This window comes from Vespa crabro, chromosome 14 (genome assembly GCF_910589235.1).
Source record: "Vespa crabro chromosome 14, iyVesCrab1.2, whole genome shotgun sequence".
Taxonomy (NCBI): domain Eukaryota; kingdom Metazoa; phylum Arthropoda; class Insecta; order Hymenoptera; family Vespidae; genus Vespa; species Vespa crabro.
The window spans coordinates 5,026,021-5,954,705 of NC_060968.1; the positions used below are offsets into that span (position 1 = coordinate 5,026,021).

The 928,685-nt window shown below is 40.3% G+C and overlaps 43 protein-coding genes and 4 long non-coding RNA genes across 121 annotated transcripts in view; 26 read left to right on the plus strand and 21 right to left on the minus strand.

The window, feature by feature from the left end:
• LOC124429053 (carbonic anhydrase 7-like) overlaps positions 1–207,008 on the plus strand; it is a 393,187-nt gene extending 186,179 nt beyond the window's left edge. Inside the window, exons 1-4 of one of the 2 annotated variants that reach the window (XM_046973843.1) lie at positions 205,160–205,977; positions 206,042–206,179; positions 206,268–206,621; positions 206,724–207,008. In XM_046973843.1, coding sequence (XP_046829799.1) covers positions 205,965–205,977; positions 206,042–206,179; positions 206,268–206,621; positions 206,724–206,965 — 747 coding nt within the window. In that variant the 5' untranslated portion in view covers positions 205,160–205,964 and the 3' untranslated portion in view covers positions 206,966–207,008. Of the gene's footprint in view, positions 1–205,159; positions 205,978–206,041; positions 206,180–206,267; positions 206,622–206,723 lie in introns of those variants that run through there. The other variant, XM_046973844.1, reaches the window with a different exon arrangement.
• LOC124429052 lies at positions 4,243–31,617 on the minus strand. Of its 2 annotated transcripts, none has more exons than XM_046973841.1 (3): positions 24,689–31,617; positions 4,926–5,212; positions 4,243–4,821 (listed from the first exon to the last, which is right to left on the minus strand). In XM_046973841.1, exons 1-3 carry the CDS (start codon positions 24,755–24,757, stop codon positions 4,317–4,319), a joined length of 861 nt encoding a protein of 286 aa, XP_046829797.1. In that variant the 5' UTR covers positions 24,758–31,617; the 3' UTR covers positions 4,243–4,316. The 2 variants fall into 2 exon arrangements, with proteins under 2 accessions (XP_046829797.1, XP_046829798.1); XM_046973842.1 differs by lacking the exon at positions 24,689–31,617 and adding an exon at positions 5,561–5,928.
• LOC124429028 (DNA replication licensing factor Mcm6) lies at positions 6,727–10,223 on the plus strand. The gene is made up of 11 exons (XM_046973736.1): positions 6,727–6,895; positions 7,024–7,167; positions 7,259–7,523; positions 7,606–7,808; positions 7,887–8,085; positions 8,160–8,690; positions 8,751–9,056; positions 9,128–9,461; positions 9,543–9,665; positions 9,729–9,871; positions 9,953–10,223. The coding sequence occupies exons 1-11, from the start codon at positions 6,804–6,806 to the stop codon at positions 10,067–10,069; spliced, it is 2,457 nt and encodes an 818-aa protein (XP_046829692.1). The 5' UTR covers positions 6,727–6,803; the 3' UTR covers positions 10,070–10,223.
• On the plus strand, positions 10,433–14,228 carry LOC124429041 (urea transporter 2-like). Of its 3 annotated transcripts, none has more exons than XM_046973820.1 (9): positions 10,433–10,759; positions 10,888–11,007; positions 11,135–11,254; positions 11,471–11,622; positions 11,728–11,863; positions 12,381–12,464; positions 12,609–12,756; positions 12,834–13,246; positions 13,988–14,228. In XM_046973820.1, exons 1-9 carry the CDS (start codon positions 10,721–10,723, stop codon positions 14,021–14,023), a joined length of 1,248 nt encoding a protein of 415 aa, XP_046829776.1. In that variant the 5' UTR covers positions 10,433–10,720; the 3' UTR covers positions 14,024–14,228. The 3 variants fall into 3 exon arrangements, with proteins under 3 accessions (XP_046829776.1, XP_046829777.1, XP_046829774.1); XM_046973821.1 differs by having other exon boundaries at positions 12,834–13,018; positions 13,079–14,228; XM_046973818.1 differs by having other exon boundaries at positions 12,834–14,228.
• Positions 16,313–36,142, plus strand: LOC124429047 (lateral signaling target protein 2 homolog). Of its 2 annotated transcripts, none has more exons than XM_046973833.1 (5): positions 16,313–19,616; positions 20,841–21,096; positions 23,367–23,677; positions 31,865–32,161; positions 32,364–36,142. In XM_046973833.1, the coding sequence occupies exons 1-5, from the start codon at positions 19,229–19,231 to the stop codon at positions 32,438–32,440; spliced, it is 1,329 nt and encodes a 442-aa protein (XP_046829789.1). In that variant the 5' UTR covers positions 16,313–19,228; the 3' UTR covers positions 32,441–36,142. The 2 variants fall into 2 exon arrangements, with proteins under 2 accessions (XP_046829789.1, XP_046829788.1); XM_046973832.1 differs by lacking the exon at positions 31,865–32,161 and having other exon boundaries at positions 16,345–16,558; positions 18,434–19,616.
• LOC124429039 (facilitated trehalose transporter Tret1-like) lies at positions 36,221–39,625 on the minus strand. Its single transcript, XM_046973816.1, has 3 exons — positions 39,419–39,625; positions 39,188–39,265; positions 36,221–39,081 (listed from the first exon to the last, which is right to left on the minus strand). The coding sequence occupies exons 2-3, from the start codon at positions 39,237–39,239 to the stop codon at positions 37,703–37,705; spliced, it is 1,431 nt and encodes a 476-aa protein (XP_046829772.1). The 5' UTR covers positions 39,240–39,265; positions 39,419–39,625; the 3' UTR covers positions 36,221–37,702.
• On the plus strand, positions 41,295–45,437 carry LOC124429054 (tetraspanin-31-A). Of its 2 annotated transcripts, XR_006943364.1 has the most exons (7): positions 41,302–41,621; positions 42,163–42,330; positions 42,413–42,511; positions 42,591–42,704; positions 42,775–42,906; positions 43,106–43,233; positions 43,380–45,437. XR_006943364.1 is itself a non-coding variant. In XM_046973846.1 (6 exons), exons 1-6 carry the CDS (start codon positions 41,562–41,564, stop codon positions 43,476–43,478), a joined length of 672 nt encoding a protein of 223 aa, XP_046829802.1. In that variant the 5' UTR covers positions 41,295–41,561; the 3' UTR covers positions 43,479–45,437. The 2 variants fall into 2 exon arrangements, 1 of the variants encoding a protein (XP_046829802.1); XM_046973846.1 differs by lacking the exon at positions 43,106–43,233 and having other exon boundaries at positions 41,295–41,621.
• Positions 45,678–47,560, plus strand: LOC124429065 (barrier-to-autointegration factor B). Its single transcript, XM_046973861.1, has 3 exons — positions 45,678–46,045; positions 46,344–46,484; positions 46,722–47,560. Exons 2-3 carry the CDS (start codon positions 46,359–46,361, stop codon positions 46,866–46,868), a joined length of 273 nt encoding a protein of 90 aa, XP_046829817.1. The 5' UTR covers positions 45,678–46,045; positions 46,344–46,358; the 3' UTR covers positions 46,869–47,560.
• On the minus strand, positions 47,470–52,849 carry LOC124429027 (leucine-rich PPR motif-containing protein, mitochondrial-like). Of its 3 annotated transcripts, XM_046973733.1 has the most exons (16): positions 52,486–52,848; positions 52,259–52,392; positions 52,031–52,150; positions 51,629–51,896; positions 51,232–51,463; positions 50,961–51,146; positions 50,663–50,876; positions 50,354–50,566; positions 49,818–50,029; positions 49,599–49,730; positions 49,291–49,404; positions 48,965–49,157; positions 48,360–48,567; positions 47,951–48,182; positions 47,716–47,878; positions 47,470–47,630 (listed from the first exon to the last, which is right to left on the minus strand). In XM_046973733.1, the coding sequence occupies exons 1-16, from the start codon at positions 52,611–52,613 to the stop codon at positions 47,482–47,484; spliced, it is 2,898 nt and encodes a 965-aa protein (XP_046829689.1). In that variant the 5' UTR covers positions 52,614–52,848; the 3' UTR covers positions 47,470–47,481. The 3 variants fall into 3 exon arrangements, with proteins under 3 accessions (XP_046829689.1, XP_046829690.1, XP_046829691.1); XM_046973734.1 differs by lacking the exon at positions 49,599–49,730 and having other exon boundaries at positions 52,486–52,849; XM_046973735.1 differs by lacking the exon at positions 52,486–52,848 and having other exon boundaries at positions 52,031–52,130; positions 52,259–52,394.
• Positions 53,054–62,542, minus strand: LOC124429049 (ras-related protein Rap-2a). 2 transcript variants are annotated; one of them, XM_046973837.1, is made up of 4 exons: positions 56,697–60,867; positions 56,186–56,296; positions 55,039–55,474; positions 53,054–54,903 (listed from the first exon to the last, which is right to left on the minus strand). In XM_046973837.1, exons 1-4 carry the CDS (start codon positions 56,738–56,740, stop codon positions 54,604–54,606), a joined length of 891 nt encoding a protein of 296 aa, XP_046829793.1. In that variant the 5' UTR covers positions 56,741–60,867; the 3' UTR covers positions 53,054–54,603. The 2 variants fall into 2 exon arrangements, with proteins under 2 accessions (XP_046829793.1, XP_046829794.1); XM_046973838.1 differs by lacking the exon at positions 56,697–60,867 and adding an exon at positions 61,022–62,542 and having other exon boundaries at positions 53,057–54,903.
• LOC124429026 (TBC1 domain family member 1) lies at positions 62,667–74,966 on the minus strand. 4 transcript variants are annotated; one of them, XM_046973729.1, is made up of 15 exons: positions 74,660–74,966; positions 68,758–68,907; positions 68,458–68,610; positions 67,945–68,235; positions 67,661–67,865; positions 67,457–67,573; positions 67,162–67,387; positions 66,770–67,093; positions 66,417–66,703; positions 66,174–66,335; positions 65,793–66,109; positions 65,398–65,650; positions 65,165–65,283; positions 64,831–65,055; positions 62,667–64,705 (listed from the first exon to the last, which is right to left on the minus strand). In XM_046973729.1, the coding sequence occupies exons 2-15, from the start codon at positions 68,884–68,886 to the stop codon at positions 63,785–63,787; spliced, it is 3,729 nt and encodes a 1,242-aa protein (XP_046829685.1). In that variant the 5' UTR covers positions 68,887–68,907; positions 74,660–74,966; the 3' UTR covers positions 62,667–63,784. The 4 variants fall into 4 exon arrangements, with proteins under 4 accessions (XP_046829685.1, XP_046829686.1, XP_046829684.1 ...); XM_046973730.1 differs by lacking the exon at positions 74,660–74,966 and adding an exon at positions 73,316–73,614; XM_046973728.1 differs by lacking the exon at positions 74,660–74,966 and adding an exon at positions 70,994–71,628.
• Positions 77,386–79,740, minus strand: LOC124429038 (elongator complex protein 3). 2 transcript variants are annotated; one of them, XM_046973814.1, is made up of 8 exons: positions 79,594–79,740; positions 79,259–79,500; positions 78,973–79,176; positions 78,652–78,905; positions 78,376–78,565; positions 78,092–78,309; positions 77,761–78,021; positions 77,386–77,694 (listed from the first exon to the last, which is right to left on the minus strand). In XM_046973814.1, the coding sequence occupies exons 1-8, from the start codon at positions 79,610–79,612 to the stop codon at positions 77,436–77,438; spliced, it is 1,647 nt and encodes a 548-aa protein (XP_046829770.1). In that variant the 5' UTR covers positions 79,613–79,740; the 3' UTR covers positions 77,386–77,435. The 2 variants fall into 2 exon arrangements, with proteins under 2 accessions (XP_046829770.1, XP_046829771.1); XM_046973815.1 differs by lacking the exon at positions 79,594–79,740 and having other exon boundaries at positions 78,973–79,172; positions 79,259–79,400.
• Positions 79,888–123,726, plus strand: LOC124429033 (ABC transporter G family member 14). Its single transcript, XM_046973760.1, has 13 exons — positions 79,888–81,604; positions 83,093–83,767; positions 109,322–109,482; positions 109,805–109,974; positions 111,651–111,756; positions 112,040–112,140; positions 112,255–112,510; positions 112,607–112,777; positions 113,347–113,468; positions 114,191–114,398; positions 114,913–115,127; positions 115,234–115,442; positions 115,527–123,726. The coding sequence occupies exons 2-13, from the start codon at positions 83,655–83,657 to the stop codon at positions 115,720–115,722; spliced, it is 2,028 nt and encodes a 675-aa protein (XP_046829716.1). The 5' UTR covers positions 79,888–81,604; positions 83,093–83,654; the 3' UTR covers positions 115,723–123,726.
• Positions 123,859–131,570, minus strand: LOC124429046 (protein-tyrosine sulfotransferase). Of its 2 annotated transcripts, XM_046973830.1 has the most exons (8): positions 130,764–131,566; positions 126,633–126,907; positions 126,402–126,535; positions 125,900–126,008; positions 125,573–125,767; positions 125,259–125,512; positions 124,926–125,123; positions 123,859–124,849 (listed from the first exon to the last, which is right to left on the minus strand). In XM_046973830.1, the coding sequence occupies exons 2-8, from the start codon at positions 126,774–126,776 to the stop codon at positions 124,738–124,740; spliced, it is 1,146 nt and encodes a 381-aa protein (XP_046829786.1). In that variant the 5' UTR covers positions 126,777–126,907; positions 130,764–131,566; the 3' UTR covers positions 123,859–124,737. The 2 variants fall into 2 exon arrangements, with proteins under 2 accessions (XP_046829786.1, XP_046829787.1); XM_046973831.1 differs by lacking the exon at positions 126,633–126,907 and having other exon boundaries at positions 130,764–131,570.
• Positions 131,866–132,514, plus strand: LOC124429064 (ribosomal protein 63, mitochondrial). The gene is made up of 2 exons (XM_046973860.1): positions 131,866–132,076; positions 132,175–132,514. The coding sequence occupies exons 1-2, from the start codon at positions 132,024–132,026 to the stop codon at positions 132,428–132,430; spliced, it is 309 nt and encodes a 102-aa protein (XP_046829816.1). The 5' UTR covers positions 131,866–132,023; the 3' UTR covers positions 132,431–132,514.
• Positions 132,779–134,645, plus strand: LOC124429048 (RNA exonuclease 4). 3 transcript variants are annotated; one of them, XM_046973834.1, is made up of 4 exons: positions 132,819–132,910; positions 133,080–133,127; positions 133,455–133,716; positions 133,804–134,645. In XM_046973834.1, the coding sequence occupies exons 1-4, from the start codon at positions 132,849–132,851 to the stop codon at positions 134,365–134,367; spliced, it is 936 nt and encodes a 311-aa protein (XP_046829790.1). In that variant the 5' UTR covers positions 132,819–132,848; the 3' UTR covers positions 134,368–134,645. The 3 variants fall into 3 exon arrangements, with proteins under 3 accessions (XP_046829791.1, XP_046829790.1, XP_046829792.1); XM_046973835.1 differs by lacking the exon at positions 133,080–133,127 and having other exon boundaries at positions 132,779–132,910; XM_046973836.1 differs by lacking the exons at positions 132,819–132,910; positions 133,080–133,127 and adding an exon at positions 132,917–133,041.
• LOC124429042 (flavin-containing monooxygenase FMO GS-OX5-like) lies at positions 134,800–137,433 on the plus strand. Of its 4 annotated transcripts, none has more exons than XM_046973822.1 (9): positions 134,800–135,227; positions 135,373–135,421; positions 135,509–135,761; positions 135,904–136,042; positions 136,130–136,391; positions 136,455–136,558; positions 136,650–136,737; positions 136,806–136,969; positions 137,068–137,433. In XM_046973822.1, the coding sequence occupies exons 3-9, from the start codon at positions 135,568–135,570 to the stop codon at positions 137,374–137,376; spliced, it is 1,260 nt and encodes a 419-aa protein (XP_046829778.1). In that variant the 5' UTR covers positions 134,800–135,227; positions 135,373–135,421; positions 135,509–135,567; the 3' UTR covers positions 137,377–137,433. The 4 variants fall into 4 exon arrangements, with proteins under 4 accessions (XP_046829778.1, XP_046829779.1, XP_046829781.1 ...); XM_046973823.1 differs by having other exon boundaries at positions 135,551–135,761; XM_046973825.1 differs by having other exon boundaries at positions 135,593–135,761.
• Positions 138,190–140,153, minus strand: LOC124429056 (GTP-binding protein SAR1). 2 transcript variants are annotated; one of them, XM_046973848.1, is made up of 6 exons: positions 140,008–140,153; positions 139,523–139,619; positions 139,312–139,431; positions 139,163–139,228; positions 138,854–139,089; positions 138,190–138,753 (listed from the first exon to the last, which is right to left on the minus strand). In XM_046973848.1, exons 2-6 carry the CDS (start codon positions 139,563–139,565, stop codon positions 138,637–138,639), a joined length of 582 nt encoding a protein of 193 aa, XP_046829804.1. In that variant the 5' UTR covers positions 139,566–139,619; positions 140,008–140,153; the 3' UTR covers positions 138,190–138,636. The 2 variants fall into 2 exon arrangements, with proteins under 2 accessions (XP_046829804.1, XP_046829806.1); XM_046973850.1 differs by lacking the exon at positions 140,008–140,153 and adding an exon at positions 139,706–139,826.
• LOC124429043 (50S ribosomal protein L1) lies at positions 140,938–143,084 on the plus strand. Of its 2 annotated transcripts, XM_046973827.1 has the most exons (9): positions 140,938–140,956; positions 141,049–141,135; positions 141,442–141,634; positions 141,726–141,933; positions 142,020–142,199; positions 142,267–142,381; positions 142,474–142,592; positions 142,663–142,760; positions 142,851–143,084. In XM_046973827.1, the coding sequence occupies exons 2-9, from the start codon at positions 141,117–141,119 to the stop codon at positions 142,993–142,995; spliced, it is 1,077 nt and encodes a 358-aa protein (XP_046829783.1). In that variant the 5' UTR covers positions 140,938–140,956; positions 141,049–141,116; the 3' UTR covers positions 142,996–143,084. The 2 variants fall into 2 exon arrangements, with proteins under 2 accessions (XP_046829783.1, XP_046829782.1); XM_046973826.1 differs by lacking the exons at positions 140,938–140,956; positions 141,049–141,135 and adding an exon at positions 141,142–141,311 and having other exon boundaries at positions 142,851–143,030.
• LOC124429025 (cadherin-99C) lies at positions 143,221–197,919 on the plus strand. 4 transcript variants are annotated; one of them, XM_046973725.1, is made up of 23 exons: positions 143,221–144,080; positions 144,165–144,252; positions 175,899–175,968; positions 179,189–179,254; positions 179,803–179,981; positions 181,033–181,155; positions 182,184–182,447; positions 187,655–187,804; positions 188,084–188,302; positions 188,463–188,657; positions 189,924–190,211; positions 190,322–190,639; positions 190,735–190,875; positions 190,967–191,251; positions 192,052–192,225; positions 192,425–192,634; positions 192,797–192,928; positions 193,004–193,120; positions 193,196–193,594; positions 193,727–194,355; positions 194,701–194,931; positions 195,433–195,662; positions 195,908–197,919. In XM_046973725.1, exons 2-23 carry the CDS (start codon positions 144,250–144,252, stop codon positions 196,228–196,230), a joined length of 4,746 nt encoding a protein of 1,581 aa, XP_046829681.1. In that variant the 5' UTR covers positions 143,221–144,080; positions 144,165–144,249; the 3' UTR covers positions 196,231–197,919. The 4 variants fall into 4 exon arrangements, with proteins under 4 accessions (XP_046829681.1, XP_046829682.1, XP_046829680.1 ...); XM_046973726.1 differs by having other exon boundaries at positions 143,221–143,520; XM_046973724.1 differs by having other exon boundaries at positions 143,221–144,252.
• Positions 147,249–156,985, minus strand: LOC124429057 (uncharacterized protein C15orf61 homolog). 2 transcript variants are annotated; one of them, XM_046973852.1, is made up of 4 exons: positions 156,812–156,985; positions 156,006–156,200; positions 155,363–155,606; positions 147,249–147,863 (listed from the first exon to the last, which is right to left on the minus strand). In XM_046973852.1, exons 2-4 carry the CDS (start codon positions 156,111–156,113, stop codon positions 147,793–147,795), a joined length of 423 nt encoding a protein of 140 aa, XP_046829808.1. In that variant the 5' UTR covers positions 156,114–156,200; positions 156,812–156,985; the 3' UTR covers positions 147,249–147,792. The 2 variants fall into 2 exon arrangements, with proteins under 2 accessions (XP_046829808.1, XP_046829807.1); XM_046973851.1 differs by lacking the exon at positions 147,249–147,863 and adding an exon at positions 154,827–155,084 and having other exon boundaries at positions 156,812–156,980.
• LOC124429050 (tetraspanin-11-like) lies at positions 198,134–204,137 on the plus strand. 2 transcript variants are annotated; one of them, XM_046973840.1, is made up of 9 exons: positions 198,134–199,019; positions 199,808–199,900; positions 200,402–200,614; positions 200,889–201,074; positions 201,492–201,614; positions 202,388–202,441; positions 202,520–202,612; positions 202,701–202,784; positions 202,955–204,137. In XM_046973840.1, the coding sequence occupies exons 2-9, from the start codon at positions 199,853–199,855 to the stop codon at positions 203,015–203,017; spliced, it is 864 nt and encodes a 287-aa protein (XP_046829796.1). In that variant the 5' UTR covers positions 198,134–199,019; positions 199,808–199,852; the 3' UTR covers positions 203,018–204,137. The 2 variants fall into 2 exon arrangements, with proteins under 2 accessions (XP_046829796.1, XP_046829795.1); XM_046973839.1 differs by having other exon boundaries at positions 198,136–199,019; positions 199,815–199,900.
• On the minus strand, positions 203,611–205,719 carry LOC124429122 (carbonic anhydrase 13-like). Its single transcript, XM_046973981.1, has 5 exons — positions 205,693–205,719; positions 205,247–205,650; positions 204,948–205,215; positions 204,605–204,829; positions 203,611–204,539 (listed from the first exon to the last, which is right to left on the minus strand). Exons 1-5 carry the CDS (start codon positions 205,717–205,719, stop codon positions 204,438–204,440), a joined length of 1,026 nt encoding a protein of 341 aa, XP_046829937.1. The 3' UTR covers positions 203,611–204,437.
• Positions 207,009–207,280: 272 nt separating the features above from the next.
• On the plus strand, positions 207,281–208,807 carry LOC124429123 (carbonic anhydrase 3-like). Its single transcript, XM_046973982.1, has 7 exons — positions 207,281–207,332; positions 207,391–207,564; positions 207,625–207,769; positions 208,002–208,107; positions 208,191–208,293; positions 208,373–208,509; positions 208,629–208,807. The coding sequence occupies exons 1-7, from the start codon at positions 207,281–207,283 to the stop codon at positions 208,746–208,748; spliced, it is 837 nt and encodes a 278-aa protein (XP_046829938.1). The 3' UTR covers positions 208,749–208,807.
• Positions 208,808–208,818: 11 nt separating this feature from the next.
• Positions 208,819–210,250, plus strand: LOC124428982 (carbonic anhydrase 1-like). The gene is made up of 7 exons (XM_046973623.1): positions 208,819–208,979; positions 209,092–209,226; positions 209,310–209,454; positions 209,533–209,638; positions 209,724–209,826; positions 209,900–210,051; positions 210,116–210,250. The coding sequence occupies exons 1-7, from the start codon at positions 208,943–208,945 to the stop codon at positions 210,221–210,223; spliced, it is 786 nt and encodes a 261-aa protein (XP_046829579.1). The 5' UTR covers positions 208,819–208,942; the 3' UTR covers positions 210,224–210,250.
• Positions 209,895–212,338, minus strand: LOC124428981 (MYCBP-associated protein-like). Its single transcript, XM_046973622.1, has one exon. It carries the CDS (start codon positions 212,185–212,187, stop codon positions 210,304–210,306), a length of 1,884 nt encoding a protein of 627 aa, XP_046829578.1. The 5' UTR covers positions 212,188–212,338; the 3' UTR covers positions 209,895–210,303.
• A 119-nt stretch (positions 212,339–212,457) lies between these two features.
• Positions 212,458–213,015, plus strand: LOC124429257 (carbonic anhydrase 7-like). The gene is made up of 2 exons (XM_046974298.1): positions 212,458–212,680; positions 212,786–213,015. The coding sequence occupies exons 1-2, from the start codon at positions 212,593–212,595 to the stop codon at positions 213,004–213,006; spliced, it is 309 nt and encodes a 102-aa protein (XP_046830254.1). The 5' UTR covers positions 212,458–212,592; the 3' UTR covers positions 213,007–213,015.
• A 10-nt stretch (positions 213,016–213,025) lies between these two features.
• LOC124429253 lies at positions 213,026–227,219 on the minus strand. The gene is made up of 7 exons (XM_046974292.1): positions 226,994–227,219; positions 215,426–215,624; positions 215,135–215,338; positions 214,875–215,056; positions 214,509–214,798; positions 214,161–214,426; positions 213,026–213,996 (listed from the first exon to the last, which is right to left on the minus strand). Exons 2-7 carry the CDS (start codon positions 215,437–215,439, stop codon positions 213,822–213,824), a joined length of 1,131 nt encoding a protein of 376 aa, XP_046830248.1. The 5' UTR covers positions 215,440–215,624; positions 226,994–227,219; the 3' UTR covers positions 213,026–213,821.
• Positions 217,809–222,510, plus strand: LOC124429255 (homeobox protein MSH-C-like). Of its 2 annotated transcripts, none has more exons than XM_046974293.1 (4): positions 217,809–219,342; positions 219,412–219,588; positions 221,586–221,689; positions 221,809–222,510. In XM_046974293.1, exons 1-4 carry the CDS (start codon positions 218,880–218,882, stop codon positions 222,115–222,117), a joined length of 1,053 nt encoding a protein of 350 aa, XP_046830249.1. In that variant the 5' UTR covers positions 217,809–218,879; the 3' UTR covers positions 222,118–222,510. The 2 variants fall into 2 exon arrangements, with proteins under 2 accessions (XP_046830249.1, XP_046830250.1); XM_046974294.1 differs by having other exon boundaries at positions 219,430–219,588.
• On the minus strand, positions 222,625–225,985 carry LOC124429256. Of its 2 annotated transcripts, XM_046974295.1 has the most exons (3): positions 225,859–225,985; positions 223,983–224,011; positions 222,625–223,921 (listed from the first exon to the last, which is right to left on the minus strand). In XM_046974295.1, the coding sequence occupies exons 1-3, from the start codon at positions 225,891–225,893 to the stop codon at positions 223,047–223,049; spliced, it is 939 nt and encodes a 312-aa protein (XP_046830251.1). In that variant the 5' UTR covers positions 225,894–225,985; the 3' UTR covers positions 222,625–223,046. The 2 variants fall into 2 exon arrangements, with proteins under 2 accessions (XP_046830251.1, XP_046830252.1); XM_046974296.1 differs by lacking the exon at positions 223,983–224,011 and having other exon boundaries at positions 225,859–225,952.
• Positions 224,672–289,636, plus strand: LOC124429252 (disintegrin and metalloproteinase domain-containing protein 10). Of its 3 annotated transcripts, XR_006943402.1 has the most exons (16): positions 224,672–226,180; positions 275,376–275,636; positions 277,596–277,790; positions 280,559–280,851; positions 280,946–281,092; positions 281,203–281,351; positions 281,487–281,721; positions 281,849–282,023; positions 282,107–282,284; positions 282,376–282,553; positions 282,632–282,865; positions 282,966–283,082; positions 283,172–283,336; positions 283,458–283,590; positions 284,321–285,022; positions 289,352–289,636. XR_006943402.1 is itself a non-coding variant. In XM_046974290.1 (15 exons), the coding sequence occupies exons 1-15, from the start codon at positions 226,102–226,104 to the stop codon at positions 284,479–284,481; spliced, it is 2,700 nt and encodes an 899-aa protein (XP_046830246.1). In that variant the 5' UTR covers positions 224,672–226,101; the 3' UTR covers positions 284,482–289,341. The 3 variants fall into 3 exon arrangements, 2 of the variants coding, with proteins under 2 accessions (XP_046830246.1, XP_046830247.1); XM_046974290.1 differs by lacking the exon at positions 289,352–289,636 and having other exon boundaries at positions 284,321–289,341; XM_046974291.1 differs by lacking the exon at positions 289,352–289,636 and having other exon boundaries at positions 224,677–226,180; positions 284,342–289,341.
• On the minus strand, positions 289,441–293,864 carry LOC124429251 (membrane-associated protein Hem). 2 transcript variants are annotated; one of them, XM_046974288.1, is made up of 2 exons: positions 293,778–293,864; positions 289,441–293,666 (listed from the first exon to the last, which is right to left on the minus strand). In XM_046974288.1, the coding sequence occupies exon 2, from the start codon at positions 293,526–293,528 to the stop codon at positions 290,160–290,162; it is 3,369 nt and encodes a 1,122-aa protein (XP_046830244.1). In that variant the 5' UTR covers positions 293,529–293,666; positions 293,778–293,864; the 3' UTR covers positions 289,441–290,159. The 2 variants fall into 2 exon arrangements, with proteins under 2 accessions (XP_046830244.1, XP_046830245.1); XM_046974289.1 differs by having other exon boundaries at positions 293,782–293,857.
• A 54,729-nt stretch (positions 293,865–348,593) lies between these two features.
• Positions 348,594–811,432, plus strand: LOC124429223 (CUGBP Elav-like family member 4). Of its 13 annotated transcripts, none has more exons than XM_046974223.1 (15): positions 348,594–349,097; positions 349,482–349,890; positions 392,184–392,266; positions 475,492–475,637; positions 752,598–752,646; positions 760,974–761,099; positions 787,234–787,313; positions 796,539–796,682; positions 796,938–797,067; positions 798,400–798,564; positions 799,072–799,176; positions 802,262–802,342; positions 806,966–807,124; positions 808,154–808,338; positions 808,458–811,432. In XM_046974223.1, exons 5-14 carry the CDS (start codon positions 752,598–752,600, stop codon positions 808,279–808,281), a joined length of 1,167 nt encoding a protein of 388 aa, XP_046830179.1. In that variant the 5' UTR covers positions 348,594–349,097; positions 349,482–349,890; positions 392,184–392,266; positions 475,492–475,637; the 3' UTR covers positions 808,282–808,338; positions 808,458–811,432. The 13 variants fall into 13 exon arrangements, with proteins under 13 accessions (XP_046830179.1, XP_046830180.1, XP_046830185.1 ...); XM_046974229.1 differs by adding an exon at positions 757,092–757,163 and having other exon boundaries at positions 349,079–349,890; XM_046974224.1 differs by lacking the exon at positions 475,492–475,637 and having other exon boundaries at positions 349,077–349,890.
• Positions 467,860–470,244, plus strand: LOC124429222 (protein yellow-like). Its single transcript, XM_046974217.1, has 3 exons — positions 467,860–468,675; positions 468,902–469,308; positions 469,669–470,244. The coding sequence occupies exons 1-3, from the start codon at positions 468,322–468,324 to the stop codon at positions 470,150–470,152; spliced, it is 1,245 nt and encodes a 414-aa protein (XP_046830173.1). The 5' UTR covers positions 467,860–468,321; the 3' UTR covers positions 470,153–470,244.
• LOC124429228 lies at positions 534,282–543,331 on the minus strand. Its single transcript, XR_006943398.1, has 3 exons — positions 541,919–543,331; positions 539,755–541,853; positions 534,282–536,508 (listed from the first exon to the last, which is right to left on the minus strand). It is a non-coding gene; the product is annotated as an uncharacterized LOC124429228 (long non-coding RNA).
• On the minus strand, positions 543,449–557,639 carry LOC124429230. The gene is made up of 2 exons (XR_006943400.1): positions 550,302–557,639; positions 543,449–550,194 (listed from the first exon to the last, which is right to left on the minus strand). It is a non-coding gene; the product is annotated as an uncharacterized LOC124429230 (long non-coding RNA).
• Positions 580,408–595,122, minus strand: LOC124429229. The gene is made up of 3 exons (XR_006943399.1): positions 591,275–595,122; positions 584,459–590,030; positions 580,408–584,387 (listed from the first exon to the last, which is right to left on the minus strand). It is a non-coding gene; the product is annotated as an uncharacterized LOC124429229 (long non-coding RNA).
• Positions 811,433–820,093: 8,661 nt separating the features above from the next.
• LOC124429227 (E3 ubiquitin-protein ligase RNF181) lies at positions 820,094–824,035 on the minus strand. Its single transcript, XM_046974240.1, has 2 exons — positions 823,730–824,035; positions 820,094–823,662 (listed from the first exon to the last, which is right to left on the minus strand). The coding sequence occupies exons 1-2, from the start codon at positions 824,033–824,035 to the stop codon at positions 823,528–823,530; spliced, it is 441 nt and encodes a 146-aa protein (XP_046830196.1). The 3' UTR covers positions 820,094–823,527.
• On the plus strand, positions 823,897–826,998 carry LOC124429220 (carboxypeptidase Q-like). 6 transcript variants are annotated; one of them, XR_006943393.1, is made up of 8 exons: positions 823,932–824,065; positions 824,696–825,105; positions 825,192–825,342; positions 825,422–825,671; positions 825,775–826,015; positions 826,083–826,265; positions 826,341–826,690; positions 826,778–826,998. XR_006943393.1 is itself a non-coding variant. In XM_046974216.1 (7 exons), exons 2-7 carry the CDS (start codon positions 824,747–824,749, stop codon positions 826,606–826,608), a joined length of 1,452 nt encoding a protein of 483 aa, XP_046830172.1. In that variant the 5' UTR covers positions 823,897–824,023; positions 824,696–824,746; the 3' UTR covers positions 826,609–826,998. The 6 variants fall into 6 exon arrangements, 4 of the variants coding, with proteins under 4 accessions (XP_046830172.1, XP_046830169.1, XP_046830171.1 ...); XR_006943394.1 differs by having other exon boundaries at positions 826,805–826,998; XM_046974216.1 differs by having other exon boundaries at positions 823,897–824,023; positions 826,341–826,998.
• On the minus strand, positions 826,680–847,787 carry LOC124429215 (protein unc-80 homolog). Of its 19 annotated transcripts, none has more exons than XM_046974197.1 (50): positions 847,394–847,784; positions 847,022–847,124; positions 846,878–846,926; positions 846,667–846,693; positions 846,463–846,483; positions 846,232–846,377; positions 845,932–846,079; positions 845,603–845,834; positions 845,423–845,526; positions 845,255–845,338; positions 845,042–845,119; positions 844,842–844,981; positions 844,486–844,734; positions 844,225–844,400; positions 843,960–844,147; positions 843,723–843,865; positions 843,011–843,040; positions 841,789–841,918; positions 841,468–841,659; positions 841,169–841,310; positions 840,700–841,080; positions 840,582–840,626; positions 840,043–840,488; positions 839,779–839,986; positions 839,524–839,668; positions 839,282–839,391; positions 839,021–839,211; positions 838,716–838,931; positions 838,185–838,590; positions 837,839–838,093; positions 837,237–837,729; positions 836,524–837,157; positions 836,233–836,413; positions 835,892–836,070; positions 835,567–835,815; positions 835,179–835,452; positions 834,782–835,086; positions 834,276–834,701; positions 833,982–834,200; positions 833,756–833,901; positions 833,260–833,596; positions 832,844–833,164; positions 832,507–832,765; positions 832,173–832,382; positions 831,723–832,073; positions 831,342–831,623; positions 831,157–831,252; positions 829,353–829,475; positions 827,953–828,101; positions 826,680–827,830 (listed from the first exon to the last, which is right to left on the minus strand). In XM_046974197.1, exons 2-50 carry the CDS (start codon positions 847,105–847,107, stop codon positions 827,306–827,308), a joined length of 10,527 nt encoding a protein of 3,508 aa, XP_046830153.1. In that variant the 5' UTR covers positions 847,108–847,124; positions 847,394–847,784; the 3' UTR covers positions 826,680–827,305. The 19 variants fall into 19 exon arrangements, with proteins under 19 accessions (XP_046830153.1, XP_046830152.1, XP_046830144.1 ...); XM_046974196.1 differs by having other exon boundaries at positions 840,582–840,644; XM_046974188.1 differs by having other exon boundaries at positions 840,043–840,644; positions 846,463–846,474.
• Positions 846,685–850,612, plus strand: LOC124429225. Of its 4 annotated transcripts, none has more exons than XM_046974236.1 (3): positions 846,685–846,797; positions 848,662–848,822; positions 849,019–850,612. In XM_046974236.1, the coding sequence occupies exons 2-3, from the start codon at positions 848,700–848,702 to the stop codon at positions 849,721–849,723; spliced, it is 828 nt and encodes a 275-aa protein (XP_046830192.1). In that variant the 5' UTR covers positions 846,685–846,797; positions 848,662–848,699; the 3' UTR covers positions 849,724–850,612. The 4 variants fall into 4 exon arrangements, with proteins under 4 accessions (XP_046830192.1, XP_046830190.1, XP_046830189.1 ...); XM_046974234.1 differs by lacking the exon at positions 846,685–846,797 and adding an exon at positions 847,862–848,589; XM_046974237.1 differs by lacking the exon at positions 846,685–846,797 and adding an exon at positions 847,912–847,946.
• Positions 850,003–862,813, minus strand: LOC124429231. Its single transcript, XR_006943401.1, has 2 exons — positions 859,410–862,813; positions 850,003–850,573 (listed from the first exon to the last, which is right to left on the minus strand). It is a non-coding gene; the product is annotated as an uncharacterized LOC124429231 (long non-coding RNA).
• On the plus strand, positions 850,544–854,242 carry LOC124429226 (myosin light chain alkali). Of its 2 annotated transcripts, XM_046974239.1 has the most exons (6): positions 850,544–850,674; positions 850,901–850,928; positions 851,690–851,998; positions 852,125–852,211; positions 852,669–852,740; positions 853,720–854,242. In XM_046974239.1, exons 1-5 carry the CDS (start codon positions 850,672–850,674, stop codon positions 852,698–852,700), a joined length of 459 nt encoding a protein of 152 aa, XP_046830195.1. In that variant the 5' UTR covers positions 850,544–850,671; the 3' UTR covers positions 852,701–852,740; positions 853,720–854,242. The 2 variants fall into 2 exon arrangements, with proteins under 2 accessions (XP_046830195.1, XP_046830194.1); XM_046974238.1 differs by lacking the exon at positions 852,669–852,740.
• Positions 862,814–872,533: 9,720 nt separating the features above from the next.
• Positions 872,534–882,943, plus strand: LOC124429218 (microtubule-associated protein 2). Of its 3 annotated transcripts, none has more exons than XM_046974207.1 (9): positions 872,534–872,682; positions 874,244–876,710; positions 877,027–877,067; positions 877,140–877,323; positions 877,409–877,617; positions 877,855–878,040; positions 878,877–878,921; positions 879,654–879,815; positions 880,316–882,943. In XM_046974207.1, exons 1-9 carry the CDS (start codon positions 872,629–872,631, stop codon positions 880,394–880,396), a joined length of 3,429 nt encoding a protein of 1,142 aa, XP_046830163.1. In that variant the 5' UTR covers positions 872,534–872,628; the 3' UTR covers positions 880,397–882,943. The 3 variants fall into 3 exon arrangements, with proteins under 3 accessions (XP_046830163.1, XP_046830165.1, XP_046830166.1); XM_046974209.1 differs by having other exon boundaries at positions 877,140–877,314; XM_046974210.1 differs by lacking the exon at positions 878,877–878,921.
• A 506-nt stretch (positions 882,944–883,449) lies between these two features.
• LOC124429124 (uncharacterized protein DDB_G0290587-like) lies at positions 883,450–884,327 on the plus strand. The gene is made up of 2 exons (XM_046973983.1): positions 883,450–883,455; positions 883,566–884,327. Exons 1-2 carry the CDS (start codon positions 883,450–883,452, stop codon positions 884,136–884,138), a joined length of 579 nt encoding a protein of 192 aa, XP_046829939.1. The 3' UTR covers positions 884,139–884,327.
• On the minus strand, positions 884,320–887,461 carry LOC124429224 (cyclin-dependent kinase 2-like). Of its 2 annotated transcripts, XM_046974232.1 has the most exons (5): positions 887,111–887,457; positions 885,592–885,787; positions 885,109–885,381; positions 884,769–884,972; positions 884,320–884,630 (listed from the first exon to the last, which is right to left on the minus strand). In XM_046974232.1, the coding sequence occupies exons 1-5, from the start codon at positions 887,224–887,226 to the stop codon at positions 884,520–884,522; spliced, it is 900 nt and encodes a 299-aa protein (XP_046830188.1). In that variant the 5' UTR covers positions 887,227–887,457; the 3' UTR covers positions 884,320–884,519. The 2 variants fall into 2 exon arrangements, with proteins under 2 accessions (XP_046830188.1, XP_046830187.1); XM_046974231.1 differs by having other exon boundaries at positions 884,320–884,972; positions 887,111–887,461.
• A 362-nt stretch (positions 887,462–887,823) lies between these two features.
• On the plus strand, positions 887,824–891,716 carry LOC124429219 (U4/U6.U5 tri-snRNP-associated protein 1). Of its 2 annotated transcripts, none has more exons than XM_046974211.1 (11): positions 887,824–888,079; positions 888,320–888,768; positions 888,880–889,008; positions 889,149–889,568; positions 889,735–889,885; positions 890,030–890,304; positions 890,376–890,463; positions 890,553–890,751; positions 891,031–891,217; positions 891,296–891,450; positions 891,564–891,716. In XM_046974211.1, the coding sequence occupies exons 1-11, from the start codon at positions 887,917–887,919 to the stop codon at positions 891,589–891,591; spliced, it is 2,244 nt and encodes a 747-aa protein (XP_046830167.1). In that variant the 5' UTR covers positions 887,824–887,916; the 3' UTR covers positions 891,592–891,716. The 2 variants fall into 2 exon arrangements, with proteins under 2 accessions (XP_046830167.1, XP_046830168.1); XM_046974212.1 differs by having other exon boundaries at positions 887,824–888,058.
• Positions 891,717–928,685: the final 36,969 nt, after the last annotated feature.

Here is a 928,685-nt window from a genome sequence, read left to right on the forward strand (position 1 = left end):
AGACCAGGGTAAGTCGCTTATCCTCAGACTAATTTTTCGTCTCTCTTCGCCGTGTCGTTGAAGAGCCCACGGCGGAGTGGGCCGCGAGGGAACTCGTGAGTTCCCTTCGAAGGAGAAAGAGAAAGAGAAAGAGAAAGAGAAAGAGAGAGGAGATTGAAGAGCAGCCGTGCAAAGACGAGAGCGCGCAACAATTATAAACACCGTGGCAATTACATGCCTCGGGTGCGTGCACTTTCTTCGAGGTCTCCCTCTTCTTCTTTCTTTTTCTTCTTTGGTGAATAGCGAGTCGTGAAAGAAGTCCGTAGCCTCTTGAACCGTTTCACCTCAGCGTATCACCACCACCAGCAGGGCCATCAGCGACAGAGCCAGTAGCAACCGTATTACTACTCCCATTTCGTTCGCGATGGTGAAGCGAAGAGAGAGAGAGAGAGAGAGAGAGAGAGAGAGAGAGAGCGGTAACCCTTTCCTCTGCTCGTAATTGAGCCTCGGATCGTAGAACGGAGAGAGCGACTTGGGTAGAAGCGAGTGGCTACTCGGACGCGTCACGTGTGGGATCTCGAGTTTATTTGCATCCCTTCCATCCCACCCTTCCCATCACCATACACCACCACTAGCGTCGCCGCGATGTGGCTTAAAGAGGAGAGTTTAAGGGAAATTGCTGCGCATGAAAGGACACACCTACGTCTCTCTATGTTGCTCGTGTTGTTATCGCGTAGGTGTACCTCGAGCTTGCTGTCGACGATATGCCGGCTATTTGTCACGAGCTACTCTTTGAGAAACCAAATCCACCAGAGAACCATGGACGTTTCTTGTCGCTGACGTCTAAAGATGAATGTCGAGATCGCATCGACGTTGAATTTAACGTCAAATATAGTAGCTCGGAAATTTTATTAAATTTTTCCTCGATTAAATAAGAACCTTCACAGATTTACTGGAAATAGATTTAATTTATGAACATTTCAGGAATAGTTCGTATTAGAAATATCAATATAATCGAGGGCAATAAATCCAGACCGATAAATACAGTTCGCTCGCATGTGCTACTTTCTCGACATAAGTTCGAAACCGAGTATGGAACTAATTAGGGGAATCGCGTGAGTTGATCTCATTGAGAAAAGGGAGAGAGACTCGGAAAGCGAGAGCGTTGGTAGGTACGTGTCAATGGGATTACGGAGGAGATTAAAGGAGAAGACGTGATTTTCTATCTAACAGATTTAACACGTTACTCAAAGTATCTTTAACATTTAACAATAAGATATGAGAAACTTTAAGATAACCAAAGTGTCTTATGAATCCATTGAAATGAGTCAGAGAAAAATGTTAGAGATCTTTTTAAAAACTGAACATTAAACATTATCTTTCTTTCTCCTTCTCCGTTGATCGAGTGGACGAAAGTTTTGCCAGAGAAATCTGTTTAGGCTTGAGCTTACCCCATGTGTATTTAGCGGAGAATGCTCGCAGGAGGCCACCCGCAGGTCCTCGTCGATGGAGACGAACACGAAGGTGGGACATAGATAAATGTTGGTAAGCCACGACCGGGGTGGACCAACGTAGACAGAGAAAGCAAGAGAGATGAGAGTGAACCGAACTAGCACCGATGAGGAAAACAAAGCGTGCGGCACGGAGACAAATCGGAGCTCACTCCCTCGGGCTTTCCGAGGGTGATAGAGGAGGTAGAGGTGCATCGATGCGAACCAATCGAAATTTCAATGCTAACTGACGAGCGTGCGATCTGATACGAAGTCGATCGGTATTGGCAATATGCCCGCATAGTCCTAATCGACAGAGGGACATCGAAAGAGAGAAAACCTTTGCTTTTGTGTTTCCCACTTACTACAACTTTTCTTCCCTACAAATTTTCTGCCCGATTGATCTTAACTATCTAAATATATATCTCCTGAATTTCCTCAATTGACATTTATATTTTAAAGTACTAGAGTGAATATTTCATAGAAATAATTATAAATATTACAAGGTTTCATATTCATATTTGCGGTGCAAAAGTTTTTTCTATATAATTTGCAGTTTACAGGATTATAATAAATATTCCATTGTAATACACATTTTTTCATGAAATATATCCAGAAATATGATTAAACTTTTCACGAGGATTCTTTGTCGTTCTCATTTTTTTCAATGTGAAAAGCTATAGAGGAAAAGAAAATGCTTTTCGCTCGTCTTTAAATGTCAAACGAACAATCATCGCAATTATCGACAATACGATAACTCGGCTAAAGGACCATTGACACGATTCGTGGGAAATAAAATAATAAAAGAAAGTTAAAAATTTGAATGGACTAGGAAAAAATTTCAGTAGGATTTGTCATCGTAGAAACTACTGTTGGAATGGCTCCATCTTTTGCCATTCGCGTATTTCCTCGAAACGTATCGAAGTAATACCATCTCCACTTTTTCTCTCTCTTTCTCTTTCTCTCATCCCTTGTCCTCAAACGAGCTCGTTCCCTTTCTCTCTTATCTTTTTCTTTCTCTTTACGGACGCAGAAAGGATAGCGCGAACGTATTCCTCATATTTTATTCCGGTTTCTTCCCTGCTTTTTATTGCGGTTTGACTCGAACCCGAGACGCGGCTTGCACCGTCGCAATTTCAGTCTCACCCGCTGTTCCCCGTCGGGGATCTCTCTTTCTTACTCACACTCACCTCGTTTCTTTCAAGCGGAGTCGTAGAATTACATAAGCAGAAAGAAATTCGAGGGGAAATTCACGCTCCGCGGAGGGAATAATGATGGGAGAACTGTTTTATTTACTTCACAGCGCGAAATCTCGCGTTCGACGTGTTTAAAGATTTACGAGAAACCGTGACGTGGTTCTTGGGATACTTTTCGGGATGCTTATCGATCTTCCATCTAGCTAGGTAACAATTTTCACGCTCGCGAGAACGCATTTTCATTATATATCGTATACTGTACTTTCTCTTTTCTTCTCTCTCTCTCTCTCTCTCTCTCTCTCTCTCTCTCTCTCTCTCTCTCTCTCCCTCTTTCTGACAAAGTTGTACGACGTTAATCAAGACCCACTTAACGTTCACAATCTTGTTGCTAGAATACATCAGAGTCTTCTTAGAGATGATTAAGTGACCTGCGAAAACGTCGCCAACTAGCCCATTTATAATACCCTTTATCTACCATAGTTATCTATACGTAAGAAGGCAAAGTTATCGTTCTATTTATTGCACCAATCGTCATATGTAATTGGAGGCCACGCGATTGCACATATCTTCGCATTATTTCCAACGTCCGTGTTGGACACAAGACCGATAATTAATATTTATCGCTGACCTGACTTTTAGTTCATATACTTGAATCATTCTCGTTAACTATCTTTTTCCTTTATAAAACGAGTCTCGATTGTACTCGTTGAGCTTACGCATTTAACACGTTTTATCTCTACTAATATTTTGATAATTTTCAAAAATGAAAATGTTTTATTTTCTCGGATCTATAATTGAAATTTACGAGCATTGAACGTACGAAAGAGAAAAGAGAGAGAGAAAAAAAAAGAAATAACAAATCTAATATATCTAAGGAACCTTTACTTTCCTTCCTCTTACTCCAAGGCTAACGTACTTGGGTCGGCTTCAAAGGAAAGAGAATTATGCGCGGAGGCAAATTTAAATGAATAAAGAACGATGCTGAAACGTTGACCAAAAAGGAAAAGGAGGGAAAGGGAGAGGACAAAAAATAGAAAAAATAGTTGTATGAAAGGGGAAAGATTTTTAGAAGCCCTTCTCCTCTCGTTTCCCTCAAGTGGATCAACGTTTAAGCAGTCCATTATGAAAGCGGTTTACTTTGGCGCACGTCGTGCGAGCAACACCTTAAAAATACATCCGGAAATCCTGCTATCGTCTCGAAGCTTTAAAAGTGTATTTGCGAAGATCATAATCGATATCGAGCGCCAAAAATATTTGTTCGAGATTTTGCATTTGATGTTGCATCAAATCGTATTTCCGTAATAATCCTAACCATTTTTCTATCTGATTTTTGCGGTATATTGGAACACTCGTACGAGATAACATGTGCACATTCTGCTTATTCACGTTTTTGTAACATAGGGAATCCATGATGTTGAACTCGTTACGATACCCTATTAAATTACATTAATTTATAACCGTAAATTACAAAACGGTTTCATCAATTGCATCCATTTGAAAAAATAAAAAAAGGTACAAAAAGAGAACATCTCGTGTCGCTCGAGGCATTTTAATAGGGGGGGGGGGGGAAAAAAAACGAAAAAACAAAAAAGAAAAAAAAGAAATCAATTACATCGTTCGTATGAAACTATATCTAGACAAAATATCAGAGTTATCTCGAACTGACGTATCTCGGTTCTTCCTCGCATTCTTGCTTATACCGTCCGAAGGGCCTATTGTTATGGATATTATTTACCGCCATATATGAATATAGACGAGGGTTTCGTGGGCCAGACACGTATCGTCCATATCGAGACAGGACCAGAGCCAAAACAGGATTGGTTGGTGGATGTAGCTCGTTGTTGTAGCTATCGCCGTTTAGTGTCCTGCTTAGGAAACGATCCAGAAACTTGATGGCGCTTGTTATGTCTTGCGAATCGTGATAGGGCTTTGTCGGATTTACATTTTTCCCAAGATAAGCCGGCGATCCTTCGTAATCGGTAGCTGTGTTTTCTCTAACGACATAGTCTTCTTCTTTCTTTGCTTCCTCCTCTACTTTGTATCGCGATCTGACAGGAGCAAGAAGATGACGTTCAATCGAGCTTGAACTCTTCGTCGATATATCAAAAAACTTTTCTGACCTCGGTGGGAATCTCCCGCGATTCTGATTCATTGAGCTGTTCATCAAATTAATTGGAAAATATTAATCTTGACATTTAAGTAAGACGTTAATTAAAGGATTGACACAATTGGTAATTAGAAGATCAAATTTAATCGTCACCTGACAATTTTCTCAGCTTTATCGAACGTTTTAGGAATTTCGTCCTTAAAAGAAAGAGACACCGTAGTTGGCCTTGAGCCCGAATGCAAATAGCTATCTTCTAGACGATGATCGTCATTTTCTTCAGGTTCGTCGACAACGTCGTACTTGTGATTGGCGTAAATAACGCTCCTTGAAGAACTCGTCGAAACGGGAACGCTTCGAGGGGGTAGATAGCCGTGTACGATGGACGGCAATTTCGTTGGGCTCGTCGTTAGTATTCCGCACGTCATGTAGATGCACGCCACCTGAATTAGATCAGTAAAAGAGCTTTAACATCGTCCCGTTCGAGAAAAGGACACGTTCGTAATCATTTAGGAAAATATTGCAAAGTTCTAGCAAAACTGAATATAATAATGAATAATATTTTACTCTATTGTCTTTTCTTTTTTTTTTTTGTACAAAGAATCGTTTGAGAATAAAAAGAAACGTAACTGAGTGCTTAAATCTTACTATGATCTGACATTTAGATCGAGAATGCATTCTTAGACTCTTACACTGCTCAAAGAAGATATGATTTTGACAGATGAAATACATCAACAGCTGCATCAAATTATTTTATATGCATAGAATTAGAAGAAACACGTATACGTTACCGAGAAAAAGAGGAGTATTTCATAGGATGCGTGGCCCATCATCCGACACTATCTTGAAAAGAACTAAAACGTCTGTAGGCACTTCGCGTTCCATTTATACCGTAGGACGGTTCGTTCGCTAAGAGCTAAGCCTTGTTTAAGGCCGGAAGTACATACACCGGCTACATATCTATCCACTCGAAAGATTTCATCGCTTTCCCTTTTCGGCTTCGACCAAATGCAACCCTCGCTGCACTTTTAACGTTCCGACAACATGGCTTTCGAATCAGGTCGAATGTTTCATTGTAATTGTGGAGGTCAAATTTAACAAGTAATTGCTTTTTAATTTGGTTATCATTTTTATTACGCTCAAATAATTTCAATTCCTCTTAAATATCATTCAGAACAATACCAAGAAACTTTTAGAATGCGATCATTCGGAATATCATTATCTAATTTCCATATATATATATATATATATATATATATATATATATATATATATATATATATATATATATATATAACATAGATAATGTGTAAAGCCGAGACAATATTACCAGGATATGAAAGTAATTGATCGATAATTGAGGCTTTGGACACGATCCTATTCTATAGAAGGAACATGTCGAACGTTTACCAATATTCGATTAATAAGCTATATATCGACAATATTAAATGCAAGCTGAGAAGTGGCACTTGAAAAATGATAAATTCGAGTGGGAAAATATGTATGACAAATATTTCGATAAATAATATTATATTATTGATTTATATTTTAATTTTATTTACGTTTAATACATATTAATAGAAATATACAAAAAGCTTTTTCTCTCTAATCACATAGTGATTGTATTAAAAACCTCTAGTTCATATCGAAAAGAAATTGAATTTAATGAACATAAAGCATATCGCAGAAATTATCAATTGTTTATTTATATATCGCAAGAAAGAAGTCTAATTAATGATCTATCATTTGTAATTATTGGATCAATATGTAGAGTGCGCTATATTCTTATGTGAGCACGTAACATCTGTCGATAAGTTCATTCTCTGATTGAAAACTCACAAGATAGGGAAGTTTTGTTGGAGCCATCTAGTGGCACATCCAAATAAACTTTCTGTACATATTACTAGAAAGTGACGTGATGATCGTCTAACCATTTTTTACTCTATGTACCCGCGAAAACTAGTTATGAGGTGTCGTATACATTAGACGTTTTGATATAATTTTAATAATTTCTGCTATTAATTATTATACGAAATGGATATTGGAGATCCACAAATTGGTCGGCTGCGTGTGACAGATGAAGTAGGATTAAAATGTCAAAAATTATTTCAAGACTTCCTCGAAGAGTAAGTTAAACAATGATTCAAAAGCAATAATTGTATCGTATCGAAATTATTAAGAATATTATTCGTTAAGCTTACACTTTTCTAATAGAAATCTATTAAAATTGATTTGTACTTATGTTAATTATTAGATTTAAGGAAGATGGTACGACTAAGTATACAGAAGCAGCTAAGGAATTAATAAGTCCAGAACGAAGTACTTTAGAAGTATCTTTTGATGATATTGATGCATATAATCAAGCATTGTCTACGACAATAGTTGAGGAATATTACAGGTTATTCTTTTAAGCAATTTATACATCTGTGTGGATTTGAAAAATGTGCAACTTAATTATGTATATATTATATATATTTTTTCTTTTTTAGAGTATATCCATTCCTTTGTCAGGCTGTATCCAATTTTGTAAAAGATACAGGAGAACTGAACAAAGATAAAGAATGTTATGTGAGTTTCACCGATGTTCCAACAAGACAAAAGCTTAGAGAATTGAATACTTCTAAGCTAGGTACTCTCATTCGTATATCTGGACAAGTAGTTAGAACGCATCCTGTTCATCCAGAATTAGTATTAGGCACTTTTATATGTATGGATTGCAATGGTTGCATTAAAAATATAAAACAACAGTTTAAGGTAAATTCCAAAAATCAGCAATTATTTTGATCATCTGTATTATTTGTGTCATTAAGTTAATCGTTGAAATTTATATTTGTAGTTTACAAATCCAACAATTTGTCACAATCCTGTCTGCAGTAATAGACGTCGTTTTATGTTAGATGTAGACAATTCCATATTCATAGACTTTCAAAAAGTAAGAATTCAGGAAACACAAGCAGAACTGCCTAGAGGATGCATTCCACGCTCTCTTGAAGTTATTTTAAGAGCAGAAACAGTAGAAAGCGTACAAGCTGGTGATAGGTATTTTTGAAATTGTATATTAAATATATTTGTGCTTTATTATTACATATATTTATAATGATACTTTTGATATTCTAGATATGATTTTACTGGTACATTAATAGTAGTACCGGATGTAGGTGCATTGGCTTTACCTGGTGTAAAATCAGAGCCTGGATCAAGACATAAACAGGGTGACCAAGATGAGGGTATAACAGGACTTAAAGCACTTGGTGTCAGAGATTTAACATACAAAATTGCCTTTCTTGCTTGTAGTATTACAGCAACTAGTCTTAGGGTGATTGTTATATATTTTTGGAAGATATTAAAGTTGAGTGTTACAATTAACAATAATATTTACTTTAATTATAGTTTGGTGGAACTGAAATGGTAATGGAAGAAATATCTCAAGAAATGATGAAGAAGCAAATGACTGAGGCAGAATGGAATCGTATATACGAAATGAGCCGTGATAAAAATCTTTATCAAAATTTATCAACCAGCATGTTTCCTGCAATACATGGTAATGATGAAATTAAGAAGGGAATAACGTTAATGCTTTTTGGAGGAGTTGCAAAGACCACAGAGGAAGGAACATCATTAAGAGGAGATGTCAATTGCTGTATAGTAGGAGATCCAAGTACTGCCAAATCACAGTTCCTTAAAAATGTTACTGATATGTCTCCTAGGGCAGTTTATACATCTGGAAAAGCATCCAGTGCTGCTGGTTTAACTGCTGCTGTAGTTAGAGATGAAGAATCTGGCGAATTTGTTATAGAAGCTGGAGCTTTAATGCTTGCTGATCATGGTATTTGTTGTATAGATGAATTTGATAAAATGGATCCTAGAGATCAAGTAGCTATACACGAAGCTATGGAACAGCAAACAATTTCGTTGGCTAAGGTAAATCAGAAGATATATAACGAACGTACATTAATTGTTCATACATTAATATATTTTTAGGCAGGTGTGAGAGCAACTCTAAATGCTCGAACGTCTATACTGGCAGCGGCTAATCCTATCGGTGGACGGTACGATAGGAAAAGATCATTGCAACAAAATATTCTACTTACAGCACCTATTATGTCAAGATTCGATCTTTTCTTTATTGTAGTAGATGAATGCAACGAGATAGTAGATAATGCTATTGCCAAAAGAATCGTAGATTTACATTGTGACAATATACAAGATATCGAGGTGATATACACGCAATCAGAGATTATAAGATACATAAACTTTGCGAAATATTTCAAGCCTGTTTTAAGTCAGGTGAGGCTTTATTAAAAAAAAAAAAAAAAAAAAAATCATTATATGATGGCTTAATCGATCAAAATATTCAGGAAGCTGCAGAACTGTTAGTGGAGTGTTACACAACAATGAGACAAAGAACGGGTAGCGGTTCGGGAAAATGGAAAGTTACAGTGAGACAATTAGAGAGCATGGTCAGATTATCAGAAGCATTAGCTAAGCTTGAGTGTGTGGACGAAGTTACTGTAAAGCATATTAAAGAAGCGAAACGTTTGTTGAACAAAAGTATTGTCACGGTTGAACAGCCAGATATTGATTTGGAAGACGTAGACAACGAAGAAAAATTAGGCGTAAGAATAGACGATCCACCACCACTCATGGCTGCACTGAATGAAGTCGATATGGATGACAAGATGCCTACTCCTCGTAATTGCAATATCATCTAGTAATTGTATTGATGTAAAATATAATACAACCAAAAAAAAATATAAATTTATTTTTTCATAGCAACTGACGAACCACAAGAAGTACAAAAGAAGAAACTCACCATGTCGTTCGAAGAGTATAAAAATTTGTCAAATATGTTAATCCTTTATATGCGAAGCGAAGAAACTCGTGCCGAAAATGAAGGTGAGGCACCATTACGCGTGAACTTAAGTTCAATTATGTTAATATTACGAATTTCATTTATAGACGATGCAAAAGGAGGCGGTATACGTAAGTCCGATTTGGTTGTGTGGTATCTCGATCAAATACAAGATCAAATAGATTCTGAAGAGGAATTGTTAGAACGAAAAAATTTCATCGAGAAGATTGTTGACAGATTAACTTATCATGTATGTATTCGTCTACTCATTCACAAAGTATTGAATTTTAATGCTACTTGATTTAATCATGCCCATTATTGTTGTGTTAAGGACCAAATTATAATACCTCTTACTACAAGAGATTTAAAAAGCAAAGGCAAAGGAGATGCGGAAGAAGAGGAAGATCCTTTATTAGTGGTACATCCTAACTATGTCTTAGATACGTAATATTTTTTTCAATTCACAGCTATAATCCCATAAAAATCGAAGTTTGCAGAATATTTTTATACTTTCGTCATATTTTGTAATACACCCAAAGATAATTTGTATAAACAAAAGAAAAAAAGAAGAAGAAATATATAAATCGATCAATTTTCAATTAGATTATAGCCATATTTTCACGAAACATTTTAATCGTTGTGCCCTCATAAATAAAAAGCGACCATGTTAATTCCTTTTTTTAACGTATGCTAATTATGACAACGAGCTCATTCGAGGATAAATTAGCAGTACCTCAAAGTAGATCAGTAAACTGAACAGTTTGATCTGTTCAGTAATATAGTCACTCTCTCGTAATGTGACTTACGTTACGAGAGAAATATAAAATTTTTTAATTATAATTTAATATTTTCAAAGTCCTTAGTTATATCTTACGAAGTTTATGAATACTACGCGAAGAGAAATTTAATCAATTTTTCTTTTTTATCTATGCCAAAGAGTTAACGAGTTGAAAAAAAAAAAAAAAAGAAAAAAAAACCGGCAATGTACACATGTTTATCATCATCATGATACTTATCTTCGTATGGTGGGGTATTGTGGAGCAATGAGTAAAAAGAGTCAGGTATTGTCAGAATATGATGTTCTTTGTGCGAATCTACAATGTCTGAGGGAAAACTTCGTACAGCTTCCTACATGGAGGTAAATTAACAAAATATAAAAATCGTCATTGCTCGTATATACCGAATGACTGAAGTTCACGATAAAAATAAAATTTGAATTAAAATAGAGAGAAATATAATAAAAAAGAAAATTGATATTAATGTTAGGATGCGCGGGGAGCATGTATCGGTGATTTTTTCCTTTGGAAAAAGTTTTTGATAGAGAAGAATAAGCCAATTTGGGTTCCTTTACAATTATTGGATGCTTTGCTGAGAGGCTATGGCCAAGTGAGTGAGCACATTTTGTATTGATTACGATTAAGTATTGTAGATAAATGCGTTTTAAAAAGGCGCAACTTAAAAGTAAACACTTGGATCTTACTTTATCTGTCGAAATATATTTCAAATCCATTAGGTCGCGTTCGCTAATAATCCACTAAGTGGATTGTTAATAGTAATCGCTTTAGGAGCAACGGCACCAAAGATCTTGGCCTTTTCTGCTGCGACCGGCTTTCTAGGCCTTTTGCTTTCCGTGGTACGTGCACGATATGTATACTTTTTCAAATAATATTTCATGTCATAGTCGCATTTTATAAAATCGCAATAAATCAACGTGTAATTTTCTTCAATCCTGATTCATATCATATTTGTTGTTATGACAAACCGACTACTGACGAGTGGACACAAGAATTCTACTGCAATGCGCAAACTCTTTTTTCATCCTTTAAATTCTGTAACATTTCATTTGCAGCTGATGAAAGATTCTCAACATATTATAGAAAATGGATTGACCGTATTGAATCCACTTTTAATTGGTACTCTGTCGTGCAACTTGGTACCAAAGTTTTATGGTGAATTCGATGCTTTTAGTTATCTACTTATACTCATAGGAACCATAATCAGGTGAGGATAATTTTTGAAAATTGTTGGTCGATGAGCGAAATAAAATTTCGAATCGTTTCAACGGATCAGGAATAATTCACAGGGAGTCATGATTAATATTTTCAGTGTTTATCTGGCCCGCTCTTTGGAGACTGTTAAATTTCCATGCACGGTATGGGCGTTTAATCTAGTAGAATTAGTATTACTTTTTGTTTTTACCACGCAGAATGGTTTCACCGAATCGTTCAAAATTAAAGGCACAGTAAGTATATGTACTTTGAATTACTCTATGCGTCACAGTGATCAAGACAGGCCAAAGATCATCTATTAACAGCGTTGCATGAACATTAATTTCTCTCGTAGCAAAGAGCCCTTTAGTTAGAAAGGGCTCTTCATCTTAGAATTCAGGTTATACATATTTCACGTGGCTTTCGTGAGGGAAAATCCAAACCCAAACCCAAACCACCCCACATCGCGGTATAACTTTCCCCTGGTATTGATCAAGCTCGGTTAGAATTTCGTTGACGATGTATTACCTTGACTCGGATTTCAGAGCGACGTCGACCTGAGATACATTATTTTTTCTTATCTATTTTATCTATAGAAATAGAGACGAAAACGAGACGGTCTTGAAAGTTTCGTTCGAAAATATTAATTCGAAGGTTGCAATTTGATCGCGGTACGAAAGTTGCATAGCTGAGGAGATATCACTGTGGCGTATGAGCAATTGTGTACAAACTCGAGATGCTACTTGTACTCTATACTCTCGTTGTTTCGAGGACAATGCAACAAGTGATGCAAGGACAAACGATGCCAGTTTTATCGCGGAGAATGTAACAGACGTTAACGTCGACTGGGGAATGGTAAAGATCAACTATCTCCTCTGTTTTATTCGATTTCAATGCATTTTGCTCTTACTATTGCTTATACATTTCGATCAACGATCGAACTTTTAAAGAGTATTATTAACGGTGAACGGAATATTTCAATAATTTTTTCCTTTACAGGTGTTCCGGGGAATGGTCGTTTCATCGTCGCAATTGTTCAGCGTGGACAACGTCGTAACAGGAGCTGTTATTTATTTAGCAGTTTTAATCTATTCCCCAGCTACTGCCGGATTTTCTTTTGCAGGTGTATTTGTTGGTACACTCGCAGGCAGGTATTTCCATCTGATATTAATAAACATTCGTTGTTGAACTCCCGCATGCTTAAAGATGAGTTCATTTACGTAGGCTTAGAACTTGGGGCACCACACAATGAGGTATTCACGGGATTATGGGGATTCAACTGTTTCTTGACTGGTGCCGCCTTAGGAGGTAATTTATTCGTTATTAACGTACAGACTGCTGCTGCAACTCTCGTAGCGATCGTCTACACGGTGGTACTTCAATATGTCCTCCGAATTATATTCGGCAAAGTGAGTAGGTATTATTCGACAATAGAATGTGCAATTATGTTAATAACAATTCGTTTCCAGATCGGTTTACCATTTTTAACACTGCCCTTTGTAATTAGCTCAAGTTTGTTTTTACAATTACGAAGTGCATCCTTGAGTGCAGTTTTTCCAAAACCATTGCAATCTTCTTATCCGGAGAAACAACGTCACGATTATCTTACAAATAGAAAGAAAATCATGCAAGAGAACGTAGGTATAATTGTATTAATTTACTTTAGAAAAGGTAGAGTACTTTATGCGATTCATTTAAAATCTTTTATTTCATAATTTCATTACCTTTCCATGAATCATCGAGATAAACGGCTAATCGTACCTATGACATCTATTAATAAGCCGAGTTGATAAATACGTAAATAATAAATACATCGGAGTACGAGCAGAGTCTTCCCACTATGGCGATATAGTAAACATCGCGTAATGTACCTCGAGTCTTATTTTGAAATATTTTCAGTCTGCTTCTCAGTCTATCTTCGGAGTCATAGCAACGTATATATCTAATCGGTAGGGTAAAATAAGCATTGAGGAACGCATCTCGATGCTATCTCTATTTGATTTCCAAACATCAAACGTTACTCCTTAAGAAAGATAAACAAACGATCATACAGAGGTAAAGCTTTTGGTGGAGATTTGATATCGATGTATCATCGTACCAGCATCCCCAACAGGGGATGAAAACCACGCCCTTCGCCGGGAGCTCTACAAATTGATTTCTCCCTTACCAAAGTTATTCGCCTTATTTCGTGAGGAGTGAAAGTTTCTCCTTTGATACGCGCGTAGGAAGGGTGTCCCGACTTAGGTTAGATGTTATGCCTCGGAGTTGAGCTCAGCGTATAAAGGGATGAAATGAAGTATTCAAAAGCTCGACGCCTGCGCTTTTCGTTTCAGTGGATCGCGTGGAATTTAACGAGTTCTTTTCTCTCTTTAATATAGGTCGACGATTCCGAGATGGACCCTGCACTTCCTTAGGATCAGAAGATACGATCAATTACTTTGAATATAATAAAATATATTATACTAGGTTATACTATTTGTTATCTATAAATAATACTACTTGTATTCATATTTGCTTTGTTTACAAAAGTACCGATAGAACATTCAATGAAATCTCTGTATAAATATCTCTAGTTTTCCTGTAGTACTTCGATAAGTCACGAATAGGAAGTTTCCAAATATTATGATCTGATCGTTCCATCAACGTGAAGTATTCAGATCGATTTTTATTACTTTAGCAATTTTACGGATGAACAGACAATGCTGAAGAAACGTAGAGAGGTCGATACTTTCTCGAAATTCCATGTTTACCGAAATATTGCTTATCTTTGGAAAAAAAATTCTAATCTCGACAAAATTGTTTATTCGCTGTCTATAGAATATACACCCACACACACATATGTATATATATATATATATATATATCAAATCGAGGTGCTAATCTCCTTATCTCAGAAAGGCGGGGAAAGGTAGCGTTAAATTTGTGGATCTCGACAGCATTTTCAAGACAAGATCTGGAACGGTAGATATTTCTATGGAAAGCGTTCGCATGTAAAAAGCCACAGGTCGATCGATAAAATTTATACGATCACTTTCCCTGTTGCGGTCTATACATTTGAGCGTGATATTTTATAGTGACTAGATTTGCAATACATACACAATGCAGTCCTTCTTCTCTTTCGCCTTGAATGAACGTATATCGATTTCGCAATTTTATGATTCTCACAAGTGTCCATTTTCTGTGGAACGAAATGGTGTTCCATTGATCCATCAAAAAAAAGTCTTGCGAATTTTCGAGTATAGAAAAAAAATACAGGTAAAAAGGGAAAAGATATATATCGTTTGAAAATGCTTTAGATTACTAGTAATATTGCAAAGAGAATGTAATCGGAGACAGAATAGAGCAATATAAAAGTTTTTACCTAGTAAACTTTTTGATCGCGTAGCAGCGAATACGACTCAACTGGAGAATTTAATGTAAAACTCTGCATGTGGTGCATAAAATCTATGTCCTCGAGCGAGAGAACACTGTTATCGGCTCTACTTCGACGTCGTTATCGCGAAATTCCATTTCATTCTATTCGCTTTATTTGAAAACTTGTCCGATTTTACAAAGGACAATTTCTTTTCCAAATACTTTTCTTTTACATTCGAGCGATTTCGTTGGCAAATATTGAAAAGTTTCACAGAGATAATCCTTTAAGAAGGTCGATCAAGACAGTTCTTTATTCGCTACCACGTAAGATAGATAGCGATAATAGGATTATGTAAATTTCATTTTCCAGAATCTAGTTTTGGGATATAGCAAGGAGAATCATGAGAAGGGCGCCACCACGGATCGAAGTGGTCCAATAATACAACTATTCCTTTTTTACGATCTTCTCAATAGACATACAAATATTCGATTTGTCATTTCGCAATAATATATGAGACTTTTATTTGGAGAAAAATATTTTAGAAAGAAAAATGAGGAAGGAGGGCATTAACATTACCTATATTTTAATGTTCCTTATCCAATGTACTCGTATGGGGTATACAAACAAATTAAAGACATGGAACGTAATAATGAAAAAAGCGGAAGGACTTGGTACACAAAATTAATACGATACGGCAAAGTGAAAACAATGCGAATGCCGCAGTACCAGCACTCTGTAATCTGCATATACATATAGATACACGTGCAGACGTAAAAAGAAGTCACGAAGAAAGAGTATTTTTGATCGTTAACAAAGAACCACTCGAAAATTCAGGACCAGCTTGAAAACTGGCGCGGATCCATCGAGAGTAAAAGCCCACTACGGTTTCTGTAACGCGTTGATCGTTTAAATTCTAATCATATCCGGTTGGTATATTCATCCCATGCAGTTTTGCTACGTATAGACGACAATAGTTCTCGTTCATTTGCAATCGAAGAAGCGACTTTACCGCTTCGATCGATCGAGCGTGTACGGTCATACGTACGTACGTACATGCATACGATAATATGAGTAATATCTTTAGTGAAATCGTATGCGGCAAGGGTGATAAGGGAGAAAAGTAACTAGCAGAAGGAAAACAATGAGGTTTTGGCGAGAGAGAGAGAGAGAGAGAGAGAGAGAGAGAGAGGGAGGGATCGTGCAGAGAGCTTTTCTTTTACGCTCGACGGCAACCTCCTTTGCGTCGGTAGGTGGATGAAAATGACGAGGAGGTGGTGATGGTGGTGGTGGTGGCATTGGCAGTAGTGGTGGACGATGTAGGGTGAAGTGTGGAGGTGGTAGAGATGGTAGGCAAGCGGTTGTTGGAAGGGGTGCTTGTATAAGGGGTGGGGAAGGACTGAACGCATCCCTGCCAGAGCGACTACCTGCCCACCGAGCGAGCCTGTCTGCTACACGACGCTACTCTCCCCAGTATTCGGCCGATCGCTAGTACTCGCGCACGCAAATCCCTTCGTCGTGACGCGTGACGGTCTTTACTTTCATTTTCGTATAGAGATAACTTTATTCAGTTGTAACCAACAACGTATTACAGCGTGTAAATATATTACGTGTGTCTTTAGGATCATTGCAGACTACCTTTCTCTTTCTTCCTTTTCGCTTGAATTTCATTTAGTTAAGTTTTTCACGCGATATGCGAGAGGAAGAAACCGCGTGTGACGCTTCGTCGCGCCGCAGTGACCTTCCGAGAACCCTTCGAAGACTTCTCGAGAGCAGGACGCCCGCGTGAATTTCCTCTTTACCTTTCCACGATTCGTTCTCATCCTCTCTTAAGCTTTTTTCGTCACGAGCTACTGCCCACCGTAACTTTTGCGTGGCCTGCAATGTGTACAACGACTTTCGGGCTAGCTCAAGCCATACGCTCTTGACCCGTTCCACTCAACTCTCTCAAAAGCCTCCCCTACGATCATTTCGTTCTTTTTCTCCCTTTGTTTCTTTCTTCTCCACACACACTCTCTCTCTCTCTCTCTCTCTCTCTCTCTCTCTCTCTCTCTCTCTCTCTCTCTCTCTCTCTCTCTCTCTATCCTCCTTTTTTTATACTTTTACATTTCACACCCTAAACGACCGACTTTCTAAAGTTTATATCGAGATCGACGAACTTGTGACACTTCTCTCTCTCTCTCTCTCTCTCTCTCTCTCTCTCTCTCTCTCTCTCTCTCTCTCTCTCTCTCTCTCTCTAATTACCTTTAATAGGAGAGCTTTTTAAATTTCGGCCAAGAAGAAGATAAACCTACTCGGACATCACCTGAATTTTTTACGAACAGGAGACAACACGGTGAAGATACTTTTTAGAGAAAGGGCGAGAACAACTTTCTTTCTTTCTTTACAAGTACTTTACCATCGCTCTCAAGAGAAATGACATCATCAAGGAGAGAAGAAAAGTTTCCGGATTTCTGACGAGTCGTCAATAGCCTGTATACAAAAGGAAAATTTTTATTTGCTTCTCTCCTCCCATCTACCTTGTCTCTTTTATCGCAAAAATATAAGCAAGAGTAGGCAAATAATAGGACCACCCGCGACAATCGAAGTTCTCTCTTCTCCTCATTCTCCTCCTCCTCCTCCTCCTCCTCCTACTCTTCCTTATTTTTCTTTATGATTTAAGACTTCTTTCATCGCGACAAACGGCCTGGTTTGATTTACGAGCAATCTAATCGATGAGAGCACCAAACGATCCTGTTGCGCTTTATATGCTATAAGAAAACGGAGTCAGTGGAACTCCTGAAAAAGATCATTGTAACATCAATCACGCAAGTTAAAACGGAACGTGAGATGAATCGGGCTGCTATCTCCCACGCTTCCTTTTTCTCTCGGCTTTTGGTAGAACGATTTGAGAGTGGAACTAAAACCCCTAGAAAAAGATAGTGCAAACTATCGAGGAACTGTCCTATCGAGGCTTGACCTTTTCCGTCTTAACAGAGTTCGTACGAAGAAATGGCTGGAGCTAGCCAAAGTTGATTTGAAATATCAAAGAGTCAGTGTTGTCGAGCTTACACCTGATGGTGGTTTAGGGTAACCTGGCTTCCCTCGGCCCTTGCCTTCGAACGACCAGAAGGACAAAGAGAATTACGGAGGAGAACGAGGTGTCTCGGCCGGGTCCGGCTACTTGAAGGTGGTATGGCTACGAGTCCCGTAGAAAGGAGGAACGAGGTCGTTAGCTGTTACGCGAGAGACTAGGAAGGGTCGAGGGAAGTTGGCCGGGCAAAAACAAGCTTATATACCGCCGTCTCTTCTCGGCGCGCGCTTCTAATTCTCCTAGCTCCCTCGTAACTTCGGTTTAAGCCTTCACTTCGTGTAATACATAAATATACCATGTGGTATGATGGTCGATCAAAAAAACTCGAGTTACATACTACACCCTCGATTCCCTTCGTTGGTTTGACAAGCGTAAAGAATGGATGAATCGGTATTTCAGGCCGATAATTGAAAAACCGAAGGTCTCCTAGCCACCTCTCTAGAGTTTCCATGAGGAGTATTATATGAGCAATAACGGAAAGCACGAACTTATAGAAACGGTACTAACGAAGCTCGCTGACGAATTCTCTTTGCAAAGAGTTTGTTTTTTTTTTTTTTTCGAAAAAGATTCGAGAGAAGTGGAAGGACGAGATAAAAAATGAAAAAGTCCTGATCGAACGTTTCGCGCTCGAAGGTAGTTTGAACCCCATGCCATATGGTACGAGTCTTCGGCCCGAGGTCATCATCGATTAATTCGTTGGAAAAGGCAGAAACAAACGTTATCGCCAAAACGATTCGATCATCATGGAGATGGAAATTCGTTGCCCGTCACTGCCGCGTATGACATCCTGTGGCCGAGGGAACGAGCTCTCCGAGAACGTGCTATGCACGATCGATCGAGCGATTTTCACGATCAGATAATATCGTTTGGCTGCTCCGTACAAAAGGGACAGATTTTCACGTATACAGAAAATTCAGGAACGATAGATTTTCTCTCAGGGGAATGTAGAATTGACATTTTATTTTATTGGGATATGGCAAACAGACTACGTTCTGAAATGGTCCTATATATCAAGGAATTTAATCGCTATCACGATCGCGGAATACCATAATCGTTCTGGTAGCTCGTCACTTGGACAAATAACGAAACGCCGGGAGAAATGATGAAAAGAGGATAAAGACGAAATAGTCGGCTTCTTAAAAAGTAGTCATCATCGAGGGTGAGAAGCGTAATGCACCAAATTTAGGTGGAGAGATGACGGTGATGCCGTCGACTTCCGATGTCGCTGACAAGGCAGTCTCAACAAACGATGGTAGTGGCGGCGTGGAGGTGGCACGTCTCGAAGCCGTCCTCGCTGCTCTGGTGGAAACAAAGGTGGAGGCGATGAAGGCATCATCGACGCTCGGCAGACGTTCAGGCAGTGCACCAACCAGTCCGCGTCGTCCGAGATTAACCTCGACCTCCACGGCCTCCTCGTCGCTGAACCATCATCATCAACACCATCACCAACATAGAAGGAAGAGTCATCATCACCATCATCATCATCCCCACCACCATCATCATCGCCGTAGACGACACGATTCAGCTCCTTGCGATTACATCGATGATTCAATGACTCATCATCAACACAAATCACATCATGGTGAGTCTTCTTCCTACAAGAAGAATCCACATTTCTCTGAAATACGTATTACGAGTTTTAATCTCGTAATACGTATCTCGTAAGTACGTGCGAGGAAAGAGTTTGAAGAAACAAACGTTTGTAATACCGTACAGAAGAATCAAAATTACGTTAAAGGAATTTTCATTGGAAGAAAGATCAATACGATTAACCAGAAATAGCACGTAAGAAAGTTTGAGGACCTTTTACTACGTACTTTTTCAGCAAAAGTATCAAGTAACAGTATAAAAATAGTCGTGTACTGGGTATCAAGTCTTTAGTAAAAATAAGCAAAATAGAAACTTGTACGAGTCGATCGACAATCGAAGCGAGAGAGAGTTCTCATAACACATGCAATGTAACAAAGATAAAAAAACATGGGTAGAAACGTGATATAGGATATATATGCATTCAATCGTTGTACTAATTTTCACCTCAAAAGCTGGCGTATGAAACTCCCCCCCCCCTCTCTGTCTCTCTCTCTCTCTCTCTCTCTCCCTCGCTCTCGCTCTCTCGTTCTCTTTGATAAGCTACTACGCTAGGAGACACGTCAGTACCAAAGTTAATCAATTGCATGAAATTTACATGCGTATCCTATGCGGGAAGCCAGCTATGAAGTTGATATTCGATCGCGCAACCACTCCGTTAACTTATCCTACCCTCTAGTCACTGGATACCGCTCGTGAAATTCTGCGGATTTAACCATTGGAAACGGAGTAAATATTTTTCATTTCTCCGTTTATTAGTAAACGATTTATTAACAAATCATCGTTTTTATAAAATTGTTCACTGTCGCGTTAATAGGCCTTACGTGTGTATTTTTTAAACGATCTAAAGAACGTAAATGCTTCTTTCGTTATTCATCGGCAAAATGATAATTAACAGAAATTCATTAATGACGTTCACGCGATGGAATTCGGTGAATTAAAAATACCCACAGTAGTTTATGATATCGATGGCGTACTTCCTCTCCCTTTTAATTAACGTCTAATCGATTTTAATTAACGCTTAATCGATTGTGTTCAATATAAATGCGAACGAACGAGTATTAGTTAGGTTGTCCGTGTCCTTTCGATTTCGCGACGATGTAAATCGATAGATAATTTGGGCCACCTGAATTTTCGAATAAATAAAATCGTGTCCCGCCGTAAAAATGATAATTTCGATGAGAAATAAAAATGGAATTCGATCGCTTTTTGTTTTTAGGTAAAGGAAGACGAAGAGCTTCGGAGAGTCCACGAAGTCCACGGAAGAAACGCAGGCATTCGAAGAGTCCTCGTGTTCTTCAAAGTGCCGATATTCAAGCCGGTCTCGAAGCGCGTCTCGAACTCCTTGACATGAACGGCGAACAAGATCTGGCATTGATAAATTTTGAAAGGACAAGAGAGGCTCTTAGCGACTCCTGCGAGTATCCGCGGCTGCACCGAAGTGCCTGCTACTTTTCCCAAAGCACAGCTCAATTGTAAGTCTACAACGCGTTCGCTCCTCCTTATTTTTCCCCGGACCGCTTTTGAAAAGGTCTGCTAATGTAGCTCCGGTATGTTCCATTCACGTTAAGTCAACGAACACGATGCGGATTCGCTATAGCTCTTTGACACTTTTTTAATGACTCGCCGAGTTTGAAAAAAACAAACATACTCTCCTTTGCATTAGACATCTTCCTTTCTATAAGTCTACCTTAAGTATAAATCTCCGAGCATTTCGAAGAAACAAGGATGCCTTTTAAAAAGTGGGTCATGCATGGCTGGAAAAGTTCGTCGATGCTCATCTTCGCAGTCAGTTTCGAATGATGATGTTTCGGTCGGGAAGCTGAACGATCCTCCGAATAAAGGAGGAACCTTGTTCGACCGTGTAATGAAACTACGCCGCTCGGAAAGAGATAGCTAGCTTTGAAGGATGAGAGGTAGAAGAGGGTGCAAGAGGTACTTGGAGGGATGGATGGTCCGATGATGATCACGACGAGGACATCATCGAGCTCGGTCTTCTCTCTTCGACGCTTTTCATCCGTGAAACGTTCTCTAACTTTTCTCTATCGGTGGAAAGAGAGAGATAGCAAGTAGCGACCTTTATACTCGTGACGTATGAGCTCAAACGCCCGAACGGCGCGCTATTCTTCGTTGTCCGGCTCAATTTTAAACCGAATCACTCGCCGTTCCTGTTAAAAGCGCTTTGATGTAGAACTCGGCTCCTATCTATTTTTCTTTCATTCTTCCTTCCTTTTCTTTCTTTTTATAAAGCACCATCTGTAGCGCTGACGAACGAATGGAATGAAATTCTTTCTCGAAACTCGATAAAAAATTAATTGCACTCGAAAAGGCAATTTCCCATTTTCTAATCGATCGTTCTTTGATTAAATTTCAATTGTTTATAGGATTCGATTTCCTCGGTTATTACCATCAATTTCTGTCGAATTATGTTATAAGAAATTGATGAAAGTAACAGTCTTTGTTAGAAAGAAAAGAAAGAAATTTTCAACTGAAGTGATATGGTTGCAGTATGTACAACGTAATGAAAAAGATCGATTAAATTATGCATGTATAGTACGAGGTTATCGTAGAAAATACTAGCTATCTGGGCTGTATTTCTTTGTCTGACTCTACGTCGACCCGTACCACTTGACGTAGTTTCTACAGTAGCGATTCTTAACCCTCGCCATTGTCGACAAAGTCAAATCTGGGTCGGCTGAAAATGTTCATGAGAATTTTTCTATTTAGTACCATTAATTTTTCTTTCATTTTTCGATGTTTTTTTCTTTTCTTTCTTTTTTTTTCTTTTTTTTTTTCTTTTTTTTTTTTTTTATTCTCGTTTCCGGAATATTCAACGAATCACGAATCAATTATGCAAGCAAAGTATAATGTTAACTATAATTTATGTAAGCTCTATATAGATTCTTTTTCTAGTATCGTTTTACAAAAAGATCGTTATCCCTTCGCTAGTCGTAAAATCATGACATGGTAACATCGCATAATGCATCATTTGTCGTAGGAAACGACCGCATTGCGCTTGATAACGGACGTCATCGCCTTTCATATTGTAGTTTTTAAAGCGTATCATGACCTTTACGTGTCTTGTTTTACTAGAATCGTCCTATGCAGAACGTCGAATGATTATTATGTACGACTTGCCTGCTGCTCTTTGTCATTTGTAATGGCATATAAAGGATTGCGAGAGTAATGCTACAATGTGAATTTCGCAAATTGAAATGTCACTTCTTGTTAGAATGACATAAATACGTGAGGATCGTTACGTTACAGATGAATATTCCAGAAATAGATCGGACAAAGTCCAAGATCAGATGCTAGAAAATCTCATCCACGAGCTAAATATAAGCTAACGTTCTAACAATAGATCATTCGATTCCTCCTTCTCGTCTACTGAAACGACAGGAGTAAACATTAACCTGTCGAACAATGCAGACACATTCTGATCGATGGTGGTACTCGTACATCATTCGTCTTTCCCTTAGTCTTCACAATAATGCCGGTGAAGACCATGAAAATGGCTTATCATTTCTCATTCGTGAGAAGATCTAAGAACGAGGGCAAGCTTTAATTAAGAGGGTGTAAAAGGGTCTGGGGCTTCTCATTCAAAGGATGGGAGATAGAACTAAGTAAAGGATATAGAACTAAGTAAAGAGACGCTATAAGAGTGTTATAAGAGAACTATGATTCGCCTCTGGCTTAACTCGTTTCTTTCGATACGAGCGTAGTTTTAAGTAACGCGTGTTCGCAGGAAGATTCACTACGACGAGGACGAGGACTACTTGGCTTTGAACATAGCCGACGAGTTGGAAGAGGAAGAAACTCTGAGCGGTCCTGAAAAGATCGAGGAGCCCAGAGAGACTTATCACAGGCCACGAAAAAAGCGGAAGCGAAAGCGACGGCGAATCGAGTCCGTTGGACCCGAGGAAGAAATTGTTGATCCGGAGGAACTACCACCTCGTGCGAGGTGGACGATAGTTGCCACGGCTTGCCTACTTTTGGCTATGTCCTTGCTTCTGGTCGGTGTCACCCTCAGAATGGCACCGATCATCGACGACATGGGTAAGCTTATCGATAACGAGATCATAAATACTCTTACTTTTCTTCAAATTTTTAACATGCGAAAGCTCTACGAACTACTCATTTAGTCAAATTCAAAATTCATCAAAAATTTTCTTGCCACTTTGTATAAGATACATAATTGATTGAAAATTAATTGTGACTCACGAATAACGAATGTTTCATCAAGAAGTTTCCGACAGACCAAAACTTTCCCTATATAACTTACCACGCTTACACTTCTAACGTTACTCGAACGACCAAACTGTTGGACGCTTCATTTCTGAAATATCGAAATCCTATATCAGAAAAATCCAACAATTTTTTTCGATTGTAAAGTTGAAAAAAAAAGCTCCACGGTAAAAATATATTTGAGAGCTTAGTCATCGATCCTCCTCTTACGAAAGAAAGCTCACGGATTGGGAACATGAACAAGGAATTCATTTAAAAAGCATCAGAATGATTGCTCCAACTTCATAAAACATTTAAACCGTCCCGGAGGAAAACATCGGCCGAGATGAAACTGCAACGTCAATCTTCCAATACCAGTTGTCCTTGAGGTTCTCGCGATTCGTCGATAGAGGAGACGACTCGTTCGCTTTTATTCAGTCTGAACGAGGTAGCGACACCATCTACCGTCCAATGGATTAGATGTATTACTACTGAATCAAGAAGAAAAATCATTTCCTTCGTGATCTTCAGATAAGTCACACGTGAGGGTCTAATAAGTTGAACGAATTGAAGGAGTCAAGGAAACAATAGCTCTCTCTCTCTCTCTCTCTCTCTCTCTCTCTCTCTCTCTCTCTAAGTACTTTTGTACTTTCAAAGTGGTTTTGAGAGTCGACACTTTTTGTTGAAACGTCGCGTTCCAGAAAAGGACCAGATAAAGGACAAAAAGGAAAGACTTTGTTGGCCAATTAACAGGCTTCCGCTGCAGTACGATAAAGTTCTTTCTTTAAACGAAGAGACGGAAAGAAAAAGAGAATAAAAATTTGGTGCGAAAGTAGTACCTACCATTTCGGTGGTTTTACATTGTGATCTCAGTATGTGCACATACACATCGCAGGTACAAACGGCGTACATGCAGCGTGGTTGAGAGCGCTCCACGCCTCTAAATTAAAGGCGCACGTCTGCGAATCCTCCAGTCGGCCGTCGGATTTCCGTGGTAGAACCGCTTCGAGGTCGGCACTCCTGTGCTTTCCTCACTTCGAGAAGCTTTTTCAAACCAACCACTTGCTTTCCTCGTCTCTACGTTTTCCACCTCCTGGTCTCTCTCCCACCCTCCCTCCTTCCCTCTCTCTCTCTCTCTCTCTCTCTCTCTCTCTCTCTCTCTCTCTCTCTCTCTTGTGCGAAAAGTGTCTACGAAGTGTGTCGAGTTCGATATCCCTCGTGTCATCACGTCGAAACTCTTCGTCGTTTAAAGCAAAAGAATTTCTGTGAATTTCCTCGACACAGTTTCTATTCTATCCTTTAGTACGTTCACTTTAAAGTGCGTGTTATTGTTTTATCAAGTCTTTTTTCTCCAATGAGAATTATCATCTTTCAATAGAAACAATTCGACCCGACGGATAAAACGTGTAGCTTTTCTTGTGAGTGTGCATGCATTTTGTAATACCAACTTGAGAATGTAAAGTCGACCCGGATAAAGTATTACCTTGCCTTAGCCCGTCGACATTTTTCAACGTTTGGAATATGAGAGGACGATCGTTTTTTCACAAAGATAAAATATTAATAACGTGGGAGGGAATAATGCATTTTCTAGCAGCAGCTCGATGATCGCGTTGCCTGAGAAAAAGTGCATATGAAATATTACGCAAGGGAAATAAATGCAGTTGCAATGAGTGCAGGATAGAGGAGCGTGAATTTTTCGTAAAAAAATATTAATGGGAGGATCAGTGTGCTTTTTAGCTTTTTTCCTGTCACAACGTAAAAATAATTTATTTGCTCTGTAAAACGTAGTTCTCGACGTACGAACTTTCCTTTGCTCTCGTTAAAACGATGTGCTCCGTGATTGTATTTAATTATTCATTAAGTTTATTGCACATTCAAAAACGACTTACAGTTTTTTGTTCAATACTTTAATCACATTAATATTTCGAGTCTACGTTCACCGTTGTAGCACATTGTCCCTATTGATTTTCACTCCCCTAAACTAGGATCATTAATCTTTAGAGGCTTTTCAACTAGGTCATTATAGTTCATATGTCTTATGCTGTAACAGGTGTTCTCCATGGAATTACATAAACTTTTATAGATATTATTTGTTATTCAAAACTAATCAATAAATCTCGAAAGTTATATATCAGTGTCAATATTGTCATGTTGGACAAAACGAATTATTTTTTTTTTTTTTTTTTTTATTTTTTTCTCTCTTTTTTCTTTAGAGACAATTTGAAAAGATAACATAGCCTATCGAGGATTTTATTTACGCAGACGAATCGAGTCATAATAAATATTGTCGAAACTTTTTGCAGTTCGTCTACTACGTTTCCGTAATATCTCTAATTATAGGAACTCTCGATATCCGAGAGGCAAAAATAGGAATAAGTTGTTGAGTAAGGCAGGTCAGGATCGTTAACATTTTTTTTACGAGTTAAAAGAACCTATCAAATAACGACGATAAAAGTAAACGAGAAGCTTCGATGAATTCAAGGTAACTCTTGAAGATTCATCTCCGGTGTAAAACTCATCGTTATTATCCGGAATTCACGATCGTTGATTATACACAAACGAGTGATCTTTTTTATTGTTCTTGCTAACAACAAATGATTACACTTTCTACAAAAGTTCAATCCCGCATTTGTTGAGAGAACAAAGACACGATCCTTTGTCCGAAAACTTTTATCGACTAGGTTCATTATATTTTCCCTCGACATAACGTGTCCGTCGATCTTTCGATCCACGCATATCTTCATTTCTAAATATAATCAAGAATTTTAAAGGCACTGCGAAATTTTTATTCCTTGCCTTTGTGCGGACGATGTACCTACATAAGACAATCGACATTGGAAATGAGAGACAGTTTTATAGCTTGACTCGGCTGAACTGCGTCATGGTCCGTAAATTTGTCAACTTTTCGTTTACTCTCGGAAACTTCGATTATAAAGCGTTTAACTTCCGAGAAACTTTTTCGTTGTTAGCGGGCCAGCGTCGCCAGTGAACTCGTATTTAACACGGATAAGACAGAGAACTCGTTCGGTGAAAACGTTTGATTATAACGTCTCGCCTCTATTCTCCATTCCCTTGCTAACAATGATTATAAGCTTTTATAAGAATCGGGTCAAGTATGGACGGAGGCAGATCTGATTTCCTTCGACGCTTTTCAATTTCGACGTAGGCCATTAAAAAGGCGAATATAGATCGGTCTCTGATATTTAGCCGGATTCACGATGGCATTCTCTACTTTTTAAACATCTACCTTATAACCATTGTAACCCATTGAGAGTCCGTTTCTCCTTGTGAATTTTTGCAATAAATTACAAAAAATGAGAATAATAATAGGATATTCGTTATCGAATTTAATCAATGGTTTCGTGACATCTGCATAATATGGATATGTTCGGGAATTATTTTTTATTATATTAAGAAACAAGAAAATTAGTGTATTGTATAAATAACTGGTTAACTTCGTAAAGGTAAATTTATTCAACTAATGAACAAAAAGATGTACTTGAAATTCCATGACATTTCCGTTTGGAAAATTAGATTGTCTCATTGCTCGTTTCGTTTGACTATAAATTCGAAGAAAATTGTCTCTTGTTCTCGTTAAAAATGTAAACGTAGAAATACGTGGTTCATCTTTTCTAAGAGCTTCCTTTCGTTGAATCTTTTACCGGAGGTCAAGGAAAATTTAACGTTTTAATTAATCTCTTTTCCTATAAAATTTTCGATATTTTTTATCATTTACGAAACTTTACATTCGTCGGGTCATGTAGACTCCACATTTATATTCTTAGAATGAGACAAATTTGAAGGCACTAAATCATCTCCTATACGATCTTGTTAACGATGTAAGAGTCATTCCGCTTGTTTAATTCATCTTTCATCTGGTTTCCTCTCATCAAGTGAACTTAGAAATCGAATGAAAAATAGAAGGACGCGTTATCGTCAATCCATTACTGATTCCACAGAGACGGCGATTTATTTCTCGGAAATGTGAAATTGTGTTTACGCTGAGAGAAATCTAATTATAGGTCAGAAGTTCGAATTAAGATAGAATTTTCTTTCTCTCTCGTTTTCTCCCTCGTCGAAAGAGAAGTCTGAAGAAGACAGTTTTATGTGTACGTTTATTAAAAGAACAACCTGTTTATATCTTTCCAAAGCGAGCAGAAAATAGAACACCCGTGTCGATCATATTGGGATCTTCCAATCTTCTCTTTACTCGGGAAAGGATCATAAAAAGTATTTTCCTTTATGTCACATCGTATCAAATTCAAAATACAATATTTCGATCAAGTTTGCCTCGATTTCTTTCGCGTATCGTCGCGTTTGAACTTGCTCCTAGGACTTTTCCCGCGACCAAATACCAGATGGCATTCGTCTTAGCTCGTTCAAAAGTTTTCATCGTTTCGAAGCGTTAAAGTCGAAGAGTAATAATTTTCAATGAAACATCGACGAATTCTTTCTCTCCGTTTCGATTTCCTAAAGGAAAAGCAGATTTCCAATGGCAGAAGTCGGAGGTCGTCGTATTCGATCCAAGTCGGCCAGCTGATGTGAATGCAATTGGAAAATCGGCTGTGGTTCACTATAATATGGATCGATGCACTTCCGTCTGCATTTCATGCGGTCATATCACCTGTTACGCCTGTCATTCGCTTTTCCCCATTTCCCGAACACCGTAGTCATTATTATGCGAATGTCCTTATACCGTTGAGAGCTGGTATATGCTAATATTGGTAACAAGTACACGAGTACTATCGATTATCGATATCTAATGTCTCTTCGTAGACGAGATCAGCATGGGTGCACGCTAACCACTTTGAAATTTCGGCTTGCCCGTAATTTATCTTTTGATATCTATTAAAGCGAATAAAGCACATTTCCTTTTCTCGAAGCTTGATTAAAGGTATAGCTCTGAAAAAAAATCCTTCGCGAAGAATGGATAAGCGAATCTTCATCTTTCTTTCACGACGAAAACCTAAAGAATTCGTACGATTAACGAACGTTAACGCCGAAAGTCATAAATTCTGGCTAAGTTATTTGAATAACGTATTTCCACTTTAGTCTTTATGGTAATTTTTTCCGTGACAGAATTTTCCATTTTTCCCGGAGAACGAGCTGGAAATTCTCCCATGAGCTTCCATGAGTGCACCACAGAAAAATTTGCAGCCAGTTACCTACGTCAAACCGATTTAACTCCGATCGAATTAGCATCCACCTCTTTCTCTCTACATCTCCTCCTTTTTTTTTCTTCTTCTTCTTCTTCCTACACAAATAGAGGAAATCGCTTGAACCAACTATATCCTGGAAAACCGTGTTGCCTTTAACCAATGTATATTCATTAAATCTCGAACTTGGTAATAAAAGATGCTTTTACGAGGACTAATTTAACAATCTATAACTTCTGTTTCATCTCACGAATTTTAAAATTACACCGAATTACCGTCTCTAATATAATTTGCTGACATCTCGTCTTATGCCGAAAACACCAATATCCATCCATAGAATCAATTAAATTCGACTTCCTCAGCGGACTGCCAATTTCCCAGATCGAACGTGCACACATCGAACATGCTAGCCAATAAAGCAAATCGTACGACTTGTGCCAAGGAAATTGAATTTCCGAAATTATACCTCCGTTCACGATATCATCGTCTACGCTCACCTGTTGTACTCTTAACAGGACAATCAGATTTTCATCGTGAAAGATCGATAACTAATTCGATCGATTATTCCACCTTCTTTCTTAAATTCCTCGAATCGTACTATAAATCCATCCTGTACGATCTTAAATCGATTATCGGATTACTTTCAGAATGTTTTTCCGCTCAACAATCATTTCTTTGAATGTTAATTACTATTCACTTTCTCGCAAGTATAAAATTCATTGATAATATTCGCGAAAAAATTAGATTTTAAGAGAGCTCTCACAGAGCATCCTCAGCTCTCTTCCTAAATTTTTGCGGTTATCGAAGTAATTTCGCTCGTATCTATCGGCTCGAGTTCTCGCAAACATTCGGCGAAGTAAGTATATTTATCGACGTGCACGTAGAATGTGAGCGCGCGCACATTATGCTGTTCGTGCATTATATACCGGCCCACGAGGGCAGACACGCGCGCGCGCATACACACACACGTACACACACACGCACACAAGCACACACACATACGTGAAAACGCGGTCGAGGTGAGGAAAAAGAGACATGGAAAGCGGATCGGTGGCCTACTAGATCCTAGTCGCTAAAAATACACGTCGCAATATACTCAAGGGTGACGTCTACCACCTAGACTTGACGTTTCAGCTCTTCTTACTGTATACTTTCGTTTCTTCTTCCTCATTCTACCATTTGGAAAAGCGCAGTCCTTTTCCAGCTGGCGCTACTCAATGGCAGCCTTGTTATTCGGAAGTGCTTCATTCTTGCTTCCGCTTTTCGCCATTATCAACTCTTTGCGTTACCATTACTGATTCGCTCTTGCTCTCTCTCTCTCTCTCTCTCTCTCTCGCTCTCTCTCGCTCTCTCAGGCTGTTTGCATAGGAAGTTTGTTGCTACAAGATATCTGGAACGTCACAACGGAGCATGAATAACAAATCGTCGAGTTCGTTAAATACAAGCATAATGCTCGCATAATCGATCTTGTTATCGATCAACCAAGAAAGTTTCTCGTTCCGAGGTATCCTTGAAAATTCACGAACAGCAATGATTTAATTTTAGTAATCATCTCTGTTCTACTTCTTGGAGTTTAAGGAAAGCAGCAAGTGTAAATATTTCAGGCTTAAAGATCGAATTAATGATCGCAGGCTGGTTTTGATCGTAAAAGCGTAAAATGCGACGCAAACAGGTGCTACGATTAAATTTGTTGAAAAAAGAATTCTAGTTAAATATCATAATTTGTGTTATTAATATCGTGTGAATCTGAGGAATGAATTCTATAGAGCATCTTCTGAAAGGGATTCCTCGTAAAACTTCTAATTACCGACGGACGAACCTAACGAGCGAGGGTATTAATGAAAATATTCTTTCGAGCATTGAACTCAAGGATATTCCTTGCAGATTACATTAGAAAAAAGTTCAAGGAATACGCGAAATAAATCTTTCAAAGTCCCATGGGAAAAACGATCGAACTGAACACCAAGTGTTCCCTGCGAACTAGCTTAGTCCGAATAACCTACATAAAGTCGTCGGGTCGATCGGCTTTAATCACCCTTTACAACGAGGCAAAAATAACTTTTTAAACATTTATTATGCGCTCTTCTTTTTTTTTCCCACGATCCTAAAGGAATTTCAGAAGTTTGCAACATTTTCGAGATGGCAAAGCATTAAGCTTGACGTAGCAAAAATAATCTCGTTAGAAATTTCTTGGAAAGTGAGCAAGTGAACGTATCAATGATCTTACTTTGTTGACGCGTGATTCATCTTTAGAAAATAAATTTCTATAGCGCGAATGATAAATTGAGAGATGCGCCAGACAGTGCTGTGAAAGTTTACTCGTGAATTTTTACTAAGGTAAGAATGATGCTAAAAATGATAGTGACAAACAACTAAAACTATGAAGTCTAATGCAAGAGAAAGTCGCATACGACGCCCTTCCGGCACCTTTTCCGAAAGAGTAATATTTTACGTGGACGATGTAACGATGGAGAACTGTCAAAGCTCAACACCAGAGCTCTATCATCGTCCGGAAAGCTCATACAGTCCTTATCGATCGAGTTCCGATTGCCTTCGGCTGGACGATCGTTCGGCCTTGTATCCACCGGCTCCAGACAATATCTGTTTAGAACTGGACGATCGTTTCACACTTTCCCTACCAGTAAAAGGCGAGAAACCTCGTCGAAACTCCACTTGTTCCGGCACTAATAGACGTTTATCGCACAATTCAGAAGTGGAAACTCGTTCGAGTCGACGTTCCAGCGTTCAGTCTGGTCATTCTAGGATCAACAGCTCTGGTAGGCCGACTCCTTTAGGTAGGATAATATTTTTTCAACGACAGAAAATAATTCTTGAAATTCCCTACGAACAAATGATTCTTCAGGAGATGGAAGAAGAGCAAGCGTGTCGAAGAAGAACAGACCACGCAGAAGTGGGACAACACGACGAAAGGACTCGGTTCGTCCTGCCAAAACAGAAGCCAAGGATGCAAGAAAAGTCCTAGAAAATGAACAAGACAACGAACAGACAAGACGCCATCGTAGAGTAGCCATGATCGTTCTGGGAACGTTCTTGTTTCTTTTGGCTGCCTCGGTTCTCGTAGTCGTCGTCACTTTGACTCATAGTTCCTTTCACAGCCCTCCTACAGGCTCCAAGGAGTTAATCAAACATCGTGCACAACGTAAATCATTGGACTAACTTAGATAAAGCATTAGATCATAAGTCATTTTCGAAAAGCTTTCGCGTTTAACATCTTTTTTTTTTATTTGTTCTATATTCATATCTTAACAAAAATGACACGAGTCTTTTAAAAGCAAAAAGATGATAACGAAATCCTTTACTTACAATCCCGTTGGCGGTTAAGAATATTTTTATTGTTCCAGTTCGCAAAGAGAACGAAGAGTTGCTAAACTCCCTGAACAGGGACTTTGTGCCAGCTAACGCAACGGCATCTCCCTAAGGACTACGATTTCCAAGACGAAGGATGTATCCTGTTAGCTTTCGAAGGTTTTCAACCAACACGACGCTTCGTCGAGGAATTCGACAAAGATTTTTCAGTGAAGATACGTTCATAATACGTATGGTGGTATATTTTAAACGGCCGTAGGCCTTCCTCATTTCGAGTAACGACCAATGAACGTTTTCTCACATCTTTCTTCTGATCTCTCTACTTTTCAATTTCTCTACTTTTATCATACCTGCTTCAGAGAGAAATCCCACGCAAAGTTTAATTATTGAGATCGGTGGTAATGCCAGGTAATATCGATCGATTCCATAGATAGTCAGCAAGTTTACTAATTAGGTTTACTTAATTAGTCCCGACATCGAGATATTGTTTTCAAAGTACTCTTCGAGTTTCAGCAGTAAGTAACACGTTATCGATAGTTAATAGTGCAATCAGCGGGAAAGGAGGAAACTTTGAATTGGTCGATTTCGCGAAGTCGAAGAAGGAATCAGCAACGGAGATATATATACATACATATATATATATATATATATATATATATGTGTATGTATGTGTGTGTGTGTATATATATATTTCAAGTTGTCACTAATATTTATCGACGATGTTAAATGTCGTTCCTGTGAGAACGCACAGGAATCATTGGCAGTGACTACTGCTTGTTGTGATCTACAAATTTTGGATCGTTATTGTTGTTGGTACAGCGAATGTTGATAGGGTCCTTGCACTTTCTAAATTTTCTCGGCGAATTCCACCTCGTGGATTGTTTTATAAACATTGTTTCAGAAAGAATTCGCAAAGACACGACTCGACAATCGTTCGTATACCGAATGCCGACAACGAAAGAAGTAGTTAAACTCTAGTCACGAGGATCGCTGTTGAGAGTCATTCGGAATAAGAAGGATCGAGAGTAGAAATATTTCAAATAAAAATTTTTCAGATAAATTAATCGACGTGAAAAAAAGATTCGAATCTCGATTCTTCTGTACTTGGATGCGTTCTTGGTTAGATTTTATCGATCGATCAATAGCTTCACGTACGATGTATAGAGAGCCATGTAAATAAAATGTTCATTATTGTCTGTCGTGATCGTAAGAATTAAAAAGAATAAGAAGAAAAAACTAGCGACGAGGATAAAAAGCCAAAATTATTGTTGTCAATTGTTTGTATGATATAAAATTATTATTGTCTTGTAGAGCATATACGATCGCGTATATTGAGATTTAGCCTGTATAACTTTAGCAATTAAGAAAGGATCGCAAGCGATCGATTTACAGCTCCTTTTTTTAGTGATTCGATTCTTCGCCGGACCGACGGATCGATCGATCTCGAACTCAAAATTGAATTGGTTTTTATGACAACAGATATATACCAAAGCAAAGACACTCGCAATTATTAATCGACATTGCTTCGTTACAAACTCAGGAAGATCTTTAACGACATGTTAATCGATCATTCGTCTCTAAAATAAAACAAAAAAAAATATCTCATCAGAAGAAAAGAAAAACATTTTTCACAGGTGGCAGGTATTTTGTTAAATCGTAACGTCTTGACAACTTACTCGAATCTTTACAAAATTAATCTTTGGCTCGTGTCCAAAATTATTCGCATCGATTGAAAATAAGGAGAGAGAGAGAGAGAGAGAAAGAAATTACAAAGTGCTCTCTAAATCGGAAGATTAACTTCTGAATACCACTATTTTACACTATACTCGATTAAACGATGGATGAATGGGGACCGGATCAGGCATGTTAATTAATTGGCCAAGATAATTAGTAGTACAGACTGCACACTTTCAAAGGAAGATTATGATGATCTACGAGCGACGTTCGTCAAGCGTGTATATTTGGTATTTGTATTTTATTTTTTTGGTCAACTATTAATAATATACTGTTGGACGTTGTAACGTCTGATTTAACGAGAGAAGAAAAAGAGAGAAAGTTACATACATTTTCTTTCTTTTCGTTTTTCTTTTCAATTATCTTCAAGAAATCCTAGAAAATCTTCTAGAAAGCTTTCGTTTTCTCTCTTTCCTTTCTAACACTATTCACGCTATATAAAAGATAGCAAACAATGTATCCTTTAACTTCGTAACTATAGTTAGTCTCATAAATCGATTGGCCTAACGTGAAAAGAGAATAACTTTTACCAAGGAAAAAATAATGAAAAGAAATGAAGTAAACACGAGATATACACCGTACAATCGTAACTTTATACGAATTCTAAATTAAGATCTTTAACTTTCATTGGGTGTGTTCACCGTAGTGACGTAGACTGCCGTCACTCTCGATTTTAACGTTCTCTGTTAAACGTTACAAACGTGTAAGGAAGGAATCGAGGAGTGAAAGAAAAAAAAAGAGGCAAGAGAACCTCGTACGCGCTACTTGAGAATAGCTACTTGAGAATTTAAAGACATAAATCGGCTTCATATAATTATAATTATAGTAATAATAATAGTAATAATAATAATAATAATAATAATAATAATAATAATATTATTATTATTATTATAACGTTAATGATAATAAGATAGTAATGGTAATAGCGATAATAATATTAACACAATACTAAAAAGAAGAACAAATAACAATAACAATAATATAATATTAATGATAACGATAAATGCTTTTACGTGCAACTTCGGCAAGCGATTTAATGAGCACACTTTTTAAGAGAATTTTCGTGAGTGCACTCTGGCCTCTATGTCCGATAAGTCATCTTCGATTAGGAAGAGAAATGAAGTCGAGGATAGTAAAGTCTTACGTTATAATCTATTGTAGTGAGAGAATTCCTTTCACTGAGATATTTATAATAGTATTATAGAATAAATGAAACACTGAAGCGTCCGATGAGAAATAAAATGCAAAGAGTGTATGTGATAAGTATGTGCGATAAGTAAAAAGCAAAATGTTTTTTCTTGACAATCACACTCCAGAATGAATGAGCGTCTGTTTGTGTATGCGTGTATATGTATGTTCATAGGGACTTTTTGTGGAAATATTTTTAAGGGACATCCAAAGGAAAAAGGTAACTTAAAACTTAATTGCCTGTCTTTACTACGTCTCTTTATATAAACTTGAGAACAAATTATAATAGCCAAATTCCGAGCTTCCTTCACTTTCGTCTTCCCATATCGAAAGGAATTAGAATTCTATGCTTACTTGTATTAAAAAATAATCGATACGTTTTAGATCGCGTCGAACGAGTAAAGAGAAATATTTTGCAAAGTTATTCTACTATTTAAAAGGCATTAACTCTTTTCAACTCTTCTCTACTTCGACAAATCTTAGGAAGAATTCGTTATTTATTTCTTTTTTCGCAATTAGAAACATATATTTTGTAGAAATTTCGTCGGCGATGAACGAACGTTTTAGTAAGATTAAAGAAATGCTTTTCCAGGGAGGTACGTATCCAGTCGTGAACGAAATAAGAAATAAGATCGTAAGAGAAAAAGAGAGAGAGAGAAAATTAGAAGCAAGATCGCTCAAGTGAGAACAAGTTCCAGAGGCATAACGAAAAAAAAGAAAAAAATACACGAAGAATTTTAATAATAATTTCGAATAAAACAGCGGTGTGTATAATAAATGACGTTACGAGATGTTAATGAGTGAAATATTAAAATTTATGTTTCTATATTGTAATAACATTTATGTATAACGGTTATTATAATGCAAGAATATAAATATTAATTGTCCAGTTGATGAATGCTTCCACTTTCGTTCCTGTCAAAATCACGATAGGATGGAGGAAGAAGATGAGGAAAAAATTCTACCAATATTTTAGGTAAATATTAAAGTTTATTGTTAACGTTAAATTGCGAGCTTCTACATTGTAGAAATCTGTACGAAATAGATTTTCGCTAGTCTTACACCCTGCCTAAAAGGGACTTGTAGAGAGTCGTGCAATTGCGTGAACATTAACGTGGCACTATTAACTTTAAAGTGCCATCTACTATATAAGCTTAGACATGTTGTATTGAAATAGTAGATACAATAGGACACTTTGATCTTTCATATACTTGTTTATATATATATATATATATATATATATATATATATATATATATTCGGACCAGTTATATTCTACGCCAAAGCATTGCTTAAAAATTGTTTTCGTTAATGTATCTTTCACCCTGCCTAAAAGGGAAAAAATAAGTTAGTCATGCTTTAGTGCTCAATCCTTCTTGCATCAGGGCCATTGGCACGCGCATTTTTTGCGACATTCGCTTACGTGCGTGCGATATTTTTTAATAACGCTTAATCGTAATCGTTATATAACGTTGGTCGTTCATTTTGAACCCTGCCTCAAAGGGATAAGAAGATGTTTCTAATCGTCGAACGTTCTCTCGATTTTTGCATATGAACCATCCGTCATTTACATTTTTTTTCGCTGAGAACGTGCTACGATAAATAAATATACTTTACGATTAATATTAATCTATCAGTCTCACTCATTTCATTATTAAACCCTGCCTAAAAGGGACGATGAGATGGTCATGCGCGTTTGCTCTATTATTGAGGGGGCCCAGCTAACGCATTTGAAGTATTCACTCACTTTCTCAGAAATCAATCGTCGATCAGTCATCTTCTCTGATCGACAAATCTTTTAGAAAGTCGTGATTACATTGGATTCACATTATTGAGATTGCCTAAATACTCTTCGTAACAAGTTTATACTATTATTTTGAATATTAAATTGTCAAACAGGAGTTCATTCGACTCGAAACATACACGTGCTTTTGACATTATTACACGACTATTTTTTATCGAGCAAGTCATATTTCTCAATGAAACTATAATACTCGTATAAACTTTCAGTTATCTTTGACAATCTCATAACGTTTATCCAAGCTCTTTCGAATGGAATATAAGGGCCCTTACTTAATAACTAAAAATAAATCTAATATGATCCACTAATGATAAAACTTAACGCATTAAAGAATCGATCAATGTTTCGTAATTTCTTTTGCACGTTTCTTTTTTTTTTCTCTGTAATAAAAAAGGAAAGCAATTCTTAAAATCGTAAATCAGAGATTCACAAATTTGAGTTCAAATTTGGCCCATTGAAGAATTATTTTTTCAGGTTTGATTTTGCTAGTACTTTTTTACGGCGCTTACCTTATCAATTAAAACAGATTGACAGTGAGGATCTACTTTTTGAAAAATTATGTGTAAAAATCGTGTGTAAAGAAAAAATAGGATAAATGTTTGTCAAACCTTAAACCGAGCCCTCGCCTTTATCTGTCTTTTCCTATCAGACTTAAGCTATGGTGTTTATATAAATCTCCTCTTGTTTTTTCTTCTTAGCCTCCATTTTCTTCTTATTGCAATTGAGTTCCTCCTGTATTTCCAACAAAGATTTCCCTTTGGTTTCTGGGACGAAGAACAATATGAAGATTACTCCAATAAAACTGCTTATAGCGAACCATCCGAAAGCGCTGTAAACTCCAATGGCATCGGATATCACTTGATAAAGCTTCGATACGATGAAGGCCAAAAGAGAAGCCCAAAGGTTAACCAAAGAAACCGCTGTACCTTTTACATTCGTTGGAAATAGTTCGCCTAACATCATGTAAGGTAATGGATTCAATCCCAATGCGATTATCAACTCGTAGAAAATTATAGAAACGTGAAGGATCCATCCGTGTCCGGCCATGTCAAGATTTAAATAAAATTTCAAAAAATAGAAGCCACCAGTGATCGTGAGTGAGACACCACCGAGGAAAGTGGTAATTAAAAGCAAAGGTCTTCTGCCAATTTTATCGACGAGTGCAGCTGCACCTAATCCAGCGACTAACTGCAGTACACTCAAAATAATGACAGCTATCCCAGCAGAAAGGCCAGTGTCTGCTTCGTGAAGAATTTCTTGAGTATAGGACTCTATCGCAGCTATACCACTGAATTGGAGAATCAGTTGAAGGCCGAAACTTATTAGGACGGCTCGTCTATTTCCACGAGTATTGAAGAGTTCCCAAAAGTGAATCTTATCCCTGAGATCTCGTATCACTGTTTTTTGTATCTGATCCATGTCCTCTTCCAACTCCTCCTTCGTCGATTTTGGTTTAAGCTGTTTCAGATTGTTCATAGCTTTTCTTTGTTTATTCTTCATTAATAAATGATAAGGTGATTCGGGCATCCAAACGAAGGATGCGAAAAATGCGATTGATATGAGAATACAGGCATAAGACAGTATCTCGTACGATACAAATGGACCAACCGCATGAGCGTAAAGCTCACCAAAAGTTACCATCAGTTTTATAAAAGATCCCAGAGATCCTCTGATCTCTTTATCCGCGATCTCGCCGATATACATCGGACAGACGACGTATACTATACCTTGACCAATTCCACTGATGAAACGAGATACATATAAGACATAGGGATTCCAAGCAATAATGATCAAAATCCATCCGATGGCCAAAGGTACAGCAGCTAGCAGAAGGCTATGTTTTCGGCCTAACCAATCTACTATAAAAGCGGCTATAATATTGCCAGGTATAGAACCCAACAAGTAGAAGGAAGCTATCCAGGAAGCATCGTCGGATGTAATTTGTACATGAGATTCCAGAGATTTCAATCTTGGTAACATTGGTGATGTCCAGCCAATGTGGGCGCCCGTGGATGCCAATGATAAAGTGGCTGTATCGAAAAGTAATTAATCAAAATGATTGATAACGATACCAAAAATAAGTTTCATCGTTTCTTTTTAACAATAACTTTAAACGATAGTAGTTGGATCATTTACCTGTAATCGCTGCCAAGTATTGGGACCATCTCTTAGTTCGCGATTTGTTCATCTCTGTTATTTCTTCCTTTTAGTCGACTGAAAGTAATAATTCGTGTTATATAGAGATTTAAACAATAGGCTCCTTCGAAATAATGAAAGTCATTTAACGAAAGTGAAGTTTCTTTGGTACATTTTGATTTATTCGAAACTATTATCTGCCTATCGATAATGACAATAAAAAATGCTTACAGAGATTGGAGATGAAACTTGCTGATGCCACTTAAAAAAAGGAAAAAGCTATTAGTCTCCTTTCTCTTTAGTACATTTCAGACGGAATAAAGAGCATTCCGAAGATTGTACATTTTATACAATATTTTATCAGTGAATTTCTTATCGGGAACACATTGTCCCCACTTGCGAATAAACTGAATATTTTTTAATGCACTATTCTACAATAAAATCAAAAGACATTTCAAAATTGTATAGATAAAATGTAACGCTAATTCAAATAGACATTAAGTAAACAATTTTGTTGTTATTTGAACAATTTCGAAACGTAATCGTTACTTACTATTAATTATATTTCCTGATAAGTTACAAGTTCTCTCTCTCTCTCTCTCTCTCTCTCTCTCTCCCTCTCTCTCTCTCTCTCTCTCTCTCTCTCTCTCTCTCTCTCTTTCTCTTGTGCGTAACAAAATTATTATAATAACATGCACTCCTTTATTTTTGATTGTAGCCGATCAAACGCGATACATTTCATTAAAAATTTTATTATAACTGATATTGAAATTATAAAATAGGTATATATGAACAGTTGTTTCGTATATCAACTGTTTCAACAACTTCGCTAATTTTTTGTAATATATTCAGTCAGTTTATTTAAAATTTTAACATCATGAAAGAAATGAAAATTTTGAATATTATCTGAGACAAACAAAAGCTATATAAGATTCAAATTCGAAAGACAAATGTCAGTGTGCTTAAACTTTGCTGCAAACGTATAACTCAATATTGTCGTTAAATATAACATGAATTTACAAAGTTATTATGTACTCAGTATAATCTACTGTTTCAACCAATGCTTCATCCACTCTGATATGCTTATTTGATTTCAGTCTACAAAGAATATAAAAAATTTTAGTTAGATCAACTATAATTTTGTTGAATTAAACTTTTTTTTTCGATTCTGATAAATTCCCCTCGTAAAATTCTTCGTTATCAAACTCCTCAACAAATCATTCTAAGTAAGACAACAATGTTATCAAAAGTGACATGGACTCAATGTGTTCAATGTCTTTAAATACGTACTTTAAATTCCCTGTTCTTACGAGAAAAAGAGAGAGAGAGAGAGAGAAGAAAAAGAACATTTGCAGCTGCATCTTATCTGACAGTATATTATCGTCATACTAAATCCTCTAAACAGAAGTTTCATGCAGATGCAAATTTCTAACGGGAATCAACGACGTAGTTAAGTGAAAAAGAAATCGGGAAGAGATGACAATACTACGTAGATGCATTTTTGAATCAATATTTTCTGTAAAAATTTCCACGAAGAAGGAATAACAATATGACGTGGTTAGTATACGATATACAAATATTGTTTCATATCTATATAGATTTACAATATTGTTACGCGCGTCCACGCGATTGAATGAAAATGAACTTTAATAACAAAAAAAAAAGAAAAAGAATTTATATACAATTAACAGTTTAACGTATTCTCTTAAGAAAATATAGAAATATTTTAGAAGGTCCGCGAGTCATGTTCATTCAAGACGAGTTCCTTTTGAAGACACACACAACAACTCGTTATTGTTATGTATGTCAAATTCTTTGGGTGCCTAGAAACGACCTTCTAGTTCCGAGTTCACTCCAAACTCATATATCTAGGCTGACTCATGTAGTAACAATATGTAAACTTTCATAACATACTCTAATATAGTATAGTAATATCTTGCGATTATTATCGATCGTACAATTCTACTAAAGATTAATTAGATAGAAAGTTCAATTATAATGATATAATGCATTAGAATGTTGATTTGAAGAGAAGCGAAGAGCGTAGTCGTAGAAATAGAAATTTTGTTTTTCGCGCGTCGTGCGACAGTCGCACGACGTCGAGATATCGATCGTCGTCGGCTAGAAGCGTCCTATGTTTCGGAGCAGTCGCACGCAGTCACAAGGTACCTGTCACAATTGGATAATCTCTTAACGAAGAAGGTCGAAGTATAGAAATAAAGAGAGAAAGATCAAGGGAAAAAGCTTCATCATAGCTTTCTGCATACGAAAAACTATTGTTAAGTGAGAACATTTTGTAGAAATTAATTGAATTCTTCTTAAATTGCAACTCTGCAACTCTATTCGATCGCTCGGAAAAAGACCGAGTACAAAGATGTGCGGTGGTTTTACGTGCTCGAAAAATGCGCTGACAGCACTAAATATACTCTATATTGTAAGTATAATCCCATATACAATATTTTTAATATCGTTTACGAGAGAGAAAGATGCAATTTAATAGGTTAACAGATACGTTCAATATGATTTGACACGTTTCCCTTTAATAAATATCAATGATCGTATAGGTCATCTAGTGACACAATTTATGAAAAGTAATTATGTAAATGGAAAACTCTATCAATCTTTTTTTTTGAGATTTTTTACAGGTTGAAAAAAGTAGCTTGATAACGATACTCTGATAAGGTAACTTTTGATGTCACTAATGTGTATATATATATATATATATATATATATATATATATGTGTATGTATGTATATATATACTATAAGGTCGTTTATTTGTGCAGATAATTTCCCATGCCAGCAATGGTTACTTATCAGAATTGTCAGAATGATTTTGCTTTTTAGGATAGTCCAATTATAAGAATAGTATCCATAGTGAACGTTTTCTTCTTATATATTATATTGTCTCCTTTAACTTGTATAAATAACATCATTTTAAATCATTGATGATTAAAATTAATATCCATTTTTAGGTCGTTGCATTTATTTTGATTGGCGTCGCAGTTTATGGAAGAGCATCAGCTTTAGTTACTAATCTTCCTATAATTGGTGGAATTTTAGCGTGCGGAGTGATACTTATTCTCATCTCCATTCTCGGGCTAATCGGTGCTGTAAAACATCATCAAGTTTTATTGTTCTTTGTATCCTTTTTTAAGAGACATATATTATTGAAGACAAAGATTCATAGATAAATGAAAAATTTCCCTTAACCATATATCATAGTACATGCTTATTTTGTTCCTTCTATTTTTGATTCAATTCAGCATTGCTTGCGCTTGTCTTGCAGTTAATGCTAAACAACAGGAACAACTTGCAGAACAAGTATTCCTTCATAACATTATATTTTCTAGTAACATTTCATTTACTATACATATATCACATACTTGCATATATTTTGAAGGGATGGAGACGAGTTGGAGATGATTTAAGAGCTAAAGTAGAAGAAACCTTCCATTGCTGTGGATTTAATGACACTGTTATTGAAAAAGATCCCTTGGCATGCCATGATAAAAATGTAAGTGTATTAGTGAACTGAGAAAAATTCTAATTTCATATAATACCTATATAATATTATTTTTCTATAGAGAACTTGCTGTCCTTTCTCTGACCGTGAATGCACTGACCGATGTCCACTATGTATGCAAAAATTGCAATCTACAATTGATTATGCCTTCAAACTTTGTGGTAGTATAGGATTATTTTTCAGTTTTACAGAGGTAAGACAATGGATATATTTTCCATCTTAAATTTTATATTAAACGAAGATATCAATGTAATGTTGTCGTTAAATATCATGTGAACTTTTGAAAAGTTTTGTACTGTCTCATATATCCTAATATAACACATATTTCTCGTAAATCACAGTATTATAATGAAAAGTTATTTTGCTAATGCTAACATATATACCCATTACAGTTTGTTGGTGTTTGGTTGACCGTGCGGTACAGGAACCAGAAAGATCCGCGAGCTAATCCTAGTGCTTTTCTCTAGTCTAACACCATCGCCATGTCCTCTATCTCCTCATACGACCCTCCTAATAGATGGTGGGTGGTATCATAATGTTGGTTGTGGCCTTTGTATCACATTATTTTTCGTTTCTTTCGTTATCCAAAAAATACCGTAAAATTATATTATATAAAACAATTTTCTCTGATGCATAATTAACAATTCAATAAATTTGATTTTTCAGGTGATCGCAGCTTTTGTAGCAAAGCATTACAAAAATCAGCTAGATCCGCAGCAGAAAGCTGCAAGAGCTGCATTTCCCCAACTAAATTATCTTTATTAATATGATTCACTTTTATTTTCTTCGTAGAAAAGTGATACTAGATCCACGAATATTGGATCTTGCTTTATATCCGTAATCAATAGAAAATACATGATTATCATCTAAGAGCCAGAGAACAAATTTTTATGTATCTGTTTAAGGATGAGATAAAAGTACCGTTTCTGATTTATAATGCTCGAAAGAATTCTACAATATTATAATATGAGAATGAACAATTTTACAAAATTATTACGTCTATAAAATATATATGTTGTAATAATTTACACAAAATGCTCAATACAAGCTTTAACACATTGTGTGGCTTAATGTTGGATATACTTGATTATAGGTACATTTTCATAAGCACCTTTTTGATGAGACTACTGTGCATTCCATTTTTGTTCTAGTATCATATTTCATATCTATTAAATGCACCCATATCTAGCTATTACACATAAAACATCTCTTTATTATTATATCACAAGTATATTCGTAGAATTCTTTAATGAAATTTTTAGACTTTCACAATATTGTGTAATTATAATTTCATACTACTTAAATTTTCCTCTGCCATATTACCATTAAGTAAGTAAAATAGGTATCAGTATTTCTTTATTATTGTTTATAAAAATATGATTTTCTTTCTAAGACTGGAAGAAACCAAATAATTTTCATATATAATTTGATATTTCCAATTAAATGATATTTTTTAATATTTATTTAATATACATTATATTGTGTCTTAAACATGTTCAAATTAAGAATTATACTTGAATTTTCATGAAAGAGAAGTTAACAAAATTATACAAATTATAGTCTTCCTTTAAATCACATTTTATGAATTCTGCAAATTTTTATATATTGTTTTTGCAATCGCCGCTTACATTAATTCATTTTCTTCTGTATATAACATATGAAAATATTAAATGCTTCCTATGTTTAGTTTAACGTATATTCTAATAAATACGTTTACAATAGATATTTATTTAGTTGACCATAAATTAGATCAATTAAATCAAAATTGTAAAATATCAATGATCTTATTTACTATTACAAAGTTAATATAATTTATATCACATTAGTTTGTGTTTAATCCAATACCATAATAGATCTGCATAATTACAATAATATAAGAAAATCAAGTAATTTCACGATGTGCATAATCGATTTTTTATAATAGTCGTAGTATTTTAACATTGCTTATAATAATATAGCTTTAAAATAATATAGATTGTATAAAAATAATTTAGATAAAATGCGCAATTAATCGACGCATTTTGCTGTAACAGAATTTTCATGCTTTTTATTTGCAATGATCTATTAATATTTATTTAGAAGTAATTTAGTTTTATTTTCATTTATATTGTGTGAAATATACTATATATTATAATAGTATGTCTTGCTTGAAATCAAGTTTTAAGCTAATCCTAAATAATATTTGAAACCTAAATATATAAGATATTAAAATTATATAATTACTTAGGTAGAAAAATTATAAAGATTAGAAAGAATTGTATTTAAGTAGTACATTTGCCTATGTTCATCTTAAGATTCAATACTGATGGTTTTTTTTTTTTTTTTCTGTTTTTTAGTGAGTCCTCTTTTATTTTGTTATTATATTTTAAGTTATATACATTTTTCATACTTGTTAGAAAAATCTCATTTATCACGTTAAAGTACAATATCTTCAAATCAAATGACTACCAGACCTCGGAATCTTTTAATTTGTTTGAAAAATAATGTTTGATAAAAAATTGTAATGTTACGATTATATCCAACAGCTACATTGCGGTCTATATAAATTATATTAGCATTGTAAACATAAAGTTCACATTTATACTTAATGAATATAGTATAATGCACATTCTTCAAAAATGTATTAACAACGATGTATAGATATTGATATATCTGCGATGAATTAATAAGAATACAACATAAAATATCAAGTTGATAATTAATAAATCACTGGAGGTGCTTGTATACTGTAGAGTTATAATTTCTACACGAAAGAACCCGTTGATATGATACGTAATAATATAGAAGATTTCTCATCACACATCAACATTAATTTTACAAAGAATAATTGTTGAAATGTGTGCATAATGAATATAGTACTTAATGTGTTAGTTAATGTTTAATCGTTAATTCATACATTTATAATTCCATTGAATAGTTTATTATTGGGTCTTTATTTTGTTAAAATAAAATCCTATTCATTATAACTGAATATGGAAAAAAGTGTTTCTATTGATACAAGATAATAGTTTACTACATTTACTTTTATTCTTATTACCATTTGGGAATTGTGTTCTCAATTGTTGATTTCTTTCACGCTAGATGGCACTCGGAGCAATTCCCCACTTTTACAATAATGTACAGGGGGATGGATGCTAATTTTTGAGTTTATGATCTTCTATAGTTTGTTGTTAGTACTCATTAGTTAACAAAAACGTTAATAAAATAGATAGTTGCATTTATTTTGCACATTAGTATTAAGTATTATACAAAAGCTGAATATATACAACGTATTGTAGCTTTATTTGAAAAAGAAGAAAAAAGAAAAACAAAATAAAGTAAAGAAAGGAGAGGTTAGTTATTTATACTTGCAAACGATTCATTCATCATATTTATTCTATGAGCATTATAATATTGTTTTTTACCTATTACATAAAATTCTATTAAAATTTTGTTATAACACGTCGTATTACATGGAATGTTACAATATTTACATATAAATTTATCTCCATTAAAAGAATATTCTTATAATTATTATCATTATTTTTATCATTGTCGTTGATAGTGCTCGACCTATTAAATTACTGGCCATGTTCTGATAATATGAAGTATAAAAAACATACATGTATAAATAATAATATTTAATTTTAGTATTCTAGGTTCAAAATGTCTAGTACATCCCAAAAACACAAAAATTTTGTAGCAGAGCCAATGGGCGAAAAACCAGTTACTGATTTAGCTGGAGTTGGTGAAGTTCTCGGAAGAAGACTGGAAGCTGCTGGTTTCGACAAAGTATGTTTCTATTTTGAAAAATTGTCTGTCAAATTTTATTTCAAGAGATTTCATATATTTATATGATAAATTTATATCACTCTAAACAAAATGTATTGTATCAATTTTAATCTTTATAATGCTCATAATAAGAACTTTTACATTTTGTTTATATAGGACCAAGTGTTCTTTACGTATAAAAAGTATGATATATTAATCGTACACAGATATCAATGTTGAAAATATTATATTTTATAGGCATATGTAGTACTTGGACAATACTTAGTTTTGAAGAAGAACAAAGAACTGTTTCAAGAGTGGATGAAAGATGCTTGTTCAGCTAATGCAAAACAATCGAATGATTGTTATCAGTGTCTTACAGATTGGTGTGAAGAATTTTTGTAAAGTACTAATGATAATGAACTTTTGTAAAGTATTAATGTTATATGAAAAATATTTTAACATTGCAGAATATTTTATAACTTAATAGAAGTCTTTTCACATGTATTACGTTTTTAGGATTTTCGTAAAATTAACAAATTTTAAAACTACAATTATATATTTTCTGATTTAATTGTTGACACTCTTAAGAAATATATAGATATCTTTCTATGCTCATTTGTCTTGAAAGAAAGAGAGAGAAAGGGATCATAGAAATAATGTTTATTTCTAAAAATACGAACTAAATAAAAACTTTAATAGTTAATGTACATTAATCTATTTCTAATCATTCAATAATAAAGGAAGTATTGCTTAATAATAAGAAATTAATAAAGATTATTGGAATATAATAAATAAGACTTAAGTAATAAGAAAAAATACAGAATATATTTTTATTTCATATAAATAAAACATGGAACATGTTTATATACATAAAATAAATTACTAACATTAGACATATGTAAATATAAACACACACACACACACACATACGTGTATACATACATATATAATATGTTGTACGTGTGGATACGCGTCCGTATACATTTACGCTTTTTTAATTCTTATATTCATTAAATCAATTTGAATTGGAAATAGACAGTAAATTTATGTTATTTTCTCTAAATAGCTTATTAAAATATATAATTGAATTATCAGTCGGTGATACTTTCTCTTTCTGCATTCTTCTCCATAAATTTAATCCACATTTGTAATCTCCTTTTGCAGCTAAATAATATTTACTCATTAGATACATTATACCATTCTCAAAAGATTTTCATTAAACTGTAGTGCATATAATCATAATACTGACCATAAATTGTGACTAGATACTCGTATATAACAAATCTGTCTGTATCAGGATAGTCAACTGACAAGTCAAGTAATTTATCCAATATTTTGATATTCCTTTCTTCCAAAGAATTCTGTAAGCTTTCCTTTATAATTGTAAATTTATAATTGGATGTACAAAAAATCTGTGGAGAACAAACAAAAATCAGATATACAAACAAAATTATACATGGTATAAAATGAAATAAATTGTTTACTTTTATTATTTTTTTAGCTTCCTCTTCGTAATCATTCTTCAGAAAGCATAGCATTAACTCCATTAAAATATATTGTTCATTATAATTTTTTGTAGCAACATTTATAAAATGTTGCAATAATTCCACATCTTTTGTTAAGACTACTGATTCAATTAATTCTCTTAATGCAGGTATATGTTTATATTTTTCACTCAACGTTTCAGCAACTTCCAAAGCTTTAATTATATTACCCCTATTAAATGATAAAATAAAATATGGTTATATATATTACAGATTAATAAGAATTAAATAATCTTATTAAAAGTGATAATAGTTTAAATTAGATAATAGTTTTGTTAAATTCACAGAAGAAAAAAATACTCAATTATACTTTATAAAAACAGTTTTAAATAAAACACTAAATACATACTGTTTAATATGAATTATGACAAGTGGATCTAAATAATTCTGTGATAATTTCACATAATGTATATTTAGGAGTATGTCATAAAATCTTTTTAATATTCTATCATTGCCCATTAAAGCAGCTTCATTCAACAACGATTTAGTATAATCGTCTATTATCTTGCTTCTGATTTTTATTTCTTTACCAGTATACTCAATTATTTCTGCTGCATCTAAAAAAGTAATCAAATGATATAAAAAATTTTTAATACATTATCTTTAACTTTTGCATTCTAAGATTTAAATTAAGAGATCATTTTTTGCAATTTTTGTTATTTTCTATTAAATATATAGACTGTTCATGGTTTCCTTAAGAACCATAGATGTATGAAACAAAGAGAAAAGAGAAAAATATTTACCATTTTTCTACAAGAGTAGAAAATTGCTACAACTTTAGCAATAAACTTCAAAAAGTTAATGACCGTACTTTTTTAATCAATTTTAATGAAAAATCTTTACTCTTTTTTACCCAAATAATAAATATTCAATGTTCCATGTTAAACATCCTTACTTCTTTACTACACATTGAATATATGAGATCTCCAATAGAAGTAAAAAAATATAGCTTACCATCTAAATTGCCTAATGATATTAAATTCTGTGCATAAGTTAAAGATAATTTGCAGGTAGCACAAATACGATATTCATTTATTAATTTTTTTAGAATCATTTTACTTTCCTCGTTTGTATATCGTTTTAACAACTGGTCTGTTACAAAGATATATATTTCGTGTGGAATAGAAGTACTCCAACTTTTTGATCGCTATAACATATCAATTCAATCTCTGTATAATTTTATACACTCTATACCTTCTATCCAATAAAAAGTTTTATATTATAGATAGTAAATATGCTGCGATAGTTAACGACCATTTGATAATAATATTATACAATACCAAGAAGAGTTTGAATAGCATTGTAGGGTCACAAGAAGTAAAAGAATGCAATTGTTTTGACATCGAATTTTTCGTTTGTGATTGTTCGTTTTCCATTTGTGTTATACTTGTCATCTATTTTCAAGATACATAGTATTATTACATATATTATAATCTAGGTAGATATAAAAGACTTGCAAGACAAAGTATATATAAAATAATATTGATAAGTAACGATAATTTAACCTATATTATAACTAAATATAAAACGATATTTCTTAAATGGCAGTTTTGTCAATTTCATTGAAATTGAGCAAATTAATTTTTACCGAAGAATCCTCATTTATACTTTTTAATAGTTCCATTTCCTCCTTCATTAAATTTTTATTTTGATAATCAAGCAAAACATGGTAAAAATCATTGGAAAATTGTAATTTGTTTTTCGATAAATATTGCAATATCTATAGATTGAAGTAAAATAATAAAAATAATTTTTAAAATTAATAAATATAAATTAAAATTAAATGTGCATATGTGTGAAGTTATACCTTTGAAATGCATGTAGGATTTTTATGTAAGAAATCCATAATATCATATATTTTATCAATCAAAGAAACTTTCTCTTTCTGTCCAGTGTTCGTTTCTATATACAAATGCCTTACAATTTCCAAATAGGAATCAATATCATATGTGTTAAATAATGCTTGCCTGAGTGAATTTCCCAATATGAAATCACTATAATAAACTGGATATTTTAAAACTGTAAAAATAAATATATTAACGATTATATAACATCTAGCGCATGTATATACGTAATATCTAAGCGCATTTTCTAAAATAATGTTTTAATAATTTTGATATCAATTTGAGAAGAGGGAATCAATCAAAATAGAATATTTTTTAAGGGAACAAAATATCTCCTTTATAACTTACATTTTGTGTGATAAAACATTAAAATTAAAATTATAATAATAATAATAATAATTTTCGATCTCACTTTTATTACAATCTTTTGTTTTTTTTTTTTTTTTAATTACTCTTTCGTTTATTTAATATTATTACACATTTTCCAAATGTTACTTACCATACATGTAAGAAGATCTTGTTTTGTTATTCTGTAACAAATAATAAACTGTAGCATTTCTTGCTGTTTCCTCTGGTATGCCGTATTCCTTTAATAAGGAACTAGAAGAGGAATCAACGCCTAATAAATTAGGTATAATAAAATTTGCAATTGTATTTATACAAGGTTCAACGTCATATACACTTATCATATCCTTTATGTATTTCAGAAGACCTAATAAAAAAATTCAATATTGAATTTATTGTAATATTAGGAAAGAATATAGAGTAAATAAAAATAAAGTAAAAGGATAAAACAATTATACCGTACCTTTAATATCATGATTATTTTGAGCTTTAACTAAAAATGGCCAAAAATAATGCGGCCTAAGTTTATGACCATTGTTTTTCCATTCTTTCAATAATCTTAAAGTTAGAAGGTCATTATCATGTTTAAAAGAAATATAAATTGCTTCTGTAAATATTTTGGTATTACCAAATTTCATGTAAAAATGTGAACATATATCTATTATTTTTTCAGGAATCTAAGATAAAAATAAAATATACATTTTTTATTAAGCTTGTAAATATTAAATATAATATTACTTGCTTCTTTCTCTCTTACATACCACGTTACTGCATATAAATTTATTTATGAAGAAACTTTCATATTCATTCCTGCAGAAATTATTTTTTATATAAGGGTACATATAAAAAAGTATTTTTATAGCTATATCTTCTTGTTTTATATCAATAATCTTTCCGAAAAAATGTATTCCTTCCGTACAGTATGGTTTTTTCAGTATCCAGAGCATCTGTAAACATTTCATATTATTCAATATTCAGTATACGTATGTATATAGAAAACTGATGATATCAATGAGTAGATTTGTATCTTACCTCATCTACATGATCTACATTTCTGTTAACTATCAATGTATATATCACATCTAATATATTTTCATTTGTAAAATTTACATTTTTCTTTTGACATTTAGATAGTATTTCTCGTATGCTTACGATGTCATTGAATTTTGCAAAAGCACACATAAGTGCAGTATAAGTCTCATTTGAAGGAAGTAGATTAATCTTTCGTATGACATCAAGAACATTTATTGCACTATTTAGATCGCTTAAAGGAAAAAATTTTTTAATTTAAATACCATATCACACATACATTATAAAATCTAATTAGCAATTACTTTCACAATGGCAGTGATAAGATAATATTGAGAAAACAAAGATGTTCTATTAAAACATACATTTTAATCTTTAAAACAAAAAGAAGTAAAATTACCCAATTTGAGAATATCCTATTATTAATAAATTAAAGATATCTATATCTAAAGGTAATTTTTCATCCTTCAGACATTGACATACAATTATCGCTTTTGTTATATTTCCATTTTTACAAAAATACTCTAAAAGTTTCATGTATGTAACTTTATTTGGTTGAATAGATTGTTTCTTCATATCAGATAAAATATTCAATGGAGAAAATGTATAATTATTTTCAATATAAACTTGTAATAGCGCATTATAAAGAGTTATATCCATTGGGACATCTAAAATAATGTATACATAAGGATAAACTTCAATAAATATAGTATTATTTAAATTTGTGCGAAATTATCTAAATTTGTTAAAATATTTTTACTTAAAATTGCACTTAAAGCAAAAGAATAAGAAAAGATCTTACTATAAATATTGCATAACTTCCACAAGGTATTTGCAAACTTTATCCTTTGCTCTTGTGTACATTGTATCAAGACATTACAACAACGAAGAGTTAAAAGAGCCTGTGAAGATTCAAGTTTTCCTTAAATCAAATATCATATATCAATCATTGATTAATATTTATATATTTGAGTAGTAACTTTTAATTCAATCTCTTCAAGTTGTTAATACAATCCTGCTGATTTCTTACCTTCTATTTGAATACAATTTATGATATCTTCTATCAAATGTTTATCTATTAAAATTTCATGTTGGTATTTGTTATCTATCTTTTTTATTATATTATCAATGTCCGATAATTTAGTTTGTTGATTCGCTAAATTTCTATTTTAAAGGGATAGAGACATCAGTATATGAATATATATTAACAAATACAATACTGAAAAGTTATTTACCATAGTAATAAAGTCAACTAACCTTTCTTGTAAGGTTAATTCTTTATGTTCCAAACATAAAAAATTTTTATAACTGTTATCGATTTGAATACGTTTAGAAATATTTTTAAGACATCTAAAATATTTAATGGAATTGAAAAATAATGCCATGATATTTGTAAAGAAAATCCAGTAAAAATGAACAATTTATATCAATTCAAATCATTTTCAGAAAGGAATGGAGTATACTATCGTAATTACAAAATCTTTACTTCCGCTTCCTCAACATGCTATTGTTGTTATTACCGACATTTTTCTTTTTGCTGCATTTTCATTGATACATTATCAAATTTGTTAACTATACAATCAATAGAAATAAATTTGTGAAATATATTATTGTAATATATTATCAGAATGACTTTATATACATATAGTTATCATGAACGACCAATCAAATTGTAGGCGCCAAAGTAGTCGTGATTTGAACGAAAAAACAATTGTCTCTATCGTATAATATTCTTAAAAATTCAAATAAAAAGTATATTTTAATAATAATGCGTAGCTTTTCACTATTACAGAAAATTAAAAGGAACGAGAAGGAAATTGTTAGAGGAACGAATTGTTTTTTTATCTACTTATATATTACGGAATAATTTTATAAAGTAGTTGTAGATATTTATTTAAAGGTAACAAGATAGTACATCCCCTTTTGGAAAATGATTTTATTTACATGTTTCTTTGCTATTTTTAGCGGTACAATGTTTTCTACATTTCAAATTTAATATAACTCTCAGATCAAGCGTTAATGATTTCTAAAAAAATATGTATCATTAACGTAACGAAAGAGAAAGAATTTGTGATAAGATTTAATCTATCATATTTTTCGTAAATGAAACAAAACTATTTGGACATCTTACATCGACTATTATACACGTATCCATTAAAGGGTTTACTCTACACAAGGAGAGAATATTTTTATTACACAATTTTGGCATTAAAATTTTAGAAACGTACTACATCGCCGGATGACTCTCTCTCTCTCTCTCTCTCTCTCAGTATTAACGCATAATCGCTAGTAGATACTATTCTCATTAAATAAGATTACTGCTTATGTACAATTTAATAGGAATGTCACACAAAAGTTTAAATTTAATTGTAAGTTTAATTTTTGTCGAATATACATACGTTAAATGTTTGGACACATTTTACCTACATACGTATAAGCAAGTATGAAAACAATTGGTAAAGAAAAAAATACTGGGCAGTGTGAAGTCACCCTGAAATTGGTAGTAAGATACATTCAAAGGCATACGAGACTATAATCACGTAATTCATAATTCTTCTATTTATTTAAGCTTCATATACATGGATTAATATTTCGTCTCTATATCGTCTCTAAGAGAATTCGTTTAGAAAATATTGACATGAAAATGAATATATTCACGATTTTTATTTTTAAGGCGACCATGCGAAACAACGTATACTATTTCCCGCAACGAGTAGCTTTAAATGTAATTATTTCATATCTATTTCGGATTTGTTACAGATATAGATATATGTATTTTATATTTACACCATCTGTTAATATATATACTATATATAGATCGAAAGGTGCTACGTTATACGGTTCATCCTGCGTACGTGGTAGATATATATATATATATATATATATATATATATATATATATTTATTTATATATCCTATCGTGTAAGTTGGTCAATAAGTTTCATTATCGATAAATAAATTGTATTAAATATGTGAAAGTTCATAATTTGATTAAACGATACTGGATCGATCAATGATTCCTCTAGAAAATAAGGAAATAAAAAAGGACTTTTAAAGCGATCGATATAGATCAATTTTTGTCGAGGAGTTAGAAAAGGTGACAGTTATCGAGATAGGATTATGTCTTGAAATAATATATCGTACGATTTTGCCAGAAGGAGTAGCAATTTCTGCATAATTCATTTATATAGCTTACGCAGATCCTTTCGCGATCCTTTAAAAATCCTTTCCCGATATAGATTCTGCCGTTTAAAAGCTTAAACCTATGATCGATTATGTTGGCGAAAGACGAACTTGTGTGTATCTATGTGATCGAAAGATTCAAAAAGAAAAATCATTGTAGAATCGTATGTATCGAAGGAACATCAGGAACTCTTACGATAAAATACAAGAATTTCTCTTTGATTCAGCGCGCTCGCGTATTTGTTGCAGGTGTTGCAGCTGCGCCGGCGATGGTACGTGCGCGCTGCTACTACGAGAATTCAAATGCGGAGGCGGTGGCAAGGATTGACGTCGTCGTCTCCGTAAAGCAGGACTCAGGTTGTATTTTAATTTAGCCTGCAATAATAATTCTTTAAAAACTTGAGAGATATTCAAATTATCTTTCGCAGATACTTGGACGAAACCGTTTTCCCACTTGGCGGTGACTAATACTCTGGTGCTCTCGCTATCTACCTGTAAAAACGCACACATCAGAGCTCATATTATTCATTTTTCTTTCGTACTCCTTAGTTATTAGAGCTAGATAGATAGATGGATATAAAAATAGAGAGAGAAAGAGAGAGAGAGAGAGGAAGGAGATAGATTTACCTCTTGCTCCTTCTCAACGAGATCCAATTTGTTACCTACAACAACGATAGGTACAACTCCTTTCGTATTCAATATCAATGCCCTCAAAGTTTTCACTTCGTGAAAGGTATTGACATCATTTACATCGTAGACTAAGACGAACGCGTCGGCAGATTTGATGGAAAGATCTCTCATTGCTGGAAATTCATACGACCCAGACGTGTCCAAGATGTCAAGAGTGAGGTGAATACCGGAAACGTTAAAGTCCCCGTGATGCATTTCCTCAACCGTGCGCTTGTATTTTGGTGTGAAGGTACCATAAAGGAATTGGTTGATTATCGCCGATTTCCCGACCTTTGCAGCACCCATCACAACGATTTTGTGTCTTACAGAACTTTCGACCGATTTACCTCCTTCACCACCACCGCCACTGTCCGATTCCGATAGTCTCTCATTTCTGGAATTATAGAGCGATTATGGTAATATAACTTTAATCTAATTCAATTTTTTTTATTTCGTTTATTACTTTGCAATCGTAAATGCAAAAGTCACGTTTGATCGTACAATATAATACCTTTAAAAGAATCGTAGTAACGAACGCTAAAGATCCCTACAAAGTGCGCTCTATTGAATGAGCGCATTGTACAGAGGCGTCCTGATTTCTCCAACGAAACCAGAATAGTGTGGTTCGCCTTCAAATAAGGAGAAACATAGATCGAAAAGACTAAAGAGGAAGAGAGAGAGAGAGAGAGAGAGAGAGAGAGAGAGAGAGAGAGAAGCTTGGTCCAAGGCTTTCATATGCACCAGATAACGGCTGTCTCACCGACTTCGTCTTCGTAATCATCTATGCTTATTACGAGGAAGATACAGACATGATTATTACCAACGGCACAAAGGAGAAAGATCCGAAGAAAGTGGAATTCGGTCCCTCTTCTCGCTAAGACTCCTCGCGAAATTAAAGCTTTCTTCTTTATCTCGGAATTTGTGAAAAAAAGAAGAGAAGAAAAAAATAGCGGCCGAAGAAGATAGCGTTAAATGAAAAAAAAAAAGAAAAAATGAGAATTTCATAGATGAAAAAGAAAAAGGATCAGGATAAATAGGCGTATCGATACGTGTCGATAGATATACGAAGTATAAACGAACGTATAAATCTAAAGATTATACTCACCTTATGTTCTTCGTCGTTCCATCTTCCTGTCCTTCCTTCAACGATGATGGCTGTAGACTGAATCGACGTCGAAAATGATGACGACCCTTCATCATTTGTGCCAAAAATTTCCTACCGTAAAAAAGTATAAGAAGAGATACATCAAACGCATGTAGAATTTTTTTTTCTTTTTTACGAGTTCGTTAACCACAATTCGTTTCGGGAAAATTTCTCAAAGAACTGGGGCAAACTACGAGAATGAAGAAGGTAAATAGACGTCCACCTTTAAGACGACTCTTTTTCTCTCTTGGCTAATGATATTTCCTTAAGACGCGCGAGTATAAAAGACGACGAAGAGAAAAATAAAGTTAACGCGAATTAAAATTTTTTTGTATCAATGGACGTTCGATTATTTGCTTTTTTCTTGTTTTCTTTTTTTTTCTTTTTTATAAATTCAATCGACAGTCATGGGTTTAAAAAGGAAAGAAATTTCGATCGAAAACTAAAAAGTTTTCAAAGAATTTTTGCTCACCCTCTCTTTTTCGTTTTGTCGCTTCTTCGATAATATGTATGCATCGACGCACAAACTTGACTCGCCTGCAGAAAACGCTTTTCCTTGTGCGATCGATAGCAAAGAGTAACGCAATTTCCATCGAGATAACAGGCGTACAAGAACACAAGGACCAGTACACGAGATTAATCACGCTCGATAAGGACAACGCGATCGATGAAAGCTTCCGATAAATGCTATGCGACCGATTGCAAGTATCCCTCTCATTCTCTTCTATTTCGTTTGAAACGTTACATTAATGTATTAAATGTTTCAAATTTTTTCAAGATTTTCCAATGCCGATCAAAGTTTTAACAATTTTAATGTATCAAAGGATACGTTCGAACGACTTCAAGGCACGTACGTTTATTTACATTTTTATTCCTCTGACGCACGTCTATTATAATCGATTAGTTCGACGTTAATTAAATCGAATAACAACAGAGTTGGCGGTGAAACGAATGGTAAACGTTTCGGACATTAAAAAGTCAGTCGAGCGATTCTCTGCAAGAGGACGATGTCGTCGTTTCATTGAAAAATCTATTTGACGTTCAAATTCGATCGAATTGATCTACATCTACATAGATAAACACTTTTTTTAATAAAAGAAGTTTCTTTGAAAGTACTCCAGTCATCGCTTTCTACGATCCTTCGACTCGACTACTCGAAGGATCTCTTTGAAAGGAAATGAAGAGGAAAAGAGAGAGAGAGAGAGAGAGAGAAAGAGAGAAAGAGAGAAAGAGATATTGGGCGCCGCAGCCGGCAGGACGTCGCGACGCCACGGCTACCTTAGGAAAAGAAAGATCGACCAATGCATGCGGAAGGAAAAGAAAGAAACGCGGGAAATATACCCCCCACGTTGTTTGCTCGTTTTCACCATTGGCGGTGCCCTTGTTGCTACCACGTCGTCGCCGTCGGTCTTTTTTTTACCCATGTAAACCAAATTGAAAGACGAAAGTATTGTACGTAGAAAAGCCGACAGAACGGAGCCGACGCTCGCTACAGACAAGTCTTCCAACTTCCAAGCGACTTGCTTGGTCTCCGGTCGTTGCTCCACTTAACGTGTACGCGTCTTTACACTTATTCGAACACGCGCTCGATGATTGCCGTTCGATACGTGACACCTTCAAGCTTTTACCTACCTACCTACCTACCTACCTACCTACCTACAAGCGAATAAAGCATTTAGCAATTTAGCATTTAGAATTCTCAAGGATTAAGGACCACAAATCATTATCTTTATTTCTTTGCAATCGGGAGCAACGACTTGCAAGATTCTTTACTCACGGTCTATCGCACGTGATTTATCTCGCGCCTCGTTAAACAGATTCAAGCAGCGAAAAATATATTCTGGCATCCCTTACCAGGGCAAATCGATTTAACGTCAAAGAGGATATTACGTTAAACCAGGAAGACTTTATAAAACGGAGACGAAAACTTCCACACATGCCTTTAAACACACAACTACGAGATATGAAACGACACAAGGAGCAAATTTAAATAAGAAACTTTCACGTGGCGGACGTGCCTCAACATAAATGTAAAGGAACTTTACAAAAAAAAAAAATGTAAAGGTTCGAGAGACAAAAGATAAGAAGAAAGGAGGTAAGAAAGAGAGGGTGTGGGAGGGAGAGAGAGAGAGAGAGAGAGAGAAAAAGAGGGGAGAAAATATAGACGCTTGATAAAGAACACTTAGCTTTTCTTTTCCACGCTAATAAACATCCGAGAAAAGCTTGAAAATGTAATATTGTGCGGCGAAAAAAGAGTTTGTTTAAATTCTGCTGAAACATTGGCAGACTCGACATTTGGATTTATTCCAACCAACCAAATTTGCAATGCTATGCATCGATGTATTCGCACGGACCGCTCAACGACCGCAGAGTTGGCCAAGATAATACGGGTCAACTATTCTACAGCGATCGTCTATGGCATTAGTAGTAGTAGGAGGTTCCTTAGAAGAGTAAACTTTATAGAGCGACGGATAAGGTCGTTGTTCGAATTTTCTTTACGAGAAAGAAGAAGAGACTCGAGTTGGCTCGAAGAAGACACGATTCTTTCGCATGGAATAATCGAACGTGTTCGTCTCGAATGGTTTAGTTTCGAAAGACGTGTAGAAAATTTTCAAACTTTCAAACTTTCTTCCAGAAACTTTAGTCCTTTCGAATAAACTATTTTCTCTACTTTCAATATTCCTTTGTCGTATCATTATTATATTTGTCCGTACGTAGCTATATGTATATATTTGCTGCGTTGGCAAAACGTACGCGTTACCGAGATGGGGTAATGTCCGTTGGCGTAAACACATTGCGGGCAAGAGACTATATCATCGAAAGAGGTGAATGGAATGAGAGAAATCGGCCGATCACCCCCTATCCACCTTCTATGGATTTGGGTTAAAACCACGGTGCTATAAACGCTCACCGATGCACCGCCGCTACTACAATAACGCATGATAAATATTTTGCTGTAGTTACGCTAACGCATAAATTTTAGATATTATTAATGATAGGACAAGCAGATGCTTCTTTATTTGGAAAAGAGCATCGATGTCTCTATGATATTACGTGCACAATGTAAAGTAAATTTTTATCAACCTCTATAAGAAAAACGTACTGATTTTATTAAAATTCTCCCAATGATAAATTACTTCTTTTACGATAGTTCTTTTTACTTTCGATTCTAAAGATTTCAATTTGATTTATTTTTCCTTTCGTATCGAATGCAACAAACAAATTGAGTAGAAAAGATTTCTTTCTTTTCTTCTTGTCGTTCCCAGCATTCGTTATATGTGTGTGTGTGTGTGTGTGTATGTGTGTGTGTGTCTGTGCGTGCGTATACATATCCGAAAAATCATAAATCTCAAGGCCTATTTTCCATAATCCATTTTTCGTTGGACATTGAACCACCGATTCGTCGTCTCCTTTCGTATTCGTTTGGATTGGCGAATACGATATGCGATGCGACGTGCCGCCATGGGATTTCAATTCCCACGCTTATTTTCCAACTTTTTGCCTTATCGTCTGATTCGAAAGAACCACACGTCCTGACTTTTGACGATGATTTATGCGAATGATAATTCCTGAACCGGAAATGTAAGCAGAAGTACGATACAAAAATCGTACAGGAGGAATCTTAATGTCGCGAAAAAGAGAGAGGGAATTGATGGTGCAGTGATGTTTCTTAACATTTTAATTTTAATAAATATCGAGCGATTACCTTTGATACTCGTTTCTTACAGTTAACATATCCAGTGTTCTAATATCAGAAGATTAGTGAACGGAATTCATTATTCTGATTTTGTACTATCCCTTCTTATTATGCAAACAGAGATAAGCAAAGTTCGTAGATAAATACATCCGGTAATAGTAGTTTCCGTACCAATTAAAAATTCCACATTCGTCCAGGTTCGTTAATGCGAAATTTTAAAACATGGTAAACGTTAGCATAGTTATAATGTAGAATCTAGAATGTCTACTTTTCATCCATTTCGTTTGGTTTTGCTTTTAGTATCCTTCTCCTCCTCTTTACATCCTCTTTGTACCCTCTTAACACCCACTTTCCACCCTCTCTCTCTCTCTCTCTCTCTCTCTCTCTCTCTCTATCTATCTATTTCTATCTCTGTTTCTTCGGCACTAACGTTGAAAGTTATGTAGGTTACACGTCGTTACGTGAAATAACTTTCTGGATGGTAGGTACTAGACGAGTCTATGGCAAGTAGAAAACCAGCTACCTCCACAACTTTGCCATTCTATACTTCATAAAGCCATACTAAAGCGCGAATATAACGGTTTAACCGCGCAACTTCAACATGTGCTTGGAGAAAACGAAAACTCATTTCTAGTTAATGTCAGTTTACCATTTCAACTTGTTAAGTATAGTTGACAAGATGTTCTTTATATGTAATATTGAATTTTAGGAACTTGTTCTATTAATTATGAAAATTAAAAATATTGCAGAAAGAAAAAAAAAAGTAATACCCGATATACGCGCGAGTAATTTGATAATGTTTGTTTATAGAAATAATTAGATTGTCGCGATTGAATCGCGTTAGCCAAAACTCTTGTTACCTCGTATCGTTTCTTTTCTCACCAAATATTACATTTTCTGTTACATTCCACGCATTTACTTGCAATAACGTAGAAGTTAAGTATACGTATCTAGAAAAAACATGTATTTACATACATATATTTATATAAACACGTATATACATGTTGATATGTTTACAATAGGTAATTAATAATTCGATCATAGGTATTAGATAGATAGAATCAATCAACTATTCATTCAATATTGTTTCTATTACTTGCCTCTAGATGGTCAAGGACCGGCAGCGGTTCCTGGTTAACAGGTGTAAACTGAGATTCGGCCGAAGCGCGGGAAGCGTCAAGATAGTATACTTGACAGTTTTCGTGACGTGATACACCGGTTTCTTTCTCTCTTATTTTCTTTCCCTCTGTCTATCTGTCTGTCTGTCTGCCTCTATCTCTCTCTCTCTCTCTCTTTCTCTCTCTCTCTCTCTCTCTGTCTATCTATCTGTCTGTCTGTCTGTTTCTCTTTCGTTTTCTTGTCAAATTCGTGAGGAAAAGCTAATTAATGTTTTCAATGTTAAAAATTTGAAAGATGTCGAAAGAAACTGGTTAATATAAGATATTTGTATCTCAAAGATATCGCTCGTTATTCACGTCGCGAATCTCCTTGCACGTTCCTCACTCGGCGAACAAACTCAGTGGAACGAACACGGCAATGCGGTCGAGCTAGCTCTGTCCGGTACTTCGGTACCGTACCACCGCTGCCGGGTGCTGTCTTCGATGCTTTCCTACGGCGTCTGCGCTCTCGTAACCTTCCAACCTTCCAACCTTCCACCTGTCCATCTACATCCATCCCCCGCTAGGATCCTCGACATGTTTCAGACCAGAGCGACGCTATCTCTTTCCACCCTCTTCCTATCACACACAAGCACGAATACTCATGCTCGATTCGCTAGGAAGCACCTGCCAAACTATCTCAGGTCAATCTATCTTATACCTAAGTACACATATTCTTTGAGCTCATCTTTTAAACATTTTTATTCGTCTCGAAGAAAGAATTTTATAGTTGCTGAGATTTTTTTCTACTTGAATGAAAAAATGTCAACATCTTTTGAAACATTTTAATCAAAGGATAATAGAATCGGTTCGAAAGAAGTATAGACATAACAACATTATATATCGTTTTAAATCGTTACTCCGAAAGAAAGTTGGTTGCCATTGGATAGATATGCGAGAGATAGATCGGTGATGTAAGAGACAATGTAATGTAATAAAATATCTCGAAGAGATATATTTATGATAAACGTTTGGACGATTATGCCGGTATTATGTCATATGTAAAGATCGAGACATAGTACATTTACATTTGTTTACGAATATCGTAAGAAATTTTCAAAATTTATTTTTAATGTAATAATATGGCGTTAGAAGATTTTTCAATCTCGAAAGACGTAATAAAACGAGACGACGATAGGAGATTAAGAAAATGGAAATTTACTCTTTCATTCAATTTTAGTTGGATTCTCTCTCTCGAGACTCTTTTTCTTTTAATCCTTATCCAGTGAAGAAGCGCGAGCGAAGAGAGATTACCTACGTTAATCCGAATCAGTGTAAAGCATTTACAGCTGCATGGCTATAAACATTTTATTAAAACCGGAGTTTTAACACGAATTGCAAAATTACAATGCGAGGAAAAAGAATGAATTACGTGCGTATTCATAATATACGTAGCACATATTTTCGCTATTGGTTCGAAATGGAGATTGAATAATTCATCTCGATGGACTTCGATTCCATTCTTACGATATCTGCCCACTCGGCACGTCTGATAAAAATAACTCTCCCTCTCTCTCTCTCTCTCTCTTGATATTTAAATGTTCAATAAAAATAATAGGGAAAAGTTGAAAGAGAATTGATTATGCAATTTATATTATTATGTATCTGTATTAACAGTAATAATACAACGTTAATACAAAGATCCCTGATATCGCAAGGCATGCTTTGTGCAAAAGTAATAATAGTAATACTTCATTGTTATACGAATCTACAATTAATATATATGTTGAAAAATGAATGATATCTATACACCTATACCTATCTACCTATCTCTCTCTCTCTCTCTCTCTCTCTCTCTCTCTCTCTCTCTCTCTCTCTCTCTCTCTCTCACACACACACACTCACTATAATTCTTCATTAACAATAAGTATGTAGAATATACACACAGTTAATAGAAATATTATCTATGTCAATATCACTTTTCGCTTACATCTTAAAGTATTTGGCATAATTTTCTTTTTGTTTCTTTATAACAATTCAATAACAAGTGCAAATAATATTTTATACATTTGATACTTATATGTTGATCTATATATACAGATATATTCCGGGTAACTTATAGTTTATATTTCTTTTAGTTAATTTGGTAACAGTAATTATGCACACAGTGCATACCATTTATGGAAATTTGTGCCCAAAATCAATGATTTTATAAGGCAAGAAATAGCTCCATGTATGATATTTTTATTTCATTGGCATCCTTTTGAGATCTGTATATAGGACGATACATCGTGTCACGCAAAGTTGTTGAAACACATACTTCACGTATCTACACACAGCAAATATACGTATATATTATAGTACAGAGATACGTGTCAATAATTATCTGTACAACATTCATTATGATTCGTTGGTATCAAGTGATTAGAAATTCTATTGAAACTGAATACACCTTTCTGTTCCTAGAGATTTACTTATAAGAACTATGCACTATACGTATACGTAAGTAATAGAAATCCTTCATCTCGCAGTACACATTTATTATCTTAGCTTAAGGGGAGGATAAGGAAAAGGAAGGAAGGGAGTGGGGGGAAAAGGTAGATTGAGTAAGGAATTAAAGATCGTTGCAAACGTATAGACCGTAAGAAAGTTATTTTTTCAATGATTCCTATATCTTCGAATATTCAATGCTGTTCCATCATGCGTATCCTTTCTTCTCGAAAGTATTTCCATTTTTCTTTGCAAACACAATAACATAAGTAAGTGTTATCTATTTAAAGCTTCAGTATTTTGGTTTTGAGTATTCTTATTTACGTTATCTCCTTGACCGATCGGACTAGATAATCTAACTGGTTTGATAGACTTTAATTTTGTGGTTCCACCATATCGAAAATTGACATCGCTACAAGTATCCAAAGGATGCATGGTACCTGTCAAGTTGGTCAAAGAATCTTCATTGGTAACTTCGATCTTGCTAGTTGGAACTTTTTTAACGGAGCCTAATTCATACGCCGACTTGGACGGTTTCAATTTTAATTTTGCGTTCGATAGCGGTAACGAGATAGATTTTTCTAAATTAATTGGCTGAATCTTCAAATGATTATCATTTTGTTCAACGTTATCGTTCTGCGAATTCATTGTATCTGTGATTTGTATGTCTATATTGACCGTCTTTGGATCATTTTCATCATTGTTGCTTCGTATATTTGGATCGGTGTACTCGTTTCTAAGGGCTGCCAATTGTGCACGTTGCTTTTGTATGTGATTGTGCGAATTCGAAAAGAAAGAAGATACCCTTTCCAATTTAGTTGCCAGGTTTGGTTGGCTCAACGTAGATTTCAAAGGATAAGGAGGATCGATCACGTTACTATTTCTTAAGAAATTATGCGAATCTCTACCAGCCGAATTGCTTTTAATGAGACCTTGCTTACTATTATCTTCTAATATCTTTAAAGGATATGCTTTGCTCATGTTTCTTCGCTTTTCGGCAATGCTTATCTGAGAAATAATTCTACGTATTTCACCTGGTAAATCTAGATCGTCTCGCGTTTCGCTCAAGTGTTGAATAAATGTACCTAAAGTCGCGACTGTCACTTCGAGACTACGATTCTGAGATTCTAATTTATTCACCACCGCTTGTTGCATAGATCGTGCTGTTTCCAAACGTTGCAGGTTGTTCATCGTTACCTAAAACAAAAAAATTGCATGCGATATATTCGTTCCGCAAAAAAAGGAAAAAAAAAACAAAAAAAAGGCGAAAATATATACCTATATAAAGAATATAATTGTTATATCATATCGAATATTCTTACCTCGAGTTGTTCGTTCAATTGGCCGACTTGTTTCATCAATTGTTTGTTAACCGTCTTGAATTTCTCTAAACTTTCCATCTGAGGCTTTACCGATAGCATTTCTTCTTGTAACACTTGATACTCCACTCTATATTCATTCAATTGCTTCGAAACTTCCATATCCGGATAGAATACACGTTTCATTACACGATCCAAAGTGGCTTTATCTACAGCTGGTACGCGGGTCTAAGAAAGAGGACGGAAAAAATGAAGATACGTGGTTATTCGATGGCACACTTTCGACATAAAAACACAGTTGATTAAATCACAGAGACATATATATATATATTCTTACTTTAAGATATTCCATAATTTCTTCGAAACTATCACAGTAAAGCAATTGATCTTGATGCTCTTCCAATAATGCCACGGCTACTCGAAATAATATTTCTGAGCTTTCGAGAAAAAGTAAATCTGTAACAGAAAGGAAGAAGAGTCAATAAAATTTTCTACAACTTTCTTCTGGCTTAATAATAATATGAGGTAAGGAATGAGAGAAGAAAATAAATTAGGAGGGGATAAACTTACCAAAGACTCTGGTTACAAAACCTAATGGAAACTGACTGGCAAACAAGGTTAACAACCACGGTGCTGCATACAAAGTTGGTGACACTTCGTGCTTGTCAAAATGATCATAAAGTGCCGGTAGTCTATCGTGCAGTAATCTTGATAGTTGATATAAGTGCAATTGTAATGCTGCCATATCTGGAAGGTAGAGTTTTCTCAGGCCTCTCCGAAACATCAGATGTCGTAAGAGAAAAAAAGCCTGATCTTCCACCATCTGATTATGAAACAGGTAGAAAGATTTTTATGATATAGGAAGCGTTTCAAGCTATTATTTAACGCGACATGAACTAGCTTTAACATTGATGGTCTATGCAACATTTAAAGTTACGTTCATTTAAAGGAAAAGTTATATTTACGTGTAAAAGAAGAACGCCAGCCACAAAGCTTAGACCCTGACAATAGCCAACTTCGTGATCCAGGAGAGAATAAGCTTTCAATAAATTGAAAAGTGCCAATTGGCCAGGTCCTAAAGGAGAACTGAAATACGGATGATTCGGAAATGTACGTCCTAAGTCGATGAGAATGGCATGTTGCTGAGACGTGAGTTGTTTCAGTAACAGATCGTAAGAAGTATTGTAGTTCGGAAAATCATGAGTATCTATGGGTGGTTGCTTCAAACAAAATTGTTCCGCTAAGAATTGCCAGACTTCGCCCCTTTTCCCTTTGGGAACACCTGAAACATAACGATTAGACGTTAGATCCTCCTCTCTTTCTTCATTGATAACTCAATTTTTTACCTTGCTTAATGGCATGTAAAAGCATTTGATTGTCGCACTTTGTAGAAACGCGGGATTCCTTGCTAACGAGCAAATCCCATACTTCGACGAGTTCGCGAGCACAGCTGCTAATTTCATCGTACTCCAATTTGATTCTTTTCACCGTTGCTTCCTCTTGACGTTCTTTAATCGAGTTGAAACACATATATACAAAATCATATACGTATATATATAATTAATGGATAAGCGAGTACGCTATAATACCTTTAAGTCTTGCATTCTCTTTTTCCATTCGTATCAGTATCACTTGTTGATTAATCGCTTTCTTCCACAGATCCCTGAGTTCCTCCCTCGTTCTGTGCGTAGCAACAGCACGAGGTGTCTCATTGACATTAGAATTCTCAGATTTTCCATTATTCTTATCGTGTTCTTTATTCGGTGTTACCACTCTATGTAATATCGCCTGTCTCCACGAACTATTCGAATGCATTTCGGTATTTCCATCGCATTCTGTAGGCGACATTTTCGGCGAATTTCCTACTTTCAGGAAGCTGCATAAAAAAGAAAAATGGTATCAAGTTTTTAAGAATTTGTTTTTAAGAAATAATTTTACTTACATATCCATCATGGAACTTCGTGGTCCCGTATTCACAGATAACTGTTGTTCCGGAGATACTCGCAACGATCTCGGCCTGTTAAACGTTTCAGTCGATGACTCGCCTATCGACGATTGACGCGAATTATCGGGACTCTGGCTGCCACTCTTTTGTAATGCGGTGTTGAGATGATTAGAATCCTTCACATGCGATACGAGTCCAAAGTCTTCCCGCGAACCCTTCCGTTTCATAAGATTATCGAAACTATTAGTCAGAGAACGTTTCGCTTTCATGAATATCGTACTGCCAACGCCTACACTGAGATACTGATTCAAAAATTCGCTTCTGAAAATTTATTAAATATTACATAGATACGTTCACTCGTATTTTATATTCACGTAATAATCTTATACCTATTCTCAGCTGTATCGTGAACATGTCTAGCTTGTTTAGCCTCGCAATGAGCACGTAATAATCTAATGAGAAATTGGTTTTGTTCGCGCAAACTCGAACCCGCACCAGAACCTCCTCCGATTGCCTCAGCACCTTTGTATTTGTTCACAACGATCTCCTGCTCGTCTTCCGGCAATTGTTCCATTCGAGAGAATATTATATTTTGTGTTCGTCGATCGTTTTGACCTGAAATAAAGAAGGATAGAAACCATTCATCTGCTATGATTCGAGATAAGAGATTTACGAGAAAATTACCTTCTATCTCTTGACACAGTTTATTATACCAAAACATGGGACAGTGTTCGCAAGAGAATACAGGGTATCTTTCCTTCCTTGTACCATCGCAGGTTGCAACGAATGCTTGGGTGATGGCTGTTGGACAGGATGTAGAAAATAATAAGGAGACACAAGTCGAGCAATTAAGTTCTATGTTTCTCGAATGAGAAAGTTTCATCTTACCTGCAACGAGATCGTCGGCAACGGATTCGGATTGACACTTGAATATATAACCAACGAAACTATCTATCATTATTTCCCTACAGATGAATCCAAAGTGTTCGGAATTCTTTGCACCCTGTACGCAACTCGCTACATCTTTGATTTGTTTGTGAAGCAAAACCTGCTTCCTGTCAGGGCTGATCAATCTCAAATCGGTTCTACCCACCTACGTTGGGAGGATACATCGAATATTAAAATGTAATATCAGAAAAGATCGATTGACCGTCCGAATCATCTTTTCTTACCTGAAATAGCATAGTTCGATTATGCTCGTCGCTGGTCTTTGGACTGGAATCTCTTCTGCCTGTTAAAACGTTACTCATCGAACCAGCACGATTTCTCATAACTGCTGGCACCTGTATATTACCTCCGCTGTTATTGTCAATAGTCGTTGCAGATGTTCCGCTTTGACTACCGTTACCATTGTCTTCGAATCTCGAGGAAGAAGAAGCAACCATTGCCGCAATCGTTAATGTTGCCATCGAGCCATGTCTAGACACATTTTCTACACTGCCCGTTTCGCTGGTACTCGATTCCTAACAGATCGATTAGGCTATGATTATGCTATACATAAGCACAACGACAAGGAAAAGACAATGAGAACAAATTTTTCATGTTGCAATTCAATGTATAGTCAAATCAATTTGATTGAGCTTATCTCAATCGTTAACAAAGGTCTAATATCAAATTTGGAAATACCTAAACGACAGCTATAACGATAGCTAACATGGCTGAAGCAATTTTTTTCTCCCACTCACCGTACTGTTCCTTCTATTACTAGAAAGGAGTAAAGCACCCGCAGAAGACTTTGATTTTTCGAGTCCATGAGAGCGAAATCTGAGGAGGGCATCGTCGATGAAAGATTCGGATACCTTTGGATGGGAGACTCTGATCTTACCGACGTAGAGTACCTGAAAGAAAGCGATCAGCTGGATAATAATGATAAAAAAAAAAAAAAAAAAAAGAAAAAAAAGAGAAAAAAAAAATATATATATATATAGAAGAAAAAATCAATGAATATAAAACAACTGAAAGAGAATTCTCGATCGAATTACTACCTCGAAAAAATGGGAAGAACTAGGAGATATGTCCGCGCCAATCGACATCAAACTGGCAGCACTGCTATACGATTTTTGAGGCGGATCCTTGTCCCTTTCGACTTTCGAAGAAGCTGAGTGTTCCTTCATTTCTCCTAAAAATGTTTGGTTCTGCAATTTGAAGAATCATTTGTTAGTAACAAATACTAACAAGTTGAGAAATATTTAGCGAGTCCATCTAGCGAATCAGGCAACGATCCAACATGTTCTCGGAATTGATTTATAAAACACGCATCCTTTGTATTCCCATTAGACGTTACATACGTTATGTGTTACATAACGAAAAGGCCTACGTTTATGATATTAATGACGGGTAAATTGAAGAATCCCTCTTTTCTTGATTACATTTCGTTCATCGAAATAAAAGGATAGAAATAATATTGGATCGGTAATGTTGCTTGTAGCCACGTAGATAAAAGATAATAAAAAGTATTTCGCAAGGAAACGCAGAGGGAACGTGAAGAAAACGTGGAGGGAACGTGGAGGGCGACCGTGGGGACCAAAATAACTTGCTCGAGGAGCACTCGTCGACCGCATGGCTCCGTTGTTCCCTCCCTCCCTCTCTCTCTCTCTCTCTTTCCCCAAGCCCTCTTCCACCTTCTAATTCTTTTTCATGAAATTCCACCTAGCCAAATTATTTTCCTCTCTTTCGACTTTTCGCTCGTCTCTCCGTCGTTCCGAATCTTTTTACTTTATCGCTGACACAGAAAGCAGATCGTTAGTCCGTAAACAGGGCTTCTCTTATCCAATTAGAAAGCAAGCTTTTTCTTTTACTTCTAACCGTTCGCTTCAACGTAGTCTAGTCACATATGACAGAGGAAACTCTCTTGGATCTACGATCTCTATAATATTTTACAATCAATTTTTATATAGCTCAACCAAACCTGATGATATAGGATAAGAAGGAATTGAATAAGATGCAACTCATCGTTCTCTTTCTTCTAACAGTAAATGATCAAAGTAGCGTATTTATAGTCTGCGTTAAAAGTAGAATATCACGGATCGGTATCGTGAACAATTGATTGAATTCACGTGAAAAATCAGAACAAGATCGAATCACGGATCGATGATTTCTCCTCTCTTCTTTCGTCGTAACGTTAACTCTACGTTACGTAGTCTTTCATTCTGATCGATGTAATCGCACAAATACGACGTCAAAGCCAAACTAATTGTTCGGTCGCATTGCCTCTTCAGTGGTCAAGGATGAAACGTTTTGCGTTACAAGAAGTAGGCGTATTTCGATGAAAAAAAAAAAAAAAAAAAAAGAAGGAAGGAAGAGAGAGAGAGAGAGAGAGAGAGATGATTTTTTTATTCTCTGTTAACTATGAAATGTTAATCAAGCTTTAGATCGATCTCGAGTAGAAAACATACGAGATAAAACGCGACGTTACGTGACGATTTCTTTTTGCGTGCGCTGCAAAGAGAGAAAGAAAGAAACAATTACGACCTACGATCCTACGTTCTATCCTTTTTATCCGTCTCTCATTCCTTCCCATCATCTTAACATCCTTCAACGATATCAAGGATCGTCTTGGTATATTTTCCGTTCGAATGTCCGACTAAGTCTGAGGAATAAATTATTTGCTTTCGAGTTAAAGTTCGAATACTTTCGCAAGGAGGTCTAAGGAAAAGGGTGACACTCTCTATCTGATGAGCGCAACAGCACGTCGAGTGCGCGATCGGCCTAGAATCTAATAATAATATACAGGTTGGTTGATCGTTCGTAACTCTTTCACAATTTCGCGTAGCTTCGTTCCTTAAAGATTTTTTTCGTATGCGACGAAGCATCCCTTGCATAAGAGCTCCATTCTCGTACTCGAAATAAAGATCAATTCACACGTAAAAAGAATGAATTATAAGATAACAGAATTTACGAAATATCACGATCGAGTTTGACGAGTAAATTTCTAATCTTTTCTCTATTTTTATTACTTCTTTTTTCTTTTTCTTTTTTCCATCGACGACTTGAAATATTCAAAAACGTGCGCGCTTTGCGCTCCGTTGCGCACCGCTACGCAAGACTAAGCTTCCATCTACACCTACGAGTCCACGTTTTCCCTGTTTGTTAGTATAATGCGCTTAGTAGAGGCGATACGTAATCGTCTCTACTGATTCTTACGTAATTCGACTTTCAATTTATCCGTGCGAACGGACTAGAAAACGAGCTTTTCTTTCGCCTTCACATAAAGACACTCACCGAAGGTCTTTTATAGCCGATGGCGCAGGCGTCACTTCGAGACGCCATCTTTATGTCTTATTTACCGGTGAAGAAAATCGCTACGCTTGTCATCTTTTTACTTCTCCGATTCTTCAATCAGACGTCCAAATCTTATTTGCTTTCTTTACTTTTGCAGGAGTATCTTCTGAATCTTACGATGAATTAACGATCGGCAATTGTTCCTTGAAATCGTAGAGCTCTTTTTTTCACAATAAACGAAGTTTTGCTCACTCTTCTGATCTCGATCTTCTGATGACGATAATAGGATCATGGGTCTTTAATTTCATCAAATTCCATTGAGGTTCAATTATATCTTGATTTTTTTTCCTTCGATCATTAGCACAGATCTCGAAGATAGTCTTGAAACTCGACGAAAGTAAACATTGTTTTAAACAAATAACATTTCTTCTGCAAAAAAAATAAAAAGAAAAAAAAAAGAAATCAAGAGGCGTCGAAGAATTTCTTTCTCCTTTTGGTTGATTATTTTCTTCTCGGCATACCACTCGAAGCTAAAACCGTTCGCGACGAGAGAAACGGTACATCTCGAACATGCAACGCTTCAGCGTCGACTGACTCAAACGAGCAAGTCTATGAATTTCGACGAGACGAATCGAACGCCTCCGACCGCGATCTTTCTATGATTTGACTAAATGACAAATCTCTCGCAATGATTGCCAAGCGAGTAGAAAATAAACTAAATCCATCAAATCATTTCGAATATGAATTATCTTTCTTTATATCGAAATAAATGAATTTTTTTACGTTTCCAAGTCATCTCGATTCTTTGTTACGCGCCTACGCGACCTTGCCTATTGAAATTTTGGCATAAACAAGCATGACATTGCTTGAGATTCTCTTCTATAGTATTTTTAGTCTTTGCACTTATTTGTGTTTCCTTTGAACGCAAGCGACTGATCCCAACGCAACTTTGCTTTCTCGATCGCAAATAATTAAGTACTTTCTTCTGATGTCAGAATCTTACATATCCGGCATATTCAAGGCAAAGAAATAAAGTAAAATCGGTTACGTGCGAAATGGACAATCTATAAACGGAGAATGAAGGATAAACTCGTGTTCGTATATACATATGTACATATACGTAAATAATAGGTATATAACAACAACGAATGAGAATGACGATTATCGCGAGAGACACGTTCGTAATACAATGCCGTTCGCTTCGTATCGCGTAAAAGGCTATTCCCAAGATAAAAACGAAAAATGCAAGCATTTAAGGAATTAAGTATTATATACACATCACGTATGTTTCTGGCGACATTAATGGCGAGCTTATAAAATATTGTTATTGCTGTATAACTCGTACCTATATTGTTATTGTTACATATATATATATATATGTATATATGTATATGTATATATATGAAATATAGGAGAGTTAACCAGAGTGGCCGCGTAATCGGTAATTTTAAATCGTCTTCTTCTACGACTCCTTCCTCTTGTTAATTTTGCCGAGTTAGGCGAAGAAACGTAACAAGAACGGCACGTAGGAAGGAGCTAGGGCCAAAAAGTCAAGTATACTATCGTTAAAGCAGACCGCCGACGCGAAATAAGAAGAAGAAGAAGATGACGATTATTTTAAATAAGAAGAACATTTTCTTTTGAATCTTTCGAATCAGTGTACTCAACGATGCTTCACAATTTATGGCAAGAAAAATAAACAGGTAGACGAGAAGAGAGGAGGCATTTAAAAATAGATGACTTCGTCGTTGTTGTCGTCGATTTTTGTCTGTCGTTGATTTTTGCCTGTCGTCGACGGTCGTCGACGGTCGTCGTCGTTGTCAAGCAAAGAAGAGATAGATGAGTACCTTGATTCTTCGGTGCATCACCGCGTTCTTACGCAATTGATACACACGAACTCAACGAATGTTGATAGAAAGACAAGCATACTTTAGTTAAAAATAAAATAGGTTATAAAGGAAGATAATCTCAAAACAAAAGTTAAATAAAATTATCACTTTTTTTTTTCTCTCTGTAGAAAAGAAACGTGCGAATGAGATTGGAGTAAAGCCATGTGGTTCGAGTTTAGAATCGAACGTAACTAAGTACATAATTTACCGCCTGTTATCAATTTCGATCGATCGAGATCGAAAGTATTTACGATGTCTCTGTATAATTCCAGAAGGATAGATAAAGTTTTTACATATCTACGATTTATATCATTTGATCCCTAAAACGTAATAGCGATAGGATAGATTCAATGACATATTTTGCACGGAAAAAGGAACTTAAATAACTGGCTTAAATAAATAGCTGGTTTGTCCCATTTTGTTATAAGCCTACCTGGTATTTTTGTGCACGAAGAAGAAACTTGGACGAAGGGAGGATGAAAACGAAGACGAAGGAAAACGTTCCTCTCGGCGAATACAGCCTCCAAGGAATGATATGCGAGAAATCTCGAATGCAACTTTCACCGGATTACTGGCACGCAAAGTCGCACGGCGTCGTCGAACGTGTAACACCTTTGAAATACTAATTCTAAGCCAAGAACAAGAATTGTCCAACTTTGATCCAGGAAATATCGAGCTAACGCTTAAAATCATCCGACTCCGTTCGCTTAATGATAGCTAATGATTTATCTCTTTCGATCCTGTCGAACTTTAAGGACAGATTTAATAATAGTCAGATAGAAAAAGTAAATTGTGCGATAGTGTTATAACATTCATAGTTATAGATGCATAAGAGTGCACACCGCAAACGTTTATTGGTCGACGAGAGAACGTTCTTTCTCGATTGGTTACTTTGCAAAGTGTATCACGATCGTGTCAACCTAAAACTCTAAACCATATATCAGACATATGTATATACATACGTATATACGAATGCATTGGGATGCCTCATTGGAATGCATATGAATGCATGCGGTACGACTATCGCCGAATTGAATTGCGTGTTTTCTCCAAAAGAACGTTTCTCCTTCGAAATACGATTTTTATATACGATCAAAGAGCAAAAATCAATCTTAACATTCTACTTCTTCTTTTCTACATTGGAAACTAGAATTTAGCATAACAAGTTTCACCGTAGAGAATGTTTTTTAATAGCTAACACAACATATTACGATGCATTCCGTGACATGTAAATTATGCATAAATTTCCTGAACAAACATATATATATATATACATATACATATACATATATATTCTTGCCAAAACATTTAAAAAATTATCTACAAAGATATGATATCTCTTTATTGTACTTCTTAAAGATTATCAACATTCTTCTAGAGTAAGAAAAGAATTAAAAAAAGAACAAAGAAAGAAAAGAAAGATTTTTTTTTATTGGGCGCGGTCCGATATCAACAAATTTTTCTATATGATCGAGCATCTTGATATAGATACAAACTTGTAAACAATGTAACGAAACGTAAATAAACTTCACCTTCGCGACGCTTGTTTATTAGCAACGGATTTGAAAGATGTGAAATACATGTCGCTTCTCCCTCCCTCTCTCTCTTTCTCTCTCTCTCTCTCTCTCTCTCTCTCACTCCCTCGGGATTGTTTACAATACTAGTTTAGCGCAAACAGCTGGAAAGTGAAGGACATAACCTACCGCTTTAGATTTTTTTCAACGTACTATAAAGGATCGCATATTGATGTAAATAAGTGATCGTCTTTTTTGTTTACCTTTGTACAGTCTGCCAGGTAACGTGAGACTTCGCTCGTCGAATAAATCGTATGCGTTATACGAAACTCTTGTTCTTTTTGTATTTCTCGTGTATCTACACCTAAGTTCTAGTGTATTATTAATGATCACGCTCCACTACATTTCGTTGATTTTCGAACGATGAACTTTTTCTACAAATCGGCGTAATTTTTCTTCTTGAATGATTCTCGAATACACATAGCATCTCGATTCACAAAGAAGCAGTAAGAATGGCATACATATGTCAAGTATGCTCTGAACTGTACGGCGAAACGTATGTTACTATCCGCCGTTCCAATTCACTTCTATTTATTCACTATTTTCCGTCACATTTTGTCAGTAGGTGGCGCAAGGTGAAAAATCTGAAAATGTCAGTCGATCTGTTTCGTTTCTTTAAAAGGTTTGTCGTTTTTCTCCTACGTCTCTATTCTTTTTATCCTTTTTATTTGACAATTTTTATTGTCATTATATTTATATTCTATTTGATCAAACGATTTTGATCCAATACACATTGACTTAACCTCTTGTTCCTACTTCAGATTATGTTATATTGTTGGTCATCCAATAAGAAGACATAAAAAAAAACTTATGCGCTATATTAAAACTTAATATCAAATCTTTTTACAATTACATTCATTTAAAAGCTTTGTAAATTTCAAATTATGTTCTGTGAAATAATGTTCTTATGTTATAGTTCTTCTGTCTGATTTCGTCGTTGAAAGGCCAGGAAAAGATTTTTAACAAAAATTTGTTTGCATTATACATAAAGAACATATAATTTATTTGTCATTTTGTGTTATAGATTTGCATAAAACATTGCATTTGGATTCTATTGCCAAAAAAGAGAAATTTAAACAAACATGCGATCTTTTTAAGATTACTATCACTTAAGAGCTTCACAAACTTAAGCTCTTAATGGCAATTTTTATCTCATAACTTTTTTATGTGATTTCATTGATGAGACATCGTTAAGATATTTTTATCACCGAATGTAGAGATAGCCAGCTAATTCTTACGTTTTATCATATTTAGAAAAATTAACATTATGCTAAAATAATACTATTATTGAAATGAAATTGTAAGTATCTATAATAAACACTTCTTTATTATACTGAAACAGTAACGATATTTAATGTTTCAGGAAAACTTTGTGCCAGGCTTAAGTACACAGTACACAGTCCTATTGAACTTTTATTTTCTTTTATTATTATATTAAGAAAAAGGAATCGTGTGTGTTATAATCAATTTAAAGATTAGAATTAACCATTATTGTCAGATGTTTATTATTATCTTTCTTACATGTATCTAACTATTAGTCCAATTGCTTTGTAAATTTTTGTACTTTTATGTAGACAAATTTTATAATTGATAGCAATGAAGAATGCCAAACTTAATTCTTCAAACTTAATAAAGAACAAATTCCAAACATTTAGATATTCAAAATATCTTGTAGACAGTTAATATATTATAAAAGTTCACAAAAAGTGAACTCTTTTAGAACTCTTTTCTCTTTCTAGAACAAGATCATGTCATAAAGTTCATGAAAAGGGATTAGTAATTAAAGATGATCATTAGTAATGCCTTAAACACATACAATTGTCAGTATATCTATATATATATATATATGAGAGTCAGTAATTTTTGATCCTCATATCGTCGGAAAAATTTCGATTTCATAACAGGAACACATGACAATAATGGAGTTCGTCGGATAAGTACAGTTCACACACATTAATTATCATAATGGGGACGGTTCACTGATATTATTTTTTAATTAACAAATAAAAGACGGACACACAAGATGGCGCAAGAGGTCAATTTTAAACATATCAAAAAAGTTCACTTTCAAAGTTCTTCATCACGCTTGTTCATTACCGAGATGGATTTCTTTCAGATTCCGATGAGTGAAACTCTCTCTTTTAAATGAATACTTTTAATAATTTTTGAATCATTTCTAGTCTCTAATGTAGATGAAATCCAATGAACAACATTTAAACAATAGTACATTCTTTTAAACATTAAAAAGATGAATACGCTCGAGAAACATAAAATAATTTTAATATAAAATTCCAATACTTAAAAATTTTTATCTCGAGATAATTGGTCTTGTGCAATTTAAACACTTTCCCACTTTTTCTTAACTTTGACTATTACCGAGTTAGTTTTCTTTAGTTCTGCAATTTCCGTTAGGTGCCGACACATGTATCGTCTTCGCTCTTTTTAAATCGACATCAGCTGATACCATGATCAGCTGATACCATGCAGTAGAACTCCACTACCCTCATGTATCCCTGTTAAGAAATCGGAATTTTTGCGACAATATGGCAGCCATTTAGTGACCTTCGTATATATAGATATACTGGCAATGTTAATGTAGCACAAAACGCATTAAAAATTATTTTCCTTCGTTATCAGCCACTTTTTATGAACTTTTGTGATATCATCTCGTTCTAAAAGGGATACGGAATATTTTAAATATCTAAATGTTTATATCTAGAATTATCGGAAATTGCATTAATAATATTATTAATCAGTCTTAGTCACTTCTAAAAATTATAATATCATTAATCATAATCTTCAATGTACACGTAGTACAATGAACTAATATTTAAATAATAATACATTCGGTCAAACGTTTCAAAGGGACTACTGACGGAAGGGAAACTCGAACGTATGGAAAATGAAGAAGCACAGATACGATAATATATTAAAGATAAAGGAGAATTTATTATTTACATTATTATCACATTATTCGGATCATATCAATACCTTAGACATATAAGGGCCGTCCAATTCGTAACCCATTTTTCTGTAATAATTTCTTGTACCAACGCCCGAGATAACAGCAATTTTATGAGATCTGTGTTCTTCTCTCGCAATGCGTTCTGCTTCTTCCATTAGAAGCATTCCAAAACCTTGATGTTGAAATTTGGTAGGATCACGCGCATGAACGGGTACTACACTACCATAAACATGTAATTCTCTTACTATCGAGCATTTATTCTTCAACTCGGATCTGTAAAAGTAAGCGTCTTTTTGAATTGAAGAAAATGTCCCTGTAGAAAGAGTGAAATTGAATTACCTAAAGGTATCCGGGGAACATTTTCTTAGACGAAGCAAACCAATTAAAATGTCTTGCATAGGATCTTCGTAAGAAAGAAACGTTTCCCATCCGTTGTTGGCAACGTAATCACGACGTATTAATTCGACTTCGTACGGCTGAACTTTATTATGTATCTCTTGTATTCCTACTTCACGTGTACGGACATCACGACAATCGGTACCTAAGTCTTTCATTTTAGCTAATGCCAATTCACGTAGATTACCATGTTCCACGCCAGAACTATAAAGGTTTTGTAAATGATATAAATCGTCCAAGATATGATACGTGATAATCACGTAAAGAACGTTACCTGACCAAAGGCATTGGTATATCTCTTTGTACGCGATAGACACGCGTCCACGGCGGTATTAAAGACAAAATGCGTGCTATTAAGTCAATCAAAACTGTCGGTGTATAACTCTTGTATCTACCAGTTTTCCATAATTCGTACAATCCAGTACCACGTATCACTAACGTTGGATAGATCTTTAGGCCGTCCGTTCGAAAAGTAGGATTTTCAAAGAATTCCTGTATAAATTATATAAATATTTCATTAGTATGGGACACAAATAATATAGGAATCTAGTAACGTACAATAAATTGTTCAACGTCTCTTTCGATATCGACGTTCGGTAAATCTGGCATCATGTGCGCTATAACTTTGAAACCTGCATCTTTTGATAATTGGAAACTTTCGCATACTGCACGAACGGTATGTCCTCTGTTTGTGTCCCGTGCAACATCCTCGTATACGGATTGTACGCCGATCTCAAGACGCGTGCACCTAGAGCATCAATGAGAGAGCGACTTAACGATTAAATCGTACTCACGCGTGATCTATGGTTAATTGAATATTTAAAATGTATATACCCATAGCGCAGCATATCCGACAAGTGCTTTTTTAAACAATAATCCGGTCGTGTCTCGATGGTTATACCAATGCATTTTGTACGACTCCGTTCCGAATACTTGACTGCTTCATCTACGTTATTGCTTATATGGCCGGATAAAGCATCGTGTAAATTCCGTACGAAATAATCCCTATAATCCTCTGGCAAGGACATAAACGTTCCACCCATCACGATAAATTCGACTTTATCGACACTGTGTCCTAATTGTTTCAACTATTTAACGTGAATAATATTGTATTAAAGAATTTAATGGTACGATAACAGAAGATATTTATCATACTTGTTCCATACGATGTCTCGTTTGCAAAAACGGATTATATCTTGCACGTATAGCTCTCATAGACGTAGGCTCATAACCGGTATATGATTGCGTAGAATACTCAAAATCAGAATCTGGACCACCAGGGCAATATACGCAAATGTTTCCTGTCATATTGATATGGGGACATCTGTGCGGTTTGCACATAACGGCTACCACTGCTATCTTTAAAGAAACGATTATTTATTATTGTTTCTATTATAGCAAGTGCTAAAGTTTTATATAGTTTTACGATGTAGAAACGAACCCCGCTAGCTGTTCTAATAGGTTTGGCCTTTAATTTAGGCACTAAAATGTTTCTTGCATCTGCAGGTACGGCAGCTATTATGTCGACTAACCTAGGAGATCTATCCAGGCCATATTTCGAAGATATACGTGTTTTTAATTTATTCAAATCGACATCTCTATTATCTCGATGAGCTTTCAATAATTCTTGTATAATTTCTCCAATCGTGATAACCATACGTTCCTCCTTGCTTTGTGTGAAATCTATTGAGAGAATTATTATGGTGAATTACAGTATGATAAATTTATAAAAAGTACTTCACAGGTATTAATCTGTGATAAAATTAATGTACGTACCTTTCGCTTTCCGAACCATGATTATGCGCACAGCTTTTCAAAACTCTTCCTTTTATAAATATCTTTAACGAGGTTTAAACGTTTGACTTCTCATTTGATCATTCCCCAAACCGTTGAACATTAAATTCCGAAGATGAGTAACTACTGTTTGACCATAAGCATCGCTTTATGATTATGTGCACGACGGTAAGATGGCGTTAGTGTTTAAAAATAGAAAATCGCGCCTTAAGTTAAATATCCTCGTTTATTTTTTTATTATTTGAAAAATATTACAATTGTTTTCTTGATCGACCAAAATCTATGTACGTCCTGTCAAAAAATTAATATTCAATTTAACGATCAATCGAAAGATTATCATCTATATGAATGATAATCGAATCTTTCAAATTTGCCGCTAATGAAATTGGCGAGAAGGCAGCACCGTTGAACTTCCATGAGTAAGACAAAGATGCACTGTCGGGGCTCTTACATATAGGCCCCTTTTGTCGACTAAAGTTTTATCGTTTAAAAATGATACACGCAAGCCGTATTTTATACGCTGATATCAAACGTTCGAAGCTATTTTGCAACAACAATTCTTCTCTTAACAGTAAGGGAAAAAAAAGGAAAGCGAAGAAATGGTCGATAAAAAGAGTCGATACGAATAGATAGGAGGTACAAAAGGGGAAAAGAGATGGAGAGAATGGGTACGAGAGTGGGGATACGATGGACGATGCTGATTGGTGGAAGGAGAGCAAGTGAGTATTGGTTGGGTGGATTAGACCGATAGCGGAGACCGTTTCGCGGCGTGGCGCAGCGTATAGAAAAGCGGCAGGATCAGTTTGCATTTGAACGTCGCGGTGTTTCTTTCGCGCTATTTCGCAAGCGAGTTTGTTTCGAGCTATCAAAAAGATTTCTCCGAGATAATAACGTAGTAATAATCGTAGTAATAATCGTATTAAGCTGACCATAATTGGAACGATAAAATCAAATTTAAATAGGGAAATTGCGAAAGAAAAAGAACATTATTTGCCTAAACGTCTCTTTCGACTTTCTATACGTTTCTAATGCAAGAAGGCGCAACTACGAAGAAGATTTTCTCTTTCGATGTGAAAGAACAGTGAGAAGGAACAGTGGTAAAAAGGGGAGACGTAAGAAAAAAGAAAATCAAGAAGTCGCGGGTCGTTGAACGAGCGCGCGCGCAGGGGCGAAACCCTCTGGTCTCGTGTCTCGTCGGTGTGTGTATACGCGAATACCCTCTCTCGGGCGCGCGCGCGCGCGCGCGCACGAGCGGGAGTGAGAGAGAGAGAAGAGACGCGCGTGCGCGTCCCGCGTATCGCACGGCCAAGGAGAGCGAAAAACGCAATTGAAGGAAGAACAAGTAGAAGAGAAGAAGAAGAAGAAGAAGAAGAAGAAGAAGAAGAAGAAGAAGAAGAAGTAGCAGAAGCAGAAGAAAGAAGAAGGAGGAAAGAGGAGGAAAGGAAATAGGCGGAGGTCGGAGGACGGTCGGAAGAGCGCAAATTTACCGAATTGATGAGATTTTAATTCTCATCTTAAAAGACTTACGAGATTCGAGAGAAGAAGATAGGCTTGCGTATCGATATAGTAAGGAGTCTCTTCTTTTAAAGCGAGAGGGAAAACGAGTGCGTGCGTGCGTGCGTGCGTGCGTGCGTGCGTACTCGCTCGCTCGCTCGCGTGCATGCGTGTGTACGCAAGAGGCAGGGCCAGCAGAGAGGTGGTGCGTGTCGTCGAGTGAGGAGAGAGCCTCGAAAGAAGAGAAAAACAAAACACTCTCGGGTGAAAAGCAATGCGGGTTCATTGACTGCGCGCGTCAAGCAATGGCCGCATGTTCGTGCCCGGTGCATAGTGCGCGCGTGACAGGAGCTGCAACGAGAAGGAGGAGGAGCTCGATCGAGGATACGACGAGGACGAGACGAGCATTCCCGACGTCTACCACGTCGACGTCCTCGAAGGCTGCCCACGAGACCGAACGGTGCACCGCCGACGAACTCGTGCGAACTCGGCAAACTCGGTGAGTCGACCTTCTTTCTCTCTTTCTACACCCCTCTCCGCCTTTCTCCTCCGCCTCCTCCGCCACCGCTGCCGCCGCCTCCGCCTCCGCCTCCTCCTTCTTCTGATCCAGGAGGTACCAAACGAGACCGTATCGACTGTGCGTCGCGCGCCGGCTTCTTATTCTTCTTCGCGTTCGACGAGTTCGTCTTATCAACCCAGTAATTTTCTCCTTCTTTCTTTTTCGCTAAGAGAGATCGATTTTATATTTCTTTTCGGTATCTCCCTTCCCACATCTTTCTTTTAATCGAATATCGTTACATTTCCGTTGTACCTTTTTTCTTCCCCCTTGCTATCTCATTTCGATGCTGGACCAAACGATCTTTGCAAGGATGTGATCCTTCGCGTGATCGGCTTCGGTGTATAATTCGTTAAACTTGTCAAGATTCTATCTTGTCAAGAAAGCACGAACGATAATCGAAAGCTAATTCGTTGGGCCTTATCGTCGAAAGGAACAACTCGGAGTTGGAAGTATTCCAAGAGGTTTGCGAATCGTGTATTCTAATCGAGTAAATCGGGATAAGTACGTGTACTTGGGCTCTTACGGTCGCGCGAGCGAGGAGAATAAAAATACGGAAGCTTCAACTCGATTCTTGTTGGCTTGCGAATGGTCGCGTTTACGAACGTCCTCGGAATTTACGTTGACAGAAGAAAGAATAGGATGCTTAATGGATAACGCTTGTCAAAATCGTGGATCGTGCAATTCACACACTCTCTCATCCATGACTAATACCTGCCACTTGGCGAATGAAAATTGGCGCGACGTAAATATGGGACAGCATCGAGATAGATAGACAGACGGAGAGAGAGAGAGAGAGAGAGAGAGAGAGAGAGAGAGAGAGAGAGAGCTCAGAGGGCAGCAAACGTTCGCTCGATTTACACCGCCCGCGCCAACTCTGCACGCGTCTCTTCGTCTCTCCTTTTCTACTCCTCCTTCCCCGCCTCTCTTTTCCTCCTCTCTATCTCTTCCTCTCAGGCCATCTTTAGCCTTCCGAAATAAACCGATGCAGATAAATTAGTTCTAGAAATAAAAGTTGTCGCGTGAATCGGTAAGAGTTTAAAGACCTCTTTATCACGCCCTAGAAATATTTGTCTGGAACGATTATAAGTCGTAGTAAGATTAGCCGCGCGTGGCTTTGCCTCCTTTCCTCTCCCGTTTATCTCTCTAAACTATCTACAAACTCGTTTTATCGATACTCATTGAGTCTAGATTGGGACGAGACGTTACTCGTACTCTTTCGTCATCGTAGATTACACTTACCTGGTATATAAACGCGACAATTAATTGTTCTTATTTATAGAATTGCTGTGTGAATGGAATTGCGAGTACTACGTCCGATAAATACTTTGCTTAAATTTCGTTTGCGTGCGAGTGTATACTTTATCGATCGTTTGATAAAAATTACATGCCGATATCGACGAAACTCATGCGAATATCATTGTATTTTAGATTATAAAAGATCGAGAAAGCAGCCCGTTGAAAGGGACTACATAAAGGAATAAAGGAAGGAGAGAAAAAGTGCCCGTTCTCGAATGGACTGGGATCTATCGAGAATCGTTGGAGGATGCTGCGTTGTCGTATTGGTTTTCTCCGTTGCTGACGGAGAGTGGACGCGCGCGCGTGTGCGTGCGTGTTGAGCGAAAAAGCGTTGACGAGTGATAGTAGAGTGATAGGAAACGCGTGTGCTTTAACCAGAGGTAGGATCGAAGGAGAAAGAAGAAACGGAGATAGAAACGACGATAGAAACGGAACTAGAAGGGAGTAGAGGCTAGTCGCTCGTCATCGTCGCCGACTTCAACCTTTGGCGCGTTCCTTCTTGTCAGCGACACTAGGTGTGCTCCAAGAGAGAGAAAGAAGAAAGCAGGTGATCAAATTGTGCAGAGCGAGAGCGAGAGCGAGAGCGAGAGAGAGAGAGAGAGAGAAAGAGAGAGAAAGAGAGAGAAAGAGAGAGAGAGAGAGAGAGAGAGAGAGAGAACGGCGGCCAGTTGAAACCGGCAACCACGCGGTGGACATGATTATTTCAAAGGATCTCTTCCTCCTTGGCGACCAAGATTATCTGCGCCTTCCCAACAACGAGAAGCGCCAGCAACGGGCAATGGGCCGGCCGATCATCAATGCTCCCAGGTTAGTCCGAGTCTCTTTTTATTACTTTTCTTTTTTTTCTTTTTTTCTTTTTTTCTTTCCTCGAGGGTAAACTCCTTAGAAGATACTCGCTGCCCCGAGAAAGAGCCAACTCTTAATTAGCTCCCTACTAACAGCCGATAAACGATATCGCGGTGTATTAACTGTAACGTACGTACTTACTTGTCTACAATTCGTGAACGGTCCATTAACACTTTTCAAATGCAACGTGCACCGAGTAGAACGCGTTACATATGTAACGCGTTACTACTTATCTAATCTAAATCGCGTGTATCTATTTCATCTGAATTACAACGATTTATATTTATTATTATATGTTACGCACGATATAACTGTCGGGCACTTTAAATAGCCGATCGCCGCACGATAAAGTCTTTATTTCTTTGACAGCTCGTTTGTATTCTAATTGCAAGTTTAGTCGATTTTAATATTTGTCAGATTGCGAATAGTCCGAACGCAAGACCGGTTATCTCGGCAATACTTTCTTATAAGGAGGATCAAAAGGCACTCTTATATCGACATCGAATATTACCGCGCGATAGTCGACGATCTTTCAAAGTTCGTTTGCTCGAAAACGTCGAGCTCTTTCGTCCCAACTTCCCACTCTCTCTCTCTCTCTCTCTCTCTCTCTCTCTCTCTCTCTCTCTCTCTCTCTCTCTCTCTCTTTCTCTCTCCCCTCCCCCCTCTCTACCTCTCGCTATATCTATCTCTCTTGCACGTGCTCTTATCGTCCGTCATAAAAAATTTATCAAAGGCAAATATGGGAGCACGCTGAAACGAGAGTGTAAGTGCAATAAAGTCTCGTCTCGACTCGTCCCATTAACCTTCGCCGTGACATCGACGTCGATCGTTTCGAATTGGCGCGTATTTCGTTTTGCCTTCTCTCGCTTTTTCATTCTCATTATTTCGTAGCAAAGTCGAAAGATCGTTGCTAAAAGGAAACGCGTTCGTTCGTTTGCAGGAGATTAGTTTTTATCGGGCAACACCTCTGACGACGACGACGACGACGACGACGACGATTCTCTTCAGACGTTGCTAATCTCTCAACTTGCTTCATCGTAGTTCCCTGCTCGTCGGCGACCGAACGAATCATTCTTTCGTCACATTGAAATTCGTCTAATTTTATCCGAATAGATGTACAACGACAGAAGGAAGAAGTATCGTTTTCTGGCACACGTGTTCGCTAGTGACCTAGAAATCCACGCGATCGAAAGAAAAATTGGTAGTTTCACCGACGGAGAAAAATCGAGTCTTCCGCTCGGTAGATGAAACCGTTCCAGTTTCCCGTAGAGGTGACCTACTAAGGACCCTCCACTCTCGGCTCGTCAATTTCTTTCCCATATTTCATACTTCTTTCTTTTCACCTTTCTTTCCTCCTTTCTTCCTCCCGCCCCCCTCTACCGCCGTTCCTCCCTCTTCTTTCTGCGCACTGTTACGAGTACGCGCTAAATAGGAGGGTGGGGGGGCGGGAGGGTATATAAGTTTCGTCACTCCTCCCACAGAGATTATCTCTAACAAGAAAGTTTTCCGCGAATTTAATCGTTCGAGTGGTAATACGTTGACGATAAAAAAAAGGAAAAAAAGGGAAAAAAAGAAAAAAAAGGATGAAAAGAAAGAAGGAAAGAAAGGCGGCACGAGACATTCCTGCGTGAATGAAGAACAACTCGAGTCGCATTTTGCCTGGCGTAAAAGTGGAACGAAAAGAAAGAAAAAGGAAGAAGGTAAAAAAAGGCTCGCCGGTATTCCGAGTAAGCTCGGCGGTCGCAAGCCAGCGGTCGAGCGGACGGCCGGGCCGAGAGTAGTAGGCGAGATGAAATCGAGGACGGTGCACGCAGGCAACCGTGCCATTAAGTAGATTGAATATTACCCTATATTCGGTGAACGCAATCAATAGCCTAGAAAAATGTACTATTCTCTCTCTCTCTCTCTCTCTCTCTCTCTCTCTCTCTCTCTCGCTGCTTCGTAAGCTCGGGAGCCAGCGAGAGCCCGCGCGTACGCGTCCTTGAATCTCCTATCAGCTTCGCCGAGTCTAATTTACTACGGAATAACGAAGATAGAGAAGTAGGCACCATCAGGCCTATTCAGTTTGGATTATTCTTCGACGAGTACGATTCGTTGAAATATATAATGATATAATCGGTGATGCGCGAGCTAAGAGCTTGGCTCGTTGTTAGTTACTTAGTACTTACTTCTTCGACGCGTCTCTCAACGATAAGTTGGATAAGGTCGTGCAACGAGATTCGCCGCACGTTTTCCCCCAGACTTTTTCCACGGAAAGTAGAAAAAGTGATTTTCTACGGATATGGGACAGACTAATTCCTCGCCTAGTTTTCGAGCCGAATAAATATCAGGAAAAAAAAAAAGGAAGGGAAAAAGAAAAAACAAAAAAAAATTGGCGGTTCCGGTAGAGCAGAATTCCACGAAAAGACGATTATATTATTCGAGGATCGAACGTTCGTTCCTAGGATGCCGCTTATGATTAGCGAGAAATTTTAATAGTTTCGCCGAGCTTGGAAAAAGTGAAGGGTATGAGCAATGATTTCTCTCGTGAGAGTGACACTGACCTGCTTTGCCTAGACACGACTAAGGAGAGAGAAGAAGAGTTTTCCTTGGGTAAAAACTCACCAAGAATTTCTCCCTCTTGGAAAATTGTTCTGACGCGTATTGCCGTGTCAGAACTGAAATATGAAAATATTCCTTTCCTCTTTTAATGGCAAATATTTTCTGACTATACCTACGTATAAGGAAAGAGAGGGAATAGAAAGATCGATGAAAATGATAGATATAGATCGATGAAATGATAGATATAGAAAAGCGAATATATATCGGGCGATCGAGTGCGTCTTCGAAACGAATCGTTCCCCGTTGGCGCAGGATGCTATGGTCGCGGTGGGCGCGCGGGATGCTGACCTACCTCACGCGAGACTCTCTTCGCTGTGCCCGCTCGTCGAGCAAAGGGGAGCCTCTCGCGGTACGTCGGAGCAAGAGAACGGAGTCAGCACGGAGTCAGCACGGAGTCAGCACAGAGTCAGCACGCAGCCAGCACGGAGCCAGCACGGAGCTTGCTGGCAGGCATTCCCTTCTTCCTAAATCAGTCAGAGCACACGAACGTTGGAATGCAAATGCCTCCTTCCTTTCGCTTCGAACGTTCGGCGCGAGGTTAGCCTTCCACTTTTAGAATTTTCAAAAACAAAAGAGAGTCTAGTTTTAAGCGAATAAAGAACGGGGAGGGAGAGGGATGACCGCGTATGCAAATCTCATCCTTGACTCGAGAAATGCAACTACATATACATAACACTCTCTGTATACTCTCCGTTAGCGGAGACTAACATTGGGACGGAACAACGCGACCGGTATTCCATCGTCTCGTTCTTCCTCTCGGACGGAAAACTTTCTCCCTCGTTCGCTATTACCTCTTTCGGCGCTACTCTCCTCTTATCGGAAACTGACCAAAGGACGGTGGAACATTGAAAATAAATTTTAACGATTCGACGAAAGAAATAATTTGTCAATTTTATAGGGAATGACTACGTGTAAGAAAATATACGGGTAATATACTGATATCGCCTATATGCTATATTATTGCTTACGCTATAAATAAATATGCATAACTATATTATTATAGGTAGATACACGTATATAGATATATAATATCTGGACGAGTACGTCGTAGCGGTGAGTTCTTCGTTATCGTTCCTGTGCCGTCCCAGTTTCTTCGCTTCGATACGCGCAACGCGATGCTTTTGAATGCACGAGCCGCCTCGGCGTGTCGTCGTCCTCGTCACGCATACACGGGCAGGCACGCGTGCACGCTGCACAGTGCACGCAAGCCATAGACGCCACTCATTGTCAGACGCGCGCGATTCCTTAGTCCCGGCGTCGTTGCTCTCGGGCGTTGCATCGACGGGAGCAGCATGTTCAACGATTTTCTTCTTTTTCCTCTTGGATATATCCGAGCGAAGCTCCTCTTGAAATAAAGATGGATCGTCGCGAATCCTTTTCTCTTCCTCGGCGAGCATTACGTTCATCGACGTTTTCAAAGGCTTTAGAAAGGAAAGAAACGAGAAGAAACGAGAGAACGGATAGCCAAGAGTTTCAGTTAAATTGGGGACATAGTTCCTTTCTAGCTGCTTATTACTATGCGACGGTAGCGCGGTTAGTCATCGCCAGATGTTGTCGCGTCGCAAATAAATAGCGAGCTGCCAGCGAACTTCTTCTTCCTCCTTCTTGTCTCTTTTAGTTTTATTCATTTTTCGCATTCCCCTAGTATGTTGTTTAGTTTTATCACGGTCACGTCACTTCTGTCATTTATAGAAGAAACGTATCCCCTATATAAAGATGAAAAAGTAGATATTATCGAGAAAGAGGGTAACAGATCTTGTTCTCGTTAGTTCGATATAGTCTCGGAATCCGAAGTTCCGTGACTGTATCGAATTCCCTTTCGAAGAAACTCCTTCCGAAGCTCCTCGTTAATGCTCCTAACTAAGCTCCGATCTACGTGAATCGCAAACGAAAGTGAATTTTAGTCGCGTTTAGCAAGGTTCTAGCCTCTCCCATTTAATATTCAGATTGGAGAACGTACTTAAGTTATTAAAAGGGGGCGAGAGACGAGGGAGAGATGGGGTGGTAGCAAGGGGTAAAGCGATAAAATTCAATGGCCCCGACGCGCCGCTTGATAAGACGAGCAATATACACATCTACAATCACGGTGATTATCGAGTCGTTACCACTACGTCGCGCACTGACCTTTAGCGCGCGGGGGTCAATTCTCCTCGTCTCTTCGGCCGTGTCACGTACGAACGTAGTCATTTTCTCATGATGCGCTGCAATCGACGCGCCTGCCTCGGTTTCGTCACGCTTTCGCGCCAAGTCCCCGACAACTACGAGATTAACATTGTAAAAAAGGCTTTACAATTACGTGCTTCGAGGAACGTAAGAAGGACAATTTTACTCCGTTGACCGCGTTAAAAAATTTGTCATTTTATGGCGAACAGAGAGAACAGATATCTCGGAGTGAATGCCGAATTAATCTCGCAAATTCTCTCGAAAATATTTCAACTAGAAAATATTAAAATATTTAATATAGATTTTATTTAGATTTTCACTCTCACTCTCAGCCATGTCTCTTTTATCGTATCGAGATGATCGTTGAGACGAACGAAGGGATTATAGGAAGGACCAAAAGTGGAAACGGCTAAAAGTATCGAGGACGAAATCGAAAGAGTGCGAGTGTGTTGCGATCGTGCACGTTGTAACGAGAAGGAGGGCCGCTCGCCGACAGGACGATGTTGGAAAGAGAAAAGGAGTAAAAGAAAGAGAGAAGGACGAGAGAGAAAGAGAGAAGAGAGAGAGACGGAGTCGGGAGATCATTGAACTCTCGAGCGGCAATGTGAGCGTGTGCGTGCGCGGCTGCTGCTGCACCGAGCGTCGTCAAAGTATACTTCGTGTGCCTTCGTGGAGGGAGAGAAAGAAGGTGAACGAAAGGAGGAGGCGAGTGCGAGAGAGAGAGAGAGAGAGAGAGAGAAGAGAGGAGTATAAGGCCAGGCCAGTCAGTAACGATGTCATTAGTTTAGTCAGTCAGCGAGTCAACGAGTATGGTCTTTCGCGAGCGTTTCGAGCGCGCTGGGCCCCTGCGGTCTCGACTTTTTACCGGTCCTGCCTGCCATACTTGAAAATTTGATGAGTATGCTCTCTCCCTGCTTGTCTCTGTCCCTACTGGTCTTCAAAATTTCATCCATAACAAGTTTCATTGGGATTTTCATTTTTTGACGTCTTCTCTAATTTCCTCTCATATTCTCTTCGTATGTAATATTGCAAATGTATAAAACCCGGGATAAATCTTATAAAACTCGAGATCTTTTCGAGATGCAACACTCTCGAAATGAGAAAAAGTCAGATGGGAGGGGGGGGGGGGAGGAGAAAAGAATTGGCAGTCGGGCGAGTGTGCAATGGCGCGTCAACTGCAGTGCACTGCACTATGCACTGTACTATGCACTGCACCGCACCGAACGGCGAGACTCGTCGGCGGGAGAAGTGGGGAGCCGAATCGGACGCGAGTGGAGCGGTTGCGCGTGTGGGTGAGACCGTGCACGTTCTTGCCAGTGCTTTATACACGGCCCGCGGGTCAATGACTTTCCGAGAGCGCATAGTTTGCGCGTACGCTCGAGTGGGATCGTATGCGCGCGTCACTGCTCTTTCTCTCTTTCTCTCTCTCTCCCTCTCTCTCTCTCTCTCTCTCTCTCTCTCTCTCTCTCTCTTTCTTTCTTTCTCTCTAGCTCTCTCGATCGTGCGTTTCTATGCGCGAACGCGATATCACGTATACCTATGTATGCATGTATATACATACATACATACGTATCGTTTCTATAGTAGGTATACGTACTTTTTAAATGCGCCTAGATATAACGACGATGGATATCTTTGAAACTGAAACGGCACGTAGATCAGTATATTATATTCCGCGATTTATATCTTAGAAATAGAGATTCTCGCAAAAGTTTCGTAAGCCCTCGAATTGAGAACTCGGACGTGCTTGTTAAAGAATCTCCGATGGGATAAACAAGCGCGATCGTTGCGATCTTGTGTAATATTCTTTTTCTTTCTGTCTTATAGTGTTAAACGACGAAAGAGAAAGAGAGACAATAACCGATTAAGGCAAAGTTTTCTTCCTTCTATGAAAAATCATAGATATTTCGATAGATTCGAATACGTTCCGATTCGACGAAAAGTGCCGCGCCTTAATGAACGTTACCTCGAAAATATTCTACATAAGGTTACTGACCCAAAGCTTGTTGGACGCTAGGCGACGCGTTTCACGATCTAACAGTCACGCTGATATTACTGTTAGACGATCGTACAAGACTTTCGTTGGTTGAGTAAAGCTGGATAAACGTGAGATCGAACGAAAATAGAATTGATATTCGTTCGAGAAAGGGAATAATCGACAATTTCGTAATCGTGAATGATTTCGAAGGATACGACGTTTTAAGGTTACGACTTAAGAAAAGAAAAAAAACGTTTAGGGAGGAATGAGTCTTGGGAGTAGAAAGAATTACTCGAGTATGGACACGTATGCGTGTAAGTACCTACGTTTGTACTTGGTGCGGCACGAAAGGAGCGACATCGATCGAAGAGCTACTTTCACCAAGGGTGAATGCCTTTCGACTTTATTCTCGCCTTTATTCGCCTTCCTGGCCTTTCGAGAAGATGAAAAGAGTGGCGCTTGGCGGTGTTATATAGAGCGCGTTACCATCGCCGATTACCGCGCTCGCTTCGACTCTCTCGATTCTTCGAGTCTCGAAGAGAAGCAAAACCTGTTGCTTCTTAATGGCTCCTCGAGGAGAGCCGGTGGTGCGTTGTCCTCCGACGACGGTTGATTTTTCTACGCGAGAAGAACGCGACCCGATCGTTTTCCTTCTCTCTCTCTCTCTCTCTCTCTCTCTCTCTCTCTCTCTCTCTTTCCCGCCGAAGAGACATCAGTTTTCTCATTCTTTCCAATTGGCCATTCGTTCGCTCTCCTCGTTGCATCGATATACGCGCTAAAATTGTCCTTCTCCGATCCGGCACTGTCTGTCCTTAAACATCGCGCCGCGATGCCTTCTTTTTTTTTTTTCTTTTTTTTTTTTTTATTATTATTATCTCACCGGCCGTGTCCGTCAAGGAGAGATTCCCTTATCGAGCCATATAAGATCGATTCGGAATCAAAACGACAAAAACGACCATCACCCACGTGCTCTTTTACGAATCCATTTTCGATAGATTTGAGATAATTTGCGAATCGTATCATGAGTGGTAGTTAAAGCTAACTTCTTTTTTTTTTTGATCTTTTATCCCTACGGGCAAGACATCATTACTGTCCCTCGGGTAATAACGAGAGTAGTCAGATCTTGCTAAGCTCTCTCCCTCGATGGTCCGTCCAACTAACGGATTCTCGATGATTCTTACGTCGACCTTCGGAGTCATGGCCGGAAGCGATACGGCTGTCCGAAAGAGTAGCCGTATCCCGTTTTGTCTCGGACTTTCGTTTCGTCGTCTGACCTTCGCCTACGTCGGTCCACGATGTGAGAGAAGGAGTATACGCGTGCCACGAATAGACGAATAGTAACGTTACGGTCGATCGTGAGATCGGACACGTATCGTATTTCGCGCGTTTATATAGATCACACTTAAATGCTCATACTTTTCCATTTTACTCTTAATACTTAGTTAGAAGCAAAGAGACATGTGAGGGCGGGGGCGGGGGCGGGGGCGGGGGTTGGGGGAGTAAAGGAGGCGCCTGCTATCTTAGCTTCTTTCGGTTCGGTTCGGTTCGCTTCGTTTCGCCAAGAGAGAGTCCTTGACTTTTGGAATGCGGACCACTGAGAGAGCTCTCCAGGTACGTCCAGATAGCTCCCGACGAATGAACGCACACGTGCAAACATCTCTTGCACTCTCTCGATCGTTTTCGCTCGTTCGGTCTCTCTTACTAACCGAACGATAAAAGGACTCGGTGCTAAACGATCCGGTACTTTGTCCTGCACCTGCCCTTCGTTTCTCATAACGAACGACGAATTTTTCAAACCTTCTTACACTTTCTAATTCTCTTGGAGTAATAAGTATAACGATAAGATAAGAGGATATATTTATTTCGTACAAATTCGTACATCGCTCGTTTTCTCTTCGGAATAAAAGAGAGAAACGGGCGCGTTGCTACGTTCGCAGCGACATTGACGAGATCTCAAGGTCCAAGTTTTGTCTCGAGACTAGCTACGGCCGAATGAGCGAGCGAATAAGAGAGGAAAAGAGAGAGAGAGAGAGAGAGAGAGAGAGAGAGTGAGATTTCCGACGAAATATCGAATATTTTTTATGAAGACCGCCTAGTGGCCACGTCATCGCTCGTTTCAGAGCGAAGAGAGACGCGCAGGGCACGCGCGAACGAGCGAACGAGCGACCTTGCGTTTGCTTTGCATATACATGATGTGGCTTTGGGCATGGTCGCGCGGGACGCAACCTTGGCGGGAGCATAAAACGAAGGAAGGCACCGTGAGACAGGAGAAGAGAGAAGAGAGAGAGAGGAGGGAGATGGTGACGCCGCTGGATGGATGGATGGGTGCTCGGCAAACGAGGGAAAGGGAGAGAGAGAGAGAGAGAGAGAGAGACCGAGAGAGAGAGAGAGAGAGAGAGAGAGAGAAGAGCTACGTCACGCCACTTTCGGTTTTATCGGCGTATATCCGGTCGACTCTGCGATTTCCTCGCGAGTAACGTCTCTCGAGAATACGTTCCTTCTTTTTTCATCGATGGAGAGGAAGCTCTGTAATCGGTTAAGGTGAACCAAACATGGTTTTCTTTCAATCTTTTATCTCTTATCATTAGCAATAATTTAATATCTCTTGTACGTCCTCCTAAGTTCTCTACACGCGGAAGACCTTTTTCCGCGGACGGTGAACTCGGACAGGGAATCGATACATCGAGACACAGCATATACTCGCGTCGCTTGCTTCGAGGTATGCACATTTCTTGTTGCGGTCGATTAACGTCACTAACAATTACGATCGAATAGCCTGATTATCAATGCGACCAGAAATCCTGTTTATCGATGTAACTTACTATCCGCGTAGATCGTCTTACTATACGCATGACGCGAATCCCGATTGATCGATCGGCTTAGTCGTGTCAATGACTTTTCCTATAGCTCTTTGTTCCATTATAATATATCGTTCGAGGAGTTGGCACAGTCGAAAGATTTTTCGCCTGACAGACGTAGGAGGTGAAGGAGAAGGTGGATCGTTTCGCTAACTTGAGATTCCGTTGGCCGGAATTGATAGCAACGTTTGCGACTGGACTCTGCTGAGACGCAAGCAGGTGCCCGAAACCGAGACCGAAAGTGAGAATTTTAGCGCCTATCAAGGTTGCCGAAACGCAACCTCGGACAAATACGCTTGACGCTCTTGCCATTGACATTCGAGGCGAAGCGACGAGAAAGAGAGAAAGGGTGAATGGATGTATATCGATTTGGGTTGGCCTTGAACGAGAAAAACCAACTAGCGATTCCTCTTTATCTCTATCTCAATCTCTACCTCGCTCTCGCTCTCTTGGTATTGCATCTTTTTTCAAAACAGCAACAGCACGGCGGACACATTGAAAGATGAAGGAGGTAGAGAGGGAAAGGCGAAGGAGGACCGGTAGGAAAGTCGCGGCTTGTTTTTCGGCCGTTGCTGTTCGCCGCCGTTACAGCCACCGCCACCGCCACTGACACCGCCACCGCCGCCGCCACCGCCGCCGCCACCGCCGCCGCCACCGCCGCCGCCGCCGCTCGAGAATAAGCATCGTAAAGATCGAAATTGCTTCTTGGAACGTTTCGACTCGCCAGATGAATCTCTTAAAATATACTCGAAATTCCACGTCCGTCCAATATTTGCACGCTCTCGCAAAAAGTACGCGCGGTCGAACGGATTCGCGTTGCTTGCTGCAATAGCGTCTTTGAATTCTTCAGCTTCGTCTTGAGCCTCCTTCCTTCGTCGAGTTAAAATTTTATTGAAAAAGATCGAGATTAGATGTCTAAGCAACACCCTCGTAGCACGAAAAAGCGTGCATAGGATAGTCAACTTTTTTTTTCGAAGGTGGAGAGAATGGCAGCTTGTTTTCGTGGGAGAGGAGAGAGTGAAAAGGTCGATTAGGACCGAGGAGGAGGATCGGCAGGCTAAAAATATTTGAACGAGCGACAAAGTTTCGCGTTCGGCTGTAAAACCAGGACAATGGCTGCTGCGAAACGAAAACGGGCTTTACACCTTTTTTCTTTCCTTTTATTTTTCCTTTTTTTTCTCTCTTTTTTTTTTAAGCAAACGAACGTTTATCGACACTCTGACAACAACGTCTCGATAATTAATCGTTGTATGATCTTTTCAAATATGAAACAATGAAAAATATCTTTTATTTTTCCTCGATTATTTCGTTTATTCCTTCGACCTATTTCCAAATAAAAATTCTATTCCAGCAATGAAGAGAGCAGCGTGCATCCTAACGGATGATCCCAGCAACAGCGTGGGAAAGTCGTGTGCGTTCGAACGCGACGGAGAAAAACCAGATGCAACTCCCTTTTTACTTTTAAAGCCACTTTCGCCGTCTCCCGATGTCGATGATCCTGATCGCGGTTACCGGCACGACCTACTCGTACTACGATACGAGAAACGTGCTCCCTCCGTGGTTCGACGTTTCTCTCGTGTCTCTTTCATTTTTTCTTTTTTCTCTGTTACTTTTTTCTTTAATTATCATCGAACTTTGATTAATTTTGATGGTAAGTGATTACGTAACGACAAATTTTTATTTCTTTTTCAATAAGTGTTCGAGCATTGGTCCAGAACGCTGCCAAGTTTACGCAAAGTCAGCCATACCTCTCTCTTTCTCTCTCTTTCTCAGATCATTCGAACGTATCGCTTTCCTCTCGTCGTCTTTTTCTCGTTGGACGTCGTTGAACGTTCAGCTGTCGTTGATGGTTTGCGCGGGTGCCGCCACATCGTGGGCGCGGGAGCGGCCGTTCCAACGAGTCAGTGACGAAGAATTAATTGCGCCAAAGTCCTTGGCGTTCTTCATGGACGCACAACCGGGCGATCCTCCTCTTTGTTCGTCTTCGTACCTTCGATCTTCGTCTCTTGAGAGCAGAGGACAGGAGGATATCGATATGCGAGGTGCGTGCGAGCGTGTGTGGATGCATCGGGTGCAAGAATATGCACTCTCTCTCTCTCTTATCCCAACTTCTCCCTAAGCCAAGTTCAAGTTTTTCGGACAAATGGTCTTAACCTCTGTATACGATCGAATCTTAATGTAAAAAGTTTTACGTTCGTGCCTTTAAAAATGGAGGATTTGAAAAAAATTGCAAGTCGATAAAGATCGAACTCATTTAGCACGAACGTCTAGGCGAACTGATCGTTCTCAAAGACGACGGTATTCGCTCTGGCTAAAGCAGAAACGGGACGGAACTTTTGGCTCGGATCCACAAAAGCGAACAAGTCGTGCGGACTCATCGTTTCCCATATTCGTATATTCTTATTCGCTTTCCTTATCTGACTTACGCTTTTTTTATGTTACCTGCTTCGAGTCCTTCAAATCTCGAGTTTATCGTGAATCGAAAACGAAGGTGTTTCGTGAGACGCGACCCAGACAAGCTCTTTCCCTCGTCTTGCCTTCTCTTTTCTTTCTACTATATTATAGTCGTTGCTTTTTGTCCAACGAAAAAACTTTTATGGTCCTATATCTTTTATGTTTCCTAATCTTGAAGTTTAAACTCCGAAAAATCCTCGCTGGAATAGTAGACATAAAAGTCTCGGATCGAATGCCCCGTCGTTTCTTATACGTATACATGTATATATTTCTCTCTCACGAACTCGATCGCACAAACTAATTGGGAGAACAGTAGAATCCGAGTGGAATAAATTTTGTCGATTAATGGAACGGCCGGTTCCTCTTTAACTCGTCATCCACGATTTACAAGGTCGAATCGATTGCACTTAACGATCGGTCATAGAAAATGCATTTCTTATTTCTGTATAATCAAGTAAAAAGGTATAAAATTTTGACGAAGAAGATACCCATTTTAATTCGACCTCGAGTTTATTTCGATCGATGATCTATGCGATGTCCTCTCGGCGACCGATACTCCGAAAAAGATTCCGCGTACTTCCGCGGAGAATCCATCTTCATTGATTCCTACTGTCAGTAGAAAATTCCCCGCGAATAGGAGGGAAGTGCTAGTACTTTTTAGTAGCGACTTTGCGTCGCGCGTACCGCGAAATGTGGGACGCGAGAGCTCGGCACTAGTCCGAGTTATTCAGATTAATTGTCTTTTAACGTCGTCCATGCACCGACGGTGGACGGTGCCGGTGGCATTCGAGCTTATGCGAGCCATTCCTGACATTGCCAGTTACGATGTCGACGTTAACGACGAGCTAGAGGCTCGACCGTCTAAACAAACCAATCTCTCTCCCCCTTTCTGCCGCCCCCTTCTCTCTCTCTCTCTCTCTCTCTCTCTCTGCATCTATCTATCTATCTTCCGTCGTTAATTTTCATTCTTTGAAAATGGCCGCTGTATTGCGCAAAGCATTTATTGAAAATACATTAAGATGTTGCTTCTACGATGATGACCAGTGTAGAGAATGAGAAAGGCGACGATGAACGCAAATAGCAAACGCGCATCTAAACAAAAAAGGAATCTTTTACTAGAAAGGAAAAAGGTTCTAAAGCACGTGGCGTGCTTGGGATATTTCACGCAGGAAGCTCGTGGATGATCGTACGCAGCCGGAACTAGATTGTCCTTTCACCTCGGTGTAATATCGTGACGAAGGTACATGACTAGTCAGCGAATAGTATCGTAAGAGAAGTCGCATTGCTCAAACACAGGGGGAGAGAAGAGAAGAACGGGTCTACTACTAGTACTGCTTCTGTTGCTGTAACGAAGGTGGAAAGAGTAGAAGAGAGGTGGAGGGCGTTGGTAGGATTTATAAAGATTTGTAGGGACAGGTTTCTACTGCCCACGAGTAACCAAGCAGGGCCGTTGCATCTTCGTGACACGGAGAAAAGAGAATCCATAGGCGACACGGGCAATCTACGAGGATGCTACTTTAGATCTTTCTCTTCTCCATCGTCGAGGTGCTGTACACCTACGCGCGCACACGCACGCACTCTCTCTCTCTCTCTCTCTCTCTCTCTCTCTCTCTCTCTCTCTTTTCCTCCTTCCTTCTACCTTCCTACGTAAATCCTGCCCGGCTAACACACTGCCACACTAACGATCATCGCGCCGTTCTTGCCTCCTAACGGTATATCGGTACGCTCCTATCGAGCTCTTTCGGTTACGTCGAAACCTCGATAAAACACGTACTAGAAAAAGAGAAAAAGAGAAAATAGATATCTTCCTCTACAAGTCGACTTTATTCCTTTTTATCAATGCTTGATTCTCTTTTAATAGCATAATTCATCGGAAAATAATAAATTTTTGCAACAGATATTGCAGAATTTTATCGATCGTTAACGATAGATGATAGGCTTGATATATTATCGAAATTTTGTCACAGTCTCGTTGAGGTTTGCGTTGCCCAACGTACGTCATAAACGCGTGTCGCGAAACGAGTTGCCTGCAGGCCGTTGCTCCGTGCGCGCTAGCGTGCGTGCATGCGTGCATACGTGCGTGCATGCGTGCGTGCCTGCGTGAGTGAGTGAGTGCGTGAGTGAGTGCGTGCGTTGTGCGCGCGCGCGAGTCGCGAAGAGTACTTTCACACGGAGGTGAACAACACGAGACGGTATCCAGGCCAGGGGTGGCCAACCACTCCCGCTTAACCTAAGATAACGATGGCTCTTGGAGCGTTTCTCTTTCTCTCCTTCTCTCTCTCTCTCTCTCTCTCTCTCTCTTTCTCTCTGTATCTCCCTTTCTTTCTCTTTCTCTTTATCTCTCTCTTTTTCTCTCGTAATTATACTGATTATTTTCTTACCGTCTATAATTATGTTTTTCTACCGATCGTCAATGATTCTTATGAACGCAAATATAGAAAAGATATATTCGTTCCAATGAAACGTTTATTGTAAAGTTTATTGCATCCAAAATTTTGGACGAAGCGAGGTCGTTGCACCTTTTGCAACGTGGCGGCCGTTGAGCGAATTCGAGAGATCGAAGGGGTTTTCGCGCACGCGGAGAGGGTGAAGGGTGGTGGGTAGAGGCAAAGGTTGATGCCCGGGCTCACTTCCTAGGCTGGCCGTCTGTATCGACCGGATAGCGTCGGGACGCGCGCCGGTTCTATACCTCGACGCGAATGTACGCTCTCGTTACGCGTTACCTTGCATCTCCACCCCTTTCTACGTCCCTTCTACGTCCCTTCTACGTCCCTTCTACGTCCCTTCTATGTTCTTTCCATATTCATCCCTGCTTTCCTCTTCTCTCTAGCTCTCTTTCTCTATCCCTCTCTCTCTCTCTCTCTCTCTCTCTCTCTCTCTCTCTCTCTCTCTCTCTCTCTCTCTCTCACTCTCCTATTTTCGTTCCTACCTTTACTCAAGCAAAGCAGAGTTGGCTCCACGTTGAATCAAAATTGCATATCTTATAAGCATGACATCTTCGATCTTCCTTTTGCATTTAATATTAAAGATATTCGAATCTAGGGAAATGTCTGCCTAGTCTAGCGATTAAAAGCAATGTTATTTGAAATTCGCTTTGGTTTTTTTTTTTCTTTCTTTTGTTCAAGTTAATTTAACATACAGCATGGTCGAACGTTATCGTTCGAAAAAATATCTTGCCTTTGAAAGATCGGCAAAGGTTTCGCCGGCTCGAATCGTTTTGATCGCCTCGACTGGCCGACTTTTTACTCGGCTAACCGCATTGTCGTGGTCATCCGGTAAGACTGCTTTCGTTAAATTACCGTATTTGCCGGTAATGCTGCACGCTCGTGGCAGCTTATTATTAAGAAACGAACGTTTCTCGCCGGCTGTGAATTCGTTCTCACGCGAGCCGACTTGCTGAACGCTTTTTCGTTGCAAACTGCTAATAACTTGACTCTCTCTCTCTCTCTCTCTCGTTCTCCCTTTCTATCCATCTTTCTAGCCCTGCATCCGAACTTTCTCGAAAATACGTTCGTACGTTCATAAACCTTTAATCATTTCTCTTCATACATATTTACTTGTTATGGACAAACAACTGTACTCGTGTCCACAGATCTTTTTTATTTTAAATTAAAATCTCTTAACTGACCTGGTATCGTATTATTTTTAATACCACTTTATTCTTTTTACCGTAGTAACGATCTAACTAAAAATGACGTAACGGTAAGCGCGTAAGCGAGTGCATTAGCGTTTTAGAGAAACGACGACAACGACGACAACGACGACAACGACGACAACGACGACGACGACGACGACGACGACGACGACGAAGACGACGAAGACGACGACATCGATCTCCTTTAAAATACAGGCGCGTCTTCGTATTTACATATATTTACATGTTAAACGGTTGTACCGAGTACTTACGTACGATGAACGAAGCGCTTTTGAAAGCTTTCAGATGGGTGATGGATAAATAGATAAATAGATAGATAGAGCTTAGCTAGACCGGTAGGCCAGTGCTCTCGTGATTGTTGAAATCGTGCAAATAGGGAAATAAGATATAATAAATGTCAAGTTGCGAAATGTAATGAAAGAATAAAACTCAAAGGAGCGTAAGAGCATAAGTAGTAAAAAGATAAGAAAAAAGGAGAAAAAGAGAGATTGCTGCAACGTGTGTTTCCAATGTTTTTTATACCTTTAAACGGTATGAACTAGTTACTCGCATCATCGTCGTAGATTTTCGATCGGCTTGCATATTTGGATTTGGAAGCTTAATTATCCGGTAGAAGGAACGCGAGCGGCAACGCCCTTAAGTAACGTTGAAACTTGTAATTAACCGTCGTGGTTAAGAACGCCGTTAAATTAGAATATATCTCTCTCTCTCTCTCTCTCGCTCTCGCTCTCTACGTTGGCGATTCGATGGTAATGAGGCACGCTTGCGGCGGCGCATTGCACAATTTATAATAGTTAGAATGGAGGAGCTCTCGGAACGGATGTAGGAGCGCTTCGATGAAACGTAGCCAGTTTCGAGTTTCCCTCTTTAAAGCGGAACGTAATCGCGAAAGAACGTGGATACGCGTAAATAAGCGCGCCGACCTCAATTCCTATCGATAGGGCTTTGATTTACTTTTTTATTTTATTTTTTTTCTGTTTTTTTTTTTTTTTTTTTTCTTTTTTTCTTTTCTTTTCTTTTTCTTCAACTCCTTTACTATATTATTTTCATCGACAATACATATTATTCCCAACGACAGGGATCATTCTCGATCGTCATTATTTTAGCCGAGAAAAGAAATTGTTAGAAATTCTTTTGTATGGGGTGAAATCGAGTTGTAGGAGAGGAGTTGAGAGCTGCTGAGGCTACCGGGGTGGCGTCGAGCGGACGAGCGAACGGATGAGCGAGCCAGAGGCGACGGAGGAGGAGGACGGAAGCTGGAGGGAGGTCCGGATGCGTGAAAGATAGAGGGAGAGGGCGATGGTACCGAGGGATGGTGGGTTCAGGTGTTGCCTCGTGTGTGCTCTAGTAGAGGCGAGCGTGCGCGTTCGCTCACGCGCGCGCGCGCGCGCTCACACACCCGTCGAGGGCTCGAGGACGGCGGCAAAGAGAGAAGAAAGGTCGCTGAACTCGGGGTCGACAGCCGCACTACGATCCGCGTCGTGACGCACGGTGACGCGCCGAACGACGCGCCGAACGACGCCGGACGAGTATCTATCCACCCCCGATCTCTATTCTCCTTCCCTTCGATTCGATTACCCTCGAGAGGGAAACGATAGATTTACCTCTTAAATTTCAATCTTTCTTTAACTACTTTCGTAAGACTGATCCTCTAAGACTAATCCTAATCGAGTGACATCGTCCCAATGATCGAGTATCTGGGAAATATATTTCAAAAAGGGAGTTTCTAAATGTATCTAAAAATAACGGTATTATTGAGGAAAAAGATAAAAAGTATCGTAGGACGTTGCTTTTAATCACTAGCTGGAATAGGCTAGTAGCTACTCGCAGGAGCCTCGCGAGAAGACATTTATTGACCGTCGATATAACGAGACGCGTTATCCGTGTGCCAGTTTATCGCTCCTAAACGTATTATAGCCGAGGCAGTGGCGCGAGGAGAAGTCCGGGGTCTTTGAACTCTCCCGACGACTCTCCTCCGTCTCCTATCTATCTGCTCGACTTTCAGGAGTCGCCAACCGCTCGGTGCACCGCGTACCGTCCCTCCTCCCATTTTCCCTCCCCATTCTGTGCCTCCTTTTACTCCATCAGCTTCCTTGTTAGCCTCGCATTCTCCTCGTCAATTTTTTACATTCCGATGCCGATACTCTGCCCTCTTTGTCTTTCTTCCTGATAACATCGGGTATCGACGATTTGATAGACGGTTTCATCGACGGAGACTCGAGGCACCTTTTTTCTTTCTCTTTTCTTTTTTCCTTCTTTTTCCTTTTTTTTTTCTCTTTTCTTAATCAAAGGAAACAGGCCGAAGGATCGATCGATCCTCGAGAACGGAAGGAAAGGGAGCGGAAAGCGGGGGTGCATGTAGTTACGCAGCTAATGTGCAGCAGGTTGCTTGCGCGACACCAAACACGCACGATATTCCTTCGAACCGGCGAGAGTTAAACGTTGCGAGAGAGGATCGGATGTGCACTGGCCAGTTAAAATGTGGGGCAGTGCTGCGGCTAACGTTCGTCCTTGGTATTCGTACAACCGGCCAGTGTGAGCGTGCGTATGCGTTCGACTCGTAACTGGACGTGCAACGTTCCAAATCGATCGACGGGAGAACGAAGGTGTCTTCCCAAGTGTTCCTTTATTATCATCATCATTTTTATTTTTTCTTCTGATTGAAGAATATAATTTAAAATGTATATCTTAAATATAAAAATCGTTTGTTAACTCGCTCGACTCGTCGTTCCTTACGTAGATTTTAACGATCCCATTTCTTAAACTCTAAAGATCAGCTTCGCTGAGATATGAAACATTAGGAAATCTTTAACTAATCGCTACTGTAGCCACGTGGTCTAATCTAGTGTCTACCGGCGTCTATCGTCGCCAACGTCGTTGTCGTCGTCGTCGTCGTCGTCGTCGTCGTCGTCGTCGTCGTCGTCGTCGTCGTCGTCGTCTTTGCCATCGAGTAAGTTCGTATCGCACTAAGAGGTTTCCTCATAAGGATGTCAAGGCCACGACCCAATGGGAGGTCGTTGCCGTCGTCTTGTCTTCGTTTCTTTCCCAATCGAATTTGTCTTTTCTCGATTTTGTACATTTTAATCGAGAATGACGAGAGGAGAGAGGGCACGATTAATCCTCTCTCTCTCTCTTTCTTTCTCTCTCTCTCTCTCTCTCTCTCTATCTCTGTGTGTCTCTCTTTTTCTTTTCGTTTGTAGACCGTGCCGACACTGTGCCGCGTTGCTGGCAAATTAGCGCGGTTTCGTTCAATTTATAACGACGTTGGAACGAGCCGCGGCATTTCTAGCTCGTGGCAGCTGGAATTTCAAGATCCGTTTCCACCGTGCATCTAACGGGCCGAACGGAGAGATTCATAATGCACCGTTGCAAAATAGATTATTGCACTCTGTACGATCCTCGTACGAGCTCGAGTTAGAAGTAAGTACGTGTGTAAAGTGAAAGTAACATTCTAGACACGTGATGCGGTGTCGCGCCACGCTTGCTACTGAAAAAAGTCGCGCGTGCGTGTAGTTTATCTCTCTCTCTTTCTCGTCTTAACATCTTGCTTCCTACGTCTCCGTAACTTGCACGTAATATCTTTTCTTCGATCTTTTCTTCATAATTCGAATCGAATTTGATTAATAAGAAATAATATTAAAAAAAAAAGAAATAAAAGAAAATTATCGTAGTAAAGATCGTGGATATTCCAGAAAAAAGACTTTTGCATCGACATACAGGTCGGAAGGGTGCATAAGCTCGAAAGGGCTCGAAAGTGCTCGAAAGGGCGTTAAAAGAAAGCGAAGAAGGGAAAGAAGAAGGCCCTTTCTTGTTGAGAGAATGAGAGAGAGAGAGAACAAGAGAGATGGGGAAAATAGAGGGGGAGAATCGTTGACGACCTCCGAGGGGGAGGCCAGAGAAGTCGGAGGTGGGAGCTGTGGCGACGGCAACGGCGGCGGTGTCGGCGGCGGCGGCAGTAGCGGCGGCGGCGACGAGGTCGATGCACCCGTAATCTCGCTGAAATGCACTTGGGTGCAAGCGGCGAAGCGCTGCTATCGCCGTTATGCGAGCCCTACCGCGCCAGAAATAGGGTTGTTCGCATAAATATCGACAGCGAAAGCGACGTGTCCTCTGGCTCTTTTTCTTCTTATATTTATTCTCACCAGAGAGAGAGAGAGAGAGAGAGAGAGAGGACCTACTTGTAATATCGATTTTATTATCTCTTATATACATATTGTGCATTTATATATATATATATATATTACTCATTTCTTATTTTATTATTAACGTAATAAAATAGTATTTACGTGCCACCTTTTATCATGTCGATATTTCCTAGGAGAAAAATGCACAAACAACAGTTATCATCGATCCCTACGTTTCGTATCTTGGTATTGGTGCATAAATCGTCGCATTCCAGATAAGAGGAGCGCCTTTCTCGCTTCCGCCTCGATCCTATTCGTCTGACTCGTAAATACCGTTTCTACTAGCAATGATCCACTTTGCCCTTTATTTAAGTTTTCTCGTGGCATCAAAAGAGGTATCCAGGCTGCACCGACGCCCACACTGAGTCGCGAGGAAATACGCGAGGAGGAGATGCGAGGGGAATGTTTTCTGGGCCGAAAAATTGTCGGAAAGAGAAAGAGCCGTTCACTTCCGCGTGACCTGCAGCACAGGAGGCGGTGTAGCGGTAGCACCGTTGCCAGCAACCTACCTACCTACCTACCTATCTACCTACCTACCTACCTACCTACCTACCTACCTACCTCCCTCCCTCCCTCCCTCCCTACCTACCTACCTACCTATCTATCTATCTATCTATCTATCTATCTATCTATCTATCTATCTATCTATCTATTTATCTATCTATCTCCAACGACTCCGAAAGAACAGCCGGTTCGGCCCCCAGGCTTCCGGCTAGCTTTTTCGCCCTGAAAACGTCGCCGATCGTCGAAGCCCGCTCGGGGCGTGACCGGTTCTCCATTTTCTCCCTCTCTCTTTTCCTCCTTCTTTCCCAAGAGATATCATATCCGTGAACGCTCCCGATCTCGAGGTACGAGAGAGTAGACAAGCACGATTATCCCACCTATCGATTTGGTAGCCTTTTCTGTATTCATAGCTAAATGAATCGGGTCGGATGTATAGCACTTAGGAAATCTTACTCGTTCTTTTTTGTTTTTTGTTTCTTTTCCTTTCTTTATTGTTTATTTTTTTGTTTTTTTTTTTTGTTTTTTTTCTTTTAAAAAAAAAAAAAAAAAAAAAAAAAGACTCTGCCGAAGACTTTTCCTCGCTCGTCGATCTCACCTTGGCGATCGATTCGCTTCTTGGCGTCGTAGCGAAGCGAAGAAACGCGTGACATCCGTGAATTCGTGATCAACTAGGCGCGGTTTCCGGCGAGTTGCCTTCATTAACGATTAATTGCATCCTTCGAGGCAGGTGCATTCGAGAGAACCAAGTACGACTATTGCCGTTTTCTTTGTCCTTTCCCGAGATAATCTCTCGTTGTCGAAGAAAAGATATTCTTACGTCGATGGACCACAATAGCGGCGATTCTTTCTCCCTAGTATCGATATTCTTTTTCTTCGAGCAGAAACTTTATACTCGAATATAAACACTTTTTTAACGTCAATTATTCAAGTGAGAGAGAGTGCAAAGTGCACCGCTAAATATATGATCTACCAGCACAAATCTCTCGTATGGTTTGCTAGAGCGAAGGAGAAATCGTTGAAAATTGGGCCAGTCGGTCGATCGGAGCGACGAATGATCTCCTAACGGCGTACCGTTTTAATCGTAAAATCATATTCAAGAAGAAAGAATCATCGTTAATCGACGAAAAACGGACATTACTTATCGTTAATAGTTTTCTCTCTTAGTCTCTTTTTCTTTCCCGATGTTTTTCACTTAGAAGTCGATTAAATTCATGGTAGCCCTCATGACGATGGCAAGAAGCATCGAAGGTTCGAAGAAACGACTGTTCCCGTTAAATCGACGTCTTCCTATGGCGCCACCCACATTTTATCCCCACAGCTCTCTCTCTCTCTCTCTCTCTCTCTCTCCCTCTTTCTCTCTCTCTCTCTCTCTTTCTCTTTCTCTTTTTATCAGTCTTTCTATCCTGCCGCATACTCTCGACGCAATCACAGTCCGGCGATATCGCCGCTGAGAGTTCGTTTTCTCGATCGACGCCACGAGAAAGTGACTCTCTGTTTATATACATATGTATACATATGCATGCGTGTGCGAATATACATATATATATATATATATATATATATATATATATATATACATACGTATATGTATATATAAATGCAGAAAGAGAGAGAGAGAGAGAGAGAGAGAGCATGTGCATGTAGCTGTCCGTCTATATATACATATATACGCGCATATACGGCACGAGGTCAACGGCACGTTGAAAAACAAGCGAGCGACTCTCGACGTATACGACCGTACGGCTCGCTCGAATATACATACACGGGAGACGTTTAAAGCTTGACCAACTACGAAAGGAGACGGTAAAATCGCTAAGGTGAAGATTTTTTGTTATACGAAAGGTGGTTCAAGTTTGAAACTTTGTAGAAATTTGGAAATAAATGATTAATTCGTCATTGATCATGATCCTTGGGTCCGTTTGTAAAAATATAGAAGGTGTGTTAATGGATAAAAGATGCTATCAACGAGAAGGTAGAGGGAGAGACATCGTAAAATCGAGAAAGAGGAGTAGGGCAAAAAGGGCGTAAAGGATTGCTGATCGTTCGGCATCTCGAAGCGTAGGAAAGCGATAAAATACGAGCGTCGAGATCGATAGAGCGTCGCGAACCAAGCCGAGCTGACTCGAGTTGAGTCGAGTCGAGTCGAGTTGAATCGAGTCGAGTCGAGTCGAGTCGATCTAGCCTCTTCTCTCGTTCTCCTAACGAAACGATAGAGCTCGCTCGCAATCAAGGATCTCGACCCTTTACCCGAGGCTGCTTACGAGCGCGTATAAATCAATTCATCGACCTAACGACGCGAGTTTCTCGCTTCGATTCGCGCCGAGAGGTCGAGCGGTCCAATCGCGAGCGAGCCGACTCCTACGAGCAAGAGAGATACGTCGAAGCTCGTCATCCTTCGAGAGACAAGCGAGTGATTTCTTACCACTAAAACTCGACTCGTTCCCCTTCTAGCTATGTGGTACCCCTCGCACCCGTCGCTATAAACCGTATCGCTTTCCTCGCCAAACGACGCCCTCTCTTTCTATACCCATCTACCTATCCATGTATCTCTCCACATTCTTTGTTTTTCTCGCCAGAGAAAGAGAGAGAGAGAGAGAGAGAGAGAGAAAGAGATTTAACTCTCAAGACATACGACCTAATACCCGGCTCGTGATAAAATACTATCGGCTTATGCGAATGTTTTTATTTTCTTAAATATATACGCTAAAGGCTAAAGAAAATCCAGAATGACAAAAAGTAGAAAATTTCCAGAATAGATGAAGACGTGCTTTCCCTTTCGTTTGGGTAAAGTGTCGCGGGGGTGCGATCGTAATGACGCTCGTCGTCGGCTCTTACTTGAACGTTGAGCCACATCCTATTAGATATACATACATACGTATATGCGCGGCTGTGTCACGGGTCATCGGCCCTCGGATATTCTTGGCAATTCTCTCTCTCTCTCTCTCTCTCTCTCTCTCTCTCTCTCTCTCTCTCTCTACTCTATCCCTCCTTCTAACAGGCCTCTTCTCCTTTTTTCCTTCTCCCTCTCGGATAGCACACGAGCCCTCCGACTACTCGTTCGCTTCCCTCGGAGGGGTCAGCCCTTCTCCCCTCTTCCTCTTACCTCACTCGAATTCGCGCTCCAGAGCATCCCAACGAGACTCTTCTTTCCACTCTCCGACTCCTCTCGAGCCGATCTCCGATCGACTTTGCGTTCGTTGCACCGAGTTACTTGGATATCGAGCCACGAGCTCTCCTTCCGCTTTCACTTTTTACGAGTCTTCTCCTATTGATAATAATTGAAGGCTTCCGTTGGCTCTTTTCTCTTTCACACGATACGCTCAAAGTTTGTCTCAAAGTTGAACGATCGTAGAGTGTAGGCAATAGGTCGGCTTTAATAATTCTTACGTCATGAACGGCGCCAGCGAGTAGAGCGATCTAGTTTGTGTACATACGTAAAGTGATTTAATATCTATGCGAAATAAGTACATCGAGTACCCTCCTCTACTCGTAGATGGACGTAGGCAGATCAGATAGGCAGTACCTATCGGTGTCCGATGATGCGTCATCGTTGTTTTCTCATGCATCGCAACGAGCTCATCTATACTAAGATACATTAGTGTCAAAATTGTCTGTCTTCTGGCGTCTACGTATCAAGAGATCACACGAAAATCGGAGATGTATATTTCTTTCTTTTTTCTCTCCCCCTCTCTCTCTCCCTCCCTTTTTCTTTTCTTTTTCTCCTCCGAAACCACATTGTGCCGTCTCACTCCGACTTAAAGATATTACGATACGGTAAAGCCGACCACAAAATAGAAGTCGATGGACCGTTTGGCAAGCTCAAACCGCAAGGATAAAATTCGACCGACTGTTTATCCGGTATAGTCTTGCCGTAGTCGACGGTAAGAGGGACCGTACGGTACAAACACGACCGCAAATGGTCCCCGCATCTCCTTCTTTCCGCACATCGTCCACCATCCTTCATCTTTTATAATTTTGACCGTCTCCCTTTTAATTGGATTTCAAATATCTTTTATTTATTTATTTTTCTCTTTTTTTCTTCTTTTTTTTATTTTTTCCCCATAGAAACGTAATTCGGCCGATTGAAAGAATAAATTCGATTCTCTCTTTTTGATCTTAGGGCACGCGCTCGCGCTCGCGCGAACAATATTTCAAGAGACGCGAGAATCTCCTCTCGAGGAAGGAGAGGAAACCCGTTTCTTCGTCTCCTTTCCTTTCCTTTCCTTTCCTTTCCTCGACGAAACAAAGTTCTTCTCGAACGACGAGTACCAACCATATAATTCCGATATTTCGGTCGATTTCGTGGGCCGAATATTCGAAAGCGATGAGATTGAATTACAGTGTAATTCCGTGCGTCTGTAACCAAAGCAAGGGTTTAAATCTTGATTCTCGTCTCTGCAATAAAGTGCCGGTGCTTGCGCCTGCATGAAATAGCTCCGACGAGACGTCACTCTTATTACGAAGGCTGTTGTTCGTCGAGCGTTCGAGGCGACTCGCGCCTCGCCTCCTGTAAATGGCATTAAGGCCCACGTGTCGGCCCCGTTTCGTTCGTCGCCACCGATCCTACGACAATCTCCAACTTTTATTCGACTCGACTGATTTCCTTTACAACATTAATAATTCCGTCCGTTTCATATGCTCTTTCTCAATACCGATTCTTATAATCCTATAGTGTATATAGCGTACACGTATGCATATACGAATGAATTGTTCCTTTTATATAAATAGCATTTAGTCCTTTGCCGTTCATTCGGCTTTTGTAATGTAACATCGATAACTTTGTAAAAAATTCCTCTTCCTTATCTCTTCTTTCGACTCGACACGATTATCTTTTTTTCTTGTTTCTTTTTTTTTTTTTTTCTTTTTTTCTTTTTTTGATACGTATATCAAACTATTACATATATATGTATATAAAAAGTCAAGCGTCGTCGAGGCAAGATGATGAGCGTCAACAAGCAGATCTTATTTTTGCGAATCGCGTTTCGTTTGTTCTCAGAAGTAGCTTTATCGGTCATTATCATATCCTTCGGTGTCATTCCAGTACCGTAGTTCATCCGATACAGTTCTCGACGCAACTACGATTCTACTAATGGATTCTCCGTTCTATTATCGTTGCAGAGTGGAAAGCTCGACCCTGCAGTTGGTCTGCCCGTTGGATTCTCGTCCGGTGCAGCTAATCTTTAGAGGACTGCAGGTGGTCAAGGAGAAACGGGCGCTTCTTCGAGATGTTTCGGGAGTCGTCAAGCCGGGCGAGCTCTTAGCCGTCATGGGCCCTTCAGGTATTTATCATCTCCCTTCGTCCTAACGAACCTATTCGAAAGCGAGTTCTTCTCGAAGAGGACCAAATTCAGCTTTGAGATTATCTTCGCCCTTCTTCCCCTCCTCCTCCTCCTCCTCCTCACCCTCACCCTCCCCCCACCCCGATGACTTTGCGAGAACGTTAGTTTCGTTAATTAATTGACGGCGAAAGAAAAAAAGAAAAAAGAAAAGAAAAAAAGAAAAAGGCCGTTTCGATTTCGCTTAGCTCGAAAAGTATTTATCGTTCTTATCGATGCTTCAGACCATTACAAGCCATTAACGATGATGAAATTTTGTGCAAAGGATGCGGGAAAACGACTTTGTTGAATTGCCTCTCCGGAAGGGTCAGTCTGGACGGCGGAGAGATTTGGTTGAATCGCGAGAGGCTCACGAAAAGATGGCGTCGTAGGATTTGTTACGTACAACAACAAGACGTTTTCTTTCCTGATCTCACGTTACGACAAACCTTGGAGGTAAGTCACCGACTGCGTCGCCTTCGACGAATAATATTAAGAGTAAGGGAAAGATAAAGGATTTCTAGCCTTTAAAGATTGTAGTAACAGTGACGACTACTCGGGTCGAACATTACTTGCACGAACAAAGCGTAAAGAAGCGTCTATTCGCGCGTGCCTGCGTGCCTGCGTGATTTTCTTGGAAAAAGTTCCTAGCAGGTTACATTTCGATGCCTAGCCGTTCAAACGACTGCGTTACATTTAATAGATAAGAGAATCGAGAGGGTGAGGAGTCGTCTCTAATCGAAAGATGGAATAACCAAAAGATAATACGAAGGAAAAAGGGACGATCGTACGATCGCTCGATAATGGTCAGACTAAGAGACCAAGAAACCAAGCTCCGAGTTGCGTCGTGTTTTCTTGTTTTCCACGAAAACTGGCCACTGCTCTTGGCAACTTTATTGTATACGCCTTTCACTCGGAATTTATCAAGTCCCACGCTGAAAAGTGGGCGCGAATTAGGAGAACACCGTATTCGCGCCTACGTATCGCGCCTATCTCGCGAGACCCGACGTCGTCGAAAAGACCGTCGTCGGGCTGAAAGCCAGCGCAACCCTCTCTTCCTCCCTTTCCCTCTCGCGGAAAATTTAATACCACCTCGTTGAGCCGCTAATTGAATGCGATGACGCGTGCGATACGATCTCTCTCTCTCTCTCTCTCTCTCTCTCTCTCTCGTAAGAATTCAAGAATATTTTGCGTCTAAATGCATCCTCGATTCGATGGATCTTTTCTCATGCGTAATCAAGAACGCCGACCATCTTTTCTTCTTCCCTTCCAAATAGAAAAACTTGACAAATTCGTAGATTATCGTTAACGTCGCAGGTAGGAGGAGTCTTTGGGCGCTTAGACGACTCCGACTCCGTTAGGAGAGAGCCCATGCTGCGTGAACGAACAAGCGAGAGAGGATAGTAGACGGAGGCGGCCCGGGGGCGGCTCTCACGATGACGTCATAACTCGGTCAGTGAACCGCTGGCGGCGCGACGGCAGCACCGCACCGCACCGCACCGCACAGCAGCACGCGTCTTACGTCTTTCGAAAACAGTCGGCGCCGTCTAACGCGTTCGCCTCTTTCGAGCATGTATATCACCCTAGATACGATAGAAATCGAACTACTACTAGTTCTTCCTTTCTTCCTTCCAAAATTACGAAGAACGAAAGCACGTAAACGCGTTTGAAAGTTCTTTCTTTAGCTTTCTTTCTTCTTTTTTTCTTTTCTTTTCTTCTCCTCTAGAAATTCGTCTACGTGCCTCTTTTCTCCTCTCTCGGATACGCTTTGATATGGCAAAAGGTAGGAGGTAAACATCGTCGACGACGGCACTTTCTCTCTCCGTATAACGGGTCGAGTCTCGCATCGCATTCGATCGTGCGATTACATTTCCTCTCTGCCCTCTCCCCTCCTCCTTGGCGCTCCCCCTCCTTGCGTCTTCCCCTGGGTAGCGTCTCCTCGAGTAACTTGGAAAAATAGCACGAGTATCGCGAAAGGGAAATTGTAAGGAACGGTTTATGTTAACGTTTAATGTCCACGGATGCGTAAACGAGGGCACGGGGCTTTTAAATGCGGCAACGGCAGGAGAGACGAAACGGAAGAGATATTAATACGTTACCGACGAATGAAATCGATCGTTTGCGATTTTCAGTACCAGGCGAGGCTGAGACTTCCGGACACGCTGACACACTCGCAGAAGATGCAGTGCGTCGACCATATCATCGAGGTTCTCGACCTCGCGGCCTGCCAAGATACCAGTGAGTATCAACGAGGGAAATGTAAGCCGATCGAAAGAAAATAGTCGATATAATAGTTTATATAAGACGTCATTTTTTTCACGATATTTTCCGATTCGATCCGGACATATTTCTTCGCTGAAAAGGAAAACTTTTGCTATCTGAGTGAAGCATTGATCCAATACATTCCTTATTTCTCTCTCTCTCTCTCTCTCTCTCTCTCTCTCTCTCTATCTATCTACCTATCTGTCTATCTATCTATCCATCTATGTATCTATCTATGTATCTGTCTATCTATCTGTAGTTATCGGCGATTATACGAAGCGAGGACTATCCGGCGGTGAAAAAAAGCGAACGAGCATAGCCTGCGAACTACTCACGAATCCGTCCTTGATGCTACTCGACGTAAGTATAATGTGTTTCATGGGGAAATCGATAAAAGATATTTTTTTGAAAATGGAATATATCCAAGTCATTAGGAATTTTCTAGAGATATTTAGGATGCGATACGTTTCGTAGGAACCAACGAGCGGCTTGGACTCGCACTCCGCGCAGGCTCTGATCTCACGTCTTAAAAAGTATGCCGAGCAAGAGGGCAAGAGTATCGTCGTGACCGTGCATCAGCCGAGTTCACGGATGTTTCATAGCTTCAGTAAACTTCTATTGCTAAGCCGTGGCCAGGTCGCCTATTATGGTTCAACGGCGAACATCGGCAGGTTCTTTTCGACGATCGGATTGACTCTTTTGCCTCATTACAATCCAGCAGACTTTATACGTGAGTAAGAATGATCGAAGGCGTCTCGAATTGCTATCGTATTGCAATGTAATTGCAGACGAATTGCAATCGTGACGCAATCGTTTCTCCTTTCAGTCGAGCAAATAAAGGGCCCGGAGGAAGTACGAGAACGCATAGTTGCTGCAGCTCGAGCGGCGAGACAGGGACCCGACTGTCCGCCGGAACTTCGTCCGGACTATAATCCCAGCCAACATCCGCTCTGCGACCATCTCATCCATTATCACGAACATCACATCGGGCACAACGGTATTACGCAGTATGCGCACCACTACAACTTACTCTCCCTTTCTGTCCTAGCAAATTGTACCGACAAACTTTAACAACGTTTAACAACGGAGAATGCTAATCTTACATTCTCGGATAAGACGCGTCCACGTTGCCAACTTTCGATCATGAATGCGCGTCATTGTAGTCGCCTATCGGTAAGAATACTTTCCTCCCCCCCCCTCCCCCCTTACTCCTCCTCCTCCTCCTCCTCCTCCTCCTCCTCCGCCTTCTTCTTCTTCCCGCACACATACACTCTTGGACTATCGATCAACGACAGTCGTTTATAAATGAACTCGAATGCACGATATTTTTCATCACGACGGCAAATGTGTCTTTGATCTCCGTGACTTGGAATAATCAAAGGTCGGCTTCGTTTCGTATTCCTCGGAATATACTTTAACATTTTTTCACATTTTAAGGATCGACGGAAGAGTAGACGATTCTTACCGATAGTTTTAATATATTCTTAATTCGTCGAAAGGAGATATCGTTGATTAAGAATTAGAAATCAAATTCTTTTGGGAAATTAATTAGGAAATAATTTGTAGGAAAGGAAGACGAAGGAGGCACCTTATGGCTGGACACGCAGAGTCATGCCAGCAGCAGCGCAAATTCCGCGGACGACGATTATTCCTGGCAGTGGCCAACCAGTTTCTGGTCGCAATTCAAAGTTAGTATGTTTAATGAAACGAAATTTGTGAAAAAAAAAAAAAGAAAAAAAAAAAGAAGAATAAGGCAATTTGCATTTTATCATCATTTTGTGTTAAACACATTTACGTCGACGAGATAAGTAAATCTTTACGATAGATCTTTCTTTCGTACGTTCGTTCGTTCGTTTTTAATTTAAAACTAAATACAAAAGCTGACCAAGCGACACAACTGCGTGCGTGTAAGCGCGAATCAGGGCTCTGTAAATCACAGAGAAGAGCGAAAAGCGTGCACGCGTAACTTGGCGCGAAAGGGAGCTGGCCGAGCAGAAAGGGGAACTAGGTCGCGTTTACGCGATTCACCATATCCGGATAATTACTACGAGCGCAGTATGCCCCTCTCCCTTCGTAATGGCGCTTCGTAATGGCGCTTCGTACAAACGCGTGTATGCACTCGCTTCACTTTTCCCTTCTTCTTCTTCTTCTTCTTCTTCTTCTCTCTTAGCATCGATAAATCGAAACTCTTGATATCGATAAACACAAAAAGGGGGTTGAGTTATCTCGTTAAATAAATCCTTCGTGTATTTGCAAAACGGTCGAACAAGTCATTATCTATCTTTTTGAGAGATCGTATTCCTTCTCTTCTCGTCTCTTTCCTCACCCTTCCCCCTCGCGCGCGCTCTCTCTCTCTCTCTCTCCCTCTCTCTCTCTCTCCCTCTCTACATCTCTTCTTGTACGTCGATAGGTATTATCGGAAAGAAATTTTCAAGAGGCACGACCAAGAATGCTGTCTCGCTTAAATTGGCTACAAACGATAGCCCTAGGCTTGTTGGCCGGTCTTTTATGGCTGAGGCTACCTAGGACCGAAGCTGCCCTTCACGACATTCAAGGATGGATGTTCTTCAGCACCACGTATTGGATGCTCTTCGCACACTTTGGTGCACTCTCCAGTTGTAAGTTTCTTTTTATCGTAACATCGATATACTTAGTTTTGCATTCTAAACATTATAATTTACCGATAATAACGTTGGCAAATGCGTAAATATTTTAGCATAACGTGAGTTAGAGCTAGTGGAAAGTTCTCAAGTTTTCATCAGGTAACTCTCGTACGATTGCGCAACGAGCGCGAGCCAAACGAAGCTGATTGGTTAATTGAGCCACAACGTAATACGCTCAATCGGGCATTCAACAACACTTCTTTTTTATTTCTTTTTTTTCTTTTTTTTTTTCTTTTTTTTTTTCTTTTACTACAAAGATATGCAAAGGACGACGGAACGTTCAATGAAGAATCTCGAGGTATGTGGGACGAAATGTGACCTAGTAAAACGGTCACAGATTAGAGGGAGTCGCAACCATCGGCTCGGAGATTTGGACGAGCAGCTTTTGTTATGTTAATCTAGCGGAAACATAAGCAGACACGTTTATTATTCGTTGGTCTCTCTAACTTTAAGTTCTGATCTGTTTCAGTTCCTCCGGAACGGGAGGTTATCAACAAGGAGCGATTATCAGGATCGTATCGGCTGTCGGCCTATTACTTGGCGAAAATGGTCGGCGAGCTGCCATTGACGATAACATTACCCGCCGTTTACCATATCATTAGTTACCCAATGTTGGGCTTCCAGAGCCCGGCGGTCTTTGTCACGTTGTTGGCATTTTTACTTCTCAACACCGTAGTCGCGCAGGTTCGTATATTCAACCGATTACGAGAACGTCGCTCTCTTCTTAATTGGCGATAGGACTGATAAAAAAATTTCTCCCCATTTCTTTCAAACTTTTTTTTCTTTTTAGAGCGTCGGATTTTTCGTTGGCGCCTGTTGTCTGGATCTTCAAGTGAGCATAACCGCTAGCGCCTTGTACACTCTAGCCACTCAACTTTTGGGTGGTTACTTGGCGACAGCTGTACCACCGTGGTTAGCATGGGCTCGATACGCTAGCATGGTACATTACGCCTATCAAAATATGCAGATTCTCGAATTCGGCGTTGGAGAACCGATCGCGTAAGAGATACTTTTGATTTTTCTTCTGTCATGCGATATCATGAAAAAATTATTCCGCGTGACCCTTCTCGATCTATTTCTCAGGTGCTCCCAGCCAAGTAAGTTTCTCGAATGCAAGAACGGTACAACGATACCTGTGTCGGCAATATTGGAGAACCAAGGTGGTGCGAGGGGTTCGGGTTTGCCACTTTGGGCAAACACGGCTGTCCTACTCGCCTTCCTCGTCATTTTCCGTACCCTCGGTTATCTCGTTCTGCGTTATTATCGCGTACCCAAATGAGACGGCCCAACAAAGGCGCACCTACTCTAGGCAGCATACTTTTCAACGTACTCATCCCGGTTAGACGACACGTCGTGAAAAAAAACCGCCATCGATTACGGCGATCTCGCGATTAGATTGTCCGTCGGTCATTCAAAACGTCGGACCGTTCATATTCATTGTTTCAAGAGACGAGAGAATAATAGATGATAGGCGCGAGGCTACGACTCCGGATAGCTAGTCATCTCTTTCTCTCTTTCGTTCTCTCATGGCCATCACCATTTCGGGCCCTTTTGCCTATTCTCGACGATAAGAAGATAGAAAATGCTCCAATTTTTGGCACTAAGAGATTAGACGTGTTATTTGCATTAGTTATTATATACATACATACATACATGCATACGTATATATATATATATATATATATATACACACACACACACACACACTTATAAACGTTGTATAATATATCTAAAAACTTTATACGCGTGCGACGAGCAAGGTGAGTCCAAAGGACAAGTGTGTAAAAGTCGAGAAAGAAAGAGAAAGAGAGAGGGAAAGAGAGAAATAATGAAAGAGTAGGGGGTTACAAAAAAGGAAACTTTGCGTACGTCAAGGAACACTCGTCTTTTCTCCGTACCTTGTTTCTTTTTCGTTGTTTGTTTTCTTTTTTTTTCTGTAGCGGCGAGAAGGGTATAATAAGAAGAAACACACGGCGTACGAAAGGCCGTAAAAACCGACTGATCGTCTGTGTACGAGCGATATAAAATTTCTCGCTCTAGTATGTGCGAGAGTGTGAACTTGAATGGATGTGCGCGCGTGCTTCTGGGTGAATGTCTCTACTCGCGTGGTTCGTAAAAGAATCAGTTGTTAATATTTTATTATTATTACTTTTATTATATTAATATTATTATATCATTATCATTATTATCATCGGCGTCGTCATTAACGAGTACAGGTTTATTTTTACTTTTTATTACCGCAATAATACGTTAATTGTTTATCGCATTACGATTATTTGCTACAAATACTATCATTGTTATCATCGTCATCGCCATCAACGTTTTCATTACTATTGGTAACGTCGATATCATATCATTACCGCTATTATTATTATTATTATTATTATTATTATTATTATTATTATTATGATTATTATTATTACTATTATTATTATTATTATTATTATTATTATTATTATTATTATTATTATTATTATTATTATTATTATTATTATTATTATTCTCATTATATACGTATATATATATATATGTATATATTTATATATATATATGCATGTGTATATATATGTGTGTACGTGCGCGTATGTATGCACACGTACACGTCTTTTGCTGCGCAGAGTAACGTAATATATCGACGTTACGAGATTTTCGCATTTTCGACGTGACAAAATCGTAGTCGAAGTGACGATTTTGTCGTGTAACTTTTATACCAAGAACTAGTGACGCGTGTTGTCGTCGATCCTTTCCATTACGCTTCATTTCTCACCCTTCCTTACCCTTTTCTTTCCATCACGAGGCACACGGTCGTGAAAAGACAGTGTTCGTCGTGTAATACAGATAGATAGATAATTGCAGCTATATTCGAAATATACAAGACTAGCATGATTGTGAAGGAACGTAAAGGAAGAAAGGCGCTAGATCGAGCGCGCGATTATTATGATAGGTATCGTGAACTGGACGAACTCGTAAAAAAGCTCGTGAGGAAAGAGCTCGTGTGCTCTTTGCGTTAAATGTTTGACGATTAAAGTGATATTAGCTTTACGATACGTTCGTTCGAATACACGAGTATTCGTTCGTCGATGAATGGAAAAGAAAAAATAAAATAAAATAAAATAAAATAAAATAAAATAAAGAAAGAGATAGAGAGAAAGGAGATACATATACAAAATCGATGCATATCTATGCGCGAACGAGCAAATGATCGCACGATAGTTCTCGTTCGTTTTTAAAGTAGGGAGGACCATTTGTACCGGTGATTATGAAAATGATCCGAGTCGTATAATCTCTCGTTTTCAGATGATTTCTGACCTTTTAGATAATATTATAATTAAAATGATATAAAAGAAAATATAAATGATAAATCGAATGTTGTATCGTAGTTGACACGACTCGGAGCATTCTCTTTTGATCGCTGGCAGACTTTCCAAATAAAAGAAAAAAAATAAGAGGAAAAAAAATAAATACGACGTAGAAACTCGTCGCGTACTCGAGAGTTGACTTATCCGCACTTACGATATTAGCCGATAAAGAATCACGAGAAATTGTCCAGTACACGCAAATGCAATATCCACCACGTGTTCAATCGATTCTCTGTATGTGTGTTGCGTGTGTGCGTGTCCGTGTATGAGTGTGAGCGCACGCGCGCGTTGCGTTTACGCGATGGGGGACATGGGTGCGTGTGCGAGAAAAAGAGAGGACTCGTAGCCGAAAAAAGTAGGAGGATAGCGAGGAAAAGAGAGAGAGAGAGAGAGAGAGAGAGAGAGAGAGAGAGAGTGAGAGAGAGTGAGAAAGACAGAATGGCAACGGGATGCGTTAAGAAATATCTGGCTGTGCGTTGACCGTAGTATTTCTATCAATTTTCTAAAGAATTCCAAAGGAGGATTATAAGGAGCAAAAAGGTGGGAAAGAGGAGATAAAGCGCACATATATTTAATTGAGGGAAAGAAGCGTGTTTCGTGCTTACAATTAGAAGTAACGCTGAACGAGATGCACAAACAACATTGTTTTTTTTTTCTACATGTCGCTCTTCAACCGAATCCTTTTTTTAAAAGGAACTATCATTGATCTGACATAAAACAGAGGGATTGCATCGAAGAACGAACGGATCTTCTTCTCTTTGATCTTCTCTCATCTTCGATGCATTCCAATCTGACGCATACCCGTAAAAACGTGCGACCAATAATTCATCGACGTTTCGAGTCGCCTAGATGTTTTTTCAAAATTTTGATATCCCATATATTGTAATATATACGCTCTACACGACGACATTTGTATACGTTTTACAATATAGCCTTTTGCAGTCGAATACCGAGGAACGATGGTTACAAGCATCGTTCTAATACGAACAATTCATAGTTTGCACAATATCTTTCGTTTTAGTTCAATCTATTTTTTCCAAACGGTATCGTAGAAAAGAGCGCTACGATCAGTTATATATATATATATATATATGTGTGTGTGTGTGTATGTGTGCATATATGTGTATATATACACGTATATATATGTATATATATATATATATATATATATATATATATATATATATATATGTATATATGTACGTAATATGTAGAAAAGTATGACAAACGTCACTGTCTATCGATTACATCGTTTTATTGAGGACCAGAAAGGATATCGGTGATCGAGCTCGACTCATGTTCATGATCTGCGCCTTTTTCTTAGTTTCTATAAAACATGAAATCCAATGAATCTTAAATAACTCGTAACGCTTATATATATATATATATATATATATATATATATATATATATATATATATATTCCGAAGAATAGTCATTAATGAAGATAGAAATCGATAGAATTCATCCGTAATCTCACGCTCTTATATCGCTTACGTTATCGCGATAATTAACATTTTACGTTTTTTATTCCGCGATAAGGAACGTCCGTCGTCTTCATTCATATATTCATTTTATAATAGCTATGAATACGGTTCTTACAATGAGCACACACGTGTCATGCTTTTTGCACAAGGCAAAAAATACGAAAGACTGACGTTTTTTACATAAATGTTACGAACAAAAAAAACCGCAGTAAAAGAAAAAAAAAGAAAAGAAAAAAAAAAAAAGAAAAATTGCGAAGAATTCTATCGACAAGAAAATAAATGTACTTTGGTCCTTTTACGTGTGGGATTCTTCCCAAGAAAAGATTTCTACCGAGAAAAAATAGTAAAAAGTCTCGAATCTCGAATGAGAAATGAATGATGAGATAAAACAAAAAGGAAATATGCTTTCTCGTATGCATATAGGTATATGCATATATATATATATATATGTATATATATATATGTATGTATGACTCCCTTGGTCGTCCTCGGGCCTCTTAAACGCGAAAAGTGGACTATTTCAAAGACCCTATCCACTTGTACGCACATTTTTTTACTATCACAGAGAAGAGAAAGGAATGTTTGTTATCGCGGAAAAAGAAAAGAAATGGAAAGGGCTAAACGGCGACGTAAACAAAACTATTCCGCTTTACTAAAATAGTGCCTTTTTATCTAAGACTTTGTTGTTTGTGCCAATTCTCAACGCGACGGGGAGCGGGGGCAGGAGAGAGATTTTACCGTGTTCGAGCGTCTTATAAAAGTACGACCAAGAGTTAAAGGGGGAAAAAAAAAACGAAAAAAGAAAAAAAAGAAAGAAAAAAAACCAAAAAAAAAAAAAAAGAAAAAATGAGAGAAAAGAAAAAGAGAGACGCGTAACAAAAGATGCACGATCGGAACGAAGCATGGGGAAAGTAAGCGAGCGTTTCGATGGGAAAAGAGGAGGAGAGGAAAGGAGAAATGCCAAAATGTGTTCCATAGGATGAATGTCGTTGAGAGTCCCCGATCAGTAGCTACTTGTGTATGGGAAGAACGAAAAAAAAAAGGATAGCAAAAAGATGCAGGATAGTTGGTAATAGAAATTAACCGTGGTAATAAACGTCTACAAGTGATACGTGTACAAGTACATAAAAAAAAAAAAAAAGAAAAAAGAAGCATTCTTTATTCGTACGTAATACATTCTCGTTATCAACAAATCGATATACATATGTACGACATTATTGCGCACCGAATACGATATCATTAACATGCATACATATACACATAGTATGATCCTATATACGCTATAATGCGTATATAATGAATTTCATAATCTTGTCCACGATCCTGTAAAGAAAAAGGAACAAAAAACTCGAATCGGATATCTACCCATAATGGTACAACAGCAGCAGCATCAGCACCAGCAGCATCACAACCACCACAACCACCACCACTACCACCACCACTACCATCACCATCACCACCACCACTCCGTCGATACCCCATCGCACGTAATTTTGTATATACATTATACATACACGCATCTATTTGTACATAATGATACCTTTAGAGCACTAACAAACGCGGACCCTGTTATTATAATTGATATTATAATTAACTGATAGTATTATTCCTGTTATCCAAGTAGTGGATATACGGTTTCGCAGTACTGCTATCTAGAAAAAAAAAGAAAAGAAAAGAAAATCGTTATCTAGCGTTATTACTTGGATTTTTCCGATAGCATTTAACATCGGTCACTGATATGATATAAATATATATTATACATATATATGTGTATATATATATATATATATATGTATAATATCAGTAAAAGTATCATTATTATTATTATTATTATTACTATAACTATTATATTCTAATCGTCATCTTCATCGCAGTCATGATGACAACGTCTATGAGAGACTAAAATTAATTTAAACTCCTTACGTTTCATTCCGATTACTGTTCTTTGTCTCGATAGACAAAAAAAAAGAGTAATCGTTGATAATTTTAATTTTGTTATCCTTCGAAAGAATAATCTCACGCATTTCCTTTTCCTCGTTTGAATCTATTCGAGCTGCATTCCTTCCCATTTTTATCCCTAATCGTCCTCTGACACAGAGTGGCGCATATAATTTTATCGCATATGAAATTTTTGCTCCACCCTGAATCATAAATGATGATAAAGAAATTATTGTAATGGAAAAATCCTTCCGATAAATTTTCAAACTCTACCTTTCTCGCTCCTACCTCACTCCCTTTGCTCCCATAAACTTGTGTACATGTATGTGTGCGATCACGCGTCCGCGTAACGACAACATTCGAACGGAGATGAGAAAAGAAATATAGTGGTTAATCGGTTTTATAAACCAATCGTAAGATCCGAAATGCTTTGATAGAAAAAAATTGCGGGAATGTAATAATTATTATTAGAAATTTGCTCCGTTCGATCGATCGAGGATCGTATCGATAAAGACCGATCCTCGTTCGACGAAGGTACTGATAAACGAATCGACGTGTTATCGTTAAGAACGGAAACCTGTTGATCGAAGAAAAAGATATATATATATATATATAACGTGATTCTTCCTCGAAGGTGTTAAAGCTTGAAAAAAAAAGAAATAAATAAATAAATAAATAAAGAAAGATGGAAAAGGGTGGGAGGAGGATGATGATGATGACGACGTATCGGCGATGCGTTGAAGCTAAAATAAAAGCAACCAGAGCGGAGAATGTATATATAATAAAATTGGAGTCACTGGCTGTGCTGTGTAATTTGTTAATGGCAATGTGATATATATTATATATGCATATATATATACATATATATCTCTATAGATCTACGACCGCGGCTATACATCCATATTCGTTCGAAGCATTGTTTCGTGATAGATCGTTTTAAAATTAATCATAAAAAGATCGTTTCTTGGTAATAATTGTTGATATATATATTAACAAATTGTTTGATCTTTACGAATTGCTTCGATTCGAGCGATTATTTGGCATCGTCCAAAGACAGAAAAGAATGAAGGAGACAAACTAATCTCGCCTAATCGCCAATAGTACGTGCGTATGTGTGTACGTGTACATATAAAGACATATTTATAATAGCAACAGCTTCTGCGTTAAAGCCATTTTACCGGAATCTCCATGTTCACGAATATAAAGATTGCCAAGGAATAAGAGATAGGAAATAGAGAAAAAAGGGTTAGAAGAAAGGACACGACAGTGCTAAAGGCGATCTTTGCGAATATAAATCGTATTGAGTCGTGATGGAACGGGCATCTAAATAAATACATTATCCACATAATAAAAATATGATCGATGATAAAAGATAATATATCTAAAGAATTACATTGAACTAACGAAATGAAATAACAGGGAGAAAAGAGAAATGCTAGTTGTGTATGCCGATACCTCAAGCCTGATCCAGATCGATCTCTTTGATCTCGCTGAGAGGAGGCACCGTCGTGCGATCGATCGATCTCTGAGAGATCTTCTCCGCTATACCGCACTGCCATTATCTTGATAACGTTTTTATAAAGCCGCACGAGTCTCGGCGAGTTCCAATAGGCGAGGAAAAAGAGACAAATCTCTTTTCGAATTTATGATTCATCTGAAATGGAATTCGAGCGAGACGCGCTCGAGTCGGAGACGTAAAAAGAAACTCACAGAGAGAGAGAGAGAGAGAGAGAGAAAAAGATAGATTTTTCGGAAAGATGCAGCTCCAGTGTCGAGTTTTTTTTCGAAAAGAAAAGTTGCTGGCAACTTTGAAAATGCGACGACGTAAAATTTGCTATTCCTTTCCATTATTATACCTATGCTTCGTCGCGTCTCGGATGTTGTAAATCGCGAATAAAGTAATGCACGTTACATCGTCTTTACGCACTGGAGCCGTCTTTGAAAAAAAAAAAAGAAAAGAAAAAAGAAAAGACGAAAAAAAAAAAAGGAAATTTTCTTTTCAACGCGCTTTGTCGTCGTGGTCGAAAAACTTGAGACATATTGCGTGTCACGTTCGATAGAGAAGTACGATCGATTCGATTCGTTTTCCGGCCTTTAAAAAAGGTTTCAAGAAAGGGAGAAATTGAATATATCTATGAATCGTAGACGATATGAGTCACCCTCTATAATAGACGCTTATTGGTGAAAGCATTTTTTTGTTATTTCATTGAATTGAAAGAAAGAGAGAGAGAAAGAGAGAGAGAGAGAGAGAGAGAGAGAGAGAGAGAAAGAGTGAAAGTGAGTACGTATTGAGAGAGCGAGTGCATGTTTGTGTGATATCTAAGACGATAAACGCTCATCCTTCAACAACTACATATATGCAATATAAAAATGAGTATATATATATATACAGAACAAAGCTGCGAGAACCATTTGTCCTAGTCCTAGTATTCGAACTCATCACCATAATTTATAACCGATTTTAATTTAAAATTAATAAAATGATGTTATATATAATATCTATCATGTCCAGCCTCTTTCACTAATCGTTCTTCATATAATCGTAGATAAATAAATGCTATCTTTATTAATCATAAAGATATTAGCAAATGGAATGGATGGTGGACGGAAAAGAAAATTTAGAGTTGTATATAATATTAAAATAATTTAATCGCATAATTTGTTGGACACTAACATTCCAAACAAGACTAAATTAATGTTCACATTGCAATGAGTCGTCCGTGTGATATACATATATATATACATATATATATATACATATATTTCTCTTTGCAAATGATCATGTTCAATTGAAAAACGAAGAATATAAAACATTGCCGTACTCTTTAGCTCGCATTCGTACAAGAAAATATTTAACGTTAATCCTTTTATAGTTTTCAACCCGATCAATGTTCTCTTTGAAATTGATAAAAGAAACGAAGAATCGATATCGTTAGATTCAGGACGGGGACACGAAAGCTCTTTTTTCATATTTTTAACATGTCACACATAAAGTAGAAGAAATAGTTATCAGAAATAGAGATTGACCATTGCTTACATTTGTTCTCTTATTTTTCTTTCTTACTTTTTCGTTTTCTCAAATAGTTTGCATTCCCATATTGGAAGGACTTCAAATCGTTAATACTTTTTAAACGATACGACCCATTCGAACACGATTGATATATAAAATTAATAATAAAAAATAAAGTTGAAATATTTCAAAACATTAGATACCATAATGCTTGATAAACGTCATTCATATTTTTTTTTTTTTTTTTTTTTTCAAAGGAGGTCGCGAGAATTTAATGAATTCCGCGTATTCGATTTTCTCTAGTTAGCGAGTTTGCGCATCTCCAGGCGCACTGCGCGGGAGTTGCGAAGAGAAAAAGAAGATAGAAATATAGAATGAGAGAAAGAGAAAATGGGACGAGCCGCATCGTTTGCGTGTACGTTTGCATTTCCATTAGACTATGACGATAAATCGTACGGATTGGGATAAAGCGTTCCTAAAGAAGATTGCTCGATCCTTGGTCACGCATTTGGGCCATTGGTAGAATCGTCTTCGTTACTCAGTCCAATTGGCTTCACTCGTAAATCGAATTGCCGAGCTTTTGCCGCCCAAACTTCCCCGTCAGCGAGTACCCTAGAATGAGAAAGGATTTAGGATCGAATTTTTTTTTTAAATAAATTTATAAAACATCGAAACAATGTAAACGTACCGTCTGGTATTGTCGCTAACTAGACTGTCAGGGGCACCATAGACAGGTGGATTGGCATAAGGATCATAACCGAGAACCGAGAGCATTGGTGCAATGTCTGGCATTTCCCTGACAACATCCTCCGGAATGTTGCCCACCCATTTGGTCAATGCTTCTAGATTAACCGGCTTTATTATCTGATCCGACGATCTCTCGACTCTGCATAGTCGAAAGAAAAAAAAAAAAAAAAAAAAAGTAAAACGATGAATGGAATTGGCAAATCTTATTGGAATTTCATAAAAACAAAAAAAAAAAAAAAAAGAACGAACTAGTTCTTTCGAAACTGGTACTAACTTGCTCAGAGGCACTCCGCCAGGTTTGTTAATAAATTCCTCGTGATGCATCACCGATTCGTTCCAAGGCACGTCCAAAAAGTTTAAGATCTTTTTCATCCATTGTCTCGGATGTAGTACCAACTGTTCGTAAGGTACCATTAAACATCTTTCTGGTCCGACCTCCCGACATTGCCCGTACATCGCGGAAATAGCGTGATTCCATCTAATCAATGATTGACGGTAAGACGTCAGATCGAAGCCCGTAATGGTGACCTAGAAAAAGAGAACGTTGCGAGGTCATCGATGAGAAGGAATTCCTAGAGATTCCTTTACCTTTCTCGAGATGATGGAATGAACGGTTGCACGACCATCTCGTACCATGAAAATAAATTTGGCATTAGGGAAAAGCTCGAGCATGTAGGAACCCATTTTCAATGTTAAAGGATCTTTGTTGCATAATCTAGGAGCCGGTTCCGCGTGTCGAGCTATTATCTCCAAGCAAAACGCCGCTATCGCGCTGTCTATTACCTAGAAAATAATTTCTCCCCCTTGTAAATGAACTAAAATTATCATGGATAATCTCGTTTGGTCGACTCAACGTCCTAAATATATACCTTAATCCATTATTATACGGGTATAATATCACCGGTATATACTTACATCCTTGGAGATACCGGCTTCCGTCAATCGCAAATTTTCTCTTTCAGATTTGGACCAGTGCATTTTCATTTGCAGAATCCGCGGTATAACCCTGGTCTCTTGACCGCACCTAATAATTCGAATAAACTCTATCGGACGTTGTCGTTGATTGGCGAGCATTAGATACGCGCGATTAGAGACGAAAATCGATTTACAAGGCGTCGGACGGAGAAGTAGTAATAAATTAGAAGGGGATACAACGCATTTATTATACCACGTTTCACCTTAAAAATAACTTACATTCTTACCTTCAAACCTATATTCTTTTTTTTTTTCTTTTGTTCTTTTTTTGCGAGGAAATAAATAAATAAAGAGAGAAAATTAATTCGATCCGATCCATTCCGGTATCAATTCTTTATAAACTTATTCGATTTAATCGAGTTATTCGATCGAAGGAGAACATCGAAAGATTTGTAGGGAAAAGCGATAGAGAAAATTATTGCTAACGACCGACTACACTCACCTCACGTCGGGATGCGCATCGAGCATGGCGCGCATCAAGGTCGTGCCTGATCTCGGCACGCCTCCGATGAAAATAAGCGGCATGTATCGATCGTAGGTGTAGGTTTTATGGTCGAATGGTCCTATGACGTATTTCTGAAAGCAAACGTTAGAAACATATGCGATGGTTGATTCGCTGCGTCTCTCTCTCTCTCTCTCTCTCTGTCTTTCTCTCTCTCTCTCTCTCTCTCACCTCTTTCGCTAGCATCGTGACGGCAGGTCCGTTCTTATCGGTGCCACAAATGATACCCAGCTGATAGAGAGCGAAAACGAAGAGCAGCGCTACGAAGCAGAGAATGGGCCCTTTTCGGCCGGCACGACTCGACAGCAACGACATGCCGCCTTTTCCTGCCGCCCTTTCTTGCCCCCTCCCTTCTCTATCCACAAGCGAAGAAGCTTCGCTCAGCTACTCGCTGCCCTTCAGCTGCCCTCCTGCTATCTGTTATAGCTCTTACTAGCTCATCGCACCTGTGGGAAGAAAGTTTTTCTATATACAAAAAAAAAAAAAAAAGAAAGAAAAGAAATGAAAAGAAAAGAAACTAAAGAAAAACAAAAAAGAAAGAAAACAAAGGAAGGAGCCAATCTGTAGATCTTTTAAAGTAAGTAAATACATAAATTCATCGTCATCCAATACCTGGCTCGGATGTGAGAAGCTTATGATAAATCGAAAGAAAAATAGAGAAGAAGCGAAGAGTATAGGAGGATAAAGGTAAATGGATGGGCGGGCCGATGGTTCATGAAACGCGATCAACAACAATTGGGACGCGCTAGCGAGGAAGAACAAAGAGCGAACGAGCGAGAACGAGAGAGAGAGAGAGAGAGAGAGAGAGGCAGAGGAAGGAAAGAGTAAAGAAAGAAGGGCGAGAAAGGATCAAAGGAGGAGGTCAAAGGACGGTGAAAGCACCGTCCCGGTTCGTATCCGTTTCCCAACGATATGACTTTCAGGAAAAGAGCTTTCTATTTCGCGTCTGTCTCTAACCTTTGACCTCTTCTCGTGCGAAAGCTACGCCCCTCCTGCGTCCTTTTTGCTCTTCGCTCTTTTCCTGGACCAGTTCATCGTTCCTCCCTCATCTCCCTTGTTGGCCCTTTCGACGACGAGAGACGAGGACAATCGGCGCATATTGCTCTAGCCTCGGGCAAGACACGTCGTCCTTCCTACTCGCCGTTTTTTCCTATGATTTTTTTTATTCATTTCTTTCTTTCTTCTTTCTCTCTTTTTCTTTTTTTTCTTTTTTTCTTTTCTTTTCATTTTTGTTCCTCCCTTGCTTTCTTCCATTCTTCTTCCTTCGTCACTCTTATTTCACGTATCCAAGTGTCACGTGTCCCATTTACCTTGTCCACCCATCTCTGATTTATTCCGATTTTCAATAAAACAGCTGTTGTGCTACATCGTCCTAAGATATTTCAGAACGATCGTAAAATCAATTTGATTCGACTACACGTCGATTCTATTTCCGTTCCAATTTACAAAAGTATCGTCGTCAGGCAGGTACGGAAAAAGAAAGAGAGAGAGAGGGGGGGGGGAGGAGGAGGAGAGAGGAAGGGGGAGGGAAAGAGAGGACCGAGAGATCGATATTTACGATAGCACTTACTCCCTTGGCACCCAGACATATTGTTGCCTTTCGTTTCTGATTAAAGTACGAATGCGCTCGCTTCCATGAATCGCGCGCCATTCTCGAGCGTTCCCATTTCTGCGCATCGTGTTTATTATTAGAGAAGAAGCTTTCATAGACCTCACAGAGATTCTCCTCGATATCGACGACCGATGTTCGTTCCCGTTCGTTGTCCTCTATGTTCATAAAGGGAACACCGATAGCGTCCTCGATTTGTACTCGAATTGCTCTCGAATTATACGATTCAGCTATCCAATTGTAAATCTAATGGTGATAAGACTCCAATAGTATCAATTTCTTGGGGATTTAATTATGACCCTTCTGGGAATCTAACTTCCTCTCGTATACTATATATACATATATATATACATATATGAGAGCTAGTTAGAGAGTGGAAAAGCCATGGTCTTGATAAAAGTACGACGAGGTAGCTTATCGATCTTCCCAGTAAAATTGAATTAAGCTCCCAGAGGAAAAATAAGGACCGGAAAAAAAAGGAAACAAGATAGTAGGGTGGGAGAGTAAAAGAGAGATAGGTCGGTTTGGCGGCTGAGTAAGTCGTTCTTTAGAGAGCAACCAACCGAGATGAGAAGCAAGACCGAGTAGAAGCAGATAGAACATAGGGCGGGAAGAGACGAGACGAGACGAGGCTTAACCGATGGATTTACCCCGTTAACGACAAGACCTTTAATAAGATCGACACCGGAATTTTCATTAAACACTTTGTTATTTCCTCACCGTGATCTAGTACTATTTCCTAAGGGAAAACAATTTCCTTCTTTTTCCTTGAATGATTTCGATGATAGTAAAGAACTAACTATTCATTTTCGTTACGTTATATCCTTGAGAGAAACAACGTTTAAATTACAACATAAATAATGGCTGCGGAAAAATTCGCTGGAACAACCAAATCATAAAATACCCAACGCGCAACCTACATTAAATATCACTTTGGATAGAAAAGCGTGGGAATGTTTGTTGGCCGTGGAACGTAATTTTGTAGCGAATTCGTGGAGAATGGGTCGCGTGACGAGTATGGCTACATCATTTGATATCACGAAAGATATACGCTCTCGGACGAGATCCATTTACGAGACGCACGCAACACACATTAAACTATATATGTATATATTTATATATATATATATATATATATATATATCTTTATACGTATTATAAACGTTCGTTTATTCGAATTATCAGCTTGGATTGGCCTTCGAACCTATTAGCGTGTTCGTTCTAAACTGACACGGAGTTTGTGTACGAACGATTTAGTAATTTAATCCAAATAAATTGTTGAATAAACACAATGATTGATATGAGTGTTTTTTTTTAAGAAAAAAAAAGAAAAAAAAAATACGTAATCCATCATTTACGATACGATTTTCCGTCGTTTCAGTTAATTTTCTATCAGAGCTAATTCTCTCGATCGAGCATCGAAACGATTCGATCGTACTCGATCGGATGAGTAATCGCAAAGTGAAATGGAATTCTAAGAGAAGGTAAAGACTCGTCGACTCTATCGATTCGATCCATACGTGCATGCATACGTGCATGCGGTGGACGCGCATGGCTGTACTTACGGTCCATCGGAAACCATTGGACGCTTTCGATTAACATGTATGTACTTGACACGACGCGACGTCCTTATCAAATTTACAATGACACGTGTCCCCGAAGGCTAAAGGAACAAAAGGGCTTATCGAGTCGTTCAAACGTGATCGGTTGATATTCGAACGATCGAACGAATACCTCTTTTGACGAGAATCGACTTTTTCTTTCGTATGAGGAAAAGAAGAAAAAACTAAAGAGAAGTAATAAAAAAAAAAAGGAAAAAAAAGAAGAAAAGGAAAAAAAAGAAAAATGGAAAATAAAATGAAAAACAAAATTCTTTAAATCTACGTATGTAGATTTTCTGCATTTTTCGAGTCGAACTGAAACTGCAACGTTGTGCAATCCAGCACGTTCCTTTGGAATAAGGCAAACGACACGAATATATGTATCGTGCATGCGTGTTATGTAGATTATGAACGGGAAAAAGAAACATGTAAATTAGGCGAGGAAAGGCGAGGAAAAACGGTGCTCTTGCGTGCGTGCCTGGCGATCTCAAAATTCTCGCGGATATTCATTCGTGGAATAATTAAAAAGTGATTAACACGATTGCATGAAGAATTCGGATAAACTAGACTCGTTGACATGGATATATCTTAATCGAGGATAATTATTATTTGAAAAAATAGAGAGAGAGAGAGAGAGAAAGAGAGAGGTAGTCGCAAATAATACTAATGCTGAATTCTGAATCCGAGAAGCATTAGCGGTAGTTTGCGTTACGTCATGAATCGAGGTTAAACGCGCACGCGACTTGTGTATACGGGAGGGCGGCATGGTCATCGACGCATCAGGTGTCAGTCACCTCTTTCTCGTGAGCTTTCTGTGTTTGCTGCGTGCATGTGTGCGTGCACGCGTCTATGTGTGTGTTGCGTGAGATGCATGAGCGTGCATGAATGTGTACGTGCGTGCGACATTAATAGAAAAGAGAGGGAAAGAGTATCGTGTTGTCTCCACACGTGTGCGCAAGCACGTCTTTGCGCGCGCTCGCTCGCTACATCAAGGAACGGTCGAAGAGTATAAGAAGAGGAATAGAAGAAGAAAAAAAAAGATAGAGACTGCTGTCATCGCCTAACTTGGAAGAAGGCAAGCCGTTCACTTACTCGTTTTTCCACGACGAAGATGCTCCTTCCGTCGTCGCGCCTATTCACTCCTGGCCTTTCACTCCTTTTTCCCTCTTCTTCTTTGTCGATCTTCCCTTTTTTCCACCTCCTTCTCCTCCACCTACTTCGCCATCTCCTCCCTCTCGTTATTATCGTTCTTCTTTTTCTTCCGACGAGAATCAGATTCACTCACTTACTCACTCACTCACTCACGCATGCATGCACGCACGCACGCACGCACGCGCGCGCGCGCACATACACACCGCAAACACGCAATACAACACACACGTACGTACGAGCGAGCGAGCACTCACGCCCAGTAATAAAAAGAAACCCCTTGTATGTGAATAGAACAGAGTGAATAGTAACTAATTATAATCTTTTTTATATCTGACAAAGCCCTTTTTCACTTATCAAAGTAACGTCAAGCCAAGTACGCCGACGACTGCACACTACCGAACACAGCGAGATCTAACACGAACAAAACTCTAGCGCACGATTCATGCGGATCAGCTGCTCTCTCGATTCTAGCGCCGTACGTACTTGTGCTCTTTTTATCAATCAACGCGACACCTGTGCCATCTATTACGATACAACAAGGTGCATTTTTAAAGCTAAATTTAAATCTCTCCTGACATGGGACATCAAACATTTTGTATTTTTTTTCCACTTTTACTCCCAAGAACCAAGCTCGTAATTATTTAATAACACGATTGATTTTGACCCGTGTCCGACGTAAAAAAAACGTTGTAAAACACTTTTATATAGGGCCTCGCGTTAGTTTTAAGCGAATAGCAACGTGGCAGCACGATGATTACAACAGAGGCGTAATCGATTTAAACGAAATGACATTTAAATCTTGGCGCTTATAATAACATCCACGAGATGTCGATAGTAACGTTCAATATCGTGTTCTCATTGGCCTATTTAGTTCAGCCAATAAAACGACATATTATAGCCATGAATGAATATTATCATCGTACATCTGACCAATTGAATGGAACTACGTTACTCAGGATTCGTAGTACACGCGAAGCTATGATTGGTTCTTCGTTCATTGTAGTTTATCATTCTATATGTAACGATAGTATCTATCGAATGAAAGGGTCATTCGGCTGTCATTCTGAGGTGGCACCATCGTCGTCGAGGTTATAGTAACTTTAATTCCTACTAGGTCGGATGAATGCATAACCTTACTTTTACAGAAGAAAATATTTTCAAATAGATTTCATTATATTTTGACAAGTTGTCGCTGTAATTATGAGACTCGGCACATTTTTATTGCGGAAAGAAATACCTTATCGATTCAGAGGGTGAGTTGCATTATTTTTATTTATTATTATGGATTGATGTTCATAACGAAAAATATTTTACTTTGATGCATTTATTGTTTATTGTTTGTTTATTACAGGAAGTATCGTAAAATAAAGAATCCCACGTTTGAAGATTTGTTAAAATTAAGGCATGACATTGAAAGAGAAGAAAGGAATATGTTGATTTTAAGACATCCCTATTTAACGAGTCAACAATCTGCTGGTCACATGAGTCATAAAGAAAGGCCTACTTTGGGTCAAATATATGGGAAATTAAAAGACGAAAAGTTTTCTAAATGCATAACCATTCAGGACAGATTAAGTCACTTAAAAGTATTAGAACCTTGGGATTGAAGCGTATATTTGTTTATAAAATGCATTAAATCCTTTATATATCATAGTATTGTATAATTATTAAATATCTTATATGATTTAAAATGTACATGTGAAACTGTATACCTCTATATGTATATCGGTATGTCTTTTGTATTCACATTACATTGTAGATAATATTTAAAGTTGAAATATTTCAAATACTGATTTAAATCTATGTAAGTTTAAGGACTGCACCAAACGTTATTATATATTCGCATATAATAGAGTCTAAATATTGAACAACGTTTTAAATTTTTATTTTCTCTCTTTTCGAATGAGACTTTCTAGTTGAATCTAAGTTGCATCTCTTCTATGGTTATATATATATATATATATATATAGGTATATAACCTTTATTTCTGTTTTGGTAAAAGATACGTAGAGGTGATTTAACGTCATGATCACTTTTATACTTATTCTAGTGATTCTTCTAATTATCGATGCGTTATTCATGAATAGGTATACGGAACTTTAAAAACGTCTTGCGATTAAAAAAAATTCATAAATTTTAATATAATTAATATCACATAGAACCATTTTAATTTCGAGAGCCATTTTTCGTCGTCTAGTGAAAGAGAATAATGTCATGAGTAGGTCTTATATCTTAAGCTTCTATTCTATGTTCCAGTAAACTGAAAATTTTCACTAATTTGGATTTTAATCAGCTTGTGTCAACGTAAATATCGTTTAATCGTACTTTTACATATTTCTTTTTATTTACGTGAATAATATATGTTTATTTTATGGACAAGTCCAATTATTATATAAGTTCCCTTCATTCGATAAAAATTCATTTATTTTACGTTTTTATGAATAACATTTGTGGAAGATATATATTATTCAGTTAATTTGAATTATTAAGGCTATTGTCGTACTCGTTTGTTTATTTTTTTTCTTTATTTTTTCACACGTGCTATTTATGTAGGTTAGGGAAACAAGATAGTTAATTATTCAACAGTATTTATATTAAATAGTTAATTGTATTAATTAATGATGATTCAAGGAAAAAAAAGAATCAAAATATGGCAGATCAGGATACGTTATGTAAAAGGGACAAATTTAATGGGAGAAGACTAGAAGAGAGTGGGACTTGCATAAAACCGATTACTAAACGTTCTGAATCTGGTTGTAATTGGGAGACATATAAGGATGTAGTATATAAGGAAGAATCAAGTTATGACAAAAAGAAAAATAACCCAGCAAAGAAATTTTCAAATAGATGTCAAAAATCCAAAAAATCAAATAATGTTCCACTGCTTGAAACGGTATTATAAATTTGTATAAAATTATTAACTTCATTGTTATCTTGAAAAATAATTTGATTTGTTTTTTTTTTTTTTTCTTTTTTTTAGGGCAATACAATGAATCAGGATAAGAATCATACTATGGATGAGAATAAGAAAAAAATAACGAAATTGGTCGCTATGGATTGCGAAATGGTTGGAATTGGTGATGGGAGTGAAAGTATGATTGCCAGGGTATCTATCGTAAATAAATTTGGTTATTGCCTTTATGATAAATATGTTAAGCCGAGAGAAAAAGTGCAAGACTATAGAACAGCCGTTAGTGGTATTTATCCGCATCATTTAAAGAATGGAGAAGAATTTTTTATTGTACAAAAAGAAGTAGCAGATATATTAAGAGGACGAATTCTTGTTGGTCATGCTTTAAAGAATGATTTGGCTGTACTATTCTTATCGCATCCGTGGAAAAATTTAAGGGACACATCTAGATATAAACCTTTTAAGCAAATTACAAAAGCAAATACTCCTAGTTTAAAAAGATTAGCATTGGAATTGCTAGGAATAGAAATACAAGTAGGTGAACACAATTCAGTTGAAGATGCAAGAGTGGCTATGCAATTGTATATGCAATATAAAGCTAAATGGGAATCCGAAATCTACTCAAAAAGATAAAATACCTACTTACCGCTTTATACAAAGATGATCATTATCCTCCATTCGATAGTACGTTTAATATACATAATTCAAAATGTGCATTTATTTTTATCAAGAAATAATAACACAGATTCATAATGATACGTAAAAATGGTTCGGAATATGCGATATCGTGTGTGGTTTCTATATATTTTTTTATCGTAGAACACAATTTCAATCTATGGTTAAGACCATCCAGCCTTACTTTATTGTCAAAGTAAAAAAGATTTATTTGTGAATAAAATAATACGAAATTAGCTCAATGTAATTATTGTTAAAACGTATTAATAAAATGCACGCTTTTATTCTTTATATATATATATATATATATATATATATATAGATTAGATGGAGAAGAAGCTATGTTGAATCTTTGTGATTTTTTTATAAAAGTTGTAAGGCGAAATTCCAAAAGATATTGCACTTTTTTAAATGGTAGAGTAGAAAGGAGAAATTTATAAAGAGTTCATAATTCAAATCAGTAAGATTACGAACGTAATATTAGACATATATGGAAGATCGAAGGTCAGAATTGCGATTACTACTGATTTTTGTATCAGAAATGCTCTACCGTTTTCTCTTTTATGGTAAACGCGTCGACCTTGTTATCAATATCAGTTTTTATACGATATACTCGTACGACGACTCTTAATAGATCGTCCTCCCATTACTTATTCTGTCTTGGACTTTGATACGTGCATCAAGTGTTTCTCGAGTTTCGAACTTTATCTTTTTATACTTTTCACTATACTATAAACAATATCTTTTGTATATATACAAACATTTTGTATATATATATACACACATTCTTTGCTCTTTGGCGCTTTATTTTACTACTGGTAAGTAATGTGCAAGTTAAGAAAAAGGTAAATATTTGCCTTTCATCTCTGCATCTACACACCCATATATATATATATGTATATATATATATATATCCATCTACCTTTCACATTTCTAATCAGTTCTGTGTTCGATATTCTATAGTGTAAGTGATCAATCGAGTGATTACCAACGATATAGCTATCTGTAATTGGTAACTCAATTTTAATTACTTAATTTTAATCTTAATTTATAAATAGGAGAGATCGTGATTAATGAAAGTTTAATATTTTCTTTGTAGTTATTGCAATATGTAGTATTACGATTTGAAATTCTTAAACAGTTAGACTCGTTCGAAAGATGAAATATGCAGTGATCGGTGCAGGAGCAGCAGGTTTAGCGGCTCTTCGACATTTCACTTCCGGTACTTACGAAGATGAAATCGTTTGCTACGAGAAAACGGAAGAAATCGGTGGCACTTGGGTTTATAGAGAAGAAACTGGTTTGGATCGGTACAATTTACCGATTCATACCAGCATGTACAAAAGTTTAAGGTAATATTTAAAACAATCATAAAGATTTGGCATTTTTATTGTAATTAAAAAAAAAAAAAAAAAAAAAAAAAAAAAAAAAAAAAAAAAAAAAAAAATTATAAGATCGATATATCAGCTTGATTGAAATTTTTATATAATTTAGGACGAATCTACCGAAAGAAGTGATGGGTTTTCCTGATTTTCCGATACCAGATCGACCAGAGAGTTACTTGACGCGCAATGAAATACTTCAGTTTCTTAATTCCTATTGCGATCATTTTAAATTGAGAGAATACATTCGCGTGAGTGTGGTGTACATATAAAATTGATCCATTGATAATGCAGAAAAAGAAAATATTTATATGAGATTTGTCGAATTACTTTTTTAGTTTCTTCATCACGTTGAATACGTAGAACCTACCTCGGAGGATCGTAAATGGTCAGTTAAGGTCAGAAATTTGAAGGAGAACGTTGTTAAAACTGAGACGTTCGATGCAATTATGGTTTGCAATGGTCATTACTTCGAACCCTTTACTCCAAATTTAAAAGGTCAGGATGTTTTTCAAGGAGATCAACTGCATAGCCATGATTACAGAGTACCGGCCATTTTTAAAGACAAAACTATCGTTGTCCTTGGTGCAGGTCCTTCCGGTAAAATAACATAAAACTTTTCTACGATGTAGTTAATCGGTATCTAATTATATTTTTTCAAAGGTATGGACTTAGCTCTTGAAATATCGACGAGTGCAAAACGTGTAATTTTAAGTCATCATTTAAAGGAGCCGATACTGACAATATTTCCCGATAATGTGATTCAGGTAATTTCTAAATAATTTCTAAGACCTATCATACAGTCTGTTTAATTAAAAATTTATCCATTAAATACTTTGTTCTTTTTTTAAACGTTAGAAATCCGACGTCGTAGAGTTAACCGAACACGATGCATCTTTTCTAGACGGCAGTAAGGAAACGGTCGACGTTATATTCTATTGTACAGGTAATCAATGTTAAACGTCAAACGAATAACTCCATTAATATCATTTCCACGTATATCCATTATTATAGGATACAAATACAGTTTTCCTTTTCTTTCGGAAAAATGCGGTATTCGCGTGGATTCGAATATGGTAACGCCACTTTGGAAACATCTTGTGTCTATAGAAAATCCTACTCTCGCAATTGTCGGATTACCATTTTACGTTTGCGCCTTTAGCATGTTTGATCTGCAGGTATATGCCATTTTTATTAATTTCACGTACGTAAAATAATTCCTTAATGAAAGATTAAAAATATATTTTTTCCCGTTATAACTTTCGTACAATAAAAGATACGATTTCTTTTGCGGTTTTGGCACGGAGAAAAATCCTTTCCTGAGAAAGCAATGATGTTACGAGAAGAGTCGGAAGAATTGGAAAGACGTATTCAAAATGGATTGAGTAAAAGACATTTTCACATGATGGGTACAGAGCAAGGTAAATATTACGATGACTTGGCAAATACAGGTGGAATAACTCGACTCCTTCCGGTATTAGTGAAGTTGCATAACGAGAGTAGTAAACGTTTTTTGGATGATTTGGTGCATTATCGAGAAGATAGGTATAGGATTATTGACGATTATAACTATGTGCAACTCTGAAGATATATTTTGTAGAAAAAAAGAAAAATAAACGAAAAAAAGAAAAAAAAAAAAAAATAAGTAAACAAATAAGCAATGGTTTATATAGATATGAACTGTATGTTATAAACAATATGCTTTATTTGTGTAAAATGAAGACGAAAACATTATAAGTACTTATAACTATAGTAGAGTACCAATACATAAAAAATGTTTTGCCATATATTAATGCTTTTGATTTTGAACTCTGAAAGAGTTACAAGATATTGATAAATTCGTTTGATTAACAAGAAATCGCGTTAAATTTTATACGGTAGTTTTCCCATTACCTATAAACGATTAAAATTAACAATTAATATTTAAACGCCTAAGTATGATACTATTTTGACGATTCGATATAAACTAACTATATTTGAGATAGCAACCAAAAAGCTCTGAAACAGCAGTGTTACGTATATACAATGACAAGAAACAAAGATAATATTAAATAATATCCTGCGCATTTGCGTTTATAGTTGAGAATTCACAGCACGCGACAAATGTATCAAGTACATTTTTTACTTTTGAAATGACTTTTTAAACGCGTATATCTCTTGGTTAAAACATAAGATTAAAACTATAAGAGGGATGTCTTTTATTAAATTAATAGAAAAAGATAATAGGTATGAGAAAAGCGCTTTAAAGAATAATATGAAGACACGATAAAGAGAATAAAGGATAAGAGGCTGCCCGATTGCTTAAAAATTCTTCTATATATTCGTAGAAAATAATTTCAGTAAAAATCGAAATACCATACTGTCGCAATAGAACAAAGGAATTTGGCAACACTTGCGATTAGAATTTTTATTATTATTTATTTATCAAAATGTTCAGATTGGTGTTCATCAGCGTGTACGTGGATCTAATATTAATTGGAGAATGATAAATTCCAGAAATTTGTATGGAACTAAAAATCGCTTGCAAACGTAAAATAAGAATGTACGTCACCATACGATATTATCATATCAAAGAAATCAGTCCTATCGCGCTTGCTCGTTATGTTATGTTTCCAAGAATATTCGTCTTTTTTTTTTTTTTCTCTTTTTTCCTTTTTTTTTTTTACGTGCACTGTCTCGAATCTGTTACTGCAGTTTGTAGTATTAAACATATTCCTTTTCCACTGTTCAATACGTGTAAGGATAATGTCCTATCGTTTTAATACCGTTATCCACAATGAAACAGAGGAAAGGGAAATGAGTTTGAAACTGCTAGGAATCAGAGTGTTTCGATTATTATGTGCATTCAGTCGATATACTGAGCGAGCCAACGGAAGCCCTCGCCGTAACCTTGCTTTTTTAATACCGAGCACATAAATAATTCCAATGGACGACCGGGTATATCATTACGTGCGATTTTGCCCTAAAAGTAAACAATTTGTTTTTATAACAATGTCGAAGTAAATAATACCTACGCTTGTGCGTCAGAATAATAATAATAATAATAATAATAATAATTATACCTTGCCCGTTGTTTGACCATAAAGATTAAAGAAATTTCTAAGCTCATCTTCTGATGCTGCATTCGGCTTATCAATTTTATTACCCAAAACAAGAACTGGACAAGTACTGAGTTGCTCATCGCCCAACAATGCATCAAGCTCGGCCCTTGATTCTGCTAATCTAGATCTATCGCTTGCGTCTACGAGAAATACTATGGCATCTACTGCTGGAAAATAATCTTTCCATACTCTGCGTGCTGTAAAAATGTGACAATTTATTTGTTAATTATTTCTTTTGTTTAGACATTTTCAAATTAAAAAGGTACATACCTTGAGTGTGACCTCCTAAATCAAAAGTAGTGAACCTTATGTTACCGATAGACAGCTCTTCGGATGCTGAAAAATAATAAAAATTATTTAGGAAAAATTGCTTTTCAATTGTCATTAGGATGAAATGAATAATTGCAACATTAAATTACTTGGATGCAATGTAGGCACATGTTGAGCTAGGCGATCATCTTTCAGCATGTGTAACAATGTAGTTTTGCCTGCATTATCTAAACCAAGAAACAGAAGTTTGCCACTTTTCTTCCATAGCCCTGAAAATTTAATATACATCATATATGAAGGTATTGTCGCAAGGAAGGAATAACAATTTCAAAATATTACATTATATTAAAATTCGCTTACCAAGATAACTTAAAACTCCTGAGAACCAGTCCCACAGAAACATATTTGTATACGAGAATTGGTGCTACTTACACTATGGTTTAAATAATGAATGACACTGCAACAAAGGAAGATAATAAGTCAATTCTTTGTGTACATAATCGACGTAGTATGACGCTAGATGACTTTTGAACGTGTTGCAACCTTGAATAAAGAAAGAGATTCGAGTCGATCAAATCTCGACGTGATCTCGTGTTAGATAAAAATTGCACCTCTTGAAATGAATTATTATAAAATTAAAGAAAAAAGATCAAGAAAATGTCTTTTAGTACTAAACTTAGATGAACATTTACTATAGGATAGAGCAGATGCACGAAGCCTCTGATAATAGACAGCACACTCTTGATCTTTATCCCTTACACACCACTGTTTTATAACGAAACAATAAATTTATTGGAAAGTCGTTTGTACAACGCTGATTTATGAAATCTATCAATTCGACGTACCCAATGTGAAAAAGTGTAAAGGGTGAACGTCGGAGACAGTGAAAAAAGCTTTTCCTCTTGCTAAAAGTGCAGCTCGATCAAGCCTAGTTGGCTGGCAGTTGGCACTGGTGACGTCTACTTCCGGTGGCCATCTTTATTCGAATATAATGCCGTCTCATAAGCGCGGTTCTTAAGGTCAATTGTTCTAATTTTATTCCTTTATCGAGTCTTAATTTAGTAATATATTATATTTTCATTATTATATTCATATGCCCTTACATTTGTATCCGGATTTCTCTAAAATTTCATTTAATTGCTTAAACAATATCGCATTTATTTAAATGCACAACTATTAAGAGACAACGTAGATATATCAATATATATGTATAACGATTTCGAATTTAAAAATCTTATTACGTATAGACTTCAAATACGAAATCATTCGTCGTCGATGATATAAACAATAACAAGTGTGTGTAGCTCGGATGACTTTGTCAGCTGGCAAATCAGTCATCTGTTCAAATCAGACGACTAAACGTCGTAGCTCTCTTACTCGTACAGATAATTATTGAATTCTTTCCATTGTTTTACAATTATTTATATAAGTACTGCATATTGCATTATTTCATTCGATTAACAATTAACGTTTACAATTGGAGATATTATCTCAATCGTGATAAATAATCAGGTTAATTGAATTAATGATTAACGAATAAAAAAATCGTTTATCTTATTCCTATTAAGATCGTTCATCGCTTCTCCTTTTATTAATGACTTATAAATTTAGCTAATTTATGACATAAAAATGAAGCTTTTTAAAAAGTTCGAAAAAATTCCATGTATTATCTATTTCTACTATACATATACAAATTTCTATCACACACACTCGATAATTATACGCGAGAGAAATATAATCTACACAAATTAATACACATTGATGCAATGGAAGCATGATATGCGAGATAAAAATGTAATTTTACAAAGTAGTTCGTTAATGATTTCCGTCGTCGAGTCTTTACGAAGTAATTGTCATTGATTTTAACTTTGAAATTTCGTTGACAGATAGCGCTTTGATCGCCGAGAATTAGCCACGTGATCGTTCTCATCATTCTTAATCGAAGGAATAGAAAATGGCGATTATGTTTGTAGGTAAGGTTTTAATATATGATGGAATAAATTAGTTTACGTTAATTAAAATAATTAATTTATGATGAGAAGAGGCATATATATCTCTCTCATATCGTTTAATTATGTTTACGTATTATTAATATTTAGTGACAATATTGTATATTATTGTAAATTACGATATGTGATCTTAATCAGAAGTACGTACGAGAGATGAATTATAAAATAAAATTTTTAACAAAATTGCAAAAAGTCATGACGTCTATGTTATTCCAACATGCTAGTGCTCTTTATAATTTTACATAATTATTTAATGTATGTTATATGCAGGAAGATTGTTGAATAATCTTTGCACAACAACCAAATGCAACATAGGAGTTACCAACCAATTCATTATACAAACACGTGATTATGCTGCAAGGAAAGGTACAAGAGCAAGAAGAGAAGCTAAGAAAATTAAACGGAAAGTAGAAAAAATTGAAAAACTTGGATTTATGGAACGAAAACTGAAAGAAAGACAAATGTAACTTTTTCCTTACTAACATATTTCACTTTTATCGATATTCTCGCATAAAATTGATATGACATATGAAACTTTTGATAACGCTTTCCAGCCAATCAAATAAACCGATACTCAAGAAAGCTGTGGATTACGATAAATATAAATCAATTCCAACGGATAATGTATGGATATTACGTTATCATCGATGTAAAGTATATACTGTAGAAGATGCACTGCAGAATTATCGTGAAGCACATCATCCCACTATGTTAAATTGTCCCAATTCTGAAGTCAATGTGAAAATTGAATTGAATTTAGAGGTAAACGATGAAATGTTATAACTTATAGACTAACATTAGATATACTTTTATTAATTTCATTAATTATATCTAAGTATGTGTTTTAGATTGAGAAAAAGGGAAAGTTTATTAGTGCTTTTAGTCGAATTGTAAATTATCCTCATTATTTTGATCATGGAGAAGCCAGAAATATAATGGTCTTTTCTTCAAAACCGCAAGTAATAGAACAAGTTTTGAAAGCAGGTGCTACCTTGGCTGGTGGGAGGGACCTTATAAAGTCCATTAAGGCAATGATATTAATTATAAAATTTTACTTTTATTTATTGTTTCACACATTAATTCTTTCTCATTTAGGCAGGTGATCTGTCTTTAAACGACTATCAATATTGTCTAGCAGAACCGGATATTTTAGCCGAATTAATATTGATTAGAGGCTTGTTGAAAAAGAAATTCCCAACATCCAAAACAGGTTTTCCATATCAATTTTTGTCGATATCGTAAGAAACATTAAATTTCTTATAAGATTCTCTGAGATAAAATCTTTTTTATATCTTTATCCAGGTACTTTGAGTCCCGATCTTGAAAGTTTAGTAAAGAAATTTGTTTTGGGTGTTAAGTATGATGCCGTACCCGATAAACTGGAAAAACATTACGGCTTAATCGAGTGTCCTATAGGAACGGTAAACGTGTAGCGCAATAATTACGTGGATAATTTATAATCTTTCTCTAAAATAATTTCATTTGTTTTAGCTTAATATGGATAATAAGCATTTGGAAGAAAATTTTGCTGCCCTTATTAATGATGTCAATTCCGTTAAATCTAAAAAACATACCAATTTTATCATAAGGTATCTTGACATTGAAAAAAATAATTTTATTCCAAAATTTATAACAAATCGACATAGGCATAATAAGTATGGATTTATTTCGTATGTTAGAACACAGTTACTAAGTCCACCGACAAAGGAATATTTTGTAGTAGATTTTACTAAATATCTACCAGAAACAATACCTAAAAAGGATCCGAATCAGGAGGAGGAAGATGAAGAAGACATCTCGTATGCCGTCATACCATCTCAATAGTTATAGAATATAAGTATAAATTTTAAAAAGAAAAACTATTGTTATTAACCCGTACGAAAAGTCCGAAAGAGGATGATACTCTAGAGGCATATAGCTGTTCCTTTCAATGCGAATCAAAATATGGGGTCATGAGAAAGAAAAAAAAATCATTCCTACATGATTTTCCTTAGATCCTAAAAATATATATATATTTTTTTTTTTTTTTTTTTTTTTTCCATATTTCTCGGAATAAGAGAAACGAAGAGTAAGATTGAAAAGAATGAGAAAATCGGGGAGATACGTCATAGCGGAAGCGAGGAGATTGCGAGGGGCGCTGGTGCATCGCGAGTAGTATACGTCAGACGCGCGAAAATGACGACGGGTTGGCGCGGGAAGGGGAAGTTCGCGCGAGAAACCGGCGGCGGCGAGTCGAAGGAAAAGGGAACGGAGAACGGTGCGCCCGCTGGTGGAGGTGACGGCGAGAGGAGGGAGGGGGAGCCAACTCGGCTACCTGCCGATCGAGAGAGCTCAGTCGGTGTCCGCCAGGTTGAAAATCCGCCGCTTCTCCCTGCTCCTTTACTATCGCACGTGATACTTTCTAACGCCTTAATAATTCTTACCGAGAAGTTAGGGGAAAACATATAGTTTGTAGTTAGTTAGTTGTTAGTTGGACCTGAAAGATCCAAAATTGGCGCGCATAAGAGTATCGAAGAGGGTGCGAAAGACGAAAGTTTGTACGGACGAGATACGTTTCTCTCCTAGTGTGTCTGTTTTTTTTTCTTTTTTTGTGTGCGTGCATGTCGCCTGTGTGTGTACGTGTGTTGTTTGCGCGTTCCTCACGAACGTTATCGAAAAGGATATAACGCGCTCATAACGCGCTTTAACGTGGAACGGATTTATCTTTTTCATTTTGTTCTTTTTTTTTTTTTTTTTTTTTTTTTTATATTACTATCCTTAAAGAACAGTTTACGCGAACCGTGTGTTTCGTCCTTTTGTTTTCTCTCAACCAGTGCGCGCGAGTGGACTCACGCAGGCGCGTTCATAATAAGCGCGCACGCGTTCACCATACATTCGACTTGTGTTTACGTTATTGTTACGTGTTCCTGGTAATATTCTTCATTTTCCGCGTAAACGAAGACGAGGACAAAGACGACAAGGAGCTAACTTTGAATTACTTTTCTTTCGATTAGAACGAACGACAGGAGACATGCTCGATTTATTCAACAACGGTAGACAGTAGCCTTCGACGATACAGGACGTAAAAAAATACTCGACATGGTAAGCATGAGAAATTAAAGCCCATCTATTTATCCTTAGCTCATCAATTTCGAGATTTAAATTTCTTCTTAGGTAAAACGGATGAACGTGCAAAGTGCGTCGTACGTTTCCCCCTTGCGGAACATTACTAGTCGCGATTTATTTCGGTTCCAAGTTGGAGAGAGGTCGAATTTAAATCGACGAAATTTTAGCGAACGACGCGACGCGCATGAGGGAACCTGATAGTCCCTCAGAATGAATAAAATAATATTAAGAAGAGAAAGGAGAGAGAGAGAGAGAGAGAGAAGTAAACGTGTAGGTTTCTCTCTGTCTATAGGTGGACTCTATATTTAGATACACTAGGTCGACACACGAGCACAAATATCGGATGTTCATGAGCAAGGAACACGTCGAATAGGCTCTCGGCGCTCCCCTATGAGAATTCTCGCAGTATATCGCTTCCCTCCTGGCGCTATCTTTGCTTTCAATTTGCTCTTTCCGTGCCATTACTCCCACTCGAAACGTTACAATCTAATGTAGAATTTAATGCGTTCCATTCGTCCTGACGTTACTCGCATTATCTTTCGATGACAAAGTAAAGGACAAAAAAAAAAAAAAACAAGATCATTCATCTACTATATTTTGACGTGTTAACGAAAATTCGTTTATTCGAGATATTACGATTATGATTTGTGAAGATAAGATAGTAATCCATAGGATAATACGAAATAGGATAATGTCAAGTGAAAGGTTTTAATCGTTTTACAGTAGCAACAACTTTATTAAGACAATGTTATCTTAGGTTTTACGTAAAACCTAAGAGATACTTTTCTCTCTTACTATCTCTTTATGCGGAGAAGTCACGAAACGATTCGGTCATGCGTGTAGACCGGCGACCGATAAAAGTCGAGTTCTGCTTCGACTTTAGAACGGGTGAAGGCAAACGATAGCTCGAGGGCCAATGTGCCTCGGCACGACTGTCCTGTCGTTTCCTTTTCTCTTTCCCTCCCTCTCTCTCTCTCTCTCTCTCTCTCCCCCTCCCTCTCTCTCTTTCGCTGGCTTTCTTATATGCCGATCGGGAACTCTAATTGCGATCGCAACAAGCGAACGAAGGGAGAAAGATTCGAATCCGCTATAGTTTTAGAACGGCTTGAAATTTGCCAGGAGGCTATATAAGATCGTAAAAAAAGATTTCCGAGAATAATTTCCATACGTCTCGCTATTAAGTTTCTCTCAGTGATCTCGAATTTCGACTCGTCCGAGATTCGCGTAATCTGATCGTAGAATCGCCGTTTGAAAATTAACCATTGGAAAATCTCGATGTGGACGGATGAGAAAGATAGTTAAAGAATAGGTAAGGACAAGGGAAAGGACAAAGTTTCTTGTTCAGCTCTTTAGAAAATAAGAGACCGGTTCGTGTCTCATCTAGTTGGTTAACGAAGCCACATCGTATCTATGTAGTACGTACGAGAGTTTTACGATAGTCATTGCCGATGCAAAAGGGCGGCGTAGCTGGTCTCTCGCATCAATGGCCGCTCGTTAATCGGTTGGTTTACTGGCCGATGATCGAGTACCTAATTAACTATACATTCGCGATATGCTTTCGTCGTTTTTCGCGTTCGACCCTACGGCACGACACGAAGCGGACAATTATATCGTTAAATACCTAGATAACGCGCTCTAGCAAGGCATAACGTTTGTCTACCTTCTAAGTCTTAAGATATTCGCCAGACTTCGAGTATATCTCATGTATAATAGTTGGCTTACCTACCTATCAACCTTCCTATCAACCTACCTACTGTCCCGAGGTGGCGAACGCACGACGATAATTACTAGCGCGAGCCGATGCTTGATCGTCTGTCAATGTAACTATTAGTCATAAACTATAAGGGTTCATAATAGAAACGAGAACACGCGACTAAATCAACGTAAAGAAGATCCTGAATCTTCTTTGACGATCTTAAAGGAGTATAACTTCTTAACAATGGATTACAAACGATAGAAAATTTCGATCCTTTTTCTCGATAAGACGTGTTTTATAGATAGTTTGCAAAATCGAACTTTCGGATCCTTAACTCTCGTTGTTTTCCTCTCTCGAAACAAGCATCTTTTCTTTTAATTTCTCTAATATAGATTTATTGTGGCACCGCGACGTCGCAAAACGTGCCCTTATATTTTTCAATTTCGTGCTCGAGAACAAAGTTGAGAAATTTCCACTCGTCGACTCTTTCATCACCGTTCGTTCTTTTTTTTTTTTTTTTTTTTTGCACGATACGCGAAAGTTACAAACCCATGGGTTCTTTTTGAAAATGAGTAAACATTGTAAAGTTGTACGACGACCAAAAAAAAAAAGAGAAAAAGAAAAAAGAAAAAAAAAAGAAGAAAAGAATTGTAAGGTTGAACCGTTATTTTCTTCTTTCTTTTGCTTTTTTTTTCCTTTTTTCTACCACGTTGTCGACATTAATCGCTTGTCCACTCTCATCCTCGAACGAGTAGGATTCTTTTTCTTTGCGCTTATTTCTTTGAATAAGTACTTGCGCAACGGTAAATACCGATATTTTTCCACAGCGTCATCGTTATGCAAGACGCCAGTTTGTTTCCTCGAGTCGCACGCGTGAATCGCGGCGAACGTAAGCAAGTGGTGATTCTTCTCAACTTGAGGGAATCTGTAATTGCAGACTTTGTTCGGGGCTCGCGTTCCTGACAAGTGATTCCAAGACACGCAAGGAACGAACTCGACCTGGATAGACTAACATTTAAAAAATGTGTTCTCGAAATAGCTAAAAGGCCTTATATACTTTTCTACTCGTCATCGAAATTTTCGGAATCGTTTCGATCGCTGGAATCGCGATCCTTCATCTTGACGTAAACCGATGAGTCCGTCGATGAGTCCGTCGTTTTAATTTCTCTTTTGAAAGATCGCAACGACGTATTAAATCAAGAAATGTCCAAGAGAGAGAGAGAGAGAGAGAGAGAGAGAGAGAGAGAGAGAGAATATATTTCGATGGGTACTTGAATGATTAGAAAATCTTTGCTCTTTATTATTTCATCTTGATAGAAGGAGGAAGAAAATGCGTTGGTTAATTAGACGTAGGAAGACGATATAACTTACGCACTTGCACCGCCAAAGGGTCTAATTATTTCCAATGGCATGTAATATAACAATGATTCATAAGCGCGTATATTTATACATCTAATCTATAATAGGCACGTAATACAAGTAACATATTTTGACGAGTAAACGTAGATATTAAAGACTCCGTCTTCGGAGTAAAGTAAAAGACCGGCATAATACGGACGAATATGTACAGTTAGACGAATCGTCGTCTTGTAGTCGATGAAGAGGAGTCCGGAGAATGAGCGCGCGCGTGTCTCTGAGAGAAGAAGAGAGGAATGGAAGGAGGACGGAAAGGAGGCCACAGGCGACCCGACCGTCACCGTTATATCGGCGCCCACGGCGAAGTACTCGAACTCGGCTCGATTTACGACTAGTTTCCTGCAACTTGGTACGTTGTATGCGATTCGACGTTACGTTTGACCTCTGCCATCCACCTGTTCAGGTTAGGCCAGTCGAGCTGCTCCTGCACGCCACAGACGTTCGAATGAATTGGATCGAGTTTTAAAAGTTTGCCCTTTAACAGAGAAAAAATGAAACTCCTTGGGGAGATGTAATCGAAACGACAGAGACTTATCCGTAGACGTACGCCTAGATGGAAAGGTATCGATTATCACTCCAAGATATCCAACTTGACGTCTTAATCTCCATGAGATACGAACACTTTTATTTTCATCGTACGACGATCTACTTAAAGGCATTGATCAGAGATTGAAGTACGAGTAAGTAACGCATAAGACCGGAAAAACTTGTTCAACTTTCTCGTGCCCTCCGGTTCTACACGCTTAACTCGTGGTTTGCTTTCTAGCTCCGTTGTGCGCTTCCTTACAGGAAGAGAAGTCTGCCGAGGACACGGCATGCGTACTAGGAGTCGTGTTCAAAGCCACGTTTCCGCGATTACACGCTCGATCCACCTCCGAGCCCTTTTCCTTGAGTTTAGCGATAGTAATTTGTATTCATAAGAAATATCGACGACCGGACTCGACTACCAATTTTACGTAGTAGTAGATAGGTAGAGACGTATTTGCAAGGATCTCGCTTGGAAATATGTAAATTGCTAATCTTTTCGCGTTTTGTCAGTCGGATTACAATGGAGCTCTCGGATCGTCTTGGATTCCCGACGGGGGCTCGACTCGAGAAAATTTCTTTTCGTGTTAGCACGAAGAACGTGAGGACGCTGAGTATTCGACTCTTTCGGCTCGTCCACAATGGATGGATCATTTTTCCGAGATCCCTCTAAGATCATTCTTTTCTTACGTCTCTTCTACGTACATTGAATTACATTTAGATTAATTAATTTTTCAATCGAGTTCTCGAACAGATGGACAATGATATATCGTTAATGTAACAAATTTCTATTTCCAGCTTCGGTAACATCGATCATATACCACGGTACGTTAAATCTTTAAACTCGATCTTCGTTTACGAACGTATTGTAAATCGTTCGAGTTATATCTACGCTGTTCTTGCATCATGTTGAAATATATCATTTTACGGGCAGATTACATAAAGGTAAAGGATGCTCCGCGTTTGTCGACACGTACCAAGATCAACGTATTCCTTCTAACAGCATCTTCGATAGAATTCATAGGGTATCTCGGTGGAAGACAGTCAGCGATCTAATCCTTTTGAAGTCGAAGGCGAACTCGTTGCCAAGATGATTAAAGTCTGAGCACGACGCGTGGCTCAGAGAGTCGTTGATCATTGTCACGAATTCAAGGTTGAAAAATGATTGAGATTATTTCTAGAGCATGCATATTTTTTCTTTTTTCTCTTCTTACAAGTAAGTGACCGTCTATGGTGACCGTCTACGATCGAAGAAAAACAACGATCTTTGCTTCCTGGAGTAACAAGATTATACAGGAAATTACCGTTAACGGCGTGTCCAGCTGTAACGTTGACATTGAACACGCGTAGCCCTTCGACGATCATTAATATCAGCTAACGAGACCCCCAGAAAGAAGGTGGAGCGTTCTCGGAAGCTACCGATCCGTGACTCATGTTTTAACGTAAACCGTTAGAACGAACTCACTCTCTTTCAGGTGGATCTCGTGCTTGTAAATCTAGATCTGTTCGAATGACGGATGGATCGTAAGCCATTTGATGGGATTAGATCGTAACTCTTTGGAATGGAATGGCAGCCAGCTTCTCGTCGAACTATTGCATTCGATTTATTATATAACAAAGTGTCGATCGAACGAGCAGAATGATCGAAATTTATGATCCTCGTTCGGTAAGGATCGTTTAACGCTTCTCAAAATTTTCTTCTTACATATATAGCCATATCCATAGAAATTCTCTATACGAGTATTACGTTTAAACGCGTATAGATGTATAATATATATTTTATCCTTTCATTGTGATCAGACGAAATATACCCATATTTGGCAAATACCCATTGGAATGGAAGAAAACTCGAACGAAACTTTTATTTCTCGCTTTAGAATGCGTCATGTATATGTACGTATACATAAAGATTGGTTGGTTACTGACCGTGCCCACTGAGGAGGAGCAAGTCTTGAAGCAGGTAGCGCCAGGTGCAGGACACGAAGAAGGATCAGAAGGAAGGAAGGAAGGAAGGAAGGAAGGAAGGAAGGAAGGAAGGAAGGAGGGAAGGAGGAAGAAGAAGAAGAAGAAGAAGAAGAATCGGAGGGTATAAGTCGCTCTGACGCTCAAGCGTGAAGCGAACAACTCGCGAACACGAAATTCCCACAGTCGAAAGAGCGTGGGTAGTAGGTCGTTTTTCTCTTTTTAACCTGCCACCTGCCAACGAGACATCCCAATTTTTTTCACTCTCTTATTTTCTCTATCTTTCATTACGTACATCTTCTTGCCATTCAATACTCGGAGGAATATCATACGTACGAATCACGTACTCTCTTTTAAAGTCGAGCATAAGCGTGCCTGGTTCAGGTGTAGCTTCCTGCACTTAAGGTCCAAGAGATGTATATCTTCTCCTCTATAATCCGACCTCGGCTTCGTATTTCCTACCACGGTCACCCAGATGCTCAACCATCGTGTGTACGTAAGCCATAGAAAAAAATTACTATCCGCATCGTGTGTCTTGGGACTATCAAATTACTATTATTACGTAAAATAAGAAAGCTCCTTTCTCTTTCTTTCTTTCTTTCTTTCTTTCTTTCGACGACGGAGCCATTAAAATAACAATCCTTCGCTTATCTCCCCGGGAAGATCGTTTATTTTACTTTGAGCTTACGAGTATATCTGGGATTCGTGTTTTTCGAAAATATTTTTGCAATAAATTTCATCTTTTACATATTTTTCTGTTCGACCGCGTACTCGCTATTATTTTCTTAGACATCTTTTGTATCTTGCACTCTCGTATAATACGAGAGGATCGTTTGGGTGTGGCAAAACGTATGCTAGAGATCAGCTCGAGAATACTAAACGCGATTCGAATGACAGTCGTAGTAGGTACGACATGTTACGCCAAGTAATAAAGTCCATTCTAGGATCTAAAGGTAAATTAAAAAATACATTCTTTGATTTATTCATCACTTTACATTGAGATCTTTTATCGTGACGCTTCTTTAAATATATTCTTTTTACTTTGTTTCCCTCTCTTTATCTCTCTCTCTCTCTCTCTCTCCCTTTTTTCGCGTGTCAAATCCAGCTGTCTCAATTCGTCTTGGTATAAATTACGGTGGCGTGATCGTTTAAAAGATCTCGAAATTATTCCGTTCGTGTTACTAACGAGATAATCTTTTTCGACATTCGCGATCTTTCACGTAAACTTCGCGACAAGAAACACGCGTGGAACTCATTTACCTAGCTTTATTACAGCCTTCCTGAAGTTCCCTCTGGAAGCCTAAATTGATTTGCGGTTACAAGCCGTTACGGTCTTAACGAAGCCTCGCCGTCTTCTCATTAACGTTAATAAGACCCTACGAATCGGTCAAATGTGAAGCACATTTTTCTTGCTTCCTTGGGTACATTTTTATGATCATGAAAAATCGATTGCTTCAAAGATTCTTTTGTCTGACTCGAAAAACATAGACTACAAATATCGTCCCGTATAGGTTTTCTCTGTTTGATCGTCACTATTTATTCCAGACACGATGATGTCAGCGATGCTCGTTGAATGTGAAATTCTTTTTTATAGTATCGTTAGCTCGCGTGCAAATGTCTACGAGCAGTTTTCGAAACGAGCACGTAATATCGATACGTTAAACGTCAAGAATTGATCCATTTCAATCGAAGAACGATCGAAGACGAAGACTTAAGAGATGAAATTAGAAAACGTTGAATGTTGAATGGAATGGATATCTTCGTAATGGACATTGGGATTAAATCTTTTTTTTTTTTTAATTTTACTTTTATCCGTGGCAACTGTAGTGATGTTAGTACGATATATACATAGTATGAGAAGTAACGCTTTTCTCAGGACCCCGTTCTGTTCGCGTGCACACACGTCTACCGTGAATTACTACGTCGGCTCGAGTGCGAGCCTCTTCTTCCTTCAAGATTAAGATACGAAACATTCAGAGTTTCAGGATAATGGGACGCTGCCCCTGGCAAACAACGTCGACTCCTCCTCCTCCTCCTCCTCTCTTTCTTCCTTTTTCCTCTTTCCTCTTTTATCACGGAGACAAACGAATTGTTTATACGTCCGATATGATCCTTTTTAGATATTACCTAGATCCCCGTTAATAATATTTAACAATACTTTCCTATTCGCGACGAAAGGTTTACGCGGACAAACCTATTTGCTTGCATATTTCTTCGTTGTTGCATCTGCCGGTAATATTAAAATTTTGCGCGTCTGAACGATGCCATTATTTCCTAGTTCGAGTGCCACGCGGATGTGTACCATTGTACTGGGAAATAAAAGAGAATGGATGGTACCGAGATTACACGATAGGCAGTATCACGAACGGCCAAGGTATATCGTTGTTTATGAGACAAGTGAAAAGGGAGACTTTGCTTTGTAACTCGACGACTTACTCGATTCTCTTATACGTTTCAATGTCTTCAAAGATACTCGCTGAATAATTCTATTGCATAATGAATCATCAAGAGAGATAACACAAAATCGTTGAAAAGCACAATCCCAAATATGTCTGGTTACAATTGATATTAAAAAAAATAGTCGAGAAGTAAAAGTATAATCGAGGGAGCCCACGCAATCGACTCTTCTTAATTAACCGACGTATAATAAGTTTCCCCATACTGTTAACGCAAGATGCGACGTGGCAGTCGGCAATTACTCGTACTAACATCCTACAGTCATAGACGATAATACGTCTACACATACGAGTAACGGGACGTGTATTGCATGGATTATTTATCGTCTTTATTAACTTGCGTTCGTTTCGATTCGTCGAGAATAGAGAGAGAGAGAGAGAGAGAGAGAGAGAGAGAAAGAGGGAGAGAGAGACAATAAAATTCAAAAATACATCTGCCATAGATCGTCTTCATTTTTGCATTTCAAAATGATAAATCAATACTCGATTTGCATTCTCGAGGTGGCAACGATTCGACGATTGCCAGATAAAGCTATCTATCGGTAGCGTAGAGAAGATCCGATCTCGAGAAGGATTGCCTGACTAATTTCTATATGAATCACGGCTTACCTCGGGGAAAGTGCAATTATTCGAGTGCATCCAAGTCTTCGGCCATTGATTTTTGCGTCCGACGGTACAATAATTATTCTCGCTTTCGATGCCAGGAAGATAAGAGACGGTAACTGGAAATCAGCTTGCTTTGCTTGGCTCCCTCGTCAGCAGAATGTTTTCGGGCTATCCCTATGAGAGATAAAATACGACGCGACAAAGCGAGAACGTTCTCTTCAAGGGATTATTATGTCGGACATTTTGATGTTTCCTGATTTGTACATTTTCTTACATTCTTTTTCTTCTTTTTTTTTCTTTTTTCTCTTTTTCTTTTTTTTTTTTTTTTTTTTTTTTTTAGGAACGATCAAACGCAAAATCCGACAATCCGAGATCTATCAAAGTATTTAATGTTGTAATAGGCCCTGATCACGGTCAGATAGAATCTCTAATTCAACGCTACGGCTAATCGGACATGCAAATGGAGCGTTCGTGGAGCTCGTGTGAAATTAATTGCGCGTGACGCGCTTCGTTGCTCAGCTCGTCCTTTCTCTCCATCTCTTTTTCTCGTTTTATCGCACCCTTTCTCTCTCTCTTTCTCTCTATCGACACGTAGACGTTAGGTGCACGAGTATCGACGTTTGGTGCACGCGATGTTCCAACGAAATGCTTCCCTCTTAGACATTTTTTATGACAATGATCGAGATTAGCATGGTTATCTCAAGAGGATATTTTTCTTTGTCGAATAAACACCGGAAAAAGTTGCTCGCAAATAAGATCACGATGAGTTTAATTAGCTTCGAAATGAATTTGAATTTCAATAGGTGTACCGCTATGTATTCAACGGCACGACGTTGGAATATTAATTAGTACTTCTCACGATTATCCACAGAGAGAAAGATTTCAATATAAAATCGAGCCAAAGTTGTTCTTCAATTCTATCGAATGATTTATATACTTTTTTGTTTCCTTTTCTGTGAGTTCTTTTTCTCTTTTTTTTTTTTTTTTTTTTTTTTTTTATACATCGAACGACGCAATGCCGACATGCAAGACTCGAGTAAAAGTAACTTCCCGATGACTATCTCAGAAAGGTCGGAGGATACTTATCCCAAAAAATGAAAAGACATTATGAAAGAGACGACGAGTCCGGAGAAAGTCTCTGTCTCGTCGAGGGACTCGATGTCAGACGAGCGAAAGCCATACGTTAATTAATATTTCTCTGTTCTTTCCTGACGAGGAAGTCGTCGTATGACGTATTTGCAAAAAAAAAAAAACAAAAAAAACAAAAGGAAAAAAAAGAAAAAACAACAACAAAAAAAAAGAGGAAGAATAGAAAACAGACATTCTAGATTTTTCGATAAATGGCGTTCAATCTTGCAACGTGTACTAGCCATTACCGAGTTCATACGAAAAGCGTGGGTGTTTATTTTCCAGAGTATTCATACGACCCACACGCTTTCATAAGCGTGTCTATTCCTTTGCTTATCTCCATACATTATAAGTAAAACAAGCCAATCATCCGTTACTTAACGTCGTATATAATTAATACAGATTATTGTGCATCGCTATCGAAGGCGTTCGCTCGTTAATCTTTCACATGGAAATGTCAACGTTCGGAAATGAGAAATCTCTTTTATTACGATAACGATAGACACCGTCGTTCGATGGCGAACACGAGTAGCTAATTAGAAAGCTATGTTAATGATAACTTTGTAAGTTTGCACTTCGTTCCTCGTACGCACTCACCTCGGGCAGTATTAATAGGATTTACATTATTGGCACACCCTCGATGTCTTGTAACTTGTCCCTAACGCATGGACCTTGCTAACCAGCCGATCGAATCGTGATCGGTAATTGCTTTAGCGAATTTCAATCGTTTGGATCATTATTCAAACATTCTCGTTCGAATGTTAATTGGAAAAGAATTTTATTTTCATTAAGTTTATAAAGATGATAAAATCATTATCAATGCGAATCGATTTAAAGAGGAAATTATTTTAATAATTTTATAAGCAAACGTATCTAACCAGATAAAGTCGGTCAATAGAGAGAGCCTTTGTCCTCAGGTAGTAAAAAATAAATCGTAACGTCACCTCGACGTGTTTTTACGATTTCTCGATGTCGTATCAGAAACGTTGCAGCTAATCCGTACATCAGAGTAGGGATACCTGAATCGAACGAGAAGAATGACAACCGGTAAGAAAATAAACGATAAGAGAAGAGAAGAGAAGAGAAGAGACGAGAAGGGAAAAGGGAAGAGGGAAGGGCTGAGGAGGAGGAACTGGTTCGCAAGAAACTGGAAAAGCTTCTAAACTGCTTCTAGGCTGTTCCTTCGAGTATATTTTCCCTTTGGAATCGTGCACGGGTATGTCAAACGCGATATAGGGTGCATGCGTATATATATATATATATATATATGTATACTGTAAGTACAAGTTCTGCTTACCAAGGTTAAGTATCTTGATCGCCTTGAAGAATTTGTCGTCGGTACTAAGGTCCTGCCTTGGTCGTCTTGTACAGTGATACTTGATGTAAGGAAAACAGCCTGTCCTTAATACGTGATAATTGCTATGAGCTACTGACCAATTGAAGTGGGACATGCCCCTCTGATCGTTGACAACGTCGGCGTATTTGACAAAGTACGAGGTCCATGGTGGCTCCTTCGTTTGAAGAAGATAATTCGTTAGTACCTAAAAAGTTGATAGGAAATGTAACAGATCTTTGTTTCTCCTTCGTCGTTACGTAACATCATGGTAAAGATGAATTCGTTCACTGGTAAGAGATACTATCGTTTGCTCCGTTACATTAGCCATTTCTTTTTCACACCTTGGCAACGTTATTCTCGTTGGCACGATGCTTGGTCGAGCATAACGGAGCGTAGGAGAACCAGGGATCTACTCGTTCAGGAGGGTATCGTCCTCATAACTATCTTTTCTATGAGATTTCAGGTTGGAGTATGCGCGAAAGAAAAATACCAATCCAGTTACGAATCCGTGTTGTAGCATTCGATTATTCGCGTCAATAATAATAGTTGATTATCCGATGCCTATGTACGATATTCCAAATGACTATAGATAAAGGATTCGTACCTCAGAGGCGAGTGGTTTGTCCCTTTGAAAAAATATTCCCCTTCGGTTATCCGTCGTCTTAGGAAGAAGAAACGCCTTTAGGACGTTTCTTGGCCTTTTGGCTATCATTCCTTTGGAAGATCCTTTTAAGGAATCAGGTATTTCAAGGAAATATGCATCCTCCTGCGTTTCTCGCTCAGTTTTATCGGCTCACGACTGAAAATTTCGAAAACAGCACGATCGTATTTCCATAAGGTAATGGTATTTCCACGCTCCTCTTAACGGACTTCACCATGGCCGAGATAAGAGATACATGCACCTGCAATCTGGTTCACTAGTCCCCGTACGCGTACTATGCATTACCCTACTAGGCTTTAATTTTGTCGGATATATTTCATACAAAATTCTCGACGATCCCAACAAGTTTCTTCTTTCATTCGAATAAAATAGTTAGCCTTTTGAAAATAAACGTGATAAAAGAGAGAGGGAGATTGTGCCTTCTAGAAATGTCAAGGTTAGCGAGAAGTCGATGCGATCGAAAGTCGTAGTAACGCGAAGGATAAAACTTGACGAGGCGTCACGACCTCGAAAGCACGATTAACATTTCGATTTAATATGCCCTTTCGAAATTGTATCTGCAAATGAAGTCGGAGTAAATCGAATTCGTAAAAGCCCGCCTATTTTCTAGGGACTTTGATCACGCAAGCGCATGCTTGCCATCTACGTTAGGCTAGCAGGCGCATCGATATATTGAGTCGGACACGCGCAGAAGATCCGAAACGAATGATGCTAGCGACGTAGACGAGAACGATACAACATGGACCTACCTCGTAAGAATGTATTCTCCTTTCTGCTTATCGGAGTGTAGACATTGCTAGGGTATTTCGAATGGACTTTAGACCTCAATAGATGCGAAGAAACTCGTCGAAGCTTACGATCGTGCGCCGTCTGATCGTGCACGTGAGACACGGTGATAGGAAAACCGTACGAACGATTACGAACAGTTACGAACGGTTCAGCCGTTTCGGTCGGTCGCGCTACGAGCAAGGCGCGCTCCTTTAAAATTTCCTTTCTAGAGCAAGAACTTCGACAATATCGTTTAATTTTTCATTTAATTTTTCATTTAATTTTTGTCTTTTAATTTTTTCTTAAAGCATTAAATTAAATCATCATTCATATGGTTTTCCTTTTATCTTTCCTGTCGTTATATTTTCAATCGATATTACAGATTGATACGCGGCATCCTACGTGACAAATATTTCTCGTTTTGTTTCAGGTAAGTTCTTTAGGCGATGCCGTGACTGGAACCAACCCGTGGATCTTTTAGATCTCATCTGGAACGTTAGCTACCACGCCCAAGGATCGTTTGCAAAGTAGCCTGTATTTTCTCCACTGGTTTTCCATCAGCGATATCTTATAAATATCGTTAGTTGGATCGGTGAAGATAGGTCCGCGTAATCGCGGTTGCCTTATACTCATTCACTTTCTTGCTTTAGCACGTACGGGCATTAAAGAATTTCTCTTTACCATCCCACGTCTTTTCTCTCTTTCATAAGCACGTAAAGAAGCATTCACGTCAAATTGGATTACATTGATGTGCTAATCCGACGCAGGGAGAGCAAGGAAACGCTTATCTCTCAGCGGGTACGCACGAGCGCGTATGAGATACAACTCAACGAACGCATATGGATACACTTGGAAAGGCAATCGAAGGGAACGTCATAAAATCAGAACCTTTTTACTAAGAAGATTCATTAGCCGAGAGCGAGGGTACGATATCCATGGACACAACGCGTTCTTGTAGAAAGGGAGAGAATATACAGGCAAAGCGTTATTTATTTTGATGCGAGTCTACGATTTCCGCGAGATAAATGATGTAACGGCCATCCACCTCGCCGTTCGGACCTGCTCGTTCCTTCATTATGCACGACGCACATTGCGGTATATAATACATACGTAAACGCTTATACGTTTCTATGTACAATGTGTCTTATATAGAAAGATATTTTACGTATGTCGGTACACACGTTGATACGTACGAGCGTACGGTAACATAATCACAAGGAATTTTAAATCACAAGCAAGTTCGAACGTTTAACGGGATTTCGTGGATCCACTAGAGGCGTTACGAAGATCGAATAGTTAATTTATCGATTCCAACGAAGTTGTACTTACCTTTGTTGTTGCTCGTGAAAAATATTCTAACTCTCTCGTACGAATCCGTTCTATCTTTTCTTCTTTTCTTCTTTTTTTCCCTTTCGTTCAGGCATAACGACTAAAAAGTGAGATTGTTCTAATCCCGTATCCTTTACTTAGCGTAAAGCGTGTTGTTTTCGATTGAAAGTAAGTCTAAATAATAGGACACCAAGCGTGTTTTGTAAAGGAGAAAGGTATCAGCCCGACGTGAAAACATCAATTTTCTTGCTAACGTAAAATTACGTCTGACAACTCCCGTTGCGAGTTTCTCTCTCTCTCTCTCTCTCTCTCTCTCTTTTCTTGGTTACATATTACAGCGATAAAGAAGTCTTATGAATCACACATCAAATTCCACTTTCTCGATTGAGAACGAAATCGAAACGATTTATTTTTTGTCGACACAGCTTCCAGGTCCGTCGAGAGTATTGGGATTTTAATAAGATAAATTAATTTCACTCATCGTTGATGCGAAAATGAAGAGAAATTTTTTTGAAATTGATTTTGCACGTCGAACGTAATATACATATATATATATGTATATGTATATATATATATATACACTTGAAATACGTCTTTATTATCATTGGCAGAGCGGGACGCTGGAAATATCGTGCGTCTACGTAATGAAACTTTTTTAAAGCCTGAGGGGAAGTAGCTTTTGTTGCTCATTTCATTGTACCGCAAGGATCGACTTTGCCGACGCGGTTGGTGGTTAGAGACGAGACGAGAAAACCGTAGGCAGATTTCGTTTCTCTTCTGCGGATCCTCTTCCTTCTCTTCTTCTTCTTCTTCTTTAATTTCTTACTTTTTCTTCTCGGTTCTGTTATTTTCTTTTAACATCGCGTCTCGTTCTTACTTGGCCGCAGAAACGAACCAGGATGCCCGGTTTGCGTATCGTTTCTTGGGATACACCATTGTCGAGTCACTCGAGCGAATCTTCCGTCTCTTTTTTCTTGGTACCGTCAAGTCTTCCAGCTAGAATGGTATCCTCTTACGTCGACACCGCAAATTTTTATCACATCATTTTCATTTATAAACTGAACATGAACGTTACTTTAGGAAGTTCTCATAGAACTTTGTGGATATAAAAAGATTAGACAAAATTTGTCTTTTTCTTTTTTCTTCGTTATTTTTTGTTTTTGTTTTTGTTTATTGTACGAGGAAAAATGGAATCGCGTTATGAACGATGGCCTCGTTCCTTCGGAAGCAATAATTTCACGGTCGGTCTTTTCGATCGTTTGATTCTCGCCAATGGAAAAGCTATTAAGAATCGATATCGAAAGATAGTTCCAGGCGAGGTGAGATAGGATCTCGATCGCGTTCTCTCGCTGGTATATAAGAGAAAAGAGGAAAGGTTCGTAGTTCGTAGCTATGTAGTAGGCATGCTGCGAGCAGAGTTTACTCCTGTTTGCACGACTAATACGTATTGTTCGCGTTGTTTGTCCTGAATTATCGGCGTGTTATCGAACAGCACCGATCCTCCGACAGATAGGAATGCTTAAACCTCTTCTGAAAATACGCTCTTACCTTCCACGCTCGTTATCCTCGGCTATGGTTGCCTTTTGATCGCGCAAATTACCGATACAGTAAGCTAGGAACTCCGAGCTAGATGAGGATAATTACTCTGATTTAAGCGGAACGTAATCGAAGAATGGCAAACTGCAACGGCATCTTTCTGCACCTGCGAATGCAGACGATCCTTCTTGACGCCATATCCAACCGTTAATCTTCTTTCTTTTTCTTTTCTCTTTTTTTTTCTTCTTTTCTCTCTTTCTATTTTCTTTTCTTTTCTTTTCTTTTTTTTCTTTTTTGCAGACGTTCGTCGCACGAATCTCGACTGTTTTCTTTTCGTATCGCGTTTCTTTGACGAAGATCACGCAATCTCCGTAATTCTATTTCACTCGCGTGTTGTCGCGTGTGTAAGTATCCACGTTGTCGTGTCAATCGAATTTGCATTATCTCGAGATGGACCGAAAACTGTTGGTATGCTTTGTGCGATGGCTCGGGTGTAAAGCTCGAATCAGCACTGTGGTCTCATTGTGTCGGCTTTCATCACGATTTAAACGCAAACCGCGAATCCAGGTCAGAGGAGTAATTTCGCGAGAATTACAAGGGACAATGCAATTCTCTTTGTAGATATAGATTAAGAATCGAGGAGCAATGCATTCAAGTCTATCGACTTGGACTTTCGATTTGCTAACATTGCCTCTTTGTACTAGAGCGATCAGAACGCTAGTTTATCAACTGGCGTAATAACTATCTGACTCTTTCTCTTTCTCTTTGAAACTATTCCAAGATGTTCGTGATCTCGACATTTACGAAGGAACAAGTTTCCAGGATTTCGCGTGTTGGCAAGTCCTGTGAGATAGGCGATAGTTCTTCTTTCTTAAATTATGTTCTTCATGCCGAGTGGCAGACTCTCGAGGCACGCCGCGTGCGTGGAAGACACCTTGTAAAGGGCGATCAGTAAGACGAAGAAGAAGAAGAAGAAGAAGAGGAAGAAAAAGGAAGAGAACAGGGTAGATTTCTCATTAGCAGAACGCGCATAGAGCGAATCCGGTTTCCGTACTAAGAGTATCTACTAGAGGAAGATGTGCGCGCGCACGAGTTCTCTGGTAGAAGGGATCGAGAGGTACCACTCTATCGATAGATCCGCACGTTTACTTTAGCTAGCTTGGTAGCAGGTACCTACCATTGTCATTAGCGAGCTAGCAAGGTAGACGTTCCGGTGTCTAACGATTGGTGAGAATCATAGATCTATCGTTTCGTTGTACCTCATGTACTTCTCTTAAAAAAAAAAAAAAAGTTTATTAGACTACTTTCTTATTTCTTTTTCTAAATCGTACGAGCGTATAATTGTTGGATCGTTACGGAGCTTCCTAGTAATACAAGATTTTATTTTCTTTTTATGACTCACGATCGGGATGCTGTAAACGCCAACGAAGAAATTCAATAAATGCGTTAAATAAAATCATTCAAGTGGTGAACATTAATGATCTCTGTGGCGATAATTAACGTATCGAGGAACGATTAATGATATCGTGTGATATATTTTTCTCATGTCGTATTCTCTCGAGTGAAAGTTTTTCAAACTGTACATATCCAATTCGTAGAATAGAACGAAAAGAAGCTCACTTATCGGATATATCTAACTGACATGTGACACGTAATTAGCCCGAAATGGTATCGTGAGAGATGAAAGAACGTTTATAGGTCAGCCAACTTGGCTTTTCGTAAGTTATCTCTTTGAACGATCGCTAACGTTAATTAAACGAAATTACATATTTCCGTGGGGTTAACCAGAGCGAAATGTATTTGCGACAAACAAAAAAAAAAAAAAGAAAAAGGAGAAAAGAGTAGACTGAGAAATTTATTAAAACGAATCAATACGGTTTAAACGTTTAAGAGGACTCTTAAAAAAGGAAAAAGAATTTTTGATGTATCGATTTGCGCCTGAACGCAAATGGCCGCTATAAAAGTTGATTATAAAAATTAATAAAAAGAAAAAAAGAAGAGAAAAAAAAGATAGAGAATAATCCGCATATTATTGCATTTGCCCCCATGTAGTTCGATAATTCGTTGCTTCTCCCTTGGCCTTCCTATCGAGGAAAGAAAGTGAAAGGATATGAGAACATTTGCTCCGGACCAATCGGCCAGACATTATCCGTGGATAATTCGAAGCCTCGCCCTCGCTCGAGAGAGAGAGAGAGAGAGAGAGAGAGAGAGAGAGAGAGAGAGAGAGAGAGAAGAGAAAGATATAGAAGGAAAGAAGATATTAACCGAATGGATCGATAGAAATTATCGTGAATTTTGTTCTTTTCTTAATGGGCCAGTTCGAGGAGTATCATTCGTTTCTTTTTCGTTGAATGCGTATACACTATTTTCTTATTATTTACGATTACAAGTGCTATGAGGCTTGTACTCATTATGCCCTACAACGATGGGTTCTTATACGTAGTTAATTAGTAATTATCTTACGCAGTGAAGCCCTCGGTCTACCTGTGGAATTATCGACTTCGTCTTATTTTATAGATATTTGTATACGTCGAAATATATGAATACAAATAGATAAGTTCGTGTACACGGGGAAGGAGAGATAGTCGAACGTGTAATTAAGTCGAGCGAAGATTGTCAAAGGACCGGTACTAACAGTAAATCGTATACATGTCGGTCGATATACTCGTCTCGTTTGAGAACTATGCAAAGATTGCATATCATACTTTTAATAATTCTTAATTTGAGCTGGTACCAAGCTCGTATTTAACGAAGATAATCGATAATCTCGGGATTTTCGTCTTTTTATATAGAGAAGGAGATCCACTTATCAAGTGACTCTCGTAATTTCCATTAGCTAATTTCAAATATTGTAGATACGTACAATTAGTAAAAACAGATAGTTAGAACGAATTCAAATGTGTTGGATTATGAGACAGGTAACGCGTGTTTGATGAATTTTAATTTGGTAGTAAATTTTTTTTCTTTTCTTTCTTTTTTTTTTTTTTTTTCTTTTTTTATTTCAAAAGGAAATAATTATATAGATCGTTTTACGTTTCAATGGATTTTTGGATCTTTGGATATGTTCTTTTGTAAATCCATAAAGATCATTGACTTCGTTTATTTTTACATGCCGTACTATTATTTATCGAATTCTTTCATGGCATGGGAATAGAACATTGAGACGATCGCCAGCCGACGAAGTTTCCTTGTTATTAATCAAGATACGTCGAAAGACAGTCGCGTTTTTCGAGTTTGATAAGTTATTGTATTCAATGCAAATACGAAACCGTCGATCGTCAGCTAAGACTTGAATGCGCAAGAATTTCAGTCAACTCTCTCTCTCTCTCTTTCACTCTATTCGTATTTTTTACGGAGATCAAATAAAAATCTTTTTGTCATGAGTCGTACATAGGCTATAACATGTGTACATTATATAAAAGATGTATTTGTAAAGCAAATACATTATTCTCTCTTTTTGCATAAAAAAGAAATAGGAATGTGTAAAGGTTAATCCTAAGACGCGTTATAGCTCGAGCCATAAAGTACGGTATCCTCGATCGTGCACTACAGGATCTCGAAGTGCATTCTTTATCAAGGAGGATAAGGATGAGGCGGAAAGAGTGAGAAAAGGGAAACAGAGAGAGAGAGGGGAGAGAGAGAGAGAGAGAGAGAGAGAGAGGAAACCTCGAGTCGACGGCCCCAGCAATGCTCGCACCTGCAATTTCGTTCACGTTCACCTTCGAGCTCTATGTCGTGGCAGTGTTGTAAATCAGCGCGTATTCCTCGTTCAGTTGGTGTTAGAATGGTGTTAGAATCATTTAGAAATTCCGCCACGAACGTGATCGTCTTCTTTGAGATTTCACTGACTCGGTTGCAAAAGGAAGATAGGATTTTATTTAGATAAGTATCTAATGATTTCTCAATCTCCTTGAATTTATTAAAATAATCGCTTTTCGCATCGTAGAAAAGAAGGACAAACTTATTTTTTGAAATAACAAAACAAGAAATTCATTCGGACCGATATGAAAAATTTAACTCTATGTCCAAAAGAAAAGTTTTGATGATTCCGAGATTTTTAAAAGTACAAAAGCTTCATTTTGTAAACGGCCAAAGTTTCAAAGGAATGCGTGAATAAAACGTTCCCTATAAGATCAAATTCTACTCGCAGTTGGTGAACTTTATAAAAGCGTTAACGTTACCGAATAGGAATGGGAAGTTATCGAACGGGAAAAGAAAAAAATAAGAGAAGAAGAAGAAGAAGAAAAAAAAAAGGAAAAGAGAGAAGAGAAGAGGGAAGCCGATTTCAGGCGAGATTCATAAAAGAGAATAATAAAATAACGAATAGCGTCATTCATACATACGAGTAGCAATAAAGTAGTTTCTTATAGCCATTAACGAAAAAGTTGCTAGTCCTAGAAAGGTTTGGGATACTTGCCCAGAATAAACCGCGCACTTTCCAAGATAAGGATGGAGACCCGATGGGCGGTAGTTGTTCCAAATGTAATCGTTATTATCGCATGGGAAGTACCATTCTGAATTTAAATTTGATAACTAGATGATAAAAACTTGGGCAAACGTAGTTACCTCTTGTCGTTACGTTAAAAGCGAAGGAAAAAATTAACATGAAAATTGATATGAAAATTAAACGACAAATAATCGTGAAAGGGTGTTGATAAAAATCAATCATAGGATACCCATGGGATCCTATCTATTAGCTACTTCGTTGATGCTTTCTCGATTCGTTCTCCTCTCGAGGAGCAGCCAACAACGGTACTCTCGAAAATCTCTCGAGGCATTCTCTTGGCTGGTACTCAACCCTCTCGATGAATCCGCTCGTTTCGAGTACTGAAACCGAACGTTTACGACTCTTTGAGATCTCCTATGCAAGAAGCAAGAAGAAAAACGAAGAAGGAGAGAAAGAAAAAGAGAGAGAGAGAGAGAGAGAGAGAGAGTATTCATTTGCATGAGTCTTTGGACCGGTGTTACGTGTCGAACAAAGAACCACCGTAGATCCTTCCTCTTCTCCTTCCTATGTTTGTCGATGTGTCTCTTTATGCTTCCAGCAGAAAGAAGCAGCTCGTTCCTTTCTCTCGATAGTATCGCAAAAGCGCTCGCACAATGTCCAGATAAATTCAATCTAATATTTTACGATGTTCCAACGACAAAATAAAAATTTCTGCTTATAAAATGTTCACCGATATAAAGTCGTCCGACGGGTTTAACCTTAATGTAAAATCGTACGATCGTTGTTTCCTTTTTTCCTTTTTCTTTTTTTTTTTTTTTATTTTTTTAGACGAATTTTAGACGGAATGTGTCTTATCAAAAAAGAAAAAAAAAAAAGAAAAGAAGGAAGAAAAAGAAGAAAGAAAAGAAGAAAAAAGAAGAAAAAAGATTTAACACTTGCAGTTGATTTTACTGAACGTCGACAAGGCAGGAAGTTGTTAAATAATTTTTATATTACATATTTTATCAGAAGAAAAAAGAAGAATTCTAGATCCGTACCATAAATTATTAGGAACGTTAACGTGTGACAACGCGTCACTAAATCTACTTTTAACGAGCAAAATGCACACATGCACACAATTTACAAATACTCTTCATTAATTGCTTACTGCTGAGACAAGCATTTAAAAGCTTGACTCGTGACACTATTTTATCGTTCAAGGAGTATCCAACGAGCGTTCCATTTCCTTTAATTGCCGACTGGCGTATCCAGGATCAAAAGAGTATCTTCCGTTTGAGTAAGTATACGTATGCACGAAAACGTCAGCTATACACATCGGTCTGTCTACGGTGACTTATATTTTTCCTTTAGGTATATGTATTAACGTGTACTAAATAATTCCAATTTCATTCTTTAAGTAGTTTGAATATATTTTCTCTCTCTTCCATTTTAATGGGCCACGATAGGAAAGGTCATGTTTTAAAAGCGAGATAAGGCGGAAAAAGAAGCAGAGAATCGAATCGATAAAGGAGAAACGGAGAGGCAGAACGATAAAAAGACATGTATATATATATATATATATATATATATATATAAGGGTCGCATTGGTAGGAAAGCAAATGTTGCGCTTAAGCGAATTGTGTGTACGCTTCGTTACAATTATTTACGATAGTGGAGCGACATAAACAATACAGATATAAGGTGTACCCATTTCTTGGCGAATCGTGGCAGTGCATAAATCCTCAACGAAGGTATATTCACAGCGTCGATCTATAGGTCGTAAAGAGATCGAACCACGAGAAAAAGGAAGGGGGAAAAAAGAAAAGAAAAAGAAAGAAAGAGAGAAGAAATATATCTGTTATATAGGAACAGATTTACATCGTTAATTTATTCTAATTGTGTCATTCTATTCATTGTCCCTTATCTTAGAAAACAAGGTGCAGGCAATAACTAGAAGTAGAAATTTTTGTTGTGACAGATTTCTAAGGTATCTCACGTGCCAAGCGTATCTGAAAATACTCACAGGTGTCTTACGTTTGAATGTTAACGAACGCAGGAGTCTCGCGTTGAATAATTGTACGGGGATCGCGTGTCTGATTAATTGGAACGTAAAGTTGCATCTGAACAAAGTGAAAACACTTAATCGCCTTTCGCAATTTTCATTTTCGAACGAAATTAAGCTTGTAAATTTTTTCAAAATCATCGACAGGAAAACGATAGATGGTTGGCTATTCCGTACTAACTCGAAGGCTTTCCATTGCGAATAGTGGGCGAAGAGATCGTTGCTCGAAGTACGACAGTGGAGAACAGGTGTGTTCCACGAGCAACGTCGTGGAGTGCAACCGCACGAGCTGAACACATTCAATGCGTGACGGCCCACGCGTGATTAGCATCGCGTGGGTTAAGCAAGTAAGAGAATGATTCGCTCTTAATTTTTCATCGTTAACACCCGAATATCTAGGACCTTTCTCGTCGACGCATTCTTGCGTACCTAGGAATATTTTTATCGATTTTTCACACGGCTCTGACTATTAAAAAGACGAATATTACAAATACGTGACGTTGCATTTTTTTTTATTCTACATTATATAGATAAAAAAGATCTCGTTTTAATTTTATCATTTTAATTTCGGATATTATCATCGAACATTTTGTACAATCTCACACGAACAGCAATGTTCTGCTTCCCGAGGTTATTAATCATGCAAGAGTATTACCTCGTCCATTATATTTTTTTCCACCTTGATCATTTATCTCTTTCCTTCCCTTTTTTCTCATCCAATTCGAAAGTACACGAGCTTTTTCTTCGATCCGACTTATCGATCTTGTTTGTCTCGATAGTAAACAAGTTGTGTTCTCCACATTCCGATCGATCGCTGGTATGCGAGGGAAAGTCCCAAAGCAGAAAGAGAGAGAGAGAGAGAAAGAGAGAGAAAGAGAGATAGAGAGAGAGAGAGAGAGAGGGACTGATATGAATCAGAAATAAACGGAGATTGATACGAAATCTCGATAGATTTCATCGAATGCAACATGACGAGAGATATACGTCATTAAGAAAACGAGAATGGAAACGATTGAATGAAATTGTACGTTAAGCATTAAGTAAAATTTGTATGCGTGATCTGAATCAAGAAAATAAAAATGATGGCTAATCGATCTTCAAATCGTTCACTCAAATAGAAAAATCATTGGAACGTTTGTTTGATCCATTAAAGGATCCAAACTTAACGCTGTTTTTCTCCTTTTATTTACCTAAGTTATCTATTTTCTTCTTACTATGGAATAACTTGCAATCAAGTAGAGTAACTGCAAATAGTAGAATGGCGCGAATATTACGACACTCTACTTAGTTCTTACTGTTCGTATTTGAGTCTGAATGTAAATTCCAAAAGCCGACGAGAACGCCGACGACGGCGACGGCGACGGCGACGACGACGACGACGACGATGACGACGACAAAGTCTGGTATTCCTCCTGGCAGCAACGATAGCAATGGTGGCAGTAATGCCGACAGTTATATACGCCGGCTAGCTCAGCCTTAACCATTTTTATCCTGTACGAAACAGGTCGCGGAGAACCGGGCGTCTCCTTATTTTTCTTTCATTCATATAACGCGGCACGCATAAATAAAGTCTAAGAGAAATACCGGCGTTCTAGAAACGTGGCTCGTCTGATAGACCGAGCGTGCACTTGAAAGAAGTCATCGGGAGTCAATTTTTCGCAATCAACGTGCCCATTGCGGATGAAAATCGACGCGCTTCTCTTTTCCTTTATCTTTTTCTGTTTTTTCTTTTTCCTTTTTTTTTTTTTTTTTTTTTTTTTATTCCTAGGGACCTCGAACGGAAGGAGATAAATACCGTAGATCGACGTATCCCGTATCTTTTAAAGCTCTCGACTATGTAAAAGGAAACTAGTTGGTTTTTTTTTTCTTTTTTAATTTCATTTTTTTAATCCACTTCCATGGCTAATTATAATCCAGCCTTGTAATCTACCATATTTACAATGTATAGAACAATTTTGCTTCACGGTATCAGACATTGTTTTTAATGCTAGATATATATATATATATTTCTCCTTATATGAAACGTTCGATTGTCCTAGATAGTTAGTAATCAATTAAATTACATTAACATACCATTCGACAAATATAGACGATCATTGACAGGAAGTTCGTATTAAAAACTTTAAGAAGAACCAATCGTCGTGTCGATTATCCATGCGTATAGATCTAGCAACACCCACGTGAGATCTTTCGTAAGAACGATCGTTTGTATCACTCGAGATCAAACTTGGCCACCTGGATCGAATGCATCAATAATAGTACATAACGTCATACGATTGGATCGTGAAAAAAGATTAATAAGTAATGATCGTGCTAGGTAGATTTATGTGAAAGTGAGTATTAGAAATACGAGGATTAGAAAAAAAAAAGAAGAAGAAAAAAAAACAATGGGGGAACAGGAATAGTGGATTATTTCGTCGTGTACATTAGACGTGACATATTCGCAAACAAGATGATCTATCTCGTTTTTCCTTTCTCTCCTTTCCTCGATACATAATCATCATCTTATCCATTAAACGAAAATGAGCTGCGGTGAAGGAGATAAAGAGAGAGGGAGGAAGAGGAAGGGAGAGAGAGAGAAAGAGTATAATGTATCCTCGTGTATTACGTCATACCAAGAACCGCAAACACGTGTTTTCATTTTTATACGAGTCTAATGTTCTCCGTCATCGTAGATTTTACATTTTTCCACGTACGTGTGTACTACTTGAGAATGATTCGCATAGAGTAAGAACGGTGAACGAAATCGTTGGACTGTTTTCAGAGATGTTGGAGTTTGAATATAGTACTATCTCGAAAAGGAACACGGGAAATGAATTATGGGGATGATCTTCCTTACGAGAAACTCTCAATGTTCTTGAAACTCACACAGTGATACCGATACGAACGTAATTCGTTGGTGAATGGACCCACAAGGATAAAACGGGAAGAGAATATTCTCTGCTAGGAGATTGCAATGATGCTAGTTAGATTTCAATCTACCAAAGTCCAAAGTTAAAGAGAGACGGAGAGAGAGAGAGAGAGAGAGAGAGAGAGAGAGAGAGAGAGAGTTGTACCTTTCACGATCGCGAAGATGCTGGGAGATAAGACACGTGGCTTTCTCTATTCAGTCGGCACATTTACCAAGAGTGCAGTATTTCGGAGATTCGATTGATTACATATAGTTAGGTACTACATAGAGTTGATACACTTTGTGCGAAATCATTGAGCTTTAAAATGACATTATACTAATGATACATAAAATTATTGTCGTTTGATCTTTAGGAAGGAAAAAGGAAGAAAAAAAGAGACATTAAAAAGGATGAATTAGTTATCGCAAAAAACGGAGGCACACGCTCACGCACATGCATTCTTTTCATTTACATATGCATAACCATTCTCTCCGTAATCGCGTCGCGTTCTCCGCAAAGACACAATCGCCTACTTGTTGTAGATCAAGCACGATGCAAGAAGACTGTGTTGTCGTATGTGTGTAGCTGCCCCACTGACTCTATAACCTCGAGTTCCGTGACTAACTCGCCCTCTTCGTCTTTGCAAGCTCGTGCGCGAGTGTGTGCGTGCGTGCGTGCGTCCGTGCGTGCGTGCTGCACGTGTCTACTCTCGAGTATTGTCGATTTTCTAACACATTCACGCTCATATACGTATACTTATAAGTAACGTGCATACTTGTACAGGAGATACATAGTTCGAGAGTCGAACGCACCCGGAGTAAAATTACAACGCTCACGCGTACGTATGGCCGAAGGAAGACACGTTAACATATTTGATTAAAAAGTTGAAAAATTTGATTTTCTTTGATCGTTAGAAAGAATGATCATATTAACGAAGGTGGAAAATGAAGATCGACGAGTCTAAATAGTGATCGAGAGACATCGTTGATTCGAATTTAATGATCGAACGGCAATGTTTTCGATGATCAAAGACAGCTTCGACATTTCGATCCTGTTTAACGTGTAATCTTTCGCGTTTGTTCGCACAAGGTGTATTACGAAAATGAAAAGAGGTCGTCATGGAGATACGTAAGTCGAGATACATCCATGGTCACCGTGAGAAAGAAATGGTAAAATCCGCTTTCGTTTGTCCACCTGTCGTTGGCCTTCCAACATTCGTTGATCGCCATATACGATTCCTCAATGGACGTCTTACGAACGCTTTGCTAATTCGATTGCGATAAAATCTAATGGGTTTTCTATATTATTTGTTTATCTTTGAGTTAATTCTCATCGAGTCAAAGAACTTCCATCGTCGACGCTAGCGTGCTTTCACTCGATACTTTTTTGTTTTTTTCTTTTCCCTGTCGCTCTTCTCCTATTCTCCTGACCCGAGTCATCATCCCTTTGTCCTTTTACGCTCGCGAGCATTGTCACGCTCGAGATTAGAATCAAGAAGCACCTGCAACCTCTTACTCTCTGAACTTTGTATTCTCCGTATACTATTCTGTATTATTTATTTACTTTTCTTTCTTGTTTTCTTTCTGTCGCCTCTAAGAGAAAACTTTTATCAAGCTAATTCCTTATTGACTTGCCATGTTATATAAGATTACGTAGGTACGTAAATAAGTAAACATATACGTATAGACGTAAGTAAATTACTATGTTTAAAGAAGAGAGGATCGCGTAAATCGATGAAACTTTCTTTTCCCTTGAAACGCATAGCGTGGAAAATTGGGTTGCATTATATTTCACGGCTTGGACGAGCCGTCCGTGGCTTAGTAGGCAAAAACTGCTAATAATAAGAACAAAAGTGCCCTTATAGCGTGCATATACGTTCCTTGTTGGAACGTTTTTAAGCCGACTTCCACTCCGGAAGTGCACTCCTGCCAGTACAACAATCGTCGTACGAATGTGTATTTCCCTTTTTACGCGCACGTATATACGTGCAGACGCGTCAGCCTAGGTACGTGTCTTATTTCGCAGAGAGAAGCGTCCACGGCCTTTATTGTATCTCGAATACTGTGTTGCCATGCGAAACTGCATTCTGCGCCGGCCGTGATGAATCTCGCGAAGGGTAGAAAGAATAGGAAATAGTAGTGACGGAGAGGTGGAACTAAATATAGCGATCGTCGAGCGCAATGGACGAACGAAACGGGATTGCAACGGGCTGAACGAATCGGATAAGATGGCACAAAGCGGAAAACGTATTCTATTCGAGGCAAAAAACTATACCATGAATATTTGTTATTTATCTGTTGCAATGTAATAGACGAATGAAAGATTTAAAAATTCTTGATATTCGCATCGATAACATTTTTGGCACAGGATCTTAGATGCGGCATACGGCAAAAGGGAGAATACGATGAAAACCGATTCCAGTCACGTTTGTCGAGGCAGGATAAGAATATAGAGGAAAGAAGACGAAGTAGAGGCAAATTCTCTCGTTTATTATTATCCCTGACAGGACATTCTCGTAGTTTTCTCTATCGAATCCGTTAGTCCGCTCTCGGTTTGTTTCTCTCTTCCCCTTTCGCTTCTCTTCTGCGTGAGTTCTTGTTGAGAATGCTCTAAGAGCTATAAGATCATGTCCGGCTTGGATCGGTTGGCTTCTCGATAATCCACGATGGTAATTCCGAATGGTATTTTTTGTTTTCTTTTTTTCTACTCTCTTCTTTTTTTTTGCTTTCCCCGATCGATCGGTTTCGCTCTCGAGCTTATTCTTTTATTTTCCTTCTCTTATCTATTTCCATCCTTCTTTTTGCCCCGACAATGATCCCCCCCCCCCCGTATATTTTATAATACTTAATACTTTTGTTAAGCTTAAACCGAAGAAAATATTGTTTTAAACGTCTTTGTAGAGCATAAACATTGGTTTAGAATTCATTCGATCCGCTTCTTCGAACCGAACACCGGTTCTCACGAAACTAACTGCTACCGTTGCAGTTCAGCAGCCCAGTAAATCATATTCGGATTCAGTAGTTGAACTCATAAAGCAACCAGTCATAAGGCCCGCCACGTTAGCCGTCACTCTGTCTTTCTCTTTCACTCGGCTACACACCTCTCTCCACTTTGCAATGTTTCCCTACGGTACGTCGAGCAAACCGGCCGTTATCACGCTAAAAGTGACTTCCGCTCGTCATGCTCATTTCGACTTGCTAACGAACTTGACTCGAGTTAGAGGACACCCCGCTGGACGTCGAGCGTGCGAGATCAGCGTCTTCGAAATTTACGAGCGAGAAATTTACGGTTACGACTGAGACGTCTCTTTACGACGATCCTTTTTGAGGTTCGAACTAGCGGATAGACCATTTCTTCGTCCTCTCGTATACGAGATATGTCGTTGCATAACATAAGAGAAGTAACTAAGTACTTTCTTTTAGATTTAAGAATTGCTTCTTGAAGAGAAAATTGTATCGTTATATTATGTATCGTGTATATGTATATCGAAAACTCAAGATATATTTTTCCATGTTTTTTCTTTTTTTTCTTTCATTCTCGGGCAAAAAGGAGTCTGGCTTACATTTCGTAAGAGACACGGCAAATCGCGGAGGGCCAATTATATCCTGCCCGTAGCTATTCCACGTTCGTGCCGAAGAGCCGAGAAAGTTAAAGAGACGCGGGTTCGCTTTAAGCGAATTCCGATAAATTGGCTTGCGTAATTCCGAAGCGTGCGTGCGATAAAGAGAGAGAGAGAGAGAGAGAGCTAACGTGAACCATAAAATGAGAAGGAAGACGGGAGAATGTTTCGACGATGCGTGAATTAAATTCGCCGTTCATTTTTCTTCGATAATGAAGTAATCGGAGACCTACATAAACGGCGTGTCGACGAATAAAAAAGTGCGGATCGATCAATTCGACGGCCTCCTTTCTAGATCAATGGCCATCGATTTATCGCGTAATATTTATCGTTAAATTATTAATTCTCGATAAATCTCATATTAAAAAGAATCGTAAGATTCGTTTTCTCCGTTTCTTCGTATTCCTTATTTCTTCTCGAAAGAGTAGAGAAGAGAAAAAGGGAACGGAGAGAAAAGGCAGAACTTAATAAATCGTAGGCGGTGAGTAGGATCTTATCGGCATCTCGATCTGCAGCGCGCGCGCTGCCGATTCCTCCGAAGTGTCGGGACCGTTTTGCGAGATACTACCCACCCGCATTATAATGAGCGATAAATAATCTCGGGTAACTTCCTCTCGTCGACTTCTCTACTTTCGCGTTCTTCCTTGCTTTTCTTGTTACAAGATGAGTCGAGAGGAAGGATTAAAGTTGTCTATGAAGTGCAAGTGTTCGATAAGATCGTTACAATCGACCGGTAATCACATTTCTCTCTTTTCGTTATTTTTTTCTTCCTTGTTCGGAATAAATCGTAATGAATACGTTTGGTTTGTAAATTATTTGAAACGCGTGCCTTCGGCGATAGTTGGTACACCCAACCGATCGTGAAATAAACGGAAAGAAAAAGACGTTGTCGTTGATGAAAGACTCGTACGTACTACTCTTCTCGGATAAGAAGGTACATGGAAGCTTTCGTGCGTAGTAATCCATGTCGTACGATAAATACAAGTTCGTTCCTTCTGGGTTTTAATTCAGGAACCCTCGCGAGGCGAGCTTGCACGACCACGAGGCTCGTTTCTCACGGTGGACGTACACGAAGCAGAAGAGGAGAAAGAAGGAGAATTATAAGAAGGAGAGACAAGGAGGAAAGGGGTACGAGCAAAGGGCAGGTGCACGCCTTTTCTAGTAGTAGACATACAAACGTACTTAGTTACACGGTGCAACACAGGCACGTCGGAAGTATCATCGAAAACGTGCGTACTCTCTCATCGAGTTAAATTCATTTACTTCGCTTTTCCAGTAAATTAAATTTTTACGATCGGCTCGTAAAACGTATCACACGTTGGATTCTTTAATATGATCGTTTCGTAATTGCCGATGTGCTTCTATTTCCGTTTCTATTGGTCAAATTGAAAAGAAGGAAATTTAGAAAGTTTATATCGAGAGACAATTAAATTTAGCCGAGGGATTAAAATATAAAAAAAATGTCGAATCGTTTTCTCTTCCTCATGGATATTCTGTCCATCTAATGGGAATCTCCCTGAACGTTAGAAGATTTAATCGTGCGAACGAAACGCTACTTCACCGTCTTGATAGCGATCGTCTTGAATTCCGTCCGTGTCCCGAGGACTAGGACGGGCCAAACCGTTTCTCCATCCTTTTTTCTTCTTTTCTCTTTACAGAAGAGAGCAATCCGACCACCGGCGTTTCGCAACGCGTCCCGTGGCGAGCTGCCTGATTTACTTCCGACTTAGATACGGCCATAGTTTTGCGATTAATAAGGTAGATAGCGGAAAGTGAGGTAATTCAGCCGCCATGTGGAAGTGCATGGCGGATGCAAGTCGTTAAAGCGTGAGAGAGAAAGAGAGAATCTGCTATGTTCTGCATATCTCTCTCTCTCTCTCTCTCTCTCTCTCTCTCCCGTTTCGTGCGATTCAAGAGTATCTGGGAAGAAAGATCGTCGTGAGAATAAAGAATCGTTTAAAGTATATAATTTTTAGTATATACCCGGCAAGATCTCACACCGAGACATTCTCAAAGATAACTTTCGTGGGACGTAAGACGTTCGTCCTTTTGGTTTTCTCTAACGAGAACCCGTTCCAAAGTCTCTTCGAAAGGCCGACTGACGTGTCCGAGGAAGCGCACCGTGTCCGTAGGAAGAACGAATATACGCTTGAACTTGCACGGAAGGTATGCAAAATGGTAATAACTCGACGCTTCCTCGCCCACGCGCGTCAGACGCATCCGTAGAAGTTAACCGAAGATTTATATTGCGACGAAGAGAGGCGATAAACGACGGAAGGCTACCCGAGGAATTGTCTCGTCTTAATTAGGATAAATTCTCTCGATCAAAATTCTTTTTGCCGTGTTACTTTTTTGTACATACGTATATCTATACAACGTATATACGAATTTCACACATATTATGTAGCAACGAATAAACTTTCTTTCTATGACCGGGTTTCCATGGATATCGTGAATGGGCTTTCATATTAATTAACATCTCGCGTTACACACTATTCGCTTTACGCGTTCGCGCTACAATAGTTACAATAGCTGGTAAAGCCATTGTGTTATAAATTCGCTTCTTAATTAACGCGGCATGATTTCAATGCGTCCCGATCTCGTCGAACGATTTCCCACAGTTTCCTGAATGCGAAAAATAACTCTCGTTGGAATATATGACGAATCCCATAAGACCGTCTCTTTTTATTTTTCATATTAACCTTTTACGACATATATCTCGCCATTATTACTAGCGATATCGAGCTTAATACTTTTTTATGCTTTGCCACGACACGTATAACCTATACCCGTATAGGTAGCGTGCCAATTTTCACGCGATTCGTAACATCAATTTTGCCGCAGCCAATCTCATATTCAACGAGCTTATATTAGGATTACGTGTATGCGTGCGCTGCACAGCTTGATACATACAGGTACACAGACATTGTACATATCACATATGCATGCAGGATTCATGTAGTAAATACGTTCCCCATTCATTCTAGGAAGATTACTCCTCGTATGCATCTTGAGTTGATTTTCTCTTCTCCCACTCTACCTTCTTACCTCGTGATATTGCAAACATTAGAGATCATGGATTTTCGAACCTTATCAAGAAATGGGATTATATATATTTCAATAATGTACGAATTATGAAAGACATCATTCTCGTAGGATTATTTCTATCCTTTGTTTAATAATCGATATCTTTTTATTTTTTCAGGCATCAACCGGTTGGCTCTGGTGTTTGTTCTGCGTGTTCCTTCATTTCCATGACGTCGCATCGAAAGCCGGTATATATATGTATATATATATATATATGTATATATTTAAACAATCATTTTTATACAAGCTTAAAACATTGGACAGATTTCAAATAGTATATAAATGTCATAGTTTATAGTAGGCCAGAGAAAATATAGGTCGTTAGTCGGGTTGAACAAGATCGGTGTAAATTATAGAAAGTGGCTACGATATAAGGAGCCGATGGCTCGGTGATTTATTAGCGATTTACGCGAAAGAGAAGTACGTGATAGGTAAAGAGAACGGTGGTTAATTCTAAAACGTTGTCTATTTTTAAAATAAAAGACGGAAATCCGAGCGTGTACGCGATTATCACGATCGGCAAAACTTGGCAGTAATTCCGTCTCTGTAAATGGTCAAACACGGTACCGTGGGAATATCTCTCTTTCCGCGTTAACTCTGGTATCGTGAAACCGTAACGCTTTTACCCTACGCATTAGGATTTAAAGCGATAATAAAGATAAGAAAAAGTAAACGAGTAATGACGTTGATGACAGTGTTTACTTAAGAAAAGTCTTTGAAAAAAGTAAAAAGGGAAGGAAGAAAATAAAGCGTTGAGTTAGACGAAACGTATGAACGTTTATAGTCGACCTAGTAAGTCGCGAGAGAGTAAAGGCCGAACGTTGGATGCAAACGAACGATGGTCGTGCAAACGTAAGTAGGTAAGCCATGCATACGGTGAAGGCAAATGTCATCGAGCTGCATCTTCTCTCTTTTCTTTAGGTTTTCTTCGTCGGCCATTAGCCAGTTATACGTTAACCTTTTAGAGAAATATCGCAGCCAGGAGGCACGCGCATCTTCTTCGTTTTCTTTATCCTTTTGCGTTACGACTAACACAGGCTACGACGTACGTATCCTACCTTTTGTGTCGAGGTCCCTCTGCGAGACCTCAAATGACCCTGTCGAGGTGAGCGTCAAGCGTGCCACAAACATGCTTAGTAAGGTGCATTCTACACCTTCCGTACCGTCGCGACATCTTTGAATTATTATTAAGGAAGATCTTATCTCTTTAGGTATTATTTATTGGAAATGGCTTCTCTTCTTTTTCTGTTTCCTTTTCTTCTCTCTTAGAGTATGTACTTGCCTTGGAGTGCATTAAAGGAGGGGGGAGCGGGGGGAAAGGGAAAAAAAAAACAAAAAATAAAAAAAATCTGTCGCAAGCTATTCAGGGAAAAGGAAATTCACGCCTCGTTCATGATCATATCGCGTTTCCTTTGGTTACGTTTACGAGAAGGAAAACCGATCTTCTTCTTGGCTTTGCTAGAAACGATAAAGCTCCAAGTTTTTCCTCAAGCGATAAGAAAAATTCGCGCTTAGCCGACGTCAAAGGGTATATGGCTCGTTGAATTCCGTCAGAGTCGAGGTAAGATTCTTTAGACAGGAAGGAATTTTTCCTTTTTCTTTTTTCTTTTTTCTTTTTTTTTTTTTTCTTTTTATTTCTTCGTGCTCGGAATGGAAGGTCGTTGCTCTTGGATCGATCACTCCGTTGACGTCTCGCTTTGATCTCGCCTTCGTCGATGTTTATTGCACGACGAGTAAGAAAATTCTCGGCCGTGTTGAAAAGCGTCGCAGGCACGTACGCGTTCATGAATTTTCATGGCTCTTTCAATGGTGGACCACGGTGTAGAAGGGTTGGTCTTAAACGTACTTATAAAAAGTGTCGAGATAATTCGTTGAAAGACGACCGTTAAGACTCCTCGAATTATTTCATTTAACACGCTCGTTCTCGGCCGTTTAAGTGCGAAAGAAAAGAATACTATAGTTTGCAGCGTTTATGGCTTTGGAGCAAGCTCGACAGTGAATTATTATGAAAGTTGTGCACGATCGAGAGGAGGAGAGATGCTATTCGATTTCTCGGTTTTTTCCGTGCCGAAGAAGACACGCACTTTTCTTCGGATCGATACCACGCCAATATTCCTCTCGTACACCGTTCCGAAACTAAAAAAGGAAAACTAAAAGGAAGAAAACTCGAAGAGACCATTTCCTCTTATTCTCCCTATCAATCTCCGTCCTCTGTTTTCCCACTTGAGATCTCAGATGAAATTAATTGTCAGAGAATATAATTTATCACATGTCACATTAATAACGTTCTAACATCTATCCTTCTCCTCCTCTTCCTCTTCTTCCGAATATTACAAGTTTTATTCGAAACAGTAGTCCCTCTTATCGGCTATTTCTACAGTTGTAACTTGGAAAAGCCTATCGGGCATCTAAACGATATGTTCCTATTCGGTTAAATCCCAAAGGCTTACGCGGATATCGAGTAATTCGTTTCGTCGTGTATTTACGTAGGCACGGATTTAAGATAAACGTGGTTAATGATAATAGCTGTATCGATGCTCGGGGAAGTCTCGTTAGCACGTAAATCGATTAATTTGCCATATCGTTAAATTCAGCTCGTGAAGAGGAAATGGCGGAGAAAACAGTGACGGGGAAAAGTAAAGAAGGGAGAGGAAGAAAAGGATAAAAGAAAACAAACAAAAAAGAGAGAGAGAAAGGAAAAAGAAGCGTGCAAGTGCACGCGAGTGACATTACAAGTGTTTCGCAACATCTGCCGCTTTGAAAGTGGCGCCTTACGTTCTACCATTCAAGACTATACCACGTAATGCCGGCTTTCCGTAATCTTTTACTCTTAACGCGAGTTAAGTTCTGCTCTTCCGCCGAGTCACCTTTCCGGCTAAGGGCTTCTCTCCCATCTGTCGAGCCATCTTGTTTGCGGCACCTTCTAAGCGGATTTGTCCACTTAAAAATGCCCACTTTGTTACCTACTCAACCGTGTAAGAGTTTAAAAATCGAAAACCACCGGCCAAACTTGATTTTAAACGACGAATTAACGTTAAACACGAACGCAATAAACAATGTTGCATGATTTCTTTCTCTCTCTCTCTCTCTTTCTTTCTTTCGAGATAGTTGTCGAAAGAACGGAACTCTAAATCACAAGGCAAAACTAGTCGTAGTTCCGATCTAATCGTAATTATCTATTTCATTGCTCTGGTTTATTATCGGCTACCGTACAGGGGATACAGTAAAGTAAACTATAAAATAAGCTTGTTTTTTTGTAATACAAATTGAATAGAAACGAATTTTATTATTTTCCTTTTTTTTTTCTTTTTGCATAATCGAGTAAAATATAATGTGAAATTATTAATGACCCGTTGACGCTCGATTTATCGTCAAGATCGTATTGACACGTCGTTTAATTTATTTCAGGTCTGTGCGAGGTGGAATCCGGTCAATCCAACATTATTCTGGACATCGAGGAGAGCAGAGGAAACGGTGGGTCTCCCTATGTATTTCTATTTCTCGTCTAATCTCTCGGAGGGAGGAAAAAAAAAGAGATTTACAATGTTTGACGTTCAAAGTGAAGATATTTGAGGATTAATTCGTTCTAACTTTTAAACATTTCCCCGGTGTTATTTTATTCTATTAGAGCAAGGGGAGAAGAGGGGAGGGAATAAAAGGAACGACGAAGAATCATCAAGTTTTGTCTTCTTTTTCACTTTTTCTCCTTTCTATCGTGTATGCATGCCACTAGGAAACGCGTCACTAATGAGTTATTGCTCGAGATTGCACCTAGTTCGCACGGATAACATTAATTATCCGACATAAAAAGAGTTGGAGAAGGGGTAACTCATCAGGAAGTTATTTCTTGGGCCGTTGCCGCGTTAAACACGTAATACCCTTTGCCTGAAGCTTCTCGATCTCCGGGATGAAAGAGGTAGCTTCGTTATTTCAAAAAGTATTTAAAGAAGCGATCGTGAAAAAGTTTCTTAGCTCGCTCGATAAGCACTTTCATATTTATTTTATTTTTTCTCACGGTTTAGCTATCGATCAGAAGACAACGCCGGAAGAGTTACCAGTGTCTGGCGATCCTTACAACGAGACAACATTGGAGTTGATTTTTCCTGGCAGACAACCGCTCTTTAAATTGATCGGGAAGAAACTTCAGCTTTTAGAACCTCTGGATAGAGACGACGAGAATCTATCGCACGTTGTCTTTCAGGTGAGAAAGAGAACTTCCTCGTCGGGTGATATTAGAGGGACAGGAAAGCGTTAATAGCAGAACCAGATCCCCGTCAAAAGTAACCTATAAGGTCCGAAAGGTCTTGCACGTTGTCGTTACGTAACAGCTTGTCACTTGTCTTGGCGTTTAACCCGAGAAAGTTACGAGCTGCATTCGACTACGACTCGTTGCGTGTCTCCTCGGTGCAAAAATAAAATATTACCGCAAGATCGAATCGAGATTGAACGCGATCTTTCCATTTCTTTTATATGAAAAGAGAAAACGACTGAAAGTATTTCATAGGTTCTAATTAACTGACACAGACTTTTATCGGTCTCATAATTATCCATTAAAAAATTAATGAAATTTATTTGAACATTACGGTATGAGTGTTTTTTTTAAATATTACGTTAAAGATAGGTCCGATGTTTCGTTAATAATAATTGGAGTAGGTACACCTGCGTGCTCCTTACATTTAGAAAATTACATTTAAATGGCGAACTGAACTGTCAATCGACGTACGCATTAAGGCGTATCGACTGGTGAAAGTTTACGAGCTACCTTTTCCTAATGTGATATCTACGAACCATGAAATATCACTTAACTGCTTTCAAACTGCGATAAAGATAGCGGACAGATCGCGTTGACACAAATTACTGAAAACCACAACGAATTCGAAAGAGTTTTCGACGTATAATATATACATATATGTACATATATATATATATATATATATCTAACTTTTAAACATACATATGGTAAAATCGAATGTAAATTAAATTAGTAATCAATCAACAGACGAGGTTTGCCGCGTTACTAAGACTGAACCAGGTAATCCGAGGAAGGAAATCGAAAGCCTTTATGGCTTTCGCTTGCTTCATCGCGCGTTGTTAAAACCGAACGATCGCATAAACGTAGCGTCCAATGGCTTTGAGGTGCTGATCTTCGAAGGATATCGAAAATAAATTTACTAGGATCGTCGTGTAGCGTTTACATTTTAACGATTATTCTTTAGTGTGAGGGTTTCTTTTTTCTGTTCTTTTTTTTTTAGTTGAGCTGCACCGTCAAGCTGACCAACAAGAAGCGCACGATACCAGTTATCGTCAGGGTTTCAGATATCAACGATAACGCACCTAAATTCATCAATACGCCTTATGAGACTACCGTACCCGAGGTGAGTTTCTCTTTTATCTCGTACAAATATTAAATTACTAATTTGTTTACTAATTTGACGGTAAATTATAAGTTACAGACAGAATAAAAACATTCGTCGAGTCGGACTGTAGAACATTAGGAACATTTTAATGAACGTTTTGATGAAAGGAAGGTGTAATAACGCGTAGCTCTCTATCGTAGAAATATAAGTTCAAGGTGAAAGGTTTTCTCGGCGATAAAGCAGAAAGAGGAATCGTTGGTGTGAGTTAATTGCATGACTCGATTAGCAAGATCGTAGGAAATGATAATGGTCTGTTAATCGAGGGTCACGGCTCGATTATTTCACGTTAAGCGTCAACTATGAACGACGCGAGCGAGTTACCAGTTAGACCTCTGCGTGTCAGCTTCGACGATTACTACGATTAACCGAGAAATTACTTTGATCGACCGGATTGGTAAACCAGAATCGTGAAACCGAACGATCTTCTCGAGAATTTGAAAAATCCCGAATATTGCCGATCAAGTATACGATAACGAAATAGAAAGATTCGATCTTAACAATTATTGGATTCAAACGTTATTATCCCTTTTATTTTGTCTAAATCTCAATGTTACGGTCCACTACGGTCCACTCGATCCTCTTATTTTCTGTTATCTCGTTACGAGCACAAGGACAAGGATGCATAATCTTTTAACGAGTGTACCGGTCTGAGTGGCCCGCAAGATGCGTTTAAGATATCCCTCGATGCAAAAATCTATACGTTGCTTCGAAAGCAACGTCGCGGAACCGATAGTAAAGCTTCGAGTTAAGGACCGTTAGCACAGGCAATTCGATGCTCGAATAACGGGAGTTATTCGGCCGAAACCGCGTAAATTATAATCTCTTTCTATTTTCCCTATAAATCAAACTCGATATATTTCTTCTTCTTCTTCTTCTTCCTTTTCCCTCTCTCCCTTTTGATATCAAATACCACGATACGCACCGATGAAAAGTAAAGTTTGAACTTTTTTTTGTATTATTCTTCTTTGTTTTCTTTATCCTTTTAGCTGACGCCAGTCGGTTCGACGATCTTTAAGAACGTCGTTGCGATCGATGCCGATGCAGGAGTGAACGGTATAGTTGAATACTCGATTGCACCAGGAGACGGAACAGGAATTGGTAACAACGATGGGGTCGGTCGCAATAGGATCACAACCGCGGATGGTTATGGATACTTTAGCATCAATTTGCCTCATCAGGGTCAGGTTACCGTCAATCGTACTCTTGACTTTGAGAGAACGCAACGTTACTTGGTCACTATTCTGGCTTCTGTAAGTATTACCTATATATATATATATGAGTACATACGCGTACTGTATCAACGGATGATACGTAATATATATTCGTATATACTATTATACGTAAGTATCTAGTATGGAAAGAGAGAGAGAGAGAGAGAGAGAGAGAGAGAGAGAGAGAGAGAGAGAAAGAGACTCTCTCGTCGCAGGAGAACGAGGACAGGTTAGATACGACGTGTAGAACGATGACAGGGCTATTCGACGACAATAATCGAGAATAACGCTTACTAAGCGGCAATGTCTTCCACCGGTAGTTACCAGAGTTGTATGCTTTCAACTCTTGAAAAACAGACACACGGTAGATACGTATAGTGCGAGTATAACGGTAGCCCTTTATCTAGAATAGTATAGCTTCCGATACGATGAAGCTTTCCTCGTCCTTTCGATTTTCACCACGAGTAATAATCACGTTATGTAGTAATAATCCATTTTCTTTGATACGTTGGATAAAATTATTATTATCTTTGTCTTTTTCCTTTATAGCCGTCTGAGTGATATCATTGAAAATGATTCGACTCGTTCATGTGGTCAAGAAATTTTAATTGAAACGTCATGCGATCGAGTCAAATGCAGGAACGCATAAAATGTATTTCTACTTGAAAGTGATTCAATCGGAACATTTAAAAGCGTATCGTGACAGCTCGAATTATTTATAAAACAATGTCGATAACGATTCCTATTGTCGTCGTAAAAGCGACAAAGACGGTGGTCACTTGACTGACTCGTTTCACTCTATAATTGTTCCCTTTATAACGATTCGCAAGGAGCACAAAGAATCGATTGGAAAGCGCAAAATCGTCTTGTGTCGGCAGGTGGAGGCTCGAGGCGATCGTCGGTATGTTTTATTAACGATCGGAACGAGTACTGGCTACCGTTTCATAATCAACCTGAGACAATGTCCCTCGTGGTGGTCGAGTCAGTCGTCCGTGAAGCCGAGTATTCCCTTAATTCTATGTTAAACGGTGATTGTTACGAGAGAGGTATCTCCGACAAACTGAGAGAACGACGGTGAAGGAGGAGGATAAAAGGAGAATGATGAGGAGGTGGCGATGGAAAAGGAAAAGGGAAAGAAGAATGAATGGTCGTTGGTCGGTCGAACGTGTGGGCCGTGCATGGGACAGGACAAAGTCGATGAGTCACCTCGACGAGTCTCCGATTTCGCACCATATTCGCCATTAACATGTCCTTCCTCATGCGAGTTCCCCCTTAGCATACTAAACCCATGATGATTTCGTTTCTTGATTCGTACCGCGAACCTGTCCGTGGTAAAAACTATTCCACCTAATTCCACGACAACGACAACGATAAAAATTCGTGTGAAAATATTATCCGAACAAAAGTAACGTCGTTGAGTCGTCGTTAAGTCGTCAAGTCGTTCGATGAGCGCGAATCTGATCAAACTCTCAAGATTTTGATCCCGATCGTTCTACGTTCTTACGCAAGAAGTACGTCGATCTTTAAACACAAGAGGAAACAAACTAGCGTAACGTGTGAACGTCGACGCGTTGATCGGACGCGTGTTCGCGCTTAAGTTTCCCGAACGATCTTACGATCTAACGAGAATCTCGACGTTCGACGCGCTTCGCTTCCTTTGAAAAAAGAGAACGGTAATCGGTATCGCGATAGCGCATAGAAATACGCATTTATACGAGCGTGTTTAAATGTTTTATCAATTCGATAGCTTTATTGGATCTCACGAATCGATTCGTACTTTCTCTCTGGTTATGGACATTTCTGTGTCCGGGAAAAGAAAAAGGAAAATTTCGAGAAATATTTCATCGGTAGCGATTCACCGTAAATTAACGAATCGTGATTTAAAATGATTTCTTCTTGTAACGTAGTTGGACAGTTCGAAAGTTCTATCATTGAGTGAAATCTACTCGATAGCATGCGATTTTCTTCGTCGTCACGGTTTCAATTGCGTGCCGTCTCGAAACGATGATTACCGATCGTTTTCTTCCTCGTTCGAGCGACTCGATTCGATATTAGATGGGCGATCAACGGATAAGCCAAGTTCTCTCTGCGCTCTCCGATCGGCAATAAAGCAATGAAAGATGGAAATGGCTCGAGCGCGACGTCTAGCGAAATTTTTCGTTCACGTAACTTGACGTGTGGGTAGAATGAGAGGAGTAAGGAGAAGGAGGTATAAAATTACACGGATGGAACGCGATTCGACGCAACGATCTTATCAGCTGGTCGTAGAAAAAGGAGACACGCGCGTGCAAGGTGTGCACGAAGACGCGTTGTTTCCGGTAAGTTCGCTTTAAGGAATTCCTTCTTGCGAAGCGTGTTTCTTTTATCTTTGTTGGAGAAAGAACATACGGTGCATACATATGCATAAACATTCCGCGTAGCTTCGCGCACGATCGATAATAATATATGTAGTCCGGCGCAGTATAATCCTCGTCTCCTATCTGTTAAAAGAAAAAGAAAAAAAAAAAAAAAAAAAAGAAAGAAGGAAAGAAGAAAAAAAAAAGAAGAATAAGAAAAACAAAAAAGAGGAGGGAAAGATAATAAAGTTCGACCAAGGTGGAATATCGTTGGCTCGAGTGGTCGGCCACGACAATGGAACTCCTTAATCCGGTGAAAGTGTTCCTGGCATTCGTGCTTTTAATAGGAGCCTTTGGTGGCACTATCGACGGCGCTACCGAGTTCTCGACTGTGAGTGAATAGAGAGAATGTGGCTTTGTACCCGTGGCACGCGATCGACGGAATCTGTAAAGTTCTCTCTCTTATTTAACCTTTATGAAGTATTTCTCTATAGCTCGAAAGTAGCAATGTAGCGCGGTAATTGTTTCTTATCGCGAATGCAATGATTTTACGGGGATAAGAAATAGTTTTAGAAATCACATTTTCCAATAACAGCTTTGAATACTTTTTCTTTCTTTTTTTCATTATTCAACGATATCAAATAGATGTTATCTGTTAATTAATCATGAAATGATCTTGTCGTCCATTAATTATACAAGAAACTCGTGATTCTTTCTCATTGCCACCGTGCATCCTAGACTTTTAAGAATTCTAACGGTAAAACGAGACCGTGGTTACCGCCCTCGAACACGCAACGTCGTTCTTCTCTCGACACGACGATCCAACACGACGATTCCAGAGCGTTTTCTTTTTTCCTTTTTCCTCCTTCTTTTTGTTACTTCTTCACCAAGACCACGAACGATTAAGTAGGCTTGAATTCTTGCGATGGCCTCGAAAAAGCAAATAAACGAATTCAATGAAAAAGCGAGAAAAGAGGGAAGACGGATCTAACCGTATCGATAATCGTACCACGTAGGATTATTATCGACGATCCTACAGAGAGAGAGAGAGAGAGAGAGAGAGAGAGAGAGAGAGAGAGAGACGAAAGCGGCAGACAATTACACAGGTGAACGCACCACGTCGAAGAGGCGTGCGGTAGATCACAGCTCGGCATCGTAGCGAGACGCGTTGCAAGCAATTTCGCGTTGCAAGCTCGAGATTACGCCCATAAAGCAATACCGGCAATAGTCGGCGTTGCTGCTTTGCGAATGCTCCAGGAGACGCGATCGATATCCAGCTGAAGGAAAAAAATTGAAGCCGACCGAGTCGAACGACGCCATTAAACTATTCCTAAGGGAGCTAGCCGATAGATATGGAGAGGAACGATGAGAGAGGGCGAAGGGAATAGAATGGAAGAAGGTAAATGAGCTCCCTGAACGCAATCGAGGCCGATAGCCATTGGCAATTGGAATGGCTTTTGCGTATATTAGAGCCATTGCATCTCTCTACGATCGATGTTTAACCTCTATTTCCATGGGATATCTCATCTTTATCTATTTCTCCCTTAACCGTTCTGTTTGTTTGTTTGTTTGTTTCTCATAAAAAATTACCGTACTCGTACGAATGCACGTCGAGTATTTTCTAGGATACGCTATCGAATTGATCGATCGAAGCCGAGTTTTATCGAATTAAAAAGATATACGTTGTAGAAACTGCAGAAGCTGTTTGTGGTTGATGCAAGTGTTGCTCCTTTGAATATTATACGAGGAACATTATTCATTTAGACATTGAAAGAGAGAAAGGGCTTTTCTCTCTGCTCTCTTCTTCCTTATTCCGCGTTTCTGGTCGAGGAACGAACGCATCGTAGCTCGCGGAAGCGTGGAAAGGAAGACGTAGGATTCGGTCGAACGATTCGACCGTCCCAAAGAAAATTTATTCGCGATCGACTCGCTCGGTTAAATGTACTTAGGTAACATACATAGAACGGATAACAGTTCGCATTTGTCTTTCTCTCTCTCTCTCTCTCTCTTTCTCACTCTTAGTCCCGAGTACGCTTGGTTTTTCTTTGTCAAGAGAAATGTATTACATTCAATCCATAATATTAGCTGGATCATTCATAATTTTCTATTTTCGCTAAAAATAATGCTAAAGTCGGGATTTAAATTGAAAGAATACCTTTAATAGACATAGATGCAAAGAACCTTACGTTACAACGTATGATTTTCATTGATTTATCAGAGCTTCTGAAATCCCAAGATACACGGCCCATTCTTACTCTTATTCTTCCTTTGCAAGCAAAAGGAAATTGCATCGAGATTACCGGTAAACGGGCCACACCCGGTTCAGGCTGAGAAAAAAATGAGAGAAAGAGTATGAGAGAGAGAGAGAGAGAGAGATCCAGGAAGAGAGATTTTACTCCAGCGAGCAACGGTGCTCTCGTTTTCTGGGTCACGAGAATCTTAATCCTCGGTCTCGAGGCTCGATTCACCAACGACATGATACAACGCTTCGATCGCCTTCTGTTCCATCGAACGAGATTTTAGAAAGTGCTTGAACAGCATCCTCCTGTAGATACACGGGACGTAAGAGAGTATATTTTCCATCGAAAATCGTATGTTAAATTATGTTAATACCTACTCGAATTCGTACATTAGTATTCATTTTCTTCCTTTCCTTTCCCAAATAGAGCTTTCCTTTACCCTTTCTTTTTTCTCCCTCCTTGCACGGTTTTGTAGAAAAAGTTAATGATTTAGGAGCAAGTTTAGACCGTAAACTCCCTTATCTTATCGAGTTTACTCTATTACGTTGTTTTAAGTATGTAAATCGGTGTAAATCGGTAGGATACGTTCCAACCAAACTTACAAAAGGGAAACAAGTAATAATACAGGATAATATTCTTTAAGATTATAAATTATACCGTGCTTTTACAGGATAGGGCGTTGAACGTATCGGATAGATTCACATCCACGACCACCTTGACTGTGAACATCAGAGACGACGATGATCAAGATCCATCCTTCATCTACCAAGGTTGTATGCTGCTGGATGGCGCCTGCATTAATCCGGAATACTCGGCATCCGTACGTATATAGCGATAACGATCTATTCGTGTAAAAATTTTCTTTAATCCTGTCAGGTGAGATTTATTTTGCGAAGAAAGGCAAACTGGCGTTTAAAAACGATGCGATATATATTTGTTTTTTTTCTTTGGTTTTTCTTTTTTTTTTTTTTTTTTTTTTGTCTTACTCCTCCTTTGCAATCATCATTAGCCATTATCTCGAAGTTTTTAATTTAATTCATCGTAGCGCGCACTAGTGTCCTTTCTAATTCCTCCTCTCTATGGAATGGCCTTTCAACAGGTATCGAGTGGAGTATTGTCGGGAATATTGAACATATCACCGGAGAAAATACAGGCAGTTGATATGGACAGCATAAACGCGCCTATTCATTATTCATTTCTCAGTGGAAATCCATCCAACTACAGAGATTTCTTCGAGATCAATCCGAATTCAGGTGCGGTCAAGCAGATCAAGGCTGTCGACACGTCGGTCACTAAAAAGTTCGACATAATAATAAAGGTTAGAGATAACGAAATTGAATATTATAATGCGTCCGATGTAACGGGAGAGCGAACGATGATCCTCTGTTATTAATTCGATGTAATTTAATCGACGTTAATGGGATAGAAAGGAGCATGGTAGCGAGTCGTCCTTAATAATCGATTATCATCTTCGACAGGCGGTAGAGGTGTCGGAAGCAAAACGATCTGCCACGGCGAAGCTGATAATCACGGTGAAACCGGTCGACAGCAATCCACCGGTGATCACAGCTTCGAACAACGAGGGTTTTGTCGACGAGAATGCGCCGGTCGGTACAAAGGTCATCGATAAAAATGGCAAGCCAATAACGCTTACCGTATCCGATGCCGATCTGGTAAGTTTTAATTTCCTGTATAATATCTCTTACTCGTTTCTCGGGCAACGAGCCGTGAACGCATGGCATTTAATTTTCGTCATTGTTTGGCGAAAACGAAACTATTTACCCGTTAAAACTCGGTAGTTCGAGCAAAACGTTACGACAATCGTAGGAAAAAGTGAAAGTGAGCCGAAAGCGACGCTTGAGTAATCATCCTCGATTTACCGAGCCGTGTACGCCGATTTCGATTGTTTCGTCTGAAAACTATGAAACGTGTGTATCTTCTTGCGAACGATCTCTGTCGAGTGAAGAACGTTACTTACGTACGTACATACATATGTATGCAGCTTAGTCGTGATGTAAAAGCTATTTTGTAACTAGAGCGACACGTTCATCGGCCGGCGAAGACGTTCCTTTCTAATTATTTGATTCTTCTCGCGGGAATAAGGCGCGTGAGCGTTGAGCAAAAAAGAAAAAAAAAAGAAAAAAAAAAAAAAGAAAAGAAGAAAGGAAGAAAAAGCGAAAGGTCGAGCAAATGTAACGAATCAATTCGTTCTTTATTTAATCAACGTGATAATCGATCGGAAGGGAAGCTTATCGAGTGCAAAACTGTGTATTAATGTGCCGGAAGCTTTGACGTAAAATCGTTGATATATGTTACCGCCAAAGTTTCTCGAAGCTTGCAACTTGAGTTTCACGAAAATTCCTTGCTTTTGCATATGGGTTAACGAGTTCTTCAGCCCCGTTCTCTTACGTGGCAAACATCGAGAGAACGAGGGAAGGAGAGGAGACTATTTTGCCTCTTAACGGCGGTCTTCAGAAGTAGTTGGAAAAATACGAACTGGATAGTTAGAATCTTACGGAAATTACGTCTACGAAATGGTACGGAGTTTTAGTTAGCCCTACCTTGAATATCTTCTATGTTCTCTCGTTCGAAGTAGAAACTAATGGACACATTTTCAAGAAAGTTATTATAGCCGACCAACCGGCCGAATAACTCGACCATTTTCATTCCCAATGCCCCTTTTGTTCTGCCCACGATATTCTCGATAATATATAGGACCTGTGTGTCTAGAAATGCAGAACACGGACTATCTGCGTGTCAGTGTAACGCGCTATAATGTTGTTCGTGCCGCGAATTCAAAGGGAGAGGTTAATATCGTCGGACGATGTCAAAAGAGAGAATATATGTATTGAAATGTATTTGAATTTCTACTATTAGAGATAATTAATAATAGATACTCGAACGTATCGTAGTTTCAACTTATTTCAATCTGTCTGCAGGGTATCGACGATCCAAAACCAGCGTACACGTTCGAACTAACAACGAGTTACTTTTCGATCGATCCGTCTGGCGTCCTGATCGTTAACGAGGAAAATCTCGATCGGGACCCACCGAATCCTGGCCGTTTCCGATTTCAGGTAGTAGCCAGAGAGAAAACGGGCTTGGCCGCATCGGCGCCGCTTTCTTTCGTCGTGACGTTGAACGACGTTAACGATAACGCGCCTCATCTTCCAATGACAGCACCGATTTCGGTCCAGGCCGGTGAGACGAGACGCCAAGTGACAAAGGTATTTTAACTTTACGTTCAAATCCCGCAGTAATTTTCTCTTCCTCGATTTCGTCCCAAACCCCAAGCCAAGTTTCTTGTCTGGTTAATTGAAAGAAAACATAAATATAGGTAGAGGCGACGGACAACGACGAGGGTGAGAACGCCGAGATAACGTATAGTATTTATCACGTGTCAAACAATGGACTGCACAAGTTCAAAATAGATCCTAAAACTGGTATTATCGAGTCCGTGAGGAAACTCAATGCAGGAGAACAGTACAGCATAACAGTTCAGGCTACCGACAAAGGTGGCAAATATTCTCAAACTATCGTCGAGGTAAATGTTATTCCTGGACCGAATACGAGGAGTCCAATTTTCCAACAGCCCGTATACGAGGTACAAGTTAGCGAGGGTGCTTCGATCAATTCTACGGTTGCCACTATAACTGTAAGTTTTCGTACGAATAATTCACCTCTCTCGAAAATCAAACGAATCACAAATAATCGGGTATTATTAACTCGCGAATTCGAATAATTTCATAGGCCGTTGATCCGGAAAACGATCCCGTCTCATATTCCATTGTTTCGGGAAATGATTTGAGACAGTTTGCGATTGGTGACAAATCCGGCGTTATCACCGTCATAAGAAAATTGGACAGAGAAGATTTGACTCGTTATCAATTGGTGAGCTTAAGTATTTTTATCGAAAAACGTATTACCCATAATCGTATAATCATTTGATTGGACGTTATCGTAATAATTATTGTCGATTTAGTTGATAAAAGCCGAGGACACCGGTGGACTTTCGAGTACGGCTACGGTCAATATCAAGGTCACCGACATCAATGACAAAAATCCAGAATTCGTCGAGCTGCCATATCAATTTTCTGTAAAGGAGGGCGAGGCACGTAAGTTGATAGGTCGCGTACATGCCGAGGATGCCGACGAGGGTATCAATGCGGAAATCACTTATTTCGCTCCGGATGATATTCCATTCACGGTCGATCCCGAGACCGGCGACGTCCTCACGAAGATCGTTTTGGATTACGAGCAGAATGACGTAAGTACTTACCAACGGAACGATTTTGATATACGCGCAGACATTGAAGTCTAGAATTTTCAAGAGCTCGAGCTTTAAAAAGAAAAAAAGGGAAAGAACATTAATTGGAGGAAGTGTTAATAACGACGAAGCTACGAAATACCTTTTATTTTCTTTCGAGTTTTGCGAGAGCTAATTAAAAGTCCCCTAATTAAATACGTAAATACGATATGAACGTGAACGTATAAACTTCGTGGGTGGAATAACTCGCGAGGGGTTTCAAAGAGTTTCAAGAATCATTTTTATTTCTATCTTTGAAACTCTCACGTTTTTCCTTTTCGATTTCCCTGCTCGATTTTACGTTCCAAGTCTTTCAATACTAAATTTTCTATCGTGAATTTGAGTTTCGAAGAAAAAATTGGCAAGAACGTCGAGAGAAAGGACGACCGGGAAAAGGTTTCTTTGCGAAGATGTCCGATCCCGTTGACCTATACAAACGAAACAACTTTTACGAATACATGTATCGAGTTCTGGCGAGCTCGTTCAGCTCGTTACACGGAAAGCTATTGTGCGAGAATATTGTGGGAAGTGTATTATTCGCATACCTTGTTTCTCTCCTCATCCCCTCCCCCTCTCTCTCTCTCTCTTATCGGATTCTACGAACAATAAAGAAAAATTTTATCGCTCTAATCTCGTACGATTCAACCGAGTGAATCCTTTTTCCAACGCATAGAACGGATCTTTCGGTACTGTTTGTTGTCGAACGAAATGAATAATTCTCTTAATACTTCTAATTCGATAAAATTGATATCCCTTCTTAGGAATATAAATTCGTGGTAACCGCGAGAGACGGAGCACCTGATTATCGCTTGGCAACTGCAACCGTTACCGTCAAAGTGATAGACGTAGAGGACGAAGTTCCAATATTTCGTCAGAGTAGTTACGAGGCCCGAGTTAAGGAGAACGTCCCGGATTACATGGTGATACAAGTGATGGTGAGTGTCGGATTGAGTTTTTTCATGAGGACAAAAAGAAATGGCAATAAAGAAGATGGGTGACAAAAACAAAAAATAAGTAAATAAATGAAAAAAAAACGAAAGAAACTCATCCTATCTGGCAAATGAAAAAAGATGAAACCCGTTTCAATAAGGATAGAACGTTTCTCCGGGTTAAGGCTAACGCGATTAATTTCAGGCCGATGATCCGGACACAAAGAAGCAAATCACATATACGATCAAGCAAGGCGACATCGAACTCTTTGCCATAGACCCGAAGAATGGAGTGATAAAAACCACTCGTGGTCTTGACTATGAAAGAGAGAGCCAACATATTCTTATCATCGGGACGGTCGAGAACACGAGCGATCTCCCTGGTTCTACCACGAGGGTCGTCGTCAATGTCCAGGTATCGATCGACGTAGCCTTTAGACTGAAAAAAAAAAAAAAGATGCCTTTGAAATGCGCTTATATGGGTAAAGTGCATACAGATATGCATATATTATAAGTAATTTTAAAAGCATTAATATTAGAGGTAAGAATTTATGCTCGACGTTTAACGGCTTGATAGGACGTTAACGATATACCACCGATCTTTACCATGGTACCTCGACCCATTACACTGGATGACGACTCACCTATAGGAACGACGGTTATCAATCTCGTCGCCGCAGATTCTGACGGCACGGCACCCGGAAATCAGGTAATTAAATTAACGGAAGAGCGCGTTAGAGAGTTAGCCAATCGTGTAAACCTTAATTTCGATATCCTCCTTTAGGTGCGATACGAGATTATAGGTCGTGGTATAGCCAGCAAATACTTTGTCATCGATCCTGATACCGGAGTGATTAGAATACGAGATGATCTTCGAAAAGAAACTGACTCCGAATATCAGGTATCCTATGAGACGAACTATCTGGGAACAAACGGAAGGATCATCCTGGAATTTTCTTTATTTACCTTCTAACAGGTGGACGTACGAGCATACGACATGGGCGAACCTCGATTGTCATCCGTGACAACAGTCCCGATTTTTGTTCGACACGTCGCTACCGTGCCGCCAGAGGTCGGCTTGGGCTTTGCAGAGAATTCGTACAACGTCGAGGTACCGGAAGATGCTGCCGACGGGACGTTGATAAAGATAATTACGATCATCAACAGTCACGCTCATGATTCGACGCCCTTGAAATGTGAGATTTACAGCGGAAATGAGAACGATTTGTTCGAGGCAAATGTCACCGAGGAACGCAATTGTGCTCTTAAATTGAAAAAGGCTGCTCTCGACTATGAGACAACCGAATTTTATCAGATCAAGATCAGGCTAGAGTCGTTGTCCGGTTTATTGAACTCTGGTCGCAACACAACCATGGTAAAAGATTTTTTCTATTTTAGTATATCCGATCGATCGAGGCTGGCCGATCGATCGGATCTACAAAATCATATATATATATATATATATATATATATATATATATATATATGATTTTCTCTTCGGTAACAGGTAAAGATTCAAGTCATAGACGTGAACGACAACAAGCCGGAATTTATCTTTCCCGAGGACGATTACAAACTGAGAAGGGCTCGTTACTTTGCTGCGATACCACGGAATGCACAGTTCGGATCGAGTGTTATACAAGTAAAAGCACACGACAAGGACAACGGGAAATACGGAAAATTGGAGTATAAGATTCTCGAGGGACGTGGCTCTGATTATTTCGCGATGGATGCTTTCTCTGGAATAATACGAACTACCGCGACCTTTGACAACGTCGATCCTTCCGAGTTACCCTTTAAATTCGACGTGAACGTACGTGACAATCCAAACTCGACGATAAACTTCAACTCGATTGTTGCCCCGGTGATAGTTAATTTAATAGGCGAAGAAAATCTATTGATCCTGGTAGTTCAGGATGCGGCACCTGAGGTACTTCAGAAGGATGCCAGGAGAATAGCGAACATCATCGAGGAAAAGAGTGAACTCTTGGTCGGTATCGATAGGATCGCCGTTAGGAAGGTTCGCACGAAGAATGGAACGGTCGAAACTTATCCCCAAGACTCGGACGTTTGGTTTTACGCTATCGATCCCGATACTGAACTGATATTGGATCGCAATAGCTCTAGAATCCAGAGGTAATCCTTTATATATATAGATATATATCTTTTCTCGAACGAAATTTAGAATCTCGTAGCGACGAAATGATTCCTAGATATTGAAAAATATCTTAAGAACGACATATATTGTTTTTGAACGTAATATCCTACACGATCTCGTAACTCGCATTACTCTGAGAAGGATCGTAAAGTCATTCTCCGATAAGAGCAGTAATTTCTCAAGTCTACGTATAATTACGAACAGCAGGTACGCCGCCCGGTTTGTAAATTCCAGTAGACCTTGAATACTTATCGCTCGTGTAGGTACGCCAGACGCGATAGAAGCGTGCATTGCATTTATTTGCGCCGTTCTATTTTTTGCAGGTCGATCGTCGAAAGAACTGCGGTATCGAACATCACGTTTGACGTTTCGACGTTGGTACGCGCTAACGCAATCGACATACACGCACCAGTAATGTACGCGGAGCCCGTTCGCACGCAAACAGCTGTGGCGTTCAGCGGAGAAGTATTCCCATATGCTCTGATCATCATAGCCTGCGTCATCCTCATACTTGGAATCGCCGGAATAATCTACATCTGCGTATCTTGGTCCAGGTATTTTTCATTCTTTATTTTCTTCCTTTACTCGCGTCATTTTTTTCTACACTTTTTTATTCGACCACATAGTCGTTCGCTGCCACGTATAAACGATCAATCGAACGACTTGCATATGTGTTATTGTTATTCGATCGACCTACATTTTTTTGTTACCAAACAAACGAAAATGCGAATTTAGGAATGACATAATCGTAATGCATAACATTTTCATAAATGCGTTTGGTCGTTTCATTTCGTACGTAAACGAATTTTTTTCTCATTCCACTATCGATGTGAATATTCATGATGGTATTTTTTTTCTAAAGTACTATCCGACTGGGCACATTTCTCGTACAAATTCGTTGTTCCCTTTATTAGAACCATTAAGTCTAATTAAAGTTTCCGGAACGAATAGACGGGAATGGAGCGTTGCGTCGCGTTAAAACTCTTACATAAACGTATATATATATATATATATATATATAGACAAATATAAAGGAATGAAATGAAATCATACAGGTATAAGGCATACAAGGAGCGAATGCAACGGATGTATGTTGTACCTCGTTACGATCCCGTCTACGTCGAGCCCAATTTGAAGGAATATGAGACGCAGGTGCTTCAAATGAGCGTGCCCGTAGATGACAATGACAGTTACAACGACTTGCAACTTGACTTCAGCAACAAGAATCATGCCTTCAGTTTGGACAACGTTAGTTATATTACCAAAGACCACGGTGGGAGTACCGGTAATAATCAATTCGATCGATTTATTTATTCGTTCGTAAATCAAATGAAAAGTATTAAAATATTATTTCGTGACTTGGTGACGGTGGTTAAAGAAAAATGGTCTATTGTAGAATGAGTATTTTAAATATGACCGACCGTAAAGAAAAAGGAAGAAATCATATCGGAAAAATATTACGTTAGATATTTTACCAATCTTTTTTCGCCGCATAGGTACAATGGTTACTCTTTCTTTCTTCGTTTTAAGGCCAACAAAGTCCTGTGAGTTCGGAAGCTGCGACCACGGCTCGAGCCTCTAGTATAGCCGGGAATCATGCGGAGGGTAACGTCCATTCACTTCGACGATCGACTCTTGGTCGTAAGAATCACACAACCAGCAACAGCAATACCATCAATAATCACGACACCACCACACCCGTCCTCAATCCTCTTTACAATCATGGCGGTGATCTACTCAGTGCAAGTCCTTCCAACGATAACGTTACGTTCCGAGAAAAGAAGGACTATTCTCATCTTGGATTTACTTACTTGTACGAGCAGAGCCCCGTGGAAACGACCACTGAATTGTAAGCTTGATCCGTTATCGAGTTCAACCGAAAAATTTCCATGTGAATTACGACTTTGCGATATGAAGAGGGAAGAATTTAACCGGGAATAGAATAGAATTCTCTCCCGGGGAATGTGCTTTGCTAAATTTCGAATGAAATACCAGGGACCTTTTCTTCCACTTTCCTGAGCGTGTTCCTTTGAAAAAGAGGCTCGCATTCGTAGCAGTCTTTCCGCAGCGAATTTATTAATAATGACCTCGCTGATATTTAAAAAAAAGTGCCAGAGATCTTTTTTCCTTTATTTTTTTTTTTTTTTTTTTCAAACGAACGCATCGAAGCGTTTTTATTAGCTAGAAGAAACGACGAGAATTCCTTCCGTATGGATTATCACCGCGCGGTGATCGATAGCGAACGACGTTTACCAAGAGTAAGAGAAACTCGCGAGGGATCGCGAGCCTATACTATATTTTTTCTTTTCTTTTTTTCTTTTTTTTTTTTTCTTTTTTTTTTTGAAGATACAAATCCTCTTTGAGAATCTCAACGAGAGTACGGATGCCGTGAGAAATAATTTTCGTTGGAAATATCGGGATAGAGAGAAAAGAAATGAAGAAAAATATGGCAAATACCTAGAGATAGGAATATATGTATATTTTTTTTTTCTTCGTTCGATTAATCGATTTTTTACTCGTTCATCGATCAGTCGTGCAATCTTTGATGACAATCAATTAAAACAGTCCATCGAGAGCCAACGGACTTTTATCCATCAAAGTTTTTAAGCGTTTTACTTTTCTCTTTGAACGCAACAACGTACGGCTTTTAATCGCACGGATAACGAATAGTACTAAGGGTTCTTTTATCGAAAGTCTATGTGCCGTCCAATGAAAAGAAATATATAGGATGTAGCGTTTTCGCAGAAAAAGGAGTGAAAAAATTGTCTGAGTGTTCTTGTTTTTTTCTTCTTCTTTCTTTTTTTTGTCTTTGTTTTGTTTGTTTTTTCAGTGCGAGAGTGAGTTGTCAGAATGATCAAAGGAATGTATGAAAGGAAAAATACCGAATTTGTATTATATCATTTTATCATAATATTTATATTATTGCGTAAAGTTCTATTGCCTACTTTCGAATAATTTTATTGTATTATATGTACGCGTGTCGTTGTTAACGTATACGTTAAAGAAAGCGCGGGAAAACCGAATAAGGAGAGATTCAAGCCAATCCATCGTTTCCTTTTAAAGTCCATTGAGTTTTTATCACGCGATCTAGACGATCGTCGAACGTGTTGTGAAATCCATGTACTTAATGGGAGATAATTAGGATTAAGTATTAATGTCGTAACGTTTGATTACCGGGGCACCGATGAACAATTCCGATCCTTTCATAATCTACATTTTCTCTAGTCTTAAGACGAGAATTTAATAACACGTCGACGCATGAACGTGCGCGCACGCACGCAAACACACATACACACACACACACACACACACGCACGCACGCACGCACACACACATACATGCGCACAGTTACACGCACTCGGAGATCGTACATTTTGCTCGACGGATACGTGATCGGTGTTTCGCCCGAAATGAAAAAATTTCTAACAGGTATCATTTCACTCGTGGTTGAATATTATTTATGAACGAGAAGAATAGCGACGATTGTATAAATTGTTAATACTTAAATATAAAAATTTATTATATTTACATAAATAATTAAACATACGATTACGAACTCTTTTACCCATGGAATATTTCTCGTTTTGGGGGAGAACAAAAAAAAAAAGAAGAAAGATTTTCATTAAGATTTCGAAAGGTTCGAGTTAATTACCTAGATCGAATTAAAAAAAAAAAAAAAAAAAAAAAAAAAAAAAAAAAATGTAAAACTTACAATAAGAATACCTAGATTAGACCGTAATAATACATAAGAGACTGACGAAGGACGAAGAGTAATATTGGTATAGAGGGAAAAAGAAATTAAGAGAGAATGGTTACGGGCGGGGATCGACTATGGGATGAGATAGAGCGTCGGCGCGGACGCAGCCGCATATCTGGACCATCGGCCGACGCAAACTCGAACATGAAAGAGAGACGTAGTAAGAGAGGGAAAGGAGAGGCCGAACGTAAAACGGGACCCGTAGAATGCTGGAGTGATCCGCGACAGCTCTTTCGAGAAATACGAATTATGAGCGAGTCGTGGAAACCTTCTCGACGGCAGAGGTCGCCCGTTTAGTTTGGATCCTCCACCGGGCAAGGATCTTCTTCGTGGTAGGATCTCGGATCGCGTCGAAAGATCCTCGCTATTCTCTCTCGATTCTTTCCTCTCAATTTCAAGTGTATCAAGAAAAAGAGAAGATGGATGGATAGAACGGTGTTCCCTGATCGATCCTGGAAGCCTCCGGAGAAAGGCGGCTACCTCATTCGCTCTCTCTCTCTCTCTCTCTCTCTCTCTCTCTCTCTCTCTCTGTCTCCCGCTTTCTCGCTTTATTCCTTTCTCTCCTTCATTCCCTACTCGAGCTTCATTTCTAAAGAGCCCGCAGATATATCTAAAAACAACCCTCTGTGACGTACGTGATCTAGCGCGGTCTACGAACCACCTGTGAACTCCTCTCACTTTGGAATTAGCTAGTTGGAATATGTAACGAATATTTATGATAAATGATGGTTACCTGCTTTAATATTCTTTATAGTTTGCCATTTATTTTTTTTTTCTTTATTTTCGTGAAAGTGACTTTTCAACTCAACTTTGCTGTTCTCCTAAGGGGAAAATTGCTGAAAGAATAATTGGCACTTCAAGGAAGATAAAACTTGTTGACCAAAGGTAAATCTAGCTCAATTACAAATAAACGATTGCTAGTGCGATAAGATCGATAAATTTTGACCTAGCATTAAATCATTATGATAAGAAGAAAATTTTTATTTAATTTGTTGCTCAATTGTTTTATACAAGTTTGTAAAAACACAAGTAATAATTCGCGGATAAAATGCTTAGCAGATTGTTAATTTTCGAATATCATTACTTCTTAAATAATCATTATTTTATTTTTAAATTCTTTCAGTATTTAGATTATTTAAGCAATTTTAAAGTTATCTCGCTAGCTGCTTAGTAATCGTCTAGGATACGTAGGAAAATACGTAATGGCAATGTGTTGACATAATACTCTTGCTTCGGTCGTGCAACTTCAAAGAGCCACGTGACGGTCTCTTGCATACTCGTAAACCCCTGTTGGTTGGCGACTAATGAATTTCGCGCTGTCCTTTGATCTCAACCAATGCGACTTCCAATATACATATACATATATACACACACACACACACACACATATATATATATATACATACATAAATTTATATATGTATGTGAATATAACAATTACTTTTTCATGTTAAAATATTTCTTATACGTTCGAAGAAATTACGTGCGGACGAGTTAACGGCGTTTTTAGGAGGAACAAACGCACTTTAAAAGTAACTTTCAAAGAACTCGTTTTGTACATCCCTCGGTGTAATTGCATCTGTCAAATGAAACGTAAAACGTATGCTCGATCGATCGTGTTTAGTTTCGTTTACGTGAAAAGGAATTTGTACTTTTTTTTATTTATTTATATGTTCGCAGATTGATGACTGCTTGGACGTTTTTGCAAAGACTTCGGAATGAAATACTTAAAAGTGGCAGTGTTCACGTTCAACCTGTTAATATGGGTAAAAATAGTCAATTATTTCCTTTCTCGTATGTTTATTAAAAATCCTAGAACTTATTAGCACGTTGGAAAGTCAACGTAGCTAGCTTTTCATTGTACCATCGGTTCGTGATTAAACGATAGAAAATAAATCATTATTGTGTTCACGATAGTCCGTGCAAGTATTAGTTCAGTCGTGTCTATACTCCATTAAAGAAAAAAAGAAAAAAAAAAAAGAGAAAAAAAAGACATCTCGCAAGCGGCCAAACGAATCGTATCGATTCTCCTCTCTTCTAGCACTTAATTTGAATCAACGAACAAGAGAGCACGAATACGTTCGATATATAGTAGTCGGAGTGTAAGTGCATGCCATACATCGATCAAGCGCAAGAACGAGAAAAAAAGGAGAGAGAAAAAAAATGGAAAAATCGTCCCTCCCCCTGCTTCTCCGTTGAAAAATTATTATTGTTCGTGCCTCTCATTCCATTTTGAAGTCGGATAAAAAAAAATATATTTCCGACAGTTGGCCGGTTGCACGGTGCTAGTTATAGGAGCATGGTTACTATTGGAGCCAAGCAAAGGACACCTTCTGAATCTTTTTCTACCCGACGTCAAACCCCACGAGACGATTGATTTGATAGCGTACAGCTTGGTTGGCCTCGGCTTCACCGTCTTTATGGTGGGTTTCTTTGGTTGTCGTGCTGCTCTGCGTGGAAATCAGTGCATTCTCGCAACGGTAAGGACGCTTACACGTATAATGTCCTACATTTACATCGAAAACATTTAAATATCTTTAATAAGAAAAAATAGTTTCTCGAGGTCATTTCTATCCAACGATAAAGGTTCAGGTGTTCATAATTAGTTTACCTTGTGTATAATGCTGCTGCAGAGAGCTATTCTTATGGTTATAATACATATTACAGAGATACCGCGAAGGTGTCAAGGTCAATATTCTATTCTCGTCGTGATTGTTTTGACGACTTTTTTTTTTCCTTCTCATTTTTATTTAGTACATGAGCATGCTGGTCGCCCTGATCGTAACAGAACTTGTCACAGCAGCAATTGGTGGGCTCATGACTTTTCGGATTCTTTCCGATTTGGAAGGAAGATTGTCCGACAAATTGACCACGGATTACGGCCACGACACTACCAGCGATATATCATTTAGCCATAGTCTTGATTTCGCTCAGTACAAGGTACGTCAATAATTGAATTTCTCGGAAATCGAATTAATTTTCTTCATGAATCAAATAGCAGTAAGAAACACAAGAGAGAAGTGCTAGTCACGTAACATGTGGCTAAATGTGATGGGATAAATCGATACACCTACCGTTAGACTCAATGTAACACGATATCAATTCTCTTCTACGATTTAAAGTCGTACGGATTAAAAATTTATTCATTTTCTGAAAATAGTAATGCGTAACGATATTGTGCGATATTATTGTCATTGTTAAAATTTCGTTGGAAACATGTTTCGTAGAAAATGTTAAATTTCGATTTCACGTACGAACAAGCTTTTAAAGCATTGTTCCACAAGACATGTCGCGATATTTTGAAGAGCTCGTGCTCACGTACGTGTACATGCATAATCACAAATTAATCTATTGTAGTTTAATTGCTGCGGAGTGCACAGCGACGCGGATTACAATGGTACAGCATGGTGGAGGGATGGTCAAATTTCAGGAAGCAGGCGACAGGTTCCGATCACGTGCTGCGTTCTCAAAAATACCGAGGTATTTTTATCTTTAATTAATGTCTAAATAAACGATTGATAAAATATTAAAACGTAGGATCACGCTAATGAAACTTTTTTTTCTATAGTGGAAATTATATCGTTATTGCGGTGACATTAAAAGTCTCATAGGAAGATCTAGCTCGGTATCCTACGGTGCTCGATATCTTAGCACGTAGCTATAAAACGAGAATGTTTTTTGTTTTCCGTTAAAAGAAAAAGAAAAAAAACAAAAAACAAAAGAACTTTTTCTCAAGTTCTTACGACTTTTTCTTGCTACTGAAGATATGTTGCCATTAAAGTTCGCGATTCATAAAAAGAAGCCGAAACAGGTGCGATAGTAGAGAGAAGAAAAATGTGTTTACGTTGATCGACCGATCGCATAGTAAATTCGTACAAAATTTATATATACAGATGTAGAACGTACGTGGTGAAAAAAAATGGTGTCAATGAATCAATACGAATATCTTCGAAATTATGAACTCGCAGAGACTTGGAATAAAAAGTATCTTAACGAATAGATATTTTTCTATCAGCTCGTTACATCATTTAGGTCGTTAGGGATTTTTCGTTGTGAAAAATTTGTTATAAATAAATATTAATAGAATCTATCTCGATATACGATAGTTCCCAATTTTTCTTTTTTTTCTTTCCTTAGAGAAAGAATCTTTTCTTACTAGGATAGGTGAATCCTCCTATGTGCTATTAATGGTTACCGATGTACACGTAAAATTCTATTCATAATTATCGACATTTAAATAACGTTAATTATAGGTAAAGAATACAGGTAGTCCAATGAGCGTTGTCTCGAGAGTATTTCACAAAAACGTGAGTAGTTTAATTAGGAGTGCGTTATAGAGACACGAGAAGCACGGTTTCATTGATCATCATTGATTATGACGGTAGAACGAGAAACCATGGCTTCATCCACAGCCGAAGGACGAAGCCGCGTGTCAAGTGGAAGACCAAGAGGGTCACGAGGGTTATCGACACAAGGAGGTGGGTGTTCTTGTTCTCTTGCCTTCTATCTAATGAAAGCTCTAAAAGTATTGGTACTTGAAGTATCTAATCGACGAACTTCCATTAGGGTTGTCTCGGAAAAGTTAGCAATTGGCTTCAGAGCGAGAGCTTCACGTTAGTTTTCCTGGGCATGGCAATGGCTGGCATTCAGGTAATTAATTTATGATAACTTTTTTACTCTATGAAAATTTAATTGGATTTATTGTCAGAACAACGACGACAACAACAAGAATAATAACGATGATGACAATAATAATAATAATTTTATTTATCGGAGGTTCGAAGGAAAAATAATCAATTTCTAAAACATCTAACTTTTAGACCTTCGGCATAATCACGTCTGCGTTCCTTTGTCGAACTATCCGAGATATGCAAACGGATTAATTCACGTCCTCGAAAGGAGACAAGAGTTTCTTTAGCCCTTAGAGATATCGAAGATATTTTGAATGGAAGAAAAGAGGAGAAAAAGGAAGAACGAAGCGTTTCTCAACTTATTTCTTTGCTATTCAAACGCAATAGAAAGGAAGAAGAGGAACCGGACTCTCCGGTGGGACAACTTTTGTAGCGATCTGCCTTTATGAAATTCGAGATTGTGAAGCACGAAGAGTAATGACGCGAAAAGAAAATTTATTCGATCGACGTTGCTCCGAGTCATTCCCGTCCCTTATCGTATATTTATCGTACAAGATGAACCAATTTCTCTGGAACCAATTGAGAAAAAGTACAGTGTGTTAAACCCGTTGTAAATATATATAAACACGTGTAACTCCTAAATGTGTCCATCTTAAAGAACTCAAGGGGAAGAGGTTGAGAGAATATCGAGATTAATTTTTCGGGAAGAAATGTCACAAGTGAACGCCACGAACTTTGCCAAAAAAGCGTGAATTCTTACTCGCATAATAATTTGTAAATATGCGATATGCCACGAGAATCCATAGCGACTAATACAGCGTGCGTCAAATTTATCGTTATTTTTCTTTCATTATACTCTCTTTTATACTATTTTCTACAAATTCCAATGGAATCGTTTATAATAAGGGTGAGTTAGCTAATACTTTTCTTTTTCCCTGTAACTTTCAGATACATTTCATATTTTTCACTATACTATTATCCAAAAATAATTTTTTTCCTTTGAAAGTAAGAACAAAATTGGAGATACAAGATTAGCTGACCCATCGCTCATATATATACATATATATATATGTATATATATATATATATATATATATATATATATACACACTTTTATTTAAAACTCGACTTTGCAGCGATAAGTGAGTATACATTAACAATATCCGTATATACATATACTAGAAAAATATCTTTGGTAGCTCGTCGCATCGTTTATTTCAGTTTTCGTGTCAAATCAAAGAATCTTTTCGTATGTATGTATTTCCCGTTCGAAAGTATAAGCTGTATGTTTCTCTGAACGTATGTCACATTCGTAGAAATGTTATTGTACGTCGTAAGAGAGTAATAAAATGTTTTATTAGGCATGACAATACAAGAGCCCATTTATCTTTCGAGAACGTAGCGCGCAAAGTACTCTTGTATATTTCATTTCGTTTTTATTTTCTACATTGTATATTTAGTAAAAAATATTTATGTATATAGTATATATGACATTATAAATGTAAACCATAATACTTTATCCCTTATTAACTCTCATAGGAATTTGCATTTCGAGCAAAATTGCTCGCATTAATCGAGGAAGACAGTCTGAAAGGAATTAAAACGTAAAAGGTCATCTAGATTGGTACGTATAATTAAAAGTAATATCTTACTAAAAAAAAATCTCTGAAGGCTACGCGTAATGATAAACGTCACGTTCATTCAAGTATTGAACCGGTCTGCAATTCGTTAGAAGCAATCCATCGCTCGAACAGATTTCTCTAAATTGTGCGACCTACGGGACTAACTCGTTATTTTCTCTTTCTCATTTTTTAATTACGAAGAAAGTCTCTCATCTACCTGATTCGAGGAAATTGCTACTGGAAGAGGATCGATAAGCCAAGTGACAATTTCGCTGCAGGGTGGTTGAGTCAAGGAACCGTGATAGGCGTAGTAATTCCTTCCTTCCGTATAATGTAGCCATGAGAGAGGAAAAGGTGGTATATACACTTTGCTACCGGGTTGCGTAATGTATCTCAAATTTGTTACTATGCAATCCAAATAAGGATTGTCAACAGGCATTATCTGAAAACGTCCGCTTTAATTCGTTGGCTGCTTCGTTTATTATCTTCCTTGGTAATGGATAAAATAATGGTAAATATATGGATAAAAATAATGAGGGAGAGGGAGAGAATAGTCGTACGTTAAAGAATGAGGACACGATCACTACTCCGTCCTTTGCGCCTAATAAAACTGCCTGGAGAGGTGAAAATAAGCCACGTTTAACGTGAATGAATTGCAATTCCATGGCATATCGGACGTGATTGATTGTATGCTCGCTTCCTTCGTTATCCGATGGACCCCAATGAAACATCATCGAATGAAAATTGTATGTATCGGTTAAAGGACCTCCTTTGATGAAGGGATGTGCACGGCCACACCAAGTACCACAGACTATAACTATATTATAAACGCGTTAAGTTTTACCTTAAGGTATATTACCTTGTTTCGCGATTCGTTAGAATATAAAATCGAATATCTATTGTACCAGAATTTCCATCGTTTGCCATGATCATTGAGCAGGGTACTGTATTGTGACCGATCCATTCGATATTATCGTATTCCCCGATCGCAATGGTCGTGGTGATATTGATTGGTGATTGATTGTAACCAGTACTCTCTGGATAAAACATCTTCCAGGTATGAGGTCCATTGTGAGCTGCATATCCAAACGAAAAGATCGGCGATTGACATTCTTCTTCGATGATAGAGTTTCGTGAAAAGATGTGGGACCACTTCAACAATTCGCTGGACAGCAACGCTTTGTCGTTGACAAAGTGTAGATGAAATTTATAATCGTTTGGTAATTGAATATTGATCGCGCTCACATACCTAGGAATAAAAAGCTACCAGATACGATCATCAATTCGGGCCACGAAAAGCCCAACATATTTTTTTATCAGAAAATTAATCATCTGACGATTTTACTCGTAACTCATGATACGTGACATCGATTCCATTTTTAAACGATACGTGAACGTTGTTTCAAGTTGGAACACTCGGCAAATCGATAAGTAGATATCGATCTCTTCCATTGTTCTCCCGTTAAACGGTCGACGTTGAGAAAAGAATTCAAAATCCTTAAGTACGATGAATTAAAATTCTGCGAAGGATGTCCACTCGATAAAAAAGTGAAATAGATTTTAGAAAAGTGGGAAGGATGCAGTGCGCTGGTAAGATTCAAATTCGATCCTATGGAATAAAAAGTATATCCTAATCTGGTGTGATCCTTCAAAGGTGACAGCCCTAAGTGGGGTCAATCTCCCGTGGATATAGACGACAATCATGTTCTTAGAGTAGAATATCCTCCGCTTACTATGAGTGGCCATTGGAGTCAGGATGGTTATGCGAATATAAGGAACACTGGATCTACCGGTAAATTATATAAAAACGAGGGACGATCTTATCGAAATTATCTACGTGCAAAATTATCTACCTGCATAATTATTGATCTTTTCTACAGTCGGAATAACTCTGGAGGGTAATAGAAGTCCAGCTAGTATACGTGGTGGTCCGCTGACAGACGACGTATACGAATTCTCGGAAGTTGTCTTTCGTTGGGGCTCATCGAATTGTAAAGGAGCCGAACATACTCTCAATGGAACGTGGTTTACAATGGAAGCTCAAATTATACACTTTAATCTTCGATACGAAGAAATTGAAAAGTGCTGGGATAAGAGAGACGGTCTCGCGATTTGCTCCTATTTTCTTCAGGTCTATCAACTTCCCGCTTGGGACGAGCATCCATTGTTCTCGAAGATCACCGATAATTTGTATAAGATCACAGAACCGGAGTCCACCGCAAAAATATCATCTAGTACGTATCGTGTTTTTTCACTGGAATAAAATACTTTTCTTTTTTTTTTTTTTTTTTTTTCCTTCAGCAACTCCTACAACTCTAGTCGAAACATTTTTATAGACTGCTTGAGTTGGATGAGACAAGCCTGTCAAACACCAGGCTATTATAGCTACACCGGTTCCATTACCACTTGGCCCTATCACGAGTGCGTGACTTGGATCATTTTTCCAGAACCCGTACGAATCTCAGAAAATCAAGCGCAATGTTTCAGAATGTTAAAAAACAAACAAGGAACATTTATTAAAGAGAATTATCGTGAGGTTCAAAAGCTCAATTCCCGAATAATTTACTACATTTGTTGAAGCTACGTTTCTATTTCTATAAAGATTGTATATCGGTCCATTATTCATATTTCATTATACTACACATGTATATTTGTTTAGTATGATTTAATAAAACACATCAATGACAATATACGTCAATATATGTTCGTTAACAACTTCACAATGGAACTACACTACACACGACATGATTAAAACAATTACAAAATCGATAAACTAACGAAATTACAAAATGTTTTCAAAATTCAATAACTATTTTGGTTCACGAATTTATTCAATTATCTTTTGATTTAATTTCGAACACTGCAATAGGAAAAAAAAAACCACGTAAAAACAATGCGTTTACTACGAAAATTCAAAGACGGACGAAGAGGTTTTGTAGATAATCGTAACTATTTTCTTTTTTTTTTTTTTTTTTGCTGACGCGTACGTTCGCTTCTTCTTAGATCACGATCTACGCACGATAATATCAACGTCATCGAGCGGTTTACCAAAGTGGCGACAATCGCCCATTGATTTGAAGACGACCGATACGTGGACTCAAAAGTTTCCACCCTTGTTATTAACCGGTTATTGGTTAAAAAAGGGAAAAGCGACGATGACGAACACAGGAAAAACAGGTTTCCATAATTCTTATTCAATGAATAACAAGCCTTTAAATCCTTCACGATATTTTATAGTTAACATCGAACTGATGGACTTGTCAACCAATCCTTATTTACGAGGTGGTCCACTGAACGAAGATGAGTTTAAGTTGAAAAATGTACAATTTCGTTGGGGTCCAAGTGACTCTCGAGGTGCCGAACATTCTATAGACGGTATATGGTAAGCACTGACATTTATCAATATATATTCTGATTATTAGATAATTCAAAAATCACCCAAATAGTCCTCAATCTAACCAGGAGATTGTCCCTCTTGAACCTTAATTTGCTTGATTAATATAAAACGAAACTATAGAAACAAACAAATGTATTGTACAATTACATAGAATTCTTGATGCCATTGATTGTATATTTTGTCAATAATATATAATCATTTAAACATATAATTTTAGGTATTCTATGGAGGCACAAGCTCTGCATTGGAACACTCGATATGGATCGTTGGAAAAGTGTTACGACAAATCTGACGGTATTGCAATACTTTCTTATTTGATGCAGGTAAAACAATTACTCATCTTTTGTCATCATACACGAAATCGATTAAACATTTTTTTTTCCTTTTTTTTTTTTTTATAACAAAGGTCGTTGGCTGTAAAGGAATGCCAGATAATCCAACAGTTGCTCGTGTTACCGATCACTTAGCAAACATTAAAAAAACGGGTAGCAGTAAAACCGTTACACCTGGTATATAAAAACAAATAATTTTGTAAATCAACGAGTATGTCTTTGGACTATCTCATTTCATTTTTGATCATTATCGCAGACTGTTTGTGGTGGATACTGCAGGCGTGTGCGGCTCCAGGCTATTTTACGTATCACGGCTCTCTCACTGTGCCACCGTATAACGAATGTGTAATTTGGATAATAATTTCGCACGCGATAAAAATTTCTTCTCGTCAAGTACGTTTTCAAATGAGGATCGCAGATAATTTTTATGTATATATATATATATATATATATATATATATATATATATATATATATGTATATATATTTCATTTTTTTATCCTCCTACATAGATGAATGCATTTAGAAATATTTATGACTACAAGTGGGATCCTATAGTGAGTAATTACAGACCGCAACAGTTATGCTGTCGTAGACGAATTTTATATGCCACTGATTGCAGCATAGTTTGACGATTAATAAAAATTAATTGAAGCGATAACAGAGCCTCTGAATTTCTTCAAGATCGATCGTTTCGTTGTTTCGATACGAATCATGGACGTCGTTAATTAATCAAATGACGTGATTCGTCATTAAAAATTTCAATATCAGTGTATCATTAAAGACAAAATTTTCGATTGGTTATAATTTCTATTAAATTTACAGTATGGCACTTTTACCAGAATATTACAAGGGTTTGATAGGTAGGTAAAGAATAAATTATCGGACTATAAAATAAAAGGTTATATCCATTGATATTATATATTGCGTCTATGTCAGATTGTTAATTTGTTTGAATAAAATTGTATTATAAAGGTTTGGCAAAACGTGGACAATCTCCGATCGACTTGGACGACAAAATAGTCCGTCCGAAACGATATCCACCTCTTATGTTAAATGGTCATTGGATGAACGACGGAGAAGCCATTTTAGGAAACGATGGGAACGTCGGTAAGAAGAAAATGCAAATGGATATTAATAAAATAAGCATGCTTATTTAAATATCGATCGGCAAAAGTTCTGGTTCGTTACAGCGACCGTAATTCTTGGTGGAAATAGAATACAATCCACAGTTTCAGGCGGTCCGCTATTAAACGACGTCTATGAATATTTTATTTGTAACTTTCGTTGGGGCGAGGAGAATTGTAATGGCTCGGAACACACTATAAACGGCACTTGGTCAGAGTTTACTCATGAATAATGTTTGTAATTCTTACAACACTTTTTTTTTTTCATATACATATATCAAACTTGTAGGTTTTCTATGGAAGCTCAAATGGTACATTGGAATCGAAAGTACCCTTCGCTCGATGACTGTTTAAAACACAAAGATGGCATTTGCATATTATCCTTTTTATTTTTAGTACGTTGTGTATCCCATGTTATTTGAATTTATTTGAAAGGCATACTTGAAACATATCTCTAACATAAAAAGAATTTCGTTTCAGGTCCCATCGGGAGAGTGCGTCGAGGCTAATCCACAATTAGATAAGATTACTGAAAATTTGAAATACGTCGTAGACGCAGGAACGGAGACAAATATTCCTGCGAGTATGTTTTATTGCAAAATAAAAGAAATTTTCTATTCGTCGGTTGTAAAATCCATCTAATGTATTTAATTAAGATTCCTTATGCTGGATACGATGGGCAGTTCGTTGCGAACGTTATTACAGTTACCAAGGATCGTACAACGAAGGTTCATGCGGTATTCTTGGGTATCCCGAATGCGCTACTTGGATTATTTTTCCATTGATGATTACGATAAGTCCTTCCCAAGTAAGCATCATTTCTTTAAAGGAAGATAATAGAATTTGATTAAGCAAATTGAAATGAATCCTAGATCGATGCTTTTCGAATGCTGAAGGATGAAAAAGGTGATCCTATAAAAAATAACTGCAGGAAAATTCAATTGTTGCGCGGAAGAAGAATATTCTTGGGTATATCTTAATCTTTGAAGCAAGGTACTCAATCGAACGAATTGTAAAAAGAATTTTTCCAATTATATCACATTTATATAAAATGTACTTTTTATCTCGACAGATAGAACGAACTGTCTACTCCATCCAATCTATTGTAAGAATTGATTATCGCCGAAATACGATCTATTATCTCGCCTAATATATCATGAATACGAACGAAAAATATCTCTTTGTAAAGTTGACCGCCAATATGACTCTGAGACAAGCTCACATTGCTTTCAAATGTCTGTGCATTCATAAATTTATTGCTTTCATTCTTTTTACGATCCTCGTTAATATTACTCAGAGGTAATCGTAACAACGAGGAGACATTCGAATTCGATGGTTTGTTCTCTTTGGTCAAAATACAATTGGCCAAAGTAAATTCACTCTCGATCTCGAAACAATTTGCAAAAGAACACAACGCATTATAAACAGCCGTATATTTCTTATCATTTACGAAAGTAGAAATCAACGGAGGCTTCAAGCATTCCTTGTAGAGATTATTGAATCGTAAAAGCATTTGCTGTCGCCGTTCTGATCTCTTTATAAGTAGAAGGATCTCTCGAAGATCATTCAGAGATAAATTCCAAGGTACGGCTGGTCGATCGATCACCTCGTGATAAAGTTTGCGTAACTTCAATATAATATTCGTGTGATAAAAGTGATAAGGATTTTTAGCTCTGAAGACGTCGCTTTCAAGAAACAAGCTACTGTAAGCAGGTTCGGATGGTTTTCTATAATCAATATTAGCCATTATCGTCTCGATGATTTCTCGAATTATCGAGTCTTTGATGCAACGATTTAAATACAAGTCGATCTTCGATATGGCAAAACAATTTGATCTCTTATAGTCTCTCTCTTCGGCACAACCCCAGAATCGAAAGATCAACGGAGAATTGCATATTTTTGGGTCTGTAAAGAGTCTCCAGGATTCGGTGAAGACATTGGACGATCGTGGCAAATACCAGATCTTCAATTCCTCGATTGTTCCTTGTAAAACTATGCCATCGTTTTTGTTGAAGTGAAATGGGCTATCGTGTTTTCGAAAGAATTGAAAATTTGGTTGAAAAGATGAGTCTCTCCAGCGATAATGGATCACGATGTTACCCTTGTTCTCAAAAATGATCTTCTGCTCGGATCTTTCATCGATCCTTCCACGAAATATTAAATCCCATTCTATGGGTTTCTCGTTGGACCATTGGTCGTTCGAATTTTGAGCAATCTCTCGATCCTGAATCTTTAAAATTATCGCCAAATCCAGATCATCGGGTTTTTCCTCTTCCGGTGCGGTGATCGTTATAACGGGTATTATTGGCTCTCTCTTTGGCTCGACAAAAGTCTTACCCCGAATTAAAAGTTCCTTCGTTTCTGGTTTTTTAGGCATCAATAACTTTATCTCTTCGTGTAGTTCTTTTTCTCGTCGTTTAAAATACAAATTTCGTTCCCATGTTCTCTCATTCAACGAGATACCACGTAAACCTTTTTCTTCCTCGATCAGTTCTGGTACATCGACGTACGTCAGGTCCGGTGGAAGGTTCAAATCCCTTTTGGTTGGTACCATTGTTATCTCGGGCAAGCAAATGTCATTGCCATGTTTGCCCAAGGATTCCGGAATTTTCCAAAATTCTGGACCACCGCGATATTTATCAGGTATTACAGGAACAGGTATCGAGGCGTACTCCATCAAGTTTTTCAATTCTATCAGGGAACGTACTTTCTCGCAAGAGTTTATAATCTGATCGATTTTCGGACGACCCGTTACAGATTTTATACGACGACTGATCTTTTCTCTCTCGGCCAACCATTTTTTCCAATTTTTTAAACGTCGATCTTCTATATCCTTTGGGACGTCTTTTATCAGTTTATAATCAAACGCCGTTACCATTGTAATACCGGTCCTCGCCCAGACGTGAGGTTCCTTCTTTTTTCCTATTTTCCTTGCATAATCCATCTTTATATTTTATATTATACTTAATCTTCAAACGAATCCCTCGAAGCGTTTCTCATTAAAATCTTTTAGGAAGGTTAATTGTTACGAATTTAATTAAAAATTAACCTCGCATGGTAGTTCATATATATCGCATATCTACGATCGATACTTAGACACAATCGAACTTACTACTATCGTAATATAATTAAATAAATGAATAATCATTATTCGCGATAGCAATGGAAGGTACAAATTTATTTAATTAATATTGAATAAATTCCGATTAAATATTCCGATTATTAAGCTGATAGATTTGCGTGTTTAGAGAATATCGACGACGTCAACGTAGAAAATGCAAAATTCATTCAAGGACTCGGCACTATAGAAGGAGAACTGCCATCTCCTATCGATTTAGATATCAGTAAAATGACACCGATTAATTTGGCGCTATTGCAATGGATTTATTATGACGTTGCACCGCGAAAATTAAAGATCACCAACACAGGACAAACTGGTAACAAGTTCCTCGTATTTCAAGTCATTATTAATAATTAATATGTTCGCAATGAAAAATAACGACCCGAGTAATGCGAATGCAACGCAAGCTCAATTTTCATAGCTGTTCTCGGTGCAAAGTGGCTAATGGAAAAGCCATATATCACTGGTGGTCCTCTTAATGGAAATTACGTTTTTTCACAAATGCATTTTCATTGGGGCAAAACGGAAATGTATGGTAGCGAGCATCGGGCCGATGGTGCAAAGTGTGCGAATTTTCTTCGTAACTCTCTCTCTCTCTCTCTCTCTCTCTCTCTCTCTTTATTACTGATCTCATTGAAATAATCTTAACTTTAAAGTACGCCGATGGAACTTCACGTAGTACACTTTAAAACGCAATACTTAAATTTCGAGCAAGCTCTTCGACAAGTCGACGGCGTTATAATAATAGTTTACTTCTTAAAGGTTAAATATTGAATTTCAATGTTGAATAATCGAAAGACCATTTTCACGTTACTTCAATTACATTTTACATACAGTTGCAGACATTTCCTAATATATTTTTAAAGGAGATAGTAAGCGCTTTGCCTTCCATTAAAATCGCTAATTCCAGCATTCGTTTAGTACCGATCGTACTGACGAATATTTTTAAACCATTTACCAAAGATTATTTTGTATATTGGGGTTCGACGATAACGCCACAATGGACACGCCGTATAATGTGGCTTGTTTGCAGAGAACCTGTTGGAATAGCCAAAGAACAGGTACTGCAACGAATCTTACGAATTGTTTAAAAAGTAAATACATTGTTGTTAATATAATCGATGGAAAATATGCACGTGTGACATATCACGTATTTCCTTGGAAAATAGTAAAAGGGGAAGGAATTATTACAGATAGACGAATTTCGAATTTTATACGACGAGAATACTAAGCCGATTCTTGGAAATTGCCGAGCAATTCAGAATAGAGAAAACAGACATATTTTTCACGTTCGTCCATCGGGCTCGTTACACGCTACCCTTTTACCAATATCAAGAGAACAGCTTGTTTTATCCAGCCAACCCAATGCTTTTTTATCGCCTTAAGTAAAAAATAAAACTAATAAATAAATTAAAACTAATAAATATCGGATGAAATATTAACGAGGATTAAACGATCTATCTTCTACGTCTACGACGTCTTTTGATTCTCTCTTTGCGAAGATCGCAATTAGGATAGAGCAAAGTGCAATTAGCTCCGCCCAAGCCAAGAACCGAAGCCTTAACAGATTCCAGCATTGCCGACCAAGGTGCAGCTTTAGAAACTCTTCCTGTGATCCAGCTCATCCCTAAGCTGAAAAGGAAGCTGCCTTTATTATCGTATAAAGGAATAGATGTGAATAGATGTGTTTCTCGGTAACGTTAGATCTCTAGATCATCGACAGTAGGAACAACGGATACCGAAAAATAAGATTTCATTATGAAATAATAGTTAATTAATTTTGTAGAATAGCATACCTCCAAACGGGTACCCAAATTTTACGACCATCGTTAGTACTCTTTGAGTATTGATTGTCCTCGCAGAGAATTCTCCGTAGACAATTGGCAGAATCCATATCAGCGACCAGAGCCGCTTCGACCGATCTCAAAACGCGATAAGACAATTCATTCAATTCTTGATTAGTGGCGTAAGTCATTGGGAAGCCACCGACGTGTCTCTTGAAACGCGTCCCATCCGACGCGTCTGTCAGGCTACTAGAGGTAGTGACGTTCGTCATATTTTGCTGCGCATAACGATCGTGTTACTCTATATCATCGTCGGCATAAACTCTTATATATTTTTTATAAATTAAATCGTATCAATACCGTGGCATTCATCAATAGCTGTATGACGAATAGACCGAACGCCAAGAAGGCTAATGCGGTGAGAGCAATTTCAAAGAAATCTTTTAACGAAAGATCGTGTCCCTTTCCTTTGCTATGATAGACAGGCTTGTGATGTTCCTCCTCATGCTCCTGTTGTTCCTGATGATAAGGGACGTGATAATAATGTTCCTCCTGAATCGCAGGGAAAAATTCTCCAGGATGACCGAAATGTTCACCGTGACCGTATCCGTAATGATGATAATTGTGTCCCGAAGCGGCAGGCATATGATCTGTCACGATATTCACGTTAAATCATAATCTTTAATCATTAGACAGACTGATTATTATCATTAAACCAATTCTCACCTTCGTTTGAATTTGGAGGCTCATAAACTTCAATTTTTCCGGAAGGTAAGGGTGCTTGCATGGCAAAACCGGTGACCTCGCCGTCGAATTCTTCGATGTCGTGATCGTATTTGACTCCTTGTTTCTTCTTCAACGTTCTGCGCGGCGAATAATGACGATATATGTCGTCCAAAGTAGTCGTCCTATAGAATAGAGACTTATCAGCGTTTAATAGAAGTCAGACAGGTCGTTTGGTACGTTCGATAGAAAAGATACGTCACTTTTGTAGCCAATTTTTATACTTGGAGCTACCCTCGTCCCACAACATTTTCTCGTGAATGGTCACGTTGTCGTCGCCCAAGAAATCCGGCATAATGGGTTTGGAAGGTGCCGAATTGGGTTTCCGTTTAACCCTGGGAATGCTCACCTCTTTGACGATTTCCTCTGCCATGTATCCGTGACAAAGATACTCGTTCATTCGTTTTCTTATCGATGAAAGAAATTAATTTCATTATCAAATTATTGACTTTATTCATTTTCCTCTGTGACTTTTCGAATTTCCCTGTGTTTACCTGTGATAATCCATTTCGTTCAAAGCCTTGTCGAAGGTGCCGTCTACCGTTTCCTTCTCTACTTTCGAATTACTTTTATTCTGATATGAATCGGCAAACAAAAAGGATCCCGGCAATAGATCGACCGATAATATGTCGTCTTGATCGATGCAAAATTCATTTCCATCGTCGAAACATTCCTCCGCTTGCGCGTAATGGACTATTAAGAGCAGATAAAGTAATAGGAACATCGTTAAAAGAAATTATTCGAAAGGAGTAAAATATTTAAACGACTGAGATCGAGGAAAGCACCGAAGAAACTGGACAGTAGATGTGGTCTCTCTCTCCGACGGAATAATTATCTACCAGAAATAATTGCTTTGACCGTAACGACGGTCGTTACTAGGAGCGTCTCTCCGTATCGGGAGAACTCGCGTTCGAAGAGGACGAAAAGAAAATGATACGAATTTTATTTTTCGTATGTCCCTTGGGCAGCCCTAACAAAGAGGGAAGAGCTGTATTAGATTTAACGATTAATTCCCTATGGTTCCAACGGCGCTACCAGCCGATTTACGAGTAATCCGACACCTATGATTAAATACCTTTATTAAAAACCACTTACGTAGGTCTTATGAATGTTTTAGGAGTAGAGAGTTTGTCGAGGTAAGCGGGACGGGATGGTAAGACGAGGTAATGGGGGCTTTGTTCCCTTGGGAACTCGCTCACCTGTCTAATATCTCGCGAGAGTGGCTATATCTGTGTACACCCTACCTATTCGGGGCCAGTTATACATCGGGCTTACTGAAAATTAATCGCCCAGTTTGAAAGAATTCTTTACAAATCTTCTCGTCTTCCATCTCTTCCTCTTTTTCCTTTTCCTTCCTTTCCACCCTGCCCGCCTCCCCCGTACTCTTCCCTTTCTGCGTGCGAAACAAACACCCGCCGTATCGTTATAGATGTTACTTCATTTCCCAATATTTTCCTCTTATTCTCTTATCATGATCGTTCTACTCAAAGCGTATACGAAACCGTGGCAATTGCGAATCACACGGGTTTTGAATAGGGTGTGGTACCGTCGTATAAGCTCTGTGCGTGCAAGACCATCGAGGGATGCTTTCTACACGCGTGATCTCAGCCTCCCTTTCTCAGGTGCTTGATTGATCGTTCCAATTACATGGCGCAGCGTGCACCAAATACGAGAGTAAAACTTATATCGCCCACCCTCTCGGTATTCCGAAAAATGTGATCGTATAGATCACAATTCTACGATCGACAATGCGTCAATGCCTTTCGCGAATTTATAAGTAAAATCATTCCGCGATAAAAAATATTACTCTCCGAATCGTACGTGAACATTTGTATAGCGAACTAGCGAATAGAGTCTACAAGCGAACCACACCTGATGCGTTTTCCGTGTGATCGTGAACCTGCAAAGTAGCGTTAAGGGTCGTTAATGGCTTCGGAGAAGCGTAACGCGTTCTTTCGTGAAATCATGCGAGTCCGTTCGCACCTAACGACAGAAGGTGCGAGGGGCGCATTTTGTTTCAGGTATTTTAGGCTCAATATTTGTCCTCGCCTACGTAGGTAGAAATCTCGCGTGAATACTCTCGCAAGGAAACGTAAACGTCGTTTGAAAAGGACGTAGAGAGTAGAAACGCGCTAATGAACCACGCCATTATCATAATTTATTATCCGAATAATCCTGATGGGTTCTTAGAAAATTTTTAAATGGTGCCTCACGTAATTATAAACCGAATTCGGGTAAAGTGTTTAGAAAGAGACTGTTTATTGATATGAAGGGCTTGCAATGGTCATTGCTCCCTTTAACGTCGCTAGCTGCGAAATTTTCCTCGATGGATTCTACCGCGTGTAAGGACGAACAGTGAGAATTCGCGTGGGTGATCCGAAGACTAATGGAAGTGCTGTTCGTAGAAATGGCGTCCATTGTGAGAGCGTAAAGAGGAACCAGCCTAGTTCAATGGGTCTCGATAAAGCATATCATCGATATAGAATGTTGTCAGCTACAGGCCAAATAAAATCCTGATTTATTTTCCACGAGGCGATACTGTTCACTTATAGAAAATAATTCGCTTAGCTGTTCTCGAAAGCGAGCGAGGTAAAGTGTGTAAAGTTTAGATTACATATATATATATATATATATATATATATATATATATATATATACCTTGCGCCTATAAAAAGTAATACTTTAATCATATGCACACCACGGTTGACGTAATAAAAGAAGCAAAAGAGGAGAATAATAAAAAAAAACAAAAAAAAGAAAAAGAAAAAGATAGTAATTGTTGCAAAGGCCCGTTTAGAGAACCACTGCTCGTGGTTTACTAAACGCACGAAGGAGTGTTTTGCGGTGCTTTTTCGTGGTGTTCTTCTCTGAAGGCAGAAGCGTTTATCCATCCGTTCGACTTGGAGAGGGAGTATGAGGAAGAAGAAGAGTAGGAGAAGGAACCATCAGTTTGCTGACAGAAATCCTGGAGATAGGGTGCTCGAAGAGGGCGGACGTTTAGTTTGGAGCATGCGCCTACTGGACCAATCGGAGCACCGCTCTTTAAACCGCGATGAGTTCTTTCTCGAGAAGCGAAGGCGTGTTGTTACAAGCGCGTATAGTATATCCCGGCCAAATATCCTTTTAGGCGAGAACATTCAAACTTCCAATCGAAGCATCTCGCTTCTTATTTCGACAACATTGAAATTTAACAGGAGTTAGGATAAAACTTGATCGAATGTATACTTATACTTCATTAGATTCCTATCTTTATCGCTCGCGATTATGACATTTGAACTATTACAAATTATGGCATTTGAACTGTCGATAAGTAAACGTTCAATTGTAAAGAATACTCATCTCGGATAATAAATATTCTATGGGTTTCGGTTTTTGAGAAAATTCTTTTGAGAATGGTCTTTTGTGAATTGAAAAAGGTCTGATCGACGACCTGATTTTGAAAAAGTCGACAGTACGATGCAATCTCCGACGATAAATCAACAATAGGTATTACGAATCTTTCGAGCATTCCCCTCCATTTCTGCGAAATAACCAGAAGAAATAGTGAATAGTCGGAAAGAGAGGGAGGGGGGAAGATCGAAGGCGCGAGACTTTCCTCCAACCTCCTAGGAGGATGACCTTCCCTTGGGAATGGATGGTGGGGATGTTGGGAGGTCCTTCTGGACCACGGACACGTGCCACCTGTCATACATTCGGAAGTACTCGCTTTCGGAAGACTGTAAAGAGGAGATTAGTTGGAGATTAGATCTTGATCCTTTGACGAAAGACATTTCACAATCGTAAAAAAGATAAAAAGTGAATGGAATAAATAAAGAATTGTACGGATTGAATATGATTCCATAGGAATTATTTGAATCCAATCGGTCGTGCAGTAATCGATTGTAAGTGAGCTTTTCGAAGGAACATTAACGTCGACAATGAGATGCGTTCGTTAGATATCTAGAGCCGATGACTTTTGTCAAGATGGAGTATTGTCAGAGCCAGGAGAAGGCGTCGGACGGTGATATTTGCGATCTACGAAGAGCGAGATCGCATCAGAATGCCAACGATGTTTGTTCTATCGAGGAGGAGGCGAGGTACGATCACCGAGGAAGCGAGGACACCGAACGACGTGCAAAATCACCGAGTAATCATCGAGAGACGATGGAATATGCATCCGATTCGAGCAGTGAAAGCTACAGAGAATATCGAAGGCAACGTATCACGGAGAGAAGGAACGTGTCGCCGGTCGCAACATCGAGTGCATTTACGATCGACAATATTCTTGGAACGAGAAACGAGAAACGAGAAGAGGAAAGAGATTTTTCTAAGGTTTGTTACATCGATAAGGAAGACGAACAGGATGAAAAGGACGAGAAAATCATCGAGGGACAATTTGTGAGACCGACGGCTATTCCTGCCGCCCATCCGAGTATGTTTCTTTCTTTTAGTACCTTTATCGTATTTATTCTCCTTCCTTATTTCCTACGAATCCTTCTAGTATTTGACATTTTTTTAGACGTGAGTGGTATGTTGTACGCGCACACGGCTATTCCTTACACCGATGGGACCCTTTCGGATCCTTCGAGTTACTCGACGACCTCGTTGGCATCAGCATCCCTCTTGTACAGCAGCTGGTTCGCACAGTCGAAGCCTGGTCAACTTTTTGGTCTTCAAGGTAAACTGTTCGAACTATTTCGAACTACTTATTTATTAATTAAACTCGTCCCTATGAATTCTCCTATGAACTCGTATACAATCGTCGGACCTAGTATATTCGTGAATTATCAGCCGACCATCTCGTTTCTTCACGACAAAGAACTCTAATTACCCGCACGTAATAACTTATCGCCGTAATTCTATTTTCGCGAACAATGGTGAGAAGAGAGCGAGAGAGCGAGCGAGCGAGCGAGCGAGAGAGAGAGAGAGAGAGAGGAAGAGAGGGGTTGTGAAAGATCGGAGCGTTCTTTCACGTCTCAAACGAATATTGGATATTACGGGAGGCGCCTACGGTAAGAGCTTTTCGACACGCGAACGCCGCATCAACGAGCAACGTGTTACATCTCCCTCATTTCCAACGCGTTAACGGTTAAATGCGAAACACCTATTTATGTATCTATCTAGAAACACGAACAATCGTCACCAGTTCGATTCTCGCCAACGATATCGAACTGGTGGTTATAGAAATAAGAATTAATCCCCATAGATAATCGTCTGACGATAACACGTTGATTCTTTTAAAATCATCGAGCATCTCCCGCTCTGACAAACATCCGCCATGCTGTTAGGTGGCCATTTATCAACGGTATTGCTCTAACCATCTTCCGCGTACGTGCTAAATGTCTCCGTCCACTCGTAAATCTTGCTCTCGCCGGTTCTCTTTCTTCGTCACTACGTACGGCTCTTTTCGGCCATTCTCACAGTCTTTCATCTTCCAAGAAATACCACAGCTGTGTGCCCTCCACCTTCTTTTCCACTTTTTACACGACGTACTAAAGGTACCCTGAACACTGGTCTTCCATCTTTTCAATCTACATGCATGTTTCGCGCCTACGAAAGCTCACGTACTTATGTACTTTACGTTAACGCGATGATCGACCGGGATTTCGCGGTGTGAATCATCCAATACAAGAATCCGCTAAAATCCTCCATAAATCAAGTTTAATGGCCATATATCATGGCATTCTCGAGAACATATTTCACCTGCATCGCGTGCGTAAGGAATCAGCTGCCAGGAAACACCTCGAAAATGGGTCTTTGCGAATTCGTTAGACTCTACGTCTTCGATGCGAGGAATCAAAGAATATCTTTGCACCGTCATTATATTACGAGGCAGGGGAAGGAGAGAGAGAGAGAGAGAGAGAAGGGGGTGGGGGGAGGATAAAACACCGACGATTTTTTTTCTGTTGCTTCATCCTCCGATACCTCCACCATTCCCAAAAGGTTCTCGTAAAAATGACTAAAAGGTCTTGTACAAACGAAACGACATTCATTTGTTGACGCGTCGCGTAAGGGCCAATAGACTAATAAGAGATCAAACAAGATGAGAGAGAAAGAGAGAGAACGACGTTGATTCTACTAGCATCAGCAATTCTTCAAAGTTCTTTCTAGGAAGCTCACGATCAAATAGAGAAAATTAGTGTCGATCGTTGGGATAGAAAATTTTGTTTCTCCTATTCCAAGGAAAACGACGACGAGTTAATGGTCGAATAGTTTTATTATTTCGATGCAACTAATTACGTTACAATGTCGCTCGCACCTTCCCGCGAACGGAAATCCTAGGTAGATCTTTGCACCAGGATGATAATCGTACTCAAACGCTCTTCGGCATAAACTGTTTGCTCATCTCTTTGCCACATTCTGGCCGATATTGACAGTAAGATGTCACGCGTTCCTCAAACAATCCCGCATGTTTTAAACACGTTTGGTAACTCTAGACGAACTAACGCGTATAGGGCGGAGTCGGTGAAAGTGGTAATTGAGTACAAGCTCGAGGGGCCTTTGCCAAGCAATTAAGAAACGCGATTACAATGTTAAATTTTTATTATCACGACGATAAATCTTGCCGAAGACCAAACTGTCATACTCTTATATACGTTCTTCCATTTTATCTTTTACTACTTCTCGTACAGACTTTCTTCGATCGTTTACTTAAAATGCCACATATTCTTTCAGCACCAAAACCGAATGGCAGGCGTTCGAGAAAACCAGGAATCGATAGAAAACCGCGACAAGCATATAGCGCTAAACAATTGGAAAGACTCGAAGCGGAGTTCAAGGTAGCATTCCTAATGACCTAATGTTTGAAAAATGTTCCGAGCGAGGAAAAAAGCGTAAAAAAAAAAAAAAAAAAGAAAGAAAAAGAGAAAAAAGAAACACGTCTTCTTTCTATTCACAGATCGACAAGTATCTCAGTGTGAGCAAACGAATGGAACTTTCGAAATCTCTGAATTTGACGGAGGTTCAAATCAAAACGTGGTTCCAAAATCGACGTACCAAATGGAAGAAGCAACTGACGTCCCGACTGAAGATAGCACAGAGACAAGGACTCTTACCGCCAACTTATTTTCCACCAAACCATTACCCTTTGTTACCCTACTATGCCGCACCCTTGATGTTCGGGAATCCTTCGTTAGATGAAGCTGGCAGCAACGTCACGACAACGATACAGCCGCGTCCTGTCCTACCATCATCCGATACAGTCTGAGAACACATCGACTCTTTCGAAAATCTTTCAATGTTTTCTTCCTTTTTATTTTCATTGTTAATGTCTTTTTTCTTCTATTTCAAATCGTTCCTCTTTAAAGCCATCGGTCTCATCGCAAATCCTCTATCTTTGTGATCAGGATCTAATAGTTAAGATATTAAATAATTAGATAACTCGAAACACTCGAGACAGCGTTTCGACTTGTACATAAATCTTTATGATAATAAACATATATATATGTATATATACGTTTATGATGGAAATTTATGGAAATTTTGTCTTACGGATTATTGTAATATAATATTTTATACACGTTTAAGAGTTCATTTAAATCTACCGAAGACGTTGAATCGTCTCGAACATAGTTCGAAGGTAATTCGGTATTTGCCGTTCTAAGGGCAAAAGCTCAAAGGATTATTGCTTTCCTCGAGCGATTTCAGCGACGTCCAATATCTCATACTCGATTCTACCCGTGGGATTGAAACTAATTGAAACACAGAGCCATTGTTTATTTGATATTAAACTTTATTAACCAGCATTATATTTTTCAGGTGATCCAAGGACCAAAGTGGATTGAAACTTTTCTAAAGGATTTAACGACAGAAGAATCTAATACGGTCTGTGGTATTAAAAATTGAGATAGCTCGTAATGATAGAAATAAATGATAGATTGAAGAATTATGAAAGATTTATCTTTTTTTTTTTTTTTTTTTCAGATTTCGAGGAAGATACGACGATCGTGGGTGATCGCACGTGGAAAGAAATCTTGTCAATGAAGAAATCACATGAAAGGAAGAAGAAATAAATCGAGCGTATAATCTTTATTGAAAATATCGATTTTCAAATACGCCGAAGTTTGGTGAAAGAGAAAAAAAAACAAAAAAAGAAAAGAAGAAAGAGAGCAAAATAGGATCGAAATAGCAAAATAATTATGTCGCTTTGTCCTTGCAACAAGGCTCGTGTATCTTTTTCTCTTTTGGTTTCTCAGATTTCGATGGATTTTCGGTAACACAACCGACCGTACGTCGTTTGGGTATAACCTTATGGTTAGGACACGTGGTCTTTTTAACTTTTGGAAAAAGTTTAAATTTCTTACGTTTTTTCTTTGCTTTCGGCATGTTCCCATAGGACGTACACGTGTCTTTTACTTTAATTCGTAAGGACGATTTGACGGTCCTCACGTGTACCGGCAATTTAATCGGACTGCAACTAGTCTCGATCCCTTTCATGCCATACGCATCCACGCTCTTATCGGAACATATTGGCCTAGGACCGATAGCTGCCGCGATCGCTAAAGAATTTTCGGCACATAAAAAGCAGCAACTTTTAGTGATATCACCTATTAATCTATCACGATCTCGATTAATTTTAAATCTTTGATCGTCGGTATATCGATTGTCCTTAGCATAGGAGACTGACTTTTCCAGATGATCAGAGTTTCTCCGTTTAAGCGCTTTTTCTTTCTTTCTTTCTGCTCTTGACTTTTTTCTTTCTTCGACAGATATCTTTGAATCCGACTGGTCAAAGGTCGCCTCCTCCTCCTCGTCCTCCTTCTTTTTCTTCCTTTTACAAAATCCGCAGTAACGTTTTCTTTTTGACTTTTTACGTTTCGATTTTTTATTTAGCTTCCTCTTGTCCTTTTCACCTTTCTTCTTTCTCCATCCGCATAATTTGCCGCACCATAATGAAAGCTTGTTAGGTTTCTTCTTTTGCTTTCCCGAATATTTTTCCTCTTCCGTGTTTACGCTTCCATCCTTTCTTTTCGGCTGTCTTGGATTTTTCGATCCGTCCAAATTAAAAGATTCTGTCAGAAAATAGCGTCAAAGGGATTAAATTAATCTTTAGATTCGTAAAAACTGTTTTACCTGTTTTATTCATATCAGAGATCCATTTTCTGGAATTGATACATTTTAATTTTAACGTTGAGCTATATCCGGTAAAATGCTTTGATAGTACTTGTTTTTATTTAAACTTCCTCATCGTGTCACGATAATAAACGTCATCGTAATTGTTTTCTTTTGTCGTTAATACGTTCAAAGATGGAAGCGTCTAAAATCATTCTCTATCACTAATCACACAATATACAGGAATTCGAAGATTAAGTGAATATTTTTATCGTACGTTTTAATTTTATAGCTCGCAATCGAAATATCTTCGCAGTTCCAAAGTATTTCATTTATGTAACCCAATATGGAAGTAGTAATTTAATAATTTCCACCAATAAAATTATGGCTTTTGGTAATTCGGTAAGAATCGAGAAATTTGAGCGGATTTAAGTAACCAGAGTTTCCAAATAGCCGAATTGTTTTAAGTTATCGAATAACTTTGAACGAGAATCGATTTACACGATCGATCAAAAATAAGGCGTACCACGTTTACGAGAAAATTTTATAAAAGTACAACAAAAGTTTCACTCTTGCAAACACTTGTATATATATATATGTATGTACATATACATACATATATATATATACAAGAGAAATTCTAACGCGCGAGAATTAATAATGCGTACGTGAAACGCGAATTCGTTTTACGCGCGTTGCGGGCATATTAGTTCCGATCAGGGTCGTCAGAGGCGCTGAGAAACCGCTACGGTGGCTCCGCCTAGTCATGAGAGTTAGTAACAAAGGCAAAATGGCCGCGACCTAGTGGGAGCCAGTTGTAGTTGAACGCGTCGTGCAGGAGGGTGAGAGGAAAGGATAAAATAATGTTGGCAGGGAAGTCGAGGTTCGAGCAGTGGTAGGACTGTTAGCAGTGCGTCGACAGTGGCGACTGGCCTGAGAAGAAAAAGATAAAGAAAGAAGAGAGAAAGAGAAAGAGAGAGAGAGAGAGAGAGACGAGCGTGCGTGTGACGAATTTTGCTGGTGCGATGCGTTTGCCAAATTTCAAGTTGTCGTCTCGAACGTGTGCGTGAGTGAGGGTCTTGCGCGCGCGAGACAGAGAGAGAGAGAGAGAGAGAGAAAAAGAGTGAGTGAGAGAGGTTCATGGTGTTGTGTTAAGAGGAGAGGAGAAGCGAGCCGTGCGTCGCGAGGCTACTCAAGAAAGAAAGAGAAAAATAATCAGAAGGGCGGAACGTTGTCGAGCTGTCGTCCAGCACGCGCGTTCTTTGTGCGTCGTGTCGTGCCGTCGTCGTCGTCGTCGTCCTCGTCGTCGTCGTTGTTCTCTCTCCTCTTCTCTCTCGCATCGCGTCTATCACGAGGAAGCTGTAACACGATGGCGTAGTTTTCACCCGCTAAGAGAGGACCGTGACTTTGAAGGAAAAAAAAAAAAAAAGAAAAAAGGAAAAACGAAGGGACGATTAAAGAGGGAAGAGCAACGGGTATATTTCTAGCGAAGTTTATCGAGCAAGAACGACGGTGACCGACAGGGAGAAAGAGAGAGAGAGGTATCTACACAGTATACGTGTACGTAAGTAATAAAAAGAAAATAGAGAAAGAGGGAGGAGAGACGGTGTCGAGAAATCGAATAAACGAGACTGGTTAAAAAAAGGCGCGTTTTCGTAGTGTCGTCGCGTGTTCTCCTCGGGTGTGTTTTGTGTCTCTCCGTTCTGTGTGTGTGTTTGTGTATATATAATACTAGTGTGCGTGTGTTATCGTTAGCTCGCGTCTCCGCGCGTCATGTCGATCCTCCTCGTACTCGTAAACGTACGTCCTTCTCACTTCGGTCACCGACTTCCCGTGAAACAAACGTACATAAGCGAGCTCTCGTTGAATTAATAATAATAATCATTTTCTTCCTAACCTCGCTCCATCGTCATCGTGCGGCATCATCGTCATCGTCAACGTTTACGATCGTATCTCTCTCTCTCTCTTTTTTCCTCTTTTTATCGTCGTCTCCAAGAGCACATACTAAAGAAGGAAGAAAAATCAATCAGCTGTAATTTTCCCCCCTCCCCTCATTCCCCGTCCCCTTGATGAACGATCCTCCTCGATAAAGAACTTTTATAGATAGAATAAAGAAAGTGAGAGATAGTAGAAAGGAATTATGGTTACGATGATCAGTGATACGTGCGGATACGTCCTCTTCCTGCTGTTGCTGTTGCTGGTTCCATACATCGAAAGCGGTAAGTCCGTGTTACTCTTTTCATATATATATATATATATGTACACATACACATGCCATATATAAACACATATGCATAGGTACGTATGTTACCATGCGTAATTCTTGTACGCGAGTATTGGTGCATTTGACCCTCGAGACGTCGGCCGTTCGGTATAATGTGTGCGTTAGTGTGCGAGCTTCGACACGTACCAGAGGAAACGAGAGACCTGCGTGATGATGATGCGTCGTTCGTATATGTATGTAGCAGCTGATAGTGTAGAACTCTTTCTCCCTCTCTCTCTCTCTCTCTCTCTCTTTTTCTCGTTCCTCTTTTTTATATACATGCACCATGAATCATCCTTCCACGAAGAGAGCTCATCGCGTGTGTTCTTCTTCCTCGACCAACTCACACGCGCAAACACAATATTACGTACGCGAGTTTCGTTACTCGCGTTAAAAGATGCATCCGTGGGAAATCTCCTTTGATCCTCTTTTACTTCTTTTTTTTTTTTCTTCTTTTCTTTTTTCTGTCTTCTTCTCCTTTTCCTTCTACTTCTTCTCTCCTTACGATATGTTAGACCTATTTAGGATACTTAAGAAATTTCTTTTTTGTTTTTTTTTTTTTTTTTGTTTTTTTTTCTCATTGTCACTTAACACCGTAAAATGCTTTTTTACAGCTGTACGAACGTATTAACCGCGATAAGCCATTTCGATCGATATCATTCTTATCGAATACTTTAAATATTATCTTAGAAACGCTTTTAACGAGGACCATTTTACCATTGAAAATGTGATAGCATCGAATTTAGCGATAAGCCATAACGAAGAATACCTTTTATACCGAAGAGTTAACCGAATGTCAGCGAGAGCCTTCCTGGAACTTTGAATCGTAGGATTAGCATCAGCGGAAGTCCCAATCAGTGGCCCTTGACGTGACTGGGTGATAGGTACACACAGTTGAAGCTACGTCATCGCACAGTTAAACGTGTGCATGCATGTACGAGCGAGGGAACACTAGGAGGTCGCTCGACTGCTAGAAAGGAAAGAGGGGAACTCTCGAGATCCTAGCTTCATCCAAGGCAAACAATCTGCTCGGACGTGATTGTCTCTATTCGCGTCGATTCGTCTCGATCCTCTCGATCTCTCTATTTTACTCGAGAACTACTTCTGGAATGGAAGTACTTTTTTTTTTTTTTTTTTTTTTTTTTTTTTAACCACCCATCCTCTACCTCCTACCTATTAAAGAAAAACAATTTTGCGATCGTAAAAATCAAACGCGATAACTTTACTTTATGCGAGATATCAGTTTTCTTTTTTCTTATTTTTTTTTTTATCTTTCTCTTTTCAAATTGCACCGTCAGAGAGAAACGTTTCCTTCCTCCTAACGCTAGGAGCTTGTATAATTCGAATTTGCTAGCGTTATTGGCTCTCATGCATTGTCTTAGCTATCCTTTTCTTTCTCCATAGGAAGGTAGACGACGAGATCCCAGTGTGCTTTTAACGAAAAGAGCCGACGGAAGCTCTTTGGTTAATGAAAATCTCGTAGGAAGAGCGAAAGGAACAACGCTGTCTTGTCGCGTTCACCGCTCTCTCTCTCTCTCTCTCTCTCTCTCTCTCTCTCTCTCTCTCTCTCTCTCTCTCTCTTTTCTAAGACAAAGAGGAAAATCGTCGATTCCTAGAGGAAGTCACATCGGAAAGATGAGAATCGTCTTGGAATATAAAGATAGAATTAAGAAAAGAGATAGCGATAGCGACGTTTTACTTCTTCGCAGTTCGCATTCCTCTTTCTCTATCTCTATCACTATCTCTCTCTCTCCCTCTCTCATTTCGCGTAGAAAAGACAAAACGATAAGTTTAAATTGAAGTACATAGTCTGATATTAGTGTGCCCTAAAATTAGGATCCACCGAGTGCAGTCCATCGTCTATCATTACCGATGGAACCCTTGCGTGCCACCGTCTGGCGCTAACAGAGAAGAATTACTTCAAATTTTAGTCTCTCAGTTTTTTCGACTTATATTCCTTTTACGTAGCAGAGCAACGGCACAAAATCCTGTACGATTTTCTTTTAATTCGTTTATTTATTATACGATCATACATATGTCTTGCCTATTAGCCCTCGATAATATATACCTCCGAGTTCAATAACAATGAGAAGGTCAAAATCGATATGTGCATCAATAATTATGTAAATATATATTTCTCTTTTAGAATCACTTATAGCGATGGAGAATATTCTCTCACGCTCATGGCGTAAATGTCTTTTTAGATTTCAGATTTTTTTTTTATTTCTTTTTTTTCTTTCTTGCTTCTTTTTTTACCGTCTACGTTTTCCTTTTCTTTTTTTCTTTTTTCTTTTTTCATTTTATTCTTTTCTTCTCGCACGCTTCTTCGTCGTACCTTCTTCTTCGAAAGAAAAACCGTCCGAGACATACGTCGAGACGTTCGTGTCGGGACTCGGCTTGAAGAAATTTATAGTCCGTTTTTATTCGGACGAATGGAAATAAGCTACAGCGTTTCTTCCTCTCGCCATTCTTCCTTTTGCCCATTTTGCAAAACTTTGTCGCGATAAAGAACGGATAGAAAAAAATGGTCTAAAGGAAAGGAAAAGTAATTTAAACTTCAATATGTATATGATTAAATAAATGTATATATATATATATATCGATTCAAGTTAGCAGGGTTTGATTTATCACGATAATAAAATATGATGATCCTAAAAGTTGTACGGATTCGTAATCGTTTAAAGATAGTTTTCATTGTATCTTTCCTTCTATCATGTGTCGGCGACATTGTCCTCATTTTCGATAGGTACTACTTCTCGCCACGATGTTTAGGGAGACAAAGTTTCACTGGAATTTCGTACTCTTAGAGTAGCTCTCTCTCTCTCTCTCTCTCTCTCTCTCTCTCTCTCTCTCTCTCTCTCTCTCTCTCTCTTTGTGGATAGTGAGAAAAGACAAAGAGAGAGAGAGAGAGAGAGAAAGGGGACATAGAAAGGGCCCTCGTATCCTCGAGAATTCGGCATTCCCAAAGATCAAGGGGTGGATCTTATAGCTCGTGGTATTCCGTATTCAGGGATATAGGTGTGCTTCGCCGCAAAACTTCCTACTCGGCATTCCTGGCACAGCCGCCGTTATTCGCCTTGGCTAGAGAGAAACTCCAACTCCGAGGCTTTAACCGAGGATATGCAAACGGCCGCGATAGTTCAACCTCGCTGCGAGTCCTTTTCCAGATTTCGACTCGCCACCGCAAATCTCCTTGCGCTTGACAACTTTAATAGCGTGCGCTTCGCAAGAAAAAAAAAAAAAAAAGAAAAAAAAATAAAAAAATAAAAAACTGTAGAAGAAGAAAAAGGAAGAAAAGAAGAGGAGGAAGAGAAAGAAGAAAAACGCTTTGGACTCTCTTTACCTACTATTATCAAGTAATAGGATAAATAATTAACTATAATAGGGTAAGGGGAGTGAAAATTTTTCGCGAGAGGAAGAATAAGGCGCAGGAAAGAATTTGCTGAATTTTCATTCACGAGAGATTTATAATTAAGATAGACGTTGGATCGTACGTCAAAGATTGATTAACGCAAAGCACATCGCGGTTTGCACGTTTGGATCGAACTGAGCCGTAGCCTTAGCCGTAGCCGTATCCGCGGATGAAAAGAGCGGCAGCCGTTTGGCCCACTTCCAGAAGCTTTCCAATCGGCCTTTCCTCCGTCGGGATCATCTCTCCGAGATCCTTTTCTCGAAGCCCGATCGTCCATCGATGGGATAACGAGACCTCTCGGTCGATATCTCCTTATCATACACCTTACTATTTGTCTTTGTCTTTTATTTTTTTTTCTCTATTTTTCTTTCTTTCTTATTTTTCCTTTTTATTTTCTTTTTTTGCACATCTCTCTATCTACGTTAGCGACAAAGACACGAAGACTTCAAAGAAACGTGGCTCGTAATCCGCGCACGATCGATAAATATTTATATTCTCGCGGACGAGCAACGTAAAACGATAAGGCGTGGAACGATAAACAATGTTTTTTCTTAGGCGGGTCGTTCGGTTACGTGAGAGAGTCTTGTACTCGCTGTTGAATCGCGAGGTAATAAATTCCGTAACGATCTTACATCGATGGTAATTAGCTTACTTGGAATTTTCAATTAGTGGGATAAGACCATTCTTGCGGATACTAGCCGACGATCCTCTCCTTTATGAAATGGTGTAAGACGCTCGTAATTGTCCTCGTTATATTTTTATTTTTTTTTTTACAAATTATTGTCTACATACTTTGATTAATCTATTTCTTCGAAGCTGAAATTAAGTTTAAAGGTCGTCGTTGGTTAATGTCGATCGATCGTCCTATGTGCCAAATAGACCGAGAATAATAATTGAAAAGTTTCACACGAGGCTTTGCGTATCGAAGACGATGTAAATCCCGTTTGTCTCGCGATTGGGATCCACCGGATCTCTTATCTTTTTCTATCTTCTTTCTCGGGTCTTTGCTCTCGATCCTTGTAAGAAAAAAGGGGGAAAAGAGAGACTTACCGAGATCTCCTTTTGGTCCTTTCCTTCCCTTCTGCCCTCGGGCTTTTCTCCAACGATCAGACCCAAGGGAGATGTTACGAACATTTTATAGGCATCTCAACGGCATCTAAGAAGGGAAAAGAATGAAAGAAAGAAGGAAAAAAAAAAAATCGTTGAAGGATAATTTATACGATGAACCTTTCTCGATGAAGAATTGCCAATACGAATAGATACATAATTAGAGACATTTAAAAAATTCAACAACAAAGTATAGAAAAGACTTCGTTATATTTTATTCGTTATAATAATCTTCGCGAACGTAGAAACGTTTAAAATAGTTTTTAAGCTCGCCTGGGAACAAAGTCTAAATCGAGGATTCGATATACAGCCGTTTTCATCGAGTTCAATGAATTCTCTCTCTCTCTCTCTCTCTCTCTCTCTCTCTCTCTCTTTCTCTTTCTCTCGCTCGCGTGCTCTCTCTGTCTTTGTATCTCGTCGAAACGTTCCTATATTTTCAAAGCTCGACGCAGTATGCCGATGTGCACCATCGGATTATCGGATATCCGAAATTAATTCTCTAACGGCGTCATTTGAGAAGTTGCACTATAATTTCTAGTTCGCTCCTATGCTCGGCTAATATGGGCCACAGTTAGGAGGTAGTCGCACGTCCGAAACAATGAGGACTAATAACTGGACTAAGGATCATAGCTATTAATCGATTTGCTTCGAAGAGAAGCATGCTATTTTAGGATGAGAAAATGATTAATGTTTAAATCGTGCCAGGATTTAAGTATAGTTTTTATAAGCCAGACAATAAACAGCGGAAATTTCATATTAGTCAATACGTTCGTCTATCCGTGAAAAATAACAACTAATCGTAGATGGTAAGGATACTCGTCCTTGAAAATTTGTTGTCGTAATACATAAACCCGAGCGATCTATCAAGTACAAAAACAATGAGTCCCTGTCATCGTTGAGGTTTCTTTCGAAACATTGGAAAAGATCCAAAGCGATAGTTGAGTGCAAACAATTGATCGAGTTTACGCTCTGTATGGTACGAGACCGGTTTCAAGTTGAGCGTGAGCTCTCGAAAGAGTTACACGATGAAATAATCGAATGCGAATGGCGTTTATCGATCCATCGCGCAGACAGCTGTTCATAACTGCCGTGACATAACGACGAAGAGAGTCTCTCTTTCCCTTTTACCCTTAGAAACGGCGTATCGTAACAAACGTCGTGTAGACTTTATCGTTTCTCCAATGTACTCCCGTAAATCATTGAAACGTTTTTTATTTTTATTTTTATTTTTTTTTCTTTTTTTTTTCTTTTTTTTTTTTTTTTATTCCATCCCCCTCCCCGCCCCCTTCGAGCTTGTCGATATTCTCGTAGCTCGGAAAAAAAATTTGTAAGCGTTATCCAGAATGGAAAAAGGAACGAAGGGCGTATCGTTATAACGAGCGACAAAGAAAATTCAGAAAATTGGAAAACGGTGAAATGAAAGGAAAAAGGTAAACAAGAGGAAGTATATGAAATTTCCGATAAAAAAGAAGCGCTAGTCCTTTATTAGAACGGACGATGATATAAATATTGCGTTTTAATAATCGACGAATACGCATGTGTTTCCAGAGCAAAAGGAAAAAACCGGCGCGATACTTTATTACCGCGCTAAACAAACGGACAGTAATAGCTCGTCGTTAGCTCGCGCGGACGGTTTGTTTTGGTTTTAGATAGGAGGAGGGGAAGGAGGAGGAGGAGAAAAAAAAGAAGAAAGAAAGAGAGTGACTTGGTAGAAATAGAGGAAGAGGAGGAAAGGGAGACGCGGTCGAGTCTATCCAAGTACGTGCTTCATTTTTATGTCCCTTTCGTGAGTCGGGAATAAAGCGCCCAAGCTTCTTTTTTTTTTTTTTTTTTTTTTTTTATTAAAATATCGGAACTTTCCTTTATTTCGGACAAGTGGAGCATTTAAACTAAATCATTTCGACTAGCCAGTTCAATTTCCAATTAACCAATTTGAGCTGTTCGCGGCAGAAGAACAGCAGGATCCGAGGCTATCCTTTGAATCTTATTCTTGGCTAGCTAAAGCTGGAGCTCGGTCGAAGCTTGATAATACGACTCGTGGACAAAGGATACGTGTCGCCTTTGTCCGTGTAATTGGGAATTCATCTTCCCTCCCTTTCTCTCTCTCGCGCGCGCACTGTACCCTTTCGCACTCGCATCTCCTACGAACAGTTTAGATACTCTTTGTTGACTCGACACCTAAGATTTTCTCTAAACTTCTTAGGGAATTTTTTTTAATAATATTTTTTTTACACGACCGAAACGATTCACTCGTGAGGCGTATACGGACGTGAGATTAACACAATTTTCAAAGTAAAATCAATTTGAGAATAACGTATTTTTCAAACGGGAAATAGAGAGGGTTAAATTCTTTAACGAGACACGCGAGATTCATCGAGGATCGTTTAAATTGTTAATCGAATATCGCTACCAGTGTCGCATCGGTCGCGCCACTTTTCTCCGAGCAGCAGGGCGAGAGCTTTCGACGGATTCCTGCAAAACAACGAGGGGAAGGGTGGTAGGATGAGCAACGATCGATGAACGATTCGATTTTAGAATAGAAGGGTGACTGGCCGGGTGGCACGCCACGAGCAGCCTGCATTTAATTAAAACCTTGTTTTTCTCTCGCTTCTCCATTTCTCTCTCTCTCCCTCTCTCTCTTGACGCTTCGCTCTGGACGTACAGATCGCGAAATAATACATTTTACAAGCTTTTCCGAAAAGGTATTTTCAACTACTTGTTAAAATACTTTGTTAATTTTTTATAAATGTATCAAGTAATCGCATATTGTTGGCTTACTCGAGTAAGGATAATGATACGCATAGGAATAAACTTTGCCAGAATGGCGAATATGGTTTGCGCATTTCACGATACACACAATAACATCGCTAATGTTCGCAATGTAATTGGTGTTATACAAACGAATCGTCGTACGTTACCGGCACGAAACTTTGGCATGCGCTCGAACATAAATTCCAAGGAAACAAATACGTGCTCGAAAACGAGCTAATATGCTGGCAGTTTATTATTCATGTATGCATTTTAACACGTCAAGAAATGCAATTTATTTGCCATTTCTCAAGGTATACGATCACTATGGAGAATTTTCTATTGTTAAATGTTACTATCGATAAAATTAATGTAATTCTCGTTTTTGTCAAGTTGGAATATAGGCAAAGATGGATCTGGCGTAAGTCGTTAAAAGCCGAACGTTTCTAGGAAAGTCAAATTCTGCGAAAGACGATAGACGCGTTGAGGATAGTCTCTTTGTGCAGGAAAGTTACACATTAGGGAGTCCAGAGTCTAGACAGGCTCTCTGATCGCGTGCCGTTAGGGAAAGGGAGTAAAAGAGAAGCAGTCAGGGCCAGTGAGTGGAAAACCGCACGCGCCTACGGAAAATCAATAGCACAGCCTCCGAGCGGTGGTCCGACGGAGGTTACCCCGCGGCTTTCTTCTTTTCTGCGCACAGAAAATCGCGGGCAGGGCTATTCGTTCTTTTTTTTTTTTTTTTTTTTCATTTTTTTTTTTTTTCATTTTTTTTTTCATTTTTTTTTTCATTTTTTTTCTTCTTTTTTTTCCCAGATATTATCGGCACGAGTATCGACATGAAAATAGCAAAAATTTTTCTCTTCAGGAAAAAATGCTTCGCGATTTTAATTCTTATTAATTGTTTTTCATTTATCTCTCTCTCTCCCCCCTCCCTCAGTCTCCCGATATGAACGTATATTTTATTTTATAGGGTAAACTTAGACGTCAAAGATTACGAAGAAACAATGGGAACATATGTATTTGCTTGCTGTACGATTTATTTATTATACAATTTTTTTTTCGCACGCATAGTTGTATTGATTTTATAAATGACAAGAAAAAACAATGGATAGAGGAAATAATAAAAAGCTATACTTTATCGACAAATCGAAAGCTGCTTCAGTCGAATGCGTCTCGTTGGCCGTTCTGCCTGAAAGATACAGATATAGATAGAGAGAATGAGATCTGTACGCATTCAATGCGCGTATATATAAAAGTCGGTAGTGCCCGTAATTCGGTTTTCTGATCGTTCGTGAAATTGCATTATCGTTCGTTCGCATTTTTCAAGATTTACGAAAAACGTAGGTGGAAATGTCAAAATTGATAAATGAGTTTCACGTTTGTGCATTAGCCGCCATTGTGTAAAGTTTCTCGTTTCTCTCTCTGTCTCTGTTTCTTTTTATATGCATCGTAAATATGTATTTAATGCGATCGTTTTCATTTTTCGTTTATTTCCCAGGCAATACAGCGTGTGAAAGCAGAGGGGAAAAAAAGAAATATCTAGCGTTCTGTCGCACCGATAGCGGTTTTACTTTTCCACCTGGCTTCATTCTCTCCCTTCGAATAATAAATCCTTCCCGCGGGCTGACTTTCATAAAATCCGACTGTCACTTTCTGCACAGCGTTACTCCGAAAGAGGTATTTAACCGTAATTGCATTAGTTATAAATTTCGAACGCTTCAAACATAGTCCACGTTGAGCGTTCTCTTCTTCCTCTCTCGCTCTCTCGGCCTCGATTACGTTTCGTGACTCTGCGTCTCCCGGTTCTACGACCTTTTCTCCGCATAAACCAACCCTCTACCACCACTTTAACTCGCGTCGTTGCAAAATTCAAGCTCGCTTTAACTCTGGGAATTGACCTTTTACATCGTGAATTTTGGAGAGATAAATCGAATTTAAATTTTAAACTCTCGATGTGCAGCTTTCGCAAAAGTTAGTTAGTAGTATAGAAAGGGAATACGTGTGCTACGAAACAATGCTTTTAATGGCGTCTGTAAACAGAACAATTTTACGGCAGGACGATTAACGAACGCTTCTCGCTTCGATATATAATCTAGCCTGCGATAGAACGAGCACGGATCATCGATTATGCTGAATTGCGACATGGCCAAATTCGAAAACTTGACAACAACAAGGGTAGGAGCAATAGCTACCCAACGTGGAACATGGACAACTGGGTAGCGACGATGTGCCATCTGCCAGTGGTTAAATTAGAGTTGGAAAACGGTAGGATAATCTAGCGAGTTGCAGAGTGGGACAAGGCTCGCTATCAGATCAATAATTCGCACTGCGAATGCTTCTATTTCATGAGCCACTTGAATCATCAGCTAATTCAGTCTTCCGATTTATTCGATTATCTGTATGTATATATTTATATTAGTTACATATCTGTGTGTCTGTGTGTGTGTGTGTATGCGGAGAACTTGCGTTTCAATCATATCGATCTCTCGTGTTTTAATAATTAAGATATCTCTCAAGAATTTTCCGTCCGACAAGTCGCGCTATTTTCCTCCCTTTCTTCTTCTTTTTACTTCTCCTTCTTTTTTTTTTTTTGCCTCTTCTTCTTCTTCTTCTTATCATTATAATCAAATAAAAGACGGATAGAATCGATGGTATTTCAAAGTTTTCTCAAAGAACTTTCATAGAGTTTTCAAAGTATAAATATTGCTCGGTTACCAGCCTCCTTCCCGTTACCCTTTAACTCCTCTTTTTTTCCTCTTTCATTGGTTTGTCGAAGACTACGCTTTAACGTTGTATTTCCTTTCACTAAAACGCCATAAGTAAAAGCGTAACAGTCGGTTTGAAGGAACGCCTTTTAACGGGCCCATGGATTTTCTCTTTTGATTTTAGCACGAGGCAAAGTGCCGAAACGCGTAAACGCCTTGCGAAGTGGAAAAGCGTCGAATTTCAAAGTGGTCGGACGCTCGAGAGAAAGTTACGATGAAAATGATGGATGGGATACATTGAATGCTTTTATTAAAATTCACTTTCGATCGGGGTAGCCCGTTCGTTAGCGGTTCTCGTTCTCTTCGACTCTATGAAAAGTCCTTTCATCCTACCCCGTCGCGTTTCCCTGTGTCTCTTATTTTTATATCCCGTACGAGATTACGCTCTACTCGTATTCAAAATAAATGGACATAATATTTTTTTACCTAACAAAAAAAAATTTCTTTTTGCATCGTTAGTTGGACAAAAGGATAAAGAGGGGGAAACTCGATCGTCGAACAAACGGAAAAACAAAAAGAGCGTCGTTCTCGAGTTTCGTCGATGATGAAGACGACGAAAAGGAGAAGAAAGAAGGATCTAGGAAAATAATTGTCGTCGTCTTTCGTAGTCCTAGCAAATAAGGAATATAGAAGGTAAACAGGAGAGTCCATCGATATCCCAAGCAGGCTTGAATATTCGATGACGCCCAGGAAATAAAAAGGATACCGTCGACGCCCTTTCTTCCCATTTTTATCTTTTCCTTCTTCGTCCTCCTTTTCATTTTGCTCGTCTCTCCCTATTCACATCCTTGTTTCCCTGAAGGAGTCCCTATTTTACTTCCAAGAACTGTTTTTCTTCTTCCTCCTTGTATTTCTTCTTTCTTTCTTTTTCTTTTTTTCTTTTTTTCTTTCTTTCTTTCGTTCTTTCTTTCTTTCTTTCTTTCTCCGTCGAACGAACGATACCGGACATTTTCCGTCTTTTCGAGAGAGAGAGAGAGAGAGAGAGAGAGAGAGAGAGAGAGAGAGAGAGAGAGGAAGAGAGTTCCAAGGGAAAAAGCAATTTCGCGAAAACGACGAGCTCCTGCGCAGATTGCAACGTAATTTCGTATTTTGCCGAACGAGAACACCCTCGTGATGCTTTCTAGGAAAAGGAAAAGAAAAAAAAGGGCATCGAAGTAAAGAAGGATCAGGCGTTGCGAAAAGTTTTTTCCTCTCGCGGTTTTCTCGTGCGATTGCGTTTCCATCGATGTTAATGAATAGACTGAATCGAATTAACCAGTAGAGTCGTACAAAGTTTCACCGCGCTCGGATATCTATATATCCGGGAAAGGAAACTGTAAATGGATTTGTGATTTATTCAATTTATTATTTATTAGGAAAAAATTGGGGATTATATCCGAGTAATCAATAGACAGCAAAATGAAAATAACGTGAAAATATTTTATAATGAATTACTCGTATCGTGCGATTTAACGAAAGAGAAATTCGTATTTAGGGAGTAATTTAACGCGTCGACTGTCGGATCAACGCTCGTTTTTATTCCCTTTATCGAATGATAAATATTACGAGTATGGTAACGTCCCTTTGATGTACATCGAAGTATAAGTGTTAACGAGGACGATACTAATGATACGTTTTTATCTTTCTTTTGCAAGGGCTCTCGTGTGCGAGAATCTCAACCGCAAACGGATTTCCTCGGTTGACGCACGGAGAGAACGTAAATGAAGGCTCGCACTAATTATGCAATTTAGTCTTGTCGCACTGAAAACTGCCATCTCGTAGGATTACGTCGTTACGTGGAATCCTGCGGGGAAACTTGGTGTCTATCTATTGGTGTATGCTCGTTCGTGTGATCGTGTGCACTGGTACAGAGAAGGACTACCCCCTTTAGGACGCGTTCCTAGATGCCGTCCGTAATTATTAATTATACGCGAAGTACCTCCTCACTGCTTTGATAGTTATTAATTATTGATCTAGTAACGTTCGATGATCGATTGGGAGTTAATTTGTCCGAGAAACTAATTATTCGGTTCCGTTGGTTTAGACATTTTAATATCTACGTATATGCGAGCAGATAGAGCTATAAGTTCGCGTGTAATTATATATCGAGAGGCAGAGGAGGGAGAGAGAGAGAGAGAGAGAGAGTTGATATCTAATTATGCACTCCTACTATGGAGCAGATTCTTAATTGGACTTTACCGAAGAAAGTTAAAGCTCTTTAGAAATGTAAAGGCAAACGGGAAAGTTTATAATACGATATTGATGTCATTCTTTTTCCATATCTCGTGCGAATGCGAACGAGTCATGCGACGACGTCCCGCGTAATTCTCTATTTGTCATGGATCATTGGAAGCTGTGAGAAACGAACGAGTCTTGGATCTCGTCCAAAGGAGATATCGAATTCGTTCCGAGTCATCTCTCATTCTATCCTCGCTTTTCACGTCAATCGTGCCCAGAAAACGTCGTGAGACGTTCGCGAACTTGACCTCTTTTCATTTTTCTTTCCAAAATTCATCATTTTTTTCCCACTTTTTAACGATAGCCAGCGAACCAACCATCTTTTCTTCGAAACGATATCTCTCGGAGTATCGGTTGGAACATCGAATGGACTATTCGAAGGACCAAGGTAAAGGTAATCGAGTCTGTAGGAGTCAAGAAGACACGAGCCTTTTCTGACTTTGTAGCGAACTTGGCAATCGGTAGTGGCATTAGATGAAAGTATGCAACAAGCCAGGTTCGAGACTGGCCCGAAGTATATCCCACGGGACGATTTCGTCGACATCCAATCTCGGTCTGCAGACTGCCGCTTCCTTCGCATTTCGTAGGAAGAACCCCACGAGCACTGTTCGGAAACCCAATTTACTGGAGAGCAACCATCCAGTATCCTCCATCTCTCTCTTTCTCTCTCTATCTATCTGTCTATCTATCTATCTCTCTCTCTATCTCTCCCCTTCTTCGGTAGAAGCAATATAGGATTGCACTCGGTACGAGGTAAATCTAATCGTTCGTCATCGGTTGATGGATGTCAGGAACAAGAGCCGATCGAATTATTTACACTGTAGCTTATTGGATGTAACACCAAGCCAACTATCTACACCCCGGGAGTTTTGGATTATTCCAAGGGTCCCCTTTTGATCGAGTGGAAGATGTTGCAAAGGGGATTTCAATTCGTAAAACGTCTCTTACTTAGTATATATGTATATAATATTTGGACTATTCGTAGATGAAAATATTGGAAGGAGATAGAAATATCTTGTTTTCTCTTTCCTCGAAAAGAATCTCATCTCGTGAGGCACGCGTGAGATAGACGAAAGAATATCGAAGGAATGTCTTCGATGACACCGGATAATGTCAGGAGCCTTCCTTCGAGACGTTCATTCTCGTGTTTCTTTCATCCTCGTTGTCTCTCGGTGGTCCTACTGCACCGTCCCTATCTCCGATATCACTTTATATCGGATACTTTAGATATTTCGACGCTATGCAGATGGCCGTCGTTCGAGATCTCGTCATTCTAGCTGCCGGCATTACGTACTCGTTTCTCTTTTTTTCTTCCTTTTGAAGAATTTACTTGGAAGACTCGTGGGATTTTGTTTGTAAAAGAGAAAAAGAATGCCACAGAGAATTTACTACGATGCAACTTTCAATTTTATACAAAGGTATAAGTATTATTAAAGAAATCATATGTAGATAGAACTCTTGTTAAACGCTTCTGCAAACTTTAAAGACATAGACACACACATACGTGTGCGCGCGTGCGCGGTAACTTTTTTCACGTGACACGCGATAATGGAACGAGTTTCGAGGCACGCCGCCGTCGTTTCACTTATCTACCGTAGAGCTTTTACGAGCTCCCTGCTAAAACCGTATTTTTCGCGCTTGGCGCGTCAAACGCACCGAGGAAACGAGTAGCCGGTATGGAATTACGTTTGAACAAATTTTAACGGAAGATAATGCACCCATTGTCGACGATGTTTCTAATAAAAATCGCCGTTCTTCTCGCTCTTATCGAATTTCGTCGAGTATTATCCTCGTTACGCTTATTAATGAACAATATTTTCTGCGAATATAGTACCGATTAATAGATTTTATACGTGCTAAAGAACGAATTAGCATTATTTAAAGCAGGGCTAGTTTGAAAATATATATCTTTTTTCGCTGTTGAAATCGAACGAAAATTTATCGTACATGCAATCGGAGGTTTCTTGGAGAAAAAAAAAATGTTGAATCGTTTACATTGCGAGCATGGACTTGATTCTCGATCAGCAAGCGACGAAGAGAGAAAGATAAAGAAGGGAAGAAAGCAAAACATATAAAAGAAAGAAAAGACGAGATTTCGTTACGCAACACGAGAGACAAATGGGTCTCGTGCCCGTGAAAAGCGACGAGCTAAAAATGCCCGGGGTCCTGAGGGATGCGCAGCTGCAAGATATCTCGGCTTACTACCATTGCTAACGTCGAGGTAGAAGTAAACGCGGAGGAGGATGAGGAGATGGAGGTGGAGTAGGAGGAGGTGGCGATGTAGTGGTGATGGTGGTGGAAGAGATGCAGGAGCTTCGAACTTGTAGCACCGTTTTCTGAACTAGGAAAGCGTAATGTAGGGGGTAAATACCTCGGAGATTGATGCGTCCGTTGCATCTCTCATGAAACAGAGAAACACACACAGAGAGAGAGAGAGAGAGAGAGAGAGAGAGAGAGAGAGAAGGGCAAGATATGGTTGTATATGAGGGAAGGAAAGTACATACGTATCTCTTCGATCGACGAAAAGGAGAAATTATTTGCCTTAAAATAAGTAAAATGTTCCTATACGAATTTGATAAAAGTGAATTTGATTTTTCTTATAAACATCTTTTTCATACCTTCGAACAATGATCCGTTGTCAGGTCGAACGTCCATGGTCCCCGCAAATTTTTTGCTTTTCTTTTTTTCCTTTTTCATTTCTTTTTCTTTTTTTTCCCCCCTTTTTTTTTATTTATTTCTTTTTCTCTCTCGTTATATATTCTCTGCCTTATAATCTAGAAAAGTTATATGGAAAAAGTTTCTCATCGCGATTCTAACATAAACGACGAAGCAATTTGGTGGTACGCCATGTATGAAAAAAGGAAACTGTATTTTTGCTTTCGGCAAACTGTTATAGGGACTTGCAAGAATTCGGTTACGAGACCACGAGACCATTTTCAGTGGACCGCAAATCGAAATTGCAACCCTCGTCGTTGATTAATATTAATTCTGGACGAATGGTTGCGCGGCACGCGAGTTTCCACAAATCGCGTGTACGAATTGAGACCTTCGAATGACTTTACGAGGGAAGATAACAGAATGAAGGGTTCATCGTTACAAACTCTTCTCTTACCTATTAATTATCAATTTGGAAAATGGAAAAGCTTGTAAATTGATTGTTTTGGATTTGAGAGTAATTCGATCGGTGCGATGTTATTCCTTCTGGAATTTTATTTTCGCGCCGAGAAAGAATTTTTCTTTAATTTGAGGAGAATTAATCATCGTTCTTGAGGAAGAACCAGTTTGTTATGTGAAGGGAAACTAAAAGTTGTTACGCGTTGGTAAGCTTAGCGGAAAAAAACATCGAGCCCGGATACGTGCCAGTACGTATTAGAGATACACGTAGGCTTGTGCCAAGTCGAGCGAAAGACTTTACTCGTTACAGATTGACCGTTTTTTTTTTTTTTTTTCCTTTTTTTTTCGGTCAGTGCCAGATCTTCCAAGATTTCTACCAAGTTTTACGATCGCGATTTCATGATCGTAATGCTTTTGATTACGACAGCGTACGAATTAAAGTACCGATTATACTTTGTCGTTCGTATTGGTAATTTTTCCTTTATCCTATTTATCTAAATTCGAGATAAGGATATTGCTTTAAGCAAAGTTCCTGCTCGAGAAGAACCGTAGAAGAAGCAGATGCATCGTGAAGATGCGTCGCTCTATGTTTCCCTTTAATTTTGTATGCCGCCATGGTCTTCTCGAGCTTAATCTCTTTTTCCTTTTTCTTCTTTTTTTTTTTTTTTTTCTCTTTCGCCTTCTCACCCTTCGAATCTTTACAGGAGACAAAGCTCTCAACGGATTAATAATATTCCGAGGAATCTTCCATGTACGTATGTAAATGATACTTAGCTAATCCATCCTAGTTTCTTTTCGTTTCAAAATCGATTACTTTCCCGTTCTTTTCGTATCTGTCCGCGTGCAGCGGGCAGCACGAATATAAATGCGCCCAACAGATTTGTAGCCGAGCTGAGTCAGGTGTACTTTTTCGGGATCCAATTTTCTGCTACACCATTTTCGTTAGCAGACTTTTTAATGCTCCCGCGTCGGGAGCGCATTAAATCTGCTCGCGAAGGCACGCGCGAGATAGGTAGATGATAATTTTCAGAAATGTATTTTAGACTTTAAAAACAGTTATGTACCGTAAATCGAGGATAGTAGCGCGTTTTATTAAAGTCGAAACGTTTCCGCTTTCACCGCGATTTGTTATCGCGATAGTTTAACAACTTTCCAGTGAAATTTCGTACTACTTGGAAAGTTTGGAATTAATTTCTAGACAAATCTGAGGAGGAGAACTCGGGCAATAGGGTTAATCCATTCGTCGTGTCCGATCGCGAGATCGATTGTTCTATCGGCTGACTTTTGGCTATGTTGAGGTTATATGCAAGTTGTTTCATGATATTCTCTGTTAACGACAAGTTCCAACGAGCGATACGCTCGATAGAAGACGTGGTGATATATCGATAGTTTAAGACAAAGTCGAACTGGTGTTCTCGGCACGTATAATTTCCGACGACAAACTCGGCCAAAGCAAGGAGGAAGACAGTGGGGAAAGTGGGAAAGTGGGTTGAGACTACTTCATCGATCGGCCCGTAGGAAATACGAAAGTCTTTGACTGCCGTTGGTCACTTGCTCGTTCTTCCCTCCTAATAAGACCGTTGCGTTGCCGAAGGAAGCCGAATCGCTAACTAAGGGAAAGGAAAGTCACGAGAAAACTTGGCAGTAAAGTTTCGATTACCTCGAGACGAAACGAGCCGGAACGAGCCAATCGAAATACGATGAATTTTTTATTAATTCCGAGAGTTAATGGAACCATTCTTACGTTTCCATCCGTATTAGCTGATGTTCGATCACAATCGATCGGATTCTCTTTTATTCTTTGTTGCATTAATAAATGCCAACGGCGATATTCGAATAATTCAGCATATAGATTTGTTGTATATTTCGATTTTGGTCAATCCTCTATATAGGTCGTCGTTCGCCACAGTGGTTCACCATCCATCCGATTTCACCACACCAATCTTTTTTCTCGCAAACGTGAATTATTTCAGCTCGTATTACGCCCGATATCAAAATCCAACGACGAAATTGTAACTTTTCTTCGTTGAGATACGCGATGAAGAAGAAGGAAGGAAGAAGAATTTCTCGTCGATCATTTCCTATTAGTCAAAACGATCCAATCGGGAAGCAGAAGGCGTACGTTTGTCGTAATGCGTTTGAGGAACCACTTTACGATCGATCGGCGAGATTGAGTCGACTGCGGACCTTAAAAACCGTATTTACTTCGCTATTTAAGCTCACCTACGTGCTATGGTCGCCAACGGGCAGCCAGCGGAGCTTTGGAACGTTCATAAAAGAAGGAAAAGTGTTGGCCCGGTATACACGGACTCGGTAACGTTGAATGTTCGTATGTGTGCCTGGTTAGGACCAGAGGAGAATTCTTGGGACAAGAGGAGTCGCTTCGACCAGCTTGAGAGTAAACGTGCTGGAAGATCTGCTACGATACTCCGTGGGCACGTGCCGTGAACATGTTTAGCTCATGGGAAACTCTCTCTCTCCCTCTCTTTCTCGCGCGCGATTTCTCCCTTGCTCTTGCTCTTCCTTTATTCTGTAAGGAAGGCACGAAACTCTGCTGTTTCTATACTAATCTCCTCGATAGATATCGATAAATGTCTTTTACGTGCATAGAAAGGAATCGTTTCGTAGATCGTACGTGTGTGCTAACGGTGGAAGAATCAATGTTTAAGTAATAAGCAGTCATTTATATTGGATTAAGTCTACTCTCTGACTATTCTTAGGAAGATACGATATCCCAATCCACATGTAATACACATAAGATAAATTCTTCTGGATAAACATAACGGCAGTCGATAACAGGCAGCCTTAGATAGGCTCGGATACCTTTAGATAGAATTTCTCTCTGGGATACGAACGTGGTATAGAAGGCCAAGAGGTTCGAGTCAAAGGTAGCAGCTACTTTGCGATTTCTTGGTTCGCTCGGCGGTACCTGTGCTAAGAAGTCATGGTGTTCACCGCAGTGTAAAAGTTCCTTTTGATGCTTTTGTTCCCTTCTACCGTACCTTCTTCGAATTGCCATTTCTATACTCCACGTTTCCCTCAATTTGCTTTTGCTTCACAAGTTTCCCTCCTTCCTTCGTTTCTTTTCCTTCAAAATAAAATCCTTCTAATCCTTATTTGACAAACGTAATTTCATTGGCATTGTTAAAACCGCTCAGTGTCAAAACATTTTTACGTACTTTTCAACATGCTAATTTAACGAAAATATCGTAGCTGCCATTGGTATGATCTCGTCACGAGCTTGTATCAATAACGGGAGACACATACCTAATGACGTATCAGAGATGCATACGCGAATCATACGTTCGGCTCTGTCAGCGGAATATTAATGCGCTTATCGACGAGCTCTGCTGCACCATTCGAGCCCGTATTACGTGTAGGGCAAAAGGTAAATTGAGCATACGAGCGCTACGTGTACGATAATTCACGCTTCTGTGCGTGATACCGAGCGATCGTTTTGATTTGCGAGATAAGTGTTTCCAGATTTCGAGGCTATTGCTCTAACCTGCTTTATATAGGTAAATCAAATTGTTTCTTTGAAACAATGATTCGTTTGATTTTTCCCTCGGGAACTTTTTTATTTTTCGAATAAACATGTGTTTTCGACATGAATGGACTTCGATAATGATTCGAACCTTCCGTATCTCGCACCACCGAGTTATCCGCAAATTAATCGAGTATCGGCTTTGCGGTGAGGACTAGGAAGAGATGCGGAAGCGAGCGTAAGGGTGGTCTGCCTGAGTGGTAACTGTGATTGCCGCGGCAACAAGAAGATATAGTCGTTGTCTGACTATTCTGTGAATGCTGGAGGTAGATATATGTAGCGGATGTGAGTGTGTGTGCGTGTATATATATATATATATATATATATATATATCTATGTATAATAGAAAGACGAAAAGGATTTATTACGTTTTTATAAAGTCGCAGAGTCCCTCCCTCACTTCATCTCGAGCTCTTTCAATCCTTCGAATCTTTTTCGATCCCAAAACTCCCTCGTGACCTTTGGATTTATTATGGCTGACATGACGTGGATTTATCAGAAGCCCAGACGAGACGTATATCATCGTCAAAACTTGTCAAAAATTATGAATCGAGGATGACGTTAGGTCTAATTTTTCTAATCGTCGAGCTGACTATCGCACAGTCATGGTATCTAATCATCTAATTGTCGGAGATGGTCATCGAGCAGTATGAATGATTCGCGGCTTAGCATGGCTTACGATCTTAGCCTACGTTACTACCAATCGTTACTGTATCGCATATGCAGCATGTGCCTCAGGAGCAGACATGAATATGTATGCGTCGCATAACCGCGAGGTCTCTCCCTGTCGCAGAGGTAGAGAGAGAGAGAGAGAGAGAGAGAGAGAATCGCATGTGATTCTCCTTCCGAAACAAGGCTCAGGATCAACCATCTAAATCATGGACATCGCTTCGATCGATCAGTTGCTACCTCGAAATAGATACGAAGCTAACGGCACTTGGCCCTTTCAAATCAACCCCTTTTCCTCCCCGAAACCATCACTGGCCCCGTTTGAACGATATTTATTGTTTCTAGTGCACTTCGATCATACGATTTGTATCTCGAGTGTCTTCAACTTTCGACAATTTAACCAGCACTCTCGTAATCTTTTAAACCGTGGAAGGGTAATATATCGAACGTCGTGGATTAACAATCTGTCACAACTCGTTTCGTTTCGTGCGAATTTCAATAGAAAGAATTTAAGTTGGCTTGATGCGCGTGGGAATAAATTATCCCAGAGAGAGAGAGAGAGAGAGAGAGAGAGAAAGAGTCCTCGTTGATCGAGTCTCGTTCCTCGAAAGAGAAATTCATATCGTAAAAATTCTGTAAAATAATTAAAATGTTTAATAGGTTTTATCGAGGAAAAAAATTATATATATATATATATGATAACTGTCGATACTCTTTCGAAAAATGTAGCTTACGCTGCGAAAGAGTATATCAAAGGGAAGTTTCTTTGAAAGAAGAAACGTCGAACTTCGTTGGCGCGTAAAGCCAGCGTTACCGTAGAAGTTACAAACGCGTTTCAAAGCGGAAAGATTCCGATGCCTCGGAAAACTCAGAAAAATTCGGTTGCTAGCGCTGTCCACTTGGAAATTGACGTCACAGCGAATTTCAACGTGCCGTCGTCGTTTATCGTATCCCTCCTCGAAACTCGGTCAACAACGAGTAAGGTACTCATCGAAAGTGGAACTACGTTTCTTCCTAGACGATAGGTTCTTTTCGTTAAAAGCCAATCGACACCTTCCCCTTTAAGAAGTCCAGCATGACAGATTTTTTGAGAGTGTTTGACTCTTTCGAAAAGTGACTTTTGATAAAATCCAAAGCTGATATTTCAAAATTTGATAAATGCATTTTCGATTAATAAAATACCATTTATTTATTCCCCCCCCCCCCCCCCTTTTTTTCGTTCTCGTTTCTTTCCAACTTCACGTTCGAAGACAGTTATTTCTCCTGCTGTGGGCATTAAAAAATGGAAAATCTGACCGAAGCATGTGAAAGCTCGGAAAAATACGGATCGGCTTGCTGCACTGAACACGTCGTTATCATTATTGAATTATTAAATCGCATAAAATTTTCATAAATCGAAAAACGCGAGCAAGGAGCACGTATCTATAATCTGCGAATTTCACCAAAAATTTCGAACATATTAAACCCGATGAACTGCTCTATATAAAGTCGAGAATCTTTGAGAAAAACGTTTGATGCACGTAAAACCAAAAAAGAAAAAGAAAAAAAAGAAAAAAAAAAAAAAAGAAAAAAAAAGCCGTACGTAACTATGAACGATCGTTAATTTGCTCGCAAAGTTTCAACAAACGGTTCAAAGTGAAATCTCTTCCTTTGCACTTGGCATTATTAGAATCATTCGTGCATAAGATTAGAACACTCGGCAATCTTTGAATTCCCTTTGCCGCGTTGTAATTAAACGACATTTCGCTACGTTTTAAAGTTTCGTTCAATGGTGTTTTAATAAGTCTCTTAAACGGCTTGCTTGTAATGGCCAAGCGACAACGGTGGTTTGCATTTGGCAAGAATTCAAGCCGAGTATGCGTGAAAAGGATAGAGAGAGAGACAGCGTTAACGGCGCAAACGTCGTACTTTTATCACGAATAAAGTTCACGTTGGCCAAAAGAAAAACTGTATTACGTATCGTCTTACCGAAAAAGAATCTCTAGCTTCTTCTTCTTTTTCTGTTTCTTTCTCCACTTTTTTATCTCTTTTTTGTGTGTTTTTTTCTCCCCCTATAAAACAGCTCTTCAACTTTATTTCAAAAACTTGGTTAGCTTTCTTTCGTAATCAAGGCTATTTTGTTTTATAATCATTACGAGTACGCGAAGCGTTGCCTTCGCCTAGAGAGCAGCATAACAGTTTGCTTTCACGGAGGTCCAACATCGAGAACGAGCCATTTCCTCTTTTCCCAACTTTTCTTTCCAATTGCTTTTTATTTGTCATTTTCCAGTTTGTTACTTTTTTTATTTTTATTTCTTTTTATTCTGCCAACATTTTCTGTTCGCGATATCCAGGCACTTGGGCTTTTCTCTTCTTTGTTTCTTTTTTTAACGCAGGAAAGACGAGGACGTTTTTTGTTTAGCAAGTAATACGTATATTTTTTTTTTTTTTTTTTTTTTTTTTTTTTTTTTTTTTTTTTTTTTTTTTTAGATATAAGTTTAGATTCACACATGCGTACGATGCATCGTGATTCGTGTTAACGGGAATACCACCATGACTCAAGCTGTGGTTTGTAATTTCACTCGAGTAGCACGAATAGTATATCGCGCGCAGCCCGTGATATCGTGCAGTGATTATCGGAATAGAATAGTGCCAGTGCACGCTATCATTACGCATCGACGAACTTTACAAGCTTGTCGCCTTACCAACAACGTGTATGGCGTAGATGTTAGATTCATAAAATACGTTCAAGAAGATTGCAAGAAATATTGTTTGCAAAAGATAAAAGACTTATCAAGGAGAATTGGTAATAAGGTTAAAGGCGAGGAAGCGACTTGTAATTCCTTTAGATGGCGTCTTCTTCTCATTGGGTAGCGCAAACATCGAGGACGACGAATTACAAGGCATCAGCAGTAGTAGACTTGAACAACGAGCGAGGTAAACGTGGCCGCGTTTAGGTGCACTTCCCGACGATTCTAACCCCATTTAATTTCCTGAGTTAACGCTCGACTTACTCGCATAAGCACCCACCCCGATCGCGATTGCGTTTACTCTTTAGTTCGACGCACGTATACATATCCATACTTCTTGCATCGCGAGTTCATCGACTTTCTCCTTCGAATATTATTTTATCCGAGATTCGGAGTTTTCGCGGAGTTCGCCGCACATTTCGAATCGATGAAGATCTACGGTTCAGCCTGATTATTCCTAAAGCTGAGCGTGTTAATGCGTTATCATCGTCGTGAAAATGTTTCCTCGTCGACGTTAGTTAATAGGCCATATCAACGAACAAACGATTGAATGCTTATCGGTGCTTACCAGTTCAAGCAGAATTCGCGTCCCGCAGGATAACCACCGAGTAAATGATTATTCATGCCACGGTGTCACCGCAGAGTGTTATATATCTATCGGGTATATATACGCTGCGAGGAGTAAGTACGTGAATCGTGATGGGGAGGAGGTTACGCGGAGAAAGAGAGAGAGAGAGAGAGAGAGAGAGAGAGAGAGATCGTAGAATGTTTTATGCAAGCGATTGATTTTAGTTTTGCATTATGGCGACTCCGACAGGAATAGCTAGGGTGGAGCGTGTTCGATAGAGGCAGTCGCGGCGGTTCTATTGTGAAGTTGGCGAACTCGTCGCAAATAAGGGAAAGAAAGACGAGCGGCATTTCCTTCGTAGACATCGCCGTTGAAAATCTAACGATCGTATTCCTTTGTAAACCTTCACTCGGGTCATTTATTAGCAGGACTCAGGAATCTATTCTCGATTATCTATTCTCCTTGAGATGGCAAACAGGGCGGAGACTCCCGTAATCGCTTTTAATCAAACGTCGATGCGTTGTTTGACGCTGCCTATTTGCCGGCTGCTTCGTTGGGATTTGCACTTGAATACCCATGAATAATCATGCGAGTCCATGATCGATCAGGCGCGAATCAAGCGCGGCGATGGATTCTCCATCGTCGTTCGAGATTCATCGCCGATCGGGATGACGCCGACCTTTCTCTTTCTCTCGCATCGTCGATCGTTCCTGATAAACGATAAACACGAATAATCCCTGCGATGCATTGTTATTCGACAAAAAAGAATTCATCGCGTTTCCAAATAAGAGAACAATCTCTCTTTTCCTTTGGAAAAATGCTAACTCCGCTCTTTACGTTCGCACTTTGGCTTTATGCGTCGCGAATATGCAAAAGGGAGCCTCGCAACGGCGGAATAAAAAAGGTGCACAGGCAGCGCAGGTGCGCAGATGCGATTTTTGAAACGAGTTAAATTTGTACAGTCGTACGTAAGGTAAGCGATTCAGAGCAGACGATATCGTTGAATGCCATATAAATTGAACCCCTAGACCGATCAAATTCCAGAAACGTTTTCGAGACTTTCGAGCGACTCGTTACCCCGCCTTCCTTCTTCTCGCGTCGTCGTTTCGAAAGAACGACGGGAGAAGGAGCGAGAGGGGCAGGTGGGGACAGAAACGGTGACAGAATCGAAAGACGGTGACTCGCAATTACGTCGATTCCCTTCGTATAGAAAACACGATTTTTGTCAGTTGAAAAAGATCGAGCTTCGACGTGCAAGAAGAAACGCAAGGGAAGCTGTCCTTCACGTTTATTCACGATATATTCCATTGAATCCACGCGTGAAGCCGAGCTTATTCTGTATAGAATTACCCTCACCTTTGATATTTCTTATTTTAACGAGGTAATTCGCATTCTGAAATAACGTCGAAAATAACTTTCGACGTATTTCTTTATGTTTCCGTTTAAACTCGCAACAAGTTCGACTTTTCTCGCCATTCTTCTTAACCGTCTCTTTCAATTTACTCGACAAAATTTCCGAGCGGCTTAACCGGCTATGGGAAAAGTTTTCATTTGCACGGACCTGCCTGGCGAGAGCTTATTCGCGAGTTTATTAAAACGATTCGTTGTATCGTGCTGAACCAATTCCCTCTCTCTCTCTCTCTCTCTCTCTCTCTCTCTCTCTCTCTCTCTCTCTCTCTCTCTCTCTGCAATGATTTTTAAACGATGCACTCGTTCTCTATTATCACCGACAGTACTTAACAATTTATACGAACTATCGTCGAAGGGAATGGATCGTCATTTCCTTCGGATCGTTTCGAAGAGAAAGGATAATAAAAGAAAAAAGAAAGCGTATCGCGAAGAAGGACAGAGAAATTCCCGGTGGTCCTCTAAAAGCTGCCACGAGGAAATGGAATTTCTCCGGTTCGCAGGAAGCAAGAATGGATATGCGGCTATGCGCTATCGCGGTAGTAAAGGAGAGATAGTCGTTCGCAAAGATAACTCGTTGAACAAAATTTCGATTTGCCAAAATTCCAAGACCCAAGTACCTACTTAAAAATATGTAAAAATTATGCCAAGGAAATCGTTTGTTTTACTGGATATTACGTTACACATTTTCCCTTTTGCGATTTTCCTAGGTACAAAGAAGAGAGGTCAAAAGGTAATGGATAAGGTTCGGCTTTCGTTTAGACTCGACCACCGTTTACGAGCTTAACTGGCTATCAGAATTAAGCGTTACTCGAATGTTCCGTGAAATTGAATTAATCAAAAGGTAGCTGGCTCGATCCTATTAACAAAACTCTTGCTACGACGTGTCGGTCCTAAGTAAAATTGAAAATTCGTTTCGTCTCTTTCTTTGTCGCCCGCAATTCGAATGGAAATCACCAAGTACTAACACCGATGTTTTTCCTTGTTTTTCACCGGCGAACGTTATCAACGATTCGATCTCTTGATCGCTCTTCGTTTCGAATCGTTCTTCCATTCGCATTTTACTCTCTCTCTCTCTCTCTCTCTCTCTCTCTCTCTCCCTCCCTCTTTCTTTCTATCCATCTATCTTTTCTCTCCCTTCTGCCGTCGTTGAATATTCATTAACGTTGCAGACTTTCTTTTTGTCGAATTTCAGCAAGGAAAATCGGAACTACGTTGGTCGCCATTTAAATGCTTCTTCGCTCTTCTTCGGATCTTTAACAGTAAGGCACGCATTTTGGAATTTTTTTTGTCGGTCCACCAATGAATATTCATCCATTTTAATCGTTATCTGATATTTGTTATTCGCGAGGAGCATTCAGGCCGAACAACAAATCCCATCGTCGTCATTTGTCACCTTCCTTCGACAAAACGCGACATCGGTCAAAGATAAAGGTTCTCATTAATCGCCGCGCACGATCGAAATGGGAAACTTTTAAAGCCGCGGTATACAAATTGCCGTTACTCGAGCTCTCTCTCCGGCTTTTGCCATAATAGCGATTATTTGTTGCATGTCAGAGAGGCGGTGGGACAAATAGAACGGCAAAGGTACGGTACAAAGGCGAAGAGAAAAATTGGGCAAACGCGAAACGCATTAAGTCCCAGCCGGTAATTAAAAGTTTCATCTCTTTTACGAACCGTACCTTCGTCCCATTGGTCGGTTCGAGTCTCGACGAAAGAACCGAGAATTTGAGGATACTTTTATGAAAGAAATGAAAAGTATAAAAGCGAGCGCCGGCCAGGAAGATGAATCACGGTGCGCCACAATTCAAAAAGAACAGAGAGATAGGAATAGAAAGATGAAAGGTGAGAGAGAAAGAGAGGAAAAAAATGGATATCGACAATGGTACGAGCAAGAGTTACAAATTTTGTTTGCTTTTTTCTTTTCTTCTTTTTTTTTTTCTTTTTTTTTTTTTTTCTTTTTTTTCTTCTTTTTTTTTTTGTTTCCTTTTTTTGTTACCAAGCTGATATAAGTGATTTCCAATCAATCGTCAAAGTCATTCGCCAATGTCGACGCTCGATCATTTTGTTGGTATGAAAGGAAAAAAAAAAAGAAATAATTAAATGAATAAAAAATAATAATAGGCGATAACTCTCGAGATTCGTTCGTAAACGCATTTAAAATTTCTCCTTTCCTTTCTTTGTGAACTTGTCTCCTGCCACTTACTTTCCATCCTCTCGAGAGGCATCCTCCGAAAGAAATGCTTACAAAACACGAAATTATGTTAATCCCATGTTGTCTCTTTGAGAACATTGGCAAGACAAGTAAGATGAAGTGAGGGTTGGTTGAGGATAAAAGCGTCGCAATATTCTCACTCGTCGGGAGTTGTCGCGCGTTTCTCGAAACAGTTCGACTCGGGGGATAGCAGCGTTAGCTCGGACAAGAATGAAAGTCGGAGAATTGCAGGGAAATGTCGTGGAAGAGGTTCGTCGAGTGATATTCGCATTCGTATAGAACTTTAAATAATGTCGTATTTTGGAATTGAATCATCGCAAATGGATATTCGTTTTTTTTCCTTCTTTTATTCCGTCCTTTCTTCGTATAAACCCTTGAAAGCTTGCCAATACGATTTGCGATCGTTTGGATAAAAATAAATTTGCGTCTTTTAATTGTGAAGAAAAATGAAGAAAAAAAGTTGAGCTTAAGAGAAAAAAAATAATAATTAATTTCCCCTTTACATCCGTTTGTCTATTGTCGAACGCAAAGAGATTTCTTTTCTCGCTCTCTCTCTCTCTCTCTCTCTCTCTCTCTCTTTTTTCAAATGATCTCGTTAAAGGAAACATCTCGTACATAAATACGCTCGTGTTATATATGGGTATGAAGCTCGCATCGGTACAGGTTCATTAAAGCTTTCCGATAAACGCCGGCCAAATACGTGTGATACTCGTTTACGAGAGTACACACAAGGGTTACAGGTGTGTGTCTCGACTCGCGCGCGATCGATACTCACATATGTCTGTTTCTCGAACAAGATGCGCGTACCTACACGGCTGTTTACACGCCGCGAACATAAATCTTTCCTTATTTCGCTGCACTTGACGCCCATGCACGCTGAAAAGTACGATAGCTTACAATCGTATACACCGTTTTTCCTTCCGAAGATTTATTTCGCTATCACGAGAAGAAGAGCACGAGGAAGATTCTTCGCTTATCTTCTCGCTAAAGTTTCGCATTCCGTAGATGAGCGGCCGATTTTCATGCACGAAACTTTTCCAACGCGGAACAAACTTTTTATTTCTCGCGGAGAATAAAGAAAAGGACGACGATACTCCTAAGAGGTTTTAGCGGGCCAACCTTTTTATAAGAATTTCCTCTTTTTCTCCCTTTTTCTTTTTCCTTGTAACATTTCCTAACAAAATTATTTTCTTCTTCTTTCAGGTAAGATGCTTTTTACTAGTCGGTGAAGTCGAACACAATGCGATAGAACGCGATTAAGGTAGGAAGTGGATTGTCTATGAACGAAATTAACTCGGAGGAATGATTTCATCTAAGAACATAGGGACAATTATATAGATAGGTAGATAGATAGATAGATAGATAGATAGATAAATAGAAAGGGAATAGTAGGGAAATTTCGCGGGAAGTTTCCGATACCGCCTTGTTTTGCGGCTTCTCAAACGCTAACAAACGTGTTCGAAAACTCTCGAGGTCGAGCAGAGACACGGCGGCGGCCCATGCGAATATGTGTGTTTGCGCGCAGGCTTCTATTTACACGTAAATACAAACAGACGGTGGATAGTTAGGCTCATATGAGCGAAGTTGAAACGCTTTCTCGGTACTGTGACGGATGATAGATCATGGCTTTTCATCTATGTACTTATGTACATATATCTGAGCAAACTAGAAACGAGATACTCCATTTCCATTGCATTTTCCAGATAAAAATGTTCGCTCGTTGTTGGAAAAATGCAATCTTTCGGGAAATATATTAGTTTCGTCAAAGGAATTCATGAATTTCAACGACAAAGACTAGTAAGAGCGATCAAAAAAGAAATTTATAGAGAAGCAGGCATAAGCTCCTCTGAGGTTACTATCAAGAACTTTCGCAGTCTGTCAATCAGCTTACCAGAAAGTGTGTGTGTGTGTGTGTGGGAAGATGTGTCTAACGCACACGTTCTACTTCTATTCATCGGCTTCCTTCCGTGAAGCAGCGTCTTACGCAAAGACGGCTTAAGGAATCCAACGTACGATATCTGTATAGCGTCAACATAGTATTCTTTAGTCGACTAAGCTCAGATAGGAAGGTTAAAAAGTCAGTGAATAATTCGTAAATCTTTGATACGATAATAAATTGTTCTGGCGGAAGAAAAATTTGTTTTAAAAAACTAATTTCTCATGAACGGTCATGGCAACGCGTTTAAACAATACGCAATATATTTTACTTCTCCGTCAGTTTGTACAAATTTTTCCAACCAAGGTAACGTTCTATCTTACTTCCATTCTTTTCCCAACTAACATATATCTTTGGAGCTAACGGAGGGTAACTTTAGCCCCTTTTGCCATATCTACCGGTGGAACGGTACCGGCCATAAACAAATGTAGTTCAGTGCCGTTAGTTTGGCCGTTCGACGATAGCAAGCTCGTACACTACGTCTGAAAGATACCTGGGAGTACCTGTAAGGATAGTATACGATGGTGTACTCGTAATAGTAGTAGTTTTAGTACTTGTAGTATCATCGTAGGATACACGACAAACGCACATGTTCAGACACGTACAGGTGAACAAGGGTAAAGGAGCTCTTATCGCTGGACTCCCCTGTATGTTCGGAGCTTGGAGGATGCAATTATAGAGTCGAAGGGGGAAGAGAGGGGGGGAGAGAGAGAGAGAGAAAATGTCTGCTCCACCGATAACTCGAGTTCCCCTAGTTGCAGGATCGCAAAGACGATTATCCTTGTTTTCGTTGAACCGTTCGACGCTCCTCTTTTCCTTCCTTTCTCTTTGATCGTATCGTTGATCTTTACTTTTCCAAAATAAATTTCACGCGTCCTCGGGAACATTGCGAAAAAGCAAGGATTTTTTTCTTTTTCTTTTTTTTTTATTTCATCGTCGAGAAACTCGAATCGATCGAGAGCCCTTTGACTGCTTGAAAAACGACCATTAAAAAAACAAAAAAAAAAAAAAAAACATTCGTACATTCGTTTAAATATGCCTTCCATTTTATTTCATTTTTATTCTCCTTAACGAGAAATAGGATTAAAATATGAGCACTGCGGAGAGATAAGTGCACGGTCGTCTAATTAACGGGGTCAACTCGAGAGGTTTATTTTTCTTCTGTGATGGTAAGGCCCTCCCTTCCTTTTCCTGACTATTGCAATTGCCCTTCTCGAGCTCTTCATTTCAGGATCATATTTCTCTTAAGGACTTCTCCGAGATACTTAACGCGGCCGGATACGAACGAGAGTTCGCCAATGAAAGATTTATTTCTCTCTTTTCTCTTCCTCTCTTGTTCTACGTCGCGTAGAATCGACCAGCCATCGTGAAGTTTCCACTCCACCAATTATCCTTAGCCATTAATAAGGAAGAAAGAGAAAAGGAAAGGAATATATACTATGGATTTACTCTATCCTCGTGATCGTTTAATACGGCCGATATTAAATGGTCGAAAGTACCAGCGGAATGTTTGTTATCGAAGGTATTTGATCGAATATAGAAATTAATAGATCGTTTTCTCTTTCCGAATCCGTATCTAGGACGGCTTTAGTTTCTTTAAGAAAAGAAAAATAAAGTAAAAAATAAAAAACAAAAAGGCACAGGTTTCTTTACCGAACGATCTTAGTGGAAAATGGAACGACGCAAACATTTGCGCGAGGCTTCTTCCTCCATTTTTCCCTTTTATTTCCTTTACTCTATATGGACAAGTAAATTTCCTGTTACTCTTACGAGGACGTGGAACCCTTTGATAGTTAGGGTGGGAAAGACGAAGAGCAAAGTGCGGCTCGTCGAGGTGGAGCCTCGGCAAAAGCATATCTTAAGTATTCTCCGCCGGCGATGCTTCCAACGGAACATCGAACGTTACTCTTCCCTCGTGTTTCGAGCTTGCATGGCTCGGCTGTAAGCTTCGAGAGATGCACCTGCTATCCTATCTCTTTCTTTGTCTTTTACTCCTCTTTCCCTCTCTCTTCTTTTTTCTTTCCTAATTTTTTGCTTTTCCTTTTTTCCCCTCTTTTTTCCTTCCTTCTTTTTTTTTTTTTTGTTTTTCCTTTGCCTCTCTTTTTTCTTCCTTTGGCTTTTCTCCCTTACATTTCCAAGCGAAGGAACGTACGTGTTCTACAAAAGTTTACCAAAAGATTTCTTTCTCTCGTTACGATTGTCGATTTTCACCAGCGAAACGTTTCAAGACTACCAGAGAAGGTACTAACTAAAACGGCAAGAAATTCGCTTCTTTTCGAAATAGGTCGGGATCTTCGTGCGGAATGGCTTCGTCGTTTCTTTCGTGTGATAAAAATGGTGTGATATATTTGTGTTAGTGCGCGCGCTGCGTCGAACAGTACTCCAACGCTGAGCATCTTTCGGAATATTCGTTACAGGCACTTTGGCCTCCTTCAACAAAAGGTTGCTTCGACTCCTCTCGCCTTCATCCTCTTCTGATAACATCTCTCATTTATCAGAGACCACGCCGTCGCATAACGAGCCCGCCTTAGTACACTCCACCTCTTACCCCGTACTTCACGAGCGGTCGAACCTCATCTCCATCTTGTTCGGCTTCTTCTTCTTCTTCTTCTTCTTCTTCTTCTTCTTCTTCTTCTTCTTCTTCTTCTTCTTCTTCTTCTTCTTCTTCTTTGAGCAAGACTGCGACTAAACTATGACGGGAGATATTTTTCATCTAGGATGAACATTCCGTGGGTTTCTCATTCAGGGATTAATCATTACTTCGCATTTATATCTTTAAAGTTTAAAACTCTTTAGAAATATCTTTCAAGTCTTAATATAATCTCTCATAGATTCGAATGGTATCAAATGATATAAAATGTTTAGAAATTCTTTATACGTGTGTAGAAAATTGTTCATACTTTCCGAAGGATCCAAAAGAAAAGAAAAAAAAAAAAAAAAAAAAAGAAACTGTACCCAAAGTCGTTCCTTCGAAAACGACGATTTCATCATAGGTCGTGCAATGGAACATCGAGTTGTCTGTCAGTTGTGCCTGGATACACACAAATCGATGTTCCGTATATCCATCGTAACTTGTGCGAAACAGCTGTGTTCTCGTGGCTGTGACGGGAGGGGGAGGGAGAGGACATGCATGTTGTCGGATAATATGCAGCCTCGAGCGAGATGCAGACACGGTAGCTCTCTCACGGATTCCATTTCTCTCGGCTCAACTTTTACTTTTTATTACATTTATGCGTCCGTCTTGGATCGCCTTCTACCCTTTTCTCATCGGAAATACTTTGGCAGGCTGCTACACAACGGCGCACGCCAACCCGTACCAGTTCAATATCGTTTTATTACTCCAGTGGAACGGAGGAAAACGATATCTATACCTGTGTATAGAATGTATACACGCATATATGGCGGTACATGCATCGAATCTTTTATAGATGTTCGCCGCCTATCCTATCGTTTTTTATTTTCTTTTTTTCTTTTTTCTCTATTGTACTCTTTTCAAACACACAGACTAACCGTGTCTACCTGTGTCAACGACGAGAAGGGATGAAGTCGATCCAAAAAAAAAAAAAAAAAAAAAAAAAAGAAAAAAAGGAAAAGAAAAAATCGATTTACACGCGTTCGCATCACTTAACTTTTTTTCCCTTTTCTCGTTTTTTTGTCCTCTTTTTTTTTTCTTCTTTTTCTTTTTCTGTTATCTACTCTCTTTTCATTAAGCTGAATATCGCGTGATAGCCCGTAGAGCACACGACGCACTTTCCAAGCCGCGATAAATTTCTTTACGAGTCCCACCGGTCGTTCTCGCCATTAACTTCACCCCTCGTCAACGTTCGATTACGCCGACATTCCGCAGTAGGATGAAAATCCTGCTGGCGCGTTTACAGAGAAGGGGGATGCTTTTAACTTCTCTACCTATCTACCTCGTGTCCTCTTCGTTGAAATTAAACGGAATTTTTTGTTCTGTATGTTTCTGCAAAGAAAGAAGGAAGAAGGGATTTAATAGTATCCTTTTTATTCGTCAAAATGGAAACGTTAGGACGATCGTGAAATCGTTTGCTTCTAAAACTTTTCCTATGCCTTTAAAATAGGTAACGTTTGTAAAAATCGACAATTTTTCCAAAGGGCGAATTTGTTCGGTAGAAGAATTCGATGAAAAGGGAACACATTCTTCGAATTTAATGAACGCATCTACCGTCAACTTCTTGCATTTTCTTTTCTCGTCGTTCTCTCGTGAGGAACGAGGTCGAGAGATGGGGGCGGGAAGGGTGAAAGGGGATAGCACGGAATGCCCGGAGTATTTCTTTGGGACACGCGGTTGAGCCACGCCTACCGATTCATTCTACAGTCGAGCACGATTTCTAAGCTCGTTGAACAATGCGAGGAAGCTCGTGGACCGACCTCGAGTGTTCTCTCTCTCTCTCTCTCTCTCTCTCTCTCTCGCTCTGCTTTTCCATGCATGAGGATTCCGGGACACCGTACGAAGATGCCGGCGCTAACGTCACTCTCTCGCCATCCCTATCTCATTCTCATTTGAATTTCTAAATTTTAATCCCACGAGTTCTCTCTCTCTCTCTCTCTCTCTCTATCTCTTTCTCTCAACAACCTTACGTCGTTCAAAGTGAGAGATAGAAAGAGTGGCTATACTCTTGATCATTATGATTCATTTGTTTCGGTTCATCGATCTACGCTGATCTAGAAAATCATCGAGATATTCTCGCGTATCTTGCTCTTCTTGCTCGATTATAAAAGAGACATGAAAAAATGGAGAAGGCTTAGGACGCGTACTGGTACGCGTACGGGGGATCCTTTAAACGTTTCGACGTCTCATCGGCATTAACGAAACAGCGTGGCGGTACTCTCGTCCGCTATCGATCCTCTTGAGGGCCGAGAGAAAGAGGAGGAGGATTATCGCTCGCGTGAGCGTGCACGCACGCGTTTACACGTGCGTGTGCACTCGGCAGAATGGTGTATACGTGAAATTACAATGGCCGACGATGGTGCAAAGTACGCAGGGTCGCTCCACCCCCTCGCTTCCATCCTCCTTCTATACTGCTCTCACCAGGCGTAGGACGAGCGCGAATAACTATGAATGCCATCGATAAGGCTGTTAAATTAAATGGAGCACGCGAGAGCCAGCAGCTTTTCTACTGGTCGCGCTTCATTCTTTTCACGTAGCTATCTTTGCACATCCAAACGACAAGTCGTTTTAAGAAGGAAGAATATCGGCTGATATTTTTTATCGCGACCAACGAGAGGAAACGTTTCCGAAGGAATTCCTTTTGAAATTCGTAGAGAGTTTTAAAATTCTGAACGGAGGAATAATATCTAACCAGAGAGTTCGGTATTGGGAAAATGATGAAACTCATAGCATTATCGTGGTACGTGCGATATTGGAAATTCGCGTAATTGTTATAAGCGCATAGTTCTACTTCCTCTCCCTCTCTCTCTCCCCCTCCCCTCATCATCCTTGCCATTTTATATTTATATAAATTTGCTCGTAATTTGCGGTCGACCAAATCCTATTAGAACGTTATTTATGTTCGGTTAATATATTAGGCGTCACTTGAAACCTAGACGTCATTAATCTTGGCCTCTTAACTACGGTTATATCGCAACGATACATTAGAAGGTAAATTAATTATTCTGGTTAAATGCATTTACGATCAAATCACGAATGCAATCGCTGTCGGCCGTAAGAAACGAATATCGTAGGGCAAAGCGAAATTGATATCTATCGTAGGGAAAGTACAGTAGCGCGATAGTCGACGTTAAACCACTCCGCGTTATCCGCTTAGTTGCTACACGGACACCGATACCAATTCGACGTATTTTCGTCGAATACGTTCAGTCTCATTGGCCAGAAAAGCTTTAAACGCGTGACTCGTAGTACGACGATCACATTGGCAACGTTTACCGAGCACTCCAAGCGAATGTTTTCCCTCGTGTTGACCAGGCTTTTGCAATCGGCAGTGACTGCTCAATCGAGTCCTAGAATAGGCCGAGTTACTCCGGATTAGATTAATTTTGTGTTCCCCGCACTTTCGAGGAACTACTGGATTACGTGACAATTTTTAAACGTTCTCGCTTGATCAACGTCGATATTTTTCTTTTTCCCACTGTTCTCCGTTTTTTATCGACTTTTCTCCCCTCTAAAAATAACCCATCTGAGAATTTCAATGCATTCGAACAGTCTGAAAAAGCATCATATTTTTATTTGTCCCGTCCAAGTCGCGATAATATAAAATTTCAAACGCATTTTAACGCGCATTTTTTTTTTTTCCTCGGAATCATTCGGTAAACGAACGAAATAACGAAAAGAAGTCGGACGGAAATGAAAAGCCCGCATTAATTTCTATGAAACGCCGATACGAATTTTAATCGGACATTTATGTAGAACGGAATTCTATATATGAATAACGATGATGTCGTGTGTGTGTACGTGATAAATATCGCGACGCCAAACGAACGAAAATTGGATTTTCTTAGGCAAGCCGCTAATAAAAATGAAAATCCTCCTCTTTAGTTTTATCATAATTCTCTCTTTAATTCTCTCTTTTCCATCCTACCTCACTCGAGCGACATTCATGCTCGCGGTTTGACGAGCTCGAGACCCGCTTTTACGTAAATGTACGCGCGAATACCCGCAAATACCCGCGAATGTTAGCGTCTCACGCTTTGCACCGATTTTATTCCGGGCAAGGAACTCTTTCTCCTTTCTCTCTCTCTCTCTCTCTCTCCCTCTCCCTCTCTTTCTTCTTTATTTCCTTTTCCTCTTTCGTTCACAACGAACATGTTTCTACTGCACGAGGATATTAAATTTTTCATAAGACATTGCGAAGGCTGCGTCGATAAATGTAATATCGTACGAATGAAAATAAAGCCATCATCCTTCTTCCTTCATCTTTTCGATGAATCCACGAACAATCGATCTCGTATCGATGCTCAAGGCGTATTAATTAATGGGTCGTTGATTGAATTACTAGGTTGTTGGAAATTCGAGGTTAGAGTTGAAGAAGCAAGGACATCAGGAAACTCTACGATTGGCTCGACGATTCGAATAGGACGTTTATACTCTCCATCGAACCGTTCGTACCGTTCGACCATTCCGTCGGATAAACTAAACCAGTTAGCCTACTCCGCCATTACCGACGTCATCGCTAATTTAAACACCGATTCTATCGCTAACGTTTCCAAGCTCTATCAATTAGTCATACCGTGCGAGCGCTTCGAGCTTCGCTCCTTCGATTTTGGTCTCGAGTTTTGTGTGCCGAATTGTGTGCACTGACTGTGCACTGTGTTTGTTTTATCGACTACTTTTCGACTACTGTCGATACTGATTTATCAGTCCTATTTACAATATTTATCAGACCTTCGAAAAATACCTCTCCCTAATGATCAGCTACCTTCGTTACTCGATAATTCGCAATCGTGTTCAAGTAGAATTTATCTAGTTCGACCTTTAATTACTTTAGAGTGATTAAATTCGAAGGGGAAAAGAAAACGTAAACTTCTATCCTTCTTGTCTTCCCTTTCCCCCTCCCCTCCAACCCCACACCGTACATTTTTGATAGACGAGATTTCATGTTAGATTCGAGAGGGCTATAAAATTTCAATGATCTAGGTCAACGATAGGTCAGACACGAGCAGACTAAAAAGATTTAAGAATAATCGTAAGGCAAAAGACGTCAATGAACTCGATTTTTCGAATGTAATGCAATAATGATTCTTCATGAATAACTCGAAGATTCTTCTCTCTCTCTCTCTCTCTTTCTATGTATTTATCTATCTCCGATCTTTCGTGTTCCTAAATACGTACTAGATATGCCCAAGCAGGTTTTTCGAAGAAATTCCTCTTCATTCCTCTTCTTGCCTTCGCTAACGCGATGAAAGTCAAATTAGGTGAGAATTATACTGCCGTGTCGAGTTGAAGCATGAAAAAGGACGAAAAAAGAAAAGGAAAGGAGAGAGAGAGAGAGAGAGAGAGAGAGAGAGAGAGAGAGAGAGAGAGAGAGAGAGAGAGAGAGAGAAGGAGAAGGTACTCTCGAGAATAAATCGCGTACTAGGAATTTTCGTATCGCCCATTCCAGGAGCTTAACTTGATTACCGACAACGGTGATTCGTACTCGTTAAGCCAACTGAGCTTTCGCTGTCTTCTCCTTCGATGCATCATCCATTGCTAGATCCTCAGGGCGACATGACTGACTTAAAAGGCGAAGAGAATTCGACTTTCAACGTCTTAAAACTTGGAATTCTAGCCAATGCCGAAGTCTATGAAGCTATCAACTTTTCTTTTACTTTTCTTTTTTCTTTTCTCATTCTTTTTTTTTTTCTTCCTTCTTTCTTTTTTTTATCCTCTTCTTCTTTCTGCTATGCGACTTAAGTGTAAAAAGGCTGACTCTGAAATAGAAGACTTAAAGAGTTTGATTCTGAAGTAAGTTGTCTCATTAGATCCTTCTTAATCTTTCTCGTACTCGACGATGTAAGTACGACCTTAATTTCATTCTTAATTTGGAAATTTCAAATGGTTCTCTTATAGAAAGTGGTAGCCACAAGTTTCAAATTATTTTCAGTAGTTTGAGGAAATGTTAAAAAAAAAAAAAAATAAAAAAGAAAGGAAAAAAGTTTGGAAATAATATTGGAAAGAAGGATGTAGACGCGAGAGAAGAAAGATCGTTTATAGGTACCACGAGGTTTTATGTCGAATCACGCTCCATTACTTCGCTTTAATATACACCTCGTTCTTTTTGTAGTTGGACGCCTTGTCGGAAATTCCGTAGAGTTCATAGCTATCGAGTAAAGGAGCTTGCTCGTCTTTACGAGCCGCGAGAGGAGAGCGAGAGAGTAAGAGAGGAGGAGTACGACGGGAGCAGTTTCTTTGACTTCAGTAACTCGAGCCATCTTTACTGAAGTGTCCAACCTCTAGCTCGTGTGCGAATTCCATCTCCGACGAAGAAATAGAGCCTTCTCCTCTCCTTCTCTCTTTCTCTTTATTTCTCCTCTCTTCCCTTTCTATCGAGCCTTCTCTCTATGCTTAGATATTGACCCCTTTATCCATAACGAGACAAATTGTTAACATGATTTTGCTTTGAAGTATCGTCACTCGACGGCTCGAATATAGCCACTTTACGTTTCGTCTATGGACATCGATGATACATGTAAAATACGAAATGAAAAAAAAAATTTATATATATATATATATTCGAAATTGTTAATTAACAAATATACATAATTTTTATGATCCTCGATTTTTCCAAACGTATTTTCATCAAGGAAAACCTGTTAGCTTTTCGTTTGTCCACAAAAATTATTTATAACAAATTGTTAATAACAAATTGATGAAGGCGTACGTGTATACGTATATAAAAACAAGCTACGTGAGTTCAATTTCTGAAAATTATTTGTAATAAATTGTTTATAACAAATTGTTTATAACAAATTGTTTATAACAAATAGTTTATAACACATCGTTTATAATATATTGTTAAATATATTACTTAATTTTAATTTTTCAAAATTATTTATAACAAATTGTTTATAACAAATTATAAACAATTGTGTAACAAAAAGATGGCCAGAAGTCTGCCCTTTAAAATGGTTTTTGTTTCAAATCTCTATGACTTTTCGTTACGAAGATATTTATATTATAACTAGCTGTTTTTGTTGATCAACTGACCTACATAATTCCTTTTAATCAGGTCATTGACCTACTGGCATACATAAATTCTTGAATTTACTACGCGATCAGCTGACTAGCGTAAACACTTTTGTTCATTTACTACGGCTCGTACGCAGGCGTAGTAGACCACGTGATTTTTGGACTTATGAATCGCAAATTTCAAAATGACATATCTTCGGAATGACAAATCGTAAAAACATGAAACCAATTTTATTACAAAGGAAAAAACGTCCTCTTTTTAGTCATAATATTATCGATATAATAATCGAAGAGTATAATAATCGATTTTTTCCCCCAATATTACCGTCATATTTAACAATTTTATGAAAACGATTGGACCGAACACCGTTCCATTTATTTTCTTTTTCAATAAGCTTTCTAAATTGAATCTTTTCTCGCAGAATTTTGCACTATTTTTGTTTACTATTAGAATTCGTAAAGAAACGGAAGAATAGCATCTTCCATACGTGTACCGATGATGAAGTAGAGCGGAAAAACGAACGAAGGAAATTGAGAATTTGTTGTTTACTCGTTCGTTTTCTTTCCCCTTTCTTCTTTCACGGAGTTTACGTAGCTATGTTCGTCGTATCAACGAATGAAATGTTACCACCTCTCTTTCGTCTTTTTATCATTCGACGTCGTCATCCCGTTGTATTTTCGAGAATCGTCATAAAGCTCGACGTGCCTTCCTATCGAGTGTACCAGCACGAAAATATAGAGTCGTACGTTTATACCCCGAAATGGCTATAAACGTATACAAACTCGTTCTTCCGAAACGTCGCTTGCATGCATGAAAAATGTATTGCATTTTATTTCTACTTTTCATCGCTTCTTTTAATATATACCTACGATACATACATAGATATATTTGAAATTGTCACGCTTGTTCGCATGGCTCAAAGAAAAGCTTTCAGGTAACTTAGGCCGTTATCACCAGAGTAAAATGATTTCTTCGTTCCATAAAAAAATGTAATACTCATTTCCAATATAAGGTGTCTTTAGTTTCGAGGAAATTCTATTGTATTTGCTATTTTTCTTTTCTCATATTTCTTTTTCTTCTTCTTCTTTCTCTCCTTGTTTTTTCCTTCTCTTTTCCTTTTATTTTATTATGCACGTAGGTAGGAGAGCGTATAGAATTAATAGCGTACAGGGTAGGTAACATATACGGTGTAGTACGGAAAGTTTTAAGGATTTTTTCCACGAGGCATGTTGGGCCTTTCCAGCTGCATTTATAAACTCAAACTGGCGTACGGTGCGGTAAAGGAAAATTGCAAGTACCGTGAAGGGTGAACAAGTGTGGGAAGAAGGAGAAAACAAGAGAGAGAGAGAGAGAGAAAAGTAAGCGAGCTCGAGGAAAATTTTCTGTCACAATAGAGAAACTTTTGTACGCGAGCCGGTCTTAATTAAATTAATTGACACGAGTATCAAGGCTTTTATCGTAATACGAATCAGCGAGGGAAAAGAGGAAAAAATAAAAGAAACGAGAAGATTTCGATCACGTATAGAGTCGAACGTTTCTTCCGCACCCTGACACTTTTCCGACAAATTATTTATTCCCCAGTGGTAGATGGGATGCCACGAAATCTTGAAAGATCTAAACTTTCGATAGAAGAAACTCGCTTCAAAAGGAATTTATTGTCTATTCATGATAGACACTCTACTCAAATAAGGATTTATATGCTAGGACGATTTTATTTGGGATCATGGAAATATCTACTCGCATGTATTGTTACGCGTATATATTTTTGTGTTATGGAAAACAAACAAAAAAGAAAAAAAAAAAAAAAAAGAAGAAAAAAGGAATAATCGACGATGTTTCTTTTTCGAGCTATACTCGCGAGCATACTTAATTGTATTAGAGGAACAAATGATTGCACACAGGGAAAAGGAGAAGAAGAAAGAAAGAGACAAAAAAAGAAGAGGGAAACGTCGTCTAGAGGTTAAGGAATTTCTGAAACGAATGGCGCGGTCCTGTAATTTTCACTGACGACGACAGGCACAAAGCGTAATCTTTTCTATCTCTCGCCCCTTCGTGAACCTGGGGATCCCCCTTTGCGTTTAATTAACTGCTAATTTATCAAGCTTGGAAGCATCCTTTCCCCAGTGCTGCACTCGTTCTGCGTACTTTCCTTAGTTTTACAACCGGTATTATAAAATATGACTATTTCGCTTACATAATGTCTCATTAATGGTATATTATTATTAACATTAAAGTGTCAAGCGTATCGGAACCATCGCAATGCTTAATTAAGTTCAATTAAGAAATAATAAAACAAGTATAATTCGCAATAAAGAAACTTATAAGTAAGAAGAAAATAACGATCGGTCACACTCATTTCTTAGAATGTCGTACAATGAAGAGTCTCAGCGATTCTACTTTTATTAAGAATTCAAAGCCGTTAGCTTTTGCTGTATTTACGTCGAACAATCGAACCAGTGCAACGCTGCTCTCGTTGGTAACGTTAACAAGCCTTCCCTCGAAGGATTTAGTTATTGCGTGAGACAGCCAACTGAATCACGGACAAAGAGAGGGAGAGAGAGAGAGAGAGAGAGAGAGAGACGGTAAACTTCACTCCGAAGACAATGAAATCCAGGATGATGGCAAGGAGGAGCTTCTCGCAGTTGATACGCCATATAGAAATTCTTGGCTTCGACGGAGTAATTACATTTACTTGCAGCATCAAATTCTTAGTTGTATATCGTTCAACTGTTAGGAGAGATTACGGTGGCAATTGAAATATCGTTGCATATGTCCTTTCGAAGCATACGTAAACGCAAAGACATGGCTAAACGAAAAATAAATTGAAATAAGCGTAATCACGTCGATTCTCGCCTGGAAGAATCTTCAAATGCAAGACGACCTTTTCGTAAGGCAAGCTTGGAAGGGCTCGAAATGCTTTTTGGTAATGCTACTACCTTCCGGCTCAGCGATTAAAGGATTAAACGCTCCAAACGGTTGTAAGCCGAAGGATGCAAATCCGCTCAACGACGTTAAGATTTTCTCAAATTGTCCTCTGTACATGAGAATTTCTATTGTTTGCGATCTAGTTGCTCATTGAAATGGTTTTAACGAAACAAGATGGAAAAGGAGAAGAACGAGATTTCTTCGTCTTTGATATTAAAACAATAGCAAAGAACGAGGAATGTGTCTTATATAATTAAAATTAGTAAGTGAAAAACAAGAGAGAGAGAGAGAGAGAGAGAGAGCGGTGGTAAATTTGCATCGCGAATCGTTCCTCTGAAATATCAAACGAATTAAATTAACGCTCGATGTAATTTCGATTCGCCTCTCTTACGTGCGTTCTGTTTTCAAATGAGATCCCATTAGAATCGAAATTCCGTGGATAATTACACGATGGTTGGTATAGCCCACAGTAGTCACGTTGTTACTATCCTCTTCGCTTAGAGGCTCGGAGACGCACGCGTGGACATCATCCAGTCGATGTATTCGACGTTCGCGTGTTGCATTTGACGACGATAAATCCGACACGCAAGCCGTTCCTAACGCGCAAGGTCGGCTCTCGTGTGCTGCCAGACGCATGCGAACCAGATGATCGTATTCATTTTATAACAGCTATTCCCCGTAATTATGATTAACGAAGCTCCGTCGTCCTATCGTTCCCGCGATACGTTTAGATATGTAAAATAGCCGGAGATAGCGGCACGCTTTTCTTTCAGAGAATTCATTTTGAAAATAATACCGCCTACATTTTTATTACTTGCCATTTTTCTTTCCCCCTTTTTTTTTCACTTTTCTTTTTTCTCTTTCTTTTTTTTTTTTCAACCGCTCGAACTTGTTGCACTCGTTTTTCAGGAAATGTCAAAGGCGACGTTTATATCGGGGTAACTCGAATCGACAGCCTCTTCCACGACGACGAGTTTACGCGCGCTCTTCCATAAACAAGCACGGGCTTATATATTATTAAAGCAGAGCAGTTTGCATTTTCTGGCAAAACATTCGACGTTTCTCGTATTTCCTACGTCGCTACACAGCTTTCGTTCCTCTCCCTCTCTCCCTCTCCTCTCTCTCTCTCTCTCCCTCTCCTCTCTCTCTCTCTCTCTCCCTCTCTTTCTCTTTTCGTTCGATGGTACGAACATTAGCGTTTCACACGATTTATCTTTTCGTTTAATATGGTTTGCAGCTACTATCAAATCGTATCACCTTTTTTTAATATTTTCAATGAAATTTATTTCTGATAAACACGTATGAAAGAACGTTACTTTACTAGACGGATTTGGTATCCTTAACGGAACTGAACTACGATGAAAATACTTTTATAAAAATAGGACGCAACCCGGGGGTATGAACGTAAAGACGAACGTCGAGACGAGGGACGACGAGTGGATACATGTTCATCCTTTATAACGCTCGTCGCTTCTATATCCCTTTTGTCTCGGCGCATCGTTGGTTATCCTAAGCAGGGATACTTGAAACTAGCAGCTGAGGAATGGATAGTAGATGTGGGTCGTTAGGACGTTCGAGTGAATGATAAATGACCTGTAGACGTTTCGTTTCGTTTCGTTTCGTTGAAAAGTTTGGCTTGGCGAAAACGTTCACGGCAACGCGTTTGTGCAACGAAAACTAACTTTGCTTTATTATTCTTTTCATAAACGATTCCAGTCGTATTTCTTAGCTCGTTATTATCTTTTGCTTGAATTTTGTTCCTTTCGAATAGCTCGATAAGGAAAAAGAAAGTATAGGAAGGTCCAAACTTATCGTCGAATCGTGAATTTTTAATCGATCCTGGCGGTGAGAAGAACGCTTTGCCGGTTTGAAAAATGAGCTTTTTCCAAGTTATCGCGCGAACACGAAAGCGGGACGCGAGCTTTCGAGACGGCACGTAGATCGTATAACTTTTATTCGAGTTTCCTCGGATATCCTGGAGGAGAAGAAAGAGAAGTAGGAGGAAAAGGACGAGAAGGTAGTCGTGCATAGCACGGGAGGAGAACCTGAAAGAGGAATTAATCTTCGCTTCTCGAGTTTCTTTGCTCGCACGAACCAAGTTACCTATTGGTAAACGTCGTATTGCAAGACTTAATGCAACGTCGAGAGGGACGAGAAGAGTGCTCTAAATAGTGCATAGGAGTACCTAAATAGTTGAATTAGATAATGGAGCTGGACTGACAGGCTCGCCACACGAAATTATGTCAATTGATGTCTCTTATATCATTCCAGTCATCTTTGTCATGTCGAAGATTTATACAAAAAAAAATAAAAAAATAAAAAAAATAATAACTTATCAAAGAAAAGGCAATATTATAGGGTGGTCATAAAATAGATTTCTATTCGTCTTTTTTCGCTCTCTCTCTCTCTCTCTCTCTCTCTCTCTCTCTCTCTCTCTCTCTCTCTCTCTCTCCTTCGACATTAACTTTTAATCGAATTCATCGATTCGCGTTTGCCCCTCTGGAGAGCAACTTTGGAAGATGAGATTTTCGTTATGCTATTACGGTCACGGATACGACGTCGGTTTTCGGCGATACTGTTTCCCCGCTCGAATTCGAAGCCGCTACCGAGAGTGAGAAAGTCGAAATCTCTTTCGATCCTTATCTCGTAGACGTGCCGAATCTCGCTTCGTAAACGATATTGGCGATATTATCGCAAACGTGGAGTAGAACTTTCGTGACATGAGTACTAACGATCCAGACTCGACTTCGATTCTATGATCTCGACTTTTCTTGTTTATATAATAAAAAATAACGCGTTAGAAGCATTTAGTTAACTCTTTCGGATAAATCTTTGTTGGAACTTTTGGATCGTATTGTTCGGATAAAAGAGACTTTTTTCTTTTTGTTTTCTCGAGGTGACGATCGAGCGTGCGTACCGAACGAAATCATCCCCAGGGCTTGTAATCATCTTAAATATAACGCCTGTAAATCCTCGATACACCGAGGAAACTTCGTAAACATCGAGGTTAGTCAGAGCGTTAGAAAAGCCCAAAGGAAAAAGAAGGAAAGGAAGAAAATAGTAGGGAGATGGTAGGGAGAAAGGAAGTGAGAAATAACGGGGCCGCTACCCTTTACGAAGCGAAATCTTATCCGCGAAGACGCTGATGGGAATTAATGAGAGCTCACCGCTGCAGTAAGCTCTAGCCAACATTTTTAGACGCCACAAGGCGAGTGTCTGCGCGAAAATACGTCTTTTGGGAGACTATACGAGAGTATAACGCTTTGAAAGACTTTTACGGTCTACTTTGTTTGAAAATTTCGTCCGTAATTCTCGATTAAATGGCAACTGTTTGTCGGGTCTAAGCGTGTTTCGGATAGTAATTACTTTAGAATCCAATCGATAACTCGTAGATTACTTCTTAAAAACCCTTTTTCGAGTTACATACGAAGTCAATAAAAGGAAGGGAATAAAGAATCGGGATGAACTAGCGAAATAGTTTAGTTTGCACTTTGCAGCCGTTTAAAAAATTTCGTTGCAGCGTGATACTAATTTTAAACTTGGCGTTTAACAGGGATGCGAAGAGTAGTTGATTAGACTCTCAATGCGGATCCTTGATGGACAGGCTTTCAAGAAATTTACCAAGCTCGGCTGTCTTAGGTCCTATTTAAGTATCCAAGTTCTACGCCGAGCTATTATAGAAAGTTTTCATACTAGGGACTGTGCGTGGTCTTACTTTTAAACGTCGATTTTGCCTCGAAGACGCGAAAATTTCGGGCCATTCATTAAAGTATTTTCAAGTTTACTTTATTGTTTTCATTTATTCATGCTTCATCGTCGAATAGGTAAACGAACGAAACGTAAAGATTGGTACGGCAATGGTTCTCCTGGTATAAAACGAGGATTACCATCTCTCTCTCTCTCTCTCTCTCTCTCTCTCTCACTCTCTCTCTCTCTCGCATCGAGCGTCCCACGCTTTTTATAATCTGTCATATTTTATCAAAGCTCTGACGGCACATGTTCGTCGTATGTGCTCATAAAGCATGCAACGAGGGATCTACCGGTCTGTGACGAGTTACGCTCCACGCGACCACGATGTTTCCTGTGGATACTGCCGGCTACCGGAAACAGCTTCCTCTTTGCTACGGTAGGGAGACACCAAATGCAAGTCGATAGATCGATACGGTACAACGAAACCGCATCATCCTCGACGTTTCCTTTTCGTTTCGTTCAATCATCCGAACTTGACCGGCTTCGAGATACCTCTCTGCAGCAAATCACACGATCGATCGCGTACTATTTCTTTCTCTCGGAATCGTTATCCAACTCTTTTCAACGATACGTTTAATTTAATCGCCAACTCTTTACTTAATTACTCACTCTCAAAAAGCGTTCGAGCTTTCCGCGACTACGCGTAAAGTCCCTATGGCAAATTGACTTTCCAGTTACCGCGTCTATAAAATTCACCTGCTAATAGCTTTACTTTTTCAACATTATTTTGCCTTTTTAACGTATAATTACCTGATTTTCTATAAACATTGAGCATAATGCTAAAGAGCGAGATAGAGAGACGATACGATCGAACGAAAAGAAAGCTCGAGCTTTTTCCACAGGGCTTTATCCAAGCATCCGATAGAAACAATTTTGCTTTGAGGCTTTTCAGATTGTAGCCGAGCTCTATTCTTGCCAGAATATTGTAGGATAGAGAGAGAGAGAGAGAGAGACCGGAAATGAGATCCTTTCTAAATTGGCTAAAACAGCGGATCTAGGAGATCCAACCGACTCGAGAAGCACCGATTTTCTCGCTTTTATACGATACCGTCGAAGAAGCGCGCAAGGAAAGAGCGAAAACGCCTTGGCCCGTTTACGACCCACGCTACTAGTAGCATACGCGTGTCGGTTCGTTTACGTTAATAACGAAAACCATTCTCCTTCCCTTCGCGACAATTACGTTTCGTTTCCATGAAAGGACCGACAAAAGCCGAGACTCTTTACAAATTCATAATTAATCTATTAAAGTATATTGTACCTTTTTAGACTATTTAATTCGTCGTATATTTTTTTTTTTCTTTTTTTTATTTGCGTAGATCTCGCTTCGAACGTTCACGTCTTTTTCTTAAGCTTGAAAAAATGAAGGAGAATAAAAAAGAAAAAAGGTGGAAGGAAAAGGAAAAAGTAGCAACTTGCGTAATAGAACGAAAAGCGGAGTCGAATACGCGAAAGAAAAGACAGAACAGAAAGAGGTGGAAACGGGAGTTTTCTTACTGTTCTATCCAATTTCCTTGACTTCTCTCCTACCGAAGGTAACTTTGCCATGCTGGTGTGTTACTACCTTTGCGTTCCTCACAAAAGCGACTCGAACGGAAAGGATAATAAAGGAAGTAACTTTGACGCTAATTCTTCTCGACTTTTTCAAGAAACTTGTACTCGGTGCAATGTACTCCGAGCATGATCGAAAATAAAATCTCGCTCTCGAGATATTTTGTATTTTTTATTTAATTTAAATCGTATCTTTGCTTACTTTTATTTCTATGTAATAATCGGTAAAGCGTTCGGAGCGTAGACTATATTTATTAGTAGCCGGATATTTCTCGTACTTAAAGGAATTGCAAGTTATACGTATATGTCACGGCACTTCTTCCATTTCCGGTAAGGAACTCTCTAAGAAGAGTAATAAAGGAAGTAACGTTATATCCTCGCAGTTCCGACTTTCCAACTTTTTAGAATCCACCTACATTCGTTTCTCGAGTTGACCTCTTTCTTTCTGCGCTTTTATCATACCTCCGCCCGACGGTTTAGCCTTCGTCTTTTTCAATTTCTATATCGCGTTAGGCGTTAGAGCGCTAAACAGGAGCAGAAAACGTTTCATCGAGTTAGTCGTGAAAATTGGATTATGCGCCGAGAGGATCGAATAGAGATCTCTTCTCTCTCCCCTTCTCCCATTCTCTCTCTCTTTTTATCGTTCGTTGGTTCATTCGTTTGTTGGTTCGTTCGTTCGTTCGTTCGTTCGTTCGTTCGTTCGTTCGTTCGTTCGTTCGTTCGTTCGTTCGTTCGTTCGTTCGTTCGTTCGTTCGTTCGTTCGTTCGTTCGTTCGTTCGTTCGTTCGTTCGTTCGTTCGTTCGTTCGTTCGTTCGTCCGTCCATTCTTCCGTCCTCGCGATTCTTTGTCTTTTTCTTTTTCATCTTTGGACAAGTCGAGAGCGAAAGACGAGAGAAAGAGAGAAAGATGGAAAAGCGTATCGAATGCATATCGATCTACTGTTCAATGGAGAGAAGAGGGTGTATCGCAGCTGCATACCTGCGCGTCCTATTTGCAGGTACGCTTCTCTCTTTGCGCCGACAGCTTCTCACGTGTCAATTCGAATCGTCGCTTCGTAACGTGCCACCTTCAACCGAACGGACGTGTTCGAACGCATTCGCCTAGCCCGATATTACTCCGATAAGCTCGCTGTATTCCCTGCACACGAACCATTCGCAAAGGTCTTTTCATCCTCGTCTCTCTGCTACGAAACGTCGTGTATAACGTCCAACACGTTCGTCCAACTTTATCACCTATCGTCGTCCCTTTCAGCGACGTGGAAAATAACATGGGACTCTCTTTTGTTTTGTCGATCTTTCTGCTCGTTGCCTCGCTCGATTCTTTTCAATTTTTCCTCTCTTAGTTCTCTCCTTGGTTTGCTTTTTTCTTGTCGTTGCGAGTTTATATTTCATTCTACGTTTCCATCGTTTCCGCGTATATCATCTTTTGATATTATCATTAGAAACGATTATTCTACACGATCGTCGAAGTAGTTTTCCTTCCATCGAACATTTACATAGCGTTTAGTGTTATACGTTAAAAGACTTAGTTTCGTATTCTAACTCGCGAATACAATAATCGCTTTTCATAGTTATACCTCTTAATGCATATTACACAAATACAATAGTTGTAGAACGGAGAGGTGTTCGTTTGCTTTTCTATGTTGCAAGAAAGAAAGAAAGAAAAAAAAAAGGCCGGAGCTTTTCAAGTTGGATGCAAACGATGTTAGAAGTGTCGACCTACCGAGCGAATAAAAGTATATTGCCTGTGGAATTTATTTGAATTGTATATTCTAGCCCAGATATCGCGAACAAACGATATCGTTCTACCAATCGCATTTTTGTTACCTCCCTAGTTCCTTCGCAAAAACACGCTTTATTCTCTCTCTCGCGTTTGCTCTCTCTCTCTCTCTCTCTCTCTCTCTCTCTCCATCTCCTCGTCATTTCGAAGAGCTTTCTTTGAAAATTTCCAGCGCAAGATTTTCAAAGACTTCCCTTGCGTATTTTCCTTTTTTCCCTTTTATATTAGCAAAATGAATCTTTGTCGATCGTGTTAAAATTAGGTACTCGCCCTAACGCAAAAATCGATACAAATATTGAATCAGAAATGCTTTCTCTTCGAATTCAGACTCGGTTAATTTGCTTTCCCGCGTACTTCTTTTAACTTTCACTCGTCCGATTTTAAACGACAATTTTACTATCGGCCATGTATTTTATCTCGACGTCCTTTTATCTACGATTTATTTAACGGCCACGAAGACACGAGGAAAAACGATCCTCGAGATCGATCGAGTGTACGCGAAAAAAGAGCGATCGACTTTGTTCAAACTCGTTCGAAGAAGCCAAAGAAACGAAGAATTTTCTATGCTTCCATTTCTCTTTTTTCTTTCGACGTCGTTTCTTCTTCGCTAAAATGCTGCTAGAAAATTTTCCTGAAAATATTCGAAGACTTTTGTTCGGCCGTGCTGATGTTCCTGAATTAAAATCACAATACTTTTCCGACGCCTCGCTGAACAATGTAGCCAGGCAGGACGAGCTATGCATTCCTATATAATTCAAGCACGATGGCTACCGGACAGAAAGGAAACTGTGAGAGAGAGAAAGAGAGAGAGAGAGAGAGTCTGTTGGAGGATGGGCCGCCTTTGTCACGCACGAATACTTGGAATACGCAAAGAAAAACTTATCTAATATAAATTCATAGTTGGAAATTACAAACGATATCAAATATTATCAGAAATCTTTTTTTTTTTTTCTCGAATCCAATTTGGTCTGGTTTTATTGACGAGCCAAAAAGTGATATTACTTTATTAAAATTCTATTTGACGCTTGTCTTGTAATTTAATTAATAAACGATTATCATGTGTTTCAGCTCGCCGATTAAACGAATACATTCGCCACTACGAACCACTTTCCTATCCAACGGAGGAGGTCCACAGAGGTCACCTGAGGGCCAAGAGGTCGGTCACCCGCGACAATTCCGTGACTTTAAAGTTTCGCTCACACGGCAGAGACTTTCACATTCGACTGAAGCGAGACTTGAACACGTTTAGCAATAATCTAGTTATAGAGGGTCCTACCGGACATGAAGAGGGACTTGATACCTCGCATATTTACGAGGGTTATCTCATCGGTAAGTCGGAACTCTGGTCAATCGTCTGCATAGATAACTCGTCGATTGGATTTTCTCGTCAAACGATTGCCTCGCTAAGCATTATCTTTGGTAGAATGAAATTCGATAATGCGTGAACTTTGAAAATAAAAATTGACGGTAGCGAAATGTTCTGAAAGAAAGAGAAAATGAGAAAGCGAGAAAAAGAGCGTGGGTGTCGATATGATATACCATAACTCTATACCCCGATATCGACTTGCATTTCTAAACATAGAATTGCACTGGTACTGCACCGTAGTATTCCAGATAGAACGTTTGATATTTCTCGAGACTATGGGAAAATGATAGAAGTGAACTACCATAGAACAATTTATTCCATTTCTTTTCTATTTCCTCCGTTATACATTTACATTAACATCTTCCTCTCGCGTATTTTCTATCTTTGCTGTCGTGATCTTTTTACTATCATGGAGCAACTAGCTGGACCTTTTTTTTTTTTTTTTTTTTCTAACACGAAGAAGAAGCAGAGAGGGAGAAAGAGAGTGAGGGAGGGAAAGAGTTATTCGAGAGTTGAAAATTATGTTCTCCTCTTTAGTAAAAGAAAAAAAAAAAAAAAAAGAAAAGAAAAGAAAAGTCTTACCATGCGATCACGAGCATTCCTATTTAAAGTATGACTACATACGTTATCCACGATACCGACCAGGTGTGGCACGCAAAAGTGCGTGTCACAGTAGATACCGAGTGAAACCTTTATTCCTACTCTAATAATTTACCCTAGTCAAGTCCCTCGGTGGCACGTGAAAGAGGGACGAGAGAGGACGGTTAGTACCGGCGAAGGGAGACATTTGAAATTATAGATCAGCTTGCTCGAGGTGCTGGAACGATTTATCTCTGAAACTCCGTCGATTCTTTTCCTCGTTGCTGTTGATGTTGCAGCGAGCTGACCCAGGCTAGAATTCGATGCGTTCGTTGGATAACAACACGACGGAAAGCTCCGGGAAAAGAGAGAGCTTTTTCTCTGGCTCGCGTTTTAACTCGAGCCAGATCAAAAGGAATTCTGGAAATGGTTTCACCAACGTTTTGCAGCGTTTCAAACGTCTCCGTATAACGAGAGGAAGAAAAGAAAGGAGAATAATGAGAGAACCTTTTTTTTTTTTATTCTTAGACGAATATATACGAGTATACGAATTTCCTAGTGACCCATTTCTATTCATTCCTTTCGTAACATCGATAAAATAATGAAATATATTATAATCGTAGTTTATCTCATATACTTATAGATACGCGTTGACCAGAGAAAAGAAAGAAAAAAAAAGAAAAACAAAAAAAAAAAAAAAAAGAAAATGAAAAGGAAAAGAGAACGCGCAACAACATTTCTCTGCCCGCAGCTTTGACCATTTTTTAGCTTTCTTTGTTTTTATTCCTTTTGCTTCTTTCTTTATTTTTCCGGCTTATATTTAGGAGCTCTTTTCGAGTAGTGATCTCTTTCTTCCCTTCTTTTTTTTCCCCTTCTTTCTTTCTTTTTTGTTTCTCCCTTTTTTTTTTTTTTTTTTTTTTTTCTTTTCCCTTCCACAACTCCAGAATGACTAATAGAGAATTCTTTCCCTTTTTCTTTTTTCTCCCTCCTCGTACCCTCGTGTCGCGCTTCCTCCCGGTCTCTCCTTATTTCGCTTGGAAATACGTTCCCGCGAGTTTATCTAAAATTAACACGCTTTGGCATTGGGTTTCTCGCGCGGGGACGTCACGTCTATTGTTCTTGATGTGTCCCGTAGTTAAGGTTAATATCTTCGTTCCGGTGACCACGCGAATTTTCATTACCTTTAACGTCGTTGCATTTGCATCGCCACGCGTGTCATTGTTTGCCTCTCCCGTCGACGATCTGGATAGAAAGATATAAAGGAGATAAGATTTCATTGTTAATAATCTCATAGTAAAGCAGAAGGCGTACGATTTTAATCGCGATATGCTATTTGCTTTCAGGAGAACCAGGTAGCCATGTATTCGGAAGCATCACCGATGGTGTCTTTCACGGGAAGATAGTGTCACCACGAGCTGGTGCGTGGTACGTCGAAAGAGCACACTATTACTTTCCGCCACACGAGATAAACGATACCCTGCATTCTGTGATCTATCACGAAAATGACGTCGGTGATCCATACTCTCAAGTTCGACAAGGTAAGCCTTCGATATCTATCGATTACGTATTTCAACCCACGCATTTAGATTTTCCTAAAAGCCGAATTGCGAAAATAGAAGTAACGTTCATGAATAATAGTTCGTGGTTAGTTGTAATATTCCGAGCGTTCGGTTTTAAACTTTAAAACTCGAGCGTGGACATGCGGGTGGGTCGGTCGATTGCTGTTAACGATCTCCTCCTCAGAACCAAGAGGGAAAACGGAGGAAAGAAAAAGATAGAGAGAGAGAGAGAGAGAGAGAGGAAAGGGTCGTGTCGCTTACACACTTGGCCGAGCACCCCTTTGTCGCGTCGAGGATGTCCACTCGCGTGCGCACGCGCGCGCCGAGCATGTATCTTTTTTTCTTGCTCAAAAAGAGAGAGAGAGAGAGAGAGAGAGAGAGAGAGAGAGAGAGAGAGGCAGAGTTTTCATCCTGGACAGTGTGAACCACCATTAAAAGCTTTATGATGGAAGAAGAAAATAAAAGTAACAGGATGAATAAGCCGAGCACGTAGAAAGAATTTATGACAATAATGATGAAAAATCGTCACTGTTTTAATATCGCAAAGAATTAAACTCGTACGGTACGTACGTGAGTATCCACGCGATTTCTACGGATCCATTAAAAAATGTATACACACGGAGTGGGATGAACGTCTTATTAACTGATTCAAGCTATCGTACCAAAGCGAAATCATGCCATATAGAAGTTTACCTATCGAAAAGTCTTTGACTGTTCGAACGCTACGCGTTATTTGCGTTATCGCTATGAGTTTCTTCGATAGCTGCTACGTGGAATACCGCGATAGAATAGAGAGAGAGAAAGAGAGAAGAAATCAGTGCAGAGTTTCGAATATATGTACGCTGAAATACCCAAAATGGCTTTTGAGAAAGACCCCTGCAATATGTGTTCGTGCGCTTTACTCGCTTTGATGTCGGCTTTGATGTCTTCCATAAAAGAAAATACTTAATACGTATGTACGTACATAGACACATACGCGTTATCAGGAGTTGAGAAAAGTATGTCGCGAGCATAGATTTCGAAATCAGTGGACAGAGAATGACATTCGTATTCAGGAGAGGAAGCTCTCGCAAATTTTAATCGAGACAGCTTCTACAACCTTCTCTTGGATCTCCTTTCGTCTATCTACATCTACGTCACCTTGTATCTCACACGTGTATTTGGACTGGTCGTGCAAATAGCCAACGCTTAAATAAACGGGTAGCATATCGCGTGTAATATTTATCATGGCTCTCTCTCTCTCTCTCTCTCTCTCTCGCTCTCTCTCGTGGCAGGGAACGAACGAACAGGTGTTTGCATACAAGATATGTGTGTCGTTATGAAAATATGTGCGACATACAGCGAAAACTCACACTTTCCGCGAGATCTTGTTTAAACGTTCACGAATATTCGATGACGGTGCTAAAGTCTTCTTTAGTTTCCTCGTCGACTCTATAGAATTTTATATGAGCAATACTTTCTTCTTATATATCTCCGTTTCTCTCCCTTTCTCTCTCTGGCTCTTTAAAAAGGAACTATAACATTTCTACAAAACGTTCATTCACATTAATGCCACCGCAAGGAGTAGTAGCAATAAAGATAGCCAATATCGTCCTGCTGAAACGTCGAGTCATTAAAGCTCGTCGCTCTGAGTTAATTCGGCAGTAAAACCACCGGTAGTCGGCACGATTATCCGATATGACAGTAGCAGGCAATATTATTGATCCCATTGGTGGTAAACAGAAGGCGGAAACTTCTAAAAAAAACAAAAAAAAAAAAGCCGAGAGAACGTATGTACACATTTGTGCATAAATCAAGGAAAGGGATAAATTAGGGGTGGTTACGGAGTTTCCTTAAACATCAATTGCGTTGTGGTTACCTACCAAAAGTAAATGTTTTCATCAAGAGCGTCTCTTACTACTCGGCGAAGCCGACGTTGTCGAGCAGGTAAAGGAAAGTAAGCTTTTTGAAGCCGCTTCCCGTTTTACTTTCTTGTCTGATTTATGCAAGCAAGTACTCGCAAAGCTCCTCGACTAAATCTCGACTCACCCTTCTTCTTCTTCTTCTTCTTCTTTTCCCCTTCTCCCTTTTTTCTTCTCTCTTTCTCTCTCTTTCCCTCTCCCCTTCTATTTCGCCTTTCGATATCTCAAGCAGGCTTACAAAATTTATCAAAATTCTATGCTCGAATATGCAAGAACAATGTTCGTCCCTTTACGAGTTTATTACAAATAAAATATGAGAAAGGTGGAGAAGAAAAGGGTGGTCATAGAAAGCGCTATAAGAGGTAGTTGGTTTTAATAGCTTCGTCGTTGCTATCAAAGAGGAAAGTAATTATTTAAATAGCTCCGGGTAAGCGAGCAGCGCGGAGACGAGAGAAAAATTTTTCACGAATCTCGTTTAAACCGTGCGCGGGAAAGACGGCGGGACGTAAAATAAACGTATAAATGTAAAACGTAGTTTATTCCATCTTGTAAAGTCATGCTTGGAAAAACGAAGACGGACATGTATCTATCTCGTTGGAATGGATTTAAGAGGAAAGAGAGAGAGAGAGAGAGAGAGAGAGGTCCTTTGGAGATTATTGAAAAAAACAAAAGAAAGGAAGAAAGAAAGAAAAAACGTGCTTCGTGGAAAGATTTTCCGTCGTTCGATAAGAACGACGTCAAAGGAAGTTCTCACGAATTGCGAACATTATTAATTGCGATGCTCAGAGGGATTTCTTTCTCTTTTGCCTACTTCTCCTATATAAAATCTTGGATTCATTTTTTCAGGCGACTCCAGTGGCTGTGGCATTAACGAACAGATAATCGAGTGGATGGATAAAATTCAAAATTCCGGTGACCTCGACTTACCTACTCCGATTACGTCGAAAAAGGATACGAAGCCGAAAGTCGAGCCGTGGAATGGCGAGCAGGAAACTCCTGGACACAAATATACCAGAGAAGCGAACGAACCGAGTCATCGAAGAGCACGCAGAGCCACTAGACCGAAGGAAGACAATAAAAACACCTGTTCGTTGTTCATTCAAACGGATCCTCTTATTTGGCGGCATATATCCGAACAGGTTTGAATAATGTCGCCTTTTTCCCTTGTCCTCACATTCACGTTCTTCTTTCTTGGCAAACGAAGAAAATTAAAAGTAACATCGACTTTTCCAGCTGCATCACGATGCAGAAAAAACGAGAGAGGAAATACTCTCTTTGATCGCGCATCACGTCACAGCGGTGAACTACATTTACAGAGATACCAGATTCGACGGTAGAATCGAGCACAGAAACATCAAGTTCGAGGTACAAAGGATAAAGGTAAATAAAGAATATGTAGACATTTCTATTATTCAAATTGTTTTCATAATTGTGTAGAAACACACGATATCCTCGTTTATTACTATTTAAATGATTTGTTCCTATGCTAGATCGACGACGATACCGCGTGCACGCAACAGCAGACTTATGGCGAGCCAAATCCATTTTGCATGGAAAACATCGATGTCAGCAATTTTTTGAATTTACACTCGTTGGGCAATCACGAGGACTTTTGTCTCGCCTATGTGTTCACCTACAGGTAGGTAAATCTATTGATTTTGAGCGTAAGTTCAATTATCGTAACGATTTCTCCAAACTTCTGTTTTCTGTTTCCTTTTTTCTTCTTTTTTTTTTTTTTTTTTTTCTCTCTTTTTTTTTTGACAATTATCGATAGGGATTTTACTGGCGGTACCCTCGGTCTCGCTTGGGTCGCTTCGGCGTCCGGCGCTTCCGGTGGTATTTGCGAGAAGTATAAAACGTATACCGAGACCGTAGGAGGGATGTATCAATCCACGAAGAGATCTCTCAACACCGGTATCATCACTTTCGTGAATTACAACAGCAGAGTTCCGCCGAAAGTTTCCCAACTGACATTGGCTCACGAAATAGGTCATAACTTTGGATCGCCGGTAGGAATTTATGATACATTCTAAAGTTTCATCCGCCTGATTAACAATTTACTTGATAATCGGTGCAGCCGGAAATAAAGGTATACCTGCGTTTCTACTTTTATCTTCTTCTCCTTTTGTCTCGCAGCATGATTTCCCACCCGAATGTAGGCCAGGCGGTTTGCATGGTAATTATATCATGTTCGCTTCTGCCACGAGCGGTGATCGGCCTAACAACAGTAAATTCTCCAAATGCAGCATTGGCAATATCAGTAACGTTTTGGACGCGATAGAGGATAATAAGAAAAGGAATTGCTTCACCGGTAAGAAAGTAACATATTTTCATGTTCTATTATTATTTCAAGTTGATTCGAATAGAAGATTTATGAATGATCGTTTGCAACAGCGTCGGCCGGTGCGTTTTGCGGTAACAAAATCGTCGAGGCGGGCGAAGAATGCGACTGCGGTTACGACGACGACGAATGCGTGGATAAATGTTGTTACCCGAGGCAGGTGTCGGAATTGGATAAGATTAAAAACGAAACGGCGAAAGGATGCAGCAGAAAATACGGGACACAATGCAGGTAAGACAATAATCAGTTGGAATATGCGCGCGTACGCAGCTTACTGGAATTTCCTCTTTATTATCTCACGATTCCATTGTTCTCCTCGTAGTCCCAGTCAAGGACCTTGTTGCTCGAGCGATACGTGCCAGTTCGTGCCTCTCTCGCACAACGTTCAATGCAAGGCCGAATCGGACTGCAGCTACAATTCCACGTGCAATGGGAAATCTTCCGAGTGTCCCGCTCCATTGCCAAGGGCCAATAAAACAAGATGCAACGAAGGAACTCAGGTACCTTTGCTTCTACGATCTACGAATGATCCATTTTCCTCGATTTATAACGTAACGTGTTTCATTATTCGAACGTAGCTCTGTATCAACGGCGAGTGCACTGGATCAATTTGTCTCGAATGGAACTTGACGGAGTGCTTTTTAACGAGCAACATCATTCCTAACATAGACAAACGAAAACTTTGCGAGCTGGCTTGTCAGAATGGTACCGATCCATCGACTTGTCGAAGTACCAGCGAGTTTGCTCACGTCGTCGGCCTACCCGAGGGTGGGATAAGTCTCAGACCTGGCTCACCGTGTGACAACTTTCAGGTATTTCATCGGATCGAGCTATTACATTTAGGAAGAAGAAAAATAGGGGTAAAAGTTACGCGTAGACGTACACATATATTTATATCGATTTATCATTTAGGGTTACTGCGACGTCTTCTTGAAGTGTAGAGCGGTCGATGCCGAAGGACCACTCGCGCGATTGAAAAATCTCTTATTCAACAAGGAAACTTTATCGACCGTGGCGCAATGGGTAACTGTAAGTTCTTCCACGACACGCTCGAAAAGTTTAGAATCGCTATAATTCCATTGAAACGGTACAATAAGATAAATATTAATATTCTACAGGAATACTGGTGGGCAGTCCTTTTAATGGGTATAGCTTTCATCATTTTCATGGGATTATTTATCAAGTGTTGCGCCGTGCATACGCCGTCTAGCAATCCGAAGAAACCACCCGCGAGACGCATCAGCGACACATTGAGAAGGCCGATGAACACGCTCAGGAGGATGGTAACGTTAAATAATTTCTTTTTCTTTTTTCTTTCTTTCTTTTTTTTTTTTTCTCTCTCTCTCTCTTTTCTTTACTAGCGTACGAAACGATTGATAACGCACGATTTGATTATTTCTACAGCGACACCCTCACGGTGGCGGAGGCCCAGGACCAAGGAGTATACCTCCGAGGCAGGGTCAAGGAGGGTATAGTGGAACGCGAGGGCCCTCTCATGGTTACGGTGAGGGTAGGGGAGCTCAGCATTATCCTAAAGGTGAGAATTCGTAAAGACTCTGATCTTCGTCGAAGCAGCCACCTTCGCTCGAGTTTGATTAAAAACGTTTATCACGTTGTACGAGTAACACGCTAAAAATTTAAGTTGCGTTACGCTTATTGGTTATAAAGCAAACTCGAGTTAAAAAAGCTGGCTTGATATTTTCCTCATATAATCCGCAATTACATCAATGTTTTTTCCTGTTTGCATCTATCCTGCATTGATTGATTGACGCGCATCACTGCCTGATACTAACGTTCTATGAACTACAGAGGTGAGCTGGGGCCTATTCTCTCTATTCATTCGCAAATTCAGGAGCAAATTCACGAATACCATAGCATCGTACAATTAAAAATATTAATTCAAAGTATATAGAAGGCTCCAGCGGACTTCTATTCGAAGTCTTTCATCACTCGCACGATATACGAATATAATATCACCTCCCTCGGTTCTTGTATTTGCTCCTTGTTTTTGATCGTTAAAAAAGCCTTATATACCAGCTATGTGTATCGCTAATTGATCAAATCGTTTCGCTATTGCGATCTAATCGGAAATATTTAAAGGGGAACGTAGTATCTCATATAATTGCATGCAAGTAGTGCGATATTTTGAAGGATAATTTCATAATATCCCATCCATCATTCTCATATTTCCTTCCTTGTGAAAAAGCTAATCGTCGTTGCTCTGGATTCTTATATCTCGTTTCATCGTCGAACGTCTTTCTAAACAGGCTATCGCTTGGTTCCCACAGCTAGTGCGCCACCAAGCAGCAGTGTCGCAGGCAACTACGGTCGCTCCAACCATTCAGAATTGTACGCCGGTGCCTATTCGAGCACCGGGGGAGGGGGCAGAGCCCCGGCCTACGAGATGAGGCATCACAATAAAGTCTGACGATCCTAGAATGCTGCTGTCACAGTCAGCAGAAGGCAGCGGTCTCGTTCCGTAAAACGAACGCGTCCGGATATCTGTGAAGCAACAAACCGATAAGGAAAAGAAGACGCAATAAAAAAGAGAGAGAGAAAAAGAGAAAAATAAAAAAAACGTCCGGCATTGTGTTTTCGAAGAGAGTGTATATATATATATATATATATATATATATATATATATATATATCTCCGATTGTAGGCGCACCGTGGTGCTGGACTCTGTTGACATTCGAATATTTCGCGAAGCACCGCTGTGTCCTCTAATCCGTAATATTTACGTTTTTAAAAACATTCGCGAGCGAACGTGTGAGTGGGGATATGAGTGAGAGACATTGTACGTGTCATCATCGATCACAAAGTCGAAGGCTTGTTCGTTTATGCTTCGTCAGTATGTACTTTGCCATCGAGGTGGAAAGAACGAAACTTAGAAAATGGAAGAAGGAAATGTGGAAGTGTTACGTGGGCCTTTGCTAAGCTTGTGGAGTCTATTACGAAGAGGCATGGTTGTGAGTTTCGTATCACTTCCCAGAGAAACAAAAGAGCGAGAACGAGCGAGTACCTTTTTACTTACAATCACGACCTACTTACATAACGCCCTTGGCAAAAACGTTTTCAGACATTTTTATCTCTCTGTAAGATAGCATATTACTTCTTTGCAGTTTCGAGAAATCCTCGAGAATTTCCGTGCTTTCGATTTCTTGCGATCGATTTCGATTAAATAAGTATTGCCGAATTAATCACGAGAGTAATTTTGCGTACATATTTTAAGCGATCTGCGTCGTATACGGAAAATCGACGTAATCATTTCTGACTTTTTTTTTTATTTTTTTAATTATACTCTGTAACACGTTTGTTGACGTCTTTGCCACAATTTAACGTGAGCATTTATTTCTGCGAGTTCTTGTTATAAGGAGTAGAAGACTGTTGTAAAGAGAGTGAGAGTGAGAGAATAAGAAAGGAAGAGTGAAGATTCGAAACAATAGACGAGGAACGCGACAATATCCAGAGAGAGGCTTTGAGCTCTCTGGAGAATATAGAGTAAGGCATTAAAACAAAAAGGTTCGGTGTCATTTTTAAAACGTTGTCATTGACATTTTATCGTTCATTTTATAAGTTTGCGGAAAATCTGTATGTGTATATATATATATATGTATATATATATATATATATATATGTGTATATATATATATATATAAAAATATGTATGTATATTCCGAGAATATTTATATCGTTCGGCTATGAAAAATTGGCGAGAATGTTTCGGTCAAACTGGCAAAATAATTAGTTCTTCCCGTTAAATTGTATATACGAAACGCGTTGAGAGAGAAATACTAATTCCATTTGATGAATATTTCTGAGTGGCAGTATACGTTTGCGTTTTAGATTTACTTTTTTGATACTCCTTGGTAGTCGAAGTAGAGGAAAAAGGAGGAGTAATCATGTTCCATATCTTGAAAAGCGAAACGTCGTTGATATTTATCCAAGGATAAATAACGCCTATCACTACCAAACTGTTACAGGTCATTCGTTTGATCTCGGTACCATTCTAGGATAACTATTAAACCATATGTATTATTCTTATACTAATTTTTATTAGGCAATTGGAAGAAGCGAGGCTATTAATTAAATTAAAATGAAGAGGAGATTTAAAAAGCAGCGAGGAGAGAAAAATAAAGAGAAAAAAAAGAGATGATGATTCCATTAACGATTGCAAATCGAACAACAATGGATATCGTTACTATGGATGGATTCCGCTTATTATTATTATTAATTCTATTTACTATTATTACAAATTAGTTATCTATTGCAAATGATAATTTATCTACGCGCCGTCGCGAATGTTATAAGTTATATTTAATGTGCGACTTTTAACCATGCAAATTGTCAGGGGCTGCTACAACCGTAAACGCGCTTTCATTTCTTAGGCGCATGGCGGACCAAAGATGAGCTCCTTTTTCTAATGCGAACAAATTCTAACAGAATTCATGGGGCTCGAGCAGCACACACACAGCTGCATACTCGTATACGAGATATCGAAATCTACGCGAAGAATGTCGTTGTTGTTTCTTTTTTCCTTTTTTCAGTGCCAGCAAACTCGATCGCATGCTCGATCGAGTCTTTAAAATTTAGCAACGTTTCAATCTCTCTCCGTAAAATAATTCTACTTGATGTTTTTCTTCCTTTTTTTTTCTTTTTTTTTTTTTCTTTTCTTTTGACAAATAAAAGAAAACACAACGCAGACAGTCGACACACGCTACATCGTAAAGCTTTATTTTTCTATTCATGTTCGTGAACGCGAGCTCGAGATCAATCGTGCCGGAGAGATCGTGGTAAAAAAAAATTTAGGTAATTATGATCTGGCTTAAACGAGGTGGTTTTTTAACGTGCCTCGATACTCTCACCACTGTCTGCATTGTGACTTGAACGTTGTAGTAGTTTGTCATTGGCCATAGGAAAGGATATAGAAATGTAAAAATACGAAATGAAAAGCGAGATTTTGGGAAAAGAGAGTCTCTACGATACGAGTTTGCGGATCGTGTGAAAATGTACAATAGACGCAATGTGATTATTGAACAAAAAATCGTGATCGTGAGAGATCGTGTGAGAAAGATAGAATGAGGAAGAAATTAAAGAGGTTGATAAAATAGGGCGCGTAAGGGCGCATGTGAAAAAGAAAGAGAGAAAGAGTATACCTATGTAAATACATTGATATTATATAAATATATATATATATATATATATATGTATATGTATATGTATATGTATATGTATATATAAATATATATATATATATAAACTATAATTATATAAACATAACAAATGGTAAAGCGAATATAAAAATACTTGTTTTTATATCAGATCTGTATTATAGCAAAACATTATTCTGTATTTTGTAATCAGGACGGAAGTTAAGAATGACGAAAGAGTGTCTGTACGTGCGTGTGATCAGGCCCCTCCCCCCCTTAGTTTATAAGATTAACACGAGGACCCCATCGTGAAAAGATGGAGATCCAGAGAAATGTTGGAATTTTAGATTATTTAGGAAGAAAAGAAAAAAAAAAAAGAAACGAATCTTAAACTCTTTTCTCGTACGTAGACATGCAACAGAGGAAATCCGCCTGGCCCCATTTGCGACGACGTTGTTATAAAAAGATGACAGGAACAATAACGAAAATAGAGAAATTAACGATTAACTGCCAAAGTACCGATGAAATATCAAATCTCGACGAAAGAAGGACATGATATATTAAAAAATACTTCCATCTATGTATCTTTAATCTCGTTATATATCTCGTTGTAATCATTTTGTCGTGAACGCAATCGATACGAATCACAAGTATGTATTCAAATATTTTAGATGATCTTTCCCGCTTAGAGGATTTACGTCGATTGATTCGTCAAGAATTATCATCTTTGTCATTATCTTCATTATTGTCATTACTATTAAAGTATCCACTTCGGTTCCGAGCCACTGCCATTCAACGATTAAATTTTAAATTTAGATTAGATGACGTTTGTTGTTATCCGATCGGACCGTTCCGCAAAAGTTACGAATTTATTCGCAAAATCCGCTTCCAATTCACTGCCACAAAACGGTTCGAACGACTGATTTAATACGATCAAAGATAGCTATACGAGTTCTTCCGAAGAGGACGATGTAAAACAATTTTCTCTCTCTATTTTTCTCCGAGTAAAAGGATGCTTACAATTAGATTAGAATCGCGAATGGGGCCAAGGTGCATCTTAATATCGTGCGGTTACTAGTTGAAAAAAAAAAAAAAAGAAACGTTGACGCGCATAAGAGGAATGTGGATAAACGAAAAGAAAAAGGAAGATCCCTTCATTGATTTGACCGATCCTCTATCCCCGAAAGAAAGCTAAAAACTAAACTAAATATGCTTAAGCTTCTTCGTTTGTTTGCAGTTCCTGGATTAAGGTCCGCGGATAAAATTCGGTATATGTACATATATTCTTCTGTCTGTCTGCATTTTAACGTTTATGTGATAAAAGAAATAATATAGCACGTAACAAAAATTCTTTATACCTCAATGCGGAAATACGAATGTTCTAACGGAGAAAGGGAGGGAGAGAAAGAGTGTATGTGCGTGAGAGAGAGAGAGAGAGAGAGAGAGAGAGAGAGAGAGAGAGAGAGAGAGAGAGAGAGAGCAATTCCATCCCCATCTTAATCCAGGTCTGCATCACCGTGACGCGATGCACACTACTCTATCACTTGTACATAATGTTAGAGAGAAAAAACAAAAAAGAAAATTGAAAATTATATTTTTTCTATCGATCCAAAAATGTGGTGACTTATCAACATCGTGCATCTGGAATGATTTTACACTGAAGCGTTTTAACGACTCATTATCGTTGATAATTGAATGAAAATTTGATGTCAAAAAGTTGCATTTTTTTAATTCGTTTTCTCATCTCTTTTTTCTTTTTTTTTTCTTTTTTTGTTTTTTTTTTCTGTTTTCCTCATCAAAGAGATTAATCGAGCATCGAGGAAATAAAGCTCTTTGTTCTCTTCCATCTTAAATCGATAAACTTAGCAATTTCTTTTTAAAAGTGCTGTTCATTCCTTTTTGTTTGAATTTTTGTTATTAAAAAAAAATGTCATGCATGATACTGACCAATCGCCTGAACGTAGCTTCAGACCACCACTCTCTCTTTTTCCCAAAGTGTATAGAATGTGGCGAGTGTTTTAAGGATATTAAAATAAAAAAAGGAATATGATTGTGAATATCTCTTGTGTTACGTTAATGTGATTAAAGAAAAACAAAAACATTGTAAAGAACTAAATAAAGCATACATTTTACATTTATCTTTTTTAGGAATCTCTTATCAAAGCATCTGTCGTCGTGTTTGATCAATTTAAAAGGGACGATGGAGAATCGAGTGAGAAAGAAAATAATATAGGTGGTAGTTTATGGATGGATTTTATTTATTTTATAAACTATTGTAAAAGTTACCATTATACATAGAAAATGCAATGGATAAAGTGACGATACTTATTGGATGATGATACGTGTGTACGTAAATTCTTAGCGATCGAGAATCATTTACATATATATTTCGTTCATTCTCGTATAATAAAAAATTCTCTTACGTAATGATAATTTACGGAATACTGTGACAATGAAATGAAAATATACTATCCTAATAATATAAATTGTCTTTAAATCGCGTATCAAATGTCTTTTAGAGGAACGCGGCTCTATAGAAAATGCTCCGGCTGAATGAATATTATTACACTGCAAGTTCTCTTTTCATTGGGTCCTTTTAAACGGAATTTTTAATCGAAGAGAAAGTGCAAAATATTTTCAATGACAGAGCGATGTCAATCACCCGAGCGTCGTCTTCCCTAGGCATGGACATACAAACGAGATACATTGTTACAGACATACGTAGACTCGAATTAATTTTGATTTCTCCGATGATAAATTCTTTCATTCAGATTTTATCCTCCTCATCATCATCATCATCATCGTCATCATCATAATCTCGCCTATCTTCGACGATATATAACGCAAGAGTTGTCGATGGTACACAAGTAAGTGGACGTAGAAAAGTAGCCCTGAGTATGACTACAGCGCGTTGATCGTTCATTCGATAATAACTTACTTCGTTATGATCGTAATCTTACGGCTGAGAGTGTTCGAGCTTGTACACGTCGTGATATGCATTTCGTATAAGGGCATACGGGAAGCAACTCTCCAATAGATCCATCGTGAGAAAAGGAGACTCTTGGACTATCTGATCCAATAATAGGTAGACGGATTCCCTGTTTCTAGTAGCTTCCTTGTCGGCCTCTTGACCGAGTCTCAACAAACTGGATGAAGCCAAGGCGAGAAATTCCTTCATTCTATCCTCAATGTCATTCTGTCCGCAAATCGTGAATAGCGCACCAAAGATATTATTTATGGCCGTTGCCATACAATGAATATTGTTCGAGTGTCCTTCGAGTGAAGCACGATAAAAGGAATTCTCGTTTCTCGCTAACTTTGGAATAGATACGGCTACGAATACCATTAGGAGACAGACGAGCAAGTGTTCGTCTTCATCGACGTCTGCCTTTTGACTTCGCAAGGCTGTTGTCAATGTAGGATCGACTTTGCACGTTAAACCGGCAGCAGACGTCATTTCGGAAACTACTCTCATCGGGTCTCCAGACGGTAAGTGATGTCGAAAGTCCAGAATCGAGCTCAAAAGGAATGGGATACGTTCTTCCAAAACGTCGACCAGCGCAGATTGTGCCAATTGCCTGAAACTCAATATTACTCCTATTATAGCCACTCTTTGAAGTACATTATCAACCTGTTGCAATCTTTTGAATTGCTCTTTCATTACTTCCGGCTTGTCAAAGTTCGTCCTTAAAGCTATAAGAACGTCCTTGTTTCCTGCGACCAATTTCTTTAATTGTTGGACTTGGCTCGCTATGTGCCACATGAGATTTTCGTTCAGCATCTTCATACCGTATGGCCCGATAAGTTCGGCCAATGCTCTTAGCTCGTTTATATCGGAAAATTCTTCGGCGTTAAACGGAATTGCTCCCTCCACGGATAAACTGACGAATGCTCTTTGGTTTCCAGAATAACATATGTTTCCAGCGCTAACTCGTCTAAGTAATACGTCGGAATACCATTGGGTATAAAGGGCAGCAATAGTTTTATCCCCATGACTATCAAGCTCCTGAGTCTGTTGAAGTAGAGCATTGTTAAATACTCGAGTAATATCTATGTGGACATAATTTTCGACAGTTTGGAGTACATTCATATAAGATCTGACGCTAACGAAGAGTTCCGACGGCTTGGCTATCTCGCTCGTGTCCGAATTGTACATAACCATTCCAACGAGGGCCCTGGCGAATCGAGATTCAAGATGTTGATGCAAGTATTCTCTAGGTGCGAACGTATATTCCCATACGTTTATCGTAGGACAATAGTTTATGGCATAACACAATTCTGTCAGAGCCATATGTAATTTGTCCATGGTGGTTAATTCCTCTCTGGTCTTTCTATAACTCTCTATACCTGGCTTATGTACTTCGCTCATGTTCTTCTTATTCTTGTCCTTTTTCTTTCTGTTGACAACTTGAGATATCAATACGGCACAATGTTTCGGCAATAGCATGTCGCTCATATTACATTGTTCGTCGCAAATAGTGGTAATTATGTTCTTAGCCTCTTTAGCCATTTCGTCTAAAAACATATTTACGACGGATAAACTTCTTTCGCGAATATGATGGCGTTCCTCCGGGCACAATTCGTGCGTACAACTTTGAAAGTGACTGCATATGAGCGGAAAGGCTACTATGTAACGATTTTGAGCTGGAAATTCTAAGCACATGTGGAACTGATCTTCAAAGATTTTACTGTAAAAACAAAATATAGAGAGATCGGACGTCTCGACTAACATTTCGTCGAGATTATCAACCATTTTGGTATGAAAAACTACCGTGTCCATGAAAGATGCTAATTCTCTATTATCGGCTAAATTCATGTTACATTTGGCGATAGACATGTAAGCTTGTAATCTAAACCAATCCAATCGGAATGGACGAAAATCGAACAGTTCGTTGTCTTCTACTTGCTTTACGGTCAAACTCGCTATCGTTGAGCACATATCACTAAGTATCGCACCCTCGTCTTCGGGACAAACTGGAAGATTCTGTATCATTTGATGCAGCGCAGGCGCGTCGAATCCTGAGAGAAATTGAACGTAGTACCTCTGAAGCACCTGAGAATACTTCTTTACTAATGCTCTCAATTCTTCACAATGGAAGAGCAATTCTGGTAATTGTCGATCCACTAGATCCTCGCCGCCTCTACCCTTTCCTTTTCCCTGTATTGGAGGATTATCCCCGTGTCTTAGAAGCCACAGCACCTCGTCTCTCGCGTGAGATAGTCCCATTAGCACGAGCAATGCTTTCGGTCCGAGTAGACCCGGTTGATCGGTTAAAATCAAACCCAATTCCTTTAAAGCTGTTCTCAAAAATTTTCTACGTTCTCGGTGCCTATAGCCGGCTTTCTGTACCGCTTGATTGTAACAATCCTTCACTTCCGACACCCTTTTACTGTATCCCTTCATGCTCTCAAAAAATGTCTGAATGTATTGATGTATGTAAATTACTTCATCTCTGAACAAGGCCAATACCCACCCTGATTCTAAAGCAGTGATCCAAAGTTTATTAGGTTGTTCTTGACTCAGAAAAGTGTGGCAAAGGGTAAACCCGAGTATTACCCATCTTTCGATTCTGTCCAAGCTCAGAGTTTCGCAGGACATCGTATCGGTGGCAGCTGCCTTCAATATTTGTCCAGGACTTCCTACCAAGCTTAATTTCTGATCGGCCCTCCACGTATCGGCGGTCAAATTTCTACCGGGATAAATGGGCCACAAAGAAGTAAGAGCATTCTTTAATAGCTTCGAATGGGGAACAAATTCCTCGGAAAGTTTTTTCAAAGGCGCATCATAATCCATTATCATTTGACCCAAACGAGGAAAGCTAGGATCGGACTGACTGTGTACCATTTCGTGTGCGGCATTGAAAAGCCCCAATACAGCTTTACGATCTTCGACTCTTGAAAGGAGTACCATTAAACTGACATAAGTGACAACAAGATCCAAATAACCTTTCGTCAAATCAAAATTAATAGTAATATCCATGTGTACTCCGCATGCATCCATCGTAGTGAGGAGTTCGCAAACGTTGTCCTTGAAGTCCAATAAATCTACAAACGTATAATAATATAAAGAAAGGGATTTGATAATTTCATTACGCAGATTTGTTATCGTTTGTAGTCCTTTGATGTCGATATTAGGAAACTTTCTAACTATTGTCTTGATCGAAGACTCTAGAGTCTTATCCGATAAGAAGCCAGGCTTCGATTTGGCATCACCGCAAGCCTTTTTAATATTATAAATACGAGTCAGCATCCCGATGCCTCTATCATTCAATATAGTTAACTTCTCTGCCAACTTTTGTTGACTTGGTACAATAGGACGAGCCATGATCACGTTATTCACTTCTATGTTTCACGATACTGACATAACTCGTTGATTTCTTTGGCTTAAAAGTGACAGTGGACCCCACCCCTAGGGGGGTGATCCGTTCTCAAGAAATACGCCTCAATTATCTCCAACTTTTTTCTGGAAAAAATTTCGATATTACGTGTACATAATAAAAGGAAAGAAAAAAGCAAAGGAAGGAAAAGAAAGCAAGGACAAACATCGGACCCTTGTCATCTATAATTAACGTACCTACTTCTTACATAGCTAATCCAAATAATAAATGACACAACAGTACGAAATTTCTGTGTACGTTCGCATACAGCCTGAAGTATACAGTGGTATAAATTCATTGTTGCCAACGGATTACGAAAGATATTAAAAGTCCCTATCGACTAACGCATTGCATCAATCGAAAAATCTCTTTTATTTTTTCATCGTTAAAGTAATAATTATTACGAGCTATTATATTTCACTTTTATGATATTGCTTTATGATATTAAAGTAATTACCGATAAGCGTATAGTAAATATACATTTTTAAATAATCCGTTATGAGTGACGCCACGCAATTGGATAGGAAGGAGAAAGTAGCCAATCGGAAGACGGCTACTTGGATCGGCTCAGTTAGTGCCTGATGAGCAAGCGCGGCGGACGTGCTCAACGAGGGCTTCGCGCAATTTTTATATTCTCCCAGTGATCGATTCTCTTCAAATCTTCCAAATATGCATAGGTAACGCAAGTTTATCTAATATTTCTTATTAATTTTATTATTCTTTTATTCATTTTATCCTTTTAACGATTATTATTTTTCTTTATTACATATATATATACATGGGTATATATAATAACACACGTAATTACTTTTTTCTTCCTTATTTCATTATTTCAATATTCAAGCAAACTTATTGTTTAATATTTTTATTTATTGCAAATACGAACGTAAAGCTCTGTCGAATATAAAATATTTTGTTTTTTCCTTAGCGCGTAAGAATATCTTTGAAAACATTTCTTTTGAAACTAAATTAATTAACTTTTTATACTTTAACTCGTAAAATTATTCCTTTTTTTCATAATATTAATATATTTTCAAGCCAATTATATTTTTTGATTAACGTACTAACCGTTATATACGTAATAACTTTTTTGCTATATTTCGAAGAGGAAAAAAAAACGGTAAAATCGATATAGATCAAAATGTACGTTACGACGGTTGAGAAGTACGTTATATAGGTATAGTTTCTACCTTTTTTTTTTTTGTATAGCTATATAGGTATGCTTTCCAGGAAATGGCCGGAACCGTTGAATTCTTGGAAAAACACAAAAAACTTGCGTTGCCTAGCAACAGAACCAATGACGGTGTATTGGTGCATATTCGTGTGCGAATGTTATTCCATTTATGTATGTATATATACATATATATATACATATGTACATATATACATATTATAATAGAATAACGAACATTACCTTATAAGGTGCTTCGTATTCTTTTTTCTTTTGTTTCGTATATACGCGTTTTTTCTCTCGTAATTCGTTCGGTTGGGAATATCGAGAAAAAATAAAGCAAAAGAAAAAGAAGAAGAGGGAAACAAACGCGTAGGGGTAAGGAAACTTATTATTACCTCATTAAATATCTAAATACTTTTCCTTATAATTCCTTCAACGCAAGCAAATACTTTTTACCGCGATTAATTTTATTTTCTCATTCTTTTACAAACTTGTTAAATTGTTTAATTTTCTGCGAGTTTATATATATGCATATATACACAAGTGGATTTTTCATAATCTACTTTCGTTTACGTAGTCTTACACGCATCGCAAGTAATACTTTACAAAGTTATAAATTATCATTTTAAACGTAGAATCAATTCTATACTTTTCCCGAACGTTAATATTGTAATTTCGTGATTTTTTTTTCTTTCTGTTTTTTTTTTTTTCCCTCGATAATAGTACAATTCTTTATTTCCTTATTATCTCTTCACGATTGCATTGATTAATTATATTTTTGTTTTGTATCATATCAATTTCATTTTTTATTTTTTTTAGGACGTAAACGTCTCGATTTTTTTCTATCGGTTTTATATCGGTATTAGTACAGTGCGGCGGTGTACTTATCAATGGAATATGTCACGTCGTAATGCATGGTAAGCGATGTTTAACAACATTTTGATATTTACTATTATTGTACCCTTTACGATGGTATTGTATTAATTTTATTTTTTTTTGTTTTTTGCAGGACGTAAACGCCACAATTTCATTCTATCGTTATTAATATGGTGAATAGTATCGCGGTGTACTCTGAAACTTGTTGTCGAATTACCGAACGTCTAAAAATAGATATTTTTTTTTTTTTTATCTCTTACATCTCACGATTAAGCAGTATTCTTTAATCAATATTTTTTTTCTTTCAAACGATTAGAAATTCCCTTGAGCATGCATTTTTATATTAATTAATTTTATTAATCGAGCAATAATATTGATTCTTTTTAAAATTAATACTACTTTTATATAAGTAATTAATGATTTTTATATGATTAATTTTATTGGTTAATAATCATATTGATTGTAATAATTATTTTCTTTTTATATATTAGATCGATGAAACAATCCACGTATGCGAGTGTATGTCAACGATTTGCAACTTGGTGTGTATATCGTTGTGAAGTAAGACAAGTAGATTTTTTTAAAAGTAGGAATGAATACTGCACATCTAGAGATGATATATTAATTTTGAATTAATTAATTGTATCGTATTGCACGAAGTCACTATAATTAGAGATTTGTTTCTTTTATTCAGTCAATGTGTAGAACAAAGTAGTCGTTTGTTTTTTATAATTTTTTATTATTAATATATATCGGAATGAATTGTGATGTGTTGTGCTGTGTTGTGTTGTGTTGTGCGAGGACATTGGATCAATGGAATTTTCAAGCGACACGTGGGGCGTAGACTTCTTTCCTGCTTGGTGAGTGATATTCAATAACGCTTTAATATTTATTATCGCTTTAATATTTATTATAGCTGTACTATTTTATATGATGCTTTATAATTTGACATTATTTGGAAATTCGTTTTTTTTTCTTTTTTTTTTTTTTTTTCTTTTTTTAATCTCATGATGGTTCTGATTTTGATCCATATGTTTTGCATTAACAACATTGGAGCTAATTAGAGAGCTATTTTTAGAATCGGTATATTATAATTTGCTTTATTTGTTTAACAATAAGATATTTTGTTCGTAGATTGATAATGTAATACTCGATTCAAATTTGCATCATTATCTCAGCAATGCCATCTTGCAAAAAGTTGATTGAATTAATATGGATCGATATATTCTGTGATGTAGGTAAAACTGGTGATGAATCAGACTCAGTTCTATCATGAGAGATGGCACTGTAGTATAGAAAGAAAGTCCAGCTATAAAAATCATTGATTTACTTATCCATTAGATTTAACATTTATCTTTCTACATAATCTGTCAAAATAGCGTCAATATTTATGTCAGAAATTACATCGACTTTTGGAATTTATCTTTATTCATTTTTCTAATTGACAGAAAAATTGTATAGTATATTTATATAGTATAGTATGTTATAGAAAACTTAGTATATTCATTAACCCTAGTTGTGCCTGTGGAGTTTAGGACAACTTTGATGTTATTATTTAATTAAAACAATTTGCGCGTTGCATGATTTATGAGTTTTTTTTTTTTTTTCTATGATAGAATTGAAAGCGCTGATTATTTCCGTGACTTCGAATATATTTATAATATTTTGTTGGAGTAAAAATTATTCATTCTATATAAATAATATATAACTAAAGTTAATAATAATCTCCGAATCAATCCAATATGTTTTTTACAAGTTTTTTAGCAGTTGTAATTTTTTTTCAATTTCGATTTTAGTTTTGCTTGCTTTACATGTTTTTTTTCTTTTTTTTTTTTTTTTTTTTCTTTTTCTTTTTGTAGACAAAAGTTGTTCTCAGTTATTTTCCCCTGTGCGCTAGAGTTATTGTTTATTTATTTTAAAAATCTATAGTGTATTTTTTTTGTCTTTTTATTTTATTTTTCTCGAAAAATGTAAAATTACAGGTTATCGTGTAACTGTACGACATGATCGTTTTGAAATCGTCGTGTTCTCCATTCGTGCACATTCAACGAAACTCTGTTCGAAAAAAATCGCGGTAACGAACGAGCAATAGTTTTGTTGCTTGCAAATTTCTAATTGTTTCCTGCCATGAGAGAAGCAGGTGGAATAACTAACGGCCAATTTCCTTTTCGGCAGGAAAGTCATCCCTCGTGTACGATCGATCCGATTATCGCCCCAAAGCGTTTCATCTCGCGCCGAACATATTGCGTTTCCTGATGAATTTCAGAAATTGCTCTCACGGTACTACGTGCTTCATTTTCTTCGTTCTATCTTTTTGAAACATTCATAGGAATTTTCTTTCATCTTTTTTAGTAGAGCTTTTTATTCGTTTTCTTTTTCTCTTTCTCTCTATCTCTAAATTTCGTCTACAATACTTACGAGATAATGTAGCTCTAATTATTTTAATTAAAAATTTGAAGAAGAAGGCCTGTGCGCGTACGCCATTGACTTGGTAGGATTTCGAAAGAAACGCGATCTTTTGATTTATCGTCCACAAATCACGCGGAGCAAAGAAAACGCTTAATTTTTATTGGCCGCTGTTACTTGTAATACATCATTCGATGTTCACCACCCTCGTGCGCGCTCTCTCTCTCTCTCTCTCTCTCTCTCTCTCTCTCTCTCTCTCTCTCTTTCCTCCCCCCCATTTCCCCTCCTCTCATCTTCTCTTCTTTTGCTTTCTCCTCGGGCCATTGGCTCCCGTACACTGCTGAATTCAATTCCGGATTCTAGAGCCCAGCCGATAATTCCTGTTCTCCCACGAAAATGGATATGTCGATCCCGTGTAAAAATTTCTTCTCAACGTGCCGGATAAAGAGAAAGGGAGAGAGAGGGGCGGGGGGAGGGAAGGAAGAGGAGAGATAGATAAAGAAAGAGAATGGAGAAAAGTATTAATTTGTAGGAGATATCGATAAAAGTCATTCAGAGGTAAAATGAATTATTTCGACTATGCGTTACTCGTTCGTTACGAATTTCTCGTTAGCTATCGTTGATCGAACACGCGATTACGTTATTCATTCGCGAATTAACGATTCATAGTTGCCACGGTTCCGGTTCTACGCTTCTCCAAAATAATCGGGAAATCGTTCCATTTTAGAAAGGGTCCGATCGTTTTGTTATGCAGAAAAGTCGGTAATAATTAATTAGCAATTACGATCGTGGTAGTCAAAGCTCGTTGGTGCATAGAATTGCATTACACGTTGTTTGAACACAACGCGCTTCGTAGCGAACCGGTCTATGCTTCGAAATAGCTTATTATCTCATTGTCCGAGGGAAAATGCATTTTTAACGCGGTTAAAATCGAACCTTCGGCCAGCCGTGAATATACATCGTAAATACATATAGAAATAATACCTACCGATTATCGTCCCTTCGTCATACCGATTAATTAACTGATCTATAATTGGCACGTTTGGAACGAGAAAATTAGGTAGAGTTCTTAAATTTAAAGATAACGAAAGGAAAAAAGTTCGTGTTTCCTTTAGAAATGAAAAAATTTCAAGAGAATCGAGATATCGCGTATTCTTTCGATATTTTCGATTTCGAAAGATAAAATACACGTCCTCTTTTATATCGGCTTTATCGGCGTTATATGGAAAAATTATAGAATCTCAGTTCGACCATTATTGTTATCCCGTGCACGTTGCACTTAACGCCGCCATCCTATGCATCGAAAACATATTCCGAGAGATTCTTGAAAAGCACCTTCCTTTTCTCTTCGGGAACACCGAATTGAATTTAAGCACAACTATTTCAAGTTTTCGAGAGAATCGTGAACATTCCTTCGATCATTCTTTTTCCCTCCCTCCCTCCCTCCCTCCGTTCTTTCTTTCTCGCGAAGAAAACAAAAGAAAATAAAAAGGCAAAATTTGTTAAGCTTCTCTAGACTCGAAGCAAGGAGACTCTACTTTTCTATCGTCTTCCTTTCTTTCCATCTACTTGCTATCTTTCGCGTAGAACCTTTTTCGCGCGAACGGTAAAAAGGAACGCGGCTAATCTCTGCGGCACCCCGGTGAGAATACGTTCGCTAAAGAATTCATGCGTCGCAGAGTTAATCCGCGGAGCCTCGAAGTAGTAGACTCAATTTAAAGTCAGCCGGCGTAGGGAAAGCTCATAAATACGTGGCGGGCCAGCGAGTGTACCGTATGTGTGGGGGTGTGTTTTCGTTGTCTTTCCCTCTTCAAGCACGTGTATATATACATATATATATACATATATATATATATATATATATATATATATATATACACACACACACATATATCTGTATATATGCACGTAGACGCACGCACACGTGCATTATCTCTCTTTCTCGCTTGTCCGTGCGATACTTGGAAGCAAGTAACGTAACGACAGCCTGGGGAACTTTCAATCCACCGGTACCGGTCCGCCGACCCTCCCAGGTTACGAACGCTTTTCTTTTCTTTCGCTTTATCACTTACCGCCTAACGCTGATTATCGCTCACGGTAGTACAATAAATATTAATTGAAAAATAAATTTCCCCGGGAAGCACTTTGGTTTCTACGTACTTTCGATGGAAACGAATGATTTTCATGAACTATGCTTATTATGTAACGCTCTTCGATGATTCTCGGCTGGAAATATGCATCGGTACAATGTAAAACTGACCGATACATTTCTTACGTGCAACACATAGTCTTACCTGTAGCTCGGAGTCATTTCGCAAGGAATATATTCTTCTACAAGAGTTTTATACGTTTTCACGAATTCGACGAATTCGCGAAACGTTACGTCCCAACGAAATGGCGGATGGATGGATACGTCAGCGGTGTTTTACGGTGTTCCCATTGCAATCCGTCCTTTATATCAATTTCATTTCCTTAAAAGTATTTTTATCGACGAGACAGGCCACGCGAGACGATCGCAAGCGCCATTCGTAAAACCGGATACGACTTCCAATGGAAACGTGGCCAACGGGCGGCTTTAATGTCACGTCCGGCGTTGCCATGATCGACGACGTTTTACTTAAACTCTACTTGCCAGGCAAGGAGATAGAAAAGGAGGGAGAAACTGTTGGCAATCTTCTTTATCCCTTAAAAGCGCTATAAAGCTGATTACACGATAGCTGGCACTAGGAAAAAAGTAGGAGTATCCGTGAGAGTAGAGGAAAAAAAGAGAGAAAAGAAAAATAAGGAAAGAGAATAGTTTAATTCGGTATTACAATAAATTTACAATAAACGTCGATCCTTTTAAATCCAATTACCTGTATCGAAAGAGAGAAGGGGAATCTAAAGGAGAGCAAGCGGTACGTTTACACGGAGTCGAGTAAAAGACCGCGAAATAAGATGAGGTCGTTTGGGAGTCAGGTTGGGGAGACGATAGGGGTCGGTGCTTTCGAACTCGCGATTGACGGTACTCTCTGGATGCGCAAATGCGACGGTAGAATTTAGTAGAATCCGGTAGATTCGTAATTCTCTAGACAACACGAGCAATCAAATTCTGGGGACACGATCGCTAACACGTGTGAGTATATTAGTACTCCCGCTCTCCCTTCTCCCTCCATGTCCCTCTCCTGCCGTTCAGAATACATGTGGCGTGTATCTGCATACCTACCTTGCCAATTACCATGGCCAGTATCTATACAGGCACCGGTGAACATTTCACGCAACGCGGATCATATAGGCCCATATAACTGCGGGCAAGCTCGTTAAATTATACAACGAAGATCTATCCTGACGAATTACACGATCATTCCGTAGTCCTTTGTCGCGATATCGCGGAAATGAAACTCTATGGGGAAATTGAAACTCCGATTAAATTCGGACGAGAATACGCATGCGGTCGGCCGACTCATCGATATCATCGATGCTTCTGAAATTCGAAGAAAATAATCTCGAGGATAGGTATTTCGGACCTGATTATCTTCGATCGTGCTTTTCGTTAATTAATAAACCGAGAGTTAATCAAGGTATAGAACAGGGAAATGGTGAAATAGAATAAGAGAGAGAGAAGGAAACTAAAATATATCCCGAATTGATTTTTGTCGATCGTACGAATATGACTTTCTTATATATCCATTTCGTCGCGCTAACGTTCCATAATTCACAATGCAATTTTCGTTTCGCGTCGTACGACTCTTAATATATATCGGAGAAAATCTTTGACGAGATTATTGAACTCTCTTCTAACATTGGAAAATCATTAAGACGTTAATCTTTAGTAATAAACGAATACGGATAGAATGGATGGAGAAGTAATAAAGGATCGATGCGAATCAGAAACAAAATTTTGAGATCCTCTTTGTGCCGAGATCGTTTTTAACAGGAAAAAGGTAGGAAAGAACGACGATGGAGAAAAAATGATTTACGTCGTCAAAATTTATTCGAAGGTTCTCTTCGTCGCGGAGAACTCGCACGGTACAATTCCATTCGACTTTATGGCGACGCTAGCGGGTATCGGAAATCGACGCATCGATCTCGAAGGGATGGCGGAAGCGGACGGGAGAAATTGTGGGTTAAAGTACGTCAGCACTTTTAACCTCGTTAATGACGTCATTTTCTTGTCTCAGGCAGCACCCTGACACGTGTGTATGTACGGTGATCCGTGGAAAGAAGTACCACCACCACGCCATTAGGGGAAAATCGTCGAAAGATATCTCGTCTATGATATCGAATAAAGAGCACTATTCGACAGGAACGATATGCCGAAGGAAAACGCAAAGTGTATTACGTTTTAAAAACATAAATGAAATTCGATATAAGATAAATTTTGATAGAAAATGTTCGCTTCGAGAGAGGTCACTGCACCTGGGAGAAGAATGCATCCGGGGTGGAGGATTTCCGTATCCTACGGGTCCAAACTATCTTTCGGCGATTGTCGTTTACAACGTTTCGGTAGCCTCGATACTTTGCCGAGTCCATAGTCGAGCGACGGTTTTCGTAGAGTCCACACATAGAGTCCGTGGGTCCATAGCGTCTGCTATAGCTTGCCTCTGCAGTTCGCCCCGGCTATTTCCCATTTGGCAGGCGAGCCAGACCCAGCACTTTTGGTGCCAACCGATAATTGGACGAATCGCAGTCATTCGCTTCGCGCGAACTACTCTCTCCTCTTTGCCCTCCCGTTTATTTCCTATCTCTATCTCCTTTTCCTCCTCTCCCATCATCTCTTTTCGTCTATACTTTGCCTCGCTCTCTTTCCAACCTCTCTCTCTCTCTCTCTCTCTCTCTCTCTCTCTCTCTCTCTCACTCTCTCGATGTTCGACTTCTATGGCATTCTCTCTCCCGTCTCGTCATATCCTGCTTCCTCTCTTCCACTCGAGAGCTCACCCTTTCTCTATTCTCTCTATCCTTCGGTGTAGCTTCGACGTTCCTCAAAAGAACCATTCCTACGTACCATGAACCGAAATTTCAACCCCCATGAAGATTCCTTCGCTACCGTTCAGATAACCTTCGATGATCGTGAAAGGGGGTCGAAGGTGCCATAAAAACTCGATATTCCTTGGATATATTCAGGGGCGTTACGACTCTTGGCACTGTACCGTGATTTCGTTCGTAGCTCGCCGAAACGAAACTCTTCCTCCTCCTCCTCCTCCTCCTCCTCCTTGTCGAAGAAGATGAAGGAGAGAGAAATAGAGATAGCGAGACTTCGTCTAATTTTTATCCAGACTCGGCCTCGTTTCCATCGATCTCCTCCTCTCCTCTTTTCTATGCCTCTACCGTCTCGTATTTATGACCCGTCGACCAGACACGAATAATCTTCGCATTATGCTTATGTAAATGGGGCATCGGCGTCGGCCGCGCGTTATCTCGGCAACGCCATACTCTGCCCCTTTTGCGGTGAAGAGAGTGTGCTGGATGAAGACAAGAATGATAGAGACAAAAGAGACGTTCGTGCGTTAATCTGTTCACTTATACGTGATAGTTAAAGAATGAAATAGATCAACTAGATTTTCTTGAAAATTCGCAAGGTTCGTATTTGCGTATGAGAAAAGGGAAAAAAGAACAAAGTAAGAATGAAAAGAATTAATCGGAAATACGCAAAGTATTAAGTTAAGTTTCATTGTTGGAGAAGAGTTAGTCACCTCACCCTCTAGGCTCGCGCGCGCGCGCGCGCGCTGACTAGTAGGAAACGTGAGAGAAGAAGAGGCAAGGGACGTATGCACTATCTGCAGGATCCATGCTATTTGCGTAAAGTGGCCTAAACTATACCACCGACAGAGGCACCCTTTTCCAACTCACTCCAGTCTTCTCGCTTTTACCATCGAATTCAACGTAACCGCCTACGTTTAGACGGTTTAGAGGGTAATACATTGTTTGCTCTTCGTTCGCTAAACTAAACCGCATTCGGAATTAATTGCACGTTAGGAGGCCGCGGGATAATTAAAGCCGCCCCCGTTTCACCTCCTCCCGTTCCACCTAGTTGCCACCGGACGTCTTCCACCTTGGTATCTCTGCGGGATTCTCCACCTGACCGTGATATGATGATAACTATTGTTATGAGCCACCGATTCGCGGGCGCGTTAATATTACACCTTGATATTGAAATATCTTTTAGATAATATCTTTTAAATAATATCTTTACGTCGATTATTCTACGGACATTCTTTATATTTATCAAATATCATAGCCAATAATCATTTTCTTATATCTTTTATAATACCAGAGTGTGGTTTCAGTGTGGTTTCGATTTACGAGATCCGTTAACGGATGTTGTAACGCGATAGCGTCGTTGTCCGCTCGAGCGAAACGAGAGGAGAAGGCTGACTGTCGTGTTGTGGTAGATGCTAAGAGAGGAAACGAGAGAAAAGCCGGGAAAGAGATAAAGAGAAACCGTGAGAGGAAAGAAGGAGAGGGACGCGCGAGGTTTCGCTTGCTCTCGCTGTTTGTGTTTTTAATTTTCCTGGGCCGTTTTGTATGCAGATATCTAGCGTAATTTATCCGGGGGTAGAAAGGAGAAGGTAGGGAAGTGTAGGGGGTAGAGTTGGAAAGGAGGGAGGGAGAGGCGTGACGGAGGGTGTACGTGTGGCGGATAGCCAGACTCGGCCGCGCGAAACGCCGCTTCCCTCTCTCTCTCTCTCTCTCTTACTACCACGAGAACACGTTCCCCTTCTCTTTTCGCTTTCCTCGTTTCTTTCCTCGTCCGTCTTCTGTCGGCTCTGGTCCTATCCACGTAACGTTCTGCAGCTGCGAACTTGATGGAATCTTCCGCCGCGCACCGATAGCAGTAATTAATATACGCCGGTCTGCTTCCGCGAAACTTTCCTTTGTTCCTATCCTCGGTTCCTACATTTTTCCTCTTTTTCTTTCCTCGTCTCTTTAACATTCTCTACCCTTATCTCGACGGTTTCACCGTGATCATTTCCTCAAACCGCTTTAGAATTCGTGGAAAACGTCAAATCGGTTTCTATTATCGTTAATTAATCGCCTTCGTAATATGGTTTCTCTCATCCTTTTGGTTCGTAGACGCGAGCTCGAATTTATAAGTGGAAATGAAATCTTAAATCGGTCGCGAAAATGAAATTGTGGAAGAGGAGAGATCAAATGGCCGTTAATATATTAGTAACGTTAATAGATGGCTAGTCGAATTTGATTATGGTCTAATATGGGATTACGTTTTATAGCGTTATAACGTTATAACGTTATGCCAACGAAGATAATTAGCTGGGCTCGCGGTTTACGTGCGATCGAACGACAAAGCGGCCGTAAAACCACATCGATATTCGATGCTATTATGCTACGCGTTCTCTTGGTTATCTGTATCTTAATATTGCGAGTGAGTTGTCGCTTTTTGGCGAGGAATCGCTTCGGCTTCCTAAAGGAATAAAGACAGGCCAAACGCTTTTTACACGAATTGGCAAAGACGTCGTCGGTACGGGTGTAGGATTCGCTTTATCGGGTACGCGTTGCTGCAAGAACTTAATTATCTGTGAAACAATACCCGAGGAATTATGATTATTATTACACGCCCGTTGGAGCTTTACAAGAAAGGGATAAGGGAGGGAAAGTAAGATCCTGGTCTCTATCCATGGTGATAAAAGTTGCTAGCGTAAATAGAGGGATTCGATTTCCTTTTCCCAAGGACTCTCTCCGTGAGTTGAATTTCGAACGAAAACACCCGATGAGCTACCCTCTTCTTCTATTTTTTCCTTGCCACCCTCGGTCTACCTCGCTTCTACCTCCTTGTCCTTTCTTACGTTGGTTCTCAGCCGTACGACAAGCTGCAACACTATCCTGCTTTAAACCCAATCTATATTCCCGCTCGTCCTCCAACCTGAATCCCGTCGCTAAGTAGGTTTCCGTCTTGGCAGATTCTAAATTGCCTTCTACATTGCCTCTATTTCTTTCTTCCTTTCTCTCTATTCGTTATGTCGTCGAGCCATTCGTATTGTCTTCGATATATGATGATACATCAGGATTAAATATAGCCTTTCGCAAATAGCTGAGAACCTATAATGACGTCAATATTTTTTCTAGACTGTCAGTAATCGGGAATGATTGGAAGGAAGCGTGATATATTTACAATTTCAAAAGACGCGTTTTTGATTTTCGAATTGTCTTCATTTCGATAATTGTAATTAGGATCGTTTATCGCGACTTTTAACTCCCAAGAAATCAGGAGCCTCTCTCTTTCTCTCGCTCACGCAGTTGTTTACGAAGGCATGAAATCAAATTCCATCGATGTAGATTCGATGCAAATGAAACTTTGCGAAATTGCTTTGGAAGAGATTTATTCGGTTAGACTTTGGTGTGCTCGTGCGTAAAGAGGGAGCAAGGAGAGAGAGAGAGAGAGAGAGAGAGAGAGAGAGAGAGAGAGAGAGAGAGAGAGAGAGAGAGAGAGAGAGAGAGACCATCGAAACTATCGGGAGTCGCAGCCGGCTTGTACTACGGCCCTGACGTTCCCTGGAAAATATGATAATGCCTGTGGCGACGACAAGACGAATGGCTTCCACGATCCCTGCGCTCATAGCGTTGCGGTTAACTTGCTGATTGGTCGTTGCCCCGCGGTAAAACGATTGCCTTGGATTTTTCGACGTATCCGCGTTGTTACATGAACTCATTGGATCGTATTTCATCGTTCCTCTTTCTGTTTTGTTATTCGAATCGTTTCTCTCGTTTCTTCCAAAGTTATGATCGTTTTGAGAAAATCTGTGGAGAATGAGAAGGAGGAGGAGGTGCAGTTTGTTGGGAATTTTTACCGATAAACAAAGACTCGCTGGAACTTTTTATCTCTTGGCTTGACGGGCACGAACTTTGTATTTTCTTCGACGATCCAGGGATTGGGGCTAGAAATAGGATAGGAGGGAGGTCTAGCCCAGGGTCGTCGATGATCATAGATACTAAGGGATAAAAGAGTTCGCAAAGTATATCGTGCTTTCGAACCCATACTCATACCGTATAGCGAATCTCTATCCAACGTAGCTACGTTTGAGATGGCTGTTCGTTGATACTACTCTCGAAAGACAAAATCCGCTTCGAGGATATCGCTTATTTTCGCGAGAAAGCGTGCCACCGGCCGATAAATATCAATCTCGAGGTAATCCACTATTAAGCTATCGTCGTGAAGCCAAAATCAGATCCATTTTCTGGTATTCGCACGGTCAAACTTTTGATCCTAGCCGTAGGTTACGTATGAGTACCAATGGGATCTCTCTCTCTCTCTCTCTCTCTCTCTCTCTCTCGAGAGAGAGAGAGAGAGAGAGAGCATCCTCGTATAGTTTCCAAAGTTTCGACTTGCAACCACGGAGAAAGGTAGCGAACTGCTGACCCAAAGGCGTCGCCGCGGGATTTCAATTAGTCCCCTGTCTCTTCCTCGAAAAGCAATCGTACCTATCCCTATCCCTTTGACCTCGTTGATCCACCCTTAACCTTTATTCGCTGCTTGCTCCAGGTCCACCCACTTACAACTTCCTCGTTTGGATTATCTATGGTCTTAATCGACGTTCTCAAATTATTTCCACAGTTCCTACTTTAACCTCTTACACGAATTTCTCTCGACCGATTCTTAACACTTCGACGAACGTATTTATGCAAAAACTTTAATGAGTCGATCTCTTTCCAATGTCTCTCTTTCTCTTCCCCCCGCTCTCCCTTGAAAGGGATCGTTAGCTGAATTATTCCCGAACGAGCGCGTAATGAACGTGAAAAAGTTTACGAGAGCTTATTTGTTAACGTGGCTTGGCGAATTCGCATCGTTTCGTCCTTTTTGTCCGGTGTAATATTCGCGAATGGATCGTAAACGAGTCATTTTCTTTTTTGTCTTTTTTTTTGTTTTTTTTTTTTTTTTCATTTTTTTTTCTTTGTTTCCTACCACCACCCATCGTTCGAGGCTCGCGAACGGAGGTGCGTCTGTTACCGGTGTAGCCGTACTCTTTTTCACGGAAATACGTCTTCATTTACGCCGCCGTAACTTTTTAATGGCCACCCACCGGGTCGTGGCTTTGCGTTATTCGATGTAGAGGGTGTAACGAGAACGCGGTCGGACGTTATCCAACCTGTGGACCACGTTCCGTGACAGAGACAGGAGACACGCGATATCTAGGTGAATAGCGATGGTTCGACTCGAAATTTGATTCTTCGATCGATTACGAGTTTTCCGAGAAATTCGATTAAATTCGCTTGGAAAGTTTGGAAATTCTCATGCTCGTTTAATTCGCGATAGTTTGCTTTGACTTTCGCGCGCGCTTGTCGGTGCGCTCTCTACAAAGATTTTCCTCTGATTACGGAAAATCAAATCGGCGCACGGAGTCGAGCGTCACGTTAACGTGAAATCGACGTCAGTTAATTCTCACGGCAGTTAGGCATCCTATTGCTGGAACGCGCTCGAACAGATTCGACGTCGACTATCGATTTTATCGTAGAACGATAATGACGAGTAATGGACAGACGAGACTCCCCCGATGCATCTCGTGCATCATAAATGACGGCTTCGGTCGACTTCATTTCTTTCGGACGGCAACGTGCACAATAAATGCAACAGTTATAAGACCTTTGAGCAGCTATTACTCGCAGCTTGCATAAACAATTTATTGTTTAAAATGATAAGGACTTTTGAAGCTTGAACGAAAGTTGACGTCGAACACTCGGAAGAATCGTATCTATTCGTTTATTCGTCAGAAAAACAATCTCGATCGATGATAAAATTACATCGTTTCTATATAAAACATTTTCAGACCCATTGCTCGTAAAAATTGAATCTTCTTCGTTCTGTACGAATGTTATAAAACTATATATCGATGAGAATTCAATTAAGCATACGAAACGAGAGAAGTGAAATCTCAGAGTGACGGAACGTCGAGAGATCGTAGCAAACATCCAGGTCGTCGAACAACTAACTCGATCGAGAAAGAGAAGAGTACGTCATTATATTCATTAGAGCTCGTCCAAGCAGATAAAAGTTACCGGATATAATGGGGCTCCGGGTTATTAATGATGCCTGGTAATCTCTTTGCCTCTCTACGTTCCTCTCCTCCCATTCTCTTCTCTCCCTCATATTCTCTCTTCTCCGTACCTACAGCCACGAACAAGCGAACAAACTCCCTCCCGTACATTTGCAGCCCCAAATTTGTTTCAAACCCTCGCACCCGCGTTAAGGTTGGCTCGATTCATTCGGGCTATTATCTTTAACTACGGTACCGGTGACCACAGGAGTTACAGTTTCCTGGGATGACTCCATCCGCAATATTTTTCAGCCTGGTCCTATTTCGTAGAGGGACAAAATCAATAATGATCCATTGGCAATTTTTAATGGAACGTGAAATAACTTGTATATCTTGTTTCGTCGAAAAATTCGATCGGAGAGATAATATTCTCGGGAGAAGGGCTTGACGTGTCGCGTAAAACAAATGCTCCTCCTCCCATGGATCTTGAAGCATTTTCGTTCGTTCCTACTGTAAAGCCTATGTAGAAGACGGCAGCTCCATTCTAGCGACGAATGGCCGTCGTAAAGAGTTTAACAACATAGCATCGAGAACGGAAAGTTTCTCTTAAGACTCTTACGGAATCGTTAACTGCGCGTATTTTAAAAGCAGTTGTAAAGAGGCAACAGAGAGAGAGAGTGGGGGGGGGGGAGGTAAGTTCCTAAGGGATGAAATAAGTATCTTTAAAACAGCAGAGACTTCATTGGTATTAGGTAAAATCGTTCTTGCATGCAATCATCCAGGTATCACACGAGTTGAGAGTCACGGCTTAGGATTTTAGGGCCATGAATCGACTTCATTACTTTAATCCTTTTGGTTCCGGTGTCGCGCTACTAGAACGCACGTGGAAGCCGGAAAGGAGCAGAGAGACTCCTCCACCCTCCTCCAGGGAAACGAATATTTATCCAAATAGATGGACGCGAGGATTGCACCTGCAGTAAAGCTGTCCTCGGTAGATAACTCCGGGCTAGGCACCCACCAGCAGTCGCAGGCACAGACACATTCGTATTACTTAACTCGGCGATAAACTCACCCCCGAGATTTGTAAACCCCCGTAACTCCCACTCCTCCGACTACCTTTACCAACCGGTGCTGGTGGTCCAAGCTGCATTTTCATCGCCATTAAATCGTCCGATTTCTCGACTCGACTACGGACTTCCAAATTGACCCTCGAGGCCGATGGAATCGAAAGATGAATCGCGAACGGTTCGAACTTAACTTTACCTTGCGAGTAGTTTTCGTTCGACTCTCGGGCGACTTTCTTCATTCGTCGGTGGTCTCTTTCGAGTTATCACTCTCGAGTTTTCGAGTATGGTTACTACCGCGCGCTCATCGATCATTCTCCTTCGTTTTCCAATCGATCCTTCGATTCTCCCTGCTTCAGATCTATCCGCTATGTCTCGTTCATTAAGTAAAGCACATACCTAGAGCCCTTTCGCCGATACACCCTTTACACAATCACGACTATGCGTTACGTAGATACGTGCGTGTTCGGTTCATTAGCGGCGTTTCGCGAAGCGTCGAATGGTCACTATTGAATGGGTTGCGCGCGTTCATTTTGCGGCTTAATTGGAACAACCGTGTATTCGTGGACCCTTCTAGCGGTATTCGCGGTTGGTCGTTATTCTCGACCCTCTTGATCCTCCTCTTTCTCTCTCTCTCTCTCTCTCTATCCCTCTCTAATTTGCGCCCTCTCTCTCTCGCTCTCTTTTTTAATAATGAAACATTTGTATATATGCTTTTATAAAGGAGGATGCACATCCCGGTGCATCACGTTCGTTTCGAAACAAAAGCACTCGAGCGGTGGGAGTGGGAGAATGAGAGAAGGGAATAGCCAGGAACAGCCGGAGCTTCAAAATCGCTCACAGAAGTTAGCCGGTGTACGGCTGATTTTTAGTTGGACTCTCGCGTACCTAGATTCGAACCTGCATTTTATCAATTTACGAGAAAAATCCGATTTGCATGGCGCGTGACGCGAGTCCACCTAAGTGGGGAATAGATGCGTTGCCATTGAGTTGCATCGCGTTGCGTTGGGTTACGTTGCATTGGAAGAAGAGAGGAAAAAAGAGAGATGGAAGAGGCAGCTAACGAGTGCTCGATTGTAAATAACTGTTGCAGGTTGCCACCGTCGGAATAGTAGCCGGGCATCGATCGTCTCTCTCTCTCTCTCACTCACTCTCTCTCTCTCTCTCTCTCTCTCTCTCTCTCTCTCTCTCTCTCTTCGTATCTTTCCAGCGTCGTTTACGCGCTCTCGTACCAACGAGAACGACGCGGACGACGCTTCCGTGACTTTACCTCGATGGATCGATAGATCGACTAGCGAGCGTAACTGTCCGTGATATCCATTGACAAAAATAGAGAGATAAATCCGACGGGAAACATTTCCGACGCGTGATCGACAGTTTTTCGTGTCGTTTCGATACCTGAACATTTGTTTTGTAACATAGTGGATACGCGTGGTTGTTTGTTAGGCGAGCTATCCGTCCTGTTGTGACACCGATCGTCTTAACGAGCATTCGCGGATTTGTTCCGATGACATACGTACGTACGTACGTACGTACGTACGAACGAACGAACGGACGAACGAACGGACGAACGGACGAACGAACGAGCGAGCTAGCTCTAGGAGTGTTCCGGACAGATCGGATCGTGGCGTCCTGTGATCTACGAGACGCACCAGGAGGTGGACGTATACGTAGAGGATTCCCAGCGATATGCGTCGGTTCATTACAGGAACGTGCGCGCGACGCTAATGCGACATCAATTATGCGCCAATAACATAACAATACATAACACGTCGCATTGCTTGCATAACAATGCAGCACGAAGCCTCCGCGTTTCCAAAGCCTCTCGGCCACCAACCAGGACCGGTTCCCACATATCCTTCTATTGTGCATCGTGTACGGCTGATTGCTGTGCGTAATACGCCGTGTAATTTTGTCCCTTCCCCTCACCCACCCTCCCCCCTCTCTCTCTCTGTCGTTTACTTTAGTCATACCTCTCAATCATAGATCCTCTTCCTCTCTTTCGAAACGAAATTACGTTAATGTTGCTTCCAACTTTACATCAGTCACCGATCCACTGTTATCCAACCAATCGTGACGGAAAGATATAAGAATTGCAAAAGCGCAACACATTAATCTACGTCTGAACAGAGTTTAGAGCTATATCTTGGATGTTGGTGTTTGGAGAAATGGTCCTGATGAATCGGGAAAGGGAGAAAAAAGATTAAAAAGAATCTGCGTGTGTGTGCGTGCGTGCCTGTAAGTGTGTATTCTTTTTTCTTTTTCTCGAAGCTCGCATTTACTTCACGCAATGGTGGTTACTAGACATAATAAAATTTGTTTGCAATCGTAGGAAGATTTTAAGGATCATCTATTTTCTTTAGATTCTAAACGAGACTTCTGAAAGCTTGCTACCTTCGTCCTAGTTTTCGAGAAATTTCGAGGTGTTCAAAGAAGCAGAACGCGTCCTGATCGAATTGCATCGGCGAAGTGTATACGATTTTCGATCGAATCAATCGTAAACGGCGCACCCGGAGATAGAAGTCAAATGGGAAATTGTTTTTCCGTGTACGGTATCGATTCGATCGGCACACGGGTGATTAAATTAAAACGGTTAATCCGATAGCAACAATAAAGATCCGACTACCGGGTAAATAACACGGACGATTGCATGGCCTTGCGAGCCATTAATGCCCCGCTAATTATCGTTATAACGTACGCTGACGGACGTACGAGGAAGTGACTTTTTCATTCGACGATCCTCGCTTGGACATTAATCAGCGACGCCTCGATCGACTCCACCTCTGACACTGAAGTGCGTATAACGAGCTGATAAAGTGCTGCGTGCTAACTACCAAAGAGGATGATCGATAGATCGACGATTAAAATGTGTTATAAGTCACTTTATGAACCATCCTTTTCGTCTCCATAAATTTTTATCCAATTTTATTATCAACGATAGAGCAAGATCGCGATCATTGAGTACGCGGCTTTTAATCAGGTCAATGGATACTTTATCAGATTCGTATCCGTCGATCCTCGAAGAACCGGTCAAAACGTCGTGACGCAACTCGACGTCTCTCCCCTTTCGGAAGCATTTCATTCATTCACGCGTCCAATTGGCTGCGATAGAGAGAAATTTCGCGCCGTTTCTGTGAATTCTGTGTTACCTGATCGGTCGATCGGGGTAAGCCGTTGGTGCCGTACGCGAGGACATTCATTATGTACGATCTGTCAAATGGCCGTGACCGCAAACCTGCTAAAAGGACTGTCTGCCTTTCTCCGTCCCCTGTCCCTATCGTAGATGGGACACGAACCAGGCGAGGTAGAGAGAGAGGGAGAGAGAGACAGGGAGGGAGAGAGTGGACAGAAAGAGAGGGAGGGCAGAGGGTGAAGGGAGAGAGGCAGAAAGGGAGTCAAAGTACTCGCTCGCGTTGAGTTTGTGTTACGCTCGCGTTTGCGGTGGTTCGGAGTTGCGGTCGCGATTCGATGCCCATTCAGTCGACCAGTTTTGGTTTGCTTTGGAAATGACCCAAGCACTCCGAAGCGAAGTCCCCTGAACCGGAAACGCAAACCGTCTCCCGCCACACCAACAGCTCAGCAATTCGGAGCCGCATCCGCTCTCCGTTGCACTTTTTTTTTTCGAATCCGAAACCCCACCAGTGCCAACCACTACCACCCGCCTCCTGCCGATACGACGAAACGAAAATGGATTGCGAATTCGTCGAAAAATTACATTCGTGAAATGCCGTTGTCCTGGTTGTTGTTGTTGTTGTTGTAGCTGTTGATGGTTGCGAACCCATAGTTTTCGTTGCGCGTACATACGAGTTTATAGCTATTGCAAATATATACCAACCGTTGTTGGAAAAACGGACTGATCGAAAGCTATCGCGACGTTGGAATGCGATTGAAACGGCGCGTTCCTCTGTAATCTGTAACCGTGACACCGATTAAGCACGATCGGTCGCGTTATTTCTTTCGTTTGGAAAACATCCATGTCCAGTCGCGTCGTCGAATTCGTTATTTCTCAGTGTCCCGTAAAGAGATTTTTTTTCTCTTTTTTTTCTTTTTTTTCTTTTTTTTCTTTCTTTTCTTTTTCTTTTTTTTAATAGAAATTTTCTTTATCTAGAAGCTATCGGTTTTTTCTTTTTCTCTTTTTTTCTTCTTTTGAGGGAAAAGTAATAACGTTCAACCAACTTTGTGAACTTTATCCGAAGAACTCTCAGTACTTTGCATCGCGAAACGTAACGATTTTGAAAATCCTTTCTCGTCTTTCGTTCTAGCTGCTAGTATACATAGAATCGACTTTTGTATCGTAATCGAAGTAAGCGTTCGATTTTGCTGCTACTGCTGGCCGCCTTTCGAAAGGGGTTCCACGTGGAAGAAGAGAGCATCCTTTTTCCTCTTTTCTCTCTCTCTCTCTCTCTCTTCTCTCGGTGGCACGATAAATCACGTGCCTGTTTTACGAAACCCCGGTGAAAGGTCTACGTACAACGTACACGCTACAGACGATAGCTATTGCTTCTGAAGAGAGATAGAGGCGGCGTAGTTTCAGGTAGATGGAGGAGAATAGAAAGGAAAGGGAAGGGAGGAGGGTGTAGTGAATTGGTGCACCGAGGGGTTGGCATAGCGTTTAGCGTTCTCGCACACATACTCGTACGGACGTATGCAGGAACGAGAGGGTGAACACAGTACCTTTATGGAGAGTGAAGGATCCGTGGAGGTGGAGGGGAAAACGTGATGCGGCCGGAGGTCGAGAGAGAGAGAGAGAGAGAGAGAGAGAGAGAGAGAGAGAGAGAGAGAGAGAGAGAAAGCCTGAATGTACATGTGTGCGTGTGAGTGTGTACAGAGCGAGGGTTGTTATTGCAGATTGCGTGGAGTGAGGGCCGAGTGCACTCAGTAATGGTACCGAACGAGAACCTCGCTGCCTGGCTGGGTCTCTACTGCAGCCGACTGATGCAGCCCTCTCAATAACGAAAATCTATACGCTTTCATTTGTTCGCCCGACGCACGACTTTATTTGCGTCTCGAGCTCGGCCACGTTACTGTACGACGATGTACTTTTTTTTTTTTTTTCGAATGCTTTCATCGTTGCGAGAAGTGGACATAGCATCCAGAAGTGGAATCGTCTTCATTTTCACTGAAATAATGTTGCCCTTGTTCAAAGATAGGAAGAAAGAGGAAAAGCTCGAAAGCTTTTCGAATGTAGAGTAAAGCTAGCTCCTCGTCGCTTGTGGTAGTTTTAAATCTCGTTTTGAAAAGAAGCCGAACGAGTGTTGGTCGTTGGCTAAAAAACGTGTTGTTTATATTCCATACTGACATTTTCCTTTTCAATCGTTGTGTCCTTTTCTTTTTTTCCCTAAAGCACCATAGTCGATGCTGGATCCAATGGAAAAAATTGATCGTTTGGCGAGGCAAGGAAAGGATGGAGAGAGAGAGAGAGAGAGAGAGAGAGAGAGAGAGGGACTCGTTCATCGACCGAGGCATTGAATAACACGCGCGCGAGCATCCTCTTTGTCATGGATTTTACGAAAAATCGTTTCTCTACTTTGAAGCTTTTAATGTCGCTTTTGTTCGGTGAATAACTCGCGGCCGATACGAGGGACACTTAAAAAAATATCTAATAGCGCTCGGAGCTTTCTACCGAAGTGGAGCAGCCAGTAGGGATCTGTGAGGGATGTTCGCGGTATAGCAATTTTCGAGTGCGCGCGCGTGCGACCGCTCATAATATTCGCGTTTCAATCCGGCAAAGAGCGAATACGGTATCGACGCACCACGTATAGCGATATAACACAAAGAGGAAAGCAATTGTACACCGAACGAATCACTGATTTATAATCCTGGATAGCTCTTGTGCCGGATTGTGCATGCGATCGGGAGTAAATGCGCAATCGTGCGACAATCGATTCGTTAGTCGTGCCGTTAATGAACACCAACTGACGTCGCTCGTATTTTATTTAATAGGCGAAATAGCAGTGGCTGCAAGCACTCGAATTGTGTTTTGTAACAAACAATGCCTACCGAGGCCGATGCTTTCTCCCTCGTATTCTCTTTCTCTCTCACATATAACAGTAGCGGCAGCACGACGAAGTTACAACGCTGATGTAGGGTCGGATTATTGCACCCTATGTGTGTATGGCAGCGGCCACGGCATAATATAAAACATGCCCGTCTGTAATTAATTAAGTAGCTAATGGGAGCCCTGCCGGCAGTCGTTTAATGAGCGCCCGCACTGATAATTGGAAACTTTGCTACTCTTCGCTCTCGAGAAAAATGGTGGGGCCGTTAGTTAGCGAACCCTTTTCCCCTTCAGTTTTCTTTTTCTTTGTCTGTCAGTCTGCCTCTCTCTTTCTCTCTCCTCCCTCTCTTTCTTTCTCTTTCTCCCGTTCGGTCTCTAGCTTTTTACGCCCACGATGGTTAACAAGTAAATGGAAGAAATAAACATTTTTCCAGAATCAACGTTACGAGGGAGACAGAGAGAGAGAGAAAAGAGTGTTCGCGTATTACTATATCGATTTAAAACAAAAAAAAAAGGAAATCATGAAATATTCGACATACTCATAGTTACCAATTTTTCGAAATATCGTTGTTGTTGCGCGCCATCGTAACGTTATGCGAGAGAGAGAGAGAGAGAGAGAGAGAGAGAGAGAGAGAGAGAGAGAGAGAGAGAGAAAGCACGTAAAAGTCTCAATGAATCGCGTAAAGATCGTCAAGAGCATAAGAGCGTATTGAGGCGTCGCTGAAACGGTATCGACGATAATCTTTCAAAATCCAGTGCTTGTAATACTCGGTCTGAAAAAAGAGAGCAAGGGAAAAAAAGCTACTTGGGCTTCTATCAGCTCGATGACTCGCTCGATTCGCTTTCGATGCTTGCTCTTTCACGCGTAGGTGTGTATGCACGCGTTGCTGTGTATAACGTACATTCACGTAGACGTTAATCGCATAGATACGGGGTTTACCCTTTATTGCATTCTGTTCGGTTCTATTTGGTGTTTATAGCTGCCAGTATTAACGCGTGTAGACAAAGGAGTGGGAGGGGGATCATAGTAGAGGTTTCAAAGGGTGAGAGAAAAGTTTATTATTGCGTCGTGGATATAATATGGTACGAATTAATTGTAGAAATAATTCAAATATCGATCGCAACTAAAAGTTATCGTTTCAGTTCGTAATAGGAACAAAGAGTTATTTCTATATCAAAGAGATTTTTCGAGAAACGAATAGGGTGAAATGAGGAGAGAAGGGTAATGGATAGTGGAAGAGAGAAATAACATTATTGCGAACCTCCACGAGTTTCCACACTATCTAGCTGCCGTTGTAGTGCGTAACGGAGTCCAAAGGCTCGCCTTCTCTAGTTTGAACCAATAAGCTCATTTTTCTCCTCTGTAATCCAGCCAACCGGCAAATCCGAGGTATCCCGTTTGCGCCGAGTTAACGCGGAGTTAATAGCCAGCCCATAATGTATCGAAGCTCGGAATATTAAAGGATTACGGTCTCCAACCTAGAATGGGCCAGAAAGAGAAAGAGGGCGAGAGAGCGAGCAAGCAAGAGAGAGAGAGAGAGAGGAAGAAAGGAAGGAGAACAATTGTCCCATTTTTATCGTTTTATAGAACGACTCTTGCTTGTAAAAAAATTCCACTTGGAATGATTGCTCGGTTGAAAGAAAAAAACAAAAAAAAAAAAAAAAAAGAGAAAAAAATATTATGCGTTTATAAGTAGAATGGAATTGAATCGATTTCTTGGAGGAAGCGCGCAATGTGTGACACGTAGGGGAGGATGTGTTTACACGAAGAGTTTCAAGTAGACTCGAGATGCGGAGGGAATTAAGCCGGAAAAAGGAAGACAGGAAGGAAGGAAGGAAGGAAGGAAGGAAGGAAAGCGCAGGAAGCGGCGGTCCGCGCGAGCTTGCGGTCTGGTAATGTTGTTTTAAGCGTAGCACTTACCACGGCGACAAATAATCATTAAGCAGAGTTCAGCGGTTTCCTAGGGCAGCTACCGAGCTGGTGGCTGCTGGTCGCGGCCAGTAAATACCTTTCCTGACTACCCCTTCGTCCCTCTTTCTTCCTCCTCTACCCAGCCACTCCTTCCCTCCCTTTCTCTCTCTCTCTCTTCCTCTCTCTCTCTCCCCCTCTTATCCCGAAGTCCGTACACGCGCACAGGTATCCTAGCGGCGTCCCTAAGCCAGATTATCCCTTGAGAGATCGCCAGAATATATTTTCATCCATATATATGCGTACATTTCGGGGTTGGAGTCTCAAATATATCGGTCAGTTACAAAGTCGATAGTTTCTCTTGGAAACACTAGTGTTCGTAGATATACAAAGAGAAATTAAACATCCAACTTTTTCCTTTTTTATTGTCCTAAAGAACGAATCAACGATATAATATGTCTATGTCAAAGTCACAATATTTTTCTTCGGCATTTTTTCGGTTCAATAAAATACTTGAAAGTTTTCCATGATATAGAGAGTGAGAGAGAGAAAAAAGGGGGGCAGATTTCCTTTTCTTTCTTTCTTTTTTTTTTCTTTTTTTTTTTTTTTTTAGTACGACAGTGAAGGATAAGTCCGGTTTAGAGGTCGGAAAAGGACGCGCGTTGACACCAAGTTGGGTTGTGTAGCCCGCTCGAATGTCACGAGATGGAGGAGGAAAATGGGGAGGGTCGATGGCTGGCGGAGGGTGGCGTGAGTTTTATAAACTGGGATGAACGCGCGAGGTCGAATGGAAAGGGTGGACGTCGGTGCGCGGGGTCAAGGGTCGGGGGTTTATCTTGCTGCAGTCGCGAAGTGATATGCATGCCATTGAAGTTGTGAGGGTACGGGGGATGAAGAAGAGGGGATGGCTCGGGGACGAAGAGTTACTCGTGGGGGTGTTACAAGTCGGGATTCGGGGCAGATTACGTCACTCACACGAAGAAGAGACTGGCATTACAGAGAATGCTGTACCCGTTGCTTATACTCTTTTGCTTATATTCGCTTTACTTTTGCTTGCTTTTGCTCGCTTGCTTGGATAACGTGCACTCTTGTAAGTACGTTCATCGTGTATCGTGAACACTATGTAAAATGAGCTACGACGAGTATCTTTGTTTTAATCGTGTCCTTGCCATATACGTACACGTCGGTATATTCTTTAATATTAAGAACTTTCGATCAATGGGACTTTTTCTGATGGGCAGGCAAGACTTTAAAAGTTGTTAGAAAAATGTTGCTGATATCGCGTTTGAAGATAGGCATCACTTTATATTTGGTCGATAATGTTGCAAGCAATTCTTTATGCACTTGGTGACAGGCATACATTCGTACATTCGTGCAGCAAAGAAAAGCCAACGTTCGAAAATATACCAAGTTGCTTACCGATGGTAGGATGTCGGAAGCAACGTTACCGACATAGTGTAGGATGTTTCTCTATATAAATATATATATATATATATATATATATATATATATATATATATATATATTCTTGGATATAATTAATGAAACTCGGTAAATAAGTACCTTAAGAATTATAAATTATCATAGCTTGTTGTGTGGATGATTCATAATTTATTACTTTTTTTATGTGTTTGCAACTTGTTTACTCGCATTTAAAGATCTAACTCTTCTACTTTAATTCGATGCTCGAACGCGTCGAGCTGGATAAATAAGTACAATTGTTCGCGTAGAATAGAGGTGTGTATAATGAAAAAGGAAGTACCGGATTTTAATGAGAGCGTACTAAAAGTAAATTTTCAAAGCACTTATGCTTCCATGTACCTTCTCTCTCTCTCTCTCTCTCTCTCTATCTCTCTAGCTCTCTAGCTCTTTCTCTCTTTGCTTCGTTCCGCTCACGATACTTTCATTAATTAGTATTCAGGTAATAACCGATATACTTGAACGACCGCCGTTCCTATACACGTACGGACTTTGGTAATGTTAAATCGGTATAAGCATGAAAAATACTTTGCAATTAGCCGGGTCTTTCTCGTACTGTGCGAAGGTGCTCTCGACCATAGCTAAATCTATGAACATTTTCGATAATAATATCTCTTATTGATATTAGATTTTATATCGTGAAATGATACGATCGATTAGCGATCGAGAGATCGTTGTCGCATGTCATCATTTTGATTAAATTCGTCTTAGGCTACGCATGGATAAATTTATCGGATCAATTAAAGATGTATACTTGTAAGAAGGCTTATTTGGCCTCGTTTGCATCAATTACTGACCTCGAACTTTCTTCGCAGTCGTATTAGTCGCCAGGGAACGCGTCGAATGCGAGATAAAAGGAAAGAGAGGAGTTGGCGAGACCTATTAAAATAAAGGAGAAAAACAAGTTTTGAGATAGTTGCGTTACGAGCGACGGGGGACGCATAACGATCCGCGTGCTAGGCCACCCCACTCGCCATCCCTCTCGCACTCTACTGAGTTATGCCACCGGCCACCGGCCTCGAGAAGTTATGCTCCCTGCTTATCTTTCGAATTCCTCGCTCGTCCTTTGCAGGACGTTTCCCATGGTGCTTCTAACTTGAAGAACATGGAAAAGGGATTAAACGCGGCTCCATTGCTACTGTACTCTTGCTCTATATCAAACTAAAAGAAAATATTTCTTATTTCGTACGATCTTTTCTTTTTTCCTCTCTTTTTCTTTCTTTTTTTCTTACCTTATTATTTTTTTTTCTTCTTCCTTTCCATTTCCGTCGTTATCGATTGTTTCTATTACTAATTTAAGAATTCTTTTTTTTACTCGAGGATAAGTTTTCGTATACGCGGAACATCGGGTAATACAATATTTTGCACGCGAGCATAGTTTGGCTAAAATTATAAGTGCTCTCATGTTTGACGCGCCGATAAGCATGTCGCGAAGATTTAATCTCGCACGGTTAACTCGTTTAAAGCGTGACTATGCTTATCTATGAGCGCGGGCTAAGTATATTTTACACCGAGAGGGCAATTTGTTCGTGATCGTCTGTATAAGATCGTACGACGTGATCGGTACGATTACTTACACAATTGGGTTTCAACGGAGAAAAAAATATATGTCGGCTTGCTTTTGAAATTTGTACCTTTCTAAATTGCCAACTCTCGGCCACGTATAATGCGCAAATTTACTAGCGTTGATATCGAGCGTCAGAGAGAGATTGTCGACAAATAAACACGATTTTTATCCACGATGATATTTTATTGAAAAATATGATAATAAAAGAAATGAGGGGTACATAACGAATGTAGGGGTTGTATAATTTCTCACGCGTCAGACACGGGGATGTACACTCATACAGCGTAAAAACGAAATTATCGATGAACGACCAGGAATGGGAGGGGGTAGGGGGTGGGACAAGATGAATTCAATAAATTGGAACAATAAATGAAATTTATACGCAATAAAACAAATACAAACGCGACGGCAAAAATAGCGCGGGAGCTGTGAATTCCAACGAAAGTTCAGTCCACTGATTGGACGTGACTATCGGACCGTTTCCAGATGCGTCATGTTACGTCCCGTTTCTCTTTTTTTTCTTTTTTCTTTCTTTCTGTATTTTATATATACATACACACACACATATATATATATATATATATATATACATATTTCGTCGACAATTTACAATCAATCCGATGACGGTAGAACCTCGAATTTACACGGGCTGATTCGGTAATTAATACGAACGACATAACAGCCTATGCCAATTACATATTTCATTAGACTGGACAGCACTGTCCCATCATCTTCTCTTTGTTTCCACTTTGTACGATAACGATCGTTCTTCCATGATACGGCTACAAAACGTATCTTGCTTTAAATTATCGTTTCCGAAAGATAGATGGATAAAGAAGGGGAAAGAATGAAAGGTAATTTGTGTCAGCAATACGCATCGAATAGTTCCTTTTAACTGTGACTAGCTTGCTATAGGTGACAACGGAACGAAGAGCTTACCGGGACCGACTAGCATGATGGCGGGAACGAGAGAGGGCTAGTGATAGATATAGATGGTGGCCGAAATCGAGGGGAGAGGAGGACGCAATAACATGTTGCGGGGAGCGGTGTATGAGGATGGAGGAGAGGAAAAAAGCGAAATGAGAGGGCGAATTCCAGGCTCGGAGGCCGCTCGTCGTCGCTGACCGTAGCCATGCGGATATTGTTGGACATTCCTCGGTCCGTGCGAATGCGGTCATCTGAATGCCGGGCGCGTAAACCACGCCGAATGGCCCCGCGAGTCTGGTTCGTGGGGTGCCGAGGGTGGAGATGGAACTGGTGGAGAGATGGTGGTGGTGGTGATGCTGGTGGTGGTGGTAGTGGTGGTGGTGCTGGTGCTGTTGGAAGGGGATGGATTCAGGCTGAGGGAAGGCAGAGGGCAAAGAGAGGGACTCTGGGCTTTGCCAGCGGCAATGAAAGAGAGAGAGAGAGAGAGAGATAGAGAGAGAGAGAGAGAGAGAGAGAGAGAGGAGAGGAGAGGAGAGGACTGGGTCGTGCCGTGGAAAATCTACCCACGGCTCTGCAGCCCCCGCCGCAGCTATGCCGCCAAATCGCGTTCGCGCTATTTTAATTAATCGACGCCGTCGGGGCCACCGCCGCCTACTCGTGCGAGCACCGCCGGATGGCGGCTGGGGGATTGAGGGCCGGCGGCCACGGGGAAGAGTAGTTCACCATCCACTAAACCGCCGTTACCTTGTCTCTCTCTCTTTCTATTCTACATCCTATACCCCACCTCGTAAGTGAGTCCACGAGGTCGTTAGCCCGATTTAATTTAAACGATTAGAGGAGACAAGATTGCTGTCTTCCGATGTTAACTTTTTTTTTTTTTTGGTTTATCTCTTTTTGAGATATTTTTTCAAGCAACACGAACTAATGGAGGCGCATAGAAATATGTTTTGTATGAAACAGCAGCTTGGTGAGAGCAGCTATTCGATTTGAGTAACTGTATCGTACGATTAAAATTGAAGCTATCGTTTGCGCTATCTTGTTAAGGGCGCAGTTGAAAAAGCCGGGACAAACGAGGACGGTATATAAAATTCGCGTGTACGTGTTTAAATAAAAACGATAGAACGATTTTCGATTTTCTGAGCGAAGAGATAGAGGGGTGTCCTGTAAATTTAGTTGCCAACCAGTGAGTTGTGAACGAAGTTATCTCCTGAATATTTAATAAGAAATAAAGTTTCTCTAGCGATTTTCATTTGGAAAGAATTTGAGAGTCTGAAAAACTTAAATATTAGTGGTATTCCGCTGGTATATTGGGTATTAGGAAAAAAAAAAAAAAAAAAAAAGAAAAAAAATAATAAAACAGGAAGGAGAAAATTGGTCTATGAGAGTTTTCATCGATATTTTTCTATTCATGATAATAATTGAACTTGTGTACATACTTGTTTATTCTAGGACGATTTTATCTTACTTACTTAGACGTTGATCGTTTAGCTACGCGATAATTTGCCGGGCAGTGTATTTACCGTAGTTCAATCGATTTCTCCGATAGCCGCGATCGTCTCTCGCTTAATTGCGATCCCGTGGTTTATGGGGTGGAAGAGTCGAGTCAACGTTCCTGACGTGTTCCGACGGCCTGCTTCGATAAACGTGTACGGTTTTCTCGGCCGTAAGGGTGGCATAAGTCACCCTTAGCTCTGGTCGAGTCAATTCGTGCCGGTACCTCCCTTTTCTTTCTCTTTCTCTTTTTCTCAGTCTTTAAACTCACCGCCATTGCCGACGAACGACGACGACGACGACGACGACGACGACGACGACGACGACGACGTTTCTTCGTGTTTCCTTTCGTAAGATCATAAACTTCTCGATATTTCTAGCGTCGATGTTCTGCCATCCCACACGAAAGGAAGATTTACTTCGTTGCGTGAAATATATACAGCTCGTCCATTTAAAAAGGTACTTCGTCGTTGTCTCGCATTTGAATTTATACTTCCTTCACCTTTTGAAAGTGGTGATAAATCATTTGGAAGGCATGTCCTCGCAGTTCGATTAAACATATACTACTATCTTGAGGAAAATCGAAAGAATAGTATGTTTGAAAGTGGAAAAAATTAAATAGGATCGCATTCTATTCTCGTGCATATTGCACCACGCGCTTTATCTTCATCGCGCTCAGCCGGTTGCGCGACATATCAAACGGTCGTCCGACTCCGTTCTAGATCGCTATCGTAAAAATTTATATTCGCTGTCCAGCGATATTTGAAGAGGAGAAAGAGTGGGACATGCCGATCGTTCGACGATATACTCGGTTCTCGTAATAAAGTGAAAACGACCGTCCAAGATTTGCGGAAGGGAAATAAATCGGTCAGTTCGGACTTTGGGGATCGTTCTTCTCTCATACTTCTCAGTCACCCGTTGAGTCCGTTTGAGTTTCAACGTATATATCGCCGCAAAAGTCTTCTGGAAACGATCCCGCAAGTCGTAAACAAGCCGGGGAAGCATGTCTACCCTTGCAGATATATGACGTAATATTTTTGTGCGTGACAGATCCCGCAGACATTTCCGCGGGCATCGATCGCGGTCTCTCCAATACGCATCACAAAGAACACGCAACACGCTTCTTCCACAGTTACCGTTTCCATCCGCAAAGGCTGACTAGTAGCTGGCGTATTCATTCTTGTTGCCGGAGTTCTCGGAAGGCAGAGATGGGTAAAAGAGGGTGGGAGGGGAGAGAGAGTACGCATGGACGAGCAGAAACGCGGACAAATGACTGCTCTCGCTTTTCTTCTTCCTTTCATATCCGTCTCTCTTTGGTTCGTTCGAAGGAACAGCGACAGTAGTGGGAGATCTCTGTTTAAGGAACCTTTGCGAAATCAATATTAGGCCCTGTCCATGGTATAGGCTCTCTTTTCTTTTGTTCCCATTGCCTTTGATGTAGCCAGATGAAGCTCTCCCTGAAGTAGTAGTCATTGACATTCCGTCGCGTATTCTACGTATCCTGAACAGATCAGAAATGTTCCTACGTGACTATTGAGTGAATAATTTCTAAGAGTACATGATAATTCGACGGAGATGATCGTTGAACCGATGCTCCTTGAAATTAATGCGAGAGCACGAACGATCGAAAAGAAGGGCATAGATCAAAGATGGAAGATCGTTCGATGACTTCGTCGTGGAGAAATTTTCCGCGAGGTTGGACCATCTCGTGGTTGTTACGTCGTTGGGATTGGACGGTGACTTCGAAAGGGTTTAGTAAGGAGGAGGAGGAGGCTGAGTGGAACAGGCCAAGAGAGTAAACAGGAGACGGCTGCCGTCGCGACGGTATATGCCGAGTAACAAGATATTGACACTGGCCGATAATGGCCCTTGGGCCGCGGCCCGACCAAAAAGCGAAGCGGCAACTTGAGAAAATGGAGCTGAAATTGGTGAGAGGCCTTAGGGATGGCGAGTGAGTCGTGGGGAAGCGAGGAGATCCACCCTGCTTCTTCTTCCCTTCCTATCTCTCTCTCTCTCTCTCTCTCTCTCTCTCTCCCCCCCCCGTCTCCCAACCCCCTTTCTCGAGATACTTTTCCGCTCCAGAAATCGTCTTTATCGACCAGGAGTCCCGGTGTTGCAACGTCGACTAACTGGCGACACGTCTTTGCCAAGGGTTGGAGGATGAACTTTCGTTCCGCTGATTTTTTCCGCCCTTCCCTTCCTTTTTCTTCCCATTACCCACGCTCGAGTTTTGCGCCGTAAACTTCTTCTTCTTCTTCTTCTTCTTCTACTTCCCGCTCTTCCCTTTTTACAGACGTCTCTCCCCACTTTCCAAGAGAAGAGAGAAACGGACGATAATTTCGTCGTTTCGTGTTTGCCGTCTGGGAGAAGTTTGAAAAATTGCGGTTCGTTAAAATCCGAGGATGTTGCGCTCACCCTGGAGTTTCGCCGTAATCAACGTGCTCCCTTTCGCATTGGCATCAAGAGGCGTTATCCGGTGTTATCGTTCTAGGAATACGAGCTGTTTCCAACGAAAAGAGATATTATTTAAAGTTGGCGAAAGGAGCATGTGGGGTAGAGAGAGATAGAGAGAGAGAGAGAGAGGGAGGGAGGGGGTGGTTAGGGGAGGGAAGCGAGCTCGCGGCGCGAAATACGTTGGCTCATATCAGAGGCGAAGCGCGTCGCGCTTCGTCGAACACGATCCTTTCGACGAATATCGAATAATCCAGGACGCACATCTGACGTTCGAATTGATATTCGTCTTTGTCTCCGCAATGGCCGACATGTGATTTATACCCAGAGATATTGGCTCCAAGATGGCGTAACAACGTACCGTGATGGATCGGCTGACGTTTTATACGATCGATTAGTCGAGATCGTGCGTCTTTGCGAGAGCGAGGAATGAAGCATTAAAGAAGAAGACAAGAAAATGAGGTATAATTTTTTGAGCTCTTACAATTTTTTTCCTAGATTGCGTCTACGATAGTATTAGTTAGGATGCTGAATGTACTGGCCTCGATTATATTATTGATGTGCAATGAGTTCAAGAGGTTCGAGGATATATACAGTCTGGAACAAGCTTTGCTCGTCTTCGGCCGATTGTTGGTGTCCTCGTTGAGCGCAGATAAATGTATTCGCGAGATCGCCACCAGATCGATTTTATCAAAGCGAAACGAAATTCTTTTTCCTAACGAGTAAGATTTTAGATACGTTTCGAGTAAAAGTTTATCAGGTTTCTACCATCTCGTGGAAAATTTTTAAGACCGCTACGATGATAATCTTTCGCCGCGAATTCTCTCGATAGATATGTATCTTCCCTACGCTGTCTGTATTTTTTGTTGGAACGTACAATTAAAAGCACGAAAAAGAACCGAAAGTACAATCAGTGGATATCTTCTTGGTCGACAATAGCGGTTACGCGATTCCGCAAACGTTGGAAGCGCGCCGCGAAATATGCCCGAACGGCACGCTTTCCGTGAGAGTCTCGCGTTTCGAAGACGAAATGCTTTCATTTCCTGGAATTCATTCTCGCGTCTCTTCCGACGATGCATTGGTATATTCCTCGAGTAAAAGGCCCGATTATATTCGGTATAAATTGGTGATCATCCTCCCGTTTCGTCGTTTCCTCTACATTTTTTTCTATCTTCTTCATTTCTTTTTTTTCTTTTTTTTCTTTTCTTTTTTTTTTCTTTTACCGTCACTTTCTCACTCTCTTTATTTCGTCATTCGCGATATTTGATACGACGAACGAAATTTTTGGCTCGGCTAAGCGAAAAGTTTCAAGAAATCACCGGATAAAATTGTTATCAAAGGATCCGAGCAAGTATTATTTAATTGCTCTGTGCCGAATTGTGTGATGAATTAAAAATCAGTTCCCGTTTCTTTCGCTAATAAAAGATTTGCGGTATCGATGCTTACTCCGGTAGCGACGCCAAATTTTGTCGACGTCGGGACACGAAACGCGTCTGCGTATTTTATGGGATTTACCGCAAAAATGAGTGCCGCTTGGCTATAAACCGTAATGTATTAGCAGGAAAATGCAAATTGAACGCAAAACCACGACTCGAAACAATGCTTTTAACTCTCGCTGCGGGACGGTTTTCGGTCAGTGAGGGTAACGAGAGGAAGGGGAAAGAGATTATGGGGATGTACGTTGTCAGCTACTTTGTAAATTAACATTAACGTGTTATAAGTAAGTGGCAATTCAAATTAATGCAGATGCCGTACTCGCGATCTAGTCGCGCGCCGATCGATATTGGGTGCGCCCGCGCGGTGAGCCGAGTTATGAAGCTAATTATTAGCGTTGCTCGCATTCGATCGCTTTAAACATACCAGGTACATTCCCGTTCATAAGTTAAGCAATTCGGATTTTAGTTGAAATTAGAGATATCGATTAGTTATTAATGTAGGATTCAAAAAAATAATTATTAGCTTTAATGCAATATTTGCAATATTTCGTTAGTTTCGTAACGTTAAATTCGCGATGTATACGCGCGAATGCGTATAACATGCCGCTTGGAAGTCCCATTGGTTCGTCGATATTAAGGATAGCGGTTAAAAGAGCAACATGTGGCAGCTTGCCCCGTCCCGCCGTCGCTCGCAGGGATGTCGTCGATGCTTTTCTCGATCTGCGTTTCTCCTTGCTTCTCTCTCCGTTTCTCTTTTACATATACGCCTTTTCCCTCGACATTCTTATTGCGACGTTACGAAGCTCGTAAATTATCCGCACCAGCTTCTGTGGAAGCTGTGAATAGCTCCATATACTACGTTACAATATTTTCTCTACCGTTAGGACACTGATCGATGATTGAACTCGCGTAATAATCAAATGACGTATTTTATATTTCTTTTATACGTCGGAGACAATATTACTTATAGCTTATTAGATATTATTTATTATTTTAATAGTATCTAACAATAATGTCTCTTTTACATTAATTCTTCATGCTGTAATTTATACAAAAATCTTTTTTAATAATTTCAAAACAGTAAAATACGAAATGAAGGGATAGGTAGAAGGAAGTAGAAATAGGTAGTTCATTTTGACTAAAGCTTCGACGTCGTATTGAAATTTCACCGGGTCTCTGGATCTATCCGAGCGAAGATTATCTCTAGCCTTTTGCTCTCTCTCTCTCTCTCTCCCCCCCCCCTCTCTCTCTCTCTGTTCCTATCTGACTTGCGCAGGTTCCACGTCTTTTGGCGTTAATCCAGTTTCCACGGGTTGGAAACGCAGCCTCTCGCAGCAACGTTGTACACGGACGAGTTTGTCAGTGAAACGGGCGCTATTAAATCCTAACTGCGTTCGCGAGAGCGCGCAGCGCGGCAATGCGGAGTGAATGCACACATTGAATAAATTAGAGAGTTGGATAAACACGCGAGGATCAGCATCAACGTCCCGCTTGGAGAACGTTTCTCTCTCTCTATCTCTATCTCTACTAGGTCTCGCTTCGTGTCTATCTCTTCCTTCGTCCATCTGCATGATGCCAGTGAAATAGCCTATAGATTATTTTAATTTTTGTTATATCTCAAAAATTTTTTTTTCTAAAGTCCGTGATCAGCAGACGATCCAATCAAGCTATTCATAATTTCATATTTAAAAATACATGTTTTCTTAACCAGTTTATCTGACAATGTCCTTAATTCTATCTGCATTATGGGTATCTTTCTCTTGAAGTTAGCCCAAGTATTTCAGGATTTATGGCTGGGAGTACCTATGGTGAAGGGTACGCCTTGAGAACAACTACAAAGAGGGAGGGAGAGTCATCTTTTCTGTGTCTTGAGAAGTCAACGAAGAATATACTCTCTTTTTTCTCTTTAACTTTTTTCTCGTTACTTATTTCTTTTTCGTTTTCTCTTTCTCTCGCCTTGACGGTGCGACACTTTTAGCTTTTCTCTCGCTAACATCCATTTTAAAGACACTCGCAAAGACTCGCTTTTACGTCGGTGTAAGTGGATGGGTGAAAATGAAGGAAATCCTCTCTCTACGAACTTCTCCGAGTCGGCATAATTTTTTTATCGGCGAAATAACAGTGGACTGCTAGTGCAAGTAATTGAGTTCCTCTCTTTCTCGTTTTACTTCGCATTCACTTAGTCGCGACCTTTTTTTCTTCATGGCACGTAAATACTTTTTGTAGCGTAGAAGGACAATCGATATCGCTCGATTAGGACAGAATAAGTAATGATTCAGGCGTGTACTTTTTATAATCTCAACTTTTCGATTAAGACATTAAACTTAGGGAGCGGCTATAGTCTTATCTCCGAAGGACGTGAATTATTCCAGTCGCGTATACGGGCTCTAAACATTATCCCGGAATGGAATTAACGAGGGGGAACCAATATAACTGTCCGTGACGAAACAAGCGGTTGGTTTAGAGGTAAGGCCGGCTAATGGTAATTCTAAGCGCGGCTCGACCTTTCTGCGCGATCGTTGCTCAAAGTCTCGGCCCGGCCTGGCTCTGTAGGAAGACGAATGTGCACGATGCGCACGAACTAGTGTTGTATCCCTTCGCGGCCTCAGGGAACCGACGGAAGTACGCTATAGGGGCAGCTAAGCATGCACGGCTGAGCACGGATAAATGATTCAGAGTTTTGGAAATATGGAAAGTGGAGTGGTTTAGGCTTCGCTGGTGTTGCCATTATCGTTGCTAGATACTGCCATTGCACTGCTAGCGGAGCAAGAGACAGACACAGATACGCGTGGTACAGCAGGTGGTCTGCTCTCGTTGCTAGTAGATACTGCCAAAGAAGGTGTAGTTGCAGTAGCATGAGGAGGAGGAGGAGGAGCAGCTAGCAATGGTCTACCTATTATCCCAGTAGGCACGCACGATTTCCAAGAGTGTTTTTTTTCTCTCTTCCTCTCTCTCTCTCTCTCTCCCTCTCTCTCGCGTTTTACCTCTTTCTCTTACTCAACGGTACACCATCCACGAATACGTGGCAGTGCTTCTTTCTTGGCACTGCTTGGATAGTGCTATCCGTAAGGCATTCTGAAGCATATACATATATATATATATATATATATATATATATATATATGTATATGTATATGTTGTATGTAGGTATACACGTATATGTCATACCTACGTATGCGCGCGATAGTCGGACAGGAGGTCCTCTTCGAAAGAGAGGGTCGAAATATATTCGAGCGAAATCGTCGATGCAGCGATCGAGAGATACGTCCACGCCACGCCGTACATGAATCCTCCGATATTGCGCGATTCACGATCCATCGATTCCATTCTCGATTTCCAGGTACTCGTGATACACGATTTTATAGGGTAGACTCTCGCATACAGTTTGAGCACAATGAGCGAGGTGCCTGAAAGAACACGATTTCTATCCCTCTTTGAAATGTTGTAGAATCGATCTCGATGAGGGAATAGGAAAAATTCTGTCGCTGCCTCTGGGTGAGCTCGAGCGCGTTGGTCGTTTAACGAATATCGAATGAAATCTTGATCAAATTTCGGTTCGTTCGAGTTCACTTATTCGAAATCTCGAAACATGAAAGTTTTGGTGGTTTCTCGCGTTCATTCTCGTTTTGCATTAATGTTTGTTGCTCCAGGTGTGTCTTATTCCCAAGGGAAGCTGCTCGGCATTGAGCGCTTTTGCACGGCTCTTACTCAAGGGTTGCCAAACTTTCTTGCAACACGCTTGCCGCGTCCGGGTACGTGTATAATCTAAGCTCGTGTACGTTCGTCTAGACGAGTGTGAAACATGGGCTTATATTCGCGCACGAATACTAGCTACGTTCACTCACGTAGGTGAGTTTGAGGAAGCGATCGGAAATTAGAAACCATGTGGCGAGAGTTTCGAGTGTGCCGGAATTTCAAAATGCTCCGACAACTACTACGTCCCCCCCCCTCCCCCTCCTCCTATTCTCCCACCCATCCCCACTCCTCTCTCACCAACTCCCCCAAGCCAGAAAGAATCCGAAACTCGCTAAAACTTTCATATCGTACACGCTGCACCCTAGACACGTATGTGTATTCGCATTATGTAAGTGGAATAAGGTCGTGCCGAGTGTAAAATCTGTATTTTCCGATATCCGTCGGCAGTCTGACCCGTCGACATTGTTTTAAACTCTTTATGAAGGAATCCACCTTTCTTTCCTAAAATTCAACTATGCTCCCTTTTCAAACGAGATTGCATTCGAAGGAAAATTCTCTAGCGTGCGAGCAAACTTTTCTTCATGTATCGATAAATATTTATTCCCCGTACATTAACATTTGCCCTTTTCGTGCGCACGTATATATTTTGTTAATAACTACACCACGTATCGATGATTTCAAATAGATTTTTCTCCTCGTATTATCGAATTATATTTCCCTTTCTTTCTCTCTGAAGCTCTTGGAAAATCAATCCCGTTTCATTGAACGCGCACCACACTGTGTGCGGTTGGCCGGCCTTTTTTTTCCTCCGCCGTCCGACGAAATAACGTTAATTGATTGGTAATCGGTCACGCGTGACCACAGCACCATCAAGAATACATAAATATTTGTTGTTTGGGCGTGGCGCGCAGGAGCGCCGTTAAACGCGACCGTCATATTGTGGGTATACGGTTATTAAAGCATGCATATATCGGACCGATCCGCGTGGGCTTTATTCAAACCATTTTCAAATGGTTCAGTGTACACATCGGCCAGCGAGCCTGGGTAAATTTATAACGTGATAGCGTCCCGCCACTGAGAATCACCGACACATTGCTCGTGCCTCCGTCTTTTCTCGTTGACTCTTGCAAATAGCGTACGCACACACTGGACCACCAAAGTATTCAAAAGGCTTCGATAAAAGGTTAATCAACGTAGAATTGGAAATAAAGTTTGAAAAAACGATTCCATGGAAGATAAAAAGAAATAATAATGGAAGCAATAAAAAAGAAAAAAAACAAAAAAAGAACAAAAAAAAAGAAAAACAAAAAAAGAAAATGAAAAGTTTTACTCCGTTCGATCGTACATATAGGTTCATGTTCCTGTCCCAGGAACGCCGTCGTCGCACCCAGGAAGTATCTCGTCCTCTTTGCCATTTTTTCTACTCGGTGTTGATTTACTGACAGTAATCCCGCTAAGAGGCCACTGTCGTCGATTTATTACTGGTTCGATGTTCTAATTCACTTTTCCTGCCGCGCCTCCCTCTTCCTTCCGATCTTTCTTTCCATTTTATTCTCACGATGCGTGCTTCTTCGATATATATCTCCTTCCTTCACAACCACGGAACAACTAAAAACGTTCTTTACATATTACTTCGTCTTGCACGTTCATTTCCGTCTTCTTGCAAATAAATAGATAGATGGATAGATAGACAGATAGATAGATATGGGGATAGATGGATAGATGAATGAATGGATGTTATAGATATTCTCGTGTTTAGGGCGTTACGTATGTACATAGATAAACGATATTTACGAGTATCCTTCGAAGCCGAGATAGATCGAGTCATATAATTGATTGTTGATATCAAGATATTCAAGATATCGTGCGCATTGGCAGTTTCTGCGTAATACGGTTTTACGAGTTTCGCGTTATGGCGTAAAGCCAGTTCCACCGGTTTCTTTCTCACAGGAGGGATCCATCTTCGGTTGCAACATTGAGAAAAAAGTCGTGGGATGCGTCGAATGGCCGTTTCATCGGATATATAACGAAATATCCCATCCCCCAAGAGCTTACAATCGATATTCTTACTTCTCCTAATATCCCGTTCCGAGTCGAATTTTTCTATTGTGAATAGGCCAGCTCTTTTTACGTCTAAGAGATTTGCTTAACAATTTCGAGAAAAGAATACAATGGAGGTAGAAACTCAATTTCCCGTTGGAGAACGGAAATCAAAATGGGCCGCAAGGAGGGAAAGAAGACGCGGGTTGCGCTTGCAAACGAAAAGGCAAAGACGACAAAGCGGAGATCTTCCTTTTCGTGATCAATGACATTTCTGAAACGCTACGTAATTTGATATAACTTTCTCGGTATATTCGTTAACTTTGCAGCAACGCAAATCTCTACACCAAGGAATAGAGGAAGTCATAGTTTTGTGTTACGAGTTAAACAAAATATATCGTGTAAAAAAAAAGCATGTCTTATTTAAGCGGCCATACCACTGAAAACCGTTGCCGTGAAATAGCGGTTAATTACTTAGTCCTTCCAACGGTGAATTTCACCTGGCCCAGTGGCGTAACGTTACCAAGTTGGTAATGATCCTCGTGGTAAGATTCAAATATAATATCTCGCTTACGCCATTTTAATTAACTATTAAATTCGTCTGGAAGAAAAAAACAAGTGAGGTTTGGGGTGGTTCCGGCTCATATCGCGCACGAGATGGCGGCGTTAAATTCGAAACGCGCCTGCCGTGTTTATTTCCCGCCATCGACGTGCCGGAACGATGCATGGCATCGTAAAACCACGGGCTTAAGTGGATGGAATCGACTTGCAAATATCCCAGACGACGACGACGACGACGACGACGACGAGGACGACTATGGCGTCGAAGACGACGACGACGACGACGACTACGACGATACTACGACAAGAGCCCAAGCTCAAGACGATAGTATTGCGAGAGTGGTATAGCCCTTGCTCGAAGCACCGTCGCCGTTGAGAAGCCTTTAACGACGTGTGCTTATATTTAATCGGTAACACGAGCGATACGTTATTTCCCCCTCGCTTAAGCACGCAAGATTTTGGTCTATCGTGGCGACAACGCCAACGTAAATACGATAAGCTTCTCGTGCTATGGAGTAAGAGAGAAGAAGGGACGCGAGAGAACGAGATTCGAGTCACGCTGCTCGAACCACTAACGATAAAAGTTTTTCGGACGGATGATACTTGGGACAAGTAATAGGAGAGATCTACTACAAGAGGTTCCTTCTTTTCTGCCAAAAACTTTTCGGATACTCGAATATCGTTCGCTATGTTGAAAGCAATTCGTCGGTTAGCAAAGGGGGAAAGTATTGCGATAGAGATATAAAGGGCGAGACAAAGAAATACCATAGGATGGAAATCCTATAATCGATTTCGATTTCGATTTCGATTTCGATGTCGCCGCAACGCGTTCAGGGGATGCAAGAATGTTACGCGTACAGTAAGTGCATATATATATTTCTAGTACCACTTGTCTTCTTGGCTCATGGGAATGTAAAAGGGAAAGCGACGAAGCGACAAATAATTTGCGCTACGTCGGCTAGCATCTTGCCGTGTCTACTTGCTAATTCTCAGTTCTAATCCGGCAAATCCCATGGCACCCTCGCGCATTGAAGTCGGCTTGAGATGAGAACGCGGATGAAGGGACGGTGAGCATATAGCTTCGATGAGAGAGAGAATGAGAGAGAGAATGAGAACCTATGCGTAGAACGAAGAGAAAGAAGAGATCGTGTGCGTGCAGCTCTGTTTGTGTTAGGAAGAGAGAGACTAGAAGCAAAGCTCTGTGCAGAGGTGGTTGTGGTAATACTACTTGGCGATGAGGCTAATATGCATGCGCTCGACCCGGCCAAAGTTCACTTAGATCGCATTGCATTGTATTACGTGGCATTACAATGGTGCTCCATCCCGTGGAGAGAAGGACGAAGAGTTAGAGAGAAACCTCTGGTTACCTGCCCCCACGACCCGAGATCGCGTCCTCGCACAGACGATTCTCTGACCTTTCGTCCTCTATCTATCCCTCTACCTCCTTCTCTTTTCCTTTCCCTTTCCCGTACCTTCCTCTCTCTGCCTCTCTCTTCCCTTTCCTAGTACCGTGGCCGCAGGACAGGTCAAAGAGGCAACACATGCTTAATAATTTACGTGGCACAAGTGGGCTAGAACTTTACTGTGAGTTATGTCATACTTGCGCATACACTTGCACTCTCTCTCTCTCTCTCTCTCCCCCCTCTCCCTCTGCCCCTCCCTTCCACCCTCTTATTCCTCTTCGTGTACGTAGACTCGAGCACAGTATGGAAACACCCACACATCGAACTTTCGAACTGACCGATACTTACGATTTGTAGATATATATGCGTTATATATGTGCGGGTATACGACTTTTCTGAAGAGAGAGTTTGCCAAGGTAAAAGCATCCCCTGTGGTTAGTGAATTATTGTTGTAGAAAATTCTGTAGCATGAGCAAAAAATATGGCTAAATATTTTTTTTTCTCTCTTTAAGGTTCAATTTTTAGTTCGAAAGTAAGATACCGAAGGAATCAATCTCGAAGAGTATTGTATTATTTAATTTGATTTCTTTCGACTGTCACATTTGTCCGAATGGAGCTTTTGAAAAGTATAAACTCCTTCGCAGAATTTCACGCGGAGAAGGAAGAAATTTCGGAGCTTCGACGTTGCTCTAGCTCTTCACAAATCACGTTTTGCAGGTCTGTCCTTCGGCAAGGAATTCGTATACTTCCGGGCAATTTCCTTTCACCATAAATCACCGTCCCACGACGTGAAACACGTTCGACGTGCCTCGGCCGTTGTCGATCTCGAGCATTCCTCGCACTTTCTTTTTCTGATCTCTCGCGAAAAAGGAAAGCACGAGGAAAGGTGGTGAGCCCTTCGTGATTTTTCGATACTAGGTTTCGACTAGACCTTCGCAACTTTCTTTCTTTTTTACCAATCTTCTCTTAGCTCGACTCGGACGACGTTTGAGAATTAAAATTGTGGATGAAGAAAGAAAGTTTTAAAAGGGTTTAATACGATTAGACTTATTTCTTGAAAGATATTTTACAACAATTCGATGCATGGGTCGGCAAGAAAAGAAATTGTTTTTTGATGTATACATAATGATCGAAAAAAAGAAAAGAAAAATAATGCAATATTTATTCCCGCCTCTGATGCCTTCGAAAATAGCAGTCCACTCGCTGTGGGACGTTGTTATGGTCTGTATTCGAGTAGAGGGTTCGAGCGTGCAGAACTCGGAGGGTCTCTTACGACGTGCATACATACGTAGTTTCGTGCACACGCACGTATCCCTGCGAGACGCCGCGTCTGTGTTCAAGGGTCTGGTATAATGTGACACGATCGAGTATCGCACGAGGCGATGACTCAGCTCGTCAACCCCCATAGGACACGGGACCATTATACCAGCTACCCTTTTTAGCACCACTGGGAAAAGCAATGTTCGTAATAGTCGATAGCTCGGTTCGATCGCCCAGATATATTTTTTCGATGCTATCGAACGAATAGACAATTATCGAAAATTTAATTGCCATCGTTCATGCCCACTGCACGCGCGCGCTTATGTTTCTCGTTATTATAAATGAACATTGGTTTATTGACGACGACCGAGTATAATAGAAACAACGGACTCGTTGCTTATTCCACATTAATTAATATTATTTGTAATTGCGGAACAATGTTGTTGACAATGTTTCTCATTAAAAATGTATGAAAAATACGAGTGTAATATGAAATGAAGCAATAATGTTCTCTCCCGTAATGTGTCGCGCTTAATAACTCGATTCGGCCGTATTTATCGAAAAAAAAGAGAGAGAGGGAGAGAGAGAGAGAGAGAGAGAGAGAGAGAGAGAGAGAGAAAAGTACCGGATTCTAATGATACGATCGCCATTCTTAATCGCATATAGAAGCGTTTGGCCTCCAGGAAGAGTTCCCTTCGCACGTTCCAAAAACTACTTGGCAGAATCCAATTTCGAGGCGGATTCGGGTGAATGGGGCACCAGAGATTAAGGGTGGCCCATGGAAATGAATGTTGCGCGAGGCCTGCCGAGATGGTGCGTAGGCTAATAAGAGGGAGCAGAAGATGTCCCTGCGCCGAGCAAAGACCCGGCAGGGGAGAGAAAGTATATATGTAGTCCCTTCGCACATTGAGATGGGGTGACGTCGTAAGGGTGGCTCTTAGGCACCCACGAGAGGGAAAGAGAAATGGAGGGGAGGGTGGTACGTACGCGTGTACGTACGTTACCTACGTGTGTGTAATTTCCCGGTGGACTGTGGCGTCAGGGCGCGTGGTGCGGATCAGGCACCGAGGGTCGTTCAACCACCAGTGTTGTCTCGTGTCTCGTGCGGCGTGTCGTAGTTCTGTTCTCTAGTGATCGTGAACGTGCTGTACTTGTGGTCGTTTAGTTTAAGATAATCACTTTTTCTTTCCTTTTCTCCTACTTTTCTCAAATTATTTATCTCGAAATTATACATATCTCAGGTATATTATACATAGAGCAGTCTCGGTAGTCTTACTTCGGTGTGTTTTATTTCTTTAACAATTCGTGCGTCATTCGTCGTCTAGTTTGCGATCGCGAATAACTTCCGGCATCTAAACGACTTTCAAACGTCGCACGAGATTTCGTGACCTGCGCGTGAGCCCTTTTGAGTCGGCGCATCTGGACACGGTTTAATAAATAAAACTGAAGTATTGTACGTGTTTGTGCACGTGAGGTATTGTGATCGGAATGTACTCGAAGATATGAACATTTTTTGACCTTTATATGTTAAGTGTATATGTTACTTCGTAAACGTTGTCCCTTGAGTGTGATTTGAGTTTCGATCAATATTTCAAAGTTCATATAAATTAAGATACCTGTACAGTTACTTTAAACGTTCGAACGTTCTATCGAGATTTTTCTAAGGTGATTCTTGATGCCTTTCGAAGGCCATTAATCGTTACGCGTGCGTTGCCATCTTTGGCTTCTTTTTTCTCTCACTCACTCTGCTATCTTCCGTTTCACTTTTCCCTCCCACCTCCTCTCCCACTCTAGCTTTCCAGGTCTCTCTTACCGTTAGATATTCTCTTTTTCGCGTGCACACCGCATTAGCCTCATCCCACCCACACTTTATCTCTCCTATCTCGATCCTCCCTCTCTCCTCTTTCTCTTCTGCCTTCAGCCGATCCCTTCCACTCCTGTCACGTCCCCTTGCTTTCCGTTCCAACGAAGATTACGCTATCGTGTATTTTTTATCGAGGCCCTGATTAAAACCGGACCCTCTTCCCTTCGTTTCCCTTCTCTTTCGTTGAATAGCGCCTACGTTTCACGCGTTTTCCTTCCATCCTCTCCCTATTTATCCCTCTCTTTCTCTGCCCCCCCACTCTCTCTCTCTCTCTCTCTCTCTCTCTCTCTCTCTCTTCCTCGTTTCTCCTTCCGATACCGCCCGGTCGAGCTTCCGGCCGCGAAAGCTCGAAAATTAACGACCACCTTCGTGACGACTTTCGTGCATTCCGCCCTTCTACGATTCACGCGTCAAACGCCCAGCAACTTCACGTTTCGTCGTCGTTCCACGCTCAAAAGCCGATAAGCCCCGCGATACTTCCCTCTTTCTGTACCCCCACTACTCCTTTCTGAGCAAACACGTGGCGAACGATCGATTCAAGGTTGACTGTGTATAAGAGACGACAGGAAAGGAAAAGAGAATAGGGAGAGTAAAACGTTCGATCGTAAGTGCGAGTGAGCTATACGTGAGGATAATAAAGAGCAAGATGCTGATACCCGTGTCTTCGTCACCCTCATCCAGTAACGGAGATGGCGCCCTTAAACTCTTCGTCGGACAGATACCGCGACATCTCGAAGAGAATGCTTTGAGACCGATGTTCGAGGAATTTGGCAAGATCTACGAATTTACAGTGTTGAAAGACAAATATACTGGCATGCATAAGGGTGAGTTTATGAAAAAAAAAAAAAAAAAAAAAAAAGACAAAGGGAAAAAAAAAACTTGTACCTCTTTAAAAGGTTGTAGCCAAAGCCATTGTAGGTATCGTCCAGTGAAATAAAACAACACACACACACAAACAACGGGAATGAGAAGGTTCGCAGTTAACCACTCCCTTGCTCTGTAAATTTAACACGTTAGTCAAATTCGTAATAATGAATATTTTATAATGAATTTCCGCACAATAACCGGGAATTTGAAGCAAAATTTTAATTCCTCCACGAAATTGACTTATTTTATCGAACCAAGCGTAAATGTATACATGTTTCACGAAAAAATGAATATAAAGAGAAAGGAAAAGGCAAACGCTGTTAGCCTAGGTGTACAAAGTCGAAAAGAAAAAAAGAAAATAAAAGTTGAAGAAAAAGGATGGTGGAGGGCTTTCGAGCAGTCCGTACGATGTAAAAACGTTCCCTCGTAACGGCAACGCAACGCAACGCAACGTAAAGTTGTAAGTTTGAAAGGGACAAAAACGCTCACGCAACCTTTCTCTCCTTTTTCACCGAAGAAGTGGGAATTTAATCCAAGTCATGACACTGATGCGGGACGATCGACGAAAAGGGAGAGATGGCGTAATAGTGGTGGGAGAGAGGCGAATGCGAGAATAGGACATACGTTGCAACCTGCTCCCTTTCTACGCGAAGGAAGAAGAGAAGAAAGAGAGATAGACGGACAGATGGAGGGGAGAAAATGCAGGAGGCTTTCGTTGAAGCGCGACTGAGAGATTAATCAGGATTTATTCTTTTGTCCCACGGCGCACATCTACGGCCAGAGAGAGAGAGAGAGAGAGAGAGGGATCGAAAGTGGGAGGAGGTGAGGGAGAAGCTGGTACTGGAGCGAGAAAGAGGAGGAGGGATGCGAATATACGCCAGGGTATGGAAGAGTGGGCTAAGCCGGTGAAACAATAAATTTCGCGGCCATTCACGTCGATCGGCAGAGAGCGAGAGAGAGAGAGAGAGAGAAAGAGAGAGAGAAAGAGAGAGAGGATGAGCCGACGTCGACGATCGACGGGCTTTGTTGGCCGGCCGTAAGCCAAGCAGTACCCTCTTTCTACCCCTTCTCTCTTACTTTTATCCCTCTCCTTCTCTCCTTCGTCCTCGGTGAGAGAGATCTCTCGACGCAAGGTTCCTCGGAACATGACGGAGTCGATACAATAGCTAAATGTTTCGTTTCGGGTGGTTGCGGTTTCGGCTGGTTTCCGCTACGGAAACTTGTTCCGGAAAGGAGGACTTTAACAGGCCGGCAGCCTACGTCACAGCTTCCTTCTCAACTATTTCGTCTCCTTGCGAACACTCGATTCTCAGTTGGATCCTTGAATTACGATAGGTCGCCTTTGCTATTGGGATGGCTGCTTATGCGATACCAATTCCATCCCTTTTCTTATTCTTTCGAGAGAAAACGAAAAGAAGCGGACAGCAAGATTTCCGAGGAGACGGCTATTTCGAAAAATGAGACAATGCGGAGACCGCTTCGAACGAAGGCTATCTTCATGAATTCTACATCAGCCGAAAAGCCACGAACGATTCCAGCTTGGAATTTTTGCTCTATAGCGTTGCAATCGACCGCTCCTCTCATGATACAGACGCTCTTGCTACGTTATTCCGGAGTCGATTTTCTAATGGAGAAGTCATGTCACTCGTCGATACTTATCAATAATGGACGATACGCGATATGGAGGTGAAAGTACCAAACGGTATTTGACCCGAATTCTTATGAGGTTCTCCAGACTCTTGCTCTCTCTCTCTCTCTCTCTCTCTCTCTCTCTCTCTCTCTCTCTCTCTTTCTCTCCCTCTATTTTCTCGACGGGTGATTTCCGTCGACCACGAAGCCTCTACCCGAGGAATTTTTCTAGGAAGTCCAAGGCTTCGCTGATCGACAGGAGATCGACATTTTCGTTAATTTAATTTCAAGGAAAAATGGCTGCTATGCGATCTCGCCTGACCGTATAATAGCTGAGAGAATTGCGAGCTGAGAGAGAGAGAGGGGGGGGGGAGTGCGTGGGGAGAGGAGGAGAAGGCAGAAGGATAAAGAGAAAGGTAGAAAACGCAGGTATTTTACAATAAATATCCGGCCGATAAGCCGTGCACGATATCCCGGTGCATTGTCGAGAGAACACATTTTTATTATTTTTCTAGGCACGCGAAATTTATGGCTGACGAATGGCCGTTTGACTTTTTGCCTGGAAATACCTCGTTAATCTTTCGAATTATTCTCGCTTCGCACCGACCACGCGAATTCACAATGTTTCGTTGTCTCTTGCGATGGAAGGAAGGCGCGCAAAGTTTTCGAGTGTTGGAGTGTTGTTCGAACGTCTGTCAAGCGCAAACTGGAATATTCGGGAAATGGAAAATTGAGTTTTTCTTTTTCTCCCTCGCTTATTTTAACTTTGTATTTTATGCTTTTCGAAATAGGAATCGGTATTGGTTGTGGAGAGATAAGTAACGAATCGATCGAATCGGGGGTTCGAGTGTATCTCGAAAAAAGAAAAGTAATGAAGTAGTAGCTAAGTCGTCAACGTAAAATCCGCGCTTACGGTCGAGTAGCTCTCCGGAGAAAATCCGAAGGTAAATAATTAAATCTCGCCATCAGCGTGGTCCTCTTTAATGAGCGCTTGATAAGCACGAAGCAGTTTTATTGCCCTTATTAGTAACTTACGGTTGAAGAAGCCAAGCAACCACGATCGATCGGTACCACCATCGGCATCCAGTTTCAAAATAAAACGAATAACAAGCTTTCTGGGCATGGTATTAATATTTTCTCAATCTCTCCGTTCGTTCTTCTTCATTTGTGGTTTCATTTTTGTGCCACCACTGTGGCGGTATCGATTTATCGACAGTTTCCATGCTCGAATTCTCTCCAAAGTATTATACGTCATTGATTTAATTCTCTTGAAAATGTCGACGAGATGGAATATTCGTCGTAGTGGTCTCACTCTTTCTCTTTCTCACGATGTGTCAAAAAGTAAGACTTGTTGTCTCACGTAACGCCTCGTATCAAATTCTCGCTTAATAAATTCGCGAATCAACATGGTCTCGCTGTCGTTATACCGTTAACGAATCCACTATAATATCGTGACAACGTCCCGCCCGTCCGAAACTAATCCTCGGTTGTCACGAAACAACGGTGTCCGTAGTTTGAAGCTGACCGGTAAACAAGGGTGCATCGATTTGCTGCACGTTCGACGAGACAATTGGAGGGTCATTTTACCAACGCCGAATAAAATACGCTCGTTTGCGTCGGAGCTCGTTTACCAAATCAAATAATTCGTTTCAACGCGTATCCTCTGAACCTGATCCGAATCAGTGCGTGAATTTCGGCTACGAAATTTCGGCCGAGAGTGTAGGAATGAGTGGCACGAAAAAAGGGTAGCTGGAAGAGACGGAGAGAGAGAGAGGGAGGGAGTGGGGAGGAAAGGTGATGAAGCGCGTCGAGAATATACCCTTGGTCGCGAAGACATCGGTCGCCCGATATCACCGGCGTCGAAGATTCTAGGACGTCTACGGCGAGTTCATTAAAATGCGCCTTTGAAAGCCCATGAGGCTTTATACGACAACTCTTTCGTATCTCCCCAAACGCTCGATGATGTTTCTTAAACCCACCTATATCTTCTCTCTACGCCTAAGGGAAGGTTTTCGTTTTATCCATGGGATCGTAGCTAGCGAATTCGAAAGATCCAGTCAGCTATGTTAGTGGGTTTTGTGCATGGAGGTGATGGGTAGTAAGAAGAGTTAGGCATGCACAGATTTTAAGAGATGTGGAACGCGCAAACGTTATAGAAGGGGAACGGTTAGTAGAGCGGGATCGAGGAGGAGGAAGAGACGGAGGAGAAAGAGGAAGAGAAAGAGGAGGTTGGTGGGCTAGGAAAAACGCAATGCTCGACGGCAACAAGGCTGCAACCGACACGGCAGTCTTGTAGTTTCGAAACAGCTCTCCAATTTTAATGAGACCCGTCTATTTCCCCGCGATTCTGTCTCCGTGTTACGGGCTGCCTTTGTGTAATTATATTTTGATTCCTCGAGCTGCATGGTCCTCCCCTCTTTTCTTTCCCCTTCTATACTCTTTTTCTCCTCTCTTTCTCTCCTCCTCTCCCTCTCTGTCTCTCTTGTCCGACGTCGTATACACCCCTTCCCACCATCTCCAACTCAACCAAGCGCGTCCTCGCGAATTCTTCCTTTCCTTTTCTGTCCTCGCCAGTGATGGCGCAGACTCGTTGTGAATGCTAATACATCCACCTTTTCCTTTCTCTCCAACTCTCCTAGTTACCACGAACGACTCGGATCATGGCAGTCCACCCTTGTCCTTCTTTCCTCTTTCACCGATGCCTTTCCTCGAGAGATGCTTTTCTTTTTTTCTCTCAGTCTCCTCGTACTTCTCCAATTTGTTCTGTTCCACAGATCTTCGTAGATTGAGTTACAATTCAACGCAAATAGAAAACTACTCCCGTTCTCGGATACGACGAAAACTCTCTTTGCATTCTCTTTATTTCGGTGCAAGCTCCATTGGACGGTACTTCGGCTCCTCGGCATCCGTACTTAATTACCGGGTAGTTACGATACTTTGGTCTCCGGTGATCGAGGGTACTCCTCCAGTCTCCTCCTACTCCTTTGTTTCACTGCCAGATGCTCCGTATTTGCAAATGAACCGTATCCTTCTCGAAGAATGAAGAGAATAATTGCGATTTGCAGATCTTTCGAGAAACCTGACTTAGCTCTTAAAATTTCACTTTTCCTCTTGAACATGTAATACTTTTATTAATTCCACAACGACCCTCAACTTTGCATATTGGATATATTTCTTGGGACGTATCGAATTTTTCACGTGTTATCTAGAACGCGACGATATGTGAAAGATTTACAGAACAATGACCTACTACGTGACGTTTCAAATCGATAAGCAATTGATTCGATTCGAGCATCCCTAATAGATCTTGTCGTTGGGCAGGAAAATCGAATAAAACTTTTGATTTCGTTGTCGACTACGGGAATAGATTCGGGTGAGTGCTCGATGGAGAGAGACAGAGAATCAAAGCACTGCCACCTTTTAGCATGGCGATCGTACTCTGCGCGCTAGGGTAGATTTTAAAGAGAGCGCGTCTATCGATTCGCGCGTATATCGATTTGAGCGATAACTACGAGTTTAACTCTCGCGAGCAGCGTGTTCGTTTCAGCGTATTTAACAGCAGTGTACAGAGGTCTCAGCTGTTGGGGTGGCTGGCACATGGGGACCATGGCACACGCCATTACAATGGCAGCGAAGCTTTTCCCATCCCATTCTCTCCCTCTCTCTCTCTCTCTCTCTCTCTCTCTCTCTCTCTCTCTCTCTCTCTCTCTTTCTCTTCCTATCCCTCCAATCCAGCCGTAATTTTCCCCTCACGCAACACAAGGTGCATGAGTCTTGTCTGCCTGTCCGTTCTCGTACGTGGACCTGTGTTATCCCATTTTTTGCCACAGGTCTCCTCTTCTCTTTTTCTCTCGGGCTGTACTTCTTGTTTTTTTTTCTTTTTTTCCTTTTTTCTTTTTTTCCCTACCCCTTCTTCCTTTGTTTCTCGATTCTTCTCTTTATCTTCTACTTTTTCGTCTCACTCAAAAAGAGTAGAAACCTGCTCCCTTTTTTGTTACAACCACCGGATCGATCAAGTGTTATATCTACGTTTTGCCTCCTGGCCAATTCAAAATTGCTTGTATTCAAACTGATCTTTTCGTACGTATCATCGAACGAAAGTTTTATATTTTACCTTTGTCAGAAAATTATTTAAAAGTTTCGATGCGGATTCTCATATTTAGGAAAAAGCATCGAACAAGTGAGGCAGGATTTTATTCGATCGTGTAGATCTTTCTTGACATCGATCTGTCGGAAACAAAGACGTCGTTACGCAAACGTTAAGAGCGATTTTCATGGGAAGTAAGAGAGGATGGCTCGATATAAGAGTCATGCTCTCGAAAAAGAGGGGTTGCATTCGCGTAAGAAGGATTTGTGCGATAGGAAGAAGCTAGACGCTAGGGAAATAAGGTAATACCACCGGCTTTGTCTCGATCGGAGGCTAGGCGAGTCCGTGTAAAGGAAAATAAGGGGTGGTGGAGGTGTATAAGGGGTAGTTGTTGGGTCGTGTAGTCTTCCTCTCAGCAATGCGCCTTTTGGCTACTCTCCTCTTTCGTTATTACATCGAAAGAAAAAAGAGAGAAAGAAAAAGCACGCGAGGTTTTTCTTGCTGTGCTCGTTCTTTTCTCTTCTTTTCTCTTCTCTTTTCGACATCAAACTAAAATTACACTCTCGCGCTGTGGTGGCAGTGGCTGCGGCAGAGGCTGAGGCTGTCGGGGTGGTACGGTAGGTACGTTGGAAAGAGAAGAAACCGTCCTCGAAAAATTCCGGGCCGTCGAATGCGAAGAATAGGAATTCCCAACGAGGCGGCGCTTGGAAGGATCTCGAGATGGGAAACATAAGCTGCCGATACATTTTCTAGCGTTGCTTCGTTCCGTTTACTTCCTACCGAAATCCTCGTTGGTTTTGAGACCGAACTATACGACGACGACGACGACGACGACGACGACGACGACGACGACGACGTTAGGATTCGCTTGCAGCGGAACAAGACCGTGTCAATTCTTCGAACGAAATGCGCTTTCTGAATTTCATTGTGACGAAAACTCGTTTTAAAATAATATCATGCGAAAGAGAAATTGTTAAAAAAGTTCCTCTTGAGGAAAGCGCGTTTTGGTGAATTCGGTAAATCATCAGAGGACACAGCCAAGACCAGATAGATCCGCATCTCTTTTGTTATTTTCAATTTGTTAATGCATCGAAGAGTTTCTGCAGTGTCCCCGATCGATCTTTAATAAGCGTTCAGCTTAGCGAGTTGGGATCCAAGGTGCTATATAACCAGTAGGATCCTTGGCGATGGTAAGGTATGAGGAAGTGGGGGAGGAAGAAGGTGTAGGAATAACATAGAACGCGTTGGCTAGGTCAGGAGGTTCAGCCGTAACAGTCGATAAGGACTTGCCAACCATACCCGTTAACGACTATGTAAATTGACGTGTCTATTTATTCAACCGTTCGTAGTCTCGAGCCTTTGCCAGATGAAGACATCAGAAACGAATTTCTTATAAATCTTCAGCGAGGGGCTCGCCAATAGGAATAAGAAGAATTTTTCGAAATCAATGGGGGAAATATTATGCTAATATCAGAGACATTAATATTCCTTTCCTATAACTTTACGCGCTCCTATCTTTCTTGAATCCATCTCTTCGAACGTTTCATCAACGGATGTCATCGTTTCTGCGGGTCGTAACGATGTACATCGTTTACGTCAGGAGTCAATCGTAAATAAATTTACTGCTCGCCAAATCGTTTCTTCGATGGGCACTCGATAGGAGAGCGGACTATCATAACGCTCTGTTTGAGCATTTTATTGCAATACTAAAGTAGGTATTGATCCGAATCCAAGAGAATCACGAACCAAGGTGCTCGACGACCATCGATCCGTCGTAGAGAAGACGAAAGAGAGGAAGAGGAGAAGGAGGGAGAGAATGGGAGGCGGGGTAGAGGGTAATCATTTTCCGTGTCCTCCTGCTTCTCCTTCTCTTCCGTCGGTTATCCGAATTGAGTTCGAGGGGGTCTCGTAGTAAAGTTGGGGGCTAGGAGAGGACACAAACACCTCCTTTCGAACATCGTAGAGTGGAAGGAGGCTCGGTAGGCTCTGCTCGGTGAAGAAGAGAACGGCTGGATGAAGGAGGAAAGATAGACTAGTGTATATATGTCTGCGTGTGTGTGTGTGTGTGTGTTTGTGTGTGCGCGTGCGCGCGTGTATGTGTACATTTACACATATATACATTCCTCTCCCTCTCATTCCTGTCTCTCCCACCGTACCTTTAGCTCTTCTCGCTCTAGCTGCCTCCCGATCTCTTTCTCTCCGGAACGAGAGGATGCATGAGAGACTGCTCCAGACCGTGGAGAGCGGAGTGAGGGTGCTGCCTTGGGGTTCATTATTCAGGGCTATTGATTTCCATCCACCTTCTACCAGTAGCCCACCCAACGGTACCGGCGACCGAGAGGAAAAGGGAAAGAGTCAAGAAAGTGATGGAGAGAGGGAGGGAGAGAGAGAGAAAGAGATGACGGGCGGGCGCTTTTTCTCGCACTGCTTTTTCTTTTTTACCTCTTGTTCCATTCTCTCTCTCTCTCTCTCTCTCTCTCTCTCCCCTCCCTCTTTAGTTTCGTACATTTTTCCTTTGACGCATCAACCTACATACACGTCCGGTATGCACTTAAACCAAGTGTCCTACCTTACGACCAGTCGACAATCGTAGCGATTGTTACTTTTCATGTATAAGCCTATCCGTTTGATCTCGCTGATAGTATCGCAACTTTCTGAGGAAATGGTTCACCGAAAACGATTGGTACATGGCCCTCGAGAAATCCAAAAGAACCGCCGTAATTCTAGTCGTCGATTCTTCATCCTAGATTCGTCGATTTCTCCATCGCGTCCCTTCTCTTTCGAGTTAACCGAGTTAGTTGGAAACTCTCGGAGGCAAAACTTTCCACCCCTAACGACGGGCCAGCGAAGGCTCCCCAAGCTTTCTCCTCGGAATCCCTCCTTCGTGGTTTTCTGTCTGTAGAAGATCACTCGAAGGATCGTGGCTAACACCACGGGAACGAGCCACTCCCGATCTTTTCTCCCCAAGAGCTCGCGCGGAAACTATATTTTATTACCAAGACCTCGAGATATTCGACCAGAGGCATCTTATCTTTGAAATTCTATTTCTCCTCTAGTCGCGAGCGTTTAAAATGTGATCGTTTCAAAGAATTTCTTTTACTAATATGTTTGGCATAAAAGCTAGATTGAAAATGTTGTTTCAAAGCCAAGTCATTAAGACGCTTCGATTACGGAGCTTTTTCTTTATTCGCTAGCTACTTTTATGATGATTTCAAAAGATAGAACTTTGCGGTATTCGCCGCGTTTGTTTGCCTCGAGTGATCTTTTGCGAGGAACGTTTGACGCACTTTTTCGACTTTTTTTATTATTTTCTTCGAACTCGTCCAAATATCAAGAGCAAACGTTCGGTCTATCTTTTGCATTAGCCAAATCGATCGGGAATGTATTGCGAGAAAGAGAGAGAGAGGGAGAGAGAGAGAATGAGGGGGCGAGGAGTAAGTACTCGGTTAAAGCAGCCGAAGGAAAAGGAAAAGAGGATGCTCTTGGGTGTAGGTCGAATCGTTGGTAGTGCCATGATCTCTTCGAGCGTATCCTTCGTCGCGTAAGGTAAAACCCCATTACGTGTTAGCTCCTCCGTCGACGGTTAAAGCGTTACTTGGTCTCTCTTCGTTCGTGTAGGTGGAACGGAGTAGGTCTGGCTTTAGGTGGGTGGGTGGTATAGCATAGTATATACAGTGATACCGGCATAAAGCGAAGCAAAGCGTGGTGGAGAGAGGAAAAAGCGAGAGAAGGCTAGAATGAGAAAGGTATATCGTGTCGTATGCCTATAGGGATTGCAGCGCCGCGGGCGCCGGCGCGAAGCGGTCGCTCGCGAGACCACCTCCGCGTGGTGGGCTCGTGACGTCAGCTATCCTCAGTGTGCGGAGAGCGACCGCAGTGTACACCATCTCCACGTTTTGGCAAAGGAGGTGGCGTCGTTGCCGAGTGCGCTAGTTCCCACTCTCTCTCTCTCTCTTTTTCTTTTTCGCCGTACGATTATCTGCGAACAGATTGTTTTTATTTTCTCGCCTTCCTGTGTATCCTCAGTCTTTTTCCCCTGTGTTTGTGCGCGTGCCTCTGTCTGTTTCTCACCTTCTCTCTCTCTCTCTCTCTCTCTCTCTCTCTCTCTCTCTCTCCCTCTCTATTTCTCTCTCTCTCTCTCTCTATCTCTATCTCTATCTATCTCTATCTATCTCTATCTCCCTCACTTTCTATTCCTTCTTTCTCAATCTCTAGCTTCCTCGATCCGTTACGCTCACGCGTCTTCCATTTCCTCTCTTGCGAGTTGTGTAGATCGTCGATCTCCGCGATTATCGTTGTCGGTGTTGAGTTGGGTTTGGGGGGGGGGGGTTGTTCTCATCAAAAGAACGCGAGGAAAAGTCGAAGGTTGGTGTGAGGCATATCTCATCGAGTCGTGGGAAACAGAGAGAAAGAGAGAGGGATAGAAAAATAAAGAAAGAGAGTCTGAAAGAAAAGTCACGTTGATTTTCGTCGCTCGTGACGAGCCGGTGGTCGTCGGCCCGCTCGTTGAACTTGCTTTGTATCACCTTGATGAGTACGCCGACGACGACGAGGTCGACGGGGAGAACGTTAGCGGCGAGGACGGTCGGTGGTGGTTCTAACCACGCGGTCAACTCCAAGCCGGCTGATACCTAGCACGCGAAGAACACAGTGCACTCGTTCTCTCACCGCGTGCGTGCGTGCGCGTTTTCTCGCTCGCTCGCTCGCGTTCGAGAGAACGATCCGTCTATTGTCAGTTTTTCAACATAGAGAGTGATACCGCGAGGACACGTGGGAAGCTTGCTACGGAGAGGTCGTCATCGTCATTACCCTCGTGTTCACGTGCTTCAATTTCCAAGTGTTTCTTCGCATTGTCCAATCGGCTCGATGTATCAGAGAGAAGAAGAGGAATGATTATGATGATTACGATGACGCATCTCAAACGTCATCGATTTTCCACAGACATTTTCCGGAACGATTAGCGAAAGGACACGCTTGGACGTCTATCAAAGACAAACGGTTTATTTTCCTTCTTGTGCGTTCTTGTGCCTTGTGAAACTATTTTTCTTCGTCTTCATAGGATTTCCGGGATCCGCAAACACGCGGAATCAAACAGGCAGCGTGGAGCGCTCGGCGATCGTGTGGCCGCGCGCCGCGGACCTCTACCTTTACCAGCCAGGTACGCTCTTTTCATCGCGATCGCGAAGGATTCTTATTTTTTACCTTGCGAAAGCTAAAAACGATAACAAGTTTTCCGAGGGCATAGTTGGGATTTTTGGGGCAAAAAAAAAAAAAAAAAAAAAAAAAACTAGAATAAATAAATAAATAAAAAAATATATAAAAGAAAAGAAAGGAAAAAGAAGTCTTCGCAGTCGTATGTCAATGCGTGTATGTCGATGCAACGTAAACGTGTACGTTTTTATCTCGATTCTTCGAAGAATCTACGTGAATCTTTAATCTTCTTCAGTTTCGTACAAATTTTGCAGCTATACTTTTTTTTTTTTTTTTTTCGATTTAACCTAGGCATAGTTATAAAACGGCCGCTCGAAAGGCTCTCGAGTGGCTTACTCGAGAAAGTACTTTTAATATTCGCAAGTTCCAACCACTACTCATACGGGTGGCGTATGACAGCGCGTGCATTAAAAAAGATGGCGAAGAACTTGCGGTATGCCGGCCCATTCTTCAGTGACTCTGCAGCCGCGAGCTTTCGCCGCTTCGTCGGTGCATTCTTGCACAGGCACGAGCTTTGCCAGGGCATATTCTAAGTATGCTCAATAGGATTCATATCCGGTGACAAAGTGCGTGCTATTTTTCCGTGACGTCGCGTGCTTTTCAACATTTTTCCTCAGAATTCGTTCCATGTACTCGGTCTCACAACGGTTTACCGTTCGAACATCGTTCACAGATAAGATCTCTATAAGACATTACTACGTAGACAATTGATCTTGTAAAAATGACGTAAGAAACTATGTCCCCTTAGAATTTTTCTCGGGACACGTTCTCCCACGAAAAAGTATGTTATTTTCAATTTTGTCCAATTTATTCTCCTATCTCTGGCGGCCATCTCCTTTCTGCTATCGCGTTTCGGCGATCCATTTTAACGGAGTCGACGTATGTCTTCTTACTTTTATCTATATACGTTCGTGTGTACCGTATTCTCAGACTCTAGATAAACTTAGACCCGATGGTTTGCGCCAATGCAAAACGCACGGTGATTCTTCGAACGAATAAATTCGTAACTTAAATATGTTTGAAAATCGTAACATGGTATATATCGCTTATTTCTAATGGTCCGATGGAAGAAGAGAGGAGCAAAGGATCAAGAAGGAAGCCGATTAAATTTTCGCATTTTAGTGGCAGCACACATGGAGGGAGGTATAGCTACTGCTACTTGAGTTTTGGTTTTGGCAGCGCTTCCAAGAGCTGTGTTTCTCCTCTGTATTTGCAATCGAGGCAGGTTACAGCCTGACCCGAATCCTTAAGCTAGACCACGGTCACGGGATGCCCCGACAGGCAGGCACGTAGTAAACTACACGCTAGGCTGTGCCAGGAGCGTCTTCCTTCCTTTCTATCTTTCCTTCTATCTATATCCGTCGTCCCTTTACCATCCTTACTATTTCCCTTTACTCTTTTTTATCTTTTCTTGTCTTTCGCTCTTTACTCAAATTTCCTCTTATTTCGTACACTTAGTTTTTTTTTTTTTTTTTTTTTTTTTTTCAAACTACCTTTAATTTCAACCGATACGAACAATTTCTATTATATGAAAACGGAATAAAAAGTCATAGAGTCGAATCGTAGATTTCCAAAGAGCGAACATATTTTTCGAGTCACCGATCACCGACGTAAATTCCAAGAACGAAGAGAAATCACGAGATTTCTCGTATCGTTTCTCGAAGAGTAGACGAACGATATCTTCCTCGTAGAATTTCAAAACGTACTCGAAACGCTTGACGGAGCGAGCAACGGTCGGAGAGAGTGAGAAACTCTTCCACCAGTCTCTTTCCCCTTTCGGATCGATCGGCAGTGACGCCGAACGCGCCGTTTAATGGATCTCGTCGGCCTCACGAAATTTGATTCTCCTAACACGCTCGGAATACATTTTTGATGGAACGGATCGGCCGAGTTGGCCAACCTTGCGACGAAAGAGGGAATGGAAAAGAGGTGAAGATATTCATAGGCAATTTGTAGAGGAGCTTGTAGTTACGTGTTTTCTCGGCTACTTGAGGAGTCTTTCATCTGTCTCCCTCTCCCTCCTATCCTGCTCTCTCTCTCTCTCTCTCTCTCTCTCTCTCTCTTTCTCTTCATCAAACCGTATTCTCGGATAACACCCGGGAGAGTTCCTTAGTATTCCGAATGCATTTCGACCGCGATGTTGGTAAAGAGTCGCACTTGTTGGCATCGAGGGACACAGGGGACATCGGACGTGTTGGACATTGTAGGAAGAGAAAGAGAGAGAGAGGGAGAGGGAGAGAGAGACGGAAGGGCAGACTATAGCGCTACGAGAGGATCGTACTCTGAGGGACACTGGAAAGCGAAGTGAGTGCACGGTGGTCAGCTCAGAGTGTCCCTTGGGAGGTTTCTGGACCGCAGTCCTAAATCAAGTTTTATTCCCTTGTGGAGTCTCCGACGCCTCAGACCTTCTTCTCCGGTATTACCGTTTCTCTCGTCAAATCCATTCGTAATACCGAAGAAATGTAAATTTGTTTTATTTAGTTTCGCTTGATTTATTTTTAATCAAGTGAGAATAGTAATCGATACCATTAAGTAATAATAATTGTACCATTTTTATTATAAGATACGAAAGATCAACGCATTTAAGTTAATCCGAAGGTATATACTTAGAAATAAATCGAAGAAAGATTTATTTCTCGTGTCGAGGATTCCCGCGAACGAAGCTCATCGCCAAGTTCGAACGTATATGCGAACGTATATATTTGGATGTACAAGTTACGAAGGAGGACCGCCTTTGTGCCATTACAGGCGGAACATTACAGAAAGAAATACTCGTGCTTCCAGTCCGTTTCGTTTTCGTATATGCAACGCGACGGCGACCTATGCTGCCGTCACGCCCATAAACATAGATCAAGTTCAACAATGGGTCGCCGGTAAACGTATTGACATTTTATACTTCCCTCCAACGCTGACTGTTCGCCTATGCGCGACCGTACTCGGTGCGTTAGTCAAACTGCAATATCAGGACAAACTGCAGGATACGAGCGTTCTCTTCGCGATTCCCTTCACGACGCTATCTTAATAGAGGAGAACGTGTGAACGTTCATGAATCTTTGATAACTTTTCGGAACGTTTCAATCCGATGAAGTAAGTTTACAACCCCAAGAAAAATGTATTATTGGATACACCTTGTTGGTTTCGAATTTTCGAAGGTTTTATTAAGTTTTATAAGACGAAAAGTACGTTATATTTTACATTTTAATCACGGATCTTCCTTCGTCGAACTTTCCGAAGAAACGAGTTGCGTTCAGGACACGTAGACTTTCCCAACGCGTTGCACTTTAGAGAGAAACGAAGTTTGGCGATAGATCGACTATATTTGTCAAGTTCTTATGACAACGACGGGGAACGGAATCGAAAGTCAATACACTCGATTAGATCGGTGATCGGTCCAGACTATTTCCTCGATTAAGATCGTTAGATCGTCTCTACGTCGTACACCTCATATTGGGTTAATATGGCGAAAGTCCTCAGAGGGAACTCTATGCAGAATTGTGTTACCGGAACACAGAAACGTCTGAACATAACACCACGTTCCATTTAGTCGAGTATAATATTAAAGCGAGTAAATGCGAGTACTATTACAGTAAGATGTGACACGTTCGAGTACGATATGCAACTTTGTTGTACTTTCATTATTTAGAAGAAACAATGTAGAGTTTTCTTCTTGGCTTTTATAACAATGTAATTTTTTTTTTTTTTTCTTTTTTTAATAAGGACCGTATTAGGGTTGCTTCTTATTGACTCATATTAATTAATAAAATTAAGCTCAACAAGGTTGTGCCAAGCAGTCGGCCTGTGTAAATTCTCTGAATTCAACTGTGCGAATGAAGGGTAAACAAGCGTGTTTTGATACGTACGCCCCATATGAAAGTTTCTCTGACCTATATAAATATGTACTTAAGTAGAAATTCGACTCGACGCTCAACACACTTAGTGGATGGTTTGATTTCTTCTGCCTTTAGCATTTCAATATATTTTCCTTTTCCTTTACGTGTTTTTTTTCTTTTTTTTTCTTTTTTTTTCTTTTTTTTTTTTTAACATTCCATTTACTAACCTCAAAAAGTTTTAAAGAGAAAAAAATGAGATGCTCTTTAAGGATGTCTTCGTGTATTCCACAACACTCGATGTGTGTTCGTGCTTTAAACATGCAGCTTCAATCGCAATCTGACGGTAACGCAAACGCTCATGAGAACCTTGAATGTCGTGAGACTCTGGTTCCTCTTTTCACTTGCCGATTCGTTTCTATATATTCTCTCAATCCCAAAAAAATGTTTTCCTCCTCTTGTACAGAAATGAACGGGTATCGACATTCTTTCATGGCATTGTCGATGAGAAACGGCTTTCACACTCTGCGTTCTCGTCTCGTCGCAGCGGTGACTTTTCATGGCACGAACGGTATTTTATTTGTTGCGTCGCAATATATCGCGCGCGTTCCTTTCAGAGTTGGAAGACTTGGAAGAGAGAGAGAGAGAGAGAGAGGGGGGGGAGGAGAGAACGCGTAAAGGAGAGAGAAAGAGAGTGGAAAGAAAGAGGCAAAGGGTATAGGAGTGAGAGAAAACGTGACTCTCATTCACGCAGGCAAAGCTGTGCGAGAGAGCTCGTACTCTCTCGCATCAAAAGCAATTTATACGATTATATGCATGGCGCCTTCAATGCACCTTAATCAAATAAGCCGAGCCAAGTCGACGACGACGGTGGTAGAAGATGCCGGCGAGTAAGTGTGTGTGTGTGTGTGTGTGTGTGTGTCAGAGAGAATGAGAGAGAAAGACTGACATACAGAGAAGGAAGAGGGAGACATTGAAGATGCTCTGAATCGACGTACTTTGAAACGCATCGCCTGGAAAATTTTCTCCTCGATCCGACTGTGTCGCGTATGTCACTTGCGAGAATAACAGATTGCCTCGCTACTTATTGTCGCGGAAGAGAGTGAAAATGTCCTATTTGGAATTTTTCGAGTAGCGACGCTTTCAAAATCATGTCCTGGTTCGATTAAAAGATCATATACACCTTATCCTTTAAAGCAAGCAATGAATTTGAATATCACGACAAAGAGCAAACGCGTTGAAACATTTTCTTGGATTGAAGACGTAGATTGTATTTGTCATCGTAAGATATTTATCGCAATGTTAACCATAAACAACGAGATCGATCGTAAAATGGTGACACTGGCAGGTGACGGAAGAAAGTTTTCCTCGCACCGTTTGGGCGTTTCACGTCGGATCCGTTTACACCGTCCGTGGAAAATGTTTTCGAATACCACAAGTTGGAATAGGCTGCTGGCGACGGTAGAAACGGTGCCAAAATCTCAAGAGAAACACGGCCATCTCTCTCTCTCTCTCTCTCTCTCTCTCTGTTGGCTTCGCTGAGGTATCCTTCCTATTCTGAGCATCCCTCGGTCCCCCTCGCTTTGTTATGTTAATTGTTTCAAACTCGGGGCATCATCGCTACGTTTATTTTCCATTCTCGTCGCCTTCCTTCCTTCCTACTATACCATCCCGTCCCACGTTTTCGCCCCTCGAATACGAGGCTGCTTTAGGATTCTCTCTTCTAGTAAAATAGAGGCACTCTATGGCTTATCCTAGAATAAGAGAGCATGAGAGAGAAAGAGAGAGGGAATCTCTTTAGCTGGATCGTGTATTTCACAACACATGTCGCTTCTCTTTCTGCAGAAATCGTACGATTTTTTTAACGAGCCTGAATATTACAATATATATACGCCATGGTCCATTTACACTTTAGCAGCGTGTAAATAGGATAATGCGACTCGGCCTGCTTTTTTATTTCTGATATACCCCGTACGCCGTTAGTAATATCGGACGCTTGCCATCTGTATAATTTCCATTCTACTTTCCATTTTCTTTTTTTTTCTTTTAGACCTTATACAGCGATATGTTCAAATATTACACCTGCACAAACTTATCGCACTAAAAATGGTTTGCGAAAAACCATTTCATATTCATTTTTTCATTTATATATGTCCAAAGATATGATTTTTTTTGCCCCAAAGGTCGTCCTTTCTAGAATCATCTTTCGAATTAGTTTGTAAATGTGACGAAGGTGGCAAGATCGACGGTATTGTATATATTTTAATGTGTAGACACCGGAATGCGATGTGTGAAAACTGTTGTTACAGTTTTAATTAAACGAAAATTATATCATTTCATACATTCTTGATGGGAGACTGAGCGCGCTGGGGCGTACTGACGTATTCAACGTTAACTGTGCGCCATCCCAACGACTCCATCTCTTTTTTTATCTCCTCTCTTTCTTTTCTCTCACTGTTTCTCTCTCTCCCTCTTCTCTCTCCCTATTTCGAATATCATACCGCGCCATGCCTCCGAAGACTGTAACCACAAACTTTTGTAACATTCACGCAAGTTTTGCCCGCTCGATTCGTATCATTTTTTCATTTCGCCGTAGGCTTATGTTTAATTGTTGCGCACAAAGTCGTACTACCGTTGTCTTTTCCCTGTATTTTTTCGTTTGCTATTACGGGAGATCGTAGCGAAAAATGTTGAAACGGGGAATTATTCGACGGGCAAAGTCGAAAAATCTTCTTGATAAACGTTGGTGTATTGGATCACACGAGAAGGACTTTGATCCGCGTATGTAATATTTTTATTCCGTTTCGGTCGATACTCTTCGACCACGGGAAATGACGAGGCGAGAGGGTGAGTTGTATGAATAGATCGAAAAAAGTGTTGTAACAATATTATTCTCGGGAAAAGCGGGCTTTTCATTTTCGTCTATGACTGCGTTCGTATATGACTTCATATGTATGTAGATTCGTTTCACGCGTGGTATGCAGAGCGCTCGCCGTCGTCGGTATTTATGCTGGGGCGATAAATTCAACGAACGTCTCGAAACGAGGTTAGAAATACGCGAGAGAAAACGTTTTCGCATACATACACTCGGCTTTTTCCTTACCGGAATGATAGTCTGCACTTTTAACTTTTCTCGCCGCGAAAAGCGGACCCTTTCCCGCAACGAGCACGAGATTCCTATCTTGCGCTTTAAATGTGAACTCCTTCTCCGAATCTCTGGAAGGGTTGGTCGAAGAAGAACGTCGGCGAAAGAGAACGATAAAGAATTGCCAAAGAAGATCGTCGTTGAAAATTTCTTTATTTTCTCACAAGAGGACATCGTAGAAATGCCAAAAGCGTATATACAACAATACGCTCGACGACCACAACGATTCGATATAATTTTGTCCTTGATGGAATCGCGATTTCGAGAAAGGAAAGAGGAGAGAAGACAGAGAGAGAGAGAGAGAGAAAGAGAGAAGAGAGAAAAATGCTTCGATTTATTTCACGGCGCTTCCAGTGCTACGCCCAACCTTCACTCTTCGCCCTATCATCGAAATGGAGTCGACCTATGATCGCGTCGAACTAAATTTCACGTTTAATTCCCGCGTTCTAGGAATTGTAAAGGCTGTGGCGAGCGTATACTGCACGTCGTTTAGGAAAATGCACCGGGGGGATCAGGTGCGCTCATTCCGGTAGCTCGTCTCGTTAATTCGGATCGAGGCTCCTTGGACGAAATTGTGCCTTAATTTGAAAGCTTCGTAGCGTCGATGTACAGAGGCATGGTAAGGCGTGGTGTTCGGTCAGCCGCTTTCCCTTGCCTTCTCTGGTAAGGTTGGGCTTTCCCTACTCTCCTATCTCTCTTCATCTCGCTTTCTCGATCTCTCTTGAAGAGAAAGGGTAAAAGAGAGAGAGAGAGAGAGAGAGAGAGAGAGAGAGAGAGAGAGAGAGAGAGAGAGAGAGAGAGAGAGAGGAGACGCCTTTGGCCTTTCCTGTAAGGGGTGACCGCAGGATCTCGGGTTGGCTATCGACGTTGCTTGGGTTCCGCTGTTCCGAAGGGAAGCAAAGGAAGGAAGGCCAAGGGATTGCTTCGTAGTCTAGTATCGGGTAACGGACGGCCTGGCTAACACCAAAGATGTCAGCACAGCATAATATTATCCTAGATGCCCTCCAGTTCGGAATTTACTCAGAGATGCATAAGCCAACGGTTAACTAATACTGCTCCTGTCTCGACCTCTACATCCCGGAAATAGTTCGTCCATAGCTACTACTACTATTCGCTTCCCTACTGTTCTAACTCCCTCTCTCCTCCTTGTAATCGACGTTGGATCTATGACGAAGAGTTCCCGATTGATTTCACAGATTGCTCGGAGAGAATGGAATTCCTAATTGACTCGGAAGAAATTGTGGGGTTTATGTTTTACGTTTGCGTGACAGAGAATACACTTGATATACTGTTTGATAGCAATAGAGAAAACGCTCGTTGGATAAAACTGCGAATTATGGAAAGGTAAGAATGCGGGTTTGTTTCGAGGCAATGTGTCGATCGTCAGAGTCTGTAGGTCGTATTATCTCGCCCGCAGTTCAATGGAATGAACCGAAACAAAGGGACACCGAGCAAAATAATTCCAACGTTCAGGAACCAAGAACTAACCGAGAAAAGAGATCCCGACGTAATTGTGTATGAGAGCTCGCACCCCTTACGAGATCGTGCAGACGTTTTATAGACGTTTACGTCTGTATTGGAAAGCGAGCTTTTTCGTGTAATAGCAAAATGAGAGGAGTACGTGAGGGTGGTGTCCGCGAGGAGTGGAAACAATGGGGGAAATAAAATAAAGCTTACCTCGTGGAAGTGAGAGGCAGAGAGGGAGAAAGAGACAGTGGAGCGAGATAGAGTACGTTTATTCAACGTGAAGCAAAAGAGAAAGAAGAGTTATGAGGGACGAGTAGTCTAGAGATGGGGAGAAAAGAGGGTTAAATGTGCTCGACCGCCTTTTTCGATTTTAACGCGTCGAAAGGACGCTTCCTGAATAAATAATTCCTCCTATTTTGGTCTTTCAAATGGACACTCGTCAAATTTCCCTAGTACGAAGTTACATTTGACTGTTTTTTTTGTTCTGTTTTGTTTGGTATTTTTGTTTTTTTTTTTTGTTTTTTTTTTTTTTTTTTTTTTCGGTAACACCTCCCACTAACTCCCGTTGTTTGTCGATAGCTCGAATTGAATCGTTACCGAAAATACGTGAATCGCGAATCAAGGTGAGCGGCGGCAGCAAGTGGCAAACACGGTTTACGTGCTCGCCCGCTTTGCTTTCAATTCCACTTTCAAACTTTTCCACCCGTCGCGTACCACTCAAATAAACGTTATCAGACCGGCTATTTGTTTCTCACCGAGACACGACATTCGTGCGGCACGTTTTAATGCAGTAAGAAGATATTCACAGGCACGCATGAGCCTCGTTTCATTATTCTCCTAGGCACTGATCGAAGCGTTCTGTTTTTCTCTCTTCCTTTCTACCATCTTGAATAAAGATTACTCCCATTTATCAAGTTTTTATCGACATTTTACATTGGTTTACCTTTTAGATTTTGGTCCACAAACATCCTCCTACCTATAACTTCGTTACGCGGCCAAGTTACATGCGAAAAAAAGTCTATGAAACATTGCCAACTACATTCTATTATCATCCTACAGTTTTTTTTCTCAATTAGTTTCTACAATCGATTTCTGAGTATGAACATTCTGTCTTTTTTTTCCTCCCTTTTTTTTTTTTTTATAACACGATGTACTAAAGAATCAGAAGCTTCAATATCGCTACTCCGAAAATATCACGATCGGCTGATCGAGGCCAAATGAAAGAGAGAAAGAAGGAGGGAAGGCGGGAGGGAAATAAAAGGGATAAGTGTGAGGACACAGAGAGAGCTAAAGCCGGGCGACGACCTCGGTCACCCATAAGCCCACCTCCTCTTTCTCCCTTGCTCACGTCACCAACATAACCACCCTTGGCTCCGATCAATCTGGCGTCCACTCAGCCATCGTTCTCTCTCTCTCTCTCTCTCTCTCTCTCTCTCTCTCTTTCTCTCTCTCTCTCTCTTCCCCTAGGCCCGTGTACAATCCCATGCACAGGACTACAGCAAGGATCTGCCATGCACTAACGTGTTTAGACTTAACGTTGCGTCAAACGGTTGTCAAAATCGGTAATCCGCAAGTTCTGCTCATCTATCTAAGCTTTGTTATCCGTGTATCAGGAAGTCGGTGACGGATCGTTATACATGGTACATCGTGTATACACTGACAATGAGAAACGAAGTGAGAGAGATGAAGAGAAAACGGAAGGTAGTGATTCGTACCGCTTTTCACCTGCATACAATTAATCGGGTTAATAAATTCTCGGTTATGCACGAATTTCAATACATCTGATATACTTTCTATAATAACATTTACGAAGAGTTACAACCTTACACGACGACTAATATATCTCCAGCTTTCCTATTTCGCCGGGCCGTACGTCCAATGGTTTATATATTTCTCTTCCTACCGCCCGATGATCTATCTCTTTCGATATTGCTCGTCCATCAGCCCACGTAAACCCAACTTCTGAGGGTAGAGACAACGAGTGAAGAGAATAAGGGGAGAAAAAATAATAGGGGAAAAAAAGAAACAGGAAAAAAAAAGAAATAAGGCAGGATAAAAATCATATATAAGTCGAGCTTGCGGACAGAGCCACGCCCTTCTCGCCGGTGCGATAGCACGATTTCATACGCGTTTGAAGTTGGTTTGAGGCCAGACCGATGTCGAGGAAGGTTGGCTGGCTAGCCAGCCCCAGCCTGCCTGCTGCCGCAGTCGGCCGGCCGTCCATGTGCGGCAGTCCGCTTTTTGGCGAGCGACCGGACAGAAATGTTGTTTAGCTTGATTGAACTTTCAGCGCGGGGTCCGCTCTCAAAGCACGATGCCCGCTCTGTGCCCGTTCTCTGCCGGTATTCCTCTCTCTTTCTCTTTCTCTCTCGTTCTCTTAACCGCGTTCAGCTATATCACTCCTCCTCTTTGCCTCTCCGCTGACGAAACCTCGAGTACCCACATGCCTCCCTACGGTTCTTCCCACCCTTTCAACACTCCCTGCTACATATATCGTCTATATAGAGATATACACCTCTTCGAACGTTTGACTGTTTCATACGCGATACCCGCACGGTTTACTCGGTTAACACGATGAACCTTGATCGAGCGTATTCGAAAAAAGGTTCTGCTCTGCTGCGGAATTTACCTGGAATACATGCCTAACCTTGTCAAACTATTCCTTTCGATAAAATTCCTTTAAATAGATATCTCTGATCGTATATATTTTTTATGTATATATATATATATATTTTTTTTTTATTTCAGACGAATTAACTCGATTTTTTTTTTTTCATTTTTGCATAGAAAATTTATTATTTATCTTACGATAAAACGAATCTCGAATTTTTACGTATTTTCGTTTTGTTACGTATTTTGTACAATTTTAAGGTAATACAGTCAGTTTAGGAAGAACGTTTACTAGATCGATGCTGTAAATGTAAGTTGACGTAAACGTTAGGGAGAGGAGAGAGCTCGCCAAGATCAACGCATTCATATTGAACGCTGCGAACGTTCTGAATATTCATGCCATCGTGTAGGAGCGTTGCTGAATGGGTTGAGAAAGGGTCCGGCGGTAGGCAGAGATGAAGAAGGTATGGGCGGAGGAGTTAGTTCGTCGTATGCAAGAGCAAAACGTGCCTTAATGCCTTGATGATGCGAGCAAAACACATCGCGGAGGACTTTGTTGCTCATAGGTCGTGCTAGTCTTGCCTGCGATCCTGCAAAGCCCTCCGTATTGAGCGTCCGATAATCTTCGACTCTATCTTACTCGACAAGATCGGTGGGAGAGAGAGAGAGAGAGAGAGAGAGAGAGAGAGGGGGGGGGGAGTCAGGCACAAGAAGCTGTGTTCATGGTTAATAGATATTTATTCTTTGTATCAACTTGCTAGCATCTATCGTACATGACCGTAAAAACGAACCGGGAAATATGTATGTGTGTGTGCGCACATGTTGATTATAGAATCATTTTTTATTTATCTTGTGTCGATCGTGTAAACTAATAATGGAAAGTAAACATTTTTTTTTCTTTTTCCTTTTTTTTCTTTTTTTTTTCTTTTTTTTTTTTCTTTTTTAACCAACGACCAATTGTGAGAAATATAATTTATCGTGCGGAAAGTCACGCGAATTTGATAAGAAAATTATATTTGCTTGATATAGTTAGCTTATATGATATGAATGAAAAGAAAACGAGAGATTCTAGCAGCAGTAACAGGAACGTCCAAAGCGAATTTATTCGATATAGGCTCGTGAACAGTAGGGATCTGATGGTGCTGAGATTACCCACCAGCCCTTACACTGCGCATACGTCACCTAACGCATGCATCGTCGTGTACAGGAGCGAAATTATCTATTGATTTTGAATGGGTGGCCACCATGGCGGATTAGACTGACCAGCAGGTTGCGGTGATTGAGGCTGTGTCTGGCCTTCTGCCCCGACCGTCCGCCAGCTTTATCATGCTCTCCCAGCATTGGCGCGGAACACATGTAATCAGCCGCCGATCAGCCAAACACGAGGGCCTGACCAGCCGCATATTATTTTGTGGTGAGCCACGGCTTAACCGATAGATGAAGAAAAATATATGGTCCCACGTGTGTGTTCGAAGGAGGAGGGACATTATAGACCGATCGAAGTCTTAACATTTTCCTAAACCATATTTTAGCGGTTCCCTCGACGGATTTACTGTCAAACTAAATGTCTATGAAAATCAAAAGAAACGCATAAAACTGACAAGTCGACAAGTACAAAGAGTCATTATAAATACTTATTCATTGCATCTAGATAAAGATACAAGTCTGAGAACTTTAAATGCAATTTAGAGAGAGGAAAGAGAAAAACAAAGAGAGGAAAGGCGTAAGAGTCAAGTGCGAACGAGGAGGTAAAGGAATAACGAGCAGTGAGAAGCAAAGACGACTGGGTGATACGATGGCATTGCCACGAGTCTCGAAATTGGCCCGCGGAAGTGCGATCGGCGCGTTAGTCTAGCACGCGAGATAAACGTTTTCCTGAGGAACGCCAAATAACCAAGAGTCCGCTGATTTATCGGCGAAATTAAAGAACTTTCGAGCCGGCATTCCCAACCCTTTCTCATTCCACAAAGTGGCTCTAATTAAAAGACCATAAAGAGCTGGAGCTTCGCGCAACACACACTGCTACTGGAGAGTTCACGTGCTAGAGAGACTACGACGATCACACGACCACGACTACGGGGAGAGGAAAGACGTGATCTTCGCACGACGACATTGCTCTAGGGCTTCTGCTACTGCTGGTTGCTTGGACGTGAGAAAGGAGTTTAGTCGAGACGAGTGTGGATTGTCTGGGAAAGTACGACCGTTCCTTTCATGTCCGCTCGTTGGTGTGTAACGGGTGCTGCTTAAGAGTAGCAAAGAGAAAGACAGATGCGCGTGCTTGCGTTTGTATGCGTACATGTGTGGTCTCTACTATTGATAGTAGACCAACGTAGTCAAAAGAAAAGGATAAAGGGGTTGGGGCGTTCCACGTGCAGGCGGGAGAATTTCACGGAGGGTGAAACATGGTCGAAGGGAATGCGCGCACGATAGGCTCGCATCCCTAATTATTTCTTTCTTAGTTTATGAGTAATGACTATATAACCGGATCTCATTGTTTAATTTTGGCGAGCTATGACTATCGCATACATGCCTGACATTAGTGGCACGCGAACTGTTTTTCCTTTGAGAAAAAAGGATGAATGAGCGAGTAAGTAAATCGTCTTTTTTTCTTCGTCGATACGCCAGACGCCATTATTTGCCCGCGCCTACTACCTCAAGAATTCTATCATTCACGACCAGTCGGTCTTTTAAATCTCTTATTGCACCCACGTCCACCAGGCTAATGCTTTTTTTTTTTTTTTTTTTTTTCTTATCGAGGCAATAGATCTACTTTGCCTTTTATGAATTATTTTGATCGCGTCATGAGTGAGTTTAAACGATGATACTCATTGTTTTTCTTTTTTTTTATCGTTCGTTGTTTCCAAATCTGAAGCGTGTATAAAGCGGAGCAATGATATAAGAAGCATCCTAGCGGACTCAACCCCGTCATTGAAACTCGTAAGCCGCAAAGTCGCATATTCGCATACGAATAATCATGGTGGATAGGTAGTAAAGCAAAGAGAAAACGCAGTGGATACTCGTCGTTTGTATTCCTGGAAGATACTCTTACGAAGGATAATGGAGAGTCAAAGCATGAACGAGACGGGAAGGAAAAAACGAAAGGTAGATGGTGTACGCTAACGATCTCGTGTCTATTCTTGGCTCGTTCGAGAGAACTCTTCCAATGGAAAAAGTTCTTCGTTCTTCCGCGACATCTTCAATTTCGATTGGCCCCGAACGCTTTTAACGCTTTCGCACAGATTCGCATACATGCATAGATACATAGAAAAGAAGAAAGAGTGTCAGAACTCGACGACAGTCGCGTTTGTATTATGCGTGAAAGCGACGCGTCTGTCTTGGCGCTTGTCGAGATATCGCCATGCTCGAAACTCTTCTTTATCGATCTAGAGAGGCTGCTCTCGGCCCCCTTGTATTTCCAGTGGCGGTAGTACCATTATCTCCGGCGTCGATACGCTTTTAGGCCGAGAGATCTGGCGCCTTCCTCTTTAACGAGAAGAGAGATGGAACGAGCGAGAGAGGAAGTAGGAATCTTCGAGAAGGAGGAGAGAGAGAGAGAGAGAGGCTGCCGGTCTCTCGGTCGTCGTCGTAGCCATCGTTGTCGTCATCGTCGTTGTCCACGTCTCGTGGGGTAGGTTGCTGGTTCTACTGCGCGTACATTTGTTATCTCTCCTTTCGAAACGCTTCGAGATAGAACGAGATGGAGCGAAAGCTGTTTCACGGTGGCAATAGTGGGGTCGGGACGAGGCGTGTTGCTTCGTATAAGAGACAGATCTATAGGAGCTAGGGTATGAGGAAGAAAAGGAAGCGCGAGCGAGCAAGACACAGGCAGAGGCAGGCAAGTAGGCAGGCAGGCAGGCAGGCAGGCAGGCAGGCTGGCAGGCAGGCAAGCAGGCAAGCAACGAAGCGTTGCCTATAGTAGTAGTAGGCCGTGGCTGTATTGATCAAGACAAGGCGGGACGGCGGAGCCTCCTACGCCTCTATTTCCGTTGTTGCCCCTGTTCTTGCCTCCTCACGCCTACGAGAAAGCCCTAGCTCCCTCCATGATCCCCCGTTGCCTCGCCACCGCTTCTCCTTCTGCTACTTCTCTCTTTTCGAGCCTACCTCAATAAGCATCGAAGCTAGGAGCAAATCACCACCACCAGTCACCGGCGCCATCACCGCTACCGCACCACGATTTTCCACAGTGGGATATCGTCGGAAACCGCATCAAGTTCCTCCTAGGATCCACTCATTTTCGGATCCATCCCCGCGGCGCTTGGCACCGAGTTAAATTACCGTCTTCTTATTCCACTTTATCTCTCCTTTTTTCTTTTTCTTTTTCTTTTCCTTTCTTCCTCCTCTCGATTCCTCGTCTTTATCTTTTTCTTACACGGGCCACACCCCTCGTTTGATCGCTTCATTCCACGGCATCGAGTTTGATGTTCTACTACCGGATCAGATCACGAGGAACGACAGAGCTCTTTGGCTTTGTTGGGTCTGCTCTTGCGATACGAAAATCGTTTCTCGACTCGCTAGAACGCTCCAGGCGAATCGATTCATTCTTCGCTAATGATCCGCGATCTTCGGAATTATTTCTCTATGTAGCCCTCCAGGCGATCGCTCCATTGTCTTTTGTTACGATAATCGTTTACCTGTATGAAAGAGGCAATTAGGTTAGGTTATGTACAACCAAAAATATTCCTAGTTTATTACTATAGATTATTGCCACGTCTCTAGAAGAGATTGTAAAAAAGATATCGAATGGCACGCTCGCGATAACGCGTTATTTGCCTTGCGATAAGGACTAGTTTGGACGAGTGATCGATATTTCGAGGTTATACACCAAAAATATGATATATGGCAATGCGTTTCAATGAAAAATATTGAATCGTAAAAAAACCGTATGCTCGTGTACGTAAACTAAGTACGAGCTAATATAGGAAAGCCATCATGGGTGGGGCGGTGGAAGAAGAGGGAAAAGATGGCGTATATAGAGTGCGCCGCGTTCGGGCCGGTCACAGTCGGCGACTATTTTACGCTCAGCTGCTCCGTCGTATCTCATTTTTCCTCGAGCTCCTCCGAGCTTTTCCAAGACTTTCTAACCACGAGAAGGTTTTGGCTATATCTTAGAACACAGTTTTGCCTACTCAAGATGGCAGGGCGCGTGACAGCTGTTTCGTGAAACACAATCTTTCTTTCCCTTTCTCTCTATCTCTCTCTATCTCTCTTTCATTCTTTTCCTAAAGAATCGTTTTTCAGTGCGTATTTCTTTGAATTTATAACCCGAAGAAAAATCTGTCACATCGTAATTTCGAGTCATTCCTATAAAAGGAAAAATTGTAACGATATTCGAGGCGTGTATTTTTGTGAACCGGGAAAATGCATGACGGACCGCGCGAAATTATATTCTCGTATAGAGGGTGGCGCAGTCACAGAACCCCGACTAGATATTACCGTTAGTTCGTTCTACGGGCGAACGCGAATATCCGGACGAGTCCAATTTTTCTGTGGAAGTCACAGAAAATTTTGTTATCTCGCTCGATGTCGCACGAGCGACGAAACGACGGGGAAAAAAAATGTATACGCGCGTAGCACACGCATACACATAAAGATACATACGCTCTCGTGCTCGGATGAAACTGTACGTACGAGGCGCGAACGAACGAGTTTACGTTTCACCCGTTGCGGATCGAGTAAATGTAGGGAAAGATGAGGGATTGCGGTTTTCAGGTCGGACAGAGAGCGACGAGTATGGTGAAGAGAGGAGGTGCAGGAGATGGCGGTAGTGGAAGAGGAGGAGGAGGAGGAGGAGGAGGAGGAGGGTAAAAACTTGTGTGCCCTCCACGTGTTGGACCGTGCGTGCTCGTTTATATGTATAAAGTACGCGTATGTTTCTTCGTGAGCGCATGGATATGTACGCGCGCGCGCGCGCCTCTTCTCCACCATGGCATTATATTTATGGGATACATTACGTATTCGAGTAAATGACACGTGACTTGATTTACCGACACCGATGGCAACGGAATAAAACGCGACCGGATGGATACGCGCGATTTTGTCTACGAGCCTGCCAAGGGGATACGTGTTTGTGTCTGTGAGTTGGGTCGCGAGCGAGCGATTATAGTATTTGAATTTTAATAGGCGGGTTCCGTTGTTAATTAATCACTCTCTGTCTTTCGAGATACTTTGTTTTTCTCTTTGGACATCATTAATTCATCTCGACACGAGCTTCGTTCGCTTTTCTCTTACCTCCTACTATCTTTCTGTCTCCATCTCTGCCTCATATCTTTCTTCTCCCTCTTATTCATTCGTTTATCTTTCTCACTGCTTCGCTCGACGTCAAATTTCGCTAGTGTCACGTGCCGATGCTTTCGAGACAACAAAAGCTGACGCTTCCGCTAATTGTTTTGTTAAAATTGCCATGCTTCTTTTCATTCACTTCTAGCAGCAACGAAAATGTTCCTATATATATATATTGATTTATATTCATTATATACATACACATATATATATATATATATATATATATATATATATATATTTGTATTCATTATAGATTCGACGGGTATCAAAGGGCGTGGAAACAAAGCCGACGCACGGTCGATGATTAGAGCGGATTACAATCGAACGTTTCTATAAAAGGCCAACGTCGGAAGCGATCGCGTTTCGGATAATGATCGTGCATTAAATGCCTTACCTTTGTTGCCGGGCAGTTAGCTCGTGCGCAAGCACGAAAGAGAGAGAGAGAGAGAAATTGTTGTTGGTAATGCTCGTTACGTTGGCGCGATATCGCGCCGATACCGCGCGAATTGTAAAGTCATAGGAAATTGTAACGCGCTATAGGAGATAATATTGGCTGGCGCGTACTTTCCGAAACCCGATAACGAAGCGATTTCAATAGAGCAAACTTATCTGTATTGCGCGTGTACACGCGATATAACGTGAATTTAGAAATATTGTGTTCAGTCACAATTAATATTGCTTTAAGACTTTCTTTCTTTTTTCTTTTTTCTTTTTAATAATAAAAAGATAAATCGTGCGAATAGTCGATCATAATCCGATCCGCATACAGGTATCGGAAACGCGTATGTCTCCGAATCGATTGGCGAAAAGCTATCAAAAGGCAAGTCTCTGGCTAAGTTTCGTCGTCACGTTCGAAAAAAAAAAAAATACATAGTGAATCTCCCTTTTAATTCCCATTCGCCTTTCAATGGGCTGAGCTGCCGGTAGCTCGTCGAGAGAGAACACTGACAGCCTCGTCTAATTGATGTAGTTTTTATCGACTTACGCACGCCTCGAGCCGTGTTATTCATTCAGCCGCTTTACCTGTGAGCTTGGGAAGTTTGAAAGAAACCGCATCGTTTATCGACACTCACGGTTGCCTTCTCTCTCTCTCTCTCTCTCTCTCTCTCTCTCTCTCTCTCTCTCGATCTTTCTTTCCGCAACCTCACACTAATTCTCACTCTTTCTGAATACTTTCTACTTAACTGAATCAATATCATGAACAACTGGTGACCATGCCGACAATAGAACTCATGTAGTCGTGTAGTCGTTAATGGCAACTCCAAGATACTTGTAAACTTAGAACGTACTCAGCGGTAAACGTCCGTTTTAGCGTAAAGAGGTAAGAGATCGGTAAAAGAATAGATTGCAAGAAGGTGGTTGCAATGGTAGAGTTTCGTTGTTTCGCAAGACCGAGCCAAGGAGAGGAGGGCAAAGATAGTAAGATCGAAGAAACTCCTTAAGAAGAGTAGACCGCTTCTTTGCGATCTAGACAAATGCACTCCAGTTGTTTTCCTCGGCTCGTACCGTTCGGTCTTTATCAAATCTTCTTTCTCGGCCTCGGAAGAGGCAGGCTTTCCGCGGTTGAAGGAAACCACCTGATAAGGTCCCACCTTATCCTTTTATCTTTCCCTTCTCTCGTTTTACCTTCTCGCGAACGCTCGATAAAAAAAGGACGAAGGACGAGGTACAGTGAATCACGATAAATACTTTCCACCGCATCGCAAGACACGGAAAGAGTCGAGTGGTGGATAGAAGAGAGGGATGAAAGACGAAGAAGCGCGAGAAAGAAAGAAAGCGCAAGTATCGTTGTGGGCTTCTCTCTCTCTCTCTCTCTCTCTCTCTCTCTCTCTCTCTCTCTCTCTTTCTAGTAGAACCAAAAGTTTCCAAGCTGAAGTAACGTCGAGTAGTTTCGTCGATCAAGAGTCTTCCACTCTTCCCCTTGCTGTACTTCCTCCGAAAGAAATTTTCTCGTTGCTAGGTGAACTCGATCTTTTCTTTGTTAGCACGGTGAAAGATTTGCTTTTTCCACCCATTGAGGAAAAGTGGATGATGTTAAAAATTCGTCTATGAGAGAACAATTTTTTTTTCTTTCTTTACTTCTCCTAACCGAGCATGGTTCCGTTTTATCATTTTGCTTCTCACGGTACTAAGATAAAACTATTTTAAATAAAGGAGTTTCCGATGGACGTCTTAAACATCACGAAATAGAATTTTTTATTTCGTGCGTTCATCATTCGTATTCTAAAAATTTGCATTGACTGAATAGCCATTGATGTTGGCAAAGTAAATCTCTATTTGTGTGTTTTTTTTTGTCTTCACGAAGTATATTCAACAGAGAAAAATCTATGGAGTCGATATTCGCCTGTCGAGGATACTTCTCTTTAAGAGGGTATCCTTGCGTGAGAAATCCGAAAAAGAGTCGAACGCCTTACGTCGGTAAGAGAAGAGTGAAAGAGGAGGGTGGTTCGAGGTGGAAAGTAGCGTCGGAAAGGGTGGATGGAGACGTCCCAAAGGAAGGGTATGGAATATCACCCGAGTTCAATCCCTACCCACGCTGTCGCCTCTGAGCCCAGCTGCCGTACTTTTAATATTGTTCTAGCAGACTTAAAATATGAGATTGCCCCACAACTCGGCTCTCGCTGCCGGTTTCGAGCTTCGTTCGTCCTTCGTACGAATTCTCTTTATAAAAGGGTGAGCGAAAGGCGAAGAGTGAAAGAAAGAGAGTGGGAGTGAGAGAGAGATACTTCGAGTAATCTACTCGCATAATAGCCTCGAAAGCCTTTCCCTCTTTCTTCGTAACTGCGAGAAATTACGTAAGCGCAATAATTACCATTTACCGGTGAAACTTTAGCCGGAAGTCTCCTTATTAAACCAAGACTCTCATTTATCTTCTATAAAAATGTCGGATGTCGAGCAGCCGGTCTTTCTTTGTTTCTAGCAATACCACCAGTAAGTTATTTCTCTTAGCAAGAAGAAAAATGGACACGTATCTTGGTCGGTTATTCACGATCATAGAAAAAACAAGTAGAGGAGTCGAGAACGATCGACATATAAGTTTCGCGTATAGATATATGATATGGTGCTTATTTTCTTCTAGTAAAAAGTTTTCGTCTGGAGGTTTGTGGTAGTGAGTCGTATAAATAAATATATCTATATCTATATACCACTCGTATAAAATATCATAGGATAGAGGTAGCGATTCTGAAACAGGAGACGAAGGAAAGAGATGAAAGTACGCGTACATGACATTACGACGCTTGTTTGCTTCTCGATACGTTCGTCTAGCGTCGTTTGTCGTAATTGTTTACTCAATTTGCTTTGGCGCGTGGCACGACTCCATCACTCTCGAGGCGAATGTTATTCCGCGGAGTAGTCAGCCACAGTGTATATATATCGGGTATTCATCGGATTTCCGGCGTGGATTTGTTTGCTCGCAAAGTTTCGCCGCAGTACATCAACGTTACTACCGGAACAACGTAGTGCGATTCAGCTGTTGCGAAACCCTTCGTCCGCAACTTCGTAAACACGATTCTGCGCAACGCTGGCCTAAGGGAGAAAGAAGTATCATCCTTTCCTCGTAAAGAGGTCACACTTAAAGAACATTTAAGCTTGATAAATGGACGGAACAATGATACATTTTACTACGTATTTTTTGATTTCCCGTTTTGTTCGTACTAATCTTTGGAAATTCATCAACGTGTGTCGAGAAGTTTGTCTCCATCGGACGTAAGGCAAAACTGATAATAATTCAAGCAGCTACATGAACGTTGAAGTCTGGGAGCCCACGAGCCTTGAGTCAACGTACCATCATCGAATATTAATCTCGCGCCAAAGGTATTCGATATCGATCCTGTCGTGCGGGGGGTGCGTGGCGGGGTGACGGGGGAATATGTAGCGTGCAGAGGAGGAAGAGCCAGCAGAGAGTTATATCGATGTCGAAGCTTCTGGTATTTAAACAGGCTCATCTCTGCTCGCGACAAGAGAGCCGAGGATCTCTCGATAAAACGCGCCACACGAAATATTCCGTGTTGAAGGCACAAACGAAATGCAAATGGGGCCGGGCTATGCGTCGCAGACGTTTGGCAACACTGTTTGGGTTTCGTCCGAAGGGTGGCTCTGCCAGTTGTAGGGTATGCGCGAGATAGGCAGAGTAGGAGAGAAAGTGTGAGAGAGGGAGAGAGAGAGAGAGAGAGAGAGAAAGAGAGAACGAGCTTTGGGTCGTTGTACCGCGTTCCGTCCGTCAACACCTCGCCTCTGCCCCTCCCAGTCAGGCGAAACTATAAAATACACGTGACACACCTCACACTATCCTTCTACCACCCCACTTTGGTGCACCACCGCGTTATATCTAACTCAGACTGTTCGCATACCAACGATAGCTAAACCCTTGCCACTTTCCCACTTTTGTCTTTCTTTCGCAGCATCCAAGTTTCTTAAAAAGGTATTCTGATCATCTTTGATCTTTTCTTTTTATTCTTAGTCGCTTGTCTATTATTATCCTTCTTATAATCATACAGGAGACGTTATCGAAATTCATATCAAATTGCCGAGTCTTTTCATGGATTTTTTAAGATTTCCTGAAATAGTTGCTACGGTTACCGCCGTCGGTGTCGGTTTCATATAATAATTCTAAGTTAGATGAACTCTTCTTGGGAAAATGATAGATAGTGAGACACAGGCGTGGTGGGAGGAAAAAGATGGAATGACACTGACGAAAGGCAAAAGAGGAAAGCGAAGGTTGGTCAAGCGTATCCGTGGTCGAACTACTTTAATATTTGAAGGTGTTACTGAGTGTATATATATATATATATATATATGGCCCGTTGCACAGCCGAATAAATGATGAGTTTATGGTAATGCTCGCCTGGCGAGGGGTCGCCCTATCGTGCACAGGAATGTTCGTTTGTGTAGAACGGCTCGATGGCACACAGAGCTACATATACATTGGTAGGGCAACGCTACAGAAAATGGAGGGTGCGTGTTTTGCACCTCGTGTAAATCCCCGTGTCTCGGCGTATTTGTCGTTTAATTTAGACATTTCCTACTCGTGCCCGTACGCCTGCCATGTGGGTCATCGCGTTCCACTCATTGCACAAACAACTCGTAAAGTTCAACAGGAAGTCCTAATTCAAAGACGTTCCCATGTTATCTCTCTCTCTCTCTCTCTCTCTCTCTCGCCTTTTAATTCGCTAGAGCATCAATCCACGTAGTATGTGTACACCCTTATCATCTTGGTCGATTTGTTTTCGTACCAAGGGGATGATTCCCGGTGGCCGTCCGATCATTGGCGGCTCATGGACGAAGGGACGAGGCTACATCCAAACGTCAAATAGAATTTAGGCGATCTTAGGACGAGTAAAGCATGTCGAGGGGGCCCACTGAGGAAACAACACTGAGGAACCACCGAATGGTAAACGGTGTACATAGGAAAGCGCGGTGGCACAATCAGGCTTGATGCCAAACGGTTCTAGCCACTCCCAACCGGTTTCACCCGTGGGATTGGTTGGCAATTACAAGATGCGCGATAATCCGCAGACTTGGCAGCAAACGCCACTTGCGTTAAGCCACCTAGATTAACACTTACCTAGACGTTACTCTTGACTTTACCCATTTCTCTCGTTTTCCTCGCAGTCTAACTTGTCGTGACTTTTGGTTATATTAATGACAAATGGGTTGCTTTAGGCTTGTTAAAGAATAATGAAGGATGATGTATGTAGATCGACAAATAATTCTTGTACAATATATTAAGAATTTCCTGTCCGCCGTATCATGCTAATAGTGCGCTCAATTTTCTATTTTTTTTTTGTTCTCTTTTTCTTTCATGAAACGTCTTAATCTTTGACGTATCTTATCGTGAGTTCAACGAGTTTGCCGCGGAAGCGATAAATCCTAAGATTTTACGTGTTGGCCTATTCAATTTTCTCGCAGTATAACGAAAGACAAAAGCTCAAATTGAAAGAGAAATGCGAGACACGAAAGTATCGCGTGAGGGAATGACTCGGAACGCCGAATATCTAGTTTTCGCGGATAATCAAGTTTCGATGTTCACTCGCGTGTCCAACCGTGTCTCGGAATGTACTTTAATCTTCTTTTACGGAGTTAGTTTACAAGTATTTTTGAGCGTCACCTCTGTTTCGTAGCGTCGGGAGAAAATTGTAAAGACGTTGTTCCTCGTTCGTTACGAGCCGCCACGAAAAGAAGACCACGCGAGAAAGAAGTTTACGACCACGAACTTATGGCGAGCTTCTAGAAGGATGTTTCGGGGGATCGATAGATAGATGCTTTCAAACATTATTTAATCGCGTTTACATTTTTCGTACGCTTTTTCGTCTTTATTCGTACGTGCTTAATAATATCGCAGTAGAATTAGATCGCAGTAACTCGAAGCATTATCAAGTGAGCGATCTTGGCGAAGTCGCAGACTTTCGGTGAAGAACTCGACGTAACTCTGGCAAAACGGGAACGGGAGGGGACTGTCGGGGGATTAGAGTCGCTCTGCCAAAAGTCTCTGAATCTTGCGGGCTATGCCGGCCGACCCTCGGCCGCAGAAGTTAGATTTATGCCGCGAAACCCTTGGAATTACCGAATTGAGGATTTATACTTCTCCTTTTTTTCTGGCTTCTATTCGCGTCCTGGAGCTTTGCGCGGAGGGAGCTAGACTGGGTTTAACGATTTTATTCCGACACCATTTCCATCCTGAAAAATATTATCTCGAATATCATTTCGAGAGCCTATGAAATTATTTTTAATTGTCTCGTACTCTCACGCACACGGACTCTTTGCAAAGTTCTGAAGGTTTCGTGTAGCCAACACGAAATTACAGCTTAATCTCTTCTACTTGTTGTTGAGCGTAGAGACGTAGGGTAGTCCACGGAAGACTCGCACGATATCGCAAGTAGAGATAGCATGCGAGTCGACTATTAGATCAATGTTGCAACCGATGAGGGAGTCATAATCGTTAGGGCTATTTCCTAGTCCGCGCGTAGCTTTGAAAGACAGAAGAGAAATGTTGAAGGAGCGAGGAGAGAGAGAGAGAGAGAGAGAGAGAGAGACAGAGAAAGCGATCGCCACCTGAAACTCGAACGCTAATCGTGTTCTAATTACAAATTTCTAGGTACCTTTCGTTCATCGATCTTCCTTTTCCAGCGTGCAGTTTAACTCGGAAACTATTGCGTTACACGTAATCTGCGCTCGGTGACGTTGCACCGTTGGGCCCACAAACAAGCAGATAGTTCAATATTCATCCCAGCGGAAAGCAGATAGCAGATTGTCACGTGTATCCCTATAAATCGTGGCCTTGCTCTTCTCCAAGTTTGCGTCCTGTTAAATCGGCCGGACATCTATCGACTTTGTTCCGAGTCTGTTTCGAAATGATCGGCCGATCTAACATAACGAATTACAATTTCCTGTCCGTTCATGATCTCTACGTCCCTGACCCACGTAATCGTTTCTCGTTGCTGAATCATTTCCTGTACTTGCGAGAAAAAGAATAAAAAGAAAAGACAAGGTGAAAAACGTTTTAGCTTCGAAATCACTTTGCAGAATGACGAACGACACTACTGCCTCCCTTTCCTTCCCGTCCTTCTCTTTCTCTCCTTGGATCACCGTTATTATTCTCGCGATCCATTGTAGAGAGAAGCAGAAGCGGTAATCGATGACGGTGAAAAGTACTCGATAACGAGAGAGAAACAATGCTTTCCATCCTCGGCGTACACCGCCGTTAAAGCATTCGACATAAGCGAACGAAGAATCGATGTCGTCGAGCGTACTTATTATTAAGCGGCAAGAGAGAAGAAAAAACGAGACGATACTAACGCGAGGCAAAAGCTGAGATAGCTATGTACTTTGGCCGTGCGTTTTAATTAATTTTCTTGGCAACGTGATTAACGGATTTATCTCGGCCAGTTTGAGCTTTATCCGGCGTTCTTCTTCTCGGTAGTCGCACCGAAATTAATAATACAAGAGAGAGGTACGGTAAAGATTAAAGGCTTGGTGCGTTGAACGAAACAACGTCGTAAAGAACTAGTAGAACGGCTAGCAGCAGCCCCAACGAAGATCCATCGATTCTCTATTCCAAGGGTTTCCTCGTTTAGCCGAGGCCCTCTTAATCTCTCCGTTAACCGTAAAATTATTCGTCACGGACGAACACCCTCTAAACACATTAACTCCTGGCAAGAAGCAAAAGCTCGCTGGTCCGAACTAGCTTTTTCTTTCTCCCTTCCTCCACCGCCCCACCCTCTCTTTCTTTCTCACTCGCTCTTGGTACGACCACCAGGCTGGCTGACGCGTTTCCTCGTCCACAGGAAACGTTTACGACCAATTCACGACGACCATGTTCCAAGAGACCTTAAAGTTCAGCACGCACGTAAGCTGCTCGTCGAAGCGTAGTTAAAAGGGTGCGCCCCGTGACTCTCGGAAACGGTGACTTAAATTGCAAGTCTCTACGTTGACGCACGTAACTTGTCCTTTTGGTCGGGAGTACGAAATTGCGTTTACGTCGGCGTTGAGACTATTTTTAACACGTTGAATACCGTAGCGGTCAGAGGTTAGCAGAGCAATGGCAGGAAGCATTATACAGGCCTTGGCAACTGGAAAGTTCTAGCGCATGGGAGATTAGAGAACGAACGAAGTACTCGTAGAAAATCGAAAATCGACGGTAGTGGTGTGAGGCAGGTGGATTAAACCGGAGCGAGCAAACGGAAGAGTCGAGGTTGTTACGTAGAGATATGTAGTAGGTACGTGTCGTGAGCTCTCTTCCCATGTCGCTAGTCCTAATTTATGCGCATGCACACCTAATTAAAACGGGGTCACGAATAGTACTCGCTTTTGGACACCTGCGTTATCGTTATCACGGATTCATATAGAGTTTTTCCGGCTCGATTCATTTGGCTTCGAGTCTACTCTCTAACTTTATAATCATTCTTTAATTCTTTCCTCTTTTTTCGCTTATATATATATATATATATACACACGCGCACGCACACTTTATATATATAAAAAAATGAAATCACTCAAGCGAATATTTCTTTCATCATTGTACGTACTTGTTCTTTCATTTTCGACGTGTTATCGTACTCCACTACGCGCGCACAAGGACGGAATCGTGCGGTGAAATCAAAGTCGCAAAATTAAAAGCTTTGGATTCGTTTTTTCGGCTTCTGTTCCCTCTCTCTTTTTATTTAACGCCGTGGGCGTCAAAAGTGATCGGTGGTAACTACGAGGGAGAGGAGAAAAGATCCGAGGGTGTTAACGGTCGGAGCTTTGAAAGGATAAGCGCGAAGACCGCGAATCCGAACGAACGAGCAGGCGCTAGTGAGTTTGTGAGCTTTACTTTGACCGGATTTTAGTGTGCCGTATGCGAGGATTTGCGAGGGCGCGTAAACTTTAAAGGTACACGGCACCGTGTACTCTACTCTTTTCCATCCAGGAACACGCTATATCTTTGGGAGCGCGTGCGTGGCTCTGACTTTCCATCGGTGCGAAACGAACGTCCTGTGTGTAATTAATTTCCAACCGAGGCTGCTCCCTAGTAGAATCCTTGGCTCTTTGAAATGGCAAGTAAAACGAGCTAACGAGAATGCGCATGTCGCGTTTTTACTATTTCTCTCGCGTTCGAAATTCTTGGATAATTTCATCGAAACGTTCCTTCAAGAAAGAAAGAACGAAGCCAGACGGAATTAGATAAAGATGTAGCGAAGCGAACGAAAGATACGGGGAGGGATGAAAGTTAAAGAGAGAACGAGAAGAGATAGAGCTACGGCTCAAGTTCGATCGGCAAAGTGCAAAGTGTAGCGCCGTCGTGGGAAAGATAGAGCACGTGCGATGCGCTAACGAGATACAGTCATTAGACGTATTTACTTTACGAGGGTGGTGAAGCTTTCGGAGCGTGCCAGGAGGGGTGAGAGCGGCTCTGATGGGCAAAAATTCAATAGACCTTCACGTGATAGAACACGGCTCGCTGGTACTGTTAAACGGTCCTCAACCCACCTAATGCTTTGCCGCTTATAACGGGCCTCAAGATGGAGGAGGGAAGTAGAAGGAGATCGGACAGCCAGATATTATATAAGTTTTATAACCGAGCACCATCCTCTTTCTCTCTACTACCTTTCTCTATCGCAACCTTCTCGCGAAATGTGCCGCTCCCTCATCCGTCAGAAATGTTATTGTTTCCGACGTAGACCAAGACATAATTCCTCTTTCCTTTCTTTGTCCATTCGGTCAATCGAAAATCGAGGATATCGAGTTTCTGCTCGATGATACTCTTTACGGAAGACCAAGCTTCTATCACCTTTGGCTAGTTACGCTAAATACGTTTGGGTCGCGTTATCTCTATCGATATTCGAGCATTCGAATTTATATTCTCTTTCGCATGAACTTTAATTCGGTCGTAATTCGGGCAATTACTTTGTCTTCCGTTTTCTATTTTTTTTCCTTCTTTTTCTTTTTCTTTTTTTTTTTTTTTTGTTTTCATCCCATTTCGACGATCAACGTCGAAATCCTGATCGAGAATCGTTTTCTTTTCTTAAAATGGTCCAACTTTTCCACGTTTACGTTCGACTAGTGTTACGTCGTCGTTGTCACGTTCGGGTAAACGTTAAGAACTACTTTCGCTCGATTTCATCGGTATGGCCGACGTGCTGTCTGGAAAAAAGTTTGAAACCGATGAGGCTCGAGAGGAGATAGCGCGGAAGAGAACGGGGGAATAAGAGAAATGAGAGAAAGAAAATGGAAATAAAACACGTTGGCTATGACTCGATTTCGAGGGCCCTTGCAGTAACATCCGGAAGTTATTCTAAGCGATTTTGTTGGCTTTAAAGGCGAGTTAAAGTAATTTTCAATTTTATAGGCTGGCGCGCCAAACTTTTCGATCGCTTTTTCTCGAGAACGTAGAACCCGCCTCGAAAGCGCTTTCCATTCGCTTGATTTTTTTCTCAGTACTTTGCAGTTTCGCTCCTTTGACGAGCACATAACCGCGTAATCGTGAGTGAGTAATTTCAGAACGGTATAAAGAGAAAAAGAGAGGGAGTTGGAGAGGAAGAGAGTCATAGAGAGAAGAGAGGGGGGGGGGTAGGGCGGAGGGTTGGGGAACGAGAGAAAAATCTCGACGACTCGCGGAATACCTACTAGAGCAAGCAAGCGCGGAACTTGTTGCTGCTAGCCGAGTTCCGCAATATACCGAAGGAATTCGATGGTTTATTGGCTTTCCCTTGGACGTGGTGGAACAACGAACGGAAGAGAAAGAGAACGAATGGAGGAGGACGAAGAGAGAAATAAAAGGGGAGGAAAGAAAAGGATAGGAAAGGGGAGAAAAGTCGGTAACTATAGACCGCGGCGTCGGCTTGTTTATGGGAGTGCCGATGCGCACCATCTGCTGAAAAAGACTTGTTGTTCTAAATGTGAACACCCAGTGTGGACCAGCGGTGTGTACGGACCAGTTGGCACAACGAAATCGTCGATCGTATCTCACTTCATTCTTACGTTCCAGTCTGGAGGAGAAGGTATTCCTCCTTCTTCTCTCTTTATTCTTTTTCTTATCTTTCTTTTTCGTTCTCTCGATTTTAAAAGAGTCAACTATATTCTTATAAAAACGATTCATTTCGTATGATTATTTCATCTTTTTTTTATAAATGTCCAACAGGTGTTTTATGAACGTTAGCAGAGCTAATCGTCTTTGAGAACAAAGAGAACGTAAGAAGGAAAAACAAAGAACGATAATGCGATTTTTGCAATTCGCAGACGATAACTTGTAAGTCTTGCATGGTCGACAAGCTTGGCGTCTAAGTTTTAACGCGATGAAATAGGATTTACAAGTAGCGATGAAATCAGCGGCGTTCGTTAGGAATAACGTCGATCGGTGGTCCTATCGAAGCCATAGTAGTAATTAAGCCCATTAAAATACACGTCGTGCCGAAAGAAGGTTGTAGCACTAGGAAGAACGGTCGATGTTCGACTTGTATCGTCGAATGGATCTGGATCAGCAAGGTGCGCTAGCTTTAGACGCCTACGATGGAATAGGTAATAAGATAATAGCTGATGGGTGAGAAGAGAGAAGGACGTGTCTAGGATAAGAGAAGAGGAAGAAGACGATAGTCGAGGGTGGAAGGTTGAGGAGGACAAGTGCCAGGGTGCCACGCGCCTCCGATCTTCACCCTCCGGGGGAAACAAAGAAGCCTCGAAACAGCAGGCTCGGCCAGAAAGGAGTTTCAACCAACCGCCTCGCGCACAATGGCACAGTTAGGGTTACAAGCTTCTTGACGAGTTGCCAAGTCGCGTCGTTGACGGCGGCTTGGATTCTCTTTTGTCGTCGCCAGCGAGACGTCGTTGTCGTCGTCGTCGTCGTCGTCGTCGTCGTCGTCGTTCGTAGAACCGATCGTCGGCTTCAGCGTCATCTTCGTCGCCGACACAAAGCTTAAGGCTCCTGTCCGCTCTGGAAGTCGCCCGGCAAAATCTCCTCGACGTTTGATCCCCTTCTACCGAATTGAAACGGTGCCAATGAACCTGACGAGGTAGGCACCGTCTACCAACCCTTCAGAAAGAAACTTCTCTGAAGGATATCGTTATATTTGAACACTTACTGTTCCAGTCTCCTTTTATTTCTTTTCGGACGAAGAAGTTGATAAAAGTCAATGCCTCTTTCTTCCTTCGGTTCTTAGTGCAATAACGTAAAATAGGTGAAAAAGATCTACCAATATTGTGAGTTAAATCGAATCCTATTCTTTCGTTAGTAAAGAAATAGAGGGGGCAGGAGGCTTGAGGATTTCCCGGTTAGATGTGTTCCCATAGTCCGTTGAAATATCGCGTTGGACCAAAAAGAAAAGTCAAAAGTTTACTTGCGCACGAAGCATCCCGAGTACACAAAAGATATATGTACATGGTCTCAGCGGCAAAAGGATGAAGAAGGGATGGAAAAAGTAAGAAGAGAAAGGTAGTGAGTTTGTGAGAGAGCGTATACTCATATATACGTAGTTACTGGGATTCGCGTTGCGAAGGTAGCTGCGAACAAATGCCGGGATAGAAGCCGAGCTTTCGGCAAGCTGCGCACGTAGACTTGAGGGGATAGAGACGTTCCCTAGGATAGCAATGATCACCACCCGGTGACTCTGCCAGCCATTAACGGACACATGTCTCTATCTGGACTTTGCATTCGAGGCGTGAGATTTATCGCCTTACACGGTTCGTAGACGAAGATCAATGAGAACGATTTTTCACTACTACTAAGGAGAAAATGATATATAAGGTGATACTTGCTAAATTCCTAATTTAATTCGAAGATTTAAATATATCCTGGTGGTATAAGAACAATCATCGGAGAAGATATTATGACAAATAAATTCCATCCGGATATAATAGGACAATCGAGTGGAAAAATAACAGTCCATTTTTACACGACAATCCCAGCACCACCGTTCCACTTTCCTCGATCGATCGCGACAATTAGGAACGGAATGTGACGGCACTTTCCCGGTAGCGAACTTATTGTTATCGCGGCCCGGAGACGGCAGAGTCGGCATTTTAATGTTATGCTCTTTGCGAGAGTAACGAAGAGAGAGGGTTCGAAAGCTTGAGAGTTGGGGGCGGCTCGATTCATTTTCACGAGTAGCGAAGGCCCGCAGTGGTTTGTCAATGGCTCTCGATAGCGGCGTCGGCGCTCGGCTGTTCCGGTCATTAAAACTTGATCCATCGAACTATTTGTTCGTCCGTACACGCTGCAATCCCGAAAGTCTCGTTTTTCACGATATCGCTTGGCACTCCGACGTGGGGGCCACCCCCTCGTTCACATTTTTTATGCGACCGGCCATACATCATCGTAACGGCGAAAGCAAAGCGCGTCAGATAATTCACGGGCACTCAAGCGCCGCCTGCCCGTTAGGCTTGACAAAAATTCAGGATATATATCTTTTAATCGTACGGTACGCGCGGCTTTGAAATGACGCGTCGAGAGGGTAGCAGCAGAATCGATTTTCTCCCTTTTTTCTATACTTTATTTTTTCTTTCTCTCTCTTTTTTTCTTTTTTCTTTTTTCTTTTTTGAGATTCATAACCAGAAAGTATACGCTACGATATGAAAGAGAGAGAAGTATTCGTTTTACTTTGTTCATATAGCTGTCGAGTATAAATACTTCCATATATCGGGCTTGTCGGTATGTTTTAAAGTCATAGAAAATCACGGTATTGCTGATATCATCGATTGGCGGTCGTCTCTTAAGAAATATTCGTTTGCGAGATCTAGAGAAGAGACATCGCCTAACAATAACGACTATTGAATTTCTGACGCACGTGCCGAGTCAAAATGGGTTCTCCCAGAATATCTCTCTTTGTCGATCCTACACATGCTCGATAACGTTGGAGCTTTTATTGTCATGCAAAAGTGCGAGCTTATGCTCGATGTGGAGCAATTCGGCAGTCGGTTGGACACAATACGCCGGATAGTCGACGCGATACAAAATATGCAAATTCGCGGGACGTCGGTGCCGCTGGTCCACGACAAAAACAATAAACGACGAGCGATTGCATGTGTTCATACATCGATGGATCCATAAAAATAGCCGCGCGAACACGGTCGCACCATCGAGGACGAACGCGACACCGATAAAAAGAGGAGCGAAGGAGAGGGGGATAGAGTGAGAGAGAGAGAGAGAGAGAGAGAGAGAGAGAGAGAGAAAAGAGAGAAAAGAGGTTTGCTATTGTGAAACACCTCATTGCGAGTACCATCATTATTTAGTGACGACGAAATTGTTCGTTTCGTACTACATTTTCTACGGATTAGTAAATGACGAATTTATAATGATTACTAAATTCTTTTCTTTGAAAACAGTCAAAGTGGTCAATGCTACTTGGAAAAATTGTTCAACCATTTTCTGCGTTAATGATCATTATAATAATTTTTCAACGTTACGGTAAAGTTCCGAATCTATGGAAGGCTTTTGTTAGTTATGGTACTTTGTTTGGACTACGGTTTCCAAAAGTGCTTGCCGGAGGCAAGCTTCCTACAGTTCTCACACTCCGGTCTAACACGTACTAACTGTTCACGCCTCTGCGGGTGTTCCGGCAAGGCCAGTGTTTCCAAAACTTTTCTTTCAACTGCCCGCTTCTCTCTCTCTCTCTCTCTCTCTCTCCCTCTCTCTGGTATTTTCTCTTTACTTCATTGCCGGTAGAAGGAGCTCGAGTAAAATCTCTGGTCGGTACCAACGATAGATCTGCTACCACTGTCTAGCTTCGAGAAAAAATAGATCTTCTATAGTTTTCTTCGCTTCTCCGAATGGATTGTAAATTTTAAATTCTACTCGAGGAAGAAATTCTTAATCATGCGCCAGCTCAAATGGGTCCGATCTTCGACGTATACTATGATGCTCGTACTCTTCTTGAATCGAGAATATTGCGGAGGACTTTGGGCTCTGGTATGAGCTCGTCGAAGTTGAGCAGTTCCGCTGTAAAGAGCAAATAATAATAGCTGAGTTCCGACTCCGCCTAGTTTCTTGACTCTCGAAGGTAATCTCGCTTCGGTCGCATGTTTTCTGTTGCCTGGAGATTGTTTCTTCCAAAGTGAAGTGCTACTGCGATTTTGTTGACTTTCCTTTTCGTGGACAAAAAATAACAGTGCAACTGCAGAAAAGAACTTTCTTTCCTGTCTTATTTATTTTTCTTCGGACCCTTTACGCCAAGCAGAGAATCGAACTCTGCTTTTATCTTCGATATAAACTTACGTAACTCACTTTGTTGTTCTTTTCATTGTCTAGATATGAAATTTTAATTTGAAAATATTCCTGGACAAAAATTGGGGTGCTTTTTAAAATATTCAAGGTTTTTTATGGTCACGAAAAATTTCATTGCACTCTAAATCGTATGACGGACCGATATGCGATCGACGGTATGTTGGATAGTATACTTCCTAGGGAGAGTAAGGATAAAAATGGTGTAGATCGAGAAGAGTAAGAACGAAAAAGGGAGAACGAAAAGGGAAGAGGGAGGGCCAGAGGGAGAGGAGAATTGGTGAAGCGTCCCGCAGGCTGGTTTGACGTGTTCCTTCCCGAGGTATTTTCGCTCGTCGTCGACCATTTGCTAGCGTCGCTTGTAAATATGAGCGGTCCTTCTTTCGGACAGAGAGCAATAGCCCTAACAACGTCTTCTTACCAACGTCGTACGAACCGAGAACATTTCCAAGGCAGCACTTTTCTCAACCCGAGGGACGCTTTTGCCATTTTTCGACCGGCTTTCGTGCAGCCCCATAAAAGGGATAAGAAAGTAACAGTCGCAACTGTGGAAAAAAAGACGACTAGACGAAACGAGAAGGTATAAGATCGACAAGATGAGAGAAATAGAGAAAGACGAAACTGGTTCACCTCGGCCAATCAACGTCGATGGCATAGAGCCATCGTTCTAGCCATTTTACGTGGTGTCGTAAAAGATCCTTGTTACGAGCGCCGAACGAACAAAATGACGGATCATAATAAGTTCTATCCTTCGGTTGGTAGGCTCCAGCTAGCATTTTCCTCTTTCCAGAAAATTTAAGCGTGGAACGCTCGTAAACTATCCCGCGGTGACGTGTGTGATATCTCCCACGACGGATTTTCTCTCGAGAACGTCAAAGTCAACCGTTTTCTCTTACTCGGTCTAGAGAAAAAACTGCGTAGGGTAGTTTTCCAGACTTCTTCCATCGGATGAAATTTAATTAATCATCGGATATTGTGCCGCGAACTTGACTTGGTTCCTGCCGGCGACGTTTGGAAGCATTTATAAATCGCTTTGACGAAGCAGAGATTCTCATCGTTTATGAATATGGTCGATGTTTTCATTTTAGGATCGACGATAGAATTAACGAATTGATTATCGGAGGATATTGTTCTTCCGGCATTCAACGCGAAAGCGCTCTCTTCTTATCGGTGGTCATGCTTCATCGAGCCTTTCGTTAAGCAAAATTGCGCCAAAGTGTCGATTTTGCTTGCGAATGCGCACTACTGCACATATATACTCGGGCACCGACACGCGTGTGGACAAGAGGCGATAGGAGCCATTATATACGATGTGGTGGGGATTCTTTGTTCGTGTGCCGTCGCGGTATAAATTGTCGGGCTCACTTAGGTGGCCAAATTTATTCCAATCCCGTAATCCGCGCCTATTCATACAGATGCAAATCGGAGAAACGTGTGCCAAATTCGTACGCATCCTTCTGGAAACGAGATACCTCATGGGATAGGAAGGATAGCCTACATAGTTCGCTGCAGACTATGCCAGGAATGAATTAACGTGACCCTTACCCAGAAACGCGGGGCGGGAGGAAGTTGGTAGTCGGGATGGAAGCACCGTAATACAACTCGTCATGGTCCCTCTGGAAGTCAAGCTTGGGGCTTTCGAATGTAGTACCGCGAGTTACGCGTAATGGAGACTGTGGTGCCTGCTGCTGCTGCTGCTGCTGCTGCCTGTCCTTCTGTCTCATCGTGAATTATTAAATGTTCGAATTAAATGCAGTACCAGTAGTCATATAAGTTGCGACCGCAGATTCCTTGTAGATATACAATTGACGAAGAGAATGGTAACGGAGTCCGTTACCGATGGAGCGTTTATTCCGATTTAGAGCTGATCGGGACGATTCAAAGTACTCAGCTTACATTCGACTGCTTTGCTCGTCACTGCGTGCACCCTGCTCTTGTCTCTCTCTATCTCTATTTGTCTTCGCCACGAACGATAGTGCCTAAATCACTTGGGCTTAATGCACATACAACTCTCTGCTAATGCATGTGGCTCAAGAGTGTACCTGCTAATCGTTCTCTCGAAATAGTCAGGCTTTGCCCATTAGAAACGATATAACCCTTTCCAATTTATTTTATCCTGAGATATCGAGGATGTTGGCCGCATTGCTGAAGTCGATGAAGCAGAATAGGATAACTCGAGCGAGTTTATCGTTCGATGCTATGCAAACTCTCTGGTTATGCGTACTCCTCGGTTTTATGGACCGCGACTTTGTGATTGCGGAAATATCGAAGCTTTTCCTTCTCGACGGCCTTAAACTCTTCCCGTCTCGTATGGCCAACTTTTTTCAAAGCGTTCAACGAGTGTAGCAAAACTATTCGCTCATCGATAATATCGGCGCAATCCAAACCGCCTTTCTGCAAATATCCGAACGTTCTTTATATTTGTTACGCGATCGAGCTTGTGCCCCAATTTCTAGTAAATGGCAATTGATTTATTTTGCACTTGCATCGATGCTTTGAAGTGAGAAACTTTGAGCTCGTGATAGTTGATGTTTTTTAGCGTTACGATTGAACGTTATCAATCGTGTACTCGAGACCGTACTCATCGTGGTATACTCGACGATGAACGATAGAGACCATTCGATTTTCTCTCGAAGCAAAATACTAACTATTGTTCGCGCGAGGGCGTGCGTTAACGCGTTTACAACGAATGTTTCCGAGCTTTATGCAACAGTTTGGCTCGGAGCCGTCTTACAAGAAGTAGACCACCGATCATCTTCTCGAAATAGCGTTATGTATAGCTCGGGGATATCTAGATCATAGATACTATATGTCTCAAGGGGTGAGAAAGTAAAGGGGAAGAGGATTTTCTCGCGTGACAGTCATAAAACCGAGAGAGAAGAGGAAAGGCATCAAAGGGAGAGAGAGAGAGGGGGGGGGAGAGAGGGAGAGTGAGAAGGAGTAAGGGAGGAGAAAATGACTGCATATTCCTCTTCAATACTCGTTCGTTAGTGCTTATATCCTAGCGCTAACGATAAGTGTCGATATATGAGTAATCCAAGTATCAACGATGAGTGACAGTTAACTGTTAGAGCAGTTTCCCTCTGAGTGTCACATTTTCAATTCCAATTTTTATAAATGCAAACTTTTTTTGAAACGTACGTGCTAAAGTGGAAAATCAGTTTATCGGACTTTCATTAAGGAATTCGTAAAATCCTCGTCGTCGGACCATTTAGCAATTGGTTAAGAGCGATTTGGCTAGCGTTAGGTACCTCGGAACTTTTCACTCGTACACTTGCTCCGAACATTCTCTCACGTTCTTCAAGTTCCGAGACGACATGTTGAAGATAATTCGATGCGGGGTTTAACTTTGGCACGGGGTAGAAACGAGAGGGAGAAACGGAGAGAGTGATTCTTCTTCGACGGTCTACGGACGGAGAAGAAGAGTGTTTCTCGTTTACGTGACTCGTGTCACTTTGACAATGTCTCTTCGCATTATTAGGGAGCAAGAATACCAGAAGATTCCTCTTTCTCTACGTATTCCCAAGAAAACGCACGTGTTCTCACGTTTACGAGCTTTGATCGCTCAGGCGAAAAGCGAAAACGTCTAACTATGAAAATTGACGAATCTTTCGAGCATTTCCTTTTCATCTCTCGTCGGAGGAAGAAAATTAGAGAGATAGAAGGGTTTTAGAAGAGCGAGAAACGTATTTTCGTGGGGCATTACGAAAGAGAGTAATACGAGAGGAACGTGGAAGACGAATGACGGTGGAGAACGTGCATGGAGGAACGAAGGGCTGGAATAGAAATTCCAAAGCTTTTTTTCTTTCTTTAATAAATACGTGGAGCAGAAACGGGTGTACCGTTGGTCTCCGTCGGCATCGAGTTTTACCGAGAAACAGACGAACGAAGTGGACTCGAAGAGGAACGTAGGTAGATACAGGCATCGGCTGTGGACGGAGAGGGACAAAGAGAGGAGGGGAAGAGGCTCTGGGACAACGACGTTGAAAAGAGGGAGAGAGAGATCTCGTTGTATCGATCGGCGTCATAAAATCCATTTTATGACTTGGACGCTGTCCAGTGACTGGTGTATTAGCCGTCGCATTGCCTCGCAAATAAAACGCTCTTCTACTCTTGAACCCCCTTTAACCACCTCGCTCAGCCCTCGTCGCCGTCGGACGGTGCCATCAACTCTCGTCTGTATCTCCCGTCTCCTCTCTTGTCCTCCCTCTTCATCTACCCTGTCTCTCTCTCTCTTCCCCCCCCCCCCCTCTCTCTCTCTCTCTCTCTGTTGTACGTCGGCAGGTTTATAGGCAAAAACTCGGTAGCTAGACCGTCTCCTTCACGGTCTTGTACCTCGTGCGATTATACCATTTTACATAGGGAATTCGGAAAACCTATCGGATCGTCATTTCCTGTTTTCTTCGCTCCTTTCTTCTTTACAAATGCCATGTCAATGCATGGTGGATTGAGAATATTCATCCATAAGAGTTTTCGAGTGTAAGTACAAAAAATTATGCAAATATATTTATGATCTCGGATACGCGTAGAGGTTCGTGCAATATTCTCACGTACTTTACTCGAGTAGACTGTCATTGTTAGCAAGGGAAGAGAATTCTTTGTTGTAGGTAATGTAAGTGCGCCTTCTCAATGGATATTTTAACAACGACAGATCCCTACTTCGCTTCTGTAGTTGCCGGAAATATCTCGATTATGTACAATAGTTATTTTGTGCTTCGTGATTCTCCTTTTACCTCTTTAGGGAAAGACAATTAATGGATAGACCCAATACGCAGAATTAGGAGGCGTAGGCTTCCGAGAGGAATAAAGATAGGGTAAACGGGTGGACTTTTCGCAAATTGGTTTCGCGTGTTCAAGAGGCGGGCCGAGGCTCGCTCGTACATCGACCGGTGACCGTAGATAATTAATCCCAATTGAATTAATTAGATTCGCTCGGTGAAAATTAAGCTCCGTTGGTATATACGTGCTGGGATATTCAAGCTTTTGTCACGAACTCACCTTCGTCTCGAAATTCGTCTAGTAGGAATTGAATTCTCTTAATCTTTGCTCCTTCCAACTTTCTATCTTTTTCCTTTTTTTTTTTTCTTTTCTTTTTCTTTTTTCTTTTTTTTTTCTTTCTTTTCAGTTCATCCGATTTACGTACGTCAAAAAACTAGGCTTGGCCTTTACATATCGTAGAACAATCTCGAACACGTTAACGCTTTTTTACGAAGCGACGATCGTAGCGTGATAGCGATTCCTCGCGACGATTTTTCAAGCACGTTCGTGCATTATATTTTATTGCGCCTTTTAACCAATATATCTCAACCACTTGGGAGTCGATGTGGCGTGCGACGCGCGTGACGTCCTGGAAGATAACGCTTCGTCTTTTTCTTTCTTTTGTCTCTCTTCCGTTTTCTGCTCTCTCTTTCTCTTTTTTTCTATCATTGACTCTCTCTTTTTTCCGTTTCCTCTTTTTTTCTTCTTCCTCAACTACACTACATTTAGACTCATCCTTTTCCTCTCTCTCTCTTTCTCTCCTCCCTTCTCTCTTTCCGTACACATATATTTTTATTTCGTTCTGACTCTCCACTTTTATGCGAGATCCTTTACTTCCTGCTAGACTACCGCGTCGTCTTAAATAACTGCCCGAGAATATTATAAATTTTCAAAATAGTACAGTGCTTAGATAAGGAAGAAATCTAAACGAGTTCATATTAACAGTACCGTCGTGTTTCTGACGGCCCATAGTGTAGACTGAGGACACATAGTGATTGATAAGGTGATCTTAACAAACGATAGCCACCCTTCTTGACGGAAATGATATTTAGGACGCTGACAATCAATGTATTATTTCGTTACAAAAGGATTATCAAATTCTTGCATATTCTGATATTAAATGAATATTTGAAAAGGTCTTATTGATTTCAAATTTAACTTATTGTCCGTGTTATCATCGTAGTTGCTTCGTCGATTTGATTCGATTCGATCGAAAGACGAACGAGGAAAAGAGGCACCGCGCTTGCAGGAAGGTTCGATTCTCCATGGGAGTTAATTCGCCTGGGGTGCCAAGAGAAAGGGCTATGATTCGGCGCGCTACGAAGTTTTCTATTCGCGACGGTATCAGCCGTGGGGAATAGGAACGTCATGCGAACTGTCCCAATGCAATTAAGATAAGCACCGGCGATGTTTATAAATGTTTCGTTGAGCGCGCGTATTACGAGTAACACGCCGCCATACACGCATACATATACTTTCTCATATAGTTTCATGAGCGAAACAGCGACCCGAAAGAAAGGGGAGAAGAGAATCGTGGCGCGTCTCCTATCCGAGAAAAAGCAAACAGTCGACGGCGTGACTACCCGCAGGCTACTGGTCCTTAGAAACTTTCGGACGCCATTCCCCTTTTTGCTTTCAACCCCTCTTTCTCTCTCCTCTCTCTTTTTCTCTCTCTTTCTTTCTCTCTCTTTTCACCCTTTCGCGACGAGCAACCTGCGTGTGGTTTAACTCGTGTCAGATTTCAAGTAATATTTTGCACAACTTTGAATGATAGAGATTTCTTTTTTTTTTTTTTTTTTATAATGTAAAGTAAAAGTAACTAAGCTCCATTTCCACGAGTGATCTAGCATCGCTGGTAACTCGAATTTAAGGTACACATTTAAGGTAGACGTAGGATTTGGTATTACATGAAAAATTATGAGATCGTCTAGAACCGGCTTCCTCCTACCGTCGTCGCTATCATCGTTCTCTCCTCATCCTTCCATTCCAGTCCTGCTTCCTTCGCCTCATCGACGTAACTCCTCGCTAAGAAACTGCTGCCGGCATGACTCTGACTGCCATCCTCGTGAAATTGCGTCTTCGAAGCCTCACCGTGAGATTAAAACGTCTCGGATTTCACGAGGCGGAACGTGGAACGACGACGACGACGACGACGACGAAGGCAAGCGATTTAAATTTCACACGCTAGAACGGCGCGACGGCGAACGTGACGGAAACGGATGCCCGACTTTCTTCTTCGTTCTTGGGGTTATTCGGAATTTTTCCTGTAGGCGATCGAACTTTAGTTTTCTTTGATTTTCTTTTGAAATCGTCCTTTTTCTTTCATTTTCGTCTTCTTTCCGTATCAATTGTTCGACTTAATGGAAACATAAATATATCGTATTTCATTTTAACATCTCTCTGGTCGTTGTTTCGTTCTTACAAAACTTATTGAATTATTAGATAGAAGGAGCGAGTAAGGTGATCATGATAATGTTACGAAACGTTCGAGCATGTCTCATTCATTGTGAGAGACACGTCCAAGTGCACCCACGAGTCTTGTACCGCGCGTGCTTGCTTACATCCATCTCGGTGCGTTGAGATAGCGAAATGGCGATCAGATAGGATGGAGAGGCCCTTTGAATAAATCTTCAGACCGATAGGGAGGCGGACCCAAGGGGTTTGCTCGACAATGCGATAGCCGATAATGGTCTGGTTCAAGCGCCGTCCAATTCTGAGGTTAATTACCATCGTTTTAACCCGTTGTCGTTTTCCTCCTCGTATCGGCCCGAAACCGTTCTTAAAATCGGCCCAAGTTGTGCGCTGAATGAATTTTATGTCGATAATCACCGCCGCTCCTTCCCAAGGATAAGAAAGAAAAATGAACGGTATTAACGTAGAAAAAGTCTTCTTGTTGAAAATCTTTCTTACTTATTTTCAAATTAGAGCCCGATAAATTATTACGATTAAAGAAATGAGAGAAGTTAAGAAGCGCGTAATACTGAATTGTAATTAAAAAAGGAAAATGTAAAGAAAGTACACATTTATTTTTATCAAATGCCAGATAACGAGGCATATCCAACTAGTAATAGTTCAAAGGTTGCGTGAGAAAGGCAATACGATCTACGGATGTTTGCGTCGGCCCCACGACGTTATTATCTTACGGAAACGATAACGGAAAGATCGAACTACGATCTCTGCAATCGTTTCTCTTTCGTGATATACTTTCACATGATACTCGTAATATTCGACGTTTCGGAACTTGGAATATTGTATTTCTGAATAGGCTGCCTTCGGCATTTGTACTTTGAAGGAAAGAAACTAATAAAACACTATAAGCCGCGCTTAAATCACATTTCGATGGGATCAAATATTTAGTTAAGTGGATCAGAATTTGTGCCACTTTTTCCGTCGTACCGAAGCTGCGCCGATCGTCCCGCTCGATAACACGATAGCCGAAATAATTGAATTTACCTCGATTCAATATTGGGTTAGAGGTTGACTTGATTTCATCAAACGTTTTAGTCGTATATTAAGACCCCTTCTTATTTCTATAATTCAAGGCACTCCAGCAGTGCTCGATACGCTTGAGCGAATTCGGTTGGTCGTAGTAGAAGAGGAGGAAATATCGTCGTTCTCTATGTCACAAAGTTTCCTTTCTCGTTGGACTTCCTTACAGGAGAAGAGCGAGCGAGCGAGCGAGCGAGCGAACGAGAGAAAAGGAGAGAGAGAGAGAGAGAGAGAGAGAGAGAGAGAGAGAGAGAGAGAGAGAGAGAGAGAGAGAGAGAGAGAGAGAGAGTTTATTTTCACGTGGCACGCCCAAGCTTCGCTGAATTCAGTTCGGTCGAAACTGCGTGAGATGAGAACGTTTCCGTCGAATCGTTGAAGTAAATGGCACCGCCCCTTGCGTTACCAACGATACACGTCCCTGGACGTTGCAAGAATTACGACGTAAAACTTCTTTTTCTTCTTCCAATGCGTCCCGTGCTGGTAATTACGCAGTGAAAACTTTTCTGCCGTCCCACCTATCTCTAATTACGTTAACACACTGATTCCAGTCACGTGATTCTTACATAAAGACGATTACGTTTGACCAACGAACAGCTGTGTGGCACTACCGTGATGATCTCTCCCAAAATCGGACTCCACCCCGAGTCCGAACGACTCTTTTTTATCGCCTTGGATCGACGAAATCGTAATTTCTACTTGTACGAGCATACCGTAGAGAATGAGCTAGAAAATGAACTAACGTTACATAAAATCGTTTATTTTTAGCTGTTCTAATTATATGTTCTTACCGCATCATACGATAACGAAATAGCACGAATAATGTAACCATTTTCGTGCCTCCTTCGAGGATCGATTGAAAGCTCGAAAAAAGAAAAATAATAAAATTCTAAAAAAATAGTCGCTTCCGTCGGTTTACTTATTTTCATTGTTTTTGATTTTTTCTAACAATTTTTTCATCTTTAACGTTCCAGGGTGTGCATTTCTCACCTACTACAGCCGTGACAGCGCCATCAGTGCCCAGAACGCTCTACATGAGAAGCGGACTTTACCAGGGGTGAGTATTCATTAGTATGTTATTTATTTACTAAAGTAGCAACTCATATATCTCAAAAAGGATCTAACGTTGTTTAAGATTTTTAACAAATATTAAATCTTAATAACAAATATCAAATATTAATTCCATTAATCCATGCATCATAACCAGTAATACATTCGTAAAGTCAGAAAGTAACCGAGGAATATTTCGTTATCGGTATGTGCTCATATTCCCATCAAGGACACAATACAAGTAAATCATGCATAGCGTAAGTTAGCAACGACCGATTATTTTTCTTTCTTTTTTTTTTTTCCTTTTTTTTTTTGTTTGTAAAAAGTGGGTTACGGATAAGATGAAATCTTATATATCGCGATTTTAATGATTTGATATCAAGAAGGAATAATTCGACACGAAGAATTTTGCTACTTGTAATAGCATAAACACGACAATACTCAATTTACAAAATCGAAATGTCATGTATGAAAAGATTGATATATTTTAAATGAATTAAATGTGGGGGAGAAAAAAAAAGAATAGAAAGAGAAGAAATTTTTAGAGATTCCATCTCTTACTCTTTCTCACTATTTAAGAGGATTATAAAACGCTGTAATATCTTGAGAATTTTTCTCTCCAGACATATTTGTCTAGAAGAAAGTTAACCTCTTCGATGACGTTAACAGATACTTATCGCTGGAGCGACCCGTATGGCGCTTCCCAGGATAATTCCGGCGATTCGCCGAGCGATCCGGAATATTAAAATGGCCTCGACGTGACAAGTTAATCTCTTAACGTCGAAAGGGTAGTTAGAGGAACGGGGGAGGAAAAAAGAAAAGAAGGAAGGAAAAAGGGTCGCAGAGACGTTGATGGTGGTGGAAAAGGGCGAAGGGTGGACCCAACCAAGCACACGATGTATCATCGGACGTTCCTTCCCCTCCGTTTGCCTCTCCTTTCTCGAGACTCCCTCAACAAATGCCAGTGCTGGCTACATTTCTCCTTATTCCCCGGTGTCAGAGATCGCTCTTATTTACACTTACTAGAAGGTATGGTTGAATCAGTATTTTTATGTATACGAAAAAAGTAGGTGATAATGATTTGACAAATACTGTAGTAACAATAAGATAACTTCGATCAACGGTATATTGTAAATATATGCAAGCAGCTCGTGTATATTTTTAATATTGATGTAAAATAATAGCATTAGGATTCGTTTTTCGTTGCTCTCGAAAGTTTGCCGTCGATCGTCCCATCTCTGTAGCGCTGAAGGGTGGCAGGAGCCGGCACTGAACGTTGCTTAACTGCCAGAGCAGTGCCAACACGCCCCTTCCCATTATCCGTTACTACCCCTTGGAAGTCCGTAGCTAGTACTGGCGTTATGTTTCGTTAATCTATCCCCGAAACAACGCTGCTACGGTCTTGGCACCGCTGCCAGCGGAAATCGTTTTAAATGTTATGCCGAGAGATGCGCCGGGGGCTCCGTTGAGTTATGACTTTATGAAGAGAGCCGAACGCACCGTTCCGGCCGCGCGTTTCCGCATGCGTACGGTCCTACTCTCCCTTTGCACCCGTCCCTTCCGTAGACCAGGATAAAAATAGCCACCGTGTACCGGTTGTTCAAAACTTTTTTTTTAGTCATTTAATAACATTTCGTTTGTCAATGCTAATGTTCCATTGCCGAAGCTTTCTCTCTTCCATTTTTTTGCCCTTTTCTATTTTGCGATATGATAGTGATATCATTAAATCACCGGCGAAGTAATATAGTTTTTAGATTTTAAAGCCGGTTTGTGTTCCACTGTTCCAAGTGTACTTCTTAATGAAGCCGATTAGTTTGAATTTTCATCTTGCTGTCATACGGCCTGACATTGTATTTCGCCAGCGTAATGATGATGTACAGTCACTGGGCCGCGCGTTCCTGTACGTAATGTGTCTCCCTTTTTGCCGGTCAGCCTGTTGTAATGACAAAATGTAAATTACTACGAGAACACGTATAATCGAGCATTATCGCCTCGATTTATGAGACCCTTTATCAAAATCCTCATATAAAAGGAATTTGTTGTAGGACCGATGTTCGGCGGGGTAGACTTTCAGCTTGATGCATTTGGGATGTGTTCATGTATTACGATTATGCAGCATCAATTTTCCATTTATGAAACTACGTAGGGACTTTTTGAAACATTGTTATAGCCCATTCAATCATTGACACTGCAGTAACGAATTCTATATTTTTTTAGCATTTTACCGCGAAATGCGCATCAACGAAATTACTCGTTTTTCTTCTTCTTTATTGAACGATTACGTTCACTAAAGTTCCAAAGTCAAAGAGATAACAGACGTTTTACGATCAAAGAGAATCTTACATCTCAGTCTGTTGTCTCGCCGCCGATGGTCGGTCACTTCGAAACAGTGACTCGTAGACGTCGATAAGACGACGACGCATTAGAGGTTTCGTTTTAGTAGCGATTAAATGTCGAGGCCTATCGTAGGCACCTTTACGACGAGGATCGGTTGGATGATAGTACTCATATCTCGACACACCTGAGGCTATAACTCGGTCCAAGCAGAGTTCAGCCTTCATAAACACGAATCGCAAGGCGAACACCCACCATCCCCGCTGTGCAAGCAATAACAATGCCACGTTGGCCAGGTCGTCTATACTTAGACATTGCTTACCGAGGAACGTTGCACGTGCGCACGCGAATGTCTGAAAGTGTGTATTTTCTCTCTCTCTCTCTCTCTCTCTCTCTCTCCTTACCTCACTCTCTTTCGTTTCCCTTTCACATACCTCTTTCCGTTTCCGTTGATTCTTCTTAAACGCGCTCCGCATTGAAATATTAGACATCGCACGTCTTCAAGAATATCAAAATTGACTCTCTTTCTCGATCGTTCCTATCAAGTAGTTGATAGTTATCGTACGTCACGATCGAGTATAATAGATAGCGAAACTCGAGATTTCTCAATTGGATATTATCGACTAATAGCAATGATATATACTCATGGGCTCTTGATAACGATCCATGAGAGGTCGGATCGCTGTTCAATAAACTACGCAATGGCGTGATCGGTAGGAGACACAGCCGTGAACGATCCCTATCCACATCCGGATAGATTTGCTCAAGGGTTTGATTGAATCTTCGCGTGCAGGACGTGGTCATCAACGAAAATATAACTTTCTCTCTTCGTGTTCTTTTCTTTGAAAATGATAGAAAAAGTTGAGCGAGAGAATTGGATTATTATTTGGGTAACTTTTCTCGACACGCTCGATCTCGTAGAAATCGAGAACGAAATTTCAAGATAGAAAAAGCCGAAGAGTTCGCTTCTTTGAAAATGTTTTGCCCAAGGCAACTCTGTCTATCCTTAATCCGACAATTCTTTAAAGAATTAAAGCTCGATCTCTTTCTTCTTCTCTCTCGCAGATGATTTCTCTTCGAGCGTTTTGCTTCGATGAAGCTTTCCAAATTTAATTCTTGTTTATTTATTTTGCCTCGGATGCCCGGCTTCTGCCTTAGCTGCGAGATGTTGATCTAGGCGGCCCCTAACATTAACAGATCGCCAGATGTTACTACAGGATCGTCCATATTTGCCGTGTGACACGGGAATTGATGTACGCTTTCGTTCGAGTTGCCGCCTCAAGAAATATCGGTCGGCTTGTGTTATCGTTTAGAAATTCCCTGAGCAAACTCAAATGTATATTACATTTTATTTAATGCGTTTAATGTTACATGCCAGTATATTACTTTACCTTTTATCGATAACGTCGAACAAAAGTTCTCCAAGTCGCGTAAACTTTGCGACAATCTTGCTTAAGCTTTTACTTTGTAAATGATAATTTAAATTCGCGCTATCGATTATATCATTGTAATGTAACTTGAAAGCAAAAAAAAAACCTTGCTGATACCATTTTAATATTTAACGTCTCGATATTGCCAGACAAAACGTTTCGTGACAAAACGTAAGTGACGGAAAATAAAGAAATAACATATCGTAGGTAGTCCGAAATAAATAAGTCCTACGTAGAGAAATATGAATCGGTGCTTATTGACAAACTGGGCAGTCTCCTCTTAATACAGTCACTTTTTAATGTTGTCATTATCAAGCGGTTCTTAAGGGAGTTACCAGAAGAACGAGAATGAAAAAGAAACTAAGAGGAGTATCGTTTGGAATAGTACAAATTTGCATAAGTCAAGCGATAACTGAATGCATGCAAATACTGAAGTGGGAATTAAGAGGGGTGGGGGTGGGGGGGATGTAAAGAAACAGAAAAATTGGTTACAGCCGACGTGGAAAGAAAATAATGTGTCGTTGGTGCGGTCTACTCGAACCGGGCATTCTTTGCAAACCCCTCTAACGAAGTTTTTCTAAGGTTCTGCGCGCATGCACCTATTCTATTCTACCCCCCCGTCGAATCCGATGAAATTTAAGCGATACTCGGAAACGTTCCGATCTACTTTATCGTCGTTCGTCTCAACTCGACTGGACACACGTAAATAGTAAAAGAAAAAGAGAGAAAAAGAAATTGGAAGGAATGGAAACGTAAGTTCACCAAGCAACCGCTTATCGCTGAGCTTTTCAACGTCGATGGCGTCGTTCCATATAGGAGTTAACGACGACGGTTCGTTAAAGATAACGTCTACGGAAACTTATAATAGACGGTATAATATTAAGAAGAAGAAGCGGCCGCGATAGTGTCGTGAAACAATTACGAGAAAGTTTCGTCGTGTGTTTTCCTCTGCTTCGTCGACGAGTAGGAAGAGGAAGAGGTATGGAACGGTTGGAGAAAAGAGAAGCGAAAAGAGGTGGAGGAGAGAGGATAGTCGTATTCGCGCAAGGCGAAGATACGAAGGAAGAAGAATAAGAAGAGAAGATGGAGGAGTCTAAAGGAGGGATGGAAAAGAGAAATGGGAGGGGACTCTGTGGAACCGAGGAAGAGAAGGGAGTCACTCCCAAGAGGAAGCAAGCCCGAGTGGCGACGCCTCAGTGACCGAGCTTACTCTCTCTTGTGCTTTGGCTCGCAAGCGCGAACCTCGTAGAGCCTCCTTTTTCGTCTACCACCTACCACGCGCGTCTACGCGTGTTCTCCCTCTCTCGTTCTCGTCCCTGCGCACAAAGACCGGCGCCTACTACAACCCTCGTGGTGGGCGCCTCGTGGACCATCGCTTTTGCCTTCTACGATACGGCCCTGAGAATAAGCCAGTCGCAGTTATACGCGCGCCCTTCCGTACCGTTCTTTGTCCCCATTCTTTCTTTTTCCCTTGCCGAGTTGCTACGTTTCAAGAAGCTGCTTTCGCGAACGTGTCGCTCGCGTGCCTTACCACCGAAAGAAAAAAAAGAAAAAAAAAGAAAAGAAAACGACTGCGAAACGACTTTCTTTTAATCCTCTCTTTTTCATCCTTCTCCTAACTTTGCTACTATTCACACGTGCGCGAGTTCGCTTTCGATGATGACATAAGTCTTTCTCGGCCTTGCGAAATAACGATGGTGTATTTCTGGCGATCGAGCGGACACGTGCTCTTACTTGTGCGTTCCATCTAGCCGGATGTTTCGAAGCTCTTTTCGCAAAACCAGTTGCATCGTCACGAGTGTTTTGTTTACGCGCTTTCGTAAGAAAAAGGGTGGGGGGAGAGAGAGAGAGAGAGAGAGAGAGAGAGAACGAGCAGCGTAAGTGTGTGTGCCTTCCGCGTGATTCTGCGCAGTGTCGAATCGTAAGCCGGTCAGAAATTATAAGCTAAGCACGTTCTCGACTCCGAGTCGTTCTTAGTTTCGAAAGGGAAAGGATAAAGGATTAACAGTGTTCCTTCTTGCCGATTTTGCAAAAGTTTCAACAGTTTTTTGGTGTTCCATTACGATTTCAAACGTGAAAAAGTGTGCTCGTTGCCGAGTGGAGGAATAGCAATCCGTTCGACGAATTAATCGATCGACGGATCATCCAGAATAAGTTTTTTCGTTTTCGTCAGAAGAAGCAAGATGGTCGACTTCATCAGCTATCCGGAGATATCCTATCTCTACGATGAACTTCTCATGGTATGACAAAATTTTCGTCGACGTCAATTACCAAAAGAGCGAGAAAAATTTGCTTTGATATTTTACAACGATTCGTCTTGCCTTTGTTTAAGTTTTGCTACTAATTGAAATATCACTAAATTGATCTTGTATCATCGACCGCTAATTATTCAAATTGTCGCTTGTAACAGCTGCAAGTCGTTACCTTTATGGCTCATTCGGAGGCTATTAATCGTGTGAGAGCCAGAGGGTGCTCTCGTAATACGAAACTATTGAAGATGTGTGTGTATATGTTTCTACATATATATATATATATATATATATATATATATATATACACATATATATATTTGCAACTTTACTAAATACTATCGTGACATATCGATTATTACATTCCCTTGTACCAATTTCTCGATGCTTGATTCCAAAATACCAACTCGTTAAGTTTTCAAATAATAATGTAATTATTTTATCAATGTATACACGTTAAATCAAGATTTCTCGCGAGAAAGATACAGTTCCAAGGCTCAATGCAAAAAGTCTTTCGACTTTGGTGAACTATTGCGATACATTAAAGGCACCACGTGTTTTGTTCGATCTTCACACCTTTCTTTGTACCGATGGACTATCGTGACCAAATGGAGCCCCATTCCGATCCTTCCACGCGTCCATTCCCATCGTTTTTCAAGCTAGCTCTTTTCGAGGATCGTTGGAAAGAAATCTCTTCGACGGGTGAAATTTGAGATAGAAAGGCTAGTCGGAGAGAAAAGAAGAGAGCAATAGAGAAGGAGTTTTACCGAGCCGTACGAGAGCCAGGGGCTTCTTCGTCTATTTATCATTGCCCTTCGCGGACTTTACTCTCTTCTTTCTCCCACGACTACGAGTAGAATGACAAGAGTAAAACGACGGCGATGGTAGGGTTCGGAAGAAGACTGGCGTGGCCTTAACGTTCGTCGGTAATTAATCGTTCGTACGATGGGGGCGCAAAAGATTCACCTAGGCCTCTTTTCGCATTTCTTTCTATCTTTCTCTCACTCAAGCTGGCACCTCGAGAGGCTAGAAGGTCGAAGGGAAGAGAGAGGAATAGCGGAAAGGGACCGGGCTAACGGAGGGCTCGCCCTCACCACGACGTGGAACTACTTTACGGGAATATCACTTTGATCCGACGCTTAATGAACGATGGACCGCGCTCGGTAAGAGTACCCAGACTGAATTTAATTAGGGCTCTTAACTTGCCGGGTCGAGAGCATGACGGGATGCCGTAGATAGAAAGAGGGCACCAGTCGGCGTGCCCAGTAGTGCCGGCGCGCGCGCGCATACATGTGAGGGTGAAGAATGAGCGTGTGAGGGTGAAGAAGAGCGAGGAAGAAAGATAGGAAGGGGTTGCAGAACGAAGGCGAAAGAGACGGAGATAAATAGAGGCAGGGCGAACGGTAAAAGCTTGGATGAAACTCGAGCGGGGGACGAAAGGAGTTGCAGGGGGTGCGTACGGTCGAAAGGGAAGGGTCTACCCTTTGAGGGTACGACTCCTGCAACCGTCACACTCCTTTTGCTACTGCTACTAGCGATGACGACGACTCCGGGGATGACCCGATTGTCATGCAAATCACGATATGAGGCAGTCGTTATCGAGTCCATGACTTCGTTCGATTTGTGGATGTCGTTGGGAAAAGAAGAAAGCAAAGAGAGAGTGAATGGAACGATTGGTAACGATGATGATGGAACGCTTGCTAATTAGAAAGCATCGAGTGTGTTGTTTTCTTTTCCTTTTTTTTTTTTCGCATTATCTTCTTACTTTGTCCTCTTCTTTTTTTTTTTGTGCGTCAAGTCTCTCTCTCTCTCTCTCAATTTTTTTTGCTCAAACATGACAAAGTTAAATCTCTTTTTATCAATGTTTGAAAGATACATATATTCACGATCGCCAGATCGATTATTTGTATTTTTGTCAAATATAAAATGACGAAATGTAAAAATTTGCAAAAGTAACAAACACGATGCTTGCGTGTATTTCACGGTTGAACGCGTCTCCTTTACGATTCCATCTCTCATGCCGTTCGCGATTTCTGATAGTACCATCTCGCCGCTCAGAATTCTGACTCGAGCAAAGAAGTAAGAACGATCGAGAAACGGAAATTGAATGCGCCCATCCGGCGGAAAAATAATGCTCCACTTTTCCAAGTTCGATCTCCGCGGAGCTCGTTCGTCTCGAGCTGTCTCCCCTACGCAACGATCTTCGACTACCCTTCGCCATGAGTTCTTACTACTCGACCTTTTTCCTTTTGGAATAACCGAGAGATCGTTTCGTTTGTGTCTTTTTCTCTCTAGGTGTATATAATCCGGGTATACACCGACGATACCGTCACGTGATTTTTTTTTCTTTTTGCTTCACTCAGCTTTACGTGGAAATTGGAAAAATTTTATCTGACCCACCGTGCTCGTGAAAGACATTGAGATGCGGAAAATAGGAATTGCACGAAGGAAACTCTTTCTTGTGAGTCAGGAAACAGAGCTACGCCCCTCGTGACCAGTACGGGGCCAAAACTTATTTTCACGGTGCATCGTTGAGAACCGAGAATCGCTCGGTGGCTACTGAAATGTTCTTACGAAAGAAGTGAATTGCTCTGAGACGGAAGGGCTGAGAGAGAGAGAGAGAGAGAGAGAGAGAGAGAGAGAGAGAGAGTCGAATGGAAGATGGAAAAATGAAAATGAATGAAAATGAAAATGAAAACGTACTTCTATCTCTTCACAGATGAAAGAGAAGAGTTCATTGAAATTCGAATCGTTGGGAACGTATAGGATTGATAAAAAATTTCGTGAGATTCGATGTGAAGCGCTTAATGCATTTCAAATGCGAAGGTACATAAGTACGCGACTGGAATCGAGCTGTTTTGAAGTATCACTAAGAATAAAATCGAGTCAGATGCGGGCGCATCTTAGCTGCCATTAAATGTTATCAATGCCAGACGGCTTCGCTTTAGATACTTCGTGAGGTACGTCTGAACCGTAAGAGTCATGGTCGACATTTTCTCTAAAATGTTTTACTTAAGTTTAATCTTTGCGCGTTCACTCGCACATGTTATTTTTTCCTTTAACGCGAAAAGTTATTTATGAGAAGAGCAGATTAATTCGTCTTCGTTTAAACATAAGACTTTAATATGTGAAAACTTAGTAGCCCTTAGTAGTATACGAATTCCGTATTTTGAAGAAGCGATAGTGGAAGAGGAGGAAAGTAAATAGTGGAAAAATATTCAGCTCCGGGACTTTTTAGTTTTATCAGCGATAGGTCGAGCGCGCTAGGCTTCTATACGAGAGAAGGTAGGGCTCGGAAAGGGCGGAAAAGGCGTCCTTCCTCATGCGTTTAGGTATTGTTGGCGGTATCTCAGGCAAGCAGTAGCCAGGCTTTGTGTTTCTGCCCCAGTTTCCGTGCAGGCCAGACACACGGGTTTGGGAAGTACATAGCACCGTCGTCGGCAGGGTTCTCGGGGTGCGGTGGAGAAAGGGTCGAAGTGTCGGAGGCGAGGCGAAGGGCTGGCATTTGCGATAAAACATTCACACGGTTTCTGGCTACCTTCGTCGTTGGACCTGAACGTGCACGAACTGTTTTACGCGTGGACGTTACTTATATATGTCTGCACATATTCCATATATCTATACACGTATCTATATAAATATACATATCATAGTAGCTTGGCTTAAAAATATCCTCTATTCGTAACAGTAGAGTACACGGCAGTGCTGGGGTGGTATTCGGCTTCCAGCATACTCTCTTTCTCTCTCTCTCTCTCTCTCTCTCTCTCTCTCTCTCTCTCTCTCTCATACGGCCTGAAATTTTCCGCCGGCTCGCTGCGGACCGGCACGATCATGCAGCAGTTTTATGCTTTACGAGATTTTCCCAGCGTCCGTGTTGCGCGTTTCACTTCCAACGACTGGTCGGATCGATCGATTTCGTCCCTCTCTCTCTCTCTCTCTTCCCTCTTCTCTCTTATCCCTCACCCCTTCTACAGCTTCCAATACGTTTCGCGTACGACGTCCGCGATATTCCCTGAATTATATCGGCCGCAACAACGATTGAAACTATACGATGTCGTTATTTTTAAACGCGTCAGAGAAGGACAGAGTGTTTTACACACACACACATACAGAGAGAGAGAGAGAGAGAGAGAGTACTCGCGCGCGCGGCCATACTTCTGTTTTCTCTTCTACGTTTCTTCTCGTACGTCGTAACGCTCTCGTGGACTGTTCCTTTCTTAAGATCCGAGGAATTAAACATGAGACAGCTACAAGAGAAGCTTTCCAACTACCAAAAATTATACCCCAGCGGATATTGAAGCAACGGGTAGGAAAAGAATAGAGGGCGAAAAAGGAGGTGGAAGAAGAAGAAGAACACTTGGACCGAGCGAATCCGAACAGTCTGGAATTGCAGGTTGCTCCTCCCGAGCGTCTTTTGCCCGGTAGCCTTTCAAAGTTCGCTCATTTATGTCTAGGCAGTGCAGAAGCATGCTCCGTGTCGCTCGTTTTAGAGGCGAAATCTCCGTGGAGAATTTTCTTTCGTCGCATTCGCCAACATTAGCGGCGTCGTTCGTACTAACGTACCAGAAGGGAAAGCAAGAGCGAAAGAAATGAAGAAAGATAAAGATAGAAGAAGGTAAAAGAAAGAAAGGGGTGAGAACCCTTATGATATCTTTTCGTCCGGAACGAAGGACAAAAGTTTGCAACTCGATTCCGAGAAAGGGTCAGGCGAAGGGCATAATTTCAGTAGAGAGGCTATGACGAGTCAGCCAAGTTGGCCACCTTCACAAGACACTCTCAAAGACTCTTCCGCTAATTTGATGATCCTCCAAAGGCCCAGCTCGCAATCTGCCGCTCTTTCTAGTAGACGTGGACGTAGCCGATCTCGCTCAGACTCTGTCCCGGAGGAGCTAACCGTTGAGCCTCTTCACTTTCTCCTCTTACTCCTGCTCCATCCCCATCCTCATCCCCGTTATTTCTTCCTTTTCCCTTACTTCGTCTTCTTCTTCTTCTTCCTCCTCATCTTCCAGTACTGCCTCTCTACTCTTCTCTTGCATCGAGTTAAAAGGGCAGCGCATGCTAAGGCACTCGAGCAGATACGAAAATTACGCGCACCTTCAGAAATCTATCTTCCCTTCCCGTCATATACCGTGCCTCATAAATCATCTCTCCCTATCTTTCTCCCTATCTCTCTCTCTCTCTCTCTCCCTCCCTTATTAAGTCGATCGATTTATTCCATATGGAAGCTACTGTACTTGGGGGAATACTTGATCCAAGATGTTTAAAAATATGCTATCGTTCTTTTCTTTTTTGAAATATTCTTCTGAGATTTCTTAATTAATAAATGAAAAGAACATAAACGTAAAAAAAAAAAAATAAAAAAAAATAAAAAAAAATAAAGCAAATAAAACGATACTCGTATACCTCGTTGGAAACCTATTCCGAACTATAGGATTTTTCCAGCATACGGATCTTGAAGTTCCATTGGTTTCAGATCGCCATCTATTAGGATTAGCGGGTTGAAAAATGTGCAGCCACGTCCGTTTTCTCCTTAGATTACGTGCTAAGTTCGAAGAGGATTGCTCCGTACAAGAGCCGATGTAGGAAAGTTATCCACTTTGAGAATCGTGCAGATCGCACCCCCTCCCTCGCTTTCGTTCTCTCTTTCTCTTCGCTTTCGCTGGCGCACGTATCGGGTGTCTTGCGCGAACTGCTTAATTCTGCGAGCAATTCGTTGAGGTCTCGTACCACAGAGATTACCGAAGGTCTGATGAGTTTCTAGAGTAGAGTCCCAATGCAAGCTCTATCGGGTAGGAAAGCTTCGGAACGTAGTAGAAGGCGCCCGGAGAGAGGTCGGCGGTGCGAGGAGAGAAAGGCCGAGGAAGAGGACGAGAAAGAGCGAGGTAGGGCGAAGAGGTAGGATGCACAGGGAGGGAGGGGAGGGTCGTTGGAAGAGGAGCTGGGTCAGCGTCACCGGAGTGTATAATTGGCTTGATTGTCGGGTTCTAATCTGGTTCTCCTTCTGCTTTCTGCCGGAGAAAGGACGTGTCCAGCTTGCTGCTACTGGCATAAAAGGTATCCGGGAAACGTGAGAGTAGCGACCCGCTTTTCTGCTCCTTTTACTTATTTAGAGGTCTGCATTCTACTGAACTTGGCTACCATTTAACGTTTGTCTTGTTTCTCCGTTAAGAAATCTACGTTGTCGCTTGGAAGGAATTTCATATCGTAGCATTTCAAAGTTTTATTATCGCAATACGTATCTATTCCCATCCTTAACAAAGAGTTAGTTATAACGTGTAAATCCGATCTAATTAATTCGTATTCGGCACGACCCAATGCGCCGGATACCTTTCGAAGGAAAATCCCTACGAGCTTACTGCGAATGTTGTATGTACGCGCTTGTATTGTGATTACTCGTTATCGCGGATGCTTCACCCTCCGTTCGAGCTAATTGAAATTGACGCGCTGGAGAACAGTTTGAAATTATTCTTCGTTACTTGATAGACGTCCACGGTAAAGAGAACTCCAGCGAGGCTGTTTAAAGGGGCAAGGGAGAGGCGACGCGCGATTGCAAGGAAAGGGGCAGAGTGAATTCGTTAGCGAGGATAGGAATTAATTCGCTCCGGATACGTGACTATACCAGAGTATAGTCGGGTCGATAGAATCTTGATACCCTAATGAACATAGCAAATGTACCACGTGAATAGAGCCTATTATACCGGTGACAGCGGATGGGTCTCAACCCCTCTTTCCGTCTGACTAGCAGTGGTCTCGTACCACTTCCCAACTTTGAAAGTCTTGCATAGACAAGATCCGAGCGAGCTCTATCATGCGGACTAATTGATCGTGCATCAGAAATTATTATCCGCGTGGTTTTTCTTTTACATTTATGTGCACGTCAGGTGGTTACAATCGTTCGGAATATCGACAATACCCAAATACAAATAAAATACAAAGCTAAAATAAAATTTAGGCAAAATGGTTCAACGGAAGTAAAGATTAATAAGCATTTATGTTTTTACAAACTTTTCTATTTCGCGATGCAAAGTCCATTTCGAGTCCAAGTACATCTTCCTATGGTGTATCTCCTACAGATATTCCATTAACGTTTAAGAACGGAGAAGAGCGAAGTGAAGGTAAGGAATTCGTATCGACGAGAAAGATAAATAGCGGGAAGAGATATGCCCGCGGGTCTGTTTTCATCGATCGAGAGATATACCGTATAACCACTTCTCTCCCCCCCCTCTCTCTCTCTCTCCTTCTCTTTCGGTCTCTATAGCGTTAGGCGAAAATGGGGAAAGTGGCGAGAGGGTAGCAAAGTTAAAACGAGTACCGGCGGAGAGGAGAGCAGATATTTTCAAAGACGACTCGGAAATTGCCTGTCCAATTGAATCGCAAACAATATGAAAATTTGTTCGAGAGTTTTGATTATACAAAGGAGGCAACGGTAGATGCCGGCTCGGTGATAGAGTGGGAAGGATAGAAAGAGAGAGAGAGAGAGAGAGAGAGAGAGAGAGAGAGCCCGAGAGGGGTGGAGAGAGAGAACGATGCGGCAGAGTCGGAAGCTGGAGGATACGGACACGGTCGAAAGTGGAAAGAGAGAAGGATATTCTTAGCGGCGCTCGGAAACAATGGGCCACCATCAGACTTGCAAAGCGGATCGCGTTTTTACTTTCAAATTAAATTATTTTCTCCGTTTCGTGTACGATTAATGCTCTTCAAGCTCCAAGCACTTTTAATCGGCCCGTTCGTTCGCCCAATGCTTTTCCCTCTTTTCCTCAACGGATTTTCTGCCTTGTCATATCTGCGGAAAGTGGAGCAACCTTGACGAAAGTTCGAATGGTCATTAGATCGTTCTACTTTTAGCCTTCTCGCTTTTTCGGTATTCTTGTAAGAGCGCCGATAAAATAACGTTGGGTTGTGATTATTAACAAAAGGTATTAATTACATTCACGGTGGAAACATTTATTGAACGTTACCGAGCTCCCTTTGTTAAAATAATAATCGTTGAACGAACAAATAGGATGTGGCTTTGCCTTGGGTGTATGTTTTCGCTGCAGCTAGCGCTAATGCAGAGCGTTAATAAATTATCCTTTGAATTATCGTTTGTACCTAATAAATTATAATAAATTACGGGAGTGTACATATCCAATTGTATCTCGATCACCGATGACACGTATTTATTTGTGTTTGCGATACGCAATCTCATTAAGTCGAGCGATCCTAATGAAATATCCTTTGGTTTAAATTTTACTGCATTGTGAGCATTGCTCTCGCGTTCGATTTCTTGCAAAGATGGTTTTAATATAAAAATACAATTCGAACAACCGTTCACGGAAGCACTATTATTCGGATAAATTTATCACGTTTTTCGTAGCATCAAACCGTGAAATTATATGTGCATTACCACGACCGAATTTTGTTCTCCTCTTTTTCTCAATCCCGCTTTCTCCTGAACTTTTACATAGTCAAATATAAATGTGGTCGAAAAGAGATCGAGAGAATCATGGGTGAATGTGAAAGAGAGAGAAAGAAGCACGGCTTTTAGCGGAAATATCCATAAAACGACACGTTACCGCAAAACTTGGGGATAGAATGGCGTAAAGTCGATTATGCGTTCAAAAGGCGAGACTGACGCAACGAAGATCGTGATACGGCTGGTGTAATACAATTCATGGATGGGTTTGCTGTGTATGCATGTTTGTATATATGTATGCGCGATTGCTGCATTATTATAGTATATCGAGGACGGTATATGAAATGTAAAAGGACCCTCGCGAAGCATTACCTACGTTGCACATAGAATGTGGAATAGAAAAAGAGAAGGAAAGATAGAGAGAACTGGGTCTCGCATATTTGGAGAATTGTCCCTTATCTCTCACGGCGCGTAACCACGAATTCGTTACCCCATGAATTTCAATCGAGTCTCCTCTCTCTCTCTCTCTCTCTCTCTCTCTCTCTCTCTCTCCCTCTTTCTCTCTTTTCTGTCGTCTTCGTTTCTACATCGTAGCACCATCCTGCCAGTGGTGGTATTAACGCAACACACCTATTGATGCCGGCTGTTACGGGTACCGCGCGTCCTCGTAGTTTGACTTTAAATTCCACCGTCGCAATCGCGAACGATCGACTAGGCGAGGAGAGAACGTGGTGCCTTTGTTACGCAGATCAGCTCGGAAATGAGAAACGTCTGAAAGAACTGCTCTCGTAGCAGTTTTCAGCATTGGTTGTTAAAAAGATAACACAGAAAAAAGACGTCTCTCTCTCTCTCTCTCTCTCTCTGCTCTATGCATAAGCTTTATGTATTATTGAAGGAGAGACTTATACGCCACTTTGAATGATATTGTTCTCATGAATTCTGATTTACGAAGGAATTATATATAGGATTCTAGGAGTTTAAATGAAAATTAAAAAATGTTCATTTCGGCAAGGAAGAATAAAATCGTAGTGTCGTCCGACGAAACGGGTTGGATTGAAAATTCGGACAGTTTGTAACTTTGGGTAGAAAAAAGAGAGATCGTTGGACAGAAGCATTAAAGCGTGTTGATTTTTGCGTACACAGTGAGCATCGAAACTGGACGAGCCGGTCCGCAACGGGACGCGTGTACTGGTTCAAACACGCTCGCTCATTCTCTCGCTACGCTCGGTTGCCTAACGCGCATGTAGACGCGCCTTCCGTGCTGTAAATGCTCAAACGGAGAGAGTCCGCAGTAATACTCGTATGCGATGGAGGAAGAGAGAAAAAGCGAGAGAGAAGCGAAACGTCAGAGTCGAGAAAAAAAGAAAAACGGTATAATGTGCGCGGTATACCGCGGCACTTCCGAATTACTCTGGCAAAATCTCCCCGCGTATTTGCATTCCCCCGCAGCGAGCACAGACAGAAATTAATTGCGTACTTGCACGAGTAACAATGAAACGCCGGCGTTGCCCAACGTGCGCGGGTTTAAACTTCTCTCTCTCTCACTCCCTCTTCTCTCTTTCTCTCGCCCGCTGCAGCTCTCCACCTCGACTGGTCGGGCTCCGGAAATCAAAGACACTTTCGGCTGGTCGCTCTTCGTTGCTCGCTGCACCAAAATTTCATTCTGACCAGTTTATTTAACTCTCGAAATCACCACAGCAAGCCTCTGCCGATTTGCCCCTACGTTTATTTGCGTTTCTTTTCGCTGAAGAAGCAAAAAAGAAAAAGAAAGATCATGTGAAATTCGATGACTGTAAATTTTGCCTCACGTTTTTTTTTCTTTCCTTTCCTTTTTCTTTTTTTTTTTTTCTTTTTTTTTTTTAACGATTCAAGCAGTTCTTTAGAGTACGAATTTTATCGGATAATTTTCTATTAATAATTTTGTTCTCATGTTGTAAAAACGTTTATCGTCGTTGCGCTTTTTTACGCTCTCACGATCGCCCTAACATTTGTGTTTTCATAACGAGTTTACGCAACACTTTTTCTTCTAGGTCATTAACATCTTTCTCTCGGCGCACGATAATTACGGCAAGCGGCAGAGCGGTGTAAACATTCAGAACCGCAAACGATAACGTGATTTTTCGTAAAAACGTTTGATAGTCCCCCCCCCCCCCCTTCCTATTTACCTCTTCTTTCTAGCCTTCTGGCGTAGCATCGGAGCGCTGAAAACTATGCGTAAAGTAGGTCAGCTCGATTTAATGTTGAAAGCTAACACTTTCCACTTTTCCCTTACGCGAGAACTTAGCTTGTACAGGTATTTGCCATCAAAACCGAAGCACAGCACCCGTCACCATCCTCTCGTTCTCGCGTAAAAAGGAGAATACAAAAAATGAAATTTGCATGTTAATCAGGCTCGTCCTAATTGCGGCAAAAATATGTAATGCGATATTGCTTTCCATGGAGCGGAGGCTGCGCAAGAGAAAGTGGATTCAAAGAAATGAAAAACTATGAAAAAGTGAAATTCATTTAAGACACATACATTTGCTTACGGGAAATTTTATAGTCGCTCGTTCTAGTGCGACACTCGAATCGTAAAGGAAGTAAAGTTGTTAGAGATAGAAAATAAAAAATAACGTTAGATAGGAACATAAAACTGTTTATCGCTAATTAAATACTTAATCTAGTTAAATACTTCTTAACATTTTACTCTTGAAATCTCTTACCTTCCTCTTCTCATTCTCTCCATTATTTCCTTACGCTCTTATCTCTTCCTCGATGTCTACTCTCTCCTTATATTTCCCATTCTACCAAACTAATTTTCATAATTCCGTCAATTAATTTTACCAAGAGATTTTTCCAACAATGGTTCTCGAGATCCGACTCTACGGTAGCTAGCCATTGAATTTCCCATTTTTATCTCGACCATTCATACGTTCGTCCAAGCATAAAGAGATTCGCCGAGGTAGATTATTCGTAGGAGCTTTGAAACGAAGAGTACGCGCGCTGCACGTGTACTCTCCAGACCAGGAGTTTATCGCGAGATCGTGAGTCTGCGCGTATACCGTCTTTTTACACGCAAATTTAGAGCACATCAGGAAAAACGAAGAGAAAATTTCAACCATAATATTTCATATCTAGATCGATGTATGATAAAGCATTAAGCGTTGAAAATCGGTGCTGGGATAAATGACAAATCGTATTAACAGTGTTATTTGTTTAATCGTTAATGTGCCAGAGCGAGGAAAATGACAACGACGTATTGCGAAATAGTTTCTCAGAACTCGCGACGTCGACACATTCTAAGACCGCAACTTCCTGCAAAGTTTTCGTTCTTTGCTAATTACGTATCCTGACGGTAGAGAAGCTCTGCCATGGCTAACAGTGGTAGAGGGAAGAGAAAGGCCAAAATCAAGGGTGGGACGATTATATAATTGAGTCAGTCATGGTGGGGTGGTTGGTAATCACTTTTACGCCGGGGATCAGTTTGATGAAGAGAGTGTCTCATATTTCATTTCCATACGATGCTTAAGAGAAGTTCGAATGACGTCATTTGGGTTATACCTTCTCCCTTGGTGCCTTATTAGTAGTAGTAGTAGTAGTAGTAGTAGTAGTAGTAGTAGTAGCTCTGATCGTCTGGTCTTAGCATTATTTCGCGTATCGTAAAAATATATCGTTGCTATTGCCTTTAATTCGTTCGCCATCATTCCATTTATATTGGAATAACATGCATTATACCAACCAATTCGATTCGATTAACGAATTTGAGCTATTTGTGTGTGCGTGTGTTATTATGCTCGTAACAAATTAGTTCCTTTAATACTAACAGAAAATAGATTTTTATCCTAAGGAAAAAGAACGTAGCACTAAACGTAACTAAATTCATCGAATTTCTTCGTGTTGTTTTTCTTGCGTCTTGGTAGCTTTTATCGCTTTGAATGGTCGACGTCTTAATGGAAGATAGTACACTAATGATCGTATTCCCTTTTCTTTCAGTTTTCACGTCATTCTGCCTGTTTTGTTGATCATAGTCACACATATAAGACCGCCGTCCCCTTCGTTGACTCGTTTCGGATAATTAAATTCAGAACCAACATCTCCAACCAATGAGATGTCGGAGTCTGATAAATTAAACGTTCCATCGAGATAGGGTAGGCTTGATCCTAGATAGAATACTGATGCCAAAAAAAGTCAAGGGATTCGAAGATACATGCGAAACTAATGAGACGTCGCACGTTTCCTTTGTCAGAATGTTTTTTATTTCCCCTTTCTTTTTCGGTGAATCTTCCAAGAATGAATCTTGCTAGAGCCATGAGTTTCTATTTGAAAGTTAATTAAATTGATTTTATTTGTAAAAATGTTCTTTAGGTGAGACGTGTTTTGGTCAGCTATTATTAAAAAGACATCGAGAATATATCCCGTAGAACGATACTCTTCTGTTAACGTCACAACGGTCGTAGAAAAAAGAAACATGCTCCGATATACCGTAGACACGCGAGAGTTTCGTGCTCGTAATAAAGCATTGACGTTACGCGCGAACGGTTCGCTATCCATCCGACGCGACGAGGCCACGTTTTGTTAATTAAAAGATAATTTTTTGTTGTTCCGTTCTGAAAGGCACCCGTCTGACTTTCGAGTGAACGATACGGAGATAGGAATAATTGGTACTCGACGTGTGACGCCCGCCGTTCAATATTATTTCAATGACGAAGGTGTGAAACGTCGCGAGTCTATAGTCTATAGTAAATAAAGAGAGCGCGGGGTGTTGCGAGGAAGGTAGGCTGAGATGAGTCACCGTACCCATACGCGTGCAACACTTATTCTCTATTTACAGTATTCATACTAGCAGCCTGTATTTACTACAGCGATGGAGCTGCAAGGCGAGCCTGTGACGAAGGCATATTTAATTCACGCGACCCACGTTCTTGGTATTGTACGTTTGTACGTGCGTATTACATCCCTTGCATACCTATGCGCGTATATATCTATATCTGCTGCGTGAGGACGCGTGAGTTCGTGCGTGTATGCATGCTTCTAGCCACTCCGCGGAAACAAATTCAGCAGTAAACACGTCTGGATCCATGCCAACTATATTTTTTTTCGGGAACGTTATCGTACCTCAGCTTATTCAGCCAACCTCAATTTTCAGAACACGATTAATGTCTTTCTCCGTGCATTGTTTTCGCGATAAACAACAGCCTCGCTCGTTTCCGAAAACCTTTGGCATGGCTGAATCCCATGTCGAACGCTATATCCCTTATCTCTTAGAACGAACTCAAAGTTTAAACTTCTACTTTCATCGTGCACTTTTGAAGTAACCTTTCGGAAAGAATCTTGAAGAACAAAGAGAGGATTCTTTTCAAGAAAATAATCGAAAGAGCGATGAGAGTAGCAGGGATCCTAATCCTTTCCTCCTAGGAAAGGTTTCTATTCTACTAAGATTTCGAAATGGGTCCTCTATTTTCTCTTTCCGTCGTACTAACGTTTCCTTCTCGTAGAAAAATAATGCGACTTCGTCTTTTGTCGAATATCGATCGATCAGTCCGTAGACGATTGCACGCGAGCGTTCGATTACGAATCCGTCGTAATTCAAAGGTCTGCGATATCTGTCGCCCACGGATATATTTCAACATCGGTTCTCGACCGTGCGGCCTATAATCCCGAAGGATTTGTCGTACACATGTTCGTCCCGCGCAAACTGTCCTCGAAACGTTCGATATCCCCCCACGTATCCACTCTGGGAAGATGAATGTCGCACGTCTGGTTACGACTGCCGGATGATTTCTGGTTGCACCTGAGGCCATTCGTGAACTTCCTAGTCGTCTCGTTATCCTAAGGGACAGTCTGTCGATCGATCGTGTCCACAATCGTTATGACGTACGTCTCGTCAACTTTTCTTGCGCCTGGCGTCCAACTCGAATCTCTTTGCTTTGAATTTCGTGCTCGTGATTCTTTTTCTCTTAGCCATTAATGTTCCATCGTTCCTCAAATCCGTCGAGTCTTCGCCTTCTTCTTGAATCTTCGTCCTTCAAAGTTCGATTCGAGTCTCTCCTCGGTGATATCCAGCGTCGATATTTGCCTTGACAAAACGGAATCGCCTCAACATGCCAGCGAGTACCCCAGTGGTGGTGCTCTCTGTATTTGAACTATAGTAATTTGAGGCAGGCTAATGAAAGTGCTGCGCAAACAGCGTCGCGACGCCCCGACGTCAAAGCCAAAACCTCTCTCTCTCTCTCTCTCTCTCTCTCTCTCTCTCGGCCTTTCTACCAGCCGACCCTTTCCACCCCTTTTCTCCGCCCGCCGAAACTTGTCGTTGCTCCACCCTCCTCTCTCTCTCTCTCTCTCTCTCTCTCTCTCTCTCTTTCTGGCATAGCCGCTCACATTCTGTGAGGTGGAACGAAACTCTTTCGCGGTATTGGAGATTTAGGTTCCAATCGACGTATACACGCCGACTTTGGCTTCTCCGCTAGAACGATTCGACGAAATGGGTACAAGAGATGTACGTGTACCTACTACACGTATATGTGTCCGCTGTGTCCACTCGTACCTATGGCTAGAACGACTATAAGCATGGAAGTACGATCTGGCTTGCGTCTGGGTCTAATAAACCTCTGTAGCGGCCGTTCGAAAAACAAGCTTCTTTCTCGATTAGGATTTTCTTCCTTTTTATTCTTTACTCTGTACTATGACACAGCAAGTATTGAGGCACGGAAATGGTAGAAGGACAAAACAAAGATATACATTTTCGGATTTCCTTTTGTCGAATCAAAAATGAAAATTATCAGTACACCAGTGTTAAATCTACGTTTCTTCTTTGATTATATTTTCGATTATATTTTCGACAGCTAAAGCACAGGGAAATGGTGTTATGGCCGATATAAATAAACGATAAAAAAAGAATTCATATCGCATTAACGGCAATTAGATACGTTTTAATTTATTATATATATATATATATCTTTGTACGTGTGTAGTGTTCTGAGTTTTTGACGTTGGCGTCATATATGGGAGACACTGACAATCGAAACTTTTCGCGTCTATTTCTGTGATCCCCATTCTTTCTCTCCCCCCTCTCTATCTCTTTTTCTCTTTCGATGGTATCGAGTTGTAGGTTCGAGTTTCGTTAAATAAAAGGAAGGAGAGAGGAGAGCTGGCTCGACTCCTCGTCATAGTAGAGGTTCGCAATTGATGCCGACGACCCATTAAATTTCAGGATCGATACGCGGGCTCCACGCGCTAGATCCGCCTCGATTACACAAGCATCGCGTTTCCTCTATCCCAAACTCACTCTCTTGTCTTCAAGTCTATCCGAATTTCCTGCACGAGGACAAGATGTCTCGGCGTTCCGTCAACCTTCGTTGGGGTTAAGCCATTTTCTCTCTCTCTCTCTCTCTCTCTCCCTCTCTCTCTCCTTCCTTATTTCTATCTCTATCTGTATCTCTGATATATCTATTTCAACGAGCTAAGAAATATTTATCCGTCGGGAATTATCTGCGTGATAAAGAAATTTCACTATTGAAAAGAAAGTTTCATTGTGTTGCAAATTGGAAAAGATCGGAGGCTGTTTCCGTTTCGAGACAAGCTAAGGTTCATTCGTGACAAGGGGAAAAAGAAAAAGGGAAGCGAAAAACTAGTTGGGAAAATCCTCGCCGTCGAGCGCATTCGATCCATCGGGAGCCGTTCGATGGCAATAAATAAAATTCGGTAGTCTCTTCCAGGCTTTCGCTATTGTACTCAGGCTCGACTTCGTGTCGTCGCGCGGAGCGCCAGATAATCCGTGGATTGCGTGCTAATGCAAGTTTTGGCATCAACGCAAACACTTTTTTTTCATTTTTACCGATATTCTTCGACTTAGTATGTCTTATATTGAATTAAGGTATATTCAAAGAAGAGGACCCTTCGTTCGGAGGTACATTTATATTTATCAGTAATGGGTTTCCATAATTCTTCACGATTTATCTACTTTTTATATAAAACGCACGTGTGTTCTAATAAGTCGTATTATCTACGATTGATGTGTATTGAATGTATTTTATCCAATAATTTTTCTTATCTTTTTTTTTTTATAATCGAATTCCCGTGATTATTTTTTAAATGTTAATTCCCACTAATGCTAGCTACACCGTTATTTCTTTCTTTTTTTTTTTCCTTTGCCTCTTTGCAGATGGCACGTTTCTTTTAAACCAATAATTCTGGTGTTTCAAATTTATTGCAATGCTCGTAACGTGACGCAGATTAAATTGGTTGTATTCTACTACACTCTACAGTAGTAGTTTCTGCTTCGCGAAACGTTTCATTTTACTCTCATTCGCCTTATCTTGGAGAAGGACCGAAAATATCTTGGCGAGTTGAAAGAAGAGGAAGTTTCGTTGAAGGAAGGCCCGTCCCTCTCAAAAGCCATATGGTTCTCTTAGCCCGGTTGCTAGTGGTAGTACCGATCTCTAGTCTTGCTGCCGCTGACTCCCTTTTGGCTTGTTCGTTCGACGAATATACGAGCCTGGTGATACGCCGCTGACGTAGGCGCTATCTTTTCGTTCTCTTAAAACTACAACTCAATCTTGTGAGAGTATCGTTATTTATGCTTCTTACAGTAGATCCATAATCTGTATTTTTATACTCTTTCTTTCCTTTTTCTTTCTTAATTTCATTCTTTTTTTCTTTTTCTTTTTCTTTTTTTTTCCTTTACTTTTTGCTGTCCTTAAAATCTGGATCAAAGAATTTCTCTTCTTCATTGTGAATTTGTTAAGGCTGTTCATTACGTTTCTCTCGAAGCGTGTGTGATTTCAGAGTACAGTCAAAAGATGATCTAAAAGCAAAAGCAAAACGCTATCTCCATGCGTCTATCGTATCATATATATATAAATATATAAGCTTTTCTGGGTTATATCTATCTCATATGTTATCTAACAATCCGGTTAATCTGATAAAGGCAAGATTATACTTCTCTGAAAATAGATTAATCGAAAAATATGTCTTCATTATATAAACTTTATTTTTTTTGTTTCTAGTTAAACTCATAGAAATAGCTAAAGTGTACTTAAGCAATTTTTATCACTTCCAATGCAATACAAAATATAAAATATAACATATTGAAGATGTTTATTGAACCGTGAAATATGAGGATGTGATGGCGAATATAAGTAAAGTAGAAAATAAAATATTTAACACTTTCTGTGCCATGTGGATCGTATAAGCTTCACGTAGAACTTTCCGCACAGGCCATTTGGTGTTTTCATCCGAAACGAAAATTTTTAAAAATATTTGTTTTAAGATCTTATCGACAACTGAGTAACATCTAAAAATTTACTATATCTAATTTGTTTATCTATTAAAGTATGATTAACGATGTAAAATGAGAGTAATAGTTAGATTGAAAAGATTTTTAAAACGCTTTAAAATGTGCAACCATTCGCTCGGTAGAATTTGCGTTATAAGTAATACCGACTCAAGTTTTAGTATGTGAAAATGGTTACATCTGAAGATCCACAAGCTAACGATGACTCTAAAATCCGCGTTCGCGAAGTAATCTCATTGTTTGCATAAGTCATTATAAAATTAAGGATTATGCAGCCTTAAATGCTATTTATAAAAAAAATTGTGGCCAAGTATCTTATTGTTTTACTCTCTTTATGTATTTCTTTCATTATTTTTTTCGATTCATCAAAATAACTTAAGATTAATTTCGACTTATTTATCCGAAGGGTGCAAATAATGAGTGATTATTCCCGATTAGATTTACATGATGATGATGCCTCAGCTAGAATGAGCCATGATCGTAGCGTTAGTCACGTTTCTAGACATATTTTATTATATGGACAACGACGAAGTTACAATAGGTCAGTTGTTAAATGTCGTTAAACATCGTTATGGTTGCGACGATAATTATAATACGCCTACGAACAAAAGGTGCACACGCGCGGAGTTTTCGGCATAAGGCCGGACGTACGTCGGCCCTGGCTACTCGTGTTTTGTACTGACAGCGTGTGTGTGTGTGTGTGTGTGTGTATATGTAAGAGCGCTGTAAAAGATCCCCCCAACTCTTCCGCCGTAATTTCGAGACTTCCTATAGCCGGCAGTAGTCGTGGGAGATACGTCGTATTAATACTAGCCGAGCATTCAGGCCGTTTTAAGCTTTATGATCTAGCTATAAAGATTGTCTTGCTCGATAATTATATAGTCCGGGTGAAATTGTAAACCACTATCGCTCCGACGTCCTTTCGAACGACCCTCGAAGGAGACTTCAACCTTAGTCACTTAAAAGCACGAATGTTTTGCTAGTCTCGCAAACTTTAATAACTTCATCTCGCAGAAAATTCGATCGTTTCCAATTGAAAACGTGTTCCTATTCGCATAGGATTTTATGATTCCGTCAATATCAAATGATAAATTATATTTGTATTTTTCTTATTACCCAAATGGAAAACGGAAAATATATATATATATATATATATATATATATATATATATATATATATATAGCTAGATATCATCGTCATAATTCAAATCAATTTAAACATCGTAAAGTACGACGATACTCTGCGGCACAATTTAGCGCTCGGGATCGCTCGATTCTTCGTAATTCGATGAAGCTAGAGGCGATGGTAGAGCAGGAGTGAGAGAGGCGGAGAGAAACATGCTTGTTTCGACGTGATCAGCCCCGATCCCAGCGGATGAAATTTCCGAAATTCCTAGTGACGTTAATAATTTCTAGAACCGGCTAGATTCCACATCGCTTTCTGACGGAAGGTGAGTCGTTCGCTGTTGCAGTATTACGAATTCATTTTCAGCGCAGATGAAATTCACCGATTATCAGAGATAACTGGTCGGACCAGTGGCTTTCGAGTTCCAGAAATATCAGGAATTGGCTTTCTCTCTGTCTCTTACTCTATGCCAACTTCTATGTCCTTTTACCATCACCACTTCCATTAGCTGGAAATGTAACGTTGCCTATGCACTTGCTCCACGTGATAGTGGAAATATCGCGAACGAATGGACCAAGCCTATATAGGGACCAATTTTCGATGACGATAGCCCCGAGCAAAATGGGATCTCTCGAGGCGAGAACTTAGATAGGGTGCCTCGACGGGATCGAGCTCTCTTTTATTTTATATCCATCTTTCGGTGACAATGCCAAAGATTTTCTGTTTTAGGGTTAGAATGCTCGAGAGTCTTTTTTGTCTTTACCATTCTACGATATTTCCGAAGAAATGTGTAGAAAAAGAAACAAAAAAAGAAAAAAAAAGGAATCTGACGAGAGCGAAAGTGTCGAAGGAAAGCAGCGAGTCATTGCGTTGGGTCGTAAACTCGCCGTTTGAACTTTGAGCGAAGCAATAAAATTTTTCTTTCTATACTGTTCCCCTCACGCAAACGAGTGAACCTACAAAGCGCTCGAACGTCCGAGAAATGTGCCGATGATATTTAAACGACTTTGTACCGAAAGTGAAAGCGTTCTTTTCCGACAACGTCCTCGTACACGACACATGATAACTCGTACTCGGAACTATAAATCTCGCGTGCTCGTTTCGGCAAAGAGAAAAAAGAAAGAAAAAAAATTGTTCGCTATTCTCCCGTATGGGTTGGAAAATATTCGAGGTTTATTTTTTTTTCTTTTTTTATTTTTGTTTTTTTCTTTTTTTTTTTCTTTTTTTTCTTTTTTTTCTTTATATATATATATATATATATATATATATATATATATATATATATATACCGAGACATCGTTGAAATCGAGTTAAAGCGGAGACTTCGATAGGTTCGTTGTTCAATGAAAGCACACGTCGTAGAGAAGAAAGTAGGAAAGAATCTCATTAAAGTTTTGTCGATTAAAAGGAAAAGTAGAAAATGGATTGGCCTGTTTGTGCGTGATGTTGAGGAAAATACTTTGGTGGAAAGCATAGGTAGGATAAAGCGATGAATGGTATTCGCATAACTGTTTTACGCTCTACCGCATCGTCGGGTTAATGGAGTTTCCAAGATCTTCTGAAAAGAGGAGCGAAAAGCAAAAGGCCTGAGATGGTGTGGGAGAACTGACGATGCTGATACGAGCTACTCTTCTTCATCCATGCTGACCCGGGGCAAGTGCCTCGAGCGACGTAATGGTAGACAGGCTCTCGAAAATGATGGATGCCTCCCTTCCTTCTCGCTCACTCGCGAATCGTTCGAATTACGATCTAAGGGCTTCGATCTCACTATGCTACCTCGAATTGATAGTTATTGATAGCCAGTCGACTAATCTGACTCCGCAGGCAACTTGATCGATGTCATGGACGGTAGCGCATTCTAATTATGGTTAGGACACCCGCAATTACCCGTGATCGCTCTCAACCGTTCATTCCTCATCGGCGATCATCCACCGAATGATGCTGTCTTCCAGACTAGACGTTTCCAACTATAGGAGATAGTTTTAGGGCAATCATCTTGCTTCTCTAGGGCATCATCGCCCTTCTTCTCTAATGGTCTTGTCTAATCGATCGCTCAGCGATTAAGATCGATCTTGCATGGTGAAAGTTTATTCTTGTTTAGTCTATCTACCTGACAGGTGTATACCCAAAGTAATTTATTTTAATTCGTAATGCTCGTGTTTAGCCGAATAATTTACACGTCAAAGAATGACTTTTTCAGGGATGATTAGAGATCGATGTATGTTTAAATCGATGAACGACAATGCATAATCGAAAAGGATCGAAATCGTAAGAGCGTTTTAAGCTAGTTGGTACTGAAGAACATTGCCTATTGCAACATGGATGAGAGAATCGGACTGGGTAGTATGTTTGCCGGCCAAATTACATCTGCATAATAGCAACGCGGTGGGTTATTGATCCGTGGGTAGAGTCCCTTCGTCACGTCAATGTCGTGTATCTCACGCACACATGCGCGCGTTCACGCACAAGAATTAAATCACAGTGCACGACGGTGGATGTGAGGTGGTGGTGGTGGTAACCGCGATGGAACTGCAAAATGATTTCCGTCAATTTCATTGAATTTCTTTTCCTTTTTCAATTACTACCTTGTAAATTTAATCAAGTCTCAGATATATAAACTATTTCTATTTCATTCGATCTCTCTAAATTTTTCGTTTAGAATATTTTAATCTTTTAATCGTAATAGATATTAATTTTTAAATCTTTAGCTGTTATCGTTTTCTGCGTTTTAATGTTATAACTTTGCGTCACCGTGCACCTTTTTCAAATCCAATTCTTGTCGGTGCAAAATTTAATCTCATTCAGTCATTGGTCTCCTACCTGAAATGATTTTCATCCATCGAAGTAGAGGCCAACGTTATTCCGGACCACATCAAAGGCGAATACTAACAACGCTTGAAGTCTGACTGGGATTACGGCTTTGAATTTCCCATGGAAAATGTTATTTCGGCTAACGATGATGATGTCGCTAGTAGTTGTAGTTAGCGATGATTTTAGTAGATGTGGGTTAATCTAATTATATGGCAGTAACGTTAATAAGGGACGAGTTTCCTGCCGATCGTTCATCACTCTGCGATCGTTGTATTTGTCGGTGATTAGGCGAGACTCGTAAACGGAACAACTGAGTACAGTTAACGAGCCGCGTTGAAGTATCGTATTGCGATAGTCGCGTATTGCGACTCCTCTTATGCGCTTACGTTCATTTATTTTCACATGTATAAAAATCATTTCCTTTCCCTTATTTCTTTTTGTTTTTTTTTGTTTTTTTTTTTTTTTTCTTCAAGCGATTTCGTTGATCATTATTACCACTCCCTGTTTTCATTCTTCGTTTATTTTTTTGATTTATAGCGAAACTGAATCGACGAGGCCGATGCTCTTTTCTCGTTGTTAGAAACATCACGCGTACAATCGATGAAGGTAAACGGTTGAGCTAGTACGCTCTGCCAGTAAAAATTCTCTTCGTTTCTTTGCATAACATGACAAATGGTAAACAAAACGTAAAACATGCTTCTTCTAGCTGGCAAGAGTATACTCTATTTGTCACTGTCCTCTCAGGGAAACTCCACGATCATTCCTCACGAGTTGTCGACATTGCTGTAAAGATGGTTTGTAGTTCGTTTAGAGCAAAGAAAGAGCGGAGGTAGATAGACCACAAGGGGTGACGAAGATAACACCCAAATTCAAGATTATGAAAGAGAATTACTTAAATTTACAGGATAAAAGAATATGTCGAATACCTACGGAGACGTTGAATTAAACAATATTCGAGTTAAACATGAAACATGAACGTCGAGTTTACATAAAGGAGGATACAGGGATTTGCATTCCGCAATGTTAGAGAAATGTTAGTAGAGAAGAGATAGGAACGGAGGAAGAAGAAGTGAAGATCAGGCTTAGAAATAAGGAGCGAAGATGTTAGAGGAAAAGAATAAGATAGAGTGAGAAGGAGAGGAGGGAGAGAAGAGACCGCGGACACGCTGAGGTTCTTGGCACGATCTCTTCTTTCCGAGTAAGGGTAAGGGTACAGCCGCCATCCATTACGAGCAGCGCATGACACCTCGGGAGATATATCGACTCACCGCATCCTCGAATTGAATCGAATGCCGCCGGCAAAAACACCAATGAGCAAAATAGAACATTGTGATCGATGTTTCTCCTGCCGAAATTTATCGGCGAATGAGTTACCGATGTCTCGTACATTGCTGCCGCAATATCAACAAGAGGAACGAGAGATTCCTGAAGATCGCATGCGTGGTCGCGGAAACTCTTCGACTAGTCGGATTTACGGTAAATAGTTGATCGTAACTACTCTCGTCTTGGCCGAGAGACGGCAAAGACACGATTCCGTATCGCTGGTGAGAACTAGTGAACTATTTGCCGTTTAGATTCTGCCAAGGATCTGCTCCGGTGGCAGACAACTTGATACGTATTTACATTGAAGCGCCGAAACCAATAATTAATGAGTATGCTCCGAGTATAAAGCCCGAGCAGAATATTCTGGTTTCCTGTAGAAAGCGCGCGATTAGTGGGCACATCATTAATTATGAGTGTATAACTTGACGACGAAGAGATACAATCGAGTCGTTGTATTACGTTGGATAATTAAATCGCTTCTCTGCATAACATTGTATTTCTTCTTCGTAAGATCATCGTCGACATTCGCTTATTATAAACGTTCGCGAGTAACAGAAAATAAGAGGCAAATCTCTTAGATCTCGACGCATTATCGCATGTATATTTAACGCCGAACGGTCGTGGTGTCTGGGGACTGCCTTTCCTATGTCTTTTGCTTTTGCGAGAGTCCACTAGAAGCAGCCTCCTCCCGAGATGCTAGAAAGAGGGAAAGAGAGTGGCAGAGGGAGTGGGTGGGAGGGAGGAAGGGAAAGGAAGCAATGCTAGGTCTCCTGGCGTAATATTCGGGATTAGCCGGAACTAACGTACAAACAGAAGTTTCACTTTCAAACAGTGGGGCGCAGTCGAGTGGTCGTGATGCGGTGTGGGCTTGTTGTCGGAAAGCCGTATTAGCAGTCTTGCGCGAGTGTAAACATCACATAAATCCGCCATGCAACCGCCGCCATTGCCACGTTGTGTTCTACCGGAGGAGGAACTGTAAATACCTCATCCGGCTTTGTAGATTACCGCGATACCATTAACGAAAGAGAGTACCAACTGGAGTACTTGGTGTACGTCTTTGTGTATTTCTAAACGGAGGAAGCCGAAAATAATGTAGTTGCCAGTTTATCGCGATTATATCGATCGCAAGACCATTCAAGACGTAGTAAAATATCCTTTGGGACATTTTCACCTAATCAAGAACCTTAAAAAGAATTTCTGTAAGAATATGATAGAGATTCTAGAAATGATAGATTTTCAATTATAATTAAGAGAAAGCATCAAAGATATCGAGTGTGTGATCCAATCCATCGTTCTAATCGATAAGTGACAACTCTGGATGTAATTGAAAATTAAACTGTCTTATCTTCTGCCTCTCTATATCTTCCTCTAGCTTTATCTCTTTCCTTCTTCCTCGTGCTACAGAATCGCGCCCGCTTTTCCTGGCCTCCAAATAACCATTTCCAGGTAGTGAATAGTTAATTTCCTAAAGTTTCAGCTGGGCCGCCTGAATGCCGCATTGATTGGTACTCCAATCAGCTAGGGGTGAGTTTGGGTGGGCGATGGAGGATGAGGAAGAGGAGGAGTAGGAAAAGGTCGTTCGCGATGGGCTAGGAGGATGGTAAAAACGGGAGGGGTGAGAGAGAGAGAGAGAGAGAGAGAGAGAGAGAGAGAGTGGAGAGTGAGGGACAACGAGGAGAGGAGCGAAGGATGCAGCTCGCTCCGGCGTTGAACCTTTAGGGCATCGTAGAGTGAACGGAGGTGAAATGGAAGGGGCAGGGAGAGGAAACGGGGGCGAAATTGAGTCTCCTAGAGGTGATTATCATTCGAAGTGGATCGACCGGGTGATGCTGTGCTCATCCCCACGATCCTCACTCGTCTTCACCTTTTTCTTCGACGATCGCCCGGCGAGATTGCTTTCATAAAATTCATTTTTAAAGAAACTATCCGTAATCACTATGCGACTTTGTGCGGTATAGTGCCGGTGCGATTAATTTGAACTTGCGAGCGATAAAGGAATGCCTCGTCTACCCCTAAGAACTAATATAAAGAAGGTAAATACCTTGAAAAAAAGTTCTTCGCCAAGTTTTTTGGAAGATTTTTAAGACGATGGAAAAAAGCACGCTGATAGAATACGCTTTTTAAAGTGGAGCTTGAAAAGATACTTTTTCATAGGAACAACTTCCAAGTCACGATTTTCGCGAACATTGACGTAAAGTGTAACGGAGGTTGTAGACGCCTTGCTCTTACTAAAGATGTCCCCAATCCGTCACTGGTCTTGCTAAATCTTCTTCAAGCTGCTCGAAGAGGCTTTGAATTCATGGAGGCGAGTGCCTAGATCGGAGTGGCCGAGTTCATGGGACCGCTTTGGGATTCTTGACCGACGATCTCTTCACGGTGACGTCTCGATCTAGGAGAGTTTTCCTGATCCTTGGGAGAAAAGGAACGGTGGAATGGGGCTAGCGAATATGAGTGGAGAAACGCGAGCTAAAGGAGTGAGGGCAATGGGAACGAGGGCAAGCAGGAGGTAGGTAGCGGGACATGCTTGAGGAGGGAAATCCATCCAAAGCTTTCCAAGAATGTTGGAGCGATAAACTCCTGTCGGAGCTCGGCGGTATCTCTTGCCGGCAGTAGCAGCTCCAAGAGGCGCAGGGCATCGCGCCAAACCAGTTTTAAATGCGCTCTTAAATTCACCAACTTGCGACGAGCCGTAAACCATCTCGGCGGCTCTATCGGTTTAGGCTGCTGCTCTTGTCGTATTTGGTTGGGCGAAGTACCCGCAGAGTTCCTGCGATGAGATCTACCGGAGAATCCTTCGTCCCTACCACCTATCATTCTACGGATTACGTACTATCCTAATCTGTATAACAGATTCGATCTTACTCTCTCGATATTAACCATGTCTGTCCTTAGTGATTCTTTTGGTTTCTTTTTCTTTTTATTTTATTTTTTTTTTTTTATTTATTTATTTATTTTTTTTTTTCCAAACAATTCAACGATACACGATCGGAAAAGTTTTTATCTTTGAAAACATGAAATACAGGCTACGAAGATAACTTTCTCAGATTCCTTGTTTCGACTTTATTTCGACAAAAGTAAGAGGAATAAGTTTGAAAAAGATCCGGAATCGGATGATCTCGATACACGAGAGTGCTGCGAAAACTACCGGTTATGAAGCAACGTAATGAAATCCTTTCCCGTAAACAGCCGCGCCATCTCCTATACACTCACGTTACAGTATGTGTAAGTCTCGTACAAATGTGTGGTGCATTGCGAGCTACTAGAGAGAGAGAGAGAGAGAGAGAGAGAGAGAGAGAGAGAGAGAGAGAGAGAGAGAGAGAGAGAGAGAGAGAGAGAGAGAGAGAGAGAGAGAGAGAGAGAGAGAGAGAGAGAGAGAGAGAGAGAGAGAGAGAGAGAGAGAGAGAGCACAGCGTACATCTTAATGCCGCAGGCCCATAACAATAACCACCACGAAACGGGCGAGTAGCCCCAGCGGCAATAACAGCGTCTGGGTTCTGCGTGCAACACCAGGCATGGCGCTACGACGGCCCTCCTGGATATCTCGAAGCAATTACCGACTAAGAGACTGGGGCCTCGTTAAGGTAATAGTGTCCATTATCTTGGGACATAAGGGAAGAAGTAAACCAGAGCCCGAACGCGTGGAACTCAAATAATCGACGAGTTTCTCTTTCTTTTTCTTTCTCTATTCTTATCTCTCTTTCTCCCTCAATTTCTATCTGTCTCTTTATTTTCAAGAATGATCCAACGTTCGCCTTTCCGGCGAGACTTCTTTCGTAATTCCAGTGACATTCAGTGCGAGAACGATCATCTCCGGTGACCTCTTTCTCCCGCTCTCTGGTAATTGCCCTCTCGTTACGTCCTCGATGGGTACGAGGGGACTGGAGGAGCACGACCCATAAAATTAAATTTATATAGTGCAGCTATTGGAACCACGCCGCGACCTTTTTTCCTTTTGTCCTCGTCTGTGTTTCCTCTCTCGTCGTTGTAATTCTATTCGACCGAGGGAAGATTTACATTCGTAGCTGTATTATTTCATTATGCTCCTTCTACCCTTCTAGACTGAATCATTAGTTTCGAAGATCGCTAAATGATGTATCAACCGTCGATTCGGAAAATGAAAAAGTTATTCTTTAATGGCGGAGACATTTGCGGAGAAAGAAAAAAAAAAAAAGTCTAATATAATGATCGGGAAAGCATTAAGATCAGTGTCAAGAGTAGATCTTTTGTAAAGTAGAGTTTTTGAAACTCGAATTCGTTCTCGCAATGAATCTTGACGAGCAGAGTTTTCTCATTCGAGTTTTTATTGTTCGACATGCACGAGTCTTCTTTTAGATCGCAGTGCTTTTAACTTACTCGCAGAGGTTCTTTCTTCAAGATTGGATGTAACTAAAACGCGAGAGCCAATATACTTGAATCGGTCTTTTTTCTCTCTTCCTTCCTTCTGAACGGAGATCATACGGTCTCGTTATGAAAAAGTTGCCGATAGCAGATGTCACGTTGCACGTACGTATACGGAAGCTGCGCTTCTACGTGCGAGGGACGAGGAGAAAGAAGAAGTCGACTAGATAGAAGTTTGGCGCGGAGAGTCGTATTCGACTCGCAGTTGTTAGCGAGTGTTCGCGATAGGAAGTACAGGGGAAAAAGATCGGTACGAGTGACTACATCGCCTCGAGGAAGCGACATGGCGACAACGAGGGAAACAATGAGAGAGCGAAAGAGCTGAGAAAAGAAAGATAACGGAAGAAGAAAAACGACGAGAAGAGCTCGTCTAACACACTGGCTCTTCTCTTTCTCTTTCGAGGTGAGAGGAGCAAAGATGGAGGCGATGGAGAGTCAAAGCATAGCAAGAACTGGAGGACCAGAGGAAAGCTCAGAGCTTGCGTCGCGAGAATACCGAGCTAACGGAAGGAAGCGGAGAAGGAGGAGAAGAGCGAGAGAAGAGATAGGGGATGGCTGTTGCTGTTGCGGCCGCGGCATTACCTCCGCACCATTAACTCGCAAAACTTTCCGCTTGAATCTTGTTCTCGAGTCGACTCGTCCTCCCTTCTCTCTGTCGTCTTCCTCCAGTCTCCGAGAGCGAGCCGTTCACTTCCTTCACGACCGAAAAGATCTCCATACTTTGCAAGTGCTACAAGGGCCCACACCGAACCGCGTCTCTCGACTGCTCCCCAGAATCGTGTGTCTGACTCCATTTGGAAGTTATCAACATAAATAGTAGCTTTGTAAACGAGCGTGCTATTGAATCTAAAAAGAGGGAATGTAAGAGAAAGAGAGTGCAAGAAAGATACTTTATGCGTATCACCATTAATGCCGCAAGTACTGCACGTCCGGACATTTTCCTATGTGATACGTCTTTTCTACAAAGTCCGAATAGAGTGGCCGGCACGCATCTGGCCGAACTTTTCCAAGTTTTCGAGTGGTATTTCCTGCGAGACAGGAAGAAATAACGTTTGCCAAAGTACTTCTGCCACGGCGTTTGCCACGAATCCTAGACTTCCCTTATATCTTTTCTTTCGTGAAGTATATTCAGAGGGATGATTTAACGCTCCGCGAATTTCTAACTGTGTTACTCAAATACCTTTCTCTTAATGTATTTCTAAACAGGTATTTAAATGCATTTCTTGGTTCGCTTTTGATTTTTCTTTCTTGGTCACCATTCGAAAAGATTCTCGACGAAGTCGCGAGGCTTCAATTTTGCCTTATTCAAAAATCAATTGGACTTAGCTTCTTGGTACAGATATTTCGTAGATTTCGTGAGACAGTCGTGTCTTGAATAATCCGTAAGGAACGAACGTAGAAGCGCGTCGGTCCGCAGCCTATATTCTCCGAGATACGAGATTTTAGCCGGCATTCCTTTTTCCTCTTCTCCTACTTTCTCCATCTGCTCTCCCCTCCCCCCCCCTTTCTTCTATACTCTTTTAAAATCTTTCTACTTTCATTTTCCAGAGTTAAAGACTACGACTTGTACTTACACGTTGCTATCCACTTCCTTTACCGTCTCTTTCTCTCGTATTCTTCCTTTCTCTTCTTCTTCGTTTCCGAGTACACCTTCCACAAGTAGAAGACGATCCTCTGAGGGTTGCCAGCTACCCCAGAGTTAATCAACCATATGGAGCGTGATTATATTAGCGGGATTTTATCGAGTTTTCTCATAACGGAGTTACTCCTCGATCCATCCGCGTGGATTTTCCGGGTTATTGGTATTTACTGCCTTAGAAGCACGTATTCGTCTTCCAATGTACTCCATGGATACACACGCACATACACACGTATATATCTATATGCTTCTATAGACATACGTTAGAAGGACATACATGTACGCGTACAGAGAAAGATTCGTGCAGATGCATGTCGATCTCAAGTATGTATGTATATCTGTACGCCAAAGACGATTCCGCGTTTCGCGATATTACTTTATACGGACGCAGCGAAAGTAGTATTGCATATTTCGTTTTACGGGCGCATAACGCACTTCTCGTACCTCGTATGAGAGGGCGTATTGTGAGCGCAGTTTCCTTCGCTTTCGTCTTCGTCGGTGAAATCGATCTACTCTTAAAGTGGCACCGCACCATCAAGTGCACTACTTCGAAGGTAGAGGTGTACGAGAGGGAAACGTTGATGGCTCGAATTCTGGGCCTAACATCGAGATGGAGGGCCGCGAAATTGAAAAATAACTTTACAACTGTCGTAAGTGCGCGTTTCTTTTTTGCTTTTAAAATATACAGAGTTTGTCGTAACCGTCTACCCTCGTAAACTTGAGATAAGAGAAATTTTGACTCCGTCCTATTATTTGCGAGATAAAACTAAGAGGTTCTTGCCTTCATTGTTTCCTTGAAATAAAGGATGTAATCGCTCGAAGCTCTGAAGTATCTTTTTACTAAAATCATTTGAACAAAGTAATCGTTCTTTCATGTGTGTTGAAAGCTAACAGTAAGATAGAAATAGGTAAATGTATATATATATATGTGTATAGGGATGCAGAGACCGGAGAAGGCAGCCCTGGTCCGTAGTGCATCTCGAAGGACTCTTAGACAAGCTACTTTGTCTAGCATGTCGGGTCGAGCTCGCAGTGAAACTAGCTAGTCTAGCAACGAACTTTCACGCAATGCTTCTCGATGTACGGTGTACCGTACACGCCGAGTTCGCTCGCACATACCCGTTAATACCTCGGGGGAGTTGCAAACACGTAGAGGGTTAATTCGCACAAGGGCGGTGCAACGTATAGATATTGTTTCCAGCACGACTATGCGAACTGCACGAAAGCTTAGCAGAGAAAGTTATCTTTCTCTTTTCGTTTCTTTCTATATTTTTGTTATCAGGCCTCTCATAGTGGCCACTCCCGAAGATTATATTGTTTCCAATTAATTTAAATTATGAATATCTCTTCGTCCATCTCTTCGACGCTCGATATCGGTTCACGTTCATTGGCTGCATCGTATATGTCGAGTCTGTCTCTCTCTCTCTCTCTCTCTCTCTCTCTCTTTAGCTCGCCATTTGCAGCATGGCTCCACTTCGTGCTGTGAAACGAGAACGTCGGCCAATTAACAATGCGAATGTGACACCCATGCGTCGACACTCGCCGCAACCCCTCCTGCGTACCATCATCCCTTCTCCTTGTTTCCATCCTATCTATTTTTCTCTTTTACGCTCACACACGTTGGTGGGTATCGTCGAGCGAAGCCAGGAGGCTCCATCGCGTATATTTAAATTCCATTATTCATAATACATGGCAGCAGGGGAGAGAAAGTAGCGAAGCGCTTCGTTACATTTTTTTTTCTCCGTGGGTTTTGGTCGAATTAAACAGCTACCTCTATATATCTCACCGGGTCGTATTCTATTTTTCTTTTCCTGATGTTATAATACGTCGGAGTCTCGTTCTTCATTAACAGATAAAGTATTAGAGTATTTGTCTTGTCACGTATTTCGCGTGAGTTTCTGGTTTATAGGTTTGCAAAATGAAATAAAATGGGATCTAACATTCGTAAATATTTGTTGAAATGATGAATTATACGTAACCTGGAAATCGAATAGTCTTGGCGAAATAGTTATGCGAATGGTACAGTATCCTCTTAGCTGATAAATTGCATTTTCTTCGACTATTCGAATCGAAAACCTTCTGGATTGACCAACCGATTTCCTCTTTCTGACAACATCTTTCTAGGGTCACGATGCGATTACGTCCGAAGCAATTACGTTATTATAGAAGGATCGCGCGGAGAATTGGACCGACCGGAAGCAGGAGAGGATTTATATATAAGTGGTTGTATGTGTGTGTGTGTGTGTGTGTGTGGAAATATGTATACCCATATATACATTCGACTTATATTATATTAGCTCGTAAACTATCATCATTCCATAAGGATTACGATCTGCCGAATATTTCCACGTGACGTGCTTCCGTCTGAGCTCGCATCGTCTCGGTGAGAATGCATGGAAATAGGGCAGTTTCGATGATGGTTTCTGGCTAGAGAGAATGGGAGCCATTACAAAGCCGATTATCGGGTAGTTACGTGAGTTCTTCGCCAGGCACCAGCCCCGACTCGCACTTTACACCCGACATCCCGCTTCTTCTTCGAGATACCGTTGAAATAACAATATACCGATCCGCGTAATGAGAAACCGATAGCATCCCTATCGATACCACGTATGTAGAGGATCGACGTAAATTCAAGCGGGAACGGAGTTTGGCCCACCGTATCATCGATATCGTAGATACTTTCATCGAGAAATCGTCATTTTCCTTTTTCCCCTAAAGAGAGATTTTTTTTCTTTCGGTCGAATGCTACTTTATCATGATTTCTCCAATTCTTTCTGTTTAATTTCTGCTCATTTAAAGTTAAAATTAAAAATTACTATTGGTAATTAGATATAGTCAAATTAGATTAAAGTTTCCTTTCGAGTCTTTTATTATGAACTAATCGATTGAATTCATTATATTATAATCGTTAAAGTAAGTAAATATCAATGAATGATAGAATTACGCGTTAAGAGTGATGAATGATGTCTAAGAATGTCAGATCTTCGAGTTGATTTCTTTACAAATTTAACTCGCGAGTATTGTGAACGGTAGGAAATTCGACGAAACTCTTCGTCGTAAGCAACAAACGCTACGGAGAGTGGCCCTAGTTCTAAGTATCTACTTCGGACTCTCGTTACGGGGGATTACATGACGGGACCACTGCCGTAGGTAGAAGGGTGGAGAAATAAGGAGAAAAAGGAGGAAAAAGGTAGAGGGAAAGGTCGGTCGAGGAATATTGCAACGAATGAACTGACCTCTCCCAAGACGACAACGCGGAGAGGACGGGAGGTTGAATTCCAGTATGGGGAAGTCCGCCGGGAAATGAGCCTCGACGCCCCCACTACTCCCAATTAAAAGTTACGCCGCTGTTGAAGCAGAGTTAATGAAGGAAATAGAGAAACTACAGCACCGCCGGTACCGGTCTCCCTTCCTTCCACCTCACCACTGTAGCCCTTCGCCACCGTCTCTCGTTTCCGTTCATTGATTTCTTTTCCCCCCTTTTCGCGACTTTCGTACCTTCCTTTCTCTCTCTCTCTCTCTCTCTCTCTCTCCCTCTCAAATACCTATACATACATACTGTTTCTCTTACAATTTTTTCCTACTCCCATTTCCCGTTAGAAACTTGGAAAGCTAAGAAAACGATGATTTGAAAACGATGCATTGGTTAAAATAGAGAGAATGTGGCGGAATCACGCGAGCTACAATATTTTTTTCAAAGATTAGGATTCGTGTTGTTTACTTTGGATCGACGAAAAGTTGGATTTTTTTTACAGTAACCTTAGTCTATGAACACTGCAGTCTATACCACTTTAGTAAAATGTAATGGTTCGGTGGTAAAGCTATTAGACTTTATTAATTTGTAATTAGAGAATAAAAGATTAACTCTCCGACACGGTTCTCTCAAACTTTCTGGTTACTGTACGCGAGCGATGTCCCGAAGCTAGAGCACGTACGGCAGTCCTTATTTTTTCACGATTATGCTCGCGACTCTGTTATCCCTCTGGTTACGTGGAAACATTGTATTTTCATATCATTTTACCGGCAAGCAGTCGTATGAAAATGAAAAGGTATCGTTTTTTCCGTCGTAGAACGTATTTCTTTTCTGACAGAAACTTAAATATTCGTAATATAAAAATATACGATATAACAAAAGGAATATACAATTCTTCTTCAGACAGATTCAACATCAATATCGTTCATTTTTTATTCGTAGCATCCCTCTAAAGAACAAACAAACTACAATATATATGTATCTCTAATTCTCGTAGTAATTTCTGCTCGACCGATTCTAAATGGTGGGACTATCGATTCTTCGCTTTCTTATATCGGAGAAAGGAGCTCGGTGAATCACTATTTATTTAACAGAACGATTCCATTTGGTAGAATTCTTCTAGTCTCTCGTAGCCGTAGAACTTAGAAGACAACGCCCGAGGGCATGACCGTCGTACTTCCGAAAGAAGGCCTTTTGTCGTGCTGCTGTCTTATTTGCTTCTAACCAATTGTACCGGCAACCGTATATCAGGCAATACGAGAAACATGCTCCTTCCACGTCACGAATGCGAGCTCTAGTATCTCGCGTAACGTTTCAAATTTTACTCGTTACGCTTCGGCTGTTCCTTTCATTCCTCTTTCCCTTTTGTTCAAGATAGCTTCTTTCCTCAAAATAGGGATAGTAATTCCGCCATTGAAACGACTCGATTTCATATCTCTAGGTGGATGGATCAAATACTCGTTCTGTCTGACCGAATAATATCTTTAATATTAAACTTTAATCCCCTTACCATTGTTCGGAATAAGAAACGTTGTTAATTTTTCTTAGCAAGACGCATATTCATTCATTCCCGTTGAGTGGAACATTAAAAAGTCTCTCGACGGTTTTCTAACAAATCTCGCGAGAGAATGATAAAGATTGTGACGAAGCTAGCAAAATGTATTTTACGTTTAAAGATGAATTTACGAGGCTTGTAGAGCGTTTAATGCAACCAGTAATCCATCAAAACCAGTATGAGAGAAAAGATTGAAGTTTTTTGACGGAAAAGGTTAAAATGGAATAATAAGTATATAGAGCGGTGGAGTCGAAAAGGATAGAGTCAGAGCATATTGGTTAACAAGATATTCCTTCCGTTTTCTTCGTCTTTGCGTTAAGGATTATACAATATTATAATCTAAACACTATAAATATCAAACAAACATCCTTCTGTGTTCCACTGTAGGTTCATCCCTTTGAATAAAAGCCTTAAATAAATAGAACGCAAATGGAGGAAGAAAGGGAGAGAGAGAGAGAGAGAGAGAGAGAGAGAGAGAGAGAGAGAGAGAGGGAGGAAGGGAGAGAGGATATTAAATTATTTATTTACTACTTACAGCAGAACCTCCTTTTCCGGGATGAGCTGCTGCTTTCTACATGAGCCTTCTATGATTTCGCAATGAAAACTGCTCTGCGTATAAAATGCAATTTTATGTGTAATATTGAAATTGAAGGATGACTGTGAATAAGCTAACACGTCGGAGGTCATACGAACTTTTCTAAGCCCTCGTTACCATAGGGGTAAAAGCGAATCGATCACCCGGGAAACTTCGGTGCCGTTGTCAGTTTCGACACTGACGAAGATCGAGATATCGCCGTGCGAAATTCGATACTGAACGTCGAATTCGTTTTCCGTCTCGCCCAGTTGACCGATATTGGCTCTCTCTCTCTCTCTCTCTCTCTCTCTCTCTCTCTCTCTCTCTCTCCATCTTGCTCTTCTTTCTCTTCTTTTTTATTTTCTTCTATTTAGTTAGGTAAATTACATCTAGCGGTAAGAGATACAGCGGAAAAGTAGGAAATAATCATAAAACGTAGTTTTATAGTTTAAAGTTTGGAAGAAACACTCCTTCCTCATTCGATCATCCGTGTTTTAGCACCATCACTGGCAGTACCACCCACTCTACAACTTGTCGCCCATTTTCCATCCTTGAAAAGCTAGCAACACCCTAGCGTGAAAACGCAGCGCTGAGAAAGTAGCCTTTGGCTCTGAACTGGATAATATAGGTCCCGGTTGTACAGGTATAATATACTCGACCCCTACCCAACCAACTCCATGGTCTCTACAAAGGCATCGCATTATTTAAAGCTCTTACCTCCATTCTTTGTCCACGGCATTTCCTATTCTCGGGTTTCTCCTGGGTCTTATCGCTAATAATTTATTACGAAAGCAAACAATGGCCATCAGCACGCCACTCTCAGGATCGAATCGGTCATCTACTTCACTATTCTCTTTCTGGCTTCCTTTTTTTCTTCGACAAGGAACTTATATTAATCCATGTATTTAGATACTTATATAAAAATTAAACAGAATAATCATCCCTTTTTAATCATTCCATTTTGGTATATTTCCATTGTTCTAGGTCTTCCTTTACCTAGGATTAAGTTTAATTCGTTTTGATGTTCTTCGAACGTTACGATTCAACGTGCGTATCTAAAGCTGATATTTTATAACATAAGTGAGGATCTCTCGAAGATTGGTCCGAAAGTACCGAAGATAATTCAGGAAAGCTTTAGAACGTTGCTATAATCGCGATACTGCATTCGATTTTGCTGACCATCTCTATACATCCGGTAGATTGTGCCACGGTTACTAACACATAGGGAGGAATCACCGCCAGTATCTGCATCGAGCTGTAATTCGCCCAAGCTGCTGAGTACTCTCGATAATTCTGGAACGTGCGATGCATCGAATCCGTATGTACACACTAACACGCATCTGCATACAACTAGATAAACTTGGTTACGAGGTTTTGGTATGTACGGTATCCAGGATTTCGAGATACATTCTAGTCGGATTGAAGCGATTTTGAACTTTTTAAAAATAAACACGAATGTTTTCACGTGAAATGCGAGTTCGTGGTATCGATGGAACGTCTTTTGTGAATAACTACTCTTCGATTTGGAATAGAATAGAATGCGATGCAAATTACATCGATCCATATCATTTGATATAATACACGGTAAACTGATATCTTCAGGAATTTGAAATCCTGCTATACCCAACGTGGTAGGCCAGAGAAGTCTGCCGTAGACACGAAGCCTCATCTAGTTTACCTTCTGTCTGGCTTTGTAAACCGTGGTCGCACGTGTGCACACATATCATTGAGTGTGACTCGAAATCGAAGCAGCTCTGTAAACGTGACGCAGTACCATAACAAACTAGCGAAATCTTCGAGAAGCATCGCACGTTTCTTCGTAATTTTTTTATTATTAACCTTTTTCGTATTTGCTTTTCTTCTTCTTAAAAATTGACATTGATGGCCTTTTTTTCTTCGACAATAATCCTGTAGTCGTGTCACGTCTATCGCAATAGTAGAGTCGATAAAGATAAGTTAATTACATTAAATGGCGACACTTTTGTCTTTATTTTATCCTAGCACGTTCGTCACAAATGCGACGCATCACTTTCGTTGACATTTGGCAAGAAGTGCGAAAACGTTCGAAGTCATATCTCGGATATGCGACAGGCTACCGGACAAAGTTTCTGTAATTTCTGTGAAATTCGCTCTGGATTGGGAACGCGATGATCGCAGAGGCGGGAAATTCGAATTCGCCAAAGCCGATAGGATTTCACAGCTTTTCCACTAGCTGTATGATAGCGGGTACCTTCTGCACCATCTAACGGTATATTCTAGCCTCGAGAAGCGGCGAGCAGGCAGAGAAAATCCAATTGGCGAATTCCTGGGCGTCACTGGACCGCGAAATGGGGTGGCGGGCGCGGCCGCAGCTACTTTCATCCCTAGGGCTTGGGTTCGTGGCGACGGTAGCTACCTTCGCTGGTGATGGTGCTCTTTCTAGAATGGTGTTGGTGCGAGATGCGAAAAGAGCTTATAAATCGCATACGTAACTCCTCCCATTCTCTCTGATGCCGGCTGGAAAGAAATTTCAGCTCTTATTTTAGAAAAATCTATCAGCTTCCTGCTTAATGTCAACCATCGCAACTTTAAAGAATATTCGCCTAGATTTGATATACGGTTCAAACGAAATATTAAGCGACAGCGCATGTCTGAAAGAAAGGCGAACTGTTCTCTTGAATCGAACAGAAGAGAGCTGCTTGGTTCTGCTCCATCTGGAAAGATGCTAGAATGGAGAACCTGGAGGGTAGATTGGGGATTCTTGGCTCCTTACCAAAGAGGGAAAGCCTCGAGTATCGGTAGCGAGTATAGTATCGTAGGAGTTGCCGATGGCTCGAAGATCGTGCTAAAGGTACTGCCAAAGAAGTCGGTGAGAACGTGAAAGGAAACGCAGTCTGTGAAAGACCGGTAGCACATGGTCCTCCTATCTATTTGTACGCTTGGTGTCGTCGGGTCCTTGCGGTGACTGGATCGGCGTATTTACCTACATTGAATCTCTGCCAACCTACAATTACCGGCTACCCATTCTTCCCTCAAACCCATGCAACCCTGCCTGCCGGCCAGCCCGTTCACTCGTTCGCTTTCTACGAGCCTCTATGCCAAATTCACGAGGTTTGCGTGATGCCAGGTGGATCTGCATAAAGTGTTCACTCGAGGAATGTGTACGTGCTATTCGGACGATAGGCCAATTTCGTGATATTCTTGTCCAACCTCCACGATCCCACCTTCCAGTCGTTTGACCGGAACACTGACACGATCCGATTTTCCCGGAACAAACACGTTACCCTTGCTGAAAAATTGTGACCCCGATCCCATCTGGTTACGAATCAAACTTAAAGTGGAAAATTCACTCGGAGCAATAAAGCATTTGAAAGAATGGCTTACGGGCAAATATTGTATCGTAATATTGGTATCTCTTATCTACTATCGTCGAGTAGCCGATGCGAAATACACTTATCGAAAAGATATCGAGAGACGTTCTCGCTCTTCTAATCTTGAGCAAAGATCGCTAGCAGAGAGAAAGAGAGAGAGAGAGAGAGAGAGAGAGAGAGAGAGAGCCAGGCTCGTATCGGCCAGTTCTACGTTTTGATCATATCTACTGGCCAAAAATAAACTCTCGACGAGAGAACCAGCGAAAGGGGGTAGAAAACCAGAGAGATGGCAAAGTTCGATGCACGTAGCAAAACGATGCTCGATGAACGCATTATCCACGCATCGTCAATTTATCCGCACGAACGAAATCGTGGAATTTCAACGCCTGGTTTTACCAAGAACCTTTAAAATATATGTAACATGTAGCTTAAATAATACACGCACTTAACAACTCATAAAGTCATCGACGCTTGATCTTAGTTTCCGGCTCATTTTCCGAACACCCCTACCCCTTTCTTCATCTTAGTATTAACGTGCCGCACCGTCTTGATTTCATTCAGCTCCAATTGTATAATCGCAAGCTGTTAATGACGTCGACAATGGTTGCTGTAGAAATTAAAACAAATATTTTCGCAGAGTTTCGAAGTTACGGCGTTAATAATTGAAAGGTTGTCTTGAATTTGACGTCGTTGTCGTCGGTCCGCATCTTCCTCGTAAAGTCGGTCGTGCTCGTTGGTTATTACCAACGGGAGAAAACTATTTCCTCCTTTTTCTCTGCGAATGAAAACCTTAAGAAAGAGCTTTGATGTTTCGAGCTTCTTGTAAACCCTGATGCTTGTAATTAAGAGAAGGAAATGTTAAACAATTCCGACGTGTACGTACTTAGGTATATATATATATATAGATGAACGAAATAATATTCAAGGATGAAGACGATTAAAGCGCAGCAATTGGACCAATCTTCACTCCCATACTTCTTTCAAAGAGTTGCTCGAGTAATTAGGCATGTTTCATGTATACTGCTCTTTGAAGTATACTCCGGGAAACTTTCGAAAAGAGCTTTTGATGGCACAGTTCGGTCTCTTCAGTATTTATCAATTTCACAAAGTAAAAAGTAAATCAGCATGAGAGTTAGCCTAAAGAATTATCTATTTTCTAAATGAAAATGCATTTATAGAGCGATGAATAATAAACTTGCGAATCTTGCCAAACACAAGTCTCGTCACATCATACATTTTACTCAACTTTATTGTTACCTGTCGAAAACATGAGAGACTTTTTAGAAGGATAATGTTTAATAAATGGACAGCTTCACGAGTTTGCCCATCGTGTCTTTCGTTGCTTCGAGTTATATCTCAGATCATTTTCAGCCTTGAGGGGATCGAGAAAGAAGGATATCATAGGAGGGAGGGAGGTTTTAAAGCAAAACGAATCGCCGTCGATACACCTCCATACGCGGCCAGCATGCGAAATCCTTTCGCACGCGATACGTGGATACACTATCGAGCCGGCTAGTTTTGAAATTGCTGCGAGGAGGAATTATTTCTCCTCGTTTCCCACGAGCTATACAACCCTCCTTATCTCGCGCAACGAGGCTACATGGGATGTATACGGCGAAACGAATCAGGAACGATTTCTTCGCGGACGTTATTTTATTTATCGCGATCGTGCACTCGTGATAAAGTTTCGCAGATCTTTGTTCCCGAGAAATTCATTCTAGACGTCGATTCGAGCTTATGGAAACTAAATGCTAAAGACCTCCTATAAAATCATCATCTCTGTCGTCTTCTCTTTTGCTTCCTTTTTTTCTCTCTCTTTTTTTCTTTCTTTTTTTTTTTTCATAATTAAAAATAAAAAATTATTAATGCGAACTACGTTCTTGCAATTGTTTTCAAAATATACCATAATCATTTCCAGACGAATCGTAAATTGTTTATAGATATTCACGAAGTTGGAAGGCAAGAAAGAAATCGTTTCGGCGAAGGCCGGCATGGAGTCGATTCAGAAAATACAAGCGTACGCTCGATAAATTTGCCCGCGTTTTCTGCATCTTTTAGCGAACGGCACGTGTTCGAAAGGCTCCGCTCTGTCAAGACTACAATACACGTTAGCCTTCGAACAGATCGTTGTAGTAGCGCGTCGTAGTCGGCCTGGCGACGTTCGGAATTGTCGGTATTTGTCAGGAGTCGACGACGCAGAGTAATGCGGTGACTCGTTCCGAATCGAAACTATCGTCGAAGAACTTGAATTCTGATAGCGTCGTCGTCGTTCCCAAACGTTTCCGATCAGTCCAAGGATCAAACTTGGAATCGCTTTAATGACATGGCTCCGGAGCATTCCAAAATGATCGCCGAAACCATTCCGGAATGATTATATTGACCGGGGATAGGTGCCTTATCCTTGACGTTAAGTGTCCTTTATTTATAATTAATTACACTCCTTTCTTTCATTTGTAAGATTGTAGGACTGTCCTAAAGAAATCACTACAAAAAGGAGTTCTACTCGAATTACATATTATAGGGTTCATCCTTGGTATACGCTTCTTTGTCTACATTTACGTTAGAAGGAAAGGACTGCTGAAAGACTACGTGCTCGTGATTATTTAAACGGTTACGAGTCTTTCGAGCGATATAATTTCTTCAATATTTTAGCTCCCACCGGAGAACGGAGCGCCGGCCGCTAAAAGACCACCCACCGAAGGTTGGCAGACTTCCACGTCGTCACCGCAAAACTCCTTCATCCGGGAATGGCGCGGCACCAGTGATGTCGAGAAAACCGCGCCATTTCGCATGCATAATACATTCTAATAGTCCTCCTTCTACCCTCACCATCCCCGTATTCTCGACTCTTCCCACTTCTCTTTTGCTGCCAACGAACGCAACGAATCAGCCCGATCGCGGGCCGAGAAGAAAACCCACGGTCGACTGATACTTTCGTTTCTTTCTTTCTCCCTTTCTTTTCCTATTAAAATTCGTTTTCGACATCAAACCTTTGCCTTCATAATCTTCTTCCGAACTTGTTCTTTCAGAAAGAGAGATAGAGAAAGTGCAAAGTCGATTGGCACTCTAAATTTGGTCAATGGACTGATTAAGAACTACGATGGAAAAAACTACTTAGTTCGGCAAGGGAACGTTTCGTAATTCTTATTTCTATCATAAAAAAAAAAAAAGAAAGATATTAAAAAACCGCAAAGAAAACAGTAAGAAAGCCTTACTCGAGCAGCTCTTCCGTGGCACTCAACATCCAACGGGAGAGCAATTTCCTCTCACCACGGTTGTTGCCTCTTAACGAGATGAAGAGAGAGAGAGAGAGAAAGAGAGAAAACTAGAGCGAGTGTGAGATGTGGATAGCGAGGTAGAATGAGACTAAAGGCGAGAGTGAAAGAGGGACGATGGGACAGATTCGTGGGAAGAGAGGGAAACTTTTAATTGAATAGTAGGATGCCACGTCTCCTGTGATGTTAGAGCATACCAGCTGGAAAATCAATTGGATATCGGAGATTACGACGTGAGGGCTTTGCTGATTCGACCTCAAAAGTCCGAAGAAGCGAGAAGCACCAGAGAGCCTTACAGTTACTCGGAAGGCTTCGGTCATTGATCCGCACGTAAGGTACACGACTGATACTTATTTTATTGACACTACAAACTTGCCCCCCTCTACTATATCGAAAGAGAGCGATACGTGGCTCCTCGGCCGGTCGAGCTTTCCTTCTCGCACGAACGACGATCGATACTTTTTCACTGGTTGCACCTAAGTCAAGATAAAAGCGAATATCGTTGAAATTTTCACGACGTGACGACCGTCTTCTTTGGCCTCTTGCCTCGATCTGAGTCTTTGTGGTAAACGATAGTATGGATTCTGAAAAGTTGAAATAAAAACGTAAATATCCTCTCTGTTAGCCGCAGGTAAATATTTTCTTTTTTCTTCTCGTATTTGTATCGAAGCAACCTTCGCGTGACATCTGGTCTACTCGTACGGCGTGTTTTGATGAATAATACAATAGAACAACAATATCCTCTCGCGTTAGTCTTCCCCAACCGAACGATAATGGTTCGAGGGTGGGGGAAAGAGATAGCTCGTTCCTATTACGATGTCTCCATTTGGTAATATCTCCGTGGAGAGCGCGGTACACCATCTGGCAAGGTTAATAGCTGACTCTCTTAGGCGAACGACCCAACGTAACCCTGAGACGCGCAGAGTATCTATGCATTCGCCGGGATGATGTCGTATACATAAGTGTGCGTGTGTGTGCGCGTGTGTGTGTGCGTGTGTGTGTGTGCGTGTGTGTGCGTGTGGTGGATACCTGTGCGCACGCTTACACTAAGGCACACGGTTACATGGTGTGTAAAGTCGTTGCACAGCGTATTCGGTACTCTTGAACGCGTTGAGCACAGTCATGGTCCTCGGGGACTCCCGGAAGATGCGCCTAGTGTGAGAAGGGAAGAGGGACGTGGTGAGGATAAGACTGAAGGAGGTATGAGAGAGATAGAGAGAGAGAGAGAGAGAGTGGGAGAGGGAAAGAGGCAAAGACGGCTGTAGGAAGGATCCCATGGGAATCCTCTAAATTTAATATAGAGTCAATTGGAGATAACCTAATAAAATTGCTGCCGTCCGGAGCTACGACTCGAGCGGATTCTCGTCCTCTCTACCCAGCTCTAAGCGGCTGAGAAATCACCCGAGCTGCAACGTTAAACAGCGTCGACTAGAAATCGAACGAAAAACTTTATCCTTTTAACGTTAGACTTTAACTCTTTATAAGATTGTCTCGTTCGCATATAAACGATCATGTAGTTTTTATTTTTTTTTCTCTTATGCGTGCTCGATACTACGAATATCAATGGCGTATTTTACGGTTTAACACGTTTTACGATTAGATCGCATGTTAAGTTTCTTCCCTTTTACTCTGTCGCACGATAATATAATTAAAATAGCGCAAATCTAGATGGCACGATTAACGCACAGACCACGTTGCTTTTTATATATTGCACATTATACGGAATTTGAACCGACAGTGAGAAGAAAATATTTAAATGTAAAAGTAATATCTTGTGTTAGTAAAATTTACATTAGAAAAATTACTACCGATAGTAACGTTATATTCGCCTACAGATCTCCGTCGTAAGTGGATTCTGTAATGGACACATATGTATGTATGTCATTATATATCATAAGGACGTTTCGCGTTTCTTCCCTTGATTCACGGTAGTTCCTCAGGATTATTTATTCGACAGGTTTCTGTGGGACTTGTAGTTCCGGCAAAACCGGATACCGCCTACGGTAATGCACCCAGCTGCTGACGTGGACGGTGTGTGCGTATATGTCTATGTGAGTGAGAGGGAGGGAGAGTCGGGATGAAATAGGGGGAAAAAGAACTGAATAAAACACGAAATAGCAGTTAGCGAAGAAAAATACGTTGCTTCACGAAGCGTTGAGTTATTCTCTCTGTCGCGAGTTCAAAGCCATAGCCGAACACTCGGCATTACCTTTGTACTCGGTATCGAGAGACAAAGAGAGAGTGAGAGGGGAGAGGGAGAGGAAGGTAGGGAAAAGAGAGAGACAGAGTTTGCACACCCGCACGCACGTCCATGTTCACCTTACTTTTTTCACGATCATGGAACCTCCGCTGTCGCGAGCAATAAAGTTTTTGGCCGAAAGCTTGCGCTACCATGGTGACGTCACGTGCATGCAGCAGCAGTAACAGCCTTCCACATTCGTATTATTACAGTCTCTGCTTTAAATCCCTACACGGACCGTCCAAAAATTTCCATTTTTCAGCAGTTCTAATCGGGCTACGTTCTTTCAGGATAAAAAGATTTTCCCCGTAGAAATGCGTGCGAGAGAACTGTCAGGTGTATGAATACGTACGTGCACGTACGTGTTTCTGTATCTGGTGCGTGTCGACTTAGGATCTAGCGTGATTAATGGACTTTACCGGGTTAAAGAAAGAAAGAAAAAAAAAAAAAAAAAAAAAAAACGTGAGTTTAATAAGAGTGATCATTATGGTATTGTAAATGCAAGAGAGCCAAGCATTCATAAAGTTCCAAGCGCGGAAGGTTTCATTTTAAAGAATTTTTTCCGGAAGCCTCGATAGTAATCCAATTCTTTTAACGTACTCTAAGAGGTACGGCGATTTAAAGGGAGGATTTACAACGCTTTAGAAGCAACGCACTTCAGGTTGAACGTTGGTGGTCTAGCGCATTATGACGTACTGATCGATCAGTGCGTGCGGAATAGGCTGCGTGTTTGTTAGCTCACCAGCTCGCTTCGCCATAAGGACGTTCGCATTCTCGACGCATTGCGTGTACGGTTATACTAATCCCTGCGGTGCACAGCCCCTTTCTCGGACGATAAGCTCGCCGACGCCTCGTACTTCGTGCTGGAGACTCTTTGTCTATAACTGAAACTATCTGAATATGCGCCTTATCGTTACGGGATATACCTATTATGTATTCCCATGGATTTCGTTCCACTTGATGATGTTTCCACGAGTACGTTCACCTGGTATTTCGTCGAGCAATACTCTCAAGAATGATTTTAACCTGCTCTCGTAATATACATCACGAACGATTTCTCATCGTATATCCGTAGAAAGAAAATGGAAGAGGGTGAAATCCGTAAAAAGGTCGGAAATTGGGAACGCGTGCGCGATTACTGAGCGAGCTTCGAGCACACTCCTCCTCTCTGATGGTTGATGGCACACGCATGCATTCCGTGGCTTATGTAAGTAGGCTTTTCAATATCATACGACGCAGACAGACGCTCTGTATTACCAAGGGTATCTGCAATCTTTGTTCAAGATTGCTATTGTACTCGCGCGATAAGAGAGATCTCTGGTTATGTGTCCATTAGGGGCTTATTGCTCCCTATTATGCTCCACGTATGTCCCTAAGTGATATTTCGTGGTCTACTAGGAAAATGTTCGGTCGATAATAAAGTTCCTTTTAAAAATCCTTCATAAAGAATATCCGAGACGTTAATGCTATCTATATAATTCCCCGTCAAATTATTTAACACCATATCGTAGAACGTAAAAAGATGATAGTTTTGGCACGAATATTGCAAAAAGAGCTGGGAGCACGATCGTTATTCGTTAAAATGTTAGAGAACTAGCTACTAGGATAGGGAGGGTAGTGACAGGGTATTAAAAGATTCATAAATTCGGGCTACCGTTCGATTTTTGCTGAAATTTTTGCGTGTACCTGTTACATAGCTTTTTATTAACAGCCGTTCTCTCATGGTACGCGTGTTGGCACTCCGACGATGTGTACCAGTGACGAGGTATCCTCATTGCTAGCGAGCAACCGAGCAACCCCTTCCCCATCATTTACCAGCACCACTACTGTCACCACTGCCGCCATCATTTACCCTATACCGACTGCCCCCGGTTTAATTGCACATTATAGGTGTCGGTTATGTGCCGTTTCCAGCAAATACGCAGATAAATATTCATAAATATTTGCACCTCGGTATATCGGGAAAACATTTCGCTAGCGCGCATTGTCAGCACGAGGATTACCGATTTTCCAATGGATATACTCGCTTTTACACTATCCCAAATTACACTCTCGTACTTTTAAGATTATAAATTTTGCTAATGCTAAACATTCTCGCAGCTGTAAATGATAGAAAAGATTATTCGTATCGAAGCTCGAGTTTAATACTCGATATCCGTTCGCTAATGAAATAGCCAAACGAAACGTGGTTCTAGGCCCTGGCACTAGTAACTCGGCAAGTTAGAATAACGTTCGAGTCTGCAGCTGTAGGTGCAACGATTAAATATCTCATTGATTCATATCTCTGCTTCGCATACAAATGCGCCAGCTACGGTATTTCTAATTTATGGAGTTGCTTTTGCAATGGTAATGCACTTGTAAATCGCGGGAACACGTACTAGGATCGCGTACCGGTTCATCCGGGCGATTCCAGTTGTAGGATGTGACTTGAATACAGGGTTCATGATTCCTCTAGCGTAAACGATCACGAGAACTTTGGGCCGGATTCTTGCTTGAATTTACTACGCGGCTTATCACGCGATCCTTTTAAGATCATATTTTTTTATCTCTTAAAACTATTATCGCACCTTCTTAAAGATTTTCTTACAAATCTCAATGTTTTCAATGCTAACTACTTTTGTTTGGTTTTTTTTTTTTTTTTTTTTTTTCTTCTTTTTTTTCCCTTTTTTCAATTCAATATTTTTCATATACGGATATTTTTTCAATATGTACCATAGAAGGACACGTGTTCCGATATCTCCGGAATCTGAGAATCTTGCCTTTCTCTTCCATTTTCGATTCGTTAGATAGCCGGACAGAGATTAATATTATCAAGAAACAATTTGCGGCTCGAAGTACAGTACTTTCGCATTACAAGTTAGATTGCGAGGATTGTAACGTAGTCTCTACGTGTCCCATCAACAACGTTTGTAGTCAGAATGGAGAACTATGCGGCATGTTGGGAGCGTTCATGGATAAATGTGCGTGCGCGCAAGGCTAACCAAAGGGAGATACAGAAGGGAGACGACGTCGTGCGTCGCTCCCATTGCGTGTCTGCAGGTGTTTCGTGGACACGCTCACGACGATGGGGCTTACTGTCGACATAACGCGAGGACAATAAGTATAATTATAATAAAACCGGACAGCCACGAAATGCAAACTCTCATATACGTATGGCTAACCAATGGACTTTTTTGAGTACGCACACACAGACGTCACGTGCTAGTTCTCGCTGTGTTGGTAATTAAACTGTGAATCCGCATAAGAAAAAAGAAAAATAACTTTTTTCTTCTTTAGTGACATATACACTTTTTATAACAATTTTGAATCATTACGTGTTATTTGCCTCGGAATTGCACTAAATCGCATGACCTGGGGAAACATTTAGCTTTTAAAAAGATCTAGAGATAGCGAGAGAGTTAACAATAGTCGGCTATTTCGAATTGATCGGGCCACGTTTTTATATTGTAAAGTATACTTCTTTAAGTTGTTGTGTCTATTCGTGAATATCTTGATAGAGGAAATTGTACGAAGTTTTTTTGTAGACGAAAAAGAAAACCTTGTAATAAATTTTCTTTAATTATATTTTTTTTACTTCATAGTTCATAGAACTTTGACGAGGAGCTAACCTGGCGTTACTATAAAATTTGAGAAAATTCATTCTATGCGTCGTGTCTGTATCACTGAGTTTCTGACGTATTATTCCGTTTTGTATTGTGTTCAGACCCCTCTCGTTCTTCATTTACCCCATGGCTCGCTTGATTTCCATTTTATTTTGCCTTATCTTTCGGCGTTACCCCAACGTCATTGAAGAAAATAAAGTGTTCCCTCTTATTCTCCTCTTTAAACACCCCCTACAGCTGCTCGTAAGACTCTGATTAAAATTTTCCCGATATTAAACGATGACGTGTAACGTAGAGTAAATTTATTCGCTCTTCAATATCCGCGTTTACGACGAAAGGAAAACAAAGAATGAAAGTCGAACGACATCAATGTTTTCGCTTGCTGTCACCTTGCTCTTCTTCTTGACCTTTACCAGGCTATTTACAATTTTTCGAATACCGCACGATGACGCAAGTCCCTGCAATATTCACAATGCCAAATGGGTGACTCATTCTTCGTCGCACGGAAATTCCCAAATTACCCATATACTACTTGAATCATCGGCCTTCTTTCAAGTAATAAACGATAACCAAAGCGAATAATCTTATCGCATGTTTCACGAACGACTTAACTTTGTAAATCTTATATGAAAAATGTTTATGAACGTAAATATAACGTGTATATTTTTTTTTCTGTTTCAGGTAAGCACATTAGTTTTTCTGCAAGACTTTGACGACGATTTTATCCCGACAAAGGTAGTAATAATTTTCCATAGCTCATTTTCCATTCCTACAATGTATTTTTGATAATGCATATTAAAATCGCTTAAACCGCGACACGCATTTATCTTAATGTTAAACTTAGTTTATGAAAATGATTGTCTATTTCTTCCGCTAGTTTTTTGTTTTTTCTTTTTTTTTTTTTTTTTTTTTGTTTTTTCGAGTAATTTAGAATATTTAGAGATGGTAAAGAAAGTGTAGTAGATGAGAAACACCAGGCACGTTGTTCTGGTATATACGATAACTCCCTTGGGTGGCCGGATCTCTTTCGATGTAACACAACGCGCCGAAAAAGCGGTCATCTCACGCCGTGAATATTAATGAGTTTCGCGCGGTAAGAAGGGGAGTTGGTTGGTAGCTAGGCGAAGGAACAGCAAGAAGGGTTGATGGCATTCTAGTCCAGCGCGTGGACACCCTTTAACACGCTCCTAGAGTGAATGCTGACTCATCTCTACAGCATGTCTATTCGGACAAGTTGAGAATTTGGTCCTTTGCTAACTCCGAAAAGCTTTCTCCTCTTTCTTTGTCTTGATATTTGGCTTGACCCCGGTAAATCGTCGATTTTGTGTGAAGATCAGGTCGAGAAGTGAATGGTTTCGAAAACCATTAAGAGCTTTATTTGATCCGGTATAATACAACAAGACTCTCCCTATGGTCCAGTGGAATTTTATGATCGTGCTCGCAAGGTGTGGACTTTGAAAAATTATGAAATCTCTCGTCGTTGAGATACGAGGATCGGCCAGGCGCTTTCAATGGAAATCCCGCTAACCAGCACTCTTTTCCCTCTTCGGCATTTGCTGAAATCGCGATTCGCGGCCGTTATCGAATTCTTTTTGCAGTTTTAATGAATTATCCATAGCCGCAGGATTGAAAAGGACTTCCGGACAATTACGGCGAGCGGTAGGCAGGACGAGAGAAAGGCAGAGAAAGAAAGAAAGAGAAGATTCGTCGAGTCGGCCTCGAAGGGGGATAGGGACGAGCGTGGGTAGAAGCAAATGCCGCACTGCATCACGGGAAACGCGCAGACAATGGCGTCGAGCATACTCCATTAATGCGAAGATCAAATCTCTCTCTCTCTCTCTCTCTTTCCCTCCCTCCCTTTCTCCTTTTCTCTCTCTCTCTCTCTCTCTCCCTTTTTCTCTCGTTCGCCTTGGACCTATGTTCGCGGGACTTTGGGATCACGAAGTTCGGTGCTGCTCCCGCGCCTATGTGATGTGTTACCCGTCAATCGGTGAGGTATGGCGGGAAGAAAGTTTTGGCTCGCCTCTTCTTCGTCTCTCTCTCTCTCTCTCTCTCTCTCTCCCTCCCTCCCTCTCTCTCCTTTTCCTTCTCTGTCGAGCTCTCGTCCCTACGGCTGCAGCCGTACAAGTTTTAAGAGAAATGCGAAAGTTGGATAGAGAATGGATAGGGCGGAGTTATCTATCGACGGCATGAGATATCTCTCTCGTTCTCTTCAGCAGCGTCTTTTTTATTCTCCTTCTTTCTATTCTGTTTCTTTCATTTCTTCTTTTCTTCGGCGCGCGGCTGCGATGTCGGGATCGCATGTTGCGCACTTCGACAGTTTCTTAATGTTCTTGGCGTCCGTAGCTTCTTTTTCTTAACTTCTATATAAGCGTATTTATGCTCGAATAATACTTATCGGGGATAATCGGTGACTATAGTCGTTATATATCATGTTTCTTCTCTGTTAGTTTAAACAGAGGAATAGATATTGAAATGAGCAATGAATGATGCAGGATGCGATGAGGTATGCAAAATGCGTAATATGGAAGGTCGGATCCAGATTGCTTGTTAACATGTATGTTAAAAAATGTAGAATGCATGAAAGGATAATTTCTTGTTATAGATAGAAATGCGTTGTATTTTAAGAGATAGCTCTCTTGCGACTAGGGAAGAGAAGTTAACTTGTACGTTCCTTTTTCAAGAGTCCGCAGTCACTTCGATTACGCTTTTTCGTATCTCGTATCGTTCCTCCTGCCACGAAAAGCTGCCGACGAGCTGCACTCTCTTTCCATCTCTCTCTCTCTCCCTCTCTCTCTCTCTCTCTCTCCTCGTTCTCGCTATTTCTCTCTTACTCCTCTTCATATAATGTCCTGGATGTTCTCGAGCGCAGAGAAGCGTCTCTCACTCTTTCGAAAGAGAGAGAGATGGAAAGAAAGAGAAGACTCTTTCCCTTCGCGGACGCTGTTCGAAATTAATTGCCACTCCATTTTTATCGTCGTCTATTTATCTCGGCAGTTGCCGTCTCGTCCCTTGTCCCTCGACGACCGTCTCATTAATCAAGCCTTCCTTCGTCGTCGTTGTCGTTGTCGTTGTCGTTGTCGTTGTCGTTGTTGCAGCCGACGCCAAGCCGCTCTCCTTTCGTTCTATCTTTTGCCGTCGCAAGGATTCAGAGACGAGACAAAACCATGATCCTGATTGATCAGAAAGGATTATTCGATTTTTCCGATAGAAGGATCGGACTTCCGTCGATTACCTATAGTTTTCATGAGCGTGGAAGGGGTCGAATTAATTCAAAAAATCGAAGAAGAGAAAATCCGACGAGACGAATATCTTTTTGTCTTTTCAATGCTTGCACTTTTTCTCCTTCTCCTCCTCCCTCATCCTATTTCTTTCTCTGTTTATATTCCGACGATATTGTAGAGACTTGTCCAGTTTTCATCTAGTATAATCACGTGTGTATACGAGATCTCTCTATCTCTCTCTTTCTTATTCGCTTCAGATGCCTTTGGTACCGTCATCTTTCTCGTCCTGGACGAAACTTCGCGTTTCGCTTTACATCGCATGCATTACTTATAACTCTACGTTACAAAGCTCTCTGGCGCACGTTGAGGAAATTGGCTTTTGGCTGCACCGTGAGAAAGACGAGAAAAAAGGAATGAAAAAAGAGGCACGCGTAAAAAGAAGCCGCGTCGCTTCCCTCATAAGAAATTACTAACGGAGAACGTCTAATGGTGCAGCATAATTCGATGTTGCTTACGCTGAAAGAGAAAGAGAAGTACGTTTGAGTTCCTTCGTTAGCCATATTTTCCTTGTTCTCTCTAGTTTCTTGCAGATTAAATACGATCATTTTAGACACCTTTACTTTATTCCTTTTATCTTATATTTCGACCGTATCAGCGCTCGCGAACTTTCAAGAAAATTCATTAATCCTTCTCCGGGGTCGCTCAGGAGGATGTCCACGATTTCAAGACATCCTTTCCATTTGTTTTCCGATTTAGCGATGTCTATCCCTAAATCTTCTTTTAGCTACGTCTTTGATTCGTTTCTTGTTCGCGAGAAAATCGATCGATCTTTCGCCATCGTACCAACGGAAGATGTTGGTGACCTTAATAGTCCAGAGTGCTAACGCGTTTTCTACATTCTTCTCGAAGATATTTTGCTCGAGTTCTACGGCCACTAGTAAAGGTTTTTGTGCTTTTTCATGTACGAGGCTTATGAAAGGGGTGGGGTGTGGGCGGGGGGGGGGGGGAAGAAGAAAAGAAGAAAAAAGAGGCACAACCGAAAAAAGCGGTAAAGTACGACGGAGAGTGTTATGCGGCATAAGGTGAATCCTCGAGACAAAAGATGAAATGGACATGGAGAAAGGACGAAATGAAAGGAAACTGAGCCGGCGGCAGAGGTTTTCTAGAAATGTTACCATTTCCATAAGTCGCCATCATCGTTGACGTTGCTGTTGCCTTTGTCGTTGCGCGTGCTACACTCAGACGTGACTTTGTTGGATTTATGGATTATAAAGAAGAAAAGGACAGAAGAGGTCTGCCTGTGACAACACGACAATGAGAGGACGAGAAAGAAGTAAGCGATAAAGCTGTCGTGAAAATGCATAATTTATATACCAGGTTCGGTCGATCCTACCGACTCTTTACTGCCCTCTCTTTTCACCGCCAACCCTTTGCCTTGTAATAAATAATGCGGTTCTTTGAGAGGGTGATAGTGAGGAAGAGAGGGCGGGTGCTGAGAAGAGGGTAGTAGAAGAGGGACCGCGAGAAAAAAGAAAAAAAGGGGACGAAAGTATCCGAAGGGGCAGGAGGGTAGGTATGTGTATCGTTGAATGGTCGACCGGGAAGTTAATTATGACTCGAGAAAGAGAGTGAATCAAATTTATAGTGCTCGACCAGTGGACTTTCAACACCACATTTCCTCTTTTCTCTTTTCTTCTTTTTCTTCCTACAGTTTTACGGTTCCTTTATATGTACATAGTTTGCGAGAATTTGAAAATATCGAGCAACGGAGATCTACTCCCGTCAAAGTGGAAAAATTTTCGCGTTCGTTCTAGGTCTCTCATTCCTTCCGCGAATCTCGTTATATTCCCAAGCCTCAGGGAAGACGGGGGGTTCTCCCTCACGACCTTCTGGAAAATTGTTTTATCAGAAAGACCCCCCCCCCCCCCCGAAACTGTGAGTTCTGCTTTCCCAATGGCACGGTAAAAGATCGCAATGGCGCGCGAAACTTGGAGAAAAGTGAAAGAAAGAAGGAAAAGAGGTGTGGGGCTTGAAGTAGGACGGAGAAAGAAAGAAAGAAGGAAAACGGAAAGTTCTTCTCACGGAAAGGAGGAAATAGAAGAAGAAGAAGAAGTAGAAGAGGGTACCGAAGAAGTTCCACACCGTCTCTCGTTCCGGAGGGAACTAAAATTAGGTTTGCAAAGAGGTAAACATCAGCGTGGCTGTACGTTTACATAAACGGAAGGCGTTGCTCGCATGGGGGGCACGGTGACAAATGCCTGTCGCCGTCGCCGTCGTCGACGGCGTCGTCGTCGTCGTCGTCGTCGTCGTCGTCGTCGTCGTCGTTGTCGTTGTCGTTGTCGTTGTTGGCGTTGTTGGCGTCGTCGGCAGTGGTGGTGACCGACTACTCCCTTCCTCTTCTTACTCTTACCCTCTCTTTCTTTTTCTTTCTACCACCTCCATCGACTTTCCTCCTCTACTTCTTTCTCGTCGTCGGCCGGGTGGTGCTGCGTCGACTGCGGCGCAACTTTTGCAAGATAGAGTTTGTTTTTGCGCCATTAGGACCACTTTGTTCGACTCTCGCGGAAGCTCTTACCTCTGCAAATATTCCTCTCTCTCTCTCTCTTTCTCACATACACATACACGCACGCGCTCGTTCTTTCTCTCTCTCTCCTTCTCTCTTTTCTTTGTTCCTTTTCTCTTTCTTCCTCCCATATGCAACCGCTCCTGGGAAACATTGTGCGAAAATTTAGTCCGATAACAGTCCTTTCCTTTCCACATTTTTAACGTTGTCTTTTTAAAAAGTTCTCGATTCTTTCGAGTTGTTTATACATGGATACGAAGAGAAAAAAAAACCAGTATAAATATTCAGATGCGAAGGATATGATATCGAATAGTTCTATTTTCATATATTTCTCGAGTCGAAAGAAATGAATTTCCTAAGATGTTAAATGGCGACATGCACCCATTTTTGTGCCCAAATTGAAAACTCCTCGATCTATCTCCGAGTATATGCTCATATACAGGACATAGTCTATCCTGTTCATAGTATCGACGATAACTACGTAAAAGATCTATTCTTGCGTATCTTGGTTCTTTTGGTAAAGAGCGAAAGACAGAAACCTTTCCCGTTTTTCTCATAATAATTTATAATATATATTCTTGTTGGACCGCTTAAAGGAGAAAATAAAAGTAAAAGAGTATGCATTATAAACAGTAAAGCGAGGTCGAGCGTAAATGTTTGAAAATGATGAAGAAGAGGGCGAAATTGGAAGGAGAGAAGAACTCAAAAAGGTGAGAGGGTTGTCCTCAAGCGAGGGATGGCGCGATGCTCGCTCGTTGGGGAGTTGTTTCGATGAACGCGCGCGTATGCTCCGCTAACCAAGACGAGCGATTGCGGATGCGTTAAATGCGCGTGGTAAGCTGCTGTCATTAAAATGTTCCGCAAGATCGACTACGGTCGAGTTCTGCGCGCCAGCGCAACGGTAGTAATACGATGTTCTTTCTCTTTCCCTTCTTTTTCCTTCTTTCCCTTGCCTCTTCCCTTTCCCCTCCGCCGACTCTTTTTCCCCGTCTCGCTCTCTCTAAACATACCACGATTTCTATCTCTCTTTCTTCGTTTTCCTTCCTGTCCTCTTTCCACGCTCTTCTCTGCTTCTCTCATCCACCCTTCCTCTTCTATCCTCTTTCCTTTTTCCTCTTTGGCCACCCTTCTCGCGTCACCTCTAGATGGCCGTGCAAAGGGGTGTTGAGAAATATTCCGACAGTGGGGTGGGTGGACTTGATGGACATTGCATTGTGCGCCGTAATGATGCATTCTGCCGACCGCGTAATTCGTATACGTCGACGGTGACGTTTTGCCTCTCGCACATTATTAAAACGTAAATTCGAAGGAAAAAAACCAGAAGATTCGCGTGGCTGAAGGCGAGAAGGGTGATGGCATTGTTCGGTTAGTCGTGAGAGAAGAAACCAAGGAGACTCGATCAGCTCTCACCTTCTTCAAGATTATCGTCGAGGGTCTTACGAAATAAAGCTTCGCGGTAAACTAAGGATCTTGAAAGTAGAGAAAAGATAGAGAAAGAGATCTTATTTCCTTTCGTCAAATAGAAGCTACGCGCGCGCTCAGTCATTTATATCGAAATAAAAAGCTTTCGTAGTGATTAATTGAAGAGATTATTTCCTTCAAATACTCGAATCCTTTTATCCGTCTGGGGCGATAATACAATCGATCAAATAAGCTCTCTCTCTCTCTCTCTCTCTTCTTCGAATCCTCCTGGTGAATTGAACGGAAATGCAGGAATTTATTTACCGGTGCAGCTATTAAACTTTCACAAAGTAATGATTTCATCGATCATGCTCAATATCCTCAGTTTTTGTTTGTCGTTAATATCCGTATTAAAAGATGAGAGAATAAACATGGTTAGGTGTCAATTATATCGGGACGTGCGCGCGTTGCGCAAGTTCGCCTAAACGATGCCTATTGGCTTGGAGGAGAACTACGGTCGACCGTCATATAAAACACATTTAGCGTGATGGCGGGTAAAGAAGGGCGAAGAAAGATAGCTAGATGAGGGTCAGGTGGACGGACGAAGGGTGTAACGTTTGAGCGATGAAAGAGAAGAGTCTCAGAGGTAAAGGAAAAGCGAGCTCGTCAAGTGGCTACCACTACTCTTTTCTCTCCCTTTTTCTCTTTTTCATCTACCTCTTCTTTTTCTTCTCGGCGTCAGCCGTTCCTTTTATTACAACATCTTTCCGCGTGGAATCTTATATCGTTTGTCCACCCGTCGGCCGATCCCAACCCTTCTGGTCATTCTATTTCCAGTTTTCTCTTTTTATCTTTTTTGCCCTTCTCTCTCCTATCTCTCTCGGTCTCTCTCTCTCTCTCTCTCTCTCTCTCTCTCTCTCTCTCTCTCTCTCTCTCTCTCTCTCTCTCTCGCTCGCTCTCGATACGTTCCTCGTAGTAACGTGGAAGGGAACCAGTTTTCTCGACGAAAGATTCCCCCTTCTCGTAGGTTCTGACGATCAGATTTTTCTTTCTCCTTGAAGAAATTTTCCCAGACATAAAGTGTTCGACGTCGATCGTCGAAAGTGGACGAATCGGTTTAATAAAGAATAGACACGAGGAGATCTCGTTTAGTTTGAAGCAGAAAAGTGGAATGGGCAAGGTGGCCTGACAAGAATTAGAAGTTTCTTTAATTAAATTCCTTGTAAAGGTAGACAAGTTTAAATGTACTTTTACGCTATTTCATGGATGTGAAGTTCAAGGGAACGGTTATTAAATCCGTAACATTCCTCTTTCTTTTTCTATCCCAATGAACTTTCCAAGTCTGTCTCAGTTCCAAATGTTGAGAATCAAAAGAAAAATACGGATCTCGGTGCTTGCTGATGCTCGCCCGCTTTCGTTTCAATATTTTCCAGTTCGCGGAGTCGAGAGCGTTAATCCATCTTCGAGAAAAAAAAAACTGTGACAACCCACAAAACATCCTGCGCATAAACCCCATGGAACTCTCGATTAATTCATCATCGAGAACTTCATCTTCGTTTCCTCCCTTTTCTCTTTTTCTGTTTTTTTTCTTTTTTTTTTTTTGTTTTTCGTTTTTTTTTCGCTTTCCATTCCTTCCAACTCCAATGTGAGATTATTTTTAAACATGGCCCGGTTTACTATAAAAAGGGATAAATCGAGGAAAGAAGGAAGGGAAAGAAGAGGCAGGAAAACTCGAAACATTTATTTTGCGGAATGATTAATGTCCGCGTTTGGAAAGTGGAACCGGTTGACGCAGTGCGGGATTGCTCTCGCAGAAACTACGCTCTACTGTTTTACTGTAATTACGGCCATATTCTTCAGCTTTTTCTAAGAGCGGTTAGACCGTTCCTTCTCGACCTTCGACCTCTCCGTTCCACTCCTGTGCATCACCGCGTCGGAATGTGTCGGCCTGTTCAACCAACTCGTCTTTCTGTCATACTAGGAAACACTACCACCGCTACCACCGTCATGAAATCCTTTGCTCTCTTTCTCACTTTCTCTCTTACTCTTAAATTAACTGTCTTTAAATGAGAGTCATGTTCGGAATTACGAGAGAACGACGTGTTCCTAGCGATCGAGAAGGCCACGCGCGTACTCGTTGTTCATTTTCTAATGCTTATATTTCCGGCGTGATAATAACAGGAATAACGCTCGAGTAATAGTTACGGTGCGCTTACTTTGAATATGGAAATGTTTCGCTCGCTCTATAGAATTTATAAACTTATTATTCAACGACGCATCTATAGAGTAAGGCGAAAAGAGTGAAAGGGAGACAGAGTCAGCGAAAGAGTAAACGCACAGGTGGTGTGGTGGCTATCTATATTCTGTGTATAGTCGAGTTTCATGGTCGAACGGACACCTACACAAACTTTTATCGAGAAAGAGAGAAAGAGCAAGAATACACGCGATAGCGGACCCCACTAAATAAAGAGATGCTTCGGTAATGTATTCGAATGGTGCGGCTCGCTCGAGGCCAACACCACTAGCACGGATTTGTGGAGGGGGTTAAGAGAGAGAGAGAGAGAGAGCGCGAGCTAGAGGAGGAGAGGGGGAGATTCGAAACACGGCGCGCCTATGTATGCGCATAGAAGATTTCAGCACGGACCACGATATTACCATAAAGCCGCCACCGTGGTTATGCATAAGCATAATTTTTCCAGGGGCATAGCGCGGCCGTGGCGCGCCTTACGAGAGCCGCAATGGTTGCCCCGTCTCTAATTGGTCATGCGGCTAAACATTGCATAAATTCGCAATAAAGCTACCGTGTGCCCTTCCTCCAACACGCTGCCTACGTTTCGTCGACGTTCAAATTACCGGGGATTTTCATCGTGCATGCCGATGTTCATTCATCGGATTTCCCACGACCCTACTTCGTTTGTGTTTGCAAAGATTTTAAATAAATCATTATTGTGAAAAATCATTCGTAACTTAGTGCTCAAAAAAGGTTGGCTTTTGGTGCCGTCAACTTATCATTGGCAATCTATTTCTATTGAAATTCACTGTTATTACAATAATGGAGGTGACGATGTTAAATAAATTGGATTATCTCATAGCAAAGGAAGAAAAGTAAATATGTATTTCAAGACTCAGAGAGAGAGAGAGAGAGAGAGAGAGAAAGAGAGAAACAGAGAGAGGAAATATTTATGTCGGCACGAAAACAGCCGCAAATGTACTTTCCGATCAAAGCAATGTCCTGAAAGCGATGATCGATGCCTTCTGCTTCAATCGCGAATCTTTCACGTCAGCGGCACACGGTAGACACTGGGTACAGTCTTTTATGCACGGCCTCATTCCGAAAGCTTTCCAGAACATTACGACAGATGCACTCCCATCGAATAGTGATCGATCTTTATCGAGGAGATTGGTCACACAAGGGAAGGTTCTCTTCCAATGAAATTGGTGATATAGTCGAATCAGTGATGCTTCTGCTAACATAGTAATCTATTCGGATATTCGACATACTTTTTCCTCTCTTTCTCTCTCTCTCTCTCTCTCTCTCTCTCTCTCTCTCTCCTGTCTCTTTCTGCTTCCCATCTCCCGTATTTCAAAGGAACATAGATTTGGTCAAACGATAAATGACGTTTCGAAGCAAACTAAAAGAGAATATAAAGTTAGATTCGCTTTGGCAGGAAGTTCATAGATTCGTCCGTTAACGAGCAAAAATATCTAATTCTCGCACTCACTGTGGTAATACTGGGGCAGTGGGAAAGGAAGAAAGAAGTGTACTTTGCAGAGAAATGGAGAGAAAGAGATAAGAGGAAGAGAAGAGAATAGGGTAAGAGAAGTGGAAGTGTAGAGTAAGGCAGGATTTCATTCTCTCTCTTTCTCTCTCTCGATCTTTCTGAAACCTAGAATGGCATGAAGGAGAACGGTCTAGGGGCCGGTTCGGTGTCACCAGAGTTAAGCAGATTACTTTAATAAATCCCTGTAGCGAAGCACGTCCATTGCTCGGAGATCTGCAAGTGCCGTTTCCCCAGTTGAAGCAATGCGCCAACCATTTTCCGTTGCTTGCTACGTGCTTCCACTTCGGCGTGTCACGTTTGTCAAGGAAAGTTTTCTCCTACTCTCTCTCCTTCTTTTCATCCTATTCTCCTCCAAGTCTGACATTTCTATTTTAGTCTTATACCAAGGCCGTCAGTGGTTCTTCCAACGGCGATCCTAATATTTGCCTCCTTTCCGTTGGATAATCCAATTTGTGTTGGATTTCTTGATTTATCAAGGAACGTATCAAGATGGTAGTTAACTACGTTCAGGTTGTGATCAATACGGTGTTTATTCTCTAGGCCACCAGTCCACGTACGTCCAATACTAGGTTTCTTTAACGTGTAAACATAATACGTTATATCACTATATTCCTGTTTAGACTTTGATTTATACTATTTTGTTGTCGACGGTACCAATTAAGAACGTTTCATTCATAGTCTATTGGTTTTCAATAATATGTTTACGTAAATACCACAAGTTGTGTAACGTTCCGATAAGCCGTTATAGTTATTCATAATTCAATGTTGTTTTTTTTTTTTTTATCAGACAGTTGTATAACGATCCTGTTCAATGTTATATAGGCGTCCTTCGTATAACTGAACTTCTCATGTTTAAATGGGGACAAGGTTACTGATTAATAACTCGCTACGTTTACATTTGCAGACTCTTACGTCTTATAAACATCAACTTGATGCTTTAAAAGCCTTTACACGCGATACATTCAATCGAATCGACATTCGCGTAATGACTACTTGGAAACGTGTAGATTTACGTAAACGCACGGTCGATAAATTCGTTATCATTGCGAGAAATTTAATAAAGTTAATTACGAGCTAATTGTTCGTTCTGTATCGTTCCGTATCGTTACTGCTATACGACGTGTGGGGAAAGTAATCCACTCGCGTGAAACAAATGCATCCAATCCAATCTACAATTACGTGATCATGCGGAACGTTCGTTATAGAACCTAATCAGCTTCGAGAAAAAAAGCATAATTGAATGGGAAATACAATTTGCACTCGTTATTCGGACTATGTAAAGCTGGAAGGGTTCCCAATTATTACCCGATACGTTTGTACCACTTTCAATTCGTATTTTCTTTGTAGAATATATGTTAATATAAACGATTAATACTAATCAAGAAAAAGTCGTACAATGTTTGATCTAAGAATGAGGAGCATCCAGAGTAAGCGTCTGAATGATCAGATCTGCGTTTACGTGCCGACGTAAGTGTTCGATAAAGGAAGAAGACGCATAATGAACTCTCTACGTAGTTATTATTTCGTAAAAAATTGTCTTTCTTTCCAATCGGAAAGTTAACAAGAACGTAGTGCATTGAGAAAAATGAGAGTTTAGTAAAGGAAAAAGAGGAAAATAGAAAAAGGTAGAAAGGATTGCCGTCGGAGTTCTCTACGAAGCATTCAGAGGCACAAATTGGAGTCCGTGTGCCTCACACATTGGACATCGTGTTGCCGTCAGCCCTCGCAACCATCTAGCAATGCCGAGCAATCGACTAACTGTCAATCGATCGCTCTGGATTAAGATAATTTCGTTATCAGGCTGGCAGACCAGTCCCGGTATCCGTCAGCCAACGAGGCTGACTTTCTGACGAACGTTCGATGGCTGACGTAACATTTTATTCGATGAAGAGTACGCAGTCGCATATCGAGTAGTATGCCTTCCCAGGTGCGACAGTATTCTTTCTTTCTTTTTTCTTTTTTTTTCCTTTTTTTTCAGGACACATGTCTATTTACGCATATGAGTTAGGAAATACAACGAGATAAAATATACGAGCTATACATTTTTATGTTCAAAAGAACTGGGACAAGTGGGGTACGATGTTCGTCTTTATCCTTGGAATTAGAATCGAAGACAATATCATTTTTATCGTTAGATATTTCGAGAAACTGGAGTGAAACGAACGATGTCGCAAAATGCGCTAGTAATAGACACGTCTTCGTGATACATCGTCCTTCGATTCTCCGAAACGACCACTTTGGATTATTTGGATTCATTTAGGTACTTATTCGTTCGGTGGTTTCCAGTCCGTGCTTCTCAAAATTATGTCGGTGACATTAAATTAACGATCGCTCGTAATATTTTTTTCCTGTGGCACTCTAATTCTAATAGTTCTCTGGTTTTAATTAAAGAGAGTCAGTTATTTCGAAATTTAAACTATAAAATAGCATCCATTGTATTACCGTCAATTGGAATTGCTCTGACATTATCACGGCAATAGAATTTTATTGCATCTAACTGTAAAATGCATTAACCTAACTTGTTCTAGTCTTGGATAAATTCAAGAATCAGAATTTGGGATGCGTATTTTCTTTTATCGGGATCTGAATCAGCATAAAAATGCGAATCGAAGAAAGTTCCGATGGAAGGACGGTGACAACGAGAGAAAGGAAAAGAGAATGATGGTAGGAGATGAGGATGGGTTAGGGAAAAGCTAGCAGAACATTTTCCGGTGCTACGTCAACGACGCGGAAACTGCGGTGAAATTTGGGTCAGAGCATTGGGCAAACGAAGACGATCGTCTACTTTTCCTCTCATTGTCGTGTTCCGATCTTTTCAGTCTTGATCTACAGAAACTGTTTTTCTTTCGCTTAGAATCAAACGCTCTTCGATTACATTCTAGTATAGGTGCATCAGCATATATATATATATATATATATATATATATATGTATGCGTGCATGTATATACACATATATATATAAATGAGACTCTGTTGAATTTTCGACGTATTAAAGAGGGACTTTTTCGCCGGCACGTTCGGCAAGCCTAGTCCCGGCAAGTCTCCTAGTAATAACCGTGCTGCAGCAAACTCCCATGAGGGTGGTGAATAAGGACCACATCGTGGACTGACTTCGTAGTAGTTAGATCACCTCCACCGAAACTTTTTATACCCTACTCGCGTAATTTTCAAAGTTACGCCTACGAGCGCGGCAACGTAATTTTCGCGGTGTATATTATAAGCCGCTTGCGACTCGAGCCACGGAATTTTTTTTAATTTTTTCTTACAGCACCACGTATTTACTTTTTTCTTCCTTTCGATATTTTCTATTATGCGAATTGCTCATAACAATGATCGATTTTTCTTTGTTCTCCGTATGTTTTTGTAATGTCAAATACGTAGAGTGTGTTAGATTTTTTTTTTCTCCTTTTGATTTGTTCATTGATCCCTTCACTATTGGTAACTCTCAGAAATATTTCAACTCTCCATTAGTATGCCTTTCCCTCCGAGTTGGCTCGGTGCTTAAGAAGGAGAGAATCGTTGTGCGGTGTCCTTTATTTTCATTTTCCTTGTTTTCCCGGCGATGGCCTTCTCTCCCTATATTTATCTAATAGCACCTCCGAACCGCAGCTTTTCTTCCTCCTCCTGATGTTCACGCTCACATATAGCGGTGCTGGTTGCGAACATTTTGCACTTCCATTATACGGGCAGTTTGCCTTCCCGCTCTACCGTGTCCTCAAAATAATTAAGAGTTCATTAAGCTAAGATTGATGGCTCTGTTTAAAGGTAGACCCGTCGCGCGGCGACGCTCATCCCTACCATCCTTCTCTTCTCTCACTCTCTTTCTCTTTTCACCCTATCATTTCCTGCAATAAAGTCGTAGCCCGCGAAAATTCATGAATATGGTGAGCTCATTAAACTCATCAGTACGATTTTTTATTTTCTTTACTCTTCTTCTCACTCTTTCCTATAATACGATCGTAATTATTATTCTTAACGACTAGTCGCGGTATTCGATCGAGCGAATGAACTTTTACTAAATCATTTTCATTCTCGTGTCCTATATTTGATACAAGCTCCATATAAATTCGATATTATTTCGTTCGTTCCAATGGGATATCGCGTTTGATTCGATGGTAAATGAAGTGTAACGCGAAAAATTGTTCTAAACGAAAGAGAGAGAGCACGAGAGAGAGAGAGAGAGAGAGAGAGAGAGAGAGAGAGAGAGAGAGAGAAATTGTATTGGAAAACGCGAAATATAAGAGTCTAGGAAAAGAATGTCGGACAAAAGCTTCTAAAGGACAAAAGCTAACTCTAACAGCACGGAGACCGCTCTTTCCCTCTGTCTCACTTTCTCCGCATACTGCCTACTAGTAGAAGTGGAAATGTATGTTTGCATACGCGAATGTCAAACAAAACTTTCGCTAATTTTTATACCGACCTCCGGCTACAATGTACATAAGCTTCAGATATTTAACATTTCGTTGGAAATGTAATTAAGTCGACCGTCTGACTTTCTGTGCCATTGTTTGAATTGTCACTAGTGTATTTCGAGCGAAATTTTTTAATTTTCATTTGGTTTGGAGTTTTTAATCTGAATGTTACATCCGATACTTTGGAAATCACTTGATGCCTAATAATATTTCTTCCTTCTCGAGGAAGAGGAAAAAAAAGGGAAAAGAAAGAACGGACAGAGAATTAATATGACGGGGAAAAAATGAAGCTAAAAATCACGCGAAGATCGAGGTAGTACCTGCTTCACATAAATTCTTCAGCTATTATCGGCAGTGAAAACAAACGGAAAGGAATATCAAGGAAGGCCGGAAAAAGCCAGAACAGTCGGAATACAGCTTTTCGTACATTTCCGCTTTTACGATAAGGAGATCTCGGCGAACGTCTCGACGAATATCTATAACGATACAAATGGTCGCCGTATTCTCGATGGCCTTCTCGCACAAACGACGTCGCCCGCCGTTATGAAAATAACGGTTCCTTCGATGCAATGTAAGAGAGGCCTCATCGCTTTCTCTACGACAATGAGTATTATATTGGAAATAGTTTATGCAGTAGGTATGTGCGAAACCTGAAACTTTGGAGACTCGCATCGAAACTATTGCAACATTCTTCATCGAAGGGATTAAAATGAGCCGCTTAAATTGCACGATGTTACTTGCACGATACTATTTTCATGTAGAAAATTTATCTCTTTTGAAGAAGAATCATTTATATTACGTTTTCGAACATTTCTTTTTAGATGATTTGGTCTTTCTTTTTAATTAATACCCACCCATTAACTCCGAATGATCGGAAGATCAGATCCCTTGTGAGAATAGGTTCTTCGAAGAATGGAAATAAAAGTTTAAAGTTTTAAGAGTCATTCGATCCATCAATCTTTCCTAAATCCACTTTTTTTGCCATTTCCACGCGTCACGTATTCTGTAGGAACGATTTAAACGGGCAAACTCGCTAACCGAATTCGACAATGAGATCGAAGAAGAGGTACGAAAGAAGAACGATTGTAACCCTCGAAGACTGTCTCCCATTACAGTTATTACTCGTCGTCAGGAGTAACAAGAACCCGGTAGATTGCCTCAAATCACTGTCTGCGATCGGCCTAGCAATCAAGCCGGTCCGTTTTTCTCCGCCCTGCCAATTCTAGTCCTCCTCCTATAAGTCAAGTTACGGATGTGGCTGGAGTTATCGATCGTTGAACGTAGAAAAAACTTAAAATCGATAATCGTATTAATAAGCTGTCCGGGGTAAGAAATCGTCGAACTTTAATTCCGTAGATTTCGAAGAACATCACCGATCGTTCGCTTATATTGCTTCTCTCGTTCACATCTCTTTTTCTTTTCGTTTTCTTTTCCTCTTTTTCTTTTTTTGTCTTCTTCTTTGTCTTCCCGTCTGACTTCTACGAGGATCTCTACGTCGATCGCACGAGGCAAAAACTTGGTAAAAAACTTGGGAGAAATGCGAGAGAAAAAGAGAGACTGTAGAAAGAAAATATTATTTTTAAGCGGGTCTTCCGCATAGTACAGTCAAGGCAAGTACCATCCTACAAACTGTAAATTGAAAACCGAGTCAGGCAATTTCGATTTCACGACCGAACTGACCTCCGCTGCTCTTTCACCGTTTCCATCTATATCTTCTACTCTTTCCGCTGTTTTCAACCCAGTCCCATTCTCTCTTCCTCCTTCTCCTTTTTTTAACTGTGCTTGAAAGCACGAAAAGCGAGTGCCGTATCGTATTTACACAGGCAGTGCTCCCTGACAACGAACCGAGGGAAAAAAGCAGCGACCATTGTGTTCTCCACTGGGTCACACGTGGAATAGCCCACACCGACTGGATCAGAACAAACGACTATATGCGGAACTTACTCGATTAAGAACGATTGAAACGAATCCGTTTTGTCGGGGACATTGTGCGTGCTTCTCTACGAAACCGAGGTTTTCTTTTTTTATTTCGTAAATGTAACCAATTGACTCGTTTTCAAGTAAAATGTAAAAATCGTACGGAAGGAACTAATTTGTAAAAATATCGTTCACCTGCCTACCCTTGAAATAATCATTCGATGAACTCTTCTCTTTTTCTCTTTCTTTTTTTTACTGAATCTCGATTTATAGAATTTTCCATATAGTTATCTCGACGTAGTCGAGACGGGAGATTTGTTCCTCGTATCGAAGTAATTCTATTCGAGAAAAAGGTTGATTCGATCGCACAGGGATCGGTGATTGGTCCCGTTGTGCGCACGTAAATTTCACGACGGGCAGAAAGGAATGACGTGAAGGTGGAAGGAGAGAGAGAGGGAGAGAGAGAGAGAGAGAGAGAGAGAGAGAGAGAGAGAGTTGAAGAAAAGAAGTGGCACGCGGAAAAAAGGATAGAAAAAGTGCACATAGGGCCATGGATACGGTGATAAATCACCCTCGATCTTACTTGGGAGATCTTTTCAGGTTCTTGTTAGCAAGACGTCGCTCTTCCACGACTAGAGGAAGCGACTGTGCGCGTTGGGGTTGCACGGAGAGCTAGCGAAGGCTAGCGAAAACTAGAAAAAGAGAAATACTGACGGAAAAGGACAGGTTAAAGGAAAAAAAACATGGGAATAGGGTTTAGATATGGCACAGGTTCCATGCCGACGAAGAGATACAGTTCTTTTTACGCAACAAAACATTACAAGATTCAGGTGATGCCAGAATAATCCTACTTGACTAACATGAGATAACGACGTTGCTACGTCTGACACCGTCGTCCTATTGTCGTCGTATGGAGTAAGAAAAATTGCGGAGAATAAACTCTCGGTTGTAAGATTTTCGTTATTCCGGAAAAAGTAAAGTCATGAGCGGTGCAGGCACTCTCGATAATTAAAGTTCCGTATTAGTGCCGTTCGAGGGACTACAAGCTGCGGAAAAGGGGTTGGCCGAGATGAGAAAGAGGAAAAAGACTACTTGTTTCGGTCGAAACTTTCTAATCTTCTACCTTTGGTTTTTCTAACAATTTCACTTTTATTTATTATATATACACATTATTTTCATGAACTATTTATATGGAAGACACATCCTCGATAACGAAGATTTTCATGAATGAGAACAGTAGCTTCAGCGATAGAAACAGTGCCAGCTGTTGCATTCTAATGCCTCTTTCGAAACTTAACTCGGTGAATTGCGTTATTCAAATTCGTATTCGCTCCTTTCGCAAGTTCAATTTCCCTGCACGTTGCCACGGATAGGCATCGGGATATTCGATCGATTTCTCTTTCTCTTATGTCGCGCGAGGGTTTCTCTATTAAGGAAGAGAATCGATCGAAAAAGATTGCTTCTCGGTTGGAGAACGGCGACACGAAACTCCTTTGAAATGCGGCTTAATTATTCTCTTTGCTGTGCTTCAACTGTTTTTCGAGTCCATCTACGGACGTGTACGTTTTTTTGCACAATTTTATACCGCGATTTTGTTGGATCGTTAAAATACTTGTAAAGAAAGTATAAATTTAATAGTAATCCGACATACTTTTTCTTGATCATTCATTTTTTAAACCTTCTTTTTTTTTTTCTTTTTTTTTTTTTTTTTTTTTTTTTTTTAATATTTTTACAACGCGTCGTCCCGTCATAATGATTTGGTTTTTAAAAAACGTGCAGAGATTTTTACTAGTCGCATACTAGCGATACACGAACAAACGTTAATTCCACTTTCTCAATTCTTTTTCATGGCTCTGTTAATACGTAGTTGGAATAAGAGAAAAAAGAAACATAGGAAAATGTGCGGCAGCCCGCGGCCTGGACCTCTCGTGAGATTTAACGAAACACAGATCCGGATGAGAGGAAAAGAAAGGATGTTAAAAATGCACCGAAAAGTGCAAGGAACAAAAAGTACGATTTCGCTAGCGACGACCGGCCGTGCACACGACGAACACGCTGTGCGCTCGCGCGAATACTCACGCTCTCGCGAATACGGAGAAAGGAGATAGGCGAGCGATGTGTTTACATGCACGCAGAGTCCGAACGTTTCATTTTCTCGGAATTAAGTAACCACCGCAGGTCGTTACGTACATGCGCGGCCAGCTATTAACGGTTTAATTAGCGTAAGTTTTCATTTGGAGTATTATACTGGCTATGGTAGCTCCGCTGTTAGGTGGAGAGATGAGAAGGTTCAGGAAGAGAAAGAAAGAGATAAAGAGAAAAGGGTGGTCGAGGTCAAGGGGTTGGAAGAAGTTCGCGACCGTTTTTCACTTTGTATGCCGCTTATTATTGCATTTTTGCAGATTATACTCGTGCTTCCTAATAGTTTGCCATTTGCGTAGTAAAACTGGGGACGTGAAGTGTCGCCTTGCTAAAACACCGTCCTTCCGCGTTTAAAAAGTTTTGTAAGGAATGCTTACTTCAAGGGTTCATTCTAAAAATCGCTCTTAGGAGCAAGTAAAAGAAAATGAAAAGAAAAAATATAAGAGAGAGACCGAGAGAGAGAGAGAGAGAGAGAGAGAGGAAGAGAGAAGGAAAAAAATAAACGTTCAAAATGTGTTCGCACACGCATTCACATATTTTCGTAAATGCAAAAGTTTTTACTCTCTTTTCCTCCTACAGACATTAAGTCTGTTATCCGAGCGTGATAATAGCGGCTTTCGCGACACCTTGTGTGTCTTCGTTACTGAATAGAAATTCAGAGTAGCATACTTTTGCGTTACGGACGACGCTAATGTGAGAGTAAAACTGTGCTCCGCTTTACGCCGTCCGTGACGCTTTATTTATCTCGCTGTAGAATTTATCGTGCGTGAGACCTCCAAACTCAACTGCGTTCAACGCTTCTCTCTCTCTCTCTCTCTCTCTCTTATTTGCCTTTTATCGTAATAATTAATTAATTATTCGCATTCTTCACGAAAACGTGCTTTCCTGTGCTATCTCTCGTTGGTACGACAGTCACGTACAACGTCTTCCCGCAAGGCTGTCACGTTTTGTAAGGTAGACGTGTCCGTGACACCAAACTCCGAATGGATTGGTCCAGTGAATGTCATCCATGGGGATAGGAGAAAAAAGGAAAGAGATAGTGGACAAAAGTTACAAGGTTCGTTTTTCAACCATGCTTGACGTCTTTTCCACCTTTCTTTTCTTTTTCCAGTTTTGCTCTCTTCGACTATATATTTCGTTACAAATCGTATTACCAATTTCAACTGCAAAATTGACTCTAGCCAACTTTTACGGCGTCTCCGACTTTATGCTCCTTCTTCGATGCCACCCGTACGTTCAGAACTTTGCCTTGTAGGATGGTTTACTAAACTCAGTTTAAGAAGAAGAAGAAGAAGAAGAAGAGGAGGAGGAGGAGGAAAAGGAGGACGAGGAGGAGGAGGAGGAGGAGATAGAGGAAGTAGCAAAGAAGAACTATTTCCATCGAAGAGTGAGACATATTTTGGAAGCCTCTCTTGTCTCTTGTCGATATATAAGATAGCCAACTATGAACGATACAAAACACTAGCCGCAAGGAATAACAAACGGGCAACTTAACAGATCGTTCAGTTTCTTTTGATTTCAATCGATCAATGACTTAGAGTATTTAAATTATAGGAGTATGTTTCCGCAACGGTGAAAAAATGGTAAAAAGTAAACTCTAACAAAGTGACATTTTACTATTTTCTCACGCTCGTTACGCGTTCCGATAATAATCAACGCTTTTAAAACGCTCGTTATTTTATTCGACGATCTCTCTCTTGTCATCTCGACAGGTTATTATCGTTGGCCTAATTGACCCGGATATCTTTTCTGAACACTAAGTCTCGGCAAGCGTAATGACCACGGGTACTTTCTATTTTCTCATTAATTCATTTCGAAGGAAGTCCGAGTGGTTTCCACGTGCTCGCCCATCCAGAAGAAATGATGTTCCACAAGAACGATCGATTTTCGAGTTAACGAATTAAAACTTTGATTGTAACTTTCTTCCACTTAAAGTATTTTCCTTCTTAGTCACTGTGATGTCCGGCATTCCGCAGAGAGCCGTCTTATAATGATAATCAAAACCATCCAATCCGGTTCAACGCAATACCTTTCGGATCCACGCATTAAAATTGAAATTAGCCGGCCATTTGTCTTCCAGTTTGGCTTAAACGTGACTAGCCAAGTGATTTATGGTTTCCACTTCTCTTCGGCAAATGTAGTTTTGCTTCACTCGGATACGGGCAGAAGCGCGTAATGCAATTCAAACCTCGGGACCAGCCGACAAAAAAATTAGAGTCTGCATCTCGCGATGAAAAGCGTACTGCGCTCCCAAGCACGCTTATAGCCACATTGCGTGATCGCGGTATAACAGCTGTTGGAAAAGAGTTTCGCTTAACCCGAGAAACTACTTATTAGTTTTTAAATACGTAGAATTCTTCGGTGTTCCGTTGTTATGATACTTTATAGTACCTTAAATGTATCATTGTTTCTGGAGATTAATTATTGTGACCTTAAATGAAAACGTGCCAAGTATCAGGAACGTGAAAAATGCAGTTCTGCTTTGATTCATAAAGGGAACCACCAACGTTAATATTTTGGCATAGGTGCGAGCGATAACGTCAAAGGTTTATTATTATTCGGTGAATATGCACGTGAAAAGAAGAAGAAGAAAAAAAAAAAGGAAATACCAGCGTGAACACTTGCGCTCATAACGTAACCTACTTTCCTTGGCATCAAGAGCCGTTGCTTTGACAGCAGGCCATGATCAAAGGAAAGTAATCTTACGGGAGCATCCTTGCTAATTTACGTGATAGCCTTCAGTCAAAGTATCAGCGATATCTTGCCTATTTTTTCTCTACTGCGTTTACCTTTCTGTCCATCGCCGCACCTTCTTCAATTTTTTGCTTTTTCTAATTTCATCAAATCATTGCACCTTCGCAATAGTCTTCCATGTCCGATGTATGAAATGTAAAATGCCTGTCTCTCTTCGGTTGACTCACGGTATTAGAACTTGTTTCTAAATAAAGAAACTTCTTTAGAAATCATTTATGCTTCTTCTTTCCCTTTAGAAACAAGGAAATTATATGAAATGCTAATAGTTGACATAATTTCTCTTGTATTCATTCCTCTTTCATCGATATTACGCGATTAAAAACTGGTTTATCTTTCCATTAGTGTTTTTCGATTTGCATGCGTGTAATTAATATACGTTTCCATTAGTTAAACAGTATGAGTTTTTCTCGCTAATTAAAAATATTACGAGCCTTTAAATAAGCCGAACGCATTGAAATAACGCAGTATTTGCGTCATCTTTATATAACTACCTAGTATCCGGTTATTTAAGTCTAACTATAACGTTTAAGGAAATAAAAGGAAAATTTTATTACGTTAAACGAAGAATGTTGGCTCACATTATTATACGACTCATGTTTCTATGGATAACATCGCGCCTTCTTGTTCTGGGAATATCCATGGTTTTCTGATAACTCGACGAATCATAACGCGCACGATGGACCATCTGGCAGCTATCCAGTCGCACGCGTACCAGACTTTTCGATTAGCATAAATGGAAAAGTAGTAGGGCGCCGTGATGTAGATAATCTGAAAAAAACTTACAATAGTGGGGCGCTTGGCCGGTTCTGGTACCAGTACTGGAGAAACATCTTACGCTACTGTTCAGAATATCCACTTACCCACTCTGCGATGCAGTGTGGTTTCGTTCGCGGACACAGTTGAGACAAGGATTTTCGAAAGAATCTGCTACATTAAGATATCGGAGGATCGAATTCCCTCGTAATTCGATATAGAAAAACCCGAGTGAAGTTTTATAATAGATCGTTTGTTTTACAAGTGTGTGAAAAAATTACCAGAAGCAATGAAAGTCTCATTAAGTTTGTTTTTTTTTCTCTTGAAATTGTTCGACCGTATCGAAGGTTCTAATCTGGAGGTGGTTTATCAATGGAAGTACCTGGACTGGGTTTATCCAGCCGTTCATTTGACCGGAAGAAATTTTACTCTCGGCAACCCATTTACTCAAGACGTTGACGTCGATAGACATGGACGAGTATTTGTCACAAGTCCACAATGGTTACACGGTACTCCGATCGTTCTTTCTGTGCTGAGCAATTTAACTGGCCCAGGTGGCCCTTTGTTAATTCCTTATCCTAACTGGAAATGGCACACGACTGTGTCGGGTTGCGACAGCATTATATCCGTATATAGACTGGCGGTAAATATGATCGAACATTTCTTTTCAAATGTAAAGCCATAAAGTCGGACTAAATAGATGATAATTATCTATCGTCTATATTTTGTTTCTACTAATTAATTAAAATCTTTCAAATTAGTGTTGTGCACGACAGATTTATCTGTATGTTTAGCCCGACATTTCATTAAATTTTCTTCTAAAATTTATTCTTGAAAGATCGTTATAATTTACGATATAAAATGTCCAGATAGACGAGTGCAATCGATTATGGGTCGTGGATACTGGAAGGATAGGAAGAAATGCCGTCTGTCCTACGAAGATCCTGATATTTGATTTAGATAAAGATGAATTGATCCACAGATACATAATACCCGCTGATCAGGTATTGTATGGGAAGGCAGCCTTAGTCACACCAATCGTGGACATTGGTAAGGCGTGCTTTGACGCGTACCTCTACGTTGCCGATGTTGATCAGAACGGCATTTTCGTGTATGATCTTTACAAAAATAATTCTTGGCGACTTTCGAACACGGCCGGCAATGCTTTTGGTCCGGACGAGGATGCCATGAACATAACGATTGCCGGGGAGTGGTTCAATCTGACCGACGGAACCCTTGGTATGTCGCTCTCGCCAGTCGGATTTTACGATCACAGGTGCGTTAATAAGCATTCGTCTCGAGTCACTGCTTTTCAAGGTTCTTCTCTTATATTTCTCCTCTTTTTTTGCACTTTAATTCGTTTTCCAATAAATTGGCAAATTATACTTCGCGTCGATCAAATTCTCAACTCGATCGTATTTTGTAAGCTCGAATTGTCATGAACGAAAACCGGTTTTTGGTCGTGTCTCAAAACATATCTTGGATCATTTCGCTTTGCCCTTTTGTCGATCACCGACACGGTACGATAATTCCTCGAAACGATTGAGATCGAATTCGCGTTGGAACGTAGAACCTGAACGAATCGAACGTACGTTCTCTTTTTTTGCTAATGAATGACCCGTAATAATACTTTCAGATATCTGTATTTCAACTCGCTCGCTAGTTATTACCAGAAATTCATGGACACGCTGTCGCTGAAGGAAAGCGAATTTCGCGAGCCTGTTATATTTCGTTCAAATTACAAGCGAGCTAGCCAGGCCGGCGTACAGGCGACTTCCCGACGAGGTGTTATATTTTTTCAACTCGTCCAATTAACGGCTATCGCTTGTTGGGACATAGAGAAACCGTTCGCCCCTGAGAATATCGTTATAATTTCTCAAGACGAGGAAACTTTACAGTACGTTAGCGGAATTAAAGTGATCACGAATAAGTACGGCGAAGAGGAGCTGTGGTTCAACACGAACAGACTGCAAAAAACGATCAACAAGACGTTGAAGCCGACAGAAACGAACTTTCGTTTAATCAGAGGCAAAGTAGACGATATAATAAGGGGCACCAGATGTGAACCATCGCCATTGAGAAATAGAGAACCTAATATGACATTTTGGCATCAAATATAACGTTATATAAAAATATATGTTTCCTTTTTTAATGTAATATCGAATTTACTTCAAATAAAGGATCGAGCACGTCTCTTAAATTCTTCAGGAAACAGTGTCAAGTTGCTTTCGCGTCGCTTGATTTTAGAATTACGTTTCCACAGATAGCAATTCTGCGGTTATAACTATTGACACTAACGAGCCACGTTTATGGCCGCTACATCAACCATAGAGTACACGAATGCAACTAGTCACGGACGCGATTCTCTCTTTCTCTCTCATTCCTTCTCTATAGTCTCGATCCGTTCTCTATTCGTTTACAAGAATATCGCGTGCAAAGTGCTTTCGAGGCTTTTCCAAATGCTGAATGTAGTATCCAAAACGGAAGAACATCCGACTATCCATGAGAATAGGATAGGGCTCATTGACAGAGATAGTTTGTATCCAAGAGAATGAGGGAGGGAAGGGAGAAGCAATGTCTGCGAGTGACAGGTAACATATAGTAATTTAGTTAACCGTTTCATTGCTGCCTTTTGAGATGTAACGATAAAGTCTGTCGGTGACAGGGTCGTCGCTTAGAGAGCTAATGTTTCGAACGACGTAGCTTTGTGATAAGACAGAGAATTTGGATAGTGGCTGGAAGGATCGTGTTGAAGGGACGTTTTGGTACCGTTGTTAAAGTTTGTGGACTACAGAAATGCCACGGCATGCTTCTTGCTGGGGATTTGAGTAAGTTTTATCGACCTTTTGGATACCGCTTCTCCCTATTCTCTTCTAGCACCTCTCCTCGTTCCTATCTATCTGCGATGGGGGGGGGGAAGGGAGACGGTGGTGGGAGAAGGGGTATAATAGTCAGTAACCCGCCTAGCGGCAGAAGAGCTCGTCGTTGGGAGGTGGGACAAATGCGCATTCACGAGGAATTGTTCACGTTACTCCCGCGGTACCCTGGGGATACCAATAGGGCGCGCAATTCCGCGAAACTCGTGTCACCTATTTCTCTTTCTATGGCGCGGTTCGGCGTGTGACTAATGGCAGCATATTCATAGTGCAACCTCCAACCTCTTTTACCTTTCCTCCTTCCACTTCTCTCTCTCTCTCTCTCTCTCTCTCTCTCTCTCTCTCTCTCTCTCTGTCTCTCGCTCTCGCCTGCTCGCGCCACACTCTCTTACAAAGGTCTGGCAGTTAACCTCAGACAATCCCTTCATCGCGATAATATACGGCTACCCTTAAATTTTCGTTCCCCTTCAACGACCACGGTTTCTCTCTCTTTCTCTCTCGCTCTTGTTCCAGCACGATCTCAAACGAACGCCAAAGTTCCTCGTTTGCCTCCGGAACAAATTTCGTTTCCGCCATAGATTGTGTTTCAGGTATTCCTTGTTTATACGAGATGTATCTAAGGTCTAAAAATGTTGATTCGTGGTTTCATGCCTCTCATATTTATTTATCGTATATAATTAAAAATAAAACAAGAGAGAGAGAGAGAGAGAGAGAGAGAGAGAGAGAGAGAGAGAGAGAATTGAAGATATAGGAGAAACGATCGTATCGACTACTATGCATTTCTACGACGTCGAAAGAGAAGGTCGTTGCTTTAAAGGCGGAAAGTGAACGATTTATTTAAGACGTGATACGCCTTTCCGGCTTGAAGCCTCGAAGCGGTACTTCCCGTGGGAGCAAAGAAGGAAGAAAAGGACAGAAAAGTAACGGAGAAGGAAGAGGGAGAAGAACGGAGAAGGTCTCAAATCGTTTTACGAGGGTAGTTTTAAAACGATTTTACGAGAGCGGCGCAGAATTTCGAAATAAATTTGCATCAGTTTTACTGCTCCTAATATACATAACTACCGGTGTTTGGCACTGATACCCACGTGTACGGCGAGCAGCCTAGTCAATGTCGGCGGGGTCTATGCCAGCCAGTAGTAGGATTTTGTAATATGCCGTCTTCCGGAAAGAAAAGACGGTGTGAAGGCGCGCGCGCGCTTGCGCGCTTCTCTTTATAGGTGCTACGATATGCTAGGTAGATACGTTTATAAACCTTGGACGTTTCATTGTATATTCTAGCGTTTTGAAATTTAAATGTCAATCTTATCATCTGAAATTGGAAAATATAATACCTACGAACGATGAAATTTTCAATTGCAGGAATAAAATGCTCCATATTCCGTAACAGATTAAAGAATTTATGAAAGAATTGAATTCGCAATAAATAACTTTTCCCGTAAAGTATGTATGTCGGGATCGGTAGGATTCATTATCTATTTCTTGATTTAATATCGTAGAGTAGGAATACGATACGGCGTAAACTGCTAGTACCGGAGAATATCGCGTTTTTTTTTTCGTCTTCAATAAGATACTTTATCTCATAATTCAGCGGTTTTCGATAATATAGGAGTAAGCACGCATAAACGCACGCCGTCTTGTACAGGAAGTACAGTGTGAGAATGAGAAGAGGGCAGTACACGACGGTCGCGTATGGCACGCATTGCGGTTGTCAGTTCTAGTCAACGTGTAATTTACTATCCGACCTCCGGCTCGATGCAGATGCAGATGCAGATGCAGGCACCGGCCTGAGAGACAGTACAATTCGAAGAACCGGCTGCCCTCTCGAAGCAACAACGCTTGCCTGCGAGTGGATGATGCTGTAGCAGGACCGAACGCCCGGAATCCGTTAAACCACGAGCACGCTATAAACCAGCGAAACGCACTCAGTGCGCCGGGCTTGCCAGAAGTTTAGAGATGTCGCGCGCCATTGCGCACTAGAATCGTCCGTCACTCGGGAACTCTCACGATACTCCTATCTCGACCATGAACGTGCCCTCTCCATCGTTCTACCAGGATCGTTACTATAAGAGAGGGAGAGGGAGAGGAAGAGAAACGTTTTCTATCGATCGAACAGATTTGAAACTTTCAAAGTCGACTGTGCTACGTACGATGCCTCTCGATATCTTTGACATTAGAATTTTTCTCTTCTCTACGTGGACATCCTTTCGTATCTAAAGTTTAAGAGTCACCGATCCGTACCTACGCTTCTCACCGATTCAGTCGTCCATCCAATCTCTCCATCTCTTTCCCTCTATTTCCTCTTACTGGCTGGCCGACTAGTGTGAGCGTGACGCTGTTCGAGTGAAATGTCGTTTACTCTGCGAACCGGTCCCTTACGTTCGTAACCGTTCGTTACCGTTAGTTCCGCTTGGAATGGCGCTTTCGCAACGCAAACACGTATGTGCAAGGCGCACTGTAGAAAGCAGTAGCCAGCCGGTGAAGCACGGATCGAGTGCGCGTATTTCGTCTTAGTGAAGGTGTGGCTATTTCGACTTGTACCATTCGTTATCTCCGCCACGAATGGACGAGCATGAAGGTCTCGCGTTTAACTTCATGATGGTTGTTTTCTCTTTTTCATGCGCTCGCTATCAAACGATATTGACGTTTGCGAATGCGAATGGCAACCTGTTATCGTTATCTAACTTTATCCTTTGGACTTTCCTTCTCTTCCCATTCTGTTTTATTTTGAGCGTACTGCGTCAATAATAACATCGTAATGCATTTGCGTTTTCCTTGCAAATACCAGACCACATTGCGCGAGTATGTTACATTTTGTTTCAATGGCACGCTAAAACTTCTTTCATATTACACGGAAAATAATTCCTTATCGTCTCGGCCGCGAATCTTGTCGACTATTAGAACAAAGTAAAGCTTAAATCCACCTGTGAACTTTCCTCGTGAAAAAAGAAAGACTAAGAAGAATCATAGGACTAACACATAGATATAATGCAACTTCCTTGGTCGCTCGATCCGCCACTCTTGCCTGCATACAAAGTGAACTCCACAACGCCTTTACTCTCTTTTCTTTCTTTCTTTCTCCATTTTCTTCTTACGCTTTTCCTTTCTCTCTCCGCTCGTAATATTTCCGCCTATTCGTTTCTGTACATTTGCGAGGTCTCCTGGTATATACGCGAGCCCATTTCCCGCGTCCCTTGAAAGTAATACAGTTCTCTCCCTCTCTTTCTCTCTCTCTCTCTCTCTCTCTCTCTCGCTCTCTCCTGCCGTGTACAGTTTATTTATTTCAGTATGAATACTGAGAGACGGACGGAAATAATGATTTTAATAATACCAGAGCCTTGGAATCGCAGAAAGAGAGAGAGAGAGAGAGAGAGAGAGAGAGAGAGAGAGAGAGAGAGAGAGAGCAAGGGAAAGAGAAAGGCAAAAGGGAAACAAGGGTGATACATAGCTGAAAAGACGAGTTAGGTTCGTATGTTGAAATTTTAGTGTATCTCGAGAGAAAAAGTACTCCGAGAGAAATACAGAGAATATGTCGCAGAGAATCCCTTCGATGCTTCCTCTTTATGATAACTTTGTGCATAGTCGTCTTTCGGGATTTAGTGAAAAGTAAACTTTGCGTATCCAGGTGAACATATCCACGGTCGATTTTAACCGATATTTATGAATAGGCAAGGACGACTCGTTCTCTTTATGGATTCAAAAGTGATGGTTTAGCTGTTAGAGCAAAAGGGTAGGATCGAAGAGGAAGAGAAGTTGCTGGACCATGTCGACTGCTTCCCAAGCAGCCGAAGTGGACCTATCGACTCGAAACGAGTGTGCTCGACGTTAAAATCCCGGTCGCTGCTCCCGTTTCTCAGCCCTTTAGCTCTCTCCGTTCTCCCTTTCTCTCTGTTTCCCTCGCTATGTCCTTCTATCTAGCTCGTTTGTTTGTATTGGACGTAAACGATGCAATGGGTGGACACGGTCCGGCAAATCCGAAATCCCCTTTTTCTCGATATAAAACCTTGCCCCTTTTTTCGGCTCCCAATCCTCTAGCCGAGTACGACTTCACGCCGGTACTCTACTCTCTATGAGAATAGGAAGCAACGGAAGTGTATAGACGGTATATCTGAAAAAGTCGAATCGTAACAAACGCGATCGATTTGCACTATTCGAATTCCCAGAAAATAAAGCGGAAAAGCGGTATACGATGGAATTCGATTTCGAGACTCGAAACGAATTCTACTACTTTGATTCCGCTTAATTCCTCTCAGGTATACTCCGCAAAGTGATGGAGGTGGGAGATCGATGTTGTAGATTTCATTCGATAGAGGCTTTGTCTCGTCGAATGGCTATTCTCGAAAAAAAACGAATCGGTTTCCTATCTTCCTATTTAGATCTATTATTTTCCCATTTGTAATATATATATATATATATATATATATATATATATATATATATATATATTTCGTTTTATCAACATTAATGCGTGGTATCCAGTGATGTTTTCTTTTATGCACAATTTTTTAGATGTTGATTACAGGCGATATTGAGGTACGGAGTGGTTGGCGATTTCAATGGGGAGTGACAACCTTATTCTGTTTCAGGGTGTGACGGGCGACCGGCTGGCCGGGGGCGCCGCACACCTCCTCCATCTCTTCTTCTTCTTGCCACGTCCACAACACACAATGTAACAACAACTACCACTACTAGAGTCGTCCGCGCGAACCACGTTCTCAATGTACTCGATGTGGTACGTCACCATACCCCTACTCGGTGTCTCTCTGAAGATATGTCATCCTTATTAAATGTTGGACTGTATCACTTTTACGTTTTCACGTGTTTCACAATTAGTGTTCCTCGATGTTTTAATCTTGAAAACTTGATGTTATAACATTGCAAGAGAATCTTGCGAGATAACAAAGGAAAACGTTAACCGAAGAATGCTTATGTCTTGAGGCGACGAAATAATAGAATTCTGATATGTTACCTAATGATGTATATCATCGTCGTTCGAATCGACGTTGCATTCTTCGCGTTCGTTACTGTATTTATTACGTTATTTCATATTTTGCATTTGGTACTTATACATATATGTACATATGTACACATATATGTATACGTACGTCGTTGGATATATTATGTCTTCGGTGTTCGCTGAGCTCCGTTACAATGTGACTTGTGGTTGGTTTAGTTTCATTGGTTTATCAGTGTTCGATGTTGGCTGCAATTGTTGGTTGTTAGGTGTTTAGTGGTCACTCTGTGTTGGTGCTCACCCTAACCGACTCGTCCCAGTATCCGCAACTCCGACGTTCCACGTTCCCCCACGAGTCCTCGAACTTGATGTTAGAAATACAGTATGAAGCTCATTTCGTGTTGCGAGTTACGCTTCTCTTCGTATTTGGAACTGTCGATACATAATTGAGTCCTGTATGAGAATGGCAGGGTGTCGTGAAAATCGTCAATTCTCAGCATGCTGTTGATCAAAACTATATATATATATAGTTTTATGTGTGTGTATAGCGAATTCCCAACAAGGCACGCATGATTGGAAATCGCTATATAAACCAATAAGTTTCAATCAAAACGAAGCTTATCTTTAAACTTTGTCCTTTTTCTCGTTTCATGAAAAGGGACATTAAAAAAATAAGGAAAATTGATCGGACGACAATTTAATTGATCAATTAATGATCAAATCCTATGGTAATTGTATTACGCAGATTAGGTTACGCAGTATAAAAAGTAAACATTTGGTACGAACAATTTGTCCTGACAAAAAATACATTCGGTAGGTTATTTGCGAAAGAAGAGAAACCTTTGGTGTCGGTGTACTGGTCGACACGATCAAACTCGTTTCAGCAAATAATTGCATTACCGCGCGTAAATGCGGAGCATCGAATATTTCTTTAAATTAGTGATGGTAATTAGGCTGAGAGAGTAAAAAAACGAGTCGACGCTGTGCTTTCCCTCACTCCTTCTTTAATGGAGCAGGAAAGCGGTAGCAAACAGAAATCGTGGAACGGGTTAATCTGTGGTCGAAACGCTTGAATTCTTGATGAGTAGCAAAAGAGCGTCAAGCTCGACTGGTCGCGCGAGGATATAGTTTTAAAAGCAATTTAAACGTTTACAGAGATCGAGAGAAACAAAGATAGGAGATGTGTGAGTGTTCGAAGGAAATTTTATGCGACGTCACGCACACTTCGTATGCAGAAAAAGTCTCTGTAAATGAAAGAAAAATTGGTCGTTTCGGTCGAACCTCGAATCGTCCGGAATAAACGGTCTAGAAAGATTTTCTGACAAGCGATGTACACGGAAAGGAAGGTGTCGGAGAAGGAAGGGACTCGAGCCATTTATTCCCTGGCACGAATCTTTTGCAGTTTTATCTCTCGTACGAAATCCGTACGCGGAATGGAATCCGCAAAAAGCGACTCGATTCCAGGCTCGTCCGAGCGATATTAAAAAGTAATTGGATTTCGATGTGGATAGTTGCTGCTACCGATGCATTGGTTCAGCTAGGCCAGAAGAAAGAGAGAGAGAGAGAGAGAGAGAGAGAGAGAGAGAGAGAGAGAGAGAGAGAGAGAGAGAGAGAAAGAGATAGAGAGGAAGGGAGTATCGAATCAGCTCGAGAAAACGGCTGGTAGGAGGGCTGCTCACGTTACATTCGCGAAACGGAATAATGGACAGTCGTTAAATTTAATTGGCACATAATTATCGGTAGAGCGGGCAGCAGGCAGGTAGTTGCGCGCCACCAATCGTCGCAATCCCATTGCCCCAGCTTTAATATCGGAGGAAAGTTCAAATGCAAAGGGACGTCGGTATACGTATATGTGTATATACATATACATATGTTTCTAGGTAGGTCCACATGTTTCACTGTGGCAGGGCCCATGCTCTGTGGTTTGTACCGGTCTAACGAGTCTGGAATCGACCTATGTTGGACGGGGGGGGGGGAGGTGCCTCGTCGTCCGATTCTCTCCACTTTCCTTTTTCTCTCTTCCTCTTGCCATGACTGTTGCCACCGCCACCTAGTAGAACTACTCGTATATCCGAGAGCTTTCGTGCCTATTTCGAATCACAGCGTAGGGCGTAATTGAATCGATTGCTTTAGCCGGAACACATAACTTATACCTACTCGATATTTCATGGAATGCATGCCAAGTGAACTCTTTCAGTTTCAAAACGGAAGATTGTTCTCTTTGTTTCATATTTAGCTACTTTATTAAAATTATTTTATTAAAAATCGATCGGTCTTTCAAGTGATCGTCGAAGAAAAAGATTCTGTGAATGATTTAGTACGATCGAATGTGGTAAGGTAGAAGAGATAAAAAAAGACACGAACAGGTATTAAAATTGAAAAAGGACGTTCGTCTGTGGACATTGTATGAAGACGGAATCTGTCTCACGAAGAGAGATGTCTTCACGGTGGAAGCGCAGCGTGCTCGACCATGAAATGGGAACAGGATACGTTAGACTCGGTGTAATTAAAAGCCGTAAATATGAGCTTGCTCGAGCAAATTAATTTATGAATCAATTACGCGAGGGTAGAGCCGCGTTTAGATATCGCTACCGGCCAGCAGCACGACCGAGAAGCGAGCTTACGTATCTACCTACGTACAAGTCGCGCGCTTGCGTGCGATGAAATCGTTTCTCTGTGTGTGTGTGTGTGTGTGTGTGTGGGTGGGTGTATGTGTGAGAGAGAAAGATAGAGAATGAACGCTGGTGGCTCCGGACGATGTTAGTAGATCCTTTATCGGATCGTTCCAATAAATAAGCCAATCGAGATACCATCTTTCATTTCGATAATTATTATTCGAGAATGGTGTTAATTAATTAAAGACAAGAGTAGACGATATCGCGCGTAACCGAATGGAGTGCTCGAGCTCGCTAGACGAGCGAGTGTACGAGCGAGCGCGTACACGAAACACGCATACATGAGTCACGATCGCACCAGGTGATAACTCCTCGAGCTCTCTGGCTAATTACCGGATGAAAGAGCTATCTAGCGACTGTCGTCAAAGCACTACCGAGAGAGCCAGTAAATATATCTACCATCCCATTGTTGAAATGATAGTAGTTTCATGTATCATTAATGATTTACTTTATTTTTTTTTTTTTTTTTTATATTTAACGATATTGTTCAATTTTTTTTTTATTTTTCCTACGCCTTCATTGATCGTACAAAACCTTTTTTACGAAAATATCCGCATATTCTTTCAAAAGGAAAACTTCCTTATCTCTATTGACATTCTCCCTCCTAGTTTTTGGCGATTCTTTCTAAAAGCCGCGAGACTAGGGTCACAAAATTTTCATCTCGAACAAGACTCAGGATCACGTATTCGAAGTGATTCGGCCTCGAGCCAGCAGACGAAAAAGTCCTCATAATTTATTAATTTAACGCGTGCCTTTTCGAGTCAGAATCGTATCTGGGTGAGAGTCTATTGGCAGTGTTCCCAGGCGACAAGAAAAAGGAACGATACAGCGACTTTTTCTCGCTCGTTTCACTATGAAGTCGTCAAAGCTTTTCTCTATATTCTCCCAGGACGTAGCAAACAAATAAATAAAGGAAGAACTAGCGAGATATGATGAAGAAGTGCCACTGAATATTTGATCGCTCCGTGAGGCGTTACGCGTTAACCCTGTTCTTACTCTTTTGCGCGCTAGCTTTTCCTCCGTCGGGCAACTGCTGTACGTATAAAGCTCGGCTAAATAAGAATATTAATTATCATCTAAGAATCGGATGAGATGAGAGGAAAAAAACACAAGTGTACCATTTACATAATGAAGATTTATCAAAAGGAAAAAACTCGTTTAGTCGAGACGAACGATTCCGATAAATTAAAACAATTAATTCTTGTAGAAACTCTTAGTAATCGCAGAAAGAATCGAAATTAATAGATAAGTAAGGAACGAGCTTCTCAAATAATTCGATGCAGTTGCAGCGTCTCGAAACGACGTATACGAGGTTGCTTGCACCGCATTGAATCCCCCGATGTAAATAGACTCGATAACGGATACATCGTTGCCGCACGACAGAAATTCAATAGTCGATAGATATTCGAGGAATATACCCCACTAGCACGTGACGCCCAACGGTGAGCACGGGGATACAAGAAAAGGAAGTTTGGAGGACTGAAGAAGCCTCGTGGAGAGGGAAGTAGAAAAGGAAGAGAGGAAAAGGGTCTCTGGATTGACTGAGAGAGCGAGTTGGTGGCTGTCGTACTTGAGCGTGCTGCACGAGCGCCGTTTCTATTCGATTTAGGTTCCCACCTCTCCATCCTATACCACCCTTTCTTCAGCGTATATTCCCTCCAAGATTTGATTTACGTGTAAAATATTCACCTTAGCCGAGCTTTCGTTAGAGTTTCGAACTTAGAGAAGAGACTCCAATGTGTTTCAAGGAGATTAAGTAAAAAGAATAGAAATCGACAGTCATTCTTTTCGTGAAGAAATAAACGAGTTGGCTTTTCAACGCTAACGAGGCCGATCAAGGAACAACGAAAAAATTACAGATATCCGATTACTTCATTGTTGATAAATTCTAGGAAAGAAGATTAATAATACAGGAATATGTGAGTTTCGAGTTAATTATCGACAGCGAGATACGCTCGTCGACGCTCTGTTTAGGACGTGTTTGATAAGGGAATTTTAACATCTTACTCTTCCATTGCTCCTGTGCTTATATTGGGGGAGCGCAGGTATCGTGCGCTCTTTAATACACCCACACTCAGACGCACATACACAGAGAGAGAGAGAGAGAGAGATAGAGAGAGGAATAGGACACACAAGTCTATGGTTGGGACTGTGCTGCATCCTCTGTACAATGACTATGCTCGCACCACTTCGACGCTTCTTCCTTCACCCCTCAGCCACCTTCTCACTCCACGAACGCCACTATTGTGCCGCACCTCCACTTTCGCCAACATTAAGCCCTTCGAGAAATACATTCGGCCTCCTAGCGCGCGATTTCAGCACGCCCAGCGGGGTTCGGGGAACGACGAACGGCTGAAGGGAGCTTCAAGGGATAGAACCGAGAAGGGATAGGGCGAGAGAAAGGACGGCGGTGTACTCGTGGGATGGCGAGTTGGAGAGAAATGCCCAGGGAAAGATGTGTATGCTGAGATACTTAGCGCAAGCCGTTACTTTGCCGGTACAGTCGGCGTACCAAGTTACATTCGTCGGCTATGACTGCTACTCTTAGAGAATCGAGTCTGGTCAAAGCCATTTCAATAAAACTGCTGATTGTACCGATTTATCTTCGCTTTTTTTTCTTCTCTTTGTCTTTTTCTTTTATCGATCCCATATCTTTTGAATGATGCTTTATGCTCATTTAATCGTACTTTCATTCCTTACTCGTACTTGGTTAGATTCTTATACGTACAATATTTTCTGTACAATACTATTTGGTTTTTCGTTACGCAAAATCGTCCTATAAATCTCAAAGCGTATTATTACCTTGACAAATCGTATTCATATCTCAGATTTGTGCATTCGATATTCCTTTTTCTTCCCTTTAATCATTCCATGTTCTATAGTGCCGAAAGATTGTTCACTTTTGCGGGTCATTAAAGTTAACGTTTAACGTCAGCAGGAGTCTTTGAAAAGTTGCCGAAATCTAGAAAGGGGTTGTTGCTGTTCGGCTTGCGAAGTCTTCCGTCCGAACTTATCCGCGACGGTAAAAATGTGGACTGGTGAGCGAGGCAAACGGGTAGAAGAAGATTACGCACAAACGTGGGCCAAGCAATATGTTCCACGGTAAGACCGTTATCTCGCCCTATTGGTTTCGAAGGACCGAAGCTAGAAGCTCCTCCTCTCTATTCCATTTATTCCGTATACATAATACATCGGTTCGCGAGCAAACGGACCTGTTCGTAGCTCTACGGATAGGTATTCTTATTTTTTCACTCGATTTAACTGTCGAAAAGAAGGATTTCTTACTTGCTCGGGACCATTTAGAGACGTATGGAAATTCATCTAGTTCGAAGAGATTTCTAAATGCGACCAGAGTCATGTGTTCCCGACTATTTTCATTTAGTTTTATGATCTTTTATTTATTGTCGTTAGGGTATTCCCGTGGAATCCTACCAATAGAACGAAATCGAAAGAAAGAAATGGTGAATCTTCGAAATATCTCTTACATATTTTCTACATTTAATCTACCATATTGTAAATTCCGTGTCAAGAAAGTTTATAGGTACTGCATTTAGCCTTCTTTCATGAAAAAAATAGCGTGCATCTTTTGACCAGACGGATTCGAGCAGAAAGAGGTTGCCTTTCACTCTTCCCCTTTTTTATTATGAAGGCATCCACGTCTGTCTCTTTCTTTCTCGCACCTTTTCCCTATCCGTTTTCAATTTCTCTCTTTCTATCCTCGGGACAACTATGAGTACCGCGTTGCACCTTTGACAGACATAATACGCATTTGAATCGGGTACGTATGAATATGAATGGAATTCCTCAACGTGGGATAAGAAAGAGCGTGGGTAACTCGATGAAATTCACAGTCCCGTAGAGAGATGCTCTGGAGAATCCCGTCTTCCCCATTCTGCCTCGTCGCGTTCCCCTTTCGCTTATCCATCGAATAAGTATAGCGATAATACACGTGGTGGATATTTGATTCCTGTAGCGGGACGAAACGTTTTTGATCGTCGTTTAAAATCACCGGATAAATCGACTAATGGCTTCTTCGCTGACGAACAAATGCTCTCGAAACATATTGACTATAGTATTATATATCTATAGTGCATTATTTCGAGTATGTATAATACGAATGTATAAATGTCTTTGTCCTTTTGTCTGTCTAATGGATTTGCGATCGCATGAAATGAAATATTCAACATACGCGACGCGAGAACTATATTTTTATTAATAATATCATCGAAACTATCACGCCACCGAGTTCAGTAAATTTTACTTCAAATTGATCGTTCCTTCCAATATTCATGTAGCTTACGTCATCGATCGTAAAGTGATAACGTTCGACCGACACAAATTTCCGTATCGCGCTCGTATGAACGCGAATGGAATCGCGACTTCAGCAAGTGGGTTAATTCGGCAAAATTCACGATTTCGCGATTTGTCGATAGGAGCCAAGGCTTTTGTACGTACGTGTGAGGTGAGCGCGTGCACGCGTACATGTGCACGTGTGTGTACGAATGATTCTAGGCGTGCCTTCTGTTATACGTATGTACGTACTTTCCTATGTATGTATGTATGTATGTATGCATGTATGTATGTATGTATGTATGTACGTACATGCGAGCTCGCGTTATTATACCGATAATGCATGCAATGGAACATAATCCTCGTCGTGGAAACGTTCGACGAAAGCGCCTCGATTTCGGCATGGTGAGAATTACGCGAGCATCAGCGCGCAGCTTGGCGGGGAGTTTTCGCTGGGATGCTCGCACGTATTACGTACGCATATGTGATACATAGAGTCCTCATATAGATGAGAATCCTCGTGAATGGCTCGACCGGCGCCGTTATGCCGCCACGAATGCAACGCCGTAATTACTTTATACGTTTATGGCGATGGCCCTTTCGTCGGGTCCCTTTTGTCGGTGCACCCTATGATTTATCGTGCTAACTCTCTCTCCCTCTCCCTCTCCCCCCCCCCTCTCTCTCTCTCTCTCTTTCTCTCCTTCTCTCTTTCTCTCTATCTCTATCTATCTATATATCTATATCTATCCATCTATCTATCTATCTATCTATCTATCTATATGTCCTAACTATCTGTCTATCTATCTCCATCATATTTTCCACAACGCGCAATCGTCCATCATAGAAATTTCCAAAGATCATGTGAATCAAAATAAAAAAGACATCTTTTTTCATGACTTATATTTTTTTAATTTAATTAATTATTTTTCTGCGAAATTGTACATTTGTAAAAAAAAACAAGCTTTATTCTTACGTGGAATTAAATATTTTACTTGAAAGATTATAAAAGTAAGGATAACAATGGAAAAAAAAAAACTATCGAGGATAAAATCAATAGGCAGTGTCTGATCGGAAATCTATCATGAATGACGAACGAGGGTAGCTAGATCTATAGGCTCACGGTCCGTGACGCGCTCTGCACTGGTGTTAATATTTGACACATATAATTCGGGTTTACGAGCGACGTAAATGCATTGCACGCGCTTGCATCGTGAATTACCGGAAACGCGATTCGCAAGGGAAATCGATAGAGCCGGTAGTACGTGGCCGCATAGAAGAGGATCGTTAACGAGGGTAAATGATGCTGGGCATTATTTTCCTCTCTGATCGAGTCCGAAACGATACTACTCACAGACATATCGAATGATTTTCAAAGTTAACAAAAGCGTATTAGGGTAGAGTTCTGAAAAGCTATGCCCATTTGCGAAAACGAAATTATGGCTGTATTCTCTACTGATGCACGCTTTTAATATCTTTTGTCATTGATCCTGATTGTTGGGATTTATTTTATTTTTTTATTTTATATATAACAAATGACTCAATAATAACAATATCTGTGAAATCTTTCAAAAATGTTCAGGATACTTTTTCATTATTCATTTATTAATCAATTCTGCATACTCTGGAAATCATGATGAGTACGTAACAAGCAGATGTAGATGTTCTCCATAGAATTCCTCTGCACTTTCCGCGGAATATTATACATTCGTGGATGGCAGAATTTTCGTCCTGAAGGATCTTACAGGCTAGATTGTGTGGCTAGTCGTCTTTAATGGAAGGCCTTTGAAGTAGGTAGAAATTCTAGTAGGATGGGAAACTCTCCTTTGCTACCTTGATGGTAAGAGGTGAGTTACATCTTTAGAGTGAGCAATGTCCTAGAAAGCCAGAGAGGAAAGGAGGGTGTGGTAAAGAGTCGGACCGAGAGATCTTGGCCGATGACCTCTGGACATGCTGTCTCTGCAAGCCTTTGAATAGCCTTAAGAGGTAGATTATGATATTACAAAAGTAGATTTCCAATTTTATTTTTATCGTTTTATCAACGGATTTTAATGTGCTTTTCTTTTTCCTCTTTTTTTGTTTTCTTGTGCTTTGGAAAAATGTTAGCATATGTAAAGAGATGATAACATTATAGCAGGTAAATTTCAAAAGCAAAATGAACCATGTTTTTTATTGTGTTCGAGTGCTGTTATTCAACCGAGTAAATCCTTTTAATCGTCGAGCTGTGAGAAATCGAAAGGCTCGGTTTTTGACCGATATTCATACTCGTAGCAACGGCACGGAGGGGTCATCCTTTCACGTCGGTGGATGATTTCCTCTCCCAAGGGGAGCCTCTGCGGCATTAGGGTTCCGGTCATACTTTGGGTCGTGAAGCGGAATGGGCTGCGTGGAGATGAGATCCTCGTGGAAGGGAGAGAGAAAGAGAGAGAGAGAGAAAGGCAGATAAAGAACGAAAGAGGGGGAGAGAGAGAGAGAGAGAGAGAGAGAGATGGCGAGATAAAGGACCAAGAGGGAATTTGAGGGGGATGCGGAGAAAAGTGGGTGGGCACGGACCGGCCATGTAAAGCGGAATGAATCTCGCAGCCGCACGTGGCTTGGCCGCGATCCACACTATCCCGAGCACTCCTCGCGTTCTGCAAGCTTTTTATGTCGAGAATTTAAATTAGATACAACCACTCTCCATCCGCAGCCACTGAAACTCTCGTCGCGCCTACCGAATCACCCCAAAGGGGAGAGATACTCTCCTTTATTTCACGGCACTTTATTCTATGCCGCCGTTTCTGCTCGTCTTCGCATTTAAACGAGCGAGCAGACCGCGCTGCACTAACGTTTGTATCGGCAAAGATTGTTATTAGCTTCGCGTATACGTGCTCAGGATATTATTATTGAAATCATGCTGATTGTATTACTCGACCTTTTCAATTCGCTCCGTTCGAGCACGCTAGCCTGGCTCAGCGGCTTTTTAAAATTCTGCATAGTATTAACGTTGAACGACGTCTTCAATTTTTATCGCACCTCTCCAACTTTGACGAAGACACTCTATGAAGATATCTTTTGATACGATGCTTTCGAGAAAATGCTCGATGATATTCTTCATAGATAGTCGGGGTCTGGAAAATGTTTTTAAAATACAGCTCGGTTATGGCTTAAGCTTTGAAAAAAGAAAAAAAAAAAAAGAATAATAATAAAAGAAAGAGGAAGAACTAGAAAAATAAAAGAATGAAAACGTCCAGTAGAATTTCAGAGAATAATAGTGAACAAAGTTAGAATAGCATGGATTTGATCGGATCGTCGCTCGGTAGTAGTGGTCCGCCGGTGTTCGATTTCGCAACGGGGCTTTGGCTTGGGGATTTCGATACCGGCCGAATTCAGCGGGCCGCGAGAAATCGAAGGTGCTTGCCGAGGGGTATAGTCTAGGTAGAGGCGTGCCAAAATGTGATTGCGGCAACATTGCGTCACCGCCACTGTTCCTGGGTATCTTTGGAGGCTCGTCGTTGGAGAGGACGAAGTAGGATTCTCCTCCTTTCGAAAGCATCGTTAGGGGCCCCTGGCACAAGGCCAATCACATCGACTAGCTACTGTGTATGTAGCTCTCTTCTCCTCCTCTTCCTCCTCATCTTCCTCTTGTACGCTTTCTCTCTCTCTCTCCCTCTCTCTCTCTCTCTGCACCCTCAGTTCTCTCCAGTCTAGTCTGCCTTAGCCTGACCTCTACTACAAGGCATACGGTGACTACGAAGAAGATAGCCGAAGAGGGGAGAGGAGAAGTAAGAGGAGGATGGATATTCTCCTTTCTTGTTTACACCTATCGCCCATCCACCCACAATCCACCCTTTCCTTCGATGCAAACATCGATATATAGTCGGTAATATATCGGAATATGAGCCTGACATTGTGTACAGTCCGTTCAAGCGTTCATTTCGACTTTCGGCTTTTTTCAAGAAGAAAATTGCTTCGCGATGAACGTAACTTGTAAAAGTTCACGGTTGAATAAACGGTGTCGTTATACCCGGCCTATTTCTCTTCTATCCCATTCGAAAAAATTCCTGTTTTCTTTTCTTCAAAGGCAATTCCAAAGTCCCATTGTTTTGATATTTGAACGTTTCTTACCGTGCCGAAGCGCGAAAATCTAATTTTCAGACAGCTGCGACTCGACACTGTGGATGTAGCACGACTGGCAAAGTTAGAACTTAGAATGAGCGAACTCGTACTCTACTCGAACTTGAGGAAGAGCAGCTTAAGAAAGGGTAGGGGACCGGATTAGTTAGTATGCTAATTCCGAGGAGGAAACACTTAAATTCATTACACAAGCGCTAATTGCACGGATAATGAGCCATTGCTAATCGCGGAAAGAATTAGCTTTTACAATTCGAAAGAGAGAGGAAGTCCCTTTGAATGGCTCCGTATAGTTGGCTTCGTTAAGTTCGTGTTTCCTTGGAACAAAATATCACGAGAAGATCGATCGATTAAATTTCTCTTCACGTTTTAACGTTCAACAGAAAGAGTTACATTAAAGAGCGATTTTGATCATTGACATTCAATGAGTAAGGTGGTACGTGACGCCCAACATAAGCACGGAAAAGTTTTACGTATTAATTACGAGAAGTTTTACCCGCTCCTTTTCACCCCTTCTAGCTTTCACCAAGGTTTCTTACTTTTTGTTCGTCTTTTTCTTCCTTCTCCTTTCTTTTTTGCTCATTCTGTTCTTCCACCTCTCCAACCCGAGCAAAGCGTATTGCACTACTTAATGCCAATGCCGGCACGAGTTGCCAGCTCTTAACGAAGTGGAACGTTTGACGCCTCGTAAAAGACGGGTGTCGAGGGAGCTTTTTTTTTTTTCTTCTTTTTTTTTGTTTCTCGAAGATTTTCGTGGCATTTACGATGGTAAATTGTACCATTCAACTGAAGACATTAGTGGTCCTGAACCACTATAAGAAAATGTTTAAAAGAAAATCCATGCGATATTGTGCTCTATGATGATTTTTATTCTTTGAAATCTTCTAATAATTTTGCCCTATCCAAACGAAAGCAATAATACGTAACTGATCAAAGTTAAGAGGGCTCCACATGGAAGACTTCTTCGTGCCGAGTAGAATCTGTACTTGGAGCTGTGTTTGGGGATGAGCTTGGGCTTTGGTGCGGTCCGCGAGAGCTCGACGGGAATGAGTGGTACGGGGAATAGTGGTAGCAGGGGACGTGACCGGCCTGCCAGGGACGGCATTACGACTAGACGAGCCCGGATCAGCGATACGACGGCAATCCCTAACTAGACCCAAGCTCGGAGCACGTATATCGTTACGCTCATGACACCACCTCGATCCTACCTTCCGTCTCGACACGTACTCTCTCATGCGTCTGCGTACGTCAGAACCACTCAAACGTTTCGTCTCCCAGGAGTATAAAAATGGATCTCATCGTGTTTCTTACGGAACAAGGAATGCCTCTTTCTAGGATTTATCAAGTATGGAATTCCTATCGCGTTACGTTTCTGGAATAATGGAACCACTTTCGATAAACGTACCTATAAGTTTATCAAATTTTACGAGCCAAAGAAAGCTCGTATATCTCATTAGAGAGTAAATCGCATTTGCGGAAGTTATCTATCAAAGTCTGGTTGTATAGTCCACCTAGATATCACAGAATCGATTTTGGAAAGGTACAGAGAAGGTTGGCTAAGAGAGGTTTAATTGAATTGGATCATGATGCGACGTATAGAATCCAAGTTGGTTAATTCGATTGAAAGTTACGTATCTTCTTCGAACGAAGGATTGCGTTTGTAATTTCTCTCGTAACGAAACGGACGCTAGAACCCAACTAATCTTCGGTACGTGTAAGGACGTCGTTTACATGCAAACAGTGTACGCCTGGGATAACTGGGGCTCCCGTAAAGAAGCAGCGCAAGATACGCCGCACGATGGTAATTTTGATCTTACAGATAGGAAGTTACAGCGCGCATACTGTAATTACTCCCGCGTTACCCCTTATACTTCGGCATCATGTGCACTTCTATTCGAACTGGCCCCGAGACTTTAACCGGGCGGTCGGCCTTCCGCAGATAGTATACGTTCACCCTGTTTGCGGATTCGTACGCGATGGTGGAGACGATACAACGACTTTACACGCAACTGGAAGAACGAAGTCGAACGTTGGTTCATATACCCAAAAGTGTCTATGTATATGCGAGAATTCCGTTGATTAGTCTTAGATATGATCTTTTAAACAACAAACTATATGATTCGTATAAAATTATTTTATAGTAGTCCGATTATGTGGTAGATTAAATTATTGGACTCATCTTTCTTTAAATTGTATTATATATTTATTGTGGCTGTATCGGTTAGAACTTGCTCTAGATCTTCAGATACGTCTTTCGCGAAGATAGATCGTAACGCAAAATGTCTGAAATGCCTTTTTTAGATACGAGATACAACACTCGGTTACCGTGAAAGTTGCGCGACCTAAGAAAAGCAGCCACCGCCGAGAAGTTGGAGTGCTCCGAGCGACAAACGCGAACGTCTGAAAGTTGAAGTTGGCCAAGTCAACGTTGAAAACTTTAAACGGGCGCGCTCATTCTTCGTGTTTAACGAGGCATTTCTAGAAGAAGGTACTTATCGTGGCTTCGTTAATAGCGTCTCACCCGAATTCATCTCCGAACTTCTTTACACTCGACACACCCTTTATATATGCTGCGTTTTATATCCGGCCTCTTATCCATCTACTCGTACACAGAATTAGCATAATGTCATCACTTCATTATTATATGGGTATATACATTTATAGAAATTCAAGACATTTTGTGATGATCCAATAAAAAAAGATACAATATATTGAAGATCCCTAAGTAATTACACCTAATTCAAATTCAAGTAATACTTGTTCCATGAAACTACATGAAACTGGGTGATACTAAAGAGAAAGTGAAAGTAAGAGCGGTGGATATAATGAACAGTGCAAGGTGTCTCGGTTCGCGTGCATAATTTCCGAACGAACTGTTAACACTTCCCACTTCAGGCTTGCTACAACCGTGTTCCATTCATAGGCGAAACTAAATGTCATCCGCATCGTCAGCGAAATTCTAATAGTTTTAATGGAGTTTACGGAAGCACTAGTGCATAAAGACCGATACAAAATCAGCTATCATAATTCGCTAGTTAATTACACCGGCGTTGCTTGAGAAATGGATTCACAAAATGCGAGATCTTGCATGCCATAGGTTTTTGAGATGAGCCACCAATAGACCAGGAGGAGATTACACTACCGAATGTATTTTAGAAGATTAGTTGCCAAAAGGGCAAAAGCGAGAGAACCGATTCGAGTTGCTCTTGCTAGGAGAGATAATAGGCCAAAGCTGTCAGTCTGTTGGATAACATAATACTTGAACCTGTTTACTCTACCCCAATTTCATCTTCCCTTAATTAATACCGCAAACGGGGAGAAAGTAAGAGAGAAGATAAAGGAAATCGCACCTCATGCGCACGCGTGTGTGTATCTAATCGAGCGCATATAAGAGAGATAGGAAGATGTCAGTTGTGGTCTTTACGTTGTAGCTGTCTAATGGAGCCTGCGCAATCGAGTTGATACCATTGGTTACTCAGCATCATATAGATCATCGGCGCTTCGAAATAGTCTATCAAATCGTTGCTGTATGTGTAGTCGATGAAACCTCTATATATATTGGTTACGCTATGTGTTCGGCGGTTTCCTGGCGAAAATAGCAGGTTCAATGTGCCTATTTTGACAAAGGAAAAATGTCAATTCGTCTTATTACGACGTTGATATCTTTCGTTCTTCCCTCACTTTCACGTTTTATCGCTCGATCTAATCATCTTATTGATATTATCGTCGAGGAAAGAGAATCTCACGCGCAATAGGAAAACTGTGGATATATATCTATAGATAATTAATTATACAATCTGGCTGGCTTGTTAACGGCTCGTAGGTAACGATATCCGCAAGATAGAGATTGCATAATGAATATCGAAGGAGCATCGTAGGATTGCCATCGTTGCCGTTGTTCTAGTTGCTCTCCCCCCCCCTCTCTCTCTCTCTCTCTTCGTTGCTTGGTTGTTCCAGTCGCTATCTAATATCACCTAATCGTCTATCTCTATTGTTCCTTTAACCGCGAACGAGTTCCGCTAGAGAAGACACATCGTGCTGGCTCACGAGGTGCGTCGCTCACAGCACGGATGAGCTGCTAGGGTATTGTTCGATAATGAAGACTGATGACAGGATGTCAGCGGAGAGGCGAATGAGCCTTGTTTTGCGTCAAGAAACCGCCGTCAGTATATTAGGCGTCGTTCACGATAAACCTTCGCTCTTTATTCGTGCCCCATCCTGATGAACCATTCGCGACAGTACGGATTAATGAACTGATGTCCGCCTTATAAACGACTACGAGAGCAGCTACAAAAGTAATATCAATGGATAATTCATTGACGCGAAAATATGTCTTGTTTTTATAAACTCGTTCGAATGGTTCATCTATTTTTCTTTGATGCTTGTCAATATTTGCTTTTGCTCTTTAATAGTAGAGTTTAATTTTACAAATTATAGTCATGTTAGGATAGTAATAACAGATCCAACGATATATACAAGAAATAAATAAAATCTACAGATATGTGTTAGATGAGAAGAGAGGAGATCGACACCGTTGAAGAATAGGAAAGAAAGTTGCAGAAAGGATCAGGGGAAAAGTCAGTCAGTGGGTGGAAGTGGATAGACCATCGATTTCCAATCTTTTGGTTTAATTCTATAGTCGATGTACTTGCACGTGAAAATAGTTACGACACGATGGATAGATCTCATGTATACTTGACATTTTTGCTTACTTTACAATTTGCATACGGCACGAAAGAATTTGCATACAATACTAAAAAAAAAAAAAGGAAATGAATGAAAAAGAAATGAATGTCGAGGGAAATAATCTGTCGCGATATTATAAAAAGAGTGAACGAAAAATGGGAATGAGTGAAAGAAACAGAAAGAGGGAAAGAGAGAGAGAGAGAGAGAGTGATAGGGAGAGGAGGAGTATATCCAGGGATGCCTCTACCTACTTACTTGAAAAGGGTATTCGCTTTCACGTAGTAATAGTCCAGGATTTTGAATGTCGTAGGTGCGATAAGGGATGGAAAGGAAGCCATTATCGTGCTACGTGATCTTCAGCGTACGAGCAGAGCGTGCTTCTTAAGCGTGTTCTACAGCAAGGTTCTTATATTTTCGAAATACGTCCAGAACGTGTGCCCGGTACTTTGCAGAAAGAGAAAAAAAATTTTTGATCAGGAAGATTGTGAAAAATTCGTCTGACCACTGAGATTGTCGTCTAAAAATCAACAAATTTCCTATGCCTTTCTGCCGACAAAATAAAACGATGAAAAAGAACCAGAAGATTTATTGATCCACAGTGTTATTGTAGTTTTCGCACTAATGAAAATGAACTGTTCGTCTAATTATATCAAGGCTTTTTCTATATCTTCTTCAGCCACGCGACAGTACATACGATTCGATGAAAAAGACCGGGGAAGGTCGGCAGGACTTAGGAGGAGGAGGAGGAGGAGGAGGAAAAAGAGGAGGAAGAGGAAGAAGAAGAAGAAGAAGAGAAGGAGAAGGTGGAGGAGAACTCCTTTCATACCGAAACGGAGTTGCCCGTTCAGAGGCATTCAACGAACTTGGGCAGTTGACTCTTTATGCCCAAAGTTTCCTGGCATTTCGATTTTATGTTAATTTCAATTCACTACGTCGAACCGTTCTCTTCGTTCAGAAAGAGTGTGCTCACCGAATCCAACGCACACGAACATAGAATCAACCAAGTTTATCTACGACCACCGAATAGAGATCGACGAAATATCGCCTTCCGTCGAATCTTCCGTTACCTCACTTGCCTCTATCTCAGTCCCACCTTCCGTTCCCTCTTTACCAGCCGCGTTCAGCCTCGATCCCGGATTGTAATTCGCCTTAAACGATTCCGCGAAAGCGTGACTTTCGATTCAATTCTGTTTCACAGGTAGGATCAGCAGGAGTATTCTTTAACCCAAATATGCAGAAGCTTTTCTGAGCTTCTTAGTCTACGTCCTTCTCTACCTCTCTCTTTTATTATCTCCAACTTTTCTTTCCCTTCTCACACTTATTAAAGTCTTCCTATTGCGCGATTCATTCGTGTTATCATACGGAACCGTTCTTCGTCTTTCAACAAACTCAACTCTCGAAGATCTTGCGGTGAACGTAATCGCTGAGGAAGGAAAACGAAAACGAACCCATTCTCTCTACTTCGACGGAAGTATCGCAAAGACAAAGCGATTCATCTTCGTTTCTTCGATTTCTGCATAAAAGAAAAGGGAGAGAGAGAGAAGGGGGAGGGGGAGAGAGAAGGAGAGAAAGAGAGAGCGAGTAGTTCACGAAAGTTCTTCGGGGGAAATTCTGCCAAGTTTTAATTACCGTGCGGTTTAACGTTCCTTTTCTACACGTTTCTGCTCGAGTGTTGCTCAGGGAATCGTTCTACGTCTTTATATAATTTTTATTCTTCCTTTCTGCCTTCTGCTCCAAATATTCACGCCTTGACGATAATCGAGCGTGATCAACAAACTGGCTTAATTATTTCGATGATAAAAATAATTTTTTATCGTTTTTGACAGTAATGGTTTGGATGAGTTACGGCGAAGCTACTGTCAACTTAAATTTTCAATGTAACTAGAAGGATAATGTAATATTGCAAAGTGATGTTTTGTTACGACGAATGCTTTTACTTGTCCTTGAAATGGAAATGCAGTTTCTCTAATTTCCTTGTTTGTCTTTTAAAAGCTTCACCAATATAGCATAATTTCATTCGTGACTTGAATATATTATTACGTTGCATATAAAAGACAAATATAAAAAAGGAATTGCATTTTCGAAACGTAATTCCAACACGATCAAAGATTTCATCGAAATATCGGACAAGAGAATGTAATGTTTAATGGAAAAAAAGAAAAATAAGGGAAAGAAAATAGAATGAGAAAATGATATATATATATATACACATATATATTTATGATAGTGCAAATTGGTGAATGACGGAGAAGGAGGAAGAAATTTGTTAAAGTCCGCTAGGTTGCGAATTATCGCGACGTTATTATTTGCTCGTCTCATTCTGAGGGAATGCTCTGCGAAGGTACGATGTTCCTTCTTGCCTGCCTGCTTGCCTGCCAGAGAAGGAGGCAGTGAGGACATGAGGAGGGTCCGGAGGTGTATGCAAACAGCTGTGCGTGGCGGGCACCTCATACCATCTCTACATCCATTCCCCGTAAAATCAGGCACCGAAGTAGGAGGAACGGGCGGTGTAAGCTTAGCTGAAGCGAGAAAGAGAAGGGAGAAGTTGCCACAGTGTCGGTTCGTTCCAAGGGTTTGTTGCTGGCGAAGAGCGAGGAAGGGATCAAGAGAAAGACGGACAGAGACAGAGATAGAAGGAGAAAGATGAAAAGAGATGGTGGGTGGTGAAGTTAGTGCGACACTGCGACCCTGAACTTGCTGTGAATCGATCGATACCAGGTTCAGTGTCCTGCCTCCTGTCTCCCCTCTTATCCTCTCTTTTACCTCTCCTTCTGATCCCAAGTCGAATGGGCAGAGAGAGCTTCGAAAGAGAAAGAGGTGGAAGAAGAGGGGAGAGGACACCATAAAACCCCAAGGCGCTTTCTGCGAGGATCCCGTTACACGAAGCCGAGCTCTTAGCTCGGCGTTAACGAAAAGCGCGACCAACCGTGAGGAGACACGGCCGCTTCGAGAGAGTCGCTCTCCCGTTGCGAGCGCTTCTCTTTACCCCGGATCGATACCTTGGTATCCTTGCTTTCTCGTCCTTTTCTCTCTTTCATTCTGCCTCTTCTTTGTCTCTCTGACTCTCTCTTTCTCTCTCTCTCCCTCCCTCTCTCTCTCTCTCTCTCTCTCTCTCTCTCTCTACCTTTTTCGCTGCCTCCGCACACTTGTCCCGGCCATCTACGGAATATTTTTCTTTTCTTCCCTCGCCCGTTCAATCGTCCCTTGCGCAACCCACGCCAGGAGCTCTACTCGCTTTTTATCCCAATTTCGCTACGAAAATGAGATACACGTTCTATCTTTAGACAAACTGACAATTTACGACGCCAAGGAAGAAGGATCGAGCGAGATCTTTTCTTCAAGATGGGTATTAAGTGTGGTTGCAGCTTTTGTTACTCGTCGTGCTAGATTCCAAGAGTAAATACACGGTGCACGTAAGATCGTAAAGTAAGAAACTCGGTGGCAGTATCTACTTCTTTTCGAGGTCGCGAGGGAAATAAGAGGAAAAAGTCATGCTATCGTGAATCGATTGATGTTTTTTCTTTTATTGATTCAAAATTTATAAATTGCTAATCATGTCGCATAATCTTTTTGAAGACTACTCAATACGACCATTCCCCTAAATTTTGTGATTATCGCCTAATTTAAAGAACAAGAAAGAGGATTTTCACCCCCTATCTCCATTTTATAGCACCTTAAGTCACGTTGCTGTCGTTATCATCATCAACGGGTTCCAGATGTCGTCGTCGTCGTCCTTTCACGTTCGAAAGGACGACGAAGGGTTGGTAGGTGAATGTTATACCATGTGTCGTTCTGAAAACCTGGCCTGTAATGCGCCATCAATTACCTTTAGTAATAGCACCTTAAGGAATTAGTGATAACTAGGATTATGCGTTGCTAAACTTCTTGGCAGCCGCGGCAACTCGTTTAGTATGTGCCCGATGGTTTTGATCGGTGAGTTTCTTTATGTTTCCTTCAAAATTTTTACTTCTCTGTTACAACCATATTCATCGATCATAATATTTATAGGTGCGTACGTGAAATAAGTTGTAAAATTTCAAACGAGAAAGTTTTTTTTTTTATTATAGATATTCATAAACAATTTTCAAAGATTATTTTAAAAGGTGAGTTCAGCTTCGGAATGCCGTCAAATCAGTAAATTTTTGAGTGAAATTTTGATTTTATACCAGGACAAAGCTAGGAAATTAATATTCCGCAATATACTCTCGTGTCCGCTATTGAAAACTGCTTGTATTTAATTAAAGTGTTTGAGTGGCCAGTGGAGCCCAGAATATACGTAGTTCTACCTGGCGCAGGTGCAGTCAGTGGGATCGATGAGCCACGTTTTGTTGATCTCGTGTTACGGATACTAGTAAAACGAAAGAAAAGCTTAGTACTAAAATCCGTAGAAAAAGAATTTATAAGTAAGCGAGAAATGAGGAAAGACGAAAAGGTGTTGAAGGATAAGACACTAGAGACAAGAAAAGAATACATTTCCCAGCAATTCCCGTTATAAGCGATCCCAATGGAAATTAAAAATAAACATTACGTTGCTCCACTTTACTTTTCTGATTTATTGTCTCGTGGTACATGCTTGTTCCTTATGCTATTAATTGCTGAATCTATGAAGGGTTTATGTATAACTGATGTGCAAGAGCTTATATACCCGAAGGTACTTATGCTTTAATATCTCCATTTTTCTTCGATTATGCATTTTGCATTTTCTTCAAGGAGACATCGCGTGTTCCATATTTCTGGAAAAACAGGTAAAGTTGCGATAAGTGAATCCGGAACACGGCTATCTCGTAGTAATTGGAACCGTTTGAGTCCTTACGGAGATCCACTTTTTAATGGTGTCTCCCCACTTCTCCTGCAGTGCCGTCGTTAAATTTCGCAACTCGTTCTGAATGTATACAAATATAACATACTATCAGTATGTAAAAGGAACTGCAACACAATGATGGAAAGGGGGGAATAGAGTTGGGCGGAAGCATTCAGCAAATTTTTCAACTCGTTAACGAAAGCTAAAGTGGAAATGTTCTTTGGCATGCAACTTTCTTCATTAACATACATACGCTTAAATTAAAGTTATCACTACCCTCCGATAAATTGCGACGGCCTTGCTTAAATGCACAAGATATTGTTAACGAACGGATCTTTGAGAATAGAAATACCAATGATGAAGTCAATTTTAATTAGAAAATCAACTAAAATTCCATTTGCTGTTCTACCGATGCTATATTCTTTTGTGTTTATCCCCCTGAGTGTCTATATTACTGACGTGCAAGAAGATAAAAAGAGCACATACGTCTATAGTATACTTTTTGAATAGGGTTCACTATATCGAAAAGAATTTTCGATTATTATTCATCCTCTTTCGTCCGAACGCGTTTCTCAGAGCGGTGAATGCAACAGCGGCAGCTAGCTCGATCCCCGTTAGCGACCGGAGCGATAATAAATCTACCGCAAAAGTAATGTGATACCCGTGTTGCGCACCATCTATATATCGCGTATACCTATTCAGACGCGTTGCCCTTACAGCGCTTCTGGGGTGGTAATGGCCCCCACGAGTATGTGTAGCCACATTTCGCAAGCTCATAGCTCCTAGCTTGTAGCGTTGTTGCGCGGATTCGAAGCAGTGGTTGTATCGTGTCGGTTGGGTCTTCGACTATCGCTCGAATATCCCCATCCTCCTTTCCCGTTAATGTCTCCCTCTATTCCCAAGTTCCCGTTTTGGAAATAAGTTTTTCTTCGGTTATTCAGCATGGCGGCAAGTGGCTGACGCCTTTGTTCGATGTTGACCAAAATCGGATTAGCTGAGGATGTTGGCCGACGTTTCTCTTAGGTAGAGACAACCTGACGTATAACGATGACTAATGGCCACTTTCCTCCATTGCCCGAAGGCTCATCAACCATGACCGATGCGAGGTACAAGTAGCGAGAGTATAAATGGATGTTGCACACCGCTTGCTCGTATCCTAGTCCGAAAATATATACGTTGGTCGGACCCTCGGCTGTCTCCTTGCGATGTGGTTCATCGTTACTCGGTGTGTGTACGTGAGATATCTATTCGAGAGGTAACAAAGCGAACATTCCCCTGTCTCTGCATAAAGCTTTTCTATCCTACCAGTGCATATTCCGTTCGTAAATGATATGTATAAGAATACAAGAAGATTCGTAAGATGCGAAACGTAATCTCAGGGAAAATATTATCACAAGAATCCTCGGGAATTCTTTCATTCGAAACGGAGATTGCTGTTGACAAAGCATAAGACAGCTGACGTTGAATCGATATAATTAAAGGGGTGGAAAAGTAGAAGCGACAGAAATCCAAGGATTATATACCTATATCTCGAAGAAATCCTCGACGGAGTTAAACGAATTCAATGCGGATGGGCTCTAATGAAAAATGTCTCGGGCGCGCCTCCACGCTTCCGATCTTTCCTCCTTCTCCTCCCTAACCGCTCCTCTGCAGTCACTAGTCGCTCTACCTCCTCGTACTGATGGATATTAATCGCGAGACGGTGGTTCAATTATATTTCCAATCGTCCTACTCTAGCAACGATTCAATGCAAGTCCGCGAAATTATAGCGGGCCTCCCATCATATAATTTTCTTCTATCGGGATTTTTCAGAACGTACGACGATCAAATGGCAGAGATGATACTTGGAAGAAAAAGAGAGAGAGAGAGAGAGAGAACCGTACCCAATTTTGTAAACTGTTCTGTGGTTGCTCGCACATTCTTTCGTTCACATTCCACTCTAAGATCATTGGTTTCATACACAACTATTCTATTCAAACCATCTTGTTTCTTTTCTCCTCGCTATTCGAGATATGAAGTAAAAGATACACCAGTCAAGTAGATCGCTCTTTTACATTTTGTCGATAAAGTCGATACGTATGTTCGATATGCGCAAGAAATGACGTTAAATTTCCTTTTATTTATCAGCTTATCGTTATAGGTAAATATTATTTTCTATTTTCATGAAACGATCTGGCCTTTTGCGTTTCTTCCTTTCACATTTTATCATTCCCTATTTTCCTTTGCGTCTAATAATGCTTTATAGAATAAATGTACAGAAAAAAGCCCACGGAACTGTTACTATTTTTTCTGCATCCTTTAATACTCGTATATATGGCATGTACAGATACATTACAACTACGGAACAATGTTGTAGCGTATCAATAATAATGGCATGCAAATTATTTGAATTAACATTGGAATTTTTCAACGAATTTGCCCCATCTTCCGGTCATGTTCTACCCATCGTATGCTCCTATTCAAACCATCGCGTATATTATTGACGATATCGTGGTGATCGGGGCCGCGAAAGCAGATGACTCGCAAGCTTTCCATGTTGGCAGAACGCGCGAGCAGGCACGCATTCGCTTCCTATAATATCACAAACTGACTGTAGTGTAAACAATTTATACCGTGGGCAGAAGCCCCGATGCCAATGGTATATATACACGCATATATATTTCAGTGTCATTTTAATTTGCACACTGGGAATATTTTACCATCAAATTTGCATCCGCATTACAGTCGGCGCAATGTAATCTCGTCGATATTTTGCACTGCCTCGCAGAAATGCTTTCTCTCTCTCTCTCTCTCTCTCTCTCTCTCTCTTTTTCTCGCTCTACCTACCTTCCATTTTAATTATTTTCGTCCTGAAAGTAGATACCGCCGCTGTGGTTGTTCGGCCTGGTGGTAGTGATGGTGATAGTAGAGAGGATGCAGAGCTGGTGCTACTGAAGGGAAGAGTTGTAGGTGATGGGGGAGGGTAGTGGGTTGGATTGGTGAAGGAGAAGATGCGCATTTTCCACGAATATTTGTGCTCTTTATTCATCTTCCTTTGGCTACGGAGAGACATAGCTTCATAATAGGAACATGGTGGATACCTAGTGCTCGAAAGCTATGTGAATTCTTGTTCCATGCTATGTTCCTCTTCTTCTCCTCTTTTTCCTTGTAGCAAATCATCGACAGGATCCCTCTGCTTTTTATTTATACTTTATCGAGATGAAGGAACTATAAAAAATTATCAAAAAAAAAAAAAAAAAAAAAGAGAAAGAAAGAAAAAGGCATAATCGTAGGAATACGAAATATTACTCTAAATCTCGGGTGTTTTTTCAACGTTCAATGATAAAAATATAACCTACTATTTTATATCGATTTTCGAGTATTTTATAAAACTCGTGATAATTTCAAACGATTCGTATAATGTTACCAACTTATGAGCGTTGCGGACTGGTTCGTTGAATCGATTTGCATGTGTATGTCGGAAACGTTTTTCGACACAATAACGAAATTTGCATAATGTGCGAGAAAAACGCCGTCCCCAAAATCGTATCTCGGGCTCGAGAACGAAAATGATTTTATGCGTATTGCCGTTCGCATGAACGGTCAATACACCCTGCCATAACGTTGGTCAAGCGAACAACGTGACGAATCTCATATCCATCTAATTTGAATAATAATATATACATTGTTTTATATTTAACTGATTTAGATCGTTTCAATTAATTGTTTCCATAATATAAAATGTCTATACGTGGCATATCTATGAGGAGCGAAACGAATATATTTTGTGTGTTTATGGTAATGTAATAACATAGATACATTTTTATATCAAATTATTTTCACGCGTTGTCTAAAGAAATACAGAGAATTCATGAATATTCCTTTTTTAGTTACATTTTGAAGAATCCTTCCGATATATTGTAATGGATAATTAGGTCAATAGAGGCTGCATACGAATTCATGGTAGAAACGAAAGTAAAGGTCTATGGTGTAAGGGTCTATGGGAAATTTAGTTAATACCTCTTGCGTGAGGAAGATCGATTGGATTTACTTTGGTACCACGCTACGCAACTTTGCCACACTTCATTCCTCCACTTTCTCCTCCTCCTTCTCCGTCTCCTTCTCTTCCTTCACCCACTTTCCCGCTATCGTTATTCTGCTTTCCTCCCGTCGCTCGTCCTCGAAACTTCCTCGCACGAATTAACCCGCAGAACGTGTGCACGCGTGCAATGAAAACCAGAAGCACATCTTGTCGTAACGAGGCACAGCGGTTAGGTATAATGTTTGTAACGAGGCTCACACCTTCTGGCGTGTTTGTGGTGTAACGTCACAAAGTTACATTCTACGGGAGAGCTTAGTGTATGCAAAGGGATACAAAGCGATGAAACGAACAGCCCTTTATACGAGTTGCCATTCGCTTGCTTTTGCACCTGTAAACGTGACAGAATCGTAAAGTTCTATTTGTGAACTTTGAGATTCGAGTTTCCAAAACTGAAGTTTTTTCCTTACACTCACCATACTACTCGATCTTTTCTCCGAGTAAAATTATTGTTCTTAGTCAAGAGTTCGATCTCCTCTTACATCATTGCTACTACTCAATGAAATAACGTTTACGCATTTTGGTAATAAAAAGAAAGAACTAATACCATTTTATTATAAATACGATATAGTCTGTCGGAGTGGAAGACGCGATAGCGCCTTAATTTTAATTCCTTGACATTTTTGACTCTTTCCTAGATGACAAAGCAGGTGGTTTAGAGTACAGTGTGTGCAAAATTCAATATATCATACGTGCCGGCGCTATCTTCGACATAAATTCTGTCCGTGCTTCTGGTCGCGCAGCACGATATTAAGAAAATCCAATTTCCTTGCCGTGGGAGCGTCATGGTATGAGTAGAGGATTCGACGACGGTGGGTAGCTCGCTGGATCTTCGAAGCGGATCGTTGGGGAGTCAAGTTTGCTCTCAATCTGTGTAGACTTCCTCTTTCGGTCTCTCTCTCTCTCTCTCTCTGCTTCTTTTTTCTAGCGTCTCTGATACGACGATAAGGAACCGACTGAGCAATTTCTGATATGCTGCACAAACATTTCAACTTATTCTCGACCAAATCAAGCCTGTCATCTCGATTGCTCAGTCGCTGAGATTTTAAATCTTGTCTAGTTTTAGTTTTTTATATCGTAATAGTTATCGGAGTTTTTCCCTTGGTTTATTCACACTAAAGATATCTTTTCCATTTAATGAACCGTAAGGTAGTACATTTTTCTTTACTTAGCCTAAACCAATAGAATGTATTAATTTAATTATCGTATATTTAGAACAACGTTTGCAGAGTGTAATTAAACTAAGTTATTTAATAGATCATCGTAATCGTACGATTCTACGGTAGGCCAGGCTCAATTAAATGTATGTCGATTTATTGGAAAAAAATTGAATTAAATTCCTGGTGGATTGTTATATTGTAAGAGAAAAACATCTTAGGAAAAAGAAAACGATCCAACGTGCAAGCTTACGGTACGCTCGTAATCTTAGTCCTGTTGTATAAAGAAAATAATGTAAGAATCGAGAAGAAAAAGTCATTAAAGGGCGGGTAAAACAAAGGGTAGAATATAGATACGTCGATTTCGTTTTGTTGGTTTTGAAAGAGAGAGATGTCTCTTTCTATCTCCTATGCTATAAAAAAGTTCTCGTGTTCTATGAAAGAAGTCGAATGATGGATAGGATGATTTGTTTGGCTTCCCATCATCATTAAGGTTTGCGCGTTTTTTTCCGATCGAAATCGCACGTATCAATCTCTTCTCGATCGGAAAAAGCCTTATTTTTCATTTCCACTTTCTCCACAATTCTTGCGAGAGAAGGGAAAAAAGAAGAAAAAGGAGAAGAGATAAAACGAAAAGAATAATTCTCGTCTCGCTTAACGACCAATAAAGTGATACTTATATCAGGCAGGGAGTGCCAAGAAATCTTGCCAGAATGACGTATTCTTTTCTTGCTTGTAAACAACAACTGTACGAACGTCTTGACAAACGTAATATGGCTTTAATCGCGATACAAAGTTTTACGGACGTATTCATTGCTTTCTCTTTGCCAAACAATTTCATGTCTACTTTTTCTTTCTATTCCTTCGGAGCACTAATTTCATAAAAGTCAATGAAAATGTCCGATTCTCGATCTAACATCTCTACAAAGCGATCAAAGTGTCGAGCGTAGAGTTCGATCGACACTTATTATAAGAGTAATAATTCATAGTGTTAGATGATTGTCAATGAGATCACAAATTTTGTTGAAATTTAAAATGACACTGTTGTATCTTTTACCGTCATAAAAATTCTCTAACTTTCTTTCTCGTATATCTTACATATGGAGACTATATCGTGCGTTAGGAGGAAAATAGGAAGAGAAAATCGGTGTAATCTCGGTAGCGGTATAGTCTAGTAAAGGGTGTATGGCTCCGAGCCCATTGGCGAAGAACGCGTCGTGCTACGGCGTGGCACGGTGTCCGCCATCCCCTACACCCTTGCCGTTTGTCATTACGGCTGGCCACATTTTATTTATAATAATTGGTTAGAAACAGTTACGCGGTTCTGGCTTAAGGTGGGGGCTCAAGGGAATTTATGAAGTCGACGGTGCCTGGACCGAGCCAGAAGATACTGAGGGTGTCTTGCTCTTTTGGAGGCCGTCCAGATGCGGCTATGCTTTGGCCAGCCCTCCCACATAAGGGTTTGGCTATCTTACCGCGAAGAGACAGATCGCGTACCCTGCCATGGCGCATGGCTGGAATGATAAACGAGCCTGATGTTTCTGTATAATCATGGTTCTAGGATACCTATTCGGGTAAGTCTTCCTTCTCCCCGTCTTCCGCAATCCTCACCATCTGACACTTTACGCAAACTTTTGCGATCGTTGCTGAACCGATTTATTGTACTACTACATTCATTGTCCGTAAAAGTATAACGATACGACCAAGTAACACTTCGTTCCACTTTTGCTCTGTCGGAAAGAATCAAAAGTCTTTTATTGGTATCCCTCTCTTTTTCTTTTCACGGTCGTACGCATTACCAATGTAAATCCTGGGCTTCTCTCGCTGTGACTTTTTGTCGAGTGAATCTACGCAAATCGGTTTGAATACCTACGCTGCAAAGCTCAGTCAAGTCTAGACACCTCGGTCTTGCCTCTGGGGATTCCTCCTTCTTGGATTCGCTAAGGAAGCTCCTTTTCTATTTCTTCTTTATATTCGTCTTCTTGGTTTAGGGCGAGAACATTCACATAATTTCTCGCGACTTGATGCCAGACCATTTTTCACCATACTAGCGAACGATTCGTAGGTACCCTAGATGGCGTTAGCAATGGAGCTTGCTACTAGTACTGGCCTAGCAAGCAGTAACACCAGCAATGATACTACTACTACTATCCATTGCCATCACCATCAGCACTACTACCGACGGCGCTACGGCCAAGTCGCCAACGTTATTGCTGATCTCAGAGATTTATGGTGAACCTCCCGCACACATGGTGCTTTAATTATGTGTGCTAGCCGAAATGAATTGGCGAATATTTTATACGACGGAGTACGTTTCTTCTCCTATCCTAAATTTTATATACCTCCTACCTTTCGTAAGAGTAGGTGGTCGAATTTATCACGTATCATATTTTCTAAAAGAATATATTGGGATTAATGATGTTTTTGATTGTCAATCATTAATGATTTAATCAATTTTTACATAACAGTTATCTAGGCCAAATATGTAATAAAATTTCTATTCGTAATTTTATGTATGTTGTTTCGTTAATTCTTTTTCCGTCTTTCTTTCGTCTTTTCGCTCATGCTTAATGTCAAATACTTTCAATGCCATGATGTAAGTATATCAAATCGATCTCATATGAGTAAATCCTATACACTTCTTTTAAACTACATAAATCGGCAGGCTGCTCACGTTTCCCCCGTAAAATTCTTCACCCACCCGTAAAATTTCGCTCAGTCTCCTTTCCGGAAGATACATCTGCACTTTAACCCCCTGACCACTTGGTGTCATACATGGTGCTTCTCACTTCTGCGACGACACTAATTGGATGATTCAATACTGCGAAAACGTGATCGGAAACGCGAACACTTCGGACGACAAGATTCGTTACATGCAATTTTTCTACACGGGTGTTCTGTTTTCTGTCAGAGAACGAAAAGAGGCGCGAAGAGAGACAGAGAGAGAGAGGGGGGGGGGAAGGGAGAGGGACTAGGGTGGAAATGGTACGAAAGGATGTGGGTTTTGCGGAGAGAAAAAGAGAGATCGATCGGCAAAGACCGGTCTAAAACATTTGTCCGTATGACGGACTAACGACCGTACGAGTATTCGCCAGTCTTTTTGTCACTGTCCCGCTTCTACAACGCATCCCATCTATTGTTGTATCGATTTTCTCTTCTTCTTTTTTTAATTATTCTTACCGAACTGAAACTCGAGTTAAGAGAAAACATTATTATATCTGTGAACATGTTATACGGATTTATCCCATCCAATTAAGATATGGAAGGGGTTAATGTTCTCTTTCGATGATAGAGAAAGAGAGGCAAAGATAGAGTCAGAGATTCAATGGAAAGGTAAAATCGGCGAAAAAAAGACTGTGTGCCCTTGTAAATGGAAAAGAAGTGAAATCTAAAAGGCTGGATGGAAAGTCGAAAGGAAACACACGAGATAGAACGAAAAATGAGTATGTGGGAATTAATATAACTCTCATCCTAACTCTATGACGACAGCGTAACTCTATGAATATGTAAATCTGACGAGACACATTTCACATAGACACCCTAACGTCGTTTCACAGTGGGATACAACCTCAAAATAAATCATTTATAACCATCATTCGTTCATTCTCATAAACCGTTCTATCTTCCATGCTTATGATTTCTCATTTGTTTCCCCTGTCTTTCTTGGTATAGTTTTTCTTTTCTCATTAGTTTTATTTTTGTTTCCTCATATAATTTTATTTAATATTTCTGTTTCAGGTAAGTGGTCCTTTCCTCATCATTTGTATCGTCTAGGAATTGAAGGTAGAGTTATTTTTGGTCTTCCATAACAAAGTGTAACATAGATTGAGTCAGATATCGTGCGATGGCTGTTTGCCAATTTGGGGCGTTTCTCGCGAGCATGTTTCTTGAAAACACGCTTTCTCAATGAGCAGCTTCTTGTATCGCACAGTAACTATATAGTCGCTTTTACGCGTGCGCGCGCACACACACACACACACACGCACACGCACACGCATGCATGTATGCATTCATTTCTAGTGAAACATATTGTCTTAACTTTACACCCAAGAACATGGGCCTCTGTGTTGCTCGAAAACTAATATTCTCTGGAAACTATAATATTAAGATTATTATAATACTCGCGAATTAAATATTATTTTAACGACTATTAACATTACAAACACGGAGTTCGGCAAATATCGTGGTGCTAACAACATTTCGTTGATCGAGTTATGCTGAAACTTATATTATCTAGTTGAAGGTGTTACTATTTATAGACAATGCTTGAGGTACTACTGTCTCCTTATATAATATGGTTTCGTTATAATCGTGCGTTAACTTTTTTTTCTCAAATTCTCGAAATACACGTTCCATGAAAATTCGGAGAACAGTGATATTCTCAGTACTCTTTTCTACGTTGAGAACTAAGCGTATACGCAGGTGTGAGTGGACTTTGTGTGACGAGAAAGGATTAAAACGAATAGAAAGGAAAAAGACTGCACTGTGAGGAGAAAGAGAGAGAAGGAAAAAGAGAAAGAACCGTATTACCTACGCGGGTGTGTACATGCAAGCCATAAACCCTCTTGCTTTATCCTAGCGAGGGCAAAGGTGCGCGGCGGTATTCAGCGATCGTTAATTTCACTCGGGGAGAAATACCGAGGTCGTTTCTACAAAAACCGCGGACGATCCAGCTTCTACTGAACGTTCACGAAGCATTTTGGTTGGTGCATGGAGAGACGATTAGAGAAAGAGTCAGTGGAGAGAGAAGGAAAACGAGAGAACCGGTGGAAAGGATGAAAGGGAAGACAGGGTGAGTGGTGAGAAGAGGAGTAGAGAGAGGAGGGAGGGAAGAGACGTAAGGACAGAGGACCGAACGGCTTTTGCTAACTTATTTTACACTGATCTCGACTTTCTCCATCGACTCACCGCGTTACCAACGCTGCTGCAGCAAATGTCCTTTTTCCTATACTGATATAAATTGCCTAACTTCCCAATAGCTTGTACCAAAGAGAAAGGAAAAATTACAATTTCCTTTTGATACCACTCCACTCGTTTGTGCAATAAAGCACTTGGATGATTCCAAGTTACAAATCCAATATCCAATGACATTCATACATTGATCCTTCATGACATTGATCCTTCATCCATTTGCATTATCATTAAATCCTCTATTTATACGTTCTACCTTCCTCTCTATCCACCCTCGTCTCTTTAAATAAGTGCATCGATATATCGCAAATTTCGTTTGAATTATTGAAGGACTCGTTCAAGGAAGAGCAAAATCAATTGGAGATTTCTACCACAAAGGAGTTCAGATTTCGGTTTCTCTTTCGACATATACATACGTAGCGCCAATTTCAATCCTGTTTTTTCTTTTCTTCCGACCCCCTTCCTTCTCGAGAGGATGCAGAGACCGCGAAAAAACCACGGATACTTCGTAATAACGGAAAAAGGAGTAGTAGCTACGTTTGCGGGTAAGCTGGTACACGGAATGTTTTCACTTCAAATCGAGAAACAATTTTAATTTACCAACCACTCGGCACCATTTACCTCTCTGCCTGCTTCTCTCCTCTCGTTGCTCTTTCCAACTTTCGCGTTCCACTCCCTTCTCTTTTCATGACCGCTCACCTCTCCACCGTTTCATCCACCCTACCCCCTCAAACCAGACCAACCTGAATACCCATTCGTTGTAACGGCTTTGTTTCATTTAACGAACCAAACGTCGGCCGTTTCTCCCTCTCCTTCCTACTGGACTGCACACACAGCAGTAGCAGTGTAGTTTGTACCGGTAACTCGAATAAAGTCCGGGGCTTTATTACTGATTATTCGAAAAATTGATGTCTGCAGGATAATGAAGCTCGATTCGATAACAAAGTGCGTATTGCCTACTGCAATTTTTGGGTGGAGACAGATAAAGAATTACTATCTAGCGAAGATGAATTTCTATTGATCCCCCGCTTAAACATTTCATTTTAATTTCACTCGTGAACTCACCGGTAGAACTATGTAACAATCGGCCATAAACGTGCTATAAACGTGCTATAAACGTGCTAATTTATTTCAAATAGAATGAGAGATAAAACTGATATATATATATATATATATATATATATATATATATATATATATGTATACTATATATATATGTATACTATAATGTTTGCCGAGTTAGAACGCTTACGTGATCTGCAATGCCTAGCGACTCAGTTTTTCTTCCTTTTTGGTATCCATTTGCTAGCGCAATTCTCTCTTTTTCTATTCTTTAGGCCGTTTACCCCTTCTTTTTTACTTGTACTTTTTAACACGCTGAGCGATGAAACAAAGTGTTGGTACAAGTATTATAACGCGTTTCATGTTTACACAACAACTACATGTGAATTTTTGTTCTCTCTCTTTCTCGCTTTCTCTTATATTCCTTAGAGGATTAACTCCAGCCACAGGACGGACACCGTAAACAGGGCTCGTTACCCGTTTGAAACGTAAAGCTCGGGCACGACGGGCCCGCCTCCAAACAACGGGAATAATGAGAAACTTTTAATTAAAACCTCAGCGAGTCCAAGGCAATCGAGGGAAGGAACAATGAGAGAAGAAATACGTCGTTAATGGGTGTTTTTTTTAAGTTCCGAGAGCGAACACAGACGAGAGAATGAAAGAGTAGGAGTGATGAACCTTTTTGTCTTTTCATTTTCAGGAAAATAAAATGTGACGATTGAGAAAGTTTCCACTTTACGATAGAGGGTGAGAAGGAGAGAGTGCATTCCGAAGTGAGAATCATCCTGATACTATTGAATACATAATAATTCCAAATGGTCTTGGAGTATTATGGAACTAGGATGCGTGAGACTTTTTGCTCCTACCAAGGCTCTTTTTACGATAATACTTTTTCACGAAGGCGCAAACATCAGGAAATCTTGATAACGATCGAAGAATTAAAAATAATTTAAAGATTTTTTCTCGACGCTAAAAACTACAAAAAATAATAATCAACGAAGGGATGATGATGAAAATACAAGATTATTCTATGACACTGCGCATCTAAATATGTGCTTCGGATTGTAGTAAAATTGTCGCATTTGTTGTCCGATGTCTAAAACCGTGGGCACAAATTGAAAACTCCATCGCATTCAAAACTGCAATTGCCGAGAAACGTTGCGTGTTTGTATGCGTGTATGAGAAACAGAAAATCTTCGGAATCGATAAGAAAGGAAATGAGAGTAGATAAATTTTCCAAGTCGAGACTAGAGGGAAAGAAATGCGACGGATCTGTTGGATCAAAAAAAACAATTGATAGTTTAAAAAGTACTGACAAGTACGCGTAGTAGCGATAGAAAAGCACGGAGCCAGTTTGTGTTTGCAGATTTACGAATGGCGCTAGCAATGCTCGGATTGTCGTTCGAAGGATTTGATGGCAAGAGCGAAGGAAAGAGAGGGAAAGCGAGAGAGCTCAATGGTAGTGCAGACATCGGACCAAGCTTGCATTTGGCTGTCGGCATTGTCGAGCCGTCAACCGCAACTGCGACTGTCGAACGATATCGGCAGGATGCGGATTCCGCGCGTGGAACGATCGAACTTGCATCAAAAAGCGAACGGCAACGCATAAAGCCAACTTGATTCACGAATTTGCACGTACCAACATTTGTCTAATGCACTCAATTATCTTCTTTTTTTTTTCTCTCTACTTCTACCCATTTATCCATTTGAAGGATAAATCTCTCACTCCACCTTATGGAGTCTTCTATTCATATCTAGTAGATCCTACTTGCGTATATGTATATTCCAGAAATTTGGTAGAACTTGGACTCGCGTGAACGCACGCGTTCATCTGTATCCGTCGAGTGTGAACCGATTGAATGGTGCTCTCGCGCGTGTTTACCGCGAGAAAATAATGAAGTGTAGCTTGTCACCGCAACGCCGATAATGTGAATATTTGATTCGATCGGAATGCACAGCGAAGCGTCACGCGTTTCCCACAAACCGCACACGATGAGTTAGAACGAGCTGTGTGCCGGAAATCGTGTTAGTTCTCTTTTCCGATGAAAGATTAAATTCAATTATTTTAATAATTTATTCTTTTTCAATTTAGGCGCACACAGAAACGTATTTCCTCAACATTTTTATAACAATGCAAACAAATAGAGAGAACATTATTGCAAACTATAAGTTTTGGCTATAAGTATTTGATTTTTAAACTTTCCATAAGTATTGGATATTCTCGGGTATCGAAGTAATAAATTTAACTACGACTTTTGTGATAGACGTCGAGTAGAATTCGTACATAAGAAGGTTTTCAAGAAAACGTGGAGACGCATACACATGATCGCATGCACGGAGATTTCTGCAGAGTCGCAAAGCGGAAAGACGTTGCTGTTGCAGAGGTGAATTCCCGAGGCATATGGAAATTCCGAGCATTTGCCGGAGGGTACAAATCAGCCTTGTCTAATAAGGTCGTCGCTTACGCGAGGCTTAAGCCTGAGCAATGATGGGGCCACCTTCGAGGGTAGTTTGAACGCGTTCATTTAATAAGTAGAACAGAGATTCTAGAATGTATGTCTTTGTTAGATACGTTAAATATCTTAGATGGATCGAAATGATGTAAATTATTTATAAATTCATTTAGAAAGCGCATTCGTGAAATGTACTTTTCTTTATCGATTCTAGTCGCATTATACAAAAGCAACTGCTGAGTCGAAAGTCTACCAAAGTTTTAGTCAATCCACACTTTGGAATGCTACGAGTCTTATTCTTATTTTACCGTGTCTCTTATCACCGGCATTCGAGTTCGTTTCGACTTATATTGTCGTCGTGGATGGATCGACGATACCCACCGGGAGAGACAGCTTCAACGCTCTCTGTCCTCGGTGAACATACGTTAACTTGTCGTTACACGCTGGAGGCATTGAAGCAGCACTTCGAGAAACTACCATTCTTTCTACCCCTTCGCTGTCTGGAAGCCAATACCAGTTTACTTTTCTGCATTCCGCGACGTCGTGAAATATAGGTGTCCGTTGCGACTACATCCTAGCACATTGCCTTGAAAGATATACGGGGTTTTACGAATACGAGAGCGTTCGTGAAAATCCGAAGTAACGGTACTTTCCTAGTACGATATTTTTCGAATTTTTGATAATCTTTCTCGAATCGATCACCTTTAACCAGTTAATAAACTATTGTTTATTATATGCGTACTTTGCGTATTTTGCGGTAACAAACTGATGATTCGTCAATTTCATCAATCTGTTCCCAATGTAACAAAGAAAATTGACACAATTGACGTGCGAGAACATTATATGAACAATCCAAGAATCCCTCTCTAACGGCAAGTAAAGTACACATATCCACGACGACTGGAGGTCTTTATCTTTCAAAAGAAACCGGCGGCACTCTCTCTCTCTCTCTCTCTCTCTCTCTCTCTCAGATTTCACTTTACAAGAATTACGAGCTTAATACGGTCTCTTGTGAGCGAGCGAGCTAGCACGGCGACGAAGACCGCATTAGACGATCCAGAGCGAATTAAAAAATGGACGTACGAGCTCTTCAAACGAGTGACGATAAAAAGTGATGAAAGTAGTAAAGGCCTGTGTTACTCGTCTTCGTTCTACGATGGAGCAACGAGGCAGGGAAAGGTCGACTTCGTAGGTGACACCGCTCATGAATGGGACCAGTGAGGGATGGAAAAAGTACGACACCGGCTAAAGAGCTCTTTTAAGAGCCGCTAGCAAGCTCCGGGGCTTGACCAGAAAGATCAAGCCTTTTCCTACGTCTCTTCTGTGACGTAACTCTTCCGTTCTCTTCCCGTCTCTTTCACGTTATCGACGTTGTGTGCAAGAGTGCCCGAAGCGGTCTGATGATTTTTACAAACCCGATGGAAAAGAAGATAAAAAGCACCACCGAGCATATAACATCTCAGAAGAAATCTTTCTGTCGATTTTCTTCTTTCATGAGATCCAATAAGATAATGGATCATCTTTTAATTCGTTTAATTTTATTCAGATGCAAATGTAGTAATATTAGACCTTCTTTCTCTACCCATTGCTTTTGGAATAATAATTTTCGTAAAGTCTCCTCGATCGATTTCCAGTTGTCGGCGGAACCACGAACGGATTTCGTCGTTCCTTCGAATGCACGCATAGGGCTTCCCTCTTTCCTGGGAGGATCGTAAATCACGTGCGTAACGATGATGTTTCCATTCACTTCGCTTCCCTAATAAAGGCCCGACTCTTTGGAGTATCGCGACTGTCACGAAAATAAATGGCACGGAAGAGTATACGCTGAAAATCACGAAGGAATATATACGTAGATCGTATCGATCTCTATGCTCGCACCCTTCATCGTCGTCCATCTGAGTTACGCAGGACGACTCCTCGCATGTCGTATCAACCGACACAACCGAGTTATGAAACGTCAATCATGGGCGGCTTAAAAGAGAGAGAGAGAGAGAGGGAGAGAGGGAGAGAGGAGAGAGGAGAGAGAGGGGTGCCTAGAGGGAGGAGGTTAATAGAAGGGGATGGACAGCAACGAGGGTGAAACGAGTAGAGAAGAGAGAAAACGAGTTGATCGATACGTAGACTAGACAGAACGCGGAATAGGCCCTGTACGTATACTTCCACAAGGAAAATTTACGATGTCCGTCAACGAGGTTCTCGCGTTACGACTTCGTCTTACGAGCCTGCAAAAATCATGAGTAACGTTGAAGCAACATCGTACACGGAAGGCTCCCCATCTTTTTACGAGAACAGTGTCCCAATATATTTTTTCCCCCACAAACGACGGCGATCTCGGTGAAATTTTTTGGTAGCTATTACTGGCGGGAAAGAAGGAAGAAAAATGGCTAAGAGTGATTCGTTTTGTTCTTGTGGCCGTTTTCTTTTCTTAATTCATGATCTACAGTTACGAAATAAGCCGGAGATGGCTGTGGTAGCTTCTAGGTAGCTTCGCATACGTATAAGTAGACTATAATGCATAGTTAAAAGTGCCGGTTAAATACACGGGGTAGTAGTCAGTGGGAGTAACAGTAGAAGTAGCAAGGTAGACTGCATTTGTTCGACGCTAATAGATACGGCGATAGGGAACACGCTAGCAGGCACGCAATAAATACCGCGCTTTCGAGCGTAGAACGCGCTCAAGCTTTTTCTTGTCGCGACTGAGGTAGTAAGAAATATAAGAGCGTAAGTGAATGAGATAAAAATGGGCAAAGGAAATATGTCAGAGGAAAAAATAAGACATCGAGTGATATGATAAACGCTTCTCATAAAAGTGAGGATATTTTGCTTTTCATTGATAATAGATCATTTTTTGCGAAATACAAAAGAAATTTAAGTATATCGTTCGTTTAATAACATATCTCGTTTGGCCCTATCCTCAAACCGGCGAACGTACGTAAACTCATGGCAAATTATATTGACAAAATGAATAATAATTCGACACGAAGCAGATGGCATGGCTATCTCGTGTGTCGTAGAATCGGCAAACTTGACGACTAAATGAATTTACGAGGATAAGCACTCTTTTGGACCACGGTGGGAATCAATAATGCGGTTAAATATTTCATGGATTTCCTAGAATTCGGCTTGTAGGACAGTCACGTCGCGCCCATCTATCGAGATCGGGCCAACTTCAATAGTTAATGGGAACAAACGGGTTTGTAGTTGGGTATTGTAGGTACGCGATCACCTTCGGCCACCATATTTACCACCAGGAGCTCTTTCTCGCGCCTGATGCGGGTGACATTACGTGTTTATGCAAGACCACCGTGGCAGTGCGACGTGGCGACGGCTTTCGATTCGCCATCAACACGCATGCACGAGGTTAAATTTACAAATTCCAGTTGAAAATCCAAACTCGTCCCCGTGTCCTGTTCTCGGAGCTTGATGTATACGCAGATGCTGCAGCATGTATCCGCAGAACGTGCCTCTCGTTTCGCGTTATCGCCTCTCGCGAAATCCACGAGATGCACTCGCGAGTGCGCCTCATCCAACATTTCACATTTATTTCTCTCCTACGTGACGATCCGTTACGAGATCGAATTTGGTTCTGTTATCTTTGTCGGTCACGTATTAAAAACACATCGTGATAGGCAGTGCTACAATTGTAACAATATTTTTCTTATTTGCCATTGAATATAACCTTTCTAATGAGTCAAATTTAAATTGCTCTAGCGCGCATCAGACCATACCTAACAGACCGCGATTCTTAGAAAGGAAACAAGAGAGGTCGAGGAGGAATAGAAAGAGAGCTCGATGTATTAGAGGGTGCAAGCCAGTGTACAATGGCAGATGCCAGCAGATTCATCAAGAAGCAACGTGGGTAATGGAGGCGTTTAACGGCTGCGGCTAGTTGCATATTCATGCTCACCTTTCCGCCTTCACGCTGCGCAACCTTCGTCGATAACATCATGAGCTTTTACGCCGGTGGGATGCCTCGCTTTTTTGTCGTTAAAAGCACTTAACCAGCGCTTCACCAAGAGGTCCCTCCTTTCCTGTTCCTTCGTTCCTACATCAATATAAATCGAGCAAATCCTCAAATTTGTCCTTCTCTTCTCTTACATCCCTTTAAATTCGAAGAGAAATCGAAATAAACAAACAATCTTGACTTCTTCTTGAGTATCTCGAGTCATCTTGAGTACTTCGAATAATTTTTTTCCTCGATCGTCTTTCGGCGATTATGTCATACCGGTCGACGACCCACAATTTGCAGTAGCAGAAGGCAGAGTCGTATTAGCTGTGGAGGGTGGAAAGTCCAGCAGCGATTATTTAGAAGCTTTATCGTAACGCTTTCCCTCTTTTTTGCAGTGGAGAGACGAAAAGAAACAAAGAAACGTGAGCGCAGACTGAAACATGGGTCAGATAGGCGGGTTCGTCGCGTGCCGACGTATACTGCCGGCCTCGCCCCCGCCTGTCTGCCCTCTATCCTCACGAAACTCCAAAGATTAACGACGAGAGGTGGCGCAAGACATTACCTATCCGCGCGTAAAAAGCTAATATAACCTTTTTGCATTCGCCGGCGATATAAATTTACCGGTTCCGCTTCTTTACCAACGTGAGCGATAATGCTTACCCTTGTTGCTACTACACACGCATACTTCCTTATCGTGCTATTGCGACTAAAAGATTTTCCAGAATTTTTGGAAACTACCCATGGTCTTGTTTCTCCAAAATCATCGTTTATTGGCGTCATAAACGAATAGAAATTACATAGATGTTTTAGATGTAGACGAATTATAAGTTGAAACGAGTTGAACAGCCGAAACTTCCTCCGGTATAGATCAAGCGAAACGTTTTCGTGACGTCGTTCGAAGCAACGATAATTGTCACGACGTGACACTACGCTCTTTTCGTTTTATTGGCCGGTTTGTGAACGGTTTATTGAGGATTTACGCGGCACAATATATCTCCTCGCTGATCCCTCCGTTTCGCGTTTCTTTGGCCCTCCCTCTACGAACGTAGCTTTTTCGGACGGGAGACATTTATTAAGGGTTATCGCGGCGTCACTGTAAAACGGGGACAAGTATTGACAATCGAACGGAGTTCAGAAGTAATCTCCAATAATCCCGTCTATCCTTCCCTCTTACTCCCATCGGCTGATGCTTCCACGCTTAAAGTCGTTTTGCGATTACGTCTGTCGTACTTTGCTACCTATAAAACATCGAATCATAGGTATCCTCGGTAATCTCGTTTTCTAAATCTTATACTCTTACTAAAAGTAAAACACTTTGCGTTGTAAAAAAACTCTACGCTGTATTTAAAATGAAATAAATAATTGTCCGTCTTTGTTTCGAAGCAAGTTCACCTTTCTCTCCGCAGTTACTCTATGATCCGTGTGACCCTAGTGAAAAGGCACTTCCACCACTTAAACCACATATTGGAATAAGTGTATGTGTGGGCGCCTACGTATATAATCCTATATATATACCTATTCCGTAGTCCCTTGAAATATTGCTCGTCGCTCCCTAGAAGATGTACGATGCGTTATTGTTGAAAGCATCGGAGCGAAAATTTCGGTGTCTGGATGTATCCCTCTGTTCTCCGCCCTATGGCTAGGCGCGACGTCCTCTCGTCTCCTCGTCCTCTTTTCCCACCGACCCTCGCTCCTCTTCTCATCCTTACTCACTGTATGCCATTCGCACGCGACATCCTCAAACCCCCATCGAGACCGAAAGATGGGTGTAAATGTAAACAGCGTGTCTGCACGTCCGCGAAAGACGGCTTTCCGACGGTATATCAAAGGGGAACAGTTTCTCTTTCTTTTTTTCTCCTCCTTCTCTTTTCCTCCCACTCCCACAGCAATCTCGATTCTCGAAAATTTTCTTTCCCTTTCCCAGCGCGGTCGTTTCCGTTATACCGTTCTTTTCAACATTCCTTGTTTGTTCTCTTGTCACCTGTCAAGCGCACTGCAAACCTCATTCACGCGCGCCTACGTTCGAATCCGTCCGCAAAACCCATTTGATCGCTTTAAACGAACGTCGAGAGTGAGAGTCGGAGAAACTTGGATATGCATGTACTTACATACATGCACCAACGATATTATTTCGTACGAAACTCGTCAATGTGATCTTAACGTGGAAAATAATTGATCAAATTCTCAGCAATATAGAGACCAAATAGGCTTCAATTTTTTAAATTACAAATCTGCTCGAATTTGCGTTAGGCTTACGTTTCTCAAATCTTCCAGCGTGTACTATATTATTCATTATTTTATTTCGTCCTTAATCACGTTTTAATTGTAGAACTTGTGCAACGATCGATTTGACGTTTCCTTTAACGTTTTAATGAAAGGCAATGTAATTAATATTTTTTGCAAATGAGGATATGGGAAAAAAAAAGAAACCTATACTTCACTTTAATTTTGTGGTTCGTTCACCCACGTATAATTACAAATTCTGCAATATGCATTTCATATTTTCCACGTTTTCACCTATTTGGATATTTCGTTCGTTATCGTCAAAGCAACAGAGCGAGTTACATTTAAAATCATATTGTGATTCGTTGTTGGCGAACGAGTTGAAGACTACATAGATGATGGCTTTAACTGAATCTGCCATCCTCTCTCTTTTCCCCTTCCTCTCTCTACTCTCTCCTCTCTACTCTTCCTCTACTCTCGCCATCTCTTTTCCGTCAACACCCATGCCTACTCGTCGTACTTACTTTTTCTCTGGTCGTATTGTGCAATAGCTAAATCCATTTTGGTATTAGATTTCTTCGTATCTTTCGCATGCCTTTCATGGTAGCATTGATGGATTAAAGAAAAGAGAGTAAGATTAAAAATGGAGGAAAAGCTGGGAAGAAGGATGGAATACGAGAGGGAAAGAGGCGAGTTGGAACGGAGCCACGTTGCAAAAGAGCTGATACTTGGAATACGATGTCATTCGATCATAGGACCGCCATCCACGCTGCTTAGAGTCAATTTGTTAGATCCACAATGAATTTTGGATCTTCCTTTCTACTCCGTATTCATCGATTTTCCAAATAAATTAATCGTCGTTTTATTTATCTGCTATGTAACCAAGAAAATTCACCATCATCTTCCGGTTACTTTTCTAACAGTAGTTTACGTTTCATTAGCGTACAGTACACGCAATTTTATTCTTCGTGCTTAGGTTACATAAATAGAAAAAAAAAGAAGGGGAAATCCACTGAACCATTGCACACAGATATATTTGTGCCTATTACCATCAAGGATAATAAATACAAGTTTCGAGTTTATTATGCTTTCTTTAAGGAAAAGAAATGGACTAGTGCAGTGGACGAGATGGGGCTAAAGTAAATGCACCAAATACAGAGTTAAGTGTTTGCCGACGGAGAAGAAGAAGAAAAGAGGTAGGGGGAGGTGGGAGTGGATGGAGGGAAAGAAAAACGAGGAGAAAGAAGAAGAGAAAGAGAGAGGGAGAGAGAGAGACGGGTATGTCCGACCTCGAGAGCTGGCGCGTAGTTATGACGCTGCGAAACGTCGAGTGGAACGAAAATTGTGATGAGTGTAGTGTGAAATATTTACACGCGGAAGACAATCCATCACCGGCACCTTCACCCTCGACGTATTCGCCATCGCCAACCAACGTCGTTGCCACCATCATCAGCAGAACTACTACCGACAACTTCAACAGATCTACCAGCAACTCCTTACTTTCCAGTACGCGGATCTACGAAGCCGCTACTGTGCTCCCAACCTACTTTACGCCTCCGCAACCTTCACACCTCGTAGAGTAGAGTAGAGTGCTCTTCATTTCTTCGTCCCGGACCTCCTCCCGTCACCGAACTTGCCTTTCCACCTCGTCGTTGACTATGTCATCATCTCACAATGATTTCCAGCTTTCAACAATGTCCCATCTTTCGCGCTGATAACGACAAACGCTTCTACTACGAGATAATGGACTGTCTTCGGCTTGAAAGAAAAAGCTACGAGATATCCGAACGAGTGTTAGAGCTATCCGTCAAAAAACTGCTTGGTGTAATCACTTTTTTGAATCCCTTTATTTTTCTTACTTGAAAGGATTTAAAATGAAACGGTTTGTTGATTTTTAAAAATGTATTTTCTTGAAATATTCAAACACACGAAAAACTATTTCTCATTGAAAGAAACTAACGGCACAAATGTGATAAACTAATAATTTTTATCCGTTACGTACAAATGAGACTACAAAGAGTTAGCAGACGACTCTCCTCTGCATCCGGGGATCAGTGGAGACGCTATCGTTATTATGATCATATACAATCACGATTGAGCGAGCCACCGATAGAATAATTCAAATTTATATGTAAATTGAATTTAATGGTCAGGACTACACAGATAACTTTGGGCTAACACCGTGGCGTGGGCTGCCAAGCATGAGTGGCTGGTGTAGGGAAAAGGGTGAACCGCCTACTCTCTGTGATTAACGACGGTCCGCGGTAGTAATTTGACATTAGTGCTTCCGATGAAGGATCGAATTCGCGTTCACCTACATCGACACAGTCGATTTCCGTGTATCGACTGTCCTATCGAGTCACCTCCAACGTCGTTATATAAATTAATTAGACTTTCTAAAATACACGTAGGTATTGCACCATATCACGCAATGGTATATATACATATGTACGCCGCAGTCGAACGTAAAATGACAGATGGGCCAGTCCTTGCTTCGTGTTCGATGTAAACGCGCTACCAAATTCTCATATAAAATAATTGCCTTGTAACTCGTTTATACCATTCAGTGAGAATATATTGCGCGTACAGTACCTACACGCGTCGTTTATACGTTAACCATACTAAATACGTTCGGAAATCCATTTCTTGCCTGATCCTTTTGATAGATATCCTCGCTATACGTTTATTGGCGGTCCACCGATATTTCCTGGGAATTTCATCGTCGTTCTTCCTAGGGAATAAAAACGTCTTTCTACTTTTTAATCGAATATTGACGTTGACAAATTACTTAAGATATCCAGGAAAAAAATAATAATTTAAAACGAATCAATTCCATAATATTATACCACGATTCTAAAAAGGAGCAAGGTTCTTTACTTTTTGAAACGATCACTTTAGAAATGTATGGAATTTTGTCACAGGATCGTTCACGGGCGTATGGGTCACTATTCGTACAGTGACGTTTCAACGGTGATTCGACGGTACATAAGGTTGCAATGCAAACAGTCAGGTCGTAGTAGAAACGAGAGGAGGAATGGCCAGGGTAGGCAAGCCTGGTTAATTACTCAACCCCATCCAGCGAAGCGAGTAGGTAGGTAGGCAGGCAGGCAGGCAGCCGGGCAGGCAGGCAGTCAGGCAAGCGAGCTTCGGTCTATTCTATCCCCTGTTGCCCTCAAGCCTTTTCCGTCCAAGCCCTGATGGATCACCCGGCCAGCCCGCCACCCACAGAATGGCCAACAATGACTTTTTGTTTCTTTTTATTGGGAGTAGGCGGATCGCAAGCCGACCAGAACAGAGTATTTGTCGCTATATAGCTTCGATCCCCGCGCCCATCTGCCCTCGCGATTCCATTCGTCCCCTTGTTCTCCGGCCGCCGAGTTCTTTAGTACGCCCGACTAAAATAGCGGCACACCCAAAGAGAAAGCAAACGCAAGAGAAATTTATGGAGGAAGGGAAAACCAGAGATAGAGAGATGTAATAATGGCTTTCACTAAGCTTTCCAGAAATTCGATCATTGAAACGTCATTTGCAGTAGTGTGCTTATAAAAAAAGTCTTTCTGAAATATGCCGAATATTCGTTTTTTCTTACAGAGTTTTCTATTTGCACCTAAGATAAAGCAAAGAAAGTAATTAGAGAGATAAAAAAGATACTGCGGACAATATTATAAAGCATTTGGAGGTATAGGTAAAGTGAAAGAAAATATAAAGGTATAAAGACATGAAGGGGAAATACGGGTAGGAGTGCTTAAACTTGGACGCAGAGTACTTAGGTATTGGAGATTTGAGAAAGGACTTTTGTAGGATGACCCGAAGGTTCCTGCTGCCAGTGACAATTCAATCACTTGCAAACTCTATAAACTTTCCTAGATACAACTAAACATCGAATCATACGACCAAGCTTCACCTTATTGTTCGAAACTTTGTCTCTCTGATTTCTCCTGCCGTTAAGAATTAACACTGTTGTAAAATACCGTGTTTGCGATATTTTTTTGAATCACGACTATCTCTCTCTCCCTCTCTCTCTCTCTCTCTTTCTCCAGTTTGACGAAAGTTACGTTCGGAAAAGTAAAAGCGTCTCGATAGGTTGATTCGGTCACAAACTTATAGTTTGGGTAATTGAATTTGTCCTCTTGGACCATGTTGAAGTAATGTTGGCAGTTGTATACGCGGCCCCTGAGGCACGCCAAGGGCTTCGCTTATTATAATGGGCTCGAAATTTGCATAATGGATACATATGCACGCGCGGAGAGGCATCCTCGATTCTAGAGCCGTTCTCTCCTTTTCTTACTCGCTCTCTCATTCAGAAGAGAAAGATAGACAGACAGAGCGAGAGAAGGAAGGTAGTTCACCAAGCTCCGAGTAGCGTCTTAGTTGTTAGTTGTTACTTGGTATACGTGTCCTATGTAAATTTATGTCCCATTGTGCGAGTTACCTAAGATCCAGGCTGCCGCTTGTGGTCGGGCTTGTAATTCTTGCAAAAGAGCACTGATTAACTTGCGAAAGTCAAGAATAAACTCTCCCCCTTTTGCTAGAATTTTCTTTCGCGTAAGATGGTACACCTACGAAAGCGTTCGCTTGCACGAAAGTGTAAAATATTCTTCGTCGAAGTATTTTTCCAAGAGACTAGACTAAAACTTTTAACTCAATTTTCCTAATTACGTCTCTGTATTTAGGTAAAACGAATACATCGAGTTATAAAAGCATATCGCAAGATTAAGGAAACGCTAAATCTATGGGTGATAGCTCCTAAGAGACCTACGATATTCACTGATTATAAAACTGTTTATTATCTTAAAGACAAGAACTTAAGTTCCCATTGTCATGTCCTTAGATCGATAGTAGTATGTCCTATCGTCCTATTTACTGAAAGAAACCAAGAGAAACAGAGATAAAGTTCACGAAATTTCGTCTAGGAAGATGAAGCGTTTCGTACGCGCTTCATACGGTTGACCCATTTAAATATACGTCAGCAGGCACGACAGTTTCATCCCGAGACAGCGTTATCGACCCTCAGCGACATCCCTCACCGTAAGGGAAGTATCCTTGCATGTATCACCTAGACTCTGACAAAGCTTCGCAATTAACTCTGCGAACCCTGTGCGCCCACGGCGGTTAAGACGAGCTATCGGAGAAGGTGAAGGTGAAAGAGGAAGAGAGAAGTAAGGGAGTTAGGAAAGCTCCTTGTATCAAGTCGCACGTTTCTCGTAAGTAATCGCTGTTATTCCTGGACGATTCTCTCCCCACTATCTTCCACCATTCTTCCTTACTACGTGACACGTGCGAGCGATACTCTCGTTCTCGCGAAATTGCTATTGTGTCGTTCTTTCCGCCATCGTCGTACTCCTCGGAAAAAGGAAAAAATCTTCGATTGGTCATCGATTCATCTTCTCGCAAAATAGATCGAAGGCTCTCTTCCACGCTTTTCACTTCTTTCTTCTAATTCTCTTTTTTCGATCGGTAGGGATTTCTTCTTTTCTACGCAAGCCTCCTTTTGCACTTTGATTATATAACTCTTTATGTGCTTTCGGCATCAGTTGATATTACTTTCCTCGCAAAAGCCCAGCAATATTCGTGGTCAGGCGTTTGTTATAAATTAGTTGGAACGAGTGTTCTTATAACCTGGAAATTGGGGAAGTTTTTGTAATTAAGGAGTTGACGTGTTTGCGATTAAAAGTACATCTCTCGTAGGAGAAACTTATTGATCTTCTCGCTTTTACTTCTCCTCTCATCCTTATTCTCTTTCTCCTTCTCTTGTTTCGACTGAACGTAACTTCGAGACGAAGTTCTATGCAACAGAAGCCACGTAGCGCAGCATCTGCCGCGCTTGCATAGAGAGCAATTGTAAAAGAGTCGAGCGCGATAGCATTTTGTTTCGTGGTTACGCAGATGGTAGAAATACTTTTTACAAGATTTGCTCGCGGATAAAAAAGAGAAGAGGGGAACAACGCGAAAGAAGCTTAGGAATTGATCACTGGCATATGCATGCATACGCTGTAAATTTTATATGACGATTCAAGATATTTTGCTCGAGATAAATCTCGATTATTTGACGCGCTCCTCATCTGACTATGAAGTAGATATATACTGTTCTTGCTTCTTCCTTTAAAATATCCATATCATAAAATATTATAAAACTATGGTACCCATACATAAATAAATGACGATTCGAAAAAACTTTTGTGATATATACTTTGTAAAGGGGAACGAACACATTAATTTTGCACTGAATTCCCAAGGAGAGAGGGAGTCTTGGAATAAGAAAAAGAGCAGATATGCGAAAAGACAATGAATTAAAAAGAGAGAGAGAGAGAGACAGAGAAAGAAAGGGATGCTGCGACGACGCTGAAGACCAGAATCTCTGGCGTTGGGTACTTTCTGATGCAACATAATGTGACGAGCATTGTGCTGAAGTTAACGGTGGTGGGTAATTCAGCGGCAGCATTTCCATGCAAAGCTTCCCGGATGAAGCTCAGACAGAAAGCAGAGTAGCCGCGGGTGCCGCAGACCTCTTCTGTATCCTGATCGCCCCGTAACTGCGCTGCACCCTTGGCCCTTCCTCTATCATCCTTGTCTTTTTCACCTTTTCTTCTACTTTTCATCCACTCCTCCATTAACTCCGACGACCCACTTCATTGTGCGTCGACCTTATCCGCGACTAGCCGTACTATTCTTACATCGCGATAACGAATGCTCGTGAAATGCTTTTTACGACATGGAGCTTCGTTCTTTCATCTGAATTTATGAGTTAAAAACAGGTATTTGAGAAAGAAAGATGCCATTAATTTTTTATTTGAAAAAAATCTTATGTGCTCCTGAAGGATTATCTTGTTACAACGTTTCACTTGATATAACAGTTTGTTTAAGGGGATGCATGAAAATGTTACTGCCTTGTAATTGAGCGGGAAACATTTGAATACATATCCGATGCAAGAGCTTTATTTCTTACTCGATGGGCAACGCAGACAGCAATTCCCGGTGAAATACGTTCCACTTCCGTCGAGTCAAGACCGTTAATGTAAACCACTAAACCAGCGTGTTTCTCCTTTCGCAAAGCTGAACCACTTAAGTTCTCACTGTTGTCAGTGTTCTCTTCTTCCGTATTCTATATGTGACAAGTTTTGAGCTTCTGTACCAGTAAGTAGTTCTGTACCAATTCCAATATACGTTTTATACGTTATATAAAAACACTTAGAAATATTGTTTCGTACTATAAATTTAACAAATAACTCTGTCGAAGTACAATTAATTATCACGTAAATGAACACATAAAAGGTTGACCAGTTCGTAATAATAATTTAATCTTCAACGAATATTCCTTTGTTTAGTTCGGAAAAAATTATTAAAAAAACAAAATGTTGTTTTCTTCCATACTATTATAAATTCGCAACCTTACTTCGGACAAACGGTGCCAGTAATAAATAATAAAAGTCCGGGAACGATTTTTCACGTATCTTCAGGCGCATCCGAAGAACCGTCCGGTTACTATGGGGTGGGAGGCGGAAAAAGTGGAATAGGATTTTCCTTGGGGATACTTCAATATCGTAGGTGAAGTACGTATATCCATAGCGCGCCCCTTTCAGCTCTCGAATTTTATTAACGTATTGGCGGTGGACGGTGCTACGGACGTTTTGGCTTGGGTAAGAGGGAGGTTGAGAAGGGTAGTAGGCGGGTGAAAGGGAGGATGAACGAGGCACATACGGCGACCGATCGGAAACTGGAGGTGGGGAAGAGATAAAGAGAAGGAAAAAGAAAGAGAGAAGGGAAGGGGAGAAGAGGGAGAGAGTTCGGAGCCTCGCGCCGCATAATGTATAACATCATCTTTTACGATATCTCTTTTCTGGGACGGGATATAGGTAATGCAGGGTATTGTATTTTGCGATTGCATTTTCAAAGACGTCCGCTTGCGCTTTGAATATAAAGTTGCCTCGGGCGAAGCCGGCCGTTTCACGTGCCGCTTTCGACGGCGTCGGAGAAGTGGGTAGAACACTTTCGCAACTAGCAGCTGCGCCAGCACGCTAACCGTCTCACGATTATCATACCGAGACTCTAAGTCCTTTATCGTCTCAAGATTCCAGGAGAATAAGAGAGCACATAGTATTCTGTGAGAAGGGTATTCGTGATCGAAAATAATAATCGTCCTCGTAAGTGGTTGACTTTGAACTGTAAGGAAAGGAATAAATAAAATTGGCCAGTTCATTAGTTATACCAATTCAACTTGACAATCATTAGTCCAAAGAAATGTTATCTTTGTGTTTTAAAGGGGGTACATTATAACTCCTCTACGAGAAACGGCCAATTGGAATCGTAGTTCAATGAAGTAGACCGAAAAGTTTCAAAGTTATTTGTAACTTGATCACAGTTATATAAGTTATATGTGTGGTTGTAGATACCTGCGATAGTATTGTTGAAAATTCGCATGAACGATCTAGAGAGTACGAAACGTGGTAGTTTCCCATTGAATCATACGTTAACGATGCTCGAAGAAGGGAATGGCAAGGGAATGAAAAGAGAGTAAGAGTCGATGGTAGCTAAAGAGTTCTATCGTAGATGGGTGGTGTGGAAAGGGATTCAGAGAAGTTGAGGAGGAGTTCGAGGAGGACGGGGCTACTTCCGTGATAAATTAATCGTCGATTTCCGACGATTACAATTTGGTATGCTTCCAAATCGCTTGCACCCTTTTTGCGGCGGTGAATTTTAGCCGTGTGCATTTTTCATTCGGTGGCGAGCGTCGTTCCTGTGGGGCCCTCAAAAAGAGGATATCCATCTTCCCCAGAGGTTGCTGGCCCTCCTCCGCGTCCCCCGTTATAACCCGTTCCCTTTTTACCTCTGCCCTTCGTCCTTCATCCTTCGTTGCTGGTCGGTTAGTCTTCGTCGGGTGAGAGAGACTGGCTCGCTTCCAAAAATATTATAAAATTCCCAATTACGAGGCATAGATTGGCGAGGTAAATTGGCCCCGTAGTGAGTCTCCCGTAGTGCCCGGTACTCAATCCTATACTCGGTCCTGTGACGACTTCTTGTCTACCCTCCTACCCTTAAACTGGTCCTCGTTCTCGAGGTCAGCGACTGAATCGAACACGGAACCAGATCCTCTGCTTCTCTCCAATCGGTAATCCATTACCGTGACGCGATTGGGTAATTGCAGGTGCGGGGCCCATCTAGAGACGTATCCACCTACCTTCCTTCCATATCCCTCCGCCGCATATCCCCGTCTACAGTACCTATCCTTTTCGTCCTGGTCGATACAGCCTCTAATTAAACACTGAGCGCACAATGACAAACCTACCTTGTAGTCGGCCTGCGTCGTCAGTAATGGTGGCTGTGGGTTGCTACCGTCGCTGCTGCGACTACACCAGCAGCTGCCTTTCTACGTTTCCATCTCCTTCTCTTTCGCTTCCTTCTCTCTCTCTCTCTCTCTCTCTCTCTCTCTCTCTCTGTGTGTATGTGTGTATGTCTGTTAGCTACCGGACACGGAGATCCGGTAATTCGGTTAATCTAAGGCGGTTGTTACGAAACACGACTTCAGATAAATCACTCGGTCTTCCTAGTAGCTACCAAACTATTCTCTTGTTCTTCGTTTTCAGAAAGTACAAAGGTGTATGCTATAGAGTTTCGAGAATACAAGGAGCAACGGCTAGTTGTCTTACTATCGTTCTCTTCTCTCCGTATCATTTAATAAACTACAAAGCATGTTCTTGTCCGAAATAGTAACTTAAATTTTGTTAGGTTCTTTGCTTTCCTCCAAGTCTGTTTACTCGTTAAATTTTGAAATGGAGTTAAATCGTTATACATACTAAAACCTTTACGATTTTGCTATACGACTGATCAATATGAAAACTGATATAAAATATGAGTAACTTGGTATAACTACCCTCTGTAGTCTTTCATTTCCTCTTTCTTTTTCGAACGTTAACGTGGATGATGACCCCCAAGAATCGTAAAGAACAGATGTCATAAAAAATATATTTACGGGACATTCAGAAAGTCTCGATGTGGCATCATTCTGTTCTTTCTTTTTTTTTCTCTTTTCTTTTTCTTTTTTCCTTTTTTTCTTTCTTTTTTTTCGTTTTTTTTTCTTTTCTTTTTTTTTTTTTTTTTTTTTTTTTTATGTATAAGAACATCGTTCTCCCAGCAACAGCTTATCCGATCTTTCTTTATCACACCGCAGGCTGAAAGCTTTCTTTTTCTCCTTCCGGCTCGAGCTAACTCGATAACGGTGTCTTGCTTATAAAGAATTAAAGTAACTGCTCTACCCACGTGCCAAGTGGCAAAAGCCTTGCTTGCCCTCTCCTATCCCCACGAGGACACTGCTGTGTCCACACTATTCTTCCTTCCTTCCTTCCTTCCTTCCTTCCTTCCTTTCTTCTTTTCTTCCTTTCTTCCTTTCTTCCTTCCTTTCTGCCTACCTTCCTTTATTCCCTCTTCCCATCCTCTCTTCCTTCTCATCTTTTCGAAGACCTTGCCTCGTTGAAGATCCCTTTGCGCACTTTCAACGACATCCAAGGGGATGCTATAGTTCTGGGACAAGACGAAGCACCGTGTTCGGAAAAGGTCAACGTCTTCGATCTTCGACGCAAAGTCGTTGATGGTACCCTAGGAGAGTGGACGTCAACATATTTTTTAAACGAGGAAGACAAAGTTCAAGAAAGTATTCTCTTCAAATAAAAGTATTTTCATCATGTTTAATTCAACATGCTATCAACGTTATTAACTCTTGGACATATTTATCGTAATATGGTCCGCATTGTGATAATTCACAAAATCATAAGAACAAGCCATCTGACTGTGCTAGAAAAAGGGACGGTAGGAAGAAGTTAAAAGTCTGAAAGATATTCCTACCTTGAAAGTTGAAGGAGAGGGCAGTCGAACACCTGGTACATTCCAGTGATATATCCGACAAAACAACCTTCAAAGTTGCCGGTGGCCTCCGCTCGAGGCTCCAAAGTTGGGCCGTTCGGAGACTCGTAAACACGTACGATGCACCTGGGGTTTCGACGTCTTTTACCGATAACGTGACGCCTATGCACGCACCCTTATATCTCAAAGATTTTAAATATTTAACTTCATGTCCCCTTCTCTCTTCCGGGTGAAGCGACCACTGTTGGTCACGGATGCAGTGTTTTTTCTGAACCAACAGAAGAGCTCGTTATGTCGTGATCCGACGAATTTTTCGTTTTGTCGAGAATAAAATTAATTCTTCTGTGAAATAAGGCTAAGAGTTTATTTAAACTTTGTTTTGTTAGTTGAAAGTACGTATGGATTCGAACATTGTTTTTCGCGTTTCCGTCGTATTGGGATATAAAGTATTTGTATAGATAATATCTGTATTAGATGTGGCCAAAATTACATATATAATTGATTGGGACTTGGAACGGATCCAACGTAAAATGTTCTCGCCTGCGTATCAACAGTTACTTTTCGCAAAGGAAGGTAAACCCGAGGTAGAAGAGAAAGAGGATATCGAAGGGCATTCGAGTGCTCTTCAACTTTGCATTCAGTGAGATACCTCAGCAAATTCGTACACCACTCGCCAGAAATCCATTCCTTTCGCGTCTCCATCCTTGAAAGCTCTTTCTATATCTTTCTTTTGGTCTTACAGTGTGCGCAATATCTCCGCGAAAGTTGTACAGTTCGACACACACGCGCACGCACTTCTGATGATGTACATGTTGCGCTTTCGAGCTAATCGTTATTTTGCGTGGACAGTACGGGTGATCGATGCGAGGGATAGTCGTAGAAGGGCGCGCGACGAAGCGCCGAGAGCAAACGTGCGAGAGAGAGAGAGAGAGAGAGAGAGAGAGAGAGAAAGAGTAAGGGCGGCGCTCGGAGCGCGAGAGGAGTAAAATCAATGATGGCCTCTTGAAAATTTCACCAGTCAAAACGACAGAAATAGTCGGCGTTGCCGTCGTGTTGCTGCTTTAAATCTAAGGACCTTTCTTTCTTTCTCTTTCCCTTTGCTACTTCTCTCGCTCTTTCCTTTTACCTTATAATTCTTAGGAAAAACTTCAAAATGTACATATGCGTGTGTATATGCACATATATGTGTACATATATGTGTATGTATATATATATATATATATTAAACACGATAGTCATAAGAGAGTCTGCAGTTACGTCCACACACAAATATAGATCGATATCGACATGTATTAAGCCACACGGCCGTATGTAACATCATCAAAACTTTTATGTTTATACAGGTCCATGGTAGCTCATACGCATACGCATTTGAAGCATACCTAGCACAGAGTCACAGATAGATTTCAAATATGCAGAGATTGTTCTCCGAGGTGGAGTGCAGCTGCGACCCCGGGGTGTCGCCGATCCGAGTAAAAAATGGATGAGAACTAAATGGAAGGGGATCAAGGAGAAAGGAATTGTGTAGAGCGACCATCATACGCGAGTGTGCTTACGCATTTGTGTGCACTGTACGGTCGCATGGGAAAAGACATCTGAAGATCGAGAGATCGTTAATTGTTATGACATTAAAGAAAAACATCATCTTTAGAATGTGAAGTTGCGCCATAATTCGATAGATATTCTTTGCATTGCGTTAAAGAATTTTTCGAATACCTTTTAAATGGAAAATAAATTTTATCCATCGATCAAGATTTTGGTTTGCCTGGAAAAAATCGCACTAGCGATGATTTAAGGTTGCGAATGAGGCATTAAAAAACGAAAGAATAAAGTGTGATCACGGACACGAAAATTCGCTTTTCGATGAAAATTATCGTCTCACGCTGAATGTAATCCATGTAACTGTTCCGAAGAGGACGAGAATGGAATCGAGCACTTATCGAGGGGTCCGGTTCAATTCCCTCGGGCAAAGAACGAACTTACGAGCGAGACGAGGGCCTGGACGATTCTCACTAGTCGTTGGTATACTATGAGTATATGCTTGAAAGGGTGGGATCTCGGAAGAGCGAAAAAGCGAAAGAAAAGAGTAAAAGGGAATGAGAGAGAGGGTCAAGCGATAGCCAGTGCGCTCCTCCCGGTGCACTTTTCAGATTCATTTTCTCGGTCGATATCTCTCCTTTTCGTTCACGCTCGTAAATGTAAACGACACTTAGGCGTCGGCGTATCTGTCGTTACTACGGATATAAGGCGAAGGAATACTGGTAACGAGAAATGGCGGGGGAGAGAAAGTGAGAGTGGGAGAAGGAGAAGCGGTGAGTCCGCGATGACGGGGAAGGAGGAAATTGTAGGGGAAAAGGGTTGGTTAGGGCGACGTTATCGTGATCTGCGATCTACATTTTACGACTGACCTTAACTTCCGTTCAATGTGACGAATAATGCTTTTCGGTGGACGGAACAAGGTCGATAACGCTATCTACTTCGACCAAGTGCGTTGGTATATCTCCCGATATCGGCTCGTCTCTGCAATATCTCGAAGGAACGATAATAAAAATTATTCTTGAGAAATATCATTATATTTCTCGTGATTTTTTTTTGTCAAATTAATCTTTGTCCAAGGGCAAAATCGAAATTATTGTTAACATTTTTACTGTTCGTTGGATTTCACGACAAGCGTTAAAAAATAATAAGGGATACGAAATCATCTTCTAAACGAGATAACCAGTTATCCGATTATCAGAGTTCATCGCCCTCCAATATTTTCGTACCTGCCAATCTCGCCGGTTTGTCCGACGAATTCTAAAGGATTTTAATGTAGCAGTAAGCTCGCTCTTGGCTCGTTATTCGCATAATTTTCTCAATGTACACGTTACAATTGTGTAATACGGGACGTACAATGGCAAGTATTTACAGCTGATTGGAGAAAAGAAAAATGGGGGGGAAAAAGTGCTTGCGTTCGCGAAATTCGTTTTTATAAAATTAAAACTCCCGTTTATGGCTTAGGCATTATTTGCACTTTCGCCCATTGTCGATCGTGAGATCATCGCGTACGTGATCAGGTTTAATTGTCGCTTCGACGCGACAGGCTGTAAAATCATTTGAAAGCATTCTTAACGGTGGATTTCGAAGATACGACGCTAGATTTAGTTTAAGGGAAGTACTACGGCGCCGGCAAAAGTAATCTTCGCGATCGATCGGTCTGACTACGAGGCACGTGTCGCCCTCTCTAGGAAGAGCCATCTAACAACGAAGGGGTTGTTTCAAGGATACTCAGCTCGGTTGGACGTTGCTTGCGTCCTTGAACCAGGAAATATCTTCCTTTCGTTCTCGATCTCCGTCGACAAAGATGTTAACTTCGATAGCTCTTATTATTAATTTTGTAGATTTTATGAACGGTTTATTAATGAAATATTACTAGTAATAAAATGCTGATTGCACGATTTTAATCCATGGTAGGAACAAATTTAACTAAATGATTTCAGCGAAAGTATATAAAACAAAATCTTTCATTTTTTAGCTAAATGCTCGACAAAAAAAAAAAAAAGAATATTATATATTTCTTTCTCATTTCGAGAAGAGTATTCCAGAAGGATACGATTCTGTATTTTGGTGGCGCTTTAACATTAATTTTGCAATCTTCGTAAAAGTGGGTTCAAAGGTTCTCTAAGGGGTGGCGCCACATCATGTACCATTGAAAGCTACCGTGGTCATAGTCGCGCCCTCACCACTCTCAGAAATGCTGCCGCCTATCGGGATACGGAGGGTTGCTCTTGTCGAATGTTCGCCGGTTAACGATGACCAAAACTTCCGTTCGCGTGACAAATGTTACCTTCGGTCGACCGATTCGAATTTACGCATTTTTAAAATCTCGAAGGGATTATAAATATCAGCGCGCACTAACACGCTAACTGTATATTAGTTTATTTATTCGATGGGGATACCGCGATGAATTAGAAAAGCGAACAATTGATAAACAATTCAAATAAATGCCTCGAAAAATTAATCGAAAGGAAGCTGGCAAACGAGCTGGAATAAATAATACACTAACAAACTGATAATAAAATATCAATTAATAATTTATATAAGCACAATCTACTGTTAAAGATATTACGAAATTATTAGTGGTTGCCTAAAGTGTATCGATTTAAAGTTATTTAATTGCACGAACTCGAATGGATATTTCTTGGTTTAATTTATCTTAGTGCTACTGTACACTATTAACATTTTCCTCTCCGAACACTTTTACTTCGTGAAAGATAAAACAGCCCTCAGTGTCATGGACAGCGAGAGATTTATTCGCATTTATTCTCCCCATCCGATTGCCTTGATCTCACGCTTCAAAAGTCCTCGCCGGAACGATGAACGCTTTGCAATTATAAAAAGGACTGCCTTCCTTCCATTCTCTCACGCTTTTTCTCGTTCGCGCTCTTCCCCCTCCCACTTTCTCCACTTTGCAGTTTCGTTCTTTTCCCTTTCATGATGAAAAGTGCAGAGTGGGCAATGAATTGAGGATGGAAAAATTGCTTGTAGGATAAAGCGAGTAACGAGAAGGATGGAAGATTTAAAAAATGGAAGAAGGACTTAGAAACTTTTTATTCTTTTTCTACTTTTATTCTCGTTATTCGATTTGGTCGAACGCACAATCTTTAATCACGTGGATAACTACCCTTTTGTGTCAGTAGATGGAGACGGTTCTAGGATTGAATTTACATTTACTATTACCTTGAAATTAATCTCTTAACGAAAACAAAAACGATCTTATCTTTTCGTTACGCGCGTTCTTGTCAGCCAGCCCCTTTCATCGACCTTTGCCGGCCAATCCTGCTAGAGGCTTTCTGAGTAATTGCGATTTAACCAGATGTAAGTGGAGAAAGGAAGACCGCAGACCGACGATCGCATTATTCGAACGTGTGTAGTAATTAATTACGCTTTCTGCTGTCCCTTCTTCCCGTTGTCTCCGTTTACTAGTGAAACACACAAAAACAATGTTAAAATTTGAACGGCGATTGAAGTGTTTTCCAATCATTCACGATTGTAATTTGTTGAAGTAATCATTATCTGTGCGGACAATTTATGAGTAAAATGACCGATTTTCAGTTAGTCACAATATCGATTGAAGTAGTTTTTTTTTTTTTTCTTCTTTTTTTCCTGTAAGTACAATATATCTACAGGAGTAATAGTTACTGGCTTGACGAATTTCCGATATTCAAAGTAATTCTTTTATGTTTCCTTTGTTCTTTTTTGTTCTTCTTTTTTCTTTTTTTTTCTTCTTCTTTTCATTCTATTCTCCGCGTCGCAGCAATTAATCTGTGCGTGTGAAATCGTTTCGTCGACGGTGATCGCGTGGTTTACTTTGAAGAGGTTCAGTATTGCCGTCGACGACGAATGGCGACGATAGCAATTAAAGGGTTAAAAGGTTCACCAAAAGGGTAGAGCAGTCAGTCCGGTATAATTCGTAGGCACAGTCTCTCTCTTTCTCCTCTACTCGCTTTCTCTCTCTCTCTGTCTCTCTCTCGCTCGCACTGAGCAAGTTCAAAGCATTGAGCTGGACCAACTTCAATTCCATCACAATCCGCTTACGTCTCCACATAGAACTGGTTCCATTCGTACCGTGAAAGTAAAAGAGGAACAAAGTATTGGTCCGATAGAAAATGCCAGGAAGATCGTTGTATATTGACACAGCCTTGCGTTTCCAATACACACCGATCGAAATTTGATTTTTTACCTTTGCCTAGGGGCAGCTGCTTTGAAGAAGGTTTCCGCGCGACGATAATTACTCGATTACACATTTTCTATTGTTAAAAGAGACATCAATTAAAAAAATTGAATATTTTCTATGCCACGTAAGGTATACATATAATCATATTATACAAAAACATAATACAAATATGATACAAAAATACATAAATAAATATATAAGTATAAAATTAACAACTTGTAAGATGAATAAAGATATAAATTATGATTGTGTCAATCGTTATTAAGGATAACTTTGCATTAATTTCAGTTCGCTCTTGCAAATAATAACAAAATGGTGAAGTATGTGGCAGCACGTATTGCATTTACCACATACACGTGACCAACGTGACAGGGTTGTAACGTGAGAAACGTTCCAATTGTAGCAGGAAAATGCTCATATTCTACATGCATTGTGTCCGTGTCACGAGCATGCTAGGTCAGCTATAAATGTCAACTGATAGTAGATAAATGATCGTTCGACTGATCCTACAATCGTTATTGACATTGTCAATCTTAGCTTTCATAAGTACACGTCATCGCTTTGTTGATTCGTCAATAGTTAAAGTTAGCAAAGGTTTCGTTGACAGACGTCTTCAAAATCTTTTCCCTCGTTTACACATATTATCAATAATATTAATTAAAAGTACATTATATGATATATCACAACAAATACTTGTATTTAGCAAGCTCGAACCTTAGATAATTTAGCGACGATTAATGCAAAGGCACATCACAGGGGGTCACGTTCGCACGGGATGACAGGAACTCGTAGCGACTATAGTGGGAGCCGCTTAGGGCAGGTTTAAAATTAGCGATGGTAATACGCGTCCTCGCATCTAATTGCTTTCCACTTTATTCTTTGAAATAACATTGAAAATTAGAGACTGGTAAGCTGTACTTTACAACTCTTCTTTTTCGAAGGATATATTATTATGCCTTTCATCATGGCCATTCTTTGTTTGTAATCGGACTACTATCGTTATTTCTGAACGTAAATCGCAAAAGTCCTCTGATGTTACGCATCAAAAAAATATACGTAAGAAGGAAACGTAGAAAGATGCGAACACGTGTACATATATGTGATTTGCAAAGCTACATGCCAGGAGGTGGCTCCAAGGTATAGAATGACGTGTACAACAGCTGCCTAGATAGATGATCGATATATCTGTTGGTGTGTTATCGTCTCTGACGACCACTTCGTCCCCTACCTTGGCAGTCCTGTCCACCCCTCGCTCTCTTTTCCTACCCTCATCCACCATCAGTCTCTCTATCTCTCGCTCTCGTCCAGATTTTCCTCTTCCATCTCCTCGCTCTGTCTCCCTTCGATGCTTTTCCCTCCCTTCTCTCCCTCCCTCCCTCCCTCCCTCCCTCTCTCTCTCTCTCGCTCGCTCGCTCGCTCGCTCGGTCGCTCGTTCTATGGCTCTAAACGCGCCCCCTCCCTGCTCCCCCCTCCCACGTTTCCATAGCGATAGGTAAATGGAATCCGTGGCGAAGCCGTTGCCATGGCGATTCGCTCCACAGCTTCACCTCGATTCACCTTACCTCACCTCGCCATGCTTTCGACTCTCGTTGTCCTGCTTTCTTCTTTGGGCTGATCAAAACGTGGTTGAAGACTCGTAAGCACGATCCCCACGACATCAAGCGCGAATACTGCATACCATCGTCCTCCTCCTTCTCTTCTTTTCTTTTTCTTCGTCTTTCTCTTTCGTCATCGCTCTTCTCTCCTATTTCCGCTTCTTTCTCCTCCTTCCAGTCGTCTTCGTCTTCGTCGTTGTCTTCTTCCAGACAGTTGGACGTCTTTCTAACGACGCGGCGTACTCACCCGGAAGAAACAACGGTGGAACTTTATTCCACAGCTACGACAAGCATCGTTCCTCTTCGTCTTGGAACGTACAGAAAGAAGTGAGTCGGAAGGAAGGAAAGAGAATAGAGAGAGCTAACGGTGGGGGTAAACAACGTCGATGTAAACGTGCCGTTCTTTTCCACTTTTGTCTCACGTCGAACCTATTACGGCGTTGCCTCATGAAAGAGACATGAAGCGATTGCTTTACGAGAGTGGTTACGCGCCGTACCAGTGCCACGTGTCTTCACACGAATCTACGTCCGATTTGACGAGCACCAAGTGTAGTTTTCGTCTTTAATAGCTTGTACTCTTGAAAAATTGATTCCCTTCATAAATATCTCGTAAAAAAATAAAGAAAGCTGCCTCATTATTTTTCTCTGTAAGGCAATGATTATAGGTTTTAACGAAATGAGTCACCAACTAGCCTGGAAATGACAATACAGGAAGTTTGTGCTCTCTCGAGCCGTTTATATACCGGTTGAGGAGAAATAGGAGGCAAGAGGTGGGTGGGAAGGATTAGCCTCTCTAAGGGGTATACGTTCGCACCATGGTTGAAGCTACCAGTTCGGGTACGTACGTAGGTAGCTCTCGAGTGCGTCGCGTCGAAGTTAGACCGGAGGAATTAGTTGTGCGCAACCCCCCTAACGACGTGACGTACAACGCAGCCAATTAGGAGTTTGAGTCGATAAATTACGCGCTTCTCGAGATACGATTATACGCCGGTGACAACGTTAATTGCCAATTCCTGGTAGCGAATCTGCTGTGTCGTACACCAGTGTCCTGGAAATCTCACAAACACGCACGAAATTACGCAACCACTTCTCTCTACCTATCTTTCTTTTTCTCTTATGGTACTTGGTCAACAGCCTGGAAAATCCTTACAACGATTTATTTTGAGAAAGTGAGATGTAAGCTCCGAATAAAACTTTATAGTCGCAGAAACGACGACATTAAAAAGAAAAAAGAAAAAAGTAAATATACTTAATCTTTTGGAGTAACTTATTCTGTTTTGTTTTTATTATGAAAGCCAATCTACACTATCCATCCATGTACATTGATCGTTGAATAGACGCTTTTATAGCAATCGATCATCAATTTATTCTCAATATTCATGACTGTAAAATATGATTGATTCGACTTGTAATACTCTTTGAATGAAAGGAATAAAAGAGATGGAGGAGGACGAAAGTCAAATCGAGTCCGAACGACTTCTTCCCGAAAGGAGGTATTCTCCTCGGTTGAGTTGCGTCAAAGTTCCGAACAGCTGGCATACTTGCGGGACAAATTTCGCGAAAGACACGTTGCAAGTGCCCCGCACTTTATATAATTTACAGGCGGTATTCGCTTCACTAGCGTGCGCGCTCTGCGGCGCCCTCGGCAACTTTACTCATTACCAATAATTTGATTTGGAACTCCATTAACCATTAAACGCTGCCTGAACGACAGAGTGGATACCCGCGCAATTTCATCGTCATTCGCTTGAATAGCTTAAACTTCTTTAATGGATGCCCAGTGCCTGCCCTATCGGCACCAGAGAGGCTAGTGAATTCGATCAAAGCACTTCGGAGACGCTGGAAAAAGGCAAAAAGAGAAAAGGAAACAAGGAGAGCAAGAGTGCTAAAAGAGGAAGAAAAAATTGTCAAAGACGCGATCGTCATTACCATTAGTTCTGGCAAATTGCTCGCCATTTGCGACGCTACGCTTGAAATCGTTCAAACGGCGAATTAAAGCGATAGCCGCTCACCGAAGAAGTCCCTTTCGTCGTAGCTCGTTGGTTTCTTCGACGAGGGGCAGAAGAGTTCACGAAGGAGTCTGTCGCTCCTGCAAAATGGGACAAAGATTAAGTCGTATGCATTAATACTTTTCGTGTCGGAAGATGCTCTAAATACATAATGTGCACTGTCATAAATAGTTGGTAGTGGAAGCCATTGGTAGCGGATTGTAATTATTTTCAAGAAGTAATTAATAACCGCATATAAATTTCTGGTTGGTTCGGTCTTCTTCCTTCCACTACCTCGCTTATTCCTCGCTATTCTCCCCTACCCCTACCCCTTCCCCTTCCCCCTCTATCTTCGGCACGAGCGCTTTCTTCTACCTCCTTAAGTTCTTATCTACCCTCTCTTGTTACTCTAGTTTGCGAACTTAGCCTCTTCTACACCTTCTTCTAACCTCCTCTTCGTCTCGCCCGCTTTACTACACTTCTACCCTCTAATTTCTTCGCCGTCTACTCTTATACAGAGAACAATGAGCCGAGCATACACCATAAAACGCCATGTACGGTGCCGTTAATTAGAGAGTAAGATAAAAACTACGACAGTAGAGACATCCTGTCGGTCGGGACGAATTTTGAAAGAAGAAATAAGACGAAAAGCAACATTGAGCTATTTCTTGTCAATTGAAATTATTTATATTATTTAGAGTGTGCATTATCATTTGATTTTCTGCAAAGATTTAAACAACGAAATCAACCTACGAGTTGATGCATTAAATTAATATATTAAATAGCTGCATCCTGAATAATTTGGAACTTGCTTTCGACCATCTATATGCGATACGTATTAAAATCGATTTAAATCCACGAAAATAAGTGCTCTCGATTTTCACATTCATTTGCACGAAGGAGAACTTTTATGAGTATTTAGAGAAGCTGTGTACATACATACTTTCATGCTAGAGACTGCTAGCATTACGAAAATTTGTAATTATCGGTAATACTTCTCGTCCTTGGTCCTCCAAAGACGATTAAAGCTCTCCTGCATGTGTGTCTGATCCTGTCGAACTCACCGTGTACTCGCTGTAAGCCGCTTATCCTCATTATCGACGTGGAATTATAATTAACCCTCACCCTTCGCAAACTACGAGAGAGAGAAAGGGAGGAAGAGAGAGCGAGAGAGAGGGAGAGGGAGGGAGGGAGGGAGGGAGATGAGAAGCGCATGAGTTGCTACGGTGAACCGTAAATTCAATGAGCGTGCCGTGTTGCGTAAAATGAAACGCGGTGCTTGTATGCTCCATGCCTCCTGCACCTATTCCCGATACGTGTGCACATTTTCGGCTACAACATTCCATTCTCGTGGTCACTATAGGCCTCAGAAAGACTCAATCGATATATAGTTCGAGTGTTTAAAAATTCATGCTACTACGTATTAATAAGGTTTAAGGTTTACGACAAATTACTAACGATTGTTATATAATTGAAACATAACTTTAATAAATTATAAATAAATTCTTTTTAAAAAATAGGCAATAGTCCCGTCAAGGAATGAACGAATGTTTTTATAAATCATAGGCACACGTAATATACTTTTAAATATCTAACAAATATAGTTTCTTCGATATTCGAAAAGAAACTATCGGAGACGGATCTAATAGTGGATGCGTTGGCGATCCAACCACCTGTCATGATCAGAATTTCACATGAAACTACTTTAGATACTTGGGATGTAATTAGTTCATTAAAATTTAACATTGGTCTTACTCATTAAGAATACTCCAAGAAAGGGGCACGATGAAGTGATGAGGCAGATCGCACAACTTTGATCGTTTTCTAGTCGAGTTCGCAGTTGAGGTACTTCGCTAAAGGATTGCGTTTGCGACACGCGTTAATCAAAACATTAATAAACTGCCAAGGCTTGATTAAACTCTCATTTTTGCATCTATCTTTCGCTTTTTTAAATCTTATATTTCTATATTTTTATCTTGATCGCTTGCTTTTTGTGAATGGATTTTGCTTTCTCTATCGGCTTACCCTTAACCAGTTCTTTCCACGCAAAATCATTAAGTTTTATTGTAATCAGTTTTATTATTTGTAAATAATTACTAATCATTTGTAGCTTTTGTGGATATTATAACGTATTAAAATATATTTTTTTTCTTTTTCGTTTTTTTTTTCAGGTAAGTGATTTAGCAGAAATCCCATAGCGACTACTCTCAGGTACAGATAAATATTTTTAAATAGTCTTATTTAATATAGGTAAGCGCATCAATATCTCTATAGTATTAGGTCATAACATAAATTTGTGCGATTTCTGACGGTTGACAGCTAATTACAGTCAACGTAGTTGACTGTTAGGTTTGAATGAATTTTTCGTCAGACCACACAGAAAGAACAAGAGTATAGATGGATACTCGTGCAGCATTCCGTACCATCAATAAGTTACTTATTGATAATTTACTTATTATCATATTTTTCTTTGTAATGTTTCAATATACGGTAGTAATTATGTTTTTTTTAAATATTATATTATAATTAAAATTATTATTAGATGCACAAATAAATACGTGTCACTCGCAATTAACCAATTGTAACTTTATTTTGAGTTTAAATTTGCTTCTCGTCGCGTTCCTATTACTTTGCTCCAACCATTAGAACGCGGAAACACGAAATAAATGAATGTCTCTGTTTATATAACCAAACAAAACAGTATTCAGCACGATGTCATTCAATAAACAGTGTATCAGGTACTGCGTTCTGTTGTGTTTTCAATTGAAAAAAAAACTCTACGGAAGCTATGGAAGTGATTTGTAGTGCGTTGGACAAAAAATGCTGTGGATAAGAGTGCGAGTAAGATGCCGTAGCAAAAATATCGTAATAAAAATTTTTTGGATCGTCAAAGAAGATCGAAAACAAGGGATTATATCAGTTACTGCAAAAAAATGCTTGTCAGACACAAAAGCAGTTTAATGAACAATGTGGATTATTCATTAAACAATTTTTAATAACTAGCACAAATTGAATAAAATTCAGAATGCTAGCCGTTGAATTCCAACTTACTCAGTATGGAAAAGAAAAGAAAACGACGTGACACAGCATTTTTTTTTGCTTTCAAAATTCCAAAAAGGAAGATATTTTACACGAAAGCATAATTGATATATGACAATCCTAAAAAGAGAAAATCTTGGGTTAACCCAACGAAAAAAGGTATGACGAAAAAAGATATTTTTCGTCTGATGAAACGTGAGAGAAGTACTATACGTGTTGCTTAAATTCGGTGAAATTGACAATTTTGACCGATATCAAGAACAACTAATGCGTCTAAGTGACTAAATCGAGCAAAAGAGACTGTTTACCAGTATAGTGGAATTAGGCAGATGATATTGCTCCAGGACAATGCACGGTCATATGTAGTCAAAGCCACAACAGATTTGATATATTCCCTTGGATGGAAACTTTTCCCACACGCGGTATACTCTCCGGATTTAGCCCCTTCTGATTACTATTTGTTCCGGTCACTGCAACATCATTTAAACAATATTCATCTCAAAACAGAAAAAGAGTTTGAAAAAACCATTTATTGAATTTCTTGATTCAAAATCTTTCAGAGAAGGAATTCGGAAATTATCTTATGAGATAAATTTGTAAAATCGCGCTTACATCTAAGAATAAAATGTACATTAGATTTTGATAAATAAACAAACTTATGAAAGTAAGGCTACGAATTAATTTATATTCTTAACAATTGTTAAATACCACACCATGATCTATTTTCTTTCATTAATAGAATGTACCAATGTCGTTTCAATTATATTAGATCAGCGGTAAAGCGTTGACCTTTCTTCTACTGAGTGCAATATTAAACTGGATCTCGCGAACGTCGTCTTTACTTCTGTAAGTTAGTCGTGCTTCGCGTTGTCCTTAAAAATATAGCATCGATCAAAGAAATTGCGAGATGCGCAGTTAGCGTTGAAGCTTAAAAGATTAGTGTCATTAATCTGTACGCCAGGGAGCTTCGATGGATTCGTGAAGCCCAGGAGTGTAGTCGGAAGATATCATAGCTGCTAAATCGTTTCCTCTTCGAAATTAATTCGTATAAGTCAAGGAAACGAATTTAGCGGCCAGAAGGGGAAGAGTCTACTGAAACTATATACTTTTATACTTCCCACTCCCCAATTTTTGTTCCTCTCTTGAGGAAGTTTAGTTTATCATCGTGTTAGTTCGTAATAGAAACAGAAAAAGGAATTGAACGAGAGACTATTATGTGATTGTTGTGCGCTTGTCATGATGTTTACAATTTATGGGATCTTCGTACGCGTGAGCGTAATATAGTGAATCAATATTTGCATAAAGCATATTATGATAGGTGTAACCGGTTTTAACAGATGGCCCGACAGTAATCATGGAGAATCCTTGCGGTTTAACATGTGCTGTTCGTCGGTAATCGATTGATTTCGTTGATAGGCTTAAATTATTCTACCTTTTCTCCTCACCTCATATCGTCCTTTCTATATACATCTCCAATGCAATGCAATTTTATGATTCGTACTCGAGGGAGTAGATGTTGCTGTTGTAAATGATCATAATCGATAGATTTCAATTTGGAATTCATGTATAGTTGGGATAATGGGTAGAAAAAATAAAAACGATTTCGATGTGTTAAAAAGATACAAAATACTGCTGTTACATAAGGGATAGAAACAAGTAGTTCCCATCGTGAAAAGTAAAAACAGTAAGCTGATGTTGCGGTAAAGGGTGGGATTTTAGAGAGGTCCACTTGTGGTGCGAAGTGCTGTCCATACGCTCCATCTCTACATATGGGTGAAGCTGTCGTTTATGACGCGAGACGATAAAATTACGTGGATGTTCTAATTTGAAAACGGTATTTCAAGCAAATTTCAGGGAAAGTTTGCGCCCCAATAATTTCAAAGTATACAATCACTATGATTGTTCATTAATCATAAAGTTGAGGCAATTTATTTTATGGGTTTAGCGTTTCTCTATCTAAGGAGGAAAACGATACGTAAAATACATTGTAAAATTGGTTTCGGCAATTGACATAAACGATGACATATGATGTTAAGGAAGATTTTGAGACGGTGAGAGTTGAAAGAGATCATTAAATATATAATGTTTCTGATGAAACTCTTCAGAATTTGTCGTAAAAAAACAATGGATAATATTCAATATTTTAAAACTTACATATAATATATGTACAAAAATGAATTTTCTATTAATGAACTATCTATGCCAGAATATATTTGTATTTTCGATTAACAGAGTCTTATTATGTCCATTGTGATCAAGTGTACATCGAATGATGCCCTCTCGAAGTTTGTATGCAACCGACCAAAGGTTGGTAGATATGGCTTTTGCGGTAAGATGACCTATGAGATTCAACTTTGAGGCAGTACTTTCCACCCACCCACGAAACTTGTAATACCGTAATCTGAAACTGTCATTGTATTAGTTAGCCATCCGTAGTATTTGCGAGTTTCCTACCGCTTATTGTGGACTGACCTTTGAGACATACAAGTAGACTTTAGAACTGAATCTATGGAGAATGGGACGCGTTAGTCCAAGCTGTGATATAGCATTTGACTGTAAGCATATGATATAGAATTTGACATTGGATTCTCAAAACTCGTCACTTGTTAGCCTTAGCTGTCAAAATACTGACGAAGTTAATGTCAACGATATTACATTCGATTTTTTTCGTAGACCATTGTGTAACACAATTGTCGCTTTTACTTACTTATCCAAAAAGCGTTAACAAATGACAAGAAAAGAAGTATCTTATAGGAGCATTTCTTCATTCAAGGGGAAAATATGAGGGAAGATTTTATATATAGTGGAGATACGATGGGAGTACCAAATAATGGACCGAGAATTATCCGTTTTGAAATTGCCTGTACATCAGCCTGGAGGACGTATCGATTACACGGTGTCCGAATTATCTTGAGGGACAGGGATTCGGGGGTTTCGCAGGATTTGGATTGGGGTAGACATACCCCACGGCTAGCGTGTCACCACTTTAATTACATCCATCCTGCGCAACTCTCCCCTTCTACCACCGCGTCCTGTGTACCCCGTGGCTCTCGTCAAACCGTTAGCGGGATATTTTCCCCGTAATACTACCCCTCTATACCTCTTCCAGTCCCTCTACTACTCACCGAAACATTCTCGTTTATGTATTTATATCCGGTTCTACATCTCTTTGCGTTCGTATACATTTATCAAATTTGCGAAACAAATCACGATAGCATTTGAACTCGTTATACCTATATCGCTGGGATCGAAAACAGCGCGTACGAGGAGTCGGGATCATTATTAAAAACATCTTTTACATATTTTCTTATGTGTTCAGGTTGTGTATAAGAATCTTTAACGGGGAAGAAAGAAGCATGGATTTTTTTTCTCTATGCGAATATCACTTAATGTTGTTGAGATTATTTTCGGATCGTAAGTTCGATGATTGATTATTGGTTGATAATAAATTTTACCTTCGTAATAACGTAAATAAGTGAATCGGAACATTAAAGAAGAAAATAAAAAGGATATATTCCGACACAGAATGTCTACTGAATAGTAAGTAACTAATCACACGTTTAATTGTATGTAATCATTCATGTAAAAGATATGACTACGGCAACAAGCGTAATGATTGAGAATAAACCGTGGGTACCGCTGTGAGTTCAGTGAAAATGGTTCGCTGCCCACTCATCCCACGTTTTCGTCACTCTCACAAATAATTCGAGCATTTCGTTACATCCGCGTATGATTCAACGATTTCGATATTAAACGCGAACGAGCAAATACTGGTTCTGGGAACCACTCGACGTTCCTCTTTCCATCGAATTCTCTCATCCCACTCTCTCTCTCTCTCTCTCTCTCTCTCTCTCTCTCTCTCTCTCTCTCTCTCTCTCTCTCTCTCACTCTATCTCTCTCTCACTCTATCTCTTTCTCTCACTCTCTTTCGCACACTCTCACATACACTATTTCTCCTCTCTACCACCCGTCCTTCTTTCAGCGCTCGTCGTTCATCAGTGATTGATTCTCTTTTTTTCTTAGAAACTGTTGATTTTATTTTAGGTATTAATTGAAGACGATTCTAAAATGATATCCAGTCGTGATGCTTTGCACACATAAATATTGTATATTAATCAGAATTTTATACCGTGTAAAGATACATTTTCGGTGAAGTATAAAACTCCGGTGCTTATCTCAAGTTTAATTTTTCGATTTTCAATCGTACTCCTCGACGTATCTCTTGGATCGCAAAATTTTCGTCGATGGAATCTTCTGAATTTTTGATCATTAAAAATCTTATACTATAAAACTGTAAAACAATAATTTTAGTTTCATATTCTGATAGTAATTTTAACAGCAATATATTTTAATATAATGATGAAGTAAATCCCTTTCTCTCCCAGATCTCGTCGCAATTTGATGCACTTTCTTTCTTGGTAATACAACTCTTAGTAAGTGTGTGACTATGTTGTTCGGAGAAAGTTTCTGGGCTAGTTAGCTGCTGTCTTTCTCGAGAGTCTTGCAACCCTTTTGCGGAACATAATTGAGTGTCACCTGGGCATAACAAATGGACCCTCTATGAGGTGATACTGGGTAAGAAGAGAAAGGGAAGGCAGACGATAGCGAAGGAGACGCTGTTCCAGCCTCCGACGGAAACCCGTCCTATGGCATCAGTGTCGCATAGGTCAAGTTACTTGTGAGTTTCGCCTGATTAATGGACGTACTTGTTTAACACGCTCAAGTTAGGTCCGCTTAATACACCGAAGACTCGCACTAATGCTTGATTTCGAAATTCCATCCTCTGGCCATAAACCATTCTAGTTGCGTTTCAATGCTAGCCTTAAAAAAAACTTAAAAGTCGATATTTGAATTTTTTTTTTTTTTTTTATTGTCAAGATCAAAAGTTGATTAAACTAAATTATCCTGTAGAAAAATCGATAAATTTTACAATGGTAAGGATCGTTAAGTTTAATTTAGTAATAGATATAATTTCATTATCCGTAAAATCGCCAGTATACACGAACTTTCATAACTTGGCTCTGAATCCAAGGCTTAAGTTGGCGCAACCTTCGTCTGCCCACTTAAATAAACTTCTCAACATTCCGGGAGGCATCCGCGTATGAAAAATGTTAATAAGGCAAGTTTTAACGAGCCTGGTGGTCCGTCCGACTGAAGACTTTTTCCTTTGCTCTCTTTCTTTTTTGCACTTATTTTTCCCTTAGTCTTTGCCTCGCTTTATTTTTTCTTTTTTCCCTCCCTCCCTCTTTTCCCTCTCTCTTTCTCTTTCTATCTATATTTCCTCTTACATTCTTATTTTTTTATTTTTTTACATGGATCTTGACCAGCCCTGACTTGACAGATTTTTATTAATTGGGCGCGTCGAAGTAAGATTCTTTTTTAAATTACAAAGACTTTGGTCCCGTACTTTTAATGAGACTGTCTCTACTTTCTTGTTGTAATTAGACAATGCAATCGAAAGTTTGTACCGATAAAATTATCTTTTTTAAGTAAAAGAGGTCGCGTTAATTATCGTGTAAATTCTATTTCGTCGATTTCTGACGATTAATCGTGAAGAAGAACATAAAGAAATTTCATATTTTTGCTTCAGAATATATTAGGAAAATAGAAGCACATATTGAATAGAGGTTCAAAAAATTTGAGACTTTCGGAGGATGCTTTGAACTATCCAATTTTATTGATATCTTCCGCTAAAGAGTAGATATCGCATTATCCACTCTCTAACTCTGACTGACTACAGTTGGCTAGCTTAAAGGTGAACCGACTCTGAGCTCGGTCAAAGTCGATAATAGTCGACGCTGAAGTGTGAGTGGTGTGCCGAGTTAAGAAAGTGAAGAAGGTTGAGAAAGCGAGAAAGAAAAGGAAGAGAAAAAATTGGAAGAAAGAGAGAGAAAGAGGGAGAGGGAGAGAGAGAAAATGCGGGATAACGGTAGGGGTGGGTTCCAAGGGTGTGATAAAGTCGTTATACGGGCGACACCTGCCCCCTTGCACACTTTTCCTTTCTCTCTCTCTCTTTCTCTCTCTCTCTCTCTCTCTCTCTCTCTTTCTTTTTCTCTTTCTCGTGTTTCACTCCTCGCTCTTCAACCTCTCCTTTGGCCCTTCTTCATCCTCCCTATTACGAGCACAATGTTAAAGGGAGTCCCGACGAGATTGAATTTGCTAACGGAAAACGCGAGTGAGTGAAACGTATTTGCTTTTTATCCCTTACTCCATTGAGAAGTCCTGCCATCCTCTTCTTCACTTCCTCTTTTTCTTCTACCTACTCTTTCACTCGTCTTCTTCTTCCTCGTCACTCTTTCAATATTTTCTCCTCCATCATATATCTCTGACGATTCGCCACCATCTCGCCTCCTTTCCATCCTCTCGATGTGACTACCCTGTCGTTTTATCCCCCTCTCTGCCGCCCACTGGAATTTCTCACTTTATATTTCTTTTTCATTTTATTCCTTTTTTCTCTTTGTTTTACCACATTTCTGGAGAATTAAGGAAGTGACTTATCTAATTGAGATGTAATGTTTGACGAATAGTCCATCGATTTAAAATCTATACTTGATCGGAATAACATATTTGCTTTTTCAAATTAAAGTGTGTCAATCGACAGATAAAATTATTAACAATTGAAATTTTTAATAATCAATTACAATTATTAAAGTGAGAAGAAAGATAGCATATCAATGTGTAAGTATGTTTGTTGAATAGAGTAATTGGTTTCAAGGGAAAGATGACATAAAGTATAGATGAATTTTCGATTTAGTCAGAGAGGTTGTCCTACGCCATGGCGTATGTATGTGCGCGCGCGCGCATGGTAGGACGATAGGCTGCGCGCGCTGGGACTGCATGCGGCAGTCTCTCTCTCTCTCTCTCTCTCTCTCTCTCTCTCTCTCTCTCTCTCTCTCATTCTCACTTTGTACTCTGATGCGTCAAGTGCATCCCGCTCCAAGCATTACCACTATCGGTCGCCATCTCTCTCGATCTCTCTCATACCTTCTTTCTCTTTTACCACCATTCCTCTCAGCACCTACTTTCTCTTTATCCCTCGGCCACCACTTTCAATCCTTCGTCTATTACCAACCATCGTCAACAGGTCAATAGTGTAACTAGGTCACGTTTATGTCCGTCGTCTCTCGCCTCCCACTTCACTACTCATCTTCCTACTATTCTTCGTAATCTTCAACTATAATTCAGTTCAGTCATAGGCACGAATGTATTTTTCTGCTCATTGATAATTGCTTCCCTAAGTGTTTATTTGATTAGTTCTCTAACTCTCAGTTATATATGGTGCAAATACATGAGAAAAACTATCGTGTTAAAAACTATGCAGGATTGTTCCCTTATGAATGAATGTATTTAAAAATAAGATGTAATGGCGTAAGCAAAACAATTGACGACGACAGATCAACTTTTTTAAACAAAGTAAATCGCTAAATGACTTTCTGAAAGTTATGAAGATCGAACCAAAAAGGCTAGGCAGAACAAAAGAAAAATGTGTTCGTTGTAGAGGAAAAATTTGTGGAAGATGACGAAGTAGTCACGGAGAGTAGGTCGAAATCGCAACCGCACTTGGCGAAGTCACTCTCGTCGTTTGTAGGTACTTACTTGGCATCTACTCTCTTTCTGTCTCTCCTTCCCCCCTGCCCCCCCCCCATCTCTCTCTCTCTCTTTCTCTCTCTTTCTCTCTCATGTCAGGCATGCTCCGCCCCAGACATGCACTCATTGGCGATGGGCTGCGTCGGCCTACTACCGCGGCCTATGCCAGAACACAGCTTGGAAAATGCGGGGGGTCGTGGGTCGTGCCCGAGTACGGCTTTCTGGCGTGATGCCGCGTCGTCGCGCTCCTACAGGCAACAGTTATTCGCGTTGTCCTGCCACCGAGTTCAACTACCACCACTACTCAGGGGTGGATACTACTTCTACCCACCTTTCTTCTGGCTTGCATGCGCTCGTGATTCTTACTTTGGGCGCCTCCTTAAGCTCGACCTTCTACTTCCATCCTTTTGCTTGCCTGCTCTCCTTCTCTTAGGCTTATTTCCTTGATTAACTTTACTTTATCGGATTTCGGTAAAAATAGGTGTTAGAAGATTCACCTCGGAGAAGAACGGTTTCCTTTCTTTTTTCTATCTACAAAAATGTATAGAACGCGTTTTATATTTTTTACTTTCAATCATGTTTGGCTTGCATAAATTATGATATATTTACAATTAATAGCATTTTTATTACCGTGAACTAAAATATTGTCTAAGGAAAATATTCAAGTTTCCAATTTCATTTTTAGACGATTAACGAGATATATATATATATGGATGTAACCAGGTACCTACTAAATGCAGGTGTTCCCATTCGTTCTATCACTCAGGATTTCGCTCGGCCCTATTACCTTCGATTTGTCAGCTGGCTGCAGACGATAACGCATTCCCTGGTTTGTCCTGTCTCTTGTCCTTTCCCTCTCCGAATTTATATCTCTCCCTCTCTTTTTGCCTTCCACTCCAGTTCTCTTCCTCTTTCAATAGCTCCCTTTCCAAGTGATGACCGTACGCAATGCGCCGCGGAATAATGGTTTTATTATGGAGTTATCATTAACCATAAATTTAATTTCTATTTTACGAAAATTCCCGTACACGTTCAATGCGTAACATCGAGTTAGATAGATAATATAAATATATATATATATATACAGAGAGAGAGAGAGAGAGAGAGAGAGAGAGAGAGATGAAGTCGACTTCACCGTCAGCTTCGTGATCTTAGCCCTTCAATTAGTACATTCTTGACTTTGTCCTTTGTAGTTATTTCAAGCATTCGTAACATAGTACGGAAACTTGTTCATTCGCTAATGATGTTTGTTGATAATGTTACAGTGTAAATCTTTTGATTATATTTGAAACAGAATCGATATGCTTTCATGTTGTTTCATATAAAAAAGTAATTATATTAAATGGAAAAAAAGAAGGGTAAACTATTAGATTTTTATCCCGCACGATCTTTTCTCTGCCACGATTCGACTGCGACTGCGACTTCGACTGACTGATATATAAAGTTATAAGGAATAAAACATAGAACAAAAACGTAGGGGTCACATGGCCATTCAACAATCTATGACATTTGTGTCTAAATATATTCCGCTAGAATATACTTACACATATTGTAATTCATTATAGCATAAGACATTTTCAAACTATAAAATGGCTATATAATTTTTGAGTATGAAAACGCAGTCTATGATTCTATAATCGAAACGATTGATATCGAAAGCTACAGGGTATTAAAAAATCGAGCATCATTGGATTCTACGTTAAAAAATACACGCACGAACGGTTACTGCTTGCAGTGGTCCTGACAAAGCGAGTTGTAAAATTTACAGGCTCTAAACATGACAAGCGTATCAGTCAGGTGCGCGCACGAATAATGCCGAGCGTACGCTTCATTTTCCGTGCAGTATTGTACAAAAATACTACTTTTATCGGCTTTTGTGATTTTTCCACAGTTTCGGAATCGCTTGGGCGCCGATGTTTTCCAGGAAAAACACGAGCCCCGCTAATCGTTGGGGAATTTTTTACGCCAAAATCGTTGCTTCTCGCGTCAAAGTTTTTCAAAAGCCACCTGTAAAATTTATAAACGTCCGGAATTTAACCTTTCGATCTGCGAAATTCTCTTCCGTGAATTTGTCAAAAATTGCGCTGCAAAAGAGTAGCTCTATTTTAATTCTACGATACTTTCATTCAATATACTTTTAATTCCTGACTATCGGTGGAATATCAAATAGCGAAAAAGAAAGCCAGAACGAGAGAAAGAGAGAGAGAGAGAGAGAAAGAAAGAGAAAAGATTTGTAATGGTGGAAGCGCTTGCTATCGACGGCGACCTGTTCGAATATAAGAAGCTTCCTCAAAACATTTGATTTAAATAATAAATCCTCATCAGGTGGTAAAGGAAGCGCGCGCAATCCAATTACCTGGTAAGACGATGAATACTTATTCCACGAGCAAGGACTTCCATTCCCCTTCTCTCCCGATATTCCTCTCACTCTTTTCATAGCCCATTCCATCTTTTGCCTTTCTTCTTTCTTACGTTGTTTTCTTTTCATTGTCGTACCTTTTCTCTTAAGTTTCGCTTCTCTTTCTGCTTCGTATTACGTTTGTGTGTCTCCCTTTCCGTCTTTTTTCTCTTCTTCTCGCTTACATCTCGGAGACCTCAAATTCCTCTCTCTAGACAAGTGATCTTGCCGCAAGCAATATGTATTATTTATATCGTGTTCCATTTTCAACTTTGACTGTTACTTCTTCTCTCGTCATTGTCGATGTAGTCTGCCTTAGTTGGGTTAATAATCAAAGAGCAATGACGGCAACAAAAAATGAGATAAACTAAATTACGTAAATATCAATTAAGAAATGAAAATAATAGCAGTGTTTAATATCGAAGAACGTGAATTAGAATGACTTTTTAACGAAACGACGCCTTGTACAAGACAGACTGATTTTTTTTATTACTCAAAAGTTCCAAAACTTTTAACTTATTTTTGCAACGCCATTTATTATGTAACGATAAATAACACTAACTCAATTTAATTTAATATGTTCAATTCTCTTCCACTGGAATCACTTATTTAACTAAAATTAGATTTCATTATAATTTTATGCAACAGCTCATTACAATAATGATAATACTAATTTGCATTGTAGAATAATAATTGATACGGAACAACTTATCTATTATAACCGTCCTCGTAGATTTTCACGATGGCGTGTAACGCATTGAATCTAAAATTTGAAATAACACGATATAACTTTAAAAATTTAATGTAGAACATGTGAAAAATCTTTTATCTTATCTACTTTTTAATTAATTATACTTAAGTCGTACGTACTCGTAAGTCGTCATGTAACAGCATTGGACCGCCATTAACACCATTTCTTCAAATTAGAAATTATTAGACGCCCCAATAAATGGATTTTCCGCGTCGATTACAATTCGACGACAAGGAGTTTCAAGGACAAGAGTCTGTTGTCTTTCGCCTCCCCGTAGAAACTCGGTGTTTCCGAACGTGGCGGAGTAATTTGCGTGAAAGCGGGTCATGATTGCGATGCTGCACTGCTAGTGGAATACTTCAAGTTACTCGTCAAAGTTCTCGCTTGGTAGTAGTAATGTCATGTTGGAGCGTCGAGACGACGACGAATGGCGATGGTATGAAGGGTGAACAAGAGAGAGAGAGAGAGAGAGAGAGAGAGAGAGAGAGAAAGGGACTGAAGAAAGATGATGACGGTAACTGAGGAAGGGAGTAAGTTGGGGGTGGGAAAGACGAACGAGCAGAACCGTATTGCAGATAGTACGGTATTGAAGGAAGAGAAAGCAGGGAAAGGATGTCCTCAAAGTTAGCAAGGCGGATGCATTCACGTCTCATAGAGTCATAGAATTTAATGAATTACTGTTTGCCGAACAATGCCGCTCGAATCGGTCTGACTTCCAAAGCAGGTAAGACGAACTGATTTACCACTGGTATCAGACTTCGCTTCGTCTATGCGCTCGTATATTGGTACGTAGTAAAGGAAAAGCGGAACTGATGGCAGAAGAAAAGGGTAAGAGAAATAGAGGGAGAGGGGGAGAGAGAGAGAGAGAGAGAGAGAGAGAGAGAAAGCACGGAGACAGTGAAATTGAAGGAAAGGCGGAAAGAGGATCTCTTCTTTCACGCCGCCTCATGCACGTGTACATCTATACTGTGTTGTTAAAGTTTGGTTTCTCGACGATTCAACGTTCCCCTCTTCTCCACTCCCGCTTCCTTATTTCCTCTTCTTCTTCTTCTTCTTCTTGCTCATCCCTCTTTCCACTCAGCTTTCATGTTCCACAAGCGCTCGAGTTATGGTACCGTTCGCAGTCAGAACTAGTTTCGGAAAAGAGTTAAAATTCGGTATGCGGGTGAGTCGAGTTCATTCCTTTGGAAACGTGCTCGTTCACTTTTTAAACCGAGTTACGCGAATCTATCCTTACATCTATTCCTCCTCTATCTTTTTTCTTCTAGACTTATCTTCTTCCTCACTTCTATTACGTATCATATGTTTTCGTCAATTTCTATGTTTAACACCGTAGACGTCTAACAGTGATGACACAAGGAATATAGTATAATATTTATTACTGAGTATCTGATTTCTCCGTTCGACTTGTAGGAAGACTTTCTGGAAGATCATTAGACATACGTATATAAATTGATAGATTTGATATAATATGCGGACAAAAGAGGTGGGTACCGTGGCGTTGGATGGGTGGAGAGAACATTTGTAAGGCGATACCCAATGAAACTGGTATCACATTGGAAGGTTGAATGAGAAACCCGCTAAGAGAAACGACATCAAACAATGAGGATATAAAGAAAGAAGAAAGCAATCCGCATGACTGAAGCCGTAACCATGGCGATACCGGCCGTGACGTCTGTAGGGAAATATTGAATTCCCAATGTATGACTCTTTGCAAAATAGTTTACGGAGAATGCTTTTGGACGCATTCTGCCGTGGATCGTTGGACAAGGTATATATCGGAGAATGTCGTATCCCGCTTTTTCCATGATACACAAGTATGTATATCTGATATGATAGATATACTAATAACATGTGGTGTATATAGTTCAATAATATATATATATATGTATATATATATATATATATAGAAAGAGAGGGAGAGAGAGAGAGAGAACTTTCAGGTATTCGCGAAATAATGTTACTGATCAAACAACAAACTTGTTTCACCGAACAAGGTGATGTCGAATATACGAAAAGCACCCTTGAATACTGAAAATATTTCTGTAACCCCCGCCCGTTCTGCTTTTGAACTTATGAGAGTACACTCTCATCTTTTAAAATCGTACGAATCAATGCGACCTTGTTTGATTTCAACTAAATTTTCGAGACTTCGGAAAAACAGTGAAACCGCACTGCATCCTTTGTCGTACATTGTTTCAATGGAATGTAATTCGTTTTAAAACATGTTCACTTTGAAAATTAAAATGATTCCGTGGGATAGTGCTCGATCTTTAGGAACGGCATAGAAAACATTAAAAATCATTTTATTCGTGCTTCGGTGTATGTTCACTCGTCGAATGTTTTTATAGAAGGTTTTGCGAAAAGTTTTGATGCTGACGAGAGAAGAAGAGAGAGAGAGAGGAGAGAGAGAGAGAGAGGGGGAGGAAGTGAGGAGGAAAAAGTGGTTGGGTGGTGAAAATTCAGCGATGGCAAAAACATCACTTCGGTCGAAGGATGATGCTAAAAGCGAAGCGGAAAATAGGTACTGGTACGACGGCTTGACTGTTCGCTCGCTCTCTTTTCTGTGGACATTCATAATATTATTTGACATAGCACCTCCTCATTTCCATTTGCATGTTTCATTATCTGGCTCGATGACCTACGGGCAAAAGACCATCTAACCAGAAAATGTAGAAAAGAACTACTTCTCTTTTCCGGATAATGAAGAAAGCATACGACTAATTCTTCATCCGCTGATACATTTTCTTTTGCGTTCTACAGATTTATTGAGTTAATTTGTTAGCTACATGCATATCTATCTATTTGATTGCATACGTTTCACGTTTCAATTGATCGTTTAATCGAAGAACAAGTATCGGCATGTTATCAGTTAATAATTTATTGGATTGACTAATACGTAGAGTCGGAAATTGTAATAATTATATTTCAGTTAATGAAACTGTCTCTCTTCGTACATGCGCTCACCCACGGGATATTTTTTACAAAAGATACATGAAGAATATCTTAAAACGAAAGGCAAATTGGAATAAATGAAAACTATTTGAAGAATCTGCATTTGAAAATAATATAGAACTTGATGTTTCTAAGAAAATAATACGTTTGAATGGAGACAACAAGTTCACGCACAGTGCATGTTATACATAGAGAAGGTATTCCGTATAGATAAGGTCTTATCCGACAGGAAAGGATCACCAAGTTAAGAGGAAGAGACTATGTTATCTTCGCGAAGTCTACGAGATGTTCTGGAATATCTACAGGCATAGTAACGGAAGTAGGCCAGAAAGTTAGGTCAATCTAGGAGGCTGAAGAAGGCATCGAATAAGTAATGCTATACGAAACAACGTGAACATGAGTTCACTAAAGAACGAGCATTGGATATACTTTTGTTTCTCAAACGTGCAACCACTCATGTTCACATTCCATTTTTCCAGATTCGGCCAGTATGTTCAACGGCAAGTCTACAAGACCATCTTCGAAGACAGAGAGAACTTTATTCCAACCTTTAAAACCAATCCCGACATAAAGAAGAGGGTTTGAGGAAGAGGAAGAGAGAGAGAGAGAGAGAGAGAGAGAGAGAGAGAGAGAGAAAGAGAGAGTAGGTAGGTGTGAGTAACACAGATGGGTTGCTGCCGATTCCTCTCTTTTCTGTTGCAACTTCCGTTGCTGCGAAAAGCACGAAGTTACACTTTGAGTTCATTAAGGTGCAGTTCGATCTGCGAGAATGTTGGCTCTTAAAAAGAAAAAAATCTAATTTCTTTCGCTTGGAACTCTATCATCTAGGGGAAGAAGTTTTTGATGCGTGCTAGTTAGGAGGGAGAGAGAGAGAGAGAGAGAGAGAGAGAGAGATAAAGAAAAGGAGAGAAGATAACACTTCTTTTTTTCCACTTCGAAAGAAAACTTTCAAGATAGTGAAATAAGGCATTATAGAGGATCAGTGTGCTTTCTGGCTAAGATAGATACCACGTCGGAATATTTACCTATGTTTCGCTTAAAATGATTAACAATTATTTACACATTATGAATTAAAGTTACTTGATGTGTAAAAAATACACGATCAATATAATTGAAGTATAATCCTTCTAGATAATCATAAATAAATCTTAATGTATGTAAATGAATTTTACTTGCCATCATAAGCATCGGTCAAAATTCTATTTTTACGAAAAAGTAAACATTACGCGAGAAATGTTTGTTAAAAATTCAATGTAAATAATAGGAAGAGGATAAATGTGGAGAACAAATATCTCGTTGCTTTTTCGAAACAACAATGCAGCTTAGGGGATAGCCCCGTGTTGAAAAGGAAAGCAGATGCTGAAGTAGAGCGGTGAAGAAGGGATGAAGGTTCAGTACCTGTCGAGAAATACCCAACAGTACGATAAAATCGATAACGACGGCTTCCAGTACGCTCTCCAGGAAAGTACAGAAATTTTAGTAGGGTATAACGTATATACGTAAGTATGTACAAAGAATATCAGGGAGACAAATTCAAATTCTTCAGAGTTTATTATTTATCCTATTTTATAAAATAATTTGTCATTTTTTATAATTATGTAGATACTCATTTCTACAATCCCATATATAATTTTTAATTTAAAGTTATGAAAAGCTAGTTAGCGATACTTTTTCTCGTTTAATCCGTGTGGCGTACACACTTTGAAAATCGAACATCGACTCCAATCGATATCGGCTTCTATCGTCGGTAGTAAGAAAATTGCTTTTCTTAAATTCTACCAGATTAGACCTACGCGGCAGTCCGTGAAATCATCCCACGGGAGATGGCAAGATGAAAAGACGAGGGGTAACTCGAGATCCAAGATCACAAGTTCACCCTTCGAAGCGACTTCTGTATTACTTGGAAAATCATCTGACGTATCTGCGACAGAAGGTCCTATTTTGAAAAACATTTTGGACATCAACTCCTTTGCTGTTATGGTAACTCATATTTCAAGATATTGATTTTTTGTAAATCCACGAATATTTATATAACGTTGAATAATAGTTAAGATAATCAGTAACAGTCGTAAGATGTTTGTCGCAACGCATCTTCCATAATATTTTTCACGCTGATGCACGCTACGTAAATTTATAAGTGATCGATTGCTTTTTGAAAACTTGTAGCGCTCAGTGTACACCACTCGTATAAACGTATCCATCATATTAATCTTTTTAATGGACATGTAACTTCACGAGAATAATGAACAACGCGTCATCTATGGCAACGAAAATGTTAGATAAATCTTCTCATCGGTCAAACTCCTGAAACTATTTCGGGTAACGACCTGTACGAAGCTTTTAGTATTTCGGATCTACATTTATGCAAGTAAAAAAAAAAAAAAATGATGGATATTTTAACTAACGATGAACTCTGGTGGAAAGTAAGTAAATGCCAAATTCTTTCGTCAGTTTAAATGTGCATGTTATAGGTATATTTCTTCTAAAAAGAATCCTTTCTCTAATGACTGTATTATTATTTTTTTGCTTTTTTTTTTTTTTACTCTGTTAAAATACTCTGATATTCGGCATGCAGATTTTTGTTTAAGTAACATAGACAAACAGAGATAAGAACAAGTCCAAAAAAAAAGTTTGCAAACGTTTTACGTTTTAAGAACATTTCAGTAGTATAACATTCAGGTAGTATAACTTTTATTAAAAGAATAGAAGCTTCTGCGGTAAGAGCGCTACTTTTGATAATGTCAATCGTTTGTTTGATAATGTTAATCGTTCAAGTGTGCCCATTATCATGACTTAATTTCTCAAATTCAGATTTTAGAAGTCCCACGTTGTACGAAAAAAAAAAAAAAAATTCGTGTATAAAGTAAACCTATTATTTTTGAAGTATTTCGTTTTGCTCGCGTATTTTGTTGATAAAGTTTGATGAAGTCTTTTATCTCGTTCTACCTTTTACAAACCTTCATCTTTTTCCTTCGACGCCTGCTTCTACTGCCGAAAGGACGTAAGAAAGTATCATGAACACGTCGGGACGTGGTGCACGCGGTACTTCGGGCCCAATTCTCTTGGAGGTCGAGATTTTAAGGGTCGAACGACGTTCGGGATCGGTCGTTCAAGGATCCTTATCTTCGATGTGGTAGAACGATCCAATAGCTGCTGGACATTCGAGCGATACCTTTAAGAGATGAGGCGGAAGACGCGTAAGAACGCAGGGACACTGGAAGTCTCCTGAAATTGCTCGCTAGCTAGTATCTAGGGCTTACGATAATGGCGGCAAACAGTTTCGCTCACGGACCATTAGTCAAAAATGCCTGGCCAAAGATGGTGTCGTAGTGTTGTCGTCGTACTCGCGAGATACGCTAAGGGATATGAGCTGAAATGGAGAGAGAGAGAGAGAGAGAGAGAGAGAGAGAGAGAGAGAGAGACGTAGTAAAAGGGTAGAGTGTTGTAGAATAGGAAGGGGAAGAGAGCTTGAATGCTGACATATCCAGACAATGGCGTAGTAACCATCCTATTCTCTTCTCGAGCGCTAGCAATCACCAGTAATTCTCTTCTATTTTTTGAAGCAAGATATACTAAGAGTTCAAGAATGCTTAGAAGAAGCGTACAAACTTTTTGATTCACGTCCGCGTATATTTCTTCCGAGTAACAAAATAGAATTGGGTGCGGAACAAACGCTTTGTCTTATTCGCATATTCCTTTCCGCCAATTGCTTTTACTTCAAAGTAATTAAGTTGCTGCAGATGTTTTTGTCTCGTCGTAATTTATTCTTTAAGCTGTCGCTTGTTGGTAGGTCGTGCCGATCGAAAAGAAGCGTTAAATTTGGTTGGGGTGAAAGTAGGAACAAGAGCGAGAGCGAATCCGTACGTAGCTTGTCCGCGAAAGTTTCCTCGTTTGCTCGGCACTTTCCGGGTGCACGCGTACTAATCCGTTACTCGTAATTAGAGTCGGATTGGCAATGGTTTAATCCCTCAACGTCAGTGCCCATTGCGAAGAAAGAGAGGAAGAGAGAGAGAAAGAGAGAGACAGCGAGAGAGAGAGAGAGAGAGAGAGAGAGAGAGAGAGAGAGAGACAGAAACAAGAGAGAATAGGTAGACGCACGCCGCGAAAGGAAACTACCGTTACAACCTCCTTCATTCCCCGGCCAACACTTTGAGTAATAAGATAGGAGGAGGTACCTCTATCCCGTCCGAGAGCTACCGAGATAACGTCGTTGCAAACTAAATGGACCGAGATATAGATAAAGGATAATTAGAGGGGGAGAGACAGACGGCGTTTGAGTTTCTACGGGAGCGAGAAACGGAGAGTGAACGGAGAAAGGATAAATTTAATGTATGGAACTGGAAAGGTCACTGGATGGACTGCATGGGGATTAGAAATCTGTCATCTAAAATTTGTTACAATTAAATATACAGATGCATGTAAATATATAGATAATCGTCGTCCTTTTTAATATCTTACAACTTGTAAGATACTAAAATAGATCCTCTTATAAATACATAAGTTTTTTTTTTTTTTCGTGCTGTTGGATGAAATCGAATTTTCTCATAAATATGAATTTATAAAAAGTCATTAATTATTAGATTTTGAAAGATTTCTCTATATTAATTTTATTACATTTTTATTCGATTTTTATTAAATTTTTATTAAATTTTTATTAAATTCTGGTATTAGGTACTCAATGCATCCCGTAATATAATATTCGCTACGATTCTATTATCTACCGTAACCCATTAAATTCGTTGCAGTTGTTCACATCTTGTCGATTTTTGTAAGCGGAACCGGCCATTGTTTCTGTCTCAATACAGAGCCGTTTGGGATTAATAAAGTACGAACCGTGATATACGTGATGGCAAAATTTAATGAAATTCCGCTTTCCAGTTTATCTTTGATGTTTCGTCCCGATCGATGAAAAAAGAATAGTGTCCTATCCGATGAATAATCTCTCGTCTCTTCCGATATTTAGAAAAATTGAAATGCGCGGACTCGTTTCGCGCGGGAAAGTAAATATACGGTGTATGTATTCATGTTGCGCAGATCGTGAACGTAACACGTGCTGTTTCGCGCGATGGCACGTACAGGATATTGCGTCATTAAATTTCTGTTGTATATCAGTAATCTGTGGAATAGAGCCTGCTCGCCTCGATGAAGCCGATTAAAATTAACATGAATGGTTGATAATATTCTTCTTTCTTTTTTTCTTTTTTCTTTCTTTTTTTCTTAGCTATCGACGTATCGTAGTAATTACCTATAAACGATCTTACAGGAAAGTCCATAATAATGTTCGACTCATTGAAAAAGTCGTAGAATAAGATCGTCCTTTTTTACTACTAACGTTTTCATTCTGGAAGTTTTCCTGTTTTTACTTTTTGATGTGTTTTATGTCACTCTTCATTTACATCTTTAAAGAGCTTTCCACTTATTTCTGTATTCCACTTTTGTGCGTATTATATGGAAAAAAAACAAAAAAACAAAAAAACAAAACAAAATAGAAATAATTCATTTTGCTACGAATACCGATAGATTTACTTGTATAGTTAGTTTGACTTAATATGCACATAAGATTGACAAGATTCTTTTAACGTGATTATAAATTTCTATCAAACGTTGTTACACAATGTGTCGTTTCTCAACGAGTATATCACGCAGCGTTTTGCATAGGATAACACTGCACCTATTAAGCCATAACAAATGCTTGATCAACGTAATCTTGTTTACTTAGTAATACGCGTCTGCATTAAAGATTTCAACGTCGTTCGTTTTCAAAGCGTTTTACTTATCTCATTCGCGTAATGAAAGAGATCATAATATATGAATACCTACATCTGATTTCTGATTTGAATAACGTTCCGTGCGATATTTAAATGCGATATTTGAGAAAATTGTAACTCTTTCTTTTTCCCTTTTTTCGTTTAATTACAAAGTCTTAAATAAATCTACAATAGAGAAGTGGTTACAATTCTCGGAAGGTTGGATTCGATATATCACTGAAACAGTATGCTTTTTTCTCGGCGCACGTTGCAGCAGCCGATTAGCGTACAAGGTAAAAACATAAGGACCCTCGCGAAGTTCGATCATTGAAATAAAATGGGATAGGGCTCACCAAGTCATAGGGAACTTTTTCGTATAAATTCGATCAAGAAAAGTAAGAATAAGTGAGAGGGAGCCGATAGACAGAGATAGCGTCGAAGTGAAAGTAAATTTTTTACGTAAAGCCGATGTCAATTTTGTGCAAAGGATTAAAAAAAATGGGTCTTTCCTTTTTTCTCTATGTCGCTTTCTAGTCGAGCGAATCGATTAAAGGTAGCATCGAAGCAGCGTATCCTTACGAAGTAACGGATCATTAGCATCCCCTCATTTAATTTAAATTAGCGAGCCCGTGGGTATAACAGCCAGCAGCAGCGGCTCCGAAGCCAAACTCGACCCTCCAGCTACTTCTACTTATTTCTCTTAGCTCTCTCTCTCTCTCTCTCTCTCTCTCTTTCCTTCCTTCCGTACTCTTCTCTCGCTCGACCAACCAGCTAAAACTTCTTTCGCGCTTACCCCACTTTGTTTTACCGAGTGCATAATATCATGTAGATGCACCGGGTCGTTTCGCTACGAATGGAAATTTACCCATTTCGCAGTGAAAAGTATATCGATAGAGAGAGAGAGAGAGAGAGAGAGAGAGAGAGAGAGAGAGAGAGAGAGAGAGAGACTCGTCAACGTACGGGTCGTGTCCCGAACAGTTACTATGCTGATACGTCCGGTGTTTAAGAAAGAAAAGATAATTGGAATAATTGATATTTTCTTAAATTTTATAGTTATTATTAACTAGACATTTTTTTTTATCATTATACCGTGTTATAACGTGAATGAATTTTTTTTTTTACAAAACTTATCAATTTTTATCCGTTTCATTTTGAACCGAAGAATTTGAAAGCATTCGCGAAAGGGATGCGAAAAGTGTATGCCGATAATTAATGCGGAATGTATCCATGCGGCATCGAAATATCGAATGCGATTATCATAATGCACCTTAATTCGATCAATGTACGCTTGGTAACTGGTTGCGCGTAATTACACAAACACGGTGAGTATCAAAGCCAGTCGTCCGATACTGAGAGAGCGAGAGAGGAGGACGTAGGACGTATGCAGATAAATCTCGTGTATATCGCGCAACCCCTAGCGTCGATACCAACAGATTGGAGTACTTCTGTATCCCCCTAAAAACGACCGACGTTCTACCACAAAACCATTCGGCCAAGTGGACGATCTCTACACGCGATCGTTTCGTCCACTCGATTCATGGAGACGATCTGTTCCCCATCAAATTCGGTCTTCCTATTTTTTTCCGCGGTATTTCAACCACCAACACAGATAATACCATCACCACCGCGTACAATCCATTACTTAATTGATTAAAAGATTCGTCTCATTCGTAGATATGCTACGCTCAATCTGACCCATCAAAGTTGCCATTACTCTTACTTCTGTTATGATGTGACATATCTAGCGGACATTCTGCTATACGCATCAATAACGATTAAGAAAAGAGCAAAAAGCAAAGTAAATAACGAATTGTTTAACTTTGTAATAAATATTCTTCTACCCAACAGAGGAAAGAATTCTTTTTCGATGCGTGTTTCACGACCTGAAATACCTACCTGTTGAAATGTATATCTTAACATTATCTTCGTAGTGCTCGATTAATTTAGTTGTTTCGCATTTAAATGTGTTCCTAATTTTATAACGTGTTCATAATTTTATACGAATGTTGTTACACGCTACATATATGTGTTATATTAATGAACTTAATCGATATTGCTGCGACATGAGGGGTACAAGCCAATCGTAACCTATAATCAAAGTTATCAATTTTACGATCCATCGAATGAAATAAGATGAGCTGATTACATTATTTCGAAATGATATGTAAATTATTGTAAAAAATTTAAATAACGCGCCGCCTATCCGTCTAATTTGAGGGAGAGGGTACATAATACAGATATGGTGAGGGCATTGCTGCGCTATACGCGAATCCGGTATTTATCGTTAATTCATTCCTTCGAATTCGACGAAACGTTACTGATCCAATTTCTAGCGATCGCTTCGTCGAACAAATTTAATTGGTTATCCGCCAACGGGGATAAATACTTCCATGCAAATCGCCGGTTCATTGATATAAAATTAAAATTGTACAGTCCGACTGTGTGCGATCTTTTCTCTTCTAGTTTTCGTTTCGCACATCATAAAATCCGATTGGAGTCGATGAGACTCGAGTTGATTATCATAATTGCAACGTTTTTTGATTAATCCCTCGATTACGGCACATCTTCGTAATTAGGCGCTTGAATGATATTAATTGTCTAGAATATCTCTCTTCTCGAATCATCTTTATGCATTTACCTTTTATCGAAACTTTCACATATTTTATAATTTATTCTGTACTCTCATTTTTTTTCTCCCTTTCTATCTGTCTGTCTGCTTGTTTCGCGCACTCTCCCCCTTCTCTCTCTCTCTCTCTCTCTCTCTCTCTCTCTCTCTCTCTCTCTGTCTCTCTCTCGCTCTTTCAATCTCTCATGACTATTGACCGCCAGCTAATGCCAGGACGTAGACCATGACGGGTCGAAAAATTCGCTGGTTCATCGACCGCTTTTTAATTCGATAGACGGATTCATGGTTAGAGCATAGTCCGATCGATGTGCAGGAATATAAATCCTATTTAATTAACGTTGGATGGCAAATCAATGCAAGCAAATAACGCGCATCTATCTCTCAATGCGTTTGTATCCGATAGAATATACCAACTCATTTTCGACCTCAGCATATATCAGGGTCAGGTATCCTCAGTTATCTCTTCTTTTGCCCTTTTGGATATTTTTAACTTCATAGGCATATTACCAAGTAATAAGAATCGACATTTGCAATTAATTTGACAAACTCATAAAATATCTAAATATTCGTATTCAAATATTGAAAATATAACCAATTTTAGTAACGATTGGATTGAGAGCAATTTTGTATAAAACGATTACATCACGCTACAACGATAATGTCGGGATTAAACCATGGAATAATTTCAACGGCCCTTTGCTGGAATTCAGTTATTAAATTTATGCCAAATAATAATTTTGATACGATCAAACGAATTATGTTCTACCTTCGTCGATGTTCATCGCGCTACATCGTTGTCTTCGTCCTTGTTTCAAATATTGCTTCTCTCAACATGATTAGATGAAAATGTCGATGACAGAGGCGCAAATCTTATAGAGAAAGTATTAATTTTTATTGTTAGATTCGTTTAAATTTTCCGTTCGAACTGTGTTTGCTTGGAAACGATTTCGTGTTAGAAGGGTCTGAGCTTTCCAGTTGAGGAAACGGCGTCCTTTAATTACCCACAGCATGGCACAAAATTAAGAAATCAGCGCAATAAATAACCTTTTAATCAGTGGATTCTTTGGTAACCACCTTCGTCGAACGGCGGAGAGAGTGGCGAGACTGGTGGAGAAGGAAGCAAATTACCGAGCGACTGCGCTATCTCTTCGCTATTATCTTAACCCCTTTCCCTTCCAATTTATCGCTTCTACCAATTAATTGCTGGCCTCGATCGGTGCCCGGAAAATGCGATTACACTCGGTTGCCAGGATACAAGGCCAAAATGGACGGCAATAAATAAGAATAATAAACAAAAGAGAATCGTTCACAGTACGTGGGCCCTATTCGATGCTTATTCGAGAAGCATTTTAGTTTTATACGTAATTAACAGATCTCTCATGAAAATTTTATACTTTTTGTAGGATCTTCCGAAGAGCATGCACAACACTATGGCTATCGATAAACTATTCATTAGCGATTGAAAAATAAAATATAATACTGTTGTTTGTACTATTTATACTCTATTATCTCTCTTCGACGAGACAATCAGCAGCTATTTCCGCAAATATATTGAAGTGCGTGAAAGAAGGAATACGTAATACGTCACTGACAAAAGACTCTCTATGCCTCTATGGAAGTTTCTTTCCTATTACAAAGTCTGACCATGAGCTTGTATAATGAATCGAGCCCGTGCCCGTCGTCTCTCTGCCGACGAGAATACGAACGAACATGATTACTTACGTAATGAAGTTACGTTTTATAAAGTCATACATTGTTCCAATATCCTTTACCGCTAAGATGAAGGCTTTTGTCAATTACAACATGTCTTCACCACTCTCTACCACACGTTTTACCCTATTTAGATGGCTTCTATTCTACTTTGTGAGAAACTTCTAAATAGTGGCTTGTCCATTCAAATTACGGTAATATTTTTAACCCGCAGTAATCAGTGTTCACATACAAAAAAGCAAGAAAGCACTTGAACATTGATGGAATTAAAAGGTTACATCTATGGGAGTAAATTTAATCAATTCTATTCTTTTCATTTTCTTTCCAACGTTAGACTTAGTCTTACTTTTTATTCTTTCTTCGATGCCAATCGATAATTAATTTGTTGAGAATATTTAATTAAGTGGTACAAGGGTTTCTATTCTCGAATAAACGTTCCGTTCCTACGCTCTGTCAGTTTTGTTTTTTTTTTTTTTTCTTTTATGATCGCATGAGATTATCTGATTTATGCTGATGAAAAAGCTGTTCATAAATGTAGACTACCTGTTCCATACCTGCCATTTATATACTATTTCTGGACAGTGTTGCTCTCCGAGGGATTGTAAGTTGCATTATAGCTCCTAGAAAACCCCTCTCCTCCTTTTTGTTCTATTCTTTCTCTCATTTCTCCATCCCCATTCCCATCCCCATCCCCTTCCGCCTCAATAGGATGCGACAGGAATCTTAAACCCAGTCTTCCAGCATTGATGAATCCGCTTTGCCCGGAAATTGTCCCCATACGTCTCCCGAGGCGAGTTTCTCCTCCGTCCATCGTTCTTCTCTATCTCTGTCCTTCCTGAAAAGCCGCACGAGTGGATTTCCCTTTGACGAGTCACGATCGAAAATTCTCTCGTGGTCCAGTCAAATTACTTCAGGGAAAAATTCCAAACGATGTCGCTTATAATTCGGTCAACTCACTTTTACTTCATAAAAAATTTTTATCGATGATTCGCAACTCTCGTGCTTCTTTAATAATTAACCAGAGGCGAAAAATGATACGATAAAGTACAAGATTTTTTTCACGTGTTTTCTTGATCCCAAAATCGTCTCGCATTCTATTATACGTCGACGTCACTGATTTCGTGACTTAGGAAAAGGCGAAGTACTTAATTGGAAAATCGAAAATACAAATTAGTACGTCGGTTCGGAGTCTCGCGTCCTTATCCGGTTCCCGTTAGTGACAGACAACGAACCGAATGTATCAAACGCGAATAATTTTGGTGATGCAACTACGCTCACAGTTTCGTGGAAATGTGCGCGAGATCGAACGCGTGGGCTTTCACAATAGAGGATTATGCTATTGAAGTATTATAATGACGTCGTGCGGGCGCATAATACGTAACATGTGAAGAGGCATTACGACGGGGACGAATGAATAGGGACAGCATCGGGGAACAGGGGAAGGTAGAGGTCAACGGTATTATGCAAATCGTATTACCGGAGACATTGTGGATATTTCACAAAGTAACAGAATACGAGCGTGCTTACGAAATCTTTTACCAGGTTCAGCAGATAGGAGAGAAAGAAAGAGGGTGGGAAAAGGATCGCAGAATAACGATGGAAGAGTCTTAAAATGTTACAGAGTCATGCGCTAGTCTGACGTAAGGTTAATCTTCTGATGCTAGGCGTATGAATTTATTAAATACTGTACGGTAAACGCTAATAATAAACTGTTCGCCCGGTTACTGGCGCCCTCTAGAAACCGTGTTTTTATTTTTCGATGGTCATCGCAGCGATAAATTGTTTTCCAAAAATAATCTTCCATGTTTACTGTGCATTTGGCATAACGCGTTACCATCATTATCCGTTAATGTCATTATTTACTTATTCGCTATATAAAATGATCAGAAATGACAGAAAAGCGAATAATCGATCGAAGGTGTAACGATGTCATAACATCAAAATTTTCCATTTAACTGTGAAATATTGTTATTACAAACAATTGTCAGTTGAACGAAGCACTTCAGTTCGCATCCGACGAGAACTTCTTCAATTCTGTATCCGAGAAAAAGTATTTGCGAATCAGTGTCGAGCTCCGTTCAATAGTGAGCACTAAGTTAATTCGCACTTAAGATATAAGATAGAATGTTCGTACGAAAATCCTACAACTCCAACGCTTACCAACAAAGTTAGTTACACAAAGTTGAACCCCTTTGGAGTCCCTTTTCTTCGTTGTAAGTGTGCTCAGGCTCGCTAGCAGTTTCAGAAGGAAGATAGAAAGGAAGGATGTTAGTGAGAGACAACATGCACGTGCATGGGACGCGAGACTCGAAAGTTGGCGATTCTTCGACAAGTTTCGCGGCTCTGCTGGGAATGGAGAAGCGGACGAACGTGATAGCGGAGGTGCTGCTCGGTGGAAGTCTAGCAACAAGCCCTATGTGAACTCATCTCCTATCCGTGGACTTGGAGGCCTCTGTCATGGTCCTCGTGGCCCCTTAGTCTGCTCATGTGCTTCGCGCTTTCGCACTGGCCGCGACCACATCAAAGCGGCGGTTGGACGAGCTTTGAACGCGATACGCCCTACTGTGCCTAGCTTTGTGACACCGCAACCAATATAGTTCGGGGTGCCCGTTATTACCCAGCTACCATTCAATATCCTTAATTAAATTCGGAAGCTTATTCACTGCGGTTAATTACGGTTTCGTCCGAATTGCCTTGCCGGTTATGCGTTGTTAACCAAGACCTTCCTGCTGCGAAGGAGGTACTATTGTCGGAGACACCGAAATACCGAAGGAAGAATAGGAAGGTTGAGAATACAAAGCGAAAAACTCTCGGGACCATAGTCCTAGGAACATCGAATGTTCGTTGTTCAGGACCTTCCTCTTTCAGCAAATACCGATCACAAATATTGCTCGAGAAAGTAGCTCAACGATCGATGATCCATAAAATAGACCATCGCGGGTCATACTGTCCACGAAAGGAATTGCCTATTTCATGTATTGACTATTCAATAGGATAATAATTATTTCATTGATAGGAGAGTTATTGTCCAAATAATTGTTAGTAAGATTTCACTTAGGTCTATGCGATTCTCGCGTTCTTTCATTCTTTTCGTGTTCTCCCAGAAAATTCCAATTACCTTTACGAGATAAGCAGGGAAGGGTGACAGGAAGGGACCAGACTACGTCACATTCTCATACAGGATTACCCCGGATGCTCGCTGCTCGCTTTGTCTCCGACTCTCAGATGCAACTTCCGCTCCCGAACACTTCCTAGAGAAGACTGCCTAGAGGATGAGAAGAAGGTGAGTGAGGGTAGTTGTAGGTAGAAGGAAGAGGAGGGTGAGCCTGAAGAGAGTGTTCGCTTGAGATTCGAAGGTGGAAATGAACTGCCGGCATCAACAACCTTAGTAATGACGCGGCTCTCGTGTCTGAGTCTATCTTCACTTCTCCTCTCATTCCCGAGCGCTATTTCCAGACAATGGTCGCACTTGAAGCCGCCAGCTCGACGACGAAATGATAGTTTGGACAGGCTGCTAAATGAGACACTCCGTTTCTCAACTCCCTCTCCTTCCTCCCTTCTCTCTCTCTCTTTCTCTCTCTCTCTCTCTCTCTATATCTCCCTTTCTCGATTTCTATCTCTTTCTTCCAAATCTACGAAAATCGTAGTATTTGTAGAAAATGGCTCAGATTTTTCGTACCCGATAGAATTTAAATTATTCCTTCGAGTAGTTTTATAGCATCCCCGTTATTCTTCTTTAATCGAATCTTTTGCTTGAATTTTTGTCTCTCTCTCTCTCTCTCTCTCTCTCTCTCTCTCTCTCTCTCTCTCTCTCTGTGTGTGTGTGTGTGTGTCGCACCCCCCTCTTTTCTTCGTCGCTAGAGAATTCCCACAAGTGATTTTTTCCAAGGAAAACAAAAGAATTTCCACGTGAAGAGTGTACAGGAGAAATGTTTGTCTTATAAAAGTAAATTAGCATAAAGTACAGCATTATTATTATATCGAACTAGAAGGAATAATTTAGTCACAATCAAACTAGAACATTAGAAACAAATTCATCGCAATCGTTAACTTTACATATCTACGATTAGCTTTCAAATACAATACATGTATGCAATAGGATCTGCTCAGTATAATTCAATATGATCTTTTTTTGAAGCATATAGAACCGAGATAGACGAATTGGTGATTAAATTGGACCGTATTTCAATCCGCGCTATGATTGAAACACAGGAAAATAGGGAATTGTATTGCATACAAAGCGATTAAAATATACTTATTGATTAGTTCGCTCGAAGAGCTCTTCCAAATTGTACTAAGGAGAATTAATCTTCTCAATTGTGAAAACGATATTAATGCATATCTCTAAGTATCGACAAGATCTTTCGCAAATGATGCAATTTCCTGCGTTAAAATATTTCCCTATATAAAGTATCACTAATAATTTGTGAGCGTTTAAAATCTTATCGAACTTTATTTAGACTAGTTATGACTGTTGAACAAAATGAACAATTATTTTGAAGCAAAAAGAGCTTCTGATGATCCTGTTCCCGAACTCTCGTCAAGGCTAGAGGGCTAATGCATGGTTTCGCGCTGCGAATAAACGTTGGATTATACTTAATGGCGATCTACAGTATTGTGCGCCAATGTTGAAGAGCCGTGTAAGCGGCTTTCCTATCGTGCCGGTATATGCCGCTATGGCAACCGTTATACAGCATCATCGAATCCACCATCCCTGCATCCGTTCGCCTGTAATGCCTTCTCCACCTAGACGCCAGCCCTTAAATATCGTGCGCAAAATTCGACGTCTATCTGCCTAACGAGAAGGAGATGTTCCCATTCATGTGGATTTCAAAGTGGCTGCTGTTATGCTGCTTTCCTACGTGTACCTTCTCAAATACCATACTTAAAATATCTTATTTCAGTATTACTTCTCTTCTATATTGTATAATTTCCTTCTCTGTGCAATTCGAAGAATCAATAACAATTTAGTCTTCTCGTAGGATTATATTTTAGAAGTTGGTATTTGATTAAAATGTACATTACGATGAGATAAATCTTGTCTATTCCATCTTTTAGATAATTTTAAGATTTTTTCTGTGTGAATCATAAAAGATAATGGACCAAAGCCACAAGAAATTATATCAAATGAAATCTAAATGAAATATCGAAGGGTAAAAAATAATTCCTTGGAAAACTGGAAGAAAGAGAAGGAAGGGAGGAATGGTAGTGAACGAAAAAACGACTGGAAGGGTGGCGCGTGCAGCATTCAACGCAAAATGGGGCTGCTTTGAATAGCGGGCACTTACTTAGGCAAATGTCTGCTATTCGGATTAAGTATTTGTTCTAAAAGCTAAAGGGAACCTGGAAAACCGATGGAGGCCAAAGACGAAGATCCAGGACACGGGAATCGTGAAATCCTCTTCCATTGCTGTAAATTGAAAATTCACGAATTTATTTCTTCTTGCTGCTGAAATGGAAGCATAAGCATTAAGATTATGCGCCATTTTGATCATCGTCAAACGTTCATTCAAACGTTTATGATTAATATCGACAATATTAAATGCACTATTTGGAGTTTGGATACGGAACTTGATATTCGGATTTATAGAATGTGATAAAATAATTCATTAAATAAAACGAGTTTGCGTGCGCGCGCGCGCGTATGTGTGTGTGTGAGAGAGAGAGAAATATCGTGAAATATCATTTTAAGCTGCTTTATTTAGTTTCTTTTGTAAAAGATTCTATCAAAGGGATTTCCTATTTAGCCTGCAAGGAAAAACCAAACAATTCTACAAAAAGAAAATGAAAAATATTATAAGCTTTCCTGTCTTGTTAACAATTTTCTGCAGTCATCTCGCTGAAACATTATGTTTATAGAAACAGAGTTGTTTGTTCAAACGTATTAAGAGAGTTTCAGGCACACAATGGTGCGTGGCGATGAGAGGGGAGGTCAAGATAAAGCCCTCTTTGTAGCTCTCTGTTATCGAACAGCGTTACGCGCCATTGCGAAATTACTGTCTGCTTTCAACGAGATTAAGAATAAAGATTCAGTAGTGCTGCTAGCCTACTATGCGGAGAACTGGTGGAAAAAGATGAGAGAAAAACAGGAAGAGAAGAAAAGAGAGAAGGATGAAGAGAAGACATTTTTAAGAATCCAAAAGAACATGATCGTAGTTATGATCGCAAATTTTATCTGGCAATACGCAGTCAAAAGATGACGAGCATTCTTATCATTATCTTTAATTACTCCTGAGAAAAGATTATCGAACCTATATTGCCAATTTGAATTTGTCGCATTGTGACTTGTATATTCATCGCACGATTACCCATATGAAAGGCGTAAAAATATATAGCGCTCCCGTCGTCGAAGTGGCTGTTAACAAACTGTGGTTTCAGTAAGAGAACGAAAGACGGAGAAAGAGATGTTCTAGACTATTGATGATTTTTGAAGTGAGAAGGGTTCATGAAAAATACACACGACAGGTGCGATATGTACTTTTCTCCCTTCCTCTTGCATTTAGAATGGTATCGAAAAATACTCCGACCTCTTGGCGATATACGAGTACATATTCGATACAGGTACCACGCAACCCTCGTAGTCACCGTTCTTTGACTTTATTGGATCATCCGTCGTTTCCAATTTGATTGCAGGAAATCCGATCGTTCTGTGTGCTAGCTCTGTAAAAGACGAAGATTCTTTGCCATGTACGTACTTACTCTCTTTCTCACATGCATATACACGCGTACACACAAACATCACACGTATACATGCCCGGAAATACGTAGGTATGCTCGTGCGTAGTATCTAAGCGGAGACAATATCAGCTTCATCCGATAGCCTTCGTTCGCAGAAACCTTTAAGGAAGCCTCTGATTCTCCAGCAGCCTTATTTCTTTTTTTATTTATTTTCTCCTTTTACCTCTCCCCACCCCTTCCACCTTTCTCTCTCTCTCTCTCGCGCGCGCGCGCTCGCTCGCACGCATTTTCTCTTTTCATTCCATGAGTCCAGCAAAGACGTGTTCTTTAACAGTAAAGGGAGAAGGACGAAGACCAAGCAAGAGCGTTCTTGTTGAGCTCCAAACTTTCTCGTCACATTGCCAATGAGGATTCTCCGGAAAGATTGTTTGGCTTCTCTAAGAAACTCGATAGATCGAGAAGTGAGGCAGACACTCGAATTCAGAAAGTATTTCGTCGATGTCAAAGGGCGTCTACTTTTCTTTGTCCAAATGCATTTCAGTCTGTTTTTTCGCTGTTAAAGTTTCGAAACGATAAATTACACTTAATGTTAAAAAACATTTTTTTTTTCTTTCATTAGTCAAAAAGTGCAATAAGGATTAGAGAGAAAATGAGAGAAAGATATCTCGCGATCCTAGAACACATTTGTTTTTCTCGAAGATGTTCCTTTTTCGACCATTATACGTGGCAACTTATTTTATAGTTCAAATATGTCATATGCTTGTAATAATTTTTTTTTTTTAATTTTCCATCTCAGATCGATAGTTCTCCTCGTTTGCGAATAGAATCGGCAAATTGTGTCCAGATAGATATTCGCAATGACTATCAAGCGGACGAACATAACTCGTCTAAAGTGGCTTTTACTGCTTTAGATTGGGGGACACGAGCATACCGAATGAAGGAATCTGTAAGGACTTTATGAGGTTTCGATAGCTCTTCCACTTTTCCTATCCCCTTTGTAGGACCTCGGCCGAACTCCCGTCACAACTCCCAACTCCATAATCTAAAAGCGCTGACAAACCGCGAAACTTTTCCCACTGTGAACAAACACGTGAATAAATCGACGCTAGACGCCTCCGGCTTCTGAGTTTATATTCAAAGTTTCACAGAATACCTACTGTCCTCACCTCCCGCTTTCTTGGCCTTCCATTACTCTTCTATTTCTAATATCGCTTCTTCCTAGCACAAAATCCGCCTAAGTATATCAACGAATGCATCTGTACGGAATTTGTCAACCAATGTGCTAAAGCTATAACAAGACCTTAAAGAACATGGGTAAATTAAAGAAAAGAAAAAAAAAAGGACAGTTTAAATAAAATTATATCCAGACCCCGATATATACGTATAATACACTAACGTAGTGGTTCTCGAACGGTCGACGAGGAGGCACGTCGTCACGGGAATTGCCATTGTAATTAAATTACAAACGGTCGCGGCCTGCGGTCGGAAATAATTTGGCTCGGCAGCTTTCTGTTACAATTCGCTATAGTTTCCGCGGAGGTCGGTCGGCCGCACTTCCCGAAACCACTTCTACTCTCCACCTCTGATTTCTCCTCTTCTTCTTTGCGTTATCGGAAGCGCTAGAGAGTATAACGTTCGAGGCATGGAAATAAAAGGGTGGGCTTGGAGAGTGAAAAGCATGCTATGTGAAACACTCTTACCCTTTCTGGTTAGGACATATAATAATACGGTCAATTTTGAATCGAGTTTGGTTGTCCGATGCCATTGTATGCGCTCTATCTCTCTCTTTCTCTTTCGATAGTAGTTTCATTGCGAGCCCTTCGCCAGCTTCACCACCTCCACCAGTTTCCTCCTACAACCCTCAGCGGCTGCTATACAGTAGTCGTAACCCCGTATCTAGAGGACCGGCTGCCGGTTTTGCGAGGCTCGCTTAACCGCCAACAATTTGAGCCTCTGAATAATTCCTGGCACTCCAATCTAACTGCGAACAAATTAGACCGAATTAACCGAGGTTTGCTACGTGCTCGCTCCCTCGAACTACTCCCTCCTCGTTTCTCCTGCTTGCTAGCTCTCTCTCTCTCTCTCTCTCTCTCTCTCTCTCTCTCTCTCTCTCTCTCTTTCTTTCTCTTTCTCTCTTGTTGTAACGGACAACCCTCACCTCTTCAAACCCTGCAGACTCGCGCTCCACCAACCTTCGGTGTGGTACCTGCAAAATCATTTTCGGTACAGCGTATGGGTCTGCATACGCGTTTGTAGAATAGCGTGAATGTTGAAGTCGACATTACAAGCAGTTTAAACAATGTCGGTACAGAAGTATGCTAACAATTTCGTGATGATTTGTCCGTCGAGTGATGCTTGAGCGCTGATTTTATTGCAAGAAAAAGTAGTTTATAAGCGCGGCCTGAGATTCCACAGTCCTTAGATTTCCTGTAGTCATTCTTCAATATATATCTATATATTTCTAGCTTATCATTAGTCTAGTATAAATGTGGAAAAGTTGCCATAACGTTAAGTAGATTGATGCCTTAAATTGTGATTTGTTCAAATGAATCATACAAAATGAGATTCTTGCTGTTAAAAATTTAGTTATTTGAAGGATACATACGTCTCATCCATTTTGAAATGACATTTAAGCAGACACGAAATACGTTCTCGCAAGACGTTCCTCTCGTCGCACTTGCATCGGTGTTCTTCTAAGACGCAAGGGGATTTACCCTTCTCTTTTTCGTTCCTTCCAGCCTTGCTTTCTTTTCTATATTCCTTCTTGCATTCTCGCGCACCTTCGGTACGAGTTTCAACAGAGGTCGAGGTCGGTGATATATCATCTTCTCGGGGCGACATAGATTCACGGCGTATGCATAATATTTGTCGAGCTGGCGGGAAAATTAGAAGTACCATAAGCCGCTTTTCTTATCAGAACCCCCGTACTTTAGTGCCGTTGGTTTGGAGGATGAAATGTTTGGTAGGAAGAAAATGGTGGGGAGTGAACTCCCTTTTGAAATCACACCGTTTTCAAGATAAAACAAATAGCGCGTTGTATCGAATAATAATCTCATCCAGTTTGCATTATACCTGTAGACTTAAGAGTGTATTCTTGATTTGTGGATAAAGGGAACGGAAAAGATAACGAGGTATAATAACCGCGCAAAAGAAATGTAATTGTAAAATATAAATGTAAAAGTCTTGAATGTATATATATATATATATATATATATATATATATATATACATACATTATATTTATATATATATTTATATATATGCGCACATATATAAAGAAATTTCTTGAATATTTCGTTCAAACATAAAACGAGTACACATTTTTTTACTTGGATAAAGCAAGAAGTTACCTCATTACGTTTGCCAATTTATTTTAGAAGAAGGAAACTCGTTCAAGTTCAGCGATGCACTAACAATAAGCAAAGCTAAAACATTCTGTCGTTCGCGTGTGTTTATCCACTTGACATTATAATTTCTAACTGCGGCTGTTGTAATTTTTCTTTTCGTAGTACCTTGTTTTTTCATTAAATCTGTAAAAGCCATTCATTAAAAGGATTTTCCGTACACGTTCACTATCATGTCTTCTCGTTGCTATGTCTTTTAAAAGACGAAGAAAGTAGCGAGAAGATGAAGGAAGTTAAAATCACGTTGACGATACGTAACGCAAATTCGATAGTATTACAATGGCATTAACGTTGTACGCTGTGTACGCGCGGACTACGAATTGAGTAATCGAATAATAATAAATTTGCATTTGCGTTGTTGCGGGCAAAAGCTGACGCCGCAATGCATGTAGACAGTTGCCAACGTGCGCGGCTATCCGACGATTCGCAAACCCTCTTCTACGGTACAATCCCAACCCCCTCTACTCTCTATCATCATCCTGTGGCTACGTCGTTTCATAATTGCACCGGCAAATCGTTTCTGTACTACGATCGATTTTACCATCCGAGCGACGAATTGTAACGCCTTCTGATCGATTCCAGAATTGGAACGAATTGTAGGAATCGTTCTTATTCTAATATATGTAAAGACTACTGCAAGGGTTGTTTAATTGTTACGTCAAATGGCAAGATAATCGTAAAGTTGAGGGCTTTGATTATCAACTTTGATCTTTGACTTTAATGGCATCATGACATTTTGAGCGACTTATAATCGTCTTGCTTTTATTTCGTTTCTATTTTTCTATTGGCCGGGCATAAAGTCCCTCGTGTATTATGTTTATTATGTTTTCTATCTTGCACGAAAATTATTACGAGACATTCAAGATCGAATTTAATGCTATCTTTTTTGCGATATATTCACGAGACCACGCAAAGCTTCCGTTTTGTTGTGCCCATCACAGTGTAATGAATTTTACGTGTGTATATCCGTCCCGACGTTTCTCTGCTTGATGATAATAAATTTCCAAGTACAGTTATAAAGCTGCATGCTCTTGTTTCTAAGGGAAGGATGGAAAAATAAAAAAGAGATGAAGAAGGGAAGGGAAAGAGAGAACTTGATGCATTCGCGTTCGCGTGCACGGGGTGATACACAATAACATTTTCGCGGCACACAGTTGGCGACCCTCATTTCTCCCGCGGGCTAGCAGTCCAATTTCACACTGTTGTAAATACGCTTCTCTTATTTTTGACATCGTCTTCAATTCTTCTTACTTTGTCGCCCTGCCAACCAAGTTCCTTCTACTCCGCCTACAGCGAGGCTCGACTGCCGTCCACCGGGATGACTTCATTTATAATCATTTCCCGGGGCTATATCACCCAGCTTCCTCCTTCTTGCCGCATTCCTTACCTCATTCCTCTTTTTTAGGAAGGTCGTCGGAGGTCGAGCTTTCTGGACGGCGTTTTGCACTGTTTTCTACCATCAAAAGCAGAGCAGAGCGTAGCGCGATCCTTTGAATTTCTTTCTAAAATGCTCTATCTGTTTCTTTTCAATTTCGTATTTATTAAAAATTATAAATAATACGATAGCTTGCGCTCATGTATTTTGCAGTATTAGTGGATATACCCGTGATATTCATTAATTATATATGATCGATAAAAATTATAAGAATAATAGAACGAGCAACGTATAGAAGAAAAAAACGAGCCTGTGTTCATGCGCTATGATCAAGATCGATCGTTGCCTCTTACATAATCAGAGTGAATTAAGTCTTTGAAACGTGAATAGGTGATTAGAAAATTGCAAATACTATCTCTCTACCTGGAATTTCTCTTGCGAGGATATAAATCTACCAGGGCAATTGACATTTCTAAAAAGACAAAGGACTAGAAATAATGTAAAAGGGAGAAAAATGCTTGAGCATATCGTCGACGCAGATGGGCAAAGTCACTCTCTCTCTCTCTCTCTCTCTCTCCCATTTTCCTCTCGTCTCGTTTTATATCCCTTTTTCTCACTCCCTCCTCCTCCTTTAAATAACGATCGAATCGTAATAAAGCCGAAGTTTTATCATTACCGTTATTTTCATCCTGTGCAATTTTACGGTAAAACCTCAAACGCATCTATTCCGCTCGTGATCGAACTCGATGTAATGGAAAGAAGAACAGTAACAATAAAAAAGGAGAAAAAAAGAAAAGCGAATGCAGGAGAGAGACAGAAATGAATAAAGAGAGCAGTTCGGAAAAGGGAATCTCATCTTTCCGGCAATTCAATGCGGAAGTTTTCAATGAAGTTCTCGTCAGTACACTTGGCATCGAGTAGGCCAGTTAATTATTACCTCATGATAAACGAAATGTAATATTGCGAATCAGATTTATAAGGAAATAGGTCAGCCTCTATCACGACTATACTTGCTTTCTTTCTTGCTCGTTTTCTGCCTCACCCTTACGTTCCCGTTCGGTCTTTTCCCGTTGCTTTTATCGCAAGCAAGCATAGAGGCGAAAGGAGAAAGGGGGAGAGGGGAATCAGCGAGAGACGAAGCTTTTGTATGAACATTGAAAGCAACGATTGCTCTTTGAAGCTGTTACCGTCGAGCGAGAAGTATTAATACCGATTCACATGGAGTTTCTCGGAAAATTCTCCTGTCGCTTGCCTTTTGGTTGAAACACTTTACGCTCTCTAAAGCGACCCTTCAACCTTGCGTGCGTCGCGAAACAGATATTTCTATGGAAACTATTAGTATAAAAGAGTTGCTCGTGCGCGATACGCGCAAGATTTGTTATACTTTAAACTTTCGAAAAAGTCTTTGAAATCGAAATACATGGCTAAACTTTTTTTCATAGCTTTTCCGAGTTTTTCGCATATATAATAACTTCAAACATTTTATTTGTTAATTTCGGCACGAATTACAATATATACTATTAACGATTTTAAAAGTGCACAGTTTACAGATCAAATATTCGTTGGTTTATAAATACCAAGACCACCGTAGATATCGATATGTGCGAAGCAGAAATCCAATTACGCAGAACGGGCAAACACAGGATGCAAACACTCCATCGCTCGGTTGCTTGTAAAAACTACATCCAAATATTGGCGCGCGCGGCTCCGCCGGATGCACCGCCATCTTCTTTCCGGTGCGCGAACCAGCTCTATTGTTGGCATTGATCCTAAGTAAATCTACGAAGCTAACCCCGGTTTTTCATTACAACGAATTGCGGCTCGCATCGAACGGAGTTTATCACAATCGATCTAACAGAATTATTCTTTTCGATAAGACTTGTATTTCTTACTCTTGTACGATTAGAATTGCTACTTTCCGCAGAGCGATTAAATGATCTGTCTAAAGAGAAGTAAGGTATATGAAAATGATTTTTTTTATATTTTTTTCTCCTTTTGCATTCCAAGTAAATTATTTGTCCGATCGATCGCACACGTCCTATATTTATCGAGCGCTGCCAAATTAGTACAAATCGAATGTTTTTCTTTATGTAAATATCGGACGAAGTGTTTTTTATTTTATTTTCTTTTTTTTTTTCTTTTTTTGTTTTTTAATATTTGACGAATTGAGTTCGTTTATACTTTCTCTTAAAAATAATGTACTTATTAGCGCGATTAATTATGTTTAAAATGAACGAAACAACTTTGTCAAAGTTTTAGACTAACAAGCGAGCAGGAGTGCAGGCAAACGGTTAAACGCTGTAGCTTCGTGCGAATAACTGATTGTCAGACAGATAGAATTTAATAGGAATGTAAATGCAAATGTGTGTAATACGCATTGTCACCATTGTCAAATGTGTATTACAAAATCGATCGACGTAATTGAAATGGATATCCTTCGTGATTTATAGCTTCCAACGATCTGATATAGATAAATATTTCGTAAATGGAAAGTTTTAATTTTGTGATCCGTATTAAATCTCGTCAGTCGATTTGACCGGTTCTCGCATGTTCACTTTTAATGAATAGAATAAAATGATCGAGTGAACAATTAATATACGAGTTAAAAAACGAAATAATTCAATACGTTTGTGATAAAGGGTATCAGAGCATAGCATTATTATCGAAAATATTTCTGATGAATTTGTTATCGTCAAATATTTGTTATAGCAATTTTTCGAAATTTCGATAATATCGATGTCACGAGAAAGTCCCTTCTCGACTTGGAGAACGACAACAAGGCTCGCATTATATCCTGTTGGCCGAGCAGGAGGCATCGGGGTTTTAGCTAAGAACATCATTGATAATTGATTTTCAGGTTTCATCGTCGAACTCACTTATTATCCTTATGCGTTTTGTCCGATAGTCGATCGAACTCTAGCATTTACTATTAAATTACAATAGGGACAATTATAAATTATCCAATTGTTGCTTGAATTTGGTTTCTATCGAAACATCAACGACATAACTTTTTCAAGAAAAAAAAAAAAAAAAAGAATGATGGATATTCTAAGTAAGGAAATTACGATATTCCGTGAAAAAAAAAAGAAAAGATATTAATCGAACAGCTTGTACCTATTTTACAAGGTAATGCTATAATATTATGTAAGGTGATGGCACACAGCATTCAAATGCTACGGACGATTGTGGCGTCACGGGCGTTGGTAACACTGCGGTATGCAGTTGATTATAGAAGCTATATGAAGGGGCTCGACGTGGCCTAGCATCTTGAGTACCCTATCCGTGCTCCAGCCCCTTATCCTCGGAACCATAGAGAGCACTATACAGGACGCTATAGTTAATCCGTATGGACGTTCACAGAGGAGCTCGAAGATTCATTTAAGGACGCTCGATATTGCTCGGCTTTCTCGATCTCAGGAATCTAGCCTTTTGCACCATAGCCTACGAACTCGCTTCATTCTCAACGCTCGCTTTTTCCTTTACGATAGTTAGTAAGATAGTTAGGAGATATTTGTCTTCTCGGATAGAATTTCTTCTATCTTAAAAGACGAATAAAATAATGACTTATTCTTTTATTGACTAAAAACAAACAGAGCCCGATTTTGATGATCAATCCCAAAGACTTTTATTAATCATTTAAAGGTGATTTCATCATTTTTCTCCTTCTTCTAGTGATTTAAATTGGTCGTAAAGTTAAAGTTCATGAATATTATTTTGCAATATTAAACGATTTATCGATTGTATTATATTACCATTTCAAAACGGGTAGCTAACATAGTTCTTTGACATCCTCTTCCGTTATCATTTCGTTGAAAAGCGTTTGTGGGTGCACAGATACATGCGTATCTACGCCATGGTAAGTTTCTGTATAATACAGCGACATGATAAAAGCGGTAAAGCGTCGCATCGGCTTTACTCCTTATCCTTTCGCATGCACTTACGATTTCTGAGTAAGTTCCCTTTACCACCACGCGTAGCATCCGGCTAAGTTTACACAGCCATCTAATCTGATCCCACTGAAGTCCTGGACGGATCGGCTACCTAATTCGAAGGCGATTCGAGGATCATCGCGTTGAGTCTTTGATGCTGAAAGACCAGAAAAGTTGATATCCTGTGATACGAGTGGAAACGATCTTTCTCTCTCTCTCTCTCTCTTTCTCTCCCCACGCGAATGGTACAAGATTTATCCGTTAAATCGGATTTAAGTGTGGGCGTATCCAGGAGACCAACAGATGATGCCATGCTTGAATAGATACTGCGATCGTAGAACACGATGAAAGTATCAAGCTGCTGAGATACGATTTTCGATTTGAAGCGGAACTTTGTTCTGTCCAAGAAGCTTAGAATCGGAACGCGTATTCAAGTCAACGAATTTTCTTAATTGACATAATGTTCCAAGTTTCGTTCAACAAGAGGAAAAAGAATGATGATAAAGTCGGACTATCCGAGTCAATTCTATTACTGTTGCTAATATAAAACAAAAGACTAAGAGGGAGAAAGATCAAGGAACAGAATGACGGACTGGGTGATGTTGGAAGAGAGACGCAGGAAGAAAATGGGTAGCAGAGGTTCTTGAAATCGGGTTAAGTTGCTTCAAGTGGTAGTAATAACACTGCCATACCTTCAATATGTTTACATGCCTAGTACAAAGTGAATTAAGGTGCAGTCTTTCTTTTGATAAAATTATTTGAAGCTGACGTGATATTATTTCCAACTATAGTCGATTTGTGATCTACAGAGACGAACTAAGAAATGTTTATTAAAATATTATCCCTCGATTTGAGAAACATACGAATTATAATATTTTAATTTTTAAGGATAAATCTAAAATAAAGATGGACTAGCAAGTTGTCCACATTTGCAATTTCTTTCTAATTGTATTTCGAATATTTCGAATCGCGAATAAACGAACACATGAAATAGGATAATTTCGAAGCGAAAAAAAACAAATTACTTATATTTATTTTTATAATTTATTATTATAATTATACGATCAGTTAAAAATCGAGATCGGAAGATGGAACGATCTCTACGGGGAATAATCTTGACAAATACGTGGAAAATGACGTGCAAAGAAAAGAAAGAATCTCAAAGAAATGCGAGATAGTCGTGCGGATGAAGTAGGAACATAGTACATCGGTTAAAGTTTTAAGCTTTAAAATGTGGCCTGGATAAGAGCTACCAACCAAGTCCACATCTTTTGATTCGAACTTCGAGAAAAGTCGCGTTTCCGGCAAGACGTACATTGATTCTATCTCACTGTCTCTCTTCTTTCAAAGTGTCTAGTCTTCGTCCTATTGTGCAGCTTTTATTCTCTCTCACTCTCTCTCTCTCTTTTTCTTTTTTGGTCTCTTTTACGGAAGACTCCTTTCTAACCTTCACTTGCTTCCTACGAAAAGGCAGGACTGAGAACGAATGCCCTGCCTCTCGCAGAAGTTCTTCCATTAGCGATAACAATGAAAGATGATCATCAGACCTCTCTCTGATCACTTTCTACAAACATATGCACGCACGACAGCAATAAATTGCCTTCTCCTTAAAATATCTTTTTTGATTTACATCTCTTTAATTTGCGCTTATTTTCACGATTTATTTTTTAGCTCCATGTGCTATATTCGCATTAATAATTTATTAAAATATTGTTTTATAAGAATCCTGTTATAAACCTGTGTGTAGTAATTTTTCATAAACCTGCTTTTTGGATTCTTACTTACTAGGACAATCTTTTTGTCCTTTATTCTTCTGTCCTTTATTCTTTCTTCCTTTCCGTAAGTCCTACTTACGGTATATATTAACGATAAAGATTTATTTCTGTTTGGAAAAAGACACACGAACTGTGACAAAGTATTTATAATATCTTACAATACTTACTCGGTGTTATCACGACGTAGAAAACTTCTTTTCTCGAATTTTCTCCTACCATTTACATATAAAGAATAACAGAAATAAATAGACGTAAGCGGAAAAAAAACGAATTTCGCTCCGGTAATCCGAACCGGAAAGCTTGTCCATTAACAGCTTTGCTAATGGATGGGTACTCTCAGTAGCAAGTAATGCAAGAAAAAAAGTCAGTGGACGTAAGCGACGTGTTGTAAAAATGTGAGTGATAATTATCACTGCGGTTCTTCTTCTTGTCTCTCACTTTTTTTCCCCTTCCTTCATCTTCCCTCCATTTGCTGATATTTTTTCTGTCGTAGATAATTTCCTGATATTCGTCCGTTTTTTATTTGATGTCGCATACGGTGTTTTTGAATTTTTCTCGCAGTAGGATACACTTTGCTCGAGAATGTTCTCGAATACGCAATTAGTTAATGGTCGATAAAACCAGCTGCAAAAGACCGTGGAGAACAGACAAAGAGGTAAAAGAGAAAACGAATCCGTCTCGCCTACCTTCTGCGATTCGTTTTCACTCGATTGTTTGTACGTTCTGTACCTCCTCCACCTCTTTCGTTTCCTCCCTCTCTTCTCTACTCTTTCGTTCGCTTCTCTCCCTCCCTCTCTCTCTCCCTCTCTCTCTCTCTCTCTCTCTCTCTCTCTCTCTCTCTCTCTCTCGGCTGTGCCTTTTCATCGGTCCGTCGAATTGTACGTCGTCGAACGGAATTTCCGGCAAGAGAACCTACCGAAGAGAGGGTCGAAACGGAACGAGAGAGAAGGAGGTGGGAACAGAGGAACTTCATACATGATTTCCCTCGAGTCCCTGAAGTGAAGCATTTCTGGCAATGCGCGCACGTACCAGGAAGGGAGGGGGGAGAAAGAGAAAGAGAAAGGAAGAGAAAGAGAGATGCATGGCCATCGGCCTGCCGCCACACGCGGTATCTCGCTGACAGAGTTGCCCGATCATGCGTACATTACGAGATTTGCGCGCAAAAAAGGAACCAAGGATGGAAAAGGAAGAATGCCATGTAACGGATCCTGCAGAGAATATTTAAGGGGTGGACCCGTGAGTGGAAGAGTGGGATGAACGGAAGGAATGGTCGAAGTTATGCCTTCGCTAGCTATACCATGTGGTTAAAGAGAAAATAGATTTTTTAAAAAAACCTAACAATTTTCTATTTCGTTAAAACGTATGTGGAAAATCCATTTATGTCCAACGAATGGGAATCACGATGATAACTTTTTGCACTTTGATATGAAATTTTAGTACAGGGTATAGTAATATAGTACAGAGTAAATATGTCGATATTTAAATGTATATTGATAAAAAGATACACACTAAAAAGTTGTCTAAGATATAGGTCATCACAATATTATTAGATTTCTAACCTATTTACTTCAGACCTCGTTAACATTTATGTTAATTAAGACATTATATAATTATAGCTTGTGCTTTATAGACGAAAATGTTCTTTTAAGGAACTGCCTTAAGAAGACCGAAAGGAAATAACGAAATAAACGAAGATTTATAGAGTTCTATCTCACACGACCTTCTTCCTTCAACGACCCGACCACGACTGATTCATTCGTCAAAGAAACAAGCGTAGCAAAGTAAGACGAAAACAAAGCCATCACGTTGCGACATAACGACCTACAATAGATGTTTGTATACATTGTTCTTTCCAAGAAATATTCTTATGTCATAATTTGTACGTCGTAAATAAAAGGTCGGTATTGGTATACATATGTATACCAATCTAGGATGAGTGGCATTTCGATTTTACAATACAATGTTACCTCGTAATTCATAAAAGTCCTTTCTTTATAATTACACGTTTGCCGAGAAATTACTTTTTATTTTTCGCGGATTTTCTTTTCTTTTCCCGCCCCTTCTGTCTCTAACTTATCGCACAGCAAGAACTTTCAGATACACGATAAAACGTACTTATATAGTATATCCGGGGTATATGGAGACGATGGACAAGAAGATTAAGCACGCTCGGGTGCGTGGCTACGGATTTAATGGAATCGATGGTAAAAAATTTAATAACGACACTAATTGGCAAGAGGGCATTGGCTATGTCCAGAGATTGCGAGCTAGCGTACCGCCTCGTCGATTGGGTCACAAAGCTTTCCCGTCTCTCTTTTCTCCTAGTTTCTTCTCGTTTCTTTGTGTCTAACGTGTGTACACCGATAAAAAACATCCCTTATTAAAAACGTTACGCGCGTTAAAGTGTATGTTTTCATTCGTGCGTCCGTGACATATTCTTCTTTTGCCTTTGACTCTATTTAATTGTTCTATGAATAAAATAGTTTTCATTTTGATATATTTCGTACGCACATCATTCGTAAAATCAAAGCTACAGATTTGAGGGAAAGAATCTTGCATGGTTTAAGCATACCATCTGATAAAAAACAGCACGATTGCTCCATACATTCGGTTGATGATCGTCGTTAGAATTAGATGTTTTATTTTTCATGATTCGATCGTGAATGAGGAAAAATAATACAATGAGCCACAAAATGAAAATCTCTTTATACTCTTTCTTCTTCTTCATCGACTTTAATTAATTTGACATAATTGCCAAATCTTTAGGGGTCGAGCAGACTATGCGACGAACAAATTATTGCGTCATAAATTTCAGGCTGATTTCTTTCGAATCCAAGTTTCGTATATCCATTCTTCTCTCTCCCTCTCTCTCTCTCTCTCTTACTGATAAAGATGTACCCGTTGAGGAAACGTATACATGCAAAACGAACATAGTTCGTGGTAGCCCGATACCACCCCTCGCGAATATGTATGGATGGCATGTCGGTAAACGGGAGACCGGAACGATTAGATGTTCGATCTGTATCAATATTTACTCCGCTTCGCTGCGGCGCGTCTTGCGAAATGGAAGCCAGACTTCCTTCATCTCGACGTGTTTGCTCGTGCCGTGAAGCAGATACGCGGGATTCCCAAGGGAGGACGTGCTAGTAGTCCTACGGACAGGCTTACCTTTCGAGTTACGAACCAACATACAACCAAACAAGTTTCTCTACCTTACTTTTTCAAGAACTTATTTCCTTCTTTTTTGAAAAAAAAAAGAACTGTCCTTCTTTCTAGTCCTATCACGATCGATTTCACATTGAAATTAAAGAAAAAGAAGATTTGTTATTATTGATTATTTCAAACATCTATTTTCTTAAAAATTTGATGGGGATGTTACGCGTAAACGTTATCCCATGCTGACACAATTAATGTTCATTTTCGTGCGGTGATCTTGATACCCCGGAAAATAATAAGGAGTTTTCCAACATCCTAGAATTCATCGATCATTTTCTCTTCGTCCAATAATCTCCAGTTATGTTTTATTGGTTCGCTTTTCTGATGCAGACGAAGAATTCTGCTTTACGTGTATGTACATCGATGATGAACGATGTTGTGAACTCTGTTCTCACTAGGCGATAGCTTCATTAATCAATTTACGCAAGAAGACGATTCGTATTTTCATTTCTTGAGATTTTGTTTTTTGTTTTTTTTTTTCTATAGGGTTGACAGTATTGCAATGAAGTTGTCGCCGTTTCATCATTTATGCTGAAAATAAACCAAGTTAAAAACGCGAATATGAGGCAAGTAAAGAGAAGGCAGGTAAAAAAATGTGCCCGTCGACAAGTCTAAAAGGGCTACTGGCTCGTAGCGACGCCACCTCCTTCATAGCTCAGCTAGGTCCGCGCGACCACGCCGGGCAATTTTTCAATGGCTCCGGCCGAGCTTGAATTCTCGTTAATTTTTACTTTCTCTCGCCATCCGCCATGGGGGTCTGCCATTGTTCGCACGGCTTAGTTCTGAGCCCCTACAACGATAACAGAGAAAATGCAACGGACCGCGCGAGAGGGTATACCTACCTACCTACCTACTACCTACCTACAGCCAACAGGGCGAGGCTGTCGATGGCAACACTCTCCAATAAAGTGAATCCCTCTACGCTTGGAACAACCCTACTGCTGTTCCTCCACCTCTTCCTCTACTTCCTCTCAATGGCAGTGCTAGCTTCGATGGTGGTACTTGCTAGTAGTGGACGTTGATACTGCCAGCATTGCCTCTCTGTCGTTCTCTCTTTCCGATTTCGTTCTATCCAGCCAACTACTAGTGACAATAACGAAATTTTCTCTAGTGGACCTAAAAAATGGTAGGAAGGAAGAAGGAAAAAGTTTTGTGAAGCCCGTGTGACAAGGATATGAGAACTGAGCAACTTCTTTCGTACATACGAGCGTTCTTGTTTCTAGAGTAAACATAGAGACATCTTGGAAAAGATGCTTTTGGATTAATTAGATATTAAACCTGAGGAAAGTCTGTAAAATATTTTCTTACAGCCTTTACTTTGTTTGTATCACTTATGAAAAGTACGTAAGTAAGGACAGTCGATTTGTTCTTGAGTAAAGTACGAAAGTTTAATGAGTTACTCATTGACTGCCATGCTTTCGCAAGGATAATAGAAAGAAGTGGTAGAGAGAGAGAGAGAGAGGCGGGGGAGAGGCGAGAGAGAGGGGGGAGAGAAGGGAGAAATGAAAGGGAGAGAAAATAGCAGAGAAATGTGCGAAGAGATAATGTACCGCTAGTGTGTATGTTAGGGAAGTATGCTAGCAAGAGGCGAGAGTAATGGAGGGGGAAGAAGTACGAAAGAGTAATTAGTCGTTACCATATTCGTTGGAATAACGAGACGAACTGATGTGAAGGAGTGTTTGAGTGAACTTCACAAGTCACAGAAATTACAGCGTTAATTACAAGATTCGCTGCATCTTCACTAATAGCAACGATTCCATCTTATTAATTCGGATATAATGTCCGCATGGATGAGCATCGTATGAACTCATGGTACCGAAAATAAACTTTAGAAGCATAAAGAAATAGATGTTAGAAGTAGCTAGTTGATACTTAGCGAAACAAATCTAATGATAATTATGTACTCCTACCTATTTTATCTGAGAGAATATAGGATAGATAATTACATAGTAGATTTTATTAATTAGATAGTACTTTTGATTCGTGGATTTTATAAAAAGCGAGTTGCATCAAAGAGTTGTATCGAATCGTCATAATAAGACGCAGCTGTTTCAGTCTAAAGCAGTCGTATAGTGGCTTTAATTTTGTTACAGCCTAAAGAGACTTGATTGTTTTATGTTGAGGTGCTTATCAGACTAGCGCCACCAGCTAATTGGGTTAGAGCCTCTCTTTCTTCCTATTATTCGTGGACGAAATTCGAACGACATGTCTTCTGTGGATAAGAGGAGTCGAGACGGTTAGGTGCTGAGAGGGATTGAAAGAAAAGTAGGGTGAGGGGAAAGCAATGTTATCGGATTCCGTGCGTGCCGTATGCAGAGGCATTGATTGCTGGTGCTGACCGCACAATCACACCACCCTCTCTCTCTCTCTCTCTCTCTCTCTCTCTCTCTCTCTCTCTCTCTCTTCTACAGCAACCCCTCTCGTAGTTTGACAGCGATCGACAGATTCCCATGTCGAGACCAGATCTCACTGCACGTTTTGTTGCTCTCGTCTGTTTTCGCTTGACTTTTTTAATGCGACAGCACGACAACCACCCCTTTTGTGAGTCTATTATAATCATGCTTTAAAAGATGAAGGATCCACACCAATATACATATAAAGAAAAACTGATTAGTGGAAAACTCTATCTTCCTTTCCATGGAAACCATCTCATATTTCAATCTTCGTGCTTTTCTTTATGTAGTCGTGTATAATAAGTTCAAGATAAGGAAGATTAGGTTTCTGGCGACGTATAGAAAATTACCGATTTGATGTTACTTTCGAACATAATAGCTTTCGCAATAACGAGAATGTTGTACTTTTGTAAAGAGTGATGGTTATTAGTTAAAAAGTTATTTAAAATCGAGCGTACTATATCTTTTAATGTGAAATTTAAAACAATTTTTTAAAAGTAATAATTATTTCTTAGGTTTTCACGAAGTAGGTAGAAAAACACGTATCTTTCATTGTAGATATTTTATTGTAAAATAACGAGATGTATATGCTTTGCAATAAAAAAAGAAAAAAGTGACAAAACAAATACGCGTATCGATAACTGCACGTACTTGAAAAAGTCAGAAATCGGCTCAATATTTTCGTTTCTTTTTGGCATTGACCTCGAGGCTAGAATAAAAAATCGGAAAAGCCAGGTAGAGGGAATGGATGGAGGATGTATATATGTAGTCAGAGGAGGGAGGACGTTAACCAATATTCTGGCTTTCGGCACCGCTAGGATTTAAAGGCTGGTTTGGCTGCGCGTATGGAAATTTATGAGACTATTTCGCATGTAAGCACTAACCAGGTGTGGCTACGCATAAATTTTGCATCCTTGCACGTATATTTCAAGACCCTTTGCTCCTCTTCTCTTCCTGTGCTACTCTTCCCTTAGCAGGGTAGGTGTGAGCTAACTTAGCAGAAGTTACCTGCCTGGTATCTCATTCTCCCTCCTCGTTTCCTACCATCTTCCTTTTCCACCGTGCCTTTTCTCCCTTCTTCCGTCTCTCTCTCTCTCTCTCTCTCTCTCTCTCTCTCTCTCTCTCTCTCTCTCTCTCTCTGTACGTCTTATATACGTTACAGTTAACCCTCTCTCTCTTATTCTTCGCTAGAAGATAGTATCCCTAAATCACCCCCTCCTCAAATGCCCTGGAGCACCGAAGCTTCCTTCTAATTGCACCACGCTACGTTTAAATTACTTAAACCCCCCAGCTACTCCGCACTCCTCGTCTTGGACGGCCTCAAATTAGTTTCAGATAGGCGAAAAGAATGACGCGCGTTCGCTTGTGAGAGAACTCGGCAGAGGAACACAGAAGAATCTTGCTGGGAATGCTAATTTAAACTAGATCCCATTTACGTCGAATTCGTTTCCTTCCTTTCTTCTCTTGCCTCCCGTTATCTTCTTGCGATTTCTAGTGTGTCTAATTGTTTTTGGTTTCATTCTCCCCTTCTTCGCTTTTTTTTTTACGCGTTGTGTGTTACATTTATCAGTGCATATCTGCTGTTTCCTCTAACGATTTTTCTTGAAGTATTCTACTCGTAATTCGGTAGCTTTCTAATCCGTATTGCTCCTCGGACTTATCGAATAATCTCACGTGAAGTCGCCCGGGGGCACATCCAGAGACACATCCTCATTCCGGACAAAATCAACCGCAGGGATGAAACGCACGGCTGCGACCAATCACGTTTGCAATTAAAGGCAAAGCCGCAGCCGCGGGGAGAACTCACGAAGGACGTTCAACGGAGGGAAACGTATCTCCCGTATATGCTTGTCTCTCTTGAGCGCAATGGCGACACACTCTCGAGGCGTCCTTTTAAATACGTGACCTGTAAATAATTGCATGAAGGGACAAAGCACGTGCGCAACCGGACTCGGAGCGAATAGTGTACCGTTAGCTTGTATGATAGAAGGTCTCTTACACGTGTATAAGTACACATGTAGCTATATATTCACAAAATATTCTACATATACATAAATGCACTTCAGTGTACTCATATCCTGTCTCTCTCTCTCTCTCTCTCTCTCTCCCTCTCTCTCATTCTTTCTCTAGTGTTCTCTTTATCTTTTGTCTCTTTTACCAGACTAATCTTCCTCTACTTTATGTGATTAGAGATCCTTGAGAAAATCTGCACGAGAGTAGATTTCCAACAACTGCTGGCTGATACGTGCTGTCGTCGAAACGACGGAAAACGATACTGTAGCGAATATTCAACGTCGACGTTGATTAAAATATTACGTTTATGATACAACGTTTCGCTCAAGCAAAACGAGCGTCTGTTCGTCTACATCGAAGCACCTCGGAAAACGATGCTCTAAACGTTTCTATTTCATTGTTTCGCGCTTCTGTCGTAATTTGAGAGTAAAACGATATATGTACTGGAGAAGGAAATCGATATCTTTGTAATCGAATTCCGCCATTGTGTTGAATTAACTGCTGTTATTTTTTAACTACATTGCGGCGATCGAATTTGCGATTCTACGTTTCAGCGTTCACGATACGAGTTTGTACTTTCATACGAGAAGGAGAGAGAGAGAGGGAGAGAGAGAGAGAAAGAGAGAGAGGGAGTGGGAGGGAGGACGGAAGGATGGGAGGGAGAGATATCGAAGCAGCCCTGTCGACGGAATCGGTTTTAATTTTCATAAAATTCAATACCCATCCATTTTGCGCTTTCACCATTTTTATGGATGCCATGCGACACATTTCATGCGCATCCGCGTGTGTACGAGATGGAAAAGTCAAAAGGGATGAGGAATACGTGAGGATGGTGAACCGCAACCTGGTCGACGAAGCTATTGTAGCCTCATAGAAATCAAAATCGATCTTTTCTCGTAATCGACTACGAGTAATGTATATGTACTTCCTATTAATGGTTTGAGTGAGACTCATGTTTTAGTGATTTTTATTATGTAATTTTATATGATTATACGAAAAAATTCTGAATATTTTTTCTGTATCGAATCGTCAGAAAATTCTTTTCTTAATAATGTTATATCGGATGTTATCCAAAGTCAAGGTTAAATAACACAAAACTTTGAATACAAAAGTTTACAACTTTGTAAGAGTATGGACTTTTAAAGGAGAAATGGTAAAAGGGCTACGATAAGGAGAAGCGACAAAGGAAAAAGGCAGAAAATTCTAGGGCTCTTTTACGTCTGCAGAAGGATTCCCTTCGTAGCATAACGTTTTGGTAGATTCGGATTGAAGTTCGTACGTAACTCCACTCTGTCGGTCCTCCTTCTTCTCTTCTCTCTCCCTTCTGCCATCCATAATCGTGTCTTTTGAATACGTTCTCTGTTCAGCCTCGCCATCCTTGAGTCTATCCACCAGCGGGAAAACCAATTCCTGACAGATATCCGGGTGACATCTTCCCCCTCTTTTCTTCGATATAACGCTGCAGTCAAACCTCGAACGTCGTTTCGTTCGCCGGCAAGAGTGCGGAATAACGAGGCACGTTACGCGCTTTTCACGACGTTCCGTGTACGCGTACGGCGTACGATTTGACGGGAAAAAGAGAAGAAGTAAGGGGGAAGAAGAGTTGAGAGATGCTCGGAATTTGTTTTATTTATACTACCACCTTTCCCTATCTGACATAAGCAAAAGGAAAGATTCGCGAAGAAAGAAAATGTGGGAAAGAGGGATGGCGAAGGGTGGTGGAAGATCGGCGCGGAACGATAACAGGACTATTCCCTTCTGTAGGACGCGAGGCGTCTCATTAGACGCGATTCAATGTGCCACACTCAGGCAGATTCCTGCCTTCCAGATTGTTCCATTTTCCTTCATACATATTTAAATTATTGAAATTGCTGCATTACCATATTCCATTGATTTATCGATGCCTCTCCTCAGCTTTCTCGTCGTTTCCTTCCTTCCTCTTACTTTTCGTTTTTTCTATGCCTTCTTTCTTTTTTTCTTTCTTACGCTTCTTCCACTCTCTCCTTCTTGTAGTATAACTTCGCCGTCTTTATTTTCGAGTCGAACGTCACCGGTAAAAATGAAAAAGACGAATTTCAATTTAACCCTATAAGTATTATATATTATGTAACTATTTCTTTTCATTTTTCTTGATTCTAATTCTTACTGGTCCAGTGTATTTAATTCGATCCTTTGAGGTGAAATACTTTGAATTCAGGTTTAAATTGTCTAGGAATTTTTTTTTTATCACATCGTATCATAGGTTTTTCTTTCGAATTGATTGAATTTTCTCTTTCATGATCTACCAATTCAAGTATTGTAAGTGGTTTAATTAAGTAATCGTCATATGTTTCAAGTTTATCAATTCGATTCACTGTTAAATGTCGATGAGATCCAAACGCTAACGTTATTTGAATAATCCGTGAAAAGTTCGTGGCGAAGTCGATACGAACAACAATAACTAGTTTAGCTGGACTAGGGCATATAAGATGAAAAAAGCCGATGATGACACCGTGACTGCATATCTAATTATGGAACGAGATATTGTGGTACTTTAATGATATTAGTCTCTTTCGTTTTACTGATCCAAGTAATTCGAATACTTTTACAAGGCTTAGCTTAATAGAAGTTTACTACTTTACAACCTATAAAAGCATGGCTGTGAAGGTGCTCCGGTCAACCCGTTGTTAATGTTGACCGTCTGAAAAGTCTCTCTCTCTCTCTCTCACGCACACACACATATGCACGTAGATACTGAGACAAGACCGCCTTCCGCAACTAAACCCTTCAAAGTGAGAGAACAAGCTGCTACCAAGAACCGTCTACGAACATAATGGACGACCAAACAGCTTTACACCTATTTTATGAAGGCCAATATTGCATTTAGAATAGCGATAGCGCACGCTAACGCCCACACATGTCGTGCCACAGGATCGACAGGACGCACGCTACATCCCCGTAAACTCTCAAAATACTAGCTATTCGCTTGCAAGCTTTTCACAAAGCAAGAGAGAGAGAGAGAGAGAAAGAGAAAGAGAAAACTTTTATTTAGACGTTTCCATTTCAATCCCTTAGCCCATGTATATTGTATAGTAAACTGGTGATTAATTTACTCTTTTAATAATTAAAGACTATTATTAAACGATCTTTGCGAAATAAATGTGCAAAAAAGTTGAATCATTCTGATGAGAATTGTATAAACAAATAGTCGATTTCAGTTACAAGAAAACAAAGTCTCGTAGTTTAGCGAGAGTGAAGTATTTTGGTAAAAGTTCGAAAGACTCGTGCTCACCGCAGCGTTTGCAGCGTCCGTACAGTGGCATACAATTTAACTGCGTTTCCAGACGCGTCACAGGTGCCTGCTACTCCATAGCCGTTCACCGGTATAGCCTTTACTGGCAATAAAGCCAATGACGGGACTCGTGTCCATCCAGATGCGTAAATCGTGCATTTAACCGAAGCACACTCCCTCTCTCTTTCTTTCTCTCTCTCTCTCTCTCTCTCTCTCTCTCTCTCTCTCTCCCTCCCTCCCTCTCCCTCTCTCCGTCCCTCTATCTATCTCTCCATCTACCTATCTATCTCTCTTCTCCTCCGGCTCTGTGTATTCAATTGGTGTGGCATTCGTCGCGATTTCACCGCATTGCCTCTCGAAATTAACGGGCTCAAAGACACTGGTAGCCTAGGCCGTCGCCGCCGCCGCCGCCGCCGCCGCCGCCGCCGCCGCCGTGCCAATTGCAATGAAATTCACAATGAAAATCGCGCGCGCTCGATTGTCACAGACAGAACGATGTTTTTGAAAACAGACAGACACAAAATGTTCGACTATAGTATCGAAGCTTTCTCCTACCAGTAATCGAATAAAATACGTGAAATTGCGATGGAATTGGTGTAACATAAAAATTAATCGCGCAGCCGGTTACTCGTTGCTGTACGTTTGCACAGGAAGTCGGGTAGATCGTACGGAACGTAAAGTGTCTGCATTTGATATTAGAAAAACGTGGACGATTCCGATTCCATCGTAGACCGCTCACCATTTACATGCGTATCGTCTTCTTTTACACGCGCGTTATCTCCTTCTAGTCCAGACACAGGTGTATATTATGAGATCCTAGTAAGAGGGCTAACCGGTTTGAGGAGGAAAGTTTACTCGTGAACGTGCGAGAACAAAAATATGGCAACTTAAAAAGTAGAGAGAACACATTGCAGCTTGAACTATTTTCGGGTTTCTTTAGAGCGCGTGAAAAACGCATTGATAAAACTGGGTTTTTTCGGAAGCCACGAATAAGTGAATGGTGAATGCATTGGATCATGGGACGCATATTGGCTATTATATTATCCGCTTTTTCACGAATCAACATTGAATTTTTCTAAAAATTCATTTTCTTATAATTTAACGTCTACTACTAGTTAGGAAAAATGAAATAGAAATTATATAAAACTATATCTAACTTCGAATTTCTTGATTATTCGATGATTGAATGTTGATTATTCTATGTTTAGTTAATGCTTTTCAAAACAATCAATCAAAGATATGCCCTCTTATTACTGCGATCGTAGAATCAATCTGCAATCAACAGAATATGTCCTATCGATGTGCTTTAATTATTCCATTATATGACAGAAATAAGGTTTGCTACGACGACGATAGCGACGGCAACAATAGCGTATTTATTATCAAATTCGAAGAGAAAAGAATACGATAGGTCGATCATTTATAAAAACCGAGGTCGATCGAGATCGTGAGTATGAGAATTATTCAAGAGATTAAAAAGACTATGATAACCTATTCTCTGATATTTTTTCTTCTCTCCTTAAAGAGACGTCGAATTCAATATTCTTAGAAGTAACATCAAAGATCTTCTCCTAGATAGTATTGCAACTATTCTAAGTCTTTAACAATATCTATCAATGGATGGCTGAATTCTAATCAAAACTCTGAGGGGACGGAGATAGAATTAGTGATGCTGTCGGCTCAAAATCGAGCACTACTCCAGTCGATCAGCCGACCGAGTATCGGAATAGCAATAATAATCAATTGTCCATGCAAAAGCCTCGACAAGTTACATGATCGGAAAATAACTGAAATCAATTCGCTGGACGCGTTCGCCGGACGCCCTTGCTGTCCTGCGTACGTCCAAATTCACGTAAGAGCACTAAACGCGAGATGGAAGGAGAGAGAGAGAGAGAGAGAGAGAGAGAGAGAAAGGGTGGAAAAGCGTAGAGTAGATGGGATGAGAAGAAAGGTCGTCGGTGGTGAAGGTGACATTGGTGCACTACAGCTCGTAAAATGCATCTGCCCTCCCATTCGCTACTGGCAACGGCTTTTATTGTGTGGCGTATTCCCCTCTTTCACCTCCTCCTCCTTCTCCTTCGGTACTGCACTCTGCTGATCCTCCTCATCCTACGTTCTCTCCTCCTCTTCTTTTTCCTCTGCTTACTCCCTCGTCCGTGTACGACGAAAAAACAACGCCAACTGATTTATCACCCTCGTACACTCGTTAAACTGATTCGATAGATTTTACTACGCTTACGTCGACTTCTTCCCTGTATCGTCTCGCCCAAATCTCCTTCTCCTCCTCTCTTTCAGCTTTCCTCTTTGTTTCTATGACTTTTCCTCGCATTTCTGTACTCTCATACACATAGGTATATTCTTTTTGCCGGCTGTTTGTATCTGTACAAGCACCGCTTTTACTCTCGATTTGTTTTGTTTCCACCCCTCGACCCTCACTTTCGCCGACTTCGAGTTTGATCGAAGTTTACAAGCGAGCTTATATTACTCAAACCAACTTATGCGCACCTAGATATTCGAAATAAAAAGTATTATTACTCGTAGCGATTCGTCGCATCCTTTTGGAATTATTGAAAATTTTCACAATTAATAATAGTAATAATCTCAAGCTCAATATTGTGAAATATTAGAATATATCGTCACATTTTCGTAAGTTTTAAATATGCATTTTCGCCGGTAAGCCACAGGTAATATTGTGCAAATTTTTTAAGAATGATATGTATAAGATATTCATGTTCATCTTTGTTATTTTACAAATTGTTGGACGTATAGTAGCTTTAATGAAATTCTTTCAAAGATCAAAGGAATTCATAAAAATTAATAAAAGTGTACTACGGGATAAAAAAGCTTCATCTATTTAAATCGTCTTTTATTTTATTTAAAACAGACGTACATTCTGTTTCCGCGACTGCTTGTAAATCGATGTTTATTCTTTACCTTGAAGCGCATAAAGGTCATCGGAACAAAGCTTTCTCGCTATTTCTCCTCGCTTTGCCTTCTTCTTTTTCATGGTACCAACAGTACCAAATCAAATTATTCCATTCAGCAATGTCTAAGTACGGGGAGATTGACTTCGAATTCAAACATAGATTTCTCTTATTTTATTCGAGGAATTTTTTACATACAAGGCCTATATACATCCCTTGAAAATCTTATTCTCGTTTCGCGTTGAAGGAGAGAAATGAAGGGAAGAGCAGCTCTCTAGTAGTTTTTCAAAGAATTATAATTATCTAGCGGTAGAAGAGAAGTCCTATTCGTTGGAGGAGCAAAACGTAGAAAGACGAGGAGTCTAAACAGCTCCGGCTATTTCGCGCTCCTTTATTGTAGTTTTCAAGCACCGCTTCACTCTCTTTTTCTCTTTCTGCACTCTATCTCTCCTTCGTCGTCTCGAACGCTCCGCTGTTTACCTTATTCGTTGTACCCAAGAGAGTTATCAGTGGCAAAGGCGGGCCCTCACAGACGAAAATAAAGAGCGCCAGCGCCACCCTAAATGTGTCTTGAAAACAAGAGGGCTTTGAGAGTTCATAGGAGTGTCGAAAAAGGGAAAAAATAAGTGCGAGAACGACACTCGAGGGCAAACGCACGAGCGGATTTTAAGTGCAATTCGTAAGTGATGCATTTGCCTTCCTTCTTATCCCTTCTTTCCTTCTCTTTAACTACTACTTCAATAATCAACTTGTCGCTCGAAATATTTCACGAATAAATTCATCATCTCTGCTTTTTAGAGGAGGTAATTAGAGTTAGCATTGTAAATATTTTTCTCACTTGTCTTTTCATACATTGCGATGCATTTGTTCCCAAGGTGTATATAATAACATCGATATCATTATATCCTTTGCTTTTTGCAAAACTGATAATTCAAGTTGCGAGAATCATTCTAACAGGATAAAAGACACGAGAAAGCAATCGATACCCTTTATAACAAGTGTAGAGTCCCGACTATTTCGACATTGTCTTAACATTTTCAAAAGTTCTGGAGCTGAGAACTCTATTGAATTGAGAACTGGTAGTGTTTGATTTTACAAAGATCTTAACAGTGATCTCAACTGGTATGGATCTGGACGGAGGCCGAACGAAAGGTCCAGTGGGGACTGTTATCCCTGGCTCGGCCACAGAAGTACCGATTGGAGACCGCATACTTGGGTACTACCTCGCAATGCTGATAGAGTTTTTGAAAGGAATTTGTTTCCGTAAGTAAGATTGTTGCTTTTACACCTAGCAGCATTATTGTAGCATGTTAAACGTCAAAAATAGAATTTTTGAATATCAAGTTTTCAATATAAGGTATACGTCGCAATCTAGAAATGCGTATGTAATTAAAATTAATAACTCGTATAAATGAAAATGTGAAAGAGTGAGAGTAAAAGTTGCGAACAAATGGAATTTTCGAAACGAAAGTCCATCAGTATTATTGTTAAGAAATTATGAAGGATGTCGTTGAACGGGTAAACACAAGTCTATCATGGAGAGAGCGAGAAAGAGAACGAGCGTGGTGGCACCCGGCAACGCGCGTCAATGTCAATTCGATGAAGCGTACAAGAATGTATTGATCTGTCCTGACATACCATTCGCGTAGATGCCTCGAAAATACGGTACTGTCGGTATTTCGCATCTTCGGGAATGCGTTAGAATTTCGTTCCAACGCTATCGTCTTCGTATTTTTTTTTTTCTTTTCTTTTTTCTTTTTTTTCTTTTTTTTTTCTCGTAACACGATCCTCATCTATGAATTATCACTGTATGTGTCATGATGCCTTAAGTATTTTTTTGTTTGTTTGAAAATTTCGTAAAATTATCAAATCAATCAAAAATTTCATTTACAACTTAGATTATTATTGATTACGTGCGTTACGTACTACGAGTCGTATAATTTCATAAGTTCTTTCATTCAACGTCATTTTGGATAAACGTCAGTGATAATACAGTGAAATAATCTTTTTTTTTCTCTGCTTATATCTTCAGACAGTTTTTATCTGTGAAAACATTTTTGTCCCATCAAATGTCCACGATGGTGGTGAGAAAAGAGCGAAAAAGTACGAAATGCCGGCGACGAAACGACAAAGGAGAATGAAGCTTTAAATAAGAAATGAGCATTCGTTCTTGAGCTCTGGTAAGGACGTGACGGCAAGTGGGAAAGTCCTCGTCTTGCGCTTGCATTTGCGGATGCAAGTGAAAGGAACATTACGGTGCGTGATTGCCGTTTTATTAGACAAAGGGCGAGGGCTGAATGTAGACTTACTCCCATTAACGTCTCTTTATCACGGGCATTACATCGGGGGAAATGAAAAGCCACGGCGGACCCTTCCAGGATTGGGAGGGTCTTTTCTCAGACTCTCCTGAATTGTCATTACAGATCTTACAGAGGATACGGATGATTATTTCCTTTCGTACAGTTAAGCAATTATTACCAGTCTTCGGCTATTTAACTTACGATCTTATTATAAATAAATGTCATAAATGTGTGATCTGCGATTATTCTTTTGTAGAAGAAAAGAAAATAAGAGAGCCGCTTATTGTTAGTCAAATATTGATGATTATTCTTATTCTGTGAAATGCCTATTAAAGTTTTCCAAAGAAATACCGAAAGGTCGGAGAATATCTTCCAAGGAAAAAGTTTATTATACCGACTATTATTGACAGGTCCATCGTTTTCCAATATCAGACTCGAAGGACCCATTTGAAAGACATTAGTCCTAAAGATAGTTGGTCCATCAAGGAATGGATTTTTTCTCCTCTTAATGGTAGCAGAAATTGATAGTTCCGAAGCGAAATACATGGAGCTATCGGGATCTCGTTAAACATTCATAAGCTGAGTCTAAGTGAAGAATGATTATTATTGGTCGTCACGTCCGAATATTAAAACGTTTTCAGAGTATTGCTTTCTCTCCCTCTTTCTCTCTCTTGGTGTGCTTCCTTGACGGATACATTTTTCGATGGCAATAAAAGTATTATAAGAAAATAAAAGAGCTACCGAGCGTTTGAGCAAATAATTCTTGAATTTAGGAAAAGGTTTTTCTCAGGGAAAAAGCGTCAATGCAATAAATATTCTAACGTTCGTTTCAGTACGTTCGATTATTCCCATTGATAGATTTCTTTATAGCTTTGAAGAGAGTACAGAAAATTAATTATTATGCCATATTTTTTCCATCGATCATTTATTGCAAGATATACACATATATGTACGTTTCATAATCTAATGAATAAACGACTACATATATTATTAATAATAAATGAAGATAAACGTAAACTTTAAAAACATTATTCTGGGTGGTATCAGAGAAGGAAAAAGCAAACAAAGCTTATTTGTTTTTGAATCTCATGGGGTTAGATCCGACAGCATAATAATATGTTCTTCGTACGTTGCCGTGCAAAGTTTATAACGAGAGCAATTCAGGGCTGTGCCCGAATATTCCTATCTTCTCTTTTCTTTCTATGAAAGTGGTGGCATGTAACGCATCCCCGCGAAGCACCCTCATCACCAAGATCGCAAGGTACCAAGGACGAGACGTCGGATGCCTTAGGAAAACTTGCTGGCGCGTGTACAGCTTGAAGCAATAACTGTGTAGTCTCGTATAAGGTAAACAACGTGTCGGATATATGAGGCGTATATGCGCCACCTCGATAAGGCGAAGGAACTCACGTTTTCACTAGCAGGGTAAACGTTTGGTTCTCCTCAAATCAAGTCTGCTCATAAAAGTACGAATTTTTAGTCATATTTTCGGGTTAAGCAGGACGAGTATGTACGTTATGTTCATACTTCTCATGAAAAACTAGAGACCTTAATTAATCTTATACGCTCTATCGTTGGAACTAATTAGACGCATACATGTTACTAAAGCGACTTTAACCTTTGATTTCTTTCTTTATAGTTTAATCGCAACTACACTTATTTCGTCCATCAAATGTGTTTCTCAAAGAAGAAACTACAACCATTTCTAAAAGATGTTTGTCGATAATTTCAGGAAATGTGCTTCCTAGAAACCAGGAGAAATCCAACCTCGCATAAGATCTCGTTACTGTTTGCTTCGAAAATAAAGATGTTCTCTTGGTCCGATTCGAGTATACTTTCTCTCTTTCTCTTTATCTTTCTATATACTCTTTGCACATCAGTTAAAGTCAAGGTAAACTCATTCGCGTATTCGAAAGGAGATTGGTCGATTCTAATATCATACTTAATGATACTTTGAAAAATGATACGACATAAACAAAGATAATTGGACCTGTTGGAAGTTTTTACTCATAATCGAGTTCTCTTACTATATATATATATATATATATATGTCTTGGAATACTCGAGCAACTAACCGTCGAAGCTTAGACGTCGTAAGAATTTAGAAAAAGAAAGTTGTCGAGATAGAATGAGGACGGCTAAGGATAAGCAGTGTAGGGAAAGAAGAAGAAAAGGAAAAGGAAAAGCTTCGCGAAAGCTAGAAGAAGGGACGTGTCGCGAGTGACAGGTCATTTTCCGGAGCAGAGCACCTTCTCGTTGCGTGCAACCACCTTCCTCCTCTTCTATTCCACTTCGTACTCTCTCTAAGGTTCACTGGGCCATTCTAACATTCTTAACCCCTTCTCCTAATTTCCTCGCCATCCTCTCTCTCTCTCTCTCTCTTCTTATCCTCGAAGCAATCCCCGATATCTCGTCCACCGAATTCAAGTCTGCAATAACGTGCCTATAGCAATATCTAATTTGATCACTCCTCGAATAGGACTCTTCTTCCGGCTTGTTCATATCCCCCTTCTCTCTCTCTCTCTCTCTCTCTCTGTCTTCCGACTTCAACTTCGACCTATCGTCATTTCCGTCGATATAGAGACACATTTTTGCTACGAGCAAGCGTTTTTCAGTATCTCGTTCGTGATGAGAATGGGTTATTCCACATCCGCAAGGATTTCTACGCGTTATTCTATTGCACTCGTGGGAACGAGGTTTTCTTTATTAAAATCACTTTTCCGGCCCGCTCGTTTTATATATTGTTTCTCTCACTCATGTAAATTCCGATTCATACAGATTAATGCGTACGAATATACTATGTCTATCATATATTTTTGTTCCAGTGTACTACAATATATATATATATATATATAAAATCGTGTTATCGTATATACAACTCGTAGCATCTCTCGATCGATGATATTTAAATGAGTTCAAATTTTGATACGGCACGATTTAAATGAACTACAATGGAAACGATTGTATTTTCAAAATACACGTACGAACATATGTACGCGAAGAGTGTTATTGTTGCTTACACAGGGAGTTACTGTGAAACAAAAAGTTAATTCTATCCGATCTTTCGTTCTATCAACAAAAAAAAAAGAAGAGAGAGAGAGAGAGAGTTAAAAAAAAGAGTTGTGTCTTGTAGTTGCGGTATTGCACGTTGGCGATGTTTCAGAAAGGTCAAAAAGGTCATAGTGTCTTCAGCCGTGAAAATTTGATCTCGAATCTCGGAATTCATCAAGCAATCTTGGAAAAGATAGAAAGAGAGTGCGAGAAAGAGAAGAGAGAGAGAGAGAGAGAGAGAGAGAGAGAGATGTAAAAACTCGTTTTAAAGCTCATCAAGTCTTCCTCATTTTCCATAAATATTACCAATGATGTTCTATTTACTCCCTTACTTCCATAATAAAAATATAGAGGTATATTTTCATCCTATAAAGGAATCACCTTGTGTATTTTACCATTGCTATATCGGAAAGTAAAAGCATGTGTATGCAGCGCTGCTACGTGTAAAAAAGAAAGACCATTCTATTAAAAGTTCATAGTCAAAAATCAAAATTTTTCTTGAACATTTTTGTTGAATCCAGAAAGAGATAACAAAGAGTAAGAAAAGTCGGAAAAGAGAGATAATGAAAAAAGAGAAAAATAAGATTTTTATTGTTGTTGCTCACGATAGGTAAGCACAGAAAGAGAGAGGACCATAGTAGATTTCATATTATTACCTCTGAAACGGAATCCTTGACTCTGTCGCGAGCTCGACGACGACGATTACGTTCCATCCTTGCGAGCACCAAAGTGGATTCTCGCACGGAGCATGGCTCCGGTGAACGGGCAATGTTGTGTCCTCGTTTCGCTCGAAAAAACCACAATGTGTACGTTCAATCACTTAAGTGCACGCTGAGGTTTATCCACGCGATTGCTATTCGAAGGACACGATGCTTTTCCGTTTCCTCTTTCCTCATCGTCCAACTTTTCCGTACAATCGGTAAATGAACTCGCCATCGAAAAGAAAAAAGAATGAAGATAGTCGCTTATGTCCGTGTCCGTTTGTTTATTACATAATTAATAATAAATTGTATATTTCAAGATTGTCCCAGGATATTGGCGACTTTCTTCATGGATCAGTCCGAAAGTAAGGAATGGATAAAGGACATGGATGAATCCGTAAGAATAGCAGTACCTATGCATTTATGCAGTGCCAAAGCGATATGTAAGAAGTCTTCTGCTCTTCTTTAGCCGTAAAAGGGACCAAGGAAAACACGTGGAACCTCCATATTTCAGGAAAAGCTGACAAAGTGCTCGACTCGCGCGACTCTCTTTCTCTGTGCTTTTGTGGCCTTCTTCTCACATCTAGTCCCTCCTCGACGACCTATGCATTTATGCAATGACGGGATAATTTCACGCCTAGACCCATGCGATATCACGCTCGATTTATTCCTTTGGATTCAGAGGCAGTACTCGAAATGTAGGTAATATTGAATGACTTCTTTATTCAGGATATCGAAAAATTTGTATTTTCCTTTCTTGTTTATGCAAGAATATTCGTAGCTTTAGTAACGGAAGTATTTAAGAAGTTATAATATGAGATAGTAATTTAATGTATATATTTTAGCCAGATCCGCATGAAGAAGCAATTATTGTCGTTGATAACGCGACATAACCATATTATATAGCGTCAAAATTTCCGACTATCACTCTTCCATCTACCATTTCAGACTCCCCGAGTTATGTACAGTGGTTCCTGCGGTTTCGGGTTGCTCCTTGGAGTTTACACTGTCGAAGACGCCTCACTAATAACATCAATCTATAGAGAGCCTCACCAAAGAGTGCATGCCACGACTGTGTTACGATGGTCGACGCTTCTTATAATCTGTATTTCATATTATCGTTATAGAAGGTTTGCATTGCAATTACTCGTTTTCAACATGTATAATTTACTTTTTAATTAATAATTCTCTATCATTTTATGTAATTAAAGAAAATAAAATCTTAATCTGCCGAATACCAAAGAAGATTTGAAACTTTGGGACCAATAGCGAAAAGTTTCTACTTTGACGAGAAAATATGCGAGGAAAAATAGCAAGGCAATTTCTTGCTGAGATCGTTACTGCGTTAGAAACTTTGTCATCTTAACGACTAAGATTTGTTGGTTGGAAAAGGGCAGGACTATGTCGACAGAACGGTATTACGGTGCAAATCAGAATAATTCCACGTTTATCCGATTGGAAGATGATTTTAAAACTTGCAACTTTTTCTGATCTCTGAAAACGACTCACCAGAAAGGAGCTACTTCGCTATTCTTGACGGGAATCGATATCTACTTTTTAATGAACAGAGTATCTATTTCTTCACCAAATACTTGTTCCCTCACTTATATATATATATATATATATATATATGTATATATATGTATATATATATATATATATATATATATATATATATATATATATAGTTTCAGCATTTGTAATATCGCTTAATTAAAATAACGCTGATACGAGTATTGACATTTTTTTTTCGTCCTCGATTTTATTTACTCAAAAACATTGTTCAATTTTCAAATCTCTTTTAAGTCGTATAAGAGTACGAAAAAATGTTAAACGCCTAACATTATACACATATATACGAGATAAATTTTATAAAGGTTGGACATGTACCAACGACGCTGTATTGGTAATATTCACTTTGTGCTAACTATTTCGAGTGAGAGTAAAGCCAATTAATTAACGAATGATCGAGCACGGATAAAATTTTCGGGGATTCGTCGCCAAATGATACGGCAATAGATGGAAATGAAAAAATTCGCAGTTCCCAATTCTGTATTATTCATTTGATTCCTGTTTAATGCCTGTTACCGTTGCTGCTCTCGCAGCAAAAATATAATTATTATATTACGTCGGATTCGAAAGTATTTCATTTATCAAATATTTACTTGCGATGTATCGTATCTCAAAAGACGTCGCATTTCTCTCCTCCTCTTCGATCATTAATATTTCATTTCGACTAGCAATTGATATTATCGATTTAATTCGCTCGTACGATTATTTCATTCGTTGGCTTAATTGTTCGTACGAAAGACCTGTTCGATTTTTAAAGCCGTGCGCTTTGATGCATCTAGAATCCAATGGCAGCACGCGGGCTAATAATTACCACGTCGCAACATTAAATAGTTTCGTTCCCTGAAGAGAACCAAAGTCAGGGGACGACGCGAGTTTGCGATTCCTGGAGATGCTTCTGAAGTTGGAAATTTCAGCGGCTAAAGGGGTTCCCAACGTGGTGCGTCAAGACGCAAGATCCTCTTAGCGATAGTTATTGCGTAATCCGCGCCCCGAAGTCGCCCTCAATCAGAAACACGCAACCTATAACTCAATATATCGACCCCTCGAGCCATTGGCTCGAAGATATACTCTCTCTCTCTCCCAGCGTGTACATAGACTCTCGTATATATGTTGTCAAAACATATATAGAAAGATTCGAGTTCCAACCAGGTTGGAGCGTCGTTTCTACCGATTCGCAGAATCCTCTACTCGAGAATTCTCAAGAAACGAAGGAAAGGCGTATTACTAGGAAGAGGGCGACTAGATTTTGTCTTTCTATGATTCCATCTTGGCAAGACTGGTGGCAGGAGGCAGGTTGGCTCTGCCGGAAGACAGAAGCGGGGCTTTTCGAGGGTGCCTGGATCTACGCTGCACCTCTCAACCAGTAATTGAATAACGTGTCTCGAGGTTCAGCCGGGATCCAGATACCGTGATATAGGGGGATATAACTCTTACCTGCACCTCTCCAACTCCAATCTCCTCCTTTTTCTTCGCTTTTTTCGCTTCTTTCACTCTCCGAAATGTCTCTCCTTTCTCTTCATTCGGATACACGGTGAAAGATTGCTCCGAGAATGGCGCCGAACCGTTTTAGTTTAGGACCCGACCGTTTAGCTTCCGATCGTCTCTTGAGAACAGCTAAATCCAGCGATTTTTGTACGATCGTGTAAGTCAGTATCACCTTTTGGTTCACGAGAAAAGAACATTATGTTACTTAAAGTCGGACGCGTACATTCATGTGCAAATACCTGTGTCTACGCGAAACGAGAATAGAGTTTAAGCATATATCCTTTCCGTTCTCGTTATTAAATTAATCGTGGAAAACGCGGTTCCTACATTCTCACCAGGCGTAAACGTCAAACTTGAAAGACCGAAACTACACGCATGCTTCTCATTTGTATATAATAACTCTGTCTATCTCGCTCTCTCCATATCACCGATAGTTTCATCGATACTCTGTCAACTATTCACAGTCCAGAATTCGATAGTTCTCAAGTATCATCAGCTCGTTGTCGACAGATCGTTATCGATAGTCTCCCGTCTCTGTGTCTCCTCTCTGACCAGAGAGACAATGGCACACTCACCGTCAGCATTGCGGTGTAGTATGCTTTTAGACAAGGACTTATTTCATTAGCGTTGAATGTGCTGGCTTTCTCTTGTTTTTGAAACGAGAATGGAAGGTGTCACGAGGAGAGAAGGAAAATAGTATAAGCGTTAATGGTTTTCTGTGCGTTCGTAGGAAAGACTGAAAGCAACAAAGAGAAAAGAGAGGGCCGAGATAAAAGATAATAAAAAAAAAAAAAAGTCATTGCAAAAGAGGTCGGTCACGAATTGCTCCTCCGATTTAGGTCGTTGCCTTTCAAACAAATAATTTACCTCGAATCAATAATGATAACTTATTTATCTAAGATAATATTATCTAAGATCATGGAGAGGAATATTTCGAGGTGTCTCTGGCAAGTATTTTTTTTCGATCGAATTTCAATATTCAAATACGTAGATACATTCTCCGGCTTTCCTACCTAAGGTTCCGTTACTGTGATTGTCTCAGAGTATTATCAGTCGAATCCGAGAAAAATCTATGTACCTATTTCTTGCATTCGATGCGGCGTAAAATTCGGAGTGAGAAGGCAGGAAGAAATAGAGGAAGGAGGAGAAGGAAATGTAGGACGCAAGGAGGTACACTCGGTACAGATTCAGAAGGTGCGGGGAAACAATCTTGAATACGATCGAAGCGATATGAGAGGACCGAATGAGGACGATGGTGGCGGGTGAGCACGTAAGAGATCGGGGTATGGCACTGCTAGAGAGTAAAGAAAGGGCCACGGAAAGTGTAGTCTAGAAACTTTATCCACTTTGCATGCTGATGGTCACAGATTCGGAAAGACAAAATGGCGTGGTTCGTGGGTGGAGAGAGAACGAAAGAGAGAGAATTAAGGGGTTTGAGGTAGAAGGTAGATCGCGATTCAGCGAGAATCGATTCCCTTTGTGCTTCGCCGCCGGCAGCGACGCCACGACTGTCTTTGCGAGCGCTGCCTCCTCTCCAAACTTTGTAGCCAATTTACGAGCGACCAAGTCAGCGCCCTTCGATTTTACGCTAATCCGATGCCGATGCCGATGTCGTCGTCGTCGTCGTCGTCGTCGTCGTCGTCGTCGTCGTCGTCGTCGTACCGTAGACGAGGCGAACCTTCTTTTACCGCTAGAAAAGGGGCTGCTGCCGAACGGGATTTAATTTTTTCTGCCCTCCTCTTTCGGCTCACTCGTAAGGTTTGTTTCGAGCTAACTTCTTTACTCCGCCTCCTCCTCCCTTTTCTTCCTCTCATTCTATATCATCCTTCATCGTTCCTTTACCCTTCCTCCTGTATTTCTTTGCGCTCTTCTTATTCACATTATCCTTCTGTCTCTTGTTCCTTCTTTCAGTTCTCTTTTCTTGTCTCTATTTCTGTTCATCTACTATCCACTTCATCTTTCTCCTCTTTTCTTTCCGTCTCTTCGATTCGTCTCTCGTAACTTAGCCTTGACAAGTAACCACAGTCGTTCGGAAGGTAATGGGGTTTACCAGAGAGAACCACCGGTAGGTTTCATTCGGTGTGACCGATCGAATTATAGAATTAAGTCCAGTTGTAGCAAAATAACGATAAAACCTCACTCTTTGTTCTCTCTTTTCCTTTTTTTTTTTTTTTTCTAGTGTTCCTCCATCTGACTTTGTATAAAGGCTTTCCAATACGAGATATTTACAAAAGTTTATAGAGAGCGTTTTTAGAAAGAAACCACCACTTCCTGTCACCTACGAGTCGATATCGTTCACGTACCTGACAGGAGGACCATTTCCCTGGGGACTGATTCGAAATTTAAATTTTTCAATGTCCAAACTTAAGGCATTACCGAGAAAATAATAAAATAATTTTTACAACGGTTTTAACATTTTATTAAAAACAATGTTCGATCTTTTTTACGCACGATCGTTGGGTAGAAGACTCGGAAAAGATTCAAGAATAGTGAATGAGTTCGAATCGATGATTCTAAACATCGTCGATGAAGGCAATATGATACGGTGAAAAAAAGGAAAGAGTTTTGTCGATATTCACTTCCTTTTTCTTTCCGTGAGAAGATCCACCACGCGTCCCTTCGCTTTCCCGAAACTGGTTTATACGATCGAAAGAAATTGAAATTCCTGGAAGGAAAAATGCGCGAATATTCCAACAGTGCGCATGCGGGATCGCGTGAGTCGACTGTCATCCGAGTGATTGGACGTCCGTCAGTCATCAAGAACGGAATGCGCTATTTCCGAACGTTCCTATTCGATGCTTCGTAACGTCGGAAAAGTTCATTAATTTTCGACGATGACGCGTCATTTCCTCTTTCCACTATAGGCATCGCCACTTCGACATTCCTTCAAAGCAAAGACGCTTTCTCAGGGCAATCCTGAGCTCGTCCTTTGAAGATAAACTCATCGAACATTGAAGATGAGGAAAGACAAATTTTCAGAAAATTGATCTACGACCGATGTTTCTTTTAAAGCACCTGGGTCGATAAATACAATAATGGCGACAACTTCTTCAACCACTAATCAATGTTGATTAAAGTGAAACAACGAAATTCAATGACGATATGGGATTTGTTCGATTTTATAGAAATAGCGATTCGTATGTGATGTGTATTCTGACACCCGTCTCTGCATGGCCACAAGTACATTTGGAATCATAGAAGCTGCAGCAGCAATAGCAGCCGAGCGTATATACGCCGTAGACGATCGTGTCGATGACGGGGTTGCTAGAGAGAGATTGTATGCTCGAGTAAATCCGTAGATTGTAAATGCATCTGCGCTCTATGTGTGGACTTGTAAACAATACAGCCCATGGGAAACAATGTTCCTGGTGGAACCATGAAACTATGATCTATGTGATCGAAACCGTGCTGTTCTGTCTCTCTTCCTCTCTCTATTCTCGGTATTCTAACCTATCGGAGAGAGTATAGCACCTTTGTGCATCAAACCTGTCAGAATGAGACGAACAATAATGGCTCGGTGCTACAAGCATGAGGAAAATCGCAACTAATGATGAATCTCGGGAGTTCCACTAACAAGCGCGTAAAAGTAACGCAAACCTATGAGAAACGTGCAACAGCGGTGCTATATCCTTTTCACTGGGGATACCTCGAAATTCGATCGCGAATACTTCGATTCTGCTTGATATTCGCTTCCCCCTTCTCCCTTCTTTCTCTCTCTCTCTCTCTCTCTCATTCGCCTTCTCTGCTTTTGATACTCATCTTCCTCCATCATACGTGTCTCATACAGTTCGCTTTGATATACGCGCAAATATATACGTATGTACATACGACTGCTCGTCGGTCACGTACGGCCACAGCCGAATTGCAAATTTATCGCTATTTCGAAGGAATTAATTTGTCAAATAGGAGTTTGTCGTGCGGAAGGAATCTTCTCCAGTATCGATCGAAATTACTAATGAGGTAGTTGCCTTTGCAAAGACTAAAGCATTTATACGTATGTACATGTCTAACCAGTATATCTATCCTTTACCTCCAATTCTTCCTCCTCGTCTTATCCTCTTCGTACAGTGCACTATGATCCATTTTAAATAAAGTCTCGTTAAACAATTTGTCTCGAAATATGACAGTTCTTCGAGTTATTTAGTATTAGTAGTAACTCGAATTAAGTTCATGTTCCTTCAAATTGTATCAGCTTAATTCGTATTTCATGAATGAACTTGCTGGTGTATGAATTCAGGAATTCAGAGAAAGAAAGAAACAAAGAAAAAAACAAAAAATGAATTACGACAAGAAAAAGATAAAGAGTGACTAGTGAACATTCTGTCGAGCGAGACGGGATTTTAAACCCGCTTCCGTCTCATTATTTGCTACGCACTGATTGAATTACCACAATTAACATCAAACATTTTTTAATTCAATTTCGTAAATGTAGAGTCGCATATTTTGCTGGTTCTTTTTACGCGTTATAGAAGAGTTCTTTCGATGCACGGATACACGGTGTGTCTCTCTTTTCCTTTTCCCAGCTATGTTACTACTCATACCGACCATCCATCCAGCTCCCATACACTCGCAGTCCACTAGAGCATCGTTACGGTGTAATTAGTCCATCCGCGCGCAATAAGGCTCGTATTAAAGATAAAACGTTTATCTTTCCGCAGCATTTTTTTTGTTTTTTTTTTTTTTTTTCTTTTTTTTTTCTTTTTTTTCTTAAGTCTTGCTACTCCAAAAGGATGATGCGAGTCCTCTCTTTGAACAGACTGGCATTTTCTAATACAATTGAAACTTCAAGTATATCAAATATTTCTATTATATTCGTGCTTATTGTATATTATGAAGTTTACATTTGACGTAATTTGCGGTAAAAAGATAGCAAACTTTTACTTTGTTTTGTTATTTAAGCTATTCGGGCATACGCTTCATGCGCGCTGCTTCGAATAATGTTGTAATTATGCGTCTAATTAGAGAGTTCCTTAGTAACTTAATTTGTGGAAGCACTTGCCAAGTATGTCTCGTCTATCGTTCCTACGAGAGAAGGAGGTCACATTACATGAACATAATTAGGTCGTGGATAGATGGAGGAAGAGGGAGAGAGAGGGAGAGAGAGAGAGAGAGAGAGAAGAGAGCACAAGAAAGAGTAGAGATTCATGAATGTGTAAAATCACTTTTACATTTTCGTGTTTGTCTGGTTTATTGCAAAATGCATTATATATCGAGCCGAATTCGAAGAATTTATTTTAGCTAGAAAGAAAGATAAAAACACGGTGTACTCAGGAAAATGTGGAAATTCTTTACACCTTCACATTTTTATTTATTCAACATATTCATAAGAAAACTGAAAAGAAGGCGTGATTTTATTTTCACGGATACATAGATAATAAAGATGTAAAAATAAAATCATTTTATAATGTCTTTGGAAATGCTGATTTTAAATGTGATTTCCTGCATGCTGTCACAAAGACCGGGTTTCGGAATTAAATTATTGCGTGTGTGCTGCTTGTTCATAGGAATCTATAATAGTAGAATTGAATTGCTTTTCCGAGAGCACGATTGATTCGCTAAAATGAAGCACTAATCAAAATTAATTTCCGTTATTTCGTTAATGACACCGTGTTTTGCCGTGGTCCTCGTCACATCTACAAGCTCGATTTGTTGCGAATTAAGGATAATTAAGAACTCATCGACAACCAAGTAAACAGAATATCTGTGATGCGCAAAGTGATCGCTCCATCGGCGATTTAAGTGTCTACCGAGGACTATCAAATAGATTGAAAAATTCCAAGAGAGCTAAAATTTCGCTGTTATTTCGTCGTCGGATCGAGTGTTAAACAGAAAGTTAAGGAAATTCGTTTGTATTTTTACAATGCATCAAACGTTGTTTGATAGATCGACGAAAGTTATGTAAATTCTTTCGTTTTAAAGGTAGCATGATTTCACCTGATAAAGAAAAGGAAAAAGAAAAAAGGATGAGTGTAGGATTCGTCGATTCACAAAAGTTGGTACAATAAGCGAAGCTTTCCTTGTCTAGCTTCCATCGTTTCTCGGGAAGTTACACGCTCGTCGATGCGAGACACGATGGTGGTGATCCAAGTTACGCAACGCAACAGTAAAGGAAAGAGCGAAAGGATGAGGGAGAAGAGAATCAGGGAGAGAGAGAGAGAGAGAGAGAGAGAGAGACGAGGGATAGGAGGGTGAGTAGCGAGAGAAACGCGGAGGCAGGCCAGGCAGAGACTTCATTATAACCTCATCACTTCCCAGCGAGTGCATTCGAATTGAAAAACGCGCAGGCTTGTTTTGAAGCACGGTTACCGTGACAACGCGCGCGCGAGCACGTACGCACGCAGGCACGCACGCACACGCTTCTCTCTCCGCGTGACTCTCACTCTCCGAGGTGTGCTCGGGCGCTCGTCGCGTTTTCTCTTAACGTTCGTGTGATCGGCAAAACAGGAGAGATAGGATGGATTCGTCGATGGGGAGGTTGCTCCGTGAGGGTCGGAAGCGAGGGCTTCTGCGAAGCAGTCACTATGACAACGGTGATAGGCGAGGTGTTAGTGCGCATCCGTGACCACGCCTACGTCACGACGCCGTGACGTCAGAGCGTCGAGCGTAGCGCGCGCGCGAAACCGAGAGAGGGGTAGCTACCGCCTGTTGCTACTTCCCTTAGACCGGCATCATCCCTTCTCTCCGAGCCACCCTCCTTTACTCTCGTTCTCTCTCTCTCTCTCTCTCTCTCTCTCTCTCTCTCTCTCTCTCTCTCTCTTTCCTCTTCTCTTTGACGCTTCGGCTCGATGTTCGGCTCAGCTCGGCCGTGGCCTCCGGTTCGTTGTGAGATCTCCTCCACCCTACCACTACCGAGCATTCGTTCGAGAGTGGGCGCGAGCCTCCTACCACACTTTCTCTCTCTCCCTCTCCCTTTGAAAGGCGCACACGAGAGAGCCCGTTTCCCTCTCGCGCGCACGTTTACCAGCCAGTAGCGATCCCCACGGCCACGACCGCGAGCCGAGACGAACGTACAGCCACCGACAACGAGTCGGTTCCTTGCCAGTCATCTATCCGACTACACGGCACGCCGCGCTCGCGCGCGCGCTTTTCTCTTGTTCTTATATTACTTCGCGTCAGCATATTTACGAATGAGGCGTTAACTTAATTAACATTTCCTCCAAGGGGTCGTGTGTCGTTGTCATCATTGAGACCTAGTTTTACGGGCTTATTTTCCGGACGCTACGAGAAACGCGTGAACGTATACATACATATATGTATATATCTATATACACATATATAGTGTTGGCGGGAAGACCTGAAACGAAGAGGAAACTGCATCAATGTACTTGCATTACATCCTTTGAATTACGAAGGACCTAGTGGAACGAATCTTCGTCGCTCATCCTGGCTGTACTCAAGAAAGGACAATAAAAGACGTGCCTGCCTCTCTCTCTCTCTCTATCTCTGTCTTTTTTTCTGTTTCTCTCTCTCTCTCTCTCTCTCTCTCTCTCTCTCTCTCTGTCTATCTATCTATCTATCTATCTATCTATCTCTGTCTCTCTTTATCATTCTGTATCGAGAAACTTCGGTATAGAGCGGCTGGAGACGGCGCAGAGCGTGGCTTTTCGCCCAGCTGGACTCCGAATTCAGTCTATGGATCATAGGTTAGATACTATTTCTTAATTTTTTTTTTTTTTTATTACTTTGGGCGAAAGCAAGAGAGGACGTTTGTTTCTATTGAAAAGGAAAGAAAAAAAGAAGAAAAAAAAGAAAAAGAGCATGGGAGGAAAAGGAGAAACACGCGAACGCGCTGCACGCACACGTGACAACTTCGGTCTATTCGACGTGCTTAGCGCGTGCCGCTAACCTGTTGCCTCTACTCTCTACGCCATGAAGGAGTTTTCAAAGCCGATAATCGAAGCTCCAAGGATATCCGTATTTCCGTGTTCTAGACTTCAAATATTTCTCCGATACTTGTCATATGGAGAACTGTATTGCACGAGTCGTACGATTTCGATAACGTTGAATAGCTTAGAGAAGTGACGTACGAAGACTTATCAACTAATGATTATACCCTCCATAGCTGAGGTATAGTCGATGTTTTCCCACTTGACAGAATTCATTAAGCTCCACTTAGTAATTCTGTAGAAAGGTCTAATCCGTTGATCTTAATCTTGAAATGTTTTTCCTCCATATCGACAAGCTTAGAAAAATATTACTTGGAATTCTTCATTTACATATTAGTATCAAACTTTGAACAGCAGAATATGCTTTGTATCTTAACAGAGAATTATACTTATTCATGTAAAAGTATCCATATAAACAGATCTTTATTAGAGAATAAATCTCCCGAACGATAACCATCCATAATGTTCTCAAGCTAAATTAATGATAATTTAAATAACCAAACTTTGTAAGCTTTTCTATATTCATCAATCAATTATCCTTGGATCAAACGACAATTGATAGTTTAGAAGTACGTTGTTATTTTAGCGGAAAGCATTAGGAAGAAATGATGAAACAAAAATATAGGAAAAAAATCAATATTTTACCGATAGGATAAAAAAGTAGTAGATATTATCATATTTGTACGTTAAATATCATACGTAATCATTTTTTTTCTTATTATAATGTATCATTTTTCGGTATGCCGGTAACATTAGCACGAAGTCAGTTCGTACGACGATAAAGGGGTGCACAAAAGGCAAGAAAAAGAGATGATACGCGTAAAAGGAGATTGTCGCGTCGTTCGATGTAAGATATATATCTTCGTACTAGGTTGCGTGACCGGAATCCCAAGGAGGTTAAAGTTAGATTTGTAATGTATTTTTCGACGATGTGGAAATACCTATCGACTAGTTCGTGCCACGTTTCACCGACGTTTCGTAATTTCCGCTCGCCTATCCTTTTTCGATTGACGTGGATGGAAGCAAAGATTTACGTTGGGAGTATCCAACGTGTGACGGTAACGTGTAGCGACACAAACATACGAAGGCCATAGATGCTAAGAGCTGTTGGTAAGAACGTGTGCGTACGAGGGGAGCCCTTTAAAACCCTCCAAAAGTGCGAGGCAGGAATAAGAATATCCCTTTGTATTCTGAATCGCCTCTATTGGTTGCGGAACGTCATTTTTCATCGCAACAATGCACACCTGCCATTTCAGCATCGTTCATCGGCGAATAATATTGGAATTTATATATCTTTTAAAATAATCTTCGATATTTATCTACAGACGCAATACGTTTCTCGTATCGGCACATCTATGCGGGATCATTGTTGGGATAATGATGATGACGGCGTCGCCCAATCCCATTTCCCATATTCCGTTAAATTTCTGATTCTCTTGAATTTCCAACGTGCGGATCGACGTTTCGCAAGGTTTTCATTTCTGCATTATAAAATTCTCTCTTAAACTCTCCACCACTGTATCCATCTCGAGCGGTTGTCTTGTTTATACTCTCGTCGTTTCTTCGAAAGTTTATCCAGCGGTTTGTTCTCCCAACGGTGTTGCATTTGTCGGGATGCAACGTGATCGCGAACAAGATAAATGAAGCCTCCTTCTCCGTTTTATACTGTCGAGAGAACGACGGAATATAGGTTGCAAAAACGAACAGATCATTATCGGTCGAGAACATCGACTACTCCTCTCCCCCTATCAATCTTGTATAATTTATTTGTACGCTCTTCTTTCTTCCCTCAACGTAACAAGATATGCCAGTACGCAAATGGATTGCATGCTTGTGGAAATCATTGCTGATCACTCTTGTCCTTTAAAAACGTATTATGAGATCATACGCTCGATGAAATTCCCTTCGAATGAAAAATTCGTCTAGTCAAACAAATGATTGATTTATCTATCGCGTGCTAAAGTGAATTATTAAGAATTCCCATGAAATCCTTGTCAAATTAGTCAATGTTTTATTGAACGGTTAGTAAAGCGAAGAAATATCAACGATTTGATTTTCTGATTTTTAATATCTGTTTACATTCAATGAATACGTACGAAGTCGGCCGCGCGCGCTAGTATTCCTAAAAACGGCTTTTGGATCGTCGTTAATTTTAAGATACAGTAATGCGCCTACTAGTTGTTCGAAATGTTGCCAGCACTTTGGCTTTCGTAAAGACCTACGAACGTCGGTGGTGTTCGTGCCCTTTAATGAAATTCTAGCTTCTGACAGTACGAAGGAGACTCGACTACGCGAACACATGCTGTCTGATACATTATATACCTTCACCCATGTAGAGTATATAAACGGTGTCCTACTCAGGTATAATGCATTACGGCGGTCCGTTGTGCCAGGATACAGGGAGCATGCACGGTGCATTGCCAGAGAATGGAGTAGGCACTATACATACCAGAACCGGACTGAATTATACTCCGTTATGGTTGTAGCTTCTATAGGCACTGCTTACTCAGAGAGAGTTTCTATATCGTATCAACCGCTACTCGATATATCCAATAGGCTCAGCCGTGCTACCCTCCTTGTAACTTAATCGTCGAGGCGTTATTCCTCGTTTATTCGGAAATTCCGCTTGACTCGCTATTTTGCGACTCCATCTTTAACGGCATTTAATATTTATTACATATTTTTATATGATTTTTCGCTTTTTACGCTTCTTATAATATTTCAACGTGTATAAAGATGAATATTTTAAACTTCTTCATATTTTCATTACTAATACTGTTTCTTGTGTTCTAACGTTTCTCTTTACAACGAAATATATTTCGATTTCTTTATTTTACGTCCTATATACTTCATCCGTCACTACTTGCTCTGGAATTCTCATAACTTCCTTCATGATTCGCTAAACGAAAGAATAAATTCCATTGTTAATTAATTCGTCCTCTCTTGGTGTTCTGCTTGGTGTTAGCATCTTTTAACTGATTCAATTTTTTGTTGATGATTCTGTCCATGTACATCAAGGTCTCGTTGATTGCTTATATATATATATGTACATAATTTTTCTTTTTATTCCAGGTAAGTTTACTCTGCGGCATTACGATATTCGACGTAAACTGTAAGTAACTTAAAAAGTTCGATGTACTAGTCTGTGCTGAATGTTCCGTTTGTGTGATAGTCTTAGTATAAAATGTTAGTACAAGTAGAGGGAAAGAAATGCAATTCGCTTTGCAATAAAAATGTAAATTAACGTGAGAACACGTGAACAGTACAGAGGGCTAATCTTCGCGGGTGGATGCAGAGGGACGACGCCGTGGTAGCTTGAATAAGCAAACTGAACTTTGTGGCCCCGGTGACACCTTCTCTCTTCCGTCTCCGTCAGCCGCGAGTAGTGCACGGTCCAAAGGACGTTGTTATGACTGCTAATGGAAAACTATCCAATTCAAAGAACAAAGTGAAGTAACGAGTTACTTCGCCCCTCGACGCTATTGAGAAGGAGGTAAGAGCTCGAGAAAGTCTAACGAATGATGGAAAATTGTTAACATTAGAAATGAGGATGATGGGAGGAGGGTGCTATTTTGTTCGTTGGCCAAAACGTTAAAATATCCACGAATGGAATGGAAGAAAAAAGTTAAATGCGAATAATGAAGGATAACGATCACATTTCTCAACTTATTTTAATCTACATATGAGCCATTTATTTTCAAAGCGGGGATAGTCCGTTAAACGAGAAAAAAAAAACAAAAATAAAGTTAACGATGATAACAGATATAATTTAACCCTAGTGGTGCATGTGGGCTGTAGGACACCCCAAATCAACTTACGATAAGCACCACTATGGCTTATGCGTTCAGTGCATCGGCCACGAGTAAACATTTAATTATTTTGTTGTTGTAATTTTCTACTTTTATACCTCTTTGCAGAGATAAGAGTTTGTATGTATGGATATTTTAATCGAATGAATGGAAAAAAAAACAGCAAATAATGGAGATCGATGGAATAATTGAGTACTTTTTTCTTCTCAAAATAAGCCATGCTTGTACTACAAAATAATTATACTTTTTGTAAAGACCATTTGAGTACTTATCTTTTTTTGAAAGAGAATCGTCTCAAGATGATTATGCCGCTAGATATTTTTTTTTTTTTGAAATATTGAAAATTAAAAAAGTCAATTTTTGCACATTGCATGATTCATGATTTTTTTTTTATAATGTCACAATTGGAAACGCGTTCCCAAACCTACGTGATTATTATTTCCGAGGCTTCAAAGAATACACAATATTTTTTTATAATTAAAATAATTCATATTTCACAATATTTAATAAGATCCTCAAGTTTAAGAGTAAGTTTATGTTTACACCGAATCTTTATTTCATTCAGCCGTCTCTGACGAACATTATTGGGTAATAAATTTACATTATTTAACAAAATATATAAAGATTGTCTATTGATGTTTATCAATATTGTTTAATCTGCTGTTAGATAGATGCAAACTGTTAAATATCTCGCAATAACGAACAATGGACTTGTCCCATTTTCAATATAAATAGTTCATATATAAAGATGATAATATTACGAAATAAAGCTATAAAATATTTCAAAGCAGAGTATCTTCTTTGGATTAGTGAAAACGATGAATAAAATGTGTCAATACCATCGTTGAAAGAAATAGAATCGGTCCTCGCGAGTAACCGTTTGATCTCGAAATTTCTCTGTCCCGAGCAACATTATCCGGCAATTAGTAAGACCTTGCTCGTATTCGAGTACCTACATCCGTCCCTCAGGAAGGCTCCGGACTTTTGAAGCTTAAGTCTCAGGAGAGATTTAAATTTCAAAATTTCAATCTGGTTTGCAAATCTGCTCGTCTCCGGGCTCGCGCTGGCTCGCGCGCCTGCTCCCGCACTTCCGGCTTCGCCTGGATACCGGCAGATTGCACCGGCGCGACATCAAAAGTCTTTTACGTCGCGCCTTCCTTTTTTTTCTCTTTTGTTCCTTTTCCCTCCCTCCCTCCCTCCCTCCCTCCCTCTCTCTCTCTCTCTCTCTCTCTCTCGGTCTCATCTTCGTGTCCTCTTCCCTCTTCTCCCCAATATCCACCTTTCCTATACTTACCTGCCATACCCGTTTCATGAAGCCGTCCAATTGAAGATTTAGAGACAAAAGCAACGTGCATTCCATTGAGCAAAATATTTGTAAAATTATTCTTTCATCTTAAACGGCTTAAATGCTTCCTAAATGTATCGGAGTTTCTCGATAATGAACGTGATTCAATGTACGTTTTAACGTGCGAGAAACTTCCTAATTCCTTTACCAAATTATACGCCTTCCTTTCTGTCGCGAAGATTCAAGAAAAACTACTAAAATGAGAGAAGAACAAAATTGTGTGTGGGTGAACAAAAGAAGAAGAAGAGTTTGGATAGGGTAAAAGCTCTTCGTTACTCTTCGTTATCACGAACAAGAAAGTTTCAACGTTAGGAAGCTACAGTAAATATGTCACTTCCGCGATTGGATAGCAGCCGTGCTAACACACGGCAAATAAGTCAACTTTTCCTTCCGTTTCCCTCGTCTTCCGGAAGTTGGTTCTTCGTTGACGACTTGGCAACGTAATTACTTTACGAGGTATTACGGCGCGGTTCTCGTTTTCGACGAGGACGTCCGGATACTCATTGGAGGTCCGTGAATGGAGCTTGTCCGTCGTCAGTCAAGCGGGGTGAGACTGGAGAAAGCTAAAACGAAGAAGTAGAAAAGGTGAGAGAGAGAGAGAGAGAGAGGAGAAGAAGGGACTGGTCCGACGAACGTGTAGGAAACTTTTAATTTTTCGTCAAAAAACTTTAGCTGCTCGTTACGGCGTCCCAAGTGCGTCGCACCCACCAACGAGACGAAGTAAAATTAAAATTCATGTGGCGCGTCTTTTCTCGAGCTCGTGTCACACGGGAGACCAAGAGGGTGTCCTGGAGGACGAAGTGCGCGCGACAGGACAACGTTGGAGATAGAGAGAAGTGAGTGTCCTACGTATGTATATTTCGAACGAACAAGAGCAAGAAAGAAGGGGCTACGTAGACAAGGATGAGACGATGCGAGGGGCTCTAACTGAATTTGCAAATCAAATTTGGTCCCTGGTCTACGAAATTCTGTCGCAAGAGAGCAAAACGAAGCGACAGGCGGGGGCGGTAGGAAGCGGAGGACGCGCGAGGCTTCGAGCCAATTATCGTTCCTAATCCTCTCTTACTTACGCCCGAACTTGACGTGCGCTGCGATTACTTTTCGCCCGATGTTTTCTTTACCAAAATACAATTGTTTAACAATTTCGCTTTTTTCCTTTCTTTCTAGATTCGCTAGATCTTTGAGTGGTAAATTCATGATACAATATTAATAATGTAAAGCGTAATTTTTTGAATTACTATAATATTGATGTATTTGCTTCATTGAATGTATAAAGTACTATATAATTGGTGCATGGGAATGTTGTCGATTTTTCTGCATGCATCTGCATTCATTCATTTCTACACCTTCTGAATAATTCGCAAACTAATCGCATTAATTATCATGATTCGAGTATGATACAAAAATATTGATATCTCTCGAAATAGAGTTCATTCTCTCGAAGATTTTATATCGAACATGGAGTGAGATGGACGTGTTGTATTCGTGACGAATCGGATCGATCAACCTATATGGGCACTGACAATCACGCGATTAGTACGAATGACGTGACCTAATAAAATTCAATCGTCAGCTTCCAAACATCATTCCTTCTCGTTCCAATTTTTAAAATATTTTTAAAATCTCCTGCTAATCGGTAACGTTGAACAGAGTATGCATAGAAAGATGAGGGAATACTTAAAAATTGTGAGATACGGTTAAAAAATGATGAAAATTTTAGTCGTTGGTAACAAGTGAAGTGTACGTGTTCCCGAATCTCTTTGAAATCTTGGAGGACTTTTGACGAGAGAGATAGCAATTTTATCTTCTTTTTCAGTGCGTATATCTTTCTCCGTATTCTGACACGTCCTTCATCCGCCTCTGTGCCGCTCTTTCTTTCCGCTCCTACTATTTTCTCGCATCGTCTTTCGTGAAACTTTTCGAAACTGGTCTGTTCTCGTTGGAAAGTTTTAACGAGATCGATTTTACGTTAGTAGGATAGGTATGAGAAGACTGAGTGATTGTCCTGGGAATATCTGGGCGACGTCCCATTGACAGCCAGTTGTGCATTGTTCCCTCAGTTCTTTCTGTTTCTTCTCTCTCTCTCTCGCCGTTATTTACGCCGTAGAACACGCGGACACAAGCGAACGTGACATTCGTTGCGTTATCGTATCTTCCTAATCGATTGAACCTATCGGGAGTTTTTTCTACATCGCAGAACAGACCACAGTTTTCTTTAACTTCTTTTTTCAACGCATTTCAAAAGTCCATTTTCAAATGTTGCCTTTTGTACTCGCACAACATAATGTCTCTTCGATATAACCGTACACAAAGCTTTAGTGTTGCTCTAACGTTTTCAGATTGAAGGAACGTCCACGAGGTATTTTTCATATTAATGACCAGTAGAACAGCAAGTAGGGCGTCCGTTTGAAATGCAGTGTACAAAATTACGGAACTGTATTCGAAACGATTCACTCAATTATCAACGAAACGTATGTCATGCGTTTTATCTTTATTGAAAATTAAAGTTTAATAGGGCGCAGAAACAGGCTTTTAAGGTCAGGCATATACATTCTACAAATAACTATACCACATTGAACTACCAAATTATTTGAGAGGTACAAATAATATCGGTTTATGACGTTCGATATTCGTAGAATGGCTATTTGTTTTATAATTGGTGTTCGTATATAACACATTACAGCTAATCTAGCGGCTACCATACGATAGGGAAATATGCCTCATACTCATATTAATATATCGACAGTTTGCTCGGAGCATTATGGAAATTACAGATTTCACATATTTTCGTACTTTCTCGAAAGCAATAACGTTGTATGTTCTCTCATACACACACACACACACGCGCGCGCGTACATACTTTTGTGAACCAATCTCTTACTTTAGAAATTTTTGTTGAAATAAATACGAATAACGTTGTACATATATTTCCTTGCCCGTCGTATACGCGTTCTCTAAAGTATTATTTTACAATGTTCATTTTATAAAACTTTAGTAGTCGATGTTATTCCTCTGATTGCGTAGCACGAAATGTGGTCTTGTAATTGAAAAGAGTGTTGTTATGTTTTGGAAATGTAATGATAGAAGAAGGTCATAAGTCAAGGAACACTTCTGTTTGGGATTGAACATACCCGCAGTATTCGTTTGGTATGCCAAAGGGCAAGCAAAGTCGGCTGTGGTAATCCTGGTTGCGCGGAGTTTCTATAATCTTCTCGAATAGTTTAATCTTGCTGAGTTTCCGCATGCTGCTGGACCTGATCTAAGGAACTTAATACTCGCTGGCGAAGGTTTCGCGATCACGCTACTCTAAGAATACAGGTACTAGGAATAATTCTTATTGAAATTATCTGTAATCTTTATCGTGTTCGAAAACGGACAAAGACTTGATACAAACTTAAAATTCGTCGTTACTTACACGTAGATGGTATATCGTTATCCCTCGGAAAAATCGCGTCTATTAATTGAAAGCAGCAGTTAAAGGGTTTTATGCAAGAAGTTTCAAAGTGCCGTTTAATTTAATGGTACTTGAAGACTTTCTGCATAAAGCCGTTTATTAGAACACCTTGCGTGGAGTACGGTGGCTGTAAGTCGAGACTTCTCTTAACTTTTCGCTTCTGCCATTCAGAACACTCGGATTACTATGATGCTACAAGATTTTGCGGATGTCTCTTATGTCCTGTTATTTTAATTTTCTCACTAAAAGAATATAGATTACGTCATGTAGTTATTTAAGATTTTCCGTATAATTTACCGATCGATCTGATTATTATTATAAGTAAACGAAGCTCTATTGTGAATTATATTCTTTAGGAAAAAAATATTTTATTCGGCATCACAGCCACTTTGAATTACTTGAGTAATTCGTAAAACGACTCTCTAGAGCGTTATAGTGCGCTAAGAAATTCATCGGTTTATACGACGGCCCTTGTATGAATTCTTTGATTTTAATACGTATTAATCTTCGCGTCGAACGAACGAAAAGAAAGAAGAGAAATAAAAAGAAAATGGAAAGAAAAGAGCGAACGTATACGTCGCCTTAAAGTGACGTTATTGTGATATAAATTGAGATATAGAGTGGTGAGCAGGAAGTTTCAGGGGTGCTGACGAAGAAAGTTGAAGGATCAGCCGAAGCTGTTAGTCTTGATTATCGTGGACAGTCGTCGTGGAACCCTCGCGGTGCCGACGACCAAACGGAAGACGCATGGTCTCCTACCGACCACGAACCTTCCCGTTGGGGGCTATTAATTCGTACAAATGCCACCCTTTATTAGACAAGACCTAACTCAGGCAACGGTGTGCAACGTGCCATTACGAATACATATACGGTGCTGTTACATAGTATTCCCTGAGTTTCTAGTGTTCCTATCTATGCTTGAAATTTGTACGAGGACGTTTTTGTTAGATGCAAGCACGCAGTGCGATATACCATCTTTCGAAGGGATTTATTTGCCTCGGAAAATCTGTCAAGATTATCTACAGGAAAGGAAAACGTTCCTGTATAAGGCAAATGTTTATTCGATTTTTTCTTCGTTTATGTAACGCAATTTCATGAGCTCGAGAAATCTACGAGATTCCTTGTGCGACTTTGAAGATTCTTTCGAATTCAAGATGGTGACGAATGGAATACGCGAAAGAAAATTAGGGCCAAGCGCATTTAATAAATGTAAAATGTTGATCGCGAAGAAAAAAAAAAGGAGTGGAAATGAAAGGTGAGGCTGCTGAATACGGTAACAATGCGGTAAATCAGTGTCACACATTTCTCCCTCTTCGAAGGTTTAGTCCGTTACTTCGAAGGACTTTATTGAAGTCCCGTCAATCTCTGTCATTCGTAGCTTCCAATTTGAATGAAATCGTCCGGACAGGTTGGGCCGGCATATCAGGCGAAAGAGCGACGTTAGGACGACAGAATAGGCGATGGACTTTATACGCAAACTCGAAAGACAAATTGGGCAACGTTATACTCCTGTGGCAAAGGCGAAACTGCTTGGAGCAGGTGTATCGCAAAATATATATTACCAACGAATGGGTGTTCAGTAATTAAAATGTCTCCTTTACGAAATTGTGTTCTACGAGCACGCTGAGGTATATTCAATGTTTTTCGAATTAGTTTTTTACTATTCGTCAAAGTGTTACAATGTTGTAAAATCTTTTTCTTCTTATCATCCGTTTCTTTGGTGTTCCTGATATTCTTTGATAATTTTTAACCAAAGATACAAAAATCCTCGAAGTGCATGAAGGACAAGGCATTATGTAACTAAGCGCGAGCAAGAATTTTCTTATGCGTCGCTTTTGTCCTAATGAAGAACTTGACGAGAAGATGTCATAACTTATGGAAAATCTATGGTCTAAGGAGTGCCTTTTATCGTTTTTATAATCGACAATTCCTATTTCACGGGTGTATCATTATTTCTTCCGCGAAAATGTATGTTCTATGATGGAAACTAGGAAGTACAAGCGTGATTCTTTATGAACGCCGGCCCAGGGTCTGGATAGAAAAGTCTGGAGAAAAAGTTTATCCACCGAAAGTTTTCACGCGAGTTATCACTCCTTTTCTATCGCTATCGTGTCTACTTCTCTCCCCTTCTCTATATTTCTTTCAAAGTCGATACGCACTTACGTGGCGTATTCCGTACTTTCGGTGTCTACATACCGGTTAACGACAGCTTCGACGATTAATATCTATTCTTCTTCCATTCGTGTTACTTAACAAGTTATTTGGAGTTAGCATTGTGCGATAAAAGAAAAAGTTGGAAGCTTAATTACTTTATAAACAACTTTTGACCGCGAATCGTTATAGAATTTCATCGAACATCACGGGAAACTGTTTAGGCCAGCTTCAAATTCTTTTCTGACATCCTTCATCGTAGTAAAGTATCGAGGAACCCGAATCTCTAAGGATTATAGACCTTCGATGCATCGAACAGAGATGCGGCAAACGGCGAAGAAGAAAGGCTAGATGGGGCCGGAAAAGGGATAGAGAAAAGGAGATGAAATTCTCGTGATGGAGAAACTCATGGGAAATCGATCATTCTACTTTTGGTAGTTAATTAAACTCGAAGTTATTAAATTCATAAAAACTGTACGGATGTTGAGTCTACTTCCAGTTCATTTCTCTCGTGAGTATACACACCTGTTATTTCCATCTTTTTATTTTACGTTGAGAACTTCATTATTCTTTTTTCTCTTTTTATTAACCAGAAACTTTTAAAACATCGTTATGACACGAAAGAAAATGAAATGGATGATGACTTTTTTATCGGAGAGCTTGCATATGCAAAAATGGTCATTGTTTTAATTAGGATTCTACGTATGGATCAAGAGAAAGTTGCGTACTGGGACATTATTTAAAGCTCGTATTTTCGCGTTAGCAAACTGAACGAGAGGTACAGTTGATCCTGTAAAATATTTTAAAGCCGCAGCCGATATCGAAGCTACGATTTCACCATAGAGATTCATCGAGACAATTTGTGCACCTGGTTTCTGCCGACCGCTTTTCTAGGATCATGGCAGACGCAGAAGGATTTACGATGGTAACACATCCACTTTGTGAGGGTAAACGAAAAAGACAAAAGAGATGTCAGATTAGGTCACATAACTTTGTCCTTTTTTCATTGTTTCCCATAGAAGCGAAAATCAGCGGCCGCCTAGCCTTTCCAGAAGAAAGAAAGCCGGGTGGTATCGAATTTTCCGAGGTAAAGCAGCAAGCGTACAGAGCTAGTGAACGCAGTAACGTTCAAGTTATAGTTTCACCCCCTCTCTCTCTCTCTCGCTCTCTCTCTCTCTCTCTCTCTCTCTATACTCGTTCCTTCAGCTTCTTGAGAAATGAAGGAGGAGGAGGAAGAAGAGGAGCGATAGGAAGGAAGGAAACGAAGGGTGGAAAGAGAGGCCCGGAGGCAAAGAAAGCGAGGGATGGAAAACGTTAGGGAGAAAACTTCGGCCTTTTATGATTGCAGGGATGCTCGCGTACTTTACGCTGGCCCGTAAACTCTTCTCTTTGCAGAGGAGCTCGTAGCCCTTAATAATAGATTTTCACGAAACGTCGAGGGCAGACGAGAGCGAGAGGATGGAATAGGTGGAAAGGGAAGGTAAAGTCAGGTGCAGGAAGGGAATACTATGTTGACGTTAGGATGAGAGGTAGCTCGTAGCAGTAAGAAAGAGGGAACATCTTCGAGATGGGGGTTGCATCGTTCTCGGGTCGTCCTCGCGTCATACTCGCGTCGTCCTTGCGTTGTCCTCGCGTCGCTTGTGCATAAGTTGTCGTTTCTATCTCGAAGACCGCGGTGCTTACTTTGAAAATTTATTTTTCCCTCGTCGTATAACATTGTAAATGCGAGAGGGCTGGTTGCGGATGAGTTGGTTGACGGACACTAGCTTTCTTCCAAGTGTTGCATGCTATCTTCGATACTAGATGAGACTGGAAATAAGAGTAAAAGAGGGAGAGAGAGAGAGAGACAGAGAGAAAAGGAAATTTCAAGGTGTAAGTTGTAAACGTGTACGAAGTTGGTCGCATTCGCATGCATCCATCTACGAGTGTACGCTGACAGATAAACCGCTGAGTCAAGCTATTTGACTTGCACATTTCTAGCGTTGGCACACCACCCTCGGACGTCGCTGGGAGTTATAAACGGGCGCTTTAGAGCTCCCTTGAAATTGGACTGCGGGGAATAAACGAAGCAACCCTTCTCTTTCTCTTCGTCATCACCTTGAACAAGCCAACAAGTATATTCTTGGTGAAATGATCTCATAATCACGTTTACTTGTATTTATATACGTTAAGTGATTAATTCGTACATTGGTTATGGAACGATCGATTCATAGATTCATAGATTTTTCGTATATCAGAAATAACACACGTAATTCGAAACATTCGTAGAGAAAGAACATCGAGTCATTATAAAGAATGTTGTTTCCCTGGAATATTTCTGCTAACGCTGCGAATTCTGTGAAATAACGTGAGGCAGTAGTTTTCAAGTACGCTCGAAAGAATTTCTTCTCGCTAGCTATATACTCTCCTATCCTCCTAATGTAGACGGAATGGCATTGAACGGAGGCAGCGAGGCGACGAAGTACAGAAGTAATGGGACAGGCAAGTGCTATTGTACACGCATAAATACAATTCTGGGATTAAAAAAAGTGGACCGATCCTCTCCGACGAGCAAGTAGTAGTGCCGCTACTACTTTGATCCTTTTCTTACTCACCCGCTGTACTCCAGAACTCTTACCACCACCGCAATACTCGTAAAGAAGATCCGACTTGTATACTACTGTCGCGAATGTTGAGCCGTCGGAACGCAGAGAGAAAGCAACCATCCCTTTTACTTCCAGTCGCTTTGCTCATTTCGTTTTACCTTTCTTTTTATTATACATGTTATTATATGCACGTACAATCTATATTGGTCCAACACATATATACATATATATATATATATATATATATATATATATATATATATATATATACATATATATATATATATATTGGTCCATTGTGACAAGTAAATAAACTGAGGTACATTATATTGAAAGAATTCTATTGAAAGAACAAAAAGTGAGAAAGAGAGGAGTCAAAGAGAAATGAAGGAGACATCGAAAGGGTGAATACTCGAAAGAGGATTCAACTACGTTGTGCATTGCACCTCTTGAAAAAGAGCTTCCGGCTACGACTCATTCTCGTAGCCTGTAAAGAAACTAAGAGACCTCTGGTAATAGATAGAGAGAATGAGAGAGGGAGATAAAGAGAAGGATGAAAGAACGAGGAGCGTGTATAAAATGAGGACCATTTTTGAAATGATAAAATCCAGAATATTTCTAGCTTACGTAAGATATAAAGGAAAGAACATCCTATGATAGAGACGGGAAAGCGAACGAGAATGTTCTCTTTTTCTCTGTCTTTATCGTGAAAGTGCGAACGTTATTATCGAAGGCGATCGATTATGATAGCTATTGCGCATTAACTTTCCACTTTCTTGCGAATTGTATTCATGTTCGGTATAACTCTCTTCTTTCTAGTGCGATCCATATATTATTTAATTTTACTTTTTCCGTTTCTCTACATAAGCCCCCTATCATACTTTTATCGTACTTTCCCCATTCCCATTTTTGTTGTATATTACGGAGACTTGTGTAAAAACACTAAGAGGAAAAGAGGGCTCCTTAATATCGTACGGTGCTTATCTCGAAAGTATGTGCAAGATATGTAGATTGTGAATTGTAGATCCGCCAAAGAGTGCGTAAAATATAGACAAAAGAAAAGAAATCGCTACGGTAATTGACATAAAGTGCTAAAAAGAGAGTGTTTCCGTGACGTGTACGTTTCAACGCTATAGTCTTGACAAACGTAATAGGCAACGTTGAAAAACATCCCTCGAGGAATATTTCTATATTCATCGAACGGGCAAACTAGTAAATTATTCAGACGGACCGGAGAGAAGGTTGAGAATTTATCGAACGACTTTCTCGTTCCGTCCAAAATTTGCGAATGATTAAAGTTCCGAGATAAAATGTAAATTGCATATCCGCGGAAAAAGGAGATCACTCGTAGCCATTTGGAGAAAAGGGCTGCTGCACTTTCGGTGCACAAAGAAGCATAAAGATGGGTCTCGCTCGAGGCTCAGGCATTTCACTACTCGCACCGCGCATTAATTCGAAATGAGATTACTTAGGTACGTGAAGAGGACCGTCTTCCGAGCTCTTGCACTGTTAACTTAAATTGACTATCGTTCTCGAAATAATGGCAATGTCTTTGTCGCCTTTGCGACCATCTTCCGCCTCCTCATCAGCTCTACCCTTTCCGTCCTTCCCTACGGTTCTTCTGTATCTTCGTATCTCTCTTCTCTACCTCTTCCATTTCTTCCTTCTCCCTCTCTCTTTCTCTCTTTCTCTCGTATTCTCTTTAAAACAAACGGGGAACTTTGCGTTTAAACTGCATTTCGCCTCCAAATTAACAATTACATTGTTTTAAAATGCTGTGCGCTGGCTTAAGAACCTCTCCTCTCCTTGTTCTTAGTTTAACTTTTCAACGAGGACGAGTAACAACGAGAGATAGAGAAACAAAGCGCGATTGTAAAAAGGAAAAATTTTTTCCCAAAATACTTCATCCTTCATTCAAAAGTTCAACTTAAAAAAATATCTGGTTGATCCTTCCCTTCACTTCTTTGCAAATTTTCTTACTCACTTCAAACTTACTTTCTTGATTGAAGTCGTAGGTAAACATATAATCGTCGGCCGTAAATTTGGAGATTGACTTAACCCGAGATGCGAGTTCTTCGTTGTACCCAAGAAATATACTCTCCTTCTTATTTCCAATTCTTGAAACGTCATAGGCCGAGAGAAGAAGAAGAGTTTAGGTGTAACGGCAAAATAGACCCTTTCCTAATCGGTACTTTCCGATTTCTTTACCTCGCAATTTCTTCAAAACCATTTTCCACACAGCTGTTGGTAGACATTATCGTTTCCAATTCTTCACGATTTTGCGCAAATCAAATGACAGCCTCAGAGAAGGTGGTGGCAGAGGCACGGTCAGAGCAGTACCGCTGTTAGTTTTTTCTTTGATGCTTTTCCGAGCTCTCTCACCAAGGTAGAAGTCAGTCGAGTGTGAGTCTCGAGGCATCCCTTGCTCTAGAGTAAGAAAAAAAGAGAAAGAAAGAGAGGGTGTTCTGTTATGGATCCGAAGTAAGGGGTGTCAAGGGAGAACTATACGATGCTTCGTCGCCTCGTACCTTCGACCAACACAAAGGTCTCTCTCTCTCTCTCTCTCTCTCTCTCTCTCCTCTTCCACACTTCCTTCGCATGATGCGCGCGAGTGCGCGTTATTGGCAGACCGCTTTACCGCATCACCGTCCAACACTATTTCAAACATGTTACGTCGAATATTCCTACATATATCCCAACTTGCAACATTTTCTTTTACCTTCCCTTGCGATCGACTAAAGAAGAGGTCCGTAACGTTACCAGTGAAAGCCGATATCTATTCCGTAAGTTCGCCGTCGTCAAAGCAATTTCGAAGATGACATAAATATGATACATGAACAGTTTAGTAGTTCATCTGACTGCCATTACAATTATATATTTTTGTAATATGAAGATCGAACAATATTTCATTTATAATATGTATAAAATTGTAATGGCTAAACATAGATACATTAATTTGTATATTTTTGTTAATCACAATAAGTGATATATAACATGAAAGAAAAATTTTTTTTATTCATGAACAACCAAAATATACACCGATTTATTCAAATATACCATGGTGTCTGAATATTTTTGTCACTCACTGTACCGCATTAATGCGTTTTTATTAACAGTTGTTATGTTTTCATTACTATTCTATTAATGAATGTAAAATGTTTTAATATTCATACGACCTTGTACACGCGACACTTGTTTTGATACTAGTGACTTTCTAAGGTTAATTAAAGATTCTTCCAGAACACAGCAGGGCGGTAAGAGCGTTGATCTTGGCTTCCATTGATTCATCATTACTTTTTCTCACATATTCGTCATCGGCAGCATAAAGATAACATGACAAATGATGAGCATCGTTATCAAGTAATATAACCTTCGTAGTGGCCCGTTATTAGAATTCCACGTCCTATCAAATCCGTCATAACTTCTTGTATAACGAGACGCTCGTCGTTAGGAGTGCTTGAAATTGTCGCTCATTGTCCCACCCTTATCTTGTCTAACTTTGTAGGAAAGCTGCTCGGGGGTTAAGTCGCGCCAGAGTAGGTATGTCTTGAATAATTCACAAGGTCGAATATTGGCGAACGACATTATATGCGATCGTGTTTGTGCGTGTGTGTGCGCGCATCTCTGTACACATTTATACATATTTATAACACATACATTTAAATTTAAACATTTATACGCGTGCACGCGTATCTGTATGCTATCTATATATAGTAGCACACACAGACCCACCCACACACAAGTATCATGCCCCCTGCAAGCTCGCGGTCCTTAGAGTACGGTAGCCTTCGTCCGGACACGGATGGCTGCGCGATTTGTGCAAGGGACACGCCTCTGAATGGCGTATAATTAAGTCGCAACATCGACGCGGTCTTCCTGCGACGTGTCCACTGGGAAACGGATGAGCAAGAACAAACATAGCTAAATGAACACCCCTTTCCCTCGTTCTTGGTCCCCTTCGACTCTCCTGCTTGGTCTCTCGTTATTGCTCGGCCTATAGGTAACATTCGTAGTTCACCTTTCCTTTCTTTCATTCTCGAGCTTGCGCCTTGAATGATTTTCAAAATGAGCTGAAAGTTCTTTGAAACTTTCGATATATAGAACGTAATGAAAATTTTAATCTAAGAGTACCTTTGAACTGTAAATGCGTAAGCGAAACAGCTCGAGACTCGAAAAGTCATTTTCTTAGTGTAAAATTATTTTCGATTGTTGTGTTTGCTTTTCCACTTTTCATGAATACATATATATATATATATATATATATATATATATATATATATATATATATATATATTTCATATCAAATTGTCGAATTAATGTCGTTTGTAGTTTTCTTCGAAAATGATGAATAAAGCGAGAGTGGTTTCTGCAAAAATCCTCAGCCAGCCCGGGAGAACGTGTGACAAGCGAACGCTACAAAACGTGATCTTGATTGCTGCTCTTCATCGACCATCACTCGGACGTATGCTGCGATGTATACGAATCAAACACGAGAGTATTCACCATAATCGCGAGCGCATGTGTGTGTGTGTGGGCATGTATGGACGTATCTACTATTGATACGTGTACGTATATAGCACAAAAGAGGGGTTGGGCTTCTTCCTGGATATATCTACTTCGTTGATTTTCAAAAGGTCAATATAGCTGCGCTCGGAATACTGTAATTAAAGGACCTCACGACTAATGTATCTATCAACGTGACCGGTGACTTGTTCCAGTTTCAATTTTTAAGAGAGCGAGAACCGAAAAAATATTCGCTCAAACGTGGATTACGCCTCAATTCGAAGGTAACTGTAATTGAATCGATCAAAGGGTCGAACGTACAATAAAGGAAACTACTGTATACTCTTGCTTCGCTTTGAGAAAGTTACAGGATTAAAGATCACACAAGAATTCAAGCAAGCTTGAACGCAATATAATATATTTTAAAGATGACGAAACGAAATTAGATCATTAAAAGGGTATTCTGAGAACAAGAAGAAACTAAAAATTGTAAGAGAAAAGGAAAATGAAGGATAGACAAGTATTTGCTAGAGTTCAAGAGGTACTTAATACTAGAACTCCTTCGGTGTGCATTCGGTAGGTAGATTTTGCAAGGCACGAGACAACCCATTCACTCTTTTTCTCTCTCATTCTCTTTTTGGAGACTCGATCAGTGAATTGCTTTTCATTAAGGCCCGATTCATTCTTCATTTTTTTGTCCCATTTCGTCTTACTCACAGTACTTTCGGATAAATTACTGAACCCCTGGCACTTCCTCGTTGGCCCCAGGGTACTCACAGACAATTTAGCTCCGTTGCGTCTATCCCTTCTGCTCGCGCAGAAACTCTCCTTGCGTCCTTTTCTCTCTTTCTTTCCTCTTTGCCCCGATACAAACTTTTAAATAAGACGCTTCTGGGCGACTTGACTTCCTTCCTACAGCGACGCCTTTTGGAGGGAGTCGACAGCAAGCTCTGCTTCTACTCCATCTCTTTCTCTCCTCCTCCTCCTCTTTCTCCTCTTCTTCTTCTTCTTCTTCGTCTTCTACTTCTTCTTCTTCTTCTTGTCTTCGCTCCCCTTCTTCGTCTTTATTTATCTTCTTTATTTTCCGACCATACCATTGAAGTTGTCTTCTTGGAGAATTCCAAGTATCTCATGCGTGTCATCAACTTTGTTGTTGTGGTATCAATTTCTTCCTAGGATTCCAATTATTTGCTCGTTCCGTAAAGTAAAATTCTCCCTTTCCATTTTCGACTCCGAATGCCTAACAATATAATTTCCAAAAGTAGCCGAACACGATGAGGACTTTAATGGGGAGCTCACTCTCTTCTTAGATAAATTATCTTTAAATATTTCTACTTTATTGTATTCCTTCACACATCTCGGACGTCCCAGATAAAAAAATTATAAAACGTTTCTTCTATAATATAATCGGAAAATGTTTGTCCTAGAAGAAGGATTTGCTGAACGGTCTTTTCAGAAATGAATTTCGATACTCGTCTATTCCTTAATTCCGAATATTCGAGACTTGCCTATGGGACAGTTGAAATGAGATCACAGTGGCTTGCTTTCAGATCTGATTGGTGGAAGAAAGTTTCTGCGAATTTCATGAATCACAAATGAGAGAAACGAAACGACATTAAACTCGCAGACTTTTGCGTGTATAATACTAGAACGCAAGACATTGTGATGATAGCACAAGTAGAATTAGTGGAAAGGAATGAAGTATAATTAGAAATTTTGACTCTTTCTATCATTTCATGAAAATGCTCGTATATCGATGCTATTAAAAAAGGCTTAAACTTCATATTTTTTTTTTTTTTTTTTTTTCATTTAATCTTTTAGACACCCAAAACACGTTAATGCGCGCTTTGCATTGTCGGACGCGTAGTGCCGTGTATATACAAAATGCGCATGTAGTTTGAACTTGAAATTTAATTAATATAATTAATCAAGTGTAAAATGGCCCTTTGTGTGGAATCATGTTTTGAAACATACCACACAAAAGAAAACTTTTAAATTAGTCAATGCTTTCGTATATTTTTTCGAAAATAAATAATTACATTCATTTTCAATTATTGAGTTCTTTATCTGGGGGGATCTAGCAGGTACCGCCGAGATAAATTGTATGCCATATAAAGAGTTATTTTTCTTTTTTTATAGATCATCGAAAAGTCGATCCACAAAACCATTAATTCACATAACGTCATATAATAATATCGTAAGGCTGTTTATTCGAATGGGTCCGTATTTATTTTCGTCGTCCGTATATTACAAAACAAAGATATATATACTGAATACAGAGATATATCAGTAGAGCAATTTTATATGGTTGTTAGCGACCGTAAGGTAGACAATAACCGGGTATAACACCCGCTCGCACGTGCACATCTGTGATCTTATTTTACGCGTCGGTTCTCAGCGCACTTTATATAAATTCCGAGCGTAATTTTCGTTCAGATTGTTTTGGCCGCTTTTACGACATTTTATTTCGTTCGTGCTATTAAGTGGAACTTGAAGTTACTCAAAAGATGTCTCTTCAAGAGCGAGGCGAATGAAGGGGGCAGGAGAGGAAGGAATGAAGAACTTTTCTAAAAGTCTGTGGTAGTTTCTCTCGAGTACCACGGAAAATTCATTCTTTCCTTGCGTGCCCTTCGTTTGCTTGCTGTTGTTCCCTCTTTCGCGTTTGCGTGGTCGACGTTGATAGTAGGGTTTTTCGATGTTCGAACTTTGGTCAGGAACACAATGGATCCATCTAAACCTCTTTCTAACTCTCCCTCTCTCTTCCACTCTCTCGCTCGCTCTCGGACCAGTCGTCCACTCAGAATCGGCGTCTGTCCCATACACTCGAGCCACAGAAATGTTTGCATTTACCGGCGGGGCGTACACCCTTCGCCATCCCGTGAAAGCTTTCGGTGAGCCATGCGAAGCGTCAACTAGAAGTGCGTCCATCCAGCGGGTATGTGTGGGATGCATGTGGGTAAACGTCGAATGGCATCGTCGTCACAGCGACGCACAACACTGTCGCTCTCCATCTTGGGATGTATCCAGAATGGCTTAGAGAGAATAGGGTCTATAGTCCGATTGAAAGAATGCCCCAATGTGTTGACGCGCTTAAGCACTGTGACGTTTCTCCGATAGGTCTTTCAGAAAATTACAGCCGAAATTGGGCCGAGTTGATTTAACGAAGAATTATTGTCAGGAACATCTCTTTTTCTTCTTTCTTCCTTTCTTTCTTCTTAGAAAGGATTTCTAAGTAATCCTTTTTAGTACATACTTTCTTGAACTTTATACGTCAATATAAAATAAAAAATATTAGGTATAGTTGGTGCGTCGATAAAAAATCGATAAGATTCTTGTTCTAATATTCAATGTTCCGAGGCTAGTCTTCGCCTTATTTTTCTCCCTCTCTTTCGCGCGCTCACCGAGGTTTAATACCCTTCGTTACGGCAGACGGGAATTAGTTTAATCCACGGGCAGAGCTAATTAACGTTTAAGAAGGCGAGACCGTTTTTTCTTTCGCCGTTATATTCTCTCCTTAAGTAACTTTCTTTTTTTCGGAGAAAGAGGGAAAGTTAATGGCAGCTCCGTCCACTTTTCTCTTCCTTGCTGCCTCCTTTCCTTCGAAAGCTCTTTGCATTTGTTCCTAGCAGTCCACCAGATTCGACCTTGTTACGTCAATTTTTCAATATCCTCCTGTCGAAAAGTTTCTCGAGATAATTTTCGATAGTCTAGGAATTAGATCGGCACGTCGAATCGAACGTTACCGTTAACCGAACTAACTATGCCCCTGTAGTATCATAGGTAATCGAGATAGCAAGGGTTGATCGGGGATCTATTGTATAACTAAATACACGGGCATGTGGTTCTGGGGTCAGGGTATAGCGAACAATATTTCGCGGAAAGGCGATGGTGGTGGTAGTGTTGATCGTGGGTCGTACCGGCGGTACTCTTCTACCACCATTCGACCTCGCCAAGGTTTCAGTTCCGAGTCCGGCACATTAATGGAGATAGTGGCTCTGCTCAAACGTATAATTGCAGGGCCAGGCAATTGAGAAACTCCCAAGGGTTGCGGATCCCGCAAATCCACCCGCCACTACGCCCACTAACTTCGAACCCCTCTTTACTCCATACGTTTCTCTAGACTACCTCCGTGATAAGATGTCCCTCTTTCTATCCCATCGCCTCTACTTCTCGAAATAGAGAACGTATCATAAAAATAAAATATGACTCGAATATAAATATCAATATTCAATTGTAATTAAACTATTAATATTTATATTCGAAGAAGCCATGAATAATAGATCGAAGAGAACTGTTTGTATGGAATTTTTATTTCAATTTCAACAAAAAATTGACCACACACTCGTGAGATATAATCGCATTTTCTTGTACGTAGAAAGGATGATTTTCTTTGTCACTTTGATCGTGCATAATGCACGGTTAAGTTACGAACAGACTATATAACTAATTATACACTATTACGCGCCTGATTTCCCCGCGGACGAAAAATAGAGGGTATATATTAGGAGGCTTCCCCTGTGAGAGTAATAAGCGCCATTAAGATCTACCATCTCCACCTTTCGCTTCTCTTATTCTCCTTCTCCTTTCTTCATTCTTCCTCTGGCAAGCAAGTTGAGCGAGAAAGTCACTTGGAGAAATGTCGAGAAACGTGGACGAAAGAGAGAGAGAGAGAGAGAGAGAGACAAAGAGATGCGAGAACAAAAAATGGCTATCTGTATCTCTCTTTGTTTCATTCTTGGAAAGCAGGAGCACGCGACCGCCTTCCTTAGCATCGCGAATTACTTATTAATGGCCGCACTTTATCCAATTAAAATAAATTACCACCAACCGTTCTTTACTTTTTGTTATCGTGGTACCTCTCGAGTAGATAAAAGTGGAAACTCGATTGACGAGAATGTCGTTATTGTATCTTTTTGATGCCTTCTATGTGGCTTTTTCTCATTAAAAATGATTATGTTCCATCTTTAGAAGGAATCGCGGTAAACTATTACTTTTATTGCTTTTCCTATTCCTCTTTTTTACGCTACTCTAATTCGCAATGTCTTCTTGATTTTGATCGTGTCTTATAAAGTCCCTGACAATATTATAAATATCGATCAGTCGTGATTCTCCGGAGATTGTAAAGCACATTATGAAGTCACGTCTTTCGCAATTTCATTTATTTTCTTTCTTCTCTTTTCCGCAATGGATTAGCAATCTCCATGGCCGACTTCGTGGCCTCATTTAAGATCGTTGGTTGATTGCAATTTTGACCGTAGCACGGCGGTGCGGTCGTCTTATCGGATTTAGCAGGAACTAGACGAAGAGAAGAGGAGAGAATGAGAGAGAGAGAGAGAGAGAGGGAGAGAGAGAGAGAGAGAGAGGCAGACTGCAGGAATACCTCGCTTCGGAGGAAAGTTAAGGTTGGGTCTTTACTTAACCGTAATCGGAAGATATTGCCGGGAGCACTGCACCAAGGGCACTTTACCAGCCGCCTTAAGAAAGCACTAGCTTCGCGAGGCCCAGTAACGCCGCTCCGGACCGTTATTAAAAGACTTTCCCACTCCCTTTTATCTCGACTACCCTGCTTTCACCTTTCTCTTTCTTTCCGTACACCTTACCCGCCAGCGCAAGAACGGCAGAACATTGAGATATCTCACCTAAGAGTGTTTCTATGTCAACCTTTGTACTTTTTAACGGGCGATGTACGACGGTGATGCGTCTCGAGCACTATGTGTCTCCATAACCAGGTAGAAAACGACGTTGGAAAGACGTAGGCTCCAAACGAGCTATGCCGGACGGTAATGGTGCTTTTTAATTTCTTTCCTGGAAATAAGTTGTGGAACGAAGATGGACGTTTTGGACAACGATGGGTATTTACCAGAAAACTCGTAAACTCTCGTGAAAGTCAAACCATCCGTTAAACGATTCTTCATAATCATGCACAAGTTTGCTCATTGTAAAATCTCAACGTAGTTTCGTATCGTGCTCCTATCCATTTTAAATTACCCACACTACGTCGAGTTATTCGCCATACTTAAAAATGGGGCTCAACGTGATCACCTCGGTGTGATACGACGACGCGAGTTGACACTTCCGGGTCGCAGAAATGCTCGTAAATCCCACGGGATGACACTTTTCATCAGGCTCTGATTACTTATTCACGGTCCGAACTGGACGAACGATGGGTTCGCCGATACGAACGCTAACTAGTACGGCTCTGCCTCTCACTTTCCTGCCACTATGATTGATAATAATGCACGCCTGCCGTCAACGCTCGGTGGCTGATATTGCTAAAACATAATTTACGAGGTAGAAATAAAATTCCAACGATCGAGCCTGCATCAGGCAGCGTTTATATTATAACGAGACTCCGATGACTTTGCCAACAAAAATAATTTTTTTTACTTTTACATTTATTCGATTCCTCTGATCGTAGTAAATAATTTTTTTTTCGAATTGATAATATCGTAGTTTATGGTCGCATCGAGTCTCTTTTGATCGTGCCCTTATTTCTATCGTCTCGCGTTTATTAATTTCGTTTAGGAACAGTGTCGTGGTAATAACAGTGCCTCTGCATCTAAATGCATGCGATCTTGCAATGCGCGATATATACGTGAAGGAACGCGTCGCTCGCTTTCGTTGGAGAACTGGCAAACGGATACGCGGATCAGAGGAAAGACAGGAAAGTCCCTCGTTGTCGACCGTTTCTTCTTTCCCCGTCTTTCTCCATCTCTCTTCATTTCCTCTATCCTATTTACTGCACGGTACATCCCTGTCTTTGGCCGACCCTCTCCTATGTACGCCTCATACGTACCCTTCTCTCCACTCTCCCCTCTCCCTTCTTCCCCTCTTACTCTCCATTTTCCTTGTCTTTCTCTTTCCGTCCGTAGCGAAATAACAGGCTACACAACTATCATATTTCCCCCTTATTTTTTGTCTTGCTGTCACACAGCGCCATATATTTTGACGTCCCTATTCCACGACATCCCGGCGGAACATCCCGGACCTAACGCTTCTCCTCCTCCTTCTACTCCTCCTTCTCCCACCTCTACTTCTTCACCCCGCTCACGCTTCTTCTCACCCTTCTACTTACAATGTGTCACATTGTACGTCGAGCAAGGCGTAGGTGCCACATTATTTTACGAACGTGGCGCTACTCGAAGAGTAAAACGTATCCTTCGTCACCTTTCCCTTGATAAAACCTTCGTAAAAAGGCCTGCCAAGTCGTAGACTGTAGAGAAATCGGGTCAGAGGAAAACTGTGAACTATCCCGGCCAAGTGAATAGTATAGAAGTGTTCTTTTATTTGTTCATATATGTTTAATTCAATATAGTCGAACATTTATAGAGATAAAAAGGAGATAGGTGGGAAAGAGCAACATGGATTTAAGCGGATATTTAACATTAATGTTTATTAAGTTTTCCGTCCATGCGAATTGTCTCTTTCCTTCCGCTTAAAATAAGAAATTGTATTTTCAATAGATCATAATTTTACGAAGGAAAATACATTCAAGAATTTGTTCGCAATATTATTGGCACATTGGAAATGAAGATCCCAAGTCCACACGGGAGAATGTCCAAAGAAACGGAAAGAAAGGAGCCAGAGGGTTGTTTGTCTCTGTTTTCGTCTACATGGCTTCGGCTGCACCATTGAATCAAGTCGAGCGAAGCCGCAGGCTGTTGTGTAAACTCCGGTCTTGATTGAAAAGCTCCGCACTCAAATATTGGATGATAAATCAAAAAGAGGGGCGTGTATGAGAGAGAGAGAGAGAGAGAGAGAGAGATAGTCTGCGATCCTAGTAAACTGGATTGTATGCCCTTTACGATTCTGGTTCCTGCAGGTATATTCGTTCGTTCTTGGTCAGCGTACTCGATTGATACGCGAAAACTTTTCCTGTTGAAATCAAACCGGCGCCTGCGTTCCAAAGTTAATCATACCATCGGGTCATGATATAGCAATGAGATTAACGTTCGGGGCACGCGCGCGAAGAAGCTCGCTCGGATCGTTCGGTGCTCGTGCGTAAATCACTTTGTTATCTAGACTTCGATCGTGCATTCTATCCGTTTCTATCTCTTACTCTCGCCCCTATTCGTATCGTTCATGTATCCGCATGGAAAAGAGAATCACAAATTGTCCTCGAACAAGATCTTGGAACGATCTAGCATATTCTTTATCTGAGATTATATTATTATTCGTCTTGTTAAATTCTTGCGAAAAATTATTGTCTCTAATTGTATTATTTATCTTTGCTACTTGTTTCCGAGCACTAGTTGCGAGACCCATAGAAAAGTTCCTCTTCATCTCATTATAGACCATAGTTAAGGGAGGTGGATGTTCTTTCGAGCCTGTCGTCTCTTATTTCCCAACAATTCAACGTCGTTCACAAATTATCCCCTTAACACGTGCGAATACGGCGAAACGAGCTTACTGACATGGGACAACCCTTGTTTTCAACGCCGTGTAGAAAAGGGCGGTGCGTGCTGGCTCATATTTAGTTATCGTATAAATTCAACCTCAACTTGCGCGGGGTTTCAGTTTCTTCCAGGTAGGACGAACCCTCAACGCCGTTAAAGCGCGTACTTGCTGTGATAATGAGCAAGTTTCTTAACACTGAATAGAACCATAAGACTATTGACTGATAAGAAAATTTCCGATTCTTTCAACGAATTTGTTAAAAGCATTCGTGCCTTCGTTGCAACAACAATCAAATTTCTTAACAAAGAAAGACAATGAGAAGTGTGTAAGTTTTATTTAACGTGAGTAAGTTTAAGTTTAAGATACTTTTCTTTCTTCAATCTCGATCCAACGGAACAGAATTTTCATGTTATATAATACATGAGAAAAATATGTCGAGCCTCGTCGCGTTCCCGACAGATCCACGCGCTGTTGTCGTGCCTATTTCGCGCAGTAGAGTTTAGAAATTTATGCCCGCCAAGCCGGCACTTGCGCTTGACACTGACTTATTAATGTCGAGAAGGGAGTCGACAGAGTACTCTTCTCGCAATCACGTTCCAACGTTTTCCATTGTGCGTTATGCCGCGCCGGAATTTCGTATACCGTAATGGCCGAGCTATGCAGTTCACTTTGTGCGCGAGTAATATAATTTCTCTTGCATTTCCAGAAGCTATCGAGAACTATACACTTTTCTTCGTAAACGATCCTTCGAAGAATTCGAACGGCTCGTACGAGTTCTATTAAATTTAATGAAATTTTTGAGGATGTATAAATAATTATTTATATTTATTCCCTGTACCGCCAACGATTTCTACGATAGGAATATTCTTTCAGAGAATATTCTTCTCCATTTTCTCTTATTCGCCATTTAACAGAAATTATAAGATCTCTTCTTTCGAAGAATAGCCGAGTTCAACGTTTCGGACAATTCAAGTTTCCTGCCCATAGAAATAATAATCTCAAAGCTTTTTCGTTCAAAGCTGCTCCGAAATGTTGAAATCATGGTGATATCGTGCACGTCGAAACGATTAATCCAACCGTTTCGTTTAAAATCAATCGATCTCGACGTAGAAAAAGACTGCCTGCCTACCTTTCGTCTTCCTTGTCCTTCGCCAACGGCTTTTTCCGCGAGATGAATCTTCAATTTCGTGGCACGACCCTCCGCTCGGATATATTATTTGATAGCCCGTGAACTTAAACGATACCCTTTACGTGACCTGGAAAATGCTAAATCATACATATGCAGAGCCAGAGCCGTGATTTCCATGAACCTTTACACGTCGAACGGCTTCGTGCCGTTGCCGTTCTCCTACATAATTCTGTGCGCCTACATCGGATATACACATATAGTAGTACATATAGGAGTCCACACACTGACGCGACGAACTAGCGAACTTACCCGCATCAATCCACGTAGCGTGCAGGCATAGCGCTACGAAAATCGGCGAACGTTTGACCGGAGCGTTTATTATTTTTCCGATAATTCGTACACGCGTCGGCTTTTTCGCACGGTGTTTTCTTTTATTTAGCATAAGGCCGCTGGCAGAAAATCGATGTCGCTCTCGCACTCTCCAACGAGTACTCGCGCTTATCCGCTTCTTCCGTAAACATGCCTTTGGGAACGAACTTTCTCGTTCGTCGTCGGCTCGGTAGACTCGAAAAGAAAAAAAAAAAAAGAAAAAAGAAAAGAGAAGGAAAGAAGCAAAAGAAAAAGAAGAAAGAAAAAGGGAGAAGACACGGGCGTATATATCTTTGGTAGCGTCGAGAGTTTACTTTACTCGAGATCTTCACACGTAACGCGTGCGTGTCGTACGTGCCTCACCACAAATCGAAAGCATTCCGAAGGCATCGTCGCTCGTTTTACAGCCTCAGGGCAATAGGAACGATTTACTTGGGTGCTCGGTGGATATTATCCACCCTATAGCTTACCTATCTCGCGCTACAACACGTACGGTTTGGTCGTACGCGTTGTTAAAGCGACGAAAGCGTTTCATTCGTATCGTTGCGCATGTGCAAGCGAAACAATAATGAAAATAATTCGCGAAGAAGCTATCGCGAGATCCGCGAGGAACTTTGGCATGATTTCGATTTCTTTGTTTTTCTTAGGATGGCGGCGCGCGTATCTGTGCACGGATACATTTCGATTCGAGCGTAACGTCGCGTAAGCGCTTTTACGATCGTGCCCCAGCTATACGATAGCGAGCGAGCGCTACGAAAGAGCTCTTCTTTCTCTCTTTCTTACACTTTCTCCTCATTTTTCTCTATCTATCTATCTATCTATCTATATCTCGATCCAAAGACAAAGACCTTCTCGTTCGATTCCATCGTAGAATTTATCGAGGGAAAACAATGCTCCTACCTACCCTCTCTCTCTCTCTCTCTCTCTCTCTCTCTCTCTCTCTCTCTCTCTCTCTCTTCCCCTCCCTTTCTCTTCCTCATCCTCGTTGTCGTCTTCCTTTTCATGTCCGATCTCTCCAGCCTTCCCTACTAGAAATAGGTATTTCATCGACGTTCAAATTGACTGCAAAGTCGTCAAAGTTACGGTCGATTTTGTTCTTTTCTGTTTTGTGCGACACCCAACCCCTCTCCTCCTCCTCCAATGGTATCTTTTCCTCTTATCCTTCTTCGTTTTTTTTTCGTTTTATCCCTTTACGATATCGCCGATATATACCCCGTTAGTTAATGCGCCAAGAGAGTATTTTCGGCTTCGACGGAAACTGAGATCGACGTTTTTTACTGCATACTCAAAAAAATTATAATCCTGTAATCCTACTAACTTCTAAAAGACATCCATTTAACAAATGTTAAATTTCAAAAATCAAATGACACGTATAAAGATGATTAATACGGATGTTCTTATGTGAAACACGGTGTGATAACATTCTTAATGATCACAGGTATCTATAATTCTCATTCAACAGATTAATAATAATATATCAAATCTTACACGATAATAATTAAAGTCTGCCAAAGTAATGCTTGAGGAGGACGGAAACGTCGTTGCGATGTGTGGGAAGAGTTCCTTCGATCGTTCTTGTCTCGCTCGAAAGCCCTTTGGAAGGGATCCTGGTCTTCGTAATCGAGGGTTCTCTCTCGTCGGCAAAGTTTTCTCTGTGGAGCGAACTCTCCCGCCCACGAAGACAACATAGTCGCTCTAACGTAGACCTGATAGTAGGTAGCTTATGTATACTCTAAGCGTTCAACGAAGAAGCGCATACACATACATAGGCAGGGAGAGGTTAGAAAGGGAGCTGGCTCTGTCGAAACGGTCAACATACATGGAAATGGACTTGTGATGCACACACACAACATAGAGTTGGAGAGAGAGAGAGAGAGAGAGAGAGAAGTTTCGACGGCGCAAACGATTGCGCGCGAACTTTCATTTGCATATGAAAACCTGGAAGTCTTGGGGCTTGCCTCTTACGAGAGCGGGTGAAAGAGGACGGCAAGTGAAAAGGGGTCGCTTAGGTCGAGCAGGAGGAAGAGCAAGCTATGATGCCTAGGTAAACGGCAGGGTACACCGTCTCTCCTGCGTCTTAAATATTCAATGACGTCACGTTCTTGACTTGGCATGTAGATTAGTACCGACGAATCACATGTTTCTGCAGCTGGCCTCGATTTACAATCCAGTTTTCAAAACATTCCACTTCCATTTATTTGTCAATAAACTAGCTTTCGAATTAAACGCTGTTCGTTTGTTTTTCCCGTATTTTTTCCAAAATTTTCATTGTTGAAAAACACAATCCATTTATATATACAATTTTATTTCAGAATTATATCACGCTATTGCGTTGAATTTTTTTTTGTGTAATCGTCATCTCGGTACATTTTCGCATTTCTTTGAATTAAGAGAAACATCATTGGGGCGAGCTGGCAATAGGGTAAACTATATGAGGGTGCAATTTAATATCTTTGTCTAGTGACACACAAAAACTATGAAAGATCCTCTCACGAGAAGTCGAGTTACAGTGAGGAGAAATGAAAGAATCGGAGAACGAAGTATGGCTGGTGCGCGAATCTCACTTCGTCAAACAAGCTTTCACCTTACAATACCATACCAAAAGCTCTGTGCGAATGGCCATGAGAAAGCAAAGCACAAGGGACCGTGCTGGTGGATGGAAACGCGTGGAAATAAGGGAATGGGTGGAAGAGAAAGGTAAAGTTACTTTATGTTTCTTAAGTTTCCTTTCAGCCACGGTAAACCCAAGTCGACTGTTCAGGTTCGCAAGGCTTTTCCATATAAATGCAAAAGGATTCACGTGCCTTTTATGTCATTACTACGACTCCCTCCCCCCCCCACCTCTCTCTCTCTCTCTCTCTCTCTCTCTCTCTCTCTCTCTCTCTCTCTCTCTCTCTCTCTCTCTGTTGTACAGTCTTTGCTTTCATCGCTGATTCGTTGCCACTTTCCGAATTCATGCAAATGTTCAAACTCCTTTTTTGGCCTGAAACGGGAACAATTTAATAACTTTCGTGCTTTGTCCTTCGATATTTTTAGCGAGCATTTTCTCTCTCAATATTTCATAAAGGGCGAGACTTATTTTCTTTTCTCTCCGCAATTCTCTCCATCTTTTTTCGTATTCTTCTCGTGGCGATCGTCCTTCTTCCTTTTTTTTTTCCTCTAGTATTAGTTGTTTTTCGTTTTTGCCGGCGTATCTTTACTTTTAATTACCACTAGGCTCTGACGTTTATTGCCGCTTCTTGCGGCGCCTGTCGAGAGAAAGGGTCGAGGTGTAAGGACAAGGGAGTTTCAGACGAGTTTCGTGGAGCTGCCAAGAGGGACGAATGAACCTTAGGGTGTCTCGAGATCGTCCGGAGATGAATTCCTGAAACTGGATAGCTTGCGAAATGAACTTTCTTTGGAAGGTAAGAAAAACACATCCAATGTAATATACTGGGCTACATTATTTTTCATGGAAATTATTACAACGTCGGTCCAACCCTACTATCGTATTATTCAACTTCCGCTTCTCTTTCTTCATCTCGTTTAACTTACATCACCTATCGATATAATTACAATTTTCTTTACATAGGTAGTGTAGCTCTTGAATGCATTGCTTCAAACAAGACATTTTTGGATTTAACGTAGGAAATATTATTTATTTATTTTTACCCAGCACCATAACAGACTTTGGTCTTTCGAATAAATGATAATATCACTGTCGATTTAAATAATGAGATACAAGTAAATTATATTTCGGAAGTATCCTTTGGTTAATTTAATCGAGATAGGTATAAAGGATGTAATACTTTATCCGAGGCACCCTGGATAGTCGAGCGATGTCTTGAGAAGTCGATTCGTTTGAGAACGTTCGATACTACATTGTAGTCATCCTACTTGCCCTATAATTGGCTCGCCCGGCAATAAAGTTTCCGCGAGAACAGCTTAGGTACCTCACAGCCGACCTTTGGACCGGTGATATAGTGACGATAACCCTCCATCGATATCATTCCCCCTTGTTCCATGGTCTTTAGACCGTACCGGGATCCTTCTCACCCACTTACACTGATTTACTCTCTAAACGTGCAAAACGAAGCGATTCACCGTAAAATCGAAAATGCGGGAACGACATTTTCTTTTTAGAAGCTCGTAAGAATCGAACAACGAGAGCTTTTTCCTTTTTTCTATTATCCTTCAAAGATTCAAAGCGAACTTTCGTTATTTCGTCAGGAAGTACTATATGCGAGTAAATTCTTCTCAATGAAACAAAATAGCGTCGACGTAAAGTAGTTCGTTTAATGTTTAGCACATAATAGCTGGATAAGTAGGAATTATCGAGAGAAAATTATTGCCAGAAGAAAATTATTCCATGCAGCTATAAATGTAACGTGTTCCTTCGCTCTTTCGTCGCGCACTACATCGCGCTTTCTATAACCTTCTCGTCGTTACGAGAACTTCAACGTTTTTCGTTGTGTATACAAAACAAATGTAACCGTGTCGAGCCTCTCACAAGAAGGCTTTTATTTCCATATCTTATAATCCATCCGATAGGACAAATATTACGTATCTAAACGTAAATCTAAATGTCCTTGAGGATCGACCGTCCTTTGTTTCTCTTATGATAAGGAATTATTCGTTCGTGGTATATGTGCGCGCGTGCTTGCGTGTGTGTGAGTGAGCGTGCGTATGGCAACAAGAAGACAAAGGAACGGTCTAGTATGGTTTTTCTATTGTCGAGCGAGCTTCCGTCGAATGTTTGCGAAATATACTATCGGAGTGGGGATAAAGAACAACGCGTACGGAAGAGAAAAAGATGGAAGTATCGAAAAGGAAATATAAACAGAGTTAGTTGATCGTAAGAAGCGAAGGAAGAAAGACGTACTAAAAACTACGTGCGAACTTGATATTACGATAGAAGATTAAGTTAGTTTTTTGCGGCTTTACAGATGCATTGATCAGGTGCATATCTCAATGTCACAGTTACTGGTGTAGTAGAGTTTCGAAACATGTACCGTACGTAAAATCTTAAATGACTTAATATATATAATCTCGATGGAATTTATCCGACTTTCCAGAATAATTCATTAGTAGGGAAATGCACATAAGGTCGTTTTGCGTCGGCTGTTGCAAGCGAAACAGGAAGTAATGTAGGTATTTACTAAAATCGCAGGCTTAACACGCGCATGGGGGTTATAAAAATGAAGGAACAACGGATTACCCTTTCGTACCGCGTAACAACTAATCACGGCTTAGCATCCGTGTACGGAGCTACCCTGCCCCTTCATCTCTCTCCCTGTTCACTATCTTCTTTTCCCTCTAGTTGCGCGCATTGCAGAATTCGTGGGTACGGATGATGAATGAGGGATTATTTCGATGCGGGCCAAACTCGTGGCAAGAAGTTCGAGATAAATTTAAACTTTCTTTAAAACAATAAGTTCTGGCAGTGTGGGCGAGTCGATACAAGAAACCGTCATCTTTCATAATCGATTATTAACGAATACCGTGGTACGCCAGTAGCCCCAGTAAGGGAGGTAGAAAGTTTTCCTTTCGCCAAGGGAGAAAAATAAAGAAAGATAGACCGACCTCTTACTGTTTTCTCCTTTATCTTGGCTCCTTTTTCGTGCATGTACATAAAAGCTGTGAAAGCTTTTTTTTCCAAGCGAATTGCACGTGATGAACGAGAACCGTCTGCAGTCATGAGTGCTCTTAAGTCGCTTTCTATTAATCGATCGCACTTAAAAATGGTTTCGTAATAATCGTTAGTTATCCGATGATGGGTAATATTAGAGAAGAGAGAGAGAGAGAGAGCATATGGTCAGAAGGGAACAAAAAAGAAAAAGAAAAGAAAGAGAAGAAAGAAAGAAAACATAGATAAAAATTGTATTACATTTGGTAATTTTTATATCGATTATATAGAAAGGGCATGGTTCTTCGCAATAAAGTAAGGATGCCGAACGAGTGAAGAACGAAAGAAAAAAGAAAAATATTTAATAAAACGATTGACTGCTAATAGAATTTATCCTATCAGATCTCGGATATGTGATTTCCGAAATAACTCCTAGAGTCGGAAGCACCTCGCCGTTAGTGCTACTTCTGCTACACCTCCTCTCTTTCTCTCTCACACACACACACTCTCTCTCTCTCTCTCTCTCTCTCTCTCACTCTCTCTCTCCCCCCGTCGAATCGCGTTAGTCGCATCTATTATTCCTCTTACTCTCCACCTCTCATCCAATCGGATTCCAGAACGACAACGAAGGCTCGATTCGATTCTCATCGAGACAGCGTTGCTGGTAGTAGTAGAGGTGGTGTAGAGCAACGTCGATAGAGAGAATCCCAATTCCCTGAAAGATCGCGTTGTAATCTTCGGCTAAAGCAACGGGGTGGAACAACAATTACGGATTGTATACGATCGACGAAGAGGGTGATTCCTGGCCGGAGATGTCCGGCTACACGTTCCTCTTGTTTCCCACGAACGTGAACGGCTGTGTATGCGCACGCGCGCGCCCGTGACTCGTCCTCGGGGCAAATGTTTGCGTGTAAATCAATTGTCGTGGTAACCGCAAATCCTCGCACCACGGTGTTGCGCGTGAAGGCGTCGCAACAGAAACTCGAGAGATGTTTGACGAAATGACAGAGAAATGACATTGGAATAACTTTTATTTGGGTGTTTCTTAAAAGAATTCGTGAAAATGGCAAAAAATTTATTTATATTCTGATACTTGGAACCGTTAATTCTTTAGGATCGCATATATATTTGCAATATTAGATAGTTTCGAATAACGTATACTTGCAATTGTAGACATTTGATAAGTGTCGTACGAACTTTTACATTTACTGGCAACTCGAACGCCACTTCGATCGTAACTGGAAACGGCACTTTTTACGCAATCGCTCGCGTAACATCAACGAGATATACTCTTACAAAATGGAACCGAACAGAGAGCAGGCATTGATTTACGACGAATCGCTCTGCCGAGCACCTAGAAATCGGAAACTTTGAAAAGCGACTCGAACCTCCGGCGACTGTTCGAACACGAGAAGGAGCTGGACGGTGGAGAGGTGAGCTGCCGATGGTAGTGGTCGTGCACGAGGGGCGGAGCGACAGACCGTTGAGTGACGCGCGGCATAACTTGCAATTTGGTAACGGCAGGTGCACCGGTCACGCTAAACCGCAGTTTAATTACTATACCCGCGTGAATTGGCTCGCTGGCAGTACTGTCACGCGCAACGGTGTGCAAATTGATCTCGGCGGTCCTCTCTCCATTGATCTCTCCTCTCCTTCTCCGTGTACCCTTGATATAAACCCCTTGATCGAAATCACGGACACGAACGGAGCCTCGGTTTTCCCTGAAACTGGCATGACTCGTTGTTCTTCTCTCGATGCTATACCAACGACGAGATACTGCTGCGTTTAATCGCTAATAACCGAAAAGAACCATGTCGACGCTAACGAAAGCAGTTTCTAAGGAGTCGATTTTAAACGATGAAACTTATTTGACTGAAATCTTCGCGAACTTTTTCTTCTTGATTTCTTTGATTCATTTACGATTGTTTTATTTGTATTATTTGAATATTTCAAATATTCGAATATTTTATTAATGATTCGAATTCGTCGAACAGCTCCGAAATGTCAAGAAGGATTTCCAATAAGCTTTTGATTACTCGGTTCGATTGGCATCGGCAAGCGCATAGGATTAAAACGATCAAAATTTTTGTTACAGACGTTATCAGTACGGTACTTCCAAGCGACGAATGGGGTAAGCGCATAGGTGTATGTATATTTGTGCATATGCTATGCATTTATATATATATATATATATATATATATATATATATATATATATATATGGGTGATATTCGTGAAAACATTTTCACAAACTCTGTCGTAGCTTGGAAACGAGAGAGGGAGAAAAAATGAGAAGCATAGCCCGAATTTAGAATTTGTTAGCGTCGTTATAACGAGCTCTCGTTATACAATAACGAGCAGTCTCCTTTCGCTTCGTTTGCGAGCAGCGAGCGGACGAACGACTAACGCTGGACCCGCTACAGCTTCTCTCATCCCATACAAAGTCCTCTCTCTCTCTCTCTCTCTCTCTCTCTCTCTCTCTCTTCTTTTTTATGTATATATGTACATGTATATGCATATGCACTTCGCTGTGGTGACATCCGGTGTCGTTGCTGAAACGCGAGTTATCAGTCCGTTGTTTGGTCTTTATACAAATACTCGCCAATTACTTGGAATGAGAACATCGAACGCTGCAAGCGTCTAACGCTCCAAACCAGGAAGATCATTTGGAGGCTTTTATCGTGAATTCATTTACATATTCAAATCCTTTTATCGGTCCGATCGCGTGTGGTTTCAGCGATTTTGCCTACATTGATTTTTATATGAATTTGTTAATATGAGTTAGAAGCATAAATTTAAATGTTTCCTCATAGATTAACTTCAAACTAATTGAATAAAGCCGAAAGTATGCGTAACATACTAGTAATGAATGTCAAAAGTATAATAAAACATACTGAGGGCTTAGCACATATATGCACAAGTCGATTATTTTTCTAGCAAACGATTGAACGTGATGGTTCAGTACGTTCCACGATCATTTGTAATTTGGTGTGAGGTTGTTAAATGATTCAGACTACAATGCTTGTTGAGCAAGCAGCGTCAATGATGATGACGAGAATAATCGTAATAAAATAATAATAACAGTAATAATAATTCCGTGTCCATCTACGCTCACGACGTTAAATTATTATTAACTGGACGAGAGGGTAGTGCAAAGAGCAAAGAGAGAGAGAGAGAGAGAAAGAGGGAGAGTGAGGGGATGAGTATGACAACCATAAACACATACTTTACGGTCTCTGCGTTATTTGTTAATTTATCATACCGACCGTTCTACCGATTCTTGCTACGCATTAAAACACCGTAATCCCGTGTACCACGTAATATTTCATTAGCTATACTCGCAGGCGAGGGTTGGCAAGCATCGTTCTGATGTAAACACCCACGGAGCTGTTACGTTTGAAAATTTCAGATCCAGCAGACTTCCTACTGTCAACGAACGTGAGCTCGTAAAACTCGTAACTTTTTTACCCCTTTCCGAAATTACTCTCGATCGAATCGTGAGATTCTCGTAGCTTTGATACGCCAGGAAAAGGGAGTGAAAAATTTCAACGGTACCGAATGGAAAGAGGATTAAGAATTCCCAACGGACCAGCAGAGAGTGTCGCCCTCTTCTCCCCTTTCTTTCTCGTGCGAGAAACGCATGCAAAGCACGGATATATCGTTTTTTCGCTCGGCTAAAGAGGAGCTACGAACGGATGGAGAAACAGCCGGACACGAGTTTAATTATAGAGAAGTCGCGAAAAACTTTGGACCGGCCACGCAAAAAGCGGGCTGTGCTCTTGCACGAGCCCGTGCTCGCCGAGAATGAAGAAAAAAGAGAGAGACAGAGAGAGAGAGAGAGAGAGAGAGAGAGAGAGAGAGAGAGAGAGCGAGAGCGAGAGAGAGGGAGAGAGAAAGAAAGAGAAAGAAAACGTAGAAAAGACTCCCTTTCGTTCTTTTTAAAGGGGTTTACGTCACGGTGCTCTGTTTTACCGCAGTGTTTCTTGTTGTTCCTGCGAACGACGTTGTAAACTGTGCGTCTGGAACCGCTGACGTAGCTTAAAAAAGGTTTCAATGCGTTTAATTATTTTCATCTTTCCTCCTTCGTTCGCAACTTCAAAGAACCCTCTCGATCAACCATTCCGTTCCTCGATCTCGAAATCGTCAATGGTAGTACGGCTTTACTTTCCATCCCCTCTTATCAGTCTTTGTGAAGGGTAGCAGCGCCCTCGTTTAAAACGTTTAAAACGTAAAAAGGGGAAAGGGGAACGCGCGCTCTCGGTACGCCAGCCGCCGACGATAATTGACCGTTCGAGTAGCTGATGTTGATAACTTAATTATGAAATTCCAATTCCCGTTTCGTTACGATTTCCCTTTACGGCCGACAATCGCCTGGTCATGACGAGAATTTCGATCGTTCTAATAATTTTCTTGCGCTCCTAAATTCCATCTCAGCTTTCTTCCACCGTTTATCCAGTCATCTTGTTTCGGCTGAAGGAATAGGGATGCGAAAGGACTGATCATTTCGAAATAATCCTTTTGACGGCTCGTAATTCGAGCGAGTTTCAGAGAAAGAGATGGAGGGTTGCTATGTAAGAGCTGCGAAAGAATCGACATGAAAGGCGGCCACGTAGTAGGCAAGCAGCGCACTGGTATTCGGAGGTAAGAACAGTGCTACGCAGGGAAGCAAACTTAGTTAAAAACTTTGCAGTCAGCTCGGAATTCCGAGATCGTCTTTCTCTTTCTCTCTCGAAGCAAAGTGGTAAAGACAGAGAAAGAGGGAACGAAGAGATGGCAAGGGAGAAGGTTTGTCTCTCTGCCAGCCAAAGTCTTCTTCTTCTTCTTCTTCTTCGTGGCGTGTTGGCGAAACTATTTTCAAGTTTCCATGCAGTTTTCAAGTCGGTGCGTCAATGGCGGCTCGCAAAGAGGCTGGCGTCAGCGCTTCTACTCTTCTCGCTCTTCTTCTTTTTTTTTTTATCCTCTTCCTATCTTTCGTGTATCCGAAAGTGTGCGGATAACTTGTTCGTGCATGCATAGACTACCTACTAGGAGGATGACACCAAAAATACATGACAGATGGATAGGCCATAATTGTTCGGCGATACTGTGGTTGCGGTGGAGAACAATGCAAAACATATGCAGAATGAAATTTATCGCAAATTTATCTCTGTATCTCGAGTACGAACCTTCAGTCACGTGTCATTTTCTTTCCGCTCGGCTATAACGAAGTCTCGAAGAGACGATTTCGTTGGACGGTAATATCGTACTCGCCATTAATCGCGATCGTAAACGATCCTCGGCACGATGCAACTGCACCGTAACCGCTTTATACCACGACCTTTGCCACACTAATCCTAGGGCATAAAAGTTCGTCGAGCGAGAGCGACGTAGCGGTCTCGCGATTATACTTTGGTCGTTAGTAAGTAATTCGCGGTGTGCTGGCAAAGAACGTTGGCCCCTTCTACTATAACACTAGTATATACCGCTTTTGAAAGAACAGACAACCCTGGCAAAAATATTTTTTTCTCGGTTTTCAAACTGAGAAATTTCTTTTTTTAAGTTTTACAACATTCTCTCGTAGGAGAATATTAGTGACAATATATGTGGTAATTTGCAATGAAGTGACAATTATTTATGAATTTGACGTCATCTGAATTTGTACCTTAAATTTTCTCTTTATCTTTTTCTATCCTGCTTTCACCCTTTTCTCTCTCTCTCTCTCTCTCTCTCTCTCTTTTCATTCGACCGGCATTCGCTATTCCACTACTTCGTCCCTAGCCGCCAGTTTAGCCATAAGCTCTTCCGACTTCGATCTTCCCGTCGCGTCGTACTCGCCCTTTTCCTCTTCTCTCCTTATTCCTCAATCTCGCATTATCCCGCAAATAGCTTGCCTACTCGACTCTCCCGAAAGTCCAGTCTGCTCTCCCCACTGTCCTCTTTCACTCCTCTCACCTACGACACGTAGACACCGTTGGCCGATCGATAGTCGCCTTTTTCCATTCGTCCCTCCCAAATACTCTCCCGAACATTCAACGACGATTCTCCGCTCTCATTCTTTATTTCTCTTTCTCTCTCTCTCTCTCTCTCTCTCTCTCTCTCTCTCTCTCTCTCTCTTTCTCATTTTTATTTTCATTTCCGCTCGATCTGCATCGCGCGCCTCTGCCTTCGAACTTCTCAAAGCTTTGTTCGAAACTCAAAGTATAAACTTTAGTCTTCCGTGCGAGCAGACACGACGCGTTTGTACAATTTCGAAGCGGCTTTATGATTATTATTTCCTTTTCCTCCGAGAAATCTTGGACCGATTATTTGAATCGGCGTAAAACTCTCGCATAGAGAAGGGAAGTGTCGTTCGCAGGAAAGTAAAAGAAAGGTGATTTAGCAAAGGTTCCCTCTTTTCCTTTTTCATTGCGTCCGAGTAACACAAAGAATTCATTGGTGTACGGTGGCGGCGTTGAGCGGCGCCTTAAATTAATGATCTTGAAAGCCTAAAGCGTCGGCAGACACGCTCGAACAGGAGAATGCACTCAAGGGGTGACCGCTAGGACCTAAGTCTCTTAGACCGAGCTTCGCTCTCGGCAAACTCGCCCTTAAACCTTCGCCTTCACCTCCGCCCCCGTCTTCGTCTCTCTATCTCCGACGAAATGTTAGTAAACTAAATATCTTATTAACCCCTTAAGCTGCCACACAAGCTAGCTCTCGTACGCGACGGCGCCGGTAACTGCTCTTACTTCGTCGAAACTTCTTTCGATATTCGAATTCTTCTTTCCTTTCTTTTCGTATAAAATAAAAGAATTTTTCAAAGTAGTAAACGTTAAATAAAAGTGCTAGAAGAGTCTGTCTTTGCTTTTCAGAACAACGAGGTAATTTCCTTCGAGTAATTTTTAACGAGTTTGTTTCTTCTTTGTCCTCATCGTGGAAAGAATCGAAGACCTCCTTTCTCTCTTTCTTTTCATCGATATTCTTCAAACCTTGCTTGAAAGCTCGTGCTGTCCGATCGTTTCCTCGGAACATGACTGGGCAAGGAAAAAGTTAAACAATATTTGAACGCAGGTTGTGAGCCCTGGAGCACCTAAACGGTTGCGGATAAAGTTTTGCCCGCTAAAAATTAAAATTTATCGGCCGATTAAACGTAAGTTATAATGGATTTAGTTTGGTGCGCTGCTTATGGTTGGTAAGAATTTATCGGGCTATTTGTTCATAACTTTAATATATGTATGCACGCAACTATTACGCTTAAACTCACGCTCTATTTGTAGAGAACAATGATTCTGTGAGAACACTAAGCATTGCAACTTTGCTATCCTAAATCATCGTGTATTTTATACATGGCGAAATTATGATTCCAAACGAGCCCAATGCAACCAGAGATACGTTCGCGGTATCAATACGCGTTCGAATCAATATTAATTTTTTGTAAAATATTACTCGAGTCCGAGAAAATGTCAAAAATGGTTGACGAAATTGTGAAATGCATGGAATACGGCTGGATGACTGGCATGGATATTCACAGAAGGTATACGCGAGCACGAACAATCAATACTTTTTCATTATGAGTAGCCGAGGCAATTACTCGGCGTCATAGTAAAATTATGGTACCTAAATGTAATTAGTTGTCGTCGGCAGGACGCATACCTTCATAGTAAGCCTTCACCACCTTTCCTGGCCTCGTTATACATACATACATACGCACATACATACATATATATATATATTTATATATATATTATATATATATATATATATATATATATATATATATATCGTGCAATTACAATTTAATTTTGTTTCGGGGACGTTATAAACGAGTGTACTTCATAGGCAGCTTACCGCGCCGACGACGAAACTCGCTGATTTCCGAGTGAACAATTTAAATAGACGCTCGGCAAAACCAACCCTCTGCTCTCTTCTTCATAACCCTGCTTGCCTCCCGCTTCTCTTCCGTTTCTCCATTCTTCTCCCCTCTCCATTCCATTTTCGTCCTATTTTGTACCGTACTTTGATTCACACGCTAATTAATTATGTTTTAATAAGCCGCCCATGATTTTGGAATTTCAATATCGCGCTCCCGCCACTCCGACGTAGACAGAGGGACGCATTCTCTGGCTGGGAGTCGAACGTTTCTAGTGAACATACGAGAATGTCGAGATAACCGTTTCCCTGGCTTTCTCTCTCTCTCTCTCTCTCTCTCTCTCTCTCTCTCTCTCTCTCTCTCTTTCTCTCCCTTTCTTTCTGTCTGTCTGTCTCTTCCTCTCTCTTCCTCCTTTTTTCTTCTCTCGTATTTTTTCGACTCTTTGACATTTGTTTTTATTAGACACAACGCATGTGTAAAGTTTATTATTGAAATATGATAATATTAGATTGATTTAATGTATAAAGCGAAATGTTAACTAAGTTTATCTTGGTTGAATTTATTTATTGAAGTGATAGTTTACAAGTGTCAGTGATATTATAAAATCATAGTGTGGGTGAAATACAACATGAGAAATAATAATTACATTTTTTTGGTTAACAAAAAGTAATGTCGTAAAAACTAAATGTTTAATACCACTTTAAATCTTCATAGATCATGCAAGAATATATTCTCAATCGCATAAAAATGAGATAAAATTCATTAACCAATTAATTTTGCCATCTTACGATCGAAGCCCATAACGATAAAGAAAGAGGTATTAAAGTTTATCGTTATGACCTCGGCACGCTCATAAGTCAGAAGAAAAGACTACGAGCACTCCTTTACCACGAGAAACGAGCGTGGTTTAAAGGTGGTACCGAGGAAATGGTACGACAAGAGCTAGAAGCGAGAAACGAGGAGGGAAGGAAACCTTCCGACGAAAAGGACGAAAGAGAAAAAGAAAACGAGAGAGAGAGAGAGAAAGAGAAAGAGAGAAAAAGTACGGAATAAGGCATAGTACACATATATACACACACGCGCACGCACACACAAACTTGCGAAGTCCGAGGGCATGAAAAGCTCTGGTAAAATTTTTCTTCCCGAGAAATTGTTTTCCGATATTGAATTCGCATTGACCGTGGCTGTCGTGCGTTTTCTAACAGTGCATGTCAAATGTAGCGTGCGAAAGGGAGGACGAGCTTCTTACCACGGAAGAGCAGGAGGAGCATGAAAATCTTTTCTTGTGCGAATTAGGACAGAGAAGAATGGTGGGTGTCGAAAAAGCTCACTTTATACGATTTTGTAGGGCGCGGAAAGGGCGCTTTCAAGAACGTTTAAGCCTCTTGACGGAAACACTAAATCCGCTCATTCCGTTATATCACAGTGCCAACTACTCCCTCTCTTTCTCTGTCTCACTCGTTACCGAGACGACGAAGGCTCCGGTGAACTTTTCGAGTGATATTTACCCAGTGGCCGGGGATGGGGTTTGCTATGAATATTCAGGGCAAAGTGCCGCTAAACTAGGCAATGAATGAGTCAGTTAGTGTCGACTCGACCTCTCGGAAGCGCACACGAGAGAGAAGGAACGATAGAATGATGGAGAAAAGGACGGCTAGTTCCTAGCTCTGTCTTCGAATTCGCTATTACCACATTGTCATTCGTTGAGATCGTGAGATCGTCAAATTATTTCTACGATATTAGTAATATTTGTAAGCAGCTTATTTCCGAAGATGTTTCCTGTGGTCCAACTTTATTAATGATTACGCGTAATAATATTCCTGCTGCGTTGCAATAGCGTTCGATGGACAATCGATAGTATTCATTTTAGAAGGATTGGCGACATCAGCAAATGTGTTGTCGTGTCATGTAATACCGGTAAATAATCGTGATTGAGGATAGATCGCAGAACAAGCGCATGCACAATGTCAGTGAACTTTATGAGCTTCAAATCCTGCCGATTGTTGCACGAATCCTCCCTTGATATCGGCTGAAACGTTGGGCTAACTATATCTCTCGTTGCGTTGTCGCGATGTCTCCGAATATCTAATTGTTGACGCACACGTGCGTCTCTTCATTGTTCACGGTACTTTCTCTTAAGAATCATATAACACCTTTGGAAACAATTATCCTTGGAAACTTATCGATTATTAGCTAAACGAAATACACAGATAAAAAACACATGGCCACCTTTGTCTGGGCTTAAGCATTCTTAGTAAAGTATCTGGATTTCGATGAAGTGTCGACCCGGCCAATAAATAAACAATAAAAGTAGAAGCCTAGGCTCGATAAGTTAAGGGCTATCTAGGCTTTAGGTTAAAGGCTCCTAGCCTTTAAATATCCATTGACACCCTACAATCTTCAAGAGCACTAGAACAAAGGGTCACACATGGAATGCATAAACATTCCAACGAACTATTCCCGACCTATTCTTTCCCTTTCCAATCTTAATTGAGATTGGTAAAGGGCGGAATTTGACCTATGTACTATTAATATATAAGAAATAGATAAAAAGAGTTTTTCAATGAAATTATTCTCGATTAGCAGCAGAAAACGACTGATCCTATTGCGAAGAAGATTCCTAAAGTTTATCGAGCCAATGTTTTATATGTTCTTTCGTATTAAAGACGTTCGCTGACGACCCGAAGCCTAGAGTGTACTGCCTCTGTAGGAAGATCCGTAGAAACAGCAACGTTCGCTCGAGTGACCACTTATGAGAGGCGGTAAAGGGTGGATTCCCAGTCGAGTGTGTTCTTCGAGAAGAGAGTCTTAAAGGGGCCAACTGTTGCAATAGTAGTAGCAAAAAGTCGACGTGGAAGCTTTCTAGCCAGCAAAAGTGGCAGCAATAGCTCTGGCTTTCGTTATAGTTCCTCCCAAACGCTTGCTGCTTCTCGTGCGGAAGCTTACTCTTCGACTATCCCTCAACACCTTTTCTCGTCCGTAAATGCATTTTGCATACTTTACGCGTAATTCCACAAGTTTTACGGGACGTTTCTGGTGAAATAAATTTTTCACTTATCTAGGATGAAACAAAAAGAAAGATAATATCTCGCTAAAATTATATTTTTCATGCTATCCATACGTTGGTTTCTTCGAGCTCAATATTCCACATCCTGCTGGAAGATGTCTCATTTTCCATAAAATTTTCTTTGCATTGGAAGACAAGGAAACCCTCCCTGCTCTACTCCGCTCCTCCCCCTCCTCTTCTCTCTCTCTCTCTCTCTCTCTCTCTCTCTCTCTCTCTCTCTCTCTCTCTATCTATCTCCTTAATATTCTTCACCTTTCCCTTTGCTCTTATTCTCCCACTCTGCGTATACCCTTAACAATGGCGGCTACGTTTACGAGCGGAAGGTGGAACGAAAGTCTTGCGTATTTCTTTTCTTTAGGGTCGAGTCATAGCTATGGAAAACCCAGCACAGCACACCAAGGCTGTTGGAAGAGCTTCTCTCTTTCTTTTTCTCTTTTCCTTGCTTTTCCTTTTTTTTTTTTTCTGCACTGATTCAAATATCCGACTGACTCGATTCGAGTGTGGGAACTCCCACAAATGTACGCGTGCGCTCTCCTTCCTTTTCTAGAATGTAAAGAGAAAAAAGGATTACCAAGAGAGGAATGATTTTGGAGATGGGATTCGTCGTCGTCTTTTCTACAACCGAATACAAAGAGACGCATCTTCGTCGGCATAGCGACTTTCTATCTTCTTCTCTCTTTCTCTCTCATTCATTGTATTCGCCGCGCTATCACAATGGCCACCAGCCACTTTTTTATTTATTTGGGTCTCTAGGGCTTTTCTCTCCTACCTTTTTTTTTTTCGTTCCTACTCTTACGGCGTTCCTTTCTATAGGAGCAAGCTACTACTCTACCACGTGTAAAGGAATGAATAGATAGAGAGGAAAAGAGAGGACCAGCAATCATTTTACGTTGTGGTCACGTAAGCGTCTTTCGGAGAACGTGATGTTTGTGGAATAGCCCACGATCATTAAACTTCTAATTGCGTGCGTGCGCGCGCTCAGACAACCCAATGGAAATCGTTCGAGTTTCTTCATGAAGTTATAATAATTGCTTGTAACACACACGCATAGATCACAAGTTACCCATGGTTAGTGAACGAACTTTTATGGAGAAGAAATAAAATACATAATGTCGTTCAACATTTACTCCTTTTTGAGCTTTGTTTGCCGCTTTGCGAAAGAATTCTGTTTGTTAATTATACTCTCCTCCTCCTGATCCGTTTACCGAGGTTTCATTCGGACATTTCAATACTTTCTTTCGTTTTACGGTCTTCGTGCTAGGGGTACAAAGTGTACCCCCTAATCCCATCAGGATTTACGAGATCTCATTATGGGTGCAACTAATTGCAAGTTGGATAAAGGGTTTCTTCATGGGTCATATAATTGATTCGAAGGGTAAGCGAGGCAGAGAAAGGTTGACTATCTTCCTGGTCCTCTTTCTCATTGCTCTATTTTGGTCTACATGTATATATCCATGAAAGGTTTTATTTTCTACTTGGTTAAAAAGAGATACAAAGATGTAGAAAAGAAAAGGTTAAAATATCTTACTTCATAGTTACTGTCATAAAGCAAAGTTGAATAATCTAGTTTACTACATTTAGATGTACCGTGTATAATGTATGTACGTATTTTCTGAGTACGGCAATTCGTGGTTGTAATTGCTCGCGAGTGTGTGAAAGAAACTTCCTCTTCCTTTGTCTCATCCTTGTTCTTTATCTCTCTCTCTCTCTTTTCCTTTCACGTGCACATACTCTTTTGTACTCTATTTCTAACTGTTTCTCTCTTTAGTATTAACATTATTTTCTCTCTCTTTCTCTCTCTCTCTCTCTCTCTCTCTCTCTCCCTTCCTCCCTCCCTCCCCCTCTTTCTCCTTTTCAACGTTATTGCATCGTTATGACGACACTTAGCCTTGCGTAGTCAGCCAAGCCTTCCTAGAATTGGGGCTAATGGAACTTTTAGTTATGAAAGGAATGGTCAAAGTTTTTGGCATAACTGTGGCATTCCTGCTTGAATATCACTCGTTCAGAAATAGATCATTGTTTAGCCAAACCCTTGTTTCGCAAACTTCGTTATGATTTTCGTTCGTTTACTAAACTCACGCTTTTCCAGTACTCGTGAAAACAAAACACCTTTAATCCAAATTCGATAAATCTGTGTTCTCGTATTCGCACCATAACGAAGCACCCGATCTATTTAACATGATTTAATTTCGAGAAGATTTATTGGCAAAATGCTGAGCAAATAACATGTATTTCAATTACACATTGATTACTAAAAATCTATATTAGACTGTGTTCACAGAAGCACTTTAATCCGGCAGGTTAACGCGAACGAAAGTTTCGCGATACGCGTATTCTCTTTACTATTGATCACGGATCGAGGTACAGATAAGCAGTTCTCGATATTGACGCAGTATAAAGGAAAATAATTGGATGGAATGAAAATTGCCACGTAATACATTTAATAAACCCGTTCTTTTCTCGGAAGATCATAAACTACTGATTTCCAATGAATTTAGGACATTTTTTCTCGTCTTGAGAATATAACATTCCTCATAAATACATGTATACGCGAAGGTATAACGAAGGCTCAAAGTAATAATAAAGGCTCAATGCATAAATAGAGATACAAGTAAGTTAAAAGTAGCGAAAGAATATTTCCTTATTAGGCACTCTGTTAGAAGCTAGAGTGAAGATTAACACACCCTTAGTAGCAGCATTATGAAATATCAAATTCGACTACATATGTCGAAAGTATTTTCTTATAAATTGAAAAATATGGTAAAAGCGTGCTTGCGTCTCGTTGGCGTTTATTTTTTACCTTTTTTTAGAAAATTTACCTCAAAGTGCGACAGAAAGGGTTAGAAAATTTCTTGATTTTATGTATTACGTGCAAAATCGGAGATATCATTTTACCGCAATGTACCGTGTATTCAAAGTCAGTAAGAAGAAAGCTTTTTTATATAATGATATGTAAAAATCCCGTGAAAGAAAAAACAAAGAAATGTGATCTCGTTTCGATATTAATTTATTTTCTCCTAGAAGAAATGAGAAAAGAGCTGAAATCATAGAGATTATTCGAAATCGCGAGTAATACGAGCCATTCACTATCTTCGGTTATTGCGGTTAAAGTCTTTTCACCCGACCAATTAGAGATAAAATTTCTCGAAGTGCACCCTCTTTGGATGAACAGTCTCGCGATTCCCTTCATTCGGTCGAATAACGCGGAACACGAAGTCTATTACGTCTTCCTCTTTTTCTTTTTTTCTTTTTATTCTGTTTTTCTTTTCTTCTTTTTCCTTTTTTCTTTCTTTCTTCTTTTTTTTTTCTTTCTTTTTTTTTTCTTTTTTTTTTTTTTCTTTTCTTTTTTTTTTATAGAATGTAGTATTATCTCCCTCGAGGGGAAGCAGATCGGTATAGTACGCTTGAAAACGTGAGGCGTACGACCATCCTCCCTTTTCCATTTTCAGCCCTTTTGCCGTTTCTCATGTAACCGACCCTTCCCGGGGAAGTGAGCGCGGGGCAAACGTAATTATTTCGCAATTTACTACCCTTTGCCAAGCGTAGATTTAAAATAGCTGCATTTATAGTGCTTGTCGGTGATACGGGAAATCGTTCCGGGTAGGGTGAATATCGCAATGCTTTTTAAAACCGTTGCTCTTCCACTCTGTGAACCCACTCGACAAAATCAAGCGCTCCGTTGGACCAGGAGCATCAACTTTTCTCATCTACGTCATCGAGCGTTGTCGATCGTACTCGTGCGTACGATGGTACTCTTATATAACAGAGACCTTCCGTTTAACGAGAATTTAAGTTTCTTTCGGGTATGTCAAGGATCCAGTCAGAAGCAAGAGAGAACACTCAAGGAAGAAAGAATTGCCTCCTACTCTGCTTGCACACGTTTCTCCCGTCTACCTTCTGTGTCTTATTGCTCCCACGTGTTCTCAAGAGTCGTTCGAAATAAGCCAAAACGAATCGTTTCGCCGTTGCGTTGTAATAGTATAGCGTAGGAATACATATTCGACTATCCTTGATCATCCTTTGGATGCAAATAGACATACAAATAGACGTAGAAATAGGCATACAAATGGACATCATATTCGTGCATACACGTATACATGGACTCATGTCGGATAATTATCGTTGAGAGAAAACGGTATCCTTCTTCGCTATTTTTATTTTTTCCCCTTTCATGTGTCACCACCATAATGTTGCAGCGTTAGAAGGTCAACGATAAGTGGCCCGCCGGACTTGGCTTGATACTTACGTCGGGTATCAGAGACGATTTGGTGTGTGCAATGAGTTGTAACGCGCTTCGCCTTCTCTGGGCCTGGAAATTTGAACTTGGACGACAGCCAAGCTTTCGCTTGAGATAAGGAACGTGTAAGAGAGAAAGAGACGGAAGAAAGCAAAGTACACACCAAGCCAAATATATCGATGCTTCTCGAAAAAGTCGTCGCGTCACCAAATATCCCACATAACTCCTGGACTATCCGCCTGGATAAGTTTCCCGGCGACAGGGTACTTTCAACTATATCCAGCGATTCGTCGCGTCTCGTCGCTTAAAGTCTCGTTACGATGTTTTACTTTTCATATTAATGTTTTTTATGTTTTTCCTTTTTTTTTTCCTCATGTTTCGCCCATAAAACGATTTATTTTTTGATAAATTATTAGAAGATGAATGAGAGATGAAATAAAAATAAAGTTCAGTATGTGGAGCAACGTACTCCCTTTGGTTTTCTCTTTGTTATACTAAAAAAAGACCGTTAGATATTTGTTCGGAAAAAGTTTCTCTCTGAACAGCTATCGGAGAAAAGAGCGATTTAGTTTCTATCCGCCTTTGTGTAACCGAACATAAATATTGGATTACTTGTAGCTAGCAAGAGGGGTACGTAGCGGGAAGACGTAAGAGCATCTATAACGTAGGTACGAATAGTGAAACTGAAGGCCGGAAAGAGATGGAAGGAATTAGGAAAGGGCTAATCCTTCGGTTCGACGATCTTAAGAGCTCACAGCGTCTATTTCTCGTGTGCGTTGCTTTTATCGACCGGACAGTACGTATCTACGGATAAAGGAATCAAGTCGGAAGAAGCGGAACATAGAGACTCTAAGGGCAGAGAGAACAGGGAAACGGGGCTTTAATTGGACCGGCTGGAAAGGAGGAAGAGATCAGTATCCAGGAAAGTTAGGAAATGCGCATAGTTAAACTAATTTAGTGTGAATCGTCGGCCAAGAAAATTCTTCCTGAATAAACCTAAACGGTGGTCAGGTTGGACGGAGGGGAAGAGAGTAAGTCTTTATCTTTTCTTCTTTCACCGTATTTCCCAAAGGCCGAACTCGCAATGCCATCACGTACCGATGTGTAACTGTTTCTTTTGCTTTACGGTTTTAATAAATCTTCGTGAGGTAATTCGCAGTGATACAAGGCTGGCATTAACTTCACTACAGCGATATACCCTCGTGCGGCCGGTATCCGTTATGGTTTGGGTGATCGAAGATCGACTCAATTCACTAGAGTTTTCGGTGGAAGTAAAACGGTAACGACTCAATGGATGGATCTTCGTTGAATCTTGAGTTATTATTCTGGAAGATAGGAAAAAGTACTTCGGAATTTCTACGTAATCACTTAATACTTTTTTGCTTCGTAATTGTTTGGACTTTCCTAAAGTTAAAGTTTCACGATTGTGACTCGTAATACGAAAAATCACGCGATGAGGGAGAAATCGCAGGATTTATAAAAAAGAAATCCTGGAGCTTAACGAGTCCTCCCTTTCCTTAAACCGTCGTCAAGTTCGTGCCGGCGTGACATATTTTCGGCTTTGAGTTTTCGTACTTTCGCTTGGGAGGCACGCGTCGTAATCGTTGATCGATCAGGCAAGCAATCTTCATGGATCAGGGGTTGTTTGTAAAGCGAAATCTTTCTCCTGCCTCATTCTCTCTCCCTACTCTCTTTCCTCCTCTCTTTCCTCTCCGTATTCTCTACCGGATTCGAAGTTGGGCCCGCCTCCGCCGATCTTAACTCAGTCGCTAAAGAAAATCGCTGCGTTGCGGCAATGTTTATCGAACATGGTTTCGGTGGATTCGCGGGGATTAAACGAGAGCCGGCCCCCGCTTTAATGAACTCCCTCGACGAAGGCAGCCGAGCGGCTGCAAATTTGCGCTGTTGCCACGCAAAGGTACTAGTAGCGTTACAGTAAATGAAAATTTAATCTGCAGATCGATTCCATCCGAGCTGTTACGTCCAGCAATACGTCCGGCGAGCATTAATTCACGCCGACTTTCACTCGTTCCCTTCGATTAAAGCACGTAAATGGTACACACTCCACCCCTTATCTCCATCCCATGTTCGATTTGTACTTGCATCGATCTGCACCGCTACCATTTTTTTTTCTTTTTTTTCCTTTCACTATCAAGCGAGTCATGCATCTTTGAACTAATCGTGTTCTCGGTGTATCAGGAAAACCATGAGTGAAAGCCGAATGATCCGGATCTCTATTGGTTAGAGTCAACAGAACCATTAGAATTTGTATAGAGGGAGAAAGAGAGAAACGCGTCGACACAGTTTAGGCGTACGAATTATTTCCGGCGAATGAGTAGCTTGCACAACTCTCTACACTCGATGGGCAATAACGTTTCGATTTCCTTCCCGTCGCAGAGGTAGATAATAAATATTCAGATAACGCGGATTTCCTGGATTACCCTGAAAGCAATTTTCCGCACGTAGGTTGGTGGTAGATAGACTCGCTTGAGAAATCATCCCTTTAAGTTGCTACTACAGTCTCTACTAGCGCCTTGCGAAATCGGTAATAATATCCTGATTTTACGAGGAGTCAGAGAGTGGTAAGGGGGAAAACTGACGAAAGGCAACGTAATAAAATTCATACTCCGCTGGAATAAGAATCCGGCCGTGCCTTACTACCATCGACGACGTTTCATTATGATGAAAAAATAAATGCGATTTATACCTCTAACTTCTCAGACGGATAGATAGAAAAGAAGACACGTGTGCTTTATATTTCATCAGACGATGGAAAAGTAACAGACGATAACTTGATTGGATATCCCGAAATGGGCAATGCGGATAGTTTGTTTCCAACGTAAGGGTGGGTCATCTCCAATTTTGGTCAGGCTCTTATATCGCTTAAACGGCTATGACAAAAGCCATTACTAAGCCCCTCAGAGCTGCCTTAACGCATAGAGATGCAGTACGCCAAGGAACGATTTCTATCTTCGAATCGAACGTACACTTTTTCTTTTATTTTTATTCTTAATGTTCTTAACATATTCTCATATTAGACCAATCCTATTGGTATTATCGTCATAGAGAGTACGAATACGCGGAGCTCTGCGGTGAAGAGTACAAGGTTGGATTTTCAATACACCTAGTTATATATATCAAATTTTTAATAAAATATAAAATATGAAAATACTTGCAGAGAAAAGAACTTAAGGAAGAAACTTAAGTAAGAGCCTTTCGTCCAATAAACATATATCTTGGAAGGCATTAATTCGGCAAACATAACACAAACTTACCCTTATGAAATCGTCTCTAGAAGTAGCCCAATTCATATTGGCTACAACATTTCGAGTGACAGCAAGTATAATTCGCGATAAAGTATATAGCGGTGTTCTACACCGTCTAACTTCTTGTTGCCCTCGAGTTCCTTTACACCTATAATATAGTACTGTTCTTCCAATGTTAGGTAACTCTATTTAAAGGCTTTACTCGTAAGACCTGATACCTCCTATTCTTCCGGTGAGGCATCTTAGAACTTGGCCAAAATGGATGTATTTTCTATCGACGATTGTCGCCTTCAAAAAGTTGACTACTAGTAAGACATCACCGGTCCGAATGATAGTCCGTGGTGTTTGATGGCACTAGGTTTTTTCGTCATGCTGTGTGAGGAAATTACTAGAACATTTCATCATTCATTGTTTCATGAGCTAGGGACGAAGGAAGATTTTTATATTCCCTTTCTTTCTCTCTCTCTCTCTTCCCCTATCTTTGTCTCTCTTTTGTTCTTTTTCTGTCTGTTTCATTCTTTTAATTTTTTTGTCTCTTGCGCTGACAGTATGTCGTAGACATCAGAAAGGTCGGCTAATCGTCTTGGCTATGTACTGTATACCATGCAAGTAGGTAGCGTAGATTTAATTAAAACTAGTAGCCCACGGCAAACATATTTTCTGGACGAGAATACGCCCTTCTCGTATACGTTACAAGGATGCGAAGAGCGAACTCGGTGGGCGTTTCGGTTCTGGGATTCTGCAATGCCGGCGGCTTTCTTCTCCACGAGAAAATGAGAAATTGTATAACTTTAGTACATCCAATTTTCGCACGGCCCCGTTCTAATGCAGCTGGCTCCCCCTTATTTAATATATTTGGTTTTGACTTTCGCGAATCGATTTAGTAAATATATCTCGCAGAAAATATCATTTAATAATCTTTTCTGAGATATCGCGCTTAGCGTTCACTCTCGGGCAATTTCCATCTGCATCATTTCCATCATTATATGCTATTGAAACTTATCTGTACGATAGTCTTCTTTGAAACTAAAATTCGCCATAGGTCATAATTTGACACAAAAGTAATTTAATTTAAGATTGTCTCTGTTTCTAATAAAAGATTGTCTCTAGGAATTATGATTACATTCAGCTTAGGTCAATTCTTAAATTATAATTTTGAAACTCTGTGAAATTTATGTTCAGAAATCGTAATGTATTTTCAAATAAACATTGGTCTGACTATATCTTATTATCATGTTGTAATAAAAAGTCATGGAGTAAGTGGCAAAGGAGATAACATCGCGCGATGGGATTAGCCGCTAGACGTCCTAGAATTTGCGATACTAGAACGATCGAAAAGTTCACCCGAGGGTTTACGTGGATTTCTCGTTTGTGAGGGTAGACGGCAGTGGTGGTGACGCCGGCGTGTTTTCCGAGTCCCCGTGGATGTCGGCACGTCTGTTTGTCCACGTCGGTCTTCACGACTGAGATATCCTACCTGCGCTCTACCCATCCTCTACATTATATACATATACATATACACACATATATATACGTATGTATGTATATATACATATATATATATATATATATATATATATATATATATATATATATATATACATATGTAGATAATACACATATAGATGAGTATATAGCATAGAGTTAGACGGTAGTTGGTGGATGTGAAATAGATAGATATGTGCAACATAGGTATACAAAGCTCCATCGTGAGAGAGCGTCCCTCCAGTGTCAGTTGCGCGTGTTTGCTATGCTTGCCCAGGCATGCTTCCAACTAAACTAACCTTGCCACGCCTCGACGCATCGATGACACCGCTCTGCACGAAGCCGCTCCTGTTTCGTACGAATCTCCTTGTTTTCTAGCGTTAATACATGCTTAACATATTATCCATAAAGATCAGACTTTTTTTCGAATTTAGCTAAAAAATTATCGGTGTACGTTATTTATATTGCATATATATATATATATATATATATATATATATATATATGGAACAACGAATATGGATCGGATACGAATCCGTTGAAGCATTTAACTTTAATGTATAAGGAACGAATGTAAATCAGTGAAATTTTTGTACGATCGAATTACAACTGATATAGAAAAGGAAAAAGAAAGAGGTTGAAGATATGACCAAAATGGAAGGGGGAGAGGAAACTTCAGTGGTCTTTTAGACATCAGGGGGTCAACTAGGGACCGTTCGAGTTCTAGCAACCTCCAACCTCTACTTTCGCATTTGTGACCGGTCCTTTGCCCGCGCTTAATTCGAGCAGAAAGTAGTCTGGCGAGCCCGCAGTATACAGAGACTCATAATTTCTGCTCGACAGCGCTCTCAAAGACGCGGAGAAACGTAATAACGTGGAGGAAAGAGAAAGAGAGGCAAGAAAGAGAAAGAGAGAGGGGGGAAGGTAAAAGAGAGCGGTGAAAGAGCGTAGAAGAGGGAGAAATGGAATGGGGCGGAGAAGGGGAGCGAATGACAGAAATGGTCGTAACGCTGGCCAACGCACTGCTTTGATATACTTATATAGTCGTGTTGCCATTGGGAGGGAGGAGGTCGAATCCACTTTGATTACAGGATGACGTAGCCGAGATGGGCTCGTTTCTAGAGCAGTCCAATGTTCGTCATCAATTCGTTGAGTTTGTTCGGTCGGACCAAATCTCGATGCGTTCGACCGTGAAAACCCCAACCGTTCGGAGAATTCGCGCATACTGCTTTATTCGTTATTTCGACTTCAAATTCTCATTAACGTACTTTGATTCTTTACGATTCTTTGACTGTTTCATGTTTATTTGTAGAAATTTCGTAAGGCATAAGGGTTTTTTTATTTTTCTCTGAATATATTCTAAATATCGAGGCTGTGTGTCTGGTTTAAGTTTCACAGAATTAATATGGTAGTGTCTACCTTGATCATGGAATTAAGAGTATACTAAATGTAATCTCAACTCAAGCTTTAAAGATTAATAAAAGTAGGAAAAGTTTTGCGGCGGTTTATGTATTTTGTAAATCAAACGTTTAACTCTTAAAGTACTTAATATCCTATACTGCATAGTTCCAACCACGAAGTAACTCTGTTAAGTACTAGGAAAACTAGGCCACGCGTAAAATCTTGCGTTAATCCGCCATTTACTCTTTCAGAAATTTTCATTTTTCGAAAACTTATTTTCGTGGATCCATTTCTCAAAATGTTAATAAATTTTTCAATTTTTTCCAATATTCTATCAAATTTTATTTGATAATTTATTAAATATTTAACAAATCCTATTTCTCCAGTTTCCCATAATGTACTTTGCACTTGAGAAAGAAGAAATGTCGAGCCGGGAATACGTCGAGTTGTTCGTCGGTTAATTTTTCAAATTATTCGGTATAAACCTGTAACCACTCCAAGTAGGAATCCCAGAGTGATAGTCGTGGTTCTGCAATGATTGCGGATGCAAATATACACTCTCTTGGATCTCTGCCCCTTTCTGCTCCTTTTCCTTTCCTCCTCCTACTTCCTCTTTCTCCCATCCCTCCCCCCACCCGCCCTCTCTCTCTCCTTCTATAGTAGTAGTAAGGTACAGTTTGATTCTGTGAGGGCTGAGGACGCTGAGAACGGAGCTTTCTGCGGCCTGCACCCAACCTCCTATGAATAATGCAGACCCAATGTAATTGATCGCCCAATCGGAATGGCCTTTTATTTACTTTCCTTCGCTACGAACCGTCCGTTCGTTCCTTCGCTCCCTCGAAAGTTATTTGACATCGCCAAGGAGAGTGGAATGCGTTTTACTCTTTCCTTTTCTCCGAAGTCTCTCTCTCTATCTCCCTCTCTCTCTCTGTCCTCTCTCCCGTTTCTCCTCTTATTCCGCTTTTTGTCTCCCTGTCTGTGCGCTTCCTTTCGCGATAATAACGTTAAACGTGGCCACGATGTGGTAAGTCGCTTGTCATTCAATTGGAAAGGTAATGGCGCATGAAACTCATCCAGGAATGACTCCTCTAAAACGCTTTTCGTCGATCGCTTTCCTTACACGTGCAAACGCTAGAAGGGTGAATAGACACTCCCTTCGTATAGCCAATATATCGAGCACGAATTCTATCGAGCAAAAGTGATCGACGAAACGTTTTAATAACATTTCAAATATATATATACATATATATATATATATATATATATATATATATATATATATACAATTGCATTGCATTTATTGTGTCATCGTCTGAAAAGAAAACATTAAGTTTGAGAATATCGCAGAACGATGTCGTCGAGACAGAATATGGAGTTTGTAACCTCGAGCAAAATCTCCGTCGAGTCGGCGAAGAGAGAGACGATCGTCGAACCTTGGCTGAAACTCTTACATACACACGCACACATACAGCTGCAAATACTCGTCAACGAGGTCCGCGTGACGCTTTAGAAACTTGGACGTTCACATATCCGCGAGTGAGCGAGCAAGCAAGCGAGCAGCAGGAGACTGAAGCGCCTTCACGTCGTCCTTAACTCCGCCATTTCGTGCAAACTTGGTCAGCAGCCGTTCGCAGAAGGTTGCGGCAGGGTTGCGGAGATAGATAGATAGGAGGTAGATAGAAGTAGGGGGAGAGAGAGAAAGAGAGAGTGGAAGGACACCACTACAAACGCTCTAAAATCCCACGAGAGTTTGGGCGACCTGATTCGGTTCTGACGCGGGAGAAGCTTGAAAGGAAGGACATGAAGAAAAGAACGAAAAAGAGGAATCAAAGAGTGTGAGAGTGACAGAGAGGGCTAGAGTGCTATAGATGGAAAGCTAAAGAAATAGTGTGAGCGAACACAGACAGTACGGTAAACGCAGGGTCACCTAGAATCCCGGGCCAACGTTTCCTCTTCGGTGTCCGAAAAGTTTCTTCCCGTCCTCAAGGACGGTAACTCGACAAATTTAATCTAATGCTGGCTCGAACCAAGACCCATTTTATCGAAATTTGAAGCACCATAATTCTGAAAGAGGTAACAGACTGAAGAGAGTTGAGAAAGGATGATGTTCGAAATGTAAAGTGAAGAAGAAGAAACGTAAACGACATTGTATCGAGAAATAACACAGAGTTATATTATTATCCGATACCAGTAATCGGTTACATATACTGGTTCAGCAGTCATGTCGACAAACCGACCGTTTTCAGTAGTGAAAGATTATGATGTTGTTCGAAGCAATTTTTCGGTCACTAAATTAATAGGGCTGCTTTCGACAAGGATTACTCTCTTTGCCCTAGCCTCTTCTTTTTTAATTGAATTTCTTTACGTCGATACTAGACAAAGTTAGTCCCTTTATGCTGAAATGCCTTTTAGCGAATGTCTCGTGTACGAGCACCCCATTATCCCGGATAACAAATGCTAAGTGTTTTCTCTGTTATCGAGCTCGCACGCTAGGGGAAAGTCGAACAAAAGGAAGAAGAAAGCTGCGTCCATTCGCCATATCACGGGACGTCTTTAAACTTTCAACAATGAATGGTACTGTTTGTAAAATAGAAAAATTAAACTGGTGATGCAGGACAAGGACAGAGACGAGAAAGAGAACACGATGCTCCTTCGTAGAAAAGAAAGATAAAAGAATTTGATTTTATTGGTCGCTTCGCTTGATAGAAAAAGAACAAAGAACTAGGAACGCAAAGTAAAACTGTAAATCCTAGTGGGATGTAAAAAGACATAAAGAAAAGGAGTTGCAAGAAAGAAAAAGAATGTCGAAAGGTTGCATGCATCTTTTCTTGAAGAAATTATGCATTCGTAAGTAGGAAAAAAATTCGCTAGATACGCATCCTTCATGAAATTTTGTTTTTAAATTCTTTCAACAATTCAGGATTTAATAAGAGCGCTTCCCGTTTCAGTTAACAAACGTTTTCACTGAAAGTCACTCGCTCTGTTGACAATGACGTTGACTCGATACAAGAGAGAACGCCTTTCCCTCTTTCGTCCTTTCTCTTCAGTCTCTCCTGTTCGAATTGCCGCTTTGTTAGTCGGCGAACAATGCCTTCGATATAATATGGTCGTACCGTTTCATGGTCTCACTGTTCGCTCGTTGTCCCAGTAATGGAGGCTGACAGATCCTTTGATGATGCTGGTGGCAGTAGAAACGAAAGCAGAGAAAGGAAGAGCGGTCGTACTAATCTGTCGCCAACATATGACGTTCAGGCGATTATAGAACAAGAACGTAAGTGATAATAAAATTATCTTCGGTAACGATATAAAATTTCCATTCCATCGAATATTAATTCGTAATATCATTTCTATTACAAATTATTTAAGTTTCCATGGCAAATGAATGTTACTAACTTTCGTTAGTAACACTCATATTACTTCTAATTTCATCGTTTTCTTATGCTTGTATTGATTTTAACGAAGAATTCAAAAGACAAGAAACGTTTGATCTTGGAAGAGGAAGACGATGAGATTTTAGAAAGAGCCGAACTGCCTGCCGATGCTTTCTCGATAAAATTGTTGGTAGTAGCAAGTAGTCTTGTGAACCTTCGAGGGAAACAGGTTCTAACGGTGCGCACCAGCAAGACATCGCCGCGGAACTCGAACGGCATGCAGTTGTACGACGAAGCATCCACCGGGCCGAAACCATCCCCAGATACACGTACGCTTAAGTAATTTAATTAGAGCAACTCCGCTCTGGAGACGTGACTCCGTCTCTTTGGTCTGGAATGAGAGAGAGAAAGGAGGGAAAGGAATTGGTGTGAGGGAGAAACGTATGACGTATAGAGAGGAGGAAGGTCTGCAGATGGTTAGAGATGGAAGAAGAGGATAGAGTACAGACTAAGAACAAGAAGAAGACGGCTGCTTAGAGAGAGAAAGAGAGAGAGAGAGAGAGAGAGAGAGAGAGAGAGAGAGAGAGAGAGAGAGAGAAAGAGGAGCAGAAGCTCTCTCGAGAAAGTACGAGTTCCTCTGTGAGTCTCTCCTCACCACGTAGAAAGAGGTAGAGTTAGAAGAGCTCCGTTAGGGAACATCGTGCGGGCATCAGGAGATAGTATTGCTCTTGGTTCGTGCCCTAGTAGTTTACCTCGGAACCCTTGGCGACAGTCGACTCACCCTCTCATACTTCTACTTCCATCTCCATCTCTTTTCCCCTTCCTTTGCTACCTTCGCGGGTTGTACGTCGCGACGAGCACGGAATACGTTAAAAGAATGATGAAGACACGGTATTATACTCGCACACATGGTCGACGCCAACCAATTTTAAGATATGTCCATGTTATAGCTAGCCACCGACCAGACAGCATCAGAAACATGATAAAGAGTATTAATATCGTTCAATGAAATCGCGATAATAAACCACTTGAATTTTTTTTATGCCACATGATACTGTCCGCTTTTTTCTAATCGGATTTTGCTTTCACATTTATTTTACTGTATTTTCTATTGACAGTTTTGTTAATTTTTCTTTTGTAATCATTAATTTCTGAAAAATTTCCAACTTTGTCTACGTACGCGCCCGTATCTTTATATGTCATTCCCTTTCAGAATGGCATTTAATGTGAAGACGTTTAATCTTCGAATGAATTTAAGATCCTGGAGAATTCCCCGTTGAGCAGAGTTTCCGGCGTTTAGATCCATGCTGAGGATTATATAACGTCAGAAACGTTTTAAGGTCTGCCACCGCGAGAGAACATTAATTGAAAGTCAATATTAGTGGGCGCGAACCGCTGGCGTGAGTTACGCTGATGGTGTTATAATGAAGCTACCTGATTAAGTAAATTCTGTCGTGGTTGCATTAGCCGTCGTCCTCGTCATCGTCGTCGTCATCGCCGTCGCCGTCGTCGCCGTCGTCGTCGTCGTCGTCGTCGTCGTCATTCCCTTCTCGTCCTCCTTCCTACATCTCGTCGTGCACGGAATATACTACGCAGGTATAAATTGAATCGTAGCCTTCAGAGAAACCGAATCTCGTCGGTGTTTCAAACCATCACCGACGAATCGTATTACTTCGACAAATCACGATTTAACAGAGCTTGCAGATCTATTTTCCGTACGTGAAACGCAACGAGAGAAATAGAAAGAGAGAAAGAAAGCGAGAGACCGTTCTTAGATTTTTTTTTCTTTTGAGCTCGTGCTCAGCATTTTTCCTGGCGCGTGACCGTACCCTTTCTACCTAGAGAGTGGAAAATGGAGCCACACTTACGCTTCCACGGTTTACTCTTAAATATTGCATTAAGCTCGCACGTATACGCTCGTAGAAGGATGGAAGAGGGCCACCTTGGGACCGTCGCTCTTTGTTCCTTCCATTCTCTGCTACCCTTCGTACCGTATGTTCACTTAACGTGCACATTCAACGAACAGTTTCAATATTTTAGTGCCTCCTCTTTATTAAGCTGTAATCAAGAATTTATTATCATCTCGCAAACGGAGTGTATGTCCGTGCACAAATTCAATAAAATCGCGGTATGGGACATTGAAGATTGTTCATTTAGAAAATAGTCACTTTTTCTTTAAATTGTTCCTTCGAATTTTAAATTAATCATCAGTTGGTCAGTGTCACTGATAACATTTCCTTTTATATCGGTTGACTGTGTCCAATCTTATCTGTTAGATTTCAACAGATATATAGTATATCTCGATGGTTTCCTGTTGTCTCGCATCATGCCAAATTTGTGGAAAGGTAACTTCCACGATATATCATCTATATTGTCGCAACCTTTGGGTTCAAATGAAAAGTCGATAGTCGTAAATATGTAAGGGAAAAGATCGCTTTTTACCATGTCTCGTATGTCTAACAAGAGAGCAAAGATTTTATTCAAAATTCAATTCGAATTGAACGATTGAAATTGAAATTTTCTATACGATCGGTATAAGCGTTGAATTAAATTTCTATTCCAATTCATATCTAATTTTGTAAGATTACGTATAATGGTGTCTTATTAAATAACTTGAAAGCGATTTTTCAATTAATTTCTAAAAGCGATATTAGAAAAATCACAATATTACCATGAATCTTCGCTATAGAAATTCTTAAAATGTAAATTCGATGTTGATAATATTCACTGTTATTCGCTGGGAACGTTTGGTTCGATCTGTTTCCATTTTCGTTTCTAGCCGACGCAGTGACATAATTCATTTTCCTTCGAAAATAGACAAACGTGTCTTAGATAACCAGAAGAAGAGTGAGAAGAGATTGTAAGGTAACGTAACGCCGCTCGATTCGTTCGGGCAAACGTTGCGAAATGATAAATACAATCTCGTCTGCAGTAAACTCGAGCTGCTTTATCGGCAGCCATTTAGACAATGAAGATAGTATTTCTCTCGCGGTTTTATGCTATATATCAAGTGTGCCAACTGACTGGTGTGCGCCAGCTTACGTCGAGATACCGGCACGCTACCAATAACCGTTCTCGCAAAAAAAAGAAAGAGGAAAAAAAGAAAAGAAAAGGAAAAATAAGAAAGAAAGAAGAAATCCATAAGGGTGGATGCCGTTCGCTCGAAAGAAAGAGAAGTTATGGATTTATTTTGGTTGAAACGAAGAAAGGACCGTATATCGATGGGATAGATAGGTCCATGTATCGCTGACGTTTCCTTTTCTACAAGTTTCGGAAACGAAACTAATTAAATACATAGTTTCAATGTCTCCAAGAAGAGATCGAGATATATGTTTTGATTCGTACAATGTCGTCGTTAATGATTGTCCAAGAATATTTGTTGTTTCATTGTGGTGTCGAATTTGCTTTATCGCATTATAGGATTTTAAATTTTATTATGATTGTATTTGTTCACTTTGACATAAAAATCATTCAATTTAAAAATGAGTTGAAATAATGTAGAACATTGTAAAAATTAGTTACGTCCTTAATGGGCTAACATTTTAATTTTCCTTCGCTTTGACGGACACAGATGGAACGTTATAGGAGGAAAGAAAATGAAAATAGGCGCAACGTCACCTGGCTGTATCGTGCTAAGCCTAAAATTAAGCCGCAACGTTTTTATTATGTCGTTAGGGCGGCCCTACAATTTCTTCTGACAAACCGACCCAGCATTTATCGTAGCTCGTTTCGAAAGTTTGCCTTATTCGTGGACGCCCTTCTCTCTCTCTCTCTCTCTCTCTCTCTCTCTCTCTCTCTCTCTCTCTCTCTCTCTCCCCCTTTTATTGGCTAATCAAGCGGCTCGAATATTTTCAATAAAATTCACGTCATTAATATGACCGGTTGTAGCAAATGATCGTTCTCCATCTTCACAGGACAAAATGCCTTAGCCCTTCTTGTTATTACGAGCACAAACTTTTATTCCCTTTAGAGATGGCACCAATTATAAAAAGAAAAGGAAGAAAAAAAAAGCAGATGAAGGAGTACTATAGCCAGTGTTACGACTTGTCGTAAGTCGACTTTTACGACTTTATGCTACGTGTTCGTCGAGTCGACTTCCAATTCGTCGTGTCCTTCCTTCCAACGAATTTCTCTTGGACATCCGAGAGAACTCTCGTTGTTGTTAGGAATCCCTACAGAGATACCCTTAGACCCGCTATGTGGACTTTGACGGGATTGCCTATAAATTTATTTGCCCTTTTAAACGTGATATTGTTTTATTGCTGGATAAAGTCGAGGAGGTAGCTATATGACTCCGATTTACTATGTTACTTTTTTTATTTACGTATTTCTTTCCATTAAAAGCTTATACATGCCTTGCGAAAGTAAATGTTTCAGAAGAAATGTTAATTCGCGACAGTCACTGATCAGTCTCAAATAAGTTCGGATTAATGTTCATTTATCCTAAATTTAAGCAATGGTTGCTGATAGTCAAGTGATAATCAGTGAATTTCACCGATGAAACTTGAGCGAATGTGATTTCGATATCGATAACGGTCTCGCTCTAATCATCGAACGACATGCTCGCCATTATCCTCTATCGGATCAGAAGACGACGGGCAACGATGTCTGATGGTACATTAGCGTCGCCGCGCAAGCGCGACAAACGATAAACTCCTTAATTATGTTATTGTTTAGAGGTCTGAGTTTTGTGAAAGTTGTCAAACTAGTATCGCAGTTGATTACCAGCTTTACGAGTAACCACCGCCATTAGTCGTGTCCCCTTTCCCCATCTACGATAGTGTATAGCCGTGGTCGAGGGCGTGGAGGAGGCAGGGATGGGCGCCTTCTATGTAAGCAGACTTTTCACCAAACTTAATTATCGTTGACTCGTCGGAGAATTGATCAGGCCGCTTCAGCCGGAACGAGGCTAATAGGAATTTAACGAAATTAAATTAGCCTTCGTAGATCCGGTAGTGGCGTGTAGTAGCAGTACTATAGCGCTATAATATTAGTAACAAGAATTGTAACTAGTAATAGCAACAGCAGAATAGCGATTGTACGAAAATGATCGGCCAAGCTTCGATTGATTTACAAATTGTTACAAGTTTTTATTACTTTTCATCCATTGGACGAAATAAAAGCCTTAGTAGTAGGATCGCTCGTTTAATGAAATCAAATTTATAACGATACGTTCAGATTGAAGAATTCTAGTGCGTTTTTATGTAACGTACAATATTCATCTCATTTTTCTTCTCGCTTTTTAATAGAAATTTAATCAATAAGGAAGCTCGATCGGGGTTATATTACAATTCATGCAATATCGTTGCGTGTATTTTGTCAAATTTACATAAAAATATTTCCTAGAATTCGCGCATGATGTTCCGTAAATAAGTAGAATATTTTTTTTCCGATTAATATTTATCAGAGATTTACAATGACGTTACTGCGTAAATGTGTTTATAAAATTTTTATTATCGTTGTCTCGTCTATATATTTAATTTTGTAATACTCCCTTTTACAGTTGCAACAATTCAAAATATCCGAATTTCGTCGAATTGGGATCAACCTCGCTACGCTTTACGCTGGTCGTTCGCTAACCGGCGAATATAAGTTTCGTAATCGGAAATGGGGTCGACTAATTACGTATGACTAAATGTTATCGCTTGGCAAAAGGGTTTCCTCTATGCATGCACTTCCTTTCATCATCGATAAATGAAACTTTGTTAATTAGAAGGAAGTCGTTAGTAATGCCAGAAACTCTCGGGCCTGATTGTTACGGAAGCCTGCTTCGGTTCCTTTATCTGGGCTCTATGTGGTTTCTCTTACACAACGTATGAATTATTTTTAAGTGTGCATTTTTACATTTACCTTTTTTAACTCACATATTTCAATTCGATGACTATCGGCGCCATTATTTATTTATCAAAGATACGTCCGTATTTGATAACTTTTGATATGAAGTATTGCTTTTTAACAATTGCCATAAACGTTCTCTCTTTTTCGGATGAGGAAGTTGAGCCAAAGGTTAAAAAAAAATCGACGAATTTTCATATACACCTCGCAGGAATGGAGAGTAAAACGACTATCTACTTACGTAGCAGCGAACGTGTTAATTTAAAAGTCATAAAAAAAAAAAAAAAAAGAAAAAAAAGAAAAAAAAAGCAGAAAAGAAAAAAGAAAGAGGAAAGAGGAAAGAGAAAAAAAAGAAGAAAATAACAACATAGTACGGCGAAAGCTTACGAGACCAACGAGGATGCTTTAACGGTGCTATAAATTTGAGCGGTCATCTTCCGCCTCGGAAACCTGGATAAGCGTCCCTGTAAAACACGAATGGAGCGAGATCGCACTTTGTACAATTAAGTGCTTAAATCGTTTGCCACTCTTTATCTTTAGTTCTTAAGCCAGCTTCTTATATCCATGCTCAACATCACATACGATCATCTATCCAGTGCAGTGCGCCATCGAACGAAATACATTAAGATATCCGGCGTGTTTTATGGCTGGTGGTACTCTGGAAATATTATCGTTTCCTTTTAAAGTTATCGATATCGAAAAGCTAGTAGTTGTACGAATATAACGACTATGTGAAGTAGGGTAGTGCCTCGAAGAGTAATGGTACTTCAGCAAGCACATAGAATCTACATTATATGTACTAATATTCATTCTTCCGATTGCCTCTGAGTGAAAAACTTACGTTCTCGTTTATGATGAGAAATCGAACAGATAAGAATAGTTTCGTTGGAAAGGAAAACAATATGTGGCATAATGGAGTCCTCCATTTGCCTATAAAGACCTTAGAATCCTCAGATATCTCTCGAGAATTGAAATTAAACTGATACACGGGGAGGGGGTGAGGGTCCACGTTATCAAGATTTAAACAAATCCACGGCTCAAGTGAGTGATCGCTGGCAACAGGTGGGACATGTTCTCTAGGCAGGTGGAGCAGCGCGCACCGTTGGTACGCGCTCAAGCCCCCGAAGCTTTGCTTCGAGTTAGCGTGCCAAGAAACGCCCCTCTCGGCCACAACCTCAAACTCTCGTTGAGCAAGCCGATATTGTAATTGCCAGTGCTACCGAAGTGGCCTAAGATTGATGAGGTGGAAGGTAAGTTAGTCGGAGCGTGGCAAATGCGAGTGCGGTGCCTTACCGGTGATCTCGAAACCGGAAAACCATATCCCGCTTTTCCCCTTGAATCGTTTATCGGCCTTTCTAGTTCGTGACTCGAGTACCTTCTATCGTTCCCCTTTTCTCCCACTATTTTATTCTTCTATATATCTCAAACACTTACTAAGTGTTTATGCGCAATACATATATTATATTTTCATGCCTTTATTATTTCTCGCCAAAGACTCTTAAATGTCAGATATTTTATCTTCAAAGTGGAATTAATTCTTTTTAGGCCACGCCTAACTACGGTAATTATTTTTCTTTCGAACGGGATATCGCGCTTAAATTACAAGAGAAGAGTAAGAATTCTTGTTCGTTAGCGTAGTCGTGCATTAACGAGCGAAAACATTCGCTGGAGAAGGTTCTCACATAATTCCGAAACTCTTCCACCCTCTTCGTTTTCTAGAGGAGAAGTTCTATTCGTGTGAGTGGGGCGCGGGACGATATTCTCCCCGCGTTGGTGCATTATTAAGTGCTATCAGGAAATTTCTCGCGCGACACGGAAAGCGAGACCGGATAAAAGCAGGCAAAACTTGGTCCTTCCGGCAATTCCGAAGAATATCGTCGGCGATCCAACAAACAAACTCTTTCCCTTCTTCTACTTTCCGTTCGTTTCTCTAGCTCGTTATCTTCCACGCTCGATTGGTCCGAGCGTTTATTGTTTCAGGCGAAAGCGAGCAGCCAGTCTCCCCATCTCACTTCTTCTACTCAAACCCCCCCCCCCCCTTTTCCCCTTCTCCCATTCTCATTCTTCCTTTTTCGTGGAAACGGAGGAGAAACTCCGTTTCGGAACGTCGCGAGGAGGAACGAAATGTTTTCCTGGACGTCTCGCGCGTCAGCGTCGTCTGGCACGCTTAAGTACAAACAACCTTCGAATGCCGCGGTCCGAAGTTATGGGTATACGACTATACTCGGAGAAAGGGGGGCAGGAAGTGATTTGGAGACTCGCCAGAGAGCATCTGGGCCGCACTGAATCATTCCGAGGAAGCGAGACGCGGCGGCATGAGAGCACGTGGAACGAACCCTCCAAGAACGACGCAAAACTGCGATAAAGAAGTTGCAAATCACCGTACCCTTTCTCTTTCTTCTCTCTTCTTCCACACGAAAGACAAACTTTCTTCTTCTTTCCTCCGTGAACGATGATTTCTTTCGGTCCTCGAATCGCAACGTGGACAACGCGCGTACCCCCGAGTGACCTTACGTTTGTCTTTTCTTCCTTTCCTTCTCTCTCCTCTTTTCCCAAGATACAACACCGTATATCGAGTGTGTTTCTGTGCTGTGTCACACAAAATCTCCTCCATTTTCTCACCTGTTCTCCTCCATTGTTCTTTAATTTAACATTTTCCTTGATTACGCTATTTCTTTTTTTTTTTCTTCTTTTTTTTCTTTCTTTTACACGATTCGTGCTATCGCACAAAGTCAATTTTTCTTGTTTCATTGCAATAGTTTCAAGTTAATAGTATGTCCGCGTATCGCAAGGGCTCGTCATCGTTTGACTTTTAATGCTTGTGTTCGGTGCATAGTAAAAGTTTAACCATCAAAGATAGTAGAGCCGATAAACAAGGGTAGCAGTCGTAATCGCGCGGTTAAAGTATATTTGCACCTCCTCTCGGCGACCCTCCGGAGGTAGACTCGCTGCGTGGAACAGCGATAAAGAAGTTGCAAATTACCAGCGAAATGGTCCTTGATTTTCGTCCTTCCCGTCGAACTTTTCCGAAAGTCCGCGATTCCCGCGGAGTAGAAGAAAGAAATCTTGGAAGACTCTTTGCTTCTTCTTTCTCGAAGCAGAAAGAGAGGTAAAGAAAAGTTGCGCAGCAGCGATGCATTGGGTTTACGATCGATCGTAAATTTTATGCCACCTTGAGTAGTAGTTTGCACGAAAGATCTGAAGTATTCGTTCGCTTCTCTGAAATTTGCAATTAATATAAGGAAGCGATGCGCGAGAGAACTTTTTTCTACCTCAATGCCCAAGTAATAGGACAAAGATATTCTTAAATAGTTGAATGATTTACGATCGGCCACTTGTACCATTACCTTCTTGATTTATTTTTGTCCGCTGTCAATTGGCCAAATATTTCTTGTTCAACAAATTCACCTTCTTCTTTCCCGTAACCGAGGGAGAGGCGTAATAACGTTGCGAGGCGCTCTCCTCTCTTCGGTTTACTTCGGCGAACATTCTCATGTTTCAGACATGAGAATGACAAATCAAATGAGACTTTGCCGAGTGGTAAAACAAGGAGATAGAGAACGGACGAATCGGCACTCATAAACAAACTTTCAAGTTCGTCGTGCGCGGCAGCGACGGCGGCATGGGTTAGAATCATTGCAACATGAACGGAAATATAAAAGCGAAAAAAGAGGGCAGGGAAATTGGAAAAGGAATTAACCAGTTTTCCGACTCTATTTTCTTTATATCTCGTCTCGATGTCTCTCTACCTTCGAGTTCGTCATTCCTTTGAATCCCTCCATTCTAGTTTCGTCCCTTTCTTTCCTTATTCTTATATTTAGCAACGAGCGCAATGATAAAGATTTTGTTTAAAAAAGGGCCAGAAGAGGAAGGATCAATCGAGGGAAGACCGTAGCAAGTCGTTATCCTAGGGGAGAATATTTTCTCTACTTGTTCTATCTCCAATAGCTTTCCAACATGGAACTCCGAGAGATAAAGAGAGCGTCTTCCTGCATGGATTATCTACATCCATGAAGAAAGTCGTTGATTCTTTAAAGGTACCTTACTCTACTATATATAGGCGAGTATAAACTCAAGTTCCACGAATAATTTACCTCCTCTCGCTTTCTTATATTTCCCGAAGTATCGAAAATTCCTTCCTTAAAACGTTCTCCGAGGTATGTTTCCTTTACTTCCTCTTTCTTTTTCTCCCGAACGGTCGACTTTCGTGAAAATACAATGGAGAATAGCGACGGACAGAAAGATGAAACGAATTCCGGGAAATCGTTCTACTTGTATCTCTTTACACGGGACGTGGGTGGGTGGATGCTCAATTCGATATGTCCAAATAAACAGACACGAAGGCGTGCGCATTCGATCACCATTTCTTCGGATATAGGATGCAACTTTTCTAGGTTCTTTGTTCAGGTACTCGTGCGAGGAAAGATCAGAAGGGAGAACTGTGAAGGGAATAAAAGGAAAGAGGAGGAGAAGGAGAGGAAGAAGAACAACGGGAAGACCAGAAAGGAAGAGTGGTATATGTACGGAACAGACGGATAGTAAGAGGAGCTACTAGTTGGAATTTTTATTGGCTAGTAACCCCTTCGAAATTTTCTTGCTTCCTGCAGGGAGGGCGTTTTCAGAGCCGAATTAATTATACCGATCCACAAGGCGGGAGGAGAATTCAAAAACGAAAAAGGACGATTACACGCATTATAAACTTGAATCATACGTAAAGATATCTGTTTTCGTACGTTGAAAAAGCAACGATCGACTAATCTGGCCCTTACTCACTTTTTCTAGTCGTCCTTCACTTCTCTTTCTGCTGCCTTACTTTTTAACTCTCCGGAGATTCGTTTATTTGCGGACTTACATTCCCTTCGCTCGAAAAAATTCCTATTAAAGAATCGTTTTCTACGATTGTTCTAACATCGTTCCTCGATCACAAACGATAGCAGTTTCTCGGAATTCTTTTAACGATACCCAGTCTCACCCTCCGTATCGCAACTTTCTTGATAACTTCTTCAACGATCCTCTCATATTCTTCCTTATTCTCGACCGTTTCGTACGCTACACTAAATTTTACTGCTCCAAGTTAAAGGTTCGACTCGGTTCATTAATCGTACTCATTAAAGACAAATCATTCCGTTCCCGGTTCTTCTTTCTTTCGTAAAATATAATTATCCTTTGTTACAGTTTTCCAAATTTAATATTCTTTTTTGAATAATAATCTCCGCAAAAAAATGACCAAACAATCGTTAACTCTCGAAACGTAAAACGGGCTACGAGGCACTAGGTACAACTGTTTTCATTTGATTCAATATTCTACACAGTGAGACTGTGACTCAATCATGCGCGTGCAACATTCGCGAGCTAATTGTTGGAAGTGTTTGATCTCACAACTAGCGAGAAGCTCGTGAATTAATGCCCCTTTGAGCGCGAAGTCGCTTTCGCTCTTACCCTCGAGCCGACCCCAATAGAAAGAGAGAGAGAGAGAGAGAGAGAGAGAGAGAGAAAGGCAAGCAGACAGAGGGAGTAAGAGAGAGAGAGAGAGAGAGGGAAGAGAAAGAGAAACCTTGCCTCCGTTCTAAAATGACGTAGATGCAGCCGAAAAGAGACAGAACGAATAAGCGGGCGGCGGATGACGAGAGAAAGAGGCACGGCATTTAACTTTAATTGCGTTTCTCTCTGTGAATCCTTAGAAACGTTCTCTTCGGTGTCGCAGATTCAACCACGCGTCACTTACGCAACATCATAATTTCTACGATCACACTTTCATTCCTTTTCACCCCCGACGCGTCCTGGTTACGCTTGGTCTTACGTAAGTTTTCGCCTCATCTCACTCGCTTTTACATTCGATAATCTACGAAATGGAATTTTATTGTGCTCGCTGAACAGATTTATAATATGATTTGTTTTTATTGTGTATATTTATGGACGAGCGAGTCCGTAATTTCGACATCTATGAATATTGCGAGCTTGTTCGTACGAGATCAATATCGAATTTTTCAACAAATATTTAGAAACAATCGAGCAGAAATTTTCTACAACATAAATGCGTTAAATACCGCTGAATATCGACAAGACATAACCCAAAAGTTGAAACGTCTGAGAAAAATAAGGCAAAAAGAATTAGTAGCAAAGTAAGAGTAGAGAAAGAAAAGGAAGATGGGGCAGGCAGAACGCAAGGAGATAAAATAATTGAGAAGGCAAGGGCGAAACAAGGGCTGCCTTCGGCTTTTTTCTCTCTCTCTCTCTCTCTCTCTCCCTCTCTCTCTGTCTTACCCTTTCTTTGGCCTTTGCCGTCGTACAATCAAAACCTTCGTCTTAAAGGAAAGACGAGACCGGAAGCCTTGAAAGCGTGTAGCTCGTAATGAGGAAAGCTACGTGGCTCGTTGTTCGGTTCCTTACTTAAATAGGGTCGGGGAACCAGTACGCAAGCAGTACCCTTCTAGCGTTAAAGGTAGACTGATGGACCAAAAGAGGAATGCGAAGAAGGTGGTGGATTTTACAGTCTGAAAGAGTAGACAATGGAAGAGAGCAGAAGAATCAGGTTGATGATGGCGGAAATAAGATTCTCTCTTTTCTTTTGTCGAGACGATGAACTGTAAAAAGTGGAACATCCGCAAGAGTTTAACGTCTCCTACTTTCGATGCGAATCGATAGAGTCCTTTTGTTCGATATCATCGAAGTTTACTCGCTGTTTAATCGCTCCTTCCAAGGAAATGCTATGAGTCGTTGTAAGTTTAACGGGAAACGTCCTTGTAGATGGATAGACGAGAAAATATATACACGGTAGATCCAATAATTATGCTACAATCTTGCGGATAAAATAAATGGATGTTGTTGAATTCTTACATTTTTCTGCCTTCATCGAAAGTTTATCTATCCATCTTCTTCTACAAATTATCTCGCACCCTTTTCTCTAGCTTTTCAATCTTCGCTTCCGCAAGGGAAGATTTGGATTTATCATACTAGTACTTTTATTACTGCACGCGCAATTCTTTTCATTCTTTGAAACAGTGAAAAGAAGAAGGGCAAGAAAAATAGATAGATAGATAAATAGATAGATAGATAGATAGATAGATAGAGCGGGGAAAGAGAGAGAGAGAGAGAGACAATAACGATTTTCCGAGTAAAACACAGAACAGAAGATCAACTCTACGCTCTTCCGAGGAACAAACAGAATCCGCGGCAGTGGTGCGACTGGACTTTACCCTCCGTCGGTCGGAAACAGCGTGTGTACACAGACCAAAGTACCTCGCTTCCCGGAGACTGGTTTGGCCAGAGTCCGACCGCGTTCAGAGAAAGACAGAGGGGCAAAGAGAGAGAGAGAGAGAGAGAGAGAGAGAGAGAGAGAAGAGCTCGTTGGTACGTACATAGGTTTGCGCGTATACATAGCTTCTCTACCTACCCTTCTCTTTTACGTTTGCGCATGTAACGTTTCGTAATGAGTATAACCTCTGACGGGGGTAAAAAGGAAGGAGCTGACGGACGCGTTACTTTTTGCAACACCAGCACGAACCTCGGGACCAAATGTAGCTCTCTGCCGCATAGGTCTCTTTTTATGCCAACACAAGTGTACATACACTTGTACGTATATACCTCGTCCGCGCACAAGAGCTTCTTAGAAGTTATTTATACATCTACCTACATATATCGTGCATATTGTATATATCATGGCATACGTGGGAAGACCGAGTGAGAGAGAAATAGTGCGGTCTGTGATTTTGTGTAGGATAAGTGCAACATCGATCTGAAAGGAGAAGTAAAACCTTACCTAACTCTCTTCTTTCTTTTCCTATTTCTTTTTTCTTTCTTTTTTCTTACGAACGACGTTAAATCCAATCTCTATTACGTTACTCGATCTTTTTCTCGGGTCTGAATGAACGTCATCTCAGACCTGAAAGTCGAGTCTCCCGAGTAGGATTTTATGTGAGATATAAATTAAACTTTTCAGGTCCGAAATGAAAGATTCGGGTATAGACGAGAGCTGTTGATAGGGCAAGGGGAAGTTTTTAAATTCAAGCGTGTAACTGGATGGAAATGATTGGAAGTACCTACCTTTTATTCCGTTCGTGGTAGCACCCCCTAACATCGGTACCTTGTTAAAGTAGTTTTAAGATAAATTACGTCAGGAGTAAAATAAGAAGGGAAAATTGGAAATCCATTGGAACTATACATTTCCATTGAACCTCCAGATTCAAGTATAAGAATATACAAATTGGGTCTGAAATAGAGAGAAATAGAAGGGTTGCGGGTGGCAAAGGGAATCGATGAGGAAGGGAGAGAAGTGAAATGTAGAGGCAGAAAAACGAAAAATAGCAGAGTGATAGCGGCGCTTCTCGAAATTTCGACGAAAGCGAATTTTCACGCTTTCACTGTAATTTCCTCGGCGTAGCTCCACGTGAAAATCGCATCAAGCCGTTGGGACGGTGGGACGAACGATGGGCCAAGAGGGAAGATGAGTGAAAGAGGGAGAGGGAACGCGCCATATCATTTCGCTTTCTACCGCTCCGCGAATCCGAACTAATATATTTCCGAAGCAACTCGATTGCATCGAGCGAGCGAGCGAGCGAGAGCAAGCGAAGGGAGAAAGCCACGTGGGGGATAGTAGGATAGAGTTAGTGATGGAGATAAAGAAAGGGGTAGGGTGGGAAGAAGGGAGAAGAGGAAAGAGAAAGGGATCGAGAGAGAGAGAGAGAGAGAGAAAGAAAGAGTGAGAGGGGGTGTGAGGGATGAAAAGGGTGCATTGTGCCTTCGGCGATGGTGGCTAGGTATCACGAAAGGGGGATGGAAGCGTACCTGCTATCACATCCCCTCGCGTCTCATCCTATTTGTTTCTGCCTGCCAGTACGACGCTCTCTCCGCCACTTGGAGAAGAGAGCGGAAGGGGTGGTTTGTCAATATTCATTATGTTTGCGCCGAAAAAGGAAGGCATTGCCAGTGGCTGGAAGTAGAATGAGGAGGATAGGAAGGAGAGAATAAGATGGTAGACTGATGGCGAATGCGAGCAAAAGCGAAGAGAAAAAAGGAAAGAAAGCAGGGAGGAATTGGATGCTTTATCGTAGAATCACCTATCAGAAAAATCCTGAAAAATTTCGTGCCTACTAGAAAACTAGTTTTTCCCTCGCCACAACGAGGATACGTATATTTCGAAAGAAATAAAGTCAGTTATGCGTAAACATACTTGAGTTCCAACTATATCCATCTTTTTAAACAACCGAGAGAACATTAATGCGACGTAATAATAGTCGATTGTACTCGAACAGGAATCGAACTGGAAGGAGAATCTCTGGAATTTTATTTAAACGTCGAACCTCTCCTACACTTGAGACTAATACTTGTTTTCGTTGTAATTAATGCGAGACAGAGTACTACTCTTGAGTGCGCTTGCGCGCGCTTTCTACCAAACTGCGTGGGGAGTTTCCAGAGAAACGGAGGGAAGAATACCTGCCAAATATTTTACGCTTGACGCACCTGATGGCATCGGGGAAAACGAAACGCACGATCCACGCACAACGCGTAATTTAATTTGATATTTCGCTTTGTTAATTTGATAGTCCGGGAAATAGCAGAGTAAAGGGAGGGAAAGAGAGACAATAGAGCGACTTGGGATTTGAGGGGAATTGAACAGGAAAATACTTAAGATTCCCAATTATCAGGGGCTCGTTAAAGAAAATGCGAATTTTCTCTCTGCATCCTTCTGCATCTTTTGCTCCATTTATCCTTATAATCCTATCGAAAGGATTCATCGTAGCGCTTGTCACTTCCCACGACGACGCAACGCCCTTATTCTTCCTTCTTCATTTTCATCCGTTTGATTTTTTTCTAATGTTTCATTTCGAGATAGTCTCGATATTGTGTAATTGGGGTCTCTCCATATAAGTAGACGACATTGTTGAAGATGAATTTATAGGGCGGGACGCATGATGGGAGAAAAGGCAGAAACGTGTGATGTGCAAAGGGTCCAAGAGGTGGTGGCCGTGCAGTCAGTATGAGGTCATAACGAAGCTGTCGACATGATAGATGGGGTGGAGGGTACTGCGACGATGGTTCCTAAAGGGAGTAGACGATGGCAGAGTACGAAGTGAGAGAGAGAGAGAGAGAGAGAGAGAGAGAGAGAGAGAGAGAGAGAGAGGGAGAGAAGGGGCAGGGGACCATGAGCGGCAGGCCATCGTCCGGCGCGATACAAGGGATGCTATCACGTACTATCGGACCCGCACACCCCGTCTGTCATCAGCATGCCTCACCACCTCAAACACACTCGGCCCAACCGATGCACGCATGATGGAATATGCTGTATTATATAATTATCCCTCCTAGATGGTATCTCCGATGGCGCGACGTGTAATTAGAAACTGTCGAGCTACCTCCGAACAGTTTAGCTTGTCGATATGAGAGAGAAAGAAAGTTTGCCTCTTCCATTAGAAAGAAAAATCATCTAACTTTGTAACTTTTCTAAAAGATTTTTAGGAAAAATCGAGAAATTAATCACAGTAGACGCACGCGATCTCATCATCATCTCGCGTCATCTTGGATCTTGATCGAACAAAGAGAAAATTATAAAATTTTCTTGATTTTACTTTGAAAACTATTCGAATAAAAGGATGAAATCTGTTTAAAGGTCGAGCTCTGGGCGCGAAGGTGACCGAATTGCCATCGGTATATTTTGTGCCGGGGGCCGTGTACGTATAGGGGATCGCTCATTCTTCATTGACGGTCTGCGTGCAGGTTTTCTTTCCCTTCATACTTTCGCTGGAGGCCCTTCTTCGTTCCAGGAACGTACAATAAATTCTCGCGGACATTGGTATGCGATCGACGCCTCCGGGTTCCCAACCCCAAACCTCTTTCTTCTTCTCCACCTCGTCCTTCGCTGCGTCGTTGAGAGCTCGAGGCTATAAGGGGTGAGACTGCGAGAAAAAAAATTTCTTTTTCGGGGTAAGAAGGAGATGGTTTGTTAAAGGAACCATGTGTCTTTTTAAGGCAACACGACTTTCATCATATGGCAGATCCTATGTAGTAAAAGAGTTTTACGATTACTTTGAGGTGAAAGTGTTTTTGGAAAATAAGCCTTCTATCTTTAAATTTGATAGCCAAACTTGAGGAGCATGTCTTTGGAAGATTGCCACTTCTAAGAGAAACCTGTCCCAGTACTATCTCACCGTTACAATTACATTTTATTAATACATGTCTTTTGCCCATTAGCTTTCGTACTCGACAAAAATAATAATTTCAAACCGTCTACTAAGCTTTTCTACTCTATTCATTTCGACAAGTATTTACACGAGAGAGGCCGTTTTCTTTGATAGATCAGCGCGAAGAGTGTGAGAGGGATAGTCGTTGAGGCAGACGGGATTTTAGTATTCGGCGGATGCTCGATGCTCACTTTTCGTTCTTCGCTTCTCTTCCTTCTCCGCTTCTTCATACCTTTCTCTAGGCGAGCTCGTCCCTACAGGAACGAGAATGACATGAAGAATCGTCTTATTCGAGCGAGAGAACACGAAGACGAGAAAACTTCTTCTCACGCGTTCCTGGGCGACAATAAGGGTCTTTGCCGGCTCCTGGCATCAGTTTCTATTTAGTTACGCTCTCTGCGAAGACGTGTCGCGCGGAATAAGGCGAAGGGAGAAGAGAAGAAGGTAGAGATGGAGCAAATGGAGGATGGAGGTGGTGGAAGCCGAGAAGAGACTCGAACCATCTCGTGAAACGCTTTGAAAGTTTCGGAGGAAAGCTGTTCGCTTCCAACAATTTCCAAGGAGGGAACGAACGGTCCTTTCTTCGGGAATGATTGCGCTAAACTTTGACGTCTTTGGACTTAGGTGGAAATAATTGCATCCATGCAGACATCAGTTGGGGAATGATGTTTATCGATTCTTGAGCTCACACGTTCTTCCTCTTGTTTATCTCGTACCAAAATATAGAACCGCTCGCAGGATAGCTCGGTAATGTATGGTGTCGCGATCATAAATGAGATTTGAAAGAAAATACGGGATATAACGATGAGCGCGCGCTGCATATTGTGCCTGATGGTTTGAAGTTAGACTCTTCGAATTCGGAACGCAATTAAAAAGAAAATCGGTATTGTTCTTCGAAAGATAGGAAAGTTATAGTTTTTGATAATCCGATTTCTATACATGTATATGCTTGACACACCGTGTCCCGATGCTCTAGTCAAATATACTACATGCATAGTAGCGAGTGATTAATCGTTCGTTGTAATTACTGCAATTTCGCCTCTTTCACCGGCAACGCGCATGCATATTCGACTATGAGATATCTCGCGGAAAAGTGACGGGAGGAGAGGCTGGGGACCTCCATTAATTTTATTCGTTCATGAAGATAAATTGCAACAATTTTCCAAAACTATTATTAATGTTATTACAACCCTTTGTGTGCGCGCGCTCGACAAATATTACAATGTTATTGAAAATTGAGGCGAAAGGTCCAAGCGTACTACTTCAATTTAGAGCTACTACGTAGACACCTGTACTCTACTTACTGCACGGGCAATGTAACGCGCTTACCACTTGGAAACTTGTAAAGTCGTTGGGTAGGACGGTAAGAAAACGCTTATACGCTCGTATTATACGTCTTTTATGTCTCCAAAGATGAGAATTCGGACGAAAGCCGTACGACAACGTTCCATCATTCGCAAATCCCCCTAGCGCGCATAACTTTTGTGAATTATGACGGCGGACGTCTCCTACGCGTCGTTACCTTCTCCTGTTTGTCCCGCACTTTTTCTCTCGTCCTTTTTGCCATCTATCTCGTTCTCCCTCTCCCCCCCCCCCTCTCTCTCTCTCTCTTTCTTAGCAAGACCACTTTATGACCGGCATTACCTGCACCCTAAACTCACGCATATACGGACACAAAGTGGGTTGGAGTGTGGCGAAGAGCGACAGCTTCGAACCGCACCCGGCGCTTCTTTATTCTCTTAACACGAACCAGTGCGCCCCGCATGGTTTACGTTCAACCATAAAAGCAACACCACGTACCGAAGCGCGGCGTGTACCGTGCCATTCCCTTTCCTCCCGCATGCCTCGGCCCTTAACTGGCCTCGAAATGTTCCGATAAAATGCGCGCTACCTTCATCCGATACTTCGAAAAGCTCTGTCATTTGCATGGGATTTCCATAGCCTGGCTGAACGCAACGAACGATCGGTTTTTCCGCTTCGCGTGTATCGTATTTCGAAGTCGTTCGACGGATATTGCTTCCTACCATGTTATACTATACTACCGCGGTATCTTTATATTTCATTAAGGCGATCTCATTTCCGTAATCGTGTTATACTTTATGTAGCTGCGAAATTTACTTTCTTATTCACTCCCTCTCATCTTACAATTTCAAAGACCACGTCGTCACATAAGTGTGTCATATTTCTCACCTGTACAATATTCGTTGCAATATTTTAAGTGCCTCTTTTTAATCACTGATATTACGAATCTGATAAGGGGCTGAGAGAGAATGAAATGATAATAGACCAATTTTTCTCGTATAATTCGATGGATACGAAAATAGCTAGAGTAATTGGATCAAGCTTAAGCCCCACGAGCGGCTCCTTAACCGAAGTATAATCTCGCAGCTCTTTCATCGACGTTCGCGCTTTTACCGATTCTTTATCATTCTCCGCGATTTTAATTAAAGTTAGCGCAAAGTTTCTAGGGGACGCACGGAGATGTCGCGTTTGATTGGCAAGTTTTAATTTGCCGGCAGACCACGGGATATTCGCTTGATCTAAGCCCCGGCCGCTTTTTCTCTCTCTTTGTGACTACCCCCTTTCTCTGTGTTCTCTCCTTTCTCGTCTGTCAGATTAATCAGCGCGTGTGTGCGTGTGCCAAATTACTATCATGGTTGAGGCGTATTAATGCGATGTCGATTACGACGAGCGCGATTTCGCTTTCGTACGCAAAGGCAAAAGCAATCGCCGTTGAATAGGGAGCAAAGGGAACTGGAAAAGTAGCTTGGCTACATAGCGAATCGATGGTATGGATGCTCAACACCAGTAGTATCGTTTCTGACTGGTTGCTGTTACTGTACCTGCGCCACCTGAACGCTCTCGCCTGATCGTTCATCCAAGAAGCAGGGAGGGCTGGGTCAGCCGGGATGAGTCCCTGTTACATGCGTGTTTACAATGGCTCAGCCGCTCATGCGATTCATATCCCTGCTCGGGTTCGTTTCCCCTTCCCTACGTATATATATGCTTGTGCGTCTACTCCTCTCTCTCTTTATGTCCTTCCTTCTCTGCGCTGTATTTCAGTTCGGCTCTGATCTGGCGAAAGTAATTAAACCTAGCTCGCGAACCTAAGCCTAATTAATGTGTACCGATCAACCCCGTCAGAGGGACGTTCAGAGCCAAACAGTTTACGTAGCGGTTCGATAATGTTCCCGTTTGCCTACTCCCAACCTAATAGAAATCAAAGGATGCAAGTTTCGTTTACATTTCTAGCCGAATATTGAGGCGCATCTAGAGCTCGCGGCCCATTTCTGTTCTCACGATCGATATCGCATCAGAGCGAGTTTGTTCGTAACTCTAGTATCTCGGATTATCTGGATATGTTTCTCTTGGTGACTGGGATTATTCTGCTCAGGATTTCTATAGTGCATTATTCTATTCGTTAATGCGCGATAGTTGCCGGTAGTTTTCAAAGGTACACGATTTTCGAGACTTTTGATTTTCTGTATCAGATATTTAGATGTGGCCGGAAAATTATTAATGAAGATCGATGGACGCACTTTTGTTTTAATAAATAATTGTTTCTTCCTTTGAAACTTAACATTTCTCTCAATGTAAGCAATTGTTTTTCGGAGAAGTTTAAAAGACAGATTATGCGTTTTCTGAGAAGAATCGGATAGGAGAGAGAAAGATAAAGAGAGAGGCAATAGCGTCGGAGGAAGAGAATCGTTATCGAGGTTAATAATAGAGGCTTCTTGTTCGTGTACACAATAGAAGACACTCTGTTTCATTCTCCCTCTCTCGCTCTCTCTCTCTCTCTCTCTCTCTCTCTCTCTCTCTCTCTCTTCCCCAGCTTTTCTCTCTCCCTTACCCTTCTTGCTCGTATTCGATTCCTGTAACGAGCAAGGCGTCGGGCCGTGAGAAAAGGTGGAGGTAACCAAAGGTGCAGAGGTCGGTGTAGTGTCGGTAGCGATGGTGGGTGGGTGTCTCCAAGGTGACAATTCTCCCACACACAAGCCGTCGTTCCAGAAGCGACATTAATTATGATATTTAATCCCGTGGGTACAGACGCGGCATCCATTCTTCGTTTCTAATCAAGGAACAGGTGCGGAGTGCGCTTCTAAATTTTTTGAGGAAAAATCTCTACTCTTTTTTTTCTTCCTTCTTCCTCTTTTTTATGAATTTCACCCTAGAATCACTGCGTACTTCTCTCGATGAATATTGTTCTACTGAGACAGCATTCGGAAAATCTTTTGTTCAAATCTTCTTTCTTATCTTTCATCTCGCGAATGACTATCTCGCGATTGGTCAAAGAAGCCTCTACGTGATCTTCTCTCTCTCTCTCTCTCTCTCTCTTGCTTCTTTGTCTGGTGAATGAGAAAGGGGGCAGTCGCGTAAATAAAATTAAAAAGAGAAAAATGAGAACGATCTTTTAACGTAACAGAGAAGGAGAGAGAGAGAGAGAGAGAGAGAGAGAGAGAAAGAGAGAAGCGATTTCGTTTAGGACGGTAACAGGGATAGCTGTAATCACTGTTCTCAACTCGTTATTGACTTCCAATCGTGAGCAGTAGTTTCGTTTATGTTCGAAAAGAATCGAAAAGACTATATCCATTTACTAGAAAAGTGGCACGAAGGGAGAAGAGGAAATATCGATTAAGGAGGAATCTTTTCTACAGTCACGGTCTCCAACCACCTCCCAAAAACGATTCCAATTCTCTCAGAAGCGGTCCAAGCTCTCCGTCGAAAATTTTCCAGATTGGATCCCACTGTCGTGGAAAGCACCGACGAAATTGCCACAACAACACTGCATCCAATCGCCAACTAAATGTCTGTAATTCTAGACCCCATTAAATGGCTTATTATTTCGTTTTCCCGTGGTGATATCACGCTTGAGCGCGTGCAAGCAGGTAGCCGTTATCCGGAAAGGTGAGTTGAGTATCCAAAAACGTTTCTGAACTGAGAAAGAATGTGCTCCATAAAAACATATGTACCACACCGTTGGCATTGCAAGAATTGGTTAGGAAATTACTTAGGTAAGAACTTTCGCTGTCAAACTGTCTTTAATGGCTGCTGTAGAATTTCCTCGTTTCAAAGGCTCGTTTAAACTCTCTGTGGTATTGCTTCAAAAATAAATCGGCCTGGATGACCTTATACGACGAGAGAGTCTACATTTACATCATAATTTACGCAAGGGACTCGTTTGCAAGTTTTACCGGCGCTAATGCCGCCGATTTCCTTCCTTCTATCTATGCGTTTTTATTACGACATTACCATCCCAGTTGGGTCTGACCGTAAAATATGCTTTGCTCGAAAAGTGATGAAGGACACCAAAAGTATAAAAGAAAGGGGATGATAAAATGAGAGAAAGAGTAAGGGAGATGATAGAAGAAGTATGGAAAACTTTTGCAGGAAGGATGGAAAAGTTAACGATGGGAGCCAAGTTGTGAGATCTCGACCACAATCCCTATAATGGGCTCGCTAAATTGTATCCAGAATCTAGGTTCTAGATGGTAGAAGGAAAAGCTTGGATAGGTTGAAAGCGGGAGCAGACCCTTTCGGTGCTAGCTACGGTTGCTGCATCATAATAATAACCGAGTATCTCGTCGGCCCTCACACTTCACTTTATCCACAATATACCCGCATACGTGCCTGTATCCTCCTCGTGAAACATCGCCGATAAGATACTCGCTCTCGATCTTTGAATAAGTGGAAAGAGTTGAACAAATTTTTCATAACATTAACCGCAATGTCCATGGACTTTTTCTTCTATCAAGTCATCTTTTATTTCATACCTTTTATTTCCTCTTTTATCGATCGGTAATAAGAAAAATGATAACTTAATGGCCCATTTCTCCAATTTTCTTCTCCGACCATACGAAGTAAAATCTTATTCATCCTTATTCGAAGATTATATTTTCGTCGGTTAGTTCTTATTTTTCAATTGTTATATAGGTAAAATGGGTAGTAGTTGCTCTTTCGATAAAACAAAATCGCCATGTTCGAAGGAGAAAGAGGAAAAATAATAGAGTTCCCAGGTTATTTAAATCTCTCGTACATTCAGTTGCATCGAAAGGCTAATTCTTACACAATCAATTCTGTGCATGATGGATGTTACAGGACCATTATTTCCCGACAATATTCCATGCGTCTCGATCGTTCGGTTAGCAACATCCGTTAGTCTTGTTATCGTTGAACTCGACAAAGTTCTATTACCATTTTACCTGAGGTCACTGTATTTCCTCACAATTCTATTTTGCCTCAATTTGAAATTATAAAATGATGTAGCCATTGTTGCGATAGAATTTTAAGTACATAACAAGCTGGCGAGACCAGACAAAAATAGTAGGAGTTTCGAGGAAAACAAGGAAACTCGGAATAAACATTTCAACGTTACCGAGAAGGGGAAGTTCGTAAAACGGACTCTAGCTCGTTCAACTTGCAGACGAGGAAATGGTACGGTTCGAGCTATCAGGACTATTCATCACGGAGAAATCCAAATACGGCGGGCTTTTTCGTCCGAACATATAGTAGTAACCTCGTCCGATGACGTGTTCGGTAAAGTTGGAAGTGGAAAGAGAAAAAGAGAAAAAGAGACGGAGGAAGAGTGAGAGAGAGAGAGAGAGAGAGAGAGAGAGCGAGAGAAGGGGAAACTGGGAAGTAGAAAAAGGATAGACGTAGGGCAAGAAGTAGATTGATTTCTAGTCCTGTCCCCACAAGACAATTTGTACGCGAACTCATTCTTTCGATCGTTTCGTTCGATCGTCTCGTCGCATCGGCGGGAAGCGAAGCACCCGCCCTTTTCTTCCTTCGAAGAGTTTCCGCTCGTCTCGCTTCGTCTCATCTCATTGGAAAGTCGTAGAGCCGGTGACGGAATTGGGGAATCAACGAGAAGGTATCCTCCTTAGAAGCCTCGAGCAGACGGCATCGCCAGACGACTTACCTCGACATCAGGATCATTAATCACTCGACTTCTCGGTTTCTCATAGCCAGTGTCGTCACCAAATCGTTGCCTTTTCTCCTCCATCCAGGAGATCGATTCGACGGTACTTTCGCTGGGATGCTGCAAGCCCTGTAGTAGAGAGAAATAGAATTACGATGGCGCTCGGAACTGACTCTCTCCCATTCCACTGTCGCGCCTTTTCCCGATTTTCTTTTAGAGTTTATCGCCAGAATTCACCAAATTCGCTCCCTCCCTCCCTCTTTCTCCTTTTCTCTCTCTCTCTCTCTCTCTCTCTCTCTCTCTCTCTTTCTCGCGCGCGATCAAATTTCTTTACACTTAAGCGAGTGTTGTTAAGAAATGGGAAAAGAATTTCTGTATGTGACATTTGCTCATTGCAAATGAAAATCTAAATACAAACTTTGAATACTCATTCGACAAAATGTTATTACCCAAAACTCGTTTTATGTTGGCTTTTCGTAAAGAGTCTTGGACGTTATTTTCAAAGTTTCTTACCTCAACACTTTTCTTTTTAAGATTATTTCTCCAAGCGCATTGCTTTCTCTCTTCGTGACGATAAAACAGCATCTATACATTGTATGCTATACCGGTAATGAAAATGGTACGTATGTTTTAAAAGTTTGAAATCCAGTTGGGGTTATGAACTATAAGATGTAAAATAACGCTGGAATATAGTCTTGAATTTTACTTCTATTTTCTTTCCTCGCACATACCGATCCTGGTTTAATGGTACTGTCTTTCAATATGTAGTGCATCAAAGTTCTCTAATAGTTGACGAAAAACTCCACCAGCAACAACTTTCTACGATATAAAATGATTCCAGAATAGAAGTGAATTATTCTTTCTACAGTTTTGATACAGTCTTCCGTGGACTATTCGAGCATTTAACGTTTAAACAAAATATTCGATTGGAACAGTGACATTTCTGTCGTCACTGACGATAAAGCTTCGATTTCGACGCAGCACTGCGTCAGCCTTCCACTAGGCTGATTTGCATGCCGCGTAGCGTTCTCTAACGTCGTCCTTAACGAGTCGACGACGACTATTCCTGCCCGTCACCTTCCGCACCCTACACAGGAATCCCGCTTTTCAAGGCCCATAGGCGCACTTTGCATTCCAAGAAGCCGTCCTCGCTGGTGAGCTTCGACGTTGGGCTGCCGTATGACGTCAGAGAATTCCCAGGTTCTATCCTGGAATTCGAATCCTTTCAAATCCTGATGGAAGCTAACGCGTCTTCCACCCTCGCTCTTTCTCTTTCTCTTTCTCTTTCTCTTTCTCTTTCTCCTTCTCTTACCATCCTTCCCTCAGCAATGTCGTATCGTCGTCGGGCAGGCAGTCAGAACAGGAAGCTCCACTTAAATAGATGTACCCATTTATGGAAAATCGATTTTGCCAGTGAATATAGCTTAGGAATCTAATGTTCGGATTACTATTGCCGTGCAATTTTTCTACCATTTTTCTATTAAAATCTTTTCTCTCCATTACGCGTTAATCATTTCGATGGATCATTTCTCAATATTCTCTCATTTTCTCCATTGTACATTATATATGTATATCTATACGTCTTTGTCTTTTTGCATTGCTTGGAACCTCGTTCAGCAGGTACACCCACACAGGTACAACCCTCGTTCAGGTAGCCCACGTTACCATTACAAATTCTGATTGTGTCTCTTGAACGACGTGCTTAGCGCCTCTGATATGCTAACGACGTAAAGAGAAAGATATAGAACTAGATGATAAGACGATAACGATCCACGGGGCGAATTTCATTTTCATGCCAACGCTTCTAAACTTCTCCAGGCTTTTCTTTTTGATTTTCTTTTCGCACTATGTCTACTCTCTCGCAATGGTTGAACAAAATCAGAGAAAAGTGAGCTTTATGAGCGTCGAAGAAGCTGCGCAAGCTCACGGCAACAGTTATACCATCATTAAAGCTTTTTTTGTGACGGAGCGAAGGAGAGCTCTTGAAACGAAAACACTTCCCTTCGCCGACTTGAAAATAAAAATTGAAAATCCTTGTCGTCCTCGCAAAGCTTACGAACGTTTAATAGTAATTCATCGAGAGAAAAAAATGACTATAGAGTTTTTGAAAAATCTACTTGAAATTATCGATGCCTTATTTCAAATATTTATTCAAACGAAAGTACTTATGAATCGTTGAGGGCAAATTGCGCTTGAATTATTTCATCTTCTTCAGGCAAGTGTTATTATAAAATCGGATAAAATTCATAGACGACGAAACATTGTTAAAACTAATGTAATGGAACGGGCGAAGGAATAAATATCCCGGAATGAGAATCAGCCGTGCGAAAGAGTCATGAATACTCAGTACCATAACGATTTGAGAGAAATCGACATAATCCCTTATGTAATATCCCAGCTGTCACGGAACGAAGTGTTAAAATTCCTGCCTCCGAGCCGGCGAAATCAGCCAGCCGTGGCTCGACGCCGGAAACTTCATACATTTTCCATGGTCCGCTGATTCCCGGATTCACCGCCACGCATTATCGCGCTGATGGTGGCTACTTCCACTCCATCTCTGTAGTTGCGCATCACGTTACCTCTACCCTCTCTCGTTCTCTTCTCCCTTCTCTTTCCAATTTTCAAATCTTTCGCGACAAAAAGAAAAAAAAAAAAAAGACGAGGTCCAGTGCTAGGGAAAAATGTTCCGGCATTTTTCTTCTATACGAGACCAAATACTACTCGGCATTCGAGAACATAAGATGTACGAAGAAAATTATTACAACAGAAAAATTGTTTCTCCTATTTTTCCCAATTCGCGCTATCGAGTTTGCGTTTTAATTGTTACGTTTTTAGGTTAATTAGGTTTGCTGAGAGGAGTTTACGACAAGACAAACACCGACTCGCTTCGTCGATCGTCGTTCCTTTTTCGGTGCGAACCGTTCAATTCGGAATTACGATAAAGAAGTCGCAACTATAGGATGATAGTCACGTCAGGTTTGCGTATTCTGACGCGTACAATAATTCCGAGTTCTTTTAAAAAGAAAATAAGAAAAATATAATTTGCCTCGTAGCTATCGCGTTAGGATGATAAGAGGAGAGACAGAAAAGATAAAGAAAGAGGAAGAAAGAAGATATCTAGTAAAGAACCGACTTCAGAATGACTTTTCTCTTCAGTACGTCAGAGAGACAGGAAAACGTAGAAAAAGGTTGTACCACCCGGGATTGTGAAGTTTTACGAAAAGTTGGAAGAGAAGATCGAGCCTCTCGATTGTTCTCCCAACGGAAGAGTGCAACACTCAATTAAACTTGGTCGAAATCAAGGCTGGGACCGAGCGAGCTCAGCGGAGCGAACCACGTTGGGAAGGAACATCTCATTCGTAAATTCGCTTTTTGCACACGGTGTGATGCAAATATTCCCATTCCCTTTCGTGCACCTCTCTCTTTTTTCTTCTCTTTTCAACTCATCCTCCCTCATTTTTCCTTTTTGTCGTACACCGTTGCATTATCTCTCATGGTTCTAACGGGCCACGTTGCCTCTATTTCTCTCTCTCTCTCTCTCTCTCTCTCTCTCTCTTTCGTTCTATCACGTTGGATCGATATTCGTAATTCATCATTTGTATGCAGCGCAATGAAGGGGTGGGCGGCGCAGCCACCATCGCGACGGAGGGATGTTGTTCGCTTCGAGAAAAGATTCAACGAAAGGTCCTACTCCATGCGTTCTTGCCATATCTGTGCTGGAAATCAATGCGAAAATATGAGAACGGGAATCATTCTGCGATATCTTCAACTTTTAAGATCATATCTAGGATTGTAGGAAGAATAAGGTGATTTCCATTTTTCATGAAACGTGTGTGGGAGTCGTTAATAAAACCAGGAGAGAGAGAGAGAGAGAGAGAGAGAGAGAGAGAAAATCGAATGATAGGACTCGAAAAGATTATTTTTTTAATCCCCATGCGTGAAACGAGCCAGTCCTATCGTCAAGAACCAAATTAAATAAGCGTACCGTGATATTTCAGATTCGAACGTCATTTCACGGAAGCGAGATCATGTTGAGCTCCCAGAACGACCAATCCCGGTGGTCCACGCAAGCCCGTGTCACGAACGAGGCGAAGGTATCGCGATGTGAATATTCCATTTCGCGTTATACACGATACGAGTAATTCGATTTAATGTCAAAATAATTTTCCTCGCGGATGGTCGAAGGACTTTGAGATAGAGAGAGAGAGAGAGAGAGAGAGAGAGAGAGAGAGAGAGAGAGAGAGAGAGAGAGAGAGAGAGAGAGAGAGACGGATGTGCCTTCCAATTCCAAACAGGAATTTGTTCCAATACTGCATGAATTAATCATTCTTGTATAGTATTAAATGAGATATCTTTATTCTTGCAACCCAGGAAATGTAGAAAAATCGATAAAAGTGTGTGGCGAATGTGCGAATGAACAAATAACGCAAGTCGTCGAAAGGAAAGTACATACTTGACGTTCTTTGAACACCTCGCCAAGAATTTTCGTCGTGGCGGTAAACATGAGATGTCTAAATCGAGATGTTGTCGCAGGCAGTTCACATACACACGAACAAGTACATACACGTGGCATAGTGCAATGAGATGGGGTGAGTGCCGCGCGCGATAGCCGAGGGACGACGATTCTCCTTTCGCCGTCTCGGACTGAACGCTCTCGCCGCTCAATTTGTATGTTAATTCGTGAGTGTTTGCCGGGCAGCGGTCCGCTTAATAATGTCATGTTTATTCAGCGATGATATCGCTGTGGGCGGCGAGCCGTGCGATACACACAATCGGTGCCACTAGCTACTCTCTTTTTCTCTTTCTCTCTTTCTCTCACACACATACACACATATTCTCTCCTTTTAACGCTCTTCTTTACTCCCTTGCTTCTCGCTTGTTGCAAAAAAGCTCCTATAATTATGTCTCTTTCGCTTTCTCGCACGCGACATCCTCGGACATTTCGTACAAAAATTGCCTCACATCTGTGTGTCGGTGGTCCTCGTTTGCATAAGCGCGAAAAGCAAAAGAGAGAGGGTGCACTGCTCTATGGTCAAAGTGAGATAAAAAGTCACGCACTGAAAGGAAAAATAAAAGGACTCAGAAATTGCACTAGCAGCCGCGCAACGTCCGCCGCTTGACAGGAACACAACAATTAAATTTATCTAATTGCACGACCTGACACTTTTATCGAGCGTGTTACTTCCCCTCCTTGTATTCTCTATTAAATTCCCCTCTTTACTGGCTAATTAATATATATATTAAATACACACACACACACATACAAACACACACACATATATATATATATATATATATATATATATATGTATATGACGATCAGAACTGGTGGAAGAAGTCGGAAGCAATAAAAGAGAAAGCAATGATAATAAAGCAGGAGCGTAAAAGTGAATAGTTTTAGAAAAGTATTAGTTAAAAGTTTTTGTTGTAATATTGTTTTTTCTTCAAAAGAATGGTAATTCCAGTAATCAGATTTTCGACCCATCACTAATATTATGAAGGATTATTATACTACATCTATCATTTGTATTGTAATATCTTTCTGTTAATGTCAATTAAAGATATATATGAACGTCTGACATGATAGATTAATCGTTTTGACTTCACAAATGATTGTACCTATTAAAAGAAATTATTTTTGTTTTCTTTTTCTTTCGCAACATCAATACTTGTTTAATGAAATGCATTTTTCTTCGTATCTTAGAAATATTTGAATCAATTTCAAAAGTAGACTTCTATGTAAAGTATCTGTAAGACGACGACAAAACGATGGAAGAGTAAAAAGTTCTGGTTCTCGAACAAGTTAGAGTTGAGAAGAAGGAGGGAGAAAGAGCCGTGCACGATTTGCCATTCTCAAATCAATAGGTCGATGATTACCGTGAAATCGTAGCCTAAGGCAACGCGCATAGAGAGGAGCAGCCTCTCTCCCACAAACAACAATCCGGTGCGCGCGTTCAAGCAATCCCAAAGCGTTCCGCTCCCTTTTTTATGCCGAAGCGTAAACCCTCCTGATCTAGAGTGGAGCCAATGAACTCGATCTGGCGCATCAGTCCTACCAATCTACTTCCCCCGCGGCTATCAAAGCAGCAGTAGCAGCAGCATCCACTTTCACCGACCGTTTCGTACATCGCCATATACATATGTGTGTGTGTGTGTGTGTATATATACATATTCCTCTCTATATATAAGGGTGGTAGGTACTCAAGCGAGTAGAATTACCCGACCGACGGCATTGGGCTTCGACTACCAACATCAGGCTTCGTTCATTCGTCCTCATCCGCGGAACTACTACCCTGTATCCTTTTCCACTTTCTTTCAACTGCGGACCTTCTATTCATCTCAGAACTATGAACTTTTCTACTACCTTTCTCTCTCTCTCTCCCCCCCCCCCCTCCTCTTTCGATCTTCTATCGTACCTATTTATCTGTTTATATTCCGTTTATCTTTCTATCTCTCAATTCAACTGTTTGTTTCTCCGACCAAAGTAAGCTTTTGCTCCTTTCATCCTCAGTATCTCTCTTTTCGTTACACTATTTTTTTCGTCTACTTTCTACGGTAAAGCGACAACGTTGTCAACTCTGTAAATATACTGAGAAGTACTTTTATACGCGAGCAAGCAAACTGAACACCTCCTACACCAAATTCGAATTTGCTGAGTGAGTCAGCGAAGAGAGAGACTGAGAATTTCTCTTTGTTGTCGTATTTTGCCTATAGCAGAGGATATAATACGGCAAGCACAATATTTTCATTATAACTGCGACAATTTCGTTCTTTTTTCCTTTTTCGCGATCATCCCCAACTATATATGCGAGCTCGTATACTTTCTGGTGTGACAAGCGAAGAAGAGATATGGTCACCGAGTTTTCGACTATTCATCGACGGCTATTGCCATTCAATGCGCGCTCGTTCGAAATGCTCGAGCCGTGCGTTAATTTGGTTTCTCTTTTTGAAAAACGATCACCACTTTGATTTTCCATTCTCGCGATCTTTGTATCATCGGGATCTTTTATCTCTGAACCGAATATTGATAAAAAAAAATCGGCCTCATTGTGATATATGAATTCTATGAATGCGTGTCAGCCACAAGATCAAGAATATATCTCAAAAGCAAAAGTATTAAAAAATGTATTCTTTTTTCTATTATATTTCAAGCAGAACAAGAGATTGAAGTCACTACAGACGATGTGCCGTGCAGTTCGACGACAACATCGATCATATTATAGAATGCAATAAAAGAGAACATCAGAGAGAGAGAGTTTTCTTGGACAATGAACAAAAGTGCTCTAGAAGGGTTCGCGAGTTCTCAATCGATATTCGATATATATAGTATATATACTCTTATGTACGATTTGACACTAACGAGCGGAAGACCCTCCTTAGAACGACGTTCAATGATCGGTCATGAAACGGAACGCTGACGTTTTGCTCTGTGTAACGAGACACTCTGATTTATCCTATAGTGAATCAGCTGAAAAAGCATGGAAGGAATTGTGAGACGTAAAGTACTGTTTTTCTATTTCTCTAATATTTTTCTCGAAAATACAGAACAACGTCGGTATTTAATAGATCGGTGATCAAGTAGAATAAATAAAAGCTATAATTCATTAATTATCATTACCATTATGAGAATTTATTGTGAACAATGAAATTTGTTTCGAGCTCATAGAATCAAATATATTGAAATGGAAATGGTACTAATTGACAAGATCAAGAGAATTCGTCCATTCAGGGCTTGAATCTTCTGTCATTATGAATCCACTTTAGAAAAATCAATGGTATTAAATTAGCTAGAGGGCCAAGGTAGACTTCTATGCCTGTTACGTTACCCAGAGTCTTTAATTAGTCTATGACAATAAATATCGAATCGTCTTAACAACGGTGGAATCGCGACGATTTCAACTCTCGTGCAGAACCGCGTCCATCGCTACTCAGTACATCCTGAATACGGTATTGATATTCTCTCTCGTACTTGTTCTCTCTCTCTCTCTCTCTCTCTCTCTCTCTCTCTCTCTCTCTCTCTCTCTCTCCCTCTGGTCTTCTCTTGGTCGTTATAAGTTCACGAAGGAGATTCGAGTTAATTAGCGAGAACCTTGTCGTCAGCTAGCAACTACCTCTCCAATCGGATCTTCGTTTTGCGAGGTGGAAGAACGAAAGGACGAGACTACTACTGCTACCGCTACTACTACTACTACTACTACTACTTGGTTGTTAGACGAGAAAGGACGCCTTTGTCTCGCGCTTACCTTTCTCTCCAATTTTTCATTCCCCTTCCTGTTCTTTCCTCGTTATGTCACGTTAAGCCGGAAACGTTCATCGTCGCGTTTCAATTGGTCTCTAATCGATCGCCTTCTTGCTTCGTTTCATTTCCTTCTCCGTTATTCGATAGCGTCTTATATTTCTTATCGTTAATATCCCTGATAACCATTCTTTTTAAGAAGTTAACTCTTCTTCGATTTGGAACGGCTTACGATGTATTATCCTGGGTTCTTCGTTAAAGTAACTTTGCCGGGATCTTCGTGGGGCGTAAAAGATATAGAGAGAAAGAGATGAGTATCTATTCGTCTCTTCTTTATTCTCTTCTTTCAAAATCCACGCACCCAACGCTTACGTCATCCTCTCCTATTCCCTTCTCTCGATTACTCCGAAAAAAGACCAAGACTGAGACTCGAAGCGAGAAATTCTTGATTAGTTCGCTCTTGCTACGTAGCTGCCCTCTTTCTCTTTCTAAGATACGATCTTCTGAATTTCTGAAGTATCATGTTTCCCCTCGTTCCACGACAACCACCCGCTAGAGTCGATCCTTTGATTTTAGTAGAACCTTTCAAAGCTATTTCGCGACACGACGGCTACGTTGAATTTTGTACGCTAGTGTGGTGGGACTCCATCGTATCTATATACTTCGCGTATCCCTGCACTGGCTTAATTACTTTTCGCGATCTATCGGATACAAGGTCTTAAGTTCCATCGCGAAGTAATGCTTCAGAGTTAACGCGTCTATAACGCACCACGGTACCTGCAAGTTAATGTAATTAACGCTAATAGAGAGAAAGAGAATGAGAGAGAACTCGTAATGCTGGAAAGTAAATTGAAAGACTTTGGATTTCTCCCATTGGATAATTGGGAAGTTTTAATTAGGCATTTTTAGTTCGGGACTTTGGAATGATTAAAGCTACGAGAAAAATCTGTCATTTTTTTCTTCTTCTTCTTCTGCTTCTTATTACTATGATACTTGCTAAGGAAGATTATTCGTGTCATGGCTGGGGTCACAAGCAGAGAATTGAAGAGCTCTCGTTTTAACGTACGAACGATACAGGAGATTAAGTCGGGAGCGTTATTTCGTTTTCATCCCGCGATCCTAGTGGATTTAATGTTGGAGTGATATTCAAGCCCCGGTCTCTTACCGGCTTTGAAAGAAGCTGCTGAAAGGACGTTGCTTTTTCGTCGGATGAAGTGGTCAAGAAGAGAAGAAGAAGAAGAAGAAGAAGAAGACGTATGGAGAGACTTCGAGAAAGATTTCTATCTCTCTTTCCTTTCTCGATATATAAAGATCCTTTTCTAAAGAAATATATGATTTCGAAGTTGGACTCGACAGCACGAGTTTTCATCATCCTATGGAAAGAGTTACGAGGCAGGAAAAGTTCTCGATACGTTTTTAAATGTACGAACTTGAGTAACGTATTGAACGATCAGGATCTATCAGATTCTCAGGATTACTTCGCTTCAACTATTTCGAAACATTATTGTAGGCGTCTCTGAGAATACTTGCGAATACACATCAAGACACAAACTGGAAAAAGAGTGAAGGCCTGGTCGATTGGAGAGAAACGTTTCTTTCTGAAAAATATCAACGCGAATATAAGTTGACCGTTGCTGGTTCGCGCAGCGGTAGCACCAGAATGAATAAGTCGCAGAGGATTGCTGAAGTCGCTTTCAATCTAGGCGTTTCGCCCACCACCCCTTTTTTCTGCACAACCACTAACCCTTATTCTTACCCGGTGGAGATTTCAATGGGAATCTGTAGAAAACGGTAGCGATGGCGATGTCGTTGAGAGTCTAACAAGGGTAACGTCTACGAACCCTTTATCGAGCGCGCGGCCTAGCAGCTGTCGACAATCGAATGCCGACACTCGACACACACGCAGTGGCAGGGAGTGACTTGGATGACGAAGACGACAACGACGACAACGACGTATTGTGCGACGAAAGATGAGGGTGCCGGCAAGCAAAAGCTTGTATCAATCCAAAAGCCATATCCAAGATTGGAAAGCGTGTACTACCTTGACATATTACGCGAGTAACGATCGCAATCGCTATTTGATAATGCGATAATCTCTCAGAAGGTAGTCAAATGTCTCGTAAAGTGGATGAAAATTTCAATTAATCAAACGAAAAGAACAAGTTTCTTTTTTTATATATTATAGATAGATCATTTTTACACCCTAGTTTATTATGATCTAGTTTAATATGAAGAGCAGGAAAAGACTAATCAACGAGACTCCAGATGATATTGGGTCGAAGCATAAAGATGTCCAAAGTAAGCTAGTTAATTTACATGGAGTGTGCACTTACGCCGTAAAACTTACTATACTAAAGATACTCCATCGTTCGAAAAGTTACTTTAAGATGTTACAAGCAATGAGACTTTAACGGAGCGCGAAGGTAGATGTATGCATGTGTCTGTGAAAGATGAAGAAAGAGAAAGTCCCGTCTGTCATCTCTACATTATAGCTTCTTCCACGAGGCAACATCGAATGGCGACATTGAAGATATCCAGAAACTACGCTTCGCTTTACTGTATTCTCCATCTGCTCGTTCTCTTTCCTACCTCAAATCTCTTACAACTATCGTAGTAACTAGCAGTCCCTGTAATAGCGTCTATAATTGCGCTTCCAGGCCAAAGTGATGTCTTACGAAACCCTATTCATGGGGCTAACTCGTATCTAATAGGGCTTCGGTATAATGGGGTTGGAACCTAAACCAGCTTCGGTTCATTTGCACTGATTTTGAGAATAACACTGGTACTGGTGACATAGTAAAAGTCACAAATCCATGGCAATGCGCGGGGTGAAATTTTCCTGATTCGAAAACAGCGAATAGGGCTTTACTATCTTTTTGAACGTATGCCTGCAAAGCAGTCCAATCGTCCACACAAAAATAATCTAAAAATAATTTTAAGCTTACAATATTTCCGTTTTACATCGATCGAACGTTCTTTCGGTTATTCCGATAGATTATTAATAAATCTAGAAAATCCATGGAGCTTTAGCAAATTTTTATGCTTGTTTTGTATAACTCACTGTTAGATGTAAACAGGTTGCAGAATGTAACACTATGTGATACATATGGATAATCCATATTTTCGCAATGTTCGTTGGCATGATAAATCTGAAATTGAAATTTTTCTACAAAAAAAAAAAAAAATATACTTTTGAACTCTCTTAAAGATGAATAGGAACAAAGGATATTCGTTGCATTTTATAAAGATTCCGAATCTCTTGCTTTCTCTTAGGATTTTCCATTTTTACGATTCGATTACTTTTCCAAACGTAAAGCTCCCAAAATATGTATTTCGATTTTACGGAATCGTCGAAATTTGTTACGAGCGACAACGGAAAGATATCGTAAAAACGAGGTAGACGTATTTACCAATGACACCGTACTATCTAAGAGAGGATATCTAATAGAAGAAGGAAAGAGAAGAGAAGAGTTTCTAGCTTCCTCTCGGCTTAACATCTCCGGCAATAGCATCGGTAGGGCTACGCATTCGACGCTACATGTACTTAACACTCGTTCTCGAGTGGGCTTCCAGCCGCTAACTCCATCTCCCATGTTCTCTCTTTACATTCGTGAAACACAGTAAACCTTCCCTCCAACCCTATAATACCAAGCGATCTCTAGCCCATCGCCAAAGCCAAACCGTGGCAACAAACATCCGAGCGTGCGAGCGGCCTCTCTATCTCTCCCTCTTCTCTCTCTCTCTCTCTCTCTCTCTCTCTCTCTCTCTCCGACTCCTAAACAATAAACTATTTCCCTCGTGTACTCTGCTAGTTCGACTCCGTGTTTATCTGGGACGCACAGCCTCTTCATTACTCGTCGAGGTGCTTCGCATCGAAGTTTCCAATATTTCGAGGAGCCATCGAAAGCAGCAACGTTGTCTGTCTCTCTTCAATATGCTATCAGACGCGTATATATCCAACGGAGTCTTTAAATTTTCCAATATACAGTTAAATATATATAGGGCCTCCTAAAACAGGTGGACGTTCAGTTTATAATAAGTTTCATCATTTCTAACTATATGTTTAAGACAATGTAAATATGTATAAATTAGAAAGGCATGAGATCCGCATCGGCGCCGTTATGTGAGATCACCGGATTATTATGGCAACAATTAGCACATGGTACGATTATGGCAGCATATAATACTCGACTCTCACACCATTACAATCAGAATATTGCTATTTCTATAGTAACGCGCATTAGCCTCAAACGCGTTAACAAGCGAGATTAGGAAATTTTCGTTACGTGCTTGAATTTTCATCGAAAAGAGGATATTATACCAGGTGCACTGGCGTACTTCAAGTCATCGGATTAACTACGTTTGATTCCAATAATGAAATAATTTTTGATCGTAATTTAAAAAATTGTACACGCTTACTTTATCAGATTAGAGAACTAATTCCGACGCTGCTCGTATTTTTATACTATCCGATTCAATTATCCTATTTCAAATAATATATCATTCTTCGTTAAGTTATTGCTTTTCTATTTTAGATAAATTTGAAAATAAAATATCAATTACGGTAAACGAATAAGTCCTTTCTTAAATTTCGACTATTGAAATACAATATTTTACAACTTCCAGACCGATATGTTGTGGTATATTCTCGCTATTTTTGTTTCATTTTCTTAGTAATTTCATTCAGTTATCGTACTAGCATGGCCGACGATGGCGGTAGAAATGGGAAAGGAAGAAGAGAAGGGTATAGTTCTCGGAGTCATAGCGTTCACGGTGACCCGAGTTCATTAATTACGCCACCCTGCAAGAATTTCACACACGTTTCCGGAATACATTCCGTGACTGACCGACCGCTTCATCCATTACCCTTCCTGGACAAATTTGTTTTCCAATACACAAACGTAGATACGTAGCAATGCGAGACTACACCTGTTCTCTCTTGATTTTGACGGCAGAACCTACGAAGATTCCATTTCCAAAAGCCAGATGAAAAAAGCTTCGAGACGTTATCTTCGAGTCTTCAATAAGTTTTTCATTTTACGCCAGTAAGTTCGCAAATATTTTATAACAAAAATAATTTTGGTATAATTTTGATAATAACGTAGCTACAGTATTTCCTTCGAGATAAACCTTCGATTCTATGCAAGCTCTTAAGTATAGAAATACAAAGGAACTAGACATAGGAACGATTCCACGGTATAACAAGCATCTCTGTCGAAGATAGGCTATGTAGAGGCAATACAGCTAACTACGATCGGAGTGTAACGGTGCAATTCGGTGGCGTAAAGTTCGAGTTTCCATTATCGTCTTGATGGCGCTGCGTCCTCCACCCCAATCTCCTTCGATCCGTTTCTACGATGCCGCGGGAGCGTGAAGCCGCGAAGGAAGTTATAAGCGACTGTAACTTTCGCGGAAAGCCGTAATGGTTATACGCCGTAACGCGGCTGTTTCGGCTAAAACCTTTGCCGGCGATAGGCGGAATTCAATGCAGAAGGAAGGAGGTCGCAGACGAGAAACACGAGCGAACTATGAGAGAAGAGAGGAGAATAAGAGGAAGAATAAGAAGAAGAAGAAGAGAAGAGTAAGAGGGGAGATGGTGGAAGCCATTAGCCGGTACACTGTCTTTGGAATACAGCGCGTGATTATTAAGTGAGAATGGTCTTAGACGATTACGCGGTTTCTGCTGTTAATGATCGCCCGAATGGGCCTTCGTTAACACTCGCGTTTACTCGCAATCCTCTTACCTCTCCTGTTTCTTCTCCTTCCACGAAACACGCACGAGACTCGCGTAAGACGCGTTACCGGAAGTTTCCTTTTCATGCCTTGCCCCTCGAAAGGTAGCAGAGACTTGCTCCTATGAATGTTTAAAGCGACTCTCTTCAGCAGCGAATGGCGACGACGGCAGCTGAAGGGATCGCTGGTAACGGGATTAGTGCGTTAGCGTGAACGAGCAAGCAACCTTTTCAACTTAGACGCAGGTTTAATGCCTTGATGTATTATCTATTTCTCTTTCTCTCTCTCTCTCTCTCTCTCTCCTCCTCCTCCTCCTCCCCTCTTCCTACCTCTCTCTTACTTCTTCCCTCCTTCTTGGCCAGCAGAAAAATCGATAGAGGAGAACGGGCTTGTCCTTCGTTTCTCCTTCTCGCGTCTATGTTTACGTCTATACGATGTCGTAACGTCGCACGTAAGAAAAAGACAGGTCTCGAAGATAGTTGATTGATTTGATTTTTTCGAAGCGCAAAGGAAGATTATGCGACAATTTTTATCGAAGTATCATGTGATTTCTAAAATAATTATTAATTTCAACCGTTGTTTTCAAATCATATGAGAGCAAAAATGTCGAAACACTGGATACTCGATTATATTCCACGATCGCAAGAGTATATCGATGCCATTGTAAAAACGTTTCTATGAGAGTGGATTTAAGCGAGCCAGAATAATAGATACGAACGAAACATTTACATACGAAACTGACTTTGCTTTACCAAGATGCTTTAACGTAGGCGTGCCACTTATGCATCACACGGCCTCCATCTTACAAAGCGATCCCTCGAGATTTCTAGAACCCCGTGAGCTATGCTTCAGTCCTAGAATTTCAAAGAACGTTCTGCCTCGAGTTATTCTGCCTACATGTTGATCTTACTTGCGGTACACCTGTTGAACCCCAAGTCTCTGTCACCAGAACAGAGAGATTGGTATCTTGTGATCGATGTATCTTACTTTCACCTGTCCAAATTACATTTATATTATTCATATGGATTCACGAGTTCTGATCAACTGCGGCTTCGTTTCTATGCACAGGCAGAGAAAACCGATGTAAAAATGTATATTATTTAACCGCGATCTCTCGTCTCCTCGTAACATCCCCATTATGTCTCCAAAATATGTTATTAACTTTAATTTAACGCTAACGTAATGGGTTTTATTATCGCATGACTACTACGGTTCGGAAAAAAGAAAAATGAAATAGAGCATTTATTGCGAAGGAAATATCTTTTCCCAATTATGTCGACTCTTCTGGAAGCTGATTTTCCAAAGCGGCGTCTGTTAAATTGGAACGTGATACAAAAGCGGGTGGACCGATTAACGAAATTCTCTTTGCAAGAATGACAGTCCAGAAAGAAGAGGCACTTTGACCGATTTGTAATAAATTGGAGGATGTTCGATTCACAGCGTTCGTGCACATTACTTCACGATCGCACCAACCAATTTTTCCGACAATGACTTAACGTTAAATTCGACCATACCCGACCGGTACTTAATCTCCTTCACGATCTCTCGTTTTTTTTTTCGATTTCATTTACGCTCGAATGCTGTAGCGAGGCACCGACAGGCCTTGCATTTTCTACAATTGCAATTTTCTACAATTATGAGTCTCGTAAAATTACGAAAGCAATTTTTGTTGGCAATTGTTAAAGTTTCTATTGTTTAAGATGATTACTAACCGCTACGTAATTCTTTTCAGAGTAACTGATCAAAAATAGAGTATTTTTAATACTTTTTCAAAACCTTTTTCTGATAACTTTTGAATGGTGTATCGATTAGTAAGAATGTAACCGATGTAAATGGGAAATGCTATTGATATTTTCCGAAATGGACGAGTGACGCCAACTGTTTCTAGTTGTACCGTTCACAATTTCGAAATTTAGCTCGAACTCGAGGCATGCTAGCCGCTGCCAGGCTCACTAACTCAATCCACGCTGGTTTAGGAAGTTTAACCAGAGGCCATCAACGGCCTCGTCGAAACCCGTCGCTATGAGGCTGCCCGGAAAAGTCAACGTCTCCCTCCCTCCCCTCCCCTCTCTCTCTCTCTCTCTCTCTCTCTCTCTATCTACCTATCTATCTATCTATCTATCTATCTATCTATCTATCTATCTATCTATCTATCTATCTATCTATCTATCTCTTTCTCTCTCTCTCTCGCTCTCCGGTACGCTTTTCGAGGACGAAAACGAATTTTCAGCGGCAGGGATGTATGAGGGTTTGCAGCGACTTTGTGAAAAAAAAAAACAAATTTCAAACTGGTAGTAAATGCACTCTCGAAAAAGCTTACATACATATTTAAAACGCTTCGTGATCGCACGTGGAATAGATTCTGAAATTTATTCGAAACTTTTTTTATTACGCAAGCTACTCTCCCCTCCTCCCCCCCCCCGAAATAAATTTTATCGATTTTCACGTAAAGGTGATGCGAGTAGCTCCTTATAAACCAATAAGACGAAAGAGAAAGAAATAAAAGAGTTACTAAAACGAATCAAACCGAAAATCCGGGTAATGCAGTGGGTTCAAATGAAAATTGAAAAAGCAAGCGATTTAAACCGTTGTTCGTAAACTCTCCGAGTAGCTCGTCTCATTTAGTACCGCTCGTAAAGTTCCTTCTAGCGTTTACTTCCTCGCGCCTTCGAATTCTTCGCCTCTTCCTTTTTATTCTTTTGAAACAAATCGATCGGAATAACCATAGTCTTTGAATGGTTTACACGTCGATATCGTTTTCGTATTCGTACCGTGAAAATTCATCCTAAAATCTAAAACCTTTAGTGTGTAATGGTATTTGGAAGTCTTTTATCCTATAGTCTTTGTCCCAAAGAACTAAAGAAACGCATAGAGGATAGAGACTAAGGGAGAGATAAAGAGAGTAGAGTGGTGATTTCTTTATTACCTTGAGGATGAAATAGGATATGAAACAGGCTACCATCCTATAAAATAGACGTGCCGAGGACTCAAAAGCAATTTTATCATGCCGTTGTTCAATTCATATATCTACCTGCGGACGCATAAAAACGATATAAGCGAGAGGAAGATGCAAAAAGAAGAGAAACGAAAGATTAAGCGAGCTTTTCAAATAACAAGACGTGTAGAAGAAAAGCAGCATGATTGAACTATCATGACGACGATTTAATGTTGAGGAGAAACAGGTCGACTGTTTCTTGGGTGGAAAAACAAAAGGTGGAGGGAATGATATTATGGTTGGAAAGAAGAATCGTCCAACGAACCAAAAGAAGAAAAATATAAATGGTATGAACATAAAAGGAGAAAGAGAAAAAAGATTACATTTTTGTTTTCTGGCCATACAGATTCATCGTTTGATTTACTCTCTCTCTCTCTGTCTCTCTCTCTCTCTCTCTCTCTCTCTCATTTTTGACACTTTTCCGAAAAGAAAATAATTCTATTCGTAAACAACGATATACCTAAGTAAAATTAATGTAATAATACCCGTTTTTAACCAGTCAGATCGTCATGTGGTTGCTATCGATAGAGGCGCCGTAAGTTCGATCGAACGCGTAGTCCTTTCCTCCCCTTAATCGTCGTATCAAAGGTGCAGCCGCAAAAGGAAATTTATCTGCCCTAGGTGATAAAGAGATGGACACGGTTGTCGGTAAAAGGGAAGAAGAGAGCACGAAAGCAGAAGAGAGAGAGAGAGAGAGAGAGAGAGAGAGAGACAGATAGAGAGAGAGTGGAACTGGTAAAAGAACTTTTTTCCACCCTCTCTTCTAACCTTCACCGGGAGTCGTTTGCAAGGCGACGCTTTCTTTGGCCTTTGCAAGAGAGAAGCCTGTCGGCAGTTTGTACACGTCCGTTCTATCCCTTATGGATATATGACAGTGTGTGTGCGCTCGCGCGTCTATGTGTCTGTGTGATTGCATCCACAAACAAGAAGAACGGAGAAGCGTCTGCGCGCGCGAGTGTACCCAACTATTTACCGTACGTCCTACCTATTTCACGTTCCTATATTCGCGGTCCTCTTTGAGGGAGCGTGTCGTTATAAAATAGGGCCGCCATAACCATTTCTCTCTCTTCCTTTCTACCATCACCTCGTCTCCTCTTCTTTCCACATGCACAATTTTGTCGTTGTCGTTGTCATCCTCCTAGGCTTGAACTTTTCTTCTTTTGCTACTGAAGCACCCTCCGCTTCTTAGCACTTAAGAATCTTCTAGAGTACACTTTGTAGCCCCCGTACTTTCTGCAGATACCTCGACTCTTTAAAAATAATCCCGATGTCACGTCGATCTACCAAGAAAACTTGATTTGAGATAAAATAACGTCTGTCAAAATTATGTAAAAATTGTCTTCCTTTCAATCTCTTATTTTTGGAATATTAATGTATGCAAGATATCCGCAATACATTCCATTTAATTTGATTAATTTTGTTACTTTGATAGTTGTAACAGCTACGAGTTCATTACTTTCAGATTACTCTCTTTTCTGGCAAAAGTAGCCAAGTGGATTGGATCGTTCGAGTCTAAAAATAAAAGAGGAAGAAGTCGAGGGATCTAGGCGATCGTCTCGCGCTTCAGCTCGCTTAGTGAAATGCTGGAGAATCTTTAATTGAGGGACTCATCTTGGTATTTAAGTAAAGCGCTTTTTAAGTTGCCACAGCTCCTTTCGTGGCAACCTGTAGCTCCATCTCTCTCTCTCTCTCTCTCTCTCTCTCTCTCTCTCTCTCTCTCTCTCTCTCTCTCTCTCTCTTTTCCTTTCTCTTGTCGGCCGAGCGTTGGCGTGTCTGTACTACTTGGGGAGATAGCAAGTGCCCCTCGAACCTTCTCGCAACACGCAACACTCAACCTAATGAGAAAAGAGGCCTACCCCTAACTTAACCTCGAGCCTCTTCAAAATCATCCGAGCGTATACTTTCGATCCTTCTTTGAAGTCTCTTATAAGTCGGCAAATACGTTTCTTTTCATTTATCATTTTCTACCTAATACTCGTTTGCAAAATTTTTCTCGTTTATCTAGTTAGAAGAAGTAAAGCTCAATAATAAGATGTCATATGGTTCAGTCGTCGTTGCTAAGGAACTGGCAACTGTATCATTGAATCAAATCAATTTGGCAAGACCATGAAGGACCAAAATAGAAAGAAACAGGAGTAGAAAGAGCGGATCGATTCTAGTTACAGAACACGTTCGTCAGAATCTCGTGATACACGCTAGTGGAGAGTGGTTAATATTGATTAGTAATTACTGCACGTAGGATCAGAAGGTAGAGAACGAGTAGGCAGGATAGCTGGTTGATATATGGACCACTTGTTGGCGTCACGCAGCCGTGCTCCGAATTCAAAACTGGAGCGAGAGAGAAGTAAAAGAGAGAGAGAGAGAGAGAGAGAGAGAGAGAGAGAGAAAAGTATCTTCGTGGGGTGGATTCTCGCCAAATCTTAGTTACGATCGCCACCATGCTTCGCGACGGAAATAAAAAAGTCGCCTTCGGCATTTCAATTAGTTTCTACGAAAAGGACGCTTGCGTGCATCCACTGTGTTGGGATAATTCGAATTTAAACAATCGACCGAGCCAACCTTCATTCTTTCTAATTTTCTTATTTTCTCGTTACGTTAAGGCTTCATTTTATGGTTGGAAAATAAAATGTCTCTCCTCATTATTAACGTCTTTAAATCGTAATATTTTCTAACGAATGAATGTTACATTCAACAGAGATGATTATGGATCACTTTGCGATTCTCCTCTACGCATTTGTACTTACTTTCGAAGAACATACTGTTTTCCGAAAAAAATAAAAAAAAAAAAAAAGAAATGCATAATACGCAAGAAAATCGAAAGCGAAATCACCTATTTCGAGATACGGATTAATAACTCATAATTGCACGTATGTGCATGCGAAAGAAGAAAAAGAAGGAGAAATAGAAGGCGGGGTTGATAGAGAAAGGAACGATGACTCATTCTGTCGCGTGAAAGTAATTTGTCAAGGGTTCCGCCGTTGGCATTACTCGAGGATGAGAGAGTAGCTGGTGATAAAGAGAACGAGAGGGAGGGAGGGAGAAACAACCGTAGCAAAGAAACAGTTTTCGAATGCAACAGGCGACACGAAACTAACTATGTACTTAGCTAGGCCTAGGAGGTATACGTATATAGGCGTACATATGTCTTTCTCTCGTTCTCTGATACTCTTCTCACCCGTTCTCCTTCTTCTTTTTCGTTCTCGCCTGGGCTCGCACCGTGCTAGCTAGCAACTGGTGGTTGCACTGGCGTTCCGTGCCGACGAGACCACTTGCATCGTTTCGTTCCGTTTGTTCTCAAATAGAGAGAAAATCCGAGAGGATAAGCGTTCGGCCTTGGCTACGGTCCAAGTCGCTCCGTAAACGTTCGAATCCTGTGGCTCGTACCACCATGAATTTGCGCTCTGGTACGCGATCGAATCGCGTTCGCCTTACCTCTCATTCGTCTTCTCCAAATTCTTTTAGACGAAATAAAAGAGCTCCTTGTCTCTTCCGATTTGCAGTAAACGTCTAAGCGAAAAAAGAACTATCAGGTTCCACATGATTTCGAAGAATGCAAAGGAGCATATAAAATGTGATCTTCTAATTTTGTGATCTTCGTGATGACAAGTTCTTCCCTAATGATTTAAAACACTCCGGCATTTTTGGTGTTCTTTCTCCGTGAAGGCGAGAGGAAACCCTAACGCGACTATTCTCACGAACATTGTACGTATAGTTTGGTGACTAAGAAAGCGAATGAAAAGGAGAATAAGAGAAAGGAAGAGGAATAGTGGGAAAATGTCTCGAGCGTGTCATGGTTATGCCATGGAGCTGCGGCGAGAAAGAGGGGTAGGAGGATCTACTTATTCACGAGTCCCATGCCACCTCTTATTCTCGAAAAGGCTTGAAGGTGCACATGCATAAATGATGCGGATCCTCGAAAGGGCCGTCCCGTGGTCTGGGCCGTGGCTGCCTTGCTCCCGGTGGTAAGGGTGTGCACCGAGGGCCAAGTAAGGGCCGCATCAATAATGCACAGACCGTAAGAACGCCCTAAACATCCACGATCAGCCATTACGATTCCCAGAGGATCCTAAATGGCGTATCAGTGTCCTACGATCCCTGATGCCCGAGAAAGCCTCCTGAGCTTTCCTATCCGTTCTTACGGGCATTCCTATCGTGAATCTTCGTATATGAGATTTTCAAAGCTACCTATCTTCGCTCCTATATACTTCAACAAAAAAAAATTCCCATTTTCATAATGGACAAGCGCATTTCGCAAAATCGCATTTTATTCGTGATAGAGATTAATAAAAGATCATGAAGTGTCCACGTTTAGCTAAAGATTCATGTTTCAACATTTAGGAATGGTTATCTTTCTAAGCTACCCTTTCATGATAATCACCTTTAAACAACAAATTGTACTCACCACATGCACTTTTTAATAGAAGAATGAGGACGCACGTCGCAAGATCATTTAGAAAAATTAATTTCTAATATGTCCACTCGTTTATGGGAAGTAATTGGATAAAAGGGACAAGCAAGAAAATATTAAAAAATTGTTATAATTTAGTTTATATATTATCAGATAAATGTTATGCACGCAATTTAACCTATCAGAAGAAAATAAATTCGTTAAACGCATGATAAATAAGTATACGAAGCGATAATTTCGCAATCACTACGGTGTCCGAATATTCATGAGAGTAACTGTAAATGGAACAATGGTGGAAAATGTTGCGTAAATAAAATATTTTATCGACGAGTTAAACAGGTGTGCGTGTATTGATGTGAGATTAGATGGTTATAAAATGGAAATGACAGCGAATGTATTTTTCTTGTTGTCGCTCGCATCAACGCCACGTTTGGCTGGTGTTTTTGCGAAAGTAAATAAAAGTCCTTCGCCCGATGTTATCGATCTTATACGCGTCGGTACCTGGAGGAGGTAAACATAAAGCGTATCATAGAAAAACTTGTTTACCGTCCCGACACGGTACATATAATCTCTTACATCTGGCATTATATAACTAGTATTTCAATCATATTACCCGCAGTACTTTCGGAAGATAATTCGGATCCCCGGCGGCTGATCATTTATAGCAGCTAGTGAGTATTTCATTAGCTTTTTCCGCTTCACGAGTCGCCGACAAACATCTTTCTTGGTACTTAGGAGCTGGAAAGTAGGGAGAGAGAAAGGAAAGGGTGAGAATTCGGATCTTTATTTACAGGATGGATTACACAGAGGAGGACCGACAGAGGGAGAGCGAAATACTTGCTTTTACTGGTTATTTCTAACAGTCGCGGCCTCTGTCTATCTTTCTGCTTAGCCATTAAATTAAGGTAGCTTTTTTGGAGCGTAGCCCTTCCGTGACGCTAACTAAATTTGTCACCTCGCAACTGCCCTCGATTTGGTTAGCGAACGAAGCTTCCGATCCCTTTCCTAGTCCGGAAGTTTCCACCGCGTGGTAAATAGGCTTTAAATCACTTTCCAGAGCTTAATGTTGCCGCCTTTTCTTGTAAACTTTCCTTTGATGATCATTGAAGATCGTTATTAATCTCAGCCTCGGTATAAGTTACTCTTTTGCCATGGGACAAAATGTGTAATCTACGAGAATAGAATTAAAAAGGGTTTCAAATAAAAGACGTATAAAAAGTTGAGAGATACAATAGATAGTAGTAATCGTAAAAGTCTTTCGCATGAATAAAATAGCTTCGAAGCGATATATCAAGATAGTCGCGAATCCAGGAAAGAAAATGACCAAGAGGTTGAACTTTTGTAGAAAAGAGAAATCGCACGTCTGTCTGACAAATAGAAAAGCCTCTCGATATCGTTCGAAGCCCAACGGCAATTCCGTGGTGGTGTAGGCGAATCGAATCGCGGAAAGGAAAACCAATCAGAAACGCAGTCGCGAAAGGAAAAAGGTAAATCGCTCGTTTAATACGACCTGTCAAGAAAAAACTCTGAGACCGAACTTGACCCGTTTCTTTTTTCTTTCTCCTTCTCTCTTCCTTTCAATATGAAACGATGATTTCATTTCGATCGCACTCGATCATTATTCTTTATAGCCATGAACTATTTTTTGAGCTCACTCAATGACGCTTCGTCATATTATTTATAACGGGAAACTTAATCCTACTACTTCATACTATAATATACACGATGTATGGACATGATAGAAGGACTTTCAATTCTCATAAGAGAACTGAATGAACGATTATTGTCGTCGCTCTCATCTCTGCTTTCTCGTATCCGAAGTCAATGCGTTTAGTTTAATAAATCTCGACGAGTTTCTACTGTCACCGTGACGCGAGCATGGAACGTATTAAATATTAACAAGCGAAGTTTCGTTAGTGAAGAGTACGATGGACAAGGACGCAATTACTCACGTCCAATTGAATTATTTATCGATCGATAAGCCAAATCCTGGCGAACCAAAAAGAGACCTAAGGAAAGAGAGTAAGAGAGAGAGAGAGAGGGGGGGGGGGGATGGTGGAGGGGAGGGAGAGAGAACGCGGTCCGCAAAGAAGGGCTCCGTAGAAAGTTGCCGATGTCGGATTATTAAATTCCTTGAGAACCCATCGCGAATACCTATTCAGGAATCGATACATTCACTGAATATCTCAGACATGGAGAACACCCTCCGGCCAACGGAGGACCGAAGGACCGAAGAAAAGGATGAAGAGTAAAAAGGAAGATAATGCTTTTCTTTTACCCGGGCATGCTGCTTTCTCACGTAGAAATGATCGAAGTCTATCGGCGATAAATTAGCATTTTAATGTACTATTGATACTATTATGTCGTGGCACATGGCGCGAAACATCGACTGATAAATATATTTCAAAAATTTATTTTGTCATAAATGATAAACCACTTTGTCTTTTTACCAAAGATCAAAGTAAAGCGTGTTCTACCTTATCGAAGGAAATAAAGCAGCATATTCTTGTCAGTACTCATCAAGTACATAACAATTTCAGTGAATTTATCAGGAAACGAGTTTCTTCGCTTTAATATCTTTCTCGAGCGAGTGAGTCTCGCAATATCACAATATTCCCAGGATTTATAGGTACCGCTTTCCGTATCCGACACAACGAGGAGAGACGGAAGCAACGTTCTTGAAAAAGTTGAAGAGGGGTAAGAAATCGAAGAAAATGGAAGTACAGAGAGAGAGAGAGAGAGAGAGAGAGAGAGAGGAGCCGCGCCGTTTCTCCGTTCTCGTTTCTTTGTTTGATCCTAACTCGATTACGCATAAAAAATTGAATAAATACAGCGCAAGATGTTTGACGATGCAGAGACCCGAAGGAAACAGAGATTATCATGTCAACTTGGTGCACGGCCAGGATGGGAAGAGACACGGACGGGGAAGATATGAAGATAAAGAAATAAGAGGAAAGGATGAGTTTCTCGAGCGAAGAGAAAGAAAGATGGAAAGAAAAAGAAAAAAGGACTAAGGTAGACCCCGAGAGCGCAAGGTTCTCCTTCGGGGCAATAAGAAATATTGCTACTCCAAGTCGAGATGATGTCGAGCTTATTGCTGATTTTCCTTGGAAGCAGGACACGCGAAGAATCGTATCAAGAAGAAAAAAGAAGGAAACTTTTTTCTTTTCTCTTCGTTCGTCGTTTTTTACTCTCTATTACGCACACAGACACATGTACGCTCTCTTCCAATTCCTTTCCTTTATTCTTCTTCCAACTTGAAGGATACAGGTCAGAACATTCTGGATTGCGGTCCGAAATTCTAAAACTCGCTTAGATAAGGCCACGCGAAAGGATATTTATATTGCACTCCATTCGACCGTCTCCATTTGAAATTGTTCAGAGTTCGCTCGAATATCCATGTTTTTATATTATGTATACTCAGGCCCATCGCCGGCGGACCTTAGGAAGAAGGACCTTTTGCGGCTTGACTGTCGACGATAGAAGGATTCCCCGTGGAAAGAAGCTGTGTCCCCTTCCATCCTTCAGTCCACCCTCCACCGAACGTTTTTCGAACGTCTCTCGAGGACTAGAATAAATTCGAAAGTTGTCGAATCATTTTCAACAGCTAGGAAGAACAAAAAAAGAAACGATATATTCGATACTGTGTAAGTGAATGCAACAAAGTAAATAACGAAATAAGAGGGAATAGATGCAACTACGACAGGAAGGAAAGTTTAGGTTCTAGGAGGTTAAGGATAGAGGCAGAGTGTTGTAGGTGGAGGGTCGACTGGGGATCAGCCTCGACTCGGAACTGTCGCGTTAAGAAGAAAGTAAGGAGAAAAGTTTTGATGTTGGAAGTCGGAAAATCAAAAAGCCGCGAGGGAAAAAGGTGTTGGAAAGGAGAGATCGTCGTAACGAACTTCGCTAAAGGGATTAACGACCTAAAATCCTTCTCCACCGTCGCTCCCTTGGCAGGTCTAGCTAGTCGTAGGGTTAAGGTTTAATTACACGGCTTAATTCCCTTAAGCCCAACGATCCACGGATGGATTGATGAAATTTCGTCCGCACGTTGGCCTAAGTTCAGGAAACACACGTACTGCATATATGTCTCAATAGATATAGGTATAGGTCGATCTTTCATAGAATGGCGCCCATATAACCCCGATGACACGGACACAATAGAAAGGAAATAGGCCGCTTAAATATTTCATTCCGTAGGAATCCTTCTCCGATCGAGCAGTTAGCTGAAATAGTTTAAGTCGCGTATAGTCGAATAATCTTCTAATCGAACGGCGTCTTGGGCTCGCATAAACTATGCATTTTCAATTTGGCACGTGCTTGGCACGATGACACGCTTTCAACGAGTCGATGGATTATCGTTGAGAATCTATTTCTTACGGAATCGGACGGCGATAAAAGTCGACACTTAGAAAAATCTCTCGAAGTGTCTCGAACCGAGAAAAGCATCTAATCGTACAAGTTTACAAAGAAAGAAAATATAAAAAATGTAATTCCACGTTGAATTCATAATGTTGCGCATTGTCGTGCAAATAGGTTCGACGTACGCTCATCAAATGCACGCCTCATTATCGTGTTCACAGCCGATTACGTCGAGCCAAAGCTTCGGTGGGCTCGACGTTTCCACGCATAATATGATGTAATCGAGTTTCTAACCAATCGTGACATTCGTTTGGGAACCAGGTTGTTGAAGGTAAAGCGAATTAAAGTTCAATTCTTTCACTTGTGGGAAATGTCTACCAAAATCGAACTCAAAGATCTTTCTTCTCACTTTCTCCATCGATTTCTCTTTCATGATGTTATCGACGTTGCAAAGCATTTCGACGTCAGGTACAGACTTGATTGTGGCATTCACGCGCGATTACCTTCTCCGAAACTCTAGCTCTATCGACTTTGACGCCGAGGTGCTGGTCGGTGCGTAAGGCGCAGATGGTGACCAAGTTCTCGCGACGATAATGGAATAGTGCCTGTAACCATGCTTGCCGGTGGCATGTACCTCGGACTAAGGTCTCCATAAAGGCAAGTCGCGATGCGTTCCATTAAAACTTAAAATTAATTTTGGTGCGAGCCTGATGACGCGCGGCATCAACGAGCTTCAACTTCGAATCCAATCCAACTACACAAATTCTCTCTAAAACCTCTAACCATCGTGGTTGGAAGTGGTGAAAAAGAAAGAAAGAAAAAGAGAAAGGAAAGGAGAGGGAGAAAAAGAGAGAAAGATACAGAGAGCATCGCGTCCTCGCGAGCTTTGAGCACGACCGCGATGTCTATATCGTACATAAGAGGGTTGTAACAATGCAATTAAGCATCGCATAAGCCGTCGACGAAATTACGCTTTAATCCGTGGTATACTGCGAGCGACAACGACGCGCGGTTTTCCCTCCTCAAACGTTCCGACCAACCAGCCTTCTCCTTCCTACCGCGCTCTCTCTCTCTCTCACTCTCTCGTACCTTTCTATCTGTATTTCTTCCCTCACTCACCACATCTCCTTCTTTCGTATATTCTTTCTTCTTTCGTCTGAACCGCACATCTTTCATGCAGCAGTTTCACCAATTTCATGGACACAGTCGCGGAATCGAGTCGACGTAACGCCATAACAAAGCTAATTCCATTGGTCGTTACAACTACGCGAACGGTCCTTCGCGATTTCGCTTCGGGCTTTGCAACGAGAAAGAGACCGCCTGCGCCCGCGCATCTTGCCATTTTCTCTGAACGAAAATGGGAGACGGAAAAGATAGAAGAGATTGGCTATACGTATTTTGCTTTGCAAGTACGGAGGATTAATAATCTACGTCGTTAATGTTTTATCGAAATAATGATTTATTCGATATTGTTAATTAATAAGTATCTATCTATTCGAAGTGCTCACTTATAACTGATGTTACGTCTATCAAATACACAGGTACACATACATCTACAAGTTCGGTTCTACCGCATTACGCATAGTTCGCTCATTCATCGAAAAGCAGCAATATCTTCCCTTATAGTTGTTAGTTAATGAGCCGCTCTTCGACGCATTTAATGGTACGAACGGAAGCGGAGAATAATTTCAAATCGGCCGTATTCGCAATTAGTTACATGGTTGCGTTTTACTGCTGTATGTAATAACCAGAGCAGACCTGTACGCAGCAGTGGCACCCTAATGGCGCGATATAAATGGTGGGCAACGATATAATCGTATGCGAACCTACCTGGAGAGAGAGAGAGAGAGGGAGAGAGGGAGAGAGGGAGAGAGGGAGAGAGAGAGAGAGAGAGAGAGAGACAGAGTTAGTAGCTTACGTACACAAATATATACGTACCTATATGTACATATGTACATATCATGTAGCAACATGGCACTTTCAGCATATTTGCGACCACACGCTACATTTCTACGAGTTGGCTAGGTTCTATATATCCGATATATGATAGTTCCGCGTGTATACGTATGCGTATATGCATTGGCAAGGTAACAAACGAACGGGCAGCAGGTAAAACGTGCAACGAGCCCACGGGTTGCGAGAACCAGCCGAATGAATAATAGTCCGGGCGTGCTGCAAGTTCGCGGCCGCGCAATACGTTACACCTCTGACAAATTGGAAGATAATCCGCGACATTCGCACGCGACGCTCTCGCCCAAGTGAACCAAACGTATTTCTCTGTGCATTTGTGTAGATGTGTGTATTTGTACGTGCCGAAGTCGGTAGATTATTTCGTTACTACTGTCGATCCTTTCGATCGTTCACATCGACGATGGTAAAAGAAAAGAAGATACTTTCTTCTCATCAAGCCAAAGACACGATCATGCGAGAAACTTGCATCTGGATCTGCCTATTTCTATTTTCCCTGCGTCTAAACAAAATGGAGAGAATTCATTTACTAGAATCTAATTACTACGAAAGAATCGTTCAAGTTTTATAGAAGGCCGATCGATCGATTGGGCGGCGAGGAGAGGGGAGGGGGAGAACATTGTCCTGTACAACTCGAGCTTACCCGTCGTAGAATAATTTAACGAATTCGACGAACTGAGACAAAAGAAATTAATACCTAATGAAACTCTCTCTGATTAAAACAGGAAGAAAAAGGAACGTCTCGAAGACGTAATCGGTGGTAGTACGCGCGATATCGAAGACATTTTAACACATTTTCTAGTAATTTATTTCCTTTGTTTCGTTCTTACAGTTTCTTAGTGTTCGATAGACGCGGGATGACGTCAGGACAAGTATTAAAAATCTCTTTTATCGGCAAATTTTTCTCTAATCGCTGACATCGACGTGTCTCTGTCGATTACGTAAAATTAAGAATTACTCTGGAATATAATTCCATCTTATAATATAGAGTTGCATTTTAAGGGATACGACGAATATTTTCCGACGGATTTACAGTTTCTTTTAATTAAACGAAATTACGAAGGACATAAAGATTTCTCAATTTATCTGCCTTTCTCAAATGACTTCTTTTTAATTTCGCATTTGCATTCGTCGATTCGATTCCTAAAGCTATGAAGAGGATCGAGGAAAATTTTCAACTCGATACAATTAATTGTAAGACAATAACGTGTCATCGTCTATGTCTTAGTTCGGTTCTCCTTGGCCTTTTGTAACGATACCTTCAGGCAAAGTTTAGCGACACTCGGAGCCGTTTATGCGTTAATCCTATAGTGTCCGTCGTTTGTAGGTATCGCGTAGTAAAGACATAAAGCCTCCTCTTCTCTCCTCTCTTACTTCTCCGGAATAAGGAACAATTCAGTTGAATCCCAATGGACATAAAGGACGTGTCCAAGTATAATTTACAAGACTTAAGGGTACGGTTAATAATATCACAACGAGCCCTCTTTAAGGCAGGGAAACCGATAATACGAGAAAGAACTCGCGGCGAAATCAAATCACCGTGACTAATCGACCGTCGCGTGGTTTACGAGTTTTCTTTCCTTAATCGAGGAACACCTTTGAACTCGTTCTTATCTTATCTGCACGACCGTAGAAGAGAACTTTAGGGACTGTTGTAAAATTTAATCGACGCACAACTTTTCTCCCGGGATGAAAATCTTCAACGGTATTAATAAATTTATTCCTTTCTTCGTTGTCGATACGACGAAAATGTGTTCGCGTGTTCGTCAATTCTCTTGGCATGGGGAAAAAAGAGTGAAAAAGTTGAAAAGAAAGAGAGGCATGCTCTATCACGCGATCGGCATGACCGTTTGGCACCGTCAGCTCGGTCATTTTTAAAAACATCTACCGTTCGATCGATTTTTCTTATGTGGGAGCGATAATCGTCAATCGGCGATACCGTTGAGAAGCTACACGTGCCTAATAGAGCGCCATACTGGAAACCATGCTTAATGCTTTGTCGCTATGATGATATAGAGTACGATTGAGACGAGTACGATTGGAATAGAGAGTTTGCGTGGCACGTTAAGTGCAGACAGAGAGAGAGAGAGAGAGAGAGAGAGAGAGAGAGAGAGAGAGAGAGAGTCTCCCAATCGATAGCGAACGGATGTGCGTTTGTAAACATCGAATAATATTTCTACATACGTAGATAAATGTATACGTATGTTTACATAGCCTTTTCTACGCCTATCTTCTATATTTATATCATTCATTCGTTTCTCTATTATCTATATAGCTTAGTTGTTATAATCTATGAACTCAGTTAACGTAATAGATACGTGTACTATTATTCCTTTAACGGATAACTTAAATCCATGGCTCAAGGTGTCGCAGATCTTGGACTCATTTTTCAAGATGCTCTTTTCTATCCTCTTCCTTTAGTCCCTCGTTGTTAGCCCCTTCGCCAAAAACTTAATACCACCGAGAAAGAGTCTAAGAGGCTTAATCTTTCCTCTATCACTCGTTTCTTTTGCTTCCATCGTCTATTAGCCGGGCAAAATGAGGAGAACGCGAAAGTGGTGGTTTACGGTGTGGACGTACTACGAAGAAAGAGAGACTGATATCCAATCGATGGAACTAATATATCCGTGGAATCAGTCAACGTTCGGCGGTGTGTGTTAACCTCCTTGGCAGGAGCATTACCAATAGCGTTGGTAGTAGCAATAGCAGCAACAGTCGTTGAGAACCGTGAGGAAGACGGGATAGGTATTAGGAAATTGAATCTGCTGGCTAGCTGGCTGGAGAACCAAGGGGATTCGTGCTATCGCTTTGTCTCACCATTTCTACCCTCATTCACTTTCTCTTTTTCTCTCTTTCTCTCCCTCTAGCTCTCTCTCTCTCTCTCTCTCTCTCTCTCTCTAGCTTGCTCGCTCGCTCTTCCTAGGCTATCGTTCATGGCACGCCTCGCTGAACGAAAAGACCGTTCTCGCATTCCTTTTTCGCCAAGGTCCGCGCCGACATATTGTGTGGACTACCACCGGTCGGCCACCAGTCACCAATGCGTTACTTTTGGTTCCTGTTGGTCATCTATCAAGTCGTCATTACTATGACGGGTCTAGACGTTCCAGACTCCTTGTTTCAGACTTCACGCTTCACTGTTTGACGAAAAAACTCTGCTACTTTTTGATACTCTCTAGTAGGTTTCTTTTTCTTTCAAGTTGATCCGAAAAAATGCTGCTGAACGTAGATAGACCTGACATGATCGAATAGCTTAGATCAAGGATATACGTTATTAAGAATCGTATAGGAAAATTAATCTCTATTGAGATTATCCGGCAAAAGTAGTATGTGATCGTAGACAAATATGTGTTAAAGTTAGAAATGCATGAAAATCAAAGAGCGAAGGGAAAGCGTCCACGTTTCTTCGACACGTCGAATTTCTTCGAGGAAACATAGGGGAAATCTTAAGAAATCTTAAGTTCTCTGGAGGAGAAATGAAATGAAGTCATGCCAGCGAAATATCCCAATCTCGGTTGATGCCCTTTGGGTGGGCGTAGCGCGGCATCTTTCATTTAGGAATAAGCACGTCGTAGGTCAGCGGCCCCTTCGTGCGAACGCGTAACGCTAGGAATCGACGTTCTCTTACACAGCGAGCAGTCTTCACCGACCAACAGCAACGATCCTGCATTGGAACCGCAGTAAGAGAGAAGTATTATTATCCGGGGAAATCTAGCGAGCTCACCCTCGAGATATCGGATCGGTCACGTTCCAATGGAGCTGCCCGTGGAAACGGCCGGAAAGTTTCTCTGCCTCTGTGACTACTCGCTCGGCCCAAACTTGTTCGTCGCGTTACTATGAGCAAGAGATACGTAGTTAGAAAAAGCTGCGGATGATTTACAACTTTGTCACAAAATTTCGTTGGAAAAATTCGATTTGCTCGTGAAATTCTTTCTCATATTTATAAATCTATTGATCGAGTTGAATTTTTTTGTTGTTGAAAACTCGCTAAAAAGATGACAGACATCGCGTGCAATATTTGTCGGCGGCGGGGTATCGGAAGAATCCCTGGCGAGGCGGCGGGCCTTTCGTAAAATATGCAGGAGACTTCCTCCGGCCATCCATCACGAAAGCGTAGGCACGCTAACGACAAAGACAATACGAAGGGTGTTGGAACACGAAATTTACTTTGGCGCGTCGTACATCATGAGCCGCCAGAGTAATGAAGAAAATCCATACTGTAGAGCCGCGGCTTTGTTTCTTAATCCGAAGATAAAACAGGGACACGGCTGCGTGCACGAGTGAAATGGAGCGAACATCAAGATAAAGTAGCTCGTATTTCCGTGGAGTAAGAAGGATCGAACGTGCTATAAAATCCCGAGGCTGGCTGTGGAAGCGCGCGAGCTTTCCTCATCTTCCGCCTCTTAGATCCTTTTGTGTTCCGTGAGATATTGACGTGTGAGATGCGGGACATGAAACTTTCGCATATTGCCCAAATAGAATTGTATTTAAATCATGAATACTACAGTAAGGCAAACGGATACGATAGGAGTTACTTTTTTTCTTTTTCATTGTGAAATACAAGGATTACCCCAGCAAATCTTTCCACATTGATCATTGATATCTTTGATATTATACAATGCATACGTTTGAGATTCTGTGCGTGTGTGCGCGCGCGAAATCTTGGGGGAAAAATAAAAAGCGTTACAAAGAGGAAATGAAATTCATGCGGCTTCGTTTCGCTGACAAAAGAGCCGGACAGACGATTTAATATTCAGTCCGTAGTTCTAATTTAATGAGAGAGCGAGATAATAACAGGAGCAGATAGCAGAATAATTGAAGGATATCGAACGAAAGCGGCTTTATTCGGGCGTTGAACGGCGGTCAATTAAATTACAGGCGGGACGGTGAAGCGGCGGGACGATGGTACGACGAAGCGATACGTGACTTACAATAATTGATAGAAACAATCGTCGTGTAAAGCGTCATCGGCGTCATGTCACGTCGACTCGTGTCGGCTCACGTCACGTCGACTCGCGTCGGCTCACGTCTGCGCCTTTCGCGCTCGCACGTGACGGCCATTCAGGCTGGCTACTCGAAATAGGGAGACACAGTGTATCGCACCAATCGCAAGCCTATTCGTTTCAAACTGAACTCGAGCACAATGCTCGATAAAGTTTAGATTTCCGGGCGTATCGCCTAACCTCATTTCTCAGTCTCTTTCGTACGTTGCGTTGGTTCGTTCTTCGGCCAAATCCCAAATGAAATTTGTGACGAACGTGCATGGACGATGAAAATATTTAAAAGGACACAAGATTCTTCCTTTTCCTTTTTTTATCTTCTTTTCTTTTTTCTTTTTCTTTTTTTTTGTTTCCCAGTAGAGCCCACGGATATCGATAAGTATCAACCAATTACCGATTACGTACTGACTGATCGTTCTTCCTATGGCATCTCGAAACCGGGAATATGGAGATTTATCAAGACAAATATCACGTTATATCAGAGAGAGAGAGAGAGAGAGAGAAAAGTACGAAGAAAAATAGGATATGGGATGCTGCACTCGAGAGCTAGTACATACGATGGTATAATGAGAGCGCAAAACTCTGACGTAACCACATCGTTCCGTCTTCGGTTACTCTGTTTCCTCGTACTTGCTAGATGGAGATAGGTGATCTTTCTTTCGCACTTCGTTGCTTCTTACTTTTCCGTTTGTACTGACCACGAGCTACTGCTATGGGGAAAAATAACATCATTTGTCTTACCTTATCCTTTACTCGGTTTTACAGCATTGTACCAACCTTATTTACGTCCACGGAATGAGATACATATTTTCTATACACACACATACACACACACACACACACACACAATGGAAGATATGACGAAACGCTTCCAAAAGAATAGCAAGGAGAAAGAAGAGTAAAACGAGGTATACTTAAAATACATATGTATCTAGCACGTTGCTATCTCTGGAGATAAATTAATCTCTGCCTAGCCGTCTCTTTCGTGGAAACTTTGAAAACCTTCGTGAAAGAAAATTGTCTCCTTGATAACTTGAAATTATTACGTCTGTCTGTCGTTTGTTCGCTCGTTCCCTTTCTCACGTTTTCCAGCCACAAACTTCCGGCCAGGTGAACGATCGAAGCCATACGTTACTGGGAAATATGTTTTGTGGTCGATGACGTCACGTCTCATATTGGCATAACGGTACACCCAGATATAATCGTAGAATTAGGGGATAGAGAGACGGCAATACGTTTGTGGTCAGCAGTCACGTTCGTTCTTAATACTGCACCCTTAAGTCCAGCAGTCGCTTGCCGACAATTAAAAGCACTCGTCCTCTTGGCTATCAATAAGAGGAAATCGTCTCACGTGCGAGCGAGCATTTTGCGGCAAGTAGCACTCGCAATAGCTCCAGGAAGTATCGGGAACCTTCTAGGCCAGAGAGAGAGAGATAGAGAGAGAGAGAGAGAGAGAGCGAGCGAGCGAGCGAGAGAATGAATCCTATTATCATTTTCTCCGTTAACGTACGTAACATAGAGGAGATGTTACTTGTCTAATGAGGACTTCGAAGATAAATCGGTTAGAGCATACATTAAATTAAGATATAGAAGAAGCTTGTTGTGATTACCGGCGTCACTCGATAAAGTCGTCATCTTTTTGTAAAATTAATGAAATAGGGAATTCATCCGTTCAAGGAATGATGAGTACAATGAGATACAACGGAAGCTTAGGAAACTAAAGAATTTAGTAAATTCCTATCGTCCATTCACGCGGTTGTTCGATATTTGACACGTGTGTCTACGTTCGTTGTGCAAGTACAGAAACGCGTGGATGGTCGCGCAAGCGCGAACATATATAACAGAACCTGAACGCGCTCCGCTAATAAAATTTGAATTTACGATGATGCGTCACGCATCGCGTTATCTAGTTTTCCGAACCACTACGGCACAAAATGATGTGTCGCAGCCATTGTATTCGAGTTAAACGCAAAGAGAGATAGAGAGAAAGAGAGAGGGAGGCGCGATAATTGTTTCCAAATGACAACAGCGGCAGCACCCAAATGACGGTTTTGAATATCGATGGCCATTGTTCCGTAGTATACGCGAAGTGCGTAAACATTTCCCATGTCTGCCTGAAAAAGATAGGGGCTCCGTAAATACGTGACTTTCTGGGTTACCTAGCTTGATTTCGATATTCACGATCAAATTGTTTTCTATAACAAATTATAACATCTTGGAAAAATATTTCTAGATGTCGGGTAATTCTACCAATGTACTAATTCATTCTTTGGAAGGAAGAAAGTTAAGAAAGAAACATAGAAATAGAATTAACTTATTTGCCAAGTCTATATTTGCTAGAAAATGAAAGGAGAGCCCGGCTTCTATCGTGTATACCCCCATTCGTGTCCCAAGTTAACCGATGTTATCCTTCCTTTGGATATTTGTACAAAGGCCTACTTACACAGTTCGCCTAACGAGGATCGACTCCAAGATCGTTTCCGCATCCATACACATTTACGACGGGCCGGCACGAGAACATTCTGTTTCCTCGCGAATAGAGGGAACCAGGTTTCACCTCCAAAGTCTACTTTATTCACACATTTTTCATCTCCTCTAGAGTGTCTTTGCGAGATTTAACAGCCAGCGGATTTGTCAAAGCGCCGGCCGGCTTCGCCTTCGCTTAAAGGGAACGTGACATAACCAACAGGCGTAAAAGAAGAGAGATCCAGATACTCCGTTGCGTTATCATAACTAACGGCTTCATCTGCATAATTATCCGAGGAAAATGTGTTATCTAGCCATCTACTACGGCAGGGCTGACTGCTTGACTGGTTGGTTGGTTGGTTGGTTGGTTGGTTGGTTGGTAGAGTACCCGGGGCTTTTGAGTTTCAAGACTTCGTGAAATCGGTCCGCTCAACCTAGGTTGAGCCTGTCTCCTCGGGAATGAAACCAATTACTTGGTGACCCCCTCGGGCCAGCATGTTTGACGGAAAGAGACAGAGAGAATCGCAAAGATAGGAAATAGAGGGAAAGAGAGAAATTGTGCAGGGAATCGTTAGAATTGGAGGTGCTCGTGAAACTACGGAGACAGGTAGTAGATGGAAAGGATGGAAGGTAGTTGAAGATCTAAGTACGTCAGTATAAACGATTAGGGAGAGAAAGATAGACAAGTGGTGGTGGAGGATTGGAATCTCATCTCAAGACAAGCACGAACATCTCGATGCTATGCTTTCGATTCTCAGACGTGGAAAGCGCATTAATTAATTAGCGAGACGTCTATCAATAATTGCTGCTAGCGGCGACCGGCAGCTTGTTCCTGTTCAAGGAAGAGAGCGAGAGAGGGAGACATCGTATTGTAGGAAGCGAGTAGTAAAGGTATGTAGAATCGACGACGTTTCGAAGAAGACAAGTTCACTCTTTGAAGCGCATAGTTTAAGTGGCAAAGCTTACGTTAATTTAATTATGTTCGGAATCGGATTAATCGTCTCTTGACTGGTTGCATCTGTTGAAGTAATTGTTTCGTTTGTCTCTTGGAATATGCGTTCGTTCTTTGAAGCATAAATGTCGATCTCTTAGCATTTCATAAAGTTTCACCTCATGAACGAGACTGGACAAGCGAAAGTAAATCGAATGTGACGAAAGTAGAGAGACATATTTAGAGTGTATTGAACTCTGATAATTTAGCCTCTTCGCTGGCCTTTCCGGATCTCACACGTTGATACAGTCTCACATACGAATGTTTTGGATCGATGTTATCTGGCAGTTTCGGGTGAAGGTTGGAGGAAGGTCGAAGCTCTCCCTCCATCCGAATCGTGTTCGTTTCCATTCCCCCTACGCTCGGCCCCATATTCCTCGCCCGGAGCGTGGAAATGGGAAACCCTCGAAATATCTGGGCGTGAGTATCTCCCTGGGGCGTTGGAGAGAACGAAAGGACGATAAAGCTGGTGGTAAAAGAGAGAGAGAGAGGAGAATCTTTCTCAAAAAGCAGTTCGTCCGTCGACGCGATTTCAAAAAAACGAGCGCCGCGGGGAAAAGTGACGAAAGAAGACCAAGAAAGGAAAAATAATTTTACCAGAGAATTGCCTACTAGAATAATTAGAGTTGATATTTTTCCTCTTAAAAACGTCATCACTTTTTCTTCTAATAGCCCAACCGATATATCGGGTCTGTATTATATCGAAGGGGACAAAGGTTCCCAACGGAAAACTTATGTCATTCTATCGTCTCGCTAAATTAAACAACCCCTTCAACTTGTACGTTCCTTTGACTTCGTTATTAACACTGTTATTTCCCAACTGTTATTTCGGGTAAGAGTTTTTTACGAGGATTTATTTTTTATTGATCTTTCGGCTGAATTTCTTTAACACTATAATCATCGAACTACTCGTTAAAGCATATCGACGGTATATAGCTCTGAAAATAAAGAGAGAGGGAGAAAAGACGATTGACACTGAGAGACGTGCGTTACGGAAAATACTGAAAGAGAGAAAGGAGCTGTAGAGCGAGGAAAGTGTTGAAAGAAAAAGCGTGTCTGTTCGCGAGCGATAAGCCATCCCATAGAACAGCCTTCGCTGCCTTCTGCCATTCTCGACTGCCTTCGGCTTCCGCCGGGTAACTCGAAAACCTTCGAGATCACCTCTCCCTCTCGTGGTACTTTACGACTCTCAATGTGCCAACTGCCTGCCCTAGATCCACCGGTCTAATCCCGAGCGACCCCAGGAGACTTTAATATGAATTGCGTTCTGATGGTACTCTTTATTCCTGAGATACGATATGTCGATACTGGAGATTATCAGTTTTTCAGGCCCGGTCCTCCTCGTGGTACGCATCGTTAGAATTTATCTAGGACAACAGACCGTACTACTCTTCGGCTAAACCCCAGATTTAAGATTTATTCCCTCGACTTTTTTTTGGGACCCAGTCGAAGTTATCTCATTTGTTAAGGTACTGTTCAAGGTATTTAGATTATAAACAAAGTCATCCTTGCTCCTAAAATAATTCTACCATACGTCTCTTTACGTCTCGTTCTTTGCTCTTAGACATGACCGATTATCCTGGACATGAACGTTCTTGCGTTACGCGGCAATCAGTTTCGTAAGGACTTTCCAAGTTCTAAACCATTTCGTATGCCATTCGATAGTAGATGCGAACAGCGTTAAAGATTACAACGCTTTACTCACTCGGTTAGGATCGTATCTACGGACTTTACTCGTAAAGAGAACTACTGTCGCTGACTCGACCGGATTAGAAATGGCAACTAAGCCGTTAAATTGCCAAACAAACGGGAGGAAAGGGTATGACCAAGGTGTCCCCGGAAGCTCTCATCGCGGTTACGATATGTCCCGTTGTGATCGTCATACCAATACAAATTGATGTTCCCTCGAAACTTTCAAACATTTCACCTGAACAAGCAACAACATTAACTAAATTATTGAAGTTACTTCATTTCTTTTGCTGATATTTTTTTATTTTATTGTCTTCTTTCCCCCCCCCCCCACCCCCCCACCCCTCTATTAATTACCATTTACCACGCTTTTGTCTGGCTCGTCGAAAATCATTAAAAATCTGTTAAAGCTCGAAGCGTCTACTACCAATGAGCCATTCGACGAGGTCTTTGGTTTTGCGAGCACGTTGCTTTCATCGAACACAAAACGAACAGATCCTGCCAGCGGAAATCCTTCTTCTTCCGTTATCGATATTTATAGAGGCATCTACATATTGCCAAACATATTGAGTCCCGGCAAATGGCCGCGGGCACGTGCGAAACTCCTGAATATTCAAGGAGGTAACGAAGCAAAGTTCGTTTGCGTTAGCATTGGCTCCGGGCACTGATACACCTTCGGGTCATCAAGCAGTGCCTTATTACCCGATTGCATATTGAGCAGCGCTCGAATTATCTTCGCTTGCGCCCTCACGTTCACGTGGTGGGATTATTCCTTGCGATTTTTGATCCGATTATAACTTGCTGACGACTATATCCGCAACGCGATATGCATAATAACATCGAGACCATATATGATAGCTTTGAGAAGTGTCTACTAGAAAATTCGCAGACTTTGCTGATTGAACAATTTTCTTTTTAGTCAAGTTACAAAATAACTGCGTGTCTTCTTTTTCTTTTCTTTTTTTTTTTTTTTTTTCTTTCACATTGCTAGCGTTTTCTCGAGATTAGCAACAAGCGAGATCGATACCTCTCCGAAGAACTTCAATTTTCGGCACACTGTACGGGATCAACTCGAGCAGAGCATAGTTAAGTCGAAGAAACGAGCCGGCCTGAATTTAGCGTGCGCTGATGGGGAAAAAAGGTCCGACTAGATAAGGAAGAATTAGTAATCGTGAAAAAGGCGAGCTCGTGCACTCGCTAGATCGTTCTCTTCCCCTTTTTCTCTTTACGCTCGTTCGTTCTTTCTTCGTTATCTCTCGTATACGTCAAGACGATCTTGATATACTACCTAGAACGTTGCCAAACGTTACGTTCGTTACCGACAGCGTCTACGAGCCTTGTGCATGAGACGGAGTAATTATCGCGTGAAAGACGCCCTTCGAAAAGGGGCTGGTTTTCTATCTTTGTCTCTCTCTCTCTCTCTCTCTCTCTCTCCCTCTCTCTCGCGCGCGCGCGCTTCATCTCCACAAGACATGTGGCATAATTTTTGTCCGAAATGGCGTGAGTGCACGCGTGTATAATTTGAAGTTACGGTTAATGAGTACACGAGGGTCGTGACGCGGGCTTAACACGAACATAAAAAAGGAACAACGAAGAAGGGAGTAAAAGAAAGGAGAAGGGAGAGGCCGTAAAAGAAATTCGTTCTCTTTTTCTAGATTTCGAGTATATTTTTCAAGCATTTATAAAACGCTATGGTATTTACGAGAAGAAATCGTAAGAACTTTAAAGATGGTATAAGTTGTGACGTTATTGAAGCGAAACTTTAATGAACGATTGACGTGTACTTTCCTTTTTCATTTTGCTTTCATCTTAAATAAATCGAGGAATAACACACAGTGTTCTTATCAGAATGACCTGTTTATTGGAAACTTTGTATACAGATAAAAAAAATCTACGAAGCATTTTTATCCGTCGAGTCAATTTCATCGAGCTAAAAATACAGCATACCGATCCACCAAAGTGGACAGTAGTTTATAGATAGACGCCAGACGATGAAACTTTGAGTTTTCAGAACAGAGTTCGAACCCACAGACGGTATTTCTACAAAAACAACGAGGAGAACAAAAGAGAGAGAGAGAGAGAGAGAGAGAGAGAGAGAGAGAACGAAGTGACGTGTGGAAGAGGAAAGTTTCGAAATGGTCGCGAGTCCTCACGCGAAAAATATTGCCGGGCATCCATCTTGGACCCTCATCAAGAGGGGTCTCGGAGGGTCTCTTCCAGTCGTTACAGCCTGTCACGTTGGGTCACTCAAGGGTCAACGACACCCGGAGGAGCTCTCGCAGCTCGTCGCTCATTCACGGCCGAGTTATGGGGCTGCCTGCCGGCCACGCTGTTTTCGCAATTCACTTTTAATACGTCTCTGGGCGCCGTCATTATCGTCTGCCGCCATGTGCAAATTGTTCGTGGCCGTTTTCTGTATGGGTATATAAACGTCCTGAACAATCGTGACCCTCATATGAAGCATTAAATACAGCCAGGACTGCATGTGCAGCGAGGTGTGCAACATCAGAGTCTGTGCTTGTTAATATTGCAAACATACGAATCGAGCTTTATATACTTTTATCATCCATCTTGAATTTTTAATTATTTCTTTTCTTTATATAAAGAGCACCCAGTCACAGAGACGGATCGGTTAATATATTAAAAAATATTTGTTTTCTTTTTTAACGTGGAAAAACGTTTCTAAACGAATCTATCATTAATGACTAGAGATTAACAAAGGATGTTGTTAAATATAAAATGGTTTTTAGATGAGATTTTTAGAACCGATAAGATTCTGAATAACACTCTAAGGTGTTTTAATAATTTTGTATCTGGCACGATCGCAAATTATCTCGTTGATGCACGAGCAAAGCTGTAAAAGTTTTATTTACATAATTAAGTAAGTAATCCTCCGGTAATCACCTCGAAACTTTATTCCTTTGATAAGGCCTACCCTTTTCGGTCGTAGATGAGGGTTAATATAAAATAAATAGAGGTATACAAAATATTGCTACTTCGTTAAGAAGTATAAGGTACTTTTGATTGAACTTGCTCTTCACGTTGACCTCGAAAGATCGAGCAAATAGAACGCCCGGCCGTCCTTCAAGTAATAAGATAGCCTTTGACCATTTCTTTCCTCTCCCACGAGCGAAAGTAATAACGCTCGGAAAAAAAAAATACTCTCTCCTTCGAATTTTATTATTTCACCTCGAGTGCTCTGCTACATTATCGATGTAATGGGATATAAAATATATAACAATAACTACTGAAATAGGAGGATAAGTCGATCAGTGCAATGCGTGATTATTTCATTCAGTATGGCATAGAATAAAAACGACAAAAAGGCCGATATTCGAGTCGAGAATCAGGACAAAGATAAAACAAACATTATCAAAGACTATTTCCGACTTTTTTTTCTTTTTTTTTTTTTTTTTGAAACTCAATTTCACGCGTACACTTTCAATGAAAAGTGGAAACGCAATAGTGACTTCGTTCCTACGATCGTAGAGTATCAACGTTCCGATCGAGCTTACGAAAAGAACGTTTTGGATCAAGCACCCTCGCAGGTTCCCCCTTCGTTTGTTCTCTCTTCAACCCCGTTTCCACGCTTTTGGGCCAATGTGTTTTCGAACGAGATGCTCGCTCGCTCGCTTGCTCTCTCTCTCTCTCTCTCTCTCTCTCTCTCTCTCTCTCTCTCTCTCTCTCTCTCTCTCTCTCTGTCCCCCCGCAAAAGTGGACGAATCGATATATGGTGGCTAGCAGCGCGCACTGCGCTATACGGAAAAGTGGATTTCGATAACCTAGTGACGCTCTATTGCATTTTTATTCAGTTTCACGGGCATTAAGCGGCAATCTGATTACGACGCGTCGCGGTGGATGGAACGGCAAAGTGATTCGGCTAGGAAAAAAAAGATGTCGAACAAGAGCGTCGAGTCTGCAAAAACAAAATATGGAGTAAAACTAGTTGACATTTCGTAAGTTCAGTGTCGTCGTCACGATTTCTTGAGAAAAATAAACAAAGATAACGTACATAGATAATGTGAAGTGAAACGTTTTTGATCAAACGTTAATATATTCGGCATAATAGCACAGATAAAATAGAATACGTATGTTCTAACGTACATAGTAAATATGACCCGCAAAATTCAATCTTTTGATTCCTGTCGGATAATACGAATGACTTAAATCCATGGATTTAATAAGAACCAGTATTGCGTCGAACGATTATAATTTTCGTGATGATAAACGTGGTTTATCAGAGCACGAACAAGTGGTCGTTAGATACGGATACGGTGCGTGCGAGCGATGAGAAAAAGATAGTAGAAAAATAGTGCGTGATAGAGTTGAAAGAGAAAGAGAGACAAAGAGTAGGGTCGAAAGAGGGTGGCAGGGATAGAAGAAAGTAGAGGGATGAACGAAGGCGCGAGCTGAGGCAAGAGGGGTAAATATTACATAAGATAGTATCCCTCCCTTTTCTCTTTGGCTGCAAAACCCGAAGATATGTCCCTCTAAGTCGATATCAGTTGCCCTCGATATCTACCTCTGTCTCTCTCTCTCTCTCTCTCTCTCTCTCTTTGTCTCTCGTTCTACTGCTATCTCTCTTCCGTACCCTCGAGCCAACGACGATGCCATCCTGACAGCCTCTTTCCGAAGGCCTAGTCCCACAGCTATCATCTTGCTCTCTCCTTCTTCCCTATATAAAGTAAGTGCCCGTAAGATATTTCATCTACCTACGCGACAAGACACAAGCACCCCTCTCTAACCATTCTGCCCTAATTCCAACATCCTCGAATTAAGGGTACGAACGTGAGAGAGAACGTATCACGTACACGGAATTCCTCGTTCGCAAACCGATCCTGAAAGATGCGTGCGGAAATTAATATCGAATATATTTCTTTTTTCTTTTTCTCACGAATAGTCGCTTGTGTTTCTACAAACAAGTACCTTGTGTAGTAAGTAGTAGTCAGAACGTGAGTGTGGCGGCACTTGTTTTATGGATTTGAATGTCGTTGCCCTTCGAACATAGAGAAGGAGTATAAAGAGAACAACGCAACCTTTGTAATGACGACTGTATTATAGTCTATCTAGCGGTCAATATTCTCTCCTATATTACTTGCACGTATTTTCGATTCAGCAAGTTTCTATGGAAATTATATTAGGCTTTTCCTTGACGTGGAAAAGTATTCGCCTTTACATTTCAAGGGTAAATATTATTTTTTTCATCTTCGAGAATCATCATTGCTTGGTGCTAATCGTTGTTGACCACATCTTGACATATTTGAACATTGAGAATAAGTCGACAGCAAATTATCATTTGCTTCTTCCAGTATGACAAAGAAAACGAGAAAAACTGCACCTGACCTCGGTTGTTCTAGCGATATACTTTGCTTTTTTGCATTCAACGATCGTGGACTTGAAATAAAAAAAGAAACGATGACATCATGCCTGCGCGAATGAACACGAGTCTCGCCTTTTCCAATGGATCTTACTATTTGGTTAAACGCTCGTTTAACGTTCTTCTGAGATTTTTGGGATAATGTAAATTGATTGATTCCAGAATAAGACTTTTTATCTTTTTGGAAAACAATCGTTTCTCGTATGGATTAAATCTGAATGGATATATGTCACTCGTTACCATCGACTATCGTTTAATTGTACAACATATTAAATTCGTAGCATTTAATATTTACGAGTTTATTTCCAAAGGAGAGAACGTACGAGGATCATACGTCATTATTTTTCAAGTGACAATTACCCTTTCTCGAAGTTGTAATTTGCGCGATGCATACACTTCCGCTCGATACAAACTCTAGATGGATGAAAAGGACAAAGGTCTTGAACACCTGACCTCGGCTTGTTTCTTCCATCGGGTCTATCTTTTTTTTTCTTTTTTGCCGTCGGTGCGATAGCGGCGACGTAATCGCGAGAGAAGAAGAAAGCGGCAGACAGACGAACGGTTCACTACGACGACGACGACGACGACCACGACCACGACGACGAGGACGTAGGGAGAACTCTAGTTTCCTCTCCCTCTCTCTCTCTCTCTCTCTCTCTCTCTCTCTCTCTGTCGCTTTTTTGTGTGTTAGCCCACGAATATACACGCAGGGGCAGAACCGGCCGCGTACATAATGTATGAGTGACGCGAAAGCCCGTCATTTCAAGCCGCACAGCCGCTTTCCTTTTGTGACATCGATCTGGTGGTGTCTCAATAATTCAGTGCGGGAACGGCGCAAGGCGTACAGTAGTAGCACGACGACCACTGGCAACATCGACGGTACCACCACCACCAACCTCCACCTCTATCTTCTGTCCTCATCCCTTCCATTTTCTGCTTTTTTTTTCTTCTCCGTCTTCTTCCTTTTCTTCGACACGATACACTGACCAGCGATGCTAGCGAGCAAAACCTTTCTACCTTATTTTTCTTTCTATCTCTTTCCACTTCTTTGCCAACCTTCCATATACGACGATCCTAGTAGGAACGTTCGAGCTTAACAGCGCCACTAACATCTCTTCCGTTGTCTCGCTTCAACAGCAACGCCAACCCTTCCTTCCAACGCATTTACAGAGCGTCGCGCATACACATGCATTCGAGTACGCACTGACGAACACCTTCTCACCACGGTCCGTCGGGCACGCGACCTCGACAATGCCACCCCTTCGTGTCCGGCTGTCACTGGCAAACGAATGGCTATGGGGTAACGACAAATTAACGCCGAGAGCCTCCACCGTCCACTCTCGATACACGCGGGCGCACGCGTTCTTCTTTGCTACGCGAGAAGCTCATTATTTGCCCGGATGATTTTGCGGAATAGACATCATTTTTCTTGAATTATAAGAAGGATAATTCCATCGGCAAACCAATAGAGTTCATCGCAGACAAATTTCTCCGTCTAATCGAGAAAATATCTTTCTTTCGCTCGTAGCTTGTTATAGAGAGAGAGAGAGAGAGAGAGAGAGAGAGAGAGAGAACCTTGAAAAAATGCGTTATGATATTATGATAGAGTTAGCCTCTTTCTAAGAATAGACTGTAGTCTAGTTTTTTTTTTTTTTAATACTGGATAAGGTGGTGTAAAAATAAGGTTGCTTAGACGCAAAAGTTAAGATTAGTGTAAAAAGGTATTGTTGGTAGCGCATTATACGATCGGACACTCACCGCTACGTTCGCGCTATTTGACGTCATTAAAACCTCCCGATCGATAATTGCGATTGCTCATCGCAAACTCCGGAACGTGGTAAACACAGGCTACGCCTTCTAATTTGACGGGTACCTCTGTTTTATCTACAATTTTCTTAACTGTGTCGAGGAGTGTGGACAAAGTGATATCGCGTGACGTTACCTTTATCCCACCTTCGATCGATATATTATACGTGTGTTCTCGCAAAAGGAAGAAAAGAGAAGGATAGAAACGTTTAAATATCCCTCGAGTCTTATTAAGCGTCTTTTTCACGGGCAACGCATTATTGTAAAATATCAGAATCGCTAGTATCTTATCATATCGGGCAATGAAAAATTATAATTACTCAAAACTTTTGTTACCAAAAAATGAAATGAAACTGCAGATGGTTAAATCCATTAGGCAGGAGCTTATTGATGAAACGAAGGCCTTCTTGATACAACACGAAATAAACTAATCCGATCGGCGAAACATTCTTAAGAGTGATTTTCGTCTATTGTTGTTGACATTTGAAGTCTCCGCCGTATCGCACTTTTACCTTCAATGACAATCCAATAATGTATCTCTTTGAAAGTATTGTAACGTTTTGAAGGTCGCGACAATAATATCGTTCGACGAGCATTAGTATTCCGGCAGCGCTCGAATTGAGAGGTCGTCCTTCGAGCGGAATTAATATTCTTAGCGAGCTTGTAATATTATCACGAATATTTCATTAAATAGATATAAATCGTTCTCGAAGGTATACGTCGGTATAAATGAAGAAACACGAAATCTCGTTTTCATTTGAGCTACATATAGTTACGATTTGAAGTTATGAATTTTCTATAATTGAGGTAATTCCACGATGTATCATCGGGCAAGGGGACTACTCAACGAATACGGTAAGGTGCTTAAAGTTTTACCTCTCTTTTACAAGCTCCCATAAATTTATTTTTCCAATGATTATAAATATAACGATCGTCGACGGTAGAAACGAATGGAAATCGGGTTACAATTATCTCTCATATTAGTTCCCATTATATGAATCTGTACTCTATTGTAAATTGTTAGTAAGCATTCCATATTTAAATCCTATTACAAACGCTCATAATACATGTTATAGTCATCGTCAATGATGACTTTTAATATCAAAAGAGCTTTCGAAAAGAAATCAAATATACGAATCAATTGGTGGGAATCAGCGTTACCATGAATCGAGGATATAATGAGATATATTTATTTGTGCCTGAATAAATATCCTAAAAGAAGATTTTTAACGTGTAATGTTATGTCTGATCTTTTGTCAGAATGCGGATAACAGAATAATGTTAATATCGTACATCAAATAGAGATCATTGTACTTTGTTCAGCCGGGGTCTGACTTCTCATGCACCTGGACTCAAAACTTCCCCTTCCGTTTTCCACGCTACGATACACCTTCGAATAAAATCGCCCATGTCCGGTCTTATATTCTTTCCCTTTTCTCGAATAGGGGTAGCTTAAGAGAAAGAAAAAAATACTAAGTCAAATATTTTGCGTAAAGTCACGTCAGTTCTTACTGAAACTGATTTATTAATACGATGGAGGAATATTGTATAATCAAAGAATCCAGATTGAAGAAATTTTCATCACGTATTACAAAATACATCCTTGTTGAGATAGTTGAATAAAGAAAAGGCAAGTGAAGGAGAGCTAAACTTCCTCGCGATATTAAGAAAAAGCATTAACTCTCGGGGCAAATTAACGCAACAAAAATTACCGGAGAAGCAAAACGAAAGGAAATCGGTAGAAAACTGGAAGCGACGTTGTAAGATAAAGGTCAAGAGTCGTTTTAGCAAGAAGATAAACGAGTACAGCGATCGAGAGGAGGTAAGCAAAAGTTTCGCAAAGACGACGGATAAAAATTGAAGCCAAGTAGAGAGAAGGTAAAACGGATAGAACGAGCAAGGAGAGATATAAGCGAGAGAGAGAGAGAGTGTGTAGAGGGCGCTGAAGAGTCACAAAGTGAAGGGTCGATGAAGCAAGTAGGTAAGGGCAACGAGTTATGAAGGGTCGCTAATCGCGGACTTGGATACCGGGAAACCGGGTAAAAGGGGCCGCCATGGGTCGAGGGTTCTGCTCTTCGTCCACCATCGTATCTGCCTCGAACGTTCTGCTTTTCTCTCTCTCTCTCTCTCTCTCTCTCTCTCTCTCTCTCTCTCCTTTACAGCTTATACGATGTATGAATAACATTTCCCTTTCTCTCTCTCTCTTTTGACATACGTATCTTCGATAATATCTTCCGTGATCAGATTTCGCTATATGTTTCGGAGACCACTGTTTTAACTCGTATAATTTTTGTATCACCCTAGGCGGCAGTAAAAACAGACTATCCTGCCCCTCTTTCCTGTATCTCCACATTACGAAGTAACTTTTATCTTACTCTCATGCGCATTATGCATGCATAATATACTATATTGAGAAAGAGGAAGAGAGAGAGAGAGAGAGAGAGAGAGAGAGAGGATTGTGTGCGTATACGAGACGGAACTTTCAAATTTCCGAGTAGATAAGACGACCGAATCCCCGCAAATTCATTATCGAGGAAAAGGAAAATAAAAGAAATCCTCCATTGGAGAGAAATACCTTTTTCTTTTGAACGATAGCTAGAAATGAGCTTGAGATAAGATAATCTTCTTTTGGCGTTCTCTTTTGGAAAATCGATTTCGCTCGCGAAATAAATATTCCTGACGCTTCGCGATTGCGGAGTTCTTGGAAACAAAGAGGAATAAGGGGTGAGTTTGAATCTTGAAAGGAAGGTGCAGGTGCAAAGGGTTTAATCGTCTTCGTATGGTTCAGAGAAAGGATTCGAGTGAGGTCGAGTGGATGGCTGCTTGTTGTTGGTCGAGGATTCAACGTAATTTATGGGAAATCGATCGACTGGCATCGAGTTGCATCAGCGTGACATAATCGCACGCGATCGTTTACGACACGTCGAGCTGTCGTATTAATGCAAGCGTCCGACCGACAGTGCCCGGACGTAACCATTGGCATCTTCGATCTCAAGGACGCTTTTCAGCCTTATCTCGGTTCTCCAGCCGGTGTCTTTTCTTGCGTTCTTGCATATACGATAAGGACACAAAAGTTTTCTGTTGTTTACTTCCTTAAGAAAGATAAGAGTTTTTCAAATCTAAAGTAAAGATAATGGATGATGATTTTCAATACCGATCTATCCTACGTTCGAGAACTCGGACTGACAGTGAATTAACATTACGTTCGTTTCAAACTAGTTGTAAAACCCTATTAAAAACATTTCAGCAACAAGCCGTGTCGTCGAAAATTTCAAACTCGATAGGTTTGCTTGGACGAAACAGAGTAGATCCCTTTTTTCTCTCTTTTACTTTAGGTTCGTGCAATGCCCTCTAACTTTTCGCCATTCTCGTGCGAAGAGATTGATCGCGTGATCCATAACGGGCCATGGCGGGTCCCTCACTTTCCATATCGGCGTTCGAGTTTTCAAAGTCTTTTCCAGACTTCATCGTCCCGAGGCGAAGTTCCCTCGAAGTCATCAAAAAGCAGCAACGCGACCGTTGGAGTTTTCCTTAGGCAACTTTCACTCGGTCGTCCTCCGTCACATCTCTGTCTCTCTCTGTCTCTCTCTACCCGCCCCCTCCCTCTCTGTCGTCCCCTCTTTTTAGGCTCTCTCAGCTCTCACCCCTTTATAGCTAAGTAAATACTTCGCCCTAGTGAACGAAGGGCACACCGAAACACGTTTCTGACTTTCCTCATCCTGGACTCGTCGATTCTGAGTCTTTTTTCCCCGTTCCTTTTTTCGTCATGACAGCTTTCGTATCGATTTCCTCTCGGACCTCTCTCGAGGGCTCTCTATTCATCCTCCTCCTCCTCCTCCTCCTCCTCGTCCTATCCTGAATCGACAAGTTACGCAAGACGGATCGCTGGCTAGAGATCGCGCGAATTCGCGTCACTTTTTCAACGCAGACGCTTAATCCGTATTCTTCTGGCAGACTTGTGAGCCGATGGCTCGGGACATAATTCGTTCGATTTCAAAAAATGGCCCACCCTTTACACCCCATCGTATTCCCTAACATCCATCGATACTTAACGAATCTCCTATAAGATGAATCCCGTTACGAGCTGCGATTCGTTAAAGCCAGTTCCAGGAATGAAAACGATCATTCCTCGTCCTTAGCAGGCTTCACCAAGACCTCTTGGTTTTTAGGCCAAGAATTGGTGCAGCGGCTCGAATCGTTCCATCTAAATCCACCATTATCGGAACTCTTGCCGCCTCCGTAGGAAGCTACTCGTGAAATCGACGATAACGAAGAAGAACCGTTAGTAGGCAAAAGGTTGAGGATATCGTCGAGAGGGCAAAGGTAGCTTCGAGGGTAGCTTGGGTGAATCCTGGAAAGAAGAGGAAAGACTGGAAGGGAGGAAGAAATAGACAGATATGGAATCGAGCGTAACGTCGAAAGAGCCGGGAGCAATTTCCGGTGGCTTTTGTACGCCCTTTAAAAACGCGAGCTGCGGAGGATGGCCAGAGAGAAAGAGCAAGAGAAAGAGAAGGAGAAAGAAGGGGAAAAAAAATGGGAGCACGGGAGATGGCGGGTTGGAGGAAAGCGGATGGAGAGTTTTGCGAATGTTCCTACGAGAGATCCTTTTGAACCAACAAATCCCCGAACGAAAGCAAGGAAGGATGACGAGAGGTTAACCGTGCTGGTCCTTGTACGTTTCTTCCCTCTATCCTCGTGCATTACTTTTCCTTTTCCTTACTCTTTCCCCTTTCGATTCTTCCAAGTTTATACCCATCGGACGCACGACTCGTGATAGAGCAAGATTTTGAATAAATCGTACCGATCGTGTGCCGTTTGGCTTTTAGCCGAGACAGAATCATCTTTTCAATTTCGTAAATTTCGACGAGTCGTCTGTTTCGAGCGGCTTGTAAAATCGATCGACTGACCGGTCCTCTTCGTTCTTTTTAAATAAAACAAAATACTAACGAAAAAGCTTCGGCAAATCTATAAAAGCAAAAGAAAGAATGGAAGGACATCATAGCTTTTGAAGCTCTAAAAGCTTAGCACTCAAAGGATTAAACGTGTTGCGCACCGATTGGTCACTGTTTATTTTAAAACTTTACTTTGAATTTCGAATCGGCGGTCCTCGCCCAGTCTCAATCGATTCTTTTCCGCCATGCAGATAAGAAGATAACAACTTTGTACCGTGATGAAAAAAATTATTCGTGTCGAGGTCGAATCGTTTTTTCCCGGATAAATTTCTTTCAGCCTAAGATCATTACGTTTCTCTTTCCGTTCTTCGAAATATCTTTCTTAGAAAAACCACGGATTCGCCCAAATACGCGCACACACACATATTCTCTCTCTCCGTCTGGTCTCGGTTGAACATCCCCGTATATTCGAACGATGCGAGAACGTTCAAGGCCGCGCACAAGACCCTCGCCATAAATAAAATAGCTTCCCTTGTCGCTTCCCGCGATCGTCGAAGTCAACATCGCAGAAAAGCGGTAGGTATAGCTAACAGATCTCGTTGTATCTCTTGTCCTTTTTCCATTGTGGCTACTCAGAGGAGGTATTTCTAGGTGCTTTCGTCAATACGTCGAGTCAATTCACCATGTAAATAGATAAACTATATTTAGGAAATAAAAAGGAAACAAGAAAAAAGGAAAAGGAAACAAAAAAGAGAACTGTCCTTTGTACTTTTTCAAAGCACCACACTTTTGCCCGCATCATGGATATTCTTTTCTTCATTCTTTTTCGTGGACCACGAGGTACGGCGACGGTCTAGGGAAAAGTTTTGCGTTCCTTTGATTGGCCGAACGCTAGGGAAACGTTCTATCGATATCAGGGGAGGAAGAGAGAAATGGACGGCGTCCTGTAGAGAAGGATGGAGAATGAGAAAGAGGGATGGTAGGAAAAGGCGAGAGAGCGAGGGTCCGCAGAGCAACGAAGGGTGCGTGGGTTTTCTCGCAAAGGGTGCGTAGATCCAAAGAGGGGGACGCTCGTAGGGGATAAGAGGGAGACGCGCGCGAGGAGGAAGGACGACGGGGAGGAGGAGGGGGAGGAAAGGGGGGGGTTGTTAGGAGGGAGGGGACGAAGCAGCAGCAGCAGCGAGGAGGGTGGGGTAGTGGGGGATGAAAGGGAGAAAACTAGAGGGTGCGTGTAGGCCTGGGGAATCAGTCGCGGACGAGCTGCGTTCGGGGTTTTATCTATAGCTCTGTCCCCTCCGTCTTCTTTGCTCTCTCGCTCGGTTCTCCCGCTCTCTCTCTCTCTCTCTCTCTCTCTCTCTCTCTCGCTCTCGCTCTCGCTCGCTCGCTCGCTCGCTCGCTGGCTCGTTTTTTCTTTCGCCCTTTTCGGTGTGAGCTGCGCGCGCGCGCGCGCGCGGGCAGACACCGTGTGCACCGTTCCCGAGAGAAGGTCGCGTTCCTGTGGGATATCAGGAGCGTTAGCTTCTGTGGTAAACAGAAACGAAGAAGAAGAAGAAGGAGAAAGAAAAGAAGAGAAAAAGAGTTTTGCGTTTATCCATTGAGAAATTGTGTTACGACTTTACCACCGTGCAATATTTCTGTGAAGTCAGAAGATCCTACAGTTTTTATTTCTTTTTGGTGAGAATTTATTTCGTCGACCGACAGAGTACGTACCGAAGAGCGTCAGACCGCGTCGGGACCAGGTCAGATTGTGATACAGTGCGTTTTACGCGCATCCTCGAAGCGTGCGAAATTTGTTCATCCTTCCCTACTATCTATCTCGAGCCGGCCACGCGGTCGGCGCTACTGCCGGATCTTTTTCCTTTCAAAACTGGCACCAATGGTTCACATTTTGGAAGTGGTGTCGTCGCGTCGGAACGACATGCAAATGGTGAGTGTTTTGTGTCACGCATCTTATTCCTTTTGTCGTCTATGAGAATCCGTATCATTTGTCGCTTTACTTTCTTCGCGTTCTTTTGCCCAGAAGAAATATCGCTCCAATTAAAATCCACCGTCGCACGTGGTCGACCATAAGGAGTTACATAGCTTTTCAGCCCTATCGGACGTTAAATATGCTCTCGAATATCGGAAAAAATATCGAATATACTTTCCTTCGTAAAAATTTATTGGGCCGGCGCTGTCTCTCGCTCGAATGGGAGCTGAGGAATGCTGATGAATGCGCGAATGTCTTGAAAAGAATGAGAGGGAGCGAGGAAGGATCGGATCATATTGGTGGCAGCGAACGTCGTTGGTAATCCCGATAGGCGCGCGCGCGCGAATATGCACGCTGGCTTTACGATCCGTGTTCGATTTCCGCGCGAGCACGGATCTTATCAAGGAGGCGCTGTAGGAGGAGGAGCCCTTTAACGCGACCGCTACTCGTAAAGTATCTTCTCCGTTTGTGTTTACTTGCGTGAGACTATTTCTGGCAACTCGCTCGGCCGAACGTTACGTTATACTACGACCATATGTTGTTTCTCTGACCAGCCTTCACGCGTAACGCTTATAATAACGTTTCCCGGTTCCCCGTCGTCCAAGCGTACATATACGTGTGTACGTGCGTTAGGCGTAAAAAGAGAGGAAACAGCATGGGGGAGAGACTCTACATGCAAATGCGCACACGCACGACGTACACGCCTCACTGCATTAAGCGTTACCCCGTGGACACGCGCCGTTTAGGAGGAAGAAAAGCAGCTGCTCCAACGCAGCCAAGTGCTTGGCTTCGTTCGAAAGCACTTTGATCTATCGTATTGGATTATTTTGAAAAATTACTTTTGCGCGTTCCATGCTTGTCCATCGTATATCCTCGTCTTAATGGCTTCTCCTAGTTGCCTACTTTTTAAGATTATAATCGTACGATTATACTTATTGTATACATTTGCATTCCTGTTAAAATCTTTAAGAAGGAATGACGATCGTTCATTGGAACGTACTAACGATTTAAATAATTCTATAATAATTACTACAACTATTTAAATCCGTCTTCGATCGGAAAGAGGGAAAGTATTGAATAATTGTTCGACGTTTTTTTCGCGACATCGCAGTCAGTAGTACACTCGATTACAGTACAGTACGTATTAAAAGTTACATCGTACGAATGAGCCAATAGTACAAATGACGATCCCTCGATAAACTTATAAACGGTCTATTATTTTGTCAAAAGAATTACGTGGATCACATAAGGATCAACTTCGTAGCTTTAGCTTGGGTTTGGATTGGCAATTCAGTTAACATGGGCGGTCCTCCGACGCTGATATTTCAGGCACGACGTCCATTTATCCCTCACCCTGTCGATTCGCGCGCGTCGGTTCCTTCGGCGCCAGCACTGTCCGTCGTCGTATATTATACGGGCACATACGCGTGAGTGTTTGTATCGGAAACGTCGGACGTTGGGGACGGAGGAAGAGGAAGAGAAACGCCGGTGGTAGTCCCACCGGTACACATGACACGTTCTCACGAGACGACGAGGATGCTGCTGATGCAGAGTCGTGCATCAATTAATTCAGCAGCACACGTGAATGTGCCGACGCATAGCGTTCTAGTAAATGCGCTCCATCGCCGCCATCGCCGACGCCACATGGCCATACCGCTTCCCAACTCATGTTCATCAATCTCAAATCTTATGCCCGTTATCTGGCCCTTTCCTTTTCTATCGTACGTCTCATCCGGTTATGCGAGCCAGACTCCTCCCATAGCGAGTTCGACCTGCTGAGAATTCTTCTCAGATCGATTCGTTTAATATCAGCGAGCCTGCATTGTTTTCTTCAACCTGCCCGGAGGAGAATTTATTTAACAGGAAGAATGTGACCGACTCCCTCGGTCCTGAAAAATGTCGCCGAAAGGAGTCGTTGTTTCATCAGAGAATCATTGGGCTTCGTTATGAACGATAAACGAAATATTGTCTCCGCGTTGTTTATTATAGGGAGGTCCCAACGACAGATCCAACGTGGCATAACGTGGACGCGCCCACGATTATCGATCCGAACCAACAAGCAACACCCTGCTGCATGTTAATAATGACCATCGCGAATTTAAATATCTCTGAGAGCAGATATCTTCGGAAATTCGACTGGACATTGTTAAAAGTGTGATTGCATTATCAAATTGATAAAGGGGAATGATGGTATATGGGGGATTGGGGAGACTCAGGATTACCCAGGAACCGAGCAAAGTATCTTATTAACTCGAGGAAAACAAACGAACGTGATGTAATGTACAATGCCTTACGGCGGGTACGCGTTCACTCTCAACTTTTATGAACGGAAAAATTCTATCTTTTATATTAGACATAGCATTATAACTTTGCATTATCTCCTTCTATCTACTTCTTACCTACGTTTTTGGTCGTTGAGCGAACAAAGAGGAGCCTCTTTTATCCGTCGACGCGTAACCGACTGTAACGGGTGATCTATTAAATGATCGTAATAATGAGACAACGAAAAGTAGTTGAACGTAGATAGTTGATCGAGAAAAAAAAACCGCGAACGGTTTTCTAAAACCGTCGTGCGACAATCGCATCGGCCCGAACCGACTTTCCTTCCTAGGTCCGTGTAACATGGAAAATGTTGAAAGCGAGCACCACGGAGCAGCACGAACTCGAAACAAAGAGAAAGAGAAAGAGCCGGATAACATTTGACATTTAGTGCGCAGCGAGGCATTGGCTTAGATTACAATCGGTAAACGCCGATTGGCTCTGCGAGGGTGCAAAAGCTCACTCAACTCAAATGCTCTTTGGGAAGAGTATAGTTGGCGCTCAAATATTTGCGGAGTGTTAGAGAAAAACGTCACAACCGACTAGCTAGGTGAATTTGGAAAAAAAAAAAAAAAAAAAAGAGAGAGATAGAGAGGAGAGAAATCCGAGAGGATATCTTTGGTGTCGAAGAAACACGACGAAAAATATCGCGATTGGAAACGTTGAAATATATATTCTTCTCTCGCCTTTGATCTCGTATCCTGTTCCACGCTGTTAACGCGATGCTCCATTTCTTTTACGCGTACACAAGTGTTTTACTCGTTAATCGAACGTTTCACATATCTTTCCATATCTTTCAAATCTTGAAGAATTTTGTTTAAAAAAAAAAGCCAATATTACGCTCTGACAAAATGTTTACCTACACACACACACATCTTGATTAACCGTGCTTGAATATTATATCATTTACGTCCGTATATTGTTTAATATACGCAGCGCTTCATGCGCGCGAAAGTTATGAGTGGCTTAATTTCGCGTTAAAACTTTTTAACTTTGAAACTCGTGACGCGGATAAAACTGTTTTCTGTTGATCGTAAAATATCAATTGTATACTTGGTTCTAAATTAATTTTCAGTTTCAATTAATTCGCCAATTAACTCGGCTGGAATCCACTTAGATCTAATACGTTAGGAAGCTAGTCTCATCCTTCTCCTTTCCTCCCGTTTCCCAACGGCATATACGTCCCTTTTCCTCTCTCAGTCCCAGCACACTCACTAACCCTAGTAGTATAGTAGTAAGGCACCCAACGCGAGAAGCATACGAAGGAGGAGTGCATTTGCTTTGGAACATTCGACAAATTAGCTGTATTACCGGAGCGACCGCGGATGCAGATTTCGTGGGATATACAGTTTCCCAACGGTTACCGTGTCTTGTACGTGGAGAATCATCAAAGTTAACTCGAGTCGAGTGCGCACCTGCAGAGACGGCGGCTGGGCCGCTTCTACTTCTCTTCGTCTCCTCGGTACTGCTATTCCATGTCTCTCGCTCGAAACTGCGAGCGAATCAGTCCGGTATAACGCGGAAACGTCGTTAAACGATCATTGAATTCGGAACTTTCGGAGCGATCGCTCCTGCGGTTAATATGCATCCTATCAAACAGGCCCGAACGTTCAATGAGCTCGACATGGGTTAAGTCTATGTCTCTACGTACAATCGATAAAGCCCAAATAGATAGTTGTTTGGAATCTAGTTTAATTTTCGGTAATCCTCTTCTCGCCTAAATGATCGCTAATAAACGATCAACGTCACTATTTGGGTCACCGTATTGGGTGATTAATGTTAATGAGAAATGCGACATTTTTCTACTTGCCTCAGTTACCGATTTATACTCGTCGTGTTTCTAGCACGCAAATCATTTATAAAATGATTTTTTTATTAACCCGTAATGATTAATTTTCCTTAATCTACCTACATGTATACACTTACCGTATACGCGTATACACGTATAGTAAGGTTTAATATTATGGTTTCGATAGGGATTTCGATTGTCGGTATTGATCGGAACTTGAGAGAGAGAGAGAGAGAGAGAGAGAGTCGATAGAAAATACAGCCAATTCTGTTTTCCTATTCGATCATATCAGGCAGAAAGGTAAAAAGATCGTAATGGAAGAGATGAAGTCATCCGACTCGTTACGTGGCCATGATCGAAATTAACTCGCTGAAGGGTAATCAAGTAATGAATACATCGCTGGCGAAGGCCATACCTATATAAATCATGCCGTAGAGGATGCCAGAGGGAGTCCGCAGGGCGAGCCCTTATCTCCAATCAGTACATTGATTGCACGCAGCCAGGTCAAATACCGGGTTTCCACTTGGCGCTTCGGCACAGCCACGATAGCTTATTCAATTTCCGAAACGGTATTCACCATTCAATTCGCCGCTTATCAGCCTCTACCCATTCGATATCTGAATTTTACGTGGCTTTCCTAAGACTCCTCGTACGTTTGCTTGTTGAAGAAAGAAAAAAAAAGAAAAAGAAAGAAAAGAAGAAAAAAAGATAGAGGAAGAGAAGCAAGGGGACTTGAATATATCGTCGTAGGATATGTTCCACGAACTTTCCACGTTCCGGCTGCAAATTCTCTTATGGGCTCATAGTAACGGGTCCTTGGGGTTTCTCTCTCGGACCACTTGAATATACGAAGATTTTATCTGCTATCCCTTCGACTATTTATTTCCCATTTATTTCCTATTTATTCATGTGTACATATATATATCTATTTTATTTGCGATGAAGTAAGTCGAGGTCGAAAGGGAGTGTCAAATAGACGAATACGAAATTGGGACGATCAAAATTGCAATTCCTCGTGATTCTTCCTTTCAGGGATATCGTTCTACATCTACCTAGAGAAGGCAACGCTCGCTTTCTCCCCGCAGTGTACATAGATAATCGAGCTTAATTAATTACCCGTGATGCGCGCTCGGGTCTCGGCAAACACATTTACTTATTAGCATCTATCTTGAGTGGTGCCTCTCAAGGGAATCGATTTTCTAAGTGCACATGCCTGATGACACGAATTGCCAAAGGGTCGACGCTCGATCGTAACGCGATCATTAAATAAAGGCGCGGAGCCGAGCTCCGCCATGTCGTTATGAAAGAGCCTTACCTATTAATAAGAGGTAGTCGCTTTTGTTGAAATACATGCCGTCCATTAATACTTTACCTTCGAATAATTATCTTCTACGCTTACATTTGATTCATTGTTTATTTGAACAAGAGCCGAGTTTCCTAGCGATTTCATTAATTAATAGCCATTTGTCTTCATTATTGGTGTTAAGGACGACAACGAAAGTAGCTATCCAGTCGATAGTTCTCGACTGGCATGGACTCGCTCGAGTCGTAAGTGACATTTATGCGATACACTAGGCGTTAAATTTACTTTAAGGAAGCCGAGTGAATATCGGAGAAGCTATCGTAGTGTACCGCTAACCTATGCCGAAATATCAAGGCTCCTCCAGCAACGAGACGGCAACAATTATGTTCAATGACTACCGCTGAGCAAGTTTAATTTTCTGAATAGTGCTTAAAATGGCCTCTCCTATCCTTCTCTCTCTCTCTCTCTCTCTCCCCCTCCTTACTTTCCTTGCTCTCACCGATAAACTTTCGTCTCGTGCCAAAGCAAGTATAAGAAAGAATAATTTATTTACTATCGATTTGTGTTAGAAAACTCAGCAAAACCCGGTAACTGTATACGACTCTTCCCGCTCCCTCCTCTGCCCCTTCCCCTATCACTCATTTTTTTCTGCCCCACTCGTGAAAAGCATATAGCGTGTATAAGATCCACGTGGTCATGGCACTGACCCCTGCAATGCGACCAATTCCCCTTGGTATCTGGCGTACGCGCGGAGGAAGAAAAACTTTTGGGGCTGCCTCGCACGTTCCCATCTACCGCACGTTCGTTCTCTATCTTTCTTTTTGCCTTCTTCCCCCTCCCTGCCCCGGCAATTCTTATGGGAAATACCGTATAATGAAAAAAAGTAGCGAGTCAGAAGACAGATGGTCGTGGCATTCGAAGGGATCCCGAGCGTGTCATGTCCATGTTAAAGACCAGATTTCGTGCTCCCACTTCCAAGATTCATCGTTCCTTAAGCGGTCCTAATCTCTTTCCGGAATCCTGGAACTCGAATGGATGCCATCGCATTAAGTTCATCCGTTGTATACTGAAACATTGCACCCTTATGAATGAATTCATTTGTAAAGAGATAAAGAATATATCAAGATCGAGTTAGTAGTTTCAAATTCTCTTGGAAAATTGATTAGAGAAATCGTGTCAGTGGTAAAGACGAACTCTAGTCCCTTCCGTTCGTGCGTGCGCTAGGGCGCCGTCGGAAGGAAAATTGGTCGGAGAGAGCACTTCCAAGTGAAGAGTGGCAGGATAACGCCTTATTGGAAGGAGCATCCTCAGTAACCAGGACGACGTTAGTGTGCTAGGGTGAAAAACGAGAAACACAGAAGGAGCGAGGGGTCTCTCGAAGGATCGAAGTTACGGTGCTCTGTCCCCTGCGTCATGAATCATGCATCTGGATCCCTGGAGGAGAGAAGTAGAGCGTGCTGCGGCGGCGTGGTCCGACAAATAAACAATGTTATTTGTTCTGGGAGTCCAAGCCATCTCCACGGTGCGGTCTAAAAGATTTGAGCAGAATGCTACGAAAGGACCACCACCGTCCGACTATCCTTCTCGTCTTTCTATATCTCCCACCCCCTCCCCCCCCCCCCCCCCCCCTCTCTCTCTCTCTCTCTACAATTTCTGTCTTCGATCCCAACATTTTCCCCTTTTACACCGTCTACCAGGATCTCGCTCCTTATCCTTCGTTGTCGTCGTCGTCGTCGCCGTCGTCGTCTTTGCCACCCTTATTCCCTGACAGTTGGACCTGTCAACGACAGAGGTACCTCTCACCATCTCCGACGGTGTTTGAGCGAGAGCAAAGTGACGAAGGACGAATGTACACCTACTGGACACTTCGTACCGAACAAATAACGACACTTCCGATTGCTGCACACTTTCTGGAGCAATTCGTTCTTTTCTCCTTACTAGTAGAAGTACGACCTCGTCTTATATTTTCTTCTATTTTTCTTTTCTTTGATGCAGCAAAAGTTTTGTACAACTTTTTCATTTCCAGGAAATAAAGGATTACCGATCGTAGCCAATATAGATAAGATGTTTTAATCGCTTATGAATTCGTACAAACAAATAGATTGTAACGAACGAATAGATTGCACACTTTTCTAACTGCGACTAATAGGTACAAACTCTTTTTGTTTCAGATGAACCGTCCTATTCAAGTGAAGCCGGCGGACAGTGAAAACCGCGGAGGTGAGAACGATCGATTTATCTAGCGAATACCAATAATCGTATTATTATCATAAATCCTTATTTTTAATAAGGTAAAAATATTAAAGCAAGGGCGATACTTGAATTTATCTTAACTATTATGCGTATTGGGCGTAGAGCAAGATCCTTTCAACTTATTATTCGGGAAATCTAAGGACGACCCTGGGTTCGGATCCGCCTCAGCGGTCTATATTTCGTCTTCCAGAATAACGATAAAACGTCCTTTAAGACATTTTTTGCCTTTTTGCGTCAGGAATCTTTTTCTTTTTTTTTTTTTTTTTTTATTTTTTCCTTTTCTTTTCCTTTTTCTTTATTTTCTTTTTGTTTTTTTTTTTTTCCTTTTTATAGAATTTTCTCCCAATTCAGTCGTTCTTCCGTTCTCGTCATCTCGGTCGACCATTGCTCCAAATTTTCTCCTATCTCTGGCACTCAGCCAGATGTGTTTGGCTTTCTGCGTAAAAGCTGATTGAATTCCCGGTAGCTTTTAGCGGGCTACCCCGGGTCGTGCTTGGAGTTTCGGTAAATGAGACCTACTCGCTCTGTTTGTTCACGAGACACAAAACCATTTCTTGTTTTAAAAATGTTGCGAAAGAAATTTTGAAAGAAGTTAAGTCATATAATATCATATGTCGTTAACGAGAGATGTATCACTTTTTAAAGATTTGTGAAACTATCGATTACATTTGACTAGCATCCGATCGGACAGGAGGGAATTGTGTCGTTCTCTCTTGCGCGATGTAAAGTTAATAACGAATATATGGACAATTCAGCAATTCATACGTAATATTCCACGTAGCGTAAACGAATCGCTCGTTCTGAAAATTCTGTTGGGATCTACGAAATATACGAATGACATAACACATATCCATTCCCTAGGATGCAAATAGCACCGGACCGTAGGATACGCGGTTAAAAATCTGTTGACGATACGTAAATATTGTGAAAAACGTGCACTGCATATAACACAAACATTTGTCGTCGTACATCCATTATTACGGCGATCCTCCAGAGACATCGTCACATTTTTAAAACGCATCGATTTTATCGACACCATCGAATTCAATAACAACGGCGACATCCTCCCTCAGTGACTTTCGAAATTGCATAGCCCTTCCCTCAGCCCTCCCACGTTTCTTGTCAGGAGAAGTGAAATCGATCGGTCCAACATTCGGTCTCCCATCGTATCATTATTATCCACATACAGAGATGGGGCGAATGAAGCAACTTATAAAGATATACGAACATCAGAGATAATCTTGAAACGTTTGAACTTGGAACATAGTTTAGTGTCTCCCGCTGCGAGCCCGCATGACAAGCCCGATGTTTCAACGAATTCCTCTACGTCTTGAAAGCTTCTATGAGACGATGTCTCATCGTTGAAATTAAAAATACTATGGATTTAAATTGTATTACTACAACGAATTGGAATAAACCTTTATTGAACTTGATGTACTATCAATTTCATAGAACAAGAATGATACATTTTCAAGATGTTTTCATCGTCCACTTGAAATTCTTATAGACCAGAACGAATTACGAAGTGAATAAAGAAGACTCAGCCTTTTTTATCAACTGTAATGCTTTCAAGTAAGAATCCGTGTGCATCAAACGTTCCACGGAAAGGAGATGGAGGAGCAATAGAAGGAAGGAGAGAAGCCAAGAAGGAGGGAAAGTGCGCAGGGGGATCATAATTCATATGCTAATCTGGATGAGATGCCATTGTAATCTCCGGTCGCCCAGCTCGGTACGGCCTTACAAAGCCGCCTTGCCTTGACGCGGATGTAGGCTGAGTGATCCGATGCCTCGCTGCTACTGCTACACTGCTGCTACTGCTGCTGCTGCCGCTGCCGCTGCTGCTGCTGCTGCTGCTGCTGCTGTTGCTACTACTGTTGCCGCCGTTGCCACCGCCGCTGCTGCTGCTGCTGCTCCTCTGCTGTTACCGTTACTGTTGCCATTGAGGGCGATGCCACGTACTATACCTATGTAGATACTATGCTGTACTCACGTACTCGTGAAGTTCAATCAGGGGGTTAGTGAACTTCAGTAACACGAACGAACCGCTTTCTCCGACCTAACCTCCTGGATATATTCTAAACCAGGATTCGTCTCTTGCCTTTGCCACGTTCTATCGCCCAAGATGGTTTCAAAATCTTCCTCCTCCTCCTCCTCCTCCTCCTCCTCCTTCTCTCACTCTCTCACTCTCTCTCTCTCTCTCTCTCTCTGTCTATCTATCTATCTATCTATCTATCTCTCTTGGCACGGTTTCTCCCTACACCTTAACAGGCTTCTCTTCCAAGTCCCATGTCTCGTCGTCAACGTCTCCTTTCCACGACATTTCTAATCGGCAAGGGGTGAGAATTCACATCCGTTGTGCGTCTCCGTCATCAAGGGTCAAAGTTTGAGATCCTACTACCAATGTTGAATGTCTAATTTGTCCCTTGGCATTAGATACGATTAGCTTAGGAGATTCGCGATTATTATTAGTCAGCACGTGAGATGTATCTAACTAATCGTAAGACAACGTTCTTAATTGATATTCCTCTGGGAATATGGGAGACGTTTAACTAGTGATGATTGTATTCCATGCGATTCAACGTAGAATCGTTGATTTAATTAACGTGTATATGATTAAAAAGAAATTTTCAAGAGAAAAAAGGTAAGCGAAAGTTCGGTCGTGAAAGTGACACTTTTATCGCAGAGGCGATTTTTCGCAGGAGTCCTGAAAAGTAAATGGAATTAAGTCTACACGGAGAGAAACAGATTTGAGAAATACGTATCTCACGTGGAAGTTGGTTGAAGTCGGGCTGGGCCGGAGTTCTCCAACTGGATAAGGGTGAAGTGGGAGCTGTACCGAAGCTAGTTGAACAAGTAGATAAGTTTCGATCCCTCGGCGAGCCACCTTACCTCCATCGCCATCACTCGTCTTACTACCTTTGTAGAGATAAACGTATCCTGAGATATCAGGGGCCTTGGTTGGTACCTTCATTGCTGGTAAGCTAACTTTGGGTTAGCCAAAGTGACGTAGACTTTTGCTACGCGGCCCATAGAAATCTTGGCGAATTTTCAAATGTATTGAAACTTCAATTGTGAATAAAGTTTAAGGGCTTTGCCAAAAGATAGAGTTATGTTAATACTTTTCTAGGACGAAATGTAACATCCTAAAATTTGAAGAATCTACGCCATGCTTCTTTCTTGATTAATAATAGAAACGTCATACAAATTTATACTTGTTTTATTCCATCGAAGATATTACGTAAAATCAATGCTAAATAAAACCGATCGCAGATGCTACAAATAGCAATACCATGCAATACGACACTCTTGGTACGCGAATGAAATACTTACTTTGTTCGCCGTTCATCGAGAAGATAATTTCTTAAGCGGCTCGACAAGATCGAAGAAGAAGGTCCTTGAGTGTGGCACGTTAATAGTCAGCTCCAGCGACAAAGGTTCAATTCTTAGGTCCCGACGGTGTCCTGACGCGACAATGAGAACGAACGCTTCGTTGAAAAGTACCTGAGGCTGACGGAAGGAGAATCTTCTCCTGTAAGGAATGGTTAAATGGGTGGTTGGTGGGCGGTTTAAGGGGCGACTCGGTGAAGGAACTGCTGGAGAAGTTGTCGGAGTAGAAGGGGTAAAATGATGTGGGCTGGCGGATGGGACGAAGTATGGGGAAGAATCTCGAGAAAGCGGAGATGCAACGAGGCTGCAAGTCAGGCGAGAATCTAATTTCCCGAGACAAATCCTTAAATGTGCCCTAGAGCCCGGCTGGAAGGCGCGTATCGGGAGAAGGCACCTCGTGGAATGAGCTCTCGCGTCTAACATCCGCGACAACGACGGCGACGACGACGACGACGACTACGACGACGACGACGACGACGACCTTTAACTTGGTTCGCCAATTTTACATCTCCATAACCTTCGCGAGAACGAATCATTAAGTTCATTCACGTGGAGGATGTGGTATACCGATGAAGAAAGTTGCGACGCTCTGTATCGAGGTACAATGAAAGGGACAAGGAGTTATCGAGATTTAACTTTTTTATTCTCAGTGTCTCTCGTTGATTCTTCAAGAAGTTCGTGAAAGTTTTTTTATGCTACACAATATAACGTTAGAGACATTTTTATGAGAAATTGTTATCGTTTATTTGTTATTCTACAAGATATATTTTCATATTTCTTAAGATAACGCATACATTCTGATAATCACGCGAAAGAAAGAAAGCGCTTGGTTGCGCGACTTAGACGCAACTGCGTTTGGGAACGGTGCTATTGGGCAACGAAAGCAAAAAAGTACGAACGAACGAACGAACGAACGAACGAACGAACGAACGAACGAACGAACGAACGAACGAACGAACGAATGAAGAAGAAGCGTATAATTTGTTGGGCCCAATGCCATTTCTTTGTTCTGTTCTGTATTCCAGAGTGCATGATGGACGACGGGAGCGCCTGTGCCATCTTCTGGAAGTAGGAGGCACCGGTGGCAGCCGCTGAAGGTAACTTCGACTTCCAGGAGATAGCTAGCTTCCTTCCAGTACCTCTATTCTTCTTCTCCGCAAATCGGCAGAAAGAGAGCCCCTTCTCTTTGAAAAGAGAAAGAAAAAAAGTGAACGAAAAGCGAGACGAATCTTCCTTAACTTCGTCGCGCCATCACCGCTGATTCAGCCTAGCACAGCCCGCTGCAAAGTTCATTTTGCTGCTCGCTAGTGTTCGACCCATCACATTTTTTGCCCTACCTTTTACAAATCCACCCCTTCTCCTACCTTCTCTTTTCTTACCACATGTCTTTCCTTTCTGCTTCAGTCACGAATGATCCTATTTCCCGACATACATCCAATCGGTATATGCGTTAGATATCCATCCTCGAAAGAGGCAGAATCCAAATTGCAAACGCCGCACGGAAAAATTTGTCGCAAGGAAATAGAGAGATTCTCCTTTTCGACTAAATCCATTCGTGAGCCGTCTGACGAAAAAGACCCTTCAGCGTCAGCATAAAGTAAATCGATTCTTCCTAATCAGCTTTCCAAATTATTGACCAAGAATCGAATCGACCATATCTCGAAGACGCCTCGCTATTCCGTCTTCATCCTTTTTTCGCAATATCGTCATCCGCCCGAGAGATCGAGATTTTTTCACCCTTCTTTTTTCATTGGTCACACCTGAACGCGCTTACAACTTCCATATCGCATTGCAATCTGGAATCCTCGTACCGGATCTTCAACACTCTCACGCACCGTCCATTGCCGTCCTCTTCTCTTTCTTTTTCTATCTTATACGTACTTGATCCAGCACGATAGACATCGTTACAGAAGAAAAGGTATTATGGATAGTATTGTTTTACGTAAACCCACGTGCGTGACTGGTACCTGTAGCCGTAAACTTGTCGTCTGTCTCTTTTTTCTTTCTCTGTATTACGCACAGTCGTTATCACACTATTAAAGCCTAGTTACGACGCGACTTGAGCGAACGCTTTTAGAATGCCATAAATTACCTCGTCGCTGTATGAATTAACGCGAATAACCACGCGAATAATGGAGAAAAAGCGTAAGATGTAGCGTAGCGATTAAGACTCGCGTTTCTCGAGATAATTTTCCTTTCTCTCTCTCTCTCTCTCTCTATATATATATATATATATATATATATATATATATATATGTATATGTATACGTATATGTATATGTATGTGTATATGTATATATGTATATGTATATATATATGTATGTACATATGTATATGGATATATATATGTATATATACACATCTATCTATCTCTGTGTGTGGGTGTGTGTGTATGTGTCTGCCCGTATACCACCAAACATACGGCGACGATAAACTCTTCCGTCCCTGCCCCTCTTATCTTTTTCTTCGTACTATAACCGACGATCGTTCATGCTTCATGTTACCGAGTTCCTTCAAGTTCCTTTGTCGATTCCGAGTCTCGATACTACCATCATCACCACACTACCACCCCTTAATCGTGTGCCACGTATACATGTATAATTGATGTATTTACACTATACGTATAATGCATAATGCATATACATCGAATATGCGTGTATATAAGTATACCTTATATATAATTGCTCTTTACAGCTGTGACCATTAAAATAGTGGCTCGCTCGTTGGATGTGTTGTCTCGTTCGTTGTCGATGTGTTTTTTATCACCTTTGTACATATTTTCTGATTATGATGTGAGCTACGTTTATCTTATTGTAATTAGATTTGATTCTTTAACAAAATTTTTCACCACTCATCCGTGTCCGATCACTCTACGTTTTCCGGCTGTTAAAAGCCATACCCGATCAATCTTATTCTTACGATTTCCCCTTTACACCTCTCTTGTTCACACAGATACGCCTACGTACACTGTTCCTCATCCCACGACAGTCTGTTTTATCGAGTTAGAGAACGCTCTAACGTGGATACGTTTAGGTGCAGATATTTCTAAAGACAAGAAAAATGTAAATTGCAACTGAATTCCAAATTTTGTTTGCCTTCGTGAAATTTCTCAAAAAATTCATTGGGGTTTACCAGATCGATAGGAGAATGAAGTGGATCAGAAAAGTCACGGCAATTAATTCTATTCGCTATCAGCATTCCTCTAAATTTATACGAACGAACGCACATCAAACCACACACACGCTTAATAATTGTCGGACTCACGAATCCGAGGATGCCATTCGTCATGAACGTGTAACGAATAAAAAGAATTCATTGGTATTTATCGACTGCGCTTAATTGGAAAATCCTGGACGAAAATCCTACGGAAAAATGCTCGAACAAAGGAATGAACGTTAAACGCGATAAACAATCAATGGAGTCGTGGGGGCCGAATTATTTCGCGAAAATTATTATTTACCTTTTTTATTGTCTGGAAAGATAATGATTTAAAGAAAAATATTATCCTGTCTTCTGGTGACCCTATCGCGAAAGACGAAGAAGAGAAAATCTAATTAGGCTAATTGTATACGTCATCATGTGGAAAAGAAAAAAAGAAAAAGTAAGGAAAGGAAAATGATAAAGGGCAAAAGGACGGTCTGATTTTCGATATTATTGTTACACAGGTTAGAAATAGCTGCAGATTATCGTAAATATTCAATGTCACGTAATGAGTGTTGAGTGTGTAACCTTTTATATAAAAGAGGTATGCCTCGGCACCGAGAGCGGCATTCTCCTCGGTGATTACGTCCGTGACGGTTTCAACTAAAATTCTTCGTATGATCTATACATGCGTACGAGTGAGAAACACTCGTGTTATATTCGGCCGAAGCCATTGCGAAACGACTCGTTGCCATCGTCGAGAATGCCGTACGTAGTTACGTTTTACGTTTTATGTTTTAACGTTTTACATTTTATCAGATTTTTTCGCGATCCCGTTCGTTTTCTCCACCTATTTCTTCGGCTTGTGATGTAGGTCGTAGGTTGGTATATTGGTTAATTGGATTATTTTCATATCTCCTTAATGTCACCACATTCTTCTAATTATTATTATTATTATTGTTATTATTATTGTCATTATCATCATCATCCTCATCATCCTCATCATCCTCATCATCCTCATCATCATCCTCATCATCATCATCATCATCATCATCATATTATTATTATTACTATTATTATTATTACTATTATTATTATTATTATTGTTATTATTATTATTATCGTTAAATATGTACATTATATCGTCAATTATTATTATAATTATTATCGTTTTTCGAAAGGAACGTTCAAATTTGAAACGAGGCGGATTCTTTGGCAGAACGCTAACTACCATTATCACTCGATTCTTCCATTCCAATTTGATCGTTGGCCAATTCAATCCAAGATTCTGTCTTGAGCGACGACAAAATTAACTTTACCGAATATCCTATCGGGGGAACCGCTGATTAAAAGGCCATCAAATTTGAATCTTCCTCGTATTATATGTTACCGTTATCGTAATCACGCATTAATACACACGCAGCCCTCCACGCTGTCTCAGATGGATACGTTTACCGCGATTGTAAGCTAGTGTAAACGTACGCATCGGTATAGAGATCGTTACTTACGTGTCTCCACACACGGATGTGTTTTACATTTTGTATACCCCTACCTCCTTCCCCTTAGGATGGTGGATGCTGGTGTTACCGTGTAACTTTGTCGTTCTCGGTGTTAGCCGCAAGATCTTCTCTTTGACGCCTATAAAGCACAAAAAGAAACAAACGATCCAAATCCGTGCTACTACGGACTTGAAAAGTAACTAACATTATTTTTTTGTCCTTTTTTCTGTTTTCTCTCACTTTCGACAATCGGCCGACAACTCGCAGACAGAAAGCTGTTCGTGGGAATGCTCAGCAAGCAACAGACTGAAGACGATGTCCGACAATTGTTCGCTGCCTTCGGCACAATAGAGGAGTGTACCATCCTCCGTGGTCCAGACGGTAGCAGCAAGGGTGAGTAGTAGTTTTTTTCTTTTTCTTTTTCTCTTTCTTTTTCTTTTTTTCATGTGTATTTTTTCCTCTTACGTTTCGTTATCTGTACGCGATTAGAATCGACGAGAGGTTCGATCGAGAGTTCATCGTCCAACACAGTCCATCACTTAACATGATTAAAAGATTAAAAGTGCGTCTATTCTAATGCAGTTTCATATGCTCTATCCAGACGACTCGTGTTTTCTCGCAGAAAAGAGATCTCTCGACAAAGTCCAACTTTTAAATTAAAATACGAGAAAAGATTTCGCTAGAGAGAACTGACGTTTTTCTCTCCCTCTTTCTGCCCGCCCCCGCTCTCTCTCTCTCTCCCTCTCTCTCTCTCTCTCCCTCTCTCTCTCTCTCTCTCTCTCTCTCTCTCTCTCTCTCTCTCTCTCTCCGATTAGTTCGTTAAGAAGGGGAAGCATTTTCTCGCGCGCGCGAGTCAAACTGGTGATGAGCTGCGAAACTCATAATCCCTCCCCGCGGACGTGTTCTTCTCGAGGTCCATCGAATGACGGGGAGGTGAAGAAAGAATAAGAAGGAGAAAAAGAAGAAGAGAAAGAAGAAGCAGAAAAAGGATTCTCGAGGGTACACCTTCTCTCTCCACTCCTTTGGCAAAGGACGAAGAGCAAACCGAGACTGCGAAATTAATCACGAGATGCGCCTGTAAGAAAAAAACGCGAGAGAGTAAGCGCACTTCAAAAGAAGCAATTGCCTCGGTGCTTGCACGAAGAAGAGAGAGAGAGAGAGAGAGAGAGAGAGAGAGAGAGAGAGAGCGCGCGCCAGTTGGAAGAAAGAGGATAGCCCTTTAGAAACGTCGTACCGATGAGTAAGCAACGACTGACTACCAGCGGCCAAGTAAAAAAAAAGTATAATCGCTCTGGCATTTGGATATTTGCTCGCGTTCCAAACAACCTTCTTCCGCGTACTCGTAAAGAGAAAAAGAGAGGTAAAGATTTTTGCTGAGAGAATAAGAAGAAGTTGATTGTATATGGCGAGACGGGGTAAGGAAGCTCGCTCGGAAAGGACAGGAAGGGCAATAATTTCCGCTGGACGAGGCAGGGAAATTTAAATATTTTCATTCAAAAATGAAGACCGCGAGTAATGGGATGCTGGTCGGGTCGGACGTGCTTTCAAGGAGTTTGCGAGAAACTGGCGGCGAGGAAGAGGAGACTCGAAGAAAATGAGAGGCGGAAAGGGAGTTAGAGAAGAGCGAAATGGGGTAGGGATAAAGGAAAGAGCAAGACGAACGGGACCGAGAAGAGAGTAGTAAGGAAAAGGGCAGGGCACGGGAGAGGGTGGAGGCGCGAATGTAATTAAATTCCACTTTGAAGTGAAACTCACTTTCAGCAGTTAATAAGATTTTGATTCGTAGTCGGTGGTGACGTAACGCGGCGCCAATCGCGCTTGGCAGGTACCAGCTTGGATTCGCGGTCCTCGAAATAGAGATTCCCAAGGCTCGTAATCATGGAAATTTCTTAGGACGCCAAACGCGGCGGTATAACTCTAGAATTCGTTTCTTTCTAGTCATTCGCTATTCCCGCGATCGCTTTAAACTCTCGGAGTACGACGGTTGTCGCGTATAGAGACCAGCCGAAAGGAGGAACTTTGTTCGATGCAGGCTTGTCTTTGGAAAATTCTCAAAAGCCAGGGCCGGTCGAAGTCGAGGCGACGTCTCCTGTCACGAAGAAATTAACACGGGACTAACGTGCCTCCCCCAGGAACGACCCTGATCGCTTATTCCGTGCAACTCCGCGCGCACACGCATAAAGCTTTCGCGTCCACGATCCTCGCCATGTAACCTCACCCAGATGGAAACTTTCCGAACACGCTTCATCACCACTTCGCCGGCGAGTTTCATAACTAGCTAATCCGAACTGTAATAGAGAGATCAGGGAAGGGCTGGAGCGCGCGTGACTGCTTTATACGCGTCGCCCTTTCCGCAACTTCAAATTACCTACGCTAAGGAGATATCGCTTTCGTAAATCTTATTTCAGATCATCCGTTAGTTAAGCGTCGGGATCAGTGAGTCGTCTCTGTTTCTCTTTCCTCTTTATTCTCTTCTAACTCCCCGATTCTGGTGGTATATCTGGTATAAGTCTCGTTGGTATAGCGTTTCAAAGAGCGGGAGAGAGTTATGACCTATCAAAATTACAGCCATTCCCAAAGCCCGTTGTTCGCAATCCCGTTCTCCAACTTCGATAAAGCGATTCGGGAGAGGGGGAGCCCCCGTTGAAGTAGCGCGCGCGCGCGCGCGCACCGGTAACGAGGAGTTTAAGAACACGATTCGAATGGACCCAACGTTAATAAGAGGTGTCGCGGAGGATTATTCCAAGGGGAAACTTTCTGCTGACGGACGGACGGACGGACGGACGGACGGACGGACGGACGGACGGACGGAGGGGAGAAGCGAACCATCGGGTATACCTTCGTCAAACTTTTCCTTTAACTCGATTTCTCAATCGTAATCCCATCTTCGATTAGCTGTATCGTCGACCCGTCCGTCCGAGCGCGCTAGTACTTATCTATTCGTTCATATTCTTCGATTCTCGTTTCGTTACTCCTCGGCTCGATAGTTTTTTTACGACGGTCGTTAGAGCGATGTTTATAGACACGTGTGTTATACAGCTTCGATGGTATTACAATGAACGCCCGTCCACCTTATATTAGCTCTTTTAGGAAAATCGTTTGATCCCCGGTACAAAATCGCGGTACTTTGTAGTTGGACGGGGAAACACTCTGCGATAGGAGAAAAGTTCTTCCTGTGTACGAGAAGCGTTACATACCTTCGCCCAGGAAGTTGAAAAGGAGGTGCCGGAAGACTTCTCAGTAACGAGGAGTTTAAGAAAGGAATGGTAAGTCCTTGGATACAAAGACGGTAGAAGGAGGTTGCGCCGGCACCTCCTCCCTCTCATCGTCGTCGTCTTCGTCGTCGTCGTAGTAACGCTCCACATTCCCTCGGCAAGTAACGACAAGGCTCTTCGTCCAATTATTTTTCCCTCGGTTCGAAACATTTCAACGCCACTTCAACGAACGAACTCGTTCTATTCTCGTAGTCGTGCAATACCTTACTGCCTTCGTGCGCTACCACCCCTCTTTATCCTTCTTCCTTTCTTTCTCTCATTTTCTCTACGCTTTTTCGCATATACATATACGTTTGCAAGTTCGCGCGAGAAAGACTTTGAGAGAGAGGTGCTCCTAGTATGGACCACGAATCCGCATTATTTCAATTGCGCGAACGGCAATAATTCACAGTGCTAAGAAGATTATAAAATGTTTATGAATAATGGAACGAAATATTATTCGAGGAGGCAAGCCCTCGAGGGTTCTCCCGCCTCGTGCTCCTAGGGGAGGGTCGCGCAGGACGAGGTAACGCCACGGACAATGGCGAAAGCACCTCTCTCCCTACCCCCGCATACCCAACTTTCTCTCCTTGCTCTCCTCAAACAGAGCTTTCAAGGTATATTTGCGCGCTTCGTATACGCGAGCACGAAGAACGTGCGAAACGCGAGAGAGGGAGACCGATTCTATGCATTAACTTGTAATATTATTGCAATCCACCATTACCAAGCCCCTTTTCGTGAAAGACGTTACGCCGTGTTGCGTTCGCCCTTCCCGAGAGACGCGTTACGTAAACTTTTTTTTCCTTCTTTTAGACCGTTTAAAGGCCTCTAATAGGTGTTTCGACGTGCATCGTTAAGCTCCTTTTTAGTAAAGGAAAACACGAGGAAATTTTAATCGGCCTTAAACAACAATTTCCAGTCGACGATGATCGATCATTTTCAATGTTTAGGGATCATCGATGATGCAAAAGGAATGCGAACGTGAAATGAAAGAACGTGAAATTGGTAGTGTGCGCGAATAAGCACCGATACATTCGAGACGCGAATCCTGGGTTTGCAAGTGACAGCGCCGAGATTAATCATCGATAACCAGCGCCCATATAATACTCCCTCATAAAATGCTAGAGTGAGGAAATTATTGACTCGTACATCCCGTCAGCAATACCATCGAGGGGGATATTCCACCGTCATCTGTCTGTATTGTGCCGACGCGTTCGAAATCGACTGCGTTTTAGAACTGTTATCTCGATCATTGGGAGTACGGCTCGCGAATTTTTTGCAGCTAGAAATTTTTACAGCTCGATTTTTTTACGAATCGATTTTTTTGCAGCTCTCTTATACCCGCCCTCCCACCCCTGTCTCTTTTGGCAATTACCAGTTTCACAAGCAACTTCATTGCACAACCAACTTCGCCGTAATTTCTTTCCATTTCTTTTTTTATTTTTTCGAAATTCCTCCGAGAACATCACCATTTTCTCGAACTGAATATATACTGCGATTTTTCGAATTACTCGAAGCACCTCAGTTTCTATCGTTTTCTCAAGTAACGCGCGAAACGACACGTGACAAAAAATGAAAGCAGACAGGATGCTTTTGCAGATAGAAAAGGAAAAAAAACTTATTAGGTTGTTCGCACTGCAGGGCAGCGGCTTCGCCGCCCTTCATTCGAAGCCGAAAGCTGGTGCTTTCGCGGGATAGGGAGTTGGAAGCTCTCAATATGTCCGACCTAATCCTCTCCCAGAGGACTCTACGTCCCCTCTTGCGCGCCCGCGCGCGCGCGCGCTTTACTTTGCAATACGTAGGTACAAACATTTCGAGGGCAGCTGCGCCACGGGATTTAGGAGCTGAGCGATTAATAAATGCTTCGTAGGACGAGCAAGTAGCGGGATCTCTCTCCGACAGGCGCTCGACGAGACTCCTGGTGATTTACCGTCTAGATTTCGCGTGTCTGCATTCAAGTTACCGCCGTCTCTGGATTTCCGACGATCTTCGCGACGGTGGGATCGCTTTGATTTAACGTCGCCGATATGAAATGTCCGCGACGAACAGTCGTCGTTCCATCGTCATATGGAAATTTAAAGATTACAAATTTTCAACGAGTTACACGCCGATTTTATCGGAATATTTTAATACTCGAAAAAGTGGCAGGTACATATTTACTTCAATATCAGTAATCACATGCTTCTTCGATGAAAAAGCGAGACATGGTGGTGCCGTATCATCTTGAATCATATCTTTTTATTTTTCGTCGTCGCGCGACGATCAAGTTGATCGATAGCTCCTCGACGTCGAGCAAACTTATCGCGACCGATGAAAATCACGATTAAAAGTGAAAAAGGTAAATAAAGACTCGCGTGAGCGATACGTTATACCGCGTGCGTTATATATAGGTAATATCATTACGATGATCTTTTTTCCTCGGGTCACGCCAAGCTTGAAAAATACGATAACGATCGCATGTTCCCTTTGATTGAAAATTAATATGCACCTAATATTATTTACGTGATCTTTAGCTTAGGCAGATTTTATTATTCGAACAAATAGAAGAGATATAAGTGCACCGATGGTTCGTACCCCAGGTACTTTTATCTAGCTCTCCTTCGGAATGTAAATCGCGGACGTTTCGGTATCCAACGAAGGAAGTTGAATCCTTTTGTTCGCATGACTTAGACCGACGTAGGGTAGACTATTGTGGCTGAAAAGGAAAGATTTACCGTTCTTATATTAATGCGATTACCGGGGTCTCGCTAGAAAGAAGGGCCTCGTGAAAACGGCAAAGGACTCCGGCTTCTTTCTCGACTCTTGCCTCTCTTCAGTACTTCCGATATTTCAGTACTCGTCCGTGGAAAGGCGCTTCCAACGGTAAAGACCTTTCAGCGCGGAATAGGAAAAGGAAGAGAGAAGAAACAGAGGAGAGAGAGAGAGAGAGAGATGGTCGCGAAAGGTGGAAAAGAGAAGAGAGAGAGAGAGAGGGGGGGTGGCAGACGTGTATAGGTTCTTCGGTCGGTGGTTCCCTTCTATCGGCTTCCATACGACAGCTTTTGCCCGTCAACCGTAAATACTCCATATTGGCCATAAACCTTTACATTCGTGCATTACCTACCCATCCTGATTTGACGCGTTCCACAGCGCCCCGTAAAGCTGGTCGCTCTGCGTTATCGGCGAATAACCGTGGTAGGCGAGGGTGGTGCGGCTTAATACATCATTAATACCGCCTGAACTTTTAAACTCCACTCTCTTTTTCGGCCTTCGGCTTTACGGCTGGTTAACCGCTCCGTCACTTGGCATCCACACCTCGTGGGGCCTTACATATTAGCGCGCCATCGAAATCAAGAGTTCCATCTTTTAATCGATTCGCTTCTTCTCGTAAAATTCGACGATTTAACGGCACGACCCAGCAGCGTTCGCTCCTTTTCCCATCGACGCGGACTGCAACGCCTTGTCGTACAATACCAAGCACAGAGATTCGATAACATCCTCACGGATATTGTCAGCCGATTCAATTCGCCCTGGTTATTGCGTTATATTTATAGGATCTCTCTGGTTATACGGCTTTATTTCACTGGTGAACGACGCTATTTTCTACCCGTGTCGCGATATATTATGCGCCTCACGCTGTAACCCGCGAACGCACGAATAATGATCGGTTTGGATCATTCCGCCAGGCAGACTGTTTTTAATATTCGGCTTTTATACACCAGAAGCTTTTATATGTTCCGCTTCGATATTCATGGGATGCGCTTTTACATTTTTAGGAAATAATATATAACATTTTTTTTTTATCATAATATAATTCCGTACGAAGCATTGAATTCCTTTTTTACGAGCGGTAAAAAGAGGGGGAGAAAAAGAAATAAAGAGAAAGTAATTAGTAGTAGTTGCGTGACATAGAAAAAGTATCTGTTGGATTTTTCCCCATAAGCCCTCGAGGGCCACTTCTCTCGTCGTAGGTAGTAAGGGAAAAAATTCTGGTGAGACCGACTAGAGAAGATGGTATCGTCGTCTTCATGTAGAACGCCAGAGAGAAGTCGGAACACACAAAGGTCGTAACGCAACGCATCCTCAACGATGGTAATGATATTATTAATAATGATAACCGCCGTTGCAGTGTACTTCGCGAGAAGTCCGCGCGACCCATTAGGAAGGAAACGACACTTCTGTGGCTTTACAGGGGCCGAACGTTACAGCCATGTGCCACGGTACTACGTTAGAAATTTAATAATCCATTACTGCTGTATCCAGCGGCACCGGTGCTGCCTCGTGTGAGACCATTGCCGCCAGCGGTGGTATGCCATCGCAACGACCACGTCGTAATCATAATACCAACTTTTTTGCTTTCTCTTCCTCCCCCACCCTCTCTCCTCTCGAAAAACTAGCCGTTTCATTTGCCTTCGAACAATCGAACAGAACGATCGATCATACGTTCGCTCTTTCTCTGATCGTTATCGCAATGTTTTCTTCCTTATCGCAATTTTATCGATTCTTCGTAGGACCAATGGAAAAGGAACAAAAAAGGAAATATTTGATCTTTTCGGATTGTTTGTCGAAACTATTTTTGCCTTTGCTAATGTATTTATGTAATCGATAGGAGACACGCGATCCACTTTTAAGATTTTCACGGAACTGTGGCGAACATCGAAAATCCATAAACCATCCTCCGTTCTGCGCTACAAGTTTAATAATCCACATCGTATCCGTCGTAGTAGGAACGTGACCGTTGGCGGATGACGGGCATAGCAACGACCACCACCTCGTAATCGTAACGAAGAGTTTTACAGGGCGTTTTGCTGCACCAGCCTCTGACTCCGCCCTTTCCTGCCCTCATCCTCCGCCACCCTTCCGCCGCCCTTCATCGGCCCTCTTTCTCTCACTCTCTTTTTCCCGTCGTTCTCTCACCCATTTTTGCTGCGACCGATATACTGGCGGCCATAATGCACTACGAAACTCGTAACGATGGAAATACGACTGTATGTTTATCGTGTTATGGAAAATCTAATACTTTGGTGAGTGTCGAACGATCCTTCTTGCTTGCCGCGTTACATCATGACCGTTCGACATTAGGGCTTTTATGCGAGAAAATATTTTTCAAAGTAGGCTCATTCAAAGAGGCAATTCGTACGTGGTTATCGTCTGATAATCCACGACCTTTCGACTCGCGTTCCACGTTACAACGAATACGAGTGAGGTATAAAGCTCTCGGCATATACCCCAGTACGAATATATATAATATCTTGATTTTTCCCCTTACTTGTACGCAATTAGAAAAAAATGTCCTTTCTTCTTTTCTTCTTTTTTAACTAACTCCTTCTCTCTCTCTCTCTCTCTCTCTCTCTCTCTTTTAACTACTTACTAGGAGGGTCAGAGTAATCGAGGCAAATCTTATACGCGATTTTATTCGGACGTTTTCTAATTTGCTTGAAAACTTAGTTATTGATCTAGCTGAGAGATGAGCTTTCGATTTAACAATTTCGATGTCATATAGGACCAGATAATTGATAAACAAACGATGTATCTTCGAATATAACTCGTCTCGACATCGTTATGGAATATGTACTTACCTATAGATGGATGGGCTGGACATATAGACGAACAAATAGACGAACGGACGAATAGATCGATTGATAGACAGATGAGTAGACACATGAATATATAGATGGATAAACATGAAATGGGGAAATGTATGAAACGTCGAAGTAAGACAAAAAAATGAGACCGCACATTTTACTACATGCGTATGGCATTACTTGCGAACTCGAAACGCATACCTACTTGCGTTTATAAAGGTTTGCGTAGTTCTCTCTCTCTCTCTCTCTCTCTCTCTCTCTCTCTCTCTCGTTCTCTTTCATGTCCCTCTGCAAATTCTCGCGTGCGCGCGGCATGTGAGACGAGCGTGCGAGAGTGACACGTGCGCGTGCATACAAGTATATCGAGACCGTATGGCCGACGAAGCTCGATCTCATAAGCCCCCGGGGCGTCACAATAATTATAAAACTACGGGCAACGCTCGTTCGAAAGCCCTTCGGACCGTGGATGGACGCTCGAACGGACGGGCAAACCCCAAAACTGCTGCCCTGAAGCTTTCGACGACCATCACTACCACTACCATCGCCACCGCCACCACCACCATCGTCACGACCGCTACAACCACCAGTACGGACACACGGTCAACAGTCCAACTACTACCATCGTCCTCGCTTTAAATTCACGTTCTCTCTTCCGTCGTTTCTTTATCCTTCAGTGTATACTCCCCCGCGGCACATTTTTTGCTGGTCGCAGCCGTTTCTACACTCGCTCGCGTACTTCCGCCGTTTATGATAACTCCTATATGTGTACTGTATTCGCGCGCGCGCGCCAACGCCAGAGCGACCGGCTTTCAAAGAGACGACGATTTTCCCAAATATCTCGCGCTCTACGAACGGGAGAGAGAAGTATTTTAATGAAAAACAAGTCTTGTGTGAAATTCAAAGGCTTTTTATTCCGATATTATTTCTAACGTCGAGAGGTGGAATTTTAGTCAGACTTCTAGGTATACATGTTTTATACATACACGTATATAACGTAAGCGCACGCGCACGTACGTATACACACACGCGCGGAGTTAATGTCAACGAGTTCTTTCTACGAGACTACGAGGATAGAAAATAGAATGATGAAAGCAGCCTTTCATTTTATTTCGAACTTTCGCGATCGGCCGACGTGGCTGAAATTCCTGTCACGTTCGGTGCACGATAGAGCCCTCGAAAGTGCACTCTTTAAGATCGTATTCGTGTCTCGAGCGAGAACACGAAGAGCCTCCGAAATTACAAAGGCTCGTAAAATGCGTAAGCTCTGGTAGATCGACACGTTGCATTGAAAGAGCTCTCAGACGGCGAAGGAGACAGGTGGCCAATGCGTTCGTGTTTACGTTGAAACAAAACAACAATTTGGCGTGCCTGTGATTATATAGTAATTCTATTAGCGTGCTGTATACGCGCGCGCGCGCGTGCTCGCGTACGACCGTGAGTCCGAGCGAACGAGGAAATTGTGATTTTAATTTTCCTTGCTAAATTAGAAGGGGATAAACAAGTATTAACATTCCTATAGCAAAATGCTTGCATTTCTGTCACTGTGTGTGCGTCTGTGTGCCTTCGTAGTCGAGATGAGAGAAAGGGAAGGTCGAGTTCGTAAAAAATGAGAGAAGCAATGGCTGGGGAAGAAGAGAGGAGAAGAGAGAAAGGGACAGGAAAGGGTGGCTGCAAAGTCAAAACGTAATACGATTAACGGACATTAAATTGGAATAGCCCTTTTGGGGATTCGCGGCTTCTCGCATCGACGACTCGGCTGAGCATTCTCTCTCTCTCCCTCTTTTTAACTTGCCTCTTTTTTACGTCCTCTCTCTCTCTCTCTCTCTCTCTCTCTCTCTCTCTCTCTCTCTCTCTCCTACCCCCCTTCTCTCTGCATACCCGTGAGTCTTTCCTCTCGTACCTGAGCGATGAAAAAAATCGTATTTCCTCTCCAACGCTGACTAAAGCGGAAACCTTGACGATAGCTCGGGGGTTGGTCGCTCGAAAACGCATGTACGTACGTTCGTAAATTTCATTTTACTACGGTGGATGGCGATGGTAGTGCTGATTTATCGGTCCGCCGAAATGTATAATTTCTCTTCAAGTTTCGATGGCACAGGAACGAACACTTTTCGGATATTTAAGGATACACGGCATGCACAGTATTATATGTGTGGATCATACCTGGGGAATAATTCTTTTGACAAAGATGTATGAGAATACATCTTTGGGAGTATACGTAAAAATGCCTTTAAGATAACTTTGAGGAAGGAATGAGGAAGAAATATGATAACTGAAAGGTATTAGGAGAAAGGTGAGAGTGTATAACCCGTTTAGTTTCATGAAAATGTTAATAAAATGTTAATAAAAATAGATTTTATTAACTCGTTCCTTTCTCGATATGATTAAATGTATTCGAAGGAGATATTTTACGATATTCATTCGATTCGTCGAATTTATCATCTCCATAGCTGCTAATATTATCTTTTCGCGGAAATCATCAGTCTATCCATCACATCCGAGAATAATTAACGAATGCTACGATAAAAAAGATTGACGTATTTCATTTTCCTAGCCGGAGATTCTCTCTCTCTCTCGCTCACTTCATCATCAGTATCTCAATCAATATATCCTCCCTTATACAACCAGATATTAAATAACACACGTTTAATGAATATTTGGACGATAAAATGTAAATTAAGCGAGATATTAACACGAAAATTTGATACGGTAAATTAATATCCTGAACGAGGGTGGAAATTGGAACGGAATTGTAAAATATTTATTCGTCTATGTTCCATGCGCGCACCCTCTCTCTCTCCCTCTCTCCCTCTCTCTACTTCTCTTTAATTCGCGGCAATGCATCGCGACAATCAGATACAAAATCTTCTCGACTTTTTCCCGATGATTTAGGTAGGAACAATTTTTAAAACGCATAGTCTAAAGAATCGAACTTAATGTTCATCGAATAGGGGCTTCTCTCGCGGCTTTTCCTCGAACGAATTTATTCAAATGTCGACGCTCGCTCGACGATGGCGAGTTGATGAGTGAGCGATTCTAAATATATAAGTGTGAAATATATAAGTGTGGTAAACGAGAATCTCAATGATAATATCGCACGTTATAAGAGGAGGAAAAGGAAATCGGAACGCAAGGGACCACCAACGCTACGTGACACGAACGCGAATCGTGCCATTAATATTAAATGCTAAGCGCCTTTTTCTTCATTTTTTTTCCCCCCCTTTTTCTTTTGCCTATGGCCCGACGCAAGATCACTTCCGCGAATTTTAACGAGAACGTTGACGACATCGTTCCAGTCATTTTATAGTTTTCGAAATTCGTATCGTCTCCTTTTTTCCATTCGTCCCTACTTATTCGCGTGAATTTCTGCACACGACATACAAGACGACGCGATTCGTATCGAGAAATTCTCTAACGATCTTCTCCCTTTTATTTTAAAAAGATTTGCTTATTGTCATTCTCCTCTTAGATAATATTACTTTTCTCGATATCGAATCGAGCCAACTACGATTCGTCGATCGTGTTAAATGACGCTGAAGCATCGATTTTCTCTATTACTTTTATCATGATAAAATACGATGATATATGCTCTGATTAATTACGTATACGTATAGGGGATATGGAATATATCGTTTTTGAGGAATTTGCAAATTTGACGACATATTTACGATCAAACGAACATTTATTTCGAAATACCTCTAGTTTCATTAAGCACCATCATTATCAAACGGTATACGCGGCCGTAATTCTATCGTTACATTTTCGAACAAAGAGCGAAACTATTTCGCTTGAAAAATGTCGATGTAGGTACAAGTAAAGCGAAGAACGTCTTATACTTTCTTTCATAGGAGGTTTATGGGAATATTTTTTTCTCCAAAAATTTCGTCGTTTTCGGCAAAAAAAGTCGATTTTCCTTTACATTCGACCTACAGCCATCGCGGCAACGCTTTCGTCTTATCTGAACTACCAAAGATGTCGGGACCCTGCCTCCTTTCGTACGTGATGGCGCAGAAGAAGTGGTGAAGGAATGAGAAGTGGAAGGGTGATTCTCATATGAAGCAGACTAGTAGTGGGCGAAGAGAGAGAGAGAGAGAGAGAGAGAGAGAGAGACGAGGCGGGGAGGGGAGGGGGGTATGAGGGAGGGAAGGAAAGAGCGAGCGTATCGCAGCTCGACAGGCTTTTCTTTCGCAAGCGAGGCTCTCCCAGGGCTTTGTCTAATCAGTTGGTCGCCCTGAAAAAGGAGGATCGCCATTTTTCGGGGGCAATGACACGTTCCCCGCTGTGACGCAAGTTCAGGATAGAAGCAAGGAGGACGCCATGAAGACGAAGGGACTCCAAAAGGAAAATCAATGTCGTGAATGAGCTTCGAACGTAGCAGCGCCGTTGGCCCGGCATATACTATCGCTTAGGGTGCCTCTGTTGTTAGGGGCTGAATTCCGTGCCACGTAAGCGTCTATAGGGTGACTTCGAAATGCGTAACACCGACGCTTACTCCAAGGGCGTTCCGACGTTATTATTTCGAGGATTCACGATTTATCCTAAACTTTTGTTCGCTTTTATCAGGGGGTGGTAACCATTGCCGAGCGTATCGGTCCGCCGAGGTTGATCTCCAATAATATTAAACTTCGCTAGAGAACCCTCTCGAAAGTTCTTCTTTTCTGTCTTTCTTTCTTTTCTCCTCGTCAGAATTGATTCGAGTCACGTATCGATGCGGACGAATGACAGCTTCATCGATTTAATATCCAACGTTGATTAGATGTCCGCTTAATTTTCATTCCAGTGCTTAACATCAGGAAATTCGATGCGACTTAATTTGGCGGGAAGGAAAAAGGGAGAGATTGTTTAGATGACAAGAGAATAATAGGAAAGTTGGCATCAAAACAGCGCAGCATAGCGCTTTGTTTTAGGAGGTAGAAAATATACGATTTGACGCGCGTCCGCGCCTTTCCCAGTACTCGTTACGACATTACTTTACCGAAATAGCATATTTCGGCCGAGGCTGATGGAAAGGGGCTAGTAGACCGGGGATGAAGTAGCGACAGCAACCAGTGACGTAGGCCGGACATTGTTCTTTTGTCAGTCGCATTGTTAACGAATCAATAAGACCGGACCTCATTGTCTCGCGTCTGTTTCGACCGCGCCTGTTACGGACGTGTTTCGCGCGCTTGTTGCGGCCATGTCACACGTGCGCCTCGCGAAAAAGCCGAAATGTGTCAACGGCCATCGAATAGCACAGCGACTCCCCTCATGGCCGCGCTCTATGAATACGCCGAAACTGTTTTTCCTGGCCGCTGGCTTCGCCAAACTTTGAGAAAACGCGCGTGTTTTTCAACAAAATCGGCCGATAAGCGGGGACTAATACTTGAGAGAAAAAAAAAAAAAAAAAAAAAACATGTGTATAGGAAACGTAAATAAAAATCTCAATATCGATAATAATTATTACGATTCGTATCGGTACTCGTTAATATTCGCAGACGATATAGGGAAAAGAGTTTCGCAGTTATGCCGTTGATTCGAACGAAATCGATTTCGTTAATAGACGAGTTCAGATTATAAGGAAGTGGCAACTTGGCACAGTTGCACGAAATAATCGAAAAGAGGTGAATCCTAAAGGAGGAGATGGAGTTGGAATTTCATAGAGCGTTAGGAAGAGCGTTTCGTCCAGTTGACAAAATGTATGTATTTACGAGAGGAACGAGGGAAAGACAGAGAGTGATTTTGGGACAGTTTGACGAAGAAGGAAGAAGAAAAGGCCACCGTCTTTTCCACATCCGCATGTGTAGGGGCACGCGGCTGTGAAAGCCAACGGTAGGTAGGATAGGGTAAGCCCTCTTCTCTCTTTCCCTCTCTCGTCGCTTCAACCCCTAAATGGCAGCTTGCCAAGTGTGCTTACACCCTCTCTTGTACATGTAGGCATCTCCGCTCTGTCCCTTTCACCCTTACTCGCGCGCGCGCGACACGCACGCCAGGTCCCATTGAATGCTCCGTATACACGCACCGCACGCGGCTCTGCACACAATGCTCGCAAACACTTTGCATTCGTAAACACGCGTAAACAACAACGGCGGTTTCACACCTAAGGTACAAGGCGCGCTACCAAAGGTGTTGCCGGCGGTGCCGCCTCGACGCCTTCTTTTTAAAGTTCCTTCTCGTCTCAATGGGAAATCGTTAAGGAAAATACATTGTTTCGTTATTCGTTTCGGTATATAAATTATTTTTAAAAACGACCGGGGACCATAGCAGTGATACGAGAGAAAAGGGAGAAACGATATAATAGTCGAAGGGAAACGCACTAAGATCGAGATCAAAGTGGCTAATTATAATGAATAACTTATTATTCGCTTTTCCATCGTTTCACGTTGATTTCCCAATAGCAGCGTATACATACTACCTGAGGCTTCGAGAGAACTTTGATGATTTCTATTTAATATTCCTCTCCTCCTATCTCCTCTGTGGCCGTAGCCTGTGACAGCAGCTGTGAAATGAAAAAAAGGAAAAAAAAAAGAAAAAAAAAAGAAAAAAAAAAGAAAAAAAAAAGAAAAGCGATCGTAAGGGACAAAGAATTGTAATATTTCTTTAAAGCTCCATGAGGCGCGGGGCAGTGCTTTGAAAGTTCTTTCGCAACATCAGAATCTCATCGGCTCCTTCCTCTTTAGCTCCCGATACTACGCCGAGCCGGATTAAGAAAATCTATCGAAGACGTGATCAAAGATTAGATTCAACGTCCGCTCCCTGGCATGCCTTTTATCTCTACGCTCGATTAAAATCTTCGGGTTTACCGGAAACTTATTAAACTGCAAAGTTCTCGGAAACTCTTTACCAGAAAGTAATATCGATTATTACTGATCCGTTTTCGATATCATAAACTTCAATTAACGTTTCATCGAAAACAGAAGGTATATTCGTAATACAACGATCGCCTTGATATCAATTAAAAGTAAGACAATAATAATAAGGCAGAACGTTGTCGTTTATATTTTATATGGGAATAGCTAGCAGGTAAGGCATAACGATGCCGTTATAATAAGGAAAATAATAAGGTAACGCAGGAATGAAATACGTATATAGGACAAAGGTGAGAAAAAAATGTCTATTTGCTCGAACGAGGACTTGGTCGAGATGAAAATTCGCGGTCGTTTGGTCTCTTTAAATGACCTTTATAACAAATAATTCGATCACATTTTCCGCAACAACGAGAACGGAATCCTTTCACCTTCGAGCTGTGCGTCGACCGGATCCCGCTTAATTATGGGATGTTTGCGTTTCTCAAAATGAAACCTCTTGTTGTCGGTCAGATAAGCGTTCTCCGGCATAAGCCCTCTGGGTATTCGAAATAAATGTAGATTATACGAATCTAGCCCGGGCTCGGTCAATAAACGATAACGATTTTTCATGGCGATGCCTCGATAAAGGCGAACTTGCTTGTTCTTATCTCCAAACGTTTCCATTATTATTTTCTCCGTTTATAGAAATTCATTGTCATAGATAATAGGTACCTAGGTATATCTAGCTATACGCGCATACGTACGCATTAAAAATGTATTCTTTCGATATTATTTGAGTATTCTCGATCTCATCGAAAGAAAACCCAGGCCAGCTGATATATCTATAACCTTGGAAGCTCGCTACGCGCTCACGGTACTCTATTTTATGCTTTGCCGATATCCGACGTAGATATCATCGAGCGTGTAACGCATAGTTGGCTCCTAAACTTTGATAACTAACACGGACGCATTTATCAGAAAGTTTTCGACGTTGGCCGCATCGAATTTGAAACGTCGATAACGATTTAAGGGCGAAAGAAGAAAGACTCGCGTCTAATGTTCCTTATCGGTGGTATTGCGCGTGGATCAAAAAGGAAGGAGGAACCTAAAAGAGATATATTTTCTTCGGAGGGTGTTATTTGATCGTCTCTACGCGACGGATGCTAAAGTAAAGAGGATGGGAGAGAGAGAGAGAGAGAGAGATTGGAGTGGAGAGTGTTCTCGGTAGTGTGAAAGTTTCGTGGAAGTAAGATGGCAAAGCGAAATATACGAGAGGAAGGAAGAACGAAAAGGAGAGGGAAACGAAAGTTCCTCGGTTTATCCGCCCTGGTGGTTTATTTTCACGGAGGTAAATTAACGGTTCATAGGGTGTTCCTCCTTTCACGGACAGGAACGACGGGTGCCATTTCTACGCTCCTCGGCCATCCTCCGTTCTTCTGCCGCGAAATTAGCCGAAGCGGCCGTACTTCTCTAACAAACTAGTGTCGAATCTTCTCGTCAATTTTTCTTTTTTACTTTTCTTTCTACATTTTAATTTTCGTCACGCCGAATTCATAATTGGGTAATTAGCCCCGTCGTAATTTATCCTTCGTTTAGCCGAATCCTTATTCTTTCCTATGAATTTTTAAGGATCGCCATTATTCGATCGTTATTTTACATCTAACCATTTTACTTTTCGTCCGTTTTAATTTTCCTTTTTATCGAACGACGAACCTGCTGTAATTTACATTAGTTCTCGCGAGATCATCGAACATCGACTTTTCGCATTGTTTTTAATTTCAAACGCTTCAAGTAGTATAATAACTTTGACTCGAGCGATCCTTCCTCCCGACTCCTTGGGGAGAGAGATATCATGGAAGGGGAGAGAGTCCAATTTCCCTCGAATATATCGCTAGCTACGCGCTTATTCTAAAAGTCTTCAATGGCTAGAGCGCAGCAGAGAAATAGGGGAAAAAGTAGAATGGCGAAAAGGAGGAAGAAAAAGTAGGACGTCGAAAAGGAACGTTGACGAGGTACGTGCTCCGGTATCAAGCAGCTCGCGGCCGCTTCAGCGAAGTTTAATTAAATAACGAGGCGACGACGGTCCTAGGAAAGGAGAGATGGCGAAGGAGCGTTGATGCGAGCGAGCGAGCGAGAGAGCGAGAGAGAGAGAGTATGAGAGAAAGGAGACTGTTGGAAACACAGAAGCTAACAGTAAGAAAGAGCCCGTACTTGGAAAAGGAGGATGGACTCGATGCCGAGGTGCCAAGTTGCTAGGTGACTTTGCTAGTTATTTAATTAGTCCGGAGATTCTCCTCTGCTCGACTACTTCTTTCTTTCTTCCTTCCTTCCTTCCTTCCTTCCTTCGACTCCTTTTTCTCTTAGAAACAAGCCACCCTTCTTCTTTCCTCCTATGCAACCTCTTTTCCGTCGTGTCTTTCCTTCGAACCGTTGTGCCACCACAGTTTCTTTATGACCTTCGCTGGGACAATACAATATCTTTTCGTAAAGACTTATCGTAGCCCTTTGTGTGCCGTCAACGTGCTCGGTCACGTGCACGGAACTGTTTAGGACGCGAAACGAAAGCACGCGGGTCTTTCTTCTCTTTCCTTAACATCGGTCGTTTGATTGTACCGCGACATTGGAAGAGGAAACGTCGTTTGCTTTTGATCTTTCACCGAACGAAATAAATTCTTGAGTATGACTTACTTGTGCGGTGAGTATTCCTCTTTTCTTCGCCACCGTCGCCACCGTTTTCTCTGCATTCACGGGGGATACTAATTTTCGAAATTGCTCGACTTGTGCTTTTTCCTTCTCTTGCATAGCACAAAGTGGCCAGTGAGGTATATCTCGACGAGGTCGACGAATCTATGAAGAAGATTCTCCACTGGAATATAATCCATTACTTTGTTCCATTACTCGTGACTTTCGTCCTTTGAAGATTTTAGCTTGATATCCGAGTATTTCGACGACCGACTTATGTCCATAAAGATGAAAAGTACGAACCAGAATGGGGAGTGAGTGGGGTGGGGGGTACCTCTAACGAAAGCAAACAGTTTTCAAAGAATAAATCTCCGCTGGCGGTACCCATCACAATGGCCAATTAAAAACAGTGCGGAACACAGGATCAGGTAGGATCAACCCCTTTGCTTCCGCGTTTCGACAAAGGAGACGACTTCTCGTGAAAGCATTTCGTGGCGAAACCAGAAACGTCCGTTTCGATAACGACGTTCGGTTTCCCTTCATCTCTGCCAAACGTAGGACGGTTCTTTGCCCTTGGCAACTTCTCCGCTCTCTTTCACATTGAAGAAGGCCCGTGGGGGAGGGAAAGGCCGACGAGAGAGAGAGAGAGAGAGAGAGAGAGGGGGGGGGGGATGTGCATCCTGCTTTCTGCTTCTTTCGTCGAAGAAAACGAATAGATTCCCCATGGGAAGTCGCGAACCTTTTCCTACCTTCCTTCCAACCTCCTACGTTTCTCCCGTATGGCATAGCGGAAAAGCAGGCACAGAGAAGGGCTTACGAGGGCTTAACTCGGTGACAGGATGATTGCCAGTATTATCGGAATTACTCGAGGGCGAATTGCGTCGCACGGCGTAACGAACTCGGCAATATCGTGAGAACCGTGCGCGCTAACTCCTAGGATGAAAGTCCAAACGAGCTCTCCTACGTAAGCCGTCGACGTTCGACGACAAGAGATTCTATTCCATTACTCTTTCCGGACCACTTTGAAGAACGCTGAAAAGAGACTCGCGTCGTTATTTTTCAAGTTGTCAGACTTAACCGGACAATCAATGATTACGTTATTATACGACGTTGTAGGACAGAATTTTTCTTCGGCAACAAGTATTATATATGCAATAGATTACATGCACCTTCAAAGAAGAATATTTTCGATAAGTAGGAAATATTTGTACGCCATTCGCGGTGCACGACCTCGTGGGCATTTTCATGTTACATTTTTCAAAGAGAACATTTGTAACAAGGCATGTCTGGCCTTGCTACTAGGAAGAATATATACGACGAAATATCATCACTGGCAGGATCGCACGTTATTGAAGCAACGCGCGGTTCTCGCGACGTTGCATCCACATTGCATAAATAACGGCTCATGGTGTACGTTAGAACTGATCAATATTGGATATGATGAAAGTAAACCGGCCATTGAACGTCGTCCCACTTGGAGAAGGTGAGAGAGAGAGAGAGAGAGAGAATGCTCGCCAGCGCGTGCGCCCGTCTGTGTAATTTAATGCCGAGTAAATACTCCGAACGGAGAGAGAGTAGTTTTGTAATCTAGATGAATCTCTCGGAAGGGGTACTCCCAGAGCAGCGAACTAATACCACTACCACCGTTCACCATTACCACTATCACCGCGATTGTCGCAGCAGTTGGATGATGGGCTTTCTTAACTCCCCAGAGACGACGGGGTACTTTGCAGCACTTTCAAAAAAACTTGAGACGACTTCGCAACCCAAGATAACGTCACGTCGTAAAATTTCATTGACCCTACGACGTAGAAAAAAAGCAAGGGGAAAAAAGTAAGATAGAGATTAATTACTCTCTACTCGCGAATCCAACGCGTTATCCTTTTGGCCTCCTTTCAACGGCTATTCTTTTCTCATATAGTTTAAAAGAGCATCTTTCCGGTAACGCTCCTTGGGGGTAATAGCGAGTGAACCTTGAAACTAAATTTTGAAGAACGAATGGAAGGGGATTGTTCGGCAGTTTGCGAGCTTCAAGAAAAAGTACGGAAAATGAGTAGCATTTATGCGAGGACGTTTTTCGAATATAGGACGAGAGAGACTTCCGACTGAGAATTTATTTTCTCGTAATAATGCCAGTGCGAGGCCGTTTTCCTCCTGTCGTCACGTTTTCCTCGTTCGTGTACATATATCTCTCTCCTTCTTTCGCGCGCTCTCTCTCTCTCTCTCTCTCAGCAGCACCTCACTCACCCCAAGTTATACCCTCCTTTCGTTCTTCATTCTACATCCCTCTCTCAGGATCCAGTCGTGTCCGCATTATAATGGCATTACGTGTTCCCGCATTACATCGTAGTGGTATAGTAGTGTGTGCTGGTATAGAAATGTGCCTTGGCGCGTACGCGTTTCTACGTGTCTCGATCGAAGTCTTGTTTGTTTCGCCCTCGAAATATCGCGCGCGTTGCCAGAATCGAGATTCGGTTATACCCACGAATACGAAACGCGCTTAACGTAGCTCGATCGCACAAAGAGCTCTCTCGCCCCCCCCCCCCTCCTCCCCCTCTCTGCCGTCTCCTCCGTCGACCCTTGCCTATGACGGCATTAATTGTTCGAAATCGACGGCGCGGAATTAGCAGTAATAATGGCGAATCCAAAGCCTAGAAACTTGTCCCAAAGTGTGAAAGAGAAAGAGAACGGAAACTAGGGGTTTGAAATGCGTTTGTAACTCGTTTAGAATTTCCTCGAAAGTGATGCGACGCGAACGGGAGTACCCGGGAAACGCGTTTGAGAACGATCAAATTCTCATTTTCCATCAAACTCACACTCTTCTCCTCTACGTTCCGAATATTGTTCCGACGATTCCGTATGTACGTGTAAGGCGAATCATCGTCGACTCACTTGTTGAAGGAATGGACAAATTTTCAACGATAATACCAAATTATAGATTTTCTCTCAGCGCATTTTCTTCGATACAATTTGATTTTTGCCATTCGAAAGAGTCGCAATATTCTCAATCAAAAATTGGCCCGTTTTCTCGCAATGTTCCCCAGCGTGTTCCCGCGAGAGGTAAGGCTTCATGGAGAAAAAAAATGATAGAGAAAAGATACAAAGGGAATACTCTGGCTTTGTGAAAAATGGAGAGACCTTTCTCATAGTTGGGGCTACCTTTTGTCCCCGTGGACAGTGTCGAGATCGCAGATTTTTTTCTTCTCCATCCTTCTCGAGATCTCTATTTTTGAAGATATATGTATATATATACATATATATTATTTTTTGTTATTCACTGGATTTGCGTGTTCCTCTCTCCTTCCGTCTGCAAATCTCTTATACCGAATTTCTCGAGCCCTCGCCAGTCACGGTTCTCTGCTCTCCTCTTCGTCCGAACCTCTCGTATATATTCTCCATTCTCGCGCTTTAACCACCCCCCGCCCCCACCCGTCCCCAACTCTTTCTCTCTCGCTCGTGTGTTCTCTCTTTTTGGTGTACGTTGCAGCGCCTCGGTTTCATCTCGCGAATATAAAAAGGGCCGAGCATACGAGTGTTTCGTAACTTTGTCAGCGTTTTTAATCCCTTTCTCCCTTCGCTTCCCTCTTTGTCGAAACGCTTGCCTATGTGCGTGCAAGGGGAACGCGCAACCCTGACGCATATTTTTGCAACTCACTGGTGCAAGAGTACTACTGGGCCAGGTCTCGACGAAGCTCCGTGTCTATCTACTTTGTAAATTCTGCTGCGGCACCAATTTACGAGAGTTTGCGCTCGCTCAGATTTAGTAGCCTGGTTAATAAAATTGATTCGTTGGGAGTCGTTGTCTAGTAACCTTCGTAAATCATCGTCATCATTATTAGCGGCTTTATGATTCGAGAAGATAATTGACGGATAATCTGAGAAAATATTACTTAGCTAACTTAAGAAAAGGGTATGCAAGAACGTCGCCAGATACAAAATCCCACCTGACTCGTCCCACGTGATCGCGCCCTCACGCACATTTCCCACGATCGTTAGTATATATACTGTTTTTTCTCTAACAAGTTCGAAGCCATTAACGAAATAATAAGATCCCCTCCCGTTGACACAGAAACGCCACGAGAACAACGATCGACACGTGTAGGGGATATCTTTTGGATAGAGGGTGGATCAACTCCGTCAGCTATGACGTCACTTGCGACAAAATCGATATTCCAGCGAGTTTATTATTCCTGCCGCGGCGTCTGAATATCTCGCGTAACAAAATTCGATAGTCGGCAAAACGTTAGATAAGTAATACTTTTAAAGCCAACCCATATATATATATATATATATATATATATATATATATATATATGTATATGTATATATATATATGGGCCCGTCGATTACGCCAATGCTTTCGATATTTCCTGCCTTATTTCGAATCACAGACGTATCTGCTTGCGACTTAACCATTCTTCCCGCTTTCCAAATCCTCATCCCTTTCACTTTGTCAAATGTTCTTAGCTTGTCCCACGTGAAACAATAACTCCTTCTTATTCACTTTTATCTTTGATTACTATCAAGTAATTGAAAAGTTTTCCAACTAATCGATAAAAAAGTATTGTACAATAAGGGAAACCCTCTTACGTACGAATCGACGAATAAAGCTTACAAGGTTCGAAGGGGTTAAAGCGTTCGTCTGCGAACTCGTTGCTTCGAACATTCGTCGATACATCATTGATAAAGAGAGTTTTCCTCGAAGTGAAACTCGCTAGCTACGCGAATACAAGATCGATTAGCAGCTCATAAAAAGAGGGCCAACATCACCTTGAGAAATATCGAGCGCCTTCTCCCAAGCTGCTTTAATTCACGAAGAGGCCTGAATAGAATATAAACGTCTTGTTATTTTTAGAACGGGGGTGAAACAAGTACAAAGGTAAAGGCTAAATATTACTAGCTAGAATCATATCGCATTTATAGTAAAAAGTAAAATTTATTTCTTATAATTGATAACTTTAACAAAATGCCTTTGTGATTAGCTTGCAATCTATTACAACACATATGCTTTTATCCCGATCCAAAAGAAAATTATTTTCGAAAGGAAACCCACGGCGACCGTCAGACGTATCGTTAGGTTGAAAACTGCAAATAGATGACAAGGGGAACGAACAAGGGGCCGAAACAATTCCAAAGTGCAAAAGAGCCTCGACGAGGAAGGTAAGACGTGTGAGTTGGTGATGGTAGTCTACAGCATCGTGGCTCATACGATAAACTTAGGCATGTTTGCCGAGCAATCAAGCATATGAGTGGAAAGTCTCACAGGCTTTATCGATTGGGTTCGGAGCCTGTGACGAAGAAGAAGGGTTGGAGTTTGACGGAGAACGAATAAGGGTGGGCGAATCACGAAAGTACGCCATCGTCGGATATCTAACATTGGAGGAGCGTTTCGACGAGCGGTTTGTCCAGTGTTTGTTGTTCTTCGTTGTTCGAGGAGGCCAAACATAGTTTCCGAAGCAGCCAGAAGATGCTCTAACCGATCTATATCTTCCTCCCCACCTCTATCTATACATATGTGTGTGTGTGTGTATATATATATATATATACACACGTAGTAGATTAGATATCTATATATATATATATATATATATATATATATATATATACGATGGTGTACGTTCAAGAACTTTGGAAAATTTCGAGTCGTTTATTTCCTCAGAATCTCTTACCCTAGGTAGAAAACAGCCGAGAAAAATCTCAAGAGTGCATCTTCTTCGAAAACTCCATCGGGAAAACTCACTCGTAGAAAGCTTTCGAAGCCTTCTGTAGATTTTTACTGTCGTCGTGTACCAGAACAATGTATAATCAAAACATTTCTTCTTCGTCGGTCCAAGAAACATCGGCATCGTCTACGATTTCATTTTTTGTCGTAATCAGATTATCACATTAATGCAAATTGATTGTGACAAAGTAATTATACAAGTTCGCTGTACTAAATGGAATTAATCAAACGTTAAGCTTGTTCTTTCATTTTCGTCCTGTATTGCTCGTTTTTGCTCGACAGAAGTAAAATGTTAGATGTATGCATGAAGAAAAGAAAAAAAAGAAGGAAAAAAGAAGCAAAGAGAAATGCAAAAAAAGAAAAAGAACGGACGCGGTTTTAATTAACAGCGGCGAATGTCAGCGTTATTGAAGATTTCGTTACGAGGAATTTTTCCAAAACGTGCTATAATTTTTTATGCGCATATTTTCAACAAACGTTTTATGACATTTTTTTCCAGAATCATAGATACGACTCGCTTGGGAACAGCGAGCTTCATTAAACGGTCTCCCTTTTGACATCGACCAAAAGTGGATAAGGTTTTTCCTTTGGAGGAGGACGACGACGACGACGACGACGACGACGACGAATTCCAAGCGTCGAGAAACATGAGTGGTAGAGAGAAGTATAACGTTTTCGTCGTCGTTGGTTAAGCGACGTAGAGTTTTCGAGAAACCGGTTCCCGTGATTAATGTAGCGGCATGAGCTTGACATCGCGACATTATCATCGGTACAATGGCCGCCAGGTGTCCGGGACAAGTGCTTCGTAGTAAACGAGGAGCATAGTGACGTCAGACAATGCTGCTTAATGAGCTGCCGGTAACAAAGTGGAAAGAACGGTTTTGTCTTTTCGACGTAATATCGGTCAGCGGACGTTTCGATAGCTAGCTTCACTTATCGCTCGAATTAATTCGATAGGCTTGAGGGAAAACGTTTCATGTTTTTATCCAATTTCATTCTTCGTTAACGAACTCGTTATAATTTATTTAAAATTACAATGGCGATATTTATAGCACACCTATCTATTACCATCTTTGCTTCTTTCCCTTCTTCTATTTTCCTTCTTTCTACTTTTGAGCAACGCACCGTAAAGTTTTTAAACGCGAGATATCGATCAAAAGCCTTAAATTGTCTCCCTGCTTCTTCTGGCCTTCTCACGTCGGCCGAACAACAAGGGAGAAATGAGAGAGAGAGAGAGAGAGAGAGTCTAGATGTCGAGGGCTGTTCCTGAAACGGCGGGAGGGTGGTCCAGAGCTTCGATAACTGGAATGAGTGAAACGTTAGTCCCGTCATACTTCAGCAGGTATGAGAAAAGGGCGCCCTCTTTTCGCCCTAATGCCCCTCAAGCCTCTGGGCCAAACCCTCGGCTCGTCGTCGTCGTTGCCGCCTCCACCACCACCACCACCACCACCACCACCACCACCACCGCCGTCCCACCGTTTGTTCTCCTTTCTCCTCGTGCCTACTAGCGTATCGCGATCGAACTTAATTTATTTTTCACGATGCCCATGCAAGCGACATATGTCCTTAATCGATTTCGCTGGAAATGTCGCGTACGCGGGACGCGTAAAAATTGACTTTGTCCTCGAGAACCCGACACCCTTTGCTCGATGTTCTCACGTCAACACGAACCTCCATCGTGCGAGCTTTCTCCGTCCCAAGATAAAAAAAGAAATCGACTCGTAAATATGATGCGGTAAAAATGCCAGTGAAAGAAGGATAAAGGAGAACGAAAGAGGAATAAGAGTAGTATGTAGATGAGAGAGAAAGAAAGCGAAAGATTGTTTTCAAGTTGGAAGGTCGCGTAGGTGGTTACGAAAGGGTGGCAATCATTCAGGCTCCCGAGTACGCCGATAGAAATCGTTATTGCTCCGACGAAGCCGTCGGTGTGTCCCGGATTACGAAGCGTTTCTCTGTCCGCAGTAAACATCTTTATTAAGTGCACGTTGCGCGCTCCGTTGGCGCGTCAATTTTTCAAAGCGCCCTCGAGCTCTTTGTCTTCGTGTCTTCCATGTAACTATAACGATGGACTTGTGTCTATGTGCGTGCGCACGCGTATATATGTTTGTGCAGGTGCGCGCGCGCACGTAGGAAAGTAGGGGCGATTAATCGTTCCATCATCAAGCCGGGAGACCTCTCTCTCCCTCCCTCTCTCTCTCTCTCTCTCTCTTTCTCTTTCTTTCGGTCTCGACAATGGTTGAAACGGAACTCCTGTCTCTCGTTTTTCGAATGGATCTTTCACGATGATAAAACGTATATAAAAGCGCTTTTACTTCTTTCCGAGCGTGTCGGTGTGTATCGCGCGGAACTTCTCATCGAGATTCATAAAAGAAGAAAAAAAGAATCTACTTCTCTCGATATTACCTCTCTAAAGTGCAAGAAACAAATGAGAGAGAGAGAGAGAGAGAAAAAGAGAATTTTCGAGCCGGTGAATTTGAAAAGTATATTTGGCAAGTGCGAAGGAACTTTCTGTACAGTGGTGCTTTCATTTTTCTGTTTCAGGCTGCGCATTCGTTAAGCTGTCGTCGCATCAAGAAGCACTAGCGGCGATAAATTCTCTACACGGTAGCCAAACTATGCCGGTGAGTAGAAAAATAAATATCTTCATTCTGAAGATCCTTCGTTTTGTACATGTGTATGTAGAAATGTACTCTCAGGTATATATAATAAGGGTGATTCTTAAAGTAGAGAATATCGTTGTTGGGTTGAATCCCCTTAGGCTAAAGGAAGATGCCAAAGATCTAGGTTCCTAGGAAGATGAAATGCGGCTGTTCTACCGACAAACACCCTAGTAATGATCGACCAAACAGAAATCTGCATAACACTTAGAAGAGAGAGAGAGAGAGAGAGAGAGAGAGAGCTTTGGCCCTTTTCACCGGTCTTCAACGACAACGAAGATGACGGCAGAGAGAGATGACGATATACGAAGGCGGCCAGTTGCTCGGTCTTCCTCGTCAAACCGCCAAACTTTCTCGGCTTAGTGTTAGAGACCGGGAATCTCTAGTTGTAATTGAATTGTCAATGAGTTCTACACGGGATTGCACGTGCTGATTGGCGAAAGTTCCGTAAAGCTGGAGGTCCATCGGATGCGAACGTTCGCAGTCCGTTGAAATTATTGTTTATCGACTATCGTTGGCTAACATTCATCGACGTATTAAACTTTTGGCCCTAACTATTGTATTACTGCTTTTGTCTTCTCAAGGGAAGAGAAGAAAAATCTAAATGCATTCTTAAACTCATCTGGCTTGAAAAATGAATTATATTAATGACATTGCCGGGATGATTGGTCTTGGGTTAAAAAGTAAAGAAATTATCAAACATACGATTAGACTTTTGTTTGGAAAACGACGAAAGCAGGATATAAACATTTGTCGCTATTCTCATTTTAAAGTTCAGCAGCTTTGTACGATAGAGTTGACATTATAATTTATGTCATAGAACAAAGTGGTACGTGAAGGAGTAAAAGAGAAGAGTAACGAGAGCAGAGAAGTAGAAAGGACAGGTGGAATTGCGGTCCCGTAACGTGGATATTACTCGTTATATTGTCGTAATCTAATAGCTGAATGGAGGAAGAAGGTGGTGTGAGCATGTGTAAGCGGAGAGAGAGAGAGAGAGAGAGAGAGAGAGAGAGGGAGGGAAGGGGGAGGAACTTTGGGACTCGTATACCGTTAGCTCCTAAAAGTCATCCCAGTACCGAGTGGGACGTAATATGCAGATAGCTTCATTATTGCGGCAAATTATGCAAATCTCGACGCCGATGTTACGAGATTTTAGAGACGGCAGTGAGGTAGGCAAGACGAGAGACCATACGAAACCGCTCCGCGTTTAGGGATACGACCGTAACGAAACCTGAGTACTCTCTCGTTGTCGGAAACAGCTTTGATTCGATCGAGTGATAGTTGAAATCATTTAAGAAGAATTTAACATTTTATATCGAATCCGAAAGAAGCAAGAATTTGGTCAATTATAGAGTCATTTTTTAATCATCATTTTGTAACCTCGTTAGGGCGCATATGCCGTATTCGTTTGTAGAAAATACGTTTAACCAAAAATAATTCTCCGTCCTTAATTTATACGAAATTAAAGGACCCTTCCTGCAAAACGCTTCGCACAGAGACCATCGTATAACGATGGAGCAGAACCTCGAGAGTAATTCGATTTGACTACGTTCGCTCTGGTTTCCTTCGAATTGCCACAAGTTCTACCATACCCCTTCTATTTTCCCTATCCGTCCACGCATACGTACACAAACCCACACACACGCGCGCGCACATATATATACCTACTGGTAGATACGTAGATATATACATGTATAAATATACTTGTATCTGCTCCCTTTCTATCTCTTTCTCTCAAACGCGTCTCGACATCGTCTCGGGCAAGAAACTACGTTACGAACGCGACATCTTGGCTCATACCTAGGAAATAAGATATTGATTTGCAATCTGATACCGTAACGCTCGACGACGCGCCAACGACCTGTAGGCGACGACGTGCCGCACGATGATGGAGGGTCTGAGAAATCATGACTCTTGAAATTGATAGCTCTTTCTGTCTCTTTCTCTCTCTCTCTCTCTCTCTCTATCTCTCACTTTAATGCTCGAACACCTTCATACTTGATAAACCGAAATCCGTACTGATTCGCATCATGACATACGAAGATAAATTTCTAAGAAAGTGTCTCATTTATATCATTAGCAACTGAAGAAGTTGACTGTCTGGAAAAGTAGGTGGTCATTGGTCAAGATAATTTTTATTCTTCAACAAATTAGGAGTATTATTTGTAATAGGGTAATTATCCATTGATATGGTGATTAATGTCCTATGTAAATTTTGATCAACCAATCTACGTAATTTTAATTTAATGACGCATCTGTCGTAATTATTACGGTCACGATGGTAAACATAATGAAAGAATATCTTCTTTATTCGGACACTTGAAAGGAGAGATAAATTTAAAGCACACGATAGAGTCCTAGATAAAACTTTGGGTACTGGCTTGATACCTCGGGCACAGGGATTCTAAAATGTACATCGTATACATGAAGGAATAGGAAATATTTTGCTTCCTCCCTAAATAATGTATATGAGAATAGGATGATCATAAAAGTTTCTTTGGTACGGTGAGACGAACGATTAAGTGACGACGTTAAATTCGTTCGGGTGTTTGGCACTCGCAGAGTTCGGTAGGAGAACGATATAATCGCATCGCAGGACGACAACGCCCGACTAGAGGAAGGTCCTTGGCATGATTAAGGCCTGTTAGAGCGAGGGATGCGCGTATTGTGCCAGCGCTTTGTAGATATGAGGGATCTAGCGAGAATATTTCAAGGGCCCTTCAGTTGGAAGGAGAAGGAGATGAGGATGGACAGAGCATCGAGCGTTGTGAGGGTATCCGCCTCTCTCTCTCTCTCTCTCTCTCTCTCTGTCTGTCTCCTCATCATTGACCAGGCCATCCTTCGTGCGTACCTGCCCCAGGTTAGACATCCTTCCTGCAGGCTTGGAATCAAGCTCTTCCACCTCCTTTTCCTCCCTTCTACCCAGCCTTCCTTCTACCTTCTCGTGAAGCAGCAGACATCCTCTAACCGACAGACGTCGCAGTCAAGTGGCTAGCCTAGGTTCCCTGAAATGTCAAGTGGAAATAGTTATACGCCTCGTGATACGCCATTCGAACGAGAGTAAAATGCACGAAAATTGCAAGTTGTTCCAACTTGGCTCAGCGAGGGCAAATCTAAATTATTCTTTTACGCGTTTCACGCGCCGCGTATTATTATTTTCGGATCATCGTAATCGTATAAAGATTTGATCCAAATAATCCTTCTTCATAGGAAAATAATCAAATCAGCAAGTAACGTTTCTAATAGTACATAATAATGTAATAAATTGATCCTGCTACTCTCGATACAGATTTTCGTGCGATAACATTATTACTCTTAATATTTTTGAGATCGTTCCAGGGAAGAAAACAATCCATAATCTCATCGATATTTCTTCAGAGGCTCAATATTATTTTCTATCAGTTTCGCGGTCCGTCTCTTGCAGTTGGTGTTTCAGTTCTTGGTGTATGCATGCGAGAGAATGGAAGAGAGAAGAAGGTAGAAGGAGAGGAAGAAGCCTGCTCTACTCTACTAGTTATGCCTTCTGAAGCGTATGACATTTCTTGTCACGCCTCGCGACGCATATCCCTCTTTTCCCTAGCCTCGCACAATATCCACCCTTTGCTTTTCCCGCGATCCCGAAATATCTCGTATTTAAAGCGAAAGGGAGAAAGCCACGGAAACCTATATTTACATTTCGAATTGAATATTTCGATGTTGCGCCAAATCGATGTTGAACGATTAGATTAGCCGTTTTTAAAGCTATTGTTTCAAAAAATTGCGAAAAGACGGACGATACAGTTGAAACTCTTCGTTCGTATTTATTATATGCGAGCATGCATGTGGAATATTAACGTGTATGGTAAGTAATTTCTGCACTTTTTCGATCTCGAATCGTTATTTATCGAAAGGAAACATCATGATATAAAATAACACGTCGCGCTTGATTCCTGACTATATTCCCTTACTTTCGATCGGCCTCGGATCTGCATCTAATTATGGTGATTTTAGCATTAACCGCAACTGGTAATTTGAAATACATCGTCGAATTGGATTGTTTGTACCTCGCTTTAGGTTCCATCGTAGAATCACATCGACAAGAGGCAATAGGCGTTCCGGTCTGTCTTGCGGTTCGAGTTGTATCTATTGAAATTACCAGTCGGTGGATTGGCAAGTGTGATTGTGCGGCTAACGGGAAAGCCTCCAATCAGTAGATAATTGCTTCATTCCGTTGGTACGTCTGTTGTCGATATTGTATTCTCTTCTCCTGCTTCACCTCTCCTCCGCAACTCCTCCGTCTTACAGATCTCGGAGGAGCGTGAAACGGTCTTCTTCTTTTTCTAAATAATCCCCGGACATTTTTTCTCCTCTCATTTCGAAACTTCCAATGGAATGGCTCGGATGGCTGGCCCAGCGACGAATCTTCCTATAATATATTCGATGTATGGAACGTATTTTGAGTTAATAGATCGATCCATCTACGCATTAACGCGATCTTAAAAGAAAAGAAAAAAAAAAGAAAAGCAACAATCTGAAAATTCGAGCGCGCTCTATGCGTCCACGATAAAAGGATGATTGCGTATTTATAATCAGTCATTGTTGAAATTGTTTGCTTTACATGCCAAACACCCATGTAATATAATTGTACTTTGTGAAAAATTTGTAATAGAGGAAGAGGAAAGGTTTCCTCGTACAAGCCGCTTAAACGAGATAGAATTTGTGCTTCCTTCTTTGTCTTGGCAGTTCTTGGCGCCGAAAGAAAAACTTTTGACGGAAACAAACAGCCGGCGGGGTGCTTAAAGCGGGCCCGAAGCATTATTTTTCAGACATGAAAGGATCTTCGACAAATATTTGCAGTTCGCAAACTGCAAAGCGTCGAGTATAGTGTTGGTATATAGCGCAGGGATGAGAATGAGAGACAAAAACATTTGTACGAAAAAAAACAAAAAAAAAGAAAGAAAAAGAAAAAAAAGAAAAAGAAAGAAAGAAATGTAAGAGAAAACGATTTGCGATATACGTATATCGCCGCGATATTGCTGCTGCTGCGTGGGATAATATTGATATAGAATTCTTCTGAACTTAGAACTCTTCTTCCTTTGCCGTTTTCTCGCACGTCACTTGGCAAGGTCGATAATGTTGGACGAACGAGAAACGACTTTGTAAATTCTACAAACTTTCTATATGCTTCGTCGACATACGGCAACCACGAGAGATTGACAGGGCTCGATCGAGATATTTTTTTTCTTTTTTCGATACAATCGTCGTAGTCGTTTTACATTAAAGGATCCCGCTTAAGCGTAAACTCGACATTATGAAGATGGAGGATCATAATGCTTTACGTCGGTAATGGAACAACTTTTTTTCTATGACGAGCCGTACGGACCGATCGATCGTCGTATCGGTCGATCGATCGATCGATCGATCGATCTGCGGCGTTCCTCCGCTACACGGCGTTAACTTCGCTAGGCACCGTTCCACGCACCTAAATTAAAGAGAAAAACAATGGTACTACGACGGTGGTGGAAGTCGTTTGCTCTCTTTTTCTATCGAAACACGGGCAAGTAGGAAAAAGAGACGTATGAAATATCATCGGTTAACTTTAGGGCATCAAACGACGGATAATGGAACTTTACACATGAAAGAAAAATTTTGATGTTTTTTAACTATAGTAGTCGATAACACGTAGGACATATATAATGAGCAAGAAAGGGAAAGAGAGGGAGGGAAAGAGGGAGGGAGCAGCTTCAAACGCTCTCTGCATGATATCACTTGGGGTGGCTTTTCCTTTTCGCGTGTAGTTCAGAACGTTGGATCGGAATTAATGAACCGTAATCCCCCAATAATGAAGCTTCGGCTTCGTTGCGTCTGATACGACCTCTCTCCCTTTCTCCTTTCCCCTCTTTCTCATATCTCCCTTCTTGTCTTGTCGCACATGCAAGTCGATACCTATATATGTATCTAACGCGCGTAAATGTCACATACGTTGGAAAGCTCGTCGGGTAGGGTGAGAGGCTAACAACACACATGAAGATCGACGTTAAAACACATATGAAAAGGGGTGACAGAGAGAGAGAGAGAGAGAGAGAGAGAGAGAGAGAGAGAGAGAGAGGAAGACGCGGGTTGAGATAGAGAGACCTTTCACGGTGTCGAGGCTATCGGTGGTGTGAGGCAAATTATTTTTCCTGCACAACACGTGTCGTGTTATTCTCTGAGCATATAACGAGTTGCACGAGCGATTCCGTTCGCACAAAGAACGCTTTCTCCAACACCTCGCGTTTTTCTACATTACAAACCAGCTGGTCGCAGCTTATTCATTTCTTTCTTCCGATTTTCGATTTGATTTTTACACTCGTTAATGAAATGCACTAGAGATTTTTCAGTTCGACGAATTTGCTACATTTTCCTAGATCATAGAGCATTATAAAAATATTGTCTAACGTACGAGTAAATAAAAATAGCTAAAGGGTCTTAATATTTTCCCGACATATATAAAATTATTCAAGTGTTAATCCCCCTTGGCGCCTTATTTTAAAAATAGGGTCAAAGAAATGTCAGGCCTGAAAACGTGTAAAATTGGCGAAGGAAAAGAACACATGACGTTAAACTTTTGGAAAAACACCATAATAATAATTCGCGAAGAATCTATAAATTTGACCTGATTTGGGAGAAGAAAGATTTGCCGGAGCAAGGCTACAGCATAAGGTGTGTCATATATATATATATATATATACATATATATATATATATGTGCGTATGTGTGTGCGTGTTTGTTTGTGTATGTATATCGTTATCAATTATCATCTATGTACTCGATCGTTGCTAAGTACAGAGAAATGTTCTTTGATGTTGATACCTACGTGCCTTGCTGCTGATCTGGAGTATATTGCGTCGAATTATCCTCCCTTTGAGAGAATATCTCCCAAGGATATCTCTTTTAGTCTTGTGCCCAACGATTTCTACTCCTCTTCGTCTTGATTCTCATCCTCTTCCTTTTATTTCACCTCTCCTACATGCGTTACACCCAAGCATTGTAATCGAGTCGGTGGAATATATCGCGTTACTCTCCTGCACCTGACGTGTGCCTCTACGTCATTAAATTACAGGCTCATATCATAGGATTGATCCGAGTTACATCGATGATGAAAAGCACCTTTGAAATTCTATCTGTCTCTGTCTATACGTTTCGATCTGTCAAACCGATGAATCATTAGAGCCTACAAACATTTCTATATTTCCATGATAAAACGACAAAGGGAAAGTAGGATCTTCTAACGGATCATCGAGCTCTTTTGTGAGAAGTAAGTTTTATCGGCAAGAGTCCGTTTTTCTAAACGATAGTAAATTACTATCGGTACACACCGAGCAAAACGTCTATCACGAGTACGTTATCGAGAGTTTAACGACGACCAACATGGTACGTGGTTCGTCCAATCGAATCACGGGCAGGCCGTCATTAAAGGGATATTTGCTCGGACAAATAATCGCTGAATCAATATCGTAGGAAACGGTAACATGACGATCGTATTTCGTCGAAAGCGAATAGAAACGCGTTGTATATCTTATAGAAACAACGCAATTATCGAGTAACGTGCCGGAATTTCTCTCTCTCGCCCACTCTCTTTTGGTCTCTTCACTCCGGTAAACTGTACGGGTCATATAATTTATTTATGCACGCGCAATCGACGAGCAGCGGCTAACGCATTGCTCCACCAACGTGTTAATTTGTGTAATGGATCGTTAACCGAAACGTGCCCATAGCACTAATAAGTTAATGACGGACCGGAAGGCTGACGGAGTTCGTGGTGTTGATGGTGCTACCGCTGCTACTTCTACATACCGCATACATTGATTATTCAGAGCGTTTAGCGAGCGACGATTGTGTGAGTTGAAAAAGCACTTTGTTAGTTAGCTTTCAAAGCTGGAGCCGTTTTCTTTTAATCGTCGATTATCTTCGTTGGCACTTTTTCCTCGCATGTCCGTGCAAGAGAGATAGCGAAGAATCGCATAGTGAAATCTTATCGTTATCTATACGTAGATGCGTGAATTCACGTTCCAAAGATTGCTAAATCGATAGGTATTCTTCGAGAAAGGCGCGTGTCGTGGGTGCGCTCGCATTCGCGAATCCATATATAGTTGAGACTTATTCATACATCTCCGTAGATTTGGCTTTAAAACTTGAAGGAAAAAAAGAAAAAAAAAGGGAAATGCATGGGAAGCTTACGATGTCGCGTGTCCTTGTGTTATAATATTACGGCAGTTATATAAACTCAAACACGCCCAGCATTTACATTGATGACCCGAATATAATATATCACGGGGAAGCTCGAAAGCCAAGCTTTTCTCCGCAGCCACAATGGCTACTGACCACCTGTTGCCTTTCCATTTATATTTTAGACGTCGTGAGAGCATCATCGCCTTATGTATCCCTCCTCTGTAGGAGCCTCGAAAGGCGTTCGCATCTTTTCTTACAAGAAAAGATACGTAAACTTTTTTCCATCATGACAGATACTCGTTACGATGATCTATTGTATTTAATCCGATGATTGCCATTTTTATTACGACATTAAAGGATCGTTGGTTTCATTTGAAGACATTTCTTTCTTTTTTTTTTTTAATTTTCACCGACAAAACACTTTTGCACGATGCAAGTAATTTTGCAAACTTATTCGAGTTGAGACTTAAAATACAAGGTGCGATGTCTACTATAACGGAAATTACGTCGGATACGAGACGCCTGACGGGACTATTCGATCCCGCTGTTCAGACTAGCCTGACATAAGACGGCAATTTACATTGTGAACGGCTTAGTACATACGTGATAAACCATGTAACCGGTTTCCCAGATAGGACCACATAATCGTCGCTCGTATATACTGGCTACACGCCCGATTAAGTCATCCTTAGTCGTCGTCGTCGTCGTCGCCGTCGTCGTCGCCGTCGTCGTCGTCGCCGCCGTCGTCGTCGCCGTCGCCGTCGTAGTCGCAAGACTCCATCAGTCTGAGCACATCGCGCACGAATTTCTTCCCTGTTACACCAAAATCCTGAAATTTTCCCTTATTCTCGAGCCTCGTTACTTCGTGTTCGAATTACAGTCATAAACCTGTGCTCGTTTATTAGAAGACGAATAGAAAAAGATAAAATATAAAAGTTGTTTTAAGTCCACTTCCTTTTACTTTTCTCTTTCCGATAACGGGTCTTTTTCTTTTCCAGGGTGCGTCATCCAGCGTAGTGGTAAAGTTCGCGGACACTGAGAAAGAGAGACAACTAAGACGCATGCAGCAAATGGCCGGGAACATGAGCCTCCTTAACCCTTTTGTCTTCAATCAGTTTGGCGCCTATGGCGCTTACGCCCAGGTAGGTCGTATTACCGTTAATGGTTCTCACGTTACCGCATTATCGCTCACGGTTGTGTCCCTTATAAAAAGATCCAAGATTGGTAATACCTTACCAATACGAATAATACGAATAATACGATTCATCGTGCGAACGTTGACTTAGTACTTTGAAACGTCTCAATTCGTTTGACTTCGAACGTTAACCTTTTTGAGGACTACCGAGGACTGCGAGAATAGATCAACCGACGTACGAATTATTCGTTTGCACTTGTAGCAACAAGCAGCGCTGATGGCAGCTGCTACGGCACAGGGAACATATATCAGCCCAATGGCCGCTCTAGCCGCTGGACAATTACCACACGCTCTGAACGGCATGCCAAATCCCGTCGTACCACCGACTTCTGGTAAGTTTTATTATCAAATTTCTTTTACTTTTATAAAAAGAGACATAATTTTAGCATCAATAGATACCTGGGTGTATGTCTCTGATGATTTATCATCTAGATACGTGGATACGTCGCTGTGATAACAAGCGCGACATTGTTTTTAATCCATCAAGGGCGGAACATTAACTGATTCATAAGTTAAGACGTTTCGAATTTCCTCGGGAAAAGACTCGTGTTACGGTACTCCTCCTCGGTAAATTCGACGTTTCCAAGGAAAATCTCGCGGTATAACGTTGCGTCGAGCTACATCAATTTCGTGAGGGGGGAGAGAGAAGGGAGGAGTGCTTGGAATCGGAGAAACGCTCGATTTCCCGGGAAACATTCGACAGAGTGGAGAAGAAACGAGTGAGAAGCATCCGTGCACCATCTCACACAGACACACCCATACAAACCCGCATTTATACCTACCCTTCTACTAGGAAAACGCTCGATTTCGCAAACCTCTTTTGCCCTCTACCACCCTACCACAACCTCTTCTGCGTAGAACATCCGCGAGCGATCTCGCGTGCGCGCTTGAAGGAAAAGAGAAGAGCGTACGCTCGCTTGCCTTATAACCGGCTCGTAAATCAATACAACATTTTCACCGAGCGTGACTCGGGCGAAAGATATTGCTGGGTACCGCGAAACTTTATCGAAAGCTCGCCGAACGGGAAGTGGAAACTCCTAGGAAGCACGACCCTTTCTCTCTCTCTCTCTCTCTCTCTCTCTCCCCCCCCCCCCCTCTCTCTTTCTCTGCTCGACTCCGATCTTTCGATAGGAGAGAAAACCGAGAGAAAGAGAAGAAGGAGAGGAGAGCATAGTGAACGCGAAAATCGTCTCTCCGCAAACGCTTGCGCTGGGGCTATTACAAGTTGAGTCTCCTCGAGGGGGAAGGTAATGCCAGGTTACAAAGGAAAATAATACAATATTTTTACAATTTGATTCCAAGTTATATCCTACCCTTTCATGATATTTCTCGCTTATCAATATTCATCATTTTTCCCACACGTTACATAAAATAAAATGAAGACGTGATACAAACTGTTGATCGATTGATTCCAATCCGATGAGACCGTTTGATCAGAAAGGAAACGTACCGTTGTCACAGCGGCGTAACTTTTGGAATAAAAGTCATACTGATCCAGGCAACTAAGGCCTAGGGGATATATTTATCGGCTGAAAAATCGATTGACATAAGAAAGTAGAAGTAGGAGGTCAGCGTGTGGGTGTGAGAGGATTGGTCGCGAGCGGATGTCCGCGACAAAAGTCCGTGTTGCAAGAGCAAGAGGGTAATCGTTGTATACTGATCAGGTTTGCTCGTAGGTTCCACAGGACAGCCAGTTAACGGAGCGATACCGTCGTTACCCTCGCCGACGATGCCCAATTTCAACATGGCCGCCCAAACACCGAACGGTCAACCAGCAGGTTCGGATCCAGGTGTCTATACCAACGGGATACCGCAAACCTACTCGGGACGTGAGTATCAACTCAGGCGCAGTGTGCCGCCCCTGCGCAATGCCCGACCAATCGACGACGGACTTTATTATTCCGCGTTTCCACCGCCGAAGGAAATAACCTCGCCCAGTACGACGGCGCTCGGTGCGTCGCTACGCCACGGCTTTTCCTATTTCTCTTTCTACTCTCGCGCAGGACCAAACCGCTGCCAGCTAAAATTGCGAAAGCTCTCTCACTACGAGCCCATGCTACTTTTCTTCGATATACATAATTCGATTCGATTGTCTCTGCGAATGATTTCCCTCTTAACAGACATTTTCCAGATTAATATTGTTATTCCCTTATTATTATTATACTCTAAAGGTTCGATACCTCGAAGATATTAACCATTCGATTCTACCTCCATTATTTCTTTCACGGTGTAAAACATGGTATATTCGGGTAAAACTTCGATAGGATCGGGTTCATTGAGACAGGGGCACTAAGTTAGGCCCATCCCTGATAAGAGCTGAGCTTACTGAAGTGTAGATGCCCTCCATTTGTCGATTCCAGCACAGGGCCTGCCCAATGGGGAGGCGGCACTTCAACATGCCGCCTCTTATCCCGGAATGCAAGCTTATCCTCCTGGTGTCGGTAAGTTATTCGATTTAATTTTTTTTTTTTCTTTTTCTTCTAGTTGTTGACATCATCTCCGATTCTAATCAAATTCCCACTCGATATTTTTCCTTTGCATTTACGTTTTATCCATCATCACGATTGTCTGTAAAAAAATTAAATAATGAGAAACCTTGAAATCGTAAGTGAGACAGCCCTCTCCTCTCTCTCACTTAGTCCTCTCTCATCTTTTCTTCCAAAAAGTTCCAATCTCCATGCTTTTCCAGCTAGGAACCCGATGGGACATATCTAAATGTTCAGTTTCTTTTTTAATAGATACCTCGATGGTAATTGAAAAAATCCTGTTTGATATGGAAACTTGTAGTAACGTTGGTACAGAAAGTTTGGCTGTTTACATATAATGCCGTTCGATACGGGGATAACCTGGCTAGATCACCGAACGAACATTTTATCGACTCGTTATTATTGAACTAACACACACGTGCACGAGATATATGTGCAGAGTTGAAAAAAAATCATATGGAATTTTTCGAAAGTCTCTCCCCTTCGGGTTCACTTTTTTCTTTCATTTTTTGTTCAAAGTCGATCTAAAATGAATATCGTCGGACGTCTGGCTAGAGAGGAAGGGCAGGGATCAGAGAGAGAGCGAGAGAGAGCAATGCTGAAAGGGAATAAACGGGGGGAAAGAGGAGAGGTATAGGCGAAGAAAAAAATCAAGCACAACACGCTTTTAACCGGAACCACTCGGACATTTATCTGGAAAAAAACTCAATTTCGCTCTTCGCGTTGCTCTACGTTGTTGCATGCTACGACTGTGTCAGCATGTACATGCATATATTTCGTATACGTAAAATTCTTTATATGTATATATACGTATACATATATCGTATTATACATATGCCGTTAACACATGCGTAACATGTGCGTAGGAGCTCATATGTGTGGTGTTGTAAATGTTATTTTGGATGTATGGGAAAGACAAGAAAGTAAACAGTAAATTTAAAAAATAGAATTTATTCATTCGTGTAATCGTATAAATACATCAAAGACATTGCAAACAAATTCACTGTCGTGTTTTATTGAAGAATATATCAGATGCTTTACGTTGGTATGCAGATTCGGCGCACGCTTCGTTAAGAGCAATAAATTACGGACAACGTTCGAATGTTGTGATTTCAGCAATTTGCACGGTAATTCTCGCTAATGGTCGATAAAAACGACAGGAAGGGAAATGACAGTTTCGCGCATCCGTGCAGTTTTCTATTGCGTTTCCGATGATAAAAAATACAGTACCGTACGTGTCCGGCCATCACGGTGTTGCTTATATTCTCTTTTGTTTTGTTTCCGTTGTCGCGCGCATAACGACAAGAGAGAGGGAGAGGGAGAGAGAGTCCTTCGGTAAGAACAATCGGTAAAGTACACTTGATAAAACAGTTGATTAATTAGGTTGCCAATGTATTAACTAATTTTACACTCGACGAACGAGGACCGATGAAAAAGGAAAGGGATGGTCGATCGTAGCCGTAAACAGACGATCCCGTCGCGTACGGTCATCATAGTTTTCGAATCAATAGAGAAGGAAAATAAAAGTAAAACTATCCTGTTTGCGTAGAAGTACGTGCGTTCAAAGAATTATCGGTGGTTTCGTGAATTTGTCGGTGTACATGATAGCCTGCAGACCGCTCGTTGCTGCGATACGTCCAACTTTTTTTCCGCTTACAGGTGTCTCTAAAACGGCCTGTTTTTTCTCCTATATTTGTTCCCAGTGTACACAAACTCGTCGAGATCAACGGATCGAAAAAAGCAATCCCCTATATTCGCAACTCGCTCGCTCTCTCTCTCTCTCTCTCTCTCTCTCTCCTTCTCTGTTAAACAGCACGAGATAACCGACGTATGATCGCGCATTTATTTCATACGCCAAATGTTGACCCATCGCGCTTCCACGAAGCCTCCGGTAACGTCAATCGGAATATATTAAAGTGATATTTGCACGGGAATAATTAATTCCGAAGCGAAATTTCAGCGTTGCGGATTTGAGAGTAGCGAACGAGTGAACGCTATGCTGTCTATGTCCCGTCGCAAACAGATATCAATCACGTAACGTTTTAAATATTTACTCAAGTATGATTAATAACGTTATGATTGCGAGTACGCGATTATAGGCAGAATATGGGAAAGGTCGGATGTCGGTTCGAAATCGTTCAGAAAATCGCACGTAAAAAAGTTATCATTCCTAAGCGAGAGCCTGACTACCGGTCGATATAACGAGAGCGAATGGAAAAGTCATGCGCCATCGTGAAACGTGATCTCCCGCGCGTGATTTCATCGGGGTAGTCCGATCCTTCTCAGCGTGGAACTTTGAAGCCGTATCGAGTGTCACTTTCGAGTACGAACGGGAAAATATTTGACTCCGTTTTCCATCGACAATTAGAAGAGCCAAAAGTAAAAGGCGAAAGAGCTAGAGAAAAGAGAAATGCGTGGGCGCGCTCGTATGCCTACACACCCGTGTGTGTGCGTGTGTGTGTGTGTGTGTGTGTGTGTATATATACATACTATATACGTACTATATACGTGCATATATATATATATATATGTGTGTGTGTGTGTGTGTGCAATACACAGACACATGTGTGTATGCAGTATGAGGCAGGTACAAAGCACCGAATGTATGGTATTTAAAGTTGGGAAATGGCGATACCGTTGAGAGACGAATATCCTTGTCCGTGGAAGCGGCATGATAAATGAGGCACGAGGAACGTTCGTGAGACTCCTGTAGCGGAGATTCGCCACCATTCGTTTGCTTTTAAGTTGACAAGGTAAATGGACCGCGCCGTTGAACGCGATACGAACGACATCGCCTTCTTTTCTTTCCCTTCTCTTACTCTTCTTTTTCTCTCCTCGTCTATTTTCTTTTTCCTTACCTATTCGACAAAATACATAATACAAATCATTTTTCCGAAAAATACCAATTTTCTAATCGAATCGAAAAGCACTAATTTTTGAAAATCGTATGAATATCGATCAGAACGGCATGAACATAGTGTCTCGATGTGAACAAATATGATGTAATTTGTTGGTTATCCGTTATTTGTTACTGTCGCAGCTTATCCCGCCGTCTACGGCCAATTTCCCCAAGCTATCCCTCAGCCGATGACCGCCGCTGTGGCACCTACGCAAAGGGAAGGTAAGTACAAACACGTTAAAGTCTTAATTGTTGATTGTAACACAAAATATTAGTAGTTATCCAATTTGTAGTTGATACCAAGTCCTTAAAATACACTCTCACGCACACACGCACACGCACACGCACACGCACACGCACAGCCACGCAGGAACAGACATACCCACAGGCGCGCGCAAACAGAGACGCGGGCGATGTAGATGAGTCCAGGCACGAAAAATTCCACTTTGTCGATCGTCTGAAAGAAACGTAGAAAAAGTCGAGCGAGCAAGTGGAAAAGAAGAGAAATTATATTCTTTGCTGTGTGGGGAAGGTCGATTAAAAAGCGCTTCCTTTTTCTTTTTTTCTTCATCTTTCCAAAGTTTCTGCTCTCTTTTAATTCGACGCTCACCGTCCTACCTCGGAGATGCGAGAAACCTTTGATGAAATTTTTCGCGGCAGAATTCTACCTTACAGGTTTTCATCGGCACGTACGTTTCACGGGTTTCTTTCTCATCAAGCGCGCGGCCGTAAGTAAAACCGTATCTCCTTGCTTCTCGAAAGTTTCCCGAAATGTTTCCCATATCTCTCTTATATCAATTGTTGTCTCGACCTGAAACAAAGTAAGTCAGTTAGGATTGGTAGAAGTGAAGCCAGATCTCTCGACTATTTTTTCTTGAAATTTTTAAGAAGAAGGAATCAAAAACGTTGTCATGCACACAATATACATCCCCCTTTCATCTCGTGTAACGAGCGGAAAGGTTCGTTGAAATCGTTGACTACAACCGAATACTGGTTTTCCAATTAAAAGTACAACGGAATCGATCGAGGTAGTGCTTAACGAGACGTCAGTCGAACGAAAAGGCCTGAAAAAGACGGTCCTTGTTCTTTGTGGAAAAACAGGGCCGAAAGGAAGTCGGGAAGCGATGTTGAAACAAGGACAGGGAGGGAGGAACGAAGCAAGGAAGGAAGGAAGGAAGGAAGGAAAGAAAAAAAGAAAAGAGGAGGGAGAAAAGTAGAAGAAGGAGAGGTAGAAAAGAGGGTGGTAGTAGGTGGGATGGAGAAGCCCCACGCCTAATTGCAATTAACAACTCGCCATTATTAGAATATACGATGCCTTACAATGAGATAATGCAAATAAAACGAAAGTTTTAATTACTTTGCCGCTACGCCCGTAGGCGATTCGTTGTTACATCGTAGGATAATGGAAAGTTTACTACGACAGCCACCCCCGACTTTCGCCAGCCCACCCCTTTCCAGATTATCCTCCTGCCCTCGCCTTCTCTTTTTTGGCCTTTCTCTCCTTTTTTTTTTGTTTTTCTTTTTTTCTTTTTTTCTTCGGCCTCCATCCATCTTTTTCACACTCACGAGATCTTTCCACGTAAACGTTAATGCACTTTGACGTGTGGAATATGACGTTCGATCATCAAATTCAGGGCTGCCTTTCCGAAAGAGGAGTTTTCCCATTTCGGCAGGTATAAGTTCACACGATGAAAATTTGATGTGTCTTGGTAGAGGAATATAAATAAAAAAAAAGGAAAAAAAAAAAAAAAAAAAAAGAAAGAAATTGGACGCGCGAGTCAAGAAGGTGTTTCGGTGTTTCAGGAAAATTGCAGCTGCACACCAGTTTGTCTCGGTTCGTTTTTTTTGCATGACACAGTCATCACTTCATCGGGTAATCTTTCCTTTTTAATATCATTAAAAATTCTTAATAATTATTATTGTCAATGTTCCACGTCTCTCTTTATCTATCTATCTATCTATCTATCTATCTATCTATCTATATATCTATCTATCTATTTCGTTCACAATATTCTGTCACACAGGTACATTGCAATATATTCTAAACGTTGCATCGCGAAACTTTCTATGTATGTACATACATTCGTTCTATCCTTATTCAAGAATTTCAGTGTACTCTTCGTTGCACTGGACATGTCAGTGGTTGTTTTCGGTGTTGCTCTGCAAAACAGTGCTGGTTGCTTGCTTCCATCTCATGTTTCACATTAGCTATGGACGTGGATTCCAAAATTTCGGTTATCCTTCTTATTAATATAACAAATAATTTGTTTTAAGAAAATACATATGTAGATGATTTTAGAAAGAAACAACTTTTTACTATTTCATCTATTCTATTTGTTTTATCAAGGCAAGAGGGGGTAGATGAGAAGTTGTTGGGCTATTCTCATTAAATTTGTAGACAGATTTCGCGCTAAGACCAATTAGTGAGAATCGAGAAGCAATTTCAGGATCACCGATCAGGCACCACGGCGACAGAGCTGAATTTATGATTCGTTCTTCGTGATTCCATTTTCCTTTCTTTCCCTCCCTCCCTTCCACCGTCCCCCCGCCTCTCTCTCTCTCTCTCGCGCGCTCTCTCTTCGTCGGCGGCAGCGGCAACTGGAAACCTGTCGACACCCACGCTAATTTGGGTTTCGCGTGACAACTTCGATCGAGTTATTGCCGGGACAAAGCTCCGACGCAAAGGGGAAGCATTTGTCACTCTTTATGTAAACCGCGAGACGCGTTAAGGTTATTCCTCGGATAACGCAAACTTTCCTTTTTGACGCGAAATTAATTTCGAAGCCTTTAACGCCACCTCGATCATTCTTCTCATCTCGCTTCCCCACTTATTTTATATTTCGTCGTCGTGGACAAAGGAAGAGTAAAGTATCGCCTCTGGATCTTTCATAATTCCATTTGTAAATCTTCGCTTTCTCGATTCCTTTGTCTGTAGGATAAACGTCGGAAAAAATTATTCAAGAACTCGACGACTAATTCATTTGATTACAAGTATGCAATTATATCAGGCAACACCTGGGAAATGTCTGCACTTTAACATAGGCTAATCCGTTTAATTAGATGGAATTTAATGAGAAAGACTGTTTTGCGAACAAAGAAAGGGGAGGGGACCGGGAGCGGGAGCGGGAGCGGGAGCGGGAGAGAGAGAGAGAGAGAGAGAGAGGAAAATAGGTAAATGAAGGGAAGTATTGAAACTCTTAAAATGACAAAAAGTATAGCGTCGTATTTGCATTTCGATCTTTAACGAGAGGGTTATCATAAAAAAGATAGAGGTGTCAGGATTGTTCCTGGAACTGCTACCAGTGGACAATTATACTTGCTCGTGATTCGACATAGCTTTTGATTATTCCCAAAGTCTCGAAAGGAGAATAAAGGAAAAGGAGAGAAAGAGAGGAAGATCTCAAAGGTGGTGGATCCTGCCAAAGTAACAAGCGGCTCGCGATGAGTAGCGCCCTAAAAGTTGAGTGGCAGCCATCTCATTACTTAAATGCGTCCGTTAGTCGGGTAGCTCTCTGGGCAAGAGAGCAGAAGTTTCTACGGTCATAATCGCCGCTAATTGACGTCGGAGTTATAAAGTTCAGTGAAATTAGCTAAATCCTTATTTGGACTTCCTCCCGACCCTTCTCTCTCTCTCTCTCTCTCTCCCTCCCCCCTCCCCCTTGGCACTCGTTGGAAAGCGTTCTTCGTCGAGCATGCGCACGCATTAATCCTTCTGTCGATGTCTTCTTTGTCGCTTTTCAACGTGATGTTAACTCAAAGAAAAGTCTGATTCCTGGACATAGAGAAAATGCATTAGATTAAAATGGTAGAAACTCATTAAACGGAACAATACGATTCTGTAAATTGCAAGGGCGATGATTAGGGAAGCAAGGGCTGCGTAATATCGATTTCTCCATGCAGCGTTTGCGCGATCACGCTTTAAAAATAATGACGATAGATCATCGTGTCTGGCAATAATGAAGAAAAAAAGAGAAAACAAGAAACGAAGGAAAAAGCAGAAATGAGGAAGAAAAGAAAACAAAGGAAATACATATATATATATATATATATATATATATATATGTAGAAAGTAAGAAAATATATATATATATATATATATATATATATATATGTATATATAAATATATATATATATGTATATATATGTGTATGTATGTACGTACGTATGTATGTACCTACGTATGTATGTACCTACGTATGTATGTATGTATGTATATAAAAGCATCATTCGTAATCACTGTCAGGATCACCGTCGTACAAACATACTCCTTCATCATAATAACGTTCACGTTCATACATCGTATCTCACCTCCAATATTCACCAGTCCAATTCCCTTGTTTCGTCCGTCATTGTGTTGTGTGAATTCCCTGTGTTGTGTGTTTGTATAATTGAAAGTATAAATACTCAACGTTACTTTGAAAGTGCGCGCGAGAGAAAGAGAGAGAATCATCAGGATCGTAAGGAACGGCACTTGCGAGAAACCTCTCGCGTCTCTTTCTCTTTTATTTCATTATTATATATGCATATCACTTTGTTTCGACTTTGTCTCTCTCATTACATTTCAAAATCTTATTTGTCTCTCACCGATCGATTGTTCCATATAATGATCTATGTATTTGCTCATAAAATAGTTTGACACGATGTGAGAGACTTTAAATCCGATTATCACGAAACTTCATCTTCATTTTCATTGAAACTCGCACTCGCAAGTTCTCGCTTTTCACTATCGCCGAATCATAACAACTTTTCTACCGAAGAAGGAAACTCATCCAAAGACTAACATTCTAACTTGAGTATTATACTTCAAGTTTAGATGTTTAGATGTGCTCTGATTTATATGGTAGGATGCTCTATCTCAGGACCCGAGGGCTGCAACCTGTTCATCTACCACCTGCCACAGGAGTTCGGTGACACCGAGCTCATGCAGATGTTCATGCCCTTCGGCAACGTCATCTCCTCGAAGGTCTTCATCGACCGGGCCACTAACCAGAGCAAATGCTTCGGTAAGTGCGTCATTTCCACGAAAGACAGTGAAAACGTGGCCTTGTTGACTGAAAGGAAGAGACAGAAAGAAGACCGTAAGTAAATGGGTTCTACTCCGTCAAGGTAGGACCAATTTTGTCGACGCGCTTGTTAAAGAATTTTCGGCCGCCTACATACGTAGAGAAAGAAAAGCCGCCGTCGTCGCTTTCGTATTTCGGCTAAAATCGAACTAAAATAGAGAACTCGTTACGCACGCGTGAACACACACGTGTAGCGCATACACACACGGAGGGAGGGACCATCAATTATGAAAGCAGTACCAATAGCCGTTCGGCTGAATAAAATCGGTCTCGAAGCCTTTTGCGACAGCAGAGAAGACCGAATCAAAAAAAAAAAAAAAGAAAAAAAAGAAAAAAAAAAAAAAAAAAAAAAGAGAGAGAGAGAAAAAAAAAGGGACTGAAAAACGCCACCACTGGCGTTCCTTTGATGATGAATCGTATCCGATACGGATTCGCAGGTGTACATAGACGCGGATAATTGGACGATCTCGTTCGATCGTATCATCTTCGGTCCATTCAGTCGCACGCAGAGAGACAGGAAAAAGCGATTCAGACTTTTGCGCTCGTGTTAGTGTTCCCCCCTTTTTTACAAATTTCAAAATTACAGAGACTCGTTAGAAAGAACTTGGATGAATTTCGTAGCGCAGCTACGAAAGAGGCCACGTCCCGCATCGCTTCCAAGTTCTTTCTTTTTCTTCTTTTCTTCTTTCTTCTAAAATATTTTTCGGCTCTAATTATTACTCGCGCATGTATCTCTTTTATAATAAAGGAGAGAAACGTAGATATATATTTAATCGAATCAAATCTTTTCAAATCGATGTTGATTGTCGTCCCGATTAAATAATACTTGAAATTCGCGCGTCTACGCGATACAAACGAAATGAATCATGATAAAACGAAGCGCGATCTAAATTCATTTAACGAATTCGGTTAACGGATTCGTTAACGAACATTCATCGTATCGTCAATTAATCGATCGATTCTTTTCAGGTTTCGTGTCGTTCGACAATCAAGCGAGCGCGCAAGCAGCGATCCACGCGATGAACGGATTTCAGATAGGAATGAAACGGTTAAAGGTACAACTTAAGAGGCCCAAGGATTCTAGCAAGCCATACTAACCCACGTCCTAGCGTAGAAAAACTGGACGGATTGCGCCCTACGTCATAACTTACAGAGTAAGCCTTCTTTCCTCATTTATTCCTCTATGTTATAATTTCCAATGGCCTTAGATACGAACTTCACTGTTTCTAATCGTCAAAAAGAGAGACACAGATATTCCTCCGTTCGTTTACAGATGTCGTACGAGAACGCGAGCCCTTTGGAAGCTCGACGATCAGGAGTGACGAGTTTGAATCACCGCTACAGCGCTCCTCTCCATCGTAATAACCTAGTATACTAGCTAGTTAATTTCATAGAGGATAGTATCTAGAGATCGAGATAGAGACGCAGCTTCGTCGCTCGCTAAAAAGTTAAGCCTCGACGAAGACGAAGGAGATCCAAAGGAGATCGACTCGGATGTTTTCTTTCTTTTTCCTTTTTGTTTTCTTTTCTTTTCTTTTTCTTTTCTTCTTTTTCTCTTTTTGTTCTTTTCTCTGCGCTAAATCCAAATTCGAGAGAAGACTAAAGGGGCAAAAAAATATTATACCCTTCGACAAATGCAACGGCGCGAGGAAGTTGGAGCGCATCTCTCTTCGCTGACGTTTGACGTTTGACGTTTGACGTTTGACGTTTGACGTTTGACGTTTGGAAGAAAGGATCTTTGGTCGAATATTCTACTCGTCATCCCGTTTCTTCCTAGCATTTCTGTCGGATATTTTTTTTTTGCAATCCCATCATTATCCCCCCCGCCCCACTCTCCCTTCGATCTAAACTCTCCCAACCCTTTTCTATCGTTTCGCAAAAGATTCAACCGTTCCAATATCCGCCGTTGTCGAAACTCTTCAGGGCATTTTAAAGAATGAGAAAATAATTTTCAAAAGACGAGAGAAGAAGGAGGAAGAAGAAGAAAGAAGAAAACGAAAAAACAAGAAAAAACCAAAGAAGCTCGACGAACTTGGGCTCAGCGTCAAGATCCGAAATCCTGCGAGGAGCTCATCCGAGTGTCTCTCTCTTATATATAATATTAATATATGTATATATATATACACATATATACATATACATATACATATATATATATATATATATATATATATATATATGTATGTATGTATATATACACACGTCTATAAGAATTTTAACGCGTATCGTCGCGCGCTGTAGGTTTTATATACACTGCAACTAGAGAGAGAACGTCAGTGCCGTGCGTCAAGAGAAGAAATAGGCAACTTTCTAGGCTTCCTAGACTCACGGTCCTTCGTTGTCCCTGTATAGCACGTATTGATTACGATTGTCCTTATTAACTTATTATCATTATCGCGTTATCATTCTTCTTATCAAGTCGCGAGCGAGTTTCCGGCCGAAAGTATATACATATATATATACATATTATTATTATTTTTACTTTTATTTTTATAACTATTATTATTATTATTATTCTTATTACTACTACTACTACTACTACTACTATTATTATTATTATTATTATTATCATTGTGTATATATATATATATATATATATACACACGTACAGAATCCACACACGTACACAAAAACACACACAGAAAAGTTTCTACAGATTTTCACAGGCGTTTATCTCAAGGGTTGTTCCTTTTACAGCGTCGAGATAAGGAAAAAGTAAAATCATTTTTCGTTCGACCGACCGCATACTGCATCGCCCGAGAAATGTCAACTAGGCTGTGATTATACCGAACATACAAAAAAAAAGAAACCAAAGAAAAAGAAAAACACGGAAAGGAAAAAACGAGCAACGGAATCGGCGTTTTCTTTGTACAGAGGAAAATTTTCACAAGATCGTATCGTACTCGAGAGAAGGGCATGGACTATCATCATCCTTAGTTGATTCAAAAACTAATCCTTTCTTTTTAATTTTCCTGACTCACGCTACTACTATCATTACTACTACGACTACTAATGCTACTACTATTACCATTGGTATTACTGCTAGTACTACTACTACTACTATTACTATTATTATACTAGTCAACACTTCTAGTCGCTCGCACCTACGAGTGGAGAAACGATCACGAGTTGAGATTTTGAAGTATTATGGATTACCAGCACGCTTTGCCATTCTTCTTCGTCGTTATATCTATCGATGATGACACATAGTACAATCACAAAAAGAGATGGGAAGGAAGAGAGAATGGCGGAGCGTACAAAACTTTTATCCTGCCAGAATCCGAGCTACTCCTCGGTCCTTCGAAGACACGTCAATTCACGCGCTGGGAACACGAGAAAAACGTATATCTATCGTAGCTCGTTATATTGTCTGTTGCGATCTTTAGAATTGAAGAGCTTCATATATATAGCAAAGCTAAGCTAGCCCATTTTTTCTTCTATCGTCGTTCTAAAAGAAGTAAAAGACCAAAGATAAGGGAGCGATGTGTAAAAAGATTAGGACATTTTGCGAGCGATGCCCGGTCGGATCCTGCGATCGATCGCGATTAGCGGGAAATAGAAAAAGGTGCGGGAGTTAAACCAAATACTTAGGCTAATTTTTTAGACGATAGGATGCATAAGATGATCAAGCGGAGCGATAAAATGGAGAGGAGACGTTTGATCTAGCGGAAATAATCAACCAAAGTACCAACTATTACTTATATCTATATATCTATATATACATATATACGTATATGGATATAGATATATAAATATCCATTATTTGAGAAGAGGAAGTATATAAATATATAATTATAAATAATATAAATATATGAGAGAAAGATATAATATATATATACTATATATATATAGTATACTATATATATATATATATATATTGATTGAAAGAAAACTAGAGACTTAGTAAATTATTATTATTATTATAGTTTTAGCCAATGAGAACGTAACAGATCCGCATTGTAAGGCAGATAAGAGCGAGAGAGAAAGAGAGAGAGAGAGAGAGAGAGAGAGAGAGAGTGTGTGAAAGTGAAAAAATACAACAAATTATTAGCTTCGCGGAATACGAAAGGGTGACGGTACGTTTAGTGCGACATAAAAACAAAAGGAACTAGTCACGTGCGCCGTTTAGAGCGCTGCTATGTAATATATATAATATAAATTATACGCACATATAACGTATATTATATATATTATAGTAATATTATATACATATATACATACATAAATACATACACATATGCATACATACATATATGTATATATATATATATATATATGTATATATATATATATATATATATATATATATATATATAGATGTATATATATAGTATTTATCTTTCAATTTGTATTTTACTTTTTAGAGGGGTTTCGACGGACGACCCTTCTCCTCGCTTTTACAGTCCGTTCACGAATTCATTGCTCACACTATATTCGTGGCACACGTACAGAGCATAAAATGGAAGATAAAGGATAGAGTGATTAAAACGTAGCTACATATATACATACAAGGCTCATACATAACAGACACGAAGTGAAATACAACGTGATGAGACGCGTGTGTACGATTTTAAAGAGCACGTTATGAATTTCCCTTCTTCAACGAGAGTTCGGGGGCTACATATATAGTTATCGACGGATAACGGTATGAAACGACATAAAAATAGTAAGAATAATAATAATAGTAATAATTATGACGATGATAATATAATATATATATATATTAATACTAATAATATATAATAATAATAATAATAATAATAATAATAATAATAATAATAATAATAATAATAATAATAATAATAATAATACTAATAATAAACAACTAATAATAATAATAATAATAATAATAATAATAATAATAATAATAATAATAATAATAATAATAATAATACTAATAATAAACAACTAATAATAATAATAATAATAATAATAATAAACTAATACTTTATAATACATATACACATAAACTTATATACTATGCAACAGCGTAAACATTCACAACATATATTCTTGTCATTTTTAGAAAATTACCTTTATAAATAAAAATATTTCCGATCTCAATGGGGCGTGGTCGATCGGGGATCGCGTTCGTAAGAAGGACGATGGTTTGGAAGAGGTAGAGCAGAACAGCAAAGACTGTTATTATATAAAGGACCTTGATTTGAATTCTCAGTCATACTTTGTACGTCGAATCGATAGGTCTCGTGTACATCACCGGCTTCGTTCGCCAATGGACATTTAAGATTTCTTGTTTGTCTTTCATTACTACTCAAGCCCACTTATCATTTTTCAAATATGACGTTTCATTTTGAAATGAAATTTGATTAAGACGCAATATATCGAGTTCCAACGTAGTTTAACCCACGTTTGCAGCTTCAATAATTACATACCGTGAACGGAATAGCGAATCAATGGGAGCGTGAGAGACAGAGGGCTCGGTAATAAGGGTTTCGATATATGTAACACTAACACTGGCAAACAGGTACCACCGAGTAAAGATGTAATCGGGAAGCGTGTACGGGCGTATCGCGCACGTGCCTAACTATCTTTACACTGATGATGCATTACGCGCAGCCGGTGCTCGGCACATTCAACGAACGTTTCATTTCTCACGGATGTTATTTGCTTCTCTGGCTGCATGCACTTTCTATGTTTAATGCATATAGCATTTATACGTATCTATATAAAGTAAATGCACACGCGCGTATTACGTATGTGAGCCTCTTTAATTCGTTGCGTACAATGGATGTACGAAGTCGATAAACACGATACGATAATATAAGATAGAGATAAGCGGATTGAGAATCCGATAGGACAGATTTTCCACATGATTTGCATTTTCAACAAGCAAAAGGAAAAACTCTGGGAGAGCATCCTTTATAAGAGGGGGTTAAAGGCATCGGTGAACGAATACGCGAGTATCCTTTATTTCCACTACCCCCCTCCCTCCGTCTTTTTCTTTATTTTCCCTTTATTCTTTTCTTATTAGGATCATTCTTTATTCGTTTGCAGAGGCTAGTCCCTTTTCGCGTGATATCATAAAATATTATTTAAGGGAGAGAGTAGCTTTGGATTATCACTTTCCTCTCGAATATTTATCATTACGAGCTTGCGAGAAAGATTATTTATGATGAATCAGCCATTTGATAGAGCGTAGGCAACTCGGAGGATAAACAAATTTCTTCGAAGATGCACCTTTGCTCACACGCGTACATATACAGATCCGAGAGCGATCAAGAGATAAAGAGGAGAGTTTCAAAGAAGCACCTATCGCGGGGAACAGAAGAAGAGACACGTATACCAAATAATAATAAAAAAAAAAAAAGAAATGCTTCTATGCAAGCACCAAATGATAATATCACTACGATCTAAGCTTTTTAAAGAACTTTAACAAGTACTAAAAATAGCATATATCAAGGAAACACAACCTACTCTTATAAATAACATGATGAACACAAAATATAAATACACGCATATACAAAACTTACACGTATATTATACGTACATACATATAAATATATAAATACCATATAAATATATAAATATAAATATAAATTATAAATATGAATATATATATATATATATATAAATATAAATAAATAAATATAAATATAAATACATATATATATATATATAAATATATAAATACGAAGGTCAAACGACGATTGTAAACAAACCAGAAAAAAAATTTAAACTATTTTATCCAACAAAGTTTTTGCTACAACCGACGTAGTGTGCATCTTGCTAAATGTCATAATCGAGACTTATTAAGGGGGAGAAGAAAGAGAGAGAGAGAGAGAGAGAGAGAGAGAGAGAGAGAGAGAGAGAGAGAGAGAGAGAGAGTGAGAGAGAGAGAGATTCTTAGCTCTAAGAACGAGATTAGAGAGATAAAAAAAAGAAAAGAAAAAATATAATGAACATAATAGTGCGATATTCCCTGAGGAGATCAGCTTTGAATTTATTTTTACATGACGTGATGTAATAACCGAGACGAATTCGCTGCTCGCTAATCAATGTTCCGAATTTCTGGGAAAGCGATGTATTCGCGAAAAATCCAAAGCGTCGTATATACGGCGTGCCCGCGTATAGAATTTACGAATCGATCGCAAAGGAAAGATACAAAAAAATGATTTTCAAAAGAAAACTTCGTACTCTCAATACGCTTTGGCATGACGTCGTACCGAATCGTCCATCGACTTCGTCCTGCATGAAAATTAACTCGAAGAAGTTAGCAGCGTCGACGGAAGCGCCCATCCTTTTGTAAACTTTTATTTATTTTTTGTTTTAAAACGAAAGAATAATCGTGAGCGCTTCACTCGACGCCTGATTTATCTCAAATCGGGATCTCCGACTACTTTGCCCATTGCATTGCTCTAAACTGAATGTCTATGATGGACGATGCGCTATAAAATGCGATTTCCAAGTAAAAAAGGATCCGTGCTGATGACAGAGAAAGAGAGAGAGAGAGAGAGAGAGAGAGAGAGAGAGAGGCGAAAGGGAGAGAAGAAGGGAAAGAAGGAGGACGATATATATCTGTACTTATATATCACGCTGCTCTCGAAAGATCAATTTGACACGATCGATCCAGCGCAATTGCATTTGCGAGCAAGCCGAAGGTATGAACAAGGAAAACCCATCGACCCTCTCGACACTGCTGCACCGCGTTAACAATCCCCCCATTTGAAGTGGAATTACGAGAAAACAGAAAAAAAAAAAAAGTATAAAAAGATATAAAAGAAAATTGGAATCACGTTCGCTAACATTGCGAAGAGTCGTAATGTCAGTGATATAATATATAGGAAACAGGGTATGTTTTTGCAATTATTTGCGTAACTTGTAAAGAAAACTTAAACGAACATACACGTACAATACATATACGCGCGCGTACATACATATTTACATATACAAAAAGATACATTATATGCACTACTCGAATCGATGACTCAGCGATGAGAAGAAGAAGCAGCGCGCACACGCGAACAACAACAACAACAAGAACAACAACAAAGGCACACGACAACAGCAATTACACATGCAATTACACGTGAAAAAGAGCGAAGAAGTATCAAAGACGCGTGACTTTTTAACTAGGCTCTCGCCAATCTAACTATATCTCTTAAAGCTACCTACGACGTAAGGAGATATCTAAGATATTGTGTAAGTCTCACAATGTCTACGTAGGATACAATAAGCGAATGTAGAAACGGATTCGTGAATCGAGAGTGAATTTTCATCCTCGTGATCTCTCTTTTTCCTCGCTCTTCGACCATTCCCAAACGGATTTGTAATTTGTTGGTAAACGTGCGCGATCGTCGCACCTGTTGGATTCTTAAAAAGAGAAGAAAAATTTTGTAACTCGAAGAAATGTCGAAAATACTTCTTCTTCTTCCTTCCAAAAATTTCCCTATCTGTTTATCTTCCTCGCATCGTCTACATTTTCTTTCTTCTCTTCTGACTTTGATATAGCCTTCGATGGAACTTGATTCGCTATTCTTTGATTTTTTTTCCTCATCCAAGGTGTTACAATCAACATCAGCGAACGTTTCCTCGATCGATTATAATCTTTCGAATCGTTACGGATAGTTGGCCATAGTCGTTCGTTCGATACGCCGTAGGATCATCATTATTTCTTTTGAAGCCAAGGCTGATCGTCACCGGGCTTAGTAAGACATCTTTCTCGAAAAAGATGAAATAAAATCAAATGATGAAAATTTAGATCGCCATAATCCCCGGCCATATTTCGATCGACTATCCGGGACCAATCATTATTCCTTCTGGCTAAAAGTGAAAAACAATTAAAAAGAAGCGCGTTTAATATTGTAGTTCAATCATCTGCTACTGTGAGAGAATGACAGAATGATCGAACGAGAGGAATAGAATGAAAGGGAAAGAGAGTTAGAAAGCAGTTGAAAGTAAAAAAGATGTTCTTCGACCGTATGGTTCGTCCCAATTCGACATTTTTTTTTATTGATCTTTTTCCCCTTCGAGAAGAAAGACGCGACCCCTTCTTGGACCAACGACGCTTCAGAGGGAAAACTATACACGAGACTTAGACTTTTTACAGAGTTACACTTGTCAATTTCCGTGCACGGAACTTCAAACTTCTTGTCGTTACGAATAGCGGTTCGATTCGTAGAAATAGATCTCCGAAGAAAGTTGTGTGTGTGTGTGTGTGTGTGTGTGTGGGTGGGTGGGTGGGTGGGTGTGTGTATGTGTGTATGTGTGCGTGAGAGAGAGGGAGAGAGAGGATCTCGCATTGTCGTTAGTAGAAAGGTGGGGTCGATGACGCTCTACATTCGTTCCAATTTCTTTTACATGGTAAACTTCTTTCTAAAATTATTGTCTCGCTTGCTTGATGAAAGTTTGCGATTTAGAATATTTTTATAGCTTATTAAATTTACTTGATCGGATTAGAAATGGTTTTGATTGAATGTCTCGTAAATTTTTTCATCAAATTTTTATTTTATTCTCTCTAAAGATCGTGCAATTTCGAAGATCGTCGCGGCTCGAACCCCGTAGATCATATAGTGCTTGAAACGCTAATGGGCTCTCCTCCGTCGACTGGAAAATGTGCAATGTTTAGACAAACGAGCGATGCTTTTAAAAGAAGCCTGTACACGTCCTAGTTAATTTCGTGTTAATTAAACGAGGAGGGCATGAAACACACACGCGCGCGCGCGCGTGCGCGCGCACACGTACACAGTCAAGATGCAAAGCAGCGCGGAAAGATAAATCGTGTGTGGTCCGTATTAACGAGAAAAAGGAAAAAGGAAAAAGAAAAAAAAAGAAAAAAAAGAAAAATGAAAAAAAGAAAAGAAAAACAAAAGATTTGACGACTTTATAAACAATATACGTAGTACTTGTCGAGCAGTTTGCGTGTGACAGAAACCGAGAGTCTGTTTACAAGTATGAAAGAAGGAGAGAGAGAGAGAGAGAGAGAGAGAGAGAACGCATTTTCGTTCGAAAGAGAACGCATATGACACTGATTGTGAGACGTTTAATTAAACCAAACAGAACATATTTTAAATAATTAACAGCCAAACGACAAATTTTTAACTATAAAACTCGTAGCCTCTAAGGTCGATATATATATATATATATATATATATATATATATATATATATATATGTATGTATATATATATATGTGTGTATATATATATACGTACACATATATATATACGCGCATATATGCATACATGTGTACACATGTGTACACATATGTGTACACATGTATACGTATATTCGTATGTAGACATATATGAATTAACCGTATTATTATAACATATACATATAATATTACAAATAATGCATAAAAAATGGTAATTGATTGAAAGTCGTCTCTCTAAAATTACATATAAAATCGAGAAATGCGGGTAAGGCGAGTAACTCGACTTTTCTTTAATTCGATGTGTCTTCTCGATGGGATGATAGGTGATCGATGATCGATGAACGATGATCGACGAAGGGATCGAGAAAATACAGAGACGAAAATTTTCTCGATCCCATTGCCGTATCTCCGCGGCTATCTTTTTCTATCGATAAGTGGCCGGCGCGTATTTCTTCTCGTTCGTAGTAATCCCCATCGTTCGATACGAATTCTTTTTTCTCCGAAAAGGAAGGTATATTAGCTCCTCAGTGCAATATGCATACGACTTAGGTCGAGCTTCGTTTATTCTCGCTGGCGCATATCGCAGGCAAGTTCGATTGTGGAAATCATAATGCGGTTGCCCCGGCGCCTGCTCGGAGTGCAACAGTTGGTTAACAAGTGGTTCCTTCGCTGCGAAACGCCATACCACGACCGCGACGCGTTAAAATTACCAAGAACGGTCGTTAAAATTACTCGAGAGAAAGCCTGGAGAGAAATTGTCTTAAAATTTATTTGCTACTCGCACTTTGTGCTCGTTAATTTGCTCTCTGTTTTATTTCTCTTTTATTGTTATAATTCATTTGTTTCGTCGATCGTTGTGCTTAATTATTTCAAACCGGTGAACATTTTTGAAGGGAGACGTTGCCTGAGCAATAAGACAAATTTTTACTGCTCGGGCGTATACCGTCCAGGATAAAAATCGGTTTAATTTTAAGATTGTTTTAAGATACAATACTTGATTCTACGCTTGTTGTAAGCTTCTTTGCACGAATCTAGTCGAACGATAGATGATTCTAGTCACGTCACATCATTCCCGCAATGACTAATCCACGGTCACTTGATCGAGGATTCTCGTCTTTCAAAAACTATGTTCTCATATTTGTGTCCATTTACCATTAGTTTGCAACCGCGGCCGCCGCCAATTAGTCCGTCGAGTCCGCCGCGTACTGGTATCCCGTTACTCGAGAGGCTAGGGATATAGAAATTTTAGCTCTAGGTACACATACGCGAACATACAAACCACACACATACATACATACATACATATAGGTATTTATACCTACGTGCGACTATAACCGAACCTGTATATTTTTACATACTGAATGTGCAGAAGCGAGAATGGTGGGGTGAGTCGTTGCAGGAGGCGCGAAAAAGGGGTACGGAAATGTGTACATATTTTGTTGATGCGTACACTCGTATATATGCAGAAATACACACGCGCGCACACACACGCACACGTGCATACATACACGCACACGCGCGCGCGCGCACACGCACACGCACACGCACACGCACACGCACACACACACACACAAAGGTCAATGAAATAAAAGTATATTCACACACCTCCTATCATCCTGCAGCCTTTTGGTGCATCGGAGAAAGAGAGAATAATAGTAAAGATGTGCACCGAGAGTATCGTGAAAGCAGTTTTATCGTTGATTTTGGGCGTGGCATACAATAACTAAAAAAGAAAAAAAAAGAAAAAAGGAAAAAAAAAAAGAAAAAATAGAATAAAGTCAAGTTTTGTAATCAACGCACCCCGATTTTCGCTGCTTCGTGTACTAACGGGAGCCGGAAAGCGTTGCGTAGTATAATCAAACATATACATTTGCGAGAGTTTTAATCACGATCTAGTAACGACGATCGCATCTACCGATCGATCTGGTCTTGTGCGATGAAAAACTAATCGCGCTTTATATCAGCTCCTCCAACTTATAGATATCGGTGGAACGATCCTCGTAACTGGAACGACGATTTGTACATAATGATACTATAATAGTAAAGAAAGAAAATAACTGCAAAGATCTGCACAGGGTGTACGTATACATACCGGTGCACACGTAATGTCCTACTTAAAGAAAAAATACTAACATATTAATAGCGCGTGGGATAGAAGGGATAAGAATATAATATAAATAGGAAAAGGAACGGAAGAAGAAGAAAAATAGGATGGAAAAGAGGAAGAGGAGGAACGTTCACGATGCGAATGTGACGTTTGCGATGAGATCTCGCCCTCGCCCCTTTTTTCTCGGGGAAGATCTTGCGGGCCGATTTAACGATTAAATCATTTTTGTGCGAAAACGTTCGAATAACAATTCGATTATGGGTGTTTGAGAGAGCGCGGTCTTCGAACCAAATAGCAAAAAGAACGAGAAAGAGTGAGAGTGAGTGTGTAAGTAAGAGAGAGAGAGAGAGAGAGAGAGAGAAATGTTATGTAACTATTTATTATAAACAAAATACAACAGTATTAAAATCCTTAAATATGATAAAGAAAAAAAGAAGAAAAACGCAGGGCGATATTTCATTGATCGGTCGCAATTGTTTGACTGATTATTTTTGTTATTAGCATTATTACGCTTCGTTGTATAACTAAGCATACATATTATCGCTATCCATTATTATTTTTCTAACTCGTTGACATCCTTGTGCAAAAATGGAAGAAAAGAAAAAAGGCCCTGTGCGCGCGACTACGCAATCTAGCGAGACACGAGAATATCTCCGATGGTCGCCATTTATACGCGTTCATGATTGAAATAAAATTGAGAGCGAGAGAGAGAGAGAGAGAGAGAGAGAGAGAGAGAGAGAGAGAGAGAGAGAGAGAAGGAAGAAGTGGATGTGCGTGTGAGAGCGTGAGCTAGAGGGAAGGAGGCGACCGAAACGCGCGAACGCAGATCAAAAGTAAACTTAAAATATGGTAGTAGTATCGTTAAAGAAAATAAAAAAAAAAAAAAAAAGAAAAAAAACAATTAAGCGAGGGGAAGAGGTTTTAGCATATCAGCGTGTCGAGCTTTTAGGGTGGCACGATAGCGTGAAACGACGATCGCGCACGCGACACGACACACGCATTAGAAGAAAGAAAAAGAGAAAGAAAGAAAGAAAGAAAGAAAGAAAAAAAAGAGAAATAATAAAATTTGCGGACTTAATAAATGATGTAGTGCGTAAATTGTGTTTAGAGAAAGAAATAAGACGTTTGATGTCGATGAGATTCGAAGAGAAGAAGGAGGACGGAGAGGAGAAAGAGAGGGTGAGAGGGTGTAGAGGTTTGGAGGAGGAGAAAAGGTGAAGAGGCGTGGGATGGAGGGGGGCGGGGGGAAGCATGCGCGTTTCGTAAAAACTTTTTGGCCTTCCTTTCTTTCTTCCTATCTTCTTCCTTCTTAATCTCCCACTTCTACCGTTCCACCTTCCCTCGCTCCCTCCTACCCTCCACGAGAGGATGTGCAATTTTTTCGCGGAGAAAGAAAAAATCGTCGTTGTTCCTCGACGAGAAGAAAAAATTTCCGCGATCCGTGCCGTGAACGACCGGTGGAATTTCAAAGCCGATTTTCCGAACTCGAACTACGCTCCTTCGGTATGTTCCTTTAAGAAATGGTGCGACGTGCACGAAAACAGTTTGTTATTACAATAATAATGAGAACTTACCTTTTTTCCTTTCTTGCCTTTGGACTCGGGGATGCTACGAGGAGATGATTAATGAGAATGTCAGAAAGTTCGTCCTCGTGCATCGAACGGAAAAGAGGACAAATTCTACCGGTTCGCGTGCACGTTAGGTACAAGGAATAATAAATAATGAAGATTTGTTATAACGTAATTGTCGGCGGTTTTTTTTTTGTTTTTTTTTTTTTTCTTTTTTTCTTTTTTTCAAGAGCGACAACAGAGCGGAAGAGCGAGGGAAAGAGGCGAGAGAGGCGGGACCGATTTGCACGACGGACCGGAATTTTGGGAACGATGAAAGCGCGAACGCGTGACATGCCATTTTTGAATTATTATTTTCATAAGGAACATGTAATATAATATTAATAATGTATATCGATATGACGAATTAACAGCATCATCGCGAGCTATGATCTCACACGATACTCACAGCGCGCGCACACGCACACAATCACAAACACACGCACGCATACTGACAGACAGACAAAGGCACACGCATCATGTACACGTGCGCGACGATGATGATGATTAATATTATTATTATTACAATTATTATGGTTATCGATTATAATTATTATTATAAACAAGAAAAAAAAGATACTAAAATACATTATATAAAATAAAGATAATTAATCCTTACGTTAGGAGGCTAAACGCATACTACAACGTGTTTGAAGTATAAATAAAGCAAAAAAAGCGAAGAAAAGGAATTTACATTAAGAGACACACTTTGGAATTAGCATGCATACACACACACACACACACACACACGTCCACGTACACATGACACGCGCACCAAGAAGAAGTCCTGGGTGACATAAATCAACGTCGTACATTTATACTATATCAAGACTAGGACACGGTGAAATATATAAAATGTAGAGAATTTTTGAACGTACCTCGTGGGAACCTGAATTTCGTCGAGGATCGTGTGACGATATCATGACGAAACTTTGAAGCTAATTTCTGTCGTCTCGTTCCAAGCGTAAGTTTATGCGAGAGTCGAAAAGACGGAGGGAGTCAGTGGATTCGCGAACGTGGAATCAAAAAAAAAAAAAAGAACTCATTATACTCCTAGGACTTTCTCTCTGTACACTTGGATAAAGGAGAAAGAAAAAAGGACGAATCGTTGGATGTGATATAGGAACGATAACTCTAATGAAATCGTTGTCACGTATCGGTAGACGAAGGAAGGTTCCCCGACGTTCGTATTTTCGCGCCACAGACGTGTTCCCGTATTCGGACATTGTTTGGGTTCGTCTTTTTCATTTTCGTTCTTTCTTATGTATAATATACGCCGAGCCGAAAAAAAAGTTCTCTGTACGACGTATCTTATCCCACTTGGAGCTCGCATACAGACTACATAAAAAGAAAAAAGAAAAAAGAAAAAAAAAAAGAAAAAAAAATCTAGCTATTACGGACATGGCCACTAGCAGAGAAAAAAAATGTACCATTCAGATAGTTTATTATTAAAGAAACGGTAATCATTATAGGTATATTAACGACATTATTTATATTATTACGCATATTATATAAATAATTAATAAACGAGATACTAACCTTAGGGTGAAGTATTCGCAAATGGAAGAATTTTGGAAAAGGCCGCGTTCAAAAGGAAGAATTTTGTGGCGCGGCGGCGCGACGTGCCATTCTATTGGAAATGGCATTATCGACGAGAATAAAAAAAAAAAAGAAAAAAAAAAAGAAAAAAAAAATAAATTAAAAGAAAAGAAAAGAAAAGAAAAAAAAAAATAAATAAATAAATCGCCAATTACTTTAACTTTGACAGTACTATTATTTATTTGTATATGCCGAACGATTATGCCGTTTTCAGCGCGACATATTTTGGCGATTCTCTTTGCTGGTATAAAGATTCATATGGTGGTCGCGTTCCAGGGTTTAAAAACGGACAACTATAATAACGGGAGAAAGAGAGAAAGAGAGATAGAGACAATTAAAAAGAAAAAAAGAAAAAAAAAAAAAAAAGAAAAAAAAAAAAGAATAAATGAACAAAATAAAAACCAGAAGTTTCTATACTTTTTACGGAGATTGTTATAGTCTAAGCGCACACTGATCAAGGCATTCGTCGCTCGGCAAAACATAATACAATTATTAATATAAAATTTATAACAGAAATAAAATAAATGAAGTTAATAAATATGTACACTGTATAATAAACATTATTTCCTATTAATAATCATTGGCTTTTTATTGGCCACCTTATTTTTAATAACTTACAAATTAATTACTTTCTTACACGAACGTCTTCAACGTTATCATAATATTTTTATCAATGGTACACCTTTTGATTTCGTCCTCGTTATAATAAGTACATAAATATATAAGGACAATGTAAAAAGAATAGTTTTTGCAGAGAAAAGTATTTTCTCTGGGGGAAATTAACCGACCGTCGAAAACGTCAGAATCGCGAATATTACCGACGTTAAGATATTATGAAAATATCTTTACTCGTGCTCGTTGAATAACTTGGTAACACAAATTAATTAACTTGTTGTCAATTAACCGTGTAAATTCGCTACATGAACATAGAATTATGTAAAGTCTCGAGATCTTTTTCCCTTTGTACGGATCTCTTTTTTTCCTTTCTATACATTTCATAGTCCTCGTCATCGGTCGGTAGCTCGTATCTACAGAGCGGACACGAATTCGTCTGAAAGTAGAGGTTAGAAATTATTCCGATAGTCATCGAAATCATCGTTTGCCCAAAGGTTGCGTACCTTTTCCAACCACGGAATAATGCAATCCTTGTGAAAGGTGTGACGGCAAGGTAAAGTTTTTACCAAATTACCCATTTCGAATTCTTTTATACAAACGGGACACTGTTTTGATTCGCTCGAAGAAATTTTAATGTCTTCTAGAGTATTCAGTGCTTCTTTCGATGCAGGTGGCGGCAATCTTGTGTCTTGATCGAGCAATCCCCAAATACCTGAATCTCTGAGCAATCGGGCCATATGTATTAGATGATTCGGTGCTTCGCCATCACCCAACGGCGTCCAGCCCATTTCTTCGAAGTAGTCCGACATTTTATTCGAACGGCCTACCGCGATCACCCTGTAATTCTCTACTCCGATATCTTTCGTGACTGTGACACGGCAAAAATCTTCGCGATCTTACTGACCGTACATCGAAACGTCGGTCCATAGATAATTGTTATATAGACGCGAATAAATATAGATAACACAGGAAGGAACGGTGATCGTTTTTCAAACTAAATCTATCGTTAACTTAAACCGGTGCCAAGCTTGGTTGGTAAGGTACCAACAGTCAGCAAACTACTGACGGTCGGGAAAGCTATCGATTAAAGGATCTTACATCTTTGATAATAAAGTGTCAATTGGATAGTTCGATTAATAGTAGTAGTATACGTTGGACGATGTCAAGGGAGGTGCATAGGATTTATGATCCAATATATCCGGTGAATCACACAGTTTGCTCCAGAGAAAATCAGTAGTATACATTGAGCTCTTGTGGAAAGCGGCTGTCTCCCATTAGTAGTCAGTTCTTTTACGATGTCTCGTTAATATAGGATCATAAAAGTAGGCAGACAAACAAAACGCAGCGTTAGTTATCGCCCTTTCTATCTCTACCTAATTTAATTTTTTTCTCTCCTTATATATATATATATATATATATATATATATATATATATGTGTGTGTGTGTGTGTGTGGGCGCGTGTTTGCAGATAATCGAATTAATAACTTAACGCTCGAGAGAGAAGGGCGGAACAGTTACGATGCGGATTATCGGGAAATGTTTTATGTTGTATATTTGTATATTGCTCCTATCGCAAAGAATCGGAAAAGCAGAGACCAAGGATAACGAAGTAGACGAATGCAGTAGTTTTCCGAGTGATTTAAAAAACGAGATTAAAGCGTATGAACCGTTGGTACATAATATTGTAAACGAAGCTCTCAACGGTACTTTTAAGGGACGAACATGGCAAGAGTTGGCCGATTTTGTAGATAAGTTTGGTCCAAGATTATCCGGCACGCAGATTTTAGAAGATTCGATCGATTATGTTTTAAATAAATCGCAGTCATATAAATTGGAAAATGTTCACGGTGAAACAGTCAAAGTACCTCATTGGGTTAGGTATGTAAAGTAGTAACAAAGTTAAGAGAAGAATACAAAGATAAATTCGTTTCATTTCGTTAATTTCTTCCGAGACAACGTTTCAGAGGTTTCGAAGCTGCGACACTTTTACGGCCAAGAAATAAGAGCATTTCTATCCTAGGACTAGGATATAGCGTTGGTACTCCGGACGAAGGGATAACAGCTGATGCTATTGTCGTAAATAGTTTTGCCGAACTCAAAAGTAGAGCAAAAGAGGTACTAAATGAAAGAGTTTTCTAAAGGTCGTCCCGATTATAATGACAAATGCTTAGCTATTTTCATGGGTTTATATCAGGTACCCGGCAAAATAGTCGTATTTAACGAAAAATATGTTTCGTACGGTGAAACTGTGAAATATCGTTCGTCTGGTGCGACGAAAGCTGCTGAATTCGGCGCAGTGGCAGCTCTTATTAGATCGGTGACACCGTTATCTCTGTACACACCTCATACTGGCATGCAGACGTATGCCAAGAACGTCACCAAGATTCCAGTGGCTTGTATTACGATCGAGGATGCCACCCTTTTGAGAAGGATGTCGAATAGAGGTAAACAAAGTTACAAGAGTATTAATATATTTGTGTGCGTGTGTATTGTCATCCACGTTCGTCGACTCAAGCACTTCTTCTTAATCTCCGTTCCCTTTTACAGGCGAAAACATAGTAATACGTTTGAAAATGGAAGCAAAAAATCTGCCTGATAAAGAATCGAGAAATGTCGTGGCTGAACTAACTGGTACTGATAAGCCAGAAGGTGTTGTCGTATTGTCAGGACATATAGACAGCTGGGACGTTGGCGATGGCGCGATGGACGATGGAGGTGGTGCTTTTATTTCCTGGAATGCTTTACAATTATTGAAACAGCTCAATTATCGACCTCGCAGGACTATCAGGTAATTAATAAAAAATACATTCTACATTTACAAACAACAATGTTGTTAAAATAATTCGATACGTTAGGATGATTATGTGGACTGCCGAAGAATTGGGAATAATCGGAGCGCAACATTACATAAAAGAGCACAAAGCTGACGAAAGAAATTTGCAATTTGTGATGGAATCGGACATTGGAACATTTATTCCTTTGGGTATAGAATATACTGGAACGCCATACGTGGGATGTGTTCTGCGAGAGATTTTGGGGTAAACGATTATCATTATCTTATCTTATTCCATGGATATCGAAACGTTTATCAAAAATTTATCTGTCCATTGAAGACTTATGTCCCCTTTGGGAGAGATGAAAGTGCGGACACCAAATGCTGGACCCGATATAGAATATTGGATAAAGGCTGGCGTCCCTGGTGGATCTCTTTGGAACAAAAACGATAAATACTTTTACTATCATCACAGTAACGCGGACACTATGCTGGTGGAAGATCCAGAATCTCTTGACATGGGAACAGCTTTATTTGCAGCTGTATCTTACGTCTTAGCAGACCTTAGTATCGATCTACCTCGGCACAATTCACTCGGAGAAAGTTAAATTTCAATTTGCTAAAGTATAAAATACTCTAACAAGGGAGAAATATAGAAACAAGTTATTATATGCTAATATTTATCAGCAGGTACATACATTTTATCTTTATTCTGAAATTTAACGTCTCCCATATCTATGCTGTAATAGAGCAACAAATCGTACAAACATATTTTAGGCCATTCCAGCCTAATCGTCATTTTAGAGTTCACCGTATGTGTGCGCACATTTTATCGGTATAACAAATACTTGGACGAGACGTACTTGGGCTATTATCGCTCGTATAATTTAAATTGGTCTTTCCGCACAACGGAGAATACACGAAACGTATACGATCTTCTAAATCCTTGTAATCTTTATCTCCTTCTCTCGGAGAAATATATAATGCAATTAACTCAGGTTATAACCTAAGATTATTTCATACTTTATATTCCGAGTACATCCTAGATACTTTTCCTACCCGTTCCTGTATTTATTTCTTAACTCGTTGATACATTTTCGTTTACTTATTAAATTAGGACAGCTAAAGAACACCGTCCACTTGAAATATAACATTTGTATTTTACGATCATATAATGATCCCGGATAACTTAACTGATAATAACTTGTCTATTAATGCGCTTATCTTCTTCTTTTACACATCGTCGTTAGGAGCAAGAGATAAAGTGTTAGGATTAGAACGTCTAAGAAAACTGGTATTTATCATTTATATTAACGTATCCTCGTCCTGATTCGGGAAAACCATAAGAAGAGAATGTTGGGACATTGTTTTCTCGCCGTTACTGCCGTTAATTGAACAATCGGGCGAACTACCGTCAAAGGCCATGTAATTAGTGGTGGTACTACTGGTCGAAGGAATGTCGTTTAAATCTGGCGATGCCAGCGGTGGTTGTGCATGAGTATTGTTGACGCTCTCCAGGTGCATGCTATAGGATTCACGATAACCGGATGTGCTTGAAGTGTCCTCATCCCAAGAAACGTCCGACATTTGGGGATGAAGGTGATGATGGTGATAATAGTAGTGGTGCTGCTGAAGTTGTAACGCGTGGAATTGTTGTTGATCCATATTGTTACCCCTATCACCGTCCGATTGTCGAATAGACAAGCTACGCCTTGAGCGAATTGAGGAAGAGTCAGAAGGTATGCTAAAGACAGAGGGCTCCATTGCTGGAGTCAATGGTGCCTGAACTGTACTATGGTTGCTTGGCATATCCTTTTCTTCTTGCTTCATCTGTTATAAAATAATTTATAGAGATAATTTATCATGTATAATTTCTTTAGCTTTACATAATTATCGATAAAGGATCGCTTAATTAATCTCTGATACTAAATGAATAAATTTATAAATAATACCTCAACGTGAGATTTTCGACTCTTTCTCAGGCGGAACGTCCTCTTGCTTTGTCCCATGGAGCGTTGCAATCGAGGCCTGTCTGGACGGGACTCGCCTGAGCTGTCTTCGTTCGGACTGTTCGGGCTCAATTGACTCGTTACAGTCTCCCCTAACAAGACACACCAGTTACACCTCTTACATTCGTATCCTCGTACAAATTTATTCTACGCTCTATCTACTCATGCTGATGTTGGAATAGATCTTTAAAATATATTTCAGCGTAACAATCGAGATTATGTCAGAATTTTTAATACATGGCACACTAGCTCTACTTGAGTTATTTATCTCTTATTAACAGGCATGAATTTTATTAAATCATATTGATTATTTATCTCTATCTTATTTATATACGCGTGACTCTTTGTTTCTTCTTCGATTAAACTTTGTTCACGCAATTTTTCTCGTCAGCTAAGAATCGACAGTAAGCGGAAGCACCATGTGCTGAATATGTAACAAAGCCATCATATATATATATATATATATATATATATATATATATATATATATGAAAAAATATTTATATACATATATTTACACGCTCCCACACACACACACACACACATGTAGCAAAGAGAGTAAAGAAAAGGTTGAGTCACGTTAAATATCTCCAACAATATTGATAATTATAATCAGTGGCATCAAATAATCCATACACGGGATAGTGATTCATGATATACATGCGTATGAATAAAGTTCACAGTTCACTCTATTAAATTAGGATTAATGCGGCACGTGTTATATTCTTACTACTTTAAAGTTTTATAAGCAATCATTGGAAGAGTTCACTTTGTTTCTTGAACTTTGGTACTTGAAAAAAGATCTTGCGTTTTTAATTCTTCGTGCTCTACTCTTAATTCTTCTTAGGTTCTATCGTCTTCATGCAAATACATTTTATGTATATACATATATATATATATATATATATATATATATATATTTTTTTTTTTCCCCTATCTAACACTCTCACGATTAGATTAGATATTTTACCAAGTATTAGAGCATGTAGATATGTATGTGCAAAGTATCGTTAAGTGCAAAGACATACCTTTTTCTTCGACTATCATCAAAATTGCTTTTGAAAAGGTCTATTTATCTAACAGACAGACAATTAAAAGTTAGAGTACAAGTTACTTGCCTTTGCATAATCAAAATCTTCATGAGGACGTCGAATCGATCGAAAAGATTTAAGTTATCGACATACGTTTAAATACGGGATAACTGACGGTATGCAAAATTGGCACTAGTGTATAATTATAATTTGTGCCGTGTCATTATTCAAGGAAAACGGAATCATCATCTCCCGTACGAATCGCCGGTCTAAAATTTACGTATCAAAATAAAGCAGGGAGATGGGATTTACCTGATGAGTTTCTATACTCTACAGAAGATACAAAGCGCAGTTTTGGCGCCTTTTGATGAAGTAATATAGGATGAGGCTTAACATGGTTACGTTCATCGCTAGTAGAAGATGGTTGGGATCTATCTGAAACATGCCACATCGAACATCTAATATGAGGGGAGAGATGACAAAACGAACGAATCAAGCGATCAACCGCGAATTGAGATATAAAGACTAGACCTTCTAAAGAATCCCAATTTATCGGTAGTCCTATCGATTGTTAACCCTACCAACCGAATTTTAATGCTAATAAGCCGGGATACTCCACGTCGTTACATACGTAAAACAGAATTAGGAATTATACGACGAAGAAATGTTAGATGACAGACGTGTAAATGGATATTCCCATAAGTAATCCCTACGGTGTTGCTTCGATCGCGATTGATTTAAAAAGCATGTTTTCGTGTCGTGTGCTTTAAGTAAAGCAATAGGGTCGCTTCAAAGCAAGTAATATTGTATATACAAGTATAATTCTTGTCGTTAATAAGAATGATGATAAGCATTCGAGAGTAGGGGAGGGAGAGAGAGAGACAGAGAGAGAGAGAGAGAGAGAGAGAGAGAGAGAGAGAGAACGAAGATGCATTAAGAATGTTTGTCACGAGTACAATGCAAAATATAATTGATAACATATGCATTTTGATAGAGACCCATGTCAGTGATTCGTTAGAAAGAAGAAAGAGAAAGCGCAATAAAGTCGAAGCAACTACGTAGTAGAGAACGGACTACGCAACGATAAATAGGAGGTACCAACTGTTGGACATTACCATTGTCTAAATACTGTTATGTAATAAGTTCGGTGAGGTCGAATTTACTATGTAAATTGTCTGATAGAGAAAGAGAGAGAGAAAGGGTGGGCTGGGGGGGAGGGGGGAGCAAAAAACAGAGTGATATTTTATAAATTGATTTTGACCGTGAAATGACTTTGGCAACGATCATCATGAAAGCTATATAGCGTCGTATAAATAATTATATACACATCGTTAGAAGCCGTTTCACGGCAACATTTACCTGGACAGTATTGCATATGAGGTGAAAAGAAAAGAAAGGAAAAGAAAAAGAAATAAAAAGGGAAGCAAGGTATGACAAGATTGCGAAAAATGAAAAGCGTGAAAAGAGTTACACATTTTAGCGGGGTATAAATATATAGATCGTAGATCGTATCAGAATTTATTGACTTAGAATCGGTCTGCTTACCTTCGTTCCCTAGCTAGCAATGAAAGGCAACGCAATGATAAATGTGTCAATCATACGACCGAACAGAGAGGCCCAAACGAACGAATTAAATTCGAATGAACATTCGACGAGCCACTCGATATAAGAAAACACTCCTGACGCTTCTTTTCGGGTTGAACTCTTTCTTTTGTCTTTAATTTTGAAGATTCCGTTTTTTTCTGTTTTCTTTTTTTTTCTTTCTTTCTTTCTTTTTTTTTTTTTTTTTTTTTTTTTCTTTCTAAAGAGAAAAAGCCTCGTTGCAAGCCTCGCTGTAACGGAGTGAACGTGAAACGATGCGGATTGCCATGAAAAGCTATACGCTTAGAAATAAGACGGAACCGACTGTTCTTGAGAAAACGAAATTTAAACCGCAGTGTTCTATAGACAATGGCTCGATCCAACTGTGGTAAGTGTAATTATCATACTGGCCCGTTATGTTCACGACGTAATGGCTAAATATATTTGCTTGCAGAGGCTTGCGGCTGCATTGATAGAATTCAATACCCGATAATAATATATTAAGGTATCTCGCTCGAAAAGATATATGGAATACCTGTGGGGGCTTGTCGTTCGCCGTTTAATTCTCCGATGGCCATGTCATTTGTCTCGCGTAATGTCGAAGATCCTATGCTGACACTCGAAATAGATCCTAGTATTAATAATGGAACGTCAAGTAATAATAAAAAATGGAGTAACGGTAGACTGAGGAGTCGTTATTAGAAATAAATGAATACGTACCACGAGCAATCTGTGTACCATTCGACGGGGTATATATTTGCATAGGTGCTGACATCTTAACGGTGCTACTCGAGTGGCCCGTTTGTAGAGCGGAATGAGGTATCGATTGAGATACGGCCGAATGAGATATCGGAGTTTCCGCTGGGGTCCGATTCATGTGAGTTCGAGATCCCAAATCGCCGGTTAATAGTTCAATCAGTAAAGATGGTCTCTGAGTACGAGGTTGACCCTCGGTCGCATGCATATCCGCGACGCTTCGTTTTGGCTCCGGTTGTAGTTCATCTGAATAAGTACGCATGTCGATAATACGATCGGTTATAATTTATACAGCTCGTATCATTTAAACGATTGAAAATTACGATATGTTTATATGTTACCAACCGAATCGCCGATTTTCTATTTCCTCTTTCAAATCCTTCAGCTCGTGAATTAGGTCTGTCAGGAGAGTTCCACGAGATTTAGGCACGGTCGTAGCATTGCCGTTGATTTTCTCACGTATGATACTATGCATAGTCCTTTCGTGATCGGAAATAGGCGTTTGTCCAACCTTGTGGACAATGAACGGCAACATTTGGATATATAGGGCCGTCCGGTGAGTAACGACGAATTCTATAAAGTTCCACAAGTATATGGACGCCTCATTTCGTTTGTTTAGCAAGCGCATGGTACGCAAGATCTTTGGCCATTCGATCTTTAATTCCGTTTCAAAGCATATCGTCATAATCTTAAGGGCTACGATAATGAAACATAATGATCAATGATGTACTGCCATCGGATATACAAATTTGTCAAGTTTTTAATCAAAGCCGCGATCGGTATTGTTTACCTCACCTAAGAAGGCAACCTGATACAAAGTTAATGACGTTTTAGTTAACGTTTTCGAATCTCTTGCTGCGAACGTTAAACTACCGGGTCTTGCATCCGTAGTGGTTTTTAACGTCTGAACGGTTAATGGTATTGTCTTCGTAGTCGGAGGCCATAGGGTATTCAGTACCGCTGTTAACGCAAAACTTATATCCGTCTGTCTCAATTTTGGAACATCTGGGAAGAATCGTTAAAAACGAATATTGCTTATATTTCGTTCCAATCCAAGAAAAAGGTTAAAACATTCGTGCAGACACACATATGTATATATATATATATATATATACTATGTCGTTTTTACCTTTTCGCCCGGTTCCAACGCGTAAGAATAATGGTATCAATAGATTGAGTAGCATATTCTCCGTCTTTGTCTGATTGGAAAACATAGCTTGGCCATTACATACATTTTCCAAAGAGTAACCCTCGCCAAGAGAAATCACATGTAACGCTATTAGACGTAAGACAGTTGAACAAAAATATTGCGGAGGTATTTTACTCATTAAAGCTGCCGATGATGCAGAGGTTACGTCTTCGGCAGGAGTATCGCCGATAATTAGAGACTGTAAATTTATAACCATAAATAAGTCGGCAATACTTTCGACGATCAATATTATTCTCATTAATTCATTTAGTACCACCTGACATGTACTCAGTAGAGTTTTCAAATATTGAAAGTGCGCTATATAGGGGCACCTTGCGAGGGTCTCATAAACGCCTTTCAAAAGATCGCTGGCCGCGGTCCAGTCGGTATTTCGTCTGATCGACGCCTTTTTATGTATCTTGCTGAAGGTCTTGTCAAGTCTACGTAAAATAATTGTCAATGCTGGTCTCATGTCGTCGTTTGACCATTCGGTGGATGGTAAAACGTCGTTCATGTATCTCCTTAAACCACGGCATCCCATCGTTCCAGAATCGTAAGGGGAAATTTTTAAAAGGCTGTGGGCAATATCAGCTAATCGCTATAAGACAAAGGTTACAATTTAGGTTATTCAAACGGCCATTTTCACGCTTTATATGACACCTCCTGTTATATACGGGATAAGCTTTTACATACCACGTGACATTTTGAGTCGAGTAACTCGATCGTTTTACCATCTTGAGACTTTTTATTCAATTCGGTCAAGCGTACGGAAGAACGGGCAACGAATTCGCTCACCATATTGAGTAAAGTATCGCGCGGTCTCCTAAATTCATTTTTATGCGAACTCTCGGCATCGTCGTCGCGATCGTAGAAATTTCGCACTTTCGAATGTTCGATGTGGGCTTGGCCCTTTGTGGGATGCGTTTCGTCCTCAAAATCTACGCAACCCGGCGAGTAAGGACCTTTACCATAATTTCTTTGACTGGATCCCTTGTGTTCGGGGCTAGACTTTTGTGGTCCGTTATAATATCTGGGTAGGAGGGTGTTTTGCGTGATACGACATATATATATATATATATATATATATATATATATATATATACATATACACATAATGTATACACATATATACAACACATATAAATGTATTGGACCGTGATATTAGTGCATAACCGCTTGCAGTACTTACTTGGTTAGTGCCTCCGAATTATTAACCAACGTTTTAACCGCTATAGCCAATTGATTAATTATTTCTTTTTCGGTTTTTCCTTCCTTGTTGTAAGTAGGAGATTGAATTTGTTGGACGTAACACGGCAATATTGCTTCTAGTATTATCTACGAATAAAATGTCAGATCGATACGCTTCGATTTAATCAATTCCTTAAAATATCATCGATTCGATAATATTCCCTTACAAGCATTTGTTGTCCCCGAATGGAGTCCGCGGCATAAGCAATAACCATGACACAGAGTGATATGCAATCTAGTACAGTAACCATTTCATTCTCGTCGTGATAACAAAAGTCAATGGCTTTTAAAGGCTTCTCTTCCTTGACAAGTTCTCCGATATTTAAAGGATCGGGCGATGGCGTTTCCAAACTCAGTAAAAGGTTGAACAGACACGTCGAGGGTACCTATGAAATTAACGATCATCTTCAATCCTTATAATTGTTATAAAGAGTTTACGACGTAACATTAATAAAAATTACTTTGTGAGCTTCTCCGTGGACACTTGTCTCGTCGGTATCCAATATCGTCGATACGCTTCCAAACATTTGAAGGATAAACGGTTTTCTGTTCATCAAGTAAAATTGCTTAACGGCGTATTCTACCGTAGTAGTTACCAATTTGTTAGCTTGATGAGTCGCGTACAATTGCAGCAACGTTGGCATTATCAAGAGATAGCCATTTGTTGAAAATATATTTTTAAAATTATGCGCGGCATTTATGTAGGTGGCGATAACGTATCGTAAAATGCACGAGTCCTCGCTATGAAGGATAACGGCGCCGTTTAACACGTTGAGGAATAAATGGATGTCCCCGGAGTAAGCAAAGTTCCCGGCCATTGCCTCGAACATCCTGGCTATCAGTCTAACCCACATGAATTTGTGCATCACGTCTAATCCAAGTAGCTCCTGTAATTACGCTTATTTAAATTAAAGAAGAACGCATACGATAACTTTCATTGTTGATCATCAAAATATATTTTACATACTCTGCCTATCTCACCACCCTTGTAAAGATCCAAATCTGCTTCCAAAGCTTTTCTAGGAAACGATGGTAATTTCATAAGTTCCTCGTGCAGAAATACGACTCTTTGTACGACCATGTCAACGTTCTTCAATATTGCCCATGTCAATAGAACTTTACCAATTTCGACGAATTTGTGAACAAGCTCTTGTCGCTGAAGCGCATTGAATGCATCTTCTGGTTTCATATGAACCAATTCAATTTGTGGATACTGAGATCTTTTAAAAAAGTAATAATCCCGAACGTACGACGATGGATTGTGTATCTGATCTAGAAATATGTAAAACGATCAAAAATGCCGAAAATTATGGACAGTTGTTATTTCAATACACATGTTATATTCAATAATAATATATCTTTACGTGTTTTATAATCTACAAGGAAGTATTCTTTGTGCTTTGGCTCTTCGATTCCAAAAAAATCCAACGATTCTCGGAGTATCTGACAAAACTGTGTATCTTCTTGTACCGGAAATTGGGACGGTATACCAGTAGCGTCAGGATCCTGGGGACCGTGAACAATAATCTTTTTTGCCGAAGGAACGTTTGCGGTTAGCAAAATCGAAGCGTCGCATTGTTCTTTGCGAAGGATTTGTTTGAGATCTTTGAACATTATACCGTGTACACTGTGGACGACCTGGACACAGGGCGATATATACATACACACTCACACACACACATATATATATATATATATATATATATATATATATATGTACACACATGCGCGCGCGCGCGCGCGGTAACGTACCATCCATAAAATAGATAGAGCAGTGCCGATCAATTTCTGGCCTTCCTCGTGAGGTGAACGAACGTAGAACATCACATAACCTATAATGTAATTGTACAAAGCGAACGCTGCTTGCTGCGGTAACTTTGGGACAAATCTAATAAGGTGTCGTAGAATTTTAAACATCAATTCTTGCTTGTCCCTTGTAAGGCGTTCCAAAACGTAACGAAGGAAGAGCGCACTATCTTCTACAAGACATCCCCAGATTACCTAATAATTATAAACCTTATAATCGTTATATTTCGCTGGAATAATACGAACGAATGACCATTTCTAAGGATAATACCTGATACGCAACTTCATAAACAGCATTCCCATCGTCGGACACGGCGGCGTTATCCAATAAATTTATTATTTGAACGATAGCGGAACACAAAGAGGATGGAAACAATGACAGAGCTGATTGACCATGATGCTGAGTATTTCTTGGCATCGCCTCAGCACCGTCCTCATCTCCAACGTTACCTAACAACATTACCGCATAACCCCTTACATACACGTAATTTACATGTAAGGAGAGGAAAATGGAGGGCAACATATCTATGTCTAATTAAAAATTATCATACAATATATATATATATATATATATATGTGTGTGTGTGTGTGTGTGTGTGTGTGTGTGTGTACCTTCGTCGTGATCATCCCCCACCGGACTAGGTTCGTAGGCTGCTTGAACGGTAATCGGTATCGTTGTTATCAGAAAATTTTCCCTTTCCTCTCTCTTCTTATCGTCTTGCGCCTGTAGAGCTTTCTTTATTAACTCGGTCTGTTGTTTCTTTCGTGTTTTAGTCGCCGTAACCAATGATCTCTGTTATATCGAAAGCACAAAGGCATTGAATATAAAGGGGTCGAAATGATAAGTCGATTGAAATTTTGTAAAATATTTCATCGGACTGCCATTATATACAATGGACCTACGTGACGCTCCTGATTGATGGTGACCTCTTCGACCTTCGTTTTAACTTGAGGCATCCAAGGTGGATCGACAACTGGTAAAGACTCAATTCCAATTTTCGGAGATGGCAAGGTAAATTCTATCCCTGGCGGTGGAACTTTGAAAGTCATATGGGCCGCCTCTTCCATTCTAGGCCACACCTGATAACGCAATTTCCACAATACTTGAAATCTCAATATAGCATTTATTCGCACCGACGAATTACTGTGTTGAAGACCGTTGTTCATTATTTCGCTGGCCTGATTCGGCGCTCTTACAGCCGCTACTATAAAAAGGGACGCCGCGGAAGCCGCCACTTCTTGATTGGATTCCAAAAGGAGTTCCCACGCGACTGGTAGAACGTCGACGAACAGATCTTCGGTCATAACAACCGCACCTTTTACCAGAGTCGCTATAGGGGCGTGAAAAGCATTTTTTACTTGTGTCTTAATGTACTTTAGGATAGGTGGTGTCTCAGTTTCGGCGTCTCCTTTTCCCTTGATATTTTTCGACGACTCCTTCCCTTTATCCCCAGAGTCTTGATCCGCCAGGTCCTTCGACGAGTCCCTTTGATACAATCGACCCGACTGTGATCCCGACTCGAGATTCTTCTCGATTCTTAAAACGTAACGCACCCTTATTTAACTCGCCGAACGCCATAGATTTTATTTTTTACAATGTCGAAATTGAAACTCACTTGTACTTTCGTCCTACGCTGTCTTTTCTTTTGACGGGCGACACTTGGGTGCTAGTCTGCTCGGATACCTTACGACTTCGTTTCTCTTTCTTGCCGTCCTCTTTTTTCTCGGTATCGATGTCGAACATACCCGTACCATTAAGTATCCCAAATTCCTCGCCGTAAATCTTCCTTACGGACTTGATCAGTCTGCTGCTGGCACGCATTTGACGGCGATGGCAAAATGGATGGCAAAAGTTTTGATGGGAGCAATAAAAATTAAAAGAATTCGAAACTTGCACGAGCACCTTCATCCAAGGAAAATTTTTATTGGTTTCGTCTGTTTCATTACTGTCGCTAGGGCTTTCCGGGGGCTGATCGTCGCTTAAAATACCGGGTGACTCCTCCCCGCTGACCTCTCCGCCTAAACCACCGGGCTCGGAGGTGTCGCTTCTGTCGGACAATGAACTCACTTTTCTCTTCGATTGTATCGAATCGGCCCGTTTAACCGTATCTACGTAAACGGAAACATCGCGTCAGCCATATGTTTGCTCCTTCATCGAAAAAAAAAAAAAAAAAACTGCGATTGTTAAATTCACCCCAAAAAAGTGATTTCTCCTTACATGCTTCGCACTCGGTGTCCTTGCCCTCTTTGGTCCCACGGCGTAGTTTTAAGCTCCTCTTCTTAAATGAACCAGTGGTGGTACCCCCGGTACCACGGCGCAATAAAAATGGCTTACCCTGGGGCGCCTGAGACCGCTTGCCCTTATCCTTATCAACGTTCGGTCCTTCCTCACCCTGAATCGTCACTGTAGATTTGCTACTTCCTTCCGACTCGTTGTCAGGCTCATAAAGAACGAAGCTGATCTTGCGTTCGGCTGATAATATCGAAATAAGGTCGTATCGTTCGTCGTAACTATAATTATACTTGTTGCGTTAATTCGACGTCAAAAAGCACGTTGTACTCACCGGTCACTTCGCGATCGCCAGCTATCGATTGAAGACTTTGGGCGGACGTTTGAGAGTGGCCCATCGACGATAGGGCTACGCTCCATCTTCGATTCGCCTCTTTGCTATGCATTCTCTCCCAAGGTGGCGGTCGTTCCTTCGTTAATAGCTTATTGGACTTTGGTAACGTCTGATAGGTTTCCCTAAGAAAGGCCGTTATCTCCAATAGAAGTATACAAGCGACAAGGCGCAATGCTACAGGACACTGTGATCCATAGCTATTTATGCTAGCTTCGTCAAGAAAATCCTCCTCTTCGTCTTCGATGATTAAATCACGTTGCTTGTTTTCATCGGAAACCATTGCTATTACCTGATCGACGTTTTGCTTTTCCTCGATCAATAGTTCCTCCAGTCTCGCGCCTATTGCCTGTTAAAAATTATCCTATCAATATGTCACTATGCTACAAAGTTCTTTTCATTCGTTGACAATATCCTAATGTGCCAAAATATTATATCGAAATATTATATCCAATTATACAAATCGAGAGAGACCTCCGCCCACTGATAAAATAATTTTCCCGCTGTTCTCTGCAATACGTGGATTCGCCTAAGTGCTGACGATGCATTACGATTATTAATCGGCACCGACGGTCGGAACATGGGAAAGTTCAATTTCATCCACGTTGGCCAATGCCCTTTGTTACACTGATGAACGAGGTGGGCGCATTCCAATATCAAACAGGCACGGGCGACTACTGGCGCGTAAGGCTAGACAAAGAAATAAAGTGATAATAATTGTTCTGATTCTTCCTTATTACTATTTCCTATATATAATCTTATTACTATGATTATCTTACTAGGTCTAATATAGCTGCCATCAAATGGTGATCGGGTACGGAGCCAGGTTGGCACGTTTCCAATAGGAAAGAAAACCTCAGCATTCCATCGTAGATGGCCGTGCGAGGTACTAATCTTCTTTCTTTCAAAACGACAAATTCTGATTCCCTCGAAGCTTCGCCCAATTCCATGGAATTTCTTCTGCTAAAATCTATTCACGGGAATGGGCTTTCATTTAGTTTTCATATCTTAAGGAAGAATAAAAAGAAAAAGATACTCACAGATACCGGCTGGCTCTTCTAAACTTTCCTTTTTCTTGCTCTTACCAAAACCAATTTTATTCCATTGATCTTCCATTCGGCGCCTTGCCTTTTGTAGGGTATGTCCAACCCTACATATTAAAGGTTCAGCTCATTTTGTCTTTTTTCTTTTTTTTCTTTTGTTTTTTTTTCCAATGAAAATTCTACTCACTTAGGCCTATCTCCCTCTCTCTTTCGTTGAAATATATTTTCAAGATGCTTACCCGCGACTAGTTCGGGACGTATTACGGTGATGCCCGTAATAATGTAGACTCGGTTGTCTTACGAAACTACCGTCCGTGGGTGATTCGCTGCTTTCATGACTGTCCGTGGAATCGGTCCTACCGTACTCCTTTCGAAACCAATTCACTGTTAACCAAATCAAGCTCGTTGTTAACGAAAAGAGAAAGATTTCTCTTCTGAGAAATAGGAAAGAAAAGAAAAAAAGAAAAAAGAAAAAGAAAATCGGTGTAACTGACCAATACCACCGATTTGAAAACGAGTTGACTTTCGTATCTTTCCTGATCCTAAACAGGATTCTCCGATTCCTAAGTTGCGTTCGCTCTGTCTAGGCGTCAATACGTGCTGTTTCTTACGCAAATTCCCCAATGGGCTCTGGCTTATTTTCGTATTCTCCTCGTTCAATTCAGTTTCAAGTAGGCTCTGCAGAGAGATCCGGGAAAAAATCTATATCGAATGAATTAGAAATTAAACGCAGTGATGATAGAAACGACAAAACCTACTGCGCAAGTCGAGGAAGTACTTCTCTTCTTGAAAAGAAATTTTCTGGTGCCTCTGTCGTCTACCGTGTAACAGGTATCGCCACCAATATCCGCGTGCTCCTCCAAATCGGATTGGTGTATGTGCCTGATGACGCGTGTTGTTTGAACCTTGCTATTGCAACGTTTGTTGGGACGATCGGTGGAATCTAAAATGCCGCTCAAGGCCACACGCCGAAATATACCACCGTGAGCTTCCTTAACATAAGTCATGAATTGCCTCAGATCGCAATAAACCCCTATATTTTCTTGGGACTTTAATTCTTTCGTAGAGTTTACGAAGCGAGTAACAAGGGTCTTGAAAACGCAATTCATTATTTGGCCCTCGATTCCGCGAACGCCGTGGCTACCTGTCCCGTAGGATGCGTTTACCGGTGCGATATTTGTACTTCCTGTAGTTGTCGTCGTTCCTATTGTGTGAGACGCAGTAGTCGCACTAGTACCAACGTTACTAGAAACGGTGCCGCCCATCATACCGGCGCCAAAATTCGTCGCGTACCCACCTTGAGATGCCGCGTCCGGTGACTTGTTGGAGCCTCGTTTCTGATCTATTAGGCATTTTATAACTGATCAGCGATACTCGAAGGAGTATCCTTCTCTCTTCCGTTTGAATTTACTCACTCAGTGGAGATAGCAAGGAAGTTGGATCGACGCAGAAGCCAACGTAAGCATGAAAAAAGTCTAGGATTTCCGTGATCGGTTGTTCGCGTATCATTGTCTTGAGGAACTTGGAAAATTGCTTGAAACTCGCTCGATGTAATTTTCCCAATATCGTTTGTCCCTGAGAACGACAAAAGTCCGCGTGTGGTCCGTGTATTCCCTCGGAGCATCCGTGCGGGCAACCCAAATGCTTCAGTACTCTGATAACGCAGTTCATTAAAAGATTATGGGCCGTTGGTTTATGATTCCCATCGGAATCGTGCCTGCGATCTTGTTCGTTCGTTGTTGAGGGAGAGTCCTGCTTTCGTACGGATTCCGTTTTCTCCATTCCCGTGCCCGAGCCTAACGATACGATATTATCATTATTATCGACGACATTTGTTTTCTTCTTTCATGTCTTTTCTACGGATACAGATGTACTATATCGTACCGGGATTACTACCCATAGACTCGTCTCTAAGACATTGCTTCATCACTCCCATGTCCATTAACAGTTCAACGAGGTTTAAAATATTTTCGCAGACGCGAACCGTGCAACAGGTATTGTCACGCAATGCGATCGAATTAACGGCCTGAAAAAAAAAAAAAAAAAAAAAAAAAAAAACAAGAAAAAAGAAGAAAAAAGAAGATGAAAAATAAAAGGAAAAGGGTGATAGTTTTTTCTCCCAATATTATCAATATTTATAATTGTATGCCAAAGGGTAGAAATTTTAATCTCGGCGCTTTTACCTTCAAGACCACTTGGTAATCGATGTCACCCTCTTTGGTGATATAACAACCTGAACCAGGAGCTTCTGGCACCTCGTCGCTCATATAAGTTATATTAGAATCCGTTTGAGATCTCGTTAGGCTCGGCTTTCTCTCAAAGTCCAATCTCCCACCTTGCATACCGATAGCATCCAATTGACTGTCGATCGATCCCTTTTCGAAATAATTAATATAAATGTGGATGTATCACAAAATCCATTATGTTATTGAAAATGTTATATAAAGTGTAGTAGATGTAACCGACGAGAGAGAGAGAGAGAGAACAAGCTGCATGATTCTTACCTGACGTTTCATATAATCTGGTGACGGAGTAGGCGTGTGTTCCGTGACGGTGATGATAGGGTTTGGTGCGGTGTAGGATTGACTATAAAATCGACCTTGTTTCCTCTCGATACGCGTGTCACCAATGTACCTAGGTGATTTAGGATCGATCAGAAAGTTATCGCGATAAAAATATTTCGTATTACCCCATGCCACACTAGCCAAAAACGAGAGCCCTAAACAAGCACTACAACCTTAATCTACTATCGTGTGCCTCTTGTTCCGCGAAGCATGCTCGACATTCTTTTCACTTTTTTTTTTCCTTCTTCTCCATTTATTCCTCTTCCTTTTCTTCCTTTTTTACATTTAATCTCATTATCTCATTATTGCTTCAAATTCGATAAACGTGATTTCAGACTACGCAAGTGCTATAAATTACCTATTTGTTCAATAAAATGTATATACCCATCTCGACGAACTTTCTGATCGAATTTGAAGCAACGTCGATTGAATCATCTAATTGCATGCACTAGTATGTACAAATTGCCATTAAATGGTAAAACCATTTCTTTTTCTTTTTTTCTTTTTTTCTTTTTTTCTTTTTTTTCCCTCTATTTAAACGTATAACGTAGCGTATAACGTAGCGACAAATGCATGGTATGGCGGTAAATTTGCAAAAGCGCGATGATCAGTGATGCTTTCTGTTGGCTGTTGGGAAGCGAGTATCTTTTTTTTCTTTTTTCTTTTTCACAAAAAATGGACGTCGGCTTCGTTACACGCACTGTGCACTTGGGGAATGAGAATATCTATAATCAAAAATGCTTTATGGTTTCTGTTGTGTAAGCGAATAGTGTGGAACTAAAAATTGATAATTATGTAGGTGTTTTCAGTGTGCGACAGACAACCCCCCCCCCCCCCCCCCCCCGGCCCTGGGAATCAAGAGACCGAGAGACCAAAACTATGTACGAAAGGGCACACGATAGTGAGAGACAGGCAGACAGACAGTGAAAGAGAGAGAGAGAGAGAGAGAGAGAGAGAGAGAGAGAGAGAGAAAAGTAAAGGGACGTGATGCATTGTCTCGGATACCAAGTAAAAGTGCTGATGTGCGAGTTTGTTTCTTATTTTGTGTGACTATGTTTCAGGAATAACTGTGCGCCCTACCGGAAGCGAGAAGCTCGTAAAAGAAGCAGTGTGAACCGAACTGGCAGTACGTAACTTCCTCCGAGTGACGTTAATGACTTACCCTCCCGCGGTCAGCTCGTTAATCAAGCAGCTGAGCACGAGTTCGGGGGTGAAAGGGCGAACGAGAGAGAGAGAGAGAGAGAAAAGAGACACATACAGAGAAAGACATTACGCACAAGTTCTTACGATAGGCTTATCAATATGTAAGCACTGATTTTATAGGACTCTTGACCGCTTGTCTATTCGGTCGTATGAGCCCTTCAGCGTTAGGGTATAAGAATTGTTTCAATCATTAATTAAAACTAATCAGATTGAATTATTTTCTCATGTCAAGTTGTATCTTTTGATAATATCCCAGTTTTATGTATGATCTTTCAAAAACAACAATCGAATACCCAATGCTGATCATAGTCTACATGAAATAATTACTGTCGCTCTAACGAAACGCTTATCTTTTTTGCAAACAGCCTAAGCGCAACGAAAAGTCCTTTCTTTCCGCTAGGACATTATTAACTCGAATCTTTTAATATTTTATCCTAGTCTACGCAGTACATACATACATACATACATACATACATACATACAATGAAGAAAATTGTTAGATAGTGTTATTAGAAACAAATGCCTACCTATATATGCATGTATAATATATACCGTATATACGTATGGACCAACGAGTAAAGTCAAAAGTTAAAGAGAGAAAAATCGTATAAAATACAATAGAAGAAACGAAAATCTAGAGTCTTTAGAAGCACGCAAATAGCTAAGCCTACCTCAAACTTGGCATGCTCTTTCCTTTAATTAAATTAGTTGGATGCTTTATATGATCGACGTCTTTCGCTTCGAAGATTTTCGAACTCGTTGATGTTGGTCTCGTCAAGTGGTCGTCACCCGTATCAAGGCTCCTGTGACATTCCTGATACATGAAAAAAGAGAATGAAAGTACATTGTGTGTGTGGGTGTGTGTGTATGTGTGTGTACGACCCTCGAAAAAAGGGATTTAAGATTACCTGTTCGAATAGCATCTTGTGCTCTTCCTGACCAATCTTTTCAAGGGCTTTCTCCGATTTTGACAATATCTTTGTCTCGACGAAAGCTTTGAGATCGGCCATTTTCATACGTTTTTTCGTCTTTTCGCTAGCACGTCTCGTGTGGCTTGATTCTCCGTCGTGACCTTTGCAAGTTAGGCACGGTAATTCTGAAAATGTCCCGAACTCTGTACGATAATGGATAGAGGGACGAACTACCATGTGTATGTTAGTGTTTTATATATACCCGCCAGCAAAGAAACATCTCGTACTTCTGGAATCTCTATGAAATCTTTCGAAACGTCTTTCTTTTTGCTCTCGGGACTCTGATAAATAGAGACCTCGATCTTTGGTATTGGCAAGGAATTACTACGTCGACGAGGCATCTGTTGCACTGAACTCTCCTCATTTATTCTGCGCAATCTGCGGTGCAAATAGTTTTTAACTCATTCATAAATTTTCTCATTAGCTAGCATACGAAACCGTCAATGATATTATTATAACAGACCGATGATATAAAAACTGCAAGGCCCAATATACTCCTTCTTCTTGCCACTGAGATACGAAGAGACATCTAAGAACAGCTACGTCAAGAAACGTTGCTGCCCGAATGTCAACCTCGAGAATATGATCAGCCGTCTGACCTGACGTATCGGACGGCGAGCTTTGATGTTGACCCGACGTTTTTGAATTACTTTTCTCTTTTTCCGCCTCTTTCTCTGTCTTAGATGCCTTTTCTTCTTTCTCCTTGTCCGTACTGCAAATGTTATATCGCCCTCTTATTTCATCCAAAAATTAACCGAGAATATTAGCTTCAATATTTATCGAATAATTAATACAATATTATTATCGAAAAGGATAAACCTCGCTCTTTGAGAGGGCTTCCTGTAATATTGCCTGCAACTATCCAATCCGGAAATTGCTGTTACTTTCTCTATCGTAAGGGTAGATTTCGATGAACCGGTACTTCTACCCATGGCAACGTGAAATATGCTGGTTTCATCCTGCGTCGGTAACAGACATATTTTATCTCGCAAAACTTTAATTGCGATTAATTAACTCACGGCGAATATAGTTGACACTTCTTTTACCCCGTCGATTCCTCTATCGGACTCGCCCAGTGACGACAATCTGAATATAACCTAGGGATGTAGAGAAACAAGAAAAAAAAAGAAAAGGAGTGAGAGTTTGATACGCTTTAGAAAAAAAAAAAAAAAAAAAAAGAAACATCTGTGGATGCATCAGAGACGCAACAAAGAGTGATATGTTTCATTTACCACGTGTTCATCTTCGGCACCTGAATTCTCTTCGGGTATTGTTTCCGGAAATGCAGTATCCTTTGGCGAAGATACCCAAGGACTCTATCGAAAAGCAAACATTCTCGTTTTCGTTCCTTAATAATATTATAAGTATGATGAACGATCTGTTTATCGGCCAAAACTTACTTCCTCGTCCTGCTTTTTCTCCACACTCTGAGAAACATTCTGAGAAATATTATTCTGATCGGTCAATGTATTACCCACCGATTGACTAAGTGGGCTCTCGCTGTCTGCAATTAGAACACGTTACTACATATCGGTTAACCAGGGGAAGGAATTATTTTCGTGTCGTTGATCGTTACTCACTTCCACCGACGAAAACATCGTCCGGCATTTGATGATGTTGAACGAATTTAAAAGAACGATTCCACAATACGCGAGGCTTTACCCGGCAATGGGCCGTGAAACAGGCTGTATCGGGATGCCGACATTCGTACATCGCAGTCCATATCTTTAATCCGTTTTCCAGTCGCAAATTTGTCTTGAAATCGATATCCTTTAAATAATTGCAGAGCGGAGCGAAGAGATAGACGAACAGCTGGAAGAATATCGTAAACAAATCGTGTCCATCGTTCCATTAGTAATGGCATGAAAGGAAAGTAACGATTTTGAGTAAGCGTTTGATTGTGCCTTACCGTCATCGTCGGTATCGAGAATAAATAATGGAAAGGATTTCCTGAATCGACGTCGGGTTCGGCACATTCCTCGGCGGCATCAAGTAGGATCCAATGAAGGATATAAAGAAGTGTCGTTTCCATTGCACCGAGACTTTGAAGATCCTTCCTTAAAGAGCAACGATAAGAAGAGGGAGCGTTTGCGTGAAAAGCGGTGCCAAGTGTAATGCCAGTGTGACCGTTAAAAAGAGATGCGGGGGCGCGCGGGGGTGGGGGGGGGGAGAGAGAAAAGGAAAAATGTACGAGGACGAAAGTGCTCACCTATTGTGCAAAAGATTGGCTGTCGCGTGGAGAACGTACGGTAGTGCTGCCTGAATCAAACGCCAACGTGGCACTGCGCCCAATATTATGCTCAACGACGGCGTCAGATCATTGTGGAGATTTTGGACCAACACTTTCTCTAGAGACTACGCGAGTAGAAATAAGCGCCGTACGAGATAAACTTTTATTCTTGTCGGAAGAACTCACAAATTTTCATTTCAACATACTGACCGTGCAGGCTTCCTTCATCTCCTGATTATATATATACATACATATATATATATATATATATATATACATATATATATACACACGTATATATAAAAAAAGAGGCAAGGAAGAGCAATTAATATTGATTAATTGATTGATCGATCGATCGATCGATTGATTCAACATTTATTATATTAATTTGAATGGGTCTCTTAGTGAACTTACGTGATGGCCTGGCACGTGTTGACAGAACTGAAGTTAGAGATGGCCACGAGCAGGGGTGGCCGCGTGAAAAGAATTAGAAAAGAAAGGAAAAAAGAGATCAAACCGGGGAACTTATTTTTAACTTATCTAAGGTAATTGTTCCATGACTCGTTCAATATCTAAAATAAGATCTATCTAATTTTTTGATAAGCTTTCGATCGAAAGATATTACCGTGCAGGATGCTTCATGTAATTTTCCAAGTTTCATTCGTATGAAAGGCCTGGAACGTTGCATCTATTTAAGAAATTTCTCCTCGAGCAAGATCCATTTTCTTTTTCATCTCAGGATAAGGAAGTTTAATTAAAGTTATCGTACCTTAACTGTCGCCAGAGGAACATCTGCACTGGAATAGGTAGAGTGTGTTCATTGAGGCTCCCATTGATGGATCTACGTCTTTCCATATTATTCTTGGAGTAACCTGTAAAACGTGTTTACGTTTTGCGTAACGGACTACGTCTACGACACACGTACTGCTAATAGAAAATCGATCAATCCCGTCGGCATGACTTTCACACCATCGTCACGTGTATATATGTACCATTCGACGATATCTCTTTCAATAATTTTCCAATTTACAACGTAAATATTCGAATGACTTAGCGCGTATATTGCCTATTCGATCGCAATCGTTTCTATGGGTTTATGGCCTATATTACGGAATATACGCTTAATAGAGAAGTTACGTACCTAAATTATTGGGAAATATGGAGGAGGTACGTTGATGACCGATCACTTAAATATTCTTTTTCTCGCTTGGAAAATCCGCGCTCAATGGATATATTAACGGAGCTTTTACGCATTGACCAAAGGATTAGCGCGGATAACGGAGAAGGCACTATCGTAAGATAAATGTTGATAGGCAGGATGATGACAGGCGCGATAAGTCAGGAGCAAAGTTATCAGAGGGATATCACGTGCCAGTCTTTTAGCCTACTTTGCATGACACACTTGGGTGATTTTCATTTAGACAGATAACACGAAGACCGAAGGGTGATGCACCACGACGCCAGGATCGTGACTAACTGAGAGGCGTAGAGGGACGTTACGTACGCCGTGGAAACGATGGGAATGTGTGCGCGCGCGACTCTCGGAAAATCCAATGCGCCGGTCGTTTCATCGATCAGCCCAAGAATCTGCTCGCTGGACCACCCCTACTCTCTTAAGAGGATGGGTCGGGGTCGGTCGACACCACCACCTGTACCTTACCAACTCTAGACGCAACCCATTTTACCCACCTAGCGTACGCTCTATTACCATCTTAAATATTCCTTCGTTTTCATTTATACGAGCGACCTTTTTCCAACTTTAACATTATCTTTCGACAATCCTATCAACAATACGGATCTAAACGGAACTTAACGAATCGAAAGTTATCAACGTCTCGGTACCTCTAAACGATCACATTATATATTCTATAGTTAATAATCGCTTTATTAGATGGCCATTTCTTTTATTACATATTTTATATACTGTTATCAAACCGTACATGTGATTAATCTAACCAAGATCGAGAAGGGTCTCATTACATATTTCGTATTAACTGATAATAATTTGATTACGTAGATATAGAATTAAAGGATTTACGAATATAAAAATGGTTCCCATTGCCATATTCAATCGTTACATATTTACTTGTGGATTAATTTTTCGATATTCGACCATTTCGAGCTCGCGACATCTGAATATAGCCGATTGACAGGATATGTGCAAGACGACGATCATCGACGGACGTCTCACGATTTCTCATAACGCATAACTTTCATATTAATTTGCCAATCGAGCTAGAATGCTCCAAGACACCACGGTGGAGACGTTCGCACGAGGCCTGATAGATCGGATAGTATTTGAAGCTTCTGATAAAATTAAAATACGATTCAATAAAGGTCCTAAGGAAATCATTACACGATCGTTGGAGACATTGGCATGTACTTATATATCGGTTTATTTTTATGCAGAAGCGTCGCACAGTCATACGCGACGCAATGAAACGTATATGAGCTACAACGAGGGAGAAGGAAAGGAAGTGACAGAGAGTTTGGTCCATGGCCTGCGAGGTGTGCAAATTGGTGACTCGTCTTATATATTGTCCTGTCCCATGTCACTTTTGGAATGTCAGGTAATAAGTGAAGAGATTGAAAAGAGAAAAGGAAAGAGGAAACTGAAAAAAGAGAATAATAAATAATTTACCAATATATATATATATATATACATATATATATATATATAAAAGTGTGTGTGTGTGTGTGTGTGTGTGTGTGTGTGTATAAATATCGAGCACAATATCATATTCATTGACTTTGCTTTCGAATTAGATGAGAAGAAATGCATGCTTCGTCGATGGCACAACGAACGATAATACGTTCGTCGAGATGTCCGACATCCAAGGTCAGGGTGACGTCGAGCCGATCGCGTACGATGCCGCCGCCGAGTCGTCGAAGAAGAAAAGTACAAAGCCAACGACATATACCAAAGAAATAGAGCAATCTGGTACTAACGATGCCGCCACCAAAGTATCTGTCAATTTACTGCACCGAATGATCGAAGAGTTGGAAATCGTGGCCGAGGAGACGATCCTAAATCGCAACGATCCTGATAAAGGGATCAAAGAAGAAATTACGATTTGGGAGGAAAAGGAGGAAAAATTGATTAGGATAATCGAAAATAACGAAGGATCGCATGAGAGCATCATCGAGGAAACTCAATCGATCAGGCAATTCGTGGACGAGGACAGGGACGAAGTGAAGTCATCGATGATGATATCAGGTGCTTCCTCTTCGAGGAATCTTTCGTTCGATGAGGTTTATCTCGAGGAAAATGTAACGGAGTATCCGCCAAAGCAAATGTCCATTGACGAAATCGAAGAAACTCGTGATATCTTTTCGGAAACGAAAGAAACCGACAAGACAATCAAGTCGAAGAAGAAGAAGAAGAAGAAGAAGAAGAAGAAGAAAAGGGAGAGCTTGGGTCGAAGGCTCAAGAGGTTCTTCCTAAAGAGATTCAAGCGTGGAAAGAATTGATAGGATGTTTTTGTTCGAGGACCGAGTCGCAACTTTGGAAGCATTTTTCTTTTTTTCTATTTGTTTATACATGTCCGCTCCGATAGAGTACTTTTTTTTTTATAGCAACGCGACGCTCCACGGTGAACGTAGCGTCGATCGGTTGTCGACGGTGTGCCGAGCAAGTAAAAATAGTTCGGACAGTGTCTGATCATCGCATGGTTCACCGACGGAATTACGTCTGAGGGGGAGAGGAAAGAAAAAAGGCGTCGCGTTAAGAAAAGAAAAGAAATTGAAAAGTGTCTTGCCAATTTCTAAAAATTCTTTATTATACTTTTATAAAGATACGCCTCTCTCGCTTGCGCGTGAACATTGTATCGTCAGTTTCTAGGATTGTTTACCAAGCACGCAACTTCGCCATGATTATATGCATATACTCGTATAACAATCGTAGAATTGGTCTAGCAGATAATACGTGAAATAAAAGTTGCGTCCAAATATATATGTGTATATATATATATATATATATATATATATATATATACATATATATATAGATACATATGTGTGTGTATAAAATCGCTGAAAAATCGTCGTACAACATCGAGGGGTCTCCGTAGCAGGAATCGAAGGACGAGTCGGAATCTATATACATATGTATTTTGTGTCGGTTTTTTAATGCCACTGCAGATCTGGCAACCCTGATATACCGATGTTGAAAACCATTTATCGTAGTAGGAAGCACACTTTAAGCACAGAGCTCCTTCCTCTCGAACTGTTTTTGGACCGCAACGTTGCCAATGCTCTCTCCTTAGTCGAGATGACTTTGTTTCAGCATGATCTTTCTCGTCTATCTCGATCGTCGCGCCATCTGTAGAAATAAAATGAATAAATTTGGTAACACCCGGTACCACTTCTGTTTCTACCTCCGTGAGATCAGCATCCCATAGAAGCACCAGACAATCAACAATGGTGAGTCCGCACTTTCTCGGATCGTCGAGCTTTCATATAATTTAATCGTTCCTTATGTTAATTAAACACGAACGTTCGGATCATGATCATGATCAAAATCGCAGATTGATTGATTTGATGATATATTTTTTTTCTCAAAATCCCGAACTATACTCGAATAAGGATTAGGATGACACAGTCGGATTTAAGGGAGATCCGTTGAAAAAGTATGTGTTTTATTTTACAGGCAGACCTCAGCCCCAAGGACGTTGAGAGTGAGTAATAAATAGAGAGAGGATTTAAATAATTAGGTGAAGATAAAGTTCCGTAAGCGGAACCCCTTCTCGTGTGACATTAGCGATGCATTAATTAATATCGTTCTTTATATCTTATGTCGGTGTCCCGTAAGATAGAGTTAAAAGACATACATCGAGTTAACTCGAACTCGAGTTCGATTCGTGTTCGACCCTCTTTTCTTCTCTTTAAGACTTTGGAAAATTGGACCAATTGCTTTTGGCAAATCATCAATCAATAATATTAATTAAACTGCTGGTTGTCATAATATCATCAATAGGAAGAATCATTAGGAGAAATCATCGGTATAATTTTAGCGATTGATAGAACTTCCGAAATATTGAGCAATATGTCGGTCAACTAAAGTGCCGTTACGTAACGAGCGTGTTTCAGGAAAGAAACGAAGAAAGCTCTACGCTAATGTCGGAGCAAGATGTCAAAAATAGTCAGGACGCTGTTCTTATATGGTTCGCCGGGGGTAATCTGACCCACTACTTCTACCAGCGAGTTCTTGAATCGGTTCCCAGGGTGGGGATATATGCTCGGACTTAAAATAGATTCAGACTTTTGAACCTGATACCCGCGCAGTACCTATTACAGGATGATATTAACCCAAATTTCGTATATCCCGTTTTATGTTTAACCTACGCGAATATTTGGCCGATCGGGGAGAATTTATTGCTTTACGTTTGCAATATAATATTATAGCAAATAAATTTACACGTATCTCGTTACGAAATAGAAGCAGAATTTGCTTTCTCTATCTACGATGCCGATGGTACCAACGTCGTCGACTGCGTCGACCTTGGAAACGTTCTACGAGCCTTGAACCTCAATCCAACAAATGCAACAATTGAAAAACTGGGCGGTACCAAGAAGAAAGGCGAGAAGAAGATGAAGTTGGACGAGTTCCTGCCAATCTTCAGCCAGTGCAAAAAGGACAAGGAGCAAGGTTGTTTCGAGGACTTTGTCGAGTGTCTCAAGCTTTACGACAAGCAAGAAAATGGTACCATGTTAGCCGCCGAATTGTCTCATACGTTACTCTCGCTCGGTACGATTCACGAATTGATAATTCGAATAATTGATAATTGAATATTCTTCATTTAAAAGTAAATAAAAGTAATTCATTTTCGTCGGATCGTAAATCGTTCATTGTAATTTTTTTTATCTGCGATAGGCGAGCGCCTTGCCGATAACGAAGTCGAGACGGTGTTAAAGGATTGCATGGATCCGGAAGACGACGATGGATTCATCCCTTATACTCGTAAGCATAAACATTTCCTAATTACTTTTATGATATTTGAATGCACCATCCCGATTAGAGAAACAAAGAGGTAAAGAAAATTAGAAGACCTGCATCGCGTTAGTGTGAAGCACGAACGAAGCACGAACGAAGAATCCAATAGAAAGAGATTGTACAAAAACCAATGGTTTGTTTTTTAATGTCCAGTTTATTATGCCCCGTTGACATGTCGAATCGATGTACATTAACAGGCGATTAACTAGCCTATCCGACCCTCCTACAGGAATGATGATCACCTTAGTATTTTAGAGATTTAGACGCACGGCTAGTTTTATATTTAGAGGAGGAAAGATAATCATTTATAGAGGCAGCCAAAACGTTCGGACAACATGGAAGTAACGTGATAAAAAGACAAAAACGGGCCCATCGTAATTGTCCATTTTATTTGAAACGTCCATCTTTTATTTGTATTTCGCAGCATTCTTGAAGAAGATGATGGTGCTTTTGTAAGCTGTCCGGATGCCATTGGTACGCTGTGAGGTCATCGATCGTAAGTGTCCCCGTCTAGTAGACGCGTCCTCGTTTTCACGCTACTTTAGCTTCTTCTTCTTCTTCTTCTTCTTCTTCTTCCTCCTCCTGCTCCTCCTCCTCCTCCTCCTCCTCCGCCTCCTTTTCCCTGTCTTCTTCCTCATGTGCTTCTTCGTCTCATTCTGTTGTCTCTTTCTATCTCTTGATTTTTCTACTTTCTCATCAGAAAATGTCATCGCTTTATTTCGCCTTGTCTGGTCACGTACGTACGACAATTTATAGGACGTAGGTTTGCGGCGCCACAGGGATGCTGAAATCGATAACTTTGCTTCTTACACAAAAGCACGTACGAGAACTTGAGGTTTGTAAGTTAAGATCCGTGAATCGGCTGGAGCCAAGCCCCACTTGAAACAATACGATCGTTTCTGGGACAAGAAAAAAAAAAAAAAAAAGAAAAAAAAACGAAAAGTTACTTCCCTCAGTGCACGATTTGCAATTTTTCAAAACATTTTAGGATTCGTTTAATCGACCATTCTTAGATGATTCACGGTTCTTTCAAAATACAATTGTCCCGCTTCAACGCGTTTGTGCCCGTCTTTTAACTCCAAATCAGTCTCTTCCATTTCTTCTTATTCTTCTTAAATAATATGTATGTGTAATATGTCGCTATTCTTGTTATTGCTTTACGAATAATTTTTCCAAATTCTATCTATGCTTTTCTATGCAATTAGTTGCAATGTAATATTTTCTCAATGCTTAGACACAAACAAGTCGTACCATTAACGACACGTTGTTTCCAATTGACAGGACGGATCGAACGTCGAAATATCGATTGAATTATATTAAAAAAAAAAAACATTAGATATCGTACGTTTCGTACAATCGTACGATCAGTACGACTTGTCAATTTAAAATCCGTCTTGTCAATTTAGAGAAGTCCTGTCGCATTTACAAACAACGACAAAATATGAAATATTTTAACATTTAACTCTTCTTTTCAGCGTTCCTACGCAGATTGTGCGATAGAACGCAAGAGGAATCATAGATACAAAGAAATTTCTCCGACTCTTCTTCGGCAATTACCTTTCTAAGCTACGCATCGGCGAAGGATACGTTTGTCATATTCATCATGCTCTCTTCATCCCTTGTTAATTCATCGCGCGATCACCTTGCTGACCGCATCTCTTCACATTTCCGTATAAAATTCATTAAAAAAACAAAAAAGTAATAAAAAGAACAAAAAAGAAAAAAACGAAGAAAAAGTAACATCCATAAAAATCCTCAGGATTATCCAAACAAGAAGCAAAAAGATCATCGAAAATACGAACGAAGAAATAAAAGAAAGAAAAATGACACGTAAAAGAGACGCACGATTAATAAACGTACGATCTCGCGTCTAGGGTCTCATATTTTAAACAAGATTTGTACAAAGTTTAACTAAACGATCGGTTTTCAGTTACACACTTCGTATTGTTACTTTAATAAATGACACGTCCTCGTGACTCGGGGACTGCCAAAAATAAATGTTCACATGTTATCCCTGTCAAAAAAAAAAAAGAAGAAAAAAAAATTTCACACGAAAGAAAAAGTATATCGTCAACGATCCGATAGAAAAATTATTATACTAATAATTTTATACTTTTAATTATCATTATTACCTGGAACAAAGTTATTAAATTCATTCAACTTTTTTCCCTCTGGTCTCATAGGGGAATGTATTATTAATAATAATTACATTTACTCGATCGAGAATTTGAAACGAGCATGGAAATAGATAAGTGCAATCGAGCTATCGGGAGAGTTCAGAGAAGTAATGCCGATGCCCGAGCGATAATAAAAACGTAGCGGAGGGAAATCGACGTAAGATAAGGGAGGAAAAAAGAGAAAAGAAAGAAAAATCACGGCCATATATTACCGAATGAGATACGTTTATCGATAATATGACTGTTATCTCGGGTAAGACACGGGTGGAAAAAATATCGAAAAAAATATAATACCTCTCACACGCACACGCACACGCACACGCACGCACCTTTCCTTTCTCCCGCCAAAAGATCATTCGCGACACATCGGTAAATCTCGTGCGTCGAACGCTAACTTCGCGTGCGCGTTGCACACGAGTTCGGTTGACTTCGGATATTTCCGAGATGGAGTTGTGTCTTTGCCCGGCAAGTCGGCGCTCAGGACAGTCAGTTCAAACGCGTCGCAAGTGTCGCGCGTTTCCTCCTCTTTTAATCTCGGATGACAGATCACTGTTTCGTATTTTCGCCTCTTTCAGCGATCCGATCGCTGAATTTTTCATTAACGAGTGCACCAGACGCAAGCCCTGAAGAAGAAAAAAAGTGTAACGTCAAACTCTAAGCTAAGATAACGAAAAAAAAAGAAAAAAAATAATAATTAAATAAGAAATATGACGGACGTTCAAACTAATCCCATCAAGGAGGACGCAGCATCGAAGAGGCTACAGCAGGACGATTCGGCATTTAGAACAGGTAGAGGAGAACTCTTTTGTGCTAGACACATTTGATTTTCACCGACTTTGACGCATTTCCTCGTTCCTCGCGGCTCTTGCGTACCTCGGTAGAAAAGTCTGATTGGTCGGACGCCACGGTCCCGCCATCTTGGCTCTTGAGCCGTGTCCGATATCATGGAAAAATCTTGAAAAATAGATTTTGCAATGTTGCTACCTCGATCGACGATATATCGTGCCAAATGGACTAGCCGATAATCGAGATAATGAGAAAAATATTAGGAAGAGCCGTCAAAAGGCGCTTTCGTACCAATTCATACGCATATGACATAATATATTTATGTATGCACCTGTTCCATTAGTTTCGAAAAGACGCCGTAAAGTAGAAAGCATTAAATGGATTTACATAAAACTGCGTCTTTCAATTTTCTTTTACATCTGTTCAAAGGAATCGATCCGCAACTAGCTACCATATACTTATCGTAAACTACTCGGAAAGTATTTACTTGGCTTTATCTCTTTCGACGTTACAAAACGTTTTCGCTCTTACGTTGAATTAGATTTTAGCATGGTCGCTTATGTCTCCTCGATATCTAAATCATGAATGTCAGTATCGCAGAATCTGTAAGCGTGCAAACACTAGAGGTATTACTCTATATACGTACATGTAGATAAACGCATACACATGAATATAGATAAACTCTATAGATATATCCAAAGACAAGAGGTTGACGTTAAGCGAAAGTACGCTCAAAGTTTCTATATCAACTTAAAATAAGAAAAGCTTGGCGATAACACATTTTTTTTCTTTTATGGAAATTCTTCGTCTAGATTTATCTCGTACTCTTGCTTCGCAATTTGATAAACAACGGGCATAGCTCCGAGACCAGTTTGAATATTAGTTCTCGCGTGTGACAAGGATGGCTCGAAAAGAAGAAAAAGTCAACGAACCGCTTGGCGCCGTAATTTACGACACTCGTCGTACATTCTTCGACGAACTATTCTTTCCCGATATTAGTCAATTTTTATACAAGACTTTACATAGATACCATATATTTATTACATAATTTTTATCATTCGATTAGATCGTGTCGCGGATAATGCGATGGCAAATGGTTCAAAGTTAAAAGTTAGCATCCGATTAGACGCGGTCGATTGATACGATCGATTTATTGACTCTAACGAAGACCAAATGGAAAAGTGTGGAAACTCCTTAGCTGTTTGTTGGGTTAATAATGCATGCCGAACGAACAGTTTTTCTCTGGTTTTTATTTGATTAGGAGCCATTTGATAGGAGCCATTGGATTCTCTCGAGACGCTGAAAGGATCTATCGTGGTTGATATCAAAACAAGCGACCCGTACAGGCGCGTAGAAAAACTAGGAAGCCATCTTAGAATTAGCCGATTATCTCGTCGTTCCAAGCGAGACTCTCTCTCTCTCTCTCTCTCTCTCTCTCTCTCTCTCTCTCTCTCTCTCTCTCTCTTTAATTCGCGCGCCTAATTTACTTTGCATAATTCTTTCGTCGAAGCTCATTGTGGTAGCGAACGTGAGATGGGAAATGCGTGTCGCATTCTCTTCCTAGATTATAACAATTCATTTCAAGGCGACATTAAACGCTCGACCTGTCCCAACGAAAGCTCGTATCTTTTCCCGTACCAGGTACTAAAAATTGTCCGACTATCGTGCAACACGGCAATCGCGATTATAATAACGAGAAAATAGTATATACGTGTAGGAAAATAACTACACCGAACGATGTGATCGTTATCTCAGCTAGTTTATCTCGCGAATTTATTATTGAGAAAAGGGTAAGAGAGAAGAAATACGATGGCATCGTCAAAAATTTAACGAATCGTTGCTTCGATATACTCGATGTTCTCTTTTTAAATCACATTGGTAAGACAAATTGCCTCTCGCAGCATGCCATAGAACTTATTTCACGCCTTCTCTTTCGTATACCAAAGCATTTTCGTACATTAAGTCTACGCCATGGTCTTGGCCATGAAATCAGATAAAAGAACGGAGTGTCCCTCGAACGAGCTGTCAAGGTCTCACAAGGATAGATTACGATCGCATTCTTTTTCCCGAGAGACAGCGCTCGCACGGGCTCGCACGATTTTCACGATGCATCGCGCTTCCTCGGTACATTGTCGATTCGTACTTTCAGTCTATATCAGAGAAAAAGTCGTGCAATGAAAAAAAAAAAAAAAAGATTAACGGGAATGCAAAAATGTATATTGTCAAATGGTGTCCATTAAGAAATTAAGGAGCGTCAACGAGCTAACGATGTTTGTGGGCGTGTAATTGCAGAATTGCCGTTACTGAACGTCGATGGTGGGTACCGCGACCTTAATCGGAAGACCCTCTGAAACCATAAATGGAACGGCGCGACTCTGCTCGGTTTGCCATCCGCAATTTGATAGACGCTTCCGCTTGGCTTCTCCGTTTAAGTGAACCTATTGCCGTTTTCAACGATTTCGGCGGTACTTACTCACTCGTCTCGATCGACGTTCAATTTAATCCGTCATATCCTGGTTAATATCGGTGGCTAAAAGAACGCGGCCGAGCGGTCGAGCTTACGGATAAAAAAGAAGAAAAAAAATTGACGAAAGAACGACGACTCTTCCCTCGCATCTCCAGCTCTACGATCACTTAATGACTCATCATGATGCGTGACGTCCAATAATACGCAGGCGCTCGTCGATTTATGAAAGCTCGTCGTTCTTCGTGGGTCCAAGGCTCTCTCTCCCTCTCTCTCTCTCTCTCTTTCTCGTTAGAGCCCCACGTTCAATACCTGGTCTTCCCCCAAAACGTTTTTCATCGCTATTAAAAATATCGTTTCTTGCGTGTGCAACGTGTGCTTGCTAACCGCTGTACTCTTTTATGTACGCACCTATATTCAAGCAATTTCACGAACGGAACTGCACTTTTAAACGCTATGCGAGAAGATCTGTGAATTATCAAGATTCGATGTTAGATTAAATGAGCGCAATTAAATTTCACCAATGTACCCGTTTAAACGAGCAGTCAAACGTGCAGAAAAAATTTGGCAAACCTAAGTATAACGTCTTTTCCGTAGTGAAAATCTCACGACTATTAGTTTCAGTGAAAGCAACGATCTCCAGGAGGAGTGGAAGCTTTGTTGAAATTCCACAACGTGCCGGCACGTGATCAATCGCGTTTGGCCTATTAACGAGTACCTCTCCTACGCTACCAGCTCGTCCAACTATAATAGAGTGGACAGCGCGACGATGAGCAAGAACAGACAGAAGAGCAAGTTCAGTGACCGTTAAAGCTTCTCGAATTGAACGACGGAAGGAACGTGCGGAAAAAGAGGAGAAAAAACTACTCGATCCCGTCTACACCCTAAGACGCACCCACACACAATATCCCACAATGTGTATATCCAGTGCTTGTACGGAATCGCTGAAGAAGCTTTTATCTCTTTCTATCTGTTTCTAGAGAAGCGCCGTATGGACGATAGCGTACGAGGTCGGCTCATACGATATAACCGGTTGTTCGTTCATAAAATAGTTACAATATTTTAATTACGAATAAGATCCGACATTGGATAGTTATTTCGATAAGTTTCACGTTTATTCCAATAAACTCCGAAACCATGGAGTCAATTAGTTTTCATTTTCGTAAATTTTTGATAAAATTCACAGGTCAGGTATTTTCTACTGTTTGCCACCACATAGATACAATCGCCAACTAATATAATGACGAAAATGAATAGACGGTGCGGATTAGAGGAAGAGAATAGTACTCTCAGCTACAGCTATTTTCGAAAGGAGTAGCAATGCCAGCGCGTGATTATGCAATATCGCGGTGAATAATCCAGTCCGGATTGACGGTGTTTAAACGCGAGACCTTGAGGCTGCGTCTCTCTCTCTCTCTCTCTCTCTCTCTCTCTCTCTCTCTCTCTCTCTCTCTATCTCTATCTCTCTGCTGAACAACAAGATTCCGCACACGTACGAGAATCACTCCTCATCTTCCAAAGGCCATCCGCGAGATGAGTAGAGCACCTAGCTACAATTACTTCGACCAAACGCATTAATCTCGTATTCGAAGGAATATCGATTTAAGAAAAATGGTTTAACAGATAATTAAGTTCTAATTTCATTAGAAGATAAGAGAAAGTGGAACGTGACATAACATGACGTCGGTTCTAATTCTAAATCGTACCTTTGGATCTATCTACACATTAATCACATTACCTTTTCCTTAAACGACATCAAAGTGAGTCGTTTGCATCGCATTTGGACCATGATCCAATAGCTGTCCTGTGTCGCTTTGCTTTCTATAGCAGGTTCACTCGAGTCTAACTCAAATGGAAAAAGCTCTCCTTCGGATTTCTGCTTGGACGATGAAACAACCTGCCGTCGGGAGCTCGAAAACATGCTGCACTGGAGGATGGATTAAAGATAACATCTCACTTGGAATGTTCTCTTTAACCGTTTAACAACCGCACGTCGATAAAGATCCGATCGCATGGCGATTACATCAGCGTTAAATCCGTATCGTTGTCTATCCCGCTAGGCGGAAAACGTTCGTGCGGTTTATGTCATTATCATGCCAGTAGACGCAATCTAAGAAGTAATTCCGATTATTTTTTTATTTTTATACCGCGATAACGATAGATTCGCGATTTATCGTAATTCCAACTGGCTTAAATACTCTTTATTGTAAAATACAATATTTTTTTAAGAGAAATGAACAATCTGACCGTTCAGGAGATCTAGCACAGTTATCATATTAATTATACAATCGAATTCCTACGCGATATATGCATTTACTTTTGTATCATTGATTATACTTGCACACGTATATATATATATATATATATATATATATATATATATATATATATGTATATATATATATATATATGCTGTATGCATATATATGCGAACTTTCGCCTATTCACGACCCAAAACAATGCAAGCTTTAGTCTATTCGACGCCGTACGAGAAGAACGCACAGAAGCTGCTGGTATTTTAATGAACTTCGTAGAAACGTCTAGTGTCGGTGACTTGAAGTTTTCATTAAAAAATAGCTGCGGTGGCAAACATTTTATGTATCTTCGGCCCTTTATTTACGATTTAAAAGCTAAACGGCGTTATACCACGACTTCCGGTCGCATTAATCCAGCGATTTCTTACGGTGCAAGAATCCCGTATGTAAGTCGATATACGTGGTAATTAACATTTTATTGTAGGCACACGCTGCTGGTTGAACGTGAAAGAGAAATCTAATAACGGTCGAGTGTCGGTAATGGTAATTACCGTTCAATGGAGGACGACATTTGCATGAAATTTGCACATACACGATCATAAAAGTTGTAGATCCATATGCTATTGCGAAGCATCCCAGTCGGAAGTATAATATCGGTGAGACCGATCTTTGTATCTTTGTAAATTGTAAAGAAAAATAACAAATATTTTCAATTTTTTCGTAGGTTTCCATCTTCTTAATAGGTATTAAGTAATTTCGTTTCTCACTGTGCTAATATCTTGTGGGCTAAAATTCTTGAATAGAATTGCCCTTGATGACATCACGTATGACAAATTGATGAAGTGTGACCCATTTTCTCTTCCTGCACCCTTTACATTACCAACTATGCCCAATGTCGTCGGTCCCAATGAGATGACGTCGCCACGATATTAACTTACGGCATGACAATCGATGACATCATTTATTGAGAATTACGACGAACGTACGTTCAGATTTGAGCAACAACGTGAAGTAGAATCATTCATCCGTCATTTAAATATGCGCAAATCGCCGGTATCGCTAGCATTGTATCGTGAATGAGTCAGCGACCGATTTGTGTTATCTCTCGCTCTCTCCCTTATCTTCCTCGTTCGGTGATCGTAATCGCCGATCGTTTCCATTAGATAATTTTATTGCACGAAGAGTAAAATTGTTCCTTTCTTTTTTTACTTTTTTCTTTCAAAGAGAACATTTTCTTTACAATTTGGACGAATACAATTTGTATTTGATCGCAAAGATTAAAAGAAAATTGAAGCGTTTGGCTTTAAAGCGTTGCCGTGCAGTATCGGATGCAGTAAAGCATACGAATCCAGCGTAAAGTACGAACTCTATGCACGTGGGCGTAGAAAGGAGGGTGCGTACAAAGGCTGAGTAAAAGGCGAGGGGTCGAAGTTAGAATGGGAGAGGGAGCGCGGAGAAGGGAGAACTGGCAGGAACGGCAGACATTGGAATCGATAATAAAACGGCGCGTCGTCGCGCAGCATCCCTTGGTGCCTGCTCGCGGTTGGAGGCAATTCTCTTGGATGTTAACGATTTGAAATATTCGCAGCTTTGTTAATATTTTTACGAATAGCTCGTTTTTACGAAGAAAGAGGAAAAAAGAAAAATACAACGCGTCCAGACACATTTCGTTACGTAGATAATATGGTGCTCGAACGCGGTGCTTTCGATGAGAAGCGAATAGTAGTAACAAAGAGAGATAGGAAGAAGGATAGGTTTTTGTAGAGTAGCGCGCCTAATGAGAAGTACAAAGCTATTAAAAAGACAGGCTCCGTTTGTTAAAGCGTGATCAAAATGGAGTTAATTTGCGTAGACGTAAGTCGAGGGTGTCTGCCTGCAGGCAGACACCCTTAGAAAAATTTCAAGTCTTGCCAGTACAAGTAGCCACGTACGCGTGTCGTGTAAAAGGGTGTGTTCAATTTGAACTTCGATATGGGGACGCTCGCTCGTGACTCACGAAACGACTTCATTGATATAAGAAACAATTTTTCAAGTTTATAAATAATTCGAGTGACTTTGAAATGGTCACTTTTATTGGTCACGGATATTTTGTGTGCATATAATTAGATGTCGTGCGTAAGTGCATAAGTCGTCTTTAATTCGTTGAAAATGATCGAGGGCACACCTAAATCGTACCGTCAACTTGGATATTTATTTCGAGGCGTAACTGATCGGTGGTGTAGAATTATCTGTGCGCTGTATCGACTTACCGATAATACCACGCTACCGGATTAATCGACCGAATCGTCGTCTCTGTTTCGACGCTTGAGTTGCCACAAAAAGAGATGATACTTTGTGCGTCTCGTCAAAGCGTAGAAATTTTAACACAAATTCCTAGTACTTTCCCATTTACTGTCATTATATACGTAATTAGTCTCAACGCCACGTTATACGTATCCAATTATCTATTGAAACGAATGGAATATCAAAGAATTGGACGAACGCATTGAAGTTTAGTAATATTTAGATTGGCTACGCAATCAGAAAAGATAAGCTTTAAGTATCGTCGCCAACTAAATGAAATTAAAGGGGATAAGTGAAACAATAAAAAATGGCTAAAGAAGAAAATGGAAGAAGACGGAACGGGAGAAGAGAATTAGCATCCTTGACGAGTGAGTTTGCGCGCGATATACGAGTAGCATGCGTGTATAATGAAAACTAGCCACTTCAAACAGGTATCGGCCCGGCACGTTCTGTCTCTCCAAAAATAGCAACGTGTCACCTTTTCCTTTGCCTTCGACCAATTCCCCACGATCCGATATAAAAATATCTTGTCTTATTTTTTTCCCGCATCTAAAGCGATTTCGCGATCGTGCATATGCGCGGTACACACACACACACACACACATATATATATGTATATACGAATATATATATATATATATATATATATATATATATATATATATATATATGTATGTATGTACGAATGCTTGTTCCTAATAATAAAGTGTTGTAACCGAAATATTGGAGAAGCAAACATAGTTTTAGTTTTAGTCGCGTAGAAATGTCGAAATTGACGCGGAGAATCGTAAACGATCATTATAATTGATATCATTTAAGAGGATGATGCCTGAACAGTGTTACACCAACGAGGTCGCAATACCGGTACAATTAAACGACAACTGGATTAGCACTGTAAGGCTTTCACCTCTGTTTTCTTCTATTGAAGTAAGCGAGCGTGGCTTTCTTGCAGCAAATAAAACCTGATCGGTTCACGAACCGTTTCTCTCAAAGATCTTTCGCATGGGGCTAACACTCGCGCCTTTCCTTTTTCTTTGCATTCTTTACATATGTATTATGGATACATATTAGAGAGAAATACCGTAACGAAATTCTAATAGATAACAGACATTCAGGGATTTTCGTTTCATTAACTTATTCTTGGACATCTTTGATTTGTTACTTTAAGATGATTATTATATCCGGATCATCCGGAAAGGAGTTGTTACTAACGTCGTTGATGAAACGATCGATTTTGTTTTTGGAAGGCGTCTCTCTCTCTCTCTCTCTCTCTCTCTCTGTCACTCTGCCTCATCCTCGTTGCACTCCGCTATGAATTACGTAAACGGAATGACGTCATCTGTCGCGTGCGTACTCACGATGCTCGGATATATACACGTATAATCCCAAGAAGAACGAGCAACGCCCAGACACGAATCCGTCAGAAACAACTTTCAACTGGAATAGAAAATTCCTTCGATAGTAATCAATGAATATTATGATTCCTCGTTTAGTTCATCGACGTCTTCATTGTTTTTTTTTTTCTTTCATCTAATCAGTAAGCCCTATATTTTTACAACGTCTCAACGAAAAAAAGAATGCCGGATTTGACGGCTCGTCTTCTGGTTTATCGTTCATCCCTGAATGAAGGTAGTCTAGGTTTGTCATGTTGTACGAGGAAAAACTATCGATTTCCATCGATAGAAGAGACAGTAGTACGCAGTTCGATACCAGAGGGGACACTTTGCGAGGCTTCCATCGCATCGTGGATTAGAAGGAGTCTTCGAACGAAGCGCACGGCTGCCAAAACGAATTCATCTGGCATCCATGGGAGGATAGAACAAGATTCCCTCTCTCTCTCTCTCTCTTCCTATCCGTTATTTTCTTTGGCACTTTCGACAGTCCGTCTCTCTTTTCCTAGCCAAAGCTATTAATCGTTAATTATGAACTCTGATTATTCGCGACAAGGGGAGAGTTTAATCTTTTATAGAGGAGCTTCCGACGATTAGAACTCATTAGAGTATTTTTGTCGAGTGAAACGAGTTGTAAAAAGAGTGGTCGCAACGAGTTCTTCCGTAAAAAATTATCTTGTGTGCCAGAGAGGTCATGGATAATATTTTTCTTCTTTTCTTCTTCGGTCGGTACCTACTAAACCGAGCAACTTTGAACTCTGTCGGTACGTTAGCAATACTCGTGGCGGTCGTGTAGTGCCAGCAAACAGATCTCTTACTGCTAGAATATACTTGGATAGTTTCTTATTGATTTTAATTCCTGACTAACTGCGGACGATATCCGAACCGTATGGCGAATCGGATATAGATATACGGTAAGGAGGAAAATGTAAATCTCGAAGCGTAAGTCTCATTAATGATATTTGAAAAAATGACAGGTTGTTTCATTGGTTTGCCTTGGCAACGCTTAATTGCCACTTTCTAATCTAATCGATATAACTAACGCTCGTATCGGTCGCTGCTAAAGTAGTATCCTGCTTTGTGTAATATTGATCGATTGTTCAAACAACTTAAACATCTGAGCAGACGCTGAAAGAACAATGGAAATCATTATCGCGCAGGAAAAAGGGAACTGAACAGCGAAAGAGATTATTTAAAATATTATTTACTACATACACGTTTTTAGATAATCAAGATAGTAATGTATAGAGGTAATCGGTCGAATAATTCCAAATACCCGAATATATGCGATAGTACAGCCTTGTTGAATAAAGTACCTATTCTTATATAACAATTCGTTAAAAAGGTAGGTCCTAGGAAGAAAATTGTACAATGTGTCTCAGTGGTTCGATATAGATAATTATACCGTGACGATTCGTTGAGTAATTTTCTTCGTACTCGTAACATCGAGCAATCATCCTTCTACCATGTTTCTCGCACGTCACTTTTGTAATATCGATTTTCCGCTTGAATGTTGCTACCATTTCTCTTTCTCGCCTGCCAACAACAAGATACGCTGGTAACTAATGCTAACAAACAAATATTATTTTGTTTCAGGTAAGAGAAAGAGCTGAAGTTAGACCATGAAGATATCCGAAGCAAAAGCTCCATCGAATTCGATATAGATAATGGGTTAGACATTGAGCCAATTTAATGGCTCGACTTAATGACATAAGGTGAGCAAAGACGATAGTTTTCAGAGATTTTCAAAAGGTCTAATTGATATTTAAATATTAGTCATTAAATTCGCAAGGAATATCGCAACTCCACAATGGGACAGCACACTCATAAGTCTTTCCGTATCGATAGCATCGCCACGAGAATACGTACTAGCAAAGAAACTTGGTAGTCGAATGAATGGCTCGACTGTTTCCTCACAAACTCTGACGTTTCATGCACAAAATGCCGACATGTTGCGCGATAATGAAACGTGAATTAATAAGTCGACGATGAATAAGAAGAGGGAAACCGGCGTCAAAGCGATTTATTATGAACGCTTAAACATTTGCCCTGTCGAATTAAAAACTCAATGTGGACCCTGCAATGATATTTATTTTATTCGTTCGTAATATATGTATATATCATAAGCGTATCAAAGAAGAAAAATCTCTGTTATTGCTTTATTCCGCAGAGAAACATGGAACACATATTTTAATTCGTTTCTTGAGGCTTTTCGCGAAAAGAGAATGTAACACGCTCGCAGCGTGTGGATGTTGTGCGTGCGTGCGCGCGCGCGCATGTCTGCGTAAAGGATTATTCTTAACGAAATGAGAAGAAGAATTAAGGAGAAGGAATTATCGCTTGGCATATTCGTTATATGTTATATGTTGTTCGTAAAAAGCCGTAACCGGGCTTTCCGATCTAGTACGAGAAGAGTTTCGAAGATACAACGACACGACGTCGAATAACGGAGAAATTAAAGCGGTTACTTCGAAAGGAGGTGGATGGAAGCAGGGAGAAGGGTACGTTCGTTGTAGCCTTCTTCATTCGGCACATCGCGTTCAAACGAGAACGATTTGCAACGTATGTGTACGTGTTCGTGTTATTTAACGAGGTCATCCAATTTCTTTTTTCCTTTTTTTCTTTTTACCAACGACAGCCAGGGTAAAGTACTAACGCCTGTTAACGTTCAGATTCTACTATTCACGTGTTGCTCTTTTGAGGTATCTAAAACTCTCAACAAACTCAAGAAACCATTTCTGCCTTTGATAGCAGGAAAGATTATAACTGATGCAACCAATGTAGGATGTTCCACTTTTCACATTGAGAAAATCAGGTGGTCGGATCGATCGTCGAATTGGTCCTCCCTGCGTGTTAGTTGCGTTCACGCTGTCACCTTCTCGATAGAGCTAGACGCTGAGCAGGAGCTCGAAGGAAAACCGGGTCAGAAGCGGATATAGGTATCGATAGTCCGACACCACCGCCCATTTAGAGGGTAGTATTCTCTCTCTCCTCCCCTCCCCTCTCTCTCTCTCTCTCTCTCTCTCTCTCTCTATTTCCCTCCGTTAGAGATGCCTCTTTTCGTCGATAAGAAATTGCATTCGTTCGTGGACCTGTTCTCAAGTCGCTTTAAATCTCTCCAAACTTTCAGTTCGTCGAGCAACGAAGCTTTAAGACGACATTGAAGTCGAACTTGAAAGAACGACAAGTCTCGACGAGTAGCATCCTCATCGGAAGAATCGAAATTCTGAAATAAAAAGCAAATTTTTTTCTTTTTTCCTTTTATGACATTGCGTGCAACGTAGAAACTCGGTTAGGACGAGACGTAAATAATTTATAATATAGTAGTTTCTCTCGCTAAGCTTCGACGTGGTCTCTCTCTCCCTCCCTCTTTCTCTCTCGTCTAGCTCTCGCGAGCGAGCGCGCGCGCACGTTGGTTGTATATCGAGTGAGCTCTGGGTCTAGTTGTGTCTGACTGGGAGGGTCGAGCGCAGGAGCAGAGGCACGGCAGGACAAACCGACGGGGCGCACGTTCGTAGGGAATGAACGTCGGACGGACCGACGGATAGATAGAACGACGACGTACCTCTTGCCGAAGAAGGACTTCCAGATCTCATACAGTTCTAGTAACCCACGAGACGGCACTCGATTGACAGCATTCTAGAACCTCTTGCGTTTATTACAAAAGAAAGAGAGATTATAGGAGACCTAGATATCATCCTGAGTTTTCCAGGTAAGCTTGCACAAAGCTTTTATCGGTGCTCACGATTCTTCTCGAGTAATCGTCCTTTTTCCGGTTCGTCAAAACGAGATCGATGTGAAAACGGAAGAGGAGTAGAGAGCATCTACCGGGTGGATACTCGTGACGTGTCAATAAGTACGATCGTTCTAACACATTACGATATTTTTGCAAATTTCTTTTCCAACAGCAGCGATTCCAAGAGAAATTCTCTGTATTTTAATGTCCCGCGTTATTGCGTATTCTTTCTGCTCGTCTGAACACAGAAAATTTGTTCGTGCCCTTAAAATCATACTTCGTACGGTAGCGTGCACCGGAGTGAAATGAGGTCGTAGGTCAGAGCCCTACTTAAGCGTACGTCGTAGATAGTCAGAAAGATTATTTAACGTCGTGAAAGTGAATATCGAATCTTTTGTCGAATCGAGAATCGAACATATCACGAAATACATACGTATCGTTGTTCGCGACCGAGCAAAAATGTCGTCCCGAAGACAATATCGTGATCGTTAACGAGACGATCGTTCGCGGATCGTTAGATCTTTAGTCATTGTAAAATTGCTGCTCGATTTAGTACCTGTCATGGCTGAATAAGATATAACGCCACTTATGCAACTCCTTACTATTTGCTACGTAGGTATCCTCTCCAGGCGTCCTTAAAATAAAATCCCTGGTCGTGTTTTATAACCAACCAACTAGACCAATAGTCAAATTAATTCTTCTTCTCCTCCTTCCTCGTCGGCAATCGTCAGTGCATTACTTGAACGAGCACTCGCACGAATTCGACTTGCACATAGGTATTTAGCGCTTCGGCACTCATCACGCGCAGTAGCAGCCGTTAATTATTGTAGATCGTTAGATCGTTTGCTCAGACAGCGATCAATTCGATTCCAATTAAAATGAAAATCATTATTAATTCGTCATAGACTCCATCTCCGGTCACTCGTTGAAATTCGTGAAGTAAGCTGACATTAGATACTATCCTATATAACATGCCCAACCTGACCTATTTCTTTGATCGTATTCATTTTCATTCGTTGCAAAACGTTTACTATTCCAACGATTAATATAACAAGTCGAAGGCGAAAGTTCGCGAAAGGTAAGGCCTATTGTACGAGCCAATTCCATCGATGACACTAGACATCGGACGAGTAGATGATAAAAGAATAAGTCAGAGCGAAGAAAGTAGGATAGAGGAGAAAACAGCGGACGTCAGTGAGGACGTCCATGACCGGAGACGGTGTGCCGAGGGTATGACGCTTTGAAGAAAGAAAAAGGAAGAAAAAAGATTTTACCGATAGTTAATAAATAAAGATGGATGGATGGCGTGCGATGTGTTAATACAGTTTGTTCGTGCGCCCTCGTGATTACTATCTCGATGCTCTCGAGATCGTTAGAGTTATAGAAATTTCCTATATTTTTTCTCCCTATTCGCTCCTAGAAGACAACGTAGACGATACATTTCAGTCTCTTTACATTTCACGTTATTTACGTGTCATTTCAAAAGGCGCAGCCTCTAAAATCGAGCTAATGGATTAACCTAAAGGAAATAAACCAACGATGCGGTATCGGATAAACATAGCCACGTGACAATAGGACATCGCCATTGCGGACCGTCGCCGCAGGTGACTCGAAGATGTTGCTCCTCGATAAAACGACATTGCCTGCCCGCACACGGGTGCTTCGCCCTTATCTGTCGTTAACCTCGATCTGCTCGTACGTTTTGCTCGCTCGATACAAGTTATGAATTCTGAGAGAGAATTCATCAGACGTGGACTCTCTTCGTCAATATGAAAATTATTCTTCTTGGATTTCTTTTGGTTCCTCAAGTAATGACAGAATAATACATACTCGCAATGCATGACCATTGTGACTCTACGTGTCACAACATATAGCCCTTTTATCTTCCTTCATTTTTCTTTCCTTTTACATTTGAAGTATCGATTGTGTCGCGTTATTAGTTGCCCGCATTCGACGATATACGAGTTAGCGACGAGCCAACCACTTTCGTTCGATATAATTCCTCCTGTTTCGACGATTTCTTATGGACGTTAACAATGATCCCTCTAATCGTTCGTATTTCTAATGATTCTGAAAATAGAAACAATTATGAGAGAGAGAGAGAGAGAGAGAGAGAGAGAGAGAGAGGAAGATAAAATAGGTTGGAAGGAGCGAGCGCAAAAAATCGCTAATCCACGCTATCGTAAATTCTCTAACCTATATATCGACGCCTATATATCGTAACTCAACGTGTCGTCACAAACGTTATCGATTCAGTTCGTTCGAAATAAGCCACAAAAGTGCAATAGGCAAGACTCCTCTCCTCTAGTGAAATTAATCCCGTAGAAAGTCCCGTAGTCGATTATCTTCGACGGTAATCCAATCGGATTTTTTGCCATTTCTCTTATAAATTCCTTATCGCTTTATCGTCCGTTGGATACGAATACGCAGAAATCTAAGAAGCTGAGAAATAATACTGCCTCTCGATCTCAACTTAACTAGCCGGTAAATTGGCTTGTTTCCATAACGTGCAAACAAAATCGATAAAAACTTTACTCGTCGTTCCTTTCACAATCGTTCCCTTGTTTCTTTTTCTTTCCCCCCCCCCCCCCACCTTATAAAACAATCTCTTTAATAAAGGATCTTCTGGGTAGTCCGCAATCTATCTAGATTAATTTCGATCGAATCAAATCCGTTATTGGCAAAAGCTTTCAGTTGTCGTTCTTTCTTCGTTGTCCTTTTCTTTCTTTTCCCGGAAGCCTCGCAAAGCGTGAACGCGTTAATTTCCCATATTAGATACGAGAGCATGAGCCGTAGTATGCATCAATGTATGCATATAAACGACGGAATTGAATACACTCTCACCGAGGTCGGATCAATAACTCCAGGAATGGGCAGTTGCCCACTGTACTCGTACAATGCCAACGGAGCGTGCACGGCCCGTTTCTGCTTTTCCGACGGAAATAAGAGCGGAAGTTTAGGACGTGCCGAAGGCTAGCACCACCGATGTCTTATGACATGAAGAGATATGTTCCTTTGAAAGTAAACGCGTCGGATGAGAATATAAGCTAAATTTTTAGACTTTAAGATAATATCGGCAGGCAGAAGAGATCGGAGAAAAAATTTCTTTTGTCAAATATCCCGAGGCAAGTTTTATTGTAGAGATAATAAATGAGAAATAATATGCGGTTATAATAATATTCCATAATTTATTTACTCGCGCGATAAAATTCCTAATAAAATTCCTGGTTTCGCGCGAACCGCATTAGACGATGAGTCACCATAATGTTAGTCCTAACACGGAGAGCTCGAACGAAGCTCACACCTCGTAGATTCCATATTTCCAGAAGTCGTCCAAGCGTGCGCAAACGCAATGTCAAAACGATAAGGATCAAGAAGGTGCGTCGACGCGACTTATTCAAACTAGTTTTCAATTTTTATTCGTTCGAGTGTTCCAATGAAACACGGAAAGGAAAGAAAAAAAGGAAAACGAAAATAAGATTGGGGTCCGAGGATCGGCTCGATAAAAATACAAGAACGTCTGAAGGTTAACGCTTTATCGCGATCGAACGAGCTACATTAAAGCAACGCATTTCTTTTTTACATTACAAAGCGCTACCCTTTATCTAGAATGAAAAAGTTTCGATTGTGGGACTATTAAGATCCGTGGTAAATAGTCGTTTAAAAAAACGACTACTACTTTGTGCCCCGTAGGTACATTTAAGTAATTAGTTTCAGTCCGCGAACTTGTCACACTTTTTATACACTAATTTATTTCGCGCAAATCTGTCCCTATGGCCGTACGTTCTTCTATATGCATGTACATACGTATAATAATTATAGAAACTGTGCCCAGTGTTATTTTAAATCGAAAACACGAACTTGGATTCCGAGATGTCTATATGTTTGTATTTGCCAAGGTCAATCGCCGGTAGTAAGACTATAACGCAATCTCTCATTGTGCCAAGCTGGTTATGACGGTTCGCGTGTCTTCCTCCGTTTACATTTTACCCCCTTAGCCGTCTGTGCTTTCCGTTTCTTGTAACTCGTTAAGAACGCGCGGCAGTTTAACCGGCCACAAGCGATATTTACCATGCAAGGTGCAAGCGCCCACAAAACGACCCCTCGGAGTTACGATGCCCCTAGTAAATGTTCGTAAAACCTTTCGAAGTGCGTTCCAAAACTCGCATCTAATTATTCGTAAAATTTCATGAGAGTTCCGGGAGAATTCCGTCAGTGTCCGATCTATTGAAATTTATTCTATCGATCGGGCAATCTTCTTTAAAATCCACAATGGTTTTAAGTACTGGCTGCATTTTCCGACGGTAAATACTTATCATTGATTGGTCAATGATTGACGATGAACAAATTGGCATTTGACATCACGCAATTCCTAAATATTCGTTAAAAACGAAAATTCTGAACGTCTGATCTCTACGTTGGCGGATAAATTACTGTCATTGGTATACATACGTTATTTTACAGTAGTGACGTCACCTCTAATAACAGAAAAAAGATGTCGCAGAATAGGTGAAGCATGTAAAAATTGTATTTAATTGATATCGCCGTCACAACAAGAGTATTGTCGGTCGTAAGAGCACGTAATACCGAGAGAAGATCCCGTACGTAGAGTGCGCGTGATAATTTATAATTGACGGTTAACGTCGTTGCACGCATTGTGTAGGTACATATCAAAGTAGGCGCCTATAGCTGTCAGGTATACCGTGTACCTGACTGTCGTGAATTATTCACCGTACTTGCGAGATTTAACTAGCTTTAATGCACGAAACGTACCACGTTTGATACGTCGATACACAAAAGAACAGGAATCTTCCAAGTTGTTAGTTCTTTCTTTTTCTTTTTTTTTTTTTTTTTTTTTTTTTTTTTTTTTGACAAAATGCATATCATCATACAAATTTTATATCCTGGAAATTATGTCATTTGAGAAAAAATAATTGACAGAACTTTATCTCTTTATATTCTTGGAAGAATCCTCAGTAGGGAGCTGAAAATGCTCTTATATATGTATAACATTCATTGATACACGCTGGTAAAAGTTAGACCATCGATATCACAGGATAGGAGCAGGTTCACTGCTCTGCACCACACTTAGAGTATGATTCTATCTACGAAAATGATGTAGCAACGTCATTGGTATATCCTGCACATTGACTCCTATTCTCAGTCCGATCGAGTGACTGTTGTTGATACGCAACAGGTTCTATGGAGGACCATATTATCAGAAGCTACTCAAGAAGATGCTCAAATCGATCTAAAGTCTATCGCACACAACAGGTGTAGGAACAAATCTCAATGGATTCGCAGGAGACGACTAACAATGCGGCTTTGGTTCGCGATGCGAGCACGGTAAGCAGAAGCAATAAAATAAAAAGGCAAGAAGGCAATATTATAATTACGAGAATCATTCAATTACATAGATGAGAGAACTTGATTGTCGTCATATTTTCTCTACTTTATAACCTAACATCAATTGTATTTCCCTTTGTTCTATTACCCACCGGTACCAATGTTAAATGCCCATGTCAACTTTATTTAAGATTATAACCAAGGTCTCCTTACATATCCGAAATTCACCATTAGGGATTTCCTATCGCGAGAGAAAGTTTGTTTGAACGTAATAGCGGCTGGCATGGAGACCGTGTTCATTTGTCAGACAATATTCCTGCCAATATTCCTCTTAACAAGATGAAACGAACGAGAGCGAGCGAGAGAGATAGAGGGAGGGTAATCGAGGTGTACATCGAAGAAAAGGGCTTTCTTGAGTCACGCCAACCTAAAAGGTCTCGACGAAGCGTGATGGATATCGATAGTGTATCTCGACTACGGTCATTCGTGGTTCAATCCCATAACGAAAGCAAAGTTAAGCGGTGGCAGGTACCGTGGAAATATTCCTCGAGACGTCACCGTCGTCTCGTATTATCGAAAGATCGATGAGCTCAGGGCCGATAGAGCGCATCCCAATTTCTCCGCTTTGCACGACCGCCCTTACGATTTTCTCAACTCTCCCGAGCAATTACTAATCTTGAACGAGTGATGCCGTGTAAAATATCGTTTCGAAATAATTGATAGATAGGCTACCTATAGTTGCTAATGGTATAGATAAGATCCTTTTACGAGCGACCGAGAAACAACGTACGTTTTTATATTGAAGGATTTTAAATATATAATTCATTCGATTTACTACTCTCGACTAATGGTAAATCAATGTGTCGACTAATGAAAATATCTTGAAATAATTATGATCACTTACGTGATATATCAATTAAAAATCCCCATATACTCGTTTAACCGTTTGAAAAACGCGAGTGCGCCACAAAATAGAACTATTCTTATTAGTAGTTTTTATATTAGTAATGGGGATGGGAGGAGGGAAAGAAAAAAGACAAAAAGACAAGAGAAACAGTGTTCCGACTTAGGGTACTTATATGTAGGAGAGCGCAACTGCCTCGACAATTGTTATGCTAAAATGACAGGGCCTGGGGGAGCAGATTCGTCAGACTTTTACAATATAGGAACGAAGCGAGGGCAAAAACTTACGGATTAAGGAGCAGCGTGCACATTCGAGTGAATACATATGGGGTCCGTTTACCCTTTCCCCGTATAAGGATACGCGCATGACATGCGTGATGTGGAATATGCGCACGCAACGCCCCAATATTCGAAAGCCTTAAGATCCTCAACAATTAGACCTAGTGCTCAATTGTTTTTCGCCTGCAAAATCGTATAATCGGGTATATTACTTTTTTTCGTCCCTAATCATGGATAAAATAATCCAGCTGGCACATCGATTAAAGAGCTCGAAGTAGCGCGAATTACAAGAATACAAGAAAGCAGACGTTTGCGTTTCTAAATTGCTATAGGGATGTTTCAGTTTCGAATAAATCCGAGATGAAACATTATTCCGTAGGTAAAGCAGAGTGCACCTCTATCGCCAGGCTTACAAGCGAGATCCCAAGTTACATCCATTGGATTTTCAAGACAGCCGCCATACAATGGCCCTATAGGAGGTAACCGTCCTGCAGGACAACACCCTATTCACGGTTTAGAAAGTCACTCGTCCATAGGCCTATCTAGAACAAGCCAAGTTGTGCAACTTCGACCGCACGGGCTTTCACCGAGGCCTCCACCTGGAAACCGAGTCTATCCTCCTGGAAATCCAGTGAATTCGCCAGTCCATTCTCCTAAACAACTTCAAACCAGGCAAAATCCAATAGAAATATCTCAAAATCCAAGATTCGGATCAGCTGCCGTCAGATCGGCAAATCCATCGAGCGGAGGATCGCAACCGATAGGACCCAGACCAAATTATCAGATACAACAAACGAATAAAAGTAACGTCATTGAGCGGAGAACGGAGCAAAGAATCTTGGATTTGTCGGCGCCAGCATCTACTAGTCAACTTCAAGGTAAAAGCTCCAATTCACCGGGACCAGTACGAAACTCGTTGCCCCAAAGACCAAGGAATGATACGTCCTTAAATACAGGAAAAACAAGTCAATTGCCCAATAAAGAGAACAAGCAATCTCTACGACCTCGCATAATTATTGACAAAATGCCGGACTTGGACGAGGAAAAGACCGATCTTGTCCGTGAGAACTCGGTTCAGAAGAGGAAGGCTGACATTCGCAGTGGCGGCGAGAACGATGACGACGATGACGACGTTGTGATGGATAATGAAAAGTCTCCGAGGCAAAATGGCAATGCGATTTCTGATAGCGAGAAGTCACCAAGGTCGGTTGACCTTGCTTTAGCTGCGAATAAAGAGAAATCGCCACAGAGAAATGGCAACGTTGATCGTAACAAGGAACTACCATCGGGTTTTTCCATGGCGTCGGAAATGCAAGGGAAAAGTGAGGATACCGGTAGGTCGGTAACTCGGCCAGGAACAGCTACGATCGAGGCCAAGCCGGAAAGAAAATCTTTCGAACAAATGATCGTCCCTAAAAACGACAACGAGCAGTCGGAAAAAGAAACTCCATTGGTCAAGTTGGAGGATAGAACGACGATTAAAAATGATTCTATCGACGATAAATCTGTTTTCGCTAAAAATGAGAAAATTGTTGACATTAAAGAGAAAGGAAATTATGGGAATGGATCTTCCAATGAATCTTCTGCATCAAGAAAAATAGAATGCGCAATTGAGGAGACGAAAAATAATAAACATTCGTTGATTGAGGAAGTAAAGGCTAATGAAAATAAGCATGATAAAATGGAAGGCGAATCGAAGGGAAAGAAAATTGAAAAGGATCAAGTCAATCAAGTATTTACGAAAGATGATTCCGATAAGTCTCCCACTAGTCCCTCATTGAACGCCGCACATTCTCCGGTCAGTCAGAATGATAAGAATGATTCTACCCTGAGCAACGACAAAACTGAAGAAGGCAAATGTGAAGAAAAGGCAATATGCCCGTCAAACAATTCAATTTCGCAGAATTTAGATGAAATACCTAGAACATCGCCTAGAAAGTCACCATCGCCGGATATTATAAAAGAGAAGAAGCGGCAAACTCCTCCGATACAAAGTCCATCGAAAATTCTAACCCCAGCTGATCCTGAAGAAGCATCGAAAATATCGTCAAAGTCTCCATCACCGTCGGACGTCATTAGAGACGACAAACTTCGACAGCCTTTAAACGATCCATCCATTCGATCTGTCGAACAAACTCAAGGAGGGAAGTCCCTGCCTATCTCTATTCCTCCCTCTCTCTCTCCCTCGCCCTCGCCCTCGCCCTCGCCCTCGCCCTCTCCCTCGCCCTCGCCCTCGCCCTCGCCCGACGTCGTAATGGAAGATAAAAGAAAATTAACTGCGAGTCCATCGAATAATTTAACGATGCAAAGCCTGGAGCAAGACTCGAAGACTCCGTCGAAATCCTCCGATATCTCTAGAGCGTCCACGCCGACGGTCGTAGACGCACAGACAGAAAATAAGACAGAAAGTATAAGTCCAGAGAGATCAAGTAGACCTACGTCAGCACTTTCGAAAGATTCTATTTTAGAGAAACAGCCGACCGCAATATCGTCGACATCCCATTCCTTTGACCATGACAAGTTGCCTGTACCAGAGTCCTTACCCACACCACCGAGATCACCCCAGGAAGGTGTAAAAGGTTTCGATAATGGACAGAGAAGATCTTTGTCCTCTCCTGGTTCACCGAAATCACCGAGATCACCGAAATCGGCGATCAGTATGAAACCTATCGAGGGCGAAAAGAAAAAAACCACATTTGCTGAGGATTCGATCGTTAAGAAGGACGAAAACGTGGTGGAAAAGAGTGAGGCTTCCTCGCGAGAGACCTCGAAACCGACAACGCCCACTGGAAAGCCACGACGTGTAGAAACGCCCGTGAAATTGCAGAACGAGAAAGAAAATAAAGGTTTCGACAAAATAATGTACTTGCACCAATTACCATTAAAGAAGTTCGAAATGTTTTGCCATTTATTGATGAGCCTGCAGTGAAGTTTTTAATAGATACGCTTATTTTTCTCTCTTATTTCGCTTCTACACGAATCTATTAATTTTATCAAATGTTTTGATTTTATTATGACCGGTGTCAACGAGATTTTGCTTCGGTGTTCTCTTTCTAAATTAGATTTCAATCATACAATAGTCTGGCATATAACATGTGCGTGTGCGTGTGCGTCTGCGTGTGTATTGTATCATATCATATCATATCTTTTTACTTTTTACAGAGACTGAAAGTGACAGTAACGATTTAAGCCAACATAACGTTGTAAGTATACGAGTATTTAACTACCCAGATATGAGAGCCAATATGAATTAAGATCATGTTTCTCCATTATAGCCACCAACTACGAATGGAGTGGCAGATTCACCAACAAAGAAATCACCATCAAAGACCAAAGAGAGCGACAAGAGATCAACAGCTGGATCGCCGACGAAATCACCTAGCAAGTCTGCCAAGTCATTGCCAAGAACTCCAGAGACACCGTCGTCGACAGGAAGTCAAGAGAAAAAGAGTATGTCGAGTCCGTTCTTTCTTTCCTTTATGCCTCCTAGACGACAGATCTTCGATGATACAATAATCGTCATTGAATTTTTCTAACGATGCAGAAGTGCCAATGAACAAAATCCAAGTTGGTGCTGCACCGTCGCCGAATTTGAAGACGGTACGATCGAAAATCGGTTCACTAGAGAATGCAAGTTACAAACCAGGTGGTGGAAAAGTTAAAATAGAGAACAGGAAGTTAGACTTTAGCAAGGCACAACCTAAGATTGCCGCGAAGAACGATAAGTACACGCCAAGTGGTGGTGACAAAAAGGTAGGCTCCGTTTCAAAATTCATTGATTGATAAAAACAATTTGACTCTGCAATAGTTTTTACTTTCTGAGATTGCGAGTTAAAACGAATTACACATAACGACTTTATTGACACGTCCATGGTATATCGTCGAGATTTATCTTTATTCTCGATTCGTAAATGTAATGTCAATATAAATTTGGCTTGGTAGGTACGATATTGGCTCCGCCAATCCGTACAATGGTGTTTTTCATTTCAGATATCTCAAATAAAACTTCAATGGAACGCGAAACCTAAAGTGGGTTCTTTGGAAAATGCAACGTACAAGCCCGGCGGCGGTGATAAAAAGATTGAGACAGTGAAATTGGATTTTAAAGACAAAGCAAAGCCAAAAGTTGGCTCGAAAGAAAACGCCAAGCACGTTCCTGGTGGTGGAAGTGTCAAGGTAAAAGATTCCTTTATAAAATATCTATACAAACATTGCCTTGTATCCTCGACGATCGAGATTTTATCAATTTTTGACATTGATCTCAGCATGTCCGTGTTCTCTCTCTCTCTCTCTCTCTCTCTCTCTCTCTCTCTCTCTCTCTCTCTCTCTCTCTAATGCATTTCTCATTATTAAAATTATAATCTAGAAACGTGCCGTTAGTGTTTCTAATGTTTGCATTCCTTTCGTAATAACACAGACCCATAGATCAAGGAAGAAGCGAGTAAAGTATAATCAATCGGATCAAATATATAAATAATACATACCTAAATATATGTACAACGTAGGATAGAGTTAGGTGACACTTGTGTTGGAAGAGGATAATCCTAGATAATAAGAAAAAAAAAAAAAAAAAAAAAAAAAAACAAGAAACTAAGATAAAGAAAAAGAAAATCAAGCGCCGAGGCTTGATGATCCATTTATTCACATTCATATTTGCTACTGTGATTAACAGAATGCTCGCTTCGTTCGTTCGTTCGTTCGTTCGATCAGAAAGAAAAGAGCGATTTCAATAAAATATCTACTTACTTATTCGTGAATGAAACGTTGCATGCGGAATGTAATGTATTTATATGCGACAATAAGGACTTAGTTCCGCGATATCATTGCGATTCGCGATATTATGCGATTAGAGAAAAATAATAAAAAAAGAAAAGAGCAAATAGAAGAATTGTGTTTGAAGCGGCTCATGAATCCTCGTCGTTCGTCGACTAGCCACATTTTCTCTTCCGTATGCATGCGCGTTCGTCCATTTGTCATTAATTAACAAGTCATTGTTATTTCTTGGTGTTCAGTCATCGGCGACGCCACCAAAGACACCGCAGGACACGAATAACGACGTAAGTATATAACGGTCAGCTACGTATCTCTATAAAGTCTCTTCCGCATCTATTCCTATATTTGGGTTCTTTCTCGTCATCCGGTACAAGCACCCCGTATGTCGGATTCTCTTATCGTTATTCAACTTCAAATTCAAATTGTGTGGAGGTAATATTTTTCCGGCAATCGATGGGGTTTTCATCCTATTTTATCATTGTCACGCTAGATCATCGAATCGACTTTATTAGTAATTCTACCTACGGGAAAACGTATGCTCTCTCACAATTAATAAACTTGGATGTCGTGCCTGTCGTTCGTTTATTTCTAATCATAATAAATATTCTTTCGCTGGATATAGGTATATTAACCAGCAAAGTAAGTAAAATTATTGTTTGATCGGAGGAGCTTTAGCATGACGGAGCATGTCCCAGAGTATTCCAAATCCTTTTTCAGAATTATACAAATTACTACATGTTACGCCATATTGACGGTAGTTTCTTTTTGTTTTCTTTTTTTTCTTTTCTTTTTTTTTTTTCTTCAACGGTTATCTTCATTATAGCATATATAGACTTTTTTTCTATTCTTTACGCCATAGATAGAGTAGAGCTTATTTGTGTCGATTGCGTGAACGATTAAATAACATACCTCAGCTCCTTTTCATATGCTTGAACTTTCTTCGATTGCACTTTTGTTCGATCGAAATGAAACAATAATGTAAAATGATTAACGACAGAGGAGAATTATAATTGCAGATACAAACGCAAAAGGTCGATATCAAAGCCGAGAGCAAGGTAGGCTCTCTGGATAATGTCAAGCATAAGCCCGGTGGCGGAGACAAGAAGATCTTCAACGACAAAGATTATCTCAGACAGACAGGCTCGAACGTCGAAAGTCTCTGCGGTAGCGGTTCGCAGGTATGTTGCGTCTTTTTCGTATGAATAATCTCAATTGACAATTCGATTGAAGATCGATTTTCGAGATTCGCACCTCGACTGTCGATCGATAATTCTGTGGCATTAGTTCGAGACAACCGGTGCTTTTTCTTTGTTTTATCAGAGTCCGCACTAGTCACGTCAACTGCTGAACTCGCTTCTCACAGTCGCGCTGCATGTATCTTGTAATTATTTTCCAGCACTCTCAATATCGGCGGCCTTACTAACGCGACAAAAAAAAGAAAAAAAAAAAAAAAAAAAAGAAAAACACTTCGAAGAAGAACGGTATATTATAAAAGCTTTTATAGAATTTTGTTGGCTCGTATATGCCATACGACGTATGTAACTCTCCAATTTCCAAATGTGTGTCGGGGTCGCGGACGATGGAAAGAATTAGCGCCTTGAGATATGCGTTTTGAGGAATGACTTATCAGGGGGGCTCGGTTCCTTCTCTAATTCTGATACGTGTCTTGTGCCCGCAGAGCCCCATACCCTCCGGCGCGATCACCGACGGCAAGAACGGCCTGCCAACTTCGGACGAGAACCTCAACCAGGAATGCTAGCTCTCACGAAAACTCGACCGATAACTCTGCTCTTAAACTTCGTCACAATTTACGTATAACTCACGTTTACCTTTTCCTTCATCTACGAGAATCCCCAAAAATACATCCCCACTACAAGGGACTCTTTCAAGAGACGATACTAAGCGTTTAGGGCACCATTCTTAATTATCACAGCGGAATCATCGTCCGTACGATGCTCGCGTGAATATCTTTTTCTGTAAGGACTCGTCATTGTCGATTTTGCGATAAACGAACAATCGCCTCGTTTTGATTGGAATTTTTCGTTGAAAGCGATATTTTTCTGACTCAAATGTTACACGGCAACGATTGAGATTAGTCCAGCATTTTCTGTCTGCCTCTTTCGACCCCTCCCCCCCTCCCCCCTCCCCCCCCTCTCTCTCTCTCTCTCTCTCTTTCTCTGTGGCGCACGCGCATACACACACCGTATATGATGATAAACACTTGGGTGTATTTAAACGTACATATATAATATTTCTGTATCGTATGAAATATTACATAAGCACGATAAATGACTTATTTCTTAATTCGACGTTTTTATTATTGCGACGTCATTATATATAGTTCACCAGAAACTCTATCGCTTTATATCTTCAAAAAAGAGTATCCTGAAACAGTGAAAATATTCGCCAACGAATATTGATTTATCGATCGTTAAACTCAATGGCTTGGCGTTCATTAAGATGAACTTGGAGATAGAGAAAATTCGATCAAACTTGTTTTTAATCATTGAGAATTGTTCTCATTGGACAAATAAGTTTTTAAATGAGCGTCTATCGATTACCAGAGAAGACCAATCGAAAGGAATATCAAAAAGGAAACTTTTCGTGTTTCAAATTAGTACCCTTTCAAGATGAATTTACATCTTTTTTCTCCCGCATAAACTCAAGACTGTGCCATTGAATGAAAGAAATCAGCGCATCCTTCGCAACATGTAAATTGGCAATGAAGTCTGCACGGTCAGCGTTCTATGATCGTTCATATACTTAGAATAAAGAGAATAGAGAAAGAGAGAAAGATAGACGGAGATACAAAAACGTCCGCATTCCGTACGTATGCCATGTTTATGACGTAACGTGCTTAATTAACATCTTTCTCGTCATCGATCACTTGGTTCCCTCCATCGCGTCGTATCGCATTTTCGTATCGAGTTCGAGTATGCGTCATATCTTTTATCACTAACAAGGGAGCCATTATAACAAGAAAAAGAACCATTTTTTCCTTGTTTGTTTCCTTCTTTAATCCAACATCTCCAAAGAAATCTCTTGTAAAGAAAAAGAAAAAAATACGAATTATGGTCGATGTGCGAAGCATAAAAATTGTATACGAAAATGTTAATGTCATAATTAACGTAGACCGTCGTATCGTATTTTTAAACGGAAGGATCCGAATCAAGGATTGCAACTGGACAATTGATTGACATCGTATAATTCTTCCAAATTTAAAATACCTATAGGCACATGTATCTTTTTTCTTTCTTTTTTCTAATTTTCTATGGTACGGCATAGCAGAAAAATTTTTCATTATGATCGTGAGTGTGTAAGGTAAACGTTTCGTTTCATCATTGATATAACGAAGTTTATTTGGTAGCTCGTTAAAAAAAGAAAATAAAGGTAGCGGTAGAAGAGAGATCATTAGGGATTAGATTGAGCGATTTATGATATTATTATTCTCCGTAGAATCCCCACGTTCCCCATCGATCGTCGATTTTATTCCGAATTGGTCGAATCATTGAGAAACAAGACTATAATATTCGCACGTATCGGACAGACCGCTTTCATCGGTTTCGATAAAGTGAAAAGTGTCTGATTGGAGTGAGTTCTGAGGCGAAGAAAAACGAGGCTTCGCAGCCGCGTAGTACGTGTACGAGGTATAATATTGTAAACGAGGAGGATTAATTCTGGATCGTTTAGTACATCGAACTCGTTTCAGATTGTATCTAAATGATATAGAGAGTACGAGATATTTGTAATCGTTACTGTAGATACGTAAACTATATTGCTATTCGTTGCACTCACCAATATAACAATAAATCTATCGCTAGAAAATAATACAATTATCTCGATAATTAAGATTAATCGTCAGAGTATGCTATTATGGAGAAGGAACGGAAAGGAAAAGAAAAGGAGATAAACGAAAGCATCTTGTTTGTCGTCTTCACTTTTAGGACGTTTCATGCAATTTACACGTCGCTAGAAAATACATGTATGTAATATTACACATTATACTATATTGCCTCCATACTGACTACTGTGTACCTCGATTCGATTAACATCCGAATATTTCGCAATAACAAGGAAGAAAAGAATAAAAAGAAAAAAGAAAAAAAAAAGAAAAAAAAAAGAAAAAAAAAGAAAAAAAAAAAAAGAAAAAACAGATAATGCAAAAAAAGAACAACTAATCTTAGGTTCTCATAATTTTCACAAGTTACCACTTCGTACGAGCGCAATTGTGCAATGACTGTCCGGTATATCTTTTTCAGGAGGTTCATGCTGGAATATCGCAATAATATTTTTGTTTTTAAATTTACATTGTCTTTATCATTTGTCACCTCCACGTTCGATCCCAAGCGCATTAGTGGTCGACCCTGTTGCATACGAGACGACAAAAGAACCAAGATGTGTCTCTTAAAGAACATTGCGGAAATAATATTGCACAAGGATACATTGGCGTGCGTGCGTGCGTGCGTGCGTGCGTGCGAGCACACACGAAACACACGAGAAACAACAATCCTAACAAATCTAAAGACCACTATGGTCGAGATTAAACGAAAACGTTCTAAGCAATACCCCTTTATCTCTTTTCTCAAACTAATATTCTTAATAGCTTTTAAAACATAGCCTCTAAAACATACCGTAGAAAGAATTTAACCAGATCGCAAGAATATAATACGAGTATATACATATCAGCACAGCGTGTATCCTCACTCTCACGTATATAACACACGTCGGGTTGCGAAGTATCGTGCAGAGCACTCACCGCCACTGTAAATCAAGGTCAGTTTGCACATTCGCTAATCTCGTATATCTCATAATATGGTAGTAAGTTATTGACTTTAATAAATGTATAAATAGTTCATAGCTACATGAACTACTGCGAGTTACGATCAGGCGCATAAGTAAGTCATTTTAAACAAGCATCTTGTATTTAGGTACAATGCATTGCGGAACAAACGGACGGAGAGAAAACACAAACGGCGGCGGCGACGACGACGACGACGACGACGACGACGACGACGACGACGAAGAGTAGCGATCTACCACAGCCTCCGCCATCTACGCCGACTCGAGGGCGCACCATAAGGTCACCCTCTCGCGTGATTACTGCTCAAGCTGTACGCAGTAGCCTGGCTAAGTCACCAACGTCAAATAAAAAGGATGTCCTTTTGGAAAACACGAACGGTACTTCGGTACAGTATGTAGAAAAAGACGAGGAGAAAGGGAAGAAAAATATGCCCGATGAAAAAAGAAGCCCGATCAAGGAGTCCGATCCTTTGAAATTGTCGAAACCTTCGAGCACTCCTCGTCCACCAAATAATCTAAGATTGAAAAACGCTGATAAAACATCTCCGAGAAAGACTTCACCGAACGAGCTGCGTCTTCCTAAATTGACAGCTTCGCCCGTTCACCAAGAAGTCAATAGGTCTGTCTCGGAGACACACTCTGAACTAACTTTACCGAAATTGATCGAATCCTCGATGCAATCTACTCGCGTGGCTCAATGAGTACCGTTATATAAATTTCTCGTGATATAGTAAAAAGAAAAGCGTAGTAGTCGCTTTCGAAGCACGTAACCAGTAAAGTCAATTGTGTAGATTTATTGATTCCCCTTAAATTGATGTCCAATATTTGCTTTCATCCATTATCTTACACAAAGAACGAATAAAATCGTATTAATATACAGCATAGCAGAATATAAATTGTTTATTTAATTTAAACTTTATCAAATATATATTTAAATGAACACTTCGTAGTATATCAAAATTACACCGTCTCCTTAATAAAACATCTCTATAGTATTGTACCTTAATCATTATTTTAAACGATATTGTACATTCTAAATAGGAAATATGGTATTCTGTGAGTCCAAGTGCCATAAATCTATGTCACTTTTTCTTTGGCAAGGGCGGTGGGACTAATTTTACACCGGAAAAATACGGATGATTCAAACCCTTTCTAGCTGTTATCCTCTCATTGGGATCATATATCAAGAGTTTCTGTGGTCGAAAGAACAAAATATTAGCGGTATAATAGATAGTAGAGAGAGAGAGAGAGAGAGAGAGAGAGAGAGAGAGAGAGAGAGAGAGAGAGAGAGAGCAACTCGTCAAATTATCATCAACATCTCGTATACCTACCATGAGTAAGTCTTTGGCTTCGGCATCTAAAGAAGGTACAACTTCGTCCAAATCACACGGCTCCCATCTAGGGAACATTGATTTATAATCACGAAGTTGTGATACACCCGGCCAGATAGTTTCATCTGGCGTTCCAAGTGTACGAAATATTCTAAACAATTGATCTATCTCAGAATCACCTGGGAAGAGTGCTCTTCTGGTAGCCTGTAAGAAGGAAAAAAAAAAGAAAAAAGAAAAAAAAAAAAAAAAAACGAAACAAAACAAAAACAAAATAAGATGATAATTAGAGCACATTAAAATCTAGATTGTGTAGATATTGTTATTTCCATATCTTACAAACCATTTCTGCAAAAATGCAACCAAGGCTCCATATGTCCACTGCACTTGAATATAGCTTAGTTCCTAACAGAATCTCTGGTGCACGATACCAGAGCGTCACTACTTCGTGTGTATACGTTCTTACGGGAATCAAAAAAGTTCTAGCTAGACCAAAGTCAGCTAATTTTATGTAGCCTTCGCGATCAATTAACAGATTTTGTGGTTTCAAGTCTCTATGTAAAATACGATGTAGATGACAAAAAGAAATCGCCTTTAGTAACTGATAGAGATAGCTCTGAAAATAAATATCTCTTTTATGTTCCACGTACTGTGATTTCTATACCCTTTGCGCTGCTTTTAAAATTAATTTTGCTCCAAAGAGCATATAGAACTAAACTGATATTATTGTATTGCTAAATTGATTTATTCTTTTCCTTTCCTTTCCTTCTTCTTTTTTCTTTTTTTTTTTTTCGAAAGAAAAGTAATAGATAAATGTGCCTCCTACCTTCACAAGAGCTTGATCCAGGCCACTTTTTACAGAGTCTAATAGTTTTTTAAGATCCTGTTGGAGAAACTCAAATACAAGATATAAATGCTTATCACCATCCACAACATCAAATAACTGGACAATATTTGGATGGGCAAGTTCCCTCAAGAGCGATATCTCCCTTATAGCGGTCGATGGTACGCCTTCACTTTCCCTGATTCAAATTCATATACCATAATTAAATGAAAAATATTGAAAACTTGATATTATTATGTAGAATTTTCTCTATAAAAAAGTACACGTTCACAGATGAATATCGAATATCAACCTATAGTATAGTAACCCATTTTCTAGCAGTTGCAGTTATAGCAATTATAGGCGAGCATAACACAATGGAACAAGCTGAATAATGTGGTGCTACGACAATATAGTGTAACGTGGCCCCTCCAGATTCAGCTGACCCCAATGTGCATGTTAGCATGTATGTTAGCAATGCGGATAAGCAAAAGACTGGTCAATATGAAGTTGGCCGAGAGTCTGAAAGATAACTTTGTAAGATGCGTGATAATGATGGGTCTTGCGAGGCAAACATAAGAAACTTATTGAAGACTGGATAGCTCGTATACCATTGAAGCAAACTGCTTAAGAAATCATATAAGTGCTTTAGCTTGCATTAGCTTCTTTACATAATATGCATATACATGTGCATATACATGTGCATGTACATGTGCATATACATGTGCATATACATGTGCATATACATGTGCATATACATGTGCATATACATGGCATATACATGGCATATACATGGCATATACATGGCATATACATGGCATATACATGGCATATACATGTGCATATACATGTGCATATACATGGCATATACACGTGCATATAGATGGCATATACACGTGCATATAGATGGCATATACACGTGCATATACATGGCATATACATGTACATAAACATATGTATACGACTTCACGTAAGATGGTGTTTCTTGTTCGAACATAAAAATAACATTCATAGGTACTAATAAAAAAAAATTGCACTGCAAAAAAGTTTAATTTAAATGGGAGTAGGAATCAATCATGTAATATTTCTATTAGCGGCAACATTTTATTCATATTTAAATTAATACCAGTCGATTCAAAGGTTTATATATTCCTCATAGAAAGAATCAATTAGAATCAATTGTAAAAGCATCCTTTTCTGTGTTAGCACGAAAAATTTTCATGGATAAACATTAAATGGAACACAGTGTACTATTAGCTGCTAATGGATTAATCAATAAATCTCGTTGTTCGTGTTATCTCATTGAGAGACTTATCATAAAATTACAATGTTTATATTTACTATTTTGTTGAATGACCTAAAATGAAGCTTTCAATCGACGAAACTACGTTTTCGACGGACAAAGAAAGAGGAATTATTATGGGTTACGAGCATTCCATTATTTGTACAAATCCCTAATATGAAATTAAATCAAAACTGAGTGCTTAGGTGGTATATAAAATAAAGATAATAATCAACATACGTCTCTAAACGAATCTTCTTGAGCGCCACCAATTTGCCGGTCAGCTTATCCTTCGCTTTATATACCACCCCATACGTCCCTTCCCCTATTTTTTCGATCTTGACGAAATTATCCATAACCTCAACGTCACGCTCGACGTCGTCGTTTCCTTGACACGCCGTCGTTGTGTCTTACTTTCGTTGACGGTATTATTTTGAATAATCTCGTTCTTAGATTTGCTCGACGATTAACAACGCCGAATTAAGATCGCGAAATACTCGGCTGTCGGCCGAGCCGTCCTTTATTGTTGTTGGTGTTTATCAACAACGAAAGAGTGCCGCCACAAACGGCAGAGCGCCTTCCAGCGCGTAATTTTAGGCGTGTGCGCAATAGCGACGTAGTATATCTATGTTAGACAAAATTAGTAAATTGATCTAATTTGAAATAAGAAAGGAGAGAAAAGAAAAAAAAGGAACGATTTCTTCTTATTTCGTTAACATCTAAATTAATCCTTTATTATAGCATAACCATAAGTTGGATTTTCTTTTATCATATTACGACGTGTTAGCGATCGGATCGCTATTAATTAAATAAAGGCTCCGAATTTGCCGCCAAAGTAGATCCAGAGTTACCAACTACTAGTTTTAATGCTCCCTCCTAGTTACTATCCCGGCCCGCTTAGTTACTACTTACTAGTCACATCACTTTCTAAAAGTTGGAGCCTTATCAGCTGTTACTAGTGAATTTTGACGACGCACTAAGCGTATCCAAACTGGTTAGGAGCGGGTTTTTTCGTTAATTTTATAATAATCTGACTTGAGATCAAAATGGGATCGAACAAACGGCATAAAGCCGAGAAAAGTCGCGATATTAAGAAAAAACGTCATCGTAGCCGTTCGCGAAGTCATACCCCAGAACGTGAGAAAATAGATAAGCATAGACATCACAAGAAACACAAAAGGAAAGAACGTAAGGATTACGATAGCGATGGTTAGTATAGCTCTCCTATCATTATTCGTTCTTTGTCGATTTAGCATAATAGCATTAACATAATTCTATGCGAAATATAACGCATTGAGTTAAGTAACGCTTCTTTTTAAAACCCAAACTATTCGAAAATACTTATGGAGATATAAAGGAGAGCCAATTGTCATTGATATGCATGACGTGATATGCACATTGATTTATAATCAACGATAACGGTTAAAGGTATTTTTGACATTTTTGCAGTTGAAATTGTCAATGCACCGCCGCCTCCAAAAATCTCAAGATCGTCGCATCCTTCGACGCCTCCTCCACCTGAGATTTCCAAACAACATAGCCCTTCCCCTGTAAAAGATGGCATTTCGCAAACCTCATTATCGATTGAGGAAACAAATAAGCTTAGAGCAAAGTTAGGTTTGAAGCCTTTAGAGGTTGATAGTACGTCAAAGGATGATCCCAACAAAATCAAGGATGATTTGGGTGAATTCTATCATAAACCAGCGCCGAATGCCAACGATCAGTTGAAAACTCAAAAATTGAAGGAAAGAATTGGCATTCAAAAGCAAAAAAGACAGATAGAGGCTAATTTGGCGAAGATAAAGTCATTAGGGGATGATGATTCTGACGACGATACAAAAGCTTGGATCGATAAGAGCAGACGTTTACAGGAGGAGAAGAAGAAGGCAGAAGAGAGGGTAATCATTGGTCTTTATAATAGGATAGAACCGATCCGATCCGATCCGATCCGATCCGATCCGACTTTAATTCCGTATTAATAAAGTCTCATCTTTTCATTTATATTTCAGGCCAAAATGTTGGATCAACTGGATGAAGAGTTTGGAATTGGTAATCTTCTTAAGGAGGAAATACACCTTTCTCGTAATCTGGCTTATACGGAAAAAGATTTGAAGGGTTTGACGGTGGAACACGATATAGTGAGTAAATATAGTTTATGTATATATTAAATGCGTGTTAATGGATGTACTTTTGTCAGAGATTAAAAATGAACATTAATACGCTTTAGAGAGAAAATTATGCAATTCCATTGATTTATCTTATATAATATAAATTATAGGAGTGTATTGCGGAAGGCAAAGGAATGGTTCTAACCCTTAAAGATCAAGATATATTAAACGAGAAAAGCGATGTACTTGTTAATGTCAATATGGTGGACGATGAACGATATAAGCGAAACGTTCATAACAAAACTAAAAGGTCTGTTTATAATGCTTACGAGGATGATAATTTCGATGAGTTTGGCCTATCGAAGAAGAACATTTTAGATAAATATGACGAAGAAATTGAAGGAGAGAAAAAGGATAATTTCGTATTGGGTAGTTATAATCCGGTAGAGATAAAGCAGCGCCGTTCAGAAATTGTTAAGCACCGTTTAGCAAATAAGAAATTGGAATCATTGCAAACGAGAGAACCACAATTGGCTAGCGAATATTACAACGAGCAGGAGTTGGAGAAGTTTAAGAAGCCAAAGAAAAAGGTTAAATATTAAAAGGGGAATTTCTTTGATAATTTTTCTATTGCCAAGTTTAAAGTATCATGTGCTTTATATCTGTCGACATTGATTTCATTCTTTTCTTTTTTTTTCTTTTTTTTTTTTTTTTTTTTTTTTTTTTTTTTTTTTTTTTTCTTTCTTCTTTTTTTAGATACGAAAAATAAGAACGAAAAGAAAATTAAAGGCAGACGACCTGATGTCTCAAGAGAATGATTATCTCAGAGACTTGGGAAGTAGAAGGAGCAAAAAAACTGAGGACGCAAAAGAAAATGATGGTACTTTAGACGTAGACGATTTGGAAGGTAGATTTCATTTTATATATTCGGTTTTCTTTTTCCTTTTTTTTTTTCTTTTTTTCCTTTTGTCCTACAGGTCCTTCATGATCTCTAAATGTAATTTTCTAAATCCAATTTCAACTATTGCTGCAACATATTTTCTATTGACAGGGCCCAAAGAAGATTTAACGGGAATAAAATTTGAAGACGACGACAAGGAGTTAGAGCTGCAAATGGCTTTAAAGAAGGCGCATCGATTAAAAGAATTACAAATGTCGGACGAGAAAAATGTTACAGAAAGTGTTAAGCAAGAATCAACAGCTTTAGACGAAAATCAATCGACGAACATAGTTCTTAATGCTACCGCAGAATTTTGTAGAACCTTAGGAGACATTCCAACGTACGGGCTTGCCGGTAATAGAGAGGAAAATGGACAGGAACTTATGGTATTTATTCATCTACCCCTTTCTTTATATTTATATTACAAAATTTTATATCCCACCTTTTATTTCCGTAGGACTTTGAGGTTGATGGTATCAAGGATGAGATCGTTTCTGACGAAGAAGAAGATGATGGTCGTGGTGCATGGAATACAGTACACTTAGGTATTCTATTACTTAATTATATACAACTTATGTGATATTATGTTATTTATACAAATCGCCTATTTTACTTTTCTCAATATTGCGTTTAGATGAAAGCAAATCGGAGCCTGTAGCACTAGAAGCTGCTATTTTAGATGCAGAACCATCGCTTGGCCAAGGTGTAGGTGGTGCATTAAAACTAGCAATGAGTAAGGGATATTTACAAAAGGAAGACAGTAACAGACCATCTGCCTCACGCTTTGCACATTTGCAAGCACAAAATTATTCTATTGAAGACAAAACATATGGGTATATTTCTTTTCCATCTTCTTTCCTTCATCCATTGTGTATTTTCTATCTCACTGCTATTTTATATCGTTTGGAGAAAGTTATGAAAAGAAATAATATTTAGAAGCGGTGGTTTTCGGCGTGAATCGTAATATAATTTCCAAATTTGTATCTATCGAATGGAGGAGACACGCGCATAATTATCTAATATTCTATATCCAAGTATAATATTACATATATTTACGTGCTTTTCTTTCTTCCTTTTTCTTCTTCTTTTTCTTTTTCTTTTGCTTTTTCTAGAGATGACGATAAGTTTGGAAGAAGAGATCGTTTCAATGGTCCTACATCAGATTTTAAAGAGAAAGAAGGCTTTAAGCCAAATGTTAAATTGGAGTACATAGATGACGATGGACATGTTTTAAGTGCAAAGGAAGCTTTTCGCTATCTTTCACACAAATTTCATGGGAAAGGACCGGGAAAGAATAAAGTATTCCATTATATTTAATAGTTGTTCATTAATTGTATGTATAAAGGAGACATTTTTATGATATAAATATTAATACAGGTGGAAAAGCGTATGAAAAAAGCTGAGCAAGAGGTATTAATGAAAAGAATGTCTTCGACGGATACGCCATTGGGAACACTTAATTTATTACAAGCAAAGCAAAAAGAAACTCAATCACCGTATATAGTTCTCAGCGGTAGTAAACAAATGCAAACGTAAATACTCTCTCTTTCTCTCTCTCTCTCTCTCTCTCTCTCTCTCTTACTTTATACATATTGATTAATATAAAAATTTTCTTATTTCTTTGCTCTCTTTTGCTCTTTTCCAGGACTAGTATATCAAAAATAAAACATTGAAAAGAGAGAAATTGCCGGTCTATCAGAAAATGCAAATATACATTATTATGTAAAATATACAACTGTGCCGTAAGGATTTTCTTTGAGTAAACTGCTGGTGTAAAAAGAATAAATACTTAATAATATATGTATTTTATTTCAATATCGTATCAATCGAAAGCTTGTACGAAATAATCGACGACCTCATTACTTGTGCACAATTTACTTTGCATGAATAAATACATACGTGTAGTATGTATTTTTACAAGTTGATAATCCTTCATAATATAACTACAATTTGTTTATCTATTAAATGATAAATGAATAAAAATGATGCTTTAAGTAATCATACTTTGTAAATAAATATTTGAATATTTAATTACAAAAATCGCTATGAAACTTTTGTAAAATATATTGCATATTGAAACTAAATCCAAGTTTTTTGCCATTCCCTAAAATGAATGTTTATTTTTTTATGCGACATCAGCGATATCGGTTCGGTTCCTTTAACGAATTAGCCTTAATGCAATCTAATAAACATTTAACCAATATTACATTCTGTAAAGCCTCCTATAGAAGAGCACTTAAGACTCCCGTTGGACTTTGAATAATTTTCTTTCAGAGTGCATGGATCGTATGTCGAATGTAAACGAGAAAGGGCTTTGGAAGGACAATGCGAGTTACCAGAGTCAGTTACCTATCTTACACCGAGGATTAAACGTCGAAATGCACTCTTTCCGTGCGGCAACATTTATTCCTATTACCGATACTACCATTATATAATTATATAAATAATGTACAATGAACGCGAAATGCGATAATGCAATATTTAAACAATAGTATATTCCGTTAAAGATCCCATAGCTCCTACGAACCATCAATAATGGAATCGAATATTAAATAAAGTAATATTTAAACAATAATACATTAATTTAAATATTAAAAAGACAGAAACGAGTGAGCAACACAAATTAATATCAATATAAAATTCCTCTAATTTAATAAATAATAACTTTAATCACGTATTACTTTCCTTTGCATAATGTAAACATAAACGTTTTCTTTTTAACTTCGACAATTCGAGACTTAGTCTTCACTTGCAAAACGACCTGTGCACATCGTGATCCTCTCTCCTAAACGTTAAATCTCATAAATTAATATTCTCGGTAATCTTATAATTATTTAAACGATTTTAATTGCACGTGGGATAGAATAGAGTAACATTTAAACAATAGTAAATATATATAAACATTAAAAAGTCTGAAACGCGAGCGGGATTTGAAATAATTTTAATATAAACTTCTAATACTTAAATTTTTAATTTCGAAGCGGTTTTCTCTGGTAATATAAACATAAACGCACTTTTTCACGACTTTGACAGTTCGCGACGTAGTTTGCTCTTGCACTCCGACGTGTCCACTTCGTGATTCTCTTTTCTAAACGATAAAGCTTATAAATTAACATTATCGATAATTTTATAATTATTTATACGGTTTTTATAGCACGCGGGATAGAATAGAGTAATATTTAAACAATAGTACGTTTATTTAAACAATAAAAATTCTGAATCGCGCGTGGTACTTAAAATAATTTTAATATAAACTCCCATTATTTAAAAAGTTTAATTTCGGAGCGGTTTTCTCTGGTAATATAAACATAAACGCACCTTTTCACGACTTTGACAGTTCGCGACTTAGTTTGCTCTTGCACTCCGACGTGTGCACTTCGTGATTCACTTTTCTAAACGCTAAAGATTATAAATTAGTATTTTCGATAATATTATAATTATTTATACGGTTTTTATAGCACGCGGGATAGAATAGAGTAATATTTAAACAATAGTACGTTTATTTAAACAATAAAAATTCTGAATCGCGCGTGGTACTTAAAATAATTTTAATATAAACTCCCATTATTTAAAAAGTTTAATTTCGGAGCGGTTTTCTCTGGTAATATAAACATAAACGCACCTTTTCACGACTTTGACAGTTCGCGACTTAGTTTGCTCTTGCACTCCGACGTGTGCACTTCGTGATTCCCTTTTCTAAACGTTAAAGATTATAAATTAATATTTTCGGTAATTTTATAATTAACTAAACGATTTTTATAGCACGCGGGATAGAATAAAGTAATATTTAAACAATAGTTCATTTATTTAAACATTGAAAAGTCTGAATCGCGCGAGGGACTTAAAATAATTTTAATATAAATTTCTATTACTTTAAAAATTTTATTTCGGAGCGGTTTTCTCTTGTGACATAAATATAAACGCATTTTTTCACGACTTTGACAGTTCGCGACTTAGTTTGCTCTTGCACTCCGACTTGTGCACTTCGTGATTCTCTTTTCTAAACGCTAAAGATTATAAATTAATATTTTCGGTAATTCTATAATTATTTATACGGTTTTTATAGCACGCGGGGTAGAATAGAGTAATATTTAAACAATAGTTCATTTATTTAAACAATAAAAAGTCTGAATCGCGCGCGGGACTTAAAATAATTTTAATATAAATTTCTATTACTTTAAAAATTTTATTTCGGAGCGGTTTTCTCTTGTGACATAAACATAAACGCACTTTTCACGACTTTGACAGTTCGCGACTTAGTTTGCTCTTGCACTCCGACGTGTGCACTTCGTGATTCTCTTTTCTAAACGCTAAAACTATTAAATTAATAATTTCGGTAATTTTATAATTATTTATACGGTTTTTATAGCACGCGGGGTAGAATAGAGTAATATTTAAACAATAGTTCATTTATTTAAACAATAAAAAGTCTGAATCGCGAGCGGGACTTAAAATAATTTTAATATAAATTTCTATTACTTTAAAAATTTTATTTCGGAGCGGTTTTCTCTTGTGACATAAACATAAACGCACTTTTCACGACTTTGACAGTTCGCGACTTAGTTTGCTCTTGCACTCCGACGTGTGCACTTCGTGATTCTCTTTTCTAAACGCTAAAACTTATAAATTAATATTTTCGATATTTTATAATTATTTATACGGTTTTTATATCACGCGGGATAGAATAGAGTAATATTTAAACAATAGTTCTTTTATTTAAACAATAATAATTCTGAATCGCGCGTGGGACTTAAAATAATTTGAATATAAACTTCTTGTACTTAAAAATTTTAATTTCGTAGCGGTTTTCTCTGGTAAGATAAACATAAACGCACTTTTTCTCGACTTTGACAGTTCGCGACTTAGTTTGCACTTGCACTCCGACGTGTGCACTTCGTGATTCTCTTTTCTAAACGCTAAAGATTATAAATTAGTATTTTCGATAATTTTATAATTATCTATACGATTTTTATATCACGCGGGATAGAATAGAGTAATATTTAAACAATAGTTCATTTATTTAAACAATAAAAAGTCTGAATCGCGCGCGGGACTTAAAATAATTTTAATATAATTTTCTATTACATTAAAAATTTTATTTCGGAGCGGTTTTCTCTGGTATTATAAACATAAACGCACCTTTTCACGACTTTGACAGTTCGCGACTTAGTTTGCTCTTGCACTCCGACGTGTGCACTTCGTGATTCTCTTTTCTAAACGCTAAAATTATTATATTAATATTTTCGGTAATTTTATAATTATTTATACGGTTTTTATACCACGCTGGATAGAATAGAGTATTATTTAAACAATAGATCATTTATTCAAACAATAAAAAGTCTGAATCGCGCGCGGGACTTAAAATAATTTTAATATAAACTTCTAGAACTTAAAAATTTTAATTTCGGAGCGGTTTTCTCTGGTAATATAAACATAAACGCACTTTTTCACGACTTTGACAGTTCGCGACGTAGTTTGCTCTTGCACTCCGACGTGTGCACTTCGTGATTCTCTTTTCTAAACGATAAAGCTTATAAATTAACATTATCGATAATTTTATAATTATTTATACGGTTTTTATAGCACGCGGGATAGAATAGTGTAATATTTAAACAATAGTTCGTTTATTTAAACAATAAAAATTCTGAATCGCGAGTGGGACTTAAAATAATTTTAATATAAACTCCCATTATTTAAAAAGTTTAATTTCGGAGCGGTTTTCTCTGGTAATATAAACATAAACGCACCTTTTCACGACTTTGACAGTTCGCGACTTAGTTTGCTCTTGCACTCCGACGTGTGCACTTCGTGATTCCCTTTTCTAAACGTTAAAGATTATAAATTAATATTTTCGGTAATTTTATAATTAACTAAACGATTTTTATAGCACGCGGGATAGAATAAAGTAATATTTAAACAATAGTTCATTTATTTAAACATTGAAAAGTCTGAATCGCGCGCGAGACTTAAAGTAATTTGAATATAAACTTCTTGTACTTAAAAATTTTAATTTCGTAGCGGTTTTCTCTGGGAAGATAAACATAAACGCACTTTTTCACGACTATGACAGTTCGCGACTTAGTTTGCTCTTGCACTCCGACGTGTGGACTTCGTGATTCTCTTTTCTAAACGCTAAAGATTATAAATTAAAATTTTCGATAATTTTATAATTATTTATACGGTTTTTATAGCACGCTGGGTAGAATAGAGTAATATTTAAACAACAGTTCATTTATTTAAACATTGAAAACTCTGAATCGCGCGCGAGACTTAAAATTATTTTAATATAAATTTCTATTACTTTAAAAATTTTAATTTCGAAGCGGTTTTCTCTTGTGACATAAATATAAACGCACTTTTACACGACTTTGACAGTTCGCGACTTAGTTTGCTCTTGCACTCCGACGTGTGCACTTCGTGATTCACTTTTCTAAACGCTAAAGATTATAAATTAGTATTTTCGATAATTTTATAATTATTTATACGGTTTTTATAGCACGCGGGATAGAATAGAGTAATATTTAAACAATAGTACGTTTATTTAAACAATAAAAATTCTGAATCGCGCGTGGTACTTAAAATAATTTTAATATAAACTCCCATTATTTAAAAAGTTTAATTTCGGAGCGGTTTTCTCTGGTAATATAAACATAAACGCACCTTTTCACGACTTTGACAGTTCGCGACTTAGTTTGCTCTTGCACTCCGACTTGTGCACTTCGTGATTCTCTTTTCTAAACGCTAAAGATTATAAATTAATATTTTCGGTAATTCTATAATTATTTATACGGTTTTTATAGCACGCGGGGTAGAATAGAGTAATATTTAAACAATAGTTCATTTATTTAAACAATAAAAAGTCTGAATCGCGCGCGGGACTTAAAATAATTTTAATATAAATTTCTATTACTTTAAAAATTTTATTTCGGAGCGGTTTTCTCTTGTGACATAAACATAAACGCACTTTTCACGACTTTGACAGTTCGCGACTTAGTTTGCTCTTGCACTCCGACGTGTGCACTTCGTGATTCTCTTTTCTAAACGCTAAAACTATTAAATTAATAATTTCGGTAATTTTATAATTATTTATACGGTTTTTATAGCACGCGGGGTAGAATAGAGTAATATTTAAACAATAGTTCATTTATTTAAACAATAAAAAGTCTGAATCGCGAGCGGGACTTAAAATAATTTTAATATAAATTTCTATTACTTTAAAAATTTTATTTCGGAGCGGTTTTCTCTTGTGACATAAACATAAACGCACTTTTCACGACTTTGACAGTTCGCGACTTAGTTTGCTCTTGCACTCCGACGTGTGCACTTCGTGATTCTCTTTTCTAAACGCTAAAACTTATAAATTAATATTTTCGATATTTTATAATTATTTATACGGTTTTTATATCACGCGGGATAGAATAGAGTAATATTTAAACAATAGTTCTTTTATTTAAACAATAAAAAGTCTGAATCGCGCGCGGGACTTAAAATAATTTTAATATAAACTCCCATTATTTAAAAAGTTTAATTTCGTAGCGGTTTTCTCTGGTAAAATAAACATAAACGCACTTTCTCACGACTTTGACATTTCGCGACTTAGTTTGCTCTTGCACTCCGACGAGTGCACATCGCGATTCTCTTTTCTAAACGATAAAGCTTATAAATTAACATTGTAGCTAATTTTATAATTATTTATACGGTTTTTATATCACGCGGGATAGAATAGAGTAATATTTAAACAATAGTTCATTTATTTAAACAATAAAAAGTCAGAATCGCGCGCGGGACTTAAAATTATTTTAATATAAACTTCTAGAACTTAAAAATTTTAATTCCGGAGCGGTTTTCTCTTGTTACATAAACATAAACGCACTTTTTCACGACTTTGACAGTACGCGACTTAGTTTGCTCTTGCACTCCGACGTGTGCTCATCGTGATTCCCTTTTCGAACCGCTAAAGATTATAAATTAATATTTTCGTTAATTTTATAATTATTTATACGGTTATTATATCACGCGGGATAGAATAGAGTAATATTTAAACAATAGTTAGTTTATTTAAACAATAATAATTCTGAATCGCGCGTGGGACTTAATGTAATTTGAATATAAACTTCTTGTACTTAAAAATTTTAATTTCGTAGCGGTTTTCTCTGGTAAGATAAACATAAACGCACTTTTTCTCGACTTTGACAGTTCGCGACTTAGTTTGCTCTTGCACTCCGACGTGTGCACATCGTGATTCCCTTTTCGAAACGCTAAAGATTATAAATTAATATTTTCGTTAATTTTATAATTATTTATACGGTTATTATATCACGCAGGATAGAATAGAGTAATATTTAAACAATAGTTAGTTTATTTAAACAATAATAATTCTGAATCGCGCGTGGGACTTAAAATAATTTGAATATAAACTTCTTGTACTTAAAAATTTTAATTTCGTAGCGGTTTTCTCTGGTAAGATAAACATAAACGCACTTTTTCTCGACTTTGACAGTTCGCGACTTAGTTTGCTCTTGCACTCCGACGTGTGCACTTCGTGATTCTCTTTTCTAAACGCTAAAATTATTATATTAATATTTTCGGTAATTTTATAATTATTTATACGGTTTTTATACCACGCTGGATAGAATAGAGTATTATTTAAACAATAGATCATTTATTCAAACAATAAAAAGTCTGAATCGCGCGCGGGACTTAAAATAATTTTAATATAAACTTCTAGAACTTAAAAATTTTAATTTCGGAGCGGTTTTCTCTGGTAATATAAACATAAACGCACTTTTTCACGACTTTGACAGTTCGCGACTTAGTTTGCTCTTGCACTCCGACGTGTGCACTTCGTGATTCTCTTTTCTAAACGATAAAGCTTATAAATTAACATTATCGATAATTTTATAATTATTTATACGGTTTTTATAGCACGCGGGATAGAATAGTGTAATATTTAAACAATAGTTCGTTTATTTAAACAATAAAAATTCTGAATCGCGCGTGGGACTTAAAATAATTTTAATATAAACTCCCATTATTTAAAAAGTTTAATTTCGGAGCGGTTTTCTCTGGTAATATAAACATAAACGCACCTTTTCACGACTTTGACAGTTCGCGACTTAGTTTGCTCTTGCACTCCGACGTGTGCACTTCGTGATTCCCTTTTCTAAACGTTAAAGATTATAAATTAATATTTTCGGTAATTTTATAATTAACTAAACGATTTTTATAGCACGCGGGATAGAATAAAGTAATATTTAAACAATAGTTCATTTATTTAAACATTGAAAACTCTGAATCGCGCGCGAGACTTAAAATTATTTTAATATAAATTTCTATTACTTTAAAAATTTTAATTTCGAAGCGGTTTTCTCTTGTGACATAAATATAAACGCACTTTTACACGACTTTGACAGTTCGCGACTTAGTTTGCTCTTGCACTCCGACGTGTGCACTTCGTGATTCACTTTTCTAAACGCTAAAGATTATAAATTAGTATTTTCGATAATTTTATAATTATTTATACGGTTTTTATAGCACGCGGGATAGAATAGAGTAATATTTAAACAATAGTACGTTTATTTAAACAATAAAAATTCTGAATCGCGCGTGGTACTTAAAATAATTTTAATATAAACTCCCATTATTTAAAAAGTTTAATTTCGGAGCGGTTTTCTCTGGTAATATAAACATAAACGCACCTTTTCACGACTTTGACAGTTCGCGACTTAGTTTGCTCTTGCACTCCGACTTGTGCACTTCGTGATTCTCTTTTCTAAACGCTAAAGATTATAAATTAATATTTTCGGTAATTCTATAATTATTTATACGGTTTTTATAGCACGCGGGGTAGAATAGAGTAATATTTAAACAATAGTTCATTTATTTAAACAATAAAAAGTCTGAATCGCGCGCGGGACTTAAAATAATTTTAATATAAATTTCTATTACTTTAAAAATTTTATTTCGGAGCGGTTTTCTCTTGTGACATAAACATAAACGCACTTTTCACGACTTTGACAGTTCGCGACTTAGTTTGCTCTTGCACTCCGACGTGTGCACTTCGTGATTCTCTTTTCTAAACGCTAAAACTATTAAATTAATAATTTCGGTAATTTTATAATTATTTATACGGTTTTTATAGCACGCGGGGTAGAATAGAGTAATATTTAAACAATAGTTCATTTATTTAAACAATAAAAAGTCTGAATCGCGAGCGGGACTTAAAATAATTTTAATATAAATTTCTATTACTTTAAAAATTTTATTTCGGAGCGGTTTTCTCTTGTGACATAAACATAAACGCACTTTTCACGACTTTGACAGTTCGCGACTTAGTTTGCTCTTGCACTCCGACGTGTGCACTTCGTGATTCTCTTTTCTAAACGCTAAAACTTATAAATTAATATTTTCGATATTTTATAATTATTTATACGGTTTTTATATCACGCGGGATAGAATAGAGTAATATTTAAACAATAGTTCTTTTATTTAAACAATAAAAAGTCTGAATCGCGCGCGGGACTTAAAATAATTTTAATATAAACTCCCATTATTTAAAAAGTTTAATTTCGTAGCGGTTTTCTCTGGTAAAATAAACATAAACGCACTTTCTCACGACTTTGACATTTCGCGACTTAGTTTGCTCTTGCACTCCGACGAGTGCACATCGCGATTCTCTTTTCTAAACGATAAAGCTTATAAATTAACATTGTAGCTAATTTTATAATTATTTAAACGATTTTTATATCACGCGGGATAGAATAGAGTAATATTTAAACAATAGTTCATTTATTTAAACAATAAAAAGTCAGAATCGCGCGCGGGACTTAAAATTATTTTAATATAAACTTCTAGAACTTAAAAATTTTAATTCCGGAGCGGTTTTCTCTTGTTACATAAACATAAACGCACTTTTTCACGACTTTGACAGTACGCGACTTAGTTTGCTCTTGCACTCCGACGTGTGCTCATCGTGATTCCCTTTTCGAACCGCTAAAGATTATAAATTAATATTTTCGTTAATTTTATAATTATTTATACGGTTATTATATCACGCGGGATAGAATAGAGTAATATTTAAACAATAGTTAGTTTATTTAAACAATAATAATTCTGAATCGCGCGTGGGACTTAATGTAATTTGAATATAAACTTCTTGTACTTAAAAATTTTAATTTCGTAGCGGTTTTCTCTGGTAAGATAAACATAAACGCACTTTTTCTCGACTTTGACAGTTCGCGACTTAGTTTGCTCTTGCACTCCGACGTGTGCACATCGTGATTCCCTTTTCGAAACGCTAAAGATTATAAATTAATATTTTCGTTAATTTTATAATTATTTATACGGTTATTATATCACGCAGGATAGAATAGAGTAATATTTAAACAATAGTTAGTTTATTTAAACAATAATAATTCTGAATCGCGCGTGGGACTTAAAATAATTTGAATATAAACTTCTTGTACTTAAAAATTTTAATTTCGTAGCGGTTTTCTCTGGTAAGATAAACATAAACGCACTTTTTCTCGACTTTGACAGTTCGCGACTTAGTTTGCTCTTGCACTCCGACGTGTGCACTTCGTGATTCTCTTTTCTAAACGCTAAAATTATTATATTAATATTTTCGGTAATTTTATAATTATTTATACGGTTTTTATACCACGCTGGATAGAATAGAGTATTATTTAAACAATAGATCATTTATTCAAACAATAAAAAGTCTGAATCGCGCGCGGGACTTAAAATAATTTTAATATAAACTTCTAGAACTTAAAAATTTTAATTTCGGAGCGGTTTTCTCTGGTAATATAAACATAAACGCACTTTTTCACGACTTTGACAGTTCGCGACGTAGTTTGCTCTTGCACTCCGACGTGTGCACTTCGTGATTCTCTTTTCTAAACGATAAAGCTTATAAATTAACATTATCGATAATTTTATAATTATTTATACGGTTTTTATAGCACGCGGGATAGAATAGTGTAATATTTAAACAATAGTTCGTTTATTTAAACAATAAAAATTCTGAATCGCGCGTGGGACTTAAAATAATTTTAATATAAACTCCCATTATTTAAAAAGTTTAATTTCGGAGCGGTTTTCTCTGGTAATATAAACATAAACGCACCTTTTCACGACTTTGACAGTTCGCGACTTAGTTTGCTCTTGCACTCCGACGTGTGCACTTCGTGATTCCCTTTTCTAAACGTTAAAGATTATAAATTAATATTTTCGGTAATTTTATAATTAACTAAACGATTTTTATAGCACGCGGGATAGAATAAAGTAATATTTAAACAATAGTTCATTTATTTAAACATTGAAAACTCTGAATCGCGCGCGAGACTTAAAATTATTTTAATATAAATTTCTATTACTTTAAAAATTTTAATTTCGAAGCGGTTTTCTCTTGTGACATAAATATAAACGCACTTTTACACGACTTTGACAGTTCGCGACTTAGTTTGCTCTTGCACTCCGACGTGTGCACTTCGTGATTCACTTTTCTAAACGCTAAAGATTATAAATTAGTATTTTCGATAATTTTATAATTATTTATACGGTTTTTATAGCACGCGGGATAGAATAGAGTAATATTTAAACAATAGTACGTTTATTTAAACAATAAAAATTCTGAATCGCGCGTGGTACTTAAAATAATTTTAATATAAACTCCCATTATTTAAAAAGTTTAATTTCGGAGCGGTTTTCTCTGGTAATATAAACATAAACGCACCTTTTCACGACTTTGACAGTTCGCGACTTAGTTTGCTCTTGCACTCCGACTTGTGCACTTCGTGATTCTCTTTTCTAAACGCTAAAGATTATAAATTAGTATTTTCGATAATTTTATAATTATTTATACGGTTTTTATAGCACGCGGGATAGAATAGAGTAATATTTAAACAATAGTACGTTTATTTAAACAATAAAAATTCTGAATCGCGCGTGGTACTTAAAATAATTTTAATATAAACTCCCATTATTTAAAAAGTTTAATTTCGGAGCGGTTTTCTCTGGTAATATAAACATAAACGCACCTTTTCACGACTTTGACAGTTCGCGACTTAGTTTGCTCTTGCACTCCGACTTGTGCACTTCGTGATTCTCTTTTCTAAACGCTAAAGATTATAAATTAATATTTTCGGTAATTCTATAATTATTTATACGGTTTTTATAGCACGCGGGGTAGAATAGAGTAATATTTAAACAACAGTTCATTTATTTAAACATTGAAAAGTCTGAATCGCGCGCGAGACTTAAAATAATTTTAATATAATTTTCTATTACATTAAAAATTTTATTTCGGAGCGGTTTTCTCTGGTATTATAAACATAAACGCACCTTTTCACGACTTTGACAGTTCGCGACTTAGTTTGCTCTTGCACTCCGACGTGTGCACTTCGTGATTCTCTTTTCTAAACGCTAAAATTATTATATTAATATTTTCAGTAATTTTATAATTATTTATACGGTTTTTATACCACGCTGGATAGAATAGAGTATTATTTAAACAATAGATCATTTATTCAAACAATAAAAAGTCTGAATCGCGCGCGGGACTTAAAATAATTTTAATATAAACTTCTAGAACTTAAAAATTTTAATTTCGGAGCGGTTTTCTCTGGTAATATAAACATAAACGCACTTTTTCACGACTTTGACAGTTCGCGACGTAGTTTGCTCTTGCACTCCGACGTGTGCACTTCGTGATTCTCTTTTCTAAACGATAAAGCTTATAAATTAACATTATCGATAATTTTATAATTATTTATACGGTTTTTATAGCACGCGGGATAGAATAGTGTAATATTTAAACAATAGTTCGTTTATTTAAACAATAAAAATTCTGAATCGCGAGTGGGACTTAAAATAATTTTAATATAAACTCCCATTATTTAAAAAGTTTAATTTCGGAGCGGTTTTCTCTGGTAATATAAACATAAACGCACCTTTTCACGACTTTGACAGTTCGCGACTTAGTTTGCTCTTGCACTCCGACGTGTGCACTTCGTGATTCCCTTTTCTAAACGTTAAAGATTATAAATTAATATTTTCGATAATTTTATAATTAACTAAACGATTTTTATAGCACGCGGGATAGAATAAAGTAATATTTAAACAATAGTTCATTTATTTAAACATTGAAAAGTCTGAATCGCGCGCGAGACTTAAAGTAATTTGAATATAAACTTCTTGTACTTAAAAATTTTAATTTCGTAGCGGTTTTCTCTGGGAAGATAAACATAAACGCACTTTTTCACGACTATGACAGTTCGCGACTTAGTTTGCTCTTGCACTCCGACGTGTGGACTTCGTGATTCTCTTTTCTAAACGCTAAAGATTATAAATTAAAATTTTCGATAATTTTATAATTATTTATACGGTTTTTATAGCACGCTGGGTAGAATAGAGTAATATTTAAACAACAGTTCATTTATTTAAACAATAAAAAGTCTGAATCGCGCGCGGAACTTAAAATAATTCTAATATAAACTTCGAGTACTTAAAAATTTTAATTTCGGAGCGGTTTTCTCTTGTGACATAAACATAAACGAACTTTTTCACGACTTTGACAGTTCGCGGCTTAGATTGCTGTTGCACTCCGACGTGTGCACTTCGAGATTCCATTTTCTAAACGCTAAAACTTATAAATCAATATTTTCGGTAATTTTATAATTAATTATACGGTTTTTATATCACGTGGGATAGAATAGAGTATTATTTAAACACTAGTTCATTTATTTAAACAATAAAAAGTCTGAAACGCGCGCGGAACTAAAAATAATTCTAATATAAACTTCGAGTACTTAAAAATTTTAATTTCGGAGCGGTTTTCTCTTGTGACATAAACATAAACGCACTTTTACACGACTTTGACAGCTCGCGACTTAGTTTGCTCTTGCACTCCGACGTGTGCACACCGTGATTCTCTTTTCTAAACGCTAAAGATTGTAAATTAATATTTTCGGTAATTTTATAATTATTTTTACGGTTTTTATACCACGCGGGATAGAATAGGGTATTATTTAAGCAATAGTTCATTTATTTAAACAATAAAAAGTCTGAATCGTGCGCGGGACTTAAAATAATTTTAATATAATCTTCTTGTAATTAAAAATTTTAATTTCGTAGCGGTTTTCTCTGGTAAGATAAACATAAACGCACTTTTTCACGACTTTGACAGCTCGCGACTTAGTTTGCTCTTGCACTCCGACGTGTGCACTTCGTGATTCTCTTTTCTAAACGCTAAAATTATTATATTAATATTTTCGGTAATTTTATAATTATCTACACGGTTTTTATAGCTCGAGGGATAGAATAGAGTATAATTTAAACAATAGTTCATTTATTTAAACATTAAAAAGTCTGAATCGCGCGCGGGACTTAAAATAATTTTTATTTAAACTTCTAGTACTTAAAAATTTTAATTTCGGAGTAGTTGCCTAATATTTAAACAATTGTATATTTATTTAAACATTGAAATTTCGAAATCCCGATTACCGAATCATTTCTCCTTTGTCTTTTGAGGATTAAGCATCTAAAATATCTCAGTGTGCCTTCGCTGCAAGTGTCAACGAATCTTAAGGTAAATATATTTTTATATCTTACATTTCTTCAATAATTTATACTGTTTCTTATCATAACCATGATATTATTAATTTTGTTTTTATTTTGTTTTTTCAGTACGTCATTGCAATCGCTCGGGAACCAACGATGTTATGTTGTTTTGCGTAAATATGAATATTTCAAAGTAGAAGCAGTGTTTGTTCGTTCGCGTTTCGCGATTTAAAAAACAAAAGTTTTTGCAACGTCTGCGTGCAATGCAGTCGTTAGAGTCAGTGTTTGTTCGCAACTTTATTAATTTTTTAACAGTCGCATAGGCTGTATTTATAAAGTCATTAGAGTTTCGCGAATTAAATTCAGTGACCGTTCGTTAAAAAATAACTATCGCGATGTAGAGTCAGTGCATCATTGAAGATATTCTTGATGAACTTTGATGTCGACCTACCTAGTTTTCAACCACATACGGATCGTCCCTTCTCAATTTCGACCTGAACGAGTGTTTTGGAGCCATCGCAGAACTTCTTAAGTAGTGAGTGAATTTTTAAGTCCCTCCAATCACTCAATCATGTCGAGGACGAAAGGTCCGAATCGGCACGGGTGATTGGTTGTAATTAATTAGTAGAAGAGCATTGAGTGACCACGAGTAAATTTCTTCGGAGATTTACTCGTGAATGGTTTCTTAGTTTTTCATTTATTTATTAGATTAGGATAGAGTCTTCTTGCTCAAACGCGTTTATAATTATTTGAGATTTTGAATATTTTAATACATTTTTAAATATTTTACTCGCACGGAAATATGTAAAGAATCGATATTCATACGTTCTAATAAAGAACGAGTAAGAAGACACTCGCGATGGATAGTCTCTGGATTACAAACGAAACTATGGATGATTTTATTACAATAATTAAAATATTCGTTTGTAAGAAGGAACGTCCAAGGGTTTGCTTTATATTTTTAAATAATTATTAATTAAATATTTAATCGATTTAAATTGATACAAAAAAGTCTCGATAGAGTCATTGGTTTTGAAAGAGAAAAATCGAGTAGAATGATTGCTAAAAAACAAAGAGACGTAGTCCGTAAGCCTAGATGATAAATTAATTATTTTTTAGCTCAGGATTTTCAGCAATTAATATACTATTATCTAATTTCTAATTTTTTTATAATTAATATCTATTTTCTCCCACTCTGCGAAAAAGTATCTTTCGAAAGGATAATAATAAGTTTTCAGATTCGTTATGGTTGTATTAGGGTTTTCTTTCATATCTTAGAATTTGGAATCAAATTTTGTCGTTTTAGAGTGATAATCGATTAGGTTGAGGTACGAAGCAAAGAAGAGGCTATATGCCGAAGATAACATATGGCTCAAGAAGACAACTATTAGGCTATTGAGTTATTTTCGAAGGTTCACTAGAAACTTTCGAGAATGGCTCTTAGTTTTACCATGTTAATATTTTAATTTTACCATGTTGTCACTCAAAATGCTCTTATGGTGATGGGTGTAGGGGTGTAAATTTAAAAAACTGAGACGAAGTAACTTTCCGTAAATAATATTCCCACATTGCCACGCGTACGCGAATAGGATTATTTCATATTTTATGCCTTTTTAATATTAAACTGTTTTTTAAAACTTGATTGAATTTATGATTCTAGTTTAATAAAATCAATTTTTACGTTAAAGTCGATTGATAAATTTAGCACATTTTTTCTTTTCTAAAGTTCAATTAAATTCATAATTTTATTTTAATAAAATCGAGGTCTATATTAAAATCACATATCTATGAAATGTAAAAGTAATATAATATTTCTTTAGATCAGTTTTTCATTAATATTTTTTTTCTTAGCTATTAAGTTTAATTAAATTAAATTCAGAATTTTATCGTTCGTATAATTAATATACATATATACATATTCTTTCGTTTTCCTTATTTCTTTTCAGCTAGCTCTAAGTTGTGGGAACGCGAACACGGGAAGGAATAATTAATAAATAGGATTATCTTAACATTTAAACAATGTACGATATACCTAAAGAATAATTAATTAATATTTAAACAATAAGATATTCTTAGCAACGTTATAAAAATCATATTCATGTATTGTCATTTACTATCGATTAATAGATATAATAATATTTTTTTCAGAGAGAATAATATTTATTTATATTAATCGTTTATTTTTCTTAAATTTAATCAAATTAAATTTAGCATTTTATCGTTCGTATAATTAATTTATATATATATTAATTCTTTTTCCTTTCCTTATTTCTTTTCAGCTAGGTCTGGGTCGTGGGATCGCGAACACGTGAGGGAATAATTAATTAATATTTAAACAATAGGATATTCTTAGCAACGTTATAGAGAACATGTACATATATTATTATATATTATCGATTAATAAATATAATATTTCTTTCAAAGAGAATAATATTTATTTATATCTGTGTTCAGAATATTTCATTTCTTTTTAATTAATCTTTTACTTTTCTTATGTTTAATCAAATTAAATTCAGCATTTTATCGTTCGTATAAATACTGTCATTTCTATTTTTTCTTATTTACCGTCATTAATTATCCTCTATATATATCTCGGCTGGAACTCATGGGTGTGTACCTCTGTGTGGGTTGCTGTCTCAGAATCTTATAGAGCTGCTTCTCTTTTCTTCTCTTTCTGCGGCTCTCTTTTTTATTTCATATTTCTCATTTTTATTTACTATTATTAATTATGATTTATAAGTATCGGGTGGGACCCATGGGAGGGGCCAATGGGTGTGGGCCTCTGTGCGGGTTGCTCTCTCAGCATCTTATAGAGCTGCTTCTTTTTTCTTCTGTTTTTGGGGCACTCTTTCCTATTTCATATTTTTCATTCTTATTTACTATTATTAATTATGATTTATTAGTCTCGGGTGGGACCCATGGGATGGGGACATGGGTGTGGGCCTCTGTGCGGGTTGTTGTCTCAGCATCGTGTAGAGCAGCTTCTATTTTCTTATCTTTCTGCAGCTAACTTTTCTATCTAATATTTTTCTTATTTAATTATGTTTTTAATTATGTTATTAATATGTTATTTCTTTTCATTATGTCTTTTCAGATTTATATTATGATATTTCTTTTTAATTATGTTTTTATGGTTTTAATTATGTTTTTTATATATTCTTTTTAATTATAATTTACAGGTTTTAGGTAGGAACCATTAGATGAAGCGGACTGTTGTTTCAGCAGCGTGCTAACTTTTCTATCTAATATTTCTCTTCTTTAATTATGTTTTTAATTATGTTTTTAATTATGTTATTAATATGTCATTTCTTTTTATTATGTCTTCTTAGAATTTAATTATGTTATTTCCTTTTAATTATGTTTTTATGTTTTTAGGTTTGTTATTAATATATTTTTATTAATTTTAATTTTTAAGCATTAGGTAGGACCCATGAAATGAAGAGGACTGTTCTTTCAGCATTATTATGTTTTATTTTATATATTCTTTTCTTTTTCTTATTTTCCTCTTAACTTCTTTTTTTCCAGGATAGATCATCGAGATTCACCTGCGGTCGGATGCGTCATCCTAGCATGACATGGATTCATCATCGATTTTTACGCGCGAATACGGGCAGGATAGGAGAACACTCGCACGCTTGTCGGCAAGCACAGGCGTGGGTGTTTGCGGGCGCGACTAAATTTCGTTTGATTGTTCGAATCGAAAACGCGAATTTAGAGTAGAGTCACCGTTTTTCTAACACTCACGTGAATGAACGCGGGCGCGACTTAAAAGTCCTACCGGGGACTTCGTTTAAATTTGCTCGAATATTCGATTAGATTACCTCGCGAACGCGTTTTTTTAGAGTAGAGTCACCGTTTTCCGAACACTTGCGTGGGTGTCCGGGCGCGATTAAAAGTCCTATCATGGACTTCGTTTTAGTGTTGAAATTCGGGGTGCGCGAACGGTTTACCTTGTAGTGCTGTACATAGCTGGCTGATGTTATGATAATCCTCATATTTGGTAGCGGGGCGGAAATCCCGACAAATATCATGGAAAGTCTAAATATCGGTTAGCATATGTCACTTTGGATTTCAACTTAGAGTCACCGTTATTATCTAACACTCACGTGAGTGTTCGCGTGCGCGATTAAAAGTCCTACCGGGGACTTCGTTTTGTTTCCTCGAATATTCGATTAGTTTATTTAGAGTAGAGTCACCGTTTTTCGAACAATTGCGTGGGTGTCCGGGCGCGATTAAAAGTCCTATCATGGACTTCGTTGTAATGTTGAAATTCGGGGTGCGCTTCGGATTTCAACTTAGAGTCACCGTTTTTCTAACACTCACGTGAATGTTCGCTTGCGCGATTCAAAGTCCTACCGGGGACTTTGTTTTATTTCTTCGACATTTCGATTAGATTACTTCGCGAATTTGGATAGGACAGTAGAATCTACGTAATTATAACACACGTGAGTGTCGCGAACGCGATTAATGCGCTTTGATTGTTCGAAATTCGGAAGCACGAATTTAGATGTGCTTAATAATCCGTTATGCCCGAGGCGAGGGTGTTGAACGGTAAAGCTCTCTGTAAGTGGGGTCCCTGTAGCTGAGGCTAGATACCTCCTGTTAGCTAAGTCGCCCTAAATATCCGAAGCGGAAGGCATAAGGGATCGGTATCGCGGAACGCGGATTTTAGAGTAAAGTAGAGTCACCGTTAGCTCGTGGGTCTCCACATGCAGCAACCTCCACGTGGTGAGACCTGGGTCGTTAATACTTGCAAAGTTTAATTATAAATCTTATAATGCAAGTATTATCGAGCGAATGGCTGCATATTGTATTACTTTTCCATAATTTTTTTAATCTAATTCCAACTAAACATTAACATATTTCCATCTTATATAGCTAATAATACTTCGAAAGAAGAAATATCACAGAATTTATTGTACAATAATTTCTTAGACGAACTAAAAGGAAATTTTTCTATCGCACTTTTTTGTCCGCTGTTATTTCTATTTATTCTTATTTACTCTCACTAATTATCCTTTATATATCTCGGGTGGGACCCATGGGAGGGGCCTGTGGGCGAGGGCTTCTGTGCGGGTTGCTGTCACAGCATCATATAAAACTTTTTCTCTTGTCTTATCTTTTTTGGGGTCTCTATTCTTCTCTTTCTGGGGCTATCTTTTCTTACTCCGGCTCTCGTTTCTATCTCATATTTTTCCTTTTGAATTATGTTTTCAATTATGTTATCATTATGTTATTTCCTTTTAATTATGTATTCTTAATATTTATTTATGTTGTTTCTTTCTAATTATGTATTTAATTGTGTGTCTAATTATGTGTTTAATTATGTGTTTATGTTTCTAATTATGTTTTAATTATGTTCTTAATTATGTTTTTAATATATTCTTATTAATTATGATTTATAGGTCTTAGGTAGGATCCATGGAATGGTGCTGAGCTGCACTTTTATTGTTTCTTTCTCTAGCTTTCTTATTTATTTATATATGTTCATTTTCTATATTATTTACTTATTATTATATTTATTTTCTATTTATAATCTATGTGTATATTATGTTTTATTTTATATATTTTTTTGCTTTCTCTTATTTTTCCTTAGTTTCTTTTTTTCAGGATAGATCATCGAGGGATAGGTTCATCTGCGCCCGGATCATACATCGTATGGCAGGATTCATCATCGATTTTTACGCGAGAATACGGGAAGGATAGGAAGAACACTGGCGCGCGTGTCGGCGGGCACAGGCGTTGGTGTTCTCGGGCGCGAGTAAACTTCGTTTGATTGTTCGAATCGAAAACGCGAATTCTAGAGTAGAGTCATCGTTCTTCTAACACTCGCGTGGGTGTTCGGGCGCGATTAAAGGTCCTACCGTGGACTTCGTTTTGATTTCTTTAAAATCTCGATGGAGGTACTTCGCGAATTTCGGCTTAACAGTAGAATCTACGTAATTATAACACACACGTGAGTGTCGCGACGCGATTAGTATTTCTAAGGAGTGCGCTTTGTTTGTTCGAAATTCGGAAAGCACGAATTCGGATGTGCTTAATAACCCGTCATGTCTGAAGCGGACGGTGCTAATGGTGGAGCTATCTGTAAGAGGTGTGTAGTAGCTAAAGCTACACATACCCTGTTAGCTAAGAAGCCAATGCATTGAAGCGGAAAGGTATGGCGGATCGGTATCGCGGAACGCGGATTTTAGAGTAGAGTCACCGTTAGCCCGTGGGTCTCCAATTGCAGCAACCTCCACGTGGTGGGACCTGGGTCGTTAATACTTGCAAAGTTTAATTGTAAATTTTTAAATGCAAGTATTACCGAGCGAATGGCTGCATATTGTATTACTTACCAGTATCTTTTCAAACTAATTCCAACTAAACATTAACATATTTTCATTTCATATAGCTAATAATACTTCAAAAGAAGAAATTTAACAGAAATATATTGAACAATAATTTCTTAGACAAACTAAAAGGAAATTTTTCTATCACACTTTTTTGTCCGCTGTTATTTCTATTTATTCTTATTTACTCTCACTAATTATCCTTTATATATCTCGGGTGGGACCCATGGGAGGGGCCTGTGGGCGAGGGCTTCTGTGCGGGTTGCTGTCACAGCATCATATAAAACTGTTTCTCTTGTCTTATCTTTTTTGGGGTCTATATTCTTTTCTTTCTGGGGCTATCTTTTCTTTCTCCGGCTCTCGTTTCTGTCTCATATTCGTTTTTTTGAATTATGTTTTCAATTATGTTATTATTATGTTATTTCCTTTTAATTATGTATTCTTAATATTTATTTATGTTGTTTCTTTCTAATTATGTATTTAATTGTTTGTTTTAATTATGTGTTTAATTATGTGTTTATATTTTTAATTATGTTTTTAATCTATTTTTATTAATTATAATTTCTAAGCTTTATGTAGGTCCGATGGAATGGTGCATGCTGCTTCTCTTTTCTTTTTCTAGGTCTCTTATCTAATTATATATATTTATTTTCTATTTGTATTTTATATATGTATATATATATATTATTTTGTTTCATATATTTTTTTGTTTTATTATTTCCTCTTTATCTTTTTCTTTTACAGTATAGGTCATCGAGGGATAGGTTCATCAGCTACCGGATGATTCGTCACATGGCGGGTTTCATCATCGATTTCTATGCGCGAATACGGGAAGGATAGGAAGAACACTGGCGCGCGTGTCGGCGGGCACAGGCGTAGGTGTTCTCGGGCGCGATTATATATCGTTTGATTGTTCGTATCGAAATCGCGAATTCTAGAGTAGAGTCATCGTTCTTCTAACACTCGCGTGGGTGTTCGGGCGCGATTAAAGGTCCTACCGTGGACTTCGTTTTGATTTCTTTAAAATCTCGATGGGGGTACTTCGCGAATTTCGGCTTAACAGTAGAATCTACGTAATTATAACACACACGTGAGTGTCGCGACGCGATTAGTATTTCTAAGGAGTGCGCTTTGTTTGTTCGAGATTCGGAAAGCACGAATTCGGATGTGCTTAATAACCCGTTATGTCTGAAGCGGACGGTGCTAATGGTGGAGCTATCTGTAAGAGGTGTGTAGTAGCTAAAGCTACACATACCCTGTTAGCTAAGAAGCCAATGCATTGAAGCGGAAAGGTATGGCGGATCGGTATCGCGGAACGCGGATTTTAGAGTAGAGTCACCGTTAGCCCGTGGGTCTCCAATTGCAGCAACCTCCACGTGGTGGGACCTGGGTCGTTAATACTTGCAAAGTCTAATTGTAAATCATATAACGCAAGTATTATCGGGCGAATGGCTGCATGTCTTTATCCGACTTAAACATTTTTTCATTTCATATCTTACTAAACGTTAATGTACTTTTATTTTACTTAGCTATTTATGTTAGAATACCTAAAGATAAGAGTAGATGTTAAAGAATTTTTAAATAATTTCTTAGAAAAATATATTGAAAAGTTTTTAATTGTCTTAATAATTTAATTAAACAATATGACATTTCGTAAAGCGTTTCATAGCTCTTAAAACGCGTTAGATAAAATTGCTGTCTTTCGCTCTTTCTTGTTCGGAACTTCTAAGAAGGAACACTGGAAGTACGATACGAGATACTACAAACATTTCGACGTTTACACCTCGGAGTACGAAAGGAGACTGACGTGGTATCTCGTATCGTCCTTCGAATGGTCCTTTCTTGTTGTCATTATCGATCGACGAAGTTTCACTGAAAACTATTTAATCTAACCCATCTTACGTGCTATGAAACGCTTTACGAAATGTAAAATTATTTAATTATTGTCTCATCTTACTACGAGTATATGTACATTGTTTAAATAATTATAAAATGACTGTGTCTATATGATGAGTGAATGTACCTGTACGGAGAGATATCATTTCGACGTTTACACCACGGAGAACGAAAGGTGACTGACGTGGTATCTCGTATCGTCCTTTGAATGGTCCTTTCTTGTTGTCATTATCGATCGACGAAGGTTCACTGAAAACTATTTAATCTAACGCATCTTACGTGCTATGAAACGCTTTACGAAATGTAAAATTATTTAATTAATGTCTCATCGTACTACGAGTGTATGTACATTGTTTAAATAATTATAAAATGACTGTGTCTATATGACGAGTGAATGTAGCGGTAAGGAAAGATATCATTTCGACGTTTACACCTCGGAGTACGAAAGGAGACTGACGTGGTATCTCGTATCGTCCTTCGAATGGTCCTTTCTTGTTGTCATTATCGATCGACGAAGGTTCACTGAAAACTATTTAATCTAACCCATCTTACGTGCTATGAAACGCTTTAAGAAATGTAAAATTATTTAATTAATGTCTCATCGTACTACGAGTGTATGTACATTGTTTAAATAATTATAAAATGACTGTGTCTATATGACGAGTGAATGTAGCGGTAAGGAAAGATATCATTTCGACGTTTACACCTCGGAGTACGAAAGGAGACTGACGTGGTATCTCGTATCGTCCTTCGAATGGTCCTTTCTTGTTGTCATTATCGATCGACGAAGGTTCACTGAAAACTATTTAATCTAATCCATCTTACTTGCTATGAAACGCTTTAAGAAATGTAAAATTATTTAATTAATGTCTCATCGTACTACGAGTGTATGTACATTGTTTAAATAATTATAAAATGACTGTGTCTATATGACGAGTGAATGTATCGGTAAGGAAAGATATCATTTCGATGTTTACACCTCGGAGTACGAAAGGAGACTGACGTGGTATCCCGTATTGTCCTTCAAATGGTTCTTCCTTGTTGTCATTATCGATCGACGAAGATTGACTGAAAACTATTTAATCTAACCCATCTTACGTGCTATGAAACGCTTTACGAAATGTAATATTTTTTTTTCTCTATTATAATATTATAATAATATTATTATAATAATATAATAATTTTATTAGAATCATCGTTATATTAAGAAAGCATTGAAAATATTTTAAATGATTGGTGTAAAAATTTTTATATGTAATGTTCAGAGAAACAGAATATTGCTTATTTAATAAAAGTAAGAAATAAACAGTTCATACGCATCATCTAGCATGGATGTTGACGCAGTAGTCCCCGAAGCCCTAGTTGTTCGCAATTTCTCTCCACCATAGCATTAAACGTGTTAATACATTAAATTATGTCAACACATTAATTAATACAAATATTTACACTACGTACATTTGTTCGCCACTTTTTCTCAAGATATATTCTATTTTTACCTGCTGTAGTTATGTTATTACATTGTAGTGCTTATTCTTATTACTAATATCAAAATAATTATTACTGTGTAAAGATTATTACCAATATCCCTATTCTTACTATTATTATACGTATTATTATGATTATAGTTAACAAAAAAAATTATTTATACTGTTTCTATAATTAAGAAGAAACTTATGAATGCTACTATTATTATTGTATTGTATTGTACGAGTTGCGTCTGTTTCTCTCCCAGAAACGTATTAGTTGTTTCTTAGTTTCCACTTACATATTTCTTAATTACTTCTTAATTACTCTTATTTATTTCTGGTTACGTACGTAGTAGTTTCAGGTTTACTCCGGAATTGTGACTGGTTACGTCCGTAGTTTTTTTTTCCTGGTACCTTCCGGAATTGTGCCTGGTTACATCCGTAGATTTTTATTTATTTTTTCATTTTTTTTCCCTGGTTCCTTACGAAGTTGTGACTGCCTACGTTCGCAGTTTCTTTTTCCTTTTGTTTTTCCTGGTTCCTTCCGCAGTTTTGACTGGATACGTGCGTAGTTTTCATATTCTTTTTTTTCTGGTTCCTTCCGGAGTTCTGCCTGGTTACGTTCATAGTTTTTCTTATATATTTTTCCTTTTTCTTCCTGGTTCCTTCCGGAGCTGTGACTGGCTACGTCCGTCGTTTTTTTTTTCCATTTTTTTTTTCGTGGTTTCTGCTGGAGTTGTGCCTGGTTACGTCCATAGTTTTTTTATTTATTTATTTTTTTCCTGGTTCCTTCCGGAGTTGTGACTGGATAAGTCCGTAGTTTTTTTATTTACTTTTTCTTTTTTATTTCCTGGTTCCTTTCGGAGTTGTGACTGCCTACGTTCGTAGTTTTTTTTCCTTTTTTTCTCCTGGTTCCTTCCGGAGTTGTGACTGGCTACATCCGTAGTTTTTTTTCCTGGTTGCTTCCAGAGTTGTGCCTGGTTACGTCCGTAGTTTTTTTTATTTTTTTCTTCTTTTTTTTTACTGTTCCCTTCCGGAGTTGTGATTGGCTACGTCCGTAGTTTTTTGTTCTTTATTTTTCCTGGTTCTTTCCGGATTTGTGTTTGGTTTCGTTCGTGGTTTTTTTTTCTTTTTCCTTCCCGGTTCCTTCCGCAGTTTTGACTGCTTATGTGCGTAGTTTACATTTTCTTTTTTTTCTGGTTACTTCCGGAGTTGTGCCTGGTTACGTTCATAGTTTTTTTTATTTATTTTTCCCTTTCTTTCCTGGTTCCTTCCGGAGCTCTGACTGGCTACGTCCGTAGTTTTTTTTTCCATTTTTTTTTTCGTGGTTTCTGCTGGAGTTGTGCCTGGTTACGTTCATAGTTTTTTTATTTATTTGTTTTTTTCCTGGTTCCTTACGGAATTGTGCCTGGTTACGTCCATAGTTTATTTATTTATTTATTTTTTTCCTGGTTCCTTCCGGAGTTGTGACTGGCTAAGTCCATAGTTTTTATGTTTATTTTTTCTTCTTATTTCCTGGTTCCTTCCGGAGTTTTGACTGCCAACGTTCGTAGTTTTTTTTTTTCTGGTTCCTTCCGGAGTTGTGACTGACTACGTCTGTAGCTTTTTTCCTGGTTCCTTCCAGAGTTTTGACTGGCTACGTGCGTAGTTTTCATTTTCTTTTTTTTCTGGTTCCTTCCAGAGTTTTGACTGGCTACGTGCGTAGTTTTCACTTCCTTTTTTTTCTTGTTTCTTCCGTAGTTGTGAATGGTTACGTTCATAGTTTTTTTTTTTTATTTTTCCATTTTTTCCTGGTTCCTTCCGGTTCTGAGACTGGATACGTCCGTAGTCTCCTTTTCCATTTTTTTTTCGTTGTTTCAGCTGGAGTTGTGCCTGGTTACGTACATAGTTTTTTTATTTATTTATTTTTTTCCTAGTCCCTTCCGGAGTTGTGACTGGCTACGTCCGTTGTTTTTTGTTCTTTATTTTTCGTGGTTCTTTCCGGATTGTTGTTTGATTACGTTCTTGGTTTTTTTTTCTTTTCTTTCCTGGTTTCTTCCGCAGTTTTGACTGGCTACGTGCGTAGTTTTCACTACATTTTTTTCCTGGTTCCTTCCGGAGCTGTGACTGGCTACGTCCGTATTTTTTTTTTCCATTTTTTTTTTTGGTTTCTGTTGGAGTTGTGCCTGGTTACGTTCATAGTTTTTTTATTTATTTATTTTTTTCCTGGTTCCTTCCGAAGTTGTGACTGGCAACGTCCATAGTTTTTTTTATATACATTTTCTTTTTTTTTTCCTGGTTCCTTCTGGAGTTGTGACTGCCTACGATCGTAGTTTTTTTTCCTTTCTTTTCCTTGTTCCTTCCGGAGTTGTGACTGGCAACGTCCATAGTTTTTTTTATATACATTTTCTTTTTTTTTTCCTGTTTCCTTCTGGAGTTGTGACTGCCTACGATCGTAGTTTTTTTTCCTTTCTTTTCCTTCTTCCTTCCGGAGTTGTGACTGGCTACGTCCGTAGTTTTTTTTCCTGGTTGCTTCCAGAGTTGTGCTTGGTTACGTCCGTAGTTTTTTTATTTTATTCTTCTTTTTTTTTACTGTTCCCTACCGGAGTTGTGACTGGCTAAGTCCATAGTTTTTATGTTTATTTTTTCTTCTTATTTCCTGGTTCCTTCCGGAGTTTTGACTGCCAACGTTCGTAGTTTTTTTTTTTCTGGTTCCTTCCGTAGTTGTGACTGACTACGTCTGTAGCTTTTTTCCTGGTTCCTTCCAGAGTTTTGACTGGCTACGTGCGTAGTTTTCATTTTCTTTTTTTTCTGGTTCCTTCCAGAGTTTTGACTGGCTACGTGCGTAGTTTTCACTTCCTTTTTTTTCTTGTTTCTTCCGTAGTTGTGAATGGTTACGTTCATAGTTTTTTTTTTTATTTTTCCATTTTTTCCTGGTTCCTTCCGGTTCTGAGACTGGATACGTCCGTAGTCTCCTTTTCCATTTTTTTTTCGTTGTTTCAGCTGGAGTTGTGCCTGGTTACGTACATAGTTTTTTTATTTATTTTTTTTTTTCCTAGTCCCTTCCGGGGTTGTGTCTGGCTACGTCCGTTGTTTTTTGTTCTTTATTTTTCGTGGTTCTTTCCGGATTGTTGCTTGATTACGTTCTTGGTTTTTTTTTCTTTTCTTTCCTGGTTTCTTCCGCAGTTTTGACTGGCTACGTGCGTAGTTTTCACTACATTTTTTTCCTGGTTCCTTCCGGAGCTGTGACTGGCTACGTCCGTATTTTTTTTTTCCATTTTTTTTTTGGTTTCTGTTGGAGTTGTGCCTGGTTACGTTCATAGTTTTTTTATTTATTTATTTTTTTCCTGGTTCCTTCCGAAGTTGTGACTGGCAACGTCCATAGTTTTTTTTATATACATTTTCTTTTTTTTTCCTGGTTCCTTCTGGAGTTGTGACTGCCTACGATCGTAGTTTTTTTTCCTTTCTTTTCCTTGTTCCTTCCGGAGTTGTGACTGGCAACGTCCATAGTTTTTTTTATATACATTTTCTTTTTTTTTTCCTGTTTCCTTCTGGAGTTGTGACTGCCTACGATCGTAGTTTTTTTTCCTTTCTTTTCCTTCTTCCTTCCGGAGTTGTGACTGGCTACGTCCGTAGTTTTTTTTCCTGGTTGCTTCCAGAGTTGTGCTTGGTTACGTCCGTAGTTTTTTTATTTTATTCTTCTTTTTTTTTACTGTTCCCTACCGGAGTTGTGACTGGCTACGTCCGTAGTTTTTTGTTCTTTATTTTTCCTGGTTCTTTACGGATTTGTGTTTGGTTTCGTTCGTGGTTTTTTTTTCTTTTTCTTTCCTGGTTCCTTCCGCAGTTTTGACTGGCTACGTGCGTAGTTTTCATTTTCTTTTTTTTCTGGTTCCTTCCAGAGTTGTGCCTGGTTACATTCATAGTTTTTTTTATTTATTTTTCCCTTTCTTTCCTGGTTCCTTCCGGAGCTGTGACTGGCTACGTCCTTATTTTTTATTTCCATTTTTTTTCGTAGATTCTGCTGGAGTTGTGCCTGGTTACGTCCATAGTTTTGTTATCTATTTATTTTTTTCCTGGTTCCTTCCGGAGTTATGTCTGGCTACGCCCGCAGTTTTTTTATTTATCTTTTTTTCCTGGTTCCTTTCGGAGTTGTGCCTGCTTACGTCCATAGTTTTTTTATTTATTAATTTTTTTCCTGGTTCCTTCCGGAGTTGTGACTGGCTATGTCCGTAGTTTTATGTTCTTTTTTTTTCCTGGTTCTTTCCGGATTTGTGACTGGTTACGTTCCTGGTTTTTTTTCTTTTTCTTTCCTGGTTCCTTCAGCAGTTGTGACTGGCTACGACCGTAGGTTTTTTATTTATTTTTTCTTTTTTTTTTCCTGGTTCCTTCCAGAGTTTTGACTGGCTACGTGCGTAGTTTTCACTTCCTTTTTTTTCTTGTTTCTTCCGTAGTTGTGAATGGTTACGTTCATAGTTTTTTTTTTTTATTTTTCCATTTTTTCCTGGTTCCTTCCGGTTCTGTGACTGGATACGTCCGTAGTTTCCTTTTCTTTTTTTTTTTCGTGGTTTCAGCTGGAGTTGTGCCTGGTTACGTACATAGTTTTTTTTATTTATTTATTTTTTTCCTAGTCCCTTCCGTAGTTGTGACTGGCTACGTCCGTTGTTTTTTGTTCTTTATTTTTCATGGTTCTTTCCGGATTGTTGTTTGATTACGTTCTTGGTTTTTTTTTCTTTTTTTTCCTGGTTTCTTCCGCAGTTTTGACTGGCTACGTGCGTAGTTTTCACTACATTTTTTTCCTGGTTCCTTCCGGAGCTGTGACTGGCTACGTCCGTAGTTTTTTTTTCCATTTTTTTTCGTGGTTTCTGTTGGAGTTGTGCCTGGTTACGTTCATAGTTTTTTTATTTATTTATTTTTTTCCTGGTTCCTTCCGAAGTTGTGACTGGCAACGTCCATAGTTTTTTTTATATACATTTTCTTTTTTTTTCCTGGTTCCTTCCGGAGTTGTGACTGGCTACGTCCGTTGTTATTTTATTTTCTTCTTCTTTTATTTACTGGTCCCTTCCGGAGTTGTGACTGGCTATGTCCGTAGTTTTTTGTTCTTCTTTTTTCCGGGTTCTTTCCGGATTTGTGTTTGGTTACGTTCGTGGTTTTTGTTCATTTTTTTTCCTGGTTCCTTCCAGAGTATTGACTGGCTACGTGCGTAGTTTTCATTTTCTTTTTTTCCTGGTTCCTTCCGGAGTTGTGACTGGCTATGTTCGTAGTTTTATGTTCTTTTTTTTTCCTGGTTCTTTCCGGATTTGTGATTGGTTACGTTCCTGGTTTTTTTTCTTTTTCTTTCCTGGTTCCTTCCGCAGTTGTGACTGGCTACGACCGTAGGTTTTTTATTTATTTTTTCTTTTTTTTTCCTGGTTCCTTCCAGAGTTTTGACTGGCTACGTGCGTAGTTTTCTCTTCCTTTTTTTTCTTGTTTCTTCCGTAGTTGTGAATGGTTACGTTCATAGTTTTTTTTTTTATTTTTCCGTTTTTTCCTGGTTCCTTCCGGTTCTGTGACTAGATACGTCCGTAGTTTCCTTTTCCATTTTTTTTTCGTGGTCTCAGCTGGAGTTGTGCCTGGTTACGTACATAGTTTTTTTATTTATTTATTTTTTTCCTAGTCCCTTCCGGAGTTGTGACTGGCTACGTCCGTTGTTTTTTGTTCTTTATTTTTCATGGTTCTTTCCGGATTGTTGTTTGATTACGTTCTTGGTTTTTCTTTCTTTTTTTTCCTGGTTTCTTCCGCAGTTTTGACTGGCTACGTGCGTAGTTTTCACTACATTTTTTTCCTGGATCCTTCCGGAGCTGTGACTGGCTACGTCCGTAGTTTTTTTTTTCCATTTTTTTTCGTGGTTTCTGTTGGAGTTGTGCCTGGTTACGTTCATAGTTTTTTTATTTATTTATTTTTTTCCTGGTTCCTTCCGAAGTTGTGACTGGCAACGTCCATAGTTTTTTTTATATACATTTTCTTTTTTTTTCCTGGTTCCTTCTGGAGTTGTGACTGCCTACGATCGTAGTTTTTTTTCCTTTCTTTTCCTTGTTCCTTCCGGAGTTGTGACTGGCAACGTCCATAGTTTTTTTTATATACATTTTCTTTTTTTTTCCTGGTTCCTTCTGGAGTTGTGACTGCCTACGATCGTAGTTTTTTTTCCTTTTTTTCCTTGTACCTTCCGGAGTTGTGACTGGCTACGTCCGTAGTTTTTTTTCCTGGTTGCTTCCAGAGTTGTGCTTGGTTACGTCCGTAGTTTTTTTATTATATTCTTCTTTTTTTTTACTGTTCCATACCGGAGTTGTGACTGGCTACGTCCGTAGTTTTTTGTTCTTTATTTTTCCTGGATCTTTCCGGATTTGTGTTTGGTTTCGTTCGTGGTTTTTTTTTCTTTTTCTTTCCTGGTTCCTTCCGCAGTTTTGACTGGCTACGTGCGTAGTTTTCATTTTCTTTTTTTTCTGGTTCCTTCCAGAGTTGTGCCTGGTTACATTCATAGTTTTTTTTATTCATTTTTCCCATTCTTTCCTGGTTCCTTCCGGATCTGTGACTGGCTACGTCCTTATTTTTTATTTCCATTTTTTTTCGTGGATTCTGCTGGAGTTGTGTCTGGTTACGTCCATAGTTTTGTTATCTATTTATTTTTTTCCTGGTTCCTTCCGGAGTTATGACTGGCTTCGTCCGCAGTTTTTTTATTTATTTTTTTTTCCTGGTTCCTTTCGGAGTTGTGCCTGCTTACGTCCATAGTTTTTTTATTTATTTATCTTTTTCCTGTTTCCTTCCGAATTTGTGACTGGCTACGTCCGCAGTTTTTTTATTTATTTTTTCTTCTTTTTTCCTGGTTCCTTCCGGAGTTGTGACTGCCAACGTTCGCAGTTTTTTTTCCCTTTTTTTTTCCTGGTTCCTTCCGGAGTTGTGACTGGCTACGTCCGTTGTTTTTTTATTTTCTTCTTCTTTATTTTACTGGTCCCTTCCGGAGTTGTGACTGGCTATGTCCGTAGTTTTATGTTCTTTTTTTTTCCTGGTTCTTTTCGGATTTGTGACTGGTTACGTTCCTGGTTTTTTTTCTTTTTCTTTTCTGGTGCCTTCAGCAGTTGTGACTGGCTACGACCGTAGGTTTCTTATTTATTTTTTCTTTTTTTTTCCTGGTTCCTTCCAGAGTTTTGACTGGCTACGTGCGTAGTTTTCACTTCCTTTTTTTTCTTGTTTCTTCCGTAGTTGTGAATGGTTACGTTCATAGTTTTTTTTTTTATTTTTCCATTTTTTCCTGGTTCCTTCCGGTTCTGTGACTGGATACGTCCGTAGTTTCCTTTTCTTTTCTTTTTCGTGGTTTCAGCTGGAGTTGTGCCTGGTTACGTACATAGTTTTTTTATTTTTTTATTTTTTTCCTAGTCCCTTCCGGAGTTGTGACTGGCTACGTCCGTTGTTTTTTGTTCTTTATTTTTCGTGGTTCTTTCCGGATTGTTGTTTGATTACGTTCTTGGTTTTTTTTTCTTTTTTTTCCTGGTTTCTTCCGCAGTTTTGACTGGCTACGTGCGTAGTTTTCACTACATTTTTTTCCTGGTTCCTTCCGGAGCTGTGACTGGCTACGTCCGTATTTTTTTTTCCATTTTTTTTCGTGGTTTTTGTTGGAGTTGTGTCTGGTTACGTTCATAGTTTTTTTATTTACTTATTTTTTTCCTGGTTCCTTCCGAAGTTGTGACTGGCAACGTCCATAGTTTTTTTTATATACATTTTCTTTTTTTTTTCCTGGTTCCTTCCGGAGTTGTGACTGGCTACGTCCGTAGTTTTTTTTCCTGGTTGCTTCCAGAGTTGTGCTTGGTTACGTTCGTAGTTTTTTTATTTTATTCTTCTTTTTTTTTACTGTTCCCTACCGGAGTTGTGACTGGCTACGTCCGTAGTTTTTTGTTCTTTATTTTTCCTGGTTATTTCCGGATTTGTGTTTGGTTTCGTTCTTGGTTTTTTTTTCTTTTTTTTTCCTGGTTTCTTCCGCAGTTTTGACTGGCTACGTGCGTAGTTTTCACTACATTTTTTTCCTGGTTCCTTCCGGAGCTGTGACTGGCTACGTCCGTAGTTTTTTTTTTTCCATTTTTTTTCGTGGTTTCTGCTGGAGTTGTGCCTGGTTACGTTCATAGTCTTTTTATTTATTTATTTTTTTCCTGGTTCCTTCCGAAGTTGTGACTGGCAAAGTCCATAGTTTTTTTATATACTTTTTCTTTTTTTTCTCCTGGTTCCTTCTGCAGTTGTGACTTCCTACGATCGTAGTTTTTTTTCCTTTTTTTTCCTGGTTCCTTCCGGAGTTGTGACTGGCTACGTCCGTAGATTTTTTTTCCTGGTTGCTTCCAGAGTTGTGCCTGGTTACGTCCGTAGTTTTTTTATTTTATTCTTCTTTTTTTTACTGTTCCCTACCGGAGTTGTGACTGGCTACGTCCGTAGTTATTTGTTCTTTATTTTTCCTGGTTCTTTCGGGATTTGTGTTTGGTTTCGTTCGTGGTTTTTTTTCCTTTTTCTTTCCTGGTTCCTTCCGCAGTTTTGACTGGCTACGTGCGTAGTTTTCATTTTCTTTTTTTTCTGGTTCCTTCCGGAGTTGTGCCTGGTTACGTTCATAGTTTTTTTTATTTATTTTTCCCTTTCTTTCCTGGTTCCTTCCGGAGCTCTGACTGGCTACGTCCTTATTTTTTATTTCCATTTTTTTTCGTGGATTCTGCTGGAGTTGTGCCTGGTTACGTCCATAGTTTTGTTATTTATTTATTTTTTTCCTGGTTCCTTCCGAAGTTGTGACTGGCTACGTCCGCAGTTTTTTTATTTATTTTTTTTCCTGGTTCCTTTCGGAAATGTGCCTGGTTACTTTCATAGTTTATTTATTTATTTATTTTTTTACTGTTCCCTTCCGGAGTTGTGACTGGCTACGTCCGTAGTTTTCTGTTCTTTTTTTTTCATGGTGCTTTTCGGATTTGTGTTTGGTTACGTCCGTAGTTTTTTGTTCCTTATTTTTCCTGGTCCTTTCCGGATTTGTGTTTGGTTTCGTTCGTGGTTTTTTTTTCTTTTTCTTTCCTGGTTCCTTCCGCAGTTTTGACTGGCTACGTGCGTAGTTTTCATTTTCTTTTTTTTCTGGTTCCTTCCGGAGTTGTGCCTGGTTACGTCTATAGTTTATTTATTTTTTTCCTGGTTCCTTCCGGAGTTGTGACTGGCTAAGTCCGTAGTTTTTTTATATACTTTTTCTTTTTTTTTCCGGGTTCCTTCTGGAGTTGTGACTGCCTACGAACGTAGTTTTTTTTCCTTTTTTTTCTGGTTCCTTCCGGAGTTGTGACTGGCGCCGTCCGTAGTTTTTTTTCCTGGTTGCTTCCAGAGTTGTGTCTTGTTGCTTCCGTAGTTTTTTTATTTTATTCTTCTTTTTTTTTACAGTTCCCTACCGGAGTTGTGACTGGCTACGTCCGTAGTTTTCTGTTCTTTATTTTTCCTGGTTCTTTCCGGATTTGTGTTTGGTTTCGTTCGTAGTTTTTTTTTCTTTTTCTTTCCTGGTTCCTTCCGCAGTTTTGACTGGCTACCTGCGTAGTTTTCATTTTCTCTTTTTTCTGGTTCGTTCCAGAGTTTTGCCTGGTTACATTCATAGTTTTTTTTATTTATTTTTCCCTTTCTTTCCTGGTTCCTTCCGGAGCTGTGACTGGGTACGTCCGTATTTTTTATTTCCATTTTTTTTCATGGATTCTGCTGGAGTTGTGCCTGGTTACGTCCATAGTTTTGTTATCTACTTATTTTTTTCCTGGTTCCTTACGGAAGTGTAACTGGTTACGTCCATAGTTTATTTATTTATTTATTCTTTTCCTCTTTCCTTCCGGAGTTGTGACTGGCTAAGTCCGTAGTTTTTTAATTTATTTTTTCTTCTTTTTTCCTGGTTCCTTCCGGAGTTTTGACTGCCTACGTTCGTAGTTTCTTTTTCCTTTTTTTTTCCTAGTTCCTTCCGGAGTTGTGACTTGCTACGTCCGTTGTTTTTTATTTTCTTCTTCTTTTTTTTACTGGTCCCTTCCGGAGTTGTGACTGGCTATGTCCGTAGTTTTTTGTTCTTCTTTTTTCCTGGTTCTATCCGGATTTGTGTTTGGTTACGTTCGTGGTTTTTATTCATTTTTTTTCCTGGTTCTTTCCAGAGTTTTTACTGGCTACGTGCGTAGTTTTCATTTTCTTTTTTTTCTGGTTCCTTCCTGAGTTGTGCCTGGTTACGTTCATAGTTTTTTTTATTTATTTTTCCTTTTTTTCCTGGTTCTTTCCGGATTTGTGACTGGTTACGTTCCTGGTTTTTTTTCTTTTTCTTTCCTGGTTCCTTCCGCAGTTGTGACTGTCTACGACCGTAGGTTTTTTATTTATTTTTTCTTTTTTTTTTCCTAGTTCCTTCCAGAGTTTTGAATGGCTACGTGCGTAGTTTTCACTTTCTATTTTTTCTTGTTTCTTCCGGAGTTGTGAATGGTTACGTTCATAGTTTTTTTTATTTATTTTTCCATTTTTTCCTGGTTCCTTCCGGTTCTGTGACTGGATACGTCCGTAGTTTCCTTTTCTATTTTTTTTTCGTGGTTTCAGCTGGAGTTGTGCCTGGTTACGTACATAGTTTTTTTATTTATTTATTTTTTTCCTAGTCCCTTCCGGAGTTGTGACTGGCTACGTCCGTTGTTTTTTGTTCTTTTTTTTTCCTTGTTCTTTCCGGATTTTTGTTTGATTACGTTCGTGGTTTTTTTATCTTTTTTTTTCCTGGTTCCTTCCGCAGTTGTGACTGGTTAAGTCCGTAGTTTTTCTGGTTCCTTCCGGAGTTGTAACTGGTTACGTCCGTAGTTTTTACTTTTCCTTCAGGAGTTGTGACTGGTTTCGTCCGCAGGTTGTTCTGGTTTCTTCCGTAGTTGTGACTGGTTACGTTTGTAGTTTTTTCTGGTTCTTTCCGTAGTTGTGACTGGTTACGTTTGTAGTTTTTTCTGGTTCCTTCCGGATTTGTGACTGGTTACGTTTGTAGTTTTTTCTGGTTCCTTCCGGAGTTGTGACTGGTTACGTTTGTAGTTTTTTCTGGTTCCTTCCGGAGTTGTGACTGGTTACGTTTGTAGTTTTTTCTGGTTCCTTCCGGAGTTGTGACTGGTTACGTTTGTAGTTTTTTCTGGTTCCTTCCGGAGTTGTGACTGGTTACGTTTGTAGTTTTTTCTGGTTCCTTCCGGAGTTGTGACTGGTTACGTTTGTAGTTTTTTCTGGTTCCTTCCGGAGTTGTGACTGGTTACGTTTGTAGTTTTTTCTGGTTCCTTCCGGAGTTGTGACTGGTTACGTTTGTAGTTTTTTCTGGTTCCTTCCGGAGTTGTGACTGGTTACGTTTGTAGTTTTTTCTGGTTCCTTCCGGAGTTGTGACTGGTTACGTTTGTAGTTTTTTCTGGTTCCTTCCGGAGTTGTGACTGGTTACGTTTGTAGTTTTTTCTGGTTCCTTCCGGAGTTGTGACTGGTTACGTTTGTAGTTTTTTCTGGTTCCTTCCGGAGTTGTGACTGATTACGTTTGTAGTTTTTTCTGGTTCCTTCCGGAGTTGTGACTGGTTACGTTTGTAGTTTTTTCTGGTTCCTTCCGGAGTTGTGACTGGTTACGTTTGTAGTTTTTTCTGGTTCCTTCCGGAGTTGTGACTGATTACGTTTGTAGTTTTTTCTGGTTCCTTCCGGAGTTGTGACTGGTTACGTTTGTAGTTTTTTCTGGTTCCTTCCGGAGTTGTGACTGGTTACGTTTGTAGTTTTTTCTGGTTCCTTCCGGAGTTGTGACTGGTTACGTTTGTAGTTTTTTCTGGTTCCTTCCGGAGTTGCGTCAGGGTTGCGTCAGGGTTGCGTCAGGGTTGCGTCAGGGTTGCGTCAGGGTTGCGTCAGGGTTGCGTCAGGGTTGCGTCAGGGTTGCGTCAGGGTTGCGTCAGGGTTGCGTCAGGGTTGCGTCAGGGTTGCGTCAGGGTTGCGTCAGGGTTGCGTCAGGGTTGCGTCAGGGTTGCGTCAGGGTTGCGTCAGGGTTGCGTCAGGGTTGCGTCAGGGTTGCGTCAGGGTTGCGTCAGGGTTGCGTCAGGGTTGCGTCAGGGTTGCGTCAGGGTTGCGTCAGGGTTGCGTCAGGGTTGCGTCAGGGTTGCGTCAGGGTTGCGTCAGGGTTGCGTCAGGGTTGCGTCAGGGTTGCGTCAGGGTTGCGTCAGGGTTGCGTCAGGGTTGCGTCAGGGTTGCGTCAGGGTTGCGTCAGGGTTGCGTCAGGGTTGCGTCAGGGTTGCGTCAGGGTTGCGTCAGGGTTGCGTCAGGGTTGCGTCAGGGTTGCGTCAGGGTTGCGTCAGGGTTGCGTCAGGGTTGCGTCAGGGTTGCGTCAGGGTTGCGTCAGGGTTGCGTCAGGGTTGCGTCAGGGTTGCGTCAGGGTTGCGTCAGGGTTGCGTCAGGGTTGCGTCAGGGTTGCGTCAGGGTTGCGTCAGGGTTGCGTCAGGGTTGCGTCAGGGTTGCGTCAGGGTTGCGTCAGGGTTGCGTCAGGGTTGCGTCAGGGTTGCGTCAGGGTTGCGTCAGGGTTGCGTCAGGGTTGCGTCAGGGTTGCGTCAGGGTTGCGTCAGGGTTGCGTCAGGGTTGCGTCAGGGTTGCGTCAGGGTTGCGTCAGGGTTGCGTCAGGGTTGCGTCAGGGTTGCGTCAGGGTTGCGTCAGGGTTGCGTCAGGGTTGCGTCAGGGTTGCGTCAGGGTTGCGTCAGGGTTGCGTCAGGGTTGCGTCAGGGTTGCGTCAGGGTTGCGTCAGGGTTGCGTCAGGGTTGCGTCAGGGTTGCGTCAGGGTTGCGTCAGGGTTGCGTCAGGGTTGCGTCAGGGTTGCGTCAGGGTTGCGTCAGGGTTGCGTCAGGGTTGCGTCAGGGTTGCGTCAGGGTTGCGTCAGGGTTGCGTCAGGGTTGCGTCAGGGTTGCGTCAGGGTTGCGTCAGGGTTGCGTCAGGGTTGCGTCAGGGTTGCGTCAGGGTTGCGTCAGGGTTGCGTCAGGGTTGCGTCAGGGTTGCGTCAGGGTTGCGTCAGGGTTGCGTCAGGGTTGCGTCAGGGTTGCGTCAGGGTTGCGTCAGGGTTGCGTCAGGGTTGCGTCAGGGTTGCGTCAGGGTTGCGTCAGGGTTGCGTCAGGGTTGCGTCAGGGTTGCGTCAGGGTTGCGTCAGGGTTGCGTCAGGGTTGCGTCAGGGTTGCGTCAGGGTTGCGTCAGGGTTGCGTCAGGGTTGCGTCAGGGTTGCGTCAGGGTTGCGTCAGGGTTGCGTCAGGGTTGCGTCAGGGTTGCGTCAGGGTTGCGTCAGGGTTGCGTCAGGGTTGCGTCAGGGTTGCTGTCAGGGTTGCGTCAGGGTTGCGTCAGGGTTGCGTCAGGGTTGCGTAGGGTTGCCGTCAGGGTTGCGTCAGGGTTGCGTCAGGGTTGCGTCAGGGTTGCGTCAGGGTTGCGTCAGGGTTGCGTCAGGGTTGCGTCAGGGTTGCGTCAGGGGTTGGCAGGGTGGTCAGGGTTGCGTCAGGGTTGCGTCAGGGTTGCGGTCAGGGT

Coding starts and splice junctions, on each gene's coding strand:
- LOC124429028 (XM_046973736.1), top strand. CDS start 6,804: ATGGATATTGGAGATCCACAAATTGGTCGGCTGCGTGTGACAGATGAA. Junction 6,896..7,023: donor TTTCAAGACTTCCTCGAAGA/GTAAGTTAAACA, acceptor GTTAATTATTAG/ATTTAAGGAAGATGGTACGA. Junction 7,168..7,258: donor ATAGTTGAGGAATATTACAG/GTTATTCTTTTA, acceptor TTTCTTTTTTAG/AGTATATCCATTCCTTTGTC.
- LOC124429041 (XM_046973818.1), top strand. CDS start 10,721: ATGTCTGAGGGAAAACTTCGTACAGCTTCCTACATGGAG. Junction 11,623..11,727: donor CTCATAGGAACCATAATCAG/GTGAGGATAATT, acceptor TAATATTTTCAG/TGTTTATCTGGCCCGCTCTT. Junction 11,864..12,380: donor CGTTCAAAATTAAAGGCACA/GTAAGTATATGT, acceptor CGTTGTTTCGAG/GACAATGCAACAAGTGATGC.
- LOC124429047 (XM_046973833.1), top strand. CDS start 19,229: ATGACGGTGATGCCGTCGACTTCCGATGTCGCTGACAAGGCAGTCTCA. Junction 19,617..20,840: donor TCAACACAAATCACATCATG/GTGAGTCTTCTT, acceptor TTTTGTTTTTAG/GTAAAGGAAGACGAAGAGCT. Junction 23,678..31,864: donor ACCGATCATCGACGACATGG/GTAAGCTTATCG, acceptor ATGATTCTTCAG/GAGATGGAAGAAGAGCAAGC.
- LOC124429052 (XM_046973841.1), bottom strand. CDS start 24,757: ATGTACGCCGTTTGTACCTGCGATGTGTATGTGCACATACTGAGATCA. Junction 5,213..24,688: donor AATGTAAAACCACCGAAATG/GTAGGTACTACT, acceptor GATCTAATTCAG/GTGGCGTGCATCTACATGAC. Junction 4,822..4,925: donor AAAGCTGAGAAAATTGTCAG/GTGACGATTAAA, acceptor TTTGATGAACAG/CTCAATGAATCAGAATCGCG.
- LOC124429039 (XM_046973816.1), bottom strand. CDS start 39,239: ATGAACAAATCGCGAACTAAGAGATGGTCCCAATACTTGGCAGCGATT. Junction 39,082..39,187: donor ATACTTGGCAGCGATTACAG/GTAAATGATCCA, acceptor TTTTCGATACAG/CCACTTTATCATTGGCATCC.
- LOC124429054 (XM_046973846.1), top strand. CDS start 41,562: ATGTGCGGTGGTTTTACGTGCTCGAAAAATGCGCTGACAGCACTAAAT. Junction 41,622..42,162: donor CACTAAATATACTCTATATT/GTAAGTATAATC, acceptor ATCCATTTTTAG/GTCGTTGCATTTATTTTGAT. Junction 42,331..42,412: donor ATCAAGTTTTATTGTTCTTT/GTATCCTTTTTT, acceptor CATATATCATAG/TACATGCTTATTTTGTTCCT.
- LOC124429065 (XM_046973861.1), top strand. CDS start 46,359: ATGTCTAGTACATCCCAAAAACACAAAAATTTTGTAGCAGAGCCAATG. Junction 46,485..46,721: donor AAGCTGCTGGTTTCGACAAA/GTATGTTTCTAT, acceptor TATATTTTATAG/GCATATGTAGTACTTGGACA.
- LOC124429027 (XM_046973733.1), bottom strand. CDS start 52,613: ATGGCATTATTTTTCAATTCCATTAAATATTTTAGATGTCTTAAAAAT. Junction 50,030..50,353: donor AAGATCTTCTTACATGTATG/GTAAGTAACATT, acceptor TTATTTTTACAG/TTTTAAAATATCCAGTTTAT. Junction 49,731..49,817: donor ATCCTACATGCATTTCAAAG/GTATAACTTCAC, acceptor TTCAATCTATAG/ATATTGCAATATTTATCGAA.
- LOC124429049 (XM_046973837.1), bottom strand. CDS start 56,740: ATGCATACATATTATCGAAGAAGCGACAAAACGAAAAAGAGAGG. Junction 56,297..56,696: donor GACAAAACGAAAAAGAGAGG/GTGAGCAAAAAT, acceptor TTTTTACGGTAG/GAAATTTTTGGCACAAATGA. Junction 55,475..56,185: donor GGAACGACGAAGAACATAAG/GTGAGTATAATC, acceptor CTATAATTCCAG/AAATGAGAGACTATCGGAAT.
- LOC124429026 (XM_046973728.1), bottom strand. CDS start 71,041: ATGGCGTCTCGAAGTGACGCCTGCGCCATCGGCTATAAAAGACCTTCG. Junction 67,388..67,456: donor ACTGTGTCAAGAGATAGAAG/GTAATTTTCTCG, acceptor TCTTTATTTCAG/GTCAAAACGATCGACGAACA. Junction 65,056..65,164: donor AAATTATGGAATATCTTAAA/GTAAGAATATAT, acceptor CCTCTTTCTTAG/ACCCGCGTACCAGCTGTAGA.
- LOC124429038 (XM_046973814.1), bottom strand. Junction 78,022..78,091: donor ATACCAATGCCTTTGGTCAG/GTAACGTTCTTT, acceptor AAACCTTTATAG/TTCTGGCGTGGAACATGGTA. Junction 77,695..77,760: donor TGTTCCCCGGATACCTTTAG/GTAATTCAATTT, acceptor TTACTTTTACAG/ATCCGAGTTGAAGAATAAAT.
- LOC124429033 (XM_046973760.1), top strand. CDS start 83,655: ATGATTATTTCAAAGGATCTCTTCCTCCTTGGCGACCAAGATTATCTG. Junction 109,483..109,804: donor AGCCGTCATGGGCCCTTCAG/GTATTTATCATC, acceptor TTTTGTGCAAAG/GATGCGGGAAAACGACTTTG. Junction 111,757..112,039: donor CGCGGCCTGCCAAGATACCA/GTGAGTATCAAC, acceptor ATCTATCTGTAG/TTATCGGCGATTATACGAAG.
- LOC124429046 (XM_046973830.1), bottom strand. CDS start 126,776: ATGTCGTTGCTGTCGAGTCGTGCCGGCCGAAAAGGGCCCATTCTCTGC. Junction 126,009..126,401: donor GATGCGCATCCCGACGTGAG/GTGAGTGTAGTC, acceptor TCGAATTATTAG/GTGCGGTCAAGAGACCAGGG. Junction 125,768..125,899: donor AAGCCGGTATCTCCAAGGAT/GTAAGTATATAC, acceptor ATTATTTTCTAG/GTAATAGACAGCGCGATAGC.
- LOC124429064 (XM_046973860.1), top strand. CDS start 132,024: ATGAGACTCGGCACATTTTTATTGCGGAAAGAAATACCTTATCGATTC. Junction 132,077..132,174: donor ATACCTTATCGATTCAGAGG/GTGAGTTGCATT, acceptor TGTTTATTACAG/GAAGTATCGTAAAATAAAGA.
- LOC124429048 (XM_046973834.1), top strand. CDS start 132,849: ATGATCACTTTTATACTTATTCTAGTGATTCTTCTAATTATCGATGCG. Junction 133,128..133,454: donor TTTAATCAGCTTGTGTCAAC/GTAAATATCGTT, acceptor TGATGATTCAAG/GAAAAAAAAGAATCAAAATA. Junction 133,717..133,803: donor ATGTTCCACTGCTTGAAACG/GTATTATAAATT, acceptor TCTTTTTTTTAG/GGCAATACAATGAATCAGGA.
- LOC124429042 (XM_046973822.1), top strand. CDS start 135,568: ATGAAATATGCAGTGATCGGTGCAGGAGCAGCAGGTTTAGCGGCTCTT. Junction 136,559..136,649: donor TTCCCGATAATGTGATTCAG/GTAATTTCTAAA, acceptor TTTAAACGTTAG/AAATCCGACGTCGTAGAGTT. Junction 136,970..137,067: donor TTAGCATGTTTGATCTGCAG/GTATATGCCATT, acceptor GTACAATAAAAG/ATACGATTTCTTTTGCGGTT.
- LOC124429056 (XM_046973848.1), bottom strand. CDS start 139,565: ATGTTTCTGTGGGACTGGTTCTCAGGAGTTTTAAGTTATCTTG. Junction 139,229..139,311: donor TGTGCCTACATTGCATCCAA/GTAATTTAATGT, acceptor ATTATTTTTCAG/CATCCGAAGAGCTGTCTATC. Junction 138,754..138,853: donor ATGGTCAAACAACGGGCAAG/GTATAATTATTA, acceptor GTTTACTTTTAG/GGCAAAATCGCACGTAATGA.
- LOC124429043 (XM_046973826.1), top strand. CDS start 141,194: ATGATGAGAAGAGGCATATATATCTCTCTCATATCGTTTAATTATGTT. Junction 142,200..142,266: donor ACCTTATAAAGTCCATTAAG/GCAATGATATTA, acceptor TTTCTCATTTAG/GCAGGTGATCTGTCTTTAAA. Junction 142,761..142,850: donor CATACCAATTTTATCATAAG/GTATCTTGACAT, acceptor TTCGTATGTTAG/AACACAGTTACTAAGTCCAC.
- LOC124429025 (XM_046973724.1), top strand. Junction 187,805..188,083: donor ATCCGGAATACTCGGCATCC/GTACGTATATAG, acceptor GCCTTTCAACAG/GTATCGAGTGGAGTATTGTC. Junction 190,876..190,966: donor ATTTGACTCGTTATCAATTG/GTGAGCTTAAGT, acceptor TTGTCGATTTAG/TTGATAAAAGCCGAGGACAC.
- LOC124429057 (XM_046973851.1), bottom strand. CDS start 156,113: ATGATAGCCAAAAGGCCAAGAAACGTCCTAAAGGCGTTTCTTCTTCCT. Junction 155,607..156,005: donor ACAAACCACTCGCCTCTGAG/GTACGAATCCTT, acceptor TCAACTTTTTAG/GTACTAACGAATTATCTTCT. Junction 155,085..155,362: donor GATCAAGATACTTAACCTTG/GTAAGCAGAACT, acceptor CGTTCGATTCAG/GTATCCCTACTCTGATGTAC.
- LOC124429050 (XM_046973840.1), top strand. CDS start 199,853: ATGAAATACTTAAAAGTGGCAGTGTTCACGTTCAACCTGTTAATATGG. Junction 200,615..200,888: donor ATCAGTGCATTCTCGCAACG/GTAAGGACGCTT, acceptor ATTTTTATTTAG/TACATGAGCATGCTGGTCGC. Junction 201,075..201,491: donor TTGATTTCGCTCAGTACAAG/GTACGTCAATAA, acceptor AATCTATTGTAG/TTTAATTGCTGCGGAGTGCA.
- LOC124429122 (XM_046973981.1), bottom strand. CDS start 205,719: ATGATTAATTTTCTGATAAAAAAATAT. Junction 205,651..205,692: donor ATTTTCTGATAAAAAAATAT/GTTGGGCTTTTC, acceptor CGTATCTGGTAG/CTTTTTATTCCTAGGTATGT. Junction 204,540..204,604: donor TAGCAATTTCCTCGAATCAG/GTAGATGAGAGA, acceptor TTAGTCCCGTAG/GTCGCACAATTTAGAGAAAT.
- LOC124429123 (XM_046973982.1), top strand. CDS start 207,281: ATGCGTTTACTACGAAAATTCAAAGACGGACGAAGAGGTTTTGTAGAT. Junction 207,565..207,624: donor GACGAACACAGGAAAAACAG/GTTTCCATAATT, acceptor GATATTTTATAG/TTAACATCGAACTGATGGAC. Junction 208,510..208,628: donor TAAAAATTTCTTCTCGTCAA/GTACGTTTTCAA, acceptor CCTCCTACATAG/ATGAATGCATTTAGAAATAT.
- LOC124428982 (XM_046973623.1), top strand. CDS start 208,943: ATGGCACTTTTACCAGAATATTACAAGGGTTTGATAG. Junction 209,227..209,309: donor AGGAAACGATGGGAACGTCG/GTAAGAAGAAAA, acceptor GGTTCGTTACAG/CGACCGTAATTCTTGGTGGA. Junction 209,827..209,899: donor GGAGACAAATATTCCTGCGA/GTATGTTTTATT, acceptor TATTTAATTAAG/ATTCCTTATGCTGGATACGA.
- LOC124428981 (XM_046973622.1), bottom strand. CDS start 212,187: ATGGATTATGCAAGGAAAATAGGAAAAAAGAAGGAACCTCACGTCTGG.
- LOC124429257 (XM_046974298.1), top strand. CDS start 212,593: ATGACACCGATTAATTTGGCGCTATTGCAATGGATTTATTATGACGTT. Junction 212,681..212,785: donor CACCAACACAGGACAAACTG/GTAACAAGTTCC, acceptor CAATTTTCATAG/CTGTTCTCGGTGCAAAGTGG.
- LOC124429253 (XM_046974292.1), bottom strand. Junction 214,799..214,874: donor GCCTCCAAATTCAAACGAAG/GTGAGAATTGGT, acceptor ATATCGTGACAG/ATCATATGCCTGCCGCTTCG. Junction 213,997..214,160: donor ATTTGGGTACCCGTTTGGAG/GTATGCTATTCT, acceptor CTTCCTTTTCAG/CTTAGGGATGAGCTGGATCA.
- LOC124429255 (XM_046974293.1), top strand. CDS start 218,880: ATGACTTTTGTCAAGATGGAGTATTGTCAGAGCCAGGAGAAGGCGTCG. Junction 219,589..221,585: donor TCAACTTTTTGGTCTTCAAG/GTAAACTGTTCG, acceptor ATATTCTTTCAG/CACCAAAACCGAATGGCAGG. Junction 221,690..221,808: donor GACTCGAAGCGGAGTTCAAG/GTAGCATTCCTA, acceptor TTCTATTCACAG/ATCGACAAGTATCTCAGTGT.
- LOC124429256 (XM_046974295.1), bottom strand. CDS start 225,893: ATGACGATGATGCCGCACGATGACGATGGAGCGAG. Junction 224,012..225,858: donor CACGATGACGATGGAGCGAG/GTTAGGAAGAAA, acceptor TATCAATTCCAG/AAAATGGATCTCTGATATGA. Junction 223,922..223,982: donor CTCTGATATGAATAAAACAG/GTAAAACAGTTT, acceptor ATTTTCTGACAG/AATCTTTTAATTTGGACGGA.
- LOC124429252 (XM_046974290.1), top strand. CDS start 226,102: ATGGTTACGATGATCAGTGATACGTGCGGATACGTCCTCTTCCTGCTG. Junction 226,181..275,375: donor GGTTCCATACATCGAAAGCG/GTAAGTCCGTGT, acceptor CATGTGTTTCAG/CTCGCCGATTAAACGAATAC. Junction 281,093..281,202: donor TCGAGGTACAAAGGATAAAG/GTAAATAAAGAA, acceptor TTCCTATGCTAG/ATCGACGACGATACCGCGTG.
- LOC124429251 (XM_046974288.1), bottom strand. CDS start 293,528: ATGGCTCGTCCTATTGTACCAAGTCAACAAAAGTTGGCAGAGAAGTTA.
- LOC124429222 (XM_046974217.1), top strand. CDS start 468,322: ATGAAAGTCTCATTAAGTTTGTTTTTTTTTCTCTTGAAATTGTTCGAC. Junction 468,676..468,901: donor TATCCGTATATAGACTGGCG/GTAAATATGATC, acceptor TAAAATGTCCAG/ATAGACGAGTGCAATCGATT. Junction 469,309..469,668: donor GTCGGATTTTACGATCACAG/GTGCGTTAATAA, acceptor TAATACTTTCAG/ATATCTGTATTTCAACTCGC.
- LOC124429223 (XM_046974218.1), top strand. CDS start 744,923: ATGGTTCACATTTTGGAAGTGGTGTCGTCGCGTCGGAACGACATGCAA. Junction 752,647..760,973: donor GGACAGTGAAAACCGCGGAG/GTGAGAACGATC, acceptor GACAACTCGCAG/ACAGAAAGCTGTTCGTGGGA. Junction 798,565..799,071: donor ACCGCAAACCTACTCGGGAC/GTGAGTATCAAC, acceptor ACTGAAGTGTAG/ATGCCCTCCATTTGTCGATT.
- LOC124429227 (XM_046974240.1), bottom strand. CDS start 824,035: ATGTCGGACTACTTCGAAGAAATGGGCTGGACGCCGTTGGGTGATGGC. Junction 823,663..823,729: donor TTATTCCGTGGTTGGAAAAG/GTACGCAACCTT, acceptor CTCTACTTTCAG/ACGAATTCGTGTCCGCTCTG.
- LOC124429220 (XM_046974216.1), top strand. CDS start 824,747: ATGCGGATTATCGGGAAATGTTTTATGTTGTATATTTGTATATTGCTC. Junction 825,343..825,421: donor TCAAAAGTAGAGCAAAAGAG/GTACTAAATGAA, acceptor GGTTTATATCAG/GTACCCGGCAAAATAGTCGT. Junction 826,016..826,082: donor CGACCTCGCAGGACTATCAG/GTAATTAATAAA, acceptor TCGATACGTTAG/GATGATTATGTGGACTGCCG.
- LOC124429215 (XM_046974187.1), bottom strand. CDS start 847,107: ATGGAAAGACGTAGATCCATCAATGGGAGCCTCAATGAACACACTCTA. Junction 839,669..839,778: donor TTTTCAAATCGGTGGTATTG/GTCAGTTACACC, acceptor TTTGGTTAACAG/TGAATTGGTTTCGAAAGGAG. Junction 833,902..833,981: donor TTCGGGGACAACAAATGCTT/GTAAGGGAATAT, acceptor TTTTATTCGTAG/ATAATACTAGAAGCAATATT.
- LOC124429225 (XM_046974233.1), top strand. CDS start 848,493: ATGCTCCAAGACACCACGGTGGAGACGTTCGCACGAGGCCTGATAGAT. Junction 848,823..849,018: donor TGTCACTTTTGGAATGTCAG/GTAATAAGTGAA, acceptor CTTTCGAATTAG/ATGAGAAGAAATGCATGCTT.
- LOC124429226 (XM_046974238.1), top strand. Junction 850,929..851,689: donor CAGCCCCAAGGACGTTGAGA/GTGAGTAATAAA, acceptor GTTACGAAATAG/AAGCAGAATTTGCTTTCTCT. Junction 852,212..853,719: donor TGGATTCATCCCTTATACTC/GTAAGCATAAAC, acceptor TCTTCTTTTCAG/CGTTCCTACGCAGATTGTGC.
- LOC124429218 (XM_046974207.1), top strand. CDS start 872,629: ATGGATTCGCAGGAGACGACTAACAATGCGGCTTTGGTTCGCGATGCG. Junction 872,683..874,243: donor TGGTTCGCGATGCGAGCACG/GTAAGCAGAAGC, acceptor ATTATTCCGTAG/GTAAAGCAGAGTGCACCTCT. Junction 877,618..877,854: donor CAAGTGGTGGTGACAAAAAG/GTAGGCTCCGTT, acceptor TTTTCATTTCAG/ATATCTCAAATAAAACTTCA.
- LOC124429224 (XM_046974231.1), bottom strand. CDS start 887,226: ATGGATAATTTCGTCAAGATCGAAAAAATAGGGGAAGGGACGTATGGG. Junction 885,788..887,110: donor AAGAAGATTCGTTTAGAGAC/GTATGTTGATTA, acceptor AATTTGAATCAG/GGAAAGTGAAGGCGTACCAT. Junction 885,382..885,591: donor TGGATCAAGCTCTTGTGAAG/GTAGGAGGCACA, acceptor ATTTATTTTCAG/AGCTATCTCTATCAGTTACT.
- LOC124429219 (XM_046974211.1), top strand. CDS start 887,917: ATGGGATCGAACAAACGGCATAAAGCCGAGAAAAGTCGCGATATTAAG. Junction 889,886..890,029: donor AGACGTAGACGATTTGGAAG/GTAGATTTCATT, acceptor TTCTATTGACAG/GGCCCAAAGAAGATTTAACG. Junction 891,218..891,295: donor AAGGACCGGGAAAGAATAAA/GTATTCCATTAT, acceptor ATATTAATACAG/GTGGAAAAGCGTATGAAAAA.